Source organism: Trachypithecus francoisi, unplaced genomic scaffold, assembly GCF_009764315.1.
Source record: "Trachypithecus francoisi isolate TF-2019V2 unplaced genomic scaffold, Tfra_2.0 Lachesis_group3, whole genome shotgun sequence".
NCBI classification, from domain to species: domain Eukaryota; kingdom Metazoa; phylum Chordata; class Mammalia; order Primates; family Cercopithecidae; genus Trachypithecus; species Trachypithecus francoisi.
In genome coordinates, this window is record NW_022681468.1 from 128,419,106 (window position 1) to 129,572,538 (window position 1,153,433).

A 1,153,433-nucleotide genomic window follows, 5' to 3' on the forward strand; every position below is an offset into this window, starting at 1 on the left:
GATGCTTGTTTCCTGTTTCCTCTTTTCATGAGCAGCCCAGGTTTCCCTGTGTCCTATGGGCTTTGTGAGCCCCTAAATGGTTTCTAGGGAGCTTCCAGTAGCATGAGCTGGTTTGGTAAAGCATTTGGATATTTGCCCAGTTTCCACTTCACCTTTAGATGAGGAGGAACCCAGTTGAAAGCCCTGATCAGACTCTGTGTTTCCTGTAGTTTTTAATAAAAGCCCAAGGGCAGCCTGAAAAGACTGATTTTTTTTTTCTATTCAATTTTCAAATCAAATTCAAGTAACAGGAAATTAGGAATACTCACTATGAAGCGTGAGCCCCCTTTCTTTAACAAAGGATGCTTTAGAGTTAATTTTTCCCCTCTTTAAGGCAAAATTGATCCATTAGCAAGTATTAAACATTTACAGATTACCTAGCAGCAACCATTACAATAAATGGCCAATGGTGTGGACAGCCTGCATTTTAACCTTACCTCTCCCACATCCTAGCTGTGTGGTCTTGGGCAATTTACAAAACTCCTCTAAGCCTCAGTTTCTTTACCTGTAAAATGAGGATAATACTAGTAGCTACCTCATAGGGTTGTTGTGATAACTAAATAAGTTAATACTTGTAAAGTACTTAGAATAATGCCAAGCACATGGCCATTGTTCAATACATGTTGGCTACTATGATTACTTAGCACTCTGCCACACATTTGGGGATAAAAGAAATTATCCTACACTGCTGCTTCCCTGAAAGGTATTTAATTGAAAGAGACAAGAAGCATCTATCTGAGATAGTTAGTGCACAAAATATATTCTTTTTCAGCAGCATATGCCGAGGTAAACTCCTAGGCAGATGATTAGGAAAAAGGATTGCATCTGCCCTGCCATTTAAGTCATGTGGTTCTCAAAGAGTTAACAGAGTGGCTAGACCTGAGAGCAATGGAAATAAGAAGAAAGCCTCATAGAGAAGGTAGAACTTGAACTAGGCCTTGAAGGTTCAGCAAAATATAGACAAGGAGAATAGTGACATGGCAAGACCATTTTAGAAGAACCATGTGAGGGAAGAGACAGATGGTGTAAACTTGGCATGGTAGGAAACAGTGAGGCAACCCTTAAAAATGGGATTTGGGTACCTCTCACTCTTTGTGGCATTGCTTCTGGAATGTGCACCTGCAATGACTTTGTTCCTTGCTTTTCCAACCAACTACTAAATGCCCCAGTTTCTGTCCATGTTACTTCTTCCATTACTAGTGACTTTTCTTTTACTCAACAGAACTGATGTTTCCCCCTCATAAGTACCATAAGAATCTTTCTCTAGCTGAGCAACTCTGGACATTCTTGTAAAAACCCCTCCGACCTTAACCTGGCCCCTGGTAACCATTCCCCAGCATGGTGCTTCTGTTGGATTTGACCCCGATGAACATACAGGGAATAGACACGTGTTAATCAGTGATACCCATTCATTGTCAGCTGCTTAGTGAATGCACATTTTCATATGAAACCTATCTAACATCCTTCTCATCTTTTACTTGAAGATATGGGCCAGATATTGCTTAGAAGCAATCTTATATTCCCTTACAGAATTATTCTTAATATTGTTTTACAATTGCTTCAACATATCTCCAGGTAAAAGATAAAGAAATTATCTAAGAGAGAACTTTCTCACCCCCAAGATAAATACCCAAACAAAATAATCTGAGCTTCCTTCAAAGTTTACCACCTCTACTACTCTCCTTTAATGGAAAATTTCATGTTGATTAAGGATCTTGAGTGAAAACAAAAAACACCTAGAAGCATGCAAGGAGAGGAAATGGTACAACAAAGGAGGGGAAGACTTCTCCTATTGGTGCCCTAAAAAAACACACCAGAGGTTTGCTTTATGGCAAACCAGGGAGAGATTCTTCATCTCCAAATGGGGCTTTGCAGCACCTGCATAGCATCGCCCTGTAGCGTTTCCGGTTGAATTGCAAATCTTGAGCCTTGTCACCTTCACCAATGGTAAGGCCTCTGAGTAAACTTGCTCTCCAGCCAGGTCAGGTGGATTGCACTTCCAGAGCTAGTTCACCATAAAATATCTTCCTTCCAAACTGGTCTACAGCTTCCATGCTTTATAGGAAGGGTTATGGGGAAGAGAAGAAACTCTCTAGGAGGGGAGATTTTCTGTCCAAAACCAAAGCTCTTAACTTTCAAAAAGGGTATATTTTAAGCAATGTTCCTTCCCCCTCCAAAATGCCATGTTCTGACAAGAGGCTTTTAAGTCAGAACAAAATCATTCTGCACAAATGCACGGCAACTGCTGCCTCATCCTTGGAAATCCAGTGATATCATATAATGCACTGGTAATTGGCCCAGAAAGAAAACACAATCAAGCCAACAATAAAAATGAAGACATTTTAGCTTTTTTTTTTTTTTTTTTTTATCACAGGCTAAAGAGTTTTGTATGCAAGATGAAGCAAAATACAAACATGGTCTCAGACTACACATGCAGATCGAAGGGGCAAACCATGAGAAACAATCCTGAACTGGTTAGAGCACCTAAAGAGTACTAGGCTGGAATCTCCTCCAGTCCTTGGACATTTGTCAGTATTTTAGTACCTGTAAAGACTTATGCAGTATTTTGTAAAGATAAGTATTTAATAAGTGAACAAAACCATACACTGACATCTCAGGCAGTCTTAACACAGTCAATCAGAAGAGTGAGAGGCAGAAGAATCAAGAGGGTCAATAGGGCTATGATTATGTTTACTTAGTTTATAGGAGAGAAGACCTGTAGTATTCATGATTTGATAGGTCAGTTTCAAGTATGTAAGAGGGAACCCAATGGTCCATGGTGTAGTGAATTTTCATTAGACTCTGGCATTAATTTGAATTGCATGTGATAGTGAGCAATTTTGTGTAATCCCATCAAATGGCTACTGAGTGAACCTAGCTGATCTGTACTTGACATGGCTTTTTTTCCCCCTCTACTTATCTCTATGTATGTGTTTTATGGGATAAATTTTGTGAACAAATTTGAAGTCTCAAAGTTCCTGAGAGTCTCCTGTGATTAAAGACTTGCCCAATGGAAGAAGGCAGTATCTTCAATGCTTTTCAATAAAAGGTTTGATTGGAACCAAAGGGAAAAAGATGCAGGAAGGAAAATTTAAACACCAGAACAAGCTTTCTTTTGATGATATTCAAGGGCATCCTAGACAGCCACATTCCCAAGAGTTTTGTGGTCAAGGGAACTATGACATTGGTCTTCATACATCCAGTACTTAGTGCAGTGGCTAGCATTTAAAGTCTCGTGGTGAAATCATAAAACAGTAGTGCTAATAAGGCTCTTTGATACCATCTCATCAAACCACACCACTAACGTATGAGAAAAAGGAACCCAAAAAAGGCTAACTGAGTTTATCAATGCCTCCCACTACAAAATGGTGGGTACAGTACTAGACCCCAGGTCTTTAAGTGCCATCTCAGCAGTATTCCCAATAGGAAACCACTTCACATTTATGGTCATAAAAAACACTCTTCAGGCTGGGCACAGTGGCTCATGCTTATAATCCCAGCACTTTGGGAGGCCGAGGCAGGTGGATCACTTGAGGTCAGGGGTTCAAGACCAGCCTGGGCAAAATGGTGAGACACTGTCGCTACTAAAAAATACAAAAAATTAGCCAGACATGGTGGTGAGTGCTTGTAATCCCAGTTACTCAGGAGGCTGAGGCAGGAGCACTGCTTGAACCCAGAAGGTGGAGGTTGCAGTGAGCCAAGATCGTGCCACTGCACTGCAGCCTGGGCCACAGAGCAAGACTCCATCTCAAAAATGAAACCAAAAAACTCGTGAGTGTTACATATGCCACACATATTAAGTGGTTTCTTAAGCTATTTACTATAATTTCCTTGAAAGAAGGAGTTATTTTAGGGCATGGTGAATTGGAATTCTTTTTTAACACCAGCTTCACCATTGCATCCCCTCCGCAGCAGGGGTTGACATGGTAGGCATGAAAAAGATGCAGAAGGGATCCATTTTTTCCAAAGACTTAAACATCTCATCTAAAAAACTGGATTTCAAGAACTGAGTTGGAGGTAGGGGGCTGTCACTTCCCAATTCACCCTCTTGTCTGACATAGGCACACGAGAAGTTTCAACCATTTATTCAACAAGCGTTTATAGCATCCTTTGTTTGCCAAACCCTGGGCACTGTGATTGGTGCTGGAAGGCGGCGAAGAGAAATGAGATGGTGAGTCTGGCCACTGGTCCAGAGGAGAGATGAGACAACCACTTGCATACATAATACATGTGTTGAGGAACAGACGGAGTGCTAGGGAAGAGCCAAAAAGGGAAAGACCTCATCTCTTGGGAGATAATCAGAAAAGTCTTCTGGGTCTTTGAAGGATGAGGAAGATTTGCAGATGTGGATTAAAGACCATTCCAGGAAGAGGGAACTGAGTGGGCTAAGGTATAGAGGCTGCAAAGCTCTCATCTGTATGTAAAATACTAAACCAATCTGTCAGAAATGTAAGATTTGTGAAGAAAAAAAGGCAAGCATGGATAAGTTGTTGGTGCTAAATTATTGAAACTTTGATGTAGTTAAGGAGCTTAGAGAGTTTAGGGAGGCACTAATGGTTGCTAAGTAAAGAAATGATTGAGCAGTAATATGGCAATGTTGAGCTGGCCATATCGTGAAGGTCAGTGTAGTGGACACTCTCAATGTTCTGCCAAGTGCCCAGGTCCCCTCAGATTGCTTTTGCTCTCTCTGATCCCTCCTCTGACCCCACCATATGTCCACCCCAAGGTTTGTATTTCTGCTTGTAACAGCTCACACCTGTGACTTTATTCGGATGCCTGCCTTGGGCTACAGGAGGTACTTTGACAAAACAAGCAGAGTGCTAAAAATACTGGGAATTAACATCCCTTGGGGGTGGCCCTTAGCCGGTGATTGACAGTGTGGAGATATGAAGGCCCGGCTTTCTTCCCTTCAGTTGGCACAATCTCTAAAGTGTAATTTACACTCCAGAGCTCCCCGCAGGACCAGGCTGAGGCTAAGATTTTGCGTGAAAGCCCATCCTGTGTAGTTTCTTCGCATTACCTGTCTTGCTTCTTGCACTTCCTTACCAGTTTCTCTCAGAAGCCCTTCTGTAATATATTATTTGTTCATGGATCCTCAGAGTTGACTCCAAAGGACAGACAGGTTGGAGCCAGAGAAATAGATGTTAAAGGAAGCCAGCTACAAAACTCTAGGCAAGATGTGGTAGGACAGCAGAGTTAGATAAAGGCAGGAAAGGGGAGCAGAAATAACCCTGAAACAAATGGATGGGACCTTTAGAATACAGAGTGAGGAGAAGTGGGAGTCAAAGAAGAATCTATCATTTTAAACATAGGTAACAGAATTCTATTAAAAGATTTGGAGAACCCTAGAAAGTACAGCTTATTAGGCAGATGAGATAGGTTTACCTTGGAGATGTTGCTTCTGCAGTAACAGGTAGAGCACATAGCATGAATGCTGAGCAGCTCCAGCAAGGATCAGGGCTGGAAATCTTGCTTGGACAGTCATAAGCACTGAGTTATTCACTGAAGCTATCAGTTAGGAGAAACTTCCAGTGATAATTTGAGCTTTGCATTCATGTATGGAGGTCCCCAAAGAGGAAAATACGCTATAAAAGTCTTGGCCTTTGGAAAACCAAGACCAATACCGGCAGTGGGCCAAAGTTTGGGATGAATCTGAGCTCAGTTCCATTCCAAAGGCTATTTTTAAAAACGTCCTTAGTGAGCATTCCACCTAGGAACTAACGTCTATTCTCTTAGCCCCTTCCCTCAGAGGCGTGGCCTGATGCACACTGGAGAATAAGCTGTGACAGTTCTGGCGAATGCCAATCTGAAGGCAGCGTTGCCTTTGAAGGATTCACCGGGGAATTTGTAAATGAACCTGTTTTTTAGTCTGAAGATCTTATCACAGGATTTTAAGGCTGGAAGAGACCTGAGAAGTCAGCTAGGTCATTTTACAGATGAAGACACTGAGGCTGAAAGTTGCATGCCCATTCATAAGTGGATCATGACCAAGGAACTCATGCCTCCTAAGTCCAGTCCTGGACACTTTCTTTGCCCAAAACAGTGCCCACTCTCCTCCCTGTGCTTTCCATCCCTGACCTGGATTGCTATTCGCCTCCTGATCACTGTGTGGAAGGCTCTTTGCATAGAGTAATTTTTCCAAACAAAATGATGCGTTGTGTCTACTTGAGCATCATAGTACATCATAGGACCATTTTTCAGGATTTACTAAGATAATGGATGTGAACATGTTTTAATGTTATAGAAAACGATTCAAACATACAACAGTCTCAAACATCTCTACTTTCTGGCTCAGCTCCTGACTGATTATTAGAGATGTACATTGAGATCATGAAATAAGGTGAAGCAACCAGAGCTGTGAGGAGACAAGCACCCTTCCTTTAGCTTCACTTACATGGGACTCCAACCGACCAAAGGAACAGTGTGCCCGTCTATCAAAGGGAATCACATTCAAACCCAAGTGGATGTCCCTGCCATGAAGTGATCAAGCCCACTGATACGGTTTGGCTGTTTCCCCACCTAAATCTCATCTGGAATTCCCATGAGTTGTGGGAGGGACCCAGTGGGAGGTAATTAAATCATGGGGGCAGGTCTTTCCCATGCTGTTCTCTTGATAGTGAATAAGTCTCACAAGATCTGATGGTTTTTAAAAGAGGAATTTCCCTGAACGAGCGCTCTCTTTGCCTGCCATCATCCATGCAAGACATGACTTTCTCCTCCTTGCCTTCTGCCATGGTTATGAGGCCTCCCCAACCATGTGGAACTGTAAGTCCATTAAACCTCTTTTTCTTCCCAGTCTCGGGTATGTGTTTAGCGCAGCGTGAAAATCGACAAATACACCCACAAACACATACAGAGCAGCAAACATGGGCTAGGCATTGTATGAGGTCTGGAGTTAAGAGAATTAAATTACAAACTCTGCCCTCAGAAAGTCAGTGCAGCAAGGGCAAAAACATATAAAGAAACAGCCAAAATACAATGTAACATAGTGCTTTGATGGGGAGTCATGCAAAGTCCAGTAGTGGCAAAATGAACGTGCTGACTCACTGGAAAAGGAACTGATTCACAGAGAAGTTAGTGTTTGACATAAAACTTGGATGAGCTGGGATGAGCCAGACAGGTGAGGTGGGGATGAAGGATACTCAACAACAATGAGCAAAGGCAAGAAAGTGGGTGATACTTTGCTGCTTTCAAGAACTATAAGGGATTTATTATCCACAGATGCATATATCCTAAGTGAGTGAATGAAAGGTTGAGTGAATGGTCAGTGTGTAATAGCAATGGAAGATATGATTAAAACAGGAGAAAGTATCCAAATGATTGAGGGCTGCAACAATGACTTGCAGGCTTTACATACTCCAGGCCAATGGTTCTTAAAGTGTGGTATCTAGACCAGCAGCAGCATCACCTGGGAAATTGTTAGAAATGCAAACCATCAGGTCCCAAGGCAAATCTATTGAATCAATAACTCAGTGGGTGGGACCCAGGCATCTGTGTTTTGGTGAGATGCGCTGGTGATTCTGATGGGTGTTCGAGTTAGAGAGTCACTGCTCTAGGCACTGAGGAGAATGAAGATGCTGAAGAGGATTTTATAAGGACAAACAGCTGCATTGATTTATTGGGGCTAAAAGGGAGGAGAAGCAGCATTGACTTCTCGCAACGAAAATGCTAGCTCGATTCTCCAGAAGTGCTCAGCCAGAGCCATCTGGGGTCCTGTCTAGGTCTTTCCAAACAAGCCCTCCTATCTCATAGGGTAAGTAATCTTGTAGAAACAGCACCTCATTACCCTCCATCAAATGGGCAGTGAGGAATCACTTTTCATTTGAGAGCTAGATGACTGGAAAGATTCATCTGGGGCAATCGCAGTAGATGGCAGTGATTTAAGCTAAATTCTGTTCTGGATGACAACTGAACTATGGGACGACTTGTGTAAAGTTAGACTGAGGCATCAGCAGGAAGGTTGAATGGTGCACTCATGCCTGAAATGGCAGGAATTAAATTCATTCATGAATCGTCTTTCAAACCAATTTATATATTGAAGAAAATGAAAGTTTGCACCTGGCTCCCCAGCTGAGGGTGAAGTCTGATAGCCTATACCTTGGTTGACTGAAAAAGCAAACAATCAACAGTCACTAGCACCCTCCCCACAAAAGAACACTAATGAAATAAAATGAAAAATCAGTGGAGAAGCCAAATGATTCATAAAAATCAATTTAAGTAGCATGAGATGAGCAGAAAGCTTAAATTAAAAAAGATACAGTGAGGGCATCAGACAATTCCAGATGAAAATAAATATCTTTAAATAAGATTCTGTAAAACCTTGGAAAATTATATTGGGCAGGATTTGATCACAGAATCCATGGCAAAATCCAGAGAGAGATCCGTGGCCAGGGATGCATTATACCAGATCAACAAAGGGAAAAGGAGCAATTTGAGGATGAGCACATTGAACAAGGGCTTGGGAATGATGGACAGGCAGGCTCAGAAGTTGGTTTGGTTTAGGTGTGGAAGCGTCCTCTTTCACCATGATGCAAACTGCCCACTGCTGCCCACCCTGACAGCTGGAGCTGGTGTGGAAGCTGGCAGACCACATAGTCAATAGGCAATTACAGTAATCGAATCTTGGAGGAAGTGACACAAGTGTAAATAACCTGCTCCCAGTTGGCTTGTGATTAATGTGACAACAACTTGGACATGTTTCCCTCCACGGGAGCAGGGCAGCCTAGTCACTTGGAGTAAAATTGACAAAACAGTATCCTACTTTATCCACATGCCCAAATGCTCAGTTATGTATTGACTGGAGAAGAAACCTAGGAAGAAAGAATAGGTGGGTGCCCCTAGAAATAAAAGAAGCACCTATTAAAAGTACCAAATATTTGCAAAAGACCTCACATATACTTTAATTCTCTCAATCTTTTTCTAAAGCAGACGTTAGCATGAGCCCTGTTTTATGATTCCTTCTTTTTTTTTTTTTTTTTTTTTTTTTTTTTTTTTTTTTTTTTTTTTTGAGACGGAGTCTTGCTCTGCCACCCAGGCTGGAGTGCAGTGGCCGGCTCTCAGCTCACTGCAAGCTCCGCCTCCCGGGTTCACACCATTCTCCTGTCTCAGCCTCCCGAGTAGCTGGGACTACAGGCGCCCGCCTCGTCGCCCGGCTAGTTTTTTTTGTATTTTTTAGTAGAGACGGGGTTTCACCGTATTAGCCAGGATGGTCTCGATCTCCTGACCTCGTGATCCGCCCGTCTCGGCCTCCCAAAGTGCTGGGATTACAGGCTTGAGCCACCGCGCCCGGCCTTATGATTCCTTCTTGACAAGGACATAGGCTGACTGGTGAAACAGTCTTTCCAAACAAACTGGTTAGCAGTGGCCAGGCACGGTGGCTTATGCCTGTAATTTGAGGATTTTGGGAAACCGAGATGGGTGGATCACTTGAGGTCAGGAGTTCGAGACCAGCGTGAACAAATATGGTGAAACCCCATCTCTACTAAAAACCTGAAAATTAGCCAGGTGTCATGGCAGGCATCTGTAATCCCAGCTGCTCAGGAGGCTGAGGCATGAGAATCACTTGAACCCGGGAGGTGGAGTTTGCAGTGAGCCAAGATCACGCCACTGCACTCCAGCTTGGGCAACAGAGGGAGACCCTGTCTCAAAACAAAAACAAAAACAAATACAACAAAAACAAACTGGTTAGCAGCGTATCACATGTGAACTCATACAAGTTTCTGAAATCAGATCCCAAGCTCCTCTAACCACAAGAGTAAGATAATTAAATAAATTTGCCTCTTTGGAAGAGGCAAAGGGGCATATGGGTGTATAATCAAGGAATATTATTGCAAAGCTCACTGGCTCCAACCTCAGGCATCAAACATGGTCCCAAAGTCAACAGCTCCTCAATTGCTATGGCTGAGTGCCCATAGGGATGCTTGGTATGTGGAGACCCTCTAGACCTTAGTGGCCAATGTGCCCCAAGAGGAGAAAAAAAAAAACTGTTGCTTTCATTTTGGGATTTATGAGACAGTGGCAACAAACTAAGAGATGTGGAGATTTTGGATATGGTTTGAAAAATGAGGCTTGGTGTAATAAGTTAGAGTGAGAGCCATTTAGGGCAATCATGATTAGAGGACATAGCTCGCTTCCCAGCAAGGCAGAGATTGGGATTTCTTAGGTCTTGCTTTATGTGAAGCTAGTTTTAAATTAGAGATAAATGGGTTGGGGGGGGGGGGGTGTTGTAATTAAAGCCCATGAAGGACAAGAGCAGGTGTACTGGAACCAGAGCTTCCTATCAGAAATACGTAACAGGATGCGGAACGAGATTTTTTAAAGGGAGGGGAATGGCTTGGGAGACAGGAGACTCTCATTTTCTTGATGTTGGCTGAGACACCAGAGAGAAGCACCAGTATCACCCGGCTGTGGGGGTGAGAGGCCGAGGGGTGGGCCCTGGCTCCTTGGCAGAGGAAGAGGGCAGCCTCAGGCTATGGGTTTAATCAGCCCAGGGGGCTGTAATGCCACACTGTTCCAGTGCAGTTTCAGAGATGATGCTGACAGATAAATGCTTGGAGAGGCTGAAGGGGTCAGCCAGCAGACAGAGGGTGAGGACCACCTCTACCCTATGAGCCATCAGATCCAGGGAGAGATCTTCTAATGGCATGTCAGAAGCAAGTCCTTTCACACCCCTTAGGGAGGAGATGTGGGAGACTGGGACTATGTCTGAGGAGGCCCAAGTGCCGCCAGGTATTGCTCATTTTGCCTCTTCCCTAAACATTGCTTCCTTGAGAAAACAGCCCTATAATAACTTGTAGGGACAGGGAAGATATTTTATTCTTTTTATTGGGCAGAGACCAATGTAGGGGAGATGAGGAAGGGGCAGATGCTCTGCTAAGAGGTTAAAGGCAAACTCAAATCACAAAAGATGGCCAGGAGCTTCCTGCAGGAAGGTGTGTGATCCTAACTGGAGGCCACTTGTACAAATGTCATGGCAAGAGTGGGAGAGGAAAGGCTAGCAGAGAGTTAAGTTACTCTGTCTCCTTCAATAGGAGAGAAATTAAAGTTGTGAACAATGGAGAGAAGACATCCAATGTCACTGGGGACCTCCATCAGTCTGGGTCAGGGATAAAAGGTCATGGCTGCCGGGCGCGGTGGCTCATGCCTGTAATCCCAGCACTTTGGGAGGCCGAGGCAGGCGGATCACGAGGTCAGGAGATCGAGACCATCCTGGCTAACACAGTGAAACCCCGTCTCTACTAAAAAAAAAAAAATACAAAAAATTAGCCGGGTGTGGTGGCAAGCACCTATAGTCCCAGCTACTCGGGAGGCTGAGGCAGGAGAATGGTGTGAACCCAGGGGGCGGAGCTTGCAGTGAGCCAAGATAGTGCCACTGCACTCCAGCCTGGCTGACAGAGCAAGACTTCGTCTCAAAAAAGAAAAAAAAAAAAAGTCATGGCTAAAAGGCCAAGGAAGGAAGTTACGAGAACAAGAATGTTGAAGGAGGGCCTTCCTGTTGTTTGTTGTGGGGTGTGATGTAAACTTCCTCTTCAAATCTTCTTCAGGCTCTAGGTGCTTATGGATGCTTTTCTGCAAGTGAATTATTATTGAATGTCCTCTATTATTGGGTGTGCTGAGTTCTGCCATTTGCATGGACACAGCCTGACGATTCAGGGAACAACTGCCCCCTGGGTTACACATGGACTATCTCATTTAACATTTTCAGGAATTTTGTGGAGTAGATGCTATTATCATCACTTGCAAAATGAGGAGCCTGAGCCTCCAGGAGGTCTGGTACTTTGTCTAAGAAGCTGAACCAAGATTACACCAAAATCTTGGCAATGCTGAAGCTCCACCTTACTCCACCTTGGTATTAATGGTTCTTGGGTCAGCAGCATCAGCCTCACCTGGGAACTTGTTAGAGACACAAACTCTCAGTCCCCTCCCAGACCTCTTGAGCCAGAAACTCCAGGAGGTGAGGGGGGCAGCATCTGTGCTTTAATAGGCCTTCCAGAGGATTTTGATGCACACTAAAGTCTGAGGACCATTGATCGACACTACGGTGCCTCTCAGAAAGCCCGCACAGCACTTCAGGTTTGATGGCTCTGTGACTCATTGCCAGGGAGATGGCATGCCACTTGACAGCTTGAGGTGTCTGAACGAGCAAAACCTGCAGAGACACAAAATTCAGTCACAAAGCTGTGAAATGAGATATAACCCCAAACCTCAGAAGGACTGATGGGATCCCACGGTGGGGAGTGAGTAGATGTGATGATAGCCAGTTTGAAAGTCAAGGCAACAGTATTGAAACTTTAACCAGCTGGTTCCAACATCACCCTGCCTCCAGGCCACCTCTGCAGTATCTATTGTGGAATATGGTTGTCTGCTCTGAATTTTGTGTTTTGTCATGTCTATAGACTGTCTTGGAAAATGGGGGAAGCAGATCTGTCAAATTTTTAAATATATAACACATACATAGCTCAGGAAACCTGAACTCTGGGCTGAGCTATAAAAAAGTGGGCGGTGTAATGGAGCATCTCTTGGTTTTTGAGCTGTAAATTCTGGTTTAATTCTCGGACTATTACTTGTGTGGTCTTAAGCATCTCACATAACAACACCTATGTCTTGAATTTGTCAGAGGAATGAAAGATAATATATGAGGCGATGCTTTGTAAAATGTAACATCATATGTTATTATTTTAATTCCACTCTCCCACCCTCAACCTTCAAACTCTACAAATATGTGACTGGTTCCTTCAAATTTCCCCTCTCTCTAGAGTCAGCAATTGAAAATGGGTGTTAATCTTATCAATGAAACTTCGTATTCTCTTATGCCTCCCAGGTGACCCCGTGTCCTTACATAGAACATGCAAGAGAGAGCTGGGACAGGCCAGCAGATGGAGGAGATGTTTCAGTCCTGGGGGCTTTTTAGCCAAATTCCCTACAGAGAGGTCACATTGGTTTTGGAGTCAGACAGTGGCACTTTGAAATGCTGGTGTCCATTCTTACCACTATCCATCCCCTTTACTTATCAGGAAACAGAGCCCAGAAAGGGAAGTGGCCCATCCAAGTAGCCTATTTCTTTATTTGTAAATTCTGAACTGGGGTGTCTTCCAGTAAAGTAATGGGCCCTGCAGAAGGTACTGTGAGAGCAGCAGCTGCCAAAATGACAGAGGGAGCTGTCCTTGGAGGAGGTGCTGGTGTGAGGCAAGAGCACCTGTCCTGACAGTAACACCAGCCCCATCCCTCCCCTGGATGCTGATGTAGGCCATTCCTCTGTGGCATCCGTCCCTGACTAAAACTTGCTCCTGGCCAGCAGCTTTCTCCAATTATATTGTGTAACTCAAGGGTCTGCTGGATTGCAAGCTGACATCAGGTCTGGATGGAACACATACAAACATTCAGAAAGAAGAAATTTTTGAATGCAGTATGCTTCCCATTTGTTTATAACCTTTGAAAGGTAGCATGGTAGTATAAAGAAGGCTAGCCTTAGGCAAAATGAAGACAGCCTGGAATTAAATTAAATACTATTCGTCATCATCATCATAATTAGCATTTACGGGGTTCTTACTAAGCATCAGGTATGCTGAGTGCTTTCATGGATTATCTCATTTCTGTTTTTCAAAGAGTCCTATGAAGTAGGTACAAACATTATCCCCACTTTAAAGATGAGAACAGTGAAGCTTACATATGGGAGTCTCAGGTAAGTGATTTGCCCAAGGTCAGGTGGACTTGGCATGAACCAACACATGCACCACACAGACTGCAGGGCTCAAAAATCATTTTTCTCACTTTGCTATTCTCTCTACAGGGGCCACTCCTTACAAGCTGAGTGACTTGGGTCACATTAGTTCACCTCCCGAATGCCATCTAAAAACATCAAAATGGCAGTAGTCCAGTTGGCCTCACAGGGTTGATGTAAGGATTAGAAAAGAATATAAAAATCTCTTTGTTAACCTACTAGATGTAGAACTAATTACTATTATTGCTAGCTTACTTATCAAAGAATGAAGGACACACTTTCTGTAGAGCAATTAAAGCCAGGATACAATAACAAGACTAGTAGCAGAAGGCCTAAGGTAGAGTAAGTTCCTACAACTGTTGCATGAACAAATTAACACAGAACTTCCTATAAGTCAAGTCAAAAAGAGAAGATATCTTTACAGCACTCACCAGCTTATCGAAGGAGAAATGACACATTATCAGGAAAGACCACACCATAGAGGTTGCCTATGGTGGTAGTCGTACAAAATTTTGCAGAAAGTTTTTGAGTGATCTTTCCTATAAAAGTTGAGGGAGGCCAGACATGGTGGCCCACACCTGTAATCCTAGCACTTTGGGAGGCCGAGGCAGGAGGATCACTTGATCCCGAGGGTTCGAAACTAGCCTGGGCAACATAGGAAGACCGCATCGCTACAAAAATTTAAAAAATTAACCAGGCATGGTGGAGAATGCCTGTGGTTCTAGCTACTTAAGAGGCTGAGGGGGGAGGATCACTTGAGTCTGGGAGGTCAAGGCTGCAGTGAGCCATGGTGGCTCCGCTACTCTCCAGTCTGGAAGATAGAGAGAGGCTCTGTCTCAATAATAAATAATAGTTGAGAGCTTCCTTTTCATTTTAGGAAGGTGTTTTGATGTTAAAATAATTCAGTCAATGTATGTGTAGCTTTCTGCTACCTTAATAGAGAAATGAAATCTATTTGAGGAAAAGTTTATATTTGCTCTCAGCAACATGGAAGGATTTTAAATATAGAGCCCTTTCCTTTGAAAATATGGGTCCAAAATCTCTCTAAAACTATTCTTCCTTCTGCCTCCCTGTATGCAAATAAAGGAGGACTTCTACAAGAGGATTGCCTTCTTTAAGAGAGGTGCGTATCAAACCATGTGCCAGGGAAAGGGCTCTGTTCAGTGAAGGCAACCAAAACATCAGCAGAGAGACAACTGAGGGAAGTAAGGCTCAGTGAGGCAGAGGAGCTTGCAGGAAGCAGAGTGGCTGCACGTCCGCATGCAAAGGGATTCGGGTAGAAGAGGCACAGGCTTGGTTTCTGTAGCTCCAAATATGAGCTTTCATGGCGATGACATCTCTGGGCATTGGAAGTGGAATGGGGAAGAGGACACTAATTTGGAGCAAATGGAAGTACTTTCCTCTTCTGCAACCTCCATCATGAGCCTTGGGATGCAGTATAACACAGTGCTGAGGGCGTGAGCTCCGCCACTGAATTCCCTGGGTTCAAATCCAGCTGCTTTGCATACTAAGGTTGATGGATGGTCATACTTACTTATTGGGGTTGATAGTGCTTGTTCTCTATATACCAATTCCCACTGAGGTCCATTTTCAGCTCTGTCTGCTGTGCTCAATATCCAAGAGGCTAAGATTTATGGATTGCATCACCTGGCTCTTGAGCCCTCTGATTTCCATGGGGCTTAGCCAACGTCAGGTGGAAAGAAAGGGGTCAGGAGGTCAGGATCTTCATCACTCCCAATACGTCCATCCATTCCATACTCACTGAGATCTTAATTTTGGAGGTGGATGCTGTCTTCTTCCACCACAGCTCCTGTAGGGAATCTGCTTCTCTTCACAGCTTGCACCTCTAAATTCTGCGAATACTGTTATCTCCCCTTGCTCCTTCCCTGTCGTGATGAGTAGTAATGATTCCCATTTTTGGTAGTCTATGGCGCTACACTATTCCTAGTTGGTTCTCTTAATCCTGACTTCACATTTACAGGGATAAATAACTCCTTCATTAAACTCTCTTCAATTATATGAGTGTGCCATCTGTTTCTGGCAGGAACTCTGATTGATGCAAGTTTGTAAATAAGTTAATGTGCTTAGACAGCACCTGACACTTAGTAAGTGCTCAATAAATGTTACAGAGTATTATGACCAGCAGCAGCACTAGCAATGGTAATAACAGTTGAATTAGCCCCAAGGGAAGTAAATTAGCTTTTTAAAAAATTTCCATTGTCTGAGACATCCCAGGGCACTACACTCTGCCTGATAAACCATTGAGATCTCTTGTGGGAGCAAATTAACTGGAAGTACTTATTTGACTTGAAAGGACTAGAAAGAAAGAGGGAGCGGATCCGGAAGGGAAAAGAAAGGGCGGCTCAGAGTAGGAAGCCTCAGACAGGAGCACCTGCCCTGACATTGGGTCCATAAGTAGCACGAGGCCCAGCAAATGCTGAAACTAAAGGGTGGGTTCAAGGTTGCTGGAGAGACCCCTGCAAAAAGAAGCAATGGCTGCCTGAGAGGAACCATCTCAGACCCAGGCAAGCAAGGTTTCTCTGGGCACCTGCCTCTGTGTTGTGGGATGGGATTTGTCAACCCCTGGTTCAACAGCAGTGTGAACCCAGCCACAGCACCTTCAGTCACTTGCATGTAGACCCTTAATGGGAGAGAGAGGAGCTCCAGGACCTGCACTTTGGAAACAGACTGGGAGCATCATTATACTCTGAGTAGGGGACCCAGGGGAGCAAATCACCCTGTAGCTGGTGGAAGAACTTCTAACAGTAGGAACTGGCCCAAGAGAAGTTGTGCTGCTCCGGAGATGTTTCCGCATCACTACGTGTGTATGAGTACACAAGGCCACCATTTCAGAAGAAGGTTGTGTCACTCAGTTAATAGATAGTGAGGTCAAAGTGGGTACTATGTGCAGAGTCTAATAAAGAGACCAGAAAGGTGTGAGCAGGCTGTGGGGAAGCATCCGATGCTGCAGCCAGCTCACCAAGGCTGTGACAGTCGATTGTGGGAGATCCTCCCCATCTCTGCCTTGAGTGACGCCATGTTGGTAGTTTGAAATCAGCCATGGCGGGAACACTTACCTCCTGGAAATCAACAAACACTACACATCTGGCTTTTGTTTCTGTTCTTTGATTTTCTTTCTTTTTTTTTTTTTGAGACGGAGTCTCGCTCTGTCGCCCAGGCTGGAGTACAGTGGCCGGATCTCAGCTCACTGCAAGCTCCGCCTCCCGAGTTTACGCCATTCTCCTGCCTCAGCCTCCCGAGTAGCTGGCACTACAGGCGCCCGCTACCTCGCCCGGCTAGTTTTTTGTATTCTTTTAGTAGAGACGGGGTTTCACCGTGTTAGCCAGGATGGTCTCGATCTCCTGACCTCGTGATCCGCCCGTCTCGGCCTCCCAAAGTGCTGGGATTACAGGCTTGAGCCACCGCGCCCGGCCTCTGTTCCTTGATTTTCATGTTTGTTTCTGGAGAACTAGTTTGCCAGGACATCTCTTTAAGGAGCATCCCAGGGCTATTACCAGGTAGGATCTGTTTCCACTCTGAGGTTTGAAGGAGCTAAAGGAGGCAGCAAGTTACCAGAACCTCCAGGCAAAGAGCCTTTGGAGCAAGGCCTCCTGAAAGGAGCTGAGGCCCTGGTAGAGAGATACTTATGTCTTTAATCCATCTTGAATTAATTGTTGTATATGGTGATACGTAGGGGTCCAGTTTCTTTCTTCCACATATGGATAGCCCCAAAGGAAAATAAATCGTTCTACCGAAAGGACATGTGCACCTGTATGTTTAGCACGGCACTATTCACAATAGCAAAAACATGGAATCAACCCAGGAGCCTATCAACAGTGGACTGGATAAAGAAAATGTGGTATATATATACCATAGAATACTATACAGCTATAAAAAAGAATGAAATCATGTCTTTACATGAATGCTTTACATTCATCAAGCAATGTCTATGCAGCTGGAGGCCATCATCCCAAGCAAACTAATGCAGAAACAGAAAACCGAATACTGAATGTTCACACTTATAAGTGGGAGCTAAACGCTGGGTACACATGCATGTAAAGATGGAAACAGTAGACACTGGGGATTACTAGAGTGAGGAGAGAGAAAAGGGAGCAAGGACTGAAAACTACCTTTTGGGTGCTGTGATCACCACCTGGGTGCTGGGTTCAGTCACACTCCAGACTTCAACATCATTTAACATACCTTTGTAATAAACTTGCACATGTACCCTCAATTCTAAAATAAAAGTAGAACAAAAGGAGATATATGTAAAGAGACACAATCCATGGTAACCCCACAGGGAATGAGCCAGGGAACTATTTACTGAACTTCACTCTGCGCCCTCCTGCAGGGCTCCCCATTGTCCACACCCAAGGAGGACAGAAGGCCAAGAAGCCAGTAGATAGAGTTCAAGTTCACACAGGTGAGCATGCCAGGACTGGAGGGTAGTACTGGACAGCAGATCTACAGCACCAACAGCAGTCATGCAATGCCTGTGCTAGGGGAAATTCACAATATAACATCATGTTGTAAACCTCAAACATATACAATCAGATTTATTTTTCTAATGTAAAAAAACATTCAAAGAAAACAGGAGCTGGCCCTGAAAATTTTGAGCCCTTGCAACCTGAGAGTCTGATCAGAGAGTAGGTTTTTCTAAGATCTAAGCGTTCTGGTGGGTGTTTGAGGTGAAGGGAAGGATGCGGTGGCAGGCAGAGAAGGGAATCCAACTGTATGGAAACCAGCTAGCCTGCCTCAGTCTGATCCAGCCCAGCCCAGCATGCAAGTCGGAAATTGACTGAGGACCCGACACTGCCCCACCATCTCTGGAAATGCAGCCCTTGTGCTGTTGGAATTCATAACGAATCCCTTTTCTTTGGCTTCTGTTATTTAGCACATTTCATACTAGAGGAGAAACATAAACATTTGCATGCCACATCTAATACAATTATAAGGTCATTACACATTCTGTAGCACAAAACAGCTGTTCCAAAGATACTTATTAGAATTTAACAGAGTTTTATTTGTTTAGGGCAAAAAAAAGCAATCTTTTAAATTATGATTTAATGAGACTGTTAAATGTTCATTACCAAGTGGTTACTTATTAAAGCTGCATGGAGCTTGGCTGTTTGAGTTCATAAGAGGTTAACTGAACTTTTCTCCCTACCCCAGCCCTGCCCCTACACCACACACATTCACACACATGTACATACAAGAACAAATCCACATGTTGTGATCCAAGCCCTGTTTTCTCCCAAATTATATCCTTTTCTTTTAATAAAAATTTTATAAATCCAAACAGACGTAAACCCCAGATTTCTGTGGCTGAGTTGGCTTTTAAGTCAAATTCATGAAGAGTCTATGTAAAAATACCTTGGCTTTTAAAAATCTTCTTCCCAGCATCTTTTAAGAGGGATGTGTTTGTATTGCATTTCACCAAATAATAAAAATGCCTATGACCAGGTCCAGTATTTGGAGTTAAACATATATTGTATAAGCTGCTGAGGGTTGATATTATTTCTTACTGGGTTAAGAAATTCCTCACAGCCATATTTTCTGGAATGAAGATTGGGGGTGGAGAAGGAAGGATTTTGCCTGATGACCTACCAGTGATCTAATACAGATGTGTCGTTTTGTCAGGCTGCAATACTGTAGTAGTTAATCCACCAGCATTTAGAATAATTGCTGTATCCTGCAGAAGCTGTACTGTGGCACAATGTATCCCTGGAATTCATAAGTAGGTTGTTTAAATGCAAAATAATTATTAAGCACTCATTCTTGAAATTCATCCTGAGATAAGTAGCCCTTAAGAAAATGTCTAATACAAAATGACATTTGGGTTTTAGAATATATAACCTTTTGTATTAATGGTATCCCAAGGTGTTTTACATAGTAATTGGATGGTAGTATGGTAAGTATTTCAGTAAGTGAAATGGCTCTTGGGACTGAAGTAGAGGTTTAGCTATTCTTGGATTTCAAGTTGGAATTCACGGACTATGGGGAGGTGTGGTGGAATGCCAGGCTGTTTAAAAGTATCTCAAGGCCTTCTTGAAACTTCATTGAAAACGTCAGGAAGCAGAAGGGGTCTCAGAGATAAAAATGAACAAACTCCTCTGTGACAGATGAGGAACCCAGGTACAAAGGTAAGTTAGAAGCCCACACTGCACTGGAACCCAGGTCTCCAAGTGAGAGGACCTGACAAGATATTAGTTCGGGGTTTACATTTCAGTTCTACTAGGTCCTAGCTGGGTCACTTAGTGTGAATAACTTCATATAGCTGGGCTTCCATTTTCTCATCTGCAAAATGAGAAATAATAATATCTGCTAGGGCTAGGAGAGAGGTAAAAATAAAGTAACAAGTACAGTTGCTGGAGCATAGTAAGTGCTTCATAAATGATCATTATTATAAATCCGTGTTGCCGTAAATCTTTCCTGTCTGAACATTTTTAGTATTGATTTGCAGCACTTATCATATTAATACAGTTATGTTTAACAATTACAAGTTATAATTAGGCCATATGACTCATCCAACTTTCTATGTCCAATTCTCAGCACTCCAGCCGCACATCAAGAAACAAATCAAAATGCAATTAGATGCTGACTAGATACTAAATAGAAAGTGTGTAATTTATTGTCTCTTAGAAGATCGTATTGTGAAAGTGAATTGATCTCATGTCAGTAATGGAAGGGTTGACACTGGGTTTGTGTCAAGTATGAAGAAGATTAATGTAGATGCTAATTTGACATGTTTGGTGGGAGAATGTCTTAAATTACAATGGATGAGTATTAAAAAGTCCAACTACACAGCAATAGTCTGAGAAACTTTGCTTCATGTATTTGAACAGATATTGTACATTTTCTGTATGTTAAATGTATTTTATATAAACCACTACCACCAATTTAAGTATGTAGAGGCTCATATTTAATCCCTGTAAAAATTCAACATAATTATTAATTTTACCAAAGGAGTCACAACCAGAGGGTTCTTTGAAATGTGTCTCCCTAGTGTAAATAAAGTATGATTTGACTCATTTTAAAATCAATTTACAAGTAAAATTTTCAGAAACACATCTGCTAGGTAAAGCAAATTCTGCCAGTATCCTGCAATAAAAGTGACAGTGATATGCTCAGTTTTTATAATGGATAAAATTATGTGAGCAGAGAACATAATTATGTATTTTAGAAAGCACACAGAAGTAAGTATGTACTTATAAACCTGGGCTTTAAAAATCACATTTTAGGCCGGGCGCGGTGGCTCACGCCTGTAATCCCAGCACTTTGGGAGGCCGAGGCGGGCGGATCACGAGGTCAGGAGATCGAGACCCTCCTGGCTAACACGGTGAAACCCCGTCTCTACTAAAAATACAAAAAACTAGCCGGGCGCGGTGGCGGGCGCCTGTAGTCACAGCTACTCCGAGGCTGAGGCGGGAGAATGGCGGGAACCCGGGAGGCGGAGCTTGCAGTGAGCTGAGCTCCGGCCACTGCACTCCAGCCTGGGCGACACAGCGAGACTCCGTCTCAAAAAAAAAAAAAAAAAAAAAATCACATTTTAAATTGCTAAGTTAGCTTAGGAAACTATTCAGTATTTACATATTTCTCCAGGTTGGCCATCTTTTAGGCACAAGGTGGGTCATTCCACAAACATTATGGAAAATCTACTAATTGCCACACCCTGGAGGCTGAGTTGAAGTCAGAGAAAAACATTAGAGAAGTTGCAAGCCATTTGGACATTGGTGGCCTAATTTAATCCTTCCACAACTCTATGGACTGGCATATCATTCTTTTTCATTCTACTGATGAGAAAATTAAGGCTCAGAAACTGAACCTTAATTTATACAAGCTCACAAGGCTGTAATTCTGCGTTGACCTCCTAAATATTTCTCAAGATAAACTGCTCCCCGCTTCTTCTCCCACCTCCCTGGTTCAGCTCAGTAGCATCTCTCAGCTCAGTTATTGCAACAACCTCCTCTTCCTGCCTTTACCTCCAGCCTTGTTCCAATCCATCCTTCACAAATCTGACCCTGCCACTATCTGCTCAAAGTCGTCCGTGGCTTCTCATTCCCAGTAGATAAACTCCAAGTTCTGTCACATGCATTCAAGACTCTTCATCATTTGCATCTTTATATGTCTCTACTCTTCTTTTCACTGCTCCCTGCTTTGGAGGTTTTAATTCCAGCCACACAATCTGATTGGGGGTCTCTGCAAATGCTACATATGCCACCTCCACTCACTAGCCCATGCTGTCTCTTCTCTCTAAAATGCCTTCCCCGCCCTCTTCACCTAGCTCACTCCTATTTACCCTTTACAAATTCTGTTTGGGTTTCATTTCATGGACCCTTTCCTGCCTTCCACCATCTCCCGTCTCCCCTCAGCTAGCTTTGCTGTGCCTCCCCCAGGGCTTTTATAATCCTCTGTTATCACCTTTATGCATTATTTCACAGGAATGTAACTGACTGGACATGTCACCAGTCAGTGGTCCCTCGATGTCAGAAACTCTGTTATATATCTATACCTCCCTAGGACGTAGCTCAGTGCCTGATCTACATTAGGTGATCCATAAATATTCACTAAGTGGATAAATGCATATCTAAATAAGTAATAAAACACAGCCCAGGGCTCTTAAATTTAAGTCTAGTTCTCTTTTCAACACCAAAGCTGACCAACATAGGATAGAAAGCTCCTAGGCCTCAAAAAATAGCAAGCTCCTCAAGTTTCCCCAACCTGTTAGCTCATGGTGCTCACAGATCTGATAGGCATGGGAGCCACAGACCAAGAACTAGCAGAGAATAGTACCAAATGGTGTTGCATGAAGTGCTGCACGGTTCCTTGCAGTACCGCTCCCACTGAAGGCTCTAGAGAGGAATCCTTCCCTTGCCTTTTCCTAGCTTCTTTTGGACTCCAGCTATTCTTGGTGTTCCTTGGCTTGTGGCTATGTCTTTCCAGTTTCTGCCTCTATCATCACATGGCCGCCTTCTTATAAGGACACCAGCCATTGGATTTAGGGCCTACCCTAACCCAGTGTACCCACATCTTAATTAATTACATCTGCAATAACACTATCTCCAAATAAAGTCACATTCTGAAGTTCCAGCAGACATGAATTTGGAAGAAATACCACTCAATCCAGAAGATGTGGTATCACTCAATCCATTCTATTGATAGTACAATTTACGAAGTGGCTACCAACGCCTTCTTTACCTCCTTCCCAATCCCAGGTTGGAATGTCTGAGAACTTAGCTGGACTGCATGTCTTCCCCTTGAATACCTGGTTTTCCCATGATCAGGATCATAATACTAATGCCAGACCTTTATGTTACTGACCCCCTTTTTCTGGACCCCAGTCAGCTTCCCACTCCCTACAATGGCTAATACTCTGAACTAGAGTGACCTCACTCTGGACTTTGGTCTAATAGAACTTTACATCCTGCTGATGTCCCTCTCAAAGATTGGCCCCCACATTCAGAGCAACTTCAGACTCACACCTCCCCGTGTCTGTGCTTCCCAAGTCCTGCCTTGGCTCCTATGTGCTGACACCTGGCCCAAGCCTGCAGCTCTGACTGGATTCTAAGTCCTGGCTCTCTCTGGGCTGGTCCGTCTCACCTCTCACAAAGCCCTGATTCTAACGAAGAAATATCATTTCCCTGAAGTAATTTTTCCCTTCCTGAGGCCCCCTGGGGCTGCTGTAGCTCTCATTTATAAACTGAAATAGTCCAGATGACAAGCTCCAAATGGACTAACACTTTAACATCATAACCTTTCGGAAAGGAAAATTTTCTTGGTCGTCTTCCTCTCTTTAAGATGTTTTCTGTTGATCAGTCTGCATGCTTCCCTTTAGGGCACCTCTTTAAAATACCTACAAAGGCAAAGGCAGAGTATTCAGCTATATTTGTACCATCATTGCTGGCGTGCTATACAGGAAACGGATGTGAATTTCATCCTTCATTAACACAGTACCTATAGTCTTATAAAAATGGACCTGCTTATGAATGTGAGGTATGAAATCCATCTGAATATACTCTTCACCTTAAAAAAAAACAGAAAGCAGAAAATTTCACACCAGTAGCTTCCTCCTGTATCAGGCAATGGGGTGAGATAAGGTTTTGACAAAAATGGTAGGTATTACATAACACTCCCGTCTTCTTACAGATGCGTGCGCAGCTTTAAAATAGAAATGGGAAAGCGGTACATTGTCTGCAGAAGCAAACTATTTGAGGGAGAATAACATTCTCATTTATCCACAAATATGAAATTAACAAATAAGGGGGAGGGGATAGCTGTCCTGTTGGGCATCTCAGAATGACCTGGGAGAAAGGATGGTAGATAACCAACATTTAGGAGAGTTTCAGAAGTTACAGGAAGGGTTTCCATCACCTTGAGGGGCCAAGCTGTTTTTGAGTCAGGAAAATCTGAACATGTGTCCAGAAGCAGAGTCTTGGCAGTCACTTTATAAATCATACCACCTACAGGAAGGATTAGGTGATACCACCTGTATGGGGTTGAATGATGTCCCCTCAAAATTCATGTCCACCTGGAACCTTAGCATATGACCTTATTTGGAAGGGATCCTTGCAGATGTAATGAGTTACGATGAGGTCATGTTGGATCAGGATAGGCCCTAAATCCAATGACTGATGTCCTTAGAAGAAGGCCATGTGATGATGGAGGCAGAGATTGGAGAGATACAGCTACCAACCAAGGAATACCAAGGGTTTCTGGCAGGGGCAAGGAAGGATTCTTCCCTGGAGCCTGCAGAAGGAGCATGGCCCTGCTGACACCTTGATCTTGGACTTTTGGCCTCCAGAAGTGTGAGACAATAAACCTCTCTTGTTTTAAGCTCCTGAGTTTCTGATCATTTGCGACAGCAGCCCTAGGAAGGTAATATACCACACCGCCCATTTTCACAAGCGGGAAAAACCAGGCTGTCTTGCTACTGCCCCAGACAAAGATGCTCCCTTGAGTCACATAAGTGCCTTCTCTGAGTATTCCCATCTTCAGGCTCGGGTTCAGACTCCTGGCATTGCTGTTTTCCTTACCCCCCATGAAGCATAGTTCCTTCAAGGTCTCAACTCTCATGAGGCTCAAACTAAGTAGTTTTGGGTGTCCTTTCATTTCTCCATTATTTGTGTAGACCCATTCGTTGGGCCCATGACTGTCAGCTTTGAACTCCCTCTGAAGCCCATGCTCCTGCCTTTCCTCCTTACACCACCTGCTCCGCAAACCATGGGGAAGGCTCTGCACCCACAAGAGACGCTTACTGAATTTGTGTTGAGTATGTGTTACATGCCGGGTGGGTCAATATCCCAATAAAAATTGTACAGCTTTTCATGTAGTGTCCAGGGCTTGCCCCAGTGCTGGGATGCAGATCCACACGATACTATAACAATGCTATAACACAGCGGTCCCCAACCTTTTAGGCACCAGGAACTGGTTTCATGGAAGACAATTTTTCCATGGATGGAGGTGGGGGTGGAGGTGGGAGCGTGTCTGGGGTAATTCAAGTGCATTATGTTTAACAACTCACCATAATGTAGAATCAGTGGGAGCCCTGAGCTTGTTTTCCTGCAACTAGATGGTCCCATTTGGGGGTGATGGGAGACAGTGACAGATCATCAGGCATTAGATTCTCATAAGGAGTGCACAACCTAGATCCCTCGTATGTACAGTTCACAATAGGGTCTTCGCTCCTATGAGAATCTAATGCCACTGCTGATCTGACAGGAGGTGGAGCTCAGGCAGTAATACTCACTGCCACTCACCTCCTGCTGTGCGCCCCAGTTCGTAACAGGTCATGGACTGATACCAGTCCGTGGCCTGGGGGTTGGGGACCCCTCCTATAACACACATTCAGTTTAGGAGGTAGTTTGGCACAGTGGAAAGAGATGTCACTGTGGAGACCTAAGATGGAGAACCCAAGCCTTTGCTACCAACTAGGGTTTTCAAATAAATTAGGGATGACTGAGGGCAAATAACTTTCACCCTGGCTGGTAATTCTTAATTGGGGCCCATCTCTGAGCTCAGATCCCTTGTTACCTGTTGGCTTTATCTGTGTGCACAAATAGAGTTCATGACTCTTGGGCAAGGGGAGGGCTAAGATGTGCTACTGAGGCTCAAATTCCTGATTTTTTTGGTGAAATCATGGTAGAGTGAGACACCACACCTCTGGGCATGGAACCTCTGAAGCTATCAATGAGTGAAGAGTTTTCTCCCTGCCATGAGGTGTCCCTTCCTGTGGGTCTCTGATTGCATTCCCCACAAGCCCATGCTCCAGTCTGGAGGCAGACCCTGCCCGCTCCTCATCTTCAGCCATGGCTGCCTGCCGGGAGAGAGGAAGCATGTGCAGGGACTCAGCAGCCCAGCTGCTCCCACTCATCAGCCCATCATCATCCCTGGTCCCCTACTTGGGGTACCCACCACTCCCAAGAGTGGAGCACTCTTAGTATTATTCCCAGCCTTCATCAAATAACTCTACCAAAACAGGCTTATTCTTCAGTCTATATCCTGATGCTTATTTTCAGAATTGTCTTAAAATTTCTTCTAGACCACCAGGATTTCTCTCCTTATTTTCCATTGTTGCTGTGATTTCTTTTTCTCTTTGAAAAAAGTCCTTTTCATTCATTTCTCGGGATTTAGGTCAGGAAGAGGAGGCCATAGTGTGTACTCAATCTGCCATCTTGGACTGATACCAGTCCGTTAAAAATTATTTAACTTCCCTATGCCTTATTATTTTTATCTATAAAATTAGAAAAACAATAGTAACAATCTCATAAACTTACTATATGGATTTCAATGAGATAGTGCACAAAAAATGCTTAGTATGATGCCCATACATAGAAGGGACAGAGATATGATTAATGTATAACCTTTGATAAGTCACCTATCATCTTTGAGCCTCAGGTTCTTCCTCTGTAACATGAGGGTCATAATGATGATTTTATATCCTGACACCAGTCAATGATTTTGTCCTTATCGCCTTCCACTTATCTTCTGAAACTCCAGTGACAGTGGATCATTTGAGGTTCTCCAAGCAGTTCATTCATTTCCATGCTTTTGTGCTTTTACTGAATTACTCTCTTTGCCTGTGATTTTCACACTGTGCCTGTACTTCCATGCCCAGGGAGGCACAACTCATCATCAAGCTTACTCAAATCTCACATTCTCCAGGAAACCTTCTCCTTAATTCAGACAGAGGCTATTGAGTCATTCAATCAAGAAATATTTATTGAGCATCACACTAGGCTAGGAGCTGGGAATCTAGCAGTGAACAAGATAGACAAGATCCTTGCTCTTGTGCAGTTTTTAAATTTTTTAAAATAGACTTTATTTTTTGGAGCAGTTTTGGGTTCACAGCAAAATTTAGCAGAAGGAACAGAGATTTACTAGGTGTACCCTCTCCCCACACATGCACAGCCTCCGCCATTAGCAACATCCCCCCACCGGGGAGGTATGTTTGTTGCAGCTGATGAACCTACATTGACATCATCATAATCCCACATAGTTCATAGTTTACATTAGGGTTCACTTTCGGTGCTGCACATTCTATGGGTTTAAGAAAATGTATAATGACATGTATCCACCATGATACTATCATACAGAGTAATTTTACAGCCCTAAAAATTTTCTTTGCCCTACCTATTCATCCCTCTCCGACCCCTAACCCCTGGTGACCACTGATCTTTTTTTATTTTTTTTAAATGGAGTCTCGCTTTGTCACCCAGGCTGGAGTGCAGTGGCATGATCTCTGCTCACTGCAATCCCTGCCTCCCAGGGTCAAGCAATTCTCCTGCCTCGGCCTCCTGAGTAGCTGGGATTACAGGTGCCTGCCACCACCATGCCCAGCTAATATTTTGTATTTTTAGTAGAGACAGAATTTCACCATGTTGGCCAGGATAGTCTCGATTTCCTGACCTCATGATCTGCCCACCTCGGCTTCCCAAAGTGCTAGGATTACAGGCGTGAGCCACTGCACCCAGCTGACCGCTGATCTTTTTACCGTATCCACACTGTTGCCTTTTCCAGAATGTCATAGAGTTGGAGTCATGCTGTATGTTGCCCTTTCAGATGAGTTTCTTTCACTTACTAATATGCATTTGTTTCCTCCATGTATTTGGCTTGATAATTCATTTCATCACTGAATAATAGTCCATTGTCTGATGTACCACAGTTTATTTACCCATTTACCTACTGAAGGATATTAGGACATCTTAGTTACCTCTGAGTTTTTGGCAATTATGAACAAAACTGCTCTAAAAAGATGTATGCAGGTTTTTCTGTGAATATAGTTTTCAGCTCCTCTGGGTAACTCCATGGAGTGTGGTTGCTGGATCATACGGTAAGAGTATGTGCAGTTTTGTAAAACAACAGCCAAATGTTCTCCAAAGTGGCATTACCATTTTGCATTCCCACCAGCAAGGAATAAGAGTTCCTATTGCTCTATATCCTCACCAGCATTTGGTGGTGTCAGTGTTCTGGATTTTGGCCATTGTAATAGATGTGTGGTGTTATCTCACTGTTGTTTTAATTTGCATTTGCCTGATACTATACAATGTGGAACATCTTTTTGTTGAAGCTAAGGTTTTAAGCCTGGCAATTTAGTCTCTTCTCTCTCTGCAACCCTAAGCCACTGAGCACAGCTTTCTCCAGAAGCACCTGTGAGTCACTCTACACCACTGCTATCTCCTGAATGCTGCAGGCACTGGAGCGGGCCCCTTCAACTTTCATTTTCTTATTAGCCAGAGAACCTGGCATTGGTAGATGCTCAAAAAATGTATGTGAGATGCCTGCACATTAAAAGACTGGCTGAAAACTTAAGCAGCATACCGGTTTAGATCATTCGTTGCTATCGGCAAGAGCAAAAAGCTATGTAGCAGCATTCTGAAGTAATAAGCAACAGGCATGTTATGTCGGTTTTCAGATCAAGTGCTGCTCTCAAAATTGCAAATTGACTTCTGGCCAGAGCCCTCTTGGAAGTTTCCTCATTTTGCAAGTGCAGCTCTTTCCCCTGCTTGACAGGGGAATGTATTGAGCACTCCCAGATGGGCCTTTCCCAAGCAGGAACCACTGGGGCCCAAATGAATCAAGTTGAAAGAGGGTGAGCAGAGTCAGCAGTGAGAGAAAGACTTCGCTGCAAGGTCAAAATCCATCTGAAAACAGACACGATGGAAGACAGACAGTTCCTCCTGGATCATCGTATAAAGAAAAGGGATGGATCCAGAAGGGGATTGCTGATGCATATCTGCTCGCTGTTTGACTAGAACATACTCTCGTGATTGATTCTGTGTCTGCCACCAAAGATCAGTCTCAAGGGAATGGTGGCAAAACCCTGGCACCCAGCATCACAAAGCTCAGTTTCCAGCCCTAGCACTACCCTTGATGACTTGAGTGAGCTTGGACTCCTGATCTCTCTGTACTTCAGTTTCCAAATTAAATGAGTGTGGTGAAACCTTCTTCCTAGTCTGCTATGGTGAAGAAGCACGGCAGCTAATACGAAATGCCTTGAAAAGCTGAAACAGTCTATGAGAGCAAGGTATTAATATTTTCCTCTTAGAAGCAAGTTCTTTTTTTTTGGAGGGGGGGGATGGGTGGAGTCCCGTTTTGTATCCCAAGTTGGAGTGCAGTGGTGTGATCTCTGCTCACTGCAATCTCCGCCTCCCAAGTTCAAGCGCTTCTCCTACCTCATCCTCCTGAGTAGCTGGGATTACAGTCGTGCACCACCACACCCAGTTAATTTTTGTATTTTTAGTAGAGATGGGGTTTTGCCATGTTGGCCAGGCTGGTCTTGAACTCCTGACCTCAGGTGATCCACCCGCCTTGGCCTCCCAAAGTACTGGGATTACAGACGGGAGCCACCCCGCCCAGCCAGTAGCATGTTCTTAAAGTGACCCCTTGCTCAATCAACATCCTTTCCTTTTGTCTGTCTGTATTGCAGCACCTAAAAAACATGGGTAAAAATGTAGAGAATGCAGAATTGAGGGGACCAGCATCCTCAGGAAAAGAAAGAAGCAGAGAAAGAATATGAAGGAAGCATGGGTACAAAGCAAAGGCTCCAACAGCAAGTAATATCTGGGTCCATTAGGATATTTTGCATTATTCAGAGCATATTTACTCCCTTATTTTACTCTCACAATAACTGGTCTAGTCTATCTGAGTGGGATAGACATTCTGTTCCCATTCGAATGATGAACAAACTGAGACCAAAAGAGAAAAAGTGTCTTGTTGGAAGTTAATGCAAGCTTAGAGTACAGCCAGCTCTAAAATAAATGTCTCCTAAATACTAGCCTGAAGCATTTTCTAATAATAAAGCACACATTGCTCAGAATCAAGCAAGAGCGAGTATGTCTTAGGACTGTAGTCCTAAGTATTAATATTAATATTCTCCTGGGATCCTAAAAAGATCCGAGGAGACAAGGTCTGAGCTTCTTGAGTCTTCATAGGCAACTTGGAAAGCTAAGACCAGCTTCCAGAAAAATGCATGCACCTCACTCACAATTATGTATACAAGTTCAAGGGCCTGCTTCAAGCCAATTTATGGATTGGGGGTTAAGAGTCTGTCTCCTAGGGTATACTTAGAGGTGTGTTCTAAGCAAACAGGCAAAATATTACCGACTGTTTCGGGGATAGCTGATACACAATGGAGTCATTTTGGTGTTTTCCTCCACCAATAATACCTCAACTAACTCATGCTTCAAAAAGGAACTGAGTATGGAAACAGGAGAATAAAAAGTAGACACTAATCTAAGCAGCCTCTTCCAAAACTGCCAAAACTTTAAAGATACAGAGACAATTTTTTTTGAAGACTTCAAATAGACCCAATAGGTTATTGATTTTAGGACTTGCTGCTGCTATTACTATTATTATTTTTATTATTACTACCATTTCTGCAGTTTTAGTCACTCTTTCTCCCCACACTTAAGATTTTACTTAAGTAATGGGAGATAGGAAATCTGAATGCAAAATATTGAAATTTTCAAAACTTTTTGCTCAGGGAAGTATTAGCTTGTAGTTTAAAAGATCATCAACTACTAACAAGAATAGTTTATTCTCATGTTTGTAAATTGAAATCATGACAAGATGACAAGTTTAGAATGCACTACAGTTACGGTTTTTCCCACAACAGGTATAAATTCCCACAGCCATTCCGTTAAGCCTTGAATTTAAACATTTCTTTTTTCTTTTTTTATGTAACTCTTAAATGTTAATCCCTTCAAACTAAATAAATAAATAAGCAAGTAACACACTGAGCAAAATCTTGGTTCAGTGGTATGTGAACTTCATGATTAAAGACCAACTTGGTTTATTCCGTGTGAGGTCTCTTTACTAGTTAGAAATCCTTTAAAAACTGAGTATTTAGAAAATCTTGTATGAAGTAAGTTCATCCATTCTCTGGGCTAATTTTGCTGCCCCTCCAGACTCTCTGCAGAGTTTCTGTCTTTCCATATTTTTACCTGCAACCTTCAAATGCTCCTTGAATCCCTCATCCAAAATATCTGAAGCTAAAGTTTCTTTATCCCCTTGAAACATATTCCTTCTTCTCCAATTCCACTGTTATCTAACCAGCTATGCAGAGAGGAAACGTCTAAGCCACCTTGAATGCTTTCCTCCCTGTGCACCAACAACCCCCAGTCATTTCAGCCAGGTGCCAGGTCCTAAACTATCCATCTTCATACCACCTCTCAACAACCCCATCATCTTCATTCTCACAGTCGCCCTCTTAGTTATTACCTGCACGGATGTTACCAGCTTTCCCATGTCTGATATCTATAATATCTACATGCTTTTTCTTAATCCTCGTTTTTTTCTTTTCTTTTCACCCAGGCTGGAGTCCAGTGGTGCGATCTCAGCTCACCTCAGCATTTAGCAAAATTCCTAGTTTGTATTAGAATTTAAAAACAGGTGCAGGTTTACAGAATACCACTCATTAGTACAGAGGCATGAACTAATGATACACGCAGCAGCTTGAATGGCTGTCAAAGGCATTATGCTGTGTGAAGAAGCCACTCTCGAAAGGTAGCATGCTGTGATTCCATTTACATAACATGTCCAAATGTAGAGAGATGAGGAACAGATTCGTGGTTGCCGGGAGCTAGAGATGTTAAGGGAAGAAGGATACGTGGTACTCTAAAGGGATAGTTCAGGAGAGATCTTTGTGATGATGGACTAGTTCTGGATCTTGATTTTGGCAGTGGCCACAGGAATCTACATACATGATAAAATTACAGAACTACACACACATACAGTAACATCAATATTCTGATTTTGATATTGTGCTACAGTGACCTAAGGTGTAATCACTGGGGTAAACTGGGTGTCAGGGACACAAGATCTCTCTGTACAATCTCTGCAACTTGAGGTGAATCTATAATTATTTCAAAATTAATTAAAAGTTTTAAAATGGACAGGTTTAACTTAGGAAGTGGTCTGGGCTTTTATGAGATGTTGAAGGAAATGATCAAGTACCCCGGAAACTCGAAAGGGCTGGGATTTCACTGGAAGTACAGGTGACTTCTGGGAGACTCCTTTGTTGGTCCTGATGTCACTGCTCATCAGAGGCACCACTGTCCTCATGTGATCTCACTCTTTACCCTGTCATTGCTTTCTTTTAGTACGAATCGGCCTACGGTACACATTTTCTTGATCCTTAATTTTCGACCTTCTTCATGCTTTAGGTGTGTTTCTCTTCAAGAACATTTTTATTTATTTTTAGTGCAATTTGAGAATCTTTGCATGTAAAGATGTGAGTTTTATGAATATACTGAGTGTATCAGTCAGGGTTCAACTAGAGAAACAAAACAAGTAGGAGATACATATAGGAGATGTATTGCCAGGCATTGGATCATACAGTTTTAGGGCTGGTTAGGCAAGTCTGAAATTGTAGAGCAGTCTGTCAGAAAGGGCTAGCTGGACTCTCAGGAATGGGCTGAAGCTGCAGCGCACAGATTAAATATCTTCTCCTTGGAGGAAGCCTTAACTCTGCTCTTAAAGCCTTTCAGTTGATGAACCAAAGCCTTCCAGGTTATCTAGGATAATTTCTTTTACTTAAAGTCAACTGACTATAGACTTTAATCACATCTCCAAAATATCTCTACAGCAATATCTAGATTAGTGTTTGAATAAACAGGGACTCTAGGTTAGTGAATGTAATAAGTAAAACGATCACAAATAGTATATTGTTACATTAATATGCAGTTGGCTCCTGACTTACAATGGTTCTACTTATGATCTTTCCATTTTAGGATGGTATACAAGGGATATGCATTCAGTGGAAACCATACTTCAAGTGCCCATAGAATCATTCTGGTTTTCACTTTCAGTACAGCATTTAATAAATTACATGAGATTTTCAACACTTTATTATAAAATAGGCTTTGTAGTAGAGGATTTTATCCAGCTGTGGCTAATGTAAGTGTTCTAAGCACACTTAAGGTAGGCTAGGCTAAGCTATGATATTTGGTAGGTTAGGTGTGTTAAATGCATTTTCAACTTACTATGGGTTTATTGAGATGTAAGTCCATCGTAAGTTGAGGAGCATCTGTATTTGGACTAATTTCCGTTATCTTATTTGGATTTTTATTTACCACATTTTTTAGTGCTGCTCCTTCTCCCCTTCCCCTTCCCTTCCTCCTGACCCTCTTCTCCTTCCCCTCATCCTCCCCTACTTTCTTAATTTCCTGCCTTCTGTTGAACAGAGATATTTTCAATTACCTTTTTGCTATGTGCTAGTTTCCAAGATATACATTTCTGCTTTATTCCCATGTGATTGCTCTTGAATTTTTAAGGTGTATGTCTAACTTTGTATTTTTCTATCAAAGTCTAAAGTTAATCAACATCTTGAATAATGCAAAAGAGAACATTCTAATCCACCTGAACTTCCCCCCCACAAAATTTCATGTTTTATAAAGTTTTATTTTTAAATTCTCACATTTGTTATTTTTTATGACTAGCCTTTATGTTTATGTGCATGCCTACTCATGTTTTTAATCACCATTACCACTTCCATTCTACTCCTTTCTTCTAAATTCTATTTCTCTCCTCAAAAAGTTATTTCAATGATTAATAAATTCTCTTAGTATGTGCTAAAATATCCTTGTTTCACATTCATTCTTGAGTTATAGTTTAGGTAAGTGCAGGATTCTAGATTGGTTGCTATATTATTGCTTAGGCACTTTGCAGGCATTATTCTGTTTTCTTCCAGATTACCTGTGGTCATGAAAAATCTTCTGTCAATCTGGATGTTGTTCCTCATAGGTTATCTGTTTTATCTCTTCTGGTAGTTTTAAAGGTTTCTTCTTTGTTTTCGATGTACTGCAGTTTCTGACCCTCTGACTTTCTCTCTCTCTCTCTTTCTCTCTCTCTCTCTCTCTCTCTCTCTCTTTCTTTCTCTTTCTCTCTTTCTCTTTCTCTCTCTCTCTCTCGCTGGCTTTCTCTCAATTTTCTTCAGTTTGGAACCTGGTGTGTGACTTTTTTGCCTGAGAACTCATGTCTTACTAGGAAATTCTCTATACAATCATATTTGTGTGTTACTATACCCCATTACTTCAATCCCCTTCTGGAACTCTTGTGGATACATGTACTGGAGTTTTGTAGTCTATTCTTCACGTCTCTCATTGCTTCCTTCTTATCATAAATCTTTAGAGTCTTTAACTTGCATTCTTAGATTCATCTTCCAACTTATTAATTTTTGCTTTGGTCTGCTTTGACATGTTCTGTGGAGTCTTACAATTATGATGGCAATATTTTCCTTTTCTAGAATATGTGTTTATTTTCAAGTCTGCTTATTCTGTTTTCAAAACGTCTTCTAACATTATGAGATCAGTTGATTCTTTTATCTCTTTGAACATTTTTAAACATACTTATTTTGAAGTCCTTTAGAAACTGCTCTATTTTCTTTAGTTTCTCAACTGTGAATTCTTTCATTTGTTGTGTCTGCTGGGTCTCGCTTATGGGGGCGGATTTTCTGATGTACTTCATATCTTTTTTACTGTTAGCTTATTTTCAACAGTTGTCTTCCACTTTCTCAGTAGTGCCTGGATTGTGGAAATGATCTCATCTAGCAGTTTAGCATTTGCTTCTAACAAGGTTCTGCAGATTTAACAATTCTGGACCATTTTAAAACATTGTTCTGTAATAAAATATTTCAGACATATGAAAAGGTATAAAAATAGTATAACGTAAACCTGTGTAGCCATTAGCCAGCTTAAGCAATAAACTATTACAAATACTTTTGAAGCCCTCATGTAGTTCTTTTCAATGGCTATCACCTTTCCACCTCACCTCCAGAGATAAGCACTGCTGAATTGTGTAGTTTTTGGACCCTTACATGTGCATATATTCCTCCAAATAATATTCAGTTTTGCTTAATATATTTTTAAACTTTATAAAATGATATTACATGGTATCCTGTTGCTACTTTCATTTTTTAGTCAAAAGTGTAGTTTGTCAGGTTGATACATAGATTTCTAGTTTATCTAGTTTAAATTCTATATGATATTCTATGGCATAATACTCTGTCATACAGTTATTTAATCTACAGTGTATACATATTTTGGTTTCTCCTGACTTTTTGCAATTACCAAAATAATGCTATCAACTTTCCAGTACATTCCAACTTGCACACATGTGCATAAAAATATTTAGTGCAAATACCTAGGAAAGGAATCGTTGAAAACAGGAACTTGCTATTGTCAATTTAACAGATTTTGTCAAACTGCTCTCCAAAGTTAAAAATAATTTATCCTCCCACCTGTTATAAAGATCACTTCACCTTGTTCCTCATCATCAATTCCAGGAATTATCAGCATGTTAATATTTGCCATTCTAGTGGACTGGACATCATATCTCCTTGTGATTTTCATTTGTGTTTTACTTCTCTAGTCCCTAGCAAGACATAGCATCTTTTTATGCTTTTACTTTTTTTTTTTTTTTTTTTTTTGAGACGGAGTCTCGCTCTGCCGCCCAGGCTGGAGTGCAGTGGCCGGGTCTCAGCTCACTGCAAGCTCCGCCTCCTGGGTTTACGCCATTCTCCTGCCTCAGCCTCCCAAGCAGCTGGGACTACAGGCGCCCGCCATGTCGCCCGGCTAGTTTTTTGTATTTTTTAGTAGAGACGGGGTTTCACCATGTTAGCCAGGATGGTCTCGATCTCCTGACCTCGTGATCCGCCCGTCTCGGCCTCCCAAAGTGCTGGGATTACAGGCTTGAGCCACCGCGCCCGGCCTATGCTTTTACTTTTGCGATCTGAGTTTCTGCTTGTGATTCCTGTTATTTTTAAAATTCCTTTTCTTCTTGATTTATAGGACACTTTACAGTTAGTAGGATGCTAATTAATTTCCAGTAGTATGCACCGAAAATGTCTTCTCCTAGTCTGAGACTTATTTACTTTTTTTATTGGTGACTTTTGGTTTATAGAAATTTTTACCTTAATTTAGTCAAAGCTCTCAATCTATTAACATTTATGCTTATTTGCATTGTTAAGAAATCTCTCCATACATTGAGTCATAAAAACACTGTCATATTCCTTTTTTGTAGATTTTTAAAAGTTTTTATTGGTGTGTTATATTTGTACATATTTAATAGGTCATGTGATATTTTATTGCATGTGTGGAATGTGTAATGATCAAGTCAGGGTATTTGGGGTATACATTACTGTGAGTACTTATCATTTCTATGTGTTGGGAATACTTCAAGTAGTCTTTTTTTTGGTAGTTAAAAAAATTACAATGGCCAATGGCCAATGGAAAAGTAATAAATATTTAATGTCCTTTATAACTAAAGAAATGTTAATTAAAACAGCACAGAATTTTATACCTACCAGCATGGAAAAAAAACTAAAAGTACTAAAGAAAACCCCACAAAATTAAAAGCAAGCAAAGAAAAACTACACACACACACACAACTTTGGACCTGGCAATGTTGTGTCTAGGAATTTCTTCTAAAAAAAATAACCAGGCCGGGCGTGGTGGCTCAAGCCTGTAATCCCAGCACTTTGGGAGGCCGAGACGGGCGGATCACGAGGTCAGGAGATCGAGACCATCCTGGCTAATACGGTGAAACCCTGTCTCTACTTAAAAATACAAAAAACTAGCCGGGCGAGGTGGCGGGCGCCTGTAGTCCCAGCTACTCGGGAGGCTGAGGCAGGAGAATGGCATAAACCCGGGAGGCGGAGCTTGCAGTGAGCTGAGATCCGGCCACTGCACTCCAGCCTGGGTGGCAGAGCAAGACTCCGTCTCAAAAAAAAAAAAAAAAAAAAAAAAAAAACCACATAAGCATGTGAATAAAGGTGTAAAAGGATACCTGTGGCAGTGTTGTCGGTGTTTGTGAAAAGTCTTAAGCAACCGAAACTTTGAACATAGCACAGTATTCTGCAGCCACTCAAAATTATGAAGTAGATCTTACATTGGCAATATGAAGTGATAAACATAACATATTCATAAGTGTAAAAAGCAGGACATGAAGTGTGATAATGAAATAAAAAGACAGCAGTGCTACAGTTGCCAACTCAGGTTGAACAACATACAGTAAGAACCATGGTAGATGTATGTTCACCTTTTTCACAAATGATTACCTGTACTAATTCTATACTCTTCTGGCCATTTTAAAACATACAATATTTTTTTTAAAAATGCATTGTTATTAATGATAGTTACTCTCCTCTGCCATCAAATATTAGAACATATTCCTTCTGTCTAACTGTATGTCTGGTACCATTCATCAACTTCTCTTCATCCCTCCCCCAACACCCACACATTCTTCCCACCCTTTAGTATCTCTCATTTAACTCTCTACCTCCATGAGATAAAATACTGTAGCTCCCATGTATTAGTAAGAACACGCAAAATTTGTCTTTCTGTGCCAGGCTTATTTCACTTAACATTAGGACCTCTAGTTCCATTCATGTTGCTGCAAATGACACAATTTCACTATTTTTCATGGCCAAATATTATTCCATCATTTCTATCTAACACATATTTTTTAACCATTCATCTGCTGATGGACGCTTAGGTTAATTCCATATCTTTGCTATTGTGAATAGTTCTGCAATAGACACGGGACTGCAGGTATCACTTTGATGTACAGATTTCTTTTCCTTTGAATAAATAGTAATGAGATTCATAGATCATATGGTAGTTCCATTTTTAGGTTTTGAGAAAACTTCACACTATTTCCATAGTGGCTGTACTAATTAATAAACCCACTAGCCATATATGAGTCCCTTTTCTCTACAACCTCGTCAGCATATGTTATTTTTTGTCTTTTTGATAATAGTCGTTCTAACTGGGGTAAGATGGTATCTTGTTGTGATTTTGATTTGCATTTCTCTGATGATTAGTGATACTGAACTTTTTTTTGTATATTTGTTGGTGATCTGAATGAGAAATGTCTATTAATGTCCTTTGTTCACTTTTAATGGGATTATTTGTACTTTTTTCTGTTGTTTGAATTCCTTGTATAATCTGGAAATTAGTCCTTAAAATTAGAGTCCTAAAAATTAGAGTTTTTATCAGGAAGCATTGTTGAATTTTAGTAAATGATTTTTCTGCATCTATTGAGATGATTATATGGTTTTTGTCCTTTGTTATGTATCATATTTATTGATTAATGTCTTCCTTGACCCAATGGTCATTTTGGGGCATATTGTTTAATTTCCGTGTATTCATATAGTTTCTGAACTTCTTCATTATTAATTTCTAGTTTTATTCCACTGTAGACTGAGAATATATTTGGTATGATTTTAGTTTTTAAAATTTGTTGAAAAAGCTCCTGCACAGCAAAGGAAACATTCAACAAAGTAAAGACACAAACCACAGAATGGGAGAAAATATTTGCAAACTGCTTGGCTGACAGGAGATTAATAACCAGAATACATAAGGAGCTGAAACAATACTATAGGCAAAAAAACTAACAATCCAATTTAAAAATGGGCAAAAGATCTAAATAGACATTTCTCAAAAGAAGACATACAAATGGCAAACAGATATACAAAAAGGTGTTCAATATCATTGATCATCAGAGAATTGCAAATCAAAACTATAATGAGACATTATCTCACTCCAGTTAAAATGGCTTTTATCCAAAAGACAGGCGATAAAAATGCTGGTGATGATGTGGAGAAAAGGGAGCCCTTGTACACTATGGGTGGGAATGTAAATTAGTACAGCCACTATGGAGAATAGTTTGGAGGTTCTCATGTAGAAATACAACTTAGGAGGTATATACCCAAAAGAAAGGAAATCAGTATATTGAAGAGATATCTGCGTTCCCACAATTTTTACAGCACTACTCACAATAGCTAATATTTGGAAGCAACCTAAGTGTCTATCATCAGATAACTAGATTTAAAAGATATGGTACGCATACACAATGGAGTACTATTCATCCATAAAAAAGAATGAAATCCTGTCATTTGTAATAACATGAATGGAACTGAAAGTCATTATGTTAAAAGAAATAAGCCAGGCCCAGAAAGACAAACTTCACACATGTATTAGTCTGTTTTCACGCTGCTGATAAGGATATACCTGAGACTGGGCAATTTACAAAAGAAAGAAGTTTAATTGGACTTACAGTTCCACATGGCTGGGGAGGCTTCACAATCATAGAGGAAAACAAGGAGGAGCAAGTCACATCTTACATGGATGGTGGCAGGCAAAGAGAGCTTGTGCAGAAAAACTCCCTTTTTAAAATCATCAGTTCTTCTGTCTACAGGTGAGATGAGTTTCTTGTAGACAGCATATAGTTGGGTCATATTTTTTAAATCCACTTAGCCAGGCTATATCTTTTAAGTGGAAAGTTTAATACACCTACATTAAAGGTTATTATTGATATATGAGGGTTTTTTCCTTTCATTTTATTGATTGATTTCTGGTTGTTTTGTATATCCTTTGTTCCTTTCATTCTCTCTCATTGTTTATCATTGTGGTTCAATGTTTTTCTATAGTGATAACATATGAGTCCTTTCTCTTCCTTGTGTGTCTTCTCTACCAGTGTATGTTGTATTTTAGTGTGTTTTCATGAGGTAGATATCACCCTTTTGTTTCTATAAGTAGCACTCCCCTAAGTGTTTCTTGTACAGCTGATTTAGTTTTGATCAATTTTCTCAACTTTTGCTTGTCTGAGAAAGACTTCATTTCTTCTTCATTCATGAAGGTTAAATTTGCTGGTTATAGTATCTTTGACTGACAGGTTTGTTGCTGTTGTTGTTGTTTTAGCACTTTGAATATATCATCTCATTTTCTCCTGGCCTACTGAAAAATCCACTGTTAGTCTGATGAGGACTCCCTTATAAGAGAAAAGATACTCTTCTCTTACTGTTTTTAGAATTCTCTCTTTATCTTTAGGTATCTCTGAGCTTCTTATATCTAGATATCTAAATCTCTTACTAGATTCAGGAAGATTTCAGCCATTTTGTCATTGAATAGGTTTTCTATGTTTTTCATTTTCACTTGATTTCTAGGACACTAAAAATTCAAATATTTGGTCACTTTATGATGTCCCATATGTCATGTAAGCTTTGCTCATTTTATTTTATTTCATTTTTTTCTGACTGGGTTATCTCAAAAGACCTGTCTTCAAATTTTGAATGTTTTTCTTCTGCTTGATCTAGTCTATTATTGAAGTTTTTGAATGCATTTTGTTATTTATTCAATGAATTCTTTAGTATGAGAATTTCTGTTTAGTTCTTTTTATTAGATCTATTTCTTTAGTAAATTTCTCATGTGTAATCTGAATTGTTTTCCTGATTTCTTTGTATTGCTCTTCTTTGTTCTCTTATATCTCACGGAGCTTTTTAAATATCATTATTTTTACTTCTCTTTCCAGGAGTTCATAAATTTATTTTTCATTAAAATCTACAGCTGGAGAATTATTCTGTTCCTTTGGAGGTGTCATGTTTCTCTGCTTTTTCATGTTGCCTTTTTTTGTTTATTTTTGAGACAGAGTCTCATTCTGTCACCCAGGTTGGAGTGCAGTGGTGCATTTTTGGTTCACTGCAACCTCTACCTCCCAGGTTCAAGTGATTCTTGTCCCTCAGTCTCCCAAGTAGCTGGGATTACAGGCATGAGTCACTGTGCCTGGCTTTTTTTTTTTTTTTTTCATATTTTTAGTAGAGACCAGGTTTTGCCATGTTGGCCAGACTGATATCGAACTCCTAGCCTGAAGTGATCCAATTGCCTTGGCCTCCCAAAGTGCTGGGATTACAGGTGTGAGCCACCACATCCAGTCAATGCCTCAAATGATCCAATTGCCTTGGCCTCCCAGAGTGCTGGGATTACAGGCGTGAGCCATGACATCCAGTCAATGTTCCTTGTTTCTTACATTGATATCTGCATACTTGGTGTAACAGTTGCTTCTTATAATTTTTGGAATTGCTTTTGTAGAGGAGGACTTTTTCCTGAAGATGTATCTTCGGTGTTGGCTGGGTAGAGTACTCTGGTTTTCATTCTTGGTGTGTGCAGTAGTGTAGTCTCTATACGATTTCTTCAGCTGTAAATGGTGTCAGTGGTGACCATAATTTTCTCAGTGGCTTAGGATGCAGTTGTTAGTGGAGACAGTGGTCAAGTTTTTCTGGGGACAGGGACACCAGGTGGACCAGTCCTCAGGCTCCAATCATGGCAGTGGTAGGCCGAGCATGCTTGTCCTTTAGCCCCAGCACGGCATATGTTGGCAATGTGTTAGGTGGTTTGGGCAGGACAATTATTGGACCTCTAAGCAGCTTTCTTTTGTGCCAGTAGTGGCAGTGGTGGGTCAGCTAGGTAGATGGGTTACTGGACACCTGGGTAGTGAATGTGGCGTGGTTAATGGCAATAGCACCAGTGAGACAACCCTCTGGTTTCCAAGCAGGCTTCGCTTGTATTGGCAGTGACTACAACAGGCTGGGTGGGCCAGTCTCCAGGCATTCAGCTGGTATGTGGGGGTGGGTGCCAGCTGTGGTTGTAGTGGTAGGTTAGATGGCCAGGCCTTAGTCCCTCAGGAGGAGTATTCAGGTGCCAATGGTGGTAGACTGGGCTGGGCAATCCCCAGTCCCCCAGATAGCATGCTTGGTCACTGATGAGGGCAGAGCTTGGCCAGGTGGGCCTGTCCTCAAGGCCCCCTGTGGTGCCTGCAGGTGCTGTTTGTGGTAGGTAAAAGTGAGTTATCCCCAGGCTCCTGGAAGGATGTATAGGTGGAAGTGGCAGTGGCTGCACTGTGGCCGTGTTACTAGGAAACGCGAGGCTGCTTTCAGTTGCAGCAGTCAGAGGCAAGTGGCTGGGGGGCATGCACTTCAACTCCTGGTGGCAACTGTGGGTTGGGTAGCCTGTCCTCAGGACCCTTATAAATAAATATGTGGCAGCTCCACTGCTTAAGGCCGTGGGGTTGCTGCCAGTGGCTTGCACTTTGACGCCAGTGGCAGCAGCCTGCAATGATGGTAGCTGTGGGAGGGTGATGTCAATGGGGCTTCAGGAATGTGGAGATAGATGCAGGGCTGCTGAATCTCAGGGCAGGACACAGTCTGGTAGGGGCTGGGCTTCTTTTTTTTTTTTTTTTTTTTTTTATTATACTTTAAGTTCTAGGGTACATGTGCATGACGTTTATATCATGTATAACTCCCCCATGCAATCCCTCCCTCCTCCCCCCTCCCCATGATAGGCCCCAGTGTGTGATGTTCCCCTTCCCGAGTCCAAGTGATCTCATTGTTCAGTTCCCACCTATGAGTGAGAACATGCGGTGTTTGGTTTTCTCTTCTTGTGATAGTTTGCTAAGAATGATGGTTTCCAGCTGCATCCATGTCCCTACAAAGGATGCAAACTCATCCTTTTTTATGGCTGCATAGTATTCCATGGTGTATATGTGCCACATTTTCTTAATCCAGTCTGTCACAGATGGACATTTGGGTTGATTCCAAGTCTTTGCTATTGTGAATAGTGCCGCAATAAACATACGTGTGCATGTGTCTTTGTAGTAGAGTAATTTATAATCCTTTGGGTATATACCCAGTAGTGGGATGGCTGCGTCATATGGTACATCTAGTTCTAGATCCTTGAGGAAACGCCATACTGTTTTCCATAATGGTTGAACTAATTTACAATCCCACCAACAGTGTAAAAGTGTTCCTATTTCTCCACATCCTCTCCAACACCTGTTGTTTCCTGACTTCTTAATGATTGCCATTCTAACTGGTGTGAGATGGTATCTCATTGTAGTTTTGATTTGCATTTCTCTGATGGCGAGTGATGACGAGCATTTTTTCATGTGTCTGTTGGCTGTATGGATGTCTTCTTTTGAGAAATGTCTGTTCATATCCTTTCCCCACTTTTTGATGGGGTTGTTTGTTTTTTTCTTGTATATTTGTTTGAGTTCTTTGTAGATTCTGGATATTAGCCCTTTGTCAGATGAGTAGGTTGCAAAAATTTTTTCCCATTCTGTAGGTTGCCTGTTCACTCTGATGGTAGTTTCTTTAGCTGTGCAAAAGCTCTTTAGTTTAATTAGATCCCATGTGTCAATTTTTGCTTTTGCTGCCGTTGCTTTTGGTGTTTTAGACATGAAGTCCTTGCCCATGCCTATGTCCTGAATGGTACTACCTAGATTTTCTTCTAGGTTTTTATGGTATTAGGTCTAACATTTAAGTCTCTAATCCATCTTGAATTAATTTTCGTATAAGGGGTAAGGAAAGGATCCAGTTTCAGCTTTCTACTTATGGCTAGCCAATTTTCCCAGCACCATTTATTAAATAGGGAATCCTTTCCCCATTTCTTGTTTCTCTCAGGTTTGTCAAAGATCAGATGGCTGTAGATGTGTGGTATTATTTCTGAGGACTCTGTTCTGTTCCATTGGTCTATATCTCTGTTGTGGTACCAGTACCATGCTGTTTTGGTGACTGTAGCCTTGTAGTATAGTTTGAAGTCAGGTAGCGTGACGCCTCCAGCTTTGTCCTTTTGACTTAGGATTGTCTTGGCAATGCGGGCTCTTTTTTGGTTCCATGTGAACTTTAAAGCAGTTTTTTCCAATTCTGTGAAGAAAGTCATTGGTAGCTTGATGGGGATGGCATTAAATCTATAAATAACCTTGGGCAGTATGGCCATTTTCACGATATTGATTCTTCCTATCCATGAGCATGGTATGTTCTTCCATTTGTTTGTGTCCTCTTTGATTTCACTGAGCAGTGGTTTGTAGTTCTCCTTGAAGAGGTCCTTGACATCCCTTGTAAGCTGGATTCCTAGGTATTTGATTCTCTTTGAAGCAATTGTGAATGGAAGTTCATTCCTGATTTGGCTCTCTGCTTGTCTGTTACTGGTGTATAAGAATGCTTGTGATTTTTGCACATTAATTTTGTATCCTGAGACTTTGCTGAAGTTGCTTATCAGCTTAAGGAGATTTTGGGCTGAGACGATGGGGTTTTCTAAATATACAATCATGTCATCTGCAAACAGGGACAATTTGACTTCTTCTTTTCCTAACTGGATACCCTTGATTTCTTTCTCTTGCCTGATTGCCCTAGCCAGAACTTCCAACACTATGTTGAATAGGAGTGGTGAGAGAGGGCATCCCTGTCTTGTGCCAGTTTTCAAAGGGAATGTTTCCAGTTTTTGCCCATTCAGTATGATATTAGCTGTGGGTTTGTCATAAATAGCTCTTATTATTTTGAGGTACGTTCCATCAATACCGAATTTATTGAGCGTTTTTAGCATAAAGGGCTGTTGAATTTTGTCAAAAGCCTTTTCTGCATCTATTGAGATAATTATGTGGTTCTTGTCTTTGGTTCTGTTTATATGCTGGATTACGTTTATTGATTTGCGAATGTTGAACCAGCCTTGCATCCCAGGGATGAAGCCCACTTGATCATGGTGGATAAGCTTTTTGATGTGCTGCTGAATCCGTTTGCCAGTATTTTATTGAGGATTTTTGCATCGATGTTCATCAGGGATATTGGTCTAAAATTCTCTTTTTTTGTTGTGTCTCTGCCAGGCTTTGGTATCAGGATGATGTTGGCCTCATAAAAAGAGTTAGGGAGGATTCCCTCTTTTTCTATTGATTGAAATAGTTTCAGAAGGAATGGTACCAGCTCCTCCTTGTACCTCTGGTAGAATTCAGCTGTGAATCCATCTGGTCCTGGACTTTTTTTGGTGGGTAGGCTATTAATTGTTGCCTCAATTTCAGAGCCTGCTATTGGTCTATTCAGGGATTCAACTTCTTCCTGGTTTAGTCTTGGAAGAGTGTAAGTGTCCAGGAAATTATCCATTTCTTCTAGATTTTCTAGTTGATTTGCGTAGAGGCATTTATAGTATTCTCTGATGGTTGTTTGTATTTCTGTGGGGTCGGTGGTGATATCCCCTTATCATTTTTTATTGCGTCTATTTGATTCTTCTCTCTTTTCTTCTTTATTAGTCTAGCTAGCGGTCTGTCAATTTTGTTGATCTTTTCAAAAAACCAACTCCTGGATTCATTGATTTTTTGGAGGGTTTTTTGTGTCTCTAGCTCCTTCAGTTCTGCTCTGATCTTAGTTATTTCTTGCCTTCTGCTAGCTTTTGAATGTGTTTGCTCTTGCCTCTCTAGTTCTTTTAATTGTGATGTTAGAGTGTCAATTTTAGATCTCTCCTGCTTTCTCTTGTGGGCATTTAGTGCTATAAATTTCCCTCTACACACTGCTTTAAATGTGTCCCAGAGATTCTGGTATGTTGTATCTTTGTTCTCATTGGTTTCAAAGAACATCTTTATTTCTGCTTTCATTTCGTTATGTACCCAGTAGTCATTCAGGAGCAGGTTGTTCAGTTTCCATGTAGTTGAGCGGTTTTGATTGAGTTTCTTAGTCCTGAGTTCTAGTTTGATTGCACTGTGGTCTGAGAGACAGTTTGTTATAATTTCAGTTCTTGTACATTTGCTGAGGAGTGCTTTACTTCCAATTATGTGGTCAATTTTGGAATAAGTGCGATGTGGTGCTGAGAAGAATGTATATTCTGTTGATTTGGGGTGGAGAGTTCTATAGATGTCTATTAGGTCCGCTTGGTGCAGAGATGAGTTCAATTCCTGGATATCCTTGTTAACTTTCTGTCTCGTTGATCTGTCTAATGTTGACAGTGGAGTGTTGAAGTCTCCCATTATTATTGTATGGGAGTCTAAGTCTCTTTGTAGGTCTCTAAGGACTTGCTTTATGAATCTGGGTGCTCCTGTATTGGGTGCATATATATTTAGGAGAGTTAGCTCTTCCTGTTGAATTGATCCCTTTACCATGATGTAATGGCCTTCTTTGTCTCTTTTGATCTTTGATGGTTTAAAGTCTGTTTTATCAGAGACTAGGATTGCAACCCCTGCTTTTTTTTGTTCTCCATTTGCTTGGTAGATCTTCCTCCATCCCTTTATTTTGAGCCTATGTATGTCTCTGCATGTGAGATGGGTCTCCTGAATACAGCAGACTGATGGGTCTTGACTCTTGATCCAGTTTGCCAGTCTGTGTCTTTTAATTGGAGCATTTAGTCCATTGACATTTAAGGTTAATATTGTTATGTGTGAACTTGATCCTGTCATTATGATATTAACTGGTTATTTTGCTCGTTAGTTGATGCAGTTTCTTCCTAGCCTCGATGGTCTTTACATTTTGGCATGTTTTTGCAATGGCTGGTACCGGTTGTTCCTTTCCATGTTTAGGGCTTCCTTCAGGGTCTCTTGTAAGGCAGGCCTGGTGGTGACAAAATCTCTAAGCATTTGCTTATCTGTAAAGGATTTTATTTCTCCTTCACTGATGAAGCTTAGTTTGGCTGGATATGAAATTCTGGGTTGAAAATTCTTTTCTTTAAGAACGTTGAATATTGGCCCCCACTCTCTTCTGGCTTGTAGAGTTTCTGCCGAGAGGTCTGCTGTTATTCTGATGGGCTTCCCTTTGTGGGTAACCCGACCTTTCTCTCTGGCTGCCCTTAAGATTTTTTCCTTCATTTCAACTTTGGTGAATCTGGCAATTATGTGTCTTGGAGTTGCTCTTCTGGAGGAGTATCTTTGTGGCGTTCTCTGTATTTCCTGAATTTGAATGTTGGCCTGCCCTACTAGGTTGGGGAAGTTCTCCTGGATGATATCCTGAAGAGTGTTTTCCAACTTGGTTCCATTTTCCCCCTCACTTTCAGGCACCCCAATCAGACGTAGATTTGGTCTTTTTACATAATCCCATACTTCTTGCAGGCTTTGTTCATTTCTTTTTCTTCTTTTTTCTTTTGGTTTCTCTTCTCGCTTCATTTCATTCATTTGATCCTCAATCGCTGATACTCTTTCCTCCAGTTGATCGAGTCGGTTACCGAAGCTTGTGCATTTGTCACGTATTTCTCGTGTCATGGTTTTCATCTCTGTCATTTCGTTTATGATCTTCTCTGCATTAATTAGTCTAGCTGTCAATTCTTCCACTTTTTTTTCAAGATTTTTAGTTTCTTTGCGCTGGGTACGTAATTCCTCCTTTAGCTCTGAGAGGTTTGATGGACTGAAGCCTTCTTCTCTCATCTCGTCAAAGTCATTCTCTGACCAGCTTTGATCCGTTGCTGGCGATGGGCTGCGCTCCTTTGCAGGGGGAGATGCGCTCTTATTTTTTGAATTTCCAGCTTTTCTGCCCTGCTTCTTCCCCATCTTTGTGGTTTTATCTGTCTCTGGACTTTGATGATGGTGACGTACGGATGGGGTTTTGGTATAGGTGTCCTTCCTGTTTGATAGTTTTCCGTCTGACAGTCAGAAGGACTGTCTGTTGGTCTGTTAGAGATTGCTTGAGGTCCACTCCAGACCCTGTTTGCCTGGGTATCAGCAGCAGAGGTTGCCGAAGATAGAATATTGCTGAACAGCGAGTGTACCTGTCTGATTCTTTCTTTGGAAGTTTCCTCTCAGGGGTGACGCCACCCTGTGAGGTGTGGGGTATCAGACTGCCCCTAGTGGGGGATGTCTCCCAGCTAGGCTACTCAGGGGTCAGGGACCCACCTGAGCAGGCAGTCTGTCCGTTCTCGGATCTCAACCTCCGCGTTAGGAGATCCACGGCTCTCCCCAAAGCTGTCAGACAGAGTCGTTCGGGTCTGCAGCGGCCCCGCTCTTTCCCCTAATGGACTGCAGCTGTGCGCTGTCCGCAGCGGTAGAGTCTACAGAGACAGGCAGGCTTCCTTGAGCTGCTGTGAGCTCCACCCAGTTCGAGCTTCCCAGCGGCTTTGTTTACCTACTTAAGCCTCAGCAATGGCGGGCGCCCCTCCCCCAGCCTCGCTGCTGCCTTGCGGATAGATCGCCGCAGACGGCTGTGTTAGCAGTGAGGGAGGCTCCGTGGGCGTGGGACCCTCCCAGCCAGGTGTGGGATATATTCTCCTGGTGTGCCTGTTTCCTTAAAGCGCAGTATTGGGGTGGGAGTTACCCGATTTTCCAGGTGGTGTGTGTCTCAGTTCCCCTGGCTAGGAAAAGGGATTTCCTTCCCCCTTGCGCTTCCAGGTGAGGCGATGCCTCGCCCTGCTTCAGCTCACGCTGGTCAGGCTGCAGCAGCTGACCCGCACCGATTGTCCGGCACTCCCTAGAGAGATGACCCCAGTACCTCAGTTGAAAATGCAGAAATCACCGGTCTTCTGTGTCGCTCGCGCTGGGAGTTGGAGACTGGAGCTGTTCCTATTCGGCCATCTTGCTCCGCCCCCGAGGTAATTATTCAGGGCTGGGCTTTCTAAGTAGCACCTTGCTATAGCTGCTTAGGATTCAGGGGATATGTGAGACTGAGTGTTAGCTCCCTTTTTGGAGCAATGGCATCACATGGTCTCCAGGAAGCTCCCTGCGTTTGTCTCAGGGTCTGGGAGCACTGAGGAGCTCTCCTATGGCTAGGATTGCAGGAGTGCACAGTAAGAATGTGGACCACTGGGGGTCTCTCACTTATCCTTTCCACATGCTGGGAAGCCTCTCCAGGCTTCCAGCTGATCGTAGCTGAGCAGGCAGCCTTGCTTGCTTTCCTTCGTTGATTTAGGTGTTTCTTACTTCTCTGTTGAATTCCAATGTTTTCTTTTAAATAATCTAATCAAAGTGTGATTATCTACTCACTATTTTGGTTCCTCCTTATAGAGAAGGCAAGTACCAGACGCCTCTAGTCAGCCATCTTGAACCCCTCCTCATCTTATTCTTTTTTAATTTAAAAGTCTTGTTATTGAAATTTAATACTTACACCTACCTGGAGTTTATTTTGAGTATGGTATGAGATGGGGATTCAATTTTATTTTTATTTTGCATATAAATAATTAATCATACCGATAACATTAATTATTTTTCTAACTGCTCTACAGTTCCATCTCTTTCATATATCAAGTTTGTATTCATGTATAGGCCTGCTCCTCCCTTTTATTCTGTTCCATTGGTTTATCTGTCTTTTCTGTGCCAATTCCACACAATTTTATTTATTCTAGCTTTATGAATAGATTTATTATTTGATCAAAATAAACTCCATTAAATGTCTGCTTCAAAATTGCCTTGGCTCTTTGTGACACTTTACCATATAAATTTTATGTTATTATTATTTATTTATTTACTTATTTATTATTTGGCTTTTTGGGAGACAGACTCTTGCTCTGTTGCCTAGGCTGGAGTGCAGTGGTGCCATCTTGGTTCACTGCAACCTCCACTTCCTGGATTCAAGCGATTGTTATTGTGCCTCAGCTTCCTGAGTAGCTGGGATTACAGGCATGTGCTACAACGTCAAGCTAATTTTTGTACTTTTAGTAGAGAAGGTGTTTCACAATGTTGGCCGGTCTGGAACTCCTGGCCTCAAGTGATCCGTCTCCCTCAGTCTCCCAAAGTGCAGGGATTACAGGGGTAAGCCACTGCACCCAACCTCTGCCATACAAATTTTAAAACCAGCTTATAAAATTCTGTGAACAAATTTGGCAATTTTCATTCAAATCTCATTGAAATATTAGTGTAAATTATGCAGAACCTACATCTTTACGATATTGAGCATTCTAAATTCTTGATACTCAGAGTTGGTTTATAGACTAGCAACATGGACATCAGCTGAAAGTTTGTTAGAAATGTAGGATCTTGAGCCTCACCCCAGACCTACTGAATTAAAATCTGCATTTGAACAAGATGTTATGTATTTCATATGCATATTATAGTTTGGGGAGCCCTGATGTAACCCATAATTATGGAAAATCTCTCCAATTATTTAAGTCTTTATATAAATACTCCATAAAGGCACTGTATTTATTTGTTTCAGATTTCTTGCTAGATACTTTTTTGCCATGATCAATGATATACTTTATATCCACTAGGTATTACAGGTATATAGGAATGCAATTGATTTTTGTATATTGAACTTCTATGAGATTTGTTTTACTGATCTTCAGTAATCCTTTCCTCTACTGTGTCCAACCCACTATTAAGCCAATATTAAATTGTTAATATCAGTTATTATACTTTTATTTCTAAAATTTCTATTGGATCCCTTTTTTATAAACTCCGATGCATTCTCTGATAAAATGCTTTGTCTTTTCCTCTATTTTCTGGAGCCTGAAATCATATTGTAACCACCTGTGGGACTATTCCTATTGCCTGTTTTATTTTTAACATTGTTTTTGATCATGTGGTCTTATTTCCATACTTGCATGGTGATTTTTAATTGAATGTTAGATATCGTATGTAACAATAAAAATTGCGAAGGATCTAGATGATGTTATCTTTCTACGGAGAACACTTAATTCTTTTTCTGGCAGGTGAATAGCATATAGGGAGGTCACCTTGATCCAGGTGAGGCTGGCTTTCAGATATTTTCGGCAGAAAGGAGTCTTTAATTTCAATTTGCTTTTGCTTCTAGGGCAAGCTCTGATTCCTAGAGGGTACCCTTCAGGTGTCTCAACTGAAAGCCTGGGGTGTTTACTGGGGCTGCTCCACCTTAGTAGCTGCCCAGCTCCAACCTTTTTTCTCCAACCAAAGACGCTATTCAAGTTCTTTCACTTTACAGTAGCTTCTTTCTGCTTAGTTTCTTGGCACCTTGCCCTGTGCACATGCAGCTGAAGACTTGACAAACAGCTATAGTGAAAATTGCATGTAGAATTTCAGGCTGACTCCTCTGCAGTTCCTGCCTCTTTGAGATCTGGGCTTCTCAAGTTCTGCCCATGTTGGCTATCCAAGCTCTTAACTTCTGTCTCTTCACCTCAGTGAGACTGTCACAAGCCTTATGCTGATGACTTCTCCTTCTTTTCCTTATTCCACAAATCAGCAAATCCCCTCAGAGGAACAAATGGGGACAAATGTGAGGCTCCCCTCAATGTGCTTCTCGTCCCTTCTCTTTAGGATCTTAGACTCTCAAGTCCTATCAACCTTGGTTGATCTCTACTGCCCTCAAACAGTTCATTTTAAAATTTTACCCAGATTGCTTAGTTATTCTTAGAGGTAGGAGTAACATTATATAATCTTTTCTATCATAGACAAGAGCGGAAATCATGTTACACATCATTTTATCTCATTCTGTATTCTAATTGTTTTGAGGGTGAGCCTTGGCTTATTGATTTTCAATTTTTTAAATAAAAGCATTTAAGATATAAAGTTCTTGTACATACACCCCTGTAGCTGTATCCCATCAGTTTTTATATATTATGGTTCCATTAGTATTGGGTTCTAAATATTTTCAGTTGTTTACTATGATTTATTCCTTGACCTATGAATTATTTAGAAATGAAATTTTCATTTCTGAAATATTTGGGATTAATTTTTCTTTTTCTTAATGATTTTTATTTTCACTTGGTTTAGAAATGTGATCTGTATGATATCATTTCTTTGGAATTTATTGGAATTTATTAGGAATGTACTGGAATTTATTAGAAGAATGTATATTCTTCAATTGTTGGGTATAGCATTCTATTTCTATCCATTATATCAAGCATGTTGAGTGTTATCCAAATACTCCATATTCTTTTTTTTTTTTTTTTTTTTTTTTTTTTGAGGCGGAGTCTCGCTCTGTCGCCCAGGCTGGAGTGCAGTGGCCGGATCTCAGCTCACTGCAAGCTCCGCCTCCCGGGTTTACGCCATTCTCCTGCCTCAGCCTCCCGAGTAGCTGGGACTACAGGCGCCCACCACGTCGCCCGGCTAGTTTTTGTATTTTTAGTAGAGACAGGGTTTCACCGTGTTCGCCAGGATGGTCTCGATCTCCTGACCTCGTGATCCGCCTGTCTCGGCCTCCCAAAGTGCTGGGATTACAGGCTTGAGCCACCGCGCCCGGCCCAAATACTCCATATTCTTACTAAATTCTAAGTTCTAGAGGTATCATTATAGTAAGTCACATATTGAAATCTCCTATTAAATTATGAAAATTTCAGTTTCTTCATGTACTCATGTTAATTTTTACTTTTTTTTGGTGTTTAAATTAAAATTGTTATAGCTCTCTAGTAAATTATATTTTTATCGTTATATGGACAACATATTTATCACTAATATTGCTTATTGTCTTAAAATCTCTTCTATCAGTTTTTAATAAAGCTAGCTTTTATTGGGTTAGTATTTTCTTGAGATATGTATGTATGTGTATGCATGATATATGTAACATATAATTATGTATTCATATATGTTCATTCTTTTATTTTCAATCTTTTAGTGCTCTTAGATTTTAGATGTACTCAATATTTATTTTTTAACTAATTTGACAATCTGTATGTTTAACCACTGTATTTAGGTCACTTATAACTCATATATTTAGGTTTATTTATACTATTGTGTGTTTTCTAGTTAACTTTTAAGGTCTTTTGTCTCCTTTTAAGATTTTTTTAATTTTAATTTTTAGGTTTTGAAAGGTTTTTTCTCTCCCACTTTTCCTGCTACTGGTTGGAAAATACTATGTTCTTTATTCTTCTCATGATTCTTTTAAAATTGTACCAACAGAACATCTTAATTACGGTTTCTTAGAAGAGATACCCTCAAGTAGTTTTGAAATTAGGCCCTTGTGCCTTTCAGGAAATATGAATTTGGCCCCCACTAGCATACGGCACACAGTACTGACCATGGGATTCCAGTTTCTTTCTGGAACAAATGCTTCTCATTCACAGTCTGGGTGACTGTGTGCCACCATGCCAGTTCTCAGGCCACAGAGCTGAGTTTCTCAGGGCAGGAACCAGTTGCCCAGTGCCAGCTACCTGAGTCAAGGACTCCTTCCTCATCAGGTGTTTTTCTCCCTGTCCCAGGGCACCTAGCAGTTCCTGATATCTCAGGCCTTTCTATCTTCAACTTTTCATGACTTTAGTTTTTAGTTTCCTCTTCATTTCTGGCATCTGGGCATTTTCATTTCTTGCTTTCATAGTTAGGTACATATTGTTTAAAGTTTTAAACAATCTATCCATAATTTATCTTGTTTGGAATGGAAAGGTAGTATCCAGGGTTAGCTCAATATACCCCTCTGAATTTGATATAAAGCCAGAAATTTTCTAAAACAGAAATTTGCTACTTCTGCTTTGAAGAGCCCTACATCCAAATTGCCTTACGATTATACAGTACTTCTTCCATAGTATATGGGAGACATGCTAGTGTCATATAACTAAAAATTCAGTCAGTTGGTAAATGGAGTACTTCATCACATGTCTGGAATTCAATATTAGTTCTATTCCCATCACTAACTTTGTGACTTTGAGTAATTTATTAAATCTGTCTAGCTAAACTCTTTTTTCTTATTTAATGTAGCTAGTCATGCCTCTACCTACCTCTTATTTCAAAGAATCTCCTTGAATATTAAATGGAAAATTAAAAGATAAAATGTTATGAATGAAAGCTCTTAATTTTTTTTTTGGTAGATATGGAGTCTCGCTCTGTCACCCAGGCTGGAGTGCAGTGGCCTGATCTCAGCTCACTGCAGCCTCCACTTCCCAGGTTCAAGCAATTCTCCTGCCTCAGCTTCCTGAGTAGCTGGGATGACAGGCGCACGCTGCCACGCCTGGCTAATTTCTTTTATATATTAGTAGAAACGGGATTTCACTGGGTTGTCCAGACTGGTCTCGAATTCCTGAGCTCAGGCAATCTGCCCTCCTTGGCCTCCCAAAGTGCTAGGATTACAGGCATGAGCCACCGTACCCAGCTGGCTCTTAATTTTTTTTTAAAAAAGTATCTGTAGAGAGGTATTGTTACTATTGTCATTTTTTTTTAACTTTTATTTTAAGTTTAGGGCTACAACTACAGGTTTGTTATATAGGTAAACTTGTGTCATGAGAATTTGTTGCACAGATTATTTCATCACCCCGGTATTAAGCTTAGTACCCGTTAGTTATTTTTCCTGATCCTCTCCGTCCTCCCACCCTCCACCCTTCGAAATGCCCCAATGTGTGTTGTTCCCCTCTATATGTCCATGTGTTCTCATCATTAAGCTCCCACTTACAAGCGAGAGCATGCGGTATTTGCTTTTCTGTTCCTGTGTCAGTTTGCTAAGGTTAATGGCCTCCAACTCAATCTATGTCCCTGCAAAGGACAACAGTCAAGCTGAGAGCCAGGTCAGGAAAGAACTCCCATTCACAACTGCTACAAAAAAAATAAAATACCTAGGAATACAGCTAAGTAGAGAGGTGAAAGATTTCTACAAGGAGAACTGCAAACCACTGCTCAAAGAAATCAGAGATGACAAACAAACAGAAAAACATTCCATGCTCATGGATAGGAGGAATCAATATCATTAAAATGGCCACACTGCCCAAAACAATTTATAGATTCAATGCTATTCCTATTAAACTACCACTGACATTCTTCACATAACTAGATAAAACTTTTTTAAAATTCATATGGAACCAAAAAATAGCCCAAATAGGCAAGGCAATACTAAGCAAAAAGAACAAAGCTGAAAGCATCACACTACTCGACTTCAAACTATCCTACAGGGCTACAGTAACCAAAACAGCATGGTACTGGTACAAAAAGAGACACATAGGCCAACATAACAGAATAGAGAATCCAGAAATAAAGCTGCACACCTACACACTCTGATCTTTGGCAACCCTCACAAAAACACATAATGGGGAAAGGATTCCCTATTCAATAAATGGTGCTGGGATAAATGTCTAGCCATGTTGTTGTCATTATTAATGTCTAGTTAACTACATCCATTGAGAAGAAGTGAAGCTTATGGAGGATAATAGCTACATTTCAACAGCCCTATAGCTTTGAGCATAGTGCTCTGAGCAGAACAGATATTTAAAAATTATGGATGGATTAATGTAAAGAATCTATAGCAAAATTTGTAGACTAGCATTTGGGAGGGGTGTTGGAAAGTTAATATATTTAGCTTTAGACCCCATGCCATAATTTCAGGTATTTGGTCAGGAAATATTGTCAAGGTATTGTTCCCTACAGTAGAATTCAAGCAAATCCAAACATATTTTCAGTTATCAGTAGACACTTAAGCTTTTAATAACGGGTAAAACAAATTTTACTGCAAATGAATGATTGCCCTTGATAGCTGAAGTGTAGTAAAGCCTTAAATAATACATTAACTAATTGCTTCTTATTTCTGATGTTTGTTGTTAATAGTTTTTAATTGTAACATGAATTTCAATTCATTTGCTCCCAGAAACCGGAAAATAGTGAAGGTAAACATGGGGACTGCTACCAACCCCAGGAGCTAGTGAGGTACACTTCATGTTTCACCTATTTGGATGATATAAATTGAATTCTCTGCATGAAATCTTCAGACAAGTTCTTTACTATAGAAACCCAAAGTGAGAAAGTTGATTGCAGTAGCTATCCTGGGAAGAGTCTTTCTGAATGTGCTATTGCCCAGTGTTGTAAAAAATGTACTTGTGGAATCTCAATGTGGTTTTTGGTCCCAGTGGGATAGCGTAGGCACAAGCTTTGCCAGCAGGACAACAGAAAAATATTAAGGTTTCTCCATTATGTGTATAGATCTAACCAAAATGTCGGAAACCATCAGGGAAGTTGAAACTCTAGCCATAACTGGTCTGAGTTCACTAGTGCTCTTCAGTTACTCCTTGATGTCAGAATCCCCATTCCCTGGGAATGAAGGAGGGTTGTTCCCACATGCCTTATTCCACTTGTTTAAGCCCCACTCTGGTGAATACAACCCATATTCCTTTAGTCCAGCAAGCTTTCCCTTCTTCTAGTCATTCTCTGCATTTGTGTTAAACACCGCCTATTTCATACCAATCTCCTACTCAAAGATATACAATGGCTCCCACTGTTGAGCTTTTTACTCCTTGTTCCATGTTCAGAGCCTTCCACTGTCTAGTTCCGGTTTTGGTTCTGATTCTAATTCATCTTCGTTAACTTCCACTGTGGTCCCTGGCTTCATCAGCCTGGTTTATATAGGACCTCGATGTGTTCTACTCGTTTCCCCTTGCATGCCTGGGACTCCTCTAGCAAAAGGGGTTTCTCTCTCATCTCCATTTATCTGAAATTTGTTTTCTGAGTGAAGACAGATCTCCCTTTATTTGGAAAACTGTCCTCTTTTAACCAAGTTCTCAGCTGTTGAAGGGTTCCACTTGGAATCTTGAGGAAAGAATACCCTTCTAGCCATCCATGTGAGACAAATCTATCAAAAATTACCTGGGTGGTGGGTGTTGCAGCTAGATGTCATTCTGAATTTTATACTTCTTTCAAAGCTAGTTCAAATCCCACTTTTTCTAGCCCATCCCAATGGGATCTCTTTTTCCTCTCAGTGGTTATAAATCTTGTAGACTTAAGATTTAAAAGATAAAACAGGTAAAAGATGAAACTTCCCTGTATCAATATTTCCCAAATCTGAGAAACATATCAACCTTGCCAGTGGAAAAAAAATTCTCCCTAATATTAACTTCAACTATTTTCAGAATGATACCTAAAATATATACAAACATAAAATAAAGTACAGATCCTTAGCAGTTTTATTTCATGTAAAAGTTATAGATTAAATAAATCCTCATAATCAAAATCAAGTTCACAGCATGTCACAGATAATGTCATTTTGCTGAAATTAATTATGACAGATGATGTCATTTAACCTAAATCACCGATATAAATGTGAATATGGTTCCAAGTGCCATAGTGGAGGTCTCCTGGCCAACCTGTCACCTATTAACTGTGTAAGTTCTGGGTATGTAGCCTCTCTGACCCTCAGTCTCCTTGTCTGTAACTTAAATATTCCTGGAAAGTATTTAATGATAGGGTTGAATTGTAAAAGAATGAATTAAATATGCATGTGAATTGCTCTGCATAGTGTCTGGCAGGTGATAGATGTTCAAAAGCTGTTACCTATTATTATCGTAGTACAGTCATAGCAGTGTTCTAATTTGATCATTAAAAAACCCAAGTTTTAGTCAATTAAGTAACTGTCCTTTGGCTACCCAATTTCTTTATACCAAAATGCTCTGGTAAGAGTCTACAGTACAGAGAGAAGACATTATGAATTTATACTTCCTTCTGGTTATGGATTTGCCTAACTTGAACAATATGCCAAACTCTATAAAGCATAGTTAGTATACAAGGATATTTCATTTAATTTATTAATTTATTCCCAATCTTGTTCCTAAAAGGATTTGATGCGAAATCATAATAAACAGAAGAGGAAAACAAAATAAAGAGAAAAATGAAGAGAAGATAGTGAAAAAAAAAAAAAGTCAGGGTTAATATCAGTTAGGTATGCTATACGTTTCATTAAAGCCACTAAAGATAATTTAAATTTTCTGGTTCTGATATTGTGGTATAGTTATCTAAGGTATAACCATTGGCGGAAATGCTGACAGGTACATGGGACCTCTCTGTTCAATATTTGCAACTTACTGTGAATCTATAGTTATTTCAAAATTAAAAGATTTTACATTACAAGTTGAATTTGAAGTGGCCTGGGCTTTCAAGGAACTGAAGTATGAGGGACTTCCTGTCTGCAGGTCCTCAAACAGGAATACTGCTTGAAGGAGTGATCTTGAGTTCAAAAATTTCCCTGCTTAAACCCAACGGTAGGCTGGGTGCGGGGGCTCACACCCGTAATCGCAGGACTTTGGGAGGCCGAGGTGGGTGGATCACCTGAGGCCAAGTTCGAGACCAGCCTGGTCCAGCATGGCGAAACCCTGTCTCTACTAAAAATACAAAAATTACCTGGGTGTGGTGGTGCATGCCTGTAATCCCAGCTACTCAGCAGGCTGAGGCAGGAGAATCGTTTGAACCTGAGAGGTGGAGGTTGCAGTAAGCCAAGATCGCGTCATTGCACTGTAGCAGCCTGGGCACCAGAAGTGAAACTCCATCTCAAAAAACAAACAAACAAACAAAACCCAACGGTGATTTTCATGCATGTGACAACTTAGGTGAGCTCCAATGCTCACCAGGAGCAGAGGGCCAAAGATAAGGTCAGTAAAAGCCTACTTCTGGCCGAGGCGGGCGGATCACGACTTCAGGAGATTGAGACCATCCTGGTTAACACGGTGAAACCCCTCTCTACTAAAAATACAAAAAATTAGCTGGGCGTGGTGGTGGGAGCCTCGTGAGGCTGAGGCAGAGAATGGAGCAAACCAGGGAGGCGGCGCTTGCAGTGAGCTGAGATTGTGCCACTGCACTCCAGCCTAGGCAACAGAGCAAGACTCCATCCTCCCCCCAAAAAAAAACGCCTGCTTCTGCATTAAGATGAACCAGCTTGTTCCATGGCTGAGAGGGAGGGACTATTACCCTTCATGAGACCTCCATGACAGTATCTTTCAACTGGGCCTTTGATAAAGATTGAATAACAGACATTTTCAAGTGATAAAGAGTAAAAATAGCTGCATTTTGAGTGGCTCCTATGGTCACATCATCAAATGCTTCCTCTTCATTATCTCTAATATTAATGACTATTATTCATTCAGTGCTTTCTGTGTGACAAGTTCTATGTGACCCTATAGTGAATGCATTTTATCCTACAACTATCCTATTTTACCATGAGGAAACAAGGCTTGGAGGGGTCATTTAACTTACCTAGTGTCACAGAGCTGATAAGTAACAAAGTTGAGCTTCTAACCAGGTTTGGCTGACCACAAAGCCAATATTCTAACAACCATCTTATATTTCTACAGCGCACCAGCTCTCCTCTGAGCTGCTGGGGAGAACAGAACAGGAGGACTGGGCATTTCTTCACTTAGCAGTTCAGTCATGTTTTGTATCTGTGTTTGGTGTTTTATTAATGATTACAAACAAGTATTGAACCGTATTGAACCTGTTAGACATCAGACACTGTGCACTTTGATTTTGATATCTCATGGAATCTATTATTATATTAAATTAGTAATAGTTATGTACCAATATTATTATCCCCATTTTATAGGTGAAGAAACTGTGGGTTCGCAAGTTTAACTTGCTCAGGAATGCAGCAGTAGTGGTACCAGAATTTAAAGTCAGGCCTGTTTTAAGAACTGGTCCTCTTAAGTTGCATTACAGCTTGGTAGTGAACTGAGGGCTGAGGGAAGGGACTGTCATTGTATATATATCCTGTGTAAGGGCCGTGCAACTGCAAAACCAACTCAGAAACTACTGGTTGCCTGATGAAACTGCCTGGAACATCATCACCAAGGTTTGCATGCTGACAGCTATTCACTAATAACGCATGTAGAAGGAGGGAAATGATTATAAATGCAATTATGATAGATAGATAGATAGATAGATAGATAGATAGATAGACAGATTCAGATAGACAGATTTTCTGGTGCAGTCTTAGTGTAGATATTCTGTCCTCAGGTGTGTCATCTTCAGCAAATTTGACCATAATGATTACTGGCCACTTTGCCCAAACAGCATACTCTTGTGGTGAGGCTAAAGAATATGCATTTTATGCTGGTAATCTTGAATTAGAAACTTTTTCATTTCCCTGAACACTGCAGGTTTTCATATCTTTTGTAAATGAGGTCATATGATAAATAATTACATTTGGTGCTCAATGTATCAGGAAATTAGTCCCAATTCTCTACTTCTCTTAGTAAGGATAGACCTAGCCAAGTTGTCCTCAAACATCCTCTCCCACCCCTGAATGCCAGCCAAGCTCCAGGGCAGAAGGTAACAGATTTCCGGAATGAAGCCTTTCAGTACCAGCAGCCAATCACGTGGGAATGAAGAAGGCTCTCTCCTACAACTGAAACCACAAGGGAGTTAGAACAGGAGGCAAGATAATTACCTACCTGGAGAACAGCCAGGGAAGCAGCCCGGGCCTCTGTGAAAAATGCCATGGGAAATGTAATGACCACATGTGGTAAGGAGGACCTCGGTTTCCTACCTGATCTGATAAGCAAGGTCAAGGCAGGACGCTGATCCTAGAGACAGAAGGGGCTGGTATTTATTATTTATCTAATGCTTGCAGCCAGCCAGGCTCTGCATGAGGCAAGGATCAATTTGAGCACCTACCTTAGGGCTTAAATTTATTCTCCGAGGACCCAAATTTGAGTCCTCATGTTCCCCCTTTTCTTACACTAAACTCTCGGAATCCAGGGGACTTTGCTGATTTGTAGGGAGTGGACAATGGCTTCACCATCAGAAGTTCACCCTGTATTCTTACACGTTTATTTCCCTAGGCTTCTCCTCCCGCCTACCCACCTACCTGTTGCTCATCCTTCAGGATTTCAGTGTCTCTTCCCTGGTGCCTCGGGACTGGATAGGGGAACTACCTTTGGGGATGTGTTGAATTTTGTAACATATTCTGCCATAGCACTTCACTGAAATCTAAACTCCTGTTTCTCCCACTAGCCTGGAAGTTTCTTGCAATCAGGGGCAGTTCAGTAGTTTATTCAAGGGTAGTATCCCTGCTGGGCATGGTGGCTCACATCTATAATCCTAGCACTTTGGGAGGCCAAGTAAGAAGGATCGCTTGAGGCCAGGAGTTCAAGACCCGCCTGGGCAATAGAGTGAGACCTTGTCTCTACAAATAATTTTTTTAAAAAAATGGCTGGGCATGGTGGTGCATGCCTGTACTTTCAGCTACTCTGGAGGCTAAAGCAGGAGGACTGCTTGAGCCCAAGATTTCAAGACTGCAGTGAGCCATGAGTGTGCCACTGCACTCTAGTCTGGGTGACAGAATGAAACCCTGTCTCTAAAAGAAAAGGAAAAAGAGAAAAAAAGGTGATATCCCTATACACAATTCATACATAGGGATATGATATAAGTGTAACTTGGAAGTTTCTCTGATTCCTAGGCAACATGTGCTAACGCTCCACAGTTTCGTTCCACCAAACAGCAGCTGATGCAATCAAACAAAGCTGATCCCAGCAAGCCACTAATGAATACAATACTGAACCAATGCCCATTTGCCTCATTGTATATAGTCCTCATTTGCCCACTAGCAGACCTTCTAAGTTTCCCTCCTGGATCCTCCCAGCCTACATACTTCGCCAAGGTCACTTGCAGAAGGTTCTAGGACCTGCAAGTCATGGTCTGAATCTCTCTGAGAATGTTTCTTTCACATTCAAGAGAGATTGCCTGGGCTGTACATAGGGCAAGAACTGCTAAGGAATTAATGCCTCAGGGGTGATCTGCAGCCAGACGCGTCCCACTTAGGCTGAGTCCCAGTTGCCCACAGTAGTAATCTGTTCACTGATGTCATTTAATAAAGTGAAGAGACTTTCCTCCCTGCCCTGCTCATTATTCCACTCTCTCACTGTGCTTCCTCTAGATTACCTTCCAATAAACTACTTGCACCAAAATCCTGCTCTTAAGGTTCGTCTGAGGGGAATCTAACCTGATACACTTTATTCTTCCTCTTGACTGCATCTCCACGCTGTCTCGGAAGTGCTGGAACACAGTCCTCCCCATCCCTGGCCCTGCTTCCATATCTCAGTGACCTCTGGCCCCCACCCTCCTTTACACCTCACACCCACTTCTACCAAGCAACCAATCACCTTGTAACAACTACTTGTTTAATAAATATTTATAGTAGTTGGTAAATATTTACCACAGTATTTATCATTTAGAAATTTAACATGTCTTCTTAACTATGTTAAAAGTTTTAGAACTGTTACTGTTTTTGGTTACTCATGTTAGTGCTCTGGTTCCAAAACGGCCTAGGTTTTGAGTGGTCTGTTCCAACTTATTTTTTTTCCAAGTCCTGTTATTTTTTAAGTGCATGATTATGCAGAACATGAGGTTTTGGAGGCGTGCATACAGTGTTTTAGTGTATAACCACTTGTATTTAGCAGAGTGCCTGGCGTGTATAAGTTGCTCAATACATATTTGGTGAATGAATGAATAGATGAATGGTGGAATAAGCATTCTAGTCATCTCACTTAGACTTTAAAGAAGCCACAATTTTCTATGTGACAGAGACTCCATTTGCACTGAAGAAATCATTCCCTATGCCCATCTGAATTTTCAGCAATGTTTTAATTTAAACGATTACCTGCTTTATGGATTTAATCCTTAAGGTAGTAGAAGAAACTTTTGAATGCTCAAGGAAGGAGAATGTCCAAACAAAAAGTTCCTCCTAGAGTTTAAATCTTTATAATACATTTTATCTAACTACATATTTTTATTTCCAAAGAAGTACAACAACCTGTAAATCAGATGGTAGCTATTTATCTATTTTGCTGTCTAGATGTACATTGCTCTTATTTCCACTATTTCTAAATTTTAAAAACACTATTCACTAACACACTATTATAAAGCTTACAGTCAATTTATACAATTTAAGTAAATATATTTCAGCCAGCACAATTAAAATGATCCACTTAACTCCAAGAGCGGTCAATTAATCAGCATGTACGGAATTGATTAAACATATTTTATGTGGAAGGCACTGTACTAGGAATCATGAGGAGAGACACAAAAGTAGAAAATGACCATAATTCTAGGTTTTTCAGCGTTGGCCTTCAAATATTCTGCCCTCTTATGCACAGAAGTACAGGAGCCCCATTTTGGGATTTGGACGAGATGGCAGCCATGATAATCAATATTCTCCACCCTCAAGGTGCTTTCATTTATTTAGGAAAATAGACACAGGTACAAGAACAACTTGAGATGGCAATACAAGTGGCACATATCAGTCCCCTCCCATTGTTCTCCATGGCCTAAGGGATCTTTGGGAGGCATGTGGGGAACACTGGAGGAGGGAGGAGATGAGTCTGGGGTAGATAGGGCATTCCAGAGCTCTACTTCTCTTTTCAAATTTGGCTTAAGCATGATTTCATTTTTTTGTTTGTTTGTTTAAGAGCCCACTGCTCAGGGGTAAGTTGAGAACCACAAGCAGAATCCATAAGAAGAAAGAATTGGAAGAAGGGTCTGGAATGGGATCCCTGTGAGTTAAGGTAGTATGGGAAAGCATTTTAAGGAATCACAAAGAGAAACAGTATCAGGTGAGCCTTAGGGTTGGGCTGAAATTTAGATAAATGAAGAGAAGAGAAAATGGTAGGCCAATAATAAGGCCTACCATTTTATATACATGCAAGAATGTACGATTGAGGCAATTAGCAAGTTAATGCTGCCCCCTCTCACCCATAAAACCAAACCAAAACAAAAAAGTGCTGCCTAAAATGTCTAGAAATCTGTAGCAACGTTTGTTTAACCTGAATTTTCTAAAAGTTTTTTAAAATGTTAAACATTTCCCACTTTGTTCACAGTCACCTCTTAAAGGCAATGGGCAAAAAATGTAGAGTTTGGGTCAGACATTTGTGGGTTAGAATTCTGCCTTTGAAATTTACAAGTCACTCAACCCTCAAGGCATTCATTTCCCCATTTGTAGAATGCAGAGGTACCATTAATGCTGGTAGAATTATGCACATGAAGTGGAACCATAAAAATGGAGGAGGAATCACTAATGCATCTCAGAATTACATACATGAAAGGTGTAACCCACTGTACACTAAACCCTTAATTGAACATGAATGAAAAGAACCTACTAAGTTGTAACTGTGTTTTATGTCTTTAAATTTCTGACCATTCACCAGGATATAACTCCTGCTAAATAAGAGTAATGTTGGCCTTCTTGCCTCCTATAATGGAAAAAAGAAGACTATCTATGTAAGAAATAATAATAACGAAGTGCAAGATAGTGCTGGCTATGCTGTGTGTGATAGAGGATAAAATAAGTGATTGATTTTTCACGAGATGACTGTGCTGTTTTGGGTATGTGTACATATGGACATGCCATTTCTTTTGTTTACTCCTCATTCTTTTTCACCTAGACCAGGGCTTCTCAAACACTAATGTGCATATGAATCATCTGGACATCTTGTTAAAATGCAGATTCTGGATCTGTAGGTCTGGGGTGGTGCTGGAGAGTCTGCGTTTCCAGCAAGCTCTCAGGTGATGCTGGTGTTGCTTGTCTGTAGATCACACTTTGATTCAAAGGGCCTAGATTCTCATTTTCAGTCTTCAAAACCCAGCCCCTGGGTTCTTCCCTCCAGGAAGCCTTTCCTAACCTTGACACTGTCTCAGTCTTTGATAAAAACGCTAAGCAATTGAAACTGCGAGGCAACTCCTAAGCCCACCATATAAAATACACGATTCCCAGTTAAATTTGAATTTCAGAAAAAAAACAAACAGCAATAACAACCAAAAAAGACCCTTAGACTATTGCATGGGACATAGTTATGCTAAAAATCTATCTGTTGTTTATCTGAACTGCAAATTTACCTTGGTGTTCTGTAGTTTTATTTGCTAAGTCTGGCAACCCTACTTGCTACCTACCCATCCTGCCCCATTCCTAGCACATACAGTTAGATTGCTGTCCCTTAACCTCTTTTAACCAGAAATTCCAGGGCAGGCACTGCCTCACAGGCCCTTGTTCATGTCACTGTGGTAACCTGGGGCTACTTCTAACTTTTCAGTAACTTCACAGAGATAAGCTCATTGTTGATGACAGGTCTTTTTCCTAGTGGACTGTGAGCTACTTGGGAGTAAGGACTACATCATCACCTGTGTCTTCCTTGTTTCTAGCAGAGTAAAATATGCACAATAAATATTTGCCAAGTTGAACTGAGCAGAATTAGCGCAGATCCTGATTCGGCTGCTTTGGTTGATGGTTAGAAAATGGCTTTGGCAGAGGTTGAAGGACCTTGAGGCTTTGGAAACAGGCGTAGGTCTGAGGTCAAAAAGAAGCATGTTAATCTTTTTAGCAAAGATCTTTGTTCTTTAAAAAAAAAAACTAATGAATCCAATCAAGGAATATTTGTCTACATATTAGCATCAAACTCTCTCTTAATTTCAACTAGAATAAGTACATACTCTACCATGCCCAAAATAAATCGCCCCACCTCTCCATATGACTTCTTCTAAAGGTTCATCTCCTACCTTTTTCTTTACTTGCCTGAGGACTAAAATCACATTCACTTGGATTAACATCATGTGACACTTACTTTTTCTTCCTTAGTGATCTGCAATGGAGATTTGATGGGTCTTACAGAATAGAACTAAATTTAAGGATATGGGGTCTAAAAATGTCTTCTGATTGATGTTGGCCAAAGTGGCTTTCACCAGTCCCTCCACAACTGTATGTTTGAAAGTTTCTTTGCTGAATACTAAAGACTCTTTGATTGTATCCTGAAAGATGTAACCATTTCCAAATGTGCTTTCAACACTCAGCAGTTAAGCTTCACAGGTTGGAGTATAACTCCAAGGCCCCTGTCTTCATGAAAGTTACTGGTACCCAAGTCAACATTTGGAATGCTTGTGTTTTCAGGAAGGGAGGACTCAAAAGCCCCTGCTTATCTCTAAAGCTGTCTCTATCATTCAGCCAAATGAAACTGCGATGAGGTTGTTGCTATGTGGCAACTCTAACGTTCTCCTTCATGGAAGCTGATATAGGGGACTTTTTGCCTCCAAAACCACACTGAGTCATGGAAGGCCTGTCACTAGCAGCAATTTTATTTTAATTCATTATTCAACATTTGCACAAGCTTAGGCTTCATTTGGTATATGTAATAGCTAGCAAGCCAACTTTCTTTTATGAAAACCGAGAATCCAAACAAAGAGTAATTACTCTGAGAAAGGAAAAACCACCGTCAGTCAAATAGTGCCACTCTAAATATTGACACTGTATACTTTCTGCTCCAGGTTAACCAGTTAGAGCCCACTGGCCTGCAAGTATAATGCTGCCTCTGGAACAACAACTACATGCAAAGATGAAGGTAAGGTATTTGATACAGGAAAATAATAGGGGAAAAGCTTACAAGTCTGTGCAGCAGCACAGGAAGCAGAAATGAAATGGTCAATGTGATGAGGGAAAAAAGAAGAGTGCAGACCACATTAACAAGTTACAATAATCAGAGCTACCGTTTACTGGTACCTTTTAGCTACCAGCCCCATGCTAAGCACTTTAAATGTGTTAGCTTATATTTAGTACTCACACATACACACAAAGTATTTGGAGAAGTTGCGTAATGCCCATTTTGCCCCACTGTCCCTGAGGTCTACATTAGCAGCTATTAACACAGTAGAGGTCTTTGAGTCTTAAGAAATCAACTTTCAACAGCCCCTTGCTGTGGGTATCTTTATCATCCCACCTCCCAAAGTGGAGCTCTGTTACCATTTGCTTTGTGTCTTTCTTTTCCTTTAAGACAATTTACATTGAGCATCTTTTCATATCAGGAATTTTCATGTGAAGATGCTGAGCCTCTGGCTGAACCTAGGCTAGAGGTATAGAAGCCTGTTCCCAAGGCAGGAGCAACTTTCTGATCCTAGAAAGCCAGTGACTTTGTGTGAAAACAGTCACATGTCCTCAAAAACAATCACTTTTGACTTTCTTGTTTTAAGCAGTCAGGCCCCAATGGGATATCATGGTGGAAAGAGAATCCCAAAACATATATTCCCAGAAAATATTTGATCATGTGCTCCAATCCCCTCATTATGCCAGTGAAGAAACAGGCTCAGAGAAGTTAAAAACCATGCTCAAGTTCACATAACCAGTTAGACTTAAGCCTAATCTGCATTCTGTTCTCCATACCAGTCTGCTAACTGGATTATCTTATTAAGTCAATGTTAACTGGGAAGTCAAACAAGTTTGAGTCTTGAAACCCAGTTATTCTTTACTGGAGACTCACCCTGAGCAAGAATCTAAAACTATGAATCCCCTATACACACTCCTATGCAGATTTGAAAATCCAACTAACAGACTCAGAGGTTGAGTACCATATTCTTCCTACTGAACGGAGTTGCCCTCTTTCCCCTCATTACTGAATACTGGGGATAGCAACAGCAACCCTTCACCAGTCTATAACAGTGCAGACTCTCCCATTGCCAGGCACACTGCTCAACAAGGCTGTTGAAATGTGTGACACTGATAAGGGAAAGAAGAGTTTTTTTTCCTTCTAATACCATACATTTTATTAGAAGTCAGACATGGTTATTGTCTAAAATAAGAAAATGAGGATAATGCAATAAAATGCAAAGACGTCTAAAATCTCACCATCCAGAGATAATCACTCTCAATATTTTGTCTCTCTTCCTGGGTATTTTTCTATAGATAATATATGGGTATGTGTGTTTCTCTGTGCTTAAGCATAATTCTCTTACCAAAAAAAAAGATAGTATTACATTTTGTTTAATAATTGTTCAATTATAAATAACAAATATATTCTCATGTTAAGAAATGCACTTTGATAACCTGTTTGATGGATGCAGAGCATTTTATTATGATTCAATTCACTTAGCAAACATTTATTGAGTGACTGCTTTGCCCTCAGGTACCAGGGACACAGAGGTGAATAAGGCAGTCAGCAGGCCAGTGATATAACCTCATGGAGTTGTATCATGGCACCAGTCAGGGTTCTGAAGGTTGAACTCTTAGGCCTATGTAGCAAGGGTGATAGCTAGCACCCAAAATGTTGTGATGGTAGTCCAAGGATACAGTTACTTAAAGCAAGGAGATGTTTAGAATTGATTTTTAGAGAATATGATACTTTCTCATATCTCCTTTCCTCTTGCTTTCTGATCCTGTTCTTACCGTAGAGTCTGATGCATATTATGTATACAAATTCTTAGCGATTGAATGACAATTGTTATTTAATATATGAATCTGTTTTTAAAACAATGCATTTTAAAACAACTTCCTTCCCAGGAATTTAATGTTAACAATCAAAGAGCATTGCACAGAGGTTACCTTACAATTATTTGTATTATACTATACTATACTATACTAGTCTATTTAATAAAAAATTGTACTACTATATTCTATTCTATGGTATACTATATTGTACTATTCTAATCTATGCTATACTATAATTACTACTATGTGAATACCTTGTTACATAGTTGTTATACTTTTGTCCTAGCAACCAGCCTACCCCGAAAAATGCCTTTTCATTCACTACCCTTGGTAGGTAATGTATCATTATCCCGCTTTTAAGTATGGAGAAAGTGAAACTCAGAGACATCAAGTAACCTGCTGAATATCCCAAACTAATAGCTGTTGGAGTCTAGGCCAGAATGCAGACCACTGCTTTGCTTCTTACTTTAGCTACAGAGCATCAGTAAGAAAGCAATTAAATTCAAATACAAGCAAAGCAACCATGCTTCAGTGGATGAAGGAAAGACAGCAGACCTTCCTCAATCCATGGAGTGGCAGAAAGAGTGAGAAAGAGTTTTAGAATCACAGGGGAGTGGGTTCAGATCCCAGTTCCATCACTTACAAGCTCTGTACCCTTAATAAGTTTCTCAACTTCTCAGACTCAGTTTCCTCATCTTTAAGCAGGGATTTGTAGAACAGTGGTGAGGATTAAAGATGATGTGTATAAAAGTGCCTTGTATAGGGCCTGCACGTGACAGTGCTGAAAAAGAAGATGCTGTTGGTGACAGCATCACCATCATCATTATTATTACCTCCTCTGAGAGGAAGGATGTTTCCTTTCCCAATCCTTTATTAGAATATTCAGAAGCTGAAGAAGTGTGGTATTGCTCATCCGCCATGAGGCTCTGTTTACATCTTGAATTACTCAAATGAAATATAAAAACAGCTTCACTGCATCTTAAAGTGCTCATTACTTTAATTCAAACAGCACAGAGTTCCCCTCAAAATAAATGACTCTGTCCATCTGTTTATTTCTCTCTGCTAAACTGATTTCATGCTTTTCTTGGGCTGGTAAGAAGCACTTCAAAGACAGCTGATGTAAACTAAGTAGGGAAGTCTACAGCCCACATTACTGGGCTCCCAGTGCCTCTGACAGACTGAGAGGAGCAAGCACATGTTATCCAGTCACTGCAGATCAGGATGCCCACCACCACAGGCACTGCCATTCTGAGGTCTACTTTAGGGAAGGATTTGTTTGGGTGCCAGTTTTTATCCATTTTTATATCAATTTCATTCTTGTTTTGATAAAAGGTTTTCACATTTTGTATGATTGAACATAAGTTTATTTTTTAATCATTTAGATCATCACTGTCATAGAACACAATTTAAATCAAAATCTTGATTATAACTCATAATTAATGATTTGGGGTAAATAAAAGCCAGAACAATAAATTTTGTGGAATTGATATATAAACATTTGTAAAACATGTATACGTGTCAGTATTTTGTTACTCTTCCAAGCACTGAAAGCCCATCAACAGATCACCCGGACATGTGCAATAATTAAATTTAGTTGTCTTCAATAATTTTCTTATTATCAGTCATATAAAAACCATTAATTTCCATGTTTCTAAGTTCTGTCATTATCTGTCAAAACATATTTAACTGTTTGTGAAATAATTAATCTCTTTAAATATTTAGATGTGTTATATATGGACTTCTATTTACATTCTTGCCCCAGGTCCAACAAAGGTGGGATTACCTGGTGCTTGAACCCATTTTTCTGAGAGGGCAAGTGTAAGACTGACCAGGAAGACAGGGAGGTTTTGACATGGTAATCTCTTTTTTTACAATTTTACATAGAATCAGTCTTCTATGTATCAAATAGACAAGGTTCTCAGATTACTAAATTATATATAACTAAAAAATACATATTTTTTAATTGATACATAATAAATGTACATATTTTGGGGGTACATGTAATAATTGGATACATTCATATCATGTGTAAAGAACAAATCAAGGACAATGTCCTTGGTGATACTTAGACAAACTTGAATTCAGTATCATTCTAATTCCTAAACAGTTCTATAACATGCAGAAAATTGAATTAGGAAAATAGTTACCTAAAATTTTACCATTTCCACGAGTCACTCATTTTTACTTTTCTATATGCCACCTCAGTCCATATCATTTGTATTACTAAAATTGGTACTATGTTTTAAATTCTAACCTAATTAAAAGTTTTATATTCTATTTTTTTCTTCTGTTTAACAGTATGGTGGAAGTAATTTTTTTCATGTTGCTACAGAGTCATCACAAATGATGACAAATATTTCATTTATTCCATCTATTTTGTATTGCAAATTTTAGTTGTCTCCAATTCTTTATTATTAAATATGTTGCAATGTATTATTTTCCCTTTCTTCGCCTGGCCCTATTTGGGGGGTTACATGGTAGACCTAGTAGTAATGTTGATAGCAGTAGCAGAAGAAATCCACAATCCATTATCCAGGGCCAATTATATCTTGGAATTTTGATCTTAGAAAGGTTATATGATAAGTCATATGACCATATGATAAGTCATATGAAAGGTCATATGATAAGTATGCTATTTATTATGCAAAACTCTCAGCAGGGTCTGAAGCAACACCTCACAGTCAATCCCATTGATATTTAAGTAGTGAAATGTGTGAATAGTCTAAGTACATACACACACACACACACACACACACACACACACACATGTTGAGGAACTATCTACTCTTATTTTCTCAAGATTTTTTATTGGAAATAAGTGTTTAATTATATCAAATGTTTTTCAAAATCTTTGGAAGGTGCAGTAGTACATGCCTGTAATCTCAGCTACTCAGAAGGCTGAGGCAAGAGTATCACTTAAGGCCAAGAGTTTAAGGGTGTAATGTGCAATGATCGTGCCTGTGAATAGCCACTGTTCTCCAGCTTGGGCAACACAGTGAGACCCTGTCTCTAAAATTAAAAAAAAAATCTGTGGAGATCATTATATTTTCTTTTTAGAGCTATTAATATGGTGAATTATATTAATAAATTTTCTAGTATTGAACCATCCTTGCATTCTTGGTATAAACCACAGTAAGTTATGATATATTTTTTTCTTAATGGAGTGTAGGAGTCTTTTGCATATTTTGTTCAAAAGTTTTTAATCAATATTTACAAGTGATATTGTCTGTAATTTATTTGTGCTAACTTCATCACATTTAGCTATCAATATTGTACTTGCTTCACAAAAACCATTTGAAAGTGTTCTTCATTTTCTACAATCTGAAACAATCTATGGGGCTTTGAGGCTATCCAGTTTCTAAAAGTTTGGGAGAATTACCTACAAAAAATATCAGGGCTTATGCTTCCTTTGGGGGTAGTTCCTTGCTAACTTTTTCTTTCTTGCTTCTGTGGAAATTGGTCTTTTTGAGCTTTCTATGATCACTGAGATCAGTTTGCTAAATTATACTTGCCTAGTATATGTTTCCTCTAGTTTTTCATATTTACTTGCATAAAGGTGTGCAAAGCAGTCTCATGATTTTTTTAAATGGCCTCTATATCAGTAGTTAAGTCGTCTTGTCATTTCTTTTTATATTTTCATTTTCTCCCTTTTCCCTTGAGCTGATTGTCTATTAGTTTTGCTATTTTGTTGATTTTTTTCAAAGAATCAGGGTTTTGATTTCTTAATTTGACCTACTGATTTTCTGTTCTGATGTTCTGCTCTGCTTTTATCATTATGATTTCCTTTCTTGTGCTTGCTTTTGTTGTTGTTTCTGGTTTTTAGAATTGGGAATTTAATACTTATTTTTATTTTTTTACATTTGCATTGATGTACATGTCTAGGGCTGTGAATTTTCCTCTAACCACTGCTTGAAATGTATATGATATTATTATATGTAGTGTTTTCATCTTTTTCATATTTCTGTAATTTATAGTTGTAGCCAAAGGAATTTTTTTTAATTTCTTGCTTAATTGCATTATGATTAGTAAGTGTTGTTTTCAATATTTCTATTTTATGGAATCTACTTTGTGCCCCAGTATACAATTACTTGTAGTGAAATTTCCATCTACACTTGAGAGGAAAGCATATCCTCTATTATCAGGGTACAATATTACATATATCTCCAAAAGATCTATGCTATCGATCATGTAGTTTAGATATTTTGTATCATTACCTATATTTTATCCACTTGACCTTGCTTATACTGAAAGTACTGTTAGGAAGTTTTTAATTATCGGTGTGTTTCTGTCTATTTCTTCTCACATTCCGGTACTTTTTGTTTTATAACAAAATAGATATTCAAACCCATTATATCTTCATTTTCTAATGTGGCTTTAATATACAGTCTTTACCCCATTTACTGCTATTTACCTTGAAGCCTACTTTGGTATTGAGATTGCATCACCTGATTTCTTATTGTTTCCATTTGCCTGTTAGTCTCTGTCCATCCCTTTATGTTCACCTTGTTAAATCTCCTATTTGAGTGTGTCCTTTACACAGCATGGAATTGAATTTTTACCTTATATGCAAATTTGAAAACTATTTTATTAAATAGACAGGGTCTCACTCTGTTGCCCAGGCTGGAGTGCAGTGTTACAATCATGGCTCACTGCAGACTTGACCTCCAGGCTTAAGTGATCCTCCAGCCTCAGCCCCTTGATAGCTGGGACTATAGGTGCGTGCCACCACGCCCAGCTAATTTTTTTTTTTTTTGTAGAAATGGGGTTTTGCTGTGTTGCCCAGGCAGGTCTTGGACTCCTGAGCTCAAGTGATCCAGCTGCCTTTGCCTCTCAAATGCTGGGATTCATATTTACTAACATAAATATAATCCTTAGTCTCGGTTCTGTCATATCACCTTATTTGTAATTATTGGGTGCATTATGTTGTATTTACTGATTTTGTTTCTCAATTTGGGGTGTCCTCTTTGCTTTTCAAAAAAATTAGTATTTTAGAAGGTTCTTTTTTGTTCTAGTGGTTACACTTATATTAATATTTTTATAGCATCCTTAATTCCTTCTTTACTTGCTTAAATTACTTGCTTAATCTCTCCCTCAGTTTAAAGGCACCATTTCATTTCCATCTATTACTTATATAACAGTCAGTGATCTTATTCTACAGTCTCCCTTTTTCTTCTCTTCTATCACTTTTTAGTTGCATTCTTTTTACTGTATCACAATATGTAATATTTTTAACCCCTTATGTACTCTATTCTTGTCTTATATCTATAGTTAAACATACGAAATATTTATCATCAGTCCTTTTGCAAAGCTTTCTCATTTATCTTTTGGTTGGATGATATGCTAGAAGTCTTGATGTGTATAAATTATCTCATTTAATTCCCATAATAATCTTATGGGAAACTTACTGTGGTTATTCCCATTTATGAGATAAGAAAATCAAAATTTAGAGAATAAAATATCTAACAAGGGAAACTTCAAAGTTAGCTAAACATTAAACAACAAGAAAGCAATACTGGCAAATTATGAAAAGAAAAATGTTAAATCACCTACATATCCACCATCTTGTGGTTACTACTGTCAATATTTTACACTATCCCCTTTCAGTAAATACACATGAGATTATGCTGAATAAGTTGTTTTGTAAACTGTTTTTTCACTTAATATATGGTAAAAATATTTTCTTGTCAAAAATATGTCCGTATGATTATATTTAGTGACTATGAAGATTCCTTGTGTGCATGTAGCACAATCTATTTAATTAATCCTCTATTTTTGATCATTTAGTTGTCTCTTTTTTGTTTGTTTGTTTATAAGTAATGCTGTGATGAATTTCCCAAAGGCCAATTTTTTTTCACATGCCTTAATAACTGCCTTTGGGTTTAATTTTAAAAGTTAATGTCTTATTTTTAAAATATGCATATTTTAAAAGAGTTAACGGCCTGGAGCAGTTGCTTATGCCTATAATTACAGCACTTTGGGAGGCCAAGGCAGGTGGATCACTTGAGATCAGGAGTTCAAGACCAGCCTGGCCAACATGGTGAAATCCTGTCTGTACTAAAATTATAAAAATTAGCTGGGTGTGCTGGTGGGTGCCTGTAACCCCAGCTACTCAGGAGGCTGAGGCAGGGGAATTGCTTCAACCCAGGAGGCAGAGATTGCAGTGAGCCGAGATCACGCCACTGCACTCCAGCCTAGGCAACAGAGTGAGGGAGACTCCATCTAAAAATAAAATAAAAGAGTTAACAAAAATTACATTTCTATTAATCTAGCATATTTCTGATCAGAATAATGTCACTTTATTATATTTTTGAACTGCACTCAATATATTGAGATATTTGGTCACAGAACTCTGTGCAAATATACACACTCATATTTTAAATGCAAAAAAATTAATAATATATTTCTATTAAAATAATTTTAAAACATTTACCACTAAAGGTATGGCAAATATTTCTGTAGACCAGAAACATCCAAGGACAAATGGGACCTAAAACTTTGGTCCTACTGGACTTCCAGAATAGAAGCAAAGGCAGCCTAGGGTTCATTCCCAAGAAAAAGGGATCAGACGTACCTACTCATGATTCACACTGTGGGAAACATTCTGGGATAAGGCTTTGTCAGTGAACAGAGGCTGAAAAAAGTTTTAATTACTGCCTGAGTCTATGGATGGCATCAAGCTGAATGGTTGGGTGATTAAAGATACAGTCCCATGGAACAGGAGCTCAGGGACTCCAAATACAAGACCCATTTATGAACTAGAGACCCAAATATGGGAGCTCTGATAAAGTCAACCAAATGACATCTATATAGGGAAAGTTGAGTGCAAAGAGAAAAACATAACAAAACTCCCACACAGAATGAGCTTGCATGGAAAATGTCAAAGTTCATGAGGAAAACAGATATGAAAGATGCCTTCCTGTCCAAAAGAGTTTAACTCTGAGGAAATACATATGATAGAGGATTCTGAAAAACACTTCAAAATAAATATATTAATCATCTTTAAATAGAAAAAGGAAGCAAGAACAACTATAAAAGTAGTAAAGAAGTTCTAGAGGACTAGAAAAGCAACCAGCTAGAAATCCTGAAAATGACAAATATATTCTTTTCAAGAATGGAAGAACCCACAAGGCAGAATAAACACCAGATTGACACAGTTGAAAAGAGAATTAATGACTAGAAACATAATACACCCAAATTGCACCCACAATTGCAGAATGCACCCAAATTGCAGAATGAGAGATAAAAAGAAGGAAAATATGAAGGAGGAATTTAGAAGTTACAGGTAACAGATTGGGAAATATAGGTGTAAAGCTCAATAAATAAGAGTTGGAATGGCAGAAAAGCAGTGTTGAAAAGATGTTAGCTAAGATGTTAACTCAACTAAAGGAAGACTTCATTTACCAAATAGAAACAAACAAACAAAGAAACCAAGAACAACCACTGAATTGCACTCAGGATAAGTAAAAATTAACTCCTGGACGTTTCAGAGTGAAACTGATGGATACAAAGTTTCCTATTATGGTATATTGATGAGATTACATGCTTTGTTTTAATACTTTGGTCACTATTATTGGCTTTGTCCTTCTTGATACAATTCTAAAATACATACGGCTAAATAATGGAACACTGCCTTGTCTTGCTCACAATATAATAAATTATATGACTTAATGAATTTTTTCACCTGAACCTACAAGGACTTCAATATATACCTACATTTCTCCAATTTTTGGCCACCAAGTACCACTTAAATGCTATTCTTCATACATAAAGAGAACAATTTTAGGTTAAATTTTTAAAGATTTATAATAAAATATTTAAAATTTAAACTAAAACATTAATGATAATTTCATGTGTCAACTTCATGTCAAGTTTTTATTGTTTGCAATCTACCATCAACTTATCCATACCAGGCCCGCTGTGAACTTTCCCCAGCTCTACCCAGTCCCTCTCATCATGGCCATATGTCTTACCTCCTGGCAAAAGCTGCTCTAACCACAGCTCACTCTATTCCCAAGATTCTAAAACTTAGCTACTGCCACCAAGTCTGCATTAAGACTTGTACCTCAGCTGAGGTACAAGGAGAGGATGCCACACCTGTGCACTGGCTGGAGTGGACCCTTGGGTATTCTGGAGTCTCCATGGGTGCCGGGAAGGGCCAGGTGATGAACAGAGAGCAGGGCCTCAGGTGGACTTCAAACACTGCAAGAGGAGAGGCAAAGGGAAGCAGAAGATAAATGTGTCAACCTTTCTCCCACTTCCTCTCACCCACTCACCCCTTCCCAAGGGTTATTCTGGAACACATAACATGGTCTTAATGATGACATCTCTGTAAGAATAAGTGACTGAGCTGTATTTGGTGTGTAATTTGACCACCTCAATAATACACTATCTTGCATTTGATCTCCCTCCTTCCCTTAATCAATTCTCCTTTTCCCTAACTTTTCCTTCCCTGAGATTGCACCTACCAATAAAGTGTTAACAGATAACCTTTACCTTAGGCTCTGTCTTCTAGGGAACCTGGGCTAAGACTGTATTACTATCTCACAGATAACTTGAGCCATAGGCCATGTTCTGTATCCAGTCAATTCCTCTCTTCACTCTTTATAGTCACTATATTAGAAAATACAAATTTACAGTCACAGCTTGTCAGGAATGGCAGCAAGTTTTTGGTGACTCTGACAAATGGTTCTAGATTGAATATGGACATAGAAATTATGAAGGGATTTTCCAGTGAAGACTACTTTCATCATTCAGTCAGATGCTAAATCAATGAGCGTATTGTATTCAAAAGCCAGAAGGTTGAATATTTCAACTTGAGAGATAGCAGCAAATGGATTCTCAATTGTGCTCTTATTACATTATTGCATTTGATTTTGGAAAGTATTTCTGCATGTCCTTATAGTTCTCATTTTCTGATGAATGTATAAAATCAAGTGATGGAAAACATAATATTCTTGATAGTTATGTTATTTGCACCACACTTTGGTCTTTGTAAGGGATCCTAACACTTTATCCTCAACACTAAAAAAAATTTTTTTTAACTGAAATGATAGGCTTATATGATTTAAAACACTTAGATGAAGAAACAACAGATGGTTAGACTCCTAAAATCATGGAAGTGGTCTTCACAAGAATTATGAGAGCCATGATTTTATTATTTTTATTAGACCCTTGTTTTTTAACATGTTTTAACGAAATGTTTTAACACAGAGAAAAGTTGAAAGAATTGTACTGTGAACACTCATAACTACCTAGATTCTACAGTTAATATTTATTACATTTGCCTTATACATTTATCAGTTTTTCCATACTCCTATCCATCCATCAATTCATTTTATTTTGATACATTTTAAAGTAAATTGAAGCATGCATTAACTAGAGTTCAAAATTTTTTATAGTTCCTTGTGAAAAACAGAATGTACACACACTGAATACATAAATCTCAAATGTACTGTTCTATGAGTTTTGACAGATCTAAACAAACACTTATGGTACCCAAACTCCTACTAATATAGAGAGAAGTACCATCATTCCAGGAAGATCTCTCATACCTTTTCCCAGACAATCCCCACATCTGTCTCCCGGAGACAATGAGGTTCTGACTTTTTTTTTTTTTTTTTACCATAGATTAAATTTGCCTGTTCTAGAACTTCATATAAGTGAAATCAGAGAGCATGCAGTATGCATTATTTTTTTGTAAGCATAACATTTTTCACATAGCATAATATTTTAAAGATTTGCCCAACCCATTGGGTGTGTCAGTAGTCCATTCTTTTATATTTCTGTGCTGTATTACTTTGTATAGATATACCATAGTTTATTTAATTACTCTCCTGTTGGTGAATATCTGAGCCATTTCCAGTTTGTAGCTATTATAAATAATCCTGTTATGAACATTCTTGTGTAAGTATTTTTGTGGATACATTTTTTTTTTCCTGGTTCAATACCTATGATTGGAATTTCCGAGTCATAAGATCAGCATATGTTTACTTTTATAAGAAACTGATAGACCTTTTCCCCCAGATGATTGAAGCACTTTAAAGGTCATCAGCAATAGGAGAGTTTCAATGGCTTCACATCCTTGCTAACATTTGGTGTTGTCTACCCTTTGCAGTGGGTATGTAGTGTTCAATGAGTATGTCATTATGGCTCTGATTTGCATTTGCCTGTTGATGTTGAGCACATTTGCGTGTGCTCAATAGCTATTTGTATATGTCTTGAGAAGAATATTTGTCAAATATTTTGCTTGATTTATATTGAGTGATTTGTCCTTTTATTGGGTTGTAGGGATTGTTTATATATCTTGAATATGCATTTTCCACCAGATATATATTTTATAAATATTTCATCCTAGTCCACATCTTGTCTATTCATTTTCTTACCGGTGTCTATTGATGGGCAAAAGTTCCTGATTGCAATGAATTCTAATCTATCATTATTTTCTTTTGTGTTTATTGCATACTGTCTTACCTTAGAAAAATTTTTCTACCTCCAATTTGCAAAAATATTATCGACTACCTATCTGGATGTCTTAGTTTTTATATTAAGTGTATGATCCACCTTGAATTAATTTTTGCGCATAGTATAAGGGAGAGGTAAAAGTTCATTTTTTTCTCATATGGATATATATAGTTGTTCCACAACCATTTGTTGAAAAGACTTTGCTCTCTCTATTGGATCAAAAATCAATTGAACATCTATAGAGCACTTTATCCAACAAGAGCAGAACACACATTTTTCTCTAGTGCACGAGAATCATTTTCCAGAGTAGAACATATGTTAGGCCACAAAGCTAGTCTCAATAGATTTAAATCACTAAAATCATACAAAGTATGCTCTCCAATTATAATGGAATAAAGTTAGAAAAATGAGAGAAATCACAAATGCAGAAATTAAACAACATTGTTCTAAATAACTAATGGATCAGAAAAGAAACCACAAGAAAAGTTAGAGAACACTTTGGGATAAATGAAAACAAAATCACAAAATATCAAAACATACAGGATGCAGCGAAAACAGTGCTTAGAGGGAAATTTGTAGCTATAAAAACCTATGTTAAAATTAGAAAAATCTCAAACCAATAATCCAATCTTCCACCTTAAGGAAGTAGAAAAAGAAGAGCAAACTAAATCCAAAGCAAGAGAAAGAAATGAAAGATTAAAGGTAAACAAAATACAGAAGAGAAAAACAATAGAGAAAATCAATAAAAGCAAAAGTTAGTTCTTTGAATAGATCAACAAACATTGCCAACAGTCAGATGAAAAGATGTTCAACATCATTAGCCATTAGGGACATGCGTATTGAAACCATGCTACTATTTCACACCCACTAAGATTGCTATAACAGTAATATTTGTTTTCCTTGAGATTTTCTTTTTCTTTCAAATTTTATTTTAAGTTCCGGGGTACGTGTGCAGATGTGCAGGTTTGTTACATAGGTAAACATATGTCTTGGTGGTTTGCTGCACAGATCAATCCAACACCTAGGTATTAAGCACAGCCTTCCTTAGCTATTCTTAATGCTCTCCCTCTCTCCACCCTTATCCCCACCCCAGCCCCCAGCAGGCCCCAGTGTGTGTTGTTCGCCCCCATGTATCCATGTGTTCTCATCGTTCAGCTCCCACTTATAAGTGAGAACACAAGGTGTTTGGTTATCTGTTCCTGAATTAGTTGCTGAGGATAACAGCTTCCAGCTCCATCCATGTCCCTGCAAAGAACATGATCTCATTCCTTTTTATGGTTGCACAGTATTTCATGGTGTACATGTACCACATTTCCTTTATCCAGTCTATCATTGGTGGGCATTTGAGTTGATTCCACATCTATGCTGTTGTGAATAATGCTGCAATGAACATATGCATACGCAAGTATCTTTATAATATAAATATTTATATTTCTTTGGATATATATCCAGTAATAGAATGGCTGGGTCAAATAGTATTTCTGCCTCTAGATCTTTGAGGAATTGCCAATAATAATTATGGGCAAGGATCTGGAGAAATTGGAACGCTCATACATTGCCACTGGGAATGTAAAATGGTGCAGCTGCTGTGGAAAACAGTTTGGCAGTTCCTCAAAAAGTTAAACATTGAGTTACCATATGACCTAGAAATTCTTCTCCTAGTTATATGCCCAAGATAATTGAAAACATATGTTGACATAGGACTTGTACACAAACGTTCATAGCATCATTATTCGTAATATTGCAACAATGGAAGCCACCCAAATGTTCATCACTAGACGAATGGATTAACAAAATATAGTGTAATATACCCATTCAATGGAATAGTATTCAGCCATTAAAAGGGAAAGAAGAAATACTGATACATGTACAACATGAATAGACCTTGTAAACATGACACTAATAAAAGAAGCCAGACACAAAAGTCTATATATTATATGAGTCGGTTGATATGATGTGTTCAGAACAGGCAAAACCATAGAGATTAAAAACTAGATTAGTAGTTGCCAGGGGATGGGGAGTAAGGAGTAGGGGAGTGACTGCTAACAGTTATGGGTTTCATTTTGGAGTGTTCTCAACGTTCTGGAATTAGGTAATGGTGATGATGGCACAACACTGCCGGTATACTACAAAAACCATATGCTTTATAAAATTGTACACTTTACAATGGTGATTTTATATAATGAGACTTTTTATTACAATACAATTAAGTTAAACAATGAATTGATGGCATAAGTTTGGATCTATTTCTGAGCTTTCTAGTCTGTCCCACTGATCTATTTCTTTCTTATACCAGCACCACACTGTCTTGATTACTGAAGCTTTATTGTAAGCTTCAAAGTCAGGTAGAATAAGTCTTCTGGCTGCACTCTTCTTTTTTAACATAGCTTTGAATATTTTAAGTTATACCCCTGGCCTTCAAAAACTTTGGTGTATAATTTCTTTTTCACAGGAAGCATATACCAGTGTATTAAAGCATGCTTGTACCTTACTGCCTTGTTAACATAGCAAAGTGAAAAAATACATACATGGTGTAATTTGCTTATATTCACAGAGGTCAATATTTTCTTCAGCACTAAGTCATGACCAGAAGGAACATTGGTCGCTCCCAATTGCCCTTTTTGAATAAATCAATCCATAGATTGGTGTTCAGATAAGACATCTTTGTGTGTATGTAGAAATTCATTTTCTTGTGGAATACCTGCCTGGTGTTTCATCAGTATCACAATATGCCTTTTTCAGTTTTATCTTAGTTCACAAAATGCCATTACCTAAATTCCTGTACATGAGTTTTTTTCTGTGATCAACAAAACAAAAGCTAATCATCGCTTCTGCCTCATACAAGCACCATAATATTCCAGGACCTGATTTGTGCACTCTGTATCACTGGTTTTTTCCAGTCGTGAGCCTGTATACGGGAGAGTAATTGCTCTCCCACATTGTAAGCCACTGTTGTTATGCTATGTCCATCTGTCTCATTTGATAAAGGAATTTCGCCAATAGCTTGTCTTCTTTCTCTCTGAGTGTAATATTTGTTATATTGGGTTATCATTTCCTAAGCTTCTCAGGAGTGACACTCTTTCCTTTTTATGCTATAAGGAGTGTGACTTTGAAGGATGCTTCTGTAGTTTGGGTCTCTTGTTTGCCTTTAGCAACAATGTTCATCAATTTCATGCTAGAAAACATCATTTTGTGCTTATTGTGGAAAATATAAATTTATTTGCTAGAGAAGTGGCTGTGTTTAGAGAGAATTTTTTTTTTTAATGTGGTGGTTTCATGCCACGATTTGGCAGTTTCATATCAGACAAAACACTCAGAACTGAGAATGAATAGCTGGCTGGCTCAATAAAATTTAATTTTCAGATTCATCATAGTTCTTCCTACTCCCTTTTTTCCTTTCTTGACTGTGTATAAAACGCCATCACACTTGCAAATACAGGTGTCCCAGCACACAGAGATTCACATCTTTTTGAATGTGAATTCACAGAACAGCTCACAATTTGCACTGGAGTAGTCCCCTGCAGCAGCCCACAATTCATGTTTTACACATTATTTTGAATTGTGTTATCACTACTCACATACTTCAGTCAGTGACTTCTGAATTATTGATCCTTTCAGTTCATTGAGAATATGATACAATAATATAGTAACAACAATACATTCAAATTTAACAAACAAAATAATAACCCAAAGGAGACATAAAAAGGTTTTAACCAATGTTAAGTACACTGATTATCTGAAATTAGTCAAGAGAGAGTAACAAATGCAATTCTACTAGTGCATAAACAACACTTAAGAATATGATGGTTATTAGCACTATAACTAGGTTTCTAAAGATCATAATGAAGTTCACATTTCAAACATATATAAACAGAATTTCTTTAAACCTTTTTTCCTCTGAAACCATGAAAAGACCTGGAGAACCCTTTAAAGACTACCAAAGACCACCCAGATTGTCAAGGATCCCTGAAGAAACGCTGGTTTATGGACCCATATCTCCATTGAGATGCATAATAAAAAAATGGTTAGATGTGGCCAACTAGCAAATCTAATTTCTTGAAATTGCTTCACTAAGTTGTTATTCAGCTCTGCCAACAGTCTGTCCCCATGCCTGTTGAACAAGCTACAGTTCTCAAACACCTCCCAGGCTGTTGAACTTCACGCATTGCATTGCCAAATTATCATCAAGAAAGCTTCTATCAGCTTCTATTTCCCACCAGCTGTGAGTGAGAAAGTCCATCTCCCCCATTCCTCACCAGCTCTGAGTAAAGAGATGTTGCATTCCACATGATGTTTAGATTTTAAAGACAACACTTAAAGCAAAAGATCAGATACAGTTCAAATGACTCTCAAAGATCCCTTACATTGGCCATGAAGTACAGAGACGAGAGATAGGTCCGCATCTCTTATTATAAGTACAATCTAGAGTTTAGGCTTATTGAGTGGAATTGTGGGCAGAATAACTCCAATTATTTTCATTGGGATTTTTATCTCCTTTTTTATTTGTTTTTTTTTTTTTTGACGAAATTATGTTTAAACTCATGTAAATTAAATATAATTATTTTGTAAATTGCCTTTGTCATTTTTACACTTGGAGTTTTCATCATTTTCTTACATTAAGGCTATTATTACCATTTCAAATATGTTACCTAATATGTCATCTCTGTGCATGGTGTATGTATATATTTGTGTGTATATGTGTGTGTGATATATGTGTGTGTGATCTGTTTATGACTCTACTCACCACTAGATTAAATGTATAACACCCTAAATTAATTGTGGAATACTTCATGTTTTTTATATTTGAATTTTTTGTCTTTAGGGACTTTGTTTTCATTTACAGCATGAAGTAAACATCTACACTTATTTTTCCCCAAGAGGTTAAATAATGATCTCCTGGAGGGACATCCTTAAAATATCTCTGATATTTTTATATTTTCCCATTCTGGTTTTCATACAAAACTTTCAGCTGTTATTAATTTGAAAGATAGTAAAAATCAAGACAATTTTTTTTTTCCTGTAATACACTTGTGCCTAGGGCTTTTTCTTCCTCTTGGAGGAGAATGGTGCTACTCCAGTGATTTGGTTATAAATAAGACAGTGCAGAAAAGAAAGAAAGCAAGATTTTTAATCCTGTGGCAAAGCTGTTAATTGTCCTTCAATACCAATTTTTGCCTTCTTCCTTAGTAACAGAACTCCCAATTCTTAGCTGAGTACATGCCAACCCAGAATAAAAACTATATAATTATTAGCGTTCCTTGAAACTCGGAAGTATCTGGGTTTTGTGAAATGTCTTTAAAGGGAAGAAGCATTAATATTCTTGCCTTTACTTCTTTTTTGATTACTGAGATGTGAATATGATGGCTGGAGCTAAAGCAGCCATATTATACTGTATGGTACCATGTCAAAGAGGCCAGAGCAACAAGACAGGAGTAGTCAGGGCCCCTGACTTCATGGAGCTGGGATGTCGGTCTTCAACTTCATCCTCTTTCTTTTCTTTTATCCAAGAAACAGAATTAACTTCTAGGTATTTTAAAACATTGTTTTGAATTAGATTTCTTTTATATAGGGCCGAACCTAATCTTGAATTATGTAGAGCCACAGGGAGGGCTTATGTTTTACTCAGTATTACAGGCACGGAACTTGACACTGGGTATAGAACTTAGTAAATACTCAATAAGTGTGCATGGGAGGCATACATTTCTATTTCCAGGCAAGATAGTAGTGACTGTGAGAATTTCAGGTAAGGTGATAGAAATATATCTTTTCACATCTTTGGTTGGGGCCTATGACTTCGAAACCTTAAAAGAAACATCAGACCCTCTCAATTATATTTTCTGAAACAATCATCTTTCATGGACAACATTTTAGAATGATCTTTTATTGGACTTTATTTTTTTTTTTTTTTTTTTTTTTTTTTTTTTTTTTTTTTTGAGGCGGAGTCTCGCTCTGTCGCCCGGCTGGAGTGCAGTGGCCGGATCTCAGCTCACTGCAAGCTCCGCCTCCCGGGTTCACGCCATTCTCCTGCCTCAGCCTCACGAGTAGCTGGGACTACAGGCGCCCGCCACCTCGGCCGGCTAGTTTTTGTATTTTTTAGTAGAGACGGGGTGTCACCGTGTTAGCCAGGATGGTCTCGATCTCCTGACCTCGTGATCCGCCCGTCTCGGCCTCCCAAAGTGCTGGGATTACAGGCTTGAGCCACCGCGCCCGGCCTTATTTTTTTAAGAATGGGCAGGTCTGGGAATGCTCAACACCCTTTTGATGCACTTCCCCTTGGAGCAAACCATGAATGGGGGTGATGAATGCGCTAGAATATATCCCAGCCAAGCTCTGGCACTGTGGTGACAGCTCTCTGCAAGGTTTATGCACCTATTTAATTGCAGTTACATCCATCTCCATTCCCTGGGGGCCCATCTTTATAGAGAAACAGGCAGTTGGCTGAGGATGTTGGAATTGAGCATTCCTTGCTAATTATTTAATTTTCATCTGGCACAAACTGAAGCATCTTAAGTTTAGTGGGAACTACAAGTCAGTTATCTTCCTTTGCTAACAAGAACCCTACCACTGGTAACAAAAAACAAACACAAAGCTCTGTTCCTCACTCTTGCCCTCGACCCTGGCCAACGAAACTGCTTTTCTCTTACATTTTCTGTGGATGGAATAATGGCAATAAGCTCATGCTCTTTGTTATAAAACCAAGGCACCGGTAAAAACTTAGTGGAGGCAAAAGCACTGGCATCTCATGTTTCCATTCTTGCAGAAGTTCAAGCCTTTATTTATTGCATCTACAGTTCATCAAATACTAGCTGGAACTGTAATACTCATAACAACGCCATGAGGAATATATCAGAAAATGGAGCCTTGAGAGAGTTGACGTTACTTACCTGTGGTCGCATAGCTAACAAATAGCGAAACAAGGGTTTGAACCCAGCTATGTCTTGGTTCTGATTTAGATCCTGGACCATGGCTGCATTATCTTTACTGCCATGAAGGCCTCCAACTTCCTTTTTTCCTTAACTAAACCCTATTCACCTTTCAAAACACAATGCAGGAGCCACTTTCTTCAGGAAACTATCCCTAGTGCCCCAGACTGAGGCCCCTTTGTGCTCCTGTAATGGACTGAACCTTCATTCCAATAAAATGTTCTTTCGAGCATTTCATCTAGTATGTGCCATAAATGTTTTACGTGGATTGCCTACTTTAATTCTCAGAAGCCCTCTGAAGGAGGTCACTCTGATTATGGACAATCTGTGAGGAGGACACTTGAGTAGATAGAACCTGGGATGCCTATTCAGGTCTTTTTGATCCCAAAACTTGTCCATTTACCCATGATGGTATAATACATTATAGTGATTTTAAGTATTAATTTGACTATCTCCTTTATGGACTCTATGTTCTTTAAGACTAGGGACAGTTTCTTAATTCATTTTTTACTCTCAACGTATAGTATAGAATCAGACACTAGCTCATTTGAATTTACGTCTCTCTCCTCTTCTACTGCCCCTTGAAAGTGTTCCTATTACATGAGATGGAAGTATTAATTGTTTGGAATAGACACAACTCCCCCTAAAAGTGCACATGCTAGCAAAAACACAGAACTGGAGATTCATCTTCCTGTTGCATATACGTGGTCACAACTTCACTTAACTTTTTTCCAGGTATTTCCAGGTATGTGATGCAAAATACATTTTCAAAGAAGTTCCCACACAGGAATGTTCCTTGTGATTGTCATTAATGCTGATTTACCAAGTATTTCCCACGCTTCCTTCTGGGAACAAGTTAGGATTTCCCTTTCCTGCCTTCTTGAGTTATGTGAGCCCACGTAACTTGCTTTGGCTCATGCAATGTGAATAGAAGCAACAACTATCACCTCCAGGTGAAAGCTGCAAGAGTCCATCCATGATTTCCAAATGGTCCAGTGACAAACAGTGTTTGAAATATGACTGTGAAGAGCAGAGCCCACACTGCTGACCCACAGTGAACATTGGTGTGAGTAAGACCCAAATATTGGTTGCTATAAGCTATTAAGAATTGGTGGTTGATGACTACGACTGTGTGATATTGTCTATCCTGATTGAGACGCTATTGAAATTGTCCAATGAGAGAGTGATTCTTGGCATTTTAATTTTACATCAAAGAATGGGAAGAAAAGTCATTAAACTGGGGCTTAACCCTAAAAGGTTTAGACCCACTAGAAGTTTACTAGCTGTCATCATGCTTAAGAACATTCTTACTCAGAGGGTGCTACTGGTCATCTGTCCTCCATCTTCACTGGGGGCTGAGAAGACTGAAATGAGCCAATGCTACTGCTGAAGGGATTTAAGTGAGGTGAGCAAAAATATTCTGAGGGTCAGAGAGGTAGAATGACGTCCTGGAACCTCCTTCCTCTGCTCTTCTGAAATCAGCAGGGACATCCACCTGCCTGAGACTGTGTAGTGAGTGTGTGCCAGGAGAGGGATGAATCTGTTGCTTTCAGGGAGTGCCTTCTGGCTTTATGATTTTATGATATCTTCAATCTTGGCTGGTTAGAAGATTCATTTATACATTTAAGCAGATTTTCCCAGGGTGTAAATTCCCCCCAGAGATAAATTAAACACTTTTAGGGATACAATCAGTCTATGAGGCCACCAGGGTACCATTCACTGCTTTGCAGCAGCAATTTACCAAATGGTACCCTGGTGACTTAGAGAGTGAATGCACATCTGTAAAGAGGCTTCCTTCACGTCAAGGGATGCATGCTCAGAATTCTCCCTGCAATGCATGGACAGCCGAGGGTGGAAAATGGGGAAAGTGAGGCCCCTTGGTGCTCTTATGTTCTCATCACATCTCATGCAGGGCTGCTGTGTCAGTGAAAGATAAACCAAGGCCAATGAGTAAGGGAGGTGAACTGGGGCTCCTGCGTGCAACCTGTTTTCCCTTGGTTAGAGTCACCTCCTGGGGATCTTCCCTCCCTAGGGGGCCCGCTGTGCTGCCTTCTACTTTTCTGCCCAGGATCCCCAATGTCAAGGGCTTTTCCTGGACTACATTCCCAAGGAATTGGTCCATGCTTTAGCTCTGTATTGTCTTTTTTATCTCATTGGCATACAACTGTGTTACTTGTTCTTTCTTCCTTTAGAATCTTATATCCATTCATTCAACAAACAATCAGCAACCACTTACATTCAGAATAAAGTTTTAGTTAATTGCACAGGTTCTTGAATGACATAAGTCTGAGTTTGAATCTTGGCTTCACATTTACTAGTCTTCTGCATCCATGCCTCACTTTACCCATCTGTAAAATAGGGGTAATAATGGTACCTCCTTCATGATGTTACAGTAAGGATTAACGGTCCTTACTTTGTTAAATTTGAGTAGGACAAAAAGACTAAGAAAGATACATAATTAGGAAGCAACTAGAATAAGAAGAGAAGGAAGAGGAAGAAAAGGAAAAGCAGTGGACCAGGGCAGTGGGGGTGTGCCTCCTTTCCCACATTAAATCCATGTAAAAGAATTAATAATGTGCTGAGTATAGAATAAATATTAGCTATTATTATTCACTATCTACTGTGTGCACCAGGCACTGAAGTGCTAGAGATGTAAACAGAAATAAGACGTGGTCCTTATGCACAAGAAACTCATAGTTTAGAACACGGATTCCCAAAGCATGATCCTGAACCACCATCAGCAGCAGCACCTAGGAACTTGTTGGACAAAGGAATTCTCTGACTTCACCCAGACATACTGAATGAGAAACTCTGGGGCCCAGAAATGTGTTTTAACAAGCCATCTAAGGGACTCTGACCCTCACTTAATTTGAGAATATCTGCTTTATAGTAGAGGGATAATAGTGCCTTATATCTGTGAGTGCTTTAAAATGTTCAAAATGTTGCTACATGATTTTAATACTCACGATGGTCTTGCAAAAGAGGAATGGTTATTTCCCTTTCAACTGAGGAACTGAAGGTCCTGGCTTACTAATAGAACTGCACTTGTGTTCAGGCACCCAATCCTCCAGCAAAGGTGACCTTCCAATAATTTAGGAATAAATCTCAATTAGCCTAAGCCAATTCTGGTTCTCCCAGTTCCTTGTTAAGTGGCTGGTTTACGAGTAGGCTTGTGAGTAAGTTCTTGCCAACAGACAAGACTGAAAGTCTGTTGAGGGGCTTCTTGAAATTGTCTTCTCTCTTAAAAAAAAAAAAAAAATGAGGTTGGGAGTTCAAGACCAGCCTGACAAACATGGAGAAGAAACCCTCTTTCTACTAAAAATACAAAATTAGTCGGGCATGGTGGAGCATGCCTGTAATCCCAGCTACTTGGGAGGCTGAGGCAGGAGAATCAGTTGAACCCAGGAGGTGGAGGCTGTGGTGATCTGAGATCGCGTCATTGCACTCTAGCCTAGGCAACCAGAAGGAAGAGCAAAACTCTGTCTCAAAAAAAAAAAAAAAAAACAAAAGCGCAAGGACAAGATAGCCCTCTTCTTCTTCTGGACATAATACCTAGAGCAGTGGCAGTTATTGTGTCAGCATGAGGGATTCAGGTGACATTCAGAGGATGCAGAGAACAGAGATGGAAAAACCCTTGTTGATATCACTGAGCTACAAAATTAGCCCAGCCCAGGTCCATCTTAAGATACTACCTCTTACATTAGGATGTATTTTCTTTCTTGCTTATGACATTTGAGTTGAGTTTTTTGTTCCTTGAAATGGAACACAATTTGATACAGTCCAGTATGGAGAAAGACTTAGGGTAAAAGAGCTTGCCATCTGAACACATTCACTGAGATTCTAAACCCCTGCTCTTTGCATAGCAAAACTTGCTAATGGATGATGGATGATGATGACTCTGATCTCTGATGAATGGGGTCAAACAAATACACGAATTCTCATGCATACATCGTATCACATTCCCATATCACACCCACCACTGCCCCCTCAACTAGCATCTTGAGCTGAGACTCTAGGCTGTCATAGCTTCATCCTCATTACTTGGTATATGTGCCCCACACTAAATGGTAAGTAATTTGTCAGTGGATGGAATGATGATATAATCATACGAACAAGCAAAACAAATGACTAGTGAGGGGTTAATGGTATATATAGATTTAATGTACTTCCTCTTGCATAAAAGTCACAGTTCAGTGATAGTCTTCTGTGCCTTAACCCAGAGAAGCCCTTACTGTAAACACTTCAGAATTCTGTGGGAGAAGTACTTATACTTTTCACAGAATCACTGTCTACCAAAACAGAGAAGGACTTTGTGGTTACTGAGGCCATCATCTTAGTAATGAGGGATCCGAGGCCCTGGAGAAGCAATGACTCACCTGATGTCACAGAGCTGATTGGAGCAAAACCTAAACTTGAATCCAGGTTTTTCTGTCCCTAGAACACAGGATTTGAATTTCTGGCTCTTTAAGATCTCTCAAAACCTGAATAGCTAGTGCCCTTTGCCTTAAGAAAATTCTGCTGACCAGGATGTGGAAAGATCCCTTTAGGGTAGCAATAAATGGGCAATGTGGGGAAAGAGGCACACCCCCACTGCCCTGGTCCACTGCTTTTCCTCCTCCTTCTCTTCTTACTCTCGTTTCTTCTTAATCATATATCTTTGTTAGTCTTTTTGTCCTACACAAATTTAGCAAATGACAGGTTTGGAAAGGACCTTACGAATCTAGTCTAGCCTTCTTGTTTGATTAACAAGGAAGACGATGTCCAGGGAGGGAAAGTGATTTATCTGGGAACTCTAAACCATTTGGCAGGTACATTGAGTGGTCAAGGGCAAACCTGGTGTCAGTCTGAAATGGGGAGGGGGTGATAGCACACATCACCTCTGCCACCATGAGTTGCATAATTTTGCTCAGGCTATTTTTCTTCTCTTTGTGTTCCAGTTTCCTCAACCACACCATGAGTGATAACAGTAGCTGCCTCATTGCATTGCCATGTAGGAAATATTTGTAAAGTACAGGAAATGAGTAAAAAGCACTGAGGGTGAGTGGCCAATAGTCATTAGTTATATAACAATATCTAGTATGTGCTGAAGAGGATGGGATGATGATCAAGAAGAAGGACCTGGAATTTGGACCCTGGTTTTAAAATTCTTATTTATTTTCACTAACTCATCTTTTTTTCCCCCTTTTCTTTTCCCTAGCCTGAGATTTCAGCCTAATCTTTTATTTTCATTTTATTACTTTTGCATTAGAGAGAAAATGTGTTGTGGAAAGAACATGGGCACTGGAACTAGACAGACCTAGGTTGACAGCCTACGTTCATCGAATATTAACCAGAGAGCTTTGGTCAAACCCCTTAATACATCTGGGCTGTTTCTTTGCCAAGCAAGGATTCCACCACTCAGTTCCTAGCACTGAGGATTCCACGTGATAATGCAAGTAACAACCCTAGTATGTTTCAAGGCACGCTGACATTTCCCCCCCAGGCCCAAGCCCAAGTGTGAAGGCAGGGGTTCCAAGTCTTAACCACATCTCCTCTGGAGACAGTGTTAGGGCACCCCTGAGACTGAAAAGTGGCACCATTTGCCCAAATAGATCAAGGAAGTACAGTTAAATTAACTCAAATCCAGCCTGAACACTCGGTTAAGACCAGGACTGATTGCTGACCTCATACGATCATTTGGTTGCAGTGCGGCTGACGGTGAACTTGAAAGACTGGCCATACTTTGGTCCACATTCAACGGGATGATTTTGTCTCCAATCTGGTAGGCTATGTCTGCCCTCAAAGATCCCTTTGCTCACACTAAAACAAAGGGTAAATTAAATGCCCTTTCGGCAGCCAAACAGTGAGAGCTGCCAGTAAATCTCAAGGCTGCTGAACTTGGGCCAAAGATGCCGCCTGGGGCAGAGCAAAGGGCACTCATGGGGAGTTTTGAGTTCTGGGTCCTTTCATTCAGTTACCAACACTGTGAGTGACTGGCCAATTCCTCACTGACCTCACTGGTTTCCTCCTGTCACATAAGGACCCTGTCTATTCTCCGAGTGTCTAGTGTTATGTATCGGTTTAATGAATGTCTTCAGCACCAGAACATTCCGTCCATAACATCTTCCATATTGAACATCTGCTTTTATCTATCTCTTGAAACACAGCTCCCTCCAACACTGTGTCTTTTGTAGTGCCAAGTATTCTTTAGGCAATTAAAATGAATTGCAGGGAGGTGGTTGGAAACTATATAATCTATCAGATGAAAAAAAAAACAAACCTGAAACTCAGAGATGTCCAGCAACTTCTCCAAAGTCACACAGCTTTTTGGCAGCGGTTCTAGGACACCTGCCTTCAGCCCCCTGCGATAGAAAGGTGGTTGGTGCCTGATGATGCATTTTTTGGTAGGGCATGTCATCAAGGAATAAATATGAAGGGTAATAGCTGTGTAGTCCCAAGGCTTTATTTTCTTTATTATGACATCATGTCCCCAGGAAGAAAATATTTGTGGATCTAACTTTTGGATGTGAAGTGTCAAAGTGAAATGTTATTGACTCTATAATGCTTCCTGCTTTGATAAATGTATCCAATATGTTCCCAGTGACTCATGTGCAGGGCACATGTATCTTTTTCTCTTCTTCTTAGACACTGACATTTTTGTTGCTCTACACAGAGCTCCCCCTAATCTGCATATGCATCAATAATTAGCCAAAGCATTATGGAATTTCATCCAAAAATTAATAATTTGATTGGTTGTTCAAAATCTCAAGCATCCTGACAGCCAGCAATCAATTGAGGGGTGAAATAATATGCAGACTGATGATTTATCTTCTTTTTCCAACAAATGAGCTCTCTATGAGCCAGACATCATATTGGGAAATTGTGGGAGGATGTTTTGCTTGATCACTATATCTAGAAGATCCATGAAAGATATGAAGGATTTTCTAAAACATAGATTGGTCCTTAAAATATTGTTTTCCTGACACAGAGGAAAAAAAAGTCACAAAAGGGGGTATGATGCAATATTTTTATTTTTACAGTGTCATAAAGAAGCTTAAAAATATCGCAAACTGAAAACTGAAATAAAATTAGTGATGGAATAAATGACATGAAACTTTTTAAGACTAAAAATATACAGAGACCCTTACGTGGTAAAATCTCCTATGGGAAGAAACATGGCTTATAAACCATGAGGGGGCCAACTGGAATCAGCTCCATCCATCGCTTTCCAAAATGTATGGCAAAAATAAAATAAACAAAACCTTAGAAGATATCTTTATAAGGTCCTCAAAACCTTTATAAGCTCCTTTACAACTTCCATGTATTTATAGAATTTTGAATGCCAGAAGTCACCCGAAAAAGGAAATCTTTCTCAATGTATTTACATTTAGAAAATACAAAAATAAATGAAAAGCAAAATAAAATGTATGTTATCTGAGCAAGTGTCCTATGCCTTGAGAAGGTAGAGCCTAACTTCTAATGATACAGCAAGATGCTCCACCCCCGTACAAGACTTCTTCGGAAATGTAGACAGCAATTAGCACCCACACCAGTGTTTTCACTTTAACGATAGATAAGTAACAAACAGAATCACCAGCAATTCATTAGACTTCAACATTAAGAAAATCTCTGATGATACCTTTTTATGAATCTGACCCGAGGCTGCTTACTGGAGGGAACTGAAATTGCATCTGACACAGTAATGTGCTTTAATTGTAAAAGGTTTTAAAAGATGGGGAGTTCCCAAAACAAATGGGAAAGGGTCCTTCCCAAAGCAGTTGTCAAAATTACATTTGTTTAATCAATAGCATTTGGTTTAACACCAGTGGTTCTCAGACTTGGCTGCTCATTCCAATTACCTGGGGAGCTTTTACTACTCTCAGTCTGGGCTGCACCCCAAACCAAATAAGCCACAATGTCTGGGGGTGGGACCCAGGCATCAGAACTTTGTAAAGCTCCTCAAGTGATTACAATGTGCAGCGAAGCTTGAGAACCTCTGATTTAGCGGTAAACCATCCTGGGTGACCGAATGGCCTTAGTCGTTCACTCCCCTGTATTAGGGCTACACAGTGACACCCTTGCTATAATCTCCTGGTGGGCAGAAGATATTTCCCCACATTTTGACTGTGGATTTGGCCATGTGGTTTGTTCTGGCCAATGGAATGTTCATAAATGTGATGTGTGCTAAGACTCGACAGCTGCTTGGCGGATAGGCTTGCTCTTATGTGCACCTGCTTGTTGCCAGGAGAAGAGCATGCTTCAGTCAACCACTGTCCTAGGAAGAGACACATACAGCAGAATCAAACCCAATTACCAGCCTGGAGCCAAACCTAGCTGAACCCTAGCCTGCCCATAGACATAAGAATGAGAAGGAAGTGTTATTGCTGTAAGCCACTGAGTTTGGGGGTGGTTTGCTAGGCAGTATTTTTGTGCAAGAGGTAACTGACATACCTAAAATAAGAAAAAGATTATTTAGTGAGATGGCCAACATTTTGGATAATTGAACATTTCTTCTTGCGTGAGAGAAAAAGACAACTTATAACTTTTTCTAAAGGAAGGTTTGATTTGACCCATCATGCCTGCCATGATGTAGCTTTTTGGAACAGTGCTACTGTCTTTGTCACCCTTCTGATCTGTTAAGCAGAAAATATTTCCTGCTGATTTTTTACTCAGTTTCACACAGGGCTGCCATCTAAATATCTATCTTCACCAGGGCGGAACTGGCATTCTGAATCATCAGTGCCCCAGGCTAGTTTGACAGCTTTTTTTTTCCTTTTCCTTTCTTTTCTTTTTTTTTTTTAATTTTCAAATTTAAGCTCTCTCCAAGTTTTTGTGGAGAAACAGAGAAAGAGCCCTCTCTATGTAACTACTACCAAAATGATCAGACATACATAGCCTTAGTTATGATACGGTTTATTCCATGGTGCTGGGAATTTTGTGATTGTGCTGCAATAATAAGTCAAATGATTGTTAGGCCCACAGAAGCATAGGTCTCATCTCTCAGAAGAGTCCTTTTTTAGGATTTATGGCATTCATATAAGTGCATTTATTAATCAGGTGGTCTTGAATATAAGACAGTTATTCTCAAACTTGAGTGTGCATCAGAATCACCAGGATGACCCGTGACAGCAGATTGCTGGACCCCACCCCCAGAGTTTTTAACTATGCTAAGTCTGGTTGAGGCCTGAGAATCTGCATCTCTAGTAAGTCCACCAGGTGACACTGATGCTGCTGGTCTGCAGACCACACTTTGAAAACCAGCAATATAAGGTGAAAAATTGTGTGTGTGTGAGATAGATTCCATGTGGCACACTGCCTTGACAGAGAAGATTCTTATGCATTTCCTTAATGAAAACGTGTTTGTGTGCAACATTAAGAATAGGTCCACCTGGAGAACACAAATGGAGTCAGCAACCTCAACTCTCTTTGCAAAAAGTTCATCTACTCCCATAACCACTTCCCAAAGTTGTATCATTAGTCCTGAATCCAGCAAAAACAACTCGTGAAATGCCTCCTTTGCAAGGAAGCCTTCTTTGATTTCTCCAACAAGATATATGGCTTCTTCTTCTGAGACCCTGAACTCATTCTATGGCAAAGTACAGGTGCTTATGAACTTGTCTGAGCTTTTCATAAAGGATGTGCAATCTATCTGATTCATCTTAGAATTTCCTATAGGTCTTTCACATAGCAGATACAAAATAAATATTTATAGATCCTAAAATCTATGAATGAGTAACCATGTGAGGATGGGCTTAGGAAGTCAAAAGAATAAAACTTAACATTAACAGTCTGCATTGTCAAATGCAGTGACCAGTGGCCATGTGTGGCTATTTAATGTTAAGTTCATTGAAGTTAAATGAAATTAAAAATTCAGTTCCAAGCTGTACTAACCAAGACAGTATGGTATTTTTAAAAGAATAGACAAATAGATTGGTGGAACAGAATAGACACAGTTGAGGAAAGGAATCATTGATAAGCTGGTCTTCATTAAAATTTAAAAACTTCTCTCCTGTGAAAGAGTGTCAAGAGAGTGAGAAGCCTAGCACTGACGGGGAGAAAATATTTGGAAAGTCACATCTGATAAAGACTGTTCTCCAGAATAGCCAAAGAACTCTTAAAACTCAACAACAACAACAACAACAAAAAACTGTGAAAAAAAGGCCAAAGATCTGAACAGACCCCTCACGAAAGAAGATATACAGATGGAAAACAAGCATATGAAAAACTGTTGCACATCTTATGTCAATAGGGAAAAGCAAATTAAAACAAAAATGAGATACTGTTCACATGAATATTAGAATGGCAAAAATCCAGAACATTGACAACACTAAATGCTGGTGAGGATATGGAGCCACAGGAAATCTCATTCGTTGCTAGTGGGACTGCAGAATGGTACAGCCACCTTGTAGGACAGTTTGGCTGTTTCCTGCAAAACTAAACATACTCTTACATACAGCCCAGCAATTGTGCTTCTTGGTAATGACCCAAAGGAGTTGAAAACTTATGTTCAAACAAAAACCTGCACATGCATGTTTATAGCAGCTTCATTTATTATTGCCAAGACTTGGAAGCAACCGAGATGTCCTTCAGTAGGTGAATGGATAAACCATGGTACATCCAAATAATAGAATATTATTTAGTGCTAAAAGGAAATGAGCTACCATGCCACAAAAAGACATGGAGAAACCTTAAATGCACATTACTAAGTGAAGAAGCCAATCTGAAAAGGCTATATACTGTATGAGTCCAACTACATGCCATTTTGGAAAAGGGAAAACTTTGGAGACAGTTAAAGGATCAATGGTTGCCCGGAGTTGGGGGAAGGGAGAGATGAATAGGCAGAGCACAGAGGACTTTCAGGGCAGTGAAACTACCTTCTATGATACTATCATGGTGGATGCATGTCATTTTACATTTGTCAAAATCCAGAGAATGAACAATACCAAGAGGGAACCCTAATGTAAACTATGGACTTTGAGTGATTATGATGTGTCACTGTAGGTTCATCAATTGTAATAAATGTACCCTTTGATGCGGGATGTTGACAATGACAGGACCTGTACCTGTGCTGGGATAGGCAACATATGGGATATTTCTCTACTTTCTGCTCACTTTTTCTGTGAGCCCAAAACTGCTCTAAAAATAGTCTATTTAAATGGGAAAAATTCCAGTTCCTCACTCATACTAGTTGTGTCTCAAGTACTCAATAGCTACATTGGCGTGATAATCACATTGAACACATAAATGGTTCTATTGGGTGGACTACTCTAGAATTTCCAAATCATTTTTATCTATGTTATCTTATCTGCCCCTCACCAACACCATTGTGATGTAAGTGGTTTAAAAAGTCATCATGTCCATTTTATAGCTGGAAAAATGCAATCAGCGAAAATAAGTTAATTGCTTTATGGCAAAGTGGAAGAACGTAATTTATAAAATACGTATGAGACATGAGAAAGTTCTAGAACTTAGTGGGTATTCAATCAATCGTACTCCATTATTTGTTGATTTATTAAGTTTTCTTTTTTTTTTTTGACCCTACCTCATTATTCAATCAATCTGTCAACAAATATTGCATTTATCATGTATTAGACACAGTGTTTAGTACCGGGGATGCACAGGTGAACAAGTGAGACAAGGCCCCTGCCCTCAAGGAGCTTACAATCCAGCCTTCTTTACCTTCATGTTTTCCAAAGCCAGCCAGAGATATTAGTGAACTTAATCTCAATGGGGTCACAATGGGTCTATGAAGGATGCCAAGGCCAATACAACATCCCTTCATCTCACCCAGGTGAAGTTCAGGTGAAGCTGCTGGAAACACTGGGCTACAGAAGAACTGTTCCTCATGTCCCCTGACATTTGCCACTTGTCAAATGCCTTTCTCTTCTCAAATTCCTTAGCCCTAGTTCTAGAAGTTATCAAAAGGAACATTTGCTGCCCAGGACAGCAAATGCTTCATGCCCTGGAAAGATTATTAGCTGCTTTGTCTCTTTTGAGGTCTCTAGGGCAGTGTAAGCCTCATCCCTAAAGGATTTTAACAGAGGCATACAGTTCCACTTAGTTTTGATGTGCACATCTTACCTTTCCTACAAGACACAATACCTTTGTCTCTGTTTTCCTTAGCATCCAGCATAATGCCCTGCAAATAGCAGCAGCAAAATTAAAATTTTGTGAAATGACAAGACAGATGCTAACTCTTTTTTTTTTTTTTTTTTTTTGAGACAGGTCTCACTTTGTTGCGCAGGCTGGAATTTAGGGGCACAATCATCATGGCTCACTGCAACCTTGGCTTCTCAGGCTCTAGTGATCCTCCCACCTTAGCCTCCCTAGTAGCTAGGACTACAGGTGTGTGTCACCACACCTGGCTAAAGAGGGGGTAAAGAGGGGGTTTTATCATGTTGCCCAGGCTGGTCTCAAACTCCTGGGTTCCAGTGATCTGCTTGCCTTGGTCTCCCAAAGTGCTGGGATTACAGGCGTGAGGCACAGTGACCAGCTGGATGCTACCTCTTGACCCCCAGCTGAGCCCTAGAAATTACTCTTATTAAATTGTTAGAATACCTACTATGAGCTGGAGATGGTCCACATTAGCATTTTCCAATAGACAATAATGTCAACCACAAAGTAATTTTAAATTTTCTGGTAGTTAGATTTTAAAAAGTTAAAAGAGATGAAATTAATTTAAATATTTCACTTAACCCAGTATGTCCAAACTATGATCATTTTTACATGCAATCAATAAAAAGTATTAATGAGACATGTTATATTTTTGTACTAAGTCTTTGAAATTCAATGTGGATTTTAACAGTTATCACACATCTCAATTTGAAGTCACCACATTTTAAGAAATCAATAGATACATTTGGCTAATGACTAGTATTGGACAGTGCCATTTTATACAGAATTTTATAACATCTTGCAAGATGCATAATGATAACACCAGAATTCTGAGTGCCAAGATTTCAGAAGGATCATCTCATCTAACCCCAACAATGTTCATCAATGGATGAGGAAATATAGGCATAGAAATGGTTAGTGACTTTTCCTTGACATTCCCATGACATTGCCAGCACGTGGCAGAGTTGGGCGTTGAATTCAGGCCGTTTGAAGCCATCACATCATGGCCACTGATTAGTTGTGTGGCCTTGGGCAAGTCATTTTTCTTCTCTACATTTTCATTTCCTTACCTATAAAATGGGCAAGGGTGGAGTGGATCATCTAGGGTGGACACTGCATGTTTCAATCTTCATCTTTATTTCCTCGTGTCTGGCAAGTCTGGCTCTCCTGTTACCACCCAGGAGGACATCAGGCTTACATCATTGATTCTCTGGCTCCTTCTTACCCTAGCCTTTACCAGTTGAGGGACAACTTAATGACAAGCAGTGAGATGGAGCCCCTCCCATGTCCAAGAGCAGTGCTGCATTTTCATTTGTGTTTCTTCTATTTTCAGCACATAGCCCAGCTTCGGCTTTCGGATGCTTTCTTGAAAGAAGAAAAACTTGTTGTCTGGGCACTCAGTTTTAATTTTCTGTCTTCTTTGTTCTTGTGCATATTGTAGAAAGCTCCATACTCCCAAGGAAATTCTACTATATATTTCCATCATTTTCCTTCTCTCCCTCTCAAGAAATGCAAGAAAATAACTGTCAACTTTTTTTGCATATATAAATTTTAACAGCACATACATGCCGATGAATCTTTTATCCAAGAAGGAAAGGCTTATTTCAAGTGATTGAAAGTTGAAATGCTTAGGTTTTCATTCTTGCTGGGTAATGGAATCACCGTGTGGACATGCTACTTTATGATGACTTCATCAACTGCATTCCCCAAATCCAGTAACTTGAATGAATGCCTACTATGTGCAAAGGCACAGTGCCTGTTTTTAAAGAGCATGTCTTCCACCAGGGAGGATAAAGCAAATGTTCAAACAACCACAATACAAGGTAGATGGAGCATACCAAATGCCTTAGGAGGGGTGCAAAGCACTAAGACAGTTCAAATATTTGGTTTGGGGTAAATCAGGGAAGGCTCTACAGAGGAGCTGTCATTTAGAATGAACTTTGAAAGGAAGGTAGATTTCAGTAAACAGAGAATGCAGGGAGGGCCTTTAGGGAGAAGAGGCAGAGGCAACTATCTATGTATCATGGACTAGAAGAAGGAGGGGGAGCAGGCAGCAGCATGTGGCCTGGCCTGAGTACTGCACATGGATTGTGGAGATTACATAAGGATGTAAGACAGTTTGACAAACTCCTGCCAGGAGTGTCACACTCCCTATCCTCCACCCATGGGAGATAACATAAATCAATCACAGCCCACACCTTTCCACATGATGAGATCAACTTGCCATCCTTGGTATAGGAGTGCAGTGATAGGGAGGTAGAGCCTTCAATACCTCCTTGACTAGTTAGTTGTTAATTGCATGGGCAATGGGGAGCCATTAAAGTCTTGTAAGTAGGGGAGTGACATGGTGGGAAATGAGAGCTGTAGTTCAGGGTAATTAACTTGGCAGTGCTATCTGGAATGGATTAGAATGGTTATAAGACTGAAGGCCAGTTATTTAAGAGGTTACTGAGATGGTTTAGGTGAGCAATAATGTCTGGAACTGCATGGATGGCTGCAGAAAGGAGGGGCATATGTCATGTAGGTAGAATTTATAGCACTTGGCAAGCATATTAGGACATGGAAAGCTAGGGGCAGGTGCAAAAGAGAGGAGTCAAAGTTAACTTTGAGGTTCCTAGTAATTACCTTAGAGTAATGTTACTATCGGGAGAAGAGCCTGGGATTGGCAAGGAGGTACAGGGATCCCCATGGTGTTGCAAAGAGGAGTTACAAAAAAACTGAATTTAGGCTGATTTCTTCCATAAGCATAGCTTTTCTAAGCCATTTTCAGAGAACTCAGAGGTGCAAAGTAACATAACCATTTTTAAGCAAACACTGCTGCCCTTTGTCAATGAGCAGAGTCTAAGGAAGGCTCCCATCTCTCCAAATATTTGGAAAATTGGAAAGCCTTAATTAGTAATCCGGAAGGGAGCATGAGGGAAGGAAAGAAATATAAACCTAATCACTGTGCTTTTCAGGTTTCAAATGCTTCCCCAATCCAGGTAATTTACACTTTAGTCACAGTGATTGACAGTCAAGGAATGTATCTAACTCACTTTTATTTTTTCCCTTGGGGAAAGCACTTGAGTTCCCAATTGTTTTAAATTGCAGAAGCAGTAATTGTCTTAGAGAGTTAGGAAAAATGGCTTTTTGGAGCTGGGATCTTTTGTCTGAAGGGAATATAGAGTCTATTTTAATTGATTAGGTCATTACGACCATTTTCTAGATGGTCTTTTCAGGGTGACTAAATATCACCTTAGTTAAAGGAGAACAGTAAGAAACTCATTAAAGGTCCAAGGGGAACAGACTTCATCAAAAATGTTAACAAGTTGCTACTGGTACCTAAAAGGAAACCAGGGATACTTTTTAAGTCACTTGCATCCCAAATAGAATTATTGGTGAAATTTAATGTGATGAATATTTTTTAAAGTATTCTAAAATAAACATGAGGCAGCCGATGTATTCTGAGATGCTCACTGTCCCAAAGGAAGTTGTTTCTTAAACTGTACACTTTGATATATTCGTTTCCTTAGAAAAGTCAAGCGTAACACGCTAGGTCAGTTGCATCAAGAACATTACTAACAGGCTAACCAATGGTAAATGGTGTGAAAGCTGCGCTGGAAATCCGTGCTTTGACGTATGGGGAAACCCACACATCTGATTTGGGATGGAGGAAACAATTGTGCATTGTTTGTAGGCGCCAACAGACAGGCTAAAACCAGGGATCCTTGCAGAGACAGGATTAAGGTATCAGGACTGTTCACATCTCATTTACACCACCCCGAAGAGTGGACCACAGGTTTTGCTGATTAATACACAGACCATGGCAAAGGGCATTGTGTATTTGAAATAAGATCAAGTTCAGTAACAGTAACACAAACTGTGTGTGAAATTTGGCATATGGAGGTGCCCCTTAAGGATTAACGAACTGGGTGTCCCCCACTTATTATTTTTTTAAAGCATTGTTCCAAACCAGGAAGTTAACAAAAGAAAAATGTCCCCCAATTCCTTCCCCCTACCCCACGCTCTTAAACACACATATTTATGCCACCTTCTGGCCTATAATAATATTATTTACTGTCAAAATTTTGGATCCTTTTGAAAGGAAGGTGGGGCATATTTCCAGTGTCTTCGCAGGCAAAAGAAAGTGGTAGATTGAGTATGAAGGCAGAGAAATCAGGCTACTACCATTGGAATATTTTCCATTCTTTCAATTTATTGTTCCTTCATCTTGGAGTTTGGGGTCAGGGTAACAACGATGCAATTCTCGGCTTTCCTGGAGTTTTAGGAGGGGATGAGTGTATTTCAGTGGGAGGAGGGTGTAGAATGATGCCCACAATCATGTGAATTATTTTAGGAGTTGTTAATTATCTGAATGTTATCGGGGCATTAGTAATGCCTCTCCAGTATATCTACCTTTTATGGATGAGACTGTACATTTAATAGCAAAAGTACCAATGGGAATTGACAATTAGCAGCCATGCTTGAGCTAGATGCAGCGTGGCATGTTTCATCCAGCTTAGACAGTCATCGACCAAACAGGCCAAAGTTTTCTTCAGTAGAAAATGCCCTGCCAAATGGTTTCTGGATCCTTCGCTGACAAACAGCAAAGGAGCTGAAAGCGACCTCTTTCAACCATGCCAGAAACTGACTGTCCATGGCGCTTCTAGACTCACAAAATCTGTTTTAGACACAGATGTCTCTAACCAAGATTGGAAACCCACTGGCCGTCCCATCCCAAAGTAAAAAGTGCCACGTCCTCCCATCCTCCGCCTTCCTTGGGATGTCAGCCCCATTCTAATTCCTTTTTAGTTTCTCCTCAGCCCTGGGCAGGGCTGGCAGGGGGCTACCTGCGATTTCCCACGTGGACAATCGGATTTGTCTCTTCCCAGGCTGGCAGCGGATGGGGACGAGTTCTGTTCCCGAGAGAGTCTCAGAAGTAGGCAAGGAATCATCTCACCGATTTTAATTTCTGTCCACGGGCTGGGGAGAGGGGAGGATTGGGGCGCGGGAGGCTCTGCTCTCTTCCTCCCCTCTTTTCCCCACCTCCCAAAATTGGCAGCCAGTCTGTGGCTCTCGGTCTGGGGTCTGGAGGGTGGGGAATGTGGGTGTGGGGGCCGGCTGGAGAAGCTCTCGCTAGCGCTGCCTGTGGCCAGACCCGCCTCTTGTCCCCTCTCGGGCGCACACACACGTCCACCCAGACACTCCGCGCGCTCCCTCGCGCTCTCGCTCGCCCGCCCGCCGCCGCCTGCTCTCTCCCTCCTGCTCTCGCCGGTCGCCTTCTCCTTTTTTTTTTTTTTTTTTTTTTTTTTTTTGGTACCATAGAGTTGCTCTGAAAACAGAAGATAGAGGGAGTCTCGGAGCTCGCCATCTCCAGCGATCTCTACATTGGGAAAAAACATGGAGTCAGCTCCGGCAGCCCCCGACCCCGCCGCCAGCGAGCCAGGCAGCAGCGGCGCGGACGCGGCCGCGGGCTCCAGGGAGACCCCGCTGAACCAGGAATCCGCCCGCAAGAGCGAGCCGCCTGCCCCGGTGCGCAGACAGAGCTATTCCAGCACCAGCAGAGGTAGGAGGCTGGAGAGGGGCTGGGGAGGGGGCGGCGGGAGCCCGGGCGCTGAGCGGGGGGCGGCCGGGAGCGGGCGCCCGGGGCGCGGGGTCCGGCTGCCGCGCGCGAGCCTGCGGTGGCGCCCCGAGCCCGGAGGACCCCCCTCCCCTCCCCCCTCCGCCCCCCAGAAATGTTGCAAACTTTTGCAGCCCGTTCTCGCCTTGCGGGAGCAGAGGGGGGCGGGGGAGGCGGCGGGAAGGTTGACAGCCGGTGGGCTCACCCCCCCCCGGCTTTGATTTTTCTGCCAACACAGGAGGAAAGCTGCGTTGCCTTAATTAAATACGCTCCCCCAAAATACGGAGATGCGGGGAGTGGGGGCCCGTGAAAGAAACTTTTAAAGCGGCAGTGTCCTTTTAAGAAGGGGCAAAAAAATCTGTTTATGGCCACCCTCCTTCCGCTTTACCTTTTCTGCTCTTGACAGTTTCGGCCCCGGCTGAGTCGGGGGTGTGTTTTCGGTCCCTCTCAGATCTAGGCGGGGGGCGGGAGGAGTGAGCGACCTGGGCAGCCCCGGGGGTGGAGAGGGGGCGCTCCGGGGTCTGGGGGCGACGTGGACACCTTCTCTGGAGCACGGCGGTGCGTTTGGGATTTGAAGGAAGGGCCGAAGGAAGCGGGGTGCGGGCGAGCGAGCTGTTCGCCAAGTTGTCTGGCGGGCGCGGCGAGGGGAGATGCGCAAGTTTGCAGGCGGGGGGTTCGGAGCCCGGCGCCCAAGCTGGCGGGGGGCGTGTGCGCGCCAACGCGCAGAGGGCGGCGGTCCTGTGGGGCGCTCCACGCGCATTCGGAGGGAGCGTCTACAAAAGCAAGCAAGCACCCAAACTTATTTCTGCTCTGGGAATCCTTCCCTCTCGGAGGTTCCAAGCGTTTTTCTGCAGGAACCTGGGGATGGTCAGTGCAAGTTGCATGCTGGTTGGATAGTGCAAGCGATGTTTTCTCCTCCCCTGGCGATTTTTACTCTTCATTTTGGTGTTTGGTCTGTGTTTGCGTGTGGTGGGGGGGATAGGGAGCACTCAGTTGCTCCCTCGTTTCCTAAAGTAAGCTGTTGAGGAACGCTCACTCTTTTTAAAGGTATTGGAACCTGATGTGGATTTTTCTTGGGAGTGGGGGATTATTTATTTGAATGCGCCTGGAGTTTGCAAAGAACAGGAGGAAGCTACAGCTTTAATTACTGTTGTAAATAATGTATAAATCACGCCTGTCACTCCGGAGGAAGCGGGCTCGCGCGAGCCGCCCGGAGCTGGAGACGGAGAGGATTTCTCCAGCCCCGGCTTGGGCACCGGCCCAGCGCGCCCCCTCCTCTTCCACTCGGCTTCTGGCGGCGGTTGGGGAGGGCTGGGTAGAGGCGAATGGGGGCCTCAGGAACTGCTCCCTTCCTCTCGATGTTATAGCTGGAGGTAGGAATATGGCTGATCATGTGCTGGCTGTTTTACAGTATCCCCCCCAACCCCCACCTTAGCCACACCCCCTGTCCAGGCGCTTTCCCATTCACGGAATTCGAGTACAGTAAAAGCCATCAGGATGACACACGCGAAAAACATTTAATTAAAGGCGATTTCCAAAGAGTGACCGCGCCGAACCGCGGTTTCAGCGGGAGGGGGGCAGCGAGGGCTGGGACAAAAGGGAAGGGGATGAGGGCTGGGGGCCCGGACCTGCCGCTGGCTCGGTGAGTTTGTGTGCGGGGAGCTTTTGGCTGCAAAGAGTATATTTAGACCCTGAGACGGTGGATTTGGAATGCGAGCGGGTTATGTAACAGGGTTAATCAGAAACACTGGAGAAAATCCCCTTCATGTGTTTCTGGAGCTTTTTTTTTTTTTTTTGGAATTGGGGGGGACATAGTATTTAGGAAGCTACACTAATTTTTGGTTTGTGCTGCCACCCTTCTCCTTCTTGACCCCCCCCCCCCACCCCCGACACCGTGTGTTATTAACATCTTCAGGTGTCATTCTTGCCAGAAGGTGTTCTTGCAAGCGATCAGGGTGGCAGGCTGCAGAACCGACTAGCAAATCCGTAACTTGCTGTTCTTGCAAATTATGTAACGCTGGGGCATTCAGTGCCACCAGCCCCCTTAGGCTCAGCAAAAAGGGGAGAGGGGCATAGTAGGAGTGGGATGCATCTTGCACAGCTGACCTGCTGACTCATATCCCCTTCTCCCTACTCTGTGCGCCCACCCCAACTCATTCTTTGAACCAGCCTCTGTGTATCCCTCCTAGAAGATTTAATGGGAGGGGGGTGGTAAGGCCCAAACACTCAACTCACATCCTGCACGCAGGCACTAGGTTATATAACAGTCTGAATGGAAAAAGGAAGGTCAGAGATGGAGGCATCCTTTAGCTAACACAGCAGTAGTAATAGCTTCCAGAAATTATGTGCATTTGCAGACTTTAACCTCAGATGTAGCATCTGCTCCTCAGGGGTACCAATCTTTGTGTGTGTGAGCTAGGGAGAAAAAGAGAGAATGTGTAAGTATGCCTGGTAGTTGAGAGTGATTTGAAAATGGGAAATGTTTGGGTTTTCAGATGATGTAATGGAGTTGGCAGAATATGCAAGTCGGCTCCCAGAGTGTAAGCAGTAAGAAAATTGGAGCTGGCATCCAGTATTAATGTTGCATAAATTACAATATCGGAAAGAAATTAACCTACACACTTGGTGATTACGCCTTTTAAATACTTAAAACATAAAGGCACACAACTAGAAGGGAAAAGCAAACATCGTCACCTTATAATTAGCATTTTCAACCTCCAGGAGGGTTGAGTGGAGTTCTTGGCATTGGGTGAAATGGGAAGCTTTCTGATTTGGGAGATACTTTCCAAAGGGTAGCAGGTTTAGCTTCTAGCCGGTCGGTGTTTGAAGTTCACAGAAATTGTGGTCTGGATTCTCATGACATTGCAGTGACCTCATGAGACATTATCTAGGTAGACTTGAGGCTACTGTTGAATTTCTCCCTCTTGGGAACCCAAGTGTGAATGCAGTGTGTACCTTTATTGCCTGAGCTTACAAAATCAGATGTGTGACTTTATAATCTGAAAGACGACCTTCCCCTGTCCATAAAACTGCTGGGAATGTCAGCAGTTTTAATGAAACTCTTCCATTTTCTAGGTGGTAGTAATGATGGCTGGTGTCATTCAGTTCCATCTTTACAACACAATGAAAGAGAAAAAAGAAAGGCAGGAAGCAACATGGGAAGTAGGAATGAAGCGGAAAAAAACCGCAGCGAATCTTTAATTTAACAAGGCTTTCAGGGACTTCAGGGAGCCATGAGCCTCATGACATAACTGTTGTTAAAAACCCTTTTTCAGAATCTCGTTATTATATGTGCATGCTGGAAGCTTACATATTTTACTTCAGTAAAGTTATCTGCACAGGGCTGTGTACCACGCAGTTGGTTTGGAACACCAGTGCTGAAGGTTGAAGGCTTTTAGGGCCGGCAGACCTAAGGGGAAAATCGAAACCAAAAGATGGGATTAACAGTGAAAAGCTCAGTTGGGTTGAGATCGAACCTCCTGGAAGCTCAGCTTAGATTGACTTAAAATCAGTTAACAGAGCCTGTAGTTTATGTGTAGCCCTGAGGACTTCTAGAACCACATAAGTCTTTGACTTTGAAAGTGCGTGGCCTCTCTTGCCCCCTTCAGTTTTGGCTGATTCACTTTCTAGTAGGTGCTCTTACCTAGCAATTTAGCGCCCTTTCTAGAGATTGATTCTCAGATCAGCTTTCCTCGCATGGACTCGGCTCGCCACAATGAACAAATGATGCCCCATAGTTTGAAAGAGTTACAGGCTGGGAGAAAATCCTTTGCCAGAGGGATAAAATAATTATTTTTTAAACTAAAGGACTTTAATTTTCCGGTAAATTGCTCATAAAAACATTTATAATAATACCCTTTAAAAATGTAATATAATAATTTTAGAAAAGGCATTTGATGATAGTTATGATAACCTTTTCTGTTGCTTCCCCCTTATTTCTTAAAAAAGAATTGAATTATTAATCTAGAATTCAAGTCCTGAGTGGCTCAAAACATCTATAGGAGACTCTTTTGATGTTAGTCACCTGGTGGAATTTTCCAGTACCTGCTGGCATTGCGAGGAACCCCTGGCTTTAGAAAATGCCTCTACTTCTGAAACCGAAGTATGGAGCCTGCATTGAAGCCTCTAACGATGAGACCCTTCAGCTTGTTTTCAAGGTAGCAGAGGTGGGGGCTGTAGCACACACTCCTGGTTCCACACTAGACTTCTAAAGTGGGACACAGGGAGGTGTGAGAATGTTCCTTGTAATCGTTGTGCCTCCGGATAAAAATGTTCTGACGATTTTTAGTGACAGCTGAATCTCTTTTGGAAGCGAACTACCCTCTATCCAGAGCTAACCTTTGGAATTCGAGTAAGACAAGCCCATGGGTTCTTTTCCTTGGACGTGTCCCTTCTGAATTAAGATCCAGCTTCTCCCATTTTTGCGTTTAGGAGCTTGCGGCGACGTTGTTTAGGAGCTTGTCCGACGTTGAAAGGACAGATGGAGTTGGAAGTTATTAGAGGTTCATGTGGTATAGTATCTTAAGCATATGCCACGTGTTCTGAGTTTACTCTTCCTTTCCCCCTTCATCTTCCCAGGCTACTTGATGAATTGAGCTTGTTAGCCTATACTTCTGTGGAAGCCAAATACGTAACTACATTTCCCAGGTGTCTGGGGAAAGAGCTGTAATGTGATTGCCATGTGTGCAAAAACAAATAAAAAATAAAAAAAATTTGTGGGAAACGCACTTCTCCTATTATGACGTATCTGTTCACATTCATTGTCCCCATGAGCCAACATACAGGGACTTTGAGGTAGACCTCATCTACTCCCTCACAGATTTCTGTCCCATTCCTCCCGAATTGGTGATAAATTGTGCAGGAACAAGGAGAGTAGTTTTGAAAGGCCTTCAGGTGTTGGAGTGAATATTCATCTAGAATTTGGAATACTTTTCTGAATATGAAGATTGTCTTCCTTGCTCAAAATGTAGGAATAATACTCTCTGTCTCTCATTTTCTCTTCTATCATTTTTTAGGTTTTTTTTTTTTGTTTATATATATATCTAATTCACGTAGGAAGTGTTGGTTTAGAAATGAGCTGTTAAATTTTTTACCCATCTTTTTAGGCTGTATGTTAAAATAAAATTGTATCATTTTTAAATTAATGCTTTTTAAAAAAACTGATAATCAGTGTTCAAGTGTTGATTAAGGCACAGTAAACCATGATTTTTCTCTGAGAGTGCCAGGACCTTACTGATGAATTGGTTTTTCTGACTAACAGTAGATTAACCCAAAATATTTTTTATCCTTTCCTTGTTGAGTAAGTTTTCTAAATGTCCTAGTCCCCTTTCCTACTGTAGAAAGAACATTTAGAATGTAATTGAATCTTTCTTTGAGGTTTGAGAATCTTACGGTGCCACAAGGTCACTGTTCTGAGTATGAATTCCAGTTGTACATTATAGAACTGTAAATGGACACAGTGTCAGAGACTGGATGAAATCTACCTTGATCCCCACTTGGAAATTGTTTTCTTTCTTTCGTTTTTGGTTAAATCCTCAATATCAGTATATTTTGTTATTTGCTTCCCTTGTTTTCTAAGTTGCAAAGTAGCAAAATAGAAATTCAGTTAGTTGATTTAGTTAATTGAGATTTTTATTTCACAGGAAAATTTCTTCCAGAGCTTAGGCTCTTCTTAATTCTTTCTCTGGAGTTAAAGAGGATGTAAAGTCATTCTTTTTTTTTCTTTTTGAGACGGAGTCATGCTGTGTCTCCCAGGCTGGAGTGCAGTGGCACGATCTCAGCTTACTGCAACCTCTGCTTCCTGGGTTCAAGCAATTCTTGTGCCTCAGCCTCCCAGGTACCTGGGACTACAGGTGCGCACCACCATGCCCTGCTAATATTTTGTGTTTTAGTAGAGACGGGATTTCACCATGTTGCCCAGGCTGGTTTCAAACTTCTGAGCTTAGGCAATCTACCCGCCTCAGCCTCCCAAAGTGCTGGGATTACAGGTGTGAACCACCATGCCTGGCAGTAAAGTCATTCTTGAATATTCAGGAAGGATATTATATTTTCAAATAAGTTATTTACTGTATTATGATAACATAATGTAAGTTTTCCCCCATCTAATGGTAGACAGAAACTCTAGGTAGTCCTAACTCTTGCATAGATATATTGAAGGGATATCTTTGGCATGAGGCTCTTAAATCCTGAAAGTTAGGAAGCTCTACGGTTAGAAGGAATAATTTCAAGAATATCAATAAAGAACATTTCGATTGCCCCAAAGGAAACCCTCTTTCCAAGCACAGGCTGTTTTCACTGGATGAATATGGAAAGCATCCCTGGAACCACACCATCAGAAGCTGACTTTCTCAGGGATGTCCCACGTGACTTAATGATATAGTCTGCAGTTGTTTTGTGATTATCTTTGACATTGTAGTGTTGGAAATTTGGCTTTGGAGTCTTGGTGTTCTTTCGTGACAGCCCAATTATTATTATTTCTCTTTTGCTTTTGGAGCAAAGACGTCAAGGAGATTGTCTAAAGAAATCCTTAGAAGAGAGGAATGGGGCATGATGAGGAATAAATGTACCATAGCTCACAATTTAGTCAAGTCGGCTTTTTGCTCCAGCTGTTACATGCTCACGCTAAAAGGATATAGGTAACAATTCCCTTGTGTTGGTGCAAGAACAATTTTTTTTTCGTAACATATTTTTATGGCTTTAACTGACATGCCATTATTACAGACTATCTTATCACATTACACAGTATGGCACATTAACAATGGCATGGTGCTGTGGTTTCCTGGTGATAGTTTTGTCCACAGAACTGGGGCCTTGGTGGTCAGCTCGGGAGCCCTATGCAGCACCCACTGACAGCTGAGAGTACAGGTTTCACACACCGTTGTAGGTGGTGGAGGACTCCAGGCTGTCCCAGGTAGAGCTTCTATACTACAGATGTTTTCTCTGAAACTCTGTGTCAGAGGATGGAAATGAGTAGGAAATATGGTATGGAGGATTTATAATCTCCTAGCCTAGAATCATTTTAACAGTGTTATTGGGTGTTTTAATTTTGATTGTGAACTTTTTTTTTTAAGGATTTTTGGTTTTGTTTTTTCTTAAAGAGATGGGCTCAAGGGATCCTCCTGCCTCAGGCTTCTTGGTAGCTGAGACTACAGGCATGTACTACTGCACCTGGCTTGATTATGAACATCTTAAAGTTTCCTGAAACAATTAGGAAGTTTCTACGTCCATGCACAGACCATAATAGATAAATTCTTCTGGGATAGAAGGAAGGGTGCCACTTAGTATAGGATCCTCAAACCACTGAAAGAGGCAGTGCAGTGTTAAAAATACCTAGCTGACTTCGGGGGAGGGTTTGGCTGAATACTGATGAAGTTTATGAAATATGAATGTAGTGAAGTTGCTGTACGTAAGTGGTAGGCGTGTGTGAAAGAAGTAAGAAGAAATAAAATTGTGTATAAATGACACTCTGAAACTTGATGGGATTGTACACGTGATAAGAATGGTGATGTTTGGGTCTGTGCTTAATGGGGGAAAATAAATGGGCTTAAAATCGATGCCACACTAGCCATAAGAATAAAAATTATAGAATATAAAATCATCTGACTTTTTTTTTATAAGCAAAGAATGCTACCAAGGATAAACAGGCAAGAATAGAGGTGAAACAGAATGAGGGGGAAATGAGGGACCCACGTTTGAATCTACTATGAAGTATGGTAATCACTGTTTTAAGAATTCCAGACTATTAACTACTGTGCAGTTAGGTAGGGAATTAGTTATAGCCAAACAAAAGCCATAAATATGAATTTTAGCTTGTACGGAAGAAATCCTCTTGATCTCTGAAACGTCAATGCATGTACTGAGAGGCCGAGCCGCACATGATGTAATTTTTTCTGTCTTATCCTGATTAATTGACAGCCAACAGTATGCTTCTTTCCTGAAGGTGGCTTTACAATCTCTAGACCCAGACATTTCTCTCCGAAGTGGAGTGAAGGAAGGAGAACCACAAGCTAAAGTGTCTTTCACTGAGTGAAGTCTTTTGGGGGAAAGATAAGAAGGATGAAATAGGGGAATGGCCTAGTGCCTGCAGAGATTAACAATGCCTGTTTGGGGCTGGGGAGTAGGGGCTGTGGATGAAGGTAGGGAGCCTCAAGAGGAAAAAGAGACTTCTGTGCAAAGGAAAATGACATTAGCATTGACTCTGAAACGGCTGGGAATATGACTTTCTAATTTTAAATTATCTGTAACAAGGGCAATGAAAAGAGAAAAAGTTGACACTTTGAGAAGTTATGACGAACTTGTCGAGAATGCCATTTGACAAAGGCAGGTAAGGGAATACTTGGAGAAACAGCAAGAATAGGTCTGAAGGGCACGGTGAGCTGCTTTCCTAGGGTGTAAGGGGAATTGGCAGGTGTGTTTATTGACTCTTCCAATTAGTTTTAAAGAAACCTGAAGAAATGGACAAAGACAGAGAAAAGGCAACCAGATGTGATTCCGCCCTTCTAGAAGCAGAGAGGCTTATCTCATCCCATATGATTGATGCCAGTCATGGGGAGGAGTGGCTATGTGGAAACTAATGGATTTTCAACATCCAATCACAGAGGACACACATGTATATTTAGCAAGTCTAAAACCTCTTAAATAAACTGCATTGCTTTTCATTTTCACTTTCCAGTTATAAAACCAGTGGATGATGAAAAAGGCCATGTGACAATACAGCATGTACTCCCAGGAACGTTTGTGTGACAGGGATATTGTATCTGAAAGGACAGGGCAACTGGGAGGGTGAACTGCCCGTAACTCTCAATTGTCCAGGTAATGAAGCATTGGGAAAGCAAAGGCAAATGAAATAACCTGATCATCAAAAAATGATTCCTCTTTTAGTGCTCTTATTAGTTGACTGATGATGACAAGTGTGAAATTGCCAGAGTTGTATTTTACCCTTTCTGGCACTCATCACGCGCTTTGGATGAGCACATGTGTGCAGAAAGTGGGAACCCGGGCAATTTCTATAGACCAGGCCGTTAACCTGGAAGCTGTAAAATTTCACAGTGTGAAGGATGACAGTCAAGGATTGGTGAGGTTCCCTAGCATTCTTGAGGGCTCACTGGGAATCAGAAGGAGAACTGAAGCTACACTGAAAGGGCTCTTGAACCCTCTAAAGCTGATTTTTTAGTCTTGAGCTTGGGGTTGTATGTTAAATATGTGACACTCACTCATGATGCTCCCACTTGGTCATATTTTATTAGACTAAAGTGTGTTAAAGCCAGAAAGGGCTTTAACTAACTCACTGATGCTGACAAAGGTAATGTGTTCGAGATCACATTCCTAGTAAGCAGCAAGACTGTGACTACAACCCAAGTCTTGTACTTTCTTACCTCATGTTCCTGTCACTTGTGTGCTGTGCCAGGATCCTCCAAAGTTCCAGTAATGAGGATATTAAGATGTGTGCAAGTTGATCTAGCATTAGGCAGTAGGTATGTACAAAAGTAAGCATGGGTTATTTTAGCTATGCATTATTAGTGCATTATTAGTGGAACATTGTCAGTAATTGTTATTTTTTTAACCCCACTGAGCATTTTTATTATTAATTAAAAATCCACCAGTGAGCTTGTGGCTATGTCAGTAAAGCCATTCTAAAACATAGTGAAAATAGTGTCCTCCAATCTCATGCTCTGATTTAATAGAAAGTAAAACTATTTTTAGGTGTGGAGTTGAGCATCTCATACTTAGAGCTGGACGCAGCTAGGGGGCCCACGGCAAAGATGTGTGTCTCCGCAGCAAGCTTATTTTCTCAAAGCGGAGGATTTAAGGCTGTGCCTTGTCCAGAGAAGCTCAGGATCAAATCTGTGAATGGGGTACTATGTAGCCATTGAAAATCACGTCGCACTAGAAAAGTATTTCTTATCAAGAAAAAATGTTTATCAGCCATTGCTAAGTGAAAAGTAACAGCTTTCATAGCAGTGTGCAGGGAATGCCATCTTTTTTGTAAAAGGAAATTACAGTGTGTGTGTGTGTGTTTGTGTGTGCATGTGTGTGTATGAGTTATATTAGTAAATTAACTTGGACCCCCGAATAACAAAATGATGAAATGATAAAGTGGTCATCTGTAGATGCTGGGATTATCTGTGAATTTCTTTTTCTTTGTGCTTTTCTGTATTTTTTGAAGTTCTTGCATTATGTATGTGTTACTTTTGTAATTAGAAAAAATAAATCATTTTTTCTACCACAAAAGACTGTGTGTTGTGCAACTGGGGATCCTTTGTAGGAACTAATTCTGAACTTAGTATGTTACACAGAACATCTCAGTGTTTCAGGATAGGCCAAGTTTACCGGTCCAAAGAGAAATGCCATTTGACAGTCACATTTAGCCGGTAAAACAGGGGTCATTCAGCTTGAATATTAGAGATCCTAACACTGGAACTGCTCGCCTCTCAGGGCGATATCTTTGAGACATTTATACTGTGATCCACAATGAGAAAAACATATTACATTGTGAACTAGTACACACACACACGCACACACATAAATTTTTCATGTAAAATATTGTCCTTCACTTGTGATGCATGATTATGTTTGCTTTATTATTTAAAATACAGGTTATGAGCCACCACATTGGTTCCATGATCTGTTTATGAGCCGCTCCTAACTATTTGAAAACCTTGTCCTGGGCATGAAGTAGAAGCAGCCTTTCTGGGGACCATGGCTGGGCAGTGGGGGAGGAAGGAAGTGTTTCCACAGTAATTGATGTTAAGCTCCAGGTGTTACTCATTATGACTTCAGGGAGGAGGTGGGGGAGGGAAAATAATGTAAATACTTATTATTTATAATGATACAGTATCTTTATGCCACTTTTAGCACATGCTCATTAATATGCTAGTACATCTAGAGGCACATCTGCCTAGACTGGCTTAGAATATAAATTCTGGGATCCCTCTTTTGCTTGGAGCTGACATCACTGTGTAAGAGTCCAAGGGTGGCATTCTTTCATTCAACATATATTTACTGAGTACTTTCTATGTGCTAGGGCCCGGGGATAAAGCAGCAAACAAGAAAGGTGAGCTCCCTTCCTTTCTGGATCTTATATTTAAGTGGTAGCATTTCTCTAAGAAGCTCACTGAAATACCTGGGTCACCTTGGACCAGGCATTTACGGTGATTCTCTTCTAAATGTGTTTTGAACTTGGCCTTTTCATCTCTCTACCTTTCCCCTTCTCCTCTGCCTCACCTAGTCCCCATGTCTCTCTTTGCTCTTTGAAATCCTACCATCATTTTCACTCCAGATAAGATCCACCTCTCCCTCTTGAAGCTCCCAGACTCCTGTTTGTTACAGCAGTCAGTCGTATGGGCCTTGCTCATTTAGTGAACATGTAACTTCTCCCTGTGCCAGGCCTCTTGTAAGCTGTCTGATAGTTATTTTATGGGTATGAGCCTAGTCTTCTTGAGGAGATCAAGACCACAGTTTATGTTTATGCTCTCTGCACGGTACCTTGCATAAAATAGGTGCCAATTAACTATGCAGATATTCTCTTCCACATTGCGCTGCAGAGGTGTCTGCCTTCTCAATACGCCACTTCAGCACTTCCCAACTCTGCAGGCACATCTCCTGCTGGCTTATATTTCCATTGGGGCCTTCGGTTTGGACTCAGCTGCCCTTGTTTGTCTGACTTCTGCCTCTCTTGAATCCACGAATCTCCTCAGTTGCACGCTCAGGCCTACTCCAGTCTTGAGCAACTCACTCCAAAGCTGTACGTGTTGGGAGACAATATGTGTATGTGGGTTTTACAAGCCTGCTGGGAGGAGTGAGACAGACCTGGGCCAAGACCCAGGTGTGCTCTGTGCTAGTCGTGTGACCTTAGGTTAAGTTCATTAATCCCTCAACTCAGCTACCATGGGCTGGATCCAATCAAAAGAGGACAAATCACTGAAATTCAGCCCCATCAGCCACTTGTTGAGCTTTCCTGACGTTACCTCCCATACCTGTGTCTGGCTTCTTCCTTCCCTCCCCGCTGTCTCCCTGCTCCCACTATTCTTTTTTTTTTTTCTATTGAAAAAGATCAGAGAGTGAATTTTCTTTTTCTTTTTCTTTTTTTTAAATTATACTTTAAGTTCTGTGCAGCCATAAAAAAGGATGAGTTTGTGTCCTTTGTAGGGACATGGATGCAGCTGTAAACCATCATTCTCAGCAAACTATCACAAGAACAGAAAACCAAACACCGCATGTTCTCACTCATAGGTGGGAACTGAACAATGAGATCACTTGGACTCGGGAAGGGGAACATCACACACCGGGGCCTATCACGGGGAGGGGCGAGGGGGGAGAGATGGCACTGGGAGTTATACCTGATGTAAATGACGAGTTGATGGGTGCTGACGAGTTGATGGGTGCAGCACACCAACATGGCACAAGTATACATATGTAACAAACCTGCACGTTATGCTCCCCCTATTCTTGTAGTGCCCTCTGGCTGCCCCCTCCAGGCATTGAGGCTGGGGTTGCTGCCTTATTCCCACCTTGCCCTGGTGCTCTCAGAGACTTCACTTTTCAGCAGCCCGTCATCCCTTGCCCTCCCTTCCCTTTACTCAATTTCTCCTTTCTGCCAAAAAAAATCACATTGGAGAAGCTTGTCTGCAAGGGTTCCGTTCAACTTGCTCTACATTAAGGCTCCACTATGGTGACCCACTGCTGAGTCTTTCACTTGTAATGTAATCTAATAATTTACATGCACTCTGCAAGCAATACTCTTAGAGACTCACAACCTGTTTGAAATTGCTCTGCTGTTACAGTATTTGAGCTGATGAGAGAACAGCGTGAGAAAGAGTAGTTTTTGGTACTACAATGGTATTGGGTAAACCCAGGAAAATAATGCCAGCACAAGGTGAGGGTGTGCTGCTGATGGATTATAATATCCTTTCTTAGAGAATCAATTAAACTTGCTAAGGGTCTTTTATCGATTTTGGCTTATAACTGGACTAGGATAGGTCAAAGTATTCAAGGAGTAGAGGCATAGCTGGCTAAAAAGAATGAAGCAAGTATGGAATCCTGTCTTTCTGAGATGCTGTGAAATGTTTTAGTTTTGATATACTGCATGACTTTTACAGAATTAACTGGCACTGTGATTAGGTTGTTTTATTTCTTCACTCAAACATGTTGGAAGCCGATTCTAATAGGCGGTAGTAATGAGAATAGAGTAATGCTGTAATAATCGTGCCATTGTAAAGTGAATTACACCATTAAGCATCTATTTTGTCTAATTTGTATTGTGATAGTGTGAGTGGTACACACACAGACTTAGAGGAAGGAGCTGGTCTTTAAGAAATAATCTGTAGCTGAGAAGAGAAACCCCAGTCCGATAATATTGAACAGTCAGTGAACAAAAATTGGTTCTGTGCAAAGTGAATTTATTTATACATATACATGTATATACACAGGCACATATATAAATGTACACACACACATATGCACACATACATATTGTGTCAGGCAGATCAAGAAGATACATGACTTTGGCATTAAAAACAAAGCTTGGCTTATGTTGCCTTTTAACAAGTTGACTATGAATGGGGACAGATATTAATTATGATAGGTCAAGTCAATGATGACGTCAATGCCAGGCTTTGAAAACAAGGCTTTCTACATTTGTTTCAACCTCTTCATCCTTATTACCGTGTCTGAGAACCCCTATTAACTGGTATTTCTCAAGTTATAGAAAGAAGTATTAAGGGCCCAAGAATGATCATTTTATTTTGTCATTTGTCTCCTAAGGAAGGACATTTGTCAAACAATTTTCTTTCCACAGCAGAAAGATAGAGGCGCATTTCTATGCCTTAAGTCACAACTCAACCGTAAGAGCAGAAATAGGACCTGAGAAGGCGGCATCCAACATGGCTGCTCCCAGTGGGGTATGTAGAGTAAAAAGTCCAAGAAGGTGTTACACTTCGTTGATGTTCCAGTGACATTATCCTTTCACCCACAAGAGGACTGGCTTCAGGGGGTAGTTTGGCAGTAATTGTCCAGGAGTTTTCAACCGTTAGGGTGGTATGGCCAGGGAGGTCCTGAAAACTTACCTGGTCCATCTCCAGTCTGGATTGCTGCCTCCCAGGCCCCCTCTCTGCATTGTGCCACCATAGTATCTAGAAGGGATTATTAGTGATGGCCTCCCATCTCTCACCTGCCCCTGCTTTTGGATTTTGCTTCTGTGGCATTGTCAGCACCACCATCTGGTAATCTAGAACCTCAGAAAGACTTGTCCATAGAGATGAGATTGTATGTAGTTTAAAATATATTTAACTTTCATATATATAACGCTTGCTCTGATGATCAAATACTGAGAGCAAATTTGCATCATAAGCCACTGGCCACTCCCTGTCTTTGAAATCAACAGTGTAAGTTTTAAACCCCACAAGGATTTAAGGAGATAGAAGACAGTATCAATGTCTGGCATCTGAATTAAGAATATATTTAGTGGAGAAGTTTTATTACAAACATCAATGAAAAAGCATCAATATCATATTCAACCTAATAAAGTGTTCTAATGAAAATCGTCATGGCATTTGACAACATCCCTTTATTAATTGGTCTTTTCCATTATTATTTTCTCAGTAGCAAACACACTCTGGTTTTCTCTCTCATTAGTTATAGTCCTCATTGGATTCACATTTTGCGGCTTCAGCTGCGTTTATCTTCTCATTGGTGTCAGTTCCTTGGGAGCAGGGTTATAGGTTGTCTTCAGTGTTCTGTCCCATATCTCTCTGCCTTTTACTTGAGCATTTGGTGAATGCCCTCAGGATGCTAGTGACGTGCAGTTTAGAATCAATATGTGAAAGATGAGCCAGCTGAGGGAGGACTGAGATGAGGCAAGAAAAGCTATTCCTCGAAAGTTTGAAATGTTGAAAGGCAGTATAATAGAATATATTGCCTCCTTGCATTGATCCATCAAGTATTCTTGTGCACTTACTGTGTGTCAGGTCCCATGTTAGTCAATGGAGGGACAAAGCTGAATTAAGGGAATTGATGGGCAAGAAAGACATTACTTTAAAAAGGTGTAGCATGCTGTAGTAGAGATACTTAGGAAATCTATAACATAGAGAAGAAGGAGAAAACGCCCCAAGAGGAGTTAGGGAAAGCTCACTGAGGTGGTTATGTTTGCCTGGGTTTTAGAAAAACGGGGAGATTCTTTTGGCATAAAGTGACAGGGCATTCCAGGCTGAGGCACCCAAGGGGAGAGTTCATGGCACATTCAGGTAACATAAGTGAGATGTAGCTTGGCCGGAGTGTATGTTGGTGAGGAGTAGGAGATGAAGTTGGAGAAAGTAGGCAGGGGCCAGCCTAAGCATTTTGGACCTTGTCTTATAGCAAAATTTTGGACAAATGAAAAATACCTGATTTCTTTTTGGTAAGGTACTTAAATATACTGATGTGGGGTTAGGGAGGGAGAATGGATGGTATAGACAAGGAACCAAGTTAGGAGATCTAGTGACTGATATTGAAGGCCAAGACTGGGGTGAGGGTTGGGAGTGGAAGGCAAAGAAGAGTTGACTGCACTGCAGGATTACCTAGGAAGTGGAATTGGAAGAACATGATGGAGAGAATGGCAGGAGTCAAGTGCAGAGTGTGGGGCGGGATTATTGGCTGGGGCAGTATAGTGGGGTAGAGTGTGGAGAGGAGAGAAGGCATGGGTTCAATTTGGGATGGGCTGAATCGGAAGTTCCAGGGACATATCTGATGGGCAGCTGGGAATGCAGGTCTAGCAGGGAGCAGGTGACAATACGTTACATGTGGAATTAGGCAAGAAAACAAACAAACAAACAAACAAAAAATAGTAAGTACCTGGCACTTAGGAGGGCCAGGCTAGAGACTGGAGTCCTAGCTCTGAGCAGCAGTCTTGATAGAGGATTAGAAGGTGAATTTTTACATCTATGAGGTGATGTTCATGGATTTTGAAATGATATCAGCAGAAAATAAATCTAAGGTCCAAGTGGATGTGGTTGGGAAACTGAAGGGGTTGGTTTGGTACGATGACAAAGAAAAGTCTCAGAAAAGTGGATTGGGACCTGGAGATGCTACATCTACGTAAGATGTAAAAAAGCAAGAATGGGCCTGGCGTGGTGGCTCACGCCTGTAATCCCAGCACTTTGGGAGGCTGAGGTGGGCGGATCACCTGAGGTCAGGAATTCAAGACCACCCTGGCCCATATGGTGAAACCCTTTCTCTACTAAAAATACAAAAATTAGCCAGGTGTGCGCCTGTAATCCCAGCTACTTGGGAGGCTGAGGCAGGAGAATCGCTTGAACCTGGGGGGCAGAGGTTGCAGTGAGCTGAGATGGTGCCATTGCACTCCAGCCTGGGCGACAGAGCGAGACTCCATCTCAAAAAATAAATAAAAATAAAGTAAGAATGTTTGTAAGCCAAGAGTCAGGTTTTAGACCCTTTGCTGTTTCAAGTTGCATTTCAGTTTTTTCTGCTTTGGTGGTGCTCTCCCAACATGCCTAACTGACGATTGAAGCGTTGCAGCCTTTTCTTTTTTTTTTTTAAATGCTGTCTACAGTGCAAAAAAAATGTTCTACACAGACAGCATTGATTTGCCCTGTCTCTAAATGCAATCTGCCCCACACTTGGCAGAACCTCAAGGGTGGAAGAAATGGAATGAATAGTGGCTGTGGGTAGTTCTCTTTATTGCCCTGGGAGGAAGACTTTGTGGGAGAGAAAACTGAAAGACGATCTTGAGAAAGGGGGTGAGATCTTCAAAGGCTGAGTCTGGCCATGGGAAACTAAGTGAAAGAATTTTGTTTTAAGTTGACCAGGAAGAGAAAAAGAAATGCACAAGTGTTTGGCCAGGCGGATGCTGACCTTGGTTATGATTGGGTGGGATTGCCATTGCTGCATGTTGATGGCACTTAACAGTTTTCTAGGGACTTTCACATACGCAGCAGCCCCTGGAAGTCCTGGAAGGAGGTTGATAATGTTGCAGCCCATCGAGGGACTAGAAAAATGTGTAATTATGAAGACCTGTTGCCTTAAAACAATTTGGATCCAAATAGGCTGACTTTATCTTCAACTCCAGCAGTGTGGCGGAGGGATCTCTGCCCTGTTGGAAAGGCATCCTTCTGCCCTCTGAGGCAGTCACTGAGCTCCCTGTTATTGTCGGTGAGCTCTGACTAAATGTTTTCCCTGTCGATATTTCACTAGTGTGTCATATGAATTATTTGTGTTATCTCTGTGCTGTGAAATTAGAGGCCTTCATCCACCGTGTGGTAAGTAGATTAAAATGAAAGCCTGTTTTTTATGGTGTGGGTGAAACCGGGAAAATACCAGGGAAATATTTTGTGTGTGTTTGATCTGACAGTGGGAAGGCCTTGGGATGCCAGTGTCTTCTAAAACCTGAAAGCTGAGCTCTGGCTGGAGTTTTCTTCAAAGGGGTTTATATTTTATCTGTTGGCACTTCTGAGCGGAAGGAAGGTTTGGAGTAGGAGATTCTGTGATGATCCTTTTTTTTTGCTGTTGTTTTCTTCTCTGTCTTTTTAACTTTGCAGAAAGCCCTTCCAGTTATACACTTAGACCCTGTTCAGGACGTTGGTGGCCAAACAGTCCCCTTTTGTTAAGCGAGCGTCCCATTTTTGTTTCTCCTGAAAGGTGCCCTTCAGGACAGCAGAGCCTTTCTTTGGGCTGTTTATAATTGAGCCCTGAAGGAAAACAGAAATCATTTTAAACTGAGGCGAAGTGCCTCCTTGGCCTAGCTAGGCAAAGCTAAACTCACACAAGATGAAATCTAACCAGCTGGTTACCTGAGAACCACCTTCGGGAGTTCTCCGGCTTGACTGCTTTCGCCTTGGCCACCATCCCGAGCTCCAGCGACAGCTGAGGGTCAGGGCCTCTCTGTGCAGAAGTGTAGGAGGAGAATCATAGTTATTGGTGAAGGTTAGTTTGCATTGTTTGAAAGGGTCCTATGTCAGCTTATAAAATGCTGTGAATCTGTAAAAATCCTGAAAGAAATGGGTTGGAGAAGACATTTATGACCGTAAGCGTAGTTAAGTGGTGCAATGTAGCCAAGAATTTTTCCTCTTTGCGGCTCAAGATTTCAAAAAGTTCCTTTTAAAAAATGCATGTGTATCTGTTTTTTTTCTTATTTTAAATAAAAAAGATATTCATAGCTTTAGCCCACCTTGACATACTTCTGTCATTTCTGTTTCTGCCTTTTTCTTTACACAAATTAGGAGTCATTTGAGAAAATGAAGGCATATATAGGACTTGATAATTTACAGGTTGTGCAGTTTTGAATTATTTTATTTTATTCTGTTATAATAGGTATGGGGGTAACCTTCAGGAATTGAAATGGAATCTTTGTTCCCTATCCTCAAATTATCTAATTTAGTTCTTAGACTCGCCTTATTGCCTACAAGTACAGCCTTCAGTTTTGGAATTTTTATTTCCGTTTTAGGTATCAGTTGGGTCATTTAGATGGAATAGGAAGCAGTACTGGGCATTGTCAGAGAAAGAAGGACTGGCTAGAAAAGTTCTGATCCCCACGGGCAGTTTGGAGTCTTCTTAAGTGTAATATTATCAGTATACTTAAATTCTGAGCTTCTGCACATGCTGGTCAGCGAAGCTCTGCCCTTCCTTGTTAACTGCACATTTTAACATCTGTGTTTCTAGAGGAGACACCCGCCTGTTGGGGGAACCCTCAGCATCCTGGGAGTATCTGTCCAACTGGCCCCTGTAGACACAGAGACCTGAAAAGTGAAGCAGTTTCGAGACAGGCATCACTTTAAGGCTCAAGTACATTTTAGAAAGTTAGGGACTGGTTCTGTGGCGGGGAAGTTGAGCTAAATATGCAGTTCTATTTTAATTTTCACTTTATGCCAAGGCAAAAGCATTGGGAGATAGACTATAAATGTATAAGTAAGTCAGTGCAAGAATAGCCCCTTGCAAAATGCAGATTTAGGGAGGCTAAATATTTTCTCACATACTTTAATGCACATGAATAACTAACCCCTGATCGAGTTCCTGAGAAAGAGATGTTGTATAACCATTTGACCTTGATTACTGTATTGAGTTATACAGAGGTCTACACAACTGTAAAGTAAACTGCTTGGCTGTCTTAGTTAGTTTGGGCTGCTACAACAAAACACCGTTGACTGGGTGGCTTAAACAACAGACATTTATTTTCTCACATTTCCAGAGGCCCCACCTTCTAATACCATCACATTGAGGATTAGTGCTTTCACATGTAAATTTTAGGGGGATATAAACGTTCATTTCATAACATAGGTTGATGCCTGAAGCATACTAATAATTTTCAGGATGGTTGGTTTGTCTCTAAAAAGTTAAAATTTTTTAGCTTTGTCATTTGTTTGTTTAAACACAGTTGTATTATCCTACGTGTATTTTATCTTAGGCATGGTCGCCTCTCTTCATATTCCTGTACTGTTTGAAATCACAGTAGTAAAACCCAAGGTAATTAAGGCTGTGGTATCATTGTTTTAAATTAGAGTGTGTGAATTTTTTTTTTTTTTGTAATTCAACAACAAGTTCCTTCATATTCTGCATAATTGGATCACATTTTAATTTGGTGGCAAATAAAGATCTATTTTACATTTCTATTAGAAAGACAAGCCCCTGTGGTGAGGTCTGAATTAGGATGTTTGCCATTAGAAGTACTGAAGCCATAAGACTTTTAGAGCTGATTCAGCTTCTGAAAAACTCATCTGTTAATCTTTAGGGTAAGGAAAGAACCTTCAGTTTAAAGCTTGTAAACAGCCATGGATTTCACCTAAAAACAAATATTGAGAAGATAAGAAAATGAAAAATGTAAGTACCAATGCAAGCAGAGAATAACCAAATCATGGCTTATCCAGTATGATGTATACCACGAAAACATTCTGGTCATTGATTCAGGCACATCTGTTTGTGAGGATATTTTATTATCTGTGTGGTTAATGCCCTGGGTGTTTATGTGAAGCAAAATAATGAAGACAAACTGTGAAGAATACACTGGACAAGTAACCAGGAGGCCTCGGTTCTGATCCCAGCCCACCATTAATTATGTAAGTGGCTCTGGGCAAATGGCTTTCACCCTGAGACCTCACCTTCTCCTTAGTACAGGGATGCACTGAACTACAACTTCCTGCCAGCTCTGATATCCTATAATCCTATGATTTTTAAAGGAACCACCAAAGAATATACTTTTTTATTCATTCCAACTTAAAAAAAAAGTTATTGAAGCATAATTCGCTTACCATTACATTCACCCATCTTAAGTGTACAATTCAATAATTTTTAGTAAATTTATAGAGTTGTACAACCACCACCACAGTCTAATTGAACATTTCCATCAACTCGAGAAGATCCACATGCCCATATGCTGTTACTCCTCCTTCCTAGTCCTAGTCTAAGACAGCCATTAATCTGTTTTCTCTATATATAGATTTTCCTTTTCTGGACATTTCATTTAAGTGGAATCATATACTATGTGTTCTTTTGTGTCTGGTTTCTTTCACTTAGCATTGTGTTTTGGGGGTTTATCTGTGTCCTAAAATGAATCAATACCTTGGTCCTTTATATTGGATGAACAATCTTCCATTATGTGGATGTATCACATTTTGTTTATTCATTCATCAGTTGATAGGCTCCTTTCTCTTCCTTTCCTACCCTTGGAGCGCTTCCCCTCGCTATTGCCTACCCCAAACTGGGAAAAAACAGGTCTCTCTTAGAGAAATGCAAGGTCTTTATTTCAGGCCTTCCCTTGCAGAAGAGGCCAGAGCTTTGTATTTTAAACCCTTCCAAGTCAGTGAACTGAGCTGGTTGGGTCATTGAAAATGTGATTAAGCAGCTGTGTAGTAACTATCAGTAAATGTGAAAGCACTAGCTGTAGGTACTTCTCCTTGCTATGTAATTAATATGAATGTGAGGATTCTGCATTAGGGAACTTGACTCAAAAGCTTTCCCAATGCCAGCCTGTTTGTTTTTTTTGCATTGGTTTTATACATTGGATGAAGTACTTGGAAGCAAGAGTTAAGGACACTGGCTGTTAATCTGACTTAGTAATGTCACTTTCAGGATTTTTCTCTGGAAGTCATCAGAATTATCATGAACAATAACACACTCACAGAGGGAAATAGCCTCATACTTTGCTTTTCAGCTTGGAATCACAAAGACTGCCAAATATAATTATGACAAAAAGGTAGATGTGATGAAAAGAGGACTGAGCTAAGTCTTTGGGCTGTTGATTTCTTTAAAGAGAAACCATAGAGAAGGCAACTCTAATGTATTAATGTGTGGTGTTCTTTTCATGTTGTGAGTGAAGCCACGATGTGCATTTCCATTTGCTAAGCTTCTCGCTAATGGAGGGTAGTAACTCAGTGTTCTGGATGCTCCTCAGATGATTCTCTCGTTTAAAACCTAGCTCTGGAAATGTGGTTAATCTGTAGTATTTTTGAGCTTCAGCTGTTCTTAGGTCCATTTAACTTCCTGGAATCCATCCTTGGCTTGTGCGTCCTGTAGGATGAAGCAGAAAGTCTATTCCATTTGCCTTTCTCATCTTCATATGTGTGGTAGATATGTTTTGTAGGCTTTCTCTATTACAGTTTCAGAGAGGTTGGGCCAAACAAGTAGTATGTGTGTATGTGCATGTGTGTGTATACGCATGTGTCTGTGTATACGTATACATATGCATATACATATGCATACACACACACATGCACACACACATATACACAGACACATATTCTTCTAACTGCATAATGGGATGAGGCCTACGAAAGTCAGCAGCTTGCCTCAATTTTATTTAGCATGCTAATTATAAACAGTATCAGTAATATCTTTTGGAATTTAGGTATTAGACTGTTCCCACTGGTGGAAGTGATCCTTTAGAGCATCAGACCCTGCCTCTTGGGTCCTGCGAAAGCTTTGCCTTTGTTGAATCCATATGGTAGGATTATTGTAGAGAAAGATAAGCCAGGCCGTTCTTTAGCAAACATCAGATCCTCCCGTGTGCCGAGCCTGAGATCTGGTAACCGTGGGCAGAGAGGGCTTCCGAGGGCCGTGTGCTGCCAGGCTGGAAGATGAGCAGACTGCATCCAGGCGTGATCACATTCTTATCCTTTTCTCCCACAGCTTTAAAGTGGTAAAATTTTTCTTCTCTCCATTAGGAGGGAAATAGGAAAAAAATGCTGTATCTTTTGTTTGGTGGTGGGGGTGAAGGGAGGGATGGTCAGCATCCTCTCTTATTTGGCCTATATTATAGTGTTATCATAATTGATCATTGCTAGGATGATTTATATAGGAGTCTCTGGCTAAGTTATGAGATCCTTGAGAACAGGGATGTTGTGGAGTTGTCCATGTGTTTCCCAGGGTTTTTAACACAGTACTTTGCATACAGCAGGTCTTCAGCTATTGTTTTGTAAGTAGCTGATGAATACATACTTTCCATTCAAAAAACAGTATTTGTTAATGTGCTAGTGTTCACAATAATGCCTGACACTTGCCGGGTGGCCATGATATAGAAATAAGAATTTCTCCCTTCCTCCCTCCCTCCCGTCCTTCCTTTTGCAATAATCAGTTCTTACATTCACCGGGCACTGCACTAGGGGCTAAGGTTACAAAGAAGAAATAAATTATTATCTGTATCCTCAATGAGTTAATAAGAATGTTATCCTGGAGTTCGGTATGTGATTTGATAGCGGTTCATAATAGTTAGGAGCTCTTATTGATAGCTTACTCTGCTCTAGGTACTGAACACAACCGGGCTCCGTCCTTAAAATTCTCACTTCGTCTTTAGGAAGCAAGAATTATGATCCCCATGTTGCAGATGAGAAGACTGAGGCCTAGAAGAGTTGCGTAGTCTGAGTCCAGAAGGTTGCTCTCTACCATGGCTCGTGCCTCCTACCATACCATCGACCCCAGCTTCACATCCCTTCCCCTAACTGCATTAAATGTGTATGTGTCTCTGTAACAGCCCCAGCACCCTGGCTTCCCTTTTCATCTGTGCGTGTGCCCTTCTCCATGTGTGGAGGCGGGAGGTAGCAAGCAGCTTAAGCCACTGGAACTCCTTGGAGTTGTGCAGTGTTCAGCCAAGTCAGCTGACCACAGCCGCCCCTAGAGATTGTTTTTCTACTTTCTCTTGCCCTCTGGCTGTTCCTGTGCCAGCTCCTTCACTCTTCCGATTGCAGGTTTTCCTTTCATTCCTTAGGTACCCTGTTGCCCTTCCTAGGCCTGAGACGGCGGTGCTAGAGAACTCCTTGAGATTTTACTCCCTTCCTCACTGTCTTAGCTGACTTCCGGCTGACTAGACAAAGCGAAACTCTGATCTTGCCGGAGGAATTCCTGTGTGCAATTCTGACAAGTAACTTTAACCAACTGTTGAGAACAACCTGCGACTGTGGGTTGGCAGAGGCGTGTGCTGTGGACTATGAATATGAAAGATGCAGAGTTTATGACATGGCAGGACCCTTGAACGCAAGGTGGACACATCCTCAGAATTGCCCCCTACCCCTGCCAGCTGTACCAGTGCTTTGCAGCTCAAACAAGAGCTGCTAACAGAGAAGTTGCTGAAGTTGGCATTGGCTAAGGAATGGCTTTATTCAGCCAGGCTCTGTGGGCTTGCTGCCCCTTTCTGGATGCTGTCCACATAAGGAAAGCCATAATTATTACCATGGACCCTTCTCTGGCTCACTGCTTTTATAAGAAGGGGAAAAAATTCAAACTTCAGAAAGCCTTGTCTGGGCCCACATATGACACGTTGATATTTTGGGGCAGGATTTGGCCCAGCGTAGGCCAAACACGAGAACAGCAATGGTGCCGACCAGCACATTGAAGTTTTTAGATTGAAAAGCCTGAACAGAATGTTCGGCTGGAGCTGGGGACATATTCCTTTCCTATTTTATCTCTGCCATAAGCCTCAGGGCTGATTGGAAAATACACCCACTGCAGGATTTGGATAGCCAGGATTTTATGTTTATTTCTTAGACCTGTTCACGCACAGTCAGTCTCAGTTTCTCTCGCTCGCTCTCTTCTCTCTCTTGCACACACTTTTTGGGTGGAACTCTGAAAGCTGCTTGTCGTAATACCAGTAAGGAAGTGCTCTTTTCCCTTATGGAACAGTGCTCACTCTTCTCACATGGACACTGGGACCCACGTGGACTTTTGGAAATGCCAATCTCATGTCTCATGTTCTTGCTTAAAACCCTATGTTGAATTCCTGTTGCTCGTAGAATATAATTTAGACCCTCTAACATGGTCTCAATCGTCCCCTGTCTAGCCTTCCAGACTCATCTTTCATCTGCCCTTCCCCTACTCACATACATGCTCGCCTTTGTAGCCATATTCAACTTTGGTCCTCCAACATGGCTCTACTTTCTCACCTCCATGTGCTTTCCCTTACACCTGTGTTGATTTATCTGCTCTGATTTATCCACTCATTGATTGCCACTACAATCAATTTATCCATTCATTCATTCATTTAATAAGCATTTATGCAGCACTTCCTAAGTGCTAGGTACTGTTCTGAATCCTGGGGATACATTCGTGTGAAGACAGACAAGGCTCCTCCTCTCATGGAGTTCACAGTCCTCACTTGCTAATTCCCAACCCTTCTGGTGAGTCTCAGCTTGGATCTCCCTCTTCCAAGAAGCTATCCTTGACTTCTGTCCTCTGGGTTCGACATCATTCCTTTGCCCTCTAGAGCACCTGTATTTTCTGTATGATAGCACTTACAACTTGCCTGAATTCAGAGTGTTAAACTCCTTGAAAGCAGATAAGTTCCTTGCCCAGGCTGGTGCATAGTGGGTACTCAATCTGTTGAAGGAATGAAGGAAGGATGCATTTAACACTAAATGGCCTCGGTAAAAAGAAAAATATGTACTCTCTGCAAACATTTTGGACAAAACTCATTCTCTGCATTGTCAATGACTTGGCAGTGGCCTTTGACCAGTAGGAGGCATCTAATGTTGCGGATGATAAGTTTGCTGTCAGTCATATTGTTGTTCCTTTGCAGGTAATTTGTCTTCCTGGTTGCTTATAAGATTTTCTCTCTCCTTGGTGTTCTGCAGGGTCACTATGATATGTTTAAGCATGGATCTGTTTATTTATTCTGCTCAAGACTTGTGCTTATTCATTGCAAAAACTCATGTTTTCCTTTAATTCTAGAATATTCGTGGACACTTTTTTCTTAATCTTTTTTTCCAAAGCTGCTGTTGGACATGTGAGTGAACTGCTCATTTTATTCATATCTTTTATCTCCTTTTCTCTCTGTCTCATGTTTCAGGCAATTTTCTTGGTTCTTGCAGAATGGTTCACTCATTCTGTCTACTCTGCTGTTTAAACTGCCTATTAAAATTCTTAAATGGTACTTTAATATACATGCAGTGATACTGGTTTTACATGGGAAAACACTCATGAAACCATCACCCAGATCAAGACAGAGAACACTGCTAGCTCCCCTAAAGCCCCTCTGAGGCAATATCCTCCCAAAGCTAAATGCTCTTCTGACTTCCATCATCATGGATTAGTTTTGCTTCTTATTGAATTTCACATAAATGGAAACATGCCAAATGCATTCTTTTGTGTCATATCCTTCGTGTAATTTTAAGTGACTATGTTTGTCTGTCCTTTCTAGAATTTCTTCAAACTTACCTATTTTTTGGTCATAGTATTCTGTTACTTCATTATGTTTCTATTTCTTCTTCTTTAAAACTTCTTAAAAATTTTCAGACTGGCTTGTTTTATATTAATACTAGTCAATTATGTCAAGTACTTAAGGTATGCTAATTTCTGTTATTTGTATCTTACGTATAGTGGACTTGTTCCTTATGTGATTGTAATTTTTGACTGTACAATCATCTTTATCAGAAATTACTTTTCTCACTGAGTCCTGTGTTTCTTGGGTCATAGAAGTATCTCTATCCTGCAACACAGGGTAGTGGAAATTCAGAGCCTAAATACGTTGGCATATTCCATAGGTTTAGGATTTCAGCTTCTCATTGGGCCTTATTTTTATTGTTTGTTTTTTCTGCCTGGAATTCCAGGTAGATGGCAAGTTCCTTTTTTACTTCCTTGGGCAAGGGGTAGAGTTTTTCTAGTCGTTCTTTCATAAAGGGGTTTGTTTTTCAAGGATGCTTTTAAAATAGGCATCTGAATTCTAGCTTCTGGCCCAGCGAGGCTGCAAGATCTCATCTCCTGCTCCTATGAGGTTAACACCCCAGACCCTACCCAACTAGGGTATGTATAAATGAAGGTGTGTGCCCTGAGCCAGGCCAACGTTGCATCATCTGTACATTTCTTCTTCTTCTTGCTTTGATTCTAGCCTCTGTGTTCCACTCTAAGATTTTACATCTGGTAAGTTTGTGTAAAAGATTATTGAGGCCCAGACCTACTGAATTTAAACCTCTAGAAGAAGGACCCAAAAACCCTACGTTTTTAAGAAATGCTGCAGGTGACTATTAAGATCAAGCAGGGTTGGGCCGGGAGCGGTGGCTCATGCCTATAATTCCAGCACTGCAGGAGGGCGAGGCAGGAGGATCACGAGGCCAGGAGTTCGAGACCAGCCTGACCAACATGGTGAAACCCTGTCTCTACTAAAAATACAAAAAAAATTAGCCAGGCATGGTGATACGTGCCTGTAATCCCAGCAACTTGGGAGGCTGAGGCAGGAGAATCGCTTGAACCTAGGAGGCGGAGGTTGCAGTGAGCCGAGATCACACCACTGCACTCTAGCCTGGGCAACAGAGTGAGACTTCGTCTCAAAAAAAAAAAAAAGATGAAGCAGATTGATAAATATTAAAAGTTTGAGAAATAGAAATATTATATTATATACATAGATATTACATAGAATCTAATAGTAAGTTCGATTTGGCTTGTAATGTTATAAGGACCTAATTGTTCTTTGTGTCTCCCATTATCTTACCTCTAATATCATATCTTTGCAAAAGCAGGCATGGAAATGTCTAATCTGGATATTCAGATTAGGTCTCATTCTATTTTGAGTTAAATTCATCTTTCCTAACCCATGGTTGGAGAAGGCCCTGTGAGACAGTGTTTCACTGGTTTCTGTCTCTGTTTCATTAGAAAAGTAGTGATGACCAAGTGGTGTGAAAACTTCTGAAGAACAATAGAAAAAAAATTATAAATACTTCTTTAATTCAGGAATATTTCCTGGAAAAATTTCAGTTAATGTGCGATGTTTGAAAAACGTTGTGCAGTTAAGTGTCCACGAGACTGAATCTGACTCGAGGCAAATCACCCAATTACTGGCAGGGAATGAAATCATGTTTACAGAAAAACCTTCAGACTCTCCTCTCGTTTCATATCTTCAACTGTTTTCTCTCGTTTCATATCTTCAACTGTTTTTGCTTAGAGCACGATTGTGTTGCTTTTGGGGCCTAGTTCCAGGTTTATCTCTTAGTGGTTTGTTTGACCTGACTCCCCTAACCCAGGCCTTTCCAACAAATGGCTACCTTGGGATACGAGAAACTACCCGTAATTCTTTCCCTTTATTTTGAATGAGGAGCAGGTTCATGGGTGTGCCAACAAATGCACAGAGACTTTGATATTCATAGCATTTGATAAGATTGGTCAACCTGGCCTGACCTTGCTTGGGTACCTGGGACTGTGAACAGCTAGCTACCCATTCTTTGGGTTTGTGTGTGGAGCTTCCAAGAAATGCCTTAACTTTCCAAATAAAAACCTGAATATAATTCACAAGGGTGGCATGAAAGATAATAATTGTTGTGCAGCCTAATTTAGAAAAGTCATTTATTTTGGCACTCTGTCACGGTGGAAAAATATGTAGTCTTCAGCGTTTGTTAAAACAAGTCGGCTTCCGCTTTCTGGTCTCAAAACACACTTTGCATTTTTTTTTTTTTTTCCCTGGGACCGTCAATTTAATTCAGGAATGATCTAATTATGAGAAAGTGAATCCAGTCCTCTGGATGATAAGTGTTGACTACCCTGGGAGAAGCCCTGGCAGATGGTTAGTTCAGAGTGAATCTACCTTGGGATTGGGGCTTTAGACTGACAGCTTTTTTCACTCAATTAAGTGCAACAACTGCCAAAAGGACAGCATTGAACTTGATGCAAATCACGGCCGTCGCAGATGTTGATAAAGTTTAAGCCGGTGCCCTCCTGAGTCAGCCAAACTTCTTAGAGTGTTTTAAGGCGCCACAGTTGTGAACAAAACCCCAAACCTAGTGAGGCACAGGGAAGACTAGGAGGGCCCTCCTTTAAAATGTAGGTATTTATTTCCCTTTCCAGGTCAGTTGCTTTATTTAGGACCTCTATTTTGGTGTCTTGTCTGTCAGTGATTCATTTGGTATCTCCCGCAGTTTGCTTTTGCTCTGGGCCCCGATGGATCCTGCGGTGACTCTATATTCCAGAAAGTTAATTTATTGCTCTTTTATTTGGGGTACAACATGACACCACTCTGCATGCCTTTGCCTACCCTGGATGGCCTCTCAACAGCCTGAAAGGCAGGGTCCGAAAAGGAGCGAGAGCTTCTCAGTGTGCCTGTACGTCCCTACTCGTGAAGCCCCATATAGCTTTCTAGGCCATCCCTCAGAAAGTCAGTTGATGCCAGAAACGAAGCAGAGTGACTCTTTTCCTGACTCTCCTGTCAGGGTGGAGCTCTGATAGACCCCAGTCCCTACCACAATGTACGACTTTGATTTCTCTGTGTCTCTTTCTGTTCCCCAAGGAGTTTCCTCGTCCCACCCCTGACTTACTGCTCTAATTCTGTGTTGACCAAGGTCAGGACCCATTAAGATGTTTCTGAATAGTGTAACAAGAAAGGGCACCCTGCCAAAGAAGGTCTTGGAGAGGGGTCCTTGAGACGGACTCGTGCTTCACCTGCCCCAGGCCTTTCTCACCCTCTACCCTTCGCCCAGGTGTGCCCTGGTGCCCGGCAGCATGGCATAGCTCGTTCTGCATTGTTATGTCTGTTTTACAAGCCTGGGGAATCTGAGCCTAAAGTTCCTCAGTCAGGTATATGCCATTGTCAGCCTGTTATCAGTTTCCTGATTTACTGTGTAAGCAGTTTTGATAATCCCTGTCATATGTGATTACATTTCCCCCCGTTCCCATAACATCTCAGTGTAATTGGTTTGATAAACTCGACCTCAGTTCAGTAGTTTGCTTGCAATATACTTTCACCTTCTATCTGTGTGACTAAGATGGTTTTGAATTGCTCTGCACGGGGAAAATCGGGCTTTGAGCACCAGGCCCTTCGTTTCGGAAACAAATCACCCGGAGCGGGCGGCACAGGTCTGGGAGAGCAGGGAATCCCAGTTAAGCCTCGGGAGTCAAAACGGGATTTTTCTTTCTTTCCCTGCTTGGGCCGAGAGTCATGTGTGTTTCTGTGTGTGGGTTTTTTTTTGGGATACAGAGAATATTTATCTTTATATCTGTATCTGATTCCTGGGGCCATTGGACTAACTTCTTGCCCCTAAAAAATTGTATTTGTTTGTTTATTCATTTATTGAATATCTGCTCTGTTCTAGGAGTCCACGAGGAAAAGAAGCTTTTTTTTTTCTCATTTTTTTTCCTTTCTTTCCTTCCCCTATTGGCACTGCTCCCGAGGGCAGAGAAGGAGTAATCAGTGTGCTTTCAAAATGAAGCATTTTTGGTAAATTAAGCATTTTGGTTAATTTAGGGTTAAATTAAAATGCAAAAGCTACTTGGGGCCATCACTTGCTAACTTTTCTTTGTCTGATAATTCAGCACCTGACAGAGTTCTAAGGTTTCGCAGAGAAGGCAGTTTTAGAATTGAGATGGGAAGAATGAATAAGATGTAGAAAAGGAGGGACGGACTCGCAGGTGGTGAGAGAAGGGCCTTCCTCCTGCTCCTAGGAAGGAAGAGCCTCAGCACAGGCAGGAAGGCTGGAAAGCCCGGGTCGGGAGAATGGACAGGACCGCTGGCAGATGAGTGAAAGTAGGGGGCGTTCAGGGAAATCGCAGGAATTGGTATGGAGAGTAAGGCTCTTGATTGCTGGGCTCTGGAATTTGAATTTCAGTTTACAGGCATTCGGGAGCCCTCTGAGGTTTTTGAGTTGGGGGTGGCATCAGCAGAACCGCACTTCCAGAGAATAAATAAGTATCAGTATATCTAGTAGTTGTCGTTTGTTTTGTTTTGTTTTGTTTTGAGAGAATATAATGCAGGCCAAAGCTTTATCTCTACTCAAATAATAATTATTTCAAATAAATATCATTTTAGAATCAACCATTTTTGGATAATACTTCTTTCCAGGACATGAATTTTCCTACAGTCATCCTTGAAAATTTCTGTTCAGTCTAGTTTCAAAGGATGGAAGCTGCGTACCTTTTGTTGGCGTTCTCCTCCTAGTACAATTCTGCGGCTGGTAATGCTCATTCCCGAACATCCATGATGAGAATGTTTAGCAAATGCAGATGTGGATATGACAAAGATGAGAATGTGGGTAAATCATCAGCACTCTTGTCTCCTAGATCTAGGTTATCTTCCTAGATCTAAATTTAAAGCGGGATTGGAAGATGTTACAATGGTGTATTTTACACGAGCCAGACCTACTCTTTTAAAAGAACCTGGCTGTCTGCTTATTCCTAGACTGCTGCTCTCTTTATTTAACGTTTTGGTATTTTGTTCGTCATTGATTATTTGCATTCATATCAATTTTTTTTTTAATTTGCACTAAAATATTATTTATCTCGATGGTTGAATTGTTTGGAATTCCCGTAAATCCTGCGCCTGAGATGAGCGTCTTACTTGCTTCCTCTGGTCTGGCCCTGTTGCGTTTATAAAACAGAGTGGAAAATCTTTCAAATGCTCTGAGTCATTTAACCATCCCTTTGAGTCTACTCACATCCTTGTGAAGTATGTCCCTGGTACCACACAAAAGAAGCAGCAGCCAAAGCAGTACCACTCTCCAGCCTCCCTTGGACCCCTCCCTGGGAGGGATCTTCCCTTCAGCGTGTGGTGGTGGGCTCTTCCCTGGTTATGCCTCTCTCCCTGAGGCATTGAGATGTGCATGGAGAGACACCTGAGAAATGGGAACTTCCTCGTTGCGCTTGACTTCACCAGGTCTTTTTGGATGGGATCCAGGACAAACCTGTTTCGTAATGAGTTCAGCTGGGTAGCAAGGAGGATTGGAAACATGGTCCACGGGACTGATATTTTTTGACATCTCGACAGTTCCCAGTGAATGTCCTTCTCTCAGCCTCACCTGACAGAGCCTGGTTTAGAATGAGAGGTTACCTAGAGTTGTTCCTTGTCTGTAGTGAATATAGATCTGCCAATGAAACCAGAAGGAGAAATGATAGATTTGGAAGGGACCACCGGAGAGTTAACCCTCATCCCTTATTTTCCATCTGGCAAACCTGAGGTGCAGGAAGGTGGATGGGCTCCTCGTGAGCCACATGACCGGCAGTGCTTAGAACTCAGGCCGTGGTTCGGCTCTTGGCAGCCTTCTCCACACCATGGGAACGGTGGAGCCCTTGCCTGGAGACGGGATCCACTTTGTTCTGCCTGTAAGGCAACCTGTTATTAAAGCCTCCCCCTGATTCTAGGTTTCAGTGCCTTTCCTTCCGAACTACATTAGGCCCCCTAAGTGCCTTTATTGCCATGGAGGGAGAGGGAAAATGCAGACAGCTTTGTAATTGAACAACCATGCTCTTGTCAGTATTCATTGTTTTCAAACCAGCTATTACAGGGGGCTAAGGCCCCGGCGTGGCACCGGCAAGCCACGCTGGCCTTCTGCACCTTGCTGCCTGAACAGCTCCCTCATCGGCTTTCCCCTGTGGTCCACGGGGCAATATGTCTTTAAATTTTTGTTGTTTCCTAAGTTCTGCTCTGGCAAGCAAGCTCTGCCTTAAACCTGCAGAGTTAAATTTACCCAGACTGACAACTGTATATGCAGGGTTTAGTTACATAACAGCAGTTGCTGCTTTTCACATCATGCTAATCCAAACACGGTGCTCAAAGACACCAGGAAAAAGCAGCCCTCCGTTTGGTGCGCTGCACGGGTGACTGGATGATGTGTCTTTAAATTTTTGTAAAACAATGTAACAATTATTCCGTTATTCTGACTTTGGTGCCATTAGGTGACTTTTTAAATATCTTAATTATTAGGTTAGCAGATGCTGTGTGCACATGTGCAATTTGTTAATTTATGCTGTTTGAAATGAAATCCAGTTGTTTGCGACATATTTCATAATATTATGGCTAACTGAGTCGTAGTGCTACTGGAATTACAAAGCTGCCAGCAGGGAAAGCGTGTGCGTTAGCCTCAGGTACTCTCTGAGAATCACTTGAGTGCTGCTTGTGCAGCTTCTCAGTGACTCCTGTCTCCTCAGTTTCCATCTGAGAAGATCATTAGATCCTTGCAACCTGTAATGGGCTGGTGAGGCCAGGCACAGGACCTTCAGAACTGCTGGAATGCTGGAGAAGGAGACTTTTCCATCCCTAGGTAGTCCTGGTTTATCAGGTAAACTGCTGAGCTGCTAAGTTGTCACACGGACTCCGGGGGTCTGAGGATTCGTGATGCGAGCTACTGGTTGATTGATAGTCTGATATTGCAAATATTCAGCATAAGCTGCTACCCAGCTCTTCAAGTTACCCCTGAGTATTTATTGAGTAGTTACTGCCTGCAATATTGGATAGATGTGATACAGATGTGATATAATGGGGCAAAATTACATAACTTTTGGGATCAGATCTGGATTTGAATTGTGACTCTTGGTTTACTATTAGGTTGGTGCTAAAGCAGTTGTGGTTTTTGCCACTAAAATAGCAGTGAGGCCTTAGGGGCCAAGTCGTTTTGTCTCTTTAAGGCTCAATTTCTGCAAAGGGAGTAGACATATCTATCAAGGAGGCTTATTGATCAAGATTATAAAATGACCAACATTGTGCTTGGCACATACATTTTAGGTGCTCAATAAGTAGTCAGACCTTTCGTGCCTTTTGACACTCATGTGGGGTGTGGCCTCCGGAGACTGCCATCTAGATGAAGAGGCAAAGTGTCAGTAGGCCCTGAGTTAAATAAAGGCACAGAGTAATACGAGAAATGTCACAAATAGGCTGTGACTCATTGACTAATGAGTGGTATAGACCTAAAATTCAGTGAGTTCAAAGGAGAAGGTAGATCACTAGGTAAGCGTCTTATAAATGTGGATCTGACCAGTTTTGGAAGGATGAAAATTTGGATAGGTGGAAAGACTGTTGGGGGTTGTGTGTGGAGAAGGCCGGCAATTGCTTATCAATGGGGTCAATAGTAGGGTCAAAGCACAGAGGTGCAGAGGCTGAGGTCCATATGGAAAACAATGAGAATATGCATTTGTTTTGGGAGTCATGGTTTGTGTGTAATACATAGTGGGATAGATTAGAACTGTAGATTGGAACCCCTCTGTGGAGAACTGTAAATGCCAGGTTAAGGAAATCCTTGCTGTATCTAGTGTGGTTTGGCTTGTTAAAGCTTGGAGCCCTGGCGAGACCCGCAGACCTCTGGGAAGCCCAGAACAGCAGCAAACCCGTGAATGTGGAGTAGACCTCTAGTGGCTAAGAGAGTTACTGCAACCCTTAATGATATGAATCTTGTTGAATGCATAACTTTCACAAGCTTGGCTACACTGTATTATACATTGGAAGCGGAATGTAAGTAACATCCAGGCTGACAGCAGTAATAGCTGACAACCTAAAATCTTACAGAGTCAAAAGAATTACAGAATGCATTTTTTAAAAAAGAGACGGGGGCCATTTAGGGATAAGGTAAATCCACCTGTATACCTCTTTAGATCCTAAAGACATTGCTGTGTCACAAAAAAATCATAATTGGTGATATTGAAATAACAACATTAACAATATTATTATTAACAACAGCAACTAAAGGGTTTTTTTTTGTTCTGGTGCTATGTTAATCATTTTACTTGCATTGACTTAATTCTCACAGCACTTCAATGACAATGGTACTGCAATTATCTCCATATTACAAGGTGAAAACGCTAGCTTAGAAAGGTTAATTAACTTGCCCAAGGTCACACGATTGGAAAATTATATGACTGGAATACAAACCCAGGCCGTGTGGCTCTACCTGTGCTTTAGAAATACTCTGTATCACCTAATAACCTCCAGGCCTTAGGCCATGATGAAATAAGGTTCAGGAAGCCGTTTTCCTGCCACACTGAAATGTACAATGTTGCATTAAAAAATAGGAACCATGAAAAAATAAACAAATGTCCATTGTCTATGAAATCATGTATGTGGAATACTGCCTTCTCCACCAGTATGGTCTAAGTGAGTAAGTGAGGAAGTGTTACCGTTTTTTGTTGTTGTTGTTTTTCCTAGGCTGGAGTACAGTGGCCCGGTCTCGGCTCACTGCAGCCTCCACTTCCCAGGTTCAAGTGATTCTCCTGCCTCAGACTCCCGGGTAGCTGGGGTTACAGGCGCCTACCACCACGCCCGGCTAATTTTTTGTATTTTTAGTAGAGACGGGGTTTCAGCGAGTTGACCAGGCTGGTCTTGAACTCCTGACCTCATGATCCACCTGCCTCGGCCTCCCAAAGTGCTGGGATTACAGGCGTGAGCTACTGCGCCTGGCCTGTGTTACAGATTTTAAGTCAAAATAAGAAATAGGTGACGGCTTGCTCCTACTCTTGGCTTGCGCCGCATGTGCATTTTCTTTCTTCTCTGGGAACTTGGAAGGGCACAAGGTCAAATGTCTCTGAATGGCATTCAGTTTACCTTCTGCTCTAGAACTTGAAGCAATTTCATTAGTGCTGTCGTTGATTCACGTTGGACGTCGTGCGCTTCCCACGGGCCATTCATTATCAGTCTTGGCCCTGCTGCAAGAGAGAGTGAAGGGCAGCTAGAGGTGCCATTGGTAAAAGCACACTCCCCAGGGCTACAGGAAATTGCTGTGGAGCTGCTTCCAACTACAGCAATTCTTGAAAAAGGGGCCGTGATAAGAGCAGCAACCCTTCCTATGTGCCCCTGGAGCCATCCACTAAGGTTAGTGTCTCGTGGTGGCATATGGTGGAAATGAAGCATTAAACTGGGACTGGTGACACTTGACACTGTCACTATTTGTGTGACCTTGGGAAAATGAGCCTCTCTGGGTCTCAATTTTCACAACTGTAAAATTACAGAATTATAGGATATAGCATATGTAAAGCAATGAACATAATATTTCTTCATAAGCACATGGAGCTGCTCTTATTATTATTGGTATTGGTCAAGCTCTTTTGAGTTCAAATGAGAAAAAACAGACTCAAACTATCTTAAGTAAAGATGAGAATTAATGGGCTCATATAACTGGGAAGTTTAAGGAAGAGATCAAACTTCAGGAAGGGCTGGGTCCAGTGAGTCAAAGTATTCCTGTGTTGGCTTTTCTCTGTTCACAGGCAGTTCCTCTACAGCAAGAGACCTAAGGGAAAAAGTCTAACTTTTTCTATAATGACTCCTAAAAAAGTACTCATTAGCTTAGGCTGGTTGGTGTGACGCCCCTTTTCCAACCTTCTCCAACAATAACTGTGTGCGGGGCTGGGATGTAGTACACCCAGTGGTAGGACTTGAGTTTTGTGCCTATTCTTGTAGAACACCTATCTTGTATAGGTTCTAAAAATATATCATTGTTTTATGAATGTATAGAATTTAGATAGGCTAAACTTTGCTGAAGACAGAAGTACAAGTATTTCAGGATGGTAGGAACAAAGTGTAAGGGGTAGGAATTGGCATAATGTGTTCTGGGATTAGTAAAATGACGTATGTTTGGAATAGATGTTTCATATTGGGAGTTTGAAAACTATAAGGTAGGAGAGAGAATAGGGGCTGGCAAGGGCCTTAATTGTTGGGCTAGAGTTTCATTGTTATTCACTTGATAATAGAGAGTTGTTGAAGGTTTCGTGCCAAGGAGTTACAAGACAATAGGATAGAGCAGCAACTAGTATTTGCAAACACTGTTCCATCGACCAATCACTGCCATGGTACCTTGTCTGTTTGACCTCACAACAGCCCTGTGAGGCAAGTGTTAGCTCCGTTTCACAGATTAGAAAATGTAGACTCTGAAATGTTAAGGGACTCGTTGGAGCTCTGTGACAACCAGAGTCTCAGAGCTGGGAGGTAAACTCAAGTCTTTAGGAACCAAATCACATACTCATTGAGGAGCATGGTAGGTTGGGGTGTGTACTGGTAGCAGTGTGCATTATACTTTATTCCGTAAATCACTGTTCACTACTAAGGGAAAGCAATAGACTCACTCACTGCTTGACTGGCTTTGGGTCTCAGGGCAGTGTAGACCACAGTGAACTGTGGCAGGCACTGTCTCTGGGGTGCTTCCAGGTAGATGAGGCAGGGCCCAGTGCTGAGCTGCAGAGAGGTCCTCAGTTACTGAGCATTGGACCCCTTATTTTGTAGCAGGTGTGTCCTTGTTGGTGAATGGGGTACCTGGGTCTTGGGTGGGGGTGGTAGATATTGACATCTTTTACTGATCGTATAGATTTTTCCTCTACTCTGGGTAGAGTATGCTGGATCCTTTGTAGCCTGGTTAGGAAACTGGCAATCCAGAGTAATTTGCCTTTAAGCACAAGCCAGTACAACGTGTCACTTTTAAAATAAAACACATTAATTTACAGAATGACTATTTTATAGTGACGAGCAGCCTGTCTAAACGAGAGGAATTAAAGGCCAGTGGTCAAGTCCTCCGCATTATTCACACCACCCTCCTCAATAAATCACAATTGCTGAAACCGCAGGTTGGCACTTACTTAAATAGCACCGTGTTGGTTAAGGGTGACATGTGCTGACATGACCTCTGTTTGCATGCAATGTGCTCTATGGAGAGCTACTGCCTAAAACCTGCATGTAGCTCTATCAAGCCAAGTACCTAGTGCACCATTAAACAAGGTTTAGATTGAGCCTGGACAGCAGTTGTAATCTTCATTCTAGGCAGCCTTTTCTGAGAGAAGTGAAGCTTGGATGGCAATGGTATTTGGCATTCAGACCTATCCCACTCTACAGACCTAATTTTTAAAGATTCCTGTTATTTTGTAAACCATCAGATTTTCAGAACAGATGCAAGACTACAGAATGTGAGGACACAGAATCATAAAGGAGCCCATTGGTACCTTGGGTCTTGCTGAAGCTTCTTGATGGACAGAGTTGTCCTTGGATTACTGTGTGTGCTGCGTCTGCATGAGTGCCACTTTACTGTTCTTATTGTTTGGAAAGGGAGAACCGATAAGCAGTCACTGTCTCAACTCCATTGGAAGGAACGGTAGAGGGGAAGATGAATATTTTAAAGGTTGGCAATGTGTTTATCTGCAAAGCACTGGGCTTGACTAAAATGGTTTTGACACAGCCTAAGAAGTACAATAGCCAGCCTTGTGGTGTCCTGGGACACATCTAAATGAATGAGAAAGGGGCTGGTTGTGTGGTGGTGTCATCTTCCCATTTCACATTTCACTCTCAACTGTTAGATGTGCCCTTGATCAGAACTGATTTCTTTTCTTTTTTTCTTTTTTCTGTTTCTTTTTTTGCTACGAGAGATGGCAGCCTAGATGTGCTTTCCTTTAACAAATGTCAGCTTGTGAAATAATAATACAGATGACAATTCCTGAGTGTGTACTCTGCCAACGGTTGTACCAGAGGCTTCATGTGTAGTGTTTCCATTCCGCATGATGATGGTGCAAGGAAAGTGCAGCTATTCCTATCTTTAGATGAGGAAACAGAGGTTCAGAGCTTTGCCCAAATCCATAACGGTAGAGCCAGCCTTTCAATATGAATCTCTTCTATTTGAAAGACTATGTTATTTCCAGTATATAATGCTGCTTCCCACATGGAAATGGGAATGTATGAAAAATCTCCCTGATGCATTTACTTTTTTTTTTTTGTAGACCATTTTCTCTCAGCCGAAAGGCTAAGAATCAGCTTATGAGCTGCTAAAGATCAGTAAGGTGTTTTTGTTTTGTTTAGTTTTTAAGGAAAGCCACTGGGAAAATGAGAGTCATATATATAAGCAAAAGCATTTACACTTTATATAAATCTGTACAAAACCATACACACACACACACACACACACACACACACACACACATACATGCAAGCATTCTGTAATAGACCCACTGGGTGATATGTCAGTTCTCCTTTGAATTCTTTTTTTTTTTTCTTTTCCTTTTTTAAGACAGTCTTACTCTGTTACCCAGGCTGGAGTGCAGTGGTGCCATTTTCACTCACTGCAACCTCTGCCTCCCAGGCTCAAGAGATCCTCCTTACCTTAGCCTCCCTTAGCCTCCCATTGTATTTTTTGTAGAGATGGGGTTTTGCGATGTTGTCCAGTCTGGTCTCAAACTCCTGAGCTCAAGCAGTTTGCCCACCTTGCCCTTCCAAAGTGCTGGAGTTATAGGCGTGAGCCACCCACCATGCCCAGCCTCCTTCGAACTCTTCATGTAATCTGTCTCATGATTTTATTTTTTAGGAAAGCATCTTCTGATGTTTGAAGGTAGGCCTCACTTTATGCAGGACATGTTTCTGTAAAGTTCATATCACTTTAGTTTCTACGCAACATCATGCTTTCCATGCACCATGTAAAACATTCCGTTTTATAGAACTTATTGGTGTCCCTTTTGTTAATAGGAAAATGCCCCTTGGAAAGTCAGGTTTTATTTTTGTGTGTGTTTCCTAATGTTAGTTCTGAGCACACTGATGTTCTTAAAACAAGACACACTGAATTTTTTTTTTTTTTGGTCTGGACCAAATACTAATTGACAGAGAAAAATAATTTTTATTGATAAGCATGACAGTTCGCCTCACCAGGCTTTTGGAGTTTGAGGAACAGATAAACTTTAAAAGATATAATGAGCTTCACTTCAGGCCAAAAGATATAAATCTCATTTATTCTTTTTATTAAGAATTGCAAAATTTCCCCTGGTGTAGACATGTATTAATTTATTCATCCCTATTGACAAACATGTAGATTGTTTGCAGTTTGGTGTTGGTTTTTCCATGATAAATAATGCTGGAATAGTGATGGATATCTGTTCTTTTTTTTTTGAGACAGAGTCTCGCTCTGTGGAGCAGGCTGGAGTGCAGTGGCGCCATCTCGGCTCACTGCAAGCTCTGCCTCCCAGATTCACGCCATTCTCCTGCCTCAGCCTCCCGAGTAGCTGGGACTACAGGCGCCCGCCACCATGCCCGGCTAATTTTTTTTTATTTGTAGTAGAGATGAGGTTTCACCGTGTTAGCCGGGATGGTCTCGATCTCCTGACCTCGTGATCTGCCCTCCTCGGCCTCCCAAAGTGCTGGGATTACAGACATGAACTACTGCGCCTGGCTGGATATCTCTTGTATCTTCAGCACCTGGGACCCTGTGGAGGCTACAGCCCTCCTTCTCACTGGGATATTGACGTTGTGCTGGCCCCACAGGGCTCCTTCTCCAGCCATCCTTTGAATCATCTACTGCAGAGTGGCCAGGAGCTGGGAAACCAGGCTGGAGAAGATCCTCTCAAAAACAAGAGCCCATAGCTGCCGAGTGGGAGCTGGCAAATAGAATGCCTGGATACAGACACTGGATGTTATTTATGTCTTTCTCCTTTGACGTTCTCCATTATTATACCATTAACTTTAAGAAGGCAAAGATCATCTCATGTTCAATCTTAAATCTTTTATAGTATCTAACATTAATGTAAAAATGCATTTATTTAAGGGACATTTAAGGACTGTGTTAAACACTAAGGAGTCAAAGACGAAGAAGACATGGCTTTTAGGCTCACGGGTTGCTGTTTATCACCTGGCAACTCAGCCAGAGAAGCGGGGGCTCCTTGCTCTTGCATCCCCCTTGCTCTTATTTTCTTTCTCCAGTGCTCTGTATTTTTTCATACTGTTCTAGAAAATCTGAGAGTGGATTGGTAATGCCTTTGGTTCTGATGAGCTTATAGGATTTTTTCTTCCTCGGTGAGTACTTGCAATATTAGTTCTTAATATTGAAAGTGGAGGTAAGGCTTTTTCACCTTAACCTTGGTCACTCATAGGTTAGGAGATGAGGTTGTACTTTGTTAAAAGTGTGTTGAGCTCCTTGAGGGAATCTCTTAGGAAACATGTGACTTTAGATGTCTTTGAAATCCCTGTTTGCTGTCAAAGGAAGAAGAGGATCAGTGGGGCCACTTTTATCACCTGCCCTCCCCCCATTGTGGACCCATGTTTTGAAAGACTTTGATCGTCCAGCTGTATTTTGATTTTTTAATTCTTTATTTAAATTATTATTTTTAAATTATTAATGATTATTTCCCAATTGTTACTCAGACAGTGTGAGGTAGGTACTCTTAAAACAAGTTGCCCATATGGTTCCAGCCAAGAGATCTGGGTTAGCCTGTGCTGCTGTGATGAAGACAGTTGTACATTTTCCTTTAGAATTTTTAAAATATTCCCTCCAGTTTTCCAGAACTCATGGGTACCTGGATTCTTGGATTGGGCACTGCTGCTCCAGAGTAAGGGTTGACAAACTAGGCCCCGTTGGTGGGTCAAGTCTGGCCCACCTACAGCCTGTTTTTGTCAATAAAGTTTTATTCGAACACAGTCACACCTACGTGTTGACACATTGCCTGGGTCTGCTTTGGGGCTACAATGGCAGAGTTCAGTAGTTTCCACAGAGACCTATTGGCCCGCAAAGACGATTCAGTTTCTGACCTTTGGCAGAGTTTCTCCATCCCTGCTGCCATCTAGAGGAAGGTGGCCCTGAGGTGTGTGGGGTGGGGAAACCTCTTTGAAGTCCAGGCAGCTTGGGGTTGGGTCATTGGGTATTTGGGGGGAACGACAGGGAATATGCCGGCTGCTAAAAGAAAAGCTGTGGTGAGAACAACATCACTCAGAGCCTGCTGGGATCTTCTGTCTTGGGGGGCAGAGGAAGAAGGTCTGGCAGGTCTGAGGCAGGGAGTTCATGGGTGTGTTAGGGGAGGGTTGAGGGAGAGGGTGTTGGGGGTCTTTAAATTTCTGCTTTAGGAATTTCTGGTGCAGAAAGAAGGAGAAACATGAACGAAGTGAGGCACTGGGCAGTTCTGTCTTCTGCCTTACAGAACGTTCTTCAGAGTCCCCAGGGTGCTTCTGGGGAAGCCATCAGATACGCAGCAGCTCTTGCCAGCAGTGCGGGCTTGTAAACTTTTTCCTTCCCTTTTATGCCTGTGGTGATAAACATATGCTTTGAAGCGTGAGATTTGATTATCCTGTCTTAACGCTTATAAATACAAATGTGATTAATGGTCATAAAAAACTGGTTGACAGTGTAAGACTGATTCTCAGCAAAGTAGCCCTGCACTGTTCCCTGTGGAAGAGGCTGCTTATGCAGAGGCCGTGTTGAGCAGCGTGAATAACACGGGCCCACTTCCCGTCCCTACCGTCACCCCTCCTCCTCCTCCTCCTCTTGGTTTTTCCCTCAGATCTCCCCATCCTCCCCCTGGAGGCTCTTCCTCCTTGATAATTAAAATCGGTGGATTTTCCCCTCGAGAGCTACCTGAGGTAAGGATCCGAGTCTCCCTGTCATGCCATTAATAGTCCGGAACTCTGCAGAAAGGCATCTGGCTGCCTTCTCCGTTCCCCACTTGGGCCTGGCGAACCGCCTGTACATGTTGGGGAACAACACAACCTAAATCTGGACAATTTGTATTTTAGTAGTGACGGGGATATTCTCTGTCTCCTTCTGTCATTTTGCATTAAGGACCTGCCACTAATAAAACTAATTAATAACTGCTGGCTCGATGTGGAATAGTTGGACTTCTTAAACCTGGCAGCCTGCCACCGCCGCTTTTGAAAGAAGCACTTCATCTTTGTCATGGACAGGATGAATATTTCTCCACACTTCTAATTGGACAAAGTGCCTTTCAAACTCACTGGCATTTCAGAGAGAGCAGATAAGTAGTCTGTGTGCTCTCCAGATACAATCACCTCTCAGCTGCCTTCAAGATTGGGAGCCAGTTCCCAAGAGAAGCCAGCACAGAGGGCTCTGAACTTTCTCTTCTTTAGTGGCTCCTCCTGATTTGACCTCTGACCTCTGGCCCCAGACAGAGGGAGTTCGAAGGGCAAGCAGGGCACTGGAGCGCAGCAAACCCACAGTAGTAAGGAGTGGTTTTCATGTTTGGGGAGCAGCACAGTTAACTGGCAGGAGTGGGGGACCTCTTGGAAAATGCAGATTTTGGTAGACCCTCCCGGGGACAGTGCCAGGGCATCTGGATTCTTTTTTTTTTTTCTTTTTCTTTTTCTTTTTCTTTTTCTTTTTCTTTCTTTCTTTCTTTCTTTCTTTTTTTTTTTTTGAGTCAGGGTCTCACACCGTTGCTCAGGCTGGAGTGCAGTGGCATGATCTTGGCTCACTGCAACCTCTACCTCCTGGATTCAGGCAATTCTCCTGCCTCAGCCTCCTGGTAGCTGGGATTACAGGCATGGACTACCACGCCAGGCTAATTTTTGTATTTTTAGTAGAGACAGAGTTCCACCATGTTGGCCAGGCTGGTCTCAAACTCCTGACCTCAAGTGATCTGCCCACCTCGGCCTCCCAAAGTGCTGGGATTACAGGCATGAGCCACCGTGCCTGGCCAGGACATCTGGATTCTTAGCAAGCTTTACAGGTGCTTCTCATGCACATCAGGGTCTGAGAATTACAGGGATAATCCTGGGGCTGATACAGGATGATGTTTGCTTTTTAGTCACTTAACCAACATATCTTTTTAGATGACCCAAGGATGCAGTGCTCTGAGCAAGGAAGAAATTGTAGTCTAATCAAAGACATGACACATGCATGTGAAGACTTACATGATAGCAGTTAAATAATTAAACTCAACACACAGATTGTGTTTTGCAGACAAATCATAAATGGTCAATTTTTCACCTTTTAGAAGGAGCCAGCCACAGAGAAGACTTTCGCATTCAGTACTGAATGATCAAATGTGTTTTCTTAGGGTGAAGGTTAACCACCATGGCTTTAGAGCTGGGTGGTGAAAGATGTATAGGAGTTTATCTAGTGGAGAAACAAGGTGGGGCATTCCAGGGAATAAGAGCGGTTGCAAGCAGGTCTTGGTCTGGGCATTTCATGGCGCCTGTGTGATAAGAGATCAGAGAGCAGGACGTGACTGCAGACCACCTCCTCCTGAGGAGACCATCAGAGCCATGGGGAAGAGATGAGATTAGGCTGGGCCTGAGGTGCAGACAGGGATGTCCTAGAATTAAGGGACCAAAGGCTGGAACTTGAGTCCTGCCGCAGAATGGAGCACAGTGCTAGTTTAGGTTATTTCAGTTGTTGCATGATCAAAAGCATGAGATTTTCACTTGAATGTGCGAGCCAAGAGAGAGAAAGTTCAATGACTGACAAATCTAAGATTTCTAGTTTGGGGGACCAGTGAGATAGCCGTGTAGCTGGCCAGAAGTTTAGGAGTTATCCTAAGGTTTTGCCAACATTGGGGCAATCAAGGAAAACCACTCTGATTACAGAGTTGGCAGAGATGAAGTTTCTGATGAGAACATTCTGGGAAGATTTCACTTCCTCTTTATACTTGAGTAACCCTGGTGTCACTAGAGATCCTGCCAGTCTGGTTGCCTAAATTCATTTCTTGTCCCTCGTATTGAGCATTCATGCTCATAGGAAAGAAAAAGAGATGGGATCAACAGGTCTGGAGGCTAAATATCATTTAGTTTGCTGCAGAGGCTCAGAGAAATCAGTGTCAGCAGATAATTACTTCATACTTCATCAGTGTGCTGAAACCTCGTTTACAGAGGGACACATCGAAACCACGAGCTCTCTGCAACAAGCAAAAGGACCTGCAGAACAACTTTGCGGCCTGTGTTCATTTGTTCCAGGTGATACCTGCATGTTCCACGTGTCTGCCACCTTGGTAAGTTCCTGGGTGGTAGGAGCCAAAGAATAGAAGTAACCGTCCTTCTTCTCCCTTTTTTTTTTTTTTAGAGACAGGGTCTCCCTCTGTTGCCCAGGCTGAAGTGCAGTGGAACAATCATAGCTCACTGCAGCCTCGAACTGCTGGGCTCAAGGTATCTTCCCACCTCAGCCTTCCAAGTTGCAACAACTACAGGCACATGCCACCATGCCCAGCCAATTTTTATTTTTATTTTTTGTAGGGATAGGGGTCTTGATATGTTGCCCAGACTGGTCTTGAACAATCTGGCCTCAAGTAATCCTCCCACCTTGGCTTTCCAAAGCTCTGGGATTACAGGTCTGAGCCACCACTGCCAATCTAACAGTACCCTAACAGTCCTTTGATTCAGCAGACCTTTACTGTACGGCTGACTCTGTGCCAAGTACTCCTCTAGGGGCTAAGTATATACAATAAATAAAGTTACTTCTCTCAAGGAGCTCCTGTGATAGTTGAGGAGATGGATGTGTATGGATAATTAAGATTGAGTGTACAACTACCGAAACAAAATTTCCTACCAGGTACATAGGTACCACAGAGCAGGAAGTGATTAATTCTCAGGAGAAAGGGACTGTCCTTAATTCTAAGGAGAAAGAGACTTATCTTAGGGGGGAAATTGAGGGGTATCTGGAGAGGGCTTCCTGGAGGAGATGATGCAATGTGTGAAGTTTGGGAAGATAACTGGCCATTTTTCTGGACTGAAAAAGAGGTGAAGAGCCGTCTAGGCAAAGAGCACGGGGAAATGTGAATAGCTATTGCTTCTCAGCATTCGGTATGTAAGGGCAGTGTGCTGTGAAGGGATAGACACATGGTTGCAAATGCAAATTTTATGTTTTAAATTGTGGAATGGGAAGATGGGGCACAATCATGAAATGCAGTACAATGCATGGAACTCATCTGTAGGAAGCAAGTACATTCTAACATCAGCTGTTCAGAGATGTGTTTATGAGTTCTGCGGACGTGGGAACCGAGCTTTGACAGGAGATGGCTCTGTGTCAGTTCAGCCCTCTGAACTGACATATGAGGAGAGGGTCACTGGGTTAGGGCACAGGTGTGTGGGAGCATCCGGGAAACTTTGCTTTCCCATTCCAAGGATGGGCAAGGTTAGACAAGGCATGTCTGTCTGACAAAATTGCTGGGAAGAGAGGTGTGAAAGGAGGACATGAGACTATTGGTTGTAACTAATTCATTCATGTAGCAAAGTTGTTTATTGAGCAATTACTTTGTGGAAAAACACAAAGTGCTTTTTGTGTTTTTGTGTTTGTGGACAAGGTGCTCTTAGCCGTGATAAAGATTCTTCCCTGGTCTCTGCCTTTAAAACATTACCATTTTTAAAAGATGGGTACACAAAAAATCAGAATAAGTGAGGAAAAGAAGAACTAGTGCAAACTGCTTTTGAAAGAAAGAGTGATATATGCATGATTCTAACAAGGGTTTGAGAGGAGGGAAAAGCTTCAGCTCTGTTCTCTGTCCATTCATAAGCCACTTTTTTTGAGACAGAGTCTCTTGTTGCCCAGGCTGGAGTGCGATGGTGTAATCTAGGCTCACTGCAACTTCTGCCTCCCGAGTTCAAGTGATTCTCCTGCCTCAGCCTCCTGCGTAGCTGGGATTACAGGTGTCTGCCACCACGCCCGGCTAATTTTTTTATTTTTAGTGGAGATGGGGTTTCACCATGTTGGCCAGGCTGGCCTGGAACTCCTGACCTCAGGTGATCTGCCCACTTTGCCCTCCCAAAGTGCTGGGGTTACAAGCGTGAGCCACTGCTCCTGGCCACATTTTTTTTTTTTTTAATTTGAAGTAACTTTTAGACTTGCAGAACAGTTGTAAAGATAGTACAGGCAACTCCTGCACACTCCTCTCCCAGGTTGCCCCAAAGTTAACCTCTGTAACCATGGTACAAGTTATCAACTAAGAACTTAGTATTGGCACAATGCCACCACCTACAGACCTTATTGGATTGACTCATTCTTCTGCCAGTGTCCTTTCTCTGTTCCTGGATTTCACATTGCATAGAGTTAGTTGTGTGGTCTACTTAGTCTCCCCCAACCTGCAACGGTTCCTTGGTTTTCCTTGTTGTTTATGATCTTGATATTGATCCTTGTGAAGAGCATTGGTTAGGAACCTTATAGAAAGCTCCCCAATTTGGGTTCTCTGGCGTTTTCCCCTGGTTAAAGGGAGCCTGCAGATTTAGGGGAAGAATACCACACAGAGGTGAAGGGCTGTCCATAACATATCATACCATCCATTTATTGTGTTATGACATCGAACTGTCCCATTTCTGGTGATGCAAACCTCGATCTGATTCCCTAGTTAAGGTGGTGTCTGCCAGGCATCTCCACTATAAAGTCAGTATGTTTCCCTTTGTAATCAACAAATACTTTGGGGCTAGGAAATATTCCACTTCTCCTTAAACTTACCACGAGCTCCTTTTCAAGCCTTTGTCATGGTTCATTCTAACCTACCTCCTGCCAGAAACAGCACTGTGGCTTTATGCGATGCATTGTCTTCCGTCTTCCTGCAGTTGACTCCAGGGAATAAACTCACACACCATGGATGTTCCCAGGGCGATGGTAGCAGGTGTAAAGCATTGCTTTTATTTATGTTGAGAGGAAATGGTGCTCAGGGCTAGCAATTTGTCCAAACACACATTTCCAAATGAGTATCTGCATTACTTTGTTTTGCTATCATGGAAACAACACTGAAGTGGAGGAAGGAAACCCTGAGGACTGGTCTGTTCCTGACAGTACTGAGCTGTGTGACCTCAGGCAAGGGACTTGAGTTCTCTGGGCTTCAGTTTTCCTAAAGTGGCTGAGGTTAGATTAGTCAATTCCTAGAGTGACTTTCACCGCTAAAATTCTGTAGTTCCACGGTGAGATTTCCCTCTTGGCTAAAACCTACCTCTAATAAGGAAAACTGAGTTACAATACAGTCAAGAAAACAGATATGAAGGGTGTCTGGATGTTATATGACCTTGGAGTCTCTATAATTGAGACATCCAATAAGGGTGTCTTGAAATCAGACTAATGAATGAGAAATAAATTGCTATTTTCAAAGTCTCACAAAAGGATATACATCCAGTTATAGTGGATGGCTGTAAGAAAGGACAAGCTCTTTATGTTCAAGACCTTTCCTCTCTGTAGCTTTTCACAAGATTAGATTACCTTTAGTTACCCAATCTCAGATTTCCACTCTAGTGCTACTGGTGTTTGGTATTTCTCTCTTCTTTTGGAGTGTGCAGACATCTCTCCCATATTAGATTCTGGGCAACATCTTAATTCTTACCATATGGCTGTATTCTTAAAGCTGAACATGGAAATGACCTACTTTATCCTTTTTTTTTTTTTTTTTTTTTTTTGCCAAAGCTAATCCTAGGCATACACATTTTTTTCTTTTCTCTGCTAATGAAAATGCCTGTTCTTTGCTGAGGGGCTTGTCACTGAGAAGGTGGCAACGAAGTCTGATTGATTTCAGAGCGTGAATTTTGAACCCTCTTTGACGTCGCATAAGCATTCCAGATTGTCACATTTTCCCCTTTTCTGGTCATTTTCTGCTAATTGAGCCTTTTTCACTTTAGTACTGCTTTTTGCTTTGTGAGTTTTTACCTTTTTTTAATTTATCATTTGAAATTCTTGCCTTACCATTTGCAGTTTGTATCCTTTCAGAAGGATGAAAAGAGCTCAATGTTATTCCAGGAGATAATGTTTTTAGGAAAGGGCTCTCTTTAATGGCTCTTTAATGGTAGAATGGCTACCCTTCATTCTCAAACATGTCAAGACCAACTCACTACGACACACATGCTGGATTTCTGCCTGGGCCGGAAACATATGGAATGTTACTACTGTCTTAGTATTCCTTAGCATTTTACTTAATTCCGATACTCGTCCTGGTGGCCTGTAAGATGACTGAGTAGATTTTTTTTTTTTTGGTCTCCCTGACTGGAGTGCAGTGGCATGATCTCAGCTCACTGCAAGCTCCACCTCCCGGGTTCAAACGATTCTCCTACCTCAGCCTCCCGAGTAGCTGGGACTACAGGTACACACCACCACACCCAGCTAATTTTTGTATTTTTAGTAGAGACGAGGTTTCGTCATATTGGCTAGACTGGTCTCAAACTCCCAACCTCAGGTAATCCAGGAGACCTGCTTCGGCCTCCCAAGTTCTGGGATTACAGGCGTGAGCCGCCATGCCTAGCCTTTCTTTGTGTGGGTTTTTAAAGTGTCTGCCATGTTTGGCAGTGTGCTAGGTGCTTGAACTCAAAAGTGGGCAACGCACAGGCCCTGCCTTCAAGGTGCTCTTGGTCATGAGGAAGACAGCAAAAATACAGAAGTTCAATAGAATGTACTACCATAGACATAGGCACAACATACAGAGGTAAGAGAAGAAGGAATTTTTAACTGTCTCTTTAAAAGAAGAATTCAGGGAAAGCTTTTTGGAAGAGGTATTGTCCAAACTGGATTTTGCAAGATGAATAAGATATTGCCAGGAAGAAAATTGGTAGAAAGTTGTGAACAGTATGGCCACAGAACACAGCAAGGTAACTAATTGGTCCACACAAATGACCCTATAACCTTGTAGGGTTATAAGCACTGAACCATGTAAGGTGTTGCATAGTTTAATTAGCCTGTCTATTAAATCTCATACAACGCTTTAGAACAATATGCTCTCCAAATTCGTAGAAGACATTATTTCTCTGAAATGAGAAATAAGTAGTGATAGGATGGATAAATGAAACCATTGATGATGAAAACTTATTTGTACCGCTACCTACCTGGATCCTCCCTTTACTTGTCTTTAACCCATACTAACCTGGTATCTTTAGTGTAGTAATTGTTGTTCCATAGTTGTGTCTTTTTTATTTTTATTTTTGAGATGAAGTCTTGCTCTGTTGCCCAGGCTTGAGTGCAGTGGTGCAGTCTTGGCTCACTGCAGCCTCTGCCTCCTGGGTTCAAGTGATTCGCGTGCCATAGCCTCCCCAATAGCTGGGACTACAGGCATGTACCACCACACCCAGCTATTTTTTGTATTTTTTTAGTAGAGATGGGTTTCACTGGATTGACCAGGCTGGTCTTGAACTCCTGACCTCAGGTTATCTGCCCGCCTTGGCCTCCCAAAGTGCTGGGATTACAGGCATGAGCCTCCACGCCCAGCCTACAGTTTTGTCTTCTTACCATCTTTTGCTTTTAAATCATGTGTAAGCAGGTGTGGAGGACCTGAAGATGGTTATCCAAAGATCTTTACTGGCCATGTTCATTTATTGAACTCTGAACATTTGAAAGCAATCATTAAAACACTTTAATCCATCAGTTTGTCCATTTGCCACACATTTACTGTATGTCGGGCATTATGTTAAATCACTGGTTGGCAAACTTTGGTCTCATGACCCCTTTATACTCTTGAAAATTATTGAAGATCTTAGAGCTTTTGTTTATGTGAATTGTATTTATTGATATTTACCGTCTAAGAACTGAACGCAGAGAAAATATTTAAAATACATGTATTTTAAAATATTATAAACCCATTGCATGCTAACATAAATAACATATTGTAATTAAAAAAAAATCTTCTAAAACAAAACCCAGTTAGAAGAGTGGCATTCTTTTTTATTTTTGCATATCTCTTTTATGTCTGGCTTAATAGAAAACAGCTGGATTCCCAGCTCTGCTTCTGCTTTCAATGTGTGGTGGTATCACACATCATGTAACCCCTGGAAAACTCTACTATTTGTCAAAGTATTATGAAAATTGTTTTGACCTCATGGGTTTCCTTGGAAGAGTCGACCCCCACAAGGGACCACGGACCACACTTGTGCGAACTGCTGTGCTAAATCATGCTCCTGCCCTCCATGGAGTGGAGATACTGAGGCCTGGAGGTGCCGTGAAAAGAACCTGAGGAGGCAGAGCTGTGGGCTGAGGCCCTCGGGTCCATATTACATCCCAGCAGAGTAGATCACGAATCCTTCATCTGACTGCGTTTATTTAGGTTTGAATCCACAAAAGAAAAAAGAATGCATGTGTTTAGATGTTATTTGTACCAAAGGAAAAAGTATGTAAGATGGGTCATGTAAAAACACTCAATAATGGGTTAGATATAACAATACATTTTGCCCCATCAAAAGATATTTTCAAAAGCGTGTATAGTCTATATGGTTAGCTATTCAAGGACTTGCCATGGGTGTCATGTTTCTGTTTAACAGTTGTCTCCTGCTGCATTGTTGTTTGTCATTTATATGTAGACTTATTTTCTTTTTTGTAACTAACTCACAACCTGTTTATTCCTGTTTAGTATTTGCGTATATATTGAAAGAATTGCATAATGTTTTGTTTTTTCACATAGAGTGTGTTTTATTTTTAAAAAGAATCTTCGGGTGATGGTTTATTTTAGAGTTAAATCAATCCAAATATCAAAAAGCTTTTCCTCTGATGCCTTAGAAGTATTGTGGTAGACACAGCACTACCAGTATTTTCCAATATCCTTGAAAGAAATGGCTGTGAGCACTCTAGATAAAATTGATACATTTATCCATATTTTTCTGCTCATAAAATAGAGTTTGAGCACTTTCAGATTATATTTTCAAATATTTAGGGCAATGTATTTATTTTTTTTTATTTTTTTTATTTTTTATTTTTTATTTTTTTGAGACGGAGTCTTGCTCTGTCACCCGGGCTGGAGTGCAGTGGCCGGATCTCAGCTCACTGCAAGCTCCGCCTCCCGGGTTCACACCATTCTCCTGCCTCAGCCTCCGGAGTAGCTGGGACTACAGGCGCCCGCCACCTCGCCCGGCTAGTTTTTTGTATTTTTAGTAGAGACGGGGTTTCACCAGGTTAGCCAGGATGGTCTTGATCTCCTGACCTCATGATCCGCCCGTCTCGGCCTCCCAAAGTGCTGGGATTACAGGCTTGAGCCACCGCGCCCGGCCGGGCAATGTATTTAAAATGTTTTAAAAGTTAACTGGGGAAAAAGGATGAAAGAGTTTTAATTTCCTTGGATCCGAATAATTCAAGTTGCAAGCTTCTGTATTCAATTTTCCTTGCCTTCTGTTGGTTGGTTTGGGATTTTTCTTGGCCTGGGATTGAATATTTTGTATCACTTTAGGAAAGTCAGGATGTAGCTAGCTTTCAAAGTAATAACTCAGATTTATAGTTGAATGGATTTAGAATCAAAGGATTTTGAAAAACACACATTAGGTTCATTGCACTTTTTTAGAATCCGAGTATTTTAAACACACTTTCCAGTGTAACACTTGAAGTCTTTTTTAATGCTAAGAATGAGAAAATGGAAGGAAGGTTTTTTTCTGCCTCCCTTCCTCATTTCTTCCCCTGTGGCCTTCTTTCCTTCACTTTCTCCTTTTTTTTTTTTTGAGATGGAGTCTTTCTCTGTTGCTCAGAGTGGAATGCAGTGGTGTAATCTTGGCTTACTGCAGCCTCCGCTTCCTGAATTCAAGGGATTTTCCTGGCTCAGCCTCCCAAGCAGCTGAGATTACAGGCACATGCCAACACAGCTGGCTAATTTTTTGTATTTTTAGTATAGATGAGGTTTCACCATCTTGATCAGGCTGGTCTCGAACTTCTGACCTCAAGAGATCTGCCTGCTTCAGCCTCCCAGAGGACTCGGGTTATATGGTATTACAGGCATGAGCAACTGCATCGGGCTCCGGCTCTTTTCTTGTTTTTTATTTTTATTCTTATTTTATCATTTTATGCCCTCTTTGACACCCACCCTGGCCAGATTTGTAACACTCACATGTCCGTTAAAGTGCACAGTTATGTGATGGAAGCTGGGCCCTGGTGCTGACAGCTGTACTTTTCACATTGTTGTAAACATGTGTGCAACCGCATCTTAGTCTTTAGTTCAATTATTTGTAATAATAATACAATGATTTATGAAGTTTCCGTTTGAAAACAAAATCGGGACTGTGCAGACCACTCAAATTACAAACATATTCAAAGATGCAAAACGTCTTGGGTGAAAAGCCCAAGCCTGTCAGTGTTTCTAAGCATGCATTTCTGGAAACCCAAGTCCCCACTCACCTGTTTTTCTAATTGCATTTTCCTTGAAGTGCCTTTGTGCTCTCTTGGATTGTCTAGCCTTAACCCAGAGTAGCACATCCTCCTCTCCTCTGCTGGAAGTAGCATTATTTGTGGATGCTGATAAGTTCTAGAATTAAACATCAGAACTCCTTCCATCACTTCACAGAAGGTGCGTTATGAACACTGAATGGCTGTGTAGGGATTATGTCTTCTGTGTCTTTTAAATCTTCAACCATCTATATCCATCTAAGGCCAACCAATCCTGTTTGCTTCCTCTTTGCCATCCCCTTCCCCCCACCTCAGTGGGCAGACATTCAATAAAGGTAGGGCAGTGAATGTTCCAGAGGTCAGTTACATGTTAATATGAGGTCAGAGCATATAAAGCATGAACATTTACGTTAAAAGCTTTGTACCTCTTTTGTTAGTGTATAAATGCCATAATTTTAACAGCGATAATAATAGTAGTCATTTTTACTAAATGCCTGCTGTGTTCCTGACATCATCTTAGGCACATTATGTGTGTCATCTCATTTAATTATGAACTACACAACTCTGTGTTATTATTTTCCCATTTTACAGATGAAGAAACTGCAGCTTGCCCTTGTTCATATGGCTTAGTAAGCATGTTTTTAAGCAGTTGGTAAGAATAATTTCTTTTTAGCTAGGCATGGTGGCTCATGCCTGTAATCCCCAAGCATTTTGGGAGGCTCAGGTAGGAGGATTACTTGAGCCCAGGAGTTCAAGATCAATCTGGGCAGCATAGCAAGATCCCATCTCTGAAACATGAAAGTAAAAAGAAATCTTTTCTTTTTGCGGATAGGCTTGCTTAAAGGACTGACCATCTGATGTACAGGAAATGGAAACTACTCTCTGAAAAGCAAGTGATCTCCTAGCCGCACCCATTTAGGAGACTAGGATTTTATTTTGATCCACAGGAAACTAAATGAGTTAGAGGCCATTCCTGTATCAGCAGAGTTTATTACTTAAATGGCAGTAGGGCGGTCCGCAGAAGGAACACCAAATAGTCTATCTACCAAGAAGAGAGTGTTTGAACACACGTGTAACCTCTTGACTGTGGTGTGTGAGGCAGCATTTAATAAGAAAGAGCCAGATCTGCCTGATCTGGGAATATATTCAACACATGTTAAGTACTGAAAGATTCAAAGTAAATAAATGTTTGTGTACTCCAAATTGTTAAAGAAAGAATGTGTGTGTTTGTAGATATATGGATGAATTTAGGAACCAGTACAATGGTGTATTACTGAACCATTGACACTGGTGATCTTTGCAGGACAGAAGCCCGTGGTTGGCGTGAGATAGGAGAGGTTTTTTTCATTGTGGATGCCCTCCTTGTTTCACCGCTACAATAACTTGTGACATTTTCTTACGAGATTAAAAAATAAAACCTAAGGAAAGAAGACAAGCCCAACTCAGAGCAAGAAATACGGGTTTGAGCCTTAGCCTTGTGGCTCATTAGCTCTGTGGCCTGGGCAAACACGTAACTTTGGTGAGCCTCAGTTTCCACATCTTCCTTTCTTTTTTATTTGAGACTGCGTTTCGCTCTGTGTCCCAGGTTGGAGTGCAGTGACACAATTATGGCTCACTGCAGCCTCAACCTTCCCAGCTCAAGTGATCCCCCCACATCAGCCTTCCGAGTAGCTGGGACCACAGGCACATGCCACCGTGCTTGGCTATTTTTTTTGTTTTGTTTTGTTTTTTTTAGAAATGGGATTTCACTATGTTGCTCAGACTGGTCTTGAACTCATGGACTCAAGCAGTTCTTCTACCTCAGCCTCCCAGAGTGCTGGGATTGTAGGTATGAGCGTATTATAGGTATCTTTAAAGTGAGAGAATGAGATGAGGGAACTCCCTGGTCTCATTGGCCTGTGTGTTGTGTGAAACCTCATGAGACTCTGCCCTTGAGGCAGCTTGGCATTTGTGCTCACTGAGGTCTAGGCTGGACAGCCTTATACTGTTTCCTAAATTTGAGTCCTAAACTTTCAGGACCATGGACACAGCCCTTGTGGCATCTTGAAGCGCTGTCCTTGCCCACCAGACTTTTGCCTGATGATCCCTGTGCTCTAGATAGGGTGAGCTTATGTGATACAAAGCCATGACCGCTGAAGTAGTGTTTTCCAGCTAGCCATAGCATAAACCCAGAGACTTTCTTCTTCCACTTATATTTTGATGTCATTGTTTATACCCTGTGAAATCATGAGGCTTTTGTTATTTAAAAACTAGTAGAGTAGTTAAGAACATGGGCTTGCAGTCAAGCAGATTTAGGTTCAAACCCCAACTTCACTAGCTGTGCAACTGTGGGCAAGTTATTTAACCTCTCTGGGCTCAGTGCTGTCATGTAGAAAACGATGGTGATAGCACCTCAGAGAGCTATTATGCGGGTCAGATATGCCTAAGAGTGGAGGCTTTAGTCTCTGGAACATAGTAAGTATGCAATAAACATTAGCTGGCAATCAGTAAAATTCTCTTTCCCTAGGGAACAGATGCAAGATAAACATGTAAGGTTGTGTGGCTGAGGTTTACACTGGAGCCTGGGAAGGTGTAATCAGGCTCAGGAGTCATTTGCTCCATTTCATGTATGAGAGTGGTTGATAAGGATAACAAATGCAAATACTAAAATATTTTGTCAGAATTTATGACAGGAAGTTTTGACACAGTGATATACTGGTTCCTGAGAACCATTTGTGCATTATTAATCCTGGATCACATTTCCCGCCCCTCTTTTGCCAGTGGCATAAGCTGCGTGAGAAGGGAGAAGTCTATTTCCAGAACAGTGGCTACTTGTGGTTGCCAGTGACGAATAGAATTTTCTATGGCTAGTGGTTGGCTAAGAGCTGGGGAAGCCAAGGTTAGTAAGAACCAGCCTAACTCTTAAAGAGCTTACTGGGTGAAACTAGGAAATGGCTCGCTATGGAAGAAGGCAGAATGTAAGCTGGGGGCAGGGGGGACATGACAAATTCCAACAGAAGCCAGCAGGGAAGGCTTTCCAGAGGAGACCTTTGAGCCAGGCCTGGGAGGAAAGCATGAGACATACATTTCAGGCTGGAGAATGGGCATGAGCTCTGGCAGAAAGCTGAGAGAGTAGGTAATGTGCCTTGTAAATGGTGAGTTGCCCCAGGAGATCAGAGTTATCATGTCTGTGAATGGCCATGAACAGGATGGAAATGTTTTCCAAAATTTCTGCCAATAAAAGTCTCCTGGGGAGCTTGCCAAAAGCACAGATTCCCAGGCCCCTCACCTCCTGATTCAGACTCAGGGTGCATGCCACAGATCTGGAAGATGGATCTGAAAAGATAGGAAGGACTAATTTAAGAAGAGCCTTGATGGAGACCAGCCTGGGCAACATAGACCTTTCTACACAAAATCATCCAGGCATCGTGGCACAGGCCCTACATGCCTATAGTCCCAGCTACTCGGGAGGCTGAGGCGTGAGGATCTCTTGAATCTGGGAGGTTGAGGTTGCAGTGAGCTGTGGTCATGCTACTGCATTCCAGCCTGGGTGGCAGAGCAGGACCCCATCTCACACACTCAATAAAAGAGCCTTGAATGTCATTCCGTATTTGATTTTATTTGACTTGATATTCCAGAGCATCTGATGTTATTTTTAACCAAGTATTTTGTGCAGACCTAGAAAATTCACATGGCAAATGACATTCAGGTGGGTCTAGGTCAGTGATTTCTAATGAGAGGTCCAGGACAGCTAGGAGTCCATGAAGACCTGAATGGGATGCCTGAAACTATTTTATGTGTTTAAAAAATTCCAACCCAAGTTTTATGCATTTATCCTTCCTAAGTTTTAAAATAGTTTAAACAGTTTTATCTTTAATATGGAACTGTATTAACATAATATAGTGAATGGATGAATTCAGGCTGCACAGCGCAGTGGTTAAAAGCATAGACTTTGAAGACAGATCGGGGTTTTAGATTCGTACCACCACTTCCCAGCTGCAAGATCTTGAGCAAGTTACTTCACTGCTGTGATCCTGTTTTCCTATATATCGAATGGGGGTAATAGTGGTACCCAGCTCATCGGATTGAGATGAGGATTACATGAGAGGATCCTGGTACAGTGCTTAGTATAAAGAAAATGTTCAAAAATGTTATTAATACCAGGAAAGAGAGATGGAAAAGAAAAAATAAAATACAAATTTAAAACTGCAAAAATGTTATAAATTTTTGTTGTTGTTGTTGTTGTTGAGATGGAGTGTCACTCTATTGCCCAGGCTGGAGTGCAGTGGCACGATCTCGGCCCACTGCAAGCTCCTCCTCCCGGGTTCACACCATTCTCCTGCCTCAGCCTCCCGAATAGCTGGGACTACAGGTGCCCGCTACCATGCCCGGCTAATTTTTTGTATTTTTAGTAGAGATGGGGTTTCACCGTGTTAGCCAGGATGGTCTCCATCGCCTGACCTTGTGATTCACCTGCCTCGGCCTCCCAACGTGTTGGGATTACAGGCGTGAGCCACCACGCCCGGCCATGTTGTCAATGTTGAGCTGTCTCATGGAAAAATAACTATATGTGACTACAGATAATTTTGTTTGGTAGCAAAACTCGGGAAATAATAATAACACAGGAGGCCTGAAGGTGAAAACCTTGCAGAGGCTTCTCAAAGGCCTTGCTTGGACACGGCATCTGCAGCAGAGAGCAAAGACATGCCTTCTTTTAGCTCCTTCCAGCCCGGGATACATGCTCCTTAGGGGAACCTTAGACTTAAGCTCTGCCTCTGAAGTGTGATTTATCCTGGAAGTGATTCTAACAGAAAATAGTAGAAAACCGCTTTCCAGGAGAAGAATCAAAGGAGAGTATGTATTTACTTTGGGCGATTTTCCCATTGTACTGGTTATATTGCCAAGAAGTTAAAAATAGTGGTGATAAGCAGTCTGTGGATTGGTCCCTCCTGAGGTGGCAAGGGTCAACTGAAAGTAGGATCATTCCTCCGGGCCTCTGAGACTTATCTCCCTTGAACTCTGTTTTGAGAGCCCTTCGTGGAGCATCTGTGGGCTGCTGTCCTGGAATCTGTATCTAGTACCTGAGTTTCCCTCCTGTCTTATCGATTCCTCAGACTTGTTCTTGGCCTCTGTTAAACCAACCGATTTAGATGGCCTCATCCTTTAAATATGCTATTTATAACCACTAATTTATGTTTTCATGATGCTTCATGTAGCAGCTGGTCTTTGTGCCACCATGAGAAAGGAATAATGAAATACGTGGTATTTATATGGGTGGCTATAGTGTTTGTCGTTTTGTTTATGGATTGCTATTGTAGGAAGCATGTAAAATTGCAAAGGGTATTTTTTTTCTCTTAAAGATAAGCTCCGGTGTATTAAATATTCATCTGCTGTGTAAGAACACTGTACCATTTTTTTTTTTGTTTCTTCATCCTTATTTTCTCATGGAAATATATTCAGATGTCTACAATATGTATTGTTCTCATAAAATGCTTCTCACTGCAACTGGTCCCCTGAGCAAAACTTAAAATCTTCATCAACAGCTGTTACAAAATATGCTAATGTGCATGCCCTTCAGCCTATAGGGTCACATCTAAATAACACCACTGAAGCACACTTGAGAACTTGAACCCTGGCAAGCCTTGACTTTGAGCTGCAGGGTGAGATGTTGAGGATCGGTGTCCCAAAGAACCTTTGCCCTTTTAAAGGCATTGTTCCTCTCGCTGGCTGCCTCGTTTCCAAAGGCAACATTTTGTGTCTTGTGTTGTATTTTATTGTTTGGCTGAGCTGAAGAGACAGGGAGGACAGATGACCCAGGCCTCTCCGCTAAAGATGTGCCCAGTAAAGCTAAGATTCCCGATGGGGGCCACGTCGAGGAGCAGTGAAGGAAAGTGAGCGATGTGTCATAGGTTATGGGGAGAAGGTCACCCCTGCCCCTCTGCTGGGAAGTATTAGTCAAGTAGGGCTAGCAGCTTCGAGTAAGTCCAGAAGTGGAGTGGGTGGGGACCAGTCTAATACCCCACGTCTGAGCAGTATATTCTCTGATAAATTTACTTCCAGATCCCGGCAGAGGAGGGGTTCTTAGGGTGTGGGCCTGGATTAGTAGAATCAGCATCGCCTGGGTTCTCATTTGAAATGCAAATACAGACCTACTGAACTGTGGGGGTGGGGCCAACAGTCTGTCTTAGCAGGCCCTCCACGTCATTCTGACACATGCCAGGGCTGAGAACCATTGCCCCAGAAGCACTTATGCCTCTCATTGGGCTCTCCTGTTCCTAGCAAGATCATAAGGGTGGCATGACCCACCCACCATGTGCCCCTGGATCGGTGTAGGGCTGTGGAGGACACTGGAGAAGCAAGAACTTGATTTCTGCCCTGAAAGCCAAGTGTGCCAACTGCCTGTGGGGCAGGTCTGGTGTAATTTTGATGATCAGAGTGTGTATGAGCCAGCATGTTGCCAAGTCCTGGAGCCTGGAAAGAGGACGGGCTTAAATCATACAAAAGCAAATTCAAATCCTGCCTTTGCTGGTCACTAGCTGAACAATCTGACCAAATTGTATAATCTAAGTCTTTTACTGTAGTCACCTGTAAAATAAGGCAGTCACATCTACCGGAAGCGACTGTTATGAGGAAGGAAAAGTATGGTATCTAGAGGGTGCCCAGTAAACATTTGTAAGAGTGAGGATATGAAACTATAAAGATGTCTCTGTGCGCTGTCCAGCCTCTCTTATGCTTCCTTTTGCTTTCATTCAAGGTTGATCCAAATGACTCTGCTTTATCTAACTAAGTATTTTTTTTTTTTTTTTTTTTTAGACGGAGTTTCGCTCTGTCGCCCAGACTGGAGTGCAGTGGCCGGATCTCAGCTCACTGCAAGCTCCGCCTCCCGGGTTTACGCCATTCTCCTGCCTCAGCCTCCCGAGTAGCTGGGACTACAGGCGCCCGCCACCTCGCCCGGCTAGTTTTTTGTATTTTTTAGTAGAGACGGGGTTTCACCGTGTTAGCCAGGATGGTCTCGATCTCCTGACCTCGTGATCCGCCCGTCTCGGCCTCCCAAAGTGCTGGGATTACAGGCTTGAGCCACCGCGCCCGGCCCTATCTAACTAAGTATTAACAGCCACTTCTCTTTTGACTGCTAGTGCTGGTATTGGTATATTGATATAATCATGGCTATGTATTTGGAGCACTTACAATGTGCCAGGATTATGCTGAAAAATACGCTCTTTTTTTATATTTTCATAATGATTTTATGAGAGAAGTATGGTGGGCAAAATAACGAAGTCCACATCCCAATCCCCAGAACCTGGCAATCTGTTATCTTGCATGGAAAGCGTCCTTGCACATGCGATTTCAATTAGGACCTTGAGATGGGAGATGATCCTGGATTAACTAGGCGAGCCCAGTGTAATTACAGGCCCTTATAAGAGGCGGGCAGGAGAGTCAGAGTGAAAGAAGGAGATTTAATGACAAAAGCACAGGACCCACAGACAGGAAGAGAAACAGATTTGAAGAGGCTACACTGCTGGCTTTGAAAGTGGAAGAAAGGGCAAAGAGAATGCAGATGGTCCGCAGGAAGTAGAGAACGCAACAAAACAGATTTCTCCCTACAGCTTTCAGAAGAAATACAAGCCCGCCAACTCCTTGATTTGAAGACTTCTGACTTCCAGAACAGTTAATAGATTTGTGTTGATTTAAGCCACTGCATTTGTGGTAATTGATCACAGCAGCCAAAGGAAACTCATACAGGAAGTCTTGTGACTCAACCCATTTGACAAATGAGGAAACTGGGGATCAGCAAGGCATAGCAGCTCACCTTGGGTCACACAGCTAGGAGGCAGTTCAGAGGTAAACACACCCACATCCAATTCTAGTACACACACTTAGAACTATTATGATGGACACTGTGCCTCCGGACGTAGGTGTCCTGCGGAGTGAGGGCTGCCTTCTGGGGGTTCGTTTCAATTTTATCATCCTGATAGGGTCAACAGAAAGGTCCACCCTGGTATGCTGCCCAAGGAACATCATATTTCCTGATGAAATTCAATGAATTTTTCTTCCCAGGTGCCCTGTACCATTAATGTGAGCTGTTTTGTTTTGTTTTGTTTTGTTTTCTGAGGCCGTTTGTAAGGAAGACAGTTGCTGGGGGAGGGAGGGAGGGTGTTGAAGGAAAAACAGGAAGTGGCTTCAGTATCCAATGCAAATCAATCAACTGCTGGAAGAAGAGCCAAAAAAAGAAAGCTTTTTTTTCCATGAAAATGGGAAAACAAAACCAAGCCACAAACAACAATAAAGAAACATGAAGGCTAGACTAGGCTGGAGAAAGCCTCAGCATGGACTAGCTCCCTGCCGAAGCCGTGGTGTTCACGTCCCGGGTAAGGAAAAGGTAGAGGGAATACTGCTCTTCCTCTCACTTAGCAAGGTTATCCTCTGCTGCCACAGACGAGGAACCTGTAGAAGAGGAGGCAGAACTGGCCACCAAGAGAGAAGCTGTAGGCAGAAGATACCAGGCAGAAAGGTATCATCAGGACCCCAAAGAGCCAAGCTCCAGACTGACAGTATTTTTTAGCATCAACGTCAAGCCAGGGCCTGAAAAGAGGCCAGACTTCTTTTTTTTAAGCTGTGTACAGGGCTGCAAGAGTGCAAGGCCCAGAATGGCAAGGGTTAAGGTGAAGGGAGGCTGGATTCCCCATTCAGTTCCACAGATGCCTGGTGTCTGCAGGGGACTTGGCGTGTGTTAGGGGATCCCTGGGGCCAGTCAGAGGAGTCAGGCCAGCCCTGCCTTCAGGAGTGTTCTTATGCTCTGGCAGGGGGAATACAGCAAGTTCCCAAGCTCCTCTAAGGTGAGAGCCAGCAGGATGGAGGCACAGGAAGGTACTAAGAGTGATGTGACTTGGAGGCAGAAAGAAATCACATCAACTTAGTGGAGAGAAATGAGTAATAATTGAGAGGTCTCTCCAAGGCAAGTTGCAAGCTGGAAATGATCAGATGGGTGATCTCATTTAGGCTGTCAGAGACTTTGGGAGGTTAGCATTACACCCGTGCAGCTTGGGGCTCAGAGAGGTTAAATAACGTGCCCAAACACAGCTAGCACCTGCCAGAACCAGGACTGAAGCTCAGTGTTCTGATTTCAAGCCCAGCATACTGTCCACCAGACCGGGCAGACTCCTGGCGAGGGGAATCATAAAATGCTTCATGTATCATTTAATGACATGGAAAAATGTTCAAGAGATATAGCTAAGTAGATAAGGCAGGTTATGTGATCTAGCTCTCATTAAAACACACATTTTTATTTATCCTAAAAGTATCAAGATTAATATATAATACAAGGGCCGGGCACGGTGGCTCACGCCTGTAATCCCAGCACTTTGGGAGGCTGAGGTGGGCAGATAACTTGAACTCAGGAGTTCGGGACCAGCCTGGCTAACATGGCGAAACCCTGTCTCTACCAAAAATACAACAATTAATTGGGCATGGTGGTGCATATCTGTAGTCTCAGCTAGGAGGGAGGGTGAGGCAGAAGAATTGCTTGAGCTCAGGAGGTGGAGGTTGCAGTGAGCCAAGATCAAGCCACTGCACTCCAGCCTGGATAACATAGCAAGACTCCATCTCAGAATACATATATATACACACACACACGCACACACAAACATACATGTATATATGTAATGAATTGCATGTTTATGTATGTATATATGTATATATGTGTATGTTATATATATATTATGTATATACACATTACAAGTTTTCTACAGGAAACAACACTCAACATATTCCTAAATACTAGTAGAACTCTGGGCTTTTACAACTGTCTGGTGGAGTTTTGTCTGAGCAACAGTTTCCAAATATTTAATAGGTGCCCGAAAAGGTGGGTGAACATTAGGGGATATCCACAAGAGCAAATATACAGAAGCAAGAAATGTTAGAACCATCTTTGCATCTGTGGGAATGTGCAGGAAACATGCATTAAAGTGTGGCTGTAATATAGGGACTGTATAGGAGAGTGGTTGGTGGGGTGGGACCACCTTGGAGGGCCCTGAATACCACATTAAAATATTTCAGTTCCACAGATTGAAGGACCTAACCCAGAGGTGGTGGTTGAGATGCTGTATTAAAAGTAACACCTTAAATGTGGCAGGGGATTAAGTGAGATCTAAGTTTGAAAGGTTGGGTTTTCAACATAAAAAGTGTGGGGAAAGCTCCCTGATGCCAACCTTGCTGGTCCTGGATTGTGGCACACTGTCACCACCTGGTGGTCACATAGCCAAATTGTAGGGCTAATGAATTTAGCCAGAGCCCTGGTTATAGAGAAACTTCTTCATAAAATTAAAAAAAAAAAAAAAAAAAATCCTGTTCAAATTATCTGCATCCTCTAAAGAGTTCTAAAAGCTTATAAATATCTGGATAAGGAACTCAATGTTTATTATTAACCTGAGTGTCTCTAATAATGTGGACACATTCTTTAAGTGACTCAAAATTCTTCAAACCCAGCAGACAGAGAAAGAACATTGTTATTTTCTGGACTGTATGAATATCAGGATCCAGCTGGAAGTTGAAAAGACTCAATAGCTTTGAGATTTGTAATGAAGGAAAAAAAATCTTTTAAAGTAATTCCTAGCAGGTTGACATTTAAGAGACTTAACTGCTGAGTACCAAGTGAGCAGTGATTTTTACAGAAGCTCTCGTTTCAGCTGATTCCAGGGCCTGATTAGATGTCATTACAAGAAGAACTGGATTTCGAACAGAGAAGCATTGGGGGTGCAGCCGATTCTGTGGTTTTGTGTATGTGTGTCATTGAAGTTTGAGACATCTGGCAACTACAACTTCTTTGTCATTCTTTATTGTAATTCCAGGGAGGGCAGGTCTTAAGAAGAGGTGAGCATAGCTGGGCTCAGATAATTGTTGATGAGGAGATTGTGGGGATGAGGATGGGGAAAAATAAATCTTAATTATGGAGATGTACGTGAGAATGGAGCTTTTATTACCACGCTGGCCACTGGCAGGCATTGTAGCTGTAGATAACATGCAAATGGTGTGTTCTGCTTCACAAGTAGCCCTCTGTGGTGGGATGAGCACTGTGCTGGGAGTCCTGAGGTCCAGATCCTAGGTCTGACTCTCCCTCTAACTAGCTCTGTGACTTTTGGAAAGATGACTTCTCTGAGGCCACATATTCTTTAGCTGTAAAACTTGGTTTTGTATTTCCCCTTCCTATAATATCATGGTGCTGTGAGATTCAAACAAAAAGCACTGGGTAAATATTAGGTGATATAATAGTTGTCAGTGGATGTGCAATTACGTTTGAAACGTCCAAATGTTGTGTAAGATTAACTACTCCACTCCTGCCTCATCCCTTTTCTTCTGTTCTTCTGCCTGCTCCTGTTCTGTGTCTGTTCATGTTTTTATTCCTATTCCTGTCCCTGGGCCCTCCTCTCTAATCAGATTCACAAGGCTGATATGGGGAAATTATTCTGGTATTCCAAGAGACATGTTCATCTGTGTGTCTTTGGTGCTTGGGCATGTAGTAGGTATTTAGTAGAAACTGGTCAGTTTAATAGATCATGAATACTGTCAGTGTCTTTCTTGCATCTTCATCAAGGTCATCAGTAACCTGTTAAAGAAAGAGTTCTTGAAATGTTTCAGTCTTTAAAACAACAACAACAACAACAAGGTCGCGTCAGTCTTTACGTTTGCTACATTTCTCTTCCACATGTTGGAATATCCTTTCATTGGGCTGATTGCCCCACTCAGAAGAGTTTGAAAAACTTGCACCTGACGGCAGAGCAGCATGCATTAAGAGTAAAGCTTTCAGAGTCCCACATCGAGCTCAAGTCACACTTCTGCCACGTAGGTCTATGTGGCCTTGGACAAGTTACTTCATCATCCTGGGCTTCACATCTTGCATCTGTAAGCTGAAAATCTATAAACCACAGATAATAGTTGTGAGGATTAAATGAGATCTCTGCAAGTGTCTGGAGTAAGGGGTAGATATTATTAATTTTTATAAGGCAGGCCTCTGAGTTTGAGATTTCCACATGCCCTGTGCAGTTAAGAATGGGCTGAAGATTTTCAGCTTTCATGTTTAAAGTGGGATGTTGTTTGCCCCTCTTTCATTTTTATGAACGCCTCCTCTCCCTAGTCGTGTTCCTGTGTTTCCACTCTCAAGTGATCCACAGAACCCTCAGGTTCTTCAGCCTTGGGGATTGGTGGGACCCCGGGTCTCCAACTCTCTTCTAGTCAGGCCTTTGATCTATTTTACATATTGGCATTTAGAATGGAATTTCTTTAGGGTAAAAGTTCTATGGAAAAAAGACAAAGAGTTTTGAAACCTGCCAACAACTGGCCATGGTCTAGGATAAAGACACTGGATCAAAATAAGGGATTAGATAAAGGACTTGACTTTGGTGTGACTTCGCAGCTCTAAAATCACAGAAGTACTCTGGAAGTAAAGAGGGAAGCTGGATACACACAGCCACTTTTGAACTGTTGAGAAGATGGGGCTATAATTCCAGCAAGAAATAATCCCAATGGATGACAGTTGGAATTGCAGCCACAGTGAATATTTCTAGCCCAAATCTCGAGGAAAACTGGCTTATGCCCCCAGATGCCTGGTGTGGTGTTGACATGGGGAAGATACTCCCTATGTTGAGGCAGCAGGAAGGTGAAAAGAATGAAACAAGTGTTTTTTCACACCCACATTCTGTATTTCACAATTACAGCAGTTTATTCTTTGGGGTTTGCTAGGGGAACCTGCAGAGGAAGCAGGATGCCTTCGTCTCCGTAGGAGCTTCAGAGAGTGTGATGGAGCCACAGGAGAGGGGTAGGTGGTGCGGGGCGCAGGATGCCTTGGGCAAAGCTGCCAGTCTGTCTTTGAAAGGGTTCTCTGCTGTACTGTCAATGGCATGGTATTCTTTAGTATACCATGACGGGCACTTGCAATTTTGTGGTGCTTCCTGGAAAGTGCTCTCTAATTACCTGGAAGATTTATATTTTTCTGTTATCCCTCCATACCTCTCTTAAGTTTTCAAAAACCAGTCTTTCAGCTTCCAGATCTCTTTAGCCCTTAACAGTAGCCTTCTATATAATCTGCAGATCTGGTACAGAATATAGTGTTAATTTAGGCCTTACTGATTCAGAATTTGTGATAACTGTGTCAGAGGTTGAGAAAAAAAAAATGTAACTAGCATTGCTCAGGAGGAAAGGGCTTTGCTGGAGCAAATTCATCCAGAGCTCATATGATCTACCCAACAGGAACAAAGGGCTTGTAGGTATTTAAGAGCATACAACTGCTGTCCTAATTGCAAACCGTTCTAACCTTTTCATACAAGCAGGACCTGTATATGGCAATGATTTCATTGCTTAGGTTTGTGTTACTGTTCTTGATAAAAAAAGCAATGACACCTGATTGTTCAGGAAAAACAAGCTTTTTAGTTTTTAAAAATGTCACCGATCCTTCGCTCCCAATCTTTCTAATCAGCCTGGAGTAGAGTGGTCTTGCCACAGATGAAAATTTTCAGCCTGCCAGCCAGCCGCTCCTGGTAATTTCTGGGTTTGAACACTACAGAGTGACAGCAAATGTGGAAAATACCTCTAAAGTGCTGATGAAACCTTATACTCAAAGTCAGAAAAAGCACCTGTTAATACGTAATTAAGACTACAGGCTCCACATGTTTTTGATTTGAGACAGGCCACTGAGCCACCTGGGCTCACCTATTGGCCATACCATTGATTCAGAGACACCTACACTCTCTTGAGAGATGAGACCTCCAGTTGTAAGATCTTGTGTATGCTTTGGGGTTTTTTGGTTGCATAGGCATTTAAACTATCTAACAGTTTATTCAGCCCAGATTCAGTGATCTGACTAATTTGGGTTAAATCCCTCTCTATCACTTGCTGTGTCACCTTGGTAAGTCGTTTCATCTCAGCCCAGCTTCAGTTTCTCTATGTGAATCATGGGGGCAACAGTCTCTTTCTTCGTTTTATTTTTTTGTTTATTAGTATTTTTTTTTGAGACGGAGTCTCACTCTGTCACCCAGGCTGGAGTGCAGTGGCACGATCTTGGCTCACTGCAAGCTCCGCCTCCCAGGTTCATGTCATTCTCCTGCCTCAGCCTCCCAAGTAGCTGGGACTACAGGTGCCCGCCACCACGCCCGGCTAATTTTTTGTATTTTTAGTAGAGACAGGTTTTCACCATATTAGCCAGGGTGGTCTCGATCTCCTGACCTTGTGATCTGCCCGTCTCGGCCTCCCAAGTGTTAGGATTACAGGCGTGAGCCACTGCACCTGGCCAACAGTCTCTTTTTGGCGAAATAAATGACATAGTAAGAGCTCAGTGTAGTCCTTTTTGGGTAAAAGCCTCTCAACGTGTGAGCTGTGTGATGGTTTTCAGATGAGAAGATGACACCAGATTTCCTGTGACAAACTCTGTGGAAGTTGTCGTTGCCCCTGAGCAGATCAGCAGCCATGACTCCTGCCTGACCAGCTACCACTGCTTCTATGTCACCTGTGTGCCCTGCTCGACACACATCTGGTCTCAATTTCATCTCTTCCCTCAGAATCTGCACTTCTTCAGTAGGAAGTACAAATCTTGAGTTGTTTTTATCTGACGGTTAGATTCAGGTCTATGTGTTGGCTACTGGTGGTGTTTTCTTGCCTTGTCTGATTTGTCAGATTCCAGAGCCTTGTACATGTCCTGCCCTCTGAGGCCTTTACCTGGCAGAATTTATGGCTTCTGGAAAACTGACTTGCCTCTGAACAGATATTGCTAGGTGCCCCATCTCATCATGATACTGATCCCTAATGTTCTATTTGCCCTGACCAACTGGTGTCTCCAAGAGGAACACAGATCCTCTTGGGCTCTGCTCTGGGACCCAGACCCCTGGTACATTTAATTTCTATGTGGCCTTACATGATTTGGTATACTGATACTAAAGTAACTGATGGATACGAACATATCCACACACAGATAAACAGAGAAGTAGATAGTTAACTGGAAAACCACAAGTAGAATGTTTAAAAACCCCACTAAAATAGATGGAAGGAAATCATCATGTGTTACTAGGTTAAGCGTATTTCTCTTGCTACTTGGAGCCATTGGCATTGATTGATCCATTCATTGACTTATCACCCAACATAAATCAGGTCCCTGCACCTTATGAGTCGTTCTGCTGAGTGCAGTGAGTGACGCATAGGTGGCGAGACCTGCTCTGACCCTATTAAATGGAGCATACAACAATTCTGTGTTCTGCCAAATTCCCCAGTAATAGTGGCCTTGTTTCCAGTTTTATGTTGAAGACTTGTAAGTGGCTGGAAACTGGTCACAGACAGCCCATTTACTGAGCTGGCTAAAGTAGTTATTAGGTAAGTGAAGGAGGATTGGATTGCGTGTTGGGAAACTTCATTTATGGTCTCAGCTCTTTTGCTAACTGTGGGTCCATAGATATTTAATAAAACACTTAAACTTTTACTACCTTAGTTTCTTTAGCAATAATAAGAGGCAGCTGGTTTGAGCTGAGCCCGATCTAGAGTTCTATTAATTTATACAAATTATTTTTAAATGTCAGGGTTAAAGAGAGGGCCATGGACGGCTGTCACCTTCCCCCCTTATGTTACTCAGTTGATAGAGTCCTTCACTGAGACCACTGTTAACACCAGCAATGCCCCTACTGGCAGCATCTCCTCCATGAACGGGAGCCCTTGTGGGTGCTTCCGTGTGTGGCCTTTTGTCAAGGCTAGAGTCTATTAAAAGATGGACTAAGATATTTCTTCTTTTGCTTTTTAAAATGTTTTAGTTCATTTGAAACCATGACCACTGTCATGACCCAGGACTGAGGACCAGACCACGTGGTTGCCAGACATGTCTTTCTGTGGGAATAATGATGATCCAAGGCACTTTTATATGGATGCCTACAGCAGGGGAAAGTTACACATCACACGGCAAAGCACGTTTGCTACAGTTCATAGCAGCCATGTCCTTTCTTTACTGTGAAATATTTTTGAGGTCATCTTTCATTTTTTTCTGGTTATAGGCAAAAGTAGATGCTCATTTTGGAATAGAAAACAATGACAATGAAATATTCACTTTTAGGACTACTATTAACATGTATGTGTATATGTCTACATTTCTATTTTTGGATATTTGCATTCTGCCTTTTGCATCAGATATCTTACGCATTTGCCACATGATTAAAAATGGTTCAAAAACATGATTTTCGGTGGCTGCATATACAGTTCGTAGTGATTATACCATAATTTACTGAACTGTTGCTACAGTGTATCATTGTATTTTTATTTGGACCCCATAAGTTTCTGTTTTTAAGTGGCCGTCATGGTGGGAAGATATGGAAAGAATTCTCCATCTTTTCTCTGATCAATTGTGATAGCTCTAAATATGTCTTTAGACTAATAGATTTGCACTTCATGTTGGCTATGAGAAGAAATTACCTGTAATTAGCATCTTCAAATTATCTACAATCTGATTTGCTTACTGTTTAAAGATTCAAATACTACATAAGAACTTTTTTTGAGATTCTATTTTTGTAGTTATGTGCACCCAAGCCTGATAGTAGAGGTAAGAACAGTCAAAACAATAAAACATTAAGAAAAGATGGGAAGGGAAGAAAACTGACATTTATGGAGCGCATGCTATGTGAATGCGCATACATTATTTCATTACGTTCTCCCAGCCAGTCTGTGAGATAGATGTTACTTATTCTTGTTTCACAGAAGACAAACTGAGCTCTCAGAGGTTCACCATTTGCCCAGGTAGCTGGAAAATGGCAGAGCCCCATTTGAACCCAGGTCTCTCAAATCCAAAACCCAAATTCTTCCGATTTTATATCATGCTGCCTAAATACAGTCAAACCCTGGATCAAGGTGACTACTGCCTGCTTTTCTGCCCTGTATTACTGTAAAGCTCTCAGAACATTCAGAAAGATAGTTCACAAGAGCACTGTTCCCACTGCTTGGGAGACCATGGAGTTGAGACTTCATATGGGATCCACAGTCCTTCTGGCTTCAGCAGCATCTCTCCTCCCATTGCTTCAATCAGAGCAACTCAGTCTTTTCCTGTTTTACATATTGGGCTTCTGAGTAAGAAGATGCCCCCTATTTTGTCAGACCCCCTCCGCCTCCCAAATGCACCCAATCCCCTGTCCTTCTGCTTCAATGAAATAAAACTGGCTTTCAATGGGAGCTTGTCTCCAAACATCCGTGCTTGCCCCAGTGCAAAGTGGGTTCATTAGATTGGTACTTCCCCCAGAAACATCCTTCCCAGATTTCCATGGGAAACTTCATTCATTGGGCAAATGATTGGTCGGGTCTCAGTGGAGAAATAAAAAGTATTTTCTTTGTGTTCACTCTGCATTGTGACTTTTATGTCTTCATTTGTGAAGACAGCTCTCTTCATAACCCCCTAAGATTTCCCAGTCAGAGAATTCTCCATCTTTTCTCTGATCAATTGTGATAGCTCTAAAATAGCATGCAGTTCTGAAATCTCCACTTGCTACCATGTTTCTTATCACCTCTGTAGTTTATTCACTCCTCTATTTCTTCATCAAGCAGCCACTGAGCACCTAATACGGGCCAAGCATCAGGTTCTCAAGGCGTTCTCAGCAAAGTCCCCTTCTTTGCCCTTGTTTCATGCTTAACATTTGCAGAATTCTGTTTTTCAAGAGATTTTTGTATTTGTTTGAAATTCTAATAAGAATAAACATATTTACTGAATATTAAAGCTCAATAAGATAACTGTAGTGTGAAATGTGGTTCAACGTTAAAACAACAATGCTGTGAAAGTGTGTAATGTAATATGAACGTGTAAATTATAAAAAAGTTGTCTTTCTCACCTTGTAGTTACTTTACATATGCTACCGTAGGCTATAGACCTAAGGAGCTAATATCTATAAACAAGGAACCACTTTATGAGCATCAGTAATGGAAGCAGGTTTATGCAACTTTGCTGTTATTTTTTGTTTGTTTGAAGTAGGTCCTGTCAATTCTTGGATTAGTGATCCATGCCAGGAACATGAGAGCTTATGTGGAGTATTGATTTAAGTTTGCATAATATTGTCACATCATTTCTTTTATTCTTTTCAACAACCTTTTGATGTAGGTGTTTATTTGCATTCCCATTTTATAGGTAACGAAACCGAGGTCGCGCAGCTGGTGATGGCAGAGAAGGGACTGGAATGAGTCATCTTCTATCCCAGGGTCCACTACACAATCGTTTGATTTTCAGAATTATGTAGGAATTTTATCTTTTATCATCTGAGTGTGTACCCATCCTCAGTTCGTCACAAAATGAAATTTCTCAGTACACATACATATTTCTAGTTGAGCAAACAAATGCTTTTCATTCCCAATAGGAAACAGAACCTCCCAAAATGAATTTGGTAATAGCTAATCCCTATTTATGGGCAGCTGCCCAAACTGGTAAAATATATATAATGCATACCTCGTTGCCATTGCACATTCAAAATGCAGTGTGATTGCCGTGAAGGTACATTATTATCCTCAGTCAATATGTCACCTAAATGTATGAATGCAATACAGTGTGGTATTTTGGAACATGATGTTAGGTTTCCTGATTGGAAATGTTCTTGAACTAAAATATCCTCTGTGACAAGCTTTTTTGTGGTTATAAAAAAAGATCAGCATCTCACAGGTTACCTGATTTGCTAATTACTTAGAATTCAGATCAGGTATTTGTGGTGAAATTAGCATGCAATAACCATCAGTTTTTGACAAGGGTTTCTGATGGAAGAAAGGGATTAGCTGTAAGTGACAAACTGGTAAGTAAAAAAATTGGGAGTACATTTTCAGGGTTAAATTTTATCTCTTAGGTTAAATGATGGCTTAATGTTTTAACGATGTTCAGCAAGGGTAGATGGGTAAATAGGAAAGGCAAAGCTACTTCTTTATAGGGAGAGACATGTCTCGAAGGAGTGTGGCATTTCCTTCAAAAAGGCTGATAAATGGGACTCTTGATGTGGGCTAAGTAACCCCCTTTCATTCTGTGTAGGAGGATCTATGAGAGCTGATTATTTTCCAATTAACAAAGGGTAGGAAGTTGTTCTTAAATCAGAGTCTGATTTGTCTATTTATATCTATCTATCTATATCTACCCATGTCTAGCTGTATATTTATATACGTTACACCATGCTTGCGTTTTATTGAGGTCTAGTCGTAAAATGACTAAGATTGAATCTGAGAAAAGATCCTACCACATCATGAATGTGTACTTTCCTTGATAGCCTCTGTCCTTGGTTAAAGGTGCAGGTGTGAATGCAATATTCCCAATGTACTTTTCCTTGTGGACCTCCCCACTCCATCCTTGCTTTCATCCTTTAAATGCCATAGAATGTACTTCAGAATGACTCACTCCTGAAGAGGAACAGAGCCTTTTTATTCTCCAAAGTGCACAGTCTTTCATCAAATATTGTTTCAGATGACAGCTTCCGTAACAATCCAGACCTTGAACAGTTTCTGGGTCTCTATTACCACATCTGCAAACTGAGGGAAATAATAGCACTTACCTCGGAGGAGTGGATGAGCAGTAAATAAGTGGACACTTGCAAAGAATCTAGAAGAGTGGTTGGCATATAGCAAGTGTTCAAAAATTGTTTATTCAATAAAGGCAAAGATTGACAGTCACCTAGGAAGTAATGAGCTATGTAGCCATTTAGACATAAAGTAGGTTAAAAATAATATGCCTTTGACCAACATTAGCCACCTTGGAGGAGGAATGAAAAGTTAATATCTAATTAATGCTGCAGATTTCCCAGCCCCCACCAGTTCTAGAAAGTTGAGAACCCACAACTTGCAAAGACATCTTGGCTGATCTCCAGTTGAGATGACACTTCCAGGGAGGGGAAGGCTGTCGGGTCTTCGTTTAAGCCAAGTCAGATCAGCACATGTTCGCCCACTGTCTGGAGGAGTGGAAAACTCCACACTGTCACTTGGAGCACTCCAGGGATCACATCTGTCAGGATGGAATTGCTCATCCCACACTCTGTGAACAAGGACTTGGCGTCCAAGTCTGACATGTGACCAACACTCCATTTGGGATAGTGGTCACAGCAAACCCTTCTGAAAGGGAATTTGGTAAGTTTTCCAACAAGTCAGTGTGCAGCTGGGGTTGGACTTTGGCACATCCTCTCATGTATCGAACTGTGGCTTTCCATGCTCTCCAGGGTCTGGGATTTGGCTCCAGTTGAGGAACATACACATACCTCAGAGGCCCGACTCTGTCGCTCTCTTCAGCTTTGCATATTATGGAATTTTACTAATCTGGGTCTGAGGGGTGGGGCAGTTATCCCAATGCTGGGTTTGTTTTCATTCCTTCCACCATGCACACATTTACTTATCGATTTATTCAGCATGGAACTAGGGCCAGTCATTAGGCTAGATGTAAAGAGAATCAGATTCCTTTAAAATATATACACTAATGGGAGAGAGCTGCTTAAAATCATTCGCAAAGATTTTTTCTTTGTCTTATCTGTGTGTGCCCAGTGCCTTTCATTGTGCCAGCACATGGTGGGGAGGGCTGTCCTTAAATCTTGGCTCCTGGAGAACAATGGGGTAAGTAAGCTGGGTACAAAGGCCTGTGAGGATCAAATATATGGTATCTGTGTAGTGCAAATACCTAGCTGAGTCCAGTATTTTAAACTTTATAAATGTAGCTTCATATTCAGTATTTCACTTAGTTTACACAAATAACCCTTTAACCTTACAGGGTATTTTTTAAAAATTTTATTTGTAGCTGAAACACAGAAGAGTTAACTACCTCCCTAACATACACAGCTAGTTGGGTGTCATGCCCAACACAGAGCTCTCTGGATTGAAGTTCCTTTCAATATTCATGATGTTGCCTACATTTATGCCAAGAGGGCTATTTTTATTTCCCTAAGAGGTGTCAAAACTTAATGTTTCAGAGGATATAATCTATTCTCACTTGGCCAAAATACTTGGTTTTGGTCATGTTTTTTTTCATCCCACAAACATGTAGTAAGTACCTACCATGTGCCAGGTGCTACCTTAATTAAATATTCTGTTTCAGATTTACTACATGTACCATGCAGGGTTGTTTGGTTTTCTGAAGCTTGGAAAAGGATAAATTGTACTCTACCTTGAAAATATATTGATTATACTATTGTTTGGTTGATTTAGAAGGAACTGGAAGCTCTGGCAGTACCCAGGTTCTTCAAGATGAACATCCTTCTCACCATTCATTACAAAAGATAGATGGTGTTGGGTTAAATCTGCACTGGCCGTATTTTACAACTTGGAAAATCCTTTGAAAAAGCAAATCCTTGATGTGGGCCAGTACTAAGTCATAAAAGTGTGACTTTGACAAATTTATTAACTTCTTTTCACCTCAGATTTAACATCACCTATAACATGGGGGAGTCTGGAGAAGACGTCAAGTTTTAAGGGTCTTTCTATTTCCAAGCCTTGGCTGTATTTCATCTTTATACCCTAAACGATGGCTCTTATAATGCTGTAGCTTCCAGAACTTTCCTCCTCCTCAGAGTGCTTCTACCTCCTAGGGTCTCAGGCTTCCTGTTTGCTTTTTACTCCCACAGATTCCTGCTGGGCTGTTCTCTGGCGCCATCTCTCCAGGTCTCTGGGGAAGGTAATGGAGAGTTGCTGAGAAGATTTGATGGAACTGGCTCTTCCAGGAGCTATTTTATGACTCATGTACTGTAGGGGTGCCGGCCTATGGGGGCAGAAAGGAAACTGCTTGTTTCTTCTTTCCTGATTAAAAGAAGCAACTCAAGGAACTATCTCAGGCAGCCTCCTTTTCCACACTGTTGGACCATTTGCAAAAATTATAACACAAACAAAAAATCTAGAATCATACTAAAAGTGGTAACAGGAACAGATTTTAAAATATCTTAATACATGTCTTCAAACTTTCCCCCCTTGTTTTCCCGTGTTTTCCTCTGCTTTATGCTGTTAAAAAAAAAAAAAAAAAAAGAAAGAGAAGTGACAAGGAACTGGCTTCTCACCCAATGAAGAATAGGAACAGTCCTTTGGCTTTTGAGCAGATCATGAGATTTTTTTTTTTCCTTCTGCAAAGTTTCAGGGAATATCTTCCAGGAAAGTCATGCACAAGGAGAGTGAATAGTTACAGCTGGATTAACACCCTGCCTGTTGGGTTCTGAGACGTAAACGCCATCTTCTCTGTATGATTGATCCCGTTTTCCAGAACACAAAGCCCAGAGTGCCCATGTATGCCATCCCGCTTTGGCTGGGTTGAAACGTGGGGTCTTCCTCCACCTGGAGTGTGGCAAGGAAAAAGCTGTGGTTCTAAGGTGTCTGAATCCTGGGATCTGGGCCTGGTGATTCACCACCTTCGCTATTTCTAAACGCATCATCAGCCTTTGTCAAGTTTCTTCTGTGGTTGGATAATTAATGTTATTGGAGGAAACGATGGTTTTTTTTCCCCTCACAGCTGAAGATGAGACAGAATTTGTCAGGCATCATACACAAGTGTATTATTTTGCTTAATCTTTCCCATTTGATCGGTCTCTGTTGCCTAATAGCCCAAGGAGTCTTCCAAAGATCTTCCCATGCCTGTAGCCACAACTCCCCAAACAGCCAGGGTGTATTTAAAAAGGGAAAACTGGGCAACTCTTCTAGCTTTGTTTATTAACTTTCTCTTTTTCTCACACAGTTTTTTCCTTCTCAAAATGTAAACCCTTTTGGTGCCTTCTCTTGAGTTGGATTTGGTTAGTTTCAAGATGTAAGGTTTATATGCCTGAAGATGTATTTCTTCTATCTTTGTTTTTTTAACTATAGAAAATCACCTTAATTTTATTTGGTATTTATTTGAATGTTAATGTAATTTTATTTTTAATTACTTTTGAAGTAATATGCTGATATTCATCTTTTTACATTTTTAATAGGTGACACATAATATACATATTTATGGGATACAGTGTGATGTTTTAATGCATGTATACATTGTATAGTGATCAAGCTGGGATAATTACCATGTCCATCACCTTAAACATTTGTCATTTCTTTATGGTGACAACATTTAAAATCTTGCTGTCTCGAAATATACCAAATGCCAGTCACATTGTTAGTCACTACAGTCACCATACTGTACATAGAACTTCACAGTGTATTTGTCCTGTCTAACTGTAACTGTCTTCGAACATCTAGATCCAGGAGGGTGACAATCTCTGCTTCTGTGCCCAAAGAAAGACTCCTCTCCCGGGTGACCTCCCTTTCACAACGCGAGAGGCAGAACCATTGTTTTTCCCATTTCTCAGCCCAATCTCTACTCTTGAGCCAGCCGAGGGTGTCAATGTGTATTTTCTGCCACAACTGCCATAATCACATTTCTGTGTGGAACACACGCTCACGCTGAGACAGAGACACAATGGGTACCAGAGCTCTAACACCACCATTTTCCTTCGCCCTTCATGAAACATACCAGAATGTAGGGCTGGGAGAAGGACTTCACTGTGTGATAACCTTGAATCTCCTGTAATTTATGAAGTAAAGCTTAATTATTTTGAAACTTTAAAATCTGTACTACTCTTAGCCAGAAATGGCTCATGACCCAGCTGGATGACAGGTCATGTAGAACTGTGACCTTCTGTGACTGAGGATCGCTTGTTTCCACTACAGAGGTTTTTCCAAGGATCTCTTGCCCAGAAGCTCAGTTGGTAATGGAGTGCTATGGCTCACAGTCCTTAGTAATTGTATTTTTCACCTTGGAAGTCGGGGCATTAGAAAGGCTTATGGGTCTGAGGGTTAGTGTGAACTGCTTGGTCTATCAGCAATTGGCTGATGGTCTCAGGGAAGTCTGGGATGTAAATATTGAATCAGCCTGCCTGTGGGTCCTTCCTATCTTGGCCTTTATTTTTGTACCCCTTTTCGTCCCACAAATATGATATGCCAAGACAAAGAATGTCAGTCAAAGACCCCAAAGAGTAATGTTGTTGGTGCGGAGGAATGCCTTCAAAATGAACTGTGGATTTGGGGAGGTGAAAGGGTGAATCGGGCATGAGAAAAGGGGTAAGTTAAAGACCTGGTATTGGAAAGTGAAGGAGAAATGTAGAAAGGATTTGGCTAGGAAGTGTGGGATATAAGGGTTTGAGATTCACCAATCAAGCAGAACCACGTGCTTCGTGTCTATAAGCTGTGGGAGCCCACTGCAGGCAAGGTGTCTAAATGGCTAGAAGTGGCTTGGCCTTACAAAATCTGTTTCTTGATTGGAGATCAATAAATGCTAGATAGCATGAATGATAATGGCTGTGTCCTGTTCCAGCCTGGGCCTCCATGTCATTGTGTGCCCTTGCATAACAACTTTACTCCTGAGGGTTCTTAGCAATTGGAGGAGCCCATGCATGAAACCCACAATCCGGAATACACAAGGTCATTATTGATGCATGTAGCAATAGAGAAGAGTCATGGAGTTTTAGAGCCGGAAGAAAATTTACAGCTGGTCACGCCCAAATCCCCTCATGCAAATCAATTAACAAAAATTATATAGCCAAACATTCAAGTCGATGCCCTGTAATTAGTAACTGGAGTTTGAGGTACTCAACAAGGTAATAAAGCCCATTAACAGCCATCAGACCCACTGAGTCTCTCTGGCACTATGAGTCGGTTAGCAGCTGCTCACTGGATGCAGCTGTTGAAAGGAAGAAAATTCTCTCTCTCTGATTGTGTTGGGCTCTGTCCAGCCTGTGCCGGTCACACCACCATCTCCTTCCTTAGTAATAATTAGTAAAATTTCCTTCACTGGTTTTGGAGTTGGAGGAGGATCAAAATATTGAGGGATAAACCATCCCACCTCACTTAGGTATACATGGTGTAGGCTTAATTAAATCAAATGTTTACTAAAAATGCTAAAAATGGGTTCATCTTGCCATTCCTCCGGGTTAAGGGCAAACTCCTGCACATGACATTGAGACCAGCTCCTTGGGGCTCCAACCTGCCTTTCCAGAATCCTCTCCTTCCAATCCGTACCTCGTGCTACAGGCCCCAGGGCTTCTTGTGGATGTCCAACCCTCTGTGTACTCTCATGACTCTTTTTCTGATGGCATTATCTATCAGGACCTCTTTTCCGCCTTAGTTGACCTGGTACACGTCTACCCACCCTTCAAAGGCCAGTTCAGTTGTGACTTGTCTTCCTCTAAAATGTGAAGAACATTGATCACCCCTCTGTCCACAGTGCTTTGTCCATACCTCCATTAAAGTAGCTCTTAAGTGAGTTGCATTTAAAGGAGAAGCCGCCTGTCCACAGTGCTTTGTCCAGACCTCTATTATTCTGTAGGGAGTTGCTTATTTATCTACAAGTGCTTGCATCTTAGGTTCTTGATTTTCTCCCAGCTTAACCTAAAGCCTGGCATTATGTAGTTACCTAATTAATACCTTTGAGTCTGTGGAGGGATGGATGCTTAGAGAGATGTCCTAAAAAGCTGCTTTCCAGGCTTTATTTTTATGTAAATGTAAGCTCTATAAGGGCAGAGAGAGGTCTCTTGTTCACTAAATGCCCTGGCACCTAGAATGGTACTTAGCACACAAAGAGATTCAGTACATATTTGTTGAATGAATAAGTGAAACACAATAGAATATTTTTTCTAGATTTTAACTTAACTGTATTTAACAATATAATAGTTATATATATAATATTTATATAATATATAATATATTATATAACATTTAAATATAAATATATGATATTTAACTATAAATATTACTTTTGCTCATAAACATGTTTGATTTGGAAGGAAACATCTATTAGATCTGTAATGACTCTTTTCCTCACAGTGAATGGGCATGTTTTTCATCTTCCTTGGGACTGCTTGCTTATTCCACTTCCTTCTAGTAGCGTCTTCATTGATAGCTGGGCAGGAACTCATTTTCTCCAGTTTAGGAGTTGGGGAAGCTTTAAGACAATGTGAGTTTTAGATGTTAATTTCTGCAAAACTTTCATTTAGAATATGTGTTTATAACATTTGCTTTCCTGTCGCTGCCTTTCCGGGTTTATCATTCTCCACCAGTATATTTGGTGGAATTTGTATTTGTTTGTTTTTTGTTTTTAGTTTGCATGTAGAGAAGCTATTGAGCTGCGGAGAATGAAATCGCACTGGAACTTTTCCCAAACTACTCTGACTGACAGCTTCATGGAAAAAGAGGAATAATGATTTCCCCCAACTCTAGAGCACACTGGGCCCTCTTTGTGATATGGGCCTGGTGAGTGGCACGACAAACCATGTGCTAATAGTGAATGCAGGAACTGGAGGGAGGGCAGAATCCAGAATTTAGTTTTTTGTTGTTTGTTTTCCATTGGCTTTGCTTTGCATTTGTCATACTGTTCTGCTTCCAGTAGACATGTAATAGATAGCTGCTGAATTTAAACTACATGCTTGATAAGTTTCATATTGAAAAAGTATGTTAGAGGTCAGATCTTTGAAACTTTTCATTTTACAGAAAAAAGATGATGGTGGCCAGAGAAGGGAATATTCACTTCAAGGTGTCACAGATCAATAATAGTAAAATCAGAGGTGTGCAGTTCTTATCCTGTGAGATTTAACTTGCAGGATGTTTGGATTAATATCATGAGATGATTTATAATGGGACACTCCAGTATTTTGAACATATGGGTGGGTTGCAATATTTCTTGTTTGCCTAGTAAGCTTCATTGGTACCCAAGTATTATGACTTGATCATGATTAGGAGCTTTGTTCTAGACATATCTTCCCAAAAGAAAAGGAGAAGTTACTAAAGAACAAAGGGGAAAGTTTCATTTATTCACTCTCAGCCTATTTAGGATTACATATTAAGTGTACAGCATTGCACTTAATGTCTAGTGGAAGAGTGCTGTATTCAGAGTTTAGAGTTCAGGGTGTAGTCCTGGCTCTATTGCCTAACTACTGTGTATCTTATCCAACTTGGAGTTTGTTTGGTGTCTTTCTCATAATATCAGGCTTGGATGACATCACAGAATACAAAAAGCTTTCACCTCATGTACTAGCAATTAGTATCAATGAAAAGAAACCTAAGGCCACACTTGGGCATAGAATAAAAGAATGCTTTCCATGAGCTATGGACGATGGGTAGGAAGTTACAGCATGTGTGCAACTTACTTGCTATCCTGGGTCTGATAATCCAGGAAGTTCCAATACCCGTATTCTCTTGCTCGATAAGGTGAGTCTTTGCCTTCTAGTAATTTAAAAGCTCTGCAGATACGCATAGTTCTATTTAACTTAATTTAAAAAATGAAAGCACCAAAGGGCAGCTGACACAATGTAATTATTACAAATGCCCACTTATAAGTAGAGAAACGGCAGTTTTCCTCCCAGCACATTTTTTTTTTTTTCTTTCAGACCATTGCCTTAAACAGAACAGGAGAAAAATATAGTTTCCCCTGGTCAAACTGCTTTCCATATGTTTTGATGAGGAGTATTAATCCAAATCCACAGGTAGAATTCTGCCTGAGTTACTATTTAGCCAAAATGAGTTTAGTCATCTATGCCTCATTTCAGTGAAAACCTTGAATCTTTAAATAAGTCACATGAAGTTTAAAAATATAAGCAAGAGCCTTTTTGTATATTTTGGTCTAGGAGACAGATTTAACTCTAATTTGAAATTGTGTTTCATTAGGAATGTTTTCTTTTGACTATGGGTTTAAATTAAGATTGTTATACATAATAGTGTTAGCATAGGGAGGGCTGAACAAGGTCACTAAATATAGACCAAATGTGTGAGATTGTCTGTTTGTATGTACATATTATTTGTGAATGTTCATGTGTGTGCAAATGATGGCTCTACAGTCCTTAGTTTTAAATTGTACACCTTATTTTAAAGAATTATAATTGATGTAGAGCTTTATAAGCCCAAAGAGGATCAACTGAAGGAGGCCAATACATGCTTCACGTATGGTTTTCTAATTGTGTATTTTTTCTACTTCTGAGAAATGTGGTCGAACACCCCTTGTCATGTGTAGCTTATTGTTACACAGAACCATAGGCTGTTGAGTCATATGATATCTCCAAAAACATATCTTCCTACTATATAAGCTTAGGAGTTAATTCATAAGAGGGTGTTAGTCCTGTCTCTCCACATAGAAAGGAGTTTAACCATGTGTAGTACTCTTTGAAAACCAATGGTATTTATCTTAAAAATCATGTGACATTGGCGATGGAAAGCCCTGTGTTTGGTTCTTGCCTCCTGTTTCACTGGAAAGGTGAAGCTGTTTGGCAGTAGACTCGGGGTTCATCATCACAGCAGTAATTCTTGACTCCCAGTCCAATATCTGTTCTTTCCTTAAGTAAAGAATAAAGACAGTGGAAAACTGTCTGAAGTCACATGACTATGGAAGAGACGAAATGGGACTTCTTATCCAATAATTTGGCCTTCCAAGGTGATAGTTTGAAAGCTACCTTGAAGTTTTTCTCCTCTGGGGTGTCAGGATGTTTTATCATTATGACAATGTGAAATAAATAGCTATTCCAGAATAGTGCTTTCCCTTCTGTTTTGGCTACCTGGAGCTCCTGGCTGGAGTTCCTATGGAATCTCAACAGTTCGGATCATCACGGGGTCAGGGTATTTTCTCCCTCCCTTCCTCATAGCTGAATTATAGCACATGACTACTTTCTTGTAAGTTTCTTCAGATCCTCTCTGGAGAGAGATAGGAAAGACAATAAATAAATAAATGAGAAGGAAAATGATTTAGAGAGAATAGTGCCTTCTTAGCAGCTGAAGTAACTTCTTTTCTAGTAGTGGTGGTGGGGTTCTTTCGATGAGAAACTTGTCTGTTGAGTTCGTTGTAGGATAGAATGAAGTCCTTGGGTATCCAGATTTCAAGATGAGGTTTCTCTGTAGATGAAGAGGGACAAGAAAGACCAGAGATGGAGCTGCTAAGCACACAGACATGGAAAGAGACTCTCTGATGGGGACTCCCCCGCCACGACTCCGCAGACCTTCAGTAACACAATCACAGTAGGTCTGGGGTTGTTGGATTTCTGGTGGAAGCTGGCGAGGAGGCTGCCTTTTCTGTAGGAGGTAGCACAGGAACAGAGTCAGCTGAATGGATGAAGTCTCTAACACCTGGCTCACATTTGATTATGTGAGCCACACCTCAGCATTTGGAGTCCTGGAATGTAGCTTTTGTTCATTTGTAGAAGGCATCATCAAGAAGACTGAGCACGTTGTCTGATGTGAAGCCCCAAAAGAGCTGCAGAGGGAGCCCCCATCATGGGTCTATCCGTAGATGCAGCTGCCTCTCCCTTCTGCAGTCCACATGATTTTTAGGCAAGGTGTGTGAACTCCCTTTGGTTAATCAACTTTCATACCTGGGTAGATTTTTGTCTCTGTAAAAGGTCATCTAGGTTTCCTTTCCCCTCGGCCTAGTCAGGCTTCGTGATCCCATTCTAATCTAATTTTAAATTAACTGCTGAGTAGATTTATAAGAATTTCATAATAATATTGGACATTTGGTTAGAGAATTATCTGCTCAACTTTCTAACCTGAATGAATTGGCCATGAAATTGCAGGAGTGCAATTAATGTCATTAAGCAATTCTTTCCCATTGTATTTATGTTGTTCTTTTTTTTTTCAAGGGAGGGGTGGTTTAAATTAATTTATTGATTTGGTATTTTATTGCTACTTGATAGGAGTGGATCTCCTGTTTCATGCCTTGGCTGTTTCCAGAGACTAGAGAGAGACTTTCTGATGGTGAGCAGGGTGATGCCATAACCCGGGTAAAAGATCCCTTTTGCTGCCTTTGTAGTCTAGTGGGCATTTAATATGCTGGAAAGTGAAAGTATAGGCCAGAATTCTGGCGCCGTCTTCTGAATACTTCATTTGGATGTACCGTAGGCACCTGAATCCCAGCATCCAACTGACACAAAGCTGCGCTAAGGACCATACCTCCTCTTCCACCCTCATACCCACCCACCCCCTGCCCACTTCCTGTTTCCCTTCTGCTCTCAGACCCACATCTCCTTCCACATCGCTGCTCTGGCCTGATCCTCAAAACCTCAGTGGCTCCTCTTTTAGCCCCATGTTGCTGCTGATACCACTCAGATTCCACTGCCAGTCCCTTGGCTCACGCCTTTGGCATCGATGGATTGATGTGACAGCCTTCTCACTGGTCTCTTTGTTCCCTTCGTGCCATTTTCCACCTTACTGCCAGAAGGATCCTTCTGGAAGCAAAACAGCTTCTGTTACCCTTTGTTTCAAGCCCCCCAGTGGCTCTCCATAACCTTCCTGATAAAATGCCTATTTCTTAAGGTGATTCTGAATGAACTATCCTTGTTCTTGCCCTGCCAAATTTCTGCCCATTTCCTCTACATGATACACAGTGAACAGGTTGGGCTTATACAGTGAAGGAGGCAGGTAAAAATCCTAAAGTTTTCTTCCTCTCTCTCTCTCTCTCTCTCTCACACACACACAACACACACACACACACGTGCATGTGCCTACTGACCATTAACCCTTCTTTTAGGACTGAGGTCATGGGTTAACTCCAGCTAGGACACTTGGGCTTAGAAATGTGAAGAGTGTCACCTGGTCAAGCAAGCCTCTTGTTTACTTACTCTTCTTCCTACACTCCTTTTCTAGCAGAAGAAGTTACTGATGGACAGCTAACTTTCTCCTCAAATAATTTCATCTTTTTTTTTCCTGCTTCCAACCTATCTTCTGTGAGGTTTGGAACCAGGACTTCCCCGGCCAGAATCAGCTGGCATCTAGCAAGGGCTGGAAGCTCTCATGTTCCTTCTTCAGAGTCCTATTGCACCTGTCGGGTTACCCACCTCTCTTCCTGGAGGGCTGGGGCGGGAGGGTGAGCCTTATGGTGCCCAGGCAGCATGGCTTCCAGCAGGAACTGGAAGAGCCAAGCCTAGTGGGACTGGCCAGGCACCACAGAGGACCAAAGTCACGGCTGCCTGGCATCTGAGCTCCTTTAATGCCCCTCTCCACCTTTACGGTTCCCTTGGGTGGTGGAAATGACCATAGTGCTCTGTGGTTCAAGGCATGGCTAGTGGTTGACGCATGCAAAGGTTCTGGAGAATACAATAAGCCCGAAAATGACCAGAATGCATGAGGCATCTGCCAAAATCTAACCTATTATGATGTCTGGCCCGCTTGGTGCTCTCCAAGCGCTCAGGGGTGGCAGAGGAAATGGAATCCATTTAGTTCCCCCGTGACTGCCCCCCACCATGAATAGCCTGAAGAGGGTTTTCTTGTGAAAGCGTCTGCTTCAACCTTCTGTTTCTGTCCCGTGTTTTATTGTCTCCCCTCCTTTGCTGCTGCTATTTTACTGCCTCTACCCTGACAAAGCACCAGGTTGATTCTCTCGCTCTATGTGTCTGCCCGCTTGGGTGTCTAACCAATGTATCAGCCTCAGCTAATACATTAGAATTTGAATAAATGTATAACAGCAGGTAGCAAGTGACTGGTGACAGGGTGACATATTGACTTAATATCTTGTGTAATGCGATATGAAGGATGTGCCTTTTGGTGTGTATTTTCATTTTAATTATTTTTTGTTGCTTTTCTTAGGCAGACACTTGTAGGCAGCTTTGAGTAATTGTCTGAAATCATTAACATGTTTATTAAATAAGGAAGCAGAGTGCATTATCTAGCGAATCAATTATGTAAATGCACAAAAAGCATAAGAAATTAGTCTTTAACTGTTGCTGAACTGCATCCATTTTCCAAATTATAGATGAAAGTTGCTGTGTGTGTGTGTGTGTGTGTGTGTGTGTGTACGTACGTGTATGTGTGTTGGGGGGAGGAAGGTATATTTAGATTCATTTCCCTTTCTTAGAGTTGTAAAGCAGCAACAATTAATCTGTGATTTTCTTTGGCGGAGGGGCATTTCTGAGATACAGCAACTAGGAGGGATTTATGTAGATCCTTCATGTAGATGACAACAGATGGTTGGCTGTGAGAAACAGCAATTTCTATAGAAGGGTCTGGGCGAAGTGATAAACAGTGTCAGTGGAGCAGAAGCAATAGCATCTTTCCTTTGGATGACAGCAACACTATCTAGAGGAAAAAATCCTCAACATATTTTTTAAACCAACCCATCATGCATTCTGATTTACAATTAAAATATTGTAAAAAGGATTTCTGCCATTGGCTCAAGTCTAATTTTTGGTGGCATTGGATGTTTTCATTTGGGAAACAGTTCCATTGGATATTGGGAAACTCAAGGTACCTGCTATCTCGTAACTCATTATTTAAATAAACTGTCCTGATGTTTGAGAGAAGCATCCTTCACTTTGTCTCTCTATTGCTTTTTTGTCTCCGAATTTTGTGGGTTTCTTTTCTGTGGGATTCATGTAATGGGCCCTAACATAGGTTTCCAGCATATAGTCTGGAGTTTAGTGTTTAAAAGGAAAATGATGGTGCTGGGATACTACCCCCTTCTCTTGGCTGAACATATTTCCCCTGATCCTTTTTCTGATGGCAGTTCAAAGACGAAGACTGAGGCAGAGATTCCACCTACTTTGAATTTTTCTTTTAGGAAAAGGGTTATGAGTGGATGAAAGTGTGTTCAAAAGGAGATAACAGAAAGATGAAGATGGGCATTCTAGGACTATGTGAAATTGTAGCTTTCTGAGCTAGAGAAAGACATTTGCCTGTTACTGTTTCTCAGTCTTTTCTTCTTTATAATGGAAATCATACCACTTATTTGAGGTTACCAGTGGTTGCTTACAAAATGTTTTGGAAGCCAAAAGGAAAATACCCTGGGAGGTAGGAGCATGTTGTCAAAGGAAGTACACATCTAGCTGTAGCCTGGACTCCCCCGCATTCAGTTGTATGACAGAGCACTGGTCACTTACCCTATCTGCATTCTGTGTCCATATCTGTAAGTTGGCAATGATAAGACATAACTTGCAGGATTGTTGGGATTACATTAGGTAATGTATTGAAGTGCTTATTAGTATAGCAGGTACATAGTAGTATATTAGTAGCTCAGTTCCCTTTCTGAAAGTGTTAAGAACTGCTGGGATTTGAGTGGAATTGGTGCAGTTTGCTATGCATAAGATAAATACATCTAGATTTTTTAAATCTTTGTACAGATACCCTGTATAGAGAAGTTAGTTTATGACACTGAGTGTAAGAGAATCCAGAAGATATTTTAGCTATAGTAGTATGGAAACAAAAAAAAAAAGGCTTCTTTTTGATACAGGCATATACCATCAAGATATCCTTATAGATAGGCATCTCAATTTCATGTTCAGATTTCCTTTTTGACCATTAATATATTAAAAAATAACACATTAAAAAAATCAATATACTGTAAAAGGATATACAACGAAACTTAAAGTTTCCTATCCTTCTTTTGCTTCCGGACATACTCCCCAAAAGTAGTCGGTGTTAATAGCTTTAGTGCATATTTTGGATACACATGTGACTCTGCTATCTATAGGAACAATTCCTAGAAATGTGCTGGGTCAAAGGGTGTGTGTACTTTCACATTTAGAAAGATCTGCCAAATTTTCCTCCAAGAGATACTAGAGTTTCACATTCCACTCAACAGCATTAAGAATATCAGTATTAACAACTCTGTTGCCAACCGTGTTATCTTTGCCTATCTGATAAGAGAGATGATACTCGTTTTGATTTACATTTTGTGACGAATGGAGTGAGCATCTTTTGGTATGTTGACTAGCCATTTTTTGCTTTTCTGTTTCTATGAACTGTCTCCTACTAACAGTTGTGGCAGCTGTGCTGAGCTGCCCAGATCCCTCTGCAGGACCCAAGTTCTCAGTCCTCAGCTGCTATGCATGTGGGTAGCAGAAGGAACTCAGCCTTCGCTGAACACACTCCCCTGGCCAAGTCACGCCCCTTTCCTCGGAATATCCTACATCCAAAAAACTGTAAGACTCAGCTCCTTTTTTACCAGTTTGGGACAACTGAATGGCCATCCCAGCTCAAGCTGCCTGTGGAACCAGCTGAGGTCTCTGTTGTGATTTCATCACTGCCTAACTTCTCTGACCACTCCTGGCTCCTTTCCTTCCTCTGTGGGTGTTGATCCTGAGAATACTCCCCAATAAACCTGCACATGACTCTCCATGTCCTAAATCTGCTTCCCAGAGAGCCCAGTGGAGGAAAATAACCATACCCATTTTTACACAGAGTTCTTGTTCTTTCCTTAGTGGCTTGAAGGGATTCTGTTTAGGAGAAATTAGCCTTTTATCTAACGTATTAGTTGCAGATACTTTTGTCTCTTTGTCATTTGCTTTTCACTTTGTTGTTGGTTTTCTTTGCCTTTCAGAAGTTTGTAATGCAATGTAAATTTATCATTTTTTTCTTTCTCTTTTGATTGACAGCATTTAGTTTTTGTCCCTTGCCTAATAGAGCCTCCCTTATGCTAAGATTATTGTTTTTCTCATGTTCCTTTGTTTCCGCTAAGATCTTTATTTTTTACATTTAAATATTTGAGCCACCTGGGATGTATTTTTATGTAGGACCTGAGAATGGAAGCAGCATTATTTTCTCCCTACTGACTGGCCAATTGTACCAACGTATTTATTAGACAGTCCACCATTTTCCCGCATCTGAAATGTCAACTTTATTATGTAACAAATATTTCTATGTGCATTATGTCTATTTCTGAACTGTTTTTTCCCTCGGAAGACTGTTGGTTCGCTAATAACAAACTGTTCTAATTCCTTAGCTTTACTGTATGCCTTAGTAGCCAGTAGAGTTAATAACCTTATATTTCAGGATTTTACTGGCAATGCTCACAGGTTAATCTTTCTGGTGCAATTTAGAATTAACATTCCAAGTTTCCAAATACTCTTATTGACATTTTTATTGGATTCACATTAAATTTAGGGGAGAAAATGTCTTTACAATGGGTCTTTCCATCTAAGTACAAAGTCCGTCTTTCCATTAATTTGCCAGCTTTTACGTCTCTCTGTAGGATTTAAAATTTTTTTTCTTGTGAATTGTATACTTTTCTAAATTTATTTTTTAAAGGTATGCCCTTTTTGCTCTTAAAAATGGTACCTTTGTTCTGTAAATTTAATTGGCTTTTGTTTATAGAAGATATTTCTCTGTACTAGCTTTGTAAGCATCTACCTTTTCTCTTAATGTATCCATTCATTTTCGGTTGATCCTCTTTGGTGTTCTAGATACATAATGTATCATCTGCAAAAATAATAATTTTGTCTCTTTCTAATTTTTATTATTCATGACTTCCTTCTCATTGCACTAGTACTAATTAGAAAGTGTAAAATTATAGGGTATTGGCAGTGACCGTTCTTGTCTTAATAGGAATGCCTCTTAGGTATCATTTAGTATGATTTTGATACATTTATATCTATATCTCTTTCCCATATCAAAAATATTCATGGCTTTCTATTTTATTAAGGGCCTATTAAATCAGATTGGATTTTGATTTTGTCAAATGGTTTTTTAGCATCCGTGAAGATGATTCTAGGATCTTTCTGCTATGATGTATTGATATTACGAATGACAGAGGTAAAAGTTCTGTTCTTGAATGACCCTAGTATCCCTTTAATAAGCCCTATTTGGTGGTGGTACCTTCTTCTCTAATTGCACTGGTGAATTCTGTCTGCTCATGTTTGAGTTCATATTTTTCCATCATTATTTATAAATTAGAGTGATCTGACTTTTCTTTTTGGGTTATTTTTGTCACGTTTGAAATCAGTGTTATAGCTGTTTTGGAAAAATAACTTAAAAGTTTTCTTTTCTGAAAACATATTTAAATATTTTAATGGGAATCAGCATGAAGCAGCTTGTCTGTTAGTGTCTTTGTCAGTGCTTCCCTAAATATGTCTTTTTAGAGGAACATATTTGATGAGTTATAGTTAATCATTGTCAAAATTGGACTGTCTTATTCAAAATGGAAAAGGAAGATGAAGGGGCTAATAGGTATCTTCCTGAGGAATTGAGAGATGCCAGAGGAGCTTGGAAATGTGCCAGCAAGTGCTCAGAGGAGGTGGGGAGCTAGAGAATTCAACTGAAACATGCTGGGGATCCATATAAAAATCTTGGAGATGTTCAGGGTAACAACAATAAACGAAACTTTATAAATGGTCTATATTGCATGTACTCTGAAATTAAGATTGTTTCTGTTATATTCACAGAGTGATCCTCTGACAAAATGTGAAAGGGGTAACTGCTGTCTTAGTTCCTTCTGTTCCCTTCTTTGTACTTTGTTCAGAGGCTCTCCCCATATTTACCCTCCTCTGTCATTCGTAATATCAATACATTATACCTCTGTCATTCGTAATATCAATACATTATAGCAGAAAGATCCTATAATCATCTTCACAGGTGCTAAAAAAGCATTTGACAAAATCAAAACCTCCTGTCCCTCCCCTTTTCCGCTTAGCCCAGGATCCACTTGGAAGCACTCACCTGCTCAGGCATCAGACTCTCTTTCTCCATCCTGAACCTACCCTGAGTGAGGCAGCTCTTTGCTAATAAGGTGTTAGTCCAATCCAAGCTCACGTGAAGATTTGTCTCTGTGCCTCCTGCAGTCGACCTGTTTGTATTTCGCAGGATGATTTGAGGATATTTAAACCCAAAGCAGTAGGTAGGGGCCTGCCAGGCAGGCTTGCAGGGCCTTCCTGTGTGCCTGATAAAGCCACACTCCCCATTTCTCAATCTGGCTGTTCTGGGTAGGGTCAATCTTGTCCTTATGAAATCAAGCCATAGCACTACTTGATTGAGCCTAATCGGTCTTCTATCTCTGAAGCTGTTGATGCCTTTTCTAAATAAAGTCTTTCTGAGGTTTCTTCTCCAATAGATTTCTAATATTCTTTTTGAAAATGTATTATTCTGGTTTCTTTTTTCCTTTCTCATGCTGGTCAGTGGGATTAAAATGGATCATTTTGCCGCTTCTCTAGATTTTCTTTTGCTCTCTGGGTATCTCTCTGTTAGTTCTAAGCAATTGTGTTGGATTTTATAACAGGGCAGAAGATTACATAACATGTGTATTGGCTTCAAATCATTCCAGTCACAAACTGTTCTGATAAATACTTCATTCTAAATTCTACATTGATTACGAGCTTAACTGATCATGAAAAATTTATTCCCAGTAACATAGGTTGAAGAACATAATGTATAAGATAAATCTATGGATGTTGCATTAACCCCGGAAGTCAATATTGCACTTCTTTGTATAGTCTATAAATACATCTCTGAAATATGAATATAGTGTTTTGAAATGTAGACAGAACTCCTTGATCAGTTTTTGGCTTTAAAAATAAAGAGGATTTTTTTGGGTCCAATTTACACTTTTCCGTTGTGATACTAACAGATAAGGGTACTGCAAATAGAATGGAAGCTGGTAGGATTTAGGGTTCTGAAAGGAGGTTTCTTGTGTGAAAAACAGCTTTTCTTGACAAGCTGCTTGTCAAGGTTTTCAACAGCCTCTCTTTTCATTTATTTATTTGGTTTGAGGGAGTTAGGAAGGTGTTTGGTGTATTTTGTGCTGGCAGCTCACACGTCAACACAAGACTAAAAATATTCCCCAAATATGAATATACAGTAGTTTTTTCTTCTCCCCACACCCCCATCCCCCGCCCACTGCCCAGAGTACCAGTGTTAAAGCCCAGGCAAAGGGCTGACCCCTGATAAAACTCCCGTAAGGTCAGCTCTGTGCCTCTGCTATGAGGTTTTTTTTTCTCCCATCCATAACTCCACATTGCTATTCCTTGATACAGTTTTGGGGTCCCCTTGTAGATCTCTAGCTCACCAGTGGCTCCCATAGGGGTCAGATCATTCCTCATCACTTCTGTCTGTCACTGGAACGTATCTTTCCTGGTTCCATTGCTCTGCATCAGGGCATTGTTTGGGAGTTCTAGCAGGTAGCAGTTAAAAAGTGAGGAAGCAAGTCACATCCGGGTGGGAACATCATAGGGTATATGTTGAAGGAGATGGCATTTAAACTGGGTCTTTTAAGGATGAGTAGAATTTTGACGGGGGTTATTAATCAAGCACACCTACAGGTGCTGGTGTGTGAAGTATCCCTGCCAGGCAACATAATTCCTTCACCTACTTTAAAAGCACCTGTATCCAGAGCTCTTAATGGAATCATGATATTGCTGAAGATTTTAGGTACCGTGATGGGCCTTCTGCGTATACATAAGGCAAGTGAAGGCAGAACAAACTTTTCTTCCTCTGTCTTTGCATTTTTGGAAGTGAGCAGACACTGGTAAAATGAGACCATTGACATGTTGAAGAGAAAATTTTGTCTCTTAAAAAATAAGTTCAACATTGTACATTCAGTGTACTGTGAATGTATATGCACACCAGTGGTTACATTTATAGCAGTACAACTGAGAATGTGCAAATGAAGTCTGGGAAGTGCCAAATGGTGTCCTCCAGTATCTCACAGAACTTTTCTAGTGTGAGAGGAACTTCCAATCAGGTAACAATTCCTTTCAATCCAATCTATTTAACTATATTTTTAAAGAAAACCTAGGACAAGGGGCTAGAATTTTCAGAAAACGAAGCTACAAGCTTTTACAGGTGGGCATCTTTTTATTTTTTCTTGTGATTTATTTTTAGGTGCTCGTCTCCTATCAGATCTTAAACTCACTCTGTCTCTCCTGCCCTGGTGCCAGCCACGGAGGCAGGAGTAGTCGACTCTCTCGATTTCATTAAGAGATTGGTGAGCAAGGGGTTCCCCTGAAGCTCTCTCTGCAGAATTGAGCTCATCAGCTTCTCTGAAGTGCTCTGCTCCCCACAGTGAGAACAAAGTCCCTTAAAGCCACAGAAGTACTGTTGGGCTGCCGGTTTAGGTGGCCTCCGGTTTAACTTGGTCACATTTTCTCACCTGCAAATCCAAAAGTTGATGTATTAAGACTCACCCTCCCTTTTTATGTCCCAGTCTTTTTGTGAATTACTTTTTATTGTTTCGTTACTTTGCTGGTTTATTTTTATTTTCTAAGAAAGTAAGCAAGACTTTAGGTCTTTTGGGGCAAAATGTCCTGATTCTTCTGATCTGTTTAGACAAGTGTTTCCTAGACTGTGCTCCATGGAACGATGGTGTTTGGTGAGGTAGCTGTAGTTGCTCTGTGGAAAATATTTCTGTGGTCACTTTAGTTTGGGGAGTACTGCCTACTCTGTCACCCCCTTGTTGCTTTTCAGTGCATATTAGCATTAAAGATAGAGAGTTTTGCAGTTTAAAAAGAAAAGTTTTTAACTTTTTTTTTTTTTTTTTTCCTTGAGACGGAGTCTCGCTCTGTCGCCCAGGCTGGAGTGCAGTGGCGCGATCTCGGCTCACTGCAAGCTCCACCTCCTGGGTTCACGCCATTCTCCTGCCTCAGCCTCCCTAGTAGCTGGGACTACAGGCGCCCGCCACCATGCCCGGCTAATGTTTGTATTTTTAGCAGAGATGGGGTTTCACCATGTTAGCCAGGATGGGCTCGATCTCCTGACCTTGTGATCCGCCCGCCTCGGCCTCCCAAAGTGCTGAGATTACAGGCATGAGCCACCGCACCTGGCCTGTTTTGTTGTTGTTGTTGTTGTTGTTTTGTTTTAAATTTATTTTATTTTATGCAGTGTCCCTGTCATGGCATTTATCTCTGTTTGGGTCAGCATTTGCAGAACATTTGTTTTTGCTTAGAATGGCTTTTTTCCCCCTCAGAGTACCTCTTGATGTCCCGAGGGGCACAAATGTTCCACAGAATGCAGCCTAGACTGTGCAGGAAAAGGCCCTCCCTGTATCTCCAGGAGCTTCTCTATCTATGGGGCACAAGCTTTTTGCTTGACCTGGAGGCATGGAGGGACTTGGATTTCTTGCCATATAAAGGCTCACACATTTTTGTCAAAGGGCATCCAAAGATCGGTGCTTAAAACAGGCAAACACTGCAACTTGAGCATTTTCAGAGTGGTCTTCATAACCCCAGGGGAGTAATGATGGCCAACCTCAAGCGCTTAGGTTTTTATATTGTATGAAGTCTGCTCTCCGAATATTTTTGTTCATACATCATTCAGCATACACGAAACCATCTAGCTCCATCCCACGTCTATGTGAGTCACTTTTTTTAAGTACTTCTTTTTTGAAAAGTGTCTCATGCTCATAGATAATTAGAGAGAAAAAAACAAGTAAAAATAAATCATGTTGTTTAATTTAAAAACGCAAATGAATCTTAAGAACCAAATACATATGTTTCTCACTTTCTTGGATTACCAAGAACTACCACCTTTGTTCTGATCCTATTCCAAGCATGTGAGTTAGTGTTTTTTACCATAAAAATGAATGATATGGAAACAGCATGTCAAAATAGAGGTGATTTTGTATTTATTCTTCCCAAATGACTCAATATAAAGAAAGCATGGAAAAGTCTCTGGTAACCATATGCTTTAGGTTAATGGCCCCCTGTATGTCTCTTTCCCGGCTAATTATGTTTTCCTGATGGACAATCACTTTCCAATTGATACATTTCTCTTTCAAGATTGTTACCCAGGAAATGGGATGTTTGAAGTTATTCGTTATTGTTGAGTGAATTTACTGATTGTGTGATAGTTACGTCCGAATTGGTAACCTGTTGTTACCTATTATTTCATCATTAAATTTAATGCATAAAATTTGTAATTTCATAGCTGTCCATTACTGTGTTCATTTAATGTAATGCAAATTGATTGTTCAGCAAGAGTGGCACTCATCTAAGCACATGTTTTAAATTTCAAAATGCTAAATGCAGTTTAGCTGTGTTGTGAGCCCAGGGGAGGTGTGTTTGTGACTCTGGAGAAAATCTGTGTTGGGAAGGTCCAGCACAATGGCACAGCACTGTGACTTGCTGCTGCAGGCTGATGCCACTTAACTGCAGGCTCAGTGAGGCCATGGGCACATGCTGTCAGGAAAGAGGACGTTTTACAAATGGGGATAAGTGTGTGCGTTATACTCATTTTGTAGGAAGAACTTAAGGTCTATTCCTTTAAGAAAGTTAATGTTCAAAAACACAAAAGGCAATTGGGCCACAGACTCCAGGTTTGGGCCGCTTTGGGCGCCAGAGAGAAAATGAAAATTAGAGTTCTAACTGCTGTTGCTGTTATTGTCTGTATTGTATGAGCTACAAAGTGAATGAATGATGAAGAGCCTGGAGAGAAATAAAACATATTGGAGTTTGTAGTCTTCAAAGGATAACTTTAGAATAAGCAGAGCTAGATTTGGTGAGGCTCTTATTTTTCATTTACATGTTGGTCATGTTTATTTTGGTCTGAAGAGAGAACTCTGCCTCCCTGGACACCCTTGCTTCTTTCCTTCCTTCCTTCCTTCCTTCTTTCCTTCCTTCCTTCCGTCCGTCCGTCCTGTTTTTGAGGGGACTCTTACCAGCTGTGGTCTCCAGTCATTGGATGCTGGACCTTCTCTTCTTGGAATCAGTGGATGCCAAAAGAGCAAATTCCAGGAAATATCTTATGTAAAGCTGAGGCCATGTAGACTTTGGACTCAAAATAAAGGTGATATTCATGAGCCTTATTTTAAGAGCATAAACTTTAGGAAGAGATGGTGTCCTGTAGAGGAAGGCACTGTGAACAAAGTTTCAAATGCTTTGCAGTGGAATGTGTTATAATTGCCATCATTATGATTAGCATCCTCACTGCCAGCCTTAAGTTGGTTCATGAGTCCCAGCAACTCTGAATTATACTGATTGAAACCCTTTATTCTGAAGGACTGCTCTTTTGACTGTGTGTCCACTTCTTGTTTCTTTACGAGAAATCAAATCCCTTTTCTTCCCCAATTCTGTCTTTTGGTGACAATGTGCTCATGTGTTTTGTCTTGCTGTAGTCTATTGCATTTCTTTCTTTAATGAAAAAAATAGTAACCACACTTTAAAAGAAAAAAAAAGGACTTAAATGATTTTGCTTGAACTGTTGATAATAACTACAGATGAGAACCCAGACATTTGATACCGGCTACAAATTTGTTCAACTATGAACTTCAGCACCACTATAATGGACCCACGTCTAGCATCACACGTAACAGCTGGATAACAGTGCCTGTCAGCATCATGTAACTGTTTAAGAAACAAAATGGGGGGAAATGGTATATAGGAGGATAATTTAGGTAGTATAAGAAGAAATTCTCACATGGTCTTGTAGACAAATCTTTCAGATGGGCGGGGGTGGGCGGTAATATCTGGGTGGGACAGGGAAGGCCAGCTTCTGTGCTTGTATGGCCAGGAACTGTTCCACCCCCTTTCAAGAATAGTGGAAAATAAATCTGGAAGAGGCACACTAAATTTAAACCAGGATCAATCCCTATAAAGGAAGACAAGTGATGAACAAAGATGTTCAAACAAATACCACCTGGACATCTTGGTAACCTTTTATCTTGAACGTTTGGTGAGCTGGAAGCTTTTATTTCCCCTCACAGCTTTCCATTTTCATCTTCTTCATCTCAGCCTGTATACAATTGTGGGTTAGTTTTACGAGTGTTTTAAAGGTGGCAGAGAGATAGCTAGTTGAGTCAAGATGTTAGGCACTTAACTTGGCTCTCTCTTGTGTAATCTGAGACCATGTGTGGTTTGGCTGTCAGTGATGCTCGGTGTCTGTTAGATTTTCCAACGGGCTAGCTTGTCACTTCCACCTGTCTCTTAGTTCACCACCCCTGCTTCTAGCAGTCCTGCTCTCTGCTTCCCTGGTGCCTGGCAAAAGCAGCTCTGCAGGGGGGATAGGGATGTGTGAGAATTTTGTAGCCACATGGTTGTAGGATTTGGTGGTAGTTGTGGGTTTTTTTTTTTTTTTCTTTAATGTGGAAGTACAAGTTTCTGACGTTACAAATGTGAGAATAGCATCAAAGTGTGAGAAAAACTCTCACACTTAGATATTATTCTAACACTTTGGGGAAAAAATAGGCTTTATTGGCAGTTTGTGTCTGCACTTGCTGTAAGTAGAATAGATACTATTAGTCTTCCAAAGTTATGATAGGAACAGAGAACACAAAAGTTTTGTTAAAGCAAACATTTATTTTTAAATTTATTTTTTATTATTTTTATTACTTTGAGACAGAGTCTCTGTCTGTAGCCTAGGCTGGAGTGTGGTGGCACAATCATGGCTCACTGCAGCCTCCACCTCCCGTGTTCAAGTGTTTCTCATGCCACAGCCTCCCGGGTAGTTGGGACTATAGGCACGTACCACCACGCTTGGCTAATTTTTATGATTTTCTTTTTTCTTTTTTAGTAGAGATGGGTTTTCCCCATGTTGGCTAGGCTGGTCTTGAACTCCTGGCCTCAAGCAGTCTGCCTCCCTTAGCCTCCCATAGTGCTGGGATTACAGGCATGAGCCACTGCAATTTTTTGCTTGAAATCTCTCAGGACAGTGGCATGCTGGACAGGGGTTTGCTTGAAATCTCTCAGGACAGTGGCATGGAAGTGGCCTGGAAGGCTATTTTTTTGCTTGAAATCTCTCAGGATAGTGGTATATTGGGCAGGGTCTGTGATTTTATAGGCAGTAGTGAGTAGAAGACTGGGGAGTGAGCCAGTGACCCACCAAAGAAGGAAACTGCCTACCCTTTCAAAGGCCCATAGAACTCTGAAGAGTCTCAAAGTGTGGTCACACCTGTCAGACGCTTGCTGTGTCATGTATACTGCACCAAGGACAACCAGAACAAGGTCTAAGGTTTGAACATTGTGGTGTGCATTTCACCATCTAGAATGTGATTTTATAAGCACATTTTTGTTTGAATAAATCAACATTGGGCCATTGCATAGTTGTGTATTATTATTCCTACCCAAGGTGTTGAGAATAGGAATTCTTGCTGCACTTTTAATGGGTTAATAGTAAAGGCTAATACTTACTAAGTGCCTCCTCTGTTCCTGGCACCCTCCTCAGTGTTTTCCAGGGATTCTTTGCTCCTGCCTTGCAGAGTTTATGAGATACTGTTAGAGCCTCTGGCCTTGTAAATGAGGAACCGAGGCACAGAACCTTACATAGGGAGCTGGATTCACACCCCAGCAGCGGGCTGCAGAGTTGGTGCCCTGATGTTACTGGACTAGGTGTTCTTAAGTGGGAAAGGGAATCTTTTTAAAGTCAAACTGATGAGGAAACTTAGTGTATTAAAACTCTAGATCATCAATAAGCCAGCAGACCATTCTACACTTTCAGGCTGGCTTGGCCAAGCCAGTTCTTAGACTGTGAGGGAGGGACATAACGTTTCCTTGAGCCATAAATGGCTAAATCAGGGTGCTCATCCTGAGTCCCAAATAACAGTTCTGCTGCCAAAGTAAAGAAACCCAGGGCTGTTCACATAGTAAATTGTGATTCCAGAAATCAGTGACCTACCTGCTTGAGTCAGCAAGAAATCAGACATGTAGTAAAAGAAACCAGACAGTGATTTCGACAAACAAACTTGGCCTCTCCTTTCAGTCGTGTTTTGGCAAGATGTTGATGAGACTTTGCCTTCCTGTGGGAGAATTTAAGTGTATTTTGCTACAGTTAGAGATTTATTTTCATTGAGCCTGATGATGCAGTAGGAAGAAGGGTAGGCGTTAGAAAAGGTAAGGGGGTGGCATCAAAGCAAATGTTCCCAGATTCCTGGAACTAAAAAGAAACCTTAAATATAATGCCACAGCACCCAGTCAATTTCAAGAAAGGACTGGTTTATCTCAGGTTGGAGAACAGAGAAGGTAAGTTCATGAGGTGAATGTAGTCGTGGCTCTAGAGTACCTCCACTGGAGCCAGCAAAACTTTTGTCTGTCTGGGCCCTCCTTGGCCCTCCTGACTTGTGACTCACCCTTTCCCCTGGGCTTTCCTGACATGACAGAGTCAGCTGACCTCATTCTCTGATCAGCCATCAGCCCTCAACTCTCTGGGTTTCTTTATCCTCATAGATGCTTCTCCAGATTCTTTTTGCTTTGGGTCATTTTTGGTTTAGTTTGTTTTGTTTTCATAATAAGGTGGTTATGTAACCTTGTGGAAAGGGTAAATGTAATTTATTTTACTGTTACTACAATCATTACCTTAAGTCTTCTGAGAGTTCTGCCAAGCACATTGTTACTATTCCGTGGTTACTCAGGAAGATGCAAAGAAGAATGGCTTTCTCTTCACACCTCCAGAGGGCATTAGCAGTTACCATGCAGAACATTATATATATTATCTCATTGATATTACTTTATATGCATAATTTGGGAACATTATATGTATTATCTGATTGATATTACTTTATATACATAATTTGGGAAGTATTTCCTTAAAAAACAGGACAAGTTTTTTTTTTTTTTTTTTGGTGGGGAGATAATGAACAAAATGTTTCCCTTAAACGTTTTCTAGTATGATACATTTTCTAGTATTTACAATTTTACTTTTAGAGAGTTTACCTTTTGAAGCATACTTAGTTACTATTAACCTATTGTGTTCCCATAGTTGGATGAAGCTAATAAAAAAGCAGGCTATTTTTATTAACTGCCAGATTTCACAACAGTCGAGTGTTCCATTTTGATACAAAGAGATATATAGCCAGATTTATTCAGCAAGTTCTTTATATTTATAAAAGTGTCAACAGTGAAAACAGCATACATTTATACAGGTCAATCATATAAATGTACTGAGCAAATGGTGGTACCAAATTTATGGGCTGCGTTTCCCCTGCCAGCAGTATAGTTTAACCTTATTTATAGAACAGTAGGTAAAATTGGTGTTTGTTCTTCAGCTGTTTGCATTTCTGACAGCAGGACTGTTACAAAAGACTTAGTATCTATGTAGAAGCTGAAGGAAATTCTATTTATGTTTATAATTGCTAAAGAACAAACCCTAAATTATTGGACTTCATTTTTTTTACAACTGGAATTATAGCATACTGAAATCTACATTTTCATCATCTTTTGACATTACTTATTAAAGTATCATGTGATTACTATAAAAATAATATTGAAAAGAAGGATAAAAGTCTTCTATCCTTTTATCCGGAATTGGGATATGTAACACCTATAAAATCGGGTCAAGGGTGATTATACTTTACCATGAAAAAACTTTTTAAACAGCAAGAACGATCTAGCTGGAAGACACTTTGTTGAATTGTCTTTGTTTTTTTGTGATGGAGGTCCTGGTTTATCAATCATTCAAACATCTGTTAAGATTTAAAAAAAAACTAATAATTTTCCTGTTGACATGTATATATGCTAGTATTTAATGTGGTTGAACTTTGAGGAAATTAAAACAAATTGAATTCATTTTTCTGGAATGATACTGTTTCTGTAAACCACTAGATTATATGCATTTCAATGAATTTCTACTTCCATTTTATACCAAGAATAGATAGATTAGTGAGTAAATTCATCCCTTTTTAAACGACTTGAATGCAAATCTGATTTCTATTTTAAAAGGAGAGAGGGAGGGAGGGAAGGAGAAAGTGAGGGAGGCCATGGAGACTGCCCCAAGGGGCATGAATTCTACCCGTATGTTCCATCTCCACTAGCAATCAGGGTTACAGCATCTACCCCCAGTTCCAATTCTGTGCTGTTTTTTCCAAGTGAAATTTTTCCTATTGACCAATTATGAAATTTTACAAAAGAGAGAGAGAAATGACTTGCTTAGAGTTACACATCCGTTTGGTGGCAGAACTGGAGTCCAGTTTCATTTTTCTCACTCCTGCCCTACCCCTCCCCCAGCCCTGCCCATGCTGGAAGTTCTGCTCAGTATGTTTTTCCACTGTACCAAATTGAGCTCCGATGTTGGCACATTGCCTTTCATTTCATATTAAATGAGTGAATACATTAAAAGTGCTTAAAGCACTGTCTAATGGACGGTAAGTAGTGTAGCACATGTTCTCTTAGTAATAGTACTTCTATAGCATGAGTAACTAGATCCCAGTTCCTCCAGGTTTCCAGTGGATGGACAAAGTCCCCTATAATTTCCCTCAGTCTTTCCCCAGGAAGTCCTCAGTCCTCACCCAACCCAACCCAGGAGTACCTCCAAAGAGACTGTAGCTGTGTCTCTAGAGAAATGCTGGAGTCACCTTGCTCCAGCAAGTGCTGCTGAAATCTGCTAGAAGTCTGTGACGAAAGAGTCTAGATTTATTTTCTACAGACAATTCAAAAACTTTTAAAACATGGAGTTATTTATTAACAGATAAATACACAAAGAGTGAAAGCATTTTGCTAAGTCACGAGTGGGATGAGGCCACCTGGAGAGTTAGTGAAATAGACCCTGGTAAAAGCACATGGTCAGGAATGTTAGTGACCGTCAAGTTTACACCCGGTGTTCAAAAGTAGTGTGACCTGGTTGGCCAGGCATAGCACGCTAATCCTTCCCACTCTTGAGTGACTTGGGTGAGTGACTTGGGTTTTGCCTCACTGGGTATTGCAGAGGGCTGAGTAGTGGGTGCATCGTCTGAACTATATACGTGTACGAAAATTATTTATATGCATCTAACATTGGTTAGACTTATATTTGGAGTCAGGAGACCTGGGCTTCACGACACTATTGATGAGTTGTTTTTAAAGCTTGGCTGGGTCTCAGTGATACCAGGATTAATTGTGAAGATAGATGTTCACCTTCTCTTCTTTATTTCTTCTTGAAGCCCTGTGTTTCTTAAATGTGATTCCCATTTTATTATGAACATTTTGAAATGTGCAGAAAAGTTGAAAGAACTGTTTAGGGAGCACCCATTCTAGAGTGGATTTTAATGGTAGTAATGCTGCCAACCACTACCATGTACCAAGTACTTCTGCTCCAAGTACTGTGCTACATCATTTACCTATATTTTTCTCATTTAATCCTTTGAGTGACCTTATAGCTAGATATACTTATCTCCATGTTATGGATGAGAAAATTAAGCCCCAAGTATATTAATACTTACTCAGTACTTTAGCTATTAAATGGCAAAACACAGTTTGAACTCATGTCTATAAATTCTGAATTCTAAGCAGACCTTCCTGCCAAAACATCTCACACTGCGAAAGGCAATCCGTCCACAAAGCATTCACTTGGTTCGTCCATTTTCATAGAATCCAAACCTGTAAAGCCCACCCTAAAATATCGTCTTTTCAGATATTTTCTTTCCTGAGCCTCTGTTTTTTTTCCACATGTGAAATGAGAGGGTTGTGGAAGATTTTGAAGTCTTTGGCTCTGAGATCATGTAGAGCCAACTCCCAGCATCAGAAACCAGATATGTACATTTATCTCATCCTTTCCAAAACAAATATGAGTTGTGTCCATTTTATAGATGAAAGAGTCAGTAAATTATTATGCTAATATGAGTATAACCAGTATTATTATTTCTCTTCAGAGCAATGGAAAGATATTCATTAGGCACGCAGGACCCAAGAGGTGTCTAGTGATATTGTTATCTCTTCTTCTCTCCATTCCCTTTCTGCTTTCTTTCTTCCTGTTTTTCTTCTTCCTTTTTGATAAGGAAGGGAGACATGATCAGGGTGCAGCCATGCAGAGCAGTTTGGAGTTTATAAGCAGTAATCTTAATATACCTTTCATATTCTGTTTGTAAACACTCTGAGGAAATGGAATACATTGGAAACCCTGTTTACTGAATGTGTGTTGGTCTTTTTGATTAAGAAGTTGGGGGAGAGTGGGGATCTGCCTCCTTGTTCCTCTTTTCTCGGTTCTGCATCTCTTTCAGTTACAGGCAGATCTCAAGATGAGAAGATTAAGACAGGAAACCAGGGAGATGGAAGCATTGTCCTTCTCTTTTTAAATTCCTTGTGAAGCCCTGGTAGGGTTAGCAGAGTGCCCGGAATTTCTGATCCTTTGATTGAACTGTCATTCATTAGAACCCAAGCTTTGAACTCTACCATTTAAAACATTATCACATTTTTTATTGCAAATTATACATAACATAAAATTTACCATTTAAAAATATACCAGGCATTGGCTTTAAGTACATTCACAGTATGTAACCATCACCACTATCTAGTTTATCCCCCAAGCAGAAACCCTGTACCCATTAAGCGATCATCCCCCATAACCTCCTCTCCTTAGTCCCTGGAAACCACTAATTTACTTTCTGTCTCTGTATATTTGCCTTTTCTAGATATTCCATATAAATAGAATCATTACAATATGTGGCCTTTTGTGTCTGGCTTCTTTCACTTAACACAATGTTTTCAAGAAAACATTGCCATTTTAAATCGCCAGGTATTTTTCTATTTCTTTCTTTCTTTCCTCCCTCTCAAATAACAAATGACACCCAATTTTTTGGCCTCTTGAAATACCTTCTGTAACATATAGAGGAGGAAAATATCTAGAAGTGAGGAAGATATCTAGAAATAGGAGATCAAATGAAGAGTAGACATATTTCCATAATGACTTGTAAAACTGCCAAATGCAGAGTTTGATTTTTTGCCCAGCTGGAAAGTCATTTAGTGTTAACGAGACATGTGAATTCTTAAAATTATTCATTTTTAAAAATTATTTTCAGCTATTTTAATTCGTGACACTAAGTTATTATTTTGTAAAGGGTTAGGGGCACTGGTAGAAGGGAGTGGGCCCAAGGCAGGCGCATGCTGCCACGGCCAGTGTCTCTTCTTGGGTGCCATGTAAATGAGCATGCAGGACTAGGCTGGTTGCTTTCATTTGTGGGGCCATCATGTGCTGATTGACTTTGCTTAGCGCTTGACTATTCTATCAGGATGCATTGCCAATACTGGGTTGTGTTCTGAGAGACTAGATCCCTTGTGATCTGCTTTTACTCCCCTGGAGGAAATTCAGGAGTTATTTCCTCTTCCCCGACAGATATCACAGCAGTCATATGTATCCCTGGCAGTTGGAACCAGAGAAAGAACATTTCGGCCCTTCCATAAAGCTGGAAAAACCATGGGAATATATGTGACAAAATCGATTGCACACCCCAGGATTTCTCTCTCCCCGTATCCCTGAGTTATCTAACGTAATCAGCAGCCTCATAGGTCTGCGCTCATGGTATCTGTAATTATATTCATTTGTATGGATGCCCAGGGAGTTCCAGTGACTGGCTGTGTAAGTGGTTAACTGCAAACAGGAGCCTGCTGGAATTACAGCATCATTGGAGGTCCTGCACATTTCATGTGACTGATTTTAAGTTTATATACTATTTAGATTTTTTTTCTTGCTGTATTTACAGTTAAAAAAATAAAGGTAAGCTAATAATTTTCAGGTCAGTTTGTGTTTCTTTTCTAGTGCTTTAAAAGTATACCCTTGCAGAAACAAGCACAGACACACACTCACAGCAATTGTGATATAGGGGAAGTATACAAATCATTCCAACTTAAGTAGAAATGATAAGTAAGCTGACTCTTGAAATTATGTTTCAGTGTGAAACCAAAAGCATCTTCCTTCCCTTTCTCCTTCCCTTGTTTTCTTCCTCCAGTTTTAAAATCCTGTGGATAAGCCTCTTCCACTGGACTGCATAATTAGGTAGATTAATTAGCACCTGTCCTATAGCTGTAAGAAGCTGATGCATACAGTGTGGCCTCATAGTCTATGCCAGACCACTTAAAAAGAAACTGTGGGGGTCCAGTGGCTGGTCTTTGGACATTTTCATAAATTAAAAATATTGAAAGCCAGCCCAAGTACTGCGCCCTCACGGGAGAGCTGGACGGGTGAGTGGAGTTGTGCTGGGTGATCTGTCTGGATGGCCCATGTTAATGATGACAAATGAGCTCAAGGACAACTATTGAAAAATACTGGAAGCCTGAGTTCTGCTGTTGAAATGTTCTGTCAAATTAAAGAAAATCAACTTAAATGCCAGCAGCACCAGTCTTCTAGAAGGCAACTGGAAGGAAATTCCAGAATCATCAGACGTGATGCATACTTGGTGTTGACTGCCATTCATTTTGTTTGTGCATCGTGCTGTAAGAAAACGAAGCTTTGGGTAGAGGGGATGTGACTGCCCATTGCTTTGGAGATTTGTTTGCTAGACATTTCAAGTCACGGAAATAACATACAGTTTGAACAAAGAGCCGAAAAGCTGTGAACGTCACATGTGGACCGTTTTTTTGTGTGACTCCGTTTCCTAACCTCACACAGATTCCATCTCTTGAATCCCACCAGTTTAAATGCTGTGTTTAATTTGTTTAATAATCTGCATGAGGAAGATTTAATATTCCTCACATGTCATTCTCCAAAGCAAATTGGTAATAGTATTATTAAAGTTACTCCATCATGAGACATAAATTGAGTCCTTTCCACTCAGAGAAAAACTGCCAAGCATTGTTTAACACACACTCAAGGTCAGGGGTCACAGGCAGAAGTACACATGGAAGCAGTTCGAAGACTGTGACACACTGCCTTTCAGAGAAGGTCCCCTGCTGGATCTTTCCTGGGTAGGTGTCTAATATAGTAATATATTTATAATTGGATTTTAATTGCAATCTGATTTTAGTGTGTGTATGTTTCAGTTTGCCGCTACCAGAAGGATGAGGCTCCAAATGAAATTATACAATACCTCTCCCAGGGCAATTTGTTCTTCGCCAAAAATATATTGGAAGAATAAAATGCATGCAGTGTTGTTTGCCTTAGTTTATTGACTTAACAACCTAAGTTGCTTTCCTCTTTGGTGTTTTATCTTGCTTTGTGGTGCACTCCAGTGGCATGGAATGGTGGAGAGAGCACGGGCTGATCGCAGGCTCATGGAGTTCCAATAGGGAGGCCCTGTGTATGTTACTTAAACACTTTAAATTTCCATTTTCTCTTCTGTAAAATGGAGATAGTGATATTTATCAGATGTATGTGGGAGGGTGTTTTGATGATCAAACAGGATAAGATGTTAGTATTCTATCTGGCATCTACAATAGGAGGTGAAAAAATTAGTAACTTGTTAATTACAACTCTTTGAAAATGGATAATTTTCTTATTTCTTACTCTTCACTGTCCCTATACAGTAGTCATTTTTTAAAAAGCAAGGAGGGGGAATGAAATGATGTTGGACGAAAGGTATAGAATTTTAGTTAGGATGAATAAGTTCTGGATATCATACAATGAAGTGACTATAGCAAATAATAATGTATTCTAAACTTGAAAATTGCTAAGACAGTAGATTTTAAGTGTTCTCAGTACAAAAAAAGGTGTGTCTAAGTTGATGGATATGTTAATTAGCTGGATTTAATCATTTCACAATGTGTACGTATATCAAAACATGTTGTATACACATTGTGCATATATTGTAAACACATACAATTTTTGTGTGTCAGTTAGATTATAATAAAGCTGGAGGGGAAAAGACATCTGAGAGCCTTTGATGATTTTTAGGGTGTGGAGACTCTATGTCTGGCTGTCAACTGGAGGGCTGCTTATGTTAGCCAGGCCTGGTTCCTTGTAGCCCCAGAGGAGGCGCTTTCTAAAGAAAAGTGACCAGAATTCTTCCCATTACTCCTTACACGACTGCAAAACTGTAATTTAATGTAATGCAAGATTTCAAAAAGATCACAACATTAATACTTGAGTCAATTCGTATTGTAGCACAGCTTCCCAACATGAAATTTTGCTTTTCTGGATCCTGTGCCACCGTTCCTGTGGCAATACAATCCTGTTCACAGTAAATGTGATGATTTTTCACTGCCTTTTAGCCAATTGATTTTTTAAAATGTGCTAATGGAACTGATTTTATTCAAATGAAAAGCATTTGATATTAGGGCTTTGGTGGAAAATAGGAATTTTAGGTGTATCCGTGTTGACCCTTCTGATTTGAAACTGGAAGGAGAAAAGAGGAAGGAAAGAACAAGAAAAGTCTTGCTAAACAGAGGAATCAGAAGCATCGTCAATTTTTAAAAATGAGTTAGTTCATAGAGCAATAATTAAAATGGTATAATAAAGTTCTTTTTGTAATCCAGTTTTTGTAAAAAGGAATATTTGGGATAAAATAACGTAACATATTAATTGTGATCTATCAAACAAGCTGATATACTGTATAATTGAAATAAGCATGAATTCCACAAAATTAGTTTGCCCTTTGTGCCCGCTTGTTTAACACCACTGTGCTCCTTTTGTCAGGATAGTGGAATAGATATATTTTGTGATCTAGTAGTATCAATAAAGAAATTAACTGCTCTTAATAGCAACAGCCCCCAAGTTTATAATTTGGTAATACCTTTCTACCTGAGACAACAAGGATAATACCCAAATGCCATTAGATTCCATAAATATGTATAGGGTATTCAGTGTCACATTTTTTAGTATCCTTATCCCTTTTGCCTTCACAAGATGCACTTTTTACAATACGATAGTTGGCTTTTGGTATGAATACTAATGTTAATAGATGTAAAATATGACATTTAGTGGGCAAAAAAGGTACAGTTTTATATTTTATAGTCAATTTATTTTCATCACCACCAACGTTGCAATAACAGGAAGGGTTGATGATAAAAATTTTTAAATTTGAAAAAATCCAATTGATCCCCTCCCTTTCCAAACACACACTTTTTCTTTTGCTTTTTTGCAGGGGTGGAATAAGAATGGGTTGTCTAAGAAAAGATCATGTTAATGCCTGCCATGGATTAGATGCTGGAAATAAGACCCAAAGATTATAATGGAATAAAAAGGGGATTACAGTGATAGAGTCGTGTGAGGTCAGAGTGGAAGGTTAGCAATCAGCTAGTGAAGTGTGATCTTCTTATCAGATGGAGAAACTGAGGCTCAGAGAGGGGTTCAGTCTTACTCAGAGTTACAAGGCTCCTTAGTAGCAGAGCCTGGGTTTTAAAGTCTTATTGATAGAGGTTTTATTGCTCCCAGGCAGGATTTGAAAAGCAAAGGAATTGAGGAAAAGTTATGCTGGGAAAAAAATAAAAGAAGGTTAAAAAATAGTTAAATAAATATAAATAAGGCATTGCTTTTAAAGAATGACCTATGTTGGAAACTAAAGGGTTATTCTTCTCTTGGGATTCTCTGGCTAGAAAGCCACATTCCAGTACGTCCCTCTTCTGCTGTTGGTCTCCTGAGCTTCCTGATGAGAAGCAACACTTGTGAGGCTCCACACTGTGCTCTCAGGGGGGCAGAGAGGGTGCTGAATTGGCATCAAACGCGTCGGGAGCCTCCCCAGCTGCCTCCAACTGCATCCATTTTGTTCCTGCCTGGAGGTAGACTGCAGTCAAGATCCGAATATATAGGAAACAAAACCTACCAGCATGAATTATTATAAGCTGTACCCACTAGAATATAAAAATAGTATTTTCCTGGTGTTTGCATTATCACTGAGCCCTGATAAGGGAATTGCTTAAAGGAAAAGCAGCCGATGCCTAAATGGTAGGTAGGGGTGCCAGGCTGCATAATGGGCTGAGAGGCGGGAGGCTGGCCTCAGGAAGCAGCGAGGGAAATCTGCTTTGAAGGGAATAGGCAGAGCTGGCGTGGTGTTGGGTGCTGGGGGGTAAGGAACCTTCACACAGGCCTCCAGTGGCTGTTCGTGTGTATGTATTGAAGTCTGAGGTTTGATAAACAACATATATATATATATATATATTTGAGACGGAGTCTTGCTCTGTCGCCCAGGCTGGAGTGCAGTGGCCGGATCTCAGCTCACTGCAAGCTCCGCCTCCCGGGTTTACGCCATTCTCCTGCCTCAGCCTTCCGAGTAGCTGGGACTACAGGCGCCCGCCACCTCGCCCGGCTAGTTTTTTGTATTTTTTAGTAGAGACGGGGTTTCATTAAACATTTTATTTGGTAGAATAAGCAGAGACTTTGAGTCCTTTGCAGCAGGCTGAAGTGAATTGCTCCTGTGTTCTCACCAGCATCCTACCCAGAGGTGTCAAGTACCGGGAATGGTCGGCCCCAGCATGCAGGAAGTAGACAGTAGGGTCATGCCCTTCCCTCTTATTTCCCAGGTATGGACATAGAGGTTGGGGAGACATTTCAGGTCAGAGGCAGGTTGGGAAGTCTGGCTTAGGCCTCTGCTAAAGCTGTGCTTCTCAAACTTGCCTGCATGTTAGAGTCTCCTGGAAGACAGGGAAAGGACGGTTAAAAATCCCAGTGCCCGTGCCACACCCCAGACCAATTATATTAGAATCTCCAAAGGGCTGGGGAGTCTGAGCATCAACATTGTTAAGCCTACCTCAGCGTTTCCAGTGTGGATCTAGAACCAGTGGGTGAGACCATTCCCAACTTGCAGATAGTTTTATATGAGGAAATTTTTGAGGATTGTTTGTTTTGGGAGACATGAAACTCTTCAGGGGCTTTTCATGTGCCCCCTAATACGGATTAGACACCTGGTTTAGCCCAGGGCAGGGAACAGGTCCTGCCCTTACATTATTTTGGGCAGTGTATTTGCAAGCTTTAGCTGCTCAGTTTTGACACATACTGGTCTGTGAGTGAATGAAAGAAGCTGTTTTCCATCCCCTTCCCTGCTCCCCCCTCACCTCACTGGCAGTTCACTCAGCCTCTGGTGTATTAAGAAAAACCCTCACTGCCCATGTAGGGTGTACCCCCTACCCACCGCCCTGAGAATAGGGCAGAGCTGAGACAGAAGAGTGAGTGACACCCCGGGAAAGCAGCTTCATCATGAGTCGATTAAAACCCCAGCCTTCTGACCTCCAATCATAAGTTCCTGGCCCTGGGAAATAGCTCTCTAATGGCCTCTGGGCAATAAAGCAACACGGTTGAAATTGAGGTTACATTAAAGCCTAATTTCCTTAGGAGGAAAAATGTGCAAATGAATATGAAAGTGACGTACCTTTGTAATCCAGCTTCTTGCCTGTGCCCAAACGTCCTTAGCCTTTTGTCTCAATTTTCTCAGTACAGCATGTGCCTGAAGCTGCCCGAATATATTTTACTCAGTAATGCACAGGCAAGAAGCTTTATCTGGGGTGTGGGCAGAGAGGATGGCGTAGCTTACATTTAGGGCAAATCAGGACAAATGGAGCCTGGTACAGATGTGGGCATTTGCATGCTAGCCACACGCTTGGAACAGGCAATTTCTGGATACCAGAGAGGGATTCCAGACACCTGGCTTCAAAAGATCCACCCCTTACTAGCTGTGTAAGCTTAAGGGGAAAAAAAATTACTGATTCTCTTAGCCTCTATTTTTTCATCTGAAAAAAAGTGATACCCTCCATAGGGTATTTATGAGATCATATCTGAGAAAGGGCTTTAAACATTATACAGCCATATATAAAATGTAGACTATGGCTTTACTAGACCCAGTTCTGCCATGAAGTCAGTGTAACCTCAGGCAAGTCACTTCACTGCCCTGAGTCTTCTTTTCCTCATTTTTAAAATTGAGAATTTGGAGGAGACACTTTAAAATATATTCTAGCTCCATAGGTCTTGTGTCTGGGTTCTTAGAAAAGACCATTGGTGTGCAGTTTTCCAAAACTGCCCCTTTTCAAATGCTTCCCTTAGTTCTTAGTCTCCTCCACAATAGAAGAGAGGCCTCTCTGTTATCCATTGTGAGATTTTAGAAGTAGAACGGGGAATGAAGGAATAATGTGGAATAATGTCTTCCCGAACTTTTCAGCTCAAACAGCAGAGCCTGGCTTAAGAAAGAAAGTAGTTCTCTCAATGTAAAGAACTGCTGAGATGCCATCCGGAAATGCTGTTTACTCTCCTGCAAAGAGCAGAGAGGTGATCCAGAAATACCAAGTGAATATTTTTCTCTTACATACAGTTCTTATTTCCCTGGTGTTTCTAAGCAGTATTAGCCTTTATGCTTAAGCAACCCATCTTATATTGTCCAGGATTTCATATATACTAGATGACATTATTCTGCTATCACTTTTAATGCTGCAGTAATTTTCATAACCTGCAGTATGTATATGGATCCTTATTATAACTTCTACTTGGGCCTTTTTTTTTTTTTATAAGATGTCATTTTTTTTCTTTTGGCAGTTACATTGCTAAGGGCTTTGAGGATTTCCTTAAAGCTGTCACTGGATGGGTGTGTGTTCTGAATTGTCATTTTCTGCTTTAGTGCAGTTTCTCCTGTTCCTATGAGCTTCGTTACCTGCTCATGTAGAATATGAGTCTTTGGAAGTCTGGATTGCAGGCAGCTCCAGCGATGCCCAGAGTCTTGTTAGGAGGGCATTTCTTCTTGCCCTCGGCATGACAGATTTGAGATCCTGGTGCAGACTGAAGCTGAAACGAATTGCTGAGATGAGACCCTGAAGACAAAAAGACATGCAAGTCGCTAAGGTTTCAAGGGGTAGTTTAATCATTGCTGACTTCAGGCTTCCTGCTTTGCAGAAAGTCTCTCTGTAGCAGCAAAAGCTCCTTTTTAAAGAAGTTGTTAGAGCTTGAGTTAGATATGATGGTGGGCTACAAAAGTCATTTGATGGTATTTAGTAATTCCCTTAAGGAAAGATACTTGGATCCCTCCGGAGACATATGCATCCCTCCACTTCTCACAGCCACCCTGTTCCACTTCCTGGTAGCTCTGTGCCCTTGAGCAAGACAGTAACCTCTCGGAGCCTAAATGTCCTCATCTGTAAAATAGTATGGCTGTAACTTAGTCTATGTTATGGAGTGGTGGTAAGGATCAGAAGTAAGGCTTGAATGGCCGGGCATGGTGGCTCATGTCTGTAATCCCAGCACTTTGGGAGGCTGAGATGGGTAGATCACCTGAGGTCAGGAGTTTTGAGACCAGCCTGGCTAACATGGTGAAACCCCATCTCTACTAAAAATACAAAAAAAAAAAAAAAAAAAAAAAATAGCTGGGTGTGGTGGTGGGCGCCTGTAGTCCCAGCTACTCGGGAAACTGAGACAGGAGAATCGCTTGAACCCGGGAGGTGGAGGTTGCAGTGAGCTGAGATCGCGCCGCTGCACTCCAGCCTGGAGGACAGAGCAAGACTCCATCTCAAAAAATAATAATAATTTAAAAAAAAAGAAATAAGACTTGATTTTTAACCTCAATAAATTTTAGTTGTTTTTGTTAATTTCTCCCTAGTAGATAGTGGAATCTAAGGCTTTGATTCATGTTTAAAAATATGTGGCCTTTAAAATAGGGTATGTCTTTTTAAAATTCCTCGTTTGGAACGATGGTCTTCAGCTCTGCTTACATATCAGATTCTGATTTGATTGGTCTGGGTTGGAGCATAGGGATTAGTATTTTAATTTCATTGAGGTGTGATTTAAGCCAGTAAAGGATGCACATCTTAAGTATATAGCCTAATAAATTTTTACATAGAAATACATCTATCTAGCCACCACCCATATCAAAATATAGGACATGTGGCATCTGTATTTACTCTCCAGAGGATTCTAATGGGCAGCCAGGGCTAAGAGCCACAGCCCAAGCAGACGGTCTTCCACATTAGATCTGACACTGACTTTTCTTTCGTCTTCAAAACGTACTCTGTTTTCATCCCTGTGTACTCATGTTCTCCTTTACCATCATCTCTGTTGCACAAAACTCCTCCCCGCCTCACCTGCTGCCCCTAGCATTTGCACACCTCTCTTTTGTTGCCTTCAACCCCTTGTACTGTTCAGTGAGTGGGTGAGCATCTGCCTCCTCCACAGATCTATGAGCTTCTCCAGCACAAAGACTGGATTTCACTGGAGCTTCATGTCCCCAGGGCTGCCACACTAAGCATGCATAAATAAATGAGTCAACTCTGGTATACTCCGGCTGTCCTGCTGCCATTTGCTTCATCCGCAAGAATAACTGTGGCTGGGGACAGGGAAGGAGTATAGCTAAGTCAGATTTTTTATTATGGCCCTTGAGGCCAACCTGGGGAGCCCTCCTGGAGGAAGACCTGATGGAAAGTTGCCCTGATGACTGGGGGTGGTGGCTGATGCCTGCAATCCTAGCATTTTGGGGGGCCAAGGCAGGCAGATGGCTTGAGTACAGGAGTTCCAGACCAGCTTAGGCAACATGACAAAACCCTGTCTCTGAGGGGGAAAAATATATATATATGTGTGTGTGTGTGTGTGTGTGTGTGTGTGTGTGTGTGTGTACACACACAGAAAATAAAAAATAAAAAGAAACTTAGCCAGGCACGGTGGTATATGCCTGTGGTCCCAGCTACTCAGGAGGCTGAGGTGGGAGGATTGCTTGAGCCCAGAAGTGGGGTTGCAGTGAGCCAAGATTGCACCATACTGTACTCCAGCCTGGGTGACGAAGCAAGACCCTGTCTCAAAAAACAAACACAAAAACAAAAGTTGGCCCTGAGAACATCTCTGGGAAGCGGTCCTCCCTCTGGGTAAGCTGAGTGCTTGTTCCTGCACCTTGGCTCACACGACTCCTCCATGGCGGCTACCCCTCCTCTTCCTCCTCTGTTAACTGAATCTTCCCGACTTCAACACCCAGCTCATGCTGTCATCCAGTGTTCATCTTCCAAAAACTCCTACCCTCACAAATTCCTTTTTTATTTTCTTTTTATTTCCTTTTGCGCTTGATGTCAGTATTACAGGTCGCCCAGTACAAGGCAGTCAGGGCCCATCTTTGTTTCACATGACAAGAGGAACTCAGCCTTAACGCCTGCTCTGTCTGCTTTGGAAAGAAATGAAGAAAATACTTGTTTCAAAAAACATTTGGGAGTTTTAAATGTGGATTTTATTTCCTTTCTGACTTGTTTTTATGAAGGAAAAAAAATCGTTCCTCCTCCCTATTTTGGCAGAGGTAGCGTCACCCTTGAGGAGAGTGTCACAGAAGGAGAATGCGATCCCCACCGTTGCCATCCTGGCTCCAGGTTCCTGAGCTGCTCTCTCTGACCTCTGGCTGAGGCGTTTTTTCCTCTTTCCGCTAGCAGTCTTCCTTAACTCTCTGGGCCCCGTGCCTAAATGACCTCATCTGTGAAATGGAGATATACAGTCCTTTCATTTTAAGTCCTCTATAAATACAAATAAGATTGAGAAAATCTGCTGAAACTGGATTTTTTAAAAACCCTCTTCCAAATCATGTTTGGTTGTTTTCCTTAATAGCCAGAGATGCAAAAGAACTCACTCATTATGCTGTAGCTTTTCTATTTCTCACCATGGAAAATAATCCCAGCACAGCTCTTTTGTGCTTTAGTTCACAGGCCTTTACCGGGCTTTATCTTACAAGAGCCTCACAAGCGCCCTGTGAAGCCTAGAGACAGGCCAGGCCTGAAGGCTCAGTTGAGGAATCACTTTCCTTAAGAAAATTTGACACCCTGACATTCCCCCACCCCTACCCTCTTTCCTTTCCAATACTCTATATCTTTATTAATGTTTCCACCACACTCTAGGAATATCTGTTTGCATGGCTGTTTCTTCCCCTACACTATGGGCTCTTTGAGAATAGAGACCATATCTAGCATTTCTCTGTGACTAATGCCCAGCACAGTACCTTGGTGTCAAACCAAATACGCGTTTGTTGAATGAATGTATGAATGAATGAATGAGGTTGCAGAGTTATCACGTGGAGGAGGGATTAGAACCCAGGTATCTTAAGCCCAAGCAATTTGAAGGTGTTTAAGCTAATTGTTTTGTATGTTTTTCTGGCTGTTTATGTACTTTTGAAGTCTTTATCTTTCTATTTTAAAATGTGTCTATTGCTATTGCATTTTACAGTATCAAAAATTAAGAATACTTACATTCTTCCATAAATTGATGCTTCAAAATAGAAAATTTGGAATTTCAGAAGCTCCGGTACAGTAACTAACCTGAAATTATTGATGCATTTTCTTTCGTCAGGGAATAACTTTGAAAGATTCAAATGATTTCAAAATCCAACTTTCTGATGTCTGGGAGGGAATTCCTCAAACACATTTAGCAGTCAAAACAATTCTATAGAGTATAAAAGATAAAGGCATGGCACTTCGAAGTAAAGGTTACAGTTTCTATAAATGAGAAAAGGCCAAATATTTGCTAGCAAAATATTTTTAGCAGGAAAGAGTTTACTTTGGGAGGTACTTAGGCATATAATATTAATACTAATGTACAAGTTCAGCAATTTATAGGAGTGGAAAGAATTGGATTAAAGTAAAAAGTTCTTAATCTCTACACATTAAAATGGAGAAAAGTCTGTGAATGTGAACTTAATCAAGTCATGGTAGATAAACAATTATAAGAACAGAATCTTTGAATGATTTTTGTTTGGATTTACTTACTACCATTAACAGAATCTTTGTGCCTGCAATCCTGGAGAGTTTTGTTTTAATCGGATTTGTTGGCTGAGGCAGTTTATGTTGTTAAAAAAAAAGGTAACTTTTAACATCCAGCTGCTTTTCTGAGAATTACCCATCTATGAAAAAAAAATGTAGCACCATTAACATTTATGAGAAACAGACTTAACATTATCATAAATTATACAGTAAACTCTCTTGGACTGGGATTGAAAGGTGTGTGTTTGTGTTTGAAGCTGATGTATTTTGACAGCACACCAGGAGGCAGCTCACTCTGAATAATGGGCAAGATGAGAGCCTCAGAGGAAAGAAATCACTCCCTTAAGTGAGCGTAAACCAGATAGGGGGTAAATGAACTTCCCCACCTGGACACATTGCAATTTTAGAAGCGTTGATCACACAAGAAGTTAGCACTAGCAGGGACCTAGGAGCCATTTAGTTATATTTTTCTATTTACAAATGTGGAATCTGAGGCTCTGAAAAAAGAAAAAAAAATTCTGTCAGCCTCTTCCAGTATTTTCAGGGGTAGAGCCAGGAACAGAACTCACCCAGCGCCCAGTTCACCTCTCTCAGAGCCTAAGGAAGCCTCATCAGTGCTTTCAGTCTTTGCTTCTTCCTCCATAAAATGAGCATATTATTTGAGCTTCATGCCCTCTCCAATTTGAAAGTCTCACATTTCAATAGCATTTGTAATCATCTGGGTAGTCACCTCAAAGGAATGGCTGCTTGGTCCAGGAATGGGGTATCCAGTGATAGGTGAATACATTGTGAGGTGCTTAGGGGAAGAGGAAACATGGGGGTCTTTAACTGCTCTTCTCTTATTTGTAGGGTAGCAATAGGTTGTACTGTAGGCCAGTGGTGTACATAGCCAAGTCCTATACTATTTTGTCTAAAACCCCAAAATCCTGAAACTGGGCTCACAGTTGGGTAGTAGGTCTGGTCATTTGCTCAGGAGTCATCTCTTGGTTGCACCTAATTTATTAATTTGCATTCCTATATTTACCGTCTTCATTCCAATGCCATCGATACCACACCTGAATGATTACCCCATTTTCATAGCTAGTCTCCCTGCCGTCCCAATTCATCTTGCCCTCATTGCTAAAATGGTTCATCCTGCATCAAGAACAATGGGTTGTTTTTTTTTTTAAGTGCTGAAGGATCAACAGTGGGTTCCAATGGGACACCTTGACATTGCCTGGTCTACAGTGTTTCACTAATGGTAGATCTTTGACACTGAGCCACTCATCCAATTCATCTTGTCCCCTAGACACAGCTGACTTTTTTCTGCCCTACCCACATAGCTTTCCTCTCTGCCAGTGTGAAACACAGCTCATGACTCACCTCCTAAAGGAAGCCCTCTGGAGCTGAGCCTCCTCTTGTTCATTACGTCATGGCTTTTGGGCCCTTTGGGTCCTCCTTGTAGAATAATTACTGGATCATTCAGTTCTGGTGCCCACATTGTCGAGCCCCGCTTGGTTCAGAAAAATTGTGATGCCGAAATGGATCCTTCCTTCCCAAGGCTTTTTGGAGACAGCTTGAGTCCCCCAAACCATGTGGTACCCTAACTGAGGCATTTTCCTTCCCAGGGTACTTCTCCGGGAAGGCAATCTCTTGGAGACTGGTACCATATGAGGGAAAATGAGCCTATTTATAATGCCATCTCTCTCTAATAAAGAGAAACCTCACTTCACTCTAATGCCACAGAAATGTGCTCTTGGCTTTCCTTGAGGGAGTCTGTTTTGGAAGTTCCATGGTCAGAAGCAGCAGGGCTGTGGCCGGCAGGCTGTGTGGTGCAGCGTGTCCGGGATCCAGTGTCCTGTCTTCTTAGTCAGCCAGGCTCCCTTTAAAGTTAGTGGTTAGCTGGGAGACCTCATGCGGGTTTTCATTTTAAATGGTGCTCTTGAATGTGACTCCTATTTACATTTATTTTTTTTTGGAATATCCATTACCAAGCCTTCATGGTGAAGCACCTCCCAGTAGAGGCAGCCAAATTAGAGGACGCAAAAGCCGGCTCTCCTTCATGGACTCTGGAGATATGAAAGAGAGCAGTGTCTTCATTGGACCAGACCCAAGACTCTAAACCCGTGGGTGCTGGACCCCTGCGGTCCTGTAGGCTTCACCGGGGATAGAGGAAGCCACAGACTCCTGCCACCAAAGAGTGCCTACTGTACACACAACATGTTCTACACACAACATGTTCTGCACTGTCTTTCACATAAATGTAGATGCTTCTGGGATTTAGAAATACTTTTTAAAGCACTGCTAAATAACTAGAGTTTTAAATGAATGGATTAAAAGTGTAACTCTAATGATGTGGGAGTTTACATAATATTTTGATGTCGTAAATGGGCTTTTATACCATCTGGGCCAAGAGCCAGCATATGAAGGCCCTGGGGGTTGTCCTGACCATGTCTGTGTCGGCAAATATTGGTTGGGTCTCTAAATCAGAAGGGGTATACTTGCTTGGGCTGATTGAAATGACAAGAACAAAGCATAGGGATGACCATCCATGATGCAAGGCCAATTATATAACCAATTTCATCAGAGTGGGTTAGAACCCAGCATCTTGCTAAGCCATTTTTTCAGGTGTAGCATTAGCCTGTAGCGTTTTTACTTAAGGAATCTCTGACTCCAAATACTTGCAGAAAAGGGACAGTAAGTTCTTTCACGTAACAGAGGTAAATATTAATGCCTGATTTCTTGTAGTCACAGCAACAAACATTTTAGTAAATATGGATACAGTAAAGAAATCTGGGCTGGGCGCCGTGGCTCACGCCTGTAATCCCAGCACTTTGGGAGGCCGAGACGGGTGGATCACGAGGTCGGGAGATCCAGACCATCCTGGCGAACACGGTGAAACCCCGTCTCTACTAAAAAATACAAAAAAACTAGCCGGGCGAGGTGGCGGCCGCCTGTAGTCCCAGCTACTTGGGAGGCTGAGGCAGGAGAATGGCGTGAACCCGGGAGGCGGAGCTTTCAGTGAGCCGAGATCCGGCCACTGCACTCCAGCCTGAGCAACAGAGCGGGACTCCGTCTCAAAAAAAAAAAAAAAAAAGAAAGAAAGAAATCTGTATGAGAAACCAGGCCTAACAACACTACATTTTTCTGCCAAACATCATCTTAACATCGTTGCTCCGTCCCCTGTTTTTCGTGGAATAGATGCTAGTGGGATAAATTACCTGATCTTTTTCCCCACTAAGTTTTTTTTAAAGCTAAAACTTACCTGAGCATTAAATGAGTTTGGAAGTGCCTGCTAGCTGAGGGTAAAGCTGAAATTTCAGCCATTTGTCACTTATTGCAGAGTTTGCTTGGGTTTGGGGAGAGGGGTGAGATGACATTGGATAGGCAAAGCAGTGACATCAGTCTCCTGGCGTTTAAAGAAAAGTCTCTCCAGTTCCCTCTGTGGTGAGCCAAATTTTCAGTTTCACAGTTAAGTCTAAACTTAAAGCTTTGTTGGCTGAAATAAGAACTTTGCGGAATGACATTTCTGTTTTCAGGGTTTCTGTTGAGACCATATTGCTGGCGTAGGAATTTAGCTTCATGGGACAGGAAACAGTTTCAGGCTCTAGTGAGTAATGTTCCCCTATTTCAGATGGAAAAACATTGAAAATCATGATTTTGGCCCTCAAAGAACAGCTATTCGTGGCTGTCATGGTTAACTCTGTCTCTGACTTTGCTTTGGCAACGAAGGTCAATTTACCACAATAACAGGGACGTTGATTTTATGGCACTTGACATCTTAAAAGGTGCTGAAGTGCTTCACAGATTGGTAAGCAGACCAAACCAAATGTGCCTTCTTCTGAGCAGTCATCTCAAGAAAAGGTGAGGATGTATATATCCGCGTGTGCGCACACGCGTGTGTGTAGAATTTTTAAAAAGCAGGCGCAGGAACTTCCTAGCTAGACATTTTAGGGCCCTGTCTGCTAAATGTGGACGTGGGAGTAACCGCAGGCATTGGAGGCACCTGGTTTACGAAGAGCTATCATTCCAGCCTTTTTGTTTTCCTCAAGAGAAGGTGACCTAGGGCCACAGGAGTTACTTTGCCATTTCCCACCATATTGTCCTGCTGAGCCAAAGAATGTTCTTCGTGGAGGTAAAGAACCTCCCATGTGATTTTTATGTTCCCTGCTGTCCTCAGAATCAAAGTTCAGGTCCTAAGCCTGAGAGTCAGGGCCTCCATCTGTGTCCTGGCCCCCACCCACAGTTCTGGTCTTACTTCCTACATCTCTGGAGGCAGTTAGACCTGAGTTCGAAACATCTATACAAATCACTTCAAACTTACTTAAGAGCAAATGCAGCATTTCTGTACTAACTAGAAAGAGCAGAACGCTCGTCTTATAAGGTTAGATTAAGGTCTGCATTTAATGAAGCAGAGGCACAAAATCTTACCTGTTCCAGGGGGCTACTCGTAGCAGGAGCAAGATGCAGTCCAGCTCAGCAGAGCTGTCCCCAGGGTGGTGAAGAAGGTCTGCAGCAAGGCTGGGTTGTGCTAGACCTGGCAAGTCAATGCTTCCTGTTTACCTGCCCATTCATTCCTGTCCCTGGGCTCACATCACCATTCCAAAAGAACTTGCTGGACAATATTATGCCCGTCACTTAAAGAGGACATTGATAAGCCTGACTCAGGCCCCAGCAAGGCCACATCCTCGTCTAGGAGGAGACAGACAATAGAGTTGGTGCCCAGCTGTACCTGAATGGCATCCGATTCCCATCTGCCTGTGCTCTTGAAGCCCATTCCCCCGAGGGGCACTCTCACCTCCTATTTAATATCCTTCATCTGTCTGGGAACGATTTTCACAAATCAGTGTCCCTGCAGGTAGTTGGAAGGAATAAATGAGATAATTCCCACCATGTTCTTAGCACAGAGCCTGGCTTGCGGTAAGTGTTCAATAAATGTTAGCTGCTATTATTATCGTTATATAATAACTCACCTGCTCTGTGCTTTACAGAGCGTTAAATACGCCTGGCACCCTGCATAAACCCTTTACTTCCTGGCCTCAACCTTTCTCTTTGCCTCAACACATCCTTTCTGCTGTCTTTGCCTCCAGACGGTCCCCATCCTGTTAGACTTTGCTCAAATGCCACTCCGCCTGGGGTAGCCTTTTCAGATTGCTTCCCGCTTCCTTTTCCTGGGCTGGAAAAGTGCACACTCTCCGACTCTCCCTCTTTCCTGGCACTGTGCTACTTTACTTTCCTAGAGCAAGGCTTCTCAGACTTCCTGTGGTCAAGAACAGGCCCCATGCCCCCCACTCCATCATGGATCAATAATTTTATAAAGTGCAATGTAAAAGAAAAAGGCAGTTAAAAATACAAGCTCCATTTCTTATTATTAGAGTTAACAGACACAAAATTACATAATCGCATATATGGGCAAGGTCTAAAAGGCTTACTCTCAGTTTCTGTACTTCTCTTGCCCCAGACCAGCAATGACCAATTTGAGGACCAGCAGCAGTTCATGGAGCACACTTTGAGTAGTGTGGAGTTACGTTATTCCTGTCTGCACTGGCACAGTTACTCAGATACACATCTAATTCAGTGAACCCAACCTCCCACACCTGGCAGGAGGCTTATACATACAAGGTTGCTCAATAAATTAGTTGAAATTGAATGAATGAATGAATGAATGCACAATAAATATTGAATGAATGAATAAATGATTGACTTGCCGAGCATATTTAAAACTCATAGTCCTTAGGAAGAATTTTCTTAATGAATGGCATGCCAAAGGGATTATATTTTTTATCTTTGCCTTTTATAAAATTCACTCATTTGCATTGCATATTAAGACCAATTCTTTTTCCTTAGTTTTGAAAACATTTTTTGGCCGGGCGCGGTGGCTCAAGCCTGTAATCCCAGCACTTTGGGAGGCCGAGACAGGTGGATCACGAGGTCAGGAGATCGAGACCATCCTGGTCTACACGGTGAAACCCCGTCTCTACTAAAAAATACAAAAAACTAGCCGGGCGAGGTGGCGGGCGCCTGTAGTCCCAGCTACTCGGGAGGCTGAGGCAGGAGAATGGCGTAAACCCGGGAGGCGGAGCTTGCAGTGAGCCGAGATCACGCCACTGCACTCCAGCCTGGGCGACAGAGCGAGACTCTGTCTCAAAAAAAAAAAAAAGAAACATTTTTTATTTTCCATCTCTGATAGCTAAATGGAGATAAGATTTATACTTTCACAAAAATAAGGGCTTGCTTGGTAATATCCTAAGAAATAAGATAGGTGAGAATTTTTTTTTTTTTTTTTTTTTTTGGAGGCGGAATCTCGCTCTGTCACCCAGGCTGGAGTGCAGTGGCAGGATCTCAGCTCACTGCAAGCTCCGCCTCCCAGGTTCACGCCATTCTCCTGCCTCAGCCTCCCGAGTAGCTGGGACTACACGCACCCCCCACCGCACCTGGCTAATTTTTTTGTATTTGTAGTAGAGACGGGGTTTCACCGTGTTAACCAGGCTGGTCTCGATCTCCTGACCTTGTGATCCGCCCGACTCGGCCTCCCAAAGTGCTGGGATTACAGGTGTGAGCCACTGTGCCCAGCTGGTGAGAATCATAAGAGAACCCATACTTTATGCTTTAGTAATAATCAGGATTTCTGAATTGAATAATTGCAAATTAGCAGAAGAAAGATACACTTACATGTATATAAACTTGAATAGTTACCAGTCAAGAACCATATTGAATTAACAAAAGTAAAAGTTTATTTTGTAGTATTGCCATCAATCACCAAATCAATGTTATTTGAAAAGAAAATCTCCTTACCGGCCAAGCGCGGTGGCTCACACCTGTAATCCCAGTACTTTGGGAGGCTGAGGCGGGCGGATCATGAGGTCAGAAGATCGAGACCATCCTGGCTAACACGGTGAAACCCCATCTCTACTAAAAATACAAAAAAAAAAACTAGCTGGGCATAGTGGCAGGCGCCTATAGTCCCAGCTACTCGGGAGGCTGAGGCAGGAGAATGGGGTGAACCCGGGAGGCAGAGTTTGCAGTGAGCCGAGATCACGCCACTGCACTCCAGCCTGGGCAATAGAGCGAGACTCCATCTCAAAAAAGAAAGAAAGCCAATCTCCCTACCAAAGTTTTCCTCCTCCTTGGGGAATACAGTGGTAATTCTCAGACTTGTTGCAAAGAAACTGGTGCACCAGCAAGCATGCCTTCTGATAATCAGTACGTCTGTCTCAACAGAAGACAAAACCCATTGCTACCTCCTCTAGAACTCCTTAACGGAGGTTTTGAGATTTTAGGATAAGCTATACACATTCTTCTCTGGAAATAACACACTGCTATTGTTCCTTCATCTTAAAAGGAGAAAATAAAATAAAATCGAGACCTGCATACCATTCAGCCTTCTTCATTTGACTGTCTCACCAGACAGCCTTCTTCATTTGACTGTCTCACCATCTCTGGTCTCACTTTTCTGCAGACTTTCAAACTCACAATAATCTCTCCTTTCTTTGGGGAGGTCCACACTGCACAGTCATTCAGGCAAGGAACATTTATGGAAGTATCCTATATGTGGAGCAAGAATACAGAGGAAAACAAGACACAAGGAAACAACTACACACATGTAGCTGATAGTTACTGCAGAAGTCCAAGAGCGCTGCATACATGGGGAGAGAAGTGCAGGGCATGCAGTGTATGAGGATTGCATTGTGAATATTGATCCAGTTAGAGGACAAGGAGCTCAGGGAAGGTTAGTGCAGGGAAGTGACGTTTAAGGTCCAACATGAAGGATGAGTAGAAATTTACCAGGGGAAGTAGTGGAAGAGAGTTCTAGGGCTTATGGATGACTCTATGACCACCAGTTCTCAACAGCTTGTGGCTTTTGTCTACCAGCACATGGGGTTATAAAATATAATGCAATGTGACTCACAAATGGACTCCGGTGAGAGTTTGTTTACCCAGTCATAGCATTAAATAAATATCATATGGTCGTGCTTTGCTTATCAACAATGATACATTCTAAGAAATGCATTGTTAGGCAATTTCTTTGTTGTGGTTATGTAATAGAGTTACTTACACAAACCTAGATGCTCTATAGTCTACTACACACCTAGGCTAGCTGGAATAGCCTATTGCTCCCGAGCTACAAGCCTGTACCGCATGTCATTGCACTGAAAACTACAGGTGATTATAACACAATGGTAAATGTTTGTGTATCCAAACATATCTAAACAGAGAAAAAGTACAGTAAAAGCCATATAAAAGATTTAAAAATGGTACACCTGTATAGGGCAGTTATGAATGAAGCTTGCAAGAATGGAAGTTGCTCTGAGTGAGGCAGTGAATGAGTGGTGAATGAATGAGGGCTCAGGACATTCTTGCACACCACTGTGGACTCTATGATAGCTGTACACTTAGGCTGTACTAAATTAAATATTTTTTCCTATCTTCAGTAATAACTTAAACTTAGCTTACTGTAACTTTTTTTACTTTATAAACTTTTAAATTATTTTTAACTTTTTGACTCTTTTGTAATAACACTTAGTTTTAAACGAAAAAGTTTAAAGGGTAAAAAAATGTTTTTAAGACAAAAACTTTATAGAATAAGAATATAAAGAAAATATTTGCGTACAGCTATACAATATGTTTTTTAAGCTAAGACACAAATACATGTATGAGCCTAGGCCTACACAGGGTCGGGATCATCAGTATCACTCTTTTCCACATCCACATCTTGTCCTACTGGTAGGTCTTCAGAGGCAATAACAGGCATGGAGCTGTCCTCGCCTGTAGTAGCAATGCCTTCTTCTGGAATATCTCTGGAAGGAACTACCTGAGGCTGTTTTACAGTTAACATTTAAAAAACAATAAGAGTACACTCTAAAATGACAATATAAAGCATATTATAATACATAAATCAGTAACATGGTCGTGTATTATCATTATCATGTATTATATGCTGTACATAATTCTCTGTGTACTTTTATTTTTGTTTGAGACTGAGTCTCGCTCTGTTGCCAGGCCAGAGTACAGTGGTGTAATCTCAGCTTACTACAACCTCTGCCTCCCAGGTTCAAGTGGTTCTCTGCCTCAGCCTCCCGAGTAGCTGGGCCTACAGGTGTGTACCACCACGGCCAGCTAATTTTTGTATTTTTAGTAGAGATGGGGTTTCACCCTGTTGGCCAGGATGGTCTTGATCTCTTGACCTTGTGATCCACCTGCCTTGGCCTCCCAAAGTGGTGGGATTACAGGCGTGAGGCATTGTGCCTGGCTGGTCTATGTGTACTCTTATACAACTGCAGTAGGTTTGTTTATACCAGCATCACTACAAATGTGATTAACTCATTGCCATAAGACATTCTGATGGCTATATCACTAGGCAATAGGAATTTGTTAGTTTCATTATAATCCTGTGAGACCACTGTCATATTTGGTCCCTTGTTGACCAAAATGTCTTTATGGGATACATGACTGTAATAAGAAATCACTCACAGGTGCATATTAGTACTTAGAATGCTATAGGCACTGTTACTGTGGATCGAGCTCTTAGGTACTAACACCGATTTGCAGATGGGGAAACTGAGGCACCGACAAGGTAAATTACTTGCCAAAGTAACATAGCAAGGAAATAATGGAGTTAGGATGTGAACATTAGGCAGTCTTTCAGAGTTCATGCTTTTAACAAGCATACTATTCTGCATGTGCCACAGGCAAAAGCATCTTAGATTTCTTTTTAGGTTTGTAGTTTCTAATACAGTGCTAAGTAGATCAACTCCCAATAAATGCTTACTGTTTAATCAGGTTAGATTTAGTTATTCCATTGCCAAAGGGTCTTTATTTAATTGAAAACAGGATGGGCTGGAAGAGGGTGTGCTGGCTGAACCATGTGATAACAGAGGCAGTGAGGTGTTGACTGAAACCACCTGATTTCAAATCTCTGCGTGTCACTTTGCCAATACCAAGATAAATCCCATGGCCTTTATGGGAGAACTAACTGTCATTCATTTATCAAATTTTTGTTGGGTGGCTACAGTGTGCTAGCCACTGTTCTAACTTCCAAGGATTCAATAGTAAACCAAACAAACAAAACCCTGCCCTTGTGTATCTTACATCTTGGTTGCATAACAATACATGTAACATGCTTAGCACAGTGCTTATGGTACTGGTTAACGTTATTTATTTTTTTTTTGAGACGAAGTCTCACTCTGTCGCTAGGCTGGAGTGTAGTGGCGCAATCTAGGCTCACTGCAACCTCCACCTCCTGGGTTCAAGTGATTCTCATGCCTCAGCCTCCCGAGTAGCTGGGATTACAGGCGTGCACCATCACACCCAGTTAATTTTTGCATTTTTAGTAGAGACAGCGTTTCACCATGTTGGCCAGGATGGTCTCAATCTCCTGACCTCGTGATCTGCCTACCTCGGCCTCCCAAAGTGCTGGCGTTACAGGCATGAGCCACCGCACCTGTCCTGTTATTCTTACATGGTGCTACTGGTTAGTGCTTTTTACAGACAGTATTGGCACATTCCTAATTTTTTGGTAGGGTGTGTCAAATGAGGTGGCAAAACAGGGTTTATAGATGATGAAGGCAAATTAGATCATAAAAGGTGATTATGGTTCTTTGAAGGTCTCCAGAATGACCACTGTTGAATTAATCATACAATAAACGTTGGCTTTAGGTTTTAAGATAGCTAGTGTGTTTTCCTCAAACCTTAGAGTAGTAGTTTTGATACTGTGTATTTTAGTGGTAATGGTTTAGTAGTAACAAAAGTCTACAGACTTTTCCGTAAATGGCCATACAGTAAATGATTTAGGATTTGCAGGCAATGTGGTCTTTGTTACAACTACTCAACTCTGCCTGCTGCTGTAAGAAGAAAGCAGCCATAGATAATATGTCAACAAATAGGTATAGCTGTGTTTCCAATAAAGTTTTATTTATATAAACAGGCATTCAGCCCACAGGTCAGTTTGCCAACCTCTGTTCCGGAAGAAAGTAAAAATTCTGTCAGCAATAACATTGTGCGGGGATCAGCTTTTTAAAAGAAAACATGAACTAATATTAAAAAAACATTGGCTTACTGCAAAGTCACAATACTCCTTAGACTCTTAAAAATCTGAATTTGACTCCTGATGGTTTAAGTTTACTATTTTGCATGACCTTGTTTTCTGACTGGTTCAAGATCGGTACCAGGGATCACTTAAGGAAGAAATTTCGAGAACCTGGAAAGGACATCTTCTCTGGAAGAGAACCAGAGGAGATAAACTGTTCCATGGACGTTTATATTGGGCCCTGAAGGAATTTTCAGCATTGAGGGCTTTGCAGAATTGAAATGGATTATTGAGAAGGGCTATCGCTGAAAAGGATTTTCTTTCTCTAGACATTTTAAATTCCAGAGAAGTCCTACTCTGGCAACTGGTCAATACAGAGTTATTAATTACTCACTGATTAAAATTTTCTACTTCTTCTGTATCTTGTCCAATATGGCTTGTTTTTGATCTGGTCAGAAGGCTGCTGGGGAATGGAGTGAATGGCTAGTGTATTCTCTCCGGGATTTTGTGTCCAGCTTTAAGCCACAGTGAAGTCTTGTTAAATTGCAGTAAGGGAGAGGAAACCATCTAAAAGAGAGAAAAGGAGGCATTTTCTAATGTCTTTCAAGAAGTGAAATTTTATTCAAGAGGCCAAAAGTGCCACAGGGTAATGGGACCATGACCAGCAAACACCTATACTAGATAAAAGTAAATTTTAATTAACATATCAATAGTTTGTAGATCTTAGGTGCTTCCAAAGTGCTTCAGGGTGTTTGACAACTTTTTCTTCCCTTAAGCTCTTTTGCTTTCTCTTTGAAGATCTATTTTAAACAAAGAGAACCCCTGTTTCAATCTATTTTGATCTCAAGGATGTCTGATTTAATGTAATTTTCTCACGTTCCTATCAACTTGCCCAAGGTGAGGAATAATTTACTTGGTTAGAGCAAAAGAACAAAGAACTTTTTGGGAAATGGAGAATAGTGGACTTCCTTTAAAAATAAGAAAAGTACTGCAGTTTTCCACCTATCATTTTTAAACTTTTGCGTTCTTAGATGGTCTTCCTTGGATTTAAGACCTTTGTGAGTTTGTTCAAATAGGCAGTCATGCAAAAAGAGCCTGCGTTTTCTAATGGTGGTCTCCTGTGTGTTTAGCTTTGGTTGATGGGCGTATTAGAAACAAGCAGAGCACGGGTGATTCCAGCTCATTGGATACAGCAAGTAATTACCTCCCTGCTTTTGGAAACCGTTAAATATACTCCCACTCAAGCAATGAATGTAGCCAGGGCCAAGGTGGGCAGATGCTGGCTGCTCAGTGACCATGTTCAGGAAGATGTGTGTAGGAGGAGAGGAAGGATTCCAAGAAGACTCAGTACCTTCTTCTAGCATTATAGGGATTTAAATAGGCCTGAGGGAAGGACCCAGTACATAGCACGTGTTCCATAAAGGGCACTTTCCATCCTTATCCACTCGTTCTGCTTTGAACTGCTCTTAGGAAGACCTACTTTAATTCAAATAAAAATGCATTTGTTTTAAACCTGCGGCAGAAGACTCAAGGGCCCTTGGCCTCCCAGGGTTTATAAATAGATGGAAAGATGTATATACTGAGAAAAAAAGTGAAATGAGAGTTATGCAAGTAGAGATGACTGTATTTGACAGCACAGGCCATGCAAATGTGAGGTGAGTGGTAAAATCAGTGTGAAAAATAGAAAATGTTTGAGAAATATAGATGGGAGGGGGGCAGAGCTGGTCCAAGAATGGTTAAGGAAGGCTTCATGGGGGTTGTGTGATTTGACCACGGCCTTCATGGGTGAGTAGGATTTGGATGGATGGAACTAAGGGAATCACAAGTGGAGAGAGTTACAAGCTCCTAAAAAGCTGGTTATGTTTTGGTTTTTTAATTCATTGTCCTGTGTTTGGTAAATACTTAATAGATGCTTATTAAAGGAATAATTCTTTTGATTTTTCTTTTTTTCTCCGCTGAACTTAGTCTATAGCACACAATTAAAACTCAATTCTATATGGTCTCACCTCATCAAGGCAATTCTTTCCTCTCTGGCTGTACTATTAGTACCTTGTGGGAAAGGCCCATGTGTAATATTTTTGCATCCTCTCCAGTAATAACTAGAATGTTGAACATGTAGCAGGTGCTGCCTAAACGCTTCCTCATTGAACAAGATGGTCAAAGACACAGGATGCTAAGCTTTGATAAGAACTAGTGTTTTTTAGGGCCCTTTAAGAAATAAATCATTATGACCATAGATTGCTTTGCTACCAGGAAGAACAGACCTACCTCCAGGGTCTGCCTGACACCAGTGGGAATGAACCCATATACCAGTTTTGAGAATCTCCTTGCCAGCTTATGAAGATAAACCTGTGTTTTCCTGGCAGTTAATTTTGTAGATGAACTTGGCCCATACTGCTTCTCCATTATGTCAGCTTTTCACTGTATAGGTTTTTGATGGTCTCACCTGAAGAATGGAAGTGGAGCTAATAGTTACCTAGTATCTACCATGTGCTTTAACTTCCACAGTAGCCTTGCAGGTATCACTTTTGTCCTTTTAAAAGAGAGAAGCTCAGAGCATGTAAATGGCTTGATCAAGGTCACTTAATATGTCATGATAGATGAATTTGAACCTAGGACTCTGAGCTAGAGCTGCATTCCTTACATTGTGTTATGGTGTCCACATGCTTCTGCATTTTGATGCGTGACTAGATTTGAGTAGTCAGAGAGGAGATAAAAGAAGTGATTTCAGATGAGGGGCAATGATTGAGGCACAGTCAACCAATGACCTTGGCAGAAGAGGAGAGTACCTTTGAGGGAATTAATAATAAATACTCTTGAATTCCTATGATTGGGTGAGATTCCATTACAGATGATTTTGGAAGACTTCAGACTTTATGAAATATCATGGGAGCCACTGGAAAATGTTTAACTAGAGGTATGATGTGATGAAATTATTCATTAATCTAATAATTAAACACACTTAGTGAGTATATATCATGTTCCGTGTTGGAACAAATCACACATTGTTCCTGCTCTTATGAACCTTTTATTCTAGTGGGCAAACAGACCTTAGATAAATAATTTCATAAATACTATATATAATACCCAAGTAAGGAACATGCTTCAGTATAAATGTATAAGGGCTGTGAGAGTATACATTTTAGACCATCCCTCTCCTGAGAAAGTGACTTTTGAGTTGAGATCCAAAGAGATAAGTAAGGGTTAACTAGTTGTGTTAGTCCATTTTCATGGTGCTTATAAAGACATACCCAAGACTGGATAATTTATAAAGAAAAAGAGATTTAATGGACTCAGAGTTCCATGTGGCTGGGGAGGCCTCATAATCATGGCAGAAGACGAAAGGCATATCTTACATGGCAGCAGACAAGAGAGAGTGAGGACCAAGTGAAAGGGATTTCCCCATGTAAAACCATCAGATGGTTCAGTTTGGGGGAAACTGCCTCCAGGATTCATTTATCTCCCACTGGGTCCCTCTCACAATATGTGGGAATTGTGGGTGCTATAATTCAAGATGAGATTTGGGTGGGACACAGCTAAACCATTTCACTAGGTAAGAAGAGGGCTCCATGCTAAGGAACGGGATACACAAAGACTCTGTGGCAGGAGGAACTGTACCTGCTTTTTTGAAGAATTCCAGAAGGTAGCCTTCAGTGGAGCTGAGTAGCGTGCAGGGGAGAGTGGGCTAAGACATGAGGGGAGAAGTAGGCAAAAGCTAAATCTCATCAGGACCTTATAGACAATTGACAGATGTTTGTGTTTATCCAGTAAAGTGTTTGTATGCTCCTTAAGAGGCAGTGGGGAGTGAGCAGAGTGGTGAAGATAAGCATGAAAGCTGCTGGTGACAAACCCTGATACCTCCTCTATTCCAAAAGGAAAGGCAGAACTCAGAGGCACCATCCTCCTGTTGTGTTTGCAAGCTGTTGACACAACCTGGAAAGGTTAAGAGTTTTCAACAGACTTGTCAGAGTTTGTGTTCTATGGAAACTGACAGAGCCTACAGGCTGAGGGGCTAATTTTAATAGAAATAACCTAGGTGCGTTTGCTAATTTTCTCCATTCCCTCAATGACCTGTTTGCATAGCGTGAAGGTGCTTTGATGTGACCAGGAGAACAGAAGGATATTTTGTGCATAGCCAACCGTGAGAGGAATGCTGGTTTTGCGATGAGGAAGCACAGGAAGATGACAGGTGAGTTGGGTGGAAGGGGAGATGAGAACTTGCATCATGTGGCTCTTCCCACCTCCCCAAATGCAGCCTTGTTTATCTCAGATTCATCTTTCTTCTCTCAGAGAATTAACTTTTGTGAGTTTAGCGTGTCCATCGTTGCCAAGGAAATTAAACAAATTGGCAAATTATTTTGTACTTGGCCAAGTGTGAACATCAGGGGAGGGGAAGAAGCCCCTGCTACTTCCCTCTGATTCAGTGAGTTTGTTGCTGGTTCTCTTCGGTTTCATAAACCTTGTGGTGCTTGCAGAGGTTTTTTTAGGTCCAAGCGGCAGGGCACATTCTGCCTGTGTAAATGGATGGGATGGGGGATGGCCTCTTTCCTGCATGCAAATGATCCTGGTGTTACCCACGTTTAAAGGTCTTTATCTGCTGGCTGCCATATCTGGGATCTGTTCTGGGGGTGAGTTGCCAGGACAGTGTGAATGCCCTGAGAATTAGAATGGAGCCCCAAGCCTGTGCACACTCTGACTTTGAGTCATTGAGGTCTCCGGGCAGTGGCAGGCAGAGCCTCCTTAGTAGTAATGGGCCAGGCCCGGCGCGGTGGCTCAAGCCTGTAATCCCAGCACTTTGGGAGGCCGAGACGGGCGGATCACGAGGTCAGGAGATCGAGACCATCCTGGCTAACACGGTGAAACCCCGTCTCTACTAAAAAATACAAAAACTAGCCGGGCGAGGTAGCGGGCGCCTGTAGTCCCAGCTACTCCGGGAGTCTGAGGCAGGAGAATGGCGTGAACCCGGGAGGCGGAGCTTGCAGTGAGCTGAGATCCGGCCACTGCACTCCAGCCTGGGCGACAGAGCGAGACTCCATCTCAAAAAAAAAAAAAAAAAAAAAAAAGTAGTAATGGGCCAGACACTCTGTGGGTGCTGGGGACAGGGTCATGGTGTACGTGTTGGTGGTGGGTTGCAAAGTCATTTCGATGTGGAGATGGTTCTGCCGCAGGGGGCACCCCACCCTCCCCCTGAGGCCTTGGAGAAAGTTCTTAACCCGATGGATTATGTCTGGAAAGTGCAAGTCACTACACTGAGTTTACCAGCATCAAGGGAGTAGGTAGGAGCAATGAGGGCCTGGATAACCCCAAATTTTATTCAGTTAACTATTAATTGTCTGGGGACTGGTTACCCATGCAGTCATGGTGAAGGCTCCCTCCTGTCTGCCGCAAAGTGGCCTGCTGATGCTCACTGCCCATCCTCCACTGCCAAGTTCCTCAGCCCCGCCCAGGAGAGGAGGGCAGCCCACATCCCACCATGCCTTCTCCATGGTTGCTTAAAACTGCTTTCTCTCATACTCCAGAGCACACTGCGCTTGAGTTACCCACCTAAACTATGTGAAAGGAGTTAGGGAACAAGGGAGATAGGAAGGGGTTTGAATAAAGACATTTATTAAACGGATATCTCTCTGCCAAGCATATAGTAGGCACTCAATAATTTTTGTCTAGCTTTAACCTCACTGGGCATTCAAAATTAAGAAGCATTCATATTCAAAATACAGAATGATTCTTAAACAAAGTACTGGAGTTTTTTGCTGGGGCTTTGAAAAACCTCTGTTGGTCCTCTTTAAAAAAGCATGCAGTCTATTAACTGGGAGGAATCTGAATGTGCAACACGCTGTCATGTAGGGAAAAGAATGGTCAAGCAAGAAAAAGCTAGATTAGAATGTTGTATGTTAAAGAAAGAAAAAGTAGGTGCATGCTTCAGTGTAGGAGGCAGCCCTGGAAAAGAGCAGGTTGAGTGATTGTGAGGATTAAGCGCACCAGCCTGGGGATATATGAGCAGATTCAGGAAGTTGTGGGTACACAGAAGAGGAATTTGGATCACTTCTCCAGCAAGAAAACAAAAATGTGCTTTTGACAGTAGGGGCCATATAAAAAGGAAATTGGATATCAAAGGATGTTTTAAGAAGAGCTTTGGATGTCAGGGGACTGGAGCAGAGGGAATACAGAGCAAAAACGAACGGCCTGGGAGGCCAGAGGTCCTCAGCTGTGGCTCTGACAGTTGGGGCAGCCAAGGCCAGAGCTCACAATGGGAAGCAGGGCTTTTATTTTGTTCTTTTAAGGGAGGGATGTTTATAGGCCACTCAAGAAAGCGATGGAAACATTAGATTTCACTGCCTGTGTGACATTTTGTAGTCCACTCGTTGGCACTCCTGAGCTTATCAAGTCAGTCGGGTTGAGGAGGGGCTTCTCATATGGAGACCCCAAGAGTGAGTGTCTGCACCCTGCTGACACCTGCTGACAAGGAGGAAAGCACAGATTCTCTCAAGCATCCACTTTCCTCAGTGGGGCAATGACATGAGTCGGGGTGCAGAACCTTGTACTGAGGGCTGGGAGAAACGTATGTGTAGCTTGTGCCAGAACTAGGATCCAGGGGATGACCTGGGGTTTGTTAGGGTGCATTCTTAACCAAAGCCCCCACCTTCCCTGTGTGCCTGGGAGATGGTTTAGGAACTGGGCAGGCTAGGTGGTCCAGATTCGCTCCGAGCACACACAAGGCCAGGCACACTGCATCTCTGTCTCATATGGAATCCATCACCAAGGCCCTGAGAATTACTTCCAGCATTCATAGCAAACCTGTCTACTGTCCCCACCTGGTCCAGGTCTTGACCCTGACTCCCAGTGGCCCTCTGTACCATCTCCCATTTTTGTCCTCTGCTGTCCACCTCCTTTTCCTCTACCACACACAGCAGGCAGAATGTCCTTTCAGAAATGCAGATCTGGTTCTGTCACTCTCCTGCTTGAAACGCTTTCTTTTCCCCTGAGGACAAAATTAAAAGCCCTTTACCAGGTTTACAAGGCCTTGCATGACATTATTTTCTTATTTTAAAGGAAGGATACTCAGAGAAAAGAAGGACAGATTCGATTTCAGAGCGATTCGATTTCTAGGATCTTTCTGGTTTTCCCTCCCTGTTGCTGAATTCTAGCCATACTGATCTATCACTTTCGTGAATGTATCATGCTCTTGCCCACCTCAGGGCCCTTGCACATCTGGTTCCCAGTGCCTTGAGACTTTTATCTTATTCTCTCCACAGCTGACCCCTACTGATCCTTTCAGTCTCAGAATAAACAAGCCTTTTTTCAGTCTCTCATGACCCTACTTTGCTTCCATTTACTTTGTTACAGTTTGCAATTGGATATTCATTTATGTGATTACTTGTTCAGTGTCTGTCTTCTCTGTTAACCATCCATACCCTGAGAGGAGGGGCCATGTCTATTTTGTTCATCTAGATGTCTTCTGTATATTTTAAATCTTGGTTCACTAGAGGAGTGAATGAATGAGTGATTTGTAGCAGGTTGCTGTGACTGTACTTTCATGGAGAAGAATTTAAGCAGCTATTCACTGTTAACTTAATTTGTTCACTCAACAAACATTTGATGAGCAGTTAATATGTGCAAGCTAAGGCACATTACCTATCTTCAAGGAGATTCTGGTGAAAGAGACAATCTTCTAAACTATCAATCCACACAGTAGAATAAGTGTTATAACAGAGTTATATACAGGGTGATCTGAGTGCATAGTTTCTCATGCCCATATTCCAGGTAGTATAATTTTCTGAAATTAAAGCTGGTAAGAATCAACATACTGGGGATGTGATTAGCCATTCCCAAATCTCAAAAAGACATTAGCCTAAACTGTAAGGAGTGTAAGATAAGCTGTGCTCTAGTTAATTATAACATGAGGGCATGTGCTGGCGATAGATAATGTGATGGCTGATAAGGAATATTGAAAACCAGAGCCACAGGAATGTGGCATTGCCCCTTTCCATTAGGGGGAGTGCAGCCCCATGCCAAATGAATGGTCCCAGCTCTCTAGCCACAGGTGGCCCTGAAGATCTCCAGCCACAGACACCCCTGAGCAACGTAGTGAGACCTCTCTAGGCATGGATAGCCCTGGAGCCCTGGAGGGGAGAAGGGCACACTGTTCTGCTTCTTTCATGTACAACCTGTTCTTCCAGCTTTGCAAAGTGCTCTGATAAATTAGGAGAACACTTTAAAAACTGACCACTCAGGCCAGGCACAGCGGGTCATGCCTGTAATCCTCGCACTTTGGGACGCTGAAGCGGGGAGATCACCTGAGGTCAGGAGTTCAAGACCAGCCTGGCCAACATGGCAAAACCCCATCTCTACTAAAAATACAAAAAATTAGCTGGGCATGGTGACACGTGCCTGTAAGCCCAGCTACCCGGGAGGCTGAGGCGGGAGAATCTCTGGAACCCGGAGACGGAGGCTGCAGTGAACCAAGATCGTGCCACTGCACTCCAGCATGGGTGACAGAGTGAGAGTCCATCGCAAAAGAAAAAAGAAAACTGACCATTCCTTCCTAGATGTTGGTGGGGAGAGGAAAGGAGGCAGTTTCTGGCTCTTTTGAATTCTGTTCCTGTAATTTAAGATGATTGACTACTTTATTAGATTTAGTATCAAACTTGTTTCCTTCTTTTTAAATTAAGTTTGACGAAAGGTAATAGCAGTGAACCCAAGTTTATTATTTTAGAACTGTCTTCAGTAACTAGAAAGATGACCTTTAGATAGTTACTCCAGGAGTGTCCTACAAACGAATTTCATTCACCTAAGGGTAGAAGGATTTGAACTTTATTTCCTAACTTGATGAGTATTTCGTGATAAACCAGTTCTGGCCCATTGACTTCATTTCTCAAAACACAGGTTTAAAAAGAGTGTTTCCTCAAGGAGTTGCCATTAAAAATGGAATGAATCCAACTTGCTGGAAATAAAAATGGCCAGAGCTGAACATGGTACACAATCTTGATGAAAATAGCTTGTTTTTTTTTTTTTTTTTGGTGAGAGGGGTGCGTTGCATGTGTTAGTTTTGAAGTGATAAGTAGCATTTCATAGATAACCACCAGCCTGTGTCTGATCAGCAGCCTAATGTCCCACTACTGTTGAGGATGCCTGTGATGTGTGAGCTTCCCTTTCCATTCTCCTTGTATCTTTCCTTATTTATCTAGAAAATTAAATCAACAGGAAGGTAATGTTCCAAGGAAAGGTTTCCCTTCCCTCACTGGACATTTAGTGGGGGACAATATAGACTGCCCTTTAGCAGATAATTAGAACTGACATCTATACAACCATCTAAATCTATAGATAGGCATATGCAAAATGAATTTGCCCAAACCTTGCAGTGGGAGGTTGTGAACCGGAACCTCATTACTGAATTCCATATTGTGGAGTGTGGTCTCATCCAAGGAACGTCTGCAATTCCCATTCCAATTTGAGTAAACAGGCAGATATGAACAGTCACTGGGGTAAACCATAATTAGGTATGTTCTTGAGGTTTTTAGAGTGATTCTTTCATACCTTTGTAAAATTGACAATATGTGAAAGATAAAATTTCCCCACAGATATTTCAGCTAATTACTCCTTCTAGGTAAAGACTGGCCCCATTTCTTGGTCTGTCTGATGATGACTTTTCATTTTCTGCCATAAACGAACCTAATTTGCAAATGAAAAATTTCAGTGAAGCATACGTCGCCTGCAAGGGAATTACAGCCCGGAACCTTTGGAAGTATTCAGTAGAACATGCAAGGTTCTTAATTCACAGTTAAAATAACGATTGCTCCTAAGTAGTACTTATTATTTTTAAGTTTAAACATTCCAATAACAGTAATCAAGAGGAGTTAAGTTCACTTTAAAGCAAACCAAATGAGGAATAACTGTCAAAATGTGCTTAATACTTCCTGTTTGTAGGATGAGATTTTCCTCAGATCACACCACATTCCCTTGTTGATACATATAAGCCCTTTTACAGCTTGATGTTAAGAATAGGAGTAGCAGGCTGGGCGTGCACACCTGTAACCCTAGCACTTGGGGAGGCCAAGGTGGGAGGACTGCTTGAACCCAGGAGCTCGAGACCAGCCTGAGCAACATAGTGAGACTCCTGTCTCTACAAAAAATACAAAATATTAGCTGGGCATGATGGCATGTGCCTGTAGGCTTAGCTACTGAGGAGGCAGGAGTGGGAGGTCACTTGAGCTCAGGATTTAGAGGCTGTAGTGAGGTGTGATCACGCCACTGCACTCCAGCCTGGGTGACAAAGCCAGACCTTGTTTCTTAAAAAAGGAGAAAAGAAGGAATGAAGAAAGGAAGGAGGGAGACAGGGAGAGAGGGAGGCAGTGAGGGAGGCAGGGAAGTTAGAAGGGAAGGAAGGAAGGAGGGAGAGAGGGAGAAAAGAAGGGTGGAGAGGGAGTAAAGAGGGAAGGAGGAAGGAAGGAGGGAAGGAAGGAAGGAAGGAGACAGGGAGGGAAGCAGTGAGGGAGGCAGGGAAGGAAGGAGGGAGAGGGGGAGAAAAGGAGGGAAGGAGGGAGAGAAGAAAGGAGGGTGGGAGGGAAGGAGGGAGGAAGGGGAGAAGGAGGGAGGGAAGGAAGGAAAGATGAAGGAAGGAAGGAAGGAGGGATGAGGGAAGGAAGGAAGGAAGGGAAGGAAGGAGGGAAGGAAAGATGGAAGGAAAGATGGAAAGATAGGAATAGCAGTTCCCTTCTAGACCCAACATACCAGGCTAAAGACTTGTGTTCCAGTCTTAGTTCCTGCAATTATTGACTGATTACTGAGAAGGTTCTTTGCCTTGAGTATCAGTTTTCTCAACTGTGAAGTTAGAATTAAAATGCCAAGCATTCTTGTGCAGACTGAAATGATCCTGTATTCAAAAGCTGCAATGATACATTGGAAATGAAAAGTAATAGTGTATCAGACTTAATTTATACTAGTTAGTCCTTGTGGTTTAGGGCAAGTGAAGTCACAGTTTGTAGCCCCGATATATTTTTAAATTTAAAAATAGCCAGAGGAATTATCCAAGAAGAAATTCTACATTTGTCACCTCCTTTGTACTATACTTGAGAACTTTATTTTATCCACTTATTTATTCCAGAGATACTAATTGAGGTCCTGCTCTGTGCCAGGTACTGAGGATAAAATTATAAGTAACACAAAAGTCCCTGCTCTGATGGAGTTTACCTTCCAGGCAGAGGAAAGATGGCAGGCAGAAAGCCTGGAGCTCCCTTGGAGAACAGGATGGCTACGGTGAAGGGAGGGAGGAGAGGGATGACAGAACTGAGGTCAGAGAAAGAGGCAAGGCCAGAAAATGTGGGACCTTGGTAAATCCTGGGGAAAGGTTTGTAGCAAATTCCAGGTATGTAGCAATTCCTTTTAATTATTTTGCATGCAGAAAGCCTGTTACAATTTAGATATTTAGCCAGCCCAATGTGCTGGAAAGCAGACCAGACAAGACAGGCTCCTCCCTCCTTTCACTCCTGTTTGTTTGCGAGTCAGTCTTTCCTGACTTTCTGGACTCTGCTCAAATCCTGCTTCCTCTACAAGCTCTTCCACAATCTGCCCCATTGGAAACACTCCCCCTCTTGTTTGCTTTTTTCTCTTTATAGTACTTCTCACATTCTGCCTTGTTTTAAAATTCTTCATGTTGGTCACCCTTAGTAGAGTAAGAGCCTCTGGGATGCCAAGACCTTGTGTTACTCACTGTTTTTTACTTTTTGTATCCATTGCCGTGCACATGTGCCTTCTACATGGGCGATGCCCAGTAAATATTTATCGACTTGAAATAACTCAAATCCGTGTATCAGGCTAGCAGAGAATTGTTTCCCAAAGCGTCGCACCAGAGAGAAGCTGATCTGAGGGCACGATGGGAAATGTATCATGAACACTCACAAAACGGCTCCCCAGTGTGTAGTTACCCAGATGTCCTTTTGGGATGGGACAGGACCGATTTTTAATGACTCTGAGCTGCTTCCCTAGGCACTAGGAGCCTACATTTTGCTGACTGTGGAAGCTCTTTGTGTGAGCTCCACGGGCAGCTGTGTGCAAGGAAGATCCAGCTCTTGTCTTATCCCTGGAAGCTTGTGCAAGTCAGTTTCCCCATCTCTGAAATGGGGATTAGAACCTCTCCTATGGAGACTTTGTTGTAGCAGATCATCTTGTCGACTATTTTGTTAAGAAAAATAAAGATTTATGATATTAAAATACACATGTCTAAAATAGCTTCCAGTGCCATGTGGCTGTCTTTGCCTGACTTTTGCTATGTCTGTAAGTGAGATTCAGCATTTTCTTGTGGACTGTGAATTGTCACTACTAAATGAGCTTGTCAGTCTCTGCTAAGGAACAAAATGTCATTGGATTTGCCCCATGCTGCACTGCTTGTGAACTTATACCAGAGCACACTGGATAAGGCACGTACCCAATTCCCTAGAGGCTGCAGCTGTATAAGGGACAGTAGTGTACACAGCCATTCCCCAACGCCACCTAGAAACTTTAGGAGCCTTCACACCTGGCTCTGCCTCACGCTCCCCCCACGTGGGTGTGGGCCTGGTAAGGTGCTGTCCGCATGGGGTCTTGCCTTCCTCATCTGCAAAATCCCAGCTCTGGGATTCACCATGAAGAGACAATCTCCTGCTCCTCTCACTTCTTCCACTTTCAGACAAGCTTTTGGAGTCTGCCCTTGGCTTGTGATTCGTAATTCCAAACCCCCTATCAGTTATCAAATAAGCAGCAGGAAGTAGCAGTTCAGATCCTTTAGGGGCCATCTCATCATTCTGAGGACCAGGCCTTTAGTATAAAAGATGGGCCATTTTGGAGGCTGTCCTGAGTTTTAGAAAGTAGTTTGTGTCCCAAGGGGCCCCTGGGTGTTTGTTCAGGGCCTGTATGGGCTGCCTCCAAAGGCCAGGAGGGCGTGGAAAATAATACCCTGGGGTCCCCCAGTCCCCAACACTCCACCTCGAACAAGCATCCTTATTTGTAATCTGATTTGCCTATAGGATTCTGCTTAAGATTTTGCTTAAGCAAAGGGTTCTGCTGCTTTTTAAAAAGTGCTCAAAACCTCTAGTTTATGTCCTTTTAGATTTTGTGTCCTTGCACAACCTCATTCTCCATAAGATTGGAGAATGTATTTGTTACCAGGGCCCAGGCCGCAGACTGAGTTGATATTTACAAAGTAGCCAGGATTCCCCGGATGGGTAGGCATTAACCTTGTTTAGTTGAATGCAGCCTTTTCATTATTGGTTTTATATGTAACTCCCTTTACAATTATTAGTCCATGTTATTAAAAGCTCTTTCTTTCTAGGAAATAAGCCTTTTAAAAGACATTGTCTTTTTTAAAAAATAGGTATTTAAAAAAATATATTTTTGGTAAATAAATTCCTACCATAAGTATCTAAAATACTTCTGAAAACTACCCCCTATGATAATCTCGGCATATACCCTTCAGACCATTGCAGCAGCCTCCTATCGGAGCATTCTCGCTTATCCCTGAGCAAGCCAGCTCAGCCTCCAGAACAGGAGAAAAATTTGTCAAAACCAAGGACTGACCAGGGCCTTCCCTGATGGCAGCTTTACACCTTTACACCCAAAGGACATTTTGTTCATCTATGCCCTGAATTCTCTGATTCATCCAGTAACCTTTATTGAGTCCCCATGATATTTCAGGCACTGTCCTGAACACTGAAGAAACCAGGCTGATGCAGACAGAAAGACCATGGGCTCTCAAGAAGATGCAGTGCTTTTTCCCGGGAATCCTCTTCCCCTTTTCTCTGCCTGGTGAAACCAGCTCCAGTAGCATCTCTTCTGAATTCTTCCTTAGGCAGAGGAATACCTCTTTCTCATTCCTGAGGCATATGTGTATGTATCTGCTATTCTTCTACCTTAGGTTTGCTGCAAGTAGTTGTCTGCTGGGTGCACCATGCTACTGAAGGGCAGTAATGGGGTCTTCTTTGTCACTGTATCACCAGCATCTGCTTCAGCCCTGGATACCCAGTAGTGGTTCACATAATATTTTCTGTTTCCTTCCTGATCTTTCCTATCTATGCTAGAAATAACTAATTCCTTCTCATCTTTGTCTTCCCCACAGAGCAATGAGCATAGGATATGCTTGGTGCATTTTTTGGACCTTACCACATCTTGTTTGAGAGAAGTGGGACCAATGCTGATGAAACTCTTTTCCGTGGTTCGTTCTGTATTCATGGGATGGGCATCACCTACGGCTGGAGCAGGGCTGGGCTCTGTACTGGTGTCTCTTAAAACACACCAGACAGAGGCCGGGCGCGGCGGCTCAAGCCTGTAATCCCAGCACTTTGGGAGGCCGAGACGGGCGGATCACGAGGTCAGGAGATCGAGACCATCCTGGCTAACACGGTGAAACCCCATCTCTACTAAAAATACAAAAACTAGCCGGGCGAGGTGGCGGGCGCCTGTAGTCCCAGCTACTCAGGAGGCTGAGGCAGGAGAATGGCGTAAACCCGGGAGGCGGAGCTTGCAGTGAGCTGAGATCTGGCCACTGCACTCCAGTCCGGGCGACAGAGTGAGACTCCGCCTCAAAAAAAAAAAAAAAAAAAAACACCAGACAGCAACAGCTGAGATACCTACTACCTGGATCTGCTTGATTAGATCATGCAGTCATACTTGATTACTTAGAATGGGTAAGGAAAAATTTCACTCCAAGGTCAATGTAATGATCTAGATCTTCCTTCCTAAAACTGGAGGTTGAATCTCTGCCTCCTAAATCTATAGGTCTTTCTGGGGGCAAGACTTCTCACTATTCTGATATGTCCTTGGAATCTATGGAAATCTCAGTATTTTTGTTCACTCACATAAAAGAGTAGTTACCCCAGGAGTGGATACCTCCTGATGCCCTATGCTTAGGAGAAAAGGCTAAGTCTTTCTATTGAATATCAACACCTTGACCTGCCAGGTTCACCAGCATGAGGCTCTCTCCTATGCCTAAGTCCTACAACTGAGACAAAGCCCTAGGCCATGTTGAACCTTGGAAAATATCTCTGACCATCATGTGCCTTGAAGGACTTGGTAGTGGAAGCAGAGAAGTTTGTAATCCTCACCTGAGGTCATCTCTGTCCTCTTTAGGTCATTGACATGGCAGACATTGTTTCCTTTTCATTCAGTATGTGCCTGCCCAAACCCCACTTCATGGAGTTCTGGGAACTCTTGTCAGTGGGTAGCCAACTACTTGTAGACCTTGTGGAGCAAGAGAAAGTGTGCCTGCTCCTTTTTCACCTTCTGAGTTGATTAGCTTCAGAGATGGCCATCGAGTTGTGGGTCATGAGAACAGCTTTGCCACACCACTACTTCCAAAGGGTTGATGTGAAAGGTGCTTTCCTCAAGCAAAGAGCAATTCTACAAAAGTCCAGATGAGCATGCTTACTTATTGTTGACTCATCATCTTTAGTTACTACCGCATCATGGAGGTCATGGGGTGTAGGTTATTCTCCTGTATGGTTTTCTGCATGTCCCCCGTGACCAAAGTAACTTCTGAGTACAGGGATGAGAAAGTCACCAACTCTGTAGCCACAGCACTGTTGGTCTGTATCTCTAGGCATAGGATCTGGGATAATGCCCAGGTAGTCTACCGTGTGGCCTCATGCCTATATCATTTGTTTGGCTGGTGCCCTTGGCAGACCCATGCCTGACAGCCACTTAATGCAAGCCCTTGAGCTCTGTCTTAGGGAAGCTTTGGGTCCAGCATGCTCTCTTGTGGCATCTACTGCATCATATTGAAAGCAACACAGTAATAGGAAAGAAAGTTTATCTTTCTAGTTGGGACTTAAGAAAACTCTTAAAGATGGAGGAATATTACCTTTTTTTTTTTGTTTGTTTATCTCTTTGTGGAATCAGTGAGTAAATACTGTGACTGTAGTCACATGAGATAGGTATTAGCCATCAGTTTAACTAGAGAATCTAAGGAAACACTTCAGAAGTCCAGGAGAATGAGGCAGCAATATTGACACAGATACAGGAAGAAGAAGCAGAGTAGGTCTGGAAGTGGGGAGTGTTTAAACAAAGAGGGCTGGGAGGTGCAGTGTCATACTTTATTTAGACCTACTTCCACATTCACCTACTCTGTCACCCTGGAATCCCCTGGAGTTTATCTGGAGAGAGGCGCTGTGGAGAGCCCCTAAATCTCCAGCTTGAATTCCCTTAGCACATTGCTTCAAAGCCTCAGATGTTATCTGTTGACTGGAGGAGAACAAGGTTTTGACCGTGGTTAAGACTCACCATTCTGTGTGTAATGCCAACACCACCCAGGGCAGTTCATAACATTTTAATTTCCTCATAAAATGTGCTTTTATTTCATTCTGCAATATGTAAGCCCATCAGATTGTAGAGATGTAAGTAAATGGGGAATGTTGTTTAAATGGAATCTCATGGAAGGCACACCCAGCAATCATTTTCATTCATATTTTTATATTTCTTTTGGCAGCAAGAATGCAGTGTTTCTGCTTTTCATTTTTATGTCGTGTTATGGGGCATATTCTTTGTGGGTTTAGATTCCAGAGTAGCATATCTGATTTATACTTGATAAAGCAGTGTTTGCCAAGTAATTTGGCTGAAAAGCAGCCACTTAGGCAGAAAGGGAAGAACCTACTATAAAAAGAACAGAGCAGATTATGGAGCTGCAATGTCGTTCATTGGGACCAAGGAATGTTGGCTACCAAGAGGCCTAAAAACTAAAAGTTTGCTTGATTAGACTTAGTTTCAGTTTTAGTTCATATTTTTTTTTAACATACTGCCAGCCTTTAAGTTAAATGAGTTTCATATTTTCTTATCACCAACACCCTTCGTTATTTCTTCCCTGTAGGAACGGTTACAAAACTAAACAATATAGATGACTGTACATTTTACTGTAACCATGGAAACTATTGTTGATGATTTATTAAGCATCCTTTCTCCTGATCCCAAACAATACATTGTGTTGGCCCAAGTTCCCTAGAGGACTGGCTTTTCCGTTATTGCATAGACCAACTTTAGCTTTATTTATATCTTGGTTTGTTCAATTGTTTGACTATGGTGTTGGCTTCTGGAAACATAAAAGCTAGTCTTGGGGGCCACCATCAAGTGTTTCAAAGTGTTTAAAGACCATTTTAACATATGCCATTGTAGAAACAAGTTTAAAAGACCACTTCAACATATACCCTTGTAGGAACAAATCAGGACAAAATGAACCTTACTTTATCTTTTCCCTTGGCTATGAATACACAGAAGCAGTACTTATGTTTCTAATAATGGATGAGTATAAAATACTTAGCAGCCCAAGGCACTAGTTGGCACTCAGCAAAGGTATGTCGGGTCTGCCTTTCCTGAATTAATTCTTGTTGTGTGAAGTTGCTTGTGGATAAATAAAGAGCGTCATTCGAATGCTTCCTGTAGTCTATCTATTAAGGCTGGCCGACTGAAGAAGTCGGGTGGAATAAATTATCTAGTCCCAGGACGCTCATCCCAGAGGCTTCATGGCATCTTCTGCTGGAGCCCCATGGCTGAGGATTGCCCCTGGGAAGTGGAGTGTGTGTGCCAAGCCCTGGGGTGCACTGGGCTTCCTTCATTACACAGCGCTTGCATCAGGCCCAGGCAGTGGCGGAGGGAGTACAGCAGCGCTAATGGACGCCCATTTTGATGGCAATTTGGCAGGGAGTCAAACTTTGGCCCTAAAGCAGAGGTGGTGCAATTAGACAGCTGAGATGCATTCTCCAAACACACACTTTTAATTGATTTCAGCTTGTTCAGTTCACAAAGATAGAGCTCTGACACATAGCAGCCTTCTTAGAGGGGCTTATTTTTACTTTTCCTTTATTCAGCAGCGTAATTCAACAGCAACAGAAGCAACAATAATGCAGAGCTCTAAAGAGCGCGTATTTGGCATGGCTCGGATACAAAAAGTATTATTAAGAACTAATGAGTGAGATAGTTAGATGTTAACCGGAAAAGCATTAATGAGCAGAAGAGAATTCTGGCATAAACATCTGTTTCTGAAGCAGATGTTACCTTGTAAATCTGCTGAAGAAAAGCCTGTGTAAATGGAACAGTGGACTGTTTTAGGTATTAGCAGGGACAGAGTGAGATCATGAGGTTTTCAGACACCGTTTTCAGTTCTTCTGAGACTCATAAATGACTGTGTGTGTTGAGGTGGTGAATTTTGGGGGGCGTTTTGGGGGTGACAGAAGCTATCAAGCAGGGGTGAATGACAGCGGCAGATCACAACGAGTGTGGCTGTGTGACATGGTAGCTGGAGACCACCGATGCCTGTTTCACTGGGAGAGATTTGGGATTTTCGTTAACTAAACAGCTTGTCTCTTGTCTCATCTTGTCTAGAACTCCATAATCATTTCAGTATACATGGATTGTGGCTGCTGTCATCTTCCTGGGCTAGAGATTTAAGACCTGTTCTGCCTCAACAAAAATTACATAACCTTTGGCTGACTTTATTGCATGGCTTACTTCACGTGGGTGACTAAATGGCTGATAATGAGTTAATGGGCACGCCTTTCCAAATTACACAATGAATACATTTTAGCAGCCTTAATCCTTGATCCAAGAATCACTAGGTGGCAGGATTCTCAGGGATCTCCGATAGAGGCTGGGGTATTTCTTCTTTTAGAGCCCTCAAATGACAGTGTGCTGGCAACTGCCTCATTCATATTCACAGAGGGACACCTTGATTTGGGTTATTTTCACTTAGAATCATAAAACTGAGAACTGGAAGGAAGCTTTAGGATTATCTAGTTGATTCAGATCTCTTAGTAAACAGAGTGAAAAATACAAGGTCTTGAAAGTGATTCACTCAGTCTGACCCAGGAATTGGTGAAACGGTTGATCCTCAGAACCCAGACCAGGGTTCCTAGATGGGCACTATCTTCACTTTACCCCACTCTAGAGAAAAACTCTTGCATCCTTCTCTGCTTACTGAAGATTACGAATGGAGAAACTTCTCTGAAGGAAAAGTCTTTTGGGCTAAAACCCTGGGCTTGCCCCATTTGGTGCTTTGAAAGTTGAAGTGGGTGCTAGAGATAGAGTGAATTACGGCCCCCAGGTCATATAGTTAAAGGTTGCCCGTGGATGATTCATTTGCTTAATTATATCTACCCTCAGAATGGTCATTGGCCTGGTAGTTGGGAACGTTCTACCCTCCATCTTTGGAAAGCTGTCTTTGCCAACGACTTGATGAGGTCAGGGCATACTTGGAACCTGCTGCTTGTCACTGCTGGGTGGGCTACAGAGGAACTCAGGAAACCAATCCCAGGGCTTCAGAGCCTATGGTGATGGTTTTTGCTGCAGCTGGATAGGTCTGTTCTCCATCATGCACACAAAAATGTGGCTCTGAAACCTTTAAAGGAGAATTTCTTGATCAAGGCGATCTTTTTCATTTGGGGCTACACCAGGACTATCTTTCTGGGTTCAGGGTCTTCTGTCTAGAGACCTTTTATAAGTGATCTCCAAGGGTGCCCTGTATATTCAAACAAGTGAAAGTCATCCTTTTCACCTTGCACCAAGCTTCTGAAAGATGAAGGCCTCAGCCATGCAGATGTGATCATTTCCTTTTCTGTGTATACATATATGCATGTTTGTGTGCATGTACGTGCACATGTGTATATGTGTGTTGTTTGGGCAAGAAAAAGCAATGAACAAAGCCACAGCTGTGAGAAACAGGATGTTTTCCCAAGTTAGCAAGGTCTATATTCTTCTGTGGAATTCCCTCTCACATAAAACTAAGGCAGGCTTTGAGGAAGGGTGGCCACAAATCTTGGACTCTTTTCCACAGTAGGGGGATTTACTCATATTCATTGGGAGCTTTTTATTATCTCTGAGAGAAACTGGAAAAGCCCAGTTAACGGAAAATGCTAAATTCATTCCTTTTGTTACGCTTGAGGTGTTGATTCATTTATCTTGAAAGAAACTTTGCATGTGTTGCATGGCTCCTGGTATGTCAGAAGTGGGTTTTGTATTACTTCAAGGGATCTGTTTCATGCTCCCAGTGGTTCTGGGGACACATGTAGCAAACAGAGCTGGTGTTGGGTGTAGACACTGGGGAAGATGCTTAGGAGGCTACCATTTTGAACAGTGTCAATTGTATTTGTGATTCACAGTCTCCCTAGCAGTGTTTCTCACCTGCATCATGATGACATGGGTGATTGGGAGATTTTAGAGGTTTGACTGTGCTTTTCAGTTCCTCTTTTAAATGACTTCTTTCATCATTTTCAGTGATGATGGAGGAGACTTTAGATGAATTCTTTAAAGAAAATGAAAGGCCTTTTCTTGCTATACAGAATGAGTGTTTTTCTTCCCTGGTGGCTTTGTTGTTAGTTTACTAGTTTACTAGCCCATTTTGCTCTCAGAACCCAGCCATGCCTCCCTTCACCGTCATATTAATCCTCTGAGGTCCCGTTTACTAATGAGGACATGAGGTTTATGGGATTTGGCAAGTTACTTGAGGTTACACTACCCTTAGGTGATAGAGCCAGAATTTGAATCAAGGTCCACCTACCTCTCTCCTAAGCCCACAGTCTTTCCAGTCTCTACAGCTGTGTGTCTCCTGTCCGCCTGTCCCCCACCACTTTATGCTTCATTCGTACCAAACTACACGTCCATTCTGGAACAAAGCACCCGTTTCTTGCAGCCGTGGCTTTGTGTAGTTCTTCTTGCATGAACAACACATGTACACACACTTAGAGGCAAACACAAACACACAGACACACATATGCACACACTTTTCTTTGCTTACATATCTTGCACTGGCCCTTCAAGACTTGATACAGGCATATGGCCTCTCCTACCAGCAGACTTCCACAGGCTCTCGTTTCGCCCTCACTGATGGGTCTGGTCTTGAGCTCTGTTTTGGCACTAACCATGACGTATTTCATAGACGACCTGTCACTCTGGCCAACATGTGAGTGCTGTGAGGTCAAGGGCCTTGTCTCAGAGCCTAGCCCAGCACCTGGCACGTTCAGGCCTTGATAACACTCTGTAGATCCGAACTGAACCAAGTTGACAGTGGGGTTTCAAACTGTGTGGCATTGATAATACAAATGACTGGAACGTTAGGAGCTGGCGTAGGCTGTATCCCTGAGCACATCGAGAAATGGCTTGCTAACAGAAGACATCTGTGTCTCTCTACTTTTCAAGCACTGTGACAATCTCCAAAAGCAAAAGGTTTAAAGAACTATAACATTTATGGCTCCCTGGCCGTAAATTCACTGCAGAACGCATAAAAAATGCCATTCCTACAGGGTTATGGCAGAGATTCAGTATTGCAAACATCTGCATATGGGCAGTAAAGCTAACCTCTGGTGTGCAAGCTCGACTATTACCAACATATATTAACATTAGTGACAATTGAATGTGATTATCTGAGATGGCATTTTATCTGCCAACTGCAGACTTATGGCTTCTAAAGACCTCATTTGTCCCCTTCCTCATATGTTGTTTTTATATGACTCAAATCACATGCAGAAATTCGTGATTAGTATGGCTCAGCTTTTAGTTTTTGGTCGATATGGGTATGTATAAATTTTCAGTACTTAAATTGATTTTAGCACTTTGGGTAGAATAGGCTCTCAAAAGTTTGTTAAACAGCTGAGTGAATTTCAAAGCATTATAACTTTACATTCGAAGATACTGCTGAGAGCCAGGAAAAGGGAATGGGTTCTGACATTGGCTGGTAGGACTGATCCAACAGGTTTGTAATTAATTTATCTGACAATTGATTGAAGTATCCATGTTATACATCACATCTTAAAGTTTAAGTGCTGTCATTATTTCCTTTCTGTTATTTAAACCAGTATTTTTTTCTGTGTAGGGCTAGATAGTAAATATTTTAAGCAAGTCATATGCTTGCTTTTTGTTTTGTTTTGTTTTTGTTTTGGAGACAGGGTATTATTTTGTCACCCAGGTGCAATCATAGCTCACTGTGACCTCAAAATCCTGGGCTCAAGCAATCCTCCCACCTCTTGAGTAGCTAGGACTACAGGCCACACCACTGTGCCTGGCCAATTTTTAAATTTTTTGTAGAGATGGGACTTGCTATGTTGCCCAAGCTGGTATCAAACTCCTGGCCTCAAGCCATCCTTCTGCCTTGGCCTATAAAAGCATTGAGATTCCAGGCATGAGCCACTGCACCCAGCCCATACGCTTTTTGTAGCAACTCCTCAACTCTGCTATTGTACAGTGGAAGTGCCATAGATAATACGTAAACAAATGAGTCTGGCTGTTTTCCAATAAAACTTTATTTAAAAAAAAATAGACAGTGGGCCATAGTTTGCTAACCTCCAATTCAAACAAATACAGATTTTTTTTTAAGGCTATTGGAAAATTTAGAAAAAAAAAAACAAAAAACTTTTTTAGAACTTTTGGGCAAGGACCCCTTATCTGGCTCTTGTTCCATTTGGCAATCTCTAAAGTGGCCAAATCAAATTTTAAGTTAAAGAATAAAATTTTGACTCAAAATTTTATTTGCCCGAGTGCAGTGGTTCTTAATATTTATTTGATTTTAGTTCCTCTGATGCATATAATATTCTTAGCAGCAGTGTCTCAATATAGCAAAGATTTTCAAACAGGGAGAGGGACTGAGAAACACTGGCCCAGTGACATTACTCTGAGTTTATTAAGTTCTCATTTACAACTATGCCTTAGCATAAACTATCGCAGTCAAATAATTAGAATTTCGGATTGGCCAAAATACTTTGGCATCTGAAAGCAGGAGCTTTAGAACCAGAATTCCTTCTGAGACATAATCCCAGCATCCCCAGCCCAGTGCTTTTGCTTGTTTCACACCAGGCCAGATAACTCTGTGATCTTGGATGTATGCAGGAATTTGTAAATATTTGATAGATGATAGTCAGAGTGCCAAGTGGCGGAAAGGTTTCTGGTTTTGCAGTTTGAAAAGGATTATAGAGCGAGGAACAAGGTAAATATCTGAAGGTCTGCATGATAGTACTTCTTTTCTTATTGCTTTGGAGTTATTTTTTATACCTCTTTACACAATGTGTAAGACTACCAAATTTACATTGCACTGTTCCAGGTGACTTATGCAGTTGACAAACTATGACCCAGCATAGCAACCTAGGCAAGAGGAGCCTATGTAATTCATTCTTATTCGTATTTTGCTATTTCAACTTGTTTCTGTTTTATAGTTGTAAATGGCCTCCCAGGGGTAGCAACTGTTGGCAACTTAAAGTTAAGCCAGTAGTTCTCCTCACCCCACATCTTTGCTGCTTGTCTTTCCATATAAGTGAGTGGATGTTGGGGGCATGGAAAAACAAAGCTATTTAAGTGTGGGAGAGGCCTGTGACTTTTGTAGTCCTTTGTGGAATTTTTCACACGACCAGGGCCAAATAGTCCTGACTGCTCTTGTGCCATCTTGGGAACAGAGCAGTGGGATGTCAGGAGTGAAAGAGGCCATGGATCAGTGGTTCTCAAAGTGTGGTCCTCAGACCTGCAGCATCGGCATCACCAGGAAGCATGTTAGAAATGCATATCCTCAGGCCCTAGCCCCAATCTACTGAATTAAAACCTTTTCAGGTGGGCGAGTCTGTTATAACAAGGTCTTCGAATGATGACTGTGCATAGTGAAGTTTGAGAAGTACTGCATGATTTGTCATCCAGCCAGATCTGTCCAGTCTGTTTTTGTGATTGTGGAAATTGAGAGCAAGAGTGGGCAGGTGACTTTCCCACCATGAAACAGCTAGCTCAGGGTAGGTGCTGGCCTTCTGATTCCCAGTCCAGACCTTTGCTAGTCACAGCACCCATCTAGGTACATTGTGGGGACGTCAGGGGCCTCAGGAAGAGTGAAGACTTGGGACTGATGTCCCCACATGCTGGGGTCACAGGACAAAAGAAAGAGTTTGTGACTTTGAGCTCTCTTCTTACCCTGGGCAACCTCTCTGTCTGTTTAAAAGCCTGGTGACCCTGCTGTGAACTTCCTCTTTTAAATGAACAGCTCCCTAGAGCATCCTTGGCTGAGCTTAGCAACAAGGGGAGAGGGAGTGAGGAGGGGCGGGAGGAAAATGGGCTCCCCCGTTATCATGTCAGTGCAATCACTGGGAATTATGGTTGAGGATTAAGAGTCACTTGGGGATAATTCAGCCAGGCTGGGGAGGGAAACATACACAGATACACGCACACACATATGCACACACACACACACACACACACTCACAACATAAACAGATTGCTAAAGCTCATGGCAGAAAACAAACAGCATAGGAAGAAAAAAAAAAAAAGAATGGGTAGAACTGAAAGGGCCTGAATTTTGAATAGGTGGTATAGGTTCCAGAATGATCTGTTTCCTAAACACTTTTGGTGAAGTTGTATACACAGTGACTAGAGCGGAGCAGCTGCTTCCCCGGCTCTGTGCATTGCTCTGTTTCAGAACTCATAGCATCCCTCTCCTCCAGGCATCTGTTACTGAGAACACTTGAAGATTCTGCCAAGAGAGCTCAAACTGGCAATAGAATAGTTGAAATTTAGGAAATGAGACAGAGACATACACAGAGATATTCCTTCATTTTAAAGAAGATATAGCAAGTCCCAGAGGAAAGTGTTAACTATTTCCTATATTTAGGTACCTCTGAAAAAGGTTGAATAGATTATCCATCTCTTGTAATTATCTTTGGGCTTAAACGACAGACCTCAGGAAGTTAGTGGTTTACTTTTCCCAGAGAGGGTATGCAGTTTGCTCTCTTTTTGACTTAGACTCTGTACAGTTGCTACCTAAGTTTTTATCTTCCTGACATGGTGGGTGAATGTCCAGGCAGATGGACTTCTCATGAAGCATGGTTAATGGGATCTAGAAGAATCTTGTGCTTTCCCAAAGAACCAAACAGACAAGAGCACTCTCAAGTAGAGAGAGGAAATGATTTGTTCACCTTCTCTGAGAGGCTTGGCAGAAAATTCAAGTTAGGGGAGTGGCATCGATAGCCCTTCTTGGGGCCAGTCTGAGGTGAGAGAGCTCCCTTCAGTACTCGTGTCTCCACTTCACGTTACCTGAAAGGGAATAATCTCCATGGTAGGAAGCCCCTTACCTACCTCCTATCCTGTCAACTCTTGGGCCTTCAATGTTGGTTCAACCCAGAAGGGGTGGAGACAGAGCTTTCTGTGCATGAATGGCTCAGGGTTTGCTTGTGCTTTCTTCATACTTTTCTGAAGCCAACCAGAAAGGACTCCTTTTATCCCCTCCTTTTATATTCTCCCTCCGTGTTCCTCATGCTTTTAGACTTGATAAACAAGAGAAGCCTACGTATTTCTATCTTCTGTTTGTTTTGCATGAGGACGCTGACTGTGTTTGATTTTTTCTGGGTAGAGCAATCCCCCATAAGGGAGAAGGTGCTTGGAGAAGTGGGTGGAAGTGTGAGCTGAGGGGGCTTTTTTTCCCCTTTCCTAATTTTCCCCTTTAGCGCCTGAGAACTACAGAATCCTTTCCAGATGAACAAACACAGCAACAGATGTGGAGTCGGCAACAGTGTATTCTGGGGTTATTTGGGTCTGTTTAAATTGGGCTTTTCCTGCACCAGAGGATTTTGTGAAATATGTTAGGCTTCTGAACATGGAGAGATTTCAGCCTCAGATTTAGAGGGACTAAGAAATTAATTACCCCACTCCAAAAAGTTCATTAGGTATGGTCGGCTTTGTATGAAGGAACTGCTACCTCTTGGCCCAGATAACCTAAAGGAATGGGTCTCCTCTTTCCTCTGATACCTACCGGAACTAGGCGTTTTGTAATCTGAATCTTGCACTTTGGCTTCTGCCTGGAATTTTAATAACATGGTCACTATTAGTGAAGTCAGTGTGACCCATTTGGATGCTTTCAGGCTGGGAGAGGGAAGCCGTGTCAGCCTCGGGACAACAGAACATCAGTCCTGCTTGCCTATTGTGGAAGCACAAGAGAAAGAATCCTGCAGCGAACAGTCAGGCACAACCCTCATCCTCCAGGCACAGCTTTCACAACAATTCCACACCTTTTTGAGAGGGACGCTTTTGTGGTCTCAGATGTGGGCTTCATGTGGAAAGGCAAAAAGGAAGGTTTTGTTTAGCTTAGAGCACTGAAGGAGGAGTCAGGAGCCCTTCCATCCCAGCCTGGTTCTGTTCTTCAGTGTGTCATATTGGGGAATTCATCCAGCCTCTCCCTTCTTTAGATGCTTTCTGAGCTTGTACTGAGGACAACACTCTCTGGTTCTTTCTTAATATTAAATGGATCAAATAAATTATTTGTATTTTATCTCTTCTCTTAGAATCCTAGAATGTCCTAGACAAAAGAAATCTAAAGAAATAATCAATTTAATTATAAACATGATTTAGCATCTAAAAAACACGTTGATGTAGCTCTTTCTGTGAAAGAGTGACCCCACTGGCGTTTCTCCTTCCGTCCTAATGAAGAACTGCCGCCATCTTTCTGTGTTCATGGGGATTGGTTTGAATGCCTGTCGCACACACTCAAGTGATGAAGTTGGCGCTGCAGAACCCACGTTTACAAAAAATCAGCCTTCTGTAGGGGCAGGTTTTGCATCCTGCAAATACTGTATTTTTTTGTGTGTTTTTTTTTTGTTTGTTTGTTTGTTTTGAGATGGAGTTTTGCTCTTGTCACCCAGGCTGGAGTACAGTGGCATGATCTCAGCTCACTGCAACCTCCAACTCCCAGGTTTGAGCTATTCTCCTGACTCAGCCTCCTGAGTCGCTGGGATTACAGGCTCCCGCCATCACGCTCAGCTAATTTTTGTATTTTTAGTAGAGACGGGGGTTTCACCATGTTGGCCAGGCTGATTTCGAACTCCTGACCTCAGGTGATCCACCCACTGTGGCCTCCCAAAGTGCTGGGATTACAGGTGTGAGCCACCGTGCCCAGCCAAATACCATATTTTTGATCTGCGTTTGGTTGACTGCCATGTGTAAGTGGACCTCGGCAGTCAAACCTATGTCATTCAAGATGCAACTGTAGGAAGATCTATCACTACTAAGAAGTACAGCAGTTTACAAAATTATTTTAGATATGATTGTCACAGTAAACCTGTGAGGTGACTGTGTATTATCTCCATGTTTGGGAAATGATTAATAAGTAGTAAAGCTGAAACACTAAATATTTAGGGCTGTGTCCCAGCTTTCTAGAATTCTAGTTATTATTCCCAGGGCTAATTTTTACCAGTTAATGGTTGCAAATCCTAGTTATTCTAATAATCAACTAGGTGTCTAGCACTTGCTGTATAGGTTCCACTTAGTTTTCTTTCCTTCCTTCCTTCCTTCCTTCCTTCCTTCTTTCTTTCTTTCCTTTCTTTCTTTCTTTTCTTTCTTGTCTGGCTCTGTCATCCAGGCTACAGTGCAGTGGGGCGATCTCGGCTCACTGCAAGCTCCGCCTCCCAGGTTCACACCATTCTCCTGCCTCAGCCTCCCGAGTAGCTGGGACTACAGATGCCTGCCACCATGCCCGGCTAATTATTTGAATTTTTAGTAGAGATGGGGTTTCACCATGTTAGCCAGGATGGTCTCGATATCCTGACCTCATGATCCACCCGTATTGGCCTCCCAAAGTGCTGGAATGACAGTCGTGAGCCACCGTGCCCGGCCCCACTTAGTTTTCTTTGAAAAGCATAAAGATGATAGAGAAAAGGTATAATATACACTGGGAAATAAGACTGGTGTATATTCAGAGATCTGCAAATATGTGCATTTTTTTGGTCCCAAGCTTGTAAACAATTTTAAAAAAATGACTCACTCTCCTGCCTTTTTATAAGCTGTATCTAGTTCATTTCCCTCTTCCAAATATAAATCCCTAAAGGTTAAGAGTACTCTTATTTTTAAGGCAATAAGAAACAGACAAAGTTAGCCTTTTCAGGTATTTTCATGTAGTCAGGGAAGCTCTCTCCCAGGGAGTGAGGATAAAATGGCCCAGTGCCCTCAGGCCTTTAGAAAACATCTCATGGGGATAAATGCTTTGATTCCCAGCGGTGCAGGAGGTAACAGATGTGAGGCTCTCCATGGCGCTTACCAGAAATATGTATGTACTGTGGGACAGAACGAGGTGCTTTGAAGATTGGAGAATTCGTCGGCCCTGTGACTTCACTTTATTGCTTTCTTCCTGTGCAAAATGTCTCTGGACCCAGAGGGAGAGGCACCGGCCAGACAGTGAGTCGAATGACAAGTTGACAAAATGGTTGTAATTCTAGAAGCTACAGTCCCATCCCTGTCTCTTTATGTAGGGGTGAGGATGAAGCCAAAATCTGAAACAGCTCCCAGGAGAGCAAGAAGATATTGTTACTAATGATTGGACCGACCTGAATTCTGTCATCGTTTATTTATGCCAGCCATTGGTGTAAACATCTGAATTGCATCCACATTCACACCCATATCTAGCAACAGTGATTTTATTAAGAAAGGGCCAGCTTAGCCTTGTAATGTACTCTATACCCACTGTGTGCAGGGCGAGCAGCTGACGTCATGGTAGAAAGGCCTCAAAGTGACACTGTAGCCATTCCTGCTTCTTATCTGGAGATTTAATGACACCAGGCACAAGACGGGGCAGCAGAATTTGATGCCACATTTGAGCCATGCCCTTTTTATTAAGGGCAGATCTATGCAGGTTTGGACATGGTATCTATTTGCATTCATCCATTTGCCTTCTAAACAAATGATTATTGAACACCTGCTACTGTCCATTATTATACCAGGAGCTGGGGACATAGTGCTGACACATAGTCCTACCCTCTAGTTTCTCACTCTAGCAGGGGGTATAGGCAAGAAAATAGGGACTCTCAAAGGCGAGTGACAGGTGCAAAGATATGGGTGAGCTTAGGTGCTCTTGTGATCAGGTGGAAATTTCAGGATGAAAAGGGAATGGAGCTTTAGACTGAAGGATGAATAAAGGTTAACCAGGTGACATTTGCATGGGGTTTGGAGGTAGGGAAGTGGGGCGTTGCAACCAAGGAAAAGAGTATAAAAACTGAATAAATAAGAGAGAGACGCTCTGAATAACTCACAGCTTCCTGAGCTGCCTGAGAAGCAGCTCCCATGAACCAGCTCTCTCCTGTTCAACTGTGTGCTAGGTCCCTGACTCCCATAATCCTTACTGTGTGCTGGGCACATGCTGGCCTCTTTACGTACAGGATGTGCTGCTGCTTCCCATCCCATTATGAGTATTATGCTCTCCATTACAAAGACAGAAACTGAGCTCTTAAGAGTTTAAGTAACTTGCTCATGGTCGCACAGGAAATAAAGCCACAAAGCCAGGTTTCAAACCAGGTCTAGTTCAAAACATGAACTCTTTGCCACCAACACCCAAAAGTGCCCAGGCCAGCAAATGTAAAGCTCGTGTAAAATTCCCTAGCCAGCTCTTTGTGGATAAGGGCAAGGGTTATTCTGCTGGGTATCCAGTGCCTCAGAGCAGAGCACATTACACCTTCTCAGTAAATATTTGCTAACTGATGCTCTATCTCTGTCTTTTTTTTTCCATCACTATTAGAAGAGTTTAGAAAAAAAATCAACAATGGCAATGGGGAGTTTTGCATATTTTACATAATTCTCTGAAACTGAGTAGGTAAATCAGTAGGAGATGAGCTAGTCGATGTAGCTACTATTAAGAGACCCTTGAAATCCTTGCATGATACTTGGTGATGGGTGTGGGACTGTGATTGGTTAAGAGTGAGAGAGCACATCTTGCCATCAGGGGAATAAAGTCAGGCTCATGTCATGGAGAAAGCTTTATAGGCCAGGCCCGGTGGCTCAAGCCTGTAATCCCAGCACTTTGGGAGGCCGAGACGGGCGGATCATGAGGTCAGGAGATCGAGACCATCCTGGCTAACATGGTGAAAGCCCGTCTCTACTAAAAAATACAAAAAACTAGCCGGGTGTGGTGGGGGGCGCCTGTAGTCCCCGCTACTTGGGAGGCTGAGGCAGGAGAATGGCATGAACCCAGGAGGAGGAGCTTGCAGGGAGCCGAGATCTGGCCACTGCACTCTAGCCTGGGTGACAGAGCAAGACTCCGTCTCAAAAAAAAAAGAAAGAAAGAAAGAAAGCTTTATAAACTCGATGAACAGTATAGTACTGCATCTATGATCTGGCAATGAAATAAGTTATTTAAATCTCCTTAATTGATCTATTAATAATATCACCATTATACATTTCAATTTTTAAATAGTAAGTACCTTTTATATGAAAATTTGAAGGCAGTGTCTAAATGAATTGGTGGTATGATTTCTGATGCTCACAAAGATAAGATATGCAAGAGGATGGTCTTGTAATAGTCCTAGATTAGGGCTAGTACTTTTTTTTTTTCTTTTGGGAAATTAGGAGGAAGATAGTAATAAATCTGTAATTGGTTAGTAAGGGAGACTTGGGCACATGAAGCTAGGAAGGCAGCGTGGGAAGCATGTGGACTTAGTCATTTAATCACTTGAATCACTACCTTACCACTTGTGGAAAGGTAGGTAAGTTATTCAATCATATGGACACTGGGTTTTCTTATTTCTTAAATGAGGATTAAAGGGTTTACCTTGTAGAGTTGTTATAAAGTTTAGAAATAGTATATTAGAACAATCAGATCATTGTCCAGTATGTGGTAGACATTTAAGCCCCCGATTCCATGAGACAGGCAGGCAGGTAGGTAGGTAGGCGGGTGGGTGGGTGGATGGATGGATGGATGGATGCATAGATAGATAGATAGATAGATAGATAGATAACCATACCGTCCTTCAAATTGTCCCTGTGTAGACTGTGCCCTGGTTGTGGTACAGTTTCTGGCCATTAATAGAGTGTAAGAGCTTTTACACCAAAGTCAGAGAAATATGGATTCAAAGCATGACTTTACCACTGTCACTATGACTTTTGCAATCTACTTATCCTCTCTGAGCTTGGTTTTCCTCTCTGTAAAATGGGGATCATAATAGTATCTGCCTAGAATAGTTACTGTTGGTACTGAATGACAGAATCTATTTAAAGCCTTTAGTTTGGGCCCGGCACAGTAGCACATGTCTGTAATCCCAACACTTTGGGAGGCCGAGGCAGGTGGATCACTTGAGGTCAGAAGTTTGAGACCAGCCTGGCCAACATGGTGAAACCCTATCTCTACTAAAACTAAATACAGACACATGCACACACACACACACACACACACACACACACACAAAATAGCCAGGTGTGGTGGCACGTGCATGTAATCTCAGCTACTCAGGAGGCTGAGGCAGGAGAATCACTTGAACCTGAGAGGCAGAGGTTGCAGTGAACCGAGATTGCATCACTGCATTCCAGCCTGGGCAGAGCAAGACTCCGTCTTAAAAAAATTTTTTTTTAAATTTGAAAATACAGCCTTTAGTATGGACTTGGCACATAGTAAGTACTAAGAGATGTTAATTACTACCAGCTACTTTTTTCTTATTATCCAGTGGTCACTTCACTAAGAAGTGGGTATCAGGCTTTTTCCAGGATGAGAGTGCTTGCTCTCTTCACTGAGGTTTGTTTTGCAAACAAGGTTACAGTTCAGTGTAACTGAGGATGTGACATAGCCACTATGTGGAGAACAGAAGACCAAAGTGGTGTGCCTTCACCCTACTCTCTCCTGGTGCAGAAGAAGTAGACTATTCAGGCAAGAGGACTGGCCTGCATGTGAGGTTACAGAAATGGAAGCACTACCTTTGTAAGGGAGTGGAAAAAACATCTAAGGGAAGAAAAGATGCTTCTGGATGGAGTGGGATGGGAGACTTATAAAGAAGTGTGAGAATTAGTTTTTATTTTAGGGAGCTAACAACACAGAGAAATAAAAAGGCACAAATTTCAAAAGGAGGCTTTCCTTGGAAAGCCTGCATCTTTCTTAGGTAAACATGGAGAGAAGTGTTTACAAACGGCTTGCAGTTGGCACTAGGCTTCTGAGTTGCAGGCATGTGTTTTCTGTTCCCTGTCGCCAGTGCCACCTAGACAGAGGGTCATGGCTTTGAATCAAAGACAGTATGGACAAAACAGTTTCTGCCTTTCATAACCCTAGCTAGGTACCCATAGTCCAGAATGAAGGAAATGGTTCAAGTTTCTCAAGATGTGATCATTTATCAGGATTATCTTTCAAGATAAATGGCAAATGACTGAATTCACAATTCTTTAGTTCCCCTAAACGTGTCTTCTTCATTAGGAGCCTGAATCTGGTAGGGCACTCGTAACGTGCTGTCCTTCTAAAATCATTTGTTTGTTCTCTCTCCTTATTTTTCTCCCCTCACTACCCTTTCCTTGCCCCCACCACACCCCCCCCCCGTGTTAATATATCCCGCCTTGATCACACCTGGTATCATCTACAATTAAATATTACTTCAACGACTGACAATATCTCAAGCCATGCGTTAAGGAGGTGTCATTCTACTTAACAGTGTCCTGTGCCTGCTGATCCCACTGCAGTGTTTTCTCCGTTTAAGGCATTACCGCAACAAAATCTGTTTTAGTGTTTCCCTTGCTTCTCCATGCTGAATTACAGTCACAGTCAACGGCCCACTTGTGTTCAAGAAGCAATTAAGGGCTTCTTTTTTTTTTTTTCCTTGAACAAGCAAGGAAGGGGGTAGAGTGAAAAATGATCATTATTCTGATGATTCCTCTGCTTAGCTGAACAGTTCACAGATCTTTGATACCAAGAGTCACCCACGTTTAAACCCATTTCTGTAACTGCCTGCTGCAGCCATGCCTGCTGTCACAGCCAGTCGATGGCAGTTCAAGGACTCACATGCCATTAGGTTGGAGCAGCCCTGTCTGGCTTTAGAATTGTGATTAAATACAGTTGTAACATCTGCACAGTGATCCACGGCATGATGATGGTATCACTGAAAATTAAAAAGTGCAAACTTTGGAGACTTCCCAAGGAACTTTGCAGTTTCTATTGTAAGCCTTTTGTTTTATTCAGTGGGATTTATTATAATCTGAATATGGTAGTCTTATCTTTCTATGCATGTCTACATGAATTAAGTCTATCTTTAGCTTGTATGTTCCTGGAAGGCAGGGACTTTAACTTTTACCACTGGTTCCAAAACAGAGCTGATGTTAGAGCTGTTGAAATGTTTTTTTGAGATGATCAAGGGATGCCCTCCTTAATGTTTGCTCAGTAAGTATCTCTGCTATGTGTGGAGCAATAAGTGAGATCCTTGGAAGAGACAAGTCCCTGTATGTTGGTGGATCGTTGAGTATAATACGGTCCCTGAACCAGCAGCATCAGCATCACCTGGGAATGTGTTAGAAATGCATATTCTTTGACCCTACGCTTGGCCTATTCTGGGGGTCAGGCCCTACAACCTCTGCTTTAACACGCCTTCCCTGGCGCATCTGATGCATGCTCATATCAGAGAATCAGGGGTCTGCATCCCTGCAGGTCCTTGAGACCCTCCACAGACTTTTTTCTGCAAAGAGGAGAGAGAAGACGTAGGGTAGGAGCGGGGCTAGAGGGCGGGGACTAAGCTTTCAGGAAGTGAAGTGGGGCTTTGAGACATCCTCCCAGCTGCCTCAGCAGAGTAACATTGTAGCAACTTCTCTCCTTTGGATGCTTTTGCCTGGCAGCTGCAGAAGCCAAGTAATTCCACAAGCCTATGTGGGGAGGGTGTGACATAAGACAATTCTTGCCTTGAGGGGAATAACTCCTTGCTTCTCTACTGCATATGTGTGTTGAAGCAGGGACGGGCACTAATTCTTGCTCAGAATCTAAGCAGCTGTGGTATAATGTGAGGAGGTTTGGACATGGAAGACAGGTCAAGGCACAGCTCTGCTCTAGTAGCTTTGAGACTCTGGGAAAATCCATTAACCTCATTAAACTCAGATGGACCTGAGTTTTCTCATCTCAAAAACTGGGATAATTATATCTGCCCTGTCTCTTTCATAGGACTTTCTGCTCAGTTGAGGTAGGAGTTGGGATGGGATTTTGCTCAACCCAAACCCTTACTTCTCCACTCAAACAGATTCCTGACTGAAGGTGCCCTACCAATGAGAAGCGTAGCCTAATGGGGGAAGCAAAGTTCTTTACTGGTTAATTAAGCTGATGCATCTGCACAGATGCACACCCACTACAGGGCTTCCCTAGGAAGGCATGGTCAAACACAAGGCTGAGTCATGGCAACTCCCTTCAAGGTGACCTTGGAGAGCAGGGATGACCTTTTGCCCTTTGCTTGAGGACATTGAAGTCTGATGGAGAGAGCCTCCTCCCCTCTGGATTCCTAAAGCTCCCAGACTTTCTCAATTCATGGTGCTTTTGTGTCTGGGCACTTTCTCACAGTGCCCCTGTAACACGAGAAATGCCTACTAGCTCCATTTGTTAGTAGTTAGTTTCAAATAATAGTGGTAGTCCATGCTGAATCTGAATGTGCCACTGTTTCTCTATGGAAACTTTTTTTTTTTCTTTTTTGAGACAGAGTCTCTCTCTGTCGCCCAGGCTGGAGTACAGTGCCACGATCCTGGCTCACTGCAAGCTCCGCCTCCCGGGTTCAGGTGATTCTCATGCCACAGCCTCCCAAGTAGCTGGTATTATAGGCATGCACCACCACACCTGGCTAATCTTTGTATTTTTAGTAGAGATGGGATTTCATCATGTTGACCAGGCTGGACTTGAACTCATGACACCTGTCTCGGGCTCCCAAAGTGCTGGGATTACAGGCACGAGCCACCACGTCTGGCTTCTCCATGGAAACTTTAAAACATCCCATGGCTTACCTGTGAGTTACTTGCAGCCCACAGCTTGGCCTGTACCTCACCTGAGGGAAAAGAGGGGAGCTAGAACATTGAGAAATATTTCCAGGAGTCTACCACCCTCATGATACTTTCGCTTGGAATAGTCCAGGAGAATAATGATTTTTAAAAAAATTATTCCTATAAGAAGGAAGGGTAAGCGTTGACAGATATGACTTATTCCCTTACCAGCATTTCAAAGTTAGGACCAATTTCAAGCCAACTCTAAACCCATTTGTAGATATACTGCCTGTAGCTTAGTTAAGAAGAAATGGTTTCTTTCTGAAATAACAGAATAATTGCCATATCCAGTATCTATGTCTGTGTTTGTATCACTGAGTGGATTGTTGGCTACTGCAGGGCAGGGTCTGGGACAGAGTAGGTGCTTGCTGTATGTTTTTTAATTATATAACTCCTTTATGATGTCTTATGGGTTCTCAAATGGCTTTTCTAATGGGCACCAGTCTTAGTTTTCTTTGCTCTTGCCCTTTTAGGCTTGCAAAGGGTAGCATAAATATATCCGGCACCACAGCTAAGGCTTCATATATAGGCACAGGCTTATCCTCTCAAGAGTTCACAAGGGGAAGTGAGATCAAAGTGTATTGGCACGATGGTGGGGGGCCTGGAGAAGCTTTTCTTCTCCTCATGATAATAGCAAACACATCCTGTGGATTTGTATCTAGGCCCCATTCTGTAGTTGATATTGTTCTTGAGTAGAAAACCATTGAAGCCCACCAGTGGTTCTGAGCCACCCCACATTTTATGGTTAAGCTCAGTTATGAGTGGTAAGATGAAGGAAATAGTATCTCATGTTTATTAAAATGGACTGCTTGTTATTCCAGAAAAGTAATGTACCTGAAGCCAGGGCATGCCTTTTGAAATTTAGTGATTGATTCAGCAGTGCTTGACTTTTCGGGTGCCAAAACATTGTGGAGAAATTGAGTAACTCCAGAAAACCCCAACGTGTTTCTTTCTTTTTTTTTTTTTCTTTTTTCTTTTCTCCTTTTTTTTGAGACAGAGTCTCGCTCTGTTGCCCAGGCTGGAGTACAGTGGCACGATTTCGGCTCACTGCAACCTCCACCTCCTGGGTTCAAGCGATTCTGCTGCCTTAGCCTCCTGAGTCGCTGGGATAACACGTGTGTGCCAGCATGCCCGGCTAATCTTTGTATTTTTAGTGGAGAAGAGGTTTCACCACGTTGGTTAGGCTGGTCTCGAGCTCCTGACCTCATGATCCGGCCGCCTCAGCTCCCCAAAGTGCTGGGATTACAGGCATCAGCCACCACGCCCCGCCTTGTTTTTTTCTTTTAAAGTAGATGTAACATGGATTGCCTGTCTCTCATCTGAAGATGGGCGAAGCGTAATTGCATTGATGTAGGAAGTAGCTTGAGAAGACAAGATATGCATTCCTATGTAATAGTTACCTTACTTTAAGTCAGATACCTGGTTAATTGAGATGCAAATTTGAATTCTTTTTTTCCCCAACTCTGCACAAGTCCATTTCTCTGTATTCCCTAAGCCCATATCACTGAAACTCCCTTAGGTGGAGGCAAGTCACAGCCCTCTGTATAAACAGTGGTACTATTGCTAGGCAGTTCATGCCATTTGAGAATTTGAACCCCGATGACAGGGCTGTGAGGAAATGTGCCTAGATAAGCTTCACTGCCCATTCCAACCCTGAATGAATGCAAGCTTTTGAGATGTCTGCTACTAAGGATCCCACATGGTGGATTGAGTGTCTTGGTTTTAAATAAAACAGGAGCGGGGTTTTAAATAAAATAGGAGCGGTAAGGAAGCTTGTTGTGACAAATGGTATACCTGCGCCCTGCCCTCCACCTTGCCTCACAATCTAACAAAAGCCTTTGACTTATGAATCTCAAGGAACTGCTCAGAGGAGCCATTTACAGCACACAAGCAAGAGAAGAGAGACCATGTCCGGCCCTTGGCCAGCTGTACGTGAGAGCAGACATGCACTGTCTGCTGTTTCTCAGCTTCTTTTCTACAGAGTTAAGAAAAGATACATTTGATGGTGGTGAGAAGTGGATAGGAAACCCTCCGTTTTCAAAGTCTTCTTTTGCTGCAAAACTACCTTAGGTTTACCCAAACATAAATTCCTGGAATTCACTTTTCCTGGAACTCCAGTGGAATGCAGACACTGATTTTGAACACCTAACATTCTTCCAACACTTTTATTATGGGCCATGCCCTGTTCTGAGCACCTTACGTGGACTTTACTCATTTAATCTTTCAAACAATATTTTAACCAATGAGGAAGGCCTAATACTGCATTCCTTCGGTTCTTCTTAGGTCATATGGTAGCCTCAGATATATGTATTGACCCCCATTAGTTCACAAAAATATTTTTTTTTCTGGGAGTAGGACTATGTTTTATAAAATAAGAATGGCTTATAATAAAATAAAAATTGTAACTTACAGTAACTTTTTGTCATTCCAAGTGTATAGAAAAAAAGACACCAACTTACACGAAACTTCATTTGGGTTCTTTTAAAGTTTTTTTTTGTTGTTGTTGTTGTTGTTGTTGTTGTTAAATAGTAGGCCTTTTGAGATAGATTTATTTGAAAGTCATATGTGTGTAGTTCTTGGGACAGATGATTTCTCCGTTCAGCATTTAGAGTTACAACTTCTGCACTCTAGTGATTCTTGAAGTAGTTTGGGATATGGAAATGTGAATAGTTTTACCTCCATCACTCTGGGTATCATCCCATGTTCTAAAATCATAACATAAAAATATAAACTCACTGCTGGACTCCTTGTAGGCTTATCATGTACTTCTTGTGGGCTCATCGATGCCAATGTCCACTGAGACAACTGAGAGGAGGGGGCATATACAGGTAATGATGTATTCTCATAAAAAGAAAAAAAAGGAAATGTTTTGGCTTTCCTTTAGTAACATATAATTTGTAATGTTCTTTGCCTCATTCACAATCCTGTCCATGTATAAACAGTAATTTGCTCTTGTAAACACATACTGTAGTTAGAGTTCTGTTGGGAGCAATTGGTGTTCTTTATCTGTGACATCATGAGCATTTAAAAAACAATAATTATAAATATCCTCCAGGGTGAAAAAATAGTAAAAAGAAAGAATCAGAGGATCTGTTTAGAGACTTTAGTGATTGTTTCTTATTGCCCTGTTTTGAGTATCCTCCCTCTACCCCATCTCTACTCATTTACTATATCCTGTCCCACCCAACACATCCTTCAAAACTCAGTAGGGAGAGTATCCGCTGCAAAGCTCCAGAAAAGTTATTACTATTTGGAGAACAGTATTTAGTAACACTTTGTCTTTACATCTAAAATAATTTGTTGCTTTTGGTAACCTTAATCTCACTTCTGAAATCCAAAGAATAAGCCTATTCCTTTGTATAGCACAGTGAATTGTGAGTTGTCTCCTCTCCTCTCATCCTCCCCTCCCTTCCCCTCCCCTCCCCTCCCTTCCTCTCCCTTCCTCTCACCTCCCCTCCTCTCCCTCCTCTCCCTCCTCTCCCCTCCCCTCCCCTCTCTTCTCCCCTTCCTCCTCCTCTCCCCTCCCCTCCCCTCTCCTCTCCCTCCTCCTCCTCTCCCCTCTCCTCCTCTCCCCTCCCTCCTCCTCTCCCCTCCCTCCTCCTCTCCCCTCCCTCCTCCTCCCCTCCCTCCCCCTCCCCCCCCCTCCCTCCCCCTCCCCCCTCCTCTCCCCTCCCCTCCCCTCCTCCCCCTCCCCTCCTCTCCCCCCCCTCCTCTCCCCTCCCTCCTCCTCCCCCCTCCTTCCTCCTCTCCCCTCCCTCCTCCTCTCCTCTCCCTCCTCCTCTCCCCTCCCTCCTCCTCTCCCCCCTCCTCTCCCCTCCCCTCCCTCCTCCTCTCCACTCCCTCCCCTCCCCCTCCCCTCCCCTCCCCCTCCCCTCCCCTCCCCTCCCCTCCCCTCCTCCTCCCCTCCCCTCCCCCTCCTCCCCTCCCCTCCCTCCCCCCCCTCCCCTCCCCTCCCTCCTCCCCTCCCCTCCCCTCCCCTCCCCTCCCCCCCCCTCCCCCTCCCCTCCCCCTCCCCTCCCCTCCCCTCCTCCTCCCCTCCCCTCCCCTCCTCTCCCCTCCCCTCCCCTCCCTCTTTCAAATCCAGGGATATACCAGTGAAATCAAGGTTTGTGTTTCTCTGAATGCTTTGACTTAGAAGCAACCTCATATTGGTAATATTGGTTAGTGCTACATATGCATAAGCATGCAGAAGAAAAAGGATCATTGTATCAAAGACATACTTCAATTCATAAAACTTGCAGTTACACTATGGCTTGTCAGCAGAGGAGTCCATTAGATTACTAATGGGGTATTTACACAGGAGAGAGCAAAAGTAGAGTGTAATCTGAATATGTAAACCGCTTATGTTCTTAAAGTCCAATTTATACCCAGTTTTTTGTAACTTGGAATGCATTTCCAGGTAGAAACTATATTTTGCATGCTTTTGGGCTCCCCTGCTAGCTTATGAAAACCTGTGTCAAGCATAATATAGTAATATGGTTTTTGGAAAGAGTATGAAAGGTATCAGATAGCCTTCAGTTTGAGTACAAACTCCAACACCTACTAGTTAGATGGCCCTGGGCAGGTCACTAAACCTTTTGGAGCTTCAGTTTACCCATCTACAAAATTCAGCATGTGCAAACATTTTGTAAACTAACATTGCTTTTTTGGGTACAACCCAGTGTTTGAGATAGAAAAGACATTCAATAAATGTTTGCTGAATGAATGAGCAAATGAATAAGCATGTATTTTATTTCTGTGGGAAAAATCCATCCAAAGGATCAGATGCCTACAACGTCTACACCCTCACATTGTTGATTGTAGGCCAGGGTCTACAGAAATGCAGACTTCTTAAGGAGATGTTCGTGGCTGCTTACATGGTGTTGGGATCTCCTCTACCATACCTGGTGGCTGGATTTCCAGCTGCAGTAGCTTCAGAGGCAAGGCCAAGGCATTTGCCATGAGTGTGTCATCTTTGGATGAGTGGCTTTGCTAGAAGGTATGGGGTATATAGGATCCCGTGGGGCCATACGGGTGTGTGAACACCTTTACAGGCTCCTATACCAGTAGTTTTGCACATCAGAGGGGTGTGGTGGCCATTTTTGTATTTGACTCATGCACAAGTTGGATGCTTGCAAATTGAGGACATTATGTATTCTTCTACCTCTGTGAAATGGAACAAACGGTATAAAAACAGCTTTTAATAGAAAATGTATAACATATAACTACATTTTTATGGGCTCAAAGGGAGTAGATTAATGCATTTAAAATGAGAAGAAAAAAATAAACATACTTTTAAAAACGTCAAACGATGGTGTTATCTCCAGAAAGGAGCAAAAAGATACAAGTTATTAGAGACTGTGAGGCAGTTCTGTTCTGACTTTGGGAATGGACTTTGGGTTTATTCTAACATGACCCCTGCTTTTCTAATTATAGCCAGTTGTGCTCAAACAGACAGGAGGTGGATGAGTTAGTTTTAAATCTGTCTTCGGTTTCAGTAGACATACCTACTGAAAATCCCTAAAATTTCAAGAGGAGATTTTCTTTTCTTTTCTTTTCTTTTCTTTTTTTCCTCAAGCAATTGCTGTTTTTTGAGCTCCAAGGGCTGACAGCTGTTCTAGTTTTGCTTGGGGACTTTTTCACAATGTGGATTAATCAATGTTATGAACTGGGTCCGTGGGGTTTTGGGAATGTAATTGGTTTCAGATGACACTTTGCTAGTCAATCTGTGAAACAGCCGAATGTTGACACAGCTGAACAATTCCAGCTGTTTCCACTTGCCCCTTCCTCTTTCCCTGGACGCTGCATCCTATGCCTTTATTTTTGTCTGCCCTCTTATTGTGACTTTGCTAAACTAATTTGTTATCTTTTCTGAAATTTCTTTTTGCTTTTTTCTCCTTTGGGATGCCATCGCTCCCTGTTTTTTAGATCCTCCACCCAATTTTATTTGCAAAAGTGTTTTCTTAGTTAGCATAGTTTTTAAAGAAATGGCAGTTTTTACCATTTAAATTCTTTTAATTTGAGGTGATCAACTAGTTTATTTATTTAAGGGCACACAGCTACAAATGTAGATTTTTACATAAGTGCTTAGATTCTGCAAATATTTGGTTTCACAGCTGGTTGATTAACCTTCTTTTTAAATTATCAGAGGTGTACCATTGAATAAACGATACAAGCTTTTAGCTTCATCCACTGCATAGCCATTTTTTGCTATTGTATATCCCTTTGAAACAGTGAGAAAAAAAGATTCAGATGTCAGTATTACTGCTAGAAAGGTGGATGATTAGAAGGAAGGAGTCGAAAGAAGACCGACCCTGAATTATGTACGGTATATTAAGAGTTTATATATTGTCAGGGGAATGGTTCATAAATTGCTTTCAGTGGTTTTCCATTATCAGACTAATTTCTCTTTGTTTTTTCAAGCGTACTTGTTTCTGCATCTCACTTAGTGGAGAAATGGTTTTAACCGCTTGTGTGCCCAAGAAAATTTTTGCTGTTTCATTGGGTGACTTGTTGCAGGTCTTGAGCTAAGTGAGCTAAGCCAAAGCTTGTACATGGGTGAATGTAGTCATTTCCAATAACTGAGACTCTTGATGTGAGCAAAGAAATCCTGTTCTTCCCAGAATGGTTTATATTGACTAAATGGATGGCTCAGATTTATAGAACAAATGTGCAACCACCTACTCTGCTTTGCTTGTGTACATTTAGATGCCCAGAGCAGTGAAATACTCTGAAGTTGAGTCCAGGATGTCAAGGAACATGGAACAATTGAACCATTATCATGAGACTCTGACAAATAAATACAATTGACATAGTGAATTTTTCCAGATATTTCCTTCCATTAAAATTGTTAATGACCGTAATATCAGAGGAAACACTCTCATGGGTGGAGGCTATCTTCAAGAGAGGAAGCAGTGGTTAGATAGACAATGTTATTTCTCTGAATGGAGAACTATAGACAGGACACACCATTAACTGTGGAAAAGTCCTCCATAGACAGGACTAACCATTAAGCATTGGTTAGAGCTTATCCAGTTTAACACTTCTCTATAACCTTTTGTGTAGTGAAACTTCTGAATCTTTCTATCAGTGAAATACAAAGCCATCATGGGCCAAGTGTGTTAAAAAGAGACTGAAGAGCATCCATATGAACCAAGCCTATGGAAAAAGAAATACCTTAAATTACAATTGGTGGTGAGCAGCCAGAATTATCGGTGATAACCTAGAAAATGGGCTTATAAATTATTTTAGACATTTTGACCAAAATATGGCTTTGGTTCAGAGACCTAGTGCTGGGTATAATCGTGGAATCAAAAACCAAAAGCATGTCTCTGGCCCTCTGGTCATTCGTAATATCATCTACAGCTAGACCAATACTAACAAAACCAAGGAAGGGTCTGAGAGGGGTAATTAAAGTAGCCAAGGAATGTCAGATATTACCTTGGAAGGGCAAATGTATTTAGTATCTTTTATTTAGGAAGCTGAGAATGGATGGGATGAACATTATAGAATGGGACTGCATGAACTTGGACTTGTTCCTTGAACCTGGCAGCAGTACATATGTATATATTTTGAGGGTGACACCACGGTGTACTGATGAGAACACCGGTGTTTAAATCCTTGTTCTACCATTTATTTGTCTGGTCATGGGCATTTTACCTAATCATTCTGATTCTTGATTTTCTTATCTGAAAAGGAAAGAAATAACAATCTTAAAATTGTTTTTAAAATCATTAAATGAGAGGTGCATGTACACCTGCCATAATTCTTGAAATTTATAAAAATATTTACCAAATGGCTACCATTACCCTTGTCATCAACATCATTAGAGGCAGTTTTAAGTCAAATTGTGCAAGTTAAAATTTAATGAGAGTTTAAAAGCTTAGGCCTGGCACAGTAGCTCACACCTATAATCCCAGCACTTTGGGAGGCTGAGGAGGGCGGATCACAAGGTAGGGAGACCAGCCTGACGAACATAGTAAAACCCTGTCTCTACTAAAAATATAAAAATTAGCCGGGTGTGGTGACGTGGGCCTGTAATCCCAGCTACTCAGGAGGCTGAGGCAGGAGAATCGCTTGAACCCGGGAGGCAGAGGTTGCAGTGAGCCGAGATCACGCCACTGCACTCCAGTCTGGGTGACAGAGTGGGACTCTGTCTCAAAAAAAAAAAGGAATAAAAAAAGAAAAAAGTTTAGACTAATGCATAGATATATAGATAATATGTCAATAATGGTTAACTTGGGAGAGCTAGAGGCCCTTGGGTTAAATCTTTAATCTTTGACATTGAAATCGGGGTTGCAGCCGTTCTTTTCCACAATTGTACCTTCAATGCAACTGCCAAAACTGACAGTGCTCAGTGGACCAAGGCCTAGGCTATCCATCTTTTTTTTTTTATTTGGTCTTATGAATCCTTTCCTTTCATAGCATGTGGATCTGGAAGAAGGAAGATTTGGACTCTTTGGTCTTGAGAAATGACATTTTTACCTACTTGGTTCCAAAAAGAGCTAGAACTTCTTGAAAGGGTGTTGTGTGTTGTTAAAGAAAATACCCTCTCTTCCTACAATTGTAGAAGTTGTAGACTACTCACATCTTTATCATTTGAGTCCTAAAAAAAAGTTTCCCAGGTGAAAGAAATTTTATAGTATACATATAACATTCTCAAGTTTCTTTTCTGAAGTGTTATTAGGGCTAATGAACACATGGCAGAGTCGTGTTCATTTCTGGTTCCACAATGCCTGTCTACCACCGTGGAATCATTAGGCCGTGTTTGTTAAAAGTTGATGAGTGATAGGTGAAATGGGAAGCTCCTGCTGCATATAGAATGTAGATGAGTGCCAATATACCCTTGCAAACTGGGTCTTTACAGTCGTAAAAACCACTAGACACATTAGTAAATTTCTCAGACAAGTAGGCATAAGTAAAAGGCCCAAACGCTAACCCAGAAGAGGAACATTGAGTATGGGATTCAGGTGTTGGCTTTCCACTGAGATATTTCACCCAAGTTGCAACCAACCTTGAAGGGAACACTGGCCATGGTAGAAAGAGAAACTGCCTGCTTTGGGTAGAATGGAGAAGTTATTGGAGAATATGAAACGTAGTCAGATTAAAGGAGTAGGGTCAGAGTCTTGCGTGAAAGAAATGGATTATGCAATGGAAACAAGGTCTTGGTAGAGATCATTTTTGTGCTCTAAAAGGTCCTTTCTCTCCCAGTGTTGCAGTCAAACTTGTACCAGCATGAGCTTTATACTGGTTTCTTTGAATGTAAAAGTAGGAAGCAACCACGATCAAACAACACCTTAAAGGTAGAACATCCAGGTATCTCACTCTGCCCCATACTCTCTGACCAGCCTCTCCTAGGCTAGCATTATTGTCATCTGAATCTGTTTCTTTATTCAAGAGATACTATTTGAATACCTTTTTTTTGTTTTATTTCCCTTTAATGTCCTCATGGAGCTAGGGGGGATTGCAGAGACATGGTTCAACCAGTCAATGTGGAAAATCGAAGCATCATGAAGTATTGCAAAAGAGAAGAAAAGGGTGGAATGAGCATTTATAGTAAGGATTGACTTACTTTAGGGAAGGCTCTCAATGGGAATATGACAGTTTAGCTTAGAATAGTAAGAGTTAACCAGGTGAAACAGAGGGGAGCTGCAGATGTAAAGATGATACAGATATGGCACCCACCTTCAAGGAGCACATAGTGTACATAAAACAGTTATAGTACATTTGATACTTGCTACCTGTGGTGAAGATTTTCGTGGGCATGTCATGTTATTACCTAGGACGAAAATCTAAAACAGATTCTGGGGGGAGGGGTTACCTTTAAGGAAGCCTTCCTGGAAGAATTGACATTTGAGCTGAGTTTCAAATGATAACACTATTGTTAATTTGTGATACATTCTGGAGCCTTAGATACATTGCTTTCTCAATTGCCTCAGACTCAAGATTCTCCTTGCTTGATGTACTGGGAACACTTAGTGATTGTTGCTAGTCTCTGTTGGAGGGAGATGGGAAAGAGTGAGTTAAGTAGCTTAGGGCAGGTAATGAAGCAGCTTCATTATGTGTGAAGGGACAGGGTGGAGTGGGGAACTTGGGGAACACTTATTGCTCCCAAGTTGGCTTATAGCCTAGAAATTCTAAAGTTCTGCTTCTGTGCCAGGAAAGGGGATGGGAGGATTGGACAGTAGCTTTTCATGCTTCCTGATGACTGGGGGAGGCCCAGAAGCCTCAATTCGTGTAATGCTGGTCCTGCAACCATCTGCATTGTCTCCACCAAAGCTATCCATGGTAAATCTTAGGTTTTTTTCATGGTGTGGACCACTGACACCAGAGGAATTAGGAAGGTTGTTAAAAAGAGCACATCCCTGGGCTCCACAGTAGACCTGCAGAATCAATATAGAGGGAGGAGGGTCTGCATTTTTAACAAGCTCCGTGATGACTTTCTTGGTTCTAAAGTTTGACATCCCTGAAGTTTGCATGTGTGGGAGTACCAGGTTATGGTCCAGGTATAATGGGATGTAACTTACTAGTCTAATATAAAGCCAGTAAGAGTGGGTCGTGTAAATGTGCCTTTGTATTGCAAGGCATTGCAAAAATAAGGAACTATTTAAATATTTGGCACTACAAAGGTACAGACTAAAATTACCTGGACAACCTTCGTGGATGGAAACTGTGACACAAGTGAATCATAATTATTCTTGATGATGTGATGTGAGTTGGTGTCTTTCCCTTCAAAATGTGATTGCATAATTGCACACAGGCACTCCCTCCCTGGAGGCAGAGGGCTAATTACATAATGTGGGCAATAGGCCTGATCACTCTGTCCTCTAATTATGGTTTATAAAATGTACTGTGTTGACTTTTGCCATCACAGCTGCCCTAGAGGTTGACTCTGGAATGTTATGGCTGGAATGGGCTTGATACATTATCCAGCACTAACTCCATTCACACTTGATTCTGAAGCAAGAGAGAGCCCCGGCAAGGTGAACTGACGTGCCCACACCAGATGGAAAGGCAGTTCAGCACCAGGACAAGAACTTGGCTTTCCCAGTGTTTTCCCAGTTTCAGTAGCTAGGCCCAACGTGCTCTCTATTCTACAGTGCCGGCTCATTTTTTTTTTGTTTTTTGTTTTTTGTTTTTTACCATTTTCACAGGAAAACTGATTTGGGGATTTTAAATGGAAGAACTGTCATTTCATGTTCTTTTTCTTTTCTAATAACAGTAGTTAATATTGACCACACACATATGCCAGGCAGCACTCTAAATATTTTATATCCATGAACCATCTAATCTCCTCAGCAGGCAGGTATCTCCATTTCAAAGATGAAGAGACCTAGCCTTTAAAAACTTTCAAGGGTGTTTCCAAGGATATACAATTTAGGACAAAGATTTCAACCAGGCTAATCTGATTCTAAGATATTATTTTACATTTTATTGCACTGTTAGTTGATCATGCCAATGTATAAAAATTCATTTTGTACAGTTGGAAGGTCAAGTGATCTTCACTGAATTCCTTTTCACATTTAGATAATCAAAGATAAAATGTTTTATACATTTACTGTATACCAGGTTCTAGGTAACTGTGTCCTTTATCGAGTTACATTTTTATATTCTAGCAGGTTCTCACTGGGCAGTGGCTTCTGTCTGCCTTTTTTCTCTATATCTTTTACATATTCTTGCTTCTTATAAAATAAGATAATCTAAAATAAAGAGAAGCCGTGTTTTCTGTGGAGCCTCAATTTGTAGTTAGGAACATCGGCAAGTTCTATGACGTGAAGGGATCAGATATTATTGAGTCTCTAAGGGAAGGCTGTGTTGCTGGTGGTGCCATTCAGTGGTGTGTCCTGATTTGTGGGCCTCACAGGGCTAGCCTGGCACTTGGCAGCTGTATTCTTCAGGTCAGGGAGCACACTGGTGAATACGCCGGGTCTGGGACTTCCCACTCTTCATGTCTTATATTATGATCTTTTCTTTATTTGGTGGGATCTCAGGTAATATACTCCAACTGTATAAATTCTGTCATTTTCAGATTATCATAATAAATTAGGAAAAAAAACAAGTATAGAAAACAGAGTTCACATGAAGTGGGATGCCTTATTCTACCACGTGCTTCATCACAGACTCTTCCTGGGGAGCATGTCCCTGAACCTTGGTAGTGAGCGTGGAAATACCCTCACTCAGGGATAGAGACTGCTTTTTCAATGGGATATGGCACTCCTGTTGCATCCCTGTGCAGTTGGGAGAGGAGGGCGCATAATCATTATCATCACTCCAGGTAGGAATGCTATGCATACATTAAATACATAAATTAATATACACATGATATGCAAATGCTCCCAGAGCTTCCTGAAGGCCGCCCATCTGAGAAGCAGGGGTCACAAACATGCCAAGATTTTACTCAAGCTGTTTCCTGTGCCTGAATCACTCACCCTGCTCTTCTCTACTTGGTTCGCTCCTTCTGTCTCTCAACACTCCCCTAAAGGTTCCCTCCTCTGAGACCTCTTCCCTGACTCCATCCAGGCCTGGCATCTGGCTCTGCTCTGCTCACTCTCCAAGGAGAGTGACACAGAGAGGCAGGCTGCAGAGGAAATACAGAATTAACCATGCAGCACTGCAGAGAGTAGAGGGTGGCTGAGGCTAGGGGCTGGGGGAGCAAGACAGGAGCTGCATCTCAGGGAAAGGGCTAAGAAAGAGACAAACTTGGTAAGCTGGGCCCAAGGCTGTCTCCCCAGTTCTGTGGCTTGACCAAACAGAACAGCAAAAGCCTTGTGTGAGGCAATGAAAGCACTGTCAGGCCTTCAGAGCAAGGAAGACTTGGTGAAGAGGTGGCAGTGCCCCATAGGGTGGGGGTACTGTCTTTACTTAGAGTATTTCTATTCAGCCAATTACCATTTTTTTGAGGGGGAAGGATGGAGTCTCACTTTGTTGCCCAGGATGGAGTGCAGTGGCATGATCCTGGCTCACTGCAACCTCCGCCTCCCAGGTTCAAGCGATTCTCCTGCCTCAGCCTCCCAAGTAGCTGGGATTACAGGTGCACACCACCTGGCCCGGCTAATTTTTATATATTTAGTTAAGATGGAGTTTCACTATGTTGGCCAGGCTGGTCTCGAACTCCTGCCCTCAAGTGATCCACCCACCTCGGCCTCCCAAAGTGCTGGGATTATAGGTGTGAGCCACCATGCCCGGCCTTATTAACATTTACTGAGTGCTTCCTGTATGCAAAGTGGTGATACAATGATGCATAACACCCTGTATCTACATTCCCGTATGCCCAATAACTAAAACAGTAGTTTAAATTTCCTCTTAGCTCTTGCAATTAGAGAAAGATATGTAAACCTGAATTATTTTTAATATACCTAGGAATGAATAAACCATAAAGGGGCTTAGAGGTTGGTACATAAGTTACTGAAAATCTGGAAATTACACTTTAGAATGAGGGGCGAGGTCAGAAGTTTGTCTATCCTGGCCTACCAAGCCCCTGCTCACAGCATCCATACCTCAGGTCAGCAACAACAGATATGCCTGGCCGCATTACCTTGACATCAGCACTTCCTGCGATGCCCCCCCCCCCTTTTTTTTTTTTGAGATGGAGTCTCGCTCTGTCACCCAGGCTGGAGTGCAGTGGCGTGATCTCAGTTCACTGCAAGCTCCTGGGTTCATGCCATTCTCCTGCCTCAGCCTTCTGAGTAGCTGGTACCACAGGCGCCTGCCACCACGCCTGGCTACTTTTTTTGTATTTTTAGCAGAGATGGGGTTTCACCATGTTAGCCAGGATGGTCTCGATCTCATGACCTCATGATCTGCCCGCCTCAGCCTCCCAAAGTGCTGGAATTACAGGCATGAGCTGCCACGCCCAGCCCCTGCAATGCCCTTTAATGCCAAATTCCAGGGAGGAAGAACAGCAGCTCCTTCCTCAGCCATGAGGACTTTGGGGATACCTGCTTTTAGATTCTGGCTTGACATTGTATATCAAGCTTGTTCAACCCATGGCCCATGGGCCGCACATTGCCCAGGATAGCTTTGAAAATGGCCCAGTGCAAATTTGTAAACTTTCTTAAAACATTGTCAGATATTTTTGTAATTTTTTTTTTTTTTTGGCTCATCAGCTATTAGTGTATTTTATGTGTGGCCCAAGACGATTCTTGCAATGGGGCACAGGGAAGCCGAAATATTGGACACCCCTGTTTTCTGTTGTCTTGATGTAAGGTTCCAGCCATTTTTCTCCTTTCTTTTTTTTTTTTTTTTTTTTTAAGGCGGAGTCTCGCTCTGTCGCCCGGACTGGAGTGCAGTGGCCGGATCTCAGCTCACTGCAAGCTCCGCCTCCCGGGTTTACGCCATTCTCCTGCCTCAGCCTCCCGAGTAGCTGGGACTACAGGCCCCCGCCACCTCGCCCGGCTAGTTTTTGTATTTTTAGTAGAGACGGGGTTTCACCATGTTAGGATGGTCTCGATCTCCTGACCTCGTGATCCACCCGTCTCGGCCTCCCAAAGTGCTGGGATTACAGGCCTGAGCCACCGCGCCCGGCCTTTCTCCTTTCACTAGAAAGAGTGAGGTGGCTGGATCATTGAAGCATCCCAAACTGCCTTCCCCATATGTTCTTGGCATGAGAAAGCTAGAACCTCACCCCAGTGAGGAGTCCACAGTTTCCCTGAGCAGCTGACATTGGTTGGGAGTCAAGAGAGGTGTTATTTACCTGGATGGGGTCTCCTGACTTCATCCCCTGCTGTGGACCTCAGGGTCACCCTTGCCCCCAACCCCTACTCTGAGGTGTACCTGGAGGGCACCCATGGCAAATGCCTGTTCTCAGGGGGTGTTGTCATTACAGCCACCTGAAGCCAGGCCTGGGAGAAGGGTTACTGCAATGCATTAGCTCTCCCAGGAGCAGAATGAGGAGGGGAAGGAAGAGGAGCCAAGAGGAATGCAGGAAAGAGATGTCAGAGTACCAGGGACATGTTTACCAGGCACGCACTTTGGCCCAGCAGGATACTAGGCATAGTGGAGATCCTGAGAAATGTGAACTCTGTCTCTCCCTGAAAGGAGTTAGTTTACAGTCTATTCATTTCCTGGGTTTGACTGAGATCTGGAACAACATTGTGCTCTAGGCAATGAGGATAAATTGGATAATACGGAAACCCCTCCACCTCCATGGAACTAGTAGTTGGGTGGTACTTGTCAGAAAGGCTTTTTTTTCTTTTTTTTTTTTTTTTTTTCTTTTTTTATTTTTTTATTATACTTTAAGTGGCTTTTTTTTCTTCTTCTTCAATGTGAAACGGTTTTAATTCATCCTTTACATTTTAAGAATTATTTTATTATTGAAAGTAACCAACTCCGTTTTTCTTGATTAGGGTGATTAGCTGCCAAAACGGGAACTTTGAATTCACTGTCATTTTTCTCCTTGAGACCATTTGTCCTTATCCCAGCTTTCAGGCTGAGCCCTATTTAGGGACAGGACACATAAAAAAAATTGAGAAGAAGAATCTTTTATTATAACTCATAAATAGCAGGAAATCCTGGGCTCTAATTTCCTAGTGGGAGGAAAGGTTCTGTTGATACAAATCGCAATAGCGTATCTCAAAGCAGATTTTGAATGGAGCAAGGAAGATTTCTACAACTCTCTATTCTTTCAGAAACATTCATAATTGCTTATACAATAGTCTTGTAATAAATAGGTACATTTGAATAACTATGCTACTCAGGAAACTTAAAGTGAACTATCTTTCAAAAAGTGACAATTAAATATCATTATCTACGGCTAAGTAAACATCACTCTAAGGTGTGCAGTGAACATCTTATACCTGAGATCATCTGCACAAGGCCCCATTGGCCTACATTTTATGTTTCTCTCAATAGGCAAGGATCTTGGTTGTTCTGACTATTACAGCAAATGGGAATGACATTCCTCTTTTTCCTCCTCTGCCTCCATAGGAGCATCCCCTGAGGCTCAGTCACTGGCTTTCTTATCTTCTCTCTGCTCTCTCTTTAGTAGACTAATCTGTCTTCAGAGCTGTAACATCCCTCTGCCCATGGAAAGGAAAGGCTATGACTGATAGACATTAGGAGGAAGATGCATGAGTAATTGCGTCCTATTAGAGGAACGGCAGAGGTAGTTAGTAATTAAGGAAGAAATCAAAGATGACCTCACTTTCCAAAATTTCAACATTTGTCATGCCGGTGGAAATGCTTTATCACCATAAATTCACCATATTTTCCTACCTCATCTTCCTCCAAAATGAAACCTGCCTACAGGTTTTTTACTGACCTGTTTTAATGAAACCTACAGCAGGTTTTTTTACTGACCACCTCTTTTGTGTTAGGCGTTGGGCTTTGGATGCTTAAACATAGAAAGGCCGAAAACAGAGACTTTGTCCTTGCCTAGTTTACATTGGAATGAGCAGCACTGCCACATTATGACACAGTGTGACCTATCTGGTTAAGGTACAAAGTGCTAGGCCATGGAAGCAGGGACCGAGGGTCTCCTGAATCCCCTGGCTCTATGAACACTGGCATCATTCTTCTCGTCACTTCAGCACAAAGGCTTAGTTATCAGCAATTTTGTTCTCTCTTACCCAGCTCACCCTTTGATATTCAATTAGTCTGTAACTTCCCTGACATTCTTCATATTACCTCCTTTGCTTACTTTTATCAGTGATCTGAACCCGGGGCCTTAATTCCTCCTATGTGCACTAAGTTCCTTGCTTTCTAAGCTGATTTCTTCACCCCTGAGCTGACTTCCTTCAAAGTTATCCAGGACCCTCTAGTAAGATTAATGTTCCCTAAAACATTTCCTTCTTCCTCCTGCACTGGCACCGCCTGCACGCGCACTCATCCAATGGTTAAGGGAGAGTGGCTCAGAAGCTCCCCGTGCAAGAACTCCAAAACTCTAGCTTTCTTCCGCCTGGCAACACCCTGCCTTTCTGATCGATATTTCCCTCATCTAAAAGTCACCTTTCTACTAATGCTTTTTCCTCACAATCTCACACAACACCTTGCGTGTTCTTATCGCCTCCTTTGTTCTTGCTCCCCTCCCTACTAGGGGACCCCGTGCCCTCATCACAGTCTGATTAGAGTCCTTCCTCTTTCAGGAGGCCTCCCTGACTACTCCAGCCTGTAAGGGGCGAGGACTGAGCAGCAGAAAACATCCTACTCAGTCAGCAGCAAGCCACGCTCATGTAAGAATGACTCGCAAAATCCTTAGTCCCACAGGATCTTTTGCTGAATCTCCTCTTAAATGCCTTTCAGATCTAAATGCGTGTCCTTCAAGCTTCCCCATCCATGGTGATCTTTTTTCCAGGAGGATGGATTCCCGAATGAAGAGAGAGATTTTAGAAGTTCTAGAGTTTCAAGCTGTCTACTTAGGTTTATCACTGCTCTCTAGTAAGTATGGGTGGAGTGCTCAGGGTTAAGTGCTGGATCTTGATGGTGGCTCTGTACAAAGGCTAGTACTTTTCCATGGTTTCTCCTCCCCTTGCTTCCCTGTGTTAAGGAGAAATAAAAGAGACAAAGAAACAAGAAGTTTCTATAGATGTCTGTGTCTCAGAGATGGTCATTACACACTGAGTATGGGGGTGCAAGAAAGATGGTACCTTAGAGACGAGTATTTGTTGTTACTTTCACTATGACACGTCAGTGTTATGAGTTGACTCCAAATTTCATGTGCTTTCAGTTTAAAAATGCTTCATGACATCTAAAGAAATGCTGAAGGCACTTGCCTTCCCAATAGATATTCTAAACATGATCATTCCGAGAAATGCTGGCAGAAAGATCACGTGTGAGTGTGGGGGCATAGAAGTCAAATGTGTGTGTATTTCTGCATTTGGGGGCTTGACAGTAAGAAACAATATTCTGACCCTTTCCTGTATTTCTCTTTTATACTCAAATATTAAAAAGCCAGGCGTAATGAAGTGCATAAGACCTAAAAAGAAGCAGCTTTGAATACCTTCACTTTATGTAGACGTTCCAAGAGCTTGCCCAGGCTTCCTCTCTCTCCCTTCGCCTGTCGTGTCTAAGGAGACCTGGCAGCCTGAGATACCCTTGGGTGTTCAGGGAGATCTTGAAGGCAGGCACCTTTGATGTGCTCACCTACCAAAAATGTCACATCACCACTGGTTCTGTTGTTTTACATTGAATGTGAAAGATTCACTAAAAGGTTAATTTCCAGTCTTGTCAAATGTGGATCATTAAAGGCATCGCCTTTTCATGGTACACCTGAAAAAAGTCAGGGGCCAAGAGGGAACGCAGATGCAAAGGTTGAATAGGCCAAATACTGTGAGAAGCCCTTTGGAAAACCACATCAGGTATTTTTATCTCTACTCAGCAGAAGTAGTGATTGGTGACTATTTGCAGAAGGAAACTGGACGGGTGTCTGCCTTTTTAAATGTTAAAATAGGCCCTGTCTATTCTAGGAATGGTTTTGATTATTATTTTTTCATTCTTTGCCTTTATTCTAGAATAGAGATTGCCCATATTTAAAAAAAAAAATTTTTTATGTTTCTATTTGTTTTGATTTCTAGAACCATGTTTAGATGACAAAAACACCAGATTGAAGGATGGTCCATCTGGTATCTTTGGCTTTCATAAAAGCCAGTTTGAATCACATCATGGTTGATCCAATGGCTGGAAAACACATATTTACCCAGAATATGGTTAATTCCGTGCTTCTGAATCATCCTGGGTTTTGACTTCTTCAGTTTCTCCTCTTTTTACTTTCTTCTATTTGAGAGGCACTGTGAATAGTGGAAGGAGCATGGGATTCAGAGAGTTCCAGATAGGAATTTTGGTTTTTCCATTTAAGAGCGACTGCCTTCGGACAAGATGCTTAATGTCTCTGAACCTCCGCTTCTTCATCTGACGGAAGGATGCTTATAACCACCTCATAGGATTTAGGGTAGTGCTAAATGAAAAAGCCCGTGTAAGAATACTTACCATTGGAGCCAGCAAATTCATAGTGCGCACTCCAAAACGGGTGCCCACTATTGACAATGTCATTTCCTGGTTTCTTACTTTTTGATTAGTTCTTTTCTTTAACCTGTGTTCACTCTTAATATGTCTCTTTTCCTTTTTAAAACATAGAAGTAGTATGTGGGTCTTTTATGAATGTGGGTTGATAGCTGATTAATTGAATATTTAAGAGTTGTTTATTACTTATAAACAGCATGGTTTTCTAAGACATTGCATTTAATTAAAGCTTGCTTTTCAATAGCGCTAGTTACCTTGACCAAACTGGAGTTGTTGCTTCACATAAAGAGCTATTACCTGTCAAGAGACATTTACTCTGCTGCATGAAGAATTGAGTAAGAGTGTCATGATGTTAATTATTTAAAGGCACTTTTCTGAAAACATGTCTCAAATCCTAATGATTCTGTTCTTTGCCTATAAACATTAGCAATGCCATTCTACACTTTCAGTGAAATGGTTCTAAAAATATAGGAGGGAAATTTTGATGTGTGATAAAAGTTCAAGATGATCACATTTTTCTGCCTGTGTACTTTTGCTTAGTGTTACTTTCAAAAACCAGCTGGAATTTTTGAAGCAGCTCCTTTATTCTAAAGTCATTTTGTAGGGTGGGCCTAATAATGGCCTGGCAGAGGACCTGAACATCTAAAACACCTGAAGAACCTGACACACCTGCAAGACATTGTAGAGGTGGGAGAGGTGGTAGAGAAGTGAGACGAGTGTGTTTTCTTTGGGAAAATAAGTGATTTTTGCTGAATAGCTTAAGGCATTCTGTAAACATTAGCCAAAAAATAAATATTAATTCTCACTGTGGCCCCAGTCCCTTAGTGAAGCCATGCTTACTTCAGGAACTGCTGTGATGAAGAGTAGTGAAAAGTCTGAATGAAAAACAGCCCTCAAAACATGTTGAAACCCATGCTATTAAGCTTTACTACAGAAAATAAATTTGAATTTTTAAAAAGCAAGAAATGGAGAAAAGAAGAGGAGGCTTAGGATGGTCAAGGTGGCATCTTTAGTAGCTTGCACTTACTGAGATAAGTTCAAGACTGTGTTTTAGGCCAGGCACGGTGGCTCACACCTATAATCCCAGCACTTTGGGAAGCCAGTGCAGGTGGACCCCTTGAGCCCAGGAGTTCAAGACCAGCCTGGGCAACGTAGTGAAACCCTGTCTCTACTAAAAATACAAAAATTAGCCAGACGTGGTGGTGTGCGCCTGTAGTCCCAGCTATTCAGGAGGCTGAGGTGGGAGGATTGATTGAGCTCAGGAGGTGGAAGCTACACTGAGCCATGATCACACCCCTGCACTCCAACCTGGGCAACAGAGTGAGACCCTGTCTCACTGCTCCCCCACCAAAAAAATAAAAGACTGTTTTATAAGCATGATGAAAGTTAAAGGGAGAGTCGACCGTTGTTTGATTAGTACAGCCTGAAGAGTTTGGCCTTTTACAAACAGTGCCTTGTCTCATAGTGTCATTTACCTATATTATCCATATTCCGCCAGCTCCTCAAAAGTAATTAGAGTGTTTAAAATAATATACTAGTGATAGGAAGTATACATAAAAATCCTCATTGAAGGGACCTTATTAGATGCTAATTATTGCTTGGATCCTAAATCAAAAGGCCTAATTTTCTTATGCCTCAGTGAGGATGAGAAATCCAGGGGCTGTGGGTTCCAATCCTGTTGCTATGCCCCTAGCCCTACTGTCTTAATTATTCCTTCTGTCCTCTGATTTCCTCCTCTCTAAGGGAAGACACAGTATCATTTGAGACATTTAAGAAGAGTATAGCTGTGCTAACTAATGAAGATTAATTCTGTTGCGTCTATGGGAGAACATTTTTTTTTCCAGAAAATAAAAGTTCTTTTCAAATGTTTAGTTTCCCATCTTATTCTTTCTGTTCCCCACATTGCCATACGTTTCCTGCTGTGTTCAGGAGAAACTACATACATGTAAAAGCAACAGTTAAGTATGAATGTGCTGACTAAAGTGATCCTTAAACCTTTCCATTTATTCATCATCATCCTTTAATTTTATTTTCCTTCATGCCCAATCCAAGTGGATTTGCTTGAAACAAACTACAGTTTTCCAAGTCACACCTACCACTCAGCAGTTTTGGGATAAAAATGAAATGTGGTCTATTTTACTTTGAAAGGATTCCTTTTTCAAGAAATAACTTTGGAGAAAACAAAGAAAATAACAAAAATAAACTGTCCCTAACTCCTTTTGAGTATTGAATTTTCTGAAGGAAGTCCTCCCTGAGGAATGTTTATATATGTATATGAACATATAATACATATATATCTAATACATATATATCTAATGCTTTGGGAGTGCTAAAGGAATACATGGAGTCTAACAGTCTTCATGCTGTGTAGATTCTTAATGGAGCACATTTATTTGAACCTACGCCCAACTTTAACACTACTTGTTATCTGGCTACAAAAATAACCATCAGCTGTGTTGTCTCCCTGTAGCCCCTTGAAAAGGGAGAAGCAAGAATTTGTTTTCTTGAGGCATTCTCAAAGACTGCACACCCAAGCTTTGTTGCTGGGGTTCTACCTCTCTCTCCTAGTCTTTGCTCTTCCCTGAACACCAGATCCAGGTCCAGCAGGGACCAGGAAATCAGGAGGGTCATCCTGGCATCTGCCTGTTCGTAACCGATCAGAGCTTTCATGGCGGCCAGGGAAATCATCGTGAAACTGTCTTCACAACCCCATGCCTTCTCCCTGAGCTTTCTCTGCTGCCTGAGGGGTTGCCTGTGTGAGGCCTAATTACCTCTGGACAGGCAGGCAGCAGAGACAACCCAGGGCCTTTGTCCTTTTTGTCAGTGTAAGTCAGTAGGCTACCATGGAGTCTCCCGGGAAGGGGGTGGGGGTTGGGGGGCAAAAGCCAGATTTTTGTGTTCAAAAAAAATGTTTTTGCAGCTGACAGCTGTATGCAAACAGTGACAGTACATTGCAATGAGCATCTTAAAATATGAGGAATCAAGACTGTTGACTTTGGGTGAAAAGAGTGATTCAGAACCAACTGATTGTCTAGCTCCACTCAGGTCTGGTTTTATCTCTTCCTGATAACACAGCATTGGTTGTTACAGGGACAAAAGCAGGAGTGGGCCGGGCGCGGTGGCTCAAGCCTGTAATCCCAGCACTTTGGGAGGCTGAGACGGGTGGATCACGAGGTCAGGAGATCGAGACCATCCTGGCTAACACGGTGAAACCCCGTCTCTACTAAAAAATACAAAAAACTAGCCGGGCGAGGTGGCGGGCGCCTGTAGTCCCAGCTACTCGGGAGGCTGAGGCAGGAGACTGGCGTAAACCGGGAGGCGGAGCTTGCAGTGAGCTGAGATCCGGCCACTGCACTCCAGCCTGGGTGACAGAGCAAGACTCCGTCTCAAAAAAAAAAAAAAAAAAAAAAAGCAGGAGTGATGTATTTGGCTAAATCTTTAATCAATAAAATAGATTAAGGATCATGAATATGGAGTTTTCTTTTCCCCCTTAGGATACTTTACTTACACTGTGCTACGGTTTAGTCCCAAGGCACTTTCAGTGAATTAGGAAAAGCTGTCACTTCCTTAATCTTGTACCAGGTGAACAGCTAGGTAAGCGGTGTACAGGCTGGACACTTTTGTGCAGGGCACATCCAAACCGACGGTGCGTACGTGGCAGGCTGCTGAAGTTTTCATCTTCATGTCTTTCTTCCCTGTTGGTCTCTTTGTACATCGTTTCTGCTTTTGTCTTATTGATGAACTGTATAATAACAATCAAGAGTGCATGGAAATATACTGTTACTTACAGTAGAAACAATCAGTGAGGGAACCAGCTACTCAGTCTCAAAATGCACTCTCAATATCTGGAATGTTTCCCACAGAATTGGTGATGTGTAGAAACAGGCTGTCTTTGATCTGGTAAAGCAAATCCATTTTCAGAAGCTACATTCTGATAAATATCATTCATCCTCCATTTCTCTCCTGGACTGATGTTTTCCTTTCTTACAGAAAACACATAGCCATAGCTCACTTATATATATATTAGCATCGTACGATACTAGAACTACTACATGAAAGCAGTGTCAGTGGCACCACTGGAGTTAACTGTAATTCAAAGGAGGAAAAGCATTACGTATGAGGCTTTCCCATCCTGACTTCTAGAATTCTAGCCTTCCAGTGGACCTCTTGCAAGGAATCTGAAATACAGAAAGAAGCAAAAATATTTAGTATAATTTCACCAGAGTTTTCCCTCAACCTTAATAAGGCTTAAAAGGCCTTTCCCTCCACTGCTGTGTTTGGGAATGGAGGAGAGGTCCTGTTAAATGAAAACACTGATCATTCTCTGTGTGCATAAGCTGCACCCACTTAACTCTAATGGTTAGCACTTTTAACTCTTCTACTCTGGGATGTAGGACAGATCCTCACCAGGCATCCTCTGTCTTTTCTGTTTCTGACTACAGACGATAGCATTTCTATTTAGTTGAGAAAGCAGCAAGTGCTGTGTGCATAAGACTTCCAGGCTGCACAAGAAAGCATGCAGGTTATTGCAGTCACAATAGGATGTAAGAGGAGGTGCACCGTCCCTCTCTGCTGAAAGGCAGGAATGGAGGAGGGGAAGTGTGTGTTTTCTGTTCCTTGGTAATTCGTGCTGCAGAGTTGGACTGCTCCCTCTTAGCTTGAAGACACTCTTGTCCCCTGAGGCTTACGGGAATGGTCAGTGAGGCCACAAGAAATGTTTTGAAGCCCAGGCGGAGACTTCAGATTCCTTTGCATGTAGAAGTGTTGGCCAAAAATAGCAAATACCAGTCCTTCCCGAAGCCTCTCCCACTCTCTGGGATGCAGACAGTACAGGCAAGCATCACTAGGTGGCACAGCTGTCCTGGTGTCTTACTCTCGTGGAGCCACACTTACAAGTGCCGTGGGATGCTTTGATGCAATACCCGATAGGATTCCTGTCCAGAAGGTGCCAATGCAGAGCATTCTGGTCAAGTGGAGGATTCTTTTCACGGGGGATCGCTGGATTGACTCTAGGAGAAAGAGAAGCTACGCTTGCTGCAAACACCTACACACCACCATTCATCCTGCCCGGGCCGCTGCTGAGTGGAGCTCAGGCTTTCAAGTTTGTGGATCAGTGTGCCCCGCAAAGCATGCTTGTGTCTGCCTCACTCCCTAGGGGGAGTGGGGATAGGGGTAGTGGAAGGTAGGTAGCCAGCCCCTACTTTCTGCTGTTCCCATTCCAAAATGTACATATTTGTCAAAACCTTCCAGATTCCTTCCAAGTGGAGGATGTGGCAGTATCACCTTCTGTCTACCCTGAGTGCCTCGCTCCCCTCTTCCTTCTGCCGTCCTTCCACACCCTGCTCAGATGCAACCTTCTGAAGATCAGTCCAGCCCACGATACCCTCCCTGCCACCTGAGGTGCCATAGCATTGCGTTGTGCGGTTGTTCAGTCAGCAAACATGGGCTGTGTGTCAGAGCCTAGAGAGCACTACCCTCTCCATTACTTCTGTCACCTCTGGGGAAATGCAGAGGATACATGCTGCCCCTAAGAAGCAGCCACTATAATGTGGTGGTTACCTGACCAACAGACTTGTTTTGGCTCTTGTTCACCACCTACTAGGTATGTGCTTTATTTTAATAGGGTAGTCAGTCTAAGACTTGGTTTCCTCACCCATAAACTGGGATAATAATAGCACCTATTCATTATGATAAGAATTAAAGAACAATCCTTCATGGAAAGCAACTGGGACGATGCCTGGCACATAGTAAGTGCTCAATAAAATGCAGGAGAAGGTATCACAGCCAAGACTAATCCCTGACTCTTGTGACTCTGCGCCTTGTGTTTGTGTTGCTCTTCCACATGCTTGCATTCTTTCTACTGTGCCATCTTGCCTCCTCTCCGTGTTTAGAACTTCTCTTGCCCGCCCCCCCCAAGTTGTTTGTGCCTTGAGTTCTCTTTTTCACAAACTAGCTTGGGAGCTCCCTGAAGACAGAGACCATATATAATCACACAGTGTCTTTCTACTTTATGGACACGATGCTTTAAGAGAGTTATTGACTGTAATTATTAAATTCTAACCATGGAAAGCTTCTCAATGTTGACTTTTAAAATTGTTTGAGGCCGGGCGTGGTGGCTCACGCCTGTAATTCCAGCACTTTGGGAGGCCGAGGCGGGTAGATCACAAGGTCAGGAGATTGAGACCATCCTGGCTAACACAGTGTAACCCCGTCTCTATTAAAAATACAAAAAACTAGCCAGGCACGGTGGCGGGCGCCTGTGGTCCCAGCTACTCAGGAGGCTGAGGCAGGAGAATGTCGTGGGCCCGGGAGGCGGAGCTTGCAGTGAGCCGAGATCGCGCTACTGCACTCCAGCCTGGGCGACAGAGCGAGACTCCGTCTCAAAAAAAAAAAAGTGTTTGAAATTTGTTAGAATTATTGATACCATGAATGAAGTAGGTTCCCAAACTATATTTCAGAGGACAAAGTTTGTACATGTTTTCTGTAAAGGGTCAAAGAGTAAATATTTTAGACTTTGTGAGCCACGGGCACGTGTCTCATGACTCACTGCTGTGGCTGCAGTGTGAAAGCAGTCATGGATGGCATGTACACAAATGAGCTTGGCTGTAGGCAGTGAAAATTTACGAAAGCAAGCAGTGGCCAGATCAGACCGCATGGGCAGTAGTTTTCTGACCCCAGCTCTAGGAGGTGATAAAAAGTGTTGTTCAGGGAAATGGGTTTTGTGATCAAATCTAATGTGTTGACTATATATTGATTTCAGTCGTCTCACTGCACAGCACTCATTATCATATTAAAAGTCTCTGAGAAGTCCTGCAGTTAAGAAGTACTTGGGCCAAGCGCCGTGTCTCACGCCTGTAATCCCAGCACTTTGGGAGGCTGAGGTGCGCAGATCACAAGGTCAGGAGTTCGAGACCATTCTGGCTAACACAGTGAAACCCCATTTCTACTAAAAATATGAAAAATTAGCCAGGTGTGGTGGTGTGCGTCTGTAATCCCAGCAACTCAGGAGGCTGAGGCAGGAGAATCACTTGAACCCAGGAGGCGGAGGTTGCAGTGAGCTGAGATCGTGCCATTGCACTCCAGCCTGGGTGACAGAGGGAGACTCCATCTCAGAAAGAAAAAAAAGAAAAGAAAGAAAGAAAGAAAAATACTTGTAGCTTTGTCTGACCTATAGTTTCGCCACTTCCGTGTGTGGAATATATTGTCTATAGCCTATCAGTGCATTAACATCCTGCAGACTGGTACTCCTCATGCTGCCAGTTAGAAATGCTAGATTTTATAATGTTGACTCACAAAAGTCCATCTACTGTACTTTTTTATGGTAGCATCTTTGCATTTATGACATTACTATTTTCGTTTGAGGACATGGACTTGTATGATGACTGACTTCTGCAACTTTGTGTTTGTCCACCGAAAGAATTTAGCACCTCATCAAAAACGAGCCTCATGCATTAAATCCAAATGGGAGGATGTTAGAGGAGGGGATATCACAATGCTCATCTCCGTGCTGAGCTCCAGCATAAGTGGGAGTTCTGAGAAGCCGTGTGGTTTAATACATCTGTCTCCTTGGCTGCTGTGCCAGCTTTTCATGACAGTGCTTTTCATCATCTGAAACATGTAATTGCTTTTGACGACAACAAGAGAATTGTGGCAGGAGAACTCTCCGCGGTTTCCGAAAACACTGAGCCGCCAGCATTTCAGGTCCGGTCAACTTCAGCAGATGTGGTGTTGGGACATGAGGGTGTTCAGGCGTGTGGGGGTATCCATGGGGGATCCATTCAGAGCCACTACCTCAGTGGCATTTTTTTGAAAGTAAGGATTCATGGAGAGTCTTTGTCCTCAATACAACAGCGTAGTGGAAAACTCAAGTGGAAGATGGTGTGGAGCAAGAGGTTCAAAGGTGATTTTGTTTTTTGCATCAGGATGATCCTTGACTGTGTCTGAGGCTAAAAGTAGGTCTTGACTCCCATGAAACTCCAGGAAATGGCCGGTGCTTGAAGAGCTATAAACAAGCAGCCCAGACCTCACTCCCCTGTCAGCCCCTACTTAAAACCACCCCTTAGGCTTCCCACAGAGATGAGAATCGTTCAAGGGGACGCTATGGATCCTGTTGGAATCGACGTCAAAGTCTCCTGAGTCCTGAGCTTATGACATTTCTGCAACTGCACACATCAGCAGATAGTCCCTGTCAGGCAGAATAATCGGAAACAGGCAGGCTCCTCTGCATGACGCTCATGGAGCTTTCAGGGCAGGGGCTGCCACGAAGACATCTGGGGTGTGGGGCAAAAGGAAAAACAGTTGCCCTGGGACAACAGTCTTGTCCTGTCTTCTGTGTGGCTCTTGACAGAGGGCAGAGCCCCTGCATCTGGAGTGTGCCTGTGCCTCTGTCACCTCCATGGTCTTGCTGAGCTGCTAATGCCTCAGAAGGCCTGGCTCACTGGAAAGGTGAAACCAGGACACAATGTTCAGCTCTCGTTTCCTGGGATAAAGTGGGCACTCGGGTAAGTGGAATTGGATAACCTAGGAACAAGTTATCAAAGGCTTACGCATGAGAACGGGCCAAGCAGACCGGCATATAATTTCATTGGTAATACCAGCATAATCTTACTTAAAGTGTTGTTGATATTATTTAGTTTCAAATAGAATTTAAAGGGAAGAAGTATGAAGGATGATGACTTAAAGTACACAGAAACTGTTGTGCAGTTTTGAACACCCAGGTTACACACTTTATTCAAATGCTGGTAGCCTCTTGTAGGTGTGCATTTTCTTTTCCAAAGCCATATCTAAATGCCTACTTACGTAAACACGTGAGTCACTTCTCCGTTCTGGGGAGTTTTATTTACGTTGCTTATTTTTGCCACAATAGGAAGAAGTGTCTTGGTTTGGATGGTTCTATCCTGGAAAATGGGTCCACAAGAAATGCTTGTTGAATGAATGACGATATCTCCCTTTTAATAACTGGGAAAAGCAAGGCAAAAAGTCATGGCCAGAGGACCACACTTCACTTCCTCTGCTTCTCTTTCTGGGTCTATTGAGAATATAAATAACTTGGGAGCAATAAAGGATTAGAATTTTATGTGTACTATCGAATGCAAAACAGGGGGTGGGGGAATGTAAAATGGCCATTTTAAAAATGGAACAATACAGCAAAAAGAGAGTGATGCTTCAGATTTTTCACTGAATTTTTTTTGACCATTCTCGACGCCTTTATCCTGATATATTTCTCAAGAACAAGGTAAGAGACACTCCAAGGAGAGGTTCCATTTGCCCTTTTAAGAAGGTAGGAACACATTGAGGCTGCAATTACTAAGCCCTCTAGAGGCAATTCTATGGTGTTAATGCATTTTATGCCCTCCCACTCGCAAAAACCCAAGCCCGGTTGCTTTCCTCTGCAGGAGAAATGTGAGTATAGAATGAGAAAACTGGTCTTCCTTCTGAAATCCTTTGAAAAGTAAGGGAACACAAATCAGTCCCCTGGTCAGTCTATCTTATTTCCTATTCCTGTGTGGCAGGGGCTTCTGCAGGGGGCCCAGGCCATGTGCCAGGTGACCTGAAGAGAGCTAGTGCAAATCCCTGGATACTGGGCATAAGGACGGTCAGAACCCATTCATCCAGGGCATCAGAGAAGGCCCTCTGTGGTTTTGAAGGCCGCTCAGCATGCCAGAGACCCAGACCCCTTCTAGAATAAAAAGAGAAAATCCTCATGGTTTCATACCAGAGGTGGCTATGGAATGGCTGCTTGTCCCAGTCAAGGTAAGAATTTAAGGACTAGGTAGAGCTGCCTCAGCGGTTGAGAACTCCGAGGCAGCCATTTCGAGCAAAAGGTGCTCTCCAAGAAGGGCCTTGAGCTTGCAAATATCAATTCCACTTTGACAAAGTATATACTGTTTGGCAGGAGGCTGGCTCTGAATACCTCCAAGAGTCCTTGTTTTTCCTGGAAATCAGAAGAACCTTACTTCAAGTTGACACCAGAGGAGGCTGTTTCTTCCCTCTCTGTTGAAGGCCTGTTGGAATCTGTTATCAATTTTAGCTCCCTTTCCTCAATTCAGTCCTGGGTCCTGCTGTGTAATATCCCACCCAGTGCAGCTGGGGTTTGTTGATTTGCTTAAAAAATATCAAGCAACGTTTGTCAAAGGCACCCTCCTGCTTGGTATAGGGACCTGGGGACCACCCTCCATTTGCATAAACATCTGCAGTACCCTTCCTGCGGCTCGCCTCTGGCTCACTCAGACGGATGTCTAAGCTGCTCCAGCGTGGTGGCAGTGGGATGGTTATGACACTCAGTTCCATGTACCCAAACCCACCTTCCCATTTGTGAGAGGCTTATTGGCTAATAGAAACCTGCTGGCTGTCTCCCCACCACCTCTCCTGGGGGAGACTATTCCCTAGGACAATTATCAAAGCTAAGAAAGAGCTGACCATATTTTACCAGAATGGGATGGAGGAAGTTGAGTTTGCACAAGGGCCATCCTGTTTGTCAGTGCCCTCTAGCCAGACGTAGATTCCTCTTTGTCCTCATGCTAATTAAAAGGGAAATTTATTTAAGACACACCTTCATATTCTCTCCCCAACCTCCCCTTCCCTCCTTTCCCTCTCCCATGCACACATGTAGCTTCTGGTGGAACTTCTGAGACGTAACTGCTTCCTCTCACTTCCTCCCCTTTTCTCCGCTAATCTAGTCTGTCCCTGGATTTCTTGGTCCTTGCTTTCTTTTTTCTCTGCTCCCCACCGACCTTCCAGACCTCTCGTTCTGGTCTGAGGTTGTTCCGGTGGGGGTTGCAGATGTCTGGGGGAGACTGCCAGGAGACAGAGACAATAGTTGTGACTGTTGTTCTCTGCATGCCACGAAGTCCTTTTCCCTTAGCATTTGCTTCTGATTTAAGGGGGAAAAATATGGCTTTATATGTTTTTATAGCTAAAGTGATCAGACATTCCATTTGTGTTGACGATTTTAGATCTAGAAAGGAATGAAATGGGGAGTGGGGATGTAGGCCAGTCCCTTGTCAGATTTTTGATTTGCTGGACACTGCAGTATGCCTTGAGGCCCAGCCTCTCCCTGACCCCTGGCCAGGGCCTGCCCTCATTCTCTGCACTGTCTGACCTGTTGTAGCATCTTCTTCTCCCCTCTATACCTGGTGCCCCCCTTGGATGATCTGGGCACCTTGTGATCCCAGCACAAGCAGTGCTGTGCAGCTTGGGTGCCTCAGAGTACTCACCTTCCCCACCTTCTGTCCTTGTCTCAGCCTTTTTGCTTCATTGCAGCAATTGAGACACTGCCCCGTACTCCCCAGCTTCTCAGTCATTAAAGTGCTTAACATTCAGCTGGAGGTCTGTTTATAACCCAGGTATACCTGAGACTGAGTAATTTATAACGGAAAGAGGTTTAATTGACTCACAGTTCCACATGGCTGGGGAGGACTCACAACCATGGTGGAAGGTGCATGAGGAGCAAAGTCACATCTTAAACATGGCTGCAGGCAAGGAGAGCATATGCAGGGGAACTCCCCTTTATAAAACCATCAGATCTTGTGAGACTTATTCACTTTCATGAGAATAGCATGGGAAAGACCCACCCCCATGATTCAGTTACCTCCCACTTGGTCCCTCCCATGACATGTGGGAATTATGGGAGCTACAATTCAAGATGAGATGTGGGTGGAGACACAGCCAACCGTATCAGCTACTAAAATGAAAGGTGATTAATCTGATGAGTATATCAATATTAATTGAGCTAAAGAGAAAGCCAGGGACAACCCTTAACATTTTCCCAAGTGTCCCAAGTACAGCAGCTTCCTAGACATAACTCATTTATTCATTCAGCAAAGATTTCTCAAGTGCCTCTTGTGTGCCAAGTAATGTTTTAGGCCCAGGGCAGTGCTTCACAGACTTTCATGGGCATGCAAATTACCTGGGGATCTCTGAAAATGCAGATTATGATTCAGTAGGTCTGGGATGGGGCCTGAGATTCTGCATTTCTAGCAGACTCCTGGTTGATACACATGTCGCTGGTATATGGAGCACATCATAGCTGACGAGCGTCTAGAACAATGCTGTCCAGTGGAAATACAGCATGCAAATGATAGCCACAGATGCAATGTTACATATTTGTGTGACCATGTTTTTTAAGAATTGAAAAGAAAAAGGCGGAATAAATTTTGGAGATACGTTTTTTAACTCAATATATCCAAAATAGTATAATTTTAACGTGTAATTCATGTAAAAAAATTGAGATATTTATATTCACTTCCAACTCAGGTGTGGATTTTGCACTGACAGGCACATTTCAGTTGGGCCTGGCCAGGTTCAAGTGCTCGGTGGCCGCAGGTGCCTGGTAGCTACTGTATTAGCACGGGTCCAAATAATGTCCTCATCACGGGGCGACTCAGCAGAGTGACTCTGAGAGGAGTGGAAGGTGACACCAAGGTGTCTCTGAGAGATGCAGAAGGTGACACCAAGGGCCTGGCATTCGGGTTACAGGGCCACGTGGTCTCCTCACTTGAGGAACAGCCTCAAAGGCATATGAATCTTAGACCAGCGAACTTCCCACCCCCTTGAGGAAAAATGAAATAAAAACCTCAGGACGCAAGCACAGTCTCTTCCTTGCAGAGGAAGGTAATTGCTTTGGAGTAGGCCAGATTTCCTTTCCTTCCCAAGTGTTATGCCCATTCTGCTTCATTAAAATGGAATCTCTTTAAACCCCATAGGTGGGTTAGGGAGGGGGTGGGAGGAGCCTGGGGTTCGTGTTTGTGACTCTTTTTAGGTTTGTTTCTGATGTCAAATCCTTTGAGCACAGCTTTGCTCTGGGAACCAAATCCTGACTTGTGCATTACTGCAAATTCTCTTGAAGTTCCAGGCTGCTTGGGATAATCTGGACACAAGAGCAGGCTACACAGTGCTTAAGAGTCACCACCTGTCGTACCAGCCAAACAAAGCAAAGGGACCAGGTTAGAGGAGTTGGGGACATTAAAAAAAAATAAAACCCTTTGCTTCCTTGCCTCCTGCCTTCTTCTATAGTCCCTAGCCCCTGCACTCTGTGCTTTTATAAGTATATTAGAAGGTACTTTATCTTTACTGGCAGTGTATTGGGATGTGGCAAATGTACCTGCCCTGGGAGGGAACTGTATGCCAGGCATAAACCCAGGCCACAGTGGATTTCTATGGTTAGGTGGAATTAGCTCCAGTGTCTGATGTCCAATTAGCTCTGCTGTCCAAGTATTTAAAAATTACTCTGTTAAAGTAATACATTCTGAAATAGCATTTAAGAGCTGGTCTAGTGATAGCAGATAACATTTATGTAGCACTTCTTGGTTATGTTTTTGACCACCTCTCATTTCATTTTTACAAAGTTCTTGACAGGTAAGTATTTTCTGGAGGAGGAAAAAGAGCTGAACTGGAGTCCTCATCTGTGAGATGAGGAGGTGGGAGGCATGGATCTCTCCAGTCCAGTTTGTCCTGTACTCTGTCATCTGTAGTTGACTTGTGCATTTGAATGTCCAGGCCGTGTGGGTAAGAGTGTTAACTCTGAGGTTAAGTTACCTAGATTGGACGTGGGGCAGAATGGTTGCCCTCTGTAAATCTCTGTTTTTTTGTCTCTAAAATGGGAATGATAATTGCACCCACCACCTAGGGCTGAGATAGCATTGGATGAGATCATCTGTATAAAGCACTTTGTAAGTTCTTAGAAGTCTTCCCATCACCATCATTGCCATTGTCACGTCCATCACTCCCACCCTGCTCTCTGTGTCTGACTGCCGTTATAAACAGTGTGAGCAGGATGAAGGATATGCTTAACCTTGCCCTTGCCCAGTTTCCCTGCTATCCACATACCCCAGCGCACTCTTTCATGCATTGCTTTAGAAGGGGAGAATCTGGGTGTCTTTGCTACTGTTTCTGTTTCTGTAAGAAAAATGACCCATGAAGAAACTTAAAAACTGCAAGTTTGAATTTCTCCAGGCAGGCAAAAATGAGGTAAATAAAGTTAAGGGCTTGGCTGGCAGTTCACAAAGAAGCAGGCTGGGGAGGGACGAGGTCCAGAGTAGGTAGGAAGGCTTATAGAGAGAAGCTGCTGGTTCATGCCCTGGCATCATCCACTATTGAGTTATCTTGTGTCCGCTCAGCCAGCTAAGCACAAATTAATCTCTCATGGCTGACCAATTACGTACAGTCTTTTGTGAGAAAACAAGTTAGAAGAAATGCATTAGGTAAAGAAAGGGCTGGCAGCTCTTGAGGTGGGAGGAGGATGGGCTCACACAGTGTTAGAAAGCATTTAATTCCACATCCGTCCTCCAGCCAATAGTATCAGAATATGTCTGAAAGTAATGATATCTAATCATGTGTGTGTGTGTGTGTGTGTGTGTGTATGTATTCATTAGGACTAGGGTGACCAGGCACCCTTACCATGCTGGAACAATTCCAGGTTACCACTGTTGTCCCTGGATAATTATTGATAACACCTTCTTTCATGGTTTGGACAATAAATTATATGGGCACCTTAATTATGACCACATAGCATGTCTGTATATATAACGAAAACACATGATTTGTCATGCTGGGAAAAGTCTAATAGGCTATTGTTGAGGTATGCCTTTTTTTTTTTGTTTTCTCTAGAAACATAAAATCAAAGTTGTGTTCCGGAAAGGACTTAGCCTTTTGAAAAAGGCCAACCTAGACCCTATTGTAGAGAATGACTGAGTGTGGTAGTTAAGAGACGAGGGTCTGAAGCTGACCACACCAGTTCTAGCCCCACTTCTGCTATTTACCAGCTGTGACTCCTTGGGCAAGTTACTTAACCTCTCTGTGTTTGTTCTGTGACCTCTGAAAAGGGCATAGAGGTACCTACCTCATAAGGTTGAAAGGAGGATTCAATGAGTTAATAGTTAACACACATGAAACTGACTGACGTTAGTCCTTAGTAAATATTTACTATCACTTTAGTCCCAGCTTTATTGTTCATTAGCTGTTTGGGTAGGGGGATGAACCTCTCTGAGCCCTACTTCCCTCATCTATAAAATGAACATACGAGCTGGACACGGTGGCTCACGCCTATAATTCCAGTACTTTGGGAATGTGAGGCAGAAAGATCCCTTAAGCCCGGGAGTTTGAGGCTGCAGTGAGCTTTGATTGGGCCACTGCACTCCAGCCTGGATGTTTGTACAAAGTGAGATGCTGTCTCTAAAATAAAGTAAATACATGAATACAATAAAATGAACCTATGAATTTCCACCCCCAGAAATGTAATAAGCTTCAAATCAGATAAATTATGAAGAGTTTAGTGTGGCACCTGGTTGTCAATGGATGCTCCAAAAATGTTAATTTCTCCTCCTTTTCTTACTGCCTTCCTTCCTGCTTTCCTCCTTTTTTCTAATAGGATGGAAAGCACCTCTGATAGCTCATTGAATTCATCTATCCTCCAGTTTGCTTGTTTCATGGAAGATTTAATGTTGTTTCCTGTGACGTCACTGGTATGAGGCTGTGAAACCTACCAGTGAGATAAGTTAAGCCTCCTAAGGGTTACCTCTGTCATCTGCGTGATGCAGAAAGGCTGTGAGCCTGGAATGTGTAGTGATGAGAGGCAAAGAGAATTTAAAAGTTGTCTTAATTTTTACAGGCTTCTAGAGGATCTGTTGCTGAGTGCACTGGTGAGGTTTGGGTTTTTTCCCATCTCCCCCTTCCTGACTGTCTCCCCTATGGTTCACCCAATGTCTATGAGTTATTTTAGCTTCCAGGAGCATTTCCATTTCAGTCATAAGAAAAATGAAATAAGCTGAAGACTGCAAAGAAAAATCTGTATGGTTTTACAAAGGAAGGCATAATTATAAAATACTATAGTTGCTTTTGGTTTCTGTGTGGTAAATAACACCTAACCAAGAGTTTTATCCATAAAAACAACTTTTGAAAAAATGAGTGATTATCGATTATGATTATAAACTATAGATCTTTTGAAGTATTTGCATTCATTCAGTCTCCAGATGGGTGAGTTTTTACTTGTCTATTATCCATCCATCCTTTCATTCATTTTACTTATTCAATGAATATTTATTAAATGCTTTGTGTCAGGTACTGTGACATGTTCAGGGGGTGAAATGGCAAAAAAAAATAACTAGATTTGTCCTCATAGGGTGTATGGTCTACCTAGTGTACACATCATATGCTTATCATCCTTTAAACACACTCTAAGATTCATCAAATATCCTGAAATGCATCAGAAAAAGAAAAAAAAATAGAGCCAAGAAGGGAATGGAGGGAAAAGATCAGTATTGCATGTAGAAACAGGCAAAAAGCTTTACATCAGTGTTTTGCGAGAAGATAAAATAGGTATCGTGAGCTGAGGTCGGGCAAGCAGACTAGAGAAATGAAGCAAGCATTTCATGTGAAAGCTTCCAAGCTGTTCTTGTTACAATTACTAGTTTTAGCTCAAGCCTGAACCCATATTCTTGCTTTACTTTTTCACCTCATTTGCCTTGGACAAATTCTGATGGAACCTACCACCTACCTATTTAAGATAAAGCCTACTTACAGCTAATAGAAAATGGCTATATATATATATGAAAGCTTGTGACCATAGCCATTAGAATTGTGTTCTTGTGATACAGATGATACACAACTTATGAAGTTGAAATGTTTGAGGAGGAATGTAATTGGAAAACTACCATCAACAAAATGACCCAGATTCTTTACCAAATAGCATTAGTTAACCAATGTTTTCTAACACTGATTGGCAGAGAAAGTGTATCAGAATTACCTGGGCCCCTTGTTAAAAAGGCAGATAGGTTCGTGGGCCCAGCCTCACCTGCTGAATGAAAATTTCTGGAAGTGGGATCTGGGGATTTGTATTTTGAACAGATTTTGTAGGTTCTCATGCACATTGAAGTTTGCAAACTATCAAGCTGGTCCATCTTTTTTTTTTTTTTTTTTAGACAGAGTCTCACTCTGTCGCCTAGACTGGAGTGCAGTGGTGCGATCTTGGCTCACTGCAACATCCACCTCCCAGGTTCGAGCGATTTGCCTGCCTCAGCCTCCCGAGTAGCTGGGATTACAGGTGTGCGCCACCGCACCCAGCTAATTTTTGTATTTTTTAGGTAGAGACAGGGTTTCACCATACTGGTCAGGCTGATCTTGAATTCCTGACCTCGTGATCTGCCTGCCTCAGCCTCCCAACCATCTGTTTTACCAAAGAAGAATGTAAACCTCAGCTTCAGAGAACTGTCTCTGAGAAATGGACAAAGCAATAATGCAGTAAAAAGAAAAAAGAAAGAAACCAGACACCTTTCAGATTCTTCACAATTCCCAAATGCCAACATTTCTAATGTCTGAGGTTGACAAGAGCCCAACTGTATTTTGCCAGAAGCAGATTTTTCCTCTCAAATTTTACCTCCCTCTCCCATGCGTTTTTAGGGAATTTAATCCATGTGTTCTTGATAGTCCTGCACTACACTTATTGAAAATTTCATTTTGTAACAGTGATTTGGTTGCCCTGTAGTATTTCAATATCTTTTGTTCCTCCTTAGAAACCAGAAGTTGTACTTGGCCAAGGACGAGCTAACCCCACACAGCAAGAGGTTTGAGTTGGCTCCAAAGCACAAGCCTCACAAATATCCTGTGAGTCTCCCACAGGCTCGGGGCTCTCTGTTTAGAATTAGAAACTAATCTTCAAATATCCCCACCCTTTTGCCCCAAAAAAGAAGACACTGAAGAGCAGCAGCAAGGCATCCTGGATGAGCATTGGAAGGGGAGAATGCTCATGTTTTAGTCGTGGGCTTTCCACCAGTTAGCTGTGCAGCTTTGGGCAGATACTTGAACTTCTCTGGTGCTCTGTTTCTTCATATTTAAATGAGAGGATTAAACTATATGACTTTTGGGTCGAAAGTACTTCTCTGCCATCAGTATCATAACCATTACTGAAATCGCTGCCTAGAATCTTCTGCTACCACAGTGTATTTTGATTGGCCTGTTTATTGCCTTAGCAAACACAATGCATTGCTGTGTCGATGGCATCTTGCCAGGAAAGATGAGCCAATTTTCTCATGTTGCTTCTGGATGTCAAAACATTCTCATCTGACCATGCCACAGAAGAAGTTTGTTGAGAGTGTGACTGACTGACATAATGACTGATTGGCTGATAACAGCAGCTGACAGTGATTGATTGAGTGTAAAATTATCTGCTCTCATTACTCCTGAAATTGAATTCAGATTGGTTCTATTGGAGGGTTTCCATGGAGACCATAACCTGCTGTAGCAAGTGTTTGTGGATGTAATGTTTTATTGTGATCAATACCTGTTTTCTGTGCTGGTCCGAAGAAATTATTAATGATTATAGTCAGGTAGAAAGAGGCAACCATATATAAGAAGAAAAAAACTTTCGTATTTTTTCTTATTGCTACATAAAACAAATATGGGCCTTCCCAGGCTTGTGCTTTGGCTGACTAGTTCATATGTTCAATAACTTGCCATTCTTATTTTGCTATTAACGCAGAGGGTTTGCTTTGGAAAAAAAGAAAAGTATTCTAGGACTCTTTTTCTCTTTGAAGAAGATCAGAATAGTAGACAAATGTTCACACTTTTTTTTTTTAATGTAATGTTACAGAAACAACAAACATTTAATCAAATCTTAAACACACCCATGTTAATGCAGAGACAGAGATAGTCCCTCAGGCTTTCTCTGGGTTGTTTCCATGAATCATAAAGTCATTAAACAATTTCATAGGCTCGCCTTATTGATCTCTCACAATGGCATGCTATGTCTGCTCTTCAGGGAAGCCTTTCCTGACTGCCCGCGTCAGAGTTAATTACTACTTACTCTGTGTTCACATGGCATTCTTCCATCTTCTATTATAGCATTCATCTCAGGCCACCTTACCTTAAAATTACTTGTATCTCTTTTTCCCACTAGATTATGACCTCCTTGAGGACAGGGTGATTTTTTTGTTGCTCTTTGTATTATCCTCAGCATGTAGGTGAATCTCTGATACATCACAAGTGTTCAATGAAATGCTTGTTGAATTGAATTAACTGAATCTGCATTGCAAGGTCATCCCTTCCCAGACTGGTGTTGAATGGGATTCCCATGAAGTGAGGCAACAGAGTGTGTGCTTGCTAGTTCTGTTGCTTTGTCTCCTGCCCTGTGGCTGCGTCTGTGCCCAAGAGGATTGTTAGGACATATTGTGCTACAGGAGATGGATACTGTATAGGATGTCTGTAGAGCTTATAGACTGGTGCTGACCATGTTGAAATGATGGTGGGAGGATACCTAATAAGGATTCTATTTTATGCTTAGCTGTATTCATTCATTGGTTTGGTTGGAATCTGCTTCAGCGTAATTCCTCTATGCAAATTTGGCTCATTAGCTGAAATAACTTTGAGATGAATCCACTGTTAATAGTGGCTAACATTTTTCATGCACTTACGACATGTCTGGCACTGTACTAAGTACTTTACCTATTTTTCAATTCTTACACATTGCTCCCATTATCCCATTTTGAAGATAAAGAGACCGAGGCACAGAGTGTTTATTTTCCTCAGGTCACACAGCTAGGAAGTAGAAGAGCAGGGATTTGAACTCCTGTAGTCTAGCTTCCTACCCCATTCTTAAGCCATCTACCCTGTTGCCTCTTGTCAAAAGTGTTTCAAAATTTAATTCCTGAACCAACTGCATCGAAATCCCCTGCAGTGTTTGTTAAAAGTGAAGATACCCCAAGACCTACTGATTCAGATTCTTTTCACCAAGGCCAGCAAATCTGCACCGACATGTTTATTTTGTTCTGTACCTCAAGCTTTGATGCTGCTTTATTTTCCTGTTTTGAGAGAAGGGCAGGGGTGGGGGTGGAGGCAAGCGAGTCCAGTACTACAACTTTAGAAATCTCTGCTCTAGGGTAAACACTCTCTTTGAGGCTTCTAAATTAAAGTCAGGTCTTTTGGATTTTTGTTTCTTCGTACTGCCTAACTTTAGAAAGAACTGTAAGTGGTAACATGAAAACATTTTTAGAGAGAATTACCAGGCATTTTTGATAGAATGAGTGTTTAATGGAACAGTCCAGAGAACTCATCAAAGATGTTTATTAAAACGCACAGACCTGCTCCAATTAAGGGCCCAGTCAGTGGTGTTAACAGTGAAGGGACTGTTCCAGACAGAGGCGTGCTCAACGGGATGCCCACCCCAAATACAAGTGGTTTACCAGTAGCTCGCAAAAATGAACCCCATGGCCTTGCAGTTGAGCTTCCTGAAGTACATGCATATCCTACTTTGTACTTTCCTCCCCATAGTAAACACAAACCAGTGGAGATGTGAAGCAATCTAAGAGCAACAAGGCAAACCTCTCCTTCCTCCAAAGAGGATTGCATCTCTTGCTGTCTTTGCCGATGCTCTCCTACAGAGCCATCCCTGTCATGTCTTCTTTCCTGTCTTTCTGGCAGAATTCTGGCTGCTCTCATAGGACCTTCTTGCAGGAATTTTCCCTGACTGGTGCCTCCAAGGAGAGGCTCCCCACCAGAAAGTTTTAAGAGGCGTATGCTTCTCGGGTTAACGAGGTGCTTTCTGTCACCTTGCTTTCTGTTCCTAGTTATCTTTCTATAACTTGTTTCCTAAACTACTCTGAAAGGCAGAGACTGTCTCTTGAAAGCTCATCTGTTCTTAACCCCTTTCCCTCATTCCAGTGACTGCAGCATCTTCCACACACCATTCCCTCTTAGCATTTACGTCCATGTCATGCTTTTGTTGGTTTATTTGTTTATTTTCTGCTTCCCGCCATTAGATCGTTTGTAGAATTAATGAATGCCTATGGGTTAATAGATTTTTCTCTGTATCCTGTTTTCTCTGTATCTCTCTGCCCAGCTGCTTAGAAATGCTTCTGTTTGTGTATTTGTATCCACCTTCTTTGGGGAGAGTAATGACCCTGGTCCTTATGCCATCAGTGGTATTGCAATTTTGTATGTAGCATGACCATTTTTAAAAATGACATTTCACAGTGAGTGATTCAGACACCTATCATTCACCTTAGCTTCCGGGGCCTTCCAAAATGAGCAGAAGGCCTCTGTCTCATTCTAGAAGCTTGAAGGTCTCCAGGTGGTTTGCCCAGGGGCCCACAACCTCCCTGCAGTCCAGGAGTGCTCCCATGAACCCCAGCTGTGTGGTTCAGGCAGGATTCTTAGGACTTTTTAAGTGAAATGGGACAGAAAATTGCTTGATGTATTTTGCCACATGAAGTACATTTTGCTGCCGCTTGGTTCTTTATTGTCGTTAGATTAAGGACTCTCCTAACATTGTGTGGGTAAGTAAAAATTCTTTTATTTTTATTTGGTATGTTAAAAAAAAAAGGAAAAAAGAAACTAGGCATTGTCAAAATATTTGCTTAATCTTGCAGATTTGGGAAGTTGTATAGCCACTCGCTCTGACAGACCAGAACAATGGTCATTAAATGAGAAGCAGATGTAATAAAGTATGCAGTAAAAGCCTTCTATTACGGGCTGGAAGGGGAAAAAAATGAGTTGTTAACAGAACACAGTAAGCGTTATGGAATAAATCAGAACAAAACCATTCCCAATTACTGTACAGAGATAATTAAAGTCTACAATGCTAATTAAGGTCTGTTTATATCTATTTCTGTTTGTGTACAAACATATGCACATAGTTAAATATTTTCCATTGTTTCTTATGTGATGCTAACTTCATAGTTGAATTTTTCAGAATTTAACTTTTGTTTTTATGTTACCAGGAAGTACAATCTCCAGAAAACTGAAACTCCAGCTTTTCCTCCTTGATCGTAGCTTATTTTTCTTGGCTAACTTCAGAAAATTCTTCAAGTATGTAACACTACTTCCTTGAGTGGATTTTTTTTTTTTTTTTTTTTTTGGTCTGTGATGTTTTTAGTGGAATCAACCAGGGTTCCCAGCCCCCACTCTTAAAAAGAAAAAAGATTTTTTTTTTCCTTGAACTTGACCAACATGCACAATTATCGTCACACATCAGAGTTACACAGGATTACAAAATGTCTTTTGGATATAAATCTCAAATAAATTCAAACTTGATGAATAAGAAATTGGTAAATAATCCTCCCTACTGGCAGTTCCCCAGGGTTTTCTTCACAGACTATAAATATCACATAAATATTCCCTGACCTGTAAGCTATAACTTTTTGGATGGATGTCAGTGGATTTTTAAGAGGGCCTAACAATGAGCTATAATTGTCGCTCAGAAGTGATCAGTTAAACAACTGGAAAGGCAACAGCTTTCAGCTAAGATCCAGGAATAGCCTCTATATAGACTACTTGACTCAAGCAGTCTGAGAAACATAAGACAATCACTTTGTGCCGCCAAACAAATCAAGAATCACGCTTTTAAAAGAAAATGCTGGATACCCCTTTTTTTCCTTCTTTCAAACCCACCTGCTTCCTCTTTTTCCCCCTTAGTTTCAGTCCATCAAGGATTTTATATAGCTGCAATTTTAATACATTTCTTCCTTCTAGGATTAAACTGAAACAAAAAGAACCTGTGTATGATACAGAACTTTAACAGTCTTTAAATAGCTTTGGCAAGCCTTCATTCTAGACCAGGACTGTCCAATAGAACTATATTGGAAGTGGCATATGTAATTTTAAATTTCCTAGTAACCACCTTAAAAGAATATAAATAGATAGGTGAAATTAAGTTTGATAGTGCAGCTTATTTAACCTATCGAAAATATTTTAATTTCAACATGTAACTAATATAAAATAATTGTTAATAAGATTTTTTTTTTTTGTTTTGAGACACGTTCTCACTATGTTGCCCAGGCTGGTCTCAAAGTTCTGGGCTCAAGAGATCTTCCTGCCTCAGCCTCCCAAGTAGTTGGGATTCTAGGCATGCACCACCACCTGGCTTGTTGATAAGATATTTTACATCCCTTTTTTCATACTAAGTCTTGAAAATATGGTGTATGTTTTGCACTTACAGCACATCTCAATTCAGACTGGTCACATTTCATGTGTGCAAGAGCCACGTGGGTTGGTGGTGACCAAATTGGACACCATAGCAAGTAAATAATACTTGAATAAGACCCACTATTAAGTTAATAAAATCTGTAGGCATGAGTGTCTTGTTTATATGGAGCTACTATCTAGGTCAATTTGGAGATATAGAATGAATCACCCTCTGTCTCTCACTTGGTTGGTGATGGATTTGGAGAAAGAAAATGGCAGGAGGTCTTACAAATTTGAAGGGCCCCACTGAGAGCAAAACTGGTTTTTTTCAGAATAAAGCTATAAATTTGGGGCTCTTGAGTTTTGCTTGCAAGTGGGGACTGAACTGGAAGCATTGTTGGGAAGAATTAGTCCTCTCTGAACAATCTGAGAACAGAAGGAACATTTGGACTAAAGGAAAACTCAGCAGCACTCTCCCGCGATTGCCTGAGGCAGCTCCTGCCTCATGGAAGACCCACTTTGCCTCTCCTGTTTGTTTTGTAGCCATAGACTGGAGCCTAAATTCGTTCCAGGCTCCGTGATCAACATGCACAAACTCCCTGGGGTATAGCCAAGAGACCATGGATTTTTATAATCTGATAGCCTTCAGTTTGAACAGCTGGGTGACTTGGAGCAAATTGCAGACCTGAATCTGGTCCCCACTCTTAAAACAGGAAAGGCAATGCCTACCTCACAGAGTTGTTTGAGGAGTATCATAAAGTATTTAAAGCACCTGGCAAAGTGCCTGACACATAATAGGCAGTCAATAAATTATAGCTGTTATCATAATATAAATGTATACAGATATAATATTTATGTAGACATAGATAATAAAGGATTCCTTATTTTATTATTGTCCCAAATTGCTGCTGTGGCCTTATGCAGAAGGATCCCCTGTACTGCTCTTTGATCCATCAATGAAAGCTAGTTTCCTAGTTTATGATCTTGTGTGAAGATAATTCTTGCTGAAGCTAGGGTAGGAATAGGTAGATGTCTGGACCATGTTAGAAAACTCTTAAGCATTTGTCAGACTTAACTTTGGCCTCTTTTCATTGTTTTCAAAATGACTTTAGTTGTGAATGTAAAATGTTTCTAATATCTACCCTTGGTCCAACCTGGGTGTATGATTACACTGCATATGATTGTCATGTGAAAAGGTGAAGTGGGCAATTTTGGTCTACTCTGTTGACCAAATGTAGAAGTTCTTAGTTTTTACCTTTTAGGGGCTTATAGTTTGAAAACCAACTTTTAATTTTTTCTCTTCTCTAATTAAGGTTGTGAGTTTAGCCAAATTTCACACTGACTCAGTCTCATGCCCAGAAGAACACTACTTGCAGGATTCTACTTGATTTGTGTATTGCGAGAGATACACAATTCTTCTTTAGTTCAACACTTCTGGCTTTAAATTATATTTGGGTCACATTTTATAGCTTTTTAAGGGATCTGTACAAATGGTTACCACAGTTGGTAAAATGTGATGTAAGCTACTTGGAAGGGTTTTCTTAAATCCTACATAATTTCAAGTACTCTGCATGTAATTTTGCTAGCCAGTCAATTAACTGAAGTGTTCTTCATGGGTAGAGCATGTACTGAATTTGACATACACTGCTTACATGCAATATGTCCCTTTCACAGTGTACTTCCCTTGTGACACAAAAAGACACTGTTTTAAAGACAAACCCTATCAAGGTAGTCAGCGATAAAATGACATCCTTGGCAGATTAAGTAGGAGGAACAAATATCTTCCAGCTCTTCAGAAGAGAAGTAAGTGATATTGAGAACAAAATTATGAACACTTGTATATATTACACATGAACTTCTGTATATAGTCTCTTGTGCAAGCAGAGTCTGTAACCATTCCTGTGGTTCTACTGTCATCCTCTTAATTCGCCCATCATCGTGGAACAAGTAATAGCAGATTTATCCTTCCACATCTTTCTCTTTGCTAATACAGCTGTACATATGCATGGATATACATTTATAGGGAGTTCCTCTCTTTTTGGTATGGAAATAGAATCATACTATGCGTATTTTTTTCCACTGAACAGTACATCTGGCACACCTCTAAAAACCAGTAGATACAGTTCTCACCCTGTCCTCCCCCAACCACCAATTTGCCAAGAAGAACTTTAACTACTTCATACATGTATGTCTAGAACATACACACAACCACATAGTACAAAACTTCAGTGACAATATCCCAAGAAGTTAGTTGCTTGCTGAGCTAAGTCAAGTCCTAGTTCTCATATGCATCTCAGGAAAACCAGACCAAGAGTGTTACCACTTGATATATACTAGAAAAGAAATAATGCAAATAAATAAACTGGAGACGTAATCTCTTTTGAGCATTATAGATCCCAGATGAAGATGTGTGAAGTAAAGACATCCTTCACCTAGAGATCTGAAAAGAAAAAATATACAAATTACACTTTGATAAGTATCCCATTGTTTCACGGAATTTGGTATTCAAAAGGAATTTTTCTTTATATCATAATTGAGTTTCAGCTAGCTAATAATACTTTTGGATTTGATATTTTTATGCAGTTGTTTCTCTTACCCCTTTCCACTGCTCAAATCTTATCAAGAGGGTGACAATTTGTAAATAAATTTAGTGTAGTTCAGTTAAGCAGTTACTAATGCCAACTGTATTGGTCTTGAAGTACTTGAATAATTATATTTTAAATAACCTGTGTTTTTTTTATTAAAATGAAATATACATGTGTATGTGTGCATATGCATATTTATATATACACACATATACATATACATAAACTAACTTCATAGTTTTGTGAGTTTTAAACTATATTTTTCTAATATCCTTCACAATCATTCAAGTTTTTCTCAAAATTAATGGGGAAGAGAATTAGCCGGGCGTGGTGGTGGGCACCTGTAGTCCCAGCTACTTGGGAGGCTGAGGCAGGAGAATGGCATGAACCCGGGAGGTGGAGCTTGCAGTGAGCCGAGATTGTGCCGTTGCACTGCAGCAAGACTCTGTCTCAAAAAAAAAAAAAAAAAAAAGTAACGGGGAAGAGATACTATAAAGGATAGCTTATCTGTTATTAGAAATAAACTTGCTTAATAAGTTGGATATGCACTCAACCTTACAAATCTGTTTTAAATGCTACATTTTTTCAGTTCTTGAATGTGCTTAAAAGTCATGCATTGTTTTGTTCATAATCACCATCCAGTTATGGGCCCCAAATATGCTTGGCAATCTTCTAATTCTCTTGATTGATTCATTTTCCCACACAACATGACAACGATTTTAAATTTCTTCTTAAACTTCCTTTGCTTCAAGTCTTCCTTCTCAGGACCTGTGTACCATGGATTATTCTTCCTCTTCTAAAAATCCACTCTCCCTCTCACATGGATCGTACCCACTGTCTTAAAGAAAAGTAATAAGACTAGTACAGATAAACTTAATTTTCTTCTCAATCATCTGAGAATAAGTTGCCAATCTCATGCCCCATTACCTGGAATACTTTAGTAAGTAATCCCTGTATACAAGGATATTATCCTGCATATATGTAATACAACCATCCAAATCAGCAAATTAGCATGGATACATTATAACCTTCAAATCCTTTGACCCCATTCAAATTTCACCCATTGTCTCAATCATGTCCTTTACAGCAAAAGGTACCAGTTCAGAATCACCTATTACATCTAGTTGTCACGTCTCTTTAGTTTCCTTTAATGTGAACAGTTCCTCAGCGTTTCCTTGACTTCCATGACCTTGACACAGATGACGACCCTAGGTCAGTTACTTCATGGAATGACCATCACTGGGTTTGTCTTATGACGAGATTCCAATTATGCAATTTCAGGCTGTGAAGTGTCAGGGGTCCTCAGAGCTCAGTCTCAAGCCTTCCTGTCTTCTCAGTGGGGCAGGATCATGCATACTTATGCCTCCACTTGTCTCTCTTTAGGTGAGCCACAGATCCCCATCTCAAGCCCAGGCCTCTCCAGTGAGCTCTGGAATCATCGCACCCACTGTCTTCCTCGTGGCCCCTTTTGGATACCAAAGGCTTTGATCTCCATGTCCAAAACCAGACTCATTCTCTCCCTCTGACAACTTGGTCGTCTTACAGTGTCCTGTCTCCCATGGGTGCCACCACTACCCATCTTGTTATACAACATGAAAACAAGAATTCTTTCCTCTTCTTTACCCTCAGATCCAGTCTGTCACCCTGTCCTGTTGATTTAACATCTTACACATCTTTCTCATCTCTTCACTTCAGCCCATCCATGCTACCTCCACCTTTGCCTTGGACTTTTGCAGACTCTCAACTGGTCTACACATAAGCTTTCCAACCCCTTCCCATCTGTACTCCTTACTTTAGCCAGAATGATCTTTTCACAATGTAAAATTCCATTGTGTCCTTTCCTCTTCCCTCCACCTCTTTCCTACTTGAAGCCCTCCAATGCCACCCATTGCATTTAGGATAAACAGAACATCAACATGGCTGGCAGGGCCCTGTGTGGATTTGCTCCTGCCTCCCTCCTCAGCCTCATCTCAGGCCTGATCCTCCCTGGTCGTTTTTTCTCTCTTTCCAAAGGTGCTCATCATGTATCCTCCAACCACAGGAGCTTTGCTCCTCACTTGTGATTTTCCTAGCCTTGCAATATATTCATGTGCTTTATTGGGATATAATTCACAGACCGTCTGGTTTGGGTTGGTGTTTAGATTTTTTTTTTTTAATTCACAGACCTCACAATTCACCCATGGAGAGTGTATAATTCAGTGTTTTTTTAATATATTCACAGAGGTGTGCAGCATCACCACTATCTTACTTCAGACCATCACTACTATCTTATTTCAGAATGTATTCATCACCCCAAAAAGAAACCTGTATCCTCAAGCACTCACTCCCCATCATACACTAGCAGTCACTCTTCAGCCACCACTACCCTCACCAGCACCATCCCTCCTGTTCTGGACATTTTATGTAAGTGGAATCATACAATACTGTGGCTTTTTTGTTTGTGGCAGCTTTCCCTTAACATCATGTTTTTGAGGTTCCTCCACATTTTAGCATGAATCAGTACTTCATTTCTTTTTATGGTGGAATATATTTCGTTGTATGGACAGACTATATTTTATTTGCCCATGCTTCAGTTGATAGACATTGGGGCCAGCCTTTAAATATTGAATTCAGCATCACTTCCTCGGTGAACTTTCCTGACCTGCATGACTAGGGCAGATCCTGCTAGATAGGGTTTTACTGCACTGTGCCTCTCACCTTGCTCGCGTTTTTCGTGGTTGCAATTCTACTTTTGTTTGCTTGATTCTTGGCCTAATTTAATGCTGGTCTTTTCTAACAGACTGTAAACTAGAGGGGTCAGGGACCATATCTGCGTTGACTCACTATGGTATTCTAACACCTAACAAAGGGCCCCGTACATAGTAGGAGCTCATTAGATATTTGTTAAATGAGTGAATCCTAATTTAGTTTATTAAAACCAGATTGTTTGTAGCAGTCTACTTATCTAGAACGTTTGTATGAATTTCCTTGGCATGGCCTCTGTTGTGCTGTAGATAGGAAGGGCCCTCCATAAACCACTCAACTCCTCTTCTTGCCCCCAGCATGCCTTTACCCATTTGTATTTCTTAATAGAATTCAGCATTTATTTTATATATTTATTGGAATTAAGTTGCAAAACTGTAGAAGTGACCATGATGGGCAAAAGCAGAGCAGCGCCCTGATGTGAATACATTGTGAGCCAGTAACAGAGCTGTAAAGATCCAGGTTACTGTCAGATATGAAGAGGAATGGGATTCCTAGGACAAGCTTTTGTCAGTGCTTGGGGAAAAAAAATACATTTTTAAGCAAACTTTCTCTTTGTTGTTAAAGTATAGGAAGTAATTTATGGTAGAAATATTTTTGTTTGAGCAGTGGTTAGCTATAATGGCAGTAGCTACCCTTCCTGGAACACTTAGTGTGGGTTAGGTACTCACAGTGCGATGGGCTTTAGGTTTGTAAGATCATTTATTTCTCCTAGCCACCTTGGGAGATACACATTGCCTGTTACCATTTTGCAGATAAGTAACTGAGACTTTGAGAGAAAATGTAATTTGGCCTTTATCCCATAGTTTTTCTAACTTCAAATCACATGTTAACCACCATAGTTTTAGGTACTGTCTATCCATTTTGGCATATATAGGATCTCCTTTTAATTGCAAGATTTAAAGAAGAAAATTAAAGAGGAAAGTTAGAGATGAGGCCTGAGTAAAAGCATATTTGTTGTAACAGAGCAGAGGACGTGGCCCAAGCTTGGGAGCTGGATGGATCTGGATTCCACCATTTATTAGTTGAGCATGTTATTTACTTTCCCTGAGCCCCAGATTCCTAATTTTAAAGATGGGGATAATTCGGTCAATCTCAGTAGTATAGTTACGGATCAAATGACACAAAATAAACAAAACACGAAGCCAATGTCTGACACAAAGTAGATGCTAAAAACAAAATAAGCCACCTCTGCCTTTTCATTTCTTCTACTTCTTCTGTGTTAATGGGCAAATGCATGGCTCCAATAGAAAGTTATGGCTTGCCCTCCCAGTTAATACGTTTTCAGGCCAAGACTAAAAAGAAATTGGGTACTAAAATGTTAAAATGTTTACTAGAAATGTAAACTTGCATTCCCACCTAAGTAGTCCTCTCTTCATTTCAGTGAATACCAATTCAACTAATACTACTGGCGCATACAAATGAATATGATAGTAATGGACCCTCGCCCACACTGGGCTCATATTCCATTAGAAGAGACATAAACAAACAGGCTTTTATAATTCAACCAAATACAGCTCACTTACAATGATAAATGCTGTTGAAGCTGCATCGGGAAATTTAACAACATTTTGTTGCAGGCCAGGAGGCTTTCTGAGCTTACTCCTGATGCGGTTAAAACTCAAAGATTTCTGGAAGCCAATGAAAATCCTCACCTCTGACTGAAATGGAATTTCAAGGGAAAGAAAATACAACGTATTTTATGAGGTCAGGTCTCCCATAAGGTGTTAAAGGCATTGTTCAGAGGTGCCAGCTAGCAACTTCTCCCAGAACAAAAGATCATTAACCACAGGTACTTCTTGTGTCTGGTTTTTGAGTTTAAAATAGGAAGAGGCGAAGGATGCATTTGGCAGCGTCCTTCATCTATTCCTATTTAAACTTCTATCAAGAAAAGTTTAGTTCTATTAATAAACACGTCTCTTGGCTTTGTTGAGAAATAGAATTGGTGAAGGCACAAAGTGGCTTATTTTACTACTTACGAGGCAGGCATATTATATCTGACATAGACCAACTGGAATTATGGATGGTATTTCATAGAATCGTGTCAAAGATTGCAGGCCAGGGAGACAGAAAAAAGTATACTTGACTTTTTTGAGAGTCACTTTGCACTTAAATACCCAAATACCAAAAGTTTAAACACAATTTCCATGATTCCTTTGTATAAAAAGTGAACAGAATGGCTACCATTGTAATTTTTGCTGCTTCTAGCAATTCACCAGCAAAATACATCCCAAAATAGCAGATATACAATGCAGCATATGCTTTGGTGAATCTAATAATCTCGTGAACTCATTCGCTGTTGGGTTGGTAATCTACATAGCTTTAACGGTGAACTTTATAAAATTTGGAGCCTCATGCATCAGAAGGTAAAAAAGCAGCAGTGGACAGTTTGAACAATGATGGATGAGTTGCTAGGGAATAAAATTAAATGGTTGATAATAATTGTGGTAGCTCACAAAGACTGATGTTATTTACAAAAGCTCCATTTTGCATGTAATCAGATGTCTATTCCCATGAGCTGGGTCATAATTCATATTCTACTTTAATGTTCATGGAAAATGTGCTTCTCTCTGTGTATGTATTATTTTTAGGATGTTATGTTTCCTTGGTGCATACACAATGAGCCTGAAATCCTTTAGGAATGTGTTTAATTTGAAAGTTTTATCCTCTGGGCCTGGTTAATTCAAATACACGGCTAGGAACATTACTGTAGGCCCTGAAAGAATGTAGGCATGGCAAATTATGTGCACAAAGGCAACTCCAACCCGTGTTGCCAACACTCATTTGGTAAAAGGTAGTGAGGAGGATTATTTTTTCCTTCCAAACTTTTTTCTTCATCTAATCATTTAATTTTTTTTGCACTGATTCTTTACCTTAATAATCTTGATTTCCACTGGACCAGATTTCTCCCACTTTTAAACTCAGAACCATGTCTGGTGGCTCTTTTGTATTAAAATCATCAGCCCAGGGACCTTTTGCAAACTTGTGTCCTCAGTCCACAAGGTGTCCTGTGTTCACCCTTGTATTCTCTTCTATCCTTGGTCACAAAGACTGTCTGAGTTGCATTTTCATCTCTAGAAACTGGAAAAAGTTCTAAGAGTGTGAGGTAATGACTCAAGGACAACAGCTCCCAGAAAAGAACAGGGTTTGCCCTGCTGCTTTGGAGGAGGCGCTCCTGAATCATGTCACTGAAGCACAGCTGGGGCCCGGGACCTGGGACCATAGCCCTTGAAGGGAATGAGCCAGTGCCTGGGGGCTGAAAGTTCTCTCAGGAGAGGTGTTTTCACAAGGCTTTGTGATACCCAGCCTCAGGTGTGGACAGAGAATCGTCTTAGGATTTGAGAAGCCTGTGGAGAAATTAAGTCATGTCCCAGTGTACAGTGCTATGCCATAAGAATAGCTGGAACTTTCCAGGGCATCCTGGAGCTTGACCCGGGCTCATCATTTTATACATGAAAGGGCTTTGGGTCACTGAGGCATGGGTTTGCATCCTGGCTGCTTGATTCATTAGAAGTGTGATCTGGGCCTAAAACTTCAGAGATCTTAAATACCAAAAACCTTGGGGCACTTTTGCCTTGCTCCCAGCTGTGAAATACAAAAACCAAAGCAAAACAAACAAAAAGTAAGCTGGAAGATATAAAATTGTGTATTGGTCTGTTGGCTAACATCAAGTGCGGAAAGAGATCTAACAAATTTCCAGTTGGGTGTGGTGGCTCACACCTTTAATCCCAGAGCTTTGGGAGGCTGAGGCAGACAGATTGCTTGAGCTCAAGAGTTCACGACCAGCCTGGGCAACATTGGGAGACTCCCATCTCTACAAGAAAATACAAAAAAGTAACCGGGGCCGGTGCAGTGACTCGTGCCTGTAATCCCAGCACTTTGAAGGCTGAGGTGGGCAGGTCGTGTGATGTCAGGAGTTCAGGACCAGCCTGGCCAACATGGTGAAACCCCGTCTCCACAAAAATTACAAAAAGTAGCTGGGTATGGTAGTGCGTGCCTGTGGTCCCAGCTACTCGGGAGGATGAGGCAGGAGAATCACTTGAACCTGGGAGGTGAAGCTTGCAATGAACCGAGATCATGCCACTGCCCCCTTCAACCTGGGTAACAGAGGGAGACTCCATCTCAAAAAAACAAAACAAAACAAAAAAAAACATGGTAAGTTGCACCTGTAGTCCCAGATACTTGGGAGACCGAGGTGAGAGGATCACCTGAGCACGGGAGGTCAAAGCCTCACTGAGCTATGATTGAACCACTGCACTCCAGCATGGGCGCTTGGCAACACTGCAAGAGTCTGTCTCAAAAGAAAGAGATCCAAGAATGTTCTGCTTTTTCCTAGGATGAATGCTACTTGTATAATTTGTTTAAATACCAACTGATTTCTATCCCAGTGTGACTTGTTCCCCTGTTATGCTGGTGTCCTTAGGGTGGGTTTTGTGGAGAAACCCAACAGACGGGATTACTACCTCTCTTTCTTGGAGTTGTGCATATTAAATGAACAGAAGTATGCCGTGACCCTTATAGAGGGTTGGACTTGTAATCAACTCCCAACACTCATTCATGCATTTTTTGTTTCCATAGACTCTTAATGGGTCCCCAGGGCAGTAACTGGACATTCCAAATTGGGGTTGATCAAAGTAAGTAGGAAAATACTATGGTTTTTATATATCAGTGTATACAAATTGGATACTTCTATTTATTCTTGAGTTAGTGGGAGTTATCTGCTGATGAAGACAGTGTGATAAGGTCTCTCCCATGTGAAACAATGAAAAGGAAGAAGTTGGAGTTGAGATTACAATGCATAAAGGTGCATCTTTCATAGCTAGTTCATTTGTTTGTTTCAGTGTCCACTCACATGAGAGGAAACCGAAATATGCTTAGACAAAAATATCCAAAGCTCTTACCTGGAACACTGCAGGAACACCAGCAACAGGTTTGCTGTCTTAAAGATTTCTAACTGATCCTGAGATTGTCCTGCCTTTCCATATCCCTGCAAAAGCTGAGTGATATAGTTTGGCTCTGTGTCCCCACCCAAATCTCATCTGGAATTATACTCCCATAATTCTCACATGTTGTGGGAGGGACCCAGTAGGAGATAATTAGAATCATGAGGGTGGTTCCCCCATACCATTGTCATGGTAGAGAATAAGTCTCATGAGATCTGATGGGTTTATCAGAGGTTTCTGCTTTGGCATCTTCCTCATTTTTCTCTTACTCCCACTGCGTAAGAAGTGCCTTTTGCCTCCTGTCATGATTCTGAGGCCTCCCAGCCATGTGGAACTGTAAGTCCAATTAAACCTCTCTCTTTTTTTTTTTTTTTTTTTCCCAGTCTCAGGTATGTCTTTATCAGGAGTGTGAAAACAGACTAATACAAGTTTTGTCAGTTCTTTTTTTTTTTTTTTTTTTTTTTTTTTTGAGACAGAGTCTCACTCTGTTGCCCAGGTTGGAGTGCAGTGCCATGATCTCAGCTCACTGCAACCTCTACCTCCCAGGTTCAAGCAATTCTCCTGCCTCAGCCTCCCAAGTAGCTGGGATTACAGGTGCCTGCCACCATGCCCGGCTAATATTTTTTGTATTTTTAGTAGAGATGGGGTTTCACCTTGTTGGCTTGGCCACCATGCCTGGCCTGTCAGTTCTTAAACATTGGTTACCACTAGGGATACTGCTGCCTCCCTGCATCTCTTACCTAAGGAGCCAAAGACAAGATGCAAACCTGCATTTATGTTCAACATACCATTTTCTTCTACCTCCAGACAGCAAAACCACAAACCTGGTTTAGAATAGAATTAACCAGTTAATTCTCAGTTAACCATTTTACTTAAATCTGTACAATCTTTGCCACGAGGTATCTAAGGGGTCACATTTTTACCCAGTTTTGAGGTAAGAAAGCACAAAAGTACAGAAAGGAGTCTTATTTGTCATGGCAGGGCTCTGAATATGACCCCATCCCAGTCTGTAGCAGATTTTGCATCAGCAGGATGTGTGTCTGTGTGTGCACCATTGAAAATACTGGCATGAAAACAAAGATAGCACTCTGAACTTTGAGCTCTGTTCTTAAAAGCATTGGGAGAAAGATGGTGCCTATCAGGTCAAGCCCAGCAGCCACACACACAATCCAAACTTATCTTCCTGTAATACCTTAGCACGTGACACAATTGCCATGCCCCTTTCTACTCATATACATTTTTTCCCACAAATTAACGAACATGTTTGTATTAATTAACTAATTAATAGCTGCCTAAATTTGGAGTCTTTCTGTGTCAAGCATTTTACATGCATTAGCTCACTCAGTGGTCCCAAACATGCTGTAGGGAAATTTATTTTGTTATCATGATTTTACAGATAGGAGAACTCAGTCACCATAGTAGTGAAGCAAAATGTCCGAAATCATAGAGGCTGCAAATGGTTGACCTAGCATTTGAATACAGGCAATCTGATTTAAAGCCTTCACCTTTTCCACTCTCTACAGATGCCACCCTGTAGTCCTTTGTGTAAGGACATCCTATCACCCTTTCAAGGCTCCCTCCGGTCAGCATATAGGTAATTGACCAAGGGCACTTACTCTGAGCAGAGCACCATATGAAGCCCACCAGGTGATATACCATTCATGTGTAGAGCCCGCCCTCAAAATCCCAGTGCACCAGTAAGAAGAAATGTGATGTGTACACAAGCACTCTCCCGAAGGCTAGAACCACAGGTAGGATGTTCATACATCCTGGTTTGCGTAGGACAGTATGTTTTCCTGTTGTAATTATTAATAGTGCTTCCGTGTATCTCAGACATGCCCTTCTTTGGATTATATCATGGTCCTCCCCATAGGAGAAGTACATCAGAGGATTTTAAGGAAGAAAATTGTGCATCTGGTAGGGGGATTGCATGCAAGATCCCCTTCATGGAGAAGGTTATACTTAAGCTGTTCCTTGAGAGGCAGTGTTGTGCTGTGGCTAGGAGTGTGAGATCCAGGGTCAGGTTGCCTGTGTTTGAACCTCAGTGTCCTCACTTGTACAATTACTAGAATAATCCTCTTGCCTCAGATTTATTGTAAATATTAAGAACTAATACCCATAAAGCATTCGAAGCACTGCCTGGCCTATAGCAAACACTTACTGAATGTTAGCTATAATTATTTAAATAGACACAGGTTTGGAAAAAAAGGACAATTCTAAGTTTAGGCAGTGATAGGGTGTATTTAGGGGTTTCTAATAATTGCTTACTCATAGTCATTCACAGAGCCTCTCCCTTTCTAGTCTCCCACTTTAGAGGCTGAAACATCGCAGTCACTTTTCCAGCCTCCCTTGTAGCCATGTGACCCAGTTATGACCAATAGATTAGAGAAGGGGCATTGAGGAGGACCTCTCTGTGCAGGCCTCTCCCGTCCCCAGCGTTGGAGCACAGGTGTGGACTTGGTGCTTGCCGCAGCTGCTACTGTCATCTCCCCACCTTGAGGGGAGGACCAAGAGAATTACCAACTGTGGCCTGGATCCCTGACCTTGTACAACCAGTGAAGCAAAGCACAAAGCCATCTGCCCCCAGAATTCATGTTATGTGGAAATAAATGAATGCTTAGTTGTTTAGGCCACTGTCAGTTGAGTTTTTGATACAACTGAATTCGTCATAACTGAGAGGCAGCAAGAAATAGCCTAATTTAGCACAAGGGTCTGTTACCATTTGGGAAGGAGAAAAGATAGATGAGGGGCCTAAAATGTCCTCAGGAAATTATACAGAGCCCTTGAAGGTTTCTCAGTTTGGGAATAATGTGATTTGAGTTATGCTTTAGGAAGGGAATTCCAGCTTCAAGTTCAATGATGGATTACAGCAGAGACTACAAAATCTAATTGTGTACCAAGACTGCCTGGGAAACTTTTCAAAATAAAGATGTGAGGGCCTTTTGTTGATATTCCTTGGTCAGTCTCTCTGAGGGTGAAGGTTTTGGAAGCATCTGGATTGGAGGAGGGAGGCCTTGATGGTTGTAACAATAGCCAGACATTATTATCTTCAATAAGCAATAAGAAAAGAGCCTCATTCACATTTTAGAGATGGGAATACTCGGCCTGAAAAGTATTGAGTCACTGCCCAAAGTCTATCTGTGAAGAAGCAGCAATTCCGAACTAGAATCCTGGCTCTTCTTTCCCCAGTGTGTACATGCTTTCCATGGTAAGATGCTAGCTACTTCTGGGGGAAAGAGAGAGCTTTCGTCCTGGTCTGCAGGTGGGATGGTCTGAACTTGAGGAGTAGGAGAGAGGATGGAATGTAAGTGACAAAGGTGGGAAGCTATGTGGAGGTGATACTGAGATGCCAACTTAATGTGGAGTCCTAAAGAGAGGGGAACAGAAAGACATATATGAAGCATTTCAAACTTGCAAAATTCGGACAGTGGCAGCCCTGTTAGGATTTGGAAGGAAGATGCAGCATTCAGAGCTGATTTCATTGATACTTTACAAAGGGACATTCTGTGGTGATGTGTTCGGAATTGGTGGGTTCTTGGTCTCACTGACTTCAAGAATGAAGCCGTGGACCCTCACGGTGAGTGTTACAGTTTTTAAAGATGGTGTGTCTGGAGTTTATTCCTTCTGATGTTCAGACGTGTCCAGAGTTTCTTCCTGCGGTGGGTTCGTGGTCTCACTGACTTCAGGAGTGAAGCTGCAGACCTTCGTGGTGAGTGTTACAGCTCATGAAGGCGGCGTGGACCCAGAGTGAGCAGCAGCAAGATTTATTGTGAAGAGCGAAAGAACAAAACTTCCACAGTGTGGAAGGGGAACCAAGTGGGTTGCCACTGCTGGCTCTGGCAGCCTGCTTGTATTCCCTTATCTGACCCCACCCACATCCTGCTGATTGGTCCATTTTACAGAGAGCTGATTGGTGCATTTTGACAAGATGCTGATTGGTACGTTTACAATCCTCTAGCTAGACATAAAAGTTCTCCAAGTCCTCACCAGATTAACTAGACACAGAGCACTGATTGGTGTGTTTACCAACCTTGAGCTAGACACAGGGTGCTGATTGATGTATTTACAATCCTTTAGCTAGGCATGAAGGTTCTCTAAGTCCCCACAAGATTAGCTAGATATAGAGTGCTGATTGGTGCATCCACAAACCCTGAGCTAGACACAGAGTGCTGATTGGTGCATATACAATCCTCTGGCTAGACGAAAGTTCTCCAAGTCCCCGCCAGACTCAGAAGCCCAGCGGGCTTCACCTAGTGGATCCTGCACCAGGGCCGCCGGTGGAGCTGCCTGCCAGTCCCACATCACCTGCCTGCACTCCTTAGCCTTTAGGTGGTCTAAGGGGCCAGGCGCTGCTGAATAGGGGGTGGCGCCTGTTAAGGAGGCTCTGGCCCAGCAGGAATGCACTGCAGCGGGCTCGGGCATGATGGGCTTCAGGTCGTGAGCCCTGCCCTGCCGGGAGGCTGCTGAGGCCCGGTGAAAATTCGAGTGCAGCCCCAGTGGGCCAGGAGTGCTGGGGAACCCAGCCCACCCTCCGCAGCTGCTGGCCCGGGTGCTAAGCCCCTTACTGCCCAAGTCAGAGCCCAAGGCGGCTCCAAGTGCAGGGCCCTCCTAACCCACGCCCGCCTGAGCTCTGGTGGGCCCATGAGCGTCAGGCGCTGCCCTGGTTCCTGCCCGTGCCTCTCCCTTCACACCTCCCAGCAAGCAGAGGGAGCCGGCTCGGCCTCAGCCAGCCCAGAGAGGGGCTCGCACGGTACAGTGGCAGGCTGAAGGGCTCCTCAAGCACCGCCAGAGTGGACGCGGAGGCTGAGGAGGCACCGAGAGCAAGGGCTGTTAGCACGTTGTCACCGCTCAGTGATGTCCAGCAGACACTTGCACATGTGAATCTGGAGCCTCTGAGAGAGGTTAGCGATTCCTTCAGTGGTTAATGCTAAAGGGTGGTGTTGAAAGATATATAGAGAGAAGAGAGGGGGTCAAGGGACAGGAAGTTGGTGTCAGAGCAGAAATCAGAAGCTTTTTGAGAAGTGGCAAAGGAACCAGGAGCATGCTGTGCTTTGGAGGTGAATTCTGGGGGCAGGCAGGCCCCGTCAGTGACCAGCCATTGGAGAGGTGGTCAGGCTACCACCAGGAACCCCATCAGGAGGGTAGATGGTCATTAGGAGAGTGGGGCAGAGGAGAAGCAAGGTGCATGAAAGTATGGTACCCATGGATAAGTACAGAGGTGAGAGACTTGAAGTAGCTGAATGGTTTCCTCTTTTGACGGGAGTGCTGGAAAAGGTCAGAGTGGGACAGAATGGGTTTCCCCCACTTCACTAACTTTTCCAGCCCAGAACAACCCCACATCTTCTGAGCATCTCTAACGATTATCCTCTGAACCAAACTATTTAGCGCGAAGACAAAACCTTCCATTGTCCTCAGCTTGGGGTGCAAGCCTGGTTAAAATTGCACAGATTGTATATTAGCAGGAAATAATGTTTGCTATATACTTGATAATCGGCTGACAACAGCAGGAATTACTACACAAAATGGAGGAAGAACCCAGGGGAAGACTTTTTTTTTTCTTTAAAGAAAGGGCATGTTGAAGGACAGACATGGGGAAAATTCTGTTACTTTAAAATGTGGGAAGCAGCGCCTGAGAACAAATGGGGTTATCATGACAATGTTAGAAATTTGGGGCGAGTGATGCCAGCAATATCAATTTCAGAGGAGCTGCGTGGAGCGGTGTGTAATGTATTCCGCTGGGCATGTTCTGTGGTGCTGTGAAGCCAGTGCAATTCTTGTGCCTTGCAGCAACTGGGTCCTTTTGTATTAGAGAGCTTTGGAGATGTTAAGAGCATTTGGGGATCTTAGCAGAACTAAAAAAGATCCTTCTTTTCAGAGGGTGTATTAGATAAGATGGAAGAAAACTCAGAGGGGAATAGAGCTGGATAAGCTCTGTTTGCTTTAAGCCCTTCAGCCTGGATACATAGGTCTAGATTTTGTCTTGGGCCGTTTCAGGTATTCTCTATGGCAAGGTGCACAGGTTAATTAGCTCGGGTACGTGCACATTTAATGTGTGCATTGGCAGAGATAGATATATACATCCTCACCATTTTTGAGGATGTGTGTCTCTGGTGTGTGTCAATATATATGTGTATATATGAGTATATCATCATATACATATATACTCATATGTGTTATATGTATGATTACTCCGAGGTCAGTATATTCATATATACATCTGTACTTATCCATGAGTACCTATGCATATGTTTTATATGAGCTCAGTACAGTATATACATGCGTGCTCAGTGTATACGTACATGCAGATGTATATACACATGTAAATATTTATTAATCCAAATATATATATGCATGTGCATGTGGAGTATTTCACTACACTACACATACACATACACTCCCACATGCCCTTACAATTTAGAGACCAGTGACACCTTACATTTATAAAGTACTTTCCATACTTTTCTGATTGTTTCTGCATCCTTTTTTTTCTATTTTGATTCCCAAAGCAATTTTAGAATGTTAATGGGGAAAGAAAAGCCCCGTAAAACTAGCAGGAAAGAAGCCACTGAGTTGTCCAAGGACACAGAGCAAGTCACAGCTAGAACCAGGAGAGGCCCCAGGTACTTGCCACTCTAATAAGCTTACTACACTTTGCTGAGGAATCAGAAGGCAAGACTCCTCAGGATTAGTAAGGAGCCTGGATTATGAACAATTACGAAGATGTTCAGTTTTCCCACTTTTCTGCTATGCATAGTAAAATATAAGGGGCTGACAAAGTGTCACACAAGAGAGTTCTTTTGAAGAATCTATTGTAATAAATAGAAAAGACAGTTGAATAGTTTCTGTATGAACAATGCTGCTAAGTGCTTAAGAAGAGCTTATATCATGTAGGTTGAGCAGGCATGCTGCAATGCTTTTTATGGTATTTATTTGTTTTGTCAACCCTTTCACTCCTTAAATAAAGGTAAACTTGCACTCACCCCTGTCAGAAGGATCAACATGGAGAACTGGTGGAACTGGAGTTCATACGGTTTTACTGTAACAGCGATTAGGAAGGAATGCACATGTGTTTGTCTCCAGGAAGGTTAGAAATGGAAATAAATGCAAAAATATGCTTTCTGGCATGTCATCATTTTTAATATGAAGATGGAAAGCACAAGACAGCTTTGTTTTGCCTTTTTGGGGGGCTCGTGGCTGATTTTCTTTTCTTGCTTCCTGGTTTTTGTTAGAAAGAAATTTGTTCATTTCCCACTCACTCCACACCCCCTCCCCCACACTGAAATATCTGTCTAAGATCATCCTTTCAAGTGTTCAGACTTAGAGAAAGGAGAAGAAAAAGAAGTGTGATTTAAAATATATATGTACATCTTTTTTTTAAGCTTGCAAACTGGGATTTCTAGACTCAATTTGTGTTCTTGAGACATTGGAGTCAAGTTTATATATAGTTTTTGATGTAGGACCTAATTAGGCTCTCAGCATATCTTAATACTTTCTGCTACATCTGCATTAAAGATAACATTGCATACATTTGCATTTCATTTACATAAAAAAGTTAGCCATGCTGTATGTAACAATCACTTTCACCAAGTACCGTTGACAGCAAATATTTTGAATACGCATGTGAAAATCCATGTCCACACAAAGCCTGTCCTGGATTCTGTCGAATCTCTCACATTTGGAACTTGTTTTTGTGTAGTGTTACTTATTCCAATGGAGCCCTGGAGGTTAAGCCAACAAATAAAAACATAGGAATCAAAAGAGCCTGATTTATGTGATACACTCAACTTGAAACATAAAGACTCAGGTGATACTCTTTTGGATGTTGTTGATAATTTTAACAATAATGGTAATCAATGGTAATAATAATGGTGTGATTTTAATGATATGTTTTATAGGAAGGGATAACTTTGAAATAAAAATATTCATTCATTTCTTTATTCATTCATACATCTGTGGCTGAGTCTATATGGGGCAACCTTATTTCCAGGCCTCATTTAATGAATCTCAGGTTTATCTGGGCCATTTTACTTTAAAAGTAAGCTTTTACCAGGGGGACTGCTCCACCAATTTTCTCAAATGAGCTGCTGCTTGCCTCATACCCTGTGTCCAACCAGGCACATTTTCACATTTCTAATTGCCCAGTGGCCTGCCTCCCCATTTCACCACATTCAGCTATTCTTTACTCCTTATGGGTCCCGAAACCTCTGGCCAGGTTCTCTGGGGTGTGCTTCATCAACATCAGATGATGATGGCCAGAGCTTATGACGATATAGACTCTTCTGTGGTCTTGGGACCCAAAGCTCATAGAACACACTCCTTCCAAGGAGTGTTCTTTAAAAATGATCCTAACCAAACACAGCTGGGAATTGTTACATACTTTTACCTCTTCTTGGAGAGCCACATGCGCAGAGTAAAAATCTTGCTTAACTTTCTGTAAGTTGGTATTTCCCAAGCCTTTGGAACCATGAAGTCTTTGTTGGCATGCCACCTGTTTATTCTGGGACACCAGTTTTCTGCAGTGATTTTGGAAATCACCCTTCTGTTTTAAGAACCACAGAAGCAATGATGACAGCAACCATAATATTAGTGGCTAGCATTTGCTGGGAGCTTCTCGAATGTCAGGTGCAATGGACAGTAATTTATTTGTATTATCTCATCTAAATTCCCTCAACAACTGTATGAAGTAGGGTGCCATTATTAGCACCATCTTAGAGATGAGAAGACCGAGATACAGAGAAGTTAAATAACTTACTCTGCATTGTGGTACTAATAAGAGAAAAAGGGGAAACTGGAGCTCAGCTAATGCTCTTGTTTTTAGACCAACTACAGTCTCTCACAAAGCCTGATACTCTTCTGTTTCCAGGCTACTACTGCTAGTTCCTGCAGTCATCTCTCCGATATCATAACTCAAGCCCTCCTGTCGTCTTGGCCACGTTCCCCCTGGTTTATCCATATTCCACGTAAACTGTGTTCATCATACTGAAAACAGACCCCTGGAGGAATTCTGAGGTCCAAGGATTTGGGCAAGGTCATTACCTCCTTTTTCCTGGACCATCTTCTTCAATTAATGCAACCTAAGACTGCAATAAGCTCTTTTACAGGTATATAATTTTGTATCATTTGGAGCATATTCTTAGAATTGTTTGGTATTCTTTCCCCCATGTATGCAGCTGATTTTTAAAAACAGATCTGTGATCTATAGCAAGTTACTCAGTCTCTTTAAGTCCCACATTTTTGGTGAATAAAATAATAATAGCACAGACTTCATAGCATTGTGGTGGTGAACAGATGAGCACCTACACTTCTCAATACAGTGTGTTGTACATAATAACTTCAGTAAATATGAACTAGTATAATTATTGTGTTATTAGAAAATTAGAAATTGCAGTTGAGCAAAAAACCTTTCTTCCAAACATTTTTGTGTATTTCAATGTAATTAATTTTTTTTACTTAAAAATGTTGAATTAATATCTCAACTTATAAGAGCAGCTTTGTCAGTAAATTTTAAATGATTCCCACAATGCTGATTTAGGCATTTTACATTTTGATATGCATTTTTAGCTGGTTTTCAAAGTCACAAGGCTCTAAGGAAAAAAACTAATCCTTAGTTGGCAGGAAAGTCCCTCCCCAAATCCTTGGATTAAAATAGAATCTGCCGCCAGGGTTTTCCTTGTCTTCTGTGATTGAGATCTGTCTCAGGTGGGAAGGCATCCAGTACCTGTGCATGGGAAGTTCATTCTTTAGAGACAGAATGTGCAACTTTAATATTTATTGATAAGCACACTAATTCTCTTGATGATGGTAATTAATGAGGTGCTTATATCTTATTTTGTGGTAGCGTAACAAGCTTCAGGCTATAGGAGAGATCCGGTGCTTGCTGTAAATGCTGAGAATCAAAGATGCTGGAGGAAAATACAGAAAATGGAGCAGGATAAATAAGGTTTTAGCCGATAAAATATCTCAGATTAAAAACACTCTCAAAATAAACCTTGGTAAGACAGAAGCATTTGAAAATCAGGCAGAGCTTGCCGGGGAGGAAAGTCACAGGTTCCCTATTCCTTGTTCCCTAAGTATGCTGTTAATTTTGACCACCCATTTGTCTTTCTACCCCTTTGGCTTGGTCTGTGTTCGCAGTGTGAAGTGAAAAATTGATAGGAAAATGTATTTCTTTTCTTAAGGCTTAGACAGTTACAGCCAAAACATTTTGTCATATTGGGTTTTGAATAATTGTGCCAAATCTACACTTAATTCTGCCTTAGACGGCTAGCCTTATGACCCTAGTTAACCTGTATTTTCTCTTGTTCTTTCATCCTTTGGAAATGAGGTTCACAGAATACAAATTCAGAAGAGCATAAATTCTAACTCCTTAGAAGACAGGAATAGAAGTCAAAGTGACCTCAATAAATCAAAAGCAAGTTGAAGTTCAATAGGGACAAATGTAAGGTAGGATACTTATGCCCAATAAATGGACTCACAGTTTTAAAATCATCTGGGCATGACTGTGATGGAAAAGTGTCTCTCTGTCAATGACATGAGGAAGCCACATCCGCAGCCTTATCTAAGGACCTACTGTGTGCCAGGCATTTTGCATAAGTCAGCTTGCTTACAAATACACTGTTATAATTTCAACAGTAACTCTCAAAGCTCTATATAATTTGTGTTCTCATTTTATAGATGTGGAAGCTGAGGCCAGGAAAGGTTAAATAATCCGCCCAAATGTTCACAGTTAGTGATTTAACTGGTTTTAGATCCTGCTGTATCTACTTGACCAAGAGTACTTCATTACAGAGCTGTTATTTAAAAAGCCAACCTGGCTGGGTGCGGTGGCTCACGCCTGTAATCCCAGCACTTTGGGAGACCGAGGCGGGCGGATCACCTGAGGTCAGGAGATCAAGACCATCCTGGCTAACACGGTGAAACCCTGTATCTATTAAAAATACAAAAAATTAGCTGGGCATGGTGGCGGGCACCTGTAGTCCCAGCTACTCGGGAGTCTGAGGCAGGAGAATGGCGTGAACCCGGGAGGCGGAGCTTACAGTGAGCTGAGATCGCGCCACTGCACTCCAGCCTGGGCAACAGAGTGTGACTCCGTCTCAAAAAAAAAAAAAAAGCCAACCTAGTTCTTGGCTATATTAACTGAGGCTTTACTTGAGAACCAGATAATAACCTTTCCAGTATACTACACATTAATTAAAATGTAAAAGAAAAATGAATAGGAGAAACTGGAGCAAGTCCAAAAATACCCCACCCAGCAACACGGCAACAAGAGAAATTTTTTTAATTGGCCTAATAGGTAACAGGCTCAAGGTGTTTGGGATTGCTTAGCTAGGAAGAATGCAGCTACAAGGGTGAGTGACACTAATTCTGTAGACATCTAAAAGGCAGTAATAAAGATTCACATTTTACATCAATATTTGCAGTTAACAAAGCATTTCCATGTCAGTTATCTTACTGGTTTCTCACAGCAGTCTTCTGGAGCAGGAGTTGGCAGACTTTTCTGTAAAGGGCTAGATAGTTAAATTTGTTTGGCTTTATGGTCCGTGAGGTCTCTATCACAACTCCGCAACAAAAGCAGCCAGAGGCCGTTCATAAACAAATGGGCATGACTATGATCCAATAAAACTCTGTTTACAAAAAGAGGTGACAAGCTGGATTTGGTTCTCAAGCTGTGGTAATGTGAATACATATTGTTGTTTCCATTATTCAGATGAGAAAATTGAGGCTCAGACAAGTAAAGTGACTTATCCCATGCAACTGAATGCATAAACAATGTGTCTGCAACTCAATTCACTTTCTCTGGTTGTAGTTTGGTGCTCCACGAACTACATTGAAGGCGTGTACCCAGAAAGATTTCAGGGAAGTTTGTCATCCCAAGATACTGTTTACCTGTGATCGTAATTAAAATTGGGAGCAGACGAATCAAGAAGTTAGCTGAGGCTGGGAGTGCAGTGGCTCTCGCCTATAATCCCAGCACTTTGGGATGCCAAGGCAGGCGGATCACTTGAGCTGAGGAGTTCAAGACCGGCCTGGGCAACATGGTGAAGCCCCGTCTCTACAAAAATTACAAAAATTAGACAAGTGTGGTGGTGTGTGCCTGTAATCCCAGATACTCAGAAGGCTGAGGTAGAAGGATTACTTGAGCCCTGGAGGTCTGGGCTGCAGTGAGCTGAGATCACACCACTGTACTCTAGCCTCGGTGACAGAATGAGACCCTGTCTCAAAAAAAAAAAAAAAAAAAGTGATAACCTGGTTTAGTGAAACAGTGTTTGCCAGGCACTTGAGAAAGGATATTTTATCAAAAAACATTTATGTGCTAGCCTCCAATGTCTGTTATTAAAGTGATTGCTTAAGAATCTTTCTGAGACATGAATTTTGTTTGAATTATAGTATGCCTTTCCCTGGGAGAGAGAATACATTCGATGGCTTACAAATTCATCTGTACAGTTATCTTGGTAGAACTTAGTTTTAACTAGCAAAGGGTAGGATTGAGAGAGAATAAGGCAAGAGGAACAAGTTAGTGTTTGTTTGTGAGACTTGTGATGGGGAGGAAGGTTGTCAGCAAAGATTACTGTACCAATTTGGGTGCCCTATAGGAACAAATTGGGAGAGCGTTGATAGGATTAGCTGAATTTACTGCATACTTAATATCATCTTCTAGCGCAGGTTTTACATGCTATGCTTGAATTAATTCATTTAATCCTCCAAACAATTTTATGAGATAAGTGATGTTTTTATTTCCATTTCAGAGGTAGGAAAACTGAGGCATAAAGGCTCACAGTAAATATTGAAGAGAGGGCACATCAAAATCATGTTTTCTGTAATCTGCTAGTGAATACTCCCCTTCCTGATCAGTTCTGGTGAATGGAAGCTGCACACCCCTGGAATGTTTGGATTGCATGCCTGTGCATTTCATGCAATTGGCCAGACCAGGTGATCTCTCAGCTCCTTGTTTCTTTAATAGAGATGTAAATTGAGGGACGCTGTGGAGAAAACAGAGGGCAAGCTCTTTGGAAATGAATGCCTCATTCCTAGTGAAGCTTGAGGCTTGGTGGCATGAACTCTAAGTGAAGAATATTTCTTCTTGTTTGCTGAAAGAATCCTTAAGTAGGCACTTGGTAGCAAGTTTCGTTAAACCTAACCTGCTTGAGGGCTAAACCCTCATAAATCAAAATAGCTCAAGTGACTGCAGTAAATGCCAGGTACCCAGCAATGCCTAGAGTAATTCAGTCTGCTTTATGAGTGTCAAATAGCTAATACTTTTTATGTTCCTTTTTTTTTTAATGCGTAGGAAAGCTTTTGCAGATACACTTTCAGTGAGAGTATTTTCCCAATATCTCCCTTGAGAAAATGGAAACTGCACTATGTTTCCTCTTTAGATTACAGAGTTTGTTGTTTGTTTTTTTAAGCCACTACTCTCACAGATACTTAAAGTAAGATTTATACATTTAAGATCAAACAACAAAAGCAAAACTTTTGTCATTTTATTAGTCTTAACATCATTAGTTTTAGGATATCATTATTAGACTTCCTTCCCACATTTCTATCCTTCTAAGAAAATTCTCTTAGAATTCAGGAACTTTAATAACAGTTCTATAGAAGAGAAACAGATTGAGTGATGAGATAATGGATCTCATGAGAGAATGGATCAAGGAAGAGAATGCAGAAGATACAGATGGCGGAGGAAAAGGAAAGAAACACAAAATGGAGATAGGAAGGAATGGACAAGAAGCCAGAAGTGTGTGCAGTTGAATGAGGTGGGTGGGAGGAAAGCTGGATTTGGAATCAGAAGATATGGGTTCAGTTCCTACCTCTGCCTTTGCCTAAATGACCTTTGCCTCCTCGCTTGACTTCATCAGAATCTTTTTATATCATGAAGTAATAATCATATAAGCCTTACATGATGTTTAGGTGACATGATGTAGTTGCAATGTGCTTGGCTTAATCAATATATATGCATGGAATCTAAGAGTTTCGGAATAACAGCAGAACATTGGGAGAGTGTTGATAGTATTGGCTAAATTTACTGCATACTTAATCATCTTCTAGCACATGTTTTAAATGCTGTGCTTGAATATTTTACATGCTATGCTGACATGTCGAAGCCCATGTCCAAAGGAACCAGGCTCATTGATGTAAGTAGAAATAGGAAGGAAGAACCTGAGGGAGTAAATTTATTTGAGTACTCCCAGCCAACAGTCCTCATCTCCAGGTTCTAAAGTCATGAAATGTTCTTATCGTCCACTGGGCATTACACAGCACCCCCTTGCAACTAAGTCGTAATATGACTTAGGTGATGTTTTTATTTCCATTTCAGAAGTAGGAAAACTGAGGCACAAAGGCTCACAGTAAATATTGAAGAGAGGGCACATCAAAATCATGTTTTCTATAATCTTCTAGTGAATACTTCCCTTCCTGGTCAGTTCTGGTGAATGGAAGCTGCACACCTTTGGGATGTTTGGATTGCATGCCTGTGCATTTCATGCAATTGACCAGACCAGGTGATCTTTCAGCTCTTTGTTTCTTTGATAGAGAGTACTTGCGACTAAGTCCTAATATGACCAAGGTCACTAATTTTCACTAGAACTTTATAAGCCAAGAATAGGGTCTAGGATATGGACCGTCTTAGATATGGATTCTTTTTTTTTTTTTTTTTTTTTTGAGACGGAGTCCTGCTCTGTCGCCCAGGCTGGAGTGCAGTGGCCGGATCTCAGCTCACTGCAAGCTCCACCTCCCGGGTTTACGCCATCCTCCTGCCTCAGCCTCCCAAGTAGCTGGGACTACAGGTGCCCGCCGCCTCGCCCGGCTAGTTTTTTGTATTTTTTAGTAGAGACGGGGGTTTCACCGTGTTCGCCAGGATGGTCTCGATCTCCTGACCTCGTGATCCGCCCGTCTTGGCCTCCCAAAGTGCTGGGATTACAGAGATATGGATTCTTAAAGAGATTATTTTAGCACTTCAGGGACATCTCAGACGGGACTCAAGATGACTCTACCTGAAACAGAACCTCTGTATGGTAGTATTAGATTCAAGTCCCAGGGTGCCCTGAAAAATTGCCTGTCCCAAATTCTCTCAACTAGAAGTTTTTCCTCTCAAAAGCTAGGGATTTTCATAAGCCAGATTTACATTTAATTCTACTCTTCCAGTGTCTTTCTTTTTAACTCACCATCTGACAAGGAATAGTTAGTATATAACCCAAAGCATATGTGGTAAGCTTGTTCCTCCCTGCCTAAATATGAGTTTAATAAAAAATAGCAGTTAAACATATGTTAAAAATAAAGCAGTACAGTTGGGGGCAAAGACGAAAAGGCAACACAACTGTTTATTAGTTGCGTTTTTCATTTTCATGTTCAGAGAATTTTAAGACTCATTTTTTTTCCAAGCTGCAGCCAGATCTGCACAGTTGCATACCCTGTTGGGGTCTGTATTTCCTACAGATGAATGCTAGGCTGACATGTCAAAGCCCATGTCCAAAGTAATGAGCACCAATTAGCAAATTAATGGATTAGAATCCTTTTTATGTGCCAATTGCCCAGGTTAATCGTGTCAGGACTAATAATATTTTACCTCAGGAGAGAGCTTTGACATTACTTACAGAAATCAGTTTAAGTAAGTGTTAAGTGACCTTGGTTCTGTGGATTGTAGTTCAAGATTTGTGAGGTCTAAACATAGGCAAGACAAATCAACTGTTTTGATTTCTCACTGTTGTTAACAGCTTCAGTAAGACCATCTCTGTGAATTAAAATGAAAGATCAGTCTTGACCTTATAGATGTAAATAGACAGTCTATTAGCCAGTTTTTCTTTCCTGTATCATAAGGATGAATCAAAGTGGACATCTTTCATCTTGGTGTATTTCCACCAAGCCAAACACAGTTGTTTAAGCATAGAACTATGTCCAGAGTTGTGGTGGTTTCTTTTTATTTTTATTATTTTTTATTTTTTTATTTTTTTTATTTTTTATTTTTTTATTTTTATTTTTTTGAGACAGAGTCTGGCTCTGTCGCCCGGGCTGGAGTGCAGTGGCCGGATCTCAGCTCACTGCAAGCTCTGCCTCCGGGGTTTACGCCATTCTCCTGCCTCAGCCTCCCGAGTAGCTGGGACTACAGGCGCCTGCCACCTCGCCCGGCTAGTTTTTTGTATTTTTTAGTAGAGACGGGGTTTCACTGTGTTAGCCAGGATTGTCTCGATCTCCTGCCCTCGTGATCCGCCCGTCTCGGCCTCCCAAAGTGCTGGGATTACAGGCTTGAGCCACCGCGCCCGGCCGGTGGTTTCTTTCATTAGAGTGAAACCAGGGCTGCAAGCCCTAAGCTTTTGTTGAAATGTGCATCCTTCCTATAATAAATTTTTACACTAAATGAAATCAATGGCAACTCTCTTACCCATCCCTCCCCCCGGAATGGGCTGCTTTATAGGGAAAGAAAGGCAGCATCAGGACCGGGAGGGGGATGGAGAACACCAGATTTCTTCTAACAGTGATGGCACTGAAAAGCTTTTAATACTCAAAGTGATGAATCACTAATGGCATATAACATTCTTTCAGATTCACATTCGTATTTGCTACTCACAGCAGTCTTGTGAAGCAGTAGGCAAGGTGTCTGTTTAAAAGTCCACCTTAAAGATAAGGAAACGGAGACTCTCATAGGGTGTTTATCCTATCAGAGTTGGTAAGTGGCAGGACCTGATCCTTTCTATACCCCGTGTCTTTCTAATTTCATCGAATGGATAACTTTCTATCCCTGGAGCTGCCCTTGGTCAGAGTCAGGAGAGAGGAAGAAAAGCAGTATGCCTGTTCCTGTAATTTTTCTACATCAACATCATTTATTTCCAAGTCATTTTCATCATTTGAGAATGGGTGTACATATACAACTTTTCAAAAGCATAGTGTACTCAGTTGTGGATTTTTTTTCTAATGGACTCAAGTAAAAGGCATTAAAAAGGGGTAAGTCAAATGTGTACAAAGGAGAAGAATTCCATCTACATGGACATTTTTTTCCATAAGATTTCTTCCATTTTTGGAAATGATAGCATAAATGACCTGACTGTAGCTGTAAGTCACAGGTAGAAAGTTTAGTTTTCTTTGCCTTCTGTGAGTCAAATTGACTCCACCCATCAGGGAACAGCCCAGTATCAGACATGACCCTCTTCCTCAGGGCTGACCTGTGCTCATTCCTGGTCATGTGTTCTTGATCACTTGCTCCACAGACCCAGCTGATACACCTGGCTTGTGGGTGCAGCTGGAATGTGGCCAGATCTCTTGAGAGAACTAAATCAAATATTTTCATTAGCCCCCTTAAACCCAATAAAGTAAATGCTTGGGTCCCATGGAGGAAAAAGTATAGTTATGAGACGCATTAGACAGTGGGTTTCATTTTTTGTCGTTCATTTGCTACACACACACACACACGCGCGCGCACAGAATTTTGAAATTCTTTATACCTCCACATGTTTATCTAAAATTTGACATTTAAATTTTTTTTTTTTTCTTTTTTGAGACGAAGTCTCGCTGTGTCACCCAGGCTGGAGTGCTGTGGCCGGATCTCAGCTCACTGCAAGCTCCGCCTCCCAGGTTCATGCCATTCTCCTGCCTCAGCCTCCCGGGTAGCTGGGACTACAGGCGCCCGCCACCTTGCCCGGCTAGTTTTTTTGTAGCTTTTAGTAGAGACGGCGTTTCACCATGTTAGCCAGGATAGTCTCAATCTCCTGACCTCGTGATCCGCCTGTCTCGGCCTCCCAAAGTGCTGGGATTACAGGCTTGAGCCACCGCGCCCGGCCTTAAATTTTTTTTATCAGAAGTTTAAATAGTTCAATAGCAGAGGATTTAATTTCTGGCATTTTATAAATATTTACATTTAAAAATAAAACTTGTCACTTTTGAAATGTATCTAGTGAAATCTAAATACTATTTTGGTGTAAATATTTGCTGTCATTCTTTTTTTTGAGACAGAGTCTGGGTCTGTCGCCCAGGCTGGAGTGCAGTGGCGCGATCTCAGCTCACTGCAAGCTCTGTCTCCCAGGTTCACGCCATTCTGCCTCAGCCTCCTGAGTAGCTAGGACTACAGGCACCTGCCACCACGCCCGGCTAACTTTTTGTATTTTTAGTAGAGACAGGGTTTCACTGTGTTAGCCGGGATGGTCTTGATCTCCTGACCTCGTGATCCGTCCACCTCAGCCTCCCAAAGTGCTGGGATTACAGGCATGAGCCACCGTGCACGGCCTGTCATTCATTTTTTTAAAAAATACACGAACAAGGTCTTTTTTGATACCCAAAACTTCTACATCTTTTTTCTTACATTTCTATTATCCTAATTTTATCCTAATGTTATATATTTTTATGCTTAAAAATCTTTTATTGATCATGCTGTCATAATCCTTTTTAATAAAAATATGTGTAAATAAATTTTTAAAATCCTATGACCGTAAAGACATAGGTAATTTTTTAAATATTCTAGATTGATTTATCATTACAATGATTTTTAGAACAAATTTGATCAAAACAACACAAATGTATTGAACATTTCAAAAAAGAATTATTAAATATAGAAGTAAATGTGTATTAGAAATATATTTCTTAATGGGATGGATGGTTCTTTATTTCCAATTAGTTTATTTACCTAGGAATGAATATGATTTTTGCCAAGGGTTCAATGTCAATTCCATTCCTTGTTTTAGTTCATGTCATATAAATGGTGGGAAACATTGCCTATCAATTATGTGATGGGAACAGATAGAGTTTAGTTAGAGCAATGTTATTTCCGTTTTGAACCTCTGAATTACACACCCAAAACAGCCAACCACCTACCATGGATTTATAATGTCTTGATTATAGAAGGCTTACTTTTAACCCCTATATCAAATTGGTCCTTTTTGGGGCAGGAACTTCAGTGGTGTTCATAGCCCTGGATGGGAGTTATACATAATAGATTTGCCATGGGTGAAAGTTACGTCTTTCTGCTTGAAGGTAAGAGAAGGAAGCTTTTAAGTGGACAGGTGAGTATACAGGCATGACCTATTAACCACAAATGCATTATCAGACACATTTAGGAAAGACTCCGGGAAACTGAGATTCTGGAATTTAATTTCCCTAAAATTATCTACGTACATATATTTCTAGAAAGGATTTTTGTGACACTTCAAGAGGATACATTTTTTTCATTTGAAAACCACTGTAATAGAGAAAGAAATAAGCTCCAAAAACCAAGAACTATAATTCAAAGGGAGCTAGAACTTAGGAGAGTAGGGACAGTCAGTTGCAACTAGTGAGCCCTGATAAGGCATTCTTCAGGCAGAATATATTTCCCTTTGATTGTAAGTTCATGGTCTTTCCTGAGACAATTCCAACTGTGTCTGATGGGGAGTCTGGAGAATACCACTGCTGGAATTGGTGTGTTTCAGAGGCTGGCAGAGGAAGGAGCAACAGCATGGATTGTGTGTGGCAGGTGTTTTTATTAACACATGCATTATCACTTTTATTTCTCACTTTATGGAGTCAAGTGAGACCTTTCCCAGGGCACATGGGCAGACTTTTCCCAGTGGCTGTTCCTGGGCTCCAGAGTCCACCCAGGGGAAAAGTATCTATTAGTTACTTTATCCCTCTTCTTGATACCTTCTGAGTTCCAACGAGTCAGAAGATAATCATAATCAGAATAACATCTCAAAAGAGGAGTTAATTGCAGTTTTTTCTTAGTTGCAAAAGAAATACATGGTCATTGTAGAAATCATGAAACACACAGCACAAAGCAATAAAAAAGAATATTGCAGCCGGGCACGGTGGCTCATGCCTGTAATCCCAGTACTTTGGGAGGCTGAGGCGGACAGATCACGAAGTCAAGAGATTGAGACCATCCTGGCCAACATGGTGAAACCCCATCTCTACTAAAAATACAAAAATTAGCTGTGCATGGTGGTACCTGCCTGTAATCCCAGCTATTTGGGAGGCTGAGGCAGGAGAATCACTTAAACCCTGGAGGTTGAGATTGCAGTGAGCTAAGATTGCACCACTGCACTCCAGCCTGGCAACAGAGTGAGACTCCTTCTCAAAAAAAAAAAAAAAAAAAAAAAAAAAAAAATATATATATATATATATATATATAGCTAAGCCTACCACTGAGAGGTGACTGTGAACATTTCAGAGTATCTGTATTCATGAGGAAGGCACATGTACACACATACATGGACATACGCACACCTACTCATGGCTGAGAGAGGAAGTTTATATGGTTTAGACTGGACTACCCCTGAGTTTAGGTTTTCATTCTCTCATTTTCCAGTTTCTTCATTTGTGAAAAGACCATAATAATAGTACATATTATATTGAGTTGTTGTGAGTGTTAAATAATGCAAATACATTTAGCTATACACTTAGAACATGATAAGCATTGTATGGATATGGATAATAAATATATGTGTGTGTATGTGTATATACATATTATAGAGAGAGAGAGATCTTTCAAATTTTGTTTTTAAGTTAACAACATTTCCTGAGCATTTCGTTAGTTATCTATTTGATGCAAGCATAACTTTTGTTTTTATTTTTTGAGACAGAGTCTCGCTCTGTTGCCCAGGCTGGAGTACAGTGGCATGATCTCAGTTTACTACAGCCTCCACCCTCCAGGTTCAAGCGATTCTCCTGCCTCAGCCTCCTGAGTAGCTGGGATTACAGGCGCCCACCACCATGCCTGGCTATTTTTTGTATTTTTATTAGAGACGGTGTTTCACTATGTTGGCCAGGCTGGTCTCAAACTTCTGACCTCAAATGATCTGCCTGCCTCGGCCTCCCAAAGTGCTGGGATTACAGGTGTGAGCCTCTGCACCCAGCCAAGCATGATTTTTAATCACATCTGTTGTATGAATGTAACACAATTCACTTAACCAATTATCCATTGTTGACCCCTCAGATTGTTTCCATCAATTTGCTAAACAATGCTGTGATGAACATCCTACTGTATATGTCTGATACAATATGCTGCTAAAAGTGGAATTGCTGCATTAGAATCTGCACATTTAAGGCATCTGCAACATGTTGCCTAATTTAACTCCAGAAAGACTACTCATTTCTATTCCAACTTTGAATGACATAAGAGTGCCTGTCTGCATAAACCTTCATCAACATTGGTATTATCTTTCTTTTTCCTCTTTGCTAATTGGATAAGTTTTTAAAAGTGTAACACATTTTAGTTTGCATAGCTTTGATTATAAGTAAGGTTCGTCATATTTTTTTCATTTCTTTACACTTCAAAAAATCTAACCGTGAGAACGTTTGCAGGTGTGCATTCTTCTTATGTTGCTGAGTGTTATTTACTCCCAGACCCATGTCTGTATCCATCTCTCTTTTCTGCAGGAGACATAAAATTAAAGTTCAGCTTTCCTAGAATGGGGTGTATGTATAAGAGGTTTAATCAATAACTGACAGAGGAAATGGGGGTTCAGAGTACCCTCCCAGGCCTCTGTGGATTCCTTCTCTTTCAAACTGGCTGCTGCTTCTCTGAGAGGTATACTTCTTAGCTCTGGAGACCTGGACCAGACAGCCCTCACTCTGCCCCCATGTGCCTTGGGACTCTGGACCTTGCAGAAGTACTTACGGCCTGAAAAATGCAAAAGGTCGCAGGTTTATTTTTAGATGGAAAAAAAAAAGACTCCATTTTAAGCATAAAGATTCTATTATAGGATGCTTCCTCTTGCTGTATTATTTGTATTGTACGTATTAGTCTGTCTCTCTCTTTCTCTTTCCCTCTCTCTTCTCTTTCCTCTCTCTCCCCATTTCTTTCTACTCCTCCCCTCTCCCCACTGCCCCCTTTTTGGGAAATTACACTTTTCCATGACAAGAAGGAAGTACTGTCAATGAAGAAAGCAAATACATGACAAAGATTTCAAGAGTTGAAACCTCTTCTTGTCTGACTCCCCTTCACTCTGGGATCTGAACCGTGTGACAGAAGCTCCCTGTGGCGTATCTTTAGTCCCCTCACAATGGGATCTTGTTTTGTTCCTCAAACATTTTTTTTTTTTTTTTTTTGGGCCATGATAAAAGATTTCTCATAGAGAGGGAGAGAGAGAAAGACTATGTGAGAGAGAGGGAAACAGTGGTGTCTCCAAGGCTTATTCCTTTCTCTACTCATTCTCCCTGTTCCAGATCCTTCCCATCTGCTTCCCACCAGGAAAAGCACACGGCCTTGTTAGCCACGGCTGGAGTGAATCACAGCTATTATCTGTACCTTTCCCCAGATTTCAGCCACTTCTTTCTTCTAAAAGCAGTGCTGTATCAAGATAATTTCTTCTGTCTTCCCGCTCCCCATGGCTAGCCTTGTTTTGCATTTTGTAGTTGAAAGGACATGAAATAGACTTTAACATTTGCTTGGTTAAATAAATATTCACAGGCCTCACTTAGACACACAAACCCACATGGTCAGTGTGGCTACAATAAGCATATGAAGGCACCAGAGATAAATCTAGTTTGTCTTTGAGTTTTAAAAGTTGGCATCTCCCAGTTGGAATCCTTGAGTGGGCCTGCATGCATATCTATTCAGTACAAGCATAAACAGCTTCCTAATTAATGAATTTGTTAATTATTCTTGCCAACTGAGGACAAAAAACATTGTTTGGTCTCTAGCCATTGTGTGTGTGTATATGTGTGTGTGAATTTGGAATCCCCAGATTTCAAATCACTAAATCAACAGATTATATAGTCTTCAATCCCTCAAGACTTCTAAATGGCTTGGAGGTTATTTCTTATAACGGTTAATTATCAGGAACAACCTTTCTGTTTAGGCTGCATGCTATATAGCCTATATAATGGATACATAGATTGATACAGATTGTTGGTTATGTCCTTGTATTTTCAAGTGACTTACAGAAAACCAGTTCTGTGACACTGGTAAGCTCATATTCCCTGGCTGGGTGTATCTAATAACTCTTCAAACTGGAGCATCAGCTCCATGGATGAAATGCTCACTTTGCAGAGTTTAAACTCTAAAGTGGCATGATTTGCTTTCAGAGATTGGCCCTCTGACTAGATGACACTTTGGATAAAGTAAGAAGTAGGCTGACTAGTTTCTAAATTAAAGGTAGGCTGCATTCTGCAATGCTAACATATTGTTTTTTCAGTATAATACAATCCCTTTAATCTTTTTATATGGTATTGTTTTAACACTGAGCAAGACGCCGCAAAGCCCAAGATTAAATTAGGAGAAATCCCCCTGCTGCTTCTATTGAATCGAGTTAATATAATGACTTTATTGTTAAATTAAACAAAATGAAACTTGCCATGTGGAAGAAATATGGCTGATATCACAGTGGGATGCGGTTTCCGTCTTCCTACCTTGCTTCCGTGTTACAGGTAGCTTTACTGGTTCAGATGCTGCAACTTCAACACACTGACGCTGTGTCCCTTGGGAGGTGAAAACTGACAGATAAGCTTGGCGCATGAACCAGAAGGGAACTGAAACTTCTCAGGATGACCAGATGGGAGGGTCAGCCTTCCTGGGACTAACTCCACCTTCCTAGATGCAGGTACTAACGTCATGAGGACATGGTTTCTGTTTCCCTCCCATTCATTCTATTGAAAGACAAACATGAGACCCGTCAGCCCGCCTCAACAGCCTGCCAGAGAAAGGAGCTCATTTGGCGGCCACCAGCTCCCCAGCTGCCCCACCTGTTCATGGCCACCTCCGTGGGCCACGCTCTGTTTGAAGTTGGCCATCTCCACTCTAGACCGCCTTCTTTCCTCCTGCCTGCCTCGGCTGAATCTTGCCTAGATCTTTGTATGACTGTGCCTTTCTTGTCATTCTGTTCTTGGTTTAAATGCCCCTTCCTCAGAGAGTTCTTTTTTCCTTGGCCACATAGAAGTAACCCCTCAGTCACTCTCTGTCCTATTCCTTGATTTAATTTTTATCATATTTCACACTACCAAATATTTCTTCCCTATTACTTACGCTTTTACAGCTGTTCACTCCTCCCACTAGAAAGTAAACTCTGCCAGCGCAGTTACCATGTTGACTTCCCCTACTGTATCCCCAGTGTCTAGAACAGAGCAGGCACTCAGTAGATACTTGTTGAAAGAGTGACTCCACGATCCACCCGTGTGAGCTTGGGCAGGCTTCTTGACTTCTCTGAACTTTTGATTGCTTGCTTACAGTGGTAGATACAATAAACGCCCATCTCCCAGCAGCACTGTAAAGCTTAAATCTTATTGCAAGGAAACTAGCCCGGCGCATCATGTTAGTTTTCTTCCTTTGACTCTAAAATTTCAGCTTCAAAGGCTTTGTGTTCCTCTTGGAGCCCTTACCTTACTCAGCCAGGAAGCAGATTGTTTTGTGGTTGATAGTTCCAATGGGAATCTGAGCGCCAAGTTGAGTTATTAATGACCTTTTTATAGCACACTCTTGCCCTCTCACGGGGATTTATAATTCATTTTTCAAAAGCATTGTTTCCTCCAGCAGACCATGGATTGGTAACTATTGTGTTTATCTCAGTGGTGAGGAACAGAGTGATGGGATTGCAACTTGGGATGGGACAAAGCAGACCAGGGTCAGAATGTTGGAAGGACTTGCAAGGAACCGGTGGGTTAGACATTTGCCCAATAATAAAGTCATTTAAAATGGAGTGTCCTCAGAAACCTACCTGACACTTTTACTAACCTCAGTTAAGAGAGGTCTTTTTTTAAAATTTATTTTTAATTAAAAGATTATCATGAGCTGGAGGAATCTTCATAGTCATTTGCTACAGTCTTCTTAAAGATGAAGAAAACTGAGGCCCAAGAGGGTAAGATGCTTATCTCAGGTGTCCCCACATGACATTGACAAGCTGGGTTCTCCCAGGTCCCCTCATTCCCTGGCTGATCACTTCCCACCTTGCTTGCCTGGCCTCCCTCTGGAAATGGCCACCTGAATTTCTCCTACGTTCATTTAATTTCCTTAAAGCCTCTTATAAGAGTCAGTCATGTGCTTGACAAGAGTAATCAAATTGCCCTTTTTCTTTTCTTCTGAGGTCAAAACCACCCCAGTTCCACTAACCTTCCCTCACCAGGTCTATTTTCTGTCAAGTTAGTGGCTTCTGTTCTCTGGTTCAGTCCTCTGCACTAGCTTTGCCCCTACTTGAAGGGCAGTGGCTGGACACCCCCTCTCCCTGCTATCCTGGGCATGCTCCCTGGACAAGGATCTCCTTGCCTTTGAACCTGTGATCCCGGTGTTCCTTCACTCGCCAGCGTGAGTCATTATCCATTTCGACTATGGAGTGTTCACTTTGCCCCTGATGTCATTCCCAGTCTTGGTTCCTCGCATCTTTTACATTAGTTGGCTGGTCAGTAGAACCATCTGTTCCCGGGCCTTAAAATGTCCAGTTAATCTTAGGTAAACCTGCGTAAGCCACATGTTAAGCTGATTAAAGTATGATCTAGTATAATGATCATTTTTCTTTAGCATAATGAACATTTAAAAAATTCTTGCCATCATCATCAAGAAGAACTCACCATCAACTGTATTTTCCAAAAAGATATTTAGCTAATAATTCTTTAAAACCTAAATGCTAAGTATATCCTATAATTTTACATCTGTTAAGCAATTTGAACTGTGAAATGTTAACACTTTAAAAAAAAAAAACTTTGCTTTTCCAGCTGTTGATCTGCTGGAAACATTTAATGTTACCGTGCAGGAAGTCTCCCTTGCCATCTTGAAGCAGTTCTGTTAGGATGCCTTTTTTTGAGGGGGAAAGGGACAGATTAATTTCTTGTCCGTAATTCAGCTGTTTTTATGTTCTTTTCACATGCAAAGTCTGTTTAGAATTTGCCCCCAGAATCTGATCCTCTTCTAAATGGCCACAAGCCAGTTTTCATGGCCCTTAATTCAGAAGGGGTGCGGTCATCTTTAAAGCTGGTGGGAGGGGGGATAAAGAAGCCAGCCGCAAAATCTTTTCCTTTCCTTCTTGTTCACATGCACAAAGGCCTGTCGATTTCCCTAAGGAGCCCCTGGGACTTTGTGAAGGCTGAGCCCCCAGCACACACAGACAGATGTACAGGAAGTCTTGATAAGGCTGCAGCAGGGGGAGAGATGGGGTGAGCTTAGGCACAGGTGTGGGAGAGATGGGGCGTGGACACAGCCTGCCATGTAATGAAGGGCGTGTCTAAAAGACAACATACCTCCTACTTTTGAATATATGAAGATTTTCCCATGTGAAATGGGGATACAAGTTAATTTATTTGGCCTCAAAGGTAAGCTAACATCCATGAATATAAGCTAGCAGGAGTCAGATTCCAGGTCTGTGCCGGGAAGATACCCTCTGCTAGTCTGGGCTACCTATGGTGGAGTGAGCCTTAGTGGGAGTGAGCTCCCTGTCGCTGTACTTTTGAGAACCCCATGTTCAAATGGGGCCTGAGAAACTTCCCACAGTGTTTTAGGGCTCCGTATGCCATGAGAGGAATCTTTCTATCAAACGGCGAGGATCTTTTCACTGCTCAGCTACCTCTTCCTCACTTTTAATTGTTTTCTATGCCAGGGGTTCACAGAGGATTTAATTTCAAAAAGAATTCCACTGCTTGAACACAACAGCAACAACTGCTTGATAACCACCACGCTTGATGATTTCAGGCTTTCTTCTAGCTCTGGGATGCTGTGACTGTAGCAGAATCCAGTGTGGTTGTTTCTTGGGTTCTGGATCCTCCTCTCCCCCTGGCAACCACTCCAGTTTCGCTGTCTTCAACCTTGCCCAAAGAGATGGACCTTCCTGTCACTGAGGAGAGATAGCCCTGATCTGAGCCTCGTATGGCTGTTCCTTGTCAGTTTGGTTCTTGTTCTGAAAAATGAATATTATCATGGCAGTCTCCCAGGATGCTGAGGTGTTGTTTCGAGATTCTACAAAGGGGTAGGTGGGTGGGCCCTGGCCAAGCTGAGAGAGACACTGGGGACCTGTTAAGAATATCACAAAGTTATCAGCCTTCTGAAGAGGCTGTCAGAAATATACATGGTGGGGCGGGTGTGGTGGCTCACACCTGTAATCCCAGCACTTTGGGAGACTGAGGCCGGCAGATCACCTGAGGTCAGGAGTTTGAGACCAGCCTAACCAACATGGTGAAACGCTGTCTCTACTAAAATGCAAAAAAATTAGCTGGGTGTGGTAGCGCATGCCTGTAATCCCAGCTACTTGGGAGGCTGAGGCACGAGAATTGCTTGAACCTGGGAGGCAGAAGTTGCAGTGAGCTGAGATCACACCACTGTACTCTAGCCTGGGCAACAGAGCCAGACTCTGTCCCCACAAAAAAAAAAAAAAGAAAGAAAGAAAAAGAAATACACATGTTGAAGCCTGGGCAACATAGTGAGACCCCATCTCTGATTTTTTTTTTTTTTTTTCATCAGCCAGGTGTGGTGTTATATGCCTGTAGTCCCAGCTACTCGGGGGGTTAAGGTGGGTGGATCACCTGAGTCCAGGAGTTTGAGGCTACAGTGAGCTGTGATCGTGCCACTGTACTCCAGCCTGGGTGGCATAGCGAGCACCTGTCTTAGAAAAAAAGAAACAAAAATACATGATGAAGGCAGCTTTGGTTAAAAGGAATAGATAAAGCAAAGCAAACCCACATGGGGTTTCTGAACTTCCCTCGGAAATTTCGAAGCTATGGTTGAGCCACACCTATTGGTCTCTAGAGCAGATGCAGTTCTGCTCTTGGGGATTAAATCACCCATCTTCGCCCGAGCATCGTGATAGTGTCTGTGCCTTGTGGCTCACTCTCTCCCTAAACAATGTGTTGAAGACATAAACAAGAGTATTATGTTTTGATTAAGCCTAATGAATGGTTTCCATGAGATTATGGCTCTTTTACTTTATCATGGGCAATTCTTAAAGCTATAGAAAGAAAGATGACTTGCCCAATCACTAAAGCAAAGTTAAAGGAAACTTCAAGGTCCAGATGGGAGAAAATGTGGGTTTCTGGTAACAAAAACACTTTTTAGAATCCTCTATTGTAGAGATGGGTGGATGGGACAGCAGCAACATAAATTTGAATTTTTTTAAGTCATAACTGTCACATGGAAGATATACATGGGTGCTTTCTAAGAAGATAAATATGAGTACTTGAGTATCCCGGTAGACTATCTTAATTTTTTAAAACACACTTTATTTGAGAAGCAGCCATTCTCAGGGGAAAAACAATTTTTGACGATGTTTTTAATATTGATAAAAATATTACTTTCTAGAAAGCTGATGACATACAAGTATATATTTTCTTTAAAATATTGTAGAGAATGTCATGTAAAATAAAACTAGTGAAAAACTGGAAGGAGAACAGACTTGACTCTCGGAAAATTCATGTTTGGCACGAGACAGCTGTATGTTCGTAGACAAATTGTTTTTCTTCTCTAAGCCTCTATTTTTATATTGATTTAATGAGATAATAGAACCTATAAATCCTATACCTTTTCACCTCTGAAGTGCTGTCATTCTCTTCCTAAATCACACAAACATTCTTACTTAATCTGCAAATTAGTATAATTCAAACAAACCAGTTACGTTGACCCTCCCCTCCACGCTCCCGGCTAGTACTTCCCACATCAAAACATCTGAGAACAACTAATTCATGCACCTAACATATTTTATTTTCAGTTTATAAGAATCACACACACACACACACACACACACACACACACCGATATCATCATATCATCTCTTCTTCCATAAAAACCTTTTTTACCCACTGTGGACTTTATAGCCTACTAAAATGTATTTGAGGATGGTAAAAAAAAATTACGTTAGATTCTTCTGAAGATATTCTATTGTATTTAAAGGGCAACTGATGATATGACAGAATGTACGTATTTCCTGTGCATTTTTACAGTAGCTGCCACTTCATTGTGCTGCTGTAGACCTCAATGTGTTACTGAAACAGAAGACCTAAAATTCTTAAATTTTAAATCAGATATAATGAACGTACAACAAAGTATACAGATCTTGTGTTCAGTTCAGTGAGTTTTGACAATCGTATACACCCACGTATCCACCAGTTAAAACAAGATGTAGGGCCAGGCGCGGTGGCTTATGCCTGTAATCCCAGCACTTTGGGGGGCCGAGGCAGGCAGAACACTTGAGGTCAGGAGTTCGATTCCAGCCTGGCCAACATGGTGAAACCCCGTCCCTACTAAAAATACAAAAAGTAGCTGGGCATGGTGGCACATGCCTGTAATCCCAGCTACTTGGGAGGCTGAGGCTGGAGAATCACTTGAACCTGGGAGGTGGAGGTTGCAGTGAGCTGAGGTCACACCACTGTACTCCAGCCTGGGCAACAGAGTAAGACTCTTATCTCAAAAAAAAAAAAAAAAAACAAGATCTAGATCATTTCCATCCCTCTAGAAACTTCCCTTACATAAGCTCTTAAATATCTTAGTTCCTCATTTTTGTTCTTTTTATTTATCAAAGCATAAACAAGAATCACTGGAAAGGGGATAATTTGATAAGCAAGGAACTTTCACAGCTACTTGCAAGGAAACTATTTCCCCTTGAACTTGACTCAAAGTATTGACTGCTTTTCTTGAACGGAATGGTCAGATGTGCGTTCTTTTTTCGTATTCATACTCTGTGTGTGGACATAACAATGAGCACATAAATATGTGTGGCATACTATTTGGTGTTAGTGAACATTTACAAAGAAGACTTCACTGTCTTGTAGGGAAACCCTAGGGTATTCTGCCAGGGTATCAGCAGACTCTGTGGACCAGTGCAGTGATTTGAAAAGGAATACACATCAGGCATTTTCGAGGGGGTCTTGATTTGGGCCATCAGATGTGTGCTCAGACGTCTGGGGACAAGAGACCTTGTGCTATAGGATTTTACTAAGTGAGCGGGAGGAAGCCCCACCAGTTTGAAGGAAGGAGACCTTGTCAGGGGGAGGATGGGAAGGGGAAGAGGAACAAATGAAGGAAGATGCGTCTTCCAAGGTCACCCCTATCAGAATGTGAGCCAGGGAATAGAAGGGAGCACCGGTGAGACCCTGAAGGCTAGGAGGCCTTGTGCTGGCCGAGAATCATTTGAGAACACTCGGGAAGATCAGCTGCCACACCTGAGGCAGGCCCTCATTTATCTGAGCCTCTGTCCCCGGACTGCTAACAACCAGCTCAAATTGGCTGATTTTTCCACATTTGTCAGGGAGCCAGCTGCACTGGCTCAGCTGAGCATCTGCGGAAAGGAAAGAAGAGAACCAGAAAAAAAAAGAAAGCTTTTAAGTCATTATTCTTATTCATTTCCCTATTCTCTGCCCCACCCTCCCAGTCTCCACTGCCATGCCTCTTTCTTCTTCTTCTTCTTTTTTTAAAAATCTTTTTATAACAATCTTTTCCTTTATGCGGCGAGAGCCATTGGCATCCTTCCAGTGACCTGTCTGTAGAGAGACACTCCTCCCTTGTAATTAGGCCTTTGTTATACCACTTCCTGATTTTCTTCTCTTTCTTTCCCTTTTAAAGTTTCTGGCCCTTGACACCCCAATGCCCCAGTGGAATATCCACACTTGTTAAAACGAAGGGTCTTCAAAAGGGTGATAAAGTTGGCTTTCTCAAGGAGGCCTGTGAGTTCATTCGGGCCTGTGGTTACAGTGGACTAGGGCATGGAAGGACCTGAAAGAAGACGTATGTTGAGATGTCTTCATTCTGGTTGCAGTCTCACCTACAGTGCTGTCTCAGCATCCTGTTCCCCACTCTTGGACCACTTGATTTCTGGTCACAGTTTTTGCATTCCGCCATTCCTGGGCTGTAATCATGTAGGCTTCAGGGCAAGAGGATAGGATTTCTCCTTGTCAAATCCTCCTGCAAGGACAGAAAGAGCTGGTACCCAAAGAAGCAGGGGAAAAGCAGAGATGGCAGCAGGAAGCCAGGTGGATGGGCCTAAACCCCATTCTCCTGGGGCTCATGAAATGGTAGTCAAAGGAGGAGGGAGGAGTTTTGATTAGGCCTGAGCATGGAGATGTAGGTCTGGTTATTTACACAAACAATTGGTTACATTCCACTCAGTTTCTTTTAAAGAAAATCGGTAGCAGAATATTTATAGTTACAGCTACCACATTGAGGAGACTTGCGCTGGAAGCCTGTAAGTGTTGTAATACTGAAGTTTTTGGAATATAAAGAAGAAATTATGAGGGGCTTTAGGCTTTTCCCATCAGGATTAGTGCCATTCACTTCTGTTCTCTTCGTTTTGAAATCTGTAATGCAAAAATAACTGAATGCCACATGGCTTAGATAACCACTCTTAGTGACCTCTGTTTATCTGAGGTAGCTTTTAGAGATAAGCTTGTTTGTCCAGTTCAAACTTGGACAAAACATTGAATTTTTAATATGCTCTCAGATTGATTTCCTGATGAACCCAAAGTTTACCAGGTTACTTAGTGCATGTATACCAGATGAAGGTAACACAGGTTTTTTTGCCCCTTTTATAGGTCTTAGAATTTTTAGATAGAGATTGTATTTTATTTTCCTTTGAAAATTATGTATCTAGATAAGTATTATAGGGAAGATGTTTTATCAATTTACCTTTGATGTACAGGGATCTACCCCCTAAATTGTCTTTATCCAAGCTACTAGTAGCACTATTTGTGGGTGTCTAAGAATACCAAATGCTTTTTATGATGGTTTAAAAGATTGAAGTTAGATTCCTTAGAAAAAGGAGTTGGGAGTTGGACTGGTTGAATGAGAATTAAATGGGGTACTGATAGTAATGACATATCTCCAACATTTAAGGTAGATCCCAGGTCTTTTTTTTTTTTTTTTTTTTTTTTTTTTACATGGAGAGCCTTGTTCTGTCAACCAGGTTGGAGTGCAATGGCGCAATCTTAGCTCACTGCAACCTCCATCCACTGGGTTCAAGCGATTCTCCAGCCTCAGCTTCCCAAGTAGCCAGGATTACAGGCGTCTGCCACCTTGCCTGGCTAATTTTTGTATTTTATTAGAGATGGGGTTTCACCGTGTTGGCCGGCTGGTCTTGGAACTCCTGACCTCAAGTAATCCACTGACCTCAGCCTCTCAAAGTGCTGGGATTACAGGAGTGAGCTGCTGCGCTTAGCCGATCCCAGGTCTTTAACTTCCTTTGTAAGTTACTTAGCCAGTCTATCAAAAGGGGACACTAATACCTTCCCCACAACAATGTTGTGAAGGTCAATGAGATCCCATATCTGAAGTGCCTGAGAAAGAATACTTGGGACATGACACATGCTAGAAGAATGCACAGATTTAGCCATTTCTCAGAGACCTGCAGCGCACTTTTTCAATTGGAAATGTTACCACTATCCAAGAAAGAGCTGAGCTTAACATAATGAGAATATTATAAGTAGACAGCTTTTACCTACATTAATTAACCAATGCCAAGAACAAGTAAGTATGGCAGAAGAGCTTGATCAGAAGCTCGTGCTTGCCATTTCAAAATAGTCCAGCACCTTGTGGGGACGGGGGCGGTGGTGGGACATCTGCAGTTTATGGACCAGTAGTTTCATCCTGAAGCACTTGAAATTTTTTGGTATGCGGATCCAGGAAAGCCTTTTGCTATATGGCTTTCTCTTTTAAGTATCAGTGTTTTAAGTATCAGTTAAGTACTCAAACCATACCAAAGCAGACTTTATTTTTAAAGCACAGATTGACTTGTGACTTGCTTAATGTCTACAGATGCATTCTGATTTGCAGATATACATCCTTCTCTTGTACCTTTGCAACCTGTGTGAATGGCTCTCTGAAAACATCCACGATGTCAGAGGCTCTGAATGTGGGACAAGGGATGACAACAGATGAGTAGATAATCATGGAGGTAAAGCTTCCCTCTCAGAACCATGGTGGCAATGAGGAGAAGGACGTGATCCCACAGTAGCTTCCCATCTATATCTAGGCCTGGATACCCACTTGTGGGGGATAGGAAGGTCTAGTCTTGACTATTCTTTGTTCCCATTCTTATATATGTTGTGACTGTAGGACCTACCCTACATGGGTTGTAATGGCAAATTTGTAACGTATGGGTTGAGTAGGCCCTTCATCCTGTGGCAAGCATAGGAAATACAAGTACCTAGATTTCCCTCCATAAGTGCCAGTGTTTCTTAAAATCTTTGGTTAACTTCATCATAGTTCAGTACTTTACCAGAAATGAATGTGGCGTAAATCCTAGCAACTAGTTGAATTGTTTTAATCAAGTCTTCCTTTTTTTCCTCTTCTCTCCATCATTCCAAACCCTTCTCTGTGCCATGTCCTCCACCAGGAATCCATTTTTCTTCCTTGTTTGAAACTCTGGTGTTTATTAATACAATAATAATGTGTAAAAGCATACATTATAGTACTAACAACATTTTCATATGGATCTTTTTTACTTAACACTATTTCACATCTGCTTCTCCTTAAATCCAAAGACTTGATTTTATTTGTTCATTTATCATAGTGTTCTTATTTCTTATTGTTAGACATTGAGGTTGTCTCTAACTTTTTACTATTTTATTTTATTTTATTTTTGAGGCAGGGTGTCGGTCTGTCTCCTAGGCTGGAGTACAGTGATGCCATCGTGGCTTGCTGTAGCAGAGGTGCTTGCAGCATCAAGCCCAGATAATGTTATTTATTTATTTATTTATTTTGGCAGAGATGGGGTTTTGCTATGTTGCCCAAGCTGGCCTTGAACTGCTGGGCTCCAGCAATCCTCTCGCCTCAGCCTCCCCAAGTGCTGGGATTACAGGTGTGAGCTGCCACACCCAGTCTTAACTTTTAAATACCATTTTATATTTTTAAAACTTTACTACTTTTAATTTTTTTTCATCTTTTGAACCATTTTTTTAAGAAAAACTCTTAGAATTATTGTTATTAAGATACACTCTTAAAGCTTTCAGGACTTTTGATATGTATTGCCTGTCCAGTTAATTTTTGTGTTTCTAAAGTGGTACAGAAATATCCTCTATCGACCTCTAATAGGAAGCCTATTACCTCCTTGAAAACCCACATTTGAGTCTTCCCTTACCCAGTCTGTAGTTTCCAAGTAAATCCTATGGTCTTTATTGTGTCTGTGGTATTTAATTAATTCATTCATTCACTCAACAAACAGTTTCTACTTGCTTTACTGGTATTTGTTCTTCGGTCTTTGGCTAGAATTCTAGTCAGCTTGATACAGGAAGTTCTGTTCTCTTGCCACCTGGTTCTGAGAAGAAGAGTGAAGTTGTTTCCTGAGTATAGACCAGGTCTTCTCAACAGGGACTAGGTTTTCCATTCATTTTTAACAATTTTACTTTTATAGTGAGCATCCAGTAATAATTGAATAAATGAAAAATGAATGAGATTTGACTCTTGCTAATTTGAAAAATGGTTGTTTGCTTTTTTAATAAGCATGACATATAGATAAAGATTACTTGGGATTTGATGACATGAAGAACGTTTTAGTTAGTTGTCAGTAACTTACTTTAGCTAAACCTAAGGTTTATAATTTGATTTTTGCTTGCCTTGTATTTTGAGATTCCATTTACTTTAAGTCCTTTATAATGTTTCATGCTTGGCACCCTCAAGTATTGAGTAAATGTGTATTAAATAATGGTCCAACTATATTTGCTTTTCTGGAACCCTGGAAAACTCATGCTGTAGGTGTGGGTGTTTGGGCTTGGATGTGTGTGTCTGTGCATACACAGGTGTGTGAGGAAATAACTTTGTAATTGTATATGTAACATATTTCACACATTTTAAATTATCCATTGCCTCATTCAGAGAACCCAGGTTCTTCCAGAATCTGCTGTCTTATCAGTTTACATTCCCGATGAATATTCATGATAAAGATATTGGCTGTTTGATCAGCCATTTCTTATCCAGGAATGACTGGAAATGAAAGAATTACACCATTTCTTAGCAATGCTTAGGACTCCTGATTACATTTTACTTTTTATTTTGTTTTCATAACTTGCTACAAAAGGCACAGCAGTAGAAATTTACTCATTTTTCTACTTCTTAATAATTGAGTTACTGCCCAGTCATAATGTGAGACAAGCATAATTATATCCCAAAACAAGGGCTAATAAGAAAAGAAAATCACACACAAGCCTTCCTAATTCCAAAGTATCCTAACACTTTTACACTATTAATTGTCAAATTAAAATTTCATTTATTATCTCATTAAGCCCTCTGAGTACATAAACAGTGCATTAGGGCATAATTGAAGCTTTTAAAAATAAAAGTTATATTTGATCTAACAAGATAAAGTCTGTTGCTATTGATTTTCCTGGGAAACAAAAAGCTCAGATCTCAGCATGAACCAAATGAAACTATTGGATCCATGAGTTCAAATTAGTGGTATTAATCATATGACCTCAGGGTGTTTGAGTGGAGAGTAAAACTTAGTAATCTCTGACAAAAATAATTATTCACTGAAGTTTTACTCAAAGAAGTTCTAAGTATAGTGGATGGACCTGTGAATGGACTACTTTTCTTATAAAAATAAAAGTGAAAAAGTGGTTTTGGAGTGATGTGGACTAGATTCCAATCCTGGCTCTACCATGAACAAGCTAAATCACCTCGGGCAGCGTTCCTGACTCAGTTTCCCCATCTTAAAGCAGACTTAAAGCAGCAATTCCACTCTTGAGTATATACCCAAGAAAAGCATATGTTCACACAGAAATTTGAATGTTTAGAGCAGCATTATTCATAATAGACAAAAAGCAGAAACCATCCAAATATCCATCAACTGATGAATGGATACATAGATAGTGGTTTTACGTACAATGGAATATTATTTAGCCATAAAAAGGAATGACAAACTGATATATGCTACAACTTAGATGAAGTTTGAGAATATTATGCTAAAAGAAAGACCATACACAGAAGTTCAGATATTAGATGATTTCTTTTATATGATATATCCATAGCAGGCAAATCCATAGAGACAAAAAGCAGATTAGTGGTTAAGAGGAGAAGGGGATGGGGAGCAATTATCTAATAAATATGGGTTGTTTTTCAGGGGCGATGAGACTGTTTTGAAACTAGAAAGAGGTAGTGGTTGCAGATTATCGTGAATACACCAAATGCCACTGAATTGTGCACTTTAAAATGGCCAATTGCATCTGATGTACCTTTCACCCGAACAGAAATAAAATAAGAATGCTTTTCCCTGAAGGTGATTAGGTTTAAATCAGGATGATGTATATACTGTGGACATTCAAAAAATACCCTTTTCTTTCTTTATTCTGCCTTTATCACTGTGCCCGCCCCCCACACCCTTTCTGGATGTTTCCTTCTTTCCTTCGGTGTAAAAGAAAAGACAGTGAGATCATAGTAGTTCCAACTGAAAAGTGAGTGGAAATGGGGAGTGGGGTGCACATCCCAGTATCTGTGCACCTGGAGTAGATAAATCTAGGTCAGCCCTTTAAGATGTTAGTGTCTGTTAAACTACATTGTGTACCTTGTTGAGAATGTTTCAGGTGGCCTTTAAACATCATAGAGTCTTTGGAGGGGTGGGAATAGACAGACACAGCTGCAGCGTTTGGAGCACTTCATCTAGGGCAGGTATTTGCCAAGGAAGCAGTGAGTCATAATTCTAATAGTTTAGCAGCAGAGGATTTGCCATGGTCAATGGGCTGTTTGTCAGCGGGGCAAGTGTTCTGCCTTTGGCTATGACTTTTATATATTCTTTCCAATGGAAGCGGAACAACAGATGAACAAAAATCTCCAAACAGTATGCTCACTGGTTGAAAAATAGGCATTTCCTGAGCTGAATGGAGGTAATTGCCTTCTAACGTACGAGGTGAGCAGTCCATTTCCAGAAGCATCAAATGTGACTCCCTGGCTATTAGCATGCTATGACTGATTGCAGCTACGTTTGCTTCTGACTTTCTACCCCAAGGGGAATTAATATTTCTACCTGTTTCTAGAATTAGGTAATCTGTCACTTGCTCCCAGTATCTTCCCTCTCCCGACCCTCCTTCTGGCCTGGAGGACCTGCTTGGGGCTTCTGTCTGCTACCCTGTTTTCACTCTTACCACTTAGTTGCCCTGTGCAGTATGGTCTGCTCACTTCCTGGGTACTTAGAATTGTACAGCTTTGTACTGATGGATCCTCAACACAATGGCAAGAGTGAAGGCAGACCAGTGTGAGTAAGCACATCTTAGCAGCTAGGGGACAGCAGGCTAAGATGCCACAAAGAAAAGGGTGCAGTTAGACCAGCAATATGAGTGGAATCCAGCCCATCAATCAGTATTTGCACTTGAGCCGCTACTGTTTGGAGAGCACTTATAGGTAAGGAGGACTTGCCTTCAAGATCTGAGTGCCAGTTGCTCGCTGTGCAGCTTTGGACATGCAACCAATAGATGTGAGCCTCAGTTTCTCCACCTCTAACTGGGATAAAAATTTCTTCCTCAGGACTCTTTGGAGAGTTAAATGAAGGCAGCCCAGTTCTTATCACAAAGCAAGTGCTCCCTAAGTGGATACTCAGTGTAACTGAATCTCTGTTTTAAAGAAGTGAGGTGCCTTCACTGCCCTCAAGAATGTCTGGGGAGATAAGGCTGAAATCCCCAAAATATTGTACAAATCATACACATCCTGAAGGATGTGGTTATAAGTCTCGGGTTTTTGGTATTAATGAGAGAAGGGCATCAGTAGATGGCTGGAATAATGAAAGTTGTAACACTTACCATTTTTGAGCACCCCTAATCCTCACAATGACCCAGAATTTTATGATAAAGAATCTGTGACTCAGAGAGGTTAAGTTGTTTGCATGTCTCAGATCTCGTGAGCCTCGAAGTCCATAGTTTTCCCATCATGCAGTACTATTTTGGTAGGATTTGAGTTGAGCTTTGAAGAATAGGTAGACTCGGATAATCTTGAGTCTGTCTTGGATAATCATGATTAGATAGACCATCCTCCAGGAAAGAAGGAATAGCTGGGACCAGGACGTGGAGGTGAGAATGATATGCCCAAAAATAAGGAGACATCATCCATGTGGCATGGGAGAAATAATGAGACATCATAACCCCATGTCTTTAGTCTTGAAATCTGTTCTGAGCATCAGTCTCCCCACCTGACCTCAGCATGCTGCTAGTATCATCATATCCCTTGTTATGTGATTACCAGTCTTTCCATGGAGAGGCAAGTTTAGCCTTATTACAGGAACGTTTGGCATTACCGGACATCTGAAGTAGCTGCATCCAAAGTGCCTTGAGTGGAGGACAGGCAAAGAAAGTGAACAAACGTGAAAAAACCAAAGTGCTTTAGTCACCCATTCTGCGGATTGTGTTGAATCAAGGTGTTAGTGATTCTAGGTGGTTCTGTCTCCCCCTAAACTGAGATAGAGCAGATATTTCAGGAAAACCTGGAAGTTGGTCCGTACTTCTGCATTCCTGCTGGCTCAATCTGATCCCATGTGACAGCTTTGAGAGTTAATCATGTAGTTAGAGACAAACACTGATCAATGACAACAACCACAGCATGTGATATGTGCTTTATGATCTAAGCACTTTTGGAGCTTTTCAGAAACTCAGGATCTGTGTGTCTGGGCACTGTGAGCTTGAATGGAAGCCTCCACCCTGCCCCTGACAACCTTGTGTTGTCCTCAGATGAGCCCATGTCTAAAGCTCCCACGGCCAGAGACAGTTACCAGCTTCTCACCTAGCCGGTCACCTTCTCTGTCTAACTTGATATGATCACGGACAACTTTGGCCAGTTGATGAAGAGGTGGCCTCAAATTGTTCATAAACTTGAAAAGCACATGTCTGAAGGGGCTAATTGTAGTCATAGAAAACTACAAAAGTAAGGATGTTGGATTAGAAGTCAGTTGATCATCAGGAGTTCGAGGGCAGCCTGGCCAACATGATGAAACCCCGTCTCTACTAAAATTATAAAAATTAGCCTGGTGTGGTGGTGCACACCTGTAGTCCCAGCTACTCGGGAGGCTGAGGCAGGAGAATTGCTTGAACCTGGGAGGCGGAGGTTGCAGTGAGCCAAGATCTTGCCACTGCACTCCAGCCTGGATGACAGAGCAAGACTCCGTCTCTGGGGAAAAAAAAAATAAATAAAGAAAGAAGTTGACCGTACTTCCTTTACTCTCAATCTAGGGTCCTATATTCCAGTCCCACCTACTTATGTGTTGCTATGGGACCACCAGGAAATCTTAGCTTCTTAGGGCCTAGGGACTTTTCACTGGTAAGTTTAAGTAACTTGATTTGGATTAGTCATGGTTCCCACAGCCATCAAATACTGTAGAAGTTTTCATTTAAATCTTCAGATAAACTGAATTTTAGAGAACTCCTTGATTTAAATAAAACACGTTGGCTGGTTGCATTGGCTCACACCTGTACTCTCAGCACTTTGGGAGGCTGAGGCAGGCAGATCATGAAGTCAAGAGACTGAGACCAGCCTGGCCAACATGGTGAAACCCCATCTCTACTAAAAAGACAAAAATTAGCTGGGCATGGTGGCACACACCTGTAGTCCCAGCTACTCAGGAGGCTGAGGCAGGAGAATCGCTTGAACCCAGGAGGCAGAGGTTGCAGTGAGCCAAGATTGTGCCACTGCACTCCAGCCTGGTGACAGAGTGAGACTCCATTTCAAAAAAAAAAAAAAAAGTCAGGATGAATTTCTTGCCTAGCCTCAGCACAAGATTAATTTTTCATATATGAGAAAAATGTACCTTCATAGATTTCCAAACAGAATTATGGCTTTTGAACATACAGGTACTAAAATTTAAAAAGGATTTCATTTTTCTCAGTTTGGATTAGATATACTGATTGCTCTCAGGGCGAAACGAATTTTAATTTAGTTCTTCCTTTTCTTAGGTGGGAGTAAGCTTTTCTACCTAATTTTAAAAATGAGAAGACATTTAATTTATGCTTTCTCCTTCACTCAAAGATACTAATAACCATACTATTTAAATTCTAAATCCCTCCTTTAAAGAACTTCAAAACCAAGGAGGAAATTAAAATATTTTAATTCACTTCTTGATCTCACCCATCATAATAGAAAAAGATTCTTATATTCAGACAAGAAATATACAAACCTTAGGAGAATTTCTACAGTTTATTTCCAAATTTTAGGAAACTTGATCCTGGAATTTTCCTTCTTTCTTCACCTATAATTTGTAACAATGTGAAGTCACACTTGTTCCATAAATCCTGCTCAAACCAGTCTAGTCCCTACTAATCTCTCTGTCCCTCCAAATTCAAACAATAAATGTAGCCCAAACCTTTCATTTCCCAAACCAAACAGCATAGATCATCTAAACTGGCGTTTATCTATAGTGAAGAACTAGTTCCTCCCCTCTCCCTCCCAACTTATTTGCAGACCAGTACTTTTGTTAAAGAAGGAAACAATCAAAATGAGTTACCAGAAGAATGAAACAGGAAAAAAAAAAAGACATATGTAATACAAGCCCAGGCTTATTATTATTAAACATCACAGATAACACATTTCACTTTGGAGGGGATGTGCCCCATTGTCAAAGTGCTATAAGTTTCTAAACACTACTCTCAATTTCTGTATTTATCTTGTCTCAAGCCAATGACAACAAGCTTGCAAATCAGCTCTGCTCCAAATGAACTTTGAGTAGCACTGGTTATTACAGACAGTGCCTTATTATTTGTGTGTTACCTACTATATTGTGTAAATTGTTTGTGGACAGACCTTAGATAGTGTGTATTTATGTGTCCATATTCCCCCACTCTCTCCAATAAGACTTGTAAGTAGGTAACTGTCAGTAGTAATTATAATAATAATTATTATACTAATATACTAATATTAAATAATTAAAATAATTAGCATCATTGGTAAAAGTAATTAATTGCTATTACTATTGTCACGATTCTTTTTTAAAAACAACAAAAATATAACTAGAATGCACCCTTCTCCAACCTCTCTTTATTAGTATTATCCTGAAGATATTCCATTGCTTAAATCTAGTTTCATAGGGAAAGTGTAATTTTTAAAACCTAAAGAAACAAAAGCATCTTGTTAATTATCATTACTCAATGGGGGTGCTATATGTTCTTATAAAGTAAATCAGAAAATAATTGTATATGAGAAACTCTGTAGTTGTTCTTCGCTTCTTGGTTCTTATCCTAATGACTTATTCTCCAAAACAGTTTTTGGTATTATCCCCAGTACATTCCAGATCCAGGAGTATTGAGGAGTTAAAAACACAGCAGAGTTACAATTTTGCTGTGAAATATACAAATCAAAAATTATAAATTCTCCCTCTTCTCTATGTTGACAAAAAGTGCCAAATTCTGTAAAATATTTGAAGAGATTTATTCTGAGCCAAATATGAATGACCATGGTCCAAGATACAGTCTCAAGAGGTCCTGAGAACATATGCCCAAGGTGGTTGGGTTATAGGTCGGTTTTATACATTTTAGGAGACACAAGACATCAAGCAGTACATTTGAGGTATGTATTCATTCATTTATTTAGTCTGGAAAGGCAGGACAACTCAAAGTGGGAGCTTATAGGTCTTGGGTGGATTCAAAGATATTCTGGCTGGCAATTGGTTGAAAGAGTTCTTAGCTAAAGACCTGGAATCAATAGAAAGGAGTGTCTGGGTTAAGATAAAGGTTTATGGAGACCAAGGTTCTTATTATGCAGATGAAGCCTCTATGTAGCAGGCTTCAGACAGAATAGAGGGTATATGTCTCTCATCAGACCTTAAAAGGTGCCAGACTCTTAGTTAAATCTCTCCCAGATCAGGAAAATACTAGAAAGGGAAGAGGATTCTCTATAGAATGTAAATTTTCCCCACCAGAGACAGCTTTGCAGGACTATTTCAAAATGTGACAAAGAAATACATTTTGGGGTAAAACACTTTGATACTTTCAGGACCTGCTATGTCATGTGATGCTATACTACAATCAGGCTGGAATTTGGTATCTTATTGCTACAAAGAGTCTATTTTGTCAGTCTTAAGATTTCTGTTTTATTGTTAATGCTGGTCAGTTGTGCCTGGATTCCAAAGGGAACAGAGTATAATGAAACATGTCCAACCACTCTTTCCTAGTTCCTTCCTATCGTGGCCTGAACTAGTTTTGCAGGTTTCTTTGAAATCCCTTTGGCTGAGAGGAGGCGCCATTCAGTTGGCTGTAGGGGTGGTGTCACTAAGAATTTTATTTTTAGTTTACAGTTAGAAACCCCCAACCCCCACTCCGCACCCTCCAGTCTTCTTCAAGGACTGTAAAGGTAGCTAGCTTCCCATGACATCCAGGAGAAGCAAGAGGTGCCTCGCCTTTTTGCAAATACAAAACAAAACAACAAGTAATGTCAGAGAAAATGGTGGAATAAGGAATCCCAAAAGTTTACCCTTCTATAAAAGCTAGAAAAAAAAAGTGGCAATAACTCTCAGAATCTGCTTTTTCAGAACTCTAGAATGTAACCAAATGCTTGAAGTACTCTGGGAAGCATTTATTTAAAAACAAAAACAAAAAACCTTAGTCAATTCTTAATGAAAAGAGCAAAACTGGTGTCTTAACTTACCTTAATGCCATACTCCACTCCCGGCTCAGCAGCAGCCTTGAAATAACAACCCACATTCCCAGTGCAGACATGTGAGGGAGCAGAATGGACCTTATTTACAGACCATTCTAATTTGATCTATCTGGTGGCCGCCTTGAAGACATGCTACTAGACACATGTTTTTGTCTCTCCTGACTGGGAACTTGCTTTATACTGAGCTGCTCCCAAGGGAGTATGGTCTGAACATTCTTCTCTGCTGTCTAAGGCAATGGATAACAATTGGAGGAAACAATAGACTAGCCAAAAAACTTGGAAGGAAATCTGGGGAATGACATGCTGTAGGGAATAAGGTCTTTAGAAGAATATTCACATGCCCAGGGCTGTGCACATACTCAGGAAAAATGCGGGAAGGCCCCAGTCTCTTACCTCTGGCTGGCCATTAGGCTATGCATAGTCAGTAAGTGAAGGCAAAGGCTGAGCAGTAAACTGCCTGACTGAGTGTTGAAGGTATCCTCCCATCCCCACACACAAAGGACACAGAGCCCCTTGGCTAGGAGTGGATGATTTATTAGTTCCAAGTGTTGAAGGATATTTCTGTTCAAATATTAATTGGCCACTAAGCTATCTAAGCATTCAGTGGCTACACATGACAGAATACAGATTTTATGGAAGTAATTCGGAAAAGTCAATAAACAACAAATAAAATAATAGCAAACCATAGAGAGGAGGGAGAATCTGATTCCCAGGGTTGCCACGTTATGATATTCAAAATTTTCAGTTTTCAATTAAAAAATTACAAGGCATGCAAAGAAGCATCAGTGGCCCATACCAGGAAAGAAAAACAAAACCAAAAAAAAAAAAAAAGGAATCAACAGTAACTGTCTTTGAGAAGGGGAGAAAGTGAAAATGAGTTCATTACTAGACGAAGACTTTAAATCAGCTATCGTAAATATATTGAAAAAGCTGAAACTATGTCTAAAGAGTTAAGGTCAATTATGAGAGCAATACCTCACCAAATAGTGAATATCAATAAAGAGATATAAATTATAAAATGGGACCAAATAGAAATTTTGGAATTGAAAAGTAGAGTAACTGAAAGAAAAAGTTACTAGAGGCGCTTAACAGAAGATTTGAACAGACCAAAGAAACAATGAGAAGACTTGAAACAGGTAAATTGAGAGTATCCAGTTGGAGGAACAAGAAAGAAAAAGGATGAAGAAAAATTAACAGAGCCTAGGAGACCAGAGGACATTAAGCCTGTAAACATATCCATAAAGAGCATCTCATAAGAGAGAAAAGAGAGAAAGGGGTAGAACCATGATTTGAAGAAATAATGGTGAAACTTTACAAAATTGATAAAAATGTCAGTCTATACATACAAAAAGCTCAATGAACTCCAAGTAAGATAAACTAAAATAGATCTACACTGAGATACATCATAATCAAACTGTTGAAAACCAAGGACAAATGGAAAATCTCAAAAGCAGTAAGAGAGAAGCAACTCATTATATACAAGAAATCCTCAGTAAAATTATCAGTTGATTTCTCATCACAAATCATGGAGGCCAAAGGCAGTGGGATGACATTCAAAGTGCTGGAAAAAAAAATACTGTATACCAAGAATGTTGTATCTTGCAAAATTATCCTTCAAAAGTGAATGAGAAATTAAGAAACCTCCAAATAAATAAAAATTGAGATAGTTTGTCACTATGACACCTGACCTACATTAAAAAAAAAAAATCTGAACTCAATAACCTAACCTCTACCTTAAGTTACTAGAAAAAGAGGAGCAAACTAAGCCTAAAGCAAGCAGAAGAAAAGAATAATAAAGATTAGAGTTGTGATCAATGGAATAGATAATAGAAAAAAAATCAACAAAACCAAAAGTTGGTTCTTTGAAAAGATTAACAAAATTGAAAAACCTTTAGTTAGTCTGATGAAGAGAAATAAAAGAAAATGGTAAAGTTACTAAAAAATGAGAGAAGGGCATTACCACCAATTTTACAGAAATACAAAAGGATTTTAAGAGAATATAACGAGCAACTATACACCAGCAAACTGAATAACCTACATAAAATGGACAAAATCCTAGAAATATAAAAACTACCAAAACTGACATTCAAGATAAAATAGAATACATGATTAGACTTATAACAAGTAATATATTGAATTAGCAATAAAAAACTTCTAACAGAGAGAAGTTCAGGATCAGATGATTCCATCAATGGATTCTACCAAATATTTAAAGAAAAATTAGCACCAATCCTTCTCAAAATCTTTCCAAAAAAATAGCAGCGGGAACACTTTCTAACTCATTCTATGAGGTCAGTATTACTCTGATACCTAAACCAGAAAAAGAGATCACAAGAAAGGAAAGCTACAGGCTAATATCTCTTATGAATATAAATGCAAAAATTATCAACAAAATACTAGCAAACAGAATCCAACAGCATATTAGAAGGGCTGTATATTATAGCCAATGGGAATTTATCCCAGAAATGCAAAGTTGGTTCAACATATGAAAGTCAATCAATGTAATAAACCATATTAATAGAATGAAGGGGGAAAACCCATGTGATCATCTCAATAGATACAGAAAAAGCATTTAAGCAAATCTCACATCCTTTCATGATAAAAACATTCAACAAACTAGAAGGGAACTTCCTCACCCTAATAAAAGGCATCTATGAAAAACCCACAGCTAACATCATACTTAAGTGTGAAAGACTGGAAGCTTTCCCTGTAATATCAGAAACATGACATGGATGTTTTCTCTCACCATTTCTATTCAACATTTTACCAGAAATTTTTAGCCAGGGCAATTAGGTGAAAAAGAGAGTGAAAAAGGAGAGAAGTGGAAGAAAGAGAGAATCCAGATTAGAAGAAGGAAGTGAAAACTACCTCTGTTAGTGGATGACATGATTTTCTAAAAAAATCCTAAAGAAACACACACACACACACACACACACACACATTATTAGAGTTAATGAGTTCAACAAAGTTGTAGGATGTAAGATCAATATCCAAAAATCAGTTGTATTCTGTACACTTACAATGAAAAATCCAAACATGAAATTAGGAAAGTGATGCCCCTTAATATAGCATCAAAAATTATAAAATAGTTATGAATAAATTTAACTAAGGAAGTGAAAGTCCTGTACATTGAAAACTACAAAAGAGTTTTGAAAGAAATCATCTTCTATGTTTATGGATTGGAAGACATAATATTATTAAAATAACAATACTCCCCTGATTGATATACAGATTCAATGCAATCCCTGTAAAATTCCAGCTGCTTTTTTTGCAGTTGATCCTAAAATTCAAGCTGATCCTAAAATTCACATGAAAATGAAAGAGACATTGAATAGCCAAAATATTCTTGAAAAAAAAAAAAGGGCAAAGTTGGAGGACACTTCCTGATTTCAAAACTTATTACAAAGCCACAGTTATCAATACAGTGTAGTGCTGACATTAGGATAGACATATGGAATGATGGAATAGAATTGAGAGTCCACACAGAAATACATACATGTATGGTCAATTGATTTTCAACAAGGGTGTCAAGTGGGAAAGAATAATTTCTCAATAATTGTTGCCAGGACAATTGGATAGCGACCTGCAAAAGAATAAAGTTGGACCCTTACCTCATACTATGTACAAAAAAGGAATTCAAAATAGACTAAAGATTTAAATGTAAAATCTAAACTTACAAAACTCTTAGAAAGAAACTTAGGTATAAATCTTCAGGACTTTGGGTTAGGCAATAGTTTCTTAAGTGTGACACCAAAAACATAATAAGCAATAAAAGAAAAAATTTGGTAAATTGGATTTCAGCAAAACTGAAAACTTTTGTGAATCAATGGACACTACCAAGAAAGTGAAAAGCAACCCACAGAATAGGATAACATATTTGTTTATAGATCTCATCAGAGATTAGTATCCAAAATATGTAAGAAGTGTTGAAGCTCAACTACAGAAAGACAACTGAATCATTAAATGAAAATAAAATAGGCAAAGGGTGTGAATAGACATTTCTTCAAAGAAGATATACAAAAGGCCACTGCAAAAGATGTTCATGAAAGAACACATGGAAATTATTCATTAGGAAAATGCAAATCAAAACCACAGGAAGGTACTACTTTATATCTACTAGGCTGGCAGTGATCATGATGATAATGATGACGATGATGATGAAGAAAACAAGAAAGATTGAAGAAGATGTGAAGTAATTAGAACTCTTAATTATTGCTTGTGGGAATGTAAAATGATCCAGCCTTGGTGGAAAACAGTTTGGCAGTACCTCAAAAAATTAAACATAGAGTTACCGTTTGACCCAGCAGTTCCATTCCTAGGTATATATCCAGGAATTGAAAACATATGTTCACATGAAAACTTGAACTTTGAATATTTATAGCAGTATTATTCATAATAGCAAAAAAGTGGAAACAAACCAAATGTTCATTAGCTGTTTGATAGGCATGCAAAATCTGGTATCTCCATGCAGGGGAATATTATTCAACTATAAAAAGGAGTAGAATACTGATACATGCTACATCATGGATTAACCTTCAAAGCATTATGCTAAGAGAAAGAAGCTAGACATGAAATGACATATACAATATGCTTCCATTCACAGGAAATGTTCAAAATAGGCCGAGCCATCAAGATAGAAAATTAATAATATTAGTGGTTGCCAGGGGATGAAGGAGAGGGAAATTGGACTGTCTGTTAACAGCTATGGGGTTTCTTTTTGGGGTTGTGTTCTGGAATTAGATAGTCTTGATGGTCATACACAACTGTGAATACACTAAAAACTATTGAATTGTATACTTTAAAATGGTTAACTTTCTATTATCGAATTTTATCTCTTTAAAAATCAGGAAAATATTTTCATAGGAAAGCATTTAAAAATAAGTATAAATATATTTTTAACATAATATTTTATTTTTAAACAGAGGATGCTTTGTTAAACTGACATGTGTTTGTGATTTCATAAGGGTACAGAATACCATTCCTGCTTGTCTAATCTTATAACACTAAATTGCATGTATGACCCCCTCCTCACCAGTACCTCAAACTAAATATATAGCATCTATGAGGGAAAACTTTGAGTCATTGTGATCTTGGAAAAGTAATCTTATAACTTAATTGTTGGTGGCTCTATAGGTTTTTTTTTCCCCCCTTCCAACCAATTTTGAAACAACTTGGTAGAACTTAGGTAACCACACACTTTATTGCCCAAACAAGATGCTTTTCAGCATGGCAGTAGGTACTAATCATATGTGGTTTCAGCACAACAGGCATAAACCAGACTGTCCTGGGAAACCCAGGATACATGGTCACCTAAACAGAAGTGATATTTACTTCCAGGCACAGACTCATAACAAGTGTGTGGTGTGCGAGTGACGATTATTTCAAAGGTAATTGCTGCTGCCATTGCTGCTGTAGGTGGTAGTAGTGAGCTGAGCCATGTCCTCCCTCCTAAACAGAAAGAACTGGTGCAAGGGAAGCGCCTGCAATCCCTACTCACGCACCAGGGCCAAGGTTTCCGTGGAGGTGCGGTGGGGGAGATAGGGATTTCTTATAATGGTTTTAATGAACCCATCTGGGGTCTCCTCCTGAGATGATTACCACCTTCCCTGTGTTTTGCATCTAAGGACTTTGGGATTGACCAGGGCTGCCTTGCTAACATTTGTCTCTTCATTATCAACTGATGTATCGGAGAGAGAGAATCCACGTGGTCAGATCAAATTGGCAGAATTGAAATGTCGCTGCTGATGCCAGCAGGCCTGGGCTTTCCAGACACAAGCAGAAGGAGTGGGTCTAAAAGGATCCATCTTCAGTATGCTGTATTCTGATCTGCATTTGCCTCAAGACACTTTGGAATTATTTTATCTGACTACCTCATTTTATACAGGATTGTTCTCTTTTCTTTGTGGGTGATCTACTTAGCTTCCATATTATGCAGATGGGGGACGGTTTATTTGAGGAAAGAGATTTGCAAAAGTGTTGGGTGAAAATCCAAGGGTTAAAGGCATTGAGTCCTGCAGGGCTGTTTGCTCCACCACAGGCTGAGGTAGCTGAGTATTCTAACGCCCCTCCTGCCAGCATCAAGTTTCCACTTGGCCAGGCCCACGCACTCTGAGCCACGGCTCAGCAATCTCATTAGTGAAATGACGATCTGCTGTCTGCTTCCCTGGGCTGAGTTGTGGATTAATTGCTCCACCTCCAGAAAGTACCTTAAAGAAAGAGAAGTTACATGAGTCCTCTAGCTTATATGGTCCAGGCCAGCTCCTGCTGGTAGATGAGAAGAAGAGGTGAGTGTTGGGGGATCTGTGGCTCTCTGGAAAGGTCCCCTCCCAAGAAAACCTCACAAAATGCAAATACCATGCAAATGTATGCACATGTGCATGTGTTTGGTGTTGGTGGCTTTGAAGTAAGAGGGGACACATGTCAAGCATGTAAGAATCGGGGAACTCTGTTAGGGGGTCTCCTGTTTTCTGTGCCTAGCCTAACACTGTATCAATTATTTTCCATTCATTCACTCTTCATCCTCTGACTCCTCACACATACGCATGATTACCCTCACTTCCTGGAGAGAAGTGGAAGGCCCCAGAATCCAGCTTAGCCTGCAAGGGAGAGGGGCTTTCAGCGAAGTTGACCCAGATTCCATACACTCAAGGCAAACATGTTCTGAATAGGATCCCACATGTTCATTTCAGTGCTCTCCAGAGTGAGTTCTAGGATCCACTTATTGTTCTTTTTTTTAAGCCTGGCAAACTGAAAATGGACTTCTTCCAGAAGGTCTGTCAGGGCTCAAGCCTTACTTGACAAATCCAGGAAGATGCCATGACAATGACAGGACTCAGCCTGGGAAGGAACTTGACAGACCGGGACACCTTCCTGGAATCAGGCACCCAGTACTCCGTTTGCCCGCTTTCTCTTTTCAGATCTCACTTCTAAAGCTTTGCATATCTTCACACTGTGTGTTATGATGGATTGAAATTGTTTAGGCCCCCATTACTTCCTGCCCAGACGACTTGCTCCCCAAGCCCAGCTCCGTGCAGCAGCTTCCAAAGGCATCTGTGCTAACCCTGCCCAGGCCTTTTCCGCCCTTGACTCTGTCCACAGTTATCTTCCTAAGACATGTGCCTCATCTTGCTTCTTCCCTTGTTGAAATCCCAGTACCTCTCACCTCCCCTCCCGTTCAGGAAAGATTCCGGGCTCTCTGCAGTCTGGCCTTGGGCCACCTGCGCAGATCCCACCTCTGCAGGTCCACCCTTGTTCTCCATGTCCAGCCGAACAGTGTTGCTTGCCCTTCCCCAGATGTTCCAGCCTTTCTCCATCCTCTTTTCAACACCTCGGAAAGCCACTTCCCTTCCTTCACTGGCTGAATCTTTGCCAACAAAGCAGCTGTGAGGGCCCCTCCTTCAGGAAAAGGTACCTGATACTGTGGTCCTCTTACCCTAGGCTGGGGTAGACGCTGTTCTAGGATGAGGCTAGGCCCTGGCATTTAAGTTGTATGGTGCTGCCACTCATCTGTGGCTTTGGTAGGGTGGTGGGCGGTGGGGGAGGTGTGGGGATGGTTTGGGATTTCTCTATACCTGTCCACTTACAAGGAACCCGGCACAGGCTCAGTGCATGTGGAATGAATGAGGCTTTTAGAGGGCTGAAGCCCCAGAACCTATTTCTCATATATTTTGGCTCTTAAGGGTCCTGATAAGTCAGGAGCCACAAAGAAAAAGCACAGAGTGAATGACTTCCATTATCACCCCAGGGAGCTAATCACACTCTCCTTAGCAGGGCTTTGCTCCTCAGAACTACCTGGCTGGCTGTGTAAAGGGGAGAAATGGGTGAGGCAGCAATTTTTCCCAATATATAGGCAAGGAACCTGAGAAGTGAAACAACTGAACTGAAATGAGCTGGCAAGCAGGTGCTGGTGAAGAAAGTTGCTTTGGGGTTCAGATACAGACGCAGTCTTTGTACTTCCTACGACATCTCCCTTCATAAAAACCTGGAAAAACAGGAAATTACCTAAGCTCATTATAGAGGATTCAGGGATGACTAAGGGAGTAAAGCCTGGGGAGAATTTGATGCTCCTTGACACGGGCTCCATGGGGGCCAGGGTGGGGGCAGGGGCATCCATCCTCCTCTGTTGTCTGCAGACTTTCTTTAAATTAGTCTTCTTCATCTGCTCATTTACCCCCAGGATTCAAGGAGCAGCACATTAACTAATGAAGTCAATTAACAGAGGTTTGAAATGCAATGTCCTGCAACTCAGGTATGGATTGGGTACAAAAGGTTTGGCCCCAGTGAAAGGTGACAGTGGGCTAAAAATAAGCCCTGGTATAAAGCGATCCTCCATCAGCTAATTGCTAATAGGGATTCCTTGTGTGGGGCTCCGCAGCCCCATGGCTGGGCCTAATTGGCGAGTCCAGTGGCGACATTCATGTCTCCAACCCACGGTTACAGAAGGGAGTGATTGCAGGGAGCCTGATCGAGCCATCAGCCGTTCCCAGACCTTGAGTGCCAAGGTGACTTTTCTCTTTGTTCTTCTTGAGGCCTGGCCCTGACAGTGTCACCTCCTCCCTGGGCCTGGCTACAAGGGTCGTGAGGGCAACTTCTGTTGTAAGCCGAATAATGTTAACAGCTGGGATGTGCCGTTTGTCAGAGGTCAACACTGTTACAAGTTTCAGAGTGAACATTTTTAGTAGAAGGTGAGACAGGAGAACTACTGCAGGCTACGCTTTGAGGCTGCAGACTTGAAAAACCAGAGCATTTTCAGAGCACTGGGCGAAGGCTGCTTAGCCACCCTGCCCGACCCTCGTAAACCCTTTTAGCTCAGACAGAGCCCTCTGAGTGGCAGGGAAATAGGGTAGGTGGCAGGAAAAAGTCAGTGGCTCCTGAATCAGGAGATAAGCAAGTGCTTAAATACTGCTCATCCACCCAGGAGCTGGGCCACCTTGAGCAGGAAACTTCACCTCTCTGGACCTCACTGTGTGTAGACTAGAATGAGGGTTCTCACAGATCTCACTCTGACATTCAGTGAACCTGTGATTTTAAGATGCCCTCAGGTTCAGCATCTTTCATGTTCCTTTCCAGGACCCTCCCTACCTCTTTTTTCAATGTCTCCACCCACCAAAATGCTTGAGGCTTTAATGTGTGTCCTCCCCATGCCCTGCTGACCAAACTGCCTCTACTTTTTGTTCTAATTCTGGATTTCCCGTGAGTCATCAGATGAGTTAGCAAAGTTGCCCCTCACTGGTTTTTTTTTTTTTTTTTTTTTCCCCAAATGCTTCTCAGTCAATTAAAGACCTCATCTATTAACTGAAGAGAGAAGGGGATCTTATATGCATGCTGGCCAGGTATGCTGGAGTCAGGTATGCTCAGGTCAGAGGACAATGATAATAGCAATTATAATACTAAGAACCACAACTATTAAGATAACTTATTCTTTGCCAGTTCTCATGCTGAGGAGTTAACGTGCTTTACCACATTTAACCTTCTCAAAATCCCTTTGTAATAAGTGATATTATTATTTCCATTTGATAGATGATGAAACTGAGCTTAGAAAAGTTGCAATGATTTTCCTGGGATCACACAGCCAGTAAGCATTGGAGCAGCATTCAAATCCAGACTAAACATCGTGAGGCATTTTTTTTTTCTCCAAAGACTAGAGAAATTTTGGACTTTCTTTCAAAGCAATGAAACAGGCAGTGAGACATGCACACACACCCTCAGCCACACTCGTAATGAACACTCAGCCATACTCATAATGAACAGGAGAATTTATGCATACAAGTGAGTTCCAAGCTTCAGTGTCATCACCTTGTAAGGTCAGTTTGTGTGCTTGTTCCAACAGCGTCACCGATGCTTGGTTGGGGAGTTTCTCCTGGGAGTGCTTCACGAGCTACACACATACACATGTGGACAGTATTTTTATATCATAGCAGCAGCCTGCTCTTTATGCTGTTGGTGTCCTTGTTGTTTTGCCTTCCAGTGGTACTATTATTCCTCTGCTCACATTATTTTTTCGCCAGGCTTGACTCCAAGTGGCTTTTGATGGTTTCCAATATGCAAATCCAATCTACCCTTAAAGGAAGGATTTGCCAACATTCAGTTGATATGACTGGCTCTTTTTTTCCCACTACTCCAGTGGCTTACAAAATATTTGAGCGGTGGCACCATTTTTATTTTCTTCCTGGATCTCTTAGAGAAGCCTAATCTGTATGACAGACGAAGGCAGAATGGCTATGTTTGAAGCATGAATTCGGGAGGTATGACCCCATCACTCTTCTCTCCCATTCTTATTCTCTCCTTAGGCCTGGAGGGCCAAGGAAGCTTCAGGTTTCAGGGAATGAAGCTTGGAAACCACTGCCCTGGCCCAGACAGCCCAGTGGTGGGAGGGCCAGTATCAGGAGCTCCACACCCTCTCTCTGGCCCAATGTGAGCAAGTTCTGCCTATGAACTGAAGGAACATCCACATCTCTCCTAAATGTTCTTCCTGGCCCCGAGGAAGGAGAATGTGACTCTTTAGTGAACACCTCTGCAGTGTCTTTCATCCACCATTCATGTCTGTAAAAGAGCTTTAAGAGGTTTGCAGAAATGCTTTAAGAAAGGAAGAAAAGGGAGCTTGGTGGCTATAAACAGAAAGGTTAGTTCTGAGGTCGAGAATGATACGGGGAAGAGGAAAAAAAATTAAGGATTGCAATGGAATGAGGAGAAGAATCACAAAGATATTAAGAAAAACCATACAGAGTGGGAATTTCCAGCAGCAGGGAAAAGCACGATATGTCTGGATCCGAGGCCGAATGTTGAACATCTGCGTCCTCTGTGTGCCCAGCCGCCCACTGCAGTTAGGGACATGTGGGCCTGGGAGTGGGGAGTGTGCACCTGCTTTGTGATAGGCCCTGGGAGACACCAGCAAGGACCCGTGAGAGAGGAATTTCTCCCTTAAGGAACTCACTGTCTAGGAGGGAACGTACTCAAACACTCAAAAACAAAGAGGAAATCAACAAAGGCAGTAATGGAGATACAAATGGAGTGTTAGGGGAGGCCAGAGGAGGGCGGCTTCTGTAAAACTGTCCAAGCCAAAGCTGAGTTGCCTCTAACCCATGGCATGATGTCCCTTTCCAGGCTTCAATATGGACTTTGGGTGACATTTTGGACTCTTCATATTTTATCTTCTCAAACTCATTTTGACTCCCTCATCCTAACTTAGTTCTCATCCCAAAACGAAGAAAGTAATTCTCTGTTTATACCCCCAAAGGAGGTATAAAATTATGACTATGCTTTCTTCCAACATGAGTCAGTTGAACCCCTGCTGTAAGTGATGATTGCACGTGGCTCAGGAATGTTTCTGTCCCTCTCCTGTCCGAATTTCACTGGCGCATAGGAAGACCCTTCCATTTTTGCTTACTTGCTTTACAGTTCTTTTCATTTTAGAGTGTGATTATCTTATACCTGAAACCAACACAAAGAGAAAAAAAAAAATCTCTGTGATCGTCAAGGAAGAAATACACACCCGTATTAGTTTGGAGGGCCTCGGATAATTACTGGTAAGCTGGGGAGAGGACTTTATTACCATATGAATACCATAAAACCAAGGGAGACTATGAGAAATTGTTGGATCTAATCCTATGATTTACTCATTTTCTCAGCAGCCCAATGCTGTGAAACAGGTTTCAAACCAAGTTCCTGTTTCCTCTTGTGAATCATTCCCTTTATTCCAAATGGAATCTGAAACAGCTTCACCAAGGCCAGCAGTGGGGAGCATCTTCACTCTAGGCTTTGGACTTGAAGCGAGGCCTTGTTGCATTCTGTATCCCCAGGACCTCATACAATGCCTGGCACGCAGTAGGGACTTGCTCAAATAATGTTTGTGGAATTGAACTGATGGTGAACAAAGGCAGAGAATGTGAAGGTACAGGGTATGTTTGAGGACAAGTGAAGTAATAGCAATAGCTGACACTTGTTAAGCCTTTACCGAGAACCAGATAGCATGCTGAGTACTTTGTTTCCTTCTCATTTAAACCTCACAAGACCTGCATGAAGATAGGACCATTAGTATCCATTTTACAGATGGGAAATACCATAGACTGAGTGGCTTAAACAACAGCCATTTATTTCTCACAGTTCTGAAGGCTGAGAAGTCCAAGATCAAGGTGCTAGCAAGCTAGGTTTCATTCTGAGGCCTCTTTTGGCTGGTAGGTGGCTGCTGTCTGGCTGTCTGCTCACAGGACCTCTTCTTTCCCCGCTTCTTTTTGGAGAGAGAGAGAGAAAAAAAGAGCACGCGTACAAGAGTTCACATGCATGAGCTCTCTGGTGTCTCTTACAAGAACACTAATCCTATCAGATTCAGGCCTCACCCACAGGACCACATTTAACCTTAATTACTTCCTTCAAGGCCCCATGACTAAATACAGCCACAATCGGGCTTCCAAATATAAATTTGGAAGGGAACACAAACATTCAGCCCATAACAGGAAACTAGTGCAAGGTTGCAGAGCTAAGAAGTGTTGGAGCAGGAGCTCAGACCCCCTCCCTTATGCTGAAAACCATGTACCTAACTGTGAGGCAGTACCACCATGGTGTATGGAGTGATAGCTTTGTGTGTAGAGAGGGATAGGATGCCATCATCGGAGATAATGATGATGAGACTGTCTGGGCTCAGATGAATCTAAAGACTGAATCTCTCCCTGTCTTCATCTCCATCTCCATCCTGTCCACCAGCCACACTGAAAGCCTTGCAGTTCCCTGAGGCTGCTGCATGTTGCCTGCAATCCTTTGAATATCCTTTGAATATAGATGCTTTGATCTATCTAGAGAAGTGGTTCTTAACCATGGCTGCACATTAGAATCACCCAAAAAGCTTTTAAAAACCCAGAAGTTGGAGCCAGATTGCCCACACTGGTCTCAAAGAAATAATGATAGTAACAGATTATAACCTAATGTACAAAATAAGAAACCAGGATTTCATCTGATATAGATTATTACCTAATGAATTGATAGTTTGATGACAAAGTATTTACATAATTTCAAAGAACTCTGCCAAAAGGACTTATTAATTCCAAAAGGAAAATGAATACGTTTACAGTGGAGAAGCTTGGCAGTCTCCACCTTGATCAAGTCACCCAAGTGAACATTGTTAGTAATGGGACACACAGAAACCATGGGCCGTTTCATAGGGTACAGTAAGCAGTTACTACTGAGATAGTCCTGCCAAAGATGCACAGCTGCATCTAATCACGAGGAAACATTAGACAAATCCAAATTGAGGGACATATTTTAAAATAACAGTCCTGTAATCTTCAAAAGTGTTATGGTTATGAAAGTCAAGGGAGGCCTGAGAAACTGTTTCAGATTGAGGAAGAGAGACATGACAACTAAAGGCAGCTTGTGATCCTGAACTAGATCGTTTTGCTGTCAAAAACATGATGGGTACATTTGCCAGAACTTGAGTGGTTGTAATGTACCGATGTGAATTTACTGATTTCGATGTTTATATTTTAGTTATGTAGGAGGACGTTCTCATTTGTAAGAAAATACACTACAAAGGAAGATGGGACATCAAGTCAACAAATTACTCTCAAATGGCTCAGTTAAAAAAAAAAAGATTTATGCAGTGCTTGCAACCTTTCTGTATGTTTGAGATTTTAAAAATACAAACACACAGACAAAATCCCTGATAGCCAGTTGGTACACAAAACCAATTAAATCACAAACTCCAGAGAGGAGACCCAGGCTTGAGTAGCTGTTGGAGCTCCCAGTTGATTCCAGTGTGAGCCTGGGTTAGCACTATTAGCCCAATTTCAAAGTATGGTCCCCAAACCAACAGAATTAGAATCAGTAGGAAACTTGTTAGAAATGGAAATTTTCTGGCCCCACCCCAGACTTCCTGAATCAGAAACTCTGAGGGTGGGACCCAGCGTTTTGTAACGTACCAAGGTTTGGTGCATGCGTATGTTTAAGAACTATTGGCCCGTAACCTTCCTTGCTCCTCTTCTGTCCATACTTGCTCCCAAGTGTCCTTCCAGAGTCAGCTCAGCAGGTTTCCAGTCCTGGGGCTCCCTCAGTACCTGAGAGTGCATCTCAGAGTTTGGAAATTATCTGTTTACGTCCTGATCTCCCCAACCAGTGTTAGTCCAAGGCTCATTCACACAGTCTCTGGCATAGCGTAAGCACCAGTACATATTGACTGTTGATGCTTAACTTGTTGCTTATCAAATGAATTGAGGGACTGGCCGTGATGTTCAGTGGTGTTCCCCTATGCCGCATTTTAGCTTCATTTGCATGCTCTTAAGAAGCATGCACTGATGTGTTTCAAGTTTGTTCTGTGATGGGAGTTTGATAAGGGGCTCTGTGGAGGCAGGGGAGATGGCAAGCATTTCTAACCACATTCAGAAGCACCCCTGCCTTTCTGGGAACCAGTACTGAAGCCTTTTATTAAAAGGTGCCTGTGAGCTGCTGGGCTTTCTAATTAAACCAGATGGACTGGATGATAGCTGATTAGATTCCTGACTTACCGATCTTCCTTCTATTTACTCATATAAATACGTTGATGAACCAGAAACCATCTCATTCAGGAAAAGCACCTCACTGAATATTTTTAGAAAATTAAACTTTTATGAATGACCCAGACTCTGAGCAGCTAAAATGCCAAAGTCTGTTTTCTATGGCACTTGCATGGTTGAGCTATCAGCAGGGGGACCATGAACAAGTTTGCTTCTGCAAATATGTGCCAAAACAACAGCAACAACAAATTACAGGCCCGTCAGTCATTTTGGATGGAGAGGAGCGTGTCATTATGATAGACATAACCAGGGACATAGGGACTTCTTTGCTTTAACTGCCTCTGTCCCTCCTAGCTCCATTCGACAGTGTCACATTTTGTTGATGCTGATTGCCAATTCAAATTCTCTGTTAATTGGTAATATTTGGGGGTAAGGGTAATGAAGTAGAGGCTAAAAAGAACACATAATACATTAAAACATATATTTGTAAATGTGCATATAAATATACATCTGTCGATACATAAATATATATGCTGATTTATAACAAAAATTATATGACATATGCTTTTAAAAATCTACAAAAATACTTAAGTATCTGTATACATACGCAAATAGCAAGGACTTGAAGTCATGATGTGTCTTGAGCAACTCTTAACTTCAGGTTCTGCTACTAATTAGAATCTATCTCCATGCCCTGTAGAAGAGAGGGAGTTGGTCCCAGTTGGACTCATGGATAATCATTTTGTGTAATGCACTGCTTTAGGGTATTTCCAGGATCATTCTGCTGAGGTGGCAGAAAAGTGGAATATCCTAAAGCTATGACACCGATTCATGGCCCTGCAGAAACATCATGGCAGTTGAGAGTTTAAACCTCAGTCCCAAGTTGCTCAAATTGGCTTTGACTGTGAAAATTGGTGCTGAGCTGGACCGACTTCCTTGGCTAAACTGTATAATCAGAATTCTATTCAATCACACTTAAAGAGTATTTTGACTGCCTGTTGTTGCTAGCATGTGTTTACTTCTGTGGCTGATGCAACATATTTACAACATACCATGTTTATCAGAAATGTAGAAGCATTCTGTCTTACAGTGAAAGCCAAGATCAGGTTGTTCTCTAGAAACAAGGCCAGTCTCTGGAAGGTCAGAGGGATATAATCCCAATGTGTAACATTCTGGTTACTTATTCATTCATTTAATACATTCCTACCATGTGCCAGATATTGTTATAGGATTAGCACTGGCTCCCAAGAAAGGTACAGTCCCTTCTTTCTTGGAGCTTACAAATTTTAAGTATTAAGTCAACAAACCATTAAGTTTTGTGAAAACAGAAATGAATCACATTGGTGGAATGTGCGAGCCAGCTGGGAAATAAGACTCGTCTTTCAGACACCAATCAGAAAGCCATCTCTAGAGAATATTATTATTATTATGAGTTGAATTGTGTCCCCCCCCTCACAAAATTCATATGTTGAAGTCCTAATCCCTATACTCAGCATGTGACCATAATATAGGTAGGGTCTTTAAAGAGGTAATTAAGTAAAAAGAAGTGACTAGGGTAGGCCCTAATCCAGCAGGACTGATATCCTTATAAGAAGAGGAAATGTGGATACAGAGGGAAGGTGATAGGAAGAAAGAGGGAGAAGATGACCATCGAGTGGCCAAGGAGAAAGGCTTAGAACAGACCCTTCCCTCACCATCCTCAAAAGGAACCAGCTCTGTGGACATCTTGATATCCGACTTGTAGCCTTGTGAGGCAGTAAATCTCTGTCATGTTAACCACTTAGTCTGGGTGGTTACTTTGTTATGGTTACCTTGTTAAGGCTGCCATAATTTGTTATGGTAGCCTTAGCAAAGTAATACATATATTAAAATTCTAACACATGGACAGGGAATGGACTGGCCTCACTGGGGAGGATTCATAGTAGGGTCAAAAGTTTGAGACAGGGTGAAGGTTTGGTCAGGTTTTGAGTAGAGAAAGAGGTTGGCATAATTAGTGTTTTGGGGAAAAAAGGAAAGCAAAGAAACCAGTGCTTGGGGAGAAAAATAGCGCTTGCAAACAGAGAAATCAAGTTGCAACCTTCTTTGCATCTTAATAGCTTCATCAGTGTGTAAGAGGCTTCTGCCCTCTCCAGAGGACTCGTTCCCCTTGATGTCATGTTTATTGAATGGTCTTGTTTTACAAAGACGTAAAATGGCTTTGTGTTGGACTAGTTTCTTCTTCTGCTCAGATATATTAAGTTCTTCCAACGTGAGACTCTCTGTGTCTCATGTAATTATACAGTTAGGCATTTCCTTAACGCTGGGATTTAGTTTTAGGCCCAGTGTACAGAGACCATTGCTAATTCTACATTTGGATTTGGGCCCTGACTACTGATGGCTCTTAGGATAACACCAGGACACTAACCAGGTGGTGAGAGAAGCAATAGGGCTGAGAAGGGGGTGATATTTTGCCATTCGTGTTCTATTGCTGGGATGCTGTATGACAGGGTATTGAAAAATGATGCTGGGAAGGAAGGGTGGACCATGAGCTCCAAGATATCAAAAACTGGTGGCGGGACATGGGGCTTCCTCTGGTGCTCATAGGCTTAAAGATCACCGCAGTATCCAAGGCCCATAATACCCTAGTCCTGTTGGCCTACGAAGGTATCTTCATTGAGGGATAACTTCATCCTATAGTTATCTCAGAATCTCTAGAACCTAATCTGTGCCTGGTTCATCGTTGGCACTCAATAAATGTTTGCTTCAGGGAGGGAGAGAGGAAGAGAAGCTTCTCTTTGGTCCAAGGAACATCCCTGTAGCATAATTAGTTATGGCATAATTCAGTGCAACTTATGTAACTTATGGTTCCCAAGGGTTTCAAATAAGAGCTCTCCTTACCCAGTGCCCCTGCACCACTGCTTCTCCCAGAAGGATTGCTTGCCTGTGCTTCTGAAGGCATCCTGAGTGCAGCCACTCCAGCCACCATTTTCCTTTCCTCCCACATCAGCATCTGTGGCGCTCTTTGCCAAAGGGCTGCAGTGATTGAAGACAGACAGCAGTGTTCTCAACTAGTTCCTCCCAGTGCATTCATAAGCTCCCCTGGCAACTGCTCAGGCCACGGTGTGCTGTGCCAGCAGGACACCTCACCCCAACTCTTGCTGGCTGTACTCACCTGCATTTGCCACAAGGCAGCACTGCCCTCCCTACACTCCCCAGGGCCCTGGAGTCTTTACTAGCCATCTTATTCTGTCTCTTCCCAGGACTCAGCTATATGGCTACAGGGGAAGGAGCAGAATGAAATCTCAGCATGAGCCTTTCCCCTCTGCTCCATCCCCATCCTCACACTGTTCTTCTCAAGACTCATTCTTTTCAGAGGAGGGCTTTCCCAGGAAGCTCCCCAGAGCCTCCCCCACCTTCCACCAGCCATACCTGAATCCTAGGGTGAGTAGCAGGAAGGCTCAAACTGGGATTTCTGCTTCATAAAGTGGGCTACCCAGTGATATCCTCTTCAGCTGGACACCACACCTCATCTTATGCAGGTAGGCATATTAATGCCTCAGAAACAAAAAATATTCCATAGAGCCCCAAAATGGCTTCAACAGAATGGGAAAACCATTCAGGGGTAGGAATCACATGAACTTCTACTTGAAACCAGACTATACCACTTACCAGCTATGTGACCATGGTCAAATTATTAAGACTTTTTGGGCTGTGATTTCCCAGTCTATTAAATGAGATGATTCCTGTCTTACAGGACAATAGGGGTTTTATGTGAGAGAAAATGTGAAATGAAGGTACACTACTGCCTGCAAATAAGAGGTGCTAAATCCACCTTGCTTTTCATGTCTCCCCATTCCCTTAAGTTAGACATAAGGAATAATTTGATATAAATCTTTGGCTTTAAACCACCTACTGATGAACCTCCCCTTGAATATCCCAGCCAGAAAGCTTGTGAAGGGTTCCTACTGTGGATGGGATACTGCATAGGAACCTGAGCTTGTTCATGTTAGCCAGGGCTGAAATCCACACCTATCTCCCAGAGTCTCCTGGAATGTGCTAGCAGAGCTAAATGGGCCATTCCTGCTGAGTTCTATAGCGTTTAGTAGAACACTTTCATCAACGCATAGTGCTCAGAAAGGGCTTCAGATGAAGCTGAGGGGGATGCCTTCAGCAGTAAGCTGCCTAGGAGCAGAGGAGTGGGAGGGAAACCTCACAAATAAGTGCAACTTCTTTATTGGCTTACCCCTCCAGGAGGCCAAGGGGCCGAAAGCTAGATGATGCCAGCATCCTTTCCACCACCACCCAGATAATTGCTCTAGGCCCAAGAGAAATTAACATAAACCTCTGTAGGTTCCCTCCAGACTTGGCCCTTTTCAACCGTTGCTCCCGTCATCCACCTCCATCATTCCTCACCTCTGCTATTCAGGCCTAAGACCTCTGCTTAGTCATCAGAACCTTATGACCCATGCCTCAGGCCTGTGCTCTGAAACAGGGGCTCCCCCACACCATCCACACATTCCAACTTCCGTGCCTTTGAGCAGTTAAGAGCGCACACTTTAGAATCAGAGCTGATCTTACCCATTGGCGGTTCAGTTTGGGGGCAAGTCATTTACCCTCTGCAAAGTTCAATTTCTTCTAAGCGTAAATGGGGGTAGTCATACCTGCCTCACAAGCTTGAGAATTACACTATGTACCATGCATATGCATGTAGAGCATCTGAGTGGTATGTAGTATGATTGCTGCTTGTAGGCATCATAGTAGTAGGAACATATAGGTGATTAGCTGCATTTACTTAAGCTCTTTCCCTTGGCAGGAATACTCTCTTCCTGCCTTTTAAAACCCTGCCTATTTTTCATGACCACAAATGATACCACCTCCATGTTGTCTTCCCAATTTCCTGCAACCACTTACTTTGAACATAAGGTGCACCTATTTTCTATGACTTCCTTGGTCTTTATCTCTTGCTACCAATTCTTCTGAGCAAGGCTTGTGTTTTCCCAGTTTGATTGGCAGCCCTTTCAGTCAAGGACCATGCCACCACTCTCAACTGAGTGTTACAACCCTTGGCTCTTAGAGGCCATGATTATCAGTGAAGAGCAACATTCATGTTTGGGCAGGTGGACATGTTGAGGCTGCCAAGCGTTCATTTTATGGTGTCTAAAATAGTGTGCTAATGTGTCAAGGACAGCTCTGTAACAGCCAGGGTAAAGTGGAAGAGAGTGGTGGGGAGCAGTCCGGCCTCAAGTAGAACTCTTTAAGTGGCATGTTGAGGGGCTGCTCTCAGAAGAAAACAGCTTCTTTGGTCTGTGCATTCCTTTTGGGACCAGGTAATTATTGTTTAAGTTGAGTTTGGGAATTTCCAGGTTGCCTGAGACACAGTCTGAGAACCTTCTTAGTACTTGGTTCTGACAGCAAATGCTGAAGCGGAGAAAATATTTCCATCCATCTGCACTAATCTCGTTTCTCTAGCAGTTAGAAAGTGGGGAGGGGAAATGAATTAAAGGCTGCATCAGAAAAAAAGCTGAAGAGCCAGGCTTACTCTCGGTCCGTGCCAGGTCATTTTCTAGTCAGGACAGGAAATGCCAAATTTCTGCAGCTATTGGGTGGAGGTGCTGGGAATATAATCATTTGCACTGTGATAATTGAAGGCATTGAAGAAGAAAGCCCAACTTAAAAACTTCCAGAAAAGCAAAGGCACTCAGAATTCAAAGCAGCTCACTCTCACTCTCTAGTCTTGTGGTCACAGTAAGAAGAAAACAGCCCTTGGTCAGGACCGGGGCACTTTCAGTGTTCCAACAGAATCTGCCCATCCACAGCTCATGCACTGGGTCAAACAAATACAAACCCCAGCACTTTCCACATATATATTCGCAGGCCTTCCGTGTTTGTATGTCTAAACCCTGCACGTGTGGTGCCTGTGTCAGTTAGTGTTTTCAGGCTGGGACCCCAGGGACCATAAACCTGATGAGGGCTTTGTGCCTACCTTCAGCTGTACAATCTGTGTCTCATTACTCTGCCCATCAAGTTAGCATGTGCTTGTGTTGGCTTGAGCTAGCGGTTCTCAGTGCTCCTGGAGGCTGGCCAGGTCGACAACATATATCGGTGGATTAAACCATTAAAGCCATAATGGCTTCTTTCCCCTCTTGCTCCCTCCTCCTTTCCTTTGGCCCATTCAGAGCCAGGAAAGTCTTTCAAAGGAAAGAGGCTCCTGCCCGTTCATATCTTAGGCCAAATCTAAAGTAGCAGCTGAGACGCTTTATGGCAACACAAGTGTGGTTGCTTCATATTATCAGCACTTGACTTTTAAGTCTCTTGTCACGTATATCATTGGATGAGAAACATTTTCTTCTTGTTAACTTTTTTTTTCCTTTGTGAATCTTGGCTTCAAGGACCAGGTGTACCTGTACCTCAGGTGGGAAGATTGAGGCTGGAACAATGCCTTTATAGGACCATCAGAGAACTCTTCTGTGAACAGATTTCTGTCGAGCATGATGTACCTTTTACCCTATATCGTGCAGAGCATTGTAGCAGATATAGGAGTTACGTTTTATTTGGTCCCGAACTTCAGGTTCTAACAGTCCAACCAGAATCCATGCAGGGCATTGTAGTGGATCTAGGAGTAATGCTTTATTTGGTCCCAGACTTCAGGTGACTAACTGTCCAATCAGAATCCATGCACACAGAGATCAGCATGACACAACACAAGAAAAGAACTGTTACGTGGGGAAGTGTAGCAAATGGAATGGCGAGGGGAGAGGCCAGAGAGATCTAAGAACTTCCTGAAGGAGGTGAGATTTGCATGTGACCTCGATGGAGTGGTCAGACTTGGGGAAGAGGATGAATAAAGCCTCTATAAACTGGTAGGTAAGAGTGAAGACTCTGGAGACAGATGGCTTTGGCTTAAATCCCAGTTCTGCTGCTTGCTAACTGTGTGACCTTGGGCAAGTTACTTAACCTCCGTTTCCCGGTTATATCATGGGAAAGATAACAGTGGTGTCTGTCTCATGGGTCGCTTTGAGGTTATTTGAAATAATACCTGTAAAGCACACAGCTAAAAAGGAGGAATGATGGTGGTGATGCAGGGAGGCCAAAGAGCGGAACAGTGTAAAGAAGCGAATGTGTTAAAATCCAGAGACGATCAAGTGAAGCCAGCCTTTGGAGGCCCATAGAAGTCATTTGGAGGAATTTGGACTTTGTGTAGTAGGAAAGAGGGAAAACGGTTTTAAGGAAAAAAAAAAAAAGATTTATGCGCTGAAGTATAACATGATGAAAATGGATGTTAAGGGGAAACTGATGTGTCTGCAATTCGTCTCTCCTGATCACGTTAACTCTCTAGTCGCTGACCCGTTCAGTAGCTGTGCAGACTCCTAATTAGCCTTTCCAATCGGCCAAATCATCAACACGACTATTTTTTGAGCAGGTATTTTCTTTTTAATCAGATGGACAATTGTATTACCTAAATCCGTGTCTATCTCAAGTGCCATCTCAGCTACTTCCTAAGAGAGTCCCCCAACTTTGAGGCTGGTTTCAGGAGGACAAATGAAAATGGCTGGCTCATTTGCTTGTAGAGGTTGTCTTTGCTACAGGAATTGCATGAGAGCAGCATGCTTCTTAAATGTGCCAGCCATAAGCTAATGATTTTATGATAAAGATTCTTCTTTAACATGTCTCTACAGAATCATCTAACTTTGGAGTGGGAAGGGACCACAAAATCAATCTAGTCTTTGTAGCAATGAGAGGGAGATAAAGACAGGTGGCTCTATAAACCAGGAAGTGTCCAGAACCTCATAGTGTAGTTTCAGGCAATTTTTTCCTCATTCCACACACAAAAAATCCTGTTTTCATTTACTTAGGGTGCTTCAAAGGCAAGTTTTACAATCTCTACTGGCTACAGGAAAGTATAGAGGATACCTCTTCTTGCATGGCAAGCCCACACCCTTACCCCAAGGCCAGGAAAAAAGATGAGAAGGAGGCCACAAGTGCTGGATGGGAGAGGAATTGAGAGATTTTCACAGATATGTCTCTACCATAAACCTTTATGGCAAAAAAAAAAAAAGCCTTCTCTGGAGGATCATAGGATGCAGCAGCAGAGGAACCTTCGGGACCATTTAATCCAATGTTTTTTCAAGTGTGTTCTGCCAGTTTGCCAGGGTGTTTAAAGGTGCCACACTTCATGGTCCACTAAATGTGGAAATGATGACTTGAAGGATACTAATATGTCTGCATCTAGAGTTTTGGGGTCTTTAATATGCTCCCATTAGCACGGTGACTCTCCAAGAAAGGAACAAACATGAGCCATATCTATGGAATTTGTTGTAGTTGTTTATTTTTATAAAGAACCCTTTTATTTTAAGGCTCCTGGAAACATCTTTCAACATTTGTGTGTTTCAGGACACACTGATTTTGCCTAGTACCTTAGTTTAAAGATAAAGACATTGGAACAAAGTCACTATCAGGTCCGTGGTTGAAGTAGGACTCCAGTAAGCCCTTCCTTCAGAGTTCTAGAATTCAGATTAGTCAGGCTTAGATGCCACATACTTGAAATTATTTGAATGTTTCAGGAAAATGATTTTTTTTTTTTTTTTTTTTTTTTTTTTTGAGACAGAGTCTCGCTCTGTCGCCCAGGCTGGAGCACAGTGGCTGCATCTCAGCTCACTGCAAGCTCCGCCTCCCGGGTTCACGTCATTCTCCTGCCTCAGCCTCCTGAGTAGCTGGGACTACAGGCACCTGCCACCTTGCCCGGCTAGTTTTTTTTATTTTTTATTTTTTGTATTTTTTAGTAGAGACAGGGTTTCACTGTGTTAGCCAGGATGGTCTCCATCTCTTGACCTTGTGATCCGCCCGTCTCGGCCTCCCAAAGTGCTGGGATTACAGGCTTGAGCCACCGCACCCGGCCGGAAAATGATTTTTTAATGTGTATTTTGTTAGATCTCTTTGGGTCAGTTTCCTGCTTGTCACTCTGTTACACTGAGTCAAGCAGCCATAGAATGTCTAATACAGCCCTCTGTCCAGCAGACATCAAAGGAAGGAAAAGAAACAATTTCTATTCCTCTTGCACAAAAGTACGTAATGGCAATTGTACCAAGCAAGCAGGTAGTTGTAGCCTTTGAAGTTTCCAAAATTCTACAGCCTTGGAATGTGTCTGTAAGGATCTGTTTGCAGGTACAATTTTAATAGGTGTGCAATTTTCAGACTTGAGTGCTGTTTGAAGAGTTTTGATGTCTGCCTTGTTGGCAGAGAGTTGGTTGCTGGAACGCTTGCCCTTCTGGTGCAGAGGGTATGGGCTGTTGCCTCTCTGAGATCTTCCTTGCCAGCCACCTAAGAGTGTGCCTGAGCCAAGTTGCTGTGCAAACCTACTGAGCAGACATCTCAAATTGTGCCATATCCTGACCCATAATCAAGAACCATCTTCCCACAGGACACTTTCCAAATGTACTTTCCATGCGTTTTTGTGGACGGTAGATTTTCTAAATGACAGCCACAGCTGCCATTATTTCTTAGATGTCAGTCACCGTATTAGACATTTTCCATATGTTTTATCTCCTTTATTATTCACAACAACAATTGCTAAGTCTTAACTATTTGACCTTGAATAAGATACTTAATTTTTCTGTGCTTCAGTTTCCTCATCTTTAAAATAGGGATAAAGTTCGAGCCTCCCAGAGTGGTTGGGAAGATTGGGTATAATTGAATGAGCGTCTACACTAGGGAATTAATATACAGTTATTCACTTTCAGGGGCAAAATGTATATTATATGGGATATTATAAAATCCCACTTTCCTTTCCACCTCTAGCCAAGGCAATTAAGGCATAAATAATATTTTAGACAGTCATATGTTTTGGTAAGGGGGCAGTGGACCACATTAGCTTGCTAAATCCCTAATGACTCTCCAGGGCAGCTTCTTATCAAGATGAAATGGAATTTGATGCTCCATGCACGCAAAGGCTCAGGTAATTTGAATCTGGTGTTTAATCCAATATGAACATCCTTTGTATGAAATCTCTGCCATCACCACTTTAGGAAAATTAATATTTATATCAAACATCTTCTGTAATGAGATATGAACTTTTGCCCACCAAAATTCTAGCTCAGATTTTAGGTTTGTGTGCTCCCGTAGTCAGCTTTCTGAATAATTTATTTATCCAATTGGAGAAATAAAGTAGATGAACAATTTCAAAGGAGACATTGAATCAAAGCAGATGGCTAATTATTCTCATTTCAAGGTATCCTGGATTAGGGGGAAAAAAAGACTCTGAAATCAAACATGCCTCATAGGTCATTTTGAGTATTGATTATATTTACAAAGCTCCTTATAGGATAAATCATGAAAAGTATGGGACATAATGTGATTATATTTGGGGTCCAAGTATTGATATTTGAGAGGAAAATGTAGCAGTTCACTAGGAGAATTAACTCTTTTAGAACAGTCTCTATCTTCTTTATGTTCTTCTCTTTTCTGTCATACTGTCCCCCCTTTCTCTAGCTAACTAGCTCTTACCCTTTAAGATTAGGTGTAACCTCCTCCGGGAAGCCTTCCTGACCTCCAGTCAGGCTATTTCAAAATAATTAGTATTTGTGCATCTCTGCCTCACTGAAGTATGGCCCCCTCAGGGTCTGAACAGAGTGTTCTTTCCAACATTATTTACCAGGCACAATGATTGTCACATATTAGGTTTTCCATAAGCATCAACTTAATTAAAATAAATCCCAGGACATTAGGCCCCCCTACTGCATTGTGTTTGAGGAGGTACGTGATGTCACAGAACTGTTGGAACCACAGCTAAAATCATAGCCCTTGCAGTTACTAGTTCTTCCATGCTGAAGGATGACAGGCACAATGGAGTCCTCACCTGCCTTTCTTGGCAAAGTTCCTGAATGTGGTTGCTGAGAGGATTTTAGTCGTTTCTCTGCAGTGAGAATGTGGGCTGAATTCACATTTTTAAAGCATTCTTATAGCCCCCAATGTGTCTATTTCAGTATAAGTGCGTTGTAATAATACCTTACTTGAACACATATTCTAATACAGTTACTTATCATTCTACCCCTCTGTCTCCTCCACTATCTTGACTCATTTTTGAATCACCACTGTTTAGCACAGTGCCTGGCACTTAGGAGGCACACTGCCAACAGGCTATGAATGAATGAGTGAATGAATGGACTATGTAGTGCCTTCCCTTCTGATCTCACCTGACTTAACTCATACAGCAGCACTGTGAGGCTGATAGGACAAGAATGGTACCATTTCATAGATGCAGAATCTGGCCATCAGAAAGGTTCGAAAACTGGCTCCTGATCTCACAGCTGATAAAGGTGGGACCAGGACTCACACGGAGGACCTCCAGTGCTTGAGCCATGTCCCCAACTCACAGCTTCCTCTACAGTTTATAATAGACTGGTAGGTACTGATAACTGAAGGGATGAGGGGGCCTACTAAGATACTTTTCTGAGGACAAGAGTAATCATTGTAACAATAATAGCTATTTATTGAGTCCTTAAGATGAGTACTCAATAAATGCCAAACACTTTTTATAAGTCATCCTAACAAACTAATATACTGCTAAGCAGCTATTGTTGTTACTTGCATTTCATACATGAGGAAACCAAGACACAGAATATTTATGAAACCTGTGCATCGTCACAGAGCTAGTGCATCATAGAGACATGATTTGAACCTGGGTGGTTTGGTTCAAAGCTCCTCTACTTTCCCATTCTGCTATACTTCCTCCCCGAAAAGACCAGTTTTCTTTTAAATTGCCATTGTTTTCTAGCAGGTCATGCTTTGTGAGCAATTTTGACCTTGGACAATTACCTATCTTACCTGGGCCTCTGCTTCCTGATTTGTAAAATGAAGAAATTAGTATCTACCTTTTGGAATTGCTGTGAGAATTAGATGGTAATACATGAAGAAGATGTTTTGTAAACTATAAAGCATTATACAAATTAAAATTATTACTGCCCAGTGGAAAAAAACAACAAGCTATCGTAATAATAATTTGACGGAACAAGTGTTTATTGAGTTCATACTGTGGGCAAAGCATGATCAAAATAAGAGAAATAATTCTATTCATCACTGAATATCACGCTATTAAATTTCCAGCAAGAGAATCTGCTTGCCCTGTTTCTTTTTGTTACAAACCTGCTGGTGAAATTATCTAACCAGAAAGGAAACAAAACCAGGTAAAGCAATCTTGTTTAAAATTGTGCCAGCAATTACAATGTTGTTCATTATTTTCTAACTGTTTTCAATAATATACCATCCTGCTAAAAAGCTGTGTCTACCACTATTGCAATTTCAGACGTCATCTGACCTCTTTGCAGAATATACGTCTATAAACTGTCCTTTTCTCAGTGGAATACACAAAATGAATAAACTAAAAAAAATGTTGGAAAGCGGCAAGGAAGAACTAGAGAGGCACTGGGACTGTTAGGATTGGAAGTCAGCATTCTTGTTTGGGCCTGACTTTTCCTTCTGCTCCACCCTGGCTCTGAGATGACCTTGAATAGAGCATGTGTGGGGCCCAAGTCTCCATTTCTTCTCCAGCAAAAGACAGCAGTTGTAACTTTGTAAAAATCAATTCATAAAATCTTTTTGTGCTGTATAAATGTGAGTTCTTATTATGTTGAATTCCAAAGAATATTTAGCATCTTTTGAAAAATATTTGTATTACATTTAGAACCAGGAATTTTTAAAGGTGTGAAGTCAATGCCGGGGTAACCTAATATATGACAACAATTAGAGGTCTTATGGAGGTCTCTCTGACATTTATTGAGTACTTACTATATAATGAAATATACTATATGTTTTATATGTATTATCATATTTCCTAATGTTCATGAGTCCTTTAAAACGAGAGAATGCCAGCAATCTTGAATAATACATATACTTTGCAATGGTTTTTTTTGTTTGTTTGTTTTTGAGACGCAGTCTTGCTCTGTCACCCTGGCTGGAGTGCAGTGGCACAATCTTGACTCACTACAACCTCTGCCTCCTGGGTTCAAGCCATTCTCCTGCCTCAGCCTCCCCAGTAGCTGGGATTACAGGCATGCACCACCACACCCAGTCAATTTTTGTATTTTTAGCAGGGATGGGGTTTCACCGTGTTGGCCAGGCTGGTCTCGAACTCCTGACCTCAGCATCCGCCCACCTTGGCCTCCCAAAGTGCTGGGATTACAGGCATGAGCCAACACGCCCAGCCTTAAGATGGTTTTTGTAAAACCCATGTTAATATGGTAAGTAAATGCAACAGGTAACTAGAGAAAAATGCCCAGTTTTCCTCAGTAAGTATGTATTGAGTTAAAGTCTGTCATTACTGGATGACTGCAAAGAGGAATAAAGCAAGTCCATGCCCTCAAGAAGCTCACCATCCTGCTCAGAGTGTAATGAGAGCTGAATAAGGCCCTTCAAGTGCTTGGAGAGCTCAGTAGAAATAACTGGTCTTGGAGTCTAGGGAATCATTATTTTTAATGGCAAAAACCGTAATTACTTTTGCAACAACCTAATAGTTCAAGAAGATTTGGCATTTCACCTGAAACTTCAAGGTTTAATAGAATTTGCCCTTGAAGTTTTTGGCAATAGGCTTCTTTCACTTTTGTTAAATCCAGTAGAAACCCCCACAGAGGTCAATAGGTGATGAATCCCAAATCCACTGGGGCCCAAACAGGGCACTCCTCCATAAGACAGACCTCCATAAGACAATTGCTTTCACTATCCACTTGTTCTGTGAGTATGTCCAGTGACTCTTTTAAGATTCAGTTTCTAGCCTACTGAGCTGGAAATGATTGTGAAAGTTTCAGTAGTCTTAGATCCTTCTCATCTCTTTGACAAAACCAGCGTTGGTGACACATAACAGATGGTATGAAATGGAAGCCTTATCAGTTGATTTCACTTATAAACCAAGTGCAGATAAAGATATAAGGAGGAGCAAAATGGAAAATGTAATGCTAAAGATTTGTGGGAGTGTGTCAACACCATTTCTAACACCACACCATGGGATCTGTGGCAAATGCAATGAGACACCAGTTAACAATATGAAGGGTAGAAAGCTTTCTCTCAATCCATGCTCTGTGTCCTGCAGTGGAGCATCCAGCTCAGAGTTCAGATGAGGCTACGACAATTGGAGCAGAAGTAGAGAGGGCTCTGAGTTGTGCTTTGTGTCCACACACAGCAGCTGTTCTGCTGCTCGGGTCCAGGGCTGCATGGCATTCTCACGTGTGTAGTGATACTGGGCGCTGAATGGAGTGGGGAGGGAACATGATTTGGGCAGTTTATTTTTATGTGCTGAGTTTTTTTCCCCTTTAGCTCCATATTGAGAGGTTTTATCTCTGTGAAGCAGTGCTGATAAACAGCCTGATTTGAGAAGCCAGGCAAGATTTGGGCTGGCAACTTCTGATGTTTTCATCATGGATAGTAGGAGACAGTTTGGCTGGCCTGGGAATCACGTGGGGTTCAGCTGCTTCACTACATTAGGCTGTGAGCTTCACAGGGAAGGGACCATGTCATAGGGGGTGTGTGCTCCTGGGTGTAACAAGGTGCCTGGTGCATGGTAGGTGCTTCAGAGATGCTGGGGAAGGAAAGAATGCAGGACTGGACACCACTACTATGCTGTATCTCATCACTCCAGCGCAGGTTAGAAAGAAAGCTTATATTTCTTCATCTTGTCCACTGCTCAGAATATACTTCTGCTTAACTCTGCCTGTTTCCTGTTTGCCTGTTCAGAGCCTTATATCTCTCCTACTCTGGAACAACTGCTTGACAATTCCAGCTTTCATTGATTCCTCTGCTGCCTGAACTATGGTGTCAGTCTCTTCTGCATCCATCCTTTAGAACCAGGAGAGAATAGAAACAGGTTCTAGTTTCTAGTTCTTTAATGGGTTTGTGTCTGTTTCTTGAAAGCAGAGAATAGGGCCGTATCTTATATTTGTTGTGGGAGATGGGAAGACTCTAGGGCTAGAATTGGAAGATCCAAATGTGTGACCTGGTTCTTTGCCTTAATATTTGTATTATCTTCACCAAGTCACATAACTTGTCTAACCCTCAGTTTTCTCATCTTTAAACTAGGAGAAAATAGTACTTGTCACAGTAGGGTCATAAGCGTTAGATGAGGTTGCTCATGTAAAAAAGTCTGGCATAAATTATATATTGTTGTTTTTGTTGTTATTTATCCCTGACAGACATTTGCACTAGCTGGGAACTTCATCTATTTTTAGTTACTGTTTGTTGAATGACTGAGGAAATGAACCATGGAGAGTATTTTGCCTTCCAGAAGTGACTCCTATAACTCATTTGTAAATGTTGGCATTTTGGAGTGGAAAGAAAAAATGGATTTGTTTCTTTTAAATGGATCATGCCTTGTATTTGCATCACCAGAAAAAGCAGAGACATTTTTTTCATCCCATTTTATTTTTCTTCTTTAACACCTGTGATTTTTTTTTTTTTTTTTTTTTTGAGTCATATTTGCCTGGGAAGAAAAAATAGGCTCTCCAGGTAGTTTTGTCCCCACCCATCCTCTGGAAAGAACTTTAAATGCTCCCTTTCCCAAATGCCTTTTAAGTAATCTGGGCATCTTGGGCATGTCTCACGTGACCTGGTTGTCTTAGCTGTCTTTGCTTTCTTTGTGGCTCTCAGTAACATCTTCAGAAGCTGCAGATTGCCAAAAACAATGGCTTAGCCATGACATCCAAGGAAATCATCAAGGCATCATCCACCACTATAGATGCCCACAGGTGGTCATAGGGGAGGTGTTGCTCTCTGTGGATAGCACCAATGCCACTTCTGATGCCCACATATAGCTACTCCCGAGACCCCAAGGCCCCATGCCCTGCCTGTTAATGATGCCATTACTGCTGCAACTCTTCCCAATACCTTGTTTAGGTACCAGCTCCCACTGCTGAGGCTGCAAGCAGCACAGCACCCAAGACCCCACTTTGTGCTAGCCAGGTGCTACCCATGACTTCTGGAAAATGACCCTTTTTTGTTCCACTTTGGTTTTATTCATCCATGCAATTGCAGCTGCTCTCCCATGGGACATAGGACAGTCGGGATGGGGGATGCTGTGCAGAATCACCCTCAGCACACCATCTGATCCTGGCTCATTATCTTTGATTCAGAAAGGTGCACTTGGCTTCACTCTCCCCTTGGAATGCGTCTTCCTCCTGGAGGTTCCTTGGTTTCTCCTGCACATAACCTGCCTGAGTCCTAGAGTAAGCCCAGCCTGAACTCAGGGTGGGGAACCTGCTGCATTCCTGACTCGTCAGTCTGCCCAGCTGTTGGAAGAACTTATGAGCATCATCACCTGGGTGAAAAAGTCAGGGAATAGATTCTGCCTCATAGATTAAAAACTAGGTTGATAGGCTGGCTTGCTTCTGGCTTTTCTGGCCAATTGAGTGATCCTGGCTTTCCCGCAAACAGAAGTGACCTCTCAATTTCAGGTCTCATCATATGCAGTGTGATAGACAAGCATATGTACCAATGTGAGTTGCCTTGGGTTTGCCAAAAAAGTGCCCCTTGAGTGAACCAATTATTTTCCCTTTTCCAAAATGCAGTTTTGTCTGCAATCCTTTATTTCTAACACTACTTCTGAATAGAACATATTGTTATGCATGGCGGGGAGGGGGAGCAAATGGGAGGAATTTGGAGAAAGAGCCATTTTCCTCCCCTAATGGTGAAAAGTATTTTTTCTAACAAGCACTGTTCTCAGTAGTTGTAGCCTAGAGAGCCTTATCCTTTCCGTCATCTTCTTGTGTGCAGCAGCCACGATATAACAACGTTGCCCTGACAGGAGCTCAGGCAAGCCACTATGTCCTGGAAGAGAGCCAACCTGGCGTGCTGGCCAGTTGGCACCACCTGCCTCCATGCAAGAAGCCAGCATTGTGCCTGGTCCCCAGAGATATCAGCCCTGTCATGCCCAGCTCATGCCAACAGGAACCTTGGAATACATATTTTCCTTTAAAAAGAGAGATGAGAGTTCCTGTTCTTTCCCATGATTTGTGCAGTTTATGTGATCATGAGTTTGGATTTTCAGAGAGAGGGTGGGGAGGGAAATTATATTTTATAGGTTGTCTATATGGGGTTGTCCAGCCCCATATTGCTGGATTTGCTGGGTATATTAAACTATAGCCTTCCTCCTGTCTGCTCTTAAGCCAATCAGCTCCTAGCTTTTTCTGCTCTAAAACCAAAGTGGTCTGTTTGTTTTTGTTTCGGTCTTTCATTTTGCTCCTATCGGGCATCTGTTATATCTCCGAGCCGTGGACCCTGTGGAAACCTTGTTATATCTGCATCCTCCACCTGGTCTACGCCTAGGTCAGTCAGTGGGAAGTCAGACCATGCTGGGCATGCAGCATCTCAACCACAGGGGTCTGGGGTGCAGTTTTCAGTGTCACTCTTGTTGCTGACATTTTCTATCCTTCTGCAGGGACGATTATTGGAAATGGTTTATTGCCCTCTGGGGATATGGGAAACATCAGGCTGCCTTTTTTTTTTTTTTTTTTTTTTTTTTTTTTTTTGGAGTACAGTGGTGTGATCTCAGCTCACTGCAACCTCTGCCCCTTGGGCTTAAGTAATCCTCTCACCTCAGCCTCCCAAGTAGCTGAGATCACAGATTCTTGCCACCACACCTGGCCAATTGTTTATTTTTTGTATTTTTGGTAGAGATGGGGTCTCACCATGTTGCCCAAGCTGGTCTTGAACTCCTGAGCTCAGGTGGTCCACTTGCCTTAGCCTCCCAAAGTGCTGGGATTACAGGCTTGAGCCACCGCGCCTCGCCCTGTGCTGCTTATTGTATACAGTTTTCTGGTTTTTTACCACCTGGAACTCCACCCATTAAGGCAGTTTGTGCAGAGTCCCTGGCCCTTAGTACAGTGTTCACTGTGGCCGACTGGGTCTAGACCAGTGGTTCTAGCTCTAGTTGCACGGAAGGATCTTCCTGGGGCTTTTCAATTATACTGATGCCCATGCTCCATCTCAGACCAGTTACATCAGACTTGCCAGGTGGGACCAGGGTGGCCTGGGCCTCAGGAATTTTTAAAACTCCCCAGGTGCTTTTCATGTTCAGTGCATGTTACTGTTCTTCGGTTTATACAAATTCTTTGACAGATGGACAACCCATATGAGAGCATATGTGTGGTTTTTCCTGTCATGGTAATGGACGACTGACTGACTATGGCAAAAGGACTCCATTTTATGGTTTGTTTAGCTAATAGAAGTGATAGATTCATGCCCACTTATGCTCTCATCTGGTCCCCTTTGACCCATTACTCACTTTTTTTTTTTTTTTTTTTGGAGATGGAGTCTGGCTCTGTCACTCATACTGGAGTGCAGTGGTGTGATCTTGGCTTACTGCAACCTCCGCCTCCCAGGTTCAAGCAATTCTCCTGCCTTAGCCTCCCGAGTAGCTGGGATTACAGGCACACACTATCATGCCTGGCTAATTTTTTCGTATGTTAGCAGAGATGGGGTTTCACCGTGTTGCCCAGGCTGATCTTGAACTCCTGAGCTCAGGCAATCCGCCCACCTTGGCCTCCCAAAATGCTGGGATTGTAGGCATGAACCACCGTGCCCAGCTGACCCATTACTCACTTTTGCAAAATAGCTGGCTGAGGTTAAAGATGTCATCCTTGGAGAATAGAACTGAATGCGGGTCCACATTGGGCCAAGACCTTCTGTCTTATTCTCATTAGTACAGTCCTGTAAAACTGTGGCTGAACCTTCACATTGAAAATGTAATCCTCTCGAAACCCTGATCAAGAAATAACATCTCGGCCGGGCGCGGTGGCTCAAGCCTGTAATCCCAGCACTTTGGGAGGCCGAGACGGGCGGATCATGAGGTCAGGAGATCGAGACCCTCCTGGCTAATACAGTGAAACCCCGTCTCTACTAAAAATACAAAAACTAGCCGGGCGAGGTGGCGGGCGCCTGTAGTCCCAGCTACTCGGGAGGCTGAGGCAGGAGAATGGCGTAACCCGGGAGGCGGAGCTTGCAGTGAGCTGAGATCCGGCCACTGCACTCCAGCCTGGGTGACAGAGCGAGACTCCGCCTCAAAAAAAAAAAAAAAAAAAAAAAAGAAATAACATCTCTTTTTAAGTATGACCTTGATTACAGCAAAGAACAAGAGTGCCTCAGAAGAGTGACTACAAGAGCCAGAACAAGATTGAATAGAATCAGAATTGACATTCTTAAGCTAACTTTAAAAGTGAAAAAAAAAAAAAAATTAAGAAAGACATGTGAGAGGTTAAACCCCAAACCTGACAATGTACTTTTAAAATGTCCTGCAGAACCTTGCAGTCTTCCTCAGCACCCTGGTTTTCACCCCAGCATCCTAGCAAAGTCACCTTTCTTTCTAAACCACTAGTTGAAGGGCCAAGTCTCAAAATAAGAAGATGCTGCTATGCATAGCTACTTGGGCTTGATTTAGAACATGATGCCAGCAAAGATGGATACAGGTACCCTGACTCCAGCTTTCTTGATTTGGGTGAAGCAATTACAAAGGAGAGTTCATGCTAAAAATAGGAAGTTGTTATTCAACGATTCTACAAAGGCAGAAAAGAAAATCTAATAAATTTGACCTTCAATGAGCTGCAGTTTCAACTCTAACAGGGCTTCGTGGGCTTGATAATATTGTTAGCTTTATTTGTTCCAGAATGTGTAAGGCCAGCAAAGGCCAGCCTTGGAATTGTGTCTTATTATCTCTCCTTATGCCCAGTTTCCTGTGTCCTCCCCACCCCCATCCCAGGGTATGTCTGTATTATCACTTTTACACATAAACCTAAAGATTAAAGACGGTGTTTGTTTTGAAGGGGGATAGGAAGATCAAGGATAAAGAGAAAGCATGTTTGTATGTATATGCACATAACATTCACACGGCATTCTAACAGCCAATCTCTAAGTATCATCAGGAACAGGAAAATTCTTTTAAGTGATAATCTTATAAACTGATTACAGGTCACTGCTCACATGAATGTATGCCTGAGGCTACATCCCTAATGTGAAGCAAAGTATAAGATACAAGAAACCTAAACATACACCATACACCTTTTTATCCATGGACAAATAATTACCAAACATCTTGCTTAACACACATAATTTGCCTTATGAATAGAAATGTAAACGGAAACCTGGTTCTGGAATTTGACAATAAGCACTAGGGGGAAGAGCACTGATTTGGGATTTGGTCTGATACGGGTGTATATCCCAGCTCTGCTGTTTACAGGCTAGGCAGCCTTGGCCTTGAGACATGAACTCACTAAGACTCAGTTTCCACATCTAGTTGTAAGGTCTGAAAGATCTACTGCGTGCAGAGTAGCTGACCATTATGTAAGGACTCCGTAAATGGTTATGTTTATGATTAGCTATGGCTTTTGCTGATATTTTAGTTTTCAGCCAGATCTATCACATGAAAAAAAAAGTTCCATATTTTCAAAAACTTAGGAGGAATCTTCCCAAGATATTATGGACTAAGTTTTAATTCCGTCCTTTAGGAAAGGTGGGTTTGCTCGAAGACTTAGCAGATTTTATGCGTAGGAGATTTGCCTGCTCACTGGACTGGTGGGTAATGCAAAGAAGAATAATTATCTTCGTAAAAGGTCTGCTTTTAAAAACCATTTCTTGGTAACAACAGCAGTGCTAGTCACCAGTTGCCAGTTTGCATGTCTTTTCTTTTCAAGGGCAAACATTTAAAACCCTTCCTTACCTCCAGGATCTTTGAAGAGATGAAAAAGATAGATCAGTGAGGAGAGGGAGGTCTTGGGTTGCTAATGCTAACGTGTGGAATGACTCATAATTGCATAAAAAAGTGAGATCAAAAATTCCTCCTCTTGAGGTCTAAAAGTTTTCTTAGAATACAAAGGGAGCACTCACCAAGGAACTAAAAATAAAGCACACTGGAGATCTTCCAAGAACACCTCTGGGTGAAAGCATCAGAGAAACTGGCTGCTGTGTCCAGACAGGGAACTCAGCCCGAGGCTGTCTCATTGGGAGGGCCCACTGTTCACCATGGCACTGGTAGACTTTCCTCCAAGCATCTTAGGCCCCTTCACCCCATTCTGGAGAACAATGACATTGGGATAAGCCAGATTTGGCCCTGGGATCCTAATAGCTAAATGGAATCATAAGATGCCAACACATTAAAGAGCTTGGAGTTGAGCAAAGACTGGCACAGTTGTATCATTTTGAAGCTTTAACAACCATTTCCTCCAACCCTTCCACTTCAAGGACAAGGAACCTGAAGTCCAAGGAAGTGAAACCACACTCAATTTAGTGCTGTTTAGACCCAGCTTGAATTAACCAGAGGTTGAACGGAAACTGACAAGGCTCTTCCATTCCGGGTGGTGTATGTAATAGCTTATCACTATGCCATAAAAATTATGAAGTGTTTGGTGTCTCCAAGCTTAGGTTCACAAGGTTGGCTCATTCATTTTTGTCTAATGAGTATAACTTGTTTTTCTATACAGTACCACTTCTCTCTTGCAGGTCTACTATCACATAGGAGAAAAATCATGGCCATTCCCCTTAGTCAAAATTTGTTTTCCTTTTCTTCCACTGACTACAATAGTATTATTTATTTATTTATTTATTTATTTATTTAGAGACGGAGTCTCGCTCTGTCACCAGGCTGGAATGCAGTGGCACCATCTTGGCTCACTGCAAGCTCCGCCTCCCGAGTTCAAGCGATTCCCCTGCCTCAGCCTCCCGAGTAGCTGGGACTGCAGGCACACGCCACCATGCCTGGCTAATTTTTTTGTATTTTAGTAAAGACGGGGTTTCACCATGTTGGCCAGGATGGTCTCAATCTTCTGACCTCGTAATCCACCTGCCTCGGCCTCCCAAAGTGCTGGGATTACAGGCTGACTACAATATTATTTACATACAATATAATCCACCATTTACATACAATATAATTCATCCCATGTTATAAGGATACAGTTAGATGAATTTTGGTTATTGTTTATAATCATAACCGCCATCAGAAACAATACATAGGATAGTTCCCTCACCCTAAAATGCTCCCTTGGGCCTCTTGGCTCTCAATCCCATCCCCCTACAACCTGGCCTCTGGTTTCCAACAGATTGGCTTTCTGTGTCTGTATTTTGCCTTTTCTAGAATTTTATCTAAATACAATAATACATAGTCTTTTTTGTTCAACTTCTTTCACCTAGCAAATGTTTTTGAGATTCATCCATGTCGTTGCATGTATTAATATTTAATTTCTTTTTATTATTGGGATAGTATTCCATCGTATGGATGTGCAGTTTGTTTATTCATCACCAGTTGATGGCCTTTGGGGTTGTTTCTGGTTTGGGGCTATTGGAAATCATCTTAGCCAACAGTTTTATCTTTAATTTCTTTTAGTGATCTAATCTTGTGAACCACCTCTAATTTTTAGGATCTTAGAATGTTCACCATCACTATTATAGTGAAACGTTTTCAAAAAATGCTGATAGGGTTGGAGATGTTGGCCCCTGATCCTCCCATGCGTGACTTTGGAAGTGATCTACTCATCTTGAAGTAGCAATGCCAAGGCCCAAAGCTGACATAATGGCCTGTTTAGTGTGCTGTAATGTAATTTACCACCAGGACAGGCCTTCGAAGACATGACAGAGTGCAACAAAATGCAGTATCCAATATTTATAGTAAATACACTGGAGTGGTTTTTTATCTTGCCTTGTAGAAATGTGCACACACCCTGCTTTTCAGCCATTCTAAGTGCAAGAGGAGGGAAAAGAGGGAAGTCCAGTGAACGGCACTGTCCCGTGCTTCAACATTGTAGGGGCACGGGGCTAGCACAGCCGACTTGGAACAACCCGGGAAGAGTTAGCTCTCAGACTTAACAGGAGAAACTCTCCTGAAAAATGTGCTGTCCCCCTGTTATAATTCACCATAATGAGCGGGGAACAAAAGGTTGTGAAGGGGAGTGGTGACTGATGGCCGACATAGCGGCCCTGTGCTGAGGCTGGCATGGCTTCCTATGTGAAAGGCATAATATATTATTGCTCCAGGTCGCAGAGTGGTAAATGAACACTTACGGCCGCTGTGGCAACTGGATTGATTATCACGGGTACCTCAGGACCAGTCTGGCCCGGAGTTGCAAGTGAGCACGTGCGTCCCTGCCGTGCTCCAGTCAGAAGAACACCTCAAAGGCAATTTGTACAAAATGAAGTCTCTGATGACTGCGAGCCCCTCCTCTCCGGCCCCCTTTGTCCAGTAGAGAATCAGGGCAAGGCTGGCCCAGACAGTTGGACCTCTCACACCTGAGAGGCAGGGCTACCATGCTGAAAGAATGCCTGGTTCATGGTGGGAACAAGGTCACAGTTTGTTGAATATAATACAATGAATGGAATGAATGAATGAGTGAGTGAGTGAGTAAGTGAATGAATCCATGACTGGAATGACAAGAAGTCTCCAAGGGAGTGCTAAGGGCAAAGTGGAAAGTGGGAGTGAGAAGGCCCAGGTGGAGGTCAGGAGCTGCAGTGCCGAGGGAAGAGGTCCGAGAGAAGAAGATGGCTGCAGGACATAGCAAGTTGAATTGGACCAGCGAGCAATGGCCTGAGCAAATAACTTTGATCAAGCCGTCGCTGGTGCCAGGACTTTAACACGTTTCTGGAAGCAGGTTGCATGAATAAGCCTGATTTGTTTAAGAAGCAGGACATGGGCCAGTACTATTTAATTCACAGATATTACTTGGAATTTACACGTAAATCTCAGTTTTTTTCAGTAGCCAAAAGAAAAGAAGCAATCTGTATCCCCAGTGGCAGATCTAGGCAGATTTGTATTAATGTTCTAAATGTACCAATTACCATTTTCATTTCTCCCAGGATTAAAAAAAACTTTTTTTGAGATGGGGGGGGGGGTCTCACTGTGTTGCCTAGGCTGGTCTCGAACTCCTGGCCTCAAGCTATCCTCCTTACCGTCTTCTTACTTAAAATGTTTAAGTGAGTGTTTCGCTCCTCTAATTTGTGTAAACTGCTCTAAACATGTACCTGTATCCGGGGTATAGAGTGAGTAGCATTAATGACACATTACCTTTTAATTTTGATTGGCAGAAGTTTTACCCTTTAGAATTTAAATGTGAAGATATTTGAATTCTTTGCACACGACCTGTAAGCTAGATCCTACAGTGGCAAGTAAACTAGCCACCACTTTTACAGGGACTGTATTCGAATACAGCATGCAACCTTCCACTGCAGAAACTTAATTGTCGTGGTAATAATGATCATCTTTATTAATTATGGGAAATGGAATGATAGACTGAAGAGAGACCAGGATTTCTCAAATTTGTCTTCATTATTGCCTCCTATGGACCTGTTTTAGACATTGTTTTTTCTAATCACTCTCCCCATGAGATTGTAATACCACAGATACAGATACACTATGTGTTTGTTTATGTACAATGTGTACATCTGTACTTTATATATAAAAACAGCAACTTTTTTGCCCTCAAAAATCAATTTTCACTCCCTTGAGGGCAAGTTAGCTCATGTACACAAGCTAGGAAAACCTCTCTTGAACCTAGAAACCTAGGTTCAAATTCTACTTCTGCTAATTTTCTTTCTCTGTCTTTCGTTCCTCTTCCTCACCAGCAAATGCGTATAATATGATCCACCTCATGAGGTTCCTGGCACATAATAAGCAAAAAAAGAAAAGAAATGTTAGCTATTATCACTGTTATTGTGATCTATATTAACCTGTGTTTTCACATATAGGGTCTTCATTGGTCCTAACTGTGAGCCTGTGAGGTAGGCAAGCTTATGTAACATTATCACAAATATCAGCACTCCCACTTGACTGATAATATTACAGATGGCCAGAGTGGCTGGGTGATTTGCTCAAGGTCATACAAATTGTAACAGTAGTTGGAGCTGAAACTTGAACCAGGCGTTCTGGTTCAGAACTCCCTCCACTGCACCTTACTGTCTGTGGTGGTACCAAACACTACTGGGAAGACCCAAGTTGGAGTCTGGGAAATTGGTGGAATCACCCACGAGAATGAGCTCTAAGGACTGATCTTACATTTTTCTGCCCTCAATGCATATAAAACAGAATTATCCAGGCTTTGAACTGAATGATCTCACCCAGTTTCAGGAAATCTGTGATAATATTTTCCTGTGCTGTTTGGTAACTCATGGCATAATGAGGCAGGATTTTCCCAAGGTTGGAAGACCTTGGCTTTCCAACTGGAAGAGGGTGAGTGCTTCCTCACCAAGATAAAAGCCTTATGAAATGAGCCAGAATAATCACCCAGACAGTAAATACTCTTAAACAACAACCAGGCTCCAGCTCGGTGCTATCTAGAAGAATTCAGAGAGTGCCTACACTGGTCCTAGAGTTTCACTGAGCTCCATGAAAGGTTCTGTGGCAGAGGGGGCAGTCTGAGTTTTGGTGTCAGACTTTTGGGTTCTAACTTTGGCTTTGCCACTTGCCCACTGTGTGCCTCAGTTTCCTCATCCATTTTAAATGGGTTGGTAATAAGGGTATATTCCTCATAAAATTGTGAGGATGAAATGAGATAATCCAACATAGACCACTCCACACGATGCCCAGCACACATTAAGTATATGTCTGCAGTTGTTATTACTGGATAAAAAAAAATATAAGACCTATACCCCTTTCCTTCACAGAGCATAAGATCTAATACTTCTCTTATCTAATGACCATCCCTTACATCAGCACAGTGCTTTATACTTATTGAAGTGGTTTGATTTGAGTGGTTTTAGAGACAGTCCTCAGCGAGTGGGAGATTTCTACCATCTTCTCCTCTGCCCCTAACAAAACATCTGTCTTACACATTTCATCAATAATAACTGCTCATTTTTCTAACTAGCTAAGAGGTACTTAATTCTCAGCACAAAGGAAAAAAAGAAGTGTTGAGAAGGGCTTGTTTCTTGACCGCTGCCACTGTATGGTCACAGGCAGTGCCCGTCACTCTGGCAGAACCGTCCTTGCTGGTGACTGCACACAGTCGCTCTCAGGGGTGGATAGACTACTGTGACCCCTGTTTGGGGGCTAGGCGGTGGTGATGGTGATGGAGAGGGTGCCAAGGCAAACATCTTCACTTCTGTAGCTACTGTGGACAAAGAAGGTGGAGACTTTTGAGCAGAGGCTGAAGGTATGACAGGTGTTCTAGGCTGCCCTCTGTTTCTCCATCCAGGCTGTTTCTGGAAATGTGCCCTGTGCTGCTAATTGCACTGGCTCTCTCCATCAGAGCCACTTCACAGGTTGCCTAACACAAGGCTAAGCTGAAAACTACGTAAAAGCATCCTACTTTGTTCAAGCTAAGAGAGGGCTGCTGTGAGTAGACAGAAGGAAGACTGTAAGGAGCAAGGCAAGTCATTTACCCAGAAGGGCTTCCCCCAGGGCCATAGATACCTCTGGGCCATCAGATAGGATTGGATCCTAGCATCATTGTTTTTCTGCTGGAACTTTGCACAGGGACTCTGATGGTTTCATTAATGTGCAGACCTCCCCAGCTAATATTACCATGATGAGCCTTGAGGCTGAGTAATTGTAGGATAGGCCACATGGGGAAACCTTTGACCTCAACTGGTGATGAATTCAACAATGTCAGTCTCAGTTTGCCCAACTCAGAGATATTTGGGCTCAAACTTATTTTGCAATCATTGTCTTCTGTCTGCAGTAAACAAGAATGTTCTCCAAAAAGGGCAAAGCTAACTTTTGGGAGGATATACACCTTAGGAATGACTTTCCTGCTGCGGTCTCAAAGGGTCACACTTTGCCAATCATTTGTGCAGCATCTGGCTGTTGAAGTCCACCTCCTCCAAAGCAATGAAGGATGAAGCTACCAATCTGAGTCTGATGTTTTATTTATCTGGACTGGTAACGTTATGTATGGTGTGTTTGTCTGTTTGGGCCTCAAGGCTGGTTAAGCAAAAGGCGGGAAACATAAATAAGTAAAGGATGGAGAGGGCTGTCCATTTATAGACTCTCGATGATGACCTGCTTTTCGGTTCCAATGTAAGCATTAGTGTTGCATTAGAGTAATATGTAGCCATAGATGTTTTCACTGGTGCATTTGGTGGTGATAATCAGGAGAGACATATTCATGTTCTATTTTTATAATAAAAATTAGGAAACCTCAGGCCACACCAAGGGCCCTTACTGGCAGCATGGACGCTGTGAGTTTGAACAGTCCATTTTCCTCAGCTTGTGTGGGATCACTGTGTTCTTTTCTGCTCTCCTCCAGTTTCTGGTTATTATTAAACAACCCTTTGTGAAGGATTAACTCTGGCTTTTCTCCCAGCAAGGAGATGTCTACACAAAGCCAGAATATCCAGCCAGTGACAGGCAAACGGGTTATTTGGTGTAGTGCAGGAACAAATGACTGGTTGGCAAGCCAATTCTTCACTTTTTGATGGTTTCCTTTGGCATGGAAATAGTCCTCTGTAGTACACAGTGGAAATGCTTGTGAGCATCTTTTTATTCATTCATTCAGAAAATATTTCCTGAGGGCCCCCTGTGGGATTCATTATTTCTAAAATGGGGATAATAAGAGTACCTACTGCATAGAATTATGTGGATTAAATGAGCTAATAATGTGTAGAGGTTTTAGAACAGTGCTTGGCACACAGTTAATGGCTTAGTCAACGTAAGCTTGGCTGTGGAGTTTGTATTTTATAGGCATGGAACAGGCAATTCAGCCAATGGCATAGGTGGATGTGTGCTTTAGAAAGGTGCTTTCTGTGGCAAAGTAGAGGACAGATTGTAATGGAACAGAGCCTGGAGGCAGAGAGACAGTCACACCTCTTGTCCAGCCAGTGATGGCTTGATGGCTTTCATTTGCCTTTCTTTGGGTAGGCAATACAGTGGTTCTCAAAGTGTGGCTCCCAGACAGGCAACATCAGCATCACCTGGAGATTTGTGAGAAATGCAAATTCTTGAGCCAGTGTGATGACTCACACCTGTAATCCCAGCAACTCAGGAGGCTGAAGCGAGAGGACTGCTTGAAGCCAGGAATTCAAGACCAGCCTGGGTCACGTAGTGAGACCTCCTCTCAAAAAAAAAAAAAAAAAAGCAAACTGTTGGGCCTTATCCCAGAGTTATCCCAGAGCTACTAAGTCACATACTCTGGAGTTATGGCCCAGCAATCTGTGTTTTTGTGTTTTCTTTTTACAAGCCCTCCAGATGACTCTGACCCTTGCTAAAGTGTGAGAATGCTGGTCTAGTCTCTTGAAGGAAAGTGGAAAAGAGAACTTTAGCAATGTCTTCCTTTCTGCTCCCCCATTTGGCCTCCACTGGGCCAGCATAAGGCAGGTGCCAAGCTTTGGGAAAGGTCTCCCTGCATGAAGCAGGCAGCAGTCTCCTTGTTAGCTAGTCACAGGGAAGCAGAAACCTTGTTGATGTAGATTAGGACTGCCTGTTGAGCACAGCGAAACCAAACCTCAAACCTCCTCCTGGCTTACTGCCAAGAGGGCACTGTTACCCCCCCCCCCCCCGTTGATGCATGTGGTGTGGAGCTGGAGCTGGGGCTATGCTAAGTAGGTGTTTCTTTACCAGAACGACTGTCAGCTGCAAGACTCCAATGTGCTCCTCATCACATTGAGAAATGAGGGAGCCCAGCCTCTCTGGGCCCTTCAAAAGCAGATGTTGCATCTGGTTTGTGGGAGTCTGTGTGCACACACCCAAAGACATTTCATGGCCAACAGAATGGATCGCACCAGTGCCTCTGCTTTTTCCTGTATGAAAAGCTGTGTCTGGGCTGGTTTTTATTACTGATGTGCAGCCACCTCTGGTATGAAATACCACAGCTGTAGATAATTTTAGAACATTAATCTAGATTTTCTAAATTCATTCATTTGTTCATTAGAACAGATTTGTATACCCTGGCGTGATGGGAAATTGAAAGGGGAATAAGACATCCTCCCCCAGCCCTCTTCCTTCAGGAGTATGCCATCCAGGAGGAGAGAGAAGTCATCCACACTAATGCCTGCAATTCAGAACAATGTGTTCTATGTGTCAATAGGAAGACACCAACAAAGTGTGATGTGAGAGATCAAGGGGGCTTCACAAGAGATGATCTGGGGAAGCTGCTTGGAGGAAGAGGTCACATTTGATCTGAGCGTGGAAGCATAGGCAAAATTTCCGGAGGCAAGGAAAGGAAAGGCCACTGCAAGGGCATAGGGGATGGGAAATGCACAGTGCATTTAGGGAGAGTGAGTGGTCCAATTTGCTGAGAATGTAGGCTATAGGGAGAATAATAGAGGAAGCGGAGGCTTAAAAGATAGATTGCGATTTGAATACCAGGCTAAGAAGTCTGGACATGGTTCCATAGGCAGTGGGAGCCAGTGGAGAATTTGGGTTGGGAAATTAGTATGATCATCGTGGCACTAGAAGACAACTGGGCTGCTGATGAAATTGGGATGGGTAATACTTGAGGCCCACAGTAGGGGACTTGCTCAGGTCACAGCCCTGGGAAGCAGCAGAATCAATACTAGAACTAAGCATTCTGTATCTACAAGTTCATGACTGTGGGAGGCAACCTGGAAACTCCTGGGTAAGGAAGAGGAGTAAGCTTTTAAGTCAAAGGTTGTCTGATGTAGAAAGCCATCAACACTCTTCAGGGATTGAGGGGGCAAGAAAGAGAGCCAGGCCACCGAGACAGTTCAGCTGCTTTTCTGTTCCACACTCCTTGGTTCCTCATCAGAAAGAGCATTCATCCCTTTGCAGTCAAACACCAGAGGTCCTCAGTATCACATGCCAGCCAAGCTCAGAGCATCTCAACAATGCCAGGGAGTCTTGGCATGGGGCTGGGCCATGGGCTTGGTTCTGACTCAGAGAAGTCAGAACCACCTACTGAGTCATTTGCAGGAGCTGTGGTTTCCTGGGAGGTTTCCCAACCAGTTACCCACCCCGCCAAATCGCTGGTAGCTTGCAAGATCTGAAGGAGCCGCAATTCACAGTGCCAGGGCTTCAGGCAAACTCAAGTTGTGTATCTCGAGCTGTTGCACGGAAATTGTTTCCTTGCACTACATGGAGAAACTTGGCACTTGGTAGTAACACATAAACAAATGAAACTTTTTAACATACCTGTTAGTTATTTGATCTTAGGGAGATCTCAGTTTCCTCACCTATGAATGAGTGACTGTGAGCAAGCAACTGTGATAGCTGAAGGAATTAATGGTTTTTAATGGTTTCTCTTTAGTAGGACGATCCGGAGTGATCCAGCCCCAATCGTGACTGAAAGAGTTTACAAGACACTACCTTTGGAATCTGGTCCAAGGCAGCTAGCTGCTCATGGCATCTCCATTTCTTCATTAAGAAGCTTTACTGCTTCTCAAGCAACCCCACTTTCTCAGGTTTCTCAGACTTTCCCCTCATTAGTAATCTTGGAAATTTCAAATACCATGAATTATTTCTACTCCAAAGGATACCATAGTGTGGTTTTCAAGGTGAATTCAAAGACATTGAAACTGCTTGTTATTCCAAATAGAAGTTGCCCTCTCCCTCCAATATACAATCTTCATTTAAAAAAAAAAAAATCTCTTGATTCAATATCTTTCTAGATATTGCATTGAGAATTCGGGATTAGAATTGGTACCACAATAAATTCTAGACCCTAATTTCTGGCATTTTGTTGTGTTTAGCTGCAGTGCCAAGTTGAGGCAATGGCTTAACATGGCTCCCTAACATGGTGTTAATATTGAAGGAATGGATATTTAGCTGGAGAAATGAGTATTTAGCTGGAGAACTGAGCCAACTGTTTTGAGTCTGTGCTATTAGCATCATAAGGCAGAAGAGCTTAGGGAGAAGGCTGAGGTTTTTGCCATACCATGTCCCATCTCTTCCTGCCTTTACATTTGCTTATGAGGTCCTCACAGTGGCTGGTGGTCTGTAAGGGGGCTCTTCTGTAGAACTCTCTGTGTGCCAGAAGAGGCAGCTTTGGCCTTGTGCAAGGAGGCACTGTGGAGCGTTGTTAAGTCTTGGCATTAGCCACACAACTCTTGATACCAGTGCCTATTTTCTAGAGGCAAAATAAGGACACTTCATGAGAAGAAAGGAGGTCTCCAATGTCGGAGACTTGAAAGACTGTAGGAGTCTGGGAGATTGGCAGGACTTAGCTCTCTGGAAGCTGAAGCCAGGCCTGTTCTCTCTTCAGCTATTCCACCTGCAGCTATGAGTTGGGATTCTGCTTCCCCATGGAGCCAGAGGAGTGAGTAAGGAAGAGTGCCTGGGCAGGGAGGGGCTGTCTGTGGGTGGCAGCCCATCCAGTGGAGGCCTGTAGGCTGCCCTCCACTTCTGAGACAGGGGCTTTGTGCCTCTGGGCAGTGAACAGCCTACCTCCCAATGTGCCTTCATGCCTCCTGCTCCTGTAAGCCTGCCTGGCCCCACTTACGGACCTGGAGCCTATCTGCTGCTGTAGGCAGACTCACCTTCTCTTTCCCAGGTGGAATTTTCTCACAGACAGGGAGTTCTTCCCCAGACCCTGGGCCAGTCACCCTTCCATGTGGTCTTCCCTGTCTTCCCCTTGCCATTTAAAATATACATTTAAGGGGTAAGTCCCTCTCATAACACTATAGAAAGGGAACACCCACACCCTTTTACCCTCAGAGAACAGACCACTTTCTGTTTTTCAAGGGCTACTTGCAGCCTTAAGCAAGATGTAAGAGGCCTCATATAGGCAGATGTGAGGTCATACTGGTTTTGCCCCACCATGGTCGGTCTCTGGGCTCAGAGATAAATGATTGGGAATCTGTCCTCATGGACCTCACAGTCTACAGGTGAGCAGATGAGTAGGTGGTGACAGTCACCACATACAAAGTGTAACCACAGAGGTGGGTCCCATCTCCACAGGGCAGACAGTGGGAAACCTACCTTGGACACTTCAAGGAAGGAATTCAGAAGTCTAACTTTTTTCAGCGAACCGGGCACAATGAACTATGAGGCCGTCACATTAATTCCAAAGTGGGGAGGGAATGGCTGGTGTCTGCAAGTGTTCACATCTACTAGGGGAGGCTGAGGACTCCTGGCACTTTGCATCTATAGGAGTTTTCTTTACAGCTTCATAGTGGGTCACCTGGTGTTGCATCACTTGTGTATTTGTCTTCCCTTCCTGTATTGGGAGACCATATGTAATTCTCAAAGATGACCCTCACCGTCCCACAGGGAAGGCACTTAAGAAATTGGATCTTTCTGTCTCTCTGCTTATATAGACCTTGGGGGTGGAGGTGGGAGGATATGCTCCTCCCTCTTCCTGTTTAGAAATGACTAAATAAGGCACACCCCAGGGACTTGCAGTATTTCTTAGCTGGAAAATGGGAAGTAGAAGGAGACTGGCATATCAGGTCTTATGTTGAGCTTTTTCGTCTATATCTACTCTACAGAACGCAAAATGCAGAATGCAGAATAATGGACTAGAGCTCTACCATCTAAAATGGTAGCCACTAGACACATGGCTACATACATTTGAATAAATTAAAATTAAATACTATTAAGAAATTCCATTCGTCTCTCACACTAGCCACATTTCAAGGGCCCAGTAGCCACAAGAGACCAGTGGCCACTGTATTAAGCAACACAGATAGAGGGCATTTCCATCATTGCAGAAAGTTCAAATGCATGCACTGGAGCATGTGTTGGTCCAGAATGTGCTCCATAAACCATATGTATCTAAAGGCAAGAATGGAGGCGAGCTTGTCAAAATACGCATTCCTGGGCTCCTCCCTAGACCTCCCAGGTCGGTATCTCTGGGCGCTGTAGAGGAGGCCTGGGAATCTGTGTTTTAGCAAGCACTCCCAGATGGCTATTATGCAAACTCACATTTCAGGATCAGCACTCCGAGGGAAGCCAGAAGTTGAAGAGTGAAGCAGGAAAACCTCCTGGTATGGCGATTCTGGGCATAGCAGATGTCTTGTAGCACTTTCTCTTCCACTGTAAGATTTCCCAACCCAACGTTTTCAAGAGAATGTGACCGGAGCCTCCAGACTGGCAGCTAAGGGCGCCTTCTCAGTCAAGTCCTGGCTGTTCTTCCATCAAGTAGTAAAAACTGAAGAAAGCGGCTGTCCTAGCATTATCTCCTTCTCTCCTTTTGCAGAACCAGGAGGATGGAAATAACCTCCTTGCTCCCCTTGAGTGTGTTTGAATCACAAGTACCTTCCCTCTAAAATAAATTTATTTCCCGCTGCCTTCCTCCCAACAAAGACCAGCCAGTGATGAATACCAGACTTCATAGCTTATTTGTCAAAGCAGCACACCTGTGAGGATTCCTGTGGAAGATAAATTTTGGTTGGGGGAGGGAGGGCTGGAGGAGGAGGACCTGGCCAGGAATAAATCTTAACATGTTGCACCAGACTGTGAATGAGCGCTTGCCTCACAAGGCTCACCGTCCTGACAAGGTATGATAAATTACCCTCTTTGTTGACACCTTCATTGGGTTATTTATGGCTCATTAATTGAACCGAAAAGGGGCCTTGTAGACCCAGCAGGGGCACTGTACAATGCTCCTCCAATGAACCCAGCTGGAAGAGAAGAATAAAGGAGGGAAGAGGGGGAGGGGGGCACACAAGTGTGTCTGCTCCTGACTTAAGACACTCTTCACCAAAAAATTCAATATTAAAAGAAAAGAAAAGAAAAACCTTTTGGAAGCTCAGGTAAATCTCTCTGGGAATGATTAGCTGTACACCTCGTGCCCCAGCCTGTGTGCTGTCTGGCACCTTCCAGAGGAGCCTGTGCCTAGAGCTCTGCGCATTATTGCCAGCATTACCTTAGACTTGCCTGGAGAGTCAGTATGGCACAGTGGAAACCGTCAGAAGCTCCAGGTTCAGTCCTCACTCTCCCATGAACGTGCTGTGGGACTTCAGGGTGGTCACTTGGTCTCTCTGAGCCTCAGATGCCTTCCTTGTGAAATGAGGGAGTTGGATTGGACAAACTCAGAGTCTTTTTCATTTCTAAGGGGTCTAAGAAAATAAAAAACAGCTTTTCTCTTCACTGCCCATTGTATTAGTTTAATCTCTCCACTTCTGCTTATTACTCAGTCTATTTATTTGGCAAGTAGTGTTTACTGAAGTCCTACCATGTATTAGGTTCCAAGGAGAAGGCAGGCATACCGAGCGTGAGTGCTTTTGTTGTTGGCTTCCATGAGCTTCCTGTCTAGAATGTTGCTTGTGTTTTCAGGAGCTGATTAGCACTTCCGGATTTAGTTAATCCTTAAATTAAGTAGTTACAGGATAGTCCCTTGGAAGAAACCCTCATTTACTTGACAATAAAGGAACATGAAGTATTTCCAGCTGTCGTGTGTGAAAGATTATTTCTTCAGGGTGCCAGTGTGGTCCATGAATATGTGCAAAAGGCTCATGTGAGATGCAGGGAGAGTCTGGATTTTGTCCTGGAGTCTATGAGGACCATTTAAAGGGATTTATTCAGGGGAAATACATGGGCAGGGCAGTTCAGTGTTTGGAGAGATTCTCTAGTGCCAGGGTATGTGACTTAGCATGGAGAAGACGGGAGGATGGGAGGAAAATCTTGCTTGATGACTGTTGCAGTAGTGCAAACAAGAGAAAGCATGGGCCGGCCCCAAACAAGGGCATGGCTGTGAGGAAAGCGAAGGGAACACAGGGCTTTGAGCTGGAAGACTGTGGTTCTAATCCAGACTCTGTCAATAGCCAACTTGAATTATTTTCTCCAGAATGAGTATCCTGCTCTATAAAATGAGAACATTGGACTGAATGGTCTCAAAATCTGACTCTTGCATTCTGCAGGGGTTAGGTTTTTCAGTGTTTTTTTGTTTGTTTGTTTGTTTGTTGTTTGTTTGTTTTGAGACAGAGTCTCGCTCTGTCACCAAGGCTGGAGTGCAGTGGTGTGATCGTGGCTCACTGCAACCTCCACCTCTCAGGTTCAAGCGATTCTCATGCCTCAACCTTCCCAGTAACTGGGATTACAGGTGTGCACCACCACACTTGGCTAATTTTTGTATTTTTAGTAGAGATGGGGTTTCACCATGTTGGCTAGGCTGGACTTGAACTCCTGACCTCAAGTGATCCACCCACCTCTACCTCCCAAAGTGCTGGGACTACAGGTGTGAGCCACCACACTCAGACGGTTTTCAGGTTTTTATGTTCCCCTGTAGTTAGAAGTAGGAAGGAAGAGGAAGCTGCAAAGACTATATCTGAAATCAAGAGAAGCGTTATTTAATAATGGTTGGAATGTTCATCAGCTGCTGACTGCCGAGCATATGGATGGGTCCTGGGCAGTGAACATTACAGATGGCAATAGGACACAACCTTTGCCTCCATTCCAAATCGCTTAGGATAGAGCTTCCTTATGACTCTCACTCTGTAGAATCCCCATGTTGCTTCAGGTACTGGTTACCTGGCAGCTAGCAGGGAACTGGTCCACACGTGTTGAGCACTTCCTGTCTGGTCAGTGAGTTGGGAAGGATGTGTGTGACTAGTGCACACCCACTTAAAAGTTCATTTCAACTGTTTGGAGAGATCTCCACTCTTTTTCCCTTCCAAGGCTTCCAATAAAATTATTTTTTATTTCAAAATGATAATAATTTTTTCCTGATATTAACAACACACTTATCATGAAGTGTTCCAACTGTAAAGAAAAATAGGAAGTACAGAGGAAAATTTACCCCAAATCTCAAGAGCCGGGTAGTAAGTTAAAACTCCCATAAGGATCCTTCCAGTCATCTCTCTCTGTGTAGTCTATCTGCATGTACTTACATATATGGATTACATCATATAGACAGTTTTATTTAGTCAATGATATAGTAGCTTGTGGACAACTTTTGTGATATTTTTGTGCGTCATGTTTATGATGCAGGATATTTCATTCATCAGCAGATCATAATGTATTCAGCTGATACGTAGTAACAGACATTTAGTTTGTTCCCAACTTTTCTCTTATAAACCAGACTAAGGAGCATCCATGTGCATATATATTTGTGCATTTCTCAAATGATCTCCTAGAAATGAAAGTGCAGAGGCAAAGTATATGCACATTTTAAAATTTGCAGCATATTATAGCCAAATACCGTCTCTGAGAAGATGTAACACTGTACTTAAAATGTCATGTAATGTTCTGTTTCACTGGGAAGTCAATGCACCCAAGTTTGGGGTTGGGCAAGATGGAGGCTGGGATAACTCTGTAATCTACCCAGTGACTCGGTCTCCAAGTACTGCTGAGTCCATGAGCCTGTTGGGGAGTGTGAGACTTTGGCAAGGGCTTATGGAAAGCTGTAGACAGCCGGGTGTCAGTTGGTGCCAGGTCAGATAGGGTGCCTTCCAGGTTATGTTCCAGGTTCTGCTCCAAATGTCACTGGATTGAGGGATATTTGGCTTTCAAATAGCTGTGTGTCATTGTATGCACAAGCTTATAAGAAATGCAGATATGGAGATGCCTCCAAAACCATAGTATACCTGTCATAAATGTTACCATCTCCAGGGCCTCATGCAATGTTTTCTGGCCCCTGATATAGCAGCCTTGTGTCCTAGGTGTTCAAGATCGGTTCTCGTTCAATCTACTCTATCCTCCCACCTTCAGGGATGCCTCCAATCCTGTCAGACCATGCAGGCCAGATATGGCCTCAGCATTTTTGGTCACCACGTGATAGAATTTAATTCCCCCCAACCATTGTGTTTCCATTCATGCTAAGCACAGAATTTCCACCCATGTATTCATCACCCATTCCTTCAACAGATACTACAAAGTACCTGTATTGTTACAGGCACTGTCCTGGGTACCTACAGAACACAAAAATGAACAGAAATATACAGGTTCGTGGCATTTGCACAAGAAGGAATTCTGACATTCCTTGGGTTCCACACCCTCATGCTTCCAATGAGGAAACGGAAGCCCAGAAACACAAAGTGCTCAGCCGCCGATGGCCAGTCTGATGATCACTCACTTTATCAGGTGCGCAGTGCATTTCTGAGTGAGCTGTGGGCCTGCTGGGCCAAAGTTCCATGACAGCCCCTCTGGGGATTTCCTGGCTCCCCTCTGAGGACAGCCAGTCCACAGGGGCCAGAGTCCTTATGACTGGGTCTACAGACAATGTATTGTTAGTACTGTGGAATCGGACAAGTGGAGGAGAAACAGAGCAAGGCTCTGTGGCCCCAAACAATGTGTGTAACTCAACATCTCTTGGCTGATCTTACTGGTCCAGCCTGTCTCCTTTCAGTTTGAATATGGGAACATATCAAATGTTCTCTTCAAAGTCAATCCCATTTAGAGATGATAGATAGTCTGAAGGTGACAACCTCTGAGCTGGGAGAGGTTCCAACACCAAGAAACTGACAACTTTCAAAAGATGCCATTGAGAGAGCAGTCTCCACCTGTAGCTGCAGCAAGGGTCCACCTGTCAGGATGTGATAGGGAGGTACTTCCTCAATTGTTAGAGTACCTTAATTTAATTTAATTTAATTTAATTTAATTTTGAGACAGAGACTTGCTCTTTCGCCCAGGCTGGAATGCAGTGGCCCAATCTCAGCTCACTGCAGCCTCTGCCTCCCGGGTTCAAGGGATTCTCTTGCTTCAGCCTCCCAAGTAGCTGGGACTACAGGTGTGTACCACCATGCCCAGCTAATTTTTGTATTTTTAGTAGAGATGGGGTTTCACCATGTTGGCCAGGCTGGTCTCGAACTCCTGACCTCAAGGGATCCACCCACCTCGGCCGCCCAAAGTGCTGAGATTACAGGCGTAAGCCACTGTGCCCAGCCAGATTACCTTTACATCCTTGAAAATGGTAATGTGTCCTATCAGTAATCACTCCTCATATCTCTGTGGTTGTTATAATTCACAGTATTTCCACCACATGGCCTGGCGGCCTCCATGCATCGCCCTGTGGTTTAGTGCTTCACAACTTAATTTTCCTGTGTATTCATGCTTGACTGATTAATGAGGAACCTGAGGACGGAAAGGGCCAGTGACTTATCGAAGGACAAGAATTTCTATTCCATTACAGATACAGTAGAATTCCATTAAATCGGATATATTCACTTGTAAATATATGAAGAGATCTAGAAGGCTCTATAATTGTAAAGAACTATAGTGTGTATAACTTTAGTTTTCTTCTTTTTTCAAGTCTGTGTTTTTATATTTTTAGCCTATAAGCATCTATTAGCGGCAGTGATACAATAAGAACATTTCTTAAAAGTAGAAGAGTACTTCTCTCAGTTGTGTGCTTAATTTTAAATGAGTGAAAAAGTACTGAATAAATGTAACTTAGCCCCTTCCTTCCATTCTCCCAGCACCTATATTGGTCACATCTGCAGCCTCAGAAAAGTCGTCAGCTGACACCTTCGGGAGATAAGTTGTCAACAAGCTAAAAGTCAGAGTTCTTTTCTGGAATGGAATGCTACCCTTGGGGTATGGGATAGAGGGCAGGAGAGAGGAGAGCAAGTGCCAAGGTGAGTTTCACCCACCTGGGCAGTTTTCAGCGGGCTGGCCCTCTCTGGACCCACCTCTGCCAGTGCTCACCCCTTGAAACAGGCTGCCCTGTGCTCACACATGATCATGGTCAGTCATCGTAGCTCTGCCCACAGCAGGGCCAGACATGGACTAAGGGGGAAAGAGAAGGTGTCTGAGCCCCTGCCCACTCCAGCTTCCAGCACAACTTAACAGAACCACATCTGGCACAGGGCAAGCCCTGTGGTGAGTTAGAGGGGAGGGTTTTTTCCTGGCTCTTCTGGGTGGGGTGTTGCCACTGTGATCTGTAATGGGAACACAATTGACACAGAAGGCTTGGGACAACTGGGAAAACCAAGTTTTGTTGCTGTGGAGCGTTCGGAAAGGCATCAGTAATTTGCTTAGCGATTAGTCTTTAGATATAAGTCACTAGGTGGATTAACACAGCAAAGCAGTAAGTAAACACATTTTAGGATTATGTGCTTTTTTTCAAAGTCTTGGGAGAGACCCTAGAAATCACTGGAAGCCCATGGAAGTTGGTGCCTTGACTCAAGTCACCCTGAATGTCAAGGGCCGAGATGCCCACAGGCCTCCAGCTCCCTGTCCAATGCTTTCCTCACCAGTCTCTTTTCACTCTCGTCTGTTCATTTATCCCATATCCGTTTGTTCGAGGGCCCACTATATGCCAAGTGCTGTGCTGGGATGTGGAATATACAGATGAATAAAATGAAGGCCCTTTGTTCGGGAGCGGAGGACTCATGATCTCCTTAGAGGAAGCAGAAACATTAGCTGGTTATTTAATAAAACGCGGTAAGAACTTTTAGATGCATGCAATCCAGGAGACAATCTGTTTTTTTAAGGAATCAGCACAAGGTAAAATACTGCTTAGGCATGTGATCCGGCCTTTGTTCAGACTTCAGAGAACGGAATCCAGTGTGCAAGATGAAAACGACAGCTTCTTTGGGCAATGCTGAAAGAGCAGAGGGAAAAGATACAAAGTGCAAAAAGTGGGTCCTGTCTGCTTTACTTTCACCTTAATTTGGGCGGTATGTTTATTTGAGGATCTTAAAACGTTTGTTTCATACAAACAGTGACACCAGATATCACCCCTTGTCTGTCTTCCCGGAAATACCCCTACAGAATTTCTTCTGCATATATGTGTGACAATAGGATCTGCTCTGCCATTTGTATTCAGTCTTGTTTGTGTTAAAGGGTCTTTCCTTTGTGGTATGAGATGTAGTTTTGACGGTGACAGCAACCATCCATGGTTCTAAAGAATTCAGAAGAGTGTTACAGACAGAAACTCTGGATGTTTTTAGGAGGCTTCATGACAATACCCTTTTTTCTCTCCACAAAGTATTCTGTGATTGGTGACCAAAGTCATAAACAGCTTTCCTATCTATTGCCTTTGTGATTTGTTAAGACCTTGAATTAATTAAGAATGAAGAAATGCATACTAAGCATACCTTGTTTGAATCTTAATTTGAGCAAAACAGTTGTAAAAATATATTTATGAGCTAGGAAAACTTGGTAAGAAATAGGACAGTAGTAGTAGTCTTTAATGATCAGGGATGTGAGTATTTTCTTAGATAGACTTTATTTTTAGAGCCGTTTTAGGATCACAGAAAGATTGAACAGAAAGTACAAAGAGCTTCCACATACCCCTTCCCCCCACTCTCCCACCATCAATATCCCCCACCAGAGTGGCACATTTGTTAGAATCAATGAACCTACATCATTATCACCAAATTCCATAGTTTATATTAGGGTTCACTCTTGGTGTTGTGCCTTCTACAGGTTTGGACAAGTTTATAAATACATGTAGCTACCATGGTAGTATTATACAGAACAGTTTCTAGGATTCACTCTTGGTGTTGTGCCTTCTACAGGTTTGGACAAGTTTATAAATTCATGTAGCTACCATGGTAGTATTATACAGAACAGTTTCACTGCCCTCAAAATCCTCTGTGCTCTGCCTGTTCATCCCTCCCTCCCCTAAGCCCCAGAAACCATTGATCTTTTTCATTATGTTTTCTCAAAGAGTTATTTCTTAGAGATACAAACTGATGTATATATGCAAAAAAAGCATACCATCTGTAGACTATGTATACATTTTTTAATGGTTGGGGAAACATACAGATGAAACAAAATTGGCCATAGGCTGATAATTATTGAAGCTGGGTGATGGGGTCCATGGGGGTCTGTTACATTGTTCTCTTTAGTTTTGTATATATTCAATATTGGCCATCAAATTTAAAAAATTTTAATAATGAATGACCATATATTGAGTACCTGCCATGTGTGAGGTTCAGGGCTAGGTGTTTTACATGCAGCTTCTTATTAGATCCTCACAGCAGCTCTGTTAGTGAATTGTATTATGCTGGTTTCTCAGATGAGGAAGATGTAGCGTAAAGGTAAAGTGAATTCCAAAAGCCACATGGTGAGTAGCAGAGATGGGAATTGAACCCTGTTTTTTCTTTAATTGTATTGGAGCATAACACATACAAAGAAATGTGTACAGATCATATTTGTGCAGCTCAATGAATTTGTAGGTGAACACATCACCTATACACACATAATGAAACGGAATAGGATCAGCATCTCCAAAACCACCTCGGGACCTTGCCAGTCACTACCCTTCCTCAGAGGTAACCACTGTCTTGACTTCTAGCACCTTATTGCATATATTTTGAACTTTATTTAAATTGAATCTTGTGGTATGTACTATTTTATGGATGGCTTCTTCTGCCTAATGTTCTGTGTGTAGAATTTGTCCGTGTTGATGCCTATAATGGGTCTTTCCTTTTCGTTGCTGTGTAGTATTCCACGGTAGAAATATGCCATGATTGATCCACTCTGTTATGGATGGAATTAGTGGTATTTCCACTTTGGTGTTTTTATGAATGGTGGCTCTGTGAATATTCTTATACATGTCCTCAGGTGGATATATGTATGGATTTCTGTTGGATTTATCCTAGAAGTGGAATTGCAGGGGGCATGGGGTAGGCATATGTGAACCAGGAGCTCCAGTTTTCTTTCTATCACCCATTTTTCTCTACAAGTAGGTTAAGAAATTAACCACTTTATGTGATTAGTTCTATAAGACTGGAGAATAACACAGGGTCTTGGAAGGCTATGAGGTAGAACCAAGATTGCACTTTGGGCCTTGATATTCTGGCCCAGGGTTGATCATGAGCCCCAAGGCCTAATCCAGACATTCAAGGCTTCATAAATCTTCCCTGAAGTAAGTTTAATGCAAGAAAAGAACTCCACTGAAGTGTCCTGCATCTGTAGTTTCACACAATAGCGTGTCGTTTCAGGGCACCAAAAATCATCTCACAGAGAGAAACATGAACATACTTGTTTAAACCATCAGCAAAAGGAAAAATGTTACGAAAATTTCAATAAAATTCATCTTGACATTTGGTATACCTGAAGGTTTGTCAGCATTATAGCAATGGTCTCATCACAGTTTCATCTTTGAGGATGAACAATATCTATTGTAATAGCTCACTGTTAACTATGAACCCATGTATGTAGGCTTCTCCCTGGGGTAAGTGGTAATCCACATCTGTCACACCTGCAGTGCCCAACCTGTTGTGCCTAGCACCCAGTTCGAGTACTGGTAAAGCTTGGTGACTTTAGGCCTAAGCGAGACCTAAAATAGGTGGCCTACTGACAGTTCCAGGTGACAGCGATTGTCTGAGGATGTGGGTGATACGACAGAAAAAAATGTGGGCTTCAGATACAAATGGGCATAGGTTCAAATCCCATATCTACCTCTTCTTTGATGTTGAAAATATTACTTAATTCTTTTTTTTTTTTTTGAAAATATTACTTAATTCTGAGTCTCTCCTTCTTTAAGACAAAGATGATGAGATTAGCCTTAGAGAAATATTGGAGAAAGGTTAACTTAGATGATAGAGGTGGAAGATAAAATGATTGATTCATAGATAGAAACATGGATACTTAGATATATAGATAGATACATAGATGGATGCACACTTAGTTCCAGGGTCTCCAGAATCTTTCTTTTCTGCCTCCAAGTCCTTTGGATGTTTGGTTAGTGGGGTGAGATAGCGCTGCTGAAGCTGTGGTGGCGTTGATAAAGTAAGAGGCCTCTTCTTCCCCTTCTCCTTCGTATGTAGTTAGCACAGGAGAGTGTGTGATCCTTCCTGGCTCTTCTGTACATTCTATAAGATTTTATTTCCTGCATGGTTGAACACCAAGCATGAAGATTATTATTTGTTTATTTGTTACTGACCTGCATCCAGAAATTTTATACTAAAAACACAGATACAAAAAGATCAAAACAATATATAAAACAAAAGCAGATACCAAGCAAAAGAGAGGAAAAGAAAACCGTAATGAAAACTCCTGCCTAAAGAAAACATGGATTTTCAGCTTCCTAGCAGCTAGAGGAAAAGGGAATCGTTGTGGACTTCAGATTTCTCATTATCTAGTAGTAGGGGGGCATTGCAGGTCAGGAGGTGCAAATGTCTGCCTGCTCTTGACCAGTGAAAGGAATTTGATACAGGAGTCTTTGTATAGGTGCCGTACTCGGGTAAAAAAATATGTATTAAAAATCACAGAGTAGCTTCTATAATGGATGCAGAGGCACTCCCTATATAGGTATTATCTATATTCGCCTAGTCTCAATTTTGAAGCATCAACAACTCCTCCCTCATGAAGAAATTGCATTATGGAAAATCACTCGGAGGTGGCCTGTGTGGGCTCCAGGCCTGGCTCTGCCATTTGTCTGCTTTGTGACATTGGACTATACCTTCCTTCACCCCTTCTGGGCCCTGGGTTTCTCCTCTATTAAACGAGGGGTCTCCTGCAGTTCTAAGAGCTAAAGATTCTCTTCTTCTCCATATGCCAGGCACCCCGTTGTGTGAATTTCTCCTCCCCATGCCCGGTGATATCCAGTGAGAATCAACAGCAAGAGCAACCTCAGAGGAGGAGAGTCAACTCAAGGGGATGTGAAGGAAAAGCCAAGGAAGCCCCTGTTGCCAGGAAATACAGCCTGGAGACCAGTTTTGTCTTTGGAGGCAGGGTGGTTCATGCTTAGTGCATATTATATAAGCCGCATGTCTTTTCATAGCATCATAAGTAGATGGAACCTACCATCTCCTCTGCTTCTGCCTTCCTTATATTCTGTTGGTCCCCACAGAGCAGAGGACAGGCAGTCATTCAGTCTCCTGGGTTTTGAACCCCTTAGCCCAAGCACAAGCTTTCTGAGCTTCCTTACTCCCTGCCTAACAAGTTGGTAATTCCTGGCTGTACCCTGACTCAACAGACCTGAAGACTAGCCTGGTACAACTCAGGGCCTGCACCCTTTGCTCAAGCTCACACATCTCTTTCTGCTCCCTCCCTGTCACCAAGGCACCCCAGACATGCCCAGAAACAGGACAAACCTGCACAACTACATTCTTCACCTGCCAGAAGAAGAAAAAAATATATTTCTGATATCTCCAAGGTTCCTGCTTTTCTGTCAGTTGGGAATGAAAAGATAAAGTTCTTTCATAACAACATTTTCTTACAAAGCCACAACTAATCATGTCATTAATGGGTAATTCCAAGGTAGCTAGTTGTTGGTAATCATGCACCTCCAAAGTGCCCAGTTTCTACATGGCAATTCCAATCATAATTACCATGAAATTATATAACTGCAAATTATCCTGCCGTGTGAGTGGTGTAAATAAATACATACCTGCTCTGTGATAATAAACGTGAATGACATGGTTAGTTAATTAGTAGCCACTGGAAATTCACCAATGGGCTACCAAACCAATAACTTTCTCCTGAAAAGGGAAGAAGATGGTTGATGTTTGTTCAGTTTGGTTTAATCAAGGCTTTCGTGAAGGCATGGATACTGCCTGCTCTTTCTTTTCTCTTGGTTCCTTGAATCTAGAAAGTGAGGCTCTGTTAAGTTAGCAACCAGGACTTTCCAAGGACGTTAAGTCCCACACACTAGTTACATGACTTTGGAACGGTGCTTAATCCTTCTGAGCCTCAAATTCCTTCTCTATAAAGTGGGAGTGATGCCAGCTTGATGGCAATGCATACCTCCTAGGGTTGTCACAAGGATTAGATGAGGTTACGTACATGGACGCGTGCTATAAACTCGCCAAGGTTCGCTGTTACTGGCTGAGACTGGGAAGAAAGCCCAGCTTCACAGGCCATCCCACTTTTGTGCTTAGGGGGCTGGGTCTGATCCAGTTGGGTGTGAAGCGCTATAGCAGAGACGCTGTCATGCTTTGTCACTTGAGGGTGGCAGATTGAACCCAACGCTGAACTCTTACCACTTTCCGAAGGGAGATTATAACTCCACTTCCATCAGGAAATAAGGGCTGATGCTTCAGACGCGTGAGAGAAAGGGATTACACTCAAAGAAACTTAACTCCTGAGAGATTATATTCTCAGCCCTTGCCTTTAACTGGTAAATAAGTCAGCCAAGAGTAAACTGACCAGGAAAAACACCGGTTATGCAATGTGAGGGCTCCGGCCCAGCAAACACAGCTGCCCCTCGGCTGACATTTCCCTACTTTCTCCCAGATAGAGCTGCTTGTGGGTGCCTCATCAGTTAGGAAAATTCCAGAGGGAAAAAGTGGGACAGCACCCAGCAATTTCCCAGGAGTGTCTAGGCTAGGCTCGTAGAACTTGCAAAAATAAGATCAAGAAAGGCCACTTTCCTTATGACAGAAAACTAACGCCATTACTCTGCTTTTTGATGCACCTAAGGGCTGCACCTTGACAAATAGAAAGCTACTTTCAGGGATGATAGATTGATATTCCAAAGGGCTACTAAACTTGTAACCATAGTAACAAACAAAGCTATTACATAAAATGGCTTTGCCACGTAAAAGCAATAATTATATTAACCAGATGGGAGGAAAAAGGAGAAGGAAGTCTGATGAATGTGGAAGGCACCAGTAAATTGGATTGCAAATGCATGACATTTTCCTAAATTACATCTGTTTAGGGAGGCGGGTAGGTGCCCAAGGATGAAGAGCTGTGATGAAGTTGGGCTCAGGCCCCACCAGGTGGCAGTATGCAGAAGTTGTTGAAGCAGCTCCTCTGTTGAGGGTTTTGGGCTCTGGAAGCCGGATATTTCTTCAAGGCTTGATTTTAAAGCACCACCCCCTCCCATCGCCAGTGCGATGGGGAATTTCCCTGTTGACACTAACAGTGTAGAACTGGCCCAAATTAGACTTTATTAAGACGGATGTTGGTTGAGAAATATTCTAGTTGCAATAAGCAATGTATGCTAAGCGAAACATCAGCATGGTCTGATTAGAGCTTGAGTGTATGATACAGATCAGGGCTCACCGTGCAGTTAACTCCTGAGTTTCTACCCTGATCTCTAACACTTGGCCTTAAACTTAGCTGCACGTCAGAATCACCTGGGGGTGAGGGGGGCTTTAAAAAATACCGATGCCTGATGCCTGAGTGTCACACTCACCTATCACCTTTTCTGATTTAATTGAAGGTGATGTGGCCTGGGCAATGGTATTGAAAAAAATATATATCCAGGCAATTCTCATGATACTTTCAAGGGATGGATGAGTAGGAAGCTATTTATTAAGAGGAGGCTGATGTGAAATATTCAGAATTGGCATATTTCGGGGCAAAGGGAGCTACGGACTGACTTCCTCATCGACTGATTCCTCTTTTAGTCTAAATCTCTGTTTAATTATTCCAACTCAGAAATACCAGCTAAATCGTATAGAAAATGTTGTCCTGATGTTTTAGACTGTCTGCACGTTTGTCATTGAATACCAGGGTCTCTTCTCTTGTTTTCAGTGCATTGTGAATCTCAGTCAAGATGCCTCCTGTACAATCCCCGGTCAATCAGATCTGTCCCTTTACAAGGCTGGGAGGATTACACAACACAGATGCATTGGAGGGAATCTGAATATCTAGCTAGATCTTGTGTAATTTGACCCAATCAGTCAAATGACACATACAGGAACAGCCCTGGGAAAAGCGTCAAGTTGGCAGAACTGCCTTGTCTCCATCACTCCTCACCTCCCCCTCCAGTGCCCCACCCAGTGGATTTTAAACCTTTCTTTCCTTCCATTCAATTTTAGATGTGACATGTTGGTGGGTGCAATAATGGGTTAATCAGGGAGAGAAACACCCCCATGTCTCTGCTGTTTTATGAACTTTTTCTAATGGCCTTCCTCTAGGTGCCCTTATTATGTGATGACAGTGTGCTAAGTGCTTTATCTCATTTAATTTTCCCAGCAAATTCATGTGGAAGCCATTATTAGCTCCATTTTATAGAAGAAGAAACTGAGACTTGAAGACAGTAAATACATTGTTCTTGGCCCCATAGCCTATTGGGATTTGAACCCACATTCGAGTGAGCTATAATTCTGATCTTATGCTGCTGCTTTTTCCACTTCTTAAAGCCGAAGCTTCCTCATTTCACCGCCCAATCATGGAGCCAATAGCCACATGTGACTATTTAAATGTAAATCTAAATTAATTAAAATGATATAAAATAAAAAATTCAGTTCTTAAGTCATACCCCATTTCAAATACTCAGTAGGCATATGTGGCTAGTGGCGAAGGTACTGCAATGTGCAGAAATAGAGTATTCGTGCCACCATAGAAACTTTGACAATGCCGAGAAACAATCTGGCAAATTTTCTCCATTTAGATGAGGAACCGAGGTCCAGAGAGAAGAAGTGATGTGCCTAAGAATGAACCCCTCCTCTGCACTGGGACCTGTGCCCCACCAGTGGAATCAGTGCTGTCTGAGAACTTCCTCCAGGGCCAGCACTCTGTAGGTGTGTGCCTGTGGAGGCAGTGGCCAGGATTCAGTCAGACCACTTACTGGGGAAGGAAGTCCCAATGCTCATGATCCGAAATGCAGCTCAGAAGGCACGTTTTGATGCTTCTTCTGGCCCATGCTGGGGAGAGCAGGCTACAGAGATAACTGCCGAGAGCCTTGTTTCTGCCCTGCTGGGACTTAAAATCCGGAGGAACATATTGGGCTGGAAAAAGTTGAGTTTTTAGAATTAGATAGGCTAGTGTTCAAGTTCTGGTGTGGCTACTTTCTAGCTGGGCAATTTTGGGTGTGATAGATAGTCTCTCGGATCTCCCCTCCTCGTTTGGAAAGTCATGATCACCATAACCATCTGGTAGGGTTTGTTGTGAGTACCAAAATAAAGGGTGGAAGCATTTGGCCCAATACCTGATTCAGAGCAAGTGCCAAAGAAACGTTAGTGCCCTCCCCTTCACCAAAGCTTCTTCCTGGATGGCCCACTGGCCCCTGGAGTCCTCTGCTATTTCTGGGTTCACCCAGAAGATGAATAAGCACTTTACGATGTCTGGGATTTTTAGTCTTGACTGCTTTTGTTTTCTAAATGATGGAACTCCCAAGCCTTGGTTTCCATGGATTTGCTATCCGTTTATTAACCACATTCACAGATTACTTCCCAGTCAAGTGAGATGTTCAATAGAAAATTTATTCCAGGACACTGTGGTTTTAGTGCACAATTTTTTTAAAAAATGGGAAAGAAGCCAGCTGGACTATGAAGTATTCATTTGCATCACAAATATTTACTGCGTTCTGTGTGCCAGGTACTGTGATAAGTCTTGGAGACAGAACAGTGGACATGGTAGATAAAATTCAAATCCTGAATGCAATTCCATAAACCACAAATAGAAAGCACACCTTTGTATTTCTTGTCATGGCTATAGATCTGACTGGGGATGTATGTAAGGAGTGGCTACCTGGTTCTCACAAAGCATGGCGGTGGACTTAGTGAATTCATTCTCTGTAGCTAGGCGCCTGAATTTCCCTCACCTCCCCATGGGCAAGCACTTTGGGAAAGCCCTTTCCCCAAAGCCTCCTGCCCTTTCTCTCACAATCTGACATTGCAGTTTACATTTGGTGCTCTTGAGTCCAAAACAATGTCTTAATTCAACAAATGATCACACATCATTCCCTGGCTGTGTAAAGTACAGCAAATTAGCACAGCCAAAGCAGGAAATATTTGCTCTGAATGTGCACCCCTCTTTGTTTTCACAGCCTCTTTCCAGTCACTGGAGTGCAGATCATCTATTGCCAGACACCATGATATACACTAGGGTTACAGAGGTGAACAGGCATGGTCCCTTTTGTACAAAACTCACAGTGTGAAAGGGAGACAGACATTAACAGAAACACTTAATCCACCAGACTGAGTTCCATAGGAAGCAGTGACATGGCAAAAGGAGTGGCCAATTGTTTGGAGGGAACTATGAGATGGAAAGAAGAGGAAAGATAATTTTCAAAAGACAAAACAGCATGCATATAAAGGCATATTTTTTGTTGAGAGCCCCTTTAATAGACTCTAACTCTACAGCTGTTACTTTGACACCCTATACAGTAAATCCATAGTATTTAAGCAGATTCTGTACTCACCCAAATATTTGCCCGTAGCCGTTCTTTAACCATGTCTGCTGCTAACAAATACCAGCAAAGCACAGCATTGTCTTTGTTTTAACATTTGCCTTAAAATAGGGCCACCTTTCTGTTTTCCACCTGACTCACAGTGAAACAGAAAAACCTGGAATGAAGTAAGTCATTTGGTGCCCTGAGATAAAGGACAGCACAGCCTGTCACGTGGCAGTCACGGGGGAAGTTGTACTGACAGTCTCTTAGAAATGTAAAAACAATAAGGGGACTTGGCAACCAGAATGGAATACCAAGATGTTGCCCAATTTCCTCCAGGCTTTCCTAGGAGAGGTGGGTGTAGGAGGCTGGGGTGGAGGGGCTGAACACAGGCTTGCTCTACTGGCTCTAGAAACCAGAGGTGTAACCAGGAGCTCTCTGTAACTTTCCAGGTGGTGAGCATGGAGGCTGTGGATGTGGCAGGGATTTCCATGTCCACACCAAGGGCCCCTCCCTGAGCCTGAGCATGGGGTAGTGAGCTCTGAGCTCACTCCAAAATCCCAGCACATAACCTCTCAGAAGCTGGGGAAAGAGGAAGTCCTTCAAAGCATGGCTGCCCTTACCCAGTGTTTTGTGGAGCCTCCTTTAGGCAGATTATCAGTAAGAATAAACCCTATAGTGCTATAATGGGCAAGCAGTGATACTTTTTCAGAGCACTATTTTTTTCAAATTGAACTTGTTTCTAAAACTGAATTGTGGTAATGGTTGTACTACTCTATACATTTACTGAAAATCATTAACTGTCATTAAATTGGATGCTTATAATTTGTGGGTTTTGTGGTATATAAACTATGCCTCAGTAAAGCAGTTCTAAAAGATTTTTTCTTTTTTTTTATTTTTATTTTTTTTCGAGGCGGAGTCTCGCCACCCAGGCTGGAGTGCAGTGGCGCAATCTCGGCTCACTGCAAGCTCCGCCTCCCGGGTTCATGCCATTCTTCTGCCTCAGCCTCCTAAGTAACTGGGACTACAGGCGCCCGCCACCATGCTCAGCTAATTTTTTTTTTTTTTTTTTGTACTTTTAGTAGAGACGGAGTTTCACCATGTTAGCCAGGATGGTCTCGATCTCCTGACCTCGTGATCCACCCGTCTCGGCTCCCAAAGTGCTGGGATTACAGGCATGAGCCCCCGTGCCTGGCAAAAAATTTTAAATCACACCTGTTAATGAATTCCCCAAACACTGTTTCTCTAGCACCAAGAGGTGGTGAATTTTTTTTTTGGAGACAGAGTCTTGCTCTGTCACCCAGGCTGGAGTGCAGTGGCATGATCTCTACTCACTGCAAGCTCCACCTCCCAGGTTCACGCCATTCTCCTGCCTCAGCCTCCTGAGGAACCGGGACTACAGGCGCCCAACACCATGGCCGTCTAATTTTTTGTATTTTTAGTAGAGACAGGGTTTCACTGTGTTAGCCACGATGGTCTGGATCTCCTGACCTCGTGATCTGCCCATCTTGGCCTCCCAAAATGCTGGGATTACAGGCGTGTGCCACCACGCCCAGTGAGGGGGTGATTGTTTTGTTTTGTTTTGTTTTGTTTTGTTTTGTTTTGTTTTCTGAGACACAGTCTCCCTCTCTTGCCCAGGCTGGATGGAATAGAGTGGTGCAAACATAGCTCACTCTAGCCTTGAACTCCTGGGCTCAAACGATCCTCTCATCTCAGCCTCCCAAGTAGCTAGAATGACAGATGCAGCCCACCACATCTGGCTATTTTTTTTTCTTTTTCTTTCTTTTTTTGTAGAGACAAGATTTTGCTGTGTTGCCCAGACTGGTCTCAAACTTCTGGCCTCAAGCAATCCTCCCACATGGGTCTCCCAAAGTACTAGGATTATAGCCATGAGCCACTGCACCTGATCTGGTTCAGAGGGTTTAACAGGCATTGTCTTAAGCAAAATAGTGGACAAACGGGGGGGGTTCTAATATGCCTGTTGTGCCCTTTCTCCACTTCTGTGACCTTCCCTCAAATCAGTTACTGGGTGCGTCGCGGTGGCTAATGCCTGTAATCCCAACACTTGGGGAGGCCAAGGGGGTCAGATCACTTGAGGTCGGGGGTTCGAGATCAGCCTGGTCAACATGGTGAAACCCTGAAGTTTAAGAAAAACTTAGCCAGGTGCACGCCTGTAATCCCAGCTACTTGGGAGGCTGAGGCATGAGAATCACTTGAACACAAGAGTTGGCGATTGCAGTGAGCCGAGATTGCACCATTGCACTCCGGCCTGGGTGACAGAGTGAGATTCTGTTTCAAAAAAATGAATAAATAAATAATCCATTACCTAACACTTCTCTTTTAGCCCCTCTTTCTCCCAAAAAGAATTGCTTAATATTTTACTTACTCATTAATGAATGTGTCCTTGGCTTTTTAATATATTTGCACTTTAAACCTGTCTCTCATTGTAGAATGATTTTTAAAATCTTTATTCAAAGGATTTGAAATCTTAAGGGAAGGGATAGAAGGGTATTGAAGAAGAAAGGCTTCCCCTGAGATCCTAGAAATCATAACAGGAAGGCAGCTATCTATTTTGTACACCAGTAAAGTCAGCTGACTGAGTATGATGGAAATTGGGTTGATCTGATGTTTTCAAATATGGCCATGGAAATGGCCTTGAGAGCAAAGGGTATGCTGAAGACTAGTCCAGCCCTTTCATCAGTTCACCAGTGCATCAGATACAACCAGGAGCTTCCATCACAGAGGAGCTTACTGTAGTTACAAAAACAGCCAGAGTCAGCCGGGCTCAGTGGCTCATGCCTGTAATCCCAGCACTTTGGGAGGCTGAGGCGGGTGAATCACCTGAGGTCAGGAATTTGAGACCAGCCTGGCCAACATGATGAAACCCTGTTTCTACCAAAAATACAAAAAAAAAAAAAAAAAAATCAACTGGGCGTGGTGGTGGGCACCTGTAATCCCAGCTACTCAAGAGGCTATAAAGTAGAAGAATCGCTTGAACCTGGAAGGTGGAGGTTGCCGTGAGCCAGGATCGCGCCATTGCACAATAGCCTGAGCAACAATAGCAAAACTCCATCTCAGAAAAAAGCAAAAAACAAAAAAAAAAAACAGCCAGAGACTCGTAAAGATGATTTATGTCCATGGAGAGAAGTGTGAAGTCCTAAATATTGACATGACCGACAGTGTGGGGATGAATTTAATTAGTTATTACAGTATCACTCTTTTAACCTTTAAAAGCATTTTGCATGTATCAAGAGAGAAGCCATGTGATTCCATGGAGAAAATGAGATGGAACTAGCCAATCTGGGTTTGTACCTTTTCTGTTGCTCTCTAAGTTCTTTGTGAACTTAGAGCCACCTAAACTGTCTGAGTCTCAGTCCTCCCATATCTACAGTGGGACCCCCAACTTCACAAGGTTGTTTTGAGGTACATGGTATTCACCTGCTTCCACATATTGCAGAGAATAATTGTGATTGAATAAGAGGAGCATGTCACAAATTAAAATGCTTTACACTATTTACTCGATCTTCCAAATAGTTTTCTGAAAAAAGATATCGCAGATGGCTATTACTACCTGATGGCAAAGAAACACAGTAGTGGCTAAGTGACTTGCCTAGGATTAATACCCACGTCTCCTGATAAAAATAGGGCTTTCTGGAAGCTAGCATTTTTAAGATTCTGGGTTAGTTTCCACTGTGGTTTAGGGAATCCAGACAGGGGATGTCAACATTGACATTTCAGAACCCTTCCAATTAGTCTCAAGAGTTCAAATATCTCACTCTGTTCAATACAACCTGGAGTGTAATCATTTGTTGGTAATAACCTAGCCCTTGTTTAGCCTCATGGATCTGACTCTGAACCTGGACATCCTATGGACAAAAACACCACTTGCTTTTTATTGGCATGTTGGGTAGAACGGCTCCACACAGCTAGGAAACAATTTTATTTTTCCCCTTTGCAACTCAATTATGAGGCTGAAGGGCACATATAGATTTTTCTGCAGGAAGCAAAGGGCTTTCAGGCTTACTTGAGTAGATTTCTGCATCACCTCCGTGGTAAAGGGTTAGCTGCTTTTAAGAGGCAAAAATGCCCAGACTGAAATAAAGAAGGAAAAAAATAATAATAATACATTCCACATCGCCTTGTAAAAAATAGGGAGGTGTTCTCAATCTTGGCCTTTCACTCCTGTCCCACTTGAGGCCAGTCTCTTTCCAGAGGCTCTGTGGAACAACAAGGGCCCTGTGTGGTGGTGAGAACGCTGAATTGGGAGGCAAAAGCCCATGCAAGGGTTCTGTCCCTAAATGTGACACATGCTGAGTGGGGATCCTGTTCAGAACCTTCAACCTTCTTTTCCTCTGTTTCTCTACCTTTAAAAGGAGGGAAGTAGATCGACTACTTTAACAAACACCCCCTTTGTAAATAACTTGTGGCTTTATTTTCCATAGATTCTTTCTCAGAGTACATCTTTCTCCATTTATTTATGTGTGTGAGGGTTCAATAGTTTGATAAAGGCTATATGTGAGAGAAGATGGAAAGGCAGGAATAAGTTTTGGTCTTGGGTTTACTGCTAACTTTGACTTTTCCCGTTAGCCCACCTAGGTTCTAAGGAGCCAGTCTCCAGAGCTTCGACACATGGGGTACCAGGCTCTGTTTTTCTGTTAAAATCCCGCAAATTTCCTGACTCCTCGGAACAGCTCATCTCAGCTGGGAGTCTGTGGCTGAGGCTGGCCAAGACGTCGGCAGACTACCTGGAATGGAACTCCAAGCAGGTCGAAGCTTGGGAGCCTGTGTCCTTGCAGTCTGAATATTTGGGGTGGAGAGAGGTTAACTCTGTTATGCTCACCGCTGGGACCACAGCAAAAATTCCTTTGCCACCATTTCTGTAGTCAGGTGGAGCTGTCCAGGGTTCAGGTGGCTTTCCAGGACTTGCTTCAACTTGCCTGGAGATGGGTGGTGTGAGCAGACCCCTGGGTGTCTCTCTCTGGAAGTAATAATGACAAAGAGGTTTGTCCACTGAGGGAGAAATGAATCCCCAAGTCTGAGGGGACATCCCTTTTCTTCAAACAATCTCTGAGTTGTTTGCTACAGTAACCTTAGAACTCTGTAAAAAAAAAAAAAAAAAAAGAAAGAAAGAAATAAAAATAAGTAAAAGAATCCCCATCTTCAGTATACCAAGCAGCATGCAAGGCATAATCGCTTCAATTCTTGGCATCTGGCACAATGTTCAGTTGGCAGAACCACACTTTCTGTGGGGGTAATAAGCTTAATATTTAGCCTGCATTACTGGGGCAGTGGTGAGGGGAGGGCGACAAAATGGGAGAGAGACCGCTGTAGGAATGGATATTGAATTCGAAGTATTATTGTTGGAATCTCTGGAGAAAATGGCTCCCGAACATACAGGATTTTCAGTACAGTTTAAAAAAGGAATGACTCTTCTGGTTTTTCCATTTATTGTAGCTTCCCAAAGCTTATTTTTAGTAGCACTAATAGTGCCGCCTACCCCTGTACTCATTTTCTACAGATTTGAAAATTTGGTATTATCCTGTCTCTCCAGAGGTGCCTTCTATTTCTAAAACATTGGTACCATGGAGGGGGGAAAATAGGGCATTTTCTGACAGAGAAGAGCCTTGGATATTTGCATTCCATTTTCATTAGTATTTTTTGTTTCTCTCAGTTCATTCTGAATCAATGGAAAACATATTTAAATGGATATAATGTGATGTCAAGTGCCTCTGGATACCAAAAGCGTCCCCTCCACACACACACCCCACGGTCAACTCAGGCATGAAGGTGCATGTCCCCTCAGGGCCAGGCTAATGGTGGCCCTGACTCAGAGGCAGGCCTCACCAACATGGATCAACTGTAAACTAAACTACAGAAGGCACCCATGCCCTGGGTGAGCTATAGGCAGGAGAAAAAACTCAGGAACCCCAGACACATGTGGCCAGTGTGTATCTGGGCGGAGGCAGGGCATTCTGAGCATTGGAGCTGACCCCGTGCACAGCCTCACAGGCTGGAACCAGGCGTCTTTGAGTAGAAGCAGTCGAGGGACTCCCATTAGAGAAGTACCCTCTGGGTTCACTGTGCACCTGGGAGCAAGGTTTCTCACGACAGACTCTGCTGCTGAAAAATTACAATGTTTGAGCTCTAACTGGAGTTACAGACCTTGGTGACTTTGCATAGCCCTCTTCACGAGCGGGGCAGCCTTGCAAATGACACATGGGAAGTGGAGGGTGTGCAGCAAATGCTGTTTGTACGTGTTGGCTCTGGAAGTGGCGAAGTATTTCTGAAAAAATACTAAATGTGGGCATCCTCAGCCGAGGGCTCCTCCTTTTATCAAGAGATGGCTTTGTGACAGCATGGGTGTCTGAGTTGTGACAGGCTCATTACAGGTCAAGTTTTGAGAAAGTATTGCTATGTTAAATTTCCACATATGGCCTCTTCTAGCACAAAGAATTCACAAATTAAGAGCCTAAAATGTTACATCTGGAAGTGGCTTGAGAGATCTTCTAATCTAGCTTGTTATGTAATCAAGGGCACTGAGCCCAGAGAGGGAATGTCAAGGTCAAGGTAACCCAACTGGTATCTGGTCTGAGTGGATGGCCCCTGTCTCCTGAGTCCTCTTTCATTGCTCTTTCCACTGACTTTGGAAGGTGACAGATGGAATGGCCACCAGGACGTGAGAGACATTTAGAGAGATGTCCATTCCATGAATCGCCCATGACTGCCCCTTCCCTTTATCTTGCCTCCAACCCTCTTCTTCCAAACTCTTCCGTGCTGTGTAGCCCTGGATGAGTTGCCTCACCTCTCTGTACCTTGCTTACCTCAGACGATGTTGATGATGATGGTGGTGATGGTGATCATGTTGGTGGGGGGCTGAGGATGATGATGATACCTCCCTCCCAAAGTGATCATGTATCAGAATGAGCCTCAGAGTCAGAAAATTGGGTTTAAACCCTGGTGCTCCATCCTTCTAGCTGCTTGGAGCATTTTGAGTCACATACTCACTCTGAGCCTCAGTTTCCTTAGTTTTAAAATAGAGGAAATAATTCCTAACTCATAAAGTTGTTATGAGGATTAATTGACAAACTATATATGTAAAGCTCTTAGCGCAAATGCTCGATATATAGCCCCTGCTATTACTATAATTGCCAGTAACAATAATGAGTTCGAAAAATGCAGGTACAAGTTTTTTTTATAATCCTAATGTGCAATAAAAATATTAGTTATTATTAACCAACGTGGCCATAGTATCCATCCCAGGTTATTGGTAAGATTCCTGCATAGCTAGCCCCTGGATCGGCCAGATCTGGGTACTAGATTTGCTTGCTAAAATTCATTAAATCACTTGTTTGCCTCTGATACAGTCTGGCTATTTCTTACATGGCCAAAGAGAACACAGAGAGCATTAAGCTGCAAAAGAAAAACTACAAAGAATATTTCAGAGAGGGAGAGATTTCCTAGAATGACTGGGACCACCTCCCTGCCAGTTTGATTTCCTGTGCAGATGTGTGTGTTGAAAAGATTGATGTGGGCACGACCTTTAGACCCTGTTTGAAAATTACACATACAAATGGTACTTTAATGGTACATGTGGTAGTTGGGGGGTTGTGTTAATTACTTTTGAATAGAGAGATGGTGATAATTCACTAGCTCAGCCCCTGGTAGTTAATTTTGTTACATCCAGGGGAAAATTCTGTTGGGGTCTATGAGTAGCTATGGTGCAATTAGGCAGCAAGAAGGTTTTTGTCGGTACAGTTCCTATTGATTAGTATTTACTTTAAAAAGAGTAAAAGCTATTCCCTCACGCCAGGGCTGCCTAATCTGTCAGAAGAAGAGGCTACATGTTTCACAGACGCAAAGCAGGCTTGTTCATATATTATGAAGCCCCCCAAAAGAGAGTCCAGTATAAAAATCTTCCCAACTGGTTTTAATGATGCTCAAATAAAAGGCATATACCACAGCCAAGATCTCATTAAAAGAGAGAAGTCTTTTTGTAGATTTGCTGATTTATTTATGAAACACCTCTGAAATATTTATAAATGCTTTCCTGATATTTATCTGAAAATACATTTTAGGGCTTCTTTGGTGGAAGAGAGGGGGAGAATAGAGGATGAGGCGGGTGGAAGAACAAGGGGAATTCAGCACCATTTCTTTCAGTAGCAAGGAAAGGGATATGCTAGGGTATAGGAACATGTCACTAGGGGGTGCCCCAGGAACCAGGCAGGCTCTAACCTGCTCAGCACAGGTGACCGACCCCACTTGCTTGGATCTCTTAAACAGAAGCAATGGCAATCAAAAGTGCTCTGTTTAATTTTCCTGACAGAACCGGGGCAGATACAGACGCTCTTGAGGCCTTTATCACTTCCTTCACTTTTAGAGCTATTTATTAACTGAAATAATAGTTATGCTACCCCTTGCCTCAGACCTACTTTCATCTGTTTAGCAACTGCTTTCTATGAAACACAAAAGAGCTCAGTGATGACACTCGTGTCTTAATTAACCATTGAATACCTTATAGAGCAGCTGTCACAACTCTTGTCACTTGAAAGGAAGCACAGTGGTCCCTGTTTAAAAACAACAACAACAACAATACATACACAGACAAAAAAAAAAAAAAAAGTTGATCTAATGAGCTGTCTTTGACGTTTCTTAAGAATTGCATTTTTTATCATTGTGCTTTGCACTCATGTAACCATGCAAATTAAGGAACCTCTGGCTGCTCTAGAGAAAACCAGTGAATATACATTTCTCCCAACTGTTCAGAAAGAGGCATTGGTTGCCCAGTGGCACAGGGAAGTGGTCAAGATCAGAGATGATAACAGGGCTGAGACTGCATTATCAATTAAAAGAAGAACAGGGGTTGATGTCCGTTTATGTAACGAAAATATTTCCAAGCCTTCCCAACCCATGGTATGAATGAGTCTCATTAACAGTAAAGAGGAGCGCCCTCAGAGCCTCAAGCCCTCACCCATTTGTTCAGGTAATGCAGTCCTTCAGGCAGCTCCTCCCAACCTCACGTTTTTTGAGTTCCCAAATAGGTAGACATGTTTTATGTGTATTTCAGAATTAATCTGGGCTTCCACTCACTTTGGATGCTGCCTGCTACTCTGAGTTCTACCAATGTCTTCAACACTGGCCTTGGCCACCCCAAGCCACACCACCCCTATTTTTCTTTATTGTTCCTTCTCGTGGTTATGAGGAGAAGGCCCCAGCCACCAACCTTCTTCCGTCATTCATTACCAAGACAGGATGGCAGCCGGTGTTGAAGTGAGGAAAAAGTTTTCTGTCTCTGTGCTCATGTAGACGGGTAGTTTGAATAGAGTCGTTTGAATAGAGTAGTTTGAGCCCCAAAGTGTCCTAGAAGTTGGTGAGAGAGTTCTTTCAGTTCACATGTATAGCTCTTTCTACCTAAGGTGTGCACAGCCCCTGGAAGAGAGGGCAAAATGAGTTCAAACACCAGCCACTATACTGAAGGAGAACATCTCACCCATTTCAGTGTCTCCCCATTTACTTGCTGACTTGTGGCTGAGTCTGTTGGCCCTACCAGATTCTCTCACAGTGACCCTTTTTTTCCATCCCTATCTCCTGACTTCTGTCTGCAGTCTCCTCCTCAAGCCGTCATACTTGTCTATACATGTCTGAATCTTGATTGTTGCTACAGTTCAAGTTCACCTCCCCAACTAGGAGGCTCCTTAACCCCCATACAAATAACCATTGAGGGAAAAGTCTCTCCCCTTACTCCAACACCATATATCTGAAGCTCAGCTCTCTTCCAGCCAGGACCCTCATATCATAAAGAAAAACGTTATTAAGGGAGAAGGCTTTCAGTAAAACCCAGGATATATCTTAAGGAGGATAAATGTTCAAATGGCATAATAATTGGCTTGTTTCAAATATGTTGTGATAGTTATATGTTATTTGAATCACCACAAAGGGCACCGATACCTAAACTGCTCTGCAAATTCCTCAAAGGCAAAACAAATGCTGAACACTCATATGCATACTGAGCATTCAGTGTGAATGACAGAGAAATCGTAGCAACCTGAGGATTGTTATTATTGAACTTTCATTTTTGTAAGCAAACAAGATACTTTATACATCATATATGAATGCAAAATGTACCCCCACAAGCTTATCAAATCAATGAAGCAACAAAGCATGATATAAGAGGTTTGCTGTGGAAGTTTTAACATGTTAGAAGATATTATATCCATTGTTACCCCCATTTAAATCACTATGTGAACTTGTGGAGATCGACCTCCGATTTTGCATAATTTTAAATTCATGGTCCCTGGGAAGGGAATCACCCCTTTAATAACTATTGTGTTTCTCTTTATTCCAAATAAGGCGTGCACTCATCTGTGAATTTTTGTTGGGCTAGCACAGTGTAAAATTGCCACTTTGCATTGCATACTACTTGGTGAAATAGTAGGTAGAATATAATAGCTTTGCCAGTTGAATTTCAAAATAAAGCAGAACCTTGAACATTGGTACCCTATCGTGTGCTTTGGGCTACAGAGACTGAGGAGGCCTGATGCAAACTGGACAGAATTAGGACTCTGAGGATGACTGACTCACAGGGAAAAGGATGGTTCCGGAAGATGTTTTATATAAAGCTGCTTGCCACAGTAGGGCCCATAAATGCGTCCAACAGTAGAAACAACAGATCCTGCTGGTCGCTGCCAAGAGTACCTCTGGGAAGACAGGCAGTGTTACTTGATTTACTCTGAAGTTGCAATGAGAAGAGTCTAGAGCCCAGTTTTGAGGGCTTCATGTGCCGTTAGCCTCTCTCCTCGCCTACATCATCCCCTCCTCAGGAGTCTACATTGTCTTCTCCTGGAACCTTCCAAAACAACCTTCAAGCCTGTGGTTGGTGCTTGATGAATACCTGTTGACCACTAGAGTGCCACCTCTGAGCTAATAGGCTCAGCCAGAAAGGTCAAGATAGTGTCCCATACATAGAGAGGAAGACCAGAATTCATCCCCTGAATAGAAAGCTTCGGATTAGCCTACTTTCTTTCCAAAGCACTCTTTTTTTCAACTTTATTTATTGTGTCTGGCAGATGTCCTCAATCAGGAGCTAATAAACGTGAGCATTTACACATCTTCCTTTCAGCAGAGTATGCCCCTAGATTCAGAGCATTCAAGAGCTATAGAAGAGGGGAAAAGCCTTCTGCCTAGTGAAGGGCTAGAGCCAGCTTGTGAGAGCTGATTGTGTTTCTCTTTCCCTAACTCTGAATTCGGTGACCTTGTTCAACCATGGTGGGAGTATTTTTAACACAGAAATCAGCAGACAGTAGAAAACGAGGGTTTTCCTCTCAGAGAGTCATCTTTAAGCAATGACCAGCATTGTCTTCTGCCTCACTGTACCTCTCCTTACCACTCACTTCTTGAAAAAGGTCTAAATCATCTTTCAGCTATGTAAACATGGCTCTAAAACAACACAAGATAGAGTCTGATTCACAGCAGAGGCAAGCCCTGCTGCTTCTCTAGGCCTGGATTCTAAATGCAGAACAGTGAACCTGGAAGCAGCATTCTTAGGGTTGAGCCATTCTCACGTGTAAAAGGAGAGTTGCTTTCTTTTTTCAAACCCATTTTTGCAGGATGGAGGGTCCTGTCTTCATCTCAGATGAATCAGTGGGAAGCTGATCCACAGCCCGCAAATCCCTTTTACTAAGAAGGATCACCTGATAAGCTTTGGGTTACTCTGTGTTTTTTTTAAAAAAACAAAAATCATAAAATTGAAAGAGTTCAACATAGATTTGAATCTAAGGAGCCTTCACTGCAGAGTTTATCTGCTGACCATATGACACTACGAGGACAGCTTTTAAAAAGCCAAATATCAATGGCTGAATAATGGAATCGAAATAGAAAATCGAGTTAGAACTGCATTAAAACAAGTCATGTTATTATTCAGCTTTATCTATAATATTGTCCAATCCGTATTTTGGTAGTGGCATAGAAAACAAATCTGATTCAATATGGTTAATTAGCCTCTGGGTTCCCAAGGTGTGAGCTGAGGCACCCTGGACATTGCAGTGGCCTCAAAGGGATACCAGGAAATATTTTAAATAGTTGAGGAAAATACAGCAATTCTTGACATCTGTCAGACACCGTGTGAACTACTAGCTCAAGGTAGTTCACAGTTTCACTACTGGAATGCATAACTTTCTTTCAATGATGTCATACCTTTAAGAAGCTAAGTTTTTGTCAGTTGCCATAATATAAAACAGCACCATGTGAAAATCAGTGTGGAGCAGGAAACAAGGGTGAGGGCATGCAACCAGATGCCAGAGTTTGAGAAGTTGTGTATTGCCTAACAGGCGCGTACATCTCACTATTAAGCACTTATGATTATTTAACAATGAATAGGACTCATCTTTCTTTTAGTTTATGTGTATTCTTTTTTCAGAAATCAAGTTGTTAGGACATAAATACTTGATAAGTTATTTGGGTCTAATTTACAAATAAACAGAACTGTTAGGTATTTCTTTCCGCCGAGGTGGGCTGTAAAAATGGACGGAACCATTAGGGACATCATGAATCGCCGGGTGTGGTGGATCATACCTGTAATCCCAACACTTTGGGAGGCCGAGGTGGGTGGATCACCTGAGGTCAGGAGTTCGAGACCAGCCTGGCCAAATGGCAAAACCCCATGGCTACTAAAAGTACAAAAATTAGCTGGGTGTGGTGGCGGGTGCCTGAATCCCAGCTACTCGGGAGGTTGAGGCAGGAGAATCGCTTGAACCTGGGAGGCAGAGGTTGCAGTGAGCAGAGATTGCGCCACTGCAGTACATCCTGGGCGAGAAGAGCAAGACTCCATTTCAAAAAAAAAATCGTGAGTCAAGAGCATATAAGACTTTCTGAGTTAGACAATGTAAAAGGTAAATGACAAATGTCCACTATTGAGTAAATGACAAGAAGTATTTATTGTTTGCCTTCTGCATATAGGCATAATTTCAATACTAAACACATATTCTCACACATGCACATGCATAGGCACATACACACACAAAGTATCTGGCCTAAAGAGAGGCGGAAAGGAATAATATTCAGGAGGTAGTATGTGTCAGGGGCGGATACTTTACATGTAAACTTACTGTATCTATACAAAAACCTAGGAGGAAGGCCATATGGTCCTAATGTTTTTTTTTTTTGAGATGGAGTGTTCCTCTGTTGCCCGAGCTGGAGTGCAGTGGCATGATCTCAGCTCACTACAACCTCTGCCTCCTGAGTTCAAGCAATTCTCCTGTCTCAGCCTCCCGAGTAGCTGGGACTACAGGCGCACGCCACCACGGCCGGCTAATTTTTGTATTTTTAGTAGAGACGGGGTTTCACTATGTTGGCCAGGATAGTCTCGATCTCTTGACTTCGTGATCTGCCCGCCTCAGCCTCCCAGAGTGCTGGGATTACAGGTGTGAGCCACCGCGCCCAGCTCATATGGTCCTCATTTTATAGATTATAAGGCAGTTTCAGAAATAAGATATATGCCTGAAACACACATGGGTAGTAAGTGAACAGTCTCGTATTGGACCCAGCTCTGTCTGATTCTGAGGCATATTCAGCCTCATGCTACCAGTTGTAGTACACTATTATGATGGCAGTATTAAAATAGCAATCCACGTGTTTCAACATAAATGCAAAAGATATCATTTAAGGAAGTCTGTGGCAATCCAAGTAACTTGTGTGCTGTTGGACTACTGTTTATGTTTTCCTGTGCTGATCATTTTGTGTGCATACTTAAATCTGTATGTGAGCATACATTTTAATTCTTCCTTTTTCTCCTAATGATGTGACTAAATCATTTCATTTTGAAACATCCCATCTGGCAGACAGTAAATGACCTTTTCCATCTTAGACTTTGTAGTTTGTACTTAACCAAGTCAAAAAGCGCCAAATGATGCCAGTTGTATTATGGTTGTGAGGATGTGTGATAGTGAAGCTTAACCCACAGCAATTAAAGCAACTCAGAAAAGGAGCTATCTATTCAGACTAATGAGAAAAGGTTATCTTGTTCCTTTTAGGAACAACTAAAATAATTCTGCAGAAAATTTGCTTTACTGGCCTTTGCATAAGGAAAAACAGGCACTGGAGTAGCAGCTAGCATGACCCTGCTTCTCCTACTCTCCTATATTGACTGGATTAGGGAGAGTCTTAACAGCATCTCAAGAAAGAGTTTGACTTTGTGGTCTGACATTTGTATAATGGATATTCTGTACACACATTCCCTAGAATTTGTTGGTTCAGAGATTACTGAAACTCCATCCTGATAAAGCTCTATTTAATCTGGGTTTACTTAGTCGTTGGTTTAGTTTGAAGCATGGGGAGTTGTTTTGGAAAGTAGGTTGCTACTTGTGGTGAAAAGGCTTTTTGCTGACATCCTTACCTGGTGGAATGGTAAGAGATGGTTTCAGTAGATGGCCAAGCACTGGATCAGATATCTGTCAACCTAACTTGAAGAGAATGCCATGAAAGAAGTGTGGCTAAGAACTGCCGGGTTATGCTTGCTCAGGAAACTCCCTGTCTGGGTCACTTACCTTTTATTACTAACTTTTCACTCAGTCACTATACTGGATTTCCCCTTTTTCCTCTCAGAAAATTAGTAATCATGTCATTTCCTATCCACATCTGTGCGTTTCAATCAGATAAGAGCTGTGAAGGTACCATGTCCATGTTGGGCCATATACTAAACATTGGCTTATTGCATGATGTGCTTTTGACATGCCCAGGTAGCTGAATGCAGAGTTCCATGCTCTTCGTATTAAGAGTTTTTGAAACTGGTATATACAGTTGCTTCTCTGAGATCTTCCCTAGGACATACTACAGAAAGATGAAAGAAGATGAAGTTGGGAAATTACATATGTAAAACATGATTACATATCGGCTGCCTTGTCAAGGATAAGACGTGGTTTCTGTTGCATTGCGAACAGCCCCTAGTGGCCTGCAGATGAGATGCTGCTCCTTGCCCCCATAAGTAGGGTGTGGACCACCCCTTTCTCTTTTTTTTTTTTTTTTTTTTTTTTTTGAGACGAAGTCTCACTCTGTCGCCGGGCTGGAGTGTAGTGGCCGGATCCTGGCTCACTGCAACCTCCGTCTCCCGGGTTCACGCCATTCTCCTGCCTCAGCCTCCTGGGTAGCTGGGACTACAGGCGCCCGCCACCTCGCCTGGCTAGTTTTTTTTTGTATTTTTTAGTAGAGACGGGGTTTCACCGTGTTAGCCAAGATGGTCTCGATCTCCTGACCTTGTGATCCGCCCGTCTCGGCCTCCCAAAGTGCTGGGATTACAGGCTTGAGCCACCGCGCCCGGCACCACCCCTTTCTCAAATGCTAGTTTACAGTGGCATGAATGCAGTAACTTGCTGGGTACTTTCTGGAAGCTCGAGGGAACATCTGCCATGGTCACATCTATTAGTAAGCCTGAGAACATGTATTCATTGTCCCCAAACCCATCCCCTGTGCCCTCATATCTGCGCCCTGAAAACTATGCTAGATGGAACCTTTTCATAATCATTTAGAATAGATATTCTTAGAGCACTTCACCATCCAACCCATGTGATGTTTCTCAGAAACAAAAACCAAAAAAGCCTGAATACATTGCCCTGTTTTCTGAAGAGTTCTGCCTTTCCTGCCTCCATTTCCTTTTTCTTTTCCTTTTTCTTTTTTTTTTTTTTAAAGAGTTAAGAGTATCACTCTGTCACCCAGGCTGAGTACAGTGGCATGATCATAGCTCACTGCAGCCTCAAACTCCTGGGCTCAAGTGATCCTCCCGCCTCAGCCTCCAGAGTAGCTGGGACTATAGGCATATACCACCAGGCCTGACTAATTTTAAAAGTGTTTTTTTTTTTTTTTTAGAGACAGTGTCTCACTGTGTTGCCTAGGCTGGTCTCAAAGAGATCTTCCTACCTTAACCTCCTGAGTTTCTGGGATTGCAGTTGTGAGTCACTGGGGCGAGCTCTCCTGCCACCATTTCAACCCTGGGAAAATTACACAGAAAGATTTACCAGTTTATTTACTTTACTTCCTACAGCCTAGAACAAAGCCTGTGCCTCCAGTAAACAGAAGGCCTCCAAAGCCTAAAGACCATCCTGCCCCTGCCTCACACATTCTTTGGAGTCATCAGAACTCAATTTGAATCTTATTCCTGTCACTTACTGATACGCAGTTGAGCCAAGCTGCGCCTCTGCTTCTTTGTCCCGTAAGTGGAGAAAAGAATTCTGCTTCATTATGTTCTCTCATCTACTACATGAGCCAGTACACATAAAATCCCTAGCACATAGTAGATTCTAAACAATTACAGCTTCCTTTCCTAATCTTACAGTTTTTTGACTACTTCAGATCCCATGTTCATCATTTGTGTTACTCCTGGATAGAAATAGAAGGAGGTAAAGGTGGAGGGAAACATCAAGTCTTTTTCTAATTCAATATGGGCTCTATCTTTACTTTTCACAGGGGTCATCCTCTATTTATTGTGGGTACAATTTTTCTTTGTCCTATTCCATCACTTTGTTGCTTAACAAGAAGCTCAATATAGACTGATCATGGCTGAGACTTAGCTCCTTTGCTGTGTAAATTTTCATACTGTACATGTTCTGGGTTCATCCTCTTTCATTTAAGTTTCTTCTTCTTGAGGAAAGTGCAATTTCATCAGAATACCTACATAAATAGAATTCACATGTCATAGGGAAATCCAAAGGCTTCAATTTGGGGGCTTAAAAAGATGTCTTTAGCCACAGGGCATCTATCCAGTGGATGTGGAATATAAAAACATGGGTTCATCCCTGAGCAAGGATACATCAGACATGGAAACTTTTATCCTCACCCCCAGAATAGGGAGTCTTGGTGTCTGGAACCATTACCAAGGTCATTGGTTGATGCTTTTCTTTACATATTCACCTAGTATTCATACGCCTCTTCCTCTACAGGAAAAGGATTTGAGGCAACTGTTTAACTTATTCTGTAGTGAAATGGAGATTAATGTGATATCTCCTGATTACTCATTAACCCCACAGTCAAAGATCTCAATATGTCATTTTTGAGATAATGAGTGAAAGGCCCTGATATGTAATCAAGTTAGGGCAGAACTGGAGTGAAATTTGTAAAACTGTGGGTAGACCCGGTGATCCACAAATGAGTGAAGCAGGCGGAAGATGGCCCTCCTAGCCCCTTCTGGGGCTTTCTGTCTTTTTTGTGGCTCTTGCCTCCACTCTGCAGTCCTCTTTTCCAAGTGACCGGAACTCTCCTTGTTCCCACTACCGCCCATTAAACGACATCGAAAACATCTCCCACCCCACCTCAGACCCCAGGACCCGCTCCTGAAGCTGCCCTCTCCAGGATGTGCCCTGGTTTCTCCTCTGTCTTCTCAACCTTGGGTAGATATTCTGTCCTGACCTCCTCTCCCTGACCAGCCAGCTCATGAGAAAGGAAATTTGCTCATTGAGTACTATCCAAGTGCCAGGCCCCACTTAGATAAAGTGATAGAGCTGAGCCTCTTAGAGGCTAAGTGACTTGCCCAAGTTCATGGTGCTAGGAAATGACAGCTCTTGAATTTCCACTCAGGCCTGTGTCATTCCAACCCTAAATTCCCTTGGCTATGCAGCCAAAAAAAAAAAAAAAAGCTAAATTCTCCAGAGTCTTGCTAATTAAATAGACTTAATGGGTTGCCTCTCAGAATAATTTAATATTAAAAGGGTATTTCTGGACTTAAAAGTGTCTTAAGGATTTTGCAGTGGTGAAATTTTGGGCATAAGGTAGTTTGAGAAGGGAAATATTTTGGGGTTGGGATTTCTGCTTACTCACTCATGTCACACATGCTGAGGAATGACCTTGTATAGTAATGCCTAAAACCAGGCCTGTAACTAAGACTTGCTATATGAGTATCAGGAGAAATATTTATGTCTGACAAGTGGATGTTTTTAAAGGGTCTAATGGAGGAAATGCAAAGTTTAGAAACGCAGTCTATATCCAAGGGGGGTAAAATCAAAGCTTATTCACATATGGACTGTTGTGCAAGTGTGTTAGCTTTCCATTGATTGGTACCAATGATGTCTAAGATGCGTTAGCTTTGAGTACTGATAAGAGAAAAAAGGCTTGGGCAGACAAAGAAGAGTGTGACCATCTGGGAAGCAGACAGGAAAATGGCCTTGCCATCTCCCCGTCTCATGAGGATCAAACTCCAGAGTGTCTCTAAGTGCTTAAAGGATGAGTGGGTCTTCTCTGAACACTCACTTAATGAACAGAGACAGACCTTGGTAATCCAGTGTCATAGACTCCAGAGACTGCCCAGAAATGCAGCATGGGCCGCCACGATGATTGTAAGAGAATGAATACGACGACCCTTTACTGATGGAATTAAAATGTGTGCTCCTAGAAGGCTGCCATTGAAAAGGTTTGGGATTAGCAGTGTTTGCTTTTTTCTAATTAAAAAACTGTATCACCTACGCATTTTAAGGATGAACTTTAAGCTCTTGCCTCACAAAATGAACAAATTGAGCAGTGAAACCTTAAGAAAAAGAGACCAAAAATGGAACAAGGGAAAAAGTTGAAGTAAGAGCCCTAGCTTATACTAATTGTTAGGAGGGAAATTGCTCAGACTGTACTTGACCATGTGCATTGTACGGGCAAGCCTCTGAAACATGCACTTGGTGCCCGTAAAGGTTTATTTCCAGTCACTGACTTTGCCATGAATTACAGAGTTTATTTTATTTTATTTTTTAAATAAAAGGCCTCAGCCTAAGGAAATACTGTGCTCCCACAAGATGCCGAGCTATTGAAAGAGCCGTTCTGACAGGGGGGTAGAGGCAGGAGAAGTATATTTTCTAAGATTTTCCGATACTAAAACCCATTTACAACTGTTGAGAAAAATCTCTCTGGCAGAGGATTTAGCTCTCACTAATCCTTAAGTGACTTGTTTTGACAGAGCCTTTATAGGAGATTTTCTCAGTAACTTTGGTTCGCTCTAAAGGAGCAATTACTGATTTGTCCTCCAACTCCTTCTTTTTCTATTTTTTTTTCTTTTTTAATGTATGCCAGTTAATGAACTTCATGTATGTTCCAAAATAGCAAGTGAATCCGATCAGAACTGTTTACTGTAAAAATTCAGGAACCTTTGGATTTTCTTGGATCTTCCGTTCGCTTTCTTGCCTCCGGGTATCAAGGACCTGGATTTCATTTCGTGTGTCATGTGGCCTTCTCAGCAGATTCTTTGACTTGAGCTTGTGGAAATCGAGCCCTACTTTCTATTTACACTGCACTTTCTCTACATAAAGACATTTTCTACTGCTTGAGGAATGAGCATGCGGACCCCAGGTTTTTAAGCCTTCTGGTGTTTACTTTTGCTCAGACAGGCATTATCTTTTAGAGGTGACTGTAGCAGCTGGAGGACACTGCTCAGCTCCCTGTTTAAGGCACTGCTTGATGCTGTGAGGACAAGCCCTCGTGTGTGTGTGATTTTATTTCCCGCCCTGCCTGCTGTGCCTATGCAGTGATGTTTAAGTTGAACCTCACATTCTTGCTTCCATATTTTAATGACGTCCTAACACCAGCAGAGGCCTAAAGGTGTCTTTCCAGCCCAGAGGTTCCCAAAGCGTGGTTCCCCAGGCCAACAGCATCAGCTCCTGGGAACGTGCTAGAAATGCATATTCTCAGGCTTTGTTCCAGACCTGCAGAATCCAGAAGTCTAGGGAAGGGGCCCAGCAATCTGTTTTCACAAACTCTCCAGGTGATTCTGATGCACACTAGCGTTTGAGCAGTAGTCTTCTAGTCCCCTTGCTCATCCTCCAGGAAGACTGCAAAGGAACCATCCTCCAAAATAACCACCACCTACTCCCTCAAAAATCCTCAGTTTGTGACTCCACGCCCAATTTTGCTTTGTGACTTCGGAAGCCTCATCTGCAGTTAGATTTCTGGTCCTAATTTATGACTGTGTTCACTAATTTTTTTTTCTTAATGTTAGAAAACCGTGCCAGTTACAGGATTGTCGTTAGGGTGTGGCGGGAGAGATTTATGACTTTTCACGAAAGTGTACAAAACTCTAGACAAGAATTAACATATTGCGTTTTAAATTATTCTTGATACTTTTTTGAAAGCCGCCTGCTTTAATCCTCTTGTCAGGGAGCTGCCTTGTTAAAAAATGATCGCTCAAGCAGCTTTGCCAGCTTCACAAAAAAAGTGAAGCAGTGAAGGCTCTTCACAGGAGGAACTCTGGCTGCGGGCTGCGTGGCCGGCGGAGGGAGTCTTCGTAGAGAGTTGGCAGCCATGATGTGGCTTCCGAGGAGAGGAGCATCATGGGAGGTGTCTCGGGGTGGCCATGGGGTCCTCCCGCAGGCACTTCAGCGATCAAAATGGCTGCTTGGCCGAGGTGGCAACTGCTCTGGGCTGTGAAGAAGATGAAGGGACCCAGACGGGGGAATTGAGAGGTCTGGGTTTGGGGTCCTCGTTTTCTCATCGCAAGTTGCATAACCTTGGGCAGGTCCATTAGCATGTCTGACTTTTAGTTTCCTCATTTATAAAATAGAGGAGGTTATGCCAGGTGACCTCTAAAGATCCTTTCAGCTTTAAAATTTCTGATTCTGGGATTTCTTCTCCCATTTGACTTTCTGCACTGTCCTTCCCCTTGTACACAGGAGTAGCTGAATTTATTGATCCCCTAGAGACTTTGTCACCCACTTCTTCCTTCCTTCAGCCCCCGCTTCCCTTAGGAGCCTCTTTCTTGGAGGGCTTATCCAAAATTTAAAATTTAAAGAAAAAACACACACACCCAGGCAAACGGATACAGGGAAATCTCTTCATCGACTTGGAAATTCAACTGCATATTGGCTGCTTTGATTTCTTGTGGAGGGGTAAGGTGGGCACCTAAAGAAACAGAGAGTCAGGGGCGGTGCTGGGGCGCGGGGTGGGGGTGCTGGTTGTGGAGAAACCCTTCAGAGAAACTCCAAATGAAAATGTTTAATACCCTCTTCCCTCAGAAAATCAGGGCTCCCAGCCTAATCCCATTCCCTCTGGCCTTGTCCTCTGAAGAAACTGAGCTGCTAAAAACACAGCGGAGGTGAGACAAAAGGACATGGCTGCTAATTGCTGTCGAGCATCCTGGGATAGGAGGTTTAGGGAATGTCCTATCATCAGCCCGCATTTGCTTCCAGTTCTGGGAATTCTCACGTCTTTAGTTAAAGCTGTGTCCTTGGGTAACCTGGTGAAGCAGGTCATTTGATGTTGAAGCACATAACAGGAGACACCCTGGTGATTCTCTTCAGCCTGCTTTGCTGGATGGAAGTTTAAAGGTTAGATGACCTTTTGCAAGCTGAGGCTATGCTGGGAGAATTCATCTGGAATCCAAACTCTCAGGGAAGCAGAGGGCAATGGGAGAGGGGGTGGGCAGGCAAATGTTACGTGTTTCTCACCATTTAATGGCTCAGGTAAGTGCGTTATAGAATCCGATACAGTGTTCCAGCTAAATTTATATGACGTTGATGGTAATGCGACAACTTCTTGTCAGGCTGGGAGCATGCCAACTTTCCTTCCCCTTTACCTTGTAACCTCCGGAAAATGGAACTCACTGGAAAATTTCTTTCACAGTAAGATAAGGAAAGAGTTTATCTAATGAAACCTTTCTAAGTATATTTCTTTGTCAGGAAAGTTTCAGCTTCCAGAGTGAGAGGAGTGAAGGATAAAGTTTGAAAATGTGGCTTCCATTTCCGCTACCTTTCCTCCCCTACGCAGAGGTGTATGCATCCATTTTGATTGTATATTAGTGATATCAGGAGAGTCAGCTCAGAGGTCTTCATTTTAACCTGGGTAATGTCTATTACCCAGACACTGGCGGTACCAACAGTGCTCACTTAAAAAAAGCATAAAGGCAGGGACCTTTGGAGGATTGGACAGGAGAAAACATCGTAAGACACGGGTTCAGGTGAGTGGGTGTCCAAGCAAAATTGCAAAAGCTTCAAGTTTTTCTTCACTGGTTCCATCACTATATAATTACCCTCCTCCCCTGGAAAAAGTTAAAAATATGTTAAGAGTTTCAACATTCCAGATTTAGAATCTTTGGGAATCTTATTTAAAAGGAGTACTTGCTTAGGAATTCCAAGACCTGGAATTCCTATCTGAGTGTGCTGTTAACCAGCCTTGTAACACTGGGCAAGGCATTTCCCATCTTTCAGCCTCAGGTTCCTCATCTGCCTAATGAAGATGTTGGCCTCATCAGGAATGGCTAAACTTCAACCCACACCCTTAAATGGCAGGCACCCTTAATGACTGCAGCAGTCTTTCCAGTGGATTCTGGATGAGGCCTTGGAATCATTCTCAACACAGTGCCTGCCCCAAACAGCCATAATTCTTTTAGAGCTTTTTTCAAAGATGAAACTTCTTTGCCATCTTCCTCTGGAGGAAGCTTGGAAATTGGCAAGATATCTTCAGAGCATGTAGGAGTGGTACGAAACCCACCCTGAAGGTTTGGGAAGCCACAAAGGCATCCAGGAGGTAGTGATCATAAAGCTAAATTTTGGAAAGTGAGATACATTTTTAGGAGAAGGGAGAAAGGATTTTCTTAGCACAAAGAACAGAAAAACCAAAGGCAAGAAGCTAGAAAACAGCATGCAGATTAGGCTGCATTTATAATTTGGTGGTATAAAGAAGTCATGTGCAGAATAGCAGGAAATGATGCTGGAAAGACAGGCAGAGGTCAGAGCACAGTGGGCACTGGAGGACAGGCTTTGGAGGTGCAGTTCACTGACTGTCCTAGTCCTTCATGCCCCTGCCTTGCCACCTCCTTACTGGCTGACGTTTTCTGAGTCTCCGCCTCTTGCTACCCATTTGACTGTTCTGCTGTTCCTAGCTCTGACTTTCTCTGGAGCTAATATTGTTCCCCTCACGTCTGTTGTCTGTGTGATGTACCAGGTGCTGAGACTTGACCTGAGGGTCTCCCTGGATGCTTCTCTGTTCCTCCGTACTCAGAGCAGCTGCCCATCAGTTTTTCTACTTTGTACGTACATCTGACTCTTCACTGTCCCCTCACCTTCTCCCACTGCCCACATGCACATACACAGTGAGCACACACACGTGCACATGCGTACACCCACATATCAGATCTGAAGTTTACATCAAGGGTGCTTTGGAAATATTACATAATGATAGCTTCCTTTAGATAAAGTTTGGGCCAGTTACAAAAAGAAAAATGGGCTCATTTGCAGGATCATATTGGCTCATACATGGTAGAGGGTCCTTTTGAGGCTCTAATGGGCAGGCAGCTGATTCTGACAGCAGAATTCTGGGTCCTTGATCTTCCCGAGACATCTCCCCCCTGTTTTGAACATTAGCTGTGGTGTGGGTCCTTCCCATGGAGAACTGTGAATCCTATTCAGCCGCCTCCTTGTGATTTGGACATGAACAGGGAGCTCTCTCTGTCTACTTAATTCCCTTTGAAAGCTTTCTCGTCCCACTATTGGGCACTTCAGAGAGAGCACTGCATTAATATCTTCTGCTCTGGTTTCAACTTGGTATGGTTTTGTGATCTTAAAATAGATGGAATTACCACGGCAAGCATTGTTCTGCCTTGAACTTAAAGTCTCAAGAGCAAGTACTTCTAAAAAAGTTAATCCTTTCTTATTTGCAAGGATTCTGGCCTGTAGTTTACAAAGAAATATGCTAAATTATTTATAATCCAGGATTACTGCAATGCCAAAGATTTCCTTGCATAACATCCCAGCATCACTAAAATGGCACAAAAAGAACAGCCCTCAGCCACACCTTATCACCACTGCTCTCTGCGCTGCCTGTGAAGGGGCCCCGAGCAGGGCGATGGTGGCTGATGCCCTGACCACAGGAACACATGTTGTCCTCTGCAGCGTCATCCTCCATGGCTTATGTGCTCACGATTCCACTGCTGGGGCCTCCAGGGCAAGAGAAAAGCGGAGATGGTGTGGACAAGTGGTACACCTCTTGATGACAAGCATGTAATTTCTTTCTTATTTAAAATTTGTGTACCTTGCATTCTTCTGAGAGGAGTTGGTGTGGTCTGTAGTTAAAGAGTGGCATTAAATGGGACATTTTAGAAATATGCAATGTTCCAGGCCCACCTCTACTGTTAACTTTGAGAAAACTCATTGAGCTCTCAATTTTCCCAAATGTGAAATAAGGGGATTAGAATAAATGATCATGAAAGTGCCTTCAGCTCTAACATCAGGTGACTTTAAACAAGTGCTAATATGATGCAGGGATGCATATGTGCATAGCACAGACAGTTGGAAAATAAGACAGTGACCTCTAAGGGACTTACTGTGGAAAGATGGACTCCGAGAATCCCGATAGGGCCTGCCTTTAGGAGGGAACCTTCCAGAGTACATGAATACATGTGTGATACATTTTCCTTTATTTTCAAAATTCATAAATTACTTGATGCCGTTTAATAATCTCTAATTCTTTGTGTGTCAGAAGTAATTTTGTATCTTTAAGGTATTTTTACGTCCGTTGCCATCCAAAAGAGTTGTTATGATTTATGTTTCCAGTAGTAGTGTATTTTGGTTTCTGTGTGTGAGTTCATACATAGAAATTTAACCCTGGTATAAATTTAACTCTGCTCATGGGCAAAGGTGAAGGGGAGGAGGTGGAAACTGTGTTGTTCTGGTTTTGGTCTGCTGCCCTTCAACATTTTAACTTGGAGGATTGTGTATCTTTGCCTGCAAGGCAGGCCAGATCTGAGTTCCAGGGGTGTTGGTGCCTCCCAGGCATCCTCCCACACAGCACAGCCCTCATTTCGGTTCACCATGAGGCGTCTGATGCTCTTCTCTCCAACCGTCACTCTCCCCAACTGTTCAGCCTTTGCCTTCGTACAACTGTGCATTTTGTTCTCTCCCAAATAAATGGGTGTCCCAGCACTCACTAGGAAGTCTGCAAGGCAGTGAAGCCTAATTGACCAGGATTCTGAGAGGAAAATTAACAAATGAGCGCCAGATACCTAACATGCTCCCTGGTATTCCAGAAGGAGTGGCTTCTTCCCTCCTCCCCCAAATCCCTTCTCCATCTTTTCTCTCTAAGCACCAGTTTCCTCTTCTGCAAAAGGAAGCTTGCCTAGATGTCAGTCCCTGAACAAGCACTGAGTGAACTCCCTCTCTGTGCTGAGCGTGGTGCTGGAAGCACAGCACCAGAGAATCTGGTTCCTGCCTCCAGGAGTTCATCAAGTGGGAAGTAGTCAGCTACAGCCAGGATAATGGCGGGGTAAACACTGGATAAGTGTGCGACATGGGAGGCCACCCTGACCCTGAGCACAGGGCTAGGGGTGGCAGAGACAGGTCAGGAGAGGTGCCTCTGAGGTGGCCCCATTTTCCTTAAGCACCTCTTAAACAGCATGAGCAGCTTCTGATCCCAGTGGCTTTCTGTACCATTGAAGACGCCTTGTTTTTCTGTGGTGAAGGCTCCTTCTCTGCCTCCACCCTCCCACTCCTCGGAGCAGGAATGTGAGGCTTCCTCTGCCCATCCCCTGGTCGGATCTCTCTGCCCCATCCTTTCTGGGCAGGAAGCCTGCTGCTGGCTCAGGAAGGGCTCATCAAGAAGCAGGTTCACCTCTCCCAAGGCACAGACAGCTTTCCTCTGTGGTTCACTCTAATTGACAAGCACCTGCCTGATGTCTTAAAGGGAAAGAGAATCTTGAGGAGAGCCAGAAACAGCAGGGCTGAAAGAGCCGTGGGGTGAAGGATATAATCGGCCACACTGTGCCCAGAAATGCCATGTGTGGGGCGGGCCAGACGGCTGCTGTTACCTTGTGGTTTGGGTTTGATGTTATTCAATTGCGGGAACATGATCATCAGCTGCTTTCCCTGAGAAGATTGGCGGTGTGAGTGTGTGTGCATGTGTGTGTGTACATGTGCACACGTAATCTTCCTCTTCCTGTTCACCCTATGTAACTCTTCCTTAGCACTCACACATGTCCTTTTCGCTACACTGAAAGAACGTGGTAGAAACACCTTCTCCAGGGACTGGTGACCAGACCCATCGGCCTGCTGCGCTTGCTTCAGGCAGGCCAGTGCGCCCTGAGGTGGGGTGGTCAGACTTGACAGGTTTAGGATGGCCCAGCTGGGACCCTGAAATACTCACCTGGAGTTGATGGAGCAAGAAGGCAGGTACAACAACAACAACAGAAAGCCCTTGCTCCGTGCAAGTGCTGTGCATCCAGCCGATGAAATAGCATCTCTGGCCGGGTGTGTATGAGGCAAGGAGAGTTTGGGAGCCTGGTGAACAAAGGGGAGGCTGAGGAGCAGGGCAAGGATGGAGAGAGACATTCCTGGGCTCTTTCCTAAAGGTCTGGCTGGGTTAGCTGGAGCTACTTTTTATTGGCTAAGTAGGGCTAATTTTTAGATTTTCTTCCATTTTGGGTTCTCATTAGCCTGCTGCTTCTTACATGCCCATGTTGAACTACACGGAGTGCTAGACTATGTGAAGTAAGTTGTGAGGGAATGTGGTTGGTCTTACGTGGAACAAAATACCATTGCTGGAACCTCTACATCATCTCCTGCTGATGCCCGCAGCAAGGTGCCGGCAAGGTCATGATTCAGTGTTTGCAGGACAGCCCCACAGCCTGGATTAGTCCTTTGGAACAACCATCCTTTCATGCTAGTACTGTCCTGTGCCAAATAGAGTGTGTTATTTTTAAAAACCCCTTCCCCTCATTCTGCCCATCCAAATGCCAAATAACCACGAACGTATAACCACAGAGAAAGAAATTGATGTCCCAGGAGTTACATCCAACATGCATGAAAATGTGCTTTTTTTCCTATTCATTTTGTCCTCCTACTTCTTTGCCATTTCTTTCTCTTTCTTCCTGCTCCTCTGCTCTGGTCTATAATATGTCACATTTGCTTCACTTTGGTATGAGGAACTTGGGTTTCATCCTGGTATGAGTCTTCAGTAATTCTGAGACTTCTGAAATTCCTGTAAAAACCCAGTTTGGCTTCCTTTTATTATGAAACAGGCATACACCCCCCCCCCCCCCCCCATGACAGCATGACAGTGAGAGTAGGAACAAGAGTATGTCTTCACAACTGGCCAAATAACTGGATGCCTTCAGGCCACGAAAGGTTGCAAATCTCATATGCTTTACATCTCTGTTAAAAGATCACAGACGTCAGAAAGGGTCTTGAAACTTTTTTTTTTTTTTCTAATTCCAGCTCTCTCTCTTTCTCTCTCTGTCTCAGCTCTGGCAAAGGGAAGTATCTTGCTGACAAAGAAGGCAGCTTTCTTCTGACCTGTCTTGGTTTTCATTTGTGATAACCTGATGAAGAGCAAATTACTTCCAGAAGCAATGAAAACTATCAAGGAAGACGATCTTGTAGCTGAGGGGCACAAGAGAGATAGTCACAGATGATGTTGTTCTAGTGGGCTGTTAGGTTTAAATGCGGCAACCGTGAGTCTCCTCTGGTCCTTGCAAAGGGTAGGGATTTCAAAGTTCTCAGTCCTCCTCCAAGTCTATGCCACAAACTCTTAGCAGGTGTGCCAAACCATTTCAGAAAGAGACTCGGTTGTCTAGGAAGAAGTTGTAACTATAAAATATCCCCATTGCAAAACCTGGATGAGGACACAGTCCTTTTAGTAATGTCTTAAGTTGTTCTTTCAGAGTTTTGATTCTTTCATCATCCTTACAATTGTTTATGCAAGAAAAGTTGCTTTTTTTCATTGCTCTTAGACCCACCTCAGATGGAGATCAAAGCATTCTATATTGACTAAGCAAATGGGTTGACATATTTTGCAGGAGGAATTGAAATCCATGGTTGTCACTGGGTGGCCCTTGGCAGGCTGACTCTATAAGGAGTTTAACATAAGCAAGTGCAAGGAAAGGTTCCACAGGAACCACCCAGGCATGGAATTCGGGCCTTTCATGTGGGATATTTCTGCACTTGGTTGTAGGCAAAAGACGTTGCAGTGTATAGCCTTTGAGACCTAGTTACTGCCTCAGCCCTCGTGAGCTGTAGGACAGAGAGATGGGAAACATACCCAGGGGCCCCCACTTGCTCACCTTTGTCCATTGACTTCAATGAAATCCCAAGTTAGAACCTTCTTATTCTTTTTCTTACCATCTCAATTCTTAGAACTCCTTTTTGATCTTTTTTTAATGTTCATATTATGGATGTTTAGATAATCTGCCTTACAACAAACCATGTGGTTTGATTTTTTGGGGAAATGTAATCTCCACATAGAGCAACTTCTCTGCTACTGAAGGACCTTTTGGATACCCGATGTAGTTCTTTTAAAGATTCCCTCTATTTGCTGAAGGTCTAACAGTCAGTCAGGTCGAAATGTCAACAAGACAAACAGTGGGGAAGTGATTCCCTAGGAAAAGTTGGAGTGACCAGGAAATGAGGCAGCAGAGAAGCTGCCTGAGATTTGAAAATTGGAAGTTAACACAGACAAGATGGCTCAGGGAGCACAGGCTGTGCACACCCATTCCTGAGCTCCGTGCTCCACATTTGCTTTCTCATGTAACAATTCCAACCATTCCATCAAGGCAATGTTGTTATCCTTGTTTTACACATGAGGAAGTTGAGACTCAAAGAAGTTAGTAGTTTGCCAAAGTTATATTCTGTGGAGCAAATGGTAAGGCTGAGATTTGAGCTGAGACAAATACAGATAGTATTTGCATTGTGCTGCATTCCATAAAGAGTAAAAATCATGTTCTATCTGTCGATCTGTCTGAAATATATATATTTTTTATTCAAAGCCAACATTGAAAGTAGACAGACATTGTCATCCTCTTGCCTGGACCAGACTGTCTATCACTGTATAACATGCTACTCCAGAATTCTGTAGCCAAAGCCACAGCCATTTTGTTCTATCTCACAATGTCTCGTGGGTCAGGAAATCAGACAGTACTAGGCTGGGCAATTCTTCTGTTCTGCCTAGCATCAGTTAGAGTCACTTGTTGGTATTCAACTGCAGCCAGGCTGGTCTGAAGGGTCCAAGATGGCAGTGCTCGTATATCTGGTAACCTGGCAGGGATAGCTGGAAGTCTGGGATTCAACTGCACACTCCATGTTTTCTCAGGTTATCTCTACATGGTTCTACTACAGAGAACTTGGACTTATTATGTAGAAGATCAGGGCTACAAGAGAGCATGATGGAAGCTACCAGTCCTCTTATATGGGACATGGTGTCACTTCCACTGTATTCTGTTTGTCAAAGTATTATAGACCAGCACAGATTCAAGGCCAGTGGAAATCAAACCCACTTCTCACTGAAGGGAGTGTCAAAAATATATAGCCATCTTTAATCTACTACAGTCACATACGCTGTTTTCAAAGACTGAAATGAAAAGGCTGCTTTTAAAGACAGGGCTATTGTCCAAACTATAAGGAAAACAACATTTGTTTTGGGGGCCTATTATTCCTTCAGTGACTCCCACTTTCCTCTCACCCCCGGATTCCCAGTCACCCTTGCTCTGTCACTAAAACCTGTGCTCAAGAACAACAAGACACTCATGACTCCCATGCTCTTTTGGGGACTGTTTTCATCTTGAGCTATAGCTCTAATTGAAGGAGGAAAGGATTATTGAGACATATTGTCTCAAAGTTTTGGGGGGATGAAGAAGGCAAGAGAGAATGGGTTTTGACATAGGACCTTAATAGAACCAGTAAACTCCAGACCACTCCAGTAACCGCTAACTCTACCCCGTGACAGTTATTGCAGGGCCCACCCTGTTTTATAGGCTGTCCACATCTCCCTGTCTCTCTCCCTGTATCCCTCTTTCATTTTTTCACTCAGATTCTTTTGCTCTCTCTCCATACACATATGTGGATTTATATTTTTAGACTTGTTTGTTTCTTCAATCACCTCACCCAGATGACCACAAGTAGTCAAATATACATAAAATCACCAGGCATTTTTTTCTACGGGTGACATAAGGATCCAGTCATTCCAGCAAAGGGGCAGATGACATTTTTCAGGGTTGCAGTCCCAAAGAGGCACTTTTGAAAAAAAAGAAAAGTTCTACAAAGGATGTGAGAATCATATTCATGGGTCTGGGTTAACATTGGTCTTTTTAGGTTGTTCCAGAAGCTAGCCTCTCATGTCTGTGCCATTTTCTTCTTCTTCTCGTCTTTCTCTCTCTCTTTCTTTCTCTCTTTGGGATACTTTTTTTTTCTGTTCTATTTTGAGCACCACAGCATAGCTCTTTTATTCCATTTGTCAGCCACAGACGCAATCCAGTTGAAAAGCACCCCCAGCCTCTACGGCTGCCACAATGTCTCCAATACTGTGGGGAACACTGGAGGCTATGACCAACGAATCTGATTTGTAGCTTCTCCATTGTTTTAGCTCTTGAGTTACCAGTGGGAGAAAAGCTCAAATCAGGGAAGAATGCTGGAAGAGAAAACCAGTTTGACAAAGGAGTGCTGGCCATAACTTGGCTAAATATAACCCCCACACTTTGAATCCATGGCAGCCACATCATTGTATCCCTCAGTTGCATCGTGGAATGGGCTTCCCAAGTACTCAACACCCTTTCATATACTCTTTTGTACTCCTTTTTTTTTTTAATTTAAGTTCTCTGTTCCCTTACTTTTTGCACAAACAACACAATCTATCTTTTATTTATAAGAGTAACATGTGCTTATTGGAGAATCTTGGAAACATAAACATGTTAATAGAAAAATAAAAAGATTCTAATTACCTGTAATACTGTCACTGATAACCATATTCATTTATTCATTTTAATCATTCAACAATAATTATTACATACCTACTAGGTGAACTGCTTTGGATATCAGGAATGCAGAAGGAATGGGAAAGGCAAGATCCCTGGCCTCATGGACTTCAGTTTAATGGGGAGATCAACACTGAAATAATAGAAAACATGATCTTTAACAGCTGCATACCATTCCATCATTTGCATATATTTGGGGTTAAACCAACACTTTTTAATATAATTTATATATTTTGTTCAGTCAAACTAAAATTTATTAAGCCATACTTTAGATATTTAGATTATTTCTATTGTTTTGTTATTATAAAATAATACTTCGCTTAGCTTTCTTTATATCCATCTTTGACATCCTTTTTTTCTTTGGGACAGATCTCTTATAGAGTAATTGCTAAGTCAACAACAGGATATGTTTTAATACTCTGAATCCATGTTGTCAGTTTTCTAGAAGTGTCCCTATTGGTACCACATATCCATCCTTTCCCTATGACTCTGTATTGCTGTCCTTGCTGTGCTCACACCAGCAGTAAATATTAATCAAGCTAAATTCAACTGCATTTTTATATAGGTTTTCTTTTCTTTTTTTGTTTTTTTGAGATGATGTCTCACTCTGTTGCCCAGGCTGGAGTGCAATGGCGCGGTCTCGGCTCACTGCAGCTTCCACCTCCCAGGTTCAAGTGATTCCCCTGCCTCAGCCTCCCGAGCAACTGGGATTACAGGCGCCTGCCACCATGCCTGGCTAATTTTTGTATTTTTAGTAGAGATGGGCTTTCACCATGTTGGCCAGGCTGGTCTCAAACTCTTAACCCATAACCTCAGGTGAGCCTCCCACCTCAGCCTCCCTATATAGTTTTTCAAAATAAAAATAGTTTCTTATTCTTTCTGCTTATAAAAGCAGTAAGTGCTTATTGTAAAGTAAAACAAAAGTAACAAACCAAATAAATTTTGGCTGAACATATCAGAACAAGGAGAGAAATTCAGTACAATCCTGCTATGTCCAGCAATAATCACCAATTGGTCTAGGTGTGTTTCCTTCTAGACCGTGTGTGTGTGTGTGTGTGTGTGTGTGTGTGTGTGTGTGTGTTTGTGTGTGTGTGTGTAGTTAAGCTCCATCTGAAGGATAAGTCCTTTTAGAATAAACATGCTGTAGAGGAAATGTATAGTACTACCTAACCTGAGTGCCACATATAGCCCTACCACCTCCAAACTGGGTAATTCTAGGCAAATCCTGTCATCCCTTCCCTCCCTAGGCTTTGGCCTAGCAGATGCTTATTACCGTATTCCGCTTAGGCCAGAGTTTCTCAATCTCAGCACTACTGACATTTTGGTCCAGAAAATTCTTTATCATGAAGGGTTGTCTGGTGCATTGTAGGATGTTTTTAGCAGCATCCTTGACCTCAGCCCATTAGAGGTCAGTGCATACACCTGTCCTAGTTGTTGTAATCAAAAATGTCTTCAAACATTGCCAGATATACCCTGGGGGACAAAATTACCCCTCTTTGAGAATGTTGTTGTAGGCTGAAAAATACCGTAATTCCATGTCTAGTGAATTTCAGTGGTTGCAACAAAACAAAACTTGGGGTGTTCACCAGCATGCTTTGTGGTGGGAGACATAAGAGATGGAAGATACAGAACAGCAGGGCAAATTGAGGAGGAAGCCCCACCTGGGTTAACTAGCACAGGCAGCGTGCTGGGGACAGTTCCACAACATGTGCACAGGAAGACAATGCTCTGAGCCATATGGAGCCAGGTGTCCATTCATGGTCAGTGGGTAGGAAAACACATTTCTTTTGGAGTAGTTATATTGTAAGCCAACAAGGTGATGAATTATTGAATGGGTTCTTTTTGTATAAACATATTTCTCATCTTTATTTTTCATCAGTTTTGTAGTGAACAAGGGAAAGCAGATACGGGAAAACATTTTGCAAAGAGCTTCAAATGTGAACTCTTTTTTGGTGAATGGGCCCCCTGGTTTGAGGTGTTATTTCCTTCTTCAGTGGTCTCTCTGCCTCAAGGACACTTTTTAATGCAACCATTGTTCAGAGAAATTCGCCCTGTTTTCTAACACTTTCCCTTTTACTCCCACTCTCTTTTTTTTCTCTCTCTCTCTCTCTCGCTCTCTTCTTGTTTTTTTTGGTGGTAAAAGAAAGGCTAGAGGTTTACTAAAAATGAAATGACAGTGACAGAGTGGCCATTTTGGGTTTTGAAATGTGCTTTGAGCCTCAGCTCTAATGACCAGCCTCATAGTTTAAGCCATTTCCTGATTTTCTAAGTAATAGTAAAATGGTGTTTCATCCAATGGGTAGAGTAGGGACTTCAGGACAGTTGAATATATTGAGAAAACCCTTTGGGAGAAATGGTGGGGTAGCACTGGGTCCCAGCAGGGCTGGTCAGAAGTGCCTGTCTGGGGCCTCCTGACCTGATGAGGGTGTCTCTCTAGTGGAGCTGTTTCTAGCCCGCAGCAGAGACAGTCATGCTGGGTGTGTCCAGATATGGGAATGGCAGGAGCCATGCAGCTTAGGAGGCCATAGGAGTGTGGTGTGGCAGCGGGAAGAAAGACAAGTGCAATCCAAAAGCAGAGGCCAGGTTGATGATAAGGAAGGTGCAGCAAGGGTCCGAAGAGCATGATGAAGTTTGGAGTCATGACTCAGTGTAGGAAAGGCAGAGCACGGAGCATTGTTTTCAACTCACTCCTAATTAATCCTTGTTTACATCAGCATTTGCCTAACCATTGAGGAACCCATAGTGGGGTCTACAGAAGAGGCCTTGAGGTTAAAATAGGGGTGAGAGATAGAGGCTGAGGTGTCCGGTGGCAAGGTTTGTTTTGTAGATTAGTACCTTCCTCACCTTTAAAGCAAGGCATACCCTGAGAAAAAAAGTTAAACCCATCGGCAGATTTTTTTAATTTCTGGCTTTCTCAAGTCAGACATGTATTAAATTTAATGTCTTTGTATTATGTTGAATATCTATAAAAACCAGTCTATTGCTGATTATTGCTATATGCATATATTTTCTCCTTTTCCGGAGGCTTTGAGCTGGCCTACAACAAATCCATAAACTAACAAGGGAAAAAATAGGTTGAATCAAATGAAGTTGTTGAAATTCAATGGTTTTTGACCTACACAAATGACAGTAGGGTTGACCTACTAGAAATCATTGTTTAGAAATTAGAACCTAAAGTAAGATAGAGTGAAGAGGTGGATGCCAAACCAATGCCGGGGTGAGGAGTGGGTGAGGGAATAGAAATACATAGGCTTATAGACCTACAGGATTTCCAGTAGTTGATCCTTAAATGTTCCTGGAAACCAAAGGGTAAAGTGAGATGTGATTGGTCAGAAGAAAGAATTTTAGCCTCTGAGATAGGCGGAACTGCTCCTTACATCTTACGTGTTTGTCTGTGTGCAGGCCATATTCCAGGATCCATGGGTGAAGGAGTAGATTACTTCTTCAAATCATGCTTACAGGAAATTCTGTCACAGATTTTGTAAATCTCCTATATCTAGTGACCCAGTTGACAATCCCACATTCATGCGGATGGCTTGTATGTCTGCTTTTAAAGGAAACGGCATTCTAAAATGGTACATAGAGGTGGAAAGTTTATGTTCGTGACTTATTTTACAAGGGGTGAAAAAGGAAATTGTTTCTGCTAAGTAACATTTAAAAGCATTTCCTTTTAATAGAGAGGAATTTCCAGAACTCTGACCCTAACCCTCAATGCTATTAGCCTATTAGACATAAATGTCATTGATACCCTGTTATGTCTCATCTCCATTGGTGCCACTTCATGTCCTCTTAAAGTGAGTCCTCCAATTTGTTTCTGTAATCTAAATAATTAGTCATAGAAACTAACTGTTCTTTTTAGGAAAAAATGCTTCAAATCATATAAATGTACAGTTATATGATTATCAAGTTGCATTTAATTAGATGTTTAGAGTATCATTTTATTGACTTTTGATAGTTATTTGCTTTCTCTTCTCTAAGTAACTCTAACACGAACAGCTAATATATCTAGCATTGATTGTGTGCCTGGCTCTGTTAAAGGCTTTAAATATATCATCTCACATCCTCTATCCAACAGTCCCATGATGTATGAGTACCGTAATTATTCTCATGTTACTGACTGATGAACAAACTGAGGTTTGGAAAGGTTTAAAAAAAAAAAAAAAAAAAAAAACTTCTCCAAGGCCACCTGGTTAGCAACTAGCAACAGATTGAAACTCAGCACTGTGGACCATACTACCTGGTTCTCTATTGCAGTAAACCCCTGCTCCCCTGCAAAGACAGACAATCATTCTTTGCTGCTGCTAGTGGAGATGAAGTGTATGCTTCTAACACACGGAAATAGTTGATTTTGTCACACAGGAACTTAGGCAATAGAGGACCTAGGTAGCCAAGAAGACCAAGGCCAGCCCGATCTTAAAAATCATGACTCCAAGAACTAGAAAGGTCATTGGAGGTCTTCAGATCCTGTCCCAAAACCTGCACAAGCTGACAGATGAGTGCCTGAGTTGGGGCTTGATGAGCAGATCCACCGTTGGTCTGGAGGTCTGGAATCCAAGGAGCTTAAATTAAGAAAATTAAAACTAAAGATTGTAGGATAAGACACCAATTCTGGATACCTATAGAGAGGCCTACCTAATGGAAATTTTTCCTTTACCAACGCACTGCGTGAACTTGGCGGAAAAGACATTACCTCAGACATAATTTACTTCATCTAGAAAAATAAGCACAGTAGGTCCTTATAGGAGTATTGCTTCCAATAGCTGCTGTTTCTGCAGGGCCCAGGTTTTCAGACAGAGGTTTGAGCAATAAGAACAAGTCAGGATTTAGCTAAGAAGGCTAAAAAGTACTAGCAGAGGAACAGAGCTTTCAGGGAGCAGGAGTGACCTCCAAGGATGGTCAGGACTCAGCCACTGCAGGGTGAGCAGGCAGAGCCTCAAAAGATCAAGGTGGTTTCAACACATCTTCAGTTTCTGAGCCATGATTTTCCCTCTGTGTGAGTCACACCAGCCACCAACCGGGTAAGGCCAAATTCGCAGCTCTCTCTGTGTCCCCAGAGGGTGAGGCTGGTGAGGAGAAAGTCACTCTGTCCTCTTTAACACTGGAAAATTCTTTTTTTTTTTTTCTTTGTTTGTTTGTTTGTTTGTTTGAGCCGGAGTCTCACTGTGTCGCCCAGGCTGGAGTGCAGTGGCGCGATCTCGGCTCACTGCAAGCTCTGCCTCCCAGGTTCATGCCATTCTCTTGCCTCAGCCTCCCGAGTAGCTGGGACTACAGGCGCCTGCCACTACACCTGGCTAATTTTTTTTTTGTATTTTTAGTAGAGGCAGGATTTCACCTTGTTAGCCAGGATGGGGTCTTGCTCTTCTGACCTTGTGATCCGCCCGCCTCAGCCTTTCAAAGTGCTGGAATTACAGGCGTGAGCCACCACACCCAGCCAACACTGGAAAATTCTTAATTTAGTCTCCACACCTTACTCTTCACCAGCCCAAACTCACTTCAGTGGGATTTGTTGTTAAAGTTTGTATAATATTGTGAATATTTGAAGCAAGGCCTTTGTATACAGTTAGTTTGCCTTTAATAGAAGTGAATCCAAATCCGGTCTCATTAGAGCACCACTGGTGTATGATTTAGGCAATTTTGCCAATATCTGCAGAGGGAAGAAATTATGGGTATATTCAGACATAATTCCACAGCATGAAAGTGAAATCTTTCTTTTATTGCTTTGGCTGCTTTATTTTATTAATTTATTTTACTAATGTTTCTGAAGTAGTAAAATGTAAGGAACTCCATGAATATGGATCTTGATTGTTAACAGAGTCTTAGATTTGGAATGGATTCATTATTTGTAAGATAAACTTTGGTGTTTTCGTTAAAAATGCTTGGATATGATAACAGTGTTATAATAACAATGAGAGTGATAACATCTACCTGCATTTTAAAAATAACAGCCATTTTTACTCACAGACTAAATCGATTAAGTTATCTTTGGATTATATCCAAAGAGCCTCAGACCCTGTCTTAAGAGAACTTACCATCTCAGGGGAAGAACATTTGTGTCCAAAGAAAAGTCTTAAGAACACTCATTCATTCGACATTATGATTGTATTCTTATAAAATAGCTGGCAGTATGCTAAGTCCTGGGGAGAGAGAGGTAGATGAGAAGGATAAGAGTGTACCCCACCAAGCAGGGGAAAGAAACACAGGCTGTCAGTGTTCAGTAATACTACATTAGGTCTTCAGAGGTCCTAGAATCTGCATTTGGATTTCATACATGCTCAGCCTGGTGTGTGCTTCCCATTTACTTGCCTTGGTGAACTACTTCTTAGCCTTATGTTGAGATGTCCTTTCTTCTAAAAAGTCTTCACCAATATCCAGAAAGTATTTTTTTAAACTTTTATTTTTAAATTCAGGGGTACAAGTGCAGGTTTGTTACATAGGTCGTAGGGTTTGATGTACAGATTATTTCATCACCCAGGTATTAAGCCTAGTACCCATTAGTTATTTTTTCTGATCTTCTCCCTCCTTCCACCCTCCACCCTCTGAAAGGCCCCAGTGTGTGTTTTTCCCCTCTATGTGTCCATGGGTTCTCATCATTTAGCTTCTGCTCGCAAGTGAAAACGTGTCCAATATCCACAAAATGTAATAGCACTTAGCATGTTGAATTGTGACTAGGTGTCTGTCTCACTAATCCTTGAGGAAAGAGCCATGTTTTCATGATATCAGATACCTGGTAACTCTCAGGCATAGAAGATGTCCCATACACCTGTATTAAACACATGGATATTTGAAGCACAAACACTAGGTGATATTTCTCTTTGAAAATTACCTGGAAACAGTACTATGCAAAAATGATTTCAGAAAAGAAAATCAGCAAAAATCCCAACAAGTGTGATCAGTGGTGTCAGAAGCAGACTGAAGTTGTGTGACTCTTATCACATCGCCTTGAGATGATAACGAAGGTTTTAAAAAAATGCGTCAAGGTTGATGTGTATGGGCACCAGTGCAGTAATGTCCAGGATTTCCAAGGAGAACATTATCTTTGGCCTAGGAAGAAAGATTTTAAAATCAAATTTAAGCCCAATATGACCCAGATGTCTCAAGTCAGCAAAACCATTTGTCAAAAGAATTCTGAGTGACTCCAGCAAGTGTGGTGGTCTCCTAACCCTCCCGCTTCCTGTCAGAGCCCACAAAGGACAGACAGATCCCAGAAAGCCAACTTCAGAAAAAACACATTTTTGGTGGGGGGAGACCAACCTCAGGAAATTAATTCTCTGTACTGTAGCTGTCACATTCACAATTAATTAGCTTAAAGTTCCTTGAAAGAACATTTATGCTATTGTGGCTTAATTTGCTTGAAATAGTAGAAATCTGTGGGACTTCAGCAGGGTGTGGTGGTATAAAACCCTTGGCTTTCACAACTGGTTTTTCTCTTTCCCTGAGGCTAACTTACATTAAATACCCTGAACAACTGTGGTCTTCAAAGAAGTTTTTAGAGAACCTGATCCTTAAGTGAAACAACCAAAAGTTTGAAAATAATTACCATGAAAAATAGTATTTCAAAGGGCTCCTTGGGTGGTCCACTGGAGCCTGCCATCAGGTGAAAAAAGCCAAAACGTTTAACCTCCTCCAGGCGTTCTCGTTCACAATGAATCTACTACTGAAGGCCTGGCTTCATTCATACCTAGAGGGATTGGATTCTCTCATCCACTGTGACTGCAGAATAGTCTTTCCAGAATGACTATTCTTCTCCTGAGTGATTCCCATTGGTATCCTCACCTTTGGACATACTAGTGAGACAACAGCAGACACATTTCTAACAGAAAGATTTGGTTAACTCTCAAAGGTGTGTTTTCTTAAAGTATCTCTCCATACAGCACAGCCCAGCTCTAGAATTCCCTGGGTAATTGAACTGAGTGAGTCCTGCTACCATTTGTAGACATGCCCAGCATTTATTACTCATGGATCACATGATTTACTGAGATCCAGGAAGGACAGCGAGTGATCAGATGTGATCCTGAGTTTGGAGGCATGGAGCCTGAGTTCCTATCCTGACTTGGACACTGTCTAGCTATGGGACCCTCTGCAAGTCCTGTCACCTCTCTGAGTGTCAGTGTTTTTGTTGTTACCATTATTGTTGTTGTTATTGATGATGATGTTGTTCTGATGAATAGGTAGAATTTTGTTGTGCGTTTCCTGTGAGCCATATGCACTGATAAGTGTTTACCTGGATATCTTAAGAGTTTCCTGAGGTGTAGCTAGTATTAATCACTTCCTTTTATCAATGAGAAAAAGTGAGAGATTAAATAATGTGCCCCAAATCACCTATAGTTAATGAAAAAGCAAAATTTGTACACTGGCAGGCTGATCCCAGAGGCCACACTCTTAACCATGATCCTACTTCCTCAGGGCAAAATAAGGTTAAAATACGTGGATGTCCTTTTTCAATTCTGAATTTCCATAATTCTGTAAATCATTCCATAAATTCTGTAACACCCCTACTTAGTTTTGGTGATTAAGAAGAAATTTTGTAAACTGGAATAGGAGTTAGCAAACAATGGCTTACATGCTAAATCAGGCCCCATGCCTGTCTGAATTGAAGTGGAACACAGTCACACTCGTTCCTTCGTGTATTGTCTGTGGCTGCTTTTGTACCACAATGGTGGAGCTGAGTCTTACAAACAGTCTTGGCACAAAACTGAAAGTATTTACTCTGCTGATGCTTTATGGAAGTTTACTGACCCCTAAGCTGGAATGTAATCCTATAAAGTTGGAAAGTTTATTCTGTTTACTGCTGTATTCCCAGCACCTAGAACAGTGCCTGGTACGTAGTTGATGCTTAATGCATATTTTTGAAAAAAATAAGATAAAACATTTTGTTTGCAACTTCAACTGTGCCCTCAAGGACACAGCTTTGTCTGCAAATAAGCAGAATTTTAGTATAATCTACCCCCCTAAAAAAACAAAACCTATAAAATTTAATGTTCAAATGTATACATTTTATGTAGCAGTGAACTTATAAGATGAGATTTTTGTCAGTTTTCTTGAGCCAAAGAAGGAATGCCAGATTTAGGGTAAACAGCCATTGCAGGTTTTTCTTTTTCCCTTTTCAGGACTTCATGCCTTGGCCTGGTAAAATTAATATTAACATTGAAAAAAATAGGTTATTTGTTTTAAGTGAGTTCCCTATAAGCTAATTGGCAAATACATATAGAAAGATAGACAGACTGCTTTGCATTCTGTATTTGCCCTTTCTTTTGTGCATTACTATGTGAAAGATAAATTCCCTGATATTTTATACCTGTTACCTACAAAATTTGCTTTTCGCTCCAGAATGTATTATTTGGGGATGTTTAAAATAGCAGCTGGATAACTCTAGCTGCATTTCAACTTAATAGAGCTAATACAGCTAATTGGAGGTGGGAGTTGTTCAGTGGAAGGTACTTTGTATTCCAGAACAAACTTAGAAACATAATAGCTGTGGCAGCTTTCCCCGCTAAGTTTGTATAGTCATTTATCTTAGCAGCAAATTAATTAATTTTCTTTCATTATCTGGTATTTAGTTATAAAATGTTGTCATTCTCATTATGTCATTCTGCAAAATCTTCTGTACATATTGTTAATAATACCGAACTGTGTGAGCTCACCACAAGCTATATGAATGTATTTGGAAATTATTCTAATGGAAATAACTTTTAACATGTAATAACATATTTTCCTGGCCTTTTAGAAGTACGTGCATACTTCTGGAATAGATCTAAGGGGTGTAACTATTTATTCACTCATTCATTTATTCCAGAAACCTACTTTGTACTGAATACTTGGCTAAATGATTAAGATAACTTGCACACACACACATACACACACACACACACACACACACACACACACGACCTTTTCCCATCGAATACCACAATCTGGTGTGGAGGCTGTGTTAGGGAGAGAGTCAGAATCTGAGATGAACACTTTAATCATGAGTGTGGGGAAATTCTGGGCACAAGAGGCTCTGGGCACCAGCTGAGACTGGGAGAGACAAAAGATCAAGGAAGAATCTTTAAAGACTTGGCACTTGATGTGAAAAATGAAGAAGAAGGAAAAGAGGAAAGAGAAGGAGCCCATAAATAAAGGAATTAGGAAAAGAAAAGAAAAGATGAGTAGGGATTGCGCTGGTGAAGAAGATATGGAAGGGCACCCCGGAGAGGAGGAAGAGCAAGAGCACTAAACAATATGTGCACTTGGGGAACAGCACATAGGGGTGCATGACTGGAGGTAAGGAGGAGAGGGCAGGAGCTGAGCCATGCGGGACAGATGTGAAGGAGCTTGTGCACCATGCTAAGGAGTTGACTTTGATATTGTTGGTGCTGGAGAATTGTTCAAGAAAGACCAGATGTACTGCCATAGGAAGGAACTAATTAATTGGAATGACAAATCAACAAGCAGTGGTGCTAGCATCTGGGACCACAAGATTCCTCTACTCGTGTATGAACCACCTCTTCAATTACTAAATAGAGAGGTGATTCCACTGTGCAGTTTCAGAGATTCCAGGAGATGCCAAGCAAAACCTTTGCTGTTCTCACCGCCCTACTTTGTACTTGGTTGCTAAATTCTGTGCACCCTGAGAGAACCTGGTGTGGTCTCTCAGGTATCATTCAAAAAGTTTCTCTTGCTGTCCCGCTTCCAGAGTTAAGACCAAACAATAAATGCCTTTGCGTTTGCCTGTGGATCATGGCTCAGTACCTTCTCAAGATACCCAATGTCTTGCTCAGACCACCTTTTGCATTTGTTTATCCTTTTAGGTTTTCATTGCATTCTCCAGAGCATCTTTGCATATTCTTCCTAATATCCCTGTGAGAGATGCAGAGCATCTCACAGATGCAGGTATTCATTCTATAGCAGGTTAAATGGCCAGTGCAAGATCACAGCTTGGATCTTGCCTCAGACATGGAGCTCCTACCTCTTAGACTAGAGCTTACTCTGCTATGGCACACTTGCTTTATGATAGAGATTCCCTCATAATGCTGCCAGTGAGTTATTCTCGAAAGCATACGATTATCCGCAAAGCTTTCAGTAAACTGTTTACTTTGGAATACTTTCAGATTTGCAGAGTTGTAAAGATAGTGCAGAGAGTTTCTGCCTACCTTTTACCCAGTGTCTCCCAATGTTAACATCTTACATAACTATGATTCATTTGCCAAAACTCAGAAGTTAACATTGGCACATTACTATTAACTAAAGTCCAGACTTTATTTGGATTTTACCAGTTTTTTCCATTCATGTCCTTTTTCTGTTCCAGGATCCAATCCAGGATGCTGCGTTGCGTTTAACAACCTTAAAGTTTTTAATTATACATGGCTGTGGTATACGGAAGCTGACTGCTTCACATAAGAGGCTTTGAACTGGCTAGACTGGACAAGAGAGAGCCAGTTCCATAAAAGGGAAAAGTCTTCCTTTTTTAAGTGGAAAAACCATTCAGCTTTGGAGTATAGGGGCAATATTTCCCTCATCAACTCTCCTAGGTTGAAAGGCTCCCAGAAGGAAGAACAGAGTCAAAATCTGAGTTGGTGATATTAATATTTATTTGATGAATGGCATTACAGGTAGTCTGGCTGGCCATGGCCCTTGAAACATATGATGCACATATTAAAATACTTCAAACCTCATGTAGATGTCATTCTCCAATCCTATAAACAATGCTTTGTTTGCTAGGGCAGTGATTCAATGAAAGCCATTATTTGGTGTACCTTAAGCTTGTAAACTGAACTTCAAATTTAACAGGAAGGTTACCAAATAATTCTTAAGTGCCCTTGAGGAGTTTGGCTTCCAAATGTGTGCTTTGGTGTGGTTTGAAAAAAAAAACAAACAAACCTTTGATCTGCAACAGGAATGTAATTTGGGGAAATGTGCAAAACTTCTGTTGCCTGGATATCTCCAACCCATCTCCTTTTGTAGACTCGATCTATTATGCATTGAAGTCCGTTCTAATTACTGTTTGCTATGCTTGTTCCGATGTGCTCAAGAAGGCATTTCTAAAAGTTCTCACTTGAGAGAAAAGAGGATCTGGCTGTGTTTGCATGAGTATCAAACCTCTCCAACTTGCATTGATTGTCTAGCAAACCAGACAGCTGTGATGTGTCTTCCTAACAGGACTAGTAGAGTAACTGAGAGAGTTAAGAAGTTGTTTAAAAAATACTTCTTGACAAGAGATCACATTGATTGTCTTGGAAAAGAACAATAGGATTTGGACTTGTCTTGTACAATAGCCAAAGGCAAGCATATACTTATGTCACAGGGACAGTTAAACAACTCTACAAGTGACCTGTGTGTGACTAGTGAGTGTAAGGATTGGGCTAGCATAAAATGCCCGTGACCACTGACAACCAGAATGCCTCGTGGGAAGGGGAAAATGCAGGCCATTGTCCAGGAGGTCTTATGCTTTTGTGATGCCAAGTCGGTTTCTGTGCAAAAGTGTTTGAGCGTCATTACACATATACAGTTATAAACTGACTACGTAATCTAATAGCCAAGTGCCTTCTTAGTCTAATGTATCCTCCCAGAGAGATTTGCTGGCTAACGATGCCCCTCTATTCTATGGTTGTTGCCACTGCCACTACACTTCCACCACCTCCTCAGGTCCAGATGCCTTTTATTCATTAAGGACCAGCATGTGAACTACTTCTTCTATACAACCTGGTACATACCTGTAAACAGAAGACATTATTTCTCCTCTAAAATCCACAAAAATCTGTCTGTAGCTCCTAGGTGCACTTTTCACTCTCTGGTCATATAAGTAGGTGTCTTCTTCCCCCTCATAAGATAATTAACTTGTGCATAGGATGTTTAATTTACCTTTATTTAGCCCCACAGTGCTTAGCATGCTACTTGGTACATACCAGCAGTTCAATAACTCTCTCAATAAATAGCACCTGGTTTCTGTAGCCAGTTGCAGCTAGTAACAGAACAACCTTTGCTTTCCTCATTACCTTATGACTGAAATCATGAATAATAGGAAGGCCTGGTCACATGTCTGATTGAATTCTTATACCATTGTTGCAAAGAGTACTTCGTGGAGATCTTTTCCTTGGCCCAATCAACCACAATGAGAAAAGATAAGATGCAACCAAAGAACACAAAGAGTCCTCACGTCAGTTCTTCTTGATCTTGCTATGAATTCTGAGTGGTGCAATGTATCCTAGTCAAGTTGCCTCCTCTGGGACGCAAGTGTGGAGGAAGGAAGAACAGTGATGCACTACCAAGCCAGAGGGAACAAGAGGAGGATGGCCCAAGGTGTCGGGGCCAGGGTTCCCCTTAGGGCTAGCATCGCTTAGGCACTTTCTTGTCCATTTTATGGTTTTCCAAGGGGAGAGGGAGGAGTGGTCACTTGCTTATGCATTTTTTGCTCCTGGAAGTCTGGGACTTGTAAAAGCCATTACTTGAGAGCAGCCGAGGAAAATTGAAACTTCTAACAAATATTTATAATACCTGTTATGTGACCAGCCACATGCTGGACATTGCGTGCTGTCAGATCTGCCCACTGGCAATCTGCTGTTGATAGAGTCTCTTTGGAGAGATTTCCAGTCATGTTTCTAACCAAAGTATTGGCTGAACTCAGGACGATTAAGCTGAAACATGCCCTGCATTATTGAGACCGCCATTCCTTCTCCTGTTATGTGCACCTGGATAATCTATATTGTGGCCTATCCTGGGTGACACCTATAGTCCCAACCTCTGTAATAGATGCCTCTCCTGGGACTTTCATGGAAAAGATAAATCTATTTATAAAATCATGAAATCAGTCTATGCCCTCTATATCTCTGGGAAAGGTCCTACCTATTAATTCAGCCACATTCCGATGCCTGACAACTCCTTACACAAAGGTCAGTGAGAAAAAACGGTTACCTTGGCTGCATTGAGGGCCTGCAATTTTATGGTCATTTCAGCCAAAATATAAGGAACTGAAGTGTTCTTTTTTTCTAGATGTGGCCCATTTTCTGAAGGATACCACCATCAAAATACTGTAAAATAATGGGGGGTGCATAATGGAGTGATTCGGTCTGAGGTTGATGGTAATACAACTGGAACATCCATCATGTTTGGCATGGCTTCTGGTCAGCTTCCTTGTTTGAAGTGTGCTGTCTGTGCCTAGTGGAAATAATCAGGTTGCCAACCTGTGTTTGGAAAGCTGTGAAGAAAGCAGCTCTTTACGTACAGATAGACAGGAAGGCACGAAGTGCTCTCAGACATTTTCTCAATTTTCCTCTTACTGAGTGTTTTTTCCCCTGGAAAATGCTTTAATATCCAATTGATAAGGTCCCAAGTGAAATTTACACATGAAAGAAGGGAGAACTTCTAATGAAATGACATTAGAATCCTTTTTTTCTCCCAGACACCCTTATGCCATCTCTGATTGAATGGATTTGAAGCCGAAGTATCACACACTTTGGGGTGGAAGGAAGCCCAAAGGCCACTCCATCCAGTCCTTCGTTTGCTGTTTAAATCCCTCTCACAGTAGCCACACAAGCAGGGTTGGCCCACAGACTCCAAGTCTGTGATTCTTCTGATGACTGAGGACTTGCTAACCCAACAGAACCATGAGGTTTGGAAGTGAATTTAAACTAATAAAACAGCTTTCAATGCACAAGTCCTCATTAATAATAAAGGCTACTTTTTTCAAATGTGCATCCCTGTGCTAAGAGCTTGAGAGCTTGACGTGTACCAACTTACACTATTAACAGTGACCTCCGAGGGAGATACTATTACTACCACTTTGCAGTTAAAGAAACCAGGGCTTAAGTCAGTCGGCCAAAGTGCTTATCCAGTTTATTCACAGATACCTCCAGTGACAGGGACCATGCAGCTCTTCTCCAGCCAGCTCTGAGTCTCAGAGACTGCTTCTCTATAAGGTGCAATGTGTCTCCCTATAAATCAAGCAGTAGTTATTAACGGCTGAAATTCTGGCACCACGCTAGGCATTTTAGACTGAAACAAATTATGGGTGTTATTTGTGTATTTATATATGTTTCACCTTAGTTTAAGAAATATTCGGGGAAAATAGAAGGAAACTTCTGCTATATAACAATGGCAAAATATAAATAATATTAGAGAAGCAGGATCAGGGAAAGTGTAAGTAAAATTGAAAACTATCATGACCAAATTTAAAATATACCATACACATTATATAGAACAAGAAAGATTGCATCAATTCACTTCATATTTCACCTGGACTTCTGGCAACCAAAATATAATGGGAGACATTGTCAATTCACAGTTCTTATTAATCAAATGATCATGAAAATGGGGTAGCCATTTTCTTGAAATTGTGAAAGAACTCTCTCATAGGATCTCATATAGAGAATATCAAGAGATCTTGGTAGCTGTAGCCTCAACAAAGTTTCTATAGAGTACATATGAATGTACTTAGCACATTGATACACTTAGGCTCTAATGCATCTTTTTTTAGAACCCAAGAGCAGGACATTAAAACAAACTTGGCAAAAAGGACAATATGTAGGTCAAATATATAGCCTATGACCTCCCGTCTATATACCCTAAGAGGAAAGGCTCTCTACTGCTGCTGTCAGTGCTTCACATATGACACCTGATATGTGGGTTTCTTTTCCTCTAACAATTCAGTTCTGTGGCACACATGAACTGGGTGTTCTACAATTAAGCTCAATTCTGACACTATCTATCTGGAAAGAGCATCAGATCCCACAGGTTAAGGGCTCAGTCCCACAATACTGCCCCCACTTAAGATGTCAATCTACAGGTTGTCACCTGTGATTTTTGACCCACCAGCTATAAATTCGAAGTTGCCACTACCCCCTCCTCAGGTTCGGTCACTTGCTAGAACAGATCAAAGAATTCAGGACAATGGTTTTCTTACTAAATTACTGGTTTATATTAAAAGATATATACAAAAAGGTTTATGTAAAAAGGCTGAGTGTGGTGACTCACACCTGTAATCCCAGCACTTTGGGAGCTCTAGGCAAGCAGATCACTTGAGCGCAGGAGTTCAAGACCAGTCTGGGCAACATGGCAAAACCCCATCTCTACTAAAAATACAAAAATTAGCCGGGCATGGTGGCTCACAGCTGTAGTCCCAGCTACTCGGGAGGCTGAGGCATGAGAATCGCTTGAGCCCTGGAGGCAGTGGTTGCAGTGAGTCGAGATCACACCACTGCACTCCAGCCTGGATGACAGAGTAAGATTCTGACTTGAAACCAGATAGATAGATAGATAGATAGATAGATAGATAGATAGATAGATAAAGATAAGATAAGATACAACTCAGGAACACCCAGATGGAAAAGATGCATAAATCAAGATATAGGGGATGGGGCATGCCACCCTCCCAGCACCTCTGTGTCTTCAGCAACCTGGAAGCTCCCTGAACCCTGTCCTTTTGGGTTTTTATGGCAGTTTCGTCATGTAGGCATGACTGGCTGCTGGTGACTGATTTAAACTCCAGCCCCTCTCTCCTCCCTAGAGATCTGGAGAATGGGGCTGAGAGTCCCAGTCACACAGTTGGTTCTTCTGGCAACCAGTCCCCCATCCTTAGGAGCTTCCTAAAGGGCAGTCATTAATATAAACGCAGGTGTGATTGAAAAGGGTATGTTATGAACAAAAAAAGATGATTATTTCACCTTTATTCTCTTATCCCTTAGGAAATTCCAAGGGTTTTAGGAACTCAGTACCAGAAATGGATGAAGACCAAATATATATTTCTTATTATAAATCACAAAATCACTGGGAACTGGAGGACATTATGTTGAGTGAAGCAAGCCACGCACAGAAAGACAAATATTTAATATGTGGGAGCTAAAACAAATCTTGAACTCATGCAGATGGAGAGTAGAATAATGGCTACCAGAGGCTGGGAAGAATAATGGGGAGGTGGATATAAAGAGGAGATGGTTAGTGAGTACAAAAACACAGTTAGATAGAAGGAATAGGATCTATTGTTCATTGGCACAATAGGGTGACTATAGTTAATAATAATTTATTGTCTATTTCAAAATAATTAAGAGAAGAGAATTGGAATGTTCCTAACACAGAAAAATGGTAAATGCTTGGGGTGATGCATTTTGCCCTTTGATCACTATACAATGTATGTTTGTATCAAAATACCACATGGAAAAATATATAAATGAATGAAGATAAGTCATCTGGGCCAAAAATATGTAATATCCCATCTCTCCCCTGACCAAAGGCATAAAGGTTTACCCCTGACACAACGATCTTCATTATAGCTCTCAGATATTGAGACATATAGACAGGCCTGAGTCCCATAATATAAATGGTGTGAGTGTAGAGGGTAGGAACTCTCTGTGGTTCGGTGAAGCAGCCTGTCACCGCAGGCTGGGACTGGAAGGGGCTGTTTCCAGGAAGGGTTGGACTTCGTACTGAGCTGGACTGAACAAGCATTGAGAAAAGATAGATGAAAGATGAGTCAGGCTGAATGTGACTGATTTGATGTATTCCTTTCACTTAAACTATGTAGTGCCTCAGTTTCATGTGTCTGCAGAGGACGCTCACCCTTGGCCCCACCTGGAAAGTGTCACAGCAGGGCGTTCAGGTTCTGGCCAAGGAGCCATCAGCAATCCCATTACCAATGCTTAAAGTGAGTCTCATAAGGCAGATTTGGCTCCAAGCAAAAACCACAGCTCTATTTTCATAAACTAATTTCACTTGTTTGCCCCAGTTAATATTAATAAGCCCAGGGCTATATGCTTCTACTTACCAGAGAACAAAGATAATGGAATAATAGAATGTTAGATCTGAAATGGACCTTGGAGATCTTCTAGACCAACTTCTCCATTTGATAGATGAGGAAACAGGTGTGAGGAAGTAAAAGAGCCAAGTTGCAGGTAGTGAGATTTACAGACTAGACTGGAACCCAAGTTCTCTGACAGGGAGCCCTGTTCAGGGTTTATCAGGTCTATCAAACTTCTTTCTCTTTCTACCTCTTCCCTAAGGACTGGAATGTGGTGGAAAGAACGTTGGACCAGGCAGTGGGAGAACCAGGATCTAAACATATCTTCATTAATTTTACCTTGAATTTCTCTGGCCTCTTATTCCCTCCTCACAGCATCAACTTTCTTGTAAAAGTGGATGCCTACTACTGTTCCCCAAAGGAAGAGGCAAGGTAAAACAAAGTCTCCGCAATACTAGCAATACCAAATGTGGAACAAATCCCAGTGGTGGTGTTACTTTGTGCTCTGTGACTTTGGAACCTAAAGCTTCACTAGACCGTTGCAATTACTAAGTGAGTAAGTGAAGCAAATAGCACAAAGGCCTGGCACTGAGATGCTCACCCTCTTCATGAGGCTCCTGTCTTCTTCCTTCCTGATAGATCGTGTGTTAAGTTCATATGTATCTATAAGGGACATGAATTATCCAGAATTCCTTATAGTCAGAATGTACAGTGATATAATGTTCCTGAGTTACTTACCCATTTCCACTGAGTAAGTCAGCTTGCAGAGCTCATTTCCATTTCTCTTTAACTAGCCAAACATCCATTTTCACCTACATGGAACCTTCTACTGGCCTTGGGACAAATAAATCACATTTGGAGTGGTCCCAGGACAATTTAGCTTTAGAGGGGGAAAAAAAAAAAAAAGGATGGTAACATGAAGGACATTTGCTGTGTTGGGCTGTCACTAAGTCCCCATCAGAACTGTGAAAAATTATGGCCAATAAAATAACATTTTTCAAAATGTGACACTACCCTTAAGTTTATCTTGGGCAATAAATGGGTTTTAAAAAGAATATTTGAGGGCTATCCATTCTTCAAGCACTCAATAACATACCACAAGTTAATTGCATTATTAATTTATAATAGAATAATTGTTTTGTCTCAACAGTCATTTTCACAAGCTCTGACATTCATTTTCTCTTCCTTTTTAATCATCTCAAAATATTAACACTTAAACCACCCCCACCATGCCACCCAAGTTGTTCGCCGCCTCCTACAAAATATGAAAAATGATTCTGAGGGCCCGGCACAGTGACTCTTGCATATAATCCCAGCACTTTGGAAGGCTGTGGCAGGTGGATCATGAGATCAAGAGTTCAAGACTAGCCTGGCCAATACGGTGAAACTCCATCTCTACTAAAAATATAAAAACTAGATGGGCGTGGTGGTGCGCACCTATACTCTCAGCTCCTCGGGAGGCTGAGGAAGAAGAACTGCTTGAACCTGGGAGGCGGAGGTTGCAGTGAGCTGAGATGGTGCCACTGCACTCCATCCTGGGCGACAGAACGAGACTCTGTCTCAAAAATAATAATAATAATAATAATGATTCTGACAGTTGGGATGCATAATCTTCTGGCCACCCTTTTGTGATAATGAAAAGAACAGAACAAAACAGCTAGTATTGATTGAGTTTGAAGCTCTGCCAAATAGTCTACTGAACAGTTTAACTGCATTACTTCATTTAATCTTCCCAACAATCCTGTAAGGTAGATGGCATTATTATGCCTATTTCACATGTGAGGGAATTAAGGCAGGGAATCATTTTCGAAAGTCAAAACAACAGAACAAAAAAAACCATCCTCAACATTTATTCGGTGAGGGTTCATGAATACAGCTTTTCGTAGGACAGGTTTGCTTAAATAAGAATGTGTTTGAGTGCTGTTCATTCTATATAACACAAAATATCATCGTTAATCGTACCCAAGTATAAGTAGTGAAAGGCAGAGAAAAATCAAGTAAAATACCTATTAAGATCACAAAAATTATGTCTTTGGGAATAAATTTTTTTTTAAATGAATGATCCAGTTTGGCTACTGGTATACATTGTAGTGTTAGAATGACTTTATTACGATGTGTACAGGCATTGTGATTGTTTTGTTCCTAAGAGGTCAGAACACTGATGTGCAAGCCCAGGCTCTGTCACTATCTGTGCTGTGTCCAGTAGTTCACTTCATCTTTCTGAATCTCAGTTATCTCGGTTGTAAAAGATTGACCCTAATATTGCAATATTCCCAGAGGTTATGTTGATAACAGGATAGATCCAAGAAACTGTTTACAAGCTAATCATGAAGATGATAAGGGGAAGACAGCCCATTTTTAATGCCCAAATTTAGATATACGAAGACTCAGTCTTGCATTTCGGCCTGCCTGAAGGGAGAACCACATAGTTGGACAGCAGACAGGAAAAGCCCCTCTATGAAAGCTTAATAATAACAACAACCAAAAAAGGGCAATCTTGAAGCATCATGACACTAAAAGCTCATTAAGATCTCTGTCCCAGCTATTACACTTCTAATTGAACAGTTACACAAATAGATGTACAATACAATTGTGACTCTAATTAAGGCTCCGACCTCAGAATCTAGTCAAAGCTTGTACAGTTCTCACTCTCCCTTTAAATAGCTGTTCTGGGCAAGCTCTGGGAAGGGAAGCTGTTCTATTATGACTTCACTGAAAGAACATGAAAACTCATACAAGCTCTTCTTTTTCTTTTTTACCCAAAATATACCTCCCACTCTCCATTTCTTTCCTTTAACTTCTGGGAGTGTGCTCCTTTGCTAGGAGAGGATGCAATTTACCAATCCAGTAGTGTCTGCCGTATTGCTTTCAACATTTTTCTACAATGCCCTCCATCAGTGCCTTGATCCACAAGACTATGGGTCTGAGATAGTCTGGTCTGATACTCTCATGCTAGGCTCTCTCCTTATTGGGTAATTTTAGTTTTACTTTCTCTTGCCCACTTTTCGTTGTCCATCTATACATGTAAGCTAAGAATTTTAGCACATAAACAGTTCTGAGATTCTCTTAGCTTTTTCCTCTATCCTCTTGTCCTGACCTTTGCAGGGAAGAGGGTACTGTTAACCTGTAAGAGGTAACCTTGTGAGAAGGAGTGAAAATCAAGGACTTCCTTTGAATAATGGAGAGTCCACTGAGTTAGAAAAATTCTAAAGGAGGTAAAAGGTGGGTAAAGATTTGTATATAGCAGATGTTCATAATGTGCCCATTTCCTGTCACCCTGAACTAGTTGCCTTAGATGTGAATGGAAGATGGTATATTCATGGGCAGGAGCCATGATAAAATCTAGAATGAATATAATTTGAACTTACAGTTGATCACCTTCATGAATTATTTTCCTTGCATCCTAAAACTGAGGACCTTTTTTGAGGCTGCTGCTTAATATACCTATTGAGGAGAGCCCAGTGACCTTAGGAGTGTAATAGCTGGGATAGAGATCTTAATGAACTTTTAGTGTCATGATGCTTCAAGGACAGAGTGCCTTCTGTCCTCTTAAACCTGAGTGGTGTGGCCTTCTGCAGTGCCATTTAAATAGAGGGAAGCTTAACACACCAGGACACTTAATGTCAAATTACACGAAGAGGAAGGCAGTTTAGAGGGACACCTAGTTCCTTGGAATTTTTTAAGAGTATTTATAATGCTTTTAAAATGAAGAATGAGCCAGGCGTGGTGGCGAGCACCTGTAGTCTCAGCTACTCGTGAGGCTAAGGCAAGGAGATCACTTGAGCCCAGGAGTTGAAAACCAGCCAGAGCAACATAGACTCATCTCAATCAATCTATCTATAAAAAAGTGGAGAATGACTGTCTGCCTTTTGCTTGACGAAGAGCATGGTACAGTAGTCCTCATCTCAACCATGCCACACTGTGGTGAGCCACCAGCTACTCCCAGGGTTACTCTGAGGACCCAATGAGCAAATCTTTATAAAAACACTTTGAAAACTGCCTTATCAACGTAAGTGATGGGGTCCACAAACATACCCAACTCCTCTAGTGGGGTTTGATCTACAAAAATCAAGAGATAAGGACATTTTTTTCTGAGATATGTTATTGACAGTAAGCCACCTCTCCTATCTAACTTAATGGATGGATAATGCTTTATCAGTTGGGACCTACATGTGATTTCCTCATGCATTTTCAATTCCAATAAGGATATATCATCATGAATGGTTTCTTTAGCATCCAGTTTTATTGCTGACATCCTCAGTAATAACCAAAAGGTCGTTTTCAGAGATCTAAGCTGGAGCATGATGGTTAAGGATACCCATAAGGACTGTGTATACATCATTATTAATAGACTTTTCCCACCATGTTATTTATTGGTTGATGTATTTGTCACTCCCAGCTGGGACACAGGGGACTTCAGGAGAGAGAATCACCTGCCCCAGGCCTCGCAGCTTCTGGGACACAGTGGATGGTTATTAAATATTTGAAAAGAGAAAGGCAGTGAGGGAAAATAAAAGGAAGTTCCATGTTGAATCTCCATTACCCAACACTTCCCCTAGCACACAGCTGGTGCCCAATAAGTGTATATTGAATTAATGCTTTTGATATCTGTAGTAGACATTTTAGAGTGTTGTACTTACATGATACTAGAACTAATGACTGTTACCTTTTAGTGTGTCACAAAAAAAATACGGGAATTTAGCCAATAAGGCTCAGGACTTTTGTTTCACTTCCTTGGATTTCAACAATATCTCCATACCTCATTGGGCCATGACCGTGGGTTGATGTTTTATATAGGCTTTGCTTAAGCTGTTGTTTTCCTTCATAGTCTAGCAAAGAATTCAGCCATCATGAAGGGACAGCATAGCACGTGCCTGCTTATGCTAAACATTGGGTCAAATACACTTCATCCTCCTCAGAAGGTTTGACTGAGAGCCCTTATCACTGAAAGCTTGAGGTTTGGCACAATCTCAAAGGTGTCAAGTTTCTCGCAGCTTTTGACCTTATGATGTACACTTAGATTTTCCATTGATGAGCAAATTATGCATCTACTATTAGAGAAATGACTGCGCTGTCTTGGATTGGGTGGTATGGTGAACAAAAACTGGTGATGAACACATTTGGAATGGTTTGAGAACACAGATTTGGTTTTAGGCCTCATCTAAAGGTTTGGATGGTCATCTGAACTTGACTCATCTGATCTCAATCCGGACCATTGAATCAGCAACACAAAGCTTGAAACCTTGAGAGGGAAGACTCCTGACATTTCTAGTCATGCCAGCTTCCCATCAAGCCAGCCACATTCGATGAAGTGTCCTCAGGCATTTTGGCACGTCCAGTTCTGTTCCAGGTCCAGGTTGTGGTTTCTTTGAAAGTAGTAGGTGTAGGTGGTAGGTGCATGGAAAAAGGCCACTGAACTCCAAGGAGTTTGTGTCAGGAATCGGCTGCAGGGCTGAGGAGAGAGGGTTGCAGCATTCAGCTTCCTCAGCTCGTTTGCTATGTCCTCCTGGAGGAGAGAGAAATTCAGCAGGAATAACTGGATTTCATTGGGTAGATTCCACAAATGTTCATTAAGTATTCCCCACCCCACCCTGTTCTGCTGAGTCTTCAGTGTGGCCACAAATCACATAGAAAACTTGTTAAATTGAAAATTTACAGCCTAGACAAGAAAGTGAAAAAAAAAAAACAAAAAAAAATAGCCAGGTGTGATGTCTCACCGGGCTGAGATGGGACAATCTCTTGGGCAGTCCCGCCAAGAGACTGCAGTGAGCTATGATTGCGCCACTGCACTCCAGCCTGGATGACAGAGCAAGACCCTGCCTCAAAAAAGGCAAAGAAAATTCAGATTCAGTAAGTCTGGGGTAGAGCTCAAGATGTCTCTGCAGGTCTCACAAGATCCCAGGTGGGGCTGATGCTGCTAAGCCATGAGCCACACTTTGAGTTGCAAGGCCCCAGGTGCAAAGCACCATGCCAAATATAGGGAACACAAAAGTGAACAGATGAAGACAACAAAGCCATTGTCCTTAGGGGATCAACTCTTGGTGGGAAGACAGGTAAACAGTAACCATTCCACAAGTGCTCCAGGTCAGGATTTAGGTGGATGGAGCCTGTGGGAGCCCAGTAGAGGTGGGATCCCTCAACTGGATCTTAGAGGTGAGCAGGTGAGCAAGTAAGGAAGCCAGACGAAGAGTATTTCAGGCAAAGGCAACAACCTAGGTAAAAAGAGAAACCAAACATAAGCTCAACATCTTTCTGTAGAACAGACACCTAAGAAATTGCCCAATTCATTCCCAAGCCCCCAGGAAAAAAAAAAAAAAATTGAAGCCTATGAAAGCACAGAACATTCCTGTGGCAAGTAAGCAATCACTTGTTTCCAAGGGCACCAAGCCTTCTTTCGGCTGCACAATCTAATTAGAGCGTTTGAGATGTGGATTCGGGAGAAGCACCAAGCTGAGGGTATTGTAAGCCAGCTGAAGCTGTGAAAAGTCGAGCAATCCCATTCTCAGCACTTTTTGCAGCCCGGTCTTTCATTTTTTGTGGATTGACCAAACTGAGGTTTTGCTTTGTGCTTTTTTTTTTTTTTTTTGGTGTATTTTCTTTCTTTTTAATGAATCTGAAAACTCAGAGTGAAACCCAGGCAGGTGGTTTGATTTCCCCAGGTTCTTTCCTCTCCTTCCTGCTGCCCACCCCTGCTTCACCCCATCCTCACTGTCCCTCCCACCCGGCAATGAGACCCTTTGGCATTGAATACACTGCAGATTTCTTCTCCTGCCCAAGCTCCTCACTGACCCGTCAGACCTTCTGAACCATACTGGGTGCGTCCAAACATTGCAGTCCATCAGTTGCCCAGGAGAAAATTTCCCTGGTCTTTTTTTTTTTTCACTGCATGTGTCCTGTCTGGGCCCTGCCACTTACCAGTAGAAAGACCCAGAACATGTTTTGCCATAATAGGAATAGTAATAACAACAACTTGCTTAGAAGTATATACAGCTCTCACCCACAAGCCTTCTACCTATCCTGGCAAGTAATTAGGGCAGGTAGTAGCATCTTTATTTCCATTTCATAGGTACAAGAACTGAGACCCAAGGAAGCACAGGTCATACGTGGTGAAGCAAGGCCATGAACCCAGTGTTCTGACTCTTCATAGTAACATTATATACCAGCCATGGGCAGCAGGCTCTGCAATAACCTTCAATTAATCCTCATAGCAACGCAGACTTCAAAAAGGAAACTGAGGCTTAGAGAGACCAAGGTGCTGTCCTGATGTCAGTGAGTTCCAAACTTGGGTTACAAACCCCAGTTTGACCGATCTCGGTGTCCTCACTCTTACCCTGATACTGTGTAGCTTCTTCTGTCATCCTCCGCCCTTCACTTCACCTCTCTTGGCCTGACTTTCTCATCTGTGAAATGGAGGTGGCTGGCTGTGATCTCTAAGACCTCCTTCCAGCTCTAATATCCTGAGATCCTATAATTTTGCCTCAGAAACCAAAGTTCTTTATTGCCAGCTTCTCTTCAGTGCTAATCATTTTGCTTAATTATGTTGAACTCCAAGTGAGTTTTACTGCAGCTGTCAAGACTCTGGAGTTGGTTACGTGGCTGAAGCTGTTAGTTGGATGATAGCACCTGTGTGCCATTTTGCAGGGCGTGTGTGGCAGCCAGGTAGGCCTTCTACTTGGCTGGATGCTATGAGGCTGCCTCTTGATGCCAGCTGAGTTCCTCTGTTTGTATTGGAAAGGAGTAGGCATACCTTCAGCTACAAATACCCGGAAAGCAACATCAGTCACTTTGGCTGAGTGTACACTGCTGGTTTCGTTCCAAAGCCTGGCACGTTGTGTTGTGTCGATGGGGTGTTCAAGGTGGAGAGGGCAAAGACTCACATCTGATACATTTACTTCCATGTGAGGTGCATAAGCAAAGATCATTTCAGTCTCGGGCTTCTTTGTGGGAACTTGACTTGCTGGGTAGCTCCCCCTGAGGTTCAGATCTCTATTCATTGTTTCTCTTCAAGCCCTGGGAGGTGCCATGTTATCTAGAAAGCTTTCCCTAATGTGTTCTATCTGCATTTATACCTTACCCATGTACCCCTCAATGTCTATCCATCATAGCCCTTGTCCCACCATAATGAAAATGCCTTTCATTATTTTTCTGGCTGGTCCACAAACCTGCAAGGTCCTTCCTTATAGGTGCCAACTATGTATCATTCATCGCTGGATGCTCTCCCACTAGACGTTTATTGAATGAAGAGTGGAGGAATGAATGAAGCAATGACGGCTTTCCCTGTGCTCATCCTTCCAGTGTTCTATGCACAGATTAGGAACAAGGGTTTCCTTTGTCTTTCTGACATTCTCCCATTATTCCTCATCCTTCCTCTTTTGATAGACTCAAGGTTTACCCAATTGGTGAATCGCTCTTCTGAGCCTTCTCCTAAACTAATTTGTCCCCAGAATAGCACCCCTTCTCTCTCTCTGTCTTTACCAACACATGCTTCTGACGGTCCAGGTTCCACCTCAGAAATGTCACCTGAAACTCTTCTCATTCAGGAAGTGTTCTTTGGCCAGAAAAGAGGCAGCATTTTCTCTTGCCCTATTTTAAATAAACATGCAGTTGCCAAGAGTCACCTGAATTCACACTCTACAGAATACTGTTTCTTCCCTTTGAGACAAGCACGATGTAAAATTTTATGCATTTTTTTCAAGTTGTAAAAGTATTAATTCATTTGCATCAATGACTTTTCTTTGTCTTGTAAATATTTTGATAATATCTGAGGACACTCTAGTTCAAAAAAAAAAAAAAAGAAAGAAAGAAAAAGGTCAGTGATTCTTTAAAATCAGTGATGGATCTCACCTCCTCACCCCAAGAGATTCTATTCAGGAGATCCACTACCATAATTTAAATCTTAACAAGTGAGTGGTTGGACAGGAAGAGACCTGAAAAGGAGAACTCTATTCAGTGTTATTACTTGGAGGAGGGTTTAGAGGAAAATAAAATACTGAACTGTGGAAGGCATCTGAATGGTTTCCTCCTTCAGAAGCAAAACGTACTATGCCACTTAATAGTGGCTTCAAATATGCCAATAAGGTAGTTTTACCTGAGCTCTTTTCATTGTCTTTTAACTTTTTCTTCTCTGCTTCATCAGTTTCCCCAGTTGGTAGGAGTGATCTTCAGATCTGTTTGGGGTTGTGGTTGTTGAGGATGGATAAGCAGGGCCACCATATTTAACTTGAATGGGCTTAAGGATCCCTTGAGATTGCTGGAAGTTTAGATTCCCAGGCCTTTCATCACAGTATATATGAGGTTGTATGATTCAGTATATATGAGGTTAGCCCAGAAATCTACACTGTATTTAATGTTAGTTCAATTTAATGCATTAATAATTTTTTAAAAAATAAGCAAACAGGGCTGGGCGCGATGGCTCACACCTGTAATCCCAGCACTTTGGGAAGCTAAGGTGGGTGGATCATGTTGTCAGGAGTTCGAGACCAGCCTGGCTAACATGGTGAAACTCCATCTCTACTAAAAATACAAAAATTAGCTGAGCGTGGTGGCGGGCGCCTGTAATCCCAGCTACTCAGGAGGCTGAGGTGGGAGAATCGCTTAAACCCGAGAGGCGGAGGCTGCAGTGAGCTGAGATTGCACCACTACAAAATCCAGCCTGGGCAACTTAGTCTCAAATAAATAAATAAATAAATAAATAAAATAAGCAAACAGTGCAAGATAATAAATAATAAAGTGTAAGGATCCACACATTCACCTTGTGGGATCTGAGTCACATTTTACCTGCACAACGGCAGAGTAAACTCAGACACTGCCTCTACTTCTGCTGTTGTCCTCCCTCATAAGTATATGACTAAATATGACCAGGTTCGCCAAGTGGAATAATACTGTTCTGGTCCTATCTCCTCACCATGGCTCCATGTAGCTATAGAGAACAGAAGCACCTGGGGAATGAGCCAGAAGTTATGCAGGCGCCTATACAGTCTGTCATGTGGTTTCCATATTATTGTAAAAGTTGATCCTAAGCTTTAGCTGTTCTGCTAAGCTGTGTCTCTCCCTCTAGTTTACAACATGAAAGGCCAGGAGACATCTCATTCCTTTGATACCCAGTGTTCCAGGAAACTTTAAAGTACAGATTTCTCCCACATCTTACCAAATAGGCTGTGTCTCCCAAGGAGTTATATGCAGGCTAATAAAGCAAGCAGTGCCAAGAGCATCCCCCATGTGGTCAGCCACACAGACAAGCATAATCGTAAGCTCTGCCCAGCCTCTGAGCCTGTCAGCTACTTTGAGTTACTGTGCGATGCTCAAAACTACTACCAGCGGCCGGGCGCGGTGGCTCAAGCCTGTGATCCCAGCACTTTGGGAGGCCGAGACGGGCGGATCACAGGGTCAGGAGATCGAGACCATCCTGGCTAACACGGTGAAACCCCGTCTCTACTAAAAATACAAAAAACTAGCTGGGCGAGGTGGCGGGCGCCTGTGGTCCCAGCTACTCGGGAGGCTGAGACAGGAGAGTGGCGTGAACCCGGGAGGCGGAGCTTGCAGTGAGCTGAGATCTGGCCACTGCACTCCAGCCCGGGCGACAGAGCAAGACTCCGTCTCAAAAAAAAAAAAAAAAAAAAAAAAAACTACTACCAGCATCTTCTCCAGACATGTTTAGCAGGGACAGGCACAGAACTTTAGAAGGAAAACCTTCGTTGCTATGTAGGGCGATTCTGAGTTTTGGAGTAGTGCTGATTCAGTGATTGAGTTCCTTCTGGAAAGGAAGAAAGCCAATACTTTAAACTGCCAAAGTATCATTCATGCCTCGTCCTCGATGTTTGGCAGGTTTAAACATCAAATACTTCATTACCTAAGTAATTGAAAAATGCCAATTGCCTTGAGCTAGAGAACACTTGGAGGGACCAATATCACATGCTAATATTACAGTGATTTTTAGGGATAATCATCCTAAGAATTTGTTATTTATGTATTTCTGTTGCTAGGAAGTTTAGCTGAAGTGCTACAAGTTGCTAATTTTGTTTCTGATACCTACTGAAGGCCACATTCAGCCATATGTTCATGTGTGTGCTGTGTGCCTTGGTTTATTTCCTTTAGTGTTTTATGTATCAACCCAACTAAATAGTTCTGCATGTAGCATTTTACAGATTCTATTTATCATCAACAGCAAAAATTTTTCTCCCTGGATGGCCTAAATACAAAAAAACAACATCACCTCAGAGTGGATAGGAATAGAGATTTTCTCAGGGATAGTGGACATTATTACTAGCTAATAATAATGATTCAAGTTATTTTTGTATTTGAATTTGAGCTATGTTTGTATTTGTGTTGTACCTGATCATTTATTTTTATTTATTATTATTTTTCTTTGAGATGGAATCTCACTGTCACCAGGCTGGAGTGCAGTGGTGCAATCTTGGCTCACTGCAATCTCTGCCTCCTGGGTTCAAGCGATTCTCCTGCCTCAGCCTCCCGAGTAGCTGGGCCTACAGACACACACCACCATGCCCAGTTAATTTTTGTATTTTTAGTGGAGATGGGGTTTCACTATGTTGGCCAGGATGGTCTCGATCTCTTGACCTGGTGATCCACCTGCCTCGGGCTTCCAGAGTGCTGGGATTACAGGAGTGAGCCACCGCGCCCGGCTGTACCTGATCATTTACTAAGAACTTTTCTGGTTTTTTCCTCACATTTAATCTTCACTGGGAACTTGCAGTAGGTATTAAAGTCATTCTATTTCCAGATGAAAACAGTGTGGAATTACAGTACAAGGATGGTAAAAGATTATGTAATATTGTCCATCAAATATGGACAACAACTGAGATTTCAGTGCAGGTCTATCTGACTCCAAGTCCAGTGTTCTTCCAGTTCTTCCTATGTTTAAATTCTCCTGAAATTCAACAAACTAGTTAGTGGCATGGTTGCCCCTGCTCGACCACAGTGATTGGAATATTAATGGAACCACATGGCTAGCTCCCTGCACTTGTAGCAAGGCCTGTCCAGGTATATCTGGAGCCAGTTTCCAAATTCAAAGGGATGTCATGAGATGTTTTAATCGCTATTTTCTCCTTCCTCTTTGATGTCTTCTTGTTGGCAATGGTATAGCCATTTGTTACGCACCCAATTAAGTCAGCAATCTTGTAGTCTTTTGTAGAATGTGGAAACTTCTCGTTTTATGCCTTGTGACTCTGCTTCATGGAACCGACAAGAGAGATGGTGGAAAAGGTTACAGTCACTCCATTTCTCTATTATCATCTTCTGCTGAGAGCTCATCACTAATTTTGGTGTCAGAGCAACAGTCATTCTGAGGCCTTATGAAAGCCTACATACTCCCCAGCAATGCAGACAGCCCCCCTGACCTTTGCGGCTGCAGATAATGGCCAAGGCTGTGGCAAAATGACCTTTAGGCCAAGAGTGGGTGGCAGCACTTTCTTTTCTGTGACATTCATTTTGCTTTGCCTCTGTTTGTATTTTTAATTGGAAGCATGTACTGTGTGAATCTGCCTGGTTCTCCCCCTCCGCCCTGAACTCTGAGCAGAGAGACTGTGTCTGGCTGGCTCTCTTTATAAAGGAATGCTCTCACTGCCAAGCTGGGGGTCATTACTAATTGCTACAGCGACAGACACAAAGGATATTACTGGCAGTCTTTCAGGGGGAGATGCTGTCAGCAGAAGAGGGCCTTTGTCCCACCTGGACCAGCCCATGTTTCCTTCTCATATTCATTTTACTCCCATGATCCCATAAGATGAATCAGGCACTTGAATTTTTTTTTTTCAAATGACATTATTTATTGCACCAGAAATCTTGTCATCCAAGAGGAACCACAGCCATTTAGGCCGTCTCTTCAAGCTCCATCTCCAGTCCTTGTCCTTGATGATATTGTTTGCTGCAGATTCACCCTACATCCTTCATTTCCCTTCCAGGATGCAGACAGCTCGAGCCTATTCTAAAGGTCTCATTATTTATTCTGTTTAGTTCTTCATTATTTGCTAACTATCAAATATACCCAAGTTGCTTTCTGTATGTTCATCTTGTTTCCTCAGATAGCTTTTTTTCACTACTTATCAAAGCGACGCTGAGTATGAAAATTTCATAAGCACCTACTGTGTGCCAGAACCTAAGGTAGGTATTTTGTGTACATAGTTTCATTTAATCCTTACGATGAACCTGCAACTTAGGAGTTGTTATCCTCCCTTTACAGACATGGGACTGGAGCTTACAGGCACCGTGAACATTACAAACTTGCCAAGCGTCACACATGGCTGTGCAGCTGGCGCATACCAAGGCAGGATGCCAACCACTGGACATGGGCTGTGGAAAGGTGGGAAGAGGCTCAAAACATGTATGATGTTAGCTCCTATAAGCCTCCCAACATGGACTCACCCACCCCACCGTGCCAGACACGTCGTTGGTATTCAGTAAGGACACCCATGATGGTGTCCTTAAACAGATGGTGTCTTCTGGCTGAATCACAGAGGGACAGGCCCTGCATTGCGGTTCAAACGCTGGTGTGCCATCGGGGCAGGGATCCCTCTGACAGGGCCTGTCAGGGATTGTGAAATTGGAAAAAGTCACGATAGTGTTGCTCGTTTCCCAGCTCACTCAGTAAATACTTTACAATGTGGGCACACGGTACCTGGGAGACTTGGTGGGGAATATGGCCGGGGAATCCTGCTCTTCAGGGAGCTGAGACATTATCAGCACACACTGCCTCCTTCCTCAGAACCATCCAGTGATCCGGAAGAAAAGTTCTCAGAACTTACATCATTGGTAGAGTAAGCTTTTTGACAAAAGCTGGAGGAAGAAAACCATTGTGGAAAAAAAAAAAATCTCTGTCTCTCAACCACTCATACACACACACACACACACACACACACACACACACCATATTGCCATAAACCAAAGCCACAGAATTGTCTTTAAGAAAGGACAATTTATGGTAAATGCCAAGATTTACATGGCAAAAGGAAGCAAGTGCCATACCTCCTTCCCCTATTCAAAATTGCTTTTTATTTTCAGCAAACTCAGAGTAGGAGATAGCAGGTTTTCTCCTACTTCGAGTGGTGTGATTTGGATAGCCTGGGACCTAGAACACCCCAGCAGCCTGGGACCTCACATGTCCTCCGCACTCTCCAGGCACCTGGCTGCCAACACGTGCCACCCAGTTGAGGACTTTCATGCTCACACCGAGGGGCCCTAATGTGCCAGAGAAATGGAGCAGTTTTGCCTTCTTCTTGCACAGGAGGAACTGCATCTCCAAGACAGCAGGATCCACATGTAAGATTGTGGAAGGGGCCAAGAAGGTACTGTCATCTTAGAAGAAAATTGTGCTTTTATGTTCTGCCGACTTTTGAAATCCAGCTCCTGCTCGTAAATTGCTGTGTAGCCATGTCAAGGATTATGAAGGGTTTTTCTATGTATGTGTGTGTGTGTACATTGTTGCTCCTGATGACTCAAGAAGTGGTGCTAGCGGGGAAGCTTGGTCCACCTCGCAAAGCGCTTAACAAGAGTCCTGACAACAGCAATATGTTACCGCTTTTGTTTGTACTGCATCTTCACACCCACTCACTCAGTAACAGACTGAATGAAATGTGCTCCGGTGCTTTGTGTGGGAGAAAAAGAATGAAAATAATGGCCATTCAGGCAAAATAAGGCTTTTTGGTGCTTTTCAGAAGGCAGTCTTGTTTTCATCGTTGTCCCTGTGTTCACATAATGGCCTTATACTTGTCTTTCATTGAAACACGCCCAAAGCAAGGAAAACATCTCACCCTGAACACAGAAGAATGCAGGCTCTTAAAGTGAGCAGCAGGGAAGACATGGGCTGGGAGGATGCTGGACCAGGTGTCTACAGGGCTCCCTGCTCAGAACAAGTTGATGGGCAGGTGACTATGGATGGGAAAGGGGTTTGCTGCAAACCAGCTCTGCTCTGTCTGGCAAGGCCTTAAGAAGGGGAAAACATGATCATCACCATCATCGTGCACATGAACTGGGCACTTACCATGCACCAGGCACGGGACAGGGTGTCTCTTAGGCATCATATAATCTGTTCCAAACCCTCTCAGGAGGATATCATTATTATCCCCATTTTAGAAATGAGGAACCCAAAATCTAGAGAGGTTAAGTAATCTCCTCAGGAGTAATGTGGAGTCAAGATTTGAATCAGGTACCATCTGACCCCCTGCTTAAACATCACACCAGCATCTTAAGCACCACCTTAAGATCCTCAGAATCAAACCTCCCATGCTTGCAAATTAGAGGGTCATGGATGAGGAGGGGAATTTCAGGGAGGGATACTTTGAGAACTATTCCAAAGAGGGTTGTTCTAAGTTCCCTTTCTGGCTCATCTTTGGGATGGAGGAGCTGCATATTATATCGACCCTAAACATGTGAGAGGCAGGATGAGGAGGGCATCAGCCTGGATTCAGGTCTGGATGTCCTGGGACCAACTCCATGAACACAGACTGTTCATGCTCCTCCCTGGGATTTGGCAGCCTGTGCTTTAGCTATACCCCCATGCTTGTTAAAATGACCACAGGGCTGGAAAACTATCTATGGTTTCCCTGCTCCTGCATCTTTCCAGGGAGCCCTCTTCATGATGACGTCTCATTAGTTGCTCATTTCTGTTTCTCTCAATGACAGCAAACCCACTGGAGCCACAAGGGCCTTTGAGACGTACCTCACTAACCCTGAAGAGATTCTTCCCTTTGTGTGCAAGACGCCTCCTCCTCTATCCTCAGACCATCCACATCCCACCAACCCTAATAGGTCCAGTTGAAATCCCACCTCCTCAACAAGACCATCCTTGTGTACATGTTTCTTCCTGGCTCCACATTCAGAGACATCACAATGGGAGCTTGAAATCAATCACTGTAGGAATATTTACACCACAGAAATTGGCAAACATTGCAAATCAGATTCCAGCACGTCACTGCTCATACCTAATGCCCCACCACTCGTTTGGCCCCAACAATTAAAACCGTACTTTGGCCGTGTTTTATGATGTGCCCATGCTTGTCTCTCAGTGGAGACTGTAGGAGGATCATCAAATTATTTGTATCTCCACAGCATCATCATGGTACCTCGTAAATAGCAAGTATTGTCTGGTATCTGTGTCTGTCAGTGTTGTCCATTTCATCTATTAATATTTGGGGTATACTTTTTCCCTAAAAATTTTCAGATGATATCCAATTGGCTACAAGTGAATGTCTCAAAGAGCTAATTGTCTGTCATTCCTTTCTTCATTCATTCAACCATTTATTTATACCAGTGAGCATTTGCTATGTGTCAGGCATTAGTTCAAAGGCAAGAGTACTCAGAGGTAATTAAAACATAGGAGGTCTCTGCCCTAGGGTAGCTCACATTCTAGTCAGGAGAGACAGAAAATAAACAAGTAAACAAATCCACAAAATTAGAAATTGTCTGATAGCAGCAAAGGATACAAAAAGAAGAACCCGGGAGGATGGAATAGAGGAGCTGGGGCATGGGTGGGGCATAGTCTCAGGTTGGAAGATATATTGATTTCCTGTTGCTGCCATAACAAATAACTACAAATGTTTTGGCTTAGAACAATATGAATGTATTCTATTATGGTTCTAGAGGTCACAAGTCTAAAATGGTTGTGATATGGTTTGGATTTATGTCCCAGTCCAAATCTCATGCTGAATGATAACCCCCAATGTTGGAGGAGGGGCCTAGTGGGAGGTGATTGGATTATGAGTGGATTTCCCCCTTGCTATTCTCATAATAGTGAGTGAGTTCTCATGAGATCTGGTTGTTTAAAAGTGTGTGGCATCTCCCCCTTTGCTTGCTCTCTCTCTCCTGCTGCACCATGTAAGACGTACCTGCTTCCTCTTCACCTTTTGTCATGATTGTAAGTTTCCTGAGGCCTCCCCAGCCATGCTTCCTCTACAGCCTGTGGAACCATGAGCCAATTAAACCTCTTTTCTTTATAAATTACCCAGTCTCAGGTAGTTCTTTGTAGCAATGGACTAACACAGGTTGGAGATCTGCATTCCTTCTGGAGACTTCAGGGAAGAATCGTATCTTGGGCTTTTCCAGCTCCTGGAAGCCGCCTGCATTCCTTGGCTCGTGGCCCTGCATCTCTCCAATTTCTTCTTCTGTCATCACACCTCCCTCTCTGACTCTGATTCCCCTTCCTCCGTCTTTTTCCCTTATGAGGACTCCTATGATCATATGGGGCTCACATGGATAACCCAGAATCATCGCCCCATCTCAAAATACTTCCTCATTTGAGTCTCTTTTGCCATGTAAGAGAGCATATTCACAGGTTCCAGGGATTAGGAGGTGACATCATTGGAGGCCATTATTCTTCCTACCACAGGAGGTGAGGGAAGTCCTCTCCCAGGAGGTAGCATTTGAGAGGAGACCCACATGACAAAAATAGATGAGGGGGACAGGCTGCAAAGATCCTGGACCTGGCACAAGCCTGCAGATTCTGAGGAAAATGCCAGCATGATTGAAGTGAGCAGCCAGGGGAGGCTGGAGGGGGAGGAAGGGGCCAGGTCCCTCCGCATTGCGGGAGCCAGAGGAGGAGCGTGGATTTCATTCTGAGTGCAATGGAACATGGGCAGAGGACTGGAGAGTTGTGTTTTCACTGGGCTGACTTGTATGTGGATGAAGACAGCTTCTCTGGCAGTTGTCTAGAGCAGTGCTGTCTGGTAGAAATACAATGTAATCACATTTGTCAGTTTAGATGTTCTAGTAGCCACATGTTAAGAAGTAAAAGGAAAGAGCTGAAATTAACCTTAATAAAACATTTTCTCTTTCCCCCATATATCCAAAGTATTATCATTTCAATGCAGTATCAATATTGAAAACTTATTAATAAGATATTTTATATTCATTTTTGTACCACATCTTCAATATCTAGTGTGGGTTTTATGCTTAAAGCATACCTCAATTTGGACTGGCCGTATTTTAAGTGCTCGACAGCTATATATATATATATATATATATATACACCATGTGATCGGTGGCTACCATTTTGGATAGTACATGTCTGGGCACTGTTCTCAGAATCCTGTGCAAAGTCTAGTCAGGCGGTGTTTAGAAAAGCAATGAACAGTGCAGCGTCACGGAACATATGAGCCACCTATCACTCCCATCAGCCATCCCCAATTCCAGAGGTTCTGAGTAGGCCAGAGGAAGTAGGGGATGGAACAGGAGATTCTAGAAAGGATGTGTCCTCTGGTGAAGCTGGTGAGGTTTAGGCACAGACTCTGATTAGACTCTTGGCTGGCTGCAACCTCCGAGAAACACCCTGTCTCTGTTTATTTCATAGATCTCTAAGTTCACCTCTGCATTCATCCTTATACCTTTAATCCTCAGCCAAAGCCAGATTTTTTTCCCATTTCTTTATAGACAGGGCCATTTATTCAACTCATTATACCAATATTACTGAAAACAAGGGCAGAGGTTAAGAACAGGAAAAATTCAATGAAGCAATGAGAGAGTATCAATTGCTAGGACAAGAAGTATATTCCAGGCACTTTTAAGCTATACCCATGCTCTGCTGAGCTCTTGCTGTGACCCTGATATTAACCATAAAAGTATAGTCCAAAAAGCTTAGTACCAAAAGAGCATCATATATATCCATTGAGATTTTTACAGTGATATTAAAAGGGGTTATGAAACAGAAAATAAAGATCTGAATTAAACATTTAGGTCGTGGTGGTTTTGCATAAAGTCTAGTGTATGAGAAGCATATTCAATACTGCACAAGACAATAAAAATAATAGCAATGTTTATTAGAATATCCTATTTAGAATCAGCAATCTGTGCAACATACTCAGCTTTTAGGAGACGGGCTGGCCCCGAGTTTCTTCCCAGTGATGGATTTGGGGGGCTGACATCTTGACCCTGTCATCCAGCCTGTGGGTACCATCAAAAGGCAGCTTGACCATTTTTGATATGTAGTGACAAAAGCTCTAATGTGTGAGGACAAAGGTGCCTTCTGTGAGTGCTCTGGGGCTTTAGCACTTCAGTCAAATTACCAGTGGCTCTAATTAGTGTTCCTGAAATCTGGAGCAATCTATATCTGCATTCCAAAAAGGGGTGGAATGTTTCCCTCTGATGACACATTAGTATGAGTCCTTCCTAGATGAGTTTTCTGAAATTATAAGGGCATGATAGTGTGGAGGAGAAGCAGTTACAATAGAGAAACCTGTTGCTTTGAAAATCAGCAGTGATCTTGCAATCAGCTGATTAATAAATATTTATACAGTACCTATCAAGTGCTACACTCTGAAAAACATAAGTATGCAATGATAAATCACAGTATGGGCACCAGTGTGGTTCTGACCTGGGAGTGAGTAGACCTGAGCCCTGCCAGCCACTTACAGTTGCTGCTATCTTAGTTTAATCATTGTATAGCACAGACATTAGCTATTGTCTCAAGGAAGATTCATTTCCCTAGGAAAAGTTATTTACCTCCCTGGACCTCAAGATTAACAGGGTCTGAAGGGATCATGCTGCTGGTGGTAATAAAAATAGCTTCATGGCTGGGCACAGTGGCTCACGCCTGTAATCCCAGCACTTTGGGAGCCTGAGGCGGGCAGATCCCGAGGTCAGGAGATCGAGACTATCCTGGCTAATACGGTGAAACCCCGTCTCTACTAAAAATACAGAAAATTAGCTGGGCGTGGTGGTGGGCGCCTGTAGTTCCAGCTACTCGGGAGGCTGAGGGAGGAGAATGGTGTGAACCCGGGAGGCGGAGCTTGCAGTGAGCCACTTGCACCACTGCACTCCAGCCTGGGCCACAGAGCGAGACTCCGTCTCAAACAAACAAAAAAAAATAGCTTCACATACTGAGGTGTATAATTGTGCTAAGTACTTTATGTGAATTAACTCATATATTTCTCAAGCAAACTCAACTAGGCGATGGGTTCTGTTAGTCCCAATTTATAGATGAGAAAGCTGATATTTGGGTTGTGTGACTTACCTGAAATCCAAGAACACCGACTAATCCCAGAGCTGAGATTCAGTAGCAAGTTTTAGAGCCTGTAAAGCTTGCAGTCGACACCCCCGGAAGTCCATCCCAGCTGTCACGTTCTGTAGATCTGGGGACCTTAAAGAATCATCAGAACATTGCTTGGGGGAATGAAAAGGTTGAAAACTGATGGGGGAAACCATATTTCAGGGAAATAAGGACGAGGCATTAGCAGAGCTTCAGAGAGGAGAAACATACCATCGTCTGTGGCTCAGAGAATTCAGAACCTAACTACATCAGAATACCATGATGCTGAAATGCAGTGTCTCTTTCTGGGACACACACTGATAAATCAATGCTGAGATCTCGATTTGTGTTCACGTAGTGATGGTCATTCAGCAAATGAGCCTTCACATAGCAGGCAGTGCCACCCGGAAAGGCGCTTCAAGGTTGCTGTATGACAACTAGTCTCACCTTCTCAACCTTTTCATTTTATACCAGTGTCAGCCACAGTTGGGGGAGCTGTGAATTTCACTTTAACTATAATATTTAGTGAGGACACACACACACACACACACACACACACACACACACTGGCGCCCACAAAGTCTTCACTTTGAAACAAGAGTGGGTTTGGTTTCCTTCGCTTACACAACTGATGCCTCCCAGGGATACTTCTGTTTAGATGGCTCATTGGCCACAAACCGTTTCATTATGTGTTGCCCAGTTACCTTGGCTTCCTGCACATTCTTTTGAGCAGATAGTTCATCTCCTTATCTCAGAGAATTGTTTCCCCAAGTGTAGCCCTGGAGTCAATAGCTTTGATACCATCGAGGCAAGAAGGCATTAAACCACCTTTTTTTGTAATTGTCTTAGTCTTACTTTTTCATGTCTGTTTCATGAAAAGATGATGTGGTTAGATTTAAGCTGGGCCTTGCTGAGGGTGTCATCTGTGCCTGGGGTTACCCACATCATCACGTGGCTTACCTTCCTTTGCAGTATGGTGATCTTATCTTCTTTGCTGCTTCTTGCCGTAGAGCAACCAGCTCCTTCCAGCTCCTGTGTGTGCGTGCGTGCACACAAGTGTGCATTCAACATACGTGGAGGTTTGCTCATGGCAGCAGCTTGTAAAATGACACTTTACCGTTCAGCATGGAAACTGACTGGTTGAGGGCCTTTTCTATACTCTTAGGGGCAAAAAAAAAACCCTCCTTCATTGGCTTTTCCATTTGAGAACTTGGAGCAAAGTTTTCCTTAAGTAGATGCATTTTTGTGTAGCTTAAGGTAGTAATTCTTTTGTTCCCTCCATGTCCTGGTAATTGAGCTGACAACCCAGGGTACAAAGATAAATATGATGGAGTCACTGTCCTTCAGAGAGCCTCGGGACAGTCACAGGAGAAAACATGTTAACAAATAGCTAGAATTCAACTTAGGAAGGGCAGAGAGGTGCCAGGAACAGAGTTCCTGGGAAGACAAGTGAGAGGACTAGGAGAGAAGAGCCAGAGGAGGCTATGAAAAGGAGCAGGCATTTAAACTCCATCCTCAAAGTCAAGTGCAGGTTTGCCAGTTAAAGAGGGGAAGATATTCCTGGTGGAGAGAGTAACCAAAACAAGTAAATGAAGATGTGAAAGCGTTGGCTGTGTTTCGTGTGCCCTGAGCAGCGTAGGTGTATTAGGGTGAGGCTGTAGAAAGATGGGCCAGCCCAGCTGAGGAAGGACTTTGTGCATTATCCTGAGATGTTTAGCATTCAGGGTGTGCTTTAAGATTTAATCCAACAAGTGCACCAGAGATCCAGGAAAAGCAAAAAGAGACATTCATGGACCTTGCCAAAATGGAGAACTTTGCCTTCCCCAGCAAGACAGGGCTGTGCCAGCCAGTCTATCCCTGGTTCTGACTCAGCCTTTGTCTTTCTTTTCATTAGTCATTTAACCCTCCGAGAACCTGGCTTGCCATGGTCAGAGTGTGAATCTTTAAAGCGTCCTTGACCCCTCCTGACAACTGTAAAGTTGTGGGAAGAATTGCTGTTGTATCTCATCTGGCCCTTGGGCAGCTAGTGGGCATTTGACCATGACACATGTAACAGGAACAGTTGGTTTGTGTGGCTGCAGCAGCCACATCACAGGGAGAGGGAAAGAGCTCTACACCTGTTAGAAAGGGCCTTGGGGACCGTGTGGGCTCTACCACTGTCATACTGAATGACCTTGGACAAGTTATTTCTCTCCAGTCTCCAATGTCCTCACCTGTAAAAGGAGGGACCTGGACTTTATGGCTACTAAAAAGCCTTTTCTCCCTTCTACCCTGTCTGATTCTGCCTTGACTCTTTAATGTTTAGGAAGTTAGAGTGGAGAACACTGACCAGGGAGCATCTCTACTTAACATGGGGACTCTGAGATTTGTACATGTTTGTGCTTCGAGCAAGGAAAAAACAAATCACCAAGTGGCCCAGCGAGGTCCCTCCTTCTTCCATTTCCTTGCAGCAGAACAGCAGGGGGAGGGAGAGAGGCAGAACCCAGCTTCCGGACTGAGTAGATCTTGGGTTTGGACATTTGGAGAATTACCTTAGGAATGGAGCATTGTGAGGGGTACGGTGGGTGAACGAGGAAGGTGGACAGAGAAAGAGCTGCTGCAGGATGCAGTGAAAGAGCCCACGTTTCAGGCCAGCTCTTCCACCACCCACTCTCACTCAGCCGATGTGGCGGGCCGGCATCACTGGCACTCACTGCCTATCCACTTGAAGCTTCCCGGGCTGCATGTCTTCTTCATCCACCTGATCTTCTACTTTGAAGGCTGAGAACTTTCAGCTCATATGGATTGAGGACTTCTTAGAGCTCCTCTGCCCCAGGCACCAGTTTGGGTTTGGGAGGGGATGACCATGACAGCCCAGGACCTGTGTGGAGGGTGGGGAGAGGGGTGGACAGCAGCACAAGGCATCCATTCAGATAGAAGGAACAGTGAAGAGGGCTGGGTCAAGAGCATGGGTTTTGACATCATCAGATCTGCACTCCACTGCTCACCACTGACCGCTGACTCACTGCAGAGCCTTCCGAAGCTGCTTCATCTCTACAGGCCTGAAAATGGAAAGTGCAAGTAATGAAACTCCATGTAGGACTCTTGTGAGAAGTAACTCAGAAACAACGCTTAACACTTGTTTCTGATGTGTACTAAGTGGCCCATAAATCATAAATGGTAGCTTTAAAAATATCTATTATGATTAATGCATTGAAAAGTAAGTTAGAGTCAAGATGTAGAAGTTTCTGTTTGCCTAGACTAGGTATTTGGACTTTATCCTGCAGCCCATGGGCAGCCAAGGAAGATATTCTGGCAGGGATGACATTAAAGAAATTGCTGTTTGAGGAAATCTTCACCTGTCATTAGTTTGGGGAGAACGGAGGAATGTTGGCAAAGAGGCTCTATCAGTATCCAAGCAAAGTGGACGAGAGCCCTGGGGTGGTGGAGAAGGGAAGGGGGTGGAAAACACAAATTAATGAACTTTAGAGAGGAAGATGGCTGAGGAGTAAGGGATGGGTCAGCTTGGCAACCACAGAGAAGGAAGGAGGGGTCAAAGATAGTTTTGAGAAGGCATCCGTGATGGCATTGACCCAAGCTGCAGTGCTGTTCTCTCTCCTAGGGGAGAGCTACCATCTGGGATCCCTGGACCCAGGTCCTGCACCCCGAAGGGCACTGCTTGGCACATTGATTCATTTGTATCCTGCTTTTCTCAAAAAGGTTTGAGGTGGTTTTACACCAGATACAGTGGATGGTTTCTACTTTCTTCACAAGTGACAATGAGCTAGAACTGTGACAACCAAAAAAAAGGAGATAAAGGGCAGAGCACATCATAATGGGGAGGAGAGAACGAGGGCAAAACATAGACTGACCAGGTGTGTGGAGGGATGCTTGTTCCACCCATCCACTCGTGGCCTTCGAATTATTCCATCATTTCTAATCCACTCCGTTTGTGAGGGAGGAATCCCTCCCAGGAAAGACAGAAAAACCAGGTCTTTCTCAACAGCATTTTTACACTTCCTTTCCTGTGCAATGTCAGAAGCAATGTCAGGGGCCTCCTTCTCCAGAACCAATACAACCTCCAAGAAAGGAGAGAGAGGGAGAGAGAAAGCAAGAAAGAGCCACAGAAAGGAAGAGAGAGACAGAGAGAGCCCATTGCCAGTAGGCACTGCCAGGCGAGCCGCTGGTTGGATGGCAGCATCCACGGCAGCCACAGGACGATCCAACTTGTGGCTTTGCTTCCTCTCTTTCTCTTTAGTAGCACACAATCACTCAGCCCTAGATTCCTCTGTGTTTCATACCTAGGAGGTCAGGGCGGTCACCTTGTAGTGTCTGAGGTCCCGAGAGGGTTCACAGCCACCTAAGAAGTGTTGGCGGTCTCTGAGCGTGTGTTCTTTCTCCAAGCTGGGTCAGCTGTGGGATGGCGTGGAGGGAAAACAAGAAAAAGGGGTTTCCCTCAGCTCTCTGCTGAAAAAAATGCTCACGGGGATTCAATCAACATTTGGTAAGTACGCTGAATGTTTTTACTTTCAATGTCTAAATTTCTCTGGCTTCCGTAAGGTATCGTTGTCGAGGAAGGAGGTGGTATTGTCGCTACCCTCCCTCCCCGTGTGGTGTGACAGCAGAGATAGTTATCTCTACACCCAACTCAGTGTTGCTTTTTTTGGGTAACAACTTTCGAAAAACTATTGCCTGGGCTCCAGCTGGTCAGGCTTCGATGGCAGTTGCCACAGTGCCAGGCAGGATGCTTTGTCAGGCAGGCTGCTGGGCCACGGAGACAGGACTGGGGGGATAATGAAGGCATCCTCCCCTTGTAATAAACCAGAAGCTAAGCCCCCCATTTCTGGGATGTCCAGAGAGATTGGGTAAGAAGATGTGCTGTGAACACATAGCTCATTCCCTCCTCTCCTCCTCCAGCCTAGCAGTGGCGGGGCACACGCAGGGTCCCTCTCTGGAGGGAAAAGGCAGCTAAGCAAGCATCTCACTCTCTTCATCCTTTTCTAAATGGGACTCCTGAGGTCCAGAGTACTGAACTAACTTTCCCAGAGCCACACCTCTGCTGGTGAGTGGGAACAGGGTTCTGTGTGTCATGGTTGCAAATCCATTGTCTGGAGACTTCTGGTTAAGGGCAAAAGGCCTGGCTTCGCAGTCACGGATCTGAATCAAATCCTGCCTAAGAACCTGGGGAATTTCGCCTTCACCCGGCCCCATGTTGAGCTCTCAATCTCGACCAGGTCTGTGCCAGAGCCCTCTGGGGCAGATACAGAGGACACTGGCTGAGAGGACCAGGCACCAGAAGAATAAACATCCTTTCTTTCCCTCTGTTGAGCCCTCCAAGTCAAAAGTGGACTACCCGAGAAACAGACTGTCAAAGGAAACCTAGGTTCTCATACTAAGGCAGCAAGTGAGGTAAACCCCAGAAACAGTTCTAATTGCTGCTGCAGACCCAGGTCTCTTCCTCCCTCTGAGAGCCATCTTAGGCCCAATTCTATACACTCAGCCCCCGCCCATCATCACAGCTCTTGTTCCTTGGCTGTTCCAAGATTCTGCCTCCAGCCCCTCCCCCTGCTTGCTACCCACAGGACATAACTCTTACTTCCTCTTCCAGCCTGGGCATCTGCCTTCTCTATTTACATTTTAAGATGTTTTTATTTAAATAGGCAAACGGCAAAGATCTAAGAGCACCTACTAGATGCCAGCCTTCATAGTAGATACTCCATGCCTGCACATAGATGTATATGATATATGCACACATACATAGGCATGGAATTTTATTTCCTCCCATGCTTCTGGTGCCTGTAAGTGAATGCAGGACAGGGCCACTGTGTCTCACAACTCCATGGGCAGTCTTTCACCGTGTATACTGTACACTGTGCTCTAGCCAGTGCCAGTCTCATGAAATACAGTGGTGTTCTCTGGAGTTATGAACTCATTATACCTACCCTGGGTCCTCTGTGCCACATGCACTGTGCAGATGTGCATTAATATAATGCAATGAGTAAGGGTGTGATTGCTGAACTCCAGGCAGACTTGTATTCAAGTTCGAGCTAAACTATCAATATGCTGTGTGGCTTTCTGTGAGGTATTTAATCTGTCTGAGCTTCCTAGGGAATACTAGGTTGGTGTAAAAGTCATTTCGTGTTTTGCCATTAAAAGTAATGCATTTCTTTTTAGGGTGGTTTGATAAATTAAATAAAGAAATACAAATGAGATTATTCAGTGAGATACGTAAGTGGTGAATATGTAATTTCAATTATTATCATCACCTTTAATGTGATTATTGTTTAGTCAAAATTGTCCTTACATTCATTAAGGGTACAATATATTAATACTATTCCTACAGTGCCTGACATGTAAGCACTTAAAAAATATGTGTTGAGGCTGGGCGTGTGGCTCACACCTGTAATCCCAGCACTTTGGGAGGCCGAGGTGGGTGGATCACGAGGTCAGGAGATCGAGACTATCCTGGCTAACACGGTGAAGCCCTGTCTCTACTAAAAAATACAAAAAAAATTTAGCCAGGTGTGGTGGTGGGCGCCTGTAGTCCCAGCTACTCAAGAGGCTGAGGCAGGAGAATGGCGTGAACCCGGGAGGCAGAGCTTGGAGTGAGCTGAGATCACGCCACTGCACTCCAGCCTGGGTGACAGAGCAAGACTCCTTCTCAAACAAAAAAAAATATATATATATATGTGTTGAATAAATGTTTTGAAGGATGACCAGGTGGAAAGCCAAATGCTCCCTTGAAAGGAAAAGAAGAAAATTGTCTGGGGGAACTGAGTTAAAGCTAGAAGACCCTGAAGTTTTTAACATGATTTTGGTTAAACCACGTGCCCTGGAAACTGAAAGCAGAGAGGGAAATCTTGAAGCAGCCACACTTTTTGACACCTACAAATAAAAGATGCCATTACATCTGGTGAGTGGGGTTCCTCATGAACCTACTGCTGCTTCTGCCACTTTTTTTTCCTTAAAGAAAACTTCCAGAAAGAGGGGTCTTTCGGTCTGGTGGTTTCAGGTCAAGTTTCATGTTGCACAGAGACAGAGTACCACGGCCCTGTGACCTGCTGCCTGTCTGCTTGGACAGCACACCCTGATCAATGGGGCAGGTGGCGGGATGTTCCTCTTCCCCATGCCAGACATCTGGATGTCTGGAAACAGCTGGATAGCTTTTTCCCTTTCTGTTCCAGATGTTTGGTGCTATGCGGTCATAGAGTAAAATCCCCAGCCCAGGCCATGTCTGGGTCAACATCTTACACCTGTTTTCTAGGGTTGTTGGTAGATAAAGCAGTCTCTAAGGTCTGGAATGGAACAGGAAGCTGGAGAGTAGGGGGTGGGTGGGGGGTGGCAGAAACAATAGGATAGAAGTCTAAGAGGGTAGAGAACACAGCTCATCCCACCACTTGGGATGGCTCGAGTGGATCTCAGAGGCAGTAAGAACAGAGTCTCTATTTAGAGAAGGGCTTGGAAGCCAAGCCTTGAAGGATCTGGATGGTCCACTACACTCCTTTCCACGGGATAGAGCAGAGTTGTTCATTTCTAAAAGCCCCTTCTCAAGCATTTTCAGACGTTTTCTCTGCCAGCTGCCATGCTAGGCAACAAGGACACAGATCTGAAGGAGACAGCTCTCGTCCTTCAGGCTGCACCTTCACATGCCAAATGCCTGCATGCGAAGCAGACGACTCAGTTGCTCCCAGAGGTGTCCAAATATCCAGTTTTGTTTTTTTTTGTTTTGTTTTGTTTTGTTTTTTTGGCAACATGAGAAGAAACAATCAGATCCTAACTTGTTTAGTGGAGCCCTTTATGATTTCACAGCAGATGAAGACAGGGAGGACTGTGTCCCCGGTGAGCTCTTTAGAGGGGTAAGTGGTGCACAAGGCTGTGTTCGACAGGAAAACCAAGGACCAGGCTACAAGCCAGCGTGAGACATGACTTAGAGCGGGTACGCCCCTACACTCCAAACAGGCTCCCCTCGGAAGGCAGGGCAGGAGGTGGCAATTTTCTTGCTTTGTGTTTTTCACATGTGAAACTTGTAGTACCTGCTACCAAGCCTGAGCCTGCATTGAGGTGTGCAAGGAGGGGCGAGGTTGGCAGTGTGCCGCGTGTGCATTCATTGATATATGTGCATCCTCATTGCTTTGTAATTATTAAAGCCCCACCTGTGGAGGACCTTGTGTTCGCCAAGCTTCATTCCACATCTGGAATCACCTCAATCAAATAGGCTTCATTTTTTTCCTAGTCAGTTGCATTTTCTAATTTGATATATTGACACAAACATAGGAAATATGGGAAAGAAAATGAACAAGAAAGAAAGAGTTCAGTGACAGGAAGGAAGGGCCAAAGACAAAGTTCAAGAGGGCCTTAAAAGTCAACGAGGGGGTGCGGCACAATGGCTCATGCCTATAATCCCAGCAGTTTGGGAGGCTGAGGTGGGAGGATCTCTTGAGCCCAGGAGTTTGAGATCAGCCTGGGCAACATAGCAAGACCTCATATCTACAAAAAAAAAAAAAAAGAAAGAAAGAAAAGAAAAGGTCAAGGTATGGATTTTGTATGTGAGCATGAGCTTAGGGGGCCATTGAAGGATTTTTCAACAGGGAAAGGCCCTGGTCAGATTTGCTATGTAGAAGCATTGCTGGCTGCAGTGTACACAAGAATATGGGCTGGTGCCTTAGAGTAAGGCAAGAGACTGCCTGACCCAGGAGAGTAAAGGTGGGAGGGCAGAGGAGGGAGCTGATTGGAGGAGAGATTTTAGGAGATTTTAGGAGAGAACCCACTGAGGATTCAGTGACTAATGGACATGAGCTATGATGAAGAGTGCTGATGGTAGAGATTCTCAGCTTTCCTGCAGGGTTTAAATGGAGGCATCTCAAGCTAAGACGAAGACCTGGGAAACAGTGGGTTAGGCAAGAAGGCTGAGTTTGATTCTGACAATGCTATGTCTGGAGTCCCCGCTGACGTGTGGGTGGAAGTGTTCAGGGAGCCACAGGAGAGGGAGCCTGGACCCAGGGAGACCTCTGCGTAGAGATTGATGCCGGGGATTTCCTTAGTGCCCAGGCAAAGTGTGGAGCATGGGATAACCAGCCTACTGATCAAGCAAGCCTATGGGACCTTCACTTCTGGGGCAGGCAGAGGGGGAGGAGCCTGTGACAAGGATGAAGAATGGTCGGAGAAATTCGAGGACAACCAGTGTCCTTGAATTTACATCTCTTCTCCTTCTGTCATTGTGCATGTTTTAAAAAATCCAGAGCAATAAGGAAGTTCTTCTTTTTTGTCTCCTCTCTCTATCTGCACATAAAGCAGTGTGGCCAGCCCAAATCTTTGAGGGATGTTTCCAGCCACATCATAGTTCTGCCTGGGGATACTCTTTGCCCATGGAATGACATTTACGCCAGCACATGCTGACTAACGGTACTCCGTGTAGAGCAGATTTTCGGCTGAATGCCATCTGTTTCAGAAACAATTAAACTGGGTTTGCATGTAAACTGTGGTGACCAATGCTTAACCATCAGAAATATGCCTGTCACTGGTGAACACACTAAAAGAGGTCAGTGTAATTAAGTAAGTGATCGGACAATACTCTAGGTGTTCATGTGTGCCTTGGGTATCACAGAGCTTGAGTTTTTCAGACAAAAACAAATACCAGGGAAGCTATTTGTTTTAAAATCAGTAGTAAGTTTTCATATCAATGCCAATTCTTGGAGGTAAAGTGAATTAATGATATTTTCCGACTTTAGAGGTGAATCAAATGAGACAGGCCAGTCATCTACTTGGTTGGATGTCAAGATAATAAACCAAAGCAGAGGATCGTAATGATTTAATAGCTTGAGTTCAAAGGTACAAATAAGGTACTGAGGAGTTTGGAGAAAGAAGTAAGAGTTAAAGACCTGGGATCGAGGCTCCCACACCCCATCCTCAGACTCCTCACCTGTAAAGTAGGGATGGTCATAAACTCAAATCACGGTTGCCATGACAGTTATATGTATATGGAAACAGCTTTGTGATGCGAAGTGGGTTGGGCACAGGTTGCTTTCATTGGTATCTCATTTTCGGGGGAAGACTTCACTTTTAGGTGTACCTCCTGGCTCTGGAAGGCCAATCAGAGAGCTGCTGGTGTTTCTGTAGGTTCTGTTTTTGAAATCTTTGGTCCACACAGTTTTTGCTTACCCTCTTCACTTTAGTAATGTCAGAAAGATTATATGATTGACTGATAGAACACCAGCAACCCAGAGAGATATTGTACCACGGCCCCAGGCTATACTTTCCATTTTTATTAAAATTCTTATTAACTCATAGCCCAAGAGCTTTTAAGCCAAGCCTGATCTCCTTTAGGGCCCCTTGATTTGATCAGAGCAATTTGTGTGCAGTGTTCTGGTCCCACTTTGTGCAGATGCAGCCAAGACAGCAGCCAGATGATGTTATTCTGAAGTGACGGGGCTGTCTCTCCCTTCAAAACCACTTTCCCTTACAATACCACTCCCACCCGGCCCTGTAGACACTTGAGCTCCACAATTACAAGTTCACTTTCTGGGTTTAAGAACCTCCAGTCCCTTTGAAGCTCTAAATGGATCTAGGAAACATAACTACTAATCATTTATAGTTCAGTGATGCCAAGCTTGTTGGCTCCTATTCTGAAAACAAGGGTAGTATTTTTTGGAGGAGAAAAAAAAAAATCCTGCGAAGATGAGGGTCCTGAAGGAAAATATACTATTGCAGTGTGAGAGGGGAAAAGGGAAACAAGCAAGGAGATCTCGAAGCATTGGGCCTAGGTCTCAGCATTGTCGAGGGGGTCGCTGTGTCACTCTCAGATGCGAACAAAATAACTTCCCCTCAACAAATGCACAGCCCCTCATCTGGGGATGGAAGTAGGTCCATTGGGCTGGTGGGCAAATCTGCATCTGAATTCTTCCCCTATGGGCTTTATGATGGTTTTTATCCTTCAGTTGGTGTTTGCTTAAGTGGCCTCACTGAATTTCTCACATTTATCATTCCATTAACAGGCAGTCTTAAGCTTAATATCATCACCTTGGTAATCTGCTAAACTAGAGAGCAGCTGAAAATAGCAACTCTCTTCGCAGCTTGCTGAGTAGAAGCCACTTCTTTCTTGGCATCCTAGGACTTATCTGGGGCCATTTTGAATTTTTACTCAGGTTCCTGTCAAGGTGTGGAGCACACAGAGTTGAGGCTGAGAAGGGTGGTGCCGCTGTTCACAGGAGCTAACCTTGAATCTGTAGCATTATTGACTTAGACTTTATTACCATGAATTAAGGAGTCATTTAGCCTTTAAAACCACTCAGAAATGAAAACATGAGAGTAAGGTTCAAGGTTGCCCCTGAACTGGGGTCTGGGACCTCAGTTTGACAGGTGCCGCTGTTTTGTGCCTTCTTTGCGTTTGAAGGAGATGTGCAGGCAGAGACTTTTCTGTGCAGTTTTATAATATTTGAGGAACTGTTATTTTTACGTTTTTTCGTCATTCATTGTACAAAGATTTATGGAGCTGTCATTCACTACATCCCCAGCACTGTGGTAAGCATGCTAGGGCTGTCCAGTGGGACATTAGAGAAAGGATAGCTTCTGAAGAACAATTAACATGGATAAGGTGCTTACTGGTTGATGATGTATTCCCATAGCATCCAGTCCTCACAACCTCATGGTGCAATAGGCAGAGGAGTTATAATCACCGTCACATTATAAATGAGGAAACTGACATCCAAGGCCACCCAAGGGGCAAGTGTTGGAACCCAGACTTCAATCTAGATCTTGTAACTCCTAAGCTGTGTTCTCTCAAACACTCTTCCTCCCTGGATCTTAGAACTTTTCTAGAGGTGCAAGACTTACATACATGAAAAAGTCGGTACAAAGATATTAGTAATTATATGCCAAATTCGTAGAGGTGTTGCCAGGTTCCAGAAAAGGATGAAATCATGGTAATGAAAAATGGTAAAGGAGATTTGGCTTGGTGGTTTTGGTGAACTTAAGGGAAAGGACAAGAGTTTTTTAACCGGAGAGTAACAAATGAGAAAGGGGCATTGAAAGGAAGGGCCCAGCAAGAAGACTCATTTGGGGTCAGGTGGGATGGCTCACATCTGTAATCCCAGCACTTTGGGAGGCCGAGGCAGGTGGATCACTTGGGGTCAGGAGTTTGAGATCAGCCTGGTCAACATGGCGAAACCCCATCTCTACTCTAAAAATACAAAAATTAGCCAGGCGTGGTGGCGCGTGCCTGTAATCCCAGCTACTCAGGAGGCTGAGGCAGGAGAATCGCTTGAACCTGGGAGATGGAGGCTGCAATAAGTGAAGATAGCACTGCTGCACTCCAACCTGGGCAGGAGAGTGAGACTGTCTTAATAAAAAATACAAATAAAAAAAGAAGACTCGGCCGGGCGCGATGGCTCACACCTGTAATCCCAGCACTTTGGGAGGCTGAGACGGGCGGCTCACCAGGTCAGGAGATCGAGACCATACCGGCTAACACGGTGAAACCCAGTCCTTACTAAAAATACAAAAACTTAGCCGAGCTTGGTGGCGGGCACCTGTAGTCCCAACTACTTGGAAGACTGAGGCGGGAGAATGGCATGAACCTAGGAGGCGGAGCTTGCAGTGAGCCAAGATCGCACCACTGCACTCCAGCCTGGGCAACAGAGCAAGACTCTGTCTCAAAAAAAAAAGAAAAAAAGAAGACTCAGTTGGGATGAAACAGAAGGCTAGATAGGACAAAGAGAAGGCTGGATGGCGGAGGACACAATGTAGGCATGATAAGGACAGCAGAGAAATGCCAGGTAAAGACTCGGACTTTAGTCCTATAAAAGTTGCCCAACATTTTTTCCTCAACAAAATGTGACAGATGATGTTTTCGGGCATGACACTTTTCCTCTGACATATTTAAATTTTGATGAATCAACTCTCCCCGCCCCTCCATTTTTTTTTTTTTCCATCAGCAAGGTAAACTATGAAATTAGGTACATTAGTTTGGGTATAGGTATCTAAGAGTATGCTACAAACCTCAAAAACTACTAATTTAAACAACTTAGAATTTGATCCGTCCTTTACATCGAAGTCTGAGCTGCAGTAACAGTTGTACTCTATGAAGCTGGCAGAGTTCCAGGCTTCTCCTGTCTTTCCTGGGGTCTGCCTTTATTTACATGTTCAAGGTGGCTCACCACCAAGTCCATACTCCAGGAAATAGGCTGAGGAAAGAGGGAAATGGGGAGGTAGGTGACCATTATCCCAGTTTTGCCCAGACTACAGGATTTCCCAGGACACAGGACTCTTAATGCTAAAACCAGGAAAATTCCTGGCAAACTGGAGGGGTGGGGTGGGATAGGCTTGGGAGTATAGATTGTCAGCCTCATTCTAAGGCCCCACCTGAAAATTGTGCTTCATTTTTTACCTCTCATTTTCTAGAACTTAGTCGCCAAGTTGCACTAAGCTGCAAGAAAGGATGGAAAATATGGTCTTTATTCTGGCTATGGAAGAAGTGGATAATAAATATTGAGCCACAGCTAGCTGTCTTTGTGATAACATACAATATTTTTTGTTGGTCAAGAGAATAGTTAGCAGGCATTTGTGTGGCTGATGGTGCTGTATCCATAAACACAGCTCAACAGACACTGTCCCAGAAGGTAGGGTTGTAGGCTTTGTGTACCTCCTACCATATTAACTGCCACTTCACCTTTTTCCCAATTTAGGAGGCATATCTGAGAGTGATGTTTTCTAGGGGCAACCTTGAACCTTACTCGCTTGTTTTTAAAAGTATTAATCAGCCACAGGTATTTCTTCTGACACCCTCAGAACTGATTGCAACATACCATTATGGCCAGACACAGACACTAAGTGCATTCCAGTAGGTCACTGGAATGGTTTTGAGTTCAAGAGCCGTAAAATGACACGATGAAAAAGTACTTAAGAAAGATTCATCCAGAGTATGTAGTGTCTCTCTCCTTCAACCCAAAATACCCAAATGAAGTGGGGACAAATGCATGGATATGGTGTTTTGTATTAAAATATCAGAGAGATACATATAACTGTGAACTTCTAGGAGACTCACCTATAGTAAATCTAAGGATCTGCCTCAGACCTGACCTCCAGGGAAGATCTTCCATTTAGCCAATGAGCATCCTAGAAACAGCCTTCTAGGAGAGATGTCTGTCGTGTGTCCTTTACTATTAGGAGGTAGTATCCACTCTCAAGCTGGGATGTCAGGAGAGAATGAGCCAGAGGACACAGATGTGAACACTGAGTCGTGAGGATGACTAGTTGTGCCCTGCCAGGCATACCGTCCCATCTTTGTCCTGGCTGTGCTGGAGTGAGCTCCCCATGTAACCTCCCCTCATTAGAAGTTTCAGTAGACCCTGTCAGATGCTCTAGCTTGAAGGCGAAGAAGACTGGATTAGAAAAGGATGAAACCCCGGGAGTGAAAGAGAATACAGTAACATTTGGAAACTAGTTGTTTATTAGAAGAGAGCCCAAGACACCACTTATTTAATGTTCCCCATCTTGTAAAGGCCCTTCATCTGCTCCTCTTTCACCATCGCTCTCCAGGTATTCTCAGTCTCCTCACTGACGGTACAAGTGCATAGCCGTGTCTGTGTTGAACTGGTGTTTCTCTTTTTGATGGATCCACACACACACACACACACGTGCGTGCACACACATATATTTTTAGCAACATCACTTTGCTGTAGAGAACTAAAATATTTCTGTTCCATTAAACTGAGGTGTGGTCCTGCATGCCCAAGAAAATCTTGAGTGTTTTGTGAATCAACTAGACACTTGCCATGTGTTTCTCATCACATTCTATGCCTGTTTTCTTGTGTAGCCTAGAGCCTCCAATTTTAAGAGAATAAACATTCCAAAGGCATTAGTATGCTTGTATGAATTAGTCGCTTTGAGGAGGAAAAAGCTGAAGATGAGATCCAGCCATACTTGAAACAGGTTTTCTTGCCTGGAAGTATTTGTCATGTTGTAAAAGTTTTCAATCTGCATCAGCCACTAAGATAGTTACAGAAGCCTGGGAACAATTTCAATTGTGTAGTGATTTAGGGATTTATTAAGGACAATAAATCTGCCTTAGTTAAGAATCGAAGAGCTATAATATAATATTATGCAGCCATTAAGTGTAACATTTCAAAGAGTATTTAATGATGTCGTAAAATGCTCGTGATATAAGTGGAGAGATCAATATCTAAAACTGCATATACGGCATGATCCCAATTTTGTAAATTTTTATATACAGAAAAAAAGAGTGGAAGAAAATTATCAAAAATGTTTACAGAGTTTGTGGGATTATGGACAAGTTTTGGTTTATTCCTTAAACTGATCTGTATTTTCCCACATTTTCTAAATAAATAATTCTTTCTTCTATTTGAATGCCAATACATGTTACATTTATAAATAAAGTTTCTTTTATTTTTTATTTTATTTATTTATTTATTTGAGACAGAGTCTCTCTCTGTCGCTAGGCTGGAGTGCGGTGGCGCGATCCCGGCTCACTGCAACCTCTGACTCCCCAGTTCAAGCGATTCTCCTGCCTCAGCCTCCCGAGTAGCTGGGATTACAGGCACCCGCCACCACGTTCAGCTAATTTTTGTATTTTTAGTAGAGCCGGGATTTCACCATGTTGACCAGGATGGTCTCGATCTCCTGACCTCGTGATCCGCCCGTCTTGGCCTCCCAAAGTGCTGGGATTACAGGCGTGAGCTAAAGTTTTTTATTTTAAAAAAGAATAAGCAAAAACTACTATTTAACAAATGGGTGAAGGTATTCATGAAAGTAGATAATCTTCTGCAAAAATCCAAGACAAACAGTATGACTCCTCACCTTTCAGTGAGTTCTAACACAAAGTCATGTACTCAGTGGGGTATCTTTAAAGTTCTTTGTTCGTTTATTTGTTTATTCATTCATTACTCAGAGCTATTTGTTGTGCTCCCACTGTATGCCAAGCACAGTGCTAAACTAAGTAAAGCCTAGGTCCCAACAATGAGAAGACTACAGTATGGTAGGGAGACATTAACTGCTACTAAGACAGTATGTTAATTATCTTCTGGTGTTGTGAATAAAGTATGTGTTCACTGAAGACATTAATAAATGAGTGAATTTACCAGTGAATGGAAGCAAGAGTTCATCACCAGCACTGGCCTTTTATTCCGGAGTTTGCTGGTGCTCTGTGAGATTTCTTCCATCTCCTGGTAGGAATCTCAAGTGTCTGGGCCCTCCCCTTTCAGCAGATTGCTTCATAAAATGACAATGGCTCATGGAAGAACTGACAAACTCCTTCCAAGTGCTGTCCTGGCGAGCTTGTACTATGTAAGGAACGGATGACTCTGGAAGGAGTCACTGGTGGAGGCCTCCAGATGTGTGAATGCGGGGATCCTGTGGGACTAGAACTCAAGCTAGAGATGTGGCCAAACAACTATTTTTTGGCAGAATCGGGCCCATGTGGAGGTGGAAGTTAAAACCTCCAAGATGTGACCTTAAAGGTCCTGAAAAGGCCTTCTGTCACCCTCACTGTCCCCTGCTCACTGATACAGGAACTGAGGAGGGCATCTTCCATCCCAGTGAGACGGAGAGTTGAACAAGCCAATGCTCCGGGCAGCAGTGACCCGCTGAATTCCGTTAGCCTTAAGGTATAAATAAATGCCGGGGCAGCGGGAGGATGAAGACTTCCTGCTGCGAAACTCCCTGAGGCATCTCCTGTCTCCAGGCTGGCAGTAATCCAGGTAAGCGAAGATGAGGCTTGAACCAGAGTGGGCCAGAAGAAAGACATCTCCTCCCTGATAGGTTCTTACTGAATGCTCTATCTGACTGGTTCTCTCACTCGCTCTGAGGCACCACTTCCCTGACCCGTGCGGTATGCAACACTTCTTCTGAAAGTTTTAGGAGGAAGGGGACACCTAATGTCTTCTTTGCAGGACTTCTCGAAAGCCTTAAATGATGTAAGTAAATGAGCAACTCTTTGGATATTGCAAGATGAAAGTAAATGAGTTGCCCTGAGACCATAATGAATGCAAATGAATTCTACACCTTTACACAAGTTTGAGAGAGACTAGAGAACTACTGGTGGAAAGCCGTTGTCTGATCATGAGAGAGAATCAAAATCAATGGGAATCAGGAAGAAGAGAGAGAAGGAAAATGTAAAGTGGTGGTCCTTAGAGAAGCTATTAACCAAGACTTGGCTTTTATTACTTTCTTCATAAGGTTATAAAGAAAGATCCCGTGTGGTTTCTACCCTAGTGCCTCCCAGGAGCTTTCTCTTTGAGGGTCACAGACCCCCATGAGCCTGGACCAGGAAGAGTGGTGCAGTCTCCCCTATGTGGGGGCTTTCAGAGGGTGTGTCCTCTCCACACTCAGGGACCTCAGTCACTAGCCGCCCAGAGATGCTGGAAATGAACAGACCCCCACACCGTAGCTGAATCCAGACTTTATGTGCACTAGAGTGTCTTCACCTCCCCTTCCTTTCCCTTATCCTCCTCATAGATTCTCTTTCCTTCTGGAGCCCTTTGAAGTACTTTGGGCCCAGCCCAAGAATTTATCTACCTGGAACTGATTACTAGATTGGCAGGGTCACCTTCTTCACCTACCGCATCTCTTTACCTGCCTGCGCCAGGCTGAGACACTGAGTCGAGGCTGAAAGGATGGAGAAGGGCGCTGCCTCTCCTGACCCTGACTTTCCCACCAGCAGTGCTCCCTCCCGCTCCTCACAGCTACCGCCACTCCCTCATAGCCGTCTCCTCAAGTGTCTGCTCCCTGCCTGCCTCCTGCCTTATACCTTTTCCGGATGCAGTGGCCACCACTCCTGGCATTGCCTGTTCTTCACCCTAGTGATCCTCTTCAATGAAATGTCCAACAGAGTTGGTACTAGTTTTTCTCTGATATGTACACAAATCTTTCTTACTTTATCCAGTACTAACTGAGCATCAAATACATAGCAGCCACTATACCAGAGGTTACTAACGTGAATGAAAAGTTATAGCTGACTGTCTATAAAATATCTCAAACAGTAGCTATTATCGTTTTTTGACTGCTACAATGGTCCGAATGCTACAAAGGAGTCTTCAAGAATCCCAACTGGAAGCAGCAGTAATCAGCAGTCCTTGACTCACGGGAAGCAAACATCCACACATGCAGCTGGCCTCTTCCCAGGGACTCGCACAGGCAGCTGCTCACCCAACCCAGATTCCTCAGGAGCCCCCTCTCTCCCAGGAGGCAGCTCCAACATCCCCCATGTCCCAGAAGCAGGAATCTGGGGTCCTGGCCTCCCAAGCTGGTTGTCTGAATACAGTTTCCCGTGGAAGCCTGGCCATGCAGCGTGGTTCAGGGATACCCTTTAGGAGTACACTTCAATTACCTTATGGTTATAAAACCTATTTTCTCAGACTGTCCTCTGGGAACATAACCACTCTTCATAACTTTGTGTTTCTGGGGAAAAGTTTCCAAATAACAAATAAACAAATGAGTTCATTTTGGATTTTTTGACGTGCCAGACATTTTCTTAGCAGCCCTAAAACTCCTGTTCTTTCAAGACTCAATTTCCACGAGCTAATGCATTGCTTGAAGTCATTTATGTTTAGAAAGCATTGGGTTAATATGTGACTTTCAAAAGTAATATATATGCATTTTAGCAGAGCCTTCTGACAGAACAGTGCCTTAGCCCTGAAAAAGAAAAAAGAATTTCTCCCCATAGCTGTAATGGAGGGGACCTCAGGTAGATATTAAGCAAGTCAGTAATAGAAACATTGGTAAGAGGGTCTTGGGGCGCTCTGAAGTCAAACACTTTGACTCTGATACCCAGTACATGTAGAAACAGCATTAACATTGTTTTGCAACTGGGCTTAATGTTTTACTCCTACAAGAACTTGATGTTATACTCCCATCACGGGGGGCTTTGGTATACCCACTTAGGTGCTGCTAATTCCAAAGTGTGACTGAAAGTTGTGGAGTTTCTAAACTCTGATTATATACTTTTCCCTTTCTGAGGTTGTCTTAGGGTTTAGGAACTAAACCTAAAGACAGTAAATATCTTAGGCTTGGAATTTGATGGGAAGAGAAAAAAAACAGGTATGTCTTTAAAAAAGAGGGGGGCGGGGAGAGAGAGAGAAAGCAGGTAGAAAAATGTCCCCAGGCCAGGAAAGTACCAGTCATTTTCAGATAAATTATACCCTCCTCCTCCTCCATGGGAAAAAAAAAAAAATCATACTCAGACTTAACTGTCCCTTTGGCACTTTTGTCAAATGAGTTTTAGTAGCAGGAGCTGCTAAAAATATAAGCCAATTTCTTTCTTCATTTAAATCAAGTGCTTAAAAAAAGTGTAGCGCCTAGAACTGGTGCAGGGCTCAGCATTGCAACGGCCTGGGCTGCCTCAGTCCCTGAATAGTCCTTAGTGATAGCAAGGACCCTCTCCAAGCTAAGCGAAGTCAGCAGCCAGGCTGGAAATTGCCCCTTGAGAACAGGGGTTGTTTTTAGCACCCGAGACCCAAGTTCAAAAGGTGCCCTTGGGGATACGCTGACCAGGTCAGGTGTGGAAAGTACTCTCAAGAGTAATTTCTGGTTTGTTCATTCATTAATCCTGCCTTTCTTCTTTTTTTCTTTTTTCTTTCCTTCCTTCTAAAAGAAAAGAAAATGTCAAAAGTACTAAGCATGTGCCAGTACTAGGACATGATTTATGGCCAGGAATGAGACATAGTTCCTACTCTCGGGTAGACTGGGATCCACTCCATCCCCATCCAGTGTTCTTTTCCCATAGAGCCTGTGGCTTCCTCACATTTGGAAAGCGGTCTGACCAGTTGGCCCTGCCTAAGGTGAGAACTAGTGAAGGCTTAAATTGTTTTCAGAGTTACCTGCCTTTTCATAGAATTTCAAGCCTTTTAAGAATTTAAAAGGGCTTTGAAGCCCAAAGGAATATATTTGTCATGCTAAAATTTCAGGAACTGTGATGGGAAGAAGGGGAGAGAGTTTTTCAGTAAGGAGACTCTTCATGTCATTCTGGATGGCCACTGCTCGTTCTGCTCAATAATCAGACAAGGTCCATCTAAATTATACTTACTAAAGATAATCTTAGGTTCAAATGTTAGAAGTGGAAAGATGTTAGAAATTAGCTAATCCAATTCCTGTATGTCACAGAAGAGGAGGTTCTGGGAGAGTCAGGCTGCTGGGGTGCCAGTTCGCTGTTCTTCGGGGTCACGCTTTGTGTGAAGGGGAAAGCGGCATCATAGAACGTGAAGGATGGAGACGGAAGATGGGGAAGCAGGCCTACTTGGTGCTGACCGTGTATATGCTAGGATTTCACTTTAACGCCTCCAGTTCTTGACCTTGGGACTTATAAATGAGGCCATCTTGAATCAAACCTCCTATGGAACTTCAATGATTCACACCAAGCTCCTGAATGAAACTCTAAGATAGCTTTGCCATAGTTCAAATTCTGGTCTCTGATGAATAGTGAACATAGTTATTAATGTCACAGTGACTTCCACGGAATCACTACATCATTTTTACTGCTCTGCCTATCAAACTTGACTTTCCTATATGATAACTGCATGAATGCCTTCTTTCTGTGCTTAGGTGGTGTGAATATAGAAGTACTTAGCATGTGCTCTGAGATGTGGTTCTAGAAGCAGTGATGAATTGTGGCAAGCCATTTCTACTACACTTTCTTCTGGTTCTGCTCAGTAACAGTGGCACAAGAATTTAGAAGGAGCCCTGGTTGACAACAGGTACCTCTGATGACATGGCACAGGAGAGACAGCAACTGATTCAAATGAGGTTCAATCCTATACTTTTCTCCTACAAACAGTACTCTAATCACTTGAGCTAGGTCCCAGGTATCAGCAGTAGGCAGCTCTAGAAGTTCCTAGCCACGCAGTCCTACGTTAGCCCATTTGGACTGTCTTTATGATATTTTATATTCCATTATGAAGTCACTGCTGTGACCTTTTCCACAACCATTAGGTTATTTTGTCCTTAACCAGCTGTTATTCTGTCCATTAGCAGATTTGCAGTTCATTTTAGGTGGTCTTTTGGATAAGGAAATAGATCTTAATGGAAGATTGCATGGGTGTGAGTTGAGATTAGGTTTGGTTTCCAATGAGAGCTAACCCTTCTGTAGCATTTCTTACAAAACTTTACAAAAATCACCTCACTTAATCTTCACATCAACAATCGTATGAGTGAGGAATTATTATTAGCCCCATTTTATAGATGGGGAAACTGAGACAAGGGAAGGTTATATAATTTGTCCACAGTCACACAGCTGTTAAATGGCAGAAGATGAGATTTGAATCCAGCTACTCTGATCTAATCACTACAGCATATGGCATGAGCACACCAAGTTTTGAAACATAGATTTTATTACTGAATATAACACCCCAGTTCCTGGCACTTTAGGAGATTTTTTTTTTTTTTAAATAAGGGAAGATGTCTGTGAAAAGAGCCAGTTGTCCTCTGTCAGCAAAACGATATTTAAAGCTCGAAGAGACAATTGTGTCTCCTCATTTGAACCCCCAAATCATATCCAAGAACAAAGTTTGTTTTGACTTCAGAGATTAGACCTCTTCTCCACACAAGGACTAGGGGAAAATGTTGACTACATTAACTTCCAAGAGCCTGGTTGAAATCAAGAATGTTTCCAAGTCCCAAACCTCTTCCTCATTCACAAAGATCCTCCTGATTATGGCAGCACATAATATGCTCTCCTCCTGCAGATCTCTTCCTTGGAGCTCCCCTGAACCTAAATTAGGAGAGGGGATCTGCCAGCTCACATATATGTATGCACTCTACCGGCCCGTGTGTTGGGAATAACACTTCACTACTTATTGACTTACGTTATCCTTCTTATACTTCTACTTCAATAAGCTCCACTTTCCCAACAAACTTGAAGGCCATAAACCATGTTTTAGACTTTATTATTTCTCAGAAAAAGATGTATTAAAATGCTGGCTACCCCCAAGATGTATTTAATAGATATTTAGGGACTTGACCTAAAGAAGCAGTAGTGTTTTAGGCAAAGCCACACTTCATGGCCAAAGTTGTTACACTGATTGTTTTTTTAATTTCTTATCAGCATCTGCTGTTTTTATTTATTTATTTTTGGTGTTCTCTTTTTTCTGGTAACTTGGCTAAAAATAATTCCTAGTTACCTACTCCAGTGAGCTAAACTTCCTTATTTCCGGGGAAGATAAAGTGCCTATTACATATGCTTGTGCTCTGTCTCTATAAGGCTACAGCAATGCATTCCAAAAAATGAAAAATTCAGACATCTGCCTTGCCTATAGGCACCTAATGTCTATCCATCCATTTGTTGATTATATTTATTGAGTGCCCATTGTGTACCAGGCATGAGGTATGCTGAGTAACACAACACGTATGGTGTCTATCCATGAAATCTACCATCTGAGGTTGGGAGGAGGCAAAGGAATAAAATAAACAAATGTATAAATTTCACATCCCACTAAGTGTTATGAAAACTAACAATGGAGTGCTATGCGAGAAAATAACAGGGAAGGCCTGTGGTGGCTTACACCTGTAGTTGCAGCACTTCAGGTGGCTGAGGTGGGAGGATTGCTTGAGCCCAGGAGTTTGAGATTGCAGTGAGCTATGATTGCACCATTGCACTCCAGCCTTGGTGACAGTTTGAGACCCTGTCTCAGAAAGGAAGGGAGGGAGGGAGGGAGGGAAAGGAAGGAAGGAAGGAAGGAAGGAAAAGTAAGAGAAAGAAGAAAGAGAAGGAAGGAAAGAAAGGAAAAAGGAAAGGAAGGAAGGAAGGAAGGAAGGAAGGGAGGGAGAAAAAGAAAGGAAGCGGGGGGGGAAGAAGAAGGAGAAGGAGAAAGGAAGGAAGGAAGGAAAAGTAAGAGAAAGAAGAAAGAGAAGGAAGGAAAGAAAGGAAAAAGGAAAGGAAAGGAAGGGGGAGGGAGGAAGGAGGGAGGGAGGGAAGGGAGAGAGAGAGAGAAACAGAGGGAAGGAGGAAGGAAGGAAGGAAAGTGGGAGGGAAGAAAGGATGGAAGGAAAGAAGAAAGAAAGGAGAGATGGGAAAGAAAGAAAGAAAATAATGAAGGGTACCTAATGTAGAATTTGGATTCTAACACGTTTCTAGGTGACGCTGCTACTTTGGATGGAAGACATTTCACTTGCCTTATGAATTAGCGTAGTATATATTAGAATCACCTGGAGCCAGGGGTTGGTGCCTTTAAACAAAATACTGATGCTCGACCACACTCCCAAAATTGCTGTTAGTATTTGTCTGGGCCTGAGCCTAGGCATCAGCATCTTTAAAGGCAGCTAATGCATATGCTAGATGGTGCCAGAAAGTGTGCAGAAAGTGTGTGTTGATTGCTGAGCACTGGCTAGTATATACATCCTGGGGTGCTTCACCACCCAGATGCTGATTCACACACTCAACAGTCAGCCTAGTTGTGGGGAGCGTTGCCTTCTTCCAAGGTGGATCTCACAAATCCCCAGTGGCAATGTGAGCCTGTAACTCTACCCAGCTGTCATATGAAAGAACTGGATCTGGGTGGACCTGCTTGCCTTGCATTTGAGCTCCAGTGTGGAGCGTTTCCACTAAGGTTAGATCATGGACAGTTGGACTGTCTGTACCTGACCTGGGAAGCTGGGATGAGAGAGTGGTGGGGAATGGGCTGACTCATGGGTCTGTGTTAGTGAAGCTGGAGTTAGGAGAGCCAGGTTCATTTCCAGTTCTGCTCTGATGAAGTAGAGACCTTGGCAAGTCATAGCACTCCTTGGGCTACAACTTCTTCCTTTGAAAAATGAGACTCTTGAACTAGGAGATAACCATGCTGCTTTTAAATGATCAAATTCTGGCAATTTCAGTTGTGGAAGTAAGTGTGAAATTGAACCCCAATTTTCCCTTTGATAAAATAAGAGTTGGATTTGTGATTTCTAAGACTATTGTCAGCCCCACGTGCTATGACTATACCAAGAATAACAGTAGCTAACATTTAAAGAGTATTTGTTGTATCCCAGGCATGGTTCTAAGAGATACACATTATCTCATTTAATGCTAGCGAAAAAACAATAAGATAAATTCTATTGTTATCCTCATTTTATAGATGCAAAAACTGAAGAACAAAGAGGCTTAGTGACTTGCACAGGCTCACACAGATAGAGGGTGACAAGTGGTATTCTGACGCAGGCCATCTCTTCCACCCTGGGTTCCCGCCCACCACACCATTTACCACCACGCCTTGTTTCATTGCTCTCACCCTCAGTTTCTCTAGCAATACAATCAGGGTTTGAACTACATAGTGTCTATATTTCTTTTAGTTCTAAAATTCAGTGCTTCTGTGAATACTGCTGCTCATTGATTTATTCAGATTTCCTTTATTTATTCAGCAAACTTTGATTGAGCTTTTAGTATGAGGCTCAGGAGTCAGACTGCCTGGATTCCAATCCTCAGCTGACCACGTGCTAGCTGTGTGACTTTGATCAAATTACCTAAACTCTTTGGCCTCATTGCTCTCACTTATTCACATGGGATTAATAAAACTGTGGCCCTTGTAGAGTCTTTGTGAGGATAGAGTGGCATAGCAAGTATTGCACAAAGGAGTATCTTGCACCTAGTGTAATGCCTGCCACATAGTAAGCACTCAATAAATGTTTTTATCAGTACCATCAGGCCCCACACTAGTTGCTAGGGATGCAAAGATTAGTAAGACACAGTCCTTGGCATCATAGAGCTTACAACCTAGGCAGGGAGGAGAAAGAGATGCAAATCACTAGAATATGATGTGAAATGATGAAAGCGTGTTCCCAGCCTTTGAGGAATACAGAAGAGAGATAGGGGATAAAAGTGGTGAGTTACTAGTCACGTAGAAGCCTTTGAGCCACTTTGGGTGGTGGGAGGAAGGAGCAGGCTCTTAATGCGAGCCCTGCCTTCTGGAGGGCTTAAGGTGACCACAGGCCTCAGGACATGGGCAGCAGATGGAGCGGACCCAGTGCAGAGCATAGGGACTGGGAGGCCTGAATCCAAATAGCCAAGGGGACAAGAGTCAGCACTGAAAGGGAAGAGCAGACAGCAGGGAGACAGAAAGAGGCTATGGCAGAGGGGAGCTGGCTAAGTAGAGGACACACCGCAGCCAGTGACCAGCAAACCTGGAGGCACTGGAGGCATCTCCAGTAGAAGATGGATCCCTTGTACATCCAACTGGCCCTATTAGCTGGTGGAAGGAGCCAATGTTGGCTGAGGTCCTAGGCCCTACAGCTGGAACTAGGTAATTGGTGACACCTGGCACAGGTGAGGTATACTCTGGCAGTGGGACAGCCACGGTTCCTGGTGGTGTTCCCTTCCAGAAAGTCTAAAAGCATAGAATCGCAGAGCTGGGGTGGGGGGTGGGGATTAGAGATCAACCACCCCATTTACAGATCCCTGTACCACACCCAGAATCCTTCAGGGAAGGACTTGGGAATCTGCATTTTAAGCAGCTTCACTCATAGTTCTGTCATTTGTAGTCTGTGATTGCACTTTGAGAGACGTTGTGAGATGCTAGATAGTCAAGGGAACCTCAGTAATGAAAAACCAAGACTAGGTCAACGGATTGAAAATTAGAAGTTGGGGGCCGGGCGCGGTGGCTCAAGCCTGTAATCCCAGCACTTTGGGAGGCCGAGACGGGCGGATCACGAGGTCAGGAGATCGAGACCATCCTGGCTAACACGGTGAAACCCCGTCTCTACTAAAATATACAAAAAAAAAAATTAGCCAGGCGAGATGGCGGGCGCCTGTAGTCCCAGCTACTCGGGAGGCTGAGGCGAGAGAATGGCGTAAACCCGGGAGGCGGAGCTTGCAGTGAGCTGAGATCCGGCCACTGCACTCCAGCCTGGGCGACAGAGCGAGACTCCGTCTCAAAAGAAAAAAAAAAAAAAAAAAAATTAGAAGTTGGGACCTCCAGATTTGCTGTTTTTTACGATTTAGGGGAAACCTGGGTTGTTCTCCTCAGAGTTTCCTGGAGGACCCATTCACCTGCCACCTCCACCCCCACCCCTCTGCCTTTACTCCCAGTGTGAAAGCTATAGGCCAAGAGGGTAGCATTTAGCTTTAAAAAGTTTAAAAATTTTACAGAAAAGAGAATGCACCTTTTTTTCCCTCAAATCTTAAACCCTCTTCACACAATTTGGGCTTCCTTTTCACCAGCCCTTTTCATATGTTTTACATAAAAATGTAAAAGGTTTAATCAAGGGTCTGTCCACTTCTTCAAGACCTCTACCAACCTGAAAGCTAGGGTGCGGGGGATTTTCCTGTCTCTTCCCTCCCTTCACCCCTTGAAAGACAACACCTGATGCCGTCCGATCTTAAAACTTAAGGGAACTGGCTTAGAGCTTTGATTGGTGGTGTTTACCTATCTTCAGGTTAAAAAAAAATAGGCAACTTTCAAAACACATGCTAGAACCTGTGCTGAACAAAGAGAAACCCTGTAAATTCCCTGAACCACCCTCACGTGATGGGAGGTGGAGTGGAGCGTCCTGACTTGCAACCTCACTTGTCAGCTTGTCCCAGTCGACTAGTTTCCCAGTCAAAGATAGCAGGGAAGGCTTTTCAAACTTCTGTGGCCCAGGGGAGGACCGCGTGCACACGCAGGAACACTTTTAGTTTGGGATGTTAGGGAGAGGCGTGGTTGTATGAGAGACAGCTCCTTCCAGACTGCCCTGGGACATCTGGAGGGGTGGAGATGCTAGCCCCGGCAGGATCCGTTCTTACCACAGGGATTCTCTTAAGGAGCCTCCCTCTTGCCTGATGGGGATGCAGGGTCCTCACTCTGAGACAGGGCAGAGGGGCAGGCCATGAGTTCCACCCATGAAAAAGCAACCTCTGTGTGTGTGTGTCTGGGTTTGATTTCAGTCCAGGAGTGATATTCCCAAAGCACTAGGGAGCCCCTTACTGGAATTCAACCGTCCATTCAGGTCCGAGGAAAAAGGAAGCTTGTACTGCATTCCTTCCAACCCACAGACGAGCCCCAGCCCTCCGAAGGGTGCCAGCAGCAGAGATGCTGTGGAAATTTCTCTAGGGAAATCTCACAGAAGCCTGTAAGAAACTTGACCTCATTTGCATTTTCTGATTGAATCACTGATAGGTTTTTAGTTCTCTCCCTTCCCTTTACAAAGGCAGGCCCGGGAATGAAGAAAAGGCTCAGTTACCTAGTATTTTCAGGAGAGATGTATTATCACTGATTGTCAGCCTGCTTCACTTACACATGGTGTTTCAAAGCCTTGACTAATTCCATAGTGGATGTGTGTCTGTATAGTGTTATTTAAAAATCTTTCTTCTTTTCTTGTACATCATGGTTTCATGAAAAGTTCAACAGCATCAGAACACACTCCTGAAGGATTTATTAGTTAACGGAATCTTCATCCTCATTATGGTGGTGAAGGAATTTCTTTCAAGGACTACAGTTCCAGTAATAGCATAAATGAAAGACAAGACTGTTGCTTGCTCTGCTCAAGATTTTTGTTTTTAATCTCATGCCCCAGAGGGAGGGGAAATTTAGAGGTAGAAAACCAGAGTGTGAGACCAAGTTATTTAGCTGTCAGTAATGATCTGGGCTGCTGGAATCTGTTCGTTGTTGTCAGGGAGCCTTTAAGATAGGCAAACAGTGTTGTAGAGTTTGTTCTTCAACATGCCTGTTGGCCTTCCTTTGGCTGCTTTTGCAAAAGTCCAGCAGCACTATTCTCTCTGCCTGCCACAAACCATCGGGGAAAATATTGCTGTGACAGGGAAATAGCAAGTTTCGGGCTGAGCTTATGTATACAGGGCTCAGAAACATGTACCTGATCATAGGAAAGACAAACCAAGAGCCAAAGAAAATCAGTTCATTTTCCTATTGATGAAGGATAGAAATCCTTTTTTTTTTTTTAATATTTCATGCAACATCAAGAATCCACTCTTCAAAGTGCAGCATTTAGCTGTGTGCTGTTTCTTTTTCTTCTTAGTTATTAACTACTCTCTTTCTCTTCTGCATCCCAAAGAGAAGGGACCTTTGAAGGCTCTAGAATCCCAAAGGAAGAACATTTCATCCTGGTTATAAATGGGCAAGGTGGGATTCAATCACATTCTGGTTCTGCATTGGGCTTTGTCACTTTGCTGTGTGACTTTGAGCAAGGTACGCCACCTCTCTGAGCTTCTTTGTCTTCCTCTGTTAAATGTGGCTTGAATTCCTGTCTAAAAGGGTATGAGGAATAAAAGGAGATCATATACGTAAAGATTCTAATGGATTTCTCCTTCCCTCTGCACTTCTCTTATGTGGAAAATTCCTGAAAAATGAAATTTAAGGATGATTTTATTTCTTGCACTTTAACGTATTATTATTAGGTTGGTGCAAAAATAATTGCAGTTTTTGCCATTAAAAGTAATAGCAGGCCGGGCGCAGTGGCTCAAGCCTGTAATCCCAGCACTTTGGGAGGCCGAGACGGGCGGATCACGAGGTCAGGAGATCGAAACCATCCTGGCTAACATGGTGAAACCCCGTCTCTACTAAAAAATACAAAACACTAGCTGGGCGAGGTGGCGGGCGCCTGTAGTCCCAGCTACTCGGGAGGCTGAGGCAGGAGAATGGCATGAACCCGAGAGGAGGAGCTTGCAGTGAGCTGAGATCCGGCCACTGCACTCCAGCCTGGGTGACACCGCAAGACTCCGTCTCAAAAAAAAAAAAAAAGTAATGGCAAAAACCGCAATAACTTTTGCACCAACCTAAATAGAATCCTGTACTTGTTCCTTAATTTCATTTTAGACTCTCCCCATCCTAATGTCCCTCCTTCTCTCTCGCTTTGCCTTGTTCCTAATCCCTCACTCACAGTATTTCTCTCCTTTCAAAGAATCTACTTCCTTTTCTTTTTCATTTCTTCATCTATATTACTCAACCTGTGACTGGCATAAAAGAAGATAGGGAAGGATTAGCATTAGAATCAGGGCATAGAATGTAGGAAAATAGTATATAAAAGGGAAAAGGAAACTGTAGTGTCTTATTCATTCGATGAATATTGATGAAGCCCCTACTGTATGCACACCCAGGGCCGAAGACTGACACACTTCATGCCCCCACAGAGTATCTGGGCAAACCTGGAAGTAAACAGGTAGGTACGAGTCTCTCTACGAAGTGATTTGGCACAGGGGACAAACACAGGGTGTTGTGGGTGCACCCTAGAGGGGCCTCAGCCCACACATGGGAAGGCAGTAACGTCTACCTGGCAACTGGAGGTAAAGACATGGGAGAAAGGACTGGCCAGGTAGGAGCAAGGAGTGTCAGGGCACCAAGGAGAGATTGGACCTGGTGTTACTGAAGAAACAAAAGACCAGGATGGAGACAGGAGGAGTCAGTTCTGGTGTTGTATTGCACAGGTGCACAGCCTGGGGACTAGAGTTAATAATAATGTATTATATACAGACACATCATTTTGTTCCACCGCTTTGCAGATACTGCATTTTTTTTACACATTGAAGGTTTGTGGCAAGCCTGCCTTGATGAAGTCTGTCAGCACCATTTTCCCAACAGTGTGTGTTCACTTCATGTTTCTGTATCAGCTTTTTAGCAATCAAGTATTTGAAAATTAAGATATATTTGTGTTTTTAGACATAATGCTATTGCACACTTAATAGAATGCAGTATAGTCTAAACGTAACTTTTAGATGCACTGAGAAACCAAAATATTTGTGTGACTTGAAGGCGATATTTGCTTTATTGCCATGGTCTAGAGACCGAACCCACAATCTCTCCGATATTTGCCTGTACTTCCAAATTGCTAAATAAATAGATTTTAAATGTTCTCACTGCAAAGAAATGATATGTATGTGAGGTGATGATATGTTCATTTCACAATGCATACGTGTATCATAACCACCACATTGTACCCCATAAATACATACTATTATTATTTGTCAATGAAATATAAATTTTTTTTAAAAAAGATCAGAATGGAGGAACAGAGTGCAAGGGAGGGAGCATCTGAAGATGAGCTGGAGGGCTTTGCACGCCTCGGGGAGTGTCGACTGGACTCTAAAGAAGAACCAGGGGAAGCCGGGGGAAGTAAATGGTGGCGGGGTGGGGAGGGCGGGCAATGGTGATCAGATCTGTGATTTCGGCACCTGGCTCTGGCTGCAGTGGGGGAAGCTGGGTCTGCTTATCTTTTCTCTGTGCCTATCTTTCCACGTTTGTAAGTTGGGCCCTTGGAGTTGCCAAGCCCTCAGCTTTGAAAACAAGCTGCTTTGTTCAAGTTTAGTGCTGTCAGTGGTCCAGCAAATTGAGATTAAAAGAGGTCCGCCTTGGCCAGGCGCTGTTTTAAGGACTCTGCTGAGGGTTTAAACGGACTAGTTTTGAAATGTAAGACAAACCGTAATCACCAGGCAGTGCTCCCTTGTTTTGCCAGGGAGAGACATTTATAGGTATTAAACTAGTTCCAGAAGGCCTCTAATACAGTTCCTTAAATGCAATAATAACACAGAATTATTAGGGGAAACTATTATTATTACTCCAAGTAATAACATAATTTTGTGCCCATGGAGGACATCCAAAGTGCTGAGAGAAGTGAGCATTGGTTAATTAAGCCCGGCCACTCCTCCACGAGTTGGGTGAAGCATCATTAGACTCGTTTTTATAGAGGAGTCAACTGAAACACAGTTGGATTAGTTGACTTCCTTAAGGTCAGACCGTGGGAAAAAAACCTGGGGATTTTTGTGTTTGATCAACCCTTTCACCTCATGTGTCCTGCTTATGAACATGGATTCAGATTCAGCCCGTGCCTAGGCAAAGAATAAACCTACATGGTTGGGAAACCCTAGAGACCCTGGTGCTACCTTCCTCACCCCAGGTTGAGGACAGGCTGGAGAGGAGAAGCACCCAGAAGCAATCCTAATACATGTGCCCTTTACTTCACCATACTCTCATGGGCCTTAATGCACAGAGAGAAGCTGATTTGTAATGATGCCAAGGACAGTGCTTTGGAGGAAAATCACAGCACTGGTTGAAAATGGCAAACAAAGCCAGGTTAGGTGGGGAGGGAAATGGAAGCACAGAGAGGCCACTATTTTCAGGAGCTTCCTGTTCTGATGGCAGGAGTTTGAAGCCCAGTAAAATTCCTCAGCATCCACTGGTGCAGCCCCTGTCTTCTCTTCCATCCATTTTCTTCGGTTTTGTCCTCCTGCCTCCAAAATTCCAGGATTCAAGCTTGGAAAAGACATCTCTGGGACTGTGTTGGGCATCTTAGGAAGCTGTGCTCTCTCTTCATTTATTATTTTATTCCATGACTATTTAACTCATATTAGGAACTGCACTAGACACTGGAGTGCAGGACTAGTGCAGTGCACTGGACACTGGAGATACAGCAGGATAAGGCTTAATTCCTACCCTCAAGAAGCTCCATCTGGAAAGAGAAAAAGATACCATAGATCCCCTTCACCTCTCCCACTTCCACCCAAAATCAGCATCCTTAGCATATGATTCATGCTTCACTACAGGAGAGTCACATGCAGGATGCCTTGAAGAACGCTGGCTAATTCTACCTGGGGAGTTGGAGAAAGTTTTGGGGAGGAGCCAAGGTTGGTCTGAGAACTAAGAGAAAGTCCTTCTGGGCAAAAGGAACAGCCTGAGTAAGGGCATGGAGACATGACACTGTAGGAGGTTTGGAAACCATATAAAAAGTTAAGTCTTCATTATGTAACATTGTTCCTTTGGACTAGAAGAGCTAAATTAGTCCCTAATAATATATTCTCTCATCATCTTCATAGATTGTTTTATGACATGTAGTATGCCTTTTTATCCAAATAGATTATATGTTATTTGAGTTCTAAGACCTTGTTCTCCCCCATAACATGGAACTAAGCAGGACTGAGTATCCAACATTTACCTAAAAGAGATAAAGAAAAAGGTGAAGTTAACACAACCTTTGATCTTAAATGTGATGTCTCAGTTCTCTGAGCCTTGATTTTCTACTATGTAAAATTATGGTAATTACGCTATTTCTCAGGATTATTTCAAAGAGAAAATAAAGTAACACAGGTAAAAGTACTTTATCAACTATACTGTATTACATATAATATTGCTCTTATTACATTTGATCTGATGGGTAATTATAATAAAGATATAATATTCTGTAGTAGTTTTTACTCCCTCAGCTGTGGCCACTTAGATTCTCCAAGTTCAGCCACACAACGCGTGCTAAGATTTCTATGGCAGGCTAATGGGAAGATGGGCAAAGGTTACAATTAAGTGGGGCTCATTTTGAAGACTAGATTTTAGTCAATAGATTCCAGACCCCATTCAGCACTGGGGTGGAGCTCCTAACACATTACCTGCCTAGGTTCTCACTATTTTGAAGCCTAGGAGAGCTAAGCACACAGATTTCAAAGCTTTGCCACTCATAGGCTTCGTGGGACATGAGCAAACACAGCCCGTCATGCACAACCGTGAGCACTCAATGAAGATACAGAAAAGTGTTCCCCGGAGAAAGCTGGCTGTCCAGATAGAACTCCACAAAGCTGGTGGCCTGCAAGGGTCTCTGCCCTCACCAACCTGTCTGCTCTTCCCGGGCACAGAGGATATGGTATTTCCCAGTCCCCTCATTCTTGGGTTGGGGCCGTGAGGCTGAGTCCTGGCAAATGGGATGTAAATGGACAGGATACAAGTTCTTGTTCTTCTGTCTCTCTTTCTCTCCTGTGGTGCCTTTGGAGTCAGCATGTTGCAGATGACAGAGAAACAAGATAAAGACCACTGGTCTGCATCAGACCTGATGGAATCCAGAAATAAAGCTTTTTCTGTTAAGCTACTGAGAGGTAGGGATTTGTTATCATAGGGTATAGCCTCTTCTGACCAGCACAGTCCCGTTGCCTTGGTGCTGTCACTGTAGTTCAGAATCTGGCAGTATCCTTTTTTATGGTAGGACATGCCCCTTCTGGATGATGTTCACCCATCCAGTGTCCAGATTCCATCACTTACACTTCATTAGGGCTCTCTGACCTAAGACCTCCTTCAACCTGACTTTGTGTATTTCTGCTCAAACCCACTAGGTGCTGAATTTACAGTTTGACTCTCAGATGACACTGGTACTTCCATCACAGTGAACAAGGAGGGAGTGTCTCTGGTCTCCCTAAGCCACTTAATACATATTTATTGATGTTATTCTTAAGTCCTTAAAAATATGGGATGATAACATCTACTGAGCTCTTTCTTTGTGTCATCAGTCACTAGGGAATTTGCTTTCTCCACATATTATTTCATTTACTCTTATTTATTTATTTATTTACTATTTATTTATTTATTTTTAGAGACAGGCTCTCACTCTGTTGCCCAGGGTGGAGTGCAGTGGCATGATCATGGCTCACTGCAGCCTTGAACTCCTAGGCTGTAACAATTCTTCCACCTCAGCCTCCTGAGTAGCTAGGACTACAGATACATGCCACTGTGCCTGTCTAATTTTAAATATATATATATTTGTAGAGATGGGGTCTCACTGTGTTGCTCAGGCTGGTCTCAAACTCCTGGGCTCAAGCATTCCTCCCGCCTCATCGTCCCAAAGTAACGGGATTACAGGTGTGAGGCACTGCACCTGGCCTTCATTGAATTTTCACAATAAACTTACAGGTTAAGTACTATTATTGTTTCCATTTTATAGATGGAGAAATTAAGGCACCAAGTGGTTAAGCAGATTTTCCGGGGTCAAACAGAGAGAAGCCGAGATTCAAATCTAGGTAGTGTGATCGGAGATGACATGCTTATAAACGTGATGCTTCCCCACAATGTGGACAGTTCTTAAAAATTAAAGAATGCCACTGCTTGATTCAACTTTGGGATTTTTAATAATTAGAAAACTTTGCCATTTCAGCATTAAAATAATGAATATGAAAATGATTCAACTTTCATAAATAACCTGAGATGGAAAGTTGTTAGCTACCCAAGAGACAGTAAATGGAATTAACACACCTTGGTCCTTAGCTAGCCTCGCACGCACATTGCTTACTGTGGATGAATGATCAAATAGGTATTTGAAAGGTGCAGATTATAAATCCATTGGGTAGGACCAGTTCTGCAGAGATGGACTAGTCAGAAATGAGAATTGAGATAAGGGCAATAATAAATGCCATAAAGAAACTGTCAGTTTTTCAGTGGATTAAGATTTCTTTTCAGACAATGTTTCTGTATTATATCATTGGTCCAAAGTATATTTGACTGTTTTACTATGTTAAACACAGAATGAAGGAGCTTAGACAGAATGGTTAGAGATAGAAGATTAAATATACATGTGTAATTCTTTTCTCTCCTCAAAATCCACTAAAATGATTTGTAAAGTGTCTTTTTCAAGAATAACCCACAGACCAAAAAGAATAGTGGAGAGTAGATTGGCAACAATATTTTGGGAGCTGGAAAGCAGATGGAATAGAGGTGACTGACTTATCAGACACAGGAAAGCTGAATCCCAAGCCAGCAAGGGGGAAAACCCAGATTATCACAGAACCCAGTGCCACGCAGGTTTAAGAATTGATGGCGCCAGGTACCTCTGAAAATGAAATCGATGGGCTAAAAACAAGGTGGATGAAAAGTCTGTTGAAATAGCAGTTTTATCCTAGATTCACTCTGGGAAATGGTACCATCCCTCCCCTGAGCTAGAGAATTATCCTTTGGGTAGTGTGAAACTGAGTGTCTCTGGACTCAGAACAGTGTTCAAACAGTGGGGTTAAGACATACGTTCACGTATTTAACTGAAGACTCCCTGCTTTCTCTTTTGGACTTGTCTCCCACACAATAGCAGCCAGATGTTTATCTCTAAGCTGCAACTGGAATTTTCTCTGTGGTATCTGACTAGTCTAAGGGAAATAAAAGACCAAAGAAGCTGGCATTGCGGCTCCCCAAGGAAATGGCCTAATCCATTATTCTAACAGTGGATGAACCCCTTTCGTGTACCCAGAAATCATACTCAGCTTTTTAATGACCCACTCTTAAATAAATTAGAGCAGATAAACAAGAATTACCAGGCATTTGAGGAAAGCATATAATGTGAGATACAGAGAAAGTAGTAGCAAGTTAGAGGAAACACAAACTATGAAGGGAGGGGGAAAAAAAAACTGGAGGGAAAGGGTGGAATACCATTGACTTTAAAAAACACAGAAAGTAGCCGGGCGCGGTGGCTCAAGCCTGTAATCCCAGCACTTTGGGAGGCTGAGGCAGGCGGATCACAAGGTCAGGAGATCGAGACCATCCTGGCTAACACGGTGAAACCCCGTCTCTACTAAAAAATACAAAAAACTAGCCAGGCGAGGTGGCGGGCGCCTGTAGTCCCAGCTACTCGGGAGGCTGAGGCAGGAGAATGGCGTGAACCCGGGAGGCGGAGCTTGCAGTGAGCTGAGATCTGGCCAGTAGCACTCCAGCTTGGGTGACAGAGCGAGACTCTGTCTCAAAAAAAAAAAAAAAAAAAAAAACACACACAAAGTTAAGTAGAGATATTGCATTCATGAACAAAGAACAATGTTCTAAAAAAAAGAATACTGAAAAATAATAATGAGCTGTAATAAATTAAAAATTGAAGAGTAGACGCAAAAAACGAGTGAAAAATAAGCAGGGGATGGGAAGGGTAAAATAATTCAATAGATGATTCAGGAAAATTTCCCACCATTGAAGTTTCTCCTTGAATCTCTTAAATGCCCAGTATAGGGGGTGAGGTTCGATCTACACTAAGACAGGATCATGAGATTTCAGAATACCAAACACAAGAAGACCCTTGGTTTCCAAAGGCAAATAGCAGGTTTTGTATAAAAGATCAAGAATTAGACACGTTAGATGTCTCAACAGCAACATTGGAAACCAGAGGGTGATGAAGCAAGGTTTTCAAAGTCCGAAAGCAAAATTGTTTCCAGTGTAGAATTCTCTGTCTAATCGAACTATTAATTAATGTGAGGTTAGAACAAAAAATTTTTTAGATTTGTGTGGTCTCCAAAATGTTAGCTTACACATACTCTTTCTCGGGAGACTACTGAAAGATGCACCATCAAATTTGAGGGCATAAACCAAGAAAGACAGGAGGCTCTAAAAAACAAGGAAGCTAACAAAATAGAGAGTGAAGAGGGTGCCCAGGATCATGGGAAAGAGAAATCACAACACAACAGCCTTACAACAGCCCAGAAACAAACCAATCCAAACTGGAGCTGGTTAGCAGGATCCTGGAGAAATAACTTCAAGAAGGTGAAACTGATAGAACACCTGATTTGTCTGAATGCATTGAAACTTACATTTGGAGAGTTTGGGGTTGAATAAGGAATAAGTAGAGACAAAATTAAGCAAGCCAAAAAGTTAATTATTAATTCCAGAAAAGAAAATAATATTATACAGAAAAAGGAATAGTATTCATTGTATATAACATGACCCATCGGTGAATAGCATTTACATTGTCATAAAAGCAGAAGCAGAGAATATTGATCCAACCAAAATTGTGATAAATTGCAAGTGGCAGGATGGGGGACAGGAAGTGTGCATATGTGTGGTGGGGGTGGGAGTTCTTGAAAGAAAGCAAAAACCTCATCTTCCGTCGTGGAAGGTCAATAGATAAAGCCTAAACCAGAAACATCAAAAAGTAGTTACATAAACCTGTTATTTAGAGATACGGAGGTAAATATCAAAAGAATCAGCTAAAGAAGTTGAAAGTGGTTGCCCTTGGCCATAAGAAATTTGGACAGGGACTGTTGGTTTTTCTGTAAAGCTTTGTAGAATTATTTGTCTCTTTAAATAACGTGCAGGTACAACCTTAAATAAATGAATTTTGAAAAAGACAGAATTAGGATTAACTGTGCACATTGCTACCAGTTGTTGCAGTTCAAGCCACTGTTACCACACAATTTCTCCATCTGTAAAATGGGAATAGTAATACCCACAGTGCTACTTTGTAGCACTGTTGTGGGTAATCAAAAGAGGGTATATAGATAAGGTCCTTTATGAAACTGTTAAGTCTTCTAGATCCCAGGCATTGCTATTATTCTCATTACCACTGCAACTCCCTGGGAGAGAAATCAGTACAGGCAATCTAAAAGTTTCCGTTAGTAATACTGATGAGAGTTCTGCGATATTAAAAGAGTGGCATTCCAGAAGGCATGGCAAAAGATGTTTTAACCATTCCATTCTGGTCTGGCCTAGATTTAGTCTGCATGTGGCTGCTCTTCATGGGTGGAGCCATAGACACCTTAACACAGAGATAACTTTATAGTCAGAGTGTGCAGAATTGTGGGTGCTTTTCACTCAGGCAGCTTGGCCAGCCAGCTGCTAGAGTATGTATTTTCCTTTGCCCCAAATCTTTTGTTTTTGTTTTTTTAATCTCCTTGCCTTTTTTTTCCATCTTGGGTTCTTAACAAGAAATCAAAAGCAGGCAGTTATACTCCTCCTGACAGATCTGACTTTTCTACTGAAAGGAAGAATTTCAAGGCAGCGTGTCACTGCCTAAAATGCTTATGAGAGATGCAGTCAGATTGGCCAGAGCACTCAAGAGGGAGGCTTTACAAACCATTGCCAGGCCTTAAAAACCTGCCCAGTCTACCCTCTACAGATTCCTGGGGCAGAGAGAAGAGTTGGTGCTCCAAAGAGGCTCCTGAACACCTGAGATTTAAACTTCTGTGACTTGTGTTGCCAATTTGGTATTGAACATTGTGTAAAGGAGAATATACCATATTATAGAGCTATAAAAGGGTCTTTGGAAGGCATTGAAGTGACGCTCTTAGTTGGCAGAATTGGAAACTGACACCAAGTAATGTGATTTGCCTCATCTGGCCAGTGGCAAAACCAGGACTGGAATCCAAGGCTCTTTCTGCTCAGTTTGCCAGAGAGAGAGGAGCCTACTGGGCTCTAGAATGTTCACAGACCTACCATGTAATCCTATATCAATGATACAATATAATATCAGCTAACATGGATTGAGTGCTAACTAGGTGTTAAGTGTTTTACATAAATACTCAGAATCACAACTACTCTATGTGTTGGGTCCTGTTATTCTATCCTACAACAGGATCAGAGAAGCTAGGTAAGTTTCCCAAGGCTGCACATCCAGTTAGTGCTGGGTTTAAACCCACTCCCTTCTGACTCCTGATTCCTCCCTTCTTGCTGCCTTCTTCTCCCTGCATTTCCTACATTAAGGTATTTGTGCCGTGTTTTAATTGTTTGTGGCAAGAATTCTCTCGCCTCTTTCTCTCTGTCTTTCCTATGACTTTGAATTCGCCAGCCCTGTTGGACTGTTGTTTCTGGTTTAAATGACTGACATGGTTTTATTTGGGCTGTTGTCAGAGTGACTGGTATGGTGAAGTCACCCTCTGGCAGGTGTTCCCTTGCGTGTCAGAGGAGAGTGGCGTCATGGTGAGAGGGGATGGCTGCCTATGGGGTGCGGGAGAGAGGAGCTTGGGACAACTCCGGCTGCAGGTTGGGGAAGTGACTGGTGGAAGCAGTGATTCATCACCCTGGATCCATGGGATTCTCACAATTTTCACGCCTTAAACAAAACTGGTGCATTTGAAAACTGTCTGGGAAGCCGTTTTCCCTTGATTTACTTGGGCGATGAGGAAATTGTGTTTAAAGCTACACATATAAGAAAGTCAATGACTGCATTACAGAAGAACAATGAACAAATGTGAATTTTAGGTTTCTGGTTTCTTCTGTTGAAAGAGAGAGCCTGTTTTAATTTAAGAGCCATTATCACAGAGTTGTAAAGAGATATTAACTGAGAAAGGATCTCTGAATTTACAATTCAAATATATAAACCCTGGCTAAAATGCAATGAGACTAATTTTTGTGTGTGGCTCTTGAAATCGGTTGTTTAATCTCATACATATGTAATTCTATAGTCACACCCCTCATTTGTGGAAATTCAAAAATATTTGTAGTCCTTCTTGGCTACCATTGATCTTAATCACCAATGGAGCTTAAGCAATCAAACTCACTTAGCCACATTTTAAATGGCCCTGATTCATGAACTTGCTCGTTTCAGCCCTGTGGAAATAGTACTCATTTGGGATTCAGACGGCCCTGGCTTCAGATTCAGATTCTGCCATTACCTGTGCGATCTTGGACAAGTTACCTCCCTGAGCCTCAGTTTCCTAATTTGTCAAATGAAGAGGATTCATGTGGGTCTCCAGAAGTTGTTGGGAGCATTAAATGAGTTTATTTTATTAAAGAATTATGGCGTAACAGCTAACATACAGCAAACGTGTTAACTGGTAGTTTTTTGTTTTGTTTTGTTTTGTTTTTTTGAGATGGAGTTTGCTCTTGTTGCCCAGGCTAGAGTCCAGTGGTGTGATCTCGGCTCACTGCAACCTCCGCCTCTCGGATTCAAGCGATTCTCCTGCCTCAGCCTCCCAAGTAGCTGGGATTAGAGGCACCTGCCACCATGCCTGGCTACTTTTGTATTTTTAGTAGAGACGAAGTTTCTCCACATTGGTCAGGCTGGTCTCAAACTCCCGACCCTAGATGATCTACCACCTTGGCCTCCCAAAGTGTTGGAATTACAGGCATGAGCCACGGCGCCTGGCCCTGGTAGTTCATTTTAATGCTGGTGCTAGAAAGTGCTTTGTCTCTTCGTGACATATTTGGAAGAGACGGTGAAAGACAGAAAATATAGAATGGAGATAGAAGGGGAGAATTCCAAATAGAAATTTCCCCACCAAATGTGTAAGTACCAATTCTCCATATTGTGGTTCAGAAACTTAAGAGTTGTTCCTGTGCCATCTCTTTTTGGGTAACTGGAGAAAATAGGAACATCATGGGGTTGTAGGTAGTAATAACAGCTGGCTATAGTAATAAACAGCTACTTCCTCCTGAGGCAGAGTCACAGAATGCCAGAGAAGAAAGAAGATCTTAGAATTCTTTTACTGCCAGGGAAACTGAGGCCCAAGAAGATGATTTGACAGGGAATTAGCAGCAACGCTAGGCCTCCAACTTGGGACAGCCACTCTGGCATCCCTCCCACTCTGAAATGCTGCCTTGTGGGCTCTGAACCCACTGCTGCTCAATTCCTTGCCTTTTCTTGGGAGCAGCAAAAGCTGACATGCACGTTGCATGCAGGGACCTCCTCTTTAGTCTGGACTTGTTGAGTATTTCCTAATAGGTTGCATCCTTGGGCCACAAACATGAAGAGTCTAAACAAGTGAACTCAAGAGAACTGTTAAGCCCCAGCTCTCTTTTCATCACCTCCATCCCCCTCCCCTGAGTGAAGAATCGGTTCTTCCTTGCCTGGACCCTTCCCAGTTGGTCCAAAGGGGCTGAAGCTCAGGGTGTGCACATGACAGGCAAGGTTTCAGCCAACAGGAGTTCTAATTTGAGGCATAAATTAGTGCACACCTGAACAAGTGACATTATCCACATGATAAATTGCTATAGGCACAGGCCATTGTGTTCATAAGGGTGATTTATGGCCCGGGTTTGGAAATGAACAGAGAAAGAAATATTTAAATGTAACCATTTAAAAACCAAGCTGTTGGGTTTAGGACGGTCTTCAAAAAACGGAGGTGTCTTTCTTTTGTTGAAGTTGTCCATATTAATCAAAATAAAGTGGTATGGTTTTAATTTTTTTTAAAAAAAAAAAGAAACAAAACATTTAGGTTTTAAATAGGACATGTAAGAGTTTTCCTTCCTATTTTATTTTTTCTAGAACACAAAACCCAGAATGAAACCTCCAGGAAACTGTACATACTTTCTTAGGTCTTCTTTCAGTGTCTTATCTTTTGAGGCTAAGCAGTAAATGAAAACCTTAATTGATTTCTTGCCTTATTGAATCTGGGCAAAGATTTTCATCTCTGTAGACACAGAAATATTTGAAAAAGACAACAACAGGTGAATATGATTTCAAAAGTAAAGAGGAGTAAAAGACGTAAGCCACCAGGCTCGTGACATGCACACACACATACACCCCACGTATACACATATGCATACACACACATGCCACATACACGCACAGAAACACACACACATTATGCCTTAAAAGGCAAGGTTCTTCCTTCTGAACATGAAAGCCAGATACTTGAGCTATTTGTCCTCGACAAAGCTTCCATAGGGGAAGAGAAAGGTGGGCCTCATGAAATATTCAGGAGAATTCCCACCCAGACAGAGTCCCAATGAACAAATGAAATGAGTCCCTTTACAGGACCAGTAGCCCTCTGTAAAGCTAGAAATAATGGCAAAATACTAATGGCTACCATTTCTTTGGTTCCTACCCTGTGCTGTAATGGAGCCCAAACACTTGGTCTGCATATTAACCCATGAGTTGGGAATTGTTATTCACATACGCAGATGAGGAAATTGACCAGAAGGTTGTAATCGTTGGCCCATGATCATGTAGCCTGTCCTTGTCAGGGCCCAGGTGCAGAATTGGGTCTGTAAGGATCCAGCACTTGTGTTCTCTCAAATCTTCCCCACTTAACAGTGGTGCCTGTTTTTACTCAACTTCCCACTCCCACCAAGCCTTGTACAGCAGCTCTGGGCCCTGGTGCCAGACCATTCATTGCCTAGCAATTAGACCTGGAGCCAGTCACAACCCCTCTCTCAGTCTTCATTTTCCACATCTATAACATCAGTAATTCATTTCCCACCTAGCTAACGTGGTTGTGATATCAAATAAAACAAGATGAAATGTATGTGAAGACGGCTTCTTACACTGAGATACACCACCACCATCATCATTATCATTTTATGCTAACACATTTTATACCATACAAGCCTGCTTGCATTCTATTAGGAGACTTCTGTAAGCTAAAAAGCCCACGAACAACCACAAAGCTCATCTGAAACCGTGAGTTTTCTCTGTGGGGTCTGCTCACAGATTCCACACTGTGGCGTGCCTCTCGCAGGCTTTCAGGCGACTGCACCGGGGGCATTTGAGGCCAGAGAGCTTCATGTCTTTATAACATTATGCATTAAAGTCATCTGTAAAATGCAGAGACATTCCAAATAGCCCTTATGTTTTTTATTTTTTCATCTTGGCACGGGGATACAGAGCAATTTTCCAGAATGTTTTAAATAGGAAAAAAATGCTCATTCTCAAGACAGCCATTCTGTATTCCCGAGCCTCTGGGTCATATTCACATTCAGAAATATCTAAGCCACTAAAGTCTGTGTTTCTTTAAATGGGCTGTTTCTTTATTAAAACAAATGAAGGCAGCATTCGTTCCTTATATAATATTCTTACCTCTGAGCCCTGTGGGCAGGGAGGGTGTGGAAACCTGGAGTAAAGCTGTCGGAGGAGCGGGGAGGGGGAGGCCACTACTTAGAGAATGTTTTCTGTAATTCCTAATTGAGCCTTTCCACCCAAGTCCACCAGGTGTTTTCACAAATTTTACCTAGTGGTGAGGTGATTAAATGCTTTAGTAGGGTCTGCGCCAGATAAGGGCTGTTCCTAAAGGTTGGTAGTAGTGTGCCACTCTATTTTGTGGTCTGCCCTTGGTAATAACTCTTTACACTTTATAGATTACGTTTCCAGTTTAAAAGTCCCTTCACGTCTAGTTTTTCAGTGGTTCACTTTAATAGGCATGCAGCAATCAATTGCTGTGTGCCAAGCACTGCAGAAAGTACTGGAAATGCAGGTTCAACGTGGCCCCTGCCCTTGAGAGGGTCAGAGAGGGACAGAGGAGTGACCAAATCGATAAGAACTAACTGCAGCCCATAGTAAATGCTGGAGTCGAGACAGGAAGGACCTGGGGAAAGACGTGCACACTGAGGGAGCAGGCCTCTTCCCAAAGAGGTGGAGGCAGCATATGAACTGGGTCCTGGAGGATAAATAGGAGTTTAGGGGGTTGGGAGGTAGATGCTCTGTGGGGTGGATAGAGGAGGTGCTATAATAGTAACTGGTCTATAGCCAGGACACTTGGGCTCAGGGAAAGTCTGTCGCCCCCTGAGTTCACCAAGAGGAGGCTGCTATAAGGGACTGCTCTCTGCAAGCCTAGCGTCCCTCCTCTCACAGCGCTGTCCCAGCCTTCAAGAAGGTTCTCTTTTTAACATCAAAAGAAGAAACGATGTGAAATCTTCACCTCTTCCTTGTGGGTTTATAAGGTTGATACTTTCCACCAGAGCTGAGTCAGAGACACTGTTACCAAAACGAAATTTTGTTTTAAATTAGTCTTCCTGGCATTTCCTTCTCTGCTTCATAACTGAGTCCCAGGACCTGTCATCCTGTTGTGGAGAAGAACGTACAGAGGGGTTTGCCATGATTAGGGCCAGAGAGGTGTTGGAAATGGTTGAATTAAATGGAACAGCGTGTCATTCTTCTTTTGTTTATTTAACAAATATTTGTATCAGTAGTTTGCTGGGAAATGTTTAACTCTACAGAAGTTGTTCTACCGAGCAAGGAAGAAAAAAAAAAAAAAAGCCCTGATGTCTAATGTTTGCCAATTTCTGTGGTGTAAATACTCTCATTGTAGCCAATTTTGGACAACCAACGTGAGGGTGAATGAATACGAGGTTGGGAGGAGAGGCAGACTTGGTGTAGCATATCACTGCAGGCTCAGGAGATAGACAAGTGAATAACACAGCCCTGGCTGCAGCCCTCTGTAGGAAATAGAGCCACCAGTTATTGGTCAGGCAAAATAGAGACAATTTTTTTTCATTTGATCTTAGCAATATTTCCATTATTATTTTGAAGACATAGAGGCACCGAGAGCCAGAAACAGAGAGCAAGACAAAGAATGATCCATTCCTATCTACATATCTTGATAAATTCTGAAATGCTTCAGCCATTTGTCTCTTCCCTTGCCCCTCCCTCCTTATCTACCTCTCTGCTGTTTCTGTCTCTGGGACATGGGTATTTAGAAGAACATCAGATTGCAGGGAAAAGTAAGACCAAGAAAAAGAAATGATTTTGATTTTTCAGTGCTTCTTGGCATGAAGCATGTGGTATACTTAGTATTTTGGTGGTGGGACTTTTTGGCATCTGAACTTGTTTACCTTAGTGACTCCTTTCCCCCGCAATATTTTTGGACCAATGCAGTTTATAAATAAAATAAATAAATAAATATGAATCGATCAGAAGAGGAGTCATTATATTTTGAGTGGATATGTATCAGCATCTAACTTTTATAAAGACGTGCCAGACAGCAGCAGCCAATGCTTGGGCTCCATGAAGGGCCTCAACTCCATATTGTAATGTTTCAGGCTAGCCATAAAAAAGAAACTGCTTACAAAGTCTAGTTGAGAGGACGCCAAGAAGGCCTCCAGACCCCAAGTGAATTCCTCATCGGTCTGTCACCTTTGCTGAAACGTCACTGTTCGTTTACAGCGGTTCCCTCTTGCTAACTGATTCCCATGAAAACTTTTCTATTATCGGACACTGACACCTGAAGATAAATTAGTTTATTGGATAACTTACAGAATAGGTAGCTGCAAGTAGCTTTCAAAGAGAGAGAGAGAGTCTGAGCATAGTTCCAGAGACCAGCACGAGGGCACGGAGGCCTGAGGTATTGGGGTCCTGGGGTAGGTTAAAGGGAAGGTCTCTGCCCTCTCACTGAGGACACAGCTATATGTCAGCCCTCTCGGCATGACTCAAGGTTCTCATTGTGAGCATGAATAATCAGCCCACGCCATAATACACTGTCCTTGAGTTTTAAAAAAAAAAGAAAAGAAAAGAAAAAAAAAAAAGTCCTTTACTGAGCAATAACTAGATGCCTTTGTTGGCTCATTATATAACTTATCCCATTTTCACAAAGGCCCTGTAAGGTACATATGCTTATCCCCACTTTAGAGTGGGGATGTATCATTCCTTTTTAGAAGGAAATTAGGGGTCAGAGAGAGGAAGCAACTTACACAATATTGCACAGCTAATAAGTGGCAAGGTCTGGCTTTCAGACCTGGATCTGATTCTTTTTTTTTTTTTTTTTTTTTTTTTTTTGAGACAGAGTCTTGCTCTGTCGCCCAGGCTGGAGTGCAGTGGCGCGATCTGGGCTCACTGCAACTCCGCCTCCCAGGTTCACACCATTCTCCTGCCTCAGCCTCCCGAGTAGCTGGGACTACGGGCACCCACCACCACGCCCGGCTAATTTTTTGTATTTTTAATAGAGAGATGGGGTTTCACCGTGTTTGCCAGGGTGGTCTCCATTTCCTGACCTCGTGATCGGCCCTCCTCGGCCTCCCAAAGTGCCGGGATTACAGGCGTGAGCCACCGCGCCTGGCCGATCTGTCTGATTTTTAAGCCCGTGTCCCCTCCCAGCGACCATGCTGCCTGTTAGGGTGAGACTGGCACTTCCCATGGTTTCAGGCTTGGGATGATGCCAGTCATTATTTTGGTGACTTCTGCTTGCTTGTAGTCTTCTCTGTTCTTCCCACTCTAGTGGTCAGTACTCACTTGTTGCTTAGGGTACCTTGCTGTGGTGCTCCCTGTCTCCCCTTTCAAGTGCTTAGGAACCAGACAACTTAAGCATGTTATTTCAAAAATAAGAGTCCATGGATTCTAAGTAGAGTCCTAAGGTTTGTCCAAGTTCAGTACTTGATTCTTGAGACAAATCTTTTTTTTTTTTTTTTTTTGAGGCGGAGTCTTGCTCTGTCGCCCGGACTGGAGTGCAGTGGCCGGATCTCAGCTCACTGCAAGCTCCGCCTCCCGGGTTCACGCCATTCTCCTGCCTCAGCCTCCCGAGTAGCTGGGACTACAGGCGCCTGCCACCTCGCCCGGCTAGTTTTTGTATTTTTAGTAGAGACGGGGTTTCACCGTGTTAGCCAGGATGGTCTCGATCTCCTGACCTCGTGATCCGCCCGTCTCGGCCTCCCAAAGTGCTGGAATTACAGGCTTGAGCCACCACGCCCGGCGAGACAAATCTTGAACAAACTTTTTAAACTCTCATTTTTTAATGCTTTGCTACTTTCTAAATAAATTATGAAGTATATTTTATAGGTAAAATATTCCATACATATTTTGTAAGTACATTACAGGTGGGGTGTGTGTGTGTGTGTGTCTGTGGGGGACAACGAAGCGGAAGGGGTGGAGGAGAGCTCCTGAGCTCAGTTCATTGGGGCTCACACATTAAGTAAGGTTTTTTTCTCATGTATGATAATTAGTTTAGTGACTATTGCCAGATGGAAACTTTTGAAATATGTGTCTCCTTAATGCCAGAGTTCAAGCTCAGTGGATCAGACTATTTATCTTCCTGGTGGGGTGGGGCTGGTCTTGTGGCAGCGTAGCTATAGGCCAGTGATGATCATATTAATCTTCTACACATCTGGTTGATTTTACAGCTTTCCGTACACCACACCAAAAGATCAGCCTAACTCCTGGGAAAACACTGGAACTTTTACTTGAGCCAATTTGCATGGGCAAGTCCCTTCACCTGGCTAGGGGCCTCACCGGCCCCTTGTGGAGAAGGAAGTACCTAGCTGCTAAAGCTGGCAATCGCTTGATGAGCCCATCCAGATGTAGGGCTCCTTGTCAACCGCATGCTGGTCTTGATGGGAAGGGTGTGCTCACTACTTTATAAATGATACCGGCGTCCTTGGCTAGGCCAGTAAGGAGTTAACATCTCATACGCAGAGTGCGAGAAGTCTTACATAACTCATTCAGTCTCATCTCATGGGTGTTTTTCTGTAAACTCTGCCAGAACTAATTTCACGGTTTTAAAACAACTCATGGTACCCAAAGAATGTGTAATGAGCTGCTATGAGATATGATTGGTTCCCGTTTGTAAGGAAAAGACCTGTGGCTTCCTGGTACTTATTAGGAATCATTTCTCAATTAATGCACAACCAGGCCCTTGGAAAGGCACACACAGTGCAGCAAAGATGGCTTTGGAAGGCTGTCCTCAACAGGAGCTCCAGAACTGTCCCTTCTCCCAGCCACCTCATTCTCACCTTTGTATGGCTATCTTTTTTTTTAATTGTACATTTAATAATGTACAATTTACCATTTTAATCATTTTTAAGCGTGCAATTCAGTAGCATTTAGGGGAATCACAAAGTTATGCAACCATGACACTATCTAGTTCCAGGACATTTTAATTATCCCCAAAGGAAATCCCATTTCCCATTCCCCTCTGCCACTGGCAACTACTAATCTGCTTTCTGCCTCTGTGCAGAAATAATAATAATAATAATAAATATAATTAATAAATATAAATATAGATAATATAATTATATATTATATAAATAAATAAATACATTTAGGCATAAATAAAATAATAATAAACCTACTCATGGTATTGTATAATGGAATAATATATTATGTGGCCATTTGTGACTGGCCTCTTTCACTGAGCATAATATTTTCAAGGGTCATCCAGGATGTAGACTGTATGGGTCCTTCATTCTTTTTTTTGTGGCCGAATAATGTTCTTTTGTATGAATGTACCACATTTTGTTTATCAACTCATCAGTTGATGAGTAATTGAGGTTGTTTCTACCTTTTTCCAATTGTGAAGAGTGCTGTTATGAAGATTTGCGTACAAGTTTTTGTTTGAACACTTTCTTTCAGTTCTTTTGGGTATATACCTAAGAGTGAAATTGCTGGATTATATGATTACATGGTAATTCTATGTTTGATTGATTGAGGGGCTACCAAATTGCTTTATATAGTGACAACATTATATTCCAACCAGCATGTACACATAAGGGTTCCAGTTTCCTTACCAAAACTTGTTATTTTATTTCTTTTCTTTCTTTTTTTTTTTTGGAATAGCCATCCTAGTGGGTATGAAGTGGTATCTCTCTGGCTTTCTTTCAGAGTAATTTGTTTTTCCAAATAGTTTAAAGATTTTCAGAGGTGAAAAGCTTATACCCACCTGGTCGCTGCCGTGGTCTGGCCCAGCCTGACCTGCTAGGTCTCATTACTTCTCCAAGTTTAGAATAAGGCTCCTCCATGTGGGGAAGTCAAAAGGGTGAGTGCCTGGAGAGTCGTGTGCATGGGGAAGCTCTTGAGCTCAAGCCTATTCCAGCTTACAATCTGTGTCTCCCGGCAGAGCTAGAACACCACCCTCACTGTGATACAGAGAGGCACTGAGAGCAGAGAGCCTGGTTCCTGCAACCAGGAGGAGACATGGCAGAACCACAGCTAAGCCCTGGCTCACTCCTACTCCAGGCTTCTTTCAGTTCTGTCAAGAACCACACATTCACTTTGCACTTCCCTTTTTTGAGGAAGCAAAGGTTAAGAAAATGTTATAATGTTGATGGTTGTATTTGCATAGGCTTTACGCATTTTGATACCCACAGTCATCCTGTGGTGTAGGCAAGGCATCAGGTAGTACGATCCCCATTTGAAAGCTGAAGAAACCGAGGCATGAGGCCTTTTGGGTAATTTCCCAGAGTTATCACCATTACATTACTTTGTCTTATGTAATGTTTTATGATGGTACAGTGCCTTACAGTCTACAGGGCATGTCACATCTGGTAGGGATGGAGGTGAGGGGAGAATGGTGGACTAGGTGAGGGGAGTTGCCATATATAGGGAGGCGCCATAAGGAAGGCCTCTTCTGATAGTCTGCGGTTGACAAATCAACATATTGTTTCTGCCTTACTCACCATGGAGGGAGGGAGGGCAGGAAGTTGTTTGAAGTTGTGATCTTAGGAGATCAGTGGCTGTTCCAGATCCCTCCTTCATCATTGCACCATATTAGCTACCCTATACCACCATGGTGTCAAACTGTTCCTCAGCGAAATACAGTTTAAGGACTGAGCCTTCCCTCAGGGAGCTTCCAGTCTAAACAATTATCAAATTCTTCGCTCAAAAATACTCTCCTGGGGTTTGGCTACCTTTTCCAAGACAGTTCAGAGAAGGAGAATATAAAGGCAAATTCTGTATCTCAAGTAGCCCATTTTGGGATGGGGTTTTATTTGCTGCTACTGCTCTTGTTGTTTCGTGATGAGCACAGGAGTAAAGGTGAAGAGCTCCCGCCAGCCTACAGAAGGTGAAGTCAATGTCCCATTTGAAACATTGACTTCGGGTTGCCATTTTGAATTCTCTCTATGGCTGTCTCCACCACCAACCACAAAATTCAGGTTGGTTCTTCAGAGGTAAGGACTCTTTTTCCCAGTTCCTGAGGTGGCATACATCTAGTGTGTGGGGATTTTGGATAGCTGATATCACCCTACATGCATAGCAAAATGGTGATAGATTGTAAATGCCAGTGCTTATGGTAATGTTTTCTTGAGGTTTTTATGTAGTTGACAAGCAGTGGGAAGGGGTGTCACATTTTAGCAACGAAGGTCCAGGATTTGTTTTTAGATGAACCCCTCTGAGAGCGGAATCTCAGCACCACCCACTTTCCACATTTGCGTGGCTGAAGGACAGCAGGTGGACAGGCAGAACTCCAGGCCTACGGTGCTTGTGAGCAGTGAGCCCTAGGATATGGGCGCATGAGCCACAGCACCCTCCTAAACAGAGAGCAGGGAAGGAAGCCAGGTGCTGTTTCTCTGCCTCTAATTGAATAACAACTCCACACTGTCAGAATAGAAGTACTGTTATTTGACAAACAGTGGCCAATTGTTTAGAAATGAATGATTGTCATTTTGAACATGTATTGGATTTTGCTGTCGGAAACCTGCAGACAGCCCATGGGGATATTGGGGACTCAGTTAGCTGGTGACATCAGTGGAGGTTTGGATATCTAAAAGCAAGCTTTGGCTCAGCGCTATGCACCCAGTGTTTTTCCTTAGGACTTCATAGTTGTTTTTCTTCCAAAGGGCGGCACACACACAGGTGTAATGGTCCTCCGGTAACCATGTTCAAATCTATCTAAGAGCCATTTGGAAAAAGTGATACGTATACTTCATTATGTGCTATAAGTTGAGTAGTGGAAGCAAATTAAAAAAGGAGGATTAAATGTGGAATGTGTGTGCAGGAGGGAGAAAAGCTTTCTCAAGAATGCAGTGAAATAGCAGAACATTATTCAGGCTTTCCCCCACTCTCTTCATTAAAGCAATAGTGTTAGGCTTTGAGATTTTCTGTTTTAGTCAGACCTTTATTTCATTTATGCCAGTATTTGTAAATAATTATATGAATGTGGCATTTTAAGTAGACCTGTTTCCAAACAGCACATTATTCACAGTGACTGTTTTCTGTGGAAGAAAAGAAACAATTGAACGCACAGCACTCAGCAGAATTGTAAAAGGGCTGCCAAAGAAGGGACTGTGTCTTTCTACCTTTTCCCTGTCACCTTGGAGAGCCAGCTGGGACCCAGGTCCTCAAAGAACCCGTTCTAGAGTGCACTGTCTAAGTCAGGAACTTCCCACTGCTTGCTTAATCCAGCAGAATCACCGAGGCACTGAGGCAGGAGAGAAAGGCTGCACGGCTCAAATGTCACAGAGCATCAGGACTGAGGAAGGCGACCCCAGGGCAGCCTCCCAGGATTTGGTGGCCAGTAAGCCTTGGAGTCTAGCCTGGCTTAAGTCCATCTCTGTGGCAAATCACCAGAAAGCTCTTTGAAGGTTCCATAAATTCTCCCCCAAGTGAAACATGGACACACTGAATATTTAATTAACTGTTCCCAGTCCTTGGGGGCTCAGGCCTTCCTTACTCTCTGCTTCTCACATAGGCAAGACTTGTGCAGTGAACTTTCGCACTTGGCTAAGCACATTCTGATATGGTTTAATGTAGTTCCTTGGTGTTTAAGATGACTAAGAAACTGGCATCCAGCATCACTATATTGCAAATGTGAAAGGGAATCTGACAGTTGGGATAATCAAACCACCTTACCTCTGTCTGCATTGGGCTTTGCAGTTTGCAGAGCACATGTACTGTGGCTTACCTCATTTGATTACTTCAGCCATGGAAGCATATTTTTGGTTATTTTTGAGTGGTGAGGCTCCAAAGGATGTTGGTGTGTAAGACACTTCTAAGCCTTATTAGTTCTTGAATGAATTTTGTGAGTTTGTCTGATCATGAAGACTAAGACTTAGTTACTGTAACCATAATAATAGTAAAAATTAAATGAAGACTACTCCTAACATACTGCACCAGTTTAGTCTGAATCACAGTATGTTCAGGCCAAAAGGAACTTTTGAGATCATTTACTCCACTGTTTCTTGTAATAAATGAAGAAACAAAAGCACCAAGAAGTTAACTTTTTGCCCAAGGTCACACAGCTAGAAAATAAAATCAAGTTTTCTTTTCTCTCTCTCTCTCTTTCTCTCTCTCTCTCTCTCTCTCTCTCTCTCTCTCTCTCTCTCTCTCTCTCTCCCCCTTTTGAGGGAGCGGTGGGGATGGGGAGGAAGGCAGCAGGAAAAACAGAATTTATAGAATTTAGGGGTTTTGTGACAAAGAGGCAATGTGTCATTTAGTATAGGGCAAAGTATGATTATATGGTATAAATTTGCTACCCACTGGAAAAATTAATAACTTCTTACGTCTTTGAAAAAACATTTCCAGTGATCCTCACTCCTCCCTGTAGACCTGAGTTACCATTTGGTGCCATTTCCCTTAAGACTGAAGAAACTTCTTTCCCAGTTCTTTTAGTACAGATCTCTTGGCAATGAATCTCTCAGTTTATCCAAAAAGGACTTTATTTTGTCTTTATTCCTGAAGACAAAGTTCTGGGTTGACAGTGTTTTTCAGTCTGTACCTTAAAGGTGTTATTCCATTGTCTTCTGGCCTTTGCTGTTTGTGAGAGAAATAGCTATCATTCATATTATTGTTTCTGCTGTAGGTATCTGGCTGCTTTTATGGTGTTCTCTTTATCTTTGGACTTCAGAAAATTGACTGTGGTTTGCCTAGATATTGTTTTCTTTGTATTTGTCTTGCTTAGGATGTGCCGACTTTCTTGAATCTGTAAGTTGATGTCTTTAACCGTACTTGTTAAATTTTCAGCCATTCCTTCAAATATACTTTTTCTGCTTCATTCTCTCTCTGCTATTCTTCTGGGACTTGCTATTTCGTATATGTATACTGCTTGATGGTTTATGATGCTGAAGTCACTGAGGCTCTGTTCACTCTTCTTCATTTTTTTTTCTCTTTATTCTTAAGATTGAATACTTTCTATTAATTCATCTTCAAGTCCGTTGACTCTTTCCTGCCATCTCCAGTCTGCTGTTAAGCCCATACAGTAATTTTTTTTTTCATTATATTCATTATACTTTTCAACTCCAGGGTTTCTATGTGGTTCATTTTTATAGTTTCTGTTTCTCACTGAAGTCCCATATCTGTTCTTTTATCATGTTTATAGTTCCTTCAATTTGTTGAACATATTTATAATGGCTTCTTTAAAGTTCTTACTGGCTAAGGGCATTATCTGAGTGTTCTTGGGGTTGGTTTTTAATTACTGCTTTTTTTTTCTTGAGTATGTGTTACATGTTACCCTTTATTTGCATGTATGGTGGCTTTGGATTGGCCAATAGATAAAACAAATGATTGTTGCAGAGACCCTAGATTCTGTTTGTTTCTCTGAAAATAATTTTTGCTTTAGCAACCACTCAACTTGCCTGGACTCAAATTCCAGCTCTGTTGTTCCTGCAGTCGGCAGCAGATAAAGTCACTTTTCTATTCTTTTAGCTTCCAGCTGCTTCTTTGTATTGGGTCCCTTGGAGTCTCCCTCATACACATATATTTTTGCAGCCAGCCAAGGATTAGGCAGATTTTGTACACAGATTTTTGCAGCTCACTGCCTCTGCAGTTCCCACCTTTCCAGAATTTCTCCCCTTATGTTCTTGTTCCTTTCCTGACTTATTTCTCTGACAGTTCAAGCTATCCAGAGCTGAAAGCGGACTTGGGAGTGCTCCCAGACAAAACCCCACAAATTCATAAATTTTACTTGGTGAAAGTTCATGTTTCAGGGGACAGACTCCCTTCCAGTTCCTGTCGGACTTTTGACTGCATTCCATTGCCTCCAAAATGGTTTTTAAAAATTATTGTGTGTGGATAACTTAATTGTTATCTGTAGGGGGTTAGTAGATTATGACCAAAAGCCAATACCCCTTACATTTATATTTAGATATTTCCAAACACTTTATCTCCATATCACAGCTCTGGGAAGCAGAACTAATATTATTAAGTCTATATCACAGATGAGATGACTTAGGGAAGTTACGTGACTTGCCCAAGTAGTAGCTGAATCAGGCCTGAACTCAAAGCCCGTGACATCAGCCTGGGCTCGTTCTACAATCAGTTGTATGTACATTTGATTATAAAAGAGCCATATTTTTCGATACCAAAGCATCTATTGCATTTTCTTCCCAATAAACACCACCAAACAAGCAAAAGACAATGAAACAATAGACTAGTCCTGGATTTTGAAGCTTTCTTGGGGGGGGCAGGGGGATATCTAGGGCCTCTGAGGGTCATAGATGTTTCTGAAGAGAAAAACTTTACCATGATGGTGTTGAAAGGAAAATACCCGTGGTAACCCTGGAACCATCTGGTACCTATAAGCCCCAGCATGCGTAATTGTGAAATTGAAGCTAGGCCAGAAGTTTCCTTCATGAGAAGCCATGTACAACCAGGACGAGAGTGCTGTGCATTACATATCCAGGAGCTACCTCTTGAAATTCTTAATATAGCAAAGCAGAATACTCAGCTAGCATTGGCCCCTGTGGTTAGAGAAGGTCTTTGGTTCCTCTCCTTCGTGGGGGACTCAATTGAAAACATCTGCAGGTTGAAAGTCGCACAAAGACGAGGGGTGTTCTCAAACTGGTGGCTTGCCTAGGTACTTTAAAATATGTCTACAGCCTTCTTACTCATCAGGTTCTAGACTTGCGGTTTCCATTCTCTGTCAGTCCCCAGTCTTCCTTAGGCCATGGTGCCACATCATGTTAAAGTCACGTCCCAGCTTCTTGAAGGAAATACAGCTTTCCACTCGCCTCTCCATTAGCTCTCACCCAATTAATTCTCCCGGTGCACTTCCATTCAACATCAACGTTTGTATTTGAGTCAAGGTTTCTCAAAGCGTAGTGTTAGAAAACGTGCACCAAGATTGTGAGTGGACACATTTAAAATACAGATTCTCAGGCTCCCCTCCAATTATACAGACATAAGAAATTCAACTCTCTGGTTTGCAGGTTGGAGAATCTGCCGTGGAGCAAGTGAGTCAGGTGATTTAGATGCTCACGGAAATGGAAGAACCACTGGTCTGGGTGAAATTGTGGGTGCTAAGACCTCTAAAGTCAAAAGACTTACCTGTGTGAGCCACTTGTCTTTTCGCTTGGGGTATTGCTTCTTTTTCTCTTGGGTCATAGGTTCTCAGATGGAGGAACGTGATTCTTGGAAATCAATTCTGGCTTCAACACTTACCGACTGTATCATCAAGGCTGCTGTGCTGCCGACAGCAGAATATCCTTCCCAAAGTTCTTTGGCTGTGCCTGTCACAGACTGTGTACCCCAAAGTAGTTCCTTTTCCTTCATTCATTTAATTCACGCTGCCTGTATTTATTGAATGCTTCTTACAAGCAAGGAACTACATTCAAGAGACCAGAAGTAGACCCACCTCAAAGCTGATAAAACTTAAACTTCAGGACCCTTCCTTTGCACCGGCGGCTCCTGAAGCCCTGAGAATGCCCCTAGTAATTTATTTTCCAAGTTTCTGTAATATTTGCAAAAGTTCGGTATTTTAAAATTCTTTCTTCTTAAAGAAAATCCCCTAACTTGCGTAAGCTTCAGCTGCCGCAAACCTAGATCTGTCCCTGAAAGAGCTCACAACCAGTGGGATAAAGAAACATACACATAGATTATCAAGAAATGGTATGGATAGTCGGTGCAATGCAGACCCAGTGCTGGGAATTCTGGCAACACATTTGTAAGGAAGCAGGGTGTTCAGGGAAGACTTCCTGGAGGAGGTGATGCTTGAGCTTGGCCATGGAATAGAAGGAAGACTCTTCTAGAGAAACAGCTTGAGCAAAGTTACAGAAGCAAGATATACCATGTGTTTGTGTATGTGATTAAAACACTTTTCTGTTTGAGGGTGTTTTCTTTTAGGCTGGGATGGCCTCTGATGCCAGGATGAAGAGAGTCCTTTTCCAGGGAGCAGTATGGACTGTGGGGCTGTGTTCCTTGGGAACACCTGACCCTTGGGATCCTGGCCTCAGCTGGCTCCTCTGCTTGGCCTTTGGGAGGCCTACTGGTGACAACATCAATCAATCATTGTTCTTCAAGGAAAAATCGCTCTTACATTCCTTGCTTCTTCTCCCATAGCCCTCCAACCCTTCTTTACTGTCAGCCTTGCAAATCAATATTTCATTTTGAAGAGCCTTGTTTGATGCCAGTTCTGCTTATTTGCTTCGCAGCCACTGTGGGTAACGCTTTGTAGGTCTGTCAGTATGTAAATTAAACCACGCATAGATAGCTTTGTGTTGCTTAATGTTCAGCTGATAAAAATTAATGTGGTGTGAAATGAGCATTTTATCTGACTGCAGATACAGTGACGGAGTTAATTAGACAGGCAGAGAGAAAATGTTATTAAGCGGGACAGGGGCTTTCTCATGGAAGGGGGCTCTGACCCTCAGACAGCAAGTTTGGATGGGCCGTGGGTGTGGCCGAGGTACTTGGGCTGAGGCCAGCTCGGAGCAATGAGGCAGGGAGGGTGCCTTCTTTAAGCAATCAGCCCCGTGGTGCTGATGACTATGTGGATCCTGCCTGGGGAGGAAAGGAGGGAGGCACAGGCCAAGCCAGGCTGGGCACTTCCAGCTCACTGCAAAATGCATGCGTCAGCATTTGCTGAGGCGGCTTCTTCTTGGTGCAGCAATACCGTGATTGGTAGAGAAAGGAGTTTCATTCTTAAGCAAGAAAAAGGAAGATGATAGGTCAAGCACACCTCACATAGCAGTCAATCAAGCGGAGTTTGGAACCCTTAACTTCCCACTAAAATGTCTTGAGCTCTGCCTTCCTGGCCTTTGCACACACTGTTCCCTCTAATGGGAAAGCATTCCCCACCCCGCCAGCCATGAACTTAGCACATCCTATTACAATCATCTGTCTCCCCACTCGACTGTGTGCTCCTTGAGGTCAGAGATGTATCTTGTGCATCATCAGGGACCCTGGTGCAACAACATGTTCTTCATAAATGTCAGTGGAGCGGATGAAAGCGCATGATGCTCGCTCAGCCCGGAAATCTCAGCCTACCCTTGCTTTCAGCATCCTTCCTGTCTCAGCTCAAATGTCACATCCCCACCAAAGCTCCTTCTGCCTCTCAGACAGGATCAGCTCCCCAGGTAGATACTCTTGAGACACCTTGTACTTCTCCTTCATAGACCTCTCCAAGTTTGTGATTCACTGTTTGTGTACCTATCACTGCCACCAGACTTAGCTGCATGAGGGTAGGAACTGGGCTGTTTCACCCACTGCGGTATCCCCAACAGCCACAAGGGTGCTCAGCACAATCAGTGCTTCTTAAGTATTTGTTGAATGTGAATAAATCAATGAATGGTTTTTCTGATGCCCGATGAACTTCCACTCTTTCATTAATGCCTTGCTTGGGGAAGGTTTCCTAGGCTCTTCCCACAGAGTTTCTCCTTCCCTGAAGTGCCCATAGCACCTTGTAGATTGCATTGATAGGCGTGCCAAAAGGCAGGCAACTGTAAATTTTGGGTTATATCCTCTCCTAGCCAATTAGGAAAGAGCTCCTTGAAAGCAGTCAAGGTGCCTTATTCAGCTTTACATTTTCAGTATTTCTCACAGGGCCTGGCCTTTATAAGTGCTCAGTATGGGTTGCAGAATCTGTAAGAACAATTGTATGTATCCCTTGGTTAGTGAAGCTGTATTTCTGTTAGATAAGCAAATTCTTAGCCCACTAACGTATGCTGTCCCCACTCCACCCCTTGCAGAGGAACACTCAGAAAAGATGACTGGTTGTGGCCATCCCTCCTCCGCCTTGACCGCAGTTGCAGGGGAAATGTTGTGAAGAAATGCCACGGTGAGTGGCTCCTTCATGATTCCTGTTATCATTCGAGGCGGGTATAACCTTTCCAAACAAACAAGAAAGGGACTGTTGCATTGTTGAATCGCATGCATGCCTGCCACATCTGTGTCTCAGCCAGCCCAGCATCCTTGAGCTCGCAGGCTTGGTGGCAGCTGCTTGAGCAGTAATAGGGCCTTCCATTCTGCTGGCCCCATGTGGCTCCCCAGCCTTTCTCCCGCGTTTTCATGTTAGATCTCTTTCCGTGGACTACACCTTTGCAGCATTAAATGACTTGCTGCAGAGTTGCTTATTAACCTCTCTGTTTCTCATTTGTAAAATGGGATGACATTCTCAGAGCTATGGATTGAAAGTCTAAGGTATCTTCACAACACACTGACAAGATTCCACTCACACGCCACCCCATGGTTCCTGAGACACTGACCCTGAGAAAAGCCATGGTTCTAACTCTGTGATCATTCATCCTCTCCACACCTCTGCTGGGAAGGTTGCTAAATGACTATCGCAAGCTGAGACTCCAAGAAGACTTTACATGTGCTCGCACAGCTGTTGCTGAGTGAGGTGTGGATCCAGTCAGGTGAGCATCAGAGAGGGAGGAGGCTTCCTGTTTGTTTGCCAGTCCCAGGCAAGACAGGGCCCGAGGACCACTGGAGGAACGACAGACCTCAGGGTGGATGGCCAGATCCTGTTTTGCAGTAGGATCTGGCCCTTTGCTCCTTTCCTCTGGTTCTCTGTGCATCACGAAGCTGCTCAGTAGCTCTGTTTCAGGGAGGCCACCTGACCCACTGTCCACCCTGGCTGGCCCTGGTGGCAGAAGGTTGGTATCCTTTAGCTCTCTAGAGTAGCCCCATCTCTGTCTTCCCACCTGCCTGGACTGTGCCCCCACCTTGACCCAGCCCACTCCTGCTGTGCAAGCTGCATCTCACAAAGAGACTGGCTTCCATCATGTTTCTCTAGCGAGGCTCAAGACTCTTTGTAGAGTTGGTTAAGGAGGTGGATACTTTCAGGTAAAGGGTATTAGTAATATTTATCTGTTTGAGGCATTTTTGTTTCTGTTTTCTTGTTTTATCTCCTGACCTTTCAACAAGGAGCACACTGATATTGTCACCATTTGGCCAATGGGGAATGGAGGGACAGATGTATTTAGTGGCTTGTCCAAGGTAGAACATGCTATCCAGAGCACTCCTGTACACTGATACCATGTACAGCCCAACTCTCGACCGTAGTGATGTTGTGTATGTATGAACATGACGTCTACAGCTGATGAAGCCCCCAGAGGGCTGGAACCATGTCTTCCTGGGCTACTGCATGCAGAACACCTGACATTTCCTTGTGCCACATTCATTTACAGATGAATCTGTTCAAAAGAACCATGTCTTTTGACTTATTCCACAGGGTTCCTTGCAAAGGCAAGTCTTCAATAAAAGATTTTGGTGAAGTTATTTGTCAGGGATCCATTCATTCCATTCATTTGGTGCCTAACAAATAGTTACTGAGTACCAGCCATGTGAGGTGCCAGAGATGAGGTGGAGAACAGAGAGACACAGGCCCTGTTGTGCAGAGCATACAGTCTTCTGCAGGAGACAGAGCTTGTCAGATTGCCACCAAATCAATGTAAAACAACAGTGACAAACGCAATGAAGGATTTGTCCCCTGGAAACACTTCAGCCTCAATATGGAGGGGAGGAATACTTCTCCGAGGAAGAGATGATTGGAAACATGAGTAGGACTGAACCAGACAAAGGGAGTGTGATATGCAGAGGCCCTGTGGATGGAGGAAGGATTATGTATTTGACTGGTGAAGGCTACCAAGGCTGCAGCCTAGAAACATGAGGAAGCGTGATGTGAGATATAGCTAGCTCGAGGGACATACGAGAGACCTGACTTGAGCTTCCTGGGCTACCTCATACAGAACACCTGACATTTCCTTGTGCCACATTCATTTGCAGATGAATCTGTTCAAAAGAATGCATGAGATTGTCCTGGCAGTTACAACTCTCTCTTTTCCTTTTTATGCCTCACTTACTAGCAATTAAAATTCAGATCCCTTCTCTGTTTACCTATTCATTTATTTAAAATGTTTATCACTGGAAAGGGGAAGCTGAAAGTTTCTCCTTTTTTGTTTCCATCAGTGACCTCAGGAAGAAAGTTTCAAACCCACACAAGTCTGCCTTCTGGTAGACCATCTAAGGGCATGGATCAAGCCTGTTAGAAAGATGCTCACTGATGTTTACTTTTTGAGTGCATGAAACCAGACACTGAAACTGTTCATTAAAAATTCCTATGTTCACAGACAAAGAAAAATCATTTCAGAAGCTCTGTAATGAATGTACAAGTGGGTACAGGTTATCTTGACAAACACAATAATCATGAGTAAATGCAAACGGATGCTGCTTATATTTGATTTTGTCTTTAACTGAAGCATGCTGACAGCTGCCTCTGGACTTCCACCTCCTTGGGTTGGGGGATCTGGCTTTTTGCTTTGTGATTTCCTCAGGCCAGGGCTGGGACAGGGGTGACATGTAGATATGAGAAGCATCTGGTCAGGGAATAAAATGGAGAGAAAGGAATGAAATTAACATATATGTATAGGCACTTTCACATGACCCTTCACGCAAGGACACAGCTTGGATACTGGTAGAGGGCACAGGCAACATTTCTACTTTATAGAGGTTAGGTTGGATTTCTACTTTATAGAAAGGAAATTAGTATGAGAGAGAGTCACTGCTCAAGTCATACAGCTGTTAAATAGCAGAACTAGGATGCTAATTAGGTCTTCTGAACCAACACTGAAAGCTTTCCCTTCAATTTTACAGCTGTTCTTTGCATTTCACCCATATTATACATCCAACTACGGATTTGGTCTAACAACAGTATACTCAGTGCTGTGCTAGTCACCAGAACCAGGAGGGTGAATCAGGCAGTAGTTCCTGGGCAAAGATGCTCACAGCCAGGTAGCGTAGACAGACAGACACAGTGATGGAATCAAAGCTTTGTAATGGTTGTACAGCACAGTTTGAAATGCCAACAAGACCGGAACTTTTTGTCAAACTGTTTGGAGTGGCCCAATTGGAATATCCAGAATCTCCATCTCCCCCATTGAATGGGAGATCCAAGGTTACTGTGCTTAATGAAGCCGTATGATTGCATTAACATTTGGGGAGGCCAATATAGGGTCCCTATATTTTATTTACTGCAAAGGAATAGCATGAACAACAACAGAAAAATAACTCCATCTGTTTTTTGTCATCTTTCTCCAAAAACATGGATTTTGGGGACTGAAAAAATAGAAAGGACATTATCTTAGAGTTAGGAATAATTCTCTAGTTTGAATATATTTAGCTTCATGAAAACTTATTATGTTATCCTTATTTTCCCCAATTAGATACAGACCAGTGAGAACCAAAGCATGGGCCTGCCCATACTGTTTCCTGAGCAGCACGTGGAAGCTGCTGATGTAGAGGGGGGATGGCTCCCCTAGGTTTGTCCGGAAATCACTGTGTTAAACTAATTGTGGGAATGGTTTATTATCATGCGTAGAAATTCCCTTCTGTGCTAGTCTTGAAAAGATGATTAGACACATGGATCTAGTTTTCCTTCATTTCAGGATGGATAACAGATAGGTTGTTGATCTGAAAGGTTCTTTCTCAGGCCCTTACTGGAGGTACTTCCAGGACCTGAATGGATGTGAGCTTATAGGCTGGCAGGAGGAGAGTGGGGCCCCATCTTAGCACCTTTCAAAGCCATCCCGTGTGGGAAAATGGAAGAGGTCCTCTGCAAAGGTGAGACTCAAAGGCCAAGGACCTGATTTAGACCAGAGACTCAAGGATGCGATGTTTTAAGCCGTCTTCCCGTACCCAGCATGACCTTGGTGACCCTCTGTATTCCATTATTTTCATTTTCAAAATCCTTAATAAAAGCCCCTTTGTGTTTTAAGTGTTCTCACCACAAAAAATACTATTTGGGAGGTAATGCAGATGCTAATTAGCTCAATGTAGCCATTCCACAATGTTTACATATTGCAAAACATTGTGTAGCACACAATAAACATTTATAATTTTTGTCAATAAAATTTAATTAACTTTTTAAATAGAAAAGAAATAAACACCCCTTTACACAGATTATGTGGACAAGAAAACAATTGTTTTAAGGGCCTCCTAGTACAGTGTGTACAAATGCCTTTATTTCTTTTATATATTAAAAAAAAAGATAAAAACATTCCAGTAAATCCTATGATTCCAGTGACATTAGATCTTACATGTACCCCCTTTGTATTTGGAGTTTGATTTTTTTTTTTTTTTTTTTACTATTCCATTAACAATATACCAGAATTTGCTAAGCCATCCCCCATTATTGAACATTGGGCTCCTTCTGGAATTGTGTATGTGTGTCTGTGATTAGATTGGATCATTAAAGGCAGTCCTACAATTTGTGTAGCATTTTGCTTCTGTCAGATTCTTTCCTTAGTGTGCAGTCCTAGAGAAGGCTACTTGGTCAGGGTGTGCACATCTTTATCGTTGTGGTTACCAGTTGCTATATTTCTTTCAATAAGAATTACGCTGCTTTAACTCAACGCCTATAGCATTTGAGTCTGTCAGTTTCCGTGCAGCTTGGCCAGCATTAGGGTATTATTTCCGAAAACTGAAATGTTACCTTTTCAAAGTTGCTTTAATTTGCATTTTTTATTACTAGCAGGGGTGAACATTTTCCCACATGTTCACTTATCTAGTACTATTCATTAAAAATGTTTTAGGGCCACATTTGAGAGAGGGGTTGTGTTCCGGAAACTTTGCTTCTCATAGCCAGAGGGGCAGATGGCAGCTGTGGAAGAGTCTCCATGAATAAAACTGGAATTTATTTCTGCGATATGGAGTGACTTCATATCATATGACCACCTTTGCAGTTAAAAAAAATGAAAAGATGGTTACAATTCTTGTGGCCAAAAGAAACGGACTTCCCAAAATAAAGAACGTGAAAGGAGAACTCATTTGTTTACTCTGCTATCCTTATTGAAAGGTTTCCAGAAGTTTCTACAAGGCTGTCAATCTCAGGTCTTTCCATCTTTCCAGTTCTGTACTTGAACAGTTTCAAAGCAAAAGAGTGGTTGCAAAAGGTATATGGCACACTTTCTTAACTGTATTTGTGCATTAATTTTCACGTGCTCTTAATCATTGGTCTTCTGAAAACAGTCGTGCAACGGGGCATTTCTTTTTTTTTTTTGAGTTGGAGTCTCGCTCTGTCAGCAGGCTGGCGCGCAGTGGCCTGCTCTCAGCTCACTGCAACCTCCGCCTCCCATGTTCAAGCAATTCTTCTGCCTTAGCCTCCTGAATAGCTGGGACTATAAGCACCTGCCACCATGCCTGGCTAATTTTTGTATTTTTAGTAGAGGTGGGGTTTCACCATGTTGCCCAGGATAGTCTTGATCTCTTGACCTCGCGATCCGTCTGCCTTGGCCTCCCAAAGTGCTGGGATTACAGGCATGAGCCACCGTACCCAGCCTGGGACATTGCTTAAAGCTAAATAAGTTCACTGCCTGAAAGGGGCTGAGCCCAGTTCACGCTGCTGGCCTCCCCAACCACAGCTGCCCGGACTACAAAATCTGGGATTTGAAGATTGTAGAACAAAATGGGAAAGAAACAGCTCCAGACTCTCAAACTCTGGAGGATGTCAGAGTCTGTTTTCTTAATATTATACTAATAATGCCTTTCCTGCTCCCCCGTTGCCCGCTCCCCACCCCCCACCCCAGGGAGGCACTCAGCCCAGGGGTTATATAACTGTGACTTGACACCACAGCCACGTTAAGGGAGCTTGCACTCGGCTCACTGAACTGTGGCAAAGCGTGCGTTCTCCTTCCCTGCACTTGCCCATGGAGCAGCATGGTTAGGGGATAAATAGATGACTTGGAGTTCCAGATCAGCTGCACTTAACTCTGTGGGCTGGCTGGGTCCCCTCCGTGCTGCAGAAACACTGGTAGGCAGGCCAGGCAGAGTCCTGCCCCGGGAACTGGAATGAGTAACTCTCAGGCACCAAATTAAGCCCCAGCACGAGGACTCTGGGCTGGTTATGTTTTCTTTCCTCGCTTAAGTGTGTGGCCTCAAAGGCACTGCTAACCATAAAGCCTGCAAGTTCAAGAGGAAAGGGATTCCTCAACACCAATCTTGAAAGCTGCAGGCACCAGAGATGATGAGTTTGTTCTCACCTGGAGCAGCAGAGCCTTAACAAGAGACAAGGATATGCTCAGTCATCCCCACTCCACCACAGCACGACCAGCCAGCCTCGGCATACCTTCTATGCACTTAAGAAGCAGAAGGAGGGGGATGTATATGTTTGATCTACTGAGTCCAAAAGATGCAGCTCTCCTTTTTACAGGTTTTGTTACCTTCAAGAAGTTACTGAAGTCCTCTAAGTCTTAGTGCCCCATCTGTGAAATGGGGATAATAATAGAACCCACCAACTAAGGTTGCTGTAAAGATAAAATGAGATATGGAACAAAAAGCACTTGGAAGATCGCATGACCCCTGGTAAGACGCAAGTAAAACCCAGCTTTTATCAGAGTGCTTTTTCTCTTTGGTTGTCCCTTCCCTTGCTAGACTGGGTGACACTAGCATGTAGGGACCCTGTCTGCATCACCGTGGCACTGCTAGGTTCATGCATAGTTCCTGAAACACAATAGGCCCTCAATAAGTTTTCCGACTGTATGACTATGCGGATGTGGATTGCAGATAGCGAAGTGTGGTTTTTGTTTTGTTGTTTTAATCATTTTTCATTTTCAGTTATTTTACGGTCATAGAATCCCTCATTCTGCTTATCTATCAAGCAAATTGTTTCTTTTGAGTCCATTTAAATGAAAAAAAGAATGAAAGAGTTCTTGTTTTTAAATAGTTTCTCACATGAAACATCAAATAAAACTACATTATTAATTGAACACTGATGCTGTGCTAGTTGGAAGCTATTAGGCGAGGAGAAGCATGCCTGGTTCTTTTTAAAGGAACTTCCCTCTTAAATGTTCTCTGACAGGTCATGTATCTTACATGTGGATGTTCACTGTCTACACTGGGCTTCCTAGACCAGCCCAGTGGTTCCCAGGCCTGTCTGCACATCACCAGTCCATGTGGAACGTTTTAAAAAAATTCTCCCACGTAGGCCCTACTTCTAGAGAACCAAATTCAGTAGGACTGAATTGGACATAAGAGTTTCCAAAAGTTCTCCAGATGGTTTTGATAAGCAGCCAGGGTAGAGATCCACTAGGCCAAACTTTTCCACTCCCAGCGTGGCAAAAAAGAAAGAAAATTTTCTCCTACTTATCTTTAATTTCTCATATTCATTATAGCTCAGCTAAAACTCCTCCTCCCCACCCTCTCCCCACCTAACAGACACATTTCACATGTATTCTGTGAAGTATGAGTATTTTCTCTTCTTACTTTCATGAGATATATAAAGATTTGCTGAAAACCCCGAAGTGCTTTGGAAAACACATATCCAAAATGAGGAAATGTGTTTCTGATGAGGGAAGGCTGAGATCTGAGTGTCTCCACCCTTCGAGTTGAGGCAAACCTCCTGTGTGTATATGAGCCACAAAGATCATTCCTCCCAGGCCTCAGTTGACTGTACCATGATGTTTTAGTCAATGGAAAGAATATCACTGCTTATCCGTTTACAGCAATTCCTGGGGAAATGTAGAACCTTGTTAAGGTTGTTGGAAGCTTCATTGCTAGGATTGTCTTAAAAATCTTGTAGAGTTTCCTGCAAAGTGACCACCAGCTTGACTTTTGTAAAAGTGTGGATTACTAACATTAGCCAACAGGTTCATATAGTGAAAGGTTGCAAGAGGTGTTGGCCTGTTAACCTACCTATTTACTTACTTGTGCCAAACAGCATTTCCCCTTCTGTGGTCCTTCCCACTCCTATTACATCTTCCACAGCTGCAGGTACAGTGAGCAGCCTGGATTGCAAATGACTTCCATGGCAGAGCTGGGCTGGTAAAACCCAAGCCTCCACTCAGGAAGTCTTATGGGCAGATGCATTAGACCGGCTTGGGCATTTAAATGGCCCATTGGTGAGCCTTTGATCTGAACTCCTTGTGGTTGTGTTGGAGGAAGGCAATTCTTTCTGGCCAGAAAACTGAGGATGCAAAAAGGTAAGAGTTAAAGCAAGCTGGGAGAGGCCACTCGGATCACTCCAGGGAGACAACGAGGCTTGAGTTCCTAGGACGGGTTTTCATTAATTTTTGTGAATAAGAAAAGTCTGATGAGCCTTCGCGGTGCACGGGAATCCAAACTCCTTGTCCCTCACTGACTAGAAGTCCAATCTAGGCTTGAAACAAGTTATTCATGCTGTCTACCTAAACATTCTCATCTATAAAATGGGAGTAATTCATACCTCACACAGTGTTGGGAGGAGGAATTGATTAATTAATGTTTACAATCCACTTTGAACTTGAAAAGTCTTCTTGGGAAGTTGTTATTAAGCCTATGTCATTTTTACTTTGAGTTCTGGGGTGTGTCTAAACCTGAAACTCAAAGGAAACCTCACAGTCTGTCTCACTCCCTCACCCTGAAGGAAGATAAAATGTAATAAGATTAATGCAAATTCCCTGAAAATGGTTACCCTTTAACCAGTAGACACTGTGCTCTTTTAAGGCTCTCCGGGGATCCTGACTCAAAAGGGAAAGAGAAAAATAGTAACTATCTTCCATGCAAAGAAGCAGGAAGCAGTTCTTTGAACTGAGAAGGGATAAGGGTGGGAGGATTCTGTTTTTCGCTAAAGGGAGCTGTCAGTTCTCAAAAAATTTAGTTCCTGACCCCCTGCCTTCAAGTCCCTGAGGAAGCCAAACAGAAAATCTGACAGCCAGAAGAGTTTGTACCTAAGGCATTGAGGAATACACAATATAATTTAATTTCTAGCCCTGCTAATCCATCCTGTTGTCAACAGCAAAACAATCAAATACAGCCAGTTGTCTGCAGCAAGGTAATTGGGTTGTAGTATGAGGTTAGGTTTGCCACATAACCTAAGGTAACGCATGGCAGAGGGCACATTAAGGGGCAAGGGCTCTTTGGAACTCGGTGGGGGGTGCCCTTTCGTTAAAACAGGGAAAGAAAGGCAGGTCCTTTTGCATGGGAAAAAAAAAATCACAGTAACCTAATTCCTTTAGAAAGCCATCAGACCTGTAAAGATTAAAAAAAAAAAAAACCTGTGCCCAGTTGTTCAGTAAGCCACATCAGAAATTATGAAGCACATTGATCCCTCAGCACTCACCATTCGATCATTGTTCCTGGCTGAAGAAACAGCTACCTGTGATATGTATCAATACCAGGCCTGCGCAGTTGTGTTACATTTTTCTTGCCGGAGGCTATAGCTTGAGTTTTGAGTCAATTGAGTCTATACAATAGAAGCTCATATTGACTATTGGATTAAACAGCAAGTCAATTTATTTTTCTGGGTTCAATATTCAAGGATGCAAGAAAGCAAAGAGATCCTCCAGATGTGCTTTTGTGAGGCAACCGTAACCCACTTACATTGCTGTGATGCTTTCTAAGCCATTTGAAATAGTATTTGCACACCCCTTGCTCAGCAGTTCAATACGCTCCTCGACTATCGGTATTTTACTCATTCTCTGTGCTGCCGAGATTGCGGCGTGATTCTCAGTTCTCCAGGGTGGTTACTGGGGGTGAGCACCTGGACTCTGCTGCATGAGGGGACTCTTTGGACTTCACCTCTTAGAGTAAATGCCTACCGTGCTGAGTAAGGATGTTGAAATGAAGGTGTAATCCATCCGGGAACTGCAGCCCACAGTGATAGGAGGCAGGGCATGCCATTTTAATTTCTCTCGCAGAAATGATCACATTTAGGTAGTAGGCTGTTTTAGCATCTTAATGGCAGGTGGAACTAGGTAAGATTATGCCGTTTTAGAGACAGAAGTGATGAAGTGAACACACATTAAATATTTGAATTGAATCAAACTTAACTGGAAAAACTGAGGCCCAGAGAGGCAAGGTGATTTGCCTAAGGTCACACAGATTTATGCAAAGCTGGGACTGCAACCAGGGTCTCTGATATCTAGGCCATCAATTTTCCATGATACCATGAGGCTGCTGCTTGTGATTTCTCCGTATCTGTGTTTCTTCCTGAGCTAATGTTCTGGGTCTTATTTTGTTTTGCATTCAGCTTTTCACTTAACTAATTGGAATATACTTTGTTGGAGAGGACTAAATTGTGAACATTCTTACGCTTTGTTTCTGCGTAGTTATTTTGGCTTTGTTTTTGTTCGTCTTAAAGGGCTCCTGATGTTTTAGACTATGAGACTGCTTGTAAGGAGTAATAACATTCATTCATTTATTTAGTAAATATTTATTCAGCACCTATTATTAACTAGGCACTACTCCAGGTACTAGAGATATATCAATGAAGATAAACAGACAAGTACTCATGTCTTTGAGAAGCATATATTTCTGCAGAGAGAAGACAGACAATTAGCAGTAAATACAAGAAATAAATAAAGTGTATAGTGGTACAAGGTGATAAGTGCTAAGGGAAGAAGGAAAAATAGGGCAAGGAAAAAGGGAGGCAGATTGCAGGTTTAAACAGAATGGTAAGGATAGGACTGCATAAATCCAAAGACGGTAATTGCACTGTTACTGATGCCATGTCTAGACAGTCGCTGGTACAGAGAAAGATTTAAGGACTCTTTACAAGAACTCCACTCCCCTAACCAGACCTGGACCCCCAACCCTGGGAACCCCATACCTTGTCTCTACCTTTTACAGCCATGGCTCAATTGCAAGCTTCTTACCCTTTTAGTGGAGGATCTGTGCTGTGCTGTGCCTATCTCAGTTTGGTTTGCATAATTTAAAAGGAGCAGAAGAGCACATGTACTTAAATAAAGCCTGGTTGTGAAGTCTTCGATGCTCCTTCGTTTCTTTCTCCCCAGCACCCAGCTCTCTGTTGCTCACTGGCTTCCCAGCCCTTTGCTCCCCACCAGGCAGCCTTTTGCATCTTTAAATGCCTGGACAGAGTTTCCCCTGTTTTAGTTCCCTCCTCTCCTGAAGACCTTGCCAGATTACCTAGCCATCTACAGACTAATCTAAGATGAAGGGGAAGGGGCTGATACTCTGTAACACATCCCTCCTGCCTGGCGTTTGTATTTGAACAATAACAACAACAGCAAACACATCATTCCCTTTTGATGTGTGCCAGGTACTGTTCTCAGCATTTTTACAATATCAACTCATTTAATACTCACAGCAACCATATGAGAAAAAGATTGAAGTTATCCTCTTTTTACCGTTGGTGAAATGGAGACACAAAATAACTTACACAAAGTCACACTGCTTTTAAGTGGTAGAGCTGGGATTCAGACCCCAATAGTCTAGGATTATTCAGTGAACCCAGAACTGTGAGTAGGATTCAGGTCCCATAGCAACTCCATTTGATTGGTAGGGACTGCTTAAAGTACTGTGGTGAGAAAGATTTGTGGGCTATTTGTGTATTAATGGGAAAGAGTTCTGTGATCAATTAGCAATGTCTGCCATGGGTTCAGGATGGGGAAGGGTCAGGTTCAGCATGGCCAGTGAGGGGCTGGTCTTTATTAACTCATACTATAGAGTCTAATTTACCAGCGGAATCCATTCTTACTCTCTTATTTTGTGCTTTTCCCCCCACAAGAGTGGGAAGAGTGAGGTCGGGAGCATAGAGGATTCAGTCTGAAGTGTGTCTAATAAGAGTGGCGGGGAGAGAAAGGGAGTAGGAGTTGGGACAAGGCCTGCTCCTGCAAGCTGGTCATGAGTGCCTTCACTTCAAGCTGGTTGGTTATCACAATATCGTGGGTGCTGTCTAAACTCAATTCTAGCCGAGCCAGCAAAATACCTTCCCCTTCAACAAAGTTTCAGGTTCCCATTGAATTACCGATAAGGACTAAGCCACAGAATTGGAGGTTGAACTAGTTCACACACAGATATTGCTGACTTCTGCAGATCTGACGCCTCCGCTGGCACTTAGGGATGGAGGAGATGGAGTCAAAGGGTAGAAGGAGTCAAAGCCCCAGGTAGGGGAAGTTTTTCCCCTGCCGCATTGTATTCCATAATGACCCAGCCATGAAAGGACGGGGTGCTTCACAAGACAATTCTTCTATGTCAGTAATTTTAAACCTAAAGAGGCTTGATGTCCCATAAGCATATTCATCTTTCCATGTTTATTAAATTAAGCCCTCCATGAATCTGCAACAACATACTGTTCATTAATAGGAAAAGAGACCATTGTTCCCCCCAGGGAATATGTTGGCTCAGCTCTATTCCAAGGTAGGCATAAATGAATTGTGCATGTGTATGCACGTGCCTTGAGTAGGGGGTAATCAGGGAGGGGAAAAGAGCAAAGACGGAAAGAAGGAAAACAGATCTTAAAGCTTAGACCAGAAATATCCAAGAAGGATTTTTATCAGAACTAAATTTCAGTACTCCTGGCAGAGTGCCTAGCAAGATATTAGTTTTTATAAAGAGAAAAAGGAACGTGTAATTGTAGTGTCTCCATAGGAAGAAAACTGCAGATCTGTTCAGGAGAACCCCCATGCAAATTTGAAAACAGCTTACATATAGGAAAATCAGGGGTTTTTTTTCCTTCTAGCAACATTAACATAGTCAAACAACTGAAGAGAGAATTCTATTAACGAAGTCAGTCCCATCAAGTTAAAGCCTAGTAATACCACCATCAGGGCTCGGTAGGGAATCTAATCATTTGCAGCTTGGACCAGAATAACATGGAAAACCCATCCGTTACTACTAGTGCTGAAGGCAAATTCAGGAAGCCCGACGCAAGTTTAGGGAACTTAAGATAGAAGGATTGAAAGAAGAAAGAATGTAAAAGATATTTTGGCAGCCGCATGAATCATAGGTGAGAAATCTTAGACGTGTGGGGTGTCTTAGGCCTCACTTGTTTCAGGACAGCACACTTTCTTCAACGAATGTTACAGTAACATACTCAAAATATCAGTCACAAAGGAAGTTGAGGAAATGTGTTGAGTAATCGTGAATTGATACTATAATTACCCTAAATTTTCAAGTTTCCAGTTAAAGCCAATGGTTGTTTTGTAATAGAATCTAAGGAACATGGTTATACTGTGGGTTCAACAAAAGAGAAAGCTTTCGTTCTCAATTCTTATGCTCTGCTTTAGGATGAAATTACCATGGAAGTGGCAGACTACAACCTTTAGAAACAGACCAGCAAATGACTTCTGTCCATTCAGAAATACTAGTGGCCAATGTGGTATATCTCAGGACTTTAGCGTAAAGAAAGATAAAGACTGTGGGTGTTTGTGTTACCTAGATGTGGGTGCATCCATTAGGACTCCCAAATACTACTAAGACTGGTAGTCGCCCAGGGCAGTAAGCAGGGTAGGGAAAGCAGAGAGGGGTGTTCTCTTTTCTTGGCATACACTCTTCTAGCAGAAGCAGGAACACCCACAGCCATATGAGGAAGAGTCCTTAGGAAGGGATGTCTGGTGGAGGATCTGTGCAGGAGATTGGGCTTCTGTGATCCTTCTGAAGTCTCTGTTGATGGCCTCTCAGGATGAAGCCATTTCCAGTGTTGGCTCTTGGATTAGGACAGATTCTCAGATGGAGACATCACAGAATGGAGCAACACATTTGACAATGAATATCATGACTGCCCTTGACGTTGACAAGTATTACGCAGACTCACCTGACCCAGATACTCTGACAAAAGCCCACCCATTCAGAGCAATAACATGATCAGGTTCCCTGAGGTAGAAAGCAGGGAATGGCCCTATTAGGAATCCCCAGAAGCCATGGCTGTGGGTGTCCACCAGGTCCTCCAGTCTGAGTCAGGCCAAAGGCATGTACTATGATCAAAGGGTCTCATATCTATGCCACGTTAGTGATCTACACTCTGCTGCTCAATGCTCCTGACTTATGCCTCCCCAGATGGCCAAACGGAATTCCATGAACAATTCGCATCTTAAAGCTGGGAGAAAAGAAGTATTTCAGTGAAACAGGTATAGCTCTCATCAAGTCTTTCTTGTGTATCACATAAATGTGAAGCACACCTTTTCAAAAACAGAGCTCTTGGCCTTTGTCCTTGGGAAATTTCCACATCTAGGTAGGGTAGTGTCAAGTCTGCTTGGCCAGGTAGCTCTGGATGTTTCCAGAGTGGATACTGACCTGACCTTTCTTGAGTATGTGCGTATCAATTCAATGGCTAGAAGTTGCCCCTGAGTGCTTGAGTTTGTCTGGACTCTTAGTGAAGTGTGACCTTCACTAAATTACTTCTCTTTTCTAGGTCTCATTGCTTTACCTCTAACATGGAGAGTTCTCTTGCTCTCAATTCCCACCCATTTTTTGTAACCAGACTTAGTAGTTGTTGGGTATCACTTAGTGAAGTAGATTTTGGAGTAAGTCAGTACTGGTAAAAGTATTGGTAAAATCAGGATCGGTAAAAAGTATCAGTGTAAATTTTTGAAGTTCATAACTCAGCTGTGGTTATGTAAGACATTCCCATTCTCGGGAAACACATGCTGAAGTATGTAGCGCTAAAGGACCGTGTATATACCATATCCTCAAACGGTTCAGAAAACAAATATGTGCATCCATGTAGAGCAAGAGAAAGACAGAGAGAAAAAAAGGTTTTGAGTAAATTACTGAATGATAAAGCCAGCACCGAGTATGTAAACATCATTCTTCAAATCAAAGTTCACTGTAGATATTTAAAGCCAAGAGCCCGCCGGAAAGCCTGTGACTCCTTGTGTTCCAGTTTTCATAGACTTGTCAAGAAGGATCAAGGTTTCATCCCCCACAACCTTCAGGTGCAAATGAGCTGTCAAGGGAGGTTTTCAGAAAGCAATAAAGAGCCCCTTCCTTAGAGGCCAAGAAAGTCTGGGTCTCCCATTGTAGTCAAAGAAAACTAAATGGAACTTGCAACTCAAAATATGTAATGATTCACCCCATGGTAATAAAGCAGCCCTGGAAAACTCCCTAGCGGGATTAATCTTAATCGGCAATTAAGATAAAGTCTGGGCACATGCTAATCCAGGGCTTAATCGGAGACATTTTAATGTGCTGCTGTGGTGTGGATATAAGACTGGGATTCCACTAATTGAGCCTGGAATGTGAGTGTAAGGAGGAGGAATCTCAGTGCATGGGTTGCCTGTAGATCCAGCAGTGAAATGAGGTTTTGCAGGAGTGTTGGGCAGTCTTAGCTAGGACGGCCCCTACGGCACATGGGTGCGTGAACGCCCTACCATCTTTCCTGTAGTGCAACAGGAACAAAAAGGAAAAGCAAGTTCCTAACAAGATATACAGTAGATGTCTTGCTTTACTCATGTTTTGAAAGCCCCTGGTGCATGAGATGATGACTCACACCAGGTAGGTGTGGGGAACCATATGAGGAAAAGCAAAAGAGTTTTTTCAAAGAGAAACATTTGAAACAGTTTTTAGAGAAAGTTAAAGCTGACATTATTACTCTATTGTATTTTTCCAAGAAATTTATTTTTTGCATATTTCTAAAATCCAGACAATCATATGAGGTAGTTTGTAAGTATAAATTTCCAGTGGCCAAGACTTACTACCCTAGGCTAGCAGGAGAATCCTGCCACCTGCTTGCCAGCTACTTTTGTCTCCATTTGTGTCATTTAAAAAATCCCACCTTAAATTGAACAATGAGAACACCTGGACACAAAGCGGGGAACTGTCGGGGGTGGGGCCTGTCGAGGGGTGGAGGTCTGGGGGAGGGATAGCATTAGGAGAAATATCTAATGTAAATGACGAGTTGATGGGTGCAGCAAACCAACATGGCGCATGTATACCCATGTATCAAACCTGCACGTTGTGCACTTGTACCCTAGAACTTAAAGTATAATAAAAATAAATAAATAAAAATAAATAATAAAATAAAAATCCCACCTTGTCAGCCATGATTTGAAAATTTGATGCTGGCATGTGCCCTGAAATTCTCATGAGAAACTCAAGCATCCGGTTTAAACAGAATATACTTAGAGAAGTTTATTCCACGTTCTTGGCCTCATCACTAAATGCACTGCAGCACCGTGCTACCTGTGTTTTTCCAAGATCTCACATATCGTCATGATCCTGAGAGGTAGGGGAGGAACCAGGCCCTTCTCCCAGATGAGATAACTGATCTACAGAGAGAACAAGTGGTTTGCCCACATAAGATTGGGTTTTGCATTACCTATTATTCACTTGTCTATGAGAAATGAATCTGGCTATCAAGTTTTTAATGAGGTGTATGATGAAGTTCATGTATGGGGTTCACGCTCACATTGTGGAGAACGGGTTGAGCCTTCCCTCTATGCAGGGAAATAAGTGTGAGAAATATGAAGCTGCAAAACAGAGCAGCTTGGTGACGATCAATAGTGGCCTTTTCTATCAGTAGGTGTCTTGTGAGCACCAACTATGTGAAAGGCCTAGTACTGGACACTACAAAGCACACAGAGAAATGTAAGGCAAGGTCACTGCTACCCAAGAGCTTGTGTCGTCTTGGAGAGAATACAGTATAGAGATGAAATGATAGCTAAGTGTCCAGCCAAGTGTGTGAGAGGTACCAATGAATGGTCCACACAGAACAAGCTCTCTGGTGTAAAAGGACCAAGAGATTTCTTTTGGCTGAGTGTTCAGGGAAGGCTTCCCTGAGGAGGCAGTCTTGAATAATCCAGGGCAAGAGAAGGAAAGAAAGCATTCCAGATGGGAAAGTAACTCAGACTCAGTGGAATGGAGGGTGGGAGGATAGGGGGAGTTGGATATAGCAGAAAATAAGGCAGAAAGAAAAGGGAGTCAGTCTGTGGGGGACTCAGAAGTCCTACCTTAAGAGTTAAAGCTTGTTCCCTTATGCACTGTGGATAGGGTTGCCAGATTTAGCAAATAAAGATACAAGATGCCCAGAGAGGTTTGATTTCAGATAAACAAAGAATAATTGTTGATATAATTATGTCTCAAACATTGCATGTGACATACTTATACGAAAATATTATTTGGTGCTTATCTGAAATTCAAATGTAATTGAGTATCTAGTATTTTACCTGACAACCTTAACTGTGGAGTTCTTGAAGATTCTGGAGTAGAGGAGTCCCATGAAATTAAATCTCTTCCAAAAAGGAGCCTGAGAATCATACATCAAGAACTGTGAAAACTAGCCAGCCATGGTGAAGCACTCCTGTCGTCTCAGCTACTCAGGAGGCTGAGGCAGGAGGATCTCTTGTGCCCAGGAGTTTGAGGCTGCAGTGCACTATGAATGGGCCTGTGAGTAGCCACTGAGCTCCAGGTTGGGCAACATAATGAGTCTGGGTCTCTAAGAAGCAAACAAACATAAAGGAGCATGAAACCTCACTCATCCTATACTTTCCTTTTTGGGAAAACTCATTGGAAATTTTATGCCCCATCTAAGGGGTTCCCTGTAGCTGAAACTCATGAATTACTCATGGTTATATCTCATGGTTATGAGATATAAGCTTAATATGAACCATGAATTCAATAATGTCACAAATGAAGCAGTTGTCCCTGGGAAGGCTGGTTAGTGTAGAGCTGAATTGGGCTTTGAAAACATCATTTCTTACAAACACCTGACTTCTAGGTTTCCCACACCTGCCTATATGTGCCGGTCAGTTAAGAAACACAAAATGAGATCAGACATAATAGGCACGACATTAAAAACATAATAGGAAAATTACATTGGACTACTACAATTTTCATTAAAATCTTTTTTCTCCAAGACAAAAGGAATTTATATTTTTTGAACATTTGTAGTTTTTAGAATTTAAATGGGCAACATTCAGAAACAAAAAGCCCTTTAACGAAGGTGTAAATTGTGCCTTTTTAAAATGACTTTTCTTCCCTCCCCTAGTACCCACAGTAATGAACACTCCTACCCAATCAAAATATGAAAACAAAATTGGAGCTGTGTCAGCATCTTGGCTGCAAATAAAACTCAAAACAGGTTATAGCACATGCTAGGAATACAAAATAAGGTTAGAAATAATGCTTCAGCTGTGAGTTCTTCAGGCTGTGGAAATAATAGAGCATAATTTAGTAGAAGAGGAACTAGGCAGTCAGCATACACAGGAAAAATGAAAGAAGCAAGAAAAATGCAAGGGGTAGGAAATAGGGTTGGAAGAAATTGGAGAGGGACAATGGGTGGCTAATTATTAGAGGAAAAGAGAGGCACAGCCTGGTCAGAGAACATTCAGGAGCATAGAGGGTGGCCTGCTTGAAGAAACTGCTGGTAATAGTGAGTTTTCCGAGGTGATTCCAAATGGATATCAGACATCAGAGAGGCACACTCATGGCATAAGAGTTTATAACATCAATGTCTAACTCCCGATGAGACCAGAAAGAAGGAATCCACTGAGACCTAAGCAGGCTCTTGCTACCTGATGACTAGAACATTCAAGGATGGTTTATTTTATTAGTCTAAGATTATCCCCTAAACCCTAACCAAATCTGCAGAGCAGCTCTGTAATTATCTTGGCTTACAGGTGCATATGTCAGCTCACAGTGCTCAACCAAATGGGTTTCTTTTGTTGTTGTTCTTTTTGCAATTTCATCAAGATAGTACTAGTCCAGATTCCCCCTACCATGTAAGAGCACCCAACCCTGGTGAATAAAGACAAGACAAAAAGAGTTAACAGGTTTTCTGCTTCATATTATATTTGCAAGAGGCTTATCGAGACAGTTGTCTCAAATAGCAGTTTGCACATGTACTTCCATTCTAACTCAAAGAGTATTTTTCTTAAATATTTATCATAGAAGTTCATTTGCCTTTGCTTTACTTCCTGGGACTAACAGTTAAGAGCCTGTTATTAAGGGAAAGGGGTGGCCCTCCTTTACTCTCTGTTCACCCCAGGGAAAATAGTTCTAAAATGGGGTTGCTAGCATACACCGATCTTGAATAGGGCATTAGTTGCCTGATTAGGATGATGACCGAAGTTTCATAAGCTGTGTTCACTGTGCCCTTTTTAAAAATAACCACACATGCAGTGCATATTCAGTGAAGATTTGTTAGGGAGGAGAAATGAAATAATGCCGATTGAAACTCCCGTAAATGTACTACAGCCTCTACTCTGCATCCTTTCTTGAAATAATCATTTTGTGGAGAAGACACATCATTGCCAAAGTCAGCTCCTCCCTCCCACCTGGTCAGTCCTTTCTCATTGTCTGCCTGTGATGAGTTCATTAGAAATAACAAAAATCCATTTTATCAGGCCAGCCTTCACCTCTGTCTGTCAGTGCACCTGCTCTTAATTTTACCGCTTATGATTCAGTTGTGAGATGAATTTTAAGCTTTGGCCTCTGGTTTGGTTTATTCCACACTTGTACTGCTCCATATTGATTTTTGTTAAATGAGGCCTTTAGTGGTTAGCTGTAGAGGCAATTATTTAACACTTTCAAAAATAGTATGGGAGTGGAAAATAAAAACTGAAAGTTCAGTTGAGGTCCAGCCAGTGATTTGGAGGCATATTGGTTTCCCATAACCCACATGAGAAAGAGACATTCAGCCAGCCTACGGCTCACACCTGGGCAAATCTGCCCATCCTTTCAGGTACGTTCACGGGCTCTTGGTGAAACTGTTTCTTTCTTGATTAACTTTACAGCCCCATCACAATCCCACAGTGCACATATGCCATTTCCTCATTACCCGTTCCATGCCCAGCAAGTTTCTGATGTGTTTCAAATTTGAAGTTGCTTGATGGATGTATCTGGGTGTTGGAAGTAGTGAGTGCATTGCCATCTGGCAAAAGAGGAGGGAGCGGCAAAGTCTTGTTAAGCAGAAAGTTTGGAGGATAAGCGAGGGTGTCATGATGGCGGATGAAAAAACAAATGAAAACACCGATGGAATTTACTGTTGACCCTTCCAATTCAATTTCACTTCCCCCAAGGAGACCTTGATCGGTGTGTGATTTAGCCCGGTAAACTCCACCCATAGGCCACGCTGAGTGGGGTACTTCCTGCATATCAGGCATCTGTGCCGGGCATGGTGGTGTAAGAGTGATGAACGAGATGTGGCCCTGCCCTTAAGGAACTGACAGTCCAATGAAAGCAACCAGTATATGAACCTTTTACCATGAGACACTTGAGTAAAAATGGAGGCTCTAGGAGGCCCAGTGTTAGACCAACTGACCCAGGGGTCGTGAAAATCTTCATAAAGGAACTAACAATTATTCTTGGTCTTGCGAAGCAAGAAGGGAGTTTGTAGGTACAGAAGGGAAGGTGAGGACAGGGAATAAAATACCCAAACACAAGAAGTGATCAAATGACCAAGAATATCTAGGGTACAGTGAGAAGTGCGGTGTGGTTAGACTAGAGCAGAGTTGAGTTTCGGTTGGAGAAGACAATGTGAGATCTGGGAGCCCATATTGCACCCTTCCTGGGGACCTTCTTGCCTTTCTGATTGGAAAGAAGGATACTTCAAAGCTGATAGCTCTAGTTCCAACACCCAACTCCTCTATCGTCAGCTGTGTGAAATAGGGCAAGGTACTTAAAAACAGAAAGCCTCAATTTTTCATGTGTAAAGTGAATATTATAATGGCAGATTTGTAGATGTGTTTGGAAGATCAAATGAGATGACATATTTAGAGTACCTGCTGGTGTCCCCCAAATTTTCCAGTCAGTACTATTTGCCTTTGTGTGTGTCTTTATTGTGGACTACAGACTCAAAAGGCCAATGTCCCAGCAGGTGACATCAAGATATCAAGAAAGCCAAGGCTGAGGTGCTTAATGGTGTCTGTCCTGCCACCTCAGTTTAGAAAAATATATATATCCCAACTGAAACAGGACCCATGCAGGCAGGAAGCCCTGTTTAATCACACCTTCCAATTTTCCAAGAGAAGCTTGAAGCACAGATTTCTAAGTGAAATTTCCCATCTTTTCTGTGTTAGTTACTAATCTGAATTTAAAACACAGTGTACGCAAAACAGTGCATGTCTTTGGGCCATACACAACCTGTGGGCTGCCAGTTGACAGCCTATGATCTCTATCTTCTCTCCCACCACATTATAGGCTCTTACAGGGCTAGTGCTGTGGTTGTTAATGATTCGTATCAGGGCTGGCTCATGGCAGATGCTTCGTGGTTGGAGGGCACTGACTTTAGCCACATACAGACATCGACACCAGGGGCGAGGAAAAGCAAGCCAACAAGTGAGGTGTTCAAAAGTGCAGAATTCAAAGAGTGACCCAATGCCATAGCACAAGCCCAGGAATGAAAACTTTTAAAACTCGGCCCCAGCAAGAAGCTCCTGGGAGAGGAGCAGATCCTTGGGAAAAAAAAAAATGTGCAGTCTGTGAAGGGCAAAGTTTGGCAATCTATTAAACAGCAAGTTACAATAGGCGAGTGCAGAGATCACAGAGGCAGGGATTAATGTACACACATCTATACAGGGAACTTTGATGCTTTCAAATGCCTCCTCGCCATCTGAAAATCAGGCAGCAGGCATCGCCTACATATTTCACAGCAGTCTACCTGTCTGGGTGTTTGGGCTTGACAGCAGGAAACTCTTTGAAATGAGGCTGAGGCATTTCAAACACTTCTGCTTGAATATCCAGTTTGTATATTCTGTCGATAGCTTTTTAAATTGGCTTTATTTTACTTTATTTATTTTTTTTTTTTTTTACTAATTTTGGAATCTCTTATTAAGTCGAAAGTCTGCAAAAGAGCAAATTACAAAGCCAGGATGCCTTTTGACAATCTCAAGTGAATGATACGGACACAGGCTCACAGGCTCACAGGCTCACACACAATTCCATATAACAAGGAAGGAGAGAAGTTACATTCACAGAGCAGAACTATTTTCAACAACCGTCCAGTGAAAAGTGCCAAATGTTTGAACCTTTTGACTCCTGCCCAGATAATATCATAATGGTTTAGAGAGAGATGTTTACAGCTTTCTATGCGTAATAAATAATTTAGAAGCCATTCATTAAAACCTTCTAAATTACAGACACTGCAGGCAAATTCCTTCTTTTAAGAAGGAAAGGATGACCTGAAAATTGGTCCCCAGTTTCTTGCCTTCCTCTCTTTGATTCTTTTTGTTTATTCTTCTTACTAGAAGCTAAGTAAGTACCGGTATTGTGGGGGTTGGGCGGGGGTGCGGGTTATACCACCATAAATACTTAGAACCACAGTGAACGTAAAAATGAAGCTGGGCTGCCTTGGCCTGGTGAAATCATGTGATGGAAATCTGAAGATCTTACGTTTTATTCTGAGGTCCACACAGAGGTCTTGTTCATGCTTCTCTGCTCATTTTAAAAAGGAGGTGCCCATGTACTGGCAGTGAGGAGGTGAGTGGAAGGATTTGCATGAGGCAGGTTCTGTGACTCAGGTTTTCAAAGCTGCCTCATGGAAGGCAAAAAATACTGTCTTCATCCGAATCGTGATGTAGGTGTGGTAACTTGGCTATGTCTTCTAACACCACATTGCAAGGCCTTGATTGTGGGGTGTGGGAATCTTACACAAGACCCAACCAAGCCAGAGAGGATTAGCTTTAATTTCATTCAAAAGCTGTAAGTAGGAGAAAAGACTGTCAGTATCCTAAGGCAATATTTAGGAACAGGTAGAATTAGGTAGGATTGTTTTGGGAGTGACAGAAAGACCATGATTCTGACTTAATCTCAAGAACTCCCAGGCCAGGCTCAGTGGGCACACATTGAATTTATTTTCCTTTGGTTTGGTGGGGGATCCTGGGAGCAAGCTACTTTGACTCATAGATGTAAACAGTAAGAAACCAAACTGTTGATTTGGGCCAAAGTCCTTCTCTTTCAAAAATAGCCTGTACCAGGGAAAGATAGAATGGGGAATTAGAAATGGGCCCTGGGTTCGAGAATATTCCCAGTATAAAGACATCCTTACTTCTCATGTAGGCATTTCAGATTCCCACTGCTTTGTCATCCATATTGAAATTGGGCACCAACTTTCCAATTCAATAGCAATCAAGGCAACACACGGTGCTGTCTTTTGTGGTAGCTGGCTTCCTTTTGTGGAGGTATATACCACCAGGAGGACAGGCTTTGGGTTCCAGGCACAGAAGCCATCTCCAGCTAAATGGTGAACTCATTTTTAAAGATGTCCTTTTTATGGTTTCTTAAATGACAAGGCATTTCAAGTACAATGTGGTAAAGGGGCACGATTATAACGTAATGTGGTTGGAAAGGAAGGGATTTCATTGTGAGCAAGGGTGTCAAAGCAGAGCTTTATCAATGAGTGGAATTTCCTGTAAGTAGAAAGATAAATGAATTAGTAACTCAGAGTAATTTTTAAAAAATACATATCCAGATGAAAGCTCAGATAAGTTTGATCCCTTTTAGCCAATAAAGTATGATCTCTAATTAGGTTTCCATGCAGACAGTGCAGCCTTGGAGTACATTTCTGAATCTAGTTGACCTTTTCAGCTGGAGAAGCCAAATGATTTCCATTCCATGCTCTTTAATTCTGGAGGAATTTCTAATTTGTTGCCAGAGATAAAAAAAAACTCACTCCAAACATGAAAAAAGTTTTAAATAGTCCAGAGCCCCATTTATAGAATATTAAAATTTTAGAGCTGAGAGAACCCTAAGAGATCATTTTGTTCCATTCCTTTATTTTCCTGATCATAAAATTGAGGACCAGAGAAAAATCAAAGACTCGCCCAAGGTCACTCAGGGACTTAGGACCTAGGATTAGAACCCATGCCTCCTGCTTCCCACCCCAGCCTCTCTGCGTGGCCACTCTCTTATTTGCCTGCCAGGCTTTTTTTTATGTGGTCCAGATGTTGCAGCATCAAAGGCCCCTCACTGAACTCCACCATCAGACCTGCTTCAGGGAAACTTCCATGGGCCAACACCTACCCTCTTGCCTTTCTTAATTTCTTTTGGAAATTCTCTATTCTCTCACCTTATTAATGTTAAAACAAAACGGGTTCTTTTATTGCCACAGGCAGCAGGAAAGTGAAGTTCTTGATGGAGGCAAGTGTCTTCCCTAGTGAGAGCAAGTAAATTAGTTCTGAGGTCCTCTCACTCAAACTGTAATGAGAGACACCAGCCCTTCTTCATTAATGAGATGCCAATCACAAAGGGAGCAGCCTCAGAGAGCCTTTGGGGAGGGGGGCGGCGGGGGAGAGAGCAGTGATTGGCACTGTACTAAGAAGGGAGGAAGCAGAAAATAAAAGCCTCCAGAGGTGGGAAAACACACGTGGATGATCTCAAATCAGACGGGTAGGTCCAGCGGGAACCCGATGGGCTCCTGAATGGGCGAGTCAGCATAGTCTATGGCAAACATCTTTGGGCAGGAGAACGGGGAGCTACCCCCCTGGCATATTTTCCCACATATGCTTTCCGAGGCAAGGTTGTGTTCATGCTAAAGTGTGTCCCACATGGAGATCTATATGATTGGTGACAGTTGGGGCTCCTTAATGTCTGGGTTCTCTTGGAAGGTTGGCAGCAGCGAACCTCCTCCATCCTCTGCCTTAGATCTCGTCAAGAGTTTAACATGCTGTGTAACCTCCTAAACTTTGAAAAGGAAACTTTCTAGAAGAAAGTTAAGGAAAAGTAATTTGATGCTCAAGGGAACTTTTTTTTTCTTGCATGAGATAATTTCCCTGGTAGGAGACACTGTTCTTAAATTTGTCCAAGGACTGGTTAACCCAAGACCATGTTTCCAGGGCGGGGGAAACATCTAAATCATATTTGTACAGCTCTTGCTCTCAAAAGTGGCTTGAGAATAGGTTCTGCTCCTGACAAGATGATGCTTGCTGTCTTTCCCTCTCAGCTACCCAGAATGGCATTTGCAGCATCGTTGAGAACGTTTCAGGAAAATATCTGTGCAGTTTTCCCAACTCAGTTTTCACCATCTGCAGCCTGCCTTTGCTTTGGTAGGTTGGTTAAAAAAAAAAAAAATTCTGCACATATTGGAAACAGTACTTTTATTTGCAATTAAATGCCTTTTTCCCTGTTATTTTTTCCCTGAAAGCATTTTTTTATGAATATGGGTCTATATGAAGGTTAAAAGACTTTCAGCACTCAAAACAACTTAATAAAATGTCTGAGCACACAATTAGGCATGCTTATGTCCTTCAAGAATCAGGTAGCGGAAGTTCTAATTGGCAGAGCAGCATCTTGAATGTCATTTTCTAAACCCATTAGACCATGTCTAACAGAGAAAGAGTAGAAGCAGTGGCAGTTTACAAAATACCAATAGTGTCCCCCTTGGAGACATAATTTTAGGGTAGCAGTTAGATGATACTGAACTTGTAACAAAATGTGGCTACAAAGCCACAGTAGCTTCAAGTAAAATGACATTTCTTAAGATCATGTGTAGGCTCACCTAGTAATAGTAGGAGTCAATATGTGTATAAGCAACCTGGAGATGATCCTTTATTCCCTATGTGTGTGTGTGTGTTGTGTGTGTGTGTGTAGTGTGTGTGTGTATATGTTGTGTGTGTGTGTAGTGTGTGTGTGTTGTGTGTGTATGTAGTGTGTGTGTAGTGTGTGTGTATATGTTGTGTGTGTGTAGTGTGTGTTGTGTGTGTGTTATGTGTGTGTGTAGTGTGTGTGTGTAGTGTGTGTGTGTATGTAGTGTGTGTGTGTAGTGTGTGTGTATATGTTGTGTGTGTGTGTAGTGTGTGTATATGTTGTGTGTGTGTGTAGTGTGTGTGTGTTGTGTGTGTTATGTGTGTGTAGTGTGTGTGTGTTGTGTGTGTATGTAATGTGTGTGTGCTTCATGCACTTCTTTAAAGGCACACAGTCAGCTGTAATATGTCCTCCTTTCTCTGAATTCTGGTGATTTTTCACCATAGATTGGGCAAGGCCCAGGCCTCTGATTTGATAGAAATACAGCACATCTGTCTTTACTTATTCACATCTGATACCATAACCTTCGTGTCTGGCTGCTTGGGGTCTACCACCATTAAAATTTAAATGAAGAACCAGAAGTTTTTAATAAATTCAAGCCAGAGTTGAGCCTCCCAGAGATGTTATCTTGCCTGGAATCCCCTCGTTTTAGTTGAGCAGTACTTTTGGAAAATCTGACAAGGCTCACCTAGAAATTCCATTCTTTGTTGAAGACCAAAAAGGAAGAATCACCATGGAAAATAAAGATTCATAAAGCCAACTGCATTTTATTCTAGACGCTTTGTTTCTGCTAGAAACCTGTTTTTCAAAAACTTGGTTGACAAAGTCTCGTTTGTATATTTTTCCCCTTATGTTTTAGACACCTGGGTTTTTAAGGATAAAATTCTTGCAGATGTTTTGGATTAATCTGTTTTCAAAAGTGCTCAAGAACTTGATTTGCAAGTACCAGACTTTTTTTTTTTTTTTCATTACCAACTACTGTAGTTTGCAAAGAGGGAGAAACTTAGCTTGCGATTGGCCTGAATGCAATAGAATCACACGCTCTCCTGGTTTTAAGGAACATTTGAAACTGAACCATGCATAAGTGTGCCACCTGACTGAGCTTTCTAAAAAAATATTTGTCATCTCTGTCAGACCAAACTTCTCATATAGTGTTTTGAATTTAATTAGAGGCATACCTAAATGGTTAGGGGAGAAGGACAGAAGTCTACCCCAGAAATGGCTTATAGGAAAATGAGACAATTTCAGTTTTACTTACTCAGGCACACCATAGGAGAGGTACTTCTCCAAGCTGGTAAGTGAGCCATTTTGGCAAAAATAGAAGCAACATTCTGGGCAAGTGCTTGAAAGTAGAAAAGGCCTGGGATAAAACATTATTTTTTAAAAAACATATCATAAAAGAGAGTTGCCCAGCTCTTTCTTAACTAGTGAACTAGCTCTTCTACACGTTTACCATAAGATAATTGATGTTTGTAATGCTGCCCCTAAGGCACTACAGGATCCTAAAGTGCCTTCTGAATCATCAAAGAATGATTCATTGCATTCTGGGTGGTTTTCTTGTTGAGTGTATTTTATTGTATACTAATCCCTTTGAAAACTGATAATACATCTGTGATGGGTACCAGAGGTTTGCAATCAAGAGCACGCAGCCACAACTGGTGAGTGGGAAGTGTCTTTGGTGTACAGGCTGGGTGCCATCCCCACATCCTCCGTCCTGCTGCTTCGAAGAGGCAATGTCGCCCATGGAATCTGCAGAAGTTGGTGTCTGTGAAGGTTTCATTCAACTCCTCCCTCTCCTCCCTTTCCTGCTCAGCTTGCTAGTAGGAGCCCAAGTGTAAACAGCAATTCCATATTCCCACCCCTCCCTGTGCCCAAAAGGAGAAGGGCCAGAAACTTAGGGTGGCACTAATTAGGCAGCATCATACAAAAACTCTGTTATTTGACCACGTTTTGTCTACAAAAGTGACAATCTCATATGACCAGTCGCAGTGGTTACAAATATCAGGCACCTCTATGTGTGTCTGTGTGTGTGTATGTGTGTGTGTCTGCATGTATAGACATGCATACACCATTCAGTTACCCAGAAGACTTGATTAACAAGAACACCAAAGCTCCACTGGATCACACGATTGGCTGTCCCCTGGTTTGATAAATAACTTTTTCCTTCTTTGCTGTTCCTTAGCTGATAACCAGGAATGGAACCCCAGCATTTTCACAGCACTGCTATGTATTAGGTGAAAATGGCCTTCCTATTTCTTGGTATGCTCTGTTTATATTTTAATGCTGTTTACAGATGAAATATTCTATAAATATTCATACAGTGCCTGTACAAAGGAAAGGATCCAAAGAGCTCTTTATTAACAAGCTCCCTTATGTCAGGGTAACTATGGGAGAAAGGGCTTTAATCCATCCTCCCGAAGTTCTCAAACAAAAACTGAACTATCCTCTTTACACATAATATTGGGGTGATCTGGGATTTACTAGCTAAATTCGCAGCTAAAAGTGTCAGCTAATGAATTATTCCAAGTAAATTAACAGACTAAGGGAATCCTTTCTTCAGTCCCATACCAATACTCCCTTCATTAGCAAATACGCTTAATGTGGGAGAGAGATCAGCTAGGTGCCAGAGAATGTTTAGCCCACATTCATCCTCTGCACAGTTCCTCGACCCCAATGATCAATTGACATTTGTTAGAACATTTTATTCTTCCAAAGGAAGGCTCAGAAACATTAGAAACAAAGAAAAATTTAAAGCTCAGAGAGCTTGTAATGAAGTAAAATAAAACCTTTTAAAAAACACACACACACACAAATTGAACTTTTTATAAAGTATTCAGGGGCTTCAAATTTAGAACTATAAAAAAAACACATACACTTCAAGGTTATGCTTTTAAAACATTTAAAATACTGAGTTGAATGACTGACAAGTCCAAAATACTCTCAGACTAATCTTTGTGCCAAAGAAATTAAATCTAACAAATTATTTTTTATCTCCTCGATGGGGGAAAAATGGATAGCAAATCGTATTTCCCCCTCCCATCTTTGTATCAAAGATAGTTAAATATTTCTTTCCATTCCATCAGATTGTCTCAACTGGCAAGATAATACTTGGGAAAAGAGTAGGTAGAAGGGAAAATGAAACTGGCAGCTCCTGAGATCCACAGGGCATCATTTGGCACGCACTTTTTTGAGGCCTACCCAAAAGTGGTTAATCAGAGAGTAGAGACGATGTCAGATTACATTAGAGGCAGATTTCTCTATGTTTATGGGCAAATCTGAGACGGCCAGTCTTTCAGGTCTGGAGCTGCGGTTGCACACAAAATGTGATCCTAAAACTGAAATGCCAATATTTAATCCTTCCAACTACTCAGCTTCCTCATTATTCTCTTGTGGGAATTGTGGTTGCTACTGACTCAGAGTTGCCCCCCGTTTGATGATGTATTCATTGCTAGAGGTGGCCCCCATGTCCCCCTCAACCTGGATTCCAGTTGAGGATCCTATAGTGAGAATTCAATTAATCTCGAGATAAAATCCAGCAACAAGAACTTTTAAGCCTTGAAATGCACAAAGCTGTGTATGTATTTATGTGTGTTATGTTGTCCACCCTCAAACATAGTCCGGGCTGGCCTCTGAAGGGCAGGACTCTCAGTGTGTTCTCTCAGGCTCTCCTTGGGGAATATTTCTTAGCAGAGTGCATTTTTGTTACATGAGGCCATAGATGCATGTGGCTACTGAATCAACCATTTTGACGTCAGTTAGTTCTTTCCAGTTGTCCTAATGACTGTTCATTCAGCATTTGATTGGATTAGGATAGGTTGATGCAATTCAACTGAATCAAGGTGTAGCAAGGAGAAAACTCACTGGATTGTAAATCTAAAGAATGGTTTGAGCCTCAGCTCAGCTGCTAACTTGCTATGTGGCATTCAGAGCTTTTGACCACTCTGGACTTCAGTTTCTTTGTCTGTAAAGTGGTAAGTGTCTGGCCTCTCTTATCAGTCTTTCAGAATTGTTAATTCAGATTAAATGATCTGGTGGGTGTGAAAACTTTTGAATTCATCTGAGTTATCAGCTGGAACTTTATAGCGTTAGTTGGCACAGTGCTTCAGGAGATAATTTGAGGATGACTTTGCAGAGAATTTCTATGCCAATCAGAAAGTATTCTTTTCTTATGGACCAATGGCAGTAGAAAAATGAGAGACACCATTATATCAGTTGGACTCACTTGATCATCACCACTTTAAAGACGAGCAAAAAGTAGTTGAGAGAGTCATGGCAAATCCTTGGCATTAGCTGTTACCATGGAGGTGAAGAGGAAAATTCCCACTCCCCAATTGTATTTGAAAACAGAGAGGTCTAAAGCCTTGGAAAAAGTTGTGGCAAATGGACAGGATGTCCTAGAATGACACCCTAGGTGTAAATAAATCACCGGAACTGATGGCAGCCACCCAAGAGTTTTGAAGGAACTCAAGGGTGAAATTGTGAAACTATTGGCCAAAACGTGTAACTTGTTACAAATGGGTACTGTGCTCAAGACCTGGCAAATTGCCACCACAACTCTGAAAGAAGAGAAGCACAAATAGGTGAGCCTCCCTTTTATACCTAGCAAGCTGGTGGAGACTGTGTGAGTGGGTAGTGTCACTGAATACATGCTTACTGTAGCATGGAGAATTACTGAGCATTCACCCTGTGCCAGGCATTGTGCTGGATGGTAGAGGTGAACAAATGAAAGTGTCCAGAAGGCTGTTTGACAAAAGGGTCTGAAAACTCCAGTGCTGCAAACACATATTTGGGAAGTCATTGACATATAGGTCAAAGATAGCAAATAGCCTTCATCTAGAGGTGCTGGTCCTATCGATTGGAAGATCCTGTCTTGGAGCACCATGCACACTAGAGTATCCTGAAGAGAGAGCAGAGATCTGCTAGCAATGTCTGCATTGCTGGGCTGTACCATGCTCTGTGTTTGCCATCTCCATATGGGAGAACGTTGGAATTCTGAGGGTGACGGGTGGCTATGATAACCCAGCAAGAGAGTGAAAAGGAAGAAGAGAAGAAGTTAAAAGGCAGACGCCTGCACAAAGCAAGAATTTGGGGGTCGGGAGAGAGGGAAGAAACCAGCAAGGGAGGCTGAAAGGGTCCTTCATTTATTTGTCTGTTCCTTTATTAAGTAAACATGGGCTCTTTCTATGTGCCAGGCATGATTTAACACCCTGGAGTCACATCCAGGGATGTGCTCTGTTTTTGGAACAACAAGGAAAGTGTCAGATAGTAATAAATACTCAGAATCAGAAGAGAGATTGGTTGGGCACTGTAGCCTGGTTGGTCAGCTGTTACAGGAGTTGAAACCTGCATGGCAGGACTCAGCAAGTGATGCAAAGAATTGTGAGAAGAACATTCTAGGCAGAAGAAACAGCTAGTGCAAAGGCCCTGAGGCAGAGAAAATGGCAGAAAAATACTCTTTCCAGAAGTTTGACTATGTAAGGTGGCAGCTTGAGGGGAAGACAGGACTGGGAAGGAGGTTTCCTGATGCTGTGTGTAGTTGGTTGGCTGGCTGTGTAGAATAGAGAGACCTGATAATGTTTATGGATTTGAGGAAAAGAAGAAAGTGGAAAGAGCAAAAGACTGATGATGCAACAGAGAGAAAGGATGATCAATGGTACTGAGAAGGACAGTTGTCTTAGAGAAGGTGTGAAGATGGCGAGGGCAAGGACGGATATAAAGATTCTAGAACAGCATTTCCCAACCACTTCTAAACTTGTGCACTCATTTCATAGTAATATATATTATTTGAACATTTTTTTAAACATCTAATCATTTTGCATGTAATGCAAAATGAAGTGAGTTAATGTTTTAAAATGTATGTGTCATTTAAATAAGTACATGTTAAAGATTTTATTATAAAATTAATTGAATACAGTATTTACTAATATTCATGCATTATAATAATAAATTCTGAATGAGTTCCATCTAAAAAGTGATGCCCATGGTTTAATTTACTTTAATTATGTGAGAAATGGCAATTTATGAAACATACATTAAAATGACATCTATTAGTGTGCTTAGTTTGGCAACTAAATAAATATTGAACTGTGGGTTGAAATTTAACTGTGTCTCATAGTATCAAAAGTAGACAAAAACAGACAAAATCTGCCTTTAGTAATGGTAGAAAAGCTTACATTTTGGGTAAAAAAAAGTGATTTATTTTTATTCTTTGTTTATTTCTAGTGAAATAAAAGAGGATTTCTGGCTGCTATTAGTAAACACATCTATACAAAAATTTAAAAGCCAAAGTGGATATAAGCAACACCAAATTTTCTGTTATTAACATTGATTTTTGAACTTACGGAGAGATCTTAATGGGTTGTGTGACGGGTAAATGCAATTCTGAAATCCAGTGAAGAATACTTTGACATATATTTATAAAGTTACCATCAGATTTGCACTCTTCATAAACTTTTCAAATTTTTACTTCAGAATTCTTCTACTATTTATCTTTATCAAAAACTCACTGTGGGTAAGAACTAGACAACTTAATCAATTCAACAATTAACCAGATGTAAACATCTTTAATTGCCTGGTGGTTCAGTTGCCACAATAACTGGTAACATTCAGCTCCTTACCCAGTGGTGGAGGGTGACGAAGTCATGCACAGGTAGCTGATGCCAAACTCTGCTCTTTTAAATGAAAACCATATTTAAGTATTCATTACATTCATCCAGTTATTTAAGTAGAAATTAAAATATCTGCTATTATCACCTTTAATGACATGAACACTGCAGAAACTTTTCTGTGAAACCCTAGGTTTCCCTCAGTTTGGGAGCTGTCACTTAGGAGAAAGTGGAGATATTGAGGGATGATAAGCTCCACAAAGGTAAGGATTTCATTTTGTTCACTGCTACATCCCCTACACCAGGATGGTGCCTGGCACAGCGCAGACACTTTGCAGATATTCAGTGAATAAATGAATGAGTGAATGAATGAATGCAGGTTAAGCAGAAGTCAGAGTTTTCTGCAGAGGTGTGGAATGGAGTGGACATGATTTGCGTGGAGAGTAACTGCTGTAAGAACAAGAGAAGGAACCAACAGGATATGAGTTAGCAAATAACCTTGGAGGTGAAAAGGCAGATCATTTCCATAAAGAACAATCATTTATCCCAAAACCATTTCTTGAACAGCTACTATGTGTTGGGCTTGTGAAAAATGCTGTGGGATTCAGAGATGAAAAAGACTCAGCTCTCATCTTCAAGAAGTGCACTGAGTTTATGGGGATAATAAGAGAGATATCCGTTCCAGACTGAGCATACACAACCCACATTCCAGACATTAGAAGGAAAGGAAAGGAGTCTAAGGGAAGTGCTAGCTTCAAGAAGCAAGAGAATGGAGCCCTAGTTCCAGCTTTGCCACCAACTGGAAAGTCATTTGCCGTCTCTGGGTCCTAGTTTCCTCGTCTGTATAAGAAAGGACTAGCAGGCCGGGCGCGGTGGCTCAAGCCTGTAATCCCAGCACTTTGGGAGGCCGAGACGGGCGGATCACGAGGTCAGGAGATCGAGACCATCCTGGCAAACACAGTGAAACCCCGTCTCTACTAAAAATACAAAAAACTAGCCGGGCGAGGTGGCGGGCGCCTGTAGTCCCAGCTACTTGGGAGGCTGAGGCAGGAGAATGGCGGGAACCCGGGAGGCGGAGCTTGCAGTGAGCTGAGATCCCGCCACTGCACTCCAGCCTGGGTGACAGAGCAAGACTCCGCCTCAAAAAAAAAAAAAAAAAAAAAAGAAAGGACTAGCACCAGAGCTCCTCCAATGTGCCTGTGCAGCAAACCTCTGACAGTCTATGGGGTTTGGAAATTCAGAGGAGGTGGATGTCAGTATTGGCAGAGGTATTGTGGACATGTCTCCTCAAGGATGTAGAAGTTGAGTTGTCCCTGAAGAATGAGGGAAGGATGTCAAAGGTGGGGGTCAGGCATTTCAGGTAAAAGAACTAGCAAGAAACTAAGCCATGAGACTAAAACGGTCCGAATAATTTGTTGATGTCCATTTTATGAAGTAAGAGAAGTATGAACAAGCAGAGTCAGACGATATGGGTTCTACAGTACAGTTGGAATGAGGAAGAGTTTGTTTGAAATGAAGGGTCAAATTCATCTAATTGGAGTAATCCCACCTTTGGAAACCCCATATATTGGTGTTAAGAGCAGTCTTCTAAAAGAGCTAAGTGAGAGGAATGTACAATGAAACCTCCATGGTAGTGAAATGATGATATAAACAAAAGATGATGGGAAAATGTGACACGTTCTCATAAGGTGGAAAAGCAGCCGATGATTTTCAAAGCAGACAAATGTAAAAATACCTCATGCTATATTGCAAGTATGAATTTCTACCCAAAAAGGGATGCCATTGGGACCCAAAAGACCAACACAACATAGGAAGTATCCATAAATCTATTGAGGCCAAAATTGAAAACATCATCCTTATTCAGACTCACTGAGAGGAGGTTGAGGATGAAGAGCAAGTGGGTAGCCACGGACCAGTGTTCCAGGTCTGGGTCAAGGGCCTTAGCCAGTTGCTTAATGTTGGTCTCTTCATCTGTCCAGTGGGAGTAATAATACTTGCTCCACATGTATCACGAGGCTGTTACAAGGATCAAATGGGATAATGGAAGTGGATTTGCTTTAAAAAGAATCAAGTGCTGTAATCACTGGAATAAAGCAATAGAAATTCATGCATTTGTGATGTCTGTCTAGTATATGAACAGCTTGTGCAAACACACTTAAAGTAGTTCCTTGTATTTGCAGAGTTCTTTAGAGCTTGTCAGGTTCCAAAAAATATAAAGGAAAGTAGCATGGCTTTAAATTCTGAAAACCTAGGTTTGGATTCCAATCTCATTACTTGCTAGTGTGATTTGGCATAGTGTTACCTAACACATCTGGGCTCAATTTCCTCATCTGTAAAATAGACATAGAGATACCTACGCTTGCATGGTGGTTGTGAAATTCAAATGTGATAATGGATGAAGGGTGGAGAGGTCAGTGCCTGCCCATGCAGGCCCTCAGAGCACAGTGACTGTTTTTATTTCCCTCTTCTACTAGGACTGAGACCACGTCCGCTGGTATCCCCAGTTACCAGCAGAGTTCCTGAGACAGAATTGGTGTTCAATAAGTACTTGTTGAATGGATGGATTAATGGAATGAACGGCTGGGTGAACACCAACCCTGTAATAGAAATGAAAGACGGTGATATCTGCTTTCTTGGGTAGGAAAACCAAGGCTCAGAGAGTTGAAATAACTGTCGAAGGTTTGTGTCAGAACTAAACTGCGAGTAGAACTTAAAGGGGTCCCTTTTCTAAGCCATCCACGTTCTGCTTCCTATTCTGAACTTCTAACCTTTGGCGGGATCACGGGCTAGTTTTCTGAGCTGTTATTGTCATATCTTTTAGAAAACCAGAAGCAATAATATTTGCCTCTGCTTTATTTTTCTGGATTTTTTTCAGGGCTCACAGGGTAAAAAAATTCAAGTCAACTTTTACATTCTTTTTGTTGTTTTGAAAAGGGGCCAAAAAGCAAAGCAAAGAAACATAAGCAAAATCTCAAATATCTTTGGTTTTGACAGTCCCTGGTTGGCTGGATGTAGCCCCAGGAAAATGGATCTAATCTGCACTGAAAGGTACAGTCTGTTTCTTTCTCCCGCAGACAGACGGAAATGTGTGTTTGGGAGGCTGATTCATCCGGTGGCCCCTGCACCAGGCCTGGGACCAGCGCTATTCATTATTTGCTCTGTTCCTCTTTCGTTTACAAGGTCAGAGTCGATGTTTTGGTTGTTTTCCCAGCAGTGCTCTACTGACCGACTTCGCTCTAATCCCTTGATGTCACTTAAATAAACTCGAGGCGGGTGGGGGTGGGGGGAGCAATTTGAGAACTCCAATGATTTCCTACCGCTGTTGTTCTCGGCGGCAAATTAATTTGATGCTGTTATGTAAGTGTAATCATCCTCTCTAATCACATCACAGGATTGGGAACTGCCAGAAATAACAGAAGGGAACATTGGAGATATCAAAGGGGAGCCACTAAAATAGATTGTTTATTTAGGTACCAAATTGAAACGCTATTATTGGGAGATGGAAAACAACCCTCACCACGCTTTCCTTTCACACGTCCCTGTGCTTTACATACTGTATTTGTCAGGGTGCATCAGCCAGAAGGAAAAGGAAATATGAAATCAGAGCTTCCAGTTGTGCCATCGGGAAGGAAATGGGGAAAGTCAAAGGTGTCTGAGCATCAATGGGCTTTTGTTGGTGCCCGAAATTTTGGTTGTAATTGCTGCTCTAAGAGGCTTCTGTCTTTGCCTGATGTTCTTTCCTGACGTCTGCCCTCTGTCTTCCTTATTCTTTCCCATACTGGCTCATTGCCTTCTCCTTCCCCATTTTTTTAGCAAGTCAAAGAAGACTCAGCCTAGCTCAGAAGACCCTTCTTCACCTCCTTATTGATGGCCCTTCTCTCAAGTGATGAGGACCCTGGAGATAGGTTAAATGCATACAGCTTCCTATCTCCTCACACATGCTGTCTGATCTCTTCCCAAATTCTGCTGCTTCTACCTAGACACGGAGTCATAGGGGTGAGAAATAAAGTCCCATCCTTACTCGGAGTGTTTCACAGACTGGTCTATGCAGTTTTGGTAGAGGAGCTTAGAGGCCTGCTTTTGTTCCTCAGCTCTGTTCCTCCTCCCTGGGCAGATTGTTTACTGTTTCTGAGCGTCGGTTTCTTCATCTGTAAGAAGGGATAGCAACACCCAGCTCAGCCTGGTGCCGTGAGGATGCAGAAAGGTAACACCTGTGAAAGCCAGGCACGCGGTGGTCAAGAAAGCAGGCGCTGGAGTCAGAGTCTGCGGTCAGAATTTGGGGTCTGAGTCCCAACACTACCACTCACCTGCCCAGGACCTTGGTTAACGTACTTATTTCTTTACACTTCAACATGATTTGTAAAGTGGGATAATGAAAATACTGATCAAAATAGCATAAGGGTTAAATAAGCGTGCATATTTTAAATGATTGGCATAGCACCTGGCCTACTAAATGCTAGCTTATCGTCATTATTATTATTATTATTATTGTTGTTATTATTTATTGTTGTAATAGCAAAGCTTAATTAAATAATAATGATAGTGATGATGATGATCCGTCTCCTGCTAGTCCCACTTCTTATTCCCACCACTCATCTTCACGCAACTGCCAATTCCTCCTGATGTTATTTGCCATAAGTAATCAATACGTGACAACAGGGTTGGAATCGCTGTTGAAGGAGGCAGAACAAGGTGAACCACGGACAGGTTGTGGAGAGAGATGCCCCACTATGGGGAGGGAAAGACATTCAGCTGAAGGCTCTTAGGAGACATACTCCTTAGGGCCTCCGACTCTCCTGGAGGAGAGTGGGCTCTCCCTGTTCTCCTGGTCTCCCAGGCCCTCAGCACTGTCTTGGATTCTGCTCCCCACCTGCCTTTCTTCCCTGCTCTCCTCACTGCCTGCCTGAAAATGCCTTCTGCCAGCCAAGTCCTTACAGTGGAGTGAAATAATCCCTTTATCGTGGGCCAACGAGAGGGACGTCCAACCTGGAGTTGGAACTAAGGTGCTTGAATCCTTCCCTGCCCTTCGCCCCTCAGATGACTCTGCTTATGGACCTAGGTGGCTTTGTCTATGAAGCATGCACAGTACAGTGCCAGCCAGTCCCTCTTTCTGAAGCAACTACTAGAATACTGAATACCTTTCCTGAAGGTAAAATACAAATATTTTTAAGTGAAAATGAAAATACATTTCTGAAACTGTTTTCTATATGCTGATCACACAAGGGAATAGATTACTATCGATGGTCTTCTTTCACTCTTTTTCCTCTAATCTAATCTCAGTTTGATGTCCTCTGTCCTTGAAAGATTATATACATGGAGAGTCTAATTATTAGGCTGCCCAAAACAGCTGCTATACCTGGAGAGAACGCTCACTGAAGTTTGGTCACCAGATTCTGACAAGGTTGAACACGGTAGCAACTGAGACAAAAATATGCTTGCAAAAATATATTGAAACTGAAATTTTAAAAGGGATTATTTTTCTGTTTCTGTTTTCTAAAGAAAATTATCTGCACAGTTGTTCTCTGTATGTCACTTCATTCGACATGAACTTTTCAAACTCCTGGTTTTAGCTAGCTAGTTTATGCCTAAAACAAGGGAAATACTGATTGAGGAGACCAGCGGCATTGTGGAGAGTTGAGTCTTTTCTCAGTTGTAGACATGACCCGGGTCTCCTAAGCTTTGGAGTCAGACTTGGCTGTGCCACTTTCTGGCTGTGTGGCTTTGGGCAAGTTACTTAACCTTTTTGAACTGTTTATGGACCTAGGTGGCTTTGTCCATTTCCTCAACTGTAAATTGGAGCTGATAACAGTATCCATCTGTAGGGATGTAGTAAAGATAATATGAAATAATAAATGGAAAGCACTTGGCACATAGAATGGTTTTGATTAATATTAGCTATATTGTTGTTAAGACAGAGTCTCGCTCTGTTTCCCAGGCTGGAGTGCACTGGTATGCTCATGGCTCACTGCAGCCTCAACATTCCAGACTCAAGCGATTCTTCCACCTCAGCCTCCTGAGTAGCTGGGACTACAGGCACACACTACCATGTCAGGCTAATTTTGTTAAATTTTTATTAGAGACGGAGTCTCACTATGTTGCCCAGGCTGATCTTGAACTCCTAGGCTCAAGCAATCCTCTTGCCTCGGCCTCCCAAAATGTTGGGATTACAGGTATGAGCTCCTGCACCCAGCCCTAATATTAGCTCTTATCAATATTGTTTTTGTTATTTAGATTTAGATCTTTAGGTGCCCAAAATCAGGGAACAGATTTTCTCTCTGTCATATCCCCTGGTAAAAGGAGACAGTGTCTAAGTGTGCTAACAGACAGCCTGCAACATTTACCTGGGCAATTCTGGTTTGCATTTACTTTTTCCTGCAAAGTTTAGTCCATTAAGGCCAGGGTTACTTAAATTGATCATCAGCTCATTCTCCCTCTCTTAGCTAGTGTAAAAATAGCCTTTAAATTAATCTCCTAAAATAGCTAAAACAGTTCGATATTTGACTACATATCATAACTCATTGCCATAGAATATTAGTTAGAAAAAAATAAGCATTTACAGAAATCTCATTAATTTACATTTCATCCCTGCTTAGAGCAATTTGCGGTAATTCAATCTGGATCAGGCTATGTTAACTTTTACATCTATGTTTTATAGAAATAATTTACTGGAAGAATTAATGGTGCAAGTGAGATTGTAAGGGATATACTAAACGTTTAAAGACAGTAAATATTTTTATAACAATAATACTCTGTATGAAATTAAAATTTGTAATTTATATATGGATGTTGTTCAATGAAGGCATAGAGCCATGTTTCTCAAAATTCTATCCAAGAGAGAATAGGGGGAAAACACCCCACAACTTCTGAATCAGAATTCCTAGTGATGGACTCTAGGAATGTGCATTTTAACAAGCTCCTGGGGTGATTCTTATGTTTACTAAAATTTATGATTATCTATTATACAAAATATAACAATCACTTATACATTGATTAAGGTAACCAGGAAACTCCTTCACAGCTATCTAGAGTTCCTCTGTGTACTGGAAAACACTCGAGCTTCCTCTTTTTAAAATATTCTAGAATTCAAACACTCCCACTAGTGCAGACTGATCTCCACCTCAAACAGGGAGGTGTTGCTGAAACATACACCAACTTCCCATTATCAATGCCATGCTTCCTGCATTGTAACCCTGTAGTAGAAATCCATACTGCCTAAAAGTTAGGGTGGTAAGAGTGGGATTCAAAGAAACCAGGCTGAGACCTGGGAGGCCTAGAAGGAGCACCAAGATAGAACCCAGCAAGGACTCAGTTACTGAACCAGGAGCTGGATTGGTCATAAGGGACAGGTCAGGAACCTAGTTAAGAACCCAGCTCAGGACAAGTTGACTAAGAGGCTGCGTTAATTTGAAGCCACTGCACAATCCACCCGTGAGTTGACATACAAATCAAAGAGACGTGAAACATTAACATGTCTAAGAACCACGTAAGGAGGAGCTTCTTGCTTTATTTGAATGCAGATGGTTCAATCTCTGGACCCATTCCCTTGTTAACAAAATAATCCTTATGTCTGAAGACAGTAGTAGTTTATATCTCCTTATGTGTGTGGTGTTTTGTTTGTTTTTTTTTTTTTTTTTTGTGACGGAGTCTCCCTATGTTGCCCAGGCTGGAGTGCAGTGGCGCCATCTTGGCTCACTGCAAGCTACGCCTCCCAGGTTCACGCCATTCTCCTGCCTCAGCCTCCCGAGTAGCTGGGACTACAGGTGCCCGCACCACACCTGGCTAATTTTTTGTATTTTTAGTAGAGATGGGGTTTCACTGTGTTAGCCAGGATGGTCTCGATCTTCTGACCTCGTGATCCGCACGCCTCGGCCTCCCAATAGGACTACTTTTTTCATCCATTTCTATATAAACTATATGATATACATGTGCACATATGTGCAAACACACACATTTTAGGCCAGCACATATATGTGCCTACTTAAAATATTTTAAGTTAGGCTTTGACTTAAGAGCAAATCTTTTCATCTTATTTTATAATGGCAAAGGATGTGCAGCAAATACAAAGTTGACCCAGAGGTTCATTTACGCCACTGTTTGCCGGAGATTAAGACCATGGGGTGAGCAAGTTTGCTTGTAACTAAAGCACAGACTCTTGGCTGTTTGCAACATTTTAAACTTTAACAAGTGGGCAATGCAATATAAATGATGCTTTAAACATTTATGCATTGGGTGGGAATCTATATTAATTATAAAACAAAGGACCAAGTCGTAGAAACAAAGAAGCATTATTTTTTTTTTCTTCCTGAGTTGCTTTACTAAGAATTAGATCCCTAAAGGAGAGGCATAGAAACAAGAAAGGTTCTACCTGCTAGATTTGTAGCTTAACTGGGAGCCCAAGACAATTCGTCTGAGAGCTTACCATGGCCTGTTTGTGTATTCTACTCCGTGCCTTGCTTGTGTCCTCCAGCAGTCACATACTGTGCATCTCAAAACCGCCTCTCCTTATGCACAGTAGTCATTCCTGTGGTCCACATGGGAAAGCCTTACCTGTTCTGAAATTCTGAAATGGTGGAAGCAAGTCCAAATGGTAGGAAGTTTATAAAGTATCTCTGGCAGGTGATTGGGGCATGTTAGAATTTTGTTTCTGTATAAAAATATTTGTATGTATTCTTCTATTTAATAGATCGAGGCTAAATAAAGAGATGCCAATTTTTAAAAATCTGTTTCATTATCTTTGTTCTATTTCCAGTCACTCAAACACTACCCTTGATTTACAAAGTAAATCAAGTTCATCTGTACACTGTCATCTCTCAGGCAGTGTTCTCATACTCTCTTGAAGGTGGTGGATAAGAAGCATTGAACGTGCCCATCTCCCAGTTAAAAAGATCTTCCTCACCAGCTTGCCTTGTTTCTAAGGATTTTGGCTCTTTTTGAACTCTCCCTTAAGGATTAAAACATTGCTGTTATCTGTGAGGTGGGCCATACTTAGCTGTTCTCACCTTAACCAAAATCACTTTATTGGTTTCTTAGAGAAGAGATTGAGGAGGGGGATATTCCCTAGCCTGGGATGCTGCCAAGATTTAATAGAGGGTCTCTAACACTGGGGGTTAAGAGGAACAAAAGGGGAGGGCAGAAGACTGTGAACACAAATGATAATCAGTTCCCAATTCAGCCTGAGGCTGACACTAACGAGAGTCGATCAGTGAGTTTCTACTCACTATTTTATTCAGAGTAATTTGATATGGAATTCGACTCTTCCCCTCTGGAAATGAAGTCCCTAGTTCCTTGGGTTTAACTAAGGCAGGCAACCTACGTCATGAAATTGAAATAATAATCTGAATTATTTTTTCAAAAACACCTAGGGAAAGATATTTTTATGATCGCATATTCGAGATGGTCTACGCAAGACGTAAGTATCCGTGTAATTGTACACCCTCTGGTTCATCTTGTCTGTCCACACATAGTCGTAGCAAGACACAGTCATGTACAGTGAACCCAGGCTTAGAATTTTTACCTCTTCTGGAAAGTCAGTAGAAACTTCTGTTTCCTTGGGTTTGTCTTTCAAAGGTTTCAGTTTTCTCTTGGGATCAGCTACCTGAGTCTGCATCATTGATCACAGGTAGTTTAAGGTCAGAGTATTTTTTTTTTTCCTCTCCCTTTCCAGTGTTTAACCATCCTTATACTGCGAGTTCTAAAGACTAGAATTTATGAATCTCAAGGTTCATAAACCACTCTCCACCCACCTTGTAGTTGTAAGCGGTAGCTATACACATCTGCAGGGCATACCTGACATGTTCAGCATCTGAAAAGCTGCAACTGGGCAGCAAGCTGGAAGATCAAACCTCCATTCATTAAATCAAAAAAAAAAAAAAAAAAATGTGCATGGCCCACCACCCCTGAAAGCTGGCAGCCTATATTTTTACAGCTGGGTTTTAACTTAACACCTTTTGGGATGCTGTCTTCCAAGAGTATGGATTTGTGCTTTTCAAATCTGACTTTTGGATTTAAAAAAATGGAGCCCAGAGACTGTGTTGGACACATACTTATAAATCCACGAAGGCTTAGCCTACAGAAGCCACAGGAAATACTATGATATTTTGGAAAAGGTCGGGTTTCATGGATTCTGTAAGGCACTCAGCAGGTTGTAATTATTTCTTTTATTTAAAAGCCCTCCAGATATTTTTTTCCAGAGGGTCTGCAATTGAGGGTAGTCAACATTTTTTTCATACTGTACATTCTTTTTGGCTGAGTGCTGGAAATACACAGGAAATAAAGTGGCTTTAAAAGACCCAGCAGCGGCCAGTCCAAGGCATGAAGTCACTGAAACAGAATGGGAGATCTCCAAATCAGCAGCATCGGTTTTTGGCTGCCTCTGTTCCTGTCCTTGTGCAGGAGGGAAAAAATGAAGCAGGTGAACACACTGACCTGTTCTGTTTTAACAGAAACCAAATGTCACCATGTCTACAGGCATGGCTCAGCAGCTGGAATCGCTCAAGAGGTTTAGACACAGGCCGACAAGACAGATGTGTTGAGGCAGCCAGGAAAGTGAAATGAGTTGCCTGTGTCTTTATTCAAGATCCTGGTGCTGCTTTGGGCCCTGGTCTCTCTGGCCTGGCTCAGAGTGAGGGCAGAACTGGCCATGCTGAGGCCAAGGAAAGCAGGCCAGCTCCTTATTGACCAACCTCTGGGCTGCCTCTTAGGAAAATCAGATGCAAGGACTCTTGCCTCAGACCAGAGACAGAATCGGCCAAGTTTTTGGTCTCAGCAACTAAAAACAAAAAGAAAAGATCCGCTTCTGAGGCAGCAGGTAAATACCGGGACATGTGTCTGACTATTTGTGCACAGGGAGGTGCAGATGCTGGGAGTGACGGGAACGTATGGGGAGAGGCCTCCACAGAAGGTGTGCTCTCGGCTCCAACCTAGCAGTTGCCTCTGAGATTGGGTGAGATTCTGTTGGAATCCTGGTAAGCAGAGAAAAGTCACCTGGAAACAAATTTGGAGTGTGCGAGGTCTTCACTCACTGCTGTCTCGTTCGGTTTCTTTTTGGCTGCTTTGGGCTGAGTAGAGTTAATTTTGAGCAAAGAACTTCAGCCAGCATGAATGAAGCACTCCCAAGACGAGTCACAAAATGGCCTTTCAGAAAGAGTTGTCCATTGAGATGGGAGCCAGCGGGTGAAGTCACCATCAGCAAAGGGCGCGGTGGCCAGGCATAGGCTGGATTCAAGAGAATCCTGGCCTGGGCCCATCATGCCCTCCGGCATTTCCATTTAATCAGTGGTGGAGGCCCCGGGTGAAATGAGGTGGGGAAGTGGTCCAGTTCCCAGTAGGTTTCCTAAGACTGAGTTTATTCCTCCCTGGCTCCCAACTCAGAGAAGATACCAGGAAGGAGTAGAGAAGAATTGCTAATGGCCCTGGGCAGAATCGGTCTCAGAACCATAGCAGCCACCATTGTTATCACCAGGACAGTAAGTTGCTGAATATCGTGCTGTGCAAAGGGCCTTACTCAGTAATGATTTGGGTGGCTCTTCACAGTCCTCAGAGCAAGCTGGCATACCCTTATCTTACTTGATTCTCATAGAAGTCCAGGGTGCAGGCAGATAGCACCATCCTTGCCCCCCAATTTACTACTGAGGACACTGAACTTAGGGAGGGTAGGTGACATGTCCTGGGCCACACAGCTGGTAAGGGGGAGAACCAGAACTCAAATGCAGGTCTTCAGGTTCCTACTTCAGAGCTTTTGTAACTATGACAAGATGCCTCCCTGGATATAACTGAATCAGCTGCATGGGTATGGGTGTCTGTCCTCTAGAAACTGAGAGCCTAAGCAAACAACACAGCTGTTTCTACCTAATGTGTATGAAATGGAGCTGCCTCGTGTCCCCCTTGTCAGTACAGTGTCATTCCCAAAGAAGCACACATTGGTTTTCAAAAATAATTTAAAAGCAATGTATATCTTTATTACAGTCTTTCAGAAAATGCTAAAAGAAGAGTTCCATCTACAGCTTACGGCAGATTTTCTGAAAAATCTCTTTATCCATCTATCTCCTCAAAATTCCAACTATCACAATATGACAGCTGCCTTAATCACCCCTCCTTCTAAAAAAAAAAAGTTTCCCAGAACTTTTTTTTCAAGCCTAGTGCTTTCTGATGTTTATATTTTTCTCACCTACCTCTTATCTTACAGATCTAGCGTTTCCCCTCCTGTGAGTCTGGTTTCTCTAATGGAAACCAATCAAATGGTCTTGGCTTCTTTTTATTCTTCTCCTTCATCCCCATTCCATGACTCTGATTGGAAAAACAAGGCCCAGGATAAAATTGGACAGAGGTTCTCTTCTTCTTAGAGGACAACAGGGAAAGAGAAGCTGCAAATCACTTTTTCCTTGTCACCTATGCATGTAACAGAGACAGTGAGCGCTAACCTTAACCCAGCCCAGAAGTACGTAAGATGTGGCGGCAGAGCCTCCCACTAAATTTGGGCTTAGAATCAGAGTCACACTGTCTGGAGATGGGCAGAGAGACTGGCAGATCCACTCACCATGCCTTGCGGATGCTTCTTTTGTCAACCTCAGTCATTCTTATACTCAAACTAATGGTTCCTGCCTTTATAAGACTTATCAGTGTCTATAGCAGAGTGACAATGGGATTGAAGCTCACACATCTTCCACTTCATGTAGATATGCTGTTCACTGTTTTCTTTCTTTTTTTTTTTTTTTTGAGACGGAGTCTCGCTCTGTCACCCAGGCTGGAGTGCAGTGGCCAGATCTCAGCTCACTGCAAGCTCCGCCCCCCGGGTTTATGCCATTCTCCTGCCTCAGCCTCCCAAGTAGCTGGGACTACAGGCGCCCGCCACCTCGCCCGGCTAGTTTTTTGTATTTTTTAGTAGAGACGGGGTTACACCGTATTAGCCAGGATGGTCTCGATCTCCTGACCTCGTGATCCGCCCGTCTCGGCCTCCCAAAGTGCTGGGATTACAGGCTTGAGCCACCGCGCCCGGCCCACTGTTTTCTTATAATAGTCTTAGTCAAGCTTAAGGTTTCCACTTAAGCCTAAAAATAATTCTTTCATGTTAGGCATGTAAACAGGACCAATTAATAAGTAGCTACTTACCCTTTGCTGTGGAAATTAGCCTCAGTTTAATTTTTGCTAGTGTCACAGAGCCAATATCAGTCATGAGTAAATGCATTTATGGCTGGGTTCAGTGGCTCATGCCTGTAATCCCAGCACTTTAGGAGGCCGAGGCAGGTGAATCACTTGAGGTCAGGAGTTCAAGACCAGCCTGGCCAACATGGTGAGACCCTGTCTCTACTAAAACTACAAAAATTAGCCAGGCGTGGTGGTGCATGCCTGTAGTCCCAGCTCTTCGGGAGGCTGAGGCACAAGAATCACTTGAACCCAGGGGGCAGAGGTTGCAGTGAGCCGAGATTGTGCCACTGTACTCCATGCACTCCAGCCTGGGTGACCAAGTGAGACTCCATCTCAAAAAAAAAAAAAAAAAAAGAGAATAAATGCACTTACATAAATAGGCATATCATATAACTTGTTTCTGTGTATCTGCATCCCCATGTTCATTGCAGAATTACTCACAATAGTCAAGATATGAAATCAACCTAAGTGTCCATCAAATAGTGACTGGAGAAAGAAAACGTGCTATATATACACAACAGAATGCTATTTATTCTACTTTAAAAAGAAGGAAATCCTGGTCATTTGCAACAACATGGATGAACATGGAGGACATTAAGCTAGTGAAATAATGAGCCAGGCACAGAAAGACAAATACTACATGATCTCACTTATATGTGGAATCTTAAAAAGTCGAACTCATAGAAGCAAAGAGGAGAATGGTGTTAGCAAAGACTGAGGATTGGGGGGATCGAGGAGATGTTGATCAAAGGATACAGAATTTCAGTTAGATGGATGGGCGCGATGGCTCACGCCTATAATCCCAGCACTTTAGGAGGTCGAGGTGGGCGGATCACGAGGTCAGGAGATCGAGACCATCCTGGCTAACACAGTGAAACCCCGTCTCCACTAAAAATACAAAAAATTAGCTGGGCATGGTGGTGGGCACCTGAAGTCCCAGCTGCTCGGGAGGCTGAGGCAGGAGAATGGCCTGAACTCAGGAGGCGGAGCTTGCAGTGAGCCGAGATTGCGCCACTGCACTCCAGCCTGGGCGACAGAGCGAGACTCTATCTCAAAAAAAAAAAAAGAATTTCAGTTAGAATAAGTTCAGGAGATCTACTGAACATCATAGTGACTACAATTACTAATAATAAATACTTATAAATTGCCATCAGAGATTTTAAGAATTCTCATCACAAAAATGATGTCTGTGAGGTAATGCATGTTAAACAGCTTGCTTTGGTTTTGCCTGTATACATATATCAAAATATGTTGTCCACCATAGATATATACCATTTTTACCTGTCAGTTAAAAAGAAAAGTTGTCTCTGTGTGTAGTGGGGTTTGTGTGATTTTCATGTTCTTCTGACTAGATTTCTGCACTTACATATCTACCTGTTTATATGAGCATGTAATGTTTTAATCATCACTCAAACATTGATGTTATTTTCACTTTTTAAAAGAACAACAGCATTCAGTGTGGGTGACAGTGAGGAGACACCAGGAAACTTGTTGGCTGTTGAAGATAATAACTCCTAATACATACACATATATATCTATATATACATATAGCTATACATATAGATAGATTAGATAGATTAGATAGATAGATAGACAGATAGATAGATAGATATCCAGTTGTAGTCACAGGAATTATTTGCATTTCTCTCTAATCAACCTACAATGGCTTCTTGGAGAAGGTTGGGTTTTAGAAGTTACAGAAATGCTATGAGAGAAACTTTTGTCCATTGGAGAGGGAAGGAACTCGCAGGCGCTGTCCTGAGGAGGCTTGGCAGGGAGTGGTGTGTTGCTTCACAAGGAGATTTGCACGGTTGGTCTGAGGCAAGTAAGGGAATCAGCTGTGGCCATGCAAGAAGTGTGGAAAGAAGACAAGGTTGCTGAGGCCTCCCACTTGAATAATGAAGAGATGAAGACAGTGAGAAGGTCTTTGAGGCTCTAAATTTCCAGGGAGAGGGCTGCACCTCCTTGACCAACTCCGCAGAGTCCATTAGGCCAATGAAGTGTGGCTCCCATGCCTCTGCAGTAAGGTTGGGGAACTAGATCTGCTATTGGGAATTATGGGGCATTTACTAATGGCCCAGGTGTAAACCTCTACATTTCCAGGTCCAGACAGGGAGGAACTAGCAGCAGTCTCTGCCCTGGAACACAACCCTCTGAGCAGTGTTGATGAGAATTTTCAGTCGGTCTGACCCTGTCCTCTGCTTTATTCCATTCCCTAGTAGCTCTTACCCAAGGATACCTTGACCCATCTCACTTTCCCCTGATCTTGGTTTTCATAGCATCAAGAAAGAATCCCTGAAGCCCATGGCCTGTTGAGTCTCATATCATCAGAGATCATATGAACAGAGTAAATAGTCTTTCTGCTTTGAGGGAGGGAGAAGCCTGGGAGTGCACACAGCCCCTCTAAGGTGAAGAAAGCCTCAAGGTCGTATTAAGCAAGAGCCACTGTTCCTTAGGACACTGTCTTCTGTGCACCATGAAGTTTCTGGCTGGGAATTGAATTTGAGTCATTGGTTCACTGAACTTTCTCTTCCTGTCCCACATTATTTGTTAATGGTCAGTGTTGTAAGTTTAGTCGCTTGAAGCATTTGGAGAGGATTTGGGGATAACTCAAGCAGTTTCTCACTGACCTGGAGCATGGGCTGTCCATTCACTCTAAACCACACCATTGCCACTGACCAAGAAGAATGCCTAGGGCTTATATTTTGCAATCGTTTAACACCAAGCAGGAAATACAGGTGAACCAATTGCACAGCCTCAAAAAGTGCCACAGCTGCTTTCTCACTGGGGTTTGCCCAACCTTTCAGGTCATTCTGGTAGGTTAACCAACCCACCCTCTGTTGGTAGCAATAGGATTCTGCTAGCTCCTTCAGTATGATCATAAAACCTCCAAAGTTGTGAGAGAGAGAGAGGCTCTACGAAGAGCAGAACAGTTCAAAGAAATACATCATTTGGTCCTGCGTATGTACCCAGCAATGTCACGTCTTTTTAAAAGTTAACCAAAAAAACCTAAGAGATTTATGGCTCAGAGTGCCACTACGATTTTTTTTATTATCATTTGTGGTGAGAGAAGAAGTCTTCCTGGGATGGTTTCAACAGATCCTCCACATAAACTTCAAGCTCTTCATTTTTGGCATGCACACTGTCAAAGCAATTACTGTTATTTACCTCTGCCTGCTCAGAGAGAACCATTTCATAGAGATAGTCCAGCTTTGGACACAGCCTCACTGGCATTGTCCTTGGTGCCTTTAATGTCATAGGCTCCAGTTCACATCCAGGACTGTGAATGGTTTTGCCAGATCCAATTGTGTGTCTGCGAACGAGCTGGAGCTTTTGCAATTGAAATGGACAGGCAAAGTTTAAGTACTGTTTCAGTGATCGCTTGATGGGCCTTCTCGGACTGTGCGGCTTTATTTGACTGTTTTTGTGTGAGGTGATTTTTCTTCTGAAGTGGGGGGTAACGAGCTGGGTAGCCCACACGTTGTTGGGGTTTATAGAATCCTTTGATAATTAAACCGTTGAGCCACAGACTGAGAAAGAATTCAGAGGCCTTTGTTGCCATGGACTGATAGTAACTTTAAAAAAACTGAAGCACAAAAAAAAAAAGGGAGTGATAATCTCAAGTATCTTTTCCAGTTTTCCCCGCTCCCTTTCTCTCCTTTCTAATAGAAGAGAGGAGCCAGGTGAGGAGAAGAGAGGTTGGTGTCCAGGGGAGATGGACAAATCTCTTTCTTTGGATGGAAACTCTTTCTTCCCCCTCTGTTTCAGATTGTCAGTTAAGACCCAGGGGCAAGCTGAATGTTTCTTTCAGGAGAGGGAAAAAAAGCTAAAGTTAACATGGGGAAAAGAGCACGAGAACTACATGGCCTCCATGAAAATCAGATTTCTTTAAAAAAAGAAATCGTTTCCTTCCTCAATACCTCGCGGGGCTCAGCTCCCAGAGACGAGCGGTAAATGTGCAGGATGAAAAGCTCAAGGTGGAGGATGATTTGCTCCTAAACCAGAGACTGGGAGGTCCCCGAGGCAGGGCACTCGTATGAAGCAGGGCATTGAGAGAAGTTCACTTTCCCCCAGACTGAGTTGGTCCACACAAAATCTTCCTGGAAGTGTGGTGAAGTATTTCCTTTAAAAAAAAGTGGTTTTTTAATTTTTTGAAACAAGGTCTTGCAGTGTTACCCAGACTGGAGTACGGTGGCACCATCAGGGCTCACTGTAGCCTCTGCCTCCCGGGATCAAGTGATCTTCCCCACTCAGCCTCTCGAGTAGCTGGGACCACAGGTGTACACCACCACAGCTGGCTAATTTTTGTGTTTTCTTGTAGAGATGGGGTTTTGCCATGCTGCCCAGGCTGTTCTCAAGCCTGGGTTCAAGTGATCTACCTGCCTGGGCCTCCCAAGGTACTGGGATTACAGGTGTGAGCCACTGCGCCCAGCCCCAAACCAAAAATGTATCTCCCACCACCCCTGGGTATTTGTGTTGTTTCTGATGCGACTGAAGACCCCGGGTTTCTATGTTGCCGTCAGAATCTCAGAGAAGGTCCTTGAAAGAAGTGACTCTTTCATTAGATACAAGGCCACAGTCCTGTGTTATGGGTTGGACTGTGTCGCCCTCCTCAAAACTTGTATTTTGAAATCCTAATCTCTAGTACCTTGGAATGTGACCTTATTTGAAAACTAAGGCTGTTCAGAGCAATTAGTTAAAATGAGGTCATCATGGAGTAGGGTGGGCCCCTAATCAGACATGACTGGTATCCTTATAAAAGGGGGAAATTTGAAGACAGACTCACACAGGGAGAATGCTTTCTGAAGATCAGAGTTATGCTGCCACAAGACAGAGGACTTTGACAAGCTAGGACAGAGGACTGGAACAGATGTTCCCCTAGCACCTTCAAAGGAAGCACGGCCCTGCCAGCAACCTGATCTTGGCCTTCCAGCCTCCAGATCTGTGAGACAATGCGCTTCTGCTGTGTAACCCACCAGTGAGTGGGACTTTGTTCCAGCAGTCGTAGGACACGACCACAGGCCCACAGGACTTTTAGGGACCAAAGAACTATTTTAATTTTTGTTTCTTTTCAAATCAGAAGGACAAAATGAATATAAGAATAACGAATACATGATGATGAAATCCAGCCTGGATTATATTTGTCTTAATACCAACGAAATCATAAAATGTAGTTTTTATTTATTTTTTATTATGGAGAAAGGGGCCTGTGAAGGCAAAAGTGCCCAGGGCCCACAAAAGATGTGCTGTAGCCCTGAGGCCCTGAATTGATTTGGAACAGGTGAGTGGCCCCTACATCCTAGAGCAGCCCAGGAATTTGTGGTTGGGGCAGGAGTTAGCCCCAGGACCTGGGAAAGGATAAAAGTGTAATAGTCTGTGTAACTGTGTTGTAAAATATTCCTCAATCTTTGCTGATGCTCCTCCTTTCTCCTTACCTCTGGCCTATTGGAGAGTTGTTTTTGCTTTTAATATCTGTGAGAGGAGGACAGTTTCCAAAATGTCTCCATTTGGTACATTGTCGATGTTTTGTATAGCTGAAGCACAAAGTGAAACAGAAGCTGCTACGGTCTCGGCTTATCCCTTGTGGAACTGCTTGCTTCACTAAAATGAGAAGGTAGAGCTTCAAATGAAGTCTGGGCTCCCTCATTCAGCTCCCAATAGGTCTTTCTTTTCAAGCATCTCTTCCCATTCACTTTCAAAAGCTATATTACTTATTTATGATCCAATCCAGTAGAAATAATATGCACTTAACTTGCAGTTGTAACTGTTATCCTATTAATTACTCAGTTAAAATCCATAAAAGTGGACGGCTGTCACCGAAGTCTCTGCTAGAATTGTCACTAAAAGGAGCAGCTCTTGACAAATTTATTAATCAGGATCTTGTGTAAAGTTCTTCGAAGCCAAATAGCCTGAGCTTCCAGGAGCCCAGTGGCCTGTGGAGATTGTATCCCATCCTCTCCAGTTGACAGTTCACACAGTCTATGGAATGCAGGGGCTATCTCTTCCTAACAAGCAGCAATAAACAGAAGAAACCTAAGCCAAACAAACAGGTAATTCTAAATTGACAACTGATACATACACAGGACGCTCATAGCCCCCATTCTATAGACCAGGGGTTCTCAAAAGAGTGAGCGTCAGAATCACTTGGCGGACTTGTTAAAAGCAGATTGCTGGGCCCATGCCCAGAGTTTCTGATTCAGTCAGTCTGGGATGGGACCCAAGAACTGGCATTTCTAACCTAGTTCCCAGGTACTGCCCATGCCACTGGTCCAGAGGCCACACCCTGAGAACCACTAGTCTAGATGTTAACCTTCCATTGGTCTTTTTGCCAATAGGTGGTGCTCTTCCGAGAGCACCATCCTGCAATTCCTAGGGGATGTAATGAATTTTAGACAGAGGAATTGGCTGCCTGAAATTATAGAACTTCCTTTCCTGGAAATAGGTAGAAGTAGACACCATCACTTTTCCAGAAGTGCTATGTGCAGCTGGACCACAAGACCATCCAGCAGCAGTGACAACATGATCCACCTGATTGTATCCTCTCCTGTTCCATGCAATTTGATACCTTCCCTACCCACCCACTGACATCCCCTCTAGTGATGCATAGCTATGAAATGGCTGTAGCAGGATGGTCCAGGATAAAGGCGCTGCAGGGGTTCAGGTCTGAAAGTACATTTGGATGCTGAGGCATTTAGGAAGAGCTGCACAGATGGGCTCTAGGAGAGGACACAGTGGTAAGGAGTGGCAGTAAATAAAGGTCTAGCAAGACCTCAGTCTTCTGTCTTCTAGGCAGTGGGAAGGTGGCAAGAACTTGAATTCTCACTGCCATGTTCCTTTAGCCAAAGTGTATCTATTTATTCTCCCATCCAAGTACTAATCAGGCCCGACCCTGCTTAGCTTCCGAGATCAGACAAGATCAGACACATTCAGGGAGGTATGGCCATAGATGCCTATGTCTGTTTATTGAATGTTTCCCCAGTATACGTTTTTAGACTGAGCAAGGTCGAGAATGTTGAGGTGACTCATCCAGAGTAGCTGGTGATCTGGGGAGAGTGAGGCAGACCCATAAATCGTTACAATACATGGTAGACAGGGCCACACAAACAGACTCACGCTTCCTCAGAGATGCTCTGGAAATCACCATACCTCCAATGCACTCATTTTTCAGGAAGAAAAAGAATATAGCAAATCAGAGTTTGTTCAGGTCACAGAATATCAAATCAGAGTTCATGAACTGAGAAACTAAGGCCAAAAGTCTTAAACTGATTGCTGGCCTATGCAAAGGTTTTCCTTCGGGTGCCGGAGTCCTTTCTCAAATATTCCTGAAGCTGAAGGGCCTTCCTGATTTTTGCTAGTTGGAAGAGGGGGACAGAATGGGTTGTATTTTGGATATTTTCCTTAATAACTCTGACTTCCTGCTATGCTGCTAGCACCTCTGCCATCTGCCTTAGGTTCCTGTACCAACTGAGATTGCCACCATGAAAACTCATAGCCCAACCAGAAAACACTGTTTCAGGATACTTTGGGACCAGTGGGAAAAAAAGGAGAAGACTGAATCTGGGCCCCACTCTTAGCCAGCAGTGAGCTGACATCCCTAGTGAGAATCCCCCAGCCCCATTAGCTGTTCAGCCCACACTCAGTCCTGGCTTCTGAAGGCATCTGCTTGATCCCTAGATAACTCCTTAAAACTGACAGGTAAGCAAGATATTTGGGAGAGGTGACAGCTGAAAGATGTGTTGTGAAGGGCATGGGTACATCTAATCTACTATGTGTTTAGAATTAGGGATGGAGGATTAAATTGGGCTTGGCCAGTCAAGTCAATAAGTCTGTCTCCAAAGGTGAGTTGACCTTCCTGCTGGTGACAGTTTTGCTGCTTCCCAATATTTCATCCCAAATGGAAGTGAGGGATTGAATTTTATCTTCAAAACCACTGAGCCTTGAATCCATTGTGCTGCTTTGCTTGTGTTTCCTGCCAAATTGCCTTGTGAAATTTTACCCACTGAGCAAAGTTCATCTCTTCTATGAAAGCTTCTCCTGCCACATTCCAATTCACATGGAGTTCTCTAAATACAAACATTTTTGAACTCACCTTCTGTTTACCTTGTATCTTCTGGAGGCCAAAGTGCAACCTGTTTTTTTTTTTTTTTCTTTTTCCCTATGATGCTTAGCATAATTCTAAACGTGGTAGGCTCTCAGCAGTGCATCTGGTTTTATTTCAATTAAGTAGCATTAGTTTCTATCCCTAAGTAGCAAATTAGGCAGTTATGATGGAGGTGTCATACGCTTTCCCAGGCACAGATTAGAATGATGTCTACCATGGATTTAATAACACTTGCTGTTCTCCCTCTTCTTAGAAGAGCTATAGAAATAGTGTTTGGCAATATTATATAAAAAAACAACCTTTTATAAAGCAGCTATGTTTAGTTAGGGGTCAAATAATGCTTTGTTCAGTGTGTCTTGTCACAGATGTCTTTTATCATAAGCAACAAATCTTTCTGTGTTGGTGAACATCTCTGAGGCAGATGTCCTGTGACCCAGGGTGGAGGTTTATTCTTTGTTCTGTGATATATTTGCCTTCTCTTGAATTGCAGGCTCAGTGACTCAGCTTCTTTCTCTCCTCTGAAGAGATGTCAGTGACTGTTGTTTTGCTCTCTGATGCTTTGTACTTCACAGAGATTTGCTTTTGTAAACTGCGTGGCTAAGGTGCACACCTTAAATAACACCATTAAATAACTCTCTTTTATACCCAACTGTGCTGCCCACAGTTATCTGCAAGTCAAGTCTGAGCGCAAATAGCGGATAAAATGAAACAATAAAAGCAGGCTGGAAACAAATACCAGATTGATGTATTAGAAATGCAGGAAAACAGTTTAGTTAGCCATTGCCAAAAGTATCACAGAGATTTCTAGCCCCATCTGTCACCTCAAAGTCTCTACATGATTGCCATCACATTATACACCATGCTGAATAGTCCTTTGGAAGAATATACTGTATCTTTCTGCAGCATGTTATCAAAGTGTGGATCTCTCTCAAATTAGGAAAACCTACTTTTCTGTAAGTGTGTGAAAATGAAGAAGTACCCACCCAGGACATGGAGAGGTCAGGGGTCCCAAGAAATCTAATGGTGGGCCATTACGTTGGTGACTGTCTCCCATTTGCAAAGACAAACTTTCAGCTCCACAGACTCAAAAACTTGTCTTTGCAATGTTCAGAGATGACAGAGCAGATTCACATCTCTCAAGCTCCCACAAGTGATTTATAAAATAATCAGTTCCTGTGTTAAAATCAGAATATTACAGTGTTTATTTAAAAAGAGAGATTTCTCCAGCTGTTTTTTCAGTGGAGCTCCAGATGTGGTAGTTGGCTTGTGTTTAGGGTAGTGGTTCCCAAACTTCATCGTGTATCAGAATCACTGAGAGAACTGATTAAAACACAAATTGCTGGGCCCCACCTCCAGAGTTTCTGATTCAGTAGGACTAGGGTGAGACTCAAGTTTGTATTTTAATAAATTTCCAGGTGATGCTGATGCTGTTGGCTCCAAGACCTCAGTTGGAGAACACTGATTTAGCGGTCACGTTGAATGAACAGCAGCTGTAATTAAACACTAAAATTCCTGCTGAGCACAGAGAGATGTTAATCTGAGAAGCTCAAGAGGCTGATGAAGGATTAAGAGTCACCTCTCTCATTGCCATCTCACTCTCTGTCTCTCTCCTCCCACTCTGTTGCCGTCTTTCATTTCTTATTCCCTTCCTCATTCCCATCTCAGTCCTCTCTCTCTCTCTCTCTGTCTCTCTCTCTGCCCCTATTCCAACTGCTCACCTGTGTGCAGATAGCTGGATACACATAAGTTGGGCAACTCAACTTCCCAGCCACCGGGACCAACTGATTGGGTCCTTAGATCTGAAAAATCCTAGCAGGCCATTGCCCATGTTTGTTTCCAAAACTCTCCTTTCTCTCTGCTTCCATGGCCATGCTTGATTATCATACCTCTTTCTGATGGATTTGTGAATTCAGGTAGGTTCCAGTCAAATTTTGCCTTCCAGGAGCTCCATAAAGTGACTTGCATATCTTTGCCATCCCCTTTTATTGGAGATCATACAGTTTAACTTTCAGATCATGGTCTTTTTTCTTCCTCATTAATGGTACTCATTCATGGGGAATACCCTCTCTAATCCCCCAATATTGACAACATTAATATTTGCATTTTAATTAAAACTAAAGATCTCATGTCAAATTGTGTTATTTCCTTGGTATCTCACAGTAATACTGCTCACTCTTCAGTGGAGTCTGGCATGTCATGTGTTGGCTTGGCCCATGCAAGAACTGTGTGCCCTGGGGATTTACCCACACAGACTGGTCATACCCATATGTAAGATTGGCATTTGCATCCTCCACTATCCTTATCCTCCACTTTCCTTATTCCCATCTCAATATTATGCCTCATTTTTGGCCTCTACAGTCAGTAGTTTTTACTAATTCAGAGAAATCACCCCAAGAAAGCTGGGGGGGGAAAGATTGAAATATGAGTGGGGGAGGAGGTTGAGAAGGACATTGACTAATGCCATTTCCTTATTTAGCTCCATTTCCAAATTTAGGGAACTCATAAGAAGCATAATTGAGTCTCCAACTTATAAAAGTTCTGAGCCAGAATTCCTCCAGAGGAGCAGGCTAATGCCATCTTGGCAATAAAGGGGCCGGCCGCAGAGCAGGTGTGTGCTTATTTTCCACATAGTCCCCAAGGCCTGATGTTTATGAGAGTGTCCCTTTCGAAGATGGAGATTTCTGTCAAAAAAAGTAGTTTTTGTTTCGAAAGAAAATACTATGATGGGAGATGGGGCAATATTTGAATCTGCATCTCTGAAGGGTGATAACAAGATAGTCTTTATAGGAGCGTGTGAGTGTGCGTGTGTGTGTGTCACTGTAGGTATGTGAGTGTATGTGGGTGTGAGGTGATTGTAAGTATGTTTAAGTGTTCGTGTGTCAGGGTATGTAGGGTTGCGTAGGTGTTCGTGTGTTGATTATGTAGAGGGGGGTGTGTGTACACGTGTGTATGTCTGTGGGCGGATATGTACGAGTGATTAAGAGAGAGAGAGAAGGAGAATGATTATCACGTCTCAGACAAGCTGGAAAGGCTTGCTCAACCTCCCTCTGACACAGTTGAACTAAGCTGGCCATATCAGGTTCAGGCTTTCTAGATCAATTTGCTTAAATTTTTTGAGGGCAACTTCTACATTGAAACTCCAAGTAAGCCTCCTGAAATGTGGTGCTAGATGTGGTGTGTCCTGAGCCCAGGGAACTGACTGTTTGCTGAAGATTTCCCACAGAGAGAAAAGCTTTGGCCTGACTTCTGCACAGGCACCCTGACTTTGCTGCCTCTCAGGAATCTGGAAGGTGCTGGCTCACCCGCACCTACCTTTCCATCTTATATAATCCAACAATTTGACACTCACATCCTCTTCCTGTTAGATTCAGTCTCTGTTTTCCTTGATGGTTACTATATTTTAAAATGTTACATAGTATTTTTAGATAATAGAACCTTTTAAAAATAATCTAATTTGGGGGTGTATATGCAGAAATGGCCCTATCCAAGTAAGACATTTTAAGGCAACGTCTTTTTTAAATTCTTGAAAACTCTGTATACCCAGCGTCTGCTAGAGATGCATCCTATTCCATAGCACAGTTGATTTAGATGACCATTCAACTCAGCCTCTAAGAGATTGGATACCCAATGCTCTCCCTTTGCCTACTTGGATCTTCTAGTCTGGTATGGCAGGATCCTAATTCATTAGCTAATAGAGACCTCCTATTTTCCCTAGGACGTGTCCTCCTCTGCAGATACTTGGCTGAAAAAGAACCCTGACAGCAACTTTAAGCTTATGCAATTCATGTCTACTTGTGAAATTCAAACTCATGGTTGCTAATAATGGAGATGATGACTGCCATGACTGAATGACAAATTGTGTTTCATTTTGGGCACTAACAGCAGTCAATTGGTAGTGGCTGCCTGGAGTACCGAAAATCCCACAATAGATTAGTGATGTCTGCTGTAAACAAGGAGTGGGGGTGTTGGTGTGCTTGCTCTACTTGCCTCCTCTGTTCTAGTTCACCAAAGAAACCACTTACCTTCCTAAAAGATCTAATGTTATTCACCTGAAGTTAACTTTTCCTCTTAGCAGTTGCAGCCATCTCTAGGCAGGGGACTAATTCTTCAGCTAATTTGGAATCCTTGCTGTTTTGACTTTTTTCTGTTTTCTTCTCTCAGTACATCTTCTCTATTTTGTGTCTCCCTCTCCCCTGTGTTAGAATCTTCTTTCACCAGAAACACTCAGTGTTCTCAGATTGAATCATGTTTTCTGGAAAGGAAAGCATCCCACAAACTAAATTGTTGCTTATCCCAAACACATTTGCATGTTTAAACAGAATGCTTAGTATTGGCCGTGTTTAGACCAAAGGAATGAATTTTTTGTTGGGGAAATTCAAGGGTATTGTTTGGGGGTTTGGGGCATCATTCTTTTCTACACACCTGCTTAAATGACCTTATTCATCATGACTGAGAGTGTTACTCCATATGGCTCACCAGAGTTCACAAGCTTCTTGAGTTAAAAATGCTGGGCTGCTTTCCTGCTTACTGGGTTAGCCTCAATATATGACAGATTATTATTAAGAAGCAATGAAAGTGGGAGGAAGGAGAAGATTAGGAAGAATAACTAAGGATATCAGGCTTAATACCTGAGTGATGAAAGATTTCGTACGACAACCCCCCGACACACGTTTACCTATGTAACAAACCAGTTGTACCCCGGACTTAAAATAAAAGTATTTTTTAAAAGAAGCAATGAAAATACTGTCCTGTCTGTCAAAAGAAACATTCTTTTCCTATATGAATAGCTCACTGAGATTTTGTTGAGATATAAAGTTTTCATATCATAATATACCTTTCTATTTATTCCTTGTAATACTAAACAGTGTTAGAAAGTAACCAAATATAGATATATTGACTTGGAAATGAATCCATGATATAGTATTAAGTAAAATGAAATGATCGCAGAAAAACATGCAAAGAAAAATATAAGTGAGCACACACATACATGCATCTGTATTTAAGCATATATTTAAAGCACAGAAAGTAGCCTAGAAAAGGTTACATTTAAAAGTTTGACCTCAAAAGAGAAGAGAGGGATTAAGGAATGCAGGGGAAGTGAAAAGCTCCTTTGATATGTATTCTACATACTACTGTATTTTTTAAGATTTTTTCCAGCCAGCATGTGTTATTTCTATATTTTAAAGGAAGAATGGTGGGTTTAAATTAATTGGATGATATGACAACCACAAAAGAAATCAGACTATAAAAGGTTAAGACCATTTGGCCAAATACAGTTCTTCAGAATGAGAAGAATGGCATTTCCTACGGTCCTTGGTAACCTCAAAGTTTCCAGCTGCTAACAGTCACGTCTGAGGGTCATGTGTGCACACCTGAAACCATGTGGGAGGAAAGCCGTCTTCCTGTATAGAGGAAAACCTTCCAGCATCATCTAGTACAGATCTTCTCCTGCAGTCAACTGAAGGAAGACAAGATGCTTGCAGCCTCATTTGGAACTGTGGGCTATTTAAAAGTGATACCACGGTCTACTTTTAAAAATTGCTTCACCAACATTCCCTGTTTACTCTTGTTCTTGGTTTTATTTGTGCTAGCGTAACAGGAGATAAATGTAAAAAGGGACAAGGGACAAGTCGTGACAAGGACCACTTTGATTTAGTGCTGCTAGTGTTGCTATTTCCAGAAATGGAACCAGAAAAGAAGGAATCTAGCAATTTTTTTAAAAAACTAGATCTATTGTCCACAACTAGCCTTAAAGCAGAGAGGTAAGATGTTACATAGAAAATACCATCCCTAAATCTGACTACATAAAGTATAAGTTGGATTAGACTTCATATTTTAGATTTAATACACAGAAGAACAAATCAACTAACAACTGTATAAATGATTACAATCCAGTTGGGTTGGAGTCAATGCCATTTGTTGGCACAAGTCTTGCCTCAGGACAAACCTTCCCGACTCAAGGTAATACAGACAAGGTTCCTGTCAAAAAGATTCCCTTGCACCTCACTAAAATTCCCTCTCATGATTGTATTTAAATGTATTTGCATAATTCATGAGAGCTTTATATTGCATTTTACATACTCAGAACATTGGGAGTCTGCTATTGGTGAATTCTAACAATGGAGAAAATGGAGGCTCAGGTACATAAGCGGATTTGTCCAAGGATACCATATTGAGTGACTAATCTGGGACTAGAATCCAGGACTCCTGACTCTGTTGTCTTCACCTCTCCTAAGATGTAGTTTCTTTTGGCTAAAGACTCATCTCCAGAACACTCTGTTAAAATATGTATCACTGGAGGTTGGAATAAGGAAAGTGAGATTGAGCATTTCCAGTTAATGTGTTATCCTCTTTCGTGGCATCCATGACGCTCTTTGGCAATGACATTTTGATGGAACAGAATAGAGGTGGGAGGAACTCAGAATATGGGGTGGGGTGGGGTGGGGTTGGGTGGGGGGTGTGTGAGAGGGAGCCCAATGTTAGGACCCTTCCTCTCAAAGGGAGGGACACCAAAAACTGGGAGGTAAAGATCAGCATCAGCTTCAGCCTTTCCTGTTGGCTTCCAGCTCCCGTCCTGCTAATGGCAATTAGACCCAGAATAAAACCCCAACAAAGGGAGTTGTAAATATCCTGCCTATGGATATAACAAAGTATTTGCTCTGTGTTCAGATGGGATAACTCAAGGGGAGACCTCTACCAGATGCCATTAATAATACCTTACATTTGTATTATAATTTTACTATTGTATAAAGTTTTAAAAAATCTGCACCTAGTACTGTTCGCACTGTGACTTGGAGTTGAATGATGTGCAAATGTGAGTTACCTCCGCTACTACACTTTGAGTTTTTTTAGGGCAGGCTCTGTGCCTGGCTAACTCTTAGGTGTTGAGAAATGAATAGCACTTGGCATATACTTGTTGCATTAATGAATGGAGCAGGGATGTTCCTGCAGATCCTTTTAGTGTATTTTACTGGTAAATGCATTTTACTTATAAAATTTTTTAAATGGGAGACTTATAACCTTTTCTTCATTTTTAATCCACTCATTCAACTTTATAAGTGAATTGTGTGTCTCTGTAGGTATTTTGGATGACATGAATGATGATTTATCTAGTAGGGATATTTTTTAAGTGGAAATGAGCTAATGTCCTATGTTTTTCTGTGTTAATGAGCTGTAACTTGCTATTCAACTCAATAGGTAACTGAAGAGGAGCAACCTAGTCCCTACAAAAGCAGGGTCAATATAATTCGTATCCTGTATTGCCTAGGTCCAAGGGTGAGTTGGGAGGGTGGGTATACTGCAGATGCTTAATAATGTTGAATGGTAAGAGAATATTTGTCTCTTGGTTATAGATTCTGTTTACAAAGCAAAAAAAGTATTTTAGCCTGGGTGACACAATGAGACCTGATTCTAAAAAGATAAATAAATAAAAAGCAAAAAAGGAAGCATCTTCTTATCTTGTTTAATTCTACATGAAGGATAGTCACCCGGATGGGAAGTAGAAGTAAGGTTTTTAGTTCCAATAACATGCAAGGAAAAATGGAAGAATTCCTTTGGCATCCGTTCTTTTGATACAGAGGAAAAATGCTAGGCTCAATGTTTCACAAACCTTGGTGTCCCAGTCTCCGAGTTAAAGTGGGGATGGAGCCCATTGTGAGCAGGCAGACCTTTCAAATATGTCCGCTGTGTATTTGCCAGGAGGAGGTGAAGCCAGGTCCAGGAGTGCATTCAGAGGAGATGAATACCTTCAGAGTGCTGTGAACGTCAGGAGTGCCCGTGAACCTCTCCTACAGTTTCACTTGGCAGGCAGGTGCCCCATTGAAACTATCTCCCCAGGGATCTCATGGGATCTGAGATCCTGCTCCTTCTCTTACTAGGTGGGATAAGAGCGATGGCCGGTTCATGTAAGGACAGGGACAGATTCTTTTCACTTTCACGCCATTTTTTTTTTAAGTTCCAAACAACCAGTTCCAGGCCCTTCTCCCTTTGTGCACTGGTCCCAGTTGCTTTGCCTCCGGATACCCTGGAACCCCTGAAATCTATAACCGTCTGCATTCTTCCCTTGTTCTGTTCTGTGTCTAAAATTTTCTAGTTGACAACTTGGAGCTTTGGTTCATAAGGGATCAGCTGTCAGCGAGAGGAATGTAAGGCTCTTATTTTGGCCAGGATTTGAGCAGAATCCGTCTGAATCCTTGCTTTTGTCTGGAAACGTTAAGAACTATTACAGCAACGTGTGCCCTAGGAGTGTAGGTAAATCTAAGCAGGGGTCTGTTCACTAAGGAAGGTATGTTGGGAATTCAGTGGGTGGGTTTTGCAACCGTGGGATATTCCAAGTCATATTAAAGGTTAAAAACGAGCATAGGGAAGCAATTGCAAAGAAGGGGAAGGAGGCACAAGGATGGTTGACTTTCGAGCTATTCTTCCCAATAAATAAAACAAAATGAAAGCAATGGGCTGAGTTCAATGAAGCAGTGGTCTTAGCTGAGGGCAGAAATATTTGTCTTTTTGGTTATGAACAGCAGTGTAATCCCCCGGCTTGCTGGGGACAAAAACCAGCCAACCTGTGAGAGCTGCTGTTTGTGAGGCGTTCACAGGAGTTTGCGATCAAAATGATTGCGAATGTGAAAGTTATTACTGCTCAAAAAACACTTTATATCAGGGTTAATTATAAGGAGATCCTGTAGTATAATTAGTGTTCTTTCTATTGAGGATTAAGGGCCTCTCCTAAATGGCCTTTTTGATTGCCTTCTTCCCTTTTTTAATTTCCTCCTTGTCCTTTTTGATTATCTACCCCACGACCCTCAGGGCTCCTCAATGTAATACAATTAAAATAACATTTTTGTGTTAGAGGGTTTTATTTTATGAGCTATTAACCCCCTGCTTGCCTGAAGTCTGGTTTCCTCTCCCGCACACCCGCCGGCCCCTAGACACAGTGGCGCGTCTGCAGCCCCACGGGAGACACGTGCAGACGAGGCTGTAGGCGGGGCCCACGCAAAGCAAGGCTAAGGAACTACCTTGGCATAGTCTTTCAAGAGATGATTGGATGCTGACTTTTCAGCAGCAACGAAAGGGAAATGAGTCCTGTTGGCCCAGCTGGCTTTCACATAAGCTGGAGCCTGGGTAATATGACCTTGTCCCGATTCTGTTTGTGCCCTGTGCCGTGGCAAACTGGCTTGCACACAGTAGGTGCTCAACGCTGGCCTTTAATGACCTGCTTAGAACCCTTTGCCTCCTTTGTTTTAGCAATCCCAAGACAACAAAGAATGTAGACATTTCCACTTTCCTTCCCCATTGGTCCTGACCCCGTTCATTTATTAGACTTGCCAGCATGACCTCTCATTAACCTTCATTTCCTTCATTCTGAAGGTAAAGGGGGATTCTGGACAGTGCATGCAGTGAAGAGTGAAGGCGACTCTGAAAGCAATATAGGGGAAACAGTATCATTTTGGAGTCAGGTAAACCTGGAGTCACACCCCAACCCCATCACGTAATAGCTATATGGCCTTCATTATGGGTAGAAGGGGAGGCAGCATTACGTCAACATCTGAGGGTTATGCAGATGATGAAGTGAAATCAAGTGTGTAAATCATTTCGCCTAGTGCCTCGTCGATGTGGCGATTCAAAAAATGTTGTGTGCCCCCCAAACCACCACCACTACCATTCACCCCTTGCCTTTCTTGCCTTTCCCTTGTGACCAGAATTTCTACAATTCTGACCAGAATTCTGCCTGGAGACTGCTCTATATGGCCTCCCCTCCACTTCACTTGTATGAATGACCCAGTGGAGGAGATTTAATTAGGTTTATTTGAGGGACATAGTCTTTGATGAAATTTCACGGCCTTTCCTAAAGCACCATGGAACCAGTTCTCAAGTGACTAGATCCCAAGAGGCACAAGTCACAGTGATCGCTTGTCAAGAAATTTTCATGGGAGTGGGTACAAAAAAAAATACTTAGAAAGAATAAGACATAGTATTTCACAGCATAACAGGGTGACTGTAGTCAAAATAATTTAATTGTATATCTTAAAAGAACTAAGATTATAATTGGGTTGTTTGTAACACAAAGGATAAATGCTTGAGGAGATGGACACCCCATTTTCCATGATGTGATTATGACATATTGCATGCCTACATCAAAACATCTCATCTAGCCCATAAATATATACACCTACTAAGTACTCACAAAAATTAAAAATTAAAAAAAAATTTCATGGGAGATAGAAACATGGGTACCATGAACTAACAAAACAGGAATTAAATAGCAATTGAGCACCATGATGCATATCACTAAGTTACACATGATTAATCAGCAAATACATAGTCCAGGTAATAAGAGCACAGAAAATACAGAGAAAGACCCATGTGAGAGTGGGAAAGAGAGGGATGCTGGCATTGCGCTAAGCTGAAATCGGGGGAAAAGAAGACATTGAGCTGCCTGAGCTCATAAGATAATTAAAAGTGCCCATTCCAATTCTGAATGTGGCACTTCTGAATATGGTAAATTAGGTTGAAATTAAGTCAATTTTATAATCGCTAATCAGAAAGACCTTTTTCCTTGTAAAATGTGCTTGCTTTCTGCTTTGATAAAATCTGAATGCATAAGCTTTACCATTCACAGATTGATAGTTGTTTAATTTTAGAAGTATCACCTAGCCAGGTGGAACTCGCCAAGCACAGGCAGATGAAGCTACAGAGCTATCATGAAGGGCCCAGTGTGAGGAGTCTGGAGGAGGGAGCCAGGACCTGAGAGTGCCTCTCTGGGAAGGTGGCCAGAGGATCTCACGCGCAGTGTTCACCAGAAAGTGGTGGGACCCTCATTCGTTCAGTCAACACACACCAACCTTTCTTAAACACCTGCTATGGCTCATGTATGCCTCCAGGTACTCACAATTAGAAAGTGAGCAAGACATACTCTTTTCTTAAGAAGCTCACCCTCCAGAGACACAGTACTCAGATATGGGAGCTCCTATTAAACCGGCCACAGCATTAGAGAAGATGGGGCCAATATTCAAGAAGGTCCCTAAGACTAGGTAGGACACAGCATCAGAGTCCTAAAGTCAAACAATAGGGAAAGCTACTGAGTCCGACCAGGAAGCAATGGGCGTCTGTCCCATCAGGAGACCTGGAGAGCCTGAATACCTGGGTAAAACACAAGGAGCCGCTCCACACTCAAAGTGTATGGGTTCAAATGTTGATTCCACCACATACTAACATATTACATAAGCTCTCTGTGCTTCATTTTCCTTTACTATGATAGGGATAATAATTGTAACAATCTCAAAAGATTATTTTAAAGAATAAACAAGAAAATACATGTAAAGTTCTTGGAACAGTACTTAACACGTAGGAGCCCTCAATGAAAGTTACCTGTGATAATAAGAATTACCATCTTTGTTATCATTGTTAGTGATCTAGTAGGGTGATTGTATCTATCCTTTAAGAATTTAGACCCCTTTATTTCCCAAGAGAATTTGAGGTGGCTTATAATACCACACGGAGTATCTGAGATAAAAATTGATGAGTAAGTCAGGGTGGAAAGAAAACAAAGGTAGGAATCATAACCTGAAGCCAGAGGTAAAGTCAGTATACAGATTGCACGCTATCAGATTGGGTACATTTGCTAAGCCTTAAGGGAATTAACATCTTTACCTCAAGCACTTAGTTTCTCTAAGACAAGGTCAAGGGCTACAGAGTTGAACATGCCACATCGATCCGTCTAGTCTCTGGTGTGCTGAAGAAATGTCTACACAACTGCATATACTCCAAAGGTTTCCCTTTCTCTCACCCTCCTTGTGGACTGAGAGCTTGCCTTGGTCCTTCTTGTAGCCTCCAAACCCCGAGAGCAAGATCTTGCACATAGTAAGCACTCAATAAATACTTCTTGATTTGTTATTCGAATAGATAAATAAATGATGTGTGGATGGCAGGATGGATGAATGGAGTTGTGTGTACTCCTGGCTAGAGTCATAACTCTGACCCTGATAAACTCTCATGAGTTTATTCCATATTTGTTTTGGTGTGAAAACCTCCAGGAAGAATTGCAGAGAATCTACCATTTATTTTACTTAGGGGAATTTGATCTTTCAAATCATTTCACTGAGAAAGTACTCAACTAGTTTAACTTACCTTCTGTTTGCTTTTTCCCTGCGTCTGATGTGCCCTGAGGGGAATAATTTTTTTTAAAAAAATGTAATTTCCCACAAATTTTCAAAGAACATGGCCATTTCATGTGAATGGTGGGGAATGGTTTTGATAGGATCACGTTTGTCAGTCTCAACCAGTTTTGAGATAACAGTCTTTTTTTTCTCTTTCAGCAAACCTTTTTCAACCTATATGCACATCGAAACTAAGGGTTGCTGCTACTGCTAAAATAAAACTTTGTTAAGCCCTTTATTTATGTATAATGGTTAGCCTTTTTATAAAATCTAGTCTTGACAATATCTTTCTTGGGTAAGGAGTCCCTATGTATTATTTAAATAATACATAAAATTCTTAGGTATTATTATAATTATTGAAAATAAGTGAAGTTCAACTATCTGCATGCCCTTGAAAATCTCAGCAGCCTAAGGACAGAACATCCAGAGAACTGAGGTTTCTTGCAAGCTAGTTTTTTTCTATCTTTGCAGAGATCTGGTAAGAAGTTAAACTCAAGGGTTAGTGACAACATGCTCACCCGCAGGACTGCTTTAGCTGCCCGACTCACTGCACCCTGAGCACCTCTCTGGGAAATAGACTTGGTGTTTGTGAGACATGGAGAGGGAAGGATGAGAAACTGGAAGGAGGGTCTTCACATCTTGTGTTGCAAATGTTCACTAGAATGACAGGGTCTCCATTGGCCAAGATTGTGGTCCTCCTTTCTAGCATTCTTCTTGGATGACTTCAGGATGAGACTGGCCAGAAATGAGCAGAGTCCAGCCTTGTTTGTGAGATCTGGCATGGAGCACAGATCAGGGCAACAAGAAAGCAAGTCCAGGAAAGTCAGCTGAACCAGGGAAGAGCAAGTGGACATGATGTCCTTAGGTGGAACTCTTGATTCTTCTGAAAGACAGCTTTCTGCTGGTGTCAGCAGCCTGTTGCATGTGGGTGATCCACATCCTTCAGGGGCTAATCAGAGCCAGAGGAAGGTCAGAGAGCTGCATGTAAGTCCTCTACACAAATAAGGCATAACAGAAACACTCTGTTTATTTGTACATATGTAAAGATAAAAGTTCTAAGAAATAGTGTGGTGAGCGATGGGGGTAGGGGACAGCTATTTTAGCTGCACCTTAGTTTGTGCGGTTATCTTTGGGATTTTTCCTCTTCAGTTTCACTCACTGGAATACAAGCTCAGTTCTTTAATGACATGTAGAGAATTTTGTGTACTTATGTGAATGATGTACCATATGTTGACAACACATGGAAGTCTTCTTGAAATTCAGAACATAAGAAAATAAATAACAAACTGAAAAGGAAGATAATGGAGTTAAGGGAGAAAAGGGTAAGAATCGATAATGGTAATGTGAACTGATGTTATTTCTTTGATAGGTTTTCAGTAGAAAAGGTATTGGTATAGTTTCAGTAGTTGTGATCATTTAGACTCTGGCTGGGCTAAATCTGTGACAAAACGATTTGCTAAGCAAATGAATACAGGCATAGTTTGTTTAAACAACTGATGTGTTTCTGAAGGGTTGGTTGCATTCTGTCTAGGGTGAGTCCTTCAGTAAAATGAATCACCATCCAGTGAGGAATGGCCCTGAAAGAGAGAGACTTGGTCTGAGGAGCAGGCACGTCTTACTAGAGATGACCCTCTGCAGAAATAATCTTTGCTCAAATTGCAAAGTGTTTTGCTTTTTGTTTTCATAAAGAAGACTGAGCCCTGATTTTATCTGTTTTAGAAATGCTCTCTATATAAATATTTCCTGTATCTGGTTTGTGCAAAATAGCCTTGTGTATTGAAGGTGTAAGTAGGTTTTCCAGCCATTATTTTTTCTTACTAGAAGAGCAACTTGTTTACTAGCAGTTAAGAAATAGCTATTTACCAAGTTTTCCAGGGTACCCGGGTCTGCCTGCCCCACGGCACTTCATATCGTGAATTCCACGTAGCAGTACTCAACAAATCTGGTCTGAGGAAATAAATATTCACTTAAAGAATACGCATGAGAAAACGTAAATAAGAATATTATTGTAATGGAAGCCCAGCCTTGCTCTCCTCAGGGAGGTGCTTGGCTACTGTGGTTTCAATTTCCTCTATCTATTTGTGACTTAGAACATATACTAGGCAAATTTATTTGTCTAGCTCATGAGACTATGTGTAAAATAACAAAACTGTTTTGTGATCACTCTGATTTGGTGTTCATTTGGACTGCCCTCCCCCCCCGGCAATTGGTGCAGCTTAATGATGTCATTTTTCTGGATCCACTGATCTGTCTGTGAGATGTGGAGTCAAAGAACCCATGGCCTCTGTTTCTCTCTTCTGCCCCTGACTCACTCCATGACCTTTAAAATGAAGGCAGCGCTACCCCAGGAAGGGAGGTTGTATTGATTGCAGTTGAGAACTGAGGTTTCTGTGTTTCTCTGTTTGTTTGATTGATGGTGCATGATGCAGGGAAAACAGTGAGCGGGGAGACTCTCAGGTGTGGGGGCAGGAAGTAGTAAGTTCGAGAGTATCACAAAGTTCTCCCAGCTGAACCGAGAGCTGGCTGGGGGTTTTGGTTACATTGTGCTTGAAAGCGCTAGCAAGCCCCCAGATGAAATATGGCAAATTCAAATGCAAGGAAAGCTGAAGAAGTCATACCCACAAACTCTGGGAAATTACAGCCGACCGTTATTAGTCATTCTTACGGGCAATAGAGTGTTGTTTTAAAAAATTCAAATCTAGTGCTATGAGCAAAGACCTGTTCTTTCCTGGACCAGATAATCACTGTCGGGATCGATTTGAGAAATTAACCGGAGGCCTTGTCCTGTGCTGCCAGCAACCTTGTTTCTTGTCAGGTGCAGCCTGCACACAGTATACCATGACATGTCCTTATTTACACACAAATACAGAGTTCCTGAGGGAAGAGGGAAGGGTGTGACCATGAATGGAAGCAGCCACCAATGAGGATGGTTAAATGTACCCTTGATAAAAGGTGACTGGGTCCATTCCAGTATTTTTATTGGAGAGTTTGGGTTTTTCAATGGTTAACTTAGATTGTGTTAGCTATCATCTGCCTCTTTCTGCTCGCATTAAACTTTACAACCCAAATAGGACTCTTGCATGCCGTCTTGCCGTCAGGGAGAGGACTACAGCTTGTGGGGTGATGGGGGCATCAGACTGGCTCCCATATCACAGCCCAGGTACTCAGGTGTATTAGGCCCCAAGGGATTCAAGAGACCTGCATAGGTGTGAGATGATGATCCGATGTCACAGAAGCAGCACCTAGGTCATGGCCTAGTGTTTACGGTAACACACAGCAATACAAGAAACTCAATTTTAGGCTCCTGCTTCCTGCTTAGTGCTTCTTCCGTCTTCAAAATGCTGCCTCTTTCTATTTATGACAAAGACTGGAAAAGGAACAATAAAGGCTGGGAGGCGGGGCTTTGTAGACTTGAGATACCTCTCTAGCGAGGTGATATATTTTGCATTGCTGAAAGGCACCACTGCAATGTAGCTACGCCCCGTATATTTAGGGTGAGCTAGCTTCTTCTGAAGCATACGACACCTTTATTTTACCTGTGAACCTCCACCCCCACCCCCAAATCAATTTTGCCAGTACCCAAGCACCTCCACCAACCCTTAAAGTAGGAGTCTGCAAGGTGAATTTCCTAACAAGCTGACTTTTCAAAGGTTTTTCAGCTCTCAAAAACATGAAAGCTGTGTTTAAAAATTTAAGGGTCTGATATGTACCAGTTCTGTGGAGCAGCAGCAGGACGAAGCTTTTTGCAGTGCCATGATTCCCCAAACCCCAACTCTTTAAATTAAGATGTTTATGACAGCTGCTTGTGCTTAATGGAATGCACATAAGATTGGCCATTAATTATTGCTCTTGGGTTTTTGCACCTATTCTCTGCATTTCATGGCAAGAGTCAGTATTGTTGTGTAAACTATTTTTAGTGCTTTTTAAGAAACCCTATTTTTTGTGGGTTGGATTTTTAATCTTTTATTGTGAACATTTCCAAAAATACTCGAGTTGAGAGAAAGTGCAGTGCTCCAGTGAACCCCTCATTCAGCTTCAATGACCATCAACATTTTACCGTCATCGTTATACCTACCCCTCCTGCTGACACACACACACACTTTTATTTATTTTGCCGAACTATTTTAATGAAAACGTCAGATATCATGTCATCTCAACATTAAATACTTCATTTAAAAACATGTTTACATATAATGCCATGATCAAACCAAAAGAAAATTAATAATTCTTTAATGTTATATAATATTGAGTCCATTTTCAAATTTACAGTTGATTTGATCAAGTAAAGACCGAAATAAGGAAGAAAAACATTGAATCATAACCAAACAGTTTTCATCAGGTCTTTTTGCACCTTTAACTAGAGATGCCACACATACACAGACACACACCACACACAAAGCTAATTATCTTTTTAAAAAACTCAAGGTCAGTCCTTGAACTCTGACCTCTACACCTCACTTTCAGGACGGAACAGAAGCCTGTACTAACCAGAAACTTTGCCTCTGTAGTCATATGGTACTCTGTGTCGATTGTGGAAATCCTTCAGCTTTTAGAATGATTTTCTTGTGGTAAATATTTGTACAATTCCTTTTTATTTCCATTAGTGAAAGGCACAGGGTCTTGGTGTGCCTTTGGGAGATCCTTTTCCACATATTAATGACTTCCTCATCTGCTTCCTGCCAAGTTTTGTACTTTGGGTTAGAAGGAGGTCAAGACATGGATGGTTAGATGAATTCCTTGCTACCCGAGCTTTGTGTATTAAGTTCTCACTACTCCACTCTGGCTCTAGTTATTCTTTTAAAGTCAGTTTGCAACATGGTGACAATTTTGACAGGAAAGTCAAATTTAGCTAACAACCGTTATTCAATTGAATGTGATTAAACCACAGACAGATACCTTTCGTTCATTTAGCCAGAAAACCTTCTTATAGAGTGTTTTTTCTATTCAATTTGTAAATCTAACGTTTTTTCATTTACTGGACTTGTTTTTAAAAGTGAGGAGTGACGACTTTTTAGGTGAATGTCTTTACTTCTCTGCTGTCACCTTCACTTTGAATTCCCCAACAAGAAAACCGCCTTTAGAATATTGGCAGGTGTGGTGTTTGCTTCTGAACGCAGCATCAGGGATGAAATGAGAAACTTGAGCATTCTAGCACGATCCTTCTACCAGTAACTGAGGAACTTAGAAGAATAAAAACTCTGCCAAGTGATGTCCAGACCATCATTTCTTTTGCCTATATGTCGAACTAATTTTATTATGCCAACTCTATCATATTGATATAACTTTGCTGTTACGAAGGTCCTATCTGTAGAACACCAAATCTTAGAATGAAAATGCAACATGCCTATAATCCCAGCACGAGGCCAAGATGGGTGGATCACCTGAGGTCAGGAGTTCGAGATCAGCCTGGCCAACATGGTGAAACCCCGTCTCTACTAAAAATACAAAAATTAGCCGGCGTGGTGGTGCATGCCTGTAATTCCAGCTACTCAGGAGGCTGAGGCAGGAGAATCACTTGAAACCTGGAGGTGGAGGTTGCAGTGAGCAGAGATCACATCGTTGCATTCCAGCCTGGGTGACAGAGCGAGACGCCGTTTCAAAAAAAAAAAGAAAAAGAAAAGAAAGAAGAAAATGCAAACTTTTAATCAATTATCCAAAGTTTTTCTACCAAAACTCCAGCTAATCTGGAAGCTGGTTGCATTTGGAGATTTCATCTGTATTTTTGATTCACTGGCACATAATAGGGACTCAGTAAAATGTGTTATTTAATTAATTGACAATGGCAAATAATACCAATTTAGGGGTGATGACAGAAGACAAAAAAAACATAAGAAAGGTTTTATAACTTACTGCCAAGAAAGGAAGATTGTACCTTGCCTTCTAACTGCCAGTGCCATAAGACTTTTATTATACGCTATAGGTTATACAAGCTATGCCCTCAAGTCTGTCGTGCTGGGACCACACATGAAGAACTGACTTGGGGCATGAAACTTGAAAAGAAAGAGGAGAGGGTGCTGCTGCTTGTTGAACTGTTGCGTTTAAGGCACTGTTCTGGGTGCTGTGCATTCTCTCATTTATCTATGATAACAAACTCAGGGATGGGTTTCTACTTTGGGAAAAATTCTCACAAACTGAGTTTTCCCTCTGCGTACATACCACCACAACAATAATCAACACAGAAGACCTCTGTGACCAAATGTGTGGGAGTGTTTCCCACACACCAAGCGGCAGACACCATCTGGGTACCCTTCAATTCAGTTCTGACACTGTTTACCTGGAGATGTTGTCAGATCCCACAGGTTGAAGGCTCAGTCCCCACGACTGCCCCCCATGCTTTCAGACACCAATTGCAAGTCCAGACCTCCAGAACGTCTGGCCAACCAGCTTCAAGTTCAGGATCCCACCACCCTCTCTTCGGGTTCAGTTAATTTGCTGAAGTGGTCCACAGAACTCAGGAAAACATGTTTTCCAGTTTATTATAGAGGATATTGCAAAGGATACAGATGAGGAGATGTTTAGGGTTAAGTATGGGGAGGGGAAACGGAGCTTCCATGCCCTCCCTGGGGCACCGTTCTCCAGGAACCTCCGCATATTCAGCTCTGAACCCAGCCCTCTTGGGTTTTTATGGAAGCGTCATGATATCAACATTCTCTCCCTTCAGAGTATAGGGTGGGACTTTCTCTAAGGAGGGTCTTAAGACTGACAATCAGAAAGGTGGGGAAAGAGTAGAGTCCTGCTTTGGGGCAGGTGACGATAGGGCAGGAGAAGATCAGAGACCTGTCCCTGAGGCCTCACACAATCAACATTATAACAAAAGACTGTAACAAAGGATATGGGGGTTATGAGCCAGGGACTGTGGATGAAAACCATTATCTCTCATCACACCACAGTATCTTAGCTCCATATTATGAATGTGGCTCAGAGAAAATTACCTGGCTTGTAAAAGTGGTATTGATGAAATTCAAATCCAAGTTCACATACTTTTCTCCCTGGGCCAGTGCAACAGGCTGTCTCCTTTAGGTTTGCAACTGCAAGTGCATTCAGAAGAGAAGGAAGAAAGATGATACAGAGGGAGGTATCTCTGAATGAGGGGAAGATTCACAGGGAATGTGGCACCTCATAGAAGCTTACCATCCTAGCCATAAAATTGGCTGTAGCCCACTTCTTGCCGTAGTGAGAGAACAGTGTTAAGTGGGCTTGGTCTAGAATCTTGCTACTCAAAGTTTTCTCCGTGGGCTGGAAGTTGTGGCATCACTCAGCAACTGTAAGAAGTGTAGACTCTCAGGGCCCACCCTAGACCTACTGAATCAGAATTAGCATATTTAATAAGATCTCCAGGCAATTTGTATGCACATTAAACTTTGAGAAGCACTGGCCTAGAGGCTGCTGGGAAATGATAATTAAAGATGCTGACTGAGTAGTTCTAGTGTAGCATAAGATCATTTCTGGGTGAAGGCAGTTCTCCTACATTAGGTTGAGAGGAAGAATCATAATTTCTTTACATAATTCATTGCAGCGGAATGTCTCCCAACTGTGAATTTTAAGACTGCCAACTTAAACTGGGAAATGGATCTTTCCCAGTTTTAGAGTGCTTTTTGACCACGAAATGGTGAATGTGTTTGTGCACATGCATACAGTTGTGTACATTTACACAAGTACAACTGTGTACACAATTAGAAAAAAGCTAGCTCATGATTTTCTTGGAAACTACTGTTGGGCACTGTTTGGAAAGCTAAAGGAACCCCAATTGTGTTTTCATTATATTCCGTTTCTAAAAATAAAATTTTGATGTTGTTTTTCAATGTACAGAACAATTTGCGCAATTTCTGTGAATGCAAACCTTCAGGAATGAATGAAGTTGTGGTTTTCATAGCTTTGCTGGCCCAGGCTTCTTCTGTTCTCCTTAGACAATCTCCAAGGAATCTCTTCGCAGTCTGCCATGAGACACCACGTGAAGGTCTTTGGAGAAACACCATGAGAGTTGACCACCAGCCTGTTGCTGGGACACTTTGGAAGAAAGCTAACAAAGGAAGAAGATGTTTTACAGCTGACTGTGCCACTTCATTGTGTTCAAAGAAGTTTCTCACCATTCAGTGTTTTTGAACTTCCGCCACTGAAATTCTTACCCACTTTCATACCTCTTTGCTCCTCTCTGTGTCCTTGTATGTTGGATTCCTGCTCCTTGTATGTCTTCCCATGGAAATGATGACGCATTCGGAGGTATGGCCAAGGCCCTGCATCACAGGCTGCTCGAGAATAAATAGGGTGTTTGTGTTGTTATTAAAGCTCATCCTCTGTCACAGGAAGAGCTAGAATCAGAAAGCCTTGCAAAGCTCAACACTTTCCAACAGCATAGTCATCCAACCTAGCTATCAGAGTTAGTTTGGTGAGATGAAAAATTCATTTGATGGGAAGCCAAAAGACTTGAATTCCAGCCCTCGCTTGATTTTGGTCGTAGTCTCTCAATTCTCAGGGGTTTGATGGCTCTTCTGTGAAATAAGGGCCTCATACAGCCTCTTCTGGCCTTCTAGTCTGAGGATGATTACATTATTCAGTCTATAAAATAATTTATAGACCACATTTCAAGTGCAGCAATGTTCTCACTAGATGGTCACACATCACATCAGCAGATTTTCCGACTGAAAAGGCAGAGCCCATTTTGACATCCCAAGATCCCCCTTAAACACAAATTTTCTATGTAGGAAGAAAAATCCTTCTCTAAAAGAGATCATTGACTAGTGGCTCACAACTGTAATCCCAGCATTTTGGGAGGCCGAGGTGGGCAGATCACCTGAGGTCAGGAGTTCGAGATCAGCCTGGCCAATATGGTGAAACCCCATCTCTACTAAAAATACAAAAATTAGCTGCGCATGTTGGCAGGTGCCCATAATCGCAGCTACTCAGGAGGTTGAGGCAGGAGAATCACTTAAGCCCGGGAGGCTAAGGTTGCAGTGAGCCAAGACTGTACCATTGCAATCCAGCCTGGGGGACAGAGCAAGACTCCATCTCAAAAAATAAATAAAGAGAATTGGCAGGACGCAGTGGCTCACGCCTATAATCGCAGCAGTTTGGGAGGCCAAGGCAGGTGGATCACCTGAGGTCAGGAGTTCGAGACCAGGCTGGTCAACATGGTGAAATCCCATCTCTACTAAAAATACAAAAAAGAAATTTGCTGGGCATGGTGGCATGCACCTGTAATCCCAGATACTTGGGAGGCTGAGACAGGAGAATTGCTTGAATCCAGGAGGCGGAGGTTGCAGTGAGCTAAGACCACACCATTGCACTCCAGCCTGGGCGACAGACTGAGACTCTGTCTCAAAAAAAAAAAAAAAAAAAAAAAAACGAGAGAGAGATAATGAAGAAGGTGCTAATTCAATTTTTTTTTGGATTTCTGGAGGCCCTAGTTTTGCCACGTGAGAACACTTCACTCATTTGAAATGACTGGAGAGCTTCACTTTTTCACTCTGCAAAGTCTTAGCTTGAAAGGCTAGGGTCAGCGGTCTGCCAGTTGGCAGCTGTTACTCTGTATTGCAAATCTTGTTGTAATCAGGTGCTTTCCTTGGAAAATTGAAATGATAATAGCAGTTTATACATATTGAGCCCTTCACAGATGACAGGTTCCAGAACTTGGCACTGTTGTTAACCTCACTTTACTGTTATGGGGACTGTAGCAGGGAGACATTCACTTCCTTACCCAAGTCCTCACGGCTCGGTAGGGTGAATTGGGATTGGAACACAGACAGTCTGAGGACATTACATCACCTCCCTCCTGTGGGAATCTTCCTAAGGGCTGAATATGACTTGGTTGAGGAGGACAGAAAAGTGAGAAGAGTGGAATGTACGGGGGTGTGTATTTTTAAATGTTCTTTTAATTTTGGATCTTTTCCTCCTCGTTGCCACTGTTCAGTCTCAGTTTCACAAAACTCTTCAAATATCCATTCAGTGTTCTCTGAGAACTGGGAATGCTGACAGTAGGAACCAAGAATTTTAAGTACAGAATTAAACATTCCCTTCGTCTTTTTGCCAAACTGATAAAAGGCGCCATTGGTTTTCTTAGTGGGTAAAGTGGGGGTAGGAGGAGCTGAGGAGCCATTTCCTCAAACCAAGTGACCTCTTCAGCCTCAGGCTGTGAAGGGAGGAATGACTTGCAAGCGCCGGGGTTAGCCGGACACCCTAATAAGGGGGAACATTCCTGGGCTCCTCTGGCATGGATTGCTGGCTTTATGACATTTGTTTTCTTATGGAAGATGATTATATTAATAACTATCATCTACATAATTTACAACAATTTGGTATGATCTTGTATTGCCAGGGAAGCCCTGGCCACAGTCTGAAAAAAAGTAAAGGAAATGAAAAGTCTGTTTGCCTTGCTGATTAATGTAACCTAAATTGTTAGGTTTTTCTTCCCCTGCTTAACCCAGGTTCAAAGTATTCGCTCTATTGAATAGGATATATGTCCAATAGTCATGAGCAGAGAGAGGTCAGGCTTTCTAGTCCAAGAGATAGTGTTTTCATCTTCAGGATTTTTCTCCCATAGAAAGACAAATCTGTTCTAAGTCAAGCAACTGAAGGACAATGTGAATTCTCACCGAGTGGTGTCATTAGTTCTGGCTGCTGGGTAACCCCGCTTCAGGGAAATAAAGAAAAGCCGAGCACCAGCGGTCACAAAAGGCTTCCTGGAAGCAGTAGAACTGTGTTGAGTCTTGTGCAGTGTGCAAGAAAGGCTTGCCTTCGGGCCTCAGGAATAAGTACCAGAGCTTGAATTGGGTCCCGTCCGTCATATAATGCCTTGCAATACACCGGGGTCCTATCGCAAATGACTACAGAAGTTAAGTGGATATCGTAAGCTGTCTGGGTGCATATTAAAAGGATAAGCCAAAATAAATCCAAACCATCATGCAAACCCAATGATAAATGGCAACTGACACACAACCTCAGTTCCAGTAGACAATAGAGTGCTGTGGATTGTGTTGGCCAGAGACTTTGTGTCCTGGCTAAAGATGGCAGCCAGTCATTTAGATGAAATTTAATTGTATACTGCAGGAACAAAGGTCTTGTATTGCCTATTTTCTATATTCAACAAAACACACCTTTTTTTTTTTTTTTTTTTAAATTTTATTTATTTATTTATTTATTTTTCTTTTTTTTTTTTTTTTATTATACTTTAAGTTCTAGGGTACATGTGCATAACGTTTATATCATGTATAACTCCCCAATGCAATCCCTCCCTCCTCCCCCCTCCCCATGATAGGCCCCAGTGTGTGATGTTCCCCTTCCCGAGTCCAAGTGATCTCATTGTTCAGTTCCCACCTATGAGTGAGAACATGCGGTGTTTGGTTTTCTCTTCTTGTGATAGTTTGCTAAGAATGATGGTTTCCAGCTGCATCCATGTCCCTACAAAGGACGCAAACTCATCCTTTTTGATGGCTGCATAGTATTCCATGGTGTATATGTGCCACATTTTCTTAATCCAGTCTGTCACAGATGGACATTTGGGTTGATTCCAAGTCTTTGCTATTGTGAATAGTGCCGCAAAAACACACCTTTTTAAAGAAAACATCTAGATGTTTAAATGTTGAAATATACTTCAGTTTTTAAAAAATGTTAGACAATCACTTGTAATCCAAATAGAATATTTAGGGAACAACTGGTATACCACCTATGGAATAAGTCTTCATCATCCCCAAATTAATGCAATGATATTTTCAACATATCCTATGTAGGATATGAGTCCCAACTGAAAGTATCAGCCACACTTACTAAGGTTTCTAATATTCATAGAAGAAAAATATACTGTCATTGACATTTCATATTTCATTTCTTTAAAAAAAATCAATGTATTATTAGACTACGTATCTCAAAATAGTTTTCTTGTACTGTTGCAGAAAAAAGAATTGAAACCACTTCTATTATAATTTATAACATCTTGAGGGGACTGTGGGAAGGCTAAGGGAAATTTGCTGTTTTATTATCATATAATTTGTTTTAGTGGTGGTGTTTTAAATGTTGGATCTTCCTAGTAAGTCTTGGGTGCAAAGGTGGGTTGCTGACAGGGTTTGAGAAACCTGGAGGTCCAACCAAAGGTTAAATCATCTTACCTAAAAGAAATATCATCTCCTTTAAACCCTTGAGCTGGAGGTAGAACCAAAAGAGACAGAAGGTCAGAAAACTGAAGGATAGATGTAATAGAATTTATTAGCCACCATTAGGGGTGTTTCTCACAAGACAGAGGAAGGAGACCCTCAGCATAGCCTCCTCTTCAACCATAGAATAGCTCTCTAAAGGTAAACCCTTCTGGTTCACGGTGTGAGTGCAAGGAAGGAAGGACACAAAAATGGGGAAGAAGAGCCACCTTATATTACCCCTTATTGAAGTTGTCTTCTAATTAACTGCTGCCAGAAACTGTCCATCCTCTTGAGTACTGTAGGCAACTTTTTGACATTTATTCATTATACATTCATTTATTTAATAAATATGTATTGATTACTTGTTCTATGCTGGCAGCTATTTGGACAAAAAGAAATTGGCAGCTAAGAAAGGAAGATATGTAGACCTGGGCCTGCAGAAGTATGCAGTTTAGAAGTAGGAGTGAGGAGTGTCCATAAGTGACTGGTTCCAGGGAAAGTGAGAAATACACATAGTCTTGAGGGTGCGGAGCCTGTGTTGGGAGCTACTCAAAGCAGGGACAGGAGTGACCCGTCCTTATGAGGCCAAACAGAGGCAAAACTTCTTTCGGGATAAATGTGCCCAAATTGGGCTGCAAGGGCAGAGCAAGGCTGGAGAAGCTCTGATGATGTGGAGTTTTAAAAGCCCAGAATTGTAGTCTCAGCACACCACTTCCAGCAGTGTTAAGCATGGAGCTTCCTTTCTCATTGCCTTGGCTGCCTACCTCTAACTGCTGGAGTTGGAGGGATCATCTCCGAGGCCCCTTCTGCTGAAAGGCCTACAGGTCCTGACTGTTTGTGTGCCCTGGAGCATAGAGGATTGGAGGTTTGCCTGGGATTCATCATGCAGGGCCCTCCCTCTCTCTTCTGTGCTCTGGGACCAGTGTAGTAAGCAGAGCCCTGCTTTTCAGAGGCACCACAGGAGCTGTCCAGAAAGCCCACCAACATCATCCCACTGCTCAGGAAGGAAATTGGGTTTCAACCATGAGAGTAAACATGCATGTGAGTAAATGCATGCCAGGTGAAGGCCACCCAGCCATTTCTATTCAACTCCTCATCACAGAGCTCTTGCCTGGGTTGAGACATGAACATATCCTGCACCACATCTTAGATAGTTTACTTTTCTGCACTCTGATTGAAGACTTACAGTGGCAGCATTGTCTGTTCTATTTTTTCATATAACTAATTCTTTTTTTCTTTTTTTTTTTTTTCCTGAAACAGAGTTTTCCTCTTGTTGCTCAGGCTGGAGTGCAATGGCGTGATCTCAGCTCATCAGAACCTCCACCTCCCGGGTTCAAGTGATTCTCCTGCCTCAGCCTCCCGAGTAGCTGAGATTACAGGCATGCACCACCAGGCCCAGCTAATTTTGTATTTTTAGGGTTTCTCCATGTTGGTCAGGCTGGTCTCGAACTCCTGACCTCAGCTGATCCGCCGACCTCAGCCTCCCAAAGTGTGGAATTACAAGCATGAGCCACCGCACCTGGCCAACTAATTTTTAACATAAGGAGAAATCTGTCTTCCCAAGTCTAAGTGCAAGGCAAGATAGGGCTTTGTCCAGAGTGGCATAACTAGGATGAGAATCCAGTCTCTCTCCTATCGGGCCTCCAACCCTGAGTGTTTCTGAGGCAGTGAAACCAAGGTAAAAACTCCTAACAGACCAGACACATGATATTTAAGTTACTTCTTCCCTCTTCACCAGAACTTTCAGCCCCCACCTTCTACATGCAGCCACAGATTCACATGTAGCATACAGAGGCAGGGTGGTCTAAAGCAGCAGTCCCCAACCTTTTTGGCACCAGAGACCAGTTTCATAGAAGACAATCTTTCCACAGACTGGGGCAGGAGTGTTGGGAGATGGTTTCAGGACAATTCAAGCACATTACGTTTATTGTGTACTTTATTTCTATTGTTATTACATTGTAATGTGTAATGAAATAATTATACAACTCACCATAATGTAGGATCAGTGGGAGCCCTGAGCTTGTTTTCCTTCAACCAGATGGTCCCATATGGGGGCAATGGGAGACAGTGACAGATCATGAGGCATTAGATTCTCATAAGGGGAGCGCACAACCTAGATCCCTCACGTGTGCACTTCACAACAGGGTTCATGCTTCTATGAGAATCTCATGCCACTGCTGATCTGACAGAATCTAGAGCTCAGGTGGTAATGCTGGTTCACCCTCAGCTCATCTCCTGCTGTGCGGTGAGTTCCTAACAGGACCAGTACTAGGGTTTAAGGACCCCTGATCTAAAGGTAAACAATGGGCTTTAGATTCAAAGGAGCCCGAGTGTTAATCCTCAGTCTGTTACTTAACAGATATCAGGTTTTGCATCTTTGAGTTTCTTAATCAGTAAAATGAGAGTAATGCTAACGGTTTCTCAGTGTTGTTGTAGAATTAAATGAGAACTGTATAATAATAGCAGGCACGTAGTAGAAACTCAGTGAATGGTAGTGGCTGTTAATTACTGCTGCTGAAAAACTTAAATGTAGTTAGTTCAAAGATATGTTTACATAAAGTTAAGCTAGGGTATGTTACATCGTAGAATCCCACCACTGATCTTTCTGATACAAGTTTTGGGATGTGTAGGCCTGGGGGAAGGGATGGAAAATCAATGGTTTCCTGAAGGCCTCTGGGATTTTCCCCATGCCCACGAGCTCAGGAGCTTCCCTAGGAGAAGAATGACTACCTGCACACGTATTCTTCGCTAGCTATGCAGGCACTACATCAAGGCCTTGGCCCTGCATGGCTGTGGTATTTGAGGTTCATAGTAAAGCTGACTGTAGAACATGGATTTTACCTTATCATCAGTACTTGTTTTCACCTTGACCCCTGGATGCCCTGTTAGGGAATAGATCTGATTCACTTCCTTTTCAGCATTCTACTGCATAAACAAGCCTGAGCTCTGAAATATAAATAGTTCTAACTGAATACCAAACAGACTTAGCTACTCTATTGCCGCTATACCCTGGGAACAGGGTCGGGGGGAAAGTGTGGGGAACTAAAAAGGCTTGGGAGGGAGGGGAACATGTTAGGATTTCTATGAAGAGCCTGGGGAGTTAAGTGCAATAATTTTTGTGTAAGTATTATGGAAAATTCCTCCATAGCCCTTTATTCAATAGAAGCTATTTGCAAGGGTTTCTCCCACCCATCCTGGGACACACACAGGCGTAAAATGACAAAGAACTCAACTTCTAATGCAAGCCACAGTTGAATGCCACCTGGATGTGAAGTTAGTGACTTTTTTTTTCCTTTTTTTTTTTTTTTTTTTTTGAGTTGGAGTCTCACTCTGTCGCCCAGGCTAGAGTGCGGTGGTATGATCTTGGCTCACTGCACCCTCTGCCTCCTGGATTCAAGCGATTCTCCTGTCTCAGCCTCCCAAGTAGGTGGGACTACAGGTACACACCACCATGCCCAGCTAATTTTTGCATTTTTAGTAGAGACAGGGTTTCACCACGTTGGTCAGGCTACATTTTGATTTAAAAAAGAAGATAGATACCTAAGAAAGTCCTAGTTGTGCTATCAACACGAATAATACAGAGGGCTCCTCTATTGCCAGAATGCTAGGGAGAGGTTCAAAGGACCTAACAGATAAGCTCTCTATCCTGAGAAACCTCAACTCTAAGCCTCAGTTGAAGGAGGTGGCAGTTTGTTTGGAAGGAGAGGCTGAGCATACATCCACGAAAAAGGCCTGGAAATGGGTAGTAGACATGAACTCAAGTATGTATAGGATGTGTTCTATACAAATCCTACAGAGTGGCTGAGAGGAACAGGATGAGAAGCAGATCTGGAAGAACTTAGTGTGTGCCCCAGTATGAAAGAAGGGGAGAGACTAAACTTAGAGGGTGGGGTGATAGTCCAGGCTGGAGGATGGCTAGTGTACCAGCCAAGAACTGGACACAAATGGGAACTTCACGGAAACAGAGAAGAGCTGTGCGAGAGGAAGAGGTCAATGAGGTTATTAAAAGAGGATTTATGTGAATGGGTGGCCTTAAGGACTAGTTGAGTGGCTTCAAGAAATAGATGACCATGGATGCTTAAAGGGAGATATTTGTACTTGTATGAGGGGCAAGCTAGAGTCAGAGAGCAGGCTAGAGTGAATTCAGGGGCTGGGCGAGATTTCTTCTCTACGCAACAGCCAGAATGGAAGCTCTTCCATTCTGAGAAGCTTCAGGAGAGGCTCACCTTTCTAGTGGCAAACCAATAGCTACAGATTCCAGTGGCCAACTGACGGCCATCGAATGGACTTGTTAAGTTCCAGTGCAAGTGGTGTCTTCCCTCAGAGCATGTTGTATGCCTCCATTTGCAAAATAAGTGACATTATTAGTGTCCTTCTCTTGTAAAACCACTATCAACTTCTCCTGAGCTAGGTGAGTAAGAATCAGAAGCTATTTGTTATCTCAACGTGTCAAAAATGTAGTTCGCATCAGAGACAACTAGTTTATTAATCTGACTGAATTTTCTCTTGGAGGCTTTTTCCTTTTTGGGAGGTGACTTTAGCTGAGCCCCAATTCCCCAGCGAGCTTGTCAGTAAAAGAGTTTCAAGCTTAGGAAGTGCTACTTCGGCTTTTATTTTAAGATTTGCTCACTCTTTGCAGAAGCACTCTCCTCCTGTTCATCAGGTATTGATCAAGATGCTGGTATAGGCTTCTGTCTCCAGAGAGGATTTGTGACAATGGGAAGCTCAGTTCTGCCCATGGAATGTTTAAAAATGAAATGGGGCAGCACTTGCAGCAGGGCAAATACTTCCCTGTCTCAAGACTCTCAGGTTGTGATTTATCTTGATACAAAAGATGTAGACTTGTAGTGTATCTCCTATTGCTTCAACAGGTAGAAGCTACCAAAATAGATTATTCACTCCCCTGCCCCTTTCTTACCATACTACCTTCCTTCATGCCCCACCCCGAAAATACCCCATACAAACCCACTTTGCAGAGAACAATGGACAGACTCCAGGTAACCAAACTTAAAAGGACAATGAGAAACAAAAGCACAGCCACATGGCTAATGTGCTATTTGAGGGTGCTGTGTCAAGCAGCAAATGGGAAATTGAAGCAATCTGTACTACCCATGCTATCCTTCTGAAGAAACCACTAGGCTGGAAGTCAGGTAATGTGGGTTCTTTCACTGGCAAATCTACTAAAACTCATGCTACATGAGCCCAACTGGTGGAAAAGGCAAAGCATTCAGTCGAACGATCCTGTTCTTTTGCTCAAACTCGATGGATTCTTCTTGTCAATGAGTGGATTCCGTGCTTTGAGGTCACGCAGATCTAGCCTAAATAACTACGCGTGTACCCTTTTTACCATGCTTTCTATAGCTCCATTTCCTCACCTGAGACATGTTGATGGTGCCGATGAACCTTCATAATACCTGCCACTTCCCTTCCACTTGGGGACCCTAAGAGGATTAATTAGATATTATCCGTAATATACTTTGTACTCCTTGGAGAAAGATTCTATATAAAAGCAAAGTATTATTATTTCTAAGAGAGATGATACTTATTAGCTCTTTGTAGGATCATTAAGCAAATAGATTATACTTCCCTTTAGAGAAATTATCTCTCAGTTTTCCTATTTCTTACAGTCTGTAGAACAGTATATATATATATATTTTTTTAATGTTTTAATAATAAAAAAAGTCAGTTGGTTGGTTGATGAAGGGAATGGGGTGGATTTCTAATTCTAACCATAACTTCAGAAGCTTGTTTTTAAGGTCTTAGTTACCAAAAAAAATTGACACTACAATCACCTCTCTGCTTTTAGAAAATGCCCTTGTCTCCTTTATCATAATTACATAGTGAAGACAGCTCTACAGTTCTAAGTTTGTTCGTTTTACGGCCCTTTGCCCCTACAATTGTTGAATCCTTTGATTAAATCCCATTGTAGTTAAGTAACTGTTCAGAAATCATAGGGTCATCATTACACACATATTTGTGGTGATAGTCTACAAATTGATAATGTAAGTTATGAGTGGAAAATTTTAAATCCAAACTCCAGTCCACAGAAATTTCAGGGAAAACTCAACCCAATATTCATTTTATATTTGCCTCATTTTCCACATCGTGTAAAAATTCCTTATTTGGCATTTAATGCAAGCCCAGCCTTCAAATGAAACCAGTTCAGCATGCCCTGGGTTTTGGATAACAATAAAAACCACCTAGGTTTTTCACTGTGTAGGTAGGGAACTGCTCACTTTTTCTTTCTTTGTGTGTGTTTTTTTTTTTTTTCTGGCACAAAAATGTCATAATGAGAATGAGACTCTTACTAGGAGGAAAGCAAAACAAAACACAAAGCAAAATTTTCTAGAAGAAAACTCAGAGCAGACGTCTGCAGTGCTTCTGTGGGCTCACGAAAAGCATTGCCAACCCTCGGCAGTCACACGTGGAAGCTCATGCCAATCAGATCTTAATCCATTAAACTCATTCACAGTAAAATGTAATGTAGGTCAGAGTGGGGAGCAATGTGATGTCGTGTGCAAGCTCATTCACCATCCAGAGCAATATGAGTCAGGGGTGCAAATGTGGAGGACTTCAAGCCAATATTGTACAATACGGAAAGGTAACCATGGTCTGGAACTGAATCAATAACCAACAAGGCTTGCTGTGAGGGTCTCTAATATAGTATTCTGTGAATCAGTGCCCGTCCGACCTGGATGACGCATTTGAAGTACCCTAAACTTTAGTTCTATCTCTACATTCTTTCTATGGCGTTCCTGCTCATCTTTTTCAAGCTTTTATTTTATTTCCTTTTATATTTTATTTCATTCTGGGAGAAGGTTAACACTTCCCTCTGAAAGATTTAAGCAAAACCCAGTCAAATACTGTGAACAGTAGGGGCAAGGAAAAGGAAGACGACAGAAAACCTTGCCCAACAGAGCCCTGGCCATTGTTTTTATTTTTTTGCATTTCAGCTTCCTCGGCCCCACCCTCTAGGAGTGTGCCTCCAGCACCTTCAGGGAGCCACCCAGGCAGTATGACACCCAGGTTTGTGGGTTGTGTTTGCTCTTAGGATGGGTGTGATGCTGGGAGGGCAGCAACACCCTTCTCTCCTTGCAACCGCATGCTGGTGTGGCGCCTCCCACAACTCACCTCCAAACCAAACCATGAAAAAGCACCAGAGAAGAGCTGAGATGTAAACACTTCGGGAAAAACCTTAACTTTAGGCTTTGTCTATTTAAGCTTGGAGTGGCGTATTTTTGTCATGACTGTGTTGCCTAGAGTCAGAGGTAAAATTCCTTGAGGGTAATGAGGACTTTTAAAGCACATTGTGTTAGAATTGATGTTTTTTGAAAGCAGTTTTAGTAAACGATCCAAATCAAGTTCATTTTATTGTGCCCATCATAAAAGTAAAACAATACTCACTGTAACAATTATGGAAAAGACATAAAAGTAGAAAGGAAGAAAAATACTAGATACAATCACAGTTAAAATTTTGGTATGTGTCCTTCTAGACCTTTTTCCTTCCCTTTTTCCTTTTTTTTTTTCTTTTTTTCTTTCTTCCTTTCCAGTGCTCAAATATTTCTTAAATCCCAGGTACTGTGTTTTCAGGTGCAAAGATGAGGTATCCGGCAATATATTGCTCTAATCAGAACACAAGGATGTGTAAGAATGCACCTTAAATTACGCCATAGACTTCTCCATTCATGTCATCAGAAAGGATGTGTGATGTGAGCTGGCACCTTCTCAGTCCCTGAAATAACCAGAGAAAATGTTAGGGTGGCATCAACCTAATCGCTATTAAGAAGATTAAGCCTCCTAGCTCTAGTGGTAAAACCGGCTTGTGACTGTCCCCATCTAAGCTGCACACCCCCCAACCTTAGATCCACTGCTGATTAATCGTGAATTTGTGTGCATTAAGGCAGAGGGATGAACACGTGTGCCCCTCTGCTCCTCTCTGTGCATTCTATGTTCATTGAGGAACACAGAGCCAAGTGGGAATGTGGCCAGCAAAGCAACTGGCTTTCAGATGCAATTTTCTGTAACACATCTTAGTGCTATATTTGTCAATGGACTTAGGGCCTCAGAGAACTTTCCAAGGTGAAAACCTAACATCGCTTCCATGGGCGTTGAGGGTAAAGCCCTTAACCCTGCGACTTAATGAGAACAAAATTAAGTGCTTCTTTAAGCAGCTTAGATTTATCTTGTCAATATATGTGATGGGAGGTTTCTTTGTGTGCTTTAGAAAAGAGATTGTGTGTGTGTGTGTGTGTGTGTGTGTGTGTGTGTGTTAATCTGAAGCATCGTCTCCTTGCTCCATTATGTCACCATCCACACTGTTCCTTTATGATAGACAGGGTTCATCTATTCCCCTGCTCTAAACTTAATTACTTTGCAATTAATTCTTTGTTGAAAATAGCAAGGCTCCTAAACTCGGAACATCTCATTGTGAGAAAGGCTGTTTATGGATAGAGGTCAAGAGGACGTATTGGAATATTCCGCAGCACTGCCACAGATATTTTGAATGAAAATGGCAAGAGAGAAAAGGCCCATTCCACACAAGGTGACCATGGAAGAAGAGGGCTTCCTCCCACACAAACCGAGTTAAAGTCAGCCTTCAAGAATGAAGTTTTAAACGTAGCATCATAGAAAAATCTCATGCCAGTAATCTTAAGGAACTAACATTTTTAGGACCTACCATGTGACAACCACTTGCACATGCATTGTTTCAGTTAATCCTTGTAAAATTTTCCAAGCTAGGTAACATTAATACTGGCTTATAAGTGATGTGACTTACTAAGGTTGTTCTCATACCCTTAAAGGAGTTCATTCCATACTGGTCGTTGCTTGATGGTTTGCAGACATCAGATCCTTGAAGCTGGCCAGGAACGGTGGCTCACACCTGTAATCCCAGCACTTTGGGAGGCCGAGGCAGGTGGATCACTTGAGGTCAGGAGTTTGAGACCAGCCTGGCCAACATGGCAAAACCCTATCTCTACTGAAAATACAAAAACTAGCCAGGTGTGGTGGCATGTGCCTGTAATACCAGCTACTTGGGAGGCTGAAGCAGGAGAATCACATCAACCCGGGAGGCAGAGATTGAGGGTGCAGTGAGCCTAGATGGCACCACTGCACTCCAGCCTGGGCGACAGAGAGAGACTCTGTCTCAAAAAAAAAAAAAAAAAAAAAAGATATTGAAGCTGAATTACAACCCTATGAGAAGGGTACCATCATTATTTCAGTTTCACAGAAGAGAAAGCCGAGGCTTTGAGAGGGTAAGTGACTTGCTCAATGTTCCACCGCTGAGAAGCACTGATCCCAGCCTCAAACTCCATCATCTGCCTGTGCTCTCAGCTATAATCCTAGACTACCTCTCTCAAAGATCTTATCTATATCCGCTACCAGCTTGTGAAAACTACCTTTTAGAGGATTTCCTGCATGTTAGTTGATCAATTAGGTGCTCCTCGGGAGGATCTCAGCCAGAATTACAGAAGTGTGACCTTTATGAGAAGTTGCTGTTGTCTTACACTATTCCAGGCCTTTGAAGAGTCAAAGACTGATGTAGCAGCCCCTGATAACCTCCCAGCCTCTTCAAAACACTGCCTCCTCCCTCTTCCCTTCCGACATCTGAGCTCACTGGTGAGCATGTTTGCAATACGGAGGGAGGGGGCACCATCCCTCTCTCTCGTATAGAAACCGCATGGGTACACAAGGACAAGAGCAGGAAAAATCACAGCAGACCGATTCAGGGACAGGGCACTCCCCAGAGCATGTGCTGCGGGTGGAGGGCCCGGGCGTTGTCAGAGTTCTGCATGTGGTAGGTGATGGATAAATATTGTGGTGAGTGATTGAGCTAGTGAATGCATTCTCACAGTTACAGGGGAGAGCAGAAGCAGTACATCGGTGAGTTCCAAATCCTTTGCTCACCGTACGCTAAATTGAGAGAAACTGAATCTCCAGTTAGACGTTTCTCTGTGAGATCCTGTGAGATACTGACTCACTTCCTCCGTAAACTTCTCCTAACTTCTTCAGTCCCCTTTGATCCGTGGTGGTTCTTGCCCATGTGAAGCTTTTGTTACAGTACTTCTAGGAAGCTAAGGCGTTTGCATAAAGCTGTACATTTCCTGAAGGCACATTTGATTCATTCAGCAAATATTCAAGAGATATTTTCCAAGAAGCTATTATGTGCCAGACACAATGGCAGGGACTTAGGATCAAGAGATAAAAGATATTGTCCATGTACTTAATTGGAAGAAGGGATGTTCTATATTCTTTGGGAGGGAAGATAGTAGGAGATAAATGTACATGGTGGGTGTAGTGAACAGACAAGTAAACGAGAGAATGGTAAGTGCAGAGAAGAGTAGGCCACCTTTGGATGATTTTTTTTTTTTTCGCTCTGTCACCCAGGCTGGAGTTCAGTGGCTAGATCTCGGCTCACTGCAAGCTCCGCCTTCTGGGTTCACGCCACTCTCCTGCCTCAGGCTCCCGAGTAACTGGGACTACAAGCGCCCGCCACCTCGCCCGGCTGATTTTTTGTATTTTTAGTAGAGATGGGGTTTCACCGTGTTAGCCAGGATGGTCTCGATCTCCTGACCTCGTGATCTGCCTGCCTCGGCCTCCCAAAGTGCTGGGACTTTAGGTGATTCTTAAAAGGTGCCTCCTTCCTCGGGATAGAGGCAAACCCAAACCTGGGCACATGGCTTGGCAATTGGCTAATGAAACACATCCCCACCCATCCCTTCACCCATGACCGTGGACTGTGACCAAGCTGCACAACAGACCACAGCAGGCTGGATTAAGGATGTGCTAGGGAGAGACAATCAGTATACTCTGGGTGTGATGACAAAGTGAAGCCCTGCTTTGAATCTTGAGGATAAATGGGAATTAGCCCAGTCAGGAAAAAGGAAAGAGCATTCCTAGAAGAAGGAACAGAAAAAAGCTTGGAGGTCTTTAAAAACATGGAACATTTAGAAAGCTATAAAGGCTGAGAAGCCAGGTGCCTTTCTTCATTAAGTAACTTCCTTGATGCCTTGAATACAGCATGATGTTGGGGAAATGTTTATTGCTGATGAAATACATCAGTGAAAAGATTCCTGACTTTTTTCTTGCTTTGACTGCTGGGCTGTTCTTTCCCCCTCATGAAGTAGAGGATGAATGTAAATTATACTCATCCCCGTATCTTTGAGAAATGAGTTAAAAATGTCCTTTGGATTCCTGTTTCCTATCAGTGGCATGAAAGATTTCCCTCAAGCGTCATCACATTGGCTCTGCTTCCTCCAGTTTCTGCAAAGCTAAGGATTTCAAAGATTGGGGGTATGGTCAGACAGGATCAAGGGTCAACTACCCTGCTGTCCTTCTCTTTAAGGAATGCATTGCTGCTGAAAATCGTGTCCCGTAGTACCTCTGGGATGGCAAATGTCCTGGCAAAAGGTAGTAATAAAGAGGGGTTGTTATATTTTAGACACTTTTGAATAGAGTGGTAAATTGTTATTCAAATCTCATTTGATGGCCAGTGTGCACATTATTCTTCCCATGCTCCAGTTTTTTCCAGAAAATATGTACCTCCTCTCCCCCACTATTTCTCCTAATGAGCACAATTCCCGTATCTGGGCAGGGTGGACCTCTCTGCAAAGAACTTTCTGTCTCTCTGACCTCCCTGGCTTTCCTTCTGGACAAAAAACAGAAAGCTAGTGGAACAATCTCAGCAGTGTCATTTCATGTTCTATATGTGTACTTTGTCTGAAATCAGCAAATGAAGCCCTCTTAGCTTCTGGAATATAATCCTAATCTAAACAAGCTTGTATAAATAGCATAAGGGGTCTTTTTTTTTTTTTTTAATAGAATCAGCCCTATTTGGAAAACTCTTGGTAAATATTAAAATATCACAAGTAGTTGTTGTGGCAGGCAAAAACTAAATACAACAAAGATAAAAGTGAAACTTCCTGTTATACCAGTAATCTGTTACAGAAAGTGTTAAATATAGATGCTACCATACTGTGCTTCTCTTACTATAATCCCCATTTTACAAAGAAGTCAGGAAACTTGCCCAGGTTTACTCAGTAAAGACAAATTTAAGAAATAGATGCCCCAAATCTCAATGGTTGGCCTCATTTTCTAAAGAAGAGGTGAACCAACTCAGATTCTACATGTAGATTTTTGGGGCTAGAATTTGGCTCTAAGCCTTTTTGATAGTCCTGATTTTTTTTTTTTTTCCTGACACAACAGACACAGTGACATACCTCTTGTGAGAACAACGAAAGACATAAGATAGTTGGTGTGTTGTTTAGATTCAAATCTTGAGAAGTGGAGTGAAATAATTTATGTACAAGCTAAACTAGAGCAAGAAAAAAGTATATTTAGGTACTTTTATTTGAATTTTTAAATTAAATATAAAAAGTAAAATTATAAAAATATTTTTAAGTATCGGTGAGTATGTTTTTGGAACAAATACAGTCCTCATAGGCATGCAAGCAAAGGCAGAAACCATAAATAAAAGATTACTAGGTTGGATATTTTAAAGAAGATATTTATAGTAGAATTATTTTTAATAACCAAAAAGGTAGAAATTACATAAAGGGCTATGATTATCAGTAAGTGGTAGAGCTAGTTTACATACACAAGAAACAACCTAAACAGAATTTAAAAGAAAAACTGGGGAGAAAAACAACATATGATTAACTATACAGAAGTCTTATAAATTAGTGAGTAGTAAAGGACTAATACCACAATACAAAAATGAGCAAAGATTATGAACAGGCAATTAACAAAAGAGGAAATACAAAAGTCAAGAAGCTTAGACAACAGAAACAATTTTTTTTTTAAATGCAGACAAAACAACATCATAGATAAACGTAGAAATGTCAATTTTAAAGGGACACCTTTTTAGCCAATTAAATTATCAGGATTTATTTTTCATGATAAAGTTCTGTGTTGGGACAAGTGTACACTAATCTAGGAATTATAAATTGGTAAACACTTTTTCCGGGACATGATATCTATTCAATGCTTTTTAAAAGTTAAACTTTCAAGACTGTACTTCCAGAAAAGAAAATAAACACAAATGCCAAAAGAAATCTATGAAACAAGGATATTTATAGTAGAATTACTTTTAATAACCAAAAAGTAATAATGACATAAAGGGCTATGATTATCAATAAGTGCTAGAGTTAATGTAAATTTTAATTCTCTCCTAAAAACATTTAAAATATTTTTCTATATGTCCTACAGTGAATATATAGTATTTTCAGTATTTATGATGATGTAGCCTTCTTAAGAAAGATATTGGAGTGCTTTCACAGTGCCATATCAACAAGGGGCAGGCATGGGAGTGGTCGGCCCAGTAATTTATTTTATTGCTGACATTACTAAGAATTGTCAGCACAGGGTCACAATGAAAAGCAAGCCAGCTTTTAGTGGGGCTTTTTTATGGTTTTTAGGTCATTGCCTGCACACTCTCACAGCATTCCCCATTCTTGAAACTTGACTATAGCTGCTGATGCTCCTGGAAAGAAGGAGGCACAGAAAACATCTCAGCTGAAGCATGGAGTATATATAAAAACCACTTGAAACTGATACTTGATATAATTTCTACAATAAAATACGGAATCACTTCATAACTACAGACACGGAAGCATTTTTTCCAGCTTACCCACGTGATCCTGCTTTAAGTGTAGCATGGCATCATTTTCCCTTTGTAGGCGTTTATTTTACACACATGTGTGGGATACCCACAGGAGCCTTGTTTCTCATTATTATATAGGAACTTCACAAGCAGGAGTGTTGTTGGCTGACTGAGAAGTATAACTCTGGGTTTCTCTCCCGGAGGAGCCGTGAATGAGATACCATATAATATGAATGGAGATCCCCTTAGGCACCCTATAAATTTATTATAAAGCACTGGATTTTGAAATAACAAAAATAACATACAAAATTTGAGGAAAGTATAAAAATTAGAAATTTATGTCTCTTCAGGGTCACCCTAGACCACAGATTCTACTGAGTAACTGGCCTGATTTTGTGAACACAAGAGCAGGCATTATTTTATGTAGAGCAGGCAGAATTACTGCAATGTGTGAGTGGCTCTGAAGTTTCCAGTGTTTGGGGAAGAAAAAAAAAAGGAGACTTGAAGGAAATAGCAAATGTAGATGACTCTGCAGGTTAAAGGAAGAAGAATAGATGGTTCAATGAGGTTCTGTTCACTTTTAACATCCACTTTGTAAAGGATCCTTAAAAAGGTTATATTTAGGGTTTTGGCTGTACTTGGAAGAAGGGAGGCTTCACTTGAGCAGCAGTGTGGTAGACAAAGCATCTAGCCTAGGCTTATGGCTTTTGAAAAAACAGTTTGTTGGGGTATATGTAGCTCTTTCCTCTAGATGTTTATTCCAATGGGCTTGGCATTTGGTTATCTTTTAAGGAAGTCATAAGCAGAGGTAACATTTGTAATGTAAAATTACTCGAAATTCTATAAAAAGCAATCCATAGCAATTGGCATTGCTTTTAGTTCATGAAAGCTTAACAATCTCTCGCCCTGTTTATTGTGGCAGCCAGTGAAAAGTGAGAGCAGAACATAGACCTCGTTCAGAAACCAGGCCCACATTTTTGCTCCCCTTACAAATCCTTTAGAATCCCAGAAAACAGTTGCCCTCTTTCCGTTGCCCACCCTAAATGCAGGTGATATTTACCTATTACATCAGTTTAATGAGCAGGCCATCTCACACTCATTATTTGAAAAATGATCAGAAGAATCAGGACTGGGTCCTCCGAGAATATAAATGCCTCTAAGGCTATATCCATTTTAGGAAAACCAGGTCTTTTACCTTTGCTCTGGCTTCACCTCAGCATTTTCTTCTACAGCAGAAATAATGCATTTAGTCATTTCAGAACACTGGTTTAATGCATTAATAATTGCAGGTGCTTTTCCTAGAATTTTGGCTCCGCAAGTGTTTCACAGTGAGTGGGTCAAAGGCAGCAAGCAAGGGTCATATAAAGTGAGTATTTTATGAAGCCAGGATACATTGCAGTATAAGCAGAAGAACCCAACATAATTAAAATAAATGAGGAATACGAGCCACGTAGACTGTCAAAGGCGTATGTGGTGATGTGGTGGTGCGGTGGGCTGGGAGAAAAGGAGCAGAGAGTGGAAAGGCATTAAAACTATAGGAAATCGGAGAAAATGCTGGCCTTCTGTTCTTTAGCTTCTGGAATTACGGAGTTGTTATGTAATCCAAGCCAGCAGCTAGAGGGGATTTGGCTAATAGTTAACTTAATTTTTCTGGAATGTCTTTTTTTTTTTTTTTTTTTCTGTAAATCAGCCTGAGTGGAAAGAAAGTGGGACTCTTGTTAATGAATCAAATGGCAGGAAGGACCAGCTGGGAGGACCGATTCCCCCTGGATCCTATACATATTTTACTCGGCTCCGTGGCTGTACTTGGAGTGCAGGTTAAATGAATTGTTCCCATTAGCAAGCTGATAGGACAACTCCTTTAGATGAAGGAGACTCTGAACTTTGAATGTCACCGTGAAGAAAAGAAAGTGCTCATAGAAAAGTTGACAGTGCCACTTGTGGCAGGATTTTACTGTCATTGTGAAAACTATATAAAATGATGACTTACAGTAAGGCTCAGAGTTTCAGCATAATATATAATAATAATAAGACTTCTGTCAGCTTGTAAGTGATGTAGGAGTTCTTTGCAGCCTGGTGGTTTATCTGTGGCTTGGTGGTCGTGGGAGCAGTGCTTTGTGCCAGACTTTCTGGCTGAGGCCGATTCATCCTGTGACTGATGCTCCTGACTGAGTCCTGTTCACTCTGATTAGTCACTTTTGCCTTCATTTGCTGGAACTAAAATCCTGAAAGTTTACTTGCTTCCTCCGTGTACTTTCTCGAGCCATGTTTAAAGCGCCCTTCAGTAAGCCACAGGAAGTATAGCTGTGGAGGCGTTGGGGTGCGGGGCAGGAATCATGAAAAATGAGAGTGTTGCGCTGGCTGAAAAGTGCCTTGCGTCTGAGATCAAAGCCGTCTGACCCTCATCGGTATTAGCATCAGGATGATGACTTGTTTTCTTTGTTCTGTTACCTTGGAAACTGAGGCACGGGTTTTATGTATGTAAATAAAGAGTAACAGGATCCGTTCTCTTCATCATGTGGCAGTTGTAAGAATTATTTGGAATATTTAGATCCTGTAACAGGATCTGGTGAAATGCAAGTGAAAAAAAAATCAAGATGTTTGTAGGAGGAAATGTATAAGCAAGAAGAGGTCCCTGTCATGTACATACTTGGATGGATATTGGCACTCTCAAAAAAAGTCAACAGGGTCTCAAGTGACCAAAGATGAAAAGAGAACATGCTAAGGGTTGGGCTAAGTTAGTATAGCCTGCTTTCTTTTCAGTGTCCCTAAAACACTTTTTGCTCCTGAAAGCTTGTGGATATGAAGACCAGCGCTGGGGCTTCCCTAGGGAGAAGAGATGGCTTCTAGGAACGTGGGTGGGGCTGATGCAACATGTATGGGCAGAGTGGATTTTGGGTCACTTGCAGAGGCTTTGACTGGTACTAGAATACGTAGGCCTTTCCTCCTAAGCACCATGAGCGCAGGGATCATTACTATCTTGTCTGCTGTTGTTTCCCCGTCACCTAACATAGTGCCTGACTAACACGGGGCAGGGCAAGAACAAACGATTATGCAGTCAACCAGGGCTAGATGGCAAGCCTGAGATTTCATAGACAAATAAATCCCATTTTGCGCTGAAAGAGCAAATTGTTCATACATTGTCCATGAATGAGGTATTCAAATAATTTCAAGCTCCTTTTGGCCCTGTAGACCTGAATTTAAAGAGATTCTGGGACCAGTTAGTGACAGCTCTGAAATTAGAGGTAACTAAAGCCACCTTACTGCAAATGGGTTGATTTCCCCATTTATAAAGGCCTTGAGAGTGCTATTTTCACATTATGTCGGGGAAAGCGAAGAGAAGGGAACGCTTAGCTGTGTGTGCAGGGTTGGTCCACGTGCATTTGGATAATACAATATCATAAGGGTCCAGTCTCTCACCCTGGCAGTGAGGAGTGTCCTCGAGGTTTGGGCGAGGCCTCTCCCGTCCTGGATATATCTCTTACTCGCAAATACGAGGTGGCTAGAACTGAGGGGCAGTTATGTGCACAGCAATACACCGTCGAAACTCATTTGTCAAATCCAAACTGCACCAAATGAGAAGGGACCACCAGGATGTAAAGTTAGGAGAGCCTATTGGTGAAAGAGTTAATGCTGCAAGGCATGGAGACCACAGGGAGCTCTTTGAGCCAGAATTCAGATGCTCATCTTCCATCTTTTTGCCAGCTACCCTTGGCTTTTGATGTGGGCATGGGAGGAGCACTTCAATCACTGGGCCAATATCGATGAGGAGGAGGAAACAAGTTTAATGGCCACTGGAACAAAAACCTTTGACTGAGCTCTGACCCAGCTCTGCCTTACAGGGACCATTTGACCTTAAACATGCTCCTCCATCTTTCTGACACCCAATTTCCTCACTGAAAAATGGATCCAACAATATCTTCACTACTTACATCGCAGAAGGAGATGAGGAAATCAGAAAGTAGATTGAAAACGTGCTGCCAACTGTTTTAGTTCCTGTAGCCTTGTAGTATAATTTGAAGTCAGGTAGCGTGATGCCTTCTGCTTTGTTATTTTTGCTTAGGATTGTCTTGGTTATAGGGGCTCTTTTTAGGTTCCATATGAATTTTAAAGTAGTTTTTTCTAATTCTGTGAAAAAAATAAATGGTAGTTTAATGGGAATAGCATTGAATCTATAAATTACTTTGAGTAGTATGGCCATTCTCATGATATTGATTCTTCCTATCCATGAGGATGGAATGTTTTCCCATTTGTTTGTGTCCTCTCTTATTTCCTTGAGCAGTGGTTTGTAGTTCTCCATGAAGAGGTCCTTCACTTCCCTTCTTAGCTGTATTCCTAGGTATTTTATTCTCTTTGTAGCACTTCTGCATGGGAGTTCATTCATGATTTGGCTCTCTGCTTATCTACTGTTGGTGAACAGTAATGCTTGTGATTTTTGCATATTGATTTTGTATACTGAGACTTTGCTGAGGTTGCTTATCAGCTTAAGAAGCTTTGGGGCTAACACAATAGGGTTTTCTAGATACAGGATCATGTCATCTGCAAACACTTTGACTTCCTCTCTTCCTATTTGAAAGAGTGTTTCTTTCTTTCTCTTGCCTGACTGCCCTGGCCAGAATTTCCAATACTGTGTTGAATAGGAGTGGTGAGAGAGGGCATCCTTGTCTTGTGCCAGTTTTCAAGGGGAATGCTTCCAGCTTTTGTCCATTCAGTATGATATTGGCTGTGGGTTTGTCATAAATGGCTCTTATTATTTTGAGGTATGTTCCATCAATACCTAGTTAATTGAGAGTTTTTAACATGAAGGGATGTTGACATTTATTGAAGGCCTTTTCTGCATCTCCTGAGATAATCATGTGGTTTTTATCTTTAGTTCTGTTTATGTGATGAATTACATTTATTGATTTGCATATGTTGAGCCGGCCTTGCATCCCAGGGATGAAGCCAGTTTGATCATGGTGGATATGTTTTTTGATGTGCTGCTGGATTCAGTTTGCTGGTGTTTTATTGAGGATTTTTGCATCAATGTTCATCAGGGATATTGGCCTGAAGTTTTCTTTTTTTCTTGTATTTTTGCCAGGTTTTGGTATCAGGATGATGCTGGCCTCATAGAATGTGTTAGGGAGGAGTCCCTCTTTTTCAATTGTTTAGAATCGTTTCAGAAGAAACAGTACCAGCTCCTCTTTGTAGCTGTGTGGATTTACAGCTGAATTCTACCAGAGCTACAAATTCTGGTATAATTCAGCTGTATATCCGTCTGGTCCTGACCTTTCTTTTGGTTGGGATCACTTAGACAGTTTAAGAGAGATTGAACCTCTTTTTAACGTTTTCTAGTCAGCCCTTACTGGCTTGAATTGTTTAGTATGAAAATTTCAAACATGAATGCAAAGAGGGGCAACAGTGGAATGAACTGCCCTGTACCCAACACCCAGATTCAGCCTAACCAACATTGTCACACTTGCTTCATCTATCCCTTTTTCCCTTTGCTAAAGCATTTTAAAGCAAACCCCAGACATCATATCATTTCATCTCTACATATTTTAGCATGCATCCTGCTCAAAAGTAAATGCCCAGTGCTCTCACATTCTCCCTTGTTTCCTTTACAAGGCTGCTTAGAAATATTTTGTGATTGTTACTGTGTTCTGTTTTCTGGACCTGCTATGTTGCATGAACTCATTTTTCCTTTCTGTAGTACCTCATAGACCTGCCATGTGGTCCAAAAGAGTATTAGACAAGAAATGATGCTGCACTGTTTTATTTAGGAAGAAAGACCCAAATAAGTAATAATAATAATAAACTAAGTATTTACAATTGAGATTATGCAAATATAGAACAAAGCTATCTTTAAAAATAAAATATATATATTTTTAAATCTGGCAAAAAGAGTTTTGCCAAACTACTATTCCAACTCATCCCAGCTTAATTCAATGGCAATGGCATGCTGACTTTTATTATAAAATCACTTTGAATAGGGGAGAAATTATTAAACTCAAGTTAAACTCTAAGCTGTTGTATCTAAGAACTATGCATATTGAAATCACTGTTTCCAAAATAGCTTTCTCAGTCTCAGAAATGGGAGAGTCATCCTGAATTGCCATGTAGGAGAAGCCAGCCACACAAGCCCGGCTACTTGCTGTATGTAGCATATAGTTAACTGGAAAGCTTTCTGTAGATTCTTTATTATCCCAGAGCCAGTGTGAGATTAGTTTTACAAGTTGGGTTATAACCTTTACAGCTTCTGGGTTGGGGATCTGCTAACAAGATCATAAAGATCTTTCTAACAGATGAGGCATGCATGCCCTGTGTTCAGCTCTGGTAATGACCAAATCAATTTTATCACAAGTGTTTAAAAGTGCCATTTTAACTTTTCTATTGATTGCCTGACCTTTGCTTTGGGTCCTGGGGTTAGCGTGTGTTCTCACCCCTCTCACTCTTTGTACGTAGCCTTCCATTTTCTCTTCAGCTGTGCAAACCTCTCTTTAGGTGTCCCCCGACTTTCTCAGTTAGCACTTGTCCCACCCTCTATACTCCTCTTGTCTTCTCTACGTACTTCCAGGAGCTTTGGAGTCACTATTGGTAAACTAGATGTGTGGCTTTCTGGAGTCAACTTCATTCACTTAACAATTTTTTCTGATCTTCATTCAACAATGTTTTGTGAGTATCTATGTGCCAGGTACCATTCTAGGCATCACAAATACAGTGGTAAACCAAGGATGGGAAGTACCTGCTTCAAGAATTGAAATTGTTGGGAAGACATACAACTGTATAATAGAATGTCAGGAGAAGGAAACTATTGTGAAGATACAAAGTAAAGCAAAGTGGAGAATGGCGAGAGCAATTGTGGCTAAGCTGACTGGGAAGCATTCTAGCAGGAGATGAGAGCTGAGCAAAGATCTGAATGGACGTGAAGGAGACCTGCGGAGAAGTGGAGGGAAAGTGAGACAGGCAGAGAGAACTACAAACAGAAAGGATGTGAGTCTGGAGCAAGCTTAGAGCTTTAGATAAAATTTAGGATGGTTAGTGTGGAAGAATGAGATGGGTGAGACAGAGAGAGAGGGAGATACTAGGTTGGAGAACCAGGCAGGCTGGATCATGTAGGACCCTCTCAACTGTGGAAGGAGTTTGAGCAGGAGACTGATGTGATCAGATTTATAGTTCAAAAAGTCACTCTGGCTTACATGGAGCTTCTAAGTGAGACTAGTGAAATTGTTACTGGGTCCAGTTGAGGTGTCCTGTGTGGTAACAGGAAGACTTCAACACGTCCAGGCCTCAGAGCCCACAGAGCCACTCCTGTGTAGGGTGCTACTTTTTGATCTGCTCCTAATTGGCTGGCTGACTTGGAACCAGTTGCCTAATCCCTCTGAGTCCCAGTTTTCTGTCCTTTTTCAGGGAGAGGCACAATTTCTTTAGTCTATTCCAGATCTAACATTTGGGGATTTTAATCTATAAACTAGCTATTTCCTAACCCTGTGTATTTGTTAGGGTAAAGGTTGAAAACTATTGTAGCAAACAGACTCAATAACACAGTGACTTACATGAGGTAGAAGCTGGCTTCTCTCTCCTGTGGTATTAGAGCCAGTGGAGGCTGCCAAGGAAGCTCTGCTCACAGGTCCTATCTGGGTGCTCTCTCCTGTCTCCAAAAGTGGCCTTGCCCACATGGCTGGAGCTGGGTTATGGCCTTATCCAAGTTCTAGTCCATGGGAATAGAGGGAGAAAGGATATCCAGAGTGAGCAGCTTCCTTTTAAGTGACATGGAAGTTATATACACCCCTTCTGGTCACATGTCCTGGTAAGAATCTAGTCTTGTGGCCATACCCAACTGCAAGGGATTCTGGGAATTACAGCCTCTAACTGGATGGCTACGTGTCCATCTAAAGCTTGACCGCCCTGGAGGAATGGGAGAATGGATTTGGTGGGGTAGCAAGAAAACAGCTGCAGTCTGTTTTTGGAAGATCCCAGAGTATTACCGCCAGGCACCTTATACTTATAACATTTCCTGGACCTTTGTATTAATTTCATGGGACCGTGGTAACAAAGTGCGACAACCTGGGTGGCTTAAAACAACACAGATGTGTTCTCTCACAGTCCTGGATGCTAGAAGTCCCAAAATCAAGGTGGCAGCAGAGCCTTGCTCCCTCTGAAGGCTCTAGGGAAGAAGTTCCTGAAGCCTCTCTCTCCTAGCTTCTGGTGGTTGCTGGAAATCCTTGGCATTCCTGCCCTTATAGCTACGTCATTCCAGTCCCTCCTCTATCTGCATGTGGCCTTTTTCTGTATGTGTTGTCTGTGTCCCTGAATGCAGATCTCCCTCTCCTTCCTCTTATAGTAGTAGTCATTAAATTTAGACTAAATCTAAATACTTAGTTCAAGTATTCAGATGACTGGCCCCTGGACCAGTATTACTTCATCTTAATTATATCTATAAAGATATGATTTCCAAGTAAGGTCACATTCGCAGGTATCAGGAGTTAGGACTTGAATGTGTCTTTTTGGGGGATGCAATTCAACCCATTACAACCTTTTTAAAGTTAAAATGTAATAAAAGAAAAATGGAAAAAGAATAATTTATAAGAGAAGAACTGTGCTAGTTGAAATCAATCAAAATATAACAAAGTATATCAATCTCAAAAAGAACCCATAGTTTATTCTGAAGTTCAAGGCCACCTTCGTGTTGCAAACCAAGGACATATGGGCCTTTTTTCCTTCCCTTCTCTATAGAACAGTCCAATGCATTCCTGTAAGATGCATTGCCATCAGATAACATTGCTTAGATAATGGAATTCACTGACAGCTGACCACTTTCAGCTTTGCACTGCCTATACGTTTTGATAATCACAGCAGCCTTATGAAAAAGGTATCCTTACTTCCATCCTACAGATACTGAAACTGAGGCTCCAGCTAAGTAGCTTGCCTCAAGTGAAATGACTAGTTGGTAGGTGAAGCTGGGCTTGCAACCTGGTTCTTTCTGACTCCAGGGATCCTCCTCTTTACGTTACAGGGCACTGAGTCCTGGAGATTTCTCAAGGTGTCCTGATGAAAGAGCTGGCTCCTGTCTTGAGGGATTTGTGATCAGTCTGTGAGGTAGCACCTGTACTGCAGAGGTCTCCCCAGGCCTTTGGTTGCTAGTATGTGTTGACACTGTAGTCATATGCCCTACAGTCATTGGAGTAAGCAAACACCTATCTGGTAGCTAAAGGATGGTGGTTTTCCTAGGAGTCAAAAGTTGTTCCATGTCAGCCCCTAGGTCTCTCACTACATTCTAGAGCACTACATAAAATACACGCACTAAGCAAGGCTTATTTTTCAGCCCTTTATCAGCATGCTGGTTACGATTACCCTTTTGGCAAGTATTATCAGATTATCCATCACCATAGGGCCCTCCTGAAAGTAGCCAGCTATGCTATCGCACTTTCACTTCAGACTACACAAAGGGTTCTCTAGAAAAGATAATGCAATTAGTACTTGCTATAGGCAACTGGGTCTCCTAACAGTCACAGAGAGATGTTTGCAATATTAAAAACCAGTATTTGGTCAACATTGCCATTCTTTATTTCATTTTATCTTCACAGTAACCTTGTGGAATATTTAATATTAATTTTTCTTTCTTATTATTAAAATTTTATTTGTACAGATGTATTATCGAAATTTTAGAAAACATAGACAAAGGAAAATCAGTCATAATTCCTCCACCCAGAGAAAACCATTCTCATTAATTTGGTGTATGTATTTTTTGTCTTTTTTCTATACATTTTTGTTTTCATTTTTGACAAAATGGTATACTGTGCTTTGGGACTTTGAATTTTTTTTTTTCTCGTAATGCAGCTGGAACATCATTGTCTGTGATTTATTTTTCTTTATTTTAATGATGGTAGAGTATTCCATTCGGTAAACATATCATGCTTTATTTGCCATCCTCTACTGCTAACATTTGGGTGTTCCCTTGAATGTTTTGCTGATATAAATAATGTTATGATGAATCTTGTGTATATTCATGATTAATTCCTACAGGTATATTTCTAGTGGTGGAATTTTAGAATGAAAGAAGAAATCTTTTTCCTCTCCTTTTAGTGATGAGGAAACTGAGGCTTGGAGAGATTATCTTGCCCCAAATTATATAGCTGGGAAGTGGCAGAGCTAGGAATAGAATCCAGATTTCCTGACTCTCAAATCCTATATGAGAACATAGCTTATACAGCTAATCTAACAATACCAAATTTTTCTTCATAAAATCTGTGAATGCAAGGTAAGTAGGTTGTTGTTGTTTTGGAGACAGAGTCTCATTCTGTCTCACAGGCTGGAGTGCAGTGGCACAATCTCTGCTCACTGCAACCTCTACTTCCTGGGTTCAAGTGATTCTTGTACCTCAGTCTCCTGAGCAGCTGGGACTTCAGGCATGCGCCACCATGCCCGGCTAATTTTTTTGGTATTTTTTGGCAGAGATGGGGTTTCACCATGTTGGCCAGGCTGGTCTCAAACTCCTGACCTCAAATGATCTGCCTGCCTTGGTCTCCCAAGAGAAGTATCTTGATGGCTACTTCCTTTTCTTGAGGTTTTATCCAGCAATCACCAATCCAGACAAACTCTCTAAAATTCTGTAATCAGAAGGGAGTAGAGAGACTACAAATAGTAATGATCTATGATTTCCTAATTTATAATTTAATCCGTTTCTCATGCATCTTCTTCAAAATGTTAATAATATTGTTACTCTAAGAAATTATTTATGGACCCATGGTATTCTATATATTAGGGAATAACTGGTCACCACCTCTCTACTTTTTTTTTTTTTTTTTTTTTTTTTGAGACGGAGTCTCACTCTGTCGCCCAGGCTGGAGTACAGTGGCCGGATCTCAGCTCACTGCAAGCTCTGCCTCCCGGGTTTATGCCATTCTCCTGCCTCAGCCTCCCGAGTAGCTGGGACTACAGGCGCCCGCCACCTCGCCTGGCTAGTTTTTTGTATTTTTTAGTAGAGACGGGGTTTCACCGTGTTAGCCAGGATGGTCTTGATCTTCTGACCTCATGATCCGCCTGTCTCGGCCTCCCAAAGTGCTGGGATTACAGGCTTGAGCCATGGCGCCCGGCCCACCTCTCTACTTTTAAATATTTGTTTAATACTCCATTGGATCCTAGGCCTTTTACTGTTCATCTGATCTGAGAGTGAGTCTCATTTCCTCCAAATTTAGAACCGCATTTCCATTGTCTCCACTTTGGCAGTTTCCCTCTCTTCTCTAGGTGATTCAAGACATGAGTGAATGCATGGGGTTGTTCCTTCCTTCATCATAATGTAGTGATACCCTTGGTCTATCTCTGTTTCTGCCATCAGTAGCAGACTTTGTTTTGGGGGGAGCTGCAGACCAGGTGATATTTCTTCAGTCTTTACTTGCCTTGACTTGGTATGCTGACCAGGATCTATGGTCGATGAGATATGATTTAGGTTGTCTATCCAAGGGCATGATACATGCAAACTTCCCATAATGTCTGACTTGCTTTGGGGCCAGCAACTCCATAATCTTTGGGCCATCCTTATCTGACCTGTTCTGGTAGCTTCGACTTTGGGGACTGTAGCTATAGCCACATCCAGGCAAGTCACCCACAGACAGTTCACGTCCGTACCTGCCCATATGAGTGGCAAAGATAAACAGATTTAACAGATTACAGAGGCACATAAAGTAAAGCATTTCTGGAAAAGCATTGTGAAAGCTGCTGATGTTTACCTAAGCTGAATTATTCACTTATAAGATAAAACTGCTCAATTCTAGAAGGCTAAACTCAAAGTGTTGATACCAGTTCACACCTCTGCCCTCAGAGCTCCAAGATCAAATTTAAATCAACCAGGTAATATCTAATGGATAGCATCATTTTCCATACAGACACTCAATAAAAGGAAATCAATTTGGAAAAATAAGGCTTCTTACGATTCTTACTATACATGAGTACTAATCATTACACTGGGGCCAGTAAATAACAAGAGAAATTACCCTCCTTACGTACGGACTTTTCATAGTGCATTGAATAGTAATCTCTGAGAAGACGGATGTTTCCCAAATAAGTTTTGTCTGAAGATTTCTTTCTCAGATAGACTGATGGTCTCTTTATGTTCCCTTTGCTGGGGAACCCGGAATGAGGCTTTGTCCTTGGAACTGTTTTGTTAAAGATAAAGGCAGGACTTGAAAGAGGGCATACTTCTGGTCTGCCTGTCCAAAATTAAAAGATATTTCTGGGCACTAATGTCAGAAAATATGACCTAGAGATGGAGAGCAATCACAGATTTTTTTTTCAAATTCAAAAAACTGGAAAAATTCCTCTTATCCATTCCCATAACCATTTTTCAAACTAAAATGGAATTTTTTTCATGGCGTCTAAAGCACCTTGGTTGGTGAAAGAGCTGAAATATTATTGCCGAAACAGCTCAACCTAGGCTCAAATCGAACATAAAAGAAACCTCCCATTACAGTATTATTAATGTTCATAATTAGTATATCTAAATGATTTTTAAAGGCTTTTTATGCAATTACAAAATCTTTGATTGTCGTAACATTGCTAATGCTTTGATGCCTTCCACGTGTTGTCCTTGGTCCCTGCAACCCTGGCACATAATTTATTTCTCTTTTGAGTGAACTCTAAGCATTAGTGTCCATTAAGAATTTTTGAAACAAAGTCCAAAGATTACTTGGAGCACTTTCAGTAATATGTACTGATTATCATTAATAGTTCTTTTGTCCTAGACAAGGACATTGTTTTGTAACATCATTTTGTTTGGCGAGGCCCTACTTGGGCTGTGTTCCGGATCCGCCTCGTGCATAGATTTTCTTTTTGACTATGTGTAGAATGGAGCAGTCTCCTGGGACAACTCAGGATTGAGGAGGAGGGGGACATAGGGCCAGCATAAAGTGATATTTTTTCTTTAGAAAACAATTATTAGCTATTCAAAAACAGAAGTCTAAATTCTAGGCCTCGTTTCTTAGCTAGTGTTCATGCACTGCATATAAATTTGCCGTTTTAATTGCTAGCTCCTTATAATGAGGAAGTCAAAAAGAAGGAGACGGCCCGGCGCAGTGGCTCACGCCTGTAATCCCAGCACTTTGGGAGGCTGAGGCGGGCGGATCACGAGGTCAAGAGATCGAGACTATGCTGGCTAACATGGTGAAACCCCATCTGTACTAAAAAATGCAAAAAAATTAGCCGGGCATGGTGGCAAGCGCCTGTAGTCCCAGCTACTTGGGAGGCTGAGGCAGGAGAGTGGCGTGAACCCAGGAGGTAGAACTTGCAGTGAGCCGAGATCGCGCCACTGTGCTCCTGCCTGGGTGACAGAGCAAGACTCCATCTCAAAAAAAAAAAAAAGAAGGAGAGCACAGTGGATCCAGGAGAGCACAGTGGATCCAGGAGAGCACAGCCTTTGCAGCGTGTTTGTTGAGAATGTGGCAGGGAGTGGGTTAAGTGTTTGGGTTTTATTCGGAAAATTCTTTCCTGAGCTCTCCAATGATGCCTTCCGGGATTATTCCGGTTAATAACAGTGCCTTAATGGGTATTGCCTGTGTCAAATCAAGTGCTGTCTCTCTGTTTATCTAACATAAAGTGTATTTGCAAGGTGTATGCAATAAGAAACATACTTTAGTGGGAAAGAAGTACTATGTCCTGTGCCCCACGTGAATTATCTTACATTTTACTATAAACCTAGTCTTAAGAATTTTATTCCCATTTTATGGAATAAGAAAAGAAAGGCTCAGAGAAGTTAAGCAATTTGCCCAAGCTCTCATAGCTTAAATAATAGGTGTCTTCTTTAACTCAGACATCTTGCAGGGAGGGAGAATAAATCTTGTGAAAGCCTTCAAAGATTTGGAGTCCTCCTTTTCTAGGAATTAAAGGAGGAGTCAATGTGCAAGACTGGTGTAGAGACATGAGTTGGGCCAATTCAAGACTTTGTTCATTATCACTCAATACATCTCTTCCTCCCTGCCACAGTCACTTGCAATGTAAAAATATTGACATATTTTTAAAATAAAAGGAAATCTACATGGCATGGTTTTGAGTGGTTTGTTTGTTGGTTTGAGACAGAGCCTCGCACTGTCACCCAGGCTGGAGTGCAGTGGCACGATCTCAGCTCACTGCAACCTCTGCCTCCCAGGTTCAAGCGATTCTCCTGCCTCAGCCTCCCAAGTAGCTGGGATTACAGGCACCCATCACCACACCTGGCTAATTTTTTGTATTTTTAGTAGCGACTATGGATTTCACTATGTTGGCCAGGCTGGTCTCAAACGCCTGACCTCATGATCCACCCACCTTGGCCTCCCAAAGTGCTGGGATTACAGATGTAAGCCAGTACAACCAGCCTGTTTTTTAATACTAACACAGAATTTTTTCATGTTTATAATCTCTCTATCTCAAAAGTTGTTTTCTCATTGCAAAAGAGGACAAAAGAAGGCACACAGGCTGAATGCTGGTGAAGTGGCAGAGTGGCATCTTTGTTAAGTCTAGAGCCTTGTCCAGGATGCAAGGCCTCTGGAAATGCTAGTTTGGTAATTGCCAAATTTGGGAAGAGGAAAAATGCCAACTCTTACTTTAAAAAAAAGAAAAAAAGTAAAATTAACTGGCTACCCAGAGAATTGCCTACAAACCAAGAGACAATTAGAGGTCCGTCAAGAAAGTTAATTGGTCCAAGATTTGGCACTGATGGGAGATACCAGCTTACATTCCTGAAGTGCTCTGTTCTGGGATGACTATAATGAAACTTCCCTACTGATAACCATGGCAGTGCTAAATCTGTGATATTTTCATGACATTTCCTTTGCTTTACTTCGAAGCACGGCCAGTTAAAGAGAGTCAAGCATTGTTGCTGTATTAGAAGCCCGACTTTGCTTTGGACCGAATATTTATGGAGCCTTTTAGCCCTCTTAGTTTTAGGGGTTTAATTGGCAATTTAAAACTTCTGTCATATTGTTAAGTTAGAAATTATGCTCAAGCAGTACCTGCAAGTCTGGAAATACACCTGCCGTGTGTGTGTGTGTGTGTGTGTGTGTGTGTATCTGGGTAAAAGAGAAGGAGTCTTACAGCTTTATCAAAAGGTGCCATTTTTCTCTAGCCCAGATAATTTTTAAAGATCGCCCAAGAAAAGTGCATCTGTTACTTATATAACCTTTTGTGGGCACTGCCTTTTTTCTTCTTTGGTTGTTAAAGGCAAGAAGAAAAAAAGTTTCAGGGGGTTATATATGAGCTACATTGGATTTCTTACAGTGAGAAATAGATCTAACAGCCTGTTGCTTGGAAAGATGTGGTTTGGTTTGATAGCTTAGAAGCAGGGCAAGGAGCCATTGGTTGATGAACTAGAAGGCAAATTAAGAAATCACGTTGGCTGGGCACAGTGGCTCACGCCTTTAATCCAGCACTTTGAGAGGCTGATGCGGGAGGATTGCTTGAGGCCAGGTGTTCAAGATCAGCCTGGACAACATGGCAAGACCTCCATCTCTAAAAAATAGTAAACATTCTCTGGGCATGGTGCCACATGCCTGTAGTTCCAGCTACTAGGGAGGCTGAGGTGAGAGGATGGCTTGAGCCTGGGAGGTCAAGGTTGCAGTGAGCTATGATGATGCCACTGCACTCCAGTTTAGGCAACACACTGAGAACCTGCCCTGAAGGAAAAAAAAGTCACTGACTACCTCATTCTGCATATGAGAAAACTAAGAGCCAAGAAGTTAAATGATTTGCCCAAGTCATCCACTGTGTTCACTTTGGGCTCAGGGTGTATGTGTATTTTAGGTTTAGAAACTTGGTTGCACCCCGTCATTCACCACAACTCTATCAAGTCCCTATCTCTGTAGAGAGCATTACCCTGCTCGTGGTCTGTTTGTGAATCTCTGGGGAAGGATCTTGGTGTTCTTCCCAGTCATTTGGAAGTGAATCAAAACCTGCACAACAGCTGGACTTGGTTCGATGCCCTTCAGTAGTGGGGACCAAAGTCCTTGCCTGTGCTGATCAGTGGCCCATTTGGATCATGCAGCCACTTGCTAGTGAGTAGGTAGCTTCCTTTTGTCTATTTTTTTCCATTTAAGACGGGGTGTCACTATGTTTCCCAGGCTGGACTTGAATTCCTGGGCTATCCTCCTGCCTCAGTCACTCGAGTAGCTGGGATTACGGGTACCCACCACCATATCAGGCTCTTTCCCTTGACTTTAGAGAGTAAAGAGAACAGAGCTTGGGATCTAGAATAGAGTACACTTACTTTAAGGAACTTGGTTCTCTGTCTCATGCTGTCTTCCATCAAATATGAGGATATTTTCTAGTCAGAGTACTTGACCTGAGAACCAGAGTGCTCGGCCATGAGTCAGTATGAAACTGAGGGACATCATGAGTAGCAACGGCATAGCTTTCAGTAGAACACTGTAATTCAGTTCGGTTAAACTAATACTATGTGAGTTACTTACCCCTTACCAAAATCATTTGTATCACACTGCCCAGTTTGTAAAGCTCTTCATACCTCCTTATTTCCTTTAATTTTCACAACAGTCTTTTAAGTGTCATCATGATTATATAAAATTTTAAAAACCAAGAAATTCAGGACTATTAAAGTTAAGTAACTTGCTCAAGTTCTATCAGCCTAGAAGCAGGAAAGTGGGCTATAAATGCAAGCTCAGGTCAGTTTGACTCCACATCTAGTTACCTTAAGAGCTGCCTTTATTCTTTGATTCCTCAGTAGAATTAGAATTATTTGCCTCCCTGAGACTTATTGTAGTTTATCTTTAGTAAGCCTAATTCTCCCAAAAATCTTGATTCAGAGCTACTGCTGGTGGTAGCATTAGGTTTGCATACGATTTTTTTTCTGAAGGCCTTTCTCCTTCCACTTGAGGACAAGCATTGGCAATGTATGACTGCTGTGAGCTCACTGAGGATGAACTCTTCCTGGTGAGAAAAACAGGAATCTTGTAACCTCTAGGAAAATGAGAAAAAGAAAAGGGGAGACCCATCCCTATTTAAGGGTGAGAAAATGGCTGCTGGTAGCAAACCCAGACACACATGCCTGCTGCGAATGAAGGCCTAAGGCAGGCAAGTGTGGGTAATTCAGACAGCTGGATTCCTGGCAGAATATTATGTTCTAGAATATTCCAGAACATTCTAGATGCAATTCAGTATGCTCTTCTAGTAGTAGAGACTGTGGTTTCTATGTGTTTGCATCAGCATCTGAGTGCATCTTTCACCCAAACTCAGGATGAGTCTTCCTGGTTTAAATACGGCTGAGGGCGCTCCCATAGGTTTAAATTATTTACAGAGCTGACTGCTGAGTGGTATGTTCCAAGGAGTAAAATTTGAGTATTTACTCTTTTGAGGATACATCTACAGATTGTAGAGATTTGCCATGAGTGTACTTCCAGTTTAATATAACTTTCCACAGAGAAATGTTTTATTATGCCAATTAAACTTTCCTGAGCCTCAGTTTCTCCATCTGTGAAATGAAAAGGATGTTTTCTGCTTTTTTTGGTACTTCTATGAAATCATTTACTATGAAGTACTAGAGCTTCCATGAAGAAGTTAGGTTTCAGAGGAACAAAGAGAATTCCAATACATTTTCTGATTTTTTTTCATTAAATTTGCCTTTTGTGTCTCTGTATTGTTTTTGTTTGTTCACTTTCTCTAGGGAAATAGACTTCTGTCTTCAGAATGCCTAAGTTAAAAAAAATTAAATATCATGCACAGTCATATCTCCATAATTAAGGAGTTGTAATGCATTTTTTAAAAATATTGCTCTTGTGTCAGGAGTGTGTCTTCTAAGCTTTTCTCCATAAAAATGTGTTTATTAATTGATTGGTATATCTTCATTGGCTATAATAAATACAATTTACGTTCTTCTTGTGTAGGTTAAGGCTGCCAGATAAAATACAGAACGCACAGTTAAATTTGAATGTAAGATAAACAACAAGTTAGCATCAGAATTCAAATTGTACTGGGTAGCCTGTATTTTATCTACTGAATCTGGCAGCTCCAATATAAGTGTAGCTCCCAATTGTTTATATTGATTATTAATTGACAGTTAAACAAAACTGAGGGACTGAGAGATTGTGTTGTTGCCAGAGTCATGCTTCCTCCTGGAGACAGATAATGAAAAGTTTTAGCTCCATGCCAGCTGCTGCGACCTCCGAGATCAAGTAGCTTTCTTGGGAAGATGTTCAAAATCTATTATCAATGTAATCGTCATGAAAATATTTGATGAGAACACTGCATCACGCTGTATAATAAATTTAAGTAGAAAAGTCAAAGCAGTGGTATTTTCATCAGGCCTTTGGATGTAAAGAGAAAATAGTTCCACACTCAGCGAATATAGATAGGTCTGTTTGGGGCTGTGTTAAATCCAATTGTGTGGAGGTTTTGAATAATCAGGAGAAACAGCCTAAGCACTTTCTCTTCAAAGTGATTTTACAGACTATTTCCTAAGGAAAATACACATATAGCTCTCATAATGCTGAAAGTGCACTAATGTATCAGTTTATTGGTGCTGGTGTCATGAGCTGGAGTTGCAAATTGTATTCAGATTTTAAACTTGACTCCCTGCTGCTGCTGGGGGAAGTTCCCATCCCACGATAAAGGTTATTTCAAAAACTTCTAGAACGCTTTTGTAGTTTTCATGTGAGACAGTCTTCAAGGATTTCTTTAGAAGGTTCTAACTTCACTTCATGAAGCCAACCCAAACATGATTTAAAAAAAAACAAAAACAAACAAAACAATAGTTTTCCTCAATAAAAGTTGCGGGGTTGGGGAGAAGAATCTGAGTTGGGCTATGTAATTTCAGCTTCCCTAAATAAGTCCTTTGGAAAGTGTTGGGGGGAGCAAGTGTGTGATTTTGGTCTTGGCTCACAACTTTGGAACCAACTTTTTAAAAAATGTCTGCCGTGGATTTTCATAACAGATTTCTTCCCCGTACGACATGTACCCTAGATGTGGCTGCCAAATTTTTCGACAATCTTTACTTTCCAAAGGAGGGTTAAATAGTTCCCTTAATAACTTGAAAGAAAAAAAAATTTCAAGGTTTACCACGATTCTTAGTCACAGGCTGAATGTCAACAGTTTTATGACTTTGAGCCTACTTAGTCTCAAGAACGTCTCCCAAGAAGAATGCAGCATAAAGGATTCAAAATGTAGTAATTCCGAAATGGAGATAGTGTTGTTTGCATCAAAGCATACATTCATGCTATCTTTATCGGGACTTCTGTGCCAAATGTTGCTTAGTTCTATTTGTCACCTGCTACCTATAAATCATCCTGAAATATCAAGGGTGCTGACTCATGAATCGCTCGTGGTTTCGTAGTTTGTGTTCATACATTTCATTCAGTTGTGTTTCAACTGTATGAAACATTTGGGGGCCATTTATAGAGAAGTAGCAGTGATTCCCTTTCTGACCTTAATGAGTACAGACACATAGGTACATTTGGTGGATGTATTTCCCCCTCACCATTAAAAGTTGTGCTCCATGGGAGCAGGAAGGGTCGTTTTCATTAAAGAGTAAACACAGAACCAATGGCCATAGGAAATTAATTGCTCTGTTGCTCATCTTACCCTCGTCTGAGTAGGCTGGCATTGTTCTCTTGTGCCTTAAATCTTTCCCACTCTGCCTGTAAACATGATCGTCTCCCCTACTTAAAATAAAATATAAGAGTCTCCTCACGCCCTGTTTAACACTGTTTAGTTACTGTCCATGCTCCCTGCTTTTACCACAGAACCTCTTAAACCAAGAAGTGATGGCCGCTGCCTCATCATTCATGGTTGCGTGGCTTTGGGATTGGTGTAGTGACACTCCCATGCAGTGTTAAAACTGGTCTTGCCTTCTACATCACCATCTGAACTAAATGCCTTCCTGAGCACTCTGGGAATGATGGACATTCAAAGCAGCACACAAGGGCACTTTGTAACCAGTGTTATTGTTTCTTCTCTTCCAGGTATCTCAGTAACGAAGAAGACACATACATGTAAGTAATGCATTTTTTTTCTGTCCAAAGTTTTCAGAAGAGTTGGAATTCACATATGTCTGGCTGCTGTGACCCTTCAAGTATAAACTAATGTTTCAGCTGTGATCCCTGGTCAACAGAGGTCACTTTTTTTCAATCTGTGGTGGTCGGAAGTGGCACATCTCCACCTGTTTGTACTGAGTGTGTGTTGAAGAGAGAGGCTAGAGACATATTCTGATGAATGCCAGTGTTTCAAGCCATGAAGCTTTAGAAAAATCATGAAATCTAGCCAGGAGGATCAATTACTTACTGATCACCCTTATTCTAGATCCTTCTTAGAAGAGCTGGTATGTTTCTAGGAAACATCACCTTGATTTCTTTTAAACTTTGGTCTGCTTTTCCTCACCACTAGTTCACAAATTAGGCCGTTTCGTACTCATGTCTGTGGAGCAGAGATGCTGACTGGGAATAGAGGCGCTGTTGCTCGACCACGGGCATGGCCTGCGAGGGCCCTGATAAATGGCATCGGTAGTTTGATGTGGAAACGTGTGCTGGATTTATGCTCTGTATTCATCCCACTTCTCAGGTTCAACTGCTTTCATCAATTGCCTTCATTTGAACTACACCATAAGTTACAAACTCACGTCAATGTAAGGTGTTGTGATTTGCAATCTGAGCAATGATGTTTGACTGTGCCTTGAACCTCAGGATGAAACAAGACATCATTGATGCAGGCAGTCAACTTTCACTGTACTTGACCAGCATATTATTTAGGCTTGAATTAATGGTGTCATTAGAATTTGATGACTATTTTAGACCACGGATACGTGCTACCTATGAGATATGTTTGGGCATTCTTCTAAGGCAAGCAGTGGAGATATTTATGGCACAATACAGGGACAACAAGGATGTATCCCCCAATTTTTCCTAATTATACTTTAAATTTTTTTATTTCATGTGAAACATTTGGGGAAAAACATCTGTATTACTTCAAAGTAGTTTATCTTGTGCCTCAGTTGATTCTTGAAATCTGCTCTTGGGTTTGTCTGTCTGTCTATCTGTATTTGTAGAAAACAAAAATGAAAAAAAAAAAAAAAGAAAAAACCAAAAAACGTCAAATTGGATGAGAAGTTGCCTGACTCTGAGGGCCCTGTTCTGCAGTCTCTCCACGTGGCTCTCTCATGGCCTTCAATGGAATGTTTGCTTGAGGAATAATGAAAAGGTCAGGCCCGTACTAGACACATGATCCGGATGGCACCTCCATCTCTCAATGCACAGTTCCAGTTGGCTGTCCCTCCATCAGGGTAGTCTGTGACCCTTAGCTTTTTGGGGGTTGTTTTGTCGTTGTTGTTGTTCTTGTTCTTGCTGTTGTCGGTGCATAATTGAGCTCATGATGACTGAGAGATTGACAGTGCAGGAGACTGAAGTCCTCTGTATATCCGCAGGGCAGGCATGGTACAGAGCGCTTCCTTGCACAGCCTTGCCCATGAGCTCGTCCCTGGCCCGGAGGGACCCACTCTAGAGGTGGTAAGTAATTCAGTCTTTCTGCTAGCTCAGTCCTGGGCCTCTCCCCAACAGGGGCTGATGATTGTGCCTACTGTTTATGGTGGTTTGGGGTATGGACTCCTGGCCACCTGGCAATGTACAGAAAGCTACTGACTATTTGCATTATGACTTGGCTCTTAGATAAGTGGACAAAACCACTACTTCAGCTCCACTGGACATAAAGAGTACATCTCAACTAATAAGATAACATAGACAGAGACCTAGATGGTACCTAGTATACAGACAGTCCATATAAAGAGAGACATTTGAGGAACTGTCATCCCTGAGAATAATTTTCTTGGCCTATTGCAGAAACAATAACCTGTGGTTGAGTTTAAATTCATGGAAGGACTTAGGTGACAGCATGAGAGTGGTGGCTAGGGAGGAAAAATTGGTGTTCTAATAACAGACACTTGAACCAGGTGGGTCTTTCCACAAAGGCTTAAAGAATTTCATCAGCTCTACTGGCTTTAATACAAAATCAAGATATAGCCACAGAGGGTGGACTTTGAGTGCCTTTCTAACTATGAAAATCAGCAAGAAAATTCTTACGCATTAAGCTTAAAGTCAACGTAGATAGACTTAAAGCTTCTTTTATATAATTGACAGAAAGATTTGAATCAGAAATCATACTGTTTTGGTTGATGTTTACTTTCATGATTTGGGGGAGAGGGCCCAGAATAAAAATGGCCCAAAGAGAAATTGGAAGGAATAGCACCTGAATACACAGTTGACACAAAACTTTACACATGCCAAGGAGAAATTGAATCGTCCAAGTTACATGTTAGTGGGAGTCCTCCGTGCCACTTGAACATGGAGATTGTTTTTGTCATCCAGCTCAGCAGATAGCCCATCATATTTCTGATCTTAGCATCATCTCCACAGGGCCCACAGCTTGTGAGGAGAAAGACAATCAATCAGTTTTCTCTCTAATAACAGTCACCCAAATGACTTCTTCTTTAGCATTTGTTGAATTTTTCTTGAAAACTGAACTGTCCTAACTTGCCTATACATTTTTTTTAAGATGTTAATTCCAGCTCCTCTTAAATCATCTTGACATCTGTTCTTCAAGAAGTTTCACTATCAGTGAAGTGTATGAATTCATTTTTGTACCGTCTCAAAACTTCCATTTTTAGCCAGGGTTCTGGAAACCTTAGTCAAGACTTGACTACATAATCATCGACAGCTGAAGTCACCCGACATTAGCAGTTTCAATCTTGGTTTCCTAACTGCCCTCACGGAGAGATTGTTCAACTTACAAATTAATATGTACAGCTGCAGAATATATTATCAGACCAGAGTGTCAGCTCACAGGTACACGAGACAGAGGTGCACATACTGCAAAATGAACCTGAATAGTTGTGACACCAGATAATATTTTAGTCCACCTTGTTATCTGGAAAGTACAGGTATTGTTTTAAAAAAAAAAAAAAAATGTTTTGGGTGACTTGAGCCAGAAATTCCCATGAAAGGAAATTTGATTGTTAAGCTTCAGAGGAGTCCATGGACATAGTCTTTGGAGAACTCAGTTTCTCCTAAGTTCCTGAAAAGGGTACCTTAAGTGTTTGTTTTCTCTTTAGTTGGCCAGTGGAAGAAGACAAAGCTTTGGGACTTCTAGTGCTTCTCATGGCCAGATTGTTTTGGGAATTCTTATATTTGTGATGTTCTTCAGTCGTTGATAGGAAATGTTGCTGTTGGTTTTTGGTGTGCGGACATAAAAGAGAGTTTTTAATATTAGATCAATTTCACACTGTGGTGTGGAATTTCAATTTAATTTTCATGGTGATTATATAGCTCATGTATTTGGTTGGACCCCTTCAAGATTGCTTTGCTTTGGTGTTTCACAAGTTTGTTCTGGTCTCTTTCCTGCTGAAATAGCCACCATGCAGATAAGTATCATTTTCTTGGAATCAGCTGCTGTCTTGGTTTTTATTATTTGCCAAGGACAAGGAGTCATTCACTCCTGAATTCTTAATCTAATTCTTCTTGGATAGTTCTGCATTCACTACAATGTTACAAGAGGATAAATATGGAGGTGAAAAGATGCAACAAATCATCCTAGCTCTTTCCAGCTACTGAGAAGTGTAGCATCGTGGAGTCCTAACCTTAGAGGACATATATCAGACAGACACCACAACACAGACCCAAAAGATATCTGGTAGGCCCCTGAACCGTTTCCAGCGGCATCAGACCATTGCTACTTCCTTCTGTTCTCATCCTTGTTTATAGTCCTTGTACCTCCTGTCCTAGCCTGCCCTGCCTGCTTTCTCCCACACTGAGGGACAGATACAAGCTTCCGGAAAGTACAGGTTACTCAGTGAAAGCAGTCAGGAGAAATGTGTCAGTTTACTCCCAACTTGAGTTGTTAATTTTCCCCCATAAAAACCCAAACAAGATATGCTTCTGAACCTTCTAAAATATTTTCATTTGACATGAATAGCCATTAAAAGGTAATCTAGTACATTTTCAAATGTTTGATTGCAGCAGGCTAATACCTATAATATAAAATTAAAGCACTGTGGTATTTATAAAAAGATTTAGTTCTCAATAGTAAAATATTTTAGCACAAATCAAAATATTTCTTTGAGAACTAATCTTTTGCATCCTTTTTAAAAAGTGTGTATTGCAATCATTTAAAATGGGATAGGTTAATGTATTCACTTTTCACCCCAGAGACTTGGCTTTGAATTTGACTTAGAGAAAATTAGTTTTGAGGCCTCAACCTCCTCTCCATAGGCATTTGTTAATATCACAAAATGAACCCAACAAGTTGTCACAATGGTTGCCATTTACTCAGGAGATCCAAAAACTAGAATAACCTTATTTTTTCATTTTTTTTCCTTTCCTTGAGGCCATCCTTTTTTATTGTAGACTCTTAGCAACCCCAAACTTGGGGCTCACCCACATTGTTTTCACAGTCCAGGAAAACTCAGGAACCATTCTTGGCAAAGCTAATGGAAGGTGCTTTGGTGATATCGTTGGTAGGTTTCCGTGGCAACCCATGTGACTCACAGTGTGACTCATGGCAGTTATAATTTCAGTTGCTGGCAGGGTGCTCCATTAGGACAGATGTGAGAAGAAGCCACGCTGAAGTTCTTTTAGTAGGCCTTCATCCAGATCCTGTCTGCCCATTGGCAAACAGTCAGGAAAAGGGATAACGTAGTACTCACAAAGTAACTGGAAGATTCATTGCTTAGCTTACCAAGCCTACCAGCTATCTCAGACAGAAGCCTTGCCGGCAGTGGGTCATGACTAAAATACAGGTGCTGGCCTCTTAAAGGGCTAATTAAGGGACAGCTATTCATTGAGGACCTACTCTGCACCGACAGGCTTTTTACCTTCCAGGCGTTTACAGACCAGTTGTAAGTAAAGACTAGAGGGAGAGAGGATGGGGGATAGGGTGGGACAGAAGAACCTAATCACATAAAATAATCTGAAAACACAAATGCCAGGTGTACCAGTTCCACAAGGCAGCTCATAACTGGAAAACAGACTAAGCTGGAAGTATGGGAGAGGAAAAGAAAATTAGAGAAAACATCCAGGATTCTCATATTGTGATCCAAGCATAAAATAGCAATAAAGCGAAAGGCAAAGATTTAACCCTGGGTGCTAAAACCTATCCCCACTGCTCGTCTCCACCCATTCTCACAGAATAACATCTAGTTTCTTCAAGATCAGTCAGTCTGAGAAAGTAAAAATCCCTCTGTACTGTCTGGAAGCATTTGCCTTGTTTAGAGTCAGCCTGCTCAGCTAGAGCCAAGCCCTCCTAAGCTTAACAGGATTTCTCTGTCTCATCATATTAAAAATAAATGGACTGCACTTGGCCCTGCCAGTCAGTTCCTCCAAAGTAGAAGATTTGCATAGTCTTAAAGCCCATAGTTCATGGTGAGGACCTGTGAACTCCATAGAAAAACTGAATACTTAGCTGAGCGTTTCCATCCCAACATCCAGTTGATTCGAGTTTGCCCGGTTAGTAGATTTGAGGTTTGTGAATTGAATTTGGACAAAAAGTATTTGTGTTCCACTTCATAACATAGGTTCCAAAGGGTGTGTTGAGATGGTGATTGGCTGTTTAAAACCCATAGTCACTACCAGGGGGAAAACAAAAATGGCTAGCCTATCAGGGATTGGTGTGGACTTGATAGGCTTATTACATACTTGATAAATGCTTAGTTACACATGATTGGATTGAACTTTAAAGAAGCGCTAGATGTCTATGACATAAGTTTGCATTACGCGTAGTTTAATATTGACAATAATAATGGCGGGATTAATAGCAGTAGTACCATTACTTGTAGTAGCAGCAGTAGGAATAGCAGGAACCCCACCTACCAAGCAATTTGAATATTCCAAGCATTGTGTTTAATGCTTTATGTGCATTGTCTCTTTTAATCTGCTCATCAACTTCATGAGCTTTGTACTGCTTGCACCCGCATTTTAAATAAGAAAATGTACATGAGAGACAAGTAACTTAGCTTAGAGAAGTGAAAAATCTTGTTAACTCACCCAGCTGGGCAGAGCCTGGAGTCAAAACAGAGTAGATTGCCTCCTTGTGCACATGTAAGAGCCACACTGTTATCTCCAGTATTCACATTAATACTTGTGGGGCACTCAGTGCTAGGCACTTCTCTAAGCACTTTCTAAGTGTTCATTTATCTTTACTGCAACTCTGTGAGGTAGGTGTTGCTACTATCCCCACTTTACACATGAAAACCGAGGCCCAGGATCCTACAACTAGCTAGTATGTGGTGGAGCCAGGATGTAAAGGCAATCCCCAGTTTAAATGCTTTTGAAATGAAGAACGCCAGGCGCGGTGGCTCAAGCCTGTAATCCCAGCACTTTGGGAGGCCGAGACGGGTGGATCACGAGGTCAGGAGATCGAGACCATCCTGGCTAACACGGTGAAACCCCGTCTCTACTAAAAACTATAAAAAACTAGCCGGACGAGGTGGCGGCGCCTGTAGTCCCAGCTACCCGGGAGGCTGAGGCAGGAGAATGGCGTGAACCTGGGATGCGGAGCTTGCAGTGAGCTGAGATCCGGCCACAGCACTCCAGCCTGGGTGACAGAGCGAGACTCTGTCTCCAAAAATAAAATAAAATAAAATAAAATAAAATGAAGAACTTCATTTTTCAGAGTGGTTCTTCCACTCTAAAGTATAGGAAGAAAGCCAAGTGCAACACAGTCTTTCTTACAAGTGACCCAGATTTCCTTTGACCTTACAACTATGCTACCTCCATAGGCTTCTAAGCTTGAAGAACAAACTGATTATAAGAAAGGGGAATGTTATTCCCACTATGTGAAAAAAAGTGTTTAAACAAAGTAGTCTACTGGAAACTATACCGCCTTCTTACTTTATTTTTTTTTTTAGAAAGGGACTCACTCTGTTGCCCAAGCTGGAGTGTAGTGGCGTGCGCATGGCTCACTGCAGCTTCAACCTCTCGGTCTCAGGTGATCCTCCTGCCTCAGCTCCCCAAGTAGCTGGGACCACAGACATGCACCACCTTGCTCAGCTAATTTGTTTTTTATTTGTAGTTTTTTGTAGAGACAGGGTCTTGCTGGCTTGGCATGGTCGCTCACCCCTGTAATCCCAGCAGTTTGGGAGACCGAGGCAGGCAGATCACCTGAGGTCAGGAATTTGAGACCAGCCTGACCAACATGGTGAAACCCCATCTCTACTAAAAATACAAAAATTAGTCAAGTGTGGTGGCACACGCCTGTAATCTCAGCTACTTGGGAGGCTGAGGCATGAGAATCACTTGAATCCGGAAGGCAGAGGGTGCAGTGAGCCAAGATCGTGCCACTGCACTCCAGCCTGGACAATGGAGTGAGAGTCTGTCAAAAAAAAAAAAAAAAAAAAAAGAGAGAGAAAGAGAGAGAGACAGAGTATTGCCATGTTGCCCAGGCTGGTCTCTGAACTCTTCAGCTCAAAGATCTTCCTGCCTCAGCCTCCGGAAGTGCTGGGATTACAGGCATGAGCCACCGTGCCTGACCAACCTTCTTACTTTAAATGACCATTACTCATCTTTTTAACAATTTAACTTAGTTCATCAAAGAACTGCTGTCTACTTAATGTCATACAACACAACTGATTCCATAATAAAACAATTGTTCAAAGTGGTTACTTCTGCTTCTAGGATAGCTATGTACCCCACCCCCACACTAGTAATAATATATATTTCTTACAGCACAAACCCGTGTTCCTCTGAAACAAAGCTTTTAACGGACATTAATGACATTTATAATAAATTTATACTTTTTTTATTAGACCAACTTAGTAATTCATTTATAACTTTCGTTTCCACAAAGCAGTACTATGATTCAGGACACAGTGGTTTCTTTGAAACCTATCCAAACCCGAAAAAACCCTGGAAGCTAACAGAATGTTCAGGAAACAGATATGTATCTATATCAAAGGGATATGTAAGAAAATTAACACCTAGATTTTGAGGATGTTTAAGCATATCTGAACTTAGGACTGGATTCACACTTATGTCAGCTTCTCTCTTTATTGCGATCTGTATGCAAAGGAATAAAAATGTAGAAGAAACAGAGATGCCAATATGTTTAAGACAAGAAGAAAGTGATCACTCTACATTAACTTTCATCAATTACACTAAATTTTTTACACTGATTTCTTTATCAATTCTGTGGCCAGGCAGTTAGTGTATTTGTAGTCACATGGCCCTTTGGATTATAATTGACGTCCACATCTATACATTATAATGATAAAGATTTTTATTTCCAAGCTATGCAATTAAATGTTTTCCTTTGACTGCCAAAATCCCTCGCAATGGATTGTTCTCCACCCAGTCCACTTCCACTTCTGGGAAAACATGTTTTCCTATGTAGGAGTGAGAACTCTTTCTCTACTTGATTTTGTATATCACCTAGGCATCAACTCCAACTCCTAATGTCTTAAATAGTTAATAGCCAAGGATACTGATTAGAAGTCATGTTGAGGAGTGGCCAGGCATGGTGGCTCACGCCTGTTATCCCAGCATTTTGGGAGGCTGAGACAGGCAGATCACTGAAGGTCAAGAGTTTGAGACTAGCCTGGCCAACATGGTGAAACCCCATCTTAACTAAAAATACAAAAATTAGCTGGGTGTGTTAGTGTGCACCTGTAATCCAGCTACTAGGAAGGCTGAGGCAGCAGAATTGCTTGAACCTGGGATGCCAAAGTTGCAGTGAGCTGAGATCACACCACTGTACTCCAGCCTGGGCAATGTAGTGGGACTCCATCTGAAAAAAATAAAAACAAAGAAGGCATATTGAGGAGCAAAAAAAAATAAAAATAAAATAAAATAAAATTGGTAGGATATACTAGATTAAGGTTTGGATTCAGTGGAAAGGCCTTAATCCATAAATCTTTTAGTTAACATTTTCTTCTTAGAGGAAAGGGGAAGGAGATTATATGGTGGGCAGTGGAGACACCTGCAATATCGGGGTCTGAGGAACAGAGACTGGAAAGCAGACTGCAGTCCATACCTACAGAAGGATAGGGCAGGGAGCCAGGCAGATCTTCTTAGCTTAATATTTTTTAACCCCTGCTCTATGCCTAACATTGTGTAAGGCATATTGCAGTATAGGGAATCTAACTTGTATTCCTCCCTGTCTAATAGTTTATTCTATATCTAGGAGAAAGGACACACACATCTGAGGAACTTTCAGTAACGAAAGAATTGCAGGAAAATGCAGGGCTGTGAAATTTTACCATTTCAATGGCAAAAAGCGCAATTACTTTTGCATCAATCTAATAGAATATGTGTTTAAATGCTGTATGAGTTGGGAACATGTGTGGTGAGCTGAGCTTGCTCTGGAAGGGTAGCAAGAATTAGGTGTGATCAGGGATGATTGTGGAGATCTGTCTGACTGGAGTAGAGTATTAGCAAGGAAAAGGGAGACCATTAAGAACAGAGAGCACGTTTTGGCTTTCTCTCATAACCAATGTGGAACCACAGAATGTGTGTGAAAAAAAGTAGTGACCTATAAACAATGTTTTTCTGCCATAGTCATTTAGTTAGGGTTATGTGAATCAGATGTTCCCTGCTTCAGTCCCTTCTCTGAACCCAGGTGACATTTTTATCCTTAGATAAAACTACTTCTGTGGGTGCTCCTGTGACCAACTACATTTAAAAAAAAAAAAAATTGCTTATTGAGGAGGAGAGATCTGGTCCGAAAGGAGAAGGCTCTTCTGATTATTAAAGAAAAAGGATGTTCACTTTTTCTCTAACTCCACGGTGTTAAGGTCTAATTGTAAGACCCGTTCTTGCCATTTCATTAAAATCAGAGGCATGGAATGTGCAGTGAAACTTGAAAAATACATAAGCACTTTGAATTTTGTGGCTAATGGTTCTCCTTGCTTTCTTTCATTGGAGCTGCTAATTGGCTGCAGGCTACTCTGCTACCCTGGGAGCCTCTGTCTTTCCAACCCTTTTAAACTCAGCTACAAATAGCTTTATAAAAATTTAAACCCCAAATTCCAAACCTTGCTCACTCCTTAGGTAAGCAAAGTCAACTGCAGTGATTATTACTTTTTCATCAGCACAAAGAATTATTTCCCTCATGTAGCTGGACAATTATGGTAAGAAGACAACTAAGCATCCTTTTCTCATTGTGGATACCTCTTAATTTCCTTAGAATACGTTTCTGTCATTTTATTTAAAGAATACCAAGGTCCAGATGAGGCATTGTCATTGGCTGCGTGTTCTTAGTCTCCAGTATCATGAACCATATTAAGTTAATTTATCTCTCTTTCTCTTACACCATGTCTTTTTGTGTCGACAAAACTGAAAATTCACTTTCCCTCACCAAGTTGGGGCGTCGGGATAATTGATTGTTACCAGTCTCTGCTGTTAGTAGACGGGATAACACCAGTGCCTCTAGAGAACAGGTGAAAACTAAACTCTGTCCCCCGAGGCCGATGAAATAGCTGTTTGGTCCCTTGTGTGAAACTTCCTAATAACTTAACTGGGCAGCCTCTGGGTCCCTGGAGGGTTTCTCCACAAGAGTATTCCCTCTCTTTGTTAAGATTGCTTATTAAAAATGATTTTATAATGAAGTTGCCTCAAATAGCAGCTCTTTTCCTGGTTGTCCTTGAAGCTGTGGTGAAGAATCTTAGAGACAACTGTCTAGGGTTTTCCTCCTTGTTAAAAACTTCTCTCTTACCAGTCTTGCTCTTGATTTTTAAGGAGACAAAGTCTAACTGACACAAGTCCCTCTCTGGCTGATTATGTCGCTTGAAACATTGTGCAAGGCATTATTGGTAGTTCAGCTTGTCATTCTGGCTCAGGAATCGAACTGATCTATGTGGAGTGAGGAGTGAAGTCTGCAGCAGAAACAAGGCTGTCGGGCTTCCCCCTGAGAGCAACAGCCAAGGAATGCTGTCGCGAACTCTGCCCCTGACTCTATCAAAAACAATGATTTCCAATTATTTTATCTCTTTGGTCCTAGATTTCTTCTATCTGTAAACTAACCACTTTCCTGCCACAAGAGACTGTCATGAAGAGGAATTAAATTAAGAGAAATATAGAATCATACTCTTTGGACTGGGTGCAGTGGCTCACGCCTGTAAACCCAGCACTTTGGGAGGCTGAGGCAGGTAGAGTACTTGAGCCACAGAGTTCAAAACCAGCCTGGGCACATGGCAAAACCCCATCTGTGCCAAAAAAGAAAAAGAAAATTACCTGGGTATGAGGGTGCATGCCTATAATCCCAGCTACTCAGGAGGCTGAGGTGGAAAGATTGCTTGAGCCCAGTTTAAAGCTGCTACGAGCTGTGGTCACACCACTGCACTCCAGCCTGGGTGACAGAGTGAGACCCTGTCTCAAAAACAAAAAGAAACAAAAAAAGAACTATACTCTCTGCTACCCATGCCTGTATAAATTCAAAAACTTCTAATAAGTGTAGGCAATTAGGAGAAAAATCAGTTTTTTGTCATCCACACCATAACCTTAACTTCTTGGCTTGCAAGGGCTTAGATGTGGTGATGTATTTAACATAAAGAATGACAAAGCACGTGGCAGGGAGGCTCGCTGTCAGAAATATCCGCCTCCGATTTCATTTCTCAGTGGCCAGACATTCTCAACAAGCAACACAGGAAACAGCAAACCATATGAAGTTGTTAGTGAAAGATTCAGCTTGAAATACTTTTCTAACTTTAAGGCTTGTCAGGCAGTAAATCTGCAAAGCAGAGAACTCAAGGTGTGGCTTGGCACTCCTTTTGCTTTGCAGTGTGAATACAAAAGAACACCAACAGTAAGAGGGACCATTGTGAATCTTTTAGGGAAGAGAGCCCAGTCTTGTCTAGTGGTACCAAGACTCATTGTGTGCTAAGATTGTGATAAAAATCTGTCTTGGCTTAATTCTAATCTCTGAGATGAGGTATATTAGAAAACACCAGCCTTACATTCAGTAATTCCTGCTCCCTGCACAATAAAAAAGAAAAGTAAGGAAAATGAAAAACTGTGGCCTTCTCTAGAATTCCACTGTGGCCTTCTCTAAAATCTTCTGATTCTCCCTCCTTAGGAACAAGGTGGAATCTTCTTATTCAACCTCCTGTAAGGTTTTCTGTCACCTGAGGAGTCTAAATTCTAAGTATGGCATTTAAGGCCTTTTACATTCTGGTCTTAACCTTTCCTCTGCTCTTTTCATGACTTCTCCCATGCAGGCAGTGTTTGCCATCCTCGATGATCTGTTCCCAGGAGACTCCATGCATGGGCATATACCTCGGTGCCTTTGTGTCTATAGTATCTTGTTTGTCCTGGAATGTCCTTCATCGTCTTCTGCACCTAGAAAGTCTTACTGTTCCATCAAAGGCCAACACAAGTAGTAGCTGCCATGCAAAGCCTTCTCCAATTCCACCTTGTTAATTGCTGCAGCTCCACTGCCCCCACAGTACGTGATTAAGGTGACAGTATAAACATGTATTATAGAATAGTTGCTGTTTATGTACCTTTTTCCTACTAGATACTCTTTAATTTTTTTGGCCGGATGTGGTGGCTCATGCCTGTAGTTCCAGCACTTTGGGAGGCTGAGGAGGGAGGATTGCTGAGCCCAGGAGTTCAAGAACAGCCTGGAAAACATAAGGAGACCAGGTATCTACAAAAAAAAAAAAAATTTTAAGTAGCCATGCATGCTGGCACACACCTATAGTTCCAGCTACTTGAGAGACTGAGGTGGGAGGATTGCTTAAGCCAAGGAACTCAAGGCTACAGTTAGCACAGAGTGTACCACTGTACTCTAGACTAGACTACAGAGCAACATACTGTTTAAAAAAAAAAAAAAAATTATCTTTATATCCCTTGGGCTTAACAGAATGATCAGTATCTACTATGTGCTCAATTAATGTCTGTCGATTTTAAATAAGTGTGTCTGTATGTGTGTGTATACATATACAATTTTATGACCAGACTCTCCTGTTGCTCATTTTAGTTTGGCCAAAAATAATGATGTTTTCATTGTTAACAGCTATAAGAAAGAACAGACCGGATGTAGTGGCTCATGCCTGTAATCCTAGCACTTGAGGAGGCCAAGGCAGACAGATCACCAGAGGTCAGGAGTTCGAGACCAGCCTGGCCAACATGGCGAAACCCCGTCTTTACTAAAAATACAAAAATTAGCCAGGCATGGTGGCAGGCGCCTGTAATCTCAGCTACTAGGGAGGCTGAGGCACGAGAATTGCTTGAACCCAGGAGGTGGAGGCTGCAGTGAAGTGAGATCACACCAATGCACAGCGAGACTCAGTTTCAAAAAAAAGAAAAAAAGAAGAGGTATTTATTACTTGAAATTATATTGTGAGATTTGCGTTATAATAGTTTGGAAACTGATATTATAATTCAAAGGGCTTCTTGACATCTGACAATGTACTATATGCATTTTGAGTCTCAGTTTTAGGGCTGAATTTTAGGGCTGATACTTTTAAAGTTTCTTTCTTCAGTTTGTAAGGTTTAAGTCAGAATCTTATCCAGAGGTTTAAAAAGATTTGCCTATCTCTCTAAATATGAAGAATGTGTTAATTTTCTGAGTGACCTCTTGAACACCATTTGTTTGCATTACCCATGTAAATCAGAGGATCAGATCTATAGAATAAAAGGTAAAGGGACATTTTCAGTTACCACTGGCATGTGCATTTATGCAAAGTAGGAAACTACCTACTAGAAAAGAGAATTGGCTGACCTTTCCAAGAATGAAGGGTATATCCTGTCAAGGGAAATATCCTGTATTTGTCCAGTCTAGAGAAGAAAAAGTAATCCTAAAATGTTTAACAGTTTCTAAAGTAGATGTTCTGATAATCCCAGATTACTTACTGAATTTTAAGGTAAATTCTGGAAAGAAATGACATTTATTTGTTCAAGGTCAGAACACGTGACTTGCTATGTCTGTCTGGTCTAGAATGTAAGTATGTTTCCTTAATTGAGCAGAAACCAATAATTTCAAAACTATTGTCCACCTCATGAGTGGCTGCACGCAACCACGGTTTCTGTGCTCTTCTCCTTGGAATTCTGTTAAAAATGTCCTTTAAGCTTCCTATGCAGCTTCCCCCCTACTTTTGTTTGTAACTTTTTCTTGAGTCTAAACAAGAGGAGCAAAATTATCCCCTGCAGTATCAATTGCTTGAGTGGAAGCCTTGCTCATAAATGAGAGGATGAGATGTGACCCAATAAAAGAATCTATTTTAATTTTAATTTATTTCCTGGTGGCCTTTTATGCCTCCTTAGGCGATGACCTAACCAATTCTATCTTAATACTGATTTTCTTCTTCCAAGCTCAAAAAGCACTTTGGAATTATTGTAAGAAGAGAAAAAAATGTCCCTTGCCTGTAACGTAAAGTCCATCTCTTCTTAGAAAATTTAAATCCTGCTTTCTCAGCTTCACAATAATTCTTTTCTCATGAGGCATCTATTAGCAAGCTAAATGAGAACAGGATGAAGGAAGAAGATCTTTTAGGCTTCTGAAGTTGATTTTTTGATAGAAAGGCCATCTCTTATAGCCTCCTTCACCCATTTTCTTTCTCAGATGGGAGTCTTTAATAGCACAGTGAGAGGAGCTATCTTCATTTTGTGCTGCTCTTTCACACAGCCAAGTGCAATCAAAGTAGAAGCTGTCCTAGAAGGCCTATGGTTTTTGATGTTGGAAAAGGAAAAAGTGTTACTATCACACACACATCCTCACCACCATCCTCGTCTCCTCCTGCTCCCACACCCCTCAAAAAAGAGTCCTGCCTGATATCTCTAAATCAAAGAACTTTCCATGGCCTGATTTGTGGAAGTTACCTAATCCTGTGTATAATTGGGGTGATTTGAGAGACAGGAAGATGTTCTCATTTTCACTAGTTGAGCCACTCAGGGACAGTATCATTTAGGAGAATATGTTTTTATTGCCCTAAATTGCTTCACCTGAGATTCTGTTGGTCCGTTTCTCTTAGGTTAGATTTCTAATGAACAAAATGTCCAATATGGGTCTCATTCTCACAGATTTTCCTAATGCTTTACCTACTCTTTAGTGGTCAGTGTGTTCTTCCTCATTCTATCCCAGAGTCTTACTTACAAGAATTCTGGAGAGTTGGGTTGATTATGCCACTGAAACGTAAAAGAGCCAACTTCTCACATTCTGTGTATGACCAATCATCTATATACTGTACACGATTCTTCTATTATCTTCAATAGCAAATCCTCATCATATAATTTCTCATATTGTGGCCAGGTGCGGTGGCTCATGTCTGTAATCCCAGCACTTTGGGAGGCTGAAGTGGGTGGATCACCTGAGGTCAGGAGGTCAAGATCAGCCTGGCCAACATGGTGAAACCCCATCTTAACTAAAAACACAAAATTAGCCAGCTGTGGTGGCGTATGCCTGTGATCCCAGCTACTTGGGAGGCTGAGACAAGAGAATCACTCCAACCTGGGAGGCGGAGGTTGCAGTAAGCCAAGATCACGTCATTGCACTCCAGCCTGGGCAACAAGAGTGAAACTCCCTATCAAAAAAAAAAAAAAAAAAAAAAATTCTCATATTGTTCCATTGCCATTAATTGAGCTCACCTTGCAATGCTAGAGTTTTTTTAAAAACTTCTGGAACCAAACCCCTTGGCATAAAGGCTAAGTTGGGTCTACCTCACATTGAAGAAAGTGAAGTTCTACCATATTCTGATCTAAAATTCATCATGCCCAGCTAATCACTCGACTAAAGTATCCTTAAATAAATGAAGGTATCGTAGATTGAATTCCCCAGAGAATAGATGCTGAGATTCTGAAATTGTCATACAGAAAGCTTATGGGGCTGGGCTTATAGGGACAATGCCTATAGGGAGTGAGGGAAGCTGGACTGGGCAGAAGGAAAACTTGAGCTGCTGTGCAGTTGCAATATAGGCTTCAGCAGATGCCACAGGGAGATCAGAGTGGGGGTGGCCCTTCGGTGATGTACCAAATTGAAGCAAGAGGGCTGCATCTTTTAATCTGCATCAAGCAGCCATTGGGTGCCAGCTGCACCTAAGACAGGGCATAACATTAGGCAGGGCAGCTCCACTTTACCTAAGGACAAATCTCAGGAAGAAATTCAGCTATGAGCCACTGGCAGTCAACACTTGGGGCCTCAGGGGGAATGAGGGCCTCCATCCTAAAGGGAGGGACTTGTGCAACACACCACAGCATCCACTACAAGGGGACAAAAATGGACAAGAAATTTAGCTTTCGTGAAAAACATGTTTTCTTTTATTTAAAATGACACATATTTTATTGCTTAGCTAGGATTTAAACTAATAAAATATATGCTTGGCCTCAGCATTACAGTATACCAGAATTGCAAATACTGAAGAAAAAAAAATTTTTTTTTCTGTTGAATAAGGTTCTTCGTTAGGATTTCTGGTCCTGGAAGCATGCATTATAAATCATATGTGTGTGCAATTCCATATAATGTTTCATTTTTCCACACATGGACATTCCAGAGCGTTAACACATTTTTCTCAATTATAAAAATGAATAACACATTTCCAACCGTTTGGGCTCACATAAAATGTATTCACATAGGAACAAAAAGAATGCCTGCAAAGAACTAGTTATACATATTCCATGTTACTTTTTAGATTTTGACAGTTTGCTACTGTCTAATAATTGAGATACAGTATCTGAAATATTTTTACAGGGCCTATTTATATGCATAGCAAGCCTCTCTTTTTAGTGGTTTATGAGACTCCACCTTCATTTTGCCTGTTAGCAACTACTTGCAAATTAAGACAGAATTAAGTAGGAGATTAGTGGTGGCTGTCAAAGATGGGAACCATCTTAAGCTAATAATACCATCCCCCAACTGTTGCCATATGAGAAAAAGCTTCTCAGAAATAATTAATGATAAAGCACAAAATGAATTTTAGTTTCATTCGTCGAAATCCCAACATTACCTCTGATTTAGTGAAATTTGACTTCCATTTTACTTCTAAGAATGGGAGATCCCAATAGGAGAAAATAAATCCAAACCATCTTCATAAAGTGTGGTCGACTGAGGGAAAGAGGTTAAGTGTTGCCACTCTTTGGTTCAGTATACATCTCCCCAACACAGACCTCAGCATTCTAAAGTCCCAAGTTTTTCTTCATGCATTCGTGGGATTTTCACAGTTCAAAATACCCCTGTTCCCTCTGGGACCAGAAGCTTGAGATACCAGGTAGTTCTGGACAAGGGCTTCTAGTTTCACAGGTGCTGAAGTTTCAGACAAATATCTGAACCTCTTGGGTTCAGATGGAGTCAGGGTTTATCTTAATGGAATTAAATCATCCATAGCTTTCCAGTGTTTAGTTCCCGTGCCTCTGCCTTGGAAAAGACGGGGCCCTTTCAGGTTGATAGTGAAGTTAATTCAGATTGTTCTTTCCCTTATTCAAAGAGAATTAATAGATGGGAGAAACCCTCCACCTGGTCTCAAAGTTTCCATGGTTCCAACAGCTTCTACCTGGGAAAATCCCCAACCATTCTTTTGGAGATCCCTGTGTCTGAGTGAAAGGAATTCTGAAACTGCCCATAGACATCAATGGCAGCTTGATCAGTCTGCCCTGGGTATTACCATAATAATTACAAGGTCCCAAGCAGATAGCAGCTTTTCAAGTGGCAAAATCACTGGTAGGACAGTGTCCTGTAACTCACTCTTGGGCCAGGACTCCCATATATGCTATATCAAGTAACTCATCTAAATTTGCCATTTTACAGATTGTGCCTGGCCCAACCCATCCGATTGCATGCCTTGTGCAACTGTACCACTTCTTTACAACACTTGCTGATAGTTAGTACAAATTACAGTGATTTTTTATATAAAGGTAACTAATGAGCTGAAATGTAAAGTAATTGCTATTTTCAATGGACAGGATGAATCTGCTCTTTAATTTTTTCCTGAAAAAAAAAAAAAAAAAAAAAACCTCTCTCTATTTTTTTTTTTTTTTTTTTTTGCCAGAATTTCAGTGAGTGATTCACATTACTGTCAATTACACGCCCTTATTATGGATTACAGCCACTAGGCAGCTGTCCAGGAAAACACAAGTCTGAAAATGCTTCTGTTTTAAGAAAATTAAATTCATGGTTGCTCCTCCTGTGGGCATGTGCAGCAGGCAGGAAGCCTCCACTTTCTTGCCAAGGAAAGGGATAAGGCCTTGCCTACTTTATCTGGATTAAATAGCCACTCTGACCTCTTGAGATCTTCATACCAATGCCCAGATGCAGGGCTTGGTTTTGGTTTCTAAATAGTTTTGTTTTTTTTTTTTCTTTCAGTGTGTGTTACAAAACACAGACTGGTGTTATAAAACAGTATTTCTGGTTATGAGTCACGGCAGTGCCTGTGTGTTACCAGAGAGGCCTCATGGAGGCTGAATGGAGAAACTGTTCACCCCCCTTCTTCCCAAAAGTCAGAGTTGACAGTTTGAGGCTCTTAGCTGTTTTCGGAGATGGCCTCGTTGCCGCCGTATCCAGGTAGATTTCTTCTTAAGGTGCAGGTGAAGCTACAACTGAAAGTGCTACCTATGCTGTTAGGCTGCTCCACCGTCTAAGAAATCCAGCTTTTTTATGTGGGCAAAATTAAAGCTGCTAGAGTCTGTCAGAGGTATTCTTCCTAGGAACGGTGTAAGATTTAGCAAAATGTCTTTAAAGCATTCCATTAAGGTTGCCTAAATCATTTATGCATTTGGGAAAACTGTGAGAATTACTTGAGATTTTTCCAGTTCTGAGCCTTTAACTACATTTATAGCTGATTCATAGAATAAGACATTTCAAATAACATTGTGATGAAGCTGACCTTCATATTATCTGTGTTTCAGATACGTTGTGTCTAAGTAATGTTAGCATCTAAACTAAATATTTAAAAGACAAAGGATTGTAAATTGGGTGAGATCAGTTTCACCTCTTAGGTTGTTTAGACCCTGATTCAAGTCAAAAATGGAAAGAAAAAAACTTTAGATGATTGATGAAATTTGAATATTGATTAGTTCTTTAGATGATAGTAAATACTTTTTTAATATTGTCAGGTGTAATGCTGTCATGATAGTAGTTTTCTAAAAATCCTTACAAGTTGAGATGAAGACTGAAGTAGTTATGGATGAAATGACAAGATATCGAAGATTTCCTTTAAAATGCTCCAGAAAATAAGTACGTTGGGGAGGACTTGGAATAGATAAAGTCAGAGTGATAAAATATTGTTTTAGCTGGGGGATGGGAACATAGTGGTAGATTATGCTATTCCATTTTTGTATGAACTCAAAAATGTTTGAGTTCTTTTTTTCACCTCCTTGTCTGTGATTTATAAGATGATTTTTTTTTACATCTGGGGTTTGATCACTTTGGGTAATTAGTATTTAGTGAGAAGGACGTGACAAGGATGAGCATATCAAATTCAGGCAGTCAATAATGATCTCTCGAACAATATAAAGTGTATGTATTGCTATGTAAATTTTGCATTGATTGTTAGCATACGAGTCAGAAAAGTTGCCTTTTATAATAAGGTTGTCTGACCTTCCTTTCAGGTAGCGAAAAGGTGCAAGCATTACCTGCTCTTATTTTTTAAATTTTCCCCTGTTTTCATAGTCATTAAGGCCTAGATCTGAGTGTTGGATGGTCTAGAGGGTTAACTTCACCTCCCGTGTTGGAGATGAGGACGTTTTCTCAGGGCAGTGTTCAAAGTCGGTTCGACTTGCTTACAGAAGTGGAAGCAAGACTAGGACCCTTCCAAACCAGTACCTTTTCAACTCGATCGTGCTTCCTCAGTCTTGCCCTTTAAAACACTCATTAACAGTCTACCCTCTGGGGATCAAAGCGGTTTTCTAAATCCAGACCAGTGGCTGCTTGTCAGATGTTCGTTCCAGGTAGTGTGGCTCCAAATTATCTTTTCTTTTATTGAACACCATTTCCAAGTTGTGTGATGAGTCCCAGAAGTGATCCTTTTTAATTCTGTTCTTGTTAATGCTCTGCAGCAGGTTTGCGGCATGTTCCTCCTCCTCGGGCTTACACAGACTTTCTGTCAGGGAGGGGTCAATATACTCAAATGACAGTCTAGGTAGAAAAGAGGAAACACTTGGCCAGACGATTCCATCAGGACCATCAGCCACTTCTACAGTGCCTTTCCAAAAGGCACTAAAGAGACAGTGCCTTTTTTGTACTTTAAGCTGAAATTCCAAACATCACAATTGAAATAGAAACATTTTTCTTCACATGGGAAAATGGACCCTGTTTAGCCTTTGTGGTCAAAGGTCTTTAAGCACAGACTTACCTGTAACATGTTATCTTCTTTGCACTTAATAGCAGCTCACTGAGATAAAGCAGATTGGGTTGGCATTTATAAAATAATTTTTACAATTTAAAAGAGGGTTTTTCAAGAGTTTTACAAATAGCAACCCTCTGATTTCTAAACACGTGGCTGTGCAGATACATGTGAAAACAGAAATACGTACAGAAGAGCTTTGCCCTGTTGGTATGGTCTGTGGGGGATCAACCATAAAGTTCGGTCCTCTCTCCTGCCCATTGCACAGACTCTGGATTCTCTTGTCCGTCAGATTCCTGAGAAATGCAGATTTTATTTATTCATTCAGGAATCCCCTTGATCTCACTGACCTCCTATTATATGGAAAGCACCAAGGATAAGATAGAAAAAATGAGCCAGGCGCAGTGGCTCATGCCTGTAATCCCAGCACTTTCGGAGGCCAAGGTGGGTGGATCACTTGAGGTCAGGAGTTCGAGACCAGCCTGGCCAACATGGTGAAACCCCATTTCTACGAAAAGTAGCCAGGCATGATGGTGCACATCTGTAATCCCAGCTACTCAGGAGGCTGAGGCAGGAGAATCACTTGAACCCATGAGGCGGAGGTTGCAGTGAGCCGAGATCACGCCACTGCACTCCAGCCTGGCCAACAGAGCGAGACTCCATCTCCAAAAAAAGAAGAAAAAATGTAATGTAATCTCCTCCCACCTGCCACACTCCCCTCTTTTCCTTTTTTTGGAGGAGGCAGGGGTAGAGAGAGAGAAAGGACACGAATGTACCATCTAAATACTTTGGATAGACAGGCCAAAAAAAGAGATGACGTAGGAAACCCCACCCCCCACTGGGAGTCCTGGAAGTCACCGTGGATGAAGTGTCGTCTAAGAAATATTTCAGAGCCTGAAGAGCAGTGAAGGAGGAACCAAGAGAGCATCTCAGGAGGCGATAAAGGGAAGTGCAGTGTAAAAACGTGGCTATTTATCTGTGGCCAAGGTATAGTTAATCCTTAGGATTTTACAAACTGATTTCATCTTTTCCTTTTTTTCTTAAAGTATGCCTTAGAAAAGACTTAGCTTACTTACAACCCAAGATCATAATTCTGCAGAGAAGTCAACAATTGGACAAGTGAAGTGAACACAGGGAGGTACTTTGTTTCCATTTCAGACTCCCAAGGAGGAGATTCTAAAGGGTCTGCGTGCTGGCATAGCTTTTCAACAACTGGCTCTGTTGTCCATACAGGGAATTTCATTCCTTTTCTGGGCCCTCAGATGCAGCATCATCTGACTGGGGGGTAACTCCTTAAGTCCTCCAGGGGCAAAGGAATCTACTTACCTTGGTTTTGTTCATAGAAATATGGTTTGTCCCATTGTCCAGAGCTCTGTGGATTCTGTGTTGGTAGTTGTCATGGAGAGGGCCTGCTTCCCAGGGGGTGGGGCAGGGGGGTATTGGCAGAAACAGAGCTACAGTTAGACCCACCAAGATGCGATATCCAAAATGAGAGGAGAGGGAGGGGGAGAGGGAGAGGAGGGGAAGAAAGAGACGGAGAAGGTAGAAATGCGTAGGTAGCTTTAGAGCTCACCCAGGGGCTTCTTTCAAAAGCCAGCCTCCAACCTGGCATTCGGAAGACAAGGCCTTTTACTTTGTTCAAGAAACCCTGGAGATTTGTGGTTTCTAATATTCACGGTGCTGTGTGCCAACCCACATGGCCAATTCTGCAAGCAACTAGTGCTGCAGACACATGACCCATATTTCTCCCAAATCCCACTCTTCAATGGTCTTTCTATTCTTCTAATTATACCACGAAGAGAGTCACTAAGGAGTAATAATTCTCTCTTTTGCTGTTACTTTGTAGTCGGCTCCCAAACCAAGGGCTTTCCTCTATCACCGCTTAAGTGTGGTATTTTTATTTTAGAGCAAAAGCCACCACTAATGGGGAGGAAAGAGGCCTTGGCCTCCCGGAGTGGTGGTCAACAGATTTATCCTTTACTTTTCCTTCCTTTTTAACTCAGTGCCTTATTTGATTTGGCTTGCCTGGACCGACGGGGAGATACCTGCCCAGCAGATCCCAACCAATGTGCATTGTGTGGTCTGGCTCTGTGGCTTAGTTTTCCAAATCAGATACTCAAATAGTGTGTGTTGTGCAATCGTTAACTAAGTTATATTCCAAGTACTTGGTTTCGAGGAATCTTGCAAAATGGAGGAAGTTCACTATTTCACAAGCTTGATTACTATTGTTTTAAAAAATGAAAAAAAGAATCTCCGGGGACAATGACTAAAAGATTCCTTTTTAATCCATACCTGTCTTGTAGAGCATAGTGCTGTTTACTTTGTCGAGTAATTTTTTTATATACGTGTGTTATCTCCCCTGCTAGACTGTAAATGTCTTGAAGGCAAGATTGGTGTCTCTCTGTTTTTGTATGCCTCCAAACTCACTGTACCGTTACATAATGAAACAAAGCACACACATATGCATGCTGCATTGGGGACTCAGAAGGCCCTACTTTTGAGCCTGCTGTTTTCTGGCTGTGTGATCTGGGGAAATTCCAGCTAGGCCTGCTTTCCTTATCTGTGAAGTGAGGAGACAGGACTGCATGATCCCCTAAACCTCTCTCTTCCTAAATTCTGATTCTAAGGGTCAATCAGGTGTTGACTTGGGGGAACTAGAGTTATTCCAGTCTTTATCATTAATTTTTCTCTGAACCCATATCTCAAAAATAGATCATCTAAATTTCTCCAGTTTGGTAGAAAATATTGATTTTTACCTCTATAATACATCTAAAAGAATCCAAAGTGAGAAGTTACTATATATCACTAATATAATCACTAAGTGTTAAATTCCTTGGAATTATTCTTTAATCAGCTAGCATGGCCTAATTTATTTTTCTTTAAATTAAAAGGCTTACAAATACTGAACAAGGGAGAGGGTCTCAGAAAAGATGAGGTACGTTGCTATGGTCTGCAGTCCCTGTACCCAGAATATGTGTGGCCTGTTGACAAATACATGTGTCTGTATCTGAGGTTGAAAGGTACTCCCCGTTGCTCTTCTTCAGCAGATATGAGTAAAATCCAATGAAAACAAACATCCAAGGAGTCAGAGTAGGTAGAAGTAGTAGGAGACTGACTTCTACTGTAGGAAGCTTTAGGAGAAAGGGGACACACGCTCTGAATGTCATGCATGCTAGCATTTACTTTCTGACTGCCTACTATATACCAAACATTCCTCAAGGTGCTGGTATGTGCTAATTGTATTGTACACTATTTGACACTGCCTCTCCTTCCTGCTTGTCTCCCTGGAGCTTTGAGTCTCTGGAAACACTAAACAGGTATTCTTAAAGCAACTGGCCACAAAGTGCTGTTTTATCATGGCCTATGATCTCCTTTACTTGCTCCCAGGAAAGAGCTTGCTAGGCCTGAAGGGCTAAAATACAACTATGTAACCGCTGGGGCCTTGCCATGGATATCTGGGTAGCTGTACACCCTTCTGAACGTTAAAGGAATGTTCCTTTCATCCTAAGAAAGAGAACTTTTTAAATCAGAAAAAGTTGCCACGAGGGCGACAGAGCGAGACTCTATCTCAAAAAAATAAATAAATAAATAAATAAATAAACATTTTAAAAGTTGCCATGAATTTGGTACGTTCCATTCTCATAACATCTTTCCCTTATATTTTCACTGCATTCAATAAATACTACTTTCCGAGTCCACATCATATACCAAGCCCAATACTAGACACAAGAGATGCAACAAGTATATTCGTTTCCCATCGCTTTTGTAACAAAGTACCACAAACTCAGGACTTAAAACAATGCAAAGCTATTCTCTTAAAGTTCCAAAGATCAGAAGTACAGACCCAGTTTTTTTGGGCTAACACTCGCCAGCTCCTTCAGGAGGCTCTAGGGGAAAATCTGCTTTCTAACTTCCAGTTTTAGAGGCTCCCTGTATTCCTTGTCTCATGGCTCCTTCCTCTGCCTCCAAAGCCAGCAATGTAGCATCGTCCAGTCTCCCTCTGTCGCTCTGCTCCCATGGTCACATCACCTTCTGTGTTTCACCCTCTTGTCTACTTCTTATAAGGACCCTGTGATTACATTGAACCCACCCACATAATCCAGAATAATCTCCCCATCTCCAGATCCTTAATTTAATCACAGCTGCAAAGTCCCTTTTGCCTAAAATAGCATATTTGTAGGTTCCAGGGAATTAAGATGTGGACATTGGGGAGTGGGGGTGGGAACACATTACTCAGTTTACTGCATTAAGGAACACAGCGTTTCAAATCTCAGAGAGCCTCGGGTCTCCTTGCATAGTTGCAGAGCAAGGGAAAAGCGGGATGGGTTTCTGTTTGCCTGCTTGCTTGCCTGCTTTGTTTTGAATGCTTTATTCTAGTCATGCAGTTGCATTGCAAACAAATGTGTAAAATGAAATATGGAAAAAAATGTTTGTTAAATTCAAATTGGGTCAAGGTTAAAAATAAATCTGCCTCTTCTAAAACTCTACCTCGAAAACAGTTCAGTGTACTCTGGAACATTTTAGGGTAAAAATTAAAACAGTTGCATTACCCCGTCTCAGGATGAGAAGATTGGAATCTTTATTTGCAAAGAGAAGAAATAAGACTTCTCTGTCCTTAGCCGGTGAGAAACTTTGCTCAACAAGTCTTTATTCAGCAGCTCCTTTGACTAACATGACAGACATGCTAAATCCCAAGTATCTAAAGAGGCAGCCTTCATGGAAGAAGAGGAGAAGCTGCTTCTTCATGTGAAGTGTTGGCTGCAAAGGTCAGGGTCTTCTGATAGAATCCATACTTCCTGTTGAGATTTTAACTGTCCCTAAAGCTGTTTGTAGTTTGGACAGTGAAAAGATGAAAAATACCCTAGGGTATCTGAAACACAAATCATAACATTAGGCAAATAGGACAGTCAACATGAAGGAGGAAGAATTTGGCCACTATTTGTAGGAAATATGATATCAGAGTGAAAAAAAAGAGACAGAGAGAGAGAAGGTGGCTGAAACAAAGCTTGAGAGGCAGATACAGTCAGACTCTGAGCTGAGAAAGCCTCTGAAAGTGGATGGTGCCATGAAAAGTCCACAGGCTTCAGAGGCTTTACCATGGGCTCAACTTCCATCACAACCACCTACGAGTAATGTGGCTGTGGGCAGGTTATTTAATCTTTTTGAGCCTTATCTGTAAAATGGAGACAATAATATCTGGCTGAATAAATAACATGTTGGTATAAGTATATGCTTCCTCCATGCCTGGCCGATCAACATGCAGTCATTCATAGCAGTCACTTTGTGATGAGGGTGAGGACAGGAGCCCTAGGCTTAGCCCTGCCATCACTCCTTGTGGCACGAGGCCACTTCATCTTCTGTGGTTTCCCTTAATATTCACTTCGGTCAAACAGAAGACACTGGTTTGTACTTCTCATTTGCTTCATGACTTGCACATGTTCAAATACACACACACACACACACACACACATACACACACACACCTGTACACATTATGCCAAAGGACGACCTTGTATCTATGACTCATATGTGGCAGCCAGTTTTCCCAGCAAACTCAAGCACTGTAATAAGGGTTTGGGCTTTGCCCAATCAGCTGAGATTTGTCTGCAGGCTCATAGGTCATTCCCCCTAGCAAGCTAAAAAATTCACTTTCAAAGTGGTTCATAACCTGTAGAAACGAAAGCCCACAGCGTAACATCTCAGGTAAAAAATCCAGTGTCACTCAGATCAGGCTTACGGGCTGAAGTCTGGTGATTATGAAGTGAACTCTGTTGTTGCAAACCTGTGTGAGCATCAAAGTCTGTCATCACTTTTATTGGCAGGTGCCATGGGCTCAGACAGCAAGAGGGCGGGATGGGAAAGTGCCACTGAGCCAGTCAAACAGAGAAACAATGGAGAGGAAGAGAGCAAGCAGCAGCATCGAGCATTTTGATTTTTCTAAAAATGGACCTATTTGTGAAGTGGGAACTAATTAAAACTTATGGTCATGTGGTTTGTGTTAAATGTTAAGTGTTTCAAAATGGTTAAATGTGTTCTGTGCATTTGATGGAAATGGGATTCTCTACCAACTAATTGAAGGAAGGGGGAAAACATGGAAGGGATTAGTTTTCCAGAAGGAAAATGAAAATGAAAAAAATATGATGTCAATTTACTTTTCTTCCGCATGGGGGATTTGAGAAGATTTATCTTAGCTTTTCTGGAAGGACACATATGCAAATCATAGAACCATGGAATTTCAAGTTTAGAAATCCTTTGCAGTGGCCAGTCTAAACTCCTGTCTATTCTCGGGATCTACCACCCTGCATCCGGCTTATGCGCAAAACCTGTCACAGAGAATATTCACTTCTTCATTTCTTTTCAAGGCAGCCCATTCTATTTTCGAGCCAATCTGGCTTTTAGAAAGTTCTTCTGTCTACTAAGTAGGCAATCTGTCTTTTTACAGTCTCTGCCCATTGGCCCTACTTATGCCTTTCTTATGCTTTTAATTATCTTTGATAATTTCACAGTTGGAAAAATGAGCTAAGTTGGGTTAAGTAACTTGTGCATTATTTCATAGCTACTAAATAGCAGGGCAAGGACTTAAATCAAGGTCTGCCAGAACTGCACGTCTCTTGTTCTTCCCATATGTCACCCAACCTTTCACTCTAGAGGAGGGGGAAAAAGGCAGGCTGCTACCTAGCACAGAGGACACCTAACAAGAAGTTAAGGTTGAGGTCAGAGGCGGGAAGGGAGAATTGGTGAGTGGGGTGATAGAACAAGGTAAAAGGACCCCCTCTCTGATCAGGGCTACACTTTCTTAAGCCAGGTCCCTGTGGTTATCTCAGTGTAACTCACATCCAGCTATTGACAGCTTTCCACCTGGTGACATGTTTAACGGCCCATGAAATTCTAGCCCTCAGGGCTCAAGCCTGATATTTATGGTTCCCCACATAAACCTAAAGTGGATTGTCAATTTATCTGTCTCAGATGTAGGTGGCTAAAGTTGCTGTTCAAAACTCTGCAAGGGATAGTCGACTTTATGGACATGTTGTACTAACTTTTAAAAAGATTAGGTCAGAAGGAGGGTGCAGAAAGCTGTGTGGTTTGTGGGAATGCTCCCAGAAGCCCCCTGGAGCGGAAGCCTTTTCAGGTTTTTCAGGGAATTGATGTTATGGGGGAAGGGCAGTTGGGTAGAGGGATGTAGATTGATTTTGTACCTTAGAATAGTGGCACGTTTTGTGTAATCAAAAATCTGTTATAACCAAAAAAAAAACTAGGAAGGTTTGCAAAGGAGCAATCTAGGGAAGCTGTTCAGCTTAGGCAGGAAACTTTTTCTAAGCTCCAGAGTGTGCCAAGTGGATACTGACATAGCTAATCATGTATGTAGTGGGACATATCTAAATAGGACTACTCTATGTTGAAATTTGGACAGACCTTTCTGAGACCTTCTCCAGAGGCAAGCAACGTGTGGTACTTATATGAGATTTGACACATCTGGAAACAGCGGCTTTTCATCTCTTGCTTCTCGGAGGTGAACTTGCACCATACGCAGGGTGTGACTTAAATTTCACTGGCAAGTTCTGACAAGTACGTTTAAGAGAAAACCTCCATATGTTTCCATGAAAGGATGGGGACATAGTAACAACCGCCAAAGTGATAATATTTCCTCTGCCTCATATCCACTCCCTAATCAAAACCCTTCAGTATTCTACTCCAAAAGGTTCTTCCTCTTTCTATCACTTACAATATGGATTGTTAACGGAAAGGCATGGTCAGGGGCTGTATGGCATATTGGAAGAGACTCAGACATTAGAGGCAAAAAGACCCGGGTTTGAATCTTAGCTTTTCTATGTATTTATTGTATAACTCTGGGCTTGTTTCTTAATCTCTAAACCTCGATTTCCTAGTCTATCAAAGGGGGATTAAAAATACCAACCAAAACATAGTTATGAGGATAAATGGCATGAAGAATTGAAAAGTAAATAGATTTATAAAACAAAACTATTGTTTGCAAGGGGTTGGCATAGTTCCTCCTTTATTCTGGAAGTTAATTTGCTTGAAAATTCAACCATGTACCTAATCTTCCTCCTTAGGGACCAACAGACCAACAGAAAATTGCAAACTCCTGAGTGGAAACCTTCATGAGGGCTCCGCAAATTGGTGCTCTCTTCTCCTGGTTTCATCCCACAGGAAGAGATAGTCTCCCTATATGAATGTTCACACCATGAGTACCGTTCTCACCTTCTCTCTGTGGAATTTCTCTCCCCAGTTTTTGAGATATCTTCGACTCAAGGCCAAAGCAGGGATTTGAACGGTGTTTGGAAACCAGTGTGAACCAGTGTACTTTCCCCTCCCCCACTCTGGGGGTGGGATTTTCAGGCCAACTTTTCTGAAGCTACTTGTGAGTTAACCTGAAGTTGGAATGCCCTCCTGAGGTCGAGACATAAAAGCCAGCAGCGTAAATAGAAACTGAAGCTGAAATAACCATAAATGTTCTCGAACAACTTCAATAGAGAAAACCTTGTTTGATCCTCTCTAAGCTTCCTGAAACCAAGCTGAATATTTGTTTGTTTTGTGGTAGCTCAACTCTTTTTTTTTTTTTTTTTCAGGCCTTTTAGTGCATGGCTGTTGGTTTCTCTGTTTAAAAGGAAAATGCTTTTTCTCAGTAACGATGTTCGCATTCTGAAGTTGGTGATACCCACTTCTAAAGGCCATTTTATTGTAAAGATAAAGTTCTGCTAAGTCTTAGGATGAAAAGATAAAGGATGTGGTCAGTTACCATGACTCGTGCTTACCTCCCAAAGTGTGTCATTTGGTGCACATACCTCAAAACGTGTGAACAGAAAGTTTCTAGGTTTATTTTTATACATGGAGATTTGATTCCACGGCAGACGGAGGGTGTCAAGGTAAATGACTGTGCAAAAATGACAGAACTGCATTTTGAGCTTTTGGTTGCCAGAGATACAAAGGCCAAGTTGAGGTGAGTTTGTTATTTGATTGCTTTTTGAGGGGTCTATTGGTAATTAGCACTGCTGTTTAATATTGTAATAGTCATAGGACCTCAGTGTTTACACAGCTCCATGGATGCTCAATCCAAATTAAACACGCCCAAAAACAACACAGGGAGAAAACACCCCGGGGGCAAAGTGAGGGGCTGCAGTCACGAGTGATCAGATCTTTGGCAGAAGATAGCAGTAGAGGAGCCCTTCCTTTTGGCCTTCTTTCTTGCAGATGTGTTTCAACACCGTTAAACTACATATGATATTGGACTGATTAGCAACTCCTAACACAGAATGTTCTGAAGTTAAAAGAGCTAGCAAGTGGTATGTCAGGGCTGACGTGCTTGGCAGAGTTTTCAGATACGCATGCAGTGTTTTTTTCTACACCCTGCCCCTAGAATGTCAATGTCCCTAGGTTTCTGTTTGTTGCAGAGCCCCTCAGTGTGTGTGTGGGAGGCAGCACTTGAAGCCAAGACAGCAATGGCTGGATCTTCTCTCGGCAGCCATGGGAGAGTGCCAGGTGTCAGGAGCAAGAATCTTATATGCCGGTTTTTTTTTTTTTTTTTTTCCTGGAAGCAACTGGAAACCAACTTAGTGACACTTAAGTCCTTCACCTGCTACATGAATGCAGCCAGTGTATGTGAGTCAGAGTGGTATCAAGAAGGGCCCTCATCTGAACAGCCACAAAAGTGACGGGCTCTGGCTTGGAATGGGAATGTTATACTATGTTCAGAGTCATGGCAACTTGAACTTGGCAGCTGTATCAGCTTCTGAGATTACGAGTGCCCCACGGCCGAGTGCCCCACGGCCAAGTGCACCTGTGAGGAGCGTTGACTGTAGAGTGGGATATAGATTAAGAAACCTCTTTCATAGCTGACAATCCATGTAAACTCCTTTAATATGCAAATGGTTAAATAGCAGTTTAAGTGTTGGAATTACCTGGCCCTGCTTTACCATCTTCTATATATTCAATATAAGACACACTGGGAATTACTGAAAGCTTACCTCTCCCCGCTGAAAAAGGGTGGGTGGTGCTTAGAATTAAGAGGATGTTTCCGGGGTGTCTTTTGTTTCCATCATCAAAAGAGATAAAATTAACTCTATTAGAAACTGAGGCCTCCTCTGTGAGGTATATTAGTGATAAGTTCTCTTTGCAAAAAGGCTAGTCTTCAGAGGATTGTTAAGATTAGATTTCATGACAGACATGTTTCAACATATTTGTACTTCTCCGAACATGCTACATTTGCTCTCATGTGTTGTGATTAGCTGGTTTCAGTGTTTAATCCATGGCATGTGGCATTTTTCTGTAGTAGCGTTTCTGTGGAAAACTTTTATCCTAGGCTTGTGGGAGACCAGTTATAATGCTTTGGGTAAAGTATGTCCAGCATTTCTAAAAGCTGCAGTTTCCCAAGAAAATAATCTATGGGCACCTAAGGTTAAAATCTTCAGAATTATTTTTTGTATTTTCTTAAAGTGATTTTTAAAATGAAGTTGAGAAATGGTACTAACAATGCATCTAATATTGATATAATTAGGATATGCATCATATTCTACTAAAGCCAGCCTTCTTAAATATGTTCATATATAGACATAAAGAGATATGTGGTTTATTGTATATCAGATTTTTCATTTATCTGCACATTCTTCAGGATCATATTTGGAAGGCACCTACGTGTTCACTTGCAAACAGATGAGACACTGTCATGCTTTCTAAAGCATGTTCTCTCCTGCCCTCTTCCTCCTCCCTCAGTCTGCCTCATTATTAAGTTAGCCAATCGAAGTCAGCATTACAGCCTCCCCTTTGGCCTGTGTTCTCCATCCTCCTTATATAAGCCTTGGTGGCCCCACACCTCTTCACAGCCACCTGGCCCGGCAGCCTGTAATAGCTGTCTCACTCTTCCTCCTCCTCACCTGATGCCTGCGGCTGACTCAACTGCCTCTGGGGTGTGATCCCACAGATTCTGAAAACAGCTGCAGCCAACTGAGGGTGACTTCCTGGTCATGCTCATCCAGGGTACAGAGAAGGCTCTATATCACTAATGGGCATCCTCTGACGTGTACTTTTCTCGCAACAGTAAACACTTTACATGATGTTTTTCAGTATCTGCTGAGTATAAGGTGCTGGGCTCTTCTCTCCTTCTGAACAGTTTTGGTTCTTTAGTTCTAGTGCAGAGACAGCCTTTGTGATTAAAAGACAAAAAAATGTACTAGTAATAATATTTTCCAAGGCAATCACCCAGTCCCCTCTTCTTGTTTGTTTTTCTGTCTTTCACTCACCTCCTCACTCTTGCCTTGGGACCAGTTGTCCTTTTGCTCAATTCTTTCAGCAAACAATTAGCAACAAAGCTGCAGGCTCTGGCAGTGATCAAAACACTGGCTGAATCTGCCAAGGTCTTCCAAGCACTTCGAAGAAAGGCCGGCATCTGCAAAGCCAGGCAGATTTAGGGTGTCACCTATGCAGGGCTTCATAATTCTCTATCTTTTCTGGCTCAGGGAACCACCCCATGGGGTCACTCACAAACGCATATGCCTTCCCTCAGTCTTCTGAGTGTGGCTTAAGGGTATAGGGACTAAGGAAAAATCTTCAGCCATCACAGCATATCTGAGTATAAAGGAAAGATAGAGAAAGTCCTTGTACAAGAAAACTGAGGCCTAGAGTTGGCAAGCTATACCCAGAAAGTTAGCAGGAAGGGCCACAGAATGTACTCAAACAAAAACAAGAATGACATGGCCCATTTCCCAGTCAATACCAAGTGAACCATTTTGGAATGAGAATAGCTAGTTACATCTCTTGCTAGACTTCTCTTCCAGGTCATAAACACCTCCTACCACAGGTTACTGAGCCCAAAAATAAATATGGGAAATTGGCGTGTATGCCACACTTTGTATTTTCTGCCTTCTTCTCAATCCTTAATTAAGCTCTGCAGCAGCCACCCTGTGAAGCCGGTCATTATCATTGGGTGAGGAAACGGAGTCCCACAGGAGCTATGTGACTTGCCCAAGCATACGAGCCAGACAGGCTGGGCAGGGTGAGACTTTCCAGTTTCTGATGCCCACGCCCCATGTGCAATCCAGCCTCGTCACCCTGGGTCTTGGTGCAGGGAGTAAATAAACAAACAAATGATCACATTGCTTTTACTTCTGGAGAGCAATGGGTTCTTATTCAAAATAGGAACAAGGGGCAAAACAAATGGCAACCAGTAACAAAATTATTGGAGGACAGTGGTGCCGCCATTCGCGGGCTTGGAAGTCTGGTCTTTCTGAAGCAGTGCATTCACTTTCAAGTTTCCCTTTATTGCTCACATACCCGGGTTTTATTCAGCAAAAGTGACACATGTCTCACTAGGCAATGGGAATTCAAAAGTGATGCCATGAGGTCCACCTTGTATTCAGGTTCAAAGCCATGTGACCCCATGTGATACATGCTGTAATAGAGAGATATCTGGAGAAATACAGAAGTTCAGGAGAGGAAAATCACCCTCCCTGGGGGACAGGGAAGGCTCCATAGATAAGGTGACATTTAAATAGAATCTGAAAAGATGAGTTAAGAGTTTGTGAGTTGGAAGCAAGGAAAAAGAGCATTTGAGCAGCTATGGTAGAGGTTTGATAAATAGTGACTTCAGAGTCTACCCCCATATTCAAATCGTGTTCCCTATAACTTACAGTGTAAACCTAGGAAATAATAAGCTCAGCTCTCAACTCTGGTGACAAACTCTCCCCGTCCTTTGAGATGTCCCTCAATGTACTTTCCTAATGCCAAATGAAGGTCAAGACCTTGCCAGGGTGTCTGAGAATTCCTAGCTTTGAGAGCATACGGGGGAGGCCCCGAAGTTGTGTTTTCATGCTCACCTATGGTGTGGAATTTCTGCTTTTAACTGATTTGTGTCAGTGTATCCAGATATCTTTTATAGAGAGAAGTGTGTATATGCATCTGTGTGTACATGGCACATATATGTATACGCTATATATGTGTATGATAACATATATACGGAATCAGTCCCTTAATTAAAAAAAACAAAAACCCTATTTCACTGAACATTTTACTGCAGTGGGAAGAAGAGGATGGGTAGTAAATAATGGGCTTCCTTCACCTTAACACAAATGACTTCAACTTGATTTGTAGGGAAATTGGTCACCTTGGCTGATGCCTATAATCCCAGCACTTTGGGAGGCTGAGGTGGGTGGATCACTTGAGGCCAGGAGTTCAAGACCAGCCTGGGCAACACAGTGAAACCCCATCTTTACCAAAAAATACAAAAATTAGTCAGGCATGATGGCACATGCCTGTAGTCCCAGCTATTCAGGAGGCGGAAGCAGGAGAATTGCTTGAACCCAGGAGGCAGAGGTTGCAGTGCGGCAACAGAGTGAGACTCTGTCTCAAAAAAAAAAGTATTATCTGTCAGGACCTTGTTGTTAGAATCCTCTAGCAGCTGAGCCACTGTAGATGTTTTTTTTTTCATCATAGCCATTTTGCCACATGCCCTTTCATCTCCCTCCTTTGTCCTTTTTGCCACTCTTGTCCATCTCTCTCTCCCACCCTGAGATTCCTACTTCCTCCTCTCCTCCTTCCTTCTCTCCTCCCTCATGCCACCACGATCCTCCTCACCCAACAGTCTCTTGATTCCTGCCACTCATATCCTCAAGGTCATAGCTTATCATGGAATTTTTGTAAACCAGGACAGTTCCTTCCCTAAGAGAGATTTTGGAATTACAGTGTTTTTAGTTTCTACTTGTTTATGTGACTCATTATATCTCAGCACATAGCATACTTCCTGGCAATTAGGGGGAAATCAATATTATTTATTCTATAGATGACTCAATTAACGAAATAGTACTTTAAGGAGGATTGCCTTTTCCTATTTTTGTACTATACTGTAATTCTGGCCTTGAATACTGAAAAAAAGAAGGCTTAGCCACCTTCATAAGACAGGCCTAGTGATTGGCCCCTGCAAGGGGAGATCCTCCAGCCACTGAAGTCAGGCTACCTAAATACTCCAAAGGTCATGTTCATTAGGCCAAGTGGCTACTTGGTCAGGCCTGCCTAAAAATCCAGGAAGGAAGACACCCACCAGCCACAGCACACGGCGTGTCTCTTTGGGAAGCAAAAGAAGGAGGCATGGAAATGTGAAGGGTACAATCATAACTTTACATTTCTTTTGAAATTACCTCAAACAGACTGGTCTAAATGTAAAACAGTTGTGAAAATTGGGGAACAAGGATGTGTGTTTACCAAGTCTCTGCATGTTTATATGTTAATACTTGGTCGTTTAAAAAACATTTCGTAATTGGCCGGGCGCGGTGGCTCAAGCCTGTAATCCCAGCACTTTGGGAGGCCGAGACGGGCGGATCACGAGGTCAGGAGATCGAGACCATCCTGGCGAACAGGGTGAAACCCCGTCTCTACTAAAAAAATACAAAAAACTAGCCGGGCGAGGTGGCGGGCGCCTGTAGTCCCAGCTACTCGGGAGGCTGAGGCAGGAGAATGGCGTAAACCCAGGAGGTGGAGCTTGCAGTGAGCCGAGATCCGGCCACCACACTCTAGCCTGGGCGACAGAGCGAGACTCCGTCTCAAAAAAAAAAAAAAAAAAAAAAAAAATTTCGTAATTATAAAAAAAAAAAAAAATCCCATGTCAAAGATGCCAGTTGAAAATGAAGTTGCCCTTCTAATGAAGAGAGATTTCAAAATATAATCCTCTTCCAATAAGATACGTACCTGGGGTGGTCAGCCTCCCAGAAAAGGAGATGACTTTCACTGAATGTTACTAGCATGGGGCAAAAACCTCAAGTTTCACAAGAAGTTCTTGTTGCTTAAGTTCTTTGAGGCCTTTGCCTCTTACCACTGTTAGGTGTTTAAATCATTAGGGGCCTGTGTCAAAGACTCACATACCTGTCCACAGAAGCCTTCCCTGGTTGTTTGAAAGCCTTAAAAGCTTGGTAAAATAGTCCTCTCTCCTCTCCCTCATGCTGCCTGTATAAGAAATGCTACAAAGAGCTTTAAGGAATTTTCTCAAATTAGTCCCCTCCTCAAGTCTTTTTCAAGGCAACATGGAAATAGTATTGCAAAATCAATCATTTTCTTTTTAATCCCAGTGGCTTCCTGTGCTATTCTAGTAACTTCCTGGGAAGGTGAGAGAAATGCACAGACATTCCCAAAGTCACTTTGGTTACTAGTAAGTCTCAGAGAAGCCCTCATCACGAGGTTCCGTCCAAGCTGCCACACACTGTCCTGAACCTTCCTTCTCAGTTTTTTATTTATTTTTTTCCCAGTCTAGAACAGCCAGCAAATGATTTCACACCTTTTTGTTTAGCTGCTAAAAGCAACACAATAACTCCCCTCAGGGCTGCCTCTGTGGGTTCCAAAAATAAAATGGGCTCATTTTCATGCTAAGCATTCAAAGGCTCATAGGAATTCTAATGAAAGGCAAAGGAAGGAAAGAAGGAGAAAAGACGGGTCAGGCTAGGGGGTGTCGCCAAGGAGGTTCAGCTTCTGCCTGGAGTTATAAGCCACCCCTGCTGGAAGGCATAGGTAGAAAATAACATAGTGCCTAGGCTACAGATTAAAAGGAGATCTAATACAACTCTTAAACTCTCCAGCCTTATCTTCTTATCTTCTATCCCCAAACCCAAGGTTATTCTTGGAACACAAACTATTGTTCACCAAGAAGAGTAGTAGCCTCCTTCAGCCTTCCAGATTAGAAATCTCTTGAATAGGCCAGTGACTTGCTTCCAAGTCGGAATATAAAACCATGAATCTCTGAGATTCTAGGTTAACTTTTGAAATTCAAAGTTATCTGGGCCTAAATCATTAGCAATAGCAGACTTACCATATTCCACACATGACAGAGTAGAAAGAACTCTGTTGAAGCAAATCAAATCATATTAGCCAACATAGAATACATAAAAAGATTTCTTTTTTAGTTTAATTTAATGTGTGCCTGTATGTATGTATTTATTTGTTTTGAGACCAAGTCTCGCTCTGTCGCCCAGGCTGATGGAGTGCAGTGGCGCGATCTCGGCTCACTGCAACCTTCGCCTCCTGGATTCAAGCAATTCTCATGCCTCAGCCTCCCGAGTAGCTGGGATTACAGATGCACTTTACTAGGCCTGACTAATTTTTGTGGTTTTAATAGAGATGGGGTTTCGCCATGTTACCCAGGCTCATCTCAAACTCCTGTGCTCAAGCAATCCACTGACCTCAACCTCTCAAATGGCTGCCATCGGGCCCAGCCTGTATTTATTTTTTAAAGACAACGTCTCACTCTGTTGCCCAGGCTGGAGTGCAATGGCATGATCATAGCTCACTGCCACCTTGAACTCCTAGGCTTAAGCAATCCTCTCACCTCAGCACCTAGAGTGGCAAGGACTACTGGCATGCCACTACCACACCTGGCTAATTTTTAAAATTTTTTTGTAGAGATGGGGTCTTTCTTTGTTGCCCAGGCTGGTCTTGAACTCCTGGACTCAAGTGATCCTCCTACCTCAGCCTCCCAAAGCACTAGGACTACAGGTGTGAGCCACTGTGCCCAGCGGTGTGAAGAGATTTCACTGAGAGCTTCCCGGAAGTGTGCATGTTACCCACCTACAATAAGAGGAATCCTTGTAGGAAGGACATTGCTGACTAGCGGTTTACTTGCCTGAAATTTTAACATCCAGAAAAGGCAGCTGCTCATTATATTTCCAAATAGGGCTTTACTTAAGTATGAGGCCAGACTGTTGGAAATGTCCCCCACTGACTGGACCAACTCTGCCTTTCAGTAGCTTCTACTCAAACCGGTTCCAAATTTGTCCCATGGAATGGCACCAAGTCTGTCTTTTCATGAGAGAGCTGCCAATAATTGACAACTATCAGGTCTCCACCATCTCCTCCTTTTTAAGTTAGGCATTCCCGTTTTCTTTTTTTCCTCCTCGCATGGTTTCTACTTCCTTCCCTGGGATGTGATCCACTTTACAGTGTCCCTCTTAAAGCACGGCCCCAGAAGTGGTCTCACGTGCACAGAGCACAGTGGAAAGAATGACTCCCTGCGCTAAAGGACATACTATTCACACAGCCTGAGCTCACCTGAGCCACTTCTTTCAGCAGATGTGTTGCATTGTGGGGTCACTTTCCTTTTCAAGATCTGTGAAGAAAGGGCATGCTAAGCAAACTCTAAATAGGTTTGCTCAGAGAATCACAATGCTACTTAAAGGTACAAAATTTTTAAATGGGTTAGAAGGATCCTTCGACATACAAATACTTGACTTGCAAAATGTAAGTCCTTATTATTTTTTTTTTATTAAAGCAGATACCTGAAGTGCCACTACTTAGCAAACTTAATATGAGTTACTATATGTTGAGTGTTTAAAAATTTTCTAATTGCATTTCTTTAAAATTATCCCAGGATTTAGTCTTTCTGTCCAAGGAATCATAGAATCTTTAGAAATGGAAAGGAGGCCAGGTGTGGTGGCTTACACCTGTTATCCCAGCACTTCGGGAGGCTGAGGTGGGTGGATCACCTGAGATCAGGAGTTCGAGACCAGCCTGGCCAATATGGTGAAACCCCATCTCTACTAAAAATACAAAAAATTAGCCAGGCATGGTGGCATACGCCTGTAATCCCACCTACTAGTGGGGCTGAGGCAGGAGAATCACTTGAACCCAGGAGGCAGAGATTACAATGAGCTGAGTTCGTGCCACTGCACTCCAGCCTGGGCAACAGAGAAAGACTCCATCTCAAAAAAAAAAAAAAAAAAAAAATAGAAAGGACATAGATTTTTCAAATCCAGTCACCAACTTGCAGGACAATATTATTACCCCATTTTACTTATTTATTCTGAATCCATTCATCATATGCTCCCCAAGGGCCTCCTAGGTACCAGGCATTGTTCTAGGTTTATTCAGCAATGAAAAGCATAGTCCCACGCCAGGTGTGGTGACTCATGCTTGTAATCACAGCACTTTGGGAGGCTGAGGTAGACGAATCACTTGAGGCCAGGAGTTCAAGACCATCCTGGGCAATGTGGCGAGACCACATCTCTTCAAAAATACAAAAAATTAGCTGGGCATGGTTGTATGCACCTGTAGTCCCAGCTACTCAGGAGGTTAAAGTGGGAGGATGGCTTGAGCCCAGGAGGTCAAGGTTACAGAGAGCTGAGATCACACCACTGCACTACAGCCTGGGCAATGGAGCGAGATTCTGTCTCCAAAAAATGGCAAGAAAAGAAAAGCATAGTCCCCTTTTTTCATGGAGCTCACATTCTCATGGGAGAAAACAGAAAATAAACAGATAAACAGTATTTACGATACTTTCACATAGTGACCAGTGCTATGAAGAAAATAAATTAGGGCTGTGATAGAGAGTGACTAGGTCAAGGATGACAACTTTTAGGAGGAAACATTTGACCTAGGAGAAGGTTTCAGCCACAGGAGAATCTGGAAGAAGCATCTTCCAAGCCATGGAAACAGCAAATTAAAAGGCCCTGCAGTAGAAATAAACTTGGGGTGTTCTGGAAACTGAAAAGGGCCAGTACAGCTGGAAAGAAAAAAAATTAATAGAAGAAAAAAGCAATAGCAAGTGGAGTCTAAAAGGAAAGCAGTAGGCAGGGCCTTGATCACATGGGCCTTTGAAGGCTGTGGTGAGGAGCTTGGATTTTACTCTAAGTTCAGCCACGGGAGGGTTTTAGGCAGGGTAGGGGCATGATGTGATTTACATTTTTAAAATGCTCTCTCTGCCTGCTATGTGGGGATGGATTGCACAGGGTTTAAAAACAGAAGGAGGGAAACTAGTCAGGAGGGCGTTACAGTGGCCTACACATTGGACTGACATGGTAGCAATGACAATAGAAAGAAGTGGATAAATTCTAAATATATTCCAGAGGTAGAACCAACAGGACTTGCTAAGGGAGATGCAACTGATGTCCAGGGAGCTTAAATGATTTGCCTAAAAGGGGAGAAGGGGAAGGGCACCAACAAATGCTGAACGCTTAGTAGTGCCGTGTACTTTACTCCTAACATGTATCCTAATGATGCTGTGAGGGGAATATTATTTTACCCACGCCTTCTATATGAGGACTCTCAGGCTCAGCGAAGTTAAGTAACTAACTCCAAATCAAACACAGGGTAAGTGATAAAGCTGGGGTGGCAACCCATGCCTGTTTGGCTCCATATCTTACAATCTCCCTCCACTATATACAACAGTGTTTTCCAAAGCAATGGTAGAGGAGAAACTGAGCACAGACTCCTGGGGTAGGACTCCTTCTACCTTTTTCTTACAAATTATTGATGCTTTATGACATTGTAAGCAAATACCATCATCAACTGCACATCTTCCCATGTCATTATATTTAATCAAAACAAAGACGCCTTTCTCTCATTACTCTTCTACCACCTTCCCTTGTTCCTCACAACCTGTGAGTCAGGGTCGGCTCAGCTCTATGCACTTTAACTATCAGAGATGGGAACCCGCCTCCCCTCCTGAGGTGCTGTAGCTGGAAATTGCTTGTGCAACCCAATGACAACTTTTCTATATTTAGCAGCAAAAGTGGTGGCAAGGATCTGTCCAGCTCAATTTTTTTTACAGTTTCAATGTTCGAAATCTCTCAGACAGTCTCCTGAAAGGCACATTGGCCTTGACAGTATCTGAGCGGAAGGAAATTTCCCCCATCTCACAGGGCTGTCCACTGGAAGCCGGGATGTGGAGATCACTGTACAGCAGAGACTTGACATACTGAACGCTCCTCCCTCACCTTGCTCTGCACCCCACAAAATGGGGAGACGCTGGTCCCATTGAAGCCTCAATGGCTTTTAAGTGTTATTCTAAGCAGGGAAAATAAGCATGAAAGATTCAAGGGGGAAATGGACTATTACTTAATTGTTTATGCCTTTAATTGGTGTGTATGGCACTTGGTTTTTATTTCTTTTCAATGTGGCATGCAAAAGCCTGCTTGTGGTTTAAAGAACAAAGATAAACTTGCCCGATTGAAACAGGGGGCGGGCGGTGAAAAAATTGCAGCAGGTATTTCAAGTGCTTACTATGACAAAATCATTGTCACAGAGACTGCCCATCACTTATACTTAAAGTGACTAATTCGAGAAGGAGGCACGGTTTCGCTGTTCTCAAGCCAGACTAACGCACATGTAGTATGTTGCCCGTGACTCTGCCCCTCGTCCCCGTTGGTCAGCCAGAGAGAATTATCTACTAATGAAAAGCATAAAAATTAAGAAGAGCTAAGAAAAGGGGAAAGCAGAGACCATTAAAGTAAAATGGGAATATTTAAGACAGTAAAATAGTGCCGGCTGTACCACAAAAAGGGAAGGTACAGGGGAAAAAAATTATTTCCATTGAAAACTTACTTATAGCCCTCTGCTTTTTAACATGCAAGATGTATCAATTGTTGGTTGTCAAGGGAAAAAAAGCCCACTGCAAAAGAATTCCTATTAGCTTTAGAAATAGCAGTTTTAAGAAGTAGTTTTTTCATAACTTCATCCAGTCCCCAACCTCATTTTGGGTTAAATCTTATTCGGAGCAAAAGCACTTGGTTTAGATATGTGCTGTCTCATTTTCACAAAACCTCTTCTAATGAGATGAGTTTTAGTGTTGCTGTGTCTATTAAGGTAAGAGGTGAAGAAATAGAAAATCCACTTTTTGTAACTTTGCACTTCTTGGGACTAATGCTTCCAGTACTGGGTTCCAGATGTTAATTAACAGGCCATTATTAAGAAAAAAAGCTTTTATACAATTTGACAAAAAAAAAAAAATGAAAATATAGTTAAATAAGAACAAGAAAAAAATCACCTATAACCCCATCACCCTAAGCTATCCACTGTTAACAAGCCTTAAAAAGAAAACAAAATTATTTGGCACACACCTTGTAGAACCCCAACAGGACTGTTGTAATTCAGGCCTTCTCTCATTTTTTATTTTGTGACAGTTTCTGGCAATTTTCTACAGATAGATTAGTTGATATCTTTACTCGTGCCCTAGAAGAGAAAGGATCTTTTTAACATTAAATGTCTCAATCTCCTCACTGGAAATTTTCTTTTCTTAAGATGAACCAAAAGGTACCTAATTCTTCTTTATATTACTGTTTCTACAAATGTCAAGAAAGTCCTTTCTGATTTTCTGTGTCATAGCATGAACCCCACCCTTTATAGACACAAGAGCTAACACTGCATCGTTTTCACCTAAGACCTAAAACTTTAAAGGCAAAGATTCTCTTTCTCCAATAATTTTAGACAGCCTTCTGGTATGTCATCTTGGCCACCTTTTAAGTTGAAAGAAATAAGAATAGCTAAAAGAACTTTAGAAAAAAAGGAAAGAAAAAAGAAAGAAAAGGACTAGGGGTGGAGAAACTACCGATAAATGAATAGGCAAAGAGATCAGTAAAGTGCTGAAAGAAAAGCCCAAAACATAATCTCGCATATGTAAAAATAGTCTTGCATATGTGTCAATAGAATACATATATAAGTTGTGGGGAAAAAATAGTCAACAACTCCGTGTGCGTGATGATTTTTAGCTTATCAGAGAAAAATAAATTTTTTTCACACCATATAACAAAGTCCTAAATAAATTAAAGAAATATTTTTGCAAAATTAAATAATGAGAACATATTTCTACATATTTATCTAGATACAGGCAGATTTTCTATACTTTACAGTAATAGAAGAAATTACAGAATACAAAGGTCAATACATTAAAATATAGAGAAAAGTAGAATTTCTATATGTCAAAAATGATCATAAACTATCAGCAAAAAGGACAAAAAGCAAACTGATAAGAAGATGTATTTTTTCAAATATTAAGGCAGAAAATTAATAACCTTAATATATAATGTGTTTAATTAGTCTGTAAACAATTTTCAGCCTTACCAGTAAATACAAAGTATCAGAGGCCTAACAAGATAGCATGATTTTTATCTTTTTTTTTTTTTTTTCCTTTTTGTGGAGAACGGGGTCTCACTAAATTACCCAGGCAGGTCTCGAACTCCTGGGCTCAAGCTATCCTCCCGCCTCTGCCTCCCTGAGAGCTGGGATTACAGGCGTGAGCCAACGTGCCCGGCGATAGCGTGATTTTTAAATGACATTAAACAATTCAGTCAGTTTCAGGAATACATTAATATACTGTTAATATAAATTAATACAGCTTTCTTGGTGATAGGTACTAAAGTCTTGAAAAATGATGATACTCTTTGATTTGGTAATCCTACTTCCAGTAGATTATTCTAAGGAAATAATTTTAAAAGTAAAGATTTATGCACACAAAAATCATGTTTATTTAATACTATTTATAATGGCTAAAATTCTAAACACTCTGAATGTCCTTTATTAGGAAAATTATTAATAAATTATAGTCATATGATGGCAAATTTTACTGCCATTAAAATCATGTTTAAAGAATTAGCAAACACATGAGAAGATATTTTTGATTGAACAAAAAGTAGTATGTGAAATTCTGTGCACAGAATGATTTTACTTGTGAAGATTTTTAAAAGCATAGGAAAAAACAGAAAAAATACTGGCAAGAACCCTCCCTGGATGTTAGTGGTGGTTGCATTTGGCTAATAAGGTAATATGATGTGGTGATATTTTGCATGCTTCTTTTAACTTCTTTCTAAATTTCAAATTTTCTACGAGGTATTTATGTACTATTTTTAGAAGCTTTTAAAAAATAAGAAAAATCAAACTACAAAAATAAAAAGGAGCCAATGGTAGGCCTCCTTTTCCTTCAGAAATCTATGTCTTGTACTAGTTAGTAGGGATAATCAGATACTTCTAAGCCAAGGGTGGTACTATTATTACCTACTTTTAGTCAAGTTTACTCCAGAGGCCAGATTGCTAGATGATTTGCGGGGGCGGGGGTTCGCTATTAAAAGTAATTGCAAAAGCCGCAATTACTTTTGCATCAACCTAATACTTTCTCTTCTTCCCCTTTCTCAAGTTTTAGTTTCCTCTTCTCTTTTATTCCTTCCTCCCACATTTGATGCAAGTAAAAGCCAGGGGAATGTAAGCATCACATCCCTACCTCTTTCTAAGCATAGAAAGATGGGATTGTTTTCACCTGTCTTCCAAGCCTGGCTGGACAGACAGACAAAGATGAAGAACATGAGTTTCTTGTTCGGGAAAGGGAAGAAGTGGTTTCTGTGGGACGTGGGTGAGCTTCTTTAGCTCTCATTCTTGTAGAACTAAGGTTTCTAGAGACGCACAGAACATTCTTCCTCAAGGAGTTCATTTGAGAATCAAATGAGAGATTATTTAACCTGAAGAGAGCTTTTGGCGTTTTAAAATGGTAAGTGTTACAGACTCCATGACCACTACCACTGCTACCGCCACAACCACAGAGAGAGCCGAATCTGAAAATACAGGAACTGATCTGAAAATACAGGAACTGAAAATTCAGTCAGTCAAATTTGGAGCTGATTTGGGCAGAGGATAGGAGATGAACAGGCTGAGGATATTTCTCCAGCCAAGACCACAGTGCAGCATTTTTTTTTAGTTGAAATTAAAAACAAAATGCAGAGTGTACTCTGTCCCACTCATTTACCCTAACGATCTTCAGCATGTTTCTGTTTCTAAGGAAATGGAGGGCCCAGGTCTCTGATTCATTTCCGGAATGCCACATAGCATCCTTGGATGAAAGCTCCTCTATCCAAGACGACTTTGGAAACGCCTTTTAAAGTGTTCTTTCCCTTTACATCTTGGAGGTCCATTTTGATTGCAGAAAGTATATTTTAATCAATAGAGGCAAATGCAATTAAAATCTGAATACACAGATTTTGAATATGTCTGGTAAGAAACACCTTAATAAAGATGACAACTTGACAACCTCCTACAATTTATTACATAATTGATTGTGGCTATTCCTTAAATATCTAGAACCCAGGAACCAGGTAACTCTAGCTTTTAAAATTAAATTGTCTTTGCATTCAGTGATCCCCCTTTTTCCCTTCTCCACACCAAAAAAAATCTAATTTATTCCAAAACACAGAATTCAGCAAGATGCTACCATCACCCTAAGGTTTAACATTCTTTCTACTAAGAATAAGTTAAAACAGCACATTATCCTCAAATGTGGAGGTTAGGAAGAGAAATATATGGGACGATATAACCTAACAGCTATCCTTAAATTGCAATTTGAGCGCCACCGTCATTTGCATTCTTCTTGCCCTGAGGCAACACATCAATGTGCAGAGTCATGGTGGCGGCAGCCTGGCCTGGGTGACAGAAACCATTAAAGGGAAGCAGAGGGCCAGGCCATGCTCCCTGGGATTCATTAACTTACTCCTTGCGTAGGAGGCAAAAGGTATCTGCAGGGCTCTGGGCTTGCTAACCAAACTGTTAATCGCTTAGAAACAGCAAGAAGTTCACTAGTGAGATGTTTATCACATACCTGGAACAAGAGTTGACTTTTCTGTGAAACATCATTCTGGAATGAAAGCCAAAATCTCTCTGCTAGTCAGTTGAGGCTGAAAAAATAATCACGTCAGAATTAGTAGGGCAAAAGACAAAGAGAGATAAATGAAAACAAGCTGGTATTTAATAGAGCTGGGGGGAAAATTACCTGAGCTTCAGTAATTACAGAAGAGTTGGGGTTTCGAGAAGGTTTAAAAAAAGTGAGCCAGGTGCGGTGGCTCATGCCTATAATCCCAGAACTTTGGGACGCCGAGGCGGGCAGATCATGAGGTCAAGAGATCGAGACCAGCCTGGCCAACATGGTGAAACCCCATCTCTACTAAAAACACAAAAATTAGCCGGGTGTGGTGGCACGCACCTGTAGTCCCAGCTACTCAGGAGACTGAGGCAGGAGAACCACTTGAACCCAGGAGGGGGAGGTTGCAGCGAGCCAAGATCACACCGCTGCACTCCAGCCTGGCGACAGAGTGAGACTCTGCCTCAGAAAAAAAAAAAAAAAAAGAAGTGGTAGCACTGCTTCTCTCAGAAAGACAAATGTCTGGAATACCCAAGCCGCACTGACTGTCTCAGGTCACTGAGAGAGGCTGGACAGAGGACTGTGGGAAAGTGCAAGTACTAGGTGACTTTAAAGGACATCCTAAAACTCCAGGTTGAAGTGATTTTTAATGAGAATGTGCATGCTTTGTATCTTTTTTACTTATTCTAAAAGTAATAGACAATTACAATTATTTTAAAACTCCATCATTACAGAAAAACATAATATTAAAAAGACCCCACCCATTTCCCTAACCCAGAGATTATCACTGTGAAAAGCTGGGGGTATTCTTCATATTTCTAAAGAATATACTAACATATATTTTAGTCTGTATAAGTATATTTCATTCTCTGCTTCAACAAGCCCTTGAAAAGGATACTCAGTTTGCAACTTCACAGCCATGTGAAGAAGAAAAGAATATTTAGGGATCATTGGTATATAATACCTTGCATCTCTCTGCAGTATATGAAATTGAGCTTCAATCTTATTTAAAAAAGAATTTCCCTGGTAAAAAAAAAATACCTTTATATACATTTCTCAGGTTGGAGAAAGATAAAAGAAACCGCATATGAGATTTGGGCTGGGCAGTTGATTTTAATCATGGTTCCTTTTAATTACTCAGCAATTTCAGGCAATCATCCACTTTGACACTATAGTTTTCCCTTGTCTACAGTGGGAAGAGGGATAGAAAATCTGAACTTGGGGACTTGGTCTCTGAGCACTGCTACCAACTACACCTGACTTTTGGCGAATACCCAACTCTTCTCAGCTGAGGTCACACATTCTGCCAGCTGTCAGGAACCAGGAGGCTTAACTACCTGTATTTTCAAAGACCTCTGAACTCTCTTAGGAAGGGGGCTATTTAAGTTCAGCGTCACATTATCCAGTTCCTGAAGCATTCATTTTATAGAGATAGGGAGGAAAAGTTCAGAGATTGAGCTGTGCTCCAAAGGAAGTTTGGAAAAACGTTTTCTATATATTATAAGTTAAATAAATGCTTTGTGGTTTGAGAAAAATCACACTATACTTCCACACAAATAACATACATATCAGAAATAAAATGCTTACATTAAATTTAATTTAAGATTATCAAAATTCACACTGGCACATGTTCACTTTCTCTTTACTAGAAGGTGCTCTGTGGTTACCTGCTACCAACACAAACCTGTGTAAAGTGCAGTATTGCTGCTGTCCTTTTATAGGTGCTGCTGTGGCATGACCTGGTCTGCATATTCTCAGATCCCAGAGCCAGCACCAGATTGTGATGAAGTTTCCACAAAAATGAGGGCAATCCATTGTAAAGCTGCCAACTTTATATAAGAAATAAAGAAGAGTGCATCCTTCCTACTTTTGGGGTATTGAAATGTTGCTTTCTTCTATGAATTAATGGTAATTGAAGATGGTAGCTGTGGGGTTTTTTTAAACACCCTTGTTTGATCAGATTTAAACTTGGCAACAGTATATTGATCTTCTCACAATTTCCCAATTTCCTTTTCTTTTCTTTTTGGATTTTACTGGCCTGCAAAATCCAGTCTCTGGAAAACATCAGTCTATGGCTAATTCTGTCCATATGGTAATAGAGAGAATGCAGATAATCACCATTTTTAGCTCAAAGTAGCAAATCCCTCCCCTCCCAAAACTTGTGCCTCAGCTAATGATAAGTAGGACACCCGATGCGTGTGAGTTGTATTTCTCCCTCCACCCTCTAATAGGAGTCCTAAAATTAAGCCACAGAAGGTCAGAAAAGAATGAAGCAAGGGGAAAAATAATAATAATAAATAAACCAGCTGGTTAATGGACTCAGTGTCGATGAATGATGAATAGAAGTATGTCCTATCATTGTTTGGAATATACTAAAAAATTATTCATTATGTATTTAAAATTCAAATTTAACTGGGAACTCTGCATTTTCTCTGGCCAACCTACACCCAAGTCTATCTGACCCATTAGAAAATACATAGGTCGGGCCGGGCGCGGTGGCTCAAGCCTGTAATCCCAGCACTTTGGGAGGCCGAGACGGGCGGATCACGAGGTCAGGAGATCGAGACCATCCTGGCTAACCCGGTGAAACCCCGTCTCTACTAAAAAAATACAAAAAACTAGCCGGGCGAGGTGGCAGGTGCCTGTAGTCCCAGCTACTCCGGAGGCTGAGGCAGGAGAATGGCGTAAACCCGGGAGGCAGAGCTTGCAGTGAGCTGAGATCCGGCCACTGCACTCCAGCCTGGGTGACAGAGCGAGACTCCGTCGCAAAAAAAAAAAAAAAAAGAAAGAAAAGAAAATACATAGGTCGTGAAACATGAATTTAAGTAGCTCCTACACATAAATGGTTATTAATAAAATACTGTTTTGGTTCTCTTGGGGCTTTCTAGTTTTCTTGTCTACATGTGAAAAATTTAGATTTTTTGGTTCTTATAAAAGTATACCCACCTTCTATTAAACTCGGAGAGGAGTAAAGCAAGTTAACTTGCCCCTGGTTGGCTTACCTTGTAGAAGAGTTGATAGCCAGTGTTTACAAGCAGGCCCTGCCAAGTCGCCCCAGCGGCCCACCTGTGGGCTGGCTTTCCAGGTGCTGCAGAGTAATTCCCTCTAACCCACACTGAAGCTTCAGGATCTGAAAGTTTGTGGGTGGGAAGTGAGGAAAGCCAGGATCCTGAGAGGTTGCCCTTAGCCGTACTGGGCATACGGCCAGCACACATATTCTTTGTTTCTTGTTTTCCCCTCTGATGTTAAAACTAATACAAAGTTAAAAGCTCTACTTTTTTTTTTTTTTTTTTCAGTATTCTACCTGGCAAATGCACAGTCCCCCACCTTAGCACAAAACAAAAGTAGTAATAAAACTGTCGAGTAGTGCCAGTAACCTCTCTGGTAATATTTGCAGGCAAATGACTTTCCATCTACAAAGCTGACACCTATTTTCTGTTAGGGAAATGAATGGATAAGAGCTGGAGACTGGCAGGGCAGTAGGAGTCTGGGTCAGATACCTGGTGTGCATTTCATTAAAATGCCTAGGAATGTCGATGGTGTTTTTTCTTTTCCTTGACCACCTCAAGGTTGTTATAGAAGTAATATGAGGGGGAAAAATGTGAACAGTGCTTATACATTCGAACACATGGGAGCAAAAATCAAAATGTGGAATCAGAGGCAGTTTTAGTGGCCAGTCAGTCACATAGCCCCAGATAGGCTGCTTATGATTGGGAAAAGAAAGCTGGGTTAGAAAGTCTCATGCTGCTGGCCAGGCGCAGTGGCTCATGCCTGTAATCCCACACTTTGGGAGGTGGAGGCGGGTGGATCACCTGAGGTCAAGAGATGGAGACCATCCTGGCCAACATGGTAAAACCTCGTCTCTACTAAAAATACAAAAATTAGCTGGGTGTGGTGGTGAGTGTCTGTAATCCCAGCTACTCGGGAGGCTGAGGCAGGAGAATCACTTGAACCCAGGAGGCAGAGGAGGTTGCAGTGAGCCGAGATTGTGCCACTGTACTCCAGCGTGGTGACACAGCAAGACTCCATCTCAAAAAAAAAAAAAAAAAAAGTCTCATCCTGGCCCAAATGCCATCTACCAGTGTGACTTTGGGCAGTTTATGTTGTCCTCTGCCCATCAGTTTCCTCCTTTGCAAAGGAAGGGCTTGGACAGGCTAACACCTGGGCTCTCTGTTAGCCCTGTATCTCTAAGGAGGTACAGAGGAGAAAAGGAGTTCCTGAGCTGTATATAAGGCTCACCCACTTACCTGCTGGGACTTCAAAGGCTATAGATTTGAAATAACAAAGACACACTCCTTGGTTTCTTGGTCTGACTTTCAGAAACACAAGAGCAGCCGTTCTTTTTGCCTTTCACTGCCCACCCCTACCTTGTCTGAAGACAGTTGGTTGGACCATGTGCTTGATCCTCCCAGGAGCCTGGTGAGCTCCATTGCTAATGGTTCCCTTGGATGCTGTACACACAGGTCATTGTTATCTTTCTTTTTCAAAGCTGTTACTTAGGTTGGATGAAAAATAGCAGACTTCAGCCATCGTGATTATTTATACGGGCATACAAAGATGAGACCCACCACTCTTCTTGTTACTCAGTCATACTTTGGAGTCTCAGAGTTTCTTTGCCATATGCTTTCCAAGGCTTTTCCCACTGGGCGCTAGTTCTAGACAGAATCTATATAAAACACTGCCCTTTTGGTCAGCAGTTCACAATGAACTTGGATGGGAAAATATGTACTTTCCAAATCAAGGAATGTATATTCCTGATTCTGTCCTTTGCATCAGTGTAGAACTCATGGTGGAAAAGATCAAAGATTTCTATGGGGTTCTTTCCATTCTGAGCCCTGAAGCTCATTATTTCATTTTTCCAGGTTTCCTCTTGTGATGGCTGTCCTTTATCACAGCCCGATAGCCAAATCATACGTCTTCATTTTATCTTTGTTATTCAGAAGTATTCACCAGAGTTCCCTTTTTCTTCTTGGGTTTGTGACAACACCATGGAAGTTAAGCTGGGTTCCACCCTTGCCTTCCAACAGCTTTTATGTTACTTTCATTCATGGAATACATTCTCAGTGTTGATTTATGCAGACACTCCTATAGCCCTTGCGCCTCCCTTGACCTCAGTTATTCCTAATCCCCCCATCTTTGTCCTGTGAATGCTGGCTGGCCTTTCCAAGACGGAAAATCACTGGATGACCCATACATCTGTGCAGCCCACACCTAGTACATTGCTGGCCTTTGCCCAAATTATGCCACCCCATTTGGGATGACCTGACACCATTGTGATCAGTCTGATGACCTGGCAGCACCCCATCTGCCTACCCAGTTCACTCTTGCTCCATTTCAGTGCCTCTTACAGCAACTCCTCACGTATCTTGTCACTGTCTCATGCCTTCTCAGTCTCAGCCAACATCAGCCCATTCATTGATTCGCCTAGATAATTTGAGAACCACTATGTGCTCTGCCAGAGTGAATAACAAAATACAGTTCTTGCCCTCAAGGAGCTTAGACTGTAATGAGAAAGACAGACAATAAAGAATAAACAGTTGGCCTGGTGCAGTGGCTCATGCCTGTAATCCCAGCACTTTGGGAAGCCGAGGTGGGGGCGGATCATGAGGTCAAGAGATGGAGACCATCCTAGCCAACATGGCGAAACTCCGTCTCTACTAAAAATACAAAAATTAGCTGGGCGTGGTGGTGCATGCGCCTGTAGTCCCAGCTACTCGGGAGGCTGAGGCAGGAGAATCGCTTGAACCTGGGAGGCGGAGATTGCAGTGAGCTGAGATCATGCCACTGCACTCGAGCCTGGGTGACAGAGCAAGACTCCCTCTCAAGAAAAAAAAAGAATAAACAGTCAATCCTTATAAACATTGACAAAGCTATGAAGAAAACAATCATTGGGGTGCTGTGAGACAGAGTGGCAGGTGGAGCCTATCTTAGATAGTGTAGGTCTGCATAGGTCACATTTAAGCCAAGGCCTCAAGAATGAGAAGCCTGCCAGCCATGAGAGAAGCAGGGTAGAAATACTTCTGGACTTTGGGCTCAGCATGTGAGCAGACCCTAGCTCAGGGAAAAGCTCCTTGTGCTTGAGAACTAAAAAGGGCCTCTCTAAACCCACCCCCTTTCCAGACACCTCTTTTGCACAGATGCTGACTTCAACCATTCATTCTGATTAATTCATCTCCTGAGCTGCCATAGGTCATTCTCTGGGTTCTCCTTGCTTGACATTTAGGTGCATACTGTCTTTTATTATTCAGCTGTGTGGAAGATCTTTACAGGACTTGAGTTCCTTTCTTCACCTCTCCAAGGGCATCAGTCAGGCTTCTATTTATATAGAAAATGCTGAAGAAATACTTGAATTCTATTCAGTTCAATAAACATTAATTAAATGCCTTGTCTGTGCTAGGTGGTACATGCTGGGTATTTAATTCAGTGCTGGTGTTTAAAAATAACCAAGCCTGGGCAAGATGGCAAGACCCTGTCTGTATTTTAAAAAATGTAAACATTAGCTGGGTGCAGTAAACATACCTATGGTCCTAGCTACTTGGGAGGCTGAGGCAGGAGGATCCCTTAAGCCCAGGAGTTTGAGGCAGCAGTGATTTATGACGGTGGCACAGCACTGCAGCCTGGGTGACAAAGCAAGACCCCGTCTCCAAAAGAATAAATAAATAAAATAAACAAACGCCAGTCTAACCATGAGAAAAACATCACACAAACCCATTAAGGGATATTCTACAACACTGCTGACCAGTACTCCTCAAAACTGGCAAGGTCATCAAAAACAAGGAAAGTTCGAGAAACTGTCACAGACCAGAGGAGGCAAAGGAGACATGACAGCTAAACATAGTGTGAGATCGGATGGGATCTTGCAACAGGAAAAGGGCACCAGGTAAAAACTAGCAAAATAAACTGCGAAATAAACAGTAACATGCCAATGTTGATTCCTTAGTTGTAACAAACATACCATAGTAAAGCAATATGTTAGCCAGATAATAAAGTCATAAATAAAGGAACGGTCTGTACTATTTTTACAACTTTCTGCAACTTTAAAACTATCCTAGAGTAGTTTATTTAAATTAAAAAAATAAATAAATAATTAAGACATGTTCCCTGCTCTCTATAAGCTTATACTCCAGGAGAGGAAACACACATCTAAACAAATATTTGCAACTCAGTATGATAAGGGTAACAATAGAAATGTATGCCAAGTACAAAAGTAGTCCATATGAAGGCATGATTATCTCAAATTTAGGGAAGAAATCACTGAGGAGGGCAATGCCTGGAGTTGGGTTTTGAGGGATTAATAGGAGTTTGAAGAATGTGAAAGACAAGCTTGGAAAAGGTTAATTTGAGCCTAGGAAAGGACATTTAACAAAGCATGGAATTTTTTCAAACTATTTGGTATTGAAAGAAGGGAAGAAATAAAAGAAAAAAGAGGAGCCCAGCTTTGGAATTTAGTCACCAGTTATGGGAGAATTGTCAGTAACCTCATTCTTTGTGGCTGGGATTCCACTGCCCATGGCAGCAGATTCACAGGGCCTCTGACCCATTGTCCCCCAGACTCCTCCCTATCATTCTCCACCCACCTGTTAGAGCCATCTGTTTGATTACCTTGGACTCCATAGTATACTGGGGCAAGGCACAGCCCCAGTTTCTGGAGGCAGATGGATAACCAGGAAAAGGCATGAATGAGGGGACCCCAGGAGGCAGTGACTTAGAGACTGAGGCAAGAGTGCTGTCGTCAATCATGGGGCATTGTCTTTGAACTAGACCGGCCAAAATGTCTGCCACACCCACACCTGCAGGTGAAGGAGCCAGAAGGTAAAAGCCACTGAGAGCAAGTCCTTTGTTCTGCTGAACACTGTGTACCCTCCCCCCACCACCCACAACCCAATGTCTGGCTTAAAGTCAGTTCTCCAAGGATATCTGATGAGTGAAGGAAAAGATGAAGCCCATGAGGACTGTTACCCTCCATCCACACAGGAATGAATCCAAATGAGAACCCAAGGTAGGATGCCTAAGCCAAAGGTCAGGAGGTGACCAGTGAAGTGGCTGGCCTCCAGCAGAAGGATGACCTCTCAAGTCCTCTCTTGGGGAAATCTGAACAGGAGGAGGCAGTTAGGCAGCAGCTGAAGCACAGAGATTTGAGGTGGAGAAGGTCGTGAATCCTTCTGTAGGAGCGGCCGTTACAAGGAAGCAAAGTCTATGACTGAGCCCAGTGGTGGTGAGTGAGTCAGTTACTATCAGAACTGAGAGGCGAACATCCAGGGAAAGTCAGTAACCTTAAGACAGAGAAACTGTTCTGCCCACGAGAGGGACGGCAAGAGAGCAGCAGATTTTCCCGACCCTGTTTCTGTGGGTCCCACCCACTCTATGGTGACAGTGACCTCTGCAAGCCTAAATGTCCTATAAAATGGGGGTAATAACAGCGACAGCCTCATGGGTTTATGATGGGGTTGAAAGGAGATATTGCACACAAAGCACTTAGCACCATGCTGGGCAGCTGAGTACTTCATCAATGGTATTTTTGAGGTTGTTGTTTTATTATTCTTATTAAATTCCATGAGAACGCGTTTACTCGTATTGCTCCATGTGCATTCTTGCAAGAATCATCCTTTAGTTTGGTGAGTCTTTGTTCCTTGCAACAACAACAACAACAACAAAACCCAAATTTCAAAATGATCCCTGGTCAGAGTTGCAGGAACTATGAAATATGTCTGACACAGCCCCGTGGGGGCCCTAATCCCTAGGGATCATTTTCCCTGTCAGTCCCAAGAGGGGAATTCCCTGTATGCTCAGATAGATGTTTGACAGTGAATGGTATAGCTTGCGGGCTTCCTGGTTTGGGGAGGCTGAGCTCAAACAGACACCAGGCTACCCACCCTGGGTTGAACTGTGGGGAACTAGAGAAGTCAGAGGCAGGGAAACAGTCATGAACTAACACAGGCCAAGCATCCCTGGCGTCCCTTTGGGCTCCCTGAGGCAGCAGGGTGCTGAGAAGCCTGTCCCGGCTAAGGAAGGAAGAACATGGGAGCTCTGAAGACACACCTCATCGACCCCCATCCCTAGAAAATGTTACAAAGCTCATATTTTCACTTCATTGTTTAATCAGTGGTTTAATACACATTAGCATTAATTTGTTTTCTGAATAGGACACATAGGTACATGATACAATATTCAAAAGGTAAGAAAGGATATAAAGTTAGAGGTGTAAGCCCTATGCTTTAGCCACAGTTACCAATTTCTTATGCAGCCTTCTGAAAATCCATTCTATGAATATATTAGCATGATGAATTCAAACATACATATTCAAATATATCTGTTTGTACACACTGTTCTGCATCTTGATTTTTTTCAATTCATACCACATCTTTAGAGATAATTTCATAGCAATTTTGTACAGAATTTCCTTGTTCTTTTTAACAACTGTATGATATTCCATTTTAACGATATACCAGATGTTATTTAATCCCCTACTAATACATTTTTAATTTGTTTGCAGGCTTTGCAAATACAAAAAAAGCTACAACGAATATCCTCAAACATGAACCATTTTGTACATATGCAAATAGAAGTACAGGACAAATTCCTAGATGCAGAATAGCTAGGACAATGGTAAATACATTCATAGTATTATTGGACATTGCGAAGTGGTCCTTCATGGAGACTTGGCCAGTTTATGTGGCCACCAATAATGTATATGAGTGCTTGTTGCCCTACAACCTCACCAGACATAATGAATGAGTTTTTTACCTAACAAAACAGAAAAAGATTTGTTTTTGTGGCGAATATAAACATGGACAAAAGACTTTTTTCTGTGTGTGTGTGTTTTTTTTTTTTCCAAAGCCCAGTCTGTGTCTTTCTGTATGTCTCTCTCTCTTAAGTACATGCACACCCACAATCCCTGGCCCTGTCTCCATTGGAGCTTGGTTGAAAAGCTTTAATCTAATTATTTCTTTTCCACATTGTAACAAGTTTTAGTCTTTGGTAGTTTTAATTTGCAAACAAAGAAAAGTAGTTCTTGGGCAAGTGTTTTCACTAAGCCCTGCATTTCCCAGTGTAGAGGGTCTTTAAAACTCCCAGAAGCGATTGCTGCTCTCCAAATGCCAGGGCCCATTTCTTGGTTAATTTTTCCAAAGCCTTGATAATACTGAGGGGAATGATACTGGGTTTGCTAATGCTCAGTATTTACAGAGCGTCTTTGTCTGAGATCTCAAAGCACTTGACAGCATTAAATCATTGTTCCCTTGGCCCTCTCAAAAGCATCTTTGAACACAGATGGATGTTACACAGAAATGAAAGCTGTGCTTTCTATCCAGATTGCCTGAAAGGTGACCAGGAAGAAAATACTAACTAACCAACATAGTTACTAGCCATAGTAGCATGTCCCTTTATTTACCTCAAACAATTTACCTTTTGTAGATACATTTCCAATGAATAACTGTGTGTGTGTGTGTGTGTGTGTGTGTGTGTACAGCAAATATATATATGCGGCAAATGGAAGAGGACCTCTTCCATACATGTGGTAAGGAGGTTAAATTATATCAGGGGAGGCCGGGCGCGGTGGCTCAAGCCTGTAATCCCAGCACTTTGGGAGGCCGAGACAGGCAGATCACGAGGTCAGGAGATCGAGACCATCCTGGCTAACCCGGTGAAACCCCGTCTCTACTAAAAAATACAAAAAAAAAAAACTAGCCGGGTGAGGTGGTGGGCGCCTGTAGTCCCAGCTACTCGGGAGGCTGAGGCAGGAGAATGTTGTAAACCTGGGAGGCAGAGCTTGCAGTGAGCTGAGATCCGGCCACTGAACTGCAGCCTGGGGGACAGAGCGCGACTCCATCTCAAAAAAAAAAAAAAAAAAATTGTATCGGGGGTCATGTCCCTGGATTCAAAGGAAGATATGCTAAGGTCTTTAGGCCTCTTGACTCTCTATGATCTAAGTCTCTGCTAGTCTTTTCTATTGGATAAAATGTATAACTATGACCAAACATTGCTTCCAGTGGCCCAGGAAAAGAAAGGAAGAAAGGAAGGGAAGAAGAGAGGGATTTAGCAAAAAAAAGAAGGAAAGGGGGAAAAAATAAAAACCCTAAATCAGATCTGATGTTTCTTTCTAATGTTGAACAATACCTTATAAATAGAAAGCCCAGCCTGGCCTCATACATAATGTTTGATTCCACCAGTGAGTAATGTTCCTATAGAGTATTTCTGTAGTCACCACACCATAGGCCTCCCCACCCTTTCCCACCCCCTACTCTCCACCTGCTCCATATCCTACCCATACCATACACAGAATTTCAACCTTCGAGCAAGAATTTTAGTGGGAAGATGTTGGCAAATACTATCTCATATTTCAGATACATAAACCAAGTCTCAGAGAAGCTATAACTTATTTAGTGATAAAGAATCTATGTTAGGCACACATATCTCAAACTGCATCTCCTCGGTCAAAAACGATCAACCAATACTTTTGATTTTAAAAAATTATTTAATGCATAAATAACACTGAACATCAAAATAAAAGTAAACATTACTGCAGTCCTGCCACCCTACCTAATCGTACTGCTTTCATCTACCTCCGTATCCTTTGTCTATATTCACATAAAGTGGTAACCAGAGCCTATAGCAACATAATATTGTGGGCAAGAGCCTGGCTCTGGAGCCAGGCCTCTTGTGCTTATATCCAATTCCACCATTGACTAGCTGGGACTTAGTTCCCTCGTCTGTTAAATGGGAACATCAGCAGTACATACCTCATGGCGCTTTCATGGGGGAATCAATGAGATGTTCATGTTAAGTAGTTAGCCAAGTGCCTACAGTATAGTCAGCACTTGGCAAATATTAGCCGCCGCTGTTATTATTTTTAATTTTTGCTTTCTGCTTTTGAAAATGTAACATAAGCAAGTACAATAGAATTGTATTTGCTGATAGATCCCAAATCCTTGCTAAGCTGACTGCCCCCTCCTGGGCATTATTAAAGAATTTTAAATATTTTAGACTGACCACTTTCTAGATTCCTAGGGGTCCCTCCACTGCAGAGAGGCAAGCCACATCTTTTGGGCCCTTCTCTTTCAGGGACTTTGCAGACCACACCTGTGGTGGGCTTCACTGCTCTCCTGGCCCTTTTACACTATAAATCTCAAGATTTCAGGGAAAAAAAAGAAGGGAGTGAATGAGGCAGGACACACGGAAGACATGGCATTCCTCAGGGTTTCCAGGGTCTCACTGGGTAGCTGCAACCTTGCAATCAAAGATTATGTCCTGGCCGGCCATAGTGGCTCGTGCCTGTAATCCCAGCACTTTGGGAGGCTGAGGCGGGTGGATCACCTGAGGTCAGGAGTTCAAGACCAGCCTGGCCAATATGGTGAAAGCCCATCTCTACTAAAAATACAAAAATTAGCCCAATATGGTGGCACATGCCTGTAGTCCCAGCTACTCAGGAGGCTGAAATGGGAGAATCACCTGAGCCCAGGAGGTGCAGGTTGCAGTGAGCCAAGATTTTGCCACTGCACCCCAGCCTGGGTGACAGAGCAAGACTCCATCTCAAAAAATAATCGTTTTAAAATTATGTCCTGAGTATTGCTGATCCTTTTCAGAATGATGGTAATAAAAGGCATTGGCATCTTGGTATTTTATTTCTTTCTGTTTGTTTGAGACAGGGTCTGGTTCATCACCCAGGCTGGAGTGCAATGATGCAGTCTTGCCTCACTGCAACCTCCGCCTCACTGCAACCTCTACCTCCCAGGCTCAAGTGATTCTCCCATCTCAGCCTCCCAAGTAGCAGGGACCACAGGCACACATCACCATGCCCAGCTAATTTTTGTATTTTTAGTAAAGACGGGGTTTCACATGTTGCCCAGGCTGGTCTCAAATTCCTGAACTCAAGCGATTTGCCCACCTCAGCCTCCCAAAGTGCTGGGATTACAGGTGTGAGCCACCGTGCCCGGTCCCCACCCTTTACTCTTTTCCAGTGTAGATGTCCTAGGAACATGGTCTTTCTCTTCCGTGACCACAGTACAATGATCATAATCAGGGAATGTAACATTGATACAATACTGTTCTCCAACCCACAATCTGTTTTTGTATTTTTAAAGCCTCGCTTAAAAAGCAGGTGTGGGACAAAGATGATAAATGTACATCACAGCCTAATTAGGCCACTTGTTCACCTGGTGACCTCCCCACTGGAGTCATTCTTCAAAGCCCAGCTCTAACAAGGCACCCCTGCAAGCCTGTGCAGGCTGCTGTCCCCACCTGGCAGAAATAATTCTCTGCCAGGCAGCTCTCTGTGTGTGCTCCGGTTATAGCCCTTCATGTCATATAGCAACAATTTACTCTCTGGCTCCGCAGTGGACTATGAGCTTCTCTGAGTTTCCAGGGTCTAGTTGGGCAGCTGACAGATAATTGGTGCTTAGGAGATGTTTGTTTAAAAAATGGATGGGCAAATAGACAAATGGAAGCCTCTGGTGGGTTGAACTTGATAAAGAGGTTTTTTCTTAAAAAAAAAAAAAATCTATTTGGTGAAAGTTCAGAGATACACAATTCAGTGGGTGAAATTATAAGTTCTTCTTAGGAACATCTTAGGGCAAGGAAGACATTGTGTATGGGATCTTGGCTCATGCCTCACTGCCACTCCCTCAAACTTTTGTCTCCTCCCTCTACACCAAAGCATAGTAACTGCTGAAAGAATACAGTTATGCTCAGGAAGCGTGTATAGACTAGACTCCCCGAAGAGCCGGTGCCTGTGAGCATAAGAAACACAGCCCGGGATTGCAGCACTTGGCAGCCCTGAGCTTTCCATCATTCCTGCCACGTTCGCACGCAGTAACTTTCCGTGCCGGCTCTGAGCTGCTAGTGGGAGGCGGAGCTCTGGGCTGTCCCCCTCTCGCCAGCAGCCACCAGCGCCAGAGTGCCCCGCAACTGTGCCTTGGGCTAACCCGAAAAGCCACGCATCCCAGACCTGGGAGCACTCCAGCTAAACGAGTTTGTGGCAGAACCTGGTAACTCCCAGGGCCTTTGAACTGGAGTGTGGAGCTTACTGCTTTCCCAAACGCTTCTCCTGGAAGGTACTGTCACCAGCCAGCCCCTTTGTCCCAGCCGCTGCTCCCTCCCAGGTCCATGCTGGTGCAAGTGTCACAAAACAGACAGTAGTTGAGTTCAGCCTTTATTGAGCAGCTACTCTGTGGCAGGTACTATGCTAGACTTGGATATTACCATGTTACTTAATTTTTATTTTCATTTAAAAATACATAGCATTTGCTGCATGCCAGACACTGTTCTAACCACTTTGCACACATGAACTCCTTTGATCCTCATGACAGCCTATGAAGTAGGTTCTATTATGATTTCAATTTTTTGGATGTAGAAACTGAAGTACAGAGAGAATAAGTCACTTAAAGGATGAAGATGGGGTCCCTGTCCTTATTTGAGCTAATACCATGATGTCTTTTTCTCTTTCACATTTTCTGTCTTATTTTCACTTACTTTCCATTTGATGGTTATCTCAAAAATATTATTCAGATCCATCTATAAATATGCATTAATACTTCCTGTGCGCCAGATATCCTTGGACTCCTGAGAAGTCTATAGTAGATTCCTCACTCTAAAACAACAGAGTTCGTTAGTTACGCATCTATACCGGGCGCGGTGGCTCAAGCCTGTAATCCCAGCACTTTGGGAGGCCGAGACGGGCGGATCACGAGGTCAGGAGATCGAGACCATCCTGGCGAACACAGTGAAACCCCGTCTCTACTAAAAATACAAAAAAAAAACTAGCGGGCGAGGTGGCGGGCGCCTGTAGTCCCAGCTACTCGGGAGGCTGAGGCAGGAGAATGGCGTGAACCCGGGAGGCGGAGCTTGCAGTGAGCTGAGATCCGGCCACTGCACTCCAGCCTGGGCGACAGAGCAAGACTCCGTCTCAAAAAAAAAAAAAAAAAAAAAACAGAGTTCGTTAGTTACGCATCTATACTTTAGCAACAAAAGGAGATACCGAGAGATGCTGACCATGGGACCCTCAGGAGTTGAAGGGATGGGAAGAATCTTAGGGATAGGAGTGACTGGGGAAGACATCAGAGAAGGTGGATGGAGCTCTTGGAAAACTGAATAAATGAACAGAGAGAATCAGCCTTGTGGACTACGGTTGTCTGTCCATTGAGGCCTGCAAAAGCAGGCAAAGACGCGGTACACTGTTTGCAGAAAGTGCCTCAAACAATGCCTGTGGTTCTGGATCTCAAAAGCATAAAGCCCTGAAATCTTGAGTGGTTTGGTGGGCTTGAAAGCTCCTGAGCCACAGTGAAGTGGTCAAGATGGCTGATCCTCGTGCGATAATATGTTATGACTCATTATGATAAGGTGGCGATACAGAAAATGTGGGGACCAACTTGCAGGCAGAATTCCAGCTTGTATGCGACAGATTTCGATGCTATGAGATGAGGGGAAGGAGGGAAGCAGCTAATGTGTTTAGTGTTACAGGATTACTACTAAATTTCTCAATTGACTTATATGTTATGATATTCCTATGAAATAAAATTTTAAAAGATTTTAGAAAACAAAACAAAACAACATTTCCTCAGCCCTGATGATTATGAACAGACATACAAGGCATCATCATGATACATCATCTGTGAATACGGGTTGCCGTATTTGTAGCCCCAAGATAGTCTGTCCCCAGATTGATCAAATGCAGCTGAGATGGCTGCTGACAGTGCATAAAAGTAAATCCAATCCTCAATAATAGGAGGAGTCAGAACTTGTCTTTGTCTCTGAAGAAAGATGATCTGTTGAAGAATATGTGTCAATTTTTGTAATCATTTTGTTACCACGATCATGCTTTAACTCGAAGAAAGCATCACTGAATTCTGGAGTGCGCTTTACATTATGAAACATTACAGTAAGCAGCTTATGTCCAACATGATTGCAATTAGAGTTTCGTGAAGCACAAGAAGGGACAATCCATGTGGGATGCATTAGTGTAACTGTATTTGCCAGGAACAAGTTTTAACCTTTTGTACAGCTGTTGAGGGAAAGGTGCCAGTATTCCCTGTGAGAATACCTGTCAAGTTTGCATTTGAACAGGGAACACCTAGTTTATGTTTTTGAAGACCACTCCCTTTTTAAGCTGAGCACCTTTGGGCATGTGTCAGCAGGAGGTGTTAAGGCAGATGGGAAAAACAAATGCATGAGCTTCAAACCCAGCAGATTAGCAAGATTTGGAGAAATGGCAAGGCAGGAAAAGTTACAAAGAAATCGCCTATTCCCATAACATAGAAATGTTGGAAAGTGACATTTGGAGAGTAAGAAGGGGTTTATCTTTAAAAGGTAAAACTCAAAGGAAAGATGACTTTCTCCTATCTTGAAATGAGAAAATACATTCATTTTTCTTTTTGTCATCAAAGTAGAGAGAACCTGTTACCTATGTATCCTGCCTCTTATATAGCTCCTAGAGAATAAATACATTTTTTTAAAGTTGTGTTCACATATGTTATAGTGAGTTGAAATTTTGATAGGGGCAACTATAACATGAAGTAGGTATCCTGCCTCCTAATATTTTAATCTAGTCATCCAACATTTGACACATTTTTGGGGCACTGCTGTGTGCCAGGTGCCTGGGGTGCAATACTGAACACAAAGGACAGGCTTCAAGATGTGTGTGTAAGGGATCTGTGTCACCACCTGCTACATGTATCTGTAGGGACTGTGTGGGTAGGCAGGGGTCAGAGAGGAGAGCAGTGTAGTGGAGGCTGTCCCTTGGCCTTGCCCAAAGTTGATTGAATCTTGAATGCTGGTACCCAAGCATTACTCTGTCACTGTTTCTGAGGATGGTGTTACTGTCAGATTCTTAGAGTCCCCAGTCACCTCTGCCCCACCTCCAGGAACATAAGAGAAGAAAACCAGCCAAGTTAAGTGTTACTGGCCAAGAAAAGAAAGATACGGGTAACAATTAAAAGAACATCTGTTTAACACCTTATCTGCGGCCTGTAGTAGTCTATTCCTATCTGATAATTAAAAATTGCCCTCGGTTACAAGTCCCATTCACTTCTCTATGACTTCTTAGTTTTAAGAACCAGAGTTTGGCTTGCCAAGAGTACAGCAAACTTCTCGAGCACCTCTTATCCCTAGCTGCCTCTCTATCTTTCCCCCATACCCACAGCAACACCCTGACATAGCCAGGCCCAGCCTCTGAAACAATCCTGCCCAGACTTTGGCTTAGCAACTATTGTCAAGAACTGGATAAACTGAGGCTTCCTTCCCATCACAGGGCAAATCTGCCCATTGCCAGGTTTGAAGTTCTTAATGAAGACCAGGCTGTGAAGAAGCTCACAGTTTTAGGTTTCTCTCTTTCTCCCTCTCTCTCTCTGTGTATTTTTTCTTTACTCTTTCTTCCTTCCTGATTAATATAGCTCATCATGCACTGTGCTATGAATCTGTAACACGCATTGAAATTGGCCAATGACAGTTCTGTAGGCAGTCCCTCTGGGGGAGTCTATGGATAGGATGTTCTCCAAGAGGAATTCTCACTGTCACGTTCTGCCTCTTGAGCAGTTGCTTCCTCAGACCTCGCTGCCTTCAAAACTCAGTACAGAGTTCACCCTTTGGTCCTGTGTTTCTGTGGTAAAAATAGGGCCCCAAGATTTCAATGGACCAGGTACGATTTCTTTGCCTCAATTAGTGGATAAGCACTTATTGAAGACTGGGGCTGGGTTCTTTCCCTTGTATGAATGATCGATTGATTCAACTAATATGAGCAGTAAAAATGGCACCTACTGCATACCAGGCACTGTGATGGGCTCTATGACTATAACACTGAGCCAGACAGATACACTCCCTGTCCTACTGGGCTCACTAGTAAAGAAAACATATCATCATGTCACCCCTGCCTCTGATAAGTTGTGCTAGGATAGAAAGGAGAGAAAGCTTGGGGCTAGTGTGTTGTTGTGGGCTTTTTTGTTTGATTGATTTCAGAAGCAATTCTATATTGTGCAAGTCTTCCCCCAGATGCACTGTCTTTTATATGAATCTTGCCCGTCACAGTAAAAGCATGTGCATGAAGTCTTCTTCAATGTATTTTCTCTGAGAACTCAACCTATTACTTATAGAGGTAGGTGTGAGGCTGGTCTGAGAACAAGGGGGGTTTTGAGGACCATGGGGTTTCCTACAGCCTTTCCCCTGACTCAGCAAACCTTGTGGCTAGTCGGGCTAAACCTGGATGTACCTCAGCCACAGAACGCAGGTATGGTCAGTCTTATTTGTGCAAAGTACAGGATTACTCAGGGAAAATCAGTCCGTTTGTACCTGAGAAACTTTCTTTCCTGCGCTCTTTCCCTGAAATGTAGTTCTGACATGTTTGGGGTCTGTTTCGGTTCCAAGATCCGAATTTCCTAAGCCCCATGAGCCCTGGAGTTCTTCACAACTTCCCCCAAACACCCCTTTACTGCCTTCCCAACTCTTGTTTCTTTCTGAGCCTTCACAAGGACTCAAGGAATATTTTCGGACTTTTGGTTCACAACAGATACCAGTAAAACAACAAACAAATCCAAATTTCTCAATCCTCACCAACCAATGACAGCCCTCGTGCAACTGGGAGGTTGCCTGGCAGGTGTGGGAGACGAGATTTTAATAGACAACAAGGTGAGAGATGAGAGGGCAGACGCATGCGCTGGCATTAGTCTCACACACACTGAAGACGCGTCATAGCACCACCCTGAGCACACACACCCTTACGGGATTTGATCAACACTTTTATGAAATTAACACTGTCAATTCACATGTTCCCTAATTTACCTTGCTCTTGGTTGATCCCCAAACCACAAATACATATGTGTGCGTAAGTTTGTGCATGCATACTTTAAACAGGACATAAAGTGTTTGATACGTGTGAATGTATATATGTGGACAAAGTTTGAGGTATTTTATAATGCTCTTCACATTGAGTTTTATAAGAGTCCAATAGAGGTGCATTTGCTTCTCCTGGAGCAATAGCACCTTTTGGAGGAACTAAATTCAGCGCCCCCCAAATGAGACATGCCCATAACAATAATGCTTATAGATTGCTCATATGTGAAGAGCAGGGTCACATGGGTGAATGGAGAGTGAGAAGACAGAGTTCTTTTCGAAGCAGCCCTCTCAACCTCCATCCATAGAACTCCACGCAGCTAAGGGATTTCAGGCGGCAGGGCCTCATCAGTCATTCCTTGCTCATTAACAAAAGGACTTGTCATCTGAAGAACTGGTTGCCATGCGTTGATTGTTAGGAGTTCAGGACAAACAGGTTTCAGCAGCGCACAAAGGTTTTTTGGCAAACAGAAAACATAAACAATTTCCTTATGAGCTGGGCTGACAGGGAGCAGCTTCCCCGGACCTGTGCTATCGTGAGCTCACATTCTTCCTCCGCCCACTGAAGATTGCTCCCTGTTGGTTTTGCTGGGTAAACTCAAATCCCATTATCAGCCTTCTCCTCCCCGGCTGCTGCTGGAGCCCCCAGTACAGAGTTACCTGCTTAGCAAGCTCCCAATAAGTCCTGGGAGGCCCCGTCTCGTGAGACTTTAGGGTGAATCTTCCCTCCCCTTCTCATTTTACACTTGTTGCAAGGTGAGGGTTAGAGATACCGGCTGGGGTGTTATTCTTTCCTATTACTGGTTTCCCAGATAAGATAGGCAAACCTTCGGGACTGAGAAGCAGTCGATCTCAGGGCTCAGTGGAGAACAGAAGCCACCCAGTGCCCCTTTATCTATATCCCCCGACCCCAAGCGTGGTCAGCATGGGCTATTACAGGATTCGAAATACAGGAATCAGAGCCATCAGCTCTGCCAAGTGCACCAGCACTAAGACGAAGAAACCAGAGAGAGCATTAGGACTTGGGCGGCTGTGGATAGTGGCAGCTGATCCACCACTAGGTTCTAGGAAGCAGAAAGGGGGCCGTGTGTGGGGTGGTGCTGTTCTGTTTTCCCTGACAGCTCTTCAACCTATAGCTCCCTGAGCAGGCTGTTCTGGTCTCAACTTGAGCACATAAACCGGGATGGAGCCACAGCCAAGAACTTTATTAATTTATGGGAGTTCTTCTCTTTTCTGCTCCCTGTATTGAGAAAAGGTGCGTTATTTGAGAGCTTACCATGTTCCAGGCAGTTCATACATATGTAAGCATGTCAGTGTCTGTCTGCATGTGTGTGTGTGTATAATCTCATTTAAACCTTATGATAACTGTAAATATTAAGTATCCTATTTCTTGAGAAAACTGAGTTTCAGATGTTAAACCACTTGCCCAGCATACATGGCTAATGGGTGGTAGAGATGGGTTTGAACCTTATTCTGTCAAGCCCTGAAGACCTTGTTCTTTCTCCTGTGCCATGCTGCCCCCTCCCCGCAAGGGTTCATAGAACCAATGCAGAAGCCATGTCTTTATAAGCCAGATTGTCCGTAAACTGCATTCCAAACTCCTGAATGCTTTTCTTGGGATCGTCTCACCAATGCACCCTATGAATGCCTCTTTTCCTCAAAAATACACAGGAACAGTCCAAAAGAATCAACCTTAATGCTTTCTCCTACACAACTAGAACCTTCCAGAGGTTGCATTTGTACTGATTTGCCTTGCTGCTCCAAATTCTTTATTTCCATTTAGGGTCTACTATCTCCAGGTCTGCTCCCCTAAGCTGATGGCCCATGCTCCAAAATTGTCCTTCCTTCCTCCTCCCCAGCAGTCAATGCCAATGCTTACATTTCCTCTGTACGATTAGGAGGAAAGTACTTCGTTAACCCAACCTGTACTTAGCTTCCTGAGATATTATCTTTTTCAACCGATAGGCTTGGTAGCCTATCAGCCTAAAAGGATGAATTTCTAATCACACAATTCTCTATTTTCCACTTCAGTGTTCAAATGTCCTATAAGAGTAAAGGATTTTACAAAGGAAAAAAGTGACCATTTTTTTACTAATCTACCAAAAATATTTCCAGTTTTCGTTTTTTATCATATACCTATATCATCTTCTTGTTTTTGCAATTGTGGCATAGACGCAATGTTGTTTTCTTTTTTTTCCACATAATTTCCCCATATCAGATATCACTTGTTTGTCTGAAAGAAAGGCTACTGAGATTGCAGCAGCAAATTTATTGTCCCATAAGGCCTTCCCATGAACTATCTACCTGAGATTTTGAGGGTGCCCTTTTACCAAATAGTAAGAAGAAAGGCTTTCTCTTTGACATTTTTTTTTCAGGTGACTTTGTGGCTGTAATGCTAACACACACACACACACACACACACATACACATACACACACACACACAGACAAACAGATATCAAATTGAGATTTTGTGATTATTTTCTCTTACATATTAGTAATTTTTAGGATTTTCAAAAGAGTTCACAAAGAGACACTCATTTAATGAATGCCAGACGTGCCCGGCAACCTGGTGGGCATTTTACAGCAAGTTATTGCATTTAAATCATAGAACAACCCCATGGAAAGGTACTATTACCCTCACAGGTGAGGAAACCGAGGCTCCCAAGGATGAAGCTCCCTGCCCAACTAACAAGGGACAGGACAAGATTCAAAGCTGGATCTGACTCCAAAGCTCTTTTTAATTTGTCACCAGACTTTCTCTCCTTAGAAAAACCTTCACTCTATAAGGGTTAGTCTACATGTCATTTCCAAGGCACACCACAGAAAATGTAACAAAGAGCAGGAAATAGAGAAGGTTTTATGGTCAAGTGACACCCCTGTATGTTACAGGCACACAGAGATATGAAACAAATGTAAATTTATTCAAATATTATGAGAGAGGCGGTTGTAGTGATACATGTTAACAGGAGACCTATTACTCATAATTGATTTTACTAATATTTTAGCATCTGACCTGTTTCTCTTAATTGAATTGAAATGACTTATGCAACACATTTGTTTTACTGACTTTGTAAAGATATAATCACCTTCACCTAAACTTTAAATAGAATTAAAAAAAAAAAATTCCTGAACAGTGGCCTTAAAGATAAGTAAAAAAATAGAGTTTTCTTCTCTAGGAAATGCCTAGAAAATTGCAGTTATTTTGTTTGAAGGAGAAAAGAAAGAAAAGGCATTTTGCACAATGATCACTGAGGTCACCCTGAACGAAAATAAAATATGTCCATTAAACCCTTCCCAAGAATCACAGATTGAGTCACTTGGGAAAGTACTAGGAGACTGCTCTGCCCTTTTTAACTTAGTCAAAATTAGTAATTTCAAAGCCCTTAAAATATAAACTAATTTCATGTTTGCAGAAAATACTTTACCCCTGGGACAGAGTAAAACAGAGAGAGAGAAAAAAAACAGAGAGAGAGAGATTCTTCTAGGTACAGAGGTGTCTCAGAGTTCAGCTTCCGTAGGACAGCAGGCTCGTTCTACCAAACTGCAGAGAATGCCAGTCTGCTGGGTTTGCTAATGCCTGGTCTAGCGATATACCAAGAATGACAATTCAGGAGCATACCAGGGAATTGTTCACGAAAGGAGGTAAAAATTATGACTCTAACCTCAGGCTTCAACTGGGCATACATCCACTAGTTTCTGCCTGGGGTTAGTTGAGGCTTGGAGGAACATGCCAAAATGAGGGGAGGTTCATTTTTGTTTTTCCAGTTGGCAGGTCTTGTCTTGGAAAGGAAGCAGAATCGGTATACCAGCTTTAATGGATTATAAGATGATTGGGCATTGGACAAGGGCACAGGGGAAAAAAGGCAAGCAAAAAGAAAAAAATTATTTTTGAGAACTTGCAAAAAATCAGTCTTGCTGGCCAATCCTGGCCCTAGGTTGACATCTGTTGTATGTTAGTTTCAAATGTGTCTGTTTCTTAATACATGATCTCAGAACTTCAGTGATAGCATCCAAGGAAAAATTAGAAAATGAGCTTGAGGAAACATTTCTCTGGGTTCCTTCTCCCTGTGCCCAACAGGGAAAGAGCCGATAGAAGCCCTGCCTAGTCTAACTTGAGGCCACCCATTGGCTGGTAGGACTAGGATGAAACATCAGCACCTTTAATGTGGGGTTGAAAAACGGAATGCCAGGAAGTTAAAAGGACTTAGGGGAAAATGTCCTTTGGCCTTCCGCTGCGTGACAGGATTCTGAAGTGGCAGCTAGTGAGCAGAGTAGACTCAGTTAGTCCAGTCAGAGGAAAAAAGCAGCAAAACCAGAGGACCAACATCAGTAATATCTTTGAGTGCAGTGATGAAAGAGTGAGGATGGCTCTGCCAGAAAGGCGGGTCTCTCCATCAGGTTTCCCAAAGCAGCTTGTGTCTATGGCCAGCTGTCGGAGGAAAGGAGCCCTGCCTATTGACTGGAATTTATTGAGCACCTACTAGGTGCTAAGAGTTCTCTAGACTCCTCGTGCAAAGAAGACTCCACCTTTTTTTTGAGAAACTCAAGATTATTTGAGGTAAAGATAGATGTTGATTTTGTTTCCTACCAAGACAAAGAAAATGCAGAATAGAATTATTAAAAAGATGCATTTTCATATCGCTAGAAAACTCATAGTACATAAACACAGAAGACTTTAAGGAAGGTTAAAGCTATGGCAAATCGAATCCCTTTTTCATTCTACTCATATCCTATTGTGGGACTGATTCAGTGCTGGAAACATGGTAGGATATGAAATGAACAACCAAGGGTTAGAGACAGAAGATATTGAAACAAAGGTCTAGCCTCTCCTGCTACGGAGGTTCCCTTGGAGATCTTCTGAGGTCTGAGAGACTGAACCCATTCAAGAGGAAAGAATTTTCCATTCCCCACTGTCTACGTAATAATACCCATCCTGGCAGAGTGAAGATAATTGAGTGGGAGCAGAAATTTTATTTACCTCCAAATGCAAACCCCCTTTAACTTGTCCCTACTTAGAATACATTCTTTCTTCCTTTGTTTGAAATTAGGAAACACCACTGGCCCATACACTTTAGGTGACATGACTTCTTAGCTTTATCTACTACGAACTTTTTATTATCTTCTGATTTTTCTACCTTGCACAAACCAAAACACTGTCAGTCCTGAGGAGTTATCGACAATGATCTGCATGAAAACAGAATCATTTTCTAAAGTCTCTATATTTTATCTCCACAATGCAATTTATCCACATGACACTTGAATGAAATTCAAAGTTTTTATTTGGATGGTTGCCCTGGATTGGACACTGTCCTAAAGAGACTCTCTGATCCTTTCGTGTTTTGTTTTGTTTTTTTCCTTCTCTCCCTCTCTCTCTCTCTGATCTCAGTGTTATTGCTCAATTGTGCTGTTTCTATCACTGCCTACTTAGTAACAGCAATGGGGAATGAGCCTTAAAAGTGATCGCCTATCATATATACATATATATTTTTCTTCTGCTGGTCTCATAGAAAACTACCAGTCATTTATTTCATCTCACTTATTGTCGATCAGTCCTGCATTTTTTCACCTCCTTACCGTGATTTTCTTTGTGCTGTGGTTCCCAGCCACAGCCCGCTTCCTGCTGAATTAAACTGCAACCCAGACAAAACCAAAGAGCACATCTCTCCCAAAGTTCACTCAGAGGGTCACCCCTGGTGAGATGGACATTGCAGATGTGCTAGAAAGATTAGAGGCTGCTTTGATGAAACCTGCGTCTGTTCTTTGCTCCTGGTCCTCAGAGTGGAAGATCGGATGGATTGCCATTGCCTTGCATTATTTAAGACTTTTGATGAGCACCTCCCATCAAAATTCCCCACAGACCCTGGACTGTGTGTGTATGTATGTGTGTGTGTGTGTGACTTACACGACACTTTAGAATGATTGAGATGTTCAAAAGGACATTGCCACGTGAGCTCTTTGCAGGGCTCACATTCCATTAGGTTGCCCTTCCTTAAGGTCTCTTGGTGGCCCTTCTGTTCTATTTGATGGCAATTTCTGTTCATTCCAGATTGTATTAAATCTCTTTAGCAGCTTCAAACGGCTCTCTCGAGCTGCAATTTTAGCATGTGGGTGCTCATCACATCAGTCCTTGGACTTTTGTTATTTTTTCACGCCTTTGATGGTTTTCCTCCCTGCTTCTGTTTTCATTGGCTCCCACTTTCATCTCCACTGTCTGTTCTGCAATGGTGCTATCTATTCATTCGACAGAGTCCAGCCATTCAGCCCTCTGAAGAAGAGGCCATTCCCTCACTTCTCTGTCCCCACTGTCTCAGTGGGTAGTCCATGATTTGTGCCTTTCATCAGGCAACCGTGGAGACCCCTCTTTGGGCAACCACTTTGGTGATGGGATGAGGATTCGTGTATCATGATTTCATTTTTATCAACCTCTTCTGTGTCTTCCCGTTTTGGGTTGAGATGCGGCGGCTTCTGTTATGGCAGGTATTTTTATAAATGGCTTTGTCTGTGCTCATTGCAAATGATGAAAGGTAGGCCACCTCATTTCCATCTTATGGACTTTCCACAGATATATATTTATTGTCTCTTCCTAGAGTGTGACCAAATGATCAGAACACTGAGCAGGTATGAGACATTGAGGATTTTATTCCTGGGTCTGTCATTCTCTATACCTGAGACTTTATGTAAAAGTCATTTAACCCTAAGGCTGCCACATTTTTGTTCCCTCTAAAATCCTTGCCATTAATGTTCCATGTTATTTTGCCTAATTAAGTATTTCACGTTTTCATTCAAAAGCCCTAGTACCTAATCATGGTTATTTTCTAAATTAATTCAGCATTTCATACCAAGCAAATGGTGTTAAGAGCAACCACTTGGAGCAGAGATGCCAAATGATAATCCTTTGAGTGTGGAAGGAGGTCAGGTTTAGACTTAATCATAGGAACCCCTCCTTTCTGCTATTGGTAAGCAGATATGAATCAGCCTGCCTAGACCTCCCCACCATGTGAATGGATGAAATATTAAAATGTACAAGAAAGATTTAATGAAATTAATGAAATACTGGGCCATAAAAATGAAGAGACATAACTGCAAGTATATTCTTAACTTCTAAGGCCAATGTCATGATAGACCCCGGGGCCGTTTGTAAACTGTGTGCATTTCTCGGTCACACAGAAAGGACCAGAGACTGTAAAACCCCCATCAAATGACCAGGCTTGGTATATGCCCAACATCATATGATCCGGTTTACTGTAGATTGTCATGAGGCCTGATTTATTGCAATGTGTTTGGTGATTTATTGGTGGCATGTTGTTGAAGAGCCATGTAAAGGATCACTTGTGGCAGGAATGATTAGATAATATAAAAATGTATGAACAGAAAGAAAGATAGAAGTGGTGACAAAAAAATCTTCTGAAGGAGAAGTAAAAAACAGCCTCCTGTTTCCTTTTCAAAGTCCTACCATGGAAAACTTTCCTTACACTTGCCAACCTGTGTTTCTCAAAATATAAATTCTTCAGGAACAGGAAATCAGTTTTCAATACTTAGCATGTTGCAACATGCAGTGAGCACTAGAGTGGGAGTCAGAAACCCCCGTTCAAGCCCCAGCTCTGCCATCAGCGGTGTGATCCGCTGAGCCAGAGGCCTCTCTGAGCTTCACTTACCCCATCTGTGAGTGGGGATGATTCCTGCCTGCCGGATTTTGGGCCATTTGTTTAAGTGTCAAATTTAGCCTTTCAGCTGCATTCTCATTAACAACAACATAATGATAATAACAACAAAATGTAAAAGCAACTTGGAGGTGGCCATGGTGATTTTAATACAAAAAGTATTATTCTGCTTCCAGGACAATATGTGGAGTGAAAGAGACAGAACATCCAAAAGCATCTGATCTCCGCGTCCATGTCCAGGATATTCTCAGCAATAACTTCCCTTTCCTCCATCTATGCAGGAGCCGAGAAAATTTATCTCAGGACCCTCAGCTCTTGCCATTGTAGAGTCTGTACAATGTGTATCTAGCCTGGCAGGTGGAGAGGCAGCAGTTTCCATGCCTCTAACAAATTAACTAGTTTTCACGGATGTTTTGCAGCTGCCTTGGAAACAGGCTAGCAGTTTTGAAAAAGAATTGTTGCAGCCATGAAAAAGGTATCGGTATCATGTGTGTGCATGGATAAAGCGTACTTTTCAAAACCTGTCACTTCACCTGCACTGAATAGAAACAACGCCAAGTTGTGTCTGTGGCTTTCTTCTTTTTTTCCTCATTGGACTTGCTTTAACTGCTAATCTTTCTTTCTCCAGAATTCTGGCAGGTTAAACATTATTGTATAAATAGCAATTGCAACAAATACCTTCACGGAATGATATATATTTAAACTTGAGCCCTGACACTCATCATTCAAGTAAATATGTACAAAAACATTCTAGCTTTAAATAGGGGGAATGGGTTGTGTTTAAAGAGTTTTTACTTTATTGATATTTGGCTAATATTAGAATTAAATAAAATACCTGTGTATAATGCAGGTGGCCTCCTATGGAACACTCTTTATTTTTCCGGTGTGCTTCAGAACATAGCTTACTGAAACAGGAACACCTAAGTCCTTGAGCGTAAGGTCTTACATAGTTAGGGTTATTATTGTAGGTATGTATACCATGTCACACATTCAAGGCATTATCAGAAAATGAGGTACATCATAAAAAAATTAATTTTCTGCAGCATGTTTCTATTAGTGCCTAAACTATATCACTTTATAGGGGGAAGGGAGCTTTCAAAATATATTATGTAAGTCCCTATCTTCTTAGAGTTCGTGGGTTAATACGTCCTTCGTGATTCAAAGTCATTATAACCATTCATTACGATGGTGTGTACAGTATGCTGTAATACAGGATGCACTCAGAAACTCGGCAGGTGTGGCTGGCTCTTTGCCCCTATGCTAAATGGCTCCATGCTGCCTTACTTTTTGAGTTCTTATGTCTAACTTTTCATCATTTTAAAAAATCTCTTCCTTCAATATTTATTGTCTCTCTTTGCGCCTATGAGCACAAGTCTCTGTTGTGCTTCTAAAGTATCTCCTGTATACTGGAAGTTCAGATATCAAGGTTGTCAGAATTATGTCTTACACAAGAGAAAAGAGCCTCGGAGTAGATATCGAAGGGATGCTTTTTAAAGCACATATACAAACTTTCGTTCTTAGAGTTTTAGTGGCATCTTTGCTGATCTTTGTTTCTTTCTTTTCTTTTTTCTTTTCTGTTTTTTCGGCTTCTATCTTCCATCTCACAAGGCTTTCATGTGAGAGATGTCTGATTGAAAAGTATTATAGCAATTGTTTATACTTCTCTGATAGCAGTTCTAAGTTAGTATTTCTTTAGATAACCACTTGCCTTACTGGAAACTGCGTACCTTCTACTAGCGTTAGTTACAATTTTTGGTGCCCATTCAAGAATAGGACTTTTTCCTTTTAACTATCTTTTTCAAACATTTCACGTAGTGCCTCACCCAGAGTCTGCTCCAAGAAAATATATGATGATTAACTGAGATTTAAAAATAATTATCACACACAAGCTACATACAAATGAAACTTTCTACAAAGTATACTGGTCTTTCATGTTCTAGAAAATGCTTCTGTGCTTTTCACATCTTGGTTTAAAAAAAAAAAAAAAACAAGAAAGACCAAGTTGAGCATAAATGATAAAAATAATTTGTAAAGGAGCTGAAAATAGAACTCTTCGTAGATATCAATTCCAAGTACATTGCAGCTTTCCTATGGGATTATTTTGTTGCTGGAAGAATTTGTAGCTCATAATTGGGAGCCCTTTATTCATTCATTCGTTCCAACAATAGCATTTACCGAATGCTCGCTGGGCCCCACCAGGGATGCACAGGCATATCAGACACAATCTCAGGAAACAGACATTTTGGCCAGAATTTGAAGGTTGCTGTGAGTCAGAGCCCAGCTGCCATACGTTAGAAGCATTCCTCCAGTTAAAACTGAAAGCTTTCAAGTGAAGCTTAACTTGTTTTTTCAAGCTAGCCTTGATTCAATTAGAACGATCCCAAATATTTCATGTTCTGGGAAGAAATCTGGAGAAGTGGTGTCATAATGTTTTCCTGTTCGCTGACAAGTCATTCAGTAGCCCTGTCCAAGATCATTTAAAATAGCCTGGGAATAATCCGAAGTGATGTGCCTCTGTGGAAAACACTTGGAGGATGCCTGTCGGCAAATGATGTTTTAAACCGTAGGTTTGATTTAGAACTGTTGTCAGATTCCTAATGCCAATTTATATGTTTTAAAAATGTCGTCTCCAGAAAAGTTAATATAAATGTAACTTAGGAAACAATGAAAGTTTCGTATAATATAATCATTATTGATTCTGTGGTTTTACTTATCTGTTCTGCTTTGTAATCAAATATACAAACTTTGCATCTCTCCCTCCCTGCTATTAGCTTGCTTTGTCAGTGAGTCATCATGTTTTGCCTCTATTAAAGACCAATAATCTTAAATAGTGTCATTAATCATATCTGATCATCATAATTTTGTAAGAAAATCATTTGTATAAATTTTGAGTGAAGTAACCTTATGCATTGTTTATGTAGTTTCTTTTCCACTATATTTTAACATTTAGATTGTGTTGTTAGCCTTAGTTATATGCGGGAAGATTGACATAGTTTTATAAAAATTACTGGTTTTTATTGCCTTGAAATCTTAAGGGATACAGTAGGTTTTTGTAAGAAAGCATTTCAGACAGAATCATAATAAGCTTCTTAACTAAATGTCCTTGTTTGTCTAGGAGTGTTTGAAACAAAAAAAAATCTTGTTTCCAGAGAGTACAAATTCTAACTACACTACTGAAGAATTGCTTTTAAACATTCAGGATTTTTTTTGGAAATGGAGTAGACAAATTATCAGTTTTTATGGTGACATGTACATAGTATATAGTGTGTAGAACCTTTGAGCCTGAAGAACATAGCTAGGTTGACAGAATAACAAAAGATCTACTTCTAAAGTGAAAAATTCTCTTAATTATTTGGGTGCTCTGAGTATATATAATGCCAAATACATGGAGAGTTAGCACTATCTGTATGTCCAAATAAACTTACTGTTCACACTGTTTGTTAGTACATTTTATATTGCTCATACAGTTATAAATGTCTAGTGGTAGGTCATAAACCACTCCAATCCAGTGATTATTGAGTATCAACAGTGTGCCAGATACTCATGGTTTTCATGTTTATTGCCTGACTTTTAAGATCTTAAAATCATCTATAAAGATAGGTGTTAGCTTTTCGGTTGTACAGGAGAAGAAATCGAAGCTCAAAGAATATAAGTAACTTGTCACCAATCACAAAGCCACTGTTGGAACTAGAATGGAAAATCAGATTTTCCAACTCCAATTCCAGTGCTTTTTCTCCCATATATGCTACTTCCAAAGAAGTATTCACTGATTCAACAAATATTTACTCAACGTCTATGTATGCCAGGCACTACGGTAAGCCTTAATGATATAAGGAATACAATGGTGAATAGGCAGGTATGTTTCCTGACTCTAGTGTGCAGAGTCTAAAGAAGAAGGCAGAAAAGATAACAAATGATTTGAAAAGAGGGTGACAAATCAGGTTTACAAAGAGAAGAACAAGATGTCTATAGGGCAGTGACATTTAAACTTAGACCATAGAATGGCAAAAATAAGCAGATAAACAAGGTCAGTCCATTCACATTACTGGAGGATTTTGTGTTTACAAATTTGCATACTCACTAAAATTTATTTATAACCCCAGAATCAACACTGGCTATGCGGTCATTGGCAGACAAGTATGTGCACACAGCGTCCTGGAACAGGTTCCCCACTGAGGTCCATTGAGGTGATGTTCCGCCCTCTTGTTTCAGTTGTCATGTTATAAACAGGTGTCCTTTTTAAAGTCTGTTCAATGCCATATTTTTCTAATGTTCGTGCTTTTTTTTTTTTTTTTTTGAGACAGAGTCTCACTCTGTCACCCAGGCTGGAGTTCAGTGGTGTGATCTCGGCTCACTGCAAGCTCCGCCTCCCGGGTTCAAGCGATTCTCCTGCCGCAGCCTCCGGAGTAGCTGGGATTACAGGCGCACACCACCAAGCCCGGCTAATTTTTTTGTGTTTTCAGTAGAGATGGGGTTTCACCATGTTGGCCAGGCTGGTCTCAAACTCCCGACCTCAGGTGATCCACTTACCTAAGCCTCCCAAAGTGCTGAGATTACAGGCGTGAGCCACCATGCCCAACCCCGTTTGTGTTTTTGGTTGGTAGTCTCACTGTTTAAAATGATCCCCAAACACAGTGCTTGCTGAAGTGCTGTCTAGTGTTCAAGCACGAGAAGATTGTGATGTGTCTTAATGGAGACAATATGTGACATAAGCTTTCTCTAGCCATGAGTTATACCGCATTGGCTGCCAGTGCAATGTTACTGAATCAACAATTACATACTAAATAAGATGTCTTTAAATGGAAATACACATAAAACAAAGTTATATATTGATTGGTTGACCAAAAAGTTATGAGCACAGACTCACAGAAACTTAACCCTGTATTTCCTCTAGGAGGAATAATTTTGTCTTTTAAAATTCAGTGTTCCTGGGAACTTTATAGAACTCAACTATTTTGAAGAACCAAAATCAACAATGAATGAATAAATATTCAACACCACCACGTGCTGGAGAGGATATGGAGCAACTGGAACTCTCATACATTGCTGATAGGAATGCAAAATGGCACAGCTACTCTGGAAACCATCAAGCATTTAGTATAATTAAATGTATACATCCACCCCATAGGATCTAACAGTCCCATTCCTAGGTATTTACCAATATAAATGTAAATGTAGGTTCACACCACCACCTGTACCATGAATATTTATACCAGCTTTATTTTTGATTGCCATAAAATGGAAACAACTCAACTGTCCTTCAGTTGGGGAATGAATAAACAAACTGTGGAATGGAATATTACTCAACAATAAAACGGAGCAAATTATTGCACTTGACAACACGAGATGAATCTCAAATGCTTTATGCTGAGTGGAAGAAACCAGTCAACAGGCTCCATAATATAGTATTCCACTGAAATAATATTCTTTAAAGGCAAAGCTGTAGGGACAGAAAACATCTCTGGTTGCCAGGATTTGGGGTGGAGGGTTAGCTGTAAAGGGGCACAGAGCAATATTGGGGGAAAGGGGATAGAACTGTTCTGTGTCTTGATTGTGTTGGTGGTTACACAATTCAATGCCTTAGTCAAAACTCAAAGACCTGTATCCTAAAAAGGGGGAGTTTCCCAATATGTAAATTATGTTTTAATAAGATTAAAAAACTGAGATCTGAAAGACGAACCAAAGTGCAATTCTTCTAGTTTGACACGGTGACATCAGAAAATACCATTAAAATAGAGAGCACCCTATATGTTTTACAGTAGTTCTAGTTGATAAAATACCGTTAGTGTAAAATAACCACTATGTAGTAATTTACGTTATGCTGCAAATTGAGCAGTGATCTCTCTGAACATATAAAACATGTTTTCTTTTCCCTTGTTTTGTTGTGCCTAAATCTAACATGGTGACAGGAAACAGTTTCTTACTGCTTTTTTGACAAGTGCTAAAATCTGCAAATCATAATATGATTCCAATATATGCATTATTCATAAGAGGACAAAACTTTTGTTTGATTTGGATCATGCAGTTAAATGGCAGTTGACCTTGGGATAATATAACAAACATGACAACAGAGCAAATATGATAATATCACTTATCTTGCTTGTATATGATTATTTAATGATAGGCAACTGTCAGAAACAGAAAGTTTAACTGTTCGTGTTCTTGGACGCAGAGAGACGTACCATATGCCCTCTTTGAGTGTCTTGAACTCTGACATTTCCCTTTTTTATTCTTCCTTGTTTATAATGGCTTTGCTACATCACCTCTGTTATATTTCAAGGAGCAAAGATGTTGTAAATCAAATCACCATTGCATTCTGGTTTATGAAAGTCAGTTTCACCATATAACATGTACCTAACCTTTGAAATAATGGGCGAGTCGGGCTTTCTGAGACTATTACTGTACTTTAGGCTTTACAACAAATTCAATAATGCATATCAGGAGTTTCTCAATAAAGTATACTGTAGCTAACACAAACAAGTCACTCTTTCTCACTTGTATTATATTTTGAAAATTTTTTACCTATATTTTACTTAACATGTGTTGTCAAAACATCCCAAGGCTATGTATGTACTGTGTTCTTTTATAACTAACAAGACTATGCATCCTACAGTCACTTAATAAACGTAGACAACAGTTTACTCAAAGTACATTGAAAATAAATGGCTCTGCTTAAGATGATTGTGCTATCAAAGCCATTTGTTGGGTGATTAAAGTAGGTGAACAAATTGCTATATTATATATGTTGCAAAAACTGTGAAAAGAGCAGCAGTGAAACAGTTTAGAAAAGTAAAAACAGTAAATATATCTTGTGCTTTTTCTGTAGAATATTGTGAACTATGAAATCGTTATTTTTTACCTTTTTAACAGATGTTATTTGTTTGGAGTCTTTTAGGGATGTCAGCTTTGGTTTGTGTATTTTTTAGTTTCCTTGTAATCCTATCTAACATCCATTAACAACATTTAGAGTTGTTTGATTATTCCAAAATACAAAATAAACTTCCCTCAAGAGTTAATTTAGTATGTAGCAAGTGTTTCTGAAATGTACAAATGGCAACATTGTTTTCCAACAGGATAATTACAACCATGTACAGTATGTTTCCTCATTAGTAGTAATTAAATAATTTACCAAATTGTGCAATAATTCATAATGACACATGCTAACCTTGCTCAATTACAGAAGCCAGTGATAAAAGAATTTCTCGCACACATGCCTAGATGTTATTAGGGTAGTACTTTTTGATTTCTGGAGAAGTCAGCTTGCTATTTTCAAAATACTAAGTAGTGTTGAATTGAAGGAAAAAATAATTCAATTTCTGAGAGCTGCAGCATAATGTTTATGACTGCACATGCTAGAATCAGTGTACATGGATTTTTTCTTATGGTTCCACCAGTTATTGGCCCTGTCGTCCTGGACAAGTCACTTAATTTCTCTGTGCCCCAGTTTCCTCATTGGTAAAATGAATGTAATAAAAGTACAGAATGTTTTTCAGTAAATGAAATGATTTTTTAAAAGAGCATAAAATCAATGCTTGCCACGCAAGAAGTTTCGAGGAATGGCTAACAGTAGGATAGGTAGTAGCAGCAACAGCAATGGTATTATACAATGATTGGAAAGCCATATTGATTTCACAAAATTATTTTTGGGGACACAAGGCTTCACTAGATGCTAAAAATCTAACATGAATTTTGGAACTTCTGACTGGAAAGCCTAATTTAATCTACCTCTATCTTACAAAATGTAGGAAGAGTTTTTAAGAGAAGATTGACTTTTTAAAATGTGGATCTAATATACTGAGAAAATTTTAACCTTTTTTATTAAAACAAAAAAATACCCAAATCTATTCTTGTTTTAGCACTCACAACAGACTGCCACAGTGTAGGACTGGACATAAATAATAGATGGACTTCTGAGAGCAGAGAATAGACTTCTGATCAGACACTGTCAGCCCAGATGAATCCCATCCTATAAGCTGGAGCTTAAATGTGAGCATCAAAACCACTATTGACATGTGACACAACTGTCTGAAATGTCAATAGTTATAAAATGAGTATTTCATAATGCAGAATAATTGATTACTTTGCTTGACTGAACAGGAACATATTTTCCCTGTGAAAGCAAAATAATGCCAGCATTTGCTCCTGGAACGCTCCTAGCCGCGAGATTTGGATTTCCCAATGAAGCCCACGTTACTCTGCAGTCCTTGATCATGCATGACAAAAATAGGGAAAACCATCTGTAACCGCTTATCTTTTCTCCATTATTTGAAAATATATTTTTAAGATAGTTCTTTAAAAAATAAAATATGGCCTATATATGAAGCATCTATATTAATAGAACTGTCTCAGATAATTTTCAGAACTGAAATGGATGAGATACAAAATCAAATAACATTCCATTTATCTTGTTCATCCTAAAATGCTCTGCTTAGCTTTTCACTCTGATGAAATAACATCCATTTCTAGTTTTATTCTTCCTCGGTGTGCTGTGATGTGGAACTCTTTTGCTGTCTGTGTTTTATTAAGTGTAATTTAACTTTATGACTATCAAACCAACTATTAATCCTTACAATAAGACTCTGAAATAGGCAAGCTGCAAAGAGATTTATTTTCTGAAGCACAATTCCCTTCTTCTACCTCCAATTATTTTTTCAAAAATCATTCTCTGAAAGTGTATAGTTTGCAGAGCTCTGTACTGGGCACTGTGAGGGAAGGCAGAAGAAATAGCTACAACCTACGTTTTGGGCCTTCTCCCCTTCTTATCTGTATTTTATCTATGGTAAATGCTCACTATTAGTTTCCTTTAGTGAGAAATGTATTTTCTGTCTCTGCACTTTTACAACTGTGTTCTTTTATTTTCTCTACTTTTTTAAGACAGAGTCTTGCTCTGTCGCCCAGGCTGGAGTGTAGTGGAATGATCTCGGCTCACTGCAGCCTCTGCCTCCCGGATTCAAGTGGTCCTCCTGCCTCAGCCTCCCGAGTAGCTGAGATTACAGGCACCTGCCACCACACCCAGCTAAGTTTTGTATTTTTAGTAGAGATGGGGTTTCGCCATGTTGACCAGGCTGGTCTCACACTCCTGACCTCAGGTGATCTGCCCACCTTGGCCTCCGAAAGTGCTGGGACTACAGGCATGAGCCACAGCACCCAGCCTGTACTTTTACAACTGTGTTCCATCCTCCTTTTGAGAGGCTTTTCATTTTTACTTCTATCCACCAAGATGTGATTTGGCCTTCAAGGTCTAACTCAAATCTCCTTCATGAAGTTCTTCTCTTAAAGTTTCAGATGAACCCTGCACACAGTAACCGCTCTTATTCTTGACTTACATAGTACTTTATTTCTGGAACACTTTGAGTATGTGCCACACATTCTGCCTTACATTATAAGCACTGCATTTATTTCCTACTAGATTGCAAGCTCCTTGAAGGATAGACTGATGTCTTGATCTTTGTCCCGTCCTCTTCACATACTAGCACAGTGTAATGCACACAGAAGGTGTTTAGTCATTGCTCATTGTATGGGAACTTCCTCTCCTACAGGAAATAAGACACAAAAAGTCTGCTAGACCACAGGGCCTCTTAGGCCAATGGGCAATTTAATTCTTATCCATCTTTGTGTCCTCAATACTTAGCAGGTGCTTAATAAATACAGTTGATCCCTGAACAACGTAGGGGTTAAAAGTGCTGACCCCCTTATAGTAAAAAAATCTGCATATAACTTTTGAATCCCCCAAAACTTAACTACTAATAGCCTACTGTTGACTAGAAGCATTGCCAATAAAATAGGCAATCAATTAACATATATTTTGTATGTTGTATGTATTATATATTGTATTCTTACAATAAAGTAACATAGAAAAAATAAAATGTTATTAAGAAAATCGTAAGGAAGAGAAATTATGCTTACTATTCATTTAAGTGGAAGTGGATTGTCATAAAGGTCTTCATCCTCATCGTCTTCACGGTGAGTAGGCTGAGGAGGAAAAAAGGGTTAGTCTTACTGTCTTGGGGGTGGCAGAAGTGGAAGAAAAATTCTCGTATAAGTGAACCTACACATGTCAAATCTGTGTTGTTCAAGGGTCGACTGTACTTGTTTCATATACACCACACACACACACGAGTTTCAAAATTGTAGAACGCTCAGCAAAAGTGCATGCTGAGAAACATTTCAACAAATTGTGATTAACGGTCAACGTTTTCTGTCACGCACAGGCTCTGTGTGTCTAACAGTGTAGGGGCTGATGGGGTGGTGATGGCAGTTCCGCTTGTAAGCTCTACTGAGAGATATCACTTTTTCCTTTCTGTATATTGTTTAATCCTCCTAGTGACCCTACAAGGCTCTACTCTCCTTGTATGGTGAAACAAAGGTTTGCTCAAGCTCATACAGCTAGTGAGTGGGATGTGGGTTGATTTTGAGCCCAACTTCATCCAATGCCAAAGCCCATTCCACCATACCATGGAGTTCAAGCAAACAAAGAAGGCTTCTTGGAGAAGTAAGCAGACATGGCACAGTACAGAGAAAGGGAAGAAAGTGTCCCTGAAAAGTGGATGGAGAATGATTCTGAAAGCAGTCACAGAATGTTCGAGTTGTAGGGGCCCGTTGCAGTCAGTTCCTACTCCATCAGGCTACAGTTGAGGAGCCTGATGTCCTCAAAGGTAAAATGACTTGCCCGATGTGATGTAGAAAGTTAATGACGAGTGTGAAACTATCGTGGACCCAGGATTCCAGATTCTGAGTTCACTTGTATTTCTTGTGTTCGCTTACATATATATATATATATATATATATATATTCCTGAACGGCCTGTTCCACTGCCAGGTATAGGAATGCGGTGAGGGCACAACATGGGGACATAAAGGAATGGAGGTCCCTCTTGGCCTTGGTTTGCATTTCTCCCCTTCCTGCCTTGGCTGGTGTGTGTGTAGTGAGGCACCTGCCACCTACCTATTCTGTGGAGGTTGCTCAGCTCTGTATGCTTGTGAACTTTACCCTTTTCCTTATTGTGATGATTACAAAACATAAGCCAGTCCTCTGAATTTCCTAATAGGTATATGAAATATATGGTTCCAGAAACCCCAGAAGCCCTGCACCATTGTCTCCATTCAGTCAAATCTTTCACCTCCAACATCCCATTACACTAATAGCCACACTAATGATTTGCAGTCATCTATCAACTGTTAGTGAGTGGCAGAGTGCTGTGCAAACATCTTTTCAATGGGCAGCCAGACATGGTACACCTTTAGGAATGTTCGGACCAACTCATGGAACTCTACGGTTTTCAGAGCACAGGTCAGCTGATTTGTGACCTTCTCAAAATCAGAGCTACTGTCTTATTCTTGTTCAATTCTCCATCACAGTGTCAGTATAATACCTACTCAGTAAGTATGGCTGATTATGAGAAATACGTGTAGGGGGGTGGGTGTAAGTGTATAAAATTGTGGGTGTCTCTTGCCACCCAAATGTAGTTTATTTCACCCATATTTCATGGACTGTGCATATGTATACATACATGCATATTTCAATCTACATTTGTATTTGTTTCAAAATCATGCAAAAGGCAGATAAACCACATTAATCCACTTGTCCCCTCCCTCTTTACACTCATAAATAGCAGAGCTCCTTGTCTTACTGTTGGCTCCTGGGTCTCCCCAGTATTACTCTATTTGTAAGTGTTCCTTTATGAGAAACTGGCTCCTTCTGGACTCCAGTTTAAGTAAAGCTGTGATCTCTTCTAGGTTAGTTTGTGACATGTCCATAGCTTCCCAAGTATCCTTGCTTTAGAACTCTCTGGGTCTGACCCTATTTGGTTTATGGGAAACCTGGTCCCCTGGCTCTATGTCAACCAGAATGACTCAACTCCTAAAGGTCACAGTGCAGTGGTGGCTAAGGACTCCATTGAATCAAGCTGCCTAGGACCACATTAACCTTTCACGGATCCCTTTCTTGTTCAGCTATAAGGAAATTAATTGAATTAGCAAGCAGACGTACACTGGAGAGAGAGACGCAGGGCCTGGGTGAGACAAAACCAAAATGCTGTGCCTCACATGCATCAGCAAACTTTGAAATCACCTTTGTCCTAGGAGCCACTTGCAGATTCGTGATAAATTTGCCAGTCCACTGGTTTGTCATTCTCCCCAGTAGCATTATATCTATGATTTGGGGTGGCAAATTATGAGATCAGAACTTGTGTGGTGAAAAACAAAATATACTCTTATAAAGTCAAGTATCATTTATTTAACCTGTAACATAGGAAGATTGGCACCAATTTACTAATAATACTCCAGTCTAGACTCCTACAAAAATGCACCAGTCTTTTCCCCGAGGTGTTTTTGGGAACAACCTGGCTTTAGAAGTGTCTCTCTACTTTCTCGCTAAATGACAGATTGAATGTGGAACCCAGCACACAGGAACACCACGTGGGGCTATGACCATCCTGGGAGGCTCTGAGATGAGTTGCATGTGTTTATAAGTATGTTGTATGCCTTCTTTTTCTAAGATTAGCCAACAGAAACCTTTGAGCTGCAAATTAATATATAACAAACTCCCATTCCTGGTAAAGAAGTCCCATTCTGTTTAATTATCTTCATGTAAGCAATATTTACTTTACTTTTTTTTTTTTCAGAACACTTGGTAAAAAGAAAAAGAAAGAATATATTCCTTAGCATGGTGTTCTCCCTTACAGTCGGCACTCATAAGCATTTGTTTAATAAAATCCAGACAAGTATTCCTACATATTTATTGCATTTTAATGTTTTATTGTATTTCTACGATTGTATATTTTTTTTTTCCTTGAGACAGATTCTTGCTCTGTCGCCCAGGCTGGAGTGTAGTGGTGTGATCTTGGCTCACTGCAACCTCAACCTCCGGGGTTCAAGCAATTCTTATGCCTTAGCCTCGCGAGTAGTAGCTGGGATTACAGGCATGCACCACCACGCCTGGCTTATTTTTGTATTTTTGCAGAGATGGGGTTTCACCATGTTGCCCAGGCTGGTCTTGAACTCCTGACCTCAAGTGATCCACCTGCCTTGACCTCTCAAAGTGCTGGGATTACAGGCATGTGCCACCATGCCCACTTTTTACATGATTGTATTTTAATATACAGTGGGTAAAAGTTTGTGCTAAAATGTATCATTTATGGCTCCAATTTGGTATTACTGAAGGGAGATGTCCCTTCAATATGGGAGATGTTCCCTTTTAATCCTGACTGATCTGTTTGGTTGGGACCTTATAATGTCATAGAAAATGTGCATTTTGAGTGGTTAAAAAAAAAAAAAGCAGCCTCTAGTTTTTATTCTCAAAGAGCTTTGTGTTAAGATAAAGAACAGTAATATAACCTGGGTTAAAAGCTGAAGACATTTAATAGAGGCATGTATTACAAATAGCATCTAGCTACATTGGAAGGTTAGGACTTCATATCTGAAATTGTTGCTCATTAGTTGTAGGAAGTGAATGAAATACATCACTAAAGGGCAAGGTCAGTATTACATTATTCTGGAAATGTCTTTGTTGAATAAATGTGTAAATATTTCAGATAAGTACTTGAGATTATATTTCTATTGGGGACATATCTATAGAATGAATGATTCTACTTGTAACTACAGGAGCAGATGTCACATTACATGTTGTTCCCAATGACTGATTTCAGTTGAAATGATCTGGAAATAAATACTGATTACTAGTGATGTCAGACTATTCACCTTGGAGTCAGATGTCTGACAGGCAGGCTAGAGCTAACAGATTTGGTTATTTTGAAAACATTGTTTTCTAAAGCAGGATACTGTTTTAAAGTAGCATTGTGAATTCTCGGAGTTGTATATCTGGGTTCATTTGCATTGAGTATGGAAGAACATACTTACCAGGATGCAATCTCCAATGGTTTTCCATCCTTTAACGATACAAAAGAAAGAAAATTGTACCTGGGACCTGCTTATAGGATAGTTTGGCATTAGTCGCTAACACAAGGGAAATCAAGAACCAAATTTGAATGATGGTGTCCGTGTAACTGAGGGGCGTTGCCTCATTGGGAGATATAGTTGCATCATAGGAACATGGTGTGATTTAATTTCATAATTGTAAACATTACAGTGGGTATGGTTGATTCATTTGAAACTCCTGTCCACTTCGCTATGGCTGAACAGCTGAGTTAACATGGGTAGGTCTTGGGTTCACATTTTTACAATTTATTTTCTTTGTAGTTTTATTTGGGGGGAAAAATCTAAAAGAAAAAAACTGTATTAGAATGAATTTATCTGAAATCAAACTTTTATAAAGCCATGGCTTGACTGAAGGACAATGAACTTTATTGACCTTCTAAATCAGAGCGCTGTATAAATGCTTGGAAGCCTCAATTTTGCCTTGAAAGGGGGCTGGGGAGGGAGTGTTGTATGAATCCTTGTTTTCTACAGTGCTGATTATCTGCTTGTGTTTTAAATTGTGGCCCAACTCAGGGGCAAGAGCAACTCACATGGAGAAAAAAATATGCTAGAATTATCCTTGTTTAATCATCATGAATGCAACAGCTAATAGCCATCTGATTTTTAAGCTGTGAGTGGAAACAGACCAACAGAAAATAAAGCAGCATGAAATTTCGTGAAGGAACCGCAATAGGTACGCAAACTTGGCTTTTCAGAATTTTTTCTGTTATGCTCGGTACTATAGACTCCCTGACCAAAGTTTTGATGCAGATTCTGGGTACGTAGCATCTGAAATTCATCGTAAAGAGATTGATCTGTAAAATAATAACGTCATGATTTACAGTTCCATAAGGACAGTAAAAAGAAGTAAGCTTCAAAGTTTAGAGGGAATTAAGTCTCAGTTGCATGTTAAAATGTACAAAGTTCACCTTTAGAGGTCTTTTTTTTCTGTCAAAAATACCACAATGTTTCATTTCTAGGGTATGAAAACGATAGCTTTTCCTACTTGTAGATGAGTTCTCTGGAGAGATATGGAAGAGCCTGGGAATTGAGCGGCTCAAATCAGCTGGCAACTGGAGTTCATTTAGGTGATTCACGTACAATTTCCGGCTCTCCTTGCAGGTTATCAGTGGTCTTGGACGCGGGGAAGGGGGTCGGGGGAACAGGTGTAGACCAGGACCTTGGTTATTGGTATAACTGCCAATATCCAAGGGTTGCCAAGCGTTGGGTGGGCGGAGTTCCCCTGCCCAGGCCGAGTCTCTCCAGAAAGACTTCGGAGGAGCTTACTTCACTCCCCAGACCGTCCCAGTGGCTTCGTCCTTCGCGGCCCAAGAGGGGGCCGTACCTTCCAATTAGAGCTGGGGCGCTCTAGGAAATGAGGGTGACCGTAGCTCCCCAGATCAAACCTGTCTTTTCCACCAACGAGCTGGCGCATTCATCGCCCCCAAGGGCTCCGGGAAGGCAGCGGGAGAGTGGCGTCGGGTTGCGAGCCTCTTGCCCCACTGAGTGGGGGGAGAAAGTGGTCAGAGACGCGTTCCGCGGGGCGCTGCGTGCAGAAAAGCGACCGGCGGCCACAGGTGATCCCGAAGGCGAGGGGAAGGCGGGCGCCCGGGCGAGGGCCCGGGGCGCGGGAGGGCAGGCCCGGCCGGGGTGGGCCAGCCGAGCCGCCGCCGCTGCTCACCTGCCCGCGGGGGCGGGGCGGGGCGCGGCGCTGGGGCGCGCCTGCCTCCCGCCTCCCGCCTCCCGCCTCCCGCCCCGGGAGGAAGCGGAGGGGCGCGGTGTAAACAGAGCGGCGGCCGTGATGTCAGCCGGTCACATGGAGCCTCTTATGGCTCGGGATGGCTCTCGGCGGGCGGGCAGCTGCGGCAGCTGCTGCTGTGGCTCGGGCGGCGGCGGCGCGGCGGCGGCAGAGGGGGCTCCGGGGTCGGACCATCCGCTCTCCCTGCGCTCTCCGCACCGCGGCTTAAATGATGTATTTTGTGATCGCAGCGATGAAAGGTGAGCCCGGGCGCCCCGCCGGGGCCGGGTGGGCTGGCGGCTCCGGGGGGCGGGGAGGAGGGCGCGCAGGGGGAGGGGTGGGCGCGCCTGCCAGAACGCACGTACTGCCCGGGGCTCGGCGCGGGGGCCCCGCCAGGGCCTTCTGGGCCACTGCCGCGGAGCCACCTGAGCCCGGCCACGGGATCGGCCTGTCTCCGATTGGGGGCAAAGGCGCACGGGGTGGATCCCCCTGTGCTGCCCCCTCCGGCTCCTGTCAGTCTCCTGGGTCCGCTGGCACCCAGCGGGGCTCCCAAAAGAAAGTTTGCCGGGAGTCGCCGCGCTTCGGGAAGGAAGGGGAGGGTCTGCGGAGTTCAGAGGAAGCCGGGGACGCCCGCGGCCGGTCCCCAGGGCCCGCACCCCGGACAGCTCCGGCCTAGGTCGGGGAGGCGCCGCGGCCGGGCAGGGCCGTGCTTGCGCGCGGTCGCGATGTCATCCCCGGGGACTGGTCAGCGCCCCAGGCCTTGCGCCCTCCCCCTGCGGTCCCGAGCGTCTCAGCGGCCACCGGCCGGGCAAGTGCCGCAGGTCCGCGCTGTGTCCCGCGCTGTGTCCCGCCGCGGCCACTTCCGAAAGCGCGCGGGCCGGAGCTAGACGGGCGCCTAGAGCGTGCCAAGACGCCCTTGGCGGCCCAGGGAGCAGCGGCGCACCCCCGCTTGACACTTTGGCTGGTGGATGGAGGTGGGGAGGAACTCGGCAGCCCACGGGATCCGCGGGCAGGGGGCGGAGGTTAGACCGTGCTGAGAGGGCCGACGGGCGCGGGTTAGTCGCGGCCAAGCCTCCCGGCCCGGCCTTCCGCCCTCATCAGGACTCCGTAGCCGGGCCGGGGGCGGGAGGGGAAGGGGATCTGGTTAGGGGAAGGGGATCTGGTTGGAGGAAGGACTGGTTCCAGGTCCTCTCAGGTGAGAAGGAGAGAAATCGTGGCAAGTCAGGGAACTTTCTGATGGGAAAACTAAAGTTTGGAGGTGTGCAGGAAGTCGCCTCGCTGCCGGAGAAACCGAGATTCGCTCTTGGGACGGTTGCAAACAGCTCCGGAGAAACTCAGCCCGCAGCACGCTGCCCGCTTGTGCGCCCGCAGGTTCGTCGCCGTGGATAATCTGCCCGAACGGCTTGGCAGGCCCGGCCGCCAGGCTTGGGGATTTAGAGCCCCATCTTTTTGTGGCGGACGCGGCTTCCCTAATGCGCAGCAATTGTGCAGACCCAGACTGTCCTGCGGGTCCTGCCCACCCGTGCGGGCGCCAAGCGCTCGTTAAACGTTTGCTAGGTTCGGGTTTTGTTGCAATCTGGAATGAAGGACACCAGTTCGGTATCTGCGCTGGGTTTACTTTCAGATCACCGAGCTTTGCCTTTCTTCACTACAGATTGGGTGGCATCTCTTTTATTAATTATTAACAAGCCGAAACGTTCTGGACGTTAAGATGAGCTACTTGAGATTAAATCTTTCTATATAACGTGCCCACAGCAAATTTTCTCTTTTCCCCTGTGGCTTGAGGGAAATGGGATTTAATCATTTGTGGAATATGCAATTCATATAAGTAAAAGAGAGGAAACCTCCCGTGATCCGCGCTCTTAAGCCCTTAAAATTATTTGGGAGGAAAAATTATTAAGGTTTCTTACCGACTTCTTATGTTAAAAAATCTATTCTCCCGTGCCCCCCCCAAAAAACTTTTATGCTATTCCTGCATTTCATTAGCCCTGTAAGTGTAAAACGACTTAAATGCCCTCTGCAGCTAAAGCATTTTTTTTTGTCTTTAAATTATAAAATAGATTTTGCTATTTGGAAGATGTCAATGCCAGTCTTTATCCACTTTGTCTAATATAATTTGTGTTGATTGGAGGAAAGGCGAGAGGATGAGACATTTTAAACTGCTTTCTCCCCTCATGAACAGTAACCACCCACCAAACAATAAGGAAAGTACATTTTAATATTTTGATTTAATGTTGATGTTTCCTAGTACATAGGCTTTTGCTTTTGTAGTTCTACAAAGTGAAGTTCCATGCTATCCCCTACTAATAGAATAATGAGAATCACACAGTACCCCCACACATTTGTCTTGGAGTGACCTCTGTCTGCCATAAAATAATAGATTCATAGTATTGTGCTTTGAAAAAAGTGCCTCAGAAGTACTGGCAATGCAATTTTTCTATAAACTCAGCTGCCTGAGAGAGAGGGAGAGGAAGAGAGAGAGAGAGAGAGAATGCATCTGGACAAGTAGAATATTTCACTCCCAATATCATAACATCCTGAATTTTAATGGGATTATTTGGCTTTGTTGCAAACTTAAGCTGAAAAAGAAAATAGTTTGTGGGAAAGTGAGGAATGCTGTAAATGTTTCCATATCAGATTTAAGGGGAAAAAACTGGCTTAGAATCTTATTAAATACTTCCCTGTCGCCTCTCAGTTTTAATAGTTCAATTGGTTCCATGTGTAAGAGAGTTTGTATAATTAGATTTTTCGTGCAAAACAGAAATACTATTTACACTATAGCTTTTTGGTATGTGGATGCATGTGGACAAGGGAGGAGGGAACAAGCCACCATAAAAGAGAAAGATTCTCTTTGTTGGCTGATTTACTTGTTTTTTAAACATCATTAAATCGGGCCCTTTGAACTCACCAAAGAAGAAAATCCTTCCTCTGCATTAGTTGACAAATAAGTTTAGGCTTAGTTTCATGCTCAAATGTAATAAATCTTCTTTTGAGCAACTCTAGTCTCATCCTTTCATTTTGCTTTTGTTTAATTAACAACAAAATTCCAATACCATTTGGATTGCTTCTTGGGCAAAGGGAGAGAGCCAGCTATAACATTTATAATCAGGGGAGCACTTGTTCTGCTCATCATAAAAGTGCATTGGCCAAATGTCACGCGGCAGCGGAGTACTGAAAGGAAATGTAAGAGCTTCATCAGTTTCAGTAGATTATATACCCCTTTGCTTCATATGAGTGCTCACCCGGTGTTCGTGTAAATGGAGTTATAAGAGCACAGAGACGCTTAAAGGGAATTTCTGGCCCATAGATTCTTCCTCCGGCCTGATTCATGTGCAAATGCAAGACTCCTCACCACTTTGAAAATACTGTATGTGTCGGTAGTATGTCCAACTCTAGTAAATACGATTTTATAGTTTTGAAGAATGCGGCCTTTCTTTTTACCGAATGAAATTGGAATTCGATCTCTGATCTCATTGTGAGGACCCTTTCCCTGGTATCCCTTCACTGAGATTTTTGTACCATTTTTGTTACCTGTGATGGGAAGGATTGGGAGAAGGTGATGGCTGGATCTTGAAAAGAGAAAACCCAAATGGTTGCCACTACTGAGCAGAGTGCTTATCTGGCAAGAAGGGATCCGTTCTTTTAAAGACAAAGAGGATTTCTGAATCCATTTATCCATGGGAGGAGGGAGAAGCCTGGACCTTCCATGAAGTAGACAGTATTTTAAAAGCACCATTTTCATGGGCAGCCTCTTGGTTTTATATGTTTCAATCACATTACTTGGGATACAAAGCAACATCATGCCCAAGTAAATCCTTTTGCCCTTGATTTGAATTGAGAACCGTATAATTTATTTAATGCTGCCCAGTCATGAAATAATGTAGTTTCTAAAGAGAAATAGTCATTTAAAAATATACAATATGTCATCTAAACCTTAGCTCTTTAATATGTAGTAGATATTCTTGTAAATACATTAATTCTCATTAGTGTCCTTTTTCTCCTATCTTTCCCTCCCACTCAAGTGAGACACAATAAAAACGAATGAGATCAGCAAGGTGATATTTGCAGAGCACCTACAATAGCACCCAGCCACTTTGGTATTTGCTCTGAGCTACCTAGGAAAATAATATTTATAAATGACCATTTACTGGGGAAAAGAAGTTAGTGGATGGATGGATGATGGATGGATGGATGGATGAATAGATTTGCAGAGGTAGATGTGGGGTTCATTTTCTTAAAAATCTCTTAAATTATAGGGATCAACAAAACCCCTTATATGGAACAAATTTCCTAAGAATACTCTGTCATGGAAATGTTTTCTGCATACATTTTAACTATTTACAGCATTTATTAGGAAGAAATCAAGGCTGCCTTTATATATTTCATATTTAACAATTTTTAAAACCATAATTAGGCACTCAGAGTCAGCAGCTACACCATTTTTATGTTTCTCTACTTAAAAAACAGTTTTTTTTGGAGCCATCCACCAGTGACAACTCAGGTGTGAGTTAACATTTGATGGTATCTCAAAGACCACATACAGACCCTCTGAGGAATGATTTACAAGTTCTGCCTCCCCCATCTAGCTATTCTACTGAAGATAACGCCTTTCCATCCCAACCTTTTGACTCATGAACTGAGAGAGCCGTAGTCAGAGCTTTTTTCTATCCGTCAGTATTTTGTGTGACATGATAGAACATGATTTTTCTGTTAATTGTCAAGAGTGCTATGTCAAGAGATAGGAGGTCTAAATAGATGGATAATAGCATGTATTAGCCAATGGGCAAAACGCAAGGAAGCAGCTGAAATCTTTGATTTCTGGGTTTTCTTTTTTGGAATGAAATTTGTTAGCCCTCATCATATTTTCAGGAAATAATACGATAACTTTAAAAATCTTTGCTCCTGCGGGTATAAAAAACAATGTCAACTTTATTCCCTAGGTTTGCCAGTTATTTCGCTTTTTAAAATGTTACTGCTTCTGAAATTTACTAGGCATTTCATAAATAAATAGGGAGATGATGCTAATCTATATTTATTTTGTGCTTTATGGTTTACAAACACTCTGACACCATTTAATCCTCCATAGAGAGTCACTGATAGCCCCACATTTTTTAGCTGAGGAAACTGAGGTTCACAGAGGTTGCATTATAGCCTAGCTTTTCCAGCTGATACATGGTGAAACAAGAACTACAACCCTAATTTCTATCTTCATGCCGCCCCTGGAGGAAGCTGTGAAAAACGTCCTGGATATAACTTTGTCTCTAGTTAGTGGAAGTTATAACTCTGGCATTTATATGGGGGAAAAAAAATAGATCCAATTATGTAATGCTTTGCTGAGCCTAATATCTTTAAATTACTATTTAATAAAATCAATTTGGTACAAATGGGGTTATTCTTATTTGCTTATCATTAGCTCTCTTCATCCATGATTTTCATTAAGTCTGCCTGTTGTAAGAGGAGATGAGTGAAATGTAAGCATTATTTTCCTTGAGAATACAGAATACCACCAAGTAACCTGTGTAACCAATCGCCATTATGATAGAATTGAGAGATACATCTATATGTCCCACTTATCTTAGGCAAAGGGAACATTCACAAATGCATCTTCTAATTTTAATGTGACTTTGTGTAGTATAAAACTTACGCATTCTCGTGCTTGTGAGTGCTGTCCTGTTTTTTTCCATGACAGTTTAGGGGCATGATTGTAGATATATTCTTGAGAAATCGTTTGTCTTTTAGAAGATCACCTGAAGTCTAAAAGTTTTCAAGTAGATCTGAAAAAGCTCATTTCTCACTTAGTGGGGACTGGCCTTAATGACTGCTGGATTAAGGTGTGTTTGTCTGAAAGCAAATAAGGATTATTTCAGTCTCAGACGAAACCTTTAAAGTCACTCAGATGAATGTCCCACTGGGATTTGGACCCTGCCCACAATATTTCTGCCAAGTAGTTATCTGGTTATACTTGAACATCTCCCACAATGGGAAACTCACGATCTTTAAAGGTAACTTATTCCATCTTGAATTAGAAAAGTCTTATATCAAGCATAACTCTCTCCTTTGTACTTTTAATCCCTTAATTTTGATCATTTCCTTTGGGGCTGTACAGAACACATTTAATCCGTCTTTCAAATGAAAGACTGTCAGTCATTTGAAGACTAGTAGTATAACACACACACACACACACACACGCCCTAACACGTAATCTCTGCTGTCCCTCTCCACTCCTTTTTGCTATAAGTGTGGTTCTGCCTTCCCACAATCTTGATCAGTTTCTTCCTCAAACACACTTTAGTTTGCCTAGAACCACTTGAAAGTTTGATGCCAAAAATGGACCCCAAGTGCCAGTTGTGATATAATTGACTTGGCACTTAACCCAGCACATAGTAAAGAGGAAGCCGTGACTTAAAGATGAAAAACTTTTGTTTAAAATTTTTAAAGATAACGTCAGCTAGGCTGTATCTCTAGCACCTCTCACCACCAGTCTTTGTGATACCATTGTTTGCGAAAGTGGACTTTTGAACTGTTTAGGAATACCTTTAGTTCCATTTGAAGTTGATTATTAAGTATCCAGGAAAATCAAAGATACTACAAAAATAATTAAAGGAACGTTAGAAGCATTTGAGGTATTTTTCTGCCGCATGTCAGATATGAGATAAGGCTGCCCTCTAGTGGTTACTCATCCATGGACAGCTAAACCCATAATGGTGCCAGTGAATTTCCCATCAGGCTAGTGGGAAGGTCAAAGGTTGTAGTTATTTTCTCAATTGGAATGATACATTCTACACCAGATTCAAAAGTTTAACTCCTTGTTTTTCATGGTTATCAGAAATGTAACTGTGGAAGAGATACTGAATTTTTAAAGTTTGCTTTGGCAGGAAGTAAAGGAAAAAAATTTTTAACTGAAGATAAAGCTGATTATTTGCTGTTTGGCTCAATATTAAATTTAAGTGAAATTTGGTTTGTGAGTAAACAATTGTTATGACATTTATAGTAATCCTTGTATTCTTTTAAGTTTCAACCTCCATTCTATTTCCCAACCCTTGAATATATTTCAAAAAGAGGTCGTCATTTGATGAGCTAAATTCAGCATTTCCCCTTTTTAAATCTAGAGCTTTTTTTTTTCAAAAATGATAAACATTTAGAAAAAAAGTAAACTACAGTAGCTTTTGGGAGTAATAAAACAATTTTAAACATGGATGAAAAAACTATTAACCCCTTGATTTCTGAAGATTTGTGATTAGATCATTTGGTTCACTTAAGTATATACAGTTTGCATAAAAAATAAGATAGAGGATATGTCAGAAACTGCATGAGGTAGCGACAAGCATTCAGTTGCATAATTTTTAGGATAGATAATACAAGTGGATTGCCGATTTGGATTTTGGTGTTGTAACAAGTGTGAAACAATCACAAAACAATCTGATTTCTGTGTTGGAATCTAAGGGATGAATATAGATCTTCCTATTTGCTTAAATGTTATTTGTTCCTGATGCTACACAGAGGTATAAGAATGCATGCACATTTATATGAATTTTGCACTGCTGAAGAAGTCAAAGCTGACCTGAGCTAGAATAACCAAGGTGATAATAATGATAGATAGTCACCAGGCTTGTAAAGGACAACAGTGCTTACCTGTTCCTATTAGAAAGATGAAATTGCAGCATTTCATGAAAAACAAGAAAAAAGCAAGGAAAACCTGCTGTTTGAACCTTTCTATCATAGAAATAAGGCAGTGGTTCAGAAGTGAAGACTTGTGGTTAAGTTTCAGATCAGTTACTGAAGCCAACCGTTTTACAAACTGCGCCACCCAGAAGTGTGATTCTTTCACCACATGAGAAGTATTCTCTTTTTCACAGAATGTTATTTTCATTTTTCAGTTGTTGGAAAGGTTTTTGTCTCCTTTTTATTTGTTTATCTCACTTCAAATCTTCTGTAGAATACTGGGTGAAAATAAGTACATTTGTTTCAGCAAATACTTAAGTGCCTATTGTGTGCTAGGTAATTCAGGTACCACCTTTGTGCTTTTATAATAGAGCTGAGACACCTTCCTCCCAATCAAGTGTCTTAAGCCATGAATCAGCGTTTAAAAAATGCACTGAGAAGTTGGCAGCCACACTTAGTCAGAGAAGGCTGCTTTATGACTGTTGGGCTTATAGGTTTGCATTTGCTGTAAGCTACATGCCATTTAAAACGAAGGAGATTTTTGCGACATGCCAAACAGCGCAATGATGAATGAACATGATTTGCTTCCACATAAGCCATAAGTTAGCTCTAAAATCCTGCCTGAAACAGTGGGTCTGAAACTGTAGAGTACAACCCATATCCAGAGAGTCTTAAGAAGGCAGATCCCTGAGTCTCCCCCAGAGTCTGATTCTGTGTCTGGGGTGAGGCCCACGAAGGCGTGTATTTACACAGCATCTCCAATGTTTCTGATACAGCTGGTCCTTAGGCCTCACTTTGTGAAGCTCTGTCCTAGCCTGTCAGAGCTGGGTGGGCCGCAAAGTCCTCCAGTCCTTTAGTAGTTCCCAAATGCTGTTGATCTTCACAGTCATCTGGGAAGCATTTAAAAAATAAATGCCGTTCTCCAGCAACACCTGCACAGATTCTGCTTCCAAAAGCCTAGAGGGAGGCCAAGGAATCTTCTTTTGTAAAAGATCCTCTCTTGAGGACAAGACGGGTTTGGGAACCACTGCTTGGGGCTAACTCTTTCCTCTTACTCATGAGGAAAGGGAACCTCAGAAAGATAACTTATATTAAGGTAACCATTCACTTCCCTTTAGTTCACTCCCTTTGGCATGGAAGAGGTGCCAGATGGGAGCAATTTCTGGCATTGTTATTAACACAGTTGAAATATTTTTCTGTTAACTTTGGCCTCGCTATCAACCAGCATGCAGAAGAAAGTGGGCAGACTGTTACCTCAAATCTCTTACCCCAAGTGGCCCAAACGCAAGAGAACCCTGAGGCTGTTTTGGTGCTGGAGGCGGCTGTGAGACTTTTCAAATACTACACTCCTTTTCAGCATAAAGTCTTGTCCAGAATCCCCAGCCTCTGCATGTGACGTAGACACAGGGCTGGGTCTTGCCAATATTGTGACCACTTAGCAGGAGCAGGCTAGGAGTTCTACTGCAGAAGTCAAGGCCAACTCAGTGGAAACAGTGATGTCTTTTCAAGGTTGCTTTATTCAGCAACAAAGTAAAGGTTTCAGTGCCCTGGAAGCTGATCAGGGCTTCCTGTTTAGCACATGGCCTTTCTCAGGCACTGAGCATCTGGTGGGTATCTGACAGTGTCCAGGCTCTGGAGGTGACGTCCAAACAGGGGAGACCAAATGCTGCCTTCATGCAGCTTAGATTCTAGTCTGGTGGGATAGATCAAAGTAGACTTCCTCTGGCTGATGTGGAGAAGGACCACCTGCCCGCTTCCGTACTGCGACACCAGCCCCCTTTTTCTTTTGAAAATGCTGGTGTGTTATCTCATTATTGTGGCAGATGTGATGCTGGCAGCCGAGGGGACAGCAGTGATCGTGTCAGTCTCTGGTCTCTGTGAGGGTACATTCTGGTGGGAGAGGTAGATAATACTTAGGTAAACATATCAATGAACTAGATAAATGCAGATAATGACAACAGCTAGGCCAATGTAAAAACAGTATAATGGTTTAGAAATGCTTATGGCCTCATGGGTCAGCGTCAGGGAACTGAATCAAAAAATTTTCCCAACTGATGGTGAACATTTTGCAATAGACCTCATAGGTCATCTGCTCCCAACCTGGTCTGCACATTAATCTATCTAGAGAGTTTTTAAAAGATATACAGGCCTAGGCTGTGCTCCTGCAGATTTCTGACTTTATTGGTCTCAAGGTGTAGAGCTCAAGTATTGCTACATTTTTAAAGATACTCAGATAATTCTGGTTGAGAAACCTCTGAAGTCCAGCACCCTCACTTTACACGTGAGTCACCCTGTCTGCAGTGTAGCGAAACAATGTTGAGTAGTGGAAACCCCCCTACATAGGGTAGGGGAAGATGAAGACATGGGTTCTTGTCCCAGATCTGCGATGCACTAATTGTCAGGTTAAACCTCAGCTGTTCACTTTCCCTGTTTTTAAAGCTCAAGGGTTGGACTTGGTAGCCACCAAGATCTTTTCCATCTCTACCATTCTATGAAAGTGTTTCTATTACAACAGAAACATGGTCTAGTTTCTTGTTTGAGACTTGGGAGAGGCAAACAAATGCCTCCTACTTTCCTTATTCCCTGTCTCTAACCTTAATTGCTATAGGTGCTTCAATCAGCTAATCAGTTCCTTTTGGAAGTGAAAATTTAAGGTAGAAAGAGGTAATTACTTTATGCTATTTAAATAAATTTAAGAACAAGCCAGTTTTCATTAATATTAATAATAAATATGCCCAGACTTAGTTCTAGAAAATTATAGTCATACTTTATTTATCAAATTCTAGCCCAAAGCTTTTCTGTTTTTGATGGTTGATTTAAAACCAAGGGGCAGTGGCTGTTGTTTAAAAATGGAAACCATGGAATAGCCTTAACCATTGCATACCACAGTAATTTTATTCTTTACCAAATATTCCAGGCCAGCAACCCAAAGAAATTGAGTCTCTCCCAATGTATCGTCTGCAGTTTATTAGCAAGCAGAAACAATGTATCTCTTATGATGCCATCTTATTTTATAAAAAAAAAAGAAAAGAAAAGAAAAGAAAAGAAAAAAACTGAACTAAACTCCAGCATGAAAAAATATCATTTAACTTCCTCATTTGAGACCTGGCATCTTTAAGAAGTTGGATTTCATTGAAACGTTTATTCAAAAAGACAGTTCATTATAAACCAGCATGGTGTGATGTAAGCACCTTAAGTTTATTTCCTTGTGTGGAATTTCCCAGTGGGGTTTGATAATATTCAGCAGTTTCAGAAGCGATAAAGGAGTTTGAAAAGAAAATCTGATGGAAGCTGGTAAATGAAATTAGAGCCATATCTTTTTCAACAGAGATCTTTAAAGATTTGCATATTGCCTATTTTGTCTGTATATATTTAAGAAATTGTACATACATTGTATTCACAGCCACATGTTTGCCCTAGACACAAGATTATGAAAAATCGTCTTCCTCTAACTTAAGTAGCATCCGTAATAGCAAGCCACTTTTGAAAATGATATTGTTTAACAGAACAATTGGTTTGATAGAAATCCATTTCTAAAGCAATGTTTCTGCCACAAGCAAAATCTTGTAAAACAGAAGCATTTTGTTTCCACCATTGCAGAGAAACAAAGTTGTTTAAGATGAGTTAAGATGTCTCAGAGTTTTGGCAGTCTTTCTAAGCCCCCTGCTGCTGTTGCGTTCAGAATCCCTTTTGAAGTGGCTTGGAAGTTTCTAGGCAATTTCAGTAGCTGCTTAGGGGAAATATTGGCTAAACTACTCATTTTGACTGTTAAGATGGATTGAGTGTTTTCAGAATGTTTTCGTTTGCTAGAAATATGTTTCGCACTCGGGCTTCTCTTGTTGAAGAAGGTTGGTTACCAGCCATCTGATGATGCCTCAGGGTGTTTACAGAAAATGTGGGTGCTGTAGTTATATTTGAGCACAGCCCTCTCCCAACAAAGATAGTGTGGTAATCAGCAGGAATGTGAAAACATGTATTTAAGGATTGATGCTTGTAAAAGAGGTGCTGTAAAGAAACATAGTTGTTCAGATGTAAGAAATGACTGACAGCTCTCCTTGTACGCATGCTAGTAACAATAAAGTCTAGAAGTTCAACATCAAAGCGATCACAGCTTACTCCACCAGTGACTTGCACATCAAAGAGGGAGCACAAGACAAAGGAAGTGCACTGAGGTATGTTTCTGCCTCATAGCCAGATCCTCAGGGGGAGCTCCCAGAGCTCCTTTCATGAATGCATAGTGATTTTCTGCAGATCAGCGTCTTCATTTCATAAATGACCAGGAATATAAAAGCAGGGCAAATGAACGCCATAATTGCTCCCATCACTTTAAGTTTGGTTCGGAAAGATTCATCACAGGAGCGACTGGTCTCTCTGGTTTCCTTGAGTAGTGAATTCTATACCAGTGTGGGCAACTCTAATTTCACCTAATATAGTACAGGGAATTATTCACAAAATAAGAGAGAACAAAGTGGATACATTTCAAGTTGGTGGATTGGAATTATGCTTGAGAACATAAAACTAGACCTAAGTTAGTGTGCCTCTTTTTTCTTTCCTCTTGATTGCTTAATATTTTTGAATTAACATTGTGGGTGGATTTCTGCTGAATCAGGTGTGCGTTACTTAACAGGTGTGTGCGATAATGAAATTTAGACCTGTTAAACCTGCTCTTAATTAATCACCAGATCTATGCCTCAGTTCTCCAACTCAAATCATGTGTACTTCAAAATGCCAAAAGTAGAACAGGAAGAAGAGTCTGGGTTTAGCTTTTTTCCCTCTCTCTTGATATTACATTGAAAATAAAATTAACCATGCAAGTTATGAGTGGTTTTAAATAATGTGCTTTTTTTTTTGCTTGCCTTTGAAATTTAAAGTTCTTTTATAGTTCATCTTCAGTAATTTACTCATTTTTAAATGCTATTGAAAAATAGTAGTGCTCTGTGTAGTCATTAATAAATACAAAGCAGCTTTCTCAAGGCTCTAGGGAGACCTAATAAACACAACTGTGTTACTAATTGATGCTATACTGAGCTGACAAAAGCGGTGCATCGGTAAACAGAAGTTAGAAAGCAAGAAGTTAAGGAACTATAGGGGATTATGTAGACATCAAGGGTTGGAAATTATAATAAGGCCTCTTTAGGGGAGCGTTAATTTGCATGGGGCTGAATTAGGACAAGCAGTTATTTCTGAGGATGCTACTAAGAGCTCATCCAAAATAACCCCCAAAGTGAAAGGTTTGGGAGAGAGTTGGGAGTTAGGTGAGATGGAGGGGGTACTGAGCATGTCATATTTCCTATAACTCATGGTAGTTCAATCGTTTTCTCAATAGCATGTTAGAATAGCTAGCTTTCTTTGTTAGGAGAAAATGCTGATGAAATCAAGAGTACTGTAATTTCTTTGTTCTATACACACAATGTATGTTGAACTACCACAATGGAATTTTTTTTTTTTTTTTTTTTTTAAGCAGGAAGGGCAGGAGAGTGGAGACAGAAATAAACCTTTTAAATCTTCTTTACGTGAACCCCACAAGGACATAAGCATTTAGCAGATTAGAGAGTGTTTGGATTTATAGATACTATCCTCTACAGTAGTGGTCTTCAATGTGTGATACAGGGACCCCCTGTGGGGCCCCAAGGCCCTCTCAGGGGCTCCAAGAGATAAAATCTAGTTCCATAACAATACTAAGGCATTGTTTCCCCTTTTTACTACGGTGACCATTTGTATTAATGGTGCAAAGCATTGGCAGGTAAAACTGCTGGCGCCTTAGCAAGAAGCAGAACAGTAATGCCAAGCTGTACCAGCAGCCATGGTATTCTTCATTACTGTGCAGTTGCTGTTAAAAAAAAAAAAAAAAAAAGTTTCATTTAAGAATGTCCTTGATGAAGCAGAAAATTAACTTTATTAAATTTGGACCCTTGAGTCCACACCTTTTTAATGTTCTTTATGACAAAATTGGAAGTTTGCATAAAGCATTTCTGCTTTATACCTAAGTACCATGTTTGTCTCCAGGGAAAAGTACTTGTATCATTGTTTGAGTTAAGAGCTGAAGAGCTGTTTTTTTAATGGAATGCCACTTTACTTAATAGAGTAACAGACTATAATTATTCAGATGTGGATATGTTTCATAGATTTTCTCAAAAATGAACTTTGAGTCTGTTATCTCAAGAAAAAGAGTTCACAGTATTTAGTGCCCATACATTCAGGCAAAAATCTGAATTCTGGAAAACTTGTATCCAACCCCATCAATTTGACAGCTTCCTAATACTTAAAAACTTTTCTGATGATATGGGTAGTGATATTAATCAACATAATTCCTTGATATAATCACATCTAATAATGAAATGTGTCCAAATCTGGAAGATATATAAAACTCAGTGAACCAGTAGTTTCCAAGTGACCCATGCATGATATTATAAAAATATACATAGGTAAATGATCCACTCATAGTGCAGAATATACTGGTATATTTTAATTTAGCAAAGTACAAAAAGTCAGTGATATGGTTTCAGGTTCCATATTCTAACTAATCTTTAAGAAACTACCACTTGTTGAGTTTTAGTGTAGTACCACAGAAGAATATCCAAAATTATCTGAAAAGGCTATTATAATACCTTTCCTTTTTCTAGCTACATATCTTTCTGAGGCCAGATTTTCTTCACATACATCAACCATAAGAGCATAACACAACAGATTGAATGCAGAAGCAGCTATGAGAATCTACTTGTCTTCTTTTAATAGCCAGATATAAAAAGATTTGCAAAAATGTAAAATAATGGTATTCTTCATGCTAACTTTTTGTCTTATAAAATATACTTATTTTTATATGTTAGTATGCAATGTATTTATTACTATTATTTTAAGATGAATTATAAGTAAATGGTGTAAATGTTCCCAGTTTTAACTTCTAATATGGTAATGATTGATGTATAACCCACAAAAACAAAAGCTGTTAGCAGGTTTTTTTTTTTTTTTTTTCTTTTTTGGAAATGGAGTCTCGCTCTGTAACCCAGGCTAGAGTACAGTGGCATGATCTTGGCTTGCTGCAACCTCCACCTCCTGGGTTCAAGTGATTCTCCTGCCTCTGCCTCCCGAGTAGCTGAGATTACAGACACGCACCACCACACCCAGCTAATTTTTGTATTTCTAGTAGAGACAGGGTTTCACCATGTTGGCCAGGCTGGTCTCGAACTCCTGACCTCAGGTGATCCGTCTGTCTCAGCCTCCCAAAGTACTGGGATTATAGGCGTGAGCCACCACACGGGGCCTCTTTGCAGTTTTTAGAAGCATAAAAGTATATACAGAGACCAAAAAGTTTGAGAGCTCTTGCTCTGCAATTTAGGAGACATAATCTGAAAATTATATGACAAAGCACAAGGTAACAATAGAAGGGGCTTTAAATTCAGACAGATTTATCAGATGAGCCATAAATTATATTAAACAAAGCACTTTCAAACATGAATTCAAGAGCAAATTTTCTAATCCTCGTTTTCTTTATAACGTCTTCATCTTTAATGACAGTGGAAGACCAGAATCTTTGCTGATATTCTATTTTCAGAGATTTTTTTTTCTTTATTAACATAGCAAAGATCTGGGCATAAAATTTGTGGTTTACAGAGGCTTTACAGTTTATCTTTAATCATCTGCAACCTATATTAGCAAAAATAGTACTAGTAAATGATGGTCGTTTTTCTTTTTTTTTGGTTTGGGCTTGCATGGAGGAAAAAGCTTTTATACAATCAGTACCACTTCCAGAGCTATCCCAGCTCCCAAAAGATGCGACAGTTTTGTCATGAATGTAGGCACCTTGGAGAATTTTATTACTGTGTGTAGAGATGGAAAGCCCTTGCAGGCCCTGCCACCATGCAAGTGATGGGCACCTTAACACATACACTCCCCTTCAGACCTTCTCCAAGGGGGAAGAGTTCTGCCCAGATAGCTGTCAGCACCTGAGCGTGACAAGGAGGCTAAGCCCTCAACTAACAGATACACTTGGCAGAATCAGTTCCATTATACTAATTAAATATGTGAAAGCGCAACCTTCCCTGAAATTTCTTGTGAAAAATAACATGCAGTTAGAAAGCAATGCCCAAATACTTGTCAGTCCTTAATTTTATAATCACTTTGTTGGCATCTAACATATAGACATTCACATTGCCCTTTGTGGCTGGGCCATCTGCCTCTTTGTTATTATCAAATAAGGGGCATGCAGGTCTTGCCTTCCATTTGGTTTCCTATCAAAAGGCTGTCAGTTGCGTGGGGGCAAATGTGTTTTGGCACATTCTGCATTTCCAGGGTCTTGCTTCTGACTCTTATAACTAAGAGAAAAGTTGGTGCCCCCAGAGCCAAATCAGTCTCAGAATATCGGGATACATTGCTCCCGGCATGGTTTTATTAGCCAGTTAAAGGGATAGGCTGAAGCATACTCACTGAATAAACAGAGGTTGTGCAGTGGCCCACAGCCACCCTGCCCATGAGAAAAAGCACCTCCTGTCTTCTGTGGATCTGCCCAAAATTAGGAGGGCTGAGGAGAATGAGATGGCCCCATTTCAGAACAACTCGCAGTGCTGATGTGGGGGAAGGATGGGAGTGAAGAGGAAGGAAAGCAAGGCTAGCCATCCTCTATTCTTGGAGAGGGTATTGGGAAGGTGCAGCTGAGGAAAGCCTGGCTGTTTAAAGGGTGAGAGAAATAACTACATGCCCACTCGTGGTTAAAAAGAAAACAAAACTTCTAACTTTCCAATTTGGGAAATAAAAGTGTAAGATAATTATTCTCTTTGAAGTAAAATGGCTCATGTTTAGGCATTGTATTTTATTAAATTTTTAGCATTTTCTGGCTAACTGAACTTTAAACAATAAATGTTATATGCTAAGTCTTGCATTATTCGGTGATTTTGACCCAGGCATGGAAAATTATTTTTAAAAACCAAAGAGACTTTTTTTCTTGATCTGGGAGTATTGCCTGTGAACATTCATAAAGCTTACATTTATTATTTGTGTCCGTTTCTGTTTACATGTTGCACTTCAATAAAAAGCTTACCAAAGGGCAGGAGGATTCTAGTGTGTGTGTGTGTATATATATATTTGTAAATAATATATTCTCAGTACTGAAAATATTCTCTAGACCCGACTTTGGAATTTTTCACTCTGTCATTTACCAAACATTTTGTTTATTCTCAGTTCCTTTGTACCACCACTTCACTAAAGGTAAATTGGACCTACGACCTTATAGTAGGGAAACTAAAGGCATTTATACTTCAAGTACATGTACAAAGCCATAACTCCATATCATGAAGGCCCAGTATCAACTTTTACAGGATTGTTTTCTTGCTTTATAACCATTGGCTTTTGAATGACCTGCTAGTCAAGTGGGAAGGAAAACGTGAATCAGAAGATATGGTGACGTTGCTATGGGAATTGGAAGGTCTTCTTAGACTTAATGCTGTCTGTGCACTTTCTAGCTCTTTGCTGAAGGTTCTGGCCCTAGGTTAAGGCTGGCATTAGACAAACGGAGTTATGTTTTCAAAGTTTATCATCTCCTCTCTCAGGGCTCTCGGTGGCCTTCTGGTTTAGCTGAGGGCAGAGTTACTTAATCACCATATAAAAAATCAAGTAGTACAATCTCCAGACCTCCTCCTCTTCTCCTGCCCCCGACTCAGTATTTTGATCTTGTGTCCCATTCTCTCCTGGCTCTTCCGGGTGACACAAGATACAGAAATAAGAAAGACTATCAGAAAGTTGGCATAGGCATAAGAGCAAGCATGGATCTGGAAATTTTTCCAAATATAAGGCTTAAGTCCCAGAAATGCCACGTATTAGCTGAAGGATCTTGGGTAAGTCATGTAACCTCACTAACCTCAGTTTTATCATCTATCAAATAAAGATGATAATAACATCTACCCACAGAGATTTTTGGAAAGACGGAAGTAACACGTGGAAGGCACTTAATGCAGTGTCTCACATGTGACAAGCACTTAGCATATGGCAGGCACTGAAGTATTGTTATTAACATCCTCATCCTCTCATCCTCTTGTACACATGGCAAATGGTACACATCATGTATTCAAGTTTGAAGTTAGGGTAATGAGTTCATCCAGCCTTAGCTGGTACACATTGCATTTTAACAGGGGCCTTTGCCAGTGCCCAAGCATATGAATTATGTGGTCTGGTCAGATGGGGGATGATGGAAGGAGAACTTGCATGAAATTTCTCATCATATGACATAAGAGGCTTCTAATTCTGCATTATCCAAGCCCTGCTATTTGTAACCAGTAATACATGTTCTGAGCCGTCATTTATAAAGCGCTTCCTGTGTGCCAAGCACCGTGAAATAGATTACCACATTTAATACTTACATTGGCCTTTCATCCCCTTTTTACAGAGGAGGAAGCGGAGACTCAGAGACGCAGAGCAACCTGTCTGGGATCACAGGGCTAGCACATAGCTCCAACTGGGGGCTGAGTCTGCCAGACTCGCAGGGCTGGGCTAACCCTGCTCTGCTCTGACCCGACAGTCCCAGCACCACCGGAGTCTCAGAAACACACATTGTTCCAGATTCCGATATTAGGTCATCATGCAAATTGAGGTTAGGGGCTTTTTCTGAACACTGCAGTAGAATGGGAGTAGACAAAATACACATAGAAATGGATGGAGCATGTGATGTGTGCCAGGCACTATAAAAAGTGCTGGAACCAGAAAGATGAAAAGATGTGGTCCCTGCCTTCAAGGAGCTCATAGGCCAGGGACGGCCCAAGGTGGAAATAAAATCATGACACAGTGTAAATGCCAGATTAGAGGAATGCAGGAGATGATAGGAGCACAGACGAGGAGCACAAATCAGACTGAGGGGTTAGGAACAGCTTTTTGGAAGAGGTGAAGGCTTAAGCTGAGCTTTGAAGCAAAGGAAGGTTATTGCCAACAAATGGTTGAGCTTGTGAAAATCCTTGAATGCTAGACAGAGAGCAAGGCAAGTCAGGCACTGCAGAAGACGAGGCATGTAGAGGAGACGGGTGGGGTCTGAACTATGACGGGCTCTCACCCTCAGTCTATGGGAGTTGCTGGGAGGCCACGGAGGGAATTTGCCAGATATTTTTAAGGCACATGAAGAAACCCGAGAAACAATCAGGTATTCTCAGTATCTTCCTTTCCCTTAATTATTTCAAGGGGATAAAAGAGCTTTTTGGACGCGGCAAAGGACTCTTCTGTGGTATGATTTGGGTTTCTGTGCGGCCGCTCTGCCTCTTGTATGGTGTTGAGAGATGTATGAAAGGCATCTGCCACAAGTCTCCTTCAATGGATTTCTGCACTTTGCTTGTTATAAATTGATTCAGGGACTTCATTATGATGTCGCCAAGATGAATGGGGCAGTAGTGTTTTGGCTTAACGCTGCCAGAAGGAGGGAAAACAAGTTTCTGTGGTGCCGCAGTTCAATCATGCTGCTTACAGAAGTAGGGCCATGAAAGGATGGAGGAGTGTGTCTTTGATACTAGAAACCCTGTAGCCCTGTTGGTGCTACAAGCGAATGCTTAAATTAAAGGTTGGAGCCAGCTTTCAAGTATTGACTGTCGAGCAAAAAGCTCAGCCCACACTCATGTACTTACTCAGGCTTGTTAAAATAAAAATACACTCTCGGCTGAGCTCGTGTCACAGCCAGTGTAATTATTACATTAAAGATTGTTGTTTGGATTAGAGTTGCTGTGGTACACATTTATTTAAAGATACGCTTGGTAATTTAGTACATGTTAGTCAGGACTCATGCCCAAACTGTGAAGAAGTATTCGTTGCCAGCTGCCTCTCAGGTTGCTTTTGTATTCAAGGTAAACACTTGAAACTTGGCAAATTGATCCAGAATAGTGGTGATTTGACTTCCTTGCCCCTGGACCAGTGACTTAACTCACGCAGCTCTCATCTCCTACCGAGGATGAAAATGGCATCAACCTCACTGGATTATTTTGAGGTTGTTAAATGAGGTAACACATTTTAGGTGGTTGGCCCATCAGTAAGTGCTTCTTCATAAATATAGTTTTGTTATCTATATTATATATCGATTTGTTTTTAAAAGGTAGGAGGGAGTATGACTAAAAAGCCACTCTTTTATTTTTTTTCTTGCTGCCAATCGTAAAAGCAGGATGGTCCAGTTGTCTATAATAGCCATGCATTTATTAAACCCTGTGGGTTATATTCCCTATATTTCTTATGGTTCACTGTACCCAGAGCATTCAAGTGTTTAGTAAAGCTGTGAAAGGTTAAGTTGTGAAAGGTTTTGCAAATATGAGGGATGATGCCCATTTTCTGGTAGGTTTCTTATGGGGTTCTTTTCCCCAAGGTACACATTTCTGAGTGATTCTCCCTTCCTTGCCCTTTGCTGGCCATGTGAAATACAGGACCTCATCTTCCCCAACAAAAGAATCCACATTAAAGCCACTCACGGACCTGCTTTCTACATTTAAAGCTACTCAACTTTGCTATGTAATTGTAAGGCTCCCAGATTCAAAGCATGGCTATTGAGCAATGGATGAGGGTATACCTAGTATTTTTTCCATAGACTTATGGAATCTCACGCATGGAATGTAGATGTCAGGCCTCCCTGTCCTCATCTGGGAGTGCTGGGATTCATGAGCTACTCCCCTGTGCTCTGCAGTATGTTCTGGTGTGTTTAAGGTAAGGTATTATTCTATTTACATAAAGCACCCTCACACCTTGTACTTTTTCATGGATTATTACTTTTTTAATGAGGTAGCAGAAATGCAGTGAGGTCAATTTATGTGTTGGCATAACATTCTAAAAAGTGAATTTTGATAACTTCCCAGCAGGGAAGAAAATTTTCATCATAGAAGGTGACATAGCTAAATACAACAGTCCCATAGCTAGCTGGGCATTTTATAGACTATTAGACCTGTAAGAGACCTTAGCAGTCGTCTAGTCCAATCTGCTAACTTTATAATCGGGTAGTTAGGAGATTAAACACCATGCCCAGGATCAGTTAGTGGCAGGGACTAAAATCAGGGGCCCCTCAGACTTCTGTCACCATCTTTCCATAGTTCATGCTTCATCTAAGAGTGCCACAGAGAGCTCAGGTGTAATATGATGATACCAAAAAGTGCTGTCAGTGATGTCTTAGGCCTCTTTAACTCTCTTAAAAACTAGGCTATTCATTTCTATCAAAAGGTTTAATTGGCCTGCACAATTATTTGTGTTTTCATAGAAAAGGGAAAAAACTAATTCTAGTTAAGAGTAACAGCACACAGAAGGACTCCAGAATGCACTGGAGCTTTAATTTCGTCTTTACAGGCATACACACACACAAAAAAAAAAAAAAAACACAGGAAACCACTTCAAATATACCATTACGAAGAATTCAAACTGTGTCAGGGACATCGACAAAACAGTGTCCCTTCATGCTGAGTATTGTGAAAATGTATCCTTGTTGTTTGCTGTGGTCTCCTGTGGGAGGCACATAAAAATTACTACAACCCCCGGGGAAAAAAAATAGCAAGAACAGTAAATAACAGCCTTCAGATAATACAGATGGGTAAACATTTCCAGAATTGATTATAGAAACTACTGTTGACAAGCCACTAGCAGGCAAAATGAGGAGAGAGGAAAAAAAAGAACTTTTATCTGCCATTCAACACTGGGCATACAAGGCAGGATACAGACAGGGTGAAATAGCTGATTAATATGGTAATGTACCTCATTGCACATGTAGGATCATGAGACAGGCCTGAGAGTTATCTGGTCCAAGCCACTCCTGTTACCCCAGAGAAAACAGAAACTTGGAAAGGTTAAGTGGCTGGCCCAGCATCACACACTTAGCAGCAAAGCCAATTTTGGAACCTTCGTCTCTTGACTCTCAGTCTAGTGCTCCAACTACTGTACCGTGATCCTCTAATTGAATCTATGATGGCACCTGTGTCGGGGTACAAGCTGAGGCTCATGGAAATTTATCCAAATTAATAGCTGTTTTAAAATCATCATTAAAACTGTCCATGGGCCAGGCGCAGTAGCTCACACCTGTAATCCCAGCACTTTGGGAGGCCAAGGTGAGCAGATTTCCTGAGCCCAGGAGTTCGAGACCATCCTGGGCAACATGGTGAAACCCTGTCTCTACCAAAAAAACGCAAAATAATAATAATAATAATTAACTGGATATGGTGGCACGTACTTATAGTCCCAGCTTCTCAGGAGACTAAGGTAGGAGGATAACTTGAGCCTGGGGAAGTCAAGTCTGCAGTAAGCTGTGATCATACCACTGCCCTCCAGCCTGGGTGACAGAGCAAGACCTCGTCTCAGAAACACACACACACACACAAAACAAAAATAATACTGTCCATGGTTTTAAGCATTCTCCTGAAGACAAAAACTTGTTAATATGGTACCGTATAAAATCTCAGTTTATCTTCACATCCAGAAAGGAAGGCATTTTTCGTGCACGTTTAGTTACTCAACAAATATTTATGAAGTGCCCGAGTTGTGTTTATGTTACCGACGGCCCGTGATCGGCTATCTTCTCTCGTGTCTGAGTCAAATAAGCAAGGGGATTGTTGGATCTATCCCCTCCACCTCCCTTCTGTCTAAGGATCTCATGCTCACATTGTCTTACTTTTCTCTAGTTTTTCCTATCCTTTTAATCTGATCTTTAAATGTCAGTCTCTGTTCTCATCTCCCTTTTTAACAAGTGTGGGTTTCTCATGTTTATCTTGCTCTCCTTTTGCTGATGTATTTGCATCACTTTAGCTGCAGTTAATATCTGCTAAATCAAACCATATTGGCTTGAATAGCTTCCATTGATTTGTGAATAAAAGAATGCTTCAGCTGCCTAGCCCTGCTCTCTGTACGTTCTTTGTCACCAGTAGGTTTAACTTACTCAAAACCTTCCTTGTCTACATCCCTCTTTTACCCCTGTATTGTTCATCCTCCCCTGTTCAAGCCATTCACCCTTTTGAGCTGTCGTTACTGTAAGGGAGTGACTGCTATTTCATTTACTCATTATTTACTGAATTAGGAGACTGTCATTTTTCTTAGCTGTTGCCGTTTCCCCTTTTAACTACCACCCTTCCGCCCAATTATCGTGAGGACCAGAATCACTGTTGTCATGAGCTAGCCTGTATTGAGCATTTACTACATATTTACTAAGCATCATTCAGAAGACTTGAATTTTGTAAAAATGAGCCCTTTGGGTTTTTTCTTTTCTTTTTCTTTTTAAAGAGACAGGGTGTCACAGGCCAGAGTGCAATGTTGCGATCATAGCTCACTGTAACCTGGAACTCCTGGGCTCAAGTGATCCCTCTGCCTCAGCCTCCCCAGTAGCTGGGGCTACAGGCATGTGACACCACACATGGCTTTTTTTTTTTTTTTTTTTTTAGAGACGGAGTCTCGCTCTGTCACCCGGGCTGGAGTACAGTGGCCGGATCTCGGCTCACTGCAAGCTCCGCCTCCCGGGTTCACGCCATTCTCCTGCCTCAGCCTCCCGAGTAGCTGGGACTACAGGCGCCCGCCACCTCGCCCGGCTAGTTTTTTGTATTTTTTAGTAGAAACGGGGTTTCACCGTGTCAGCCAGGATGGTCTTGATCTCCTGACCTCGTGATCCGCCCGTCTCGGCCTCCCAAAGTGCTGGGATTACAGGCTTGAGCCACCGCGCCCGGCCGGCTTTTTTTTTTTTTAATTTTTTATAGAGATGGAATCTCTCCATGTTGCCTAGGCTAGTCTCGAACTCTTAGGCTCAAGCATCCTCCCACCTTGGTGGTTTCTTTTGAGAAGGAGTACAAAATGAACAAGCCACTTTCGTTGATTAATTTAATTCAACCAATTTTCTATATATAATACCTCTGACCACAAAGAAATGATTAGATTCTAAATGCCAGAAGATAGAGATGTGAAAAGACACTAACCACAAAAAGGCCTTTGGTATTGTCAGCCTATTTTACACTCCAGGAAATGCCATAATCATGAGAATTTTTTTTTTTTTTTTTTTTTTTTTTTTAGTGCAAAACCATCTAAACTGAAATCCATATGAAAAATATCAAAACTATTCAGTCAACTTTTACCTACTTCACATTGTCCTTCAACAACTCTGTTCCTTCCTTGCAAAGCAAGGAAAGGTAAAAGAAGCTCTCAGGTGAGTGAGCTCTGGGTCAAGGCCTTTCGAGTCGAAGGACAGGAGGTCCTGGACCTTGGTCTGATGTGTTCCAGGATGTGTGCCTGGCCTGCTTCCTGCCTCCAGGAGTTAGCAGCAGCAAGTCCTGATCTCCCCAGTAAGATCTAGACGAGACTTCCCCAGTGCCTTGTCGGAGGAAAGAGGCTTCTTCCTTCCTCAGAAGCATTCTGACACCACACTGAGCCAGGTTATGCAAACATGGAGGTTTGGGTCTTGACAGTAGCTCATGAAAATTTCTTTCTTCTTTCCCTTAACTATATCAGCAGTAGAGAGCAGAGAAAGAGAAGTCTTCACTGCCATGCAGCCTCATGGAGGTGCTGAAGGTTCTCCCAGGTAGGAGAGGACTTTGGGCTTCTTTTGGCATCACTACCCTCAGGATGCCTGGCTGTTCCACCGTTCTGTGGGTGGGACAACCCTTGTCTGGCAGAACAGAAAGGTGCACAGGGGCAGAGGTAACAAACAGCAGGAGACATAAGCATTGTCCTATCCATTTTCCAGCAGAGGACCACTCTCCTATCTGGAGCTTATTTTCCTGGAAACCATTCTCTCCATAGAACAGTGGTTCTCAACTGGGGGCAATTTTGACCCCCAGGGAACATTTGTCAGTGTCTAGAGAGATTTTTTGATTCATACAATTAGAGAGGGCTATTAGCATCTAGTGGGTAGAGGCCAGGGATGCTGCTAAACATTCTACAGTGCCCATGACAGCCCCCACAACAAAGAATTATCTCACCCAAAATGTCAATAGTGCCAAGGCTGAGAAACCCTGCCACAGAGCATGCTTTCTACCTTCTATTCATCATAGGCCTCTTATATGTGACATCTTCATTTTCATTTTCAACCCAAACACATTTTATTTAACACCACACAACTTCAATTTTAAGTAAAGGAATAAATGGACAACTTTATTGGCATGAGAAAGAAAAAAAAGGGAAAGTAATGCATTGCCAAAAGAGGCTGGAGATAATCGGTATGTATGAACTTCTGCAATGGTAGAATTATTCTTACTAATAAAAGAGGGTACCGGCTGGGCCTGGTGGCTCACACCTGTAATCCCAGCACTTTGAGAGGCCAAGGCAAGTGGATCACTTAAGACCAGGAGTTCCAGACTAGCCTGGCTAACATGGTGAAATCCTGTCTCTACTAAAAATACAAAAATTAGCTGGGTGCAGTGGTGCATGCCTGTAGTCCCAGCTATTCGAGAGGCTGAGGCAGGAGAATCGCTTGAACCTGGGAGATGGAGGTTGCAGTGAGCCGAGATCACACCACTGCATGCCAGCCTGGGTGACAGACCAAGACTCAGTCTCAAAAAAAAAAATTATAATAATAATAAAAGAGGGTATCTCTCTAAAAGAAAAGGTGCAAAATCAAACATTTAGTGCCCCTAGGCAGGTGGTATGAGTGTGGCAGGTAGAGGAGGCACTTGGACCATTGGATGGCACATATGCTTTGGAGACGGAGCACCTCCCTTGGCTCTGTCGCCATTTGGAATAACTGGTCTGTCATCACTAGGTCTTTGATTTTTTTTTTTTTAAGAGAATCTATAAATCTGAACTTTAATGTGAAATTCCCTGGTTATTAATGGCTAGAAACATAATTTAAAAACTCATAGGCTAGCTTGTTATGGAAGCAGATTAATGGTTGTGGCTAGTTCATCTTTGTTAATATCTTTATCATTATTTAGATTGTGTGGTTTAACATTGGACAGATGGGCTCTCACATGTAATCTAAACAGACTCCTTTCTGTTCTGAAGGCTTAAGTCACCTAGAAAATAAGTCCAAACTCCTTAACAGAGTATTCAAGGGCTTTTAGGATTAGGTCTCACCAACCTGGCTACCCACTTTCCATCCTTATATTGAGCCATTTGCTCCACTCTACCCTGCCTTTGAGCCTCTCTTTGAACACATCATGCATGTTCATGCTGGGACCTCTGCTTTGCTTTTCCTCACTCCCATCGCCACTTTCACTGCCTAGGGAAATGTGATATTCATTCCCAAATCAAATGACAAATAATCTTCCCGAATTCCCTTAAAAAAATGTGGTTTGGTATATTCTGTTATTATGATCTTTATAAGTTGCTACCATGTATTCATCTAGTCATCTCCCCAACCTCAAGTAATATATAAGACTTGGAGGCTAGGAACCCAACTTTACTGCTCTATTTTTCATGTACACCTAGCTTTCAATAAATTTAAATCATCCATCCACCAATTGCTTATCCATCCACCAATATGCACTGTGATTAACAAGGTAGTTTCTTCATTAACACCAAACTTTCCCTCTTCCCTTCCTATGTGCAAGTTTTCAGAAAAAATTAAAATAACATTAAAATGTTATTAATGGCAAAAGGGAATTATTTTTTGAATCATCTATGATTGTTTACCAAGAAAAAGTAAAACTTGAGTGATGAGTAATACTTATTAAACACTTGGAAAAGCATTAAAATAAGTATTTTTACAGTTAAATATTTGCGTCTATACTTAGATATATAAATTACTGTTCTTTGAACTTGATTTTGAACTGTGCTCTCCATAATTATAATAATCATAAGCTTATTTATATATAGGTGGGCTATATAGACATTAACCAATTAATCCTTGATCGCATCACCTAATAGGAAGACTTTCCTTGATACCCTATTTTTAGAGTGCACATATGAGTGTATGTTAATTATAGACCTCTGTTACTAATTTGCATTATATTACCCAAATGCTTACTTAAGAGTTTACCAGCATCAAGAGTGTAGGTGGGCAAGAAACTTGTATCAGAATTCACTTCTGTTCAAGCCAGGAGATGAGTGACATTTATAAATCCATCAAATACCTGGCCTCGAATCCAAGGACTATTCATTTTCCTTAAGTGTTTAAGTGGTTCTTTGAGAGGATGTGTTGACTTTATCAATTCAGGCCACATCATAATTAGCTAATTTAAAAAAAACAAAAACCAGGGGTGGTATCTATATATGTTTGTACCAAATTGAGTTTTATTATAATCCTGGTTCTCTGTAGGTGATATGGCTAATAATTAAGTTATCCCCATTAGGTTATGCTTTTGGAAGCTGCTGTTACCTGCTGCCTATTCCATTAAAAACTACCTTTATCACTAATTTTAACATGAAACAGATCCATTTGGAGAAAAATCCATTATGAATGAGACAGAGTTGGCTGTTGAATAACATTGGTGTAGGCTCAAGTCCGGATATAAATGTGATATAGATGGGAAGATATTGGACAAATGCAATTTATTTCATTATTCAGCAACAAGGTATTCCAAATGTCTCTGCTAATGAATACATGAAAATAGATTACATATAATGTGCACACTGTGAGTCGCATTTGCAGAATTATTTTTGCCACCTCTAGCACTATCTGAAACCAACACTGAATAGCAATAGTACTTGAGCTTCTAGCTGCAAGAAAAAGCCACTTTAAAAATTAAAAATCAAAAATTTAAAAAGAAAAAAAGTAAATGGGTTATCTGTGGAATTTACCTTTATGGGAGAATTCTTGGGAATATAGCAGTTTTATCTCAGTCCAATTGTGTTGTCCTCTGTTAAACCTCTGTTGTCCCTTAAAATCAACCCACATGAAAAGAAGACAGTGTTCTTCTTCAAAGCTCTGATGGATCACTTTAGAGACTGTTTCAGGAACACTCTGTCTTTTTGCTGAGATATTGGTAGAATACAACAGATAACATTTACCAAGCTCACAAGGGGATCGCTGCTTGCCCACAGCAGTTTGTAAGCTGTTGGTTGTGGCATTAAATTTAAAGTTCCACAAAGTGAAGCAAAACTGTATAATAATGCTATTATTGTACTGGTTGCAGGGTTTTAGTTTGGGCATTATTGGGGTATTGAGTTGTTTAAATATCAATACTTTTATGTTCTCATATAATTGTCTTAGAATAATCACTGTTTTGTGCTGATAAAATACTTTTAATCTAGGATTCTCTCAGATTCCCTATTCCCCACATGTATTTGAGTGATAAACTTGTTGAAAGTTCAACATGTCAAGGATGACTTGCTCTAGCAAGCTGTAGTCTTCCCAGGCCCCCACCTTTCCTGGTTAGAGGATTGTCCTAATGAGACCAAAAGATCAGATTTAATACAGCACAGCAGACTTAGAACACAGGAAAATAGTATTTTGTCACGCTCAGTTTACCCCTATCCCTAGCCAGCTCTCTCGTAAGTAAAGGTAAAGCAACTAGATGAGAGTGTGGATCATTCTCACCAAATTGCTATCACTGGCAGTAAAAAATGGCTCCAAAAGATGATCTTATTTGGTGGGCCAAATGTGAAGAGCATTATGTTAAGATAAAATCAGTAACAATTGCATCATAAGATGCCATGTATTGCATTTTTTCTATATGCCAAACACGGCTAAACACTGAACAAGCATGATCACTTTTAACTTTCAACAACTCTGGAGGTAACCCAGAATGGGGATAACCATTCTACAGATGAGGGGAACTGAGGATCAAAGAGGTTAAAATTTTTACACAAGTTCACACAGAAGTGTGAGCTGGGATTTGAATTGAGGTGTCTCGTCCCAGAGCTTCTCAACCACATCTCCACAGCCGTGCTGTATACCAATTGTAAGCATGCGTATTTCTCAGACTTTGGATTCATTAGCTGGATATAAAATTCACAGACTAATAAAAAGAAGTATGTAGTCAGAAGTGTGCTCAAGTCAAGCAGCCCATGAAAGGCTGTACAATAGAGGGCAAAGTGAAAGCCGCATGCAGGTCTGTGGAATACTATGGGGATGTTTCATACAATACTGAATGCCATGTTTGCTGGAAGACATTGCTTGAAAAGAAATATGTAGGCCATCGCTACCTGTGTGTGTGCTTGCTGTCATGGAGCAAACTTCCAGTGACCACCAAGAATGAACCACAGTGAACTAGAATATGTGTCCTCTGATAAACAATGTCTGTGATGTCGCCACACAGGAAAAGCCATGGTTTGAACCTCTGGGGAGCCCGTTTCCTAAGAGACTCTGGGGCACAACAATAAGAGCTGCTGTTTACTGAGAGTCTCCTGTCCCCCAAGCACTGTAGCTATCTCAGTTTGGTTTTAGGTGGGTAAGATCCCCATGCTACAAATGAAGAAACTGAGGTTCAAAGAAATTTCCCTAAGATCAATCACATCAGTGGCAGAATTGGAACAGTAAGTGTTCTTGATGACTAAAATAGTTGGAAATACACATCAGGGCTAAAATCTCATGAAGGTTCCCTAATTAAATTCACAAGGTAGGCTTTGCTTTGAAGTGAAGTGAGATACCTTCTAAATCAAAAGTCTGTTTAATATTTTCCACAATTAGAATAAATGCACACTTAAGCCAAAGTACAAGAAGGGGAATTCCATGTGGAAAACTGCAGCTGTGTCTGGTTAGGCCAAGAGGTATAAAAGGCTGGGCAGTTGTCTGGCATACCTGGTATTTGCACCATCAGCATCTTGCACTTAGTGGATGCTAAGCAAATATTTGTGATTTGTTTCAATAGTAGGGATGTTTGTCTGAATATTTAAATATTCACCTTAGTTTGGTTTTACTTTGGTAGACTGACTCCATGTTCACTCTGGCAGAATTTCAACTTAAATAACAAGATTCAGAAAATATGATAAAGAATAGCATTTATTTGAGCCCAAACTTGAGGATAGCCACTTGGGAGTACAGATTCAAGTTGCCTTGTACACTCGGATTAACAGCAGTTACAAGTGAATTTTTAAAGGAAAAAATAAGAGGCAGTTCCTAAATTGTTTACCAAGAATTTATATTTAAATAACATAAGCTATTGGCCAGGCACGGTGGCTCATGCCTATAATCTCAGCACTTTGAGAGTCTGAGGCAGGACAATTACTTAAGCTCAAGAGTTTGAGAGCAACCTAGGCAACATAGCAAGACCCCAATCTCTACAAAAAATTTAAAGCCAGGCACGGTGGCTCATGCCTGTAATCCCAGCACTTTGGGAGGCCAAGGCGGGTGGATCATGAGGTCAGGAGATTGAGACTATCCTGGCTAACACGGTGAAACCCCATCTCTACTAAAAAAAAAATACAAAAAGTTAGCTGGATATGGTAGCACACACCTGTAGTCCCAGCTACTTGGGATGCTGAGGTAGGAGAATCGCCTGAACCCAGGAGGCAGAGGTTGCAGTGAGCCAGGATAGAGCCAATGCACTCCAACCTGGGCGACAGAGCAAGACTCTGTCTCAAAACAAAAACAAACCTCCCCCTCCCACCAAAACATTTTAAAACTACCTGGGCATATTGGCACATGCCTGTCGTCCCAGTTACTCGGGAAGCTGAGGCAAGAGGATTGTGTGAGCCCAGGAGGTCGAGGCTGCAGTTAGCTATGATTGTGCCATTGCACTGCAGCCTGGGTGACAGAGTGAGACTCTGTCTCAACAAAATTTTTGTAAACTGGCTGGGTGCGGTGGCTCATGCCTGTAATCGCAGCACTTTGGGAGACCAAGGCAGAGAGGTCGGGAGTTCGAGACCAGCCTGACCAACATGGTGAAACTAAAAATACAAAATTAGCCAGATGTGGTGGTGCACACCTGTAATCCCAGCCACTCAGGAGGCTGAGGCAGGAGAATCGCTTGAACCCGCGAGGCAGAGGTTGTGGTGAGCCGAGATCACGCCGCTGTACTCCAGCCTGGGCATCAAGAGCAAAGCTCTGTCTCAAAAGAAAGAAAAAAATAATTTTTTTGTAAACCCATAGGCTATTGTTCTTTGTACCACAGATCCCAGTAACATGAAGATAATGGAGGCAGCATCTAGTCAGAAACAAAACGGCTTTAAATACTTCCCCACCACCACTCCTGCATGGTGGGAGCGTGACTGAAGTCCCATATCATGTCTCTCAGGGTGTGATAAATTTTGCATAACTCATATCGCTCAAATGGTCCTGAGCTGTTTTTCTTTTCTCAATGGATAAAGTTTTAGCTTGAGATGTACTTTCCTTCTGTATTTCTTGACCCTTTTAAAAACCGTATTGGTATTTTGCAATTCAGAATCTATTACATTATGAAAGGGGGCCCAAAAACCTTGAGAGCGATCTTGTGGTTAAAGCATCTTCCTCAAGTGTTCCTGGATCTACAACATGTGATAAAATTCTTACATTAGTTTCAGAGTTAAAGAGTTTAACTTTTTTTATTGCTTTCTTGTCATCACAATTATAATTATGCCTCATTATTTATTATTATTTTGCATTCTCTAATATTTAAAAAAAACACAATTTAAAACTTCCCATGTATAAAAACACTTACATTTTAAAACATCACTGCCAGCATGTGTTTGTGCTTATGTGTGAGTACAGATATGTATAGACAGACATACGTATTTTTAAAGACTTAGTTGTCTCTGCAGTGAAGACAATGTTTTATTTTTTTGTTCCGTATACTTTTCTGTATTTTCTGTATTTGCTTCAATAAGCTGGTGTAACTTTTAATTTTTTTAATTAAAAAAATTTTTAGCCTAAAATTACACTTAAACATTAGCAGCTGCTGCTGGGGAAAGATGGACAAATTGCCCAAGCAGCCACATTAGAAGAAGAAAGCCATTTGAATACAGTTATGTACTTATTTTTATTGAGACAGCATCTTGCTGCATTACCCAGGGTTTTGCTCTATTGCAACACCTCACTGCAGCCGTGACCCAGGCTCAAGTGATCCTCCCACCTCAGACTCCTCTCCCCCGCCAGCAGCCAAGACTACAGGCAGGCACAGACTGGCACCACCACACTCAGCTATTTTTTTTTTTTTAAGGCAGGGTCTCACTATGTTGTCCAGGCTGGTCTTGAACTCCTGAGCTCAAGTGATCCTCACACCTTGGCTTCCTAAAGTGCTGGGATTACAGACAAGTCATGGCAGCTGGCTGAGTACAGTTATTCAGCATAAGCATAACAAAAACAGAATAGTAGCCCAGTTCCTGTGTTAATGAAATAGTAAGGGTGTAACTAGGGCAAGCTGGCCCTGTTTATGTCACATGAATTTGTTATAGAAAGCACTCGTGAGAACACAAACAAAACAAAAGAAAAAATTTTATAAACATACTCACATTTTAATATAAAATGGACTGCATTTTGTGGCTATATGATAATTTTCAACATCAGTCTCCTTAAGAAGGGAGTCAGATGTTCTGGAGAGATCCAAATATAATACAGTCTCATAGGGAACAAAATAAGGAGTTGCCGTGATAAACTTTTCGCTTTGCCAGGTACGTACTACAATGATTGGTTGATATCATCCAAAAATGAACTAAAATCACAAATTCATTTTCACAGATTTCTTGTTAGAACTTATGTTGTTTCCTTAAGAAAATGCAACTATATTAACTCTTGGCTATTGCAATCAAGAATAAAACAGTCAAGGGGAAAAAAAACAGTGGCCAAATTTATGAAGTTATGTGTATTTGGCTTTGAAATATTTTTGGAACGTGAAATTGGCCTTGCTTAGGTAAATAATCAATTTGCCATGTCTTATAACGTATCTATTTGAAGGCATTGAGAAGAGATTGAGAAACTCTCAAACTGAATATACTTGTGATAATTATCAAGCCGTAATGCAAATAACAGAAAGGTGATTGTCCTATTCCCTGCACGACATCTTTCTCTTGGTAATTTGAAGAACAGGGTCTTTCAATTACCTTTTTTGCCTTCCTACTACAGCAATACCTCACCTGTGATGAGTCTGTCCTCTCGCAACCTTCGCTGTCACAAACCATCTGAGAAGTTAGGAAGTCAGCAAATAGGCCTTTAGGTTGCCAAAACAGAATCCCAAAGTTCAAGCACTACAGTGCATGCACTTGATTTCAGAGGAAATCTCTTTAGACCCAGTACATCCTATTCATAATTGGTTTTTACACAAGCTTAGTTATCTGGTTGGGTTCTAAGACATAGCTAATTCTAAGACAAAATATTAATTACAAGTAGAGGGAGGGCCTCATAAGATCTAGCATATGACTACAGAAGGAAGGAAAACAATGGATGAAGGAGGAAGAAAAAATATAAAAAGGATAACAACCAGGGCACTTAGTGTTGGGCCAAAATGTCATATAAATCTTAGAAGGCCTTCAGAGCATTATAGCGTAAACAATAATTTAATACTTTTTTCATAAGTGTCTAATAGATTTTTTTGAGAAGAGTAAAATACTCTTTATTTGATATTACACTTTGGTGTGTAATATTAAATTTCTTTATTTGATTTTTATTAGATTTTGCTGTTTATAAGATTTTATTATTTATAAAGTATATTTGATATTACAGTACATGCCAAAGTATAATATCATTTAAAAAATATTTAACTCTTCTCAACTATCACACTTTAGTATATAATATCACTCTAAATATTGCACTTCTCTAAAGTCTACACTAAAATACCTTTCTATAAGTAAAGGAAACCGTTTTAGATACAGGGAATTCTAATTAGAGTGGCATAGTCAAAGCCAAAAATATAAAGTAGACATTGCTACCTTATCAGCCCTTGCTTCTAAGAGGCAAAAGAACACAAAATACAGGTGACTCTTGCTTGATTCTGAGACAGTGAAAGAATTTCTCCAGTATTTAAATATATTCACATAACTAGTTATATAAATCTAAACATAAAACCAGTCTCCAATAGGTTTTAAGGTGGTATTCACCATCTTTATGAAAAGTTGAACATTACTAATGAAGTCCAACCATATCTTCAGAAGGGGGAAACAGTGACAGCATTTACTGAATCGAAATTACTATCAAAATTCAAAGAAACATCGAACATACTCATTTAACCACAATCCAGTCTTAGTTAACAGGACTGCCCAACAAAAATATTCTGTCAGATGTTAATGATCTGAATTCTGGTGTATGAGATCTATGAAATCATGGTACACATTAAAAAGTCATGAGATGTTCCTGTTTTGTAATAAACAAGGCAGTGGCCAACTAATTAATGCTCATTAGTTTTTTTGAGATAGGCTCTCAAGTCTGCCCTTTCTGCCTTCTTCTTAATGCTAGTGAAGATCATTTTTGTTCCAGGGATGAACTTTTTGGGATTCTTCAAATACTCCATCATTGTATCCTGTCTCCAGGTGATGCTTTTGTTTTTACTGGCGTCTGTGTAAGTGAATCCAGAGGCCTGAGCTGTCCTCCTTCCAGAGACCATGGAGATGTGGCCCAGTCTTGTGTTTGCCTCCCTTTCCCACGGTGTGGCACTGGGCATACTTCTAGACAAAAATCTTGCTTTTCTCAACATCACTCATATTTAATTCTCTCTTTCGTCATTGGCACTACTAAGGTCCCCATTCAGAGGCCAGACATCCTGCTCTCCAAATTTCTAATAAATTTTAAAATAAAATTTCTGATGACTGTTTATCATCAAGAAAGTAAATTCTATTCAAAATTCTCTAAAAAGAAGAGAAATATGTCATAATTTAGAAATATTCCTTTAAAAATATTTATGATAACTGCCGCCTTTGTTTTCATGTGTTTACTTGGATAAAACTCCAGCTATTTGGATATTCAGCTATCCCAATTACTTACTAAAGCTCTAATCAGCTGAGATTCATTGCTATTTGCTCTGGTGATGTTCTAAAATACATGATCACAGAGTTTTCTGAAGTTCGAATTTACTTCATTATATTCTTTGAGAGAACTATCCAGAAAGTAACTTCTATTTCCAGTTTGCAGAATGTTTCTCTTCTAACCCAAGGGAATGAATGTGTTCCTTATGAATACAAGTAGACTTGACCAACTGGAGGACCAAGTACAGAATTTCCTATGTTTATAATGCCTCCATCCCAGAGTTTATAACAGTTCATTATGGTTATTTAAACTCAAGCAAGGCTGAGCTTGTATCTCATTACATAATAGTACAAAGTAACTCAGCCAAAACTTTGTGTTCACTCCCCTGGCCTTTTTTGTCTTGTAACCACCACCTCTGTGATTTTTGCTGCTTCCAAATAAAAGGCCAAACCACATGTGTCATCTTCTATATCCTCTTGTAGTGCCAGAAAGCCCCACTCTCTATTTCTCCGATAACCATAACAGTTGTGAGCATTCTAGATCTTATTTAACTTAAGACAGTGGGTTAATTTTAGGTATGACTATAGAGGGATAATGCAAATTCTTTCACAGCAACTTGAAGTTCAGCCTTCACAGAAGCAGAGAGTACTGCAGGTGGCAGAAAGTTATTCCTGCCAGCAAATAGTAGTAGAACAAGTTTCTTTAGAACAAAAGGAGAAAAAGACACATCCAGTCTCAGTGGGATTAAATTAGACAGTGGGAGTTGGCTACCTAAACAGTACTTTTTTGGGTACTTATTGCTGTTCAAGCGTTTGGGGATGCGCTGTGCATAAATACAGGCTCTGATCAATCTTTTCCTTCTCCTTTATCACTGGATTGGGGTGGACAAACACGTGTTCCTCGAGGCAAAATAGCAAGCCACTGTATTCACAAAAGGAAGATAAGGAAGTACAAACTGGATACATGAATGGGGAGGGGAAACATCTATTGTAATTTGCAAGGTTTCTTCATTGACGAAGGCTTTTAGGAAGAAGTGAGGTTTGAATCAAAGATGGAGCCTCCCGCAGAACCTGAAATGATGAAGAGAAAGGGGAAGTCGTGAACTTCCAGGCACAGAGGATCTCTTTCCTGGCCAATAGACTCATGAAACAGGGTTATACCTCTTTTATGACAAAAGATGCCACCTTTGGGTTATGGTCCACAGGCACATTCCCCAGTCAGTGACAATATCTTCACCTGCAGAGTGAACACGAGAACTGAGAAAATAGCCTGGACACTCAGAATAGGAAAAACACTTCCCTAAAATATTTAGACAAGTAATACAAAGTTTATTTTAGGTAGCTGCCTTAGTTCTCTGCTTTTACATGACGTGTTCAAAAAAGAGAAGAGGCAGGATAGAAATGGGGTGGAGGTGAGAATAAATGGCTTAAATTCAGAAGTTGTCAAGCCAGATTTTTCTCCTGCCTGTTTCTATTTATGAAACTTTGCACAGCACCCTCAATTTTGAGGGTAGATTTAGAATGTATTTTCACTTGGCGATGGGGAACACAGATCCCCTTGTCCACAATTGGGTGGGTTTATAAGAAGAGAAAGCATGAAATAAAGATGAGAGAGACACCCAGGATGAGATCCGGTTTTTCCTAAACACTCACCTGAAATGCCAGACACTCCAAAAGCTCCTGCATTTACAGAGAGTGAGAAATCTGTCTGCTGTCTGTACTTCATTGGAAAGTAGAAGGACTATTGCTCTTTCAAGTGGGGGAGATTTGTGTAACAGAAAGAAACAGCAGAAAATAGGTCAGCAAAGTCAAGTGACCTGCACAGATGGGTGTTTTGAGATGTGTAAGCCGAGGTTCTACAATCACTACCCAGATTCACTTACAAATATCAGGACTAAAGGCCGGAAATAGAAACATTTTCCAGGCAGGAAGGAGTGGGGAAGAGGGAGAAGTGGGTTATCTTTTTTCCTTCAAATCACTACCATTTCCAGCGTTTGAAAAAACATTTTCTTAAAGTCACTTTGCTCAACAGATGACAGTATTTCTTGGGAAAGTCGTAAAAAAAAAAAAAAAAGAAAAAACAAGCAATTTTTTGTCCCTTTCAGCCACCACCTTCCTTTTCTTCCCACCTGTGAATATGAATACCAGACAATTTCATTCTTAGGGTACTTTATTGGCCCCATTCTGCTTGAATATCCCAACATCGTGCAATCACTTCTTGTTTCAAACAGTAACCTAGTACCAAGCAGAATTTTAACATCGCCACTAATTCTTTTGAACAAGGCTGTGTTGGCTGTGTTCATTATGAAACAGGGTAGACGTTGGCAAGTGCTTTCAGAATAATTATAGGGTTTCTCGAGTAGTACAGTATAAATAATTGCTGGTTTAAAAGCGTTATTGTGAACGGCAATTTATACTAAAATTTATATTTGCTCCTTGAAACCAATATATGTCGAGAATGCCTCACTCCCTCTCCTACCTCCCCTACCTCCCCACCTTGAGCTCTCAAGGGCTTTGGAACCTTTTGATTTTATTACACTTTTAACTTAGCAAGGCAACTACAAGGCATGTCTAGGCCATAGTAAATAAGGGTAAGAGTAATGCATTTAATCAATGGACATGAATGAAGTAATGAAACTGTTTCAGCTCTGGCCACCTGGTGTGCTCCCAGGATACTGATGTACAGAAAGGCCATTTTGGTACAGAGAGAAGCTAAGAACTGCAGTGGCATCACTTTTGCCTGGCAAGTAGGGCACACTGAAGATTATCACCTCTTCTTTGGCTTATGACGGCGTGGATGCAGGGCACAGAGGACCAAGACACAGGAAACTCTTGGAGATAATGCAGCTCTAAAATGGCCACAGAGACTTATTAAAATATATATTTTCCTCTCTGTGGAAATTTTAATTTTATCCTATGGTACATTAAAAATGGGTGACTACATCAGAAAAGCAGGGGGTGAGCATGGGGGAAAGAAAGCCTTGATGATTGGGGGAGAATGGTTTTAGAAGGGCTCTTCTCTCTTCTCTTTGAAATGTTTGAATGCTAAATAGCAGTCCTTCTTTTCCAGACAGGTGACCGTATGTGTCATCTTCTTGTCTGTTGATCCTAGTGGCTTCTCTTACCCAGCCTGAGAACTCCCCTGAGATTTTTCACATCCTGAATGTTTCTTACCAAAGTAACTAGAGTTCTAGGATAATGTGTTTTTTGTTTCAACTGCGGTTCCTGGTTTCTGCTCTCTAAAGCCCTTTTAAGCCATATTTTCCATGATTGTTCAGTGCTGGCTTTGGTATTTAAATAAGCCTTTCAATGGGTCATTAGCCCTGTAATTAATTCTACCTATTTTTAAATGGCGCCTTGGTTATTAAAGAGCCGCCATATTCACGACAGTCTTGTCTTTCTTGTAGAATTACTAAGCATTTGCTGATTTTTTTTTTTAGTGCCAAAAATATTACGATTTTTTTCTCATTGTGAATATATTTCTCATTGATAGGAAGAGTCAATCTTTTTGAATGAGGACAAAATATTTAACTGTTACAGTTCCATATAATAGCTTTGTGCTTTTATTTTTCTTTCAAATAATCACAAAAAATACCCATCCTGTACCCCAGGCCCTGTCAGAGCTGTATGTATTTTACTTTACTTACATTTTAAAAAATCAATATCAGCAAATCACAGTACTTCAATTGGAAATAACTTTACAGTGAAAGAGAAGTGACTGCATTAAAATCACTTAGTGTTAGAGAGGAAAAAACCCAACTTCTTCCTCTACCCGCTTATATTCAGTGTCTGCGGCCCCACAAAATAAACTTACAAAAGAGAACTTAACAGGAGAAAAAGGATTATTTTATATGTATATGAGGGGGCCTCACAGAAATTAAGTGAAAACCCCCAAGAAGGTCATCACATCTGGAGACTTATATACCATTTTACAAAGTGCAATAAACTTATGGAGAAGTGACAAAATAAAGGAAAATAGTTTGAGGCTTCTAGGGGCCATAAATTGTGGGAAGGTAAATATATGTGGGAACTAATGGAAGACAAGGGTTACTTCAATAAGGTTTGTTTTAGCAGATTTAAGTCAGTGCCCATCTGTAGTGATAGATGTTGTCTCCTCTTCCTGGTATGGGTTGGGGCAGAGGGTACCTTTACAAGGGGAAATGTATGCCTTGCTTATAGCCAGATAGGGGGAGGGTAGAGAGCTTTTTCTGTTGTTTCTCAGTTGCTTTCAGCTCAAAATAATCTTCATGCCAAAGTGTCATAATTTGGGGTAGCATATTCTGATCTTCTCACCAGTTAGTTGCAGAGCTAAAATTAGAACTTAAACCATCTGACTCTTAGCCCATTCTTTGGGTTTCTCTATGCTTTATTATGTAATATTAAAATAGCTGTTAGTCTCCGTGATACTACTACAAGAGGCTTACCAATTCTAATATTAGAACCAACCAACAAGCCTGGCTCCACACCCTTGGCACATGTCACAATCAATCACAGCACAGTGCATCTCAACCAGCCCCCAAGCATTCACTTGAAATCCATGTGACTCGGAATATGAGCTGAAACTCACTTGCCATCTTGACCTTATAGTAATCCCAGGATAAAGCAGTAATTCCTGGTCCAGAAAAGCAGATGGAGATTAACTTTGATTATTGAGTATTATCTGGGATCAGATAAAAATATCAATAGCTCATATAACAATAGTAATAGCAGTTACCATTGTATGCCAGGCATTGAGCTAGTTGCTTACATATATTATTGCATTGGAGCCTCGTAACAGCCCCGTGAAGTAGTTACTGTTATCCCTGTGGTAGAGATTAGGAAGTAGAGATTTGGAGAGGTTAAATAACTTGCCCATGATCACGGTGCTAATAAGTGGAAGATTTAGCATTGGGGTCCAAGGCTGTCTATCTGTAAAGCCAGTCCTTGACATCTAACAACATATATGGAGAGGTCCATGTGCTGACTACTTACAGCCCAGCCCTAGATGTCGCAAGAGTAGTTATTACTTTCTCACCTCCAGCCTTTTCTTTTAATCCTGTGAATTCCTTTGACATCTGTGGGTGGCAGGCTCTAGTAAATGTAGTTCAGAAGAAGATGCCTGCCCCAATTGATTTTTTAGACACTTTAATTTGTGTTGGTTCTTGCCGTAGAGTTTCCACACTAGAAGGAAAGACCTGAGGCTGTAATTGGGTATTTTAATAACCCTTTCATTCCACTCCAGGGTAGTAGATATTACATGCTAGAAGCAGGTGGTAGGATTTCCTAATTTATTTATTCCTTTGGAGCACCTGCTGTGTGTCAGACACAGAGGCAGGCACTGGGAAGATAGGATGGAGAAGAATGACAGGTTCCTGCTCTGTACATCTTGTTCTTAATGTGTGGAGACAGCTTATAAATATGTGGCATTCCAGGGAGTGATAAATGCTTCGAAGAATGAATGTAGGTATTCATAGCAGGTGACTTGCGGGGAGAGGGCTAGGGATGCCTTGAGTTTTTCATTTCCTGTGGACCCTAGGACAAATATTAAGAAAAACTTTTCAAAAAGCAAGATAAGCTGTATCTCTAAATATGACTGCAGTGCACTTGTGGCTAGGACAGAGACTGAGGAAAATGTAAAATAGACATGGTGTAATTTAGTGTAATTTTCCTGTTTGACACCACTATCATTTTCCTAGTCTTCTGGGCCCTTCTCTCCCTGATAACTCTCTGCACCTGCAGCTGCATCATGTTCTACCTACGGTGCAAGGCTCATTGCCTCTCCCTAACACCACCACTGTGAACCATGAAGGATCCTGTGTTTTGTGTCCTCAAAGTCAGGTCCCCTGTGGCTACCGAAGCTCAACCAGCTACATTGATAAAAGAGCCTCGGCTCACTCTTCCCAAGTGCATTGTTTCTGTTCACACTGGTTCTGTTTTTCTCTGTGAAATGAGGAGGTTGGGATAAACCCTAGTTGAAAAGGTGGCAGGAGAATGAACAGATGGTGGCAGTATCACCTTGTTCTTGCCCCAGCTTGGTAACCTTGGGACAGTCACTTTACCTCTCAGCCTCAGGTGCCTTGCATGAAAAGAAAGGGGTTTGATTTGTTAATCACAGAGGACTTTAGGGCCTGGTTTTGAATGATTTAAAAGGTTCCATGTAGCTCCTTAGAGTACACTAAACAAAACAAAAACTATGATTTACTAGAGGCTGTGCATGTCTTTCCAGAGGAGTTTCAGACCAGGAAAGAGGACAGTAGTACAGTATCATTGTGGGGCTGTAGGAAAAATTATTCAAGGTCTTTTAACTTTCCTTCCTGAGGACAGTTAGTGAGGGAAATGAAATCTTATGAGGTTGTTAATGAGATCAGAGCAAAGATGGGTCTTTGTACTCCCAAACGATGTTTAATTTCTTAAACTTTAGAAATGGCAGGTTTTAACTAAGTCAGCCAGATCAGGATGTGAGAACCGAGCAGGGACCAGGATGAGCCAAAGCATCAGAATCACTTACTTGTGAAACTGACTGGCTTCTGCTTGTTATCTGTCATTTTGGTCCATATTGAGGTCAGAGTGGTAAAGCTGTTATGCAGTACACATTTCCTTTTGCTTAAAAGACATGAGATTATCAAAACAACAGGGAAGGGACGTTACTCACTCTCACCAGTAATTTTCAAATGCTGAAAATAATTGTGCCTAGATATAGTCTCCATAAATATATTAATCTGTTGCATATTCCCTATATAGCTATAGTTATTTCTTTTTTTTTTTTTTTTATACTTTAAGTTCTAGGGTACATGTGCATAACGTTTATATCATGTATAACTCCCCAATGCAATCCCTCCCTCCTCTCCCCTCCCTGATAGGCCCCAGTGTGTGATGTTCCCCTTCCGAGTCCAAGTGATCTCATTGTTCAGTTCCCACCTATGAGTGAGAACATGCGGTGTTTGGTTTTCTCTTCTTGTGATAGTTTGCTAAGAATGATGGTTTCCAGCTGCATCCATGTCCCTACAAAGGACGCAAACTCATCCTTTTTGATGGCTGCATAGTATTCCATGGTGTATATGTGCCACATTTTCTTAATCCAGTCTGTCACAGATGGACATTTGGGTTGATTCCAAGTCTTTGCTATTGTGAATAGTGCCGCAATAAACATACGTGTGCATGTGTCTTTGTAGTAGAGTAATTTATAATCCTTTGGTATATACCCAGTAGTGGGATGGCTGGGTCATATGGTACATCTAGTTCTAGATCCTTGAGGAATCGCCATACTGTTTTCCATAATGGTTGAACTAGTTTACAATCCCACCAACAGTGTAAAAGTGTTCCTATTTCTCCACATCCTCTCCACATCTATTGTTTCCTGACTTCTTAATGATTGCCATTCTAACTGGTGTGAGATGGTATCTCATTGTGGTTTTGATTTGCATTTCTCTGATGGCGAGTGATGACGAGCATTTTTTCATGTGTCTGTTGGCTGTATGGATGTCTTCTTTTGAGAAATGTCTGTTCATATCCTTTCCCCACTTTTTGATGGGGTTGTTTGTTTTTTTCTTGTATATTTGTTTGAGTTCTTGGTAGATTCTGGATATTAGCCCTTTGTCAGATGAGTAGGTTGCAAAAATTTTCTCCCATTCTGTAGGTTGCCTGTTCACTCTGATGGTAGTTTCTTTTGCTGTGCAAAAGCTCTTTAGTTTAATTAGATCCCATTTGTCAATTTTGGCTTTTGCTGTCGTTGCTTTTGGTGTTTTAGACATGAAGTCCTTGCCCATGCCTCTGTCCTGAATGGTACTACCTAGATTTTCTTCTAGGGTTTTTATGGTATTAGGTCTAACATTTAAGTCTCTAATCCATCTTGAATTAATTTTCGTATAAGGGGTAAGGAAAGGATCCAGTTTCAGCTTTCTACTTATGGCTAGCCAATTTTCCCAGCACCATTTATTAAATAGGGAATCCTTTCCCCATTTCTTGTTTCTCTCAGGTTTGTCAAAGATCAGATGGCTGTAGATATGTGGTATTATTTCTGAGGACTCTGTTCTGTTCCATTGGTCTATATCTCTGTTGTGGTACCAGTACCATGCTGTTTTGGTTACTGTAGCCTTGTAGTATAGTTTGAAGTCAGGTAGCGTGACGCCTCCAGCTTTGTCCTTTTGACCTAGGATTGTCTTGGCAATGCGGGCTCTTTTTTGGTTCCATATGAACTTTAAAGCAGTTTTTTCCAATTCTGTGAAGAAAGTCATTGGTAGCTTGATGGGGATGGCATTGAATCTATAAATAACTTGGGCAGTATGGCCATTTTCACGATATTGATTCTTCCTATCCATGAGCATGGTATGTTCTTCCATTTTTGTGTCCTCTTTGATTTCACTGAGCAGTGGTTTGTAGTTCTCCTTGAAGAGGTCCTTTACATCCCTTGTAAGCTGGATTCCTAGGTATTTTATTCTCTTTGAAGCAATTGTGAATGGAAGTTCATTCCTGATTTGGCTCTCTGCTTGTCTGTTACTGGTGTATAAGAATGCTTGGGATTTTTGCACATTAATTTTGTATCCTGAGACTTTGCTGAAGTTGCTTATCAGCTTAAGGAGATTTTGGGCTGAGACGATGGGGTTTTCTAAATATACAATCATGTCATCTGCAAACAGGGACAATTTGACTTCTTCTTTTCCTAACTGGATACCCTTGATTTCTTTCTCTTGCCTGATTGCCCTAGCCAGAACTTCCAACACTATGTTGAATAGGAGTGGTGAGAGAGGGCATCCCTGTCTTGTGCCAGTTTTCAAAGGGAATTTTTCCAGTTTTTGCCCATTCAGTATGATATTAGCTGTGGGTTTGTCGTAAATAGCTCTTATTATTTTGAGGTACGTTCCATCAATACCGAATTTATTGAGCGTTTTTAGCATAAAGGGCTGTTGAATTTTGTCAAAAGCCTTTTCTGCATCTATTGAGATAATCATGTGGTTCTTGTCTTTGGTTCTGTTTATATGCTGGATTACGTTTATTGATTTGCGAATGTTGAACCAGCCTTGCATCCCAGGGATGAAGCCCACTTGGTCATGGTGGATAAGCCTTTTGATGTGCTGCTGAATCCGGTTTGCCAGTATTTTATTGAGAATTTTTGCATCGATGTTCATCAGGGATATTGGTCTAAAATTCTCTTTTTTTGTTGTGTCTCTGCCAGGCTTTGGTATCAGGATGATGTTGGCCTCATAAAATGAGTTAGGGAGGATTCCCTCTTTTTCTATTGATTGGAATAGTTTCAGAAGGAATGGTACCAGCTCCTCCTTGTACCTCTGGTAGAATTCAGCTGTGAATCCATCTGGTCCTGGACTTTTTTTCGTGGGTAGGCTATTAATTGTTGCCTCAATTTCAGAGCCTGTTATTGGTCTATTCAGGGATTCAACTTCTTCCTGGTTCAGTCTTGGGAGAGTGTAAGTGTCCAGGAAATTATCCATTTCTTCTAGATTTTCTAGTTGATTTGCGTAGAGGCATTTATAGTATTCTCTGATGGTTGTTTGTATTTCTGTGGGGTCGGTGGTGATATCCCCTTTATCATTTTTTATTGCGTCTATTTGATTCCTCTCTCTTTTCTTCTTTATTAGTCTTGCTAGCGGTCTGTCAATTTTGTTGATCTTTTCAAAAAACAACTCCTGGATTCATTGATTTTTTGGAGGGTTTTTTGTGATTCTATCTCCTTCAGTTCTGCTCTGATCTTAGTTATTTCTTGCCTTCTGCTAGCTTTTGAATGTGTTTGCTCTTGCCTCTCTAGTTCTTTTAATTGTGATGTTAAGTGTCAATTTTAGATCTCTCCTGCGTTCTCTTGTGGGCATTTAGTGCTATAAATTTCCCTCTACACACTGCTTTAAATGTGTCCCAGAGATTCTGGTATGTTGTATCTTTGTTCTCATTGGTTTCAAAGAACATCTTTATTTCTGCTTTCATTTCGTTATGTACCCAGTAGTCATTCAGGAGCAGGTTGTTCAGTTTCCATGTAGTTGAGCGGTTTTGATTGAGTTTCTTAGTCCTGAGTTCTAGTTTGATTGCACTGTGGTCTGAGAGACAGTTTGTTATAATTTCTGTTCTTGTACATTTGCTGAGGAGTGCTTTACTTCCAATTATGTGGTCAATTTCGGAATAAGTGCGATGTGGTGCTGAGAAGAATGTATATTCTGTTGATTTGGGGTGGAGAGTTCTATAGATGTCTATTAGGTCCGCTTGGTGCAGAGATGAGTTCAATTCCTGGATATCCTTGTTAACTTTCTGTCTCGTTGATCTGTCTAATGTTGACAGTGGAGTGTTGAAATCTCCCATTATTATTGTATGGGAGTCTAAGTCTCTTTGTAGGTCTCTAAGGACTTGCTTTATGAATCTGGGTGCTCCTGTATTGGTGCATATATATTTAGGAGAGTTAGCTCTTCCTGTTGAATTGATCCCTTTACCATTATGTAATGGCCTTCTTTGTCTCTTTTGATCTTTGATGGTTTAAAGTCTGTTTTATCAGAGACTAGGATTGCAACCCCTGCTTTTTTTTGTTCTCCATTTGCTTGGTAGATCTTCCTCCATCCCTTTATTTTGAGCCTATGTATGTCTCTGCATGTGAGATGGGTCTCCTGAATACAGCAGACTGATGGGTCTTGACTCTTTATCCAGTTTGCCAGTCTGTGTCTTTTAATTGGAGCATTTAGTCCATTTACATTTAAGGTTAATATTGTTATGTGTGAACTTGATCCTGTCATTATGATATTAACTGGTTATTTTGCTCATTAGTTGATGCAGTTTCTTCCTAGCCTCGATGGTCTTTACATTTTGGCATGTTTTTGCAACGGCTGGTACCGGTTGTTCCTTTCCATGTTTAGGGCTTCCTTCAGGGTCTCTTGTAAGGCAGGCCTGGTGGTGACAAAATCTCTAAGCATTTGCTTATCTGTAAGGATTTTATTTCTCCTTCACTGATGAAACTTAGTTTGGCTGGATATGAAATTCTGGGTTGAAAATTCTTTTCTTTAAGAACGTTGAATATTGGCCCACTCTCTTCTGGCTTGTAGAGTTTCTGCCGAGAGATCTGCTGTTAGTCTGATGGGCTTCCCTTTGTGGGTAACCCGACCTTTCTCTCTGGCTGCCCTTAAGATTTTTTCCTTCATTTCAACTTTGGTGAATCTGGCAATCATGTGTCTTGGAGTTGCTCTTCTGGAGGAGTATCTTTGTGGCGTTCTCTGTATTTCCTGAATTTGAATGTTGGCCTGCCCTACTAGGTTGGGGAAGTTCTCCTGGATGATATCCTGAAGAGTGTTTTCCAACTTGGTTCCATTTTCCCCCTCACTTTCAGGCACCCCAATCAGACGTAGATTTGGTCTTTTTACATAATCCCATACTTCTTGCCGGCTTTGTTCATTTCTTTTTCTTCTTTTTTCTTTTGGTTTCTCTTCTCACTTCATTTCATTCATTTGATCCTCAATCGCTGATACTCTTTCTTCCAGTTGATTGAGTCGGTTACTGAAGCTTGTGCATTTGTCACGTATTTCTCGTGTCATGGTTTTCATCTCTGTCATTTCGTTTACGATCTTCTCTGCATTAATTAGTCTAGCTGTCAGTTCTTCCACTCTTTTTTCAAGATTTTTAGTTTCTTTGCGCTGGCTACATAATCCTCCTTTAGCTCTGAGAAGTTGATGGGCTGAAGCCTTCTTCTCTCATCTCGTCAAAGTCATTCTCTGACCAGCTTTGATCCGTTGCTGGCGATGGGCTGCGCTCCTTTGCAGGGGAGATGCGCTCTTATTTTTTGATTTCCAGCTTTTCTGCCCTGCTTCTTCCCCATCTTTGTGGTTTTATCTGTCTCTGGTCTTTGATGACGGTGACGTACTGATGGGGTTTTGGTGTAGGTGTCCTTCCTGTTTGATAGTTTTCCGTCTGACAGTCAGAAGGACTGTCTGTTGGTCTGTTGGAGATTGCTTGAGGTCCACTCCAGACCCTGTTTGCCTGGGTATCAGCAGCAGAGGTTGCCGAGATAGATATTGCTGAACAGCGAGTGTACCTGTCTGATTCTTCCTTTGGAAGTTTCCTCTCAGGGATGACTCCACCCTGTGAGGTGTGGGGTGTCAGACTGCCCCTAGTGGGGGATGTCTCCCAGCTAGGCTACTCAGGGGTCAGGGACCCACCTGAGCAGGCAGTCTGTCCGTTCTCGGATCTCAACCTCCGTGTTGGGAGATCCACGGCTCTCCCCAACGCTGTCAGACAGAGTCATTCGCCTCTGCACCGCCCCCGCTGCTTTCCCTATTGGACCTCAGCTGTGGGCTGTCCCCAGAGGTGGAGTCTACAGAGACAGGCAGGTTCCTTGAGCTGCTGTGAGCTCCACCCAGTTCGAGCTTCCCAGCGGCTTTGTTTACCTACTTAAGCCTCAGCAATGGCGGGCGCCCCTCCCCCAGCCTCGTTGTTACCTTGCGGATAGATCGCCGCAGACTGCTGTGTTAGCAGTGAGGGAGGCTCCGTGGGCGTGGGACCCTCCCGGCCAGGTGTGGGATATATTCTCCTGGTGTGCCTGTTTCCTTAAAGCGCAGTATTGGGGTGGGAGTTACCCGATTTTCCAGGTGTTATGTGTCTCAGTTCCCCGGCTAGGAAAACGGATTTCCTTCCCCCTTGCGCTTCCAGGTGAGGCGATGCCTCGCCCTGCTTCAGCTCACGCTGGTCAGGCTGCAGCAGCTGACTAGCACCGATTGTCCGGCACTCCCTAGAGAGATGACCCCAGTACCTCAGTTGAAAATGCAGAAATCACCGGTCTTCTGTGTCACTCGCGCTGGGAGCTGGAGACTGGAGCTGTTCCTATTCGGCCATCTTGCTCCGCCCCCCCTCTATAGTTATTTCTTAATTGATTTCACTCTGGAATACTGTGAAATCGCCTTATGGAAATCTGAAACATAAAAAGATACTACTTACTTTGTAGCTATCCTGTTTTCTTCTAAAGGTGTTGGTTAAGTGTGATGAAGCATCAGTGGTCCACACAGTGACTCTTCCAGACAAACTAAATTAGCAGAAGGAGCGGCAAAACCAGCAGTTATGCAAAATGTTTCTTTTTGTTTTCTTTAATTGTGGTAATGAGTTCATTCAATTTTGAAAGCTTATTTTTGTATGCCTATCTTCCATGAAGTTTTGAGGTGTAAATTCATCCATTCATTGCTTGAGCTTTTATTATTTCAGAATTAGGGTAGTATTACTTCTGTTCCCTCATCATCCCCTTGGAGAGTCACCATCTACATGATAATATATGCTTCTATTTACGTCTTTTTCTGAGTGTCCTTGAGCCTTAAGGAAAACAAACAACATCAAAACACATTAATTCTTTTCCATTGAAAGCTGATCCATGTGTGTGCTGACAATAACTTTAATCCTTTTTTTTTTTTTGAGACGGAGTCTCGCTGTGTCGCCCAGGCTGGAGTGCAGTGGCCAGATCTCAGCTCACTGCAAGCTCCGCCTCCCGGGTTCACGCCATTCTCCTGCCTCAGCCTCTGGAGTAGCTGGGACTACAGGCTCCCGCCATCACGCCCGGCTAGTTTTTTGTATTTTTTTTAGTAGAGACGGGGTTTCACCGTGTTAGCCAGGATGGTTTCAATCTCCTGACCTCGTGATCCGCCTGTCTCGGCCTCCCAAAGTGCTGGGATTACAGGCTTGAGACACCGCGCCCAGCCCAACTTTAATCCTTTTAATGTCCAAGTGAGGAAGATTGAAAACTGGTAACACTTTCATTGATACTTTTTAAATATGCTCTTACAGCAAAAAAAAGTTTGATATCTTTTTAGTGACCACTTAAAGGAGAAACTATTGATGCATAAGTTATAAATTCTGTGGCTTTTAATATTATTTTTTGAGATGAATGTGTTTGGGGTTGAATACAAACAACTTAAAACTTTAAAATTTCCATCTAAATTTCAAGTCTTAAATGTTCCTCTTTTTTCTTTTTCTTTTTTTTTTTTTTTTTTTTTTTTGCGACGGAGTCTCGCTCTGTTGCCCAGGCTGGAGTGCAGTGGCGCGATCTTGGCTCACTGCAACCTCCATCCCCCAGGTTCAAGAAATTCTCTGCCTTTCTGTGCCTCAGCCTCCCAGATAGCTGGGATTATAGGCGTGTGCCACCACACCCGGCTAATTTTTATATTTTTAGTGGAGACAGGGTTTCACCATCTTGACCAGGCTGGTCTTGAACTCCTGACTTCATGATCCACCCACCACGGTCTTTCAAAGTGCTGGGATTACAGGTGTGAGCCACCACGCCCGGCCCCTCTTTTATACTTTTTTCAAGGTCAGAAGCAGCTCAAATATAGACAATTACATCTTCAGCCACTTAGTTTTCAAATATCACTTTTGTTTCATAAAATGAGCTATGTTGTTCTTACAATTCAGTTGATGGCCAGAAGAAAATCAGACACTTGATAAGAAGTAGGATTTTAAAAAACACTGGTGTCCTATTGTAGGCTGTTTCATAATACACATAGTAAAATATGAATTTTATTTTTTGTTTTGTTGATTGGGAAGGAGATGGGAGAGGGCGGAGAGTGACGTTAGTTTGAATTTATAATGTGAAAGCAGAGAAAATGGATGAAATAAAAAGATTACCACATAAGTATCACCAGATCCCCCCTCCCACACACACATACCTATCCCCAGGCAATCTTTCTGTGGGAATTGACCTTGGTGTATAAAAATCATTGGAATATAAAAGTGACATGAAAAATAGTATACTACCACTGTAGGAAGTATGACAAACATGTGAGATCCTGAGAAACTGCAGAATATTTTCTCATCCAAAGTTTAGCACGTTGGTCTTATAGTGTTTGACACCAAAAAACATGGCAAACACTGTTTCATATTTAGCCTGTTCCCTGATGCCTTGTTTCTTAAATTAATTCATGGCCAATGAATGGGGCAGGAAAAATACCAACAACAAATATGCCCTGGTGATATAGTAAATGCCAGTTTCCAACACTCACTCCCTACCTAAGAAAATCGCTTTATTTTCTTTTTTTTTTTTTTTTTTTTTTGAGACAGAGTCTCGCTCTGTCTTCCCGGGCTGGAGTGCAGTGGCCGGATCTCAGCTCACTGCAAACGCCGCCTCCCGGGTTTACGCCATTCTCCTGCCTCAGCCTCCCGAGTAGCTGGGACTACAGGCGCCCGCCACCTCGCCCGGCTAGTTTTTTGTATTTTTTAGTAGAGACGGGGTTTCACCATGTTCGCCAGGATGGTCTCGATCTCCTGACCTCGTGATCCGCCCGTCTCGGCCTCCCAAAGTGCTGGGATTACAGGCTTGAGCCACCGCGCCCGGCCCGCTTTATTTTCTTCTCTCATGCCCAGCTTGATTGCAGAGAGCAAGAGAGTAGATGGAAACTGTGAGGTTTTTTAACGTTATATCATTAACTCCATCCAACACAACATGCTTCATCCCTTGTTTCTCATAACTCTGGGATGAAGTATGGTGTTTTGTTGCCTGTTTACAAAATAGGCAACAGACACAGAACGTAAGAGCGGCTACATATCATAGAGCATATCGAGAATGCCAGAGATTTTTCCTGTTTTCTTCCACAAGACATGTTAAACTGTGTGTATCAAGTTTAATAGGAGCAATGTAAAGCTACTTGATTACATTTTTATCCACAACATTATTTTAAACTAATGCTATTTACTGTGAAGTGTAGTATTTATACTTCTTGCCTCCCAGCACTTAAGGGTTTCATCATTACCTGATAGTATTTCTCAGAAAAGAACACATTCAGGCCGGGCGCGGTGGCTCAAGCCTGTAATCCCAGCACTTTGGGAGGCCGAGGCGGGCGGATCACGAGGTCAGGAGATCGAGACCATCCTGGCTAATACGGTGAAACCCCGTCTCTACTAAAAAAATACAAAAAACTAGCCGGGCGAGGTGGCGGGCGCCTGTAGTCCCAGCTACTCCGGAGGCTGAGGCAGGAGAATGGCGTAAACCCGGGAGGCGGAGCTTGCAGTGAGCTGAGATCTGGCCATTGCACTCCAGCCTGGGTGGCAGAGCGAGACTCCGTCTCAAAAAAAAAAAAAAAAAAGAACACATTCTCCCCTGGAAATTGTTGGCTGACTTTAGCAAATTCAGGCCACCTATTCATTTAAGACTGTTGTATGTGTTTGATTATCTAGAATGAATTGCCTTAAGAGTCTCTTTTGGAAAAGTACTAGCACAGTGCCCGAAATGCCAGGGAGTGGAAAGTCATGGTCTCAGCAGGGAAATGACTGCAGTGTTCATGGAGACAGTGTTTTCGCTTGGCTGACATTAATGACAACCCAATGCTACGCGCTCACTGAGTGTTTTCATTTCAGAAGAGCATCAAAACCACTGAGTCCTTTCAAGTCGTCTTCTTTTACTGTGAAACCAGAAACCATGCCGACGACTACTTTCAGTAATAACCTATGTCCCAACTGCAGGCTGAAGTAAACTTTTTGTCATATAATTTTCTAATTTCTGTGTAGGGTTAGTTGTAGCAAACAACTTAGTTTCTTTCAGAGCATGACATCAGAAAGCGTATTTTCATGCAGCAGTGATGGGTAATGAAATCAGAATTTCCACAAAGTCTGCCCTAAGTGAACAGCATTGTCAGGAAAATAAAACGTGAGACTCAGAGTTTTCTCCCAAAGTCATTTCTGTTATTAGGTAATGAAGCTGATTTTATTTTAACAAACGTACTAGGAGGTATACTTCACGTGAACATTGCCCCTTCAAAGCAGTCAACTGGGAACGCTGAATGTCCGTGTCCATAATGCTGTCACTGCCAAAAGCTAATATATAACTCCTCTTCCGAAATGGCTTTCACCTCCTTTAGCAATGTTTTCATATTCTCCATAGTGGCCATAGTTCTCCTAGAAAACTGAGCTTGATATTTGAAAACAACCAATAGTTAATGTTCTGAAAAAGGTAAGTGAAGAAACCAAACCAGGTCATTTTCCTTAGAAAAAAAAAAAAGCCAGGCATGGTGGCTTACACCTGTAATCCCAGCACTTTGGGAGGCTAAGGTGGGTGGCTCACCTGAGGTCAGGAGATCAAGACCAGCCTGGCCAACATGGAGAAACCTGTCTCTACAAGAAATACAAAAATTACCCAGGCGTGGTGTTGGGCACCTGTAATCCCAGCTACTCGGGAGGCTGAGGCAGGAGAATCCTTTGAACCCTGGGGGAGGTGGAGGTTGCAGTGAGCCGAGATCACGCCACTGCACTCCAGCCTGGGTGACAGAGCAAGACCCTATCTAAAAAAAAAAATTAAAAAAAATAAAAAAGGGGGAGAGGGACTATAAAGTACAATTGTGTCTGATCTCATTGGCACTGAGAGCAGCTGCATAAGAAGTAGCTCCAAGTAGTTTGGGGCAATGACAACATCAGAACTTTGACACTCAATCCTCATTTTGGTGTCAAGGTTGGAACCAGTGAATCTGTTGGAAGAAAACATTGGCCACTAGCTTTCTTCTAGAAAATTAATAGAGTGGATGACAACAAAGAACATTCGAAGGCCATCATCCACCACAGCATAGGAGCATCTCCACGCCCACAGTATGTGTCAGATATCCAGATTACCCCACTGTTGATCATACACATTTTCAGTTGTGTCAGAACTGCTACTCTCCTGACTAACAAAATTCTGCACAAGCAGTGAATGTGGGAAACTGAATGGAGGGACAACACGAGGGAAAATCCTGCTGCTCAAAAGAACACAGAATGGTGACTTCATTGTCATAATCTGATAGTAATCAAGGACAATTCTGACTTCAGCCACCAGTTCAGAAGTCACTAAGAGGCAGGAGGGTTTGGTCATGAGGCCACTTGGTGCTTTTACTGCAGTCATACACAATTCCCTGTTTCCAGGCTCGGCAAACCTCCGTTACGCAGCCTCGGGTTGAAGACAAGGGTGCGCTGGGGAATTTGATGTAAATTTTAGTTGTGACATTGAAACTTTCCCCGTTGAAACTTTCCCCACAGGAAGTCCTTTGGAACTATCATCATTTTATTCCATTTTATGTTTAAAAATATAAAAATGGGCTTTATTAAAAGCCCATTTTTTTAAGGTTTATGAGCTGTTACTGAAGACTATACAGAACTGCTACCTATTTTCCCGTCTCTATCTGCTTCTCCTGGGGACTGTTTTGGCTGCAGATGGGGGAAAGAGCCACACTGGAGTGAAATGAATGATAACATTCCTGGAGAAGGCTCTCACGAGCTCAAAATCCTTGGCCCACTGGTCATTTTTAGCCATTGCTAAAATATGTGACCAATTTCCTTTAGTTTAACAATTACTCTCTCAATAGACAAATATCCATCCAAATAACAATTTGTCCTAAATCAAATTCCTGGAATATTAAGATACATCATTAGTTTAGGAAATCTGTTAGTTGGCCCTCAAAGTTTTTCATTTTTTCTTACATAATCCTTTCTTGCTCCCCATTGTTCAGTTAAAGTTGAATAAGAAGTGGGGCCTAGCAATGTCAACTGTGACGGAGATGCCACATAGTATTTGTCAGGTTCGGAGAAGGATGAGAAACCATGTAGCAGGTGGAACAGATAGCTCCGCAGCCCCTTGACTCCCTGACGTAGAAGAGGCTGAAGGCAACGTGATCACCACGTTCAAAAGTTGGCTTTCTCCATTTTAAGTTCTTCCTTAAAGCCTCTTTAAGGAAAGTCCCTGAAATGATATAGTAGAAAAATCACACAGACTTATTTAAAATGAATTCTATCGCTGTTCCTGAGATCTCACCTGCCCCATTGAGGACGTTTTGTTTTCGCAAAGTGCTTTGAAATGTGATAAAGGATCTTAAAGAGTATTGGTAAAATTATGCCCAAAGAAGACATTCTTTGAGGTTACTTTGCAGTGTCTGAAAGTCAAGAATGAGGAAGGAAAGGAAAATAATAGATTCACTTGAAAATGGACCACGCTAATTGGGCAGTGAAACATCCTTCCGTCACACCATTTACCTTAGCAGACCAGAAGAGGGAAAAGGCTCGATTTTTCTCTCATAGATACCATGATTCACTCTCAAAAACATTCCTAAAATGGACTGATATTTCTCTGGTAGAGTACCTGTTTTGTTACTGACAATGTTAAGTTCCATACTAATCAGCTCGTCCAGCCTAACTGACAACTCAAAAAGCTGATTCCAAGAACAAGAAACTGGCTTCAATAGAAATATTGTGTATTTTGAAGGGTGGGGACAGGTAAACAAATTTATCTTTGTGACATAGTTTAAAGGGTATTTTAAATGAATAATAATTCCTCGTAAGTGCTAGCCATTCTTCTCACTGTTGGTGGATGTGTTTGAGGTTTTTAAAACAAATATACCAAAGGTTATGAACCCCCAAAAATTCTGTTCCATTCAGAATTTATTTGTAAGTCTACACACTTATCAAATAATTTTTTTCTAAACTTTAATTTTCTCTTTTTTTAACTCAATTTCTTGGAATTGCTTTCAATGACTGCTTCAGGCCTCTTTGAACAGCAGTGAAGGCAAAATCAGGGCAAGTCGTGGTGAATAGTTTGGCTTTTCTGGAACACTGAACTGACGCCAGCCACCCCACTGGGCTTGGTTCCCCAACATCTCACAGCGAAGGCACTTGTCTGATGAATATTTTGCTTTTATGTTACCACCAGGGGCTGCCTCAGAAGTTACTCGTCTATGTCCTGATGGTCCTTGACTTGGCCTTGGACTTTGTCCTTGACCTCCAATACCTTAGACAGTTGCAGGTGGCAACAGTGTAGCTTGAGGTTCTAAAATGCTTTGCTGATGGAAAAGGTTTCGTTCTGAAAAGTGAATTGCAATAGGAAATGGATTTGCATTACTGACACTATCTGCCGTGGGCTTTGCCTCTATTGATTTAAAGCAAAAGGGCACAATTAGTGGCGTTCAAAGAGAGAGGAAAAAAAATAAAAACAACCTAACTCTGTCCTAGCACATTCAATTAAAATTATTTACTTTGAAGGGAAAACAAATCTTTTACATCAACACCATATTAGCATGGTGTTGCCTTGTCTCATCTGTAATGGCAAGACATGGTTTTGAAAAAAAAAATTCTCTTTGTTTCTTAGTAGTAATGTTATTTTCTAACATTAACCAAAAAAAAAAAAAAAAAAAAGCAGGGGGAGCACCAGGAGTTAGGTGTATAAAAATGGTGTACCAGCTGCCAGAACTTTTATTTTGGATCTTGAAGAGAACAGTTCATTGTGTTTCCTTTCCTCAACCAGTGAAAATGAAAACTTAGTACCAGGCAGAATTCTCTTCCACGTTCTATCCCTTTTCCCTGAGAGATGACACCTGCTGGGTTTTGCCATAAAAAGAGGTCCCTGTTGGCTGGGCGTGGTGGCTCAAGCCTGTAATCCCAGCACTTTGGGAGGCCGAGATGGGCGGATCACGAGGTCAGGAGATCAAGACCAGCCGGGCTAACACGGTGAAACCCTGTCTCTACTAAAAAAGTACAAAAAATTAGCCGGGCGAGGTGGCGGGCGCCTGTAGTCCCAGCTACTTGGGAGGCTGAGGCAGGAGAATGGTGTAAACCCGGGAGGCGGAGCTTGCAGTGAGCTGAGATCTGGCCACTGCACTTCAGCCTGGGCAACAGTGAGACTCCGTGTCAAAAAAAAAAAAAAGAGGTCCCTGTTATTGGGGAAATGAGAGTTCAGCTCACTCTTCATATCCCAGTGTATACAGCAGGACTGGCTCTGGAAGATTATTTAGTGCAGCACTATGCCTAAGAGCAGATGAGGAAGCTGAGCCATGGAGAAAGAGGGCCACAAAGTGTTACAGGCGTTTGGTGAATTTTGCTCACTGCACGGACTGTTGTGAGAGCCTCCGAACCCTGTAGTTCAGTCTTTTCCCCACTTTACCAGTGTGTGAGGCCTCTCTCCCACTTCCTCCACTTACCACCTCTCCAAGATGCCAGCCTCACTGTGGGCTTTCCCTAGAAAGAAACACTGGTTTCTTTCCATCGTGCCCTGGTTAGTGTTATTTCTCACGTTAGGCCTCTGTGTTAGAAATAAAGCTGCGAGGGCCGGGCGCGGTGGCTCAAGCCTGTAATCCCAGCACTTTGGGAGGCCGAGACGGGCGGATCACGAGGTCAGGAGATCGAGACCATCCTGGCTAACACGGTGAAACCCCGTCTCTACTAAAAAAATACAAAAAATTAGCCGGGCGAGATGGCGGGCGCCTGTAGTCCCAGCTACTCGGGAGGCTGAGGCGAGAGAATGGCGTAAACCCGGGAGGCGGAGCTTGCAGTGAGCTGAGATCTGGCCACTGCACTCCAGCCTGGGCGACAGAGCGAGACTCCGTCTCAAAAAAAAAAAGAAATAAAGCTGCGAAACTCCATGTCGTTATACAAAAGGAATACAGTGTCCTATCCTTCATTCTCCTGATAGTTCCTTCAACTCCAGCTGCAGACCCTGCCAAATACCATCATCCTGAAAAGACAGACAGTGATCCCAGCACTGTGGGAGGCCAAGGCAGGCAGATCACTTGAGTCCAGGAATTCAAGACCAGCCTCGGCAACCTGGTGAAACCCCATCTCTACTGAAAAAAAAAAAAAAAGCCAGGCGTGGTGGTGTGTACCCATAGTCTCAGCTACTCAGGAGGCTGAGGTGGTAGGATTGCCTCAGGCCAGGAAGTGGAGGTTGCAGTGAGTTGTGATCACACCACTGCACTCCAGCCTGGGTGACAGAGTAAGACCCTGTCTTAAAAAAAAAAAAAAAACCACAAAGACGGTGATGATTATAGCTAACATTTATGGAGCACTTACTATGTGGTAGGCATTGATAATACAGGCACTTGTGTACCCTGTAATAATGAGATAGGGCTCGTTTTAAAGGTGAGGAAACTGAGGCACAGAGAGATTAAGAAAGTGTCCAAGTTCTCATAGCTAACAAATGTCAGGGCAGAGATTCCACCCCAGACTCTAGAGTTTGCAAATCAAATCTCTACATTTTACCTTCAAGGTTATAATCAACTGTCTTCTTCTTAAAAAAAAGTTTTCACTTTCATCCTTAATTCCTATGCAGTGAAGCTAATGTAACAAGATGAGGTGCGCTCATGGGTTCTGTGCATCCTTTTTGTGTCCTTGGTGCCCAGTCACGCAGGTTCTCAGCAAGTGGTGGCAGGACTTGCAGCTGGATGGACCCGTGTGTAGACCCATATGTTGGGGGTGGGGAGTAAGGTGTATGTGTAAGCATGTGGGGTGTCTGTGTAGGGAGTAAGGTGTATGTGTAAGCATGTAGTACTGTGTATGTGTGTGGCATGTGTGGTGTGCATCTGTGGTGTGTGTGGTGTATATGTGTTGTATGTGTGTGGTCTGTTTGTATGTGGGGTGGGTGTGTGTGTGTGCTGTGTCCTTGGTGCCCAGTCATGCAGGTTCTCAGCAAGTTGAGGTAGGACTTGCAGCTGAATAGACTTGTGTGTGAGGTGTGCCTGTGTGCCATGTGTGTGAGGTGTACCTGTGTGCCGTGTGTGTGTGAGGTATGCATGCTGTGTGTGAGGTGTGCATGTGTGCCGTGTGTGTGTGAGGTGTGTCTGTGTGCCGTGTGTGTGTGTGAGGTGTGCCTGTGTCCCGTGTGTGTGTGTGAGGTGTGCCTGTGTGCCGTGTGTGTGTGAGGTATGCATGCTGTGTGTGAGGTGTGCATGTGTGCCGTGTGTGTGTGTGAGGTGTGTATGTGTGCCGTGTGTGTGTGAGGTGTGCCTGTGCCGTGTGTGTGAGGTGTGCCTGTGTCCCGTGTGTGTGATGTGTGCCTGTGTGCCGTGTGTGTGAGGTGTACCTGTGTGCCGTGTGTGTGTAAAGTGTGCCTGTGTGCCGTGTGTGTGTGAGGTATGTTTGCTGTGTGTGAGGTATGCATGTGTGCCGTGTGTGTGTGTGAGGTGTGCCTGTGCCGTGTGTCTGAGGTGTGCCTGTGTCCCGTGTGTGTGTGTGTGAGGTGTGCCTGTGTGCCGTGTGTGTGTGAGGTATGCATGCTGTGTGTGAGGTGTGCATGTGTGCCGTGTGTGTGTGAGGTGTGCGTGTGTCCCGTGTGTGTGAGGTGTGCCTGTGTCCTGTGTGTGTGAGGTGTGCCTGTGCCATGTATGAAGTGTGCCTGTGTCCCGCGTGTGTGTGTTGGTGTGCCTGTGTGCCGTGTGTGTGAGGTGTGCCTGTGTCCCGTGTGTGTGTGAGGTGTGACTGTGTGCCACGTGTGTGAGATGTGCCTGTGTGCCACATGTGTATGAGATGTGCCTGTGTGCCGTGTGTGGGGTGTGTCTGTGTGCCGTATGTGAGGTGTGCATACCGTGTGTGAGGTGTACATGTGTGCCATGTGTGGGGTGTGCCTGTGTGCCGCCTGTGTGCCGCCTGTGTGTGAGGTGTGCCTGTGTGCCGCGTGTGTGAGGTGTGCCTGTGTGCCGTGGTATGAGGTGTGCCTGTTGTGCCGTGTGTGTGTGAGGTGTGCCTGTGTGCTATGTTGTGAGGTGTGCATCTGTGGTGTGAGCATGGTATATGTGAGTGTAGTGTATGTATGTGTGGTACGTGTGAGCTACGGTGTGCATGTGTGGTATATGTGTGTAGTATGTGTGTATGTGTGGTGTGTGTGCCTCTGTTACCATTTAAGATGGTAGCAGCTATTGGCATTAAAAAGGACCTGCTATTCTGAGCTGTGGCTGTGACAGTAAGATGTGCCCACAGCAGCTGTTAGCAATCAGAGTGTGTTTCCATCCTATGTGAAATGTGCTGCCACCACGTGTGAAATGGATTTCAAAACCTTGCCGTACTGAAGTACCAAAGTGTGTGAATGGTACGCTTTTACTGCAAATTAGAAAGATTCACTTATTGCAGTGATAATGTCACACTCACTCAAGCTATTTTAAGTGACAGAGACACACATTGCCAAACAGTGGATAGCTGATAGCAATATTTTCAGGACAGTCATAGAATGTCATCGGAAATGTTTGTCTCTGCAGGCAAAAGAAGCACCTTGGACTAGAGGAGCAAAAACTGAAAATGGAATAGGAAGGACAGTGTTGCGGGCCTCGTTTTGATATCTTTACATGGCTGTTGTGTTCTTACTTCGCCTCTAGTGCATGACTTACATAAAAATAAGTAGCTTCAAGATAAACACACAGGCTATACATTTCGTTTCCTTGGGGAAAAATGACATTTATGAGGTGTTATAATGTGTGCATTGATGCTCAGATGTCAGACCTTCTTAAAATAAATCTGACAATCTCTTAGCTTGGTCCAGAGCATTTCTTCTCCTTATGTCTCAAAACTCCTTAAATCCCCAAGGCTCTGCTGCCTCTTTCTGTATTTCCCTTTCCTACTAAGAAATAGCCACCAGCTCCTGCTGCTTTCCCTTGGGAATAGGCATAGAAACAACTGTGCTTCAGCTATCCACAAATATTGCTATCCATTCTCAGGTTGAGCTTATATGTTGTAATTAAGAATGGAAATGTTTCTTTAATCAGCAAGTTTAAAGACCATGCATTTAGAGAAAGAGTCAGAAACAAGTCCTCAGGTTGTCTGGTCATTAGTATGCCTGGCTGAACTGGTTGTCTTAGAAAAGCATTATAAAAGAGAATTTTTTGAAATACCATTGAACCACAATTCAGAAATACATCTGTGATGTATTTGAAAGGCTTAGAACTTGCCATATTTTTTGTTTAGATGTTAATGACCACGTCCTGGAAATTGGAGGTGGAGGAACTAGTTGAATTTCTAGGAGTTGGTCACTAATTCTTCAAGATCTTACAATCTTAAAGTGGTTAATAGGAAAACATTTAGACTTCCGCTTCTGGCAAGCCTAAATAAATTGCCTGTGATTTTTAATAAAAACTAGACCTTTCCCTCATCTCTCATCCAAAGCTTCATCCTCTTATTAATTCTAAGGACACTTTTTTGAAAAGGAAAACAGCACAGAGGTGGAGCAGAGATACAGGCTGTGGGCTAATCCTCTTAACAGTCCTCACCCACTAACATGATCTGTGGACCAAGAAAGTTTTGGTGTCATGACACCATGTTCCTGTGACTATAAATGTGTTGTCTTTTTAGTGTTCTGGGCTTGCTACAGAGGGATGTAAATGCATTTTCAACATTTAATGTTACAAGTTATTTCCAATTTACCATGAATCCAGTTTATTTGGTTGAGGAATATTCCTTGAGTGATATCTACTATTCAATGAGCAGTAGCGGATCTTCAGAATGCCATCAAAGTTCATGGAAAGAAATGATGGGTTCCTTTGCCTGGTAAGCTTTTATGACTTAACCTGGATTCTTGTTATTTTGACCCATTTCTGCACATCTTACTTCATGCAGCGGAGTTTTGTGACCGCACAGTTATGGGGGTCATGGAAATTGTGCAGGTGGAATTAGTAATCAATGGTTGTTAAGAATCTGTGGGGTTATGTGAAATGTGGTGTGAAGTTAAGACAGCTGGAAAGTGGAGTGGTTTTCTCGTGGGCTTAGCTGCGAGAATGTTGGGGGTAACTGGGTAAAGTAAGGTTGTTTCATAAAATGCAGTAAGAATAATTCTGATGTTTTTGGTTGAGCAGAAACTAGATAAGATCGCCAGATTTGGTTTGGTTTTAAAGATGTTCTTTTTTGTTGTGAAAACAGACCTTGAGCAATGAAAGCAAACAGTTGGCCCCACTGCTCTTAGCTGTAAGGAAGATTTCACCTAAATGTAGCGTAATTGTTCCTGTAAAGGAGAAAAAACGGAATTGGTATCTAGAGTGAAGTTGATCGCAAGTAAAAGATTACATGGAGTTCTGTGAGTCAGATGACTTTTTTTTTGTCTAGTATTATCCAGAATTATGTAAGGGACACCATTGTTGGAAACAACGTTATTAGGAATTTCCCTTGAGCATAGTCTAATCACTTAGCAAACTAAATGGGTTCTCTTTCTTGCTGATATGAAATGACATTTAACCCACCCCAAGAGATTCTAGAGAAAGAGGACTTTTGTTAGATGTTACTGATCCCAGGGTCCTAGAAAATCTTCAAGGCCTTGGTTAAACGGCCAGTTACCTTTATCTTAGCCCCTGATATCACACAACCCCACAAATCCTTAACAACAAATACGTCTGCTGTTTACAAAGGCAAAAGTGAGGAAAAACAGAAAAAAAAAAAAGGATTATATTGCTGATCATGGTGGCATCATTTACTGGGTGAGAACTTATTCAGTATTTGAGCTACTGGATGAGTAGGATGAAGTATTAGGAAGCTTATTCTCTTGCTGTTCAAGTCTTTCACTCAAGGTTTAAATTGGTTACCAGGTAGATACCAAAAAAGGTGAAGAGTCAAATGCCTTAAATTTAAACAGTTTGTGCATTACTATGTGATAGGAGAATTCTAGAGAGAAGTGGATCTAAAAATCAAAGCCACCCACTGTTCTTCTATATGAAAAATCTGTTTCCTCTGTGATTTGACAGAATTTCCCTGTCTAGGGATAAAAGTGCTCATTTGGATTTGGCTTTTAGCAGAGATACATATGCATCAGGGAATGTGAGTCAGTTCTCTAGAAAGCTTAATCTAGTAGGGATGGAAACATATTACAAAGGATTAATATTCAGTTCCCATTGTCAGAACCACCTGCATATTCACAGAAAGCCACATGAGAAGATGTGCCTGGCTTTCTTATTCTTCAGAGATTTCCTGCACACACAGCTCAGCTTTCTCTGAATTCAGATGGAGCATTGTGGCCCAGTATGTTAACTCTTGCACACCTATGTCTTTCAAAGACTGAAGAAAAATTGTCAAAGTTCCAAAACTTCAATTTTGTCTTATTTTAAATTTAGTTCACAAATGTTTGATCTCTTGATGGTTTGAGGAGTGTGTGTGTGTGTGTGTGTGCACGCGCGCGTGCGCCATCTGGCAGGTATACTCAACACTTTTTATTGAAAAATGATTTTTTTTAAAGCCATTAAGTTTTCAGGAGAAATTACAATCCAGTTGAAGTTTTTAAAGAAGTAGCTTATTTAGTAAGGTGAAGAACTTTTTTTAAATGGCTATAATTTGATAGAGTCGTTTGAGTCAGATGTCAACTTAATAATAAGGCTTGGGGTGTCAGAGGGTGACATATATGTTTATTATGTTAACAAGTGGGAATTATGACCATTTCCATGATGCCCCAGCAAGACTGTACAAGCCCTAGATAAAGCCAGGTCAAGGACTTTGCATAAAGAGGCGACTTGTCCATCTAAGTGCTCTTTTTCTTCTAAGTTGTGAGTAAGATAGTTACCTCTGGACCCATCAGTCCCTCGGGAAAGCATCTTGGAAACCAATGATTAAAAAAAATTTAAGTCTAGCTAGCAGATGAGAATTATGGTACTGTGTAATTTTTATTCTCTTTGTGGCATAGCTGGATATGGGTAATAGGACACAGCGTCACAATCTTTGCCACGAATGGTATGGCAGGCTTCCTGAAGCTTCCCATGTATATACGTTTTTCATCTTCAAAGAGCTTTGGGAGCACTCATTTACCACCACCTGCCTGGGAGGTAAGAATTACTCCCATTTTATAGATGGAGGAAGTGGAGGTGTAAGTGAGTTGCTTGAGGCCACCCAGGGAGTTTAGTCTCGGAGGCAGACCTGGAAGGCCCAACTCTATCTCTTAGCTGAATTGACTCCCCATGCTTTCTTTTTGGTGTTATGTCCCCCTGAGAGCCCCCGATCGGTGATGGCATAAATCTAAACACATCAAATAATCCTGAATAGGAAAGAGACACCAAGTCTGTCTTTTTTGTGGCTGTTTCTGTATCAAAGCCCTGGGAAATCTGGACATAGAGAAGAAGCCATTTAACCCTCCTGAGGCTCATTTTCCATATCTGTAAAATGGTGGTGATAATACCTGTCTGCCTCCTTTAGGGATGGTGAAAGCACCAAAATCAAAGCAAGCTAACAGGATCAAAACTTTGAAAACTAGAGAATTCTGCAAAAACTCAGGCATTATTATTGCCAAAAATGACTATGAGACTGCTTACTGAAGGAGTAGGGCTTTCTAATTGGAGATCTAATTCAATACTGTCATGAAAGAATCCAAAATCAAGAGAAGAAAATAATACACTAGGGAAACATATTAGTGTTATATTTAAAATATACTTAGCAGACCAAGTGGCCAAACAAGTTGATCGTTAGTTTGCATAGGATGCAGCTAAAACTCGGCTCTCCTCATCCCTGAGGGCCACTGAACATGCCTGGGCTATGGAACATACCGATACTCTATTCCAAGCCACAGGTCCAGGTCGATGGTCTGTTCCCCTTCCACTTGGAGATGTAATGAGAGCTCTCTGAAAACCCTTATGGTGGCCTGGGGCCTCCCATGGCAGAATGAAGAGAAAGCATGTTACTCTCTGAACTCTCCGCTCCTAGCACTATAGAGAAGGGGCACCAACCCTGGAAGGAGGGTTTGAAAAAAGGGAGCTTGTCTGGGTAGACAGATTGAAGAAAGGCTTCCTCTCTCCAGGCTGTTGCAGTCGCTCTGCAGCAAGGCTCACAGCCAGGTGCATTTCAGCCCCTACTTTTGCCCCCTCAGTTAGGCCGCACTGGGCAGAGCACACCCTGCATGGCCATCTTTAGAAGCCCTGAAATAAGAGGGCCACAAAATTCTAGAAACCTGGCATTCCTGAAGTCCCTCCAGGGATCAAGGTGAAGACTCTGCAGCTCTCCCCCGACTAACCTTGACACGCAAGCCAGGCCGCCATTCAGGCAGCTGCAGAAGCTTTTAATACCCTGGCAGTTTTAAACAGGGGATAAAATAAAGTGACTAATCCATAAAGGACTCAAGCCATTTTACTGAAAATAAAATCAAATGCCTTAGGGTTTTTCTTTTTAATCTTTATTGATTTTTCTGCTTACAAAAGTAATACATGCTGGTTGTAAAAAATTCAAACATTAGAGAAATATGTAACATAGCAAGTGAAAAGTCCTCCATATTCTCTGCATTCTAGAAAAAAAAAATCATCAACAGATTTGTGTAAAAGATAGGCTTTTTAAAGCACTAGTTTTTGACCGTTTTTGCAAGACACACAAAATTGGTTGACATTCATAAGCATGACAGACATGTTCCCATAGGTGTACTAAAGGTTCGCCCATCGGCCGTTTCCTGGCAAGCCAGCAGTAACCCCACCCCATTCAGTCCAATTCAAGAAAAGATATGATTGTGCAAGTGAGCTACAGTGAACAATATTATTGGGGTAACCTTGGGTCCATATTAGTTTAGTTTTTGTGTGAACAAATAAACAACTTTAATTTTGTAAAACTTTTATTAGTAACCAGTTCCCCGTGACACTCCTGCAACTTATTGCAACATACCACTGTGTTGTAGCAAACAGTTAAGCAGCAATGTTGTGAAGGATTGCTGTGGTAGCTGGTAGGAACTGACTGTCATATTATTTGGAGGATAAGCAGCTTTTCTCTATCCCCACCTCAGAAAGAGCTTAAAGTCTGGAGGAAAGAATTTCATTTCACTATAAGGCAGGATTTCTTATCAACAACAACAATAATAATAACTACTATTTATTGAGTGCCAACTATTTCTAAGAACTATGTGATGGGCATATAGAGAGAATACATATATAAAAGCTCATACAGATATCATATATATGGTATGCATTTATGTATGACATCCTTGAATCTTCAAGTATGAAACTGAGGCTTAGAGAGGTTAAGTAATTTGCCCGGCCTTAAGAACTGTCAAACGTTGGCATTGGTCATTTTAGGGTTAAAATTCTAACCAGAATTTTGTGAAACTGAGATCAGTGGCCTAGAAGGTTGGTGGTTATTTTTAGTTATAAACTAAGCGGATAACTCCCAGAAAGAGATAGTGACATCAATTCCTGAGTAGTGTGTTAAGTTTAAACAAACTACTTCGGGGATGTCTTTTGAGCCCTGGTTAGTGATTGCTTAACGAGTGCAATGATGATGATGACAATGATGACAGTAACAATAAATAGTGATGCCTACCGCATAGGGTGTTGGAGGAGTGAGTGAGATATAATGCATAACACATTATTAGCACAAATACATGTAGATGTTATTATAAATTAGATTATTATTGAGAGATCACTACTCACAGAATGAAGTACTGCGTGCCTCTCATACAATTTTTATTTTTTTAATTGTTTGGGAGAATGGGCATTGTCCTCTGGACCATGACATCTCCTAAGATCGGTCCTGAGGAATAAATGTCATCTGAAGAATGCTAGTGCCCAAGTTCTTGTTCCTTTTATAATTAAAAATTCAAAGCAAACTTTCTATAGACGTGCAGTGCTAAATGACAGCCTAGCCCCAAGGACCACTTGGTTAATTAGCACCCTTGCATTCCAGGATTTCCTGACGCCGGCTGCCACTTGTTGTCAGCTCCTTGAAACTGCAGAAATTTGCCTCTGCAGGTGTGGAGAGCCTGCTTGAATTACATAGGGTGCATCAGAGAGCAAATTATTTAGGCAATAGAGCTGAAAATGTGGGCAAATTAGAATTTTTCATAGCAAGATTGTTCATTGTGAAGCCAATTCATGATTATATGTGCGCATCTTGCTCCAGATATTCCACTACACAATAAACTTCTTTGCTGGGATGAATATGTATGTGGGCTAATTTAATCAATATACTTGTGAACGTTGACAGTAGTGCTGTCTGACAGAACTCATCCTTTGAAATGCTGGCTGAGTTAATGTGTGCAGTATATATATGGGCCAAGATTCATAATTTGTGTTAAAAGAAGGTTTTGAGAAGACACCACACTACCTGGTGGGAAACCAAAAAGCCTACATGATGAAAGGCAAAGGGCAGAGGGATTTTTGTCCTCCTCCTTCTTGTTGGACTGAAAACTCAAATTCACAAAACTAAACTGCCTCCTTTTGAAAAATTTGCAAGGCACTGACTGCATTTTTTTCTCATGGATTAATTTGAATTCTGGAAATTGACTAAAATGGGGGATGGGGAGGGCTTTTGTGCATTGTTGGATTAAATGAAAGGCTGAGCAAGTGCCCTGCTCCCATCTGCAAATGCTCGCTTTCTGGGAATTTTAACACGTGTGATCAGATCACATTCAGAGGGTTTGCTTTTGGAGTAGGGGGATTTTAGTCATTTCCTAAAGAGCATTTGCAACTGAAATTGTCATCTGAGATAAGAGAGCCATGCAGGAGGGAGCCTAGGAGACTAGTTTAACCAATCAGAATACCTCAACTTGCTATCCAGAAACCCTTCTGGCACCTTACCGTGATATTCCCAGTGAAGCTTGTTTTAGTTAATTCTGATTCTTTAGCCCACTGGAACTAAGCACAGACACCATGGGGACAAAGATCTAAGTGACTGCCCCCCGCCCCGGAGCCCCCCACTGTTTGGAAATACCAGTCAATCTACAGTGAGTCCATTTATCCTAAGCTTCTTGGCCTCCACAGATCTCATGACTGTCTCCGCTCCAATATCCTCCAGATCTGAAAATCCCTGCGAGCTGAAGCCTGACTCAGGCCATCAGTTCTGTGTCACAGTGGCACCAAACTCTGGGGTCTGTACTACAACTGCTCCCCACCCGCACCTACCGTCACACCCGCTGGGCCATGAGCCATTCCAAAGATGGAAGTGCAGGCACCAGCACGGTACTCCCAAGGCCACTCCCATCATGAGCAGTCCCCCACGCCAGACAGGCATCTTGGTCACAGCCTTAAACATCGTTACTTCACGTCTCATTAGTAATCCACCATGAGTCCAGGCCAACTGGACAGGAATACTGCATATCATTTTCAGTTTGTCCATTTGCAGTTCTACTCAGTGTTCTCAATATGCCCTGCCAAGGGCCTTCATATTCTTATAGAGGACTAAGTAGACATGCTTGATCTCTCCCATTGTTAAGATGGAATGAAGATAACTCTTAAAAGGCCCAAGTTTAGCGTCAGGTAGTTTTGATGCTGACTTAAATGCTAGGACCTAAAGAGGTTTGTTCATCCCTAATTTCTGTCATTACACCTTGAGGTGAGACATGGGGAGAAGCAGCTCCAAGTAGGTCTTCATTTCATGTATAAATTCTGTTTAATGGGTGGTTCAAGGACTTTATGTTGCCTAATTATTATAGTCCTAAGAATCAAGGTAGTGAGGCTAGTTCTTATTCTAGCCTACTCAATTCATGTAGGGAAAAGTAGGCAATAACTCAGCTGATAACACCTTTCACGATTTCTCTACTTCCACTTGCCTTTTGTGCATCTCTGAAAAATGTTAGGCATAAGTCGCTTTCTCTAGAGTTGCAGATCTGTGGCACAAACCTTTGCCTTGACTATATTAAACATATCGGAAGGACTGTGAAGTATGAGACATTATTAGATTTCATATTTCATAAAGAATTTTTCTTGAAGAAATCAAGCCAAGTGTTAACATGAGGCACACTTGCAAATGACAATTTTTGTTGAATGCAACCTTAAACATATTAAGTTGCTTAACTCAAACTATACCTATTAGTATCCACAGTCACCATTACTGGGGTAATAGAAAGCCTCCAGAGTATAGAAAATACACTGGATGTGAGATTTGGAACAATCTTTAAATTTGGACAGGAAAGAAACTCAGTATGCAAGCACTAAAAAAAGGATGGATAAGTCACCACAGTACTTGTATTAGGCCCTGAGAAAGGGAGTTAGCAGTACACATGGTTTATAATGAGGTTAAATCCAATAGTTTCATGTGTGCTGTAAGTACTGAACACAACATCACCTCAAATCCAAAGTAAGTGGTTGTGGAATTATCCCAGGATATGGGATTACATTAGAAGAAAGAGTGGGCTGTGTGTCTATGTGTGGTACTTACACTGTGTGACATATTCTTTGGACAAAGAAATTACTGTGTATAAGGTCTGGGGCTACGTACGGGCTGTATAAAAATGAAACAGACTTGGGCACTTGCAACTGTGTTTCTGTGTGTAACTCAGTAGATAATCTAACATGATACCCAGTAGTGAAAACCATGGAAAATGAATTTAGCGTCATGACACATTCTAGGTAAACTGGTGACTGTTCCCATCCTGTCTATACAAGCTCAGCATTGGTCTTTACTTCACATCTAAATTCTATTTAATAGTTGATCTAAGGATTTTCTTTTGCCTAATTATTCCTTATTTTTTTATCCTTAATTATGCTCTTTTTAACTCTGAGATATAATGTGTGTGCTCAGAAATGCGCTTTGCCTTATTTGAGAACTTTGGTGTGATACATTTTATTTGCTAGTCTTCTAGCATGAGGCATCTTTAAATAATCAGTTGGGTAGAAACACATGCCCTCTGTACCAGGAACTAAATTTCTAATGTGAAGAACTCAGAAGCAATACATCCTATTTGTCAGGATTCATCATTATTAAATTCAAACAGGATATTAACTCTGTGGCTGAAAGGTTCTGATTGTACACAAATGGACTAATTTTTAACACATGGCAACTGCGTTAATTTTTTAAAAGATAAGTAAGGAATTCTTACCATCATATATAACTTATTAATATTTTGAATTGAATCATTTTCCTAACTAGACCTGACTTTTTGGAGTGTATTTTTCTCTAGCAGTCAAGCTATAATGCTCAGCCAAGACAGATTTATGACCTTTTAAAAATAATGATAGAAAATGAGATTGGAGGAAACATTTCAGTATCTGCTTTGCTCTGAAGCCTAAACTGCGAACTCTCCAGTTCTTGAAGGCTTTGAAATGCTGATTCCAGTCTTCTTGTGGGTTCTTAAACACCTTCTCAAATGACCCATTTTAATAACCCGAAAGCTATTATATAACGAGCAGCCATAATTTAGTCCAGGGCTCTAGGGGGACCCTCACAGTTCAGCAATGAATAGTTAATGCAGTATAATGTTTAGCAGGTTATTAGTTTTCACTATACAAATGCTGATCAGGGAACGCTTTTATAAGGTGTTTAAAAGAAAATGTAATTAACTGGTTGCGTGCTTCTGTTGCAGCTCAAATTGAAATTATTCCATGCAAGATCTGTGGAGACAAATCATCAGGAATCCATTATGGTGTCATTACATGTGAAGGCTGCAAGGTAAGCCTTTTTAATTGTTGTTGTTTCTATTAATGTTAAAATGTATCTTTGTGATTTTTATGCCTCCACTTATGTCTTAAAATTCAACTCCTTAGAATTTTGAGTGGTAAGAAATGACAGGACAGAAGAAATATTTTGGTGTTAAATTACAATTAAGGAAGTTATATATATTTTTACTCCTTCCTTCAAAATAATAGAATACAAAAAGGTATTTGAGCATTGCTTGTCACTTTCAACCCTAGAGTTGAACTGATGAGCAATCTCTGTGGTAACCTTTTTTTAAAAAAAGCTAACTCCAGACTTCTACAATGTCCCTGTCATAAGCTTATAAAAAGATATCTCCAGTAAGTTTAATTGAAATGTCATTGAGTCTTATTGTTAGCACACATATGTTAACACATCTGGCAAAATTGTGGGAAAGCTATCAGGAAGACCTGAGTTCCAGTCCTACTGCCTCCACTCATCCATATTGTTTTAAGTGTGTCTTAATCTCTTTGTGACTCACTTGCTTCATTTTTAAAGTGGGTATAACACCTGATCTTCCTACTGTTTAGGACTATTCCAAGAATAGAAGAAGAATCTGTACATAAAAAAGTCCTTACAAATGGAAAAGTGCTATTTAACTCCAAATATTATCAGTATTATTTCTGCTATGACTATTTTTACTATTTCTGACCTTGATCATGGGGCAATGTGTACAGCACAGGCATAATGTGCAACTGGGAAATAGAGATGTTTATCCCAATAATTCAAGACCCCCCAAGCCCAGATTACCTCTATTATTCAAATCTCAATTAAGATTTAAATCCTCATGCTTATATTGGAAGGGCCTTGAGACAGCTTACAGGATAAAACAGTGCAAAATAAACAGGAGAGAAGCTATTTAAACATTCAGGAGGCCTTGGAGACAGCCGATTGCTACAACCAGGCCTGAATCAGCCCTAAGGCTTTTTGGGGCTGAGTCAAAAAATAAAATCCACAAATTTGGTTAGCTTTCCTTTCATTAAATTAGAAAATACAATGTTGTAAAATACCTATAGACACAAATGACTACTAAGAGACTTCAAGGAAATTAACCTCATAATTTCCTTAATTCTTCATTTTACTGTTAGTCATGGTAACATTTGCTAATTTGTACATGTACAGATGCTTCATGTTGATCCCGTCTTAGCAAAGCTTGAGATTTCTGCATACTACAGAACCATCTATGCCCTTTACTTCTAAAATCTGCCCTCCCTCAAAATTAGGTGACTAAATAAATAAATTAAGCAGAATGAGAGACCAGGCATAGTGGTGTGTCCCTGTGGTCCCAGCTACTCAGGGAAGACTGATGCAGGTTTATCACTTGAGTCCAGGAGTTCAAGGTTACAGTGAGCTATCATCACACCACTGGACTCCAGCCCGGACAGTGGAGTGAGACCCTCTCTTCAAAAAAGTAAATACAAATAATAAAAAACAAAACAAAATGAAATAATCTGTCTGGCCTCTGCCATCCCAGGTTATAACGTGAGAGTGAGCTGCCCGTGGTCACTGTCATTGCACTGATTTTTGGAGTTGGTTCGGCTGACGTGGCCAGGTAGCCACTGCCTTCCACCCTCACCCTGTCTGTGTTCTGCCTCCCAAATCTGCGTCCCTGGTACACATGCCATGGCCTTTCTCAATAGAGGGTTTACAGACTGCAGTGCTTGCCTGCTGGGAGTTCCAGTGCTTTTTGTGCATTGCGTATCACCTGGGTGTCTTCTTAAATGGACAGGGTTCTAGGCAGCATCCCAGATGCCAGTTCGCTACTTGTCCCTTCATTCTGTCCAAAAAACTGATCGCTTCCTCTGAGTCTGTCAGTAAGGCAAGTGATTATCTCGTAATTGATGGAAGTGATTATCTAGGAATCGAGTCTGGGAAAAGGACAAGGTAGGGGTAGGGGCTACTTCATATAAAATACCCCAACAATTTGGAAGATTAATTAACAGCATACTATTGAGTAAAACCTAAGTTGACTGAGTACCACTGTTCACATAGGCACAAACAATGTGAATTTTCTTTTTACCCTTAACATTTATCATGACAAAAATAAAAGCAATAAGAAAACAAAAGGTATCCATTATTCCAAAGTTGTCATTTTTCTAGATTCCCTTCCAGATCTTGTCTGCAGACCTCCTCAGTGCCAAAGTGGTTTTCAGTTATCTGTGGCTCTGTTCCTCTGTTCTGTTGACTCTATCCAACGAAAACCACAAAACAAATAAAACATACTTTTGTTAACAGATTGGGCCTATGCCTGGCCAGGGACCTGAACAATGTTATATGTTTATATTTGATACATATGCTATTTGTTCTCCATTATAATTTCCCTCTGCTATAACACTTTTATTCCTAGTTATAAAAATAGAAGTCAGACTTCTATTTTTGCCATTTTATGTTAATTATTTATCATGTTCTAACCAGGTAAAGGTGTTTCTATCATGATCAATTGTAAATAACTTTGCTGTGATAGTGTAATTAAACATAAGAAAAATTTCACATTAGACAAACAGATATCTAATGAGAGAAAAAAGGTCATCAGTCATCTTCTGAGCTAATCATTTTGTGAATGTATTTTAAACTGCATTTTTAAATTAACAACCTGAAACCATAAGAAACTAGAGGACCTGTTTAATTGCTGAAATAATGATTTTGGCACATAGTTGCTAAGCATTGCATATGAACAGCAAAAATGGTAGAAGCTTTGGTAGCTCTTTCTGTCGTTTCTGGCTGTTCCTGGCTCATCCTCTCCCCATCCCCTTTGCTGTCTGTAGAGAGACAGCAGGTGCCATGCTTCTGCTCTGACTCTGGAACCAGACTGCCCAAGTTGAAATCCCAATGCTGCTATTTACCAGCTTGAGCACCTACACCACCACTCTGTGCCTCAGATCCCCCATCTGTAAAATGAGGACTATAATTTTAATAACTTCATAGGGTTGTCACATGCATTTAAGGAAAGTACCTGGAAGAATGCCAGATGTATCACAAGCACTTACTAAGTGTTAGCTGTTGTTATCACTGTTACTACTAGGCAGACTTCTTGGTGGCTTGGTAATGCTGCTCTGTATAGTCGGATATTATTTCTGGGACATCTATGGGTGTAGTCTTGATTGTTGTGACCATTTGCAATGTGTTATGTAGAATCTGTCAATAAAAAAGAATACTATGAGCACTCCCTTGGGCCCAAGCACTATGTAAGCACTGTAAGGGATCCAAAGACATAGAAGACCGAATCTTTCCCTCAAGCAGTTTACAGTCTAGTTGTAGAGATGAGGCCTGTGTAGGGAAAGCTAAATAGCAATGCAAGAACTAACTATAGCTGATATACATAAGAAGCACATATAAGCACATACAGGCTGGGCACAGTGGCTCACACCTGTAGTCCCAGCAGTTTGGGAGGCTCAGGTAGGAGGAATATGTGAGCACAGGAGTTCAAGACCAGCCTAAGCAATATAGTAAGACTCCGTCTCAACAAAAAAATTAAAAATAAAAAAAATTGAGCAGGCATGGTGGTGTTTGCCTGAAGTCCCAACTACTCGGAAGTCTGAAGCAGGAGGACTGCTTAAGCCCAGGAGTTCAAGGCCACAGTGAGCTATGATGGCGCCACTGCATTCCAGCCTGGCAACAGAGCAAGACCCCTGTCTCAAAAAAAAAGAAAAAAGAAACACATATCCACTAGGCAGCATACCTAGGTAGTCTAGAGGAGAGTTGGCCTAGCAAGGTTTCACTGAGGAGGAACCAACCGTGGGCTGGAGCTGAGGAAGGATTTTCCCAGAGAAGGTGGCTGGGAGGGCATTCTGTGCTGAGGAAGAAGGAGAACAAAGAATGGCAGAGGTAAAAGCCAGAACTAGGGCAGTCTTGGCTGTATTTAGGGGACAGCACATAACTCAGTTTGACTGAAGCACAGGGTCACTTTCTGTGGCTAGTGGAAGATGAGGGTAGACTGGCACACCATCCTCAAATTTTTAAGGACTCCATTATGCCAAGGTTTTAATTATAAATGTATTTCACTTGTTCTCTTGAAAGAATCAGGGAACAATGTACTGGCACTGCTTCAGCCTGAATATTGCATTTCGGAAGAACATATGTTAGAATCCAGGCCTGCGAGGTTTTTAGTTCTGTTCCTAGAGACATTTCTGAGCTCTTGGAAAAGAATTTAGTTTCAGCCTTGGGTGAGCATGATGAGGGGGCATAACGTGAGCTGGGGCAGGTCTGCTAGGGAGGAGGGGCAGGTCGTGCCCCATGCCAGCAGAGGAAAAGGCCATAGTAACACTAGAGGCTGTAGATGTTAAAGTTCAGTCTTCAAAGTGAATAAAAATATGAAGGGTTAGGAGGAAAATAATCATTGGTTAAGGTTTGCTTTTGAGAAATCATCTTGTTTGCCATTCAACTTCTAATTTCATCATGAGATATAGTGGCTGCTCAGATGATGAGGATGAACATTTGATCTCAAGACACACGTACACAGACCCACACACACATTTTTTAATCCATATCCTTTTAGACATTTTGGCTATACAATTTTAACTGCAAGTTTTTTAATGATAATGCACAACCCAGTACTGGGGTTTGTGAATTGGTTTCTGATTACATTTAAAACCGTTTCCTCTTGATAAGACTAAGAATAAAGGGGCATTCATTTGTCCAATATATAGTCATTAGTCAGTACATTTAAGATGATGTCTTATTCAAAGCTTCCTCTTCTACCCAGTAATTTGAGATAACAAATTATCAAATATATTTGCATTAACAATAACAAATATATTTTGTTAATAAAAAAGCCTTTCAAAAATATCTAGAGTGTATAAGTGACACCTTCCCCCACTGAAGTAGTTAAAGCCATTTCTGGAGCTTTTTATGTTTAGGTTAAAAAGCAGCTTTTATGAATGTTCCTTTTAGGCCCAAATTGTCTTTTAGAGGATTCTAATATTTTTATCTCGGTTGTGAAATGTCACTAGCCGTGAACTAATTCTGTCCACTTTTCACCATTGATACATTCAGGCTCAACATTTTTATTTCAACACTTTTTAATACGTGGCCCCAGTATTAGAGCTAGGCATTTAAAATGAAAATTCGACTTGGGGAAGGACAAGCTGTTATTGCATCCTCACGATGCCTGAGTTTTGGTTTGGTTATACACAGGCGGTAAGCGAAAATTTTTGTTTAGCTAAATCTTCCAGTCCTGTGATGAAATGTGCAAGTGGTAGGGTTATGTTAAACTCCAATTTGCATCACGATGATTCAGATTTTTTTTTATTTGTTTGTTTAGATCTTTTTTTTTTTTTTTTTTTTTTTTTTGAGACGGAGTCTTGCTCTGCTGCCCGGGCTGGAGTGCAGTGGCCGGCTCTCAGCTCACTGTGCAAGCTCCGCCTCCCGGGTTCACGCCATTCTCCTGTCTCAGCCTCCCGAGTAGCTGGGACTACAGGCGCCCGCCTCGTCGCCCGGCTAGTTTTTTGTATTTTGTAGTAGAGACGGGGTTTCACCATATTAGCCAGGATGGTCTCCATCTCCTGACCTCGTGATCCGCCCGTCTCGGCCTCCCAAAGTGCTGGGATTACAGGCTTGAGCCACCGCGCCCGGCCGTGTCTCAGTAACTGCTGCCCTTCCTCAGCTCACAGAAAACGCCGGGCTTGAGGCCATGTTGTAGATCGGGCCCTGACACAGCACCTGGCTTGGGGCAGGTCCCACGTGCGTGCTAGGGAATAACCATTGCTGAATGTCTTCGCTTGGATTGGATCTGAGTATGGCAAAACACAGTCAAAGCAGACATCGACACTTACCAAATACAACACGTGGGCAGCTTTAATCAGAGACCACTTGCACATACAATTCTACAGGGAGGCCAGTCACTATTGAACAAAAACGTAGCTCAGGAAATCTGAATTTCTGTGATTTATTGCTGCCACATGTATGAGTGTAGGGCTGGACCAGCTAACTTTCGTGAATGAGGCTGCCTACCCTTTCTAAAGAACAACTTTTTTTCCTCATATACTTCTTTGAGCACTTTTATTTCTGCCCCCCACCCAACTTTAATTTTATAACTTCATCTGCTTGATTTTAATACATGCGTGACCTTTGTTTATCCCTCAGTAAAATGAAGTTATCCTCTTTTTCTCCCCCAGCCAGATAGTTAACTTTTGCGCCACGTTGATCCAAAGATATTTCTTCCTTCTCACCCCCATGCTTCTGAACATTCTCAACAGGAAGTTGCCAAGATAAATAAAATTGTAACATAGTACATGCTTTCACATAGAAGATTCTCCGCTGTTCTTATGTCCATTTTTCTTAGTCTCAGACATAAAATGGAAGGTAGACATACACCCACCTCAGCAGTCCCCCAAGTTCCCAATTTTTAGTTGTATTGCAAAATACAATAATTTGGGCAGGCAGATGAGCATTCATAATAAATCACAGAGTTATGAAGAAATCTTGGTTGTCAAAAGCAAGTGTGTAGCCGTTCCAAAGCGTCTGCCATTAGAATTCAGCAAGGCAGCTGTCAGCTGTTTTCTTGTAATTAAACAGCCAATGAGCAGCTAATTAAGACATATGTGTATACAGAAGTGGAAGTGGGTATGTTAATGAACTGTAGGAATCAATTCATTAAGTGAAAATTGTCAAAAGACCAAACATCAGATCAGCATTTCAGCCTGTGTTTCACTGAGAAGGAGCCCCACGCAGGAGGGGACAACTCAGAATCAACCCCCGTTCACCTTCCCAGCCATACCTACAGGGCAGCGTCCAACCAGTCCATACTCTTAGACAAAACTATTAAAAACTCCAGTAGGAAGTGTCAGGCATATTTCCAGGCTTTTAAAATACATCTAACAAATGGGTACTTTCCTACCTGTATGGAAACCTGGTATTTGATACCCTATAAAATGCCGTCTCCCTCATCTGAACCGTTGTAGGGAACTTGGGCTACTGAAATGAAAAGTGGGTTTTTGCTTGTTTGTTTTGTTGTTCATCTTTTGTTGTTGTTGTTGTTGTTGTTGTTATTCAGTCAGCCCTACATGTCTGTCTTGGTGCTTTTTAGGTGGGATATTAAGAAGTCTATGGCCTTTGGAATAAGATGCACCTAGGATTCAGGAATTCAAATCCTGGGCCCTCCCCTCACCTGCTCTGTGACTTTGGGCATGTGGCTTAACCTCTCTTAACTTAACTTTCTCATTTGTAAAGCAGAGATACATATCCCTACTTTGCAGTTGTAGGTTGCTGTGGATTGCAAATAATGATGGCGAAGTGTCCGACATGGTGCCTAGTGGGGAGCAGGTGCTCAGCATATCGTCACCACTGGTTTTATCACTGCCACCATTTTTTCCTCTAGTTGTTCATTCAACAAGTATTTGTTGACTTCTCTAAGTATTGGGTTAGCTACTGGAAACAAAGAAACAAGGCAGTCAGTCCCTGGAAAAGGTAGACAATAATACAACAAGGTAAGGGCTAGGAGGGGGATAAATACAGGACTCTTAAGGGTACACATGGGAGGGGCCCCTCAACCAGCTTTGGGAGGGCCAAGGTCAGAGAAGGTTCCCAGAACAAGTGAATGTCTTCTCAGTGAATCCTGAAGGGAAGGAGAGTGTTTCTTTGGGAAACTGTGAACATAGCAGTTTAAGCTCAGTCATTGTATGACTTTGAGAAGAGCTGCCTGGACATGTAGTCATTGCCCGGTCATCAGCAGGGAGCCATTAAGGGCTCATAAGCAGAGAAATGACTTGATGAGTGTGATGTTTTAGGAAGATATCTTTAGTAACGGTGAAATGGATTGGAGGGAATGAGAATGGAAGCAGGGGTCCCAATTAGGAGGCTGTATAATAACCAACTCAAGAAGCGAAAGACATGGAAACTTAAGAAAACTGCAATAAAGATGGAGACAAGTAGATGGATCTGAGAAACAGGAAGGTGCCAAGAAGCAGGCTAATTTGGTAACACTTGGATATGGGTGGGGAGGAGGAGGCAGAGATTCAGTGAAGCCCATCCTTCTGCCTTGAGTCACTGAGGGAAAGATAATGCCTGTCACTGAGCAAGAAAACACTGGAGAGGATAGCTGGGAAACAGGCTGTGGGTCAAGATATATTCTCGTCTAGGTCGGGTGCAATGGCTCATGCCTATAGTCCCAGCACTGTGGGAGGCCTAGGCAGGAGGATCACTTAAAGCCAGGAGTTTAAGACCAGTCTGGGCAACAAAGCGAGACCGTGTCTCCTCTACAAAAAATTTAGAAATAAGCTAGGCTTGGGAGGCCGAGACGGGCGGATCACGAGGTCAGGAGATCGAGACCATACTGGCTAACATGGTGAAACCCCGTCTCTACTAAAAAATACAAAAAAAAAAAAAAAAAAAAAACTAGCCGGGCGAGGTGGTGGGCGCCTGTAGTCCCAGCTACTCGGGAGGCTGAGGCAGGAGAATGGCGTAAACCCGGGAGGCGGAGCTTGCAGTGAGCTGAGATCGGTCACTGCACTCCAGCCTGGGCGACAGAGCAAGACTCCGTCTCAAAAAAAAAAAAAAAAAAAAGAATAAGCTAGGCACCATAGCATACACCTGTGGTCCCAGCTACTGAGAAGGCTGAGGTGGGAGGATCACTTGAGCCCAGGAAGTCGAGGCTGCAGTGAGCCGTGATAGCCCCATTGTACTCCAGCCTGAGTGACAGAGACCCTGTCTCTAAATATATATATTCTGTCCTGTCTCTAAATATATATATTCTGTTCCAAAAAAAAAAAAAAAAAAACTCAGCTAAAGTGTTTAGAACTTATGTAGGTAAGGGGAAAGTCAGTGGGGGCTCTAGAAGGCCAAACCACAACTTTGGGTGAATGCCTATCCAAAGTCAGGGGGATGCATTCAAACAACATGACGGGGAGCTGGTGACACAGTGAGGATGAGGCTCAGGCCAGCCACATGCTGGTAAGCTGTCAACAACTGGCTCTCAGGAAAGCAAAAAGTATCTATCTGTATGTAGGTAACTTTGGTATCTATCTCACTGATATAATTTCACATAATTTTCAAACAATAATAAAATATACAATATTCTTTATTTTAAATTTCATATAGACAAATAATTCTCACTGAATGCTCTCATGATTTTTGCTGAACCCTTACCTCTATCCCCATGGTTAGAGTTGAGGAAAGACTAGTTCCAACATGAATGTTGTTGATATTTTGTTTACATTAATGAATAAGAGAATGAAACAACAAAGATATTTTGGAACTTCATTCATATGCCAATGATGACATGAATAACCTTGCTGACTCAGTTAATAATTTACAAATACTAGAAGAATATTTCTCCCACTTTTGTTACTCACAGTGGGATCACTAGATATGAGGTACTGTTAAGTTTAATCTGCATTATTGTAATTTTCATCAGTTTTTTCTGTTTGTTTTGAGACAGAGTCTCACCCTGTTGCCCAGGCTGGAGTGCAGTGGTGTGATCTCAGCTCACTGCAACCTCTGCCTCCTGAATTCAAGCAATTCTCCTGCCTCAGCCTCCTGAGTAGCTGGGATTACAGCTGCCACCAAGCCCGGCTAACTTTTGTATTTTTAGTAGAGACAGGCTTTCACCATGTTGGTCAGGCTGGTCTGGAACTCTTGACCTCATGATCTGCCCACCTTGGCCTCCCAAAGTGCTGGGATTACAGATGTGAGCCACCACGCCCAGTCTTTTTTGTTTTGTTTTTTGTTTTTTGTTTTTTTAAGAGACAGGGTCTCACTGTTGCCCACGCCAGAATGCAGTGGTACAATCTTAGCTTAATGCACCCTCAAACTCCTGGGATCCAACAATCTTCCTACCTCACCTTCCCAAGTAGCTGGGACTATAAACACATGCCACTACACCTGGCTAATTGTTTTATTTCCTATAGAGACAGGGTCTGTGTTGCCCAGGCTGGTCTCAAACACTTGGCCTCAAGTGATCCTCCTGCCTCAGCCTCCCAAAGTATTCGGATTACAGGCAAGAGCCACTACATTGGGCCATCACTGTTTAAATCTAGACAATAAGCAAAATAAGAAACCCTGATTTGTAGCATTTGCCAATTTCTGTGGTGTAAATAATCCCACCAATGGCCATTTTCAAGCCACCCGACCTGCTCTTTCACAGAATGCAGAGTAGGGAAGGGATGCACAGCAGCACGGCATGGTATAGTGTTTCCACCTTCAGATATAAGGGTAATTGATGTAGATAACCTGAAGAACACTGATAATAGTAAAATAATCATTGAAAAGTAGTTAATTTTTTTATGTCAGGAATGTGTCAGTTAATGTGTAATAACATTTAATAACTAGCCTTAACAACAAAATTCCTGAAATTTTAGCACTCAGCTCTTGCAACTGGTATGAGCCTTCTCCTGAACACCATGGCCTCCATCCCAGTTTGCAAGCTCCCATCTAGTGGGGTCAGTGAAAAATTCATAGTGTGCAGTCATTTTTTCTTAAAGAAAAAGTATTAGGGAATAGAATTTCCAGAGAAGGTAAGGCACGTATCAGAAATAAAAGTCAGCACAAGGTGTTTTGAAAAGCTAGGTGAAATAAGGGAGGAAACACTGGAGAGATGTCTTTGAGACAGTAGGAATTGAAACAAAAGGTGGATATGCAGGGACTCTGTGTCAGGAAATCAAGAATGTGTGACACTGTTTTGTTTGTCCCACACTGAAGAAGATACACTTAAGTGAGAGGGCACTGGACTTAAAATGAGGACAAGAGATTGAGTCCCAGCACTGACCCTTACCAGCCATAGGACCCTGGACAAGTCATTTAACATTCTAAGCTTCATTTTTGTTTTTGGCAAATCAGAAAACTAGAATCAATCTCTGGTTCTTAACAAGAGGAAGTCAAAGTCTTCAGCGAGCTTTTTAAAAAATATGTACTATAAAAATGACAATTTTGGCTGGGTGTGGTGGCTCACGCCTGTAAATCCCAGCACTTTGGGAGGCCAAGGCAGGCAAATCACAGGGTCAAGAGATTGAGACCATCCTGGCCAATATGGTGAAACCCTGTCTCTACTAAAAATACAAAAATTAGCTCAGTGTGGTGGTCCGCACCTGTAGTCCCAGCTACTCGGGAGGCTGAGGCAGAAGAATCACTTGAATCCGGGAGACAGAGGTTGCAGTGACCCGAGGTCGCACCACTGCACTCCAGCCTGGCAACAGAGCAAGACTCCGTCTCAAAAAAAAAAAAAAAAAGACTCTTTTTTGATCTATAAAAATGGCAATTTCTTATTGTTCAAACTACTATGTACGCCTGGACCACATCCCCAAGGGTTCTAGTTTGATAAATCTAAGGTGTATCTTTTAAAAACTCTGTGGGTGTTTCTGATGCATCACCCATATGTGAACTACTGTACCTGATAATCTCTTAACTTCTTTCAGCGCCCAAGGCCTGTTTGTTTTATTCTAATTTTCTATTTGCAATAGCTGCGTGTTAATATGCTGCCACTAGGTGGTTGTAGTGCGCCAACAGTCACACTAAGCATATACTACCTGAAATGTGTCATGGTGGCTTTCTGGCTCAAGCCCACCATGTTTGTAAATGCACATCTCCATGTATTTTAATATCCATAAAAAGTGAACTATTACGACAGCCAAGTAATTTGTTAGCTTATGTTTTAGAAATAACAAAATTGCCAAATTATGTATTTGATATCTTTCCCAGCTAACTCACAACTTCAGCACTTTTTTTTAACACCTCCTCAGTTCCACCCAAAACTTCATGCCCTAGCTTTGTGCTTCCCCTGCTCTCTGTATGACCTCCAAGCCCTGGAATTCATCTTTCAGCTCACTCACTTCCTAATTCTTTTGCAGGATTTCTCCCCAATCAGACAAAATCTTTCTCTGTACTTAGAAGTACTCGAGGTAGGAAGGTACCTACCACACTTCCTACTTTTCTTCTTCTTCCTCTCTTCTAATCTTTCTTCCTCTTGTGTGTTATTTAACCCATAGTATTTTATCTGTTTAATTTTCCAAACCCTCAATCCTCTGAGAACCACCCCCACAAGGAATACTGAAAAGAAGAGGTTTTTAAAAGAAAAATCAGCAGCAACCCAAACCCTCATTGTTCCTGAAATGCAAAGTTCAGTATTCGTCTGAGTCATGGAGGTTTACTTAGCCTGTTTCTCCCTTGTCAGCTCTCACCTTATAACCCCACTTCACCTCTCACGTCTGATATTTGATAGTTCTCCTTGTGGGCATGACTGTTGACTTAATCCAAAAGAAAGATCTCCTTTCTGGTTCTTAGCTATGCCACTCCCAGAACTTTTCAGCAGGCATTTGCTCAGCTGACTTACTTGAGGTATAAATGATGCTGTAAAGAATAAGGCATGTCTGCTTGCGTGCCTGCTTTCCCCATATCCTCAAACTGAGACTTCCAAATAAGGGTAATCCTTTTCCAGGCAGATAGTGTGGAAGCTGGACATTGGTTCCAGCCACAGTGCCACTGCTCAAAGCACATACGGAATGCTTCATGAGTTTGCCTTGCAATTTATGGCATAATTACACAGACATCTTTAATGATAGTTATTCGGTGCCCTTGCAGTAAGTTTCATTGTTTGTTTGTTTGTTTAAAAGAGCTAAAGTGATTTAGAAATAATTAAGGTGAAGTAAATGGGGCAGAATACTTCTGGTCAGAAATGAGGAAAAATGATGGACTCATGAGACTGATTTTCTTATGTGACTCCTAATCCAGATAAGGAGACAGACAACTGCAGAAAGAGATTTTGTAAAATGTCTAGGCGGTAGGAAGCTGGGTCAGCTAAAGGTGCTAATGTGAGGGAAAACACTAATTTCAGAGTAGATCGCTCTTGCTACTTTATTTTGTATAACTCGTTTTTTACACTACCTAATTTAATGGTTGCCCTGTATGAGAACAACTAAGGAGGAATTCTTTTGACACACAAGAGAAGCAGAAAAACAAAACAAGATGACAGTGTAAGTTCTGGAGTTAAACTATGTGAAGTCATATCCTGGTTTTACCCCATGCTAGAGTGGGGACTCTGAGCAAGTCACTACGCCTCTCTAAGCCTCCGTTTTTTTCAGCCTTAAAACCAGGGAAATGATAGCATTTGCCCAATATTGCCCTTGTCAGAAGTAAATGTCACAATCTGCATAAAGCATAGAGTGCCTAGTACAAAGTCAGTGCTGTTTCAATGGTACCTGGGATGTTTTAATCAAGTATCGTTAAGACACACATATGGAGATGACTGTCACGAAGGAAGAAGTTTGTTACACAGTAGTCCCCCTTAGCCTCAGGGGGATGCCTGAAACTGTGAACCTTTTAGATACTATTTGTTCTCATACATCCAGACTTGTGATAAAGTTGAACTTATAAATTAGGCATGATGAGAGATTAACAACAACAACAACATAGAACAATTATAAAAATATACTGTAATAAAAGTTATGTGAACATGGTCTTTCTTTGCATCTCTTTCTCTCTCAAAATATCTTAATATTCTTTTATTTACTGCAATTGACGCACGTAACTGAAACGAGGAAAGCAAAACAGCGATTAAGGAGGGACTGCTGGACTCACAAATCCCTAGAGACAGGGCCCATGCCACGCCATACAGGGGACACACGGGGAAGCGCCAGGGTCTGTGAAGGGGAGAGGGATGTGGAGAAACTGCCAAGAGCCCCCACTGTTCTCCACAGGAAGGAAGGCGCAGCAGGATGAGCAGGTTTAGGATAAGTGGCTAGTTTGAATGATTACAGATGGCGCTAGGGGGTAGGGGCTGTCCCTAATTGACTGGTACCTGACCCTGGTGTGACCGGGGCAGGGGAATCATGGCTAGAAGCGTAAGGGCCTGATGAAGAAGGTGTCCTAGATATGGGCTCTGGCCCGCTTGGTTTTGTGTGAGAGGTGGTTGACAGCAGGTTGTTTGCTGTATGTAGGAGTTTTCCAGGCCTGAAAGGGCAGTCCCTCCAGTGTCTGCAAAGCCCTAAGATGTCTGCATCCAAAATACAGAATAAAAAGATATGGTTTAATACAAGTACTCATTAAGACTGATAATCTGTCATCATTATCCTCATGCCCTTAACAGCAGAGCTAACTGATGATTAATATATGGTTTCTGTGTTAACAGTCTTGGACTTTATTAATGGTGGGTGGAAGTTAACTTAATATGTGTATGCAAACTAAAAAGTGGCATCCTTTTCACTAATGACCCAACCATTATTCAAGAGCTGTGTCTAGTTCGGGATTTCAGACTTTTGAAAGAAATGAAGAAATAATACCAGATACAGGGGCTTGCACTTGTAATCCCAGCTACTTGGGGGGCCACGGTGGGAGGACCACTTGAGCCTAGGAGTTCGAGACCAGCCTGAACAACATAGCAAAACCCTGCCTCAGTTTTAAAAAAGAAAACAAGAAGTAGTAGTGAAGAAATTGGAGAGGATTCTGAGAAGAAATATGCAAGGTGGAAAAGAGCCTAGAAAGAAAAGTGACAGATGCCGGGATCTGGTCTTCAGAAGAGATATCTAGGAAACAGCATGGTAGCCCTCAAGTACTAGCTCCACGTAAAGATAAAAAAAAGATCATTCAGACATTCCCCATATTTGGTGATCATAGAAGACACTGTAACAGGCTTAATGTGAAGCAAACAAAATTCAACTTCAGCTAAAACAAAAGCAAATAAATTCCTGATTTTAGGCATCCACAGCGATGCCTTTACACAAGGGTATGAAGGTGAGAGAGTCTCAAGAAGGAGATAAACACCTTTCAGCTTGGACAGAGATTATGTGTCTCAGAGGAAAATGAATACCTGCACAGCTGACCTCTTGGTATCTCTTTCTAAGGATTATCTGCCTCTGTGGCCATTTATATTTTCTTGAATTCTCTCTAGTAAGCCCCAAAGAAAGCTTTACTTCTTCTTCCTTTTCACAGGGGAAACACACACACACAAACAATAAAATTTAAAAAAAAAAAACATAGTTTTAGATATTTTTCAGAAGAGAGAGATTGCTTTACAGAAGAGGCAGGACTTGATCGAAGGTAGAGTTAAAGTACAACAGAGAGACAGTCTGAGACATGAGGCCCCCAGCCTTGCCCATGTCAAGGTTAGCAAGCAGCTTGGCTGAAAACAAGAGGAGTGAGAAGTCAGGGTCCTGCCCCGTCCCATCCCAGGTTAGATTTTCCAAAGAACTGGAAACTGAGGTCATATACATCAACTTGGTTAACAAAGGCCCCCAACCATTACAAAGGAAGGCAGGTGCACTTCTCAAGCTGCCCACATACCTTCCCACCTGCCTGTTGTAGGGGAAAAAAAAGCACAGATAAACAAGAAGAAAAATAAAATCTGATTGGCCCCACCAACTAATGCCAACAATTTGGGGCATAATTTTCCAAATCTTCTTTTACAGTAAATATATGGGTGCCCTTTTCCCCCCAAAACTTGGATTATACTATGTGTAGCTCTTCAGTTGCTTTTTAAAAATTCAATGGTATATTTTTATCACCTTTTTATATCAATATTTCTGAAATACCATTTGTAGTGGTTGCTGAATTCCATTGTACGAGTATACAATATGACTCTTTTAATTCAGTAATGTTGGACAATTAGGATCTTTCTACATTTTGTATATTATAAATAGTACTGTGAAGAACACCCTTGTAGGAAAATCTTTGTACCATTCTTAATATTTCTTTAAGGTGTATTTCTTAAAAGGTTAGCTCAGTGGGTAGGCTTTTTAAAAATTTTTCATACAACTGCCAAATTGACCTCCAGAAAAATCGTTTGGTGGGAGAGCACCCTTATCAGTTTGCCTGCCACTCTGTTGATTCTTTAGGATTTTACCTCTCCCCACTAGTGTCGTCCTCGTTGGGGTCATCTGTCTTCACAATGAAAGCTTTGAAGATAATAATCATCTTTTGTACCCTTCATGGCTTTGCTTCATGGAAATGACTCTACTGATTTCTTATTTTTTTTCTGCATACATCCCTAGTTTGCAAAACCATTGAAAGATAAATCAGCAATAAAAAGATAACAAGGTGGCTCATGCCTATAATCCCAACACTTTGGGACGCCAAGGTGGGAGAATCACTTAAGGCCAGGAGTTCAAGACAGGCCTGGACAACACAGTGAGACCCCCCCCCCCCCATCTTGACAAAAAAAAAAGTTTATATATAATTAGCCAGGCATGATGGTGTGCACCTATAGTCCCAGCTACTCAGGAGGCTGAGGAAGGAGGATGGCTTGAGCCCAGGAGTCCAGCCTGAGTGACAGAGCAAGACCCTGACCCCTCCCCCGAAAAAAAGCCCCTGTGTGTTTGGAAATTAAGGAATATGCTTCTAAATCACATCTGGATTAAAGAAGAAACCTACTGAAAATTAGAACACATTTTTCACTGAATGAGAATGAAAAAACTACATAGTAAAGCTTTTGGGTTGCTTTTAAAACATCACTAAAAGGAAAACTTGACACTCTAAGAATAAACAGTGACAATTAATCAGCTAAAAGTACAGTTCAGGAAGTTAGCAAAAACAAACAAACAAAAATAAAGTTATTGAGGTCAGTAGCTCCTTATACATCTTTGTATCCCCTCTCATTTCCCAAACAGCGCTTGACACATGAGAGGAACTTGATGAGCATCGGACTGGATTTGTTCAATCTTTAAAGGCCACAGTTCTGAATATGTGGTATTTCTAAACTGTCAGGGCTGAAGGAATATTTCCAATCTGATTGATCTGCTAGAATAATCCATCCAAGTGTTATGTAATGCTTACAATAGTAGATTTGGACTTGGGGCGTGAGAAACACCTAAAGGACCATGTGTTGAAGTGGGCTAGTGACGACGACCATGGTTCACCAGGTTCACAGTGCCCTAGGTTATGGTATGGCTGCCTTTGCCTTAACTTGGAGATTCCAGGGAAGTGTTTTGTGTTTATTTTACAAAAAAAATCTCTTGGAGATAAAGGCTAAAGGTAAGTCCCTTTGTTAATCATTCCTTCAGGCACATTGCTTTTGATCATCAGAAGCCAAGAACAAGGACCTGGTCCTATGCCTTTTACATGGGCAACTGTCTGTTGAAGTTAAAGAAAGTTTTGCATGTATAAAGGATGGAGGATTAGGCCCTGGGGATCAATTTTACTCAAGGAAAAAGAAGTGACTTTAATTTCATTAATGGTCTCCTGGATGATTCTGCTACAAGTTTAATTCTCCATTAAATATTAATGCTGCTCAGTGCTTAGCATCCTGCCTTTAGTATCATACCACTCATTCTGACACTAACCTGTTTTATATTTTATAACCGTATCACAGGGCTTTTTCAGGAGAAGTCAGCAAAGCAATGCCACCTACTCCTGTCCTCGTCAGAAGAACTGTTTGATTGATCGAACCAGTAGAAACCGCTGCCAACACTGTCGATTACAGAAATGCCTTGCCGTAGGGATGTCTCGAGATGGTGAGCTCTCACAGCTTGAGTTGTACAGTTGCACGGGGTTGTGAAAGTGCCTTCTAAAACCTGGACTCAGATCTGCCAGTATCTGCCCCGCCTGTCCCCTCCTCATTATTCCACCTTATGCCCCCCCACCCCCCTTCATGATTCCACCTCATGCCCCCCATGCTCCTCTGGCAGCTTCATAGAACTCACAGCAGCTGCTTCCTCCTCCTCCTCCTCCTCATCCTCAGAGTCAGCCAGCTGGCTGATGGGTGGGGGTGGTGTGGAGGAGAAGTGTCTCGTGGTCAGAACACCTTCAGATTTTTGATATTTCAGCCATTATAGGTGGGTCAATTGATTGACGGTAAGTGTCATCTGAGGCCTTACTAAAGATGCCTCCTCTAGGCATTTTCTCCCGCAGGAAACGTGAACCACAATTGTTACTTGCTTTACACTAGTAAGTATTGGAGGTTGGGATGAAGCCGCTTTTATGCTAACTGGATATTTTGAATCATATGCCAAAGGCAACTATTTGTACGTACAGAATGTGTGAAAATAGTGCAAAGCATGGCTCAATGACAAGTAAGTGTTCTTTTAATTAAACAAAGCCACTTTAAGGAATAGAGACCATCTATCATTCAAGTACAAAACGTTTCAAGATCTTCCTGGAAAACTATCTTAAGTGCACTGAATAATCGACACCAGATTTCAAGACAGTTATGCTTATACGTGGAAACTGGGCAGAAAGCACAGCGGGTCCATTTTAAGGATTTTTCCAAATACACCAGCTGGTTCTCTTAAGAGATCCCTTTGAAGGAAAATGTCTCCTCCAATGGAATTTCAGCCTGTGGAAAAATACTTCAGAATGCGGAGCAGGCTTTCCAACAGTCTGCCTTCCCCGTAATCTGATGTTCTTAGCGCCTGTAGACCTACATAGGCACAAGTTCACTTTTGTTCCTGCATATTCTAGGAGGCCACTCTGTGCACCACTACAAAAGTGAAGCTTTTGTCATTGGAAGATACAAATCACAGAACTTCCACCATATTCTCAGAAATTCCTGTGACATGCAACTCTGTAGATTTCATCTTCTCATGGTACTAAACTAACAGTTAGGTATATCTCATCCATTTGTAAGTTCAAATCACAAGTTGTGTGTGCATTTTCTCAAGAGCTGGTCCCTTTATTTCACTTACAGGATATAATTACCATTGTTAATATTAAGACAAAAGTTAAATCATAACTGCAGAGTCACAGCAGAAAGTTTCACCTGTGGGTATTAGGCCCCTTAGGTGTCCTAGAAAATTTTTTCCAAAACATTAAGCACCTTCAGTATGCCTTCTGAAAATTTTGCATACAAGAAATAGCACAAGTTGTTATAGGCATAGAATGAATTCTGGAGGTTATGAAATTATGGTTCTGAAACTCAGAGCCCATATCAGCCTGGCTGCTGCCTGAGCAGCCCCACCCAGGTTTGTTATCTGAGTCGTGGAAACTGGAAAGTGACCAGTATTCCAGCTCACTTGTTTCCTCTGTGAACAAGGACAGTGCGTCCTCTTTGGCAAGAAAAGAATTCACCACCTGGCCACCACTGTGGGGGCCTTGGTTCCCAACTTCATGTCCATCTATCCTGCCTCCTGCCCTGGACTCTCATAACTATGATCATAGTCAAATGGATGAACACATCCACCCCATCAGCCATAAATTTAATCACAATCTATTAGGAGAACTAAGTCCCTCCAGCAAAGGCTGAGTCTAGCTGAAAAATCAATGAGTTCATGGAAGAAGTCAGACCAGGAAATCATAGGGTTTTTTGTTTGTTTGTGTTTTCAATTATCTTGGTGTTTCACAAGAATTCATTTGATATTCTGAGTGAACTGGAAAGTTACTATAGTGATGGCTCCACTTTAAATATGGGGACACATCCCAAAGAGAAGCATTAGAAACAGAAATCTGCCCAACAAGGATTATATATTATAAGGATCTTATATTATAACACCATACTTGTCCTTTCCAAATCCTGATGCTGTGATTACTTGAGGCTAAATGGGAACAGCAGAAAGTGTTTAAAGATGGGTCCGGCTGGGTGTGGTGGCTCACACTTGTAATCCCAGCACTTTGGGAGGATGAGACTGGAGGATTGCCTGAGCCCTGGAGTTCCAGACCTCAAGCCAGGGCAACATAGCGAAAATCCACCTCTACATAAAGTGAAAAAATTAGCTGGGTGTGGTGGTGTGCACACGTGGTCCCAGCTACTTAGGAGGCCGAGGTGGGAGGATCGCTTGAACCTTAGAAGGTTGAGACTGCAGTGAGCCATGTTTACATCACTGCACTTCAGCCTGGGTGACAGAGAGCAAGACTCTGTCTCTAAATAAATAAATAAATAAAAAGATGGGTCTCAGGGTTCCACAGGGGCTGCCATGACCCATGAGTGGAGGAGGGGCTTCTTGGGTCAGGTACTCTGATGTAATTCAAAGAATGAGAGAGGCCTCGTCCAGTTCATTCAGACCTCACAATGCAGCTGCAGAATTAGAATTAGCCATGTGATCAGGGAGGACTGTCGGAGCGCACAGGGCGGTGAACTGGATGGGCGCTGAGGTTTGGCTGCTCACTCCTTGATGAACCCTGTGAGTCTTTGTTTCCCTGTGCCTTGGTCTGCACGTGGGAGAGAAAGAGGCAGCCTAAACCAGCTGCACAGAGGGAGAGTGAACAGCCCATTAAGTTATCAGTGGGGCCCAGTGGGTAGAGTGGGGATGTGACAGCAGGAAAACAGGTGGCATCTCTCTGGGCCTCTCCTACCTGCACCAGGTCTCTTTCTGAAATATGAGTTTCTCTGGGATGTGTGTTTGCTGTTGGGGAGCTGGAGTGAGCCTGTGTGGGTTGGAACTGTTTTCACCTCTGAATATGTCCTTATTTTGTGGTCATGCAGTTTTGGATTGAGATTGTCTGAGACTTCAAAGGAAACCCCAAAGCTCGCAGGAGAGAATATTGAAGAAAAGCGCATTGTATGTAGTATGATTTGGCTTTTTTCTTCCAGCTGTAAAATTTGGCCGAATGTCAAAAAAGCAGAGAGACAGCTTGTATGCAGAAGTGCAGAAACACCGGATGCAGCAGCAGCAGCGCGACCACCAGCAGCAGCCTGGAGAGGCCGAGCCGCTGACGCCCACCTACAACATCTCGGCCAACGGGCTGACGGAACTTCACGACGACCTCAGTAACTACATTGACGGGCACACCCCTGAGGGGAGTAAGGCAGACTCCGCCGTCAGCAGCTTCTACCTGGACATACAGCCTTCCCCAGACCAGTCAGGTCTTGATATCAATGGAATCAAACCAGAACCAATATGTGACTACACACCAGCATCAGGCTTCTTTCCCTACTGTTCGTTCACCAACGGCGAGACTTCCCCAACTGTGTCCATGGCAGAATTAGGTAATGGCATGCATGCTTCTCCTGGGATGCTCTGTTCATGCCCTTTGAAGTAAAAGGGGCATGTCTGACTTCCCTCTAATGAGTTCTGCTAAATGTTGCAATTCACCTTTACCATTTGGGCCACTTCATTTTCTGCCCTGCCCCCTTGCTTTTGACCCTCTGCTGTTTCCCATGGTTTATCCAATACCTGCATTGACCTCTCAGCATTAGAAATGGGACAAAACCAACGGAAGCAGTCTTTGAATTCTGCAGAAAACTGGAAGCTCAGGAAATGGCAACATTAACTTCATTAGTGGTTTAGTTATATTCCAGGGATTACTTTATACCTAAGGTGACCAAAAAAAAAAAATGGCAGTCCACAAACTGAACTTGGCCCATAGACATATTTTTTTGACCAGTGCAGTTTTAAAATTTTTCAATCAGTTGCTAATATTTACATTTGGATAATTATACCCAAAAGTTCAGATTTTTTAGCTTCTTGTGGGAGGGGAAAGAATGATCTATTTACAGTGGGCCAACATTTGTGAATGTCAACAGCCAACTGGCAACAGCCAGGGGCTTACACCTTTCAATGGACCCACCCCACTCCTGCCATTTATATCATATGCACAGCCCCTGTAGGCATCTAAGTTTTGCACCTCTGACATACAGTATAAATGTTCAACAGAAATTAGCTTCTTTACTTACCAGAATGATCTGATGATGGATATTGGTGACAAAATTGATGTAATTCATATAAGGCTCACCATGCAAAAGACAAAAAACTGTCCTTTTCTTATTGCTGGAACATTACTGCTTCTTGGGAGATGTGACCTAGAAATGTTGATAACACAGACAATGGGCAACTTTCCATTTCAAGGAAGTTGTGTTAACATCCACTGCTATATTTAATCGATTTTTAAGTACAGCACTATTATTAGAAAAACTTGATAAGAACCTTTGTAGTTTTTGAATTTGATCTGCTCCTCCTGGTGGTTCCTCACACAAGGTTATAATCCTTTGGGATATTTCAATTAGTTGCTGTGGAGATGACTAAGTTAATACGAGGAGAGAATGAAGACTTCAGATGGAAAAGAAACAGCAGGTTCAGACTTGAGCACAGAAATCCTCAGTTCACAGAAATAATGGCTGTGTTCTTTAGATGATTTCTCTACCTCTGTACCCCATAAAACATCTTCTAAGTGAAAATTTATATTTCCAGTAAAATCTTTCTCCAAATAGAACAAATTGAATGTTCTTTACAGTTTTTACACAAGCATCTCTTTATGGGTCTAAATTTAAATCCTCAAGAGCAGAGACATTTTAAGCCTGGTCTTTAACCACTGAACAGCATTAAAAGGTGTATTGCAGCTCTTTTGATTAACAGAGAAACCTCTGAACTAGAAGCCAAGCTGAGCAGAGGTAGGTTTGGTTTTTTTTTTCTTGAACTAGAACAAAAACCTTCCATTTTTGTCATGAAATCTTGGTTGGCTGAGCCTTAAGCAGAACTGTAATGAAAGTAAAATTTTCAGATATGAATAAGGATTTGATTGAAAGCTGACATGATAGCATGAAAAATGACCTGACTCACTTTAGGTTTGCTTCCACCTTACCATAAATATTAGTGACTCTGTCCTGTTTGCTTGTCAAATGTTCAATCCCGAAATAAATCCATAGGCCTTAGGCAAAGCATTGCCCTTGAACATGGCACTTTGGCTAAAAAATGCACTGATACCGAAGTGGGGCCAGAGATGGCTGAGCTGATTCCCTGAGGCTCCCGGACAAGTCAGCTTCCTCTTCCATGGTCTCACTCTCCAGTGCAGTCTGTGAGTCCTGCCCCCTCATTGCTTGCTCTATGTGCTTTTAAATTAGGAATTTTTCACAGGTGTTGTGGCATTTTCCAGGATAAATTAAATGAGATCATCACTAGAATTCCCAAACCCAAAACTAAACTAGCATTTATCTGGAAAGGATATAATTGGGCTGTAATTCTCTTATCCCATTTATGCATGCAAAGTGTTTCAGGGAGCTAAGAGTATCATGAAAGTGGCCCAAGTCTTGTTCCAAAGCTACTTACATTTCCCTGGTATTTCTTTTGGGGCTTAAAGCCTGCTATCTCTTTAAGACTCTTGACTTCATTTTAGGCTAAACTTTGTCATCAGATTTTAAACAAATGAAACCAATTATATAATAGGAAGAAAAATTATAAACCAACACCTCCTAAGTCCAATTCTCTCTTTCAAGTGTAGTATGCACAACCTATTACTTTTAGTGAAAAATATGTCTTCATCCTTGGCTAGGAAATTTTGCCCTTGGTGTACAATTAGTACCTGAATTATACATTCCAGATAAACAACCTAGGTTTTAAGTGCAAATTATGTTTGTTACTATAATTGATATCTAAAGCTTTGCACAGGAGAGACAACTGATATACTGGGCAAACATGAGACAAGAAATCCACTTATATGAGTTGTGGTCCTAGCATTAATATAAGTTGTACAACCCAGTATAAGTCACGTAACATCTGCGAGCTGTAGTTTCTCTACCCCTAGAATATAAAGGTCTGTGTCTGAATCACAGCTCTGCCACTTGCCAGCGGTGACACCTTGAAGAAGTCACTTTACTGTGGTTCAGTTTCCTCATCTGTAAAATGGAGATAATACTAGTACCTTTCTCCTGGGGTTGTTATAAGGATTAAGTGAGAAAACATATATATTTAGGATAGATACAAATTAGGTGGGACTGGCATATAGTAAATGCTATATGTGTTAACTGTTATCGTAATTCTTAATGTCATTATTATTTGTTAAACAAGGACAGTTTGGACTAGATGCTTTCTAAAGTTCCTTCCCACTATGAAAATCTGTGACTAACTCAGAAGCCAGGACTTCCCATCTGAAGTATCAAGACGCTGGCTGTATTGCTGAAGCAGTCATGGTTGGGGCACATGACTTGCCCCACTCACAAAGTGAGGTAGATAGATTATCTGCTGAGCTCAGACAGAAGCCACGTCTCCTAACTCCTAGCACAAAGTATTTCACTATTCCAGACTTTATCTGAGAGACCACGCTTAAATTCTCGACTTTTATTCAGCCTGACCATACTCGCCTTTGCTGAAATGGAGATTTAAAAATAGCAAAGTGTCTAAAATCTTACACTTGCCAAATCGACTATGAATTGGAATGAAAGGCTGTTGGTGAGCAGATGGTGTGAATGCAACCACTGCCCTCTACTGGTGTGTCAGGTACATTGCATGATTTGTTGTCTCACTTTTTATTGGCTGTTTTAAATAGGCAGGGATAAGTGGCCACAGTTTCTTAAGACAAAGTGAAACCACAAGATGCTAAGTATCTGATTAACTAGAAATGAAGCATAACCTAGACGGAAATGATATGAGCCTCTTCTCATCCTTCACTCCACAGCATTCCCCCCGCTTCCCCGTGAAGACTCTTCATCTTCATCATTTTTTTATTGGCAAAAATTGGTTTACATTCTAGAAACGATCTTATATAGTGAGAGTTCTTTCCAAAAGAGGTAGTTCACTACCTTATTTATGTATTTTCTTGTTTCTTACTCCCCATTATTTTTGTCTTTACTCACCTCTTCTCAAGCGTCATTGATTCTAAGACACATAATTTCCTGGCTTCTCCCTCTCACTCTCAGTTTCTCATTCTTTCCTTTACATTTGTTCTTTTATTTGTGTGTGTGTGTGTGTGTGTTTATGTTATTTATTCATGCTGTTTTAGTGTCTGTGTGTTTCCAAGAAGGGCCGTTCAGGTTTATTATGTTTCAGTGTCTCTAAGGAGATTCTGGTTTCCAGCTCCATTTAGGTGAACCTGTTCTGTTTTCACACAAACAAGTCTGCTTCTGTTTGACAAAAGCAGTAACAAATTTCCAAACAAACAGATACTGTCCCTAGTGTTGCCAAGTTTGCATTCACCACCATTCTTTTAAAATGGCTTGCCTATTCTATGGTCAAAACCTTAGGGAGAGGGATCATTTTTTGATATGGTTTTATATTCATGGGATTTTCTCAATTCTTTTTAAAAAAAAATACTTCTACATGTACCCTAGAACTTAAAGTATAATAAAAAAAAAACTTCTTTAATCATCCTTCCCTTCCAGAACAATTATTACCAAGCTACTCCAAATTGTTAGTTCCTGGCATCTAGATTCCAGCAGCCTTCCATGTGGTCCTCCTGCCTGAGCTTCTCTGTGCTGCAGTCCACCAAGCACAAAACTGCTTGTTCCATTTCCCCAGATATAATTTTCTTTTTCTTTTTTTTAAGATGGACTCTTGCTCTGTTGTCCAGGCTGGAGTGCAGTGCTGCGATCTTGGCTTGCTGCAATATCCGGCTTTCAGGTTCAAGTGATTCTCCTGCTTCAGCCTCCCAAGTAGCTGGGATTACAAGTGCCTGCCACCACACCCAGCTAATTTTTGTATTTTCAGTAGAGACAGGATTTCACCACGTTGGCCAGGCTGGTCTCAAACTCTTGATCTCATGCCTCAGCCTCCCACGTAGTTGGGATCACGGCGGCCACCACCATGCCTTTGTATTTTTAATAGATACATGTTGGCCAGGCCGGTCTTGAACTCCTGACCTCAGTGGTCTGCCCACCTCAGCCTCCCAAAGTGCTGGGATTACAGGCGTGAGCCACCACACCCAGCCAATCTCTTCCTTTTCTGACAGCTTCAATTACTTTTTTCTTTCTCTTCTTCTGGGTGATTCACCTTTATACCTTATTATCTAATGTGTTGAATTGTCCTTCCAGTGTGTTCATATGTGTTTACCAGATTACAAGTTCCTAGAGAAAACTTCTTTGGCCTCTAGGTCTTTAATATCTTCAAACTCCTTAAGCTCAAGTATAATAATAACTAATACTCTGTAGCACATTCTAAGTAATCTTCCCCATTCTAAGGGCTCAACTCTTTTAATTCTCTTAGCAGCCCTGTGAAATAGGTACCATTTCCCTCATTTTACAAATGAGGAACCCAAACACAAAGAGGTTAAATAACATACCCAAGATCGCATAGCTAGTAAGTAGCAGAGCTGAGATACAGACTCAAATGGTCTAGCTCCAGAGTCTATGACTTCACAACTACACTATGCATAGCCACATGGTAGGCTCTCAGTAATGCTTGTTCTGCAATTTGCAGGAAAAACTAAATAAATACCTAGTTGTCACCATAAAAGAATATCATTTTCTAGTTTTTCTTTCTTTTTTTTTGAGACGGAGTCTCGCTCTGTCACCCAGGCTGGAGTGCAGTGGCCGGATCTCAGCTCACTGCAAGCTCCGCCTCCCAGGTTTACGCCATTCTCCTGCCTCAGCCTCCCAAGTAGCTGGCACTACAGGCGCCCACCACCTTGCCCAGCTAGTTTTTTGTATTTTTTAGTAGAGACGGGGTTTCACCGTGTTAGCCAGGATGGTCTCGATCTCCTGACCTCGTGATCCACCCGCTTCGGCCTCCCAAAGTGCTGGGATTACAGGTTTGAGCCACCACACCCGGCCTTTTTCTAGTTTTTCAAGAATAAGAATAATCCTTCCAAGGTCAATGTTATGTGGCAGATGTGTCTTCATAAAAATGCCAAGAAGAAACACCAGGTTAATCATTTCCTATGTCTATCTAGGTCAGTATTTTATCATTCCTAGACATTAGTATAAAGACACAGAACAAGGGCAAAGTCAGGAGGGTCTTTGAAGTCACCAAGTCATATCTTCAAATGTCGGCTTTGCAAAGTCCCTATCCTCCTTCATGTTCCCAAATACAAAACAGTTCCAAATTACTTGTTTAAATGTGTAAAGACAGGCAAAACCCACACAGACATTGTTTTCTACTTGTTATTTTTTAAAGCAAATATTAAATCACGTTATTCAAAGAACTTGGCTTTTCATGTTTGTGATCTCCTGTTTTCTCCTTAGAACACCTTGCACAGAATATATCTAAATCTCATCTGGAAACCTGCCAATACTTGAGAGAAGAGCTCCAGCAGATAACGTGGCAGACCTTTTTGCAGGAAGAAATTGAGAATTATCAAAACAAGGTATGATCTGAGGAATTTTTCCTCCTAGGATTGAGGCAATATTGGGGAGGGTGTTGGTATAGGAAATTTGGTCAAGAGTTCCCACAGACCAAAGAATGAGTGTCTTTCATCAGATATCAGGTTTCTGTTTAAATATCTTTTTTCCAAAGCTGCTAATGTACTTGAAGCTTTGCAGATGCCTGCATGCAAAATTTCAGCAATAGCAAATAATTTCTATTGTGCTTTCTAGGTATACACATACCTCCTTCCATTTGTCAACAGGAGAATAGATTAAGCAGCTTCCAAAAGCCCAAATGAATTGAGATTTGTCTCAATATCCCAATCAAAGATTTTAAGGTCTGGAAGTTCATGTAAAATAATCTCAGCCTCATGTTTCTGGAAGTTGTATTAGGGAGTATATACAAAAAAATATTAGAAGCTATGATGGTAACTCCAGTCTGAACCTAGCAATATGAGGCTGACAAATAGTGCCCTACTTGCCTTTTTCTTTCTTTCTTTTTTTTTTTTTTTTTTTTTTTGAGACGGAGTCTTGCTCTGTCACCCAGGCTGGAGTACAGTGGCCGGATCTCAGCTCACTGCAAGCTCCGCCTCCCAGGTTCACGCCATTCTCCTGCCTCAGCCTCCCGAGTCGCTGGGACTACAGGCGCCCGCCACCGCGCCCAGCTAGTTTTTTGTATTTTTTAGTAGAGACGGGGTTTCACCGTGTTAGCCAGGATGGTCTCGATCTCCTGCCCTCGTGATCCGCCCGTCTCAGCCTCCCAAAGTGCTGGGATTACAGGCTTGAGCCACCGCGCCCGGCCTACTTGCCTTTTTCTATAAAACACCCAGATCAACAGGATTATCTAGGTGAATCCATTTTACATTTGAGGAAAACTAACATCCGTTGGCATGTCTGGAGAGTGAAACATCAAGACCAGACCTTGACTCCTGGCTCCTAATTCAGTGTTTCTTCCACCCCATCATATCGGTGGAAACAGTCTGAAACTAAGATTAAGGAAACAAGTTGGCAACAAAACAGATCCAGATCATTCTGTAACTGAATTGGAGAGTGCGAATATAAAAGGAATTTAACAGGACATGTTGGGGAATAGCAACACATCACTTTGTTTGCCTTTGAGGTAGCAGGTAATGCCAACAGCCAAAGCTACAAAGGAGAAGCAAGAAAATAGTAAGAAGCAACAAAGTATATGAAATGGGATTTTAGAGTCAGAGATGCTTGGATTTGAATCCTAGTTCCCATATCCACTAGTTTTTTGTTTTGTTTTGTTTTGAGACAGCCAGTTTTGTTTTGTTTTGTGCCCAGCCAAAAAAAATTCTTATGAAAGTGAATTAAGACAAGGATGTCATAAAGCTTCTCTAGAGGTGGTATTCATCAGAATGTGCCGTGCCTAGCTCATAGTAGGTGCACAATAAATTCAGTTGATTCCTCCTTTTCTCCCTTTCCCCAAGTAAAGTGATATTACATTTCCCAAGGCAAAATAATTACTTAAAAGAAGATCCAGGCTGGACGCGGTGGCTCATGCCTATAATCCCAGCACTTTGGGAGGTCCAGGCAGACAGATCACTTGAGGTCAGGAGTTCAAGACCAGCCTGGCCAACATGGTGAAACTCTGTCTCTATTAAAAATATAGAAATTAGCTGGGTGTGGTGGCATGTGCCTCTAATCCCAGCTACTCAGGAGGCTGAGGCAGGAGAATCACTTGAACCCAGGAGGCAGAGGTTGCAGTGAGCTGAGATCACTCCACTGCACTCCAGCCTGGGTGACAGAGCAAGACTCCATCTCAAAAAAAAAAAAAAAAGAAGAAGATCCTACTTTACCACTCTTCGTGGCCCAGGGCTAAAGCAGTGGCATGCTTTGCTTTCATAACTCTTCAACTTCTGCTACAAAACCTAACAGCTTCCTGGAGGATGTTAATGTGTTTCCCTCTTTAACAGCAGCGAGAGGTGATGTGGCAATTGTGTGCCATCAAAATTACAGAAGCTATACAGTATGTGGTGGAGTTTGCCAAACGCATTGATGGATTTATGGAACTGTGTCAAAATGATCAAATTGTGCTTCTAAAAGCAGGTATGTGCTTTGCAAGTGAATTTTGAGATCTCTTCCTAACCTGCTTTCATCCGCTTATTAAAGAAATGCTTGGTAAGGAAGGTGTCGGGAACAGTTTTTCTCCAATGATAATAGCTCAGGTTTTTCTTAGCAGAAATGGAGTTCTTTTGAAAGGTTTTGAGATATATTCAGGAAACATTCCCCCCCCCAACACTTCGCTTCTCTTCTGGATAAAAAGATTGATTTGAAGGTCACCTGCATTCCCAAATTTTCCCATCACCTGTGTTTTGTTTCTACACTCCAAGTCCTCCGAGTTTATGATGTTAGGAAGAAGGAAGTAGAACTCAGAAAGATATACTTGTTTTTGGTTCTTGTTTTAGTACATGTGAATAAATGTTTTCCTAGCAACTCTGAGACTCTGCATTGCGAGGTAGAAGAGTGCTAAGGAAGTAATTTATAAATCAACCCTCACTTCAGTTAAACAGGCCTTAGCTTCAGCACAACAGTCTTTAATTACATAGAAAACTCTGTCTTTTTGGATAGACAGCTGATGTGACTGAGAACCCGCTAGCTAAACTGCACATGACACCCACCATGCTGTCTCAGAAGGAGTCTCTACATGAGCACCTTAGAAATAAAGTCACTAACATCGAATGACCCAAATGACCTGAACCATTTCTGCCTCTGCTTAGGTTCTCTAGAGGTGGTGTTTATCAGAATGTGCCGTGCCTTTGACTCTCAGAACAACACCGTGTACTTTGATGGGAAGTATGCCAGCCCCGACATCTTCAAATCCTTAGGTAAGGGGTATCAAGGTGCCTTTTCTTCAAATCGGGGCTATAGAAAAAGATGTGGGTTGAGTGAAAGCTCTGCTTGGACAAAATGAAAACTGGTTATTCAGAAACAGAAATTAAGGGATTTTATACCTATTTTACTTTCTAATTAGTCATTGTAGAAAAGTCAGACAGCTCGGCCTGGCACGGTGGCTCACGCCTGTAATGCCAGCACTTTGGGAGGCTGAGGCAGGCAAATCACGAGGTCAGGAGATCGAGACCACAGTGAAACCCCATCTCTACTAAAAATACAAAAAATTAGCCGGGCGTAGTGGTGGGTGCCTGTAGTCCCAGCTACTTGGGGGGCTGAAGCAGGAGAATGGTGTGAACCCAGGAGGTGGAGCTTGCAGTGATCCGAGATTGCGCCACTGCACTCCAGCCTGGGCAACACAGGAAGACTCCGTCTCAAAAAAAAAAGTCACATAGGTCAAAAATTTTTTATCTACATTACATGTAAAGATCTAGAGTTTCATTTTATCTAGTTGGTAATCAAGGGGATTTATATTATGTGTCCTTCCAGTTCCCTTCTAGATGTTTTTTTTTTTTTTGAGATGGAGTCTTGCTCTGTCGCCCAGGCTGGAGTGCAGTGGCCAGATCTCAGCTCACCGCAAGCTCCGCCTCCTGGGTTCACACCATTCTCCTGCCCCAGCCTCCTGAGTAGCTGGGACTACAGGTGCCCGCCACCTCGCCCGGCTAGTTTTTTTGTGTGTGTGTTTTTTAGTAGAGATGGGGTTTTACCATGTTAGCCAGGATCGTCTCGATCTCCTGACCTCGTGATCTGCCCGTCTCGGCCTCCCAAAGTGCTGGGATTACAGGCTTGAGCCACCACGCCTGGCCCCCTTCCAGATTTTAAGAAACCAGATTTGCTGGTGATACATTATTCAGATAACCTTTAGGATGTGAGTTGATACATAAAATTAAGCAAAGGGCAGAAGCTTTGCCCTTCCATCCCCCTCAAACAGTAACCATCAATGAGACTGACATGCAGATATCAAAGAAAGAAAAGTTATAGCTAAGTGAAACCATGACATATAATTTATAAATAAATAATTTAGGGCCAGGCATGGTGACTCATGCCTGTAATCCCAGCACTTTGGAAGGCCAAGGCAGGCAGATCACCTAAGGTTAGGAGTTTGAGACCAGCCTGGCCCTCAAACTCCTAACCATAGACATGGCAAAGCCCTATCTCTACTAAAAATACAAAAATTAGCTGGGCATGGTGGTGCACGCCTGTAGTCCCAGCTACTCAGGAGGCTGAGGCAGGAGAAGCACTTGAAACTGAGAGGTGGAGTTAAGTTTAAGTGAGCCGAGATCGTGCCACTGCACCCCAGCCTGGGTGACAAAGTGAGACTCTGTCTCAAAATAATTAATAATAATAAATTTTGGATTTCTATAATTTAAATAAAATGAATATAGTTATTAAGAAGAATGGATAAGTATCTAAAATGAGTGATTTTTTAAAAAGTTACATGACAGAAGAGATACATAATGAACTGTCATGTAGCACACTGTCATTTAAATATATACATTTGTATGTAAAATATGCAAATCTGAAGGAACAGACACCAAACTTAACCAGTCTTTTGGAAAATGGATTATTATTTTAGGGGACTTTCACATTCTGTGTTTTCAGGTTGGTAAATAATTGTAATAGTTTTACCATCAGAATGTGTCATTTGTTAACATTTTTAAGAATGTTTCAGATGAAATAGAGTTGAAAACGAAAACGAGTTAATTTAACATATCAGTTAGAATGTGACTATTAGACTCTATAGGTTAAAAGTGTAGGCTCTGAAATCAGGCAGCCTAGCTTTGCCTCTTAGGTTGTACTTTCTACCTGTGTGACCATAGGTGCATTACTTTCCAAGTCTGTTTCCTCACCTCTAAAATTGGGATAATAATCCCTCCTTCATAGAGCTGTCGTAAAATAAGAAGAAACCCAAAGAAATATCATAGAGCAATACTTGCCATAGTAATCACACAACAAAAGTTCAGTCTCATTATTTTGAATGAGGATGATGGTGGTAATGGTGATGTGATGGAAGTGGTGGCAGTGGTGGTGATGACTAAACAGATTTTTCTTTTAAGATTTTAAACTATTAAACTGTAGAAATGCTACTACTATTCCTTCTGATCTTCACCCACTAGATCTTTCTTCATCTTCCAAATGTTTTTCTCCTAAGACTTCCTATGGGTCTTAGAAGAACCTTAGGAAAACCTAAGACCTAGGTTTTTCTCCTAAGACAATAACCAAACTTCTAAACTGTCTTTATTTTCATTCTGGCAGGTTGTGAAGACTTTATTAGCTTTGTGTTTGAATTTGGAAAGAGTTTATGTTCTATGCACCTGACTGAAGATGAAATTGCATTATTTTCTGCGTTCGTACTGATGTCAGCAGGTAAGATAACCAAATAAAAATGGTTTTAGAATTGTCTAAGATAAAGAATTTTTACAAGGTCCATACGTTTAATAGCTGTAAAATATTTGGGAGCTACTAAGAGAGGTCTCCACCCTTATTAAATTGGATTTTAAGTCTTCAAATAACACCCTCTCTTCTCCACCCCCCAACACAAATATATATTCTTTTAAGAAAACCTCATGCCTTTCAGATAAAATGTAAAGAAATGAGAATTGAATAAAATCTAGTCCAGAATTAACCTCCTGATACCAAGAGAAATGCTGTGGTAGAATAGGGTTGCCTTTCTTAACACCAGTCTCCAGGATAACGTGATTTTTAAGACATCCTATTTTTCGTTCAAATCCATTTAGATGTCATCCACTAGACTATCTGAATTTAATCTGTGTTTTCAACCAATACTGCATGTTTGGAGATCATCACTTTGCTAAGTTACTACCTTCTATTTGGAAGACTTACACATAAAAACTGTATCCTAAATTAACCACCCTTAAGTCACTTGGAATTCTTTTTTTTTTTTGAGACGGAGTCTTGCTCTGTCACCCAGGCTGGAGTGCAGTGGCGTGATCTCCACTCACTGCAAGCTCCGCCTCCCGGGTTCATACCATTCTTATGCTTCAGCCTCCCGTGTAGCTGGGACTACAGGTGCCTGCCACCATGCCAGGCTGTTTTGTATTTTTAGTAGAGATGGGGTTTCACCGTGTTAGCCAGGATGGTCTCAATCTCCTGACCTCGTGATCCACCCATTTCGGCCTCCCAAAGTGCTGGGATTACAGGCGAGAGCCACCGTGCCCGGCCTGTCACTTGGAATTGTATCGACAATTTTAGTTGACAAAGATTACTAGAAAACTTTCGTATTTTTCAGAAAAGCCAGCAGGATTGATAATGAATATTTCATTCTAAAGTATAATTACTAGAACATCCCGAGGGGCCATGATGGTTTCATTTGCATTCATATGAGTATGGCCTCATATTTAATTGTTTATCCTTTGGAAGGGAAGGATCCTTCCTTTATGTATTGGTAAAATGGAAAGGTTTAACACCCTGTTTTGTAACTTCCTTAGATCACTTTTCACTCCATTAGGAGAAATTTTGAAAGAGGAGTGAAACTGACCTCTGAGTCTCTAAATATTCATTGTGATATAATTATCTGTATCAAAAGCATCCGGAGAAGGGGGATCTTGACACCATGTTGGAGGAATGCTAAAGAGTATCTTTTTTTTATGTTTAGATCGCTCATGGCTGCAAGAAAAGGTAAAAATTGAAAAACTGCAACAGAAAATTCAGCTAGCTCTTCAACACGTCCTACAGAAGAATCACCGAGAAGATGGAATACTAACAAAGGTAAGTGCCAAAGGCTTCTGGTTGGCATGGCCTGAACTATCCCTTGGCACAAATCATGCTGCCAGTATGGTCATGTAAGTCATACGACCAATTCCCAAAGTATCAGAAAGCAACAGGCTACTAAAAAGAAATAAATTTCCATTTCAGTAAAATTCTGTTGAGCCAAAACTCATTATTCAGTCTAAATTATACTTATTATCATTGATTACAAAGTATCCTGCAACAATAAGGCAATGTAGGAAAAATGTTACATTCTAGAAATTCTCTTCCATCAAAGTTGGGCATAAAGCAGAGTTAATATTCTGCACTGACATAAATTAGAAAACTTATCTTTGAATTTATTTATTTTTTAGAGATAGGGTCTCACTCTGTCTCCCAGGCAGGAGTGAAGTGGCACAATCATAGCTCTATGCAACCCTGAACTTCTGGGCTCAAAAGATCCTCCTGTCTCAGTCTCCTGAGTAGTTGAGACTACAGGCATATGTGCTACCACACTTGGCTAATTTATTTATTATTTTTTGTAGAGATGGGTATCTCGCTGTGTTGCCCAGGCTGGTCTCGAACTCCTGGCCTCAAGCGGTCTTCCCTCCTCCACCTCCCATTGAGCTGAAATTATAGGAGTGAACCACTGTGCCCAGCCTATAATCTTTGAATTTAGAAAGAAGTTATAAAGGACTAAAAGACTTAATCAGAATGACCATATATACTAATATTAGTTCCACTTCCATTAAATTCATTAGTCATCAACAGTAAATGACTTTTAGCATTTTTGTCAATTTCCCATCACTACTCTGTATTCAAAGCATAAAGTTTCATTTTTACCTATCATTATCTTTCACAATAAAAATGATTGTAATGCCAATTTTTTAAATGTGCTAATATCCATCAGTGCCACTGCTAGTCGTATGTATTTGGTCTTAGAAAAATCAGCCCTGTTCTTTCTTATTTTATGTATTTTATTGTGTGAGATGATGTGAGAGGTTTTTGGTTTTGTTTTCTTGTTTATTTGTTTGCTTGTTTTTTTTCTCTCCTTTATAGTTATGTTAGATCAGAAAGGGGTAACTGGGGGTTAATTGCTGTTTTTGCTTTTGATTTCGCACCTGTTAGGTCAGAAAAGGGTAACTGGGGGTTAATTGCTGTTTTGCTTTTGATTTTGCACCTGTTAAATGAGGCAATGGGGCAGGAATGAGAAGTGGAAGGGAAGAGCCCTGTCAGGAGCTTCACTCTCTTCTCCATCTTGTGGAGCACCCAAATGCAAGGTACCCAAATGCAAGGGTACCATTATGATCTCTGATTATAAACAGCACTTAACATGTAGACAAGATCTGGTGAAAATATTTCCTAGAGAAGGTTATTCTGGGTTAAAATAATAGGCAGTTTGCCTTTGTGAGGTGCTGTGGAATCTAAAAGTAATTTTGCAAATTGTGTCATTACCCTCAGCTGGTAAATGGTCAATGCTGGGACCTCCATCCAGGTCTTCTGACTCTATTATTTTGCTCAGAGCCAGCATCGCTTTATTACAGGCAAAACTTCTTATCGAAAAGAAACTTGTAGTTATCGGAGTTGACTAGTGCCAGTTCTGCATAAAATGTGTAGAGTATGCCATCATCTCCGGTTGCAGTGCCCTCGCTACCCACCCACCATTGCCCCTCACCCGCTTCTCTATCACCAGACAGCTTCTTTTTGCACAGTGGTAGAGGGCAGGGTTCCAGGAAGTAGAGAGAAGGCATCTTGGAGTAGGAGGAGAAGTCAAGAGCCTTGGATTCTGTATGAGTCTGCCACTGACAAGCTGTGCCAACTTTTGCTTATGAACATCTTTTCTAGTTATTAAATTATTCATCTTGAAAATCATATTTAATGTATACTTGGCATTCTGTGACATGACTATATCATCATTTATTTATTTATTTTTTTAAGAGACAGAGTCTCACTCTGTCACCCAAGCTGGAGTGCAGTGGCGTGATCTTGGCTCACTGAAACTTCCACCTCCCGGGTTCTAGCAATTCTCCTGCCTCAGCCTCCCGAGTAGCTGGGATTACAGGCACACACTGCCATGCCTGGCTAAGTTTTTTTTCAGTAGAGACGGCGTTTTGCCGTGTTGCCCAGGCTGGTCTCGAACTCCTGAGCTCAGGCAATCCACCTGCCTCAGCCTCCAAAAATGCTAGAATTACAGGCGTGAGCCACCGCGCCCAGCCATCATTTATTTTTACCAATCCTCTGCTACGAGATGTTTAAGTTGCTTTAAGGGTGTTTCACCATTATGAACAATGTCATAAAGATCATTCAGATTCCCTGATCTTTGATGCTCATGCCTGTTCTTGCCTGACAGTGTGTCCTTTCTTCCACTTACAGTTAATATGCAAGGTGTCTACATTAAGAGCCTTATGTGGACGACATACAGAAAAGCTAATGGCATTTAAAGCAATATACCCAGACATTGTGCGACTTCATTTTCCTCCATTATACAAGGAGTTGTTCACTTCAGAATTTGAGCCAGCAATGCAGATTGATGGGTAAATGTTATCACCTAAGCACCTCTAGAATGTCTGAAGTACAAACATGAAAAACAAACAAAAAAAATTAACCGAGACACTTTATATGGCCCTGCACAGACCTGGAGCGCCACACACTGCACATCTTTTGGTGATCGGGGTCAGGCAAAGGAGGGGAAACAATGAAAACAAATAAAAGTTGAACTTGTTTTTCTCATGCATATGATTTCCATTATGCCTACAGATATGGACCCTTTTTCTGTCTTGACTTCTTGATCGTTGACCTCTGTTTACAACAGAAGGAGGGTACTAAAGTCGGAGGATTTCCTTTTCTTGTAGCTCACTGCCCACAGACTTTCTACAGAGTCAGCAATCTGTCAGTAACAACAGAGAGTCCAGCAATAATCGGTGACTGGTGTGCATAGCGGAGGTTGCGGCATTACTTTGCACAACTGGCTCTTTGTTTCATGAAGGAAGTTTTTATTTTTTCACCGATTATTGCCAGTCCGCAGGATGGCATGAAAAGGGTCCATAGCAGTAGCAACAATAGCATTATAATATATTACAGGGTAAATGGGCATGAAGACTATATATAGCTAAAAGAGATATTGTTTATATATTGTTTTAAGTAATATAAAATGTAGTTACTGGTGTAGCTTTTCCTGTTGAATTGATAAGGCACTTTCATTTTGCACCTTTTTCTTTAAATTAAATGCTAGCGTGTTCACTGTCGTGTCGCATGTGCACCAGAAACACAAGTTTAACTGAGAAGGCTTGGAAGGTACGTCGGGAGGTATTTATGCTGCTGTTTACAAAATTACTTTTAATAGACTGGCTGGTCATATCTAGAAATCACCACGTTGGATTTTTTTTTAAACACGTGAATTTGGAATTAGAAACGGAACTCTCCCTAAATTATACTTTGCTTTTTGGTAAGTTTAAGGATAGATGTGTTTATGCTTCATACAAAGTTGAATGATTGATTGGCGCGGTGGACGTATACCATCAGGCTCTTTTTTTGTTTTGTTTTGTTTTTAAAGCTTTTTAAAATGCCACCTCACGGAGGCAAGGGAGGGGAAGCTCATTTTACACAATTCAGTAGTTAAATACGGACTCGGTCTCAACTTGGAATTCTTATGCTTTGAGAACGAATCAATAACCAGAATATTTATTGGAATCTAGCTTTTATTATAAGAAGGACCCAAAGATTATATCTCGAGCAAACGCACACTCCCCCATGACATGAAGCATTTACTCTGTGAATGTTTAAATGTTCTTGGTATAATCTAGGAACCCTGTGAGTTTATCTCAAAGTGAACTGATTCTAGATTTGTTGTCAATAGATGCTATATGTTGCTCTTCATATTTGAAAAACGATGGATAGGAGGGTGAGGGAAGCATACAACGTTGAACCAGTTTCTCTTATTTAAATATTAAATACTTTAAGCCTTTAAAGTGAAGTTGATGCTAGCTGCAAACATTTACTCTTGTATTTATCTTCACTAGGAAACTGTGGACTGTAATTTATTTTATTAAATATTTAGAAGATTATTTGGCTTGTGTGTTCAGGTGAGAAATACTGAGTTTATTTTGTTTAATTTCATGGGTTTTGTTTTTGTTTTTGTTTTTGTTTTAATAATCCCTAGTAGAGGAAGGGGAAAGGAACAGCCTGATAAACAGGTGTGCATATTTTAAAAACAAGTGACCTTTTGGGAATGTAGGCATTTAGACGATGATTTTAGTCGCACTAGGGGTGGGATTCAAACTACTGGTCAAAGACCATTTTGTACAGAAAAGGGAACATCTCCGATGGGTGTTAAGGTAGGAGTTTCCACACAGCCCTTTATGTCTAAGAAATAGTCTCCTCTGCCATTGGGGTCCCTGTGGAATCTGCTACAGGAACTGCAGCTCTTCACGTCATGCTGGGTTACCAGCATGGGCTTCCCAGAGCACTTCACTCTGTTTCTAACTCCACTGACTTTTCTGACTTGTTTCCTGAGGGACTTGGAAAAGGGGAAGGTATTATTCACACAGATGTGTGTATGAAGCCTAAATAACATCCAACTTTTTTTTCAAAAACATAGTAAGAGTTTAACCATAAATAGAAGATAAGAGTAATATTCCTTTTAAATTTCTTACAGGCATGTAAAATTTTATGTGTTTATAGAGAGATGCTAACTGTCAGCATATAGTATTTATATTGGGGCAAGAAGGGTTAAATCAAATCTTTAATTTAAGTAAGCATAGTTCCTTTAAAGATCAATAGTATTTATACTCTGAAAAGAGTACCAAGCTTAGTTCAGTTATTTATTCATCCATTTTTTTTTCTATTATTTCTCCTTTGAGGGGAAATGGTGTTTTGTTCTTGTTTGAGTTTTGTTTTTTTGTTTTTTTTTTTGGTTTTGGTTTTGTTTTGTTGTCATTCAGATTCACTAAATTTGGGGATGGTTTTATTAAAGTATATTAACTTCTTTTTAACCAAAGCTTTCTGAATATGACCAGCCTCAGGTGCTAGCGCATTAAAGAGCAACTAAACCTAATTCCAGTGTCGATTTGTGAAATAATAAAAGCTAATTAAATTTCTCTAAGGGTGAGAGAGAACATAATGTTGAACTTAAAAGAAATTCCTTTTCCCAGAAAGGATTCTGCATGTAGCTACAAACAAACAAACTCATGCTCTAACCTCAGTAATAGCCATGCCATGGTGACATTGCTTTTATGGTAAAACAAGATAGGTAATATGATGCTTCTTCCCAGGTGTTTCTGAAAGAAAAGCAGGGGTGGAGCTTAAGAGCCAAGTCCACTGATTGGCATAGTAGAATGGAATAGTAGACAGAGACATGCTCCGTGAAACAAGAAAACAACTGACTACTATTTGGATCGAAGTTGGGATGTGATGTTAAACAATAAATTCAGTTTAAAAGAAAATATGGAGCTCAGAAAAGGATATGAAAAACTTTGCATTTTCCTTTCTTCATTATTATAAAAACACCTATGTAACCTATAAAATACTTGGGTGATATCAGAACAATTATCCTTAATAGTTCTTATAATTAAAGTTTCCTAAATTTCAATCTCCAATAGTCTTAAGGATTGGAACCACATCAGTGTCAGCCCCGCTGCTATAATGCCTTTATACAATTGTTTTACATAAGGCAAATAAGGCTTTTGTACAAAGCCTGAATACCTTCTGTTCCACTGGTGTCCAAATCGTTATTATATTGTGAAAAACCTGGCCTTGGTCACAATGCAAACAAAAGTACAGATGAAAGTGCTTTTTGGACAGTTTGCAAACTGTGTTAAAGCTATGGATTTTTTAAAAAGTGTTCAGCATCTTAATTTGTATTAAAGCTATGGATTTTTTTTTAAAGTCTTCAGCATCCTAATTCACCCTTTCTAACTTAAGAAAAACATGACTTAAGACACTGCTTCTAAGTTTGGTTGTTCTTTATAGTGTGGATACCCAGTTATCTGTGAGCATATGGGGGTGGGCTGAGAGTCAGGTGAGGAAGGAGTGTGTGTGTGTCTGTGTGTGTGTGTGAGAGAGAGATATGCATGTGTATGATGTGTGTGCGTCGGACCGCTTCTAGGCTACTAAGTGTCAATGGAAAAGAAAATGTATTCAAAATACTTAAATCAAAACTAGAAGATGGGGGAAAAAAAGATTTATTCTATACAAAGCCTTGTCTGGACCACTTTAGAGAGACTTCTATTTTTTTAACCCTTCTATAAATATTTGATGGCACTTGAAATATTCCTGCAATAAAATGTGATTTGTGTAAAGAAAAAAAGATTTTGTAATGTGAAACAAAGAAAGAAAGTAATGTAATTTTCTAAAAAAAAAAATACAAACAAACAAACTTTGTATTATTTTCTTGATGGAATTTGTCTATCTGTCTTTGGAAAACTTTTTATTTCATTGAATGTGCCATAGTAGAAATGTGTGTTTTTAGTTTTAGACTAAGGAATGGCTAGCTGTTGTGTTCCGACATTCCAAAATGCAAAACCTAGTAGTATCTTTCATGAAAAGGTTTAAGTAGTATGTAAGCTTCTCTCATTGTTGCTTTTTTGCACATGTTCTTCATTCCTCTCTAGTGCAATATGTACATAGAGCACTTGCGGGTGTACCTTGATCCCTCAGGGAAAAATACATATTTGTACAGTTTTTTGGGGTTTTTTGTTTTTTTGGGGTTTTTTTTGTTTTGCCTTTTGTTTTTGGCTAAGGAATGTCGATCGAATCACTTCTTATTGTTGAGGGGCAGCCAGATAATAATCCTAAAGCCACTGTTTCAAACATTGATTGTTTAAATCATATGTCCTTCCAATGCTATTATTTTAAGATAATAAAAAGTTATTTTCTGACAGTTCTTTGTGCTGATTGGTGAAAAACAAGGGTAAATAAGCACCTTATAATTGACTTACTGTGAATGACAATCCATCTTGATATCAACGATAGAAGCCCTATCATTTTGGAGTTGGGGTTAAGAGTCAGAAACAATGTGCTCAGGGATCTCCTAAAACTCTTAAAACAGGGTGGCCAGTACTACTGGGACAAATTGTGTTTTTTATTATTAATAATAATGATAATAATACTATCCCTCCAAGGCACAAGTGAACTATATAGAACTGCGTGTGTGTAAACTCTTTAGTCTCGTCTCATTTTGTTGAGTTCAGAACTTGATGTGCTCTTCAGTCTTGTGTTTCAAAACACTGAATAACTTCCAAAGCAAAGTTATGCCAGTGTGTTCAAAAGATAAATTAATAGATAATGTACCAGCAAAGAGCATCATTCAAAGTATAGTCCTATATTCCAGTTACCATTTCTCTAATAATTAAAATATTCATGATAAATATATATATAGCATCATATGTTAAAAACTATTTCAAATTCTACATATTAAGGATGAAAAGTTTTAAAAGCAGTAATAAGAGGAGAGACCTGCCTATCAGTACAGTGATATAGGTAAAAGATAAAATACAAAATACCAGCAATTAACTATTGTTTTCATGTGGTCTCCTCTAGAAGCAAACCAAAAATTCCTTCATGGAAAACAATTCTTACTTCTACATGTGTAGTTTATATCTGATGCATTACAAGTGCTAATGTTTAAAGACAAAACAAAACCTGCCTGTATGACAGCAGCACCTCGAGCCAACATTTAGTGTTACATGTTATATTTTTGAAATACAGTTTTGTTATCATATTCCACATATTACTTTCCATAAAGTCAGAGAAGTTTAATGTAATTGTTGGCTCTGATTCTTCCATCTTGGGATACACATTCACAAGAAGATTTATATATTTTCTTACTATGACAGAAGAACATAATCTGGGAAAACTTCCCATGTCTATAAGATGAAAAGGATACCTTTCCCATGTTGTTTTTGATAATAAAGAATATGGAAAACGGTAGAAATCTCTCCTCTCTGTGTGTATTTGTATATGTGTGTATACACACACACGTTATTGACATTTTTACATAACATGTGATTGCCTCTTCTTATAAAGTTATGATATAGAACCCCATGAAAACAACTTTATATTATAGATCAAGTAATGAGCCCAGAAATGCAATTGCAAGAGTAAATCTTGATCTATTGGTAATAGTCTATGATACAGGTCTTCTATTCTGTACCTAAATATAATATTAGTAAAGAGGTTCAATCAGATTTTATTATAGGGACCTTCCTCTTGCTATTTATTTTTAAGAGATGAGAAGACTGACTAGCAATGTCTCCACAGTGCAATTGGTTTCACTTCTGGATCTGTCTGTCTGTCTGTATAGCTGAGATCAGTGTTGTCAGGCTCTCAGAATAATTTTTAAAAGAATCCAGAAGCCTGACTTCATACCAAGTAGCCATCCTAGATGGGCAGAGGGGATCTCCATGTTCAACCAAACCCTCAGAACTTAGAGCAATAAATACATTCAGTCATTTATTTATAAATGAATGACAGAATATTCAATCCAAATAGAAACAACCTTTTTTCAGTGATGCAACATAACATGGAGTCTTATATTGAGAAAGTGAATATGAATATTTTAAATAGATGCCTAGAAAATCTGTGTTTGCTGTTTACATTTAGTGTACTTTGCCACATTAGCAGTACCACATTTCTTTTTCTTTCATCCTTCTAAGAACTAGTGAAAGATAACTTGCTATTATTAGCTTTGACGTGCTGCACATGCCATTATGTTGTTCTCTAAGAACAACTAAATTCTCTCCAGTGTTCATGTGTGATTCCTTTTTCATCATTATTACTTTAATGTGGATGAATACTATTTCTAGGAACTTATCATTGAACAGATTGCATATGTAAATGCAGATAATTCTCGAGCAATATAGTGAAAATGATTTCACAATAAAAAAAAATCCATATGTACTGTATACATCTTCCTGAATCCAAAATTCTCTTGTTATCCACACAGTCTGAAATCTCATATTAAACAGTGGTAAATTTTTAAACATTAGGACATTAGCTGGCTGCTTCTATAAATGTACCTGTATTGTCTGCCTGCTCCTTTTGTGGAGATGTGTTTTTGTATTGGATGTTTGGGCCAATGGGAGGCTTCAAGCTACAACATATTTTCCCAGTTTAAATAATATTTAACATATGACAAACCCCAGACAAGGCTTTTAATATGTATAAAGAACTGCAGTGTTAGGTGGTTTATTTGCAAACCGTTTTCAATGTTGTCCATTTTTATGGCACCTTTAACAATATTCTTGTTTCCAAAGTACAAAAAAAATAGGTTAAATAATCTAGCCATAACTGAATGTCAAGCAATAAAACAAATGACTTTTGTGCATAGACTTAAAAAATACAAATTTTAGACATCTGCATGTAAATGCAATCTCTTGTTTACTGCTTTCTTCAACTTGAGCAATCGATTCCTTATTTACTATTAACTTAAGAACTTGTAATGGCCTGTAAACATTTTCTCTCTTACTCTTCTTTCAAATTTACCTGTCCCTGCTTTTGAGTCATAATATTTAATGTTGTTCTGCACATCTCTATACAGTTAACTTTTTGGCTTTCATTCTGTATAGATAAGAAAATGTTATAAACAGCCTACTCAGTGCAAATATTTATCTGTTTATCAAATCCACAATATGCTGTATAATACCAGTTTTACTATATAATCTATTTTAGACATAGCTGTTTAGAACTAGAGTGTGCTATTTTTGTGTTTTTCTGATGTGTGGTGCTAGACAAGTTACTTTTGTGAACAACAAAAAATATCCCTTTTATTCCTAGACAATACCACCTTTGGGTCTTGTTAATTTCACTGAGTATAACTATATATTTGTATATATATACATATATATATATATCTACCTATGCCCAACTGGCAGCTGTATCAGAGTGCTGGATTGGGGACATGCTTTTCTCTTTAAATACATAATATCGTTATATAAATTATTCTAGAGTGTATTTAATTAGGATAAAATTACTTCCTTAGTATGGATATTTGACATCTATAGGGTGAATTTGTTTATAAATATGGCTATATGGAAACTTATTAGCATTTACTTTATGTTTGCTACTTGCTTTATAGCATATCTCCTAAGCTGAAAAATAATTTGCCAGGCCTTCAAGATCCTAAAGAAACTTGTTTAATGGAGTAATACACTTTTTTTTCTTATTAAGGAATTATATTATGGGCACCTAACAGAGTTGTATTTTTAGCTCCTATTATAGATAATAGGCATTTATATAAAATATCCTAGATGGCTTGATGGCAGAATAAACCTTTCCCCTCCTACCTGAGTCATGAGAAGGATGGAGACGTCCTCTGCCAGAACATGGGCCATAAAGCAAATTCGACACGGGATGTTCTGTTTCAATATAACCTCAACCAGTTCCATGAACTGAGTGAAGGACCTTCATTTTTAAAGTTATTTAATAATGAGCTTAATTAAGCCTTTCTACACATTCTCCCAAGATCTATTGGCATTATTAAAAAGCAAAGTTTATCAAATATCTAACTAAGGATGTAGTTAACCTTATTAAATATTGATTAGAATTGTTCTGTAATATTACTGAATTTGTAAGATCTTTAGCAAAGATTTTTGAGCAATTTATAAATGTAGAGCAAATGTTTCTGTTTACTGCACTTTTTGTAATTGAAGGTGATAAATTCTCAAGCCATGATTATTGGCTTCCATGCACTGCATATTTACCCACAATTCTAGACATTTTCCATCTTTGTGGAAGAGTTGCTGTTACCTTAACTATAAATGCAATTGTGTGGTTAATGAGAGCTAATGGTAGTAGTTAACCTTTTAAAGTGGATTGGCTACAGTTGAGGGAGAAATCTCTTTTAATATAAATCACATCATTCCTTAACTGCCTCGCTTGGAAAGAGACTGAAACCTTTTTTTTTAAAGCACCAGTTAGCATCCTAAGCTTCCTGAGGGTAGAGATTGTATGTATCTCTTTGCGTCTGCACAATGGCTAGCACAGGTCAGCATTTGACAATTGTTAAATGATAACAAGTGTGCCCCAATTAAAACTTTTTTCCTGGGTTGTTTTGTGAAATTTATAAAGTAAGCCAAGCCTTATGGTTAGCATTGTCTTCTACAACCAAGTATTAAAGCCACATTTAAAAAGACCACATGAAATGCTGATTCTAATTGTGTGTAGGTCTTGAGGATGAAGCACACAAATTTCACAAACCTCTGTGTGAGTAAACAAACTCAGCCTTCTGTAAATATACATGCAAGTTTGGAAACAGTAATACTGTACCTATGAATATATGGTCTGTTTTGTGTACAGTATGTAAAAACTCCTTTTCTGCCACACTAAAAATGCAAGCCATTTATGGGAATCCTAAAACTAGTACTGAACTAAAACTTTGCTAATGATCTTTATTAGAGGATCATCCAACTTTCCACTTACCTTGGGTTTTCTTTTCAATTCACTCTTACAGTAGTCTGCTTATTTCCAGCTGTTTATTTTATTGAGTCCTGAATTTAAAAAAAAAAAAAATATTTTGATTCATTTTGTAAATACAAGCTGTACAAAAAAGAGAGATTTAATGTTGTCTTTTAAATACTCCAATTTTCATTCTAATATGAATGTTGTTATATTGTACTTAGAAACTGTACCTTTAATATTACATTACCTTTATTAAAAGTGCATTGAACACATCAATTTTAGATGTGCTTTATGTACTGTTATCCTATAATAAAACTTCAGCTTCTAATGGAACATTTGCCTTTTCTTCTTTTTTCTTGGTTATTGAATTGGACTGTACATAGTTTCCTAGCTTACATTTTGTCTCTAGTGAAGGGTCTAGGAGAAACTCGGTAAGTGTGGTCCACAGACTAGCAGCACGGCATCTCCTGTGACTTTGCTGGAACTGCAGAATCCCAAGCACGCCCCAGACCTACTAAATCAATCTGCATTTTTATAGGATCCCAGGTGATCTGTATGCACATTACAGCGTGGGAAGCACTGGTGTATACTACAGCACTTTTTTTTTGTTTGTTTGTGACGGAGTTTCTCTTTTGTTGCCCAGACTGGAGTGCAATGGCGTGATCTCGGCTCACTGCAACCTCCACCTCCCAGGTTCAAGCAATTCTCCTGCCTCATCCTCCCAAGTAGCTGGGAGGCATGCACCAACACACCCGGCTAATTTTGTATATAGTAGAGACTGGGTTTCTCCATTTTGAGGCTGGTCTCTAACTCCTGACCTCAGATGATCCACCCACCTCAGCCTCCCAAAGTGCTGGGATTACAGGCATGAGCTACCATGCCCGGTTTTTTTTTTTTTTTGAGACGGAGTCTCGCTCCGTCGCCAGACTGGAGTGCAGTGGCGTGATCTTGGCTCACTGCAACCTCTGCCTCCCAGGTCCAAGCGATTCTCCTGCCTCAGCCTCCCGAGGAGCTGGGACTACAGATGTGTGCCACCACACCCGGCTAAGTTTTGTATTTTTAGGAGAGACAGGGTTTCACCATGTTGGTCAGGCTGGTCTCGAACTGACCTCATGATCCGCCCACCTCGGCCTTCCAAAGTGCTGGGATCACAGGCGTGAGCCACCGTGCCTGGCCAGTGTAGCACTTTTTAAAAAGTTATTGGCCGGGTACTTTTTAAAAAAATATTGGGTGGGCACGGTGGCTCACGGCTGTAATCCCAGCACTTTGGGAGGCCAAGATGGGCAAATCACGAGGTCAGGAGTTAGAGACCAGCCTGATCAACATGGTGAAACCCTGTCTCTAGTAAAAATGCAAAATTTAGCCAGGCTGGTGGCACACGCCTGTAGTCACAGCTACTCGGGAGGCTGAGGCAGGAGAATCACTTCGACCTGGGAGGCAGAGGTTGCAGTGAGCCAAGATCACGCCACAGCACTCCAGCCTGGTGACAGAGCAAGGCTCCACCTCAAAAAAATAAATAAAAATTATTTGCTGCCAATTTGCAGGGAAAATATGTTTAAAAGGATCAAGCAACGCTTTTGATCAGAGAAGGCAAAGAAGTATTAACTTGTGAGATAACACCCACTGATTGACAGTCACTCTTGGAAACGCAGAATTGAGAATTCTGAAGTTGCTTCCTGTCTCAAAGGAAAAGGGTGACATGACTGATCAGTCCTATCTTCCCTGAGTGCAGGAAAGAAATCCTGAATGCATAGTATATTTTGTCATCTTTGCTTTAGAAATCATTAAAATTGAATTGCAAAAATGTTGCGAAAGACTTTATTATTAGAGTCTCTGACTACTTGCAGTGTCAATACCCCACTCCCACCCCTTCTTTTGAGTAAATTACTTAGGGTGAACCATAAATTTAGCATCAGCTAAGTATTACACCATTTTAACGGTGCAAAAATCTCGTCATCAATTACTTTCAAAGTAATATCAAGGACATTCAAATTATAAAATACTCTGAAGTCAGAATAAAGGCAACTGAGCTGGCATTTTCCTCCACATATCATAATGCCTAAGCATCCCCTACACTCAATAGCATTCAATAAATATCTGAATTATTCCCCAAAGTTGCTGCAAGTAGTAAACAATCCCTAATCCTGCTTTTATGTTTAACTACCTCAGCAAAAACAGAATGAAATATTATGCTTGTGAAACCTTTGTAGCCCATCAAGTTCTACATAAACAGTACACTTTACAGTGTCTGCAGAAATTGAGAGTTAATGAAAACAGAGTTTAAAATATGAAATCTGTCACCTCTAGATCTCTGCCCAAACTCATGCCTAAACTCCTTTTGCTAAAAATAATGATTTACAGCCACCTCTTTATGCTGGATTAGCTTGCTCAGTTTCAAAAAGGGTACTTAAATGGGAATACAGAACAGACTTCTTAAAATTCTGTTCCTGATGATCTCACAGGAAAAGCAGAAAGACAACAAATGTGAGGTTATTAATAAAGTCTAGGAAAGAAAGCAAAAGTAATAACCATAGTCTGGTCAGTAAGAATGTCTTAGTTGCTACTGTTACTACTAAAGTTTTCTTCATGAGGCAAGAGGAAGCAAGGGGCAAGTCTAGCCCCTCAAAAGCGGACTTTACATCTAATGTGCGTTTGTACCAAATGGGCAGGTGCAGAGGCCTCAGCTTCTCCTAACAGGCCTGTGAAAACACCGAGTCACATGCACGGTGGTAGGAAAGATAGCTGCTGCTGTGCTGAGATGCAACTAAGCACCTTGGCTTCCCCTTTTGAAGAAGAAACTGAAGATAGGGCCCAGTGGTGTTCAAAACCATGGTCCAAAAGAGGTTATTAATGTCATATAAGTCATCAGAGACAGGAAGAAAAAAGACATTTCCATGCTTAAGGTATTTCCGGAACTTGAGAGTGAGAAGGGAATGTTTGGTCAAGAGAACCCCCCTGGATTCCAGCAGAATCACAGTGATGGCTCCCCTACTGCTTCTACTCCCTACCCCCAGCTTTTGAAGCAAGCCTGGACTCCCAATGGTGGCGGAAGCCTCACTCTAGGAGATTAACAGGAGCTCTCTCCTTTCACTGTGCCACCAGTTGTGAGCTGAAGAAAACTCTTGGTTTCTTTCTAATGTCATTTATCCCGCATGTTGGAAACAGAGAAACCAGTCTTTCTGAACTTAATTGGATTCTAGATTTTTTTCTCCTTGGGAGGGGAAAATATCAACTCCAGTATAATATAGTCATCTCTCAGTAATCCATTTGTTATTTACCTACTTGATAGACTTCTCAAACAATATTTTTAATTCCAGGATAACTTCCCTTTTGTGGGGAAGAAGCTACATCATCTATCAATTGTTCTTTACTTGAAGAACGAAAATTAATATTAGCCTCGCCCAAAATCTATTATAATGACTTCCTAACAGGCCCCATACCCACCCCTTCTACCATTCTCTCTCTACCCCTCTGATAAAACACACACTGCATTCTAAAGACAAACACAATTTTTAAATTATTCTACTTGGAATTATCTGTTATCAACTTCTCTCTGTAGGACACTTACATGCTATAAAAGACTATCTTTCAAGTGAACAATGAATTCTGGGATTTTTTTCAGCCCAGGGGCCACATAATACAGAACGTATCTAAATCTATTTTAGAAAATATTATCTTCTGAGTAGAACAAAATCAAATACTTTAGCCATTCTGTTCTTACACAGCATATCCCGGGCCAGAGTATTTTGCTGGTTTTCGGCATTAATGATGATTCCCTCCCCACCTGAAATGCCATTTATTGCTGAAAGGCCTGACTTGAACAAACTGCGGTTAGCAACAATATTTTCCCCAAAAGTTTCTGAATCAATTACCAAATTGAAACCTTCTTGCTAGAGGGCTATTTCTGGATTTTCATTTTGAAAATACCTTATGGATGACTGTAAATTCATGAGGCAATTCCCTGAGTGAAGCAGTTACCAAGTTGTAAACTATTCCAAGGCCAAGTTCACCCCATATCAAGCAAAGGAAACTTATCAGCTGAGGGGTAGAAAAATGACTTATTACTGATTTAAAAAAAAAAAAAAAAAAAAAACAGATGATCTTGCACATTTATCTATCTTGATTTGGTCCCCAAGAAGAAATGAACACCTAGTAACAACTATGATAACTTCGCTTAGTCAATGTTTGCAGTTTTTAGAGTTCTTTTTCAAATTCTGGTCCAATTAAACATTTTGTAAACTCAAACAAGTACATAGTCTTATAAACTCTTTCAAAATTAAATTGGCTTCTCATTCAACTTCTGGGTTTGTTTGTTCTCCAGTTTACCAGAAATTGAAAACCACATCTTTCTTCTGCTTAAAAATCCACAGAATAAAATGGTGCAATTGCTGTGGGAAACAATCTGACAGTTTTCTAAAAAGTTGAACATAGGCTGGGCATGGTGGCTCACACCTCTAATCCCAGCACTTTGGGAGGCCAAAGGGAGGATCACCCGAGGCCAGGAGTTTGAAACCAGCCTCAGCAACATAGAAAAAAAAGTTAAACATAAATTTACCATACAACAATTCCACTCCTGATTATCTACTCAAGGGAAATAAAAATGCAAAGTTCACACAAAGACTTGTACACATAAAATGTTCACATAAATGTTGCCCTCAGCAACATTATTCAGAAAAGCCAAAAAGTAGAAACCATCTAAACGTTCATCAAATGTTGAATGGATAAACAAAATGGGCATATCCACAAATGAGCTGCTACTGAGCAACAGAAAGGAATAAATACTGATACATGCTACAACATGGATGATCCTTAAAACATTATGCTAAGAATGCAGACACAAAAGACAACATATTGTATGATTTCATTAAATGAAACGTCCGGAAAAGGAAAACCGATAGAGACAGAAAGTAGATTAATGGTTGCCTAGGGCTGGAAAGAGGCACTGATTACAAATGGGCACACAGGATTTGGGGGTTAATGGAAATGTTCCAAAACTTTATCATGTTGATAGTTGTGAAACTTCACACATTTACTAAAAGTCACCTAATGGTACAATTAAAATGAATGAATTTTGTGACAGGTAGCTTATAACTCAAGCTATTTAAAACACACACACATAAACATATAGACACACAGATTCCCCATAATGCAGAAAATAAAGTCCAAAATCTCTAGCATGGCAATGAAGACCATCTCTAGTCTGCTTCACCATTTCCAGTCCAACAACCTTCATTCCCCAACACAGCGATGCAACCGTTTTTCCTCTTCCCCAGAATATGTGGAGCTGTTCACACTTCTGTGCTTTTCTTTTTTCACACCTTCTTTTCCTCTTCCCCAGAACATGTGGAGCTGTTCACACTTCCGTGTCTTTTTTCACACCTTAAAACCCACAGCCCCTTTGCTACCCAGTGAACTCCTACTCATCCTTCAAGACCCAAAGTAAATTAAACTCTGAAGTAATCTCTAAATTGTCTCCATCAGAATGAATTTCTTACTCATTTGTGGTCCCATGGAATCTTCTATATAAGTATACCATTTCCTTTTTTTTTTTTTTTTTTGAGATTGATTTCATTCTTGTTGCCCAGGCTGGAGTGCAATGGCATGATCTTGGCTCAGTGCAACCTATGCCTCCCGGGTTCAAGTGACTCTCCTGCCTCAGCCTCCCAAGTATCTGGGATTACAGGCATGTGCCACCACGTAAGGCTAATTTTGTATTTTTAGTACAGACAGGGTTTCTCCATGTTGGTCAGGCTGGTCTCGAACTCCCAACCTCAGGTGATCTGCCCACCTCGGCCTCCCAAAGTGCTGGGATTATAGGCTTGAGGCACCGCACCCGGCCCACCATTTCTTCTTTGCATTATAAGTCTCTGTACAGTGCCACCTCCACTGTGTTTTGTTCATCTTTGATTTTTCTTTCAGAAAAATTATATAGTAATAGCTAGTATTTACTCAACATTTACTCTTTGCAATGCACTTTTCATATATTACTTCTAGTCCTCACAACAATTCTGTAGGTGAAGTATCACTGCCTCCATTATCCAGATGAAGAAACTGAGACTCAGAGGACACACGACACGCCTAGGATCACACTGCCAGTAGACAGAAAAACTGAGATGCAAACCTGAGATACGAATCTACTGGAATCCAAAAGTCCATGTTCTTGCCACTAAGCTTCTTGTGGTTTACAAAACAGACAAGAAAGGATGCATATATCTATTGTATTGTATGTTACTCCGCTGGGGCTGCTATGACAATTCCATAGCCTGGGAGGCTTAAACAACAGATATTTATTTTCTCACAGTTCTGGAGGCTTGGAAGTCCAGATCCAGCTGGCAGCCAATTTGGTTTCTAGTGAGAACTCTGTTTCTGGCTTGCAGATGGCTACCTTTTTGCTGTGTCTTCAATTGGTGGAGAAAGTAAGCTGTGGTTTCTCTTCTTCTGACAAGGGCTGTGAACTCCATCATTGGGACTGCACCCTTGTATCTTAATCTAAACCTACTTACCTCCTAAAGATACCACCTCCAAATACCATTAGGATTCCTTGTAGTAAATAAAAATTATAGGAGGCCATTAGGCTCCTATAATATGACATATGAATTTATATATATACATATTCATATAACATATGAATTTTGGGAAGACGCACAATGCACATGTTGGGAAGAATTATGAGACCTAAGTTTTAGTATCACCTTTATCACTGATCATGTGATGTTGGAAAAGTCACTTGACAATCTTGAAACAAGCCCATTTCCTTGTAAGGAAAATGAGAGGGTTGGACTAGATAATCTCCAACTCATGTTCTGGTTCTAAAAATTCTGATTCTGTGTGCCATCTTGCAACCACTGAAACTCAGATATACCAGTGCAGAGCATTCTGTTTGGTGATGATCTGAAATCTCAACACAGAGCTGTATGGTGATGCTACCATATCATACTACCATGGGCAGGTACCTCCCAGCAGCGTGAGCTCTTGAACAATTAGAGCAGTTTCTTCGGGCCAGGCCAGGTGTCCCCAACTCTCCCTGACTGCATGCTTTGTGAGAAGGTACCCAACACATGAACTTTGACGCTGCCTTCGTCCTACACAAGCCATCCACATCACCTACCTAATAAGAAATACTATCTGTGGCCAGGCGCGGTGGCTCACACCTATAATCCCAGCACTTTGGGAGGCCGAGGTGGGTGGATAACGAGATCAGGAGTTTGAGACCATCTTAACCAACACGGTAAAACCCTGTCTCTACTAAAAATACAAAAATTAGCCAGGCTTGGTGACGCATACCTGTTATCCCAGCTACTCAGGAGGCTGAGGCAGGAGAATCGCTTGAATCTGAGAGGCACAGGTTGTAGTGAGCTGAGATCGTGCCACTACACTCCAGCCTGGGCGACAGAGGGAGACTCCGTCTCAGAAAAAAAAAAAGAAAAAGAAAAAGAAAAAAAGAAATGCTATGTACACAGTGCCAGGCATTCGTTAATTTTTTTAAGCATTCACAAACACTGTCTCCTAACTGGCCTCCTCCCTTCAATGAATTCCATAGGTTGCCAGGTGAACTTTCCTGAAGCACAGCCAGCTGGTTCTGTTTGTGCCATTAAGTAAGCTTTTTTGTTGTTTGTTTCCTAGCATTTTATTTCTTATACAATAAAGTCAAACTTCCTTCGTCTGGTTTATAAAGTCTTATGTGTTCTAGCTTCAACCAGTTTTTGCAACCCCTTTTCCTCTACTACTCTTCAGAAAACTTGCATTCCAGGCAAAATGAACTACCTATGGTTTCCCGTAGCATATTTTTTACATTAACATAATTTCTAACAATATTCTAAATCATTCTAAAATGTCAGCCAGGTGTAGTGGCTCACACCTGTAATCCCAGCACTTAGAGAGGCGAAGGGGGCAGATCACTTGAGGTCAGGAGTTCAAGACCACCCTGGCCAACATGGTGAAACCCCATCTCTACTAAAAAAACACAAAAATTAGCAAAGTGTGGTGGCGTGCACTTGTAGTCTCAGCTACTAGGGAGACTGACGCAGGAGAATTGCTTGAACCTGGGAGGCAGAGGTTGCAGTGGGCTGAGATCGCACCACTGCACTCCAGTCTGGGAGACTCTATCTTAAAATAAAATGTAGAACATGCTTCCCTAATAGCACACATTCTGCTTATGCAATAGGTTTATGCAGTTCCTTGTATTAAATAAAATTGTAGGAGGCCACTGTTTTGAACTTCTGCACTAGACCCCAACAGACCAGACTGAAATTAAAATGGAATCACTCATGGTCACCACACCGAAAATGAGTTATCTGGCCCTCCAAGAAACCAGGAGACGGATAACAGGCCAGTTTCAACCTTCAATCAGCAAGATAATGAATTTCCTCTGTTTTAGTCCCTACGGCAAAGAGTAACTTCAAGTAACCTGATGTTAACCAGTTATCTTTCTGTTGTTCTGTCTGTCTCCACCTTACCAGGAAAGTAACTTTGAAATGATCAATCTGCTTTTTGTTCTTTGTTTCTGCTTTCTACAGCCCTTTTTTCTGTCCATAAAGCCAACCTCCTCTGTTCCACTCATTGGGGCATTCATTCCATTTTATGGAATGAAGTGTTGCCTGATTCTAGAATCGCAATAAGGCCAATTGAGATCTTTAGATGTGTCAAATTTTTGTCTTTTGACACTTGTGCTGGTCTGTCTAGAATGCCCTTTCTCTTCATTCCACATACCCACATTCTTCAAATGAGCCCACATGGCAGATGCCCAGTGCAGTAACTGACATGTAAGTACTCAATACTGTTCAAAGCTGCGTTTTGCTCCTCACACTAGCTATTCCTCTCCCTCTAACCTCAATTTTTTCTATACACCTTTCTTATGTAGCTTATTACTTTCTCTTGTATTTAATGTAAATGTCTTAGATTGCCAGAGATCCAACGCACTGGAAAAATCAGTATTCAGTCTTAGTCCATGTGTACCCAGCACCAAGCAAAATTACTGTTTATGGTCAATAAATCTTTCCGTAATGAATGAGAACAAAACTAGTGTTTGAACCAGAATGGTCTCTGGTGGAAACTGACAGCTAAAACTGGACGGGGAGTGGAGCAGAGGTGAAGGAGTACTTAATGAGGCCCTACTATGAGCCAGGTACTGTGCAGAGCACAGCTTCATCCTTTGTTTCATTTATTCCTTTCCAAAAAACCGTATGAAGCAGCAGTAACAATTTCATCTCCATTTTACATATGAAGAGTTTGGGTTAGGGAAGTCAGGAAACTTGCCTGAGGTCACAACCAAGTATGTTTGGGTCTTTCCAGTACTGCACTTGCCGCTTGTCCTCCTTCCAATCACTCCCCTCCTCTCCCCGACGAAGGTCGAGGACTTTCTAGGAAAACATGCAGCCTCCAACCACTTCCGCCTGGGGAGCCCAGTCTCGCCCTTCGCTGCCAGAACCACAGGGAGCGCGCGTGGCGGGAGTGAAGAAGGTGAGCTGCAGTCCGGACGCAAGGCCCCGCCCACTATGTCGCTAGTGACGTCATCACGCAGAGCCGAGTCGGCGCGTCCACATCCTTTAAATATGGTCTTTCCCGGGCGCGCGCGACAATGTGAGGAGTGGGGTGGAGCGTGTGTGGTGTGTGGCTGCGGCCTGGGCAAGAGCCGCCGCGGACCATGAGGTGGGCGGAAAGGCTGTGTTGCAGCCGAGACGCGGACGGGAGGGCGCTGCCGGGCCAGCGGGCGTCCTCATGCAGGGGCGGGAGGAGGGAACATGGCGGCCGGGCCAGGACCCTTTGCTCCTGGCTCTGCGCGGCTCCTACCCCTGCTTTGCTTGCCCTTTTACCTGCCTTTCTGGAACCTTGTTTGCCCTCTCCTTGCGTCCCCTTTCCCTCAGCCGTTTCTTTTGCCTTCATCGACTCTTCCCCCCGGCTCCACACTGGGTCGAAGTGTGAGAGGTAGTAGATTAAGTGGGAGCCGGTCGGGCCCGTCCGGTGCCGAGAAACCGACTCCTAAATTTGACTAGGTTCTCGTATGTCACTTTATCGGTCTGCCTGGGATCACAGGAGAAATACTGAACATGAAGACATCAAGCCTGATTTGTAGTCCTGATGATGTCTGTAAGTGATCTTGTGAAATGTCACTTAAGTTGACCTCAGTCTCCTCAAATGTGAGGTTCTCTGAAAGGCCTAAGATTCCTGATGTCGAGGTAGCTTTTGTCATGCGGTGCCTGCCAGAATCTGCCCCAAAACAAAGCATGGTTGGAAAAACAAAAGCAAGATTTATTTTGGCAGTAACGGAATAGAAAACTGAGTTGACTTCCAGTTCCCTGCCGTCAAGTGGCCTAGTATGTAAGCAATGAGAACATCATTCTGTTTCAGATCTTATTTCCATAGTGGGTGTCCTAAGAGGAACACTCCCGGCGTAGATTAAATGGAAAAGAGCTCGTCCTGTATCGTCATTGCTGCTCTGTCACAGAGAACCTTGGGTCTGCTGTATTCTGTTTTGGGTGCCACAGCCTGTTGAGGGTAGATACTTAGGGATAGATTCTTCCTCACCTAACAGCAGCTAGCCTAGCCAATTACTTGCTTTTGATCTTGGCCTTTTGTTTTTCCTCAGCTGAGTAAGTTCTGGAGGGATCCTGCCTCTGTTGGAGCCTTCGCAGCCAGGTAGCTGTGAACTGTGAGCTAGAGTGAAGCAGAAATCTAGAAAGATGAGCTCCAAGATGGTCATAAGTGAACCAGGACTGAATTGGTGAGTTGTAGCTACTTTGTAATCCGCTGAAGAGGAGTGTAGTGGGGCTGATGGTTGACATAAGAAAATAGATTCCTGGCATAGAGAGATTTGGAGGAAACAGAAGATACAAGTTTAAGGTTTCCGAATTTACGTTATCCTCACCCTCACATACTGAACGCTAGAGTTATGGCTGACTACACTTCCATTCCTATATTGGAACAATTCAGCACTCAAATTATTTTTAGGTATAATTCCCTCAGGTATTTATTGCTGATCTCCTGAAGGTCTCTCTCATGTATTTATTGCTGGTCTCTAGAAGGAGAGATTCTGGAATATTCTTGTGTCCAAGAACCTTGCCCATTTCCATGCAAATAATAAAAAAGACCCTCTTTAAGAATAGACATGCTTTTTGTTATATTGAAATCTATATCAAATGATAATATAAATGCATAGACTGTTTTAGAAGTGTATGAGAACTTTGCAAATAGAGAGCCTGGTTAAATATTATAGTGGTTTTGTAGACATCTAGCTAATACATGTGCTGATTTAGTTCATTTTAACACACATTTACTGAGCCAGCCAAGAAGGATCAACTGTTATAAATGGTTACGAAGAGTATTAAAATAGTACCTGACTCAGAATATTAAGTCAGTATGTTCAATAAGTACTTGTTTATTGCTAGCAATACTCCCGTCCCCAGGGAGCTCACAATCCCTGAGGCCCTTGACTTTGTTTTTATATGATGTGCAGAAACTTAAGAATTTATTGAGATGTCACAGATACAATACCACAACAAGGTAATAAACTATAGTGGTACATAGCAAATAAGACATTCTAATTTTACCATTAATACCGTAGTATAGTTTTTTGGATAAATGCCTTTAAGAACAGTTAAAAGAAGAGTATGGTGCAAATATGCTAGAATTTCCTATTTGGGCACTAGGACACCCAGGAGTTAGCATTTGATTAGATAAGAAGTATGCCCATTTGCATTCCTTGCCAATGCTATAAAGTATGCGTTCAGATGTAGCACAGATGATCTTATATACCGCTGGTGTTGTGGAACCAGTTGTGGTTTTGAACCTTTGCACCATATTGTAGCCCTTGGAATTATCCTTTTCCACAGAATTTTACTGACCTTTGTCCTCCCTAGATTAATGGATTCAGTGTTTTCAAATTTTTAATTCCTTCATTCAAACAGCATTTTTGGATGCCGAACTATATGGAAAGCATTGAATATATGTTTGTCTCTAAATTAATTATGGTGTTATGAAAAATCATATCACCTTTGAGGTGGTTTTAGCAAACCATTTATCCCATTTGCCAAAGTAAACAAAATAGGTAGGATATTTAGTCTTTGTAGTGTCTTTTGGTTCAGCACGGTAGTGCATGAAACAAAAATAAGTTGAGAAGTATTTTATTTTCAGCAACCAATATCTTAATGTTATGTCCTAGAGCCAGAAGTGAGGCCAGCCTTTGACAGACCCTTGATTATACTTCAGTCTTTTCTATCTTTAACTCTCCAGTCTGTGTGACATTTATTTAATTATGTACTGAAGAAAATGCAGGGCTGATTATTGGAGCTGGAGAATTTCATAATGGGCCTGAGTTTAAAGCTATCAAGAAGTAACAATTCTAAGCCCACAGATCTGGTATATGAAATTAAACATAGTAAGGAGAGATTGTCTGGGGATAGGGGGTAAGAAAGTATGAAATTATAAGTTACAATTGTGCCATTATGTGTCTTAGCATGAGATTTTGAATTGTCAAATGTAAGTAAATTACTTTGTTTCACAGGGATATTTCCCCAAAAAATGGCCTTAAGACATTTTTCTCTCGAGAAAATTATAAAGATCATTCCATGGCTCCAAGTTTAAAAGAACTATGTGTTTTATCCAACAGGTAATATGTTTATTTGGTTATTTATTTCCATATTTGATTGTTGTTTTTCCAATAGTTGAAGTTTTATGTGTATCTCTAGTACATTCAAATTATAGAAATGTTTAAATTATAGAAACATTCAAATTATAGAAATGTTTAAAATAAAACAACTTTTAACACTTTGGTATTTCTTTTCAGACCTTCAGTCCTTTCTCCACACATGAACTGCAAAACAGTTTTATAGTATTTTATAATACTATGCTAAAGTGTCCCAATAATTTTTATAATGCTATATACTAATATAGTGTAATAGTATACAAACATTTATACCAATAAATGTTTTAGTATAGTACCAATATTATACTAATAATTGTTTAGTATAGTACTAAATAGTATACTATTTATAACATATGCACATGCACACATACATACACATGTATGTAATACAAAATGGGATCATACTAAAAATATACTGTAAAACTGTTTTGCAGTTATCTATCATTTAAAGTGATATTCTGAGTATCTTTGCATGCCCCAACATTTAGTTCAAATCTTAATGGTTGCATATTACCTCACTATATAGCTTACAGATGTGTTCCCTTTTTTCTTTTTTTTTTGTAATTAAAAATATATTGGTAAATTTTTATAGTTATGTCTATAAGATACTCTCACGGAAATTGAATTGGTCAGACAATATGTACATTTTGTATTTTAATAGATAACTGCCAAATTGCTAAAGGTTTTTTTCCTCTCTGATATTTAATGACTATTAAATGATAATTTTTACTTCTTACTGCTCACTTGTCTGTAGTAGCTCTTCTATCCTTTTTGATCGACTATTTCTACTCTGTTGTTTATGAATCCGGAAACCAAGTAATTGAGTTTACTAGAAAAATGTGTAAATACACCAAATGAGGAATTAGGAAACACCCCCAGGGAAGCTCAACATTTACTTTCTTCCTTTCTCCTTTTACAGTGGAGGAAGTGTATCTCCCCATCTTTTCCTGCTTTCTCAGTTATCTTTTCTGTCCATTGTCCCCTCTTACTCCTCTATCTTTGTTCTCTCCCATTTTCAGTCATCTTGATTACTTTTTGGTTTTTGTTCTGTTTTTTTAAGAGACGTGGTCTTCCTATGTTGCCCAAGCTGATCTTGAACTCCTGGCTTCAAGTAATTCTCTACCTTGGCCTCCCAAAGTGCTGGGATTACAACCAGGAGCCGCTGTGCCTGGCCAACTTAATCAGTATTTGAACATGCTTATGTTTTCCTGTTTTAAATAATCCCTGGACTCCACATTTTCTCCTAATTACCTTCTTACCTCTTCTCTCATTTATACTTAGACTTCTTTAAAGACTTGTATATGCTCACTGGGAAGAAATGAGGAACAAAAAAGCCGTAAGACATACAGAAAGCAATTAATAAAATAGTAATAGTCCTTACTTATCAATAACTTAAATGTAAATTAATTAAACTCCCCAATGAAAGGATGGATTGGCAGAATGGATTTAAAAACAGGATTAAAAACTTTCTATTTACTGCACATCCTACTCCACTTGCTGGGATTACAGGCATGAGCCACCCTGTGCAGCCCATAGCTATATTGTATTCTATTGTTGGGTGAATATAATTTTTAAATTGACCTCTGTTGATAATTTAGCTTGTTTCTATTACTGTTAGAAACGTGAGCATCCTTTTTACATGTGCTTGTATAAGTAGGATAAACTCCTGTCAGTGGAGAGTATGTATATATATTTATTTTGATAGATATTGCCAGATTGCTATTAAAAGCATTAAAGAAAAAAGTGCTTTTTTGATTCCATCAAATGAATGCATAAGTTTACGTAAAAACAAGCAGACAATTTTAGTCCAGGCTCAGTGGCTCACACCTGTAATCCCAGCATTTTGAAAGGGTAAAGCAGGATGATGACTCCCAGCCTGGGCAACAAATTGAGACCCCGTGTCTCCAAAAATAATTCACTGTGTGTAGTGGCACATAGCTATAGTCCTACTTACTCAGCAGGCTGAGGCACGAGGATCACTTGAGCCCAGGAGTTTGAGACTGCAGTGAGCTATGATTCTACCACTATGTTCCTGCCTGGGCAACAGAGTGAGATCCTGTCTACCAAGAAAAAGAGATAATTTTTTAAATATGAATGTTTCAAAGAGGCAGTTTCAGAAGCAACTTTCTTCTTGCCAAAGTGCATAGTTGTAATATCTGTGCTGATATCAGATATACAAAGTTAAAGCAGTAGACTCCCTTATGTATGTACATCTATGGATATTTTTAAAAACTATTTGTTAGTCAACTTGTACAGTTTTTTTAGGATAACTAATTTCTTAAAACTTACTACCAATTAAATAAAGAATTGTCATTGTTTATTTGGATCAAAAATTGCTATAAATTCTGTTGTCCTGGGATTTAGAGAACATATGTCTGTCTTTAAAAAAAAGGAATCATCTCAGGTCAGGCGTAGGTGGCTCACACCTGTAATACCAGCCTTTAGGAGGCCAGAGCAGCTGGATCACTTGAGCCCAGGAGGTCAAGACAAGCCTGGGCAACATGGTGAGACCCTGTCTCTACAAAAATACAAAAAATAGCCAGGTGCGGTGGTTGTGCACCTGCAGTCTCAGCTACTGGGGAGGCTGAGGTGTGAGAATCACCTGAGTCGCTACTACACTCCAGCCTGGGCAACAGAGTGAGACCCTGTCTCTCTCTCTGTCTCTCTCTCTCTGTCTCTCTGTTTCTCTCTCTCTCTCTCTCCCCCAACCTCTCTCTCCCACCTCTCTCCCCCTCTCTCCCCCTCTCTCTCCCCCTCTCTCTCCCTCCCTCTCCCTCCCTCTCTCACTCACACACACACACACACACACAAATAATCTTGGCTGGGCACAGTAGCTCATGCCTATAATCACAACACTTTGGGAGGCTAGGAGCAAGAGGATCACTTGAGCCCAGGAGTTCAAGACCAGCCCGGGCAACATCTTCGTCTTGCCACTACTTCTCATTTTATTTTTAACTTTAGAGTTACAGTCTTGCCATATTGCCCAGGCTAGACTCAAATTCCTGGGCTCAGGTGATCCTCCTGCCTCAGCCACCTGAATAGATGGGATTATAGGTGCACACCAGTGTGCCCAGTTTATTTTAATGGTTCAGGTCCACTTCTGTTCAGCATATCCCAGGTGTGGGTTGTAGCCTGGCTTTGTACAAGGAAAAAGGCATTTTGCTGGAAGTTGGGCATACCTAACTCCTAAAATATTTTTTTCTTAGAATATCCTTGTTTTCTTTAGATTTCTGTATAGCACAAAATAATCTATTAGTATAGTTTACCTTGTACTATAGAAAAAATACACAAGTTATTGATACGTTTCTAGTCTTTTTTCCTAACCTTAAGCTTTTTTTTTTTTTTTTTTTGAGACGGAGTCTCGCTCTGTCGCCCAGGCTGGAGTGCAGTGGCCAGATCTCAGCTCACTGCAAGCTCCGCCTCCCAGGTTTACGCCATTCTCCTGCCTCAGCCTCCCGAGCAGCTGGGACTACAGGCGCCCGCCACCTCGCCCGGCTAGTTTTTTGTATTTTTTAGTAGAGACGGGGTTTCACGGTGTTAGCCAGGATGGTCTCGATCTCCTGACCTCGTGATCCACCCGTCTCAGCCTCCCAAAGTGCTGGGATTACAGGCTTGAGCCACCGTGCCCGGCCAGTTTTATTAAGAATTATTACAGTCATTGTTATAGTAATTATTGTAATAATTCTTAATTACTGTAATAATTATTACAATTATTTCAGGCTTTATTGTTTACGGTTGTTTTCTTGTTGAAAAACAAGGCCTTTTATTCTGTTAATTTCAAGATAAAAAAAATTTTCCTTTTGCTCTCTGTGCTCCATAAGTGTTTGTAAAATGAAAGGACAACTTGAATAGTGTTTTTACAAATGAATAATATAAAAAGTTAATATTGTGTTACTTTTCTTTGAAGCATGAAAAAACGTTTCAGAATATTTCCAAAGTCTCCCAAGAAAATAAAAAAGGATATTAAAATGCCATGAGCCATTCATGTAGAAATAGCCTTTTTTTAATTATGTAAACAATGTAAACAATCATGTAAACAATTGCCTTTTTTAATTAAAGTTTCTGTTGGCAGATATTCGTAACTGAATTTTAAGCAAACGGGGGAAAATAGCTTTAAATAGAAATATATATATATATAAAGCTTTAACACATTTAATTTAGGAAAATAAATCAAACTCAGAAGATACTAGTAGACTTGAAATGGAGACTAGAAGCACCATTTTCAAATGCTACTTTTAAACAAGCTACCAAACCAGTACTTAAAGTATAGGAAACTTAAAAGTTTTAGATTCTGCCCTGTTTTTGTTTTGAAAGGAGAATGGGCAGTTGACAAAATGCAGGGGCAAAACTTAAAACCATCAACCAAAATAAAGTATAATGCTGTATACGTGGATAGAGAAACCCTGTCAGATGCTTTTGGTTTACACCCTGATGAAGATTTTGACAGCACTGCACAAGGAAATGATCTTGATGTGCTACCATTTCATTCTTTGCTGAATGTAGCCAATTTAAACTGCTAGAATTCCTTGACATTCCTAGTCTGGCATATCTGAGTCAGCATCTTGTTGCTGCAGCAGCTTAATTAAATTTGCCAGTTTTTGGCACAGGACAGACATGTTCTCATATTCAGAGAGACAGCTGTGTAGCAGTATTGTTAAGAGTGCAGACACAATACTGTTAGATTTAAATAGCTCTCAAGACATTTTCTAGTAAGAAGTCAATTTGCTGTAATACATTTCTCCCAAGATCAGCAGTTAGTGTTCATTTTGTTAACCTAAAATATGCTTATTTTTATGCAATTATTGGAGAAACTTTAATAGCTATGTCTTTTTTTAACCTGTGTTATTTTCAGAGCCAACCTAAGCATCCTAATTTTAATTTCCAAAATTCTTCTCCCATTCCTTTATCAGCTCTTTGAGTCGTTTTTTATCCATTAGTTAGCTCTGAGAGAGTGGTGTTAAATATTTTTTGCTTTATTTGGGGACCTACATATTTTCTAAAATACTGTTGTCATCTTTTGGAATTTTTGACATATTTATTCTAGTATTATAAAGTTAATTTAGAACAAATCAGTAGTAGGATGGAACGTAACTCACCCTTTGTCCAGATGCAGATCTAAATTAGTAATTCTCAGCAGTATCAGACTGATACCCTCCCACTTTTTATGACAGATATTTATAAGAAATAAGATACCTCCTTTACTAGCTTAAAATGAAATTAATAGATATAATTTTTAAAAACAAGTGTGAAATAATTTATTTTTAATATGTAAATTCATAGAGACTACTGCATTATGAGATATAATGAGGTAGTGAGATGCATCAGTTAAAATGAATACAGTTCATTTATTTAAGTTAATTTAAAATATTTAAGAGAAAATAAAACATACCATGAAATAATCATAGGAAAAATAAAATGTACTGTTAGGATAAATAATAACAGACTAGACTTATTTGTACCTGGTAAGAGAAGGCCTGAAAGGGACTGTTGAAAGTTATGCAGAATAGTACTGCATATTGCAGGCATTTAGCATTCCCCCCTTCTGAATGCCTTTAATCCCCCCTCTTTTGTGACAATCCAAATACACCTACAGGCTTCCAGAAGGCCCTGGGGACATTAAAACTGCCTTGATTGAGAACCACTGCTATGGATATTTTCTCTTCCTCTCTTTTTCTCCCTTAATCCCTGATCATGATGTTCTTAGGATTCTCTTCAGTCACCTACTTGGTATGTTCACTTTGGAAACCTAAGTTCTCTATAGTCCCATTGTGTTGATGTACCTATCTACTTTTCTTTATTCTTCATTGACTTCTCTAATGCACTTGATTATAATGTCCTGGAGACTGGAGATGGTATTGTACTTAGTGTTGTATTTCCAGTACCTGGCATAGGCTGGCACGTGGTAGTTAATAAATATTAACTAATGGAGGAATGAAGAATGAGTCAGCAGATGTCCATCTTTCTCATTAGTTTCCCTTCCTGTCTGGATTATTGTGTAATTTGGAGCCAGGTTATAGCAACAGTTACTGTGGTGGAAATTACAGTCGTACAGGCCAAGGAAGTATAGTTTTTGATGCACTTCTAAAGTTTCTTATTTAAAATGTAGATTATAATAACTGAAGAGGAAAAATAGAGATGGGTTATGAATAAGATAAGGAACTTGTGTTCATATACCTTAATTTGGATAAGGTGACTTCTTAAAAGTAGGGGTAGCATTTGTGAATCTGAATAACAGAGAAACTCTCTAAAATAAAAGAAATTTATTTGGGAGTAAAGCATTGCAATGGGAATATGTATGCCATAGTAAACTATCTGCGTATTCAGGGAGGTAAAGGAGGACAAAGATTTTTAAAGGAAAAAATTAGGATTGTGTGATTGTTTTGAAATAGTTATACTTGATCTTTGGAAGATGAATAACAAAGGTGACACCAATCCAAGGTTGGACAGGCAGTTCCTGAACAAATACCCTTGCAGAAGTATTTTGTTATCAGGAATTCAAACATGAGAACTCTGTCTTCATGGCCTTCACTAGCTCTAATTATCAGGGTTTTTGTATTTTTTTGTTTTGTTTTTTTAAGTTCTAGGGTACATGTGCAGGATGCGCAGGTTCGTTAGGTAGGTAAACATGTGCCATGGTGGTTTGCTGTACTTACCAACCCATCACCTAGGTATTAAGCCCAGCATGCATTAGCTATTTTTCCTAATGTTCTCCTACCCCAACCCCACCCCACAACAGGCCCATGTGTATTCCCTTCCCTGTGTCCATGCATTCTCATTTTTCAGCTCCCACTTATAAGTGAGAACATGTGGTGTTTGGTTTTCTGTTCTTGCATTAGTTTGCTGAGGATAATGGCCTCCAGTTCCATTTGTGCCCCTGCAAAGGACATGATCTCATTCCTTTTTATGGCTGCATAGTATTTCCATGATATCAGGGATTTTTAAACATTGGTAACTCCATTGTGATTCTGACAACCTTCACACATTCCATAAACAAATATGGTAACAAATTCTGAAACTACTCACTACTTTCTCTTCTGGTACATTCCATTAAAGATATGCCAGGATTTTTCTTTGGCATCCATGAAAAGCATAAAGTCATTTGCATGAACTCAGCCATGTACCGGAGTGATAGAGGATTGTACAACTTTTCCAAAACCAATACTGCTTTCAAAAAATATGGTGCATATGTTAGAATTCTCTTAATTTTTGAGATAAGCAGAGGAAATCGGAACATTTAAAATCTCAATGAATTTTTGTTAACCCCAAATTTGTGATTCCATTACATTCTGTTCTTAGTAGGTTTTGTTCACCATATTAACTGATAAATCTTAGTGATGAATTTAAGTATTAAGAACTCAAATTTTAATAAAATGTAAACATAAAATACCTGCATATGTAATTGGCAAGAATGACTTTCCCCTCTTTATTAATGGGAAAAAAGTTCTAAATTGAATAAGTATGCCTCTTCCTCTCCATCAGGTAATTGAAGGTAAGTTTGCATTGTGAACCTATCCCACAGAATACTTAATCTACTTTAAATGGCTAAGCATCAAAATGCAGGTGGCAGAGTTAGATAATAATCCAGCGTTTACTCTGTTAATCATACTATATTCTCCCTAGTGATTGAGAATCATGAAGTTCCATGATAGTAATCTTCATGTGAAAAGCACATATTTGTAAATTATATTTTGTTTTCCAGACGTATAGGAGAAAATTTGAATGCCTCAGCAAGTTCTGTAGAAAATGAGCCGGCAGTTAGTTCAGCAACTCAAGCAAAGGAAAAAGTTAAAACCACAATTGGAATGGTTCTTCTTCCAAAACCAAGAGTTCCTTATCCTCGTTTCTCTCGTTTCTCACAGAGAGAGCAGAGGAGTTATGTGGACTTGTTGGTTAAATACGCAAAGATTCCTGCAAATTCCAAAGCTGTTGGAATAAATAAAAATGACTACTTGCAATACTTGGTATGTATTCTATTCTTCAGTTTCAGGAAAAAATAGTACAAATTAGGAAATATTTTTATCTTAAATTTACATTTATGTTTTTAGGTCCGGTCACCTTTTTTAAAATGAAAAATTTAAGGAGATTACTTGACAGAGCAATGGTGCTTTAATTCTTTTATTGGTTCCATTATAGTTCAAGCATTTTGCTCTACTGCTTAGCACGTCTTACTCCATTTCATCTTAAGTATTAGCAATAGAACTTTACATAGATTATACCAATTTTAAATTATTGCTTAATTATTACTTCAATTAAGACTTTTCCAAATTCTCAATTATATAAATGATGCTGTGCTGAACATCTTTGTAGCAAAATCTTTGTTCATATCGATGATAGTTTCCATAAGATAAATTCTTAAAAATAGAACTGCCAGACCAAAACATATGCATGTTTTCAAAGCTTTAATCTGCAGTTACACATGCATAAATTGTTCTACAAAAAGTTTAAACCAGTTTGTTTGTACCTCTGTTGTATGACAGGTTTTGAAAAAACTGTCTTCTCTATTCCTACAGGGATAAGGTAACAGAAAATCGAAATCAAATTTTAAAAAAGAAAAAACTATCTTCACTAATATTGGACATTACCTTTTTTGCCTTTAATTTAAAATGGGAAAAATGATCTCTTGCTTTACATTAATTTAATTTATGATTACTAATGAAAATAAACATTTTCCATATGTGGATAAGCCATTTTTATTTTTTCTTTGGTAACTTGCTTGTTTGTATTATTTGCTCATTTTTCAATTTGGATGTATGTCTTTTTAAAAAAATTTGAGGCCAGGCGCGGTGGCTCATGCCTGTAATCCCAACACTTTGGGAGGCTGAGGCAGGTAGATCATCTGAGGTCAGGAGCTCAAGACCAGCCTGGTCAACATGGCGAAACCCCATCTCTACTAAAAATACAAAAAAATTAGCCAGGTGAGGAGGCGCCTGTAGCCCCAGCTACTCGGGAGGCGGAGGTTGCAGTGAGCTGAAATCATGCCACCGCACTCCAGCCTGGGCAACAAAGCGAGACTCCGCCTCAAAAAGTAAATTTAAAAAAATTTTTGACAGCATTTTTTTTTTTTTTTTTTTTTTTTTATGGCGAACCTCCCGGGTTCCCGCCATTCTCCCGCCTCAGCCTCCAAGTAGCTGGGACTACAGGTACCCGCCACCTCGCCCGGCTAGTTTTTTGTATTTTGAGTAGAGACGGGGTTTCACCGTGTTAGCCAGGAGGGTCTCGATCTCCTGACCTCGTGATCCACCCGCCTCGGCCTCCCAAAGTGCTGGGATTACAGGCTTGAGCCACCACGCCCGGCCGACAGCATTTTATAAAATCAGCTTCTCAATTCCTGAGCATGTATTGTATAGCCTTAGTCATTTGCTTTTCTATTTTGTGGAGTTTTTAATAGCAGTTTATCGTTACTATGTAATAACTTTTACTGACTTCTTTGATTTCTGCTTTGGATTTGATACTTTAATTATTAAGTCCAAATTATTATAGCAATGATTAAGAAAGTGATTGTTTTTTAATGAAACTTTTTATCCCAAGACATGTCTACTTTTTTAAAAATCAGGATATGAGAAAACATGTGAACGAAGAAGTTACTGAGTTCCTAAAGTTTTTGCAGAATTCTGCAAAGAAATGTGCACAGGATTATAATATGCTTTCTGATGATGCCCGTCTCCTCACAGAGGTAAAAATCAACTCACATTTGTGTAAACTGCCAAGTGATGGACAATAGCAGCATTCTGAAATGTGTGATGATTCCCCCAAAAGCATTTGGAACTGTCAATATTACCAATTTAAAAACCGCAGGTCTTTTCTTCATCATGCATTAAAATAGTTTAAAAACTAACATCTCAAAATTGTGTATTATAGTATATTTGTATGTATATTTATGTTCTTTAATGATCCAACTATTGTATTATATCATTACATTTTACTCACATAATAGTTTGAACTGACCCACTGATTTCACTTGTGAGAGAGTAGTGTTTAAAGAGTTATCCTGGTCCCTAAAAATCTGAATGGTACTTTAAAACTCAGTCACGGGAACTTGTGCTCATTATGTTTGTGGTAACCAGCCACAAAATGATAAATTTCAGCTCTGAGTTCATTTTTTGATACTTCACTCATTCATGCAAATTTATTAGCAAGACCTGTATATCATCCCAGCTCGTACCCTACCATCATTCATTGAGCCTTCCAGAAACTTAAAGTATACTACTTAAATAGACAAGGCGTGTGGTACACGCCTCTAATCCCAGCACTTTGGGAGTCCGAGGCGGGCAGATCACCTGAGGTCGGGAGTTTGAGACCAGCCTGGTCAGCATAGTGAAACCTCATCTGAAACCCCGTCTCTCCTAAAAATAAGAAAATTAGCCAGGCATGGTGGTGGGCGCTTGTAATACCAGCTACTTAGGAGGCTGAGGCAGGAGAATCACTTGAACCTGGGAGGTGGAGGTTTGCAGTGAGCTAAGATCCCACCATTGCTCTCCAGCCTAGGTGACAGAGCGAGACTCTGTCTCAAAAAAATTGGATAAAGTATGCTACTTAAACAATAACTATATATGTACATACACATATGTTTGTAGTAGAGTTTATAAATATCAGTGTAAATTTATTTAAGCCTTTAAAACTGGTCACTGTAAACAATAGTGTTAATATATTTAACACTACTGAACTCTACACTTAAAAAGGGATAAGATGGTAAATTTTACCATAGTTTTAAAAAACAAAACTAGGCACTATAAGTTGAAGGACAGCAGGAGTATTACACTTTCACTGTTTTAAAAAAAAAAAAAAAAAAAAAAAAAGGCCAGGCATAGTGGCTCACACCTATTTTTTCAGCACTTTGGGAGGCCAGGGCGGAAGGATTCAGCCCAGTAATTTGAAACCAACCTGGGCAACATAATGAAATCCCATCTATACAAAAAATTTAAAAATTAGCTGGCATGGTGGCATGTGCCTGTAGTCCTAGTCCTAGTCCCAGCTACTTGGGAGACTTAGGTGGGAGGATCACTTAAGCCCAGGAGATGGAAGCTGCAGTAAGCCTTGATTTTGCCACTGCACTGCACTCCAGTTTGGATGACAGAATGTGACCCCATCTCAAAAAAAGGAAGAAAAAAAAAAAAACTGTAAGGAAGAAATTTGTTGTTAATATGAACCAGAAGAATGATTCTTCTAAATACATGAATTTGATTTTTATTTTCTGTGAGCCTAAATATAATATATCCAAATGGAATGTCATAATTTTCTATGTGGAGAAGGAGCTGGCAGCTATTCTTGTTTTTTAATAGTGCGTTTTAAAAGACCAGAATGATGTTTTTAATACATAAGTCATAGTTCAGGCTGGAGTGCAGTGGCACAATCCTAGCTCACTGCAGCCTTGAATTCCTGGGTTCAAGTGATCCTCCCCACCTCAGCCTCCTGAATAGCAAGAACATGGGCATAGGCCACTACACCTAATTTTTTTTTTTAGAGACAGGGCCTCCTGTGTTACCCAGGCTAGTCTCAACCTCCTGACCTCAGTCCTCCTGCGTCAGCGTCTCAGAGCGCTGGAAGTACAGCCCATCTTTCTTAGGAAGAGTCTTTACAAAGTTCTGCAGTGGCCTGCATGATCTCTCCCCTCCTTCCCATCCCCCATCCTCACTTACTACACATTGTCCTATCAGTTATTCTGCTCCCACCTGCGGACTGGCCTTTACATCTCTTCAATACTTCAAGCATAGTCCTGCCTTAAGTCCTTTGGCATTTGGGGTTTCTATTTTTCTCTCAATCTGTTCCCCGGATTTCTGCATGGAATAGTGTCTTGATTCTTTTATGTCTCTCTCTGTTCAGATGTCACCTATCAATGAGGATGTTCCTGGTTACCCTATGGAATGTAGTATGACCCTCACTTTTCCCTTTACCATGTTTTATTTTTGCTTATTGTCCTTCTCCTCATTGTTTTTGTAAAACAGTGCCTTTTTGTAAGTGCTGTTTTATTCACTGACGTAGTCTCCCAATGACTAGAATAGTGTCTGGCACACTTAAGTGCTCAAGTGCTCAATGTAAATATTTCTTGGGTGAATATAAAACTGTACTTTATTAACAAAGTACGTTACTTGGTAGCTAATGATAAATGATAAACATTGTCATGTTTTTTTCCATATTGATGTGGTAGCACATTTTCTCTAAGTTGTATTTTACATCCCCACTGCAAAGATTCACTGATACTTTTCTAAGATCCTTCAGTTTTAAAATTTTATGATTTTATGTGGAAAAGTATATAGAAATTTTATGTGGAAAAGTATATAGAACAAAAGAAAAAATAGATGCAGCTTAACAGATAATTATATAGTAAACATCTGTGTAACTCTTACCCAGGACAAGAAATAAAACAATACCAGTAATCCAGAAGCCCCCTGTGTAGTCCTCCTGTATAATAAATAGCACTCTCCTTACTTGAATAATCACTATCCCAGCTTTGGTGGTGATAAGTTGTTTGCTTTTTGTGTGTATATGGAGAGTGGTAGTTCTACTTCTCTTTTGCCTGATTTTGTTGGGATTTTTTTTTTTCTTTTTTTTTTTTTAAGAGACAGAGCTTTGCTCTTGTCGCCCAGGCTAGAGTGCAGTGGCACGATTTCAGCCCACTACAACCTCTGCCTCCTGAGTTCAAGCTATTCTCCTGCTTCCGCCTTCCAAGTAGCTGGGATTACAGGCTCCCACCACCACGCCCAGATAATTTTTGTATTTTTAGTAGAAATGGGGTTTCACCATGTTGGCCAGGCTGGTCTCGAACTCCTGACCTTGGGCAATCTACCTGCTTCAGCCTCCCAAAGTGCTGGATTACAGGCGTGAGCCACCATGCTTGGCCCCTTTTGCCTGATTTTGAATTTTATGTGAACAGAATGCTTTTGGGCCTTCCTTCTTTCATTCAGTATTGTGCTTTTTAGATTCTTAACTTGTGTGAGTTGTAGTTCATTCATTTTCATTTCTGTCCATTTTTCCATTATATGAATAAACTACAATTTATCCTGTTGATCAGAACTTGGGTTGCTTCCAGTTTGGAGCTATTCTAAGCAGTACTCTTAATAAAATTCTCATACGTTTATTTTGGTACACATATGCACATGTTTCTGTTGGATAAATAGATGCTTCTTGACTCACGATAGAATTACATCCCAATAAACCTATAGTGAATTAAAGATGCATACACCTAACGTACCGAATATCATGGTGTGTTTTAGCCCACTCTAAATATGCTCACAATACTTACATTTACCAACAGTTGGGCATAATCATCTAACACAAAGCCTATTTGATAATAAAGTATTGAGTGTCTTGTAATTTATTGAATGCTGTGTGTTGTGACAAAATTGCAATGATTTGGCACCATTGTAAAGTTGAAAAATCATTTTGTGGAACCTTTATAAGCTGGGGACTGTTTGTATACCTAGGAGTGGAATTATTGGGTCATAGAGTATGCCTATCTTCAACTTAAGTAGATTTACAAATGGTTTTCCAAAGTGGCTATACCAGGTTATATCAATTTACATTCTAACCAGCAGTGTTCAACAATTCTGTTGCTCCACATCTCAGATATATATATATATAGGGGGAGGGGAGAGCACATGCATGTTTTCATATGCTTCTTGCTCACTTTTTCTTGCAGAATGACTTTTCATTTTTTCTAATTGATATGTAAGATTTCCTTATATATTCCAAATACGAAAACTTTATGGGCTATATATGTTGCAGTTTTTCTTCTTTTTCGGTTTTGAATTTTATCTTTTTATATTAACAAGTTAAAATTGTATATTTTTTTTGTACAATATGTTTTTAAAATATGTGTACATTGTGGCAAGGCCAAACCAGGCTAATTAACATATGCATTACCTCACAAACCTATTTTTTTGTTGTGAGGACTCTTAAAATCTACTCTCTTAGCAGTTTTAAATTACATTGTAATTATCATCACCATGTTTTGCAATTGATCTCTTAAACTTTTTCCTCTTACCTGACTGAAATTTTGTGTCCTTTAACCAACATTTCCGCCACCACCCCAGCTATTAATGCTCACTGCCTAGATGCATTCATTCACTGTGGTTTGCACAGTTGTAATATTCTGATTGTATCATTTATTCATTGGAATAATTTTTAAAAGATATACTTTCCCTTATTTACTATTCGGTTTCCTAGTTCACGTAGCTTACCATGTGACAGAATAAATACTAGACTCTTTCCTTTGAAATACCACTTTTTAAAAAACTAGTTCCTTTTTATTCTCCAATGATGATGTATTTTCTTTTTAAAATGTTATTAAATCATGGAGTTAAACATATATGTGTTTCTGTCCACGAAGATTATTATCCTTTGTAAGCCTCAAATAATACTAACTCACTGAGAGGCTCTTCCTACTGGCTTTTCAGTCAGTCTGGTAGTCTTTGAGGCTCATTTTCTATATTTCCTGCCCTGGCACTGGAATCAGCCATTTTCTAGAGCCCTTGTTTCTTTTAGTGTGAAGTGATATTTCAAGACTGCAATGTGGGCACTACGGATGCTCCTGGGTTGATCATTGTTTTGAGAATAATTCAGTGGATAGAACTAGGAAAGAATACCTCATATGTCTCATTTGCTTTATCCCGCATTACACTCACAACAGCCTCAAAATAACAATAGTAGTGATCAATACGATAACAATTGAAATTATTTTTTGTATGCTCTTCTCATTCTCTCCCACATTTTTAAAAAGATTGTACTGTGTTATTATTGTTAGAGCATCGTATAGCCATTAAATACTAAAGCCTCCCTTTTATATCCACATTTAATTTTTAAAACTATTGAGGTATAATTTACATATAAAAATTACTCATTTTAAGTGCATTTCTTTTGTGAAATGTCTATTGAAGTATTTTGCTGATTTTTGTATTTGCTTTTATTTTTATTAAGCCATAAAGTTTCTTTATATAGTCTGAATACAACTCCATTATGTATAGTTTTCTTCCAGTTTGTGATGTATTTTTACATTTTTTAAATAGTGTCTCAAAGAACAGAATTTTAATGGTCTAATTTATCAAAAATTTTTGTGGTTAGTGATTTCATGTGTTCTGGCACAGAAATATTTGCCTATCCCAAGTGATTCTCAGACTGGGGTCAGTTTTACTCCTTCCTCACCCACCCGCCACCCTGCCCATCCCTAGGACTTTGACAGTGAGACATTTTTGGTTGTTGCAACTGGTGGAATGCTACTAGTATCTGCTGCCTAGAGGCCAAGGATGCTGCTAAACATACTAAATGCATGTGAGTGACGTCCCATACAACAAGGTATTATCCAACTGAAAGTGTCAGGGGTGCTTGCATTGAGAAATCCTAATCTAAAGGGCTTATAGTTTTAACTTATATACGTAAATAAGTCTATGTTGATTTCAAGTTAATTTTTGTGTAAGATACAAGGTAAGGATCAAAGGTCATTTCTTTCCGTATGAATGTCTAGTTGTTCTAGCATAATCATTTTCAACTGAGAGTGACTTTGCCTCCTAATGGACATTTGACAATGTCTAGAGCTTGGTAGGGGTGCTGATGGCATCTACTGGGTAGAGCCAGAGGTGATACTAAATATCCTACAATGTACTGGACAGCCTAACACTACAAAGAAGAATTATGTGGTCCAAAATGTTAGTAATGCCAATGTTGAGAAACTCTGCTTTAGCACAGAGTGTGGTTGAGAAAGGTATTTTTTCCCTTACTGAATTACCTGGTCACCATCACGTGGATCAACTTTTTTTGAAGACGGAGTCTCCCTCTGTCACACAGGCTGGAGTGCAATGGTGCGATCTCTGCTCACTGCAACCTCTCCCTCCCAGGTTCCAGCGACTCTCTTGCCTCAGCCTCCCAAGTAGCTGAGATTACAGGTGCCTGCCACCACACCCAGCTAATTTTTTTGTATTTTTAGTAGAGATGGGTTTCACCATGTTGGCCAGGCTGGTCTCGAGCTCCTGACCTCAGGTGATCCACCTGCCTCGGCCTCTCAAAGTGCTGGGTTTACAGGTGTGAGCCACCATGCCCAGCCTGGATCAATTTTTTGACTCTGTTTTGTTCCATTAATCTGTATGTCTATGTTGATGCCAAAACCATATAGTCTTGATAACTGTAGTTTTATAGTCCTGAGATCATGGGTTCTTTACATTCTCATGTAAATTTTGGAATCAACTTGTCCATTTCTACAAAAATCTAGGTGGGATTAAAACAGTGTTCAGCTAGATTGCTTTCCTGTCTTTTAAAAATAAAATCTGGGCCGGGCGCGGTGGCTCAAGCCTGTAATCCCAGCACTTTGGGAGGCCGAGACGGGCGGATCACGAGGTCAGGAGATCGAGACCATCCTGGCTAACACGGTGAAACCCCGTCTCTACTAAAAATACAAAAACTAGCCGGGCGAGGTGGCGGGCGCCTGTAGTCCCAGCTACTCGGGAGCCTGAGGCAGGAGAATGGCGTAAACCCGGGAGGCGGAGCTTGCAGTGAGCTGAGATCCGGCCAGTGCACTCCAGTCCGAGCGACAGAGCGAGACTCCGCCTCAAAAAATAAAAATAAAAAAAATAAAATCTGATAATCTCTTTTAATTAGAAAGTTTAGCTATTTACATCCATTATGATGACAGTATGTATTGATTTTGTTTGTGCTTTCTGTTTTACTTTTTCTGTACTCTTTTTTTTTTTTTTTTTAAACTCCTTTTGAGGGGATTGACATTTTTCCTCTTTTTCCCCTCTCTGTTGGTTTGGAATTTACATGTCTACTTTCTTTTCTCTTAGTGGTTACTCTTGAATTTTTACAGTAAATAATTCCATTATTCAATATCAACTAGCCTCCCAAACAATACAGAAATCATAGAGCATTTTGGCTCTCATTACGTCCCTCTTGACTTGTATGCTATTTGTTGTAATACAGTTCCTTTTTTAAATCTACCCACATTATTATTTTATATGGACTATGCTTGTTTTAATTTATCTACAGGTTTGCCAGATTGTGGCCCACCGTTTCTTCTTCTCAAACCTACATTCTGAGATTCTTTCATTCTTCTTGAAATCCTGTGTATTCTAGATGTGCCTTTGATGAAGGTCTCTTAATGGTGAACAATCTCCATTTTTTTTAATTTGGAAATCTTTTATCTATCTTGTTCTCATTTTAGTAATATAATTTTAGTTCATACGCAATTCAAAGTTGGCAGTTACCTTTTTTCCGCAACATTTAAAGATACAATCCTACTTTTTCATGTTATTGTTGAAAAATGTATTGTCTAATTGTCGTTTCTTTTAGGGCTTCTGTCTTTTCTTACTATAATTTTGGTATTTTAGAGTTTCATAAAAATATGCTTTTTAATAAAATCCTGCTGGCTGATTGTGTTTATTGTGTCTGGATTTATAGCCTTCATCAGTTCTGGAGAATTCTCAACCATTTTCAATGATTGCTTCTTCATTTTCTCGTTGCTCTTCCTAGGATTTCCAAATTCTTCCAAGGCTAGACCTCAGTGTGTCCTCCATTTCTCTCTCTCTTTTTTAAATTGTGGTAAAGTATGCATAACAAAATTTAACATTTTCACCATTTAAGTGTACAGTTCAATAACGTTAAATACATTTACATTGTTATGCAACTGTCACCACCATCCATCTCCAGAACTTTTCGTCTTCCCAAACTGAAACTGAGTACCCATTAAACAGTAGCTCCCTGTTTCCTTTTCCCCCTAGTTCCTGGCAACCACATTCTGTTTCTGTCTGTATGAGTTCACTACTCTAGGTTCCCCATATAAGTGGAAACATACAATATCTGTCTTTTTGTGACTGGCTTCTTTCACTTAGCATAATGTCCTCAAGATTTGTCCAAGTAGTAGCATGTATCATAATTTCTTTCCTTTTTAAGGCTGATTAATATCCCATTGTGTGTGTGTGTATGTGTGTGTGTGTGTGTGTGTGTGTATATGTATATATATTACATTTTGTTTATCTGGTCATCCATTGATGAACACTGGAGTTGCTTCCACCTTTTGGCTATTACGAATAATGCTGTTATGAACATAATTGTATATATATCTGTTCAAATCCCTGCTCAAATGTAGAAGTCTTATGTTTGACTTCCCACCTGCTCTTAGAACTGGTTGAAGAATTTGCCCTCAAGCCACCTCACCTTTCATAGGTTTCCTTACTCCTCACTGTTCTAGTTTCTCCTCTATGTGTTGATTTATGGTTCTTAGATATTTTCCTTGCTTTTCACCAAGCCCAGAAATATTTTTCCTTTCTAGCCCAAAATAAAATTTAGGGAACATTTTTTATAATGATAAATGTGTATTGTATAAATGCATATGCTTTTGATCAATTTAATTCTCAAGATATTTTGAGTATTAAACACTAATAGCATTCAGTGGGTGAGTGATGGGGAATGGCCTGAATCTTTTAACCTCCTGTGTTCACTTAGTTATTTTTCAAAGAAAAATGATTAGTATAAAACTTTTTTTTTTTTTTACTACATAAGCTAAATAATGATCCTTCAGTTAATTGAGTACCTACCAGTTGTAAAATACTTTCGATAATTATATAATGTATCAGAGTGTAGGTGTAAAATTGTCTTAGATTTTCCTTTGACTCTCTTGCTGTAGTTACTGAATTAAGTAAATTGAGTTAAAAACACTGTAACATCCACCATAGTTTTACCAGGAATGATGTGCCAATGAATGTCTAACAAAAATAGTCTCTATTTCAAGTAGTTCTTATGTATTACCTTCCTTTGCATATTCAAATTCTTGTAATAACTACCATAGGAAAGGAATGTTACAAATGAAAGTTAACTAATAGTACAAATAAGGAGCAAAGATATTTTGCAGATAGGAGTTTGCAGTTGACTCAGATTTTTTAAAACTTTTCCATATTAGTCCACATCTCTGTTAGTTACAAATGATACCATGAATTAAATATCAAGATCTGCCATGAAAAGCATAGATGAAGAGAGAAAATGTGAAAGATAGGGAGTAGGGATTAGAAAAGGGGGGAAGGGGTTCTGAAACTATAGATGAAAAGATATACTGGAGTAAAGTTACTGATTTGTAACTTGACACATTTTACAAATATGTGAAAGGAGAGGGTATGTAGATATATATAATAAAGATAATATATAAAGATGCCAAGAGCTTTTGTGACCTAAAATATATTATGAGACATTCAGAAAAGGTTCATTGACAGAAGAAGAAGAAATATGTATCTTAGAAGATAATGTATGTATGTGTTTTAATCAAACAACTCTCCCCACCCCCAACAGCTATGCATCTCTGAATTGTTTATATATTATCACAAGTGGCACATACTCTTTTCACAAAAAGCTGTGAATTTTGTTTACTTACCAATTACATTTTCTCATGTTATTGATTTTTTTAGATTATAGATTACAATGACCCGTAAGATAACTACTTCATTAACTTATTGTGCTTGGGAATGTTTTCAGAGTACACTACTTAATTTCTAATTATTCGTATAACTGCTTTTATTGCAGTAAAGTGTGTTGAAATTTTCATGTGCCTTTCTTTAAGAGTTTCTTAAATAACATGGAAAATATGATATTATGTGTCCTCTAATTTTGAATTTTAATGAGACTGCTAATTTTAGTATTAAACATCAATATTTTAAGTAACTGGGTTAAAAATAAATTATGAAAATAAAGAATATACAATGTGTGTATTAGTAGCTTAATTAATGAAATCAGGCTAATTTTTGCAATGAATAATTACATAGTCATATGTAACTAAACATTTTCTTTTTGCATTATTAGAGGAATACAATACAAATGAATTTTTCTTAATTTCTATTTCTCAGAAAATTTTAAGAGCTTGCATTGAACAAGTGAAAAAGTATCCAGAATTCTATACTCTCCACGAGGTCACCAGCTTAATGGGATTCTTCCCATTCAGAGTAGAGATGGGATTAAAGTTAGAAAAAACTCTTCTTGCATTGGTAAGATTTATCATCAGAGGATATAAGCTTTTTTTTGTCCAAAATATCACATATATACGTGTGTGTGTATATATATATATATTTATTTTGTTTTGTTTTGTTTTTGGGAGACAGAGTCTCACTCTTGTCACTTGGCGTGTAATGGCATGATCTCAGCTCATTGCAACCTCCATCTCCCAGGTTCAAGTGATTCTCCTGCCTCAGCCTCCCAAGTAGCTGGAATTACAGGTGCCCATCACCATGCCTGGCTAATTTTTCTATATTTAGTAGGAAATGGGGATTTCACCATGTTGGCCAGACTCGTCTCAAACTCCTGACCTCAAGTGATCCACCCACCTCAGCCTCCCAAAGTGCTGGGATTACAGGAGTGAGCCACTGCACCTGGCTCATGTATACTTTATATAGACATTATATTTAAATTTTAAGCAATAATTAGGTGACTTTAAAAATATATAATACCAACCTGTTTCCCTTTGTTTTTATTCTATGGATACAAATACTTGATGTTTTTAAAAATGCCACCACTTTGTTCCTTGATTTTCTCTTTTTTTACCACCCATCTGAATGCCCCTGAATACAAGCAGAAAGCCCCTTTTTTTATGGGATTTTATTTACAAACATATTGAGTAAGTGTGTGGAGAGGATATTTTGGAGTTTCTACTGTCCCCTGTTATGATTTGCGTCCCCTAAAAGGAGAAGATAGACTTTTTTTTTTTTTTTTTTTTGAGATGGAGTCTCGCTCTGTCGCCCGGACTGGAGTGCAGTGGCCAGATCTCAGCTCACTTCAAGCTCCGCCTCCCGGGTTTACGCCATTCTCCTGCCTCAGCCTCCCCAGTAGCTGGGACTACAGGCGCCCGCCACCTCGCCTGGCTAGTTTGTTGTATTTTTTTTTTTTTTTTTTTTTGAGACGGAATCTGGCTCTGTCTCCCAGGCTGGAGTGCAGTGGCCGGATCTCAGCTCACTGCAAGCTCCGCCTCCCGGGTTTACACCATTCTCCTGCCTCAGCCTCCGGAGTAGCTGGGACTACAGGCGCCCGCCACCTCGCCCGGCTAGTTTTTTGTATTTTTTTTTTTTTTAGTAGAGACGGGGTTTCACCATGTTAGCCAGGATGGTCTCGATCTCCTGACCTCGTGATCCGCCCGTCTCGGCCTTCCAAAGTGCTGGGATTACAGGCTTGAGCCACCGCGCCCGGCCGTTTGTTGTATTTTTTTTAGTAGAGACGGGGGTTTCACCGGGTTAGCCAGGATGGTCTCGATCTCCTGACCTCGTGATCCGCCCGTCTCGGCCTCCCAAAGTGCTGGGATTACAGGCTTGAGCCACCGCGCCCTGCGAGAAGATAGACTTTAAAGTGGCAGGAAAAATTCTATGAAACTGACCTGGCATGATGGCTCACGCCTATAATTCCAGCACTTTGGGAGGCCGAGGCAGGCGGATCACTTGAAGTCAGGAGTTTGAGACCAGCCTGGGCAACATAACAAAACCCCGTTTCTACTAAAAATACAAAAATTAGCTGGGTGTGCTGGCACACACCTGTTATTCCAGCTATTCAGGAGGCTGAGGTGAGAGAATTGCTTGAACCTAGGAGGCAGAGGTTGCAGTGATCTGAGATGGTACCGCTGCACTCCAGCCTGGGCAACAGAGAGAGACTTAGTCTCAAAAAAAAAAAAAAAAAAAACCCCACAGGTAGTGGTTGTCAAGCAAAAACATTAATGTCTTGGCATAAAGTTTCTAAATCTGATGTTTACATTTAGTAGAATGATAAATTTCAAGTTAACAATTTCATATGATGAAAGATACTTTACTTAGAAAAAAATACATTGCGATTTTTGCAATAAAATAATTAATATTTTTCATATTTAGGGCAGTGTAAAATATGTGAAAACAGTATTTCCCTCAATGCCTATGAAATTGCAGCTCTCAAAAGACAATATATCTACCATCGAAACGTCAGAACAAACAGCTGAAGCTATGCATTATGTAAGTACCAAGGCAGCATTGGATCTTCCTAAATAATCTTTTATATCACAAAATATATCTAACCCGATTGTCCTAAAGTCTCCTTTCTGACTTTTCTTGTTCTTTACTTTATTGAAGAAATTTTCAATAAGTATAACCAAGTAACAAATTACTTGTTGTTTTTCAGGATATTAGTAAAGATCCAAATGCAGAGAAGCTTGTTTCCAGATACCACCCTCAGATAGCTCTAACTAGTCAATCATTATTTACTTTATTAAATAATCATGGACCAACGTACAAGGAACAGTGGGAAATTCCAGTGTTTATTCAAGTAATACCTGTTGCAGGTTTGTGATTTGCTATGTCAAATAATGCTCTCAAAAAAGAGAGGTTGGACAGTGTGTTCTCACTCATAAATAGGAGTTGAACAATGAGAACACATAGACACAGGGAGGGAAACAACACACACCGGGGCCTTTCGAGGGTTGGGGGACAAGGGGAGGGAGAGCATTAGGACAAATACCTAATTCGTGCGGGGCTTAAAACCTAGATGACAGGTTGGTAGGTACAGCAAACCACCATGGTACATGTATACCTATGTAACAAACCTGCACATTCTCCACACATATCCCCGAACTTAAAGTAAAATTTGAAAAGAGAAAAAAAAGAAGGGGTTGGAACCATTTCATTTCAGCTGTCTAAATATAGGTGGTCAGTTGTCAGATATCAAAGCACTGATTTAAGGAGGATGTAAGTTTGACACATTCAGTAAAATTTTTTATGTATAATGCTACTATAGGCTCAGCACTACTAAATGAATTAATTCGGTCTGTAGCACCTGTAGTCATATTTAAGGGTGAGAGTGACAAAATGATGGCATAGGGTGGCCAAGAAATACATGAAATGGTCAGGTTCTGTTTTTCACGGAAATGAAAGGAATGTAGTACTTTAGTAGACAACCTCAAATGGGTGAATTTCCATGACTTATTTACTTGTCTGTTACTGGAATTTGGAATTACAGTAAGTCTATACATATAAGCATAGGGTAGTCTTTCTTTCAACAATAAAATTTTTGCGCCGGGCGCGGTGGCTCAAGCCTGTAATCCCAGCACTTTGGGAGGCCGAGACAGGCGGATCACGAGGTCAGGAGATCGAGACCATCCTGGCTAATACAGTGAAACCCCGTCTCTACTAAAAAATACAAAAAACTAGCCGGGCGAGGTGGCGGGCGCCTGTAGCCCCAGCTACTGGGGAGGCTGAGGCAGGAGAATGGCGGGAACCCAGGAGGCGGAGCTTGCAGTGAGCTGAGATCCGGCCACTGCACTCCAGCCTGGGCGACAGAGCGAGACTCCGTCTCAAAAAAAAAAAAAAAAAAAAAAAATTTTGCATATTCCTGTATATAAGAAATTATTTCCCTCCTGTTTTGATTCATATTTAATTTTTTAAATATCTTTCAGAATTAATATACGTTACAGCATAAATATAATAAGTGAAAGATTATGTCTATTGAAACAAAACTACAAATTAGAGTTAAATGTAATATATTCTCTATGGTAAATATTTCATCATTTTTTGCAAGTTCCTATAAGAAACTAAGTAATAATGACAGTAAGAATATAACAGTAAAAACCAGAAATCCTTTTTAAACATTGTTAGAAAGACATTTTTCTCCTGCCAGTTGGATTTTCTTGCCCTTAGATTTCTAAAGGACTTTAATATCTTCTAGTCTAAGAGTAGCAAATATATGGGACATGTGCTGCCATTCTCCTGTGTCTCTTTGTTTGGTGATCCTTATGTCATACATCTTGTTTTTAAAAAATATATCATGATTAGATACTAATCACCTCTTTCTTTGGTTTCTGTTTTAAGGTTCAAAACCAGTTAAAGTAATATATATTAATTCACCACTTCCCCAAAAGAAAATGACTATGAGAGAGAGAAATCAAGTCTTTCATGAAGTTCCATTAAAATTTATGATGTCCAAAAACACATCTGTTCCAGTCTCTGCAGTCTTTATGGACAAACCTGAAGAGTTTATATCTGAAATGGATGTATGTAATGTTTTTTTTTCCCCTAAGGGGAATGTACTTGTTCATCCTTTTGAAGCATAAAGTTTTATTGCAAATCCCTAAACCTAGTAGTTAAAAATACAGGCTTTAGATTCAAACTTAAATTGAATTTCAAGTCTAGGTAGACTTTAGGCAACTAACTTAACCTCCGTCAGCCTCGGTTTTCTCTTTTCATACATGAAAGCAAGTAGTACCTACTTAACAAGGTTATTATGAGGGTTAAGTTTGATATTTTACAGTTGAAGGGTGAGCACAGTTTTTAGTTATGTATGTAGTGAAAACTCATTGATGGTGGTGGTTAATGTGAGGTTTTGTTTAATTGGTCTCATTCGTATTCAAGAGTTTTATTTTTTTGAGATGGAACCTCGCTCTGTCACCCAGGCTGGAGTGCAGTGGTGCAATCTCTGCTAGCTGCAACCTCCGCCTCCTGGGTTCAAGCGATGCTCCTGCCTCAGACTCCCGAGTAGCTGAGATTACAGGTGTGCACCACCATACCCGGCTAATTTTTTTGTATTTTTAGTAGAGACGAGATTTCACCATGTTGGCCGGGCTGGTCTCAAATTCCTGACCTCAGGTGATCCACCCGCCTCAGCCACCCAAAGTGGTGGGATTACACGTGTGAACCACTGCACCTGACCCATGTCTAAGTTTTTAAGTGTGAAAAGGAACAGATGAGTTTAATTTTTAAGTGTGATGAGTACAGATGAGTTTAATTTTTAAACAGATGAGTTTAATTTTTAAGTGTGAAAAGTACAGAAAGTATTTGGCCAGATTGTTAATCTTCAGTATACTCAGTAGCTGTGTGACCTTGGGCAGATTACATAATATCTCTGTGTCTAGTTTGCTTATCTGTAAAATGGGCATCATGATATTACCTAACTCTTAGGATTGTTCAGGTTTAAATGAATTTATACATGCAAAGCATTTCGAGTAACACTTGGCACTCTGTAAATACTAGCTTTTATTATTCTGTATTTTAAAATATTTTTTCCATGATTTTTAAATACATTGTTTATAGAGAACTTGATTCATTTATTCCATAAGTTTTTATTGAGCAGATACTATTCTATGGAAGCAGCAGTGAATAAAAACAAAACCTATTTTCCCTCAGACCTTAAATAAGTGGTAGAGGGCCCAAATACAGTGAAAAAGCAGGTAGTGGTAAATGCTATGGAGAAAAATAGAGTAGGCTAAGGGGAAATAGAGATATGGGTGGGGAAGGGGTCATTTTATATTCATGATTAAGAAGGCTTTTCTGAGGACAGGAAATGTGAACAGAGACTTGAGTAAAATGAGGAAGCAAACAAAATTTTAAAATAAAATATAGAAATGTTTTTATTGTACTTAAGAGCTCATACAATTTTAAGGATATTGGCCTTTTGGTTTTTATATGTGTTTATGTTTTTCTCTTTGCCATTTGCCTTTTTATATTTTTATGATACACATGTCATAAAGCACTTTTAACTTTTGTTTTCTTCTTACACATTTTACTTTTAAAACTCTGCCTACAACTTATATTGAGGTGAATGTCAGGTAGTAACAAGAAGAAACATGAGGTAGAAGAAGGATAAAAATTGACAATGGCTTCTTTCAACAATGGTAGGCCTTGGCCGGGTGCGGTGGCTCAAGCCTGTAATCCCAGCACTTTGGGAGGCCGAGACGGGCGGATCACGAGGTCAGGAGATCGAGACCATCCTGGCTAACACGGTGAAACCCCATCTCTACTAAAAAATACAAAAAACTAGTCAGGCGAGGTGGTGGGCGCCTGTAGTCCCAGCTACTCGGGAGGCTGAGGCAGGAGAATGGCGTAAACCCAGGAGGCGGAGCTTGCAGCGAGCTGAGATCTGGCCACTGCATCCCAGCTTGGGCGACAGAGCCAGACTCCGTCTCAAAAAAAAAAAACAATGGTAGGCCAGGTAATTTGGACCCTCCTTTTATTGATGACATCTAAAAAAGCTGGACAGATATTAAAATGTCTTTCTTAGAAGCATCAAAAAGCTAACAAGATAGTGAGGAATTACAGGGCTGAGGTACTGAAGAAGATAGGATTCCTAGAAGGTCAGCCTGTTACTTAGGGTCATTTTTGCCTTGGATTATATTTGCCAGTTCTAAAGAGGCAACGAAGAAAATGAACTGTGCTTTTGGCAGCATCATAAGACTAGAGGGATAAAAGGAAAAGTTCAGTTTTCCACCAAGGGCCTGGACCCCAAAGGGGCTGCATCTCAGGAGTCAGGGCGAACCAGAAGTAAATGAGCCTTCTCTGAGATTGTAGCCTGAGTTTTCAGGCCCTGAACTTGGAGTAAAATGCTTTTTCTGCATTACAGGTGTCTTCAGACACCTAGGAAAGTAACTAAAAATGAGAGGAGGATAATGCATTTTTTTGTAGCCTCAAATTGTTATACTTCTTAATGTCTATTAGCCTAATTTTTGTTGCTAAGTATTCTGTAATTATTTTGATTTGTGTAGTCCAACCATTTGGAATGTTTTTAAATTTCCAAGTGCTTGAGTTTATTGTTTGTTAACATTTTTCTTAATGATATCTAATTTTATTTCCTTCTGAACATAGAATAAGACTTTATCAGATTCTGCTTTGGTCTATATTGAGATTTTCTTTGTATATTAATTTATAGTCCATTTTTTGAAATGCCCTTTGGATTCTTGGGGGAAGGGAAAAAGTTTATCTTTGTAATCTGTTTACATATATATTTTCAATCTTTCGTATATATTCTCATTATTTAATATTATTCATACCTTCTGTATTTTTTATTTTTTACTTAGAGACAGTATCTCATTGACCTCGTATAATTGTGTTTCTGTCAACTTTTTCTTTTATTTTTCAGTTTGTGTAATAAAAATTTATGACCACTATCTGTTTATCATGGATTTTCTCTTTTTTCAAACTAGCATTTCTCTCTTTTCTATCTAACGCTTTTTGCCTTGAATTCTGCTTTGTCTAACACTTACACTGCTATTCTTCCTCTTTTTATCTCTTGATGACATCTGTAGTTGTTTTTAACCTTTTTGTGTAGGAATGCCTCACATAAGCAGCATATAGTTTAATTTTTTACTGAATTTGGTAGTCTTTTAGTAGGAATTACCATTCAGTAGCTACCATTTACTGAGAGGTTACTTACTATGTGACAGGCACTATGCCAAGAGATTTTTCTATATATAATTTCTCACTTAATCTTTAGAACAAATCCAAGAAGATGCCCCTGCTATACCTGTTTTAGAGATGAGGCAGCTGAGGTTCAGCGAGGTTAAGTAACTTACATGAGTTGATCTTTCTTACTCAATACTGATGACTGTTAGAACCTTTCTCTTAAATCCTGCACTGTAAGACTAGTGGATGTACATAACCAATTACCAAATTTCTATGGTATTTAAAGTGCTCTGTCAAATTGAAGAGAGATCTTCTGGTACGTGTCTCCTTGTAGAGGTGACAGTGTATTCCTGTATAAGTTAAAGCTGTGTGTAGCTTTTCCATTACCAAAACAGCACATGAAAAACAACATTTTTGACTTCATGTCTCAGACTATAATAAACCACCTTCTGTCCATTTCTGCCCCATCTTTTATTGCTGAGAGTTGTTTTTCCTGAGTAGTTGTGGAAAGAAAGTCACTGGTTGATACTAAGCGTGCACCAGAAGCTGGCGACACTTCTCTGGCCACATTAGAAAGCAGCGCCCTCACAATGGCAGAGGGACTTTCCTCCTGGTCAGCTAAAACCAAGTGTCTCTCCAAGAGTCTATAGAGTAGACATAAATGAAAATCTACCTCCCGTTTGGCTCTACATTTCTTTTTTGTGGTCTTGTCTTGTCTTTTTTTTTTTTTTTTGATTAGTTGAAATTCCTCTTGAGATGTGGTAGTTCGTAAATGTTCCATTTCTTGTGCTATTACAATTTGGCAAATTTGCCTGTTATCATGAACATTTCAATGGGAAGATAAGGTTAATAATAGTTGGTAGTAGTTTGTTGTCATCTTAAGCAAGAACCTTTTACAACCATTAGACTTTTCTTTCTACTTTAAAAGAGCGTGACGTATGTATGAGAGGGATAGGGACATTAAGAGATAGGTAGGGTGGCTTGAAATTTTTACTAATACTTTACCAATTTATTTACTTCAGATGTCCTGTGAAGTCAATGAGTGCCGAAAAATTGAGAGTCTTGAAAACTTGTATCTGGATTTTGATGATGATGTCACAGAACTTGAAACTTTTGGAGTAACCACCACCAAAGCATCAAAGTCACCAAGTCCAGCCAGTACTTCCACAGTACCTAAAATGACAGATCCTCCTACAGCCCCCAAAGCAGGAACTACAACTGTGGCACCAAGTGCACCAGACATTTCTCCTAATTCTAGAAGTTTATCTCAGATTCTCATGGAACAATTGCAAAAGGAGAAACAGCTGGTCACTGGTATGGATGGTGGCCCTGAGGAGTGCAAAAATAAAGATGATCAGGGATTTGAATCATGTGAAAAGGTATCAAATTCTGACAAGCCTTTGATGCAAGATAGTGACTTGAAAACAGCTGATGCCTTACAGTTAGAAAATTCTCAGGAAATTGAAACTTCTAATAAAAATGATATGACTGTACATATGGTACATGCTGATGGTGAAAGACCTAATGTTCTGGAAAACCTAGACAGCTCAAAGGAAAAGACTGTTCGATCAGAAGCGGCTAAAACTGAAGATACAGTTCTCTGCAGCAGTGATACAGATGAGGAGTGTTTAATCATTGATACAGAGTATAAAAATAATAGTGATGGAAAGACAGCTGCTGTGGGTTCTAACTTAAGTTCTAGACCAGCTAGTCCAAATTCTTCAGGACAAGCTTCTGTAGGAAACCAGGCTAATACTGCTTGTAGTCCAGAAGAGTCATGTGTTTTAAAAAAACCTATCAAACGAGTATATAAAAAATTTGATCCAGTTGGAGAGATTTTAAAAATGCAGGATGAGCTCTTAAAGCCAATTTCCAGAAAAGTACCCGAATTGCCCTTAATGAATTTAGAAAATTCTAAACAGGCTTCTGTTTCTGAGCAATTGTCTGGTCCTTCAGACTCCTCTAGTTGGCCGAAATCTGGATGGCCTTCTGCATTTCAGAAGCCAAAAGGACGTAAGTAAATATTTACGAAGAGCTTACAGCGTTTTACTTGTTCTTTTTCCTTAGGTTTTTCTCCCTCATTCCTTTACTTTGTTACAACCTGTTTTGTAATTGTCATATAGTCATTGATACTTCATTTTTTCAGTCTGTTGATCAGTATTTCAGCTTCCAAAATGTCCTCTCTAGATATGTATCCTTCAAAGGCGTATGGGTCTTGTGACTTGTGTTTATGTAACATATACAGTGACTGCTAAGCTACAGTAAAGTGATTTGTCAAACTGATGAAGGGTAAGTGCCTCCAGAATAATCATAAACATTGATTGATTTAAAAATTATTTATACTTGGTGTTGGACTGCAGTTTTATATTTTTTGGTTTTGTGAAATAAAGCAGCTCCTCAGCTCTGCCTAGATTAGGAATAGCATTACTTTTTAAACTCTTTTTCTTTTCTCACATTGTATGTTGTCTCACGAATTTATACTTGGCCTAGAGTTAGTGAAGGTTAAAAGAAGAAGAACCTTAAAGCTAGGATTTCAGCTCTTACTGCAGTTCCAGTAAAAGTAAACAAATGGTAATAGTGTGAGGATCCATTAGGCAGAGAAGTAGAAAATTAAAGATGATAGAAGTTTAAAAATAGGTAATTGAATTGTTATATCCTTGATTATGCTGGGTGAAGAGCTAATGTATTTTAAAAATAAGAAATACTATTTTTAAAGGTTTGCCATATGAACTTCAGGACTATGTTGAAGATACATCGGAATACCTAGCTCCTCAGGAAGGAAATTTTGTGTATAAGTTATTTAGCCTGCAAGACCTGTTGTTACTCGTACGCTGCAGTGTCCAGAGGATAGAGACAAGACCACGTTCTAAAAAACGGAAGAAAATCAGAAGAGTAAGTTGTTCTTTATGGAGTTAGAATGTGATCACGTAAATAATCAACAGATACTTAACATGCCATTTTAATAGTATCTTTAGGTTGAATTTTGTTTATTGTTTGTTTCTTTTTTTACTAAAATACTGAGATCAATTTTAATAAGGGAAAGTGTTTCTATATAGTAGTCATAAATGCCAGTAACATTCATGCTTGGAATATGCAAATTGAGCAGCCCTAATCCAAAATTCAAAATGCTCCAAAGTTTGAAAGCTTTTGAGCTCCGACATGGTATCACAAGTGGAAAATTCCACCACACGTGACCTCATATGATGGGTCACAGTCCAAAATCCAGTCAAAACTTGGTTTCATTTGTAAAATTATATAAAATATTGTGTTAAATTACCCTCAGGCTCTATGTATATGGTAGGTATGAAACATAAATGAGTTTTGTGTTTAGACTTGAGTCCTGTCCCCAAGATATCTCGTTGTGTATATGTAAATATTCCAAAATCTGAAACACTTCTGGTCCCAAGCATTTCAGATAAGGGATACTCCACCTGTATAACAACTTTATAAAAAACTGCATCATCATAGATTACATCTAGATTGGCACATATATTCCTGTTTTCTCTGGGAATTTGGATTTCCGTTATTACATGTGAACTCGAGCTCTTTTCTGTCTTACTTTGGGGCTCTTATTGACTTACTTTAGAAGTCCAGGTAGAGGCCGGGCGCGGTGGCTCAAGCCTGTAATCCCAGCACTTTGGGAGGCCGAGACGGGTGGATCACGAGGTCAGGAGATCGAGACCATCCTGGCTAACACGGTGAAACCCCGTCTCTACTAAAAATACAAAAAAAAAAACTAGCCGGGCGAGGTGGCGGGCGCCTGTAGTCCCAGCTACTCGGGAGGCTGAGTCAGGAGAATGGCGGGAACCCGGGAGGCGGAGCTTGCAGTGAGCTGAGATCCGGCCACTGCACTCCAGCCTGGGCGACAGAGCGAGACTCCGCCTCAAAAAAAAAAAAAAAAAAGAAGTCCAGGTAGAACTTTTGAAAGATGGCCTTTCACGCACATTTAAGGTCTTTTCAGGATTGTTAGAAGACCAAATCTCTTTCTTCCATTCTTTTTCTCCCTGTTGTTCGGGTTTGATATAAATATTTCCTCAGGAAAAAAATGTATTGCTGCAATTTGAGTAAATACTTCTTTTAATAATTTTTCATATTTGAAATTCTCTTTCAGATTAGTTTGCATTTTTTTGTGTATAACTGCTGAATTCTGATAAAGGGAATCTTCCATATTATAACTGAGTATGTAATATTAAAGTGTGTTTCCTTTCATTTTTCTTGAGGATTTTTTCTGTTGTATATATTTGTCACAGTACACATTTAAAAAAACAAGTTTTGGTGTCTCTGTCTCTTGTTATCTAACTTACTACCCAATAAGAATCATCACTGACCACTTTGAATGTCAGTGTGTTTTGAGGTAGGGATCAGGTGAATCCAGACTAGTGATGTTCTAGTACTGATCCTTGTGGAGTACTTCCTGACTACTGTATCATATTAAAGAATAACTGGGCTGGGCGGGGTACCTCATGCCTGTAATCCCAGCACTTTGGGAGGCTGAGGTGGGTGGATCACGAGATCAGGAGATCAAGACCATCCTGGCTAACATAGTGAAACCCCGTCTCTACTAAAAATACAAAAAAATTAGCCAGGCGTGGTGGCAGGCGCCTGTAGTCCCAGCTACTCCAGAGGCTGAGGCAGGAGAATGGTGTGAACCCGGTAGGCGGAGCTTGCAGTGAGCCGCGATCACATCACTGCACTCTAGCCTGGGCAACAGAGTGAGACTCCGTCTCAAACAAAAAAAGAGAAAAAAGAAAATGTTGTAAGTAGTACTATTTAAACTAATTAGGTAAAAGTACATCCCCCATTAGTATTTCCTACCTAAAAACCAACTTGCTTAAATAGAGCTTTGAAATACTTGAAGTCTCTTCAACCTCTGCTGTCCAAGAACCTCATCTCTTCTTTGTTTTTCCTCGGTTCTTCAATTTAGTTGTCATTTTAGTTTCCAGTATCATTTATGTTTCCTTACCAAAACTCTGCTTAGTAAGAGTTGCACTTTAAAGGAGAACTTAAAACATCAGCCAGTCTAAAGTGATGGGATAAAATAAAGAGGCTAGGCCAGGCACGGTGGCTCACGCCTCTAATCCCAACTCTTTCGGAGGCCGAGGCAGGTAGATCACCTGAGGCCAGCAGTTCAAGACCAGCCTGGTCCACATGGCGAAACCCCATCTCTTCTAAAAAAATACAAAACTTAGCCGGGCGTGGTGGTTCACCTGTAAACCCGGCTGCTCGGGAGGCTGAGGCAGGAGAATCACTTGAACCCGGGAGGCGGAGGTTGCAGTGAGCTGAGATTGTGCCATTGCACTCCAGCCTAGACAACAAGAGTGAAACTCCATCTCAAAACAAAATAATAATAATAAAGCTAATTTGGACCACAAGATAAAACAGGATTTTCTGACTTCGTTACATGGTTATGAAATCCACACCCAGGAACTTTGGATGATTTCATAATATCTATTACTGTCTGTCTCGGTAAACCAAGTATCCTAAGTGCTTTATGTGAAAAATTGGAACAGAACCAAGAAAAGCTTTTACTTGGGGAGCCACTTATCAAGGGAAAAAAATAGTAAATTTTATTTTTATAGTATGAAAATTTTGATTATCCTTAAATTTTTACTTCAATTTTGGGATACTAAGCAAAGATGAAATGTTCAGGCCTTTTTTTCCCCTGGCTTCCTGGAGATGGCAGTAGAATACATACAGAAATTAAAACTGGTTTTAGGACTTGGTTTTATAGATAGAGTAGTTTATCAAAGAAAATCTCCCAAAGTATTTGCTTTTCAGAAATAATACATTTTTAAATTTTAAAAAATATGTGAAATTAACTCTGTTACCCATTTCTGATCCAGAAATGTGATCCTTTTTCTCAGTCAACTTTTTTCTTAACTCTGCTATAAACTAGCTATGTGTCCTTGAGGAAATTTCATTCATTCTTTTTTTAAAAGAGACAAGAGTCTTGCTCTGTTGCCCAGGCAGGAGTGCAGTAGCACAATCATAGCTTAGTGCTTCCTTGAACTTCTGGGCTCAAATGATCCTCCCACCTCAGCCTGCTGAGTAACTAGGACTGTAGGCATGTGCCACATGCCCAGCTAATTTTTTTTTTTTTTTTAATTTTGTATAGAGTCAGGGTCTTGCTAGTTTTTCCAGGCTAATCCTGAACTCCTGGCCTTAAGTAATCTTCCCACCTCAGCCTCCCAAAATGCTGGGATTACAGACTTGAGCCACCATACCCAGCCTGAGCAAATTTCTTTATCTCGACCTTGTATTTGCTCTAAAGTTATAAGAGACTAAATCACATGCAGATAACCATTTGCTAGATTATATAGTAAAATGCTTTTAATGATAAAATTATCCTAATCCCATTTAATTTTATTTTTAACTGAGAAGACACGCTGGAGGCCTTACCTACTGAAAATATGGTCCCTGGAACAATAGCTTGTTATTAATGCAAAACCTTGGACTCTACCCCAGATTCTACATTTTAACAAGATCGCCAGATTTCTCACATGCACATAGTTCAGGGGCAATCGCATGAAACTGCACTTACTGTTGATAACAAAAATATTAGTGGATTTGAATTGTTCTTACCACCAGCATTGTGCCAAGCCCACTCTTTCAAGAATTAGGAAATATTGATGAAATATTTTCAAATCTGTAAATGGTAACATCTTAGTATAATTTCAGGAGTACTAATTAGCCTTATCAGTGCAAGTTAAGTACCTTAAATCATCTGTTTCTCTTTCTGCAACTGGAAATAGACTCCTGTTAAGAGTAGAGTTTTCTTTGAAGATATAGCATAAGCACAGTGAATAACATCTATTTCTTTGCTTATGCTCCCTTAGACCAGTAATAGGTACAGTCATTTTACTTATGTAGTGTCCTGACCAGTGAATTTGGATGGATAATTTGTTAGATAGTTCATGTCTGACATAAAGCCGTTAAATTGAAGATAATGACAAACAGGTTTTAATGTAGGCATTATTGCTCTTTCATTTGTAGAATGAAACAAGCTGCTCAGAGTATTTGAGCCTGAGACAGTGTGACTCATGCTTTAAAGGAGCAAAAATATTCTACCTTTTTTATCCTCTTGAGAATGACTAGTAAAAAAGTCATTCCTTCCCAGCATCTAGCTTTGAGCCTTTGGGCGACTATGTATGATAGGCTCTGTTGCAAGGATTCTGCTGTCATTCACATTCCCTGACAAATCAAACCTTGCCTATGTGGGGAGGTATGTCAATTTTGGTCAGAAATGGGAATGGTGAGGAGAGATCTCTTTTATCCATCCAACTTTTGGCACCAGACATTCTTCTATCCATCAGGCTTGAATGTATCCATCTTACAGTGTGAATCCTGCTGTAACTGAAAGGATGAAATAAGATTACCTGAAAGCATTTTGAAAGTAGCAAAGTTGAATAGGCAAATGTATTTATTATTAATAGTAAATTGGTAGAGCTTTGAAAAAGTATAATCTTGCATTGCAGCAATTTCCAGTTTATGTACTACCGAAAGTAGAGTATCAAGCTTGTTATGGAGTTGAAGCTCTGACTGAAAGTGAACTTTGTCGCTTATGGACTGAAAGTTTGTTGCATTCCAACAGCTCGTTTTATGTTGGTAAGTTATACAAAAGTCTTTGTTCTCCTTTTTAATTTCCTTGTAATTACATACTTGTAAATTCAATTGTGAATACTTCTATTCTGTACTTTTTTACTTTAGTTTTTATTTATGTATGTATTTATTTTTAGACAGAGTCTCACTCTGTTGCCCAGGCTGGAGTGTAGTCATGTGATCATAGCTCACTGTAACCTCAAACTCCTGGCCTCAAGTGATCCTCCTACTGCAGCCTTCCAAGTAGCTGGGGCTGCAGGCATGTGCTACCATGCCCAGCTAATTTTTTTGTTTTTTATTGAGATGGGGTCTCATTATGTTGCCCAGACTAGTCTTAAACTTCTGGCCTCAAGCAATCCTCCTACCTTAGCCTCCAAGAGCTCTGATATTACAGGGATGACCTACCATGCTGACATATTTTAGAAACACTTATTTAATAGTATAATCAAAAATATACATTTGTTTTCTTAAAAAAGCTTCTTTTAAGGGTACTGTTTAATTGATTAACTATTGATCTATACATTTGTTTTGAAATTTTCTTATAGTGACACTACTTTTAAAACCTCAAATATTTTGATAAAATGACTTTTTCCTTTGTTTTTGTTTTGTTTTTCTGGGGCATGGGGATTAGGCTGGAGTTCAGTTTGCATTGGCTCAGTTCATGTACAGTTGACATCCTCACATAATAGATTACTTACTAGTCATTATTGGTAGTATTTCCTCCCACTGGAATGTCCAGTATCGAACATCTCAGTGCATCCCATAAATCTCAATCCCTCCTAATCATCTCAGACTGCTCCTCTGTGTAGTCTTTTGCTTTCTTTGATCTCTCAGTGCGGTCTTTTACTTCTCTGTGAATTGTTACTTTGTACTTTATTGTTCTCTCTTAACACCTATCCCTTCTTCCTGTTAGACTATTGTACCTAACAGCTTAAGGTCAGAGTCTGATAAAATTCTGTATTGAGTCTAATAAAATTTTGTATTATAGTGCTTAGCTTGATTGCTTGCATGTAATAAATGCTATGAGGGTGTGTTTCTTAAAGAAAGGTTATTCACTTAAAATGTTTTTCCTGTTTTGGTTAATCAGTATTTTGTTTTCATGTTTTATGAGAGTATTAAGTAGATAATTGATTCTTTCTGCTTAACTCAAAAAAGGAAGTAGCTAAATGCACTAATTGGTGATATGCTGCCTCCCTCCTCTTCCTTCATACACATACTTGAAGTTTTTGTAGTGATTTTCAGTCTATAACCAGAATTTCAATGTTCCTCCAAAGACCTCACAATCTCAATGTTAGCTACTTGAATGCAATTTGCCAGCCACATCCATTTTAGGAAAGGACCAAATAAAAACTTATGAGTGAAATTTTGTTTAAAGTTCTGACAGAGAATGGAGATTCATGACCAAAAAAAAAAAAAAAATTAGGGTTTCAGTTTTTAAATGTACACTTTAACGTCAACTGTGTGCATTACTTCATCTTAATTATTTTTTAAAATCCTAAGTAATCCTAACTCTGTGAATCCTATCCTCTTGTGAGCCTTTCATCTCAATGTACTGGGATAGTATTTTTGGCTTCTGTGCCAGGTGTTTGGTGAAAAGCATATATTGTATGGTCGTGGGATTTTGGTTTGTTTGGGGTTTTTTTGGTGGGGTGTAGGTATGGGGGGGCGATATGTTTTAAAATACTATTTTAAAAACATCTGAGTTTTTGAGTTTTTTTAAATGTTGTTATAATACCCTTTTAATTTAAGGAAGATGTTCAAGAAAATCACTTGAAGTGCTTTTAAAAGTGGAGATTGCTGGCCCCACCCTGGAGTGTCTGATTCACTAGGTCTGTACTGGGACCTAAGACTTTCTCAGGTGGTACTGATGCTGCTAGTTTAGGGACCACACTTTGAGAATCAATTCTATAGCTTATAGTCTCTTTTTCCAGTAGAATAAACACACTTGTGATTTGTTTGTTTGCTTTGCTTTGCTATAAACATGTTCCCCACTTTCCCTAGTTGCAGTACTCTTTTTATCTTTTCCCTATAAAAACTTCAAGATTTACTCCTTCAAGACAATTTCCCACATAGTCTCATCGCAACTTCTGCATCCACCCTCCAACCCTTTAATATTTATCAATTCTGTATAGTTGACATACAGGCAATCCTCACTTGGCTCACAGTTTCAATAAGCACAAGTTTTAGTTATGACTGTGTGTTAACAGTAATTGTGTAAAGTATAAGCTTCACTGCTGGCTCTTCAGTCCACAGATCACTACATAAGTAACAGGCACATCGTGATCAGTGACCAGTCATGTCACTTCTTTCAAAGTCTGTTTATAATTGGTTATTGTGTACCCATTGAGCTCGTGCACAGAAAGCAGAGTGTGCAGTTGTGTTGACTCTTTGTCTCCCAGTGATACACCCATGTGATATTTTACCAAAGTATATAATCAAAAGAATTGGCCAACAAATATTAAAGCAAAGCAAAGAAACAAAAGGTGATACTGCCAGAAGTGAAATTTGAATGGAACATAAATGGAATTACAGAGAAAATATGTTGGCATAGTGGGAATGTTGGCACTGCTATTGTTCCAGTGACTCTAGATTTGCTGCTGCCAGACAAACTTAGTGAAAGCGTTGTGACATAAAGGATGAACAAGTGACACTGGCATAAGATTTTATACTAAACAAGCTCCTAAAGATAATTTCATGATATTGAGAGCACAAAGGATACAGTGTCGGAAGCTGATCCTTAGGAATATAACGGTTCACTATGGCATTGAAAAGATGCATCCAGCCAGGTGAGGTGGCTCACGCTTGTAATCCCAGCACTTTGGGAGGCCAAGGCGGGTGGATCATTTGAGGTCAGGGGTTAAAGACTGGCCTGGCCAACGTGGCGAAACCCTGTCTCTACTAAAAATATAAAAAAGTAGCTGGGCAATAGTCACTTGTGCCTGTAATCCCAGCTACTCAGGAAACTGAGACAGGAGAATCACATGAGCCCGGGAGGCGGAGGTTGCAGTGAGCCAGGATCACGCCACTGCACTCCAGCCTGGCCAACAGAGTGAGACCCTGTCTCAAAAAAGAAAAAGAAAAGATGCATCCTTCCTAATAACAAGTTGTGTAAGAAGAATAAAAAGAAAAGATGCATCCTTCCTAATAACAAGCACTGTTCAAACTGCTCTTCACTAACGTTTCATAAAGAAATAAAACACTTTAGTGTTTTGAATTAAAGTGTACTAAAATATTTTACTGTTCTGTTCATTTTCCTATATATTTATGATTGATAGTTTATAGTGTTTTGACAAAAATTTGAAAGGTAACCAAACAGTTGTAATTTTCCCCATTGATTGTTAAAATTGTAGGGTTTCAGCCTGTATGGTCATTTTTATGGTCCCCACACTGCATGCAAGGCAAGGAGTCCCTATACACATATGAATGCATGTATGCTTGTATATGTTTATGTGCATATATGTATGAATGAATGCTTGTATATAAAGTCTTTATTACACATAGATTTTATTTGTCCTCTCTAAATCAGTGCTTTCCAACCTTGGTGCACATAAATATTTGTACAGCACGCTGTGATATGTAAGAGAGATTGCTTGTAGCTGAAGGGCAATAGCCAGGGAGCTTTTGCCATCCCCAGCATTGCGTAGCTGCCTGAAGGGCTGAGGTGATGAGTATCTTAAGCACATATATATTATCTTATTTGAGGCCCACAGATTAGAAAGCTCAGAGATTGAGAGAGTTGTGAACTCTTTGAGGAGGTAGATCCTCAGAGCACTTAGTATAGTATTCTCTGTATAGTTATTTTTGACGGACCATAATTGACACATACTATAATATAATACTTTTTTAAATGAATTTCTTTCAAAAGGTAAGAACTATTAGTCTTCTCAAAGACATAATTAGTAAACATCTAAAAGTTAGGCTTAATATTTCCTTTCTATGATTATTAAATCATTACAATGTGTCTTTGTTATTAGAAATGCCACTGTGTAATGAGTGTAATGAGTGTATGAGCATAAAGCAAATGAAAAGGGGCTTGGTAAGAAAATGAAACATTAAATTATGTGCATTTTTAAGTGTCCCAGTGATTGACATCAGCTTTCCAGGTAATTTGTTTTGAGACCTAAATATTAGGAGTTAAAAAATAAAAACAATTTGTTTTCAACATTGATACGTGTTATATTCTCATCATGCTAGTTGATGTTTTTAACTATGATACAATACCTACGATTTTTGTGTTGACTTGATCATATAACATTTAACCCGGGACTATCTTTTATGTCTCTCTTCCTTGGTATATTTCAGGACCTTGGTATTAGCTCTCAACCTGTTTTGTTTTAGAATATATGTATTACTTTTTAAAACAAAAGCATCATATTGAGAATTTGCTGTTTTGTTTTTTGGAATTCTAGATTCATATTGTGTTTGTAAAAAAAAGTAAGAGTCGGGGCTGGGTGCTGTTGCTCACACCTGTAATCTTAGCACTTTGGGAGTCCAAGGCAGGTGGATTGCTTGACGCCAGGAGTTCAAGACTAGCCTGGCCAACATGATGGAACCCCATCTCTACCAAAAATACAAAAAAAAAAAAAAAGATAGCTGAGAGTGGTGGCGCACAACTGTAGTCCTAGCTACTCAGGAGGCTAAGGCACAAGAATAGCTTGAACCTCAGAGGCAGATGTTACAGTGAGCCAGGATCTTGTTACTGCACTCCAGCCCAGGAGACAGAGCAAGACTCTGTCTAAAATAAATAAATAAATAAATAAGCAAGTAAGTAAGTAAGACTTTGGCCAGGCTCAGTGACTCACGCCTGTAATCCCAGCACTTTGGGAGGCTGAGGCAGGTGGATCACCTGACGTCAGGAGTTCAAGACCAGCCTCACCAACATGATGAAACCCAGTATCTACTAAAGATACAAAAAGTTAGCCGGGCCTGGTGGTGGGCACCTGTAATCCCATCTACATGGCAGGCTGAGGCAGGAGAATTGCTTGAACCCAGGAGGCAGAGGTTGCAGTGAGTCAAGATCGTGCCTCTGCACTCCAGCCTGGGCAACAAGAGCAAAACTTTGTCTCAAAAAAAAAGTAAGACTTGGAACTGACTGCTTTGATTTTTTTTTTTTTTTTTTTAAGGTAGGAAATCTTACAGTGTGCTTTAATAATTTTTTTTTTTTTTTTTTTTTTGAGACAGAGCCTTACTCTGTCACCCAGGCTGGAGTACAGTGGCACTGTATCGGCTCACTGCAACCTCCGTCTCCTGGGTTCAAACAATTGTCCTGTGTCAGCCTCCCAAGTAGCTGGGATTACAGGCGTCCACCACCATGCCTGGCTAATTTTTTAATATTTTTAGTAGAGTTAAAGTTTCACTATGTTGGCCAGGCCGGTCTCGAACTCCTGACCTCAGGAGATCTGCCTGCCTCGGCCTCCCAAAGTGCTGGGATTACAGGCATGAGCCACTGTCTCAGCCTAATTAAAAAATATGAAGCTAGATTTTCATAATCTAATTTTTACCTTAAGAACCAAGTGTGTCTTAGAAAGCCCCTGTACATTTGATTTTATCTGCTTGTTTTGATAATATGTACTTATTTCTCCTCATAAACGCCATACAAATGTAACTTTAATAGGAATTAGAAACACCAGTATTTTAATAGTAGTTGTTCATAAATTGTAGGCTTTGAAATGATTTCGTATATTTGGACATGTGTAAACTTTTATATATTCAGCAAATATTTTAGAATGAATATAAATGTTTTATAATCTGAATTATGTCATTTTAAAATATAGCTGTACTTAAGACTCAATAAAATGTGTATTTCTACTAAATATAAAATTTATTTACCGTTATTAAAATTTGTAAAAGCATCTTTAAGGAGACAGGATAACTTGGTTTTTTGTTTTCTAAATACTGCAATTGCTTGTTCTTTTTAAGTTTGATATTTTATTTTAGGGCATATTGATGCATTTACTTCAAAGCTTTTTCTGCTGGAAGAAATTACCTCAGAAGAATTAAAAGAAAAGCTTTCAGCACTCAAGTAAGAAAGTTTACTTTGTGGTGAGAATTGAAAAACTTGTTAATGTGATCATTAATTTTTCTTTAAATATTGTTTAAGCTTAAAGTATTTTCAAGACTTTTAATCCTTTTATGTATAGAGGTCTCATTGCACCCAGTTTTGTTTTGTCTTGTTTTTGTTCTTTGTGTTTTTGAGATAGAGTCTCATTCTGTCACCCAGGCTGTAGTGCAGTGGTGTGATCTCGGCTCACTGCAGCCTCAACCTCTCTGGTTCAAGGGATCCTCCCACGTCAGCCTCCCGAGTAGGGACTACAGGCATGCACCAGCATGCCCAGCTCATTTTTGTATGTGTCATAGAGATGGGGTTTCACCATGTTGCCTGGGCTGTTTTCTTTTTTTTTTTTTTTTTTTTTTTGAGGTGGAGTCTCGCTCTGTTGCCCGGACTGGAGTGCAGTGGCCAGATCTCAGCTCACTGCAAGCTCCGCCTCCCAGGTTTACGCCATTCTCCTGCCTCAGCCTCCCAAGTAGCTGGGACTACAGGCGCCCGCCACCTCGCCCGGCTAGTTTTTTTTTTTTTTTTTTTGTATTTTTAGTAGAGACGGGGTTTCACCGTGTTAGCCAGGATGGTCTCCATCTCCTGACCTCGTGATCCGCCCGTCTCGGCCTCCCAAAGTGCTGGGATTACAGGCTTGAGCCACCGCGCCCGGCCCCTGGGCTGTTTTCAAACTCCTAAACTCAAGCAATCTGCCTGCCTCAGCCTCCCAAAATGCTGGGATTACAGGCATGAACCACCATGCCTGGCCAGCAGTATGTTTTGTTTTGTTTTTGTTTGTTTATTGATAGATGACGGTTATATATATTTTGGGGTACATGTGATTTTTTTTTTTTTTTTTTTTTTTTAGATGGAGTTTCACTCTTTTTGCCCAGGCTGGAATGCAATGATGCAATCTTGGCTCACTGCAACCTCCACCTCCCGGGTTCAAGCAATTCTACTGCCTCAGCCTCCCGAGTACCTGGGATTATAGGCATGCACCACCATGCCCAGCTAATTTTGTATTTTTAATAGAGACAGGGTTTCTCCATATTGGTCAGGCTGGTCTCGAACTCCCGATCTCAGGTGATCTGCCCGCCTCGGCCTCCAAAGTGCTGGGATTACAGGTGTAAGTCACCATACCCAGCCTTACATGTGATATTTTAATACCCATATACAATGTGTAATGACCAAATCAAGATAATTGGAATATCCTTCACCTCAAACATTTATCTTTGTGTTAGTAACATTACAATTCTTCCCTTCTAGGTATTTTGATATATACACTAAATTATTATGAACTGTAATTTCCCTACTATAGTATTGAATACTAGAAGTTATTCCTCCTGTCTAACCCCTTAACCACCTTCTCATTTCTCCCATCCATTTCCTTCTCAGCCTCTTGTAACTGCTATTCTGTATCTCCATGAGATCCACTTTTTTAGCTTCCACATATGATTGACAGCATGCAGTGTTTGTCTTTCTGTGCCTCGTTTATGTAACGACTTCCAGTTCTATCCATGATGCAAATACCAGAATTTCTTTTTTTTTTTTTTTTTTTTTTTTTTGAGACGGAGTCTCGCTCTGTCGCCCAGGCTGGAGTGCAGTGGCCGGATCTCAGCTCACTGCAAGCTCTGCCTCCCGGGTTCATGCCATTCTCCTGCCTTAGCCTCCTGAGTAGCTGGGACTACAGGCGCCCGCCACCTCGCCCGGCTAGTTTTTTGTATTTTTTTAGTAGAGACGGGATTTCACCACGTTAGCCAGGATGATCTTGATCTCCTGACCTCGTGATCCGCCCTTCTCAACCTCCCAAAGTGCTGGGATTCCAGGCTTGAGCCACTGAGCCCGGCCAGAATTTCATTTCTTTTATGGCTGAATATACGTGTGTGTGTGCGCGCGCGCGCGTGTGTGTGTGTGTGTGTGTAATCACATTTTCTTTATTCATTCATCCATTGATGGAGCCCAGACCCAGTTTGTGATCCATTTATGTTATCTCCATCTCCAATTTAAATATAATGCCAGTAGCACCAGCCCTTCTACTTAAGACAAGGGAGGCTACAGCCAAAGTGGCCACTGTGCGTGGGAAGCAAACATTTTACTCCATTACAGGAAAGGGAAAGGATAGTACAGTCAAAAACTCTGACAGTCTAACTTCTCAAAGTTTGCCCTTCTACCAAGCGTTATTATACACGAGACTGAAATGAATTTGTCGTACTCAGAACTCTAAATAGTCTAAATGCAAAGGAAAATAACTTACGAATGTTATCTCATTTTCATCTCACAAATTCCTAGGAAAGGCTGGTGGTAGTATTATCTCCATTTTATATATGAGGAAATATTACAGTGGTGTTCCCTAGAGCACACGGCTAAGCTAGTTGCAGCCTTGGCAGTTAATATGTTTGATTCCTACTTAGGAGAAGAAATGTTTCTGATTTCTACTAGCTGCATAGTTCCAGCCTTCACAGGCTTGACATAGTTTTTTAAGGGTCCCAGATCCAAATTTGAACTCTCTGCCTGTACTTCAGTATGTCTGCTTCTATTATAAGGACTGCTTCTCTTGAACAGTAACTCTTTTTTACATATGTGAATAGAAAAGCTTTTCCATACCCTAGTCTCTACCTGCCTTGCTTTTCCCAAAGAAAAACATTTTTTAAAAAAAGAAAGGAGGAGGTCGGGCACAGTGGCTCATGCCTGTAATCCCCGCACTTTGGGAGGCTGTGTCAGGCAGATCACTTGAGGTCAGGAGTTCGAGACCAGCCTGGACAACATGGTGAAACCCCATCTCTACTAAAAAAAATATAAAAATTAGCCAGGCGTGGTGGTGGACACCTGCAATTCCAGCTACTTGGGTGGCTGAGGCAGGAGAATGGCTTGAACCCAGGAGGCGGAGGTTGCAGTGAGCCGAGATCATGCCACTGCACTCCAACCTGGGCAAAAAGAGTGAGACTCCGTCTCAAAAAAATAAAAATAGGGAGAGAGAGAGAGAGAGAAGAAAAGAAAAAGAAAAGAAAGAAAGGACCGATGGACGGACTTTACATCTAGAAGAACTACTGAAGAAGTTTTTAAAATAATACCTGTATTTGGCCAGGCGCAGTGGCTCATGCCTGTAATCCCAGCACTTTGGGAGGCCGAGGTGGGTGGATCACGTTAGGAAATCAAGACCAGCCTGGCTAACATGGTGAAACCCCATCTCCACTAAAAATACAAAAAATTAGCCGGGCGTGGTGGCAGGCGCCTATAGACCCAGCTACTTGGGAGGCTGAGGCAGGAGAAGGGTGTGAACCCGGGAGGCAGAACTTGTAGTGAGCCAAGATCGCACCACTGCACTCCAGCCTGGGCTACAGAGCGAGACTATGTCTCAAAAAAAAAAAAAACAACCTGTATTTCCCTTTAGCTATCCTATCACGAGTGAGTGGCTTCTCTGTCATCACAGGTTTAACATACCTATCAATTTTTTTGGAAGCTAATTGACCACCATCTCTGAAAGACAAACTCTTAGGCATATTAGCTTTACTAAAGACCTCTTATCTTTTTTTTTTTTTTTTTTTTTTAGATGGAGTCTCGCTCTGTTGCCCAGACTGGAGTGCAGTGGCGTGATCTCGGCTCACTGCAAGCTGTGCCTCCCGGGTTCACGCCATTCTCCTGTCTCAGCCTCCCGAGTAGCTGGGACTACAGGCAACCGCCACCACGCCCGGCTAATTTTTTATATTTTTAGTAGAGACAGGGTTTCACCATGTGAGCCAGGATGGTCTCGATCTCCTGACCTCATGATCCGCCCACCTTGGCCTCCCAAAGTGCTGGGATTACAGGCGTGAGCCACTGCGCCCGGCCAGCGTTTTTTTTTTTTAAGTATATAATTTGAACATAAAATAGTGATCTCTTTACAACTGCTCTGACTCACAAAAAGCCAAATACATTATGATAATGAAAGGAAATCATGAAATGACAAAAATTGGCCGGACGCCGTGGCTCATGCCTATAATCCCAGCACTTTGGGAGGCTGAGGCAGGTGGATTACCTGAGGTCAGGAATTCAAGACCAGCCTGGCCAACATGGTGAAACCCCATCTCTACTAAAAATACAAAAAATTAGCCTGACGTGGTGACGCATGCCTGTAGTCCCAGTATTTGAGAGGCTAAGGCAAGAGAATCACTTGATTCCGGGAGGTGGAGGTTGCAGTGAGCGGAGATTGTGTCACTGCACTCACTCCAGCCTGGTCTATACGGCAGGACTCTGGAAAAAAAAAAGAGAGAGAAAATGGCAAAAATTAAGTAAATATCATAATTTAATCGAAATAGAAATGTTTCAATATGTTTTGTTTTAAATTATCTCATCCGCTGTTTTTGTTGTTGTTATTGAGGGCATTTCTCTGCCTGAGGAGCTATAATTGCTAAAAGTAAGTTTTTTGCAGTTTCATTTTACATGAATTTCTTTTGTTTATTAGGATTTCCAATTTATTTAACATCCTCCAACACATTCTAAAGAAATTAAGTAGGTAAGTATTTTTTAGGCATTTTGCTTTGATATATCTGATTTTCTTAGATGAAAATTCTTAGAAACTTTGAAAATGTGCTGTTAGGAATAGAGACTAAATAACCTAGAAATGCAAAAATTATTATGTCAAATGTAAAAATTTATATTGTAAAAATATAATATGATAGTATCTGGCTTTAATGAGCTTGCAATTACATTTTCCTGTAAGTCTATTAGTGTGTTGTTTTTCTATTGCAGCTGTAACACATTGCCGCTAACTTGGTGGCTTAAAACAAAGCAAATTTATTCTCTCTTTAGTTCTGGAGGTCAGAAATCCAAAATCAATTTCACCGGGTAAAGATCAGCAGGGCTGGTCCTTTCTGAAGACTGAGGAAAGAATCATTTCTTTACCTTTTTCAGTTTCTAGTGACCACCTGTATTCCTTGACTTGTGGCTCTTTCCTCCATCATCAGGGCATGTCACTTGGATCTCTGCATCCACATCACATTGCCTTCTCCCCTTTTGTGGTAATATCTTCCTCTGCCTCCCTTTCATAAGGTTCCTGGTGATTACTTTTGGCCTTCTCACATAATTTGGGATAATCCCCTCATCTCAAAATCCTTAATTTAATCACACCTGCAAAACCATTAAATGGAATACAGTCACAGGTTCTGGTGATTAGCATATGAACACTATGGTGGGGGACCATTATTCAGCCCACCATAGCTATATTATTTTCACTTTCAAGATAAAAAAAGAGAACATAGAGGCCGAGCACGGTGGCTCACACCTGTAATCCCAGCACTTTGGGAGGCCGAGGCAGATGGATCATGAGGTCAGAAGATCGAGACTATCCTGGCCAACATGGTGAAACCCCATCTCTACTAAAAATACAAAAAAAATTAGCTGGGTGTTGTGGCATGCACCTGTAATCCCAGCTACTCAGGAGGCTGAGGCAGGAGAATCACTTGAACCCGGGAGACGGGATTGGAGAGCTGAGATGTGCCACTGCACTCCAGCCTGGACGACAGGGTGAGACTCCCTCTCAAAAAAAAAAAAAAAGAAAGAAAGAAAGAAAGAACATAGGCCGGGCGCGGTGGCTCAAGCCTGTCATCCCAGCACTTTGGGAGGCCGAGGCGGGCGGATCACGAGGTCAGGAGATCGAGACCCTCCTGGCTAACACGGTGAAACCCCGTCTCTACTAAAAATACAAAAAACTAGCCGGGCGCGGTGTCGGGCGCCTGTAGTCCCAGCTACTCGGAGGCTGAGGCGGGAGAATGGCTGGAACCCGGGAGGCGGAGCTTGCAGTGAGCCGAGATCGGGCCACTGCACTCCAGCCTGGGCGACACAGTGAGACTCCGTCTCAAAAAAAAAAAAAAAAAGAAAGAAAGAAAGAACATAGAGCTAAATGAACAGTCATTTAGGTCCATGGCAAGTCTTAGAATATGGATTTTCCCCCGGTGATATATCAAACTGTTTTGTTATATGAATGTTTGCATTGCTTCTCTTATGCCCTTACCAAAGGTTAAACTTGAAAACAACTTGAATCTGAACTTAGAGTCAAAATCTCAAAGTTCTAGTTCTGAAGAATTCTGTTATCCAACTTGATGTCAGTTTACTTATTTGTAAAATGATGGTGTCAAGTGCAGTAACTTCCTAGGTACTTTTCAGTTGTGATACTCTGTGATTATGTGACAGGATTTTTGTTTTATATATTCTGTTCTTCATGTTACATAAAAAGCTTTTGCATGAAATTTGCCAGATGTTTTTTGAAATTTTATTATCAGTATTTTATTTAGTTTGTGTATTAGCTTTATATTGTGGCTATAACAAATTACCACAAAATTAATGTTATAAAACAACACAAATTTATTATTTTGCAGTTCTCAAGTCAGAGGTCTAACAGAGTTCACTGAGTTAAAATCAGGGCACTGGAAAAGCTACATTCCTTTCTATAGGCTCTGGGAAGGATCTATTCCTTGCCTTTTGTAGCTTCTAGGGGCCACCTGCATCCCTTGGCTTGTAGCTCCCTGCCTCCATCTTCAAAGTTACAAAGCCAAGTTAAGTCACATCTCTCTGGACTTCTACAGTCACATCTCCCTCTGAGTCTCTTCTGCCTTCTTCTTCCATATTTAAGGGCTATTATGATTAGTACAATTTGACCATTTTAAAATCAGTTAATTAGCAACCTTAATTCCATGTGCTACCTTAATTCCCTTTGGCCATGTAACATATTCATAGGTTCCAGGTTTGGAACATAAACATTTTTAGGAGGCCATTATTCCACCTACCATAGTTTATATTCATCCATGTACCTTAGACTTGTATGGCACTTGTAAGATACTCCTTTAGAGTATCTCTCATTCTCCATGAATTAAATATTAATACATTCTTCTGTAAATGAAAGCTTTCTTCATTTTTAGTGGAGGTAGTTAAGATATATGATTTTCATTGATTAAAGCTCAATCTTTGAAATGTTATTTATTCCTATCAAATAATTATTCATTTATTTATATGGAAATATGAAAGTTATTGGGAAAAAAAAATTTCCAGAGGATAAGAGCAATTGTCAACACCTATTTTCAGTTTAAAAATTGATGAAAATGTAACTTACTAGGTTTATAGGCAAATATTTATAGCTAAAGTATGATAAATCTTTCTTTTTTAATAATATATTGTGGTAAAGAACGGATGTTCTCCTTAACATCTTTGATCCAGAGAACTGTGTAATCCCAAGAAAGCACAATGTATTTATTCATATCCCTTTAGTTCTTTATGATGATACACTGAATTATTTAAAGCTTTCTAGGGAGAAAGGAAAAATGTGGTTTTGATGTTCAACATAGCTGGTTATTGCTGCAGTAGAGGATCGTGATTAAGGGTGTGGCCTGTGGAGTTCAAATGCCTGGGTTTATATCTAAGCCTACACTCAGAACTTTGGGCAAATTGCTTAGCATCTCTAATTTGTTTATTTATCACCCTAAATTAATATGCCTTGTGGAAGATCTAATGAGAAAATAGATGTGAAGCTATAATACAGTAGTTAGCTCATAATAAACATTTAATACCTGCTAGCTGCTGTTGTCTCTGTTATCCTCATAGCACCTCATGTTGTATTGTGATTGTTCCATTGACTGTTTCTTCCATTTTATTTTAAACTACTCAATGTAGCAAACATGTCACCCTCACTTTTGTATCTAGTCATCTGTCTATTATTAGGTACAATATAGTTGCAGTGTTAAATGAATGAAAATGCTGTAGGAATGCTTTTCAGTATAGATACCTATAAATGTCTAATCTATGGATTAGAGAATTAGGCACACTCTTTGTTTCCCATTAAATGAAAACTTACAAATTGCTATAAAAGGAAAAAGAAAATGATCAACTGTTCTGAACTTTGGAGTAAGAATTACAATTAGTTGCCTAAAAAGCATAAAAATGGTTTTAAAGATTTCTTAAATCTTATTTTATCATAAGTTTTAGAGGTGATGTGATCTTCTCATTTTCAATTTTACTAATAGATTATGATTAAGAAAGTGCTGTTGAAATTGACACAGTGAGCCAGTGGGTTGAGTTTCATTGTGTGGATTTAGCTTGCAGGAGGGTTCCTACTTGTTATCTCATGCAGCAGAAGATTCTTCACTCCTGATCTATAAGGCCTCTGATGGAAAAGTTACTAGGACAGCATACAATTTGTATAAAACACATTGCGGCCTTCCTGGTGTACCTTCCAGTCTCTCAGTTCCCTGGGTCCCATTAGATCCCAGCCTGTTATTACCATATCATATCCATCATGGAAGAATACCTTGTACTTTTCCACCTAAATCACTGGATACCACAACACAACAAAAGGTAAGATATTTTTTGAAGTTAAAGGTTCATTAGGTTGTTTATTATTTGTCTATTTCGCAGACTTTACCATATTTCAACCTGATGTTCTCATTGTCATATTAATCACAGCACCATTCTAAAAACTATATCCATAGGAAGGATAAAGTTGTATGCCGTAGTGAGTCCAGTCTACATGGTAGTGGAACTTTCTATTTTTGCAAGATTTATAAGTCAACTAAAGAAAACTCCAGCCCGGGCGACAGAGCGAGACTCCGTCTCAAAAAAAAAAAAAAGCAAACTCAAAAAGAAAAAGAAAACTCAAAAAAAAAAAAGAAAACTCTCTTAGCTTGCACAGTGGGTGTGTGGGTAAGGCATCCAAGTAGTTAAATCCTTATATTCCTATGAAAAGCAAAATTGTGGGGGGTTTTTTGTAATTTTTATTTATATATACTGGGTTTCATTTCATTAAGTATTTTAGGCAATTTGCAGAAGAGTACATGTAATAAAATTATGATATAATTAAACTTTTTATTTTTTCTTTTTTTTTTTTTTGAGATGGAGTCTGACTCCCAGGCTGGAGTGCAATGGCTCTATCTTGGCTCACTGCAAGCTCCACCTCCCAGATTCATGCCCTTCTCCTGCCTCAGCCTCCCAAGTAGCTGGGACTATAGGCGCCCGCCACCATGCCTGGCTAATTTTTTTATTTTTAGTAGAGACGGGGTTTCACCGTGTTAGCCAGGATGGTCTCAATCTCCTGACCTTGTGATCCGCCCACGTCAGCCTCCCAAAGTGCTGGGATTACAGGTGTGAGCCACCACGCCTGGCCAACATTGTTAATTAGGATGAGGAAAAAGAAGTATTAGTAGTTTGTGAACAGAATGTCTAATTAAAAATATAACTGAAGTGTTAAGGACTAAATTGTGTTTTGATAAGTGTTATGTAACTCAGTATTTACTGAATTACAAATTAATACTACTCTCTTTATAGAATCCTTGCCAGAAGTAACAGTTGAATGACATTATATGAAACTTATAAACCCATAGCTAGAGATATTCTCTGCTATGTCACTCATTCTGTATATTGTGTAGGAAATTCCAATTCGAGTTTAGTTGTTAGAAAAGTTTTGCACTCGGCTGGGTGCGGTGGCTCACTCACGCCTATAATCCCAGCACTTTGGGAGGCCAAGGCGGGTGGATCATTTGAGATCAGCAGTTTGAGACCAGCCTGGCCAACTTGGTGAAACCCCATCTCTACCAAAAATTAGCCGGGTGTCATGGTGCACACCTGTAATCAATTCCAGCTACTGGAGAGGCTGAGACAGGAGAAGTTCTTGAACCCAGGAGGCAGAGGTTGCAGTGAGCCAAGATCACTATACTGCATTCCAGCCTAGATGACACAGTGAGACTGTCTCAAAAAAAGAAAAAAAAGGAAAGAAAAAAGTTTTGCTCTCTACAAATGATTCTGAATGTGTTCAGGAGACAAAATCCAGTATATTTTCCTTACTTACTGCCAAAAGTGTTTGAGTTAGAATTATTGTCTGAGTGTTATCTTCTCATTATGGTTGCCCCAGACCGTCTATCACTTGTGTATTCTTCCTTTTCACTGTCTGTATTTTACTGAATTAATCGGTAAATGTCCTCAAATCCTTATGAGAAACAGCTGGAATGCAAATAGTGAGATTTTTAAATAATTTAAAGTAAACAGGATTGTTTGTTTATGTCTTTCAGTTCTCCACCCTAAGTTACTGTTTGGGAGTATCCTTTTAGAAATGAGAACTCCTTGTACATTCCTACTTAGCTTTGGCCAAGAAAGTACAAATGTTAAGTTGGGACAAGTGAAAGAATGGAGAAAGTTAGTTTTTAGCGTTTTAAGCTATTTTATTTTCAGTTTTGGTTGTCTGTTTCCAGTTTACTAGAAGTAGTCACTTTTATAACCTAAGGAAACATTTTCTTAAGTAACTTAAAAATAATTGAAGAACTGTTTTTGAAGGATCTATGTTTTTCTAGGAGAGTGATTTCCTTTTAATTTAGAAACACTGATTATAGTCTCTCACCTATAACCTGTAATTCTGTGTGGGGGTGGCTTATTCCTTTTTAGTGAAAATGAACAGTTTAATACCTTGGAATTGAACAACTTTAAGTGAAAGGAAAAATGTATTATGTGTGTGCAAGGTATTTCTAAAAAAAATGAGTAATATACTGTCCTTATTGATACAGACTGACACTAAAGTAGTGTTGAATGCTTTATACTTTGGAAATAGTTTAATGATTTGATTCTTTTTTAAATGTGGTCTAAAATGTGCTTTAGTACAGTAAGAACACAATTTATAGTCGTGTATCAGTTAACGACAGGGATAAATTCTGAGAAATGCAGCACTAGTCAATTTTGTCTTTGTGTAAATATCATAAGCTTACTTACACAAACCTAGAGGGTGTAGTCTACTACATACCTAGGCCATATGGTATAGCCTGTTGCTCTTAGGTAGTCTACAGACCTGTACACCATGTTGCTGTACTGAATACTGTATGCAGTTGTAATACACTGGTATTTGCATGTCTAAACATAGACAAGGTAATACATTGCACTGTTATATTCTAACAGCTGCGACATCGCTAGATGATAGAAATTTTTCAGCTCCATTATAATCTTTTGGGACCACTGTTGTACATGTGGTTCATTTTGACCAAAATGTGACTGTATTTGAAAAGGAGAAATTCTATATATTCACAATTTGGCTACATAATAACATTTCTTATTATAATAAATGAATGAATAACATTCATGTATATGTGTATCACGGAGTGTGCTTCATGCATGCAGTCCAGGAACAAATACTTAACGAGATTATCCAGGGCCAGGTTGTTGTAGAGCCCAGCATTAGGTACAGTGGACAATTAGATAACTAATACTTGGTTTGATATATGTATTTGAAAGCCAGTGGAAAGTTTTTGATGATCTACTCACCTCCCCACAATCTAGCCCTATATTTGATAGGAATTACCCCATCTTTCTCCCTACCTCCTAGCCAGGCCATTGGAATGGGCCTTCTAGTCCCAGCCAATCTAAGCGCAAATATGGATTCTGGTTTTGGCAGCAATGGTAAGATCACAGCTTTCAGGAAACCAGGGAAGTAAGACCTATATGAAATAGAAATCATCTGCCCATTTTCATGGTGTAAAAATGTATTCAAACATTTTTGCCTCTACTGTGATCGCATAGTCACAAGTCCACTTGAACTCCCATCTCATCCTTGTATAGTGCCTTTGGTACTAACCCTGAGAGACGCTTGCTTCTGCCTCCTGCTGGATCAAGCAGACATTCTATTTAAGGGTCCCATTTGCTGCCTGGGCTACTTTTGACTTCTGCTTCCAGTCTTCTTGCAACAGCTTCACACTTAGTCCTTTTCTCTTTCTACAGCTTCTGTAATAAACATTCATTTTACACATTCAAACACACACAGTCTTACAGTGGAAGTTTTCAAAATGCTTGCTTTTCTCAAAGAGTTTAACACATAGAATTAGTGTGGTCAGTATACCTTTATAGGAAATACCAGCTGAGTGAGGAGTGGTATAGATCATCCAAAAGTCACCACAGTTTTCTTTTCTTTTTTTTTTTTTTTTTTTTTTTTTTTTTTTGAGACGGAGTCTCGCTCTGCCGCCCAGGCTGGAGTGCAGTGGCCGGATCTCAGCTCACTGCAAGCCCCGAGTAGCTGGGACTACAGGCGCCCGCCACGTCGCCCAGCTAGTTTTTTGTATTTTTTAGTAGAGACGGGGGTTTCACCGTGTTAGCCAGGATGGTCTCCATCTCCTGACCTCGTGATCCGCCCGTCTCAGCCTCCCAAAGTGCTGGGATTACAGGCTTGAGCCACCGCGCCCGGCCGTCACCACAGTTTTCTAATCAGTGTATTACAAAAGTTCATCAGATTCACACAGACAAATCTTTACTCAGTTTGTCCTTTCTGGTCATGTAAATGTAAACCAAAAAAAATGCTTTTTAAAGGAACAGTAGATATTAAATAAGGGAGGCCAGAGTCTGAGCCATTCTCAGTGAGCCTGTAACCCCTTGGAGCAAATTCCAGTAGTATTTCTGTTGGGCTAGCATTATGAGAGAGAGTGCTTGGAGTTACACTATCATCCATCAGTCCCAGGCCTGAAATTCACTGGACAGGATATGAAGAAATAGAAGAGAACAAGGTGACTAGGGAAAATAAAGGCAGATATGGGCAGGCTCTGTGGAAATAGTTTCAGGCTGTACAGCTTTGGTCCTTCTCTGTGAGACTGGCCTTCTCCATTACTCTTTTTATAGATCACATCTTTAACATGACTACATAGCAAGGGATTGTGTCTTAAGAATAGACCACCTTGGCTGGGCACGATGGCTCATGCCCATAATCCCAGCACTTTGGGAGGCCGAGGCGGGCGGATCACTTGAGGTCAGGACTTCCAGACCAGCCTAAACATGGTGAAACCCCATCTCTACTAAGAATACAAAAGTTAGCCAGGCATGGTGACACACACCTGTAATCCCAGCAGCTCGGGAGTCTGAGTCAGGAGAATCGCTTGAACCCAGGAGGTGGAGGTTGCAGTGAGCAGAGATCACGCCAACTGCCCTCCAGCCTGGGCGACAGAGTGAGACTCTGTATCAAAAGAAAAAAAAAAAAATAGACCGCCTCTCTTCATTTGACTGTGTGAGCTAGAAAGTGAGGGTAAGGAAGGGTAGACTTGAAGGTAGAACCACAACAAAGTTTCTTCCCCTACTCTAACCCCCTCTTCCCGTTTGCCCATCCTCTGTATTCCCCCTTCCAGTTTTTTCTTCCCCTTTTCTTATTTCTTTCTTGGTCTCCTCTTGCAGCCCTTCAGTATTTCCCTTTTACTTGAGTTCTTGTCTTTTCCCTTCCTTATACTTTCTTTTTTTTTTTTTACTTCCCTCTTTCTTAATCTTTATCTCTTTCCCATTTTCTTTCCTTATCTTCCCTACCTTTCTTATTCTTTCTTGTTTGTCCGTGTAATTTCTTCTCCCTGATTACCACCTCAGACCTTCTTGTATTTTCTTTCCCTCCCTCCCTATTACTCACTTCTTCCTTTTTCTTATCCTTCAGTTTAATTATTGCAAACACGTCACTCATAAGGCCGTCATTCCCTTGATTTCTAATTTATCTTTTCAACCTCTAATAAATTTAACACAGAGAATAGTTTCCCCATTCACTTTTCTCCCCATCTACTCAGATCTATCCACTTCTCTGATGATTATTTGAAAGTTTAGTACTTTAAAAATGTGTCCGATTAAAACTTGTTTAGAAACAGCCAGGTAGCTGGAGATTAAAAATATAAGCTCATTTGCAAGGTGGTTAATACATGTATAAATACAACAAAGTTGACTGTATATAGGTATGTTGTAGTTACATTAAGCTGTTCTGTTCTCTGCTTCATCTCTTAGGTTGGTGGAACAAGAATGCCTACACGCAGCCACAGGAATCCAGTTTCCATAGAAACCAAAAGCAGTTGCTTGCCTGGTCAGCAAGTTGAAACTGAAGGAGTGGCTCCACATAAAAGAAAAATAACTTGAGGACTGTACTATGGAAAATTAAATTTAAAAAAAACAGTTATAGCAATGTTTAATTTAGAAAAGTTTGAGGGGAAATAATCAGTAGGTAAGAGGAACATTTTTCCTGTAGTAGCTAGAGTGCCTTGAAAAAATGTGTTGGCTATGTGAAGGAATGTTTCAACTAAAATGGAATGTTATGCTTTTCGCCCTTAAAGTTTAAGGAAGATCTTGATATGTTTTAACATTATCATGGCAGGGAAATATATAAAGAAGAAAAATATTTTTACATTAAACCTTTTCTAAAAATTGTAAATAGAAAAATAATTTGCTTTTTTATTGAGAACAACACTTAATCATTATGTATTGTGTTAGTTATATTGCCAGTCTGTTGAGACTGACTCGAAAAGTTAAATGTTGCCATTGCTGAAGATGATTATGAGCATTGGAAACCTTGTTTCTGACCCGTTTTGACAGTTTTTATATACTCCTTTAAAATGATGAATGTTGCAGGTTAATAAAGTTGATACCTTTAAAAACTTGATGAAATTCCATTACAGAAGCCAAAAATAAAAACTCCCTGCCTCTGAAAAGTCAGATTGCTATCTTCTTGTTTGGCAACCATCAGTTTGTTTAAAAAAAGAGAAAAAAATTTGATGGTATAACATGTTTGATGACAAATGCCTCTATCTCTAGATTCAAGCTGAGTGTTGAAATACACTGCTGAAAGCAAAGAGATTGGTATGTTTTCCAGAAAAAAAGTCAGTGTCATTGCTCCAAATGACAAGGTTAATGTGGTAAAGCATGAGTTTTTTTTTGTTTTGGTTTGTTTTGAGACGGAGTCTCGCTCTGTTTCCCAGGCTGGAGTGCAGTGGCATGATCTCAGCTCACCACAACCTCTGCCTCCCAGGTTAAAGCGATTCTCCTGCCTCATCCTTCCTAGTAGCTGGGACCACAGGCACCCGCCATCACTCTTGGCTAATTTTTTTTTTTTTGTATTTTTAGTAGAGACAGGGTTTTACCATATTTGCCAGGCTGGTGTCAAACTCCTGACCTTGTGATCTGCCCACATCGGCCTCCCAAAGTGCTGGGATTACAAGCATGAGCCACCATGCCTGGCCAGCATAAGCTATTTTTATCCTCATCTATACTGATTCATTTAAGTTTTCCAGACCTACAGATGAATTTGGAAAAGGGCATAATCAGGTGATGTTGCTGTAGCAAATTTGGACTTAAGAAACGACAAGCAGGGCTGGGCACAGTGGTTCACACCTGTAATCCGAGCACTTTGCGAGGCTGAGGCAGGAGAATCACTGGAGTCCAGGAGTTCGAGACCAGCCTGAGCAACATTGACCTCATCTCTACTAATAAAAAAGTTAGCTGGGTGTGGTGATATGTGCCTGTAGTCCCAGCTACTCAAAAGGCTGAGGCAGAAGAATTGCTGGAGCCCAGGAAGTCGCGGCTACAGTGGGTCATGATCGCACCACAGTACTCAGCTTGAGTATCAGAGTGTGACCCTGTCTCAAAATAAAAAAAAAAAGGACAGGCTTGTTTAATCTTTAGAACCCTTACACAAAAATTTTCAGAAATTATGTATGTCATTTGTAAAATACAAGTTTTGTAATCCTAGATAATTGCTTCGCATTGAAATTTTTTAGCTATTTTATATTAAAGAATGGCTATTCTTTCAGCCTAATTTCTGAGAAATTAGACCGGAAAATCTCCTCAAATATTGTAACAGTTGAAAGTATCTTCAACTACCAAGTTTTGTTTTATTTTGATTTTTTGTTATAAAACTTTTAAGTTATTTAAGAAGTAGTTATTGGTTTTTTATTAAGTCATATATCCCAGAAATGTTTTGGTTGTGAATCATTTGGCAGTGAGCCAAGGGAGAGGCGGGGATTCCCTTGAAATGCCCTTTTACTTTTTTATTTTATTTTTAATGCACATTTGTGTGCACCGGAATGGAATGTGCTCTTTTAAAAACCTGGAACAGTGGTTGCTTCAGACTTCTGAATACCAGAAAGACTTGCCTTTTAATTTTTAAATATTACTTTTTACATTGTAAAATGTGTTATCTTACCCATATATTTGAATAACACTGATCATATATAAAGCTAGTTTTTTGCTTATGCTTGGCGAAAAACTAACATACGTTAGTTTTTTTTAACATACATTTGATCTTGCTTTATGTTCTTTTTCTTGATGTTTAGTACTGAGAATTTATAAGCAAGAAGTAACTGACAGTATGTTTAGCAGGATGTAATCCCAGCTACTTGGGAAGCTGAGGTGGGAGGATCGCTTGAGTCTAGGAGTTCGAGGCTGCAGTGAGCTGTGATGGTGCCACTGCACTCCATCCTGGGAGAGAAATCAAGACCCTATCTCAAAAAATGAGCAAGATTAAAAAAAAAAAAAATCAGACTTAATGCTAGCAAGGACATGATCAGCCTGGCCCCCTTATACCTTAGCAGTGAAGGTGTACTTTATACACACCTCGTTGAAAACAGTTTAATTCAGTAAGTGTTTGAGTGTAACTATGTGCCATGCACTCCAAAGTAGGTTCCCACAGTTAGTCTCTCACAGCATTGTTTTTTCAGGTCCCACCATATTTATTTCTTTGACTTCTCTCTTTTCTTATAGATTACAAGTTCTGCAAGGACAAGGGCATATTTGTTTTGTTCACCATTAAGTAGTGAACACCTAATACAGTGCCTGTCATGTAGTTGCTTGGCAGATATTAGATGCGTGAATGTGTAGCTATCAAAGTTTTTTTTTTTTTTCAGGAGATCACATTCTAGTGGAAGACATTATATTGATTTATGTAATAAGTGCTTTGATAAAGTAAGAAAGTCATCCAGGCCGGGCGCAGTGGCTCACGCCTGTAATCCCAGCACATTGGGAGGCCGAGGTGGGCGGATCACGAGGTCAGGAGATCGAGACCATCATGGCGAACACGGTGAAACCCCATCTCTACTAAAAATACAAAAAAAATTAGTCGGGCGTGGTGGCGGGCGCCTGTAGTCCCAGTTTCTCGGGAGGCTGAGGCAGGAGAATGGCGTGAACCCGGGAGGCGACGGAGCTTGCAGTGAGCGGAGATCGTGCCACTGCACTCCAGCCTGAGAGACAGAGCGAGACTCCATCTCAAAAAAAAAAAAAAAGTCACCCAACCAGATCTTCATATTTAAGGTTTTCTGAGATAGAGCTTGAGCTGAGTCTTTTAAAGATAGTAGGATTTCTAAGGGAAAAATTAAAGGTCTTCCACAAAAAAACTAAATGAAACTAAGCAGCCTATGAAAAGGTGAAAGTTGGAGAGATTGTAGGCTATGCACATGGGAGATGAGAGAGAAAACTACAGGATAGGGACAGAAACACCATGCTACGACATTTGAACTTTGTCCTGTGCCATGTGGGAACCAGTAGTGAAGGTTAATTAACTGACATGATCAGATATGTATTTGAAAAGGGCTCTTATTGGCATTAGTCTAGAGAATGCAGTGGAGCTGGGAAACGAAGAAATGTTGGGAGCCTGTGTTGTAGTAATTGAAAAATGGCAGTGGCCCAGAAGTAAAGCAGCAAGAGTAGGAGTGGGCTCAAGTGATGTATAGAAAAAAAAAAAAACTCAGTTTTGTGGTTGGTAGGGAGAGTAAAGTATGGCTTCTGGGTTTCTCATTTGAGATACTGAGTAAATGATGGTGTTACCCATTGAGAAAATAGTGTGGTTAGAGTGGGAAGAAAGTTAATTTAAAATGTTCATTTTTTTCAGTCATTTCTCCTTTTGGATTCTAGGTTTGTGTGCTATATTGGTTATAACCAATTTGCTGAATAATAAATTATCCCATAACTTAGCTGCTTAAAACAACAAACATTATCTCACAGTTTCTGTAAGTCAAAAGTCCAGGTCTCTCATGAAGTTGCGATCAGGCTCTTGGCTAGGGGCCGCAGTCATCTGAAGGATTAGTAAATTGCTAAGCCCACACTTAAGCTCCACCTTTGAAGGGAGAGGTTTGGAAAGAATTTGTGAACATATTTAATCACATATGCTATGAACAGGTTTAGGGGAGGGAGAGGAAAGAACACTTTTTAATTTTTCATTAGCATACTGTATCTGTAGTTCCTAATGTAAATGTAAAGATGTTAAGATGTTTTCTATGCATTATAAATAATATAGTAGTTTTTCGTTTTGTTTTGTTTTTTGCTATATAGTTTTTAATCAAACCTTAACGTATTTGATATCAAGATTTATTGAGTTTCTTGTTGAGATGTAGAAATAAAGGGGATCCATTTCATTTATCCATCTACTGTTGCCATGTCCCCTTCACTCATGTCCAGACTACTTATCAAGGTATATAATGGCAGACACACTTCCAAGGCATCTATCTGGGATTTGGATCTGCCCTGCCACAAAAGAAGTACTGAAAGAGTCAAGAACCAGACCTGTGTTTCTAAGAGGGGTGGATCTCTAGATTACTTCATCAAACAGCTTTAAACAGTCAAGAGTTTGCCTTGGTAGATGTGTTTGCTTTTAATATATGAGCTATAGCCTGGTTGATTCTTTAAGAAAATAGGAGGAAAGCCCAAGTATAAATTTATTGCTATTTTGAAAGTGAAGAACCCTTATAAAGATTCTGTGATTAGTGGGTTGACTTTCTTCCATTTTCTTCAAAATCTGTTGTGGGGATGGGGAGAAGGAATATTTTCTATTCTCCCTATCCTATATTTTACTTATTTAAAAATATACAGCACTGGAGGCCGGGTGCGGTGGCTCACGCCTGTAATCCCAGCACTTTGGGAGGCCGAGGCAGGTGGATCACGACATCAGGAGATCGAGACCATCCTGGCTAACACGGTGAAACTCCGTCTCTACTAAAAATACAAAAAATTAGCCGGGCGTAGTGGTGGGCACCTGTTGTCCCAACTACTCGGGAGGCTGAGGCAGGAGAATGGCATGAACCTGGGAAGTGGAGCTTGCAGTGAGCCGAGATCGCACCACTGTGCTCCAGCCTGGGCGACAGAGCGAGACTCCATCTCAAAAAATAATATACATCACTGGAGAGTATATACACATAATCCTAAGACATACACCAGTAGGGCAAAACCACATTGATAACATGAGTATCCAGTCCCTGCCAAGCACTGCATTAATGCAACATCTGCTCTCGCCAGGCTTTAACATTACATAAATTAGCTATTCTTGTCCCTGCCTGCATGCTGTTGTACATGATTCTGCGTCTACTCGGATTTATTATCACCTATCAAAACCTTGCCTGTCCTCTGTTGAATTGGTAGTGCATTTTTTATCTATTGGTTAAGAATTATACCAATCTCTTGGGATTTAAAGATAAATGTAAGATTGGTTTCTGCCTTAAGAGTATTTCCTAATCTAGTTGAGGAGATAGATATGCATAATTAGCTATAATATAAGTGAAAATGATCAACTGACACAATAGTGCAAAGAAATAAGAAAAAGGGACACTCGGAAATCAGAGAAAGGCATAATAGAAATGACCTTTAAGCTCTTTGAAAGACAAGTTAAAAATGTGAACCAAAAGGAAGTGGAGCATTGCAGCATGAGGGAAAATCATGAGAGGGGCTGGATTTAGGAAATAGCAAAATTGGTCATGTGAAAAACATGGGGGTGAAATATGATAAATAGGAGATGAAGTTGAGGAGGTATGTTGGAGCTCAATAGAAGGAGATATTGAACGTTAAACCTAGATAGTTTGGTTTGATTCAGAAAGCAATGAGGAGGCATTAAAGGCTTTTAAGCAAAATGATGAATTTTAGGAAGGCTACAATGTAAAGAATGATTTAGAGAGGAGAAAGACCAATGGCAAGGACGTGTTAACTGTACATATAGCAGGTGGATTGAAAAGGTATACATTGGAAAGCTATTTAAGAGGCAGCAGATATCTGATTTCACCCTATCCTCAAAATGAATGTTTACTTGTAACATTGAGTCACAACTGGGTAACAGACATTGTGCTAAGTGTTGGGAATACAAAGGTAAATTAAAACACATTTTTCAGTGTTTACAGTTTCACAGAAGGAGACAGACATCTAAACGGGTACAAAATGTAAATATTATGATTAGTTTCTGTAATGGGTAAGAGTTACATGAAGAGATAGGAGTTGTTCTACCTGTAAGCATCAAAAAAGATCTCATAAATGAGCTAAAACTTTACCTAAAAACCATATCTTATTTTTCCCCTGTGTGTAGAATCAAGCTTGGCAAGCAGCAAACGTTTAGTAAATATGTGAAGACGGTCTAGACTTACAATGGTTCAACTTATGATTTCTAGGCTTTACAATGATGCCAAAGCAATGTGCATTCAATAGAAATCATACTTCAAGTATCCATACAGCCATTCTGTTTTTTATTGGTAGGTTAGGTATGTTAAATGCATTTTCAACTTACAGTGTTTTCAACTTATTATTTGTTTGTTTGTTTATTATTTCTGTTGAGATGAGGTCCTGGTATGTTACTCAGGCTGATCTTGAACTCCTGACCTCAAGTGATCCACCTCAGCCTCCCAAAGTGATGCGATTATTAGTATGTGCCACTGTGCTCAGCCTAAACTCACGATGAGTTAATCTGGATATAATTCCATCGCAAGTTAATGAGCATCTGGATTATTAATGTGTGCATGTTCTCCAGCTGATAAGGTTGGAGGTCGGGGTGTTATAGCTCAGTAAGCAACAATATGACCCAAGAAATAGCATGTATGTATAGAAATTATTATTATTATTATTACTATTTTGAGACGGAGTCTCGCTCAGTCACCCAGGCTGGTGTGCAGTGGTGCGATCTCAGCTCACTGCAAGCTCTGCCTCCTGGGTTCACGCCATTCTCCTGCCTCAGCCTGCCTAGTAGCTGGGACTACAGACACCCGCCACTATGACTGGCTAATTTTTTGTATTTTTAGTAGAGACGGGGTTTCACTGTGTTAGCCAGGATGGTCTCAATTTCTTGACGTCATGATCCGCCCGCCTCGGCCTCCCAAAGTGCTGGGATTACAGGCGTGAGCCACTGCGCCCAGCTGTATGTATAGAATTATGCAGTAAGATGTTTCAAAGACAACTGAGGTTTTTGCTAAGTGTTGCCACTGACTTAAATGAAAATATTAGAATAGGGATGGGGTGAAAAGATAAATTGTGTTTTCAACCAAATGTCAGCAGAACAATTAGTGGCATGTCCTATAGAACACTGAAAATGTGGGTGTGCAACTTAGAGGAGAGGAATAGATAGGCATGTTTTGTTGAGGGCTTATCTTTGTACTGTGACACCAGGAAAGGTAGGGCTTGCGTGTCTGAGACCAAGCTGGCCTTTTTTTATTTTCTCCTTGCTGTGGTTTTAATGTATTCCCTTTCAGAATTCATGTGTTGGAAACTTAATCTCTAATGCAACAGCGTTGGGAGGTGTGGCCTTTGGGAAGGCGGCTAGGTCATGAATGGATTAGGCCAGTATGAAAAAGGATGTATGGGGGTGGGTTCACCCTCTTCTGATCTACTGTCATGTGAGGATTCAACGTTCATCCGCTCTTGCCATTCTGACTTCCACCATGTAAGGACACAGTAAGGCACATACTAGATGCAAGTCCCTGGATTTGTACTTCCTGGGCTTTGGAACTGTGAGAATTAAATTTCTGTTCTTTATAAATCACCCTGTCTGTGGTATTTTGTTATAGGAGCACAAAATAGACTAAGACACTCCTCTTCCCCTTTGTTAAGGCCAATGGTCTGGACTTAGGTTACATATCAGGTTCGTTAAGCAAATAAAGAAATACATTGCCAGGCCGGGTGCGGTGACTCATGCCTGTAATCCCAGCACTTTGGGAGCCCGAGGCGGCTGGATCACCTGAAGTCAAGAGTTCAAGACCAGCCTGAAAAACATGGAGAAACCCCGTCTCTACTAAAAATACAAAATTAGTGGGGCATGGAAAGAGAATCGCTTGTACCCGGGAGGTGGAGGTTGCAGTGAGCTGAGATTGAGCCACTGCACTCCAGCCTAGGAAATGAGCAAAACTCCGTCTCAAAAAAAAAAAAAAAAATTCCCTGCAAATAATGGGGGCTGGGCGCAGTGGCTCATGCCTGTAATCCCAACACTTTGGGAGGCCGAGGTGGGTGGATCACCTGAGGTCAGGAGTTTGAGACCAGCCTGGCTAATGCCTCTACTAAAAATATAAAAATTAACTGGGCGTGGTGGTGGTGTGTGCCTGTAATCCCAGCTACTCAGGAGTCTGAGGCAGTAGAATCGCTTGAATCTGAGAGGCAGAGGTTGCGGTGAGTTTGGCCATTGCGCTGCAACCTGGCAGACAGAATGAGAATCCATCTCCAAAAAAAAAGAGAGAGAGATAATGGGAAAGAGGAAGGCAAGAATAAACCCTGTGATACTCAATTGGAATTGGAAGTATCAGAGTGAATTCATGGTATTTAATATACACAGTGAGAGAGATGAAGAAACAGTTACAGCTGTGTGGGTACATATGCATATATATATTTCCTTTTCCTTTTTCTTTATTTTCTCTTTTTTTTTCTTTTCTTTTTTTTTTTTTTTTTTTTTTTTGAGACAGAGTTTCACTCTTGTTGCCCAGGCTGGAGTGCAATGGTGCAATCTCGGCTCACCACAACCTCTACCTCCCGGGTTCAAGCGATTCTCCTGCCTCAGCCTCCACAGCAGCTGGGATTATAGGCATGCGCCACCACACCCAGCTATTTTTTTTTTTTTTTTTTTTTTTTTTTTAAATAGAGACGGAGTTTCTCTGTGTTGGTCAGGCTGGTCGTGACCTCCCAATCTCAGGTGATCCACCAGCCTTGGCCTCCCAAAGTGCTGGGATTACAGGCATGAGTTACTGTGCCCATCCCGTATTTCCTTATTCTGCTGAGAGGGTCTAGATGCACTGACAATCTAGTAGCAATGGCACATGTAACACCCAGATCTTGGTTTCTATATCCCATTCTTCATTAAAAGAAACTAGTGCTCCTTGAAGAAATTACTGATTATAAGTCTGGATCAGGATCAATGGAAGATGAATCTGGAACATCATGTTGCATCAGAAAGAAAGTATTCACTGGGCTTGGTGGCATGTGACTATGGTCCCAGTTACTTGGGAGGCTGAGGTGAGAGAATTCCTTGAGCCCAAGAGGTTAAGTCTGCAGTGAGCTGTGATCACGCCACTACACCCTAGCCTGGGCAACAGAGTGAGACCCTGCCTTTAAACAACAAAAAAAAAAAAACAGCCTGACCAACATGGTGAAACCCCATCTCTACTAAAAATACAAAAATTAGCCAGGTGTGGTAGCAAGTGCCTGTAATCCCAGCTACTTGGGAAGCTGAAGCATGAGAATCCCTTTAACCCAGGAGGCGGAAGTTGCATTGAACCGAGATCGCGCCACTGCACTCCAGCCTGGGTAACAGAGTGAGACTCCGCCTCAAATAAATAAATATAAATAAATAATAAATAAATAAAAGAATAAAAGAAAGTGCTCAAAAAACGAGGGGCCATATCAGAAATGCATTGACTCTAGCTTAAAGGAGTTCCCAGATTCAGGAAAATTTGAGCATCAAATGATGATAGCAACAATGTAATCCTTTGAGTGAAATAAGAATCTATGATCCCATACTGATACAAATGAATAAATAGGGAAGAAGGAAACATTCTGTGCTGTGATAGAATGCCAACCAATAAATGGAATGATGGAATTAGAAAAATCACCAATTTGAAATCATTAGAGCAATAATTATTTAGGAATCATCAATGGATGCTAAATGTGGCGAGTGAAAATTTGATGATAAATAGGAACAGCTACATAGCCTTAAAGAATCTCCCCACAAATTACTTATTTAACATGTATAAAATACCTGTTAATTAATGCCAGAAAGAAACCTGGCTGAAACCATCTTAATCAAGTGATACAAATTAATATCACCAGTAATGAAACAAATCAACAGTGTTTCCTGACACGCACCAAGAAGAGCACAGCATCACTTCTGTGGTATCCTCCTTCCAGATATACATAAATCAAGAGGAAATATCAGAGACATCTAAACTGAGTGACAGTCTATAAAGTAAATGGTGAGTCATCTGCAAAAATTCCCCTTCTTTCACACTGTAGCACTACTGCAGATGACAGAAAACTAACTGAATGTGACTCATGATCCTGGTTTGGATCCTGGTCCAATAAAGGACATGATTGGAACGACTGGCAAAACTTGAAGGGCATTTGTGGATTATTTGGTAGTGATGTATTAGTGTTAATTTCCTGATTAAGATGTGGTTATATCAGTGCACGTCCCATACTTAGGAAATAAAAACCAAAGTATAAATTGGTAATGGGGCATTATTTCTAGCTTATTCTCCAATTGGAGGATTGGGGCAGTGAAATGTTCACAGGAATCTTGATGAAAGGCATATAGGAGCTATATATGATATTTCTGCAACAATTATATAAACTCAAGATTACATCAGATTGAAAAGTTTTAAAAAATGGTATTGTCCACAATGTCAGGTACTATAAGGAGGTTAAGGAGGATGAAGACTAAGGAAAGAAGGCTGTTAGATTCAACACTGACCAGAACATTCCGTGGTGTGAGAGAAGCAGTCACTGCAGGCTGAGAATTGAATGAGAGACAAGGAAAGGTGTGGAGGAAAAGCCATATTGAGAAGTCTGTTGAATAGAAGAATGAAGGCAGGACAATAACCTGCAGGAAAATCCAGGAGAGGGAGTTTTTTCAGAATGATGAGAACTTGCTTATGTTTGCAGATTAAAGGAAGTGTACCTGTTGCTGCAATACAGAGGTACAAATTGAAAGAATAATAATTGATGGGGAACCAACTGGGAGCCCTGGGGGAAAGGAGATGGAGAATAAGATCAAGATTCTAGGTGTAAAGGTACAACTTGGAGAGAATCTCCCACTCCCTCAGCACCACTCCAACGAAAGGCCCATTTATTTCATTATTCCATCCCCTGTCATGTAGCTGCCATGAAATTTAGATGAAATTGACCCTACTTTCAGCTCCAGGAGTGAACCCCAATAGGTCTAATCTCCCCTACTTTTGTGATTTGTATAGTAACCCAGATCTAAACCAGTCAGTACATGGTAAACGTCTTCAACCTAGGGAATGATTTAAGGTTTGTGTCCAATCAGCACAAATCTCAGTACTCATTAGATGTTTGTGAGATGAAGCCCTCTCTCTCTGGGTGTGAATGAAAATGCACCATAGCGTGGGTGCTGCTGCTCACCATATAATAAAAAGGATGGATGCCACCCTGAAGATGAGATCTGTACTCTGAAGGAAGAAGCAAGAAATTTACACAGGAAATCAGAGTCTGAGTCCTGATGGAGCCATACATAAAGCTCACCCTACCCCTGGACTTTTAACCAATATACCTCTTTTATTATTTGCTCAGTTTGAGTAGGCTTTTTGTTACTTGTGAACAGAAACATCCTAACTAATAAAGGATGAGAGAGTTGTCCTCCAACAAATGGTTCAGAGTGGCATAAAGACAAAAGTGTTGCAATAGGGGCAAAATCAAGGATTCCTGGTTTTCACCTCTAGGGCATGAAATCGGTCTCACAATGCAATCCCCCAAAAGTCTCCAAATTCCTACTGTACTTATTAAAATATCACAAATTCTGACTATGAAATATATCTCACATTATTCTCTATGCATTTTGCATGTATACCTAAACAGACTGTAAGCTCCTCACAGGGAACGCTTATTTCTTTCTACAACTGTGTACCTGACCTAAGACTGAACATATGGCTAGGAAAACCCTGGAAGCTCAATCAAGATGTATTAAATTGTGCTGTTACCTAAGTGTTCCCCCAAAACCAACATGTAGCGAGGTTGTCCCCACCTCAATTTTAGACCTCCCCAGTCACAAGGACAATGCTATGGTTAGCTTTGCACAAGGAAAGAAATTAAACAAATCAAAGAAACATGTGTTTATCAAAAGCCACACCAGTTACTATTATACCTTTCATTTGTATCTTTGTATTGTATCAGTGTATAGGTATATTTCCCTTAAAGACTACAGCTCCATATTTTGGATACATTCTTACAATGTATCCAAACTAACTCATTTAATACTACTCTATTGCATTTAAAGACAATAAAAGAAGTAAAAATTCAGGTTAGATGAAACAATTTGGAATATATCACATCTTGAAACCTCTGGCTAGGCCCAGTAGCTCACACCTATAATCCCAGCACTTTGGGAGGCCAAGGCAGGTGGATCACAAGGTCAAGAGATCGAGACCATCCTGGCCAACATGGTGAAACCTCATCTCTACTAAAAATACAAAAATTAGTCAGGTGTGGTAGTACGTGCCTGTAATCTCAGCTACTCAGGAGGCTGAGGCAGGAGAATCGCTTGAACCCAGGAGGCGGAGGTTGAAGTGAGCCGGGCTTGTGCCACCATACTCCATCCTGGCAACAGAGCGAGACTCCATCTCAAAAAAAAAAAAAAAAGAAAGAAACCTCTGAAAAATATTATATCTTGCCAAGCATGGCTCATGCCTGTAATCTCAACACTTTGGGAGGCCGAGACAGGAGAATCTCTTGAGCCCAGGAGTTTGAGGACAGTCAGGGCAACACAGTGAGACACTGTCTCTACAAAAATAAAAATTAAAAAGTTAGCTGGACATGGTGGCACATGCCTGTAGTCTCAGCTTTGGGGAGGCTGAGGTGGGAGGATTGCTTGAGCCAGGGAGGTCAAGGCTGCAGTGAGCTGTGATCGCGCTACTGTACTCTAACCTGGCCATCAGTCTCAAAAAACAAACAAAACCATTCTATCTTTCAGCGAAAACTTGTCTCCACCTGAGTATGTAGTCTGTTCTTCCTAGAGCAACAATAACGAAAAAACCTTATCTCTCCTCACAGGGAGAGACCTGTGCCCAATCACCGGTGTGCTGAAAATATGCCCACTCTTTCCTACGCCTCACCATCCATAGATAATGTTCTCCAACGCCAACAAAACGTGAGTCATACGCAGTTTTGCAAACTGGTCTTTCAGCAGACATCTGTCCAATTTAAACAACTGAAACTGCACAAAATAATAATAATAAATAAAAAAAATGAAGCTTCTTTGGTTTAACCTTTTAGATGGAGCTCCAAATAAGTAATGAGAATATCATGTCTGGGAATGGTCTCACTGACCACTGATGACATAATCCTTTATGAGACAATATTTACATTTGTCCCCAAAGTTTTCAACCGAAAGTCAGCAAAGGATCCAGAATAAATGATCAAGTGATTAAGATCCATCTGTTTAGTTGAATGAGAGAGTTAACGTTTCTATACAACTAAGAAATAGAATGCATTTTATGTCTGGTCTGTATTTTAGGGAATTGGTGTCTTGTTTTTAAGTAATATCTAGTTATGGGTCCCAACAATACCCAAACAACAGTTTTACTATTGTGAAAAATAAATAATTGAATACTTTCTGCAAGTATAATGTCTCCCCTCCGCCCCATTAAAAGTGATGCAAATGATAACTCCCAAGTGCCACAATGGGCAGCTGGAAATAGTTTCTGTCCAGCACCAATCTGCAGTCTCGTAGAATTGCACAATGAGTTTCTTCTGAGTTCAGAAAGGGGGTTGGGGGACGTGTGAAGTCACAATGCAGTAGGCTTGCATATCTCTGTCTATGTGTGCATTGTGGGAGGCTAATAAAGTGGTAGGTCCGTTCCTAACACGGTTTGGCTTTTTTGATATTACACTCTAGTGTCCGAAAACTTTTACTCTTAAGGAGCAGGACTCTGTAACTAACTGACTAAGTGCCTAAGGCCTAAAAGTCATTTTGCATACAAGGCTGTCAGCCAAGTCTTCTGCCTCCCAGGAGCCCAGTGCTAGAGTTAATTTACATGCAGCAGTGAGAAAGTCTTCAGAATGTTAAGACTGTCAGCTGCAACTTTCAGAGGAAGAAAAGTATGAGAGGTTGAGTCTTAGAAGTAGCCAACCCAGAGTTTGAGTTTGTTGGAAGAAGCGGTTGCGAAAGGAAAGGGGAAAGAGTACTGAAACAGAGTCTCAACTCCGCCATTTGCTAAGGCCCTATCTCGTCCCTCTTCAACTCTTGGTATTTTCATCTGTAAAACCTGGATACTGGCTGGGCGCAGTGGTTCATGCCTGTAATCCCATCACTTCGGGAGGCCAAGGCAGGCGGATCACGAGGTCAGGAGATGGAGATAATTCTGGCTAACACGGTGAAAACCCGTCTCCACTAAAAATATAAAAAAAATTAGCTGGGCGTGGTGGCAGGCGCCTGTAGTCCCAGCTGCTGGGAGGCTGAGGCAGGAGAATGGCGTGAACCCGAGAGGTGGAGCTTGCAGTGAGCCGAGATCACGCCACTGCACTCCAGCCTGGGTGACAGAGCAAGACACCATCTCAAAAACAAAACAAAACAAAACAAAACCTGGATATTAATGCCTTTCTAGCATATCCTACTGGCTGTAGTAACCATCTAATAAATAATGAACATAAAAGTTCTTTTAAAAATGCAAGCCACTGTATAAATGTGAAGTATTGTAGTGGCACACGCCTGTAATCTCATCTACTCAGGAGGCTGAGGCAGGAGAATCAGTTGAACCTGGGAGGCAGAGGTTGCAGTAAGCCGAGGTCGTGCCACTACCCTCCAGCCTGGGGGACAGAGTGAGACTCCCTCTCAAAAAAAAGAGACTGTGGATGTTATCTTGAGATGGGGAATAATCAAAAGCTTTTTAATGGGGGATGGGAGTTGAGATAAGCAACATGGTTAAACTTTTAGAACGGAAAGTATGACTGCAATAGATAGGGATAGATTGAGGGGGCAGGATGGAAACTAGAGAAGGCTGAGGACATGGAGGTTGGGAGACACTGTTTTTCAATCTAAACCTAAGGCTGGCCGGGTGCGATGGCTCACACCTGTAATCCCAGCACTTTGGGACACCAAGACAGGAGAATTGCTTGACCCTAGGAATTCGAGAACAGCCTAGACAACATGAAAAGACCTCGTCTCTGCAAAAAATTTTAAAAAGTTAGCCGGGTATAGTGGTACATGCCTGTCATCCTGGCTACTCAGGAGGCTGTTGTGGGAGGATCACTTGAGCCCAGGATGTCGAGTCTGCAGTGAGCCATGACTGCACCACTGCACTCCAGTCTGGGTGACAGCATAAGACACTGTCTCCAAAACACAAAAACAAAAACACCCCTAAGTTTACAGTGATCAGTCCTAGTTGGCAAGCTGTTCACTCTTGTTTCTGTGTACTAAATATGCCTGCCATATGGCGAGAATGCAGCCAAGCCAAGGAGATGGAAGGTGCAGATTTTAAATCTACTGGAGTCGAACAAATAAGTAATAAGGGAGTAAGAACTACAGACCCTCACACACAGTGGGGCAGGTGCTTCTCCTTCTTCTAGGCTCCAAAGCTAAATGGGATAGGGGTTCCTTTCAAAATTTTTCTTTGGAGAATTACTTTTGAATTATGTCATCTGGAAGTGAACCTTGAATGTGGAAAAAAGTTTGGTAACCTTCCAAGAAAGTCACTTAAAAAAATAATGGTTAACCCTTTTTTTGTTTGTTTTTGAGATGGAGTCTTGCTCTGTCACCCAGGCTGGAGTGCAGTGGTGCCATCTTGGCTCACTGCAAGCTCTGCCTCCCGGGTTCACGCCATTCTCCTGCCTCAGCCTCCCGAGTAGCTGGGACTACAGGCGCATGCCACCATGACTGGCTAATTTCTTTGTATTTTTTTAGTAGAGACGGGGTTTCACCGTGTTAGCCAGGATAGTCTCAATCTCCTGACCTCGTGATCTGCCCACCTAGCCCTCCCAAAGCACTGGGATTACCGGCATGAGCCACCACGCCTGGCCGGTTAACTCTTTAAATGCTACTTTTTACCTAGTTGGTGTTTCTCCCAACCTTTTAAAAGTCAAACCAGGCACAGTGGCTCTAGCCAGGAGCGGCTCTAGCCAAGAGTGGCTCATGCCTATAATCCCAACATGTTGGGAGACTAAGGCAGGAGGATCGCTTGAAGCTAAAAGTTCGAGATCAGCCTGTAGAGATGGTGAAACCCCATCTCTACAAAAAATTAGCTGGGCATGGTGGCACGTGCCTGTAATTCCACTTACTCAGGAGGCTGAGGCAGGAGAATTGCTTGAACCCGGGAGACAGAGGTTGCAGTGAGCTGAGGTGGTGCCACTGCACTCCAGCCTGGGCGACAGAGCGCGACTCTGTCTCAAAAAAAAAAAAAAAAAAAAAAAATGGCCAGGCTTGGTGGCTCACACCTGCAATCCCAGCACTTTGGGAGGTTGAGGCGGGCAGATCACCTGAGGTTGGGAGTTCGAGACCAGCCTGACCAACATGGAGAAAACCCATCTCTACTAAAAATACAAAATTAGTTTGGCGTGGTGGTGGGCGTCTGTAATTCCAGCTGCTTGGGAGGCTGAAGCAGGAGAATCGCTTGAATCCGGGAAGCGGAGGTTGTGGTGAGCTGAGATCACGCCATTGTACTCCAATCTGGGCAACAAGAGCGAAACTCTGTCTTAAAAAAAAAAAAGAAAAAGAAAAAAAAAAAGATGCTGCAGTCTTGAAAGAGAAAATTGAACTTAAACAGTTAAAACAAACCTAGTGCAGTGGCTCACACCTGTTATCCCAACACTTTGGGAGTCCGAGGCAGGTGTATCGCTTAAGGTTAGGAGTTTGAGACCAGTCATAGCCAACATGGTGAAACCTCATCACTACTAAAATACAAAAATTAGCTAAGCATGGTGGCGGGCACTTGTAATCCCAGCAACTTGGGAGGCTGAGGTAGGAGAATCATTTGAACCTAGGAGGCGGAGGTTTCAGTGAGCTGAGATCAGGCCACTACACTCCAACCTGGGCAACAGAGTGAGACTCCATCTCAAAAACCCTCAAAACACCAAAAACACCAAAAAAAAAAAAAAGTTAAAATAAAATGGTAACATGGAGATCTGTACTGCTAGCCCAAGTGGGTCCGAGGCCATCTCCCCTACCTCTCTGCCATTCCTTTTCCGTTAGATATTAATGGTATAAAGCCTTCGTGTATTTTTTTTAACAAAACAGGGCAGATAATTTTATAATATATATAATGCATATTAGTAGACTAACAGAAGCAATGTTAACTATTCCAAGATATGATTTCTGTTTGTGAAGGAAGAGTAACTGCAGCCCTAGGAGAGGGGTCAACATCTTTGACGACTGACTTCGGTGGGTGGCGGATTTCTCAGGTCCAACGCTGCATCCACTAACTCTGTACCTTCTTAACTCTTTCGTTGTCTGGGTTCATGTCTAAGCTTGTTCCAGGTATCCAGAATGCCCACAAGAATACCACAGGTTCTGGAAGACGAAGGGGATGGCAGATGTTAACCTATTTCTTTGGAGACTTACATAGGGCTAATGGAAACGCCATCACACTTAGCTCTATTCCCTTGCTCGTGGGAATACTGGATTTTTAAAGTCTTTTTTGCTGTATAAGTTCATTATTCATGTTATCATTGAATATTCCCTTTCAGTTCACTATATTTTTAAACATTTTTACCCTCACCAAATTATTACTTTTAAATAGTATTACACGATTTTGAATATTGAGTGTTTCAGGAAGTCTAAAAGCTTGATTGGACTGATAGATATCCACTTCAGCCCTCATATCAGAATGCTCAAATATTTTTCCAACCAGAAAATGAATCTGTTTGAGTTCACTGAACAATGTTATCAAAAGAGGACCTGATCAAATCAGTATCCTCTTCTGCTACTATCTTTTTCCCTCTTAAACACCAGCTCTGGCCCAGAATCACTGCTAGCTCTTCCTCAAAACTCCTCTCAAGTGACCAGAATTTGCCTTCAGCTTTGAGGGAAATACTTAAGCAGAGTGTTTCCAAAACTATCTTCAAAATGGTGGCATTAATCAAATACATACCTTCTCTCGTGACTCTTTACCTGTTTTTATACTGGATGGTTTGTTTAAAACTAAACAGTCCCGCCTCTCTACGTTGTCACTTCCTGCTGATAGAGAATACACTGGTTTACGTTACATTTCCTCTTTCGTGGTTGTGCAATGACTTCAACTAACTATGAACAACTTGAATGCAATGGCAAAGGTAGAATGGCTTACTTCCTTTCTCTAATAGTTAACTGTTTCTTGACAGAATTAGTCATTCTCTTATCGTATGCTCCTAGCACTTAGATTTCATATCTGATGCATTTGCCAAATTATCATTACATATTAACTTCCACTAGTCCTTAAGGAGGAGTTCGATGTTTCTTCCTGTTATGTATGTGCTGTGTAGTCCTGCCTGGCTTGGCATTTAGTGGATACTCAATGTTTGTTAACGTGAATGAATCTTGAGGGTTCCTTGATTATTATAATCAGGTAGATACTGGTAGCTTTTTCAGATGATCAAAACCAATTAGATTTCTTTTTATCTTTTTTTTTTTTTTCTTAGAGACAGGGTCTTACTCTGTCCTGGCCTCAAACAGTTCTCCCACCTTAGCCTTCCAAAGTGTTGGGATGACAGGCGTGAGCCACCACAACCAGCCTGAAACTAGTTTTTTGTCTGTACAATGCATTTTTTTTTTTTACTGATTTTATAGAAAAATATTTATAAAACAATTGATAAACAGCAAAGTCCATGTAATTGATAATTACCAGAATAGGGAGTCCTCTTTAAAAATATGTCTGAGTTAGGAGTATTATAAGTTTGCTTTCTTCATTATTTTACAATTCTAACATTTTCCCTTAGATTACTTCCTTTTAAGATGCAACATAACCTGAATACTAGAAGGGTTCTTTTCCCCCACACTAGTTGCTTTAGCTGATGAATCATAGAAATCAGAGAAGGGGAAGACCAGTGAAGTCATCTGATTCATCTCCAAATCAGGGAGTGGAGCATTGGAATTTGGGGAAGACTAACCTCTCATTTTAAGAGAAAAGAGTTTTTTTTTTTGGTTTTTTGTTTGTTTGTTTTCCAGCTTGAGCTGATTAGAGCAACTTACCCATCTGTTTGCCTTTTGCTTCTAACACAATTCTGAGACCCACCCTATTAGAAAGCAATCAGGCCTTCTTACCAACAACCCCAGGGAAACCAGATGCCAAAGTATTAAGTAGTTGAACTAAAATTATACTACCCGAGTAATAAAGTTGGTTTATGAATATCTTAGTGATTGTTTTAACTGAGTCTTACAGAATTTCAGACTGTTTCAGTAAGGTCTTACAAATATAAGAGCTAGCAAGGAACTTACAGATGATCTGGGCCAAAATATTCTGTTCTCCAGATGCTAAGAAACTAAGATTTATTTATGTATGTATTTTTATATTAACAGGGTCAGAAGGCAAAAACTAAAATTTAGATGTGAAAAAAATTGTCATTATGCTGCAGTCAGGAGTATAAATCTGTCCCTTCACTTCTCTCTGTATCACAATGTCACACTATCCTCCCTCACAATGTTCTCTTCCACTGTCTTCTTCCTTTCCTCCTCCTTTTCCTTCCTATTCTTCTCTTTTTTGCATTGTTTGAAGAAATGGCAGAGATGACTTAGTATCCATGCCAGCGATTCATTCCAGCCTCACCCAATCCCCCAGCATCACGGTCATAGAGGCAGTGGATGCCACCCCAGCCCCAGCTGCAGCCTGTCCCCTCCCTCCTTGCTTCCCTCCTACTTGGATTTGTGTTCTTCCAGCCATAGAGCTTGGCTTCCTCCTCTGTTTAAATTCTGCTCTTGTATTTCAGACTTTTTAACAGATCATAGTGCTGTTGGCTTCTCCCTTGGTATCTAGCTTAGCTCTACTCCAACGTCTGAGCATGTTCTCCCAAAGCATCCCTGTACCAGCTCTGGCCTCTTGGGTTACAAAACTGGGTTCCATTCTGCTTGCTGCTTGCCAACACCCCTTGAAGAGTGAGGAGGAATATTTGCAGCCTATTGCTAGTGATAGCGTAAGCGTGTCCCTAGTGTATATACCCATATTTAGCTACCTAAGTATGTTATCACAGGTTCACTTTATTAGAAAACTAAGTTCCTTTGCAACATACCGATATTTAACAGTTGCCTGTTGTTATAATTATCTTAATGAGATTTGACACAGCTTTATTTTACTTTAAAGTGATATTTCCCAATTGCAGCTACATGTTTAAATAATCTAGAAGCTTAATACATGCTGATGTCCCACAATCCAAAGAGTCTGAATGAAAGCAACAACTTTATATGCATGTATGCAATTCCTCAGGGATACCCCCCTTAATTTGAACAAAAAAGGAATTCAGAGAAAGAAGTCCAATCATATTTGGTAAAAATGATCTATTGAGCTACTTGTAAAGAGGTTTTATTATTAATACTTTTATTATTCAAAGTGCTTCCATTTAGAAATCCTATTGGGCCTTTTCAGTGAACAGATAAATCTTGTCTCTGTTTAGCAATATCCATGTGCATGTATATGATTAATCTGCTTAAATTATTACATTTGCATATTAAGGATCAAGTTTTTGAGCTAAAAGAGAATTTGATAATTTTTTAGTCAAAGACCCTTGTTTTCCAGGTGAGGAACAGGACCAGAGAGCTTAAGTGACATGTCCAAATACACCCAAGTTATATAGGAGCCAGGACCGGAGCTCATGCCTCCTGTGTTCTATGATGATTATCAGAGTATCCAGTAATAGAGTCCACTCCAACAACGTCAGGAGACCATGTTATGAGCCCCACTCTGGGGTTACAAAGATGAACCAGGAGCTCCTAGTTCAATGCTGCAACCTGAAACATAAACAGTCATAGTACCAAGAGATAAAGAATGTAATACAAACAGTACAAAGATTATATGAATAAAGAAATGTGCTCTACCCTTCCCATAAACTTCGTGCTACAAGTTATCTTATTTAGTATATTAATTTGCTTAGCAAGCTTTTTTCTTTATGCGTTGTATGAAACATATAAGCATTGGCTCTGCCTAAGTTGTATTCTCATAGATTATAAGTAGAAGAAACAAAATCACATGAGATTTTACAATATTGAGTGTTTTCTTTGTCAGCAGAGAGTGCTATGATGTCCAGCTTTTCCTCTATTTACAGATTTTTAAATTATCGTTTTCTTAAATATACATGAAAAATACCATCAAAAAGATTCAAGTTTTCCCGAAAACCTGGCATGGGCTATCATAATCTTTTTTTTTTTTTTTTTTTTTTTTTTGTTGAGACGGAGTCTCACTCCGTCGCCCAGGCTGGAGTGCAGTGGCCGGATCTCAGCTCCCTGCAAGCTCCGCCTCCCAGGTTTACACCATTCTCCTGCCTCAGCCTCCCGAGTAGCTGGGACTACAGGCGCCCGCCACCTCGCCCGGCTAGTTTTTTGTATTTTTTTAGTACAGACGGGGTTTCACGGTGTTAACCAGGATTGTCTCGATCTCCTGACCTCGTGATCCGCCAGTTTCGGCCTCCCAAAGTGCTGGGATTACAGACTTGAGCCACCGCACCCGGCCGTGTCATAAACTTAAGTGTAAGAAGGCAGCCCTTCTTTTCACTAGTTATATGTTTTTGTGTTTTTTTTTTTTCAACTCTTTTTAAAACTGTAGAAGGTGTCTGTATTGTTTACAAAAATCAAATAATGCAAACAAGCATATATAGTAAAGGTGAACACTCTCCTGAACAAATACTTTTCCCAAAGCTAACCAATATCACTGTGGTGTACATACTTCCATATATTTACAGATGTGTTTACATGAACCTACCTATGCAGACATATATGAATACACACATAAATGTGTGAATACACATAAATATTAACATATTAACATACACATACATATTAACATACACATACATATTAACATATAACATACATATTAACATACACATAAATATTAACATAAATAGAATCAATTTAGTCATATTATTCTGTTTGACTTTTTTTTTTGACTGTAAGTTTATTCAATGCAAAATAATCCTCTCCAATTTTACTGAGGTGGCTGACCATGTCCACGAACAAATCTGCCTCTAAAATGGAATTTGGTTGCTGACCTAGTCCCAGCCTCAGCTTTCTTGTGGGCACCAGCAGGCACAGCAATCCGCCTGTAGGTATCTCTGTTGGCTTCACCTCTTGTGAGTCTTGCCGGTTGCTCACCCTCCAGACCTTTAGGCTGAGGCCTGCCAGTCTTTGGACTGCTGCGGCGTAGAGTGGCAGGCACAATCTCCGGGGGTAGATGAAGGTAATCATGAAGAGAGTGGATACCCTCATTGGTAAGGTACCAGTAGAAATGTTTCCAGGCAAACTGTTCCTTCTTGTAGCCTCGGGACTTGAGGGACTGCATGGCTTTCATGACATGAAGGTTGGGCACATTCTTGTCTGCCAGTTTTGGCTGCCTAGGCATGTGGACATCCTTCTTGGCCACCGTGACTCCCTCCTTAAAAAGGAGTTCATGAATGGCAATCCGGTTCTTCTTAGGCATCAACATTTCAGCGACTGTAGGGTCCGGGGCCCAGGCCAGAAAAAAAGGCGACTTTTTTTTTTGAGACGGAGTTTTTCGCTCTTGTTGCCCAGGCTGGAGTGCAGTGGTGCAATCTCGGCTCACCACACCCTCCGCCTCCTGGGTTCAAGCGATTCTCCTGCCTCAGCCTCCCGAGTAGTTTAGGACAGTATTTTTCATGAAATAAAATATTTCGAGTGAATATGAAAACACACAAAAACATAGCTGCATTTTGAATGTTTTTTATCTTTATTAAGTGTCTATCGAATGTATTTTGGTGTTTTGAATTTTTTTAACTTTGAATTTTTTTAACCAACATACAGTCTTCAAAGTTAAAAAATTCAAAACACCCAAAATACATTCGATAGACACTTAATAAAGATAAAAACATTCAAAATGCAGCTTTGTTTTTGTGTTTTCATATTCACGCAAAATATTTTATTTCATGAAAATACTGTCCTATTTTGAATAGACTCTGTGGCTAAGAAATACATATTGTATTGCAGAATTAGGGTTTTTTTTTTTTCTATTGATAACAGACACTTAACAGCTAAATATTTGTATTTTCTACAAAATTAGATGGAAAAATGCTGCTGGAAGAGACAATAGAGGCTGATAGGGTTTGAAATATTCACTCTCTGACATGCCAATGTATAAATGCAGTAAAATGTGCTGAGTTAAGAATAAGAAACTTACACCTCAGGAAGCATCCCAATATTCCAGAGGGTTAATATAGGAATGATCTGGACAGAGTGGGCATTTGTAGCCAAATCCATTTTCATGATGTTTTATACATCGTATTGTAACTTAGCATTCCAGCAAGATACAGTTTTACACTTACTTTCTGCTCGTTCTTTCATTTAGCACCATATTTTGGAAATCCGTTCATGTCAGAACATATTGATCTACTCCATTCCTTTCAGCAGTTTCATTCCACTGAACAGATACTCTAAAATTAATTTAATTTAGCCTCATTGATGGCCACTTAGGGTGTTTCAATCTTAAAATGCTGATATAAATGTCCTTATACACATATTGTTATGGTCACGTAGAGCTCTCTCTTCAAGATAGCTTTCTTGAACCAACATCGCTGCATCAGAGGGCATGAGTATTGGAAATATTGATAGATATTGACAAACTGCCCTCCCACCAATAATATATGAAAATTCCCATTTTGCCCATTTTCACCACACCAAATACTATATATTTTAATTTTTGCCAGGTGAGTTTAAGTATGAACAAAGGCAAGGTAATGCGTTTATGGAGAAAAATCTGATAGTAACAGGTACGGGGTAAGATAACGTCAGTGCAAAGAGGAAACAACCAAATGCCTGTCCTCAAGAAGCTCTTGCCTAGTTGCTGAGACCAACAAATTAAAAAAATAACAATGTGAGGCGACAATTGCAAGAGGAGAGATTATTTTTAAAATGCCAAGAGAAGTAGCCAAATCGGCCTGAAGGGCTTGGGAAAGCCTCCGCTCTGCAGTAGAAAATAATATTTACTCTGAGGCTTGATGGATAAGGCAAAGTTCACCACTGAGGAAAGCAGGAAAGGGCATTCCAGCAGGAAAACAGGATGGAGGAAGGTACAGAGGCATGAATGAGCCTGTCCTGTCCAGCAGTGGCACATGGAGCGGTGAAGAGTGAAGATGTGGCGAATGAGGCTGCCCAGGTAGGTCAGAGCCCTGCTGGGAAGTTTCTGGAGACGGGTCATATAATCAGAATTATGTCTCAGAAAGAGAATTCTGGCTGTCTCACAGAGAATGAACTGAGGCCAAAAATGTCTATTACAGCTAAGAAAGAGACACTGAATTAACTGCAGATTTTTCCCCAGAAATGCCTCCAAACAAAATAGACATTGTGGTTTGTCCATACCAAGAGTACTCTGTGTGGTTTGGGTCATGACATGTGAATTCAACAAGGATTTCTTGAGGTCTTACTACGAGTTCAGCAAGGCTAGCTGCTTGCAAAGACTAAAAAAGCCAGTGAAATAACTATGCCTTTTTTCAGCACCTACAGTATACCAGACATTCTTTATACATTTTTTAATCTTTTTTTTTTTTGAGACAGAGTCTCCCTCTGTTGCCAGGCTGAAGTGCTGTGGTGTGATCTTGGCTCACTGCAACCTCCGATTCCCTGGTTCAAGCAATTCTCCTGCCTCAGCCTCCTGAGTAGCTGGGATTACAGGCAAGCATCACCACACCTGGCTAATTTTTGTATTTTTAGTAGAGACAGAGTTTCACCATATTGGCCAGGATGGTCTCGATCTCCTGATCTCGTGATCCACCCACCTCGGCCTCCCAAAGTGCTGGGATTATAGTCGTGAGCCTCCGCACCCAGACTTTAATCTTTACAATAGTCCTCAGTATCACAGATGAGAAAACAGAGGCTTTCAAAGGTTTCACCTGGTCATATATTCTGATATATTTATAATTTGCCATTCATATGTAAATAAGAGCTTTACATATCCAATCCTATTTTTCCCCCCCCAGGACGGAGTCTTGCTCTGTTGCCCAGGCTGGAGTGCAATGGTGGTGCAATCTTGACTCGCTGTAACCTCTGCCTCCCAGTTTCAAGCGATTCTCCTACCTCAGCCTCCCAAGTAACTGGGATTACAAGTGCCCACTACCATGCCCAGCTGATTTTTTGTATTTGTAGTGATTTCACCATGTTGGCCAGGCTGGTCTCAAACTCCTGACCTCAGGTGATCCACCCGCCTCAACCTCCCAAAATTCTGGGATTACAGGCGTGAGCCACCACGCTTGGCCTCTCTTCATTTATTTCTTTGATAATTTTTTTCCCTTTACTTTGCCTGTTCTTTCTTTATATAATTATTATCTGCTGTTTGCCAGTTACGTTTCCCAGATCCTTTTCCTCTTCTGGCCATGTCTTCAAACAGAAATATATGCGTATATTGATTGCATATAACAGGCTCAAGGAAATAATAGCATTATGTTAATGAGTGTCTAAATCATACAATGTAGTGGGCCTGGGGTCATCCTTATCTCACTGAAGGAGCAGTGGTATCTGAGAAATATGATGTAATGGACAAGGGAGTAGATTGAAAGTAGAAAAACATATTCTGGCCTCAGCTCTATTCCTTACTAGTTTAAGGATTATGGTAGAGTGTCTGCAAAGATGGTTGCCAACAATTTCTTCCACCCACTTACTCACATGTCATTCCCTTTATGAAGAGGTGGAGTCTATTTCACTTTCCCTTGCATCTGCGTTATGTGACTTGCTTTGACCAACTTATGCTGGCATTCTACTGGAATGCAGTGGAAGTGACACTGTTTTAGTTCTAGGCCTGGCAGCTTCCACTTTGACTTCTTGAAAACCAGCAACTACCCTACTGGAGAAAGGCCCTTCTCGATCTTGTAGCCTCATTTGGGTCTTCCTAGGTAAGACAAATCGGAGATGAACTGACCCAGTGAACTCCACCTTTTACAGAATCATGAACAAATAAATGGTGGTGGTTGTTTTAAATCTCTAAGATTTGGAGGTGGTCTATTTCATAGTAATAGGTAAATGAAACATAAACTGGTACCTGGATGAGGAGTGTTGCTGTAATAAAACCCTAAAGTATGTGACACTGACTTTACTGCCAGCTGGTAACTAGAGAGATGACTGTGAGTGGAAGTTGGTAGAGCAGCAAGGAAATTGCTATGGAGGACTGGAGAAGAGGCAAACTATATCACGTAGTGGCAGGATGTTTGACATTGCTGTTGCCTGTGGTAACATGAATGATAGAATACGAAGCCGGGTGCTGTGGAGCACGCCTATAATCCCAGCACTTTGGGAAGCCGAGGTGGGTGGATTACCTGAGTTCAGGAGTTTGAGACCAGCCTGACCAACATGGTGAAACCCTGTCTCTACTAAATACAAAAAAAAAAAAAAAAAGCTGGGTGTGGTGGCACAGGCCTGTAATCCAAGCTACTTGAGAGGCTGAGACAGGAGAATCCTTTGTACCTGGGAGGCAGAGGTTGCAGTGAGCCGAGATTGCGCCATTGCACTCTAGCCTGGGCAACAAGAGTGAAACTCTGTCTCAAAAAAAAAAAAAAAAAAAGAAAAGAAAGAAAGATAGAATATGTGCCATTGAACTTGTGGATCTAGCCAAGGAGGTTTTCAGGTAAAATGCTGAAAGTGCCAATGGGTTTTATTGCCAAAGGGCAAGATCTGTTTGGTTTTCAAGCAGAATTCTAGCCAGTAAAATGTTTGCAAAGTAAGAAATGGTATCTGGGGAAAGACCAAATCAAGATGTGGCTATAAAAACTATCTTTTTTTTTTTTTTTTTTGAGACAGAGTCTCACTCTGTTGCCAGGCTGGAATGCAGTGGCGTAATCCTGGCTCACTGCAACCTCCGCCTCCCAGGTTCAAGGGATTCTCCTGCCTCAGCCTCCTGAGTAGCTGAGATCACAGGCATGCGCTACCATGCCTGGCTAATTTTTGTATTTTTAGTAGAGACGGGGTTTCACCATGTTGGCCAGGATGGTCTCGATCGCTTGATCTTGTGATCCATCTGCCTTGGCCTCCCAAAGTGCTGGGATTACAGGCGTGAGCCACCACGCCTGGCAAAAACTTCTTTTTAAAGACTGCAGGAAAGATTTAATGTGGTGCTTCGAAGACCATCTCAGGGCTTTTAAGAATCTTAAGCACATTGTCCCACTGCAGCCTGACATGTAAAGTAGAGAGAGATCTATTTTAAAAAAAAATGAATGTGAATCTTGGAACATGGAATTAAACCTCAGCAAGATTTACATAAATAAAGTTTTTGAGAAAATTGTATATAAATTTTGGAGCATGGTGTGAACCTTAATAAGATATAGAAAATCCACATGGTTTTTAAGATACTTGTATTAATGAAAGAACTGCCAGCTTAAAGCAGAAAAAGTGCAAAATGAGAAGAGGTTTCTAGACCTTTCAGTTTCTCCTGGCATGAATGAAGCAGACTGAGAGAGCTGCTCAGCTACAAATATGGGCCATTCTTTTTTTTTGTTTTGTTTTGTTTTTGAGACGGAGTCTCGCTCTACCGCCCAGGCTGGAGTGCAGTGGCGGATCTCAGCTCACTGCAAGCTCCGCCTCCCGGCTTTACGCCATCCTCCTGCCTCAGCCTCCCGAGTAGCTGGGACTACAGGCGCCTGCCACCTCGCCCGGCTAGTTTTTTGTATTTTTTAGTAGAGACGGGGTTTCACGGTGTTAGCCAGGATGGTCTTGATCTCCTGACCTCGTGATCCGCCCGTCTCGGCCTCCCAAAGTGCTGGGATTACAGGCTTGAGCCACCGCGCCCGGCCATTCTTAAGAAAAGGAAATACGGGCCGGGTGCGGTGGCTCAAGCCTGTAATCCCAGCACTTTGGGAGGCCGAGACGGGCGGATCACGAGGTCAGGAGATCGAGACAATCCTGGCTAACACGGTGAAACCCCGTCTCTACTAAAAAATACAAAAAACTAGCCGGGGGAGGTGGCAGGCGCCTGTAGTCCCAGCTACTCGGCAGGCTGAGGCAGGAGGATGGCGTAAAGCCGGGAGGCGGAGCTTGCAGTGAGCTGAGATCCGGCCACTGCACTCCAGCCTGGGCGACAGAGCGAGACTCCGTCTCAAAAAAAAAAAAAAAAAAAAAAAGAAAAGGAAATACATCTCAAAAGAAGGAGCCTAGATGTCAGAGGGCAAAACCAAAAACTTGTGTAAGGCGATGGATTAAAACAAGGATCAGCAAACTGCAGCCCATAGGGCAAATCCAGCCTATTGCTTGTTTTTGCGCAGCCTGTGAGCCAAAAGGCCTGGCAGCTTCAGCTTTTGCTTCTAGAAGCCTGGCTGCTATGACTACCATGGTGGAGGAAACGAGGAGAACCCGGAGGATGTAAGACCAAGGAAGAGAAAGGCCCAGCCTGGTCTTTGTCATTCTAGCAATCCCAGCTCAGTTGCCAGACAAAGGAATCTGCTTTCTATCTTCCAATCGCATCTAAACTACCCAACCCAACATGCTGTGGAGGCGCACCAAGCTGTCCCCACTGGGTACTGCTTAAATTGCAGAATCACAAGCAAGTAAATGGTTATGTTTAACCACTAAGTTTATGAGGATAATTTGTTATACTGCAAAAGCAACTGACACGAGGGCCTTGGGTGCATTATTTAATCCTGGACTGGGCAGGAGATTTTATTTGGACTCCAATTTCTTCATATATAAAAATCAGGAGCCAGATATAGTAATTCGCGCCTGTAATCCAAAACTCTGGGAGTCTAAGGTAGACAGATCACTTGAGCCCAGGAGTTCAGGACCAGCCTGAGCAGCATAGCAAGACCCTGTCGTCTCTACAAATAATAGAAAAATTAGCCAGGCTTGGTGATGCGGGCCTGCGGTTCCAGCTACTTAAGAGGCTGAGGGGAGAGGATTTCTTGAGCCTCCACAGTCAAGGCTGCAGTAAGCCCTAATCACGCCATGCATTCCAGCCTGGGTGACAGAGTGAGACCTCAAGTAAAAGATATAATAATAATAATAGTAAAAATCAAGGATAGGGCAATTTAATCTCTAGGGCCCCTCCCTGCTTTAACATTCTATTTTTCAGTGAATAATTGTATTCTATCATTCTATCACATTTAGTGCGTGCCTATCATTGCTAGCTAGGCGCTAGTAGAGGTGTTGAGTGCAGCAGGTAAGTTGCAAACAAAACAAAGTTAAGCACTTAAGCGAACAATATGGACAACAGCAGGCAATCCGAGGGCTGATGTAAACATTCTTCTCAACCAGAGGGGAAAATAGTCTTCTGACTAATACTCAAAAGATCTTTTATACTGGAAGAACTGGCCTCACATTCCTCAGAAATAGCAAACTATGACTTCTAATAGCTTCATTTTTATGATAACATCAATGCACATTTCTTTAGCATGAAGCAAAGCCTGGTGATTGTACAAATCTATGGAAGTTTGGATTTGCTACATGCCCAAGATGAGCACAAAATTCTTTTGGACATTTGATGTCTTTTATATATTCCATATGATTTGAATTAAATTTTATCTTCTGTAAAAGGCCTATCACAGCACAGTTAGGAATAAGAGACTGTGGAACCTACCTTGAGATATACAGAAGGGAGGCTGAATCGTGCCCAATATTACTGTCTGCCTGTGTAGCCCTAACCTTTCAAAATGTTCACACCAAGTAGGTAGACAAACACTGTTTCTGACTTTGAAGCTTTCAGGCTAAATTGAAGAGCTATAAATGTAAATCAGCAATTGTACCCAAAGTGTTGCTTTATTTTTTATTTGGCCCTGTGGTAGGGCCCATTGTGTATAATTCCTCGTGAAAGCATCGTGTATAATTCCTCGTGAAAGCGCTGGGTAACAGAGAGCTCTGGGTGGGTTAAGAGACCCCAATTGTGGCTGACTTTGCCTGTCTCACTCTATGACAGTGAGCAGAGCACTGAATATCTGTTGGCCTTGCTATCATTCTCTGATTCCCAGGAGTGAATTGACGCTCAACTGGAAAGTAAAAATGGATGTTAAGATAAATGGGAGATTAAAACACAGAATCATCAAAACCAGGAAAAAGAGCTGCAGGAAGTGAGTGTGCAAGGAGGGGTTTAAAAGACCAGCGAGAGGTCCTCAGTATTCTCTGCATTGCTTTCCTGTTAGTTTGAGGTTTGAATACAGTATTTGCGTCGCCTCACATACAACAAATAGGTGTTTGTCTGCACGTTGCCAACGTGACTCTTGGAAGAAAAGCGAGAAACTGCAAAACCGAGCAAAAGAGTTGGCTAAACGGCTGCAAGAAACACACACACACACACACATACACTCTCTCTCTCTCGGAAGAAAAGCGAGAAACAGACTCTTGGAAGAAAAACGAGAAACAGCAAAACCGAGCAAGGGAGTGGGCTAAACGGCGGCTGCAAGAAACACACACACACACACACACACACACACACGGAAGAAAAGCGAGAAACAGCAAAACCGAGCAAGGGAGTTGGCTAAACGGCGGCTGCAAGAAACACACACACACACACACACACACACACACACACACACCCCTCTCTCTCTCTGTCTCGTAAGAAAAGCGAGAAACAGCAAAACGGAGCAAGGGAGTTGGCTAAATGGCTGCAAGAAACATCCCCCCACACCCACCCACCCACCCACCCACCCCAGCAGTCATGAAAGAAAGACGAGAGGAAAGTTCTTTGTTGAAACTCCGGGTTCAAAGCTATGGGCCCCACCCAGCTCAGGACCGCCTGCCACGAGGCCGCGCAGAGATGCCCCAGGCGCGGAGAGAAGCAGAGCACAGCCGTGCTAGAGACAGGGGCGCCTCCCTGGGCGGGACTGAGGTGGGATCCTGGTTCCTGGGTTTGGCCTTCCAGCCCGGGCTTGGGGCTTCCCGGCGCTGGGAGGCCAGGGCCGGCCAGGCTTTACAGCACAGGGCGAATCTCCCTCCCTCCCCGCGCACCCCTTGGGAACTGGCGGCCAGAGGTTAAGCTGACATGTTTGAAGACGGTAATAGGGCGCTGGATGCCAACAGTCCCAGCTCAGGGGAGTCCAGATTTATGTTTCTTGGAACAATTCTTTCCTCCACTGCATTAACGCCAGAAAAAATAAGCCACTTAACCAAGTTCAGAGTCTACTACTGAAGTCTTGTTAATTTATTAACCCAAGCCGAAGCTGAGAGCTCGACGTGGCACTTAAGAAGTAAAATGAGGAAAGGAGGAAGAAACGGGGCCCCTATGGGCCTCGGGGCAGCCTCGGCCGGGCTTTCTCGGAGGGCAGGGCCAGGAGCGCGGGGGCTGCTCCCACGTGGCGCGGATCGGGAGCGTTCCAGGGCGCGGTCCCTGCGGGCCGGGGTGAGTCACCCCTGACTCCGGGTGGGAGCGGGCCGTATAAGGGGGAGGCGGGGCGGGGCGGGGCGGGTTCGCCTAGCCGAGGGAGGATGTGGCGGGTATAAAAGCCCCACCCAGGCCGGCCGGCTCTGCTCGGCATCTGGGGACGCTCTCAGCTCTCGGCGCACGGCCCAGGTAAGCGGGGCGCGCCCTGCCCGCCCGCTACAGGCCGCCAGCTAGCGGGGTGCGGAGACGCTGAGAAGAAGGGTACCGCCTGGCAGGGAGGCTCCGGCGACTGGCCCCGGAGGCCGTCGGGGGCAGGGGACTGAAGGGACGGCTCGCACTGGAGAGTCTTTGGGGAGGGGGCTCAGGGACAAGGTGTTTGGGGCAGGCGTGAGGGGCCGCCGAGGCTCGAGCCGGGAGGGTCCAGGGCAGAGTTGGGGGGTTCGGGCTTCCCCAAGAAGTCCTTGCGGGAGCGGGGCGAGGCGGCGCGGGGATGGGGGCGGAGGGAGGCCCCGCATTCCAGACGCGCCAGGCGCCGCCGAGGCAGGGCGTGGCCGCCCAGGGAGCTGTGGGTCCCCGGCGCAGCAGTAGCGAGTGGGCTTTCCACCGCCCTCTAGGAAGTGCCCCCATCTGCTCTAAGTTACTGTACTCGAAACAAACGCGCGCTTGTGGAGTTGAACCGACCAGCAGGAGGGAAGTAGCGGGGGAAGATGAGAGGGGAGAATGTGAGTAGGCACCCTCAAACCTCCCCCCCCATAAAAGAAAACATAAAAACGTCGGTTATTCCCCTTGGTCTAGGTTATCTTGTGGCATAGCAACTTCGGATTTCAGTCTACCTGGAGAGTTGCCCGCTTGTTTGAACACATTGGCATCAGGAAGGTAGTGACCCCCATGATTCTGTGGGGAGGGTTGTCCTGTTACTCGCCATGATGTGACAGTGAGTCAGGAACTGAGGGTACAGAGAAGGGCGTGGCCCCGGGGCCGCTCCCTCCTGGCCACTCAGTGCAGCTGGCCCCAGGGCTTATGTGGAGGGCTTGGGTTCCATCAGCTGCTTGTTGAGACGAAGGAGGGAAACACGCGTTTCCTTATCTGGGTAAGTGGCTTAAGGATACCTATTCTTACCACTACCCAAGCAAGGTTATTGGAGATTCCAAAAAACACTGTCATTCGATAATAAATGTGTAAAGTACACAAAAAACAAAAAGTGCTGTGCAAATGCAAAGTGTCATTTTTGTAGTAAGATTGCCATTTCGCTGTCTGAGTGTGTGTGTAAAAGAGGAGTGCCTCATGGGTGCACACTGGGGCATTACCAAGAGCCTTAAACTGTTGCTTTGCAAGGGCCTGGGCCCCAGACTGTACTGATGGATTCTGTTCACATGTGTGTGCTACTGTCCCTGTCTGGAACTTGGTGACTTGGAATGTAGAATGCACTTTCCCACTGAACCAGTGTTGCAGAAGGTGCTGACATTCTCAGGCTAGCCCTGAAAAACCTATTTAACATGCATTGCCTAATTATGCGGTTGGTGGTGGGGAGGTAGTGAGGGGCAATATGTGTGTAGGAAGACTAAATCACCGAAATATTTTTCTGAAACTTTTTTTAGCTTTAAGGTTGACACTGAGTACATTATTTTAATTGGAAAATTATGTCTTTGCCGCTGTTCCATTTGCTTTTTTTCACCTTCCATCTCCTTAGAGACGCTCTTCTGTGACGTATTACAATAGCCATCCAGGCCGGTCCAGTTAGGCTGCATTCCTTCCTCCTTCCCATTTCAGCAGACCTGCATCCAGCTAGAGACTAGCAGATTGAATCAATATTCATTAAGTTAGAAATGGTTGGTGGTCCTAAGAACCTCAGCAACCCAGAGGACTCCTGTTATTTAAAAAACAACAGGCCGGGCGCAGTGGCTCACTCCTTAATTCCAGCACTTTGGGAGACCGAGGCGGGCGGATTACAAGGTCAGGAGATCGAGACCATCCTGGCTAACACGGTGAAGCCCCGTCTCTATTAAAAACACCAAAAATTAGCTGGGTGTGGCGGCGTGCGCCTGTAGTCCCAGCTGTTGGGGAGGCTGAGGCAGGAGAATGGCGTGAACCTGGGAGGCGGAGCTTGCAGTGAGCCGAGATTGCGCCAGTGCACTACAGCCTGGGTGACAGCGAGACTCCGTCTCAAAAAAAAAAAAAAACAGCGATGCTGGGCGTGGTCGTGGGCCTGTAGTCCCAGTTGCTCAAGCTAGAGGATCTCGTGAGTCCAAGGCCAATGTGAGCAATATAGCAAGACCCAGTCTCAAAAAATAAATACATAAAATAATTAAAAAAAAAACAAAAACCTTGTTCACCTAATAGATCTATAATTTATAGAACTCAAAGCGGTAATATTCAGGCAGTATGAAGGAAGATTTTTGGTAAGACTGGGGCAGCAGAGGTGCCCTTGATGGGCAAGGGCCAAGAGTGTTAACACAGTCCTGCTTAATAATTTCTTCCCTTCTTTCAAGTCTGTCGATTATCTAAAGGTCAAGGGTTTCTCCAAGTGTCCATTGCATCTGCAGTGGAAGGGTGTGACCATCTATGTGCATTTTCACAATTGGAGGTTTGTGATTTGGAGACTGTCTAGATTTTGTAATTTCCTGCAGTGCCAAGTAGCCTGCCTGTGGTAAATGCCCAGGAAATATTGCTGACTCACTGACTTTGATTAGGAGCTCAGTCTTGCACTGGAGTCTCAATATTTAACATCTTATGTCTTTGAGCTATTAAACTGTGGTATCGATTGACATTAGGCTTGCAGTCATGGCCGTTAGTTTCCTGGCTAATTTCTGATTTAAGTAGTTTTCCTGGCAAAGTAGATATGTTTCTATAATTGCTATTGATTTTGAGGGCTGTAGGCTCGTGATCACCATTGGGCCTAGAATCTGGCACTAACGTATTATCTGGAGCCTTTGTTCTCTCTGTGCTTATGCAGAGCCTGGAGCCTGCGGAGACATTTTTCATTAAGGGAGAGTGGGATTGTCACAAAAGGAGTCTCAGGCCCTAGTGGGCTGCTTTAAACAACCATTTATTCCACAAAATGTTAATCACCTCCTGTGTTCCACTCATAGTTATGGGCACTAGGGATACAGCAGTGAACAAAACAGACTCCCCTCTGACAGCCCCCAAAATCCCTGCTCTTTAGACCTTAAATCTAGCAGAGAAAGAAAAGAGACGACAATTCCAAAAAGTGAATTTTTGGATTGTAAACTTTATATTTTCCCAAATTAACACTAGTTTCTAAACTTGGCAGGGGTTCATTTCCCTTTTAATTCAGCTGTTCCACAGCCCTAAACTTCATATTTTGCCTACCTTGGGGAAGTTTTGCTTAAATTTATGGTGTCTTAAGCTGCCTTCCAGATTCAGTTGTGAGAATTAAATAGAAATGGAATGTTCCTCTTTTTCTCACATGAGAATCCTCTTCACTTTCCCTGGTGCCACACCCTATTCTAGTTGTAGGCCACACCAAAGGAAATTCCAGTCCTTTAAAAAAATTCTTTCCACCCATTCACTGCCTGGTATGTTTTTTCTTCTGCTGTTGCCAGAGGCAGTCCTTATCTACTTTCTGGAGGGACAGGTCAGCAGTAGGGGTCAGGAGATGTCCATATTTGTCCTTCTGGGTGGTTCCATCAGATTACTTCCAAATCTCCCTTCTAGGATACACCCTGAAGCCTTTTTTTTTTTTTTTTTTTTTTTTTTTTTGAGATGGAGCCTTGCTCTGTCACCCAGCCTGGAGTGCAGTGGCACGATCTCTCACTGTAGCCTCCGCCTCCCAGGTTCAAGTGATTCTCCAGCCTCACCCTCCCGAGTAGCTGGGATTAAAGGCACCTACCACCATGCCGAGCTAATTTTTGTATTTTTAGTAGAGACAGGGTTTCATCATGTTGGACAGGCTAGTCTGGAACTGTTGAGCTCAAGTGATCCGCCTGCCTTGGCTTCCCAAACTGCTGGGATTACAGGCATGAGCCACTGTGCCCGGCACACCCTGAAGCTTTTCATCCAGCTGAGCTTAACCTTGTTAGAGCACAAGTCGGTAGCACCCAGGTGGCCTGAGTTTTATCCCCGTGTGGTGTAGAAATTTCTGATTCTAGGCGGTGACTGTGATATGAAGCCCTTTGTCCATGCACTTCGTCTCCCTGCCACACCCAGGCTACACACTAACAGCTCAGAGGAAATCAGAGTCCTAAAGCCGCTCATACATCCTGCCTCTTTGATCCCTTCTTGCCAGGAGTTATAGGTTACATTCCCATGCTGTCCTATGGACAGAGCTAGGACCCAAATAGCCCTGACTGCACAGAGGTGGGGGGCATGGCTATATATTGATAAGGGGCTGCCCCAAAGGCTTTGCTAAGATTTGCAGAAGTTGATGATTTAAGCCTCCGGCTCTGAATGCATGGAACTGGAACTGCATTTGAAATGTCCAGTCTGAGGGAGAGAGAAAACTGAGGAAGGAGAGTGTGTTGGAAAAGAAGAAAAAAAGACTTTGTAATATAGAAAGACCCAGTGTGTGTAAACCATCTCAAGATGAAATTGAATGCCTATCATGTGCCAGGCACTGTGCTCAGATCTATGAGGAAACAGGAAGGAACAGGTTGGAAACGCTGTGAGCGGATAATATGGAAGACAGACTTTACACACGCAACTCTAATGTTGCACAGACACACAAAAAGCTGCAGAAGCACAGGGCAAGGAGGGCTGTGTGAGAAAGGTGGCGTTTTTGCTTTTCTGTATCCTAAAGACTCATTCAGATGTCAGCTAATTAAGATTGAGGTCCCTGGTGGAGGGAACTTAGAAAGTGCTGAGCGTGTTTAGAGAAGAGTTAACAGTCCAGTTAACTCTTCTGTGCAGGATGCGTGTATGTGTGTGTGTATGTGTGTGTGTGTGTGTGTGTGCAGAAGGTATTTAAGGAAAGGTAGGTAAGTCCACAGTGTGGAAGATCTTGAATGCTGACATTAGACTTTTTTTCTGTAGGCGGCCAGGCCCTGCTGAAAATACAATATGTGGGCCATAAAACACTGAAATTGAGTTGTAGACTCAAAGGCCTGGATTTCCCAACCCTGAAAGTGCTTCATGCCAAGTGACATCATTCTTCCTGCCAGTCTCTTTCCACCCACTCCAGCCCCAGATCAGGAGACCAGCAGAGAAAGGCTGTGAGAGCATGAGGCTGCAACAAGTCAGTAGGGAGCAAACAAATATTGATTCAGATCAGGCCACAGAAGAGACAAGCTAGAGCAAGTGCTGTGTGTCCCTCCTGCTCGATTTGATCAAGGCCACTGGGCCGAATTCCAGGAATTCTGGGGAATGAGTTGGCCCTGTGACTCAGTCATTAATCAAGACCATAAAACCAAGGAGAAGAGTATCTGCTTTCAAAAAGGTTCTGTTAAATAAAGATGCAATAGGTGGGTGGAGGATGGTGTACAGTGGGAACCCCTCACACCACCCAGTACATGCCTTTTTTTTTTTTCCGTTTTAAATTCCAGTGTGGCCTGTAGACTCTATGCCCAGGACTGTGTACAGTAAGAGCTTTGATGGGGAAAATCAACTCTCCACACTCCCACCCCTACTCATTTTTGCTTTAAAATCTTCATTTGAATCATCCAGTCCCTGATTGATTCATCATGGTTGCTAGCCATCTGTTTTGTGGTAACGCATCAACACTCCACATTTAAACTGTGAAGTGGGTGTGTCCACGAAACTTCTGGATTAGACTCAGGTTTGCCTGTGCAGACCAGCCCTGTTGCAGTATGTTTTTGTTTGTTCAGATTAACATTTGGGCTTTCGGGAGCTGGTTCTTATTTCAATTCAATAGAATGTGTTTTTACTATTTGAAGTGTTGACTTTTAAGTTTTCTTTTGTTTGTTTTAACCTTTTTGTAAACTTTTACTCTTCTTTTTGGGAGTGCAAACTGCTTCACTTGTCCTTTTTTTTTGTAACCGCACTTTTGTAGTGAAGCAATAAAATACAATAAAATCTATAGAGTTTTTTTTTTTTTTAAAGAACAAACCCTTTAATTATTAGGTTGGTACAAAAGTCATTGTGGTTTTTGCCATTAAAAATAATGGCAGTTACTTTTGCACCAACCTAAATAATATAGTTCTTATGTTGAATGTAAATGACTTGTTTCTTAATAGCAGCACGGATTTCATTAATGATCAGCCTTGCACTGGGGTCTTTTCTAGCCGGGCATTCACAGTCTCATTTATCAACCTTTTCAAGGCAGAAGAAACTGTTCTTTTCGTTAGGGTGGGGACAAGTGACCTGTTTTCCTAACCAAGTAGTGAGTGATTTTAAACCAGTTTGAGGTGGGTATGGCTCTTATCAGTAAGTCTCCCTGTACCTCTAGTGTATTTCCTTAAACAGAAAAACTGTCTTTGATAAAGGGCCATTGTAATGATGTTGTCTAGTGACCCAGCCCTCCCTGGGAATGGAAGGCCTTGATGTGTAGATGTACTCATCAACAGATTGAATTTGCTGATTTTTTTTTTTTTTTTTCTTGTTTGCGAGTTGAAACCAGTCGGCCAGCTGGGTGAGGTTGAAGTGTTGGAAAGAGTGGTGCAAACTGCCATTTTCATGTTCTTTAGAGAAGTCTGCCAGAAAAAGAGTAGTAGTTCTGCTTTTAATGGATTTATGAATTTTACACGGTGATGAGGAGTGAGTAGATGTGGAATTGTCTCATACAGCATGTAGACTTCATTTTTAATTTTCATTCATAACAATAGGTACACTAAAGTCAGAGTAGTTGTTTTCAGTAAGAAAATTCTGCCTCAGAGCAAATGTTTTGGTGAATAGATAAATATGAGTCCTGAGTCCCAATCACTTTGGCTCATCCGTATTTCCATAGGCAAGCTTAAGTTTGCACTTATATTTTAGGTTCCCTACAGGGCACCCCACTGGACATGGCTCATTTTCCAGCGTGTGCTCTTGTTCTCCTGCCACCCTGGGGCATTCTTCCTCTTCCCCTCTCCCCAGGCCTTCCCCCTTGCTTTAAGGCTGTGAGTCACCCTTCTCAGCTGTGATTCACCGTTCTCAGCCTGGGCAGTCAGCGCCTCCCTGTTAAGCCCTTAACTAATCCCTCTCTGATGACTGTGATCTTTCTCTCTGTGTCTTAATCACTTGGAATGAAGAACTGTTGTGGTGAGGTTGAAAGGGCATTGGCCCAGGAATCTGGGGATCTGGGTTTTGGCCTGCCTCAGCTGCTTATTCACTGGGTGACCCTGTGCTAGACTCTCAGTGTGTCACAGAGGCACGAAGGGAAGAGAGCTCAAAGGTCCTGCAGGGAGGAAGTCTGCATTTCAGAGTTTTATAAGTCTCTTTTGTATCCTTTCATATTTTGCAGGCTCAGCATGTGCTTGGTATGGGTTCGTTGATTAATTCCTTCAGTAGTACCAGTGTTTGTAACCTACAGTAGCGCTGCCAAGACTTCCTTTTCCTGCTTTCAAGGATAGCAGCACACTGATACATTCTCATTAGTCAAATATACTATATTAGACTAATGTTTTAACAAACAGTGAATTGCACATTGCAAAGCCAACTTCGCAATATTTGATCATATGCAAAATGACTTTCCATTGCTAGGGGATTTGATGGAGTGGTGAAGCGAGCACTGTATTTTATTTTTTATTTTGTTTTTTGGACATAACCTCAAGATTTTATTGTCCTCATAATAAAACAAAAGATGACGCTTAGAACTAGATCACTTGGCCCTTTCTTTTGTTATGTCCTCCCAGTTGAAAATGTTTGCATGTCTTCACAGCCAGCGTTTTCTTAGATCTGCAGATGGGCTCAGCACACTCAAGCCTCAGCACAACCTCCTTTGTAGTTTTAGCCATTTTCCAGAAAATTGTCTTAGTCTGCCCACCATAGTCACTCTGCTTCTTGTCATAATGCTGCTTTCCCCTGGGCATACAGGGAGTCCTGGTACTGTGCCATTTAGTGGGGTTGGTGCTTGCCACACTTCTTACAGAAAGTGCAGTAGGTTTTAGGAATGTTCACCATGTTTTCTGGAATGCCATCGGCATGGGAGGAAAGAGGCCATATTTTATTTCTAGGGTAAAAATGTTTGCCATTAAACTCGCATGAAGTAGGAAATACTTATACGGATACAAAAGGCACCTTCGTGGGATAATGTCACGTTTCATAGATATTGTTTTGTGCTAAGTGTGACTTTGTGGTTATTGTGATGTTTGTGTGTTTTTTTCCTGCAGAATGGTTATAAATAATATAAATGTTATGCAAAATAGCAACTCATTGTTTTCAAGTTGATTTAGCACCTACTTTATGTAAAGATACTCTTAAATCTGTAGGGGGACTGGGACTATGCAGGGAAGATGAGGTCAACCATATACTCTCTACTGCTTTGAATTGTACCTATGCATTTGCCATTTGAATACTTGGCACGTGTAGGGCACTTAAAACATTCTGCCGAATGGATGAATTAAGTGGTATCAAAAAGTGCCCTGACACTGAAAGGTAAGATAGAGTTCTGTGGAATAGGGGTCATGGTGACCTTGTTGGAGCAGATACTAAAGTGGTGATGACTGTGGACAGTCAAGTCACACTTTGGCCCTAGTCTACTTTAGCTGGGGAGTAAATAGAGGGAACTGAGGCTGGATTCTGATGCTCATCTTTGAAGGCTGGGCTCTGTTGGAGGACTGATTTCAGATGATGTTGAACGATTTTGACAAGATTAAATAGATTTAGTTGATAGTGGCATGCAGGACTAATTTGATGGAAGAGCAGCAGAGTTGTGAAGGTGAAACTGAAAGGAAAATTTGTGGGGCTTTTAACAGTCTCCTCAAGGTGTTGTGGCTGTGGGAGAAGAATTAATATGAATGGAGGGTGTAAAGAAGCCTATCAGATTGTCTTTGATCTGCACAGTACTGGGGAGTCCCATGTGGGAGACGGGTAGGCAGCAGTCTACAAAGCTCAGAGCTTGAAAGACAGCTTTAAAGAACAACACAATGAAAAGTTACCGTGTCTCTAGTTGAGATTTTCTAAACATCAGAACCGATGTGAGGTACCTAATTTCATAAAAAGTGGAATTTAATCTATACTCTCTAAGTGGAAACAACTCTGTTTGCAACTCTGACTTGCTGGTCCTCGGTTTTTGCTTTTGTTTTACGTTTGACATTTTTTATTTCTTGCCTGTTTATGATGGAGACTAGAATTCTGCACAGCAGATGACAACAGTTTCTCCCCTGCTGCAGACCTGGTCCAGTTCTGACTGAGTCCAGGGGTGATAGTTAAGGCCAGGGCTTGGGTGGTTTGATGTGAGTCCTAGGAATTTCACTCTGCTTTGGTAATTCTCGGGCTGAGGGATGCTGATGAGACCCTCTAGAATGTTTCTTGGTTCATGTTGAAGTTGGAGATTTCTTGCTCTGTCAAGAAGACTGTCAGCCCGGGCAACATAACGTGACATTATCTCTACTGAAAAAAAAGAAAAAAAAAAAAAAGCCAGGTGTAGTGGCACACACCTGTAGTCCCAGCTACTTGGGAGGCTGAGGCAGGAAGATCTCTTGAACCCTGGAGATTAAGGCTGCAGTGAGCTATGATTGCACCACTGCACTCCAGCCTGGGTGACAGAGAGAGAAACCCTGTCTCAAAAAAAAAAAAAAAAAAACGGCTGGGCGTGGTGGCTCACCCTGTAATCCCAGTGCTTTGGCAGGCTAAGGCGGAGGGATTGCTTGAGCCCAGGAATTCAAGACCAGCCTGGGCAACATAGTGGGACCCTGTCTCTACTGAAACATTAAAAAAAAAAAAAAAGTCAAGAAGACTCAAACTTGTGGCTGTTACAAAGGTTTTGGGATTAAGATTGGATTACGGCTCTCTGAGATCCTCTAGACCAGTACTACTCAATAGAAATAGAATGAGAGCTTCCTATATTGAAAATTTTCTAGTAGCTACATTAAAAAAGGCAAAATAAATGGGTGAAATTAAATGGAAATAAGATATACTCAACATACCATAGTTGTAATATATGATCAATATATAAATTATTGGGCTGGACACAATGGTTTATGCCCGTAATCTCAACACTTGGATCACTTGAGGCTAGGAGTCCGAGACCAGCCTGGGCAACATAGCAAGACCCTGCCTTTACCAAGAAAGAAATTATAAATGAGAGATTTTATATATATTTTTCATACTATGTCTTCAAAATTCAGTATGTCCTTTACACTTACAGCACATCTCAGTTTGAACTGACCACATTTCAGATCCTTTGTAACCACATGAGGCTGGTGGCTGCTGTAAGGATGGTTCTGCCACAGAGCAAGACTTTTTAAAATGGTCTTCATTTTTTTGTTTGTTTGTTTGAGACAGAGTTTTGCTTTTGTTGCCCAAGCTGGAGTGCAGTGGTGTGATCTTGGCTCACTGCAGCCTCTGCCTTCTTGTTTCAAGCTATTCTTCTGTCTCAGCCTCCTGAGTAGCTGGGATTACAGGCACCCACCACCAGGCCCGGCTAATTTTTGTATTTTTAGTAGAGACTAGGTTTCACCATGTTGGCCAGGCTGGTCTCTATCTCCTGACCTTGTGATCTGCCTGCCTCGGCCTCCCAAAGTGCTGGGATTACAGGTGTGAGCCACTGGGCACCCGGCCGATTGTCTTCATTTTTAGGAAAGTTTTAGGTTCATGGCAAAGTTGAATGGAAAATACAAAGAATGCCCATGTTCCCCTGTTCCCACACACGTATAGCCTCTACTGTCGACATCCTGTATCAGGGTGGTACATTTGTTAGAGCTGATGGACCTACATTGACACATCATTGTCACTCAAAGTCCATAATTTACATTAGCATTCACTGTTAGTGTTGTACATGGATTTTGACAAATATATGGCATGCATCCACCATTACAGTATCATATAGAATCATTTCACTGCCTTAATAATCCTCTTTGCTCTACGTATTCATTTCCTCCTCCCCTGAATCCCTGATCTTTTTGCTGTCCCCGTAATTTTGCCTTTCCCAGAATGGTAAGAAGTTGGAACTCTGCACTATGTTACCTTTTCATTTGGCGTCTTTCACTTAGCAATGTGCAATTTGGGTTCCTCTGTGTCTTTTCATGGCTTGGTGGCTCATTTCTTTTCAATGCTGAATAATATTTCATGTCTCTGAATGTACCAGTTTATTTCTAGAGCAATACTTTTTACAAATCAGCATTATACCCCATCTGTGGGACAAATTGGGGTGGGGAGGCTGTCTGAGAGTTGTGTGAGGGAAGTGGAAGGTCTTTGACTGACTTCGCTGTGCGTAAAAAGCTTCTGTGAGCATCAAGAAGAGGGGAGTGGTCTAGGGGAGAGCCCAGGATGAGAATCTTGCAAAAAAATACATCCTTCACCACAACTAAAGGCAAATCCTCTCCTCTTACATTTCCCCACTTTCTTCCCACACCAGGCCTGGGATCTGCTTAGTCCAGAATGTTCCTATAAGTTAGCAAATATCTATGTCAAATACTCTCGCCAAACCAGTTTTATGAAAATACTTAGACTAAGCAAACTGAAGAGAATAGAAAGCCGAATTTGCATGTGTGCAGTTTCCTTGATCAAAGAATATTAAGGAAAAAGAGACCAAAGCAGGAGTCGCTGCAATTTAAATGTCGTTCCTGTCTATTTCAGGACGCAGCTCTACTCTATTTTCTTTATTTTTGGGGTGATTATGTTGATGACCTGTCTTGTCTCTGTTGAGTTAATTTACCACCAATTGAGCACTTGTTATTGGCAGGGATTGGGCGTATCAGTTCCGAGAACTGTATGATTGCAAAGCTGGAAAGCCGATTCATCAGGCTATCGTTTTGCTGCCCCATTAAGTATATTAACTGGAAGAAGATGACTTCATTTCAGCCATTTCGAATCTTAAATACAACAGATTCAATTCTTTATGGAATGAGTTAAGGTCAGAAAATCTGTCCATCGTCTTTCTCATAAATACTTTAATATCTTCCAAGTATCATTGGACTAAGAAAGTAATTATGGGTAATAATAAAGGTTCCAATTAAGAATTAGGGCAACATGAAAATGCTACTAATTTCAATTCACGTTGTAGCTTTCAGGTCCTTCTCAATATGTTTAATTGCTTATGAGAAATGCAGAAGTAGTGGCTGGTTTGGCAAGCCCATCACCTTTTATGAGAAGTAGAAGACTCAGTTTTATCCTGTCTGAACAGGTTGCATTAGCCACGGGGAACATTTTGTTTTTGCATTCACAAATCAGTCTCCCCAGGTTCTGTTTACACAGAGGAAGAGAAAGACTGGCTAGTTTAGTAGTCCATCCCAACCCAAGGCAGACCATCTCTGAGCTTTAGTTTTTTCAATCATAACATGAGAATTGCATCTATTTGCAAAAATTAGTCTAATAGCCTCAGATGAAATGGTCCAAGGAGTAGAAATTAGTATAATGAATTGCTGTGCTTCAGAGTAAAGGAAAGCTTCTTCATAAAGACTTCTTGATGTACTTTTTTTCCAGCTTCCTTCAAAATGTCTACTGTTCATGAAATCCTGTGCAAGCTCAGCTTGGAGGGTGATGTAAGTATATCAATTTCACTTTATATGATTTTTGCAAGTTGGACATCTCTGGATAACCATGTTACTCTCTTTCCTTGTACATCTAAGGAAGGTGGGGACATTTCAGACAGTCATCATTTGGTTCTCCTCTTTCTCAATACTTCAGCTGTTGCTAGTAGTTCAATTTGAAGGAAATAGCATGGCACTGGAAACTTTTCTTGGCCTCACATTAAAATTGGACAGAATTAGTGACACTGGAATGGCTGGAATTTTATTCTGCCATACTTAACATGTCATTGGTAATAATTGTTATGATGATACATGACTTTTAATGTCATGTCCTGGGATTTTATTACTGGTTGGCATAAGCCACAGCCATATCAAAAATAATTCTGCATCTTCTGGATTTCTTACAGTGTCCAGGAAGTTATTCCAGATGAGGGCTTATACTTTCATTTTATTTATTCATTCATTTATTTTTTGAGACAGAGTCTCACTCTGTTGCCAGGCTGGAGTGTAGTGGCACGATCTCGGCTCACTGCAACCTCTACCTCCCGGATTCAAGCGATTCTCCTGTGAGTAGCTGGGACTACAGGCGTGCACCGCCACACCCAGCTAATTTTTGTATCTTCAGTTGAGTCTGGGTTTTCACCATGTTGGCCAGGATGGGTTTGATCTCTTGAGTTTGTGATCCACCTGCCTTGGCCTCCCAAAGTGCTGGGATTACAGGCATGAGCCCCCGCGCCCGGCCCGAGGAGTTGTACTTTTAAAAATTTAACACCTGGAAAATATTTTTTCCAAAAAAGCTAGGATATTTCTTTTAAAAAACCAAGAATATAATGAAATTATTATAATTCATTTGTTTCCTTTTTTGCTTTGACTATTAGGGAGTTTAGAACTAAATTGAATTTTCTTTCATAGGAAATATGTGAGCCTAGACATTCTGTTGCATTTGTTTCTTTTGTTTACAATTAAAAAATTTAAGCTATATGTGAAATAAAATGATTTCAAATACTTTCAGAATCAAGTGGAATATAAATTGTGAATATGTAAAATAACTAATGATACTATACATCTTCCAGGTCCTCTTGGCAGAAATGGCTTTTATACAAACTCAGCACTGATACTGGTTTGTAGCCATATCTGACAGATCTTTCAAAATATGCTTTGATTGAAATTAAAATGCAATGAATCACTCAACAGAGGGTTGACAGTGACTTGCGTCACATGGTACAAGACCCTCTGTATTGTTCATGGTACTTGCCATCAAAATGTTCAAATTAGTGGAGCCTGTGAAAGCACAGGTTGTATGGAGGGTAGATAAAGCCTATAGAGTTTTTTTAAAAGTCTTTTTTCTTCTTGAAACTTGTGCATGCTCTTTTTGACAATAATACAAAGTGCATGTTGAGGTCAGACAAATTCAGGTGCTAAATAATTTGTTTCTCTAATGGACTTAGATTGTTTTTGTTATCAGGTTTTATAAGAGGGCTTTTCGTGTAGCCTCTGAAGTTACTCTACTTTAGTATATTTCTATGTGTGGAGAGGTGGGGCAGAAATAGAAAATGTCACATGTTCCCCAGTGTTTTAAGGAAAGAAGAGATAACTTTGCCTCACTAATTTGATTTCAGACATGTGGATTTTATAGGTAATAGGTTCAATTCTCTATTTAATTTCGTTTCCAGAGGCACTGTAAAATGACACAAAGCTTTTCCCCACTCACTGTTTTTGGAACAAGACAACATATCTCCTGGTAAATGCAGTCATATATGATATGGCTCAATGGCTGGACTGCCTGCCTTGTAAATAACTGATGGCACTGTTAATAAATGGGAAAATGTTTTCCCTTAGATTTCATCCACATTTTAGAGCTACCACAGCAAACACACTGAGCATTTCAAAATAGCACTTTGCCTTTTTCCTGAATGTGTGCTCCGTGTCATCAAGTTCATCTTACTGGAAAGTTTAAGTGGTGAAATTAGATGGAACATACTTTGATAATGCATTGTATGTCAGAGTTATAAATATTAACTGGATTTAATATTTGGCCAAGAGAGTCCTCACAAGTGCATTTGGAAACATTTGTCAAATAGTGAACTTAGATTTCTGGCCTGTCCTGGGAGACATCTAGGAGGAAGGCATCTTAGTTGCTCACCTGTACAGTCTGAGTGCTAATAAAATGGAATGTCGTGGGTGCTGGGTGGTTTATAATGTGTTGCCTGTGGGTGGAGAAGTAACTCAGGGATCTTCGCCTTTTCACTCTTTACAGAAACTGCACCAAGGCCAAGTCATCACATTATATGGGTGGGTTGTAGAATGGGAGCCTTGATGTTGAGGGCGGGCAGTGATGCTGCCTCCACCAGCCATCAGCCAACCACAATCAGATTGTCCATCGTCTTTGTCTGCCCTTTGCTTTGGGACTGGGTAGCAGGGAGAGGGAAAACTGTAAGAGCATTTCAAAGAAGGAGGGAAGTTAATACCTTGAAAGGAGAACTGATGTAGAAGCATGCCATTGTCCTTACCTCAATCTGGAATGGGAGAGATTCCCACCTGTCATATCAGGAAGGATAATGAGCTTCGAAAAGCATGGAGAGGCTGGGCGTGGTGGCTCACACCTGTAACCCCAGCAGTTTGGGAGGCCAAGATGGGAAGGTCACTGGAGCCCAGGGCAACATGGAGAAATCCCATCTCTAAAGAAAAGTGAAAAAATTAGCCCGGTGAGGTGGCAGGTGCCTGTAATCCCAGATACTCAGGAGGCTGATGTGGGAGGATCACCTGAGCCCAGGAGGCTGAGGCTGCAATGAGCTATGATCACACTACTGCACTCCAGCATGGGCAACAGGGTGAGATCCTACCTAGAAAAGAAAAAAAAAAGAAAAGAAAAGCATTGGGAAAGGAAGAGGGTGTGGTTTAAAAGGCAATAAGAAATCTTAGCAAGAGTGGAAGGTGGTAGGCAGAAGGAATGGTGTTAATGAAGGCAGTGGGAAGGATACAGAGGAGAGAGGGGAGGAAACACAAGGAGGGTGTGGGCCGTCCGGCCAGACCACTTTGATGCCACAGTGGTGACCAAAGTAAAGAGGTGGAAGAAGCTGCTTCCATCATTTATCTGAATTGTAAGCTCAGCAACACCAACCCAGTACAAATTCGTGTGCCTGTAGCAGAAACTTGACTAAACACTCTTGTCATTGAGGCATTTCCATATTTTCAGCTTATTTCAAATTGTTGCCAGCCCAGTATAATGGTCTTCAGAGCCTTCCTGAGTAAATGGTGGCTTCAGGTCTCCAGCTTTGCATTGTCTACTTTTGAGCTCTCATGAAAAGTAAGATGAAAAGTTGAAATTGAGACAGCATATTCTAAACTAGCTGAGCCTTTGAAGAATTCTTATTAGAAAAAATGAAATTACTTGCATGAAGTGTGATGGTGTGTTAATACCTACCTAGATACTTAGTATAAGAATGATTTGAATTGTTAAAAGAAACAATAGGAAAACATATTAGGAATTGTTATTTCAACAAGAGAATTTTAAATGTGTGTCATTTGAGCATGTTTATCTTTTAACCTCAGCACTCTACACCCCCAAGTGCATATGGGTCAGTCAAAGCCTACACCAACTTTGATGCTGAGCGGGATGCTTTGAACATTGAAACGGCCATCAAGACCAAAGGTAGGTGATACGTTTGTCCTCCTCTTGTCAGGGTCTTACTGAGACATTTTTGGTTGTCTCTTTATTCTCCCTCAAATTGCCATACATTGGTAATTTGAAATTGTCATTGAGCTTTAATGGAGTGGATCCAGACCTGGCTCAACCCATGCCTCTTTTCCTTCCTTCCCTCCCTTCTTACTTTCTTTCTTTTTCCTTCTCTCCTTCCCTCCTTTCTCCCTTTCTTCCTTCTCTCCTTTCTCTTTTTCCCTCCTTCCTGCCCTTCCTCCCTCCCTCTCTCCCTCCCGTCCCTCCCTCCCTCCCTTCTTTGTTTCCTCCCTCCATTCCTTTCTTTCCTCCCCTACCCCCTACTTTCTTCTCTTTGGCGAGATCTACAACATGAGATAGTATTTAAACCAAGTAGTGGTTAAAGGAAATCAGTCTGGGAGCCAGATCTGGTCCTAGGGATATGGTATGCGTTTGGGTGCAGCTCTTCACTTTGAGGCTTCAGTCCCTCTTCTGCAAGGAGGAAGTTGGTCATGGTGGTCCCTAAGGGCATTTCTTGTTCCAAGTTCCCTGGAATTTAATTACATTTGCTGGAAAAATGCTGGGAAAATCTTACTGCATTGCTCTTAGATTGATCTAGAGAGTGAAAAATTCAGACTTTTTTTTAAACCCCTGTAAGTTCTGCTGCTTCTTAGACCTGGAGCTGGAATTAGAAGAGCTGTCAGAATGAGTATATTTCCTCAAGTTCGAGGATGAGTAAGAGAAGACCAGGAGGCATAAAAACCCTCCTCTTGAGATAAAGCAAATAAAGTGCCAATGGGTTAGGGTTGAGAAAGAGCTTCTTATGGTCATTATATTGTTTTCTGGGTCTGCAAAATAGGATGTTCAGACTTTCTGGGCTTATATTAATGAAGCAATCCTTGGGGTTGCCCCATCCCCTGAAAAATATTGCAGTTCTTGTGGTGACTCTTGGGATTCTCCACTTTTCCCCCTTGGATAAAGCACTTCCTTTCACCATGAGGCCAGATTGGGATACAGACATGACCCAGCACAATTAGAGCTACTGCTGGTTCATGCCCCAGGTAAAGAGCCATATCACATTTTTCTCTTCTATGTACAGCGTTTTAGCTTACTGACACACTTAGTTCACAAACGGTTCATTGAAAGACTGAGAAACCTCAACCAGGATGACCTGGGAACCTATAACTAGGGTGATGTCCTGGTTTATGCCGGCGTATTTACTAATAGTGCACCTTGCACTCTCAGAACTGTCTTATTTTGGAGGATACATTGTATGGTCACCTTTCCTAAAACCGTGTAGAATCTGGTGACCTTGTTTCCAGAGACAGGAAGGAAAGTAGAAAAATCCATTTAACCTTCTATGGTTCTAACAAGATATGAGGATTTATTTGCATCATCTGCCTCAGGGAAGCCTTATGTTCTGTGTGGTTGCTGTTGACCACCCCCCAGATGACTGTCTGCACAGCTGAGGGCAGAATAATGAAGCATCCAAATTAGACTTTTAACAAACAAAAAACTTTTTTTTTTTTTTTTTTGAGATGGAGTTTCGTTCTTGTTGCCTAGTGCAATGGCGTGATCTCGGCTCACCGCAACCTCTGCCTCTCGGATTCAAGCAATTCTCCTGCTTCAGCCTCCCTAGTAGTGGGGATTACAGGCACACACCACCATGCCCAACTAATTTTGTGTTTTTAGTAGTGACAGGGTTTCTCCATGTTGGTCAGCCTGGTCTCAAACTCCCGACCTCAGGTGATCCGCCTGCCTCTGCTGCCCAGTGTGTTGGGATTATAGGTGGAGCCATCTCGCCCAGCCCAATCTTTTTTTTTTTTTTTTTGGTCCTTTTAAGTGACCATTCTTGCCAAAAGTTACTAATCAGAAAATTAAGCTACAATCTGCAGGGCTTGTTTCACTACAGTCAGTTCCAGTCAGTGGAGCATAGTGGATGAGAACGTGTGTGAGCCCAGGTTCAAATGCTAGCTCCACAGCTCACTCATTAGCCATCTGACTCGGAAAACACCGAACTGATAAGACTGAGTTTCCTTGCCTATAAAGGGACGCTAATGAAAGTTCCCACCTCACGGGATTGTTATGAAATATGAAGCATTTAGCACGATGCCTGGCATATAGATGGTACTCAAAATATGTTACCTTAAAACACACAGACACATGCACACACATGCACATCCACCTCCTTGTGGTCTGCTTTCCTAAAACCCATGCTACTTCACTATTTGGATGTGCCTAGATTCATGTGGTTTCCCAGCATGCCATTGCAGCAACCCTAAGTTTAGCAGTTAACTCATCTAGCAAAGATGGTGCTTTTCACAAGCATGGGACAAAGACTTCTTTTGTCCCTGCGTGAGAAAGCACTTAGTGCACTGGAATGTAAAGATTGCGCAAATGAACTCTGGTCACAGCTGAAACTCTCATGGTAATAAAAATACCTTCAGGCCCTTTTGGAGTTAGTAGAAAAATACTCTAGTTTTTAGACAGAAACGTCTGGAGGGCTAAGGCTTAGATTCCAACATTCCAGTTTGATCAAAAGCAGCTGACATTATCATTATCATCATTGCAACTATTTATGAACTGCTCATTGTGGGCAGTTATTGCACCAAGCACTTCAGGAACATTTATCTTAGGTGAACTTCAAAGTAACCTCTGATGTAGTATTCTGTCATCCCCAGTTTTTGGGTGATTTAAGTCAGGATTAGTATGCCTGAGGTCTTTTGGCCTTGGATCAAACTGGAATTTGAACACAGCTCTGTCCACCCCTAGGCCTGTGTTCTTAGGCACATGATGTAGCACCCACCTGTGAGGAGTGGATTTTTTTCATTGCCTTGAATTATTTTCAGATATGAAAAACATTGTTCATCTGTGGTCTTACTGACTTTCTATTAAGTTTCATATTTGTGGTCTAGCTTTAGATTCCCCATCGAAAAACATTGTTCATCTGTGGTCTTACTGACTTTCTATTAAGTCTCATATTTGTGGTCTAGCTTTAGATTCCCCATCTCCTTTTTTTTTTCCCCCAGACTTAATGTTCAGTGAGTTTCACTTAGGACCACTTTTTATTTATTTTATTTTTATTCATTTATTTTTTTGAGACAGAGTCTTGCTCTGTCACCCGGGCTGGAGTGCAGTGGTATGATCTTGGCTCACTGCAACCTCTGCCTCTCGGGTTCAAGCAGTTCTGTGCCTCAGCCTCCCGAGTAGCTGGGATTACAGGTGTGCACTACCACGCCTGGCTAATTTTTGTATTTTTAGTAGAGACGGGGTTTCACTATCTTGGCCAGGCTGGTCTTGAACTCCTGACCTTGTGATCCACCTGCCTTGGCCTCCCAAAGTGCTGAGATTACAGGCGTGAGCCACCGCGCCTGGCCTATTTATTTGTTTACATATATATATATATATTTAAGACAGAGTCTTGCTTTGTCACCAGGCTGGAGTGCAGTGGCACAATCTCAGCTCACTGCATCCTCTGCTTCCCAGGTTTAAGCTGTTCTTGTGCCTCAGCCTCCCAATTAGCTGGGAGTATAGGCATGTGCCTCCATGCCCAGCTAATTTTTGTATTTTTAGTAGAGACAGGGTTTTGCCATCCTGGCCAGGCTGATCTCGAACTCCTGGCCTCAAGTGATCCACCGACCTCAGCCTCCCAAAGTGCTGGGATTACAGGCATGAGATACCGTACCCGGCCTACTTATTTATTTTTGATGCTTAATGATTTTAGAGAGTAACTAGGTTTTGCAAGTCCATTGGTCCTTTAAAATAATTTCTAGATTGTTGGCATTGTTAAAACCCTAAATCCTTTTAGGAAACTATTGCGAAGAATGAATATGACATTCATAAGAGCTCAGTGTTGATATTAGCATTGGTTATGATAGTGAAAAACCAGATACATCTTTTATTTGGGAAGTATGTCTTGAGGTATACTTCCCTATAATCATTAAGTAAATGATTAAGTAAAACTATAGTACATAAATATTGTGTAACTCCCTGTATTACATAGAATGTCTGCAGAACGTAGATAGGAAAAATAAAGTTTGTCAATAATTTTCAACATCTTTGTTGAGATACAGTTCATCTGCCATATGATTTGCATATATAAAGTGTATATTTCAGTGTTTTTATTAGTGTATTTGCAGAGTTGTACAGCCATCACCACAGTAACTTCCCTAACAACTCATTTTGACATCCATTCACCTTAAATGTGTCAGTTGCATCAAGAAATGGAAATGGAATAGTGTATACTATGTGATCACAACCGCAACGATTTTTTTTCTTTTTTTCTTTTTGAGGTGGAGTCTTACTCTGTCACCCAGGCTGGAGTGCAGTGGCATGATCTTGACTCACTGCAACCTCTGCCTCCTGGCAGAACCCTCCTGGGTTCAACCATTTTCTCCGTTTCAGCCTCTTGAGTAGCTGGGACCACAGGCGTGCACCACCACACCCGGCTAATTTTTGTATTTTTAGTAGAGACAGGGTTTCACCATGTTGGCCAGGCTCCTCTTGAACTCCTGACCTCATGTGATCCACTTGCCTTGGCCTCCCACGGTGCTGGGATTACAGGTGTGAGCCACCGTGCCTGGCCTACGATTTCTTTTAATCAAAAAAGAAAAAAGGCATTACTGCACTTTGTAGATATTGTAGTTTTTACAAATTGAAGGTTTGTGGCAATGCTATTCACTTTATGTATCTGTGCCAGCATTTTTAAGAAATAAAAGTATTTTTTAAATAGAGGTATGTATTATTTTTACACATAATGTTATTACATGATATAATATAATATAATCACACTTTTGTATGCACTGGGAAACCAAAAAATTTGTGTGACTTGCATTATTGCTATATTTGCTTTATTGTGATGATCTGGATCCGAACCAGTAGTATCTCTGAGGTATGCCTGTATATGGAATTGTGGGCAATTGATCCTTTTCCTTTCTTGCGCTTTCAGTATATTCTGTATTTCTGTATTTTGCAAATTTTCTATGATGACCTGTATTACTTTCATAGTGGAAGGCAGTAAACTTAATTAAAAACAAAAATGAAGTCATTAGTTGGAAAGGATAACAACCCTTTTGTTCCTTTCTCCTTCTCATTGATGTTATTAGATACTGGATAACTAAAACCACTTAAAAATGAGCTAATTAAGATCTTACCTTCTTTTTTTTAGAATGCCTTTTACCTTAAGTGTCATAAAGAAGCTTATACCACACCTTGGCCCCACTCCCACCTCAAACCCTTCCTCGGGAAGACACAATACTAAGTAGTTGGTGTTTCCTCGACATCAAAGGACACGGTATAAACCTCACGTGTTGATAGAAACAAAAGCCAAAGGACCATGTGACGATGACTGTCTGGGCCTCTTTCTCTCCTAGATGGGGGTAGCCATGTGTCTACATGTGTATGTGAGTGTGCCGGGATGTTACCCGCTCCATGTGACGTTCCATTGATTTCCCTGTGGTCTGTGGACTCTCAGGAAGAAGAGCTGGGAGCAGGCCACCTTGGAGGAGGCTTAATCAGCTGCTGTTGAGTACAAGGATGGTGCACAGGAGCAGGCCTGGAGTGGGATGATGACTAGGAGGGCAGAGCTGGTCAGAGACCTGTTGGGGGGCACTGCCTGCCATGGCCAGGGCATGGCTGCAGAAGTCATGAAAGCTGTTCTCAGATGAGCTGTCAGTCACACCTGCTCTTCTTGGTTTAGCTCCTCACTTACAGCCCTCTGTTAGAGGAGAGAGACTACTTTTCTCAGCCAGGCTACCTCCTGGCACCCTCGAGAGAATATATTCCTAATTGCTGTGCTTAACTGAATGAATATACCTCCAGGTGTGCAGACAAAAACAAAAAAAAACTGTCCTGGATCACTTTCCAGTACTTGGGAAGCGGCTCTTATTCACCCCTTCCCCTAACTCTTGTCACCCCTCTCCTGTGAGCTCTTATGGCATCTGTCTTCTTTTTTTTTTTTTTCCTTTGAGATGGAGTTTTGCTCTTGTTGCCCAGGCTGGAGTGCAGCGCACAATCTTGGCTCACTGCAACCTGTGCCTTCTGGGTTCAAGCGATTCTCCTGCCTCAGCCTCCCGAGTAGCTGGGATTACAGGCACGTGCCACCATGCCCAGCTAATTTTTTTTTTCATTTTTAATAGAGATGGGGTTTCTCTGTGTTGGTCATGCTGGTCTTGAGCTCCTGACCTCAGGTGATCCACCTGCCTCGGCCTCCCAAAGTGCTGGATTACAGGCTTGAGCCACCATGCCCGGCCTATGGCATCTGTATTCTAAGGGACCTCCCTGCTTCAGCCTTTACAGAGTATCTTTCTTTTTTTTGAGACGGAGTCTCCCTCTGTCGCCCAGGCTGGAGTGCAGTGGCGCGATCTCGGCTCACTGCAAGCTCCGCCTCACGGGTTCATGCCATTCTCCTGCCTCAGCCTCCTGAGTAGCTGGGACTACAGGCACCCGCCACCAAGCCAGGCTAATTTTTTTGTATTTTTTTTTAGTAGAGATGGGGTTTCACGGTGTTAGCCAGGATGGTCTTGATCTCCTGACCTTGTGATCCACCCGCCTCAGCCTCCCAAAGTGCCGGAATTACAGGCGTGAGCCACTGCGCCCGGCCTACAGAGTATCTTTCTAGCTTCATCTCTAGCTCTGTTCGTGGCCCTCTACGGAGCACACCTCTGCCTTTGTTCTTTGAGGAGCGTGCAGCCTCCTTCCTCCCCACCTCAAACATCCACACAGTTCCCACTCACCTCTCAGTCCGGGCCAGTGCACAGCATCAACAAGCTTTTTCTGAGAAGGCAGAACCAGCTAATTTTTGGTCTGTTCTCATCATACTCTACATATTGTGCTTATGAAAAGGGGGGAGAAGCACAATACTCCTAAAATCAAAATAAATCTGCTTTGTTTCTAATTTGAAGGCATCTCAGTATTTTTTGCCTATGCTGCCTAAACCAAATGCAGGATTGTTTTATGTGTGCGCCAGCTTGAGGTAGACTATACAACGACTTACCTTAATTTATGTCTAGTTAGAAACTGAGTAAAGTCATGCAAAAGTAGTAATACTGCTTAATTAACAAGAGGTTGCTGAGACTTAATCTGTAGGAGTCTCTTGGTTTAGATTGGCCTTGGGTTAAATATATACTGTGGCGTGTACAACACAGCTGTGAATGGTTTACCATATGGGTCCAAATAACTAGAAAGGAAAGTCAGCTAAATTAGAAAAGGATGAATCTAGACTCCAGAAAATAGATTGTAATTAGCAGCAGCACAACCCCAGAGTTAGTGTAAGTGCCAATAAACTGGTACAGCTTTGGTCTCGCTCTGGAAGGGGAGGGTAATGAGTTGCCCTGTTATTATTGCCAGTTTTGATTTTAGCAGTATTTGTGTTCTCCGGAAGGGATGCAAAAGCGGGTGATTTTTTTCCCCCTTTCTCAGAAGCGCAAGTATGGAAGCATAACTGCACCAAGTTTTGCACTTATTTTTTTCTTATAGTTTTAAAATAGAACGGCTTAAGATTTCTGTGGTCAAAAGACTAACATCCCATGCCGCTGCAGAACACGCCAGGATGGATATTTTTGGTTTCACCTGCACACCAGGTATATTCATTTGGCTGAGCAGAACAGTTAGAAATATATTCTCTTAAGGGTGCCAGGAGGCAGACTGGCTGGGAAAAGTAGCCTCTGTCCTCTAACATAGGGCTGCAAGTGAGGAGCTAAACCAAGAAGACCAGGTCTGAGTGTGAGCTCTTCTGTGACTCATGTAGCCCAGGGCCTTCTCACCCTCCTGGAAGGGAATGGACCCTTCCCAGTTGCTGAGGCCTTTCTCTCTGTGTTCAAGTTTACTTTAGACTGACTTCTCATCTTACAGCAGTGCTGGGAACAAAGAGGCCAGTGCTGAGTCACAGCCACTCTGACTCTGCCAGTACAGATTTTCTTTGTAATGATATTTGTCTGTGTAGCTACTATGTAGGTGCCAGACCCAAGCCAGGTAGCTATCAAACACTGGAAAAGGAGTCCCTGGAGCTTTTCTAATTGTAGGCATCAGCTTTCATCACCTGCCTCTCTTCAGCTCTTTTTTTTTTTTTTTTTTTTTTTTTTTTTTAAAAACTGTTACCTCTTTTCCCTGAGGAAATCCAAATACCAGTTTCACCCAGGGACAATGGCCGTAACTGGATTCTAATCTGGTGTCAGCAATGCCAAGAAAGTTCTCCACTATCAAGTGAGTTAAGAGTGGCTATGTTGGTTTCTCTTGCATCTGTTCACATTTTTTTATTTTCTGTCCCATGAGGCTGACGGAGTAACGGGGCACAATACAGTGCTTGCATTTTATGTGTGTTCCTTCACTGACGATTTGATTTGGATCTTGAGCAGTGGTATACTTTGTGTTTTCCTGCTGGTCTTGCAGCTTATTTCAGAAATATAATTCTGCATGGAAGGCAGACACGGTTCTAGATTATTAAAGTAGCCGGTGAGATTACCAAGACAATGATACCTTAAATCCTTTCTAAGGAACTCAGTTGAAGTGAGATCAAAGCAGAATGGAAAAAGAAGAAATTTGATTTTTGGACCAAAACCACTTCTTAGGCACTTAGGTAAACCCTGTTTTCCCTGAGTTGGGACTGTGTGCCCCAGCCTTGCCAGACTTGGGAGAGGCACCAAACTCCCCTGTCTCCTTTCACCCTGCGCAAAGCCTGCTTTCTCTCCCATCTCTCGGCAGCTGCCAGAGTTTGTCATGTAACTGGACTACTCATCCATGTGTGCCAATGGCAAAAATGTTCTCTTTCTTTGCCCCGTATTTCACAGACAGAAATTCAAATGCAAGCAGGGGCCAGGCTTGTGACAGAGAAGCTGAATGAAGGCAGTAGATGTGTTTCTAGATGTTAACTCAGCCAGTCTTTTCTGCATCCTGGTAAAATAAGTATTATCATATCTCTGTTCTATGGGGTGAGATACCTAGGCCTAGGGAGGGAACTAATGTGCCCCAGGATCTCACAGGTCTGAGTCCTGTGGAGTTTCCAGAGCACTACATTGTGGCTGCTACTTATCTGGAGGCCTCCCCTGGCATCTGTCAGCCAGCTGGGTGTCCTGTCTTGGTGAGAGACGCTCTGGAGACAGTGCTCGCTTGTGCTGCATGACCCAGAGGGGCAACTTTGATAGCAGGGGTTCCGGGCCAGCCAGCACCATGGCTGAAGGTGCTTTTGGTAGTCCTATGGCTAGAGGGGAGTTTTTCTCTCCCTAAAATTTCTCCCAGTAGATGGGTGACTGGCTGGCATAATAGGCTTGTTGGGAAGGCCTGTCTCCCTCTGCCGAGTTAGTAATGTCTATCCTCAGAAGAGAGTCTTCTAGCTCTTTCTGTTGAAAAAAACCTCAGCTGGGTTATCCCTTTAGTGGCCATGCATTATTACCAGGTGGAAAACCATTACCTACAGATTCCCAAATGTAAGTCCATTTGGATGTAAACATTTCAGCCCAGTTCTCTACACATTTGACACATTATTGTCCCATATCTTTTGTAGGAGCTACATGGTGGAGCATGGTATGAAAAAGTATCAAAGTATAATTTTAAAAAGGTACAGACTTGACTCATAGGATAAACATGTATTAAACATTTATGTAACACATTGAGGTAAGGCTGGTTAAGAGGGAATTTGAGATACTGGATGTTGGTAAGTGTTGAGAAAAGAATGTTGGAATAAGATCGTTGTGCCAGGCTGGGTGTAGTGGCTCTTGTCTGTAATCCCAGCAGACAGGAGGGCCTGGGCAACAAAGGGAGACCTCATCTCTAAAAAACATTTTTAAATATTAGCTGGGCATTGGTGGTGAGTGCCTGTGCTTCCAGCTACTCAGGAGGCTGAGGCAGGAGGATCATTTGGGCCCAGGAGGTCGAGGCTACAGTGAGCCATGGGTGTACCACTGTACTCCAGCCTGGTCAACAGTGAGAGACCCTGTTTGAAAAAAAAAAAAGGATTGTTGAGCTGGATACAAGACCATTGATGTCCTATAGGGCAGTGAAGCCACAACCTTTGGGGTTATCCTTTCTACTGGACCAAAATCTACAAGTTAACATGTAACCCCACAGAGTGTATGCCCAAATCAGTAGAAAGTAGCATGTCAGGTAAGAGCAGGTCCCTTGAGCATGAGTGTTTGGGTCTCTGCGATAGTGCTTCAGCACACACCTGGAGGATATGCTGTCTTCCTCTTGCTTTATTTTCAAGTTTTGCATAATTTTCTATCACAGGAGGCAGAGTTGCCCAGTGCAGTGAGCCGGGGTCTTTAGTCCTGGTTTGAATCTCAGCCCTGCAAGTGTCTTGCTTGTGTGACCTTGAGCGAGTCTCTGCCTTCTGTGAGCATTGGCTTCCTCATTAGTACAACCGGGATGACAGTGGCTCCCACCTTAGATGGGTGTGGTGAGAATTACGTGATAGAATAGGGGCATCTGTTAAAAATGCCTGGCACATAGTAGGTGCTCAGTAAAAAGTTACTATTATTATTTTGAGATGGAGTTTCGCTCTCGTTGCCCAGGCTGGAGTGCAATGGTGTGATCTCGGCTCACTGCAACCTCTGCCTCCCTGTTTCAAGCAATTCTCCTGCCTCAGCCTCCCAAGTAGCTAGGATTACAGGCACGCGCCACCACGCCTGGCTAATTTTGTATTTTTAGTAGAGACAGGGTTTCTCCATGTTGGTCAGGCTGATCTCAAACTCCTGACCTCATGATCTGCCCACATTGGCCTCCCAAAGTGCTAGGATTACAGGCATGAGCCACAAGGTTACTATTATTATAATAATAAGGCAAAAGGGGCCGGGCGCCGTGGCTCAAGCCTGTAATCCCAGCACGTTGGGAGGCCGAGACAGGCAGATCACGAGGTCAGGAGATCGAAACCATCCTGACTAACACGGTGAAACCCCGTCTCTACTAAAAAATACAAAAAACTAGCTGGGCGAGGTGGCGGGCGCCTGTAGTCCCAGCTACACGGGAGGCTGAGGCAGGAGAATGGCGTAAACCTGGGAGGCGGAGCTTGCAGTGAGCTGAGATCAGCCACTGCACTGCAGCCCGGGCGACAGAGCGAGACTCCGTCTCAAAAAAAAAAAAAAAAACCAAAAAACAAAAGGTTACTATTATTGTAATAAATGAACTATGTCCACATGTACACACCCATAGCTCTATGGCGCTGTCCTCTCTTTGTGGCATGCCTCTGACCTTCTTTTTGTAAAGATGATTTTTTTTCTCAGCTTTGATACTTGTATGCTCAATAATCTTACGTCGTGGTCTTCCCCATAATCTAGATAAGGAGAGGATCTGGACGGTTTTCCTTTGTTTTCCAAGTCAGCCCCACCCTCCTGAGACCTTCATCAAACACAAATGAAATCCATTTTCTTTGTGCATTCAGTGTGTCTCGGCAGATGTGAGTCAGCATCCTGTTCAGAACGGCTGTTGGTGCCTTGCCATGGACAATAAAGACACACATTTTCCATGGAATGCCAGGCGCTGGAGCTGACTTGGGGTTTCCACTCGCGGAGAGGAGGAGGAAACTCCATGAGGCTGATTTTGTGGTTTTGGATGCAGCCATCATTTTAAACTGCAAATGTTCTCTATGCTTGAAAAATACGGTAAATGATTTATGGGACCCAGGACCCCCAGGTTTCTCCTGGCACCCTGCTGTCAGCAGTGCCTCCCCGTGGCATTCCCTTGGCAAAGGTGTTGCTTCAGATTAACTGGCATTTGGAACAGTGACTGACCTCTGGGGTGCCCGTGATCCAAGTGTTGAAAATATTGTTGTAGTTAGCTAATTAGATTAGCTGGCTATTTTTGTTCAAGGAGTAAATGCTTAAAGACTTCCTTGTGCTGTTTCCCCATCAGGAGCCAAATACGTTTGTGTCTTGGTTCCTCACCAATGTTGGAAAACTGTAACTTCTATTAGTTTTGAAAAAAAAATGTAAAAAATCTGCCTGAATCACAGAATTCATGTTTTCATCCACATTCTGTGGGATCACCCTATCCACAACACTCTTCCTTGTGGAGAGCCTTTGCTTAGATGACTTTGTGATCACTCATATCAGACACAGGAGGAAGAGGATGGAAAAGGAAGTGTTATTCAGGTTTTCTGTTTCTTCTTTATGCCCTTGCCCCACCCACACAGTTTCTTTAGACCCTGGGCCCTTCCGCCCAGCAAATACTTCCTTAAGCACTGGAACATGGGAGGTCAGAGAGTATAAATCAAGGGAGGCAGAGCCCCATCTCCCAGGCATCTGGCACTATATTCAGTTTAGAGCTTTTCTGGTGTCCTGGCACTGGCTGTGCATTGTTGATGATGATTGTGCTGACATAGGTATTCGAGGTTCCGTCTGAGTCCTTCAGTTGCATCCTGGGTAGAAATGGTGAGTAACCGGATGACCTTTGCAGCCTCCACCTGTACTGAACAATTTTTTTCACAGGAATAAATGGCCTCACCAATTACAATAGCAGGGCAAGAGGAAGCAGCAGTGTTCTAGAGATAAGATGGTTCAATCCCATTTGCAGATGCATGCATTTGGTATTACAATATAGGACATGGCTTAAGTGGCTTTGACTAGGCAGTTGATCCTGGCTTCATGATTTTTTCCTCTTTCCAGTTCAATTTGAAACATGCAGACAATGGTATGGGAGAAATAGGTGATGCAGGTGAGGTTCTTGGGCAAGGCAGTGGAGCGGGAGTCTTCTACTTGCAGAAATAGCCTCCATTTCATTTCTTTGTAGTTAGTGCCGTTAGCACTTGTGCAATGCATTACGGCTGTACGCTTGTAAAGTCCCAGCACGTTAGATACTGCCTCTCAACTGGCCATTTGCTTGGTAAATAATTTAGGTAAAATACATTTCGATTCCTTCAGACTATGGTTGTTGCTGCCTCCTAGGTAAGATTCAGGTTAACCACCCAGGCTCTTTATGGGGATTTCCAGTAATTGGATTAAATTCTATCTCGGCTGGCTGAACACTTAGCTGCTATGGAAAGAAAGGCAGAAAGCTGTTTCGTTGACTAAGAGTGCGGGACTGCATCGCAGCTTGTGGAGTGAACTCTTTAGATATTACTTCTTACCTGTGTTGTTTGGACAAAAGTAAGCACTTCTTTCCCTAAAATTGTAGTCGACCCTGTACCTCACAAAAGCAGTTGGTAGAAGTAACACAGAAGTCTTTTAGATAGGTAGATTTCTAAAGACGTTTCCATTTCCCACCTGTGGTTATCATTTTCTGTTGGTGATTCTCAAGTAAGGAATTACTGGGGAGCTTGTTAAAGTGCTGCTTCCTGGGTCCCAAGTTCTAGAGACCTTACTTACTAGTTCTCAGGTAGGGCCCAAGGGACTGTGTTTGTAATAAATGCTTCATGTGATTTTAATGCAGGTAGGCCAGGTACCACATTCTGACCCAAACACAGACCTTGCATTTGTTTTTAAGAGAGAACACTTTTATATGGGTCAGTGTTCTTGGTGTGCATTCAGGCCAGCCACCCCTAGGTTGACTTCTGGAAGTATTAGAATTGAGGTTAGAGGACAGAATTGTATTTTGTGGTTGGTTCTTCAGCATTTTCAGTTGGTGGGTAATAAAATTAAGTACAAGGCAAAACACATTAATAAACAAGTGGTTTTCCTGATATAAAGCTAGAGCCATAGAATTTTGAGAGACAGAGCAAGAGAGCAAACAAGCGAACACGTGTGTGGGTAGGCATGCATGCACAGCAGCCCGGGCCTACATCCACTTTGTGGATATTTTAGAGTCTTTGAATTAATCTCTTCTGCCTGTTCCTAATTGAAACAAAATATAAGTTAAAAATTATATCCATGGGCGGGCGCGGTGGCTCAAGCCCGTAATCCCAGCACTTTGGGATGCCGAGACGGGTGGATCAAGAGGTCAGGAGATCGAGACCATCCTGGCTAACGCTGTGAAACCTTGTCTCTACTAAAAAAATACAAAAAAAAAAAAAAAAAAAAAAACTAGCCGGGCGTGGCGGCGGGCGCCTGTAGTCCCAGCTACTCGGGAGGCTGAGGCGGGAGAATGGTGTAAACCTGGGAGGCAGAACTTGCAGTGAGCTGAGATCCGGCCACTGCACTCCAGCCTGGGTGACAGAGCGAGACTCCGTCTCAAAAAAAAAAAAAAAATTATATCCATTAGTGTTTTGTGGAAGCAGAATTTGGGGGTCATTGTTCAAGCCCCCTTACTTGTGCCAGTATAGAAGCTGAGACCCCGGGAGAACAAATGTTTACACACGCAACACATGCAGGGATGGGCTGCAGTCACTCTGAGCTTTAGAGCCTCCACCTGTGAAATAGAGAAGTCACTATCCCCAGTTGGTTGTTGTGAGGATTAAGTAAGATAACTTGTCTTATGATGTTTGGAAACTAAGAGAATTATATAGATGTAATTCCTAATTATTATACATACTGTGTTTTCTTCTAACTGAAGTATTTAGAGCTATACAGGTACTCTCTTGAAGTGAAGTCACTAGTTGATTCTAGAGCAATGACTGCCTGCCACTCGCTGGGTATTTAAAAAAACCCATTTATGGTCATTATGGTGAACTTTGAAAGTACAGATAATCAAAAGAAAGAAAATTTAAAATTATATATAATCCCAACACTCAGATGATAACTATTAAAATTTTGATATAGAGATGTCTAGATATTTTCTTATACATGCATACACATTTTACAAAAATGAGAGTATACTGAGCATACTGCTTTGCAACTTTTTTTTTTTTAACAGTGCCTATATTGTGGATATTTTCCAACATTATTTAATACTTCTATGCCATCATTTAAAATGACTGCATAGTATCCCATTATATGGAAAAAGGAACATTTAATCAGCCTTTTATTGGACATAGGTGTTTTTCCTAACTTTACTTTTCAATATTATGTACAGTGCTGAAATAAGCATCTTTGAAGCTGAATCTCATATCCAGCAATTGGATTTCTATGTTTACCTTGGCTACTCTAAAAATCAGAGCTAAAGTTATAGATGCTACAGTTAAGATAGCCAGCATATTGATATGGACTTGCTTTGAAATGAGCAGATACATTTTTAAAAGTTATTTATTTTTATACCCAGAAATTCTAACTTTATACTTTTTGATCTGACACACTTGAGAATTGAAAATACTTCCTCTCTCAATCTGCTATTTGTTTTTGTCTCAAGCATTACAGTTTTGACCTTTCTGTTTCTTCAGGACTCCTCTGATTTTCTTCAGGCAAAGCCCAAGCCATTTGTACTTTGCAAGTGACCTTGTAGGTTTAGCAACTCTACTCTCTCACCCAAGAATTACCTATCCGGTTATGGCAAAGACTCTTTCTTTTATTAGACAAAGTTAATAATCAGTCAGGAGAGAGACTTTTCACATTCTGAATTTACAAACTGTGCTTTCTTAAGTTAAATGGCATGTTAGGAGTATTTCTGATATAAAATTGGAAACTTTCAGACACCAGAAGGCATTGCTTATCTTTGTAAATACACATGTTCCAATTAAAATAGGTACTAAAATATTTTGGTGGCACTTCAAAACTCCCAATTTAGATTTAATTTAGATTAAAACACTTACTCTTTTTAATAAAGTTATAAAATTGATTATTAAAATTGCCTATTGAAGATTAAAAGCAGTGGAACGTTTATTTTCCTTACAAAACAATTTTGTCTTCAATAAGTATGATTGCATTAATCAATTATGCTATGAAAATACAACTGCCATATTAAATCTGACTCATTTGTCATGACAGTTTTTATAATTATAGAAATTATACCTAGCAGCTTATATAGCCATAATCCTGCAATAAATATAAATAATTATCTCTATTAATTCAGTTTGCAGTTACTCTCTATTAAATCCCGAGTTAAATGGCAATTTGGGGACCTTCATTTAAAATCCTACTAAATCTTTGTGTTCCATCTGACTGCCAGAGCCCCACATACGTACCTCCTACTGTTGATTCCAGAAACCAATTTGTGAATAAAATAGTTTTTAAACCACAAATATTTAAAAGGTCCATGTAAGCTTGAGGTTTGAGGCTGTCAGGAAAAAAAGGAAAGAGTATACACATTGGGTAGAGGATGCTGACAAAAGAGCTGGAACAAATCTTGGTGTCTTGGTATTTCCGTTTGAAAAACTGTATATAAACTTCAGTTTGAAAAACTCTGCTTGACACCTTCTATGTAAGCCCAAAATACTAGAGTATATGGTTGAGTAACGATTAACAACTTGTATTTCTGTAGGTGTGGATGAGGTCACCATTGTCAACATTTTGACCAACCGCAGCAATGCACAGAGACAGGATATTGCCTTCGCCTACCAGAGAAGAACCAAAAAGGTACAGGCAGTTCCAGGGATGGAGGGCATTTCTTGTTGAATTTTTATTTCCTCAGACATTGCTTTTTCTTTTCATGAATTGTGGCTCTCAGGAGCAAAGACTTCTGGGACCATTGGATATCTAAGATTTTCTTTTTAAATCCTTGTAAGAGTCACTGCACGTGTGCACACACACACACACACACACACACACACACAAACACATGTGGCCTTTAGAGCAGCTGTCCCCAACCTTTTTGGCACCAGGGACTGGTTTCGTGGAAGACAATTTTTCCACAGATGGGATGGGGCCATCAGGCATTAGATTAGATTAGATAGGTCATCAGGCATTAGATTCTCATAAGGAGTGTATAAACATAGATCCCTCGCATGTGCAGTTCACAGTAGGGTTTGCGCTTCTATGAGAATCTAATGCCACCGTTGATCTGAGAGGAGGCAGAGCGCAGGTGGTCATGCTCGCTTTTAGAGTGCTTGGGAGCTCCTGTATAAGGACAGTACCCTCCTCCAACCCAGGCTATCTGGAGAGAGAACTTCTGGGAATACAAAGTTAGGAATAGGGAACCGGCCGGGCGCGGTGGCTCAAGCCTGTAATCCCAGCACTTTGGGAGGCCGAGACGGGCGGATCACGAGGTCAGGAGGTCAAGACCATCCTGGCTAACACGGTGAAACCCCGTCTCTACTAAAAAATACAAAAAAAAAAAAAACTAGCCGGGCGACGTGGCGGGCGCCTGTAGTCCCAGTCACTCGGGAGGCTGAGGCAGGAGAATGGCGTGAACCCGGGAGGCGGAGCTTACAGTGAGCTGAGATCCGGCCACTGCACTCCAGCCTGGGCGGCAGAGCGAGACTCCGTCTCAAAAAAAAAAAAAAGGAATAGGGAACAACAGCGACAGGCACCATTTATTGAGTGCTTACTTTGGGCCAGGCACTGTGCTCAGTTTTGTACATGTAGCAGCTGCGTTTCATCTTTATGACTTCTGCTGGTTCTTGATAAGATGTCTCTAATTTAGTTTTAGGATGCTAGCCTCCACTGAGTATTGATCCTAACAAGCTCCTCTCATTTAAACAATAGACACTTGAATTCTTAAGCGTTTTGCAATGAGTGGGCTTAGTTAGTAGTTCATTTGGTCTGCAAAGCTATCTTCAACATGCCGTGCTCCTACTATTTAAAGGGTCTTTGTGTGCTTTTTTCCCTTTGCTTGTCCACTAGTGGTTAAGAAACAACCAGTGCATGTTCGTCCTTTATTTTGTCAGTTTTAGGAAATTTTATTTTTAAGGATGTGCTGCTTTATTTTTAACTTCTTGCTATTAAAAGCATTTGATTTATTCTTGGACAGTGCAGTAAGTGTGGCTTCCTGCAGCTCCCATCTGACTTATGGCTTTCACTCGTAGCCACAGTGGAGGTGAGCTGGAAGGATTCTAGAAGAGACATTTCTGCCCTTGGGATTGACATGACGAGCAGGGTCCTGGGAGTTGCAGGTCAAGCCTTGCTACACTTCCATCCCCCACACTCTAAACAGTTGGAAAGGACATAGATAGGAAAGCATTTGGCTTCTTTCATCTCGTGTGCATTAAAATTCTTCTTTCACTAGACGTATATTAATCTTCTGTAGTGAGGCATAGAGGGGAGTGCTTTATTTCTCCAGCTTCCCAAGAGGGTCTGTGAGCTGGTTAGAGCCAAGTTCCCATTGGAGCAGAAGGCTCATCTCTGGACAGCATGCACAAAAATTGATCTTTCAGCTGTCACTTACAGAGTCTGGTCTTGGAATACATTTGGGTGTGTACACACAAACATAGAAGCCTGGATCTTTTTGTTTTTTGAGACAGGGTCTTGCTCTGTCACCCAGGTCTTGATTGCAGTGGTATGATTCAGCTTACTGCAGCTTCTGCCATGTGGACTTAAATGATTCACCTCCGCCTCCCAAACTGCTGAGATTACAGTCATAAGCCACCACACCCAAAACCTAGATCTTGGTTTTAGATTAGATATATGGAGAACAAAGCTCCCATGTACCGTCTTGGAGAGAAGATGTTACCAAAATTACGATGAGGTCCCAAGATCTCACAGGCTTTGCTGTGTGCTGGGGACAGCTCACCATCCTTCTAATTCTTGACTCTCAGTCTTAGGCCAAGGAGAATTATGTATCTTTTATAAAAGATATGTAAACTACTTGAGATAGTTTCAAGTGAAGCAATCGGCTGTTTGTGAAATAAAGAAAGTCTGTGAAGTAAGGAAGATTTGTGTTGCAGAGTTCTTCAGGGATATGGGCTGCGGCTGCCCAGGTGATGAGCTTGAAGAACCTGGGCCCAGCTAGCAGAGCGGAGAGGAGCTGGGAGAGACAGCTGCTTTTACGATTCTTTCATGTTCTAGCAGACGCCAGATGCGAGGCTTCTCCTTACAGGGAATGGTTATGTTCTATTTATCATACATTTCTGGAGTTTTTGTTTAGTTTTTGTTAAATGCAAAGCTCTGTGCTGGACGTTGTGAGAAACAGGAAGTTAAACGCCCATAAGGAGTTTAGAATAGAAGTAGAAGAAGTCAGTAGGTGCCCAAATGCTATTTGAGGTTTGAATAGAGAATGGGTAGAGGGGAGTGTCAAGGATAGGCTAAGTTTGGAGTTACCTAACCTCAAAGTTCCAAACTGGGAGACTGGTGTTATAATTGGGAGCTATTGCTTTTACAGTCCTCTCCTAAGTGCTGTGTGTTCCCAGGACATTGGGAAGCAGGAGGAAATGGGTGACGAAAGGCTTGGGCCAGATGGCTTCTAAGATCCACGTCAGTTCTAACACTTTTGACATCATGAATGATTCAAGATGGTTTTCTCTGAAGCAGGCTGCAAATCACCTCTCGTATCCCGCAAGTACCTCTAGGAGCTAAGTTTTGTAGATGCCACGGGTGCTCTTAGAAATCAAGGAGAGAAAGAAAGGAGAGAGAGAGAGAAGAGAAAGGAAAAAGTGAAAAGAAGAACATTATTTCAGTAGGAGGTTTCAGTCATCAGCCATGATTTGTAGGAAGTTTAGCCCGAGGAAGCATCGCTGAAAGCCACATTGAGTTGGGGTGTCTGTCTGCATACATGGGTGCTGACCAGACCTCTGACTTAAATTTTTGTGTTCATGGTGACAGTGGAAGCCTTGAGAAATTATATGCAACAGCGAATTCAAGGGGGCGAATTTGGAGGTGTTAGTTTCCTATCGCTTCCATTAAACACGGTCCCAGTTTGGTGAAGACAAAGAGATATTTTCTCAGTATTAGATACAGTGTTTTGCATAGGAAAGTTTCATGACCTCGCTTCCAACTGTGTTGGGGCCTCTGGTTCCTTCTGGAGACTTTGAGGAGCTGCCACTGGAATGGTTGCCCCCATGTCTTTTACAGTATATCAGCAGGCCACAAGATCTGCTTCCCAGGAGGCTGTCTGCTCGACCACCTCCTTCTTAGCAGGGGCCTTGAATCTTGGAAAGTGTCCTGCCTTCCACGGGGTGTTACCACTTTCAAGCATATTGCAAAGTGCCCGCACTCTCACAGCTTTCTAAGGAATCACATACGACTCCAATTTCCTTTTATTGACTGGGGAAGAAGGCAAAATTAACTTGGATTTTAAGGAATTTCGTTAAAGCAAAGCCTGATGTTTATGTTTCTGAGATCTGGGTCTGTTGAAGGGAATGCAGTTGAGGGCGTTTGACCCAAGACTCTGGAGTGATCAAAGACTCACAACCTGCTTCACAAAAAGATCCCTTTTACTTTTGTTTTACTCACCAGTTTTAAAGTAAAATAAATATTTTCCTCATGATTGCCTGTTTTCTTGAAGGAACTTGCATCAGCACTGAAGTCAGCCTTATCTGGCCACCTGGAGACGGTGATTTTGGGCCTATTGAAGACACCTGCTCAGTATGACGCTTCTGAGCTAAAAGCTTCCATGAAGGTAAATGCGTGTGAAATGTCATCTCTGTCAAATCTGCTATTAATTTTGTGAATTACAGCTTTCTGAGTGTAATTTGGTGATTTTCAGTTTTCTTGAATTCTCATTTGGAACCATTTTTAAAAAATGAACTGAAGTTATACGTCTCAGGATTTGTACCAAAAATATTTCAATTACTTGTTTTAAGACTGGAAAGAAATTTTATGATGCTGAGAAGTCAGTTACCAGCTGCTACTACTCAGCACCTGGGCAATTGGAATACCATTTGGGAAAACTACTTCCTTGATTACACTTCCTTCTTTAAAAAGATATGTTGTGATATGAAGGCAAGAAAAAAAAACTCATCTTTTGTTAAGTGAAGCTTGCAAATTCTGCCCATCCTTTCGTGGGTGTTTCTTCCTCCCATATTCTGTCAGTACCATTTGTTTCAAATTCGGGCAGAATCAGAACATCATAGTGCACATAAGGGGTAATTTCAGATGATGAATCGTACCTGAATTGTACCTGTGTGAAGTCTCACGTTATCTTTTATGTTTTTCTTTTGCAAAGTTCTTTTGAACCTGAAATTTTTGGTTAAATTTAGTAAAAATTCTAGATTGGAAACCTCCTGAACTTTGTGCATACCTAAAACATCACGTTTTTTGTTTTGTTTTGTTTTTTGAGACGGAGTTTCGCTCTTGTTGCCCAGGCTGGAGTGCAATGGCGCGATCTCTGCTCACTGCAACCTCTGCTTCCTGAGTTCAAGTGATTCTCTTGCCTCAGCATCCCGAGTAGCTGGGATTACTGGCATGCGCCACCACTCCCGGCTAATTTTGTATTTTTAGTAGAGACAGGATTTCTCCATGTTGGTCAGGCTGGTCTCAAACTCCCGACCTCAGGTGATCTGCCCACTTTGGCCTCCCAAAGTGCTGGGATTACAGGCGTGAGCCACCGTGCCTGGCCGACATCAAGTTTTCTATAAATGCAATGGATGTACACACATAAATGTATGTTACTGCAACATGCTTGGACCCTTTTCGTAGTGTGGGTCTGCAGCATTTGAACAGTCCGACACTGCCCTCTGCTGATATACATGAGTAAAGTCTGCGCTGTAGGGGGGAAGGCATATGTCTGATTTTTTATTCTGAGTCTGAATGTGTTTTCTCTGATGCCGCTATTCCTGAATTATGAACAGTCTGAGCTGTAAGCCTGTCACCAGAGCTAATGTCACAGTTCAGTTGTCATCCTTTCCCCAGAGAACACAAGAGTGAGGCTGCTTTGGACACTGGGCATCTCCAGAGCCCCGGATTTGATAGCTCAGGGCTGCTGTAAGATTTGTTGTTAAGTCTCTTTCTTCCTTCAGTTCTTCAGCTTAGCCCAAGCTGTGCTCAGTTTATTTGAGTGGACTTGTCTGAGTTTCTTAAGTAGGCTGTACTGCAGAAAAGACATCATTAAGAATGATAAAATGTCAACAACATTTCATGATCCTGGTTGATAAAAATAGCACTCCTGAAAACCGAGTCTGTGGACCTTTGGAGGCAGGGATGAGTCAGCCTCTCCTAGGTTTCTTCTGACCATCAACACTTCAGATCAGTTTATCTTATTTTCGTCAAGAATCTATTTAGCTGTGATTCGTGTGGCTTTACTGGTATCTATTACTAGGTATTAGTGACTTGAAACAGACCTTTTTGAGCTGTCAGTCACTGTTGTAATCTATGTAATTGGGCCCAATGGAAGGTGCTTTAACTGCTGAAGCTTTGACCGTGTGCCAGCTCTTCCATTAGCTATCACAGTTGAGTACCCTTCCAAAATCCATAAAGCTTGAAGTGACATTAACTGAACTATGCTTAAAAAAAAAATCTGTTTTGACTTCTGGCAGTACCGGTGGCAGTATCTGCCATATGTTACAGTAGAATTTGCCCTTGTGATAGGAATTGTGGACAGTCTGTGGAGAGTTTGGGCCGGGCTTTGGAAATTGCCAAGGTCACCTTTGAATGTAGACATAAAGACACTATTGGAATTATCAGATATTACCACTGGTATATCAGTGATGGAAGGAAACACATCTTATATTATTCTGCCTGTCTTGCAATTCTACAATGTCAGGATATAACATTTCCCCCAATGCGTGTTATTTTTAGACGATATTTCTGTCATCCTTGAGATTGAACAACTGCCCCTCAAAATATTCAAAGATGCTCAGTAGTCATTTAATAACATTTGTGTAGAATGCTGTATGGACTTTTTGCTAACAAGGGGAGAATTTTTGGCTTTGCTGGAACCTCTACAAATCATGATTAAAAACTCAGAAGGAAGAGCCATTGGCTCAAAGATTAGATGAAGAATAAAATTCAAAATTAACCATTAACCTGAGGCTTGGCTTATATTATACAAACTACTTTTTCAGGGGCATATAACCTCTAATAAGTTTAATTAATAGCTGACACACTTTTCATGTGGATAAGTAAGTTTCTTATTGTATTAACACCTTATAATTGATTTACATTTTAAACAGTTGTAATTCTACTTAGTTCAAAGTGGTATTTCCATATTCGGAAAGACAAGTATTAAAGAATCCTGATTATTAAATCTTGACTTTGATCATGAAGCCAGCTTTGAAATACATGTTTCAGAGTCCTTCAAGCTATCTGACATGCTCAAAAGTGTATATATTAAATTTGAATACATCACCCATCAAATTCTTACTCCTTAATAAAGTGTTGGTGTCTAGGTTTATTTGGCACTTCATTATTTCTTTTTGCTTCCCTCAAATGCCTGAAGAGTGCATAATTATCAAGCAAAAATGGAAGGACAAGAATGAAATTTTTAACATTAACCCAATTTTACATTTCAAAGAGGTGAAGCTAAAAAATTTTTCTTAACTATACCTTTGCCTGGTAAAAAGACTTACTCTAACAATGCTGGCTGCAAGTGACAACATAAAATTTCTGTATTCCTTTATTTTAAATTAGCAAGAAGAAGTGTTTAACGAAGAAAATTCTCATCTGTTAAAATAGTGGGTGGTTATTGTAGAAAGTGAAAAATAATAAGAAAAAGTTACTTTATATACCCACAGCAAATGGCAATTACCACTTTTAACATTTTGGCATATTCAATTGCTGCCTCTTCCTAGTCACTCCTTTTTTTTTTTGTTTTTTTTTGTTTTTTTTTTTTTGATGTGGAGTCTTACTCTGTCACCCAGGCTGGAGTGCAGTGGTGCGATCTCGGCTCACTGCAAGCTCCACCTTCGGGTTCACGCCATTCTCCTGCCTCAGCCTCCCAGAGTAGCTGGGACTACAGGCGCCCGCCACCACTCCCGGCTAATTTTTTGTATCTTTAGTAGAGATGGGGTTTCACCGTGTTAGCCAGGATGGTCTTGATCTCCCGACCTTGTGATCCACCCACCTCGGCCTCCCAAAGTGTTGGGATTACAGGCGTGAGCCATGGCGCTTGGCCCCTATTCACTACTTTAAAAAACAAAACATATTAACAGTTGAACTCAAACATGCCAATTCCACCATCTTGTGCTCTGGTGAAGCATTTTTTAAAGGAATAGAAAATATCATTACTTTGTGCTAAAGGATAGAGTGTGGATTCTTCAGTAGGAATGTAGAAAGCAGGATGCTAATAGACCCAACCCATGTTTGCGATTTACTTGGTGGAGATCAGAGAAGTAGGCTAAGGGTGGGGAAGCCTTTCCCTGCTGATGTTGCTGTTTCCTGGTTCACAGGGGCTGGGAACCGACGAGGACTCTCTCATTGAGATCATCTGCTCCAGAACCAACCAGGAGCTGCAGGAAATTAACAGAGTCTACAAGGAAAGTGAGTAGCTTGATTTCTGTGATTCATCCTCTCAGCCCAATTTATGTGACTGTATCATGGCCACTGAGGCTAGTGTTCGGGCTAAGATGCCTGGATTATTGATGTACAGAAGCACCTGCCACCTTGACCATGCAGGCGAGGTTGGCTGTGGTCCAAGTTGCTCTCCTTCACCTCCTCATTGCCTGCAGTTGATTATTACATTCCACTAGGACTTCTGTGTTAGAAGAAGGGTAGACAGGAGGGAAAGAAGAGAAAACGAAATCTATTTTTAAAAATCTGATGAGGAGAAGTAGCAAGTATTATATATGGATTCCATTTACTGGGTGCTGTTCAGTCTCTGCTCAAGAGGTTGCCAACTCTGGACTGTGGATAATTGAAGAATTACGGCAAGAGACCCATGTGGACCTGTGCACACTAAGCAGTATAGAGGGCTGTGAGTGGAATAAACAATGCAACTTGACATTGCTACTGCATTTCTCTTTTCTTTTACTTTTTAAAGTTGATATATCATAATTGTACATATTTTGGGCGTACATAAATATGTACATAATTGTACATATTTTGGTACATATATATAATATGGAATTACCAAGTCAGGGTAATTGGGGTATCCATCACCTCACACATTTATTTTTTTTTAATATTAGGAACATTACAGTTGTTCTCTAGCTACTGTATTTCAATATAGATGCTATTTTGAATATTGAAATATAATTTCATTCAAAAGCATTGTTTAATTCTTAGCAGTTTTTGCCATTGTGCATTTTCTCGGTGGACAGTAAAGCACAATTGTGTGTGTGCATGTGCGTGTGTAGACCTCCAATTTTTTTGATGTTCAAAATGAGTATTCAGAGTCAGGAGGGCTGGGAGCCAGTATTTAAACTACACAAGAGGTCGCCGATCAAAGTTGAGGATCCCTGATTTGATCTAGCCCTGCTGCCCCCTGTCATGGATAATAACTCTGGCTCTGATTTCATGAGGGTGAAAATCATTCTAGTGAATCCTTCCTCTGTTTGGGGTTAAGAAGAATGGGTATGTCCAGCTGACATAGCTGTTCTTTTTTTCAGAGTCTTAGTGAGAAGTGGGGAGATTGGGGTGGGTGGTTGGTTACACAGGCAGAAAGCATAAAACCGGATGTATTTTCCTCCAAGTGTACAAGACTGATTTGGAGAAGGACATTATTTCGGACACATCTGGTGACTTCCGCAAGCTGATGGTTGCCCTGGCAAAGGTTGGTTTCCCAGGTTCTTTCTTTGCCCTTGCTTCCTCCCAAGTCATGTCACATACCTCATTTTATACTTGGAGTGAGTTAACTAAGTCCCCTGTGCCTGCATCAGAAATTCAGCTGCATTTTCGAAAGTGGGTTTGCACTGTCACTGCAGAGTTGTCAATTTTGTATAATAGGATTTCTTATCCTGCAAAACCTCATGGACAAGTGGACTTTGGGAGCCAGAGGAGGGATGGGTGGCTCTCAAGTCCTGGCCTGGATTTATGTGCCAGAGCCTTGGCCGTGTGACTTAGGGAAGGTCACTTTGCCTCTATCTGTGGTCATGCAGGACCCAGTGGGAAGTGACCTTCTGGTTTCTTTTTCCTGCGTTCACTTCTCATGGAAGAATTTGCCCATATAGTCCTTTGTCTGGAGTGGAGTTGTCTTTGTGGAGCTGATTGCTAATATTAACACATTAACATGGAAGAAGGGGCACTTCCCCTGTGAATCCCTAGTTCTGGCCAGTGTGCAGCTTAATGCTTATGTGCCAGGGGAGGGATGAGAGACCCTGGGAACCCTGATGACAAATGACAGATAGTGCATCTGGCCACTCACATCTCCATTACTGCAACAGCTCCTAAGCCATGCTCCCTGGCTCTCCTCTCTTCGCCACCACCTGCCCCGTGTACCACCATCCACGGATCTCTGTGAAATACGCTTTCACTGTTTTACTCCCCTGTTCAAACCCCATTTCTGCTGCATCAAATTTAAACTCCTGACTGCTGTGAAAGGTCCTCTTAAACCCTCCCTGCATCTTCTTTGCTCAGATTCTCTCCTGCTCAGCTCTGCTCTGACAGGGCAGCTCCTTACTTACCCGGGAGTGTGCTGTGCCATCCCTGGTGTACCGGCTGGCTCTCCCTCTCCGCTTGGCTAGCTGCCTCCGATTGACCCTTGAAGTTTCAGCTTAAGCCCGGGCCCATTGTTCACACTCTTTGCTGACTGCTCTCTGAGGGTTCTTTTTCCTCCTGCATTTTGTGTCTTCCTAGTGCCGTAGGTTCCCGGGCCGCTTTACATTTGTGTCTGCATGTTCCTCCATCTGCATCGCTAGCTCTCTGTGGGAAAGAACTAAATCTCATCAGCTTTTTGTGGGGGATGGGGACAGGGATGTCTATAAGGTGTGTAGGCCAGGACGGGGTACCAAGGAGGGGATTGTTGATGGCAAGGCACAGCCCCCACTTCCTTGCTCAAGGATTTTCCCACTCCTTGGTTGGTCTAGGTTTCTTTTTCTTTTTTTTTTTTTTTTTAAGACAGAGTCTCACTCTGTCACCAGGGCTGGAGTGCAGTGGCACGATCTTGGATCACTGCAACCCCCACCTCCCTGGTTCAAGTGATTCTCCTGCCTCCGCCTCCTGAGTAGCTGGGACTACAGGCATGTGCCACCATGCCCTGCTAATTTAGTAGAGACAGGGTTACACTGTGTTAGCCAAGATGGTCTCGATCTCCTGACCTCATGATCCACCCGCCTTGGCCTCCCAAAGTGCTAGGATTACAGGCTTGAGCCACCGCGCCCGGCCCTGTCTAGGTTTCAAAGTAAGAAAAATCTTAGGTGGATACTTACTTATTAAATGAAGTAATGGCTTACATGGACTGAGGAGAAAACATTTTCAGTTTTAGAATACAAAAAGAAATGGATTTGAAGTTCTTCTTCTTTTTTTTTTTTTCCATAGGGTAGAAGAGCAGAGGATGGTTCTGTCATTGACTATGAACTGATTGACCAAGATGCCCGGGTAAGTACTGAGCTTTCGGTTTGAGTTTTTATTTTCTGGTAAGTGTCTGGATAGTCTATATAGTAATTTAACTCTCTGTAACAAATGACTCCCAAACTCTGGCTTAAAACAACAAATATGTATTATTTCTCAGTTTCTGTGTGTCAGGAATTGAGGAGTGGCTTAGCCCATTGGTTCTGGCTCAGGGTCTCTTCTGAGGTTGCAGACGAAATGTTGCAGGGCTGCAGTCATCTGAGGGCTTGACTGGGTCAAGGGAATCTGCTTCCAGGATGGTGCACTCACATGACCGTTGGTGGGAGACCTTAGAATCACTCCACAGAAACCTCTCCACCGGGTTGTTTGAGTGTCCTCTTAACATGGCAGCCGGATTTCCCCAATCCGGGTTGCTTTGTGAACAGCAAGCAGTTCACAAAGAGGAAACCACAGCGTCTTTTATGACCTAATCTTAGGAGTCCCACCTTGCACTGCTGTCATACTCTTTTCATTAAAAGTGAGTCACTGAGTCTAGCCCACACTTAGTGGGAGGGGATTAGGCTCCTCCTGTGGAAGGGAGGAATGTCAAAGAATTTCTGGCCGTATTTTAAACCCACTGTAGTCTGAGAGCATTGTTCATTAGAAGATATTCTTTTATAATGCTGGCATTACTTGTAGAATCAATACTTGACTCACATATGCTCATTCAGGCTTTGCTTGTATGGAAGCGCCAGTTTCTGCAGGGTGTAATGTGGCTGTGCACAACAATCAGGCAGGCAGGTAGGAAGCAGAAGAAGGTGGAGAAGACACAGCCAGGGACAGGATGGCTTACTGCTCCGTTGTTGGTGGGCAGAAAGGGAGACCAGCAGAGACCTATCCTTTTCTGGCTGAGTAAGACTTTTGCCAGTTCCAGTTCCATAATCTCTGAGAACTATTGGTTAAGCTTATTCAGACTGCTATGAACTATATTCCTTACTTAGAGGGTCAACAGTTATCTCAAAGTAAGTCATAAAAGCTGCAGAAAAAAATTAATTTAAATTCACATTAGTTTTACAGTTCGATATATTCCACACAGCACTTCTAGCAGGTAGTAGAGAAGGGTTTTAAATAAAGTAATAGGACTTGGGTTTTGCAATTCCCAGATGGTGGAAGATCACGGAATGAATATCTACCCTTGCATAAGTCTTTCTTCCTCTTGCCCTTCCTGCCATTGTTAGGGCTACTTGTAGCCACTAAATTTTCCAGAAACTGAAAATGAGACGAGATGGACTCCTTTTCCAGCTCCATCACTCCCTGAGTCTCTGAAAAGCTTGAGAATGGGAGCCTGGATGGTAGCTGTCCAGTAAACATCTGCTAGCTTATCTTCCCCTAAATGCGCCCAAAGGGAGAAGGGCCAGATGTGTTCATGAACATTTACTTGACTGAACATTTACTTGACCTTCTTTATATGAATACAAGCTCTTGGTCCCTCCTTTCTTATTCAAGGAAGGAGATCGTACAGCATAGACCTCACGAACTATCTGCAGTCTCATATGGTATACATCTGTGCCTAAGGAAGACTGCTTGTGATTAAGACTTTTGACCTAAATAGTAGGTCTCTGCCCATGTCTGCAGTATAGTCATTCTTCCTTGTTTGGCATTTTGAATGTGTAGCTTTTTTTTTTTTTTTTTTTTTGCATGACGTTTTTTATGACCTTACAGTGGATTGTATAGTTAACTTTTCCTGGTTGGTTGTACTCGTAGGATCTCTATGACGCTGGAGTGAAGAGGAAAGGAACTGATGTTCCCAAGTGGATCAGCATCATGACTGAGCGGAGCGTGCCCCACCTCCAGAAAGGTGGGCACTGTGCTGGGGGGGTCTCAGTGCCCTGGGGCTCTGGCTGGGGCAGCTGGGTGGATGTTCATGTTGGGATGGAGTCTGCCAGAATGAGGTTCTCTCTCCACTTGGCACTCTTATAAGCTCACCCATTTTCCCTCACCAAGTACATTCACCTTTCTCTCCCATTCTGGATTCTTTTCTCTTGCAAATAGTTTCTGCATTTGGTGCTTTATTCTGCAGCTCCTTCTTGTTTGGTGATCCTTTTATCTCGCCATTATTTGTTGAAGTAGTGGACTTTGCTGCATGCTCTGTACTGTTTCCCGTGGTTTTCGGATGGAATAGGTTCCACTCAGGGGAGATGGAGATGGTCCAAATATGTGGCCTGGGCAGTGCCATTCAGGACAAGTGCATGGTATGGCTGCTCCAGGACAAAGTTGACCAATGTTGGTTCTGGTCACCATGGCAACCTCTAAGATCCTACCTAGGATGCTATGATCATCCTCAATTTTTTAAAAAATCATAGTGCATAAAACTAGGTGGGTGGTCACTGACAACTTTGACTAGTGGCTCTGATCTGATAATTCATTGTTGTTTTTCCTCAGTATTTGATAGGTACAAGAGCTACAGCCCTTACGACATGTTGGAGAGCATCAGGAAAGAGGTTAAAGGAGACCTGGAAAATGCTTTCCTGAACCTGGGTAAGTGAATGTGGCCCCCATTCCTGGTAGATGTCATCTACCAGAGCAGAAGTGACAGATGGCCATCCTCTTAATCCAAGTGTGTTTGGGAGGTGTGGCTTCTATGCATGCTTTGGATAGTTTTACAGTCTTAATTGTATAGATTTAAGAATATAAAACTGAAGAAAGGCCTAAATTGGTAACAGATTGTTGCCAGGGAAGAGTAAGAAAACAGAAGAGAGGGGTATGTTTTGGAAACTCACATATGCACTTGGGTTCTGCAGGTCTCAGAGTCCCCTAGTTTAAAACTGTGGTGGAACTTAGTATTGTAGAGGATTTCTACATTTCCCTTAGCCTGTTCCATTTTGCAGCCAGTTTCCGTTGCATCAGGTCACTTCTGGTTTGTGGCCCAGGGTCAGGGCATCCTCTCTCACTGGTAGAGGAGAGACCAGAGCAGCTGCAGCCCTGACTCCCTTTCTTCTCTCCACAGTCCAGTGCATTCAGAACAAACCCCTGTATTTTGCTGACCGGCTGTATGACTCCATGAAGGTAAGGGCAGCTGGCTGAGAGAGCTGTGTTTCCACACTCAGCTTTTCTTCTTTTGGGCCCCAGATTGAGTCTCCTTGACTCATGGATGGAGGAAGGGGACCCCACTGTCTGGATGCAGGAACACACTAGTCAGCTGTGGTTGTATTTGACAGGTGAGAGAACCACAAATCTGTCTTCTCTCAGCTGCTTGAACATGTGTTTGCGTACAGGCAGAAAGTAAAGTCCCATGGGAGAGAGAAAATGCGACATGGTAGTCGTGTCTGATCCCTACTCGGGTTTCTCAGTGATTTCTTCCTGCTACCCCCAGAGTCAAGACAAGCGAGGAAGGGAGCGATTATTAAGCACCCACTATACAGTACACATGTGCTACTACCTTACCTTAAATCATTGCAAAACCACCTCTGAGGCTGATATGATTATCTTTTTATAAATGCGGAGACGGAGCTCAGAATACCTCATCCTGCTTGAAGTTACACAGCAAGATTTGAACCGGGGTCTGTCAGACCCCAAACACAGCCCCACAACTCTCCCCTAAACAAACCACCTCTTCCCATAGACCCATCCCATTTTCTACACCTCAAATGTGCCATGTGTTTTCTGGCTTCTAGGCTTTTGCATTTTCCTTCTGGTACATCTCCCTTGTCTGCGCTGCCTCTGCCATCTGTCTTTGAGTTCTGTATCAAATAGCACCCCTTGGTGCCTTTGGTCGGATGCTCTGGAAGTAAACTCAGTGGTCTTTATTGCACATATTCAGAATGGCACAGAGCGATGATAGAAATGTGTTGGCATATCCCCTCTAAGCCTGCAGGAATCAGGAACCTCTTGTTACATATGGAGACTCAGACTGCTTGAACTAAGCCTTGTAGTAGTAGGTGCTCAGTATATATTTATTGAATGATGGCATAGACTGGGAGTCTGTGCTGACTACAGCCTGGTGTGTTTGGAATTCCCAGATGCTCTTCTTTCTTTTCTTGTCTTTTTTTTCTTTCTTTTTTCCTCCCTTCCTCCCTCCCTTCCTCCCTGCCTTCCCCTCTCCTCTCTTCTCCTCTCCTCTCCTCTCCTCTCCTCTCCTCTCCTCTCCTCTCCTCTCCTCTCTCCCTCCCTCCCTTCCCTCCCTCCCTCCCTCCCTCTCCTTCCTTCCTTCCTTTTTTCCTTCCTTCCTCCCTGCCTTCCCCACTCCTTCCTCCCTCCCTCCCTCCCTCCTTCCCTCCCCTCCTTCCCTCCCTCCCTCCCTCCCTCCCTTCCTTCCTTCCTTCCTGCCTTCCTGCCTTCCTGCCTCCCTGCCTCCCTGCCTTCCCTTCCCTCCCTTCCCTCCCTTCCTTCCTTCCTCCCTGCCTTCCCCTCCCTCCCTCCCTCCTTCCCTCCTTCCCCCTTCCCTTCCCTTCCTTCCCCCTTCCCTTCCCTTCCCTCCCTTCCTTCCCTCCCCCTCCTCCCCCTCCCCCTCCCCCTCCCTGCCTCCCTGCCTTCCCTTCCCTCCCTTCCCTCCCCTTCCTTCCCTCCCTCCCTCCTTCCCTCCCTCCCTCCCTCCTTCCCTTCCTTCCCCTTCCCTTCCCTTCCTTCCCCCTTCCCTTCCCTTCCCTTCCCTCCCCCTCCTCCCCCTCCCCCTCCCCCCTCCCCCTCCCCCTCCCCCTCCTCCTCCCCCCCCCTCCCCCTCCTCCCCCTCCCCCTCCCCCCTCCCCCTCCCCCCTCCCCCCTCCCCCTCCTCCCCCTCCTCCCCCTCCCCCTCCCCCTCCCCTCCCCCTCCCCCTCCCCTCCCCCTCCCCTCCCCCTCCCCTCCCCTCCCCTCCCCTTCCTTCTTTCTCTTTTTCTTTCTTCTGTCTCTCTCTCTGTCTTATATGGGTTTTTGGGGAACAAGTGGTGTTCAGTTACATGAATAAGTTCTTCAGTGGTGCTTTTTGAGATTTTGGTGTACTTACCACCCAGGTAGTGTACACTGTGCCCTAATATCCCTTATCCAAAATGCTTGGCCATGAATGTTTTGGATTTCAGATTTATTTTTGACTTTGGAATATTTGCATATATATAATGAAATATTTTAGGGATGGGACCCAAGTCTAAACTTGAGATTCATTTATGTTTTATATAGACCTTACATGCATAGCCTAAAGGTAATTTTATACAACGCTTTTGATAATTTTATGCATGAAACAGTTTGTGTTAAGTGTCTATATGTGGAATTTTTCATTGTGGCATCATGTCGGCACTGAAAAATTTTGGATTTTGGAGCATTTTAGATTTCAGATTTTCAGATCAGGAATGCTCAGACTGTAGACTCTTTCTTTAATGATAACATTCTCAGCGAATGTAATTTGGAATATGAACTTGATTTTCAGGGCAAGGGGACTCGAGATAAGGTCCTCATCAGAATCATGGTCTCCCGCAGTGAAGTGGACATGTTGAAAATTAGGTCTGAATTCAAGAGAAAGTACGGCAAGTCCCTGTACTATTACATCCAGGTAAGTCCGAGGTGCGGCGTCAGCCTGCCCTGCTGTCCCGAGCACCCCGGGCCCCGGCAGGTGGCCTGGCAGAATGATGACACAATGGTGATTTTGTTTTCTAACTCTCTGGGGAAGAGATACTAGTCATCAATTATCAGGGATTTATTTTGAAAGCACATTTTTGATTTGTCCTGGACTTTGTAGAATCAGGCAGATGTTTTATATTTTTCACACCTGTTACTCTACAATGATCATTGGTGTTCATGACGATGGTCCTGCAAGGCTTGCTGATATCCCAGAGAGACTTGGAAGAACAATTATATTTTACTTTTATTATGCATTTATTCCTTGAAAAATCCTCTGGGATAGACCTGACAACTTTCAGTTACTCGGAACTCCCATCTCTCCAATCAATTTAGCCTCTCTCTGTTTTGGCGTGATGTCACATTTGCATGTAAGGAAGTGATCGCATTCACAGTGGTACCACTGTGTGGATTTCAGACAGCCATTGCAATTCTGCTTTCTAACAGTTCCTCAGATGTCCAAAGGCATGTCCATGGTTACCAAGGATGAAGTTAGAGCTGGGTTTTTTAGAGCCAGGTTTTATTAGGGCACATGTTTAAAGTCAAAGGACCAGGTAGATTCTTAGTAATTGTTCCTCACCACATCAGCTTCTTTCCACTTGACCTTAATAATGTAGGAAATAGCAGAGTGAGCTAGGGAAATACCCTGTTCTCTGTGGAAAGGCGAGGACGAGAGAGGAAAGTTGGGGTGTTTGTAGGACCTTGCTGCAGTAAGAACAGCCCTGGTCGCTAACCCAGGTCAATCGTCAGCACCTTGCACTCCCTCCACCCCACAGTCCTAAGGAGACTTGGATGTCTTCCCCAGCACCTCCTCCGACCACACTCCCAGAGGCTTCCCTCGCAGTGGTTTCGATGTGGCCTTCCAGGCCTTTGTGTCAGGGCAGGTCTGCTGAAGAGTCTTCTCTTTGTCGTGGGAGAGGCTTCATTGGGCGTTGAGGCTACTTCTGTGTTATTGAGGAGTCTGGGCTTTTTTCTGATACCGCATTTCTTTTTTTCTCCTGGGCCATTTGTAGCAAGACACTAAGGGCGACTACCAGAAAGCGCTGCTGTACCTGTGTGGTGGAGACGACTGAAGCCCGACGTAGCCTGAGCGTCCAGAAATGGTGCTCGCCATGCTTCCAGCTAACAGGTGTAGAAAACCAGCTTGCGACTAACAGTCCCCGTGGCCATCCCTGTGAGGGTGACATTAGCATTGCCCCCAACCTCATTTTAGTTGCCTAAGCATTGCCTGGCCTTCCTGTCTAGTCTCTCCTGTAAGCCAAAGAAATGAACATTCCAAGGAGCTGGAAGTGAAGTCTATGATGTGAAACACTTTGCCTCCTGTGTACTGTGTCATGAACAGATGAATAAACTGAATTTGTACTTTAGAAACACGTACTTTGTGGCCCTGCTTTCATTGTTTGAAAATTAAACGTGCTTGGTGTTCAGCTGGTGAGGCTGTCCCTCTAGGAAGAAAACTCTAGGACTGAGCTATGCAACATGGTTGCTCCTATCCAGGTGTCACTATTTAAGTTAAATTTAAATGAAATAAAAAATTCAGTTGCTGAGTCACACCACCCACATTTCGAATGCTCAGTGTTCACATGTGGTCAGCAGCTAGTATATCTGGACAGCACAGGTGGGGAACATTTCCATTATGATAGAAAGATCTGTTGGGCAGCAGTACATGCCCAGGGCATGAGAGGACCTATGGGGGAGAAAAAGGATCCCAGAGGGGACACCTCATCTGCTTATCTTTTTACAGGTTAATTAGGTGAAAACCAGCATCACGGGCAGCCACAAACTGGGGAGAGCAGTGGGGCAGGGTGGGGCAGGCTATAGCATTCTGGCAAAGGAGGTTCGACACAAGCCGACGGGGAGCACAGAGAAGGGATTTCTTTTGACTGGGAGGATTGAGAAAGATGACAGAGAAAAGGAACCATTTGAGCTGCACCCTAAAATCTAAGGTGAGGTTTTACAGCTGGGAGAAAGCACTCCATGCAGGTTCTTAGGGGTCTGGGAATGAATGACAGGTCACTCATACAATGGTACACATGTCAAAAAGTTCAGAGACATTTTTCTGTTCGGTGAAAGTTATGTCTCCCCCGCACCAGCCAGTGGCCTTCCCTGGAGTCGCCTGGTTTCCAGTATATTTTCGTGGATAGACTGCATATGCATGTATATATGTGTATGTATCTGTGTTCATAAATGTGAAGGTACTGTCCCCAGGCTGCCAGTCCTGGGTTCTGCAGATTCCTTTTTATACAAGTGCTTCCCCTAAGCAGGGTGTAGGGCTGGGAGTGAGGGGAAGCTGACGAGTCCCCCAACCCTTCTCCTTAGTGGAGGGTGTGTCAACTACTCATCTTTGGCACCTGGCTGATGCAGGGCCCACTCAGTCATCTGCAGGGACTAGGTAGGTAATGGAAATGAATGTATGAAATGGGCAGGTTGGACAGAAGTGGGGAGTCGGGGGAAAATGGGGAATGCCTGCCTTGCTTGAGGCATTCAAATTCAATTCAACAGTTGCAACAACATGGCATTGACCAAACCAAATACATCCATGAGCTGACTGGCTTGCTATTTTGGCCCTTCGGCAAACTTTAGATGGAAATTTGGATGGAGCATGGCTCTTGGGTCACTAGTGGCCCATAACGTACCTGTAAAGCCCCTGAGATAGTCCTTAAAAGGCAGGTTATGCAAAAATCAGGTATTTTATCAAATGTGTCCTGCCTATGCATATTAGAATAGATGCCTCAAATCTCAAAATATACTGTTCTGTGTGCTTGGGGCAGAGTTGAAGGAACTAAGAAGTAGGACCTTTCTCATTAACCCTAAATTATATTGAACTCAGAATTGATAGGGCTGGACAGAGGCTGTCAGGAGCAATGTTTCAGATCAGTAAACATTTAGGCATTATTACCTCTCAATCATACGTGTGTTTCAGGCTGCAAAGGAAGCAGTGGTGTGGAGAAGACGAGGCCATGGGGTGAATGTGGGGAAACTTAATGCTCCCACTGTGCCCAGGACAGTCTGGCCACTGGTGTGGCCAGCAGGTATGTGGGAAAGTTCAAAGGGCAGGCCAACATAGGAAAGGTGCTTGGAGAACTGTTTCAAACACTGTCTACTCTCTTTCCTCTATACAAAGCAATGGCAGTCCAGTGTTTTCAAAACTCACAACCAGGGCACTTGGAATTTGGTCCCATTTTCTTCTGGATTTCAGCCTGTCCTCCTCAGTCAAGCTGTTCAAACTGTTTCTTCAATAAAGAGAACCATCTGGAGGTTTGACTATTCTCCCCAGAAATTTTACTTTGCAAAGAGAAGGAAAAGGGTACCTGGCAGGCTGTGAGTTGGTAACAACAACTTTGATTTTATTCTTTGAGGAATAAAAGGTAATTGATGCAATGTAGCTGTGAAAACTTACTGCACTATAACACTGTGATTGAGAACAATGATTTTTTCTCCCTGCCTTAGTGGGGCTAGGCAGGGCCATCATGTTGCACAACCCCAGAGAACACTCATCCTGTTCTAGTCTACGTGAATGGTATCTCCCTTGGTGTTGTGCAGTGCACAACCTGTGCAGCCATACTTGACAGCCCTGTATTGTGACCTAGGTGTGTGTGAGATGATCTGTTCGGCCTTTTGCTACAGAGTTGTCTTTCATATTAAAAAGTTAGAAGGCAAATCTTATTTAGAAACAAATGGGTGAACCCAGAAAGGTCTTGACTTTTCCATGGACTCTTGATTTTCAGACCAGTTTTACTGGGCTATGCACAAATGGCTGTATATACGAATCTTCCCCAGTATGTGAAGTTCCCATGGTATAAACTATTAGTAAAGATAGCTAAGGCAGGGAAAACCAGGCTCACAAAATGGCTACATTTAGCAAGACAAATGATTTGAGGACAGAAATCTTTTAAATCAGTTTTTGGTCTTTAAATGACTCCCATCTCCAGTCCTCTTTCTGTGTTTTGACAAACGGCTTGGGCTTCTTATCCACATCAGTTTATTTGACCTCCTTTTTCCATCAACTACCAAAATGAAAACTCTGCTGCGAGAGAGAGGAGAGAGAGAGTGCGAGCAATTTTAAACATCCCTTAGCAATGAGGCAGAACATGCTATAGCCATCAAGTTCTAGTTGTTCATTCTATTTATTGAAAAAAAGCTTGTAGCCTGATTTCTTTTATGTGAGTACATTTGAGCAAGCAAAGTTTATAGAGATGACTTTATCTCATTACATTAGAAGAGTGATTTGCTATCTCAGCATCTACAAGCAATTTTAACAGACATTTCTGGATGAAGAAAAGGTTTTGTAAATATATGCGAAAGATACAATTTCGTCAAGCATTAAATTGGAGGTGCCCTGGAAAAATATTACATTTGTGCATTCAATTAGCTTGATTGTAGCTGAATTTTGTCCACTGAAGGCAGCATTTCTGCAGAAAAACAGAAGCATTCCCTATGTCAGCAGGTTTCCCGAAACAAAACCACCCTTTCCCCCTTTGCCAGTCCTCTTTTGCATTTGTGCTGTTCCCAGCTCTGTGTCCCTAATCAGGCCTCTCGGTCTTGTTCCTCGCAGTAGAGTGTTAGAGGAGAGGGAACTAGATAGAAATCCCTGATAGAAATCCAAACTCAACAATTCCAGCTTTAAATAGCCTGCATTCAATGCAAAAGCTAGGCAAGCTCTGGACAAAACTGGGAGGGCGTCAAAGGTAGACTTAAGTCTTCCTGATCTCCTTACAGGTTCTGTAGGACAGCTGTGCCTCCTGCTGGTCCCAGGACTCTGTTGGCCTCCTTACTGCTCTGGGAAGGGCATCTCCCAGCTTCTCCTTGGTATGGCTGTTAGCCCATGTCCTTTTCCCTGGGATGAGTCTGCAGGACCCACTCTATCTTCTATCTTGGAATGGAAGTTTTGTCCTCCTATTACAGGAATGAGAAGAGTTAGGAAATGAATGGTTGGGATACAAGAGGGCTTTTCTGTGCCCCTAAAATCAGTGAAGGAAATGAGCTAAATATTTAGGGATGATCATGGCCCTCCAACACACCCCTGACCCCCTTGCTGACCTGTAGTTGAACCATCAGGTCTCTACTAATAAGAAACAAACCAGAAAAAACATGTAATGCCAGTGGAACCTGGCTGTGGGGGTGGCTGATGTTTTTAAACCGTAGGTGAGGACAAATTGGAACTTTCTCAGCTGTAATCCATTACAGCCTGATACGGTTTGGCTCTGTGTCCTTAGCCAGATCTCATCTCGAATTGTAATCCCCACGTGTGGAGGGAGGGAGGTGATTGGATCACAGGGGTGGGTTTCCCCCATGCTGTTCTTGTGATAGTGAGTTTTCATGAGATCTGATGGTTTTACAACTGTCTGGCATTTCCCCGGCTTGCACGTCTCTCTCCTACCGCCATGTGAAGAGGGTTCATGCTTCCTCTTCACATTCTGCCATGACTGTAGTTTCCTGAGGCCTACCCACTCCTGTAGAACAGTGAGTCAATTAAACCTCTTTTCTTTATAAATTATCCAGTCTCGGGTAGTATCTTTACAGCAGGTGTGAGAATGAACTAATATATATAGCCCAAGGTAATTGTGCTTTCAAGTAAATGTGTAAAGATTAATTAATCCAAGAAATAGCAAGGAGTCTGGATTAGGAACAGAGAAATGTTTGAAACAAGTCTTTGTTACTCTGAGATTGCCAGATTTCAAATTTTACCATGGAGTCTTGGGCTTTGGAGAACATCTTGTCTCCATGAATTGGGTTTGTCTGAGTAGACAGGAGCTGATACATGACTATGAAGATTTGTTAAAGTCTAGAGTTCTGCAGGTAATACTGGTCCTCAGTCATCCATGTATTCATTCACTGACTTCATTTATTCAATAGACATACCTCCTATGTGCTGGTCCCTGAACAAAGCACTAGGGATAAGGAGATAAGAGAGAATAAGAACAAGGCAAAGCCAGCCAAGCAGAATAACAAGGGCTGTAATTGGGAAAACCGCAGGCACCTGGGGGTCTAGAGTAGCTGATTGCATCCAAGAGAAGCAGCTGGAAGGTTTCTAGGGGCGGCAATCCTTTTTTGTTTTGTTCTTTTTTTTTTTTTTTTTGACAAATCCTTGCTTTGTCGCCCAGGCTGGAGTGCAGTGGTATGCACATGGCTCACTGCAGCCTTGACCTCCTAGGCTCAAGCTATCTTGCTGCCTCAGTCCCCTAAGTAGCTGGGACTACAGGTGCATGCCACCACACCGAGATAATTTTTGTATTTTTTGGTAGAGATGGAGTTTTGCTGTGTTGCCCAGACTGGTGTCGAACTCCAGAATTCAAGCGATCCACCCACCTCGGCCTCCCAAAGTTCTGGGATTACAGGCACAAGAAGGCAATCCATAAAGCTGGATTTTGTTGTTGTTGTTGTTTTTTTTTTTTTTTGGTATGGTTTTCTTATGAGAGGATTATATAATCATTGCAGAAAGTTGGAAAATACAGGAAAGTGTGAAGAAGAAAACAGAAATCACCTGAAACCCCAGTTGGAACGGATTGCTGTTAATATAATTGGCAGGATGACCCATTTGAGAATCAGCTATTGTTTCCTTGACAAAAAGTTGATCAGAAAGAACAAGAGGCAGTTTTTCCTCCCCCTTCTCAAAGAGGAGTTGGGTTTTAGGCAGCCACAGTCAGGCCTTCCTCGCTCCATGGGAGCCTTAAGGTGGCTTTTGGTTTTTCAATGTCTAGTTCAATCCAGGATGTATACCTGGATTATCTCAAAGGAGTGGGCTCTGGGGTGAAAGGGAAAAGCAAACAGCCTTTCCCTGGAAGAGCTGGGTTTACAGAGATGGAGCGAGGAAGTTCCCAGGTGATGGGAAATGGTGCCCTGCCCCTACATACCACCTGGAGTGTTTGACCGCTGATTGGGAAGTCGAGTGTTTGAAGATCAAAAACTGACCACAGCAGTATTGGGTACACCTGGAAAAGTCTTCATAACTGGGCATGGGAATGGGGAATGAAGTCCTGCTCAATGTCAAAGCCTATTTTCTTTTTTCTTTCTTTCTTTTTTTTCTTTGAGACGGAGTCTCGCTCTGTTGCCCAGGCTGGAGTGCAGTGGCCGGATCTCAGCTCACTGCAAGCTCCGCCTCCTGGGTTCACGCCATTCTCCTGCCTCAGCCTCCCGAGTAGCTGGGACTACAGGCGCCCGCCACCTCGCCTGGCTAGTTTTTTGTATTTTTTAGTAGAGACGAGGTTTCACCGTGTTAGCCAGGATGGTCTTGATCTTGTGACCTCGTGATCCACCCGTCTTGGCCTCCCAAAGTGCTGGGATTACAGGCGTGAGCCACCGCGCCCAGCCTCCTATTTTCTAATCTCAGTCTGATTTGATACCATTTCTTCTCGAATTACCAGAACAGCCCACATCCAACGATGGGAAGCTGGACGGGAATCTTTTTAAGTGTACTCCCTGACTTTGTTTCCTTTTTGACTTTTTATGATCTACAATATCTTTCCCAGACAAATCATAGGAAGTATTTCAGACACCTTAGAGCCCCATAATTTAGAGCTAACTTTGTGCTTTGAAGAGCCCAGTGAAATTTTATGTGTCAGTAGGGAACACAGGTTCCCATCAGATTCATGAAACGAGGAAAGGAAAATGAAGTTTGCACCCAGATACTGTGTTTTGAGCTGCTGTGAAAACAAAGAAATCACAGAAAATGATTTCAGAGCACAGATGAAGCAAAGAAAGAGGTAATAGAATCAAAACTTTTCAACTCCTTAGTGACATAATTGCCACTTCTATTTTTCTTCCTTAGAGACACAGTCTTGCTGTGTTGCCCAGGAGGGAGTGCAGTGGCTATTCACAGGCATCGTCACAGTGCACTCTAGCCTGAAACTCCTGGTCCCAAATGATCCTCCCCACTTAGCCTCCTGGGTTGCCGGGACTACAGATGTGCATCAGCGTGGCAGGGGTGAGGGCAGCCAGTTCTGTTGTAATATGAGGTTACCATGTAATTGACACTTAACTTCTCATAGTAATAGATACAGAGTAAGGTAAGGTATGTTAGCCTTCTTCTTAGCCTGTGTGTCATTTATTTCTTCCTTTGGCCAAGGCCTCCAAATCTCCACATAGAAATTCAGTCCTGGTCCTCCCTCATTTCATCCCGGCCTGGGCATGGAATGTGGACTCAGCTGTGCCTCCTGCTGCTCCCGAGACTCTGTTGGCCTCCTTACCATTCTGGGAAGGAGTGAGCTGTGCCTGGGGCTCATGCTTTTTCCCCCTCTGATAACCCCGGCCATGTGGGGGCTGAGACTGCTATGCTCCGGGAGCTGACCTCATCTCCCAGCTACTCGGAAGCCCTGTTCTTGCATTACCCTTCTCCCCATGCCCCAGAACCCCTCTTGCCATTCCCTGTCCCGCTCCGCTCAGTTCCCTCCTGGAGGAGTGTTTGCACAATAAGGACAGCAATTTCTTAAAGGGTGGGCCCTGCCCCGGTGCTTGGACTATTCCATCACTTTATCTGAGGACCTCTGTTGTCGTTCCATCATCGCTGGTGACTCTTTACTCCTACTTAGAACGTTTGCTGCGACCCCTTGCCTGCCTCACCTTATTGTAAATAACCTGCCTGCCACTGATGAATTCAGAGATGATGACACAAGTTGTTCGTTTGGCACAAAGAATGTGCTACTTAAGTCCAGAGACCAGATAACAACCTTGTCCTCCCTTCCCCCATTCATCCATTTCTCTGCCAGAGACTCCCCTCCTTGACATTGGTCTTGGCATTAAGATTTGTCTTCAGGAAAAAAAAAAAAAAAATTAATTGGAAGGGGTGATCCATCAATCCTTTAGCATACCTGATTTTATGTTCATTTATCATTTCTTCGACAGAGAATATGGGTCTTAAAGAAGGGAACGTGGGGTGGGGACTGTTGAATAGGGTATGAGAAAGTGTGCAGCATAACTGGAGGCTGAATTTAAGTAAGTGTTTAACTGGAAGAGCCAGATAAGGTGCGTCATTAATGTACTTTTGATGTATTTTACAATGCAATTCTGGGTTCAATACTAGAAGTTTTGAGGGGCTGTCCCTCAGAGATTAATAAATTAATCAATTCCTATCTCCATCAAATAAAGTCTACAGGGTTAAAGGTGCTCAGTGGTTAGCGTGCTGGGTCAAAGGTGTCTGGGACCAGCTGTGGGGCTGTAAGTCCCCAGTGAGAGGCCATAGGACAGTCAGGATGATTGTCTCTGGCTTGGGCTCACCTGCAACAAAGGCTGTTACCCTTGAACCCCAGTGGAAGCCTGGCAGTCCCGTTAAGCTGAATCTTTTCCCTAGAGTCTCCCTACTTAGTGTTCTCTAATGGCTCTGCCCCCCTGGGAATAATAGTATCTACCTTTTAGGGTTGTTGTGAGGATTAAATGAGGCAATACATGTAATGTCACTGGTATAGTTCTTAGTATAAAGGATGAATTTACTAAATCAAATAAATACATGTAATATATTACCAGATCTATAATATATGTCATATTGTGGTGTATGATTAGAGACTGGGCCCCGTGCACCTAGGAAGGACTCTTCCTGCTATGCGCTGCTTGGCCTTGGGAGAATCCGGTAGGACACTGGACAATCGTTCCAGGGATGCCGTGTGGCTTGTCTCCTTCTTGGGCCTGTTTCCATTTGGGGATTCGACGTCGTTGGTTCTCTTGCCTTGCTCTCTTGTTTAGTGGCCTTGGATGTGCCTCCTGAGGCCTTTCTCTCTGTCAGTGAACTACAAGACCTGCCTCTGTGAGCCCTCAGGAAAGCATACAGAGCATTTCAACCTTAGGTGATGCGAGGGGAGGTGTTAATGAGTTCCCTATACAGCAACCTCCTTTATTTTCTTGGCAGTGAGGCAGTTTTTTTTTTTTTTTAATGTTTCCATCAATTTTAGACCTTATCAAGCTGATAACTGTATGTAGTCTGATGATGGGTGAGAAATAATATTCATGATGTCCAATGCCTCTTGTTCCTGAAAATCAATGAATTTGGTTACCTAACACAGGCCGGTTCCTTGAGGGAGAGGATAAAGGTTCACTTCCTGGAACCATGTAACTATGACTCCGTAATTAAATAATGGTACCAAAAACTGTAGGAAACATTGAGCCAACTCTATTCGGGGGAGTTCTGGCCCCACAATGTTCGAACATACTAGGAAGGTCAGGAAGCCTGGGCTGTATAGTTTCTCTTCCACATGGACAGGTTCACCCAGCAGGTCCAGGCAGTTCTTCTCACACTTGTTTCTGTGAGTAAGTCCCTGTCAGTCACTTCTGGGGACATCACAGAATAATGATCCATTTTACATTTATTATATAATCCAGCAGTTTTGCTAATGTGAAATTTTAATCGTATTTGAGCAGGTATTATGCCTCAATTTTATGTATAAAATATTTTTAGGATGTGACATGTACAGTGATGGGTTTTTCTCCCTTCTTCTTGTACCTCTGCTTACCTCTTTTCCTGGAATCTGGCCTCAAGGCACAGATGGGCACACATACCCTCTTAGCCCAACAACATGTAAGAAGAAGGTTTGCTAGTGGAAATTAATCTTCTCAGGGGATAGAGTTTGATTGTCATTGAGTCCACTTCATTTTCTCCTCAGAACCTGAATCTGGAGCAGAGATGAAACAGGGAAGGCCTGGTCCATCTGTATCAGAAGAGGGAGATACAGAGGGGATTTGGGAAGAGGGAGGAGGAGTGAAGGAGCCATAGGAAAGACAGAGTGAGGCCAGGCACAGTGGCTCACACCTCTAACCCCAGCACTTTGGGAGGCCGAGGTGGGTGGATCACAAGGTCAGGAGTTTGAGACCAGCCTGGCCAACATAGTGAAACCCTGTCTCTACTAAAAGAATACAAAAATTAGCCGGGCATGGTAGCACACCTGTAGTCCCAGGTACTCAGGAGGCTGAGGCAAGAGAATCGCTTGAACCTGGAAGGCGGAGGTTGCAGTGGGCCAAGATGGTGCCACTGCACTCCAGCCTGGGTGACAGAGCAAGACTCTGTCTCAAGAAAAAAAAAAAAAAAGGCAGAGTGAAAGAGGCACAAGAGGCCAGGCATGGTGGCTCATGCCTGTAATCCCAGCACTTTGGGAGGCCTAGGCTGGTGGATCACTTGAGGTCAGAAGTTCGAGATCAGCCTGCCAACATGGTGAAACACGTCTCTACTAAAAATACAAAAATCAGCTGGGCATGGTGGTGGGTGCCTGTAATTCCAGCTACTTAGGAGGCTGAGACATGAGAATCCCTTGAACCTGGGAGGTGGAGATTGCAGTGAGCTGAGATCATGCCACTGCACTCCAGCCTGGGTGACAAAGAGAGGCTCTGTCTCAAAGAAAAAAACAAAGACACAAGGGCAAGTATGGAAAGAAGGGAAGAGAAGTGCCTTCTCCAATGGCTGGCCTCGGGGCAAACTTAGAGCCAGGCTCTAAAGACCCCAGCTGTAGGGACAGCCCAGGAGTCAGATTGAGCAGATTGAGAAGAAACTCCCAAATCTCTTCCACTAGAAGGATTTTCTGTTCATTGAAAGATACTGTTTGGACTTGGAGTAAATAATAGTTTGAATATTTTTCTGGAGCTGATGTTGGAACTTGATGGGTTAAGAGTAAGAATTTTTTATTCTCTCATCCACGATGAAGGACTCAGTGTGGAATTTTGTACATTCTGAGTTTTTCTATTTGAATTGATTTACTATCCAGACATTTGTTTTGTTGTCTAATCCACAGGAACTAGCTAATAAAAGCAACGTTCTGAGGTTACATGTTCTGAGGTGCCAGGCACGGGTGCCTGATCTAGTTTATGGTGTTGAATTCCCGTTTGACTGGTGTGAGGCCTGAGGCTCAGTGACTTTCCCAGAGTCACATGGCTAGTAAGAGGCGGGATCCAAACCTACTTCAACATCTCTGCAAGAGTGGATGCACCCGGATTTTAATAAAAATGGAAGAAAATTTACCCATTCACTTAGTGTGTGCACAAATTGGAAAATGTTAAGAGACAGGGTCTCGATCTGTTACCCAGGCTGGAGTGCAGCGACACAATCACAGCTCACTGCAACCTCAAACCCCCAGGCTCGAACGATCCTCCTGCCCCAGCCTCCCAGAGTCTTGGCATTACAGGTATGAGCCACCATGCCTGCCATCATCTTTTAAACTAAACTTTGAATTTTAGAAAAGTTTCAGATTTACAAAGTAATCGTGAAGATAGTACAGAATTCCTGTATTCCCTATACCCAGTTTCCCCTGTTAACACGGTATATTAGTATAATACATTTGTCACAATTAATGCACCAACATTGATGCATTATTACTAACTGAAGCCCGTAGTTTATTCAGATGTCCTTGGTTTTTCCCTCGTGTCTTTCTCCTGATCCGGGATTGCATCCAGGACATCACACTACATTTAGTTGTTGCGTCTCTTCTGGCCCCTTGGTCTCTGACAGTTTCTCAGGCTTGCCTTGTTTGTAATGACCTTGATGTTTTGAAGATTACTGATCTGTTTTGTAGAATTTCTCTCAATTGAGAACGGTCTGACATTTATCTCATGATTAGCTTGGGGTAATATGTTTTTTGGAGGAAGACCACAGAGGTAAAATGCCATTTTCATCCTCTTATATCAAGAGTCATCCCATTGACATGACTTGTCATTAGTGAAGTTAATGTCGGTCACCTGGCTGAGGCAGTGTTTCTCAGGTGTGTCCACTGCAGGGGAACCCTGCCCCTCTTTCATGCTGTACCTTTTGGAAGGGTTCATTGAGAGTTTTCAGCATGAAGGGGTGTTGACTTTTGTTGAAGGCCTTTGCTGCATCTGTGGAGACAATCATGTAGTTTTTGTCATTGGTTCTGTTTATGTGATGGATTATGTTTGTTGATTTGCGTATGTTGAATCAGTTTTGCATCCCAGGGATGAAACTGACTTGATGGTGGTGGATAAGCTTTTTGATGTACTGCTGAATTTGGGTTGCCAGTATTTTATTGAGGATTTTTGCATTGATGTTCATCAGGAATATTGGTCTAAAATTCTCTTTTTTCATTGTGTCTCTGCCAGGCTTTGGGATCAGGATGATGCTGGCCTCATAAAATGATGATTGGAATAGTTTCAGAAGGAATGGTACCAGCTCCTCTCTGTACCTCTGGTAGAACTTGGCTGTGAAACCGTCCAGTCCTGGACTTTTTTTGGTTGTTAGGCTATTAATTATTGCCTCAATTTCAGAGCCTGTTATTGGTCTATTCAGGGATTCAGCTTCTTCCTGGTTTAGCCTTAGAAGGGTGTATGTGTCCGGGAATTTATCCATTTCTTCTAGATTTTCTAGTTTATTTGTGTAGAGGTGTTTATAGTATTCTCTGATGGTAGTTTGTATTTCTGTGGGATCGGTGGTGATATCCCCTTTGTCACTTTTTATTGCATCTATTTGATTCTTCTCTCTTTTCTTCTTTATTAATTTTGCTAGTGGTCTATCAATTCTGTTGATCTTTTTAAAAAACTAGCTCTTGGATTCATTGATTTTTTTGAAGGGTTTTTCGTGTCTCTATCTCCTTCAGTTCTGCTCTGATCTTAGTTATTTCTTGCCTTCTGCTAGCTTTTTAATTTGTTTGCTCTTGCTTCTCCAGTTCTTTTAATTGTGATGTTAGGGTGTTGATTTTAGATCTTTTCTGCTTTCTCTTGTGGCATTTAGCGCTATAAATTTCCCTCTACACACTGCTTTAAATGTGTCCCAGAGATTCTGGTACGTTGCATCTTTGTTCTCATTGGTTTCAAAGAACATTTTTATTTCTGCCCTCATTTCATTATTTATCCAGTAGTCATTCAGGAGCAAGTTGTTCAGTTTCCATGTGGTTGTATGGTTTTGAGTGAGTTTCTTAATCCTGAGTTCTAATTTGATTTCACTGTGGGCTGAGAGACAGTTTGTTATGATTTCTGTACTTTCACATTTGCTGAGGAGTGCTGTACTTCCAACTATGTGGTCAATTTTGGAATAAGTGTGATGTGGTGCTGAGAAGAATATATATTCTGTTGATTTGGGGTGGAGAGTTCTGTAGATGTCTATTAGGTCCACGTGGTGCAGAGCTGAGTTGAGGTCCTGGATATCCTTGTTAACCTTCTGTCTCACTGATCTGTCTAATATTGACAGTGAGGTATTAAAGTCTCCCATTATTATTGTGTGGGAGTCTAAGTCTCTTTGTAGGTCTCTAAGGGCTTGCTTTATGAATCTGGGTGGTCCTGTATTGGGTGCATACATACTTCGGTTAGTTAGCTCTTCTTGTTGAATTGATCCCTTTACCATTATATAGTGGCCTTCTTTGTCTCTTTTGATCTTTCTTGGTTTAAAGTCTGTTTTATCAGAGACTTGGATTGCAACTCTTGGTTTTTTTGTTGCTTTCCCTTTCCTTGGTAGATCTTCCTCCATCCCTTTATTTTGAGCCTATGTGTGTCTTTGCCTGTGAGATGGATCTCCTGAATACAGCTCACAGGTGGGTCTTGACTCTTTATCCAACTTGCCAGTCTGTGTCTTTTAATTGGGGCATTTAGCCCATTTACATTTAAGGTTAATATTGTTTGTTTGAATTTGATCCTGTCATTATGATGTTAGCTGATTATTTTACCCATTAATTGATGCAGTTTCTTCATAGCGTGGATGGTCTTTACCATTTGGCATATTTTTGCTGTGGCTGGTACTGGTTGTTCCTTTCCATGTTTAGTGCTTCCTTCAAGATCTCTTATAAGGCAGGCCTGGTGGTGACAAAATCTCTCAGCATTTGTTCGTCTGTAAAGGATTTTATTTCTCCTTCACTTACGAAACTTAGTTTGGCTGGATATGAGATTCTGGATTGAAAATTCTTTTCTTTAAGAATGTTGAATATTGGTGAGATAGAATCTCACTCTGTCACTCAAGCTGGAGTGCAGTGGTGAGATTTTGGCTCCACCTTCCTCATTCAGGTGATTCTTCTGCCTCAGCCTCCAGAGTAGCTGGGATTACAGGTGCGTGCCACCACGCCCAGCTAATTTTTGTATTTTTAGTAGAGATGGGATTTCACCATGATGGCCAGGGTGGTCTCAAACTCCTGACCTGGAGTGATCCTCCTGCCTTGGTCTTCCAATGTGTTAGGGTTACAGGCGTGAGCCACCACACCTGGCCATCTATATCTTTTAGTGGTTTGGTATCTTATTTTTTTTTTTATCGCTAGATGATATTTCATTGTATAAATGCACCACAGTTTGCTTTTCCATTAACCTATTAAAGGACACGTTGGCTGCTTTCAGTTTTTGGTGATTATGAATGAAGGTGTTACAAACATTCCTGTGCAAATTTTTGTGGGGAGATAAGTTTCAGCTCATTTGGACAAATACCTAGGAGCACAATTGCTGGATCCCATGATAAAAGACTGTTCTGTTTTGTAAGAAACTGTCAAACTGCCTTCCAAAGTGGCTATACCAGTTTGCATTCCCATTGGCAATGAATAGGGGTTTCTGTTACTCTGCAGGCTTGCCAGCTGTTGGTATTGTCAGATTTTTTTGGTGTGGCTGCTCTAATAGTTGTGTAGTATCTAATAGTTGTGTAGTAGTGTTACTTTTCTTTTTTTTTTTGAGACAGGGTCTTGCTCTGTCACCCAGGCTGGATGCAGTGGCGCGATCTCGGCTCACTGCAACCTCTACCTCCTGGGTTCAAGAGATTGTCCTGCCTCAGCCTCCAGAGTAGCTGGGATTACAGGCACGTGCCTCCACACCCAGCTAATTTTTGTATTTTTAGTAGAGACGGGGTTTCTGCATGTTGGCCAGGCTGATCTCGAACTCCTGACCTCAGGTGATCCACCTGCCTTGGCATCCCAAAGTTCTGGGATTACAGGTGTGAGCCACTGTGCCTGGCCTCACTAGTATTTCATTATTTTCAACTGCAATTCTCTAGTGACAAATGATGTTGAACACCTTTTTGTATACTTCTGTGCCATATATATCTTGTTTATTGAGGTGTCTTTTCAGATGTTTTGCCCCTTTTTTATTCTGTTATTTGTTTTTCAATTGCTGAGTTTTAAGAATTCTTTCAGATGTTAAATTCGAGTCTTTTGTCAGATATGTGTTCTCCAAATATTTTCTTCCAGCCTGTGGCTTGTCTTTTCATTCTCTTAATGGTGTCTTTCACACAGCAGAAGTTTTAACTTTTAATAAAGTTCAACTTACCAATTTTTTCTTTCATGGACAGTGGTATTAGTATTGTATTTTAAAACTCATCACCAAACCCAAGGACGTGTAGCTTTTCTCCTTCATTGTCTTCAGGAAGTTTTCATGGTTTTGCACTTTAGGTTCAGGCCTATGATCCATTCTGAATTGACTTTTTTTTTTTTTTCTTTTTTGAGACAGGGTTTCACTCTGTCGCCGAGGCTGGACTGCAGTGGCGCAATCTTGGCTCACTGCAACTTCTACCTCCTAGGTTCAAGCAATTCTCCTGTATCCGCTTCCCAAGTAGCTAGGATTACAGGTGTGCACCACCAGGCCTGGCCAATTTTTGTATTTTTTGGTAGAGACAGGATGTTGGCCAGGCTGGTCTCAAACTCCTGACCTCAAGTGATCTGCCTGCCTTGGCCTCCGAAAGTGTTGGGATTACAGGCATGAGCCACTGCACCTGGCCCATTCTGAATTAATTTTTATGTAAGGTATAAGGTCTTTCTCTAGGCTACTGTCTTTGCATCATGCAATTGTTCCAGCCTCATTTGTTGACAAGCCAGCATCAATTTCTTTATTAGCAAAATATTTCAGTCTAGTTTTTGGAACCAGAGAAGGTGGAGGCAAGCACTGAGAACTCTAGCCCCAATCCATGAGGTTTTTGAATAACTTCCATGTATTATTTTCTTTTTACCCATTTTCCTGCCAAATCAGATGTTGTCTGCTGCCTTCTAAAGAGAGTTATGAATCCGTTGTTATTCCAGTAGCCCAGGTGAGGACATGCTCTGGGAGCAAGGGGATATAGACAGCAAAGTCCCTTCAGGAAGGGAATTTTTTGGAGGAAGGGGCTATGATTGGGAAGCCTCTGCTTTAGCCTTGATGATAGAAAACTCTTCTTTTTTTTTTTTTTTTTTGAGACGGAGTCCCGCTCAGTCGCCCAGGCTGGAGTGTAGTGGCCAGATCTCAGCTCACTGCAAGCTCCGCCTCCCAGGTTTACGCCATTCTCCTGCCTCAGCCTCCCGAGCAGCTGGGACCACAGGCGCCCGCCACCTCGCCCGGCTAATTTTTTGTATTTTTTTTAGTAGAGACGGGGTTTCACGGTGTTAGCCAGGACGGTTTCGATCTCCTGACCTCGCGATCCGCCCGTCTCGGCTTCCCAAAGTGCTGGGATTACAGGCTTGAGCCACCGCGCCCGGCCTAGAAAACTCTTAATATATGAGAAAATCTTATTAATATACTTTTAAGACTAAATTCACCTTTTAGGAAAAACAGAATCTTGCAACACACATCCCCACCCCACACACTCCCTTTCTCCCAAGTCCTGGCATTTCCTAAGAGCACCATCAACACCCCTCACCAGACCCTTGGGGATCCAGGCAGGGATCCCCTCCTGACAGGGTGGGGGAGGGGAGCGCTGATTTTTATAACTGCGATGTATGTTGCAACATTAAACAGGATAATATATGAAACCATCTACATATTTCATGATTCTAGTTTATTCTGAGACTGTGTAAAAATCACTTTTTAAAATGAAGGTGAATCGAAAATAAAGTAGAGCGCCATCTTGTGGGGATATCTGCGACAATCACAACCATCTCAGATCTTGGCGGTCCATCAACCTCCCAGAACCCCTTACACATTTCTATGCCATATGTTAGCTGAAAACCTTAGGGCAGCTGATCAAAGACCTTTCTTCATTTTTTTTTTCCCCTACGATGAATAATTCGATGGGCTTTTATTTTCATAATATATTTCATAAGTGACTAAAAGCTACTTCCTAATAATCTATAAAATCAGTCATTGGGATGTGCTAAAATTGGCATTTATAATAAAAATGCACATTATTAGTTTCTTTCCATACTCTATTTTGTATAAGAGTCTTGAGTGACAAGTCCATGGTACACAAACAAGCAAGAAAATTTTTTTCTTGTTTTCTTTTTTCTTATGTACAAGAAAGCACATAAACAAACAAACAGAAATTTCCAGAGAGGATGCTTTATATTATCTGGTTTTCAAATACAGCTAGTCTTATCTTAAAGAATCTTAAAGAATATGGTCATCATTTATTTATCATTATGAGGAAAGAGCCAGGATGGACCAATCAGTAGCAGGACAGAAGTTTTAGGCAAAGTGTAGGGGCAGTTGAGGCAAATTGGGAACTTCAGACTAGTGTGAGGAATTGGATGCTAGAAAACTCTTTGGCAAGATGGAGTCAAGGAGGGTGGGCCATGTTAAGTACAGCTGAGACACTCCCTTCCCATCCCAAGTTTGCCGCTTTCTACCAGGAGACCTTGGGCAGGTCCGTATCCCTCCTTGTGCTTTCTTTTCTTTCTTTCTCTTTTCTTTTCTTTTCTTTTCCTTTCTTTTCTTTTCTTTTCTTTTCTTTTCTTCTCTCTCTCCTTCCTCCCTCCCTCTCTCTCTCCCCTCCCTCCTTCCCTCCCTTCCTCCCGTCCTTTCTTCTTTCCTTCTTTCTCTCACTCTGTCACTTAGGCTGGAGTGCAATGGTGTGATCTCGGCTCACTGCAACCTCCACCTCCCGGCTCCAAGCAACTCTTCTGCCTTCACCTGGGATTACAGGCACCCACCACCATGCCCGGCTAATATTGTATTTTTAGTAGAGTTGGGGTTTCACCACGTTGGCCAGGATGGTCTTGAACTCCTGGCCTCAAGTGATCTGCTCACCTCGACCTCCCAAAGTGCTGGGATTACAGGCATAAGCCACTGCACCCAGCCTCTTTCTTTTCTTTCTAATCTGTAAAATGAAAAGTTTGAAATCTATAATGCGCAGAGTCCCTTCAAGACCTACAACTTTGAGGTATCAAAGAGAAACCCTCATTTCTCAATCATTTTTAACCCAGATTTTCACAAAGATCCTTATCTTTGCTGAGGCTGCTAAGTAGATTATGTTGAAGCCATAAAAATGACATGTATTTTACAGTTGACAAATTATGGAAATATTTGAATATAATAATTCCCTTTAATATTTTCCCCACACTTTGAATTCCCTAATGGAGTAGGTATCAGAGAAAAGCCATACTCACTTCCACCCAAGAACTGAGGCCTCTGGGACCCTTGCTGCACTGGGGATATATCTTCTCCTTGCAGATGGGTGCGCTCGACATCACAGGGGCGGTGATGAATGACACGATCCACCCGGCCTGCAGCCGCTACATCTCATGTTGTTGGCATCTGACGGTGGTGCTCATGCCAGGGAAAAAACTGTCCCTCCCATGGCCAGTTGAAGGACACGTGGGGAGAGGTGCCACCTCATGAGGAAGACTTTCTCTGTTCCCAAATCAGTAAGGAGCATTGCCTTGCATTTGTGCCTAATTTTTGTGTATTTTATTTTATTTATTATTATTATTATTTTTTTGAGACGGAGTCTCGCTCTGTCGCCCAGGCTGGAGTGCAGTGGCCGGATCTCAGCTCACTGCAAGCTCCGCCTCCCGGGTTCACGCCATTCTCCTGCCTCAGCCTCCCGAGTAGCTGGGACTACAGGCGCCTGCCACCTCACCCGGCTAGTTTTTTTTTTTTTTTGTATTTTTTAGTAGAGACGGGGTTTCACCAGGTTAGCCAGGATGGTCTCGATCTCCTGACCTTGTGATCCGCCCGTCTCGGCCTCCCAAAGTGCTGAGATTACAGGCTTGAGCCACCGCGCCCGGCCCAATTTTTGTGTATTTTAAGAGTTCTCATATATTTAAGAGCTCTCATGAATTCCTGTTTGCTTGAGTGAATGCATTTTAAGGTGTTTCTGGAGAATAGGAGAGGATACAAAATCCAACAAGATACCAAACTTTCCATTCGGAATTGCAACGTGTGTCAAAATTGCGCTGCTGTGGGTTTGTCAAACGTGCCCTTTAAAAAAATGTGACTCTAAAGTTGTATTGATGACATTTGACCACAAGAGGTCGCTCCAACAAAGCACCTCACAGCTCAAAAAATCTACATCTCCTTTTCAAACATTTACACGCTGCAATTTCTGTCTGGTATTATGAGATAAAGCTTAATGTCACAAATATTGTTTCAAACTTTATGAAAGGAATTTTTCCTTTTTTTTTTTTTTTTTTTTTTTAAAAAAAGAAGGTTGGGAGCTACAGCAGTGAATCCTGAGCTCAAGGTAAACTGTTTTGATTAGCTGGAGGTGCTTTATAATTTCTCCATCAGTTTTCAAAAAAGGGACAAGGACTTTGAGAAGCTTTTCTTCCTTTAACCACCAAACAAAACAACACAAACTCAGAACGCTTTAAGAACATTTTGATTTCCAAACTAGAGCTTTTATGGATCATTTTCCTGAGAGTTCTAAGTCTAGAAATGTGATAAAAGCCCCATTTTTCAGTCTAGACACGGCCATCAGAGAAAATGCTCCATTACCTCTTCTAAGATACAGATGTTTGAAAAAGAAAGTGGGCAAGAAGCTATGTGATGGTCTCTGAAGTAAACTAAAACCCTGGTCAGCATTTCGCTAGTAGTCGGATAAAACTTGAGGACATAATTGCCAAAAATGAACACCCTTTCTGTTTAACCAATCTTTACTGATAATAAAATAATTAGAATAATTTATGTGTGTCTGTGCTGTTATTTACGTGGCTTTGCTTAAAGGAGATTCAGCTGGTTATTCATGGACATTAAGGGGGTCTCCCCTCCCGCCTTCTGAGATGACATGTTTATACCCAGGCAGCACTTCTAAATTTTTAATAGAGAGGAAGAGATTCCATTTAATTAGGTAGAGTGACTTGTTTATATGCAGGTTATACATTTACGAGTTCTAATGAAGAACGGAAAACACCCATTGAGCAGCCTTTGAAGTTTCGCTTGTTTAAAGATAATTGTAAACCCAGCTCAATGGAAACAGCATCTCAGTCAATCAAGTGATTTGAGCATAGAGTAGAGGGAGTTAAATCCAGGTTAAATAATTGCACAAATCACAGGTCGATCAATGTTCAAAGGATTTTTTTTTTTCTCTCAAATCAAAGCCCTTCCATCTTACATTTGGTTGGAATATTGAAACTGGGTTATAGAAAAAAAAATGTTAAAGATGTAACAAGATTTAAAAATGTTAAGGACGTAACAAGATTTTTTTTACTTAAACATTCTCCACCGTTTATATAAAATCGTTTCTCTTGTTTCCTTTTGATTTTTACTTCATATATTTTATATAGTTTATTTTGTTTGTGAATTAGGTAATATAAACGTGTCACTGTCACAAAAGCATTTTTCTACATTCATAAATCCTTTCTGGAAATGAGGAATCATTTTTTTCTTAAACTCTGACCTAAGGTAAAAATTCCAAATATTTGCGTACCTTGGATGGTGTTGCAAAAAGGCCACCTAAACTAATGAGGTTTCTTGAATTGGTGTACAGAAATGAATTACAAAGCTTAAGAAGTTGAAGAGATTTCTCGTGATTTTTAAAGCAATATTAATGATCGTACGGAATGAGAAATCGAGCTTTGTGTTATTACTATAGGATTAGTTTTTAGTTCCTGAAAGCTGGTCTATTTATAGGTATATAGGATGGAATTAAACTCTGAAAAGGTTAATTTAAAAAAAATGTTCTGTAGAAGGTCTGTTTCCTATCACCTTTTATAAGTTTCCCTTTGAATTGTAGTTGCAATATGCATTTGGAGTGAGTCCAGGAAGCTTGAATAATAATGTAATCCCCGGGGGAGCCGCTCTTAGGAGAGCGGGTAGGATAAATGAAATGCTACATACAGATTCCTGACAATATATTCATCTTGATATTATCACAGCTGATGGATTGTAGCAAGGCTATTCCTAGGGCTTCGCTTTGCCATCTTCAGTGTCGTTATCATTTCAGTGCGGAAAACAAAAACTCCACCACAGAAAAGACATAAAGCATCTTTAATCGAAAAGTAGCACCTTAAAAATATTTGTTGAAAGAAAAATATTTGTTTTGCTGCAAGGAGAATAGAGAGTAGGGAATAAAAGACTAAAGAGGAGAGAAAAAGAAACCAGTGTCCTTTGCTGAGCTCGCTGGCCACATGTAAGACTCTCGAACATTTTAACAGTTGCACATCTATTTTCTTTTTCTTCTGTGTGCTTGTCTGATTTATTTTCATAAGAAAACTCTGTTCCTCTTGTGTGGAGCCAGCACAGTGTCGCTGAAATCTCGGATGATGTGGTTTTAAGATCAAACAAGACTTAATAAGGTGGGATTTGTTTTCCTATTGACCTTCTTATTGCTTGGGTCCCCCTGACAAGCTTCGAAGTGAGGGGGAGGAATTAGGGTAGCAGCTCTTCAGAGAAAGGCATCCTGGCTGGGGCTCCACCTTGAAATGGGGGTGCAAGAGATTGCAAGTGGCTCCAAACGAGGGGGCACACACAGGCTTGCAGAACGGAAGGGGGTTCTTCCATTGCAGAAAGGAAGGGGGATACCCAGCAGGATAAACATTAGAAGTGGAAGACACTGCTCGTGGATTTATTTTTATTTTATTTTAGGTTCTGACAGATTAGCTGATGTCATTGATTGGATGTCCTTGATTGGAACTGGATCAGAATGACAAGTTCTGGCCTAATTTAAGAAACAAAACCTCCTAACTTTGTGGGGGCCGCTGGAGAGCAGGGAAGGGCATCATCCATCTAAGAGAAAAGAAAGCAAAGGAGTTTGGTCCTTTTTTAAAAATAAAAGTTTCCTTAGGAGTCAAAATGGACTGAATTTGAAGGAGATTACAGTGAGAAAAAGAGTTTTGTGAACAAATGAAACTCTCTTCCAATAAAAGGAAAGAAGGAGGAGAAAAATATTTGAAGGTGGGGAGAATGCATTGTTACTAAAAATAAATAATTCCAGCCCAGTCTTGCAAAAATAGAGAATTGAATCCAACAGCCACTCACAGTCTTATTTGATAACGTAACTGAACTAGAGAGCATTTACAGTGTGTCTTCTATCAGGGTGAATAATACACGTTTCATGTTCTTACAGAACTAGCATGGCAGCATTTGCACACCATTGGTAAACAAAAAAAGGTGTCTATAGATTCCCCATTATTTTAGACGGCCACTGGAGTCAGCTCAGGCGTTCAGCGTGGTGATGTCCTTCTGCCCACCTTTTAGTGTTACAGAAAAACATGCGGGAGAAACGAACAGAAGGGAGTAGCCAGGACAAGTCAAATTCTGTCGAGGACACTGAAACTCCCTGTGCCGAGAGCTGACTTCTGCAGGCTCTTTGGCAAGGTATTTAGAGATGCAATATTTCTGTCAATTCTCCTCCCTTATTTCACTCTTTGTTCCCTTAATGGGTGAATTAGCCTTAGGTTCTTGTTAAATCTATTCCTTTTGGGAAGAGGAAATGATGTACATCGTTATAATCGTGCACTACCAGGAGAAATGTCAGTTGGAGCAGAGTGTTCTGTTTCAGGGGTGTTTTTTTCCTTGAGATGTGGCTGCTTGAATGCCGGCTTCTTGGTTGGCCTCACACTTTCTTTCCTCATTGTGGACCTACGGGCAGTCCTGCGGAATGAAGGGAAGAAAGTATTCACAATTGTCCTAGTGAAAAGAAATTCAGGATGTACCTAGTTATATTTGTGCAATGGACAACTTCTTTCGCTGTTGGAGATAAGGAACTTAGGCTAGGCGCAGTGGCTCACTCCTGTAATCTCAGCACTTTGGGATGCTGAAGCGGGTGGATCACCTGAGGTCAGGAGTTCAAGACCAGCCTGACCAACATGGAGAAACCCCATCTCTACTAAAAAATACAAAAATTAGCTGGGCATGGTGGCCGGCACCTGACTCCGGGGGCTGAGGCAGGAGAATTTCTTGAACCCAGCGGTGGAAGTTGCAGTGAGCCAAGATCTTGCCATTGCACTCCAGCCTGGCCAACAGAGTGAGACTCCGCCTCGGGGGCAGAGGGTGGGGTGGAAAGAGAAGGCATTTAAACACAGAATACTTCAAGCTTTTCATTTCACAGATGGGTAAACAGAGGCCCTTTGCAGTTCAGTGAATTGCTCAAGCTCCTCAAAGTGTAGTACTTGGACCAGCAGCATTGGTGTTCCCTGGAGCTTGTTAGAAATGCAGCAACTCAATTTCTAACCCAGACCTAAAGAGTCAATCTGCAATTAACAAGATCCTCAATGCATGGTAGAGTCTGAGAAGCACTGATGCCTCATACCAAAACTAGAATTATGGCACAGCTCAAAACTGCCTAATTTCAGCAAGTGTCATTACTTCTAAAAAAGATGCTGCCATAAACGATATTTTTAGCTACAGTAGGCCCATTGAAATGTAAAAATACTAAATGCAAAGAGGAAAAAGAGTGCTCCTGTGTAGTGAGGGTGATGATATGGCCAAATAGTGGTGTTTAATGGTACAACCTTTCTGGAGGGCAATTTGGTAATAGATATCAAAGTCTTAAAGATGCACACCCTTTGATCCAACAATTCCACGTCTAGGAAATTATTCTGGAGTAATAATTGGACTAGGCTGAAGAGCTTTGTGAATAGAATATTGTAATATTTATGATAGCCAAAGGATTGAAAGCAGTCTAAATATCCAGCAGTAGAGAGTAGCTAAAGGAATTCTGGTACCAATAATAGAATACTGTGCCATCATTTAAAATGGTAAATTGGTCAGGTGCAGTGACTCACACCTGTAATCCCAGCCAGGTGCAGTGACTCATGCCAATGCTGCTAGTGTAGATGTTAAATTGGTGGGCTTGCTGAGTGGATGGTCAGCAGAGCCTTCTATCTGACATTTTGCTCTGCCCCAAGTCTTCCAGCACTTTTGGAAGACAAGGCAGGAGGATCGCTTGAGGCCAGGAGTTCAAGACCAGTCTGGGCAGCATAGTGAGACCCTATTTCTAAAAAAGAAAAGAAAACTTAAAATTAGCTGGGCATGGTGGCTCGTGCCTGTAGTCCCACCTATTCTGGAGGCTGACATGGGAGGATTGCTTGAGTCCAGGAGGTTGAGACTGCTGTGAGCTCTGATTGTATTGCTGCACTGTAGCCTGGGCAACAGGGCAACAGAGAGAGACCCTCTCCACACCACTTTCCTCACATAGATAAATTATTTTTTTAAATTTTTATGTATTAAGAGGGTACAAGTGTGGATTTCTTACATGCATATGTTCCACAGTAATAAAGTCTGCGCTTTTATTGTACCCATCACCCAGATGGTGAGTGTTGTACCCAAGAGGTAATTTTCAATCGTTCCCCCCCCCACTCTCCCACCTTTTGTAATCTCCAATGTCTCTTATTCCACTCTGTAGGCCCATGTGTACCCGCCGTTAGCTCTCACTTATAAGTAAGACCCTGGTGTTTGACTTTCTGTTTCTGAGTTACTTCACCTAGGATAATGGGTGGGGACACAGACAAACTATATCAACTGATAAGTGAAAAACTCATATTATCAAACCATGCATAAAATGGTCTTATATCTTGTGTTTAGAAATAGATGTATATTTAAAGGTGCAGAAGGCCATGCAGCTAAGTGTTAACAGTAGCTATTTAGAATGTAAATTAACTAATATACGTAAGAATATAGATAATATTTTTCTTTTTGCTTATCTTCATTCTATGGTTCTATAACAACTGACGTATTAATTAACTAATTAAGGAAGATAAAATGTTATTATTGATGAATCATTTTTTTTTCTTTAAGTTCTGAGTATTTTACTTTCCAAATTCCTAAAAGGAAAAACATTTTAACATTTCATGTATAACTGTGTCATTATACTACGTTATCATTATCTATTCAGTGCCTTCCTCCCCCAAGATGGCCAACACCTTAATGACAAAGACTGTCTTAGGCATCTTTATATCTAGGGTTTAGCCTGGAGCTTGGCACACAACATGTACTTCATAAATGTTTTTTTTTTTTGAAATGGAGTCTCGCTCTGTCCCCCAGGCTGGAGTGCAGTGGCCGGATCTCCACTCACTGCAAGCTCTGCCTCCCAGGTTCATGCCATTCTCCTGCCTCAGCCTCCAGAGTAGCTGGGACTACAGGCGCCCACCACCTCGCCCGGCTAGTTTTTTGTGTTTTTAGTAGAGATGGGGTTTCACCGTGTTAGTCAGGATGGTCTCGATCTCCTGACCTCGTGATCCACCCGTCTCGGCCTCCCAAAGTGCTGACATTACAGGCGTGAGCCACCGTGCCCGGCCCATAAATGTTTTAAATGGATGAATGAAAGAGTTTTGGATGACTTTTTTCCTTCGTATGACTAGCCTGTGGAATTAAACACCTAGGCACACAGAAATGGATTGTAAAGTCCTAATTGAGCTATTGGTTTGGCTACAATTTCTAGTCTAGTAATAAATAACCCTATCAGATGTGGGTCAGCGTAGAATGAGTTGAGAGGTCAGGGCATAGAGGCCTCTAAAGGCTCAGAGGAAATATGCTTTCCATGGGCTGACCACTACCTGTGCAGTAGGGCTGACTTCTCCAGGTGGCCCTAGGGGAGAGAAGTCAGCTGGGCTGGAACAGGTAGTGCTCAGCCGATGGGAAGCACAGGAGAGGTCTGTTCTTCTACCTCAGTTCGTGGACAGTGGAAACTGGCTTTCCAGGTCTCAGTTTGTTTGTGTTTGTGTAGTTGTAATTTTGGATCTTATCTCATCAGGAGACAGGGTTTTGAAAGCCTTGCACTGATGCTAACTAGTGCTTGCCGTTTCGGTTTCTGCTGAGAAGCACGGGCATGCATTCTGTCACCTCATCCTCACTGCTTCCTAATGAGGTGGCTGCCCACTTCATAGAGCAGGAGACTGAAAAAGGTAAAGCTACCTGCCCCAAGTTCAGACACGATGCAATGGAGCTAGGATCCAGAGGCAGACCCCTGGACCCCGATCCTGGCCCTTCCACCATGTGCTAGAGAAGTTAAGGGGATGGTCTGAGGGTTTTCTTTGGGCTCCACCCTCTGTGGTGTGACTCTGCCAGTCAACACGTCCCTGGGCCTTTCTGAATCTTCCCAGTTCTCTTGTCAAATAGGGCCTATTAAAAAATGGGCCTAGGCCGGGCGCGGTGGCTCACGCCTGTAATCCGAGCACTTTGGGAGGCCGAGACGGGCGGATCACGAGGTCAGGAGATCGAGACCATCCTGCCTAACACGGTGAAACCCCGTCTCTACTAAAAAATACAAAAAAACTAGCCGGGCGAGGTGGTGGGCGCCTGTAGTCCCAGCTACTCTGGAGGCTGAGGCAGGAGAATGGTGCGAACTCCAGAGGTGGAGCTTGCAGTGAGTGGAGATTGCACCACTGCACTCCAGCCTGGGCGACAGAGAGAGATTCTGTCTCAAAAAAAAAAAAAAAAATGGGCCTTCCACATTCTGTGATCATGTATTTTCTTTCCTGCTTTTGATTTTAAGTGAAGTCACCAGAAAACCTATCTTATCACTTAAAAAACATGTGAAGGGAATACAAAATGTTTTCAACAAAGTAACTTACGATCTAGAAATAGTCATAAGGTTCAAGCAAGTGGGTTGCAAACTCAGAGGTAAACCCTAGCTTTAATTTGGGATTTATTCATAAAGTTCTGAAGAATTCATGGAAGTTTCACTGAATATATCTATCTGACCACAGGCTTGTTTCTTCGGATACCCCAGTTCCTGTATTTGAAAATGTTAACAGTATAAAAAATGTAAGTTTTAATCTACAAATTTGTGGAAAACATTTCTGGTGTTGAGTGATACAGTAATGAAATATGAATATTTATTTGCATATCTTTTTGGCTGTTTTCCATTTGGAATTTGCATAGTAATATAGAAGGATCTTGAAAAGCAATGGAGGAAGAGTTATGATTTGGTCCAAATTACTATCCAAGAGGTTTCTCTCTTTCTTTCTCCCTCCACTCTCTTCCCCTCCCCTCCCCTCCTTTCCCCTCTCCTCCCCTTCTCTCCTTTCCTTCTTTCTTTCCAGACGGGGCCTTGCTCTGTCACCCAGGCTGGACTGCAGTGGGATGATCATAACTCATTGCAGCCTCAAATTCCTGGGCTCAAGGGATCCTCCCACTTCAACCTCCCTAATACCCAAGAAACTTCAAAATCAAAATGATATGAAACTACTCTGAGTTTTTAGTGCCCGTCATTGAAATGGGTTATGTCTTCATTGTAACAATTTGTAACTTAACATTTATTTGTGTGATTATTTGGTTGATGTCTGTTTTTGCCACTAGCACTTGAACTTCAGGAGAGTGGGAGAGCCATATCTGTTTTGCTTGTCATTGTATTTCTAATACTCAGCACATAATAGCACATACCATACTAACAGCAACAACAATAATAACGCACAAGGAATAACTAATACTTGCTGGGCTTTTGCTATGTGCCAGGTATTGTTCTAGGTGCTTTATGTTTACCAACTTGTTTAATTAACCTTGATTTAATGTAACCTCTTGACAAATATTCGTTGAATGACTTTCATATAAATAAAAAATAAATTTTGCATGTATACATCTGGTACCCATTTAGTGCTGTGAAGGTTTGGGAGGCTGTTTATTATAATAAAAGCTGAAAGACGTTAAACTCAGTGATTCCACAAAGTATGGTTTTCTTGTGTGCTCCCAACAAATACATTTTTCACTTTTTTACATTCTTTTTTATTTGTGGACTCCTAAAACAGATTTTAAGAAATGAGACAAAGGGCTAGAGACTCCCTAACTACTTAAAGAAATAGAACGGCATTGCCAACTTTTTTTTTGTTTTTGAGATAGAGTCTCACTGTCTCCCAGGCTGGAGTGCAGTGGCGCCATCTTGGCTCACTGCAAGCTCCGCCTCCCGGGTTCACACCATTCTCCTGCCTCAGCCTCCAGAGTAGCTGGGACTACAAGCGCCCGCCACCACGCCCCGGCTAATTTTTGGTATTTTTAGTAGAGACGGGGTTTCACCGTGTTAGCCAGGATGGTCTCGATCTCCTGACCTTGTGATCCACCCACCTCGGCCTCCCAAAGTGCTGGGATGACAGGCGTGAGCCACTGTGCCCGGCCGGCATTGCCATTTTAAAATTGGGTAGTAATTTTAATCAAGAAATCTTTGATTAGCAGCTTTCAACTTTAATGGTGGGAGGTTGTCTTTCAATAAAGTTTCAAGCTGACATCTATGTTGCTGCTGCAGTAACCTACACTTAATTTATTGTCATTTAGTGCAAAAATTGATGAGAACATAACCTTTGTATGGTTTTTATGTTTTATTACCTATAAAAGATAAAATATGGGGTAAAAGGAAGTAAAATAGTGTTTTGTTAGGTCAGGGGATGGATTTATGTTTTAACTAACCGATAGAATAATCAGAGGGTCATAAAGATCAGAGTATCTGCCTCCTATCTCTTCTCTTTTTATGTGTGCATTCAACAAGCTTCTCTTTGTGGCTGTCAGACCCATGGGAGCTCACCCAAACACCAGGACCCCTTTGTCTGAGGGTATTAACTCAGCTGTTTAGATCAAGAATACCAGGAGGCTTCTGTTGCACACATTAAGCAATTGGGATAAGTCTAAATGAATCAGATACTTGACATGTGCAAATGGGATGTGTGTTCACAAGGGACTCTGGGGTTACATTGTGTCTTGAATGGACAGGCAAAAACAAAGTGTGTGAGTTACATAGAATTTTGCAGGAAACACACAAAGAAACCCTGGTCTTTGGGAATTGCCAGTGACTGTGTTGTGGAGGATGATGTCGGGAAGGCCCAGCCTTGCCAATTTCCTTTCAACACACCCTTCATAGCATTAAAAAAAAAAAAAGGAAAGAAAAGATAATAAATTTCAAAGTGATTAGATCTGATAACCTAGGCCTGTGGTTCTCAAACCTTAGCACACAGAGGAGGCCCCTTGGAGCACTGGTTAAAACCCAGATTGCTGGGCCCACTTCCAGGGTTTCTGATTCAGCAGGTCTTGGGTGGGGCTTGAAAGTTTGTAATATGGTTTGGCTGTGTCCCCACTGAAATCTCAACTTGAATCGTATCTCCCAGAATTTTCATGTGTTGTGGGAGGGACCTAGGAGGAGGTAATTGAATCATGGGGCCAGTCTTTCCCATGCTATTCTTGTGATAGTGAATAAGTCTCATGAGATCTGATGGGTTTGTTAGGGGTTTCTGCTTTTGCTTCTTCCTCATTTTTGCTTGCCGCCGCCATATAAGACGTTCCCTTCATCTCCTGCCATGACTCTGAGGCCTCCCCAGCCATGTGGAACTGTACGTCCAATTAAACCTCTTTTTATTACCAGTTTTGGGTATGTGTTTATTAGCAGTGTGAAAACGAACTAATACAGTTTGCATTGTTTTAAGACAGGGTCTTGCTCTGTCATCCAGGCTGGAGTGCAGTGGTGTGATCAGGTCTCACTGCTACCTAGAGCTCCTGAGCTCAAGTGATCTCTCCTGCTTCAGCCACACAGCTAGGACTTCAGGCACGCACCACCAGGCCTGACTAAGTTTTCTGTATTTTTTGTAGAGATGAGGTCTCACTCTTGCCCAGGCTGGTTTCAAATGCCTGGCCTCAAGTGATCCTCCTGCTTGGCCTCCCAAAGTGCTGGGATTACAGGCGTGAACCACCTTGCCTGGCCGTGAGTTTGCATTTCTAACAAGCTCCCAGTTGATGCTGTACTGCTGGTCTAGAGACTGTGCATTGAGGACCTCTGCTCTAGGTACTCATTTATCCACATCATAGGTGGGTGAATGTGCCTCAGGGTGATGCAGGAGTCCTGGAAAACATCTTCTCAGTTCAGAAGGGTGGGGCTGGGTGAGTCTGTAGGTATACGGGTGTGCTTCATGTGCAAACAAGCCAGGGCTTGTCCTAAGGATAAATAACTGCTTTAGTCTTTGGAGCTTTCAATCTAAGATTGGAATGGGGAAAAAATATGCAAGTTAATTTATTTCTGTAAGTGTCCTGTTTGCTTTGTAGGATTTGCTCCCAAAGTAATCTACTTGCTTGGAGCTCCTCAAGGATGCCAATCTATTTTATTGCTGTGTTCTGGATGCTAAGGACAGTGCCATGCACCAGGCCCTGCTACATGATTTGCAGGACTCAGTGCAAAATGCAAATGTGGGGCTCCTTGTTCAAACATTGGTATGAATCTGAAGACAAAGACAGTAGGGCCCTGTGTGACCACACAGGTTGTGTCTCATGAAGCTGGCCCTGCTTGTCACCTAGTGGGGACTTAATAAAGGCAAGCAGTTTATTAGCTCTTTTCACCAAAGGATCATTGACCAAAGCATAACCAAGAGGAATCTTGAAGGACCTCCTGGTTAGATTCCCTCTTTTTTTGGTGGAGGCAAGTGTATTCATTTTAAGTAGCCTTCATAGTTAACCTGGCACCTCTGCATGTGTTTGCCCATTTGCAGCATCCTTGGAAGGTGGGCATTATGATCCCCATTTGGCACAAGGCTCAACCGTGACTTGACTATAGTGATTTGGACCAGTTTTCTGATGTCTAGTACTTTAAAAAACTTTTGATTTTTAATTGCCATATTTGTGTCTCAGAGAGGTTTAGCTACATGCTTAAAAATACACAGCCAGAAAACAATTGAACAAGAATTTGAACCCAATCTTCTAGATCCTAGTGGAACATTCTTTCTACTCCCAATCATGGAAGAAAGCAGGTTTGGGAATGATATGGCTTAGCTGTGTCCCCACCCGAATCTCATCTTGAATTGTATGCCCAAAATTCCCATGTGTTGAGGGAGGGACCTGGTGGGAGAAAATTGAATCATGGGGGTGGTTTCCTTCATACTGTTCTCGTGGTAGTGAATAAGTCTCATGAGATCTGATGGTTTTATCAGGGGAAACCCATTTTGCTTGGCTCTTATTCTCTTCTCTTGTCTGCCACCATGTGAGACGTGCCTTTCACCTTCCACCATGATTGTGGGGCCTCCCCAGCCACGTGGAACTGTAAGTCCAATAAACCTCTCTCTTTTGTGATGCCTGGTCTCTGGTATGTCTTTATCAGCAGTGTGAAAAATGGACTAATACAGGGAAGGTCATTGATTCTATTGTCCGATATTTTTGAGTTCTGAAGCTTAGTACTGATTCCAGTAAATCTAGTTGATGCTAGACCTATTTCTGTCCGTGTATGCTCTTTAGTTCTGAGAACAGATGGCTTCTCAAATATGCCCTGTTCCCAGGAGAGTCTGGCTTCTCAAGTTTGACTACTGATGGCTTGGGAGCTTTTCCTCTGAGTTAATCCCCCACTCCCAACATGCTTCTGCATTGCAACTCAGTGTTCAGGTTAAGTGAAAGTATTTTTTTCCTAGAGCACTGGAAATATCTTCTGTTCCGCCATTGTCTTGATTTATCTGGATGCACCTGGTGTTCTCTCCCCCGTTCTCTGTGGGTATGAACATCTTGACCTCCGAGGGTATGAAACCAAGCAGGCATGATAATTATGTTTGGTGGCCAGTTGACAGGCTGTCTGGGTTTGAGTCCTGCTTCTAACTCTTACTTGCTGATCATGGCCAAGTTCTGGACTTAACAACACTTGAGCTTGTTTCCTGGTCTGTAAAATAGGAATAATGCAGTTAACAGAGGTTTACTGCAATCATTAAAGGACATTACTTATGTAGAGTTCTTTGGTAACAGCATTACTATATTCTGGGCTGGCCCCAGACACAACTAGGTGGTGGGTGAAATTTATCTGGTTTATTGTCCCAGGCTTGTTTAATATCCTCTCCTCCCCCTGCCCCATAAATGCTGGCATGTTCCTTTTTCCTGAAGTGCACCTGCACTGTAGTACATTCAAGATGTCAAACCAAAAAAAAAAAAAAAAAAAAAAAAGTAGTCTTTCCACAATTGGCAGAAGTGGGAGATGTTTCGATGCAGGCTTTATTTGAGGGAGTGGGATGCCTGGTAAAAAGAAAATTCTCTTGTAGATAGATGGCCATGTGTTCCGATAATGTAGGGAAAAGAATATATGTGCAACTGTGTGTGTATGCAAGTGTGTAAAGAACTCATGGGCCTCATCGTTAGAACCTCCCTTCCTCCTCAGCATCCTCAGTCTTTCTGCACCCCAATTCTTCAAAGATTTTATTGAATCTAGGGCTGGATGGGGATCAGGGAAAATCATTTTACTTTGATCTGCTCACTCTAGCTTCTTAACTTCTCCGTTTCTTTTATTAGTTCCCAGTATTTAGAGTAAATGCAAACATTTCTTTACCCAAATTCTGTTTTTTTTTTTTCACACCCTGTATTAGTCCATTCTCACGTTGCTATAAAGAAATATGTGAGACTGGGTAATTTATAAGAAGAGAGGTTTAATTGGCTCACAGTTCTGCAGGCTGAACAGAAAGCATGGTGACCTCTGCTTCTGGGAGGCCTCAGGGAGCTTTTACTCAAGGTGGAAGGCAAAGCAGGAGCAGATACATCTCACATAATGATATGGTTTGGATTTGTGTCCCTGCCCAAATTTCATGTCCAATTGTAGGCCCTAGTGTTGGAGCAGGGGCCTGGTGGGAGGTGATTAGATCATGGGGTCGGACTTCCCCTTGCTGTTTTCATGCTAGTGAGTTCTCATAAGAGCTGGTTGTTTAAAATTGTGTAGTATCTCTTCCATCTCTCTATTCCTCCTGCTCTGGCCATGTACGACATGCCTCTTTCCTCCTCACCTTCCGCCATGATTGTAAATTTCCTAAGGCTTCCCCAGCCATGCCTCCTGTACAGTCTGCAGAACTGTGAGCCAATTAAACTTCTTTTCTTTATAAATTACCTAGTTTCAGGCAGTTATTTATAGTAATGCAAGAATGGACTAATATGCATGGTGAAAGCAGGAGCAAGAGAGAGGGAGGGGGGAGGTGACACATACATTTAAATGAGCGCATCTCATGAGAACTCACTCACTATTATGAGGACAGTGCTAAACCAATTCATGGTGTTAAACCATTCTTGAGAAATCTACCCCCATGATCCATTCACTTCCCACCAGGCCCTACCTCCAACACTGAGCATACATTTTAATATGTGATTTGAACAGGGACATACATCTAAACTATATCACATCCCAAATTATTTTTATACAGCTAATATGTTAAACTTCAAAAAATGACATGAAGATAGGCATGTCTAATTCCAGCTGCTTTGTCCTGATGCTAGTGGGCAAAATGCAGGCTCAGGATCCTTGAGCCTTAGGTACCATATTAGCAGCTGCTTGCTCCCTCTCTTCTGACCTTGCTATCCCCAGGCAGCCAGTGTTGCAGCCCTCCCCCTCTCTGCCCATCTTCCCACCAAAAAACAACCCACAGGGCTGGGAAACCATTCCAAGTCCTTATAATAGGGATGAGATGCTTTAATTTTTGGAGGGGGGTGAGGTTGAATGAATGATAATAGCTATATTGCAAGTCCTAAATTGACATCATCCATCAAAGCTGAACTGAAGGATTTACTCCAAGTGCCTATGGATTCTCCATACTTTTGCATTTATTAAAGATACACAAAATCAAGACCATAATTTGGTCAATGTAATTTGACACTTCATGAGAAAAACAATTGCATTGTTGTACCCAGTAAGACCACCACTTCTCTCCTGGTAACAATGAGGCTTGTGCCATCTCTTCCGTGGTTTGCTGCCCCATGCTCTGATTGACCCTGGTGATCAAGGATGACATCAATACCTACGACTAGAGACAACCTGAGAACTGCACTGTTCCTACGGGATTCTGTCTCTTTCCACAGTGTACATAAAGAGACAAACAGCTGGCGTTTTCTCCTTTAATTTTCCTTCTCTCCACTCTGGGTATAGGCCAATGCGCATCAGAAAGCTAGAAGCATCTGTACAACTTCAATGCCAACTAGTCATTAGAGATGAACTTGGACTCATTATCTCTCTCCTACTTCTCCAGGATGGAGGAAAAACCCTCTTTACCAATATCCCTGCTCTGCCCTCTGAGTGAAGACTATTGATCCAAAACAGATTCTTGAAAATCATCTTAGACCCCTTCCTCCTCCTTACCTCCACATCCAGCTACTCACTAAATATTGTTGATTGTACCTCAAGTCTCTCTAGACTCTCTCCCTTCCTCGTCCCCACAGCCCCTGCCCTGGTTCAAGCTACTGCATTTCTTATGTGGATTGCGGTGGTCTCCTGTCAGTTCTTTCTGTCTCTGGTCTCACTCTGGATCAGCAGTCCTGCCCCAAACTCCTAGAACAGATCAAGCATTGCTATGATGGATCAACCTCATTGCTTCCCAGAATCAAGTCCAAACTCTACTTTTAGGAAGAGTACAGTATTTTTACTAATCTTCCCTTGCCTACCTCTCTAGCTGTATCTATCTACTGGTTTCCCAAGACAAGTTAGAAAACATTATTTTAACTTTCCCAAATGTGATATATTCCCTTAACTTTCTGGGCCTTTGTGCAATTCATTTCCTCATATTCTTTTTACTGTGCTCTGTCTGGATAACTATTCTCAGCTCAAGGGTCACCTCCTCTTTGGATTCTTCCCTGACTGCTCCCTCCTTTTGACTTGGTATATAAAAATGTTATAGCACAGGCGACACTATATTGCACCTATTTTTTTTTTTTTTTTTTTTTTTGGAGACAGAGTTTTGCTCTTGTTGTCCAGGCTGAAGTGCAATGGGGTGATCTGGGCTCCTACAACCTCTGCCTCCCGGGTTCAAGTGATTTTCCTGCCTCAGCCTCCCGAGTAGCTTGGATACAGGCATGTGCCACCATGCTCAGCTAATTTTGTGTTTTTAGTAGAGACGGGGTTTCTCCATGTTGGTCAGGCTGGTCTCGAACCCCCAACCTCAGGTGATCTGCCCGCCTCGGCCTCCCAAAGTGCTGGGATTACAGGTGTGAGCCACTGCTCCTGGCCTTATTGCACCTATTTTATTTTGTGTTTTTTTATTGTTATACTTTAAGTTCTAGGGTACATGTACACAATGTGCAGGTTTGTTACATAGGTATACATGTGCCATGTTGGTTTGCTGCACCCATCAGCTTGTTATTTACGTTAGGTATTTCTCCTAATGCTATCCCTCCCCCAGCTTCCCACCCCTGACAGGCCCCGGTGTGTGATGTTCCCTGCCCTGTGTCCATGTGTTCTCATTGTTCAACTCCCACCTATGAGTGAGAACATGCACTGTTTGCTTTTCTGTCCTTGTGACAGTTTGCTTAGAATGATGGTTTCCAGCTTCATCCATGTCAGTGCAAAGGACATGAACTCATCCTTTTTTATGGCTGCATAGTATTCCACGGTGTATATGTATTGCATCTATTTTTGACAGGTGCTTGGAGGAAAGGCTGCCACATACCATTATTATTATTGCAATATTTGTACTTTGATTTTCACTTTAGCACATTTTAAACCTATTTTAATGAATATAGACATATACAAGAGATTGTTTAAATGTATATGTGCAGTTTAAAAAATCATGACCTCAAAATCAAGCACATATGTGTTCATCACCCAGGCCTTAGACATAGGACTTTGTTAATTATCCAGATATTCCCTGTGTTCTTTTCTGATCTCTTCTGCCTCTCTACCCCCATGGGTAATAACTATTATCCTGAATTTCATGTTAATTATTAACCTGCTTTTCTTTACAGTTTTAAAAAATGCCACCTAAGTATGTATCCCATGGCACTAAATTGTTTAATTTGGTCTGGTTCTGAACTTTATATAAATGGAATTGTTCTGTTTATATTCATTTCTGACTTGCTTCTTTCTTTTCATTATTATGTTTATGAGATTTATTCTGTTGATATGTGTTGCTACGGTTCATTCATTTTTTCATGGTTGTATAAATCCCACTTTGTGAATACATTATATTTTATTTACTGAATCTATTGTTGATGACTTGTTTCTAGGTTTTGCAATTATGAACAAGGCTTCTATGAACATTGTTACCCATAACTTCTGCCACATATGCAAGATTGGCAATAGGATAGATAAAGCTAGAAGTGAGACATCTAGGTACAATGCGTCAGCAGATTCTCCTTTATGAGGCATTTCTAAATGTTTCCCAAAGTAGTTGTACCAGGGGTCATATCTTTTTTGTTATCTTGGTATCACTAGCACCTAGGACAATGAATGGCCAAGCACAATTGCTCCATACATACTTATTAAATGAAGGTAGGACCACAAAGAGCATGTTGTGACAGCCTTTGTCTATCAATTGTTCTGGGAAATAAAGTCAAAGCAAGCACTCTTTCCACCCCAACTGTAGCCTGTAGAATGGGCCTGTAGACTTGGCATCAAAAGATGTATTTTAATAATAATAATGACAGGAATGATACAGTGCTAATGTCTTATACCACTTTAAAAAAGGATTCTTGGAAGACCCAGTTACAATTATGGCTGAAGCAGGTAGAACCTTCGGAGTGAAATGGGTCCCAACTATCCTTTAGAAACTGATATTCTGATCCCAAAGGAGCCATTGAGTTGTAATGATAGATTGCTGAGAGGATAGATCTTGGGGCGTTAAGCTGCCTTGGAATGTGCGTTTTTTGTCAGTCTTCTTCTGGAGCTTGCAGTATATAGGTCTTTAACAGAGGAGAGTCTACTGCTGCTAGAATGGTTGTGAAAGATCACAAATTTACAATGCTACAATGAGAGAGAGAGCGACAGAGACGGACCTTCTGAGTAGCCAAGCACTGCTAAGCCCTGTTCAAATGCAGGTTATAAATTTAGATGAGACATGAATTTAATCAGGTTCTTTGAAATGCCTCTCCATAAACCAGTATTTTAAGTATTCCCTCTGTTATCCAAGCCTTATTTAATAAACTGGTTCTTTAAAACACCTATTTATTTTGAAATAATTTTATACTCACAGAAGAGTTGCAAGGATATTATGGGGAGTTTCTGTATACCCTTCACTCGACTTTCACTATTTTGTTTTTTTTGGAGATGGGGTTTTGCTCTTGTTGCCCAGGCTGGAGTGCAATGGAGTGATCTCGGCTCACTACAACCTCCGCCTCCCGGGTTCAAGCAATTCTCCTGCCTCAGCCTACTGAGTAGCTGGGATTACAAGCATGTGCCACCACGCCTGGCTAATTTTATATTTTTAGTAGAGATGGGGTTGCTCCATGTTGGTCAGGCTAGTCTTGAACTCCCGAACTCAGGTGATCCTCCTGACTTGGCCTCCCAAAGTGCTGGGATTGCAGGTGTGAGTCACCATGCCCGGCCACCATTCACTAATGTTAACAACATCTTACATAACCATGGAACACTTACGAAAACTAAGCAATTCCCATTGGTGCAACACTATTTTAACTATAGACTTTATTCTGATTTCACCAATCTTTATACCAACGTCCTTTTTCTTTCCAGAATTCAAACTAGAATACCATGCTGCGTAGACATAGTTGTTTTGTCTCCTTAGGCTCCTCCAATTGGTGAGTTTCTCAGTCTCCTTGTTTTTCATGACCTTGGTCCCTTTAAAGGATATTGTTTAGGTATTTTGCAGAATGTCTCTCAATTTGGGTTTGTCTGACATTTTCCCATAACTATACTGGTTTGGAAAGAAGACCACAGATGTGAGTCCCCTTATCATATCATGCGAGGGGATATGAAATAAAATGACTGATCACTGTGGTGTTACCTGTGATCACTTGGCTAAGATGGTGTCTGCCTGATCGCTCCACTATAAAATTACATTTTTTCCCTTTCTGTACTTTATTCATTAGACTTGAGTCTCTAAGACCGGCCTACACTCAAGCAGAAGAAAATTAAACTCCACTTCCTGAAGTGAGGAGTATCAGAGAATTTGTGGACATATACTAAAATCACTATAGTAATTAATAAATATTTAGGGGAGATATTTTCAGGCTATTCATACGTCCCTTTTCTCCAAATTGTTTTTTGACGTATAAGAGAGAAGCTAGAACATTCAGAATCCCAAGAACAGAAATTAGTCAAAATAAATTTTTGATAAAAGTAGTTTATTTATTTTTTACTGAAGGTAATAACATTATTATAGTAATAAAGTAATTATTGTTTATTTTCAGGCCTTTCTCTTGGCTCAAAAGTTGAGCAATTGAAACCCACATGTACATAAAGTAAGCTTCCCTCATAACTGAGTTCTGTGGATAACCTCTAGTGATGGTTTCCTTCTCTTATTTAGTAAGCATTGATGATATCTAGTCACAATTTTATTTTTGTAATGTGGGACATTGAAATTTGTCCATATTTTTTCTAAATCAAGAAAATGGCCAAGAATACCTCCAACTTACAATGTAAACTCTTTTAAGGTTTTCCTGGCATTAAAAAAAAACCTTTACACTATTAGACTGTGAGTCTATACTAACTTCTAGCATTAAGGTTGAGAAAAAGTTCTGTTAAAATAATCTTGTAGAAGTTTTGCCAAAATTTCCTTGAAAATCATTAGGTAAATTTTAGAAAATTTCTTTGTTTGTTTTCTTTGTTTAAAATGTTGGGTTATATGTTTCTTATACTATTCTGTGTCTAATTCAGAGGTTCCTAACATGGCTTGTCTGAATTCCTTATCAGTCTGAATTCTTATTTGCTAGTCACAGAAACTAACTTTGCTTCTCTGAACCCAGAAAAGGGATCAGTTAAAAGGATATTGGGTAGGATTTGAGAATGGGCTTGGAGCCGTCTCTGCAGCCAGAAACGGTTCCTCCAGTTTGGCTGCAGAACTGATCAGTGAAAGCACAGCAATGCTGATGCTTCAGCCAGAGGGATCGTAGGCCATCCCCAGTTCTTTGGGTCACTAGCTTCTAATTCTGGGTCTAGGTCAGGTATAAAGCTTGACCTGTTCCTGCATCCTGACTGCAAGGGAAGCTGAGAAAGTGAGTATCTCCTCCAATGGTGGAGAAGGCTCTGACTCCCCAGGTATGGAGCTCCCCAAGAATAGTAAAAGGGTTCAGATATGGGCAGCTGACATGAATAACAGATATTCACTACAGACCCCCTATGGATGGAATCCCTTAAGCTATAGATTTCATTTGGTTCTCAAATAAGCCATTTATTCAACATTCCACAAATATTTATGGAGTACCTACTATGTGCCAGGCACTCTTCTAAGTCCTTGGATTTCATCAATGAACAAAACCAAGATCACTGATTTTTGTGGAGTTTCCACTCTGGCAGGAAAAGCCAATATATCATCCAGATTTACACCTCAAAACCTCCAGCATGAATTGGTGATACCAGATATTTCTGGAAGTGGCAGTGAATGTAGGGCTGAAACATAAGCATTGGTTGAAAAGAGTATTTGAGAAGCAATTCGACCTGCATTGTTGAATAGAACTTTTGGCAATGATGAAGACACTGTATATCTGCACTGTCCAATACAATAGCTACCAGTCACATGTGGTTATTGAGCACTTGAAATGTGGCTATTTCCTTAGTGCAACTGAGGAACTGAATTTTAAATTGTACTTTATGTAAATGTATGTAAAGTACATAGCTACAGTGGCTAGGCTTATTTTATTGGACAGCACAGAGTTACATCCTCTGTTCCTTCCCCCAGTTGGAATGACTGGATGATTGCCCCTCCCTCAGTGTAACAGAGAGTTTTGAGGTTTATTATCTGAACTAACGGCACCACGAAGGTAAGAGGATGGGGATATCATACTGAAAAGAGGGGCATTATCTGAATTTGAGAAGCTGGTCTTCTCTCAATTGACTTCCAAAATGCTGGCAGCCAGTTTCTACTTCCAGGTATGTGATTAGGAATGTAGTATCTGATGAATCTGACTAGTCCAGGAGAAAAGATCCCGTATTAACACTGGGGGTTGTCCTATGAAACAATCCAGCCAGATCACCTGGGGTAAGACCCAGAGTTGGCAACCCAACTCATATATCAGAACTTCCAGTCAGATTTTTAGTGCTGTAGACTTAAATGTGAACAGACAGTTAAGGATCACTAGACATGTGAGGATATCTTCCCTCTGAAAGGAAATACAAACACCTAAGAAAAGAAAAAAAATTTTTTTGAGAAAATAGAAACAATTCAGAGAGAAGAAAAAAAGTAGGATAAGAGATGATTTTGTGTTCACAAAGCAAGAATAGAATGCTATAATAAAGAAATAATCAGAAGGCTGGGCACAGTGGCTCATGGCTGGAATCCCAGCACTTTGGGAGGCCGAGGCAGGCAGATCATGAGGTCAGGAGATCGAGACCATCCTGGCTAACATGGTGAAACCCCGCTTCCACTAAAAATACAAATAAATTAGCTGGGTGTGGTGGCGGGTGCCTGTAGTCCCAGCTACTCGGGAGGCTAAGGCAGGAGAATGGCATAAACCCAGGAGGTGGAGCTTGCAGTGAGCTGAGATCGTGCCACTGCACTCCAGCCTGGCCAACAGAGCGAGACTCTGTCTCAAAAAAAAAAAAAATCAGAACAAAAACTAGAGGGGTCTTGGGAAAAAGTGACACGAATCAGAAGCTCCATATAAAATTTGGAAAATAAGATTGAGGGAATCTTCTAGAAACTAGATAGAATCAGATAGCAAAGAAATGTAAACTAGGATAAAAATATAAGAAAATTAGGTCAGATTAAGAAGTCTAACACCTGAATAACACAAATTCCTGAAATAGAGAATTGAGAAAATTATCAGATAAATCATTCAAGAATATTTCTTAGACTTGAAGGACATGAGTTTTCAGCATGAAAACAACCACCAAGTGCCTAGCAAAATGGATGAAAGTAGATCCATACCAACTCACCTGATACAGTTTGGATCTGTGTCCTCACCCAAATATCATGTTGAAATGTCATCCCCAATGTTGGAGGCAGAACCTAGTGGGAGAGAATTGAACCATGGGGGCAGTTTCTCATGGTTTAGCACCATCCCCCTGGTTCTGTTCTTATGATAGAGTTATCATGAGATCTGGTTGTTTAAAAGTGTGTGGTACCTCCCCCTTCTCTTTCTCCTGCTCTCGCCATGTAAGATGGGCCTGCTTCCCCTTTACCTTCTGTAAACTTACATGACTGTAAGTTTCCTGAGGCCTCCCCAGAAACAGATGTTCCCATACTTCCTGTACAGCCTGTGGAACCATGATCCAAAGTAAACCTCTTTTCTTTATAAATTACCCAGTCTCAGGTATTTCTTTATAGCAATGTGAGAATAGACTAATACATCACCTGATAGTAATATATATGAACAGTGAGGAACAAGGAAAGGTCCTAGAAGCTTCCAGGGAGCTGAAGGAAGGTTGTATTCAAAGAATCAGAAATCTGAGTCACTTTGGACATTGTGTATGCTCTCCAACCTAGAATTTGATACCCAGCCAAAATATCAACTAAGTGTAAGGGTTGAATAACCTTTTTCAGACATGTATGGCCTCAAGTATTTTACCTCTTGTGTAGCTTTTTCTCATAAAAAAATGAAAGAAGTGTTCTATCAAAACAAAGAAGTAAATAAATGATTATTGTAATAGTTAATACTGAGTGCCAACTTGATTGGACTGAAGGATGCGAAGTATTAATCCTGGGTGTGTCTGTTAGGGTGTTGCCAAAGGAGATTAACATTTGAGTCAGTGGGCTGGGAAAGGCAGACCCACCCTTAATCTGAGTGGGCACCATCTAATCAGCTGCCAGCACAGCTAGAATACAAAGCAGGCAGGAAAACGTGAAAAGATTAGACTGGCCTAGCCTCCCAGCCTATATCTTTCTCCTGTGCTGGACCCTTCCTGCCCTCCAACATCAGACTCTAAGTTTTTCAGTTTTGGGACTCAGACTGGCTTTCCTTGCTCCTCAGCTTACAGACAGCCTATTGTGGGACCTTGCAATCATGTGAGTTAATACTTAATGAACTCTCCTATATTATGGGATATACATATATATCCTATTAGTTCCGTTCCTCTAGAGAACCCTGACCAATGCAATTATGAAGATATAGCATCTCAGAGAAAGGGAATTTTTTATAATAGGGGTGTGAAGACAATTTTCAGGATGATAGTAAAGGGAGACTTCTGGATGAATCTGTGTAACAGACCAAGAGAGCAACCAGAAGATTGGAGGAGGTCAGAGAGTTCAGAAAGAGATAATTGCAAAAGAGAGAACTGGTAATATTTGAGTATATTGAAAGGAAAATTAGGAAATCAGGAAAGAGTCTGAAGATGATGTAGCAAGAGTTCATAAAAAACAAAGCAAATGAGAAAACAAAGCAAAACAAGAAAACTAGGTAAGTATGAACTCTAGAGAAAACAAAAACATGAGAAATAAAAAATTATTCTGATATATTGAATTGCTAAGCCAAATATATCATTCACATAATCATAATGTAAACATTGAATAAGGATAAAACCAAAATTATGATTAAAATGTTGGGGGAATAGAGTCATGGGATGTATGCCCATGTATGGTCTGTGTGTGTTGGGAAATAGGGGCAGAAAGAGAGCTAAATACATGTTTTCAGTAGGGAAAACCAATAGGTAATGCCTAAAAATAAAAACTCAAAAGAGCAATTTTTTACTTGCTATTAGAAATATGAAGGTGTTATATTATTATTATTTTTTCTAATTTGGTCCTGAGGTCTCTCTCATGAGAGTGGCAATGAACTCTAGCCCTACCCTGATGGGGCTCTAGGGATTTGGTCATGGATGATTACAATGTTCCTTTTAAGGGATACTTCTTTATCCTGGCAGTGACCTAATGCCCAAGTGTCTGATGGCAGACACCAGTGTCAACAACCTGGTGGCTTTTTTACCTATGTCCAGTTTATTCCTACCAAGATAGCCATTCTCTAGAAGAGCCCTAACTGGAAAAGAAGCTCTGGTGTGTCAGTTACATGAGACACAGAAGTGGGAGCAGAACAAATCACATGAAATAACAGGCAATTCATTACTTACAGATCCCAGAGGGAAGATGGAAGCATGCCTAGTGGGGCCAATGGGTGGTGGGAGAAGTGGGGAGGCATCCAGGACACTCAAGCTCAACTAGCAGGTGGGGAGCAAAAGAGAAAGAGCAAGAGATCTGTGGGCCAAAGCCAGTGCTGGGGTTTCAGGTGTTACCTGGGTTGGTTTTTCTTGGGGAGTTCTAATTGGTGTGTTTAGAGCAACCAGCACAAATTAATTCCCCGGGGTCACATTATAACTGAAAACTGGTCACTGTGGCATATCTTTGCAGTCATGTGGGGTGGAAGGGTCAGTGGAGCAAGTCAGGTAGGTTGTATCTGGCTGTCCCATAGGGAGGTGGTCACCAGGAGTTGGTAGTATAAGGGAGATATTTGGATCCACCACATTGAGGAACTGGGAAGAGGTAGAGAACAGGAAACTGTATCAAGGGTGACTAAGCCCTGTCTCTGGTGTGAGAATGTCCAACTTACATTCAAAAGGATGCTGAAATTGGGCGTGGTGGCTCACGCCTGTAATCCCAGCTACTTGGGAGGCTGAGGCAGGAGAATCACTTGAACCTGGGAGGCAGAGGTTGCAATGAGCCAAGATCATGCCATTGCACTCCAGCCTGGGTGACAAAAATAAAAAATAAAAATAAAACAAACAAACAAAAAACCAAAAAACAAAATAGAAAACAAAATGGATGCTGAGGCAATATAAAATTATAAGAATTCACTACAAGAGGTAAATACCAAAATAAATAGTTAAAAGTCTTTGCTAGAGTGGAGGGAAGGTTGCGGGAGAACGACTGTTTTCCATTATAAATAGCCCTTGTAGAACTACATGGTTTTTTAAACTGTTTGCATATATAATTTTAATTAAGGTAAAAACAAACACACAATCAAAATATAATAGAAATGAGGTATCATTAACTGGGATGGCAAGCTTTCTCAATTTCTGAAAAGTTGTTTGGGGAAAGATTAAAAATGCTTTCAGAAGACAAATTCTCGCCTTCACTTTTCCAAGCTGGTAGAAGTTAACTAGTTTATTGCTGCAAATATCTGAAATAATAAAAATTCGCATGGCCTTGCATAGCTTTTTTTCCTCCAGAAGTAATATGGAGAATATATGATTAGTTTACCCAGACCCCTTTCTTGCCTTCTCCTGGTAACAGCACATCTTATCTTTTGGAAACAGCTTTATTTAGATTTCAGCCAATACTGGTGGATGCTTCATGGTTCTCTTTCCTGGGCCACAGAGATGGACACATGACTGAGTCTGAGCCAATCATCATTTACTCTCCCCTGGTTACATGAGTAGCCCAGGAATGGGCACATAACTTACGTAAGGCCAATTAGGGTCCCTCCTTTTTCTAATTGAAACTGCTGGAGAAGAGCAGGGTTTTTGTTTGGTTTGGTTTTTAATTCTTGTCCATGTGGCTAGAAAGATATAAGCCTAGACCACCTGTAGCCATATTTCCATTGTGTGAGGTCAATTGTTCAGAGAAGTTGAAGCAAATATTTAGACAGATACAAAGAAGAGAAAGAGGACTGCAGTGAGAATGGCCTCAGCTCACCCTTAGTCTAGCCTCATCCCTGCCCTTTTCATAGTTCGAATTCAGAAACCAACAAATCCATCCCCCCTTTTCTGACAAAGTTGGAAGTTTTGTCATTTGCAATCAAAGGGTTGAAACCAATCCTAGTAGCCAGCACATTTTGTATTATTAGGCAAGAAAAAGTTTTCCATATTCGAGAAGATGGCATACAGACATAATTATATCTATGGGGTACACGTGTTATTTGATACATAAATATAATGTCAAATGGTAAAATCTTAAGTTTTTTTAAAGAATAGGGATTGCAATATTGAAAGGAAATGTCTCTCAGATGAGACTGAAAAGGAACCTGACGGTTTGATGCTGGACACAGAGCTGCACTGTGTCAACCCCAGAAGTAAGAATGGTCACTTTTTGCTGTTTGTGCTCAGCTAAATTTGATTCAATTCAAAATGCTAAGTTATGCATTTTATAGTCAACATAAAAATTATACGAAAGAGTTAAAAACCATGTTTAGGGTTTAGTGATGACTTTCTGGACACTGTGTTAGACTGGCACTTGGAGAAATTCGGAATAAGTATAATGTATGTTTTATGCCCTCACGTAGCTTAATATCAGCTAGGGAGAGATGATACAAACTTGTGAAACATTTCATTACATAGCATAAGATCTGTAGGCACTCACCCAAAGAAGTGAGCTCTTCTTTGGGTGCAACTTCTGGCCAGTTTAGTCTAGAACTTGCTTGTAAGTCTCCTCCATATAGACTGATCATTCTCCCAACCTCTCTTTTTCTTTCTTCTTTGCCTGGGCTAAAACCCAGGCATGGGGCCAAGGACCTCAGCAATGAATGGGATGAGAGCAGCTAGCCAGCTTTTTCAGGTTAGGTTGTAAATGAACACCCTTGGTACAGACATGAGGCCAAGAAACTCTAGTGCTTTGTTAGGAAGAAAGTGAAAAGCTCAGCTCTTCCGTGGGCCAGAAATGCTGAGCCTGCAGGATCCTCTGCGAAATGTAAGAAGCTGCTTTGCAATGGCTTGACTCCTCCAGGATGGCCCTGCTCTCATCAGATGCTTTTCCTGTTCCTACAGGCAGGCATCGCCCAGAGGAGGAGGGGATGGCAAGGTGCCAGCCGTAAATAATGAATAGCACCCTCATTTACATTCTTTTTTAGTGGCGCCTGTTTGCACGCAGCATTGCAGGAACCTAGAGCCCGAGGAAATATGACTTGGAGCCGGCTCAGGCTCCCTCCCTCCAGTGTGCCTAGCTCAGGAAAAGGCAGAGCTCTTCCCGTCAGACCATCTGGCTCTCGTGAATGTGCTTATTAGTAACAGTGAAGGTGGATCTGTTAGCCTGGGACGGCATCTCGGAGGCAGATGCAGAGTTTATGTGTAAAATATGGCTTCCAGCCAAAGCACTAATCACGATCGCCTCTGAAGTGGTTCCAATCGTCTGGATGAGGCAGCTCCGGCTCTTATGTTGTTTGTACAAGCTGGTAGTTAGAGGTGTTGTGTACAAGATATTTGTAGTCATAATTTCTCCAAACAGGTTAAGGCAAACATTATGAGAATCAGCATATTAATGCGCTGTGTTTTAAATTAGAATCATAAACACACTTTCCTCATTGGAGGCCTAATCTGCTAAGAAGAAGCCAGATGTTTAATGATGAAACCATTATTCAGGAGGACCTATCAAAGTAAAACAAATTGTTGTTGTTTAACTGGAGAAAAAAACCTGCTTTATGCAAGGGAACTTGGAAAAACTGCTTTGAGAGGATCCGTGCTTGTACTGAATTTCCATGCCCCCTATGCTGCTGCTCCAGAGCCAGGGTTTCTTCTAGAAACATTATTCAGCGAATGGGAATCTGGCCTTCCTAGGACAAATCCACAGGCCAGGACAGCTCGTTTCCCCGTGCACAAATGGTAGCTGACATGCTGACATGCGGGAGTAGTCGAATGGGAACAAGTTGATCTAAGAGGCTTTTTGAGGTTAACTGTTTTTTTTGAGGCAGAGTCTCGCTCTATCACTCAGGCTAGAGTGCAGTGGCACTGTCTCAGCTCACTGCAACCTCTGCCTCCTGGGTTCAAGTGATCCTCCCACCTCAGCCTCCCAAGTAGCTGGGATTATAGGCATGCCCCATCATACCTCGCTAATTTTTTCTATTTTTTTTTTGTAGAGACGAGGTTTCACCATGTTGCCCAGGTTGGTCTCCCTGGACTCAAGTGATCCTCCCACCTTGACCTCCCAAAGTGCTGGGACTACAACACGTGAGCTGCTGTGCCTGGCCTGATGTTACCTTTTGATGTTAATTTCCCTTACTCTCTTTGTATTTTTCTGAGGAAAGAATTAGGAAGCAGTGGTCAGTGATGACTGACATTTGCCCTTCACTTGCCTTCTGAGCTACTTCATGTGGAACTGACTCTCCCATTCCAGCTGCTCAACTGTAGTCATTCCATTAGCCCCTTATTGTGTTTAAGGAAGTGCAACCACATGCTTGTTGTGTCTGTCTGTGATTGTATCTTTCTTCTCTTTTCTCCCTCCTCCCCCTCCATATTCCACTCTACTTCCTCAACTTCTCCTGCCTTCCCATTCCCTATTTTCTTCTCCTTTCCTTTTTCCTCCTTTCCTATAGAAAATACATCTTTGAGAATATATCCAATTGCCACCTTGAACCAAGCAGCACACAAAAAGCAGGAAGAAGCACAAAGATAGGCATTGGAGATGGTTTTTGAAAGCTTGATCTGATCACAGATCTTGCCGTACATATTCAAAATATTCGACTACTATTTTAAGAGTTTCAGCTCATTTTCCCAAAGCTCTTCTTGCTGCTAGTAGGATTTTTTGTACTAAGTCCTTTTAGAGTACTTGAGGCTGTTTACTAGCAAATTAATGGAGGCCTTTTTGACATAGACACATTTTGAGTAATTACAATGATGAGAGAAATAGCAGCTTGAAGTAGTTAGAACTCACGGGGATCTGGAGGCTTCCCTTTTGCTGAGTTCCAGAATTTGTGAGGTATCAAGTTTTGAGAGAATTCAGAGAAGTCAGCACCTCACCTGAAGTTTTTTCACAAAACTGGGAGAATGCACATGGCCTCAAGGGCTCATCACTTTTGCCATCATAAGGGACCAAGAAATAAATTGACTAGGCTTGGTGGCTCACACCTGCAATCCTAGCACTTTGGGAGGCTACGATGGGAGGATTCTTTGAGTCTGGGAGTTTGAGACCAGCCTGGGCAACACAGAAAGACTTCATCTCTACCAAAAATAAAAAATCAGCTGGGTGCAGTGGTGCTCATCTGTAGCCCAGCTACTTGGAAGGCTGAGGTGGGAGGATTACTTAAGCCAGGGTGGTTGAGGCTGTAGTGAGCCATGATCACACCACTGCACTTGGCCTGGACAACAGAGTAAGACCCTGTCTGGAAAAACAAATAGAGTAAATAAGTAAATTATTCCATAAAAATGAGAATTTGGTCTGTCATTGAAGGTGTTTTTCACATGGAGGCCTTTTGCATAATTGCACACCACTATTGTCTCTCCTTGATCTCCAGTACCCCTCCCAATGTTTTAAGCTAAATATTCTCAGTAACTTGAATCATTTCTCAAATGACAGGGCTTGAGTCTCTTCACTATTGTGGTCACCTGCTTCAAACAAGTTATAGCTTGTTCTTCTAGCCATAGCTCCTAGAAGTGAAAGGAGGATCCAAGCAACAGTGAGTATGGAGAGGGTTCTAATATGTGTAGAGCACAGTAGCTGTTAATGAGATCTAAGTCACATTATACTGGTGAGTAATCCTGGGTTTATTGTTGACTAAATCTCTCTCTCTCTCTTTTTTTTTTTTTTTTTTGTTGAGATGGAGTCTCGCTCTGTCACCAGGCTGGAGTGCAGTGGCACAACCTTGGTTCACTGCAACCTCTGCCTCTCAGGTTCAAGTGATTCTCCTGCCTCAACCTCCCAAGTAGCTGGGATAACAAGCATGCACCACCATGCCCAGCTAATTTTTGTATTTTTAGTAGAGATGGGATTTCACCATGCTGGCCAGGATGGTCTCGATCTCCTGACCTCGTGATCCGCCTGCCTCTGCCTCCCAAAGTGCTGAGATTACAGGTGTGAGCCACCGTGCCTGGCCAATCTCTGTCTATTTTTTATTTTATTTGTTTATTTCGAGACAGAGTCTCCCTCTGTCACCCAGGCTGGAGTGCAGTGGCATGATCTTGGCTCACTGCAACCTCTGCCTCCCAGGTTCAAGCACTTCTCCTGCCTTAGCCTCACGAATAGCTGGGACTAAAGGCACATACCACTAGCCCTGGCTAATTTTTGTATTTTTAGTGAAGACAGGGTTACACCACATTGGCCAGGCTGGTCTCAAACTCCCAATGTCAGGTGATCTGCCCCCCTCAGCCTCCCAAAGTGCTGGGATTACGGGCGTGAGCCACTGTACCAGTCCTGTGTTTCTTTTTTAATAGGATAAACTTATACTTCTATAATTTTTTTCTACCAAAGTGATATGGTTTGGCTGTGTTGCCATTCAAATCTCAACTGAATTGTATCTCCCAGAATTCCCACGTGTTGTGGGAGGGGCCTAGAGGGAGGTAATCGACTCATGGGGGTCGGTGTTTCCAGTGCTCTTCTCGTGATAGTGAATAAGTCTCACAAGATCTGATGGGTTTATCAGGGGTTTCCGCTTTTGCTTTGCTCTCATTTTCTCTTGCCACCACCATGTAAGAAGTGCCTTTCGTCTCCCACCGTGGTTCTGAGGCCTCCCTAGGTATGTGGAACTGTAAGTCCAATTAAACCTCTTTATCTTCCCAGTCTTGGCTATGTCTTTATCAGCAGTGTGAAACTGGACTGATACAGTAAATTGGTGCCAGGAGTGGGATGTTGCTGAAAAGATGCCCAAAAATGTGGTAAATCTCTGTATCTTGACTTTGGGCTTCATCTTTTTCTTTTTATTCTCGTAGGTAATTGCATCCATTTCTTTAGCACTCTTCACTTCTCACATTTCTCAAGTCTAATCTATCATTTTGTGAACAAACTCATATTTATGCTCTTCCTACTCATCATGATTTCACAGCCTTTGATTTCTCCATCTTCCCAGACTGAAGATCCTAAGATTTAGGCCAGCAAACTCCCTATCCCTCACTCCAATGCCCTTCTCTAGACTTTTCCTAGCTTTCTGCTTTTCTTGAAGGAGGACTTCTTGTAGGGCTTGGCAGGTGTCACCCTAGGCTCCCTGTCCCCTTGGGTGTCTGAGACTTAGTTTCTTCATCTCTAAAATGGAACATGAAGTCAATAATGCCACAAGAGGACATGATGAGCTTTAAGCGTGTTGATGAATATGAGTTGCCTAAGTATTGCTTTGCACAGAGTCATTCAAAGATGTCATGGTTAAAACATTCTCGTCTTTTTTTGTAGTTTGACTTGGAAGCAATTCATGTGAAATATGCAAACCTCTGAAAAGTTCACACTGTAATTTCTGATGAGGAACACAAGAATGAGTTTTCTAACTGTTAATTGGCTAACCCATTCTAGCCTCATGGTAACATGGCATATCTGTGGCGAATTGTGCGAAAGGAAACCCTGATGAAGCAGTCATTCTGTCCTATTCCCCTGCAAACCATCATTTTGGTGGCTGATAGCTTCCAGGACCAGGACTTATGGGTTCCACAAACCTTACAGGAGCACAACTCTGAAAATGTTCATCTCTATATCACCAATGAACGTATATACCAGTAACAAAAGTGATCATGATGGTGATGACGATAATGACTTCTATTATTGAGCCACCTACTATGTTCCAGGTCCTGTACTAGGTCCTAAGGACAAAAGGATGAACAAGTCTGTCATAGATTAGAGACAGTCTACATAGAACTCTTACCTCAGTGCCTGGCACAAAGTAGGTGTTCGATAAACATGTGAAGGGAAAAAAGTGATGCTCAGAGTTTCAGAGACCTCCAAGAAGGTCTTCTGGATTCTAGAAATAAATAATACCTTTATATGGGTCCCCAAATACACCCAACTCCATACCTGATCCAGCTTCTTGGTGAATGACATAGCTCTGAGATTCTATTGCATTTGGGGCCTATCCAGTTCAAACAATCTTACACAAGCTTGACTTTGGGTTTGTCTCTCATTAGTCCTTTCAAACTTCTTGGTGTGCTATAGTGTTCCATGGAGCTGATGTCTAGACCAAAGCTAGAAAAGTGTGTATAGGAAAGAAATGGCTAAGGTAGTAGAGTTCTTGGTTTTCCTGGACAATTTTTCCAAGTGTAAGTGCCAGTCAGCCCATAGGAAGACAAGGCTTCTCTCTTTCAATTTCTGTTTCCTAATTACTGACTGTTAACAAATGGATCTTAATTTGTTAAACAAATTAGCTGTTTTCAAATTGCTTTGAATATATGGATGTTAGTCGACAGACTAGTCTTGGAGCTGTCTCTTCTTAGTTGGTATATGGCAGTGCTACCATTGTAGTCTGTGTGTGTGTGTGTGTAAGTGAAGTACTGTGTATTTATTTGATAAATACTCTTGGTTAGCTTAATTCATGGTTGTGCAGTCCTTTGTGGCTTTAATTTCAAAGTTTTGAATGACATTGGTGGCAAATATGCTAGGTATATTAACTATTTTTGCCTCTTAGGGATCTATTTGTCAAATTACCTATTTCACTGCACCTGATGGCCTTTGGGTCCTACAAAGTTAATGCCCTCTTTGGAAATGAGCAACTTTATTCCTGAGCCTTCTACATTAGAAGGATCATCCCCAATTTGTTTTGAGTTACTTAAGGATGTGAAAAATATCTTTATTTTCTATTTGATGACACTTCTAGGTAATGTGAGGAATTATAGAATAATACTTTAGCTTGGAAAGGATTTTACTCCAGAATAAAAAAAAAATCAAGTCAGATTCTCAGCTGTTGCTTGTTAAGTGCCAGTTTGACATTCGAAATTATCTGAACTTTGTGATTCGGAGAACCCAAAATCAACCAGTAGCAATAACTTTCATCCACTCAAAACCCATTTGGTCATGACTGATGAAGAAGCTCATTTTGTTTGGGAGGATTGGATGTGAGCAACTGGGGATGAAACCGTAAGACCTAATGATGGAGTATTCTCTGTGCAACTTCAAGGCCCAAATTTATCTTCACTTTAAAATAAACACACTTACTTTTGCATCTTTTTCTTAGGAAATTTAGGAGAGTATGTTGAGAAATGATAGAAGTAAGACTTATAAATATTCTCTTGATCTCAGCAGGCAGCATTGTGTATTGGCCAACGTGGTGTAACCTTGGGCAAGTTGCTCAACCTTTCTCAGTGTCAGTCTTCTCAATCACAAAATGAAGCCGGAACTCATACCTTTCTTAGAAGACCAGTGTGAGGATTAAGTGGGCTGTCCACGTAGAAAGCACATCTTAGGGAAACCTTCAGGGTGGAAGGTGGATTTACTGTGGAATTTATGAAACTTAAATTTCAGGACTCCTCACTTGCACATAACTCTTTTTAAAAAAAATTCCCTTTTGCAGTTAATTTTGTATTCATTGTTGTTGTGTTTTCATAAATAGGGCTTCCCAAATTATATGGTAAAGCCTGGGGTTTTCCTTTGTCAAACCTTCATCAGATTGTTCCATGATTCCTCCTCTTTTGGTGCAGACTTCAGGATTAATCAATTGAAATAATGCTCTTAATAACTGCTAAATAGAAGACGTTATTTTTAGACCATCTGGATGATGTATGTTATGATAGAGCTCTCCCAGGCAGGAATTATCTAGAAGGAGAAGAATTAGTTTGTCTCCATACATATATTAAAGAATGGATTCACTTCTGCCAAGGAAAGTAAGTGTAGAAGTTCCCATGATGAGATTTAATGATCTGTAGACTAGTCTACTGATGATTATCACCTGGTGTTAGAATAATAAGGACGCTGAAGATAACACTCATTGAATGCTTCTGATCCAAACTCAGCTATGTGAACATTTTGTTGTACTTGCTTAAGTTGGCAGATTTGTTTTTTGCAGTCTTGTTTGTTTATGATATCTAGAAAAGCTATATGTTTTCTTTAACAGAGATATGGGCCATTCTAACTGCTACTGAGAGGGGAGAGGTGTTCAGACAGAGGTATCTAGAGGTTGTGGTTAGAACTATGAGAGACATAAGGCATGCAGTGACTATATCTCCCCAAAGTATGGAGAATTTTTCTTTTTCTTTTTTTTTTTTTAGGAGGAAAGAGTTGAGTAAATGAGGCATTTACTGAGAGAAGCTTTTTATGACAAGTACAGCTCATGTCAAAAGAGACATTTTTATTAAGAAGATACACACACTCATTCCACACTCACGGATTTGAGATACACGGAAGGATTGAAGGCTAAGAGACATGTACAATGAAAGACAGCAATTTGAAATGGAGATGAGATAAAACATCCTCTCAGATGAAGGCAGCTAGAGTTGAGGCTGATTTTGAGAGAAAAGGAAGATAAAATAAAGATTTTAGTCAGTTCAGAGGCTTAATTTTACTCAGTTGAAAAGAGTTTAGAAGTATATATAGTTCTGCTTCTGAATACTGACAGAAAGGAACAGGAAGAGTTCAGTGAGAGAGGCAGAGGAGAGAACCACCACAGCTATCTGTTCCCTTGGGTGGCTGAAATGGCTGAGAGCAGCTAGGCTTGGGAGGGGCCTGAAGCAGGACTTGGCTGGAATGGGAAGGTAGTCAATACGGGACCAATCAGGGCCGACCAGGCTATGGGCCTATATGGAAGAAATGCTTCTTCAGGATAACAGATTACACTAATTGAGAATCCAGTAAGTGTTCTAATGCTTTGTGATTTCTTCTCTTGAGTGATTCACATTTATTTCATTTATTAGTTTCTTAGTATTATTGACTTATTAATCAACAGTATACATTTTATTGGTAATGGTAAATACGGTGACTCTTTTCTTTCTTTTTTTGATATAGGGTCTTGTTCTGTCACCCAGGCTGGAGGACAGTGGCATGATCATGACTCACTGCAGCTTCAACCTTCCAGGCTCAAGCAATCCACCCACCTTTGCCACGCAAGTAGCTGGGCTACAGGTATGCACCACCATGCCTGGCAAATTTTTGTATTATTATTATTATTATTATTATTATTATTTTGGTAGAGATTGGGTTTTGCCATGTTGCCCAGGCTGGTCTTGGACTCCTAAGCTCAAGTGATCCACCCACCTCTGTCTCCCAAAATGCTGGGATTACAGGTCTGAGCCATGGCACCTGGCTGCCTCTCATGTTTTTTAAGTTGATACATAGTTTGCATGTATCCTGAAGTGACAAAGTTTTCTGTTGAAGCTACACTTAGAATTTTTTTGGCAATAGTGAATCTGAGAGACGAGGTAAAATTCTTTGTTGGGCGAGAAGCCTGATTATTTTACTCACAGTGCAGGTGATGGGGAACAGATTCTACTACTCACAGTGGCCATGCACCTGGCTCTTTGCTGGCCATGGGTATAAAATTACTTAAGGTTTGGTCCCATTTTCAATTCTATCATTATTTACCAAGTGCATCCAGTGTGGGCTGAAGTGGTTTTTACAACTCCCAAGAACTGATTATATGCATCTCTTCCCAATGCCACTTTCAGTAATATCATCTTGGGTGCTTGACATTGTCCGTGATGGGAGTATTTACACCACAGAAACTGGCAGTCACTATAAATCAGGGTTTTCTCCATCCCCAGAGAGCTGGTTGTTAAAGATTTGCCAGGACATACACATCTAAGAAAAAGGTTACTGAGCTAGGCACTGCAGGGGAAATAAAATGTGAGTGGGATACATTCTGGTCTTTAGGGATCTTATGATTTGGTGGCAGGAATTAATGATGATGATGATGATGGGGATAATAATAATAATGAGTACCTATTGATCACTTACTCTGTTAGAACTTTACAGGTGTTAGCTTGCTTAATCGTTACAAAAAACCCTATTAGGTGGGGGCCTATAATTCTCTCTCTTTCTCTTTTTTTTTTTTTTGGAGACTAAGTTTTACTTTTGTCACCCAGGCTGGAGTGCAATGGCACGATCCTGGCTCACTGCAACCTCTGCCTCCCGGGTTCAAGGGATTTGCCTGGCTCAGCCTCCCGAGTAGCTAGGATTATAGGTGTCTGCCACCAGGCCTGGCTAATTTTTGTATTTTTAGTAGAGACAGGGTTGCACCATGTTATGAGGGGCTGACTGTCAGGCTAAGGTATCTAAGCTTTATTTGGTGTCTTTTCAACAGGTCAATTAAGCTGAGGTAAACTAGTCCAGACTGTATACCAATGATCAAAAATTCAGATGTATTTCAGCCCATATCAATGTGATAATACAGCACTCAATTTTATGAAAGCTTGTTGATTTTTTACAGTTCTTAAGTGTTTAAAGTGCATTTCTTCAAATGGCTGGTGGAGATCATCTCCTTGTCCTTATTATATATTCTAACAACTTGATTATAGCTCAAAGCCAATGAATCTCATGCAAGGCAGCCGGATTTATAAATTCCTACAGGCTCAAGGAATCCTTTGGTGCCACAGCAACGCTCATCAATGGAGGTCTGGTGCACACTGTTGTCCAATGTGCCTTGATAATCTGTATTGGTTAGAGTGGCTGCTAGCCAGTGTGATCTGTACATTGTTAGAATCTAAATTCCCTGGAGGTAGAAACCATGTTTGTCTTATTTTTCCTTGTCATTTTTTTTTTTTTTTTTTTTTTTTTTTGAGACGGAGGCTCGCTCTGTCTTCCAGGCTGGAGTGCAGTGGCGCGATCTGGGCTCACTGCAAGCTCTGCCTCCAGGATTCACGCCATTCTCCTGCCTCCGCCTCCAGAGTAGCTGGGACTACAGGCGCCCGCCACCATGCCTGGCTAATTGTTTTTCTTGTATTTTTAGTAGAGATGGGGTTTCACTGTGTTAGCCAGGATGGTCTCAATCTCCTGACCTTGTGATCTGCCCGCCTCAGCCTCCCAAAGAGCTGGAATTACAGGTGTGAGCCACCGCACCCAGCCTCATTGTCATTTTAATAAACGGCAGTTTCTGGTCAATCTGGGTTTTCAATAAATATTCACTGCCGTGAACATTCATGGTGTCTCTTTATGCTCCATGTGTTGTACCCTAAAAATGCTAGTTTCCACAATTTTGTTTCTGGTATAATTAATAATATGTTAAAAAAACATTTTTAAAAAACAGATTTCTCATTTATTTATGTGTTTGTGGGGTTTCTTCCTAGCCATGGCAGTCAGGAGGTGGTAAGGCAAGTAATTTGTTCTTTTCCTAAGCAACAGGGGCTCAGACTGAAAAGTTTTGAAAACCACCTGGTTCAAACACTTAATGTCTCTTCCATCCGTCTGCCCAGTTGGTCTTGGGGAGTAGATCCAGGCAACCTCGGGTTCATCTGCTCCTGCCTCACCTGGCACTTCGCTTTCCTGATTCCGCAGTGCCGCCCGCAGCTCCTCCAACTTGGTTCTGTGGGTGTCTTGATTGATGGTGTCCCAGCTGGACTACCTGACTTTCCTAGATTTGACTTCAGCACCACCTTGAGGCTACACTGTCCTTGACACTTTTTTACCTTAGGTAAGAAATACTAGTGATTTATTTTCTGGGTGCTAAGCCTCCAGTGGGTGCTTGAATTTATTTGTCTAATAACAAGTAAGTGACTGAATTAATAAATTAGTGGATTTTCTGTGATTAAATGTTGCGATTTCTTCTCTTCTACTGTTCTTACCACTGAACAACAGACAACATGTAGTAGGCACTTTCCTAGTCTATGTAAGACTCTTGATTTAAAATAAGTGGTATTTTGGTGTCCCTCTTGTTACCTGTCTTAACACTTTGGGTGGATCAGTCTCCATGTTGCAGTAGGGATAGGTAGCCCAATCAATAATCGCTTATAACCTTTACCAAATCACAAAAATCACCAGAGAATGTGTTTAATCATTTCCTGATCCTGGGAATTCCTTAGGTTCCTTCCCAAGTTGCAACAGGGAGGAAATGTGGGTACAAATGTGTGTGATTTACTTGGACTACTTCATACTAAGGGACTGGGTGGTATATATCTGTGGTGCTTAAAGGACTTGGCACAATTCTAAGATCATTGCCCTGCTATCATCTGCTGAATGTCTTACAAGTCCTCCCAACTTTTGGGAGGAGCCTTCCAATACCTGCTTTTCCTTCTCAATATGTTTTATAATAATATGCCTAGGCCAGGTGCGATGGCTCATGCCTGTAATCCCAGCACTTTGGGAGGCCGAGACGGGCGGATTACGAGGTCAGGAGATCGAGACCATCCTGGCTAACACGGTGAAACCCCATCTCTACTAAAAATACAAAAATTAGCCGGGCATGGTGGTGGGTGCCTGTAGTCCCAGCTACTTGGGAGGCTGAGGCAGGAGAATGGCATGAACCCGGGAGGTGGAGCTTGCAGCTTGCAGTGAGCCGAGATTGTGCCACTGCACTCCAGCCTGGGCAACAGAGCAAGACTCCGTCTCAATAATAATAATAATAATATGCCTGTAGTCACCAAAACTTGCAACCTGAACATATTCTTTGTAGAACTTGTCCCCTTGTTTCATGAGGAAAGATATTCACTAGGAAGGACTGAAAAAGACAGCATGCTCTAGGTAGCAGAATGAGTGCTTGTGTCTCAGGAGACATTCGACTTAAACAATATAAACCAAGAATAACATTCTAAGCCTCTCAACCATCTGAACAAACTCCTCCTTTCAGCCAGGGACATTCCAAAGTTAACCTGAAAAATTAGTTCAGGCCATGGTAGGAAGCAGGTGGGTGTCGGACATGTCTCACAGTTGACCAGCATTAACATCAGTACAGAGATCTTAAGACAGATAGAACTGACTTTTTAAGTCTGGTAAGAAACATTTACAGTCTATTCTCTAAAACCTGCTACCTGGAGGCTGATCTGCACGATAAAAGCTGGGCCTCCACAGCCCCTTACCTTAACCCAGAGATTCCTTTGTATTGATTCTAAGTCTTTTTTTTTTTTTTTCAGACGGAGTCTCGCTCTGTTGCCCAGGCTGGAGTGCAGTGGCTGGATCTCAGCTCACTGCAAGCTCCATCTCCCGGGTTCACGCCATTCTTCTGCCTCAGCCTCCTGAGTAGCTGGGACTACAGGCGCCCGCCACCTTGTCCGGCTAGTTTTTTTTCTATTTTTTAGTAGAGACGGGGTTTCACCATGTTAGCCAGGATGGTTTTGATCTCCTGACCTCGTGATCCGCCCGTCTCGGCCTCCCAAAGTGCTGGGATTACAGGCTTGAGCCACCGTGCCCGGCCGATTCTAAGTCTTTAGACAATAACTTGACCAACTGCTAATCAGAAAATCTTTGAATCCACCTAAGACCTGCAAGCCTCCCCCTACTGTCCCCACCCACCACTTCCAGTTGTCCCACTTTTCTAGACCAAACCGATGTACATTTTACATGTGTTGATTGATGTTTTATGTCCCCTTAAATTGTATAAAACCAACTTGTAGCCTGACCACCTTGAGCAATGTTCTAAGGATCTCCTGAGGGCTGTGTCATGGGCCATTGGTCACTTATATATGGCTCAGATAAATCTCTTCGAATATTTTACAGAATTTGAGTCATTTTGTTGACAAGAACAACAGAAAAACACCACAACAATCCTTGATATGGTTTTATTTCCTATGACTGTGCTTGTAATTTTAGCCACATTTTGGGAGAAGGGGTTACACCTAAAGTGACAGAGACATGCAATGGGGAAATTGAGTAAATTGGTTGCATCAATTTACAATGGAAAGCAGTTTCTTATCCTAAATATATTCGCTTGTAATGTTGAAATTGCCCCTGCATTCATGTCTCTCCACCCTCCCTATTCTATTCTAGCGTTTTGTGAACAAACTTATATTTACGCTACCTCTACTCTTATGATTTTAAAAAGTCTTTCTTTAGTTATTTCTCCTTTCATTCTCCATCTTCTCAGACTAAAGGGTCCTAAGATTTTTAGTGTATCAGGCTCCCCATCCTCTCCCTTACTCTATTCAAGCTTTTTAGAACTTTCCTCAGCTTTCTGCCTATCTTGAAGTGTTACAGGAGGTCACTAGTCAGGCATGAGCAAGGCAGGAAAGGGTTCCCCTCCACCCCATCAGGAGTGTCAAGAAACCATCAGGTGATGGTCAGGCAGTGGTCATACTGTCTCGCTAAAATAATAATTGGTCACAGGTGGTGCCAGGGAAAGGCAGTCTCCCAATAGATAGAAACATCTGAATCTGGTGATCAGCAGCCTTCTGATAAGATCTCAGGAGGTGGACTAGGGGGCTCAAGCATGCACATTCAGAAGCAAAATGGCAGGTTTTTTTTTTTTTTTTTTTTTGAGACGGAGTCTCGCTCTTTCACCCAGGCTGGAGTGCAGTGGCGCAATCTCGGCTCACTGCAAGCTCCGCCTCCCGGGTTCACGCCATTCTCCTGCCCCAGCCTCCCCAGCAGCTGGGACTACAGGTGCATGCTGCCATGCCTGGCTAATTTTTTTGTATTTTTAGTAGAGACGGGGTTTCACCGTGTTAGCCAGGATGGTCTCCATCTCCTGACCTTGTGATCTGCCCGCCTTGGCCTCCCAAAGTGCTGGGATTACAGGTGTGAGCCACCGCGCCGGCCCAGCAGAATTTAACTGGTATATGACCTCCCCAGGGACATTCAACGGGTAAGGGAAGAACGCCTCAAGTGAGCATTCGTATAACTCCGGTAAACACACTGCACATGGTCACCTCCTAAGTGCTGGCACACCACTGCACATGTGGACAGCCCACACCAGGGGAAGAACCAGGGGAGAGGAGATAGATGTAAGACCCCAGAAGTATGCCATCATATAAAACCCCAAGTCAAAACGTCAAACCATGCACTTGGTTGGCCCTCTTCCAGGTGTACTTTACTTCCTTTCATTCCTGCTCCTCTGATGCTCTTTAATAAACTTTCATTCCTGCTCTAAAACTTGCTTCAGTCTCTCCTTCTGCCTTATGCCCCTCAGACAAATTCTTTCTTTTGAGGAGACAAGACTTGAGGTTGCTGCAGACCTGTACAACTACAGATTTGCTGCCAGTTATGGAAGGATGACTTGTTGGGATTGGCAGGTGACACCATAGTCCCCTGGCATTTCTTGAGTTGTCATTTTGAGGTACAAGCACAATATTCATATTTAAGCACTGGTAATGCATTCCTCAAGAAGGCAGGATAGGAGATATTAATGATCACCGTGTCTTTGGAGCAAAGGTTTTCAGAAAAAGCATTTGTAAACACTTCACATCTTTTTTTTTTTTTTTTTGAGACGGAGTCTCACTCTGTCGCCCAGGCTGGAGTGCAGTGGCCGGATCTCAGCTCACTGCAAGCTCCGCCTCCCGGGTTTACGCCATTCTCCTGCCTCAGCCTCCGGGTAGCTGGGACTACAGGCGCCCGCCACCGCGCCCGGCTAGTTTTTTGTATTTTTTTAGTAGAGACGGGGTTTCACCATGTTAGCCAGGATGGTCTCGATCTCCTGACCTCGTGATCCACCCGTCTCGGCCTCCCAAAGTGCTGGGATTACAGGCTTGAGCCACTGCGCCCGGCCAACACTTCACATTCTTGTAGCATCTAAGTCACACATCAGAACAAAGGGCTTTGGGGAAAGGATTTTCACCCAACTATCTAGTTGGGAATGGTTGATAAAGTCAGCACTTGTCTAGTCTTGTACCTTGAACCTTGCCTGAGCAAGCCATCAGGAGAAGTTCTTTGTGTAATTCTGTATTCTTCCTTGGCTATTTGTTGTAGGTTCAGACAAAACCAGGATTGGAGTTGGATAGCTGCTCCAAGCTTTCTTATTATTCAATAGTCTAAGACATTGACAAGTAGGATGTTTCATTTGACGTAAAAATGTACTACAGCTTCTGGGAATGGATCGAGGATTCTAGCTAAGAAAACTTATTTTAAAAATCTTCAACTTGATCCACCAACTTTACTGGTCAAAAGGGAAATGTCACCAGCAAGTAGATACCAGGGTTTGGAGTATTTAGTGATAGCCAATTCTTTTCTTTCCTTCAAGCTTCCTTCCTCAACTAATGTAAGTATGTTAATAGGATATGATTTCCCTAATAGACAACACTGATAGGAACAGGGGTGGGACTGAACATAATGGTTTCTGTAACATGTTTAATTTCTGATGTTGCTGTTAAATGTTGAGGAAAATTAGTCACATTTAGAACCATCTGTTTCCAAAAGTGGCTAAAGAGTGGATTGCCTCCTGACTAGTCAGTTTATTGCTTATAATAATAGTAGTGGTGTGAAATGATTCTTTTTATTCGCTTTCTTTGTTTAGGCTATAAATACACATTTGGCTTCTGGAGAACTGGGATTTAAAATGTCAAAGGACATCGTTCACATATCTTGGCCATAATGCATGTAAAAAGAAATCTAAATTTGTACTGTTCTCTTCAATCCCAATATACTTTATGTTCCATTTAGATGCAGCTACAGATTGGAAACTATAGTTATGAAGATGTATGCAATCTTCAATAGTAATAAGCACTGTATAATCAACAAAGGGTTGAAGAGTGAATTGGAAGGATTCTAATATGCGATAACGTAAGCATTTTATTTCCTGGGTTGTTGATGTTTAGGGAATCAGATGAGGTGGGGAACAGTGGAGAAAGTCCCTTAAGTGTACATATGCCTTTCACAAGGCACAGTAAACATTTTTTTGTTATTATTTTTTTGAACCAGGGTCTCTCTGTTGTCCAGGCTGAAGTACAGTGGCTTGATCATGGCTCACTGCAGCCTTGAGCTCCCAGGCTTAAGCTATCCTCCTACCTCAGCCTCCCAAGTGGGAAAATTAATTTTTTTTTTTGAGATGGAGTCTTGCTCTGTCGCCCAGGCGGGAGTGCAGTGGTGCGATCTTGGCTTACTGCAAGCTCCACCTCCTGGGTACAAGCGATTCTGGCCCAGCTAATTTTTGTAATTTTAGTAGAGACAGGGTTTCACTATGTTGACCAGGCTGGTCTCAAACTCTTGACCTCAGGTGATCCATCTGCCTTGGCCTCCCAAAGTGTTGGGATTACAGGCGTGAGCCACCCACGCCCTGGCCAAAAAACCAATTTTTAAAACTAGCAACCAACTAATTTTGTGTTTGCTGCCATATTTTTTGTTGTTGTTGCTGTTGTTTTTTGCCTTCAGAATGGTCATTTATGTAGAGTGGACATAAAACTTAAATATAACTGTCCAAACCTCTTAATCAGCGCGTCAAAGTTCTGGAAAGCTAGTCTGAAATATTTGTTAGACTATTTACAATGTTCATGTGATGTGTTTCCTTAAGGAAACAAGTCTCCCATTTTGGGCTGTGAATGTGGTACTTTATTTTTGAGTGGTTGCTGGGATCTTAGCAGAATTTGCTAATTTTGCACCACTACCTGAGATGCTTTTGTAGGAAAATCAGGCTCTTGTTTGCATCTCTTGAGTGGCTCTGAATATGCACATCTGTGCTTCCAGTGAAGCAGTTGAAAACTTTGCCCCACAGCACTCACACAGTGGAGGAAGATTTACTTGCTTTACCTGATGTCAGTTCTGGAACACTGTTCCTACTTCACAACATAAGTAAAGTTTTATGCAATTTAAAAAATATTTGTTGTAGAAACGGGGTCTCGCTATGTTGCCCAACTGGTCTCAAACTCCTAGCCTCAAGTGATCCTCCTGGCTCAGCTTCCTAAAGTGCTGGATTACAGGTGTGAGCCACCATGCCTGGTCAGAAAGTTTAAAAAACCAAACAAACAAAAAAAACCAACCCTTATTTTAGACAAGTTCAAAGGGAGTGGAGGAGGGAGAGTTTTTGAAATCAGAAATAAATTGTTTCTTGCAACTACATTGAAAGTTATCTTTTCCCACAAATGAAGAATTAGAATTCTCTGGAAGTGAGATGGATTTTTTAGAAATTTTGTGGAATAGGGTGATCTTACCTTCCAGATGTGTAAAGCAGCAAAACATTAAAAGTATGCTAAGCTAATTGTACAGTGAGAGCAAAGAAGCTCTCTCTTTGTGATACGAAGATTCGAATGCTCAATTAGAAGGTGCATCCTCTTAAGGGTGGGATGATTCCTCTCCTACTGCCTACATCTGTTGGTAGTAGTGGAATTGGTTATCTTCTGAAACCATTTGTTTGATCTGTTGATTAGGGGTGAGGGCTAAATTTTTGGCATTTTGAAAATTAAGAAATTCAGTGAATGTGTGAAATTCTTCTTACATGGGTGTCTAGATTGGTCTCTCCTAAATGAATTTTGAAGTGGGTTGCTGACAACTAGTTCAATAATCCTGCATGACAGTAATTTCAAAATGATATTTTTTCCCCTATTAAAGCAGTGGAATTGATTGCTTGCAAAATTTTTTAATGGTAGCTTTTTATGGTATGGTTTACAGTACAAATGTGAACTGAAACACCTTAATTAGGCCAGTGCAAAAATGAAATGGCCTGCACTTACATGATACGGAGTCCTCAACGAAAGTTCAGCAGAGAGAATTTTTGATTTGCTGTAGTTGAGTGTAAGGGCAGAGCCAAATCACTAGCTGCCTGTGGAATTGTAATAAAACGGGCAGGTGCTGCTTCAAAGAGATTTGACGCAATTAGCTTCACCCATATTCCACTGGCATTCTCTGAATTACCTCCTAACCCTCTCTCTTTCCATCTTTCTCCTATTCATAGCCAAATCAGTCCTTTTATAACAAATCGTCATTTTTTCATGCCTTATGTATCAAGACTTTTGCTTGGGATTTTAACAGTATAATTTGTTTCCAGCTAAAAAGTGAAAATGGATGTGAGAGAAGGTAAAGGAGAGAAAAGACTAAATGTTTTCCCACCTGGAATATCTATATCATACTAGGAAACTTGACGATGTAGGAAGAAATGTGACAATATTTCATTTTTTTGCTACTTTTCTCTACCAGGCAAGCCCTTTGCTGCAGATGACTAGAGGTATATAGGTTATTTGACTAGAAACAGCTAATGATATGGACACTAGCAATTATTATGACTAGTGGAAAAGTGGCTAAAAGAATCTATTTTCCCACCATGTAACAGTTGCACAAGAAAGATCTTTGAAATTATTTTGCATCACTAAAATGGGTTATCATTCTTGCTGGGTGTCTATGGTTTATTTTTTCATTCATTTATTTACTCCTTCTATAAATATTTATTCTGTCTGCACTAAGGGCCAGCTCTGTATGAGGCACTGGAGATAGACTGGTGAAGTCATCACACGTGGAGCTTACAACCATTGAAAATTATTAAAATAATGAATTACAATGGTGATGGAAATCTGAGGGATAAGCACAGCGGTGTTGTGTGAACATTACTCAGGGGAGACCTATTAAGAATAAGGATGATTGGATTATTGTCTGGAAGCTGCATTTAGTCTTGTTTAGTAGCTATAAAAATAGATAGATTAATATGTACTTTGAAATAGCATGTCTAGAAATATATTTGCATAGGGAAATATAGCTGAGTGTCCAGAGAATACAGGGTGAGTGCATGTGGAAGTCCCTGAAGAACTGACTAGTAACTTGGAGGGAAGATTATGCCACCTACTTTATTTAACGTGGTAGCCATCACACTGGAAAATGAATTCAGGTCTGTTTTGCTTATTAGCTTCTTGGAAATGGTGGTCCTCATGCTCACGACAAAGTTTTCGGGAGACTTTTATAAGAATTTGGTTTTGTGGCTACCAAATATCTTTACTTGGATTTTCTCGTGAGTTTACTTTGCAACTCATTTATTTGAATACATTTGACAGGCTTTTTCATGTTTTCCCATTATATCTTATCTTGTTGATTTTACCATAGTTAGTTCTCTCTGAATTCTTATTCCGGCATCCACAAACTCGCTTCTTCTATCTTTGCATCACCAGGAAATTGGTTAAATATGGCTTGTCTTCATGTTGTCTAGTAAGATTGCTAAACATGACAGGGCCAAACACAGAGATTGGTATGCATTCCAGAGGTCTCCCTTCAGCTGACTTTGCTCCATTAGTAAGGTGTTTCACTAGATTTGAATTCCCAGCAATATGCTGTCATCAGTGCTGTATAATATAGGGCCAGTGGGCAGGGCGCGGTGGCTCAAGCCTGTAATCCCAGCACTTTGGGAGGCCGAGACGGGCGAATCACGAGGTCAGGAGATCGAGACCATCCTGGCTAACATGGTGAAACCCCGTCTCTACTAAAAATACCAAAAAAAACTAGCCGGGCGAGGTGGCGGGCGCCTGTAGTCCCAGCTACTCGGGAGGCTGAGGCAGGAGAATGGTGTAAACCCGGGAGGCGGAACTTGCAGTGAGCTGAGATCCGGCCACTGCACTCCAGCCCGGGCGACAGAGCAAGACTCCGTCCCAAAAAAAAAAAAAAAAAAAAAAAAAAACAAAAAAAAAAACTATCTATCTATCTATCTATCTATCTATCTATCTATATAGGGCCAGTTAACTAGAATGGTAGACAGGCCCCAATACCAGGATTCCGACTGTCATGGAGTGGCAGACCAGCCACAATGAACTGAGGAAGCAGAGAGTGGTAGGGCGTAAAAACACTTTATCTATGCCAGAAACTGCAAACTGAAGGAATGGCACACTGTGGAAGCCAGAACTTCTCTCTCGAGCTTCAGGCCTGGATGTCCAACACTTGGATGTATTTATTGCCATCCCCACTGGGTGTCCCACAGGGACCTCAAACCAGACAAGTCACAAATCGAACTCATCCTTCTGCATCCCTAGAATGGTCTCATCTGCCTTTGTCTCTATTCTGGTTCGTTCTCCACATTGCAATGAGAGTGGTCCTTCCAATAAATCTAATTTTGTCCCTTCCTTGTTCTAAATTTGTTAATGGTTCCCCCTACATACACAGGATAAAGTCTGAGTTCCTCTGCATGAATGAAAAACTCTCCATGATCTGACCTCCACCTAACTTGTCTAGCTTTATCTCCGGTTCACTGCCTTGTTAATTTACATCCACACTGAACTTCTTTGTTTTTCTGAACATGTTACGCTCCTCATTCTCTTACCTTTTCATATTTTACTCCCTTTGGTCAGAACCCCATTCATCTCCCTGACAGACCCCTATTCAGTTTCCTAGCCTCAGTTCTGGGGCCACTTTCTCTGTGAAGCCTGGAAAGACATCACAGGGCAGCCTTCACAGACTCCCATGGCTGGCTCACGGGACTTCCCAATGCTTAGATTAAACCACGTATGCTGCCATTTTTGTGCTGAACATGGTTATCATTATAGTGATTTTCTCTTGATGCCAGGGTCCATGTCATGCCGTCTTTGAACTGCTAGCCCCTCACAATGTCTTGCTTGTAGAGGATGCTTTTGGAATGAGGGAGAGCTGAGTAAGACTAGGGACAAGGAAGCTATGAGAAGAAAGACAAGCGGGGACACTGTGGGGCTGCATCCTGACATTAAGGCAAAAGGACAAGTTTACTCTCTATAAATGCTGGTGCTGCACCTGTGTCATGGCTCCACCTTATTCACCCTGTGGTGGAGGAAGCTAGTGGTCCAGCTGTATTCATTCTTCTCTTCTTCCTTTCATAATCAAACTGGAGAGTTTAGCTGGGCATGGGGTTTCCCAGCCAGAGACAACATCTCTCACATTCTCTTACAAGATATGGTCAAGTGGCAAAGTTCTGGCCAATGGGAAGTGAGAGGAAGAAATGTGTGGCAATTTCAGGTTGTGCCCTTAAAGGGCATAATGCACACCCTCTTGGACATTTTCCTGTTCTACATTGCATATTCTGTAGATGTGGTGGTGGGTGTTAGAGATGGAAACACTGAGTTGCACATGGCAGAACTGCCCCAGTAGCCTGGGCACCAGCCCATTGACTGTGAACATGGAAGGGAAGCTTCCTTGTCTGACCCGTAGTAGTTTCAGATCTCTGCAGAGACTTTACCTAAATACCCTATGTTTAAAAATCATGAAGCATTTCAAACACACACAGTTTTGATACTTTTTGTGATAAGTGCTTCATATATTTTCTTTTCCATTTCTTTTCATTTTCCGTTTTAAAAGAAATAATATTATATTTGTAACATTTACGTGCGTTTTAAACACAAAAATCATTGACAAAAAACAGCATACTTTTTTCCAGTCCCCATCTGGTTTTTGAGATTTGTCTGTTGATTTACATATGGTGGGATCAATATTTTAACTACTATGTACCATTTCACTGAATGAATAGAATTCAATTTTATATAGAATATAATTCCACTTAAATAACAGGGTTCAGTGATCCTCTTATTGAGGTATCTTGAGGTTGTTTCCAATTTTTAACTATTATAAATAATTGCTATAAAACACCCTTGTACATGTCTCTCATGCTTATGTGCAAGATTTTACGTGCAAGATTTTACCTAGAGACTCTTGGGTTTCAGAATGTACACAGCTCCAATTCTATAGAATTTTGCTAAATTACTCTCCAAAGCCTCTTTGTTAAAGGATAAAAATGAGCATTATAATAGAGCTCCTATTGTTCTACATCTCTGCCAATGTATGATATTGCTAGGCTTTAAATTTTTTGTCCATTTGATGAGTTTTAAAAATTTATATTTTTGATTACTACTGAAGTTAAGCATCATTTTGTTTCTTGACCATTCTATTCCCCTCAACTATGAACTGAATTAATTGTTATTATTAATTTAAGGGAGCTTTATTTTATTTAATTTATAATTACAACTTTTATTTTAGATTCAGGGGTACATGTGTATGTTTGTTACATGGATATGTTGCATGATGCTGATATTTGTGGTATGATTAATCCTGTCACCCAAGTAGTGAATATAGTACCGATAGTTAGTATTGCAACTCTTGCCCCTCTCCCATCTGTTCTCACCTAGTAGTCCCAAGTTGGGGACTACTTAGTCCCAAGTAGTTCTCTTGTTGCCATCTTTATGTCCATGAGCATCCAGTGTTAGCTCTCACTTAGAAGTGAGAACATATGATATTTTCTTTTCTTTTCCTGAATTAATTCACTTAGGACAATGGCCTCTAACCTGCATTGGTGTTGTTATAAAGGACATGATTTTTTTCTTTTTAATGACTGTTTAGTATTCCATGGTGTATATATGCCACATTTTCTTTATCCAGTCCATCATTGACGGGTACCTAGATTGGTTCCATATCTTTGCTATTGTGAATAGTGCTATCATAAACAGACACACACATGCATGTTTTTGGTAGAATGGCTTTTCTTTTGGATATATACCTAGTAATGAGATTGCTGGGTTGAATGGTAGTTCTGTTTTTTTTTGAGACAGAGTCTCGCTCTGTTGCCCAGGCTGGAGTGCAGTGGCATGATCTTGGCTCACTGCAAGCTCTGCCTCCTGGGTTCATGCCTCCTGGGTTCTCCTGCCTCAGCCTCCCAAGTAGCTGGGACTACAGGTGCCTGCCACCATGCCCAGCTAATTTTTTTTTTTTTTTTAAGTAGAAATGGGGTTTCACTATATTGGCCAGGATGGTCTTGATCTCCTGACCTTGTGATCCACCTGCCTTGGCCTCCCAAAGTGCTGGGATTACAGGTGTGAGGCACTGCACCCTACCGAATGGTAGTTCTGTTTTAAGTTCTTTGAGAACTCTCCAAACTGTTTTCTACAGTGACTGAACTAATTTACATTCCTACCAACAGTGTGTAAATATTTTTTAAATTATTTTTTGAATTTTTTATTGCCATAGGTTTTCGGGGAACAGGTGGTGTTTGGTCACATAAATGAGTTCTTTCATGGTGATTTCTGAGATTTTGGTGCACCCATCACCTGAGCAGTACAGTGTATAAGCATTCTTGAGGAAGTTTTAAAGAAAGATAATTTATTAATTCCTTGTTAGTTATGTTTGAAAATGTTTTCTTCTTATCTATGTTTTTATCTCCTGGTATTTTTTTGCTATGCAAAATTTAAAATTTAGTATAGTCAAATTAATGCATCAATTTTTCTTAATAATTTCTGCTTGTTGAATCTTGTTTAAGAAATGTTTCTATACCCCAAGGCCATGTTGGATGTCAATTACAGTATGAGGTATATGGAGGCTTTTTGTACTATCTTTGTAATTTTTCTGTAAATCTAAAGCTGTTTTAAAATTTAAAAGTTTATTTAAAAATTACTGTGATTAGTATGTTAAAGAATAGATGTCAAAATGGAAAATTTTACCAGAAAATGAGAATTTATAAAACATAATTAAGTGGAAATTATACAAATAACAATATAATAAGTGAAATTAAGAGCTTCATATATGGATTTAACAGCATATTAGACTGTGAAAGAGATGAGCAATGAACTGGAAGATAGGTCAATAGAAAATATTCAGACAAAAACATGGAGAAAAATGTATAAAATAAAGCATAAATGTACGAGACATATGGAACAAAGTGAAATATGTTCAATTAAAGTTTATGAATGAAAAGAGGGAGATAATGATATAGAACCAATGTTTGAAGAGCTACCAACCAAGGTTTCCAAAAATGAGAAAAGATATGAAATCAGCTAAAATTAAAAAGGTTTATGAATCTCCAAATAGAATAAATTTAAATAAAATTACCTCTAGGCCCCTATTAATACAACTGTAGAAACCACATGCAAAGAGAAAAATCTTAAAAGCAACTACAGAAATTCTTTCAACAAACAACAAGACATACAGTTAACTTTTCAGCATGAATAATGGAAGTCAGGAGTTAATGGAATGAGATCTTTAAAGTACTGAAAGGAAATAGGAGCATTCTGGAATTATATATTGAGGAACAAGAAAAGAAATGAGCTATCAAGCTATGACAAGACATGGAAGAATCTTAAGTGCATATTCCTAAGTGAAATAAAACAGAGTGAAAAGGCAACAAACTGTATGATTCCAACCACACGACATTTTAGCAAAGATAAAATTGCAGAGACAATAAAAATATCAGTTTTGTCAAAGGGTTTGAGGGGAAAAAGTCAGAGGAGGGGAGATACATAAGTAAAACAGAGAGGAATTTTAGGGTGGTGCAACTATTCTATGTGGTACTGTAATGGTAGATACATGACATTATGCATTTGTCAAAACCCATAAAACTATGCAACAGAAGGTGTGAATCTTAAACTATAGACTTTAGTTAATTAAAAAAGGTCACCAGATATTTCCTTTGATCAATGCCAGACATTTATTAAAATGACTCTGATCATATCTGCATACATGTACCAATTTTGCAGGGCTAGGAATGGCATGAATTAAAATCAGGCAAAAAATGGGTTAAGTGGTTGGTTACATAAAAAATATCGTGCAATTTGAAGTCATTTTTTGTCTTCTACCTCAAATGATTTGTGTGTAGAGATATAATCCGAAAAGCACCTATTTATTGATATGGTCAGGTACAACAAATTACCAGCTAATATTTTCTAAAAGAGTCCATGTAATCTTCAGAAAGTTTAATTAATTTGAACACTAGCAATTTAAGGCACTTTTCTAGTATTTCATAACTTAACACCTCAATTAAACTCTGAATTTTAGGGCTTTTGCTTTTATCTCCTCTGCAAACTGCCTGTCTTTAACTGTTTTACCTTTTTCCCACTGGCAGCGATATCTAAATAGAGCACAAGCTTGTAAAACCAGACAGTTGTGCTTTTTGTCAAAAGCGCTGGTAAAGGCTGAGGAGAAAATAAAACACTAGTATAGCTCTTAACCTTGGGTAGACGTTAGTTAGAATCACTGGTAGAACTTTTAGGCTGCACCAGTACCTGGGTTCCACTCCCAGAGAATTTGATTTAATTGGTCTGCAGTGGGGCCTGTATATCAAGGGTTGAGGATGGAGTCTTGCTCTGTTGCCCAGGCTGGAGTGTGGTGGTGTGATCTTGGCTCACTGTTACCTCTGCCTCGTGGGCTCAAGTGATTCTCCTGCCTTAGCCTCCCAAATAGCTAGGATTACAGGTGCCTGCCACCACACCTGGCTAATTTTTGTGAGACGGGGTTTCACCATGTTAGCTAGGCTTATCTTGAACTCCGACTTCAAGTGATCTGCCTGCCTCGGCCTCCCAAAGTGCTGGGAATACAGGTGTGAGCCACCGTGCCTGGCCTGGACTGAGTCTTAAGTCTGAATTTTAATATTCTTTTTCTGGTTCTAATTTACTAGTACCGTGGTTAATCAAAATACAGTTCTATGAGTGTTTAAGGATTCCAGCTTTGGAGTTAGAACAGGGGTTCTAATCCTATCTTTGGCATTAATTGGCCATGTAATTATTGGCAAAGTGCATCTTAAGGCCAATTCTTCCCCACCAAATTAGGAATTTTTTTTCAGTGTGAGAATTATATGAAATAATAAACATGCAATGAGAATGGTGTTTTTAAAATGTTAAATCAGTGTTGTTGCCAAGATCATAATTGTCCTATGATTTCCCATCCATCGAATTAATGGCATTTACTTTTTTCATGGGAGAGCATGTAGTATCTAGGAACATCTTTGATTTTTGTGATGGTCAGTATTAAGTGTCAACTTGATTGGATTGAACGATGCAAAGTATTGTTCCTGGGTGTGTCTGCGAGGGTGTTGCCAAAGGAGATTAATATTTGAGTCAGTGGACTGGGAGAGGCAGACCCACTCTCAATCTGGGTGGGTACCATCTAATCAGCTGCCAGCAACTAGAATAAAGCAGGCAGAAGAAGATGGAAAGAGCAGACTTGCTGAGTCTTCTGGCCTTCATTTTTCTCCCATGCTGGATGCTCCCTGACCTTGAACATCAGACTCCAAGTTCTTCAGCTTTTGGACTCTTGAACTTACACCAGTGGTTTGCCAGAGGCTCTCAGGCCTTTGGCACTCCGAGCCCCTAAGGAAGCCCAGGGAATCCATTTCTGACTTTATCTCATTTGGGCCCTTGGGGAGGGCTGTCAGTGGAACTGGCGAAAGACCACAGGGAGAAGTAAACTTCCAGCTGAACTTTGTAATAATTTTGATAGAGTGTGAATTTTCCAGGCAGAATCTGGGAGTTGAGGGGCGAATGGGAAGTACAGATACAAGCACAGAAGCAGTGGCGGGGAGGGGCGAAACCTGAGAGCCGTGCTTGCTTTCTTAGCGAGGAGACTTGAAGCCTGGGTCAGGATCTCAGCCCTGCTCACCAGCTGCCTGGATATAAACTTGGTGCTGTTGGAGAACACAGTGGGAGTGAGACTGGCCTTTCTGTTTGTGTGGGAGTTGAGTGAGGCCTGTCACTGCTGGCTTTCCATCACTTCCCTGGCAACCTGTATGATACAGCAGGGGCAGCCATAAGCCCCATGGGAGCATAACTCCATTGGCCTGAGAACCACACCCCCATTCCCCACAGTGGCCTCTGCAAGCCCCGCCCAAGGAAAGCCTGAGCTCAGATCGTCCTAACCTATCCCCACCTGACGATCTTTCTCTATTGCCCTGGTAGCTGAAGAAAAAAGACATAATCTCTTGAAAGCTCTATGACCCTGCCCACTGCCTGGGAAACCTGAATACATATCCAGGTGACCCTAGAGCAAGCTTGTATCCTCCCTATACTACCACAGCTGATGCTCTCTTTAAAGTGCCACCTCCTAGCTGGAGGCCAAGTAACATAAACTATTACAGCAACTCATAAAAGAACAATCCTGCCCCAAGAAGGGAGAAAGCAGCAGCTAACTCCACCATCTGTAACATCCTGGCTCCCACCAGAGGTCCTAATTCTGTCAATGTGACACCTTTACTACCAACACAACCAGCATCCAAGAAAGCTAGCATACTAAACAAAGCTACAACCAAGGACCCTCATAGAGTCTGCTTCACTACTCTGCTACCTCCACTGGAGCAGGTGCTGGTATCCATGACTGAGAGACTTGAAGATGGATTACATCACTGGGCTCCTTGCAGATACTCCCCAGTACCATCCCAGAGCCTGGTAGTTCTACTGGGAGGCTAGACCCGGAAGAGAAATAATAATCACTGCAGTCCAGCTCTCAGGAAGCCCCATCCCTAGGGGAGGGGAGAAAGCACCACATCAAAGGAGCACCCTGTGAGAGAAAAGAATCTGAACAGCAGCCTTGAGTCCCAGCTCTTCCCTGTGACATAGTCTATCCAAATGAGAAGAAACCAGAAAAACAATTCTGATAATATGATAAAACAAGGTTCATTAACATTCCCAAAAGATCAGACTAGTTCACCAGCAATGGATCCAAACAAAGAAGAAATCCCTGAATCGCCAGAAAAAGAATTCAGAAGGTCAATTATTAAGCAACTCAAGGAGGCACCAGAGAAAGGTGACTATCAGCTTAAAGAAATTTAATAATGATACAGGATATGGATGGAAAAATCTCCAGAGAAATAGATAGCATAAATAAAAAACAACCACAACTTTTGGAGACGAAGGCCACTATTGGGGAAATGCAAAATACACTGACAAGTTCCAACAATAGAATCAAACAAGCAGAAGAAAGAACTTCAGAGCTCTAAGACAAGGCTTTCAAATTAACCCAATCCGACAGACAAAGAAAAAAGAATTAAAAAATGAAGGCCAGGGTCGGGCGCGGTGGCTCACGCCTGTAATCCCACCACTTTGGGAGGCTGAAGCAGGTGGATCACGATGTCAGGAGTTCGAGACCGGCCTGACCAACATGGTGAGACCCCGTCTCTACTAAAAATACAAAAATTAGCCAGGCATGGTGGCATGCGCCTGTAATCTCATCTCCTCAGGAGACTGAGGCAGGAGAGAATCACTTGGACCTGGGAGGGGGAGTTTGCAGTGAGCCGAGACCATGCCATTGCACTCCAGCCTGGGCGACAGAGCCAGACTCCGTCTCAAAAGAAAATGAAGGCCGGGCACGGTGGCTCACACCTATAATCCCAGCACTTTGGGGGGCCAAGGTGGGCGGATCACCTGAAGTTGGGAGTTCGAGACCAGCCTGATCAACATGGAGAAACCTCGTATCTACTGAAAATACAAAATTAGCTGGGAGTGGTTGTGCATGCCTGTAATCCCAGCTATTTGGGAGGCTGAGGCAGAAGAATCACTTGAACCCAGGAGGCGGAGGTTGTGGTAAGCTGAGATCGCACCATTGCACTCCAGCCTGGGCAACAAGAGTGAAACTCCGCCTCAGAAAAACAAAACAAAGAAAAACCAAAGCCTCCAAGAAATTTGGGATCATGTTAAATGACCAAACATAAGAATAATTGGTGTTCCTGAGAAAGAAGGGAAATCTAAAAGTTTGGAAAATGTATTTGAAGGAATAATTGAAGAAAACTTTCCTGGCCTCTCCAGAGATCTAGACATCCAAATCCAAGAAGCTCAAAGAATACCCGGGACATACATCAGAAAAAGATCTTCGCTTAGGCACACAGTCATTAGGTTATCTAAAGTAAAGACAAAGGAAAGAATCTTAAGAGCTGTGAGGCAGTATCAAGTAACCTATGAAGGAAAACCTCTCAGATTAACAGCAGATTTCTCAGAAGAAATCCTACAAGCTAGAAGGAATTGAGGTCATATCTTTAGCCTCCTTAAACAAAACAATGATCAGTCAAGAATTTTGTATCCAGCAAAACTGAGCTTTATAAATGAGGGAGAGATATAGTCTTTTTCAGATGAACAAATGCTGAGAGAATTTGCCACTACTAAGCCAGCACTACCAGAACTGCTAAAAGGAGCAGGAATCATGAAACAAAACCTCAAAATACACCGAAACAGAACCTCCTTAAAGCATAAATCTCACAGGACCTATAAAACAATAACATAATGGAAACAAAACAAAACAAAAAAACTAGATATTCAGGCAACAACTAGCATGATGAATAGAATAGTACCTCGCATCTCAAAACTAATGCTTAATGTTAATGGCCTAACTGCTCCACTTAGAAGGTACAGAATGTCAAAATGGATAAGAATTCACCGACCAAGTAAGCGCTGACTCATATAAACTTATGGTAAAGGGGTAGAAAAAAATATCCCATGCAAATGAACACCAAAAGCAAGCAGGAGTAGCTATTCTTATATCAGACAAAACAGACTTTAAAGCAACAACAGTTACAAAAGACAAAGAGGGATATTATATAATGATGAAAGGACTAGTCTAACACGAAAATGTCACAATCTTAAATACATATGCACTTAATACTGGAGCTCCCAAATGTATAAAACAATTATTACTAGACCTAAGAAATGAGATAGATGGCAGCATAGTAATAGTGGGACTTCAGTACTCCACTGATAGCACTAGGTCATCAAGACAGAAAGTCAACACAGGAAAAATGGACTTAAAATATACCCTAGAGCAAATGGTCTTAACAAATATTTACAGAACATTCTACCCAACAACTGTTCAATATACATTCTATTAATCAGCACATGAAACATTCTCCAAGATAGACCATATGATAGGCCACAAAGCAAGTCTCAATACATTTAAGGAAATCAAAATTATATCAAGTACTCTCTCAGACCACAGTGGAATGAAATTGGAAATCAACTCCACAAGGAACCGTCAAAACCATGAAAATTCATGGAAATTAAAGAATTTGCTCCTGAATTATTATTGGGTCAACAATGAAATCAAGATGAAAATTTTAAAAAGTTTTGAACTGAGCTATAATAGTGACACAACCTATCAAAACCTCTTGGATTCAGCAAAAGTGGTGCTAAGAGGAAAGTTCATAGCATTAAATGCCTATATCAAAAAGTCTCAGAGAGCACAAATAGACAATCTAAGGCCACACTTCAAGGAACTAGAGAAAGGAGAACAAACCCAGCAGAAGAAAAACAAAAGAACAAAGATCAGAGCAGAATTAAATGAAATTGAAACCAAAAAAATTAAAAAAGATAGATGAAACAAAAAGCTGGTCCTCTGAAAAGATAAAATTGATAGGCCATTAGCGAGACTGATCAAGAAAAGAAGACAGGAGATGCAGATAAGCTCAATTAGAAACGAAGCAGGAACTATTACAACTGATACCATAGGAACATGAAAGATTATTCAAGGCTACTATGAACAACTTTATGTACACAAGCTAGAAAACCTAGAGGAGATGGATAAACTCCTGGAAATATACAACCATCCTAAATTAAAGCAGGAAGAAATAGAAACTCTGAACAAATAACAAGCAGTGAGATTGAAATGGTAATTTAAAAATTGCCCCCAAAAAAGTCCAGGACCAGATGGATTCACAGATGAATTTTATCAGACATTCAAAGAAAAATTGGTACCAATCCTGTTGACACTATTCCAAAAGATATAGAAAAAGGGAATCCTCCCTAAATCATTCTATGAATCCAGTATCACCCTAATACCAAACCCAGGAAAGGGCATAACAGAAAAGGAAAACTATAGACCAATATTCCTGATGATCATAGATGCAAAAATCCTTAACAAAATACTAGCTAAATGAATCCAACAGTGTATCAAAAAGATAATCCACCATGTTCAAGTGGGTTTCATCCCAGGGATGCAGAGATAGTTTAACATTTGCGAGTCAATAAATGTGATACACCACATAAACAGAATTAAAATCAAACATCACATGATCATCTCAATAGATGCAGAAAATGCATTTGACAAAATCCAGCATCCCTCTATGATTAAAACCCCCAGCAAAATCAGCATAGAAGAAACATACCTTAAGGTAATAAGAGCCGTATGTGACAGACTCACAGCCAACATTATACTGAATGGGGAAAAGTTGAAAGCATTCCCCTTGAGAACTAGAATAAGACAAGGAGGCCCACTTTCATCACTGCTATTCAATATAGTACAGGAAATTCTAGCTAGAGCAATCAGACAAGAGATAAAAATAAAGGGCATCCAAATCAGTAAAGAGGAAGTCAAACTTTTGCTGTTCACAGATTGTTTACCTAAAAAACCCTAAAGATTAATCCAAAATGCTACTAAAACTGATAAATGAATTCAGTAACGTTTTAGGGTACAAAATCAATGTAGACAAATCGGTAGCACTGCTATACACCAACAGCCGCCAAGCTGAGAATCAAATCAAGAGCTCAACCCCTTTTACAATAGCTGCTGAGCCACCATGCCCAGCCAAGCTGCAAAAAAATACACCTATTTTCAAGGAGGTGAAAGACCTTTGCAAGGAAAACTACAAAACACTGCTGAAAGAAATGATAGATGACACAAACAAATGGAAACACATCCCATGCTCATGGATGGGTAGAACAATATTGTGAAAATGACCATACTGCCAAAAGCAATCTGCAAATTCAATGCAATTCCCGTCAAAATACCATCATAATTCTTCACAGAACTAGAAAAACAATCCTAAAATTCATAGAGAACAAAAAAAGAGCCCACATAGCCAAAACAAGACTAAGTCAAACAAACAAACAAACAATAAAACAAAACCAAAACAAACAAAAAATATCTGGGGGCATCACACTTCCTGACTTCAAACTATATTATAAGGCCATAGTCAGCAAAACAGCATGGTACTGGCATAAAACTAGGCACAAAGACCAAGGGAACAGACTACAGAACCCAGCAGTAAAGCCAAATACTTATAGCCAAGTGATCTTCGAAAAAGCAAACAAAAACATAAAGTAGGGAAAGTATACCCTATTCAACATATGATGCCGGGATAATTGGCAAGCCGCATGTTGGAAAATGAAACTGGATCTTCATCTCTTACCTTATACAAAAATCAACTCAAGATGGATCAAAGACTTAAATTTAAGACCTGAAATCATTAAAATTCTAGAAGATAACATCAGAAAAAACCCTTCTAATATTGGCCTAGGCAAAGATTTCATGACCAAGAACCCAAAAGCAAATTCAACAAAAACAAAGATAAATAGATGGGACTTAAACTAAAAAACGTTGGCACAGCAAAAGAAATAACCAGCAGAGCAAACAGGCAGCCCACAGAGTGGGAGAAAATCTTTGCAAACTATGCATCTGGCAAAGGTTTAATATCCAGAATCTACAAGGAACTCAAACAAATCAGCAAGAAAAAACCAATTCCATCAAAAAGTGGGCTAAGGACATGAATAGACAATTCTCAAAAGAAGATATACGAATTGCTAACAAACATATGAAAAAAATGCTCAACATCACTAATTATCAGGGAAATGCAAATCAAAATCACAATGCAATAATGCCTCACTCCTGCAAGAAAGGCCATAATCAAAAAAATTAAAAAAAAAAAAGATGTTGGCATGGATGCAGTGAAAAGGGAACACTTTTACACTGCTGATGTAAATGTAAACTAGTGCAACCACTATTGAAAACAGTGTGGAGATTCCTTAAAGGACTATAAGTAGATCTACCATTTGATCCAGCAATCCTACTCCTGTGTATCTACCCAGAGGAAAAGGAGTCATTATGTGAGAAAGACACTTGCACATGCATGTTTATAGCAGCACAATTCACAATTGCAAAAATATGGAACCAGCCCAGATGCCCATCAATCAACAAGTGGATAAAGAAAATGTGGCATATATACCATGAAATACTACTCAGCCATGAAAGGGAATGAAATAATGCATTCACAGCAACCTGGATGGAATTAGAGACCATTATTTCAAGTGAAGTAACCCAGGAATGGAAAACCAAACATCATATGTTCTCACTGATAAGTGCGAGCTAAGCTACGAGGACTTAAAGGCATAAGAATGATACAACGGACTTTGGGGACTCGAAGGGAAGGGTGGGAGCGGGGTGAAGGATAAAAGACTACACATTGGGTACAATATATACTGTTTGGGTGATGGGTGCACCAAAATCTCAGAAATCACCACTAAAAAACTTATCATGTAACCAAACACCATTTGTTCCCTAAAAACCTATTGAAATGAAAGAATAAAAATATTTGCTTAAAAAGTAAAATAAAAAGGCCAAATTACTTTTAAATGGAAAGTTGCCCCTTTTGCTGCCCCAGTTATTAACAGGAATGAGTTATGAGATCTCTTTATGGAAAATAAAGACAATTTAATCATTTTGCGTATCTGAATCATAGTATACAAGTTATATATATATATGAAATCATAGTATATAAGTTAGAAAACATAGTTTTCTAAACTATGTTTCATGGTGCCTCATTAACTCAATATCTTGGTGTACTTTCTCCCATTCCTTCCAAAAGGATTCCTTTTAAATAGCTGAGCTTATGTGATATTTCATTCTGGTTTTCAAATTAGCTACTATAACAGACATTTTTTCATATTTTGATGTATTGTTGGCAAACGTAACTTTTAATATCTATGTAATATTCCAGGATATTGAGGTGTAATATTTTAGTTAACTTTTCTTTTATTGCTGGTCATTTAGGAATCTTCTTTCTCCCCTTGTTTTGCTACCACAAATAACATTGAAAAATAATGAACACATTTCATGAATTTGCAGTCATCTTATAGAATTCATGCTACTCTTAATTGATTTTAGAACCTGGATCACTAAGGCTAGCACGATGATTTTGTTTGGAATGTATTAAATAAGTCCAGTGAATGTTGAGAGTTCAGGGCAGTGAATGAAAGGTGATGTTCAGATGTAAGTTCTAAGTTGGACTCTACTTTGAAAGTTGGAAAAAACTTTTTATAATCAGTAGAAAAAGAAAATAATGTCAGCAAGTTAATATTCTTCCCATCCATGGGTGGGAGTAAAGCACACATAATGATTCCAAAACTGGGCTCTGGGGTTAGAGTGCCCAAGTTCAACTCCTGCCTTCACTACTTATTTGCCATGTGAGTTTGACAAGGTACCTCAAGTTTGTCCTTGTAAAAAGAGGACAATGATAGTGTGTACTTCACAGTGGTGTTTTTAGGATTATTTGAGCTTGAAGGATCTTCAGTATGAAGCACTTACTAAATGCTCCATAAACATTTGTTATAGTTCCTTCAGATGACTTGGCTAATAAAACAGATGCATATGAAACATTATGAAAGGGATAATTTTAAAAGACCTTTACCAAGGCAATTGATTAGCAACCTAGTGAGAAACCACAAATTGAATATGTTTGTTTCTAAGTGAGTGACTTGTTACCTAGAAAAAACAGAAACTCAAACACTCAAATTTCATATTTTGCTCGGTTATGTGAACTTAACAATGTTTACATGTTTAAAAAATAGTAGTTTAGTTATTAAATGTAATTTGATATTTATCAATATCCAATATTTCTTTAACTTTCTTTAGTCTCATAAACATACTTTCCTCAATAAGTTTAGGATAATGTATCTGCACAATTCTTTCAAATGTTTGATTGTTTATATTTTTTCACAACTCTTTAACTACTTATAGACAAGAATCAGCTCTATTTAGCAAATGTCTGAAAGCTGGTGAAGCAGTAACGGAAACAGCTTTGGTAAGTTTTGATCAGTGAAGTACATAAGCTATAGTCTGTACTGTCTTCTTCCTTTTGGTTAACTCCCTATTATAATTTTCTGGAGCACTAAATATCAAAGCCACAAGTCTTAAGTTAAGACTTGTCCTAAGGTTGATCCCAAAGCAACAGTCCTCATGAGTCAAACTTTTTAGATGCTTGACTTTGCTGACAACCCAAAACAAATTAGAATCAATTGTCCAGCCTTTGTTGAGTACCTCATCTATGCTTGGAACTTAAGTGGATTTTGCAGCAATAAAGAAAAAACACAAATTTCTATGTAATGAGCCTGTAATCTTGTCAGAGAGATAAAATTTGATCCGACAAAATAATAGTGAAATCTCTAGGACAATATAAATGACATTGTACTGTCTGTACAGACCTATAGAATTTGGGAAGGGAGAAAAAGATTTGTTTAAGGCTAAGGTGCTCCATGAAGGTTTTGTGAAAGATTTTGACTTCATTTAGGCCTTAGATGATAGGCAACAGTTTTCCTGGGAGAGAGGGATTGAGAGAGGAGGTAGCATGAGGTGGTGAAAAGACCATAGGCTTTAGCTCTGCTACTGACTGCAGGCTAGACCCTTGTGCAAGTTGTTTATATTCACTGAGCTGCAGTTTCTTCATTTCATAAATGAGGATCCAATCCAGTTGAGTGCTGTGTGCTCTGGAAAGCAGTGCTCAGATATTGTGGGATTCTAAAAGAAAAAAGTATCAACAAGGAAGTATGTGAAGACTGCAGGGCAGCCAACCCAGAGATGAGACATCTGCTGTTTTATAGTGGGAATTCTTCTGCTGCTGCTGCTTCTGCTGCCTCTTCCTCTTCTTCTTCCTCCTCTTCTTCCCCCTCTTCCTCTTCCTCTTCTTCTTCCTCTTCTTCTTCCTCCTCTTCTTCCCCCTCTTCCTCTTCCTCTTCCTCTTCTTCTTCCTCCTCTTCTTCCCCCTCTTCCTCTTCTTCTTCCTCTTCTTCTTCCTCCTCTTCTTCCTCCTCCTCCTCTTCCTCTTCCTCTCCCTCTCCCTCTCCCTCTCCCCTCCCTCTCCCTCTCCCTCTCCCTCTCCCTCTCCATCTCCTTCTCCTTCTCCTTCTTCTTCTTTTGAGGCAGGGTCTTGCTCTGTCACCCAGGCTGGAGTGCAGTGGTGCAAGAACTCCTGGCCTCAACCATTCCTCTTGCCTCAGCCTCCTGAGTAGCTGGGACCACAGGTATGAATGACCACATCTGGCTAATTAAAAAAAAATTTTTTTTTTTGTAGAGATCTCACTGTGTTGCCTGGGCTGTCTCAAACTCCTTGGCTCAAGTGATCCTCCTGCCTCGGCTTCCCAAAGTGCTGGATTTACAGGCAGGAGCCACCTTACCTGGCTGGGAATTCTTCTTTTTGGCACACTATCCGATCTTTTTATATCTGTTTCACTGTGAAACCCTCAGAAAATCAGCACTCTCTATGGTTTCGACTCCACTATGGAGTCACATATAAAGAATAGTCCAGGATCCAAAAGTAACTAAAAAAGACTCCAATATTTACTTGCATGGCTCAACGAATATTAAAAGAGATACAATTCAAAGCCCCTAGCACTTCCTTAACCCCTGTCTCCCTCCTTCCTGTCTTCTCCACATTGAAGCTGCTCTGCAGCATCTCACTCCTCAACCTTCACCCCCCGACCTTCACCCCAGCACCCAACTCCCCTCACAACCAGTCTGCAGTTTCCCCTCCTTTCCTCCCCACATTTTATTATGTAGATAGACCTAGCTTTCAGCATCTATGTTGTTCCACATTTAATTTTGCCCCTCTAGTCTTGCTCTTCTCTACCCATTCCTTTTTTTCTAAAATGTTGTTATAAGTAATTTCAAACATACAACAAATTGAAAAAAGTGTGCAGCGAACACCCAGATGTCCACTATCTGGTTTTTTATAATTAACATATTGCTATGTATCCTTGTCACATATTTACTTATTTGTCCATCTCTCTGTCTACCCATTTCATCTTATATTTTTTATTATGGTAAAGTATATACACAAAAAATTTACCATTTTAACAATTTTTAAGTATGCAATTTACTAGCATTAAGTATATTAAATACATGAAATGGCATTGCACATTGTTGTGCAAGCATCTTCACCCATTCTTTTTTTTTTTTTTTTTTTGAGATAGAGTCTTACTCAGTTACCCAGGCTGGAGTGCAGTAGCATGGTCTTGGCTCACTGCAACCTTCGCCTCCCGGGTTCAAGTGATTCTACTGCCTCAGCCTCCTGAGTAGCTGAAATTACATGCACCACCACCAAGCTTGGCTACTTTTTTGTATTTTTAGTACACATGGGGTTTCACCATGTTGTCCAGGCTGGTCTTGAACTCCTGACCTCAGGTAATGCCTCTGCCTCCCAAAGTGCTGGGATTTCAGATGTGAGTCACTGCATCCGGCCACCACCCATTCTTAAACGTCATTTGTGTAAGTGAGTGTGTGTGCACAATCCTGAATTAGAAGATGGGAGAATAAGCTGGCAAAGCCAGAACACCTAGGAGAGTAAGAAAAGGAGATTAGGAGGAGGGAGGCAGAGGAACACACACTCATTAATCATTCTTGTCTCCTTTATATGTATCTGTAAAATGGAGATGATTTCCATCTCAGGGCCTTTAAAACTTTTTTTTTTTTTTTTTGTAAAAACTAAAGTAGATAATACATATGAAAACATGTAGCATAGGGATTAGTTTATGATACATGCTTGCCAAAATTTCTTTAATTCTAAAACAACCAAAATTAGAACAGCTCTGTTCCGGTCAGCATTGGCTAGGCTATACTCCAGCAACAAACTTCCATATCATACCTTGGTGGTTTAAAACAACAATGGCTTATTTCTCCCCAATTCTTCAAGTCCGTTGCAGGTGGGAAGGAGGATCTTTGTTGTCTTTCTCTTAACCTCAGAGCCCAGGTTGGGAACAGTCATCGTTTTGAACATTTGCAGGTATCATGGCAATGGGAAGAGAGCCCTGGAGGGTCTTGCACTGACAATTAAATGCTCTGGCCTAGGAGGGACACAGGGGCACTTTCTCTCACAACTATTGGCCAGAGCTAGTCACATGACTCCACCCTAACACAAGGGATTAGGAAGTATCGTCCTAGCCTAGCATTGCTGGGGCAGAAGGAAGAGTTGGGATATTTGGCAAACAACATTAGTAAACACCATAATTTTAAGCCATTCCTTGATTACAGTCACCAAATTAAAAAAACAGTTTGATTTCTATTTGACAAACTTTGTCAAGGTTGACAATAACACCAAATAAGTGACTTTTGTTAAGTGCTCACTTAATCCAGGCCCTGGACTTTATTTTCCTTATTTAATTAAATCTTCTCAGCAACCCTAGAAGGAAAGTAGTATTATAATTCTTGTTTCCCAAGTGAGAAAACTAAGAAGAAAAACTCCAATGAATAAATTGGCCATAGAGTAAGGGGTCACAGAGCCCAGGCTTTGACTTTGGAGCTGGTTGGAACTGTTACTCCCATACAACCCGCCTCAGTGAGTTCTCAAAGCCTTAGCTTTGGCGACCTTTTTGTCTAACAGAACCAGAGATGAAGCCCTCCCTCTGCCTCTCCTCACAGTTTAAAGCCACTAGACCACTCTCCAGAACAGAGTTTAGCAACATTACGCTCCCACAGTAAATGTTCAAAGCACCTCTATGTTCTAGTCAGGAGATAAAACAGCTGTTCCCTCGGAATGGCTTATACTGAAATGTAAATGAACAAGGACATTAAAAAAAAAAAGAAGAAGAAAAAAAAGAAAATAGATTTACGTTCTTGCCTTTTAAAATTTTTATCATTTCCCATCCAAGCTTACTGTTTTTGTTTAATCTTGCCATTCCTTTTCTTCTTCCTTGTATGCTCTTTTTCTTAGGGATATGCAAACTTTATTAGTCAGCTCCTCTTTCAAGCTCCGTATGATTTTGTGTTTGAGAATTGGGAATCAGGTACTTTTACTGTTAGCCCCAGGGTGGATCTGAGCAGGAAGAAGCTTTATGAATAATCAGGGTTGACATCTCCAGCGTTGTTCCTTCATTATAAATATTGTTAAAGGAGCTGTGGCCACCATGGGCTCCCACTGAACAGGGTGTGTTGGGGAGGCAGAGAGAGCCTTTGATTTCAGCTCTTTCCTGGTTAGCTCTACACTGATGACCCTGGTGTTGACAGGTCTCTTAGATTTGGCTGCCTTTTTTTCAGAAAGTTTCTCTTCTATTAGCATAAGTGTTTGGTCTGCAGGAAGCCGGGTTCAGCTCTTCAACTCAAAAGGCTAAGATCCGTAGTTAATATTAGTGCTTGTGTTTTGCCTTAACCTGAATTGCTAATGAATGCTGAGCTGCTTTGTGACTTTAACCATTTTAGTTCCATCTGGATTAGTTACAGCATCATAATGTTTTTCAAATGATAGTACCCTTCTTCCCAACTCATGAGAGAGCCCGGTCTCCACACGTTTGAAAAGACACTAGTATTCCATATGTCTGCTAATGACACAGCTGACCCCACCTATTTCCCACTAATCCCTGGTCATATTATTAGCAAACTGTCCTCTTTAGATTATTTCTGTTATCTTGACAGTATTCCCATTTTCAAAATGAGGATACATGCAAACTTGAATTTATATCACTTGAGTAAAACTTTGCAAATTCCCTCTGCCTTCCCTCTCCCCAGCTCCATTATCTTCTATCTGTTCCCATCAGATTTGTAGAATAGTGTTATAAAACCTTTACATGCTAAGACATTTGATGAACCTCATCTCATTTAAATATCTCAATAGCCCTGTGAAGAAAGTGATATTGCTGTTCTGATTTCCTTAAAAGATACAAAAATCTAGACTCAAGAAGTGAAGGAACTTGCCCAGGGTCACATTCTGAGTCAGGGTTAGAATCTGGGCTAAAATCCTGGGCTTCTAATTCAAGCCATTTACTCTCCCACCTAGTTGATGTTTATTAGCAGTATTTGCCATTTTCATTCCACCAACATTATTGCGCATTTATTTTTTGTCATACACTGAAATTACCAAGATAACTAAAGCACAGTTCTAAGGAGCTCAGATCCTGGTGGAGGAGAAAGCCCTGCTTTCAACCCAACCCTGACGGTGGTGGTATTAAGTATTCAATGCAAGGGTTGAAACAGGAAACTTTGAGGGCAGGGAGAAGAGACATTTAACTTGCTTTCAAGGACTTAGGGAAGGTTTCTGGGAAGAAGTAATATGAGGAAAGCTTCTGGGAAGAAGTGATATGAGGGGATGAGCCTTGAGTTAGCCATGATGAAAAAGTGGGTCTCCGTGTGGTGGCTCACACCTGTAATCCTAGCACTTTGGGAGGCTGAGGCAAAAGAATTGTTTGAGTCTAAGAGTTCGAGGCCAGCCTGGGCAACATAGTGAGACCTCCTCTCTACAAATAATAAAAAAAAGTTTAGCTGGGTAAGGTGGCATGCGGCTGTAGTCCTAGTACTCAGGAGGCTAAGGTGGGAGAATCACCTGAGTCTGGGAGGTCAAGGTACAGTGAGCACTCCAGCCTGGGCGAGGGAGACCCTGTCTCAAAAAACCGAAACAACACAACAAAAAAAAAATGGGTCTCACTGACAAGGAGCTGAATGCCTGCTTTCGGACAAAGGGAAAGGGAGAAAGAGATTTTTTTTTTTTTTCCCTTTCCTAGGCCCTTGAAAAAATGCTTCAGATACTTTTGAGTAAGCCTGCCAAAGACTTTGATGAATGGATATTTGTGTGTGCTTAGGCTTCAAAAGTCCATATTATCCAATTTTGTGCAAAAACACACTTTTGTTTTACCAGATGTGAGCATAGGAAAGACAGCAGGGGTAGCAGATTTGAGGAGGGCTCTTACGCATTTAGTTTTGTGTTATTGAATTGAGATGTTTACAGGAAGTTTGAATGGAAATATATAGTAGGCATGTGGCTAGAGTAGGGTGGGGTGCTGGTGGTCTGGAGTTCAGGAGAGAAACCTGGGCTGGAATCATCAGCGTCCAGGAGAGTGAAAGCAGCATGTAAAGGGATAGAAGAGATGAAGGCCAAAATTTGAGCCCTGAAAAATACCAATCTTTGGGTGACCAGCAGAAAGAAGCAATTCTCAAAAAAGACCAAGAGCCCGGGATGGTGGTTTGTGCCTGTATTCCCAGCATTTTGGGAGGCCATGGTGGGTGGATTGCTTGAGTATAGCAGTTCAAAACTAGCCTGGACAACATGGTGAAACTCCGTGTCTACTAAAAATACAAAAATTAGCCAGGCATGGTGGCACACACCTATGATACCAGCTACTCAGGAGGCTGAGGCACGAGGATCTCTTAAACCTGGGAGGCAGAGTTGCAGTGAGCTGAGATCATGCCATTATATTTCAATCTGGGTGGCAGAGTGAGACTCTGTCTCAAAAAACAAACAAACAACCTAAAGAAGACTCGCCAAAGAGGCAGGAGAAAAATAAGGGGAATGTGGTGTCCTGAAACCCTAGGGAGCAGAACATTTCAAGGAGAGAGAGCACAATGTAGTCTAATGTTGCCGTTAAGCATATAAGTTTCAGTGATGCGTGTCTATTGGAGTTAGCATGGAGGAAGCATTATCAGCCTTGTTTGGGTGTGGTCAGACTCTCAACTGCAGGGGTCATGAAGTGAATGAAAGGGTAAGAGTTAGAGATCACCTTTTAGGAGCTGGCCTTTGAAAAATAATAGCTGACTTTTTCTGAAGAAGAGGATGAATATAGGGAAGTAGTTGGATAGGGTCTTGCGGTCGAGAGAGGAGGTTTTAAGGTTGAAGAGGGCATTAGGATGCTGATTGGGTGTGTCCACTAGAAAGAGAGGCTGCATTCAGCTGAGCAAGTCTCCAAGGCAATGCAGGAGTGTTATAGTCCGGGGCAGAGATGGGAGGATTAGCCCAAGTAAGAGGATGAATCCTCTTCCCTTTTGGCTGGGAGGGAAGACTGAAGAATGGCTCAAGAACAGGATGGGAAGCAAGAGTCAAGACCCCAGGGTGATTTGCTGTGTACTAGGTAGGTGCCGGGCATGGCTATTCACATACATAGACAAAATGTTGTAATCCTCATACCGCAGATGAGGAAAGGGAGGCTTAAAGATGCCAAGTAAGTTTCTCAAAGCCACAACTGGCAGTGGCAGAGCTGGGATTCGAACACAGAAAGCCACGCTGCAGCACCTGCTCTCTCACCCACACCCTCTGCTGCATCAGGGAGGCAAGGCTAGTGACTCAGGCGAGAACTAGGAAGCTTCAGGAAGCTACGGCAAGACGTCAGACTCAGGGCTCCTTTCTTGTCCCTTTTGGCCACCTCCCCAAGCTGGCTATCTCTTTCTACATTATTAAAGTTAATACACTTTAGTCCTTGGAGGTCAAATAGTGTGTGTGTTTTGAGCGTGTAAATATCTGACATCTCTTTTCCATTGTCTGTACTATTCATTGTCTGTGCGAGTTACTTTGTGTAGTAGTCAATGTTTTTCAAACTATAATTTTCAAATAAATTTTAGGGGAGCTATGCCCTTTCTCCAGAAATTTAAATTTCTTGTTTATTTTGATTTTAAGAAAATCTTAGAACATCTTAATATTTATAATTGTGTTGGCACAAAGAACACAACTATGTTGATTGATTTGGATTAATAAGAAAAGCTCAGAGGCTTAAGATGTAAATAGTAAATCCATACCAAGTGAAGGGCAAATAACCTCACTTCGCAAATATTTAGTACTAGGTGCTAGGGGAGAAAATGGTACAGGAAGAATCTAGAATATCAATCCCACTTTCAGGGTACTTACATTCTATTTGAGAAAATTAGACTAATAAAGAAAACCAGCTGGCATTTGTAGGGCTTAAGTGGGTGGGCTTTTGCTAGAGCTCTATGGCAAAAATTAGACAGAAGAATGTGGCTTAGGTTTGGGGCCCAATGGGACATCTTATTCCACTGAAAACCCTCTATCTTACCACCAAATTAAATATTGAAAACAGTATATTCAGTTGAGCCTGTGGGAAAAGAGAGGAAGGCAACTGGGTCTGTAGTCCCAGCTATATTCTTATCTCAGAAGAGGTGAAGAGGAGAAGGCCATAGCTGAGACCCAGACCGTGGAAGAAAGAGAGCATCAATTGGGCCTCTAACAACAGCTATCCTGTCTTTTCCTGTTAGTGGCCTTAGGAACGTCTTTTAATCTGACCAGAGCTGCAAGTCCTTCTTTCTTGGAGGGAGCAGGGTTGGTAAGTTAGGCAGAGGTGGATCTTATGAGGGAAAGGGAGCTGTAGAGTCCCCAACCCCCACACGTTCGATGAAGCAATATGTATGTGTTGCTGTTAGAGGAACCAGGCTACGTTAGAATCAGCACCAGCGTGAGAGTCTTCTTCATAGTGCAGCTTGTATTGCTCAGCTTAAGAACAGAACTCAGTTTATTTCCCCAGGGGGCATTAGGCTGAGAAATCAATTGACATGCACAAATCCCACAAGGGACCAGTGCATAAGCTGGAGTGATGATGCATTAATTAGCAATGGGAGAAAGTGACTGGTGTCAATTCTCCACACCAGACACACTCTCCTTTATGTTTGTATACTCAGGAGATTATGTCATGGGTTTGAAGGTGAGTCCCACGTTTCAGTGAAGGAGTTGAATATTCTTGAGTGATAACTTGATGAATCATCCTTCTTTAGTGTCTGTGGTAGGAGTCAGCATTGACTACCTAGACCTAGAGTACCAGTCTCATGGACAATCAAATTACTGTAAACTCCTTTTTTTTCTAGACTTGTGCAGATTAGCAGAAGTGTTGTTACATTTATTTAAGGCAATTTGTTGTGGTTAGTTTATAGATCATCTGGCAAGAGTTCTTGTTAAGGTTGACCCATTGCAGAGAACATTTTTGGGTGGCACCTTAGTCTTGTGTTATAAGTCATCTGTAATTGTGGGTAGCATTCTAGGATGATTTCCATTGATGGCCAATGCAATAATTCTGTGTTGACTTTTATTAATTTCAATTTCTTAGCACTCTATCTTCTTTCCTGGTCCAATAATTCTGGGTATGTCCTGTATTTGAAGCTTAGCAGTTCAATGTTCTGAGCACAGTTTAGAGTGGAATAGAAGAAAGGCAATGAATTAACATTACAAAGTACGGTGCTAGAAATTCCAAGCTATCTAGTGAGGTCAAACAACCCCTATTTTACACCTCAGGATTGAGTTCAGGGAGGATCAGGAAGGCTGCCCAAGGACACGTGGCTGGAAGTGGAGGATCTCAGAGTCCAGCCTAGGTCTGCATCCAATGGGAGAACTTTGGGAATTAAAAATTTTGTTCTTGGAATGGGAGCACTTTGGGAATTAAAAATTTTGTTCTTGGCCGGGCACGGTGGCTCAAGCCTGTAATCCCAGCACTTTGGGAGGCCGAGAGGGGCGGATCACAAGGTCAGCAGATCGAGACCATCCTGGCTAACACGGTGAAACCCTGTCTCTACTAAAAAATACAAAAAATTAGTCGGGCAAGGTGGTGGGCACTTGTAGTCCCAGCTACTCGGGAGGCTGAGGCAGGAGAATGGCATAAACCCGGGAGGCAGAGCTTGCAGTGAGCTGAGATCCGGCCACTGCACTCCAGCCTGGACGACAGAGTGAGACTCCGTCTCAAAAAAAAAAAAAAAATTTTGTTCTTCCTGTTGAAGGGTTTCATATATGAGGCAAAGCTTTAGCTGAACCCTGAAGGGCAGGTAGGATTGGGAAGAGAAGAAAGTTTTGATTTAGTGAACAAGTCTGGATTGCCTTGGCTAACCCACCTCTTGGTTTTTGCATTCAATTCTGATTACTACACTTTACAAAGAATATAAACAAACTGGGGATTATTTAAAGCAATGGTTCTCAGCCTTTAATCCACCATGGATCCTGTGATTGATTACATTTCCAGAGCAATGTATTCACCTGGGAACTTTGTGTTGCTTTTCAGAGTATGGCATAAAATAACACAGAAAGTAAGTTATCCTTAATTCTAGGTGCACTTGCTGCAGTAATTTACCCTTTGTTGACCAAAAGAATGACTGTGTTAAAAAATCATGAATAAAAATCTACAAATAAGGGATTAGAAACCAGGATGGTGGTAAAACCAAAATCATGTTGTTAAAAAAGAAAAATCTTAGTCAAATTAAATTTAACAGAGTTTAACTGAGCAAAGAACGATTCGTGAACCAGGCAGCCTCCTAACCAGAGAAGGCTCAGATCCTCCAGCACAACCATGTTGTGGAAGAAGACTTACAGGCAGGAAAAGAAAGTCTAGGCGTGGTGGCTCACACCTGTAATCCTAACACTTTGGGAGGCTGAGGTGGGTGGATTGCCTGAGCTAGGGAGCTCGAGACCATCCTGGGCAACATGGTAAAATCCCATCTCTACTAAAATACAAAAAATTAGCCGAGCATGGTGGTGTATGCCTGTAGTCCCAGCTACTCAGGTCCTCAGGGAGGCTGAGGCAGGAGAATCACTTGAGCCTGGGAGGTAGAGATTACAATGAGCTGAGATCACACCACTACACTCCAGCCTGGGTGACAGAACAAAACTGTGTCAAAAAAAAAGAAAAAAAAAAAAGAAAAAGAAAAAGAAAAAGAAAAAGAAAACTGATGTACAGAAAAAGGTGACAGCTCGGAGTTACTTTTATGAACAGTTGGCCTCCCTGATTGGCTGAAACTTGGTGATTGCACAAGAGTAGGTGACAGTCTGTTTACACCTTTATTTAGATTATAGTTCACTATGTATGGAGAAACCTTTAGGCTGAACTTAAAATATGTAAGAAGACAGCTTTGGGCTAAATTTGATTTAATAATGTGCAGTGAGGAATGACTCAAGGCATTTTTGGAAGAGAGTATTCAGGACAAGGGGATTTCCAATATTTGGAGAACCATTGTATGAAGGCATTAGTTTTTTTCAAAGATTTGTTTTCAAGGGATGTAGCCAAGATTATGGATTAAAGCTACATGACAAAAACACTGACTAGAATAAGGAACATATGCTAAGGTGATGTGAGAAGATGAAATCAACTCTCTCGGAAGGTGTGAGCTCTCCATTGGAAAGCTAGGGCGATTTGGCTGGGGCTGTTTGAGTAAGAGCTGGACAAACTACTTGCTACAGATGTTGCTGTGGAGAATTGAGCTCTGGAGAGGGGCTAGACCAGATGTGAAACACATCTGGTTTTCAGGCCACAACTCATTTCAGGCCAGGCGCAGTGGCTCATGCCTGTAATCCCAGCACTTTGGGAGGCCGAGGCTGGAGGATCACCTGAGGTTAGAAGTTTGAGATCAGCCTGGCCAACCTGGTGAAACTCCATCTCTACTACAAACACAAAAATTAGCCGGGCATGGTGATGTGCGCCTGTAATCCCAGTTACTGGGGAGGCTGGGGCAGGAGAATCTCTTGAGCCCTGGAGGCAGAGGTTGTAATGAGCTGAGATCATGCCACTGCACTCCAGCCTAGACAACAGAGTGAGATTCTGTCTCAGCCAAAACAAAACAAAAATGAAAACAAAAACAAAACTTCAACTCTGAATTTCTTTTCTTTTTTTAATTTTTAATTTTTGTGGGTACATAGTAGGTGTATATATTTATGGGTTACATGAGATATTCTGCAGTGTGTAATGAAGTATCCATCCTCTCAAGCGTTTATCCTTTGTGTTACAAACAATCCAGCTATACTCTTCCAGTTATTTTAAAATGTACAATTGAATTGTTATTGACTATAGTCACCCTTTTATGCTATCAAATGCTAGGCCTTATTCATTCATTCTAACTATATTTTTAGACCCATTATAACTCTGAATTTCTAAAATTAATAATTTGTATAACTATTGACTTCACAGTATATCTCAAACACTAGATTATTAATAATCTGATTAATAACCAACAAATACATTTTTAAAAATCTTGGGCCTGTAGAAATCCAGCTATGCATTTTATTGTCAAAACTCCGAAGCTGAGAAGGTCCTGGCTTCTAAAGAGATTACAAAGTTGATTGTAGATTATTGATTGTGTTTGAAAAAGCATCCTTGAAAAGGAAAGTTTTTCAGGAGCCACTGCATTAGAATAAAGGAGTCCTTGACAATAAAAGGGACTTAAGAATAAAGGAGTCCTTGGTATTTGTCAAGAGTTTATTTTTAACCCCAATACCAAGCTTATGATAAATGATTATTAAAGTGAGTTTGTCATCTACTTGCTGTGTAAAAGCTTTAGTATATAAAAGACATGGAAAGGTATGTGATTACCTCCAGAAAGAGAATAGGGAAGGAAAGAGCCAAGTTATCCAAGGTTGTCTCTCTCTGCAGCATTCTCCATTTATGTGTAACTTTGTGCATTTGTATTAAACCTGTGTTTGTTTTAAGTGATCTCTGGCTTTCAAATGTTTGTAGAATACAAAGTATTCTTAACCTCAGATGTTATAATGGGCATCACAGTAAATACATTTTTATCAGATGGCTTTTTCTCTAAATCCACTAGAAAGCAGTAAGCCCATTCGAATTAATCTTTGGAACCAAGGCAATGTATAGGTATTGAGATTTTGCCACAGCAAAGCAATTTTTGGTTAAATATTAGGGTTAAAAGAGGAGCCATGGGGAAGGTCCCGGGTTTTGATGGCTGATGGCTATAATCACTGAGAAAATTGCTGAGCAGCATAGATAATCGTATTAGAAGACAAAGAATTTAAACAATGATTTTTCATTCCTAACACTACTTCAGTCTTTCATCTCTATATTCCAAGCACTAAATAGAGTACCTAGAACACAGTAGGCATTTGGCAAATGTTTTGGGATGAATGACTTTTAGGAAACAGCAAAAGAAAACTACTCTAAACTTCAGTTATTTCTCTTCCTGAGACCAAGTCTATGTGACTGATTGAAAAGTGCACATTCCTGTCATCATCAGCTGTTAAATAGTTAGGCTGCCAAGTCATCTATTTGACTGATGTTTCCTCCCTTTGAGGTGACTGACTGCATTGGCTCAGGGTTGACACAGCATGAGTCATAAGTTTCAGTTCTTGTCAGCCGATGGTTGCATTTCCATGCATAACCAGTGTGACTTATGTTGGTCACATCAGGCACAAATATAAATCACGACTGTCCAATCATTGGTACTTGGGCCTTTTCTGACTGGAATGATTTCTTGGCCATTCTGTTGGTTAGTGACACCGAATACTCACTGATGGAACGGCACTGGCCAACTGATGGGAGAAGTTTCCTTCCTGAAAAGATCTTAGAATAGCATGTAATATAGAATTAGCCAGTGAAGGTGAGTTCTCCTAAGTGTGGATGCAATTCTAGAACATGAGGGAGAGTGATTCTCCACTGGTAAAATTTGGGAAAAGCAGGATATATATACATATAATATCACTTGAGGTCAGGAGTTCGAGACCAGCCTGGCCAACCTGGTGAAACTCCATCTCTACTACAAACACAAAAATTAACTGGACATGGTGACGTGTGCCTGTAATCTCAGCTACTGGGGAGACTGAGGCAGGAGAATCGCTCGAGCCCAGGAGGCAGAGGTTGCAGTGAACCAAGGTCACACCACTGCACTCCAGCCTGGACAACAGAGCGAGACTCTGTCTCAGCCAAAACAAAACAAAAATAAAAACAAAACTTCATTTCAACTCTGAATTTCTTTTCTTTTTTTAATTTTTAATTTTTTGGGTACATAGTAGGCGTATATATCGTGGGTTACATGAGATGTTCTGCAGTGTGTAATAATCACATCAGGGAAGATGAAGTATCCATCCTCTCAAGCATTTATCCTTTATGTTGCAAACAATCCAGCTATACTCTTCCAGTTATTTTAAAATGTACAATTGAATTGTTATTGACTACAGTCACCCTTTTATGCTATCAAATGCTAGGCCTTATTCATTCATTCTAACTATTTTTTTGGTACCCATTATAACTCTGAATTTCTAAAATTAATAATTTTTATTAGTATTGACTTCAGAGTATATATATGTATATTATATTATATATATATATTATGCTTTAAGTTCTGGGATATATGTGCAGAATGTGCATGTTTGTTACATAGGTATACATGTGCCATGGTGGTTTGCTGTACCCATCAACCTGTCATCTACATTAGGTATTTCTCCTAATGCTATCCCACCCCTTGCCCCCCAACCCCATCAACAGGCCTGGTGTGTGATGTTCCCCTCCCTGTGCCCATGTGTTCTCAATGGACATAAACATATTTTTTAGGTTTCTAGTTGTGGTGGACAAACTTTAAGGTGGTCTCCATGATCCCTGCCCCTTGGTGTTTATGCTTTTGTATATTCACTCCCCTTGGATGTGGGCAGGACCTCTAACTTATTTCTAGGCCACAGAGTATGGAGATGGCGATGCAATACTGCTCTTGTGTTGTATTTCACTTTAGAAGACTCTGTCTTGCTAGCAGAATTGTTCTACAGTTTTTCTCTCCTTGCTGGCTTTGAAGACACAAGATGCCATGAGTCCTATGCCTACAAGAGGATGAATTTTGCCAGCACCCCAGTGAGCCTGGAAGTGGATCTTTCCTCAGATGAGCTTTCAGATGAGAAGCCAGTTCAGGCTGACCTTGACTGCAGCCTTGCACAGGACTCAGTCAAATCTGTGTCTGGATTCTTGACTCACAGAAACCATGAGACAATAAATGTGTATGGTTCTAAGATGGTAAATTTGTGATAACTTGTTACACTGCATTAAAAAAGCATACACTGGTATTCTTAAATAAACATTTGACTATTGTGTTGGTGTTCAGGATATCCACCCAGGAATCTGGATGGAAGATGCCATAGTCTCCTGACTTCCTGGATTAGCACACACACACATTGAATGCTGACTTTTCCAAAGCAAGGAAGAACAAGAAGAAAGAAGTGGACTCTATATTCCTATTGTTAAGTCTAATAATGAGCACGTTTGAATTATTGACCAGGACATCTGTGTTTAAAGGAAATACAAGTATGACTGTATTCCCACACATGGTTAAATCTTGAATTTGAATTTATGGTCAGTGTGGTGAATATTATTATTTACTTACCGTTCTTCGTTCTCTGCCTGCCCTTGTCTGTCTTCTCTGTAGGTAGAATATACCTCCCTGTCCCACTAGTGTTGGGTGTGGCCATATGACTTTCTTTGACCAATGGAGTGTGGTAAAGTGACAGGTGATCAGTTCTAGGCTGAGGCTTAAGAGGTTTGGTAAATGTCTGCCAGCAATTTTGTGCACCTGTTCTACAGCACGAGAAACACACACTGAGGTAGCCACAGCTTTTTAGCCAGGATTCCCAAATGAAAAATAGATGGAACACACCTGAATTTGACCTACTACTTAAAGCCAAACTGTCCCAGCCAGGCTGCAGACCTGTGAATCAGAAGTAAATGTTATAAATGTCTGAGATATGGAAATTGTTTGTTATGGAGACTTATTGCAACAAGAGCTAATGAATACAAAAATCCCAAGTCATTGAACTCTTTCATTTAAGTGAAGCCAACAGAGATGTTAGATTTTATCCCTTACCACAGAAGTATATGTAAATGAATTTATTCTTCCCTCTTGCAACAATGTATTTCGTCTTTATTTGGAAAGCGCCTTCTAGAGGAAGTTTTCTGATCCTGTTCTATTAAATACTAGTGTTATTCAATATATTCACCGGTGTTCTGTGAAATGAGGATTTTATATTTATGTCAATGAAAAGTAGACTGACATCTGTATTAGTTCTAAGAATTCCTGCCTTGAAAGAAAGGAATTCTATTGAACGTAATTAAACCCAATTTTTTTCCAATCTTATTTGACCACTGATATGGTTAGGCTTTGTGTCCCCACCCAAATCTCATCTTGAGTTGTAATACCCACAACCCCCATTGTCCCCACGTATTAAGGGAGAGACCAGGTGGAGGTAATTGAATCATGGGGCCAGTTTCCCCATTCTGTTCTCGTGACAGGGAGTTCTCACGAGATCTGATGGTTTTATAAGGAGCTCTTCCCTTCTTCACTCAGTGCTTCGTTCTGCCACCTTTTGAAGAAGGTGCCTTGCTTCCTATTCACCTCCCACCGTGATTATGAGTTTTCTGAGGCCTCCCCAGCCCTGCTGAACTGTGAGTCAGTTAAATCTCTCCTTTATAAATTACCCAATCTTGGGAAGTTTTTTATAGCAGTATGAAAATGGACTGCTACAACCATAAATCCTATCTACCCTTTTCGTGCAGAATACTAAGTCATATCTTGTTCCTCTGAAGCAAGTTGATACTGCTCTTCAGAGGCTTGTGCTCACCTAACTGGCCTTTCCACATTACAAGCAGATGCTGTGCAGCGTACGTTTGATTTGGTGCCCTCAAAATCTTAAGGCTATTAGGCAGATACTGCAGAAGTCACTGATTAGTGTGTCTCTCTAGGAAGTATTAGAAAACCTGGGTAAGCAAGATGCCCAGATTAAGGTACTTAATTAAAAAAGGCCTTGTCAATGCAAAGCAATGGAATCCTCTACTGGGTTTGAGAGTAATTTTCTGGATAGTCAGGCAAGGAAGCCAAAATTTGGGATAATCAGTCACACTTGTTCGTATTATAAACTGGTTATTTGCATTCTATGAACAATTTATTCAAATCTAACACAGAATGACTCAATATTTGGTCCAAATTAATTGCAAACTGGTGATCTGGAGGTCTTACATGTTTTTAAGTCCAGGGGATCACTCGCTAGAAGTCCATATAAATTGTACGCTCAGATGCATGGAGTTGCTGGTATTTTCTGTTATCACTGAATGTGCTGAGGGATCAATAATCCTTCTGACTTACGGCTTGAGATGGGGATGTGAACTGCTTGTACTATAAGTACATTAAAAATGAACAACTATATTACAATTCAAAAAAGTTTAAAAATGTTCCCAAACATATTAAACCCCCAATTTGGTGATGGGAAGGGATTTCTCAACCCCCGTTAGGGCTATATCTTCCAACTACAGTTGATAATTCCTGACAATCTAATAGCTGCGCCTTGAAGAGACTCAGTTGTCTTTAACAGGAGTTCTGGTTATGTCATACCAGTCATTTGGGAACCCGGTCTGTGCTTTCAGATGAGAATGGATGGCAAGGCAGTTCTAGGGTAGGTGACAGTGACTGGGGAAGATCTGAAGATGGCCACCTTAAAAAATGGTTTTGGTGGAGGAATGAGATTAGCATATTAATTAAGGTCTTCACATCCAGTAATGATCTCATTTGCTGGTATAAACATGACAACAACATTGGGATAAATATTGTAAACCCCACTCTTTTGATATATTGAGTGAATTTTGATAACGTATAGGAATAGCTGTTGTAGAGCTCAGGAAGCTAAAGGCAAATGTGTTTCCAGTCTCTGTGCCTGTTTTCATAGGCTGGTCCCTCCTTGTTTGCTCACTTTTTTCTCGTCTATAAAACAGGGAACTGTGACGGGGGATGGGGAGGGCAGGGAGTGGGGGAACTGGTTATAATGTTTCTTGATAAACCTTCGTAAAGCAATGTGCTGTTGCAAGTAATGGGCTCCATTCATTATTAGCCCAGTTGATTTTCATTTACACTTGGCTCTAACAATTAGCTTGAGCAGGTGTGAAGGTGATGGAGGGGCTGGGACGCCCAGAGGTCAGCCTCGGCTGGATGTGATAAATTAACCGTTATTATCAGCAGTGAAAGTGTTTCTTTACGCTTGTCAGGAGCAAACAAAGGGACAACATATCTCACAAACTCACTGTTCAGAGCAGGGTTTGATGAAGGATAAGAGTTTCCTTCAAGGCCCTACAGGCAGATGGGAGGGAGGCAAAGAGCCCACAGAAGCAGAGGTGATGGTGCTTGGAAGGCATGTCTTGTCGACAGAGTAGTATTTGGATGTCCCAGTCTGGACTGTTTTGCAACGCTCATTTGCAATGCTCACCCATTCCAATAAGAAGCTACTATCAGCCTCTGCTGGTGGTGGGAATCCTACCTGTGCTTGCTTAAGGATTATTGGGGGGTGAAGAGTTTGTATATATATATATAAAAAAACCACAATTATTACAGAGATGTACATTTCCATATACCAGTCAATAAATATTTTCAAACAGGCCTTATAATTGAACATATTTAAAGTCAACGAAAAGAAGAAAATCAGGATTCTTCAGTTCTCCATCTGTATCAGTTTTACAAGACTCTAACAGACTTAGAAAGGTGTGGTAGTATCCACAGAAGGTAACACCAGATCCTATCTACTGTAGATCCAATGGATCTAAATATCCTGATTCTGAAACAGGAAGTATTTTCCCATTTAGTTATACCTTGGCATGGAATGTCAGTGTGCACACCCAGAGGTGCAACAGTCAAATAAGAAGGGGAGAGGTGATGCTTGCTAATCGCTGTCCATACGTTCAAATCCTGTAGATAACAGTTTGGTTTGACAATGTCAGAGGGACTGAAAGCTTCTATCAACCCCAAATTCACATGTTGAAGCCCTAACCCCATAATGTGACTGTGTTTGGAGATAGAGCCTATGAGGAAGTAGTTAAGGTTAAATAAGGTCAAGGGGAGGGGGCCGATCCAGCAGGATTGCTGTCCTTATAAGAAGAGAGATCAGCTTATGTGTGCGGTCTCTCTCTCCCCCTCACTACCCACAAGCACCAAGGAAAGGCCATGTGTGCCCATGGTGAGATGGTGACCATCTGCAAGCCAGAAACTGAATTTCCTAGCACTTTGATCATGAACTTCCCAGCTTCCAGAGCTGTGAGAAAATAAATACCTGTTTAACTCACCCAATCTGTAGTATTTTGTTATGACAACTTGAGCAGACTAAGAGACTAAAAATCTGTTTGGAATATGGGAGCACATGCGTGGGACTTGTTGAGTGTTTTATTTTAGAGTAATTAGGCTGAGACTTCAGTGAGGAACCCTTCAATACAGTGTGCGTGTTTTTGCTCTTGGACTGATAAGACCTCCATGAAAGAATCTTTCAGTCTTCTGCGTAGGTATGACTGCCTGGCTGCGAAGGTTCCTTAAGCTAAGTGGGGCAAGGCTAGGGGGAGGGACTCAGTTTCACATGCTCTCCCTATTTGTGAACGGTACCTCCACCATCAACTGTACCTAGTAGTTTTTAGTTGAAATACTCTGCTTTACCTTCATGAGACCAAAAAACCAAAAAACCAAAAAACAAAACAAAAAAACCCCTTTAAATCCTGTGTTGGAGCAGGGGTTGTGCCATGCCTGGATCTGGGCGTCTATTAAACAGCCCTTAAAATTTTCTCCATTTGGGACCGGGCATGGTGGCTCACGCCTATAATCCCAGCACTTTGGGAGGCTGAGGTGGGCGGATCACGAGGTCAAGAGATCCAGACCATCCTGGCCAACATGGTGAAACCCCGTCTCTACTAAAAATACAAAAATTAGCTGGGTGTGGTGGTGCATGCCTGTAGTCCCAGCTAATTGGGAGGCTGAGGCAGGAGAATCACTTGAGCCGGGGAGGTGGAGGTTGCAGTCAGCCGAGATCATGCCACTGCACTACAGCCTGGTGACAGTGAGACTATCTCAAAAAAAAAAAAAAAAAAAAAAATCTCCATTTGGATTTTTCTTTGGTACAATGTGAAGTATGGATTCAACTTAATTTTTTCCAGGCTGCCCTTTGTCCCATCACCGGTTTTTGAATAGTTTTGATCATTTTTCCCACTGATCTGGAATCAGATAAAAGGGTAAAAGGAAAACAGAAGACAAAAGAAAGGAAAAACTATCTCCAGTAGCAACCACAAGATAAAATACATGGGAATAAATTTAATAATAAATGTAAAAGTCATATACAAAGAAAACTTGAAAACATTTCTGAAGAACCTAAAATAATTGGAAAAAAAATGGGAAAAAGCTTATCCTGTTCTTGACAAAAATGACTCGACATCATAAAGATGTCAATCTTCCCTAAGTTAACTTATAAATTTAAGACAGGACCTCAAAAATACCAGAAAGATTTTTTCTTTCTCTTCAAAACTTGAAGGCAAGATTAGTTGTATGTCGTTATATGCAACATACAGGAAAAGTTTTTCTCTAAGAGTTAGAAAAATCTTTGAAGAAGAATAAAAATTCGGAGAAATAGATGTTGCAGCTATTAATGTATGTTACACAGCATTAGTTATTAAATTAGTAGATTGTTAGTACATGTGGTCAGAGCAATGAAAGAACAAAAAGTCCAGAAATAGATCTAAAATATGCACAATTTTAAGATATGAAAAGGTGGCAATGCAAATCAGTGGGAAAAATGAACTATTTAAAAACTGATGATGGGACAAAGGGCAGCCTGGAAGAAATTAAGTTGAATCCATGCTTCACACTGTATACAAAGAAAAATCCAAATGAAGAAAAATTTTAATATAAATAAATGAATATATTAAATTAAGAAAGCATGAAGGAATGCTTTTATATCTCAAATAAGAAAGGCTTTGTAAACTATGACTTAAAATCTAGAAGTCTTAAAAGATGAATAGATTCAAATATGTGTATTTGTATTATATGCACATCTGTATGTTTTTTCTAGATAGTAAAAATCATAAAACATGGCCGGGCACGTAATCCCGGCACTTTGGGAGGCTGAGGTGGGTGGATTAACTCAAGTCAGGAGTTCAAGACCAGCCTGGCCAGCATGGTGAAACCCTGTCTCTACCAAAAATAGAAAAATTAGCCGGGCGTGGTAGTGTACGCCTATAGTCCCAGCTACTCAAGAGGCTGAGGCACAAGAATCGCTTGAACCCAGGAGGCAGAAGTTGCAGTGAGCCGAGATAGTGCCATTGCACTCTAGCCTGGGTGACAGAGCGAGACTCTGTCTAAATCAAGCAATATCAAAAGAAAGATGATAAATTGGGAAAATGTTTTAAGCTCTTATTGCAAAGAACTAATTTCTTTAGAATATAAAGAGATCCTAAAAGAAAATACTTAATAGAAAGTTTACCAAAAGGAACCACAAATAAACCTTAAATACATGCAAATATGCTCCACCTTGCGTGTAATAGAAGAGACAGGTATATTAAAACTACACTGTAATAATCATTTTTTTTTTTTTTTTACTAGTTTGTCGAAGGCTAAAAATTTGCTAACATGTCCTGGGCAATCATGTAGAGAAACAATCACTTTCATAAATTGTTGGTGGGAGTATAAATTGGTGAAAATCCTCTGGAGGGCAAGTTGGCAATGTAATGACAGTTATACATATTCCCTTTTACTCAGCACTTCAACATCTAGCAATTTACCCTACAGATACACCTATGCATTTGTATAATAACTTATATAATAGATAATTTATTGCAGCATTGTTTGTCAGAAGATTGGAAAACTTGGACATCTATCCATAGGGGATTGCTTAATAATTATGATACGTTCCTACAAAAGAATACTATGCAACTGTAAAAAAGAATGAGAATGCCCGTTATGTAAGGATTTTAAAAGATCTCTAAAGTATATTGTTAAGTAAGAAAAGGGAGGTGAATAATAGCATAATATTTTAGATAAAATAGAGGAAGAAAATAATATACTGTGCTTGTATATATATATTTTAAATCTCTGGAAGAATAAACCAGAAACTAATAATAGTGGTTGGTTGTTGGAGAAGGATGGAACTGTGTAGATGGGTATATGGATGGCAGGGAGGCTTTTCAGAGTATGCACTTTAGTTCTTTTTGATGTTTGAACCACCTAAGTATTTTACCTACTAAAAACAATAAATGAATAATTTTTTAAATCTAAAAATGAGGATAAGAACTTAAATAAAACTTGCATGTTGGAAATGGCCCCCCAAAAATTACTACAACAGGATTATAACAGGAATCCAAAGAGCTGAGCTCTTTGGAATTTGTGTTGCACTTAACTTTTGAAAAAAATACCATATATGCAAGATATGTAACCCAGGAGTTTAGTCACTAAATGCTGTTCCAAGCTATGATACCCGAATCGGTGGATTTTAAACCCCCTATACCTGCATTTGTGGTTCTATGGTGATGATTAATGATGTTTTGCTTTATAAGCTATAGGCCCCATGAGATGCTTACATAGGAAGAAAATATGCAATATTTTCATTTATCTTAAATTTACATCAGGTTTTTTTTAATTGGCTTAAATATGCCAGGGGTGCTTTTCTGGATTGGTTGGTTGATTGATTTCACTGAATATAATCAGACCATTGGGTTTGTGTTGTGTTTTAGTTCATAGTATGCACTAAAATACTTAAACCATCCAACAGTATTTTGCTTTTTCATTCATTAGAAAATATAATTAAACAGGTTAATCAATTTCCGATCACAATATTTTTCCCATATCAAAGTAATAAATGTTTATTGTTGAGAAAATGTTTAAAGTTGAGAAAATTTAGAAAAGAAAAAGAAAAAATTATACAAAAATAATCTTTTAAACCCTTTTGATGTCTTTTTCTAGTCTGTATTATATGTTAAAAAATCGATACTACATTTTGATCTGTTTTTCAAGTAAGATTTTACGTAACAGCATTTCCAATGTTAATTACATTCTAGAACATGATTTTTAATGACTCTTGTGTATTGCACTATGTGGATGTCCCATCATTTATTTAATTCTGTAGTCTTGGACATCTAAGGACAACCTATTTCTGAAGCACTTTGTTTAATTGGAGTTTTCCTATATTTTACTTATGATGAATTTAGTTAGCTTTGTTTAAAATGCTCTGTAGAATTCTCACACTGGCTGCTTTAGAAAGATGCGATCCTTGGTCTTGTCCTAGAGTGGATCCAGTCCCAAAGGCCAGCCTTGAAACATGTTTGTCTCATTTTCTGCTGATAAGACTGGGCCGCCGGATGGACCATGTTTCCCAAAACCGCTTGAAACAATGGTTTTGCTGGCTGTTTATTGTGGATTATACTGTTACTCAGATGCTTTCAGATGTTACAGGAGCACATATTAAACACTAACTGGTGTATGGATGTTCTAGTCCAGGGATTTTTATCATTTTAAATTGTAGGTTAAGGCCATCCCTTTAGGAAAACTGGGCAGAAATTTGGCATGGTAAAAAATTCCAACCTGATCCAAGCATTCTGAATCAAGAGCTTTGTCCAAGTCCTGTGAAATTACATGATTTGAGAACGCCACCTCTTTGATGTTTTTTTTTTTTTTTTTAGCCTTCTTTATTAAGCAATATATTGTATAAATTCCTACTTGGTCATCAGTTTAGGAAATATGTGTTCAGTGTGTAATGTGGGGAACTTCATTGATTTTTGCTTTAGTAATTTGTCATTTGATTCAAACAGGTTATGGCCTATCTCCAGTTTCCTTTAAAGTGAACAAAGTTTTCTTCTTTGATAAGGAATATAAAAGTTACAAACATGTTAGGTTCAATATATATTATATGAGTGAATGAAATAATTTTTAAATATTTCTAAGCATATTAGATAACTTTTCACATATAAAAAAATATATACTACCTATAATTCTTTTCTGTTTCTTACATTGTCCCCTAAGGCTGATTAGATGACATAATTAGCTTCCTGTGAGTTACTGTATATATATTATGAGAAAAATGATTGAAGTGGATTTCCTTTTTAAATATTCTGTAGTGAAGCCTTTGTTAATTACAAATCAGTGAGGTTCTATCTCCTACCAATCCACCTTCATTTCTCAATCCTCTAACCCAACATTTTCAGGTGAAGAGCAGGGTTCAAATACTAGAAACTATATCTTGGAGTGTGTACTGAGGCCGAGTAAGAATAAGCTAGAACATGAAACAGGAGGAAATAACTGAAGTCAAGATATGGACCAAGAAGAGTGGTGACAGAGGGGCAGAGAATATCAAGAGCCAGGGACAGTTTGATCTTTGGCAAGAAGTAGGAAACCATCATTGCGTTTAAATAGGAGTGACATGATTTTATGGATATTTTAAAAGGACAATTAGTACAGTGTGGTGAATGAATAGAAGGGAAGAAACTGTAGACAGGCCAGATGTGACAGTGGTTTCCAAACCTTTTTGATCTCTTGCATTTGGCAACCCAGTACAGTTTCTCCAATGATAAGAAACAAGAGTTTGACGTAGTACTAGCCTTTTAGCATGTGATAACCCTCAGATATTTTCTGCTTTATCTAGTCCATTCTATTTCATTTATGAAATGTTGGCGATGAGCCTCTAAGTTGATTTAACAGTGTTAACAGGTCAAAACTTACAGTCTGGAAAACACTGACTTGGAAGATGCAATGGAAGTAATATTCTGAAAATTGTTTATTTGCTTTTTTCTTTTGCCTTCTTAAGCACATGACCTTTGCCCTCAAGACATCCATCTGTCTTGATGTTGACTGGGGTTTATTGTAGAAGGAAAGCAAAGAGAAACACCAACACGATATTCTGATTCTGGCATTCAAATACAGGAATTTACGGCAAGACTGTAAACTTTTATAATAGGCCATCGTCTTGAATTTGAATGCCTAAACTTCCTTACCTACCTTTAAAAGAGAACCAAACAGGAAGTGGAGAGGGGATAGTCCCTGTCTTTCTGGAGCAGCCTTGCCTGAGAGGCTCATTCTAGAAGAGCAAGGGACCTTTGTATCCAGAGCACAAAACAGCCAGACTGGCACCCATAGTAATTCCAGGGCTGAGTCGAGGCCAAAGAGTCAAGACCATCACAGAGTGCCTTGGCCAAGCCAAGAGGATGGACCAAAGTCTCCCTAGCTGCAAATCCCAGCATTGAGACTGGCAGGACACCCAACATTTGGGTAGACAAAGGACATTGTCCTCGAGACCCAGAAGTGCAAGCCAGCATTTGCCCAAGGTGCCCCATTCTCTTGAGGTCACCAGGACTTGTATGACACCACTCTCTCCATACACCAAGATGCTCTCTTAGGGAGAAAAGGAGTGAGAAGAAAAAGCCCATTGACAGACTGAACATTTTCTAAAAGGGCTGAATAAACAAATAATCAGATCAAACGTAACTATGAACTCAGAACAGTTAGCTATTTTGTCCTCAGAAGTGGATAGGAGCTTGTGAAGGAAAGCAACGCCAGCTATAGATAAAATGAAGATAAATTTTCACTCTAATTCCAAATCATGAAAAGTTAAATTTGTGGTTCTATCACAGAGACTCTTGTAATGAGTGTTTCTAACTGGCTAACTTACTAAAATGTAAAACAAAACAATGAACTTAATTTCTTGAGTAATTTCCATCTCAGGATATTGGTACCATTCACTAACTCTGTTATTTCGCTTTGTGAGTTATTGTTTAAAGTATTATCTGAGCTGATATGCACTAAAACACGTAAGCAATTCAGAAATGCTATGGTGACCAACATCTAAGTTCTGACACACATTTTGAAGGCAGAAAGTTTACTGTAGAATAAATGCATGGCTTTATTATGAAACCAGTTTAGAAGTAAGAATGACAATTCATAGCTTTTGGGGAAATACTGTAATAAGTGAAGGCAAAATGTCATACTGAATGAGCAAAAACTGGAAGCATTCCCTTTGAAAATGGGCACAAGACAAGGATGCTCTCTCTCACCACTCCTATTCAACATAGTATTGGAAGTTCTGGTCAGAGCAATCAGGCAAGAGAAAGAAATAAAGGTATTCAAATAGGAAGAGAGGAAGTCAAATTGTCTGTTTGCAGGTGACATGATTCTATATTTAGAAAATACCATCATCTCAGCCCGAAAACTCCTTAAGCTGATAAGCAACTTCAGCAAAGTCCCAGGATACAAAATCAATGTGCAAAAATCACCAGCACTCCTATACACCAACAGCAGGCAAGCAGAGAGCCAAATGATGAATGAACTCCCATTCACAGTTGCTACAAAGAATAAAATACCAGGAATCCAACTTACAAGGGACGTGAAGGACCTCTTTGAGGAGAACTACCAATCACTGCTCAAGGAAATAAGAGGACATGAACAAATGGAAAAACATTTCATGCTCATGGATAGGAAGAATCAATATCATGAAAATGCACCTGCCCAAAGTAATTTATAGATTCAGTGCTATCCCCATCAAGCTACTGTTGACTTTCTTCACAGAATTAGAAAAAGCTACTTTAAATTTCATATGGAACCAAAAAGGAGTGTGTATAGCCAAGACAATCCTAAGCAAAGAGAACAAAGCTCGAGGCATCACACTATGTGACTTCAAACTATACTACAAGGATACAATAACCAAAACAGCATGGTACTGGTACCAAAACAGATATATAGACCAATGGAATGGAACAGAGGCTTCAGAAATGACGCCACACACCTATAACCATCTGACCTTTGGCAAACCTGACAAAAACAAGCAATGGGGAAAGGATTCCCTATTTAATAAATGGTGCTGGGAAAACTGGATAGCCATATGCAGAAAACTGAAACTGGACCCTTCCTTATACCTTATCCAATAATTAACTCGAGATGGATTAAAGACTTAAATGTAAGACCTAAAGTCATAAAAACCCTAGGAGAAAATTTAGGCAATACCATTCAGGACATAGGGATTGGCAAAGACTTCATGAGTAAAACACCAAAAGCAATGGAAACAAAAGCCAAAATTGACAAATGGGATCTAATTAAACTAAAGAGCTTCTGCACAGCAAAAGAAACTATCCTCAGATTGAACAGACAACCTACAGAATGGGAGAAAATTTTTGCAATCTACCCATCTGACAAAGGATTAATATCCAGAATCTACAAGGAACTTAAACAAATTTACAAGAAAAAAAAAAAACCCTGTCAAAAAGTGGGCAAAGGATATGAATAGACACTTCTCAGAAAAAGACATTTATGCAGCCAACAAACATGAAAAAGAACTCATCATCTCTGGTCATTAGAGAAATGCAAATCAAAACCACAGTAAGATACCATCTCACACCAGTCAGAATGGCGATTATTAAAAAGTCAGGAAAAAATAGATGCTGGTGAGGGTATGGAGAAATAGGAATACTTACACACTGTTGCTGGGAGTGTAAATTAGTTCAACCATTTTGGAAGACAGTGTGGTGATTCCTTAAGGATCTAGAACCAGAAATACCACTGGACTCAGCAATCGCATTACTGGGTATATATCCAAAGGATTATACATCATTCTATAAAGAAACTTGTACACAAGTTTATTGCAGTGCTATTTACAATAGCAAAGACTTGGAACCAACCTAAATGCACATCAGTGACAGACTGGATAAAGAAAATGTGGCACATACATACCATAGAACACTATGCAGTCATAAAAAAAATAGGATGGGTTCATGTCCTTTGCAGGGACTTGGATGAAGCTGGAAGCCATCATTCTCAGCAAACTAACACAGGAACAGAAAACCAAACACCTCATGTTCTTACTCATAAGTAGGAGTTGAACAATGAGAACACGTGGACACAGGGAGGAGAACAACACAGGGAGGGAGGGAGGGAACAACACAGGGAGGGGGCCTGTCAGGGGTCGGGGGGCGAGGGGAGGGAGAGCATTAGGACATATAACTAATGCATACAGGGCTTAAAACCTAGATGATGGGTTAATAGGTGCCGCAAACCACCATGGCACATGTATACCTATGTAACAAACCACACTCTGTACATGTATCCTGGAACTTAAACAAGTGAAGGCAAAATAGTACTTATTTCACGTTTTGAAAATTAACAAATAGAACAACTTTCAGGAAGGAATCAGGGAAAATACAGTATTTCAAATATGCCACTGCAGCATATTTGTTCAGTAGCAAACATTTAAAAAATTTATGAATAGTGACTAGCTTTAGTTCTTTAAGCACCTCAAGGCACCTGGAAAGTATGCCTTTAAAAGGGTGCCAAAAGTTGGTTTGTTTGATTAAAAAGTGAGATTGGGGTCTTGGGAATAATGAGGTGAGCCTGTGTGTCCTAATCAAGTTGAATGAACAAGGCAATGGAGATGGATTTTTATTAATTTTCATGCAAATAGCTCTTCAAGAGAAGCATTTTTTTTCTTGTTTTCAATGCATTTCTAACAGTTCCTATCTCAAAAGCTCTCTCGATAAGCAGTAGAAGTTGTCTACAAATGTAAATACCAAATCTAAGATGGTGAAGATGGAGGCAGATGAACTATCAGCAGCTCGTTTATTACTTGGGGAGATGGGTCCTTTCTGTTCTCTCAGTTGTATGAGCCTGGGGTTAAAGGAGCATAGCTTGTGAATTAAGTCCCCAAAGAGCTAATCAACTTTGCAAGGGAACAAATTGTCTCCTAAGGTCCATGTACCCCCTGTGTCTTCAGACCTTTTTTTGTTGTTTTTGTTTTTGTTTTGTTGTCTTTTTTGGAGACAGAGTGTCACTTTGTTGCCCAGGCTGAAGTACAGCAGCAGGATCTTGGCTCACTGCAACCTCTGCCTCCTGAGTTCAAGTGATTCTCCTGCCTCAGCCACCTGAGTAGCTGGGATTACAGGTGTAAGGTGTCATGCCTGGTTAATTTTTGTATTTTCAATAGAGACAGGGTTTCGCCATGTTGGCCAGTCTGGTCTTGAACTCCTGGCCTCAAGTGATCTGCCTGACTTGGCCTCCCAAAATGCTGGGATTGCAGACATGATCTGTAATCACGCTACTGTGCTGGGCCTCTTCAAACATCTTGAAATCAAATTCAATGATGGGTAGACGGAGGAGAGAGAAGATAGGTAACCCAGAACTTTTGGAAAAGCAACTCAGATTACACTTACTGATTACTAGTGTCAGCTTCAAATGGGAAAATATGTATTTAGATCATTTGTTAACCTCATCAGTGCATATGTTAAAGGCACTTAAACCTGCTAATAATGTCTTTTAAAATTCCTTAGCTTGGAGTTTTTTCATATAGATCTCTGTGATTATGCCATTCTGAAAAATACCAGAGTAAGAGGAGGCAAGAACGCAGATGGAAAAATATAAAGAAAAGAATCCAATTATGATACTGTCATTATAGCAGTACTTAAGTTGCATTTATCTATCAAAACTTTCACCTTCATATCTCATGTATAGACACTGGAGATGAGTGAGACTGAAGAAATAATCCGCTATGGAATTTGCCCATCCCAAAATGGTCTCCAGGAGCCTATTTTTAAATGACTTCTTACTTTTTTTTTTTTTTTTTTAATAGTTTTATCCTGAAACCATCCCCTCCCCTATCCACATCTGTGGAAAAACTCTCTTCCACAAAACCAGTCCCTGGTGCCAAAAAGGTTGGCAACTGCTGAAGTAGACGACAGCAATGGTGCTGCTAAACATTTTTTTTAATTGTTATACTTGAAGTTCTAGGATATATGTGCAGAACATGCAGGTTTGTTACACAGGTATACACGTGCCATGGTGGTTTGCTGCTCCCATCAACCTGTCATCTATGTTAGGTATTTGTCCTAATGCTCTCCCTCCCCTTGCCCTCCACCCCCTGACAGGCCCCAGTGTATATTGTTCCCCTCCCTGTGTCCATGTGTTCTCCTTGTTCAACTCCCACTTATGAGTGAGAACATGCAGTGGTTGGTTTTTCTGTTCCTGTGTTACTTTGTTGAGAATGATGGTTTCCAGCTTCATCTATGTCCCTGCAAAGGACGTGAACTCATCCTTTTTTATGGCTGCATCATATTCCATGGTGTATATGTGCCACATTTTCTTTATCCAGTCTATCATTGATTGGCATTTGGGTTGGTTCCAAGACCTTGCTATTGTGAACAGTGCTGCAATAAACATATGTGTGCATGTGTCTTTACAGTAGAATAATTTATAATCCTTTGGGTATATACCCAGTAATGGGATTGCTAGATAAAATGGTATTTCTAGTTCTGGATCCTTGAGGAATCACTACACTGTCTTCCACAATGGTTGAACTAATTTACACTCCCACCAACAGTATAAAAGCGTTCCAATTTCTCCATATCCTCGCCAGCATCTGTTGTTTCCTGGCTTTTTAGTGATCGCCATTCTGACTGGTGTGAGATGGTATCTTACTGTGGTTTTGATTTGCATTTCTCTAATGACCAGGGATGATGAGCTTTTTTTCCATATGTTTGTTGGCTGCATAAATGTCTTCTTTTGAGAAGTGTCTATTCATATTCTTCACCCACTTTTTTTTTTATTATACTTTAAGTTCTAGGGTACATGTGCATGACGTTTATATCATGTATAACTCCCCAATGCAATCCCTCCCTCCTCCCCCCTCCCCATGATAGGCCCCAGTGTGTGATGTTCCCCTTCCCGAGTCCAAGTGATCTCATTGTTCAGTTCCCACCTATGAGTGAGAACATGCGGTGTTTGGTTTTCTCTTCTTGTGATAGTTTGCTAAGAATGATGGTTTCCAGCTGCATCCATGTCCCTACAAAGGACGCAAACTCATCCTTTTTGATGGCTGCATAGTATTCCATGGTGTATATGTGCCACATTTTCTTAATCCAGTCTGTCACAGATGGACATTTGGGTTGATTCCAAGTCTTTGCTATTGTCTTCACCCACTTTTTGATGGGGTTGTTTTTTTCTTGTAAATTTAAGTTCCTTGTAGATTCTGGGTATTAGACCTTTGTCAGATGGGTAGATTGCAAAAATATTCTCCCATTCTGTAGGTTGTCTGTTCAATCTGAGGATAGTTTCTTTTGCTGTGCAGAAGCTCTTTAGTTTAATTAGATCCCATTTGTTAATTTTGGCTTTTGTTTCCATTGCTTTTGGTGTTTTACTCATGAAGTCTTTGCCAATCCCTATGTCCTGAATGGTATTGCCTAGGTGTTCTTCTAGGGTTTTTATGGCTTTAGGTCTCACATTTAAGTCTTTGATCCATCTCGAGTTAATTCTTGGATAAGGTATAAGGAAGGGTCCAGTTTCAATTTTCTGCATATGGCTATCCAGTTTTCCCAGCACCATTTATTAAATAGGGAATCCTTTCCCCATTGCTTGTTTTTGTCAGGTTTGTCAAAGATCAGATGATTGTAGGGGTGTGGTGTTATTTCTGAAGCCTCTGTTCCATTGGTCTATATATCTGTTTTGGTACCAGTACCATGCTGTTTTGGTTATTGTATCCTTGTAGTATAGTTTGAAGTCACATAGTGTGATGCCTCGAGCTTTGTTCTTTTTGCTTAGGATTGTTTTTGCTATGCAGGCTCTTTTTTGGTTCCATATGAAATTTAAAGTAGCTTTTTCTAATTCTGTGAAGAAAGTCAACAGTAGCTTGATGGTGATAGCATTGAATCTATAAATTACTTTGGGCAGTATGGCCATTTTCACGATATTGATTCTTCCTATCCATGAGTATGGAATGTTTTTCCATTTGTGTCCTCTATTTCCTTGAGCAGTGATTTTTAGTTCTCCTTGAAGAGGTCCTTCATATCCCTTGTAAGTTGTATTCCTAGATATTTAATTCTCTTTGTAGCAATTGTGAATGGGAGTTCACTCATTATTTGGCTCTCTGTTTGTCTACTATTGTTGTATAGAAATGCTGGTGATTTTTGCACATTGATTTTGTATCCTGGGACTTTGCTGAAGTTGCTTATCAGCTTAAGGAGATTTTGGGCTGACTTGATGTTTTCTAAATGTAGAATTATGTCATCTGCAAACAGAGACAATTTGACTTCTCTCTTCCTGTTTGAATACCCTTTACTTCTTTCTCTTGCCTGATTGCCCTGGCCAGAACTTCCAATACTATGTTGAATAGGATTGGTGAGAGATGGCATCAATGTCTTGTGCTGGTTTTCAAAGGGAATGCTTCCAGTTTTTACCCATTCAGTATGATATTGGCTGTGGATTTTTCATAAATAGCTCTTATTATTTTGAGATATGCCCCATTAATACCTAGTTTATTGAGAGTTTTTAGCATGAAGAGGTGATGTTGGCTGTGGGTTTTTCATAAATAGCTCTTATTTTGAGATATGTCCCATTAATACCTAGTTTATTGAGAGTTTTTAGCATGAAGAAGTGTTGGATTTTATCAAAGGCCTTTTGAGCATCTATTGAGATAATCATGTGGTTTTTGTCATTGGTTCTATTTATGTGTGATGAATTATGTACATCAATGCAAAAATCCTGAATAAAATACTGGCAAACCAAATCCAGCAGCACATCAAAAAGCTTATCTACCACGATCAGGTCGGCTTCATCCCTGGGGCGCAAGGCTGATTCAACATATGCAAATCAATAAATTACTTCTTTGTAAAGCACTAATTTCTCTTATTCCTATGAAATCACTTGCTAGATATTATCTAACAGCATGTTGGTGTCAGAAGCCTTCTTAGGACTACTTAACATCTGGTTCAAAATAACTGTGTTTTGAGTTTAGACAGTTCAGTCAATTGCAGAGTTTCACCAGCAAGTAGCACACTTTAATCCTGGTAGATCTTAAAGCCTACATTTAACCACAAGTTAAAGTCTGTAGTTCAGCTTCTACAGAACTTAATTTCATCTGTACCCTATAATTTACAGTTTAATTGTAACAGTGTCTGGTATCTGCTAATTGCTTCAGGTGTGTTCACCTGCCCCATGAAGATCCTCTTTCTAGCACCTTGAGGGCAGAGGCCAAGTGTCACACTTTTGTGTGTGTGTGTGGCTCATAGTAAAGTACTTTGATCTTCAAGGTTATCTGGGAACAAAAGGCATATACACATATACATATATAAGTAAATCCACAGCGAGTGACAGTTGCTTATTTTTCTTCCAAGAACGTCTATACAATGCAAGCATTTTCAAAAGAGTATACTTAAAATATTTTTTAAAAAGAATATTTTATTGTTTCAAATAGCTGGAAGGAGGATATTGAATGTTCCCAACACAAAGAAATGATAAATGTTTGGATAAATGTGATGGATATGCCAATTAATCTGATCACTACACATTATGTATATTAAAGCATCACTATATAGCCCACAAATATGTACAATTATTTGTCAATTAAAAGAATAACACTTTAAAAAGAATGTAAAAATGGAATTTTTATATTGATTGCATGTTAAAATATTAATATTTGGGGGCATATTGAGTTAAAATGTACCAAAATTTAAAAATTCTATCATCCTTTCACTCCAATAGGAGTATTTCATACCTTCTATTGCAGAAAGTTATTCAGCTCTTAAGACTACTCTATCGTAATTTATCCATTAGAATTTATTCAGCTGCACAGCTGGGTGTGGGTGTGGTGGCTCATGCCTGTAATCCCAAATGGGAGAACAAGGTAGGAGGATCACTTGAGCTCAGGAGTTTGAGACCAGCCTGGGCCAAATAGTGAGAACTCATCTTTATTTCAAATAAATAAAAAATAAAGGAATTTATTCAGCTGCAAATAACAGAATATCCTACTAGTTATATTGCGAAGTCTAGGTTCTGTTGACAAAGAAGTCAGAAATGTCTCTTAGGTTGGCCAATGAATTATCAGAGCAGTCCACTTGCTTTAGTAATCAAAGCTATTCCTGGTGAAGAACTCTGATTATCAGGGTATGTACTTCTCAGATTGACTAAAATTTTAACTTCTAAAATTTCTTATTATTTGAACGTTATGGAATGACTCTATTCTCTTTTCACCAGAACATTCTTCATATATATATATATATATACACACACACACACACACACACACACACACACACACATTTTTTTTTTCCAGAGTCTTGCTCTGTTGCCCAGGCTGGAGTGCAGTGGTGTGATCTCGGCTCACTGCAAGCTGCACCTCCTGGGTTCATGCCATTCTCCTGCCTCAGCTGCCCAAGTAGCTGGTACTACAGGTGCCCGCCACCATGCCCGGCTAATTTTTTGTAGTTTTAGTAGAGATGGGGTTTCACCGTGTTAGCTAGGATGGTCTCAATCTCCTGACCTTGTGATCCGCCTCGGCCTCCCAAAGTGCTGGGATTACAGGTGTGAGCCACCGCACCCAGCCCATTCTTCATATATTTCTTAAGAAACATTAGTAGTTTGGGAGGCCAAGGCAGGCGAATCAAAAGGTGAGGAGTTCGAGACTAGCCTGGCCAACATGGTGAAACCGCGTGTCTACTGAAAATACAAAAAATTAGCTGGGCTTGATGGCGGATGCCTGTAATCCCAGCTACTCAGGAGGCTGAGGCAGGAGAATCGCTTGAACCCGAGAGGCAGAGGTTGCAGTGAGTGGAGATCATGCCACTGCACTCCAGCCTGGGTGACAGTGTGAGACTCTGTCTAAAAAATAATTAAAAAAAAAAAAATATATGTATGTATGTGTGTGTAGTGATAGCCCCTTTTTCATTTCTCATATGCACAATTTGTGTCTTTTCTCTCTCATGGCTAACCTTGCTAATGGTTTCTTGATTTTGTTGATTTTTTTTCCCCAAAGAACCTGCTTATGGTTTTATTGATTTTTCTCTGTTAATTTCCTTTTTCAATTTCACCAAAACTCTAATTTTTATTGTTTTTTTCTCCTTGCTTTAGGCTATTACTTTTCTTTTTCTAGTTCCCTAATATGGAAGTTTATGTTATTAATTATAGATCTCTTATTTTCTAATATATGCATTTGATGTCACTAGTTTCCTTTCAACACTGCTTTTGCTGCATCCCACAAGTTCAGATAAATTATAACTTGATTTTCATTTAGGTAATATTTCAGAACTTCTCTTGAGACTTTTTCTTTGACCCATGTGCTATTTAGAAAGGTGATGTTTAATATCCTACTATTTGGGATTTTTCTGGGTATTGTTCAGTTACTGATTTTGAGTTTGATTCCATTGTGGTCTAAGAGCATACTTTGTATATTTTCTGGTTCTTCTAAATTTGTTCAGGTGTGTTTTATGATCCAAAATGTGGTCATCTTTTTGTATGCTCTAGGTTAACTTGAGACTATATATTGTTATTAGATAAACTATCCTCTAAATGCCAATTCATATTGATGGTGCTATTCTGTTCACTAGGTCTTTACTAATTTTCTATGTGCTGGATCTGTCAATTAGTGAGACAGGTGTGATGAGGTCTTCAATTATAAAAATGGGTTTGCCTATTTTTCCTGCAATTTTCAGTTTTTGTCTAGTGTATTTTGACATTTTCTTGTTAGGTGCATATAAGCACCTTATGTCTTGTTGCAGAATTAGTCCCTTTGACATTATGAAATACCCTTCATCCTGATAATTTTCTTGCTCTGAAGTCTGCTTTGTCTGAAATTAATATAGCTACTATAGTTTTTGATTAGTGCTAGCATGGCATATCTCTTTCCATCCCTTTTCTTTTTTTTTTTTTTTTCTGGAGACGGAGTCTCGCTCTCACCCAGGCTGGAGTGCAGTGGCGTGATCTCGGCTCACTGCAAGCTCTGCTTCCTGGGTTCACGCCTTTGTCCTCCCTCAGCCTCCCGAGTAGCTGGGACCACAGGTGCCCGCCACCACGCCTGGCTAATTTTCTGTAATTTTAGTAGAGATGGGGTTTCACCATGTTAGCCAGGATGGTCTCAATCTCCTGACCTCGTGATCCGCCTGCCGTGGCCTCCCAAAGTGCTGGGATTACAGGCGTGAGCCACCATGCCCAGCTCCATCCCTTTACTTTTATCCTATCTGTGTCTTTATATTTACAGTGGATTTCTCATAAATAGCATATGGTTGGGTCTTGTTTTTCAGCCCCACTGACAGTATCTGTCTTTTAACTGGTTTATTTAGACAATTCATGTTTACAATTATTATTGATATAGCTGGGTTAGTATCTACCATTTTTGTAATTGCTTTATATTTGTTCGTTTCTTTTTTATCTTATTGCCTTGGTTTTGAGCATTTTATTATTCCATTGTTCTCCTTTTTTAGCATATTAATTTTAAGTCTTAACATTTTTTAGTGGTTGCTGTAGCATTTGTGATGTATATTTACATAATCTAAGTCTACTTTCAAATAATAGTATACCATTTCATGAGTAGTGTAAGTGCCATATAACAAAATATTCCCAATTTCTTCCTTCCATCTCTTACCCATTAATGTCATTAATTTTATTTATCCATAAGCTATAATTATTAAATATATTGTTGCTATTATTTGAACAGATAATTATCTGTTAGGATAGTTAAGAATAAGAAAAACAACACGTTTTATTTTACCTTCATTTGTTCCTTTTCTAATGTTGTTTCTTCTTTATGTAGATTCAAACTTCTGATCTACATAATTTTCCTTCTTTCTAAATAATTCCTTTTAACATTTGTTGCAGGTTTACTGGCAAGAAATTCCCTCTTTTTTGTTCTGACAAAGTCTTTATTTCTTCTTCACCTTTGATGGATTATTTCATTGGGTATGGAATTCTAGATTGGTGGGGTTTTTTTCAACAGTTCAGATACTTCACTTCAATCTTCTCTTGTTTACGTGGTTTCTAAAGTTTCATTGTAATTCTTCTTGTTCCTCTGTAGCTAAGGTAATGTTTTTCCTCTGGCTTCTTTCAAGATTCTCTGTTTGTCTTTGGTTATATGTGGTTTGTAAATTTTTTGATATTAAATATCATTGGCATTCTTTGGGCTTCTTGGATCTGTGGTTTCATGTCATTAATTTCAGAATAGTCTCAGCCATTACCATTCAAATATATCAAATCCTTTTCTGTCTTCCTTTTCCTTCTAGCATTCTCATTATGTGTATTTATACCTTTTTCAATTTTCCCACAGTTCTTGGGTATTCTGTTCATTTCTCCCCCTATTGTTTTTTCTCTTTGGTTTTCAGTTTGGGAAATTTCTGTGGAAATATCTTTAAGCTTACTGTTTCTTTCTCAGTCTGACCCAGTCTATCGATTAGGGCACAGAGCAAGGATGAGCCCATCAAAGGCATCCTTCATTTCTGGTTTAATGTTTTTGATTTCTAGTATTTCCTTTGAGTCTTTCTTAGCGTTCCCATCTCTCTGCTTATATTACCCATCTGTTCTTGAATGTTGTCCACTTTTTTCATTAGAGCGCTTGGTGTATTCATCAGTTATTTTAAATTCCCATCTAATAATTCTAATACCTGTCATACCTGAGTATGGTTCTGACACTTGCTTTGTCTTTTCAGACTGTTTTTTCCAGTCTTTAGCATGCCTTAAATATATTTTGTTTTTTGCTGAAAGCCCCAGAAATGATGTATCAGTTAATGGGAACTGAGGTAAATAGACTATTAGGGTGAGGTTTTATGTTTATCTACTGTTTCTTAGCTGGAATCTGTATCTTGCAGCTCTCTCAGTTGTAATCCACTGTCACTATTCTAGAGTCCTGTTGATGTGGCGATAAGTATTGGGGAGTGGAAGCATTCTATAATCTGATTAAATTTCAGGCTTTTAAAAAGTGGGTCTGAGTGTCTTCAGGAGACTGTCTTAGTCTCTTTTTGTCCCCTGATGTGAAACAGGACAGAAAGGGCTCAAGTTGTCTAATTGCCATTCTCCTAGGTTGGATAAGAGTCTGGTAAAGAAATTTCTCTTGAGGGCAGGACTTTATTACGGAGAATGGAATGCTCAGTTAACGTGTTATGATGGTTACTCCTCCAACCCCAGGTTTATTTCACAATTGTTGATTTTCTTATCTCCCTGCTGGATGCCAGAATCTTTTTTCCCATCTTCAGTGTGAGAATCTCATGGGGCTTCTGGCAGTGAAACTCATGAAAGTGTGGGAGTCTCCTTATGAGTGGGTTCCCAGGAGTTTTTCTCTCTCAAGCCAGACCTTGCTCCACCTCCAGCAGTTCATCTATTATCATCCAAGTGTTCTTCCCAGTTACCACTTCCTGCGGCCTATGTGTCTCGTCATCTGTGATTCCCTGTATTCTCCTGTTTCTCCAGTTTTGGGGATGGTGGTTTGCCCTCTTTGCTCAATTCTGTGATGGATCAAAAGAGTTTTGACATTCAGTGTGTCCAGCTTTTCTCTTGTGAAGACAGAGTGGTGATTTCTGAGCTCTTTATATGTTGGAGTGGAAAACTATCTTTCGAGAAACAAAACAAAACATAAAACAAAAAAACACCTTTCCTGGACTTAATCTGTGGACTCTCTCTCCCTGTGGTATGCATGCTGCCAGTGGTATCTGTGCTTTGATTTCTTTCAATTCTTCTTTTTATTTTTAAGTCTGGCCTCCAAGAGGGTGCCAATGGGTCTGTATATGGTTAGCCAGTGATTGGTCAGAAATTTTGCACAAAACCTAGGCTTCCTCTCCCTGCCAGTTCATCCATGCTTGGGTTGGGGAGCACATTCAGTGTTCATGCTGTTTCCAGGTTGACCTCAGTGTTTACCCTTTTTCTTTCTTTCTTTCTTTTTTTTTTTTTAAATCATACTTTAAGTTCTAGGGTACATGTGCACAACGTGCAGGTTTGTTACATAGGTATACATGGGCCATGCTGGTTTACTGCACCCATCAACTTATCATTTACATTAGGTATTTCTCCTTATGCTATCCCTCCCCAAGTCCCCCATCCCCTGATCGGCCCTGGTGTGTGATGTTCCCCGCCCTGTGTCCATGTGTTCTCATTGTTAAACTCCCATCTATGAGTGAGAACATGCAGTGTTTGGTTTTCTGTCCTTGTGATAGTTTGCTTAGAATGATGATTTCCACTTTCATCCATGTCCCCACAAAGGACATGAACTCATCCTTTTTTATGGCTGCATAGTGTTCCATGGTGTATATGTGCCACATTTTCTTAATCTAGTCTATCATTGATGGACATTTGGGTTGGTTCCAAGTCTTTGCTATTATGAACAGGGCTGCAATAAACATATATGCATGTGTCTTTGTTGTAGAATGTTGGGATTGCTGGATCAAATGGTATTTCTAGTTCTAGATCCTTGAGGAATTGATACACTGTCTTCCACAGTGGTTGAACTAATTTACATTCCTATCAACAGTGTAAAAGCGTTCCCATTTTGCCACATCCTCGCCAGCATGTGTTGTTTCCTGACTTTTTAATGATTGCCATTCCAACTGGCGTAAGATGGCATCTCATTGTGGTTTTGATTTGCGTCTCTCTGATGACCAGTGATGAGCATTTTTTTCGTGTGTTGGTTGGCTGCATAATGTCTTCTTTTGAGAAGTGTCTGTTAATATCCTTTGCCCAATTTTGATGAGTTGTTTGTTTTTTTTCTTGTAAATTTGTTTAAGTTCTTTGTAGATTCTGGATGTTAGCCCTTTGTCAGATGGGTAGATTGCAAAAAGTTTCTTCCATTCTGTAGGTTGCCTGTTCATTCTGATGGTAGTTTCTTTTGTTGTGCAGAAGCTCTTTAGTTCAATTAGATTCCATTTGTCAATTTTGGCTTTTGCTGCCATTGCTTTTGGTGTTTTAGTCATGAAGTCTTTGCCCATGCCTATGTGCTGAATGATATTGTCTAGGTTTTCTTCTAGGGTTTTTATGGTGTTAGGTCTTACATTTCAGTCTTTAGTCCATCTTGAGTTAATTTTTGTATACAGTGTAAGGAAAGGATCCAGTTTCAGCTTTCTACATATGGCTAGCCAGTTTTCCCAGAACTGTTTATTAAATAGGGAATCCTTTCCCCATTTCTTGTTGTCAGGTTTGTCAAAGATCAGATGGTTGTAAATGTGTGGTGTTATTTCTGAGGCCTCTGTTCTGTTCTATATCTCTGTTTTGGTACCAGTACCATGCTGTTTTGGTTACTATAGTCTTGTAGTATAGCTTGAAATCAGGTAGTGTGATGCCTCCAGCTTTGTTCTTTTTGCTTAGGATTGCCTTGGCTATGCGGGTTCTTTTTTGGTTCCATAATGAACTTTTATAGTAGTTTTTTCCAATTTTGTGAAGAAAGTCAGTGGTAGCTTGATGGGGATGGCATTGAATCTATAAATTACTTTGGGCAGTATGGCCATTTTCATAATATTGATTGTTCCTATCCATGAGCATGGAATGTTCTTCCATTTGTTTGTGTCCTCTTTTATTTCACTGAGCTGTGGTTTGTAGTTCTGCTTGAAAAGGTCTTTCACATCCTTCGGAATTTGGATTCCTAGGTATTCTCTTTGTAGTAATTGTGAGTGGGAGTTCACTCATGATTTGGTGCTCTATTATTGGTGTATAGGAATGCTTGTGATTTTTCACATTGATTTTGTATCCTGAGACTTTGTTCAAGTTGCTTATCAGCTTATGGAGATTTTGGGCTGAGATCATGGAGTTTTCTAAATATACAGTCATGTCATCTGCAAACAGAGACAGTTTGGCTTCTTCTTTTCCTAATTGAATATCCTTTATTTCCTTCTCTTGCCTGATTGCCCTGGCCAGAACTTCCAACACTATGTTGAATAGGAGTGGTGAGAGAGGGCATCCTTGTCTTGTACTAGTTTTCAAAGGGAATGCTTACAGTTTTTGCCCATTCAGTATATTGGCTGTGGGTTTGTCATAAATAGCTCTTATTATTTTGAGATACATTCTATCAATACCTAGTTTATTGAGAGTTTTTAGCATGAAGGGCTGTTGAATTTTGTCAAAAGCCTTTTCTGCATATATTGAGATAATCATGTGGTTTTTGTCATTGATTCTGTTTATGTGATGGATAATGTTTATTGATTTACATATGTTGAACCAGCCTTGCATCCCAGGGGTGAAGCGGACTTGATCGTGGTGGATAAGCTTTTTGATGTGCTGCTGGATTCAGTCTGCCAGTATTTTATTGAGGATTTTTGCATCAATGTTTGTCAGAGATACTGGCCTACAATTCTCTTTTTTGTGTGTGTCTCAACAGTCTTTGGTATCAGGATGATGCTACCCTCATAAAATGAGTTAGGGAGGATTCCCTCTTTTTCTATTGATTGTAATAGTTTCAGAAGGAATGGTATACCATCTCCTCTTTGTTCCTCTGATAGAATTTGGCTGTGAATCTATCTGGTCCTGGACTTTTTTTGGTTGGTAGGCTATTATTGCCTCAATTTCAGAACCTGTTATTGGTCTATTCAGAGATTCAACTTCTTCCTGGATTACTCTTGGCAGGGTGTATGTGTCCAGGAATTTATCCATTTCTTCTAGGTTTTCTAGTTTATTTGCATAGAGGTATTTATAGTATTCTCTGATGGCAGTTTGTATTTCTGTGGGATCGGTAGTGATATCCCCTTTAACATTTTTTATCATGTCTATTTGATTCTTTTCTCTTTTCTTCTTTATTAGTCTTGTTAGTGGTCTATTTTGTTGAACTTAAAAAAAAAAAAACAGCCCATGGATTCATTTATTTATTTTTTGAACGGTTTTTTTGTGTCTCTATCTCCTTCAGTTCTGCTCTGATCTTAGTTATTTCTTGCCTTCTGCTAGCTTTTGAATTTGTTTGCTCTTCCATAGATCTTTTAATTGTGATGTTAGGGTGTGAATTTTAGATCTTTCCTGCTTTCTCTTGTGGGCATTTAGTGATGTAAGTTTCCCTCTACACACTGCTTTAAATGTGTCCCGGAGATTGTGGTACATTGTATCTTGGTTCTCATTGGTTTCAAGGAACATCTTTATTTCTGCCTTCATTTCATTATTTACTCAGGAGTCATACAGGAGTCATTCAGTTTCCATGTAGTTGTGCAGTTTTGAGTGAGTTTCTTAATCCTGAGTTCTAATTTGATTGCATTGTGGTCTGAGAGACAGTTTGTTGTGATTTCTGTTCTTTTGCTGAGGAGTATTTTACTACCAATTATGTGGTCAATGTTAGAATAAGGGCCATGTGATCCTGAGAAGAATGTATATTCTGTTTATTTGGGGTGGAGAGTTCTGTAGATGTCTATTAGGTCCACTTGGTCCAGAGCTGAGTTCAAGTCCTGGATATCCTTGTTAACCTTCTGTCTTGATCTGTCTAATATTGACAGTGGGGAGTTAAAGTCTCCCATTATTATTGTGTGGGAGTCTAAGTCTCTTTGTAGGTCTCTAAGGACCTGCTTTATAAATCTGGGTGCTCCTGTATCAGGTGCATATATATATATATATATATATATAATATATATATATATATATATATGATAGTTAGCTCTTCTTGTTGAATTGATCCCTTTACCATTATGTAGTGGCCTTCTTTGTCTCTTTTGATCTTTATTGGTTTAAAGTCTGTTTTATCAGAGACTAGGAATGCAACCCCTGCTTTTGTTTTTTTCTTTCCATTTGCTTGGTAGATCTTCCTCCATCCCTTTATTTTGGGCTTATGTGTGTCTTTGCACATGAGATGGGTCTCCTGAATACAGCACACTGATGAGTCTTGACTCTATCCAATTTGCCAATCTGTGCATTTAGCCCATTTACATTTAGGGTTAATATTGTTATGTGTGAATTTGATCCTGTCGTGAAGATGTTAGCTGGTTTTTTTGCCCATTAATTGATGCCGTTTCTTTGTAGCGTGGATGATCTTTACCATTTGGCATGTTTTTGCAGTGGCTGGTACCGGTTGTTCCTTTCCATATTTAGTGCTTCCTTCAGGAGCTCTTGTCAGGCAGGCCTGGTGGTGACAAAAATCTCTCAGCATTTGCTTGTCTGTAAAGGATTTTATTTCACCTTCACTTATAAGCTTAGTTTGGCTGGATATGAGATTCTGGGTTGAAAATTCTTTAAGAATGTTGAGTATTGGCCCCCACTCTCTTCTGGCTTGTAAGGTTTCTGCTGAGAGATCTGCTCTTAGTCTGATAGGCTCCCCTTTGTGGGTAACCCGACCTTTCTCTCTGGCTGCCCTTAATATTTTTTCCTTCATTTCAACCTTGGTGAATCTGAAAATTATGTGTCTTGGGGTTGCTCTTCTCAGGGAGTATCTTTGTGGTGTTCTCTGTATTTCCTGAATTTGAATGTTGGCCTGCCTTGCTAGGTTAGGGAAGTTCTTCTGGATAATATCCTGAAGAGTGTTTTCTAACTTGGTTCCATTCTCCCTGTCACTTTCAAGTACACCAATCAAATGTAAATTTGGTCTTTTCACATAGTCCCATATTTCTTGGAGGCCTTGTTGATTTCCTTTCACTCTTTTTACTCTAATCTTGTCTTCTAGCTTTATTTCATTAATTTGATCTTCAATCACTGATATCCTTTCTTCCACTTTATTGAATCAGTTATTGAAACTTGTGCATGAGTCACGAAGTTCTCATGCCATGGTTTTCAGCTCCCTCAGGTCATTTAAGTTCTCTCTGCACTGTTTATTCTTGTTAGCCATTTGTCTAACCTTTTTTTCAAGGTTTTTAGCTTCCTTGCGATGGGTTAGAACATGGTCCTTTAGCTTGGAGAAGTTTCTTATTGCCTACCTTCTGAAGCCTACTTCTGTCAACTTGTCAAACTCATTCTCTGTCAGCTGATGAGGAGCTGCGATCCTTTGGAGGCGAAGAGGCACTGTGTTTTTTGGAATCTTCAGCTTTTCTGCTCTGGTTTCTCACCATCTTTGTAGTTTTATCTATCTTTAGTCTTTGATGTTGGTGACCTACAGATGGGGTTTTGGTGTGGATATCCTTTTTGTTGATGTTGATGCTATTCCTTTCTGTTTGTTAGTTTTCCTTCTAAGAGTCAGACCCCTCAGCTGCAGGTCTTTGGAGTATGCTGGAGGTCCACTCCAGACCCTGTTTGCCTGGGTATCACCAGTAGAGGCTGCAGAACAGCAAATATTGCTGCCTGATCCTTCTTCTGGAAGCTTCGTCCCAGAGGGGCACCCACCTGTTTGAGTTGTCTGTCAGCCTCTACTGGGAGGTGTTTTCTAGTCATGGTACACAGGAGTCAGGGACCTGCTTGATGAGGCAGTCTGTGTGTTCTTGGAGTTTGAACACTGTGCTGAGAGAACCACTATTGTCTTCAGAGCTGTCAGGCAGGGACGTTTAAGTCTGCAGAAGCTGTCTGGTGCCTTTTATTCTATGCCCTGCCCCCAGGGGTGGAATCTATAGAGACAGTAGGCCTTGCTGAGCTGTGGTGGGCTCTGCCCAGTTCGTGCTTCCAGGCCTCTTTGTTTACAGTGTGAGCTACTGAAGCCTCAGCAATGGTGGATGCCCCTTCCCCCATCAAGATTCAGCGTTGCAGGTAGATCTCAGACTGCTGTGCTAGTAGTGAGCAAGGCTCTGTGGGTGTGGGACCCACTAAACCAGGCACAGGAGGATATCTCCTGGTCTGCTGGTTGCTGAGACTGTGGGTATAGTACAGTATTTGGTCAGGAGTGTACCGTTTCTCCAGATACAGTCTGTCACAGCTTCCCTTGGCTAGGAAAGGGAAATCCCCTCACCCCTTGTGCTTCCCAGGTGAGGCGATGCCCCGCCCTGCTTCAGCTCACCCTCTGTGGGCTGCACCCACTGTCCAATCAGTCCCAGTGAGATGAACCAGGTACCTCAGTTGGAAATGCAGAAATCACCTGTCTTCTGTGTCAATCTCGCTGGGAGCTGCAGACCGGAGCTCTTCCTATTCGGCCATCTTGGAAGTGGCCACAGTGTTTACTCTTTTTCAGGTCTCATATGGTCTTCCTTGTATGGAGCACAGTCAGTCAGCCAGCCTGGGCTGTGTGGGAAGCTTATCAAGGATCTCCCTGTTACATTTCTGTCCCTTCCTGTAGTTTGCTGCTTTCCCCAACTGGGACCCTAGAGACTAGGAGAGATGCTGGCATTCTCCATTCACTGCTATTATCAAATCGAACTGGAGTCTGCTCGCCTGGTGCAGTGAGACCAGGTCTTATACCAAGTGTGCAGCAGGGGAAAGAAAGTTGTTTATTTTTCAGGGCACCAAGCAAGGAGAAACAGGCAGCTAACACTGAAATCCTGACCTCCCTGACAGCTTACAGGTAAGGGTTTTTAAAGACAGAAGTAAATTTTGGAAAAGCAGAAGTTATAGGTAAAATTTTGGAAAAGCAGAAGTTACAGGCAAAATTGTAAAACAATACATAGAGATTACACATTGATTTTGGCCTAAGAAGACAGGATGTTCTGTAAGTGGGGACTTACAGAATATAGGCAAATTCAAAGATTTTCTGATTTGCAGTTGGTTAAGGAAGAGAAGCTTCCTTAATTGGGGTTAGCGGGAAATAATGTTAGCTTTGGCTGATGAGTATGATTTTCTCTAGGCCCTTCAGGAAAAAATTTAAAATAAAGAACAGTGGTCAGAGGTCAGTCTCCATTTCCCCCTTCTCTGAGGAGGCCTATGGCGAATCTGTTTAGTGGGAATCCAGGTTCCTGAAAACAACTCAGAGACATATGTTAAGGTATTATCTTTAGTTTCTATAGGAGAACTAAACATCTGGTGATTCCAGTTTCCTTGGCTGTTGTTTAAGGCTATTACCTTCTTGATTACCAAGTTGAGAATTTACTTCCTGGGGATATCTTGGTCTCTGAATTTCCCTTGCAGGAACTCAAGGTTTTCCTTTATTTCCAGGCTTGCAGGGCACCCACCCCCCCCACCCCTCCACCTCCAGGCCCTAAGAGGAGGGCCGTGCTCTCACTGCCTTGAATAGATTTCTACTTTTCTTTTCAAATCCAGCTACTTCCTGAACCTCTAAACCCCACCTGCTGACAGCAATCTGCTGGTTCTCTTGGTTAACTCAGCCCTGGTAATATCTTACTGTTCACAGAACTGTGGTATAGAAGGGACAGGAACTGCCCCAGGTAAGAATGCCAGACACTCTCAGTGTAGCCTTTCTCTTAGAGCCTAAGGGGTGACAGTTGGCAACAGGACCATTTAACCATTGGATCCATAAACACAGAGCCTGGGGCTTGGAATTTGCAAGAGCCTAATAAAATGTCGGAATCCTGGAAGGAAATTACTAATGAAAAATCTGAAACTATAAAATTCATATTAAAAAATGTTTAAGCTTTTACAAAATGAAACATGTTTACCAATCAACTGCAACTCATTTCAACTCATATGATTTTATGTGTATCTCCTGTAAAGTGGGACGCAGGATATTTGATATAATGTGGGTAAGGTAAGGCTTCCAAAAAACATAAGAGTGCACAGAGCCTGTAGAGGTCTTGGAAAAGCCTTTGCTAGTAGCTGGAAGGTTTCCCTCTAACCCCATGAGCAGTCCTGAAATGGATTCATGTGGCCTCTTCTACTTGCAAAAAATGTTGGCCCCATTGGTTTCAACCCACATCTCTCCTTGACCAGCCTATGCTATGATCAAGACTGAGGGTGAAAGGTATTCCTTAGTCCCAAGGTGAAAACCACTTGAAAGAACAGCACTTTCAAGGGAGGAAGGAATCCAGTGTTTCACAGAGGCAGTGGCTGGTTTGAAAGAAGAGGAAAAATATATGCTTAATCTTTTGATCTGTCAAATGAAAAGCATGGTCTCAAGTGAATAGATGTAATACACAGGGGCTTAATTACTCAGCTTGGGGAGGGAAAAGAAAACATGAAAATAATATGTTTATTCTGTGTGGGGTTGTATAATATATGCATGACAGAATCATGAAAATTTGAGTGGGTAATGTGTAGGGTTAGCCTAGCCATTCCCTGGAGCCAGACTGGGGTCAGAATTGCTTTGTATTCCAGACTCCTCTGTCTCGTCTAATTGGCAGCATGGATTAGGGTTCTTTTGCCATTTATTTTTTAAGTTGAAGATTTTCCATGGAAGTGTAGAGTGTCATTTAAAGCCTGTTGGGGGTGCATGCATTGTCTTCTGTTTCCTCTGTAAATAAGGGGTCCTTCTAGCCTCTGAAAGGCCATGTAGCTTAGGGGACTAAGTGACAGAAAGAGCAAAACTCCCTCACTTTCCCCCAAAAATCCATTTGCCCAAATTCTTAGAGCAACTGAGCTGATGGTGGGGGTGGGGAAGGGACTGACGACTCCAACTCCGAACCTCTTAGCCTGTTTTGTAGAAGGGCTGCCACTATAATAATAATAGAGTTGTATATGGTTTCCAAAAGTCCCTGGGTGATTTATCATTCACTCTTGTCTGTGTAATTCCTGACAACTCCAGGAGGATGTTAAGTCAGGTATGGGCCCCTTTCTACAGATATGGAAATAGGTTCCCAGAGAGTAGACAACTGGTTCAAAGTCAAGTAGCTGGTAGTTGGTAAGGGCAGAACCCAAACCCTGCCATTTGGTCCCACATGATTCCCAGTGATTCCTTCTGTATTATTGGGACAGATTTTTGGCCCACACCTCTTCCTTTGGAATGGTAACTACCTGTATTCAAAGCAATCAGGAGTATTCCTGATGTGTGTGTATGCCTCCTACGGTAATATAAGAGAAAGCCCAGGTGGCTGCTTCAGGATGGGCCTTCTGGGAGAGTGGGATACAGCTGGGGAGCATCAGAAAGTTACAGGGTTTCACCTACAACTGGTTCTGTTTAGAAACATGAATTTTGACTTTTAGGCATAGTGGGGTAGGGAGGGCGGGGTGTGGGGAAGCCCTGGATATGGAATAAGGTGAACTGGGTTCAAGCCAGCTTTGTGTACCTAGACAACGTTAAGGAGGTTATTTAATGCATGGTCCACAAATTCTTGTTCCCAAAAAGATGCAATAATTTTCAAAAATGATTATTATGGTGCAAGATAAACTATTACCATGCAAGACAAAACACTAAAAATAAGTTTAAACATTAAAGGAAACATTAGTTAGGACATTTTGAGGCAACCTTAAGAATCATGAAAGAGAAAGGTTCAGGGACATTTGGGTAAAGGATAAAGTGTGGGTGTCAGTTACACATACTGCTCGGTAATAAAGGAAACAAAGTGTTTCTGGTTTGTGTTTTAGGGTCATCAGTGGTAGTTCCAATTTCTTCAGCATCAAAAGAGTCACATCAAATATTTCTTTTCTTTCTTTCTTGTTTTTTTTTTTTTTTTTTTTTTTGGTGAAACAGAATCTCCCTCTGTTGCTCAGGCTGGAGCGCAGTGGTATGATCTCAGCTCATTGCAACCTCCGCCTCCCAGGTTCAAGCAATTCTCCTACCTCAGCCTCCTAAGTGAGTAGCTGGGATTACAGGCACACACCACCACACCCAGCTAATTTTTATATTTTAATATGTTGGCCAAGCTGGTCTGAAACTCCTGACCTCAAATGATCCACCTGTCTCAGCCTCACAAAGTGCTGGGATTACAGGCGTGAGCCACTGCGCCCAAATACTTCTTCTGAGAGCAAAATGGAGCTCAGAGTGAGATTCCTGAAATACACTGTATGAAGTCCTATCCAGTTGTTGAAGAAGGGCCACATATTTGGCTCTCAGCTTCTGAGCTGACGATGCAAAAGGGAACCACAGTCGAATTTGGGCACCAGTAAACCTTTTCTTTAATGGACCAGGTCATAGATTATTATTATTATTATTAATTTTTTTTGGTTTGTTTGTAGAGACGTAGTCTTGCTCTGTCACCCAGGCTAGAGTGCTGGAGCGCAGTGGCGCGATCTCGGCTCACTGTGACCTCCATCTCCAAAGTTCAAGCAGTTCTCCTGCCTTGGCCTCCCGAGTAGCTGTGATTACAGGCTCATGCCGCTATGCCCGGTTAATTTCTTTTGTATTTTTAGTAGAGACGAGGTTTCACCATGTTGCCCAGGCAGGTCTCAAACTCTTGAGCTCAGACAATCTGCTTGCCTCAGCCTCCCAAAGTACTAGGATTACAGGTGTGAGCCACTGCGCCCAGCTCATAGATAATCTAGACTTTGCAGACCACATCCATCTCCATCGCATTTTCTTTTTTGCTTGTTTTGCTTTATTTTGTTTTTCACAACTCTTTAAAATTCTTAGCCTGTGGACCATACAAAAACAAGTTATGGGCCAGATTTGACCATAGCTTGCTGACCTGTGTTGGATAGATATTCACTTTCAATAAGTTAAAAACAAGTTGCTTTAGGCAGACACAAAAGCTGTAGATGTTAAAATCATAGAAAAATGTGTTTAGCAAGTCTTCATTGAGTGGACATTGTACAGCAATGTTCATGTTTTAATGGTCATCTAGGGGAAGGGTTGATATCCTCTGTTGAAAGCTGATGAACCAGACAAGGATGCTGTTGATTCCAAAAATGGATCAGCTCCACTTGAGGTGAGAGGCAAGTCATTTTACCTCTCTGAGCCTCTGTTTTCTCCTCTAAGATGGGGATAAAAATAAGTGTCCTGCTCACCTTCCAGGGTAATTGCAGGGATCAAATGAAATTCTATATGTGAAATTGCCTTGTAAACGATTCTAACAACCTTTAAAGTGTTAGTTACTATTTATCAGCTCAGACATAGTCAGCTGCAGGGGAGCTGGTCTGCCAACCGCACTCATGAGAGACCACAGATGTCCCTGTTCGGAAGAAGATTCCAACCTAGCAAGAGAAGGGAGGCAAATGAGGGGAGCCCTTCAATTCAGCCCACATGTATGCATGTGTATGCATGAACCCTGAACTGCAGGAGGTCATGCTGGGTGAGACTGCAGTGGCACCAAAGTCACAACATTAAATATATACTAAAGTGACCACAGTGAGGCACCCAGCAACTTGGTTGGCTGAGATTTATTTGCTTAAGGCCTTGAGGTTACTGTTGTAATAATGTGCTAAGACCTTCCTTAATTAAGTACTTATTATTAAGTTGTGGGAGGCCCCTTTCTACACATTATCTCATTGAGTCTTAACAACTATCCAAGGAAGTATGTCTTAGTATCTTGATTTTTCCGGTGAGGAGACTGAGGCTAGAGTCATCAGGGAACTATCACCTGGCTAGTCATTGGAAGAACTGGGATGCTGTGAGTGGTCAGAAGTAGGTGAAGCTAGCCTGGTGGGCTTCCTGGATAAGGCAAGCATGGTTTTAGTGAAAGAGAAGGCTGTGGGATCTAGCAAGCAAAGTGAGTTCAGCTTCCACTTAGTAGGCACACTCCCAAATTCCCTAGGTCCTTTTTGCCAGCAGACTTGGCTTTTCTCTATTCAGAAGGGTGAGCTAGGCAGGCCGGCAGTTTGCAGGGGCCAAATTTATTATTCTTCTCTGGGACTGGGCTTAATTTCCTAGAAACAACAGGAGGCCTAAATTCAGGGGCTGTCAGTGGGGCCTATCTCTGCCCCCTATTATTGTAAGACCTTGAAGGTCACTTCCCTTGCCTCGGCTCAGTTTTTGCCTCTGCAGATGGAGAAAGTTGCTGCTCTCATAAGACTCTGCCACTTAGAAAATAGACTGCCGTATCTTCAAAGGCAGGAGCTGCATGTAATGGTAAAGGAGTAATGTATTCCAAGAATGTCAGAACATCAGGCATCAGATCCTGGGCTTACAGGAAAATGAGACATCCTGTAAGTGAATTTTCCAGATATCTGGGGCCTGCCTTTTGAAACCCTCACATTTTATTTCATAGAACTAAAAACAGAAATCTTGCTAACATGTTGCACTTTTTCTTTCTTATGTTATTAAACAGAGCACACCAGATATCATCTTTTCATTCCTAATCCAGCTCATTTTTGTCCTGTAAAATTCTCAGTGCATTTATCGAGCTTATATATAGATGCTTTCCTTTGTACTACACGGCCCCTTGATATTTCTCCAACTATCTGACACCAACTGGGTGTTCAGGAATTCAGTTCAAATTTGACACTAACTCCTAGAGTTAATGCAGACCCCACAGCTTAAGGGCTCAGTCCCACAAGACTGCCCCATGTCAGATGTCAGCTGAAAATGAAGTGTCCAGGCTACCATACTTCTGCTGAGCTAGTGCACTTTTGAGACTTTTTCAGGCCCCCCTTCTCAAGTTTGATAACTTGCTAGAACAATTCAGAAAACTCCAGAAAAGCACTTTACTTATTATTGCTAGTTTCTTATAAAGGCAACGACTCAGGGACAGCCAAATGGAAGAGATTCATGGGGACTGGGGTGGCAGGGTGCAGAGCCTCCATGCCCTCTCTGAAGAGTAACATGGCCTCAATATGGGTGACACTTCTTCAGCTTGGCATATGAACACCAAACAGCCCTGTAGTTTATTACTTTTCCTACAGGGTAATGTTCCCTTAAGCTAAGAAAGCATAATTCTTTTCATCTTTTCTTACTTTCTCTCTCTCTCTTTTTTTTTGGTAGACCTCTCATGATTTTAAAGTTGTTCCCTAAACTCCCACTCTCAACAGCTGCTGGTTGTGCTGAGCTAAACGTGTTACTCTATGGGAAGAGTGTCTTCCTCTGTAACAGTGCCTACTGCTGGAAGTACTGAATTCTGTGGGTTTGACTCTTTTTTGCCTTGTTAATTGCTAATTGATTTCATTGTCCTTAGCTTTGGTAACCTCTAGGTCATCGTCAAGCCCAAGAACACAACATAAATCTCATTTCCAAACTCAATTGTTCCCTGAATGACATGGGGAGACTTTGTAAACAGGTTGAGTTGTGAGTATCATTTATATTCATTAGTGCTAATTATTATGTACATTCAGCCAGAGGCCGAAACACATCTTCTATAAATGGAAAGAGTGCATAAATAAATGGCTACTTCTGCACATTACATTAAATATGGTTTCTCTTTTTCTTCCCTTTCTTTCCTAGTCTGCTGTGATGATTCCATGTCTCCTCCACCTCATCACCTCCACTCCCAATTAGAAAATGTGCTCACTATTTCCCATTCTGGTTTTTAATTATTTTTTTCTAATAGGGGAGGAAAGGGAAGGACATGATCATTAATTTGTCTGGTCTGTTAGTCTTTTTTCCTCTTTTGGTCTCATTATTTTATTCTACTAATACTTTCTATGTCATCAGAATTATCTTGGAGGATACCTGATGAATCCCACTTCTTTGATCAATGGTTGCAGAGTTGGTGACAGTGAGCCTGTCTAGTCACTGCCCGAGGTGGTACATAAGCCATGGCTCTTCAACATACACTTGGGTGGCTTGGCCACCATGCCCGTGAGGGTCAGTGGCCCTTCCCATGTGAAAATTGGCAGGTGGATATAGGCCTCTACTACTTCGCACAGATGTGGTCAGCAAGGGAATAGCACGCCAGAAGGAGAGGAGTTGGCTCTTCAGCATACCCCTTTCAGAAGGTTGCCAGCCCTGATTTCATTCTGTGGTTTATTTGCCACTGAAGGAGTGAAGGATGTGCCATCCCAAATATGCCAGATTAGTATATTGATTATTTCAAGTTGAAAATATTGGAGAAATGGTTTCAGAAAGGGTGAGCTCTGAGCTGTCTCTTCCTGCCTGCAGCAAGGGATAAAGATTCCTCTAGGAGGGTAGTCCTCACCATACTAGGGTAAGGAAAAACTCCTGTTACCCACAGACTGTTAATTGGAGGCTGCAAAGGACCTGAATTAACATACTTCCTGAAGCAACCCTATCTTCCATCTATTTCACCCCCGCTATATCTCCTAGTGATTCCCCTAGAAAATTTACTAACCTTAGGCAGATTTGTTTTTGCCCTGTCATTATTTTCTCCAATTTATTGCTCTTAGTCTAAAAGTATAAAACTATCTCGCTTTGGCCACTTCTTCAGACTTTACTCTCTTATGAAGATCCCCATGGACATGCAACATGAATGAAATGTGTGTGCTTCTCTCTTGTTCATCTTGCTGGTGTCAATATTCAGATCCAGCTGAATATCCCACCAAGAGCTAAAAGGAGGATTGGAGGTGACCTCTGGCTTCCTTACATCGTGCCTGTCAGCTTTCCAGAATGCTGTGCCCTCAAAGGGTTACATCCACATCACAGGGGCTGGTCCTCAGCCTTGGAGCTGGTTGCTTATTTCTACTTGCAATTTTGCTCAGCTTGGATCTTTGAGAACAGAAGTCTAACGTGCTGCTTTCAAAATGCAGATATAATGATGTTAAATATAAAATATTGCAAATAAATTGTCAAAGTATATTACACCTCTCTCTCTCTTCCCTGAACATAAATGCCCTTGACTAGTCATAGCAGCAAATTCTTATTTTTGAGTGTGCTCTCAGTTTCTTGGTGTAATTATAGTATCAGAATAAAAAGTTCCATTTCCCTGCACAGTGGAACCAGTTGTCAGAACTTTGTTTCTTAAACTTTGGAGTTTTAAGTTTTGATGATACCTACATTAGGGGTAGTTCTGGCATTTAAAATGAGACCCAAACAGAAAATGGAAGATTCTTGGTTAATTCCCTTGGAGTAAATTAAAAGATGCATCTGCAGTTAAAATAGTAAAATCAATAGAACAAAAAAATACATCTAAAGATCATTTAAAGTAAAGGCGAGTTTTAAAAACCTATTAAAAAGTACTTAATCGTGTCTTTTAAAGTTTATCTATATTTATAAAGAACGATTTTTCAATTAACATACATTGTTTTAATTCATTGAACCTGTCGGCAGTGGTTAGGGATGATTTATCCTCCTACTTTCTTCCAATGCATATCTTTGCACATGCAAGCATTAGTTGAGGAGTTTATGATTTGGAGAAGATAGATAAGACAACCTGGGCAGATGGCCAAGCACAGGCTATATGGAATGTTCTGGGAGCCAAGACTGAAGTAGAGCCTGGATAAGGGATGATACCACAGTAGGAGTGACCCAAACTCCAGGCCAGCGGTTTAAAGATGTGGGCGGGTAGTTTGAGGTTTTGGAGCAGGTCATGCCCATGAAGGAATCTAGAAACCCAGACTCTGGTTCTGGCTTTATTATTGATGAGCTGTGGGATCTTGAGCTAGGACATCCACTTCTCCAGGGTGAGTTTTTTATTTGTCCCATGGGAATCACAAATCCTGTTCTATGGAAATTGTGAAAAAGCAATGAGACCCAGAAGTAGAATTCCTATTAGAACCAACAGCACCTACTTATCAGAGTACACCATCTTAGCTTACGCTTCTCACTGAATCAGTTTCTGTAGTGATTTTTAGGTGTTAAAATGTGAAATAAGAAACTGAAAGACTATGGGTAACACTCTGTTATACTAATATTCAAAGTCTTATAATAACAAGGGTAAATCATATGACAATAGCAGAGAGGGGGTTTGTTGAAATCTCGGGTAAAATTTATTGTCGTGTATCTACGCTATTGTAGAAACAAAATCAAGCCAACAAACTGGGGGAAAAACACCCAAAATATTTTATTGTTTCGCTTGCCAATTTATTTGCTCTCAAAAACAGAGTCAGAGGGAGAAACTTCAGCTAACTCCAAGGTAGATTTATATTTGTTTAAATGCTATAGGTTGCAACTTGATTTTTAAACTGTTTACCAGAGAGTCAAAGAGTTTTGCAACGCACACAGAAAAGCTGGTAGTTGCCTTCTACCTTTCGTTTTTGTGGTTTCTAAGTTCTTGCTAGTATTACTAGAGGTTCTGATTTTTAAGACCTTCATGGTTCCTTTTACCTCCAGCAACCATTTTTATTTTCCTCCCTTTGGCCCAGTTGCCTTGCAAGTCCAGCAAGTGTTCTAAAGAACTGCTTTGGTGAGAATAGAGCACTTTATATGACTGTATTAAAATGACTGTTTCAAGTTGGCTAACATGGGCACTGAATAAACACATATTGATATTATAGAACAAAATAATATATTAGTGCATTGCTCATTTGTGCTTCAATAGTCACCCTGATACTATTCGTCATGTGGGGAGTGACAAACACAATTACACCCGAGTGCTAATAGAGTGGAAGGGCAAAACTGCCTGACCTCGGCATCCCGGGTCGATTTAAATGTTTGATGTCTCATTGAATTAGTATCACAGTGTGAAAGACAAAGCTGAAACTAATGGAAATGAGCCTGGACATGCAATACTGCTGATTGGGCTGACATAATTAGAATAATATTCCGCACACAGCTAATAACAAGCCGAAGAAATAAATAACCAAGAGATAACCTAATTGCTGCAGGCTTAAACGTTCTTTCGAATATGCTAAGGTTAGCATTTTCTATTTACTTATAAAGCACGCTGGTGGACTTAAAAGAAAAATGTAGGGAGTATTGCAGAAGGAATGGTCACCAAAATGCACTGCTTTCTGGAGGGCTTAGCCCCTTGGGTCGCTCCCAGTGTCTATTTCAACAGTTAGCAATAAACCTTTTTGAGGGTTCACTCTGTGTCAGGTACAAGGGCTGAGTTTCTGGGAGAGAAACACGATGGCATGGGTAACCACCCACTAATCTTGCCTTCCAGAGGCTTATACCTCCTAGGAGTGATGAGATACGTATAAAAACAGCACAGAATGGGAAAAGTGTGAGAAGACAGATCCAAAGAGTGTTAAGGAAACTCCACTGAGAGAGACTTCTATTCCCAACAGATTGCAAATTAAAATTTATACTCAAGGAAGTACAAATAATTGACTGGGATAGCACCTGGCTTTCTTAGTGAGACCTGAGGAAGATCCCAATTCCTCAGATTCCAACTTCTCAAGGAAGGCAAGGCGATGTTGGGCTTCACTTGCCAAATCTTTCCTTATGCTTGGAAGTACTCATAAAAATCCCTTCTACTTGTGTGTTTAAAGTTTTTGTAGTAGTTTCACCAATGTTATCGTGCTCTGCTTCTGCAAGTTCTATGGCAAAGAGACATACTCTGTTGACCTCAAAGTAACAGGCTTTATTGTGAGTCTCCAAAGTGAAATAAGGAGATGCAGGAAAACTCTCAGAGGTGCAACACCCAGGCCTTGTGGAGAATGAGACCTTGAATTGCTTTGGGTTCACTGGTGAATAACAGGTGCTAAATAGATGTTTGTTGAATGAATACTTACGGCGCTTTACTTCAAATATCTTATTTAAATCTTGCAGCAATCTGGAAATGGGAACTAATAATAGCTCCATTTTACACATGAGAAATCAAGTCTTGGAGGGATTTAGTGACTTGACACAAGTCACACAGCTAACAATTGGTGGCGCTATTCTGATCCAGAGTGTGTGGTGGCTGTGGGTGTGATTCTTTTGGTTATAAAAGACAGAAGAGGAAACCAGGTAGTAGGTTGAGGTGGAAACAAGCCCTTGAGACCAAAATGCCATGAATAGGCTTCTACAAAGAGGGGGAGCATTCATGGAGAAGGAACTGCTGATCTTCATGGACAGTGAGAAAGAGGACTGGTGAGTTTACTGCCATTGACAAACAAGAAAGCTGAGATTCAAAGAAATGAAGCAACTACCCAACTAGCAAACGGCACATTAGGGCTAAACACTAGGATTTCTGAAGCTTGTTTTCCATCTTAACATTACACGCTTGGCCGGGCGCGGTGGCTCAAGCCTGTAATCCCAGCACTTTGGGAGGCCGAGACGGGTGGATCACGAGGTCATGAGATCGAGACCATCCTGGCTAACATGGTGAAACCCTGTCTCTACTAAAAAATAGAAAAAACTAGCCGAGGTGGCGGGCGCCTGTAGTCCCAGCTCCTCGGGAGGCTGAGGCAGGAGAATGGCGTAAACCCGGGAGGCGGAGCTTGCAGTGAGCTGAGATCCGGCCACTGCACCCCAGCCTGGGTGACAGAGCAAGACTCTGTCTAAAAAAATAAAAAATAAATAAATAAAAATTACACGCTCATCGTTGGCCTGTAGACCATTAAACTTCAAGTATATTTTAGTAATATTTGCAAACTAAATGAGCAAGCAGCAGCATGGGATAGTGAAAAGAATACAGATCTAGGAATTAAGAGTCATACGTCCTGGTCTGAACTTCAGCACTAATTGGTTATGTGACTTTCAGTTAATCACTTTTTTTGGGGGGGGTGCTGGTTCCCTCCAGCTCTAAAATCCTAGTGATCCATATAATATTTTTTAGTTAGCCACTGTTTCAGATGACTCCCAGTTAAGCTCCTTGTGATTATAAAGCTAACTAGGAGTGGTTTCTGTGAAATCACCATTAATCCCTTGGCAGTGATTCTCAAACTCTTTTGGCCAATGGGTGACAATCCATAGAATCACCGACACCACTGTTTTTATAGCAAGATATCCCATAAGAGACCTTGCCAGAGAAAAAAAGCAAAATGGCATAGAGTTTCATGAGAATGTGATAAGACATTTGTGAAATATTAAATGAAAATTGTTTGTGCCCAAGTTCAAATTATAGGTTTCACCAACTCATTGATTTTTTTTTTTTAACATAAAGCTTTTTGAGCGTCTATTGCGAGCCAGATGTGTTGTCACTTATCTGCACATATGTTACAAGAGGCCAGCTAGCCTGTGGGTTCCTGGTGGGTTATGGACATTACTTTAAGAACCACGGCCCAAGGGAAAACATAGTAGAGATGTTCTTTAAGTTCCTATGATAAAATGGCTTAGTGTAAAAAGGAGGATGATGATGATGGGAAAGATTTTTTTTTAATTAGACCCGGGCTCTTAATACTTTGGTTAATTAAATATTGTATTATGCAATGAAAATGAGTTCTAGTATACTTGAATTCAACTTGAAAGGGTGAGCTCATTCATGTTTGATTACAAGGTATGGTGCTACACCTAGGATGTCTGTGGAGAATAGGTTGACTATAGTCAAGTCCTCTAGGGGAAATAACTTTGAGGATCCCATTTCTGGACAAGCATTCTTTATTAAAGCAATATCAAAAAGTTCAACACTGGGTATTTTCTCCTATGTTTATAACGATTGCCATTGTGTTAGTTCAGACTCTCATAATTTCTCATCTAGATTACGCTCATAACTTCCTAACTAGTCTTCTTTTGTGTGTAGTGTGATGACTACAGGGCTGCTGAAGGATACTTTTGAAAAGGAAATCCATGTCAGTCTCTTGGCTTCACATCCTTTAAAAGCTGACCATTACTCTTGGGGCACAATCTAACTCTTCAGAAGAACAATCAAGACCCCTCATAGACTGGTTTCAGGATCCCTTCTCTGTTATCTCTTAGTCCCTTCCCTCTGCATCCTTTGCCCTAATTTTATAGAACTCCCTGAAATCTTCTGAGTAAATCTTTCTCTACATACCCTCACCCGTCTCCCCACTGGGTCTGTGTCTATACAGACATGTTAGGAAACTTTTCTTTTTCTTGGCTCCCTGGCTTATTCCTCCTGGTTCTTCAAAACTTAACTCAATAGTCACTTTCTCCAGGAAGTGGAGACCAGATCTGGCCCAGATCTCAGAAACTTCTCCTGAGGTCCCTCTCTAAAGGAACCTGGAATTCTGATTAGTTGTTACAGGCATACCTTTCCTATAGTGAGAATGTGTAGACAGCAGGCTCTAGAGTCGGACAGCTTGTGTTGGAAGTTCTGCTCCTCCACGTAGTAGACATGTCCTCAGGTAAGCACTCTGCTGCAGTTTCCTCTTCTATAAAACAGGTATAATAATGGTACCTGTCTCCTAGGGGTGTTGTGAGGATTGAATATGTAAAATTCTTGAAACAGTGCCTGACAAATACTACATGTTCTACAAGTGTTAGCTATTACTATTAATAGTGGTGGTAGTAGTAATAAATTTAAAATAATTTAAAACAGTGCCTGGCACATACTGTAGTAAATGTTAAATAAATGCTAGTGATTGTTATTAGCTCCATAGGAAGGTTGGATCAGGAGCCTTGCAGTGAAAAGTAAGGACCCAGAATGCAGAGGGTTGAGGGTCATTAGCAGTGTCACTAGGAGGTTGAATAATGACTCCTAAACTAAAGTATGGGGATTACCCCCTGCATTCCTGGCTCAATGGCTGGAATCTCAGCTCGGGATGGTTACTGTGGCTTTGCCATTGCCCTGGAGATGCTTCTTGGCAAGCAGCAGTGTTCAGGATCTGTATAAGATGGCAGCAACAAATGTGGTTCATGGCTGACTGGTTGGCCTTGGCAGTGACTGAGAAAGTCAATATTTAAAAAGCAATTTTTTTCCCCTCTGGCAAGAAGTGATGTCAGTGTCGGAAGGAGGGAAGCATGACAGGCTGGATGGAACCTGCTTTTGTGATATGTGAGATGTTCTCAATGTGAAATCACTCGATGAATTAAACTCCACAACTGCCTATTTCTGAGTTTGCTCTGGAGCTTGCTGACAGCTCTGGAACTTGGGATTTCTGAACATATGGCCTTCATCAATGGGAAAGACTCAGCCTTACCATGGGATATCTTGTGCTGCTTTACAGGTGAGGTTGTTTTTGTAATATGTAAAAGTAATAGCTTTCATTATTTCGCTTTAACTGAAAAGGGATGATGATAAATGTAATCTCTCTCTCTCTCTCTCTCTCTCTCTGTGTGTGTGTGTGTGTGTGTGTGTGTGTGTGTGTGTGGTTAGGTGTTCCTTCTTTGGAAGGACAGATACAGGCCTATAGAGAAAAGCACATTAACTATTTAGTTTTGTTAAGGTTTAAGAGCTTTAGTTTATTACCAGTTAATACTGAGCCATGCTGAGTCAGCAATGTCCATAAGTGTTTTGAGCAAGAGTATTTCTTTGCATTTAGTTAGCTGATCAGTTACTTAAATAGGTGTACTCAAAAGAGAGAGCAGAAAGCCAAGGGTGAGAAATGCAAAAGCCAGTTGCCAATTACAACAGATGCCAGTGAATGATGGAGAAAAGAAAGGCAGTATTTACTGTACACAGTCCTTCAAAAAGATTGGTCATGCATTTAACAGACCTGTAGGTCAGGCCATTGCTCTGGTAGCCAAGGGTATAGGAGGACACCCACCCATTTGCAGATAAGCCTCTGGCCAGAAGGGCTCTTCCTAAGAGTTATTACATAGGGATTTTCAAAATGCAAAGCATGCCCACTAATTTTGAAATAAACCAAATACTAATACAGCTCCCTAGTTGCTTCTGGCTAAGATCATCAGACTAAACAAAACAATGAATTTGTTAAACTCCTCATGAGACATGTGAGCTTAAAAACTTTACTACGGAGGCTGGAAATATACCTGGGAAGGAAACATTGGACCTTTGAGTCACTGAGGTATTGAAAACATGCTAAACCAATAGCAGGGAGTGGGTGGCAAAACAGATGGGAAAACAGTTCTGATATTGACCTAGCATTCATCCATACAGGACTTCTAAGAGTCACAAGAGAAGGCCTGCCTCTGCTTTTGTGAATATGAGAATTATCATTTTAGTGTGTGCTGCTTTTGTTATACAATCTACTACTTTTGTCATTTGATCACTTTGTTTTTTTGAAACAGAGTCTCACTCTGTTGCCCAGGCTGGAGTGCAGTGGCACAATCTTGGCTTACTGCAGTTTTCGCCTCCCAGGTTCAAGCAGTTCTCTCCTGCCTCTGCTTCCTGAGTAGCTAGGATTACAAGTATGTGCCACCACACCCGGCTAATTTTTTTTTTTTTTTTTTGAGATGGAGTCTTGCTCCGTCACCCAGGCTGGAGTGCAGTGGCGCGATCTCGGCTCACTGCAAGCTCTGCCTCCCAGGTTTACGCCGTTCTCCTGCCTCAGCCTCCTGAGTAGCTGGGACTACAGGCACCCACCACCATGCCTGGCTAATTATTTTTGTATTTTTAGTAGAGACGGAGAATTGCCATGTTGGCCAGGCTGGTCTCAAACTTCTGACTGCAGGTGATCCTCCCATCTCGGTCTCCCAAAGTGCTGGGATTACAGGCATGAGTCACCATGCCCGGCCCACTGGATCACTTTTATAGAGCCACTCTTGTGTGCAGAGCATTAGCTACCATGAGTGTATGAGAGAAGGCAGCAGGCACAGCTTTGTGCATTCACGTAAGGGGTCCTTTTGTTGTGTAGCCTGACATTTCTTTTTTATTTCTATATTGTTTCTTAATGGAGAAGGACTCAGGAGAGACAACAAGACCCCTTACTTGTTATGTTTTAATCTAGTTGTGAAATGTTAGAAAATACATCAAAAGGGTTATGTGGAAGCAAGAAAATGTTGAAATCTCTTGGTAAAACCCATTTCCATTCATTGCTATTAAGAAGCACTGAGTGGCCACCAATGTCTAATCTGGGGTTCATGGATATATTTTGGGGATAGACCACCTAAAACAACATCATCACCCCAAGTAAAACAGTTACTGTGTTCTGTATACCCAATCTTGGATTTCCATCTTCCTCAGAATCTTTTAGTAGAAAGAAATGAGAGCCGATGAAGAACCAATTCATGTTAGAATAGTTACCAACTGACGCTGAAAGTTTAAACCGTTTGGGCTTGTGTTTGCTCCATAAGGTGGTGAACTCAGTTATGTCGAATGATCAGGGAAGGGGGTTCTCGTTATTTTTATACCAAAATGTATGGCCAATTCACAAAGAATAATAAGACTGCAACAAGACACACTGTAGGAAATTCTGTTCAGAGTCAGGCACATCAGAATTTTCTAAGGCACGAAGCTATCATTATGGATACGAATTCTGGTAAATTTGGAAATATCATAGATAAAGTTTCCTACTGTTAGAATGTGAGATAAACCAGCTCTCACGATAAGGAATGGAAATTCTCCTATTGGTCTTACGTAAGATGGCACAAATAAAGGAATAGGAATGATAATCCCAAAGTTGTTGCCATTTCTGTTTTATGTGAAACTGAAGTCCATCACCATTGTGTGCTGGCTCCTTTGTCTTGAACTGTTATTCAGCTGTTAATAACAGTAGCTTATATTGTCAAACACTTACTGTGCATCAGGCACTGCTATGAATTTCAGAAACATTATCTCACCAAATCTTCTCAACAGCCTTTTAAGTGGCAGCTATCATTATCACCTCCATTTTTCCAAGGGCAACCCTGCGACTCAGAAAGGTGAAATCAGACAGTAAGTGGCAGTAAGAGGAAATTGTGACTCAGGGAAGATAGGTAAGTCTCCCAGTATGACCTAGATGATAGAGGGCAGAGCCGGAAATTTTGTGTGGAAGGAAATGGGGATTGGTCTTCTGACATAATGCATTAGGGTGGGTATCAAGAGAGGGAAAACTCTGTGAACGACTTATTCAGTATTCAAGGAGAAGTGGTTAGGGGACATAATTATAATTGTGAGGATGCACATGATGAAATGAGACAGCTTGTTCACTAATTGCAAAGCCCTGCTCTTTTAAAATTTTTATTATTTACAGGTTTGTTAGAATAGTCAGCAAGCACAAATTCCAATTCCACCACTTACTGGCTGCGTAGCCTTGCACAAATTACTTTTTGAAGTTCCCTTACTAGTTAAAACGTGGACCAAAAAATGGCCTATTCCATATTGTTCTGGCCCTTAACTACTGTATACGACATACATGTCATCATGTGTAACACCAGGGAGGTCTTCCATAGATGATAGCTATGACTATTATGCAAATCATTTTCATCCTGGAAAGACCAGCAGAAAGAGACAGGAAGTTGGGATGGATTAATGGTTCTTTGCGAGGGAACTGTAACTACTGTTTGTAATGGGGGAACATTACAGAGGAGGAATGTTTTAAGAGGGTTCAGATTGGGCAAGGGTGAGCAGAAGATAATGGGTTTCATTTTGGACACAAAAGAAGAGGGTTAGAAGTAATATTTTAGAGACTTATTTGGATACAGGTAGCAATGAAAACAATGTGAATGGAGGGATTATTGCAGAAATAATTTTTTAAAATGTGAGAGAGGATGCACAGGGCTAAGTAGTATTTGGCCAATAGGAAGGAGTGAAGAATGCATATTTGTATGTGTGTGTGTGTGTGTGTATATATGCAGGCAAGGCTAGGAAGGTTATGTTTCTTACAATAAATGCTGTGGAGCAGTCATTGGCACTACAGATCAAGGACATGTCCCCCTTTCTAATAGCTTTAAATAATTGCTACAGAACGGGCAAATAAAGTAAGATAAATTTTGTATTTAGCATATGTGGAAATATTATGAATAGTTGTGGACTCAATTCGCTTTCATGCCCTTTGACAATCTGATAATTTTTGCAAAGATGTACTTAAAATGCTGTTTCATGCAAAGTTCAGATTTTTTTCCCCTTGTTTAAAAAATACACGACATCATTAATTTGCAGGCCTGTATATTAATTTTGCTGAGAGCACCGTTTATTTCTCTTTCCTTCCACTTTGTTTAAAGTCAGTTGTTGACAACTCTCAAGCGTGTCAAACTCTCATCGCTAATAATTGCTTAAGGACCCCTAACTTCTACAAATGTTGGTTCCAGCTCCAAACCCCATGCTAGCCCTCGAAGAAAAAAAAAAAGAGGGGGGAAGAAAGAACTTCTTCTGATGAATTTTTGATTTTCCTTCTTAACAAAGAAATGTCTGAGATTCAAAGCAATAGCTTAAAGTGATATTATAAAATAGAATACGGAGTGCACTGTTCTGAATGACTCTTTGCTTTTAATGTGGGGCTGAAAAATTGTCAGTGCCTTTTTTGATTAGTGGGATTTTTTTTTGTTCTTGATCTAAGAATTGAGGAGAAAAACATGCTACTTGCATTTGAATATGGCATGAGCAGAGATGTAATGTATTGGAGATAAAGTAATAGCAGCAACGCCTTAAGGCAGCACCTGTATCTTCGGGTCAATGCCATCTCGCTTTAGATCGCTGCTGCGCCACTCTTTCTGCGGCTGCTTTATTAGGCCTAATTAGGCGGGCTGTCACTTTTATTGGTGATGGGAAAGCAAGATAAGTAGATCACTTGTGTCATCTATCTCTATCCGGACGTGTCTAAAAAGTCTAAAGTAATTGCTGTAGGCCACAAATATACACCACAAGAGGCAGAGGGAGCTGGGGGAAAAAAAAGAGAAAAACAACAAAAACAACAAAACACCCAGAACTGTAAAAAAAAAAAAAAAAAAAAAAAGAAAAAGAAAAAAAAAAAGAAAAACCTCTAGAAATGCCTTACCTTTGGCACTGCTGTGTGTAATTTCATACCCACGGAGAAGAGCGTGTGAAACATCCTAAAAGCCCTTTTGTTCTGAGGAGGAAGGTTGGCTAATGGATTTTGTGAGAGCTGAATGGAGTGGGGTAAGGGGAAATGCTGCCTACTTAGGAGTTGAGCAACAGACTCTCAAGAAAAAGTTGGTCCAAGTTGTAACAAGAATTGCACATATGGTACTACTGAGCAGTAAAAATCTGCATTAATTAAAAAGAATCCCAGAACTACAATTTTTTTTCTTTTTTTGTGTGGGGACTGCAGTAGTGGGAGGAAGGGGGTTTCAGAAAGTATTTATAATGGGGTTCTATATGAGAATAAATGTTTCCTCCCATTAAAAAAAAAGTCGGTAAAAATGATGCCAGTAAAGATAAACAGTCTAGCAGACATTGATAATGTTCTTTTTAGGCATGATCAACTGTTCAAGGCTGTCAGAAAACAACAACTTCTCTTCTCTGCAGGACTCCTTACCAACCAGGTACTTCTGATAATTGACTGGCAAACCTGGTTTTTTCCAAATATTAGCTCAACGTTCTCTCTCCCAGCTGCTTGGTGGCTGGCCTTTGACTATGCACTGTTGATTACGGCATTTGAATGAAGTGTCTTTACCCAATCATCTCCTTAGTAAGACCATAAGTTATATGTAGGAGCCATATTTTATACTTTTCTTCTGCCCAGGTCATGCCTAGAATCATGCTAAATATGTACTAAGGACTTGAAAAGTAGTAATTTCATTAGTTTCTTAACCCCCATTACTGAGTGGGTTTTTCAGTGTCAAATGAGAACTTAAATTTAATGCGTTATACAGAAAATGTTGGTCTTATAAAACAATTTTTAAAATAATTATGAAGCACCCTTAATGATATTTACATGATACCAAGATGTTTGCACCAACCCAGTCCAAATTTCTGCCCATCACTTTGAGGTTTATTATATATATTATCATATTATCAAATATATAGATTGGGTAGAGAGAATTTGTTCCTGAGAAGTCTATAGTTGATATTCTCTATCCTGGGAAGACAGACTGTTATAATTAGGCAACTGCTTTGGGGATGCAAGACCATATAGGCAATGTGTTCAAAAATTTCAATGTTATTTTCATATTGCTTTGTCTACATAATAAGAAATGCAACTTGTAATCTATCTACATAATAAGAAGTACATTAACTACGTGCCAGGCACTTTGCTAAGGGTTTTATACACATTATTTCATTTTAGTTTGATTAAGCCCTCTGAAATAGGTATTAGTGTGCTCAATTTACACACAACTGAGGCTGGGAGCAATTGAGTATCTTTCTCAAGTCCACATAGCTAGTAAATGGCAGAGCTGGAATTCAAACTCATGCCTGTTTGGTTCCAAAGTGTGCACTCTAAACCATCGTTAGACTCAGTCTCTTACTTCTGCACGTTGCTCAAGAGAAGGACTTGCTTCTTTGAGAGAAGAAAAATTCCAGCTCATAGACTCATGGAATTTCAGCTTAGAAGAACTTTTATCATTGATTTTGTTGAGTTGATTGAGTTGCCTTAGGGTATGACAGTTGGACTTAGGAACAATTTTTTTTATCTTTGAACATTAAATACCAGTAAAAATAGGTGTGGATTCTTTTTGTCTTAAACCATGCAGAAATCAGATTATGGAAATATTTGTCATTTGAGGCAGGAAGAGGCAGGATTTTAAGATCCTGTCCAAATCTTGTCTAAAATATCCCCTCCCTTTGACTCTTAAGTTTATTGTATAAATAAAAATAATAAAAATAAAAAATTTAAAGTATAGAATGCTTGCTACATGACAACTGAAATTGGGATATTAGTCTCTTTTTTATAGATAAAGAACAGAATTTCTCAAACCCAGTCTTTTTCTTTCTTCTCTTCTCTACTCCTTTCCAAGAAAAGTTTCCAATGGGGCAAAAATATAATGTTGCATTGCCTGAAAATTCAGGGAAGGTGTGGTGGTGGGTGGGGCACTTTGACACCTGAAGAACTGCAACAGGACTCTAGTCATCTGGAAGAAATGGAACCTCCCATTTGGAAGTAGTGAAATGAAGAGTGAGGTCAAGGGCACTTAGGCATATTTTGGTCACTTCACAATCTTGCTGCTGTTCATTTTGTTAATTGACACAAAGTTTGATCCAATGATATTTTTAGGAGCCATATGCTGGATCCAATCAAATCTGTCTTCTCATTCTATCAATTTCTAAGGAGTCACTATTTCTGGGGCAGGGCTGGCAAAACTGTCATATTGCCATTCTTCTTTCCAGGTGTCAGGGCAGATATTGCCAATTTGTTACAGCTTCTAGCTTTCCAAGGCCAGACTCAATACCAGAGTCTAAACTTTGTGCTTCGGGTGGTTATTACCAATTCATCAGAGCTGGCATACAATTTGGGACCTATTTGTCAAACCTGGGTTAATGGGCTAACACTTACTTCTTCTCTGTTGTAACTGTCTGTGTGAACTTAGGCAGGCATTAGTCTCTCTGAGCCTCAACCATCATCTATTAAGAAGTATTACCTAACTCACGAGCTAGACCAAATTCATATACATATAAAATGAGATTATTATAGTAAGCTTCATTTTCAATCTAAGGAGATACTATTTTTATTGAAATGGACTATTGTTTAGTAAAACCATAGTTCCTTAATCCAGCCACCCACAGTAGAATCTTTGTTGCTTTTGCTCTTTGCTTCACTCCCCTGTGTCAAACCAGTCTTCGAGTCTTGTTGATTTAGACTTTAAGTAGCTCTTGAATCTGCCTTTCTCGTCAGGCACACTGGGATGGAGTTAATGCCCTCCGTATGAGCCTTTCAGATAACTGACCTTCTGCCACACGTGCCCCCAGTTTCTGGTCTGTTTTCTACTACTCTATGGCCACAGTGGCCTCTTTAGACAGACCACATGCCTCCTCTGTTTACACCCCCGTAGGTCTCCCACACTCTCCATGATAAAGACTAGAAGTTCCCTGGCTGACACCCGTGGCCCTTCACTTTCCACCTCCACCTCCTCTGCACACCCTGTGCCCTGCTTGTTACTTTCCCACCCGCCCCCCACCAGGCTCTGTTATGACATTGCATCTTTCTCCATGCTGGGCCCCCTGCCGAGGCAATGCACTGTCCTTGTCTGATGGCAAACTCAGGTTGCCCCCTGGGGGCCCAATTCAGTGTTGGCTGGGCCTCTGAGAGACTGTGGTAAAGGGAAACATTTCAGCACATAGCTGGGATGGATTGCCCACCCATGATCCCAAGTCTTGTAGTGGCATTCTCTGCAACTAGGGAGTGAACCACAAGGTCACACACAGACTCCAAGCTGGAGGCGGATGGTAGCCCTGGCAGATTGCAGCCCTGGCAGATTGCAGCCTCTGGTTCCATGCTCACAGGCAGGTAGTGGGGTTTTCCCAAGTAAAGATACCCAAGTCTCAGAAGAGCCATAGAGCCTGAGAATCTGGAGCAAGCTGACCACATGAGAGGGGGCTAATTGGGTAGAAGTAAAATTTTGGCAAAACCCTTGTCTGCCTTATTCAACTAGAAACATCCTCTTTGTGAACACCTGAGACTGTGGGAGAAAGACAGAACTTCTGTCCGCATAGCTGCCCAGTCCCCTCAGCAGATGCTGGGCGCTTCTTCTTTATCTTTCCTCTCTTACTTTTCCTCTATTTCTTCATTCTCCTCCCCTTTCCCTGTAATCAGTGATAATTCTAATGAAATTTCTCCTCATTTACAAAGCCCTTTCACATATGTTACATAATTTCATCTTCTTGACAAGCCCATGAGGTGTGTTACAACTGTATGCCAGTTTTAGAGATGAGTATATTGAGGTCCAGAGAAGTTAGGTTATTTAATTCAAAGTCATGTCTTTGGTAGTTTAGGGAATTGAGATTTCAATGAAGGGTCTTCAACTCTAAATCTCAGGGTTTTTTTTTTTTTTTAAGTTTTGTGACATTGAAACGGAATTTGGAACAAAGTTTACATTTGTGGTATCTTCTTTGTTACTAAAAGGTTTTGTTTTATAAACTCTTAGAGCATCTGCTGCTATAAAGCAGGGGTCCCCAACCCCCAGGCCACAGACCAGTACTAGTCCGTGGCCTGTTAGGAACTGGGCTACACAGCAGGAGGTGAGTGAGCATGACCACCTGAGCTCCACCTCCTGTCAGATCAGTGGAAGCATCAGATTCCACGCTCATGGGAGCGCGAACCCTGTCATGAACTGCACATGTGAAGGATCTAGGTTGTGTGTTCCTTATGAGAATCTGGTGCCTGATGATCTACCATTGTCTACCATCACCCCCTGATGGGACCATCTAGTTGAGGAAAACAAGCTCATGGCTCCCACAGATTGTAGTGAGTTTTGTTATTATTTCATTACATATTACAATGTAATAATAGAAATAGAGTGCACAATAAATGTAATCTGTTTGAATCATCCTGAAACCATCCCCCAACCCCCGGGTCCATGGGAAAATTGTCTTCCATGAAACCAGTCCCCAGAGACAAAAAGGTTGGGGACTACTGCTCTGGGGAAAGCCATTCTATGTGACTGTTAGACTATCCTGCATCTTAACTTACATCATTATACTTCCCCCTTTGCCTTGTAAGTCTCTCTTTGTATTGGTCACCCAAGCAGGAGTTTGAGTAACCTCAGGGCAGGGTTTATTAATATCAGGTCCAAGCCCACAGGCCTGGCACAGAATAAACATCTAATCAAAGTTTGTTCAGTGAGTGAATGATTAATAATAAAAACTACCATTTGTGAATGCCTGCTACTACTCTTTGTATACATTAACTCATCTCGTTTCAGTTAATCACCACAAAAGCCCTATGAGGCATATGCTATTTTGATTCCCATTTTACAGCTTGGAAAACAGAGGCTTAGAAAGGGTAAGTAACTTGCCAAGAGTTATCTGGCAACCAGTCAATAGTGGAGCCAGGACGTGAGCTCAGATCGGAGCCTGCTCACTCTAACCCTGAGGCTCTATGGTCAGTCTAGCGAATGAGTTATGTCTCTGTCAACGGGAGGGGAGTGCCTGGGCATGAAAAGACCTGTGTCTCAACTGTGCCCCTAATCAGCCGAGAGGCTTTGAGTAGTCACTTAGCTTCTCTGCATCTCAGTTTCCTCCTCTGTGACACAGGTGATAATGTGTGCTTCACAGCTCTTGTAAAGATTAAAATCTATGATGGCTAGGAGCTTTTGGAATTCTGTTTTCTTTTACTTTAAGTTCTAGGATACATGTGCAGAACCTGCAGGTTTGTTATACAGGTATGCATGTGCCATGGTGGTTTATTGCACCTACTAACCCATCATCTAGGTTTTAAGCCCCGCGTGCATTAGGTATTTGTCTTAATGTTCTCCCTCCCCTTGCCCTCCACCCCCAGTCAGGCCCCGGTGTTTGATGTTCCCCTCCCTGTGTCCATGTGTTCTCATTGTTCAACTCCCACTTACGAGTGAGAACATGTGGTGTTTGGTTTTCTGTTTCTGTGTTAGTTTGCTGAGAATGATGGTTTCCAGCTTCATCCGTGTTCCTGCAAAGGACATGAACTCATTCTTTTTATGGCTGCATAGTATTCCATGGTGTATATGTGCCACATGTTCTTTATCCAGTCTATCGTTGATGGACATTTGGGTTGGTTCCAAGTCTTTGCTATTGTGAACAGTGCCGCAGTAAACATACGTGTGCATGTGTCTTTATAGTGGAGCTTTTGGAATTCTAAAGAATTCTGTAGATCCATGGTCAATGATGTCACTGCTGTGGTTGTCACATTGCTGACAACAGTCCATGCTGGGAGCAACAGGCCTTCTGTGTGTCGGCTTGGGGTTGGCTCGCCGAGAGACTGCTGGCACTGCGTTGAATCTAGCATGGAGCCAGTGCCCCCTGGACTCATCAGTGAGCCATGGCGAGGTGTTTCTAATTATTCTTCAGCCTCGTGGCTAGCCAACATAGTTCATCTTCATCTTCTCAAAAAAAAAAAAAATAATAATTTTTTGAACTTATTTGAATAATAACTTTTCATGAACTAATCTGAATTCTTGGCATATTTTGTCTTTTACAGTGAAAGTAGCTTAGCCATACCCTTTGCTCCAATTTCTCAACTCTGTCCCTTATTTCATTTTATTTTTATCTTCTTGGCTTATGGACAATATAGAGCAGAGATGAGAAGCTCATATAGTAATTGGAGAATCAGGTCTTTGGTGATCAAACTCTTCTTCTTTCTGGACAGTAGGACTTTTCTGGCTTCTTGCAGGGTGTAAAGGTTAAACTTGTGAGCTTTGGGGTCAGATTTGCCTTGGCTCAAATCCCAGCTCCACAACGTAGCTACTGTATAGAGCTTGGTAAGCTACTTAGCTCCTCTTAAGCCTCAGTTTACACAATGAAAAAAGGGGAACGTGTAGCCATAATACCTATATCATGCGATTCTTATGAAACACATGTAAAACATTGAGAACCATGCTTGGCCCATCATAAATACTCAAAAAAGCTATTTATTTAAAAGATACACCAGTGTTTTAAACTCTGCTCCATAGGTAGGTCTACGCTGCTGATCATGGTAATGTCGAATACTTTGAAAGAATTACCAGGAGCACTAAAATTTCATCAGGGTAATTTTTCTATGATGCCAAATCTCTGGCTGAACAGAGAGAAATTGACCAACGTGCTTTCATACATAAAATTCTAAGTGTTTGGTTATTTCAAAATGGTTATATAATTACATTAAAATGTCCACCTGACTTCAACGTTAGCTAGAATGCAGAAGCAGTTCCAGTGCATTGGTTTCGGTGTGGGTGTCACTTCTTCCAGTCGTCCAGATTCTTAAACCCACTGTTACAACCCCCTGATGTTTTATGGTCAGTTGTGAGGTATGTCATGAAGAACTTGCCATTATTGATAAGGCACTCAGAGTTGAGAATTTTTTTTCTTTTTTTTTTTTTTTTTTATTAAATGTTGCTTTTACGAATTAAAGCAGATTCAAGGCTGTATAGGTAACAATATCTTTCTTTTTTTTTTTTTTTTTTTTTAATTATACTTTAAGTTCTAGGGTACATGTGCATGACGTTTATATCATGTATAACTCCCCAATGCAATCCCTCCCTCCTCCCCCTCCCCATGATAGGCCCCAGTGTGTGATGTTCCCCTTCCCGAGTCCAAGTGATCTCATTGTTCAGTTCCCACCTATGAGTGAGAACATGCGGTGTTTGGTTTTCTCTTCTTGTGATAGTTTGCTAAGAATGATGGTTTCCAGCTGCATCCATGTCCCTACAAAGGACGCAAACTCATCCTTTTTGATGGCTGCATAGTATTCCATGGTGTATATGTGCCACATTTTCTTAATCCAGTCTGTCACAGATGGACATTTGGGTTGATTCCAAGTCTTTGCTATTGTGAATAGTGCCGCAATAAACATACGTGTGCATGTGTCTTTGTAGTAGAGTAATTTATAATCCTTTGGGTATATACCCAGTAGTGGGATGGCTGGGTCATATGGTACATCTAGTTCTAGATCCTTGAGGAATCGCCATACTGTTTTCCATAATGGTTGAACTAGTTTACAATCCCACCAACAGTGTAAAAGTGTTCCTATTTCTCCACATCCTCTCCAACACCTGTTGTTTCCTGACTTCTTAATGATTGCCATTCTAA

The 1,153,433-nt window shown here is 41.5% G+C and overlaps 4 protein-coding genes, 7 long non-coding RNA genes and 1 pseudogene across 23 annotated transcripts; 6 read left to right on the top strand and 6 right to left on the bottom strand.

The window, feature by feature from the left end:
• The first annotated feature begins 102,062 nt into the window (after positions 1-102,062).
• RORA (RAR related orphan receptor A) lies at positions 102,063-855,079 on the top strand. Of its 5 annotated transcripts, none has more exons than XM_033189890.1 (11): positions 102,063-102,608; positions 654,840-654,869; positions 809,825-809,910; positions 827,162-827,303; positions 830,315-830,710; positions 836,612-836,733; positions 838,669-838,801; positions 839,473-839,580; positions 841,901-842,011; positions 843,261-843,373; positions 845,726-855,079. In XM_033189890.1, the coding sequence occupies exons 1-11, from the start codon at positions 102,443-102,445 to the stop codon at positions 845,888-845,890; spliced, it is 1,572 nt and encodes a 523-aa protein (XP_033045781.1). In that variant the 5' UTR covers positions 102,063-102,442; the 3' UTR covers positions 845,891-855,079. The 5 variants fall into 5 exon arrangements, with proteins under 5 accessions (XP_033045781.1, XP_033045782.1, XP_033045778.1 ...); XM_033189891.1 differs by lacking the exon at positions 102,063-102,608 and adding an exon at positions 491,391-491,633; XM_033189887.1 differs by lacking the exons at positions 102,063-102,608; positions 654,840-654,869 and adding an exon at positions 739,826-741,463.
• On the bottom strand, positions 412,230-419,005 carry LOC117070567. The gene is made up of 2 exons (XR_004431968.1): positions 418,823-419,005; positions 412,230-412,612 (listed from the first exon to the last, which is right to left on the bottom strand). It is a non-coding gene; the product is annotated as an uncharacterized LOC117070567 (long non-coding RNA).
• Positions 628,708-647,042, bottom strand: LOC117070566. Its single transcript, XR_004431967.1, has 3 exons — positions 646,912-647,042; positions 642,462-642,616; positions 628,708-629,058 (listed from the first exon to the last, which is right to left on the bottom strand). It is a non-coding gene; the product is annotated as an uncharacterized LOC117070566 (long non-coding RNA).
• On the top strand, positions 683,722-732,750 carry LOC117070563. Its single transcript, XR_004431962.1, has 3 exons — positions 683,722-684,077; positions 730,077-730,160; positions 730,868-732,750. It is a non-coding gene; the product is annotated as an uncharacterized LOC117070563 (long non-coding RNA).
• On the bottom strand, positions 772,865-776,136 carry LOC117070562 (annotated as a pseudogene). Its single transcript, XR_004431961.1, has one exon. The product of XR_004431961.1 is annotated as a cytochrome c, somatic-like (transcript).
• On the bottom strand, positions 776,730-777,177 carry LOC117070568. The gene is made up of 2 exons (XR_004431969.1): positions 777,100-777,177; positions 776,730-777,009 (listed from the first exon to the last, which is right to left on the bottom strand). It is a non-coding gene; the product is annotated as an uncharacterized LOC117070568 (long non-coding RNA).
• Positions 797,548-804,840, top strand: LOC117070565. Its single transcript, XR_004431966.1, has 2 exons — positions 797,548-798,355; positions 799,305-804,840. It is a non-coding gene; the product is annotated as an uncharacterized LOC117070565 (long non-coding RNA).
• Positions 809,905-854,839, bottom strand: LOC117070564. 3 transcript variants are annotated; one of them, XR_004431964.1, is made up of 4 exons: positions 854,768-854,839; positions 831,398-831,523; positions 812,922-813,069; positions 809,905-812,119 (listed from the first exon to the last, which is right to left on the bottom strand). It is a non-coding gene; the product is annotated as an uncharacterized LOC117070564 (long non-coding RNA). The 3 variants fall into 3 exon arrangements; XR_004431965.1 differs by having other exon boundaries at positions 812,888-813,069; XR_004431963.1 differs by lacking the exon at positions 809,905-812,119 and having other exon boundaries at positions 812,145-813,069.
• Positions 855,080-864,235: 9,156 nt separating the features above from the next.
• ICE2 (interactor of little elongation complex ELL subunit 2) lies at positions 864,236-924,075 on the top strand. Of its 5 annotated transcripts, none has more exons than XM_033189896.1 (16): positions 864,236-864,394; positions 865,332-865,466; positions 867,246-867,350; positions 875,246-875,347; positions 876,940-877,059; positions 887,201-887,338; positions 889,199-889,315; positions 889,482-889,641; positions 891,164-891,345; positions 895,489-896,479; positions 897,183-897,358; positions 901,942-902,071; positions 908,003-908,087; positions 912,541-912,591; positions 916,163-916,421; positions 921,837-924,075. In XM_033189896.1, the coding sequence occupies exons 3-16, from the start codon at positions 867,333-867,335 to the stop codon at positions 921,963-921,965; spliced, it is 2,658 nt and encodes an 885-aa protein (XP_033045787.1). In that variant the 5' UTR covers positions 864,236-864,394; positions 865,332-865,466; positions 867,246-867,332; the 3' UTR covers positions 921,966-924,075. The 5 variants fall into 5 exon arrangements, with proteins under 5 accessions (XP_033045787.1, XP_033045785.1, XP_033045789.1 ...); XM_033189894.1 differs by having other exon boundaries at positions 864,252-864,394; positions 875,086-875,347; XM_033189895.1 differs by lacking the exon at positions 864,236-864,394 and adding an exon at positions 864,761-864,832 and having other exon boundaries at positions 875,086-875,347.
• Positions 897,387-898,645, top strand: LOC117070570. The gene is made up of 2 exons (XR_004431970.1): positions 897,387-898,060; positions 898,379-898,645. It is a non-coding gene; the product is annotated as an uncharacterized LOC117070570 (long non-coding RNA).
• A 19,798-nt stretch (positions 924,076-943,873) lies between the features above and the next one.
• On the bottom strand, positions 943,874-944,371 carry LOC117069872 (40S ribosomal protein S10-like). Its single transcript, XM_033188363.1, has one exon. It carries the CDS (start codon positions 944,369-944,371, stop codon positions 943,874-943,876), a length of 498 nt encoding a protein of 165 aa, XP_033044254.1.
• Positions 944,372-953,271: 8,900 nt separating this feature from the next.
• On the top strand, positions 953,272-1,003,297 carry ANXA2 (annexin A2). 2 transcript variants are annotated; one of them, XM_033189900.1, is made up of 14 exons: positions 953,312-953,374; positions 953,981-954,061; positions 965,663-965,721; positions 969,262-969,361; positions 985,580-985,674; positions 989,477-989,590; positions 993,297-993,387; positions 994,539-994,618; positions 996,322-996,381; positions 998,098-998,191; positions 998,776-998,871; positions 999,341-999,399; positions 1,001,733-1,001,855; positions 1,002,934-1,003,297. In XM_033189900.1, exons 3-14 carry the CDS (start codon positions 965,674-965,676, stop codon positions 1,002,991-1,002,993), a joined length of 1,020 nt encoding a protein of 339 aa, XP_033045791.1. In that variant the 5' UTR covers positions 953,312-953,374; positions 953,981-954,061; positions 965,663-965,673; the 3' UTR covers positions 1,002,994-1,003,297. The 2 variants fall into 2 exon arrangements, with proteins under 2 accessions (XP_033045790.1, XP_033045791.1); XM_033189899.1 differs by lacking the exon at positions 953,981-954,061 and having other exon boundaries at positions 953,272-953,374.
• The last annotated feature ends 150,136 nt before the right edge of the window (positions 1,003,298-1,153,433 follow it).

Bases quoted from the DNA above. Each gene is read 5' to 3' on its own strand.
- ICE2 (XM_033189894.1), top strand. From the start codon at position 865,426: ATGAGCTCCAAGATGGTCATAAGTGAACCAGGACTGAATTG. The intron at 865,467-867,245 runs GTGAGTTGTAGC...TTTGTTTCACAG, and splicing joins AGTGAACCAGGACTGAATTG to GGATATTTCCCCAAAAAATG. The intron at 887,339-889,198 runs GTAAGATTTATC...TTTCATATTTAG, and splicing joins AAAAAACTCTTCTTGCATTG to GGCAGTGTAAAATATGTGAA.
- RORA (XM_033189887.1), top strand. From the start codon at position 741,262: ATGAGGGTGACCGTAGCTCCCCAGATCAAACCTGTCTTTTCCACCAAC. The intron at 838,802-839,472 runs GTATGTGCTTTG...GCCTCTGCTTAG, and splicing joins AATTGTGCTTCTAAAAGCAG to GTTCTCTAGAGGTGGTGTTT. The intron at 842,012-843,260 runs GTAAGATAACCA...TTTTATGTTTAG, and splicing joins GTTCGTACTGATGTCAGCAG to ATCGCTCATGGCTGCAAGAA.
- ANXA2 (XM_033189899.1), top strand. From the start codon at position 965,674: ATGTCTACTGTTCATGAAATCCTGTGCAAGCTCAGCTTGGAGGGTGAT. The intron at 969,362-985,579 runs GTAGGTGATACG...GTATTTCTGTAG, and splicing joins AACGGCCATCAAGACCAAAG to GTGTGGATGAGGTCACCATT. The intron at 998,192-998,775 runs GTGGGCACTGTG...GTTTTTCCTCAG, and splicing joins CGTGCCCCACCTCCAGAAAG to TATTTGATAGGTACAAGAGC.
- LOC117069872 (XM_033188363.1), bottom strand. From the start codon at position 944,371: ATGTTGATGCCTAAGAAGAACCGGATTGCCATTCATGAACTCCTTTTT.